Below are 1,153,433 nucleotides of genomic sequence, written 5' to 3'. Positions count from 1 at the left end.
TCCCAAGGAAACTTGGCCCTAACTACTCTCCTTATGTATCTCTCCCTTGGAATCTCACTACTCTTACCCTTGATTGGTATATGGTGGGCTATCCATCCTGCTTCAGAGCAGGGGCACTAGTCCTGAAGATGGGAGGGGGGCAACTAGGGCCTTACTGAAGAAGGGTGAATGGTGTGAATGCACTAAGGCATAGGAGATGGAACCAAATAAGCCACTGTATAAAACCACCTACCAACTATTATCACAATGGAATGACTCCTAAACCCTAGAACTGGGTAGAAACGGAACCCTGAGGTGAGGTGTACGCATGAGTGAACACAACCTGAGGAGAAACTAAAAAGGGGCACACATTTAGAATGCCACGGAATTTCTTGACTCTGTGTTTCCGAAATAACAATGACTAAATGAAAAGGAGAGTTCTTTAACGATTTGCGGATTCAAAGATGTGTCACAGGTCAACAGATATTTCACTAAGAAGACATATCAACTGGGCAACAAAAGCATGAGCCTGCATATCACAATTGACAGACTCCTTTTTGTGTTCTGGTAAGGAATATTCTAATCCCTATGCAAGGTATGCCTAGAATACACATGTAAACTTGCTGTAAGTGTGAGAGTCGCAAAACTCCTCACACGCGTTCGAGTGCCGGAGCTCCGACACACGACACCTGATGGGAAATGTAACAAGTTCAACACGCTACGTGCACAATCCACTACAAATAAACATGCACGAAACAACACTGGCGGAAAGCACGAGCACAGAAAAACGTTGCCGCTAACTTACTTCAATTAGAAGAATTCACCACAAAAGTATAGCGGAATACCGAAGGTGAGTTACAGCAAGGGGCAAGGTTAAGGAAGGCTAAGAATGACGGGAGCACTGGACCAGGAACTAAACCATGAAGCAAAGGGTTCTGAGGTGAATCTTGACAGGAGACTTCGATCCGCAGTAAGCGTCCAAGCAAAGCAAACAGACGCGAAGTGCGGAACTTGCAGGGGGAGGGGCTTAAATACTGCAGGCGTGACAACAACTAGGCAGCACAATCCAATACCAGGAATTTCACTTGGGGCCATGTTTGAAGGATGAGGAAGTGTTAGAACTACATGGACAAGGTCCTACTTTCCCTGAGCCCAGGATCTATATGCAGTTAGCCAAGACACTTTAGAACACCTTGTGAGGGGAAACCCAGTAGTCGTGACACGCTTTGTGTATGTATCCATACCAAATCATGAATCCATTCCATTTCTGCAACTTGTACAACATGCAAACCATGGCAGATAATGTACTAACTGCAATTCAGATAATCGATCCACCTTACTAATACAAACACTTGCAGGCCGATTCATGGAATTAATGTGCGCTGAAAATTTCGGCGCAAGCGTGCGAAAATGTGCGATTCGCAGTGAAAGAGCGAAAATCGCAGTGCAAGTGCGAATATCGCAGGGAAACCATCGCACATCGATTCATGGAAGTCCGTGCGCGAATAAAATCAGGGATGTGCGCTGAAAAAGTGCGCGGCGCATGCCAGCGCACAGGTTATCTAATGGCGTGCGCTAAGGACACAGTGAAAGCCAACATAGCGCGGCACACATAACAAAAGTAGGCGGAACACGGGGCGTGACACGCGGAATGGGCAACAACTCGTGAAAATGTGGATGTCCTGGGGGAAGTACAGGAGGCAAGTGCGCGGAACGCCCGAACGCCCATACACGTCCGCCACATGAAAGCAGTCGGTAGCATCCCTGCACATGAAAAAAATGTGCGCCAAAATGTGCGCCAACAAAAAACACGTATACACAGCTCTGATGAATGTCCCATACTGTGGCCCTCTAGGACAAATGACGTGCAAAGGGGTACGCGACAAACACGGACACCCGCTGTGTGAATAATAGCGCGTATTTCGTGGGTGCGCGGGAAGTTTTACACGCGATCGGGCCTGGTTACGTGTATTTCAGGGGTGCGCGAGAAGTTTCACACGCGATTGGCCTGGGTACGTGTATTTCAGGGGTGCGCAAGAAGTTTCACACGCGATTGGCGTGGGTAGGTGTATTCCTGGGGTTTGCGTGAAGTTACACATGCAATCAGGCCTGGTGGAGCGGGGTACGTGTATTTCAGGTGTGCGCGAGAAGTCTCACATGCGATTGGCCTGGGTATGTGTATTTCAGGGGTGCGCGAGAAGTTTCACATGCGATTGGCCTGGGTACGTGTATTTCAGGGGTGCGTGAGAAGTTTCACATGCGATTGGCCTGGGTACATGTATTTCAGGGGTGCGCAAGAAGTTTTACACGCGATTGGTCTGGGTACGTGTATTCCTGGGGTTCGCGTGAAGTTACACACGTGATCGGCCCTGGGGGAGCGGGATACGTGTATTTCAGGGGTGCGCGAGAAGTTTTACATGCGATTGGCCTGGGTACGTGTATTTCAGGGGTGCGCAAGAAGTCTTACACGCGATTGGCCTGGGGGAGCAGGTACGTGTATTTTAGGGGCTCACGGGTGGTTTTACACGCGATCGGGCCTGGGGGAGCAGGGTACCACTCACCGTCTGCCTTGCGTGTAGAAGAATGCATAGCCAACACCTACCCGCTGTGAAGTAATAGCGTGTGAACCCCAACGCCTGCAAAACACACGCACCGCACCCCACGAAAAGCACGTACATAGCAATGGAAATCCACGTGGGATGTTCAAGCCCTGCCAGGGCAACGCCCGTGCGCAATACGTCACAGATGCTCTTACGCGCTAAGGGCCTTTGGTCCAATGGAATTGCGTATGCGTGGACGCGCTTACGCGCTAAGGGCCGTTCCTCGAATTACACGCTGACGTGCAGAATTTTCACGTGCCAAATCACTCCATATCAAGCTGGCCACGCGTAAGCACACGGAAGACCACGCCCCTGCCCAAAAGGCCGAATAACTGCCCCCCAGAGCCCTGAGCAGCCTGCCACGAGCCATCTGCTGCTGCCTGCCTGCCTGCCTGCTGCCACCGTGCCCTGCCATTTGGTGCCTGCACATCAGCCATCTGCATGGGTCCAGTTGCTGTGTCCACCCCTGCTGGAACAGAAGACTCCCGACTGGGATACCCTCGCTCCACAGCCCAGCCCCAGGACCCAGTTGCCCACCCACGCCTGCCTCGGGGGTCGCCATGTCAGGGCAAACACCATCCGAGACCACTGGCGACCCCCAGCCAGAGGGGCAGAGGGCCACCAGCTTCAGTCAGAAGGAAGTTGGTGTCCTGGTGGAGCTTGTCCTGGGGCATTATGATGCCCTCTTCAGATCATCACGCGCCGACAAGGAAGGACGGGACAGGATCTGGGACGACTTTGTGGTTGTCATCAACATGGAGGGGGTGGCAACCCGCAACATCAAGCAAGTCAAGAAGCGCTGGGAGGACTTGAGGTCCAGGACCCTCATAAAGGCCGGCGCCTCGTGGAGGGGGGCCGGGGCAGCATGAGTACCATCCAGCTGAGGGTCCTGGAACGGGTACGCCCAGCGCTCCATGCCCAGATCCTTGAGAGGCAGACCCGTCTGGAGTCAAGCGGTAAGTGGCCAAGCATTGCTGTGTGATACAGGGCATGTTGCAGTGTGCTGGTTGTCTGATACTTGCCTGTATGTGTGACATAGGCCATGTACGCGCGTGTGTGTGTGCAGGGACATCATGGTCATGCATGTGAGACCAGTAATGTGTGAAGCACATGGTTGGTGTATGTGTTTAAATGCAACATGGGGAGCCCTATGCGGAATGGACACATGAGAGCATGCCAGTCTCTGTTCCTGTACATGGGTGAGGGTGAGGGATGGGTGCTGATGCCATGTACATGTATGGTGTCCATGTCCGTGTGTCTGACCTGCGTGTCTGTGACTTGTGAATGCCATGGATGCATGACACATGTCTGTGACAATGTTCAGAATCACTGATGCAGCCTAGTTATCCTTGCATCCACTGTGTCTGGGGTGTACGAGTCCAGATGGATGAAAGTACAGTGAAGTGTGTGCATGTGATAGGCATGACCCATGATGCATGTGAGTTCAAAAACAACATTGTATGTTTCAAGAGTCCCTTGGACATGTTGGCTAATGTCCATAGCATGCGCCATGCCTGTTACTGCATGTGTTTTGCCTGCACTGACCCATGTGTTGTGGAGGGACATGATGGAAGTGATGTTTGACAGTGCCACTCATCTGCTATTGCTTCCTGTCTAGGGGACCGTTGTACAGTACCCTGATGCTTGTGTATGTCTCCCTCTACACAGCGCAAAGTGAAGAAGAGGGTGGAGACGGCGCTGTGGAGCAAAGCGGCGGAAGACGGGGTGGAGACATCCAGGTTGGTGGTTTCCACAGAAGAGTAGGAGGCTGCTACTGAGCCGCATATGGGGCCTGGTGGGGGCATCCCTGCTGGTGCAAGTGGTGCAGTCCAGGGGCAGGGGCAGGAGGCAGCACAGGTCACCGTGGAGGTGCCTGTGCATGTCACTGTTCCTGACACTGTGACTGCACCACCATGCACCAGCAGGGATGCCCCATCCCAGGCCCGTCCGCAGGTACTGGGGATGTCCAGGTCATCTGACTCCCCTCCACCTGCGGATGAGGGGACCCCTGGCCATATGGAGAAGGTCCTGATTGGTGCCGCGTTGCGCACGGGTGTCATTCGTGATGAGGTGCATGCTTCCCGGGGGGAGCACGTATGTCATCACGAAGAGCACCGTGCCAACGTGGCCCAGTTGGGAGCGGCCGTGGTCGGGGGTTTCGTACATGTGTCGGACACTCTGGCGACCCGCTCCTCCTCTGTGGAGGCTTTGCGCCAGTCGTTCTCCATGCCGTCTTACGGCCCAGATGCCACCAGGGCCCCCTGTGAACCTGCCCCGACCAACGCAGCCAACTCGGTGGGGATCCCATCCCTGCCATAGTCGGGAGTCGGAGGTCCAGCAGGGGTGGACACACCAGCAACTGGACCCCAGCAGATGGAGGATGTGACGGCATCATCGGGCAGGGCACGTGCACGATGGCGTCGGTGGATTCCATCAGCCTGGATGCCGTCGTGCTGGCACAGGCAGTTGCGTCAGAGGCAGCGGCAGGCTCGACGTGTGAGGCATCATGGCTCGGGGCCATCAACATCAGGGGGGCAGGCATCGGCCGGAGGGCAGGAGAACCCTGGAATGGGAGTGTCTTCCGCGTGGGAGCGGTTGGGCCAGCAGATAGGTGCGGAGCGGCAGTGGGCAGAGGAGGAACGGCTCACAATGGTCAGGGCGGAGAACTCCATGCGGAGGGCGCTGAGGCAGGCTGAGTGCCTCAAGGGTATTCACAGGGAGTTGGAGCTGGACACTGCATTATCCCTGCGAGAACTCAGGGCCAGGGAACATGCCCGCCTCCAAGCCATTGAACAGGAGTTCGATGATGCCCTGGCCCATGACAACAACCAGTGAGCCGTCGGACTAGCCCGCTGCCCTTGTAAATAGTTATGTAGTTAGTGTTAGGTTTCCTTTGCTTTTTTATTTATTTTGGACCTTTTTGACAATGGACCACATTTCATTTCTTCAGTTGGGATCATGGACCCTGGATTGTTTATCTGTATATAGTTGACTGTTGGATTTTAGTTTTTTTTTGGATTTACCCATGGAGCAATGGTTTTCGGTTTTGTTTTTCCCTTGGATTTACTTTTTTGAACTGTGACTAAGTTCACCTTTCCTTTGGATTATTATTTGTGGTTTTTCATTATTTTACGGACATGCTGCTTTTGGTTTTTAATTCCCATTGTCGTTTGTTTATTTTTAATTCCATTTATGTTGCTTTTAATACATTTTTTTCATCAAACTTCAATGTGTAGTATCATCTCATTGGTTTCATGCATATCATGATATGGGTTTTGACATTCACTTAGACCCATTGTGTGTATGTGAGGGACATGTGTTCATTTACATAATTGCCATTGGGGTTGTATCATGTAATTGGCATTTCTAAGTGGGTGGATGCAATACTTGGGTGGGTGTTTGGCATGTGGAGGCTGCCCATAAGGGCCATGGATCTAGATTCTGATGACGTGTTGGCTGGGGGACATGTGTCAGGGCCTGCTGGCAGGTGTCCCGCAATGCTGGGGGGTGGGGGTGCAGGGGGACATGAGTGGGACATGAGTGGGGGCCTGCTGGCAGGTGCCCCGCAATGCTGGGGGGTGGGGGTGCAGGGGGACATGAGTGGGTCATGAGTGGGGGCCTGCGGGCAGGTGCCCTGCAATGCTGGGGGGTGCAGGGGGACATGAGTGGGACATGAGTGGGGGCCTGCGGGCAGGTGCCCCGCAATCCTGGGGGGTGGGGGTGCAAGGGGACATGAGTTGGTGATCAGTAGTGCAAGGAGACATGTGCCTTTGCTGGGGGGCATGCCCATGTTGGGTGGGCTGCCTGCGGGACATGACCAGGGATGCAGGGTAGTCCCCTGTGGTGTGGGCTGCCTGCAGGGGCCGTGGAGGGTGTTCAGGGAACACCTGGGAGGACCCACACTGCCAAATCACGTGTAGGACTCCCTGGCACCCCCGAAATACACGTACCCTGCTGAAATTGCGTGTGAAACTTCCCGCGCTCCCCTGAAATACTCGTTCCCAGCCCATTCACGTGTGAGACTTCCCGCGCACCCCTGTAATACACGTACCCAGCCCATTCGCGTGTGAAACTTCCTGTGCACCCCTGAAATACACGTACCCAGCCCATTCGCGTGTGGAACTGCCTGCACACCCCTGGAATACACGTACCCAGCCCATTCGCTTGTGAGACTTCCCGTGCACCCCTGAAATACATTTACCCAGCCCATTCGCGTGTGGAACTTCCCGCGCACCCCTGGAATACACGTACCCAGCCCATTCGCATGTTAAACTTCCCCCGCACCCCTGTAATACACGTACCCAGCCCATTCGCATGTGAAACTTCCCGCGCACCCCTGAAATACACGTACCCAGCCCATTCGCGTGTGAAACTTCCCACGCACCCCTGTAGTACACGTAGCCAGCCCATTTGCGTGTGAAATTTCCCGCGCACCCCTGAAATACACGTACCCAGCCCATTCACGTGTGAACCTTCACGCGAACCCAAGGAATACACGTACACCACTCGCACAGGCCTATCACGTGTGAAACTTCCCGCGACCCCTGAAATACACGTACCTCGCCCATTCGCGTGTGGAACTTCCTGCGCACCCCTGGAATACACGTACCCAGCACATTCGCGTGTGAAACTTCACGCGAACCCCAGGAATACACATACACCACTCGCACAGGGCCTATCGCGTGTGAAACTTCCTGCGCACCCCTGAAATACACGTAATCAGGCCAATCGCATGTGAAACTTCCCGCGCACCCCTGTAATACACGTACCCAGCCCATTCGCGTGTGAGACTTCCCGCGCACCCCTGTAATACACGTACCCAGCCCATTCGCGTGTGAACTTCCCGCGCACCCCTGAAATACACGTAATCAGCCCATTCGCATGTGGAACTTCCCACGCACCCGTGAAATACACGTACCCAGCCCATTCGCGTGTGAAACTTCATGCGAACCCCAGGAATACACATACACCACTCGCACAGGACCTGTCGCGTGTGAAACTTCCCGCGCACCCCTGAAATACACGTACCCAGCCCATTCGCATGTGTAACTTCCCGCGCACCCCTGGAATACACATACCCAGGCCAATCGCGCGTGTGAAACTTCCCGCAAACCCCAGTTATACACGTACCCCGCTCGCACAGGCCCTTTCGCGTGTGGAAGTTACCGCGAAACCCGTAATACACGTTCCCCGCTTGGCGTTTGCTGTTTGGCAGTCTGGTAAACTGGTTTTGGGTTGGTGCAGACCTTTGCGCTGGATTGGGGATTTTGATGCCTTTTCCTTGCGCGAGGGCGTTCTTGGGGGCGTAACTGGTGCTACTGCAGGGTCGCTGCGCCACTCTGCGCCACGGCTGGTTTTGGAGGCTAAAATCCATGAATACGCTCTGCGCTGAAATGGATGTTATCGCACGCGGCTGGCGCAGTCTATCGCACGGGAACACTGTGCGCCAGCCGCCTGCGCCACTTTTGTGCGAATTTCCATGAATTACCCTGATAGTAAATACTTAATACTAATGCTTCTACGTTACAATGCAGATGGTACCAAAAACAACTGCAAGCTGACTGGATTCACACATGGTCAAGTATCACTTGGTAGAAAAACCTTCACAACAATAGGTATAATCTGCCACGCAGGAACCACAACCAATGCAGGTCACTACACTGCATATATAAAAAAGAAATTTGGATGGTTCGAATGTAATGATAATACCATTACTCTAAAGCAGAGCTTATCAGCAAATCTTACAAACGCGTATTTAATCTTTTTAAAGCCAAAATCTAATAACTAATCTGTACTTAAACATTAACAAAACTTCAATTAGAAAACTATAAACTGTAAGAATACGCCAACAGGTATCCTAATATCCCAAGATTCTATAACAACCAAGCAGATAAATGAATACCACTAAATTATAACAAGAAAAAAACCCTTAGAATATGCCAACAGGTATCTAACTGCCCCAAGATTTTGCAACAACCAAACAGATAAATCAATACCATTAAATAAAAAAATAATAATAATTACAGTTAGAATACGCCAACAGGTATCTAACTACTCAACAAAAATGTGGATGGTTTCTCTAAAGCAGAGATTACCAGCTAATCTTACAAACACTTTTTTAATCTTCTTAAAACCAAAATTTAATAACTAATCTGTACTTCAACATTAACAAAAATGTAATGAAAAAACTATAAACTGTTAGAATACGCCAACAGGTATCTAACTAGCCCAATATTGTATAACAACCAAAGAGATAAACGAATACCAATAATTGTAACAAAAAATAGACAGCTACAATACGCCAACAGGTATGTAACTGCTTCAGAAATCTGCAACAATCCAAGAGATAGAACATTAACCAGAAACAAGAAGTAAACACTGAAAGGAAACACACAAATAGACTGTAGCATAACAAAAAAGGGTTTTTTAATCCGACAAGGATTTTTTTTTCCCACAGACCCAAAGATTTCAAAAACAAACAGAAACTTGAAAAAGAATACCTCCTCCAGGTACCAAACTCATGTAAAAAATGTATTGAATGTCAACAAATCATGCAGTAAGTATAATTGAAACCATTTGAAAGATAATCGAATCTATAGGTGGGATCTATGGCTGTGATATGGTGCAGTGGTTGTCGTCAGGACCTAGAGTATTGAGTATACAGCCTACAGCCTTCACCCATGCACCCTGCCACAACCACCACAACATATCACACACATAGTAGTATATGACTTCAGTACTTATAACTTCGGTCTTGGGTACACTCTGGCCACAACTCCAAAGCATATCACACCCATACATCACACCCATGTTTGATTCGACCATGCACCCAAGAAGCTAGGCCCTGGCGGCAACCACTGCAGCATATCACACCCATAGATCACACCCATAGAATCAAACATTTTTAACTATGATAACACCCATAGAATCAAACATTTTTAACTAGGCCTCATGGCATTTTTAATGTGTGTGGACACCTTGGGTGTCCTTAGAACAGTTTCTACTTGCCTGTGAACAATACGGACAGGTATAGTCTCCTCAGGACACCTCCATTTTCATTTATTTGCAGACATCCCGAACACCGCGTGTGTTCTTAGAACAGTTTCAATTTGCCTGCGAACAATACGGACAGGTATACTGTCCTTAGGACATCCCCATTTTCCTTTATTTGCGGACATCCCAGACACGGCGTGTGTTCTTAGAACAGTTTCAACTTGCCTGCGAACAGTACGGACAGGTATAGTGTCCTTAGGACTTTCCAATATGGGACGATTGCGGACATCAAGGACAGCGCTACTGTCCGCGGACACAACGAACACAACAGCGGTGCCTAGCACCTTAATAGATACAATATTCAAACCATCTCTTACCCCCCCACCATCCCCAAACAGTCTTACAGACCAACACACTTGCCAAAATCGTATTTCCCCACCATTTCAAACCGCGTTGTCCGCAGACGTACGAGGATACAAGATGGTGGGCGTTTCCAGAAATCTGATGCACTTCACGCTCCTCACCATCCAATCAGCGGACACGTATGTCTGCGGATATGATGCAAGCCATTTAACCAATCAGGACACTGTCCGCGGAGCGAACAGGGAAAAGTGTCCGCGGACCGAACATAGATATCATTATTTTTTTTACATACTTTTTGGTCATTTTTTTAAAAACTACTGGACGGATTTTCACCATATTTACAAAAGCACGCTTTTGGGACCAAGCCGCTGCCCCTGCTGCAAATTTAGTGAAAATCCATCCAGCGGTTTGGGCTGTAGGTGTGAGCAAAGCTTTTCCCCCATTCAGTCTATGGGAAAAAAAGATGTTTTGGGACCCACCCTATAACTTTGCCCCCCCTGAACCAAACCTCACCAAACTTTGCAAAAAAATTCAAAGTGGCCCATATGCTAGTTTGGTGAGGATTCACCCAGGGGGAGCAGAGCTATAGGCCGCCCAAAAAGTGCTCTTCCTATGGAAACAGCAACTTAACCATAACTACACGGCCACTACCGTGGGCCGTGTAATATATGGAACAGGATTACAGCCCCCAAACAAGCCAGGGGGCATCTACATTAAATTATTTGTGTTGTGTCATGGTGAAGCAACTGATAATAATTTGATAAGCGCAACTGTAGCCTTGAAAAGGACCAGAGGTCGAAACACTTGTCAGCTTAGCAAGCGCATTGAATAAAGACACACCTTATGCACAATCTGCAATATGGCATGTATATCTGTTCATGCATTGATAATTTGACTAGCACCTTAGACCACAGAGCAAATAGTTTACATAGTCACATTGTGTGGACAAGGGGGAGAGCCTCTGCAACCCGACAGTCAGGCAGCTGTCTAATTGTTTCTAAAACATTGAGAATTTAATACGCTTTAGTGCTAAGTATGTCAACAGTCGAGCTAGCCCCTGAATCTTGTATTGTCAGAACGGAGAAGAAGCCTAGGCTTAGGGTTTAGGGCTTAACTGATGAATGATGATAGGCTAATTGACCAAGTGGGTAGTAGTGTGACGTTGTTCCCCGCACCTGGGTTTCATTTTGCTCACATGCTGCTAACGAGCTTTAAGTCCAAGGTTGGGAGAGAATGCCAACCAATCATGAGGGCCTATGTAGCAGTGTAGTATACACTGTTGCAGAACCCAATCTGCTGCTGTTATCCTGCTATTAATCTGTTTATACATATTTAGAGGTAGTTCGAAGCGTGCCTGCCAGATAAGGGGCAGCCGATTATGTTACTAACACCTAAACAATATATAAGTATAAATGTTCCCTAAACCAATCCCTCCACCCATTAGTTTCTACTGTTTTCCAAGTATGATGATATTGTAGCTGATGTACATCGAAGTATAAAGGCTTTGCATAATCGAAATATAGTTGAGAGTTTGTGAGCTGCAATTTGTCTGTTCACCAGATTTCCCTACTGTATTTGAGCTGATAATAAAGTTGGACTTTGCCAAATTCTTTCAGTCTGTCTGGTTATTTGGGTCTAAGATCGTTTATTAGTAATTCCATCTGACGCTTGGAAAGCTCCAGGTGGCACTCCACAATACAGGTGTGATAAGGGAGAGGAAATCCCATGAGTGAATCACATGCAGGAATTGTGTCAAAGTCCATTTTCAGGTGTAGGACATGACATCTGCAGGTCGACTTGAATGCAATTAAAGGGATGGTCTAGTAAAAAAATGTATTTAAAAAATAGATAGGCCACATAAAAAAAAATACTAGCATTCTCTGTTTTAAAACTTCCTATGTAAAATTTTGAGCTATTCAAGCTCAAAATTCGCAAAAGCAAGCACAGGGGCGCAGCCATTTTGTGAAATGGAGGCCCTCCTGTGCTGGCTTTTGCTTTTGCGGCACTAATGAAGGAAAAGCCAGCCAGCTGTAGTAAACAAAGGCTACCTCTGGGTGGCTTTCCCTTCATTAGTGCTGTAGGCGGAAGACGGGGACCGGAGACCAGAGCAGGAAAGCTGCAGCTGAATCTCGGTAAGTGCTATTTATTTTTTTTTAAAAAATAAGCACTAGCTGCGGTTTTTTTCTAAGTTTTCCGGGCTGGAGGAGCCCGGAAAACTTAGAAATAAAACCGCAGCTTTAAAAACGTTGTATTTATGTTTGCAGTCGTTTTTGAAGCGACCGCAAACATAAATACAACGTTATTGTGTTGGAAAACGCTGCGGTTTTTCTTTCCAAGTTTCTCAGGCTCCTCCGGCTCGGAGGAGCCTGAGAAACTTGGAAAGAAAAAATGCAGCGTTTTCCAACACAACCGCGTGTGTTTCTGCCTGCTGTGGTTATCACTTTGGGTCTCCGGTGCTCCCAGGTTTTCAGCAATGCCGCATCGTTTCTGCCTGAATCTGCTTTACCATTTGGGGCTCTCGAGCCCGAGAGCCCCAAATGGTAAAGCAGATTCAGGCAGAAACAACGCGGTTGTGTTGGAAAACGCTGCGGTTTTTCTTTCCAAGTTTCTCAGGCTCCTCCGAGCCGGAGGAGCCTGAGAAACTTGGAAAGAAAAACTGCAGCGTTTTCCAACACAATAACGTTGTATTTATGTTTGCGGTCGCTTCAAAAGCGACCGCAAACATAAATACAACGTTTTTAAAGCTGCGGTTTTATTTCTAAGTTTTCCGGGCTCCTCGGGCCCGGAAAACTTAGAAAAAAAAATGCAGCTAGTGCTTATTTTTTGTAAAAAAAATAAATAGCACTTACCAAAATTCAGCTGCAGCTTTCCTGCTCTGGTCTCCGGTCCCCCTCCTCCACCTACAGCACTAATGAAGGGAAAGCCACCGAGCGGTAGCCTTTGTTTACTACAGCTGGCTGGCTTTTCCTTCATTAGTGCCGCAAAAGCAAAAGCCAGCACAGGAGGGCCTCCATTTCACAAAATGGCTGCGCCCATGTGCTTGCTTTTGCGAATTTTGAGCTTGAATAGCTCAAAATTTTACATAGGAAGTTTTAAAACGGAGAATGCTAGTATTTTTTTTTATGTGGCCTATCTATTTTTTAAATAAACATTTTTACTAGACCATCCCTTTAAGTTGGTGGCGTTTTGGTGTCTCAGGAAAGGGAGGTCCAGTGGATGGTGGCAAGAAACATGAAGGAGCAGAAGAGAGAGGAGAGGGTGTATGGAGGGCAACGAGGGATAGAGACATAGAGACTGAGGAGGGTGCTTTTTGTGGGGATAGGAGGAAATGTAAAGGAAATGAAATTAAAAAACAAACAATCACAAATGGGTTTCTTTAAGGGATTTCACATGGTGTTTTTTTTTTTCTTATATTTCTCTTTTTGGAGTGGAAGAAAAATGAGATGGGAAAGGTTTTTTGAAAAAGAATTCCAGTGAGAGAGTCAGACTTTGAAGAACATCACAGAAAATACTCACCACAAAATACTACGATAAGGGAATTCATTGAGAAAATGACACAGAAGAAATACTCCCAGAGACAACAACCCTCTTTCCTAGTATGTATCACGCCTGTCCATCCCTCTAATAGCCATAAACCATTCAAAGAGAACCAGATAAGTAGCTGGGACTTTTATTTAGGATAACAAATCGTCCCAGAGCATCGGGGTCTGTCATTGGCCTACTAAATATCTCTAGGATATATAGAGGATCTGATTGGCCACCGAATGATATTCCATCCATTGAATCGCTCATGCAAATCTGAACTAGGTTTTATCCTCTGGCCGGTCACGAACATTAAATTTGGCTTGTTCCATGATCGCGACCACTGGTCAGTCACCGAGCCGTCCTGGCTACACTTGCTTACTCCAAAAGTGTTTTTGGTCACCATCCACTATATCCATCGTTATCATGAGGTAGATACAGCGGTCTGTTGCTTGCCGGGTAGTTTTGAGCATTACAAATCAAATGCATACCTAAATCGTAATGTGTTTGTATATTTCCTTGACAGTTTCCTCTTGTGAACACTTTTTGATTTTAAAATATATTATGTGTGAGGGGGTTGAAAGGCTGGCTTGCGGGTTAGAGAGGTGGTCTCGGGGCGGAACCGCCAATTAAAAATATACAGACGAAAAACAAATGTGGAACCATAATGCAACGAACGTAGTGCTAATGTGACTGAAAGATCAGATGATAACCATGCCAACATATTATCATCAGCACTCACTCAAATGACCAACCTCCGTTATCTTCTTACAAGATGAGTGACATTGGCAATATAGATTATCCCTTCTTTTTGATATTTCTTTGAATGATGTCTTATGGGTTATCTATGTGGGTGGTTCTGTGTTTGCCTCCTGCTCTTTCTGGCACATTAGCACTGGACTGGTTGTATTCCAGCTGGATCTGCGAGTTGTGAGTTAACTCCTATTTGCAGGGGGCACTTACGACAGAATGATAGCCCGTCATGCTTGGGCATGATGCCTTGTGGCAGGGTACCCTGGTGCCAGAAGACAAAGGTCAGAAAGGTCCGAAGTGTGTGTGGTCATTACAGGTGGAAGTGCATGTGCGCGTGCTTGGTGAATGTTTATCCTCCTATGACTTAAATAACGGCAGGTGTTTCTTATATGGGCTAGAGGTGTCCATTCATGTTGCCGTTCAAGCACACGTGTAGAAATTGGGAGTAATAGACATCTATATAACCAGTTCACATATGATAGCGTTTGTGATTAAATGCATGTATGGGTGTCAGTCTGTGTGGTCCTTTGTCCATATTTATTATTTTGGATTGTATTGGACATTTGTATGGTGCCCATACACAGGGGTTCCCAGGCTCCACAAGACAAGATGGAGGCGGGGCTTGGGGGCTTAGGGTGGAACATGGAAAGTCATAAGAAAACAACAAGAAAACTGTGCATGTTACCGTCCATATTATCCTCGAAAAATGCCCAGCTGCACAATCAGTGTTGCACATCTTTAAAATAGCATGAATCATTGTTCTTGCCTTGAGTGATCTCTGTGGTGTTGACATTATTACACACAGTGCGAACAAAGGGGAGCATTTGTACTGATTTGCTTTGTGGGGTATTCATTAGAAAGCTGTCTCCATTGTGTGTCTCCTCTGTTTTCTCTCACTGTAAACCCCGGGGCTATGTTTTCTATATAGCCTTTCCTTTTAATTCGAAATTCTTTCCATGGACGGAGATTTTACTGGTGTCTACTGTTCTCTGTTTTATGCCTCAAACGGTCGCTGATCTGTGCGGCTCTCACTGCAGCAGTCATCCGTCTCCGTAATGACCCCGCGCTGATTTACGGTCACAGGTCTTGCAGCCTCAACACTGCTGAAAAGTGACGCATGTCAGCACAGTGAAAGGCACAGATACAAATTGAAAACAGTGTCATAAACACATGCCAAAGGGTATTGTTTTGGATTCCTCCATCGTGTCTACAAACCGAGAGTGAAATGAGACCCCCAGGCCAAATTCCTGCCATCTTGTCATGGAAACAAACAGGCATAGTCTCCATGGTGAAAGTGGGATTTTTGAAGAGTCAAAGCTCTATATATATGGTACGGAACAAGTTGAATGAGAAATAAAGTGTGGTTACAAGGTCTGCTAAATTAATAAACGGTCAAATATAATCCAAAGATGGCATTTGTCTCTTTTGTGCATTCTGTTCTTATTCAGTTTTTTAAAAAAATTTGCAAGAAGGTACCTCGCTAGGAGTGTGTCAGAATTTCGGATCGGAATACTGCCAGTTGTAATTACAGTTCCTGCATATGCTATTCCATCTGGGCCATGACCTTTCTGCTGCTACAGTGCTAAGGTCATGCAAAGCTGATGTATTTCTGAAACACCTCATGTCATGTTTCTGCAAACTTCTAAAAATGCATTCTCATTTCCTATCTAATTGTGGGAAGGGAGTGCATATGGGGCACCCGCTATTACACCCCCACTGTCCGATACAGTAAAGTGTGCAGAAGGGTCAACAGTGACCCTTTTGTGTATTATGCATTCATGGGGATGAGGCGGTGGACATCTGTGGTGCCCAGTTCTCTCTAGCTGTGTGGGTCCCCTGCTCTTTCTTGTCATATAAATTAAAGGAATTAACTGGTTCATCTTTTCACTTAAAGCACAAACGCTATTCGTCGTTCTGCTGGAAAGGAATGTTTTATCCAGACGTTTTGGGTGGAGGTAAACATGTACAGTACTTTGAGGCAGAAGTCAACCTCGTAATCATGAGATAGTTCTCTGTGCATTCAGTGAATACCTAATGCACCACAATCAGGCAGGGAGTAAACGTTTTACCACCAATCTCATGTTCATCCCTTCACCATATTCTGTTGACAAGTTAGGGGGTAATGGGGGCTCGTGCCCTGGATGCATATAGAGGGTATCAGGGGGGTGGATTCTCACCCACCACAGTCAGCCTCCTCTAAGCCTCAGCAAGGGGCCCACAAGGTTAATAATGCAGCAAAGAAAGAGCTGGAGACTAGGGGGATACACAACTGCTCTTTATTAGCTTCCTTCACAGACTCTGACCGCAGCAGTTTCCCTTGCACATAGGCGCGCCAGGATGCCTGTCATTGGTCTAATGTCCTCTGACGAGTCAGGCTTGTCTTCTTCTGTTAAGCGTGTCCTGCCAAGGAAACGACATCTCCCCCCGTCGGGCAAAAGTGCATTGTGCTTACAGTTTACTCTCTTACATCCTTTCAATCACTGTGATGGGCCTTTGATCTATCTCGTTGGTCTTGTCGGAGGTTCACCGTCCATCTCTCTGCTTTCACTCTGCATGATGGGCTCTCCATCTTCATTCTCTTTCTGTTTCTCGTTGTTCTATTCCTCCCTGGTATAGCTTGAAATTGGAAATGTTTTTAGTGATGACTCTTCCAGGAGACCGGGCGGTCACCATTGAGCCATTCACGTGAGAAACAACCATAGGTGTGGGATCAAACTTGCACTCAGATATTAGTTCTTGTCTCCTGGGGACCTTGTCACTTGTTTGCAATGTCCAATTTCTGGTGATCCTTCTTGCATCAGCATAGCTCTTCATGCTTTGCATCTTGTTCTGGAGGACTTACAATGTGATGGAACCTTAATTTCACTTTTCTTTTGAATATCAGCTCAGAAGGACATCATCCAGTCGTGCCTTGCAGCGAGTTTCTGTAGTATCGGAGCATGCTGCACACTGCCTGATTCAAAGATCTAGACTACAATTTATTTTGCTGGAGTACTTTTTTAAACTGCCCAGAAACTTTTCCACTATGCCATTGGCCTGAGGCCATAGTGGAGCGATCTTCCTGTGGGGTATTACCATGTGCTGCAGGAATCTGTCAAACTCCAACCTGGTGTATTTTGGGACATTATCTGACTGTTTAATTCCTTGGGAATACCCCATGACGAGAATAATATATCCAGCTCAAGGATGATGGTGCTGGCTGCAGTTGAAGAGATCAGTTGTACTAGCGGGAATCCCGAATACTCGTCCATGACAACCATCCAGCATTTCCCATTCCTGAAGAGTGCAAAGAAATCAATGACTAAGTGTGACCAGGACAACTCTGGCATCTGAGACATTCAGAGGGGTACTGGGATGTTTACCTTGGATGTGCTCTGGCATAGATGACATGTTCTTATGATGTTCTCCACCATCACATCGATCCCCGGAAGCCACATGGTCTCTCTAATTTGTCTCTTGCTGGCCAACTGTTCTTAATGCCCTTCATGAGCAAAATCCACTACCTGTTGTTGTAGATTAATTGGTATGATGATTCGTCGACCTCTCATAAGAAGGCATCCTGCTGTCACTGAGGGTTCATCTCTCACTTGTCGGAATGTGTGTAGTTCTTGAGTGAGGTCTTCCTCATCTCGAGTTGTCCTGAGGCCAATTTCTCTCTATCTCCTAGACACAATGAGCTCTCACACTTTCCGCAATACCCTGTCTGTTGAACTGCATTCCTTTATTATCGTATTGATAGAGGCTTCGGAGGTCCTTGCTGGGTGAGGACATTAATGTATTATTCTGCCATTTAAATTTCTGTCGAACAGTTAGCGAAGGATGTGGTGACATGAAATCAGCCTGGTTGTATTCTCTTCCGGTTTATATACTATTGTTATGTTAAAGTCTTTTGATCTTAGAACCCATCACTCAATCCTTGGTGGCATCTTGCCCTGAGGGTTTCCATATAAATCAGCAGGGCCTGATGGTCCGTCACTATTGTGAAGGGTTTTCCAATGAGAAACATCTGAAAATGCTTGGATGCCCATCTGACTGCCAGTCCTTGCATCTCAGGTTGGGAATATCTCTTCTCTACTTCCGATAAACTTTGCTGGTGTATGCGATCACCATTCCGGGGGCTTCACGTCCTGGTTGATGTTGCACCAGTATGGTTCTGAGGCCCACTGAACTGGCGTGTACGGTTAGCTGAGTGCATTTCTCGGGGACAAAATACACCATGTTTTCTGCCGATGCAATGCCCTTCTTTATTTGTGTAAAAGCTTTTTCACACTCAAATGACCACCACAGCTGTATGTCTTGTTTGGTGAGTTCTCTGAGTGGGGCACTGTGGGTGGCAATGTCCTGGAGGTAACGGCTGCAATAACTGTCCATCCCTAAGAATGATCTCATTTCAATGACAGCTTGTGGGACTGCTATTTTGTAAATTGAGGCTACCTTCCCTGGATCAGGACTCATCCCTTTATGAGAGAAAACGTGTCCAAAAAAACTTGAGGTGCATTTCATGGAAAGTGCAATTCTCGAAGTTGAGCGTCAGTCCAGCTTGTGTGAGAGCAGCGCACACTTGTTGGAGGGCGTCATCGTGTTGTTCAGTATTGACACCAAATACCAGGATATCATCACTGTAGATAAAACAGTACCTTATGTGACAAATGACTTTCCTGATGCTCTCCTGGAAGATTTTGGCTGCGGAAGAGATTCTGAAAGTCAATTTCTTATATCTGAAAAGACCAATGTGAGTAGCAAAAGTGGTGAAATATTGCAACTTATCGTTAAATTTGATCTGGTGTTGTTTAAATCACGCTATGTAAATATCTTGGCTCCATTTTGGAGGCTTATCATGTCATCCAGGTGCATGCCGAGGTTTCTTTTGCACCCAATTGCTCTTGTCGAATGTCCACAAAGAGGCGTATTTGGTCATATTTTCCTTTCTTGGATACTGCTACAATGGAGGACACCTAGGGTGTTTGACCATTGGCAGGTTCTATTATATCATCTTCTAACAGTCACTTAATCTCCTTTTCCACTTGGGGCTCGATATGGATCAGGGCTTTTCTTGGGTGTTGTGCAAACGGCACCAGGGTCTCATCGATGTGAGAGTGACTGGATTTCCCTTTAAGTATCATAAGCCTTCGAATAACTCTGGATATAAGTGTGTGATGGAGCCTTCATGTGGCATTCTTATTTTGAGGGCTTTGAAGTGACCTAATAAGTTGCTTCACAGGGCTTCCTCTTGTAGCACATGAGGTTCTACAAAGGCTTCTCTTCCTTTGTTTCTGAGGATTGTAGAGATGTTGGCAGGATTGTGCACACACCCCATTGTGGCCCACTGAAAACCTTTCAAGTCTGATGGAGCTAGCAGCGGCCAATGGGCCTCATTATAATTTTGGCGGATACGGTATGAACGGTGCCGGTAAGGCACTGGCACCGTTCATACCATACCGCCAAAATACGTGTTCTGCTCGTGGGTGCCTGAAAGCCCGCCAGGTCTGACCTGGCGGCCTGTGCGGGACCCGCAAGCTTAACTCGTGATTGCACCGGCACCATTATCAACGGTGCCGGTGCAACCATGCGACCCACCCCCTATGGGGCAGAATGTGGATTGGGAACTAAGCAATATGGCCACCCACGAATGGGCAATTACCGGCCCATTCAACTCGTAATGGGCCAGTTATTGCCCAATCACAGTGGCGGTGCCGGTAGTGAGGCCCAATGTGTCATCTTGTGGAACTCGAACATACAAACATTTTTCAGGCCTGCTGTTCCCCTAATTGTATTTAGTCATCACCATGGTATGACACAAACACATCATGTACACTTGGGCCTCTTTCTCTAGATGGAAGAGGTGAGGGAGATTTGTCTTACATGGCTTACAAAATCGCTTCATGCACTTGCTTTCTCTGAGTCAAGCCCTGCATACTGTTTTCTGGTCTTGAGGGAGTGAGATTGGTTCCCACCATTCTGTTGGGTATTAAATTGCACATGGAAGCCATGTGATTTTCCCAGTTACAGTTTGCACATTTGTGTCTGAAGGCAGGACATATCAAACCTTCTTCATGATCAAAAGGTAATCTGCATTGGTAACATCCTCCCGTCAAAGAATACTGCCTTGGGGGAGTGCTGCTGACATATCTTCCTTGGCCTCCTTAGATGAGCTGGTATATTTGATCTTTCACATGCGTTTTGTGGGTCTCTATTTGTGAGGCTTGTGATTCTGCTTTTGCTTCCTTTCTGACCATTTATAGTATTTTGGTCAAAGGGCGCGGTTCACACAGCAGTTTCTTTCGAAAAGCAGATGAAAGACAGCCACCAATGATTCTAAAACCGATTTCTTCTTCATTTGTGAACTCGTGAAAATCAAAATGGGCTACTAATATGTAGAGCTGCAAACATCTCCATCAATTCACCTGTCATCTGGCACGTGGTGTTGAACGTGTGTCGTTCATGATCTGCATTTCGCTATGGGTCAAAATATGCACTGAGCACTTCTTTGAGTCCCGCGTAGGTCTTTATGTCATCAGGTGAGAAAGTTGGTATTAAGTCTTCTACTCCATCCCCAACTAAGTTAATCTGCAGTCTTCTGGCAAATTCTTTAGGCTTGGTTTCTTCATGGGCAGCTAAGTAATTTTCAAACCTGTGGATCCAGCGCTCCCTCCGCAGTGCAAAGGTCTGCTGGTCACTCATATCGAATGGTATGGGTCTGCGGAAGGCCAAGCCCCTCATATCCCTGCTCATTTCTGACATTTCTATCGAGGGAGTGCTCTGCAGGTGTGGAAATCGCTGACAGGTCAATGTTAGGGAGGGCTCTCTCACTCTGGCTAACCTCTAGCTTCAGCAGGGGATCATAGGATTTAGAATCCCACCTTTGTTGCTATTTTCGTGTTCTGAATGCATACAGAGGGTATTCGGAGGGTAGATTCTCACCTCCCACACTCAGCTTCTGCTAGGTCTCATCAAGTGGCTGACTAGGTTAAGACCGGGGGAATACACACTGCTCTTTATTAGCTTCTCTCACGGACTACAGAGCCCAGTGGTTTCCCCTGCGCATGTCACGAGTCGGGCTTGTCTTCTTCTGTTTACCGTGTCCCGCCTGGAACAAGACAGGCGGCGGTGAGAGATATTTTGAAAGACGTGTTGCGTAAAACTAAAGTGGAGATTATTGTTTGCTGCACTCCGTTAAAGCAAGACCAGCCTTCAACACAAAAATAGCAGTTGCTAAATTGTAAGTTATTTTTCACTCAGCATTCACCATGAGAGATCAATAAGATCACCATATCTAAGTAGTTATTTTCAATTTATTGTAGGTATAAACATCAGGGTTGTTGATTCATGCCACTCCTGTGAGGACGATTGAGTACAACACTCCAAGACAGCAAACCAGCCACAGTGAAATCAAGATGGAATCTTAGACACACAAACAGAAGAACGTGCAAATGTAAGTTCCTCTGGCTCATTCAATACATTATGAAAATCTGTACAAATAGAATAGTCATAATTCAGAGTTTCTTATTTAACACAGAAACTTCAGACTAGGGAATTTTCACATTTAGCGATACCCGAAAGTCTGACCATTCTCAATAGTCTAAACCACACAGTATGGGCTAAGTGGGGCTAAGGTGTGTCTAGAATAATATAAACCTAGCCATCGCTCTTTACTCAGTTCAGTTGAGATATACAATCTTTATGTCTTCTTTTTTTTAAAAAATACAAAGTTTTATATTATACTGATATATGCATATTTATGTATTTTTTGTAGATGTGTTTGTGTATTAACGGGGAACAAGATTGATCTACCACAAAGTAATTGCTGTCCTGAAGATGGCCCCACACTCATTTTAGTGACCACCGTTAACAAAAGTGGTATATTATAATGGGCCGAAACATATGTCGACTGTCTAAGGAAAATCTAATGTTTTTTTCCATGTCCAAAATGCATACTCTGATTAAATGTAATGCACAAAGTTTTTTCTTAACTTTAGAACTCCCCTGTTAGATGAGATAATTGATGACTGAATGGTATGATTGATAATCAATTTTGAAATGATTTTTAAGATTTTTATAACCATTAAAGAGATAGATATTTTGTAACAAGTTGCAGTGTTTGACGCAATTTTTCTCAGCAAGGCGACAACCTAAACAATTATGCATATAGGTTGCCCTTAACTCTCACTTGAGATCCATATAAGACTAAAAGAGAGGGGTAGTCTATCTGTCTTTCAACAATTTTTTCTCCATAGATTGTCCCTTCCTTCAGATTAGACCCCCGTTAACAAAAAATAGGGATTACCCATTAATTAAAACCACTGTTGTTGTCTTGTGTCAGTTTTCCTTTTTAACAAAATAATGACTTTTTATCTTGTGCCTTTCCACTTTTGGTGTCCCTTTATATAATATTTACAAAAAAACAAGACCATTTATACTTCTTTCCACAACACTAATATCCAAAACAATAGACATAGTGTTTGTTGTGTACTGTTTAATTCTATTGCGTTGTAGTGCTTGTAGTTGTTAATTGCAGTTCAGTTGCAGATTGTGATTGTCGGTTATTTCTGCAGTATTACTTTTTTGTTTTGCTCTCTTCTTTGTCCACTCTTTTTCACTTGGAGTTATGCTGGCTCTCGTGTTCAAATGTACATCTTAAAACACGCATGTTTCTCGACCTTTGTGGCTGTTTAAGTAGTGTGCTGGCTACCGTGCTGCGGGCGAAGCAGAAGAGAGATGTGCGGGTCTGCATTTCTCCTTACATCAGGATAATGATTCCCTGCTTATAGATGAGGGGGGGGTCAAATGCTCTATGTTAGTGCCGGATTTGTGGACACATGCCACCGAGCACAGCAGGACCTCTGAGTCAGGAGATAAAAAGAGGTATTTTGGAACGCTTCAGGAGTGGTAGAGGAGGGGAGCGGCATCTGCACAGGGTCCAAAAGGAAAACGCACAGAGGCAAAGCTGGAAGTGCTTCATGTGGATGCCTCAACTGAGATAATGGAGGAGCAGGCAGGCATGTCTATCATGAGGCTGGAGGAGGTGGCTGCAGCAAGCACCCTGTAGGAGATGTTTGGTTTGTGACATGACTGCATAATGACATAGAGGAGGAAGATACCTCTATCCAGCAGGGCAAGAATGCAACTGCAGATGAAGGACAGGATTGTCAGGCAGGCACACAGTCGAAGGTGGGCCAAACTGAGAGAAATGAGAAGTAGGGGTAGAAACAGGAAGAGGAAGCAGTGCATGAGCTTCTTCCTGACATGGTGTTGCGGGAAGGTCAGGGTGAAACGAATTCCACAGGGGAAGAGAGAGCAGAAGAGTCTGAGATATTTTACACCATTGAGGGCTGTGCAAAAGGCAAATGGGTATCAGGTATTTAAATCGAGGCAAAAGTGTCGCAGTAAAAAAAGCTGCAGCAAAAATACTGTGGTTTGACCCGGTAAAGGTGTACCCCATTATAACATTTAAGGGGAGCGGGGGATGCGGGGGTGTCTCCGGCTCCCATTAAATGGTATAATGCATCCGGGGGTTGCAGGGGTGTCCCCTGCATCCTTTACATGATTGTGGCACAAAAAAACCACTGCATTTTTGCACAATATTTTGTATTCACAGCCATATTTGCCACGATTTTAAGACATGGACCGGCAAATGGTGAAGGGAGCTGCATCCTGTGAACCAGAGCTATAAGGAATCATGTCCACATCCAGTGATATGGCTGGGCGAAATTGATCCATTTCACCACAATACACCATTCTGCCACCTCTGCATAGATTAATGAAGTTTCTTGTGCTGTCTCACGAACAGAAACGAGTCGCACAATGTTTCTCATGCTGCTGCGCAAACCTAGCACAGATCAAAAAGAGAGGCAGAACGTTTCTTGTGTCACTGTACGAATCTAGCACGAATAGAAAAGAGTGGCACAAGGTTGCTCGTGCCAGTGTGAAAACCAAGCAAAAATCAAACAAAGTGGCCCAAAGTTTCTCATGCTGCTGTGAGAGACTAACACAAATAGAAAATAGCAGGACAAAGCATCTCATGCTGCTGCATGATCATGTCTAAATTGAACAAAAAGCTGCACGAAGTTACTCGTGTCACTGCGCAAAAGTTGCATGGTTAAAAACAACAGTGTGAAATTTCTCATATCGATGCACGAAACGAACACAAATTGAAAAAAAAAGACCCAGGCAAAGTTTTGCATCCCGCTACACGAAACTAACATGCGAACGAAACACCACGCACTGTATAAAACCAGGAGCAATTTCAGTGGTGGCACGACCATAATGCTTATTTGTGGAACGGGCATAAGCAGCGCGGGTACACTTTTCGCTCACCCCTATCCACCAGTGGTATAGGAGGGTGTACCTGGTTCACATGTCTTCAGAGGCTAGCAACTATGCAGTCACAACCCTCTCCCTCGCCATAGTTGGGTCCTAGCATATTCCATGTCGACAGTACAGCACATGCATGATATCAGGACCACCATACACCTGTACATCATGCTCAATCAGCATCAGTGGTAGTAGTAATGATGGGCAGTGGCAAACCTGTTTTGCTGGGACCACTCCCATAAATGGTAAGGGGGTGTGTGCCACCACTGACAGCACACATCTCTGGGCAGGACCACCTCCAGGAGATCATGGGAATGGAGGCACCTACTGCTTTTATTGTGGGCTTTAGGTTAGCACTCGGAAGCAGGATCCCATAGTATTAATGGCGAGCTTGGTGAGGAATTTGGAGGAACACCATCCTTACCAACTGTAGTGGGAAAGAACAAAGCAGTCATATGTGAAAAACTGATTTCACAGGCAGGCCTTTCCCACCAGCAAACGTACAGCAGTCGGTGGAGGAGATGGAGACATGTATGTTGGTGTGCCCTGGAAAACCTGATGACCTTAGTAGGATGCTTTGACCTGTGAAAATTCTCGACAACCTAATGGGTAGCTGCACCATCTAAAAATATTAAAGTAACTTAATTAGCAAATACTTCCTGTGATCATTCCAGAATCTCATAGTGGGCTACTGCAATTTGTCAGAAAATGGCTGACAACCATAGTTGCCATTGCCCTGCAAAAATGACGGATAACCCTAGTGGATGGCTGCGCTCTGTGAAAATAACACAGATCTTTAAGGGGTGTCTACACTTTGTAGCACATGAACAATTTTGAGAAATGTGTGATCAGGATTCTAAAACATTAATTGTAATATAGTCAATGCAATGGAATGTGTGTTGCAACAACTGTTCACTCTATGATTGGTATGACCTCAAAGCGCTTGTTGGTTGAACACCCTTGGGGACTGGAGTCCAGGTCAGTCGAGAGAGTAGAGTAGTATAGGATGGTTGGGTGCACTCAGTATGTGTGCAGCTAGTGTAAATTGTCTGATGGTAACTGCATCCTAGCATTAGGTGCGGTGGTAGTGAGAAATCAGTCGAATGAGTGCAGTCAAGTGGTTGGTTTCCGAGACTGCATTCTGGCAGCATTAGGCCTGTGTAGGATGTATATGTGTGCAGTTAGACTGTTTTTATTCATGGGGTGTAGCTGTGTTTTAGCAGGATGTTGAGGTATTCATGGAGTAATGTTTGTATGTGAGCAACTAGGCCGAAATTGATCGAGGGGTATAGTTGCACCCTATTGTGTGCTGGTGAAAAGTAGAGAGTGAGCATAGTGGTAGGAGAGGTGAGTGTCTGGAGTGGATGGTTTATTCTTACAAGCACACTATTCCAGGATTACACTCTAGATCTGGATAAGTTGGTGGCAGTCGTCCTCGTATTTCATTGTATTGACACTCTGAGGTAGATTTATCGCTAGGTTCAGAGTAAGATATGTTATTATTCACTATGCATTTCTGGGGCCCGGTCCCGGGTCGCTGGTTTATGATGGGTTGCAGCTAGTATTAGGGAGGATATTTGATTATGTGGCAGGAGCAATCTTGCATCAACATAGTCACACCATGCCCATATTCCGGTCTCTGGTAGTGGTTTATGGTGGGTTTCAGGGTGGGTCTAGGCAGGCTAGTTGATTATAGGACAGGGGGTGTCTTGTTATAACGTGGTAACATCGAGGCAGTCATGCTAAAGCATAGGCTGGACAGAGACCATGTAGAGTCTGGGGGTTTTGTACCAAACGGGGTCATTTCTAAGGTATGTAGTTGTTTAAGTGCAGCAAAAGGGGATTATCAGCTTGATGGCGCAAGAGGCTACTAGGCCTGTGTAGTAGACTCGGGAAGTGGAGAGTCAGCAGTTACATATCCTAGAGCATGCAGGACGCTAAGGTTGTCATCTGTGGTATCCATTTCCTAATTCTGTCATGGTGACCTATTGGTCGCTTACAGTGGACTTATTGCTCGGAATTCCCTGAACGTCTGTCCACAGGCAGTAATTACTTTCGCATCTAATGTCACTGAAGTAATGGTTCATGATGACGATGGGCTTTAGCGCCCTAAATTGGTCCTAATCATGTTTACGGAAAGAGACAGCTTTTTAGAGTTTTGCGGACTGCCATGTAGTCGTGGTTGTGTCGAATGTGAGGATGGAGTTGAGTTGAGAAGGTGGACCCTACAATCCTGGCTGGAATCACTAGTAAGAAGGCAGAGCTTGATCTTAGGGTGTCTGATGGGCAGTAGGCTTTTACCTTCTCTTGTAGGTAAGCTGTGCTGGTCTTGTGCACTGCTCAAGTGGGGAGAGTGGGGGAGATGCGAGCCCTGTGTCCCAGAGCAAGAAGGAGTCTGGAGGCAGCGTTTTGTGCTCTCTGGAGTTTGTTAAATTGGTATGCCGGTGCACCCAGGTATAAGGAGTTGGCATAGTCCAGTCTTGACATAACAATGGACATAATAACAGCAACTCGGTTGGGATAGGTGAGGTAATGGATAATGTGTTTTAGGAGTTTCAGCTGATGGTCACAGGATTTTGATACATTATTGATCTGATGGGAGAGGGTTAGGCCATAGTGCATGTTAGGCAGTATCATATGCAGTACCCTTTGGGAACACCCCACACAATTAAGAATACAAGTGCAAGTACAGATTCACCTTTGGTAAAAGCCTGTACTACACAGTAAAGCAGTAACGATGGCTGAGCAGCCAGACTTATCTCAAGAGTAAAGTGAGCAGTATCAATAGTTACACAAAGGACAGTAATTACTATGGTTCAAACAAACACTGACTCAAGGTTTCTGAGTAAAAGAATATACATTTATTTACACATTCATTTGAAAAACAGTTCACTTAATAAAGCAGCAGAAAAATCACACTCTTAATATACTACACAGCACCCAATCAATTCTGGACAAGTTAGGCTCAAAATGAAGTGTGAGCAAAATGGCACTCCAGCAATTTAAAAGGGAGGGAAAGACACGGTTATACAAACTTCAACAGCACCAACTAGTAAGTAGGCAGGGCAATCTAGAAAAAGCTTGCTACAATGATGATTCAAATCAATAGGCCTGGGCCAATGTTAATGGTTCAGAGTCTTTGCAGAGGATCACACAGTTCAGGGTAGTTTGCGGTTAAGTCTTTGCCTAGAGTTTGAAACGAAGTTGGTCGAAGGAAAAGTTATTTAAAAGAGTAGAGAAGGACAAGCCCTCGGATTGGTGAAAGATTTCAAACACTTTCACCCTGGTCGGACAGAAAGAACGACCGGATTTGAACAGTACCTTAAACGAAGAAGAAGGCTGTAGCTGAGGCAGACGTTCCTGGCAGATCCTGCAGGCTCACAGTTCCTGAAGCGACTGTCGGACTGACACGAAGGAGGAAGACTGGAGGGTCCTGCACTGCCCAGGGAAGAAACCAGCAGCAGAGCAAAGCAACGAATAAAAGGTGCGCTCCTTAAAACCAAAACAGCTTCCGGCCCGCCTGGCTATCCGGTTCACTGTAGCTGTGCACAGCAAATTGGACCAGGAGAGGGGGGCCTTGCTTGGTGTTTGGCGTACTGGTTGGTCCGACCAGCTCAAGGGAAGAAGATTCCTAGCAAATCTTCTCTGTAGTCGAAGTTTGGAGATTCGGACCCGCAGCAGGGTTTCACCGGGAGGTTCAGTCGTGGTAGTGGTCCTCTTCTTTCAGCTTCTCTCCGGTACTCTCGATCTAGTGGCAACTGCCTTCCAAGTCCTACAGACTGCTTTTTATGCAGTTTTCCCCCATTCACACAGCCTGGCTGTCAATCACAAAGCAGGGTGGCTGTCCTGGCGGGACAGTCACCACAGCCAAGAGCCTGTGCCGGGAGTCTCAAACCCCTCCCTCACATCCTGTACCCCTCAGACATTCAGGCGCCTGAGGAGGGCTTCTGTGCAGAAGCCCGTCAAAGGATGGCAAACAAAGGAACCAAACCTGGTTTGGCGCGCAGTGTAAAACACGAGAAAGACCTTTACAAAAAGAAATGGCGAATAAACCCAGCCGGAACCAAATAAAAGTAAATGGGGTCCAGCGAATTTAGGTTTGAGGCCACTAACTAACTTAGCCTAAAACAGTACCAAGGTTATTTTCATAGACCGCGGTAAGAGAAATATGGTAGATACCACTGCCATTAGCCAAATCTTAATGAAAGGGGAACGAAATAATGTTCCATGAAACACTTAAAAAAAGGATAATTATTAACCCTTTCCAGTACTCTATGGAAGATAGTTTGTACTGCGTCTGTGAATTTAAAAAGACTAATAAAGTCAATGGCAACTTTACATGTTTCTGGGATACAGTAGTCAGTCCCAGAAAATTGAGTTTAAAGTGGGAAGTCTGAAAAAGACAACCCTATGTCACTGCACTAAAGGTGATGTGTGACACACAGTAAAAAGATGATGCCTATGGAGTAGGTGAGGCTCCACAGTCTATGAACACAAAAATGTAAAACACACAGCAAAACACATGTGAGAGTGGGAAAAAAGGCTCACACTCTTACCAGGTGAAAAAGAAAAATCCTAGAAATCCAGCAAAGCTGCTGAGGGACTCAGTAGGTAAGGGAAATTAGCCATTCTGGAGAATTCTGCCTAACAGTGCAGCCAAGGTTTTTGACTATTTTGGAAGTGTGTGCCAAGGGACAGAGCCATGGCAATGGTTGCTGTATAAGGGCCGTATTGCAGCACACAATCATCTCAGTTTTATCTGGGTTCAGAAGGAGGTGGTTTCTTGTCACCCATCGGTCAATATCTTTGAGGCAAGCTTTAATGTCGGGATGTGGGTTGGAGCTTGTTTTTGGAATTCTTAGAATCATGCGGGTATCGTCAGCATAGTTGTAGCAGGTGAGGTTGTGCACGCAGATGATTCCTGGTAGAGAGGTCAGACAGAGGTTGAAAAGGAGAGCAGAGAGGCATGTACTCCAGTGTTCATGTTACGAGCAGTTTAGACAAAAGGGGAGAGGATAGCGATTTGGGTAACAATCCATCATCATCTTCTGAGCTGCTGTGCTGGCAATTGGTGAATGTCCCATGATCTTCCACAATGAAGTGCTCATTTATTAGTTGTACTACATGCAACAATGTGAGGCGTCTCCTGCAGGGAAATAGCCCTTAGAGCAGTAAAAGCTCCCATGGACTGCTTACATGCGGGAGGGGTAGCTTAGTAATTTGACAGCACCTCACAAAAGTTCTTCTAGACAGATGGGCAGTTAGCTGTCCCAATAACATAATTGGTCATTATTTCTTCCCAAAAGTGAGGATTCCAGTAGATAGGCATGTTGCAATGCAGTCTTCCCTGGGTGGTATTTTCGGTGTTGCCTCTTTTAGAGGAGGTCCTGGAAACACAGTCCAAAAACCTGACACCAGAAAATCTAGCCTTGAGAAGATCCCAGAAGACCTGCATTTTCAAAGGACCTCCTAGAATGACACCCGTAAAGGAAAAATCAAACTTAAGCACCTTGGAACAACATTAACAAACAGGCATCATCCAGATGCAACCTTTTATGCTAATTCTCATCAACGTGCTACATGACCATAAACAAATCCTCAGCCAAAGAATTCAGGAGATAAAGTTCATTTGGGTCCACCTCTTACCATCCACTTAAATTAATCAGATTATCAGTAGAGAACAATTCAAACTACTTACAAGGAGAGGAAACCCGGTATACTACTATTCTAAAGAAAATTGGCAGTGTATACTCTGTCTATGTCCGGGAGGATAATGATAAGAGTATCAGGAGACAGAGTTATCTAGCAGGTACTAGAAATGTATGGTGTAAACATTTTTAGTAAAAACATTAACAAGGACCAACAAATGGTTAAAAACGACAGTATCAAATTTTAATAATAAACATATCATTAAGATTAAAACCTCAATTAAATAAATAGGTAAGTAATACAAGCATAGTCAAATCCCATGTGCAAAGGCAAAAATAGGGAATACATAACAGGCTCAGGGGCCAGTTAAAAAGATGTTGTAACAATCATACGACCACTGAGGATACTTTCCAAAGTAACAAGGTACCCTATCCAGATATGGATAAATGTGTCATCAGTTATACTCTAGAGAGTATAACTGATGACACATTTATCCATATCTGGATAGGGTACCTTGTTACTTTGGAAAGTATCCTCAGTGGTCGTATGATTGTTACAACATCTTTTTAACTGGCCCCTGAGCCTGTTATGTATTCCCTATGGATAAATGTGTCATCAGTTATACTCTCTAGAGTATAACTGATGACACATTTATCCATATCTGGATAGGGTACCTTGTTACTTTGGAAAGTATCCTCAGTGGTCGTATGATTGTTACAACATCTTTTTAACTGGCCCCTGAGCCTGTTATGTATTCCCTATTTTTGCCTTTGCACATGGGATTTGACTATGCTTGTATTACTTACCTATTTATTTAATTGAGGTTTTAATCTTAATGATATGTTTATTATTAAAATTTGATACTGTCGTTTTTAACCATTTGTTGGTCCTTGTTAATGTTTTTACTAAAAATGTTTACACCATACATTTCTAGTACCTGCTAGATAACTCTGTCTCCTGAGAACAATTCAAAACCATGAAAAAAGGTTTCTTTTTGAAAATCCAATCCCCATATCCTTACTCCATTCCCTTAAAGCTCCATCTCTCCCCACATTACACTTCACACACAACCAACACACACCCACACACGCACCTCAGGGAGCTTACAAACCTACCACACTAACATATCATCTCTGCTCCACACTTTTCCTCTATTCCCATTGCAGAGACCCACCCCCATGCGAGTAGCTACTCAGTTTCACAGCACCAGCTTCTAAATTACTGGTTTTGACTCTCCCTTCTGGATGAGACACAGATCTAAGTGTCTCTGCAAATATGCATGTATCTGTATACCGAAGCACATGACAAGATACTTACAAATGAAATGCATCGACACCTCAGGGTTTCAGATTGCCTATTCCCTCTATTCCATAATAGAATGAACACCCCTCTCTCTTTTTGTCAGGACTTGCACAACCAGGCCACCAAAAAGGTAAACAGTTTGCCATACACACCCACTTTGCACTGCATTTCCTTACATTTAGTGCTTTATACTATAGTGCTCCTGCTTGTAAATATTATGGTAATGGATGTTTGGATTATACATCTGAAATGACACTCAGTGTATAAACCCATGTACGATAAAGGGCTGAAGTGATGTGGATGTGATTTAGACTTCTGATTTCAGGTTGCAGCTAGCCATATCTAAGTTGTAGTAGGTAGCCATGTTTTGCAATTGACCAAAGTTGTACTCGGTAGTCACCTCTTGCTTTTGGCCTATGTTGTACTAGGTAGCCATAACTTGTATTTAACCTAAGCTGTACTAGGTAGCCATATCTTGCATTTTGGGGGGGTCAGGAAATGTGTTACAATAGACATTTTGGGAAGATTAGCAATGCGTCTCATTTGGATAGATCTGTGAAGATTGGTCTTGTCTCACATTGACACAAATTTGTGAAGATTAGCTATGAGTCCCATTCAGATAGAATTGTGAAGATTAATCACCGAGAAGAACTTTGAAAGCTCCCAATGTACTAACCACCCTGCTCCTGCTCCCCTCCTACACACATCCCTTCTACTATACATGCCCATGGGCTACCCAAACTACACATAAACAAACACCCAGCATAACTAACACTTGCATACAACAGCAATCCCAGGCACTGGACTTTACCCCTACGGACCCAACAAGCCAGTGCGCACCATAACCTTAAACCTTAAACACCAGCCAATTTACTAATAAAACACACAGACACATATCCAACACAAAAGAAATTAACACACAACAAAAAACCCAGGCACTTGGACTAACCCTTATGGATACACAAGCCAGTGCGCTCAACCACAATCTTAAATACCAACCAATTTACACATAAAACCCACAAACACACACACACACACCATAACAGACATTCACATACAACTAACAACCCAATCACTCGGCCTAACCCTTAAGGATACAACAAGCCAGTGCATGCAATTAACCCATCTGCAACCCAACACACACAGACACCAGTTTCTCCTGGTTCTGGACGTATCTTATCCCTCACTAGCCAACCCTGTCTTTTCTCTGAGCTCCTGGAGTCTGCCCCTGGGTGGTAGACATTTTACATTTCTACCTGGGTTAAGATTTTACTGAAAATGTAGCAGCCTGTTTGAGTCAAATATTGAACTGAGAGGTACACAGTACACAATATGACTGTTGAGTCCTCCCTCATTGAAGTCCACAGTTGCAAAGGTCATTTCATTACTTAAACAGCAATACAGAAAGCTGCATGAGATAACACAATATGCTCCTTTTAATGAAAGAAGTATTCAAATTTAACATTGTTATTTCTGATTCATTGGCCCTCATAACGAGTTTGCCGTTAACCCGCAGGTTATTCTGGTGGGGTACCAGCAAACAGGCCCTACCATCTCGACCGCCCGATATCCCGGTATTACCGGGATATTACAGGGGGCAGAGGCAATGGTAAGTTCCCATTCCATGGAGTCCAGGGATGGTATTGCATGAATCACTGACACCCGTAAAACCGATGCTGGTGATTCAGGCATTTCTTTGGCAGTAGGAACCTGATCTACTAGCAGATCAGACCTGCCGGGAAATCCTTGGCCCCCACCGGCAAGCTTGAGTTTGGCCGGTCTGGAAAAAATGGTGGTGCCAGAACTACCAGCATTTTTTCCAGACCGGCATAGTCATAATGTGGGCATTTTCTGCCTCAGTAACTATTGTCATCATCATCATCATCATTATCATAATGCTTTTATTCGGAATTCTCCATGAAGCACAAACACATTTTACAAATATAAAATCACCACTTGCATGATCGATATACAAAACTGTGCATGTAAAACATTTGATAAAGACATTAGATAAAAGTTCAATCAAACCTGACAATATAACCATAAAAAGTTAACTATTGTATGATCAATGGGTATCAGGCAAAGTCATTCAATGCAGAGACGCTTACAATGTACTTTCTCTCCTGACCATTGCACCAGTGGAATGGTTGTTGGTACTCAGATTTTTTGCCACCCAAAAATCCACCACTTAGAGGTGAAGCCAAGGAACCCCACTCAAAGCTCTGCCCCATGCTGCCTATATGCTGGGAGCCAGAGTGTGCAACACGTGCAGTACCAATGAAAATACCTATACGGCAAAGAATCATGGAAGTAAGGTACCCATTGAGGAAACCATATATGCACTCACGACAATATGATGGACATTTGAATGAAATCCCAGAGGAAGTGTAAAAATGAGCAAGAAAGGAGATTGGTGACATTATGTAAAGCAGAACTGACGCATCCAGAACAGAGACAAGAGGCTGAAGAATGGAAACATTCTATGAGATCTGAAGACGAAGGGATAAAGATGGGCAACATTGTGGGCTTGAGATGAAGATGCTCATGCTACAAAAACGATGAAGAAAATGCAAAGTCATTTCACAATTGTACAGATGCAGTAACGTAAGTAGGGAATTGTATTCTTAAGGCTGGCTACATAGTGAATAGATTGCGGCGATGCAACAATGTTTATGCATAGGAATGTATAGACTATGGATGTTCCACAACGCACTTTAGCAGAGTCTGGACCAGGTGAACAGAAAGGTTGTTTCAGTGTGGTGCAGTTGGAAAATGACTTAATGACGGAGGTGGATTCAAGAAAGGCTTAGCTGGCCCAGCACCAGGAAGTCAAGGCCACCGTGAGCCTGGATGTTCATGCAGTGGCTACAAAATGTGTGAAAAGAACAAACTCCTATCTGAGGTGAGGAGCAAGAACATTGAAGACGTGAGAGGGTCATCATTTTATATTATTTTAAATACAGAAAAGCTCTGAAACATGGGGCCTCATTACGATTGTGCCGGTCCGGTAAAATTGATGCTGGTAAGCCTACTGGCACTGTTGTTACCCGACCGGCACTCTTCGAGTCTGTGGGTGGATGCCGCCCTGCTCGCAATGTCTAACCTGGTGGGTGGGACGTCACCCACCCGCAGACTTTTACGGAAGCACCAGCACCGTTATAAAAGTTGGCGGTGCTTCCCTCATCCCCATTCCCATTTGAGTCCTGTTGGACTCAAATGGCAATGGGGATTAACAATGTTCCCGCGCCTGACTTGCAGGAACACTGGGGTCGTAATACCCTGGTGTTTCCGTGAAGCCAGCCACCAGAAAAATTCATAACTAATGAGTCCATCAGCAGCCTGCCGTTTTTCCCGCACGGCTACCGCCGGACTCGTAATGAGGCCCATGGTCTCCAGTCACATGGTCGGATGAAAATAGATACTGAGTTAAGCTGTATCGAAACCAAAAGACAAAGTATGCCTGTACTCCCTTTTATTCTCAGGCACAGGGAACATTTCCAAGGACATGTTCAAAGGCTAATTGACTGGCAGATGGCAAGAGTGATGATAGACGGCAGGCTAATTAGGTGGGAAGCTATGGTCATGACGAGTCCACCAGCACCTGGGTGCCAGCCTGTGTGCTGCTAGCTTGTGTGGAATATTACGGAGGGGTACAAGGGTGGCAACCAATTATAGAGGGGCACGTAATAGAGAGCCCTATAGTTTATATAACCAATAGTACATCATATATTTGATGACGTTCATAATGACTTGCACTAGAGGAGGGCTTAGTTGCCCCACCCAATGTTAGAGACCCAATCACTTTCCTGGACAAGTATGGAACGTATACCTAGATATTCCCTTGAAGCCTATGACTTTCCCAAGTAGGTTTTTGTAGTTTGCCACGTAGATTGATGTCAATGATGACAAGGTTTTGCTATATAAACTGTATTTTCTATGAAACTCACTGAATGCGAAGATCGAGCAGATGTTCCTTCATGTTCGTTATACTCCCTGTTTTAGATCATTGAAAATAAAACAGACGTACTTTGCCAACTTCCTGAGTCAGTCTGATTATTGATTTTTGAGTATATTCTGCATCCCCATCCATCTCAAAGTATTTCTAACCCGTCTTAAAGGGCCTAGTGTTGGGTACACGGGTTCAACCACATACAATGTTAAGACTTCTCCATGCCACGGCACTCTTCCCCAAAGCCTCTGGGGCCTAAACATCTCAGTTTTGCCAAGTATAAAAGACGTTCTTGTACTTCCTTCCACAGCACTGCTCTTCCTTGTGGTAGATACAGGCTTCAGAACAAGGAAAGGGGAAACAGAGGATTCATTGTCAACAAAAACATATGACTGTTGTCATCAAACAGGCACGTTGATTCATTCTAACACTTGGATTGTTTGTTCACATTTATTTTAAATGTGTTGCAATACAGAGTTTCTACTATTTTCAGTGTAAGCACATTTCGAGAATTAATTAAAAGATACATGTCACTGTGATAGATTCATAGAGATTGATCTGCTCTATGGATCTCGTTTGCTGCCCTTTCAATGTGTTCCCTATTCTAATACCCTCCAGACCGGATGTGAGTTCTGCTCATATTAACATTTCAGCCGGCATATGTGCATTTTTTACCAATGATAGCCACAGTGCCTTTTTCTGCATAGAGATGAACAGTCATCCCTGTGCATGTCAGGTCTTATGCCAGAGCTCAATAGCTCTTCAAAAGTCACTGTTACTGATGAAAATTGTGGCAGCTAGAAGTTTACATGACACATTAGATTTTCATTTTAGGTGTGGGGGAATTGTTTAACTAGCGAAGGGACTCCTCACTGGAATTGGATTCAACTGTAGCTTTAGGAACAACCTTCATTTATTTTGTTAAATTGAGACTTCTTTTAAATACATGAATTGCAGGCCATTGACTCTTTAGTACATCCGAATACCATTCTAGGTAGACTGTTCTAGTTAACCAAGTTGAGTGTGCAGCAGCTCGGAGATCGCAGACATAATTAAGACAAGGAAAGACACTACCCTCAAAAAGATTGACTTCAAATATTTCTCTCTCAGAGCTTGATCCCAAATGCGGTTTATGTTAAAGGTTTCATTGATACAGCATTGATGGGCGTGATAAAGTAGACTAATAACATAGCTCATATATTTAAAAAAAAAAACATGTTTGGGTGGCCCAGAACATGACTTTGATAGTCTGAAATGCTTCACCTTTAGTTCAACCTGCTCTAGTCAGAAAATATTTACGTTTCTACGCAGTGAGAATCAGATTGGGTCATTAAGGGATGGTGCTGACTAAAAAGGGGAGTAGCACTAATTTGGCAGCACATGTTGGCATTGAAAATCTCTTGTTGTGGGCGTTCTTGATTAATAACCAAGTACTTCCTTACAAGAACGAAGCAACACTTCACTGTATTCTACTCCCTCAGCACTGCTTACACAGTATCTTCGTGAAGTTCAAATAAGTAAGAAGCAAATACTGAGTGCAAGAGTCCAGCTCAACAAGAACGCTGAGAGTTAGTGTAGAACACCACAAGGAGCCCAACTTTTGACATGGTCAGTTTATTGATCACGCACCTCAAATTATTCTTAATTTTACTAAAATCACTTCAAAAAATACTTTAACATTTCCCTTTTCAAACTACTGGTGTGCCTTGTGTTTTTGCCCTTGTCCGCTTTATTGATCACCCCTTGACTCTACGATCACTATGAAAACTTCCTTGAAACATAATCTAAAGCTAAAATGGCAGGATATCACTATCAACCATGGGACAAACTGGCATGATCTTGGACAGTGCACCCAGTAGACACTGGTAATATATATATCCTGTGCCAGAGTGTATGCATGCCAGTGAATATTGGGAATGTTCCCCAATTGCAGGTTCTTCTAATGTACTGACAATGAATAAAGGCTGAGTAATTAAACTTTGTATTAGTCAATAACTACTCATCAAATCCCAACCCATGGCCGGAACATCCCATGCCACATATTGTAGCCATCCATTCCTCCTATGGTGTCTCAACAACATGTACAGGCATCTGTTTCTTCCTAGCGAGGTTCACAATGTTTAAAAACCCAAATACAAGGTAGGTGCTGATGCTAAAATGTCCCCCCTACAGTGGGTACGTGCTCATTCAAACACATTGTACTGTATTCATGTGGCAACAGTATTCCACCCATTATGTTTGTTCTGAAATAAGGTTTTATTTCAACAGCATGTTTCTTTAAACAAATATAGTCGTATTTAATTCAAACAAGAGTGCAAATATAAAGCTTATCCTTGCATATGTGTTGCGTGAGCTGAGCCATTGATGGGTTGAACTTGAGTTTATAATGACATTTTAAAGAAAACTTGAGCCTTGCCAGGAGAATGCAAAGCTTGCACTATGGTAGTAATTAGCAGAGACTGCTTGAAACAGGGCAGTCAGAATAGAGGATGGAATTAGAGTAGCCAGGAGAGGTGTAGCAGGCCACAGAAGGGTTCCCCCATGTAATATCCCAAGGACCCCCCTCACATCCTTCAAAGCACTCTGGGCCTGAAAACTGAAAACACCAGAATAGAGACTCCATACACAGAACTAAGTATTTGATCTCTTGTAGAAGGCTAGAAAGATACCAATATGTTATAGCAAACGGCCTATTTAAAGGGGTGAGACCATACATTCTGTTGAATCACCTTTGGATTACAGACAAAAAAGGATTTCACCGAACATGCCCCGCAATAGCTTTCAATAGGGTTGAAGTTAAGAATTGCCAAACGAGGAGCAAGCCCTTCCCCATAGTTTTTTTCTAGAGGAACATTTGGGGTAACCTGCTGTCTTAAGAGCTATCTCAAGAGGACTTGATGAAATCTGTGACCACTGACCTTGGTACCCAGGACACTGCCCACTGGCTGGGAAGTGCACGATAAGGAAAGCCTGAAAAGGGGAACTCCAGCAAATAATGTCAAGAATGAACTCTGAGCACTGACTTTGACACCCACCACTTTCCTATGCATCTTCAATCTGTGTCGACTCTGACACAACACAGTTGAAGCCATTAACTTGGCCTACTAGAATATTGATTTAACAAGCTGGATGTGATTGTCTCAACACGCCTTGACACTAACTCAAAAGGCTGGAAGCAAGTGGCTTGGTCCTTTTTGATGCTATCTGAAACTGTCGAAAAGTGCCTAGAAGCCTGTCTCAATGCTGTTGAGGTCAACAAACAAACCTAAAATCTACTTGGATGTCTCTGTCACCTGCCATAAAGGGCTCTAGTGATATTAATTTGGTTGTTTGTTTTATTTTCTTATACAGCGCGCTGAACCCTGAGGTAGCTAGGCGCTTAACTTGTGGAGTTAGTTACATGCATAGTATAAATACAGGATACATGAGGGAGACAATATAATATTCAGTCATTACAGGAAGATTGCAGTTTGGAAAGTAGAGGGAGTTACAAACAATGCAAACGGGATACAAAACATATGCACAATAATATACAGCTATTTACATGTAGAAAGCAGTCAGAGTCTATGGTGGATAAGTTACAAGGTTGATTAGGTGCCACTCCTTATTTTTTTACAGACACCTTCATGAGCTTAAACATTGGTGCAGAAATATTGCATTGCTGTCTTTAATTAAATTCTCCTAATCTTATAGAAACTTGATTGGACATACCTGTATTGATACCCAAGTTCTACTGTTGTTTGTCCAATTATTTGCTAGCTCACATCCTCCTAAAGTGTATAGCCTGCACCAGGCCCACATTACCACAAAAGACAAAGGATAAATACCTGCCCGGCTGTGCCAATTTCACCTTTGTAATTTCAATCTCTGCTGTTTATTTAATAGTGTGGGGTTTAGAATTAGGTTTATCTACTAGATATCCCTGTACTCATGCTGGGCAGTAGACATTTTGTCACACCCATGTTGGTGAACTCTTTAATTATAAAGCATGGTGCATGTAAAAGGTGTTACGATTTTTTGTTCCGCATCCTTTCCGTTACATCTTTTACGTTTGAGAACATAGACACATGTTTACTGCTACAGCAACATGTCTTCTTAAGCAGTTACACAACTACAAAATACAATCTTTACCTAAAAGGAAGGAGCTTGCTGAATGAAGAACAAAGCTTGAAAAAGCATGAAAAAACGAGGTCTACTTTCTTTTTATTAATGGATGCTATTATTCAACATCAAGTCATACAAGCAACAAAGAAATAATGTAACATATAATTATGGTGTACTACATGAAACACAATCCCTGATAGAGATGCATCGTTTATACCCAATTCAGTTTAGAAGAATAATGCTGACACGATTGTTTAAGATGATCTTGTTTTAGCCACACTTGTTCTGTAACATTTGCTACATTAAAACAAAACCTCATCATAATCTGGACTTTTACATAAAAGGTTATTGTGTGTCAATCAATTGGCCTCATCATAGCTTTGCTGGTCCGGAAACAAGGGTGCCGGTAAGCATTGCCTTAAAACTACGAGTCTGCCTACCGTGGCTGCTGTGCCCGAAAGGTCTGACCCTGCCGGGCGCATCAGCCACGGTAGGCAGATGCCTCACGGAAGCCTGTGCCGGTGCTTCCATGTCCCCACTCCCATAGAGTCCTATTGGACTCTATGGGAATGGGGACTTACATTTTACTGGTGCCTGACTTCCCGGGCCACTGGAGTTGCTTTACGAGTATGGCGGCAACCCACCGGTAGCACCGGCAGGGTTACTGCTGGGCTCAAAATGAGGCCCAAATTCTTCATTCCGAAAGTTCACAAACATGCTTTTTACATTTCTCTTTCTCAGGTCCTTATAAATTAGGAGAATATAAAAAAATACTGGAGTGACTTTGTTTTACCTTCACAAAAAATGCAGGCTGGTTTAACAACGGCATGCCTACTTTTATAATATTAAGACACATCTTGATGTAAATGTTTCTCATTTGCAATGTAATATGGTATCAAGATATACCTGAAATATGATTGCCTTAGTCATTTTGAACCAATTTCCAAATGCGTCTTTTACCATTGCTACTGTGCCCATAGCCATTTCAGATGAATTAGAACACAAAGGAAGTAATCCTATTTTCTCCATTGAAATGATAACACATCATTGAAACTCATTACGACCCAGACGGTAACCATGGCGCTAGTAGCGCCATGGTTGCCGCCGGTATTTTACCAATTCCGCCATGGTGAATGGTGGAATTTCCGCCCCATTACAAGGTTGGTGGGGCGGTAATTCCGCATTCACCATTGGCCCTTCCCCATTCCCATTTTTGCCCCCATAGGGCTCAATGGAAATGGGGAAGGCGGTAGTTACGGTACTGCAAATTGCGGTACCGTAAATACCTCCAAGGTCCCTTTGCAGGTCCAATCCTTAACGGCTGGTAAAAACCAGCCGTTAAGGTAGGGACCCGCAAAGGGACCTCGTAATTAGGCGGTAAGGGGTTAACGGCGCTTCCACCTTTTACGGCGCTGCTAACCCCTTACCGCCTGGGTCTTAATGAAGCACAAAATGTCGATTGGCAAATGGCATTGATGTCCCTGTGATAAATAGCCTTTCTGGCTCGACTTGGGCCCTCACAGCTGAAAGTTTTCCGTAGAGTCCACTATCTATTCAAATGCGACTGAGCCTTTAATCCCGAATGTATACGATGCTGTGTCTCATTGGTGACCTTCTTTCATCTGATTTCCCCGTGCCCAGTATTACAAATGTTTGGAGTTCAAGTTCAAGATGCCTGTCAATCAGGCTGCGCCAACTAGTGCCTAGACTGGACCTGCTGGGTATCTGGGCAAAGAGGACAATTCCTGTTATAAGAGACTCCTTCTAGCAAATGATATGATTTATGATATGATATGGCATTTATAACACGCCAAGTGTTTCATAATAATGCCTTAATTATTGCAAAGCGCAATATTGCCTTGTGCGGGGGCACTCGCGACTCACCAAATTCTCTGGGTGGGAACGTGATATGAAATATTTTATGTTGATGTAATAGCCATATTGCCAAGTATGGTAAAATATGGTAAGATATGGGATAAATGGATGTCTGCTAGTCAGTAACGCTAAGCACTGTGCAATTGACACCTGTTATATACATGTGATGTTCATCAAGGAGGTTGGATTGTTTGATGCCTACTGTACTGATCCTTTTTCTCGTACTATTTGATTTTAAAATAACTGATGCGATTACTGGATGATGGATTTGGTCTTTGTGTTGTGAGAACATTAATAAAGTGAATTGCTAAAAAAAATCAAAACATCATGGAAATCCTCTCTAAAAGGACTTGTCCATAGAAAAATCCAATACAACAAAGGTTTAATCCTTAATTTATCAATAATACTTCTAACATTAAATTCAAAATGGAGTAGTGCATTTGTTTTGCTACAAAGGTGACCTGTAGGGTAACTCCCCAACAACCAAAGATAGAAAAAACAAACTGCTAGGAAAAAGGCTACTGCACCCTTTCTCGAGAAGGACAAGAGTTTTATTTTGTATACAAAAAGGAAAATGGCGACAATGGTATTATAGGTACACTGCCACAGATCTCCCTCTATCTCCTCATGAAGATGGTGGTTACTTTATAAACACAGAAATCGCCATTCATGATGCATTTGCTGTACATAGTTAATCCCCCACCCTCATTTGCTGCCACCAATATACATGCTAATGATTACATTCAACCCCTGTGCCAATTGGTTGTGTCGTCTTCTTCATCATCTTCTCTGCATGTGGGTGACAAGCTCTTCACCTCGGAACACTGCAAGATAATTGGTAAAACTTAAAAGGGCAACATCCTATCTTCACTCCTAACCATGTGATGAGTACCTGGATGTCAACATGAACTGAGCAGATAACTTCAAGCTCAGTCTGGTCCTCACAAACAAGGCAGCTTTATGTTCATCCCAGACACCCCCATCGTGCATCCCCTTCATAATTGTATAACTTGACATCACCCTTTGCTCTGCATGGCACAAATCACAAACCCAGTTGTGCTTAGCTCCCCCCGTGTATCAGCTAACCATCTGGTCGATGGACCTATCCAATTCATGAAGGGTTAAAGAGGACTATTTCTGTGCATTTGGTAGTTTAAATAGAATGACCATTATTCTGGGGGGTGCTAGTGTCCTAAATCTCAGTTCTTGTTTTGGCAGCTCAAGACCCCTGTGCCAGCTCCCATGAGTGTGGCCTGCGTACTGGACTGCAGCCCATCTCCCTTTCAACTTCTGACATTCCTACCTAATTGCTCAAAGGACTAATTTAATACAGTTATATGAGGGTGTACCTGCATGTTTCTTGCTGTGCCTGGGAATTGGAATATGATAATCAAGAAAGAGATGAGGTCTCATTGTTCTGTGTCTCCCACATGCCCTGCAAGGATTCAGGCCTATTCTCAAATGCAGCCCTAGTTCATGTTGTGAATGTCGCACACATGCAATGTATTCTACGTTACACTATCACAAAGCAATGGTTAATATTCCCCCACATAAATGCCTAAAATACTTGTATTCTGCATCGACTACTTCGACCCATACGTTCCCCCCCCCTACACCTGACAGATCCCTATTGGCAGTCTCTGCAGTTTAATATATTTCATGCATTCTAAATCGTTTGGGAGGGGCAGTGATCTGAAGTACATCCCTACAGACCCAATAATTAATTAAAAAAATCTCCTCACATACATCCAACATATTAGCATTCACATATTGCCCTAAATGGCAGAGGACAAATCCTTCTTGCTATAAGAAGCTCCAGTGCTGATCTTTTTAACGGGCCGCATTTCTAACGGGATATGCACAAATGTAATGTTAGAGTACCTAAACGTGGGAAGTCACAACATTTTTTCATTTGAATTTTTCCAAGCCCCTGTAAAGCTAAAGCGATAACCCAGATAATCAAAATATTATACGTCCATTAAGGCCACAGTGCCAATCTGAATAACACATTCCTTTGGCTTCTTGGAGGTTGCCTCCATATCATCAATTGTATTTTACTAATATTCATTTGCAAACCTTCAGGCTGGCAAACAAAATCACAGAATACATTTGACTGTTGTGATAAGCCGACAGGAGTTTTGGACACCAATACTGAATCACCTGCATATATCTTTAGCCTATTGTATTGTGGGGCATCAGCAGTCGAGATGGTATCCGCTATATCATTCACAGACAGAAACAATAACAGGCCTGGTCTTCTTTCTTTTACAATTAGAAATCATGCTTAGTCTCCATCTGTCACCACACCCACTTTACACATAATGTATTATCAGAATATAAATCCATCAATATCACCAATAGTTTACAAGGTATATTAGTACCTGGCAAGAGGGGTGTGGCGGCCTCTCAGCCAAAGGGGAGGCTCAGAACACAGGCTTTACCAGACAGTAATACCACTGCACTGAGCCTCCTCAGGACTGGCGGCCACCATCTCCCCTCGCCGGGGAATGAGGTAAGCCTTGTACACCCCATTCCTGCCCCCTGATCCCTGCTCCACATTTCCCTCCCCCACAACACTTACCTGCTTTTTGGGAGCAAATGCGCTTGAAACACTTCTGTCTCCAGCGCGTCCGCTCCCGATCTGGGGCAGTCCGCCATGGAAATGAAGAAGGGATGACACGTAGTCCCTTCTTCCTTTCCATAGTGGCCATTTTTGTTGTTTATTTTTTGCTTTTATTTGAATGACTGCAATGGAAGGGGAGGAGAGACTACACATAGTATTCTCCCTTTCCATTTCAGCCACTGTGTTTGTTTACTTTTTTATTGTTTTCAATGACCACCAGGGAAAACGGACTTCACTTTCCCTTCCCCGGCCATTTTTTTTATTTTATTTTTTCTGTTCCGAAACACCAGACCATTACAGAAACAGAAAAAAAAATGCCTTCAGTAGATTTATAGATTGATTAAGGCAATCAAGAAACGTGATCTATATTGCAGAGACCGTTTTGAATTCCCAATTGCCATCCATTCAAAATCCTCTTTATAGCTACCCAGGATTCTAACCTGTTCAAGGTGACCTTCCCAAAAACGCTACTTGTACAACCAGCCAATGACATTTGTTAACAGGAGAGGCAACTACTTCAAGTATCATTACTAATCTCCATCAATATTTCTAAAAGCCACCATGTCCTCATTGTGAAATTTGCTTAAAATACAAAACGAGGTCTTGTCGGTTGCACAATAAACAGAGACAGGTTGAAAGCGCCAACACCAGAAACATGTTGCAAAAAGTCTCTTATTTTTAGTATATATGGCCATCTTTCAGGATGTAGGGAAGTCTAATTCATAAGAAAAGATTCAGAGCAATGTGTCATTTTAAAAACAACACATACGTTGTGGCCTGTGCACAGCAGTTGGAAAACACACATTAACTGCCTGATTCATGGAATTATTTGCGCTGAAAACAGGGATTTGTGCGCCATTCTGCCCACAAATCGCTATTTGTCAAACAGAGATTTGTGGGGGAGAACGGTGCACAAATCCCCGTTTTCGGCGCAAATAATTCCATGAATCAGGCTGAAAATGTTTTGCAGTCACTCAAATAAAGCTATTACTGACAACGCCTGAGGTGAACATTTCAAGTACCAGAAAATAACCTGCAAATGGGGCACTGCTTTACCTGAGAAGAAAGAGAACAGCGGTTTCAAGGATAAAGAAAAAAAATCAAATTAGCATTTTATGCTGCTGTGTTTTGGGGGAAAATATAAGACCAAGGGGAAATGGAAATCTACATTTTTATTTTTTTTTTATTTTTTTTATTTTGGATGGCTGATTAAATCAACCTTTCAAAACATAAATCAAATAAAACACAGATATCATAAAAAAACTAATTTTGACAAATAAGGTAAAATTAAGTACATTTGCTTAACTGATGATTAAGAAAAAATAAGTAAAACCTCCTATGAAACCACTTCCAGTTAGCATGTCTAATTCTATGAGTCAGACAATAATAACATATTAAAATTAGATATAAGCACTTCATATTCAAATGGTTATCAATGTATATAGAGAGCCAAGTTCTACCCAATTTCTTCCATTAACCAAACAGCTTACTTACTTGGATATATTGGACACAGTATCTTATTTAGAAATTGGATAGTGGCTATTCTTACTGTTATCTTTGAGGTCGCAAACAGCTCATGCCATAGCTCATCATTAGAGCGACTTGTGTAATGGTACCTTGTTAATTTGTCAAGAATGTCTTTTCTCTGCAATTGGAGTGCAACACATTCTATCAATAAATGTTTCAAGGTTTCTTTAGTTTTCCCATCATTGCAGAATCGACAGAATGAGGAGTCTATCTTAATAATACCCCTCCTTAATAAGATTTGTTTAGTTGGCCATAAATTCAGGCGAAACCTCAATATTTGATTTCTCAATTTGTGTGAGGGACATTTTAATAAATAGTCAGCAGTTTGCCGGAATTTCTTATGCCCAAACAGAGCTCTGTCAAAGTCTTTTAGTTTTACACAGTTCTGTTGAGTTAAGTGCCAATCCAGTTGATACAGTTTTGTTTTGGCTTTGGTGGGATTAGATAGTAAAAGATCTAATGAGATGTTTGCTTCTGTTAGGTCCGATAAAACAGCCGCTCTCCAGTTTGAAGGGAATAAATGTTCCGATCGCAATAGATAATCTGCCAGAATTCTTAATATACTATTGCTAGATAGACCCAACACACATTTCCGAAATAAGCAACATCTCTTCCAGGATGCATGAATATTCACCGAGAGAATTCCCAACTCAAAACGAAGCAATGCCGTTGGGCTTGAGTTTGGGAGATTCAAAACTTTCTTCCAAAACCTTGCCTCAATTTTGTTCCAATAACCGGCCTGCAGGGGTGACCAGGCTTCAGATCCATAGGTAACAATAGGAATTACTTTCTGCTGGTAAAAAATAAGTATGTGCTTGCATGAAAACTTGCCATACTTATATTGTAAAATCCTCGCTTGCGATATTAAAGTGGACAGTTTACCCTTTATACTGTCTCTTTGAGGCATGTTAATAGGAGAATTGCTAAATATGACACCTAAGTATTTATATTCATTAACTACATTCAACTTTTGATTGTTCAAATACCAACAATACTGTTTCTTTAATCTAGATCCATGCCTCCCCAGTTCCATCACTTGTGTTTTCTCCAGGTTTAGGGTCAAATTATTCTTGGCAACATACTGATCCAGTTTATCAAGCATGTTTTGCAGGCCTCTCGGCGTTTGTGAAATGAGAACTAAGTCGTCTGCATACAAAAGCCATGCAATGGTCTGGTTGCCAAGTTTCGGAGCGTCATTCACAACGTTGCTGAATTCATTGCCCAAATCAAGTATAAACAAATTAAACAATGTAGAGGCTAGAATGCAGCCTTGTTTCAGGCCGCGTTTGGCGGGTATTTCTTCCGATAAAAGCCCTTCTAAGTTCAATTTAACTTTCATTGAGGTGTTTGAATGAAGTAAATGTATTAGATACACAAGTGAGGTTGGACAGCCAAATTTTAGCAGTTTTTCGAATAGCAAGCTCCGATCTACCGAGTCAAAAGCTACTCGAAAATCAACATACGCCAACTATATTGGTTGGTTTCTTATGGCATACAGCTCTTTGATTGCATTAAGAGTCGTTATGTTGATACTAGTGCCAAGACCTACCACAAAACCAGTTTGAAATGGGTCTCGCCGATTCTCTTCTGACGGCCAATTGTTGAGATCTCTTAAGACAATTCTACTGAAGATCTTGCCCGGGGCGTCAAGAAGAGAAATCGGGCGATAACTTGCAGGATTCGCTCGATCGCCCTTCTTATAAATTGGCACTGTAATGGCCTTGCACCACGATGGAGGAACTGCCTGTTTTATTTGCAGGGCTTGGAAGACAGCGTAAAGAATAGACGCCCATAGTTCCGGATTCTGTTTTAAGACATAATTTGACAAGCCGTCAGGCCCTGGAGCTCTTGAAGAACTAGCTTTGTTGATGTAAAACAAAACATCTTCGCGATCAAAATTAATCTGAAAAGATGGATTAATTACTTTCCAATCCAGCTTCGAAGTATTATTGGATGGAAGATCATAAATGCTGGAGAAATAAGTGACCCAACTTTTCTCCGACACACCATTAAGTTGAGCTGTTAGTTGGGTAGCACCCACTCCATTATTTATCATTTTCCAGATTTGTGATGTATTTTTAGTTTTAGCCATCTGTAACCACCTTTCTCCATCATGTTGGAACATAACTGCCTTATGACCTCGGATCCAATTTCTATATTTAGTCTTCAATTTGCGTAGGGCCAGTAAAAATGTACCGGTAAATAATAAATCTGCCTTTTCTGTTTTCGATGTTGCCTCTTTCTCTCTCTAATGGCCAGATCAAATACATGGATATGACACTGATTACTCTTCTTAGTATCTGGAGTTGAAACAGGGACAAAAAGATGCATTTTATCGTGATAATCAGTAACGTGCATACCTCTTAACAGTCGCTGGTGGTCATTTGTTACATTGCACACAAATGTTTGCAGTGCATCACTTGACCAATGAAGTCTGTTTCGTTGAGGATTTATAATTAGACCACTTAATTGATTTCGGCTGGAGCGAAGTTCTTCCTTAGTTTGAATTAAAAACTCAGCCCTCAGAATCTAATGATCACTCGCAGTGGTGGGAACTACCCTAAACTCAGAGATTTTCTCGAACAGCCCTCTATCAACATACATGTAGTCAATTATAGCATTTTGAGCACCACAAGACCAAGTATACGATGGAGGATCATCAGTTTCCACTGCTCCATTTAGCATAACTAGATCCCAAGTATTGATAAATGCCCTCCACAGCGAGACCCGATCCATATTTCTTTTCTTAGATGGTGCCAACAGATGTATGTTCAGATCCCCAGCTAATATTGCATGCGCAATATCTGGGATAGTTATAGTGTCTTTCATCAATGCATTCAAATCATTGAGGAAAGTAGAAGTTGCAATTGCAATTGGGTTCCAATATATATTTATAACTAAGAATTTCAGTTTTTGGAACATTATTACTGAGCATTGCAAATAAGAGTTTGGATTGGGCCTCTCAGAGATAATACTTATCGTAGACATATTGGAAATGATTGCCAAACCAGACATGGGTCTACCTTTTTGTCCCTTGATTGCTGGTACTAAATGGACATAATGATTGTCCCATGATAGGGGGACGGTTAGCCAAGTTTCTTGCATAAGAACTAGATCACACTCTTTCACATCACACTTAGCGTCATTTAACAGGTGTTTATGTCCCCTAGTATTCCAGCTCATGACTACCATTTTCTGACCTCGGGCATCGGAATGATCGGTTCCTAGTTACGCTTTCCCACAACTACATCCCCTACCTGAGGTATGCTCACCATCAGTCACCTGACTAGCAGGTTTAAAGGTAGCCTCCACCGGTAGGGAATCTTTTGTGGTTGGAATTAAGTTGAAGCCCAAATCAAACAGTTCAGATCTAGCAGACCAGATGATATTATAAATAATACGAGAGCTTAACCACATGCAGGACACCGTTGGATCATTATCATCAGGGAACTCAACTTGTGCCACATCCCGTGAGGAGATATCCTCCAAATTTGGGATGTCTGAAAATATTTGCATAATACTTCCTCTGTTCATTGTGTATGTTGGAAAGGAACCCCCACAACAGCTAAGAAACAAAGAAAACAACTGGGTGGGCTTTTTACTCTTGGGCGGTGCCTTGACATCAGGGTAACTCTGCTTGCTTGATGTTTCTCTATTCATATAACAATTTGTCTCCTCCAATGGGGATTTAAACGAAACATTTTTAGAGGTACTTCCTTCATGAGATGAATTTACCACATCAGTATGGCCACTCCTCATTGCCTTCAAGGACGATTTAACAATTTTTTGTTCTGAAGTCAGAGCAACTAGACAGTCTTCAATTGTGCATAAGATGTTATTTTGCAAATTGTCTTGAGCATCCGAAGTTGCTTTGGTTATTAGTAAGTCATTCTTAGAGGACTTTGCTTCATGACTAGGGAGGGCCCTCCCAGCATTAGTATTCTCATCGCACTCTAACTCAGGTTTTTCCACTGATGGAATAGAAATCCGAGACAGGGGATGAGTCAAAAGCGGCTTAGGATGGTATTGACTCATATACTCATCCACAGCCTTTCTAAGATCCTCCGTATTAACTATTGCATTAGGCACTGGGTCAACTTTCACTTGATTATTCTTTAATACAGTTGGCACTTGAGTCTGGGCCGATACCTTTCTGGCTCCACCCTCTAGCTCCTGCGCAATATGCACCAACTCGTCTAGGGGAGCATAAGGGGTAGCTACAGGGTGGGGGTCCGTACCCTTATTCATCCTTCTTTGTCTTTCTTGAGATAAGTTCTGATATTTTTTTGTAATCGCATTAGAAGCTAACATTGAGCATCTATCTGGTTTGGATAAAGATTTAAAGAATTGTTTCGCAGTCCCACTCGAAGCCATTATTTTGGACTTTTGATTTTTTGACTTCTTTGCATTTGTCTTCGCTTGATTAGAGCGGCCCTTAGACTTTTTCGCAAAAATCGTATAAGCCCCTTTTGACTGCTGTATTTCTCTTGTTTTTGAATCATCAGCTATTGGAACCCCTGCTTCCTCTTCACTCGACCCAAACTGGTCGGATGAGGGAACCGTTACTGTCATCTTCACAAGATTTCCTCCCCTCACACCGTCAACAGATTTAGCTATTCTTATCCCTGGACCTGACTGTAACACCAGAGATGCATTCATGGTCTCCTCAGCTGTTACTTCTCTTATGATGCCCTCAACAAAAGGCACCGCAGTATTAACACTCTGTGTGTTTTCCCCAACTGTAACTGAGCTCAATTTGCCGTTTAGTTGGTCATCTGTTTTTTTACATGTTAATAACAACATACCCAATTGTTTTGAGAAAAGAGCTGCCTGTTCGGAGTCAGATTCTTGTTTCCGGGCCAAGGACAGACCGAATGCCTTCTGTGATCTTTTGAAATTATTAACATTATCTTGTATCACATTAATTTTTGAATCTAAAGTTTCAAATAATCTGGCCAGGGACATCAATGCCATGTTCATAATTTCCAATGTTACGGGAGCTTCTTTTTTTGTCACAGGGTCCTGACTTTTAACCGAGCTGTTTCTGATTAGTCTCCTAGGGGTCGGCGGAATGAATGAAATCGAACTTTCAGATTCGGAAATATGTCCAGTATTAAATAGCGCTGGAGATTTAGAAAGATCGGATTCGTCTTCCTTGGCCACAAAGCAAGAGTCCGATGACTCTAGCTCTATATTTGCAACATCTTTAACAACATCATCATCCTGGCTTTCTTTAGGGAGGGGAGCTAAACTAGCAACCCCTGATCGAGCATTCTGCAGCAACATCGAGTCAGACAGTGAGATATTACATAACTGTTCCTCCACCTCATTACCACCATTTGTAACCTGTACCAGCTGTGGATTCACGGCAGATTGCTGGGCAGGGCCCACCTCCAATTCAATACAGAGGGGCTGCGCCTCTATATTTGATACACTTAGATTATTAAGTTCAGGCATTCTAGCCACAGGGCGTGGAGTCCGAGAGATGTTAAACCCAAAGTTTCTCAAATCACCCATGACGGAATCAAGTCGTGGTCTTCTCTTCTTTATTCGCTTGTCCCACGGAGCACTTTTAACAGAGGGTCGTACCGTTTTTGAAGAAGACGCTGGACTGTCTCTTGAAGTGGACTCCAGTAGGGCACGCACTCGTTCCGTACATGGCATGCCAGTGCGAAGTGTGTACATGTTTACACAGTAGTGCCTCTATTTCGACACCACAAGGTTTTTATAGCACTTTGTTACAATGCGACTTCTTATTGTCTAGCTGTCTAACCGCAAGACAAAATAACAACTTAAATGACCGGCACTAGCCGCGTTGCCGCGGGGAAGCGGCAAAGCGGGACTTAACGGGGCTTTACACGGGTGCGCGCGCGCGGTGCGCGCGTCCCTGAGCTTATATAGCTCCTCCCAGCCCTTAGTGCAGTGAAGCCTAAATAAAAGAGAAGTGTATTATAGTCTGTTTTGCAGTCTGTTTTGCAGTTAGTATTTCTTCACACAGTTCACTCTTTCACCTGCTGGGTCTTGTAGTAGATGCAGCAGACAAATCCACAATCCTCGGGAAAGCGCTAGAGAGAAGTCCGCGGCAAAGCGGGACTTAACGGGGCTTTACACGGGTGCGCGCGCGTGGTGCGCGCGTCCCTGAGCTTATATAGCTCCTCCCAGCCCTTAGTGCAGTGAAGCCTGCTGGGTCTTGTAGTAGATGCAGCAGACAAATCCACAATCCTCGGGAAAGCGCTGGAGAGAAGTCCGCGGCAAAGCGGGACTTAACGGGGCTTTACACGGGTGCGCGCCACCGTGTAAATCTACATTTTAAAAGCTTAACGTCTGAGTGGGACATCATTAAAGGAAGCCAGAACTGAACTATGACATCTGGGTTCTGCCCATGACACATCCCTCAAAATGAGATGTGAAAACAGATACTATGCTTTCTCACGGAGATGAATTGGTGGAGGGGAGGGCCATAAAGATAACAACTGGACCCGACTGTAAATCCTAAGCCTGCGTTTATGGGTCATCTGTATACAGTGAGCTTCAGATAAGGAAAATTGAATGAGGGTTCAGCATAGCTGTGGTAACTAATCTGATATTCCTTCTCCCTGGCCATCTTGAAGGAATAAAATAAATCTGGAAAAACAAAGGTTCCTCTAACAAATCTACAGACCTGGGAATTGTCCAAAGGGGGCAGTGACAAATCTCATAAAGCTGTAAAGAACCAAATTTAAAAGACCTTGGGCCTCATTACACGGTAGGCGGTAACCATGGCACTATTAGCGCCATGGTTGCCGCCGGTATTTTACCGTGTCCGCCTTGGTGGATGGCAGGATTACCGCCCTACTCCAAGGTGAGCGGGGGCGGCAATTCCTCATTCACCAAGGCCCTTCCCCATTCCCATTTTTGCCCCATAGGGCATAATGGGAATGGGGAAGGTGCTAATTACGGTACCGCAAATTGCGGTACTGTAATTAGCACCAGGGTCCCTTTGCGACACCCTACTTTAACGGCTGGCAAAACCAGCCGTTAAAATCGGGTCCCGCAAAGGGAACTCGTAGTAAGGCAGTAAGGGTTAACTGTCACCGGTAGCATTACCGGTGACCGTTAACCCTTACCGCCTTCCGTGTAATGAGGCCCCTTATCTGCTAGAGCTCTGGCTCATACAGATTAGCCCTGAAATAACAGCTAAAAGACTGAAGACTCCAGATTTTCTCTTGGTGACTGGCCCAACTGCAGATGCTATTTAATATTTTGTATTGGTAAAATGTATTTTATTTTACAGTGGGATTCACTATTTCTCCCATTATTCTTGAACAGGAACTCGTAGAAAGTTAATTTGTCTTTTGAAATGTTCAGTTAGAAAAGCTGTATTATGTGATAGATAAATGTGTGTGAGATCATTTTCAATATTCAAGTTAGGCTGGTTTGCATTTTGGCCCAAATAAATGGTGCACACTAGTGTTTCATATGTCAGAGCTTCTGCAGGGACGAGCCTGTCACTTTGAGATGGAAAAACAATGCACACAGAAAAGTATCAATAAGGTATAAACCAAAATCAGTCAGTAACTAACCATTGGTTCTATCATGATAAAACATGCATCAATTGATGTGTGCCAGATAGCGGAATCTGGTATACAAATTAGTAAAGTGCTCATGCGTGTGGAATTCATTATTTTAGAATGTGGCAATATTTAATGCAAGAAAGCCCTGAAATGACATCACCTTAAATAGGAGGGAAACTGGCCTTAGAAGTTGCTCCCATGAGACGGCCGTCTTCATTAATATGCCCAAAGACTGCAGAGGGGTATGTCTACTAAGATGTCACTTTTGGAAGACTGTCCATTCACATACATTGGTGAACTGGATTGGGGAAAGTATACACAACTCAAAAAGGTTGGGTTATTGTTCTATATATGATTCAAAACACATTCACTGCAACATACACTGCCTAATGAAGAGAAAGAAGAATTGATAACCCCAGGAAGGAGAAGGAATTGATTGCTCTCCTTTTGGACACATTTTGGATTTAATCAGCACCCTGCAAGTGAGGCCTACCAGGCTTTAAAGCCCCACACCTTCTCAGGGGAAGAATTAGCAGACAGGCTGTAGAGGAAAACTGATCCCATCTTGCTGACTGATACTAGAGGGGAGAAATTAAACAGTCCTTAAAGGGGTGCCCATCTGGCTGTGATAAAGCCAAAAGAAATTCATATCTGAACATGATCAAAAGGGGAAATATTTCTCAGAGGAGTGATACCTTAAGTTTTGAGGGGCAGTGGTATAGAAACTGACTGTACATTCTGGGAAATTAGTAAATATTTCATAAGTGTTTGTGCTTCTGGAATTATAGATTGTTTAAATGATACCTATGGTTTGCATATAGTGATCTACCCAGACTCCTTCTCTATGCATTGCACAAGCACAGAAGAGCAAAGGACATCTCAGGGTGTGCTTATCTAGACAATGAAAGTAATAGAAGTCACTTTATGGAAATGCCATTGAGTAGAATACCGTTCAACTTACTGCTCCAGACCAAAGGGAGAGGATGATTTTCACTACCCATGCAAGTAAGAAAGGTAGGCTTTTACAGTATAAATACATAGAAAGATCCTGGAAGGGCATACATGTTAGAAATACATTGTTGTGTTAAGCCATTTGCATACCGGAAGGTCTCGTAATCTGTTGTATTGTAGTATACAATGTTGTTGAAATTCTGACCTGTCTATTGAGTAAGGGGGTTGGCATCGATTTTGAAAAAGTGGAAGTAGTGAGAATTGGATATGCAGGGATATATTAAAGTAAATTCTTGTTTTTAACAAATGAAAGATTTCTTCTGGACTCTCGTGCATTCTTTCTATGGTTCATGCACGCTCAGGGTGAATTAAATGTATGGTTTCTATAATGAAATGTGGGTTACAACATTATCTATTTCCATAATTGTAGCATTGAAAAATTAAGTGACTAGTGTGATGAATATTTCTTATCACTGGCTTTTTATTAAGAAATTATTTGTTTAACTTTAATCTGATTCAATTTGTTCAATTTTGTTAATTCATTGGGGTTGATTCATGGAATTTTCTGCACCGAAGAACGGGGATTTGTGCACCATTCTGCCCGCAAATCCCCATTTGTTAAACAGGGATTTGCAGGCAGAATGGCACACAAATATCAGTTTTCCGGGCCAATAATTCCATGAATCAGCCCCTTTGACTTTCTATGCAACCCTCTGTGTCTCCTGTCTTGAAAGAGGAGGGAAGCTGTTAGGAATCAATGTTATTGGATGGGGGATGCCTGATTCATAAAAAATAACTTGATTAAGTAAAGGAACATTGTGAATGCCTGGTTTGGGGTGGTTGGAAAGCTCCCCTGAATTAAATATTGCCAGATTAAAACATCCTACAAGGAAGACCACTTACATTATTCATAAACTTGTTTCTTATATTTAGTCAGCTTGTTATATTCCATGTGTGCCACAGCAACAGCTTTCTTGTCCTTGAAGGGATTCTCAAATAAAATGCATAAATTACTTTTGGCTATGGCATGCTCCCCATCAAATCAAGTGTTTTCAGTCATATAAGCCTTCAAAGACTTATCAAGTAAAGATTGTAAATTCATAAATGGATCATTTTCACAGCCACCCATAGTTGGTTTCAAAACAGGGAGGGAAGAGCTGTAAAACTAAAGAATAATCTGGATTCTTTATTTTCAAACCACTTCATATGTTTACCCTTTAATGAAGGAACAATTGGGACAAAGGAATCTGTCAAAAATGTTAGAATGTCCATTGATAAGTTTAGGTGGAACGGGTCATGATCGCCATCCAGTCTCTCAACTATCCCAAAATGATCTATTATCCATGATTTATTTACCTCAACAAATATATAATCAATTAATGTTCTTTTATCCCCAGTCTTAAATCTTCCACTTGCTGCTAAATCGCCTTCCACCATTATTTCATGTGCCCAAATCATGTTTAATACAAATATAACCAGTTTGGTAGGCATATTTGTTGAATCTCTCTACTTTAGCTACCAAAGGAGTTGACAATGTTGGAACTCCATCTTCCTCCTGAACAGCATCACTCAGCTCAAGTGGTGGTTCAAGCTGGAGGTTGAAGTCAGCTACGGGTCTAAACATTTCCCTATTCAATTATGATGTAAAAAAATACAAAGTGTCAAAGAATTAAAAAAAAAACATTACTTTCATTCCAGGTTTACCACACAGTTGATGATAAACATTTCCAGTAACATCGTTACAGCTCTTGGAAGGTCTAAATCTACTGTCAACATATCTGTGCCATTGATAAGCATGGTTTTGATAGTTGTATTACGACTGTATTTTACCTTATAAATAGGGCACCACTTGGTCACCCTATTCAACATGTATTAGCCACAGAATAAATGTTAGAACATTCCTCAGCAGTAATTGCCTCTTAAACCTTCCTGTATACACACAATGTCCATATTTTTGATACAGTTTAAACAATCTTTATCTTTATTAAGTATATTTTTTCCCACAAACACAATATTCAATGATGCACATTTTAAGGAGCACGCCCAGACTGTTGATCTTTGATTCTCAAATCATCCTTGGTTGTTCTTGGCTGCGGTCAAACTATATCATCAAGACCAGCTGTGACTATCTTACCAGAACTGATTTTCTTCATGCAGGACAGAGTTTTGTTTTTCTTTACAAGACAACTTCTTTACTAGAGGATATAGTTTCTCACTATTTATTTGTGGTCATTCACTGTTGAACACTCTTGGCTGACTCAATAATAGCCATTCCCTGAATATGGTGAATATGTCCCTATACTGCATTGCCAGGCATGGCTTAATTTGCATAATTGAGCTTTTTACGTGGCAATGCCCTATTCTCTATGTAAGACAATCCTTCTACCAACTGTGGAATGAGCAAAACTAGAGAAATGCAGTCCGGGTTTGATTTTAACCTACAATGCCTATTCAGTATTTTAATCAGCAGAGCATCATTATATGTTCTTGCTCCCTTATGTGACCTTCGTGAGAAAAACAGAACTCCTTATTTTATGGACAGGGATAATAGTTTTTTTTTTTTGTTTTCTTGGGTGCCACTACAACAAAGGGTTCTACATGTTTTAACTATCTCTAGGGTGAATACACCTGGTTTCATTTCTTTCCCTGTCCATGTGCACATCCTACCTCTAGGGACCCACTGTGAAGGATTACAGGAGTCATCATTTCAAATTCTCTGTGTTGTTTTTACAAAAATATTTTTATTGGCATTTATAAAATAAACATTCATGAGTGTTCCACAGCGTATACAATGTAGTATAATTTCTTGCATTTCTATTAAACTAACAACAATTAAACAACAACAAACGTTAACTGTCTTCGTTCATCATGGTAGGCTCTTAGTCAGTCTTATCCGTGCGGGGGGGTGGGCCGAGACCAGCATTATACAACATGCGGATGGTAATTTAAGGAAGTCCTTTCACTATTCGCAAATCTGATATGCTAAACATATAACACATTGTTCTTACAGTTTCAGGGGGAGATATCTTCAGATGAGAGAAATATATCTGTTATAATGCTATCCATGCCTCGAATGCAACACTGACCTCTCCCTCAGTCCCAGTAATTCCTGCGCGTCAAGCCGCAGTCTCTGCTACAGCCCAGCGCTCCATTTCTCTTCTCCAGCTTACATATTGAGGGCCCGCATTAGATTTCCATGCCATTGCAATTGCCCTTTTCTCTAGCATGCACACCATGTCCATGAGCTTCACAATGTGTTTAAGTTTACTCAACCTGGGGTATGTTCCTAAAAGGCACTCCTTTGGGGACCAGTCATACCTGTTCACTCCAGCTCTTTTACAAGCCCGCTCTATTTTGTCGCTAAAGCTCTGCACTTTCCCGCACCCCCCGAACATGTGCATCAAGCCTGCCCCTTCGCCATCACACCAAGGGCATGCTGACCGGGTCTGTTTGTTGAAACCTGCCACCCTGAGCGGGGTCATATATGTTCTATATAGGACATTCATCTGTAGCATCCGGAACCTGGCATTCCTGGACACTTCTTTTGGGTGCATCAATGCCCTCTCCCATTCTTTCTCAGTAATAGTTTCTCCCAGGTCTTTTTCGCATCTAGCCTTTAATGTTGTGTTTCAGGGGTTAGGCCTGTCAGCTAGCTAACCATACAGCTTGGACTTAGGCTTCCATCCATCGCTCAGGCCATATAGTTCTGTCAGCAGGAGGTTTGCCGCTGGCTCCTCTGGCCATTTGTCCCATTTCCCTTTGGCCACATGCTTTATTCTCTGATACCACAAAAATTGCCCTTTTGGCAACCCTTCCATTTCAAGCAGCAACTCCAATTCTCGAAAAAAAAATACCCTCCTCATACATGTCCGTCCAGGTGTATAGACCCAGCCTTTCCCAGTGTCTTACAGTGGGGAATCAGTGCTTACCTTACCTATGTCTGCCATGATCGGGATGTCAGGCGAGTAAGGGTGCCCCAGCTGGAGCACCGACTTGGCTCTATTCCATACCTGCCTGCCCAACACTACAAGCATAGGGGTGCGCCTTAAGCTAGTTAGAGGGATCCACAAGATTTCTTTTAGATGTGTCGTGGTCTCATCCGATAGCCATCGGGCTACATCGCTGAGTTGCGCCGCCAAGTAATACTTTTCCAGGTCAGGGAGTTGTATACCCCCTTCATTGTAGGGTAGAGTCAGTATGGCCAGTGGTAGTTTGTGGTGGGTCGCCCCATATAGGAACTCTCGGATCAGGGTCTCGAGTGTTCGAAAGAAAACTGACTTGATGTAGTAGCAGATGTTCTGAAAATAATATAAGAACTTCGGTAGGATGATCATTTTAGTAATCGATCCCCTGCCCATCATTGACAATGGTAGTTTGGACCAGAACTCCATCGAATTACGAAGGCCCATTATCGCAATGTAGATCCTGGGCTTTAGTGGGCTTTAGTGGGCAACCCTGTCTGGTACCTCTCTTTATATCCCAAGCCCCGACGACACCATTCTACCCGTTTTCACTCTCGCTGTTGGGTCTTTGTACAGTACTTTTATCCATCTCACAAAACCTTCCCGAACCCAAATGCTCAAACTCAATCAACCATTACCAGTATATGGAGTCAAACGCTTTGATGGCGTCAAGTGACAGTATCGCCAAGTGTTCTTTTTCCACCATCCTTTGAGCCATAATATGTTGCAGCCTGCGTAAATTGGCTGTTGTATTGCAGCCTGGGAGGAAGCCATTCTGGTCCTCATGCACAAGGCTCCCTATCACTCTAGACAGCTGTTTGGCCAATATGGTGGTCAATATTTTAATATCATAATTTAACATTGCCAATGGGCAGTATGAGTTGCAGTCATCTGCGGGTTTATTTGGTTTGAGTATTGGGACTATTAGTGTTTCCCTCATGCTTTTTGGCAGGGTCTACACTTCGTATGCTTCCTTGAATACTTCATAGAGTAGTGGGGTCAGGTCAACTCGTAGGATTTATAGAACTCTGAGGGGAGTCCATCGCTTCCCGGGGTTTTGCAAGTGGCCAATGATCTAATGGCCTCAGTCACATCTTCCAGAGTGATTACCTCATCTAATGCCTCCTGCTGCGCTTTGCCCAGTTTAGGGAGTTCTATCTCTTCCAGTGTGTCGTGGATGTCTGCCAGCGGCACTGTGGTGCCATGGGCGTACAGCTTAGAGTAGAAAGCTGCAAAGGTTTTGTTGATCGATAGTTGTGTCCTGTGCATACCCCATCCTTATCTTTGAGCATAGTTGTTAAGTGTCTCGGATGCTCCCTTTTGCACAGCCATGATAAAAGTCTACCCAGTTTATCCCATTCCTTATTCGCCATGGTGGTGCGCGTTATGTTGTCAAACTTAGATAGCCGCCCCCATGCTTCTTGCAGTCTCTGCTAGCCTCAACCAATTTCGCCTCCTCCACCCTGGTCCCAGATTTTTAATTTCCATCCGTTTTATTTCCTCTCCCTGATTCTTGAGCTCCCCTGTCAGCATTTTCCTGATACCCCCAGCCCCTGCTATAATCTTGCCTCGCATTACTACCTTCAAGGTTTCCCATATTGTGCTCCAATGGTCGACACTGCCTCTATTATTTTCTACAAACTCCTCTAACTTATCCCCAAGTTCTTCTCTAAAAATGTGGTCAGTAAGTGCTTCAGTAGGCATTCGCCACATTTGTATGTAGGGTCTGGGACCTATCATTGCCCAGTGCATAAGTAAGAGTGAGTGGTCCGAAATCGACCTGCCCAAGTACTGTATCGATTCCACTTGTGCCCAATGTGCCTTTTCTACAAAGATATAATCCATTCTCGTGTAATGACCATGCAGGGAGGAGAAGTATGAATGAGCTCTGTCTATGGGTACTGCTCCATCCAGACATCCACCAGATCCAGTTGAGCCAGCGTGGCATTTAGCGCTAAGGGGGCCGTCTCCGTCCGATTTTGTGGCGGTTCAGATCTGTCTAGGTCCATAACTTTCATGCAATTAAAATCTCCTCCGCAGATGAAGGAGCCCTCCTGGGTGTGGGTTATTGTGGTACAAAGCACGTTGAGATGTGCCAGTATGCCGTGGCTGGGAAAGTAGGAATTCACTACACAAATCTCAATTTGCTCAATGGCGCCCCACATTATCAGGTACCTGCCCTCTTCAACTGCTTCAGCCCCAGTAGTCGAAAGGGCACCCCTGGGTTTACCCAAGTGAACACTCCCCTTGCGTACTTGGAATAGGCAGCTCCATGCCCCTGTAACCCACAGCATTCCTTTAGTTTGGACGTGTACACTGTTGTGAGATGGGTTTCCTGGAGCAGAGCTATGTCTATCTTTTTCCTATGTAGGTAGGTAGGTAGGAATTAATCCGATTTCTGTGTAAGTAGGTACCCAACCCCCTCACATTTCACGTTAATACTTTAAGTTGTGCTGCCATGGTCTTCTGCAAACGCACCTCTAGTCAGCATCCAATCCCCCTCACTGTACATTGGATGCTCGCAGTCTAGGACCCCCCATTTCGCACACCACCCCTCCCAATTGTGGCCGTTATTTGTGGTTCTCCCCCCTCTGCCCTTTTTCCGCTTGAAGGCATTAGAACAGTAAAAACAATAAACAGAAACCAAACAACTGCGCACAGCAACTTTATTGTTTTTGCAGTGCTCAGACACCCTGCGCTGTCTTGTCCCATCCGTGGTGTTAAGCGCGAGTGTTCTCGTGCTGGCAACAGGCCCGCACTAATCATTTTGTGGGTTAGGACTTAGTGCCCAGGCAAGGAAGCCGAGCGTGTCCCTCAGCCATTCAGTTGTAATGTAGTGCTTCAACGGACGTGGATCAAACTTAAGCTGTTTCGCCAATAGCATCTTGGAATAGACTCACTCCCCCATGGCTATTCACTGTTCTATGTTGTGACTTTTCAAGTGACCGTTTCCTTTCCATCAGCTAGGTTGTTATGTTCCAGCCACATGTTAGCTGCGGCTGGCGTTTCCAGGAATATGGCTCGCCCTTTGTGTGTGGATCACCTTAAATCTGGACGGGTACAGTAGCATGTATTTCAGGTTCAACTGTCTAAGCCTAGCTTTGATCGGGACAAAGGAGTTCCTTGCTCTTTATACAGCTGGTGTGTAGTCGGGGTAAATGGCTATTTTGGAGTTATCCCGCTCTATCACTCTGACCTCTCTTGAATGTTTGTGTATGATCTCTCTGTCTTGAAAGTTAAGGGTCTTTGTGGTCATCGGGTGGGGATGTGAACCTGGTGGCGGTCTTTTTTGGAGGGATCTTTGGGCCCTTTTCACAGCAAAGCCCTGTGAGAGTCTGCTCGCACCAATTTCCTATTATAGCAAGGTCTCCACATACCCGGTTGGGTCTGGCCCCTCCATTCCTCCAGGGATCCCTAGCAGCCGAATATTGCTGCATCTGGCCCACCCCTCCGCTTCTTCAGATCTCGCTTCAAGTGTTGCAACTCTCCTTTCTAGCTCAATAACTCTAGTTTTGCTGGAGCCCTGCTTCAGTGGTGGATACTCTCTCTGCCAAATTCTGTGCATCCTGTCACATTAATTGCATGTCCGACTTGACCTTGTCGATTTTTGTCTCTATGAATGACCTCAGTGCTGCTATGGCCTCAAGTACCTGTCCATCTCTGTTGTCTGTGTCTATTATCTTCTGGGCTTCAGGTGCGGTTGCCCCTTCCTGCGGTGAGGACTGTGTTTTAGTCGCAGCAAAGGAGTCCATTATTGTTGCCTTTGCTTAATCCTTAGTGGAAGGCATTGTTGTTTGGGTATTGCACTGGATGTTGTTCAATTACTTGGAATGGCCCTAAGTTTCCAATCATGATCGCCACTCAGTACAGCAGCCGGCAGGACTATGAATCAGTGATGCGTGTGATTGTGCACCCTCTATTTGTGGTGAGACCAGTTTAGTGCAATCTCACCTTGATCTCTTATCACCGATTGTGGGGCTCTCTTTAGGTCCGCCAAACAGTACGTGCTCCTTAGGGCGCCCCGTAGCACGTTCCGCTTGGGGACACTCGCTATTTCAGCAGGTGCATTTGCACATCCCGACGGCACACAGCTCATTGATATTTCAGGTGTGAATTCCTGCAGTGGCCCTTCACTGTTTGCAGTAGTGTTATGTAGGCCTACATTATTGTTACAGGTTTAGAAGTGTTCATCTCCAGTTTGCCCATTTTCTGCTCCCAGAAGGCTCCTCTGTTATGATTATCCCCCCAGTGGCTGCTCTTCATCCCCTCTCACAGTCACTCGCACAGTGTATTGCACTCTGAGCCCGAGTAATGGCCAAATGTTCCAGACTATCTTACTTGTGGCCAAATATGTGCGGTCCTTGTTGGAATGTATGCAGCCTCTATTGACTCAGGCTCAGGTCCTGTGTTGGCGTCGCTGTCATGTAGCTTTTCTCACATAGTGTTGCTCTGCCGCCACTGCGTTCTGGTAACTCCCTGGATTAGGCGCACGGTTTTGGCCCCTAGCAGGTCCGCCGCTTGCACTAAACAGTCAATGCCACCTCATGAGAATGCTTCCCACCTTGTTCGTGCTGTAAGGTTCTGGTAGAAACACTCCTGTTGTGCTTCAGTTTCTGGGTAACCTGTTGTGATCGCACTCACCGCAGGCTCTCTCGACGTCAGCAGAGGGGCTCTCAAGGATCTTCTGTGGGTGGGTGCCTCCTTAGGCATCCCGGCAATACTCGTTTCTTCTCTCTTTCAATCTCGTCACCGCACGGTCCTCTCTCGGCTCGGGCTTCTCCAGCGTCCGCAGTGAGTCTCTCAGAGGGCTTCCGCGGGTGTCTGCTTTCTCAGTGATTTTGCAGGAGTATTCTGCCCTTCCCCCTCAATGTTGCAGGTTCCTGGTCACATCCGCCATCTTGTGCGACACAGGGGGGGATTCTATCAGGCGGTCCTATTTTCTTTCCTTGACTCTGATTTTTCCCGGACTTGCTGGATATGTGTGGCGAAGCACTTTTCAATAACTGAGAAAGCTTTTTACCGCTGCATGTGTCGTTCATCCTCTGTTGCAGGATCTTTAGCAAGGATCACGGCTGGAGCTCAGCGCTGCAAATTCCTCACTCCATGTACACCAGGGCACGCCCCCTTCAAATTCTCTGTGTTATTGCATGAATAGAGCCCTCTGCATCTGATATTTTTTTTTTATTACTCAGATCCTTCTTAGGTTCTTCACGAAAATGTGTATATTCTACAACTGCCCTACAGAGCTCTTTTTTACTATTAAGGCTTTTCAAACGGAAACATCAATCCATGTTAGGTTGAATCGCACAGGCCTTTTGTCTGAAAGGATTAATACACATAGCGGTTTAAAGCAGGGGTGCCCTTTGGCCCCTGCTTTGTTTAATCTCTTCATTACAAATTTACGGGACGTGATGGATTCAAAGAATAAATCGTAATCTGGTGTGGTGGGTGATGTATGCGGATGATTTGGTCATTCTTGACCAAACGCCCATCAGAATACAGAGGAAACTGAACATTTTGCAGGATTATGTGGGTTGCAATGGGCTCAAGATAAACATGGCTATATCCAAATGCTGGTGCTGCAGCATTTTAAGGGGAGAAAGAAAGACTCTTCAGTGGCGATTAGGAATGGAGATGATATCAGTAGAAACAACAAGGTAAAGAGTTTAGCTGCCCAGGGTGTAGCAATACAAAAATGTGGAAATGTTTCATTAATCCCAATCATAAAATTCTATAAACAGAAAGTGGCTTAAATATTGTCTTATGGTGCACAGACTTCATTGTGTCTCTCATGGGAAATCTGGGCCGTCTTGGAGGGTACATTTTAGAGAAGGATTTTACGTTTACCAAACTCTGTACCAACTACAATCATAAGATATGAACTGGGCCTACTTTCAAATACACATCGGATGTTAAAATGTGAGATATTTAATTATGCACCAATGTCTTACTACACACTTGCAGTGATGAACAGTTTACTTAAGAGGACTAGTGTGCTCGTCCTATTACCTCAATTCATCCACATGTACATCCTTGTCAGGTGGTGTTATGGTATTAAATCCATTTTTGAGGCTCAACACTGATTTTCAGCATAGAAAGGACGTTGAGGTCGTGCTCTGTGCAAAATGCACTCAATAACCAGCTAACTGAACCGAATTAATGGTAGTTCAAGATTGGCAAGATGCCATATAAAATAATTTTTGTGAATGTTTACTCGTTGTTATGTTTTAATTACCATGAGTTTATTCATTATATTAATAGGATATACTGTTTATTTTTCTCTTATTTAAGATATTTTACAAATGAATTGACACAAAGCCGAATGCTGGTGCATGGTTAGTCCAGTTTAATACTAACTAGTTACTACTAACTACGTGGCTAACGCCATCACATTAAGAAAGATAAACATTAGGGAAAACCTGTGACCTAAAAACATGCCGCCTGTGATCTTGACCATGCGGAGCACCGCTGAGTCCATCGGTAAAACGGGGACTCCATATTCCTTAGAACTAAGGCTGAAGGTAATTCGAATATAACAAAACTTGCAGGCACTTGCATATTGGTCGTGCATTGGGAATCTGATTCATAGTGTTTTCATTATCTGATTTATATTACCAATATCAAGAATTCAACATATAGTAGATGAAATGAGAAACATATGGTTATAAGGTAAGGATTCAGGCAGTAAGATAAAGCACAGTACCCATCAGCATGGTGAAGGGCAATTTGATTCCTGGTGGGAACTGCATGCTCAGACACCAATGTTTATATGAGCACAATGGTTACAAAGGGAAATAAGCTATGATTTGCAAACTGAATGGTAAACAATATGGTGACGCTAACCATTGCAGAGGTTAGCAGGTATGCAATCTTTCATCGTTTAGCTGCATGGTGTAATATGCAATTGGGAAATGATAGGGACTCTGCAATGAACACTTATCATGCAATGAGGGAACAAAAGCAGACATTAGTAACACAGTCACAGGAAACATCAATTATTAAAATTCCTGAAGGATAACATTCTGGCCTTAAACATATAACAGAACATGATATTGATATTAATTTAAATTATTTTTTTGGTATTTAAACTTGGCAATTACAGGCATTACACAGCAGTTAAAAGTCCACATGAATCTGAAGCAGCATGTACAGACAGTACAATATGTGAGTGTAGAGGTCATAGTACCATAGGCAGGCATATATCACTAATACAGAGATGCCATCACATTTCCCAGTGACATTATTCATTAAGTACAAAATGAGTTCCTTGAGACTAGTGGAATTGGGCTCAGAACATTCCGTACGAGGTATGGTTGGCCAAATAGGAGCGGAACTCCACCCACGAGTCTTTTGGACTTGATGTGCATGGCAATATCTCAATATAAGTGAGCATCCTCACAGTTCTGAGGTCATGTAAGTTTACCAACCATACCGTAGCCGCCGGTGGGTTTTTGTCTTTCCACTTTTACAATATGTACCTTTTAGCAATCATACATCCCATATTCACAAACGGCCTGAGACGCTTGGTCGGGAATGCACACCATACTCCAAACAGTACGCCCAGGGGAGAGTGTTCTATCGAGAATCCCACTGTCTTCAACAATGTTTTCAGGACAGCATCCCAAAAACCTGTTAGATGGGTGCGGCTCCAAGACATATGCATATGATCACCACTGCGAGGCAACATCTTGGACACAGATACTCCCCCCTACTGTATATGTTCCCCAGTTTGAATTTAGGGATACATTTTTAGTATGTAAGCACATGTTTCTCCACTGGGCGTCTAACAAGTTTATACCCATATTCTCAGCTCATTTGACCGTCGCAGTGGGCGCTGCCATCAACAATTTGTTCAGTATCATTTTCTACAATGTTGAGAAAAGCCCACAACAATCTCTGGAATTCGCTATATACATCAGTTCCACATTTTACGGGGGTTCAGAGGGATATTTGGGTCACCATGTAGCAACTGAAGCACATAGCCTGTAATATTGCATCAGTTCCAAGGCTGAGCCCTTTTGTCCCTGCCGCCATGCTTGCAGAGTAATAAACTTCCCGTTTACAAACAGGTCTGTCAATGCTCTATAGCATTAACCTTCCCACTGTGTGGTTAGCGCCTTGTCCCATGTGGGCCCCAAACCTGGGTATTCCCACAACGTTAGCCACTTGTAATATGGATGTTTTACCCCAGCCTTAGCAAAAATAGAGTGCCAAGCAGACACTGTTGTCATCAACGGCTCATATGGGTAGTCATCATTATGTTTCACATCTAGGATCAGTATCCATGGGTCTGTGCTTCCCGCCGCCAACCCGTCGAGCTTAACATGAGCTGAATGTGGTTACGGAGCATCATGCCTGACCACTTTTTATGGACAGTACCCGCATGCCATAAAAATTGCGCAAATGCCCCATACATCTTAGTGAAGAAGGGTTTACCAGACCAGAGGTGGACATTAACAAATGTTTACAAGAGTTTGGGTAACAGGATCCTCTTTATTAGGGCCAATATGCCCACCAGAGTAATTGGAATCAACTTCCATCTAGTCAATCTATCCTTAACATAGTAATCTATAGCATCATAGTTATCCCGCAGGAGGGTAGCTCTCTCCCTAGAAACATTAATTACATTCTAATAAATGAATGTACTTTATTTAGTTAATGCAATCTGACAGCTGTTACTTGTTTTTGTTTTTCATTATTTTTGATTTCTTTTCTCTATATTTACCCCTCCAAAGTCCATCCCATTGAAACTCTGTATTCCTCTGTCATCCTTGACAATATATTGAAGATTGAGATTTGCATAATTATTTTATTCTCAATGTTGGGTCTGTAAATACATGTAATGTGTGATGTTTTAACACTATAGATGTATTAATGTTGAACTGCAAATTAAGCAGTGACACAATCTGCATTACACTGTATAATACTTAGCGCAGCCTAGAGAAAGACCAAGAAAGGTCAAAACTCGTGTTGGCAAAATGGGCATGTGCAAACCGGCACTTTAATTGAGGATCAAAATTGAATAAACAAATCAATAGATAGTCAACTGAGACTTGCTTTATGAATTACTCAATGGATCTCCGACTGATCTGATTTATCTGGACATGCACCAACCAGAGGTGCCAGCCCAATTTCATTGCTGTATCTGGGGTATGGGAATACCTCAAAAAGGCAATGTCTAAGAGCAGCAGTCCACAGCAAATTTCAAAGACTTGACTAAGCGCAGCCAACGCAAGCTTTCCTCTACATTAGAGTCATACTTTCAATGTACGCAACGGTGGTCTGGCAATCTCTCACCTTGTAGCGTAAACTTATTATGGTGTAGTTTTATGAGAAATGAAGGGAGATGACCATGATTGTGTATTGAAACAGTGGGTTGACCGGTGTACAGAGATATTAGTGGAGCTGGGTGCAACTGAACATGTGTTGAAGACTAACCCAAATACTGATAAAAAAGGCTGTGGAATAGAGACTACAGTAAGTCTGAAATGAGGAAAAAGGAGCATACACTCTTTGTGCACTTAAATAAGGAAATCAAGCCTTTGAATGCTTTACCAAAATATCTGGTTACATTTCTTAGCCTATACCATTGAGACTTATTTATGAAGTTTCGAATTAATGTGTTTCATATGAAGGAAGTTCTGAAATCTTGTAACCAAAGGGGTATCACAAATGAAAAGTATAGATTGTGTAACAGCACAATAGAGACGTTGCAACACTTAACTCTTTCCTGTCCAGCACTAAGAAGCTTGAGAGAAACTTATTTGGGCATTTCCATATCAGAGATGCCATCATTAAATGAAGAAGGGTGGTGGGAACTCGTATGCTGGGGTGAAAAAGTTAAATTAACATTGACCTAACTAAACATTAAGATGACATTTGTAAACATATTTGTAAAGGTACGTCTGGAATGGACTAATTGGGTGATTATGCTATGGGATTTCTTTTTTAAAGATCCTTAATTACATTTCTGGTGTTTTAACTTTGTATGTAATGTATTATGAATTGGTGAATATATTTTTTCTAGGATTTAAGGAAATTGTTGTAGTATTAAACCTGAATGTAATGTATGATGAATTTCTGTGTTTGAAATGTGCTGTTGTTAATGTTGATTGTATCTTTTTCTTTTTCTTTGCAAATTCTTTGAGTCTTGTTTATCTTGTTGATGATGGTAAAGTTGTGTAATAAACTAAATACCAATTAAGGAAAATGTGTATATTCTATAAACCCACTCATCATGGACAAGCCTAGGTCCCTAGGGTACAGGCATTTTTTATCCACAGCACAACCCTTTTCTTTCTTTATTTGTCTTAATTCCCTTCTTAATCATTTGATTTTCATTCTTGAGGCACAGGAACACGTGAAGCAATAGTGGTTTGGGTAGAATCTGCAGCATCAGATGAGGCAATTATAACATATATTATCTAATCCATAACTTGTAAATTAAGCGGAGCACACTCATTTGACAATTCTTTGCTCAAACTTAAGATCCTGCTCACTCCTTTACACATTCTTATTACTGTCATTACTAGTACTATTAGGCGGGAGTGATTCCAAGCTGGGATTTGAAAACATCTCCCACCTACTTAACCTTCGCACTTTCAATTTCAAAAGGAATGAGATCATCTTCAGACTGACTTTTCTTGTGTGCCTACCACCAGCAGATCCTGTATTAAGATGTAATGAGGTACTGAGAGGAAGAATTTCCTTTGAACCAAAATTGATGGTAGTTTGTAATAACCTACTGCCTCCATGCCCTTTTGACTAATCTAAACAACTTTTTGATCCAGGATTAGTACCGTTCTCATGACAGTTGTCTTACCATTTACCTTACCCTTGCCCTCTACTATATATTTTGCCCCCTCTCCATCTGAGATAAGACCAAATCCCGCATTTTCACCCTAGAAGGGGGCGCTGGCCAATCTAGATGCTCAGAACACAGGCTGTATTGTCGGGTACAAGCCTGTGCTCAGAGCACCCTCGGTGCCACTAGCCAGCGCCCCCTTGCCCTCTACGCCTCTTAGCACCCATGTAGTACTGTAAGTTCTGTAGTTCCCTGCACAGGTGCTAATGATGTGTTTTTTTTTTAATTAAACTTACCTTTATAGGGCAGCGCCCGCATGCACAGTGCTTTTCTACAGTCCATTTTCAATGTTGATAACATCACAATCATCAACATTGAAAACAGACTTAGGACTCCTGGTGCGGGAGCGCACAACAAAAGTAATGTTTTTTTTTAAAGACACACCATTAGCTCCATGTAAAAAACTACACAGTTGCTAATGGTGGTATGTCCCTGAGCAGCGGGATGACCCTGTCAGTAAAGGCACCACCACCCTCGTTAAGGGAGCCTTGCTTTGCTGGGACACTAGGACACTAACTAGGGTGGCGGGCTGTTACCGACAGAGCCAGCCCACCACCTTGGAGCATATAACCCGAATAGACCCTCAGTTTCAATAATCAACATCCTCTAAAATTGACAAACGCTGAGCTGACATTTAAGATGCGGGGGCAGCTAGTCATTTGCACAAGACCTTCGGTTTAACCATGACCCTGAAAGTCAACCAGGCAAAACTTGAGATTAAAAGAACAAAATATACTAATAACTTTGTCATGTTAATATACATTTTAAAATATTTGTAATAGTTTCTAGAACCAAAACATCAATCAATCATTCCCAAAATGTAACAACTATTTTACGGATGTATTATGTAATTATGGTATTACTAAAATAGTAATTTAAAAACTGTTGAGAAATCAGTTCAAACAAATATTTACGAACCTAAGCTGTTGCAGGGGAATGACCAAATGACTAAGTGGGCAACCATAGTACAACAATCCGATCCCTCCATGGCAAACCAATTCCTGTGACACACTCCACGGAGCTTAATTAGCCAAATAAATAAAGTCCTCTTTTTACCTTCAAAAAGTCCAACAGCCCAAAAACTTGACAACCTCACCCACCACACCAGCCCTTAACCATACGCCCTCCAGCTGTTACTCCTTAGCTGTTAGTCCTTAGATGTCATTAACTGTCAGATGACAAATCAAGAACAATTCCAAGGGAACTTAAAGTTACTGGGAAATGCCTGATCGCTTGAAAGGCAGCTGAGATTCGACTTCTCAACCCTGACAGCCAGCGAAGGTAGAGCAGACCCTCATACAAACAATTCCCAACAGCACGAAATCCGCAAAGACTATATGGACTATATATCTCAATGCCGCTCTTCTCCATGGGCGAACCAGGCAGAAATAAGAATCAGCTGCACCGGTTTTCTAACGCAGAGGAACTGCCTGCAAGGACTGGCTCTCGCTGATGCTCAGCTATGTGGCTGGCTAGGTTGCCTAGCTTGAAATAAGAATCAGCTTACGTGCTCTTTTACAGAGTCGGCCTGCACTGACTGCTTCTCACTGCCGCTCCGCTAGGTGACCCGGCCATGATGAAATACAAATCAGCGGCATGTACATTCTAACACCCAGGCCTATCGGCATGACTGCCTCTCGATACCACTCTACTGGGTAGGCTGGCAAAGCTGGTGCTCTCTAACAATCAGGCCCAACTTCACGAACTGCCTCTAGGTGACATTCCACTGGGTGGGCTGGCTATTCTGAATATGGATTAGCTGGAGGTGCCCTATGACACGCGTGTGCAACTGAACAGACTACCTCTCAATGCCATTCCTCTACGTAGGCAGCTAGGCTGAAAAAGGATTAACTACGAACTGTCCATCAATGACAGGCCACTCTGTTTACTATTATGTCCATCGTTACCATCTTATAACTATGGAAAATTGACATCTCAATTGATATGAAATTGACACCATCGTTGCCTCCTTACAACAGCACTGTGGTATGTTGCATGCTCTGATGGGTGTGCTGTGAGCTGTCCCTGGAATGTGTGAGGTCATGTGGAATGAGAGGGGTCTGGGAGTTCTCGGGTGGTTGGGGAGAGACTTCAGGATGGAGCTGGGACATGGAAGTATGTCGAAGCCTGCTCTCCTGTTAACTACTACCTGTGACCTGTAACTATTAAAGTACATTTATCTTGTACTTACCTTTTCCCTGCCTGGTTCCGGCGTCATGGTTGTCCTTCCTGTGGTGGTCCCAGTAACTACACGCACCTGTGTTTAGACTAAGCAATGTGGGTTCAATAATTCCATGAGCTTTTCATCTTGTTTTGTTGGTTGTTACACTTTGCCTTACACGTTATGTTGCTCTTATTGGCAATTCTCTAACTTGTGTGTATAGTACGTGGTTTTAAACATAATTGGCGCCCTAGGAGGTTTTAACGCCCAACAAGGGGTCAAGGAATGTGGGTGTTATTTCCTTGTAATGATTGTGTTGGATGAATGACCATCCGTGAGCCTTTCCCCCCTGCCTCCTGCTAGGCATGTCAGTCCCTGCTTGCCCACTTTTTTGCCTTTCCCCATTCCTGCAGTGTAACCTCTCACTTTCCTTTTGTGCCCACTTCCAAATTGATTTTCTTTTTTTTTTTACTTGGCGGCCATTAGTGTTTGGGAACTATTCCTTCTCATGAACTGATGCTCTTGTGTCATTTCGCCCATTTGCCTTCGACGTGCTGCTGCTCAAGGTGAGAACACCGTTTTGATTCCGCAAATCTGCAGAGTAATAACTGGAAATGTATTATTTCTACTCACGTTTCACTTTGTTTTACAGGCTTCCACGCTGTGCCTTTTGGGAAATGTAGTTCACTAGAGTAAATTATGTTAATGCCCCAGTCTGCCCAACCATTGCGGAGGTGCAGTCCTGTAATGCAAAAACATATGTGGGCCCTTAAGTGACACCTTAAATGATAGGTGCAGCGAGCGTGTGAACACATGTCAATGTTACTGGCCTAGATGCACCTCTGGGATGTGGCAATCGCAACCCCGTTAGCGACACCTGCTGCGAATTTACCTTCAAGGAAGGCTATATGAAACCATGCCTGCCCTTTCACAAAGCCTCATGCACCCACTCTCCATTCGCTACAGCCAGCATTATCTAGCGCATGCACTATTGCTTTGATTAACGTGACACCATGAAACCCACAAAACAAAAAAGGAAATATGTTTTGTCAAAATGTGATGCAAGAAAACATGCCTTCTACACCATGCATGACTAGCACTGGCTAGGACTGTGCTGAGGAGCCAAATGGCAGAACAATCCACTGCTGCTATGGTAGTTAGCTCAGTGAGTTCATTCATGTTCATATCCGAGTGGGGTCCACGGAGAGACCCTCCTAAGGTTGATAAATGCAGTACTAATAAATTGAGTGATCACAATAGCTATTATTAAAGCGCTGTGTCCAAGCATGGCACTACACTTTGCACTTTGCCTTCATTTTACATGGCTTTTTGGGTCACTGGGCCATTTGAATAATATTGATTCTTCGATTGCACTCATGCATACAGCACCTTCCAGATTGTGGACCCTGGAGAGTGTATGAAACATGTTTATTATTTTTTTTCTTGTTATTTAGCAGAACAGTTTCCAATTGAAACCTTTTCAGCTCTATTTACAATGAATACAAGTAAAACTAAAAATAAGAAAAAAACCACAAGATACAAAAAAGAGAAAGAGAGAAAAAGAAAGAAAGAGTAAATCAAGATCAAAGTTCACAAATTCAAAGAAAGAGAAAATGCTAAAAACAAGTACAGCACATTCTTTGCACACTTAACTACCGAATTGTGCTTCAATTCCTCCAAAAATAATCCTGACAAGTTCCAACAAGGCAAACATCACAGAAATTGTGGTTCCTTGTATCAACTGGGACCAGAGATCTGACTCTGTTAATGTGCTGTATTCTGAGTAAAATCTCCTCATCCAGTTTGATCTTACTTCCTTGGTTCCAGGGCAATTCATAATAAGGTGATGAAGAGATTCCCCCGAGTGACAACAAAGTCTACAGCGATAATCTCTGCCATTTGCTGGTTTCCTAGATTCAAGCCGCTCCTTAGTCGGGAACAGGTTTAGACGCATTCTCAAGAATTGAGAGCAGCTATGTCTGATGGACATTTTTGGAGGTAAGGTAGAGTTGTTACTCGTCTCTGTTGTCTATGCAATATTTCCCATGCAGCTTCTACTTGATTGCTGCGTCCAGTGTATCAATCCAGTCCTGGTCAAGGAGAGCCTTCTTAACGTTCCCAGGATTTTCTATTAATGACTTCTTGTTTTGCCCGAATCTGGTTAAAGTTTCAATACATTTGGAACACCCGACTCCCAGGAAGCGATCGCTTCCAGCGCAGATGGCTTGATTCAATAATGTGTATCCTCCTATCAGTGGTATCATACATTTTCGATAGAATGAGAGACTCTTCCAGGTTGTTTGTGTGTATAAAGATGTTAAACCAAGCTCTCTTCTAATGATTGCAACTGGCGTAGATTTCGGTAGAGATAGGACGTATCTCCAGAATAAGCCCATATCCTCCCAAAAATCAGAACACTTGACTTCAGTGGATTTATCCTTAGATCATTAATTGACAACAACGTAGCCAATGCATATAACTGATGCTGCAGCCCAATAGAAGATTTGTCCATTATTATTACATTGTCTCCATACAACAATCTGTTGACCTGTGTTCCCGAGATGTTAGGTGGAAAGGATCTGATGTCTATAAATTAATCCTGCATGTCAGTAATGTATAGCGATGTAACGGTATAACGGTATACCGTTAAAGATAGAACAATAATAACCATCACATTGTTTATACCGATATACCATTTCGTTAAGTGTGCTTTTCAATCTGATTTGGAAAGGCTGTAACGTAAAGAGTGTGCGTGTATGTGTGTGCATGCACACAAGCATATACTACAATCAGCCTCCATTGATCTGTGGCATGCAGGCTATCAAGATGGCAACATGTTCATCTTCACCAGTAGCCAGTGGGGGAGCTAAAAGCCTAAATGACCACTTAAGAAAAGCTATTCTACACACGTGTGTTTGTGTTTGGTGGAAGCAAGAAGGGTTGGCATTTCAGTGGAAAGTATGTTGAAAAGCCTAATTCTGGCCCTGGGTGCCTGGTTTTGTGTGTGATGATAAATCTGACAATTTATGACCTTTTTGGAAAATATTTGTTAAGATTAGTTAACTCCACCTTCTATACCGCGATAACCATGATATACCGCCATTTGGCAAGAAGGTTATAGTACTGTCATAAAACTAATACTGTGACACCCCTAGTGATGTATAAGTTAAAGATTGCAGATGCTGAACGGCAGCCTTGTTTTAGGCCATTGGTAGTGGAAACTGTGTCAGTTAGATCACCTGATTTATTCAGTCGTATGCAGACTGTAGTTGTTATGTGAAGACATCTTATGGCTTCCAAAATGTCAGTGGGACATCCCCATGCTTGTAGTTCTTTCCACAGGGTTTATCGGTTTACAGAATCAAAAGGCTGTGATAAGTCGACTGAGGCCAAGTACAGTTTCTTATTGTTCTTCTGTGTAGCCTTAGTTTCAGCAGATTTATAAGAAATACGTTCAGCAATGTTCCAACAACCTTTTCGAAGCCCGACTGCCATGGGTCTCGATGTTTGCTATCTATGAGCCAAGAGGTCCAGTGCGTCAGGACCAAGGTTGCAAATATTTTCCGCATAACATCAAGGAGGGTGATACGTCTATAGTTTCCTGGTAATGACCTATTCCCCCTTCCTGAAGATGGGGACTATGATGGAAGTCCTCCAAGAGGCAGTATTTCCCTCCATATTTTTGTCAATTTCGAACAAATCAAACATGAAGGATGCCCATTCTTCCGGATTTTTCTTCAAGGTCATATTTGTTAGGCCGTCTTGGCCATCCGCTCTAGAAGAAATTGAGGGTTTAATCAAATATCCTCTCTACTTGTTTCGAAAGTCCAGAAGTGGCTTTGCAAGCCACATTTGTTAATACTAGTTGTTATTTTACTCGAAAAAAAGGTAATTGCAATGAATAATCCAGTCTCCCGCTGGAATAGGATTGGCTTGTAGGGATTGTTGAGGTGCTTGCATAGAATTAAGGATCTTCCACATCTCACCCGAATTCTTAGTGGCTAATAAATGGAACATGTATTCAGCGTCCTTCTGAGTTATTATGTACTTGTGTAATTTCAGCCACTTTTTATAGCTTTGTTTAACCTTTTTCGAAATCTTCCAGGGCTTTCTGGGAAGGTATTTTTGTCATGCTCGTCTTAATTTGTTTAGCTCTTTTTTTCTTTCAAAATTCGCAATGTAAAATTTGTGTTGGTGTCGAAAGCCCGTCTTCTTGCCTATGTTTTGTTTTTCAGCATATAGGCACAAGAAGTTTGGATAGTCAAGGTCACCTCAAGGGCCTCCGTCAGAGCATTCTCATTTCTTGTCGTCAGTCTCAATCCATTTCTAAGTACAGTTAGATCATTCGGCTTTACTTGTGTGTTTTAAAAAAAATAAAAATGTATTTATTTTATTGGTTTGTTACAAACCTTTATAAAAAAAAAGAAATGAATCACACCACATGAAAAGAAAACAAACAACGGTCCCAACAGAAGACCAAACTCAAATATGCTATCACTTATAAAAGTCACTATACGGCTTTTTACACCAAACACAGGACATAAGTCTGGATTAAAATAATACATTTGCAATAGAAAATGCAGATAAATTCAGCGTGCAAGCCTTTAAACAGACCCGTAAGCGGGATCACATCAACTTTTTCATCATTTTTTCTAGAAAAAATGTTAATTCAATTGTCAATTTTCAGTTTGAGTCGCTAAATAGTTCACGCCACCATTCCTCCACACCTAGAGTTGGCCTTGCTGCAATGTAGTTTCCCAAGTGTCGCCTTCGATCTTGAGTTAATGCGGGACAAAGTAATGTTAAATGTTTCACGGGGATCTCCGCACAAACAACATGATATATCCACTGACTTGGCCATAGTCCAAAACTTCAGATTTTCTCTCGTCAGTATTTGATTTAACTGAAATTTTAACAATAATAGTCTACACCCTCTTCCAGGAAATTTCTTGAGACCTTTTTTGCTTCTGGCGGTACCTGACCCATGGCTCTATGTTTACAGCGGGTGTCCTTAGTATTAATCCATTCCTGAGTCCACAACATAGTTTTGACTTTATTAGGATTATTGACCAACATCAAGCAATCCGAATTCATGTCATGCAGGATTTTTTCACAAACATTTATCCCATATAATTAAAACGCTCTCACCTTTGCCATTCCTTTGCCATTCCCAGGATCATTCATTATGGCATATTGAGGCGCTACCTGGTTTCCAGACATTTTACGATATTCATTAAGAGTATTCCAAGATATTCTTGCATTAATTGATACCAAACCTAGCTCATATCTTATACAAGCCGTTGGAACACCTTTGGGGAACCACAGTACCTTTGTCCAAAAGGCGTGTTCAAGCGAAGACCAAAAATCCGGGTTACATCCTAGAGCAGCCTCCGCACCATGTATTAAAGCTGGGACAGCCGTTTGCTTATAGAAATTCATCACTGGTGTTAAAGATCATTTTCGAAACATTTTATTGAATATGCAGGCTTGCACAGTCAGTTGCTTACATTTAGATCTAATTCTTTGAACTCATGGTACATTATTAATACTAGTGTTGACACAAGCCTAAATACATGGTTTGTGTTACCAGTTCAATTGGCTCCTTTCCCATTTTCCAGGTTCATTTTCTGGTTAGTTTCGATCGTCCATTATTTTGGAGGTTTTGGAGGATCAGAATTTCAGATTTTTTTGTGTTAACACATAGCCCATTATGAAGTAAGTATTGTTGTAGAATGTTTAGTTTCCGCTGCAGGCCAATCGGTGTTAGCCGATCGTCTGCATATAATATCCAATTGATTTTGTTGCCATTGATTTTAGGTGGGTAGATCTTGGTTCCTACATAGGCCTCACCAATATCAGAAATAAACAAGTTGAATATTATTGATGCCAAGGGGCAACCTTGTTTGATACCTCAATGAGTTTCTATGGGTTCAGATAGTGTACCTGTCTGGTCCAATCATATTGTTACTACAGTATCCGTATGGAGTTCTCTTATTGCCAAAATTAGACTTTAAGAGCAATTCCATGCAATTATTTTAGTCCAGAGCAGTTCTCTATTGATGCTGTCAAATGCCTGCGACAGGTCAATAAAAGCCAGATATATGTTCTTGTTGTTTTTAATGGCTTCAATTTTTAAGAGATTGAGGGTCAGCAGGTTTAAGCCACATCCCACACCCCTCACAAAGCCTGTCTGTCGACTGTCCAAGTGCCCACTTGACGTTACCCAATCCAGTAATTGTTTTTGAAGCTGAGTTGCGTAGATCTTGCCAAAAACATCCAATAGAGCTATGGGTCTGTAGTGGTTAGGGTCTGCTCGATAGCCCTTTTTAAATATTGGGACTACAATCAAACTTTTCCAACTCAGTTGCATTGTTTTTTTATGAGCTATGTTTGTAAATAATGTTAGGCACATTGACGCCCACTCTTTTGGATTCTGTTTTAGTGTATGGTATGTCAATCCATCAGGGCCAGGCGCCTGAGATGAACTACACCACTGAATACTTGGCACAATGTAATTTTCATCGAATTGAAGGTCCAATTTTGCTAGGTCTGGCAACTTTGGTTCTTTCTTTTCATGCACTTTTTCAAAGTGTTGAACCCACTGGGCTTCCAAAATCATGTTTGTTTGTAATGCTTGTTGTTGGCAACTATTATGGTTTATAAGTTTCCAGAAGTCCTGTGATTTTTCTGTTGTCCAGACTAGCTATCATTATTTCTGCATCTCGTTGATGGAGAATAGCTTTGTGAGAAATCAACCAGTTTTTATAGTTTTGCCTGCTTGTTTTTTTTGCTAGCTGTTTTAAGTCACTCGCTAAACTAGCATGTTGTCTTAGTTCTTTACGCAATTGTTGCCTTCTCTTTACAAGTTCTTTATCATACTGGTGTTTTGCTTTGAAGGCACATTTCCTTAGGCCTTTGTCATGACCCGTGACCCAAAACCCCTCTGGCATGGGCACATGCCAGGTAGGGTTAAGACCCAAGGTTCACTTGGGGCCCCAAGGGCCTTGCACTATCCTCATGGACTCTCCTGGAGTCAGTCCTGGTGCCTTTGGCGCCAGGCTCATGTTCAGATTGGAATACAGTCTTGAAGGGACTACTTTTTCATTGGAGGCCTGCAGCCAACATGGAGGCACCCACACAGCCTAGTTCTTAGAACCAAACTTTGCGGTGCAGTGTTTTGAGTGTGGTAGCCCGGACTACGTTACCTGGACTACTTTACTAGAGGGCTATATAAACCACACCCAAGTTACAGAACGTGCTTCGTGTTATTCTGCAGCCAGCAGCCTGACACTCATCGTGTCCAGAGACCAGAATCCGGCGATCCTTGAACAGCGGACCTGCAGAGGAGACAAAAGAACATCATTAGCAGTCTCTGCTTACCTGCAACTTCCATCCGTCGATTATCCGTCTTCCTGCTGCTCGCGGTCTTCCATCCAGTCGGCAGCATCATCTGGACACCACGCACGCACCAGAACGAAGCACCTGGAGGGAGAGAGAAAGAAAGACAATGTTAAAACAGGTTACTCACGGCATTTACGGCAGTAATCATAAGAACCTGACCTGGCTGGGCATTTCTTGGCCGGCTCCGCTCCGGAAATCTTCACACGCCCAGAAAGACCATCGCAACCTGAAAAGGAATAAAGAATACAGGTTAGCAAAAGAAGACATTACTGTGCCGCACTTCGCGCTTAACCTACCATCCATCACATGCTCCTGCGTCCATCATCCTGGTAGGAGCCCAATCCAAGCTGCTCATCCACCGAACCTCTGTGCACCTAAGGGGGAATAAATAAGGAAAAGATATTAATCGCAAAAAAGGAAAGCAAGGACATTTTAAGACTGCTATAGCCAGACTTATCTCCTTAAAGACACTTGAGTGGGTTAGCACCAGTGAAGTTAACTCGGTCGCTCAAACCAGCAGAAAACTATGCGACCCTGCACAGAAGGCAGGACGGACAGCACGCCAGACAACGCAACAAGGTGAGGAGTGGGCCATCAGATCGAATCCAGGGGGCATGAGGGAAGAAACGACATCTGTTCCTAAATCCAGTCCTCCTGTGTTTTCAGGCCCGACCTCCATAGAAGGTACCATCCAGAATCGGGAAGGGTCCAGGGTGAATCCAGCATCCAGGGCATAAGGGCATCCCCGTGGATACCAAGTGAGCGTAACAGAACGCAAAGCCTCCATAACATTATGCACCTGGGCGCCATGAAGACTTCAGAAATGGACCAACTGGCCCAGTTATTAGGACAATTACGTGCCGAAATGCATTCGGCTAGGCAAGAGACTAATACCCTGCAAAGGGATCTTGTCATCACCAAGGATTGCACTGAAGAAATCAGCAGGCAAGCACTGCATTCACACGCCGGGCAAGCTCCATTACCCGGGAATAATCCACCGGCACAGGCACCCACGTCATCCGCTCCAGTACAAATCACCTTACCTGGAGCAATACCGTCAGCACCGCCAGAGCGGTTTTCAGGTGACCCAAGGAAATATGCTGCATTTATGAATCAATGTCGTCTTCACTTCCTCTGCAGACCGGGCGCATTCCCTAACGATCAGGCACGAGTAGCATTTATTTTGTCATATCTGAGCGGTAGTGCAGCAGATAGGTCAGTGCCGCTTGTGAGCTATGATGATCCATTATTTCGTTACTATGTGGGGGTTTCCAAAGGGAAATGGAAAAACTCGTTGCTCGACACACCCATGAACAAGCTGTAGACAACAAACTCTTATCACTCCGGGAAGGGAATCAAGACTTACTAATATATATAGCAACCTTTAATAGGTTAGTGGCTGAAACCAGGTGGCCTGAAGACAAAAGAACCACATTGTTTCACCAAGGCCTTCGAGGGGAATTGAAGGACGTCTTGGCTCAGGTAGTTGATCCACCTAGAGACTGTAGTGAATTTATCAACCTGGTGGTGCAACTAGATCATTGACTACAAGATTGAAAAGCAGATCCGTCCAGATCAGATTCACGGTCCGTGCATCTTCGAACCAAGGATGTAACTCCACGCACGTCAGAGAATAGCACAGAGCCAATGCAAATTGGAGGCATACAACCACTGTTAACAAAAACTTGAAAGAGACAAGAGAAGGCAACAGCAGTTATGTTTGTACTGCAGAAAATCAGGGCACTTCCTAAAAGACTGTCCGATAAAACCCCCCAAGCGAATTGTGGGAGCTACAGAAAAGGATGAGAGTAAGGAGTCGGAAAACTGCCTAACTCGACAAAAGTAGAGGTCAGTTTGTCGAGTGAGAAGAATGATCCACCGACCTCACATTTTGCAATACCAGTGATACTAATCAATCACCAAAAACCATCAAGGATGCATACCATTGAAGCTTACATAGACAGCGGAGCAGTTGGGAATTACATTGATTGAGATCTGGCTGCACAGATGGGGCTTCCCTTATATTTTAAGCCGAACACAGAAAAGGTAACCACAGTGGATGGGACAGAAATTGCTTCCGGACCACTAACCCAATGTACAGCAGGAATAACCCTGCTGTGCCAGGATGGACACCAAAAACAATTTCCTTTGATCTCATCAAGGCAGCTCAGTTTCAGCTTATATTAGGGATGCCATGGTTAGTTGCTCATAACCCTCGGATAGATTGGCATGCAAGAAAATTGACTTTTCCTCGTGATTGCGCTTCCACCTGTTATTTCCAAGAAAACAAATCCAGTTTTAATGTTCCCACCAGTCCTAGAATCATAATATCTACTTTTGGCGCAGTTAGTACTCTCCCTGAAGAATACCAATTTTTCCAGGATGTGTTCCAGAAGGAACAAGCTAATACACTACCGCCGCACACGTCTTATGACTGTCAGATTGACCTTATTCCTGGTGCACAGATCCCTTGTCACAGAATCTATGCGCTCACAGAACCAGAAAACCAGCATCTAAAATCCTACCTGGACCAGTTCTTGGCAAATGGGTTCATTCGCCCATCTAAATCACCGGCAGCCAGTCCCCTATTCTTCGTGCCACAGAAGGAAGGGGACTTGAGAACCTGTATTGACTATTGCACATTGAACCAGATCACCGTGAAGAACCGTTACCCCCTGCCACTTATTCCCGAGATGCTGGATCAAGTCAAAGATGCCCAGATTTATACTAAGTTAGACCACAGAGGAGCGTACCACCTGGTAAGAGTTAAAAAAGGACATGAATGGAAAATGGCCTTCCGTACCAAATATGGGTTGTTTGACTACCAGGTAATGCCTTTCTGACTTTGTAATGGCCAGGCGGCGTTCCAATACTTTATGAACGACGTCCTAAGGGAATTGATTGATGTTTGCGCCCTGGTCACCATAGACAACATCCTAGTATATTCAACCTCGAAACAAGACCATGCCAAGCATGTCCGCGCTGTCCTTGCCAAACTGCGCCAACATCGACTATATGCAAAACTTGAAAAATGCTTTTTCCACATAACCGAAGTAGAATTTCTTGGTTTCATTCTTACTCCGAAAGGCATCCGAATGGATGTACACAAGGTGGATGCCATTCTTAAATGGCCTTCTCCGACCTCGTTAAAAGGGGTCCAGAGCATGCTGGGCTTTGCAAACTTCTACCATCGGTTCATTCCAGACTTCTCTCAGATTGTGCATCCGATCACGTTACTTCTACGAAAAAACAATAAAAAATTCATGTGGACAGAAGACGCTGAAAAGGCCTTCCAAGAACTTAAGGAAAGGTTCACCTCAGCCCCGATTTTACAACATCCTTGTCCGGATCTTCCTTACATCGTGGAAACGGATGCCTCCAGCATGGCTATGGGGGCAGTTCTTTCTCAGAGGGACCCTGAAACTGGCCAATTGCACACTGTGGCCTTCTGGTCGCGAAAATTCACACCCCCTGAACTCAATTATGCCATCACCGATAAGGAACTGCTTGCTATAAAATCCACCTTCAAGGCATGGCGACATTACCTTTGGGGGCCAGGCAAACGGTCACGGTAATCACAGATCATCGGAACCTACAATATTTAAAAACAGCAAAAGCACAATCCTCACGCCAATTACGATGGGCCCTTTTCTTTGCCGAGTATGACTACGTGAACACTTATCGACCAGGCGTAAGAAACGGGAAAGCTGACGCACTATCTTGCATGGGCATCGATGAGGAAGTATATGCAACCCCAGATCCAGTAGTCATTATTCCTGAGGACAAGCTCTTAGGCCTCACCACAGCTTTAACACAAACTGAGCTTAGAAACGTGATCCAACGTGAAATAACCCATAACAAACTACCGGAATGGCATACAAAAGGAAAACAATACACCGTTAAAAATCAACTGCCATATTTTGATGAACGTCTGTATGTGCCTAAAATAGGGCTACAACAACTAATAATTTCGGACTATCACGATTCTCTGATAGAAGGTCATCCCGGAATTGCCAAAACCCTAGCCAAAGTGAAATGCAATTATTGGTGGCCTTCTTGGCATTGAGACGTAATCCAATATGTTCAATCCTGTGGGGTGTGTGCACAAAACAAGTTACTAAAACAAAAACCAGCTGGCCTCTTGCAACCATTAGAAATTCCTTCTGCACCATGGCACACACTTTCTCTCGACTTTATTACCAATTTTCCTCCCAGCCAAGGGTTCAACACCATTTTAGTAGTAGTAGACTGACTTAATATTTTCAAAAATGGCGCACTTTATCCCTTTCAAAGGACTCCCAGATGCATCCCGTCTAGCAAAAGTGCTTGTGGAAAACATTATCAAACTGCATGGATTCCCTTCAGTCCTGGTCGCTGATTGAGGCAGCCAATTTGTATCTAACTTCTGGAAATTGTGCTGCTCTATGGCTCAAATTGACATCCTACAATCCACCAACCATCACCCCCAAATGGATGGTCAAACAGAGAGGACCAACCAGACTCTCGAACAATACCTACGGTGCATGCTGCATCAAGTCGAAGGAACCTGGAGAGATCTATTATGGATAGCCAAATATGCTTAAAACAATTCATTGCATTCCAGTACTGATCAAACACCTTTCTACACCCTCTACAGCAGACATTCACGTACTTCCGAACTAGACAACCCTCCCAGTCTAGAAATGCCGGCAGTAAAGACTCTTCATGCAAACATCACTCAGGCCTTTAAAAAGGCAACAGAACAGTTCATTCAAGCCAAAAGCAAGCAAAAAAGGTTTGCTGACCAACATCGGAAAAAAGCCCCTGACTATCAGGAAGGAGACAGGGTTTGGCTAGCTGCAAAATATATACCTCTAAAAGGAACCCAGACTTTTCATCCTTGCTATTTGGGACCTTATTCTGTTTAAGCCATCATCACCCCAGCAGCTGTTAAACTAGCATTACCAGCCAACATGCAAATTCACCAAGTATTCCACGTCTCACTTCTAAAACCAGTACAAACCGGTACACGAGTTAAGCCACCACCTGAACCCATAATGATTGATGGAGAGCCCGAATTCAAAGTGAAAGAAATCCTGGATTCCAAATATACCAGATCCAAACGATACTATCTAGTCGATTGGAAGGGTTATGGCCCTCAGAATAGATCTTGGGAACCTAGTGAGAAAATTCATGCACTGCGTTTGATTAGACTATTTCATCGAAACTTTCCAGCCAAACCTGGACCAGGCAGGAGAATCACCTTAGGAGGGGCCTTAGGGGGGAGTGCTGTCACGACCCGTGACCCAAAATCCCACTGGCATGGTCACATGCCAGATAGGGTTAAAACTCAAGGTTCACTTGGGGCCGATAGGGCCTGGCACTATCCTCATGGACTCTCCTGGAGTCAGTCCTGGCGCCTTTGGCGCCAGGCTCATGTTCAGATTGGAACACAGTCTTGAAGGGACACCTTTTTCATTGGAGGCCTGCAGCTAACATGGAGGCCCCCACACAGCCTAGTTCTTAGAACCAAACTGTGCGGGGCAGTGTTTTGGGTGTGGTAGCCCGGACTACTTTACCTGGACTACTTTACTAGAGGGCAATATAAACCACACCCAAGTCACAGAACTTCTTACGAGTTATTCTGCAGCCAACAGGGTGACGATCATCGTGTCCAGAGACCAGAATCCGGCGATCCTTGAACGGCGGACCTGCAGAGGAGACAAAAGAACATCATTAGCAGCCTCTGCTTACCTGCAACTTCCATCCATCGATTATCCGTCTTCCTGCTGCTCGCGGTCTTCCCTCCAGTCGGCATCATCATCGGGACACCACGCACGCATCAGAACGAAGCACCTGGAGGGAGAGAGAAAGGACAAAGTTAAAACAGGTTACTCACGGCATTTACGGCAGTAATCACCAGAACCTCACCTGGCTGGGCATTTCTTTGCCGGCGTCGCTCTGGAAATTTTCCCACGCCCAGAAAGACCATTGCGACCTGAAAAGGAATAAAGAATACAGGTTAGGAAAAGAAGACATTACTGCGCCGCACTTCATGCTTAACCTACCATTCATCATACGCTCCTGCGTCCATCATCCTGGTAGGAGCCCGATCCAAGCTGCGCATTCCACCGAACCTCCGGGCACCTAAGAGGGAATAAATAAGGAAAAGACATTAATCGCAAGAAAGGAAAGCAAGGACATTTTAAGACTGCTATAACCAGACTTATCTCCTTAAAGACACTTGAATGGGTTAGCACCAGTGAAGTTAACTCGGTCGCTCAAACCCGCTGAAAACTACGTGCCCCTGCACAGAAGGCAGGACGGGGAGCACGCCAGAACTCACAACAAGGAGTGGGCCATTAGATCGAATCCAGCGGGGAGGGGGGAGGAAACGAAATCTGTTCCTAAGTCCAGTCCTCCTGTGTTTTCAGGCCTGACCTCCATAGAAGGCACCATCCGAAATTGGGAAGAGTCCAGGGTGAATCCGGCAACCAGGGCATAAGGGCGTCCCCGTGGATACCAGGTGAGCGTAACAGCCTTGTTCTTGATACATATTCTGCATCAGAAAATAGGAATACTCCACTTTGTTTTCCGTGGGACCTCTTGAGTGTTTTATGTATGCCTCAACAAATGACTTCACTTCATTTGGATTGATTTTCAGACGTCTTCGATTAGGTTCTACTACAACACTCTGCTCCCATTTTTCCGCCTTACTTCTCTCTGAACACAAGGGTGATAACTTAAGTTGGCTATGGTCGCTCCAAGGTGACATCCATATTTGAAAGGAGACTATTTGACCATTCAAATTTTCAGATACATAAATGTAATGAATAATTGATGACTGTTTCTTATTGCTCCAAGTTATTTGTGCCGGTATATCACCCTTGGTGTTGCCATTTTCCATCATTAGATTTCTTCCATCCATCGCAGCACACCATTTAGCTACTATTCTTTGCCAGATGTTTTTAACCCCCATACTACATTTCACCACTTTTCTACAGTCCAGATTGATGACATTAATAGCACTTATGAAGATTCAAATATTATTCTTTGTGGTGATCTCAATTACTTCACACACCATGCTTATAAAATTGGTTGTACCTGCTAAGACATGGTGACAACAGACATTGATTAGATCAAGGCACTTATTTGTCTTGGTTGTGCTACATTTGGAATGAATCACTGTGTGCTGTATGAAAGCAGAGTGGTTGGTTGATTTCACGATTTTCCACCCTGAATTTTTCCTGATTAATATCAACAAGCCAGCAGACGCGCGTCCCTTCATTCTCACTATAGCGGAATTCATTGCCAGTTTGAAATCCTTCGATATCGAGCAACAAGACATCCACGTTTCTTGTAGACATATAATAGTGGTACCTTCTGACCATTTTATGGAGTCCTTGTATAGATGAATATATCCTCTGGCATTCCAGGGTATGATATTAAGTTTGCGGCCTTCCGACTCCTTCTGGCGTTAACTTTTCTGTCCTCCCAGGACACCAGCTGGCCAGTTCCAGCGAGTTGGTGTTTCAACTGAGCTGACATGTTTTGCTGCCTCCTCTGTTCGTGCCTCAGAGTTAGGTTTGCACATGAAGGTAATTTTGATTGTTTCACTAGGGATAGCTTTGTTTGGATTTTCGTCCATGTTGTCCATAACAATGCTCACAATCCATTTTGTTTGTCATCTCAGTTCCAGCCTTATGGTCTACTATTGGCAATTGCATCACACTTATTTTAACGGTGCTAGCTCTATCAATTTGTGTGATTATCGAATTTGACCCTTCTTGAGTCTTTTTTATGTGATCATTGCCTTCTTAATATGTCAAACCCTAATGATAGAATAAACGGGATCACATTTAGTAGGAGGTCACATATCAACCTTGAATTTATATGCAGACGAGCTCTGTCATTATGAACCTCATCAATGAATTCCACTTTTTGTATATCACTGGATTCAATTGATCTTAGTCCTGGAACATGATGTAACAAACGTAATACATTTTTCCAATTCAAGATCAAATCATCCTTAACTGTCAAAGTTCTTTCAAGTATTAGTCGGTATTTTGTATTATTACAATAATGTTTGCTTGATTTGTTCATCAACGGAGCTTGATTTCCTCTATTTCCTACCACATTTAGGCCTTTGTTGTTAACATTGTTAGGTCTGTCATTCGGTTTTCTGTGATCCTTTTTTTTCAACATGTTGTTTTCACTCATGGCAGGTGAGGAAATGCCCTTATAATCTACAAATGTCACTCTCAAAAGATTATCGCTTTTTGTTGGATCAGTTATCTTATTTGATGTTGTAAGGGTTTTCCTTTTTTCATCCATGGTCAAAAATCTTTCTTCTTGCTCGGGAAGTTTGGTCAATTACAAGCACTCTGGGGGCAATACTAGCAAGCACACTCTACCTGACTCAGAGTTAGCACTCTCCTTAATATCTTTTGGTAGCTCACTTTTGTCAGAAGTTTCAAGTGCTGCCATGCCACTAGAAGAGTCCATCTTCTCTTCTCCCCAATCTTCCTTTTCCACATCTGTAGTTACATCATCCTCGTAAGGGGAGATGTTCATTAAGTCCTTAATGGAAGCGTCTACGCTTGAAGTCGATTTAAGTTGAGACGTAGTAGGGTGTTGTACATTTTGTTTAATAACTTACTCATGCTTTTTTAACTTTGGTTCTTGACTCTCAGATTTGACAGGAGTGGCTTGGGCAGGCTGACATTATTCTTTTGAAATATTGACTAGGTTTTATCATTCTCTTCTGCTATTTGACTTTCATCAGCATCAGGATTACCAATAATGCCTTCTCCATTTGCAGACGTTGACGGTTTCGAGGGACTCAAGGCAGCATTATGAGCTTTATTCCAACTACCCCCACTTGAGCATTGTTCAGCTCCATTTGATACAACTTGAATGACAGGCTGCGCATGAGGTTCATTGCTTTCTTCCAGGTCAATAAATTTGCTCTCTTTTAACTGGACCTCTCGTGTTGCCAATGCTCCATTCTTCTGGTTTATTCCAACACTCATCGCAATCACCATCTCTGGTTTGCATTCATTTTCGTTTGTTGAGGTTTTGCAGTGAGCTTAACATTGGGTTAATTATGCACATTTTGATTATTTTTAAGGAGTCCAATGGCTTCTCTAGCAACTTCAGCCAGAAGTCGCTTGTCTTCACTATTATTCTTTTTTGGTCTGCAAGCTCTTTGTGCAACAGGTCTATTCTTTTTATATTGTCCCAAATCATTGCTTTTGCCGAGGTATTGTCTAAGACACTTGTTACCAGTTTCAAATTCATAAGTGCAGACAATGTTGATAGGTCCTTTAAATTTTCGTTGATTTGTTCATATAGTTTAGTCAAAGACGCAATTGAAATAGCCAGAGCGGACATGATGTATGGTCTGAAGTCATTTAACGATTCTTTAGCCAGATTCTGCATATTTTCCTCTTTGCCAACCTGATTAGCATTAGCTTTGTATTGGAGACGTCTTATTTTTGGATATTGCCGTTCCATGATGGACTATTCCAATGAGGTTTCATCCGATAAAGAAAATGGATTCTGATTTCCTTTGAATTGCTCTTGTAATGAGTCTTCATGATTGGGTTGCTGCTTGTTAATAACTCTGTCAAGCATCTCATCTGTGATGTTTGTTATGTTATTCCGCCACTTGTTTCTATTTTGAGAACAATAGATCGCTGGTAGCGGGATCAAGTCCATCCGGTGATGTTTCCGTGAGCCTGGAGGCCATTTAAAGGCCGGGCCTATCGTGTTTGTACTACTAGAAGTTACCACCGGCAACTCCAGCACTTTCTTGTCTTTATTCTGATTGTCCAAGCCACAGTCACTAGGTATGGAATTATTTGTAGATTTCGCATTTAGATCACCATTCATTTTAGTTAAATCTTGTAGCAGTTTATCTACAACTGCCAATGAGTCACGTCGTTTCATAGGACTAGGACTTGTGTTCATACTTCTGTTAATTCCATTCCTATTTTTAATTTGTATACAGGGATCCGCATTTACATGACAAGGAATAACAATATCAATATCCTCATATGTTTTGTTGTTTGTTGCATTTTGCTCCTTATCTTCTTCACTATTTGTTGTTGATGATTGCGGTAGTTGCGTAACAGCTACTAAGACTGTACTTGATGTGTTTTTACAGTCCAGTTCCCTTCTTTTCCCCATCTCTAGTTCCTGGGGGAGCAATGTTAATGCATTTGTTTTAATTGGAAAGCTTACGGTTTCAAACCAAGCACTAGTGATTTCAGATGTCAGGTGCTGCGTCCGACTACCGCGCCTAGTATCAAGAGCAGCGGTGTCATCGGCTAGAATCGAAGGCATTTTTAGAGTTTGTAATTTAGCCCAAGCTAACCTCTGTAATGAAGAAATGTGATCCGGTTTCAGATTCTTTGGATCGTATATTTCCGCCGAGATAAGACACATCATGTTTTCCAGCATATTTTCATTTGTAATTTTTCAGCGAGGGAATTGCAGCTCGCCTTATGGGCCTGTATCATTATCGCATTCACTGTTTGATGAATTTAACAGATGGGGCACTGCTATATCACCAGCCTCGCGCAATGCAACCATATTGTGTTTATAAACATGCACACCTTCTTGCCCCCTTTGTATCACATGCTCATGGCTCACTGAGTTTACATTGGTATTCATATTGTTCATATCACAGGTCAGTATGCTCAGTGATTGAGTGACAGAATCAGGGGTAAAAACAGGCGTGGAACACTGAGGTCTTACTTAGCGTTTGCTGCATCTGAATTCCAAGCAGCTTGTAGGCAGTGGAATGCTGGCCAAACTCCCCTCTCCACCGCGCCGAAGTTGTAAACATGTGAGAGGCTGCTGATGTTTCCACATCAGTTCTTTATCCTGTTCCATAATAGAAGGACTGCACGCTCGAGCCTCGCAAATGTCCAGGGACTCACAAGACTCTGCACAGACTCTGCGCCGCTCTTCAGAGTACAGGGGCTTTTGTTTGGAACTCCTCCCAGTCAGTAGAAACTAAAAGCAGACTGTGCACACCACAGCCCTCAGACTCACGTGACTCTGCAAAGACTTGTGCTTTGTTGTAATAAGGGCATTCCATTTGCAGCTTCATGAGATTATGATCACTCATGCCGATGGATTCAACTTCCAGGGACTTTATATATGGGTTATAATTGTCAGAGACAAAGAAGTAGTTGAGGATCTGCCTCTCACAACTCCACTTCCACGTCTCCCTCAACCATTCAGGATCGCAATGTTTCTTGTGCCCAATTCCTTTCACCAATTCCAACCACATAGGGCAGCTTTGTCTATGTCTGGCGTAGGATTTACCACCAAAATTAAATCCCTGGTGAAGCAATGAATATTGGGTCTCCACAGATTAATATTTTTAAGTCCGGCCTAGTGATTCTTGCATCATCAATTTCATTCATTACTTGATCTGAGAAGTTCTTGACCATCTTCGATTTGGTGTTCCAATAGAGGTTGCAAATTAACCACCCTTCTAGGCACCTACAATCTGAGATTTATCTGTCAAGCAACACAATTTGGATTAGGGGAGACACGTTCTTTTACCCAGGTTATCTTTAAATGGCACTTATTATTCATTAGGAACAGTAAGCCAGCCATAGGTCGACCATGTTTTCTGCAAACAAACCAGGTTAGCAGACTCAAAAGACATGTATCCTTCTCCTAATAAATGACTGAAGCCCATAGTTTCCCCCCCTTTCTCTGGGCATTAAGATTTTTGTGCTAATGCACCAGCAAGCCAGTTCCATCTGGCTTCATGTTCCTTTGGCTGTTTGCCGTCTTGAGGTTTGCTGGATGACTTTCTATTTGAGTTTTCTACAACGATCTTCAAATTCTTTAACAAGGATGCAGAGTCATTTTGATTTTCCTTAATTGATGTTTTCTTCTGCAAATTTAAACCTTTCAACAGATGTCTTCTTGATTCCTCTGGTTTGTCTACATTTTCCGATGTGTATCTGTCTGTCTCTCTTAAAGAAAATCCCATAAAGGTCAATTGATGATTTTCTCTTATAAGTAGACTTTTTGTTTCTTTAGATTTGAGATGTAGAATCAACTTGTCTTTCTTTTGTTTGTCAGGAAATTCGATCAAATCAATATCCTTAGGACAGATTTGGGTTAGAGCTGGGACACTGGAAAAGCCTCAAGACATTCGCTCTGTTGAGGAAAAGTGTGTCCCTTAGATGCAAGATTCTTTCAAGATTCAATGTTATCCTGCCCTCACTTCTCTTCTTTGATCCTCTCCTCCCATGATCCTCTTGAAATACCAGTAAATCAGTGGGGGGTCTAGGTGTGGGCTCTATTTGTCTCCCCAAAAAGCTTGTCTGTTAGAGTTTCAGCTTTTTTGTTCCAAAGATTTAAAGTCAATATGTAAACTCTTTTTCTAGGAGGCCATCTTGGTTGCCTGGGTGGATTTAGCCAGGTGCACACATGAGTTTACTTTAGGCCTTTGTCTTTCTCCCATCACCTGCCTCTCAGAGACAACCTCAAGCTTGTCACTGGATTCTGTGTCTGGTACCATGATCGGCTGGCGGGGCGCTTGGTGGCTTGTTCTTAAGACAGCCGTGCACTCTACCAACGTGTCTTCCAGCAGGTCGCTCGTTGAAAAGACCTTGTCCAACTCATCTGAATATGTTGAAAGATTAATCAACTCATCAAAGCCAATGGATGTATCCTTGGGTGGTAACTTATCACCTTCTGTCTCTGGCCCCAAGGGTAGATTTTTAATCAATGGACTTAGGAGAGTGCTCTCAAGCAGCATACTTATGTCTGATTCATCCATAGAGTCACAAGAGGAGCTTTCGTTCAGAATTATAACCTTTTTGTTTGTTTTCATAAGACCTGTGTGGTTAAAAAGAACATCAGAGGCCCAAAAGTCCTTCACTATTTCTATTCTCTGTCCCTGTTTGGGGAGTGAAGACTCCACTCTTGCATTAGGCAGTAACTGTGACTCTTTCCTTGAAGTGGGGTTTCTTAGAGGTGTAGGACCGCTTTTTTCACCTATTTTAGCAGGAGGGTCTGTCGTTTTGCCAAGGATTCCATAAGGTCTGGCGGCCGAAGAGTCAGGGATGAGCATTAACGTGGGGGCCCTCTCGGGGTCCAGTGGCAGAGCTGTTAAAGTGATGTCTTTAGACGGGGTAGATATAATTGAACTGTTTTTGGACGGTGTAGGCTTTGTATTGCTATTTTTTTAAACCACATTTGATTTGCGTTGTTTATTGAGAGGTTTGGATCTATTTACCTCTCCGCCCTAAAGTTGACTGAGGGGACTTCTGAACTTTTTAGTTCTTTGTCGGTTGTGCACGAAAAACGGGTTTCATCGTTGGCTGTCATGAGAAAGGGTGTCAACCTCTGTTTTATTGACAAGGAAGCCCTCCTGTTTTCCTTTTCCTTTATAAATGGCTCAAATAATTTCCGTTTGAAGGCTGTAATTCGTTTGAGGCTTTTGTCTTCGTTCTCTTTCAACGCTGAAATAAAGCCTTCAATATAGATTTTTTTAGAATGGAGCATGGCCAAAAGAGTGTTTTGACTTCTGATTTGGTCCGCCTCCCCTTTATACAGCTTCATGAAGGGGGCTATTATGGGAGAAAAGGCTGTAATCATATTTGCATCTATGATAGGAGTATTTGTTGCTTTTTCTTTTATTTGGGCAGCAGCAAGATCTAATAACAGATATTTGTCTGTTAGCTCGTTAATATTAGTGGAGTTTAGGTCTTCTGTGCAAGACGTCAGCTGCCTGAGTAGACCTACCTGTCCCACTCTCTGGTGGGGCAAGTCCGTTTTCATCCTTGCAGTGGTTTTAAGTGTTCCTTTACGGCCAGTTGAGTCACTTGTGTGGATTGCATTGTCCGGTGAGTCATTTAACGAGCCTTCCAATGCTGTTTTTGACACCACCCCCTGAAATAAATCTCAGGGCAGGACTGGGCCCTCTGTCGAAGTTTCACAAGACCTAGGGATCAAGATTGATTTCACTAAGGGTTGATTGCAGTGGTCTTGAATCTCCTGAAGGCCTTTACGCCGGAAGGCAGAGCTTAAATTGGGGGTGTCATTTCCCAAAATTGTGTGTTCAATTGGGCCAGGAGTGCAAGGTTGCATTGAAGAGCCAATTTGACTTGGTGGAAGCACTGCTGACTTAGGCCGTGCATAGAAGAATGATTGTTTAGGATGTGGGAGAACTGGATTAAGGTCTCTGGATTTCCAATGTCCCAAAGGTATATGGTTTCAAGTGAGAGGCCTTTACCCCCCTCGTCTCCTTCTCAGAGTATTCTGGCGCACTCGTCACGGATGAAGAGGTAGAAGCCCCAACTGTAGCCATAGCAGAAATTGTAGCAGAGACTTTCTGAGCCTCGTGTGAGTAAGAGGCCAGGATACTGTTATTGTTAGTAATTGTTTTATTTGTGTTAGGCAGAATCATATGCAGTACCCTTTGGGAACACCACAAACAATTAAGACTACAAGTGACAGTACAAATTCACCTTTGGTACAAGCCCCTATTACACAGTAAAGTTGTAGTGATGGCGGAGCAGCCAGACTTATCTCAAGAGTAAAGTGAGCAGTATCAATAGTTACACAAAGGACAGCAATTACTATGGTTCAAACAAACACTGACTCAAGGAGTTAAAGAATATTCATTTATTTACACATCAGTTATAAAACATTTCACTATTATCAAGCAGTTAGAAAATCAAAATCTTAATAAACCACACCACACCCAGCAGATTCTGGACAAGTTAAGCTCAAAATGAAGTGTGAGCAAAATGGCACTCCTGTAATTTAAAAGGGAGGGAAAGACAAAGTTAGACAAAAGTTGAGCAGCACCAACCAGCAAGTAGGTAAGCAGGGCAATCTAGAAAAAGTAGCTACAGTGAGGAAATCAAAACAAGAGGCATGGGCCAAAGTCAATGGAGCAAAGTCTTTGCAGAGGATCACACAGTTCAGTGTAGTTTGCGGTTAAGTCTTTGCCAAGAGTTCAGAACGAAGTTGGTCGGATGAAAAGTTACTTTTAAGAATAGAGAAGGACAAGCCCTCGGATTGGCAAAAGATTTCAAACACTTTTACAGCGGTCGGACAGAACAAACATCCGGATTTGAACAGTACCTTAAATGGAGGAGGAGACGTTCCTGGCAGGTCCTGCAGGCTCACGGTTCCTGAAGCGACTGTCGGACTGACACCATGTAGGAAGAATGGAGGGAACTGCACTGCCCAGGGGAGAAACCAGCAGCAGAGCAAAGCAACAAATAAAAGGTGCGCTCCTTAAAACCCAAGCAGGGTCCGATCCTCCTGGCTATCCGGCTCACTGTAGCTGTGCACAGCAAATTCAACCAGAGGAGGGAGGACTGGCTTGCAATTTGTCGAACTGGTTGTTCCCACCAGCTCAAGGGGAGAGGATTCCTTGCAGATCTTCCCTGTCGTCGAAGTTTGGAGATTCAGACCCACAGCAGGGCTTCACTGGGAGGTTCAGTCATGGTAGAGGTCCTCTTCTGTCAGCTTCTCTCCGGTCCTCTCGATCCAATGACGACTCGCCTTCTCAGTCCCAGAGACCTGCTTTGTATGCAGTTTTCTCCCATTCACACAGCCTGTCTGTCAATCACAGAGCAGCGTGGCTGTACTGGCGGTACAGTCCCCACAGCCAATCACACAGAGTGTGACATGGGTCTCCAAGGAGACCTTGTGCAGGGAGTCTCAAACCCCTCCCTCACATCCTGTCTCCCTGAGGTATTCAGCGCCTAAGGAGGGCTTCTGTGCTGAAGCCCGCCAAAGGACGGTGAACAAAGTAACCAAACCTGGTTTGGTGCGCAGAGTAAAACACGAGAAAGAGTTTTACAAAAAGAAAAGGCGAATAAACCCAGCTGGAATCCAATAAAAGTAAATATGGTCCGGCGGGTTTAAGTTCGAGGCTACTAAGATAGCCTAAAACAATACCAAGGCTGTTTAAAATAACTGTGGTAGGAAAAATAGGGTAGATACCACTGCTACCAGCCAAATCTGAATGAAAAGGGAACAAAATAATGTTCCATGAGAAACAGACAAAAAGGGATAACTATTAACCCGTTCCTGAACTCTATGTAAGACAGTTTGTACTCGGTCTGTGGATTTAAAAAGACTAATAAAGTCAATGGTAACTTTACATGTTCTGGGAGACAGTAGTCAGTCCCAGAAAAGGGATTTTAAAGTGGGAATTCTGAAAAAGACAACCCTGTGTCACTGCACTGAAGGTGCTGTGTAACACACAGTAAAAAGATGATGCCTATGGAGTCGGTGAGGCTCCACAGTCTATGAACACAAAAATGTTAAACACACACAGCAAAACGCATGTAAAAGTGGGAAAAAGGACTCACACTCTTACCAGGGGGAAAAAAATCCTAGAAATCCAGCAAAGCTGCTGAGGGACTCAGTAGGTAAGGGAAATTAGCCATTTTGGAGAATTCTCCTTAACAATTAGGTTGTTCATTCAATGTGATAGGAAGCACATTCTTCCAGTGGTTTTCAAAGATGTTGCATGGAAGTGGTTTTGGCAGTTATTTCGACCTGCATATTCAGGGGACAAAAGTGTGGTACTTCCAATGAAGATGGAACAGATGGTTCGAGCAAGTTCGCTTGTCCCTGTAACTTTCATTGCTAATCATGTCCTTGTCGCCCACCAAGTTTTTTGCGGGGGTCTCCTTGGGAGGCAAACAAGATGTGGGATTTGATTCTGGTCGCTCCCCATGCCGGTTATGGAAGTCATATGGATCAAAGAGTTCCAAACCCTGCAGTCTCCACGAGGTACGTTTAGAAAGGTGCTGCGCTGGTAAAAGGCGCAGTGGGACCAACTGGAAGAAAGCCGTTGTAGCAAGCTGCAAGCCGTGCTTTGCGTGTTCTTAAATAAACGGCAAGTTTAAAGTTATGAATGAAGTGCAGACCAGGTGATCAAAAAATGCTTTTTGACTAAACTTTTGGTCAGTAAAGCTGTTTTCATATTGCGCATATGAAGCATCGATAACATATATGATGTTAACCTTAAGTCCCTAACTACGTGTGTCTCCACCGGGAGTCTTACCGGCACTGTTGTTATAGACTATGGACAAGGGCACAATCCGAGGGCGTGACTCTGCCTCACTCCGCTTTGCTGCGCTCCCTGGAGGACGTGTTGTGCATGGCGATTATGGTAGTAGAAAGAGGACTTCTCTCAAGCTGCAAAGCGTTTCCAAACACAATATAGAGTAGTAGTAGTAGTAGAACACGGTACACAATTAAGTTAGCGAGCCGCAGCACGTAGAAGCAGAGCAGCCAAGTTCACCAAACACTCTGCCTCAACATGTTGAAATTGATTAGAACGTTTAGAAGTGTTACTTATATGACCTTGAAAAAGCACATTGCAGTGTGAAACGTCTTGTTGAGACCCTTAATAATGAATCTGTGCTTTGAAACATAAACAAGTTTTCAAAGTCTTACTAAACAAGTGCATTTGAAAAACAATGCCACATAATGGTGTGATACACAAAAAGGATTGGTCTTTTCATGCACTAGGTCGGGGTTCCTTCAACCATTGACTCGCCAGATGTTTTGGACTACAACTCCCATCAGCACTGGCCAGGAACGTCAATGGTGAAAGATCATGGGATTGTAGTGCAAAGCATCTGGAGAGTGGCAGGTTGCCTACCACTGCGCTCCAATCATTTTCAAACTCCACTTCCTGAAATGTAAGATGTGTTCATTATATTTTCTCCTATAGAGGGGCCAGTGCAAAACAAAACGATTAGCTTGGCGTTTCACAAAGGTGCCAACACGTTCCTACCCACGCGCGCGTGCAAATGGCTTTGCTCTCTAATTGAGTTCAAGGGTCCAGTCACAACACGCGGTCTCCGATCCGATGCGAAGCTCAAACAATGGCCGCAGAAATAATTCCTGTCAACTGTCTGCTGCCGGTAATCAAGCCTAGGCCACGCGGTGCCCTCGCCCGTATGTCAGAGAGCTGTCGAACCCATTCTGCTCAAGGTAATAATAACCCATTGCTCTGGGGAAAGAGCACGAGTCGGTATTAAAAGACAGCGAACTGTCAAGCAGGTGTGTAAAATACACCAGAGCTGTTCCCGAAATCCTGAGGCTGGTGATAGGCAAGGAATCAAGACAGGCCCCACTGTCATGACCCGCAGCGTGAGAATACGTGGTTAAATTCAAAGAAATTAAAGCATTTGGAGTGAAGCCTAAACAATTGAAGCCAGGGTTATATGTTCCTAATTCAGAGTGTTCTGGCATAAGAACTCGTTTTGGAGTTCAGATTACGATTTTGTGTTACAGGAAAGAACGACGCTGTCCGTGTGCCCCATTCTTTAATGTTCCCTCTTCCGCATGTTCCCAGTGCATGCATGTGAATCCCCTGAGTGCAAAGACGTTTTGTCATGATTACGGACGTATGCTGTAATGCAGACACCCCACCCCCGCAACACATCTTGCTAAGTGCCTTATCACAAGGATTTTAAAATAACACCTAATGATGAGTAATCGAACGGTCGTTACCACATGGAGTGCATAGAGAGGGGCACACATTTATATACTACACACAGTGCTTTCAATGTACCCCGGCCGTGACCGAAAATCCCATGCAATCCCAATTCCTAATGAAGTGGTGTTTTAAACGGAGAACGTATTTAAAATACTGTGTACCTGACCAAGGGCATGCCAACTTAGATGAAACTGCACCCGCACACACGTGAAAATCATGTACGCGAACACTCTAACATCATGAAAACCTCACCCAAACCCATTTAAGGAAAAAAAGACAACAGATGGTAAAATGTAAACATCCTAATATGGGACTCATTACCAAACAAAAGGATGCAATGTCATTGTGACAAGCCTATAAGCAATACATTTTCTGTCAACTCAAGGACTAAAATATGTGGGCAATGACATTCCAACACAATGACTTCTGCCAATTCAAGGACTGCGACATGTAAGAAATGGCATTCCAACACAATGGGCCTCATTCCGAGTATGGCGGTAAGGGATAGCGGCCACCGGCAACGAGACCGGTGGCGGTGATCCCTTATCGCCATACTCCGAGTTCCCTTTGCGCCCTCGCCCTTAACGCCTGCTTTGAGCAGGTGTTAAAGTCGAGGGCGCAAAGGGGCCTCCAAGCCAATAACGGTGACCGTAAACGGTCACCGTTATTTGCATCTTCCCCATTCCCATTGAGCCCTATGGGGGCTCATTTGGGAATGGGGAAGAGCCTTGGTGAATGGGCAATTACCGCCCCGCCAACCTTGGAATGGGGCGATAATTCTGCCATCCACCAAGGCGCTGCCGGTCCGGGTACGGCGTCAACCAAGGCGTTAATAGCGCCATTGGTTAGCGCCGTACTCGGAATGAGGCCCAATGACTTCTTCCAGCCACAAGACAAAGGATGAGAGACAGAGGGATGACAAGGCAAATGATCTTACTGAAATTGAGATCAGGATGAGCAGACAGAAAGCAGGGGAGAGGGAGATAGAAGGAAGAGGAGAAGAGGAAGGTTGTGAGCAGCTTCCGGAACCTCAGTTGATCAGGCTCAAGTCTGAGAAGGGCAGGGAGGCCATTCCAGAGGGAGGCACCTGCAGAGGAGAGAAATCTACCCCCATCTCTCTGTTTGGAGAAGCGTCTGACCCACAGAGAGTTTGATGTAGCTGAGTGGAGGGCTGTATAAGGAATGTATTTATGAAGAGAGGGGTGGATATAGAGGAGACCACAGCCCCAGAAAGCCTTGCGGATGATGTAAAGGGTCTTGAACTTGATCCTCGCTGCCACAGGGAGCCAGTGGAGAGATTTCAGAGCATTAGATATGCAGTCCCTGTGCTTGAGGCCAAGGATAAGTTTTGCAGTCCTGATCTGGATTAGTTGAAGAGTGGAAAGAGTAGAGTTAGGAAGATTGTGAAAGAGGCTGTTTCAGTAGTCCAGCCTGGAGAGATCAGAGCTCTGGAGACAGTGAGCTTCTGGGGGAAGGCGAGAAATGGGAGGATACCTCTGAGGGTGTGCAACTGGAAGTGGGTCTTCTTGTCAAGATCTGTGATGTGTGGAGAGACGGAGAGAGTGGAGTTGAAGACAACGCCAAGGATTTTTGCCTCACTGGAGCGTGAGGGTAGAGGGCCAGGAGAGGTGGGCCAGAAGTCAGGAGTCCAGTAGTTGAGGGGGCTGTTTGCCCCGACCACCAGGACCTCTGTTCTACTGCCATTGAGTTTGAGAGAGTTGGTTTGCATCCAGGTACCCATGTCTTCAAGGCAGTTCCTGAGCCAGTCTGCAGTGTCAAGACAAGTGAGATCCAGACGTACCAGGATCTGTGTGTCATCTGTGTATGAGTAGAACCGAAAACCGTGAGATGGAATGAGAAGAAGAAGAGGACAGATGTAGATATTAAAAAGAATAGGAGACAGGGCAGATCCTTGAAGCACTCCACAAAACAGTATGACAGACTCCGAACAGAAAGGAGGCAGGAAAACAGATTGAGACCGGTCAGTCAAGAAATCTGCGAACCAGCTCAACACCTGGCCCCCCAAGCCAGCGCCCGACAAACGGGACATCAGTGTATAATGATCATCCGTGTCGAACGTGGCTGAGACGCAAGTAAGAGCAAGGCTCCCACACCACCCTGATCGACTAGGCTAGGCATTTGGAAAAAAAATACAACACTGTAGAGTAATGGCTGGTGAGTTCTGAATTAATTAAAACATACTGACAAACCACTGGGCAACCCACAAGGCTATCATTTTCAAGCCATCCGTGCGAGGGCAGAAGGGTAAAGACCATATGCAAATCAGGTTTAGTCCAACCACAAAAGGGACAATCCAGCCTTAACACATCACTACGGCAGGAGACTACAAGTGATCCCAGACATGTTTCAGTCTCAATGGGCTTCATCCCTGAGGTGTAGCTTGTATAAGTAAGCATGGGAAGCTCCAGAACCACTATTAGGTATACCTGTTTTCTCATGGTAATACATGCAGCACAGAAGAGTGATGGCTGGAGGGTTTTAAATTAATCAGAAACCACTGATAACGCTAGATGCAAATCCAAGACCATTTCTTTTCAGCTTGGCATTCTATTACTGTAGGGGAAAGACCATCTAACAATCAGGATTGGTCCCACCCCAAAAGGGGCAGTCCAGCACATACTTCTAGGTCACATTTCTTTTGTACAAGAACACAAGAAACTCCTGCCATGTATCTGCTGCAATGGGACTAGTCAGTGAGGTGTAACTTGGGCCTCAGATGGTAATGCCAGGCATTTAAAAACAAGAGCCCGCTCACACTGCCAGGGTCCTGCACCTAAACTGAAGCTTGCTGGCCCTATAATTCCATGGACCTTGTATGCAAGTCTGGAATCCATTCTGAACACTTTGAATGTCTCCCAGGGAGTCATATGACACTTCGATTCCCTTTTTATTGAATTTCCCCTGGATGTCCAGCCCAGGTATTCGCATCTAAAGGCAAAAGTTGCATCTAAGGAACTGTTAAAGGTGGAAAGTACATAAGGCCGGAGCCATTGCCTGATTCCAGCTTGGACAGATAGGGATTCTTCGACTCAGTGACTTTACTCAATTTGGAACTGATGTGACCTCAAAGAGCCAGTAAAATCATCCCTATGTTGTGCCTGTTAACAGTTTTTTTGTTAAACTATCGCTTCACTCTAACCCAAGTCAGAACATACAACTGCTACTTCTGCGCTAACCATTTCATCTTTCCTTTTCCACTCACCGACCTACCCTTTTCCTAGTTGGGCGGCTCCCTTCCTTCACTATCTTCACTTTTCTTACCCTCCATAATACACCTTGCAATCACTCCCTCCCTCCTTTCACTCAATCTTCTCCATTCTTTCTCTCACAGTCTTCAGTCTCAAATCATTCTATCTTTCATCTCACTCTCCCCCCACCCCTCTCCTATTCCCCTGGACCTTTCAAACCAGACACTGTGATTATTCCAGGATCTTGACTCTCCTCACTTACTGTGCAACACATGCTTCCCTCCCCTACCTCCTAACACTCTCTTGCTTGGCCTCTGGAATTAAAAAGATCGCATCCAGCAATTACTTTTTACAACACTGTCCACTTTGACTCTTACCACCCCCAACTTATACTTCTTGCTATCACAAAATGTTGGATCGCCCTCATGACTCTGGTATGGCAGTGGGTCTCCAATCTGTCTCTGCTTCCTGCTGCCTTTCTCCATGACCAGTTGAGAAGGGTCCTTATCAATAAGGCCTTCACCACTGCCACTGTGCTCCTCTGACATCACATCTTACTCTCTTAAATATGCCACTTTTCAACACCTCCTTCCTACATCTCAATTGTTCTGGCTCTATTAACCCACTGGTATTCTCAATAGCTACCTGCCTGACTGTAACCTTCCTCTTGATGAACTTCCCACCAGAATAACCATTGTCATGCTGGGGAACTTTAAACTTCCCAAATCCTTAGCAGCCACCCACATCCTGCGCCCAGATGCCCACTGGCCCTGTGCGCACTATAAATAAATAAACAATTCTTTTTTTTATTTTTTATTTTTTATTTTAATTGTAACAATTAGTTTACAAATAAACTTCAATTACAATAAAGCAATTAAGCAATCCAACTTTCATGTAGATCTACATAAATATACAGGAAGGCACCCACAGAAGATCTATGTAGACAGCATACACTACTATCCAAATTTTTTGAAATTAATTAAGACTGGTCCTCGCTCAGAATGCTTTCTACAAATTCACAAACTGCACATGTGAGCGACACGTTTGTTCCAGATAGTATCCAATACCACTATTTATCCATGTCCTCATCAACTGGAGCAAAGGAACCAAGATGGCGTGTTCGTTGCTGCGTAATTTTAGGGCACTCAGTGATCAGATGTTTTACCGATTCCACTGAATTTTCGCAGAACCTACAGAGATTGTTCTCAATGTTGATGACTCTTCGTCCCCATTGAATCTCCTTTGTTGTATGTGCGTTCAGGCGCAGTCTCATAAATTGATTACAATGTTTTCTCGAAGGAAATTTTTGGAGATATCTTGGTAGACAATCTAAACAGTTTGTTAAAGGACCTAAGTCGATTGACAAAGATAAAAGATTTCTTTGTTCTAAGTTCTGGATCCAATTCCACTTCCTTAGTTTCTGTTTCGCGATTTGGGGCGTTGCTATAAGTGTTTCCCACTTTATATCTGCCGAATCAAGAATCGTTTTTAGACCGCTGGACCAGTTTAGCATAATTCCGCAATGATTTTGTTGGGCCGTGTTTGAGAAGATTTAATAGGCTGGAGCATGATCCTTTAATGACATCTTCCGTAGCATGGCCAACGATTTCCAGATAACTATGTTGTGCATTGATTCAATTCCAAGTTTGTATCTTATGGCGATCATTGGAACGCCCTTTGGCAGCTTAAGAATACGTCTTCAGAAAATACCTTCGAGGGTTGGCCACAGATGGTAGTCCAGGTTCCAACCGGCCTCTGCTCCAAACGTAATTGAAGGGATCACCTTTTGTATGTAAAAGGTTAGTACTGGTTTTAATGTAAATTTTCCATATTCAGCATGAAGTTTTGCCCCTTGCAACGCGAAGGTCAATATACATTGTTTGAGATCGCAGATCCAGTCATGTTCTCTAATTGAGGTGTTATACACAATGCCTAGATATCGAATGGTTGGTGTATGTTGGATCTGTAATGCATCGAGATTCCATCTGAAGTTCTTGGTTAATCTTTTAGAGGTGTTGCCAATCAACATGATCTTTGTTTTCTCTACATTTATTTGCAGCAATTTGTCGCTCAAGTACTTTTCCAGTGCAGATAAGAGTCTGTGCAGTCCAAATGGTGTTTCGTCTATTAGGACAATATCATCTGCGTATATTGTCCAGCTAATATTATTGCTGTCAATCTTTGGGAGACAACAGCGAGTCTGAGAAAAAGCTTCAGATATGTCAGATATGAATAGTTTGAATAGCATTGCAGCCAAGGGGCAACCCTGCTTTACTCCTTTATTTGTGTATATTTTCTCAGTAAACTCGCCCGCTTCATTGATTCGCACCCTGATTGAAGTGTCTTTGTAGAGAGCCATTATGGGCTGCAGTAGTTCAGGTGGACACGACCAGGTTGTCAATTTGTTCCACAATTTTGCTCTATTTAAGGAATCGAACGCTTGTTTCATATCAATGAAAGCAATGAAAAGATTTTTACCTTGTTGTAAAGCTTTTAGTTTCAGCAGGTTCAGTATCGTCAGGTAGGGTCACTTCTGTCCCTACGCCTTTAGTGAAGCCTGTCTGACGTATATCGAAGTGACCTGAGTTAGTGGCCCACTTGGACAGCTTCTGCTGTAAAAAGGACGCAAATATCTTACCCAAGATGTCCAAAAGGGCATTTGGTCGGTAATTGGACGGATCGTCGCGGCTACCCTTTTTAAAGATAGGCACTATGATGGCCGAATTCCAGGATTTAGGGATCATCTTTGTAGTGGCTATCACTTGGAATAGATGGTATATAAATGCTGTCAAATGCTCGTTGTTTGCCTTTAATGTAACATTTACAATTACATTGAAATTAAATCACTTTTCTCTAACCACTCCTTCAATTCCCTTCATGAAAAGTCTACCCATCTCCCTCTGATAACACAATTGTTATACATCCACCCTCTTTTCCACCTCGCCCCTCTTTAATGACCAAGAGGAAATGCAAGCAGGACTCTGTTGCCCCTTATCATGATGATGTGCGCCCCTCTCCTCTGTCTTTCTCCCATATGTATGCTTCTTCCATTGACTGTGTTTTTCTGACTGTCACTATGCACTTATGTCACCCATTGATCTACACAATTTGCATGTATATACTCAATTTCCTGTAGTTGTCCTCAGTCCTGGATGAGTAATGGGATCAGACCCCTAAAAAAACATGCATTGTGACCGTCAATGCTGGTGCAAATCACAGACGCTCACTCTACTCCTAGCCTAAACAAACTCCCTTGCTGCCCCCAACTCTGCATTGGAATCTGCTAAATCCTCCTACTTGACAAACCTGATCTCTACCCTTCATAATCCCAAAGAAAACTTGAATCTACCCTCAAAGCTTTGATCAAACCCCCAAAACTATGATCTACTAACTCCTAGTGACTTTGCCCACTACTTTTAATCTAAAAGTATTAAGATGCATGGTACTCCCACTGTCCTGCTCGCCCCACAACGTCCTTCAGACCATCAAGGATTTAGTCCCATTCACCTGCCATTATCTCACTGTAATAATACATTTCAAGGTCTCCTGGTAAGGTTCCTATATGTTTTTTATAAGTTTGGACTTTGCTCAGTCCTTTCTATGGGAATATAAGCCACCGAGACTGAACTTTGCGAACTCCAGGTTCAGAGTGATGAACCAGGCCTGAGTGTTCCAAATTTGACTAGATACCATCTGGCATTTATTTTGAGAGATTTGTTTTTCCATTCTTGAAGCAAACCTATGATGAGTGGTTGATTGCAAAGGCAAGGGTTTCAGGTCCTCTCGAGCCCCCAGCTTTGTTGTCCTCTACAAACGAGATGAAAAAGGGATAAGTGCATGCTTAAGGATTTTCTGCACACCTGTTGGGGAGATATAGCGAAGCATCTAAAGGTTGATCCTCTTCTTGCAGGTTCAGCATAGATATGGCTGGATATCTCAATTTGGCTCAATAACAAAGTGTTGAGCTGGCGAAGATGGTACTTGGGAGGGGCTCTGAAAATTGGAGACCTATTTGAAGGCGGTTCATGGCTTTCGTTTCGGGCTTTGAGGTTTAGGCACAAGATCGTAAGCTGCTCATATGGAGAGTATAGGTCACTTAAATCAGCGGCAGACTGAATCATTTGTCTGTTTGGGCGATCAGGAACACATGGTGTCATGATCTCTGCTTCCAAAAGATCAGGACTTGCCCGACTCCCTTGGAAGCAGACCCATAACCCCGGTTCCGAGTGCCAGCCAGTCCCAATTGGGACCTTTTGGACCCTGTCCTGGCGCCAGTGGCAACAGGCTCATAAAGATGCCCAGTCCCAGCGCTGGAAGCGCCGGGCTCATAATGCTTGGGTGGACTTACCTGCAGCAGACCATGCTGCTTACTTACCTGCCAGTTGAGCCCCTGATCCTCTTCTGTTTGGGACTACTTTTCCTGTTGGGTGGGGCAGGAGCCACTCCCTAGGTTCAGAACACTGGAACTCTTCTGGAAAGCAGGAACTCTTTTCTCACCTAGGCGAGGCTGTGGAAGGAGACATCTAAGCACTATGGGAGGCTATTTAAACCACACCCGATGGATGAATCTTGCTTTGCGTTATTCTGCATTCTCTGCAGCAGAACGCTCATCGTGTCTTCTGCTTCTGATCCTGGGCCTAAGGGAACAAAGGCTTACCATCCTGGAATCCAGTCTTCAGCAGCACCTGTAAAGACAAAGAAAGAACAGGTTAGCACTACGGTCTTCAGTGGCAGCGCATCTCTTACCTGGTCCATCGGCTGTCACCAACGCCTCGCGCTGCATTCCGGCATCTGAAAGACAAAGGCTTACCTACTCTTCGCATGCTCCGGAGGTCTTCGCACTGCATTCCGGCATCTGAAAGACAAAAGCTTACCAGCTCTTTGCACGCTCCGGAGGCCTTCGGCGCTGCATCCCGCATCTGAAAGACAAAAGAAGGTGCGTTTAAAGACATTGGGCAACTTTATTACTCACGTGCCATTACTCCTTCCCACGCCGAATCCAGTGGGTATTCCAGCACCCTTCAGCTTCTCTAAAGCTCCGAACTTGTACCTGCAAGATAAAAGGGACAGTTATTGCGCATCGTGAAGCAGGCTACAAGCGCTTACTTACGTGCTTCCAGGCGCTTCTATTCCTCACGCGGGTTCGATCCTCAACTCTCATCAGCCCGCCATCCGCCATCGCCGGAACCCTGCAAAACAAGAGATATCATTACAAAAGACTTTTAAGACATTTGAAGTGCCCAGAACTTACCGTTCATGCAGTTAATGACGGACAGCAGTCCTCTGAGGTCAAGAGGCCTGCACCCTTATCCAGTGAAGAAACTGGTTACGGCACCCTGCCCCGAGGCAGATGGAGAGCTCGGCGTTCACTTACCTAAGGTGAGGGCGTTAACCTTTGGGGTTCTACAGGAGAAGAGAAAGGGAAGAGGAGAGAGGCACCCAATAACCCCAGTTCATTAATCCCATATTTTCTACCTGCAGACATCTTACTCTTCGAGTCAGACATACAGTGCACAGAGGTCCAGCCCAAAGAGCCAACCGTGTGTTACACATCACCTTTGAAGATACGGCATTCACCCAGTCAAGACCGGCGCCTCTGTGGGAATCATGTGAGAGTTACACACGGCCACTCTGGTATATAAACTATTAAGTAGTTAATCGGGTGGGAATGAAAAACTCCTGGAATCTTTGTCGGCCGGTCTCCCGCAGGAGATGTCATTGACAAGATGGGAGGCAGTATGCAGAAACATACTTCTTATGTCGATTAAAATTTGATAGAGAGCTCATCAGTGAAGTTTCTGAACAAGATTATTTTTGACTCCTGAGCAGATGTGCAAGCAAGGCCTGAGCATATCGGATGCCTTTTGGGAATGTGGACGGATAGTAGGCTCATTGAAACATATGTTAAGGGACAGCTATAAAGTTAAGACATTTTGGAGTGACAAAAGTAATTAACATAGTGCTTGATGAGGACAGAGAATATGACTTCATGACATTGATACTAGGAGAGGATTCAAACCCGGAGGGGCAATCATACCAGCAGGTAACCTGGGTTCTTAGGGATTAAATGGTGGCCAAGAGAATAATCTTGCAGAATTGGAAATGTTCAGTATTCCCTAGCAAGGATATGCGGCTCCAGGAGATGTACTCTCTCAGCAACATCGAGTGGGTTGTCCTGCGACAACAGAAGAAAGGCACAATATTTTAAGGCATATTGGGCAGATTCCTTGTTTGGATTCAGAGTGACTTGATTCCTGGTGTGGTTCAAGCTAATCTTGGAAGAGGAGTTTTCTCTCCTCTCAGTCACCCTTTTTTTTCTCCCTCTTTGTCCCCTTTGCCTTAATTTTTTGCATTGTTTATTGATTATGAAGTTGTCAATTTTGTATAAAGACCAAACATTATAAATAAAAAAAACTGTTTTATGTAAGTTCATTTAATTAAAATGAGCTTCCTTTAGTCCAGTACATTTTGCATAATGTACCCTAAATACAACCACTGGCTAACAACCCCCTTCAAACCTCAACATTCCACACCCCGTGACATCACACTCTCACATTCCACAGTTTCCACATTCCATCCAAACAGTGCCAACAATAACTCCTAATACAATTGCATGCCTGTAGATCCCACTAAACAATTTCTGTAGTAGGTTACATCCCAGCAGAGCCCGCCATAACTTCAACTCACAGGTTAATTATTCATAGCCTGCAAGACTACAAACATTCCTATCAGCTGGTGCCACTCCAGCATAGCCCACAAAGCAACTTATACTCACAGGATGATGACCCAAAGCCTTCACAACAACTACTATAGCAGGTCACATCCCATCAGAGCCCAACAACATTGCAACTACTATAGTGGGTTGCATCTCAGCAGAGCCCAACATTTCTCATTCACATGTTGACTTTCCATAGCCTCCAAACCAACAATAACTTATGATAACAGGTTACATTCATGCAGAGTCCGCAAACAACAACAACTTCTAATAGTGGGCTACATCCCAGTAGAGCCCTCCACTTTTCTCATTCGCAGGTTCATTTCCCAGAGCCAGCAAACGACAGCAGCAACAACACTTCTAATAGCGGATTGCATCCCAGCAGAGCCCACAAGATGATTTCCCAGAGCCCGCAAACAACAGCACTGACTTCTATTAATGAGAATACCTTTTCTCTCAGGTTGACTTTCCAGAGCCCATAATATACACGCCATGCATATGAATAAACAGTTGCATCCCCGCAGAGCCTGCATATTCTACTTTATTCATCAATACTCATACTACTAACAGGTAGCCTTACTGCAGAGCCCACCAAGACAGTGATAACTTCTGATGGCAGGTTGCATCCCTCAGAAGCCACAGAACATCTCCACTCCCCCCACACACATTATACCGTACATGTGTACCTTGTCACATATAACCAATTATATAAGCAACTACCCCAACATTTTGAAAATTTCTAAGAGCAGTTTTCACTACCCTGAGCCTGCAGAACAACCATACATTCTGTTAGCATCCTTAGCATTAGTATTGCATCCTTACACATGCTATACCTCCCTTTAGTACAACATCAACATATAATAAATTACTACAAGCAGGTATAATCCACCAAACCTGCCATAATCCTAAACATTGAAGCCAAAAGGGGACTGCACTCACCACAAGACAATAACTTCTACACTATATTTTAAAGTATCATAATTCTCTTCCTCACTTCATGCACATTGCTCCACTACATAAAATATAAAAATATTATAACTTCCTTCCAGCACCCTCATTACCCCACTCTCGCCATCAGCCCCGCCTTGAGTTAGAGCAAGCCTTAAACTAGGCAACAACTAGAGCAAATCATGTGCAAACTCCATCAGTGCCTTGTAAAGCTCAAAACACTGTGGATCAAGTTCAATTCACATGTAGGACAAACCTCAGGTCTATACTGCCCTGTTACAATCTCCTTCCTTGCTCCTTCTCACATGTCTGGGTATGTGTCACCAGTCCCAATGTAATTATCACTAGTCTCAATGTAAACCATGTATGTGCTTTGGCCCTGTTCTCCATTTTCCTTCCACTTCTACTTCCTCTTCATTACTGCTTCCATAACAGTACACAAATTCTCCTCAGTACACACTTTCGTTTCTGCCTTTCATTTCATTACTTGTTTTCTGTTCTTCCCTTTTTTCTCCTGCTCCATCTCAAGTGTTATCAGTCTCAATGTAGACTCTATATCTGCCCAGTACAACATTCTCCAGTATTCTATGGGATATTTGCCACCCAGAAAAATGAACAGAAAGACCAGGTTTGGCCTCTAATACAAAATACATGTTTGTCATGGAAAAAGAGAAACCGATGCGAAATGGCCTTGCATGTGTATTTTCCAGCTGTAAATAAAGACACAGAGATAAATGTTCCCTTGCAAACTTAACATATTATGAGAAGGGCCTTGAATAGTGTTTGCCAGATGCAAGTTTTTAAAATAAATAAAATACATCACTTGAAAAATGCATGCCACTGATTGAAAAAGCAAGTTTTCTTTCAGATGAAACATGTAAAGATGGGCCCAGGAAATGTATGAATGTAAGTTTTGATTCCTGAGAAAGAGTCCATTGCTGGGCAGAACACTCAAGTGACAGTGCTCCCCCCATTACAGATCTGCTTGGCTCTTTATCTGGAAGACATATCTCTTTGAGGCAATAGCAGAAGGATTATATGGGGAGATTGCTAGGTGATTAGATCAACAACAGATCCAGCCCTGGATGGGTGTAACTCCTAAAAACCTTTAGATTCAAAATGTGGTGAGTCAAGATTTCAATGACAAATAACAGTACTGTGTCATGATGTTCAGAGGGTAAATGTGAGCCATGTGGCATGAATGATAAGAATCTCTCCTACAGACAGACCCTGACTGGGAGGATTGGTTAAATACTTTAAGTGCTGGATAAAATCAACATTGGAGCAGCTGACTTGGACAGATGCCTCAGACAAGAAATGAAACTTACCACCACATACATAAGTATGTGGGCATAGGTTTATATGGGGAAATACATTGTGCCCATTAACTTTTGAACCGTGATACCTACAGAATCTGTACATATGTCAGGTTAAAGCTTATTTTCAAGGTGTTTGCCATTACAATCATCCAAATCCAAGTTCCAGAAATTAAGTCATAATTGAAAATGTGTTCCGTTCTTCCCCAAACATGTGATGAAGCTGGAAGTTGAGTAGCTGGTGGCTAATTAAATTAGATGTCTGGGTAGAAATACTTCACATAGCTAACTATTATAATGTTGGTGTAAATGGGGAAAACCACAGTTCGCATTGGCAATATCCTGCGGAATCAGGAATCATTTTCATAGGCCCGCAATAATTAGGGGAACACAAAATATATAAGAATTTATGTTTACTTGTAAAACCCACATTTTTGTCACTTAGGACTTTTTCAGTGCAAACTTACATGTAAAAAAATATACATGTTACTAAGTGTGTACCTCTGTCCCATCAATTCAAATTCAGAACTCCCAGAGCTTATCGGTAGAGAGGGGTTGAACCTTGGAGGAGGAGAGGACTGGAAAGGTCCATTGAAAAACCAGTGCAAATAAGTTAAGACCTCCTGATTTTAATATTCCGGGGGAGGGACTTAAGAGGTTAAAAAGTAGTTGCACAAGCCAGAGAGGTGAGTGGCTGAAAAATCATCAAGGAGACTTTCCTAAGCACCATCTGGGTGACTCCTGAGATAACTGCCTAAATATTATATGGGTGGAAGGCCTAAAATTGCTGCAGGATTAACCTTGCCTAGGAAGACAGCAATTTGAGGAAGACAAAAGAATCAGGTATTTTTGCAAGGAGAGCAGGAACAGAGGGATGCATGCTGGTGGCTATGTCTGAGTGAGGTCTCTGGCCAGATGCCTTTGCTACTAAAAGAGAGGGTCATGAAAAGCTGGTGTCTTTTCCTGGGCGGCAAAAACGGAGAGATCCAATGTAAGAAGCTTAATCCAGATTAAACTGCCCTAATATGTTTGTCTTACTACTGGGTGATGGGCAAACTGAGTAGACCTGTATCATATTTGATTGAATATTAATGTAATTTTCTTCATATAGATTGATGCAGGGGAACTCAGGAGAGTTTGAAACCTCCTCCCTCTTTCCTAGCAGGAAGTTCAGTTATAGTCATTTAAAGTAATTGGGCACATCTATTTTCCTCTCAACCCAAGTCTTCTCTAATGAAAAGTGGTGTTGTTGTCCAAAAATGAAATTCCTAACTGTTAGCACCACCCAGACCTTGCCTTTAAACAGAAGGGTGCTGAATGTAACTGAAGCCTGGGTTTTCGGTGCTGATTAGTGAACTGCTGGGTTAAATGAAAACAAGAGTAATTTCTCATTGGAAAATGCACACTCTCTCCTGAGAGTAAGTGACTCTGATAGAAGACATATTTTTTATTGCTTTGGGGTGAAGTAGAAAGGAGGGTTCCACCAATCAAAAGTATTCTCACAAGTCTGTTTGATTTCAAAACTCCTAGCATTTTTAAATGTGCAGGTCAACTAATAAACAAAGCAATGCATGTGTAATTTGCTTTTGAACACAGAATAAGTGGCAGTTGTTTCAAATCAAAACATTATCAAGAAATGCTAATGCTCAGGATTTAGTAATGTCCCAACGTACCTGAGACAAAAGGCAAAATGTGTGTTTTGTATTCAAGCTTTGTTTTGCCACATATTCATTAAACCTATACTTTAAATACATATATATTCTTCTGTACCCCATCCTGGCTCTTGGCTCATTGCCAGCACAGGGTTGACAGGACTAGCTGAACATAAATAATCAATGTGCTGTGTGCCATCTTAATTGGATGCTGAAGGAACACCCCATTTTAAGTGTGGTCCCCAATATATTGTTACTGTTCCTTCCTTCACATGCCCCCCACATCTAACACACTTTACTCCAGTTTGTGCACCTACATGTCACTCACCACAGTAAACTGGCCATTTGTTATCCTTGTTCCTGGTTGTTTGCTGGTGGAGCACCATGCAGCTACGCTCCATTCTCGTAGCACAAACACACATCTTCCTCCATCTTCCTGACATCACCTTAGAGGAAAGCACCTTCCCCCATCACTCAGCATGCACCCTAGGAACACCAGCCTCCACAAGCCCTACGGCAGGCACTGCTTTCACTGACATCATCACTCAGCTCCCACCACTGGAATCATACAGAGCTCTCATAGCTCCTCTTCCCTGTACAGCTACAGATTCAGTGCTGCATGAAGTCACCACCACCGCTGGGGAATCTGTACAATTGGTCGACACCACAACCAGATCACTACACAATTCACCATTCAGTGACTGTGTTTGTCTCTAGTATCGACATGTGGTCGTCTCCGCCTGATCTCCAATATCTGCCAACCATTTAGCAGCAGTCGCAACAGCTTCTCCAGACGGTATCTCAGTGCACTCTTTTGCTCTTGTATGGCCTCCCTCCCTGCTAATCTTCAGGGCCTCTCCTGCCAATGTCCTCTGCTCCACTGCCCACCAATGTGCACCTCACCCCTGTTCGCCCTGACCTCAGCTTTCCACTCTAAAATCTCGACCAGGCCCCCGTCTGGGCTCACTGCTACAGAACAGATTAGAACAAGCAATGCCCTTGCCAATGCTCCTCGCACAGGTTTGCTGCAAATCCACCTAGCACCTTGGGATGTAGCCACAATCAGAATTTGTTTTACCATTCAAGCCTATCCCAATTCGAAAAATGTTTTGCCCCTCTTGACAAAATCTTTTCAAACTTTATATTAATTCCTAGTGTGACCTATACTTCTTTTGCAAACATTTGTGTGGATTTATCAAACGGCTCCAAAGTTATAAGCCACTCAAAAATGTTGGGACCACCTCCCTAGTTTTGACCCCTCTTGACAGACAGACCAACACCAAACTTTGTAACAACATTGAAAGTCGGGTCTATATTTTTATTTCAAAAATGCAGTTTCGTTGAACAGCGCCAAAGTTATAATCTGTCTAATAACTGCTCTTCACTACCCTGTGATGCACACACATGCATGGATGTCCTGGAACATTTGTCAAGTTCGCGAACATCACAGTTATGTCCCTGGATATTCGAGAAGAAAAAACAGCCAATATTGGGCTTTTTCTGGACATATCGTATCCCATCCCCATCTCCAACCCCATATATTGTTCCATTTGTTTGTTTGTCAAGTGTAATGTTGTGTTTTTGAATATGTTTTGACCATAGTGTTCAGATTGTGATATCACACATTTTGCTCTTCTACATTTTGCCAATTTATTTAACACCAAATTTACAAAAGAATGCTTTTGGGACAAGGCAGTCGCTCCCCAGTGCATGTTTGGTGCAAATCCATCCAGCGGTTTGGGCTATAGCTGCAAGGAATATTATTTTCCAATCATTTCTATGTGGATTTCAAAGGTTTTGGGACCTCTGCTATAACTGCCTTTGCCTTTGACATCCTCATACAAAGGATCCATGATAACCTTGCTATCTCGGAATGGGCACTAGACTTTCTGACATCCTTCCTTACTGATCGCTCTTCCCAAGTCAGCCTGGGCACATTCCCCTCTCCTATTTCCCTCTCCACCTGTGGTGTCCCCAAGGGTTCTATATGCTCCCCTGGCTCTTTAGCATGTACCTTGCTCTGCTTGCTTGCATGCAGATGCTCAATGTGACCCATGCCCTGGTTCTCTCTAGGCTTGATTATTGCAATAGCCTCCTCCTCCTGAATCTACCATCTTCCACTCTGCGACCCCTCCAGCTAATCCAGAATAGGGCAGAAAGACTTATCCTTTGCCTTAAGCCCAGGGAATGTATCTCTCCTGCACTAAAAAGTCTACACTGGCTCCCGGTTGCTCCACAGATTCAATTAAAATCACTCTGCATCATCCATAGGCGGTCTTGACCCGGGGACCACACTGTCTTCAACTTTATCTTACTAAAAACTCCCCCTCTAGACCACTACGCTCCTCTAGCTCTAACTCTCTTTGTGTAAAGTATTTTGCTAAACAGAGGGCAGGTGGTTGTTTGCTTTCCTCAACTGGCTCCCTCTTATGGAACAGCCTCCCCCTGCTCCTTAAGCAGGATCCTCTTAAATTCCAGAAGCTCCTTAAGACTCTTCTCTGTACCTCCTCCTTCCCTTCTTCTCTCCCCTGCTAATCCCACAGTTGCTATGATTTGCGTCCTGGGCCCTTATGCATGCTCGGGACCCTAACCTTCTGCACCCAATCAGCCCAGCTCCTGTCTATCTGCACTTGCTCTTATACCCTTTGCCCCAGTGGCTCGCACTTACACTCCTCCAGGCTCCAAGCTGTGTAGCACTCAACAGTCCTAGCACTTCATCTGCTGCTCACCCATGAGCTCAGATTCCACAGCATTTACCCCATGCCTACTTCCTTGCTGCACTTGCACGTTCTGAACACTCACAAGGCATAGTAGGTTCATCCTGTCTTCCTCTTCCCCCACTGCTCTTATAAATTGTGTTTTAATGTACTTTAATGTATCTCCCACTCCTGCTCTCTCCCTTGCCCTGTGGGCGCTTTGAAACAGTATGTTCTTATTGTATACACACCTAACAAGTAAACAATAAATAAAAAATAATAACTCCCCGCCCTGGATGAAATTGCACAAAACCTTGCAAAATAATTTAGAGTTGGCTGTCTACTTTTTTTGTAAAGTTTGTAAGGATTTCTCAAATGGCATCAAATATATAAGCTTCCGAAAAACTGCTCTTACCATGTGTTGAGCAACATAACCATAACTACAGAGTCACAACTGCAGACCCTATAATATATATATATATATATATATCTTACATTGTTGTATCATGCAATACACACACTGAACATGTTCAAAGAGCAACATATACATAAATTACATTAAAAAATAAATAAGAAGTCTAAACTGCATATTTAAGACACCAACAGTCCAATTACATAGCATATGAAATGTAATGGAACAAAAAAAAATAATAACATATGCCTCCAACATAATTACCCCACTGATGCTTTAAACAGAAACTGCACAACAAATATCAACAGAACACCTACATAACAGTAACAGGAACATTACAAAACAAACAACAAAATACACACCATTAATTCCTATATTTATAAACTTTCTGTAGTAGGATACACTGAAAAATAATTTTCTTTTTTTTTAAACAGAAATGTCTAGTACTTTGGAATGGATAGAAGAAAATTTTCCTCAGGACGAAATGAGTGAGAACAGTGATACTAATGGTAAACACCACACTTTTCTAAATAAGCCAATGAACAAACATTATTTTATGTGTACTTCATACATTTTCTTTTAACTGTACATACAGACAATAAGAATAATACTGAAACAGACACTTTGGAAAATCATCTGCAGCGTTTAGAGCAAAAAATGGATCAATTAATGACCAATTTCATTGTTTTGAAAAACTTTGTAGAGAACCATATCATGGAAAACATTAATTAAATATCACTGTCCCACATCTACCTGTGCCCCTTCTCAATGTCCCAGCCAATCATCCCCAAAAAATCCCCATCACGAAAAACATTATGATGAGACTTCAATCCTCTTCTGCTACTATCCAACATGTAGAAACTTCCCTGTATTTGTATCAATTTCCGCTTCCCCCTCTCTTTCATAATTTTTATATTTTTATACAATAATAAAATATTATATATGCTGTTACTATATTCCTTGGTGTTTTTTTTTTAAAGCCGTTAGGTTGTCCATGGATGGTGCGACTGTCCGAGATGTCTGCAATTAACCAAAATGGAGGTGTCCTAAGGACACCATACCTGTCCGCACTGTTCACAATCAAAATGGAGGTGTCCGCAGGACACAAAATCTATCCGCATGTCTGCTATTATTCAGAATAAAGTGTCCGAAGAACATCCCCCCTGTTCGCCTTGTCCGCAATCAGAATGAATATGTCCATAGAACACATAGGCCGTCCGCCTGTCTGCAAAGATGTGACACACATTTAATTGTACCTGCAAAGACTACAAACCTATACTGCTATACGTGAGTGGTCAAGCTGGTTCAGGCAAAACATTCTTAATCAAAATCATCAGCAAGTTCCTCCAACAAATGACAAACAACAAACTGTCAGCTGTTGTAGCTGCCCCCACAGGTTTAGCTGCCTACAACAAAGGCGGTGTCGACACCAATTACTATTCCTTCCAGTAGAACACCAAAACAAATTAGACTACTACAAACTTTCTCCAGAAGCTGCAATGGAACTACACAGAGTTTTCAAACAAATGCAAATGCTGCTAATAGTTGAGGTAAGCATGGTTTCCAATCTAATGTTAGCCTTCCTTGACCTCAGATTATAAGAGGTCCTGAAAATGGTACACTGTCCTTTCATCGCCTGCCTGTTCATCCCCAGGCTTTTTAACGTGCACATTCCATCGAATGTGCTCATCAAATTTTTTAGGGGGGGTGAGAAAGGGCAGATAAGATTTTGGGCGGGTGGGCAATAGCAAAAAATAAGTGTGGCAGGGGGGCTTGACAAAAAAAAAAACAATGAGCACATTCGATGGAATGTGCACTTTAAAAAGCCTCGGGATGAACAGGCAAGTAATGAAATTACATGGAACCCTGAAAACAGACTATGAAGAACTCTTTGGAGTAAAACACATTATAGTTTTCGGAGATCTTCTTCAATTAACACCAGTTAAAGGTGAACCTATTTTTAAAACCTTAGGCACAAACTATGCCGTAAAACTCTTGGCAGCATAGGAAATGTCAACCTTTTGGCAACATTTCCAATACCAAGAATTAACTGAAAACATGCACCAGTCTGCAGACCTCACATACACCAACATTTTAAAAAGTATTGAAGTTGGTGTACTATCTCAAGAAGCACAATATATATTAAACCAGGCACATCCATGCACTCTATGGCCATAGGTCATGTGCTACTGAGGTCATGGAAAAATTAGCACATGAAAATGTAAACTGTATGACCTTTATGCCAACCTTTGCAAGCTGTTCACAATTCAATTAAACAATGTTGAAAAAAGAAATGCAACCAATAGTTCAAATTTGCTCCACAGACAAACTGGACGTGCATGATATGACATGCCCATGTGTCAACAAGCCGCAACAAGGCTAAATACCTTAGACACACAGCTTGTTTGGAAAAAATATTAACATTATCTTTAAACTGTAGAGTAATGCTTAAATGTAACTTTGACGTAGACCAAGGACTAGTTAATGGATCACTTGGTACAGTTGTTGGCTTTCAAACATACCCATGTGATATTAGCATTCAGTATGTCAATATTCTCTTTGACAAACTATCAGAAGTTAAAAGGATAGGACGCTCAACATCCCGCTTCCTTCTTTTCAAAGACATGTTTGTACGCAGAGAACAATTTTCTATAACTCTAGCATACGCAGTCACCAATCACAAATCACAATGTCTTACCCTAGATAAAGCATTGATAGATATTGGTAGCAGAGTGTTTAAAGAAGACATGAGCGATGTAGCACTATTATGCATACGTACACTTGATGGACTATTTCTAATCAATTTTGATGCAAGTAAAGTAAAAGCTGATATTCCTTGCCTTCTAGAATACAATAGACTGTGTTCACTCTATGCCCCTCATCTAAAAACCTACCCTGTTCCTCAAAAAGCAAAAGTTTGTAAAACACAACTACTTCAGACTCAAATTAAGCAGGATATCATAGCAATTCCTCCAAAGAAATTAAAAGAAGCTAATACTTCATCAAGGACCACAACCAAAGAAGGATCTAGTGCACAAACAAAGTCAACTACCTCTTCAAAGTAACAACAAGCACTCTGAACAAATGACTTGGACACAGAACTGTCAGGTACATTCACATTTTCAAATACAACTGGTTTAAATTTCTATGCAAATGTAGCAATCAATATTCTATTCCAATTGCCACCAATTATTGACAACATTTACTTACACGGGACAGAGCAATCATGTTTGCAAATGTTAGTCCTTCACAGAAATGCAACCAACAATCCTGACAACACTTCGAGTGTTTCTGGAATAAGCCAGGAATTGGACTACTGTGCTAGAATGGTCAAATTCACTATAAACACAAAAGAAGATCCACAAGAATTTCGAATGTACTTACTACAAGTACTGGAAAACAAAACATACCTATACATGAAATCATACAGATTTCAGACATGTGGAAACATACATGTACTCTTTGCAGTCATGTGGCACAAGAACATGTCCCTATCGAACGCTTTGTGTATGTATCCATACCGAACTGTGAATCCATTCCATTTCTGCAACTTGTACAAAATCAAACCATGGCAGATCATGTACTACCTGCAATTCAGATAATCGCTCAACCTTACAAATACAGACACATAGTCAATAAGTAATAGTAATGCTTTTATGTTACAATGCAGATGGTACCAAAAACAACTGCAAGCTGACTGGATTCACACCTGGACAAGTATCACTTGGTAAGTAAACCTTTACAACAATAGGTATAATATACCACGCAGGAGCCACAACCAATGTAGGTCACTACACTGCATATATAAAAAAAATTGTGGATGGTTCAAATGTATTGAAACTACCATTACTGTAAAACAGAGATTACCAGCAAATCTTGTAAACACGTACTTAATATGCTTAAAACCAAAATTGAATAACTAATCTGTGTATGAACATCAACAAAACTTCAACTTCAAAACTATCAACAGTTAGAATACGCCAAGAGTTATCTAACTGCCCCAAGATTCTGCAATGGTAAATAGATAAATGAATACCACTAAAATGAAACAAGAAATAATCAGTTAGAATATGGCAACAGGTATCTAACTGCCCCAAAATTCTGCAACAAGCAAACGCATAAAAGAATACTGCTAAAACGTAACAAAAAAGAAACAGTTTGAATACGCCAACAGGTATATAACTATATAACTACCCCAAAATTCTGCCACATGCAAACAGAACAACAAATAAACAATTAGAATACACCAACCGGTATCTAATTGCAACAAAACTACCACCACTTCCAAATCAAAAACCATACAGCTATTCAATTCCTCCTATTGAAATCAACCAAAGTATTATGTTGTACCATAACGTAGAAAGGGATTTTTAAATCCAGCATGATTTTTTTTCCCCACAGACCCAATGATTTAATGAACAAACACAGGAACTGGGCAAATCGCACAGTACACTGGTTTGAACTATAACTATGAGGGTCGACAAAATACAGAAATGTCTACTATGCAATACAATCACTCATTATAAATTACCTACATTTAATAAACAAACACAGGAACTGGGCAAATCGCACAGTACACTGGTTTGAACTATAACTACGAGGGTCGACAAAATACAGAAATGTCTACTATGCAATACAATAACTCATTATAAACTACCTACACTAACATGTGATCTTTTATTTTATCACAGAGATTGAAAAAGAATGTCTGCTCCAATTACCAATGTCATGAAAAAACAGCATACAACCACAAAAGGTCAAACCGTAAGTATATAATGATCGGACTCACAAACACCACATCATAACACACCCATTGATGCAAACGCCTGACCATAGACCACAATCCAAAATGTTTCGCTCCATGGGTATCTTATTCTGCACTGCTTGTTGCCAAACCCTACAATCTTGACTGCATGGCCTGGCCAATACTCTACATACAACCTAAACAAAAGAAACAGATAGTATATAATGATTAGACTCACAAACACCGCAATATAACACACCCATGCAAATGAACACCTAACCAATAAATACAACCCACAATGCCTTCATTCTGAACACAATCCAACAAACAAACTAACACACATCATCTCACTATCCTATAAACATTATTACACGACTACCAATCAGTACACAAACCTTTGAAAACATAACCCCTAAGCAGCCAACATACCACAGTCAAAATGTTTGCTAGCATGGGTGTGTTTTGCTGCGGGGGTTGTGGCCAGGGCCTAGAGTCTTGGGTGCATGGCCGAAGCAAACACCTGCCAAATGACCACAACCCAAAAAACATAACACAACCACCTCAAAATCTATCCATTTCAATCAACATTCTAAAAAAATAATTACAACCAATACACAAACTCTTCAATACATACCCTCTTCACCCAATGCTCTACTAACGACCTAAAACCAACATCATAGTAATGTAAAATAGCCAGTAGTGCGCCCAGTGTTTCGTATATCCGCGGACAACCGCGGACACCACAAACACATCATGGCCTTCTCCCACCTAAACAAATGCAGCATTTGTTTCTCACTCCCCGAACACTCTCCAACCACTCCTACACACCGACACACTCCCCAAAATTGGATTTATGCTCAGTTCCACGCCGCTCTGTCCGCGGATCCAACTTGGCGGGTACATCGGAAGAATGTGACGCACCTCATGCTTCACCCCAGCCAGTCAGCGAACACGTTGTATGTCTGCGGACATGACGTAAGCCGCTTAACCAATCAGTGTCCTGTCTGTGGAGTGAACAGGGAAGCATGTCCACGGAGCGTACATAGATATCACTAATTGTTTTAGACCTACTTTTTGGTCATTTTAAAAAGAAACTACTGGACGGATTTCCACCAAATTTACAAAGGCACACCTTCGAGACCAAGCCGCCGTTCCTGCCAGAAATTTGGTGAAAATCCATCCAGCGGTTTGGGTTGTAGGTGCGAGCACAGTTTTTCTGCATTCAGTCTATGTGAAAAAAGAAATTGTGGGACGCCCCTATAACTTTGCCTCCCCCCCGGAGATCAAACCTCACCAAACTTTGCAGAAAGAAATCAGAGTAGGCCGTACACTTATTTTGCAAAGTTTGGTAAGGATTCGTCCGGGGGGAGCGAAGTTATAAACTGCCCAAAAAGTGCTCTTCCTATGGGTTTAGCAACTTAACCTTAACTACATGGCTGCTACCTATATATATACATATATATATATTCAATGAAAAAACTTGATTAAAGGGATGTTATGGTTAAGTTGCAAGTAAAATCGAAAACCCCCTGAAATTTGCCAGTAATGGTAAGCTAAGCAACCATAACTCGCGCCACCACCGTGCACTGCTAATACTAACACCCATGACATCAAAGATGACATTTCACAATAAGATCCATCCTCCGCGGACAGTTCGGAACTGCATTTTCTACTGATCTAGGAACTTTCAACTTCAAAATGTCCCTTGCACACCCACTGCACCTTTTCGTACTCATTATCACTTACCAATCTAGTCACAGTGCAGACTTGGAAGAATTTTTATCAAAACTGCTATTTATCTTAAAAATGGCATCAGTTATTGCCATCCCTCCTCCCCAAGAGCCACCACCACCAGCTGGAGGACCTTCACAGCAAAAAAAGCACAGTACTTTCAAAGACAATGATGAGGACCAAGAAGATGAGGTAGAGGAAGTGCCTACTTCTAGCACCAAGATTAAATCATGGGTGTGCCAGTTCTTTGCTACTGTTGGGTACAATAGCTAAAGCTACCAAGTGTACTCAGTCGCAGACTACCTGGACAGTACTCCTACGGGACCACCTCCATGCGCCGCCACACCAAATCCAATGACCGCAATGCTCTCAGAAAGGGTATCCCTTTCTCAGCAAGTAGTAAACTGTCTTCTTCCACCTCATCTTCCTCAACAAATACTGTAACCACACAGCCTGATGTCTGTGGACGTTGTTGCGTTATAAATAAATAAGGAGGGCTACAGATCATTATCGTCCATTGCAGCCCCTGAAATGGGCGATACATGCCATTAGCACCCCTGGTTCCCAAAGCAGGAACCCAGGGTGGTAAAAAATAGATGTTTCTTCCTATAGCAGGACGCCTGTGGTGTCCCGCTGTAGGAAGGAAAATCCTTTTCCAAGACAGCCAACATGGAAAGAGAAGGCAGGGCTCTGTACACAGCCCCTCTTCCCTTGCCAAGGCAGCCTGCAAAACCCTATGAACATATTACCACAAGCACTTTTTTTTTCCCTTTCAAACCTATCCTACCTTTATCACATAGCCGGTCCCAGGTAGACATAGACACTTTAACACCATTTTTCTTCCCTAGCGGTCATGGCCAGTAGCCAGATTGTCCGTGTCATAACCTTATGGCATGACCCAGACAATCTGACTACTGCCCACGGCCACAGGCTATACCTCAGTCACCAAAGGTATATGACTATTTTTTGTACCTACATTATTATTACACTTGTCAAAAAATAAAACACAGAACATTTGCAAACCATGCTTTAATGTCCTTGCCAATGCTCCTCATTAATTTGTTCGAAATCCACCCATGTTTTATTTTTTTAAAAGTGTCAAAATGTATGTACATACAATAGTCATATAACTTAGCCCCCACTTGACAAAATCCATTCAGTCTTTACACAAACATTGAAGGTTGGGTCTATAATCTTTCTGAAAACCTTTGTCCACATTTGTCAAATTGTCAAATAGTAACAAAGTTATAAGCCATCAGAGAATGTTGAGACCCCCCTTTAATTTTGCCCTCTCTTGAGAAAATCCCACCAAACTTTAGAAAACCATTTATATCTAGATCCAAAATCGGTTTGCCAGATTCGTCAAATTACACCACATTTATATGCCTTTACAATATTTTGGGACCCCCCTCTAATTTTCCCCCTCTTGACAGAATCCCAAAAAATTTTGCAAAACAATTCAGGATTTGTTCTAGAATAAAATTGCAAAATTACAAGCATTTTCATTGTGTGTCGCAAAGGTTATAAGCCACCCAAAAACTGCTTTTCCCCAACCCTGTAATGCAGAAATAGGTACAGATGTCCTAGGACATCTGAAGTGTCCGCGAACACCACAGGACTGCCCCAGGACATCTGGAGTGTTCGCAGACTTCCGGGGGGCGTTTTTTGGCTTCTTATGGCCATATCTAATCCAATCCTCACCCACCCATATCCCCAGAGATTGTTTGTTTAGTTTGACAAGTGCAATGCTGCTTTTTTAAAAATGTTTTCACTGTGCTGTCTGCAACTCCAAAAAAGTCAGCGAATCCAAGATGGCGGGCGTTCCAGGAAAACTGATGCATTTCATGTTTTCTCACCATCCAATCAGCGGCTGCGCCCCGATGTCCGCGGGCCACGCAAAAGTCTGTGAATTTTTCCGGCTAATCAGAGGCCAGTCCGCGGACAGTACAGCCAATCAGAGGCCAGTGCGCAGACCGAACAGGAAAGTGAGTCCAGTAGTTTTTTTTTTTAAAACAACCAAAAAGTAGGTCACTAAAAATTAGTGATATCTATGTCCGCTCTGCGGACACAGTTCCCTGTTCGCTCCGCGGACAGGACATCAATTGGTTAATCGGTTTGCATCATGTCCAGCGGACATGCAACGTGTTCACTGATTGGATGGTGAAGAGCGTGAAGTGCGTCAGATTTTTGGCAACGCCCGCCATCTGGGATTCGCTGTCAGCGGCCAGTGTCCATGGACATTGCAGTAAAAACATATTTAAAAACACAACATTGCACTTGTCAAATTTATCAAATAATCTCTGGGGAGGTGAGGGGTGATGAGGATGGGGTGGGATATTATTGCAAGAAGCAAAAGAAACAGGTGTTTTTTGCCGTGAAAGTCCACAAACAGTTCGGATGTTCGCAAATAGTCCTGAAAAGTTTGCGGACACCTCAGCATTACAGGGTTGGTGAAATGCAGTTCTTGGATGGCTTATAACTTTGGCACCACTTAATGTAACTGCATGAAATTTTGCATGCATATTTCTGATCTTGAGTGAGTATGCACAGTTTGGTGGGATTCTGTCATGAGGGGGCAAAATTAGAGGGGGGATCCAAATATAATGTAAAGGCTTATAAATGAGGTGCCATTTGACGAATCTACACTTAATTTGGGAAACCGATAATACATTTAGATATGAATGTTTTTTGCAAGGTTTGGTGGGATTTTGTGAAGAGGAGGCAAAATTAGCTGGGAGATTCCCAAAATAATTTAAAGGTTTATAATTGAGGTGCCATTTGATGAATCTAAACTTCATTTGGCAAACTGATAATAGATCTAGATATACATGTTTTTGAGAAGTTTGGTGGGATTCTGTCAAGAGGTAGCAAGATTAGAGGGTGGGTCCCAACATATTGTAAAGGCTTATACATGTGGTGCCATTTGGCAAATCTACACAAAGGTTTGCAAAAATATTATAGATCTAGATATAGATGTTTTCGTAAAGTCTGAATGGTTTTTGTCAAGTGGGGGCTAGGTTATATGACGATTGTATGTGCAAACATTTGACACTTTTGAAAAAATAAAACATGGGTGGTTTTCCAGCAAACTTGCAAAGGACCTACGAGCATGGTTTTGCAAATGTGCCAGTGTTTTATTATTTGACAAGTGTCATAATGTAGCTAGAAAAAATAGCGGTTTACCTTTAGTGACTGAGAGGTAGCCTGTGGCCATGGGCAGTGGCCAGATTGTCTAGGTCATGGAATAAGGTCATGATCTGGACAATCTGGCTACTGGCCATGACCACAAGGGACAAAACATAGGATTAAAGTGGCCATGTCCACCTGGGACTGGCTTTGTGGTAAAGTTATTCGAAATTAGGATAGATCTGAAAGGGAAGAAAAATATGCTTGTGGTAATATGGTCATAGGGTTCTCTTTTTGCCTTCTGCAGGCTGCCATGGAAAGCGAAGAGGGGCCATGCATGGAACCCTTGCCTTCCCTTTCCATGGTGGCCACCTTGGAAAAGGATTTTCCTTCCTACACCGGGACGCCGTAGGCCGGTATAGGAAGAAAAATCCTATTTTTTAGCACCCTGGGTTCCCACCCTGGGTTCCCACTTTGGGAACCTAGGGTGCTAATGGCCTTGATCCACCATTTCAGGGGCCGGAATGGGGGGGGATAATGGTCCAGAGACCTCGTTATCCACCCTTGCTTCACTTGGGCTGATTACTTGGGCTGCTGGGCCAGTATCCACCATTCCAGTCCCTGGAATGGAGGATGAAAGCCACAATATTCCAATTAGCATAACACAAAATGCAAATGGAAATGTTGGAAAATCTTATTGGGTCTATGTACTTTAATGAGAAATATAAAGTAGATGGAGTCTATACATGTTTTTTTAGTTCTATTTTCTAACTGTGAAAGGTGGTTCCTAAAGGAATATGTCTGTTGTTTTTGGATGTATTTTTTTTTGGCAGGAGAGCTGAGAACAAAAGGTGGGGAGGGAAATGAGGGAAGAGGAACCAAACACTAATATGGAGGGGCAGGTCGACAAGGGAAAATGTTGCATTTGTGTTATTTCTAAGGTAGGGGGCAGTGTTTCTCATGCTCCTTGATGACAGCAGTGGTGGTGGCTCTAGGAGAGGCGGGGTGGCATTAGCTGATGCGATTTTAAGATAAATAGCAGTTTTGCTAAAAGTATTTACTGTGTACTAGATTGTAAATGGATAATGAGTAGGAATAGGTGTTGGAGCTGTGCAAGGGAAATTTTGAAGTTGAAAGTTCCTAGATCAGTAGAAAATGCAGTTCTGAAATGTCCGAGAAGCAGAGATCTTATTGTGAAGTGCGGACGGGTTCTCAGACACGTCATCATGCCGTGCGCCAGCATACGGTCATGTGGCACTGTCTGGAAGGTCCGCTATGAAGTCAGATGTTCTTAGACGTCTACGGATGCAAAACTAGTTGACATAGTTGCAAAATGTGTATGGAAGTGTTAAACATGATTCTAGAAGGTGGGAAATAGCAGAGTTTTAAGGTGACACTTTGTAAATTGGCCACAAACATTGCTATATTGGGTAAGTATGATATTAGTATGTTGTAGGAAAATAGCATGAGCTGGTAAAAACCTATGAAATTCACTGAAAAAACTTTGTTAAAGGGGCGTTATGGTTAAGTTGCACTAATAAAAACCTATGAAATTAAATGAAAAAACCTTGTTAAAGGGACGTTATGGTTAGGTTGCACCAATAAAAACCTATGAAATTCAATGAAAAAACTTTGTTAAGTGGACGTTATGGTTAAGTTGCACTAATAAAAACCTTTGAAATTCACTGAAAAAACTTTGGTAAAGGGACGTTATGGTTATGTTGGACTAATAAAAACCCATGAAATTCAAAGAAAAAACTTTGTTAAAGGGACATTATGGTTTCAAGTAAAATCGAAAAACCGCAGAAATTCACCAGTTATGGTAAGCTAAACAACCATAACCCGCGCCACCACCGTGCACTGCTAAGACTAACACCCAGGACATCAAAGATGACATCACAAATGTCATTGATGACATTACTGTTGACATCACATGTGAAATACATTTGGATGAAAAGTCCCTACAAGGAGATGTGTTTATATTGTTGGTAACAAGATGTCGGGGTGATCGGGAGATCTATCACAAACAACTACTTAATCTAATAAAGAATGTACTCATCTAACATCATTGTATTAGATTAATTCATGAAAACAACTCTAGTGGAAGTGATGTTAAGGTGTTTGTTTAATGCATCAAATCCCCTGAAATTCCCCAGGAGCTGGAAGCTATGTAAAATTATTTCTGATCTTCCCCATTGCACAGTCCATGAGTACAATGATCACATCACTGTAGTGGTAGAATAATCTTTATTTCGGCATCATAGCCATACAAGCAGGGATATCAAAGAATCAGATATAACAACAATGAAAATACTGGATTAAACCGTAAAACAATTGGGGAGTTTAAATGCCATAATATTTACATTTACAGAATACATTTCATTCTCAGGCACCAGACATTTTTCAAAAACGGAAAAAGGGTTTGGAGTTCAAAGTGGTTTTGATTACATAGGAAACATTCCAACAACTCTTTCGTGTCCCTTAATTTATACTTTTTATAAGTTGGGGCAAGCCACTTAGAAAGGAGGCTACTATATAGGGGGACCTAAATAAGAAATGCTCAAGATCTTGGTTCTCGCGCCCGCAAATCTTACACAAGTGTAGGTCGCTTTTGCCCCAGGAGCTTAAAACCGCTGCCAATGGAAGTATCCCCAACTATGCTTTGAAAAACAAGATACGTGCTTCCTTATCATCAGTGCAGGATAAATATTGTTCTCGATCAAACAAGTGTTCCACCTATGCACCTGCCAAGCCCATCTCTGAAAATGTAATCATAGAGTGCCAGTCCCTATATATTTGCTTGATGCAGTCTTTTTCTACCACATGATCCTGGGATTCAAATGTGATCATGGAGGTGAGGCCGAGTTTTCTGGTGAGCTTGGAAACATAACTAACCCATGGGAGAGCTCTAGCGCCTTCTTGCGCAAGTACATCAAAGAGGGCTTCCTTATAGGTTCCAAGGGCGAATGAGGTGCACAATTTGTAACAGTACATCAAGGGTCAAAGCTTAGCGTTGAAAGCAAGGCCATCCACCCCCAGATCTAATCTTAAGGGAAGAGATGGTGCACTCCTTGGGAGGGCAAGGAGTTTTCTCAACATTACCATTTCCCTCTGCTCCATCCTACCAAGATCAGAGTGACCCCAGACGAGTTTGTGCAAGTCCTTAGAACCTCCAAGGCTTTAGACACTGCATTACCCCATAATAATTCATGAAACCTTGCATTTCCCCCCCTTGCCTTGTATAGTTAACTAAGGATTTTTCTATCTGTCTTCCCCAAGATGCTCTTTCATCAAGACAAACTCCCAGATAGTAATAAAATGCGACTCTCTCGATTTCAATCGTCCCCAGGAGAATTGGGGTGAGGAAATTCCCATGTCTTTTAAACCAAAGCATAGCCTTGGATTTGTTCAAATTAATTACAAGGTCCAACCTTGCTGATATTAAAGCAAACAAGTTTAACGCCTTATGAATACCTCCTTTTGTCTTACTAATCAGGACCGTACCCTAGGCATATCATTTCACAATGGGAAATCTCTTCAGCAATTTGGTTTACATATAAACTGAAGAGCGTGTGGGCGATAATGCACCCCTGCTTAATGCCCCTAGAGACCGGGAAGGGTTTGAATAGGCCTTTGCCCGCCGGGATACATACACAAGCATATGTTCCTACATACAGGCTACGTATTGGCTGCCAGCAGATTAACAGGGACCCCCCATTTGAGACAGGTGCAGCCAAAACTTAGTTCTGGGGATTAAGACAAAGGATGCACACAGATCAATAAATACCAGATAGAGATTTTGGTTGCTATGTCTCACATATTTATCCCTAAGTAGATATAGCCTAAATACTTGGTCCACCTGTATGAAACCTGCCTGCAAATATGAGAGAACTTTACTTTCGTAGGCTCAAGCCTCCAGTTTTCTTAATACAATATTCCTGTGTATCTTAGAAGCTAAATCAATTAAATATATAGGTCTATAGTTTTGAGGGTCACTCTTATACCCTTTTTTAAAAACAGGGACTACTATAGTTACAGCTCACCAAGTCTCGGGTACAAGATGGGGACATGTGATATGAATGTTGTAAAACAGGGCCCCATATTCTTACTTCTGTGCTAAAGAGTTTCCCTGGGATTGTGTCTGGTCCGGGCACTTTCCCCCTCCTCTGTGAAACAATTGGTTCCTCAACTTCCTCTAAGGAGATATCCAATACATAATGTGATAGCAGAGCCACCCATCCAATTGGTTTAATATTGGTCAATAATTGTGCCCTGATAAAGTGAATTGAAATGCGAAAAGCAACTTTCCTCAGAGATACCGGGCAAAGCAGAACAGAACGACCGCTTGGTATACGCAGAAGCTATCTTCCAAAAGGTGGATGCGTTTTTCGTCCTAGTCGCTAACTGAAGTTTTTCCAATTTATTCTTACAGAACAACTCCATCCCATTGAGCAAGGTTTTGTATTTTCATCTAATCAATCTTGTTTGGGTGGCATTTCCACTCTCTGTCAGTTTCACAATTGACAGCAACTCAGATTTCTTTTGATGGTACTCCCGGTCAAACCACCATTTGTAATCGAGGTACTTGTCACCCCCGTAGCACCTGGTTTAGTCATGATCAGATTTAACACCCATACCATCTTCTGCCAAAAGACACTAGGGGATGATTCGGTCCCAGCTATCAGAGACTCAAGACAGGGAATTAACAATGTATATACTTTGCTGATGTAATTACTTTCAACCAAAACTTGCCATGGGATCCTCTGCCTGCCTTCACCCTTACAGGTCATGCAGCAGTTTCCCTGGCAGACTGAAATACAAAACACGGGGATCGTGATCACTTTCAATGCGCAGAAAAACTTGAAAGTCAGCTACCAACCCCCAACTTTCAACATGCAACAGAATGTAGTCAATATAAGTGTTGCCGTTCCTTGATGCATACGCCAATTTTGGTGGGGTGTCACAGGGGAACCTACCATTACAGGCTGGATATCCCATTACCATCATCTCCTGAATTAATTTGCAAGCGTAGGCTGTCATGGGCATACAACGTCGACTATACGGCAGAGGTATTCCAAGGAACTCATGATCCGAATACACATATCTATACTCTTTGACTATTTCTAACTGCATACAACCCCAATAACATCACATATGAAAACACTTATCATATATCTTAAGTCATCATCAATGACATTACTTGAAATGTGAGCAAGTGATGACATGAAACACATGTGTATAGGCACGCTATAAATAAAATATATCATATCACATCATTACGTACTGCATCATTGATGACATCACTTATAATATCATTGATTGCATCATTGGTAGCTGAAAATAAAACTTAAAGTGAGAGAGATACAATGTTTAGATATGACATACAAAACAAAAAGGCGATGACTGGAAGTTTTTGAATTAATCGTAACCACAGGCACCACTCTGGGCAACCCCCCAACCATCATTTTTCAGCCTGCCAAGCGATTGCAGAAGGGGAAAGGCCATATAGAAATCAGGCTTGGTCCCACACTAAAAGGGGACAGTCCAGCCCAAACTGCTAGGTCACATCCCTTCTGCACAAGACAACAAGCATCCCCATGCATGTTTCGGCCTCTTTTGGTGTCATCAGTGAGGAGTAGCTTAGGTCTCTAGGTCCATCAGGCTCGAGTCCCATGTCTGGGCATACCTGTCCCACTCAAGGCGACCCAAACAAAACAAAAAGGTGATTTCTGGACGATTTTTGAATGAATCATAACCACAGGCACTGCTCTGGGCAACCCTCCAGACTATTGTTTTTCAGCCTGCCAAGCCGTTACAGAAGGGGAAAGACCATATGTAAATCAGTCTTGGTCCCACCTCAAAAGGGGCAGTCCAGCCTGAACTGCACAAGGCCACAACCATTCCCCAAATATGTTTTGGCCTTGTTGGGCATCAGAAGTGAGGAGTAGCTTCCTGATAATAAAATGTGTTGAAGCTCCACGGACCACCAGATGACATTCTTCACATTTCTTGCTTCTTGCTAATCAATATACAGGAGTGGAGGATCAATAAACACATCAGCCTTAATGCTATGAAGATAGTGAGAAAACACTTCTGGAACACCATCACACCCTTCCATTTGCCTCACCTCCTTCCCTAAGCTCTCCTATGACCCTCATATCCTGATCAAAGAAATGTGGTGTTGTTTTTGACAATCCCATTTTTTGGTACATAATATCCATGACCTCATCAAAAAAGTACATTTCTCGCTCAGTCTTCAAAGGCACATCCTTCCTCTGCTACAAATGTGTCAAGAACCTAAAATGTAATTTGATTTGGTGCTATCACACTTTGACTGTTGTAATAACAATTTATGTGGCCCTCCAAATAGCTGGATCAAGCAGTTGCAGATCATCCCGAATGTAGATGTCAGACTGACTCACGTCCTTATACCACATGGGCTTATTACACAAGTGCTTCTCTCACATCATTGTATGAGGGTTCTCTGCTGCATGCATAGAACCTATTAGAATACACGTATAGTTTATCTCAGACACAAGGTCAAGAGATGCCTACTATCTAGGGACCAGAAATTGGTCTTCGTCTCTGATGACAGAGACTGTTCCATACAGAAGAACGATATTTGGTGGTAGAGCTTTCTGGCTCCTCCCTATAAAATGATCTTTCCGACTTCCATCAAATCTCTAGATAATTATATTTGCTACTTGGAAATTGTCAAAACCTCTATTTTTACGAAAGATTTTCTACTTGCAGTTTTCTCTCCAAATTAGCCTTTGAACTTCCACTAAACTTGTAATATTACCTTTGATAGCTTCTAATGTGTGTACCAATTCAAATGTCTGTTGGTTCTCCTCCACTGTACAAACCTCTGTTTTAAATCATGCTTCTATGTATGTTTTGCCTTAAACCAAATGACTTTTTGCTGTGCTCTTCTTATTTTTGCACATATTGGTTTATGCTCTTCTCCTGTGCATTGTTTGCTCTTCTCCCTTACACTTGACTCATATAAATGTCTCCAAAGTCTCTGAATGAGCAGTCTTTAGCCCTCATTATAAGGTTGCCGGTGCTATCCTCGGCCTACTGGCAACCTTGGCTTACCGGTTCTGCCACCCGATATCTCGGTAATACCAGGATTGTTTGCTTGTAAAATTTAATTTGCATTAGTCCTGTCAGACTTTGACTGTTGTAATAGCATTTTGTGTAGCCCTCCAAATAGCCCCCAAGCAGTTGCAGCTCATGCCAAATATAGCTGTCAAATATAGCTGTCAAACTGACTCACATATTACATTGCCATCTTACACAAGTGCTTCTCTCACATCATTGTCCGAGGGATCTCTGCTGCATGCATAGAGCCTATTTGAATACAGGTTCAGTTTATCGCCGACACAAGGACAAGAGATACCTACTATCTAGGCACCAGAAATGTGTCTTCGTCTCTGATGGCAGACTGTTCCATACAAGAACGATATTTGGTGGTAGAGCTTTCTCGCTCCTCCCTATAGAATGATCTTCCGACTTCCATCAAATCTCTAGAAAATTATCTTTGCTACTTGGAAATAGTCAAAACCTTTATTTTTAGGAAAGTTTTTCTGTTTGCACCTTGATCGAAAAATTAGCCTTTGAACTTCCCCTAAAGATCTAATCTTACTTTTGATAACTTCTAATGTTTGTACCAATTTAAATGTCTGCTGGTTCTCCTCCACTGTACACACTTCAGTTTTTTTTTATTTATTCGTTTTTATTAGGTTTTATAGAAAACAGAAAATTACATGCAGGTATCATTTGGAACATGTCATACCCATCTGCAATATTTCCACCCCTCCCCCTCCAAAAGTACTTCAACATTAAACAGTAAACCAATCTTCTTTTCCCCCTTCCCCTCCCATCATCCCCTGGGACAGTGTTTCTTCTCATTTATTCACATATATTATACAAGTCGTGTAAGATCTTGGGGTGGACGCAGCCATCGTGTTCTCCTGAGGCTGGGGGCACCTCATCAGCGCTGGTTTTATATCTGCGTGATGCAGCATTTTGTTGTTTTCCTTCGGGACATGGAGGTGCTCCCCTCGTGCACCTCTGTCCACTATGTTCCGGCTGTGTACTATAGAGTAGTCTCTGTCGTGCTGGCACCATCAAATTACACAATTTACACTGAGTTATATACATTGGTATCAATTCAGTTATAGTTACAGTGGCAGCCTTGAGCCAGAAGGCTCCAGAATGGTTCCAGCTGAAGCTAGGCCTCCGTGGCTGATGTCCCCGTATTTGGGCCTTCCCGGCTGAACATGGGGCACCTCGTAGTGTCCGTAAGGAGCAGGCTGTTTCAGTCCCTGGACTCATTCCGCAGGTATACGTCCTCGTGGGAGAGCACAATTTGTGCCCCACTTTCATTCAGAAGTTTGAGACTAGGGTACCCACGGATAGGCTGTTAAGGGATCTCTGTTACGGTGTCTATGGCTGTGGGCTTCTTAGGGTCTTATCTCCGCATCACCTCGGCACCTCCCTTAATGCTGCAGTCAGTTGGGGACCGTGGTCTGTGGGGGGCAACCAGCCAGTGATGCGGTGATGGAGACGGGATTGTTAGGCAGGGTAGGTAGACTTCTGTGTGTGAGGAACAGTGTATGTTTTAGATGGGCCCCGGGGTGTGTACTGAGTCACATCATGTCTGCCCGTTTCACCAGGTGGTGGATCTAGCTCTAGAGGACACTATGAGTGGAAATCCGGTAGGGTGGTCTCCGGAGGGTCGAGCGGGCGCAGTAGGCCCCAATCCCAAGGCATGCACCTAGGGTCGAAGAGGGGCCCACGTGCAGCTCCACCTCGTGGATTGTTTGCCACGCTTTGATGCCTGGGGTAGCGTGAGGAAAGGTAACGGGCCATAGCGGTAGTCCACAGGGGTTGGCGGAACTCACTGGCTCAACTTCGATGTCCCTCCGGGGCGTTGTGCTCAGACTGCGCCCGCTCGCCTTTCCTTTCTCCTTTTGTGTTCCCATGGGGGTGCTGGTGCTGTTCCTTGAAGCCGGCACATGTTCTATGACAGTCGTCTCAGCCATCAACCTCCATGGATAATCAAAGTTCTCCCCTGGCCCTCTGTGTTATGGTTCCCCGCGTTGCTCTTGGGCACAAAATCGATTTCAGCATTACATCTCGGGCCAGGCCGCAGTAGGAACGCGTAACGTATAAAACAACATTCTCAGCGAGTCCTTCACCGATTTTCTTCGGGTTTTTGCTTTGAGGGATGGGGTCTGTTCCCACATCAGTCTTGTCCGGTTTTCCCAGAGTGGGGGGTCTGCAATTGGGGGCTCAAGCCACTTATTGGATCACGGGATGCAGAGCTCACACGGAGGTTGGGTTCATCTATGCGCCCACTGGTGACCAATGCCAAACACACTTCTGTTTTAAATTATGCTACTATGCACGTTTCGCCTTACACTACATGGCATCTTGTTGTGCTCTTCTTATTTTTGCCCCTATTGGTGTTTGCTCTTCTCCTGTGCATTGTTTGCTCTTCTCCCTTGCACTTAACTCATATAAATGTCTCCAAAGTCTTTGAAAGAACAGTCTTTAGCCCTCATTATGAGGTTGCCGGTAGGCTGCCGGTTCTACCCTCCGCAGACAACCTTGGCTTACCATTTCCACTGCCAGATATCCTGGTAATACCGGGATATTACGGGCGACAAAGGAACGGTAAGTTCCAATTTCCCGTACACGGGAATGGGATCACCGAAGGAGTGTGATTCAGTGAAAAATCTGCCTGTAGGGGCCTGTCAGTATTTCACAGCCACTAACGGCAGACTCAGGATGACCAGGTCCGGAAAAGTGCTGGTAACCGTTGTTACCAGTGCTTTTTTCTAGATCGGGTCACTAATAATAAAGGCTGCGGAGACCAGTTGGAGCTTTGTAAAACTGAAATAAATACATTAATAAATAATTAACACTCCCACATACAAATCATATGTATTTTCTGCATGACAGATGCTTTATGAGTGTAATTATACGCAGCTCTCTGGCACAGAATGTCCCATCAAAATCTTTGTTTATTATTAAATATGTTAATAGCTCCCCATCCTCCGCCATTAAATCCTGCCTCGTGTTTGGGACTAAATCACTTTAACAAGTGCTTATTAGGCATGTGCAGTAAGTGTTACTGAAGAACAACTAAAGCACAGGAAAATATTAATCTTTTATAGCACACCATCAGGAGCCATAAAACAGCTGCACCCACTCCTTCAATCGCCCCCCATGATTCCCAACGTGAAAGTGGGCCGCAGTTATTGCTTTGACTATTAATATGAAAGGTTTTGTTATGGCACAGTTCTTAATGAACAGGGCCATGTTGGAGTAGTGCACAATGCTCTCTTTCGTTCCCTAACTGGCCCCTGCAGAGCGATTATTTTCTGGCACTCTCTTGTGTTCTGCTTCTTTACTACTTTTCAAATACAAAGTTTTATTTCAGTATATACTGATGAGCCCCAGTGGCTGTAACAACATAAAATGTTGTTTGTGTTCGAGCTGCATCAATATACTGTGGGTCTGAAACATGTGCCTGGGTGTCTAGTGTTCGTCTCTTAAGGATATAATGGACAAACTGTTTTAAAACAACTCCCTTTGCTTCCAGGAGAAACATGTGATATTTTCTACCTAATCCTGTGGGATTGTTTAGTAGCAACACATCTCCTAAAGCAATCCCATTTCCCCCAACCATAGAATTCATTTTTATTGTTTAGTTTGATTAGATTCAACCTTCTAAATTACCTCAACCTTTCGCCCACAACAGGCACAGCGCACCGGGATCAGAATATAGTAAGCTGGACTGGAAAGAGAGAGAAAGGATGAGGGCGATAGAGGGAGACAGACACAGACAGAGAGAGAGAGAGGGGGCAACCATAAGCATGCAATTACATCTAATACAGTACAAGATCCTACATAGAGTATACTACGGTAGGGATTGACTTCATCTGAAGGGCAGGGAGGTGCATACCCTCTGTCTGAAATGTAGGGTGGGAGTGGGCTTGTTCTATGTTGTAGGAGTGTCACATAGTGCAATCCTTTTGGGTTTTGGTAAGAGGCAAACTATCCAGGGTGATTAGTGTACAAATCCCTGGCTTGCTTTCAGGTGATGATATTGCATGTGTGGGAGACATGGGGTTCAACAATAAGGAAAAATACCTCATTAGGACTGTCTTGATGATGGGTAAGAAGATCTTGGCAATGGACTGGGGCAACTCAACGGCATCAAACATACACCGATGGGTGAAGAAGATGGACTATTGTGCAGAACTGGAAACAAGGGTACAAAGTATAGGGTATGTTCCCAAAAATTTGAAGAGATATGGGCCAGATGGATGATATGGGTTGTGCTGCGGCTTGAGAGGAACCATTGGGGACAAGCGGGTGAGTATCGACCCATGGTGAAGTGGCAAAAGAGAGACAAGGGGTAGCGGTTCCTGGGCAAGGGACAGGCGGGGGTTCCATATGGAAGAGGTCTGGGATGGGGAGGAGGGTTTACTGAGGGGGTTCGTACTCAGAGACTTTATGTATATGCTGTTTGTTTTCTGGGTGTAATGCAATTAACAGATAAAAAAATACAAATTGTTTAAAAAAAGAAATACGAATTCAATCCGCTGACTAACAACATCATCCACATTAACATCCGGACCTGGCTCTCAACTATGAAACTTGGATACAAAACCCAGCTAACCAACTGCAACAAATCCCTTGGACTCTACATCAACAGGCAATTCTCCTTCAAGGCACATGTATCAAGGAAGTTACAACTGAATCAGTACCATCTTTCCCTCCTGCTGAACATCAAACCCTTCCTCCCAGCAAACAACTTCAGATCTGTTGTCCAAACATTGTTCTTCCCCTACCTGAATGATGGCAATTCCCTCCTTTAAAGCCTCTGGGGGACCATACTGGCACTCCTGAGATGTGTCCTAAATGATGTCTCATCAAAGAACTTCATGTATTCAACCACATCACCCAAACCTCATTAAAATGCACTGACTCCCGCATTTCCAAAGACCTGCAATGCACCAGACACCAGGACATGTGCCAACTTGAACACCACTGGTGCAGGAGGGATAGACTCATTAAGGAGGACTTCAATGTCTACATTCCCAGACTCTGTAAACTCCTCCCCCTCAACACCACACCCGCCTCTTTGCCTGTAAATTTTAGTAAGCAGCTTCCCTTTGTCTCCTCACGTAACCTAAGATCAGGTTCGACCTCTCCTGTTTCCTCACCTGGTTGCTTGTAGGTCCCTTGCTGCTCCCCACTCCCTCGTATTGATCCCCTGGCAATCTCCTTCCCTTGCCATGTACTTCCCCTTATGAATTGAAAAGTGCTCTGTTGCTTCCCGAAGCCCGGCCTTCACTCAATAAATGTCATACTACTACTACTGCTACTACTACTAATCATAATAATGATGTCATTCTCGTTTGAGTGCTGTTGGCATGATGTCCCAATGAGTCATGTACCCACTGACCTATGCATCACCTGACTCCCTGACTCCCTTCTGCTTTACCCACAAATATCATGTGAGTATGACGCACCCAAAAGCTATACTCAGGATTCACTGCTCCTACTCATTCTACCAGATGTCATCTGATGGCACATGTCTTTTATGCTCACTTCATGAGACAGGCACTCAATGATATAGAACCCGCTCACTAAATGTCAGGTACTTCCTCCCACGGAAATGCCTGCAATGAGTTGGGTTAAGACCCACCCATTTTAGTGAAGGGGGCCTCAAAGTGTCCCCCAAAGTGTGGATAGAAGACGATTCACTGATATGCTCTCTCTCATCTTGAAGATAATGATCCTAAATTGCCCCAGCTCCCATGAACAAACTAAGGTCCTCATTATAAGTCTGGTGGTATCTCAGCAGTAAATCTGCCGAGATACCACCAAACTGTATTACCGTTCCAGCCACTTTGTCTGGCGGTATTACTGCCAGATTACAAATGGTGGTGGGTGGTGTTAGTCCCCATTAATTGGAGTCCATAGAACTCCATGGGGGATTTTGGTGGTTTTATTACCAGTGGTAATTCCACTGTTGGTATACTTCCAAATTGGCTGATATTCAGCTGCAAGGTGGCAGAATTATCACCAGCTTCTTGCTGGAGGTTTTTCCTCCACCTTACCTCCAAATTTGTAGTTAGGCGGTGCGTTGATGTGGCAGTAACATTATTACCGCCACATTTTTACCACATCACCCAACTTATAATGAGGCTGTACGACTGAGAAACTTTATTAAGAACTAGAGTCCACAGGAGACTGTCGGACTACTGCTCTTACAATGCAGAGCGATCCGTGAACAATGCGCAGCCATCAGGTGATATGATCATGCAACAGAGGAGAGAACTCCAGAGAAAGAACTGCTAATTTAACGCATTTTGAGTAGGCAAAGATACATCGCTGAGCCTCTGATGTTTGGACCAAAGTGGAAATCTGAGAAGTAGCGTTTTAGTTATTCCAAGATGGCACCAGCATTGCCAGGTCACAACAAAGGCTTGAATACTCCCAATGGGTTCACAGGAGGATGTAAGGTGCATGATCTTATAACTAACCAATCAAAATCTATCCATACAAATTGTCTTCTAGGTGGAATTGGGGAACCAATCTGACCCTTCCAATCAGGGCACTTGACATAAGTCAATTTAGGAAAAGATAAATCATAAATAACCTTACAACAAACTACAGTGCTTCCTATTCACGGAAGGTGCTGGGAAAAATCAGTTATTGCCAAATATCTGGAGGAAGCAAATGTCCCTTCAAAGTTCTCTGGACAAAGATAAAGACCACTACTGGGGAAGAGTAGTACAGGTAACGAGACCCTACCAAGAGAAGCTGAGGATAGTGGGGAAAGACACGTTGAGCTACTGAGGGTGAGATTTGTTGGCTATAGTTACCTTACTAGACCTCAAACTCCTTCAAGGGGAATTGGTATTAGGAATCGGACTTACCTTGGGTCTTGAGTCAGGTGAGAAATGAAGAGGTAAGGCTGACCTTGTTTAGCAGTCATATTTCCCTCTAGTAAAGTCAACAACTAGAGTACAGGGTGCTCTTTTATGGGATTCATCCTAATTTGAGGGACTGCCCCAATAAGGTGGAAACCCTCCTGAAGGATGACTGATGTTGATAGCTCTATCCAAGTGAGATGACAAGGCAGGCTATCATTCAGTACAGTAACAAATGGAGGATGCAAAGGGACAGGTAGACACAGATTCACTGGAAGGGAAAGGAGGACTGCAGGTGGGGATAAAAGAGGATATTCCCAAAAAGGTAAGAAAATGGCTGAGAGGAGTGGTGAGAAGAGGATTCAGAATCAGGAATGAAAAAGGAACAAAGGTCTGCATAAGAGACACAAGGACTCACAAGAAAAAACACAGCATCAAGGCATTGGGGGATTTATGTTGCAACATGCTCTAGCCAATCAGTATCTGGAAGAAGAAGCTTTGTGCTTCAGGTGAAATGCATCTAGACCGCAGCACTTGCTGAGTCTAGAGTGTAAAATAATGTTGCATATAGAGGCTGCGTTAAAAAACACGGCAGCAACTTGGGATGAAAGGTGCCAGTGATGCCACAGGGACGCATCCCTAACAGTATGCCCCCTCTTCATGTCCCAAGGTTCGGGCTTCCAGTGATGTAAACAACGAGAATGACAAACTAGCTCTGTCGCGTAGATATTGGATGCAGGCTCCCGAGTGCGTCGACTGATGTTGTAACCCTTCCAATTTACAAGGTATTGTAGGGTCCCCCTCTGATTATGGGAATCACATAAATGGTCAGTCTCATACTGGGGTATCCCTCCTTGTATTATGGGTTGAGCTCTCCCGGGGAAGAAAGAGCCAGGAACGTACTTCTTGAACAAGGAAATGTGAAAAACAGGACATACATGGCTCCAGGCGACAGGCAAAAACAGACAGTTAAAAGGCCACAGGATTGATCTAGCGGATGATCTTAAAGGGTCCCAAATAATGTGGACCCAGCTTCGAGGGAACTAAGTGTCTGGGCAGATATTTGACAGACAGCCAAACCCTGACTCCGACATAGTAAGCCTGTGCTTCTTAGCAATGTAAATCAGCGTATTTATTGTTGTTGGCTTGGGCTATGTCAAGGTTCCGAATCGCTTGTTTATGGTCTTGTTGGATGGTAGAAATGTGTTGATACACAGATGGCATAAGAGTTTGAGGAACTATTTCAATAGGACAAGTCTGGGTGTGGAAACCATACAAACAGTGAAATGAACTGGTCTGTTTTGCTTTGTGCAAGGAGTTTTTGTAAGCAAACTATGCAGTTCAGAGGAGATCAGACCAATATTCAGGTGTAGCCAAGGAAAAACAATGCAGTTACTGCTTCATCGTTTGATTTAGGCATTTGGTCTGTCCATTCAATAGGGCTGGTATCTGGAGGACAAGGCATGCTAAATGCCCAAGGACTTACACAGTGAGGCCCAGAATCTCAAAGTATGTTGGGATCCCCTTTCCAAGATTATGTTGATAGGAAGTCCGTGAGGCAGAACTCCTCCTGAAGGCACATTTGTGCCATTTCATTATTGGTAAATGAATCCATCATCACCATTATAGCTGTGTATTCATGTGATGGAGGTAAATCATGACACATTCCATAGAAATGATCTGCCATGGGGCAGTGGGTAGAGGCAGCATCCTTCATAGCTTTTCTCATTGAGGGCCACCAGAGCCTCTGTTGTAGCAACTCATATGTGTTTTTAATTCTCAGATGACCTGCCGGAAGGCTGTCTTGACCAAGGGACATAGGTTGTTGTCAGAGACTGCAGGTTGGTATTACTAAACAGATTTTGAGGAACAAGAGGCCATCACGACGTTCCATGGATTTTATGCGGTCTTGTAGGACATGATCATATTTCTGGTCCACTGAAGCTTGTTGTATTTGGAGTTACTAAAAGTACAAACATCTAATTTGAGAGAAGTCTATCCAGCAAGAGTGGTTCGACAATCAGTCGCTCAGGTTTGCTGGATAGACTGTCCGTGACTAGTATTCTTTGTGCCTAGTATGTATGTAATGTAGAAGGTATAGGCTGCAAAGAAGTAAGCCCATCAAGCTTGTCAGCAGTTTGAAGCTTTGTATGTTTTGTATCTTCCTGTGATCGGTACAAATCTCAACCAGATGGGCGGTTCCTAGGAGCAGGTGGTACCATTCTGTATATTCTTGTTTGATGGAGTTCTTTCTCCAACAGGGAATAGTTCAGTTCAGTATCAGCCATGGTCTTGTAAAGATAGGCCACTGGTTGCTCTTTCCCATTCACAGTTTGTTTAAGAACTGCCCTGATAGCCCAATCTGAGGCATTGTTTTCTATACTGAAGAGTAGAGAGGTATTGGGTTGCATCAATATGGGGGTAGTGTAAAAGGAGCGTTTGAGTGACTGAGAGGTGGTCTCAGCAGATGGCGACCACTATTTTTTCTTTTCTTTTTATAGGAGATGAGTAATCAAAAAGACCTCAATGGAGTAGTGGGGTATATATTTACAGTAAAAATTGGCCAACCTGAGGAATCGCTGAACCTCTTTTATGGATTTGATGATGGTTGGCCATTTGAAAATTGCTTGGACTTTCTATGGATCCATTGCAACACCGTCCAGAGAAAGGATATGGCCTGCTGTGGGCACATTGAATAAAAATTTCTCAGTCTTCATCAACAATTCATTCTGTTGTAGACCTATTTCACATGGTCGATTTGATCATAAACAGGAAGTCATCTACATACACGCCCACGCTATAGTATACGAGATATGAAAAAATGTGGTCCATAAAATCTTTGAATATATTTATCCTTCACTGTTACTTGATTTAAGACACGATAATCCAAACAAGGTGGAAGTTCAGTAGTGCACTGCTTAGGTACAGAAAACAGAGGTGTTCCGCAGGGTGATTTGGACTCTGCAATGAGCCCATATTTTAGATTTTCTTCCAGGTATTTTGGAAGATCTTGCTTTTCAGCAATATGTAACATGTAAATTTTTCCCAAGGGAACTGAAACATCTGGCACTAAATCAATAGTGCAGTAATCGGTCTGGTGTGGTGGTAATGATCTGGGTCCTGCTTCAACAACACTGACGATCATGAATTGGTCTTACCCTGGGTCTTTGAGTCAGGTGAGAAGTGAAGAGGTAAGGCTGATCCTGGTCAGCAGCCACCTTTCACCTATAGTAAAGTCAACGACTATTGTACAGGGTGCCCGCTGTGGTATTTATCCCATTTTGAGGGAAAACCCCATGAAGGGTAAAACACATCTGAAGGATGACTGGTTTTGGTAGTCCTATCCAGGTGAGATGAAAAGGCTGGGTATCCTTCAGTGAGGTAACAAACAGTGAATCCAAAGTTCCAGGTAGACAGAGATTACCTGGCAAGGAAAGGAAAACTGCAGGTGGGAGGGGAGGAGAAGCCTGGAGATGGCAAGAAAATGGCAGAGAAGAGAGGACAAAAGAGGATCCAGGATAGGGAATGAAAAAGGAGCACAGGGCTGTGGAACAGGGACAAAGGCTCATGGAGAATAACATAGTGAAAAATCTGCAGGGAATCCATGTTATGATGCGCTCAAGCTGTTCTGGAGCTGAAAGAAGTATCTCCAAGTATGTTGATTGAAAAACAAGTAGACCGCTGCACCTGCTGCATCTAGAGCATAACAATAATGTTGCCTATGTGGGCCAGGTACAGCAATCGTAGCATCGACCCGCGATGACAGATGCCAGTGGCTCCACAGGGACGTATGAGCTAGAATCATGGTATCTCTGCCAACACCAATGCTGGAGGAGAAAGGAGAGTCATTCAAGTCCCAATGCAGGAGTGACACATTGGCTTCATGACAAGAACATACAGATGAGCAGGGGAAACAGTCACCTATCAGCACAACCTATATTTGGGCACGGTGATAGCCCAATGTTTAATTAACCAAATGGGAAGAGGGGAACATTTTCTGAGTGGAAAGGCATGGAAATCACAGGAATCCTGCCATGCAGAATACCTCGAGTTTTCAAAGACCACAATTTGGATTTGTGTTATAGAATAGAGCTGGACTTCAGATTTTAGGTTTTGAAATGTTCCATTGGCCAAGGATTACATACTTTTTTACTTTGGAAAATGGTCTGTAGGGTTGCCAAGAACAATGACAGGTATTTAAATTTACAAACAATATTCCAGCCATCACTCTTCATTGTTAGAATAGGGATAGCCAAGATGCTAAAAGACAAGCTAAATTCAGGTTGAAATGTTTGGTTGGCCACCTTCTGACTTCAATATTGTATTAGCATACGGCATCCCTATTGAGCTAGAGTCTTTTTAAGAATAGGATGTTGTTTGTGTTAAAGCCTATAGCCTGGTTGTGTCAATATCATCCTTCAAATTCCACTTTTAACATTATCTTAATCCTTGTAGAAGTTATTCCTTATCATTACCTTCTGTGTCCCATAGGTGTTCATCCACCCTGACCCTGTTTGTCTCAACTGATAATAAAAATACCATAATCTGACAAACTATCTCTATTTTATCACTTCTTGGCATAATTCATTAAATGAACTTGACTCTCCTAAAAGCTGTCTGCTAATCTGATTATCAGGTGTCATCTAATTGCATGTGTCACAACCACTCACTTCACAAGATGGGCATTTACTGGTATCACCCACTTGTATACATTGTTTCTAATTCCTCCCACCAAAATCGCTGGGGTATTGCACAAGCTTCCCTCAGGGATCCCCTGCTCATCCTGCCCCACTCCCAGGTGTCTCCAGATATCAGGTGTCTCATTTACTCAGTTCCCGAACTTGACAGTGACTGATGCGTCAGTTACCTCACCAAAACTCAGTTATTTCCTTCCACACAACAAATACGCGTCAGACTCTTGCAAGATTCTCTAAGGGGTCATATTATTTTGCTGCTCTTCCTCCCATTTATCACCTGATGGCATAAGTTTTGTCCACTCCCTTCGGGAAATGGACACTGACTGGAGTACTAACCTTCCTGGAACCCTGTCAACATGTCCCACAGAAATTATATCAGAGTAAGTCTCACAAAAGCTGCCTACATGGATTCCCTTCTCCTCCTCCCAGGTATCACCTTATGACACGTGTCTCGTCCACTCACATGAATAGTCAGCCACTTACTGGTGTATTACATACCTTCCATAATCTCTACTGCTTCCGCCCACCAAAATCATGTGAGCTTGAGTATCACACAAACTGTTCTCAGGGATTCACTGCTCCCCCACCACCTAATTCCATTTTTCTCATCGACTGACTTCACAAGCCAGACACTGACTGGTGGATCACCAATGTCCCTGAATCTGTGGTACTCCAGCTCACAAAAAATCATGCAAGCATGAGACTTGCACAAGCCTCTATGTATTCACTGAGCCTCACTGTCCCACCTTCCAGGAGTCACCCGGTGGCATGTGTCTCTTTCATTAACTTTTAGAGATGCAGTTTTGCACCAGCTACCCTGGTTCATTTACAGCTCTTACCTAGTGGTTCATACTGGTCACAGGTTGTTTTCCTCATGGCATGTATGCCAAATACAGTCACTTAGATAAAAAAAGGCCTGATTTCTCTTCCTGTCCCAAAAACTTCTATTTTCTCCAGAGTCACATGCATCTGTGTCTCACAGTCAGCCAATAAGCCCTCCCTCACAGGAATTCCCTTTCACTAAACTGACATTAAATGTCATTTGGGCTGTCCGCCCACTTCAAATCACTGAAAATCTCATACAGCGCTCCAAAAGCAAAACCTACACTAAATCTCGATCTCTGATACCTCAAGTACTCACTACCTCTCCCTGCCCTTCATCCAACTCATCCACTCTAGTTCTATTCCTCTTTAGTTCCACTTCCCTGTATTTTCCAAAGCCTTCCTCCAGCAACATCCTCCTGTCCTTCTGTCATTAACTGGATTCTTCCTCACAGTAGTACAAAGATAAATAAGGGTAAAATGGCCCAATCAGCCATCAACTTTCTACAAACAAAAGCACAATGCAATCAAAAATGAAAACAGGGAGCCACGAGACGATGCAGACGTGAATCTGCACCGCTCCGCGAGCCGCCACATAATCCTGAAACATCCTGCCTGATTTCGACAAGATGGACCAAGAATAAGCAAACGTACGGAATGCGGAGGATCTGCTCTACATCCTGGTAAATTTTGGGGATAAAACGCATACGTGAGGAGGAGAAACATCGACTCTGGTTTGAGGCCACATTTTGAAATGCTGCTACAATCAAAATGGCCGCCACGTATCTCCTGGGCCCTGGCCGGGCCACACAGTGAGCTGCAACCACCCCTCGCGGGGTACGAGAGGACGGCGCTGAAACCGGTGACTCGCACCTGACTGCAATTTGACTTTCTGCCCCTCCGCACGCATTGTCAAGCGTGGGACGGCGCGTATCGACAGCCAGTGTCCGCCGCCGGGGACCGCGAGCCAGCACAGCCCGCTGCGCGGACGAGGGAGACTCACCACAGCATACCGCTGGAGACGCCACTGGAAGACGAGGAACCTGGGAGAATACAGTACGCACCTGGGGTGGAAGCAGTGTAACAACGGAGCGGACTGCGGCTCTGGCCATAATACGTTCACAGCGGCACTATCTACAGGATCGTGCTTCCCCCGAGCCCAGCGCACGGCGCACCCGTAACGCGGAACGGGTGCCTAATAACTATAAATTACCGTCTCATCCGCCGCTACCTTGTCAGTGCTGCAGGTGGTAGAATCAGTCTCTCAACCAACGAAACTGAGCAGGCGTAGGGACATACCCCAGTCCGAACATTGCTCACACCAACAGCCCGTCAACAGAAGCAAAGAGGGGGAGAAGAGATCAGCATAAAACTGACACCGAGTGACCTTCCTGTGAAGCTGCCAAACCGCCCTTGGATCATCTGTACCCTGGCGCAATTGTGCGACCTAATCAAACGTGTGCGGCCACAACGCACCTCACTAAACTACTGCAGTGGCCTTGGACGCATCGGAGAGAATGGGGAAAGATAAAGCTAAGAAACTCCCGACACAGAGCAGAATGGAGCAATATACAATCCCTTCGACACAGGTCCCCGACTACCATCCGGTCACCCTGGAAGAAGGGCAACCGGACAACGCAATCTCTCTGAGGGACATCATGGCCCCCATTGCGGATTCCCACACGTCAATGGAGCAGAAAATGGATGGGATAAGCCTGGACGTGTCCCTCCTCAGACACGATCTCCAAAAGCTGACGGCGTGTACTGGCAAAGTCGAACAGCGCATCTCGACTACAGAAGATGGAGTACGTGACATGCAACACCAGCTCAGAAGCATCACCTCGAAACTCAAACTGCTGGAAAGCCGAGTTGAATACGGTGAGGGCCGCTCAAGGCGCAATAACGTGCGCATAATTGGCATACCTGAGAAAGCTGAAGGCGCCTGCATGGAGCTCTTCCTTGAACAATGGCTAACAGACCTATATGACCTGAGCTCCTTCTCCAAGTTTCTCTCTATAGAACGAGCACATAGAGTACCCACAGGTAGACCAACACCAGGGGCGCCACCACGCACAGTAATTGCGAGATTCTTAAATTACAGGGACCGAGACGCCCTACTGCAACTGGCACGGACCAAAGGCCCGATCACCTTTAATGGCTCAAGGATCGCCTTCTTTCCGGACTACACGAGAGAGGTGCAGAAAGCGAGGCAGTCTTTCCACCAACTTAAAAAGCACCTGCAAACATTGGGGGTTAAATATGGCCTACTTTTCCCAGCACAGCTTAAGATTTACCACAAAGGTACATCAATCCATTTCAGTGATCCGAAGGAAGCATGGCACTGGGCGGAACAACATATAGAGGGGGACTGGTCAACTCCCCGAGCCAGCAGGAGAAGAAACAGACCGCCCCCGACCAACAACATGTACCCCGACTGCCCCCGGAACAAGACCTACCAGAGGACAGCGATGGATGACCCCTGACACCACTCCTGGCGACGCCCAGCAGTATATCAGTGAGTACACAATGCACTACCCTAACACAATCCACAAACCGTACCTGTTGACACGAATCAATACACTTCCTAAAATTGTGGCCGCGGCGACGACTCGCAGCCACACGTTAGAGGGCCCCCATCCCCCCCAAGAGACACATCAGAGAGTAGTCCCAGCGGTGCTAACCCCTGATCGCACACCGCCAGGGACTAGCATACGTACACAAGTTGAGTTTATTGCATGTAAGGTGGCCAGTTGACACCCGTGGTTTTCTAGGTTCGGGCGACCGATGCTTCTAGTTGGGAGGAGTATGGGGTGGGGGATAACGGGTTTGTTTAGTTTAATTACACACGGGACACGTCAGACACGAAACATATCAGGACCAATCAGTACGATCACAATTTATGGGCACAAGCTCGTGAGACGCGATGCATCGTCATCGGCAGCACACATATCCACTTTCATAAGCAGACATGGCATCACATAACAACACTGCTAATGCCCTCAGAACACTCCGGTTCATGACGTGGAATGTCAACGGCCTCGGCAACGCTATCAAATGGCGCCTGGTCAGGCAATTCCTTAATAGACGGGCACCAGACATAGTGCTTCTGACTGAGACCCATCTTGCGGGCACGGAATGCACCCTGTTCAAACGCACAAACTACAAGCTGAAACTCCACTCAGGCTTTACAATGGGATCAAGGGGAGTCATGGTCCTGATACACAAAAACCTCCCTTTCCAACTTACCACAGTGTGCCTGGACACTGGCGGCAGATACGTATATGTGACGGGCACGCTGTAGGATCAATCCATCGCACTGTTAGCCATCTACGCACCACCAACCCAACTAGACCAACTGCTCACAGCTATTGCCCCGCTGAGATGGGAGGCTATTTGGGTCATAATGGACCGTATGGGTTTCGGCGAGAACTTTATGAGCTGGATACGCCTACTATACAACTGTCCACCCGCCTGAACCAGGATCAATGGATGGCAATCAGATCCCTTTGGGCTGGGGAGAGGAACGAGGCAGGGCTGCCCACTGTCAGCCATGATCTTTGCGATTGCAATAGAACCCCTGGCAATTCTCCTGAGAAACACACCTACCTGGGAAGGCTTCCGCTGGTCTGCAACCTGGGAGGACAGAGTATCACTCTATGCTGATGACCTGCTCATCTACCTGAAGGACCCAGCCAATTCCTGCTCCAGAGTTACGAGCATACTGGAGCAATATGGGGCATTCAGCGGCCTACGAGTGAACTGGGCCAAATCCATCCTATTCTCCATAGGGGGTGTGCCTGCAACCAGTGCAATGAACAGCCCATACCAGATCGAAATGGAGCAGTTCAAATATCTTGGGATACGCATCACGCAGCAACTTGCAGACTATACATCCCTGAACCTTGCCCCACTCGTAACAAGATTCGCAGAAGATACCCGCAACTGGATCTCATTGCCATTGACATTGTTGGGTAGAGCTGCACTATTCAAAATGATGGCCCTCCCCAAATTCTTGTACATCCTGCAAAATGCCCCTCTATATATCCCGCAACAAGAATTCCATAAGCTCGACTGCATCCTCAGAAAGCTGCTATGGGGAGGGGCGCACCCGCGGATCGCTCTCTCCACGCTCCAAAGGTCCGTATGGGAAGGAGGGATTGGACTACCCAGGCTGCAATCATACTACTGGGCCGGCCAGCTGACGGTGGTCAATGACATGTTGCATGGAGATGGGACACTTCTGCACATCAAAGCAATTAACCCCCACAACACAACAGCACCATTAGAACATCTCTACGGAAGCCTGGGTCGCCCACCGAAACCAGATATGGCGACACACATTGTGAGAATATGGAAAGAGGTACACCGACACCTAGGATGGGAGGGGAAACTGACACTGGCCCAACCCCTGTGGAACAATTGCCATCTTCCTGAAATACAAAAGCTACCTAGATGGCCCGAATGGGTCCAACGAGGAATCACCACCGTTGGGGCTGTGCTGCGGGAGGACAAACTTGTACCATTTGAAACATTGCAAGAGGAATTTTCCCTCCCAGCCACAGAAAGATACCACCACACGCAATTGCAACATGCGTGGAGCACCCACCAACAGAATATACGGAACATACCGGAAAGCTCCCCCCTTGAGTGCAATATGGTATCGGACCAGGTGGAACGGAAAGTCACCTCCACCATGTACAATGTGATTACATCCTTTGCGACACCAGAACTGACCAGCCTGAAGACCAAATGGGAATGGGACGTGGGACCGCTCCAGCCGGAAGACTGGGTGGAGGCCCTAATGTACCCGCATGAGGTAACCATTTCTTCAAGACTCAGACTGGTCCAACTAAAGATCATGCACCGCGTCTACTACCCAAGAGTCGCCCTTTTCCGCTGGGGGAAGACGACAGACGCACGCTGCCTGCGCTGCAAGCGTGAGGAGGGCACATTCTTCCATATCCTATGGGAATGTGATAATATTCAACAACTCTGGCAGAAATGCTGTGACAAACTATCCAGCGTTATTGGCAAGACAATAGAAATATGCCCAAAACATCTCCTTCTGGGGATCTCCAATGAAACCGACCTGTCCCGGTATGAAAAGATACTCTGTTCCACTGCAACGGCCGTGCTCAGGCGCAATATAACACAACTGTGGGGCGCAGAACGCACTCCGGACTACGACCAATGGGTCGTGGATGTAGACATCTGCGCTGACATGGAACATCGGGTATATGCTGCAAGGGGCTGCCCGCAAAAAGCGAACAAAATATGGAGCCGCTGGGAAGACGCCAGCTAGAAGGCAGGTGTGACAAGGCAGATGCTAAGAATGGACAGGGTCGCATGACGCCGAATGAAGCGAGCCAGGAACATACTGATCGTGCCACAAGTAACTCCTGTTTTGGCAAAGTCTGATGGACCACTAGATGGCAGTCCCAATTACCAAGGGTTTTTTCTCTTTTCTTTCCTCTCTTTTGTTGGTTTGAGTTTTTTACCTGCTTCTCTCCCCTTTCCTTACCCCCTCCTGAAAATGTTGATTGTATGATTGCTCCCTTGCTCCCAGCCCTGATATACAGAGAGATGCACGTACTGTTAAGTTGTTTTCCTATGTTTCAAATCAATAAAATCTTTGATCAAAAAAAAAAAATGAAAACAGGGGCAATCAAAAAATATACCACCTGTGACCTTTTGTGGTAACGTGGGTTGAGGGAATGCTATACTCCTAAGAAGGGTTTGAAGTTGAACCAGTAGTGACCCAAACAACACAGTATCACAGTCCAAAATAAAAGAAGGTATAATCAAGGTTCTGTAAAAATATAAACACTTTAATAAAAATGTCTGTCAAGCAGAACGAAAAGAGATTTCTGTAAAAAAAAAAAAAACTCACCCCAGAAGAAAGAACAGGAGAAATGTGCCAGATTGGAGAAAGTCGCACTCTGTGCGCAGTTCCAGGGGTAGTAGGTAAGATACTACCATAAAACGGATATTGGGTTGAAAACAGGAGCAATAGTGACTCTAGGGCCCAATTGGACCGTGGGGGAAGTTCAGTGTCACATTGCCTGGATTTATTTCTTGGGAGGCTGACGCATCAGATCCGGGTTTGAACGTTGATGCACGCTGATAAGACTCAGTCGGGCACATAGAATTGTGGAGGCCCTGGTAGCAAGCGGGCATCGAGTACAGTTGAATGCGGGAGCGCTGTGTGGTTCATCATCAGCAATTAAATTATGCAGGTCAAGCCAGTCCCAAGAATGCTTCACATCTGGCCAGGCCAAGTCAGGTTTTGACCACTGGGAGAGGTCAGTGAGTGAAACTCCAGTGGATCGAGTCAGCCAGTGATTTGGTTCGGGTTCCGGCGTTGAGCAGACACTTCGGACCTAGCAGGTAACATGCTTCACTAGGACACAACATAGTGTCGAGCTGGTTTAGATGCAGTGCAATGAATCAGCTGGTTTGAGGAATGCCGACACCAGCATCAGTGCCTTCCCTATTCTTCAGGATGAGGGTTGCATGGAGTGACTGCTTCGGTGTGAGAGAATAGTGAGCTTCGGATGGTCTGGCCCACGGGTTGCAATGAGGCCTTTGTAAAGGACTCAAGGACAGGACACTCCAGTTCAGGGTCTGCTCTTCTGGTACAGTATATCTGTTGCACAATGATTGGTCCTGGTCCACAGCAAAGGTCAGTCTGATGTTCCCAGGGAGTGGCTAGGGGACAGATCTTCCCTCTGTCTTGGACCACTCCTTCACCACAAGCCGAGTGTTTTGGACAGTGCAGCTGTCCAAAATGAAGTCCAGGTGAGAATGTTCAGAACGTCTCTTTGACCTTAATGGTTCCTTGGGGAACTGAGGGAATTCTCCTGAAGAGGTGCAAGAAGCACAGGTCCTGCGGTGATTAGTCTAAAGCTAGCCTGCTTTAGGGGACCAATCTCTGCTACTGACTGGAGTTGACTTTGCCCTGTTGATCTTGCATCCAAAGTGCTTTGCACCAGAGGAAGTGGAGGAGACAGGAAAGGGAAAGAGAGACAGTGAGAAACCAGATGATGGAAGCCTTATTCCAGTGTCCAGAGCACTCCTGTCTATCATACTCCCATCCTCTTCCCTCCTAAAAGCAAAAACTGTTGGATATGCAGCACCCTGGTGTGATGCTGCTCCTCCTGAGTGGGTGCGTTATTTTTATACCCGAGCCCAAGGACAGCTCCTGCTGTTCAGCTGTTTCTGGGGGATGGATTTAGAGGCCATCCCAAAGAGAATCAAAGAGAAGCTGGATCCTCTGCAATCCTACCGTGTATCGGCCCGTCTGACCTGAATAAACATTTACTTCCATAGCAGAGATGATTCACAGGCACTGGCACTTGTGCTATATCAATTGGGATGTGATGGCCATCATCATAAGTTATGCCATGAACTATGCCTAAACTCAGGCATAGCTTATTCTTAGAGATTACCCTTTTCCAGAATGGAGTACACCTAATCATCATAGCACAAGGGGCATATCTTAAATGCTTCCCCTGTGTTGCTGTCGCTTCGGATGTCGAGTTGGTATTTTGTGACCTTTGAACCGTTTCTGTGCCATGAACAGGGCATGTGCAGCAGGGCCGAAGGGCCGAAGTGCACTATGCTTTTGCCATGGAGTTGCAACACAGGGGGATCTGATTGGCGGATTACCCCTTTGGAGAAGGAATCACCAGCATCATATTGTGTAATAAAAATAAAAAACAAAGGCAGTTACTCATAGCCTCTAAAAAGTATCTACGACTGAAAAGGAGCACCAACCCAGTGCCCCCGCTTATAAGCCATATAATCAAACTTTGGGCGCACTTTTTAAAAATACCATTCAAACTGTGACGTGGTTGAATTTCATGACATTGAGGTGAATTGATGTTCTAGCGAATAATTTCGTCCAGGCCTACTTCATTCTTTTTTTACCATGCAAGGATGTTTGGGGATTTTGCATTTTAACTGAGAAGGAGCTAATTCCATTAAATGCCACAGATAAATGATGTGTTGCTGAAATAAATCCCTTTTTAATTAATCCAGTGAGCATGCTTCTCTGCTCTTACACAACACGCTATGTAGGCGGCCATAGATTGTAAATAGGAACAGGGCTAATTTTTTACTAGAAATTATAGTAAGTGAATTGTATCCAATTACATTTCATTACCTCTTGATGTGGAAGCGGCAAATGAAAGGGATATAAATATTGATTAACAAAGCATGCTTTGTTTCAGAAAATAATGAGCATCATAATGATCTCAGCTTTTGTATGGTATATTCCTAAAACCATCAGTCTTTAATACAATTAAAGTCAATCTGGTCTTGTGCGTGCATGTGTGTGTGTGTGTGGCCCATCAAATTAAATTAAAACATAATCACCCCTAAGTATAATGTTAAAAAGAAGAAAAAGAAAACTGCAAGCTGTAATGAATGTTCATTCTCTACAGTACTAGGCAAGGCAACAATAGTAAGAAAATGTAATGTTGAATATACCCTGATATTTAACAGCATACATAGAGAATAAAAAACACAGAGGGCCCCATTACGAGGTTAGAGGTAGCCATGCCCTTAATAAGAGCATGGCTACCCCCAAACTCAGGTCTGGCTCTGGGTCCCGCGAAAGTGGAATTACCGGGCCACTCCAGCCTTGGAGGGCCCGGTAATTTCCCTTTCGCGGGACCCGGGGCCGGTATATCCCCATTACCATTTGAGCCCCCATAGGGCTCAAAGGGAATGGGGAGGATGGTGGATTTGGTACCATTCATAACAGTACCGTTGCTACCATCCCGGCCTGCTCGCGGGTGCCGCTCTGCACGCCTGGTCTGACCAGGGGTCCAGAGCGGCTCCTGCGAGCAAACTCGTAATGTTGCTGCATGGCCTTACCGCAACAGTTGTAATGAGGGCCAGTATGTTAAATTGCAAGCCTGGTGACAGGCTTCACAAGTAAGCCATGGTCTCAGGCCAAGCATAGTCCGTCGAACAGACAGGACAGCCTCTTGATTATTACTAAAGGAACATGAATCATCCCATGAATGACCCAGAGTAGTGCTCTCGTGCTATAGGGTGGAAGGTGGTGGAGGGTTATGAGTGGATCAGGGTTCCATGAGAACAGGAGCAGAAGACCTTCTTAGGTTAGGAGGAGGCTGAAGGAGGTGGAAGAACAGGTATCAGCTCCTGGCTCCAGTCTTGATGGACAAGTGCTAGAGACAGAACGAGGCTAGGCGAACATGATGGGCAAGACACACAGATAAACTAATGCAGCAGGTCTTTTGGTTGTAACCCCTGATAGAGGCTCATCCAAAAGTCTAGCTAGCCCAGAGACCCGACATTCCTGACATTAGCATAGCCCCAGATCTTTTCCAGGCCTAGCAACACCCCGTGCGGCAGGTTGGGGAAATGTGTGTTAATATGTGGTGCCCGATTAAATGGGACTCTCAACAGTAATGCTATCTTGGAACTACATTAAATATTGGCCATGATTTGGCCCACATCAAACAAATATCAAACAAATACGCCCGACCCTGTTTCCATGTGTTGCTTTACATCCCATTACTGAGATGTGGTGGCAGTGCATCTGCTCCCTGTTGGTGTGTTGTGTTTTAGGGGGCTGCAAGCTTTTCATTCACTAAGGGGGGGAGGGTGGCTTCAACTGCCTGTGGACATGGAGGTCGGTGCTCATTGACACCTCTGCCCTTTCACATGGTAAGGCAAACACGGTTTCCCTTTGACGGTTTATGTTTCCCGGTGCAGATGTTCAATGAACCATGCAATGCTTGGGGCGTTCTCCTTCTCCACCCTTGAATCGCCTTTTGGAGAACTGCACTTCACGCTCCACCCTGCACGTACAGAAAAAAAAACAGGTTACTTCCAAAGTGGTGCTCCATGCTCCTTCATGCATGTCATTGATCAAAGAGTACGAAAGGAAGAAGTGGAACTATGTTCCCTTCTGGCCTGCCCCCACTCTCCACGCACCCCATCGCTACGCCCCCTCCCACACACAATCAAAACCCCCAAACAAACACACTTGCTATTTAAGGGAATGTTCAGTGCAGCAAAGTGCAAGCGTCAACTTCTTCCTACAATTTTATTTTAAAACTAAACCATTCCCAAACAGTTTATTTTAAAAATTAAAGTATAGGAACAGTGAAACTTAAAAATAAAAAGTATAGGAGCACTGTTCCCTACCGCTCCCACCCACTTCGACCTCTGATGCATGTGCAGTAACTAGGAAGCACTCTGTGGGCTGGAACTGAAGGTAGGTGTACAATGTTCTGTGTACGTATGGTTTCTATGTTGATTATGTTATGAGTGTATGTATGCATGTGTGAATGAGCAAGTGTTTGATATATGAGTGTTGGGCGTACATGTGTGAATGAGCGAGCGTATGGCTAATGGGGCGCATGTAAATGAGCAATTGAAAGCTGTGTGAATTCTGTGAATGCGTGTTTGAATGAGTGAGTGAGCGTGTGTGTTCTTGTGTTGGGTATTTTCGGCCTGCAGTGCTGATTTGGGTGGGGAGGTTTTGGAATGGCCAATGCAAGCATGACTATGGTTATTACGTGTCTAGACTGCCATTTTGGTTCACCCAGTCAATTTACCCGTTACTGTGGCATGGAATTCTTTACTGTGCCTCTATGATACAGCAAACATGATAGGTGTTAGTACATGTCAGACATGTTTTCTTATTGAGGCATGGCATTTTCATTGGCAAAGACAACATGATTATGTTCTTACGTATGGTACTGGCATAAATTGGGAGAGCTAGCTCGGACATGTTTTCCTATAGTATCACAAGTGGCAATATGCACAAAACAAATATGAGTGTGTTCTCATATGGGAATTCTGCCATATATAAGCGCAGACATCATGTATGGGCACAGTGAGCATGAAAATATTTTTTAGTGTGTGTGCACTTTTGGTGACATGCATCTATTCGATTTACCCTAAAAAAATATTTCCAACTTTCTGGCTCTTTTATGCAATTTTGCACTGAAAGTGTGCTGTATAATCGGCCATTGTAACCCTTTATTCAAAAAATGTTCTCAAGGCGAGAATCCTCCGAAATTCCTTTTATTGGTTTGAGTTCCCTTGCTTTGCTTGGTCTTTCTCTCTTATTTGTGACAAATATGTACACCCTTCCAATTAAAAAATTCACCAGCTGCCTCTGGTAGAGCAAGCTCCTATTTTTCACAGAATTACAATAGGGAATGTTTCCCCTTTTCTGGTGGTAATGTTAATTCCGAAGTAAAGTGAAGGTGTTTTCTATTGGTAATGTATTTTGGCACCAATTCCATGGAGCTGAAATAGCGTTATCACCAAGGCTATTTCCACACATCTGTGGACTCATGATATAGCACTTACTCCATTGAACAGGATGGCGGCAACAGTAATTTTGTTGCATAGAATTAGTACCATGACATTTCCAGGGTGCATACTATGTGAAGCTCAGATTTAGAGCAATTCAGATTCACCAGTTGGAATTCATGTGCTCTTTTATGGTACTTAGAACCGAATTGAGTTTGGCATTTTCGTTTATCTCATTATTGTAAAGTTGAAAATAGAAATGGGTGATATCTACATAGTAATGATACCTATCCTGCCGGATGGCGAGTAAAGTGAGAAAGGATTGGAGATAGAGGTATATAGTAGCAGGGAAAGCATATGTTATCTGTATCTTGTTAGTTTCAATTCCAGCAAAAGAGAAGCAAGTAGTCCAATTTAATACAAACAGGAAGAGACCCATTTTAAGGAAATAGTAGAGGCCCTGGCACATGCAACTAATCTGTCCAGGATTGTCTTGGGTCCAGGGTATCAAAGGCAGCTGGCAAATGTAACATTACTAATAGAGTACTGTGATTGTTTTCCATATGTCACAGGAGGATTTCCCTACATCAAGTGCCTTGGTTACATGACAAAGCCAGAAACCAGATCGTCCAATGTCCTGGTGGCTTTCTTGGAATAATTGAAGTCATAACGTATGTAACAGAATGCTTGCTGTTTATCAGCCATGTGTCTCCATACTGTATTAAATTCATTATCCCAGTGAAGCCACCAGGTAAAAATGTAGTATTTCTTAGTAGCTAATTGGTTATGCAAAACAATGTATCTATAGTACCCAAGATGAAGGGATAAACTCCCAAACTGCATTTGAAGATTCTTGAAAGAAAAACTGTTTGCATTTGTATTCCAAACAAATATTTTACAAATTACTTATTGCAATGTTTGGCTGAATTAGCTCTTTTATATCATTCAGACACACTTGGTGGAATTGAATGTACACATTTCAAATTCACAGTCGATTTGCAGACTCAAGACATGTGAAATTCAACATAATCCAAATTAGGGAAGCCGTAAAGAATCACACAACTTTGTATCAGTGGGTAACACGAGATAGCTAGTTGCTCAGTTATTTAGTATGTAACCGAGGGATAGTATCTATTACCAGGCTAGGAAAATATTATGGTGTTAAATGTAACTTTGCTTATTTAATGCAACAGGTACAACAATAACTTATAATAGATATTATTGTGTCACAAATATTTCAAAAACTTGAAACTGTTAAATAGGGTGTTTATTTTTTACTTTATTTTAGATATAAACATCTGTTTTAATACAATATTAAGGTTATTCAGGAATTCTAACAAAAATTAAAGACTAAAAAGTGTGAGAATAACAATGTGAAGCTCCAAAGTTTAACTGTATATCGCTAGAAATGTAACCATGAACCTGAAGTGGAAAACTCTCACTCCCTACTTCTACAACCCTAACCTTAACCCGCTCTTTAACTATGGTATTTATTTAATCTTCCCAATACCTGGGGTTATATTTGCAATGATTTGGAGGGAGTGTTTACACATTGAGTTTCATGATCACTTTTACAATGGAATACAACATTTACATTCTTATTCCCACTCTTTAAAGACTTTACTTTTTGTTAGATTAACCATAACTCTTTTAAAATCTGTTTGTATACTTAAATTCATTGTTTTTGTGCAGATAATGGTGTAGGAGCGCATGTTGTATAAGTGTATGTAATATGAAAGCATGCTGTATGAGTGTATCAGCGTATGATTTTATGGCATAGAGTTTACATTTTGAACATGTTCGCAATTTGCATCTTGTATATGTCTTATATACATATAACATTGACATGAAAATAATTCCTGACTTCAACGTGAGTTTTTATACATATGGTAGTGTACATGTACATAATGCACATTTCATACAAATACATGTATAGTTTGTGTAGAAGATGCCATTCATTTAGCACATGCATTCTAGCCCTTATATACATAGGCAAATAGCTGGCATACGTGTGTGGCATACATTTGTGTGGCGTAAGTGGGTGTCATCTGTGTTTGGTGCATGAGCAGTGTATAGTCTTTGGAATGAAGTAATATGAAATGCTAATATCTTATATTCCTCCTGCACATATGAAAACTTGCATTAGAGCAAGGGTTGACTTTGATATGAGTTTTAGGGGGTAATTCATAGAAATCAGCCACAAGTAGCGCATGCGGCTGGCGCACAGTGTGCGCGTGTGGCAGTCTGCGCCAGCCGCGTGCGGCAAAACCCATTTCAGCGCACAGCGTATTCATGGGTTTCAACATCCAGAACCAGCCGTGGCACAGTGTGGCGCTGCGACCCTGCAGCAGAGCCAGTTACGCCCCTAACCCCGCACCGTGCATCATGAACAGCGCACAAATTCCGTACATGGCGCACAGGCCAGTGGAGCAGCATACAGCGCCCCAACCGTGAAAACGCGTGTAAAACTCCCCGCGCACCCCTCAGAATACACATACCCCTCTCGTGCTAGCGAATTCGCGTGTAAAACTCCCCACGCATCCCTCCGAATACACGTGCCCCTCCGAATAAACATACACCTCGCGCGCTAGTGAATTCGCGTGTAAAACTCCCTGCGCACCCCAGGAATACAGGTACTCCGCTCGCGCTAGCAAATTCACGTGTAAAACTCCCCGCTCACCCCAGGAATACACGTACCCCACTCGCGCTAGCGAATTCACGGGTAAAACTCCCCGCACACCCCTCCAAATACATGTACCCCTCTCGCGCTAACAAATTAGTGTGTAAAACTCCCCGCGCACCCCAGGAATACTCGTACCCTGCTTGCCCTAGCGAAACCATGTGTATTCTTGGGGTGCACGGGGAGTTTTACACCCGAATTCACTGGTGCAAGAGGGGTATGTGTATTCTGAGGGGTGCTCAGGGAGTACCAAATGCGAATAGGCAATGTGGTTCCTCCCATGTGTGCCCTCTCCCCCCTCCCCAGGCCCTGCAGGCAGCCCACACACCCTGGCCATGCCCCGCATCCAGCACACATGGCACCATGTACTAGTGAGCCCCGACTCATGTCCCCCTGCACCCCCACCCCCCCAGCATTGACGGGCACCTGCCAGCAGGCCCTGACTCATGTCCCCCTGCACCCCCAACCCCAGCATTGACGGGCACCAGCCAGCAGGCCCCAACTCATGTCCCCCTGCACTCCCACCCCCCAGCATTGACAGGCACCTGCCAGAATGCCCCGACTCATGTCCCCCTGCACCCCCACCCCCAGCATTAACAGGCACCAGCCAGCAGGCCCCGACTCATGTCCCAACGCACCCCCACCCCCCCAGCATTGACGGGCACCAGCCAGCAGGCCCCGATTCATGTCCCCCTGCACCCCCAAACCCCCAGCATTGACAGGCACCTGCCAGCAGGCCCTTACTCATGTCCCCCTGCACTCCCACCCCCCAGCATTGACAGGCACCTGCCAGAACGCCCCGACTCATGTCCCCCTGCACCCCCACCCCCAGCATTAACGGGCACCAGCCAGCAGGCCCCGACTCATGTCCCCCTGCACTCCCACCCCCAGCATTGACAGGCACCTGCCAGCAGGCCCCGACTCATGTCCCCCCAACATGTCATCACTATCCACAATCATGGGCCTTATGGCACCAGCCAGCAGGCCCCGACTCATGTCCCAACGCACCCCCACCCCCCCAGCATTGACGGGCACCAGCCAGCAGGCCCCGACTCATGTCCCCCTGCACCCCCATCCCCCAGGATTGACAGGCACCTGCCAGCAGGCCCTGACTCATGTCCCCCTGCACCCCCACCCCCAGCATTGACGGGCACCAGCCAGCAGGCCCCGACTCATGTCCCCCTGCACTCCCACCCCCCAGCATTGACAGGCACCTGCCAGAACGCCCCGACTCATGTCCCCCTGCACCCCCACCCCCAGCATTAACAGGCACCAGCCAGCAGGCCCCGACTCATGTCCCAACGCACCCCCAACCCCCCAGCATTGACGGGCACCAGCCAGCAGGCCCCAACTCATGTCCCCCTGCACCCCCACCCCCCAGCATTGACGGGCACCTGCCAGCAGGCCCCGACTCATGTCCCCCTGCACCCCCTCCCCCCCAGGATTGACAGGCACCTGCCAGCAGGCCCTGACTCATGTCCCCCTGCACCCCCACCCCCAGCATTGACGGGCACCAGCCAGCAGGCCCCGACTCATGTCCCCCTGCACTCCCACCCCCCAGCATTGACAGGCACCTGCCAGAACGCCCCGACTCATGTCCCCCTGCACCCCCACCCCCAGCATTAACAGGCACCAGCCAGCAGGCCCCGACTCATGTCCCAACGCACCCCCAACCCCCCAGCATTGACGGGCACCAGCCAGCAGGCCCCAACTCATGTCCCCCTGCACCCCCACCCCCCAGCATTGACGGGCACCTGCCAGCAGGCCCTGACTTATGTCCCCCTGCTCCCCCACCCCCCAGCATTAACAGGCACCAGCCAGCAGGCCCCGACTCATGTCCCCCCGCACTCCCACCCCCCAGCATTGACAGGCACCTGCCAGCAGGCCCCGACTCATGTCCCCCCAACATGTCATCACTATCCACAATCATGGGCCTTATGGCACCAGCCAGCAGGCCCCGACTCATGTCCCAACGCACCCCCACCCCCCCAGCATTGACGGGCACCAGCCAGCAGGCCCAGACTCATGTCCACCTGCACTCCCATCCCCCAGCATTGACGGGCACCTGCCAGCAGGTCCTGACTCATGTCCCCCTGCACCCCCACCCCCAGCATTGACGGGCACCAGCCATCAGGCCCCGACTCATGTCCCCCTGCACTCCCACCCCCCAGCATTGACAGGCACCTGCCAGAACGCCCCGACTCATGTCCCCCTGCACCCCCACCCCCAGCATTAACAGGCACCAGCCAGCAGTCCCCGACTCATGTCCCAACGCACCCCCAACCCCCCAGCATTGACGGGCACCAGCCAGCAGGCCCCGACTCATGTCTCCCTGCACCCCCACCCCCCAGCATTGACGGGCACCTGCCAGCAGGCCCCGACTCATGTCCCCCTGCACCCCCTCCCCCCCAGCTTTGACGGGCACCTGCCAGCAGGCCCCGACTCATGTCCCCCTGCACCCCCATCCCCCAGCATTGACGGGCACCTGACAGCAGGCCCCGAATCATGTCCCCCTGCACCCCCACACCCCCAGCATTGACAGGCACCTGCCAGCAGGCCCTGACTCATGTCCCCCTGCACCCCCACCCCCCAGCATTGACAGGCACCTGCCACAACGCACCCCCACCCCCCCAGCATTGACGGGCACCAGCCAGCAGGCCCCGACTCATGTCCCCCTGCACCCCCACCCCCCAGCATTGACGGGCACCTGCCAGCAGGCCCCCACTCATGTCCCCCTGCACCCCCACCCCCCCAGCATTGACGGGCACCTGCCAGCAGGCCCTGACTCATGTCCCCCTGCACCCTCACCCCCCAGCATTGACAGGCACCTGCCACAACGCACCCCCACCCCCCCAGCATTGACGGGCACCAGCCAGCAGGCCCCGACTCATGTCCCCCTGCACCCCCATCCCCCAGCATTGACGGGCACCTGACAGCAGGCCCCGAATCATGTCCCCCTGCACCCCCACACCCCCAGCATTGACAGGTACCTGCCAGCAGGCCCTGACTCATGTCCCCCTGCACCCCCACCCCCCAGCATTGACAGGCACCTGCCACAACGCACCCCCACCCCCCAAGCATTGAGGGGCACCAGCCAGCAGGCCCCGACTCATGTCCCCCTGCACCCCCACCCCCCAGCATTGACGGGCACCTGCCAGCAGGCCCCCACTCATGTCCCCCTGCACCCCCACACCCCCAGCATTGACGGGCACCTGCCAGCAGGCCCTGACTCATGTCCCCCTGCCCCCCCACCCCCCAGCATTGACAGGCACCTGCCAGAACGCCCCAACTCATGTCCCCCTGCACCCCCACCCCCAGCATTAACGGGCACCAGCCAGCAGGCCCCGACTCATGTCCCAACGCACCCCCACCCCCCCAGCATTGACGGGCACCAGCCAGCAGGCCCTGACTCATGTCCCCATGCACCCCCATCCCCCAGCATTGACGGGCACCTGCCAGAACGCCCCGACTCATGTTCCCCTGCACCCCCACCCCCAGCATTAACAGGCACCAGCCAGCAGGCCCTGACTCATGTCCCCCTGCCCCCCCACCCCCCAGCATTGGCAGGCACCTGCCAGAACGCCCCGACTCATGTTCCCCTGCACCCCCACCCCCAGCATTAACAGGCACCAGCCAGCAGGCCCCGACTCATGTCCCAACGCACCCCCACCCCCCCAGCATTGACGGGCACCAGCCAGCTGGCCCCGACTCATGTCCCCCTGCACCCCCACCCCCCAGCATTGACGGGCACCTGCCAGCAGGCCCCGACTCATGTCCCCCTGCACCCCCTCCCCCCCAGCATTGACGGGCACCTGCCAGCAGGCCCCGACTCATGTCCCCCTGCACCCCCATCCCCCAGCATTGACGGGCACCTGACAGCAGGCCCGACTCATGTCCCCCTGCACCCCCACCCCCTTCATTAACGGGCACCAGCCAGCAGGCCCCGACTCATGTCCCCCTGCACCCCCTCCCCCCCAGCATTGACGGGCACCTGCCAGCAGGCCCCGACTCATTTCCCCCCAACATGTCATCACTATCCACAATCATGGGCCTTATGGCCACCAAATCACACCCCACGCCGCCCCTGTCCAAACACCCAACCAAGTAGTCCATCCACCCCACATAGAAATGCCAATTACATGATACAACCCAAATAGCAAGTATGCACATCAACACATGTCCGTCACACACACACAATGGGTGCAAGTGAAAGAGAAAACACACATCGTGACATGCATGAAAGCAATGACAGAAAACCACGCATTGAAGTAAGAAAAAAAATATATGTATTGAACACAAAAGCAAGGGGATCAAATGAAATCACACAACAATGGAAATAATAAAGAAAAAGAAGCATGTCCCAAAAAAATAAAAAAATAAAATCATGAAAGCACAATCCAAATAAATCCAAATGAAAATGGGTCCAAAGTGTCTGTCCAGCAAACCAAATCCCACAAAAAATATAAGAATAATCCATTGTTCCATGGTGACCCCAAAAAAGAAATTATGAGAAATGCAGTCTCCAACTATATACAAATATCAAATCCAGGGTCCATAAGCCCAACTATAGAAAGGAAACCTACAAAAAACACTATCTAATAAAGAACTATCTACAAAAAGGTGGGGCATAGTTTAAGCGCCCCAAATGAAAAAAAAACATAAATGAAACCTAACCCTAACTAACTATATACAATGGCGGCGGGCAAGTCCTACGGCTCACTAGTTGATTTCCCGGGCCAGGGCATCATCGAACTCCTGTTCAATGTCCTGGAGGCGGACCTGTTCCCTGGCCCTGAGGTCTCGCAGGGATAACGCCATGTCCACCTCCAACGCCCTGCGAATTCCCTTGAGGCACTCAGCCTGCCTCAGCACCCTGCGCATGCAGTTCTCCGCCCTGACCATTGTGAGCCGTGCCTCCTCCGCCCGCCGCCTCTCCGCATCTATCCGCTGGCCCAACAGCTGCCACATGGAAGACACTCCCATTCCAGGGTCCTCCTGCCCCCTGGCCGATGCCTGCCCATCTGATGTTGATGGCCCCAAGCCATGATGCCTCCCACGTTGAGCCTGCCGCTGCCTCCGACGCAACTGCCTCTGCCAGCACGACAGCATTCAGGCTGATGGAACCCACTGGCGCCGTCGTGCATGTGCCCTGCCCGATGCTGCCGGCACATCCCCCAACTGCTGGGTTCCAGTTGCTGGGGTGTCCACCCTGCTGGACCTCTGACTCCTGACTGTGGCAGGGATGGGATCTCCACCGAGCTGGCTGCGTTTATTCAGGGCAGGTCCACAGGGGGCCCTGGTGGCATCTTGGCCGGAAGACGCCATGGAGAATGACTGGCGCATAGTCTCCACATAGGAGGAGAGGGCTGCCAGAGTGCCTGACACATGTACAAACCCCCCAACCAAGGCCCCTCCCAACTGGGCCACGTTGGCATGCAGCTCTTTGTGATGACGTGCATGCTCCCCCCAGGAAGCACGCACGCCATCACGTATGTCATGCGTGCGCAATGCGACACCAATCAGGACGGTCTCCATACGGTCACGGGTCTCCTCGTCTGCAGGTAAAGGAGTGTCAGACAACGTGGACCTCCCCCCTACCTGCGGAGGGGCCTGGGATGGGGCATCCCTGCTGGTGCATGGTGGTGCAGTCACAGTGTCAGGGACAGTGACATGCACAGGCCCTTCTACGGCGACCTGTGCTGCCTCCTGCCCCTGCCCCTGGACTGCACCACTTGCACCAGTGGTACCACCCCCACCAGGTCCCATGTGCGGCTCAGTAGCGGCCTCCTCCTCCTCTGTGGAACCCACCAACCTGGATGGCTCCACACCGTCTTCTGCCATTGCAAGCCCCTGTGGGGGCTCACCCACCCCTTCCGCTGCAGCCGTAGTGGCAGACGCGGCACCAGTCCCCTCGCTCCTGGATGATGGTAATTCCTGGGAGGGTGACTGGGCCTTGTGTCGCCGGCCGGTGGAGGCATCCCAGCCGCTATGCTCCACAGTGCCGTCTCCGCCCTCTTCTTCACTCGCCGCTGTGTAGAGGGAGACATAGAACACAAGCATCAGGGTACTGTACAATAGTCCCCTACACAGGAAGCAATAGCATATGAGTGTCACTGTCAAACGTCACTTCCATCATGTACCTCCACAACACATGGGTCAGTGCAGGCAACACACATGCAGTAACAGGCATGGTGCATGCAAAGAACATTTGCATTCATGTCCAAAGAACTGTTGAAACATACGATGGTGGTTTGAAACTCATATGCATCATGGCTCATACTGATCACATGCACACACATCACCATAGTTTCATCCATCTGGCCTCGTACACCCCAGACACAGTGGAGACAAGGATGACTAGGCTGCCTCAGTGAATCGCAACATAGGCACAGACATGTGTCATGCATCCATGGCGTTTACAAGTCACACACATGTTACACAGACACATAGACATGTACACCATACATGTCTTTGACAGCAGCACCCATCTCTCACACCCCATCCATGTCCAAAAACAGAGACAGGCATGCATTCATGTGTGCATTCCACATGTTGCCCCGCATGTAGCATTGTAACCCATGCAACATCCATGTGGTTCACGCCTGACTGGTCTCACATGCAGCACCATGATGTCCCTGCACACACACATCCATACATGGCCAATGTCACACATACTGGCAAGTAGCTTACTACACTGCAACATGCCCTGTTTCACACAGCAATGCATTGCCACTTACCGCTCAACACCAGACTGGCCTGCATCCTGAGGATCTGGTGGCGAAGCACTGGGCGAATGCGCTCCAGGACCCTCATCTGCTGCTGGTTGGTAAGCTGGCCCCGGCAACCCACTGCGTCCTCTGCCTTTAAGAGGTGTCGGGCCTTCTTGAGGGTCCTGGACTTGTATTCCTCCCAGCGCTTCTGGACGTGTTTTATGTCGCGGGTGCCACCCCCTCCGCGTTGATGGCACCTACTATGTCCGACCAGATCCTCCTCCGTCCTTCCTTGTCGGCATGCAATGGTGTGAAGAGGGCTTCATACTGCCCCAGGACTCGCTCCACCAGGATGCCACCTTCTTCAGAAGTGAAGCTGGCAGCCCTCTGCCTCTCTGGCTGGGGGTTGCCACTGGTGCCGGAAGGTGTTGTGTCGGACATGGCAACCCCGAGGCAGGTGTCGGTGGGCAACTGGGTCCTGGGACTGGGCTGTGGAGTGATGGAACACCAGTCGGGAGTCTTCTGTTCCAGCAGGGGTGGTCACTGCAACTGGACCCCTGCAGATGGCAGATGTGCAGGCACCAAATGGCAAGGCACGGTGGCAGCAGGCAGGCAGCTTCGAACAGATATTCTCAGATTTCAGTGGATAAGATTTAGGCACAGAGTCTGGGAAGAGATTATTTGTAGACAAATTTGTGCGTGGATTGCTGCCTGACATCCAGTCGCAAATTATGTTCTCTGAGAGCGCTTGGCAAGCGAAGTCTCAATCAGAAGTACTGCATATGGCTCAGTACTCTGAGAACCGTATCAATAATGAAAAAGATAGAGTTGAAAAGAGGAAAGGTGATTTGAAGACAAAAGTATTATTGCAGCAAATTGTTAGAGGCCCTACAGGGGGTAATTCACAATTCAGAGGTCAGTATGTCCCACAAGGTAATGCGCCCATGGGTCCTATAAACGTTGACCAGTGTGCCTATTGTAGGCAGGAGGGTCATTGGTGTGCACAATGTCCGATCCTCCAACAAAAGTCAAATAACACGTTTGGGAATATGGGCATCGATCCAGAGGTCCCCGGGTCTAGGGGGCCCTGGTAGAGGTCAGTTTTCACAAGATTCACAGCAACCTTTTTCACAGGACAATCAGGCATCAGGTGTGGATACTAGAAATATTTTTGACCATCCCTCTGCTGCTTACCTCTCTGAAGAACTTCATTTCAATGACATTCTGTTTTGCTAAGATTGCCCGAAGCAGGGTTTGGAACCAACGCCTATTCCCGTTAATCAGAAAGGTCCCTACGTTGAAATGATAGTGGGAAATAGGAAGCATCTATTCTTGATAGATACAGGGGCACAGAAGTGTTCCATAGATCATTCTCAAGTTCCAAACATTCCACTGTCAGGGCAAACTAACGTTTCTGTAGGGTTTTCTGGCACACCAGTTGTCTGTCCGGTTTCTTCACCGGTACCTATTTCTTTTGGTCCGTTTACAGACCATTGTCCATTTCTTTTGACTTCATATTGTGTGAGAATTTGTTGGGGTTGAATCTGTTGAAGGAATTAAATGCGGTAATTCATTGTTCTCCTGATGGAGTGCGTTTGACGATTTCACCACAGCAACTTTCTGTTTCTCGATTTTAACCTGACCTTTGCCACCGGAATTTAGTGATGTTCCGGAGTGTTTATGGGCAATTGACGACAATGATGTCAGTGTTTTACATATTGAGCCTGTTAAAATTGTCTTGAAACATGGAGTAAAGCTGCCCCGTATTCCACAATATAAGATTTAAGTTGATGGTGAGCAAGCTTTGAAATGCATCGTCTCTCATTTTGTGCAACGAGGGGTGATTGAGGAGATTGCAGGTAGTTTGTGCAATAGTCCGATTTTGCCCGTGTACAAAAAAGGCGATAATGCAATTCCTTTTCGTTTTATTATTGATCTGCGTGCCATCAACAAGATCGTCGCTCCACAATTTCCAATTGTGCCTGATGTGACGATGATATTAACTATGATTCCGGCTTCAGCTACTCACTTTAGTGACGTGGATCTAAAGAACGCTTTCTTTAGTATCCTTATACATGGGGACAGTAGATACTTCTTTGTGTTCACCTTCGGGGGACGCTCGTTTACCTTTACCCATGCACCGCAAGGTTACACGGAAAGTCCAAGCATCTATAGTAGGGCTTTGAAAGAGCAGCTCGATACCCTTGAGTTGGCCTCTACTTGTACACTGCTTCAATATGTTGATGATTTGCTTTTAGCTGCTGACTCAGAGAGCTCTTGTAAGGAGGGCACTGTGTTGTTGCTTATTCACCTAGCAAAACATGGATATAAAGATTTGCTTAAGAATTTTCAATATTGTTGTCAGGAGGTCGCCTTTTTAGGCTATCTCCTGTCAAAGTCAAAGGAGGGAAGACGGTTGACGCCTGAATGGATAAAACTCATTTCTAGCATGTCTGTCACAAATACACAGAAGGAAGTTAGAGCCTTGATAGGAATGGCTTCCTACTGTAGGCAGTGGATCCCCAACTTTTCACTAGTGATTAAGCCGATGTTGTCTCTGACGAAGAAGGGCATTTCTTCACCATTGCCTTGGAACATGGAGCACCAGCGTGCATTTGATTTGCTCAAGACTGCATTGTGCTCGGCACCGGTTTTGGGCACACCAAATTATGAAAAGGCCTTTGTGTTGTTTGTGCATGAATGTGATGGATGTGCTTTGGCTGTATTAACGCAGGAGCATGAAGGGAAAAATAGGCCGTGCAGCTATTTTTCTTCCGCCCTTGATCCTGTGGCATGCGCTTTGCCAAGATGTTTGCGAGCTGTCGCTGCTGCTGCGTCTGTAAAACAGAGTGAGGGAATCGTCCTAGGCCAAGCTTTAACCCTGATGTTACCTCACTCTGTGGATGTTCTACTGAACAGAACTCAAATGCAACACCTCACTTCTGCATGGTTAACAAATTACAAATTAAGAGGTGTTGTGTTCTTAATCCGGCTGAAGTCTTACCTTTCCCGCAAGGTACTGCTTGCCGTGACGAAGAGTTACATGATTGCCTTTACACTACCGAGCAAGAGACAAAAGGTAGAATTGATCTGAAAGATACTCCTTTGAATATTCCACAAGGGGAGTTGTTTGTGATGGCTCCTGTTTCAAACTCCCGGATGGTACATCCACAGCTGCTTATGCAATCATACTTTGAGCACGGTCGTGGAAACCAAGAGAATCACGCATAACTCTGCTCAGTCCGCAGAGATTATAGCATTAACCCGAGCTTGTGAGCTTTCCGAAGGGCTTACCTTGAATATATACAGTGACAGTCAGTATGCCTTTGGGGTGGTTCACAACTTTGGGAGACTTTGATCAGAAAGAGGGTTCTGGACTTCACATGGTACAAAAATCCAGCATGGCTCCTTGATAGTACGGCTACTCTCAGCGCTTGCACTCCCTACTCAGCTAGCTATCGTAAAATGTGCAGCGCATCAGAAAATTGTAGATGATGTAGGGAAAGGGAACGCTTTTGCTGATCAGATAGCTAAACAAACTGCCACTGATCTCTCTTCATACATATATGCTTCAAGGGAAGTCGCAAATGCTCATACTATGGATGAGGGTATTGATTCCGTAAGAGATATCCAAGCCGATGCCACGTTAGAAGAGTCCATGAAATGGGCCGAGGGGTTTAGGAAACTTGATGATGATGGGTGTTGGGTGGACAGAGTTGAAGGGAAATGGCTACTTCCTGACGCGTACATTATGATGATGGTTGTTATGGCTCATGGTCCCACACGTATAAGTGCTCGCAGAATCACAAAAATGTTGGAAAAAATATGGGTAAATGATAAAATCTCTAAAGTAGCTGAACTCTTTGTTCAGGGGTGTATGATTTGTTTACAGCACAATGTGTGAAAGGGCACGTCAACTCCTAGAGGTAGTTTTGGTCCACCTTCTGTCCCCTTCGAGGTTATACGTTTTGATTTTATTGAGATGGAACGCTGTAAGAATCTGAAGTATGTGTTAGTCGTCATCTGTGCTTTTAGCAAATGGGTTGAGGCTTTCCCTGTTAAAGACGCTACAGCCATGACCACTGCAAAGACTATGTTAAAGGAATATTTTCCAAGTTTCGGGCTACCAAGAGTCATCTGGTCGGACAATGGTCCACATTTTATCGCTGCTGAAATTCTGCAGATATGTGCGGGATTGTAACGCTCACCTGATTCCCGCAGAGGCGCCAGTCTTGTCTGGGTGAATGCCGTATCTTCAAAGGTGATGTGTAACACACGGTTGGCTCTTTGGGCTGGACCTCTGTGCACTGTATGTCTGACTCGAAGAGTAAGATGTCTGCAGATAGAAAATATGGGATTAATGAACTGGGGTTATTGGGTGCCTCTCTCCTCTTCCCTTTCTCTTCTCCTGTAGAACCCCAAAGGTTAACACCCTCACCTTAGGTAAGTGAATGCCGAGCTCTCCATCTGCCTCGGGGCAGGGTGCCGTAACCAGTTTCTTCACTGGATAAGGGTGCAGGCCTCTTGACCTCAGAGGACTGCTGTCCGTCGTTAACTGCACGAACGGTAAGTTCTGGGCACTTCAAATGTCTTAAAAGTCTTTTGTAATGATATCTCTTGTTTTGCAGGGTTCCGGCGATGGCGGATGGCGGGCTAATGAGAGTTGAGGATCGAACCCGCGTGAGGAATAGAAGCACCTGGAAGCACGTAAGTAAGCGCTTGTAGCCTGCTTCACGATGCGCACTAACTGTCCCTTTTATCTTGCAGGTACAAGTTCGGAGCTTTAGAGAAGCTGAAGGGTGCTGGAATACCCACTGGATTCGGCGTGGGAAGGAGTAATGGCACGTGAGAAATAAAGTTGCCCAATGTCTTTAAACGCACCTTCTTTTGTCTTTCAGATGCGTGATGCAGCGCCGAAGGCCTCCGGAGCGTGCGAAGAGCTGGTAAGCTTTTGTCTTTCAGATGCCGGAATGCAGTGCGAAGACCTCCGGAGCATGCGAAGAGTAGGTAAGCCTTTGTCTTTCAGATGCCGGAATGCAGCGCGAGGCGTTGGTGACAGCCGATGGACCAGGTAAGAGATGCGCTGCCACTGAAGACCGTAGTGCTAACCTGTTCTTTCTTTGTCTTTACAGGTGCTGCTGAAGACTGGATTCCAGGATGGTAAGGCTTTGTTCCCTTAGGCCCAGGATCAGAAGCAGAAGACACGATGAGCGTTCTGCTGCAGAGAATGCAGAATAACGCAAAGCAAGATTCATCCATCGGGTGTGGTTTAAATAGCCTCCTGTAGTGCTTAGGTGTCTCCTTCCACAGCCACGCCTAGGTAAGAAAAGAGTTCCTGCTTTCCAGAAGAGTTCCAGTGTTCTGAACCTAGGGAGTTGCTCCTGCCCCACCCAACAGGAAAAGTAGTCCCAAACAGAAGAGGATCAGGGGTTCAACTGGCAGGTAAATAAGCAGCATGGTCTGCTGCAGGTAAGTCCACCCAAGCATTATGAGCCCGGCGCTTCCAGCGCTGGGACTGGGCATCTTTATGAGCCTGGTGCCACTGGCGCCAGGACAGGGTCCAAAAGGTCCCAATTGGGACTGGCTGGCACTCGGAACCGGGGTTATGGGTCTGCTTCCAAGGGAGTCGGGCAAGTCCTGATCTTTTGGAAGCAGAGATCATGACAGCACCCCCCCGCAAGGCCCCTCCCAAACCGGGCTTCTCCGGGGGTTTGGGCTTGTTAGGAAATGTTTGATGTAATCTTTTGATTAGACGAGGCGCGTGGACATATTCTGCAGGTTCCCAGGATCTTTCTTGGGGACCGTAGCCTTTCCAGTCAATCAGGTAAAATAGTTTAGATTTGGAGATCTTGGAATCCAGGATGCTTTTGACTTCAAACTCGAGTTCTCCATCAACTTGAATAGGTTTTGGAGATGTAGTTAGTCGGGTTTGAGGTTGCACGGGTTTTAATAGAGAGACGTGGAAGACCGGATGTATCTTCATGTGAGGGGGCAAGTCCAACTTGACCGCTACTGGATTTACTATGGTAGTGATGGAATAGGGACCAAGGTATCTTGGGTTGAATGTGCGTGGTCCTTTTAGAGGTAGATATTTGGTGGATAACCAGACTTGATCTCCTACTTGATATTGGGGGGCTTCCCTCCGATGTTGGTCTGCTCCTTTCTTGTATTGTTCTTTAGCCCTTTGAAGGTGAGAAACGGCTTCCTTAAAGGCTTGGGTGATTGTAGAATGCAGGTGGTCTACTGCTGGTGTTCCAAGATCTTGGAGTGGATCCAACTCCGAGGTTCGAGGGTGACTACCGTATAAAAGAAAAAACGGGGTCTTCCCAGTTCCCGAGTGGACAGAGTTATTGTAGGCATATTTGGCTATCCAAAGGATATCTTTCCAAGTTTTTTCAGTTTGTTGTAGCATGCAGCGCAAATACTGTTCCAGAGTTTGATTGGTCTTCTCGGTTTGTCCGTCCGTTTGAGGGTGGTGGCTGGTCGAAAGTCTCACATCAATTTGAGCCGACCGACAGCAACTTCGCCAAAAATGAGAAATAAATTGACTACCTCGATCCGAAATTAGAACTGAAGGAAAACCGTGCAGTCGGACGATGTTTTCGAGAAATTCTCGGGCCAGAGTTGCTGCTGTTGGTAAGCCTTTGAGTGGAATGAAATGCGCCATCTTGGAGAATAGGTCCACGATTACTAGGATCGTATTGTATCCGGAGCATGGAGGTAGATTAGTGATGAAGTCCACAGAAAGCGTATGCCAAGGGCGAGGCGTGATGTCAATAGGGCGTAAGAGGCTGGCTGGTTTTTCCTTTTGACTCTTGTTTTGGGCGCATACTCCACAGGACATTATAAAGTCTCTGATATCTTTTTTCCAAGACGGCCACCAGAAGTAGCGCTTGATCTTTTCCGAGGTCTTGGTCATACCGGGATGTCCTTCCATTAAAGAATCGTGATAACAAGAGATTACCTTTTTCTGTAAATCTGTGCTGGGCAGGTATAACCGTTCTTGGAAATATAATAGGTTGTCCTTCACCGTAAAGTCCTTTCCCTGCAGATGCCAATTCTGTATGTCTGCTGGAGTTACCAGTAGCCTGGCTTTATCCTTAACTTCCTCTATGGATTGTGTGGTGATTACACCTAGAATTCTTTGTTCGGGAATAATAGGTACAGGTTTAGGATTGATCAAATGTTCTTCCACTCCCATCCGAGAAAGGGCATCAGCTTTACCGTTTTTTGTACCAGGTCTATAGGTAATTATGAAGTCAAACTCGGCAAAGAATAGTGCCCAACGGAGTTGCCTAGAGGATTGAGCTTTTGCGGTTTTCAAATATTGCAGGTTTCGGTGATCTGTAATCACAGTAACGGTGTGTCGGGCCCCCAGAAGATAATGCCGCCAAGCCTTAAAGGCGGACTTGATAGCTAGAAGTTCCTTATCAGTAATAGTGTAATTGATTTCAGGAGGCGCGAATTTGCGGGACCAAAATGCCACGGGATGCAATTGATTGGTTACTGGGTCCTTTTGTGATAGAACTGCCCCCATGGCAAGGCTCGAAGCATCAGTTTCAACAATGTAGGGGAGTTCTGGGCGAGGATGTTTTAAGATCGGTGCAGAGATAAATCTAGTCTTCAAATTCTGGAAAGCTTGTTCCGCCTCGGTAGACCATTCAAAACGTTTGTTTTTCTTTAACAAGGCGGTGATGGGCTGGACTATTCGAGAGAATTCGGGGATAAACCTGCGGTAAAAGTTAGCGAAGCCTAACATGCTTTGAACACCTTTTACGGAGGATGGCGATGGCCATTTGAGAATTGCATCGACCTTCTTTGAATCCATACGCACTCCGCTAGGTGATAATATGAATCCCAAGAATTCAACTTCAGTCACGTTGAAAACACATTTTTCCAACTTAGCGAATAGTTTGTGTTGACGCAATCTCTCGAGGACCATTTTCACGTGTTTCCGATGTTCAGTTTCTGATGAAGAATAAACGAGGATGTCGTCAATGTATACAACAACACACACATCTATGAGCTCTCTGAGGACATCGTTCATAAAATATTGAAAGGCGGCCGGGGCATTGCAAAATCCGAAGGGCATGACCTGATATTCAAATAGCCCATACTTGGTGCGGAAGGCCGTCTTCCATTCATCGCCCTCTTTTACTCGTACCAAGTGGTAGGCTCCTCTAAGATCCAGCTTTGTATATATGCATGCTTTTCTGACTTGGTCCAGGAGTTCAGGGATCAAAGGTAACGGATATCTATTCTTAACGGTGATCTGGTTCAGGGCGCGATAATCTATACAAGTTCTAAGGTCCCCTTCTTTTTTTGGAACGAAGAACAAAGCTGAGGAAGCAGGGGACTTGGAAGGACGAATAAACCCATTTGCTAGGTATTGATCCAGGTATTGTCGGAGGTGAAGATTCTCAGGCTCGGTGAGGGCATAAATTCTACTACAAGGAGGAGTAGATCCAGGTATCAGGTCTATCTGGCAGTCATAAGACCTATGAGGAGGTAGAGAGTTAGCCTGATCCTTCCGGAAAACATCTTGGAATTCTAGGTATTCAGGAGGTAACTGAGGAGCCTCTGAGGAAATTGCTGCCAGTGAAACACCAGGTCGAGGGTGACAAGTAGAGACACATTCTGGAAACTGAACCGTTCTTGCTCGCCAATCGATCTGAGGATTGTGCTTCTCTAACCAAGGAATTCCTAGAATAATCTGGAACTGAGGGGCCTTGATCACATCGAACACGATCTTCTCATGGTGTCCATCTTGACTTACTAGCGTCACTTCTTGGGTGGTATGCGTTACTGGTCTGGAGGCTATCTCCGTACCATCCACCGTAGTAATGACGTCCTTTACAGCCTTTGGACAAAGAGTCAGATTCATCCTCAAAACCATTTCATGATCCACATAATTGCCGATGGCACCGCTGTCGACGTAAGCTTCAATCGCATGTAATCGATCTGGATGTTCATTGCTAATGAAGACCATAGGTATCACGAAATGCAAGGTCACGGAACTGGTTTTAACGCTCGGCAAGAGGACCTCTATTCTTGTCGGGCGAGGTTGTTTCCCTGCTCAGAGTTTGTGACCCTGGTAACTGCAGCTCCTACTGCCTTCTTGGCTGGTTTCACCGGACAGTCTCGAACAAAGTGCCCCGAGTTTCCGCAATAGAGGCATAATTGCAGCTGTTTTCTCATTTCCCGCTCCTTTTGTGTTAGTGGTCCTTTCAGGCCCCCTATTTGCATGGGTTCCCCGGAGTCTACTCCTTTGGTAGGAGTTGGTGCTTTGGAAAATACTCGAGCATCAAACTTGGAACGATCGGCCTTCCTGTTCTGCAGTATGTGGTCAATTTGAACGACTAAGTCAATATAGTCCGAACAATCTTGCGGGGGATTCACTACTTGGGCTAACACATCTTTGAGCTCTCCACGTAGACCTCTATAAAACAGCGTAATCCTTTTGTCCTCAGGCCATCGAGTTTCCACTATCAGTCTGTTGAAAGACGCAATATAAGCCAAAAGGTCTTGATTACCCTGTCGCAATGAAAGGAGCTCATTGTCCAAGGCCTGCCCCTGTGAACCGGATCATCTTGATTAACTAGAGGGATCGACCAATCTGCCGCATTGCCACTAAGGTACGAAAGCACGAAAGCTACCTTAGCTTGATCAGTTGGAAAGGCTGCTGGCCGGCATAAGAAGTGCAACCGGCACTGATTAATAAATACTGCAAACCTCTCTGGGTCACCAGAAAATCGTTCGGGCAGAGCCAGAGGTACATTCCCAGGTAGGTTGATCTGCACTGGGTTCGTAGAGGATGTTGAAGGAAGATTTGCCCCTGAAGCGGGTAACGGAGTTTGTCCGGCTTGTGACTGTAGCAATTGTCTAGCGAGATCGTCTGTTCGCTCCTTGGAAATAATCAGTTCCCTTCTTAGAGCATTTGTTTCCTGACGGGCTGCATGCACTTCTGCTCTTAGTTCCCCAAGTAACTGGGCTAGCTGGTCGGTATCCGAGGTTTCCATAGCGCCTGGGTGGGAGTTTTGCGATAGGCTTTGCGTTCTGTAACGCTCACCTGATTCCCGCAGAGGCGCCGGTCTTGACTGGGTGAATGCCGTATCTTCAAAGGTGATGTGTAACACACGGTTGGCTCTTTGGGCTGGACCTCTGTGCACTGTATGTCTGACTCGAAGAGTAAGATGTCTGCAGATAGAAAATATGGGATTAATGAACTGGGGTTATTGGGTGCCTCTCTCCTCTTCCCTTTCTCTTCTCCTGTAGAACCCAAAAGGTTAACACCCTCACCTTAGTTAAGTGAACGCCGAGCTCTCCATCTGCCTCGGGGCAGGGTGCCGTAACCAGTTTCTTCACTGGATAAGGGTGCAGGCCTCTTGACCTCAGAGGACTGCTGTCCGTCGTTAACTGCACGAACGGTAAGTTCTGGGCACTTCAATAGGGTAATTCATAGAATTCAGCGCACAAGTAGCGCACGCGGCTGGCGCACAGCGTGCGCGTGCGATAGTCTGCGCCAGCCGCGTGCGCCAAAACCGAATCCGGCGCACAGCGTATTCATGGATTTTAGGCTCCCAAACCAGCCGTGGCGCAGAGTATCGCAGCGACCCTGCAGCAGCGCCAGTAACGCCCCCAATGACGCCCTCGCGCAAGGAAAAGCCATCAAAATCGCTAAATCATCGCAAAGGGCTGCGCTAACCATGGACCAGTTTACAGGGCTGCCAAACAAGGAACGCAAAGCGGGTAACGTGCATATCAGGGGTACGCGTGAAGTTATACACGCGATTAGCCAGGGTACGTGTATTACAGGGGTACGCGGGAAGTATAACACGCGATTAGCCAGGGTACGTGTATTACAGGGGTATGCGGTAAGTTTAACATGCGATTAGCCAGGGTACGTGTATTACAGGGGTACGCGGGAAGTTTAACACGCGATTAGCCAGGGTACGTGTATTACAGGGGTATGCGGGAAGTTTAACATGCGATTAGCCAGGGTACGTGTATTACAGGGGTACGCGGGAAGTTTAACACGCGATTAGCCAGGGTACGTGTATTACAGGGGTATGCGGTAAGTTTAACATGCGATTAGCCAGGGTACGTGTATTACAGGGGTACGCGGGAAGTTTAACACGCGATTAGCCAGGGTACGTGTATTACAGGGGTATGCGGGAAGTTTAACATGCGATTAGCCAGGGTACGTGTATTACAGGGGTACGCGGGAAGTTTAACACGCGATTAGCCAGGGTACGTGTATTACAGGGGTACGCGGGAAGTTTAACATGCGATTGGCCAGGGTACGTGTATTACAGGGGTATGCGGGAAGTTCAACACGAGATTAGCCAGGGTACGTGTATTACAGGGGTGCGCAGGAATTATCACACGCGATTTGGCTGGGTACGTGTATTACAGGGGTGCGTGGGAATCATCACACGCGATTTGGCTGGGTACGTGTATTACAGGGGTGCGTGGGAAGTCACACGCGATTAGGCTGGGTGGGTCCTCACAGGTGTTCCCTGTACACCCTCCACGGCCCCTGCAGGCAGCCTACAAAACAGGGGACTACCCTGCACACCTGCTCATGTCCCCCTGCACCCCCACCCCCCAGCAGTGCATGGGCAGCCTCCACCCGGCCCCCACCCATGCCTCCCACCACCCCCAACCCCCAGCAGTGCAGGGGCAGCCTCCACCAGGCCCCCACCCATGCCTCCCACCACCCCCAACCCCCAGCAGTGCAGGGGCAGCCTCCACCAGGCCCCCACCCATGTCTCCCACCACCCCCACCCCCCGCCACCAGGGGCAGCCTCCACCAGGCCCCCACCCATGCCTCCCACCACCCCCAACCCCCAGCAGTGCAGGGGCAGCCTCCACCAGGCCCCCACCCATGCCTCCCACCACCCCCAACCCCCAGCAGTGCAGGGGCAGCCTCCACCAGGCCCCCACCCATTTCTCCCACCACCCCCACCCCCCCGCCACCAGGGGCACCCTCCACCAGGCCCCCACCCATGTCTCCCACCACCCCCAACCCCAGCAGTGCAGGGGCAGCCTCCACCAGGCCCCCACCCATGCCTCCCACCACCCCCAACCCCCAGCAGTGCAGGGGCAGCCTCCACCACGCCCCCACCCATGTCTACAACCACCCCCACCCCCCCGCCACCAGGGGCAGCCTCCACCAGGCCCCCACCCATGTCTCCCACCACCCCCAACCCCCAGCAGTGCAGGGGCAGCCTCCACCAGGCCCCCACCCATGCCTCCCACCACCCCCAACCCCCAGCAGTGCAGGGGCAGCCTCCACCACGCCCCCACCCATGTCTCCCACCACCCCCACCCCCCCGCCACCAGGGGCAGCCTCCACCAGGCCCCCACCCATGCCTCCCACCACCCCCAACCCCCAGCAGTGCAGGGGCAGCCTCCACCAGGCCCCCACCCATGCCTCCCACCACCCCCAACCCCCAGCAGTGCAGGGGCAGCCTCCACCAGGCCCCCACCCATGCCTCCCACCACCCCCAACCCCCAGCAGTGCACGGGCAGCCTCCACCAGGCCCCCACCCATGTCTCCCACCACCCCCACCCCCCCGCCACCAGGGGCAGCCTCCACCAGGCCCCCACCCATGTCTCCCACCACCCCCACCCTCCCGCCACCAGGGGCAGCCTCCACCAGGCCCCCACCCATGCCTCCCACCACCCCCAACCCCCAGCAGTGCAGGGGCAGCCTCCACCAGGCCCCCACCCATGCCTCCCACCACCCCCAACCCCCAGCAGTGCAGGGGCAGCCTCCACCACGCCCCCACCCATGTCTCCCACCACCCCCACCCCCCCGCCACCAGGGGCACCCTCCACCAGGCCCCCACCCATGTCTCCCAACACCCCCACCAGTGCAGGGGCACCCTCCACCAGGCCCCCACCCATGTCTCCCAACACCCCCACCCACCAGCACTGTGGGGCACGTGGCCAGCAGGCAGTCAGGCAGCAGCAGATGGCAGGTGGGAGCGTGCTCAGGGCTCTGGGGGGCAGTAATTTGGCCTCCTGGCCAGGAGCGTGGTCTCTCGTGTGTGAACGCGTGGACAGCCTGATAGGGAGTGAAATCCCACACGTCAGCAAAGGCCCTTAGCGCGTAAACCCGTCAACAGCATATGCGCGCCTATAGTCACCTGCACGTGCAGGAAATTGTTGCGTGACACGTCCCAGTGTCAAAGCGTGTGATTGGTGAAAATGGATCTACACGTAGAAGTGACAAAGCGTGTGATTGGTGAAAATGGATCTACACGCAGAAGTGACAAAGCGTGTGATTGGTGAAAATGGATCTACACGCAGGAGTGACAAAGCGTGTGATTGGTGAACGTACACGCCGCGTAAGTGACGCTGTACGTGTGGGCCTGTATTTAAGGTACATGTAGAACACCATTTCCTTGTACGTGCTTTTCGTGGAGAGCGAGTGGGTGAATTCTGTACTTCTTGTCCTTTCACACGCGATTTACTTCACAGCGTTTCCAGTTCGTATTCCCTGTTACCTCTGACAGCTTTTTCTCTTTTTTCTCTTTTACTGGTTTACCTGGGCCTGTTCCCTCAAACAGTGTCCCCTTCTACTGTTGTCCTGTCTTCTCAGACAGCGTACACATCTTCTTTTGGCGGGGGTTTAGCCAGCCACACGCGCTCATTTTTCACGCTCTTTTACCTGGCAGACAGTGAGTCACGCACGTATCCAACTTCTGTGCTTGCCCCGTGTGTAGCCTACCCCTTCAGAGGTCATTCTAGGCTGCGTGTGACACGCATACGTTCATTCTTGTGTTACTGGGTGCCACAGCGTAGTGCAGGTTTTTCTTTCTGCACACGTGGTCTAGGAGGGGTTGCGTGCACGTCATCTCCCTTTTTTGGGCCTCCTGTGCGTGACCCGTCATCTTTCCCCAGGGGTTACAATCAGCCGTGCTAGAGCACTAGGGTACAATTACCATCTGGTACCCAACCCCTTTGACCCCCAATTGCCCAGGACAATTGTCTACAGCCACTCCCATACGCACATTAATATCAGTGCCATGGCTGGGAGGCGAGGATTCCGTAAGGGTGGCAAAGGTGGAAGAGCCACAAGTGGTGGCCGTGGTGGATCCGGTAGGGGACGTGGTCGTTACTTGCAGGGTGAGCCTGTCCCCCCATGTGTGGAGGACCAGTCAAGGGCACCCATCATCCCCCCCCCTCCCCCCTCCCCCCCTCCCGTTGAGGCTGAAGTGGCTGACACCATCCCTCAGCCCTTGTTGGACCAGCCCATTGTGGCACCAGACCTGGCTGACTCCATGGCTGACTTCCAGGTCAGCAGGGCTACGACACGTGCGCTGGTGCACGTTGATGCCATCATGCCACGTGGATCTGGGGCAGCAAGGTCATCTGCTGCACCAAGGAGGCAGGGCGGAGAGGCTGCAGGGGCAGCTGCGGCTCCATCCACCCCAGCCCTCACACACCCAGCCAGGACAGTGTCGGTCCTAGTCCATGCTGCTGACATTCCCCCTGACACCATCACACTAGAGCCAATGCCTGCACCAACTCCCATGCTGAGTGTGCAATCCCACACTCCTGATACAGAGTCCACCAGGGCCCCTGCCCCTAGTGTCCAGAGCGGCGCAGGACACTCAGGATCACCACCACCTTCCAAGCGGAAGAGGAAGAGTGCTCGTCCCGCACTGGCTGATGCCCCAGACACGGCTACACAGTCCGGCCCGTCCAGGAAGCCCAGCTTCACGGATGACGAACTGAATGCACTTGTCGAGTATGTGTCCGCACATGACAACGAGATGGTCATTGTTGCAGGATCCAAGACCACACCTGCACAACGCCAGGCACACTGGCAGACCGTTGCGGACATCGTAAGTGCCCTTGGAATCGTGAGGCGCACAGCCAATGATTGCTATAAGCGCTGGAATGACCTAAAGCGCAGGGCAAAGAGTAAGCTGGCCTCAAGTCATGCCGCAACTCTAGTGACTGGAGGTGGGTCTCCAGTAGTAGACATGGAACTCACTCCACATGAGTCAGTCGCTGGAACCTACGTCACGGAGGAACAGATCCAAGGCGTGGGAGATCTGGCTGATTACGAGGCATTGTCCGGTGAGTGCACATGCATGTGTGTGTCATCCATGTGCATGGTGTGTGTGTGAGGGCTTCTGTTCGGGTGCCAGGTGAGAGTGTGTGCGCCTGAGTCGTATGGGTCAGCCATGTGCTTCATGCAATCCTTCCTGCGCAGCTGCATTTGGCCATAGCAGTATCCCTTCTGCCAACAGTAGACATCTAGCACAACTGCACGCCAGTTGCCCTTGAAGTGTCACCTTGACACAACATATTTGCTTCTTTTTCACTGTTCATTCAGTCAGTTTGTTTGCATTCCACCACTTTCACTAGGCATGTCGCTGTCCACTAGTCACATGTCTGACATGGGTATGGTAAAGTGGAGTGACTTTGTTACCTGGATATCATTTGTACACACATGTCCCTGTGCAATTTGACCATTTCAGACTGGCAGCTCCAGGTGAAAAATCTGACCTGTTAGAATTAGAAAAGCTATTACATGCGGGAACTGGACTGAATGAATAGGTGCTGCCCTCTTCTCCATCTTCACTCAATAGCAATGGTACATGCCATCTGTGTGATGGCATGTGTGTTTCACCTGCCAATCACAGGCCAATGTGTGATGCCACTGCCAGGCAGCATGCAGAAAATTTGTTCATCTTCCATCTTGGTGTCATCAGTGTGTGCCATTTGCCTGCACTTCATACGCAGTGAGGGTGCATGCATGGGAGGGTTTTAGTCATGTGGGACATGTGTCAATCAAGTACTGGTTCTCTTGCTTCTCAGCCCTCAATGTGTGCCATGGTGCTAATGCCTGTTTCCATTTCTTTGTTTTCATGTCTTTGCAGGGGAAGACGCACCTGATACTGCTGGGGTTGTGGAGATGGTGCAGACCCAGGAGGTGTCCCAGGGCCGACCAACCACCAGTGAGGGACGTGGTGTGGTGGTGGGGGAGAACCCACAAGTGCTGCAGGTCGTGCTCTCAAGGGGTGTCTCTGGCTGCACCTCCCCCGAGCTGTACTCAGGTGTTGATTCGGATGAGACCTACGTGCCGTCGCAGGTGAGTGTTCCAGGGAGGGATTCTGTTCTGTCTCACCCACCTGCACCAGGGTCAGTACCCTCCATGGGGATGTCAGTGTTGGCAGCTACGCCTTCGGTGGTTACGGATGCAGGGTCACACTCCGCGACATCTGATCCTGTTCCTGGGCCAGCAGATCAGAGGGGGAATGCAGTCCTGCAGCCTCAGGCAGTGCCGGCACAGCAAGGCGCAGTTCGCCTTGCCCCAGACAGGTGTGGTGCCCGCCGACGTGGTGGCCGTACGCCACCCGGCAATACCGCATGGGAGCAATCCATTTACGGTATGGCTACCCAACAGGCTGCATCATCCGAGATGATGGCTCAGGCCATGGATAGGGTGGCCACTTCCATTGTCCCCCCAGAAAGGCTGATGGAGCGACTAGAGCAGGCAACCGACTCCATCTGCCAGTCACACAGGGAGGACATGTTGGGGTCCAACAGGGACAGGCGGGCGGCACTGGCGACTCTGCAGGAGGCCATCTCCATTGAGTCCCAGGGCCACAGGGAAGCCCTGAGGCAGGAGCTCCTTCACCTCAGGACGACTCTTGTTGAGCTTGAGGCTTCAACACACCAAAGGACAGAACAGCAGCTGGAGCGTCTCACCCGTACGCTCTCAGCTGAGATGCAGGCAACGAGGGCGGAGGTCCGGGCATCCCGTGAGTTGTTGCATGGGGACCTCCGCACACTCATCCTCCAGAACCAGACCTACCACACCCGCATGCTTGCAGCCATGGAGGAGCAGACTAGGGCCTTGCGTGGGCTGCCTCCCATAGTGCAACCACCTCCGGATGCAGCTGCACAGGGTGATAATAGCGACAGCAGTGATACTCCCACAATAGGGTAGCCGTGTGGGCCATGAGCCCATGGAGGTGTTTTATCTTCCCAGGATCCACGCAGGTGGGTTCTGGTGTGCATCCTGTCCTCGGACCTCCTGGGTGGCCTCCCCAACCCCCCCGGGCCCATCAATGGCCATTTTTGATTGTTTCTTATTTTTATTTTCATTTTGATTTCTTTTATTCCCAATTTTTTTGGGACAATCTGTTGGCTTCGATCTGTTGGCTTCGATATGTTGGCTTCGATCTGTTGGCTTCGATCTGTTGGCTTCCGTGGTTCCTGTGGGCATACGCTGCATTGTGGCTGGGCACATGCAGGCTTGTAATGTATTTGGTTCAGATGCTTGGGTTTGAGTCACACACACCCCTCCTGCTTCCCGTTTCCATGGGCTTGCAAAGGGTGTGCCCAAGTGACAGTGAATTACACAGTGACGTTGGACTCCCATGAGCTGTGTGGCCAGTCTGTAGTCAATACTGTGTATACATTCATAGTGCATATTGCTGTTGTGTTGTACACTGCATGTTGCATTGATGTGTAACTCTTCTTCTGTGTCTACCTCCCAATTTGCAGGTCCCTTCCTCATGTCCACACAAGGACCTCTAGTCTGGAGATGGGGACCATGTTGGCAGCAGTGCACCTACAACTCTACATGGCGACAACACTGCACAGTTGGTAGTGGTGGGAGTGCAGGCATTTCCAGGTGGTGAGACTACTAATATGTAACATTTGTGATGTCATGTTAATGGTACTACGTGCTCAAGTATGTTGTTGGTCCGGCATTGCTGTGAGCATTTCAGGTGTTGCAGGTTTCTAATAGTGCCACTGTACATAGTGAGACTGATGTCATGTTGTGGGGATTACTTTGTTTACCTGCAATTAGCATGACATGGCACGGTGTGTCGTGTGGCGGTGCTGGGGTTGGGTTGGCTGACATGGCACTGTCCTCTTGTTGCATTTTGCAAGTGGGTATTCATTTTAGCTGCTTCAATGTGTAACTTCACAAAACTGCATTGGTGGTGTCTGTGTGGGTAGGGATGCACACATTGTGACACTTCCAGGTGAACAATCTCAGGCTGACATGGTATTCCCGGTTCATTCTCCAGACATTCAGGATCAGTGTCAGGTTGAGTCATCATTGATTGTCAGATGGAATGTGCCAGGGCAGTGTGCACTCCACAGGGGTGTGATTTCTATGTGAAGTAATTAGCCACTAGCTGTGTACGGGCTGCCTCCCCCCGTGCCCTTTCCCCTCCCATGCGCAGCGGCTGTGCATGTGGTTGGGGATGTGGGGCCACCACCATGTCCACGGCCAGGCCCCGGCGTGTTGCAACGTTGTGCAGGACACATGCTGCCACTATGATCCTGCACACTACTGGGGGAGCGTATAACAGCTGCCCGCCAGAACGGTCAAGGGAGCGAAAGCGTGACTTTAGCACTCCGAATGTGCGCTCCACTATGCCCCTGGTTGTAATGTGGGCTGTGTTATATCTTACCTGGGGTGGCGTGGTGGGGTTCCGAATTGGCGTCATCATGTGGGGGCTGAGAGGGTAGGCACTGTCCCCTGTGGAGGTGGTGATTGGTATCATTGGTGGGGTTGTGACCTTGCTCAGTATCCAACATGCATGCATGTGCAGTGGCATACATACTCACCAAGCAGCCATGTATCGCCATGCCGCCCAGCATCTATGTCCCGGCATAGGGTGGACATTCGGTAAATGAAGCTGTCGTGGGTGGACCCGGGATAGTTGGCATATACTGAGGTGATGATTCCCTTGGCATTACATACTACCTGCACGTTGATGGAATGCCAGTGCTTGCGGTTCCTATAGATGTGCTCTGATGCCCTGGGGGGACGTAGAGCCACATGGGTGCAGTCGATGGCACCTAGCACTTTGGGGAATCGTGCCACTCCGTAAAAATCCAGGGCGGCAGCATGCCTTTCTGCAGGTGTTCTGGGCAGGTATATGTGCCTGCGGACTGATGGGCGTGCAGTCATGATGTTCAAGACCTGGTGTAGGCAGCGTGACTGGGTGGCCTGTGACACCCCACCCACTATGGCACTTGTCCGCTGAAATGATCCAGTGGCTAAGAAGTGCAGTACATTGAGGACCTTCTCCAGGGGGCTGAGTGCTTGGGAGCACAGGGTGGGTGATGTGAGGTCATCCTCCCACTCACTCACCAGGTCCAGTATGATGTGTGGTGGAAACCTGTACCTCCCATACACCTGGTCATCAGGCATCCCGAAAAGGCTGGTTCTGGGTGTGAATATTCTGGTCCTGACTATCCTCCTCCTCCTCCTTTGGTAGCCCACTGCCACTGCTGCTAGGAACGGTATGTTCATCCTGGCGTCTGAGCTTGTTATTGTTAAAGTCTGCAATTTTATGCTTTGCGCGTGTTCTAGGCGAGCGTATGACCCGCGCACCCCTGGAAACCAGTTCCCAGTCCAATAGCGTGTGGAAATTCACACGCACCACGGGATACAGCGTGTGACCCGCGCACCCCTGGAATCCAGTTCCCAGTCCAATAGCGTGTGGAAATTCACACGCACCACGGGATACAGCGTGTGACCCGCGCACCCCTGGAATCCAGTTCCCAGTCCAATAGCGTGTGGAAATTCACACGCACCACGGGATACAGGTTCGCTGACGTACTTGCGTGTGTAAGTGGCCGCGCACCCATTAAATACACGTACATAGGCCAATCGTGTGTACGCGCACTTTTGTCCAATTACACGCAATGAAATACACGTACATAGGCCAATCACGCGATGACACTCTGACGTGCAGTATTTCCACGTGTGTTCCGTCATCACGTGCTGAGTGGGGAACGCCCGTGCGGGTCACGTCAGACGCGCTTACGCGCTGAGGGACTCTGGTCCAATAGAATCGCGTATGCGTGCTGACGCGCTTACGCGCTAAGGGCCTTTCCTCGGATTTCACGCTGACGTGCAGGATTTTCACGTGCCAAATCACTCCGTATCAAGCTGGCCACCCGAAAACACACGGAACACCACGCTCCTGCCCAGAAGGCCGAGTTACTGCCCCCCAGTGCCCCGAGCAGCCTCCCACGTGCTATCTGCTGCTGCCTGCCTGCTGCCACCGTGCCCTGCCATTTGGTGCCTGCACATCAGCCATCTGCAGGGGTCCAGTTGCTGTGTCCACCCCTGCTGGAACTGAAGACTCCCAACTGGGATTACATCGCTCCACAGCCCAGCCCCAGGACCCAGTTGCCCACCCACACCTGCCTCTGGGGTTGCCATGTCGGGCACTTCCACATCTGGCACCAGTGGCAACCCCAGGCCAGATGGGCAGAGGGGCACCAGCTTCACTGCCACCGAAATTGGTGTCCTGGTGGAGCATGTCCTGGGGCAGTATGATGCCCTCTTTGGATCGTCCCGCGCCAGCAAGGAAGGACGGGAGAGGATCTGGGCCGACTGTGTGGTTGCCATCAACGCGGAGGGGGTGGCAACCCGCAACGTCCAGAAGATCAAGAAGCGCTGGGAGGACTTGAGGTCCAGGACCCTTGTGAAGGCCCGGCGCCTCGTGGAGGGGGGCCGGGGCCGCATGAGTTCCATCCAGAAGAGGGTCCTGGAACGCGTACGCCCAGCGCTCCACGCCCAGGTCCTTGAGAGGGAGGCCCGTCTGGAGTTGAGCGGTATGTGTCCAAGCATTACTGTGTGAGACAGGGCATGTTGCGGTGTGCTGGTTCTATGATACTTGCCTGTATGTGTGCCATGGGCCATGTATGCATGTATGTGTGCAGGGACATCATGGTAATGCATGTGCGACCAGTGATGTGTGACCCACATGGTTGTTGCATGTGTTGAAATGCGGCATGGGGAGCCCTATGCAGATTTTGGACATGAGAGCATGCCAGTCTCTGTACCTGGACATGGATGGGGGTGAAGGATGGGTGCTGATGCCAGGTACATATATGGTAGCCATGTCTGTGTGCCTGACCTGCGTGTCTGTGACTTGTGCATGCCATGGATGCATGACACATGTGTGTGACAATGCACAGATTCAGTGACGCACCCAACTTACCCTTGTTTCGCCTGTGTTCGGTGTGTTTGGGGCCAGATGGATGTGACTGAGGTGAAGTGTGTGCATGTGATATGCATGAGCCATGATGCATGTGAGTTACATATCATTGAATGTTTCTAGAGTCCATTGGACATGCATGGAAATGTCCATGGCATGCACAATGCCTGTTACTGTGTGTGTTTTGCCTGGACTGACCCATGTGTTGTGGAGGGACATGATGGAAGTGTACTTTGACAGTGGTGCTCATCTGCTATTGCTTCCTGTCTAGGGGACCATTGTACAGTAGCCTGATGCTTGTCTCCTTTGTCTCCCTCTACGCAGCGGCTAGTGAAGAAGAGGGCGGAGACGGCGCTGTGGAGCAAGGCGGCGGGGATGCCCCCACGGCTGCAGCGGAAGGGGTGGGTGAGCCCCCACAGGGGCCTGCTACGGCGGGAGATGGTGAGGAGCCATCCAGGTTGGTGGTTTGCACAGAGGAGGAGGAGGCCGACACTGGTGCACACATGGGGCCTGGTGGGAGCATCCCTGCTGGTGCAAGTGGTGCAGTCCAGGGCCAGGGGCAGGAGGCAGCACAGGTCACCGTGGAGGGGCCTGTGCATGTCACTGTCCCTGACCCTGTGAGTGCACCACCATGCACCAGCAGGGATGCCCCGTCCCAGGCCCGTCCGCAGGTAGAGGGGATGTCCATGTCACCTGACTCCCCTCCACCTGCGGACGTGGTAACCCCTGGCCGCGGGGAGAAGGTCCTGATTGGGGTCGCGATGCGCACGGCTGTGATTCGTGATGACGTGCGTGCTTCCCGGGAGGAGCACGCACGTCATCACGAAGTGCACCGTGCCGACGTGGCCCAATTGGGATCGGCCATGTTCGGGGGTTTCCTGCATGTGTTGGCCAATCTGACGGCCCTCTCCTCCTCTGTGCAGGCTATCCACCGGTCGTTCTCCTTGCCGTCTTCCGGCCCAGATGCCACCAGGGCCCCCTGTGGACCTGCCCCGACCAATGCAGCCAGCTCGGTGGGGATCCCATCCCTGCCACAGTTGGGAGTCGGAGGTCCAGCAGGGGTGGACAACACAGCAAGTGGACCCCAGCAGATGGAAGATGTGACGGCATCATCGGGCAGGGCACGTGCACGACGGCGTCAGTGGTTTCCATCAGCCTGGATGCCGTCGTGCTGGCAGAGGCAGTGGCGTCGGAGGCAGCAGCGGGCTCGACGTGGGAGGCATCATGGCTCGGGCCATCAAGATCCGAGGGGCAGGCATCGGCCGGAGGGTAGGGCAACCCTGGGATGGTGGTGTGTTCCGTGTGGGAGGAGTTTGGCCAGCGGATAGGTGCGGAGCGGCAGCGGGCGGAAGAGGAGCGGCTCACCATGGTCAGGGCGGAGTTCTCCATGCGTCGGGCATTGAGGCGGGCTGAGTGCCTCGAGGAAGCTCGCAGGGAGTTTGAGGTGGACATGGGGTTGTCCCTGCGAGACCTCGGGGCCAGGACAGAGTCCCGCCTCCAGGACATCGACATGGAGTTCGATGATGCCCTGGCCAGCAACATCACCAAGTGAGCCGCAGGACTTGCCCGCTGCCTTTGTATATAGTTATTTAGTTAGTTAGTGCTAGGTTTCCTTTATTTATTTTTATTATTTTGGACCGCTCGGACAATGGCCACTTTTTTGTACATATATTTTTCATTAGTTAGTGGTAGGTTTCATTTTTGGTGTTGGGCTCATGGACCCTGGAACATTCCTGTATATAGTTTGTTTTTTTGGGAGATACATTTTTTTAATTTCTTATTGTTTTCACCATGACGTAATGGTTTTTCATTAATTTCCTATTACATGATATTGCTTTGGACAAATTCATTTTAATTTTTTTTTCCTTTGTTTTTTTGTTTATCACTTTTGTTCTCGGACATGGACCATTTATTTACTTAGCCACATCGTTGTATGTTTGAAAATTTCACTTATTTTTGGTATTTAATACATTTTTTATATTTTCTTACACTTGTGTTATTTTCTCATTGGTTTGTTACATGTCATGATATGGGTTTTGACATTCACTTGCACCCATTGTGTATGTGTGTGTGACGGACATGTGTTCTTTTGCATACTTGGCATTGGGGTTGTGTCATGTGATTGCATTCACTATGTGGGTGGATGCAATCCTTGCCTGGGTGTTTGTGCTGGGTATGCTGGCCATTACTGCCATGATTGTGTATCGTCAGGACCTGGGGCCAGGGGGACATGTGTGGGGGCCTGCTGGCAGGTTCCCCACAGTGCTGGTGGGTGGGGGTGGTGGGAGACATGAGTGGGGGCCTGGTGGAGGGTACCCCTGGTGACTGGGGGGGTGGGGGTGGTGGGAGACATGAGCAGGTGTGCAGGGTAGTCCCCTGTTTTGTGGGCTGCCTGCAGGGGCCGTCGAGGGTGACAGGACCCACCCAGCCTAATCGCGTGTGTGACTTCGCACGCACCCCTGTAATACACGTACCAAGCCAAATCGCGTGTGATAATTCCCGCGCACCCCTGAAATACACGCGCCCAGCCTATTCGCGTGTGGAAATTCCCGCGCACCCCTGAAATACACGCGCCCAGGCTATTCGCGTGTGGAACTTCCCGCGCACCCCTGAAATACACGCGCCCAGGCTATTCGCGTGTGGAAATTCCCGCGCACCCCTGAAATACACGCGCCCAGGCTATTCGCGTGTGGAACTTCCCGCGCACCCCTGAAATACACGCGCCCAGGCTATTCGCGTGTGGAACTTCCCGCGCACCCCTGAAATACACGCGCCCAGCCTATTCGCGTGTGGAAATTCCCGCGCACCCCTGAAATACACGCGCCCAGCCTATTCGCGTGTGGAAATTCCCGCGCACCCCTGAAATACACGCGCCCAGGCTATTCGCGTGTGGAACTTCCCGCGCACCCCTGAAATACACGCGCCCAGGCTATTCGCGTGTGGAACTTCCCGTGCACCCCTGAAATACACGCGCCCAGCCTATTCGCGTGTGGAAATTCCCGCGCACCCCTGAAATACACGCGCCCAGCCTATTCGCGTGTGGAAATTCCCGCGCACCCCTGAAATACACGCGCCCAGGCTATTCGCGTGTGGAACTTCCCGTGCACCCCTGAAATACACGTACCCTGCTGTAATCGCGTGTGGAACTTCCTGCGCACCCCTGAAATACACGTACCCTGCTGTAATCGCGTGTGGGACTTCCCGCGCACCCCTGTAAATGACGTACCCTAGTTTTTCGCGTGTAGGATTTCACGCGCACCCCTGGAATTCCCGTAGCCTAGCTTTTCGCGTGTGAAACTTCCCGCGCACCCCTGTAAATGACGTACCCTAGTTTTTCGCGTGTAGGATTTCACGCGCACCCCTGGAATTCCCGTAGCCTAGCTTTTCGCGTGTGAAACTTCCCGCGCACCCCTGTAAATGACGTACCCTGTCTTTTCGCGTGTGGAACTTCACACGCACCCCTGGTATCGACGTGGCCAGGGCAATCGCGTGTGGGACTTCCCCGCAGCCCGGGATACACGTACCCAGGGCAATCGCGCGAGTGACTTCTCGCGCAACCCGTTGTACACACACGCGCGAATTTTTGAACAGTGGGTGTCCGTGTAAATGGCGTACACCTTTGCACATCATTAGTCCTTTGGGGTCACGGTATGGCCCATTGCTGTATGTGGGTGGTATTTGTTGGCGCAGGTTTTGGCGCACTTTCGTTGAGTGCGTCGGGACGCTACCGCCTGCTTACTTGTGGCGTACGTTTTTGGGCCTGTGCGCTGGTTTGATCGAGCGCTGTTTTGCCCTGTTCGAATTCATGAATACGTGTTGCCGGAGAGCGTGTGGGCGTTCCGCGCACTTGCCTCCTGTACTTCCCCGTGCCGCCCACATTCTTCCCCATTCCGAGTGTTGTGCCCCATTTTATTCCCCATTCCGAGTGTCCCGCCCTGTGTTCCGCCTACTTTAGAGCTGTGCGCTGCGCTCGGAGTGATGGCGCAGTGGCCGTGGCGCACGCCGTTGGTTGACCTGTGCGCCGGCGTGCGCCGCGCACTTTTTCAGCGCACGTCCTATGCTTTTCTTACGCACGGACTTCCATGAATCGACGTGCGCTGGTTTCCCTGCGCTTTTCGCTATTTTTCGGCGCAGCGCACGTATAGGCCCCTCTGCGCCGGAATTTTCGGCGCACATTTATTCCATGAATCAGCCTGCAAATGTCTTAAAAGTCTTTTGTAATGATATCTCTTGTTTTGCAGGGTTCCGGCGATGGCGGATGGCGGGCTGATGAGAGTTGAGGATCGAACCCGCGTGAGGAATAGAAGCGCCTGGAAGCACGTAAGTAAGCGCTTGTAGCCTGCTTCACGATGCGCACTAACTGTCCCTTTTATCTTGCAGGTACAAGTTCGGAGCTTTAGAGAAGCTGAAGGGTGCTGGAATACCCACTGGATTCGGCGTGGGAAGGAGTAATGGCACGTGAGTAATAAAGTTGCCCAATGTCTTTAAACGCACCTTCTTTTGTCTTTCAGATGCGGGATGCAGCGCCGAAGGCCTCCGGAGCGTGCGAAGAGCTGGTAAGCTTTTGTCTTTCAGATGCCGGAATGCAGTGCGAAGACCTCCGGAGCATGCGAAGAGTAGGTAAGCCTTTGTCTTTCAGATGCCGGAATGCAGCGCGAGGCGTTGGTGACAGCCGATGGACCAGGTAAGAGATGCGCTGCCACTGAAGACCGTAGTGCTAACCTGTTCTTTCTTTGTCTTTACAGGTGCTGCTGAAGACTGGATTCCAGGATGGTAAGCCTTTGTTCCCTTAGGCCCAGGATCAGAAGCAGAAGACACGATGAGCGTTCTGCTGCTGAGAATACAGAATAACACAAAGCAAGATTCATCCATCGGGTGTGGTTTAAATAGCCTCCTGTAGTGCTTAGGTGTCTCCTTCCACAGCCACGCCTAGGTAAGAAAAGAGTTCCTGCTTTCCAGAAGAGTTCCAGTGTTCTGAATCTAGGGAGTGGCTCCTGCCCCACCCAACAGGAAAAGTAGTCCCAAACAGAAGAGGATCAGGGGTTCAACTGGCAGGTAAACAAGCAGCATGGTCTGCTGCAGGGAAGTCCACCCAAGCATTATGAGCCCGGCGCGTCCAGCGCTGGGACTGGGCATCTTTATGAGCCTGGTGCCACTGGCGCCAGGACAGGGTCCAAAAGGTCCCAATTGGGACTGGCTGGCACTCAGAACCGGGGTTATGGGTCTGCTTCCAAGGGAGTCAGGCAAGTCCTGATCTTTTGGAAGCAGAGATCATGACAGGGATTGCAGATCGATAAACGGTTCCATTCGGACAGACACGCTCAGAGTGCTGGATTAGTGGAAAGACACAACGGCATCATCAAAAACAAGCTTGCTAAGACGTGTGCTGGAACCAAACTAAAATGGCCGGACGCCTTACCGATCGTGTTGTTGTCAATGCGGACAACCCCTCAAACTAGGACTGGGCTCTCTCCCTTTGAGGTGGTTATGGGGAGGCCTGCTAATATCTGGAACATTCCAAAATGTCGTTCTTTACGAGATGTTAAAAATGTACTCCTTTCAGATTACTGTAGCCAGTTCACTAAAAACCTGTATTTGATTTATCACCAGGTGCGAGAGGCTTAACCTGTACGATACGAGGGCCCCGGTCACAGCATACGACCAGGGGACTGGATCCACGTAAAAGCCTTTGAACGATCTTCTTGCCTTGCACCTCGTTGACGAGGCATCTTCCAAGTCCTGCTGGTCACACAGACTGCGGTGCGGGTGGCAGGCCGGGAAAATTGGATCCATTCAACGCACACCAAGAAGATTCCACACCCAGTGCCACAATCAGAACCCCTCACCAATGCTGCAACCAACAATCCCGAAGCAGTAAACAGCGTTGAAAGTGTGTCGGGGATCCTCTCTGATCCTGCAAGGTCTGAGGAAACAGCCATTTTGTCCCCACACTCTACAGCCATTTTGTTTCCGGAAGCAACCCCTAACTGTGCTTCTGACCCTGCTTCCGCTCATTCACCGCTTCCAGTGGGAAGTAATGACATGTTGTTCACGGATCAATCAGTACCAGGGATCACAAGGTACGATCTGCGTCCACGGAAATAGACTTATGGGACAGTTTGGCTGTGTGCTCAGAGAAAGGAAAAAATCATCAAGGGCTTGCCATTTTGGCCTGATTACTTGTTATAAAGGGATACTGTTGGCTAGGGTTTGTGGAAGGACTAAAGAAGACGCTCGGCCTGGAGGTCACCAGCTAAAAATATTGGTGCGTTCGTCTGAAGACTACAGTGCCTGCAACCTCCCTCGCACGTATGGAAAAGAGAAAAGACTGTGTGACCAGCGATGGAAATGAAAATGTAACTGTTTGGGCCCCAAAAACGTACTGCTGCCTTGTGATAATGTTAATTGGTTTTTATAAAAGTTATTGTTTTAGGCTTATGGTATTTAGAAGAAGTACATCCACTCAAGAATGTGTTGCCCACTGAAAATGTACCTACTGTTTCTACCTCTTTCGTGCATCTACACACTCTCAGCACAGACAGAGATATCATAATAATACGTTATTACTTATCATGAATGCTACACATGCCATCTTTAATAAATCTAATTGTTGGGTCTGTTCCCATCTACCGAAACACGGGGATAAGGGGCTAGGTTGGTATATTCATCCTCTACCTCTGACAACTGCATGCTATGCTTCTCTTAGAGAACTATTCTTTGATAGTTGGAATGACAGCATATCAGGGAACTTCGATGGGACTAATTTGAACCAGTTTGAGAAACGTCTTTTGACTCCCCTGGGATGCTCGCTCTTTGTGAATAGGAGTAAACTTAATGTTGCTTCTATTAGGCCCTCTGATAGACTGTCTCGTCCTTTCCAATCCTTGATTTCTTTAAAAATGGCTCATATAGGCAATAAGGATGCCACACCTCCTTCCTATACTGTCAACCATAGTCCCGATTCAGTTTCTTTCTGCATACAAAGGAATGGTACTCAGTCAATGGGTGATTTCAGAGGTTGCGCCAACGTTGCGAATTTGACTGGCGAGGACAGACCTTTGTATGTAGGCGACCCTGTCTACTTTCTCTGCGGTAAAGTAGCATTTCCATGGTTACCCAGGGATTGGCAGGGAACATGTTATTTAGGAATCCTGTTACCTGGAGTATTCATAGGCAGTACTGTGGAGATTTCAAAGGCTCGTCCAAGGCGGGATGAGAATGGTGACACTTCAGCACAAATTCTGGGTGATGTAGCTAAATCCTTTGTGCCATTTTGGGGACAAATAATGAACTCTGAAGATATCAGGACCTAGTGAGAGTACTGGAGAGAACCATCTACTGGACCACAGACATACTCTATAATATGACTCTAGAACAGAAAGCAATACGTTTAGTAGCACTTCAGAACGGGATGGCATTAGATGTCATCCTGGCTGAACGTGGTGGGGTATGTAAATTAGTACGGGTCTGCTTGCTGTGTTTTCGCGCCAGATTCCTCCCCAACTATCTTTAAGGCAATACAGAATTTGCATGTCCTAAATTCTTAAGTGCATGTTCTCGAGGGAAACTGGGATCTTAGCGCTTGGTTCTGGGACTTTTTACGATCTTGGGGTTGGAAGCTACTTTCGGTCTTGCTGATCATCTCAGGAATTCTGTTGTTCCTTTGTTGTTGTATACAATGTCTCCCTGGTATATGTTCGATGTTAGGAGGATGTTGCGCACAGGCAATGGGTACATTAGGACGCAAGGTATATGCCCCAGACAAGAACTTCAACGAATATGTGCTGAAAGAAATCCTAGTGACCGATTTTATGGCAATTGATATTTCTGATAGTGATTCAGGGTGTATGGACGTTGAGATGTGGAGTAATTAGTAAAGCGACAGGAAGAAGATTAGCACTTGGCCTAGGCCAACAGGAGGGTTTGTCAAACAGGAAATCATATCGTGCCTCCTATATTGTATATATTGGCACAAGCCAAGTCGCTCTGCGAAGAAATCCGCGTTGCAAGGTCCTGACCTTAGATCGATTTAGCCGCCATCTTAGGTTCATCTGTCATTTTGATTCTAACTCCAAAGTCACCCTGTGTTCTAAAATGGTGGACAGTGTTGTTCTGAATGTAACATGGACGTCTCGACCTCTGTGTGTGAGTTAATGCTTAAACTGTCCGCACGCTAAATGTTAGTGTCATGCACTGGGACCTTGTCCTTCGTTGACCTGTGTATAGAGGATTACCTATTCCAACGATACTAATCCATGAACATATATTATACATAATATTGTTCGAGCATCTAATGTGAACACTCGTTTGGCTATATAGTCCAAGATATGTACAACGGCTTGAATTTGAATCCGAAGACACACTGTTGCTATTGTAACCTGTTGGTGAATGTATTAAGGATACGCCCTAGATGTATAGATGCATAAATTAGGAACAAACTCGGCATGAACCTCTAGCCCGGGAAAATAGGTAACTTGTAAAAGGGTTGGACATCATGTTTTGGATTGCAAAAAATGTAAGCATATTCTGATGTACAGCCCCACTCACTGCACACACTGAACAGTGCTGGTATGTGCTGTGTTGTACTGAGGGCCTGATAGCTATCTGTTGCTTTGTCCCTTGAAAACTGTTTAGTTACTTTGAATAAAGATCTGTGTATCTTTATAACCCGTGTTGGTGCATTTCCTTTTGGGGTACTCAGCCTCGATATTTTCTTTTTGCTTTTACATGCAGGCTTTTTCTATGGTTTGTGGGTTTGGCTCCTTGGAGTTCTCTGCGATTTGTTTTTTTTTGCCAGTCAAGGTGGCCTCTGAGGGGGCTGGACCCTATTTACACACAAGGTGGAACATGGAGACCAAGGGGTAGGGTGATTCTGTGGCCAGGTATACTTGAAGAAAGAAGGCTACATACCCCAGACACAGTTGTTCAGTAGGTCATGGTGATGTGTGAAGGAGGCAGGGCCTTTGTTGTTGGACAGTTGTCTTCGGCTACAGTTTTTTGGGCACTCTGACATTGTAATTGTGGGGTACTATGTACATGATGTGTTCTGCTGGTCAATGCCTGTTCCTGTCTTGTCTTTACTTTCAGGTGTGAGGGAGATTGGTGTGGTTTGACATACTGGGATGTACACATGGGCGATGTTCATATGTGATGTGTACAGGACACTGAGGATCACTTGATTTCACATGCATGTATTGAGTGCATGTCCCTACTGACACACACAGTTGCACAATGATCCACCACATGTACAACCACCCTTCCACGGCCACTGGTGCACACAGATTGCCTTCTGGGGCCCGGTGTCCCTGCAGCACATGATCTATGGCCATTTGGGGATCCTGTACATGCGTCGATTGGTTATTTTTTAAATTTTTCCTTTTCATATGATGCTCAAGGTGTATCTCAAACACAATGGCTGCACACTGTGCTGTGTGCTGAGCAGTGTGTTGCAGGAGACACACAGCACACGGGTTCGGGAGTAGGAATTTTGCCTTGCCCAATGTGCATGTGAGCAGGCATTCAGTGTTATGTTCATGCTACGACTGGTGAAATGCATTTGTGTATGATTTGGTATGTGTGGGAGGTTGTTGGTCAGTCATTTCATGTGATTCCATGTCAGGCGTCATTGTCTGGAGCCACTTTCCATTTATCACATGTCACTTCGGATCTTATTGGTCATGTGTTGGCCTTTTGGTATTGCTTGCCATGTCATGGTGTGGAAGACAAGGGTGATGGGGGTTGGGAGGATTTGGGTGACATACAAGGGATTGTCATGGCCTGTTTTACGGGGGGGTGTAATACACACCTTGCATGTGTTCCTTTTGGTCACACAGGATTTGTTAGGTTTAAGTAGTTAGGGATGCACACAATGTAGCACTTCCATGGCAACATTCTCAGGGTGGTAAGGTTATGACAGTTGACTGTCTCTTTGTCATCATCGATTGTCACCTGGTATGTGCCAGGCCTGTGTGCACTCCGCAGCGGTGGGAGTTTAGGTGAAAAATGTGGCCACAAGCTGGGTCCGGGCTGCCTCGCCACGTGCCTTATCGCCTCCCATGGGCAGCGCCTGTGCCTGTGGTTGGGATTGTGGGGGCACCACCATGTCCACTGGTACACCCTGCTGTGTTGAAACATTGTGCAGTACACATGCTGCCACAATGATCCTGCACACTACTGGGGGGGCATATAGTAGCTGCACGCCAGAGCGGTCAAGGGAGCGGAAGCGTGGCTTGAGCACTCCAAATGTGCGCTTCACTATGCCCCTGGTTGCAATATGGGCAGCGTTGTATCTTACCTGGGATGGTGTGGTGGGGTTCCAGATAGGCGTCATCATGTGGTTGCGCAGAGGGTAAGGCACTGTTCCCTGGGGTGGTGATAATGGTTGTGATTATTAGGGTTTGTGTATTTGTCTGTGTGTGACATGCATGCATGTGCATAGGCATTTGTACTAGGAGCCATGTGTCGCCATGCTGCCCAGCTTCCAGTGCCCGGCTCCGGGTGGACATTCTGTATATGAAACTGTCATGGGTGAGGCCAGGGTAGTTTGCATAGACAGAGGTGATGATTCCCTTTGAATTGTATACGATTTGCACATTGATGGAATGCCAGTGCTTGCGGTTTCGATATTCGATAGATGTTCACAGTGGCCCTAGGTGGACGTAGGGCCACATGGGTGCAATCTATGGCACCAAGCACTTTGGGGAAGTGTGCCACCCTGTAAAAGTCCTGGACCACGGCCTGCATTTCTGCGGGTGTTCTGGGCATGTATATGTGCCTGCGGACTGAGGGGTGCGCAGTCATGATTGCCAACACCTGGTGTAGGCAGCGTGACTGCGTGGTCTGTGAGACCCCCCCACTATGGCAGTAGTCCACTGAAATGACCCAGTGGCCAAAGAATGCAGGACATTGAGCACCTTCTCCAAGGGGCACAATGCTTGGGAGCACAGGGTGGGGGATGTAAGGTCAACTTCCTACTCCCTGACCAGGTCTAGGATGATATGAGGTGGAAACCTGTACCTGCTATCGACCTGGTCATCAGGCATCCCAAAAGGGCTGGTCTGGGGGAAAAATGCAGGCCCTGGCTATTCTCCTCCTCGTGCGGTGTCCCACGATCAGTGCTGCGACAAATGGTGCATTCATCGTAGCTGTATATACGTGTTTGTTTTTGGCGCGCACTTTTATACTGTGCGCTGGGAAGCTTACGCCTACCTTCCTGTGGCAGACGTGTTGACGCCTGTGCACGTTTTTAGCGTGCGCGTGTTTCCCGTATTCAATTCCTTGAATACATGTTGTTCGCGTGCGTGTGGGTGTTCCATCTATTTCCCTGCAGTACTTCCCCAGTTACGCCTTCTTTTTCATGCGTTGTTCCCCATTCCGCGTGTTACGACCCCGTGTCCCGCCCCCTTTTTGGTGTGTGCGCCAACGTTGTGCGCTTTCCCTGTACGTGTCGCGCACGGCGTTCAGGATGTTGCAATGACGTGTGCGCCCGTGTGCGCCACGCACAGATTTGGCGCACATCCAGGGGAAAACACGCGCAGGTCCTTCCTTGAATCGCACGCATGCGCATGCGCTTGCTTTTTACGATTGCGCCAGCTTGCGCTGAGATTTTCAGCACACATTTGTTCCATGAATCGGCCCCTTAATATGTTTAGGATGCATATACAAAGTTTATAGTTCATAAATGCATACAGTGTATTTCACCTATACATGTTATATACATATGAAACGTTACTTTTTCCTGACTTGAAAGTTTTCATACATATATGAGTGTACATGTATGACATGAACATCTCCTACATACACAGACACATTCCATATAGAAGATGTACATTGGTTTTGATTGTATGTTGAAATAGCTTGTGTTATAAGAGCATCTGATATGTGCATTGGAGAACATGGCATAAGAATGTCTGTCATAAATGTGTGTGCTGTAAGAGTGGGTGTTGTAAGTGCATGTGTCGTACTGGTGTGTGTTGTAAGATTGTGTCGTAGTGTGCGTCATAAGAATGTTTGTCATACGAGTATGTGTCAAAAGTGTGTGCGTGTTATAAAAGCCTGTGTCATAAGACCTGATGCTGCGTTTGTGTAATACGTGTGTGTGTGTTGTAAGAGCATGTATCTTAAGATTGTGTGTCATAAGTGTGCGTACGAAGTGAGTGTGTTTTAAGTGCATGTGTCATAATAGCATGTGTCATAAAAGGCTGTTAGGGAGAATTCTCAGAAATCTGCTAATTCCCTTCTACCTTAGAGACCCTCAGCTCTTTTGCTGGACTTTAGTATTTTTTATTTCTAACCTGGAGAGAGTGAGCCCTTTTTCTCACCCTTTCATGTATTTTTATTGTGATTTGGACTTTGTGTTTCTTTTGACTTTGGAGTCTGACAAACTCCATAGGCATCATCTTTACATTGTGTCACACAGCACCTTCAGTGCAGTGGCACAGGGAAGTCTTTTAGATTTCCCAAATGTTTAAATACCTTCTCTTGGTGAAACTACTTTTTCCAAGAGCAGTGAAGTGAAATTCACTTTACTTACATTTTGTAACTTTCTAGACCCAGCACACATTATCTTAATATAGGGTGCTGGAGGGGTTACTTAGTATCACCTCTGTCAAGTTCCTCATGTAACATTTTTATGTTACCCTTTCTACAATTAATTTCTGGTGGCAGTGGTTTACCTTTTATTACCATTGTGTGTTTTTACCTCAGACTGCGATTCACAGCTGCACTAAGGCACCCATGGGTGCCCATTTTCGTCAAAATGACCATGATCTTCTTTTTTCACCATTTCCTGTTGGAAAGGTCTTTCTTGCAATTTAATCTGCGTGCCAAACCAAGTTTGGTCCCTTTGTTCATTTTGTGTTTGGGGGGATTCACCAGTGATGCCCTCCTCTGTCTTCAGTATTTCTGCCAGGGGCAGGAAGTGAGGGCGGTGCCTGAAAGTCCCAGTGCTTAATCCCCTTGGTTACAGGAATGCACCCAAAGATGATTGGATGGCTGGCTGTCCGGCAAGGACAGCCACCCTGCTGTGTGTTTGACAGCTAGGCTGGAGTGAATGGGAGAAACCTGCATAAAAGGTGAGTCTTTTTGGCTTGGAAGGCAGAGCCGACCACTGAACGAAGGAATCTGGAGAAGAAATTGGAAGAGACACCTGCTGCAACTCCTGGACCGTTGGTTTGCCCGGTGAAGCCCTACCGCTGTGCAGAACCTCTGAATTTGCCTTGATTAGAGAAGCCCTGCAAGGACAATACTCTCTTTGAGTTGGTGGGACCAATCAACTCCAAGGTAAGCCCATATGGACATCCTCTCAGAGCTGGCTGTATTTCCACTGCTGCTGGAACCAAAGTGGCAGGGAGAGGAACACCAGATTGTGTGTGTTGCTCTTAAGTCAGAAACGAGCGCTAGGAAGATCCTATGGACTTCCCTGATGCAGGACTGACCAAGCCTGAGCCACCTCAACAGCGTGCTGGACCCCAGGTGCGAGGAAAGTCTGAAGTTGTATCCGAGAACAGCTTTGTTGCTATTTGCTGTAAGACTTGAGGAGCTGAAACACCAAAGAATCACTGAATTGAAGTTTGCCCATTGCCGCAGTTGATCATCGCATTGCAGAGCAGGAGTCCCCAGACGACCTCCCTCTTGTCCCCATGACTGAGGCTCAGGAACAACAGGATCTGCATAGCTGTACAGGAACAGAAGCCAGCTGGCAAAATGTCTTCTGACCAGAGGTACTGTAAAGTCTAAGAGGACCTACTTGTGTAAGGCTGTTGTGTAGCCTTACTTGCTCTCAGTTGAGACTTGTCTTGGTTACCTTTCAGAGTTTCTAAAAGCTTTGTCCTCACAAGCCTCCCAGTTTGTGGCCCTTCAAGTGTTCTATTTTCTGCAAACATTTCTAAAAATACTGTGCAAGACTTTTTACCTTCCTGCAAAGAAGATCTTCAGATTCCCTTGAAATTGTGAATTAACATTGGCTGTCCTGGCTCATTGAGTGACTCTTCTTACCTCTCATTGTGTGCTTTATCTTTTCCCCAGAAAAGCCTTCATTTACTGAATAGTGGAAGGTTCCAAAAGTACTTACCAGTTTATGAATGATTTGTTAACCTTTGTTTTATTCCTCTAGTTCTATCTTTTACACTAAACTCAGTATTGCTCTAAATGTACCAGTGATAAATAAATGTCCACAGTGTCCTAGCTATTTAAGTCACCTGAGGGTTTAGGAAGTCTCTGTGTGTCCTCCCCAATGGTTATCGTCTGATTTAGAGAAACTAAGAGTGTGTTTTGAAGTGTATTTTAATTGTTACATATATTGCTCCCTTCTGAAGAAGGCTTATACAACTGACTGTAAAGTAAATTAATAATTGTTTTATCAAGAAATCTTGAGTGTAAGTGTTTATTTAAATAACTGCTACCGTGAAACTCTGTGTCACAACATTACTCCTCACATTGAGATAAGCCTGGCTGCTCAGCCACACTACCAACCTGTGTACTTCAGACTTATACCAAAGGTTGGGTCCCTATTGCCGGGAGGTCAAGGTTCTTGTAGTGCAGCCAAAGGGAACTGCATACAATCTTGCCTAACAGAGGGTGTTTTGTAAGAGTGTGTAATGTAAGATAAGAGCGAGTATCATAAGAGTGTGTGGTTTAAGGTGTATACGTATTTAGTGTTTTAGTGTCTGGCATGTGAGTGTCTGTTGTAAATGAGTGTGAATGAGTGTTGGATACTGCAGACTTGTATAAATTCACATCCTAAGACTCCAATCATTTTGTTTGCCAAATAAAATATAACTGACTAGTACTTCCACCTAGGAGACCGATTGTTCCACAACTTAATAGCATGTGTGAACCCCTATCAGTGATTTTAGATCACTGTTCACAAAAGCAGAGGGAACATTTTACAAATTACACTAATGTTATCCTTTTGGAATTAAGGAAAGTATATTGACCCAATCAGCCAATAATACTGGCAATTTTGGTGTCATATCTTTATAAACAAACATTGCACAGAATGAGAGTGTGCAACGGATATGCTTTGGAAGGTACTGGCCCTCATTCTGAGTTCGGTGGTAAGTCGTAAAAGTCCATTACCCCCACTTTTACCACTCCACCAAATTACAGCTATCATAAAATAAGCACTAATTCTGCCAGCAGAATAACCCCCAATGGAAATACCACCGGCAGAAATTGTGCCATCAAGTTGCAGAATCAGCCCCAACTCAAATGGACAATCCGCCACATTACAAGGGGAAATATCACTGAAATGCCACCAAAACCAGGTGGTAATTTCTCCAAAAATGAAGTGCAGTGACCACCTGCTGAACCTTAAAGGTAAAAGCATTCAGATGATGGGAATCAATGCACAGGTGCCACTAATACCTTCCACAAGTTTATGTAAGGCCAGCACCCTCACCAAACACACTTCCAGCCACCTGGCCTTAACCACACGTAAACTACAGCATCCACAACCTGCTGCTGGTCATTGAGCTCCAGCCCATGCAGAGCTCCTCCACAGAAAGATACAGACATCACAAAGATGGAGAAGACCTGAGTTGCGGAGACCGTTCATACCACATGTCTGTCCGTCCCTCTGGGCACTGACCGATGGACCATTGGTGTTGCTGTATTGCTTGGACCATAACACAATAGCACATCTGCTGACCCCAATAGAAGCAGATATCCAGAGTGCCATACACATCAGAACTGCCATTCCACCCCTGCTGAAGTTGTTGTCAATCCTCGACTTCTTTGCCAGAAGTTCCTTCCAGCAGACTGTTGGGACGCTGCATGGCATGTCCCATCCAACATTCTCAAATGTGTTGGAGCAAATGCTGGATGTGCTCATGAGGCATGCTCATCAACATTTCTCTGTGCTCACCACCCAGGCCCAGGTGCACGAAGCAATGATACGATTCTATGCTATCGGCAGACCAGAATCATAAACAGTCCCATTCCATGAACATCCAAAAGACCTGTGATGTGGTTCTCACCATCAGCCACTCTTGAGCCCGATTCCCAGGTTCCACACATAATGTCATAGTCCTGAAGAACAGCACTCTCTCTGCATATATGGACACACACCGAGAACAGCGTACCTGGCTCATGGCTAAGTGTTAGGGAGAACTCTACTTCTATGGCTAATTTCCCTCACCTAGTGAGTCCCCCAGCAGCTTTGCTGGATTTATGGAGTTTATTTTTCCACTTGGTAAGAGTGTGAGCCTTTTTCCCACTCTTACATGTGTTTTGCCATGTGGATTTCTACTATTTGTGTGATCTTGGGCTCTGGAGCACACTACTCCATGAGCCCCACTTTGTATGTGTGTCACACAGCACCTTCAGTGCAGTGACACAGGGTTGTCTTTGAGACTTCCCTCTGACTCCATTTTTCTGGGGCTGACTACTGTCCCCTAGAAACAGGTAATGTTGCCATTTACTTTAGGCAGTCATTTTAAACTGCAGACCCAGTACACCCCATCTTACATGGAGTACTGGAAAGGGTTAATTCCTATCCCTTTTTGTCTGTGCCTCTCTGAGCTTTGTTTTGCTCTTTTAATATTTAGACTTCGCTGGTGGCAGTGGTATCTACCCTACCTTTTCTACCGCGATTATACTATATAAACGTGGTATTGTTTCAGGCTATTATAGTAGCCTCGAACATAAACCCGCTTGACCAAATACTCTTTCTTTTGTCTCCGGTCGGGTTTATTTGCCATTTCTTTTTGTTAAAGTCCTTCTTGTGTTTTACTTTGCTCGGCAAACCAGGTTTGCCTTCTTTGTTCACCGTCTTTTGGCGGACTTCTGCGAAGAAGCCCTCCACTTGGCACCTGGGTGTCTAGGTGGGCTGAATGTGAGGGAGGGGTGTAGTCACCCCTTGCACAGGGTATCCTAGGAAACCCAAGTCGAACTTTGCCAGGATTGGCTGAGGTGGTTGTCCGGGCCAGACAACCCCCCTGCTGGGTGATTGACAGCCAGGCTGTGTGAATGGGGGATTTACGCATTAAAGGCAGGACTCTTGGGCTGGAAGTGAGAGTCGCCATTGGAACTGTAAGGAGAAGTGGAGAAGAAGATGGCTGCTGCAACTACAGAGTCCCGGTGAAGCCCTGCTGTAGTCCTGAGCTATCTACACTTCAACGACAAGAGAAGTCCGGAGTCTTCTTTCCTTGAGCGTGGTGGGATCAACCAGCTCATCTTCCAAAGGCAGAAGATCCTCTTCTTGGTCAAAATCGCTGCACACCGCTGTAGTGGTCCAGATAGCCATCTGTAGAGCTTCTCCTGTATTAAAGGAGCACACCTTTTATTCACCGTCACTGCTGCTGGCCTCATACCTGGGATGTACAGATCACTCCAGACTTCCTCCTTCTTGTCCCCACGACTGAAGCTCCAGGAACCGTGAGTCTGCAGGAAACTACCAGGAACAACAGGCACCAGCTTCTTCAAAAGAACAAGGTACTGTGTCCAGCTTCGAGGAACTAGGGTGAACCCCTTTTCTCCTCCTCCAAGGCTTGCCCTTGTCTTATTTCCCTCTTATAAGTTTTGCTTCCTCTATTGACAATATCCAAGTACTCCTGGCAACCGTGAATTGTGAACTGTCTGACTGCGTGATCCTCGACAACAGGAACCTGGTTCCACTTGACACTGGCGCAGGCCTATTGATTTTTATCTTTCTGTCAGCAAGTGTTCTCCGATTCTGTCTGCCTCGACAAATGTATTGCCTATGATTTGTGTCCCCAACTCTCTTATGTTAACTCAGGTGCTAAGTGTGTTTTAACTCCGGTAACATTTCTTCCCGAGGGTACGTGTATCTTTAGTAAGACCGAACTGTCATTACTGTCAAAAAGTGATCGCATAAGTATTCCCGGTAATGCCTTTTGTTTCATAACACCGGTCTGTCAAATCCTAAGGTACTTACCTTGAGTTGTTCTGCACAAGGAGAATTGGATGTGTGTAGTGTATTTTATGTGTGGTTTTAATTTAATAGAAGTGAAGTGTTTTCCAAATTTATGGTAAAAAAATAAATGTATTTTTACTTTTTAACCAAAAACCTTGAGTCAGTGTTTGCTTGAGTCACAGTAATTGTAGTCCTTTGTGTAATTTCTACTACTGCTCATTTGCTCTTGAGATAAGTCAGGCTGCTCCGCTACTGCTACCACTTTAACAGTGTAGTACAGGCTTGTACCAAAGGTGAACTTGTAGTGTCACTTGTAGTCTTAATTGTGTGTAGTGGCCCCTAAGAGCAGTGCACAGGATTCTGCCTAACACTAATTATGAAATATGATGATGATGTAGAACAGAACAACACTTGGGGACAGGTATGAGAACATGATTGAGGAAACTACAAGCCCCATAATCCATGTACCATGTAGCACTAAATAGCCCACGGCCCATAATACAAATATCGATGGCCACAGAGACACCTGAGAAAATACTGCATTCTCCTGCCTGTGCCCACTCACAGCCACCTCAACCTCTCCACCCCATGTGCAGTACAGGGTGTCAGCCCTTCACACATATGAGCACACACAGGACACCAGAAAAAGGATGATTGAAAAGAGCATTCAGATGCAAAACAATCATGTTGAACACTCTCCTTCTTACCTGCTGTAGTTGACTCAGGCTACCTGCTGCTACCATGGTTGTTCACACCAGTGATAAACCATGCCACACCCCAGGAGATAGCTTAGACTGAGGTACACAAGAGGAACAGGACATGCATAGAACAGGCATTTGGACTACAAAAGGGAAGGTTGGGTTTCCAACAGCAGACAGGTGAGGCATTAATGTACACCCATGCTAAAGTGGGTATTCTTGTAGTCACTTCTACTATGCTACACAATATCTGCATACAGGGTGCATACATGTGTCTCCAGATGAGGACATGCCATGCCCCCGACTCAGATGGAAGAAGATGCCGTTGATGACAGGTCACGTCACAATAGACATGAGGGACTGAGAGAGGGAAGGTTTGTCTGACAGGACATCATGAACAATTATTTCTAAAAGCTCATATTAGCACGTCATTGTACATTTAACTACCACTGTATTCTAATTGATTTTTTACATGTTTCACTGTAATGCAATGATCAATGATCCACTGGCTGTAGTACAAAGTGATTTATTACACATACGTGCTCCCCATACCCAAAACCAATACTCTCCTACCACCATCAGTACCCTCCCACCACCATTATCCCCAAAGAGAAGGACATGTACAGTGTCATTTGTGCTTGTGCATCAGGAGCGTGAGACAAATCTTCGAGATCTCTGCATCGGAATGCTGGTGATGGAGCTCTTAGTGGGTTTGGCTGTGATAGACCTTCCGTTAACCCCTGATGTGTTGCAGTGTGATATGATATTGTATCTATAGCGCACCTATACACAAGTGTTTCAAGTTGCGATAAGGGATGGGTGGAGAACAAGGGCGGACAAGACAATAATCTTACTAGGCCCTGTGACATTGAGATGGTGCAAGTGCAGGGGAGAGGAATGAGGAGAAGAGCCAGGGTAAAGGGAGGCAGAGCAAGTTCAGGACATAGGATTGAACATAAAAAAAACAAGAAGTGCGGCCAGCAGGTGGCAGTGCAGGGGTTAAGTGCAGACATCAAGTGTTAGATGATGCAGGTAGAGGGACTGAAGGGTTGCAGATACAGCCCAAAGTGCACGGTTGCCAGGTGACAGTGGAGGTGTGCAACTGGAGGGGCAGGAATCTGGGCCAGAGGGTCAGAGGGTAGCCAGGTACCCAGTGCAGTAACAGTCAGGAGATCAGCAGGGGAGAGGAAGAGAGAAGGCAGAAGCAAAGAGGAAAGTCTTGAGCTGCTTCCGGAACCGGAGATGGGTCCGCTCAAGTTTCAGAGAGGCAGGGAGGCTCTTCCAGCTGGAGGCACTAGCCAAAGAGAGAGACATGCCCCAAGCTCGTTGCTTGGAAAAGCGATTGACCCTCAAGGAGTTGGAGGTAGAGAGTCAAAGAGCTCGAGTGGGTAGATAGTTCAAAAGAGAAAGCTGGTGATATTCTGGTCCCTGTCTCCAGAAGGCCTTGTGGACAATGCAAAGGGTCTTGAATTTGATTCTTGTAGCCACTGGGAGCCAATGGAGATGTTTCAGTGCGGAAGAGATATGATCCCTGGGCTTGAGGCCAAGGACACATCTCGCAGTCCTGTTCTGGATGAGTTGCAGAGGGCGGAGTATAAGCAGGCAGATGTAGAAAGAGGCTGTTGCAGTAGTCAAGCCCGGAGAGAACCAGAGCTCTAAAGACAGTGAGCTTCTGGGGGAAGGAGAGGAAAGTAAGAATACCTCTGAGGAGGTGTAGTTGGTAGTTTGACTTCTTAGAGATGTCATAGATGTGAGTAGAGAAGGAGGGTGTGGAGTCAAAGATAACCCTGAGGTTCTTGGCCTCACGGGTGGGATCGGGAGGAAGGCCAAGGGAGGCTGGCTAGAGAGTGCATGGAAAGAGAGGTGCAGGAGTACCACTGAGGAAGGTCTCCGTCTTGCTGACATTCAGGCAGAGATCATTGGCGGCGCACCACTCTTGGATTGCAGACAGACAAACAGGGATGAGAGAACGAGAGGAGGCAGCAGAAGGGAGCCTGAAAGGAAGCTGGGTGTCATCCGCATAGCACCGGAAGTTGGAGCAGAGAGCAGCAACGCGGTGGGCGAGAGGTGCCAGGTATTGGTTGAACAACCAGGGAGAAAGGTTAAACCCCTGGGGAACACCACAGGTGAAGAAAGAGAGATAGAGGAGGGGAAGGAACCAAGTTGAACTTGGGAAGGTTGATCAGAGAGGAAAGAAGTCAGCCAGGAAAGAGCCTGATCATAGGTTGTGAGGGTGATGGCCCTCAGCGCAGTCTCTTTACTCACTGACAGGGCTGAGCCCGCTCATGCAGCCTCCGCCCAACAAAGGTGAGAGCTGCTGTCCCTTCACCAATGTGCTTGCTCTGCCTCTCCAATGCAATTTCAACCCACTACCATGCACCCTTGACAGCATCACTAATGGCCTGTGAATGGCCATGCTGCTCCTTGTCAATGTGCTCCATGCCCTCTTGCTGCTTGCTCAATGGTATTTTAACTCTCCCAAATCAGGGTGATGTGAGGTCCAGAGGAAGATGTGCTGGGTGCTCTGCTTCATCCCTGATGGTCCTGCTACATGCACAGGTGTGCCATTTCCATCAGTACCAATCGCTGACTCCTCCTCAGGATGTCACAGCAGTGCCCAACTACCTGATCTGGGAGAGGGTGTGCTCAGGAACGGAGCCAGGCAGGGAAGGGGAGAGGCTTTCGGATGGTTGAGTCCCCTTTCATTGACACGAGCACCTGAGATGTTGGCCATGCAATGTGCCGTATCCTCCGAGGTGGTGGTTGCAATGGGCGCAGTTGTAATGATGGTAATGGCTACTTTCTAGCTGGTACTGGTTATGGCTGTTACAGTGGTGTCCCCATCTGTGCCACAGTTGTTAAGGGGGGGAGATGTTGGTGGTGGTGATCCACAACAGGCTCAGTGAATGGTACAGTGGTGGTCGACAGCAAGGGAATGGCTGTGTAAGATTTTGACGGTGTCCTCCTAGGAGCAGAGGTGTGGCCTGCAGATGTACTCAGCCCCTCTTCTCATGCTTGGCTGCCTTGAGTGCCTGTTGGATTGGATGTGCGATGCTGTCCATTCACGTTTATTGTACTGACGAATTGCTGATTTGGGACATATGCTATTTGTGAACAGCATGCCAACAATGGATATGGCCATGGAATGTGTCCAGCAGTGATTGCTGGATGCACATGATTCATGGTGCAAATTCTGGATGTGCTACGGTGGATACTGTATGTGTGTTCACATAGTGCCTGGTTTACATTTTGATCAGTAGGTTTAACTTTCAGTCACCATAGTCTTCTGGTGTTCCAGCACTGACCTCAGCTCCTCCCACGTCCTGCAGACCTTATTGAGGAAGATGCTTACTGTCTACTCCAAAGATATGCATAGAAAGGACCGAAAATAAATAACTATGGTATATTTGTTCCAATTTCGGCTGTATGAAAATTGCGTACAGCCGATAATAATGAACAAATACATCACAGAGGCCATCATAGTGAACAAGGGGAGCAAGGTTTGTGGGTTGTCCCTCGCACCCTTGTTTGCTATACTGGCATCAGGGTTTGCAGGGGTATCCCCCGCTTCCATAAAAGGGAAAGTCAAGGACAAAGAAAGTTTGAAAAAGCACCCTGCACCTCTATATGAGGAGGTGAAACTCACGTTGCTGGATGAGCGCTGCAGTGAAGGAGAACAGGCAAGTTTGGACAGCAGAGGTAAGTATTAATGGTAGGGAGGTGGAGGGAAGGGGATCGCAGGTGGGGTGCTGACTTTGAATTTCTCATTTTCCGATTCAACATTTTCAAAATCGAAATAATCATGGACATCCGCCTCCAAAGGGGTGAGATTTGGGGGCTCAACAGTGCCACCACCTGTGGCTGCCTTCTCCCAGTGTTGCAGTGACTGTACTCTGGCTTTCAAGTCATTCCACCTTTTTTTTGATGCCATCATTGTCTCTGGGTACGGTCTCCACTGACAGCACCTTGTCCCACACTGCGCTCCAGATGGAAGCCATATGCTGGTACAGCCAGGGCGCAGCCTTCTTACCCTGGCCACAATCCAGCTCCTCAGATTGAGTCACAACCTTCTCCACCAGTACCGTCATCTCTGTCTTGGTAGACTTGGAGATCCTGAGGTTCATTTCTGGAACTTTGCTCTTTCCCTTTTCAGCAGACATATTGCACAGCGTATAACGCCCGGATGGCTGCTGAAAATGGGTGATTCAAAATTGATTGAGTTTTCAAAGATGGCCACCTGCAGCTTTCTGTGTCAATCATGACTCAGCAATATTTGGTGGAATTACCATTCAGTAATTCTGGGAAACTCTTTGGGCCTCATTACGACCCAGGCGGTAAGTTACCGCCTGGGTCGTACCCTTACCACCATGGTGGATGGCGGATTTACCGCCCCATTCCAAGGTAAGTGGGGCGGTAAATCCCCATTTCCCATTTTACCCTTCCCCATTCCCATTTTTGCCCGATAGGGCATAATGGGAGCGGGGAAGGCGCTAATTACGCCACCGTAAATTACGGTGGCGTACTTAGCACCATGGTCCCTTAGCGCCATGGATTTTAACGCCTGCAAAAAGCAGGCGTTAAACTCACCATGGCGCAAAGGGACCTCGGAATCAGGCGTTAAGGGTCGGCACCGTTTACGGCGCCGTTAACCCCTTAACGCCTGATTCGTAATGAGGCCCTTTGGCTGTAACAGTAATTCTGCCAAATATTGGCAGAATTTGCTCTCAGTAGTGGATTTTGGATTTAATTCCACCAGGTGAAACTACTGTTGCTGCGGATCGCTGTTGCACACACCCGTTCACTTGTTATATGGAGGTAATTCAACCAGGACCATTGGCAGTAGAGGTAATTCTGCCTACCACCATTTTTTCCACCGAACCTGGAATGTGGGCCACTAAAATGATTCACACATTTCTTTTAACAATGTTGGGATCAGTTCCGAAAATACATTTTTCAGACACAATACTTCTTGAAATAACAAGTACATGAGGTCTGAATGTGTGCAATCATTTCCCTTAATCTACCAAACATTTAATTGTGTTTTTTTTTAAAGAGCATAGATGTCAATTTCATGCAGAAATGAATAACAATAACACACTAACAGATGGTGGAGGCAATCCCACTAAGGGGGCCTGCACAATAGCACAAAGATGAGAACAACATGTGAGCCAGTTTATGATGGTGTTAAACGTGGGATATGCACCAGTGACAAAACAAACTGAAAAAAAGTTGTATAAGAAAACAGGTGGATTAGAAAGTAATATTAACCTAAAGGCACACATGCTTCAAACTAAAGTGGAGTACTATTTGAAAATACAAAATTACATTAATAAATGTCACTGGAGGGAGTGGTGGGATTAGGTAGGGAGGTTAGGGGGAGGTCAAGAGGAGCTTCCTGTTCACCGCGTAAGTGAACTTTGAGAGGGGCTTTGAAGAGATCCATGGTTGGGGTGCCTTTAATTTTTATGGGCAAAAGGTTCCAGTGTAGTGGGGAAAATAGAAAGAAAGAGTGAAAAGACGAGGAGGCACAGGGAGGGTATGGGACAGTGAGGCTGTGTGCAGATGAAGATCAGAAGGAATCCGATGCTCAGCAAACAGATATACAATCGGACAGGTATTGAGGAGCAAGACCATCCATAGCTTTGTAGACTAGGAGAAGGAATTTGAAAAGCCAGTGTTTGTGCATGGAGAGCCAGCCAGCATGTGGTTGGTAGGTGGAAGTGGGTGGGGATCTGGGTAGGTTGTACAGAGAGTAACACAATTAGAGGCTTTGTCTAGAGGGAGCAAGGAATAGAGAGGAAGATCAAGGAGTAGGCTTGAGAATTAGTCAAGATTGCTAAACACGGGAATGGATAAAAGAGTTCTTGCAGAGTGTTTAGTATGAAAAGGATACATTTTCCAAATGTTGAGGAGGTTGAAATGCACAGCAGAGTCAGTGGTAGTGAGGAATTGTTGCAGACGTAGTTTGCTATCAAAGAGGCCCCCAAGATTGTGGCTTTGTGTGAGGGTGCAAGAAAGTCAGGCAAGAAGCAGATACAAAGGGGAGGGTAGAGATAGCATTGGAAGGTGGGAGAAAGATGATTCCCCTTTTTGAAGAGGTCAACATGATGCAGCGGAGAGCCATGCAGTGGTAAATTGCAGCAGGAAAGTTTGTAATCAGTTTCAAGGTGGCTGGAAGGAAGGAAGGGAGACAAATGTTTTAGTGCCTTTAGCAAAAAGGTGATAGTGAAAGCCAAATGATTAGATACTGCTTCCTAGGGCAGACATATAGAGGTCCAACGCCAATCCTTGGGAATGCTGACAGCGAGAGGGGTGGGTATAGAGGTTTGCGTGTGCCAAGAGGTTTTAAAAAATAAACCTTCCAGCTAGGAAAAGATCCAGGAAAGAGCAGATTTGTGAAACAAAAGGTCCCAGAAAGTGAGGAGGAGAGCAGAGTGGTTAACAATGGTGAAAGTGGCAGAAAGGTAAAAAAGGATGTGTATACAAGACAGGGGAGCATTAGTTAAAAGTCTGAGACATGAATGAGAGCAGTCTTGGTGGAGTGTTTACCATGAATGCCAGAGTAATGTGGATCTCTGATGAATATTATCCTCAAGGCACTTACGTATCTGTTCACAGACCACATGCTCAAGGACTTTTGAATAAAGTGTATGGAGAGAACGCGTGTGATAGTGCTCTGGGATGCTTGAATCAGCAGAGGGTTTTGTCAATAATGGTAAGACAGTTATAGATGTGAAGGGGGCAGTAAAGAATATCCAGCACAGATAGAGAGGTTAAAGAGCTAGAAGAAATAGGGGCAAGTGATTGAGACTAAGTCTTTGAGCATTTGGGTAGCAACATGATCGATAGGGGCACAAGATGGGTTCACACAGTAAAGGATGGGTGCTAATTTAAGTGGTGAGGTAGGGGAGAAGTTGTCAAGAGTAGAAGAAGTAGTGGTTGAGGCAGCAGACAGAAGGAAGGTTGGGGAGGGAAACAAAGGACGGCTGTGGGTGTAGCACACAATGTAAAGATTTGAGAGGAAAACTAATGAGCAAAGTTATTAGCAGGGAGAGAGAAGGCAATGGATATTGGCTTGGGAGGTGTGAGCAAAGATCGGAGGGTAGATGATTGTGAAGTGAGGAAATTTGGTTTGCTAATTAGGAGGATTTAGCAGAGTCTGTTGCAGAGGCTACGACAACATGAGAAATTTTGTAGGCTAGTTGTAGGGTAGCTGCCTGTTATTAGCACCAGTGTCTGAATTTCAGTGGTGATCCACGGTTGAGGACGGGAATCGGAAGGTGCAAATGTGCGAGCAGTATAGTGATGGCCAAATGGAGTCACAAATGCATCTTGAAATTAAGAAGAGCCACAAATAGGGAAAAGAGCCAGGAGACAGGTACTCACATCATGCCTGAATTTCCTTTTGATCATTGAATATGGGCGATGAGGAGTAGAAGGTTGAGGGACGGTGATGTTAAAATGAGTAATGGGGGGATCAAAGGGAAAAGGCTCAATGGAGATGGGGAGAGTGAATTAGAGAGAAAGAAAACCTTAAGAGAGTTCCTACGAGAGTGGGTTTGTTGGTCATTAAGATGGTAGGGAGAGGGGACAAATAGGAGGGTGTTACGTTAAAGTCGGGTGGCTGCAGAAGTATTGGGGAGGATAAAGTCCCCCAGCATGAAAATGGGGTTGTCGGAGGAAAGTGAATTAAGGAGAAGGGCCGCATCAGGGTAGAAGGAGGTGAGATTGCCAGGGTGTCGATAGAGAGCCAGAACAGTGAGCAATGTAGGATGGAGGAGTTAAATAGTGGCATATTCAAAAGAGGGAGCGTAGATGTCAGATAGGGGTAGAAAGGTAGTGTTGAAGGCCTTCCTGATATGGAAACCCACACTGCAGCAATTCCTAACAGCTCAAGAGAGTGGTAGAAGGTAGCAGAGCCAGTGTGGAGAACTATTAGTGTAGCAGAGTCTTGAAGGGAGATTGATGATTCCATGATAGCAAGAAGTGAACGTTGAGGACGACGAGTCGGAGTGCTCAGTAAAGTAGGAAACAAGATATTGTTGCAGAGGTTTTGTGCATTTCTGAGGCCAAGTGAAAGAGTTATAGGAGGTGGGGAAGGAAGTAGGTGCTGAGCAAAAAGTGAAGGGGGATAGATGAGGTTGCAGATCCTGGGAGCATGGGGGTATCTTACTTGAGGGGTGCAGGTGGGACGGAGAAAGATGGGGACGACAGAGAGTGATGCAGAAGTTACAAGTTGAGGCTCAAGGCTAGGAGCAAAGGGAAGGAGAATACTGAGAAGGAGAAATTAAGTGAAGTCAAGATAAATGATAAAGGGTAGAATGTATAGGCAAGTGAAGATATGGAAAAAGGGTGCAGCCCAAGAAAATTAATGGTCTGAGAGAGAGAGGAAAGATAAGGGGTGGGTGGTTGGCTTATAAGAAGCAGGTGTAAGTTCTGAGTTGGGCGAGAATTGGGCTATATGTAACCAAAACACAGTTAATAGGTACAAAACAGCAATGTTCCATGGTCCATTGTGGAAACAGAAGCTCTGCTGTGAATGAATAGTCAATGGGTGGAAGGATCCCTATCTTTGTATGCTCCCGCTTTCCCACTTTCACTCTGGCCGGCCTCCCTTTGCCCCGCAGCCACATCCAAGGCCAAAAACCTTGAGGTCATCTATGACTCCACACTCTCCTTCTCCTCTTACATTACTGACATCTCAAAAAAGTCTAACTATTAACTTCACCTCCTCAGACGCACTCTACCTTTTCTCACTTTCCCCCAGTGTCTTGCTGTCTCCAGAGCCATGGTTCTCTCTCTAGGCTGGACTACTGCAACAGCCTCTTCCTCAAACTCTCTGCTTCTGCCCAGCGCCCTCTGCAACTCATCCAGAACAGAACCACAAGAGTTATCCTTGGCCTCAAGCCCAAGGACCGTATCTCTCAGGTGCTGAAATCCATTCACAAGCTCCCTATGGCTGAAAGGATCAAATTCAAGACCCTCTGCATTGTTCACAAGGCTTTCTGGGACCTGGGACCTACTTAGCTGCAACGTTGCCTACCTAAATACTGTCCCTCTCAAGCTCTCCAATCTACCTCCAACCTTCTGCAAGTGAGCCGGTTGTCCAAGCAGAGCTTTGAAGGAAGATCCTTATTCTCAGCAGGCCACTCTCTCTGGAATAGCCTCCCTGCCACCCTCTGTCTTGAGCCTGATCGTCTTAAGTTCTGGAAACTCCTAAAGACCTTCCTCTTCTCCTCCTCCTTCTCTCGCCCCCTGCCATGATAAACTAGCTCCCTACTCTTTACATCTCTCCCTCCTCTTCCGTACAGCTTTGCTGACTGGCGTCTGGTGTCCCTCAGAGTCTCACAGGTCCCTGGCAGCCTCGCCAGTCCTCTCGCACTAGCCTCCGGGCCCTGCACCCCATCCCCTTCACTGCACTTCTGAATAAATTCAAGAGAGCTTCTCTCTCAGCACTTATCCCAGTCTCTACTGACTGGGTGCACTTGGACCTCCCCCTTCCCTTGACCGTCTTACACTTGCACAATCTGAATGCATCTGTGTCTGAAGAACGTCTGTCTGTTCTCCCTTGTCTTCACCACTTAATGTGCACTTGAAATAAACTGCATAATCGCCATCAGGCCTATTTGCTGTATCCCAACTGTTAAATATATCATTCTTCATTTACTCTGCATGTGCAGACCATTATCGTGTTAGATTTTCAAGGGCTCTGAGCCCACCCTCATTGAGTGCTTCTATACATGCTAGTTAGTACAAGTAAGGTTTTACGCGCGTTTATATGTACTTTACAATTTATATCGTCTTTACAATTTATATCGTCTTGAATGCATTGTAACGTTAATTTTGTTGTTCACTTTTATGGCTTATTGACGAATAAAGTACAGTAAAGCAAGCAAGATTCACACGTGCAGGCAAATACATACATTTGTACTTTCTTTTTCTTTTGTAATGGAACAGATATATTTATTTCCCGAGTTACAATGAACATTGGCCATTCCTCGATAAAACATACTTTGGAGTAAACAATAATACGAGATTCACGTTTTAGACACTTGGAAATTTACAGGAAAAAATGCTTATGCTGTTCAATGTATCATATTCCTACTGATATTAATAAATAGTGTATGTGTGCTCACTCCATCCTAATGGCTTTTTAAAATCACTATCGTTTGAGGGGGGCGCTGTTGCGCACGGAAAAAATGACCGCCTAGACCCGGTGCTCCTGCATCACCACGAGATCCTGCGCTTAGAGATCCTTTTATAGGCCGTCTCTGGAACTTAAAACCTGCTGGTGTGACTGCCGGGGAACCCGACCACAACCCGTGAAAGTTTGAAGTCGCGGGGGAATCGGACGGCTGAGATCTGGCTTGAGGAAAACTGCCGAGGCGAGCGGCGGTGCGGCGCTGAGGCACAACACCAGGAGAAAACACTCGAGAGCCGCGGCTGCAGTATTCTGCAGGCCACGAGGGGGCAGAGCCTAGGCTGGTGGTGGTTCGCGTCCAGCCCTGATACGCGACCCGCGCCTCTTACGGGACTGGAGATGCCTGGCTTCATCGTTGGTTGACCCGACTCGCCCCGAGCCTTCGGCGCGGACCTGCTGGAGATCCTTTCCCCGATAGCTGAGCTGCGGAGCTTCTGCCTATGTGTGGACCTGCAGACGGCGCGACTAGAGAAGCAATTAAGCAGCCTACTGGAGCGGGGACAGAGGGAGGCGATATACTGATCCTGCCGGCTAGCGGCCATATCTCATTATACAAAACATTCTTTTGCTGAATGCACCCAGCTGACATTTTGCCCTCCCATTTTGTGATATGTGGCCCTGATTACCCGCAAACTTCTGCAGACCCTGGCGCACTTGTAGAATGAGTAGTGCGATCGGGAGGAACGCAGGCAGTACCCCGAGAGAATATACTCCGCAACAGTGTGTGGTTGGTGAGCAGTTTACACACGACTGCTCTTCCCCGTAGAATCGGGCACACCAGGCGCATTGTAGACCAGACTGGGTGCCTGAGGAGCTGTGGGCTTCACTGTGCAAATTTGGGAGACGCCACTGATACGCTACACAATAGAACTCCACCGCCTCCTGGTGTCGTCAAATAGTTCTTCAGCCTGAGCAGGGAGTGCTCGGCTGAGCCCTGCATTGATTGTGCTGGTGCTTCGCCGCCGCTGCACTACAGCCGCGCGGACTTCCGTGTGACGCCTTGTGGGCCCGGATTGCCCTCGCGATGATGTTGTACTAAAGGAGGCGCCTGGGGGTGCTCTGGGACCCACTTGATGCTGTGCATGTGGGAGGACACAGTCCATTCGCGTACTACTACACTACATAGGTGATCCCCGAGTCCTTGCCCGTGTGTTGCGGTTTCGGCCCCCTTAGCCTCCACAATACACCCGCTTTACAATCTTAATTCAGCGTTCAGCAACATCATGGGAGAGTCAAGCAAAACGAACAGGGTATCCAAGACTCCCGGAGGCAAAAAGAGGGGTCTTATGGACACGTTTACCGACGCGGCTAACCATGCTGTGATGGTGAACACACATCCAGATCCGAGTGTGCCGGGGGGAACAGGAGGGGACAGACAGAGAAGATAAACTGGCCACACTTGTCCAAAATGGATTTCTGGCAGTAAACACCAAGCTGGACGAAATAGTTGCCACCATCGGCTCCATGAGAGCCAGAATAGACAAGGAGAGTGCACGTGTCACAGAAACTGAAAACAGGATAAGCGTGAACGAAGATACTATTGCTCATCACAGTCGTGACATCTCCTATATCAAGGATATGATAAGCAAACTACAGAACAAGTGCGAGGACCTCGAATCTAGGTCGAGGAGAAACAATGTTTGCGTGGTCGGAGTGGCGGAGTCCTTTGGCAAGGGCCAAATGGAGAAACATGTGGAGGAACTGTTTAAATCCTTGTTCGGGCCGGAATCGCTCTCGAAACACTTCCTGGTGGAGAGGGCGCACCGCACTCTAGCACCGGTACCCAAACCAGGATCCCCGCCACGTACGATAATTGCTCACCTCCTGAACTATAGAGACAGAGACACAGTCCTTTGTTTGGCAAGGGAAGCTGGCACATTACAATATGAAGGTAACCGGATACACATTTATCCGGACTTCTCCGCCACTGTCCAGGCAAGCAGACGCTCTTATGAACCAGTTAAGAAACTCCTTAGAGCGCGACAGATCACGTACGCACTGATGTTTCCGGCCAAAATGAGGATACAGAATGGAGGGAGGGCACACTTCTTTAAAAATCCGTCTGAAGCCTTATCCTACATTGAGTCCTCCATACCCCTCCCCCCCAGAGGGGACCGGCCGGCAATGAACAACAGACCCCGCCCGGCAGACTAAGACATACGTTCTTTACAAACTTGGGTCTGGCAGCTCTGGGCCTAACCTCAGGGCCCCTGGAAAACGGACACCTTAGACGGCCATTATCTGTAAACTAGTGATGATAAGGAACCAGGGATAGTGGTCATGTGAGGCAACATGGCTACCCTTGGAATGCTCCACAAGTTGAGGGTCATGCATCGTCAAGTTGGGGGAGACAGTGAGGGCGGCGGGTGGGATAGGGGAACTGGAATGGGCTGTTGCCGATATGATATCCCATGGTTTGAAATGGGACAGGGCCCCCACCTCATGGCACTTGGCCCTGAAGATGTTACCGGGGGAATGAGTTGTTTGTTATTGGTTAAAAAAGTGGTCTTTGAGGTGCCGACACGATCTATGCTCTGTGCAAGCTATATACACGAGGTTGGGCATGATATTCGGACATTTCCATGTAAGACTTGAAACACGCATTGAGGGTTAAACTACTATCGTGGAATGTAAGGGGACTGAACAATCGGTTGAAAACTAAGAAGGTGGGAAACTACATTGTAAGGCATGGTGCTCAGATTGTTATGCTGCAGGAGACACATACTGTGGATACTAGTAATGAGTCTATATTGTCTAGTTGGGGCAAATCCAGGTTTTATACAACCTATTCTTCTCAGTCCAGGGGGGTCATTACGCTCATACACCCAAATCTGGGATTCTGGCCTGAAGGCCATAAATCAGATCCCCTTGGTAGGTATGTTCTGGTGTGGGGCTTGATTGAGATGCTACTGGTGAACACATATGAACATCGATGACCCTGCCTTTTCTACGGATGTTTATCAATTAATTTCTACACTGGACGTATCTACTGTGGTGTGGGGTGGAGATTTCAACATTGCTATAGACCCCAGACGGGATAGATCCAGCACTATCGTTAGAACACCGAGTAGAACTGTTCTTACTCTGAAACACATCCTAACCCAGCTCTCCCTCGAAGACGCTTGGCGAGTGCTTCACCCGAATGGGAGGGGTTACACATTCTATTCCTCTGTTCACGATTCTGAGTCCAGAATTGATTATTGGTTCATATCCCCTGATCTGATTGCTGCAATGAAGGCATGTGAGATACTACCCCGTACGTTGTCTGACCATTCCCCGATAACACTAGAGGTTACATTTCATAACTGCCCTAGATCGCCCAGAAGGTGGAGAATGCCCAGGGGGTTGCTAAGCGATGCTGGAGTGGTGGAGGGCTACACATCGAAATCTCGGAGTTCATTGAGAACAACGTGGGCTCCGTGGATAGATGTTCCACGGTGTGGGAATCCTTTAAGGTTTGGGCTAGGGAGACTCTGCTATCCAAATCCGTTGGTCTTCTGAAAGGGGTCAGAACTGAGCTGACGCAAACTGAAAATGAACTTAGGAACCTGGAGGACACCTATACTCGTACACAGGAAATTTAGCAGCCTGGCTGCTAGGGAACTTCAGTATATGGCGGCCCCGGTTCGAGCCCGTAGATATGGCGAGGGAAATAAGGCGGGTAAAACACTGTCCAATTTATTGAAGCAAGACAGACACACTAATCGAATTACTAGCATACAAACAGCGGGTGGGGAGATTTTGTTGAATGAGCAGGAGATTAATGCTGAATTTGCCAAATTTTACCAACGGCTGTATAGCAACAGAGACACTAAAACGGTTACTGAGATCAGGGCATACCTAGATACACTGACGATGCCAAAACTCTCTGAAGAGTCCCGCTTGGCATTGGACCAGCCTCTCACTGCTGAGGAACTTGCTGACACGATCAAGGATTTGGCATCCAACAAAACCCCAGGGACTGATGGCTTGGGCACAGAGTTTTATAAAGAGTTTCGTGAGGAGCTTGCTCCATTGTTGTTACAGGTCTGGGAAGAATATCTTCAGTGTAATATATTGCCTCCGTCCATGAGAGAGGCCTTAATAACTGTTCTCCCTAAACCGCGTCGCCCGCCCCAGGACATGTCGTCCTATAGGCCACTCTCCCTTATCAACACGGATGCCAAGATATTTGCCAAGGTGCTGGCCAATAGGCTTCTGCCTACGGTCGCCACGCTTGTTCACCCTGACCAGAGTGGGTTTATCCCTGCTAGATCCATGGGCCTAAACCTTCGTAGACTCTTTGGTATCATGGCCCAAATAGACCCGGGTAGGAGTGCAGTTGCCATATCGTTGGACGTGGAGAAAGCCTTTGATTCTGTGTCGTGGGCATATTTGCTAGCAGTATTGGAGGCATTTGGTATTGGCCCCAACTTCATTAGATATGTGGAGCTATTGTACACGGAACCCGGGGCTCGGGTATTGACCAATCAGTCGATATCAGAACTGTTCCTACTGGAGTGGGGCACCAAGCAGGGTTGCCCGTTCTCGCCCATACTGTTTGCCCTGACAATAGAACCCATGGCGATAGCAGTCAGGCTTCGACATTCCAACAGGGGTATTAGTCTGAAGGGTGCTACACAGCTAATTTCCCTATATGCTGACGACACTCTATTATATATTCGTGAACCAGAAAACAACTTAGCGCCTATTATGGCAGATCTCCAAGAATTTACTTCATACTTGGGATACTCCATAAATACAAACAAATCGGAAGTTTTCCCTCTCACACCGACAACCAGCCGTCCCGGCTCCCTCTGTGGTCTGAAGTGGTCGGAGGAGTCAATCCGGTATCTGGGGATATTTGTCTCACGAAGTAAACACACACTGTACACAAATAATCACGATAATACACTACAGGCCTTAAATACTAAATTGCTGCTATGGGACCGTCTGCCGATCTCATTACATGGTAGGATAGCGGTCCTAAAAATGGTAGTGCTGCCCAAATTGTTGTACCTATTTGTTAATATCCTGATATGGCCGGGACGACCCTTCTTTAATAAACTTAGGTCAATGGTTACGACCTTTCTCTGGAATGGGAAGATTCCGAGAATAGGATGGGAGAAAATGATTGAACCTTACTCCAGGGGAGGCATAGTAGCACCTGACTTTGAACTATATTATTATACTGCCCAAGCCCAATTCTCGAAATACTGGTATACCAAAATCGAGGGCCCCCCCATGTGGCGATAGAGGAGCTCACTACCTCCCCCACTAACTTACAGTCCGTAGCCTTTGACGTGCACTATAGGGACACATGTGACTTCAACCCGGTGAGCTGCACGGTTGGTGCATGGAGAGCTATATTTAAGAGACTGGGAGTGTTGGCCCCCTATAAACCTGAGGTTTCCCTTTGGAATTACCCTAACATACTGCCGATGCATGACATTGGCTTACGTGAGGCCTGGGATCCCAATGACGAAATGAGACTGGGCGACATGTTTATTGATGGGAAGTTTGCGACCCTTCAGGCGATCACTGGGGCGTTTGGCAGGGGTCCTCTTAGGGTATTACAATACTATCGCATGAGATCTGCCTTCCAGAGGCACTGGGCATCCTTTCCCGATGAACCCCCCTACACACGCTTGTGTGCAGATGATAACCTCTGGAGACCGTTTGGGGATTTCCAGTCTGTATGCAGTAATACAAGAACACTCCCTCACGACTAACCTTGTGAAAGACAAATGGGAAAGCGACCTTCAGACCCCCATAGACGCCAAGACCTGGGAAAGATACTGCTCCCTCACCAAAAGGGTTTCCTTAAATGCTGGATTGCGTCTAATCCAATTTAAAATCATAAACAGATTACACTACACCCCGGCCAAGATAGCCAAGTTTGTACCAGACAATCCCGGTGTATGTCTCAAATGCGGGGCGAGTCAGGCTGGCTCGTTCCATATGTACTGGAGTTGTCCGGTGGTGGTTGGGTTCTGGAAGGAGGTGGCGGATATCCTTGAGCAATTTACACATTAACATTAACAACATTAACCCAACAGAAATAATTGTTTGGGGACATAGGCAAGTGCTCTGAAAAGCGCAGGAGGCTGTTTAATGTCTTGTGCGCGGTAGCCAAAAAATGTATTTTACAACACTGGAAGAATATTGCACCGCCAACTGTGCAACAGTTCCTCCAGGAACTGACATATGTTAACGAGGCGGAAGAGCAGTTTGTCCTCACCCGCCCAACGGCCAGCAGGCCTAAAGATATATGGGGACCCTTCAGAGTGTACTTATGTGACATGCTTTCTGATGATGATGAGATGATATGATTATGCCACCTCGAGAAGATGTATGATATGTGGACCGATTTTCACCCATACTGCCTTTGTTCTTCCCTTTGTATTTTTTTTTGCCCCCTTTTTTTTCCTTTTTATTTTGTTTGTTTCTTTTACTCATTCATGCCTGTACTATGAAGTTGTAGCTGTGTTATGTATCTTTGCGACCACTAATAAAATAAAGTGTAAAAAAAAAATCACTATCGTTTTCTCAGTACATGAAGATAATACATATGTTCCTGTGACGAGCAGTCCATCGAACTGGCCAGCAGATGGCGCTAAGATTTCTAAAACATGATATTCTATCTGCTCTTCAGAGATGGAAAGAAACACTGGGAACAATCACGTTTACGCGCCTTGCAAGAAAGTGACAAAAGGCTTCCGTATATTTTAGGCCAGTAGATTTCAGCAAGTCAAGAATTTGATTTTGTGTAGGGAAAAGCCAATCATCCATATTTCTAATTTGCATATAATCGTACGGAGTACCCATTTAATAAAATCCAGCACATCTGAGAAGTAACTCTTAAATATTTGGTAGACAAACCCTAATGATCCCACTTGGGAGTCACGTGGCACCTATGAACAACAAAGCAGTTCATTGGGTGAGTCACATGGGCCTGCCTTGATAGAATTGCTCCTCCAGCTGGGTTCCCGCGCACTGCATAGCTCTCCCATGCACTGCTTAGCTCAGTCCAGTAGGTTTCCAACCTTACCCTGGCTGCCTCAAGGCAAGGCAAATATCCCAGAGAACAGAGTACACATCTCAGCCATTCTACACCCAGGCACCAATTTGAGCTACAAGCTCTGATGGACGAGAAAGAAGAATAATCTGTGCTATGCCTCCATGGTGTTGTGGGCGAGCCCGTGCCTCGGGCCGCCCCGTGCTAGCACACACGTACTCGTACAAGGAGACACAGGACACGCGTGTGTGTCGCCCGGAGTCCCGGCGGCAACTGCCGCACGGACGTTCTTTATTACGAACGCCCATGCGCGATCCAGAGCGAGGCTCGTGCATGCGTCGTTCGTGGTTGCGACGTCACATCCCTTTTTTTCTTTAATCAAAACAACATAAACATTGCCAATGCAAAACAGTGCAAACTGTGAATACAGAACATGTGACCCAACGTGGGTTGTAGAACGGCTGTAACCTCGGCTCAGTCTCCAGAGTCCAGGATGTAGTCCTTGAGGCGAGCAGGCAGTCTGCGGTCTCGTTGCGTGGGACACCGCAGGGTACTTGATGGAACTACGCTGGGATCCTCTGCTAGCGGAATGGCGTCCCGCACTGCGTCCTCCACTGGATTCTCTTGGACGGTTTCGGAGGAGGTGCATTCGCCGGGATCGCTCGCATCAGTGGAAGTGTCCACCTTCTTAAAGAAGGACCTATTGCGAGTGATAGTCCCTCGTGCACATGCCGCCGTGACCATTGTTCCCTTCACGTGCGTGACTGTCCATGGGGGAGGTTCATAGGGAAGGGACAGTTTGCCTTCCGGCCGGCGGTTCCGTACAAGCACGGAATCGCCTACGACCAATTCCTTTGTCTTGTAGACCCCTTCGTTCGCTCTCCCTCTGGTTGCGTGCTGCTCGCTCTTCCCTTACTTTTTCATTTTCAATGACCCCCGGCCCCCGACCTTCTATTTCAGGTATCATTCCTCAGGGGCAGCACCCGAAGAGCGCTTCCGCGGGGCGACGCCAGTTGACTGATGAGGCGTGGTCCTGTACTCTCTCAGGAACTCCACTAGCTTCTTCTGTAGGTCCTCCCCTCCACTTTCAGATATCCTCAGCACCTTGTTCAAAGTGCGCATGAGCCTCTCGGCTTCCCCATTTGCACGAGGCCACAGAGGCGACACCCTCCTGTGCTGGATGGCCCTCTCTGTTAGGTACTGAGCGAATTGGCTACCCTCAAATGGAGGGCCATTGTCCAAGCACAAAAGTTCGGGAATCCATGTGTTGCGAACATTCTGTCCAGGGCCCTAGTGGTGTACACAGTAGCTGTGCCTTCCACTACCTCCACCTCGGGATATCTTGACCATTGGTCTACCACCACCAAAAAATACATCCCTCGCCCCGTCGATCCAAAATCCACATGGACCGTTCCCCAGGGCTTTTCGCTCCGTTCCATGGAGCTAATAGGCGGGGCTCTCTCCCCCAGACTAGCTGCTTGGCATGGTAGACACCTTCTCACAAAGAGCTCAACCATTCCCTCTAGGCCGGGGAACCAAACTTTGGGTCTGAGTCTCGCCTTGGTCTTGGCGACCCTTTGATGCCCTATGTGGGCTAGTTCCATTACACGACTTCTCAGTACTTGTGGGATCACAATTTGCCTCCCTCTCAGCAGTAGTCCATCGTCTGAAATGGACAGTTCGTCCCTCACCCGCCAAAGTGCCTGAAGATCTCTTTGGGCATCTGCCTGCCGCCTAGAGTTGTTCTGAAGCATCTCTCTCCAATCACCGCTTCTCACCGCCGTTCTGATGATGTGAAACACCTCATCCTTGGACGATTCTGTCGCTATGGTGAGCCTGGACAGTGCCACCGGCAACGCACCCTCCACCATGTGACACAGCAGCCCTTGACAGTCAGATGCCTCCTTGGTCTGTTCCGCCTTCAGATAGTCCGCCGGATTATTGGTCCCCGGTCTGTACACGAGCTTTACCCCATATTCCATGAGAGCCAACATCCATCGTTCTATTCTGGGCGGTGGCTTTGATGACACTCCCGCCAGGATGGGCAGCAGGGGCTTGTGATCAGTCACAACCACAACAGGCTTGCCCAAGATGTATAGAAGAAAATGACGACAGCCCCAAAGAATCGCCAAGGCCTCTCTTTCTATTTGCGAATATCGCCTTTCCGTGTCCGTGAGCGCTTTGCTCGCGTAAGCGATGGGTCGCATATCCCCTCTGTTGTCCGCTTGCATCAGGACTGCCCCTACACCCACCGGGCTGGCGTCAACAACAATCTCGGACTCTGTGGTGGGATCAAAGTATGCCATGGTATCCCCATCCGACAGGGCATTTTTGATGACCTGAAAGGCCTCCTGCTCCTTCCTGTCCCACACCCACACAGAGTCATTCTTGGTTAGCGCCCTGAGGGGTTCCGACAAGGAAGCCAGGCCCCTAATATAACGCCCACAGTAGTTGACCATCCCCAAGAAACTCCTTTCCTCCGTGGGGGACTGGGGTGCTGCGGCCTCACGAATGTCCTTGACCTTTGCAGGATCGGGGGACATGCCGCTGGCATGAACGATGAAACCGAAGAAGCAAATCTTGTCCTTGAAAAACTCACACTTTTCATGGTGCAGGGTAAGACCCAACTCCTCCAGTCTCTTCAGGGTGAGTTCCAATCTTCTCATGTGTTCTGCTTCAGATTCGGCATAGACCAAGATGTCGTCGCTCATATTTAATACACCTTTGAGTCCCGCTAGCGCCCCCCTGATTGTATTTTGGAAAACCTCTGCAGCAGATGAAATGCCGAAGCTCAGGCGCTTAAACTGATAGAGGCCATCATGCGTCGTAAACGTTGTGATATAACGTGAATCTGGGTGGAGCTCAAGCTGGTGATAGCCCGACCTCAGATCCAACTTCGAGAACACTCTCGCCCCTTGCAGCTCTCTTATAATGTCATCAAGAGTGGGTGTTATATGTCTCTCCCTTTTGATAGCCGCATTCGGGAGGCGCATATCGACACAAATGCGCACCGCTCCCGGCTGTTTTGGCTTGGGAGCTACCACTATGGGCGAGACCCAGGGTGTCGGCCCTTCCACCCTTTCAATGATGTCCATTTGGATCAGTGAACGGAGTTCTTCCTCTACCTGATCCCGGAGATGAAACGGGATCCGTCGATGTTTGAGAGATGTAGGCCTCATGGTACCATCAAAGTGCAGACGTACAGGAGGAGCTTTCAACTTTCCCACTCCTTTAAAATTGCCCGAGAATCTGGCCAACAACTGTTCGATATCCACTTGATAGACTTCAAACGCAAAATGTACAAGGTCCAATGCCTCTGATGCCGCACAACTGAGCAGAGAGTGGGGGCTAACGTCGGTGGCGAAAAAGCAGGCTTTTATGGTCCTGTTGCTCTTTGACACAGGCGCCAGGAACACGTCCTGAATGGGGAGTGGTGTATCACTGCCAAAAGTGAAAATCTTCGCCCTAGAAGTGTCCAACGGAGGTGGCCCCGGGGTTGACTGATAGTGATCGGAGGCAAGCACGCACACCGATGCTCCCGTGTCAATCAGCACTTGTGTCGGCACCCCTTGAATGTCCACGACACACTTGGGCTGCCTCTTTTATTTTGCCCCTGTCGCTATGTTCAAAATAAAGAACACCTCATCTTCCTCCTCTTCATCTTCTTCGGCGATGTTTAGGTCTTGCACATCCTGTTCCATTGTCGCAATGCTCCTTTGCCTCCTTGAACCGGTGCCCATCAACCTGGCCGGTCCCCTTTGTATAGCTATTGGTGCTGGAGCACGACACATTCGAGCATAGTGTCCTGGACCGTTGCATCTGCCACAGGATCTCGATTTGGCGGGACAGTCCTCAGAGTGTGGTAAATCATACCCACAGTATTGACATATGGACGCGGCCCCTTGCGTTGGACCCACCTCCTGGCGTTTCTGGCTCCACCTCGCCTTCGACGACGACTGCTTCCCAATTGCAAATGCCTCTTCTGACCTGCCGGGACTCACCGCTGCGTCCATTTTGGCACCCCTTGATTCAGCCAGTTCATATGTTCTCCCACTGTCCAGGATCTGTACAAGAGTCCAGCCCGGCTCCCTCAACACCTGTCTGCGAAGCTTGCCTGAGCTGCAACCCTTGATCACTTGATTTCTGATCATGGCCTCATCGTTGTCCCAACTACAGGTCATGGCCATTTGTCGCAGGCGCGCGCAGAATTGATCAAGTGACTCCTCTTCCTGTTGTTTTTCACCACAGAAAAGGAACCTCTCATAGTCTACATTGGACATTGGAATGAAATGATTCTTTAAGGCAGTTTTGACTGCGTCATAGGTTGCCACTTGCAGGTTGAGAGATTCATAAATGCGCAGGACGTCCATACCAGCAGTGTATAGCAGAGTCGCCCTTTTTGCGTCGTCGTCGGTTTCTCCTGTTGCAGTAAAGTACATGTCCAAATTTTTTTATCCACAACAACCATTTTGGGCCCAACTTCGAGGGGGGGCCTGATGTGTCAAATTCTTGCATGGGTAACAAAGACCCCTGTTGTCTCCGCACCACCACCTGCGCTGCCTCTGCTTCTCCTTCACTTCCCGGCATATTCGCAGGTCGCACAAGCACCTCCTACCGGGGTCAGAGGCCGCAAACATGACTTGGACAGACAAATAGACGTACCTCGACCCACTGCACTGTGAGGAGTAACGTAGCCGTAGGACCTTCCGTTTGTTTGGTGTTCCTCTATGCTTCTGTGTCCATCTTGTCACCAGTCATGCCGTGGTCACTGATTAAAGTGCAGTCTTCTTGCTGAAGACTGCCAGGGTTCCAAAAATTCATGTGGCAGTGTTCCTTTAAAATGTGGGCAGGGCACAAGCACCTTTCCAGGCCGCTACTGCCACACACTTTTCATGGAAACACATCCGTTTTGCTCGCATTGGATTCCGGGAACGCAACGGTATAACGTTGCAAGGGTTGACACATAGCGCTGTGTCAACGAAACGCTCGGTTCGCATCCCATCCTCGTCGCCAGATGTTGTGGGCGAGCCCATGCCTCGGGCCGCCCCGTGCTAGCACAAACGCACACGCACTCGTACAAGGAGACACAGGACACGCGTGTGTGTCGTCCGGAGTCCCGGCGGCAACTGCCGCACGGACGTTCTTTATTACGAACGTGCATGCGCGACCCAGAGCGAGGCTTGCGCATGCGTCGTTCGTGGTTGCAACATCACACATGGGAGGGTGCAGCACTTCCAGTAATAAGAATACTTTGGTATCATTTTATGAACGTGAGCAGCCCAAGAACACTGTTTAACTCTGATTAGACCATTTTAGCTACCCCTCGAGGAAGCTTTTCAGTGAGGTGTACACACCATCAACAACAAACAAAATAAGCTGCAATAGTCGGGTGCTCAGTAAGGCATGCAGTGAATGTGATTGTGGGGTGTTCTGAGCAGAGATGTCCGTATGTTGTCATCAGGAAACGCGGATATTGACCACACCGCTCCAGTAGAATGTTAATGTACTTATTTTTGTATTTATTTATTTATTGGTGTAACTTGTGTTTTGTTAGCAACACAACTTTTGCATGCCAAATTAAAAATCACAAATGCATTCTCATGACAATTCTTTCAAAAGTAAAAATAGTGATAATTCCCGTAACACAATGGCGCTAATTTCCATACGAGTAGTATGTAAGGCTTTTATGCCATTGATGCCACTGATCATTTTTGTCCATTTGTGCGGCAGGAGGAGGGGCAGAACGCAACTTGGGTTTCCGCCGCCTCGCTTCCTTTCCACCATATAGATGCTCCAGCATTTGCACCGGCATGGATTTTCATGATGGCGCAAGTGCTGAGGATGCCTCTGGGCCTCGCCGGCTTTATGCAGGAGCATAAAGCATACAGACTCCCTAGGTATCCATTGAAAACACTGCCTGCCATGAGCACAAGGAAGGCAGCGTCTAAGTCATTTGCACTGTGGAATGCCAAGATGCAGGACAAAAGGGGCCGTACACGCTTCTACGCTGCCTTTTTCCCTGCACATTTGCGCTCTGCCATGCAAATGATCCACTTTTGGCAACATGGAGACATTTACGTTGAAGTGTTCAAGTAACAGCTCCCTACCGCCAAATTACAGGGACTTTCAAAATGAGCCCCAATGCATGCATACTGTTGGCAATATTTGTTTAACAATGTTTATATCATCATATCAATTGATAAATAATGACCCACTCTTTTATTAAGCTACTAAGTACTTTACATCTTAAAATATAAATTTTGTCATGGGCGCCCCTCTGCAAGAACGAACACAGCCCATTGACCTTTTCTTTGGGAAGGTACCCACTCGAGAGTCCGCAACTACACTTTAGCTCACTGTACTTTTCACAGATGGGACATATCTATTTGCATATCAGTCTTTGTTCCACCCACATGGGCAGCCCAGAACTGAAATGCTATGGCAATTCCCTTCTGAACAAGAGTACCAACAGCAACCCCATACACGTGTTTCAGCCTTGTTGGGCATCATCAGTGAGGTGGAGCTGTGCCTCTCTGAGCACAGTGAGCAAGGGGTCCACGTCTGGATGACCCGGGGAAACTTAGGGTGACTAGACCTAAGGCCCTTTAAATAATCAAAATGTAGTCAGAGTTGCCCCTCTGTGAGAACAAACACGGTCCATTGACCTGTTCTTTGGAAAGGTACCCACTTGAGAGTCCGCAGCCATACTTTAGTTCACTGCACCTTTCACAGATGGGAAATACCAATTTGCACATCAGTCTTTGTCCCGCAATTCCCTTCTGAACAAGAGTATCAACAGCAACCCCATACACGTGTTTCAGCCTAGTCTTACTTTACATCTTAAATCACACTTTAGTTTGTTTTATGACTTAGTAGTTTATCCTAAAATTCCAATAATTTCTTTGACTATTACACATTGCACAGACTACTAAAATCAGAGAAATCTGCTGCCCATTCCTAATCAAACCTCCTACCGCTTAAATCCTTATGTGTCTTCCAAACCTATTATACCTATGCTTCTCACAGATCCTCTGCCATGTCACACTCTAATGATCGTTTCTGGTGCAATCTAGAGCAAGCTATTACCCAAATGCAGTTTTCTTTTATATTGAAGCAGACATTTCTTTAGTCTCAGCAAGGTTTCTAAAGAAACAAGACCAAGTAACAAGCATGTAAACTGTACTGTCACATCTTCCTAAAGCCATAGCTGACAGCACTCATCCTACGCTCCCACTTCCACATCAAGACTAATTTCCAGTGCAAAGTTATTATTTGGATTTGCTTCTGAGCAACTCATTTGTTTCATATTCTTCCTGGCTTTTTTTGCAATGTCCCATTTCACTGTATGTTAACCTTTCCTTTTATTAGTTGCACTTGCTTTAATAAACTTCAAAACCTTCAGCATTGATCCCATAATGTCCATGTTTCCCATTGCCAGATAACACTGTCAAGTCATTAGACTGATCCACTAGCATTCTTCAACCTTATCTTTCTTTATTTTTCCATATTCTCCTTTCTTCTTTTCCCTGCATCTCCCTTTTAAGTCAGGTGTTCCATCTTCCTTCTCAATTAAGTCCATCTGAGCCGGCCCATCAATTATTAATTGCCCTCTACTTTCACCTCTGTTTACATGGGCAGAGTGTTTTTTTTACAGATGCCAGATCTTCATATGTTGCCACTCTCCATCCCCTTCTTCGGTGTTTGGGGATTTTTTTTATTTTTTGGCACATTTGCCTTTTGACCTTTCTACCACAGCTTCAATTGTATTGACTACTTTTTCCCTCTTGAAAATGTCTAATGAGGTCTCCGCTCTCTAGTGTTGAGGTATGCACCTCCATTTGTGGGCGGTCTGGGTAATTCATTTCTGTAGGGGTAATCCGTGTTCTACATTATTGAAATTCCTTACATATATATATTTTTTTGCTTTTAACTGCTTTTGAAATTTGATCATACACATTTACCGATGATTAGAGGCCAAAATGCAGAGCCATCAATGAAGACAAGGACTTGCTTGGATTGCTGGCAGGTGGGGCCTTCCTCTCTCCACCCGTTCTCCAAGTTACTAAACAAATAGCTAAGATCCTGCTAATGTTGCAATGTTTCAGGAACTCATCTTTTACTTAAAAAAATGGGCTGGTCTTGTTTTACACAGATTGCAAAGATTGCTTATTTCATCCCTTCTGTTGATATCTGTTTCAGGCTAATTGTCTTCACCCTACTGCTATCCATTTATAATTTCGATTTCCAAGTACAGACTGAGACAGATTCTGTTTAAAGACATATCAGAAAGGGAACATGCCACAAGGTCTGTGCTATTGTGCTTTTCATTTTAAGAGAATGGGGGGCAAGTAAATTCAGGCTGAGATGGCCATTGTAAGGTGGAGCTTTACGACGACTCTTTGTTTTTCACAGAGAAAAAGGCTGGAGATTTTGTGGGATGTTCTGACCCACTAGGCTCTGCTCTGCAACATCACTGTGTGCTGTTTTCATCAGAAACATCAGGATAGCCGCCAAAAAGCTCTATACGCTAAATAATCTCTGAGAAGTGCGACGGGAAACCTGAAAAATAGGCCACCAATCCATTTTGCCTGTGGCAGTGGTTGAACCGGAGACCACACTACCAAAACCTGTCATTGGGCTGCCCACAGAGTGCAAATGGAAACTTCATGAAAGGCAGTGCTTTATTGCAAGGAAACCTAAAGGTGCTCTGTAATTCTTTTTTTATCTTGGCTGCTGAATTTGCAAAATAATGGTTCAAAAACATCAGAAAATGTCCAACATCCTTGCTGGGTGTTACCCATCACTTCATTTAAAGAATTAACACAATGTCAGGAGAAGCAGAATCCATCATAAGAATATCCACATTAAAAAGTGTACTTGTCTGTGAAAATCTGTAAAATATGGGCCCAGTACGGTCGGCCGGAAAGCTGTCAGTTAATTACATTGGAAGCTTAACTTGTGCAGTTAGAATCACATGGTTGAAATTAAGTGACTTGCCATCAAAAGCAATATAAATTGCAACTATTTAATCTCTGTGTTTTAAAAGACTGGAATTAGAGATTTATTTGCCTGTTTTAAAAAATGTAACATCAATTTCAACAAAGAACAATGTAACAATTTACTTTACAATAACCTGATACAGCAAAACTTCAAAGAAGCTTCCCCCACTGGGAAACACACCACCCTTCTGCTTCCCACCAACAGGGCAGGAGCTCACATTCAGGTGTTGATTAAGAGCGGAGGGGCACTGGCTGCTGCTCCTGGGAGTGAGACAAAGGACTTCCTGGGCTGAAAGAGTATGCAGGCTCAAGTGTCAACAGTAGCCCCTGCCAGAGGAAGGAGGCAGGGATTGCTCTCCAGCCAAACCATGGAGGCGGGGCCTTACATATTTTATATCTCAGATTACAAGAAAATATCTTTTTGGAAAAATACTCTCATAGATAACTGTGCAAAACTGGTTAAAATCTGTAATGTATAGGTTGTTAATATGAAAATGCTGCTCACAGTTTGAGACTACTCTGAACTCTGTGCGATGTTCAGAGACAGGACTACCGAAATGTTGATGTTGTAGGAATTGTGATAATGCTAGAAATATGAAACTTCACAGGATTATGCCCAGATGTCATGTGCATGTATGGAGAAAAATGTGGACGGATCAGACACTGGATACCCCACCAAAAGCACAACAAACTGTTAATTTTGAACCGAAGCTTGCACTAAAATGAGACTCAGACGGATATGTGCTCTACGAAATTTGTGATTTGAATATGTATTATTAGCAACTTGGTGATATTGTAAATATGATTTATGTGAAAAATAGATATACTTGTCTGAAACAAAGGGGAGGTACTCTTTGGATGGTAAATTGCAGCATCACTATGAGACTAGATTTCCTTCTCAAATCAGGAGAGGGGAAATACTCTGACCAATCGGATTCCTAGAGGATGGGTCGAGTATAATCAGCCTACCCACCCCTTTGGGAAATACATAAATAGGGACTGTTTAGGACCTAGAGACACGCACAGATTCACCCATAAACTGACTTACTGGCAAAGCACTCTGCAGGAGAACCCAGATCCAAGACTCCAGAACTCTGAAACAGAAGGCCCAATACCAAAGCTGAACCCTTCTCAGTTGGCCTTTAAAATCTTGAAACCTGATTTTAACCCCAGACTTCCATGTGGCACACCAAAAATTGAACAGCCTGGCTGTGCTGTTTCCTGCCAAGAACTCTTGCCAGAACCCAGAGATTCAAAGCAGTAGAGCAGAGCTGTAACCTGATAGCTGTAACCCAGAACCAACCCGTCAGATCCAGTTCAGAGGCCGTGCAGAGACCAAGTGCCATGCTGACTGCAGAACCAAGTGCCTGAATCCTGGCCGGTGGGCTAGCAGAATTCCAGTCCAAAACCCTTGACCAGATCTTTGAAGGGCCTTTTCCAAACTATAGTTGTGAGTATCTAGCATAGAATTGTCCATAGCCAATCTCTTATCGTTAAGTAATCCTATCCAACCCATTGTTTTAGCATATCCAGACTGCATTGTAGAACTTTCTTGTTTTTCTGAATCTTTCCATCATCCATATAGTCCTTTGTTAATTGTAGCGATAATATCATATTTGCGCTAATTTATTTGCTGAAGAAAGAGAAGTGTCTTGGCGGGCAAAAGTCAGAGCAGAGGCGCCGCTGTTCTGGTGGCTGTCCCGTTGGGTATCTTGCATCTTCATAGCCTCCTTAAGTGTAAAGAAAATCTGTTTGTAGATTCAAAAGCGCATCTTTCATTTGAAAATCTTGACTCTTTTTGAAAAACATCAACCTTTACTAAAACCTTCATAACTTCTGAACCGTACATGTCAAATTGAAGCTAACATCCTCAGCTTTCAAACAAATCTAAAACCGCATTCCAACTCCTTGTAGTTTTTCTATAATCACGTTTCTCACTCTGAAAAGTTTGCCGCAAATTCGCGTTTGGCTTAATTTCATCACATGCAAAATAGCTATTCTTTGCATCTGACCTCAGAATTCAGTTTACAATCTGCTAGTTGTTCAATCATCATTGCTAGTGTTTACCTGGAACTATCCAAAGTGGCCCCCAATAGTTTTGAACCAAATTTAGAGAATTAAATCCATTTTTCAGTGATTTTTCCCATTCATTGCAAGCCACATTCAAAAGCAGTTGACCTGTTTAAAATCCTTCCTGTTTCTCCCTATGCTTGCTGGGGGGAATTGGGACTGAAACTGTATTGGTTGAAATTGTATATTCCTGAAACCTGTTTTCTCTCCTTCCATCTCTATATTGCATATAAGGGGGGATTGAGTAGTATCATGGGGAAAGAGTGACATTGCATTTGATTGAACCCATATCAAGTATTATTCCATGCTGCATTGTTTTCCTATCGTTATCAAGTATTATTCCATGCTGCCTTATTTTTCTTATCCATACTCATTCCGATTAAAGAGATTGTTGATGATATCACCCAATGCTGATCATTGTATAAATATTAATAGTGTGGTATCTAGATATTGTTCAAATTCATAAAAGTGTGACATACATCTTGTTCAAATTCATAAAATAAATCTTTTGACTTTGCAAAAAAACCTGCTTCTTGGTTCAGTGAGACCAGGGGGATTCAAAAAGAGGGGCTTGATATAAGGGTACATCATTCAGAAATAAAAGAACTTATAGACAAAAATATATAATTAAGGGTTTCAATTGTGCATCCCACGCTAGGAATTGACTTAGGTGTAGTGCTGGGTTGAAATCACTTACAAGATTGGGGGCTCGTTGCAGGATTTCTGAATTAGACATACCACTTGTGACAGTCTAATACAGTGTGCTAACTGACGGGGTACATAAACCCGGTTGGGCTACCATGCTGTGTTACACTGTGAAAAGCACCCCTCAAAAGGGAACCTCTAAGGATTCGGTCTGTTTTGCAAAAATAAAATAAACTTCTGTAAGTCAGGAAGTTAATTAATATTTCCAGAATGGCGACTTTGGTAGAGATGAATATGGCTAAAGAACACCTTTTGCATACATTATTTGTAAGGGGTGAATGGACAAAGCACGATCAGAATGTGTGGTTGCAGGCAATCACAGAACAGATCACTGCAACAGGGTTAGATACATGGCAAGACCAGGGTCCATTACATATGGCCCTGAGTGAACTATATAAGGCCCCTAAGGCAAAGGAAGAGCAAAACAAGATTGCCAAAATAGCAGCATATGTATACCTATATATTGGAGCCATACAGGATAAAGATGCCGAGGGCCAAGATCTGGTAAACAGGCAACTGCAGGCATTAGAAAAGGCCCAAACTGATCTGGACTCTTCTGAGCAGAGGCCAGGAGTGAGAAAATGAAAGTATACAGTACATAATCAAAATAAAAGAGGACATGGGTATCCTGCAGCAGGAAAAGGCAGAACATGATACCAGAATGCTGGCCCTGCAGAAGGAGTACCAAGAAAGTTTGGACTCCCTCCTGCAGACCCAGAAAAAGCTGGAGCAACAAATACATTTCAACAGGGCATGCACAGAGTAGGTAGTCACCCTGCAAAGCCAACTAGACAGAGAGAAAGAAGAGAGTAATAAATGAATCCTGAAAGACCTGGACACCCAGGCAGAATTTGATGAAGAGAGCCAGAAAGCTGGTGCGCTTCAAAGACAGAGGGACGACCAGGCATACAGAGGCAGGCTCTTGCTCAGGAAAGGGACACCTTAGGCCAGGATGTCTGTCACTTAAAAGAGAAAGTAGAAGAAAATCACCTGGCCCTTCAGGGACTGGGTGACCTCCAAAAGGACTATCAAAAATTGTTAGAGCACACCAACAGGGTGGAAGAGGCTCTAGCAAGGAAGGACCAGGCCAGTATGGGCAGGACTCAGGTGGAAACTCTCCTGCAGCAAAGACTGGCCCAGTACTCAAAAACAACCCAGGAAGCAGAGAGAAAATGAGGCTCTCTCTGAGAACAATGACAGGCTCCACAGACAGGTAGCTATGCAAGAGCGATTGATAGAAACCAGCAAGGCCTTGATAGTGGAACAGAAAGCTCAGGTTCTTGCATGGCAACAGGGAGCAGGGGCCGACAGAGATGAGGTTCGCTGGGAAAGGGAAACACCTGAGCATAACCTCAGGAACCCTAGTACCAGAGGGCTTCACCTCTTCCAATCCCTGGACTCTGCCACCCTCATGTCCACTGGCGCACATGAGCCAAGGGCCACGGGGATGGCAGATTTCACTCCAATCAGAAATATGGGGCTCATAGACCAGCACCTCCCAGGAATGGATGGGCGGGCATCTGGCTATGGGTACTCAAGTACTGTGAAATTTAGTGAGGAACTCAATGAGAGTAGGCCCACTAAGTGCATGCTGAAAACATCTGCCCAGTTAGGACAGTAGGGGGGGTACTCATCAACTCCTGGGAGCAAGGAGGAATCAGAAGACTCCTCTGAGCACCCCAGGACACAGGAGACTAGGTCTGCAACTTCTGCCAGCCATTCCCAGGCTCGCAGAATCCGGGAGAGCCTAGAAGACCAGATGGGTACCACTGGGAGCAGTGCCTCTGAGTCAGAGGAGGAGTGGACCAGGTTTACCTGAACCAAAAAGGCCAATAAGGCAAAAAAGGGCCTTGCTTAAGGACCCCTTAAAACAGATCAAAGCGATATGGAGCGTCATCACGCCCTATCATAATAACGCTAAATATTCTGTTTGGGAGCACTTAGAGCTCTTTGAGCAGATGATGGAAACTTTCCATTTGAAGGACAGCCAGAGCTTCTATTCAATATGTGAAATGGACCTTCTCACCATAATACTTGCGCTTCTTTGTGGGCTGGAGGACCAAAATTATTCTCGATTGTCCACCTATAGGGCGGCCATCTTGAAGCATTTTTCTGTGCACAGAAATCCTCAGGAGGCTCGCAAGGCAGTCTACAACTTGCAATGTGGGGAGGATCAGGCCCCACATGAATTTGTGCAGTTTGCTCCCATTTTGGATTTGGAGATGGGGGAGCCTAAAACCCTGCCTGCACAGCAGAATAATTCCAAGCCCAGAAGGCCCTCGGGCCAGTCACAAAAAGGGAGCCAAGGAGGTAGTCACACAAATGGGATCCCTCACTCCCCTGACCCACATAAGCCCCTGCTAAAAGAGGAACAGACCTATCCTGGGTTATGTGTGGACTCGTCCAGCCCAAGGGGGGGATGATCCAAACAAACAGCGGCTAACCCAGAGAACTTCCCTCCTCTCTTCCCCTAGGAGGGCAGAAATTCCCCAAATCCTGGACAGAACTTCTTCCCCAGGTACGTGCAAAACTTTCAACCCCAAAACAATCCATCCTTCTTTCCCCAATTTTCTGAGCCCAGACAACCTAATCCGGGAGAGGGGAGGCCAAGGGTGGAGGGGTACCCAAATTTTCCAGAGAAGGGATAGCTACCCTTACCGGGATCAGCCCAGGGGAGACAACAGAACCCCGTATCAGCCTGAGCGGGTGTCACAGCTAGAGCGCCAGGTCCAAAACATGGCAAAGGATCTGGGTCGCATGCTGAGGGCTCAACAGAACCCTTAGATAAGCATGCCGGCACAGAATGCCTCAAACTCCGGACCTGGTGCTCCAGAACAATGACAGGGCAGAACCCCGACAACCCACCGGTTCCCAGGGAGGAGGCACAAGGGGAAGGGGGGTATAAAGCCTTGGAGGAAGCTTCCTTCCCCACTTGTAAAAAGCCCCTGGAAACCCAGGAACTGGAACATACTGAAAAGTACAATCAAGTGATGTTTTCACTGTGACATATACACATGCAAAAACATCTCCAATGAAATTCACTACATGTACTTTGTTCACATATATCACATGTTAGTTGCTAGCTTACTGAAAATGGCGTGAATTTGACTATTTGATTGGTTGATGAGCCCCCCACTAATAGCTTGCAACCCCAGACCGTGGCAGGATTGATAATCTCTTTTGCTTCAAAGGGGAGACAAGCTAATGATGAGGTCATCAGATTTGCTTGTTTTTTGGCTCTGTATATAATGATGTTAGTATTGATTCAGGAGTCTCTGGAGGATAGCTCAGGGGCAATGTGCTCACCTTGGAAGCAAAGCAACGCAGAGCAACATAGAAAGACGCATTGGCAAAATCATGAGGCCTGGCTCTATAAGGGTGGAGAGCAAGATGGCAGAGAGTAGGTGCTGAGCGAGCACATGCGTTGAATTGGCCGGCACACCGGCATGTCGGTTTTCAGAGGCACGGCGCATGCAGGGATGTTTGCATCTCCCTTGGCTCACTGTGGCAATAAGACCCGAGGTGGCGGGCCAACACCGCCCCAGGTAATGCCCCCGGGGCCGTAGTTAACGAAGCGCCTGGGGCATTACCGTGGGCGGTATTGCCGCGCCGCAGAGAGTCTTATAGCCATTAGTACCCCGGCTTGTTAGACCGGGGTACTAATGGCATTTTTTTCTGTTTTGAAATGCTGCCGTGTTTTGAAACAGGAAAAAAAAAAAGTTGAAAAAAATGGCCACCGGGAAAGGGAAAACGTAGTCCGTTTTCCCTTTCCAGGGCGGCCAATGGGAGCGGACGCACTGGGAACAGAAGTGTTTCCAGCGTGTTTGCTCCAAGTAAAGAAGAAAAAAGAAGGTAAGTGGGGTTGGGAGAGTAGGGAGGGGATAGTTTGCGGGAGAGCGGGGTGGAGGAAAAAATAAATTTACCTGAGTCCCCGGCAGGGGGCGAAGGCAGCCTGCAGCCATGGGGAGGCTCGGAGCGGGCATTGCCCCGTTTCGAGCCTCCTCATTGGCTAAGGGGCTGCCACGCCCCTCGCCGGAGCAGAGTACCGGGCACACATGGCGTACACGGGAATACCGTGTGGTATGGCTCGGAAAAGAGCCAATCCACACGTTGTATTCCCGGAGCGCAGCACGTGCCGGGTACTAATGTAGATTATTCATCCATCATGGGTGCAGGATTGACTTGGCACTGACATGCTCTCCCAAGCACTTGATATAGCGCACAGAGGACACAGGAAATGCTAATTTGATCATTTCTAGATGTACTCTGCCTGCTGCGGGAATGCATTAGGCTGGAAACGTGTACAAAGGATTGCCGACACCATCAGACTAAAGTTCCATTGGGGCTCAGACACCCAATATAAAATGCGTCTCCTAGAAAGTGGTTGCTTCTGGGTAAGGACACATAATCATAATGAGGCCCAATGTACATGTGGCATAACTTCCAGTTTGGGCCACTTTATTTACACAAAGCACATTTTGGGAGGGTGGGTGCCCAAACTGAGCTTCAGAAAAATAAAATAAACTAAAAAATGGAAACACGACTTGGCGGTTTGTGATTACACGCAGTCTGTGTGGCGAGACTGAGGATTTAATCCAGGTTACACTGTTAAGGCAACACACATGAACATAACCAGATAAATACAGTGTCCAGTCAGTAGGGTAAACCATTGAAAAATCAACAATACTGTGACAGCCATACTCAGTAGCAGCATGCCCGCCTTAACCGATGTGCCTATTGGGAACGCCTAGGGAAATGCCTACCCGTTATGGATGAGGTGTTGTTGAACCTGTGCCATCAGATGGCAAACATGGCAGTGTCTTTTGTAGCTTAACACGTGGCATTTTGCACGCTATAAAGGGAATATTCAAAAAATGCAAATGTATGCCTGAGTAATCAGTACGAAGAGAAAGCATGTGAAGTGGAAAGACAACTAATGGAGGCCACAGCTACTATTTGTTCAAAGCGACAGACATCCATGTTGCTCTTAAGTCAAGGATGGTACATGAAGACAGATACTTGCAGTGCTTTGTCTTAGACTTCTGACCACAACTGTTAATGTGATTGAAACTGAAGTTAAACATGGTCTTATCCATTTAAGACCATTTACAGACATTGATGTGTATTGTAATCTGAAGCAGTCTGGTGGCAGGCCTTTACAAATGAATGCAACCATCTCAAACATGAACTGCTATCCTCCAGAATGTCATCGTCTGCTGCTTCACTAACTGGCAGATATTTCATCTGCACCACTGCCATACACAATATGTGATTATCATGATGCAGGTGTATTTTATTTATTTATTTAGTTTTATATGCATAATGCGCCGATAGCCCGCAAGGATCAGGGTGCAGAAGACAGAAAGGAAGAACAACCACGAAAAAAGAGACGCTAGTCAAAGATTCCATTGTGTTTATTTGACCTCCAAAATACTAATTTTATTCCACCTCTAGGTGGGATGTTATTCAACACAGAATCGGCGCCCTTAAGGGGAGTTCATTCTGACAAAGACTCTCTTCATTCAAGGGAGAGAGGGTGTTCTAATAGAGTCTTCCCCTTTAACGAGTAGCATTTCATCTGATACAGAATCTCTCACTTTGAAGGGTTGTGGGGGGCTAATTTTGATGCAGAATCCCCACCATTGAAGAGAGAGAATCTCATTTTCCCTTGAGCCGTAACGTCAGTAGAAGACGTAAAGGCCATGCATAAGGCTTTTACGCCTTTCATTTACACCTCACCTCATTTTCATTCATTTGTATGGCCGAGAGGAGAGGCGGGCGCAACTTGCGTTTCTCTTGCCTCCCTTTCTCTCCGCCATACAAATGCTCCCGCGTGGGTTTTCATGCCTGCACATATGCTGGACATCCCTAGAGGATCCACCTGTTTTATGCTGGTGCTTGCATTTATTTTTCATTCTGAACACTGCTTACCATGCTTTCATGTTAAGCAGTGTTCACAAATGAAAATTAAATGCTCTCCGAAATGCAAGCATGTCAGAGAGCATTTAATTGTAACTCTGAGCACCGCTTGACATGCAAGCGGCGCTCGCAATCAAAAGTAAACGCTGACTGGGATGCCAGCATGGCAGGCAGTGTTTTAACACTTTGCACTGCGGAGTGCAAATGTGAAGGACCAAGGCGTCTTACGGGTTTGTATGCTGCCTTTTACCATTCATAATTGTACCCACGCAGTTCAACTCACCAAAATATGACAGCGGGGACCTTTCTTACATTACAGTTTAAATGTAACGGGACCCACCTCAAAGGTACGACTTTCAGGAGCAGGAGCTCCAGAGTGTTTTAACAAAGATGAGAGCGGTTTGTGATACAGAGATTCCCCCTAGAAGGGGATTGCTTTATTCTGTTCCAACATTTTGATTCTGATACAGAAGTACTTTCTTAAAGGAGGGATTTTATACCCTGACAGAGTCACCCCTTTATGAAGTAAGAGTTTTTTTCACACACACACAGGGCCGCTTTTAGCAGCCGTTAAAATCCATGGCGCTAAACCGCCTTGGTGCTAATTACGGCACCGTAATTTACGGTGCCGTAATTAGCGCCTTCCCCACTCCCATTATGCCCTATGGGGCAAAAATGGGAATGGGGAAGGGTAAATGGGAAATGGGGATTTACCGCCCCACTCACCTTGGAATGGGGCGGTAAATCCGCCATCCACCATGGTGTAAACATAGTTTACACCATGGTGGTAAAGTTGGTGTACTTACCGCCTGGGTCGTAATGACCCCCACAGTCTCCCCTTCAAAGGATGCAGTTTATTCTGATGCAAAGCCTCCCCGTTCAAGGGGAAAAGACAGACATAGCCTACTTCGAATTTGGGAGCTGACCCTGATAAGTCACCCACTTTAAGGGGGAGAGTTTATTCTTATACAGAGTCTCCCTCTATAAGGGGCCGGTGTTTCATATGATGGAGCATGTCTACCTTCATATCGGAGCTTTAATGACACCCCTCCTTTCACAGGGAGAGGTTATTAGGAAACAGAGCTTCAGCATGTAAGTGTTATTATTCTCAGTCGCACCCCTCAAGAATGATAGTGTAGTCTGATCAAATTTCTCGCCCTTGCAGGCACATGTATGGGCGCTTTGAAACAGAACTTACATGCCGTATACGCGCTTTAAAATGCAAAATAAATAAATAGTCACCCCCTTTTAAGTGGAGTAGTTCATTTTAATGGAGATTCTCCAAACTTTAAAGGAGTGACTTCATTCTGATGCAATCCTATCAAGATGAAAACGAGATCATGAAGACGCTGTTCTGATGGAGGATTTCTGTATTCAAGGAAAAGAGCTGTTCCTGATACAGGGTAGACAAAAATGACCAAATATTCTGTTGCAGGGTTTTCCTCTTCAAATGGGATATTATATTCCAATACAGACACCATACCTTGAAATGGAAATGCGTATTTATTCAGATAGTGCCTCATTACGAGTTTCCTGGTCTGGGAACTACGGTGCCGGTAAGCCTAACGGCACTGTTATTTCTAGACCGGCACACTACGACTCTGCGGGCGGGTGCTGTCCCGCCCACCCGGTTCAGACCTGGTGGGCGGAACAGCGCCCGCCCGCGGAGTTTCACAGAAGCACTGGCACCGTTATTAACGGTGCCGGTGCTTCCCTGTTCCTATGGGACTCAATGGGAATGGGGAAATACAAAATGACCGGCGCCTGTCTTCCCGGCTACTGCCGGACCCGTAATGAGGCCCATTGTTTACCCCTTGAAGGAGGGGAATTATTTTTGATTCAGAGTCCACCCTGTCAAAGGGATGGTTTGTTATTATACATACTCTCTACCTTCAAGGGGTAGAGTTTATTAAGATGCCTACAGAGTCAAGGGGAAGGTGTTAGTCTGCTGCAGAGTATCCCCGATGCAAGCCAGAGTCCTGTTTATAGCACAGAGTCTGCCCTTCCAAGGAGAAAAAAGGTTTTCTGATGCAGAATTTGTACTTTTAATGGGCAGTTATTTTTTCTGGAATAGATCCTCTCCTTTCAAGAAGGGGGCGCGGATGTTAGGTTAGTCCGATAGAGTACCTACTTCAAATGTGAGAGTATATTCTGCTGCAGATTCCCAGCTTCAAAGAGAAGATTTGTTTCTGATACAAAGTTCCCCATTTGAGGGGCACAGATGTTGCTGACACGGAAACTACTCCTTCAATAGGAAACATTTATTTTGCCATAGAATATCCCTCTTCATAGAGAAATGGCTATTTTAGTGCAGAATTCCTACTTACTTTGATGGAGAGTTTCCACCTTCGATAGGTAGGTTTTATTCTGAGGCTGTGTCTACCCCTATAAGGGGATTCATTTCTTTTGCAACAGAAACTCTTCCCCAAGATGCATAATCCCTACCTACAAGAGGGATAGTTTATTTTGATAAGGGCGGGCAGCTTTATTCTGCTGCAGAGTTTCTCACATTAATGGTGAGTGTTTCTTCTGGTACATAATCTCTACCTCAAACGGGGAGGAGGGTTTATTCTGGTGCTTTTACCGAGTCTACCCTTCATGTGGAAAATGTATTCAATGATGAGAGCCTATTTAAAAAATACGGGCATTTAATTTGTATTTAGCACCCAGGGCGGTGGGGAGCAACCATTCAGGTTGTTTGGATCGTGGGCTGTATCCCACGATCCAAACCGGAGTTTCAGGTAACCTGATGTCTGCTTACCCCGTGCCGCACTGCAATTTTTCCCCCATCCTCCCTTCCCATCCATTTTTCTGTCACTCCAAACTCCTGCACAATTACCTGCTTACTGTGTTGGCAGTGCGGTCCGCCTCTGCTCCTCTCGGACTCCCTGCTGTGCCACTATGGAAATGGAAGAGGGGCACCTCTTGGAGCCCATTCTTCCAGCTCTGTGGTGGCCATCTTGTGTAAGTATTTTCTTTCTACGGGGTGGAACGGGTGATAACGGCACCTGTGACCCTCCTTAACTCTGGCCCCTGGCTGTTATCACCCCTTCCAGCCCACGAAACGGGTGATTATTGCATAAACAAAGCCTAATTAAGGTGTAGTGGTAATTCTTACACAGATCCCTACATAGAAAACTCTCCCACCTTCCCCTCATGGGGGGACAATGTGTCCCTACGTTCAAGGGAGAGAGTACATTGGGATACAAGGGGAAGAGTTTTATCAATATTGTGTCTCTCTCCTAAAGGTAGAGATTTTACAATGCGACAGGGTTACTTCCTTCAAGTAAGAGTGTACAAAAGAGTTCCACCTTCACGGGAAAGTGCATTCTTTTAGAGAGTCTCGACGTTCAAGGGAGCAGTCTCCAGCTTCAATGTGGATAACGCTCTCCTACCTTCAGAGGAGAGAGTGCATTCTGACACGGAGACACAGAATCAAGCACGTCGTTTGCTTGAGAAAGAACATATTTGTTCTAACGGTTTTTGTGAATGTGGGACCCATGCTGCTTATTTTATTTGCACTGCTGCGAGTATCTGGAGAACATTAGCAAGATTTGAATTGTACCATGTGGATCTGTTTCTGTTTTACCAGAAGAGAGGATAGAGGATTTCCACGTTTCATTTAGTAAAAAGGTCACATGATAATATGCTTTCTTGCGGTACAGCACGTACAATGAATCATTGAAGAATTTATCTTAAAAAAACAAATGTGTTGTGTCTTTGTACTAAGCAATCCACGATGCGGCCAGTAGGTGGAAGCAGAGACTGCTAAATCAAGAACCCAATATAAAATACATGGATGCAACCTCTTAATGTCTGAGCTACATGTAAGTGGATGCGAATCGGACGAGCACACTCGTCCACGTCACTTATTAATCGATCAGTCTTCAGCCATTAAGGACAAACATGATTGCATTCTGTATTGCGGGATTCAGAATAAAATAACTTTGCATTGAATAGTTCTCTAAATTACACAGAAACAAATGGGCAGGCCTAAATTCCTACTCGGTATTTAAGCCAAGATTGCTGTCAATAGCTTGAAAATACAATCTAGCATAACGATTGGATAGTTTATTTTTAACAGGAAAATTACTAGATAAAGGAGTGCTGGAGCAGAATTCTGCTTAACAGTTCCATCTACAAATCCATAGCAGTCTACAACTGTTGCTCTGGGTCATGTCAGCATAACAGACGCAAGGGAAAGGTAACTGCTATTTTTCAAATGTTGTCTAATCTGTGGTGCTTTCACCTGTGAGTCACAACTAATTGCTTTCACCTGTGAGTCACAACTAATTGCATTAAGGGCATGATAAATTGGATTTTTAGAGTGTTGCAAAGTGACTTTGTACTGTCAACAAACACCCTGATTCTCTGAACGGTGTAAAATGTATTTTAAGTAACTGTTCAACTAACACTGCCTTCCTTCCCCCTCACTTGGCCCTTCCTCTTCCTCCCCATCCTTCCTGTATTCTTCATGTAACTAAGCATGTTGTCTTGTAAGAGCACCACGATCCTGCTTTATAAATGTAAATAAATAAATAAATGCATTTTGGTAGTGCAAAATCAGTACTGCTAACGTACTCTGCACCGTGAATTAGGCCCATTTAGCACAGTGCAGAGTACATTTGCAGTGAAAAGTGACTCTGCGTTGCAAAAAATACACTTTGCACTCCTCTGTAAATCAGAGTGTGACGGCAGTGCAAAGTCACAATGCACCAGTGCAATGTCACTTTGCACCACGCTTAAACGTCCATGAATCAGGCCCTTAGTGCATTGAGAAATTCATGCAGATAATCAATGTCCTCCAGTGCTTTGGCTATGTTCCCGCCCTCTGCGCTTTCAGTCACACAGCACCGATGGCCCACATCACAACTAAAGACAGCAGCTGCCAACTGCCACGTTGGTATCACTAATGCAAACTGTTGTATTGTCTCGCCTACCCTTTTCTGCCACCATTTACTCTACCTAACCCTCTCCCGCCTGGCCCCCATGCCACCACACACTAGCCTTCTCTCATCTCAGAGAGTCACTGCAGAAGCTGGCTATAGGTTTCCAGAATTACCTGCGGCATTTCACCACTCGGGCAACACTCCCCCAGTTTTAGCCTGCTCTGCTAGGATGGAGGGTGCTGCGGTACAGTTTCAATTCAGCAGAGTACACTTGGGTGGTAAACAGTTGCAATCCTGTAGCCTTTGTATAAAGTCACTCCTGCACATACCCTACACGTATCTTCTATATGCTCTTTGGAGGTGCATTGGGACAGGAGCGTGCGCGCAGCCATCCTTGCTCAGACTCCCATCCCCTTGGGTAGAGCGATAGATGCAGACCACTACCCGCCTCCCATGAGTTGAAAATGTCGCCGCCCCCCAACCCCATGCCATAGCTGATTACATTTTCAATTAAAAGCAGTGACTGTAGTTCCTTTCTGTAGAGCCTCACCCTTCCGTCCCCGTGACATCATTCGGGTCCACCCACGGGGCAGGGGAGGTACAGCTCTACAGTTTGAATACCAGTCCAAGGCCAGCTGATCCTTTCACCCCAATCGAGTGACTAATGGTCCATCAGTTCTGTCCTCAGATCTGAATCCCGAGGCTCTCCCAATCAGTTTATTTGGATGAATGTTAAACTCATGTCATTATTAGGGTGAGTGTTGTGATATTGCCTTGTGCCCAGTGTGCATTCTGCACTCAGTGATTCAAACATATTTGTCAAATATACAGATCCGTGGTTATTACTATTTTTACCCAAATGTTCTTTTTATTTTGAGCAAAGAATTCTGAAAACCTCACTAGTATCATTTTTCACCTTCTTGTTTCTCACAGAGTTGTTTCCAGAGAGGGAAATAGGAGTGTTACATACCGTGCATATTGGGATAACCTTCTATCAGAATGTAATTTATATGGGCTTCATAATGTACATTGCTCCTCAGTAAAACAAGTGTAACATTTGTATTATGACTAAATTATATATATATGCATATATATTACATGGCCTGTGGTAGCGGCCATGTAGTTATGGTTAAATTGCTAAATCCATAGGAAGAGCACTTTGTGGGCGGTTTATAACTTCGCTCCCCCTGGACGAAACTTTGCAAAAAGAGTATATGGCCCACTCTGAATCTTTTTACAAAGTTTGGTGAGGTTTGGTCCGGGTGGGGCAAAGTTATAGGGGGGGTCCCAAAATGTCTTTTTTTCCCATTTTGACAAAATGGGAAAAAAAACTTTGCTCACACCTACAGGCCAAACCGCTGGACGGATTTTCACCAAATTTGCGGCAGGAATGGCGGCATGGTCCTGAAAGTGTGCAATTGGTGTAAATACATCCAGTAGTTTCTTTTTAAATTACCAAAACGTAAGGCAAAGAAATTAGTGATATCTATGTCCGCGGACTCACTTCCCTGTTCGGTCTGCGGACTGGCCACTGATTGGCTGCACTGTCTGCGGACTGGCCTCTGATTGGCCAGAAAAATTTGCTGACTTTTGCGTGGTCCGTGGACATCGGATGATTGGGTGGTGAGAAAACGTGAAATGCATTGGTTTCCCTGAAACGCCCGCCATCTTGGATTTGCAGACTTTTTTTTGGGTCCGCAAACAGCGCAGTGAAAACATTAAAAAAAGCAACATTTCAATTGTCACACTCAACCAACAATCTCTGGGAATGTGGGGGGGTGAAGATTGGATTGGATATGGCTATAAGAAGCCAAAAACGGGTTGTTTCACCAGCCGAAAGTCCACAAACACTCCAGATGTCCTGGGGCAGAACTGTGGTGTTCACGGACACTTCAGATGTCGTAGGACATCTGTTAAGACATCTGTACCTATTTCTGTATTACAGGGTTGGGGAAAAGCAGTTTTTGGATGGCTTATAACTTTTGCGCCACTCAATGAAACTGCATGTAATTTTTCAATTTTATTCTAGAACTAATCCTGAATTGTTAAGTTTTGTGGGATTCTGTCAAGAGGAGGCAAAATTAGAGGGGGAGATCCCAAAATATTCTAAGGGAATCTGCACAACATTTGGCAAAACGATTTTGATCTAGATATAAATGGTTTTTTAAAGTTGGTCGGATTTTTTCAAGAGGGAGTGAAATTAGAGGGGGGGTCTCAACATTTTTTAATGGCTTATAACTTTGTTGCTATTTGACAAATGTGGCAAAAGTTTAGAGAAAGATTATAGACCCAGCCTTCAATGTTATGTAAAGACTGAATGGATTTTGTCAAGTCGGGCTAAGTTATATGACTATTGTATGTACATACATTTTTACACTTTTTAAAAAATAAAACATGGGCGGATATCGCGCAAACTCGTGAGGAGCATTGGCAAGTACATTAAAGCATGGTTTTGCAAATGTGCCCGTGTTTTATTTTTTGACAAGTGTAATAATGTAGGTACAAAAAATAGTCATATACCTTTGGTGACTGATGTATAGCCTGTGGCCGTGGCAGTAGCCAGATTGTCTGGGTCATGGCATAAGGTCATGATGCAGACAATCTGGCTACTGACCATTACCACTAGGGACGAAAAATGGTGTTAAAGTGGCTATGTCTACCTGGGACCGGTTATTCTAAGGTAGGATAGGTTTGAAAGGGAAAAAAAGTGCCTGTGGTAATATGTTCATAGGGTTTTGCAGGCTGCCATGGCAAGGGAAGAGGGGCTGTGTACGGAGCCCCGCCTTCTCTTTGGGAAACAGAGGGTGCTAATGGCCTTTATCCTCCATTTCCGGGCTGCAATGGACGATAATGGTCCGTAGACGACCTTATTTATTTATTTATTTATTTATAATGCACCAATGCCTGCAGACATCAGGCTGTGTGGTTACAGTATTTGTTGAGGAAGATGAGGTGGAGGAAGACAGCTTACTACTTTCTGAGAAAGGAATAACCTTTTTGAGGGCATTGCTGTCATTGGATTTGGTGTGGCGGTGCATGGTGGTGGTGCCATAAGAGTTCTGTCCAGGAAGTCTGCGACTGAGTACTCAGTGCATTTCACTTTGGTAGCTTTAGCCTTTGGTACACTCCCAACAGTAGCAAAGAACTGGCACACCCATGATTCGATCTTGGTGCTAGAAGTAGGCACTTCCTCTACCTCATCTTCTTGATCCTCTTCATTGTCTCTGAAAGTACTTTTTTTGTTGTGAAGTCCTCCAGCTGGTGGTGGTGGTGGATCTTGGTTGGAGGGATGGCAATAACTGATGCCATTTTGAAGATAAATTGCAGTTTTGATAAAATTCTACCAAGTATGTACTGTGTACTAGATTGGTAATGGATAATGAGTGCGAAAAGGTGTAGGAGGTGTGCAAGGGAAATTTTGAAGTTCAAAGTTCCTAGATCAGTAGAAAATGCAGTTCTGAACTGTCCGCGAAGGATGGATCTTATCGTGAAATGCCGACGGGTTCTCGGACACGTCATCATGCCGCGCGCCAGCATATGGTCATGTTGCACTGTCCGGGAAGGTCCACAATGAAGTCAGATCTTCATAGATGTCTACGGATGCAAAACTATTTGAAATAATTGCAAAAAGTGTATATAAGTGTTAAAAATTATTCTATAAGGTGGGAAATGGCAGAGTTTTAAGGTGACACTTTGTAAATTGGACAAAATATTGCTATATTTGGTAAGTATGATATTAGTAAGTTGTAGGAAAATAGCATGCACTGGGAAAAAGCCCATGAAATTCACTGAAAAAACATTGTTAAAGGGACTTTATGGTTAAGTTGGTCTAATAAAAACCTATGAAATTCAATGAAAAAAACTTTCTTAAAGGGACGTTATGGTTAAGTTGGACTAATAAAAACCTCTGAAATTCAATGAAAAAAACTTTGTTAAAGGGACGTTATGGTTAAGTTGGACTAATAAAAACCTATGAAATTCAATGAAAAATCTTTGTAAAAGGGACGTTATGGTTAAGTTGCACTAATAAAAACCAATGAAATTCAATGAAAAAACTTTGTTTTAAAGAACGTTATGGTTACAAGTAAAATCGGAAACCCCCTGAAATTCGCCAGTTATGGTAAGCTAAGCAACCATAACTCGCTCCACCACCATGCTGAACAAAAAAACTCAGCTGACATGTGGCAGCTATTAAAGAATCACTCTTGTAATACGCACGCTGATGCCCAGATTAATGGTGTCAAAGTTCAGCATTGGAATAAACACTATTCTGAGCTTCATGCCGATGAGCAATATTCCAACATGCCCACGGTTTTAAAGTCAGTGGGCCCGTGGCATTTAGATTTTTCTCCTGAAATCATCGAAGATTTGATCATGAAGGCCAGCTCCTCCAGGGCGGCTGGGCCTGATGGTCTTAAAAAATGCAATGCTGAAACTGAATCACACTGCGTGGGCCCAGATTCTTGACACAATTTTCAGAGAAGTCCTAAGATCACGAATGGTTCCATTATCATGGAAGACTTCCATAATAATTCCAAACTTCCAGAAGGGTGACCGCAGCCTTCCATCCATTTATTGGCCAATTGCATTGCTAGATGCACCAGGAAAAATCTTCACTTAACTAATCTTGAAAGACCTCAATGCATGGACTTTGAAAAATCATTTACGAGATCCCCAACAAACAGGATGTGATGCCGGCATGGGTTCCTATAATACAACAACAGTGGTACCAGGAGAACAAGAAAAACTGAAGAAGGATGGCAGAAGGATGTAAGGATCAAATCATTATTTTCATTTTATTTAGATTTGTATAAAAAAAACATAAAACCTTTTAATCAATTCTTAAAAAACAAGGCCAAGCATCAGATATCCATGGATGGTGCGACTTCACACTTGAATTTGTCTACTAATCAATCGCCCAACTCCACTGGAAATCCGATGTCCCCACGGCCTAGGTTCTACAGTGCTGTATATACAGCAGCCTTCTTTGGCAATACCAACCACACGGCAGAGGATGCCAGCGATGAGGTATTCATGGCTAAGAATGGCTCAGAGTCAAGTGGGGAAGATGTTGTGTTAATAAAGAGTGTGACACCACCATGGGTGGGAAGGGTGGCTAGCCAAGACCAAAATCAAGAGTCAACTATCCAAGATTGCCCTGCCCCCTTCAATGACCTGAAACCTGGATCGGAAAGAAGGAACTCTTTGGAGGTAGGTAACAAACTTTTAAATGCCCTCACACGCCTTAATGCAGAAAGAGCCTCAAAAAATGTAGCAAATTGTGGAGTGTCCATGTCGGAGTGTGAAAACATTGCTGCGTGTGTTGATGAAGCACCAACGTTACAACAGCCCATAACTCAATCACGAGAGGCAAGCTCCTTATTGAAACGTAGGAGGCTAATTGGGAGCATATCGCCTAGCGTCAGCTGTTCACAGAATAAAAAACTGAAAATGTCAACTATTCCACTAAAACTTTCGTCACTGCTCTTAACAACTAACACAATACGGCTAGAACCCACTAAACCCTTAGCCACTACTGTTTCTTCAACAGATGAAGACTCTACTGCCTCATCGATAATGAAACGCCCATACCCAAAGATTAGAAGACGTGTGAATCGTGATAGGGTACATCCACGAGCTATCAGTAACGTGTTAGAAGAGAGGGATACTGCTTACCATGCAAAAGACGTACAAGCAACTATAATCTCATCCATGACATTATCAATTGCTCCATTCATCAAAATGTATGAAAATCTTAATGAGAATGTAAAAGAGCTTTCATCAGTGGTTGCTACAATAACAATAAGTTGCTTAGCATGGAAAACAAAAACTTCCACTGTAAAGAAGTGCTTCATGAAATCCATCGAAAGACTGATTGGACCATAGAAACCCTTGTTGACCATGCCAAAAATGCAAATTAAGACAAAAGAATGTTGGCTGAAGTTGCAAAAGAGGGACTGGGGATTTTTGAACAGCAGAAAAAGAAGCACAACCAACAAATGGATGTGACCCGTTGTCCAGCAAACGGCCTGTTACCTAAAACAGCTAATCCAACAAATGTGGAACGCTTCACTGAACAAGATTGTGCCAATGTTACACGGAACATTCAAAAGCACCCTAGCGGCCCAGCACAAGATGCTACCTTAAACTCACCGTTACAAATGGAAAACGCACTGAACCGTCAGAGCCCTGTTGGCAATGAGGTATTCTCATTACAAACACTAAAGAATCCTGGCAGTGTATCACTGTCTGTGGTTGCTGCGAATAGCACACTTGCAGTTGACTGCCAACCTGTGAACGTTCCTTTAAAAGAACTAAACAAGCTCAGTAGTGCTTTCGCCAACGTTATTAAGGAGTCCCAAGTGGCCTCGAATTTGGCTCTTTTAAATCCACAAGTGCCATCGACCTCAACACTACCAGCCATTAGGGAAGCAACAAGCACTCAAACGCCAGCTACGCCCCTCAATGGAGTGGCTGTTGCGACGCCCAAACTATATATCATCTTCAAAGGCCCATTGGGCACCCAAAAGACCACTGCAAGTAGTGCACAGCCTAGGAGCGGCTTGATTAAAAAAAATAAAAATCAGCCGCAAAGGAAAGCTAAACGCAATGCCGACTCAAGAAAATTCCTGCGTCATCTTAAAACAGTCAACGTAACGGTTAACTGACCCTTACATGGGGCTGAAAACGCTGGAATAAAGGAAGGAGTACATGTAGTACCAGCTGGCCCAATCGTTTTAGAAGAATCTATAAGTAGCAGCAGCGATGGCACCGAACTTCTAATAAACCTTTCAACATATAATGATGAAGAACTTGTAGAGAAGGAGCCTGCCGTGCTCCACCCCTTGAGTTTGCTTGAAGCACTTATTATGATGCAACCTGTAATTGCTCTAGAAGGACTTATTGTGCCGGCAGTCCAAGACGACATAAAAGTATGTGACACGGTGACACGGGCTGTAATACAGGATCAAATTACAGCGACCTCCTCGACTTTTCCATACAGAAAGTGCCAATTTATCCAACCGTTACCCTCGCTACCAAATGCGAAGGATCGTTTGGAACCTATATTTACGACACTAGAGACCAAACGAAGATTAATTGCTGCCAAGTCGCAAATCGAAGGCCGGTTGTCAAATCCACAAGTTGACCAGGAGGTGTTGCGCGATACTGTTAATGTGCAAGATCAAAACAGAGAGATTCTCTCTGTGAATAATGGTTACCCGATACCACATAGAAATAGACAAACTTCATGCCTTAATACAGGAATTGACCTAAAGACGCAAACAGTGAGGCAGAGTTACAAAAACGTGTATACTCCAAAAGTCAACAACACGGGAAGGAAGTTACAAGCACATTCAACACAAGTGCTACACCGACTCCTCTTGGAACGAATTGAAACATCTGATGATCTAATTCTAAATCAACATAATGTGTTATGGTTGTGCCATTTAATTCCAAATCTAAGAGCAATTGAATCCGTGGATCTAAAAATCGTTGAATTATTCGATGAGAAGAAAAATTATGCTGTGATTTTACATCACCAGTCTAAACTCAAAGTGGAAGCCCTGTTGGATGCCGGCCCCGTATTAATATCGCTGGGGTTTGACATAGCGAAAATCAAAGAAGACAGACAGTTTGGCTCGTCCGAAGAGAAGACAGACCTGCAAACAGTTGCTGCCACAAATTATCCTCTGATTGAAGAAATAGAAACAAACCAGGGTGAAATCAAAACTGGCAAGTCGCTGTTGGGTCTGCATCATGCCTTAATCTCTACCGAGGTATCCCACATAAAGGATCCGATAAGAATAACGATTAATGGAATGACAAGCCCTTTGCGTACAGGGGTTGACACAAAGAATCAAGAATCTTCAGGCAACAGAGATGATGACTGGACGTGGTTGGCTGCAACCATAAATAATCAACCGGAGAAGTAATGCCAGGAACCAGAGGACCCTAAAGGGTGCACCATGGGCTCATGGAATACCCGTGGTTTTTTGCACCTCTTTGAATCACCGTGGGCCTGTGGATTGGACATAATATGCTTACAAGAAACTTGGCTCTCGCAAACTCTGTTGTTGGAAGGCTTTGATGTGGCATTTAATCCAGCCATAAAACAGGCAAAAGACAGACCGATGGCTGGCCTGCTTGTGGCCATAAAAAAAGCGTCCGGCCTTCGGATTTTTAATTCGTTCAATCCATCTTCTTTTATCCAGGTTGTCACCATCACTACCCACCAAAATGGATGTAAGGCACCTTGTCTGTTTATCATTAACGTATATTGGAATAATCTGGCCAAGGATGACTCACTTTTTATTTATCAAATTACAGCATTGATCGATGATCTCTTAACAAAGGAGCTGCCACTGGACCTAATTGTGTGTGGGGGTTTAAACATTGTCTGCGCCCAAAACGGAGATAGAACTGAGCTAAAAGATAAGAAGGCGCATAAAAATGAAGGAATTGCAGCTCAGTGGTGCCTAGAAATGGAGCTTCGTGGTCTATCAATGCTCAACGGCCATACTGTTGGGGACATTCCTGCATGTCCTACATGGAGAAGATTTGATCAGGCCTCAGTACTTGACTATATATTCGTTTCTGAAAACATCCACAAACGGACAAAAAAAATGGAAGTTATCAGAATGAAGCATAGTGACCACGATATGGTTCAATTCATATTTGAACTGTCTATTCCGTGTACTAAGGAAAGTTGGGGCTTTGCGGTGACTGCTGGTTCCAATAGGATTCGTCTAAATTTGTTGGATGCCGAAGTTATTGCCATTACACACAATTTCCAATATGGCTCAAAAGCACTTAAATATCGAGACCTCCTATGCGACTACGAAGAACAGAAACGCAACACATATCACAAGGGGTTTCAAGCAAAACACAAATTTGATATGGCTGTCATGCAACGAAAAAGAGCCATGCGACAAGAACTAAGGGCCATAAAAAATACAAGCAGTTTAACTAGAAAGGAGTGTAAACGAATGATTAAACAAAGATATCGGAACTGGCACAAATCATATGCCGCAATTCTGATGCAAAATGACTCCGAACTTATGTTACAGAAAATGTCTGGTAAAAAATCGGCTGAGTACTGGAGATTGAGAAACAACAGCTTGGCTCCTCAACATGCATTACAAGCAAACGCAGTCTCGGAAGAAAAGTGGGCCGAATTCTACTCGAATCTATACGCTAAAGATCCATCTTCCACAGTTTGGGTATATACGGTGCTAAAAAATGGGATTTGGTGTTTGAGCGTCTTGACATACTTAATGTAATTAAAAACATGCACGACTCTAGAGCACCTGGGCCAGATGGCTTAACCAACTTTACACTCAAGAAAAATCCAGAATTATGGACAGACTTTTGTGTAACGCTGTTTGAAAGGGTTATTAAGAACTGCTCAACCCCAAAGTCATGGAAAAACGCGGTGGTGGTACCTATTTTTAAAAAAGGGGACCAAACTAATCCTCGAAATTACAGACCTATAGCGCTACTTGACGTTTTGGGGAAGGTCTATGCCAGCCTTCTACAACAAAAACTCCTCAAATGGGCCACAGCTTCAAACCACGTAGATCCCAGACAAGCGGGCTTTGTAAAAGGAGTAGGATGTGGGTTGAACTTGCTACTGCTAAATCTGCTAAAAATGGATGAACTGAAGTCAAACACAAAGATATACACGGCACTAATAGACCTGTCACAGGCGTTTGACAGCATAAACAGGGAGCTATTTTGGGAAAAACTCACGAGTTGGAACTGTCCTTCGAGTCTAGTGGATGCAATCCGCGAGTTACACACGGACACTTCTATTAAGATTCGTTTGGATGAGAAAGGCACGTTGTCTGCTGATATTGCTACATATAAGGGTGTGAAGCAAGGCTGCCCATTGGCAGAAATTATCTTCAATCTCTTTATCTCAGATATAAAGCAAGCATTCAATGGTATAGCTACCTTTTCTCCAAAACTTTATGGAACCTCAATAGAATACTTGGTCTATGCTGATGACCTCATCTTGGTGGACTCGACGCCGATTGGGCTCCAGCGAAAACTCAATTGTCTTGAGCATTACACAACAGAAAACGGCCTTAAAATCAACAAAGAAAAAAGTGAAATTTTGATTTTGGAAAAGTTACAGTGAAATAAAGGCAAAAAAGGAAAATTTCGCTGGCGAATTGCAAATGAGGACCTACAAATCGTAAAGAGCGCGACCTATCTGGGCATGAAAATTAGCACCAGTAGAAGAGATGAGCCGTGGTCTATTTTTTCAAAAAGCAAGTGTCGGCAGCTGGTGTGTCAAGCGCAATTAATCAATAAGAAATTTGGCAAATTTTTGTTAAAACCTGTCATTTTATTTTACGAGCAAAAAGCGGTACCTGCACTAATATATGGCGGAGAAAATGCATTTGGTTGTGCAGAGGACTTGTGGAAATCCCTAGAAAACCTTTTTTGGTCCCGTGTCTTGCAGCTTCCAAAGGATACATCAACAACATGTCTACGGTATGAGCTAGGGCTCATATTAATTAAAGCAAGAGTTACATGGAACCTACTAAGTATATATAGAAAAACGATGGTTAAAACTCCGGTACCGCAATTTGAACTAATACACAAGTCTGACAAAGACAGAGTCAATACTACTTTGTTCGACTGGAACGTCCTCTGCCAGGCTCTACTAGAGGAGTATGGCATCAATCTCTCACTGCTAATAGAGAATCCAGACATGGCTAAAACGAAAATTTGGAGAACTAACTGGATATCGACCTGTGACTTAAGAGCAAATTCAATTCTAATGTGCGAGGTACCGGGAGAAGCAAAAGCTTACGGTCAGCAACACACATATCTAACCTGCTTACCAGATCAATACTCAAGAGCTCTGTACATGCGTTTCAGAATGAATTTGTTTTTAACAAAAGAACGTTTGGCTACATGGACAAAGTATGCTAACATTGATCCAGTATGCAGATTTTGTAAAAAGAGCAATGAATCCATCAAACATTTAGTCATGAGTTGTTTTGCTTTTGAACACCAAAGAGAAAGACATTTTGGGAAATTGATCAATGAGCATCAATTCATGAATACAGAGGATTGGTGGAAGGCACTGTTTGCGGGGAACAACAGAGCAGTTCTATTTGCTCTAGTAAATTTTCTTCGATTGCTGAAAAGTAATTTAGACATGGAGAATGAGAAACTGGGTTTACGTAATTAAGAAAACTGTTACGGAGTAGGAACATGGGTTGTATGTGTGAAATTAAAATGTTTCAGATTGATGACGGAAACTAAGACTTGAAAGTAGAGACTGGGAGATTGTATTGTATTGTTATTTTAAAGGTTTGAATAAACCAAATAAAATAAAAAAAAAATAATAATAAAATAAACATTTTACTAATCATGCACTCATACATTCACTCAGTATGGGTACCAACATACATTTTCTATGTTTGCATGCTATTAAATCTCAATGCAAGTCCACAAAACAGGCCCTCTTTATAGCATTTGTAGACCTATATGCAGCGTTTGATTCAGTCTCCCGCTCTATCCTGCTGGCAAAACTGCGCAGAGATCAGTGTCCTTCAACATTGTTTGATGTCATCCAAGCACTGCACTCCAACACCACTGTCTGCATTAGACTGTCCTTAGATGGTTTACTTTCGGATCAGATCCAAACAGCAAGAGGTTTGAAACAAGGGTGCCTTTTGGCCTCAGCAGTCTTTAATTACTTTATTTATGACGCTAAGCATACTTTTGCAAAGCTCATTTCAGACTCGCCAAAACTCAATATTTCACCCAATCAAATCACTAATGTATGCGGACGACTTAGTCCTCACATCAAAAAAAGTTGGTCTACAAAACCTTCTTTCAGCCTTTCAACTGTACATACAGCAGAATGAACTTAGGATAAATACAGGGAAAACCCAGATAGATACTCACCAAAACGATCTGGGGATTCATCATTTCTATGGTCCATTAATAAGATCCCACTGACTGTAGTGCCATCCTATATTTATCTCGGCCTTTCTTTTGAGGGCCGTGGTGATGGGAATAGTCAGATGGAGTGCATTGATTCGAAACTAGCCACAGCAATATCCCAGGCAAAAATTATAATGCATAAATACGGTAAATTTTCCATTAAACCCGTATGGGTATGCAGTGATAAAATCACGGGCAAAATTTCACCTATACAAAAGATCACGGCAAAAATGCTGCGGTTTGACCTGGTAATGGTGAACCCCGTTATACCATTTAAGGGAAGCAGGGGTTGCGGGGGTGTCCCCCACTCCTCTTAAATGGTATAATGGGTTCAGAGGTTGTGGGGGTGACCCCCGCAACCTTTACATGGATTGCGGCGGCAAAACCACAGCATTTTTGCCGCAATATTTTGTAACCACTGCAATTTTTACCACAATTGTAACACATGGAACCCCCATATGGTATTTTTGGACCATGAAAACAGTACCATGTCTCTTGTATGGACTCAAAACTTTAGCCATCAAGACTTGTTTTCAGTTCGATAAATGGGAGTCCAAGTATTGGAAACAAATTTTACAGCTACCGCAATGCCTCCCAATAGCCTGGGTTAGATATGAGCTGGGGCTGGTTTCTCTTCAAGCGCTTTATTATTGGCGGTTATGTGCACTCTTTAGAAAGTGTCTCATATCCACATAGCAAAATGTTATCTTGAAAATCTTATTTAACTATGGATTTTCTGCACAACACTCCTTTGTGACTACAAGGTTGGGCAGCATGAGATGGATTGGATCAACACACAAGAATTATGCTTACAATATCAAGATGGTGATGTTTGCCAATTCCCACCGAAAAAAGTACACAGTATCTGGAGAGAGCACCTTCGGAGATATTTCGTTCGGGTATTTTGCATTTACGTTTCAATTTATGGCCTACAAAGTATGTCCAAGCTAGGCGAAAGTTACTTCTGCCACGCAATAATTTTTACTGCTATTGCTTGAATGAGGACATACGGGAAACTCTGCCACACCTGGTGACAGAATGTGCAATATTGAAAGGTCTTAGACAAACACACTTTTCCTGTTACTGTAAATACCTGGGAGGTGTAGAAGGTGATCAATGTTGGTCCGTGATCCTTTTATTTCTCACACATGCCAATTCAAATTGCTACTGTTAATTTTTTGACAAGTTTAAAATTGGAAGGCACAATGAAGGTCTGAATGGGCCGGTAATTCCCCTTTTAAGGGACCCGGAGCCGGACCCGAGTTTGCGGGTAGCCATGCCCTTATTAATGTGGCCCTTTGTATTGGAGAGTTGTTGTTAATACAGGAACCTAATCATAAATGAACATAGGCAATAGCTGCAACATGCACCATAGAAGTACAATATTTTTAATCTTGTACTAATTTGGATAGTAAAATAATGAATGCTACCTTATGAGAGATTTGAGTAATATTAAACATGTAATAAATAGCTAACAATTGAAGACTCACTACACTCTTGTGCTAGTGCAAACAATACATATGAAGACCCACAATGCATACAAATCAGAAGCACATACAGTGAAACTAAAATAAGGAAGAAAGAAACAGCATCACCCGAAAATGTTAATAACATTACATTTCATCTTCATGTATGTAAATGAATTGTGTGTTTGAGGCTTGCTTATTGCCGCATGTATGCGCAGTATGAGCTGAGACCAAACCCTAAGAAAAGTACTTTAAAAACATACAACAAAGTTAACGTCTATATACATATAGAACCTTTTGAATTATAATATTCTGACTGTCAGTGAACAAAAACAAGTGGCCCAGATATGTAATGTCATCAGTGATGTTATCAATGACATTTGTGATGTCATCTTTGATGGCCTGGGTGTTAGTCCTAGCAGGGCACGGTGGTGGTGCGAGTTATGGTTGCTTAGTTTACCATGATTGGCTAATTTCTGAGTTTTTTCGGTTTTACTTGTAACCATAACGTCCCATGACAAAACATTGTTAAAGGGACATTATGGTTAAGTGCGCTACTAAAAACCTATGAAATTCAGTGAAAAAACTTTGTTAAAGGGACGTTATGGTTACAAGTAAAACCGAAAAACCCCTGAAAATTTTCCTCGGGACGAAATGAGTGAAAATAGTGATACTAATGATAGACACTAAACTTCTCTAAATTAACCAATTAATAACCATTATTTTATGTTTACTTAACATATATATATATTTATTTTAACAGAACATACAGACAATAAGAATAATACAGAAACAGAGACCTTCGAAAATCATGTGCAGCGTTTAGAGCAAAAAATGGATCTATTAATGATAAATTTCATTATTTTGAACAACTTTGTAGAAGAACATATAAAGGAAAAAATTCAATATCACTGTCCCACATGTACCAGTACCCCTTCTCCATGTCCCAGCCAACCATCCCCAAAAAATCCCCAGCACGAGAAACATTATGATGAGACTTCTATCCCTTCCTCCCCTACCATCCAACATATACAAACCCCTAATTTGTATCAATTTATGCTTCCCCCTCTCTTTCATAATTTGTATATTTTTATACAATAATAAAATAGTATGTGTGCTGTTACTATTTTCCTCTGTGTCATGTTTTAAAAAAAAGGCAGTTAGGGTGTCTGCGGACAGCACGGGTGTCCAGAATGTCCGTAATTAACCAAAATGGGGGTGTCCTAAGGACACTATGGGCCTCATTAGGAATTTGGAGGCAGCCATGCCCTTAATAAGCTCCTGCAAAAACAAGAACACCATTAGGAACAGCCTTACCTTGCGGCGCTTCAACGCATCATTAATCGATTCTTCTATTATACGGGCATCTACGGTGCTGTCATTCCCATCCCGGCACGCCGCTTCCTAAGGAAAAGGGAAAAGAACAGAAAAAGGCATTAGTAAGCATTCAGCAAACCTTCGCTTATTTTTAAAGACTGTACGAGCTTCAAACGCTTACCTGAATCCCAGCCGCTCTGAGGGAACTCTGTCTCCGGAACTTCTCATCCATCTGCAAGAGGGAAAAGACACTCCAGGTTAGCGTGGAAACATCTAGAGGCGCCGCATACCACGCTTACTCACCGCATTTCTTCTTCATAACCGGCATCCACGCTGAAAACGTTGCGGCACCTAAAAGACACAGAAAAATATCTCAGTTCAATACAAATACGAAAGGGTCGCATCGCGCATCGCGCTCTCACTCACCTTCAGCGCTACTCATCTCAGCAGCACGTCGCCATCCCCGGACGCCGGACATTATGTAAGGAAGGAAAGGAACGAAGTCAGAGAAATGTTCAAAAGACTCATTATACTTACCTGTCGGACTCTTGCCAGTGAAGTAACTAGGCAGCAATGAGCCCGCATCAATCAACGCGCCCCTGCAGTGAAAGCAGGATGGAGAGCACACTTTCCAAGAAAACAAGGTGAGCTGTGGATCAAAGGGAAGGGTTGGACACCGGGGAAGAAGGGGTTTAAGCACACAGAGACAATAGGGAGTTAAACTCTACCAATCCTGTGTTTCAGGCCCAGTCTCCAGTCGAGTAGACTCCAGGGAAGGGTTCGAGGTCGTAAGAGATCAGAACAGGCTGAGTGACGTCCCCGTGGATACCAGGTGAGCGTTACATGTTAGCTCCCAGGTCCACTCGTGGGACCCGCAAAGGACGTCTGGTCTGATGTCCAGAGCAGGTTCCGCGAGGGAACCTCGTAATAGTGCGGTATGGGTTTAACGGCGCTAGCACCTTTAACGGCGCCGTTAAACCCATACCGCCAGGGTCCTAATGAGTCCCTATGCCTGTTTGCACTGTCTGCAATCAAAATGGAGGGTTCCGCAGGACACTAAATCCGTCCGCATATCCGCAACTATTCAAAATAAGGTGTCCTTAGAACATACCCCCTGTTCGCATTGTTCGAAACCAGAATGAATATGTCCATAGAACACATAGCCCGTCTGCCTGTCTGCAAAGTTGTGACGTACATTTTATTTGTTTGGGGACCTGAACTCTGCCCGTAGAACACCCGCACACATGTGTTTGACACCCTTGGGTCCTATATGCACACAGATAGCCAATATCATTTGAAAGGCTCCAAGCTGAAACAACACCACTGCCTCTACAACGGTTGTTGCAATCTAGACAGCTCTCTCATTCCAGCCAGTTGCCCATTTTGTTCTAGAATTTACAACAGCATTCTACTGTACACAGGTGCAGTCATATCTATCACATCATGTACAACTATGTACACACAGTGTACTAAACCAACACATACAACATCTCCCCCTTCCCTTAAGTCTGCAACACAAGCACTAGACCCTTCATTGCAACCCTTACTTTATTTCAGACTCTCCCATCTCCAAGCACCATAGGCTCACCCAGTAGTTCGCTAATCACCTGCAGTCTGGTAAACTTGCTTTGTTCCTTTGCCACTTTTCCAGGTTTTCTTATTTGAACCTTCATCCCTACAACTATCCTGGAGAGTAATACACTGCTGAACCCATCAAATCCTTCTGCTTTATTTCCCATACCTTCACAAATGCATACATTGCACGCTTTTCTCCACAGTTCCTGCCATTTACCCTGTATAAAAAGCAAGAAAACACAAACGGTTATTTCTCCTATCTCCTAATAGCCAATAACACTGCCTTAAAAAGCCAAGTGTGTTCGGTGTGCTTACTATTGTAATCCTTTCTATGGCACGTTCAACTGACAGATTCTAAGTAAAATATACAGAATGCACATAGACAAAGGAAACTGCATCTACATGCTATGCACAATTATCAGAAAGCACTACTACTGCAAAAACAAACAAATTCATGTCTACATTAACAACAGTGCTATTAACACACATATATACCAACTTCTTTCTTTCACAATTGCAGTGAAGACCACTCTCCTGAAAACCAGCAGCGTCTGAAGTACGAAGCAGAACTGCCATAATGTTCTAACTGTTACTCAAACACTGTAGAATTCTAGTATTGTAGAACAAACAATTGTATTAACCCTGCAGCATTAGATTCAGTGTCACTCCTTGCCCCTCAGCAGCTACATACTTTGTATTGTCATCCGAACACCAGTATAGTAACACACATATACCAGAAAAGCATTCCCAACCTGAAGTAATAGCCCATTGCATAATCACACACCTCTACATACATACTTACCATCATACTCAGACACTCATGCACAAAGCACACATACACTGCACAACATCCCAACCCACACTTGATTTCTTCTCCAACAGACCCCAAAGAATGCCTACCAAAAAGCAACTCCATAGAAAGCAACACAGAAGTAGACAAAATCAAAATAAAAGTGTCCAAAATAAGCATCCACCTCAAGCAGAATGTGTACAAAAAGTTCAAACAAAACAGCTAATACTGTCACTAAGCAAAACAAAACCAGTAAAGAAACTTTGTCTTCTCTTTCAAAATGTAAAACGAAACAGAAAGTGATTAACAAGACTGCAGATACCACTAGTGCTAACACTGCACCTATAAATCTCTATGTAGCCACAAGTAAACATACCAAAAATATTATTTTACAAAAAATATTATGCCACAGAGTCCTTCACAACCTTATAAAAACAGGAGAGAAATCACACACAACCCTTAAGACCTACCGTATAAAATTAATCCTAGAAGCTTTCATAGACAGTGCAATCCTTCTCAAAAGGAAATTATTTATGTAAGTTTTAAACAGAATGAAACTACTAACAAAACTAAGTACTAAAGTACAAAAAAGACTTCTCAATAAACAGAATAGCAACAAAGATAGCTTCGCAAACATCTGTGGAGGTTAATGGACTCACACCACCAGCACAGAAACATATTTCAATGAAGAATCATACAAACAAAAGCAAAGAAACCCAATTGCCATACATTGCAGTGGATGAGGGTATGAAAATACGCTGCCCACAAAAATATCCCCAACTCTCCATTCCTGTAAACTAATGCGTCCAGTCTACAAATGGCCGTGCACATCAATGCGTAACATAGCCAAAAAATCTTTCAGATCTTTATGCCAGTTCCTCAATCAGTATGTGAAAGGCAAAGAATAAAAATAAAACTATTCCAAACTATGGACTCCTGTCAAGTGCGCAAATATACATGACAACAAGGACATTCATTAGACTGCAATTCTGGACCGATTTGCAAAAGCACCTTCCACCATATCAAAATGATATCAACACACCATTCAACTATAAGAAATCTGGTTCACAAACTGTACTATGCCAAAAGTCCTGCTTTAGCACTAGCCAATTTAAATAATCTTCTACGTGCTACAGCCAAAGAACTACTCGAAGAAATAGAGCATATCCAGAGAAAATATTTTGGAAGTGAAAGCCACTTGCAAAATGCAATAGCTTTACAACAGACTAGCAACAACTTTACAGATGGCAACCTTCTACTACAAACATACAAAAAAGAAATACTAAAGTTTAAACGTACATCCGCTGAAGTACCAAACCATGTGTGTGTGTGCTACCGCAGGACTTTTTATAAGAATAGCACAAAAAGTGTAGACATAATGTACACAATAGAAGACAATGAAGATTCCAAGTGGTTCCAATTTGCAGAAAACAAATATGAAATTACTGACCCCTTACTACTTTGCAGTTACTGCACTGCAAAACCTGAAAACAACCAAACACCTTCACGTGTAATCACAAATAACTTAGAATGATTCCCACTACCAATACCCCTGCAACAACTTAACTTATATGAGAACATCATATTTCAAACAGTGCACCCATTTCAAGCAATTATACGCCTTCAACCAAAAACAGCAAAACTATCTCCCTCTGAATTACTGAAAGGCATTTGTGGCAAAGTAGTTTATTTGCCATTAGATCTCAAATAAAAAGTACACACTCTGGGAGTGCAACGTCCAATAGATCAATCTTTAATCATCTTAGTAAATGGCGTACCTACAAAAGACAAACAAATTTGGCAACAACTTCTGGACTTACATAAAGTTAGACAAGCCCTGCAATATCTAAAAGACAACAATGAATACTAAAAAGAAATAAATATTGAAGAAAACCTGAGGAAAAACCACTGAAAATAATTGAAGACTCATCAGAAACTGGTCAATTTCAACTTCTATATCCTGCTACAGAATCCAATATTTTAGACCATTATACAATTCACCCATTACACTCTAAAGACACCATAGATGATGCACTGGAAATATACCAAATGCGACAAGACAAAGGATCTCCAATCACCATATGGGAAAATAGTATTGAAACATGTGCCTTTCCTCTACTCTTTCCTACTAGAAAAGGAGGATGGTACGATGATAACAGCATCAGAATACCGCTCTTTACAAATGTATTCTGAAGACCCCCGATTCAGACAAAATGTGGAATACATATTCCACCTTCTCTTTGAAAGTGAACTAGCAACTCTATGCTACGGAGATGCACACACATTGAAATCAGGAACCAATTTTCAAAATATGTCAGCTATGCAATTACTACAAAAAGTTCAAGAAAAAGATGACGTTTTAGAGTCAAGCATTACAAATCTTTTAGCAAACATGTGTGGAACAAACGAAAAATGGTTCTGACGTCGCAGAGATGTACGCTGTATGATAAGAAACCTTGGCCAACCACTTGGTTTGTGACATAAACAGGCCGATTCATGGAATAAATGTGCGCCGAAAATCCCGGCGCAGAGGGGCCAATACGTGCGCTGCGCCTAAAATTAGCGCAAAGCGCAGGGAAACCAGCGCACGTCGATTCATGGAAGTCCCTGCGCAAGAAAAGCAGAGGACGTGCGCGGAAAAAGCGCGCGGCGCAGGCCGGCGCACAGGTCAACCAACGTCGTGCGCCACGGCCACTGCGCCATCACTCCGAGCGCAGCGCACAGCTCTAAAGTAGGCGGGACACAGGGCGGGACACTCGGAATGGGGAATAAAATGCGGCACAACACTCGGAATGGGGAAGAATGTGGGCGGCACGGGGAAAGTTCAGGAGGCAAGTGCGCGGAACGCCCACACGCTCGCATACAACACGTATTCATGGAATAGAATAGGGCAAAAAAGCGCACGCTCAAAGCAGCGCACAGGCACAAACAGGCACAAACACGACCGCCACAAGAAAGCAGGCGGTAGCGTCTCTGCGCCTGCAAGAAATGTGCGCTAAAAGGTGCGCCAACAAATAGCACCTATATACAGACATGATCAATGTCCAATACTGTGGCCCTCCAGGACAAATGACGTACAAAGGGGTACCCACAAACACAGACACGCGCAGAGAGAAAAAATAAACGTGTGCGTGCATACCGGGGTGCGCGGTAAGTTGCACACGCGATATGGCCGGCTACGTGGATTGCAGGGGTGCGCGGGAAGTTCCACACGCGATATGGCCGGCTACGTGGATTACAGGGGTGCGCGGCAAGTTGCACACGCGAAATGGCCGGCTACGTGGATTCCAGGGGTGCGTGGGAAGTTGCACACGCGATATGGCTGGGTACGTGGATTCCAGGGGTGCGCGGGAAGTTCCACACGCGAAATGGCCGGCTACGTGGATTCCAGGGGTGCGCGGGAAGTTGCACACGCGATATGGCCGGGTACGTGGATTTCAGGGGTGCGCGGGAAGTTCCACACGCGAAATGGCCGGCTACGTGGATTCCAGGGGTGCGCGGGAAGTTCCACACGCGATATGGCCGGGTACGTGGATTTCAGGGGTGCGCGGGAAGTTCCACACGCGATATGGCCGGCTACGTGGATTTCAGGGGTGCACGGGAAGTTCCACACGCGATATGGCAGGGTACGTGGATTGCAGGGGTGCGCGGGAAGTTCCACACGCGAAATGGCCGGCTACGTGGATTTCAGGGGTGCGCGGGAAGTTCCACACGCGATATGGCCGGGTACGTGGATTGCAGGGGTGCGCGGGAAGTTCCACACGCGATATGGCCGGGTACGTGGATTTCAGGGGTGCGCGGGAAGTTCCACACGCGATATGGCAGGGTACGTGGATTGCAGGGGTGCGCGGGAAGTTACACACGCGAAATGGCCGGCTACGTGGATTTCAGGGGTGCGCGGGAAGTTCCACACGCGATATGGCCGGGTACGTGGATTTCAGGGGTGCGCGGGAAGTTGCACACGCGATATGGCAGGGTACGTGGATTGCAGGGGTGCGCGGGAAGTTCCACACGTGAAATGGCCGGCTACGTGGATTTCAGGGGTGCGCGGGAAGTTCCACACGCGATATGGCCGGGTACGTGGATTGCAGGGGTGCGCGGGAAGTTGCACACGCGATATGGCCGGGTACGTGGATTTCAGGAGTGCGCGGGAAGTTCCACACGCGAATTGGCTGTGTGCTCCCAGGCATTACCTGTACACCCTCCACGGCCCCTGCAGGCAGCACACACCACAGGGAACTACCCTGCACACCTGCTCATGTCTCCCACCACCCCCACCCCCCATCCACCAGGGACACCCTCCACCAGGCCCCCACCCATGTCCAACCCATGTCTCCCACCACCCCCACCCCCCATCCACCAGGGGCACCCTCCACCAGGCCCCCACCCATGTCTCCCACCACCCCCACCCCCAGCACTGTGGGGAACCTGCCAGCAGGCCCCCACCCATGTCCAACCCATGTCTCCCACCACCCCCAACCCCCCATCCACCAGGGACACCCTCCACCAGGCCCCCACCCATGTCTCCCACCACCCCCACCCCCAGCACTGTGGGGAACCTGCCAGCAGGCCCCCACCCATGTCCAACCCATGTCTCCCACCACCCCCACCCCCCATCCACCAGGGGCACCCTCCACCAGGCCCCCACCCATGTCTCCCACCACCCCCACCCCTAGCACTGTGGGGAACCTGCCAGCAGGCCCCCACCCATGTCCAACCCATGTCTCCCACCACCCCCACCCCCCATCCACCAGGGGCACCCTCCACCAGGCCCCCACCCATGTCTCCCACCACCCCCACCCCCAGCACTGTGGGGAACCTGCCAGCAGGCCCCCACCCATGTCCAACCCATGTCTCCCACCACCCCCAACCCCCCACCCACCAGGGACACCCTCCACCAGGCCCCCACCCATGTCTCCCACCACCCCCACCCCAGCACTGTGGGGAACCTGCCAGCAGGCCCCCACCCATGTCCAACCCATGTCTCCCACCACCCCCAACCCCCCATCCACCAGGGACACCCTCCACCAGGCCCCCACCCATGTCCAACCCATGTCTCCCACCACCCCCACCCCCCATCCACCAGGGGCACCCTCCACCAGGCCCCCACCCATGTCTCCCACCACCCCCACCCCCAGCACTGTGGGGAACCTGCCAGCAGGCCCCCACCCATGTCCAACCCATGTCTCCCACCACCCCCACCCCCCATCCACCAGGGGCACCCTCCACCAGGCCCCCACCCATGTCTCCCACCACCCCCACCCCCAGCACTGAGGGGAACCTGCCAGCAGGCCCCCACCCATGTCCAACCCATGTCTCCCACCACCCCCACCCCCCATCCACCAGGGGCACCCTCCACCAGGCCCCCACCCATGTCCCCCTGGCCCCAGGTCCTGACGATACACAATAATGGCAGTAATGGCCAGCATACCCAGCACAAACACCCAGGCAAGGATTGCATGCACCCACATAGTGAATGCAATCACATGACACAACCCCAAAGGCAAGTATGCAAAAGAACACATGTCCGTCACACACACATACACAATGGGTGCAAGTGAATGTCAAAACCCATATCATGACATGTAAGAAACCAAAGAAAAAATGACACAAGTGTAAGATAATATAAAAATGTATTAAAAACAAAAAATAAGTAAACTAATACAACTATCTGGCAAAGTAAATAAAAGGTCCATGTCCGAGAACAAAAATGATAAATCAAAAAACAAAGGATAGAAAAATCAATAGATTTTGTCCAAAGCAAACACATGTAGCATGAAATCGAAGAAAAACCATTACGACATGGTGTAAACAATATGAAATTCAAAAAATGTATCTCCCAAAAAATAACAATATATACAGGAATGTTCAAGGGTCCATGAGCCCAACACCACTAATGAAACCTAATACTAACTAATTAAAAAAATATGTACAAAAAAGTGGCCATTGTCCAAGCGGTCCAAATTAATAAAAAGAAATAAAGGAAACCTAGCACTAACTAACTAAAAAACTATATACAAAGGCAGCGGGCTAGTCCTGCGGCTCACTTGGTGATGCTGGCCAGGGCATCCTCGAACTCCATGTCAATGTCCTGGAGGCGGGACTCAGTCCTGGCCCCGAGGTCTCGCAGGGACAACCCCATGTGCTCACCAAATTCCCTGCGAGCCTCCTCGAGGCACTCAGCCCGCCTCAATGCCTGACGCATGGAGATCTCCGCCCTGGCCATGGCGAGCCGCTCCTCTTCCGCCCGCTGCCGCTCCGCACCTATCCGCTGGCCAAACTCCTCCCACACGGAACACACCGCCATGCCAGGGTTGCCCTGCCCTCCGGCCGATGCCTGCCCCTCTGATCTTGATGGCCCTGAGCCATGATGCCTCCCACGTCGAGCCCGCTGCTGCCTCCGACGCCACTGCCTCTGCCAGCACGACGGCATCCAGGCTGATGGTAACCACCGACGCCGTCGTGCACGTGCCCTGCCCGATGATGCCGGCACATCTTCCATCTGCTGGGGTCCACTTGCTGTGTTGTCCACCCCTGCTGGACCTCCGACTCCCAACTGCGGCAGGGATGGGATCCCCACCGAGCTGGCTGCATTGGTCGGGGCAGGTCCACAGGGGGCCATGGTGGCATCTGGGCCGGAAGACGGCAAGGAGAACGACCGGTGGATAGCCTGCACAGAGGAGGAGAGGGCCGTCAGATTGGCCAACACATGCAGGAACCCCCCGAACATGGCCGATCCCAATTGGGCCACGTCGGCACGGTGCACTTCGTGATGACGTGCGAGCTCCTCCCGGGAAGCACGCACGGCATCACGAATCACAGCCGTGCGCATCGCGACCCCAATCAGGACCTGCTCCACGCGGCCAGGGGTTCCCACGGCTGCAGGTGGAGGGGAGTCAGTTGACATGGACATCCCCTCTACCTGCGGACGGGCCTGGGACGGGGCATCCCTGCTGGTGCATGGTGGTGCACTCACAGGGTCAGGGACAGCGACATGCACAGGCACCTCCACGGTGACCTGTGCTGCCTCCTGCCCCTGGCCCTGGACTGCACCACTTGCACCAGCAGGGATGCTCCCACCAGGCCCCATGTGTGCACCAGTGTCGGCCTCCTCCTCCTCTGTGCAAACCACCAACCTGGATGGCTCCTCACCGTCTCCCGCCGTAGCAGGCCCCTGTGGGGGCTCACCCACCCCTTCCGCTGCAGCCGTGGGGGCATCCCCGCCGCCTTGCTCCACAGCGCCGTCTCCGCCCTCTTCTTCACTAGCCGCTGCGTAGAGGGAGACAAAGGACACAAGCATCAGGCTACTGTACAATGGTCCCCTAGACAGGAAGCAATAGCAGATGAGCACCCCTGTCAAAGTACACTTCCATCATGTCCCTCCACAACACATGGGTCAGTCCAGGCAAAACACACACAGTAACAGGCATGGTGCATGCCATGCACATTTCCATGCATGACCAATTGACTCTTGAAACATTCAATGATATGTAACTCACATGCATCATGGCTCATGCATATCACATGCACACACTTCACCTCAGTCACATCCATCTGGCCCCAATCACACCGAACACAGGCGAAACAAGGGTAAGTTGGGTGCGTCACTGAATCTGTGCATTGTCACACACATGTGTCATGCATCCATGGCATGCACAAGTCACAGACATGCAGGTCAGGCACACAGACATGGCTACCATATATGTACCTGGCATCAGCACCCATCCTTCACCCCCATCCATGTCCAGGTACAGAGACTGGCATGCTCTCATGTCCCAAATCTGCATAGTGCTCCCCATGCCGCATTTCAACACATGCAACAACCATGTGGGTCACACATCACTGGTCGCACATGCATTACCATGATGTCCCAGCACACATACATGCATACATGGCCCATGGCACACATACAGGCAAGTATCATAGAACCAGCACACCGCAACATGCCCTGTCTCACACAGTAATGCTTGGACACTTACCGCTCAACTCCAGACAGGTCTCCCTCTCAAGGATCTGGGCGTGGAGCGCTGGGCGTACGCGTTCCAGGACCCTCTTCTGGATGGAACTCATGTGGCCCCGGCCCCCCTCCACGAGGCGCCGGGCCTTCACAAGGGTCCTGGACCTCAAGTCCTCCCAGCGCTTCTTGATCTTCAAGACGTTGCGGGTTGCCACCCCCTCCGTGTTGATGGCAACCACACAGTCGGCCCAGATCCTCTCCCGTCCTTCCTTGCTGGCGCGGGACGATCCAAAGAGGGCATCATACTGCCCCAGGACATGCTCCACCAGGACACCAACTTCGGTGGCAGTGAAGCTGGTGCCCCTCTGCCCCTCTGGCCTGGGGTTGCCACTGGTGCCAGATGTGGAAGTGCCCGACATGGCAACCCCAGAGGCAGGTGTGGGTGGGCAACTGGGTCCTGGGGCTGGGCTGTGGAGCGATGTAATCCCAGTTGGGAGTCTTCAGTTCCAGCAGGGGTGGACACAGCAACTGGACCCCTGCAGATGGCTGATGTGCAGGCACCAAATGGCAGGGCACGGTGGCAGCAGGCAGGCAGGCAGGCAGGCAGCAGCAGATAGCACGTGGGAGGCTGCTCAGGGCACTGGGGGGGCAGTAACTCGGCCTTCGGGGAAGGAGCGTGGTGTTCCGTGTGTTTTCGGGTGGCCAGCTTGATACGGAGTGATTTGGCACGTGAAATTCCTGCACGTCAGCGTGAAATCCGAGGAAAGGCCCTTAGCGCGTAAGTGCGTCAGCACGCATACGCGATTCTATTGGACCAGAGTCCCTCATCGCGTAAGCGCGTCTGACGTGATCCGCACGGGCGTTCCCCACTCAGCACGTGAAGACGGAGCACACGTGGAAATACTGCACGTCAGAGTGTCATCGCGTGTAATTGGCCAAAAGTGCGCGTACACGCCATTGGCCTAAGTACGTGTATTTCAGGGGTGCGCGGCCACTTACACACGCAAGTACGTCAGCGCACCTGTATGCCTGCTGCGTGGGAATTTCCACACGCGATTGGAGTGGGAACTCGATTCCAGGGGTGCGAGGCTCACACGCTCGCCTACAACACGCGCAAGGCATTAATTTGCGCACTTTTCAATAAACAAGCCAGATGCCAGGATGAACATACCGTTCCTAGCAGCAGTGGCAGTGGGCTACCAAAGGAGGAGGAGGAGGAGAGTCAGGGCCAGAATATTCACACCCAGAACCAGCCTATTCGGGATGCCTGATGACCAGGTGTATGGGAGGTACAGGTTTCCAGCACACATCATACTGGACCTGGTCAGTGAGTGGGAGGATGACCTCACATCACCCACCCTGTGCTCCCAAGCACTCAGCCCCCTGCAGAAGGTCCTGAATGTACTGCACTTCTTGGCCACTGGATCCTTTCAGCGGACAAGTGCCATAGTGGGTGGTGTGTCACAGGCCACGCAGTCACGCTGCCTACACCAGGTCTTGAACATCATCACTGCACGGCCATCAGTCCGCAGGCACATATATCTCCCCAGGACTCATGCAGAAAGGCGGACGTGCATCCAGGAATTCTATGGTGTGGCTCAATTCCCCAAAGTGCTTGGTGCAATTGACTGCACACATGTGGCTCTACGTCCACCCAGGGCAACAGAGCACATCTATAGAAACCGCAAGCACTGGCATTCCATCAACGTGCAAGTTGTATGCAATGCCAAGGGAATAATCACATCAGTATATGCCAACTATCCAGGGTCCACCCACGACAGCTTCATCTACAGAATGTCTACCCTATGCCGGGACCTAGAGGCTGGCCAGCATGGAGATACATGGCTGCTTGGTGAGCATGAATGCCACTGCACATGCATGCATGTCAGATACTGGGTCATGACACAACACCACTAATGATACCCATCACCACCTCCGCAGGGGACAGTGCCTACCCTATCAGCCCCCACATGATGACCCCAATCCGGAACCCCACCACGCCACCCCAGGTAAGGTACAACACAGCCCACATTGCAACACGGGGCATGGTGGAGCGCACATTCGGAGTGCTCAAGTCACGCTTTCGCTCCCTTGACCGTTCTGGCGGGCAGCTGTTATATGCTCCCCGAATAGTGTGCAGGATCATAGTGGCAGCATGTGTCCTGCACAACGTTGCAACACGCCGGGGCCTGTCCGTGGACATGGTGGTGCCCCCACATCCACAACCACATGCACGGCCGCTGCGCATGGGAGGGGAAAGGGCACGGGGGGAGGCAGCCCGTACGCAACTGGTGGCCAACTTCTTCACCTAGGAATCACAGTGCTGGCTAGTGCACACTGCTCTGGCACATACCATCTGACAATCAATGATGACACTACCTGACAATGTCTGAAAATTACTTGACAATAAACTGTCAGATACACATCAGCCTGAGATTGTTAACATGGAAGTGTCAATATGTGTGCACCCCTAGCTACACATACACCAGCAATGCATCACAACGCAAAGACACAACTCCATCAATCAAATATGCATTGCCACAAGCAATTCACTACATGACAACATTGCCATGTCACCCATTCCCTTCACAGTCCCGCCACTGAGGACACCATGTCATGGTATGTGACAGCAAACAAACTGGCCATCACAACATGACACCAGTGTCACAAATAGCAGTGCCCCAAATGGAACATAGCCGCACTTGAGCAGCTAACCGCCCTGGAGCCACTACTACACACCTGTGTAAGAGTAATTTCAATCAAATTACACACCAACCCACCCTGAAGCCCACCCAAACAAGACACAATGCATGTAATCAATGGTAGTCTCATTACCTGATTCTACTGGTATGTCCTCACCGTCCAGATGTACAGTGATGGCGCCATGCAAAAGTGTCAGTGCACATCTACCGACATGTAGTCTGACTCCAGAGAGTATGCCCTTGTGAAGATCTGTGTGAAATACCTGCAAAACATGAGCAACATATGTAAGTAGAGGCACATATCAAACCATCATGCATAGTTAGGTGCAACAACAATGAACACTATGAATGTCTACACAGTATTGACTATGGACTGGCCAACAGCTCATGGGAGTCCAATGTCACCGTGTAATTTGCTGTCACTTGGGCACACCCTTTGCAAGCCCATGGAAACGGAAGCAGGAGGGGTGTGGATGTCTGCTACCCAAGCATCGAAACCAAACTCAGGACAAGCCTGCATGTGCCCAGCCACAATACAGTGTATGCCCAGGTACCCACACAAGGCAACACTCTTGCAAAATAAAAATAAAATTGAGAAAAAATGGCCATGAAAGGGCCGGCGGGGGGGGGGGGCACCTATGAGGTCCGAGGACAGGATGCACGCCACAATCCACCTGTGTGGATCATGGGAAACTAAAACACCCCATAGGCTCGTGGCCCACACGGCTACTCTGCTGTGGGAGATGAGTCGCTATGGCTCTGGCCAGACCCTGCAGCTGACTCTGGAGGTGGGGGAGCTGCCTCAGAAGATGGTGTGACAATGGGAGGCAGCCCACGCAAAGCACGAGTTTGCTCCTCCATGGCTGCAAGCAGGCGGGTCTGGTAGTTCTGGTTCTGGGTTATAATCATGCGGAGGTCCCCATGCAGTAACTCCCGGGATGACCTGACCTCCGCACGAGTTGCCTGCATCTCGGCCGAGAGCGTCCGTGTCAGACGCTCCAGCTGCTCCTCTGTCCTTCTATGGGATGAAGCCTCAAGCTCTAACAGGGTCGACCTGAGGTGACGGAGTTCTTCCCTCAGGCCTTCCCTGTGGCGCTGGGACTCCATGGAAAGTGATTCCCTCAGAGTCGCCAGTGCCGCCCGCCTGTCCATGTTGGACGCCAACATATCCTCCCTGTGTGCCTGGCAGATGGACTCTGTAGCCTGCTCCAGTCGCTCCATCAGCCTTTCTGGGGGGACAATGGAAGTGGCCACCCTATCCATGGCCTGTGCAATCATCTCGGATGATGCTGCCTGTTGGGTGGCCATACCGTAGATGGATTGCTCCCAAACGGTATTGCCAGGTGGCATACGGCCACCACGTTGACGGGCACCACACCTGCCTGGGGCAAGGCGGACTGCGCCTTGCTGTGCCGGCAAGGCCTCAGGCTGCAGGACTGCATTCCCTCTCTGATCTGCAGCCCCAGGAACAGGATCAGAGATTGGGTGGTGTGGCCCTGCATCCGTAACCACCGGAGGCTGATCTGCCGACACTGACATCCCCATTGAGGGCAATGGCCCGGCTGCAGGTGGGTCGGACAGAGGAGATTCTCTCCCAAGAACACTCACCTGCGACTGCACATAGGTGTCATCCTCCGAGTCTACACCTGAATACTGCTCGGGGGAGGAACCCCCAGAGACACCCCTCGACAGCACGACCTGCAGCACTTGTGGGTTTTCACCCACAAACACACCACGTCCCTCACTTGTGGTAGGTCGGCCCGGGTTGCCCTCCTGGGACGGCTCAACCACCACATCCCCAGCATCAACAAGTGCTTCGTCCCCTGCAAAGACATGAAAGAGAAAAATGGAAACAGGCATTAGCACCATGGCATGCAACAAGGGCTGATGAACAACAGAGGCAGTAGTTCTACGACACATGTCCCACATGACTGGGAGACCTCCTATGCATTCACCATCACTGGGTCTGTAGGGGAGGCTCAGGGCATACAATGTACAGATTGGAGAGCAACGCCTGCTCACCATGCTGCCTAGCACTGCCATCACACATTGGCCGGTGATTGCCATGTCAAAGGCACATGCCATCACACACATGGCATGTGACATAGCCACCAAGTGAAGAGGGAGAGGAGGGCTACTTTTTTGGATTTCAACCACTCTGGTCCTGACATTGCATCGTCACATCAATAAGTAAACATGTTGTACATGGATCTGCTAGTCCAAATTGGCCACGATGCACAGTGCCTTGTCTACATCAACAAAATGCAGTAAACAATGTGATTCCACCTCCCCATCACCTGTAAAGGATTCATATTGCATTCGTGAAGCACCGGTCCAGAAATGTATGAAGGTACAGCGGAGCACTGAGGGGTGGTGGGGCAGAAGGGGATGCCAGTCAACAATCCTACTGGTGCTGGTCTCATTCATGTCACGCAAGTGCAGGGGTGGGTGGCACAATGAAGTGCAAGGGGAAGTGGCGGCTGGAAGTGCTGTACAAGGTAAGTAGGACTTGACGTCAAGGGCAGATGGTGTTAGGCGCAGACAAGTGCTGGGGGGGTGGCCTATAGGGGTACAGAGACAATCATGCAGTGCTGTGGGCTCGGAGGGGACAGGGGAGGTACACACTGCATCTGGCTCGGCAAGGTCCTTGCAGATTTCTATGTGTCCTGCAGAGTTGTCACATGCCGCAGATATGTGCCCTTGGATTGGGGATCTCATCTTGGTGAAAAGGGTGAGGCGCTATTGCCTTTGGAGCATGTGGCAGGCCAGTTTGCCAGAGGATGGCCATGATGCAGGACATTCCCTCTCTGCCACCCGGCACCTGTGGTTTGGGTTCACAAGATCCGAGTCATGCCAGGACTCTGCATTGGCATGGGGCTTCAGACAGGTGGTCATGACCGTGGCAAAGACATCCAGTGTACCTGACATGGAGTGGAGCATGGAGTGGGCCCTGTCAGGATGGGAGTGAGGATGGGGGGGAGATTTTGGCAGCATGAGCCTCGACTGACACACACTTCATGGGTCGGAATACCAAGAAGGTGTGTGACAGTGGTGAGGGTGGCTTTGCCTGTGGGGTGGTGAGGGTGAGCTGGGAGGATAGGAGAATGTGATCACTCCAGGAGAGAGGAGTGCAGAGATGGACGGAGAGGGGAAAGTCAGATGAGATCAGAGCATCAAGAGTGTGCCCTGCAGAATGAGTAGGGACAGACGGGAGTCTAGAGGGTGAGAGGGAGTTGCTGAGGTCACAGAAAGGTCACGTGGGGGCGTCAACAAGCATGCAGGTGGATGCGTACAGCACCAAGGAAGAGGATTTCTGTGTCTGGGGACATGAGTGAGGAGGAGAGGTGAGGACACTCAGAAAGGAAGTAGTACATTTGACCAGTTTTCCCAGACACAGTACGCACAGTTTGTGAATGTCAAGGTGTGGTGGAGAGAGACGTCACACAAGCCATTCCAGAGTGGAGTAGGTCTAAGTAGGAGTGACAGTGGCAGGAATACCCTCAGGGAAGCCAAGGGCACACCCCCCCTGCACAGTAGTGGCGGGCCAAGGAGAGGGTCTCCTGAACATCAGGTAGGAGTGTGTGAAGGATGCAGACAGAGCTGGCCGTCAGACATGTTTCCATGAGACCAAGGATGTCAAGGTGCATAACCTCATGTAAGTGACAGATATCGGAGGAATGCCTGATGCAGCCGCAGTGAAAGGAGTGTAATTGTGGAGGAGGTTGACAGCCTTGTAGGACTTACGGGGAGTGCTAGAGATCAGAGGTGCAGCATGTGTAGGAGTTGGAGTGGGAGGCGGAGAAGGTTCATGGGAGGGTGCAGGGAGGCAGTGCAGGATTGATGAGGAGAGAGGAGGGGGGACAGCAGGAGAGGTAAGGAAGTTGATGAGATGTGGGTAGCATTTCTCAAGGAGATTGAGGTTGGCCTAAGGGCCTTGGACTGAGACGCTCCCATTACCATGCACATCAATAGTGGCCTCTGAGGATTGGAAGGAGGCCAGGAGTACACCCCAACGGGTCCCACCATTGATGGTGGAAGAGGAGCAAGGAGAGAGGACAGGGACCATGTGAAGGGTCTATGGGACAGGCAAAGGCATGTATGAGCAGATGTCAGTGAGAGTTAGCTTTGAGTAGGCTCAGATGCACTGGTCAGCAATAGGGTGGGTCGCATTGGAGGGCAGGGTGCCGTCATTTGACTTTTGGCAAGCAGGTGTTGTGAGTAGGGCACGATGGTCTGAACTGTAGAAGTCATGGAAGATAGACCATGAAGAGCAGCATGGAGTGTGAGGGAATGGGGCTCGAAACCAGACGGTACCAAAGCCCACAGGTAGGAGGTGGATGTCAAGGCAACATCCACAGTATGACAGCATGTTGGTTGGCATTTATATACAGAGGACGCATTAGCATGTGGTATCATTGCATGTCAGGCATGTGAAGATGAAACTTGAATGGCTGGGGGCAAGTATAGGAATGGTATGTAAGACATCAGATGAATAGACAGGGGAGTATGAGCAACAATGTAGTGACAAAATGACAATTCAAGGGCAACTTCCATGGTGTCGGGCCATATGTGCACTGTTGCCAGTAGGGATAGTGCTGTGGGCAGATGGTGTTGCACTGAACATACTGGATGAGGCACATGGGTGCCACTATCAACTCTGCCACACACCCCCTTGACAGGCACCCAACATGAATGCTTCACACACACACCATGCACATGGATAATACACACATGCATGTGCACTCACCGGATGATGCCTCGTAATCAGGGAGATCTCCCACACCTTGGAGTTGTCCCTCGGTGACGTAGGATCCAGCTACGGACTCGTGTGGTGTGAGTTCTATTTCCTGTGCTGGGGACCCACCTCCAGTCACCAAGGTTGCGGCATGACTTGAGGCCAGCTTATCCTTTGCCCTGCGCTTAAGGTCATTCCAGCGCTTCTGGCAATCACTAGCTGTGCGCCTCACTACTCCAAGGGCACTTATTCTGTCAGCAATGGTCTGCCAGTGTGCCTGGCGTCTGGCATGTGTGGTCTTGGACCCTGCAACGATGACCATTTCCCTATCATGATCTGACACATACTGAACAAGTGCATTCAGTTCGGCGTCTGTGAAGCTTGGCTTCCTTGATGGGCCGGACTGTGCAGCCGTGCCTGGGGCATCAGCCTGTGCCGGACGTGCACTCTTCCTCTTGCGCTTGGAAGGGGGTGGGGATCCAGAGTGTCCTACGCCGCTGTGGACACTAGGGGCAGGAGCCGTGGTGGACTCAGTACTGGGTGTGTGGGATTGCCCACTCAGCATGGGAGTAGGTGCAGGCATTGGGGGTAGTGGGATGGGGTCAGGCCTGATCTGAGGTGCATGAACTAGGACCGACACAGTCTTGGCAGGGTGTATGAGAGGTGGGGTGGATGGAGCCACACCCTGGCTACGGGGGCCAGCAGATGACCTATCTGGCATAGATGCGCGTGCCCTGATGACACCAATGTGCACCGGTGCACGTGCAGTGGACCTGCTGACCTGGATGTCAGCGATTGGATCACCCTCGGACAGGTCTGGTGCCACAATGGCCTGGTCCGACAAGGGCTGATCAGGGTTGGTATCAGCCACATGACTCTCAACTGGGGGGGGGGGGGGATGGGTGTCCCTGACTGGTCCTCCAGACTGGGGGGGACAGGGGCACCCTGCAAGTCACAACCACGTCCCCTAGTGGATCCTCCACGGCCACCACGTGTGGCTCGGCCACCTTTGCCACCCTTACGGCTTGCACGCCTCCCAACCATGGCACGGATGGTATTGTGCGTATGGGAGTCGGTGTGCACAATTGTCCTGGGCAATTGGGTGTCAAAGGGGTTGGGTACCAGATGGTATTCGTACCCTAGTGCAGTGGCAAGGCTATATGACACCCCTGGGGAAAGATGACGGGTCACGCAACGCACAGGCACCCCAAAAAAGTTAAGGAACGTGCACAATACCCCTCCTAGACCACGTGTGCTGATGGAAAACCCTGCACTACGCTGTGGCATCCAGTAACACAATGAACGTATGCGTGTCACACGCAGCCTAGAATGACCTCTGAAGGGGTAGGCTACACACGGGGCAAGCACAGAAGTTAGATACGTGCGTGACTCACCGTCTGCCAGGTAAAAGAGCGTGAAAAATGAGCGCGTTTGGTTGGCAACACCCCCGCCAAAAGAAGATGTGTACGCTGTCTGAGGAGACAGGACAACAGTAGAAGGGGACACTGTTTGAGGGAACAGGCCCAGGTAAACCAGTACAAGAGGAAAAAGAGAAAAAGCTGTCAGAGGTAACAGGGAGTACGAACTGGAAACGCTGTGAAGTAAATCGCGTGTGAAACGACAAGAAGTACAGAATTCACCCACTCGCTCTCCACGAAAAGCACGTACAAGGAAATGGTGTTCAACACTACCTTATATACAGGCCCACACGTACAGCGTCACTTACGGCGTGTACGTGCTTGGCCCATGTTCACCAATCACACGCTTTGTCACTTCTGCGTGTGGATCCTTTTTCACCAATCACACGCTTTGACACTCCTGCGTGTAGCTCACTTTTCACCAATCACACGCTTTGTCACTCCTGCGTGTGGATCCTTTTTCACCAATCACACGCTTTGACACTCCTGCGTGTAGCTCACTTTTCACCAATCACACGCTTTGTCACTCCTGCGTGTAGATCCATTTTCACCAATCACACGCTTTGACACTGCACGTGCAGGTAACTATAGACGCACATATGCTGGTGACGGGTTTTCGCGCGATTCGCTGAGTGTGGGGTTTTCACGTGCAAAATCACTCCCTATCAGGCTGTCCACGCGTTCAAACACGAAAGACCACGCTCCTGGCCAGGAGGCCGAATTAAAGTCCCCCAGAGCCCTGAGCACGCTCCCACCTGCCATTTGCTGCTGCCTGACTGCCTGCTGGCCACGTGCCCCACAGTGCTGGTGGGTGGGGGTGGTGGGAGACATGGGTGGGGGCCTGGTGGAGGGTGCCCCTGGTGGATGGGGGGTGGGGGTGGTGGGAGACATGGGTGGGGGCCTGATGGCAGGTGCCCCTGCACTGCTGGGGGGTGGGGGTGGTGGGAGACATGGGTGGGGGCCTGGTGGAGGGTGCCCCTGGTGGATGGGGGTGCAGGGGGACATGATCAGGTGTGCAGGGTAGTCCACTGTTTTGTGGGCTGCCTGCAGGGGCCGTGGAGGGTGTACAGGGTACACCTGTGAGGGCCCACCCAGCCTATTCGCATGTGATAATTCCCACGCACCCCTGTGATACACGTACCCTGGCCAATCGCGTGTTGAACTTCCCGCTACCCCTGTAATACACGCACCCTGGCTGTTCGCGTGTGATAATTCCCGCGTACCCCTGTGATACACGTTCCCTGGCCTATCGCGTGTTCTACTTCACGCGTACCCCTGTAATACACGTTCCCTGGCCAATCGCGTGTTGAACTTCCCGCTACCCCTGTAATACACGCACCCTGGCTGTTCGCGTGTGATAATTCCCGCGTACCCCTGTAATACACGTTCCCTGGCCTATCGCGTGTTCTACTTCACGCGTACCCCTGTAATACACTCACCCTGGCTGTTCGCGTGTGATGATTCCCGCGTACCCCTGTAATTCACGTTCCCTGCCTAGTCGCGTGTAGTACTTCCTGCGTACTCCTGATTTGAAGATTGCCCGCTTTGCTTTCCTTGTTTGCCTGCCCTGTGAAGTGGTCCAGGGTTAGCGCAGCCCTTAGCGATGATTTAGCGATTTTGATGGCTTTTCCTTGCGCGAGGGCGTTCTTGGGGGCGTTACTGGCGCTGCTGCAGGCTCGCTGCGATTCTCTGCGCCACGGCTGGTTTGGGAGCTTGAAATCCATGAATACGCTGTGCGCGGATATCTGTTTTAGCGCACGTGCCTGGCGCAGACTATCGCAGGCGCACGCTGTGCGCCAGCCGCGTGCGCTACTTGTGCGCTGGATTCTATGAATTACCCTGAAAGTTGTGAAGAATATGCATGGGAATATTTACACGATTTCCTATGCATAGCAAACAAAAACAAAACAAATATAGATATAAAAACACCAGGAGAACTCTGCTCTCTAGATACTATAAATGTATCAGGAGATTTACATCATCGCTTCATTGCTATGCTACACTTCATTTGTAATAAAACTGTTCCTCCCCTCGGAGAATGCAACACTTCTTTTGGAGAAAAGAATAACAAGCCAGAGGAGCACCACACATCCACATACTTTTGTGGATTAAAGATGCTCCTAAATTTGGTCAGGACAGTGATGACGCTGTTTTGCAGTTCATCCAAAAATATGTCACATGTGAAATCCCTTCACAAACGACACATAGTGACCTTCATGCACACATTTTACAATTTCAAAGACACAAATGTGGGAAGTATTGTCGTCACAAATATAAAAACAAAGGGAAATATTACACCAAATGCCGCTTTGGCTTCCCTAGACCAGTTTCAACAACAGGTCAAGTAAACAACATCATGTCTTCAGTTAGACATAGGGCCTCATTACAACTCAGGCGATAAGGGTTAACGCCGTCGTTAACCCTTAACGCCTGATTCTGATTTTAACGGCTGCTTTTAGCAGCCGTTAAAATCCATGGCGCTAAACCGCCTTGGTGCTAATTACGCCACCATAATTTACGGTGGCGTAATTAGCACCTTCCCCACTCCCATTATGCCCTATGAGGCAAAAATGGGAATGGGGAAGGGTAAAATGGGAAATGGGGATTTACCGCCCCACTCACCTTGGAATGGGGCGGTAAATCCGCCATCCACCATGGTGTAAACGTAGTTTACACCATGGTGGTAAAGTTGGCGTACTTACCGCCTGGGTCGTAATGACCCCCATAGTGTCAAAGGTAAATCACCTAAGAACATATATTACATAAAAAGAACAGAAGGGTCAAAATACATCAATGATTACAATGCAATCATTGCCCTCCAATGGAATGCAAATATAGATGTGCAGTACATTGCAGACAATTGCACTGCAGTTGCATGATATGTCACAGGGCCTCATTACGACCCAGGCGGTAAGTTACCGCCTGGGCCGTGACTTTACCACCATGGCGTAAACTACGTTTACGCCATGGTGGTTGGCGGACTTACCGCCCCATTCCGAGGTTGGCGGGGCGGTAAGTCCCCAATCCCCATTTACCCTTCCCCATTCCCATTTTTGCCCCATAGGGCATAATGGGAGTGGGGAAGGCGTTAATTACGCCACTGTAAATTACGGTGGCGTAATTAACATCAAGGTCCCTTAGCGCCATGGATTTTAACACCTGCTAAAAGCAGGTGTTAAAACCTCCATGGCGCTAAGGGACCTCGTAATCAGGCGGTAAGGGTCGGCGCTGTTAACGCTGCCGTAAACCCCTTACCGCCTGGGTCGTAATGAGGCCCACAGTCTACTTAACCAAAGCAGAGAAAACTGAGCTCCAAGACCTTTGAGATGACATATCATCTGACAAAACACTATCACAGAAATTGTACAGTTTAGGCATAAAAATGCTCTCCGATAGAGAATGTGGCTTCTATGAAGCTGCAGACCGTTTAACCGGCACTGGCTTGTTTGGAAAATCTGAAAATATAGTATGGCTAAGCTTTGTCCTGCTAAATCTAGAAAAAGAGTTATCAAATCATATGAAGACATAGAAACAATAGCCAAAAATTATCCCAACAGCCAAGACATTTTGAAAAACAATTTACTGACACATACTACCCAAACAGGAGTACCACTTTGGAAACCATGTGTCTATACCACATAGCCCAAAACGTCACATAGAAACATAAAATTAAAGCAGATGAGAAGAAAGGTAGATACAGAGTTGAAAATTGTCAAGGCAGCTTAGTGAAACTTACCAAATGAAGCTTAATTAATCATATCAAATTGTCATTAAAATCTCCTCAACATAAAGAACTGTATTACATGTCCCTGCTACAACTTTTTAAACCATGGAGAAAAGAACAAGATTTACTAGATACCTATGACTCCTATGAAGACACTTTCAAATCAAATGAAAGCACTATACCAGATGTAAACTTTACACAGTACAAAACAATGTTGCACAATGAACAGCAACAAGAAGATGAACTCCAGGCGCAACTAGATGTGGACACTCCTGACAGTAGTCAACCTACTGTAACAGGAAGCCAAGAACCACTTGGACAGCCACTAATAGCAAATGAGGTAGAATTAGCCATGACAGAAGTAGAAAACACCATGGGGCCAATTCATAGAATTCGGCTCACAAGTGGCGCACGCGGCTGGCGCACAGTGTGCGCGTGCGGTAGTCTGCGCCAGCCGCGTGCGCCGAAAAACATTCAGGCGCACAGCGTATTCATGGATTCCAACATCCACAACCAGCCGTGGCGCAGAGTGGCGCAGCGACCCTGCAGCAGCGTCAGTTACGCCCCCAGAACGCCCCTTGCGCAGGGAAAAGCCATCAAAATCCCCAATCCAGCGCAAAGGGCAGCAGCAAACGCAGAGCGGGGAGCGTGTATTTCAGGGGTGCGCGAGAAATTCTACACGCGATTGGCCTGGGTACGTGGATTTCAGGGGTGCGCGAGAAATTCTACACGCGATTGTGCTGGGTACGTGGATTTCAGGGGTGCGCGAGAAATTCTACACGCGATTGGCCTGGGTACGTGGATTTCAGGGGTGTGCGAGAAAATCTACACGCGATTGGGCTGGGTACGTGGATTTCAGGGGTGCGCGAGAAATTCTACACGCGATTGGCCTGGGTACGTGGATTTCAGGGGTGCGCGAGAAAATCTACACGCGATTGGGCTGGGTACGTGGATTTCAGGGGTGCGCGAGAAATTCTACACGCGATTGGCCTGGGTAAGTGGATTTCAGGGGTGCGTGAGAAATTCTACACGCGATTGGCCTGGGTACGTGGATTTCAGGGGTGCGCGAGAAAATCTACACGCGATTGGGCTGGGTACGTGGATTTCAGGGGTTCGCGAGAAATTCTACACGCGATTGGCCTGGGTACGTGGATTTCAGGGGTGCGTGAGAAATTCTACAGGCGATTGGCCTGGGTACGTGGATTTCAGGGGTGCGCGAGAAATTCTACTCGCGATTGGCCTGGGTACGTGGATTTCAGGGGTGCGCGAGAAAATCTACACGCGATTGGCCTGGGTACGTGGATTTCAGGTGTGCGCGAGAAAATCTACACCCGATTGGGCTGGGTACGTGGATTTCAGGGGTGCGCGAGAAATCCTACACGCGATTGGGCCTGTGCGAGTGGGGCAGTGTATTACGTAGGTGTGCGGGAAGTTGAAGAGGTGAATTGCCAGTGTGGGTCCTCCCAGGTCTCCCCTCTACCCCCTCCACGACCTCTGCAGGCAGCCCACACCACAAGGGACTACCCTGCACCCCTGGTCATGTCCCGCAGGCAGCCCATCCACCATGGGCATGCCCCCCAGCCAAGCCACATGTCCCCTTGCACCCCCACCCCCAGCAGGCCCCCACTCATGTCCCTCTGCACCCCCACCCCCCAGCAGTGCAGGGGCAGCCTCCACCAGGCCCCCACCCATGTCTCCCACCACCCCCACCCCCCAGTCACCAGGGGCAGCCTCCACCAGGCCCCCACCCATGTCTCCCACCACCCCCACCCCCCAGCAGTGCAGGGGCAGCCTCCACCAGGCCCCCACCCATGTCTCCCAGCACCCCCACCCCCCCAGTCACCAGGGGCAGCCTCCACCAGGCCCCCACCCATGTCTCCCAGCACCCCCACCCCCCAGCAGTGCAGGGGCAGCCTCCACCAGGCCCCCACCCATGTCTCCCACCACCCCCACCCCCCAGCACTGTGGGGCACCTGCCAGCAGGCCCCCACCCATGTCCAACCCATGTCTCCCAGCACCCCCACCCCCCAGCAGTGCAGGGGCAGCCTCCACCAGGCCCCCACCCATGTCTCCCACCACCCCCACCCCCCAGCCACCAGGGGCAGCCTCCACCAGGCCCCCACCCATGTCTCCCACCACCCCCACCCCCCAGCAGTGCAGGGGCAGCCTCCACCAGGCCCCCACCCATGTCTCCCACCACCCCCACCCCCCCAGTCACCAGGGGCAGCCTCCACCAGGCCCCCACCCATGTCTCCCAGCACCCCCACCCCCCAGCAGTGCAGGGGCAGCCTCCACCAGGCCCCCACCCATGTCTTCCACCACCCCCACCCCCCAGCACTGTGGGGCACCTGCCAGCAGGCCCCCACCCATGTCCAACCCATGTCTCCCAGCACCCCCACCCCCCAGCAGTGCAGGGGCAGCCTCCACCAGGCCCCCACCCATGTCTCCCACCACCCCCACCCCCCAGCCACCAGGGGCAGCCTCCACCAGGCCCCCACCCATGTCTCCCACCACACCCAGTCACCAGGGGCAGCCTCTACCAGGCCCCCACCCATGTCTCCCACCACCCCCAGTCACCAGGGGCAGCCTCCACAAGGCCCCCACCCATGTCTCCCACCACCCCCACCACCCAGTCACCAGGGGCAGCCTCCACAAGGCCCCCACCCATGTCTCACACCACCCCCACCCCTCCAGTCACCAGGGGCAGCCTCAACCAGGCCCCCACCCATGTCTCCCACCACCCCCACCCCTCCAGTCACCAGGGGCAGCCTCCACCAGGCCCCCACCCATGTCTCCCACCACCCCCACCCCTCCAGTCACCAGGGGCAGCCTCCACCAGGCCCACACCCATGTCTCCCACCACCCCCACCCCTCCAGTCACCAGGGGCAGCCTCCACCAGGCCCCCAACCATGTCTCCCAGCACCCCCACCCCCCAGCAGTGCAGGGGCAGCCTCCACCAGGCCCCCACCCATGTCCAACTCATGTTCCCCACCCAACATGTCATCACAATCCAGAACCCTGGTCTCTATGGTCAGCCCCCAAATGCAAAACACCCACCCGAGTATTGCATCCACCGACTCATAATTTGCAATTACATCACAGAACACCAATTGCAAGTTCCGAAACAAACACATGTCCCTCACATACACCCAATGGGTGTCAGTGAATCTCAAAACACAGAACATGAAATGCATGAAAACAATGAGATACCACACATTGAAGTTCAACAAAAAAATAATGTATTAAAGGAAACATGAATAGAATCAAAAATGAAGAAACAGAAATGTGAATGTAAAAAAATGAAAAGAAGCATGTCCGTTCAAAATTAAAAAAAAAAAAAATATTGAAATCCAAAGTGATGTTGTACAAAGTCAATGTCCACAAAACAAAATCCAATGGGAAATAAAAATAAAAGCCATTGATCCATGGAGAATGTTAAAAAAGAAAGTATGTACAAGTCTACAGCTATATACAATGCAAGAAGCCAGGGTCCATTATCCCAACAAAATAAAGGAAACCTATCTAACTACACTAACTAATAAAAAAAATATATACAAAAATGTGGCCAATGTCCAAAAGGTCCAAATGAAACAAAAACAAAAATGAAACCTAACACTACCTACATAACTATGTACAAGGGCAGCGGGCTAGTTCCACGGCTCACTTCTGGATGTGCCAGGCCAGGGCATCATCGAACTCCTCCTCAATGTCCCGGAGGCGGTCCTCCTCCATGGCCCCGAGGGTCTGCAGGGCCGTCGACGTGTCCACCTCCAAACCCCTGCGGATTGCCTCGAGGCACTCGGCCCGCCTCAGGGCCCTCTGCATGGAGTTCTCCGCCCTGACCATTGAGAGCCGTGCCTCTTCCGCCCGCTGCCGCTCCGCATCTATGGCGTGGCCCAACCGCTGCCACACGGAAGACACTTTTTGTCCTGGGTCCTCCTGCCCTCCGGCCGATGCCTGCCCCTCCGATGTCGAAGGCCCCGAGCCTTCATGGCTCCCACCATGGTGCTGCTGCTGCTGTGCCTCTGCCCCTGCACTGCCTCCTGCTGCCTGCACATCCTCCGCCGGCTGGGGTGCAGTCGTTGACGTGGCCACCCCTGCTGGACGTCCGACTCCCGACTGTGGCAGGGATGCCTCCTCCACCAGCCTGGCCGCACCGTCAGAGGCAGCTCCACAGGGCACCCAGGTGACTGATGGGTGGGAAGATGGCACAGAGTACGACTGGCGCGTAGGGGGTCCAGCTGAGGAGGGGGTTGTGGCAAGCCCCATCAGACGGAGGAATCCGGCCTGGGTGACCTGTCCCAGCAGGCTGACGTGGTCAACGAGCCATTCGAGATGACGTGCAGTCTCTTCATGAAAAGACTGCAGGTCACCTCGCATGGCCCGTTGACGCAACGCCACACCAGCCAGGACAGGCTCAACCCGGGCCTGGATAGCCACGTCCGCAGGCAGAGGAAGGCCAGTTGACGTCAGCTCATCCCCTGCCTGAAAACTGGTCTGGACATAGGCATCCCTGCTGGTGCAAGATGAGGCAGGGACAGGATCAGGGACAGGATTGCACACAGGCACCTCCGCGGCGGCCTGTGCTGCCTCCTGTCCCTGGTCCTGCACTGCACCACTAGCACCAGTGGGATCCCCACCCCCAGACCCCGTCTCTGGTGCTTGCACGGCCTCCTCCTCCACCAAACCCCCCACCAACCTGGATGACTCTGTGCCATCTTCCCCCGTTGGGCCCTGTGGGGTCCGAGCTGCCCCTTCTGCTGCCGAGGAGTCCAACTGCAACCTCTGCCTCTTGGACCTCCCCCCGGCAGCTGCGGCCTGGGACGCGGCACCGGACTCCTCACTCCCCGACGAGATGACAACATGGGAGGGGAGCCGGGCCTTGCGTCTCCGGCTGGCGGTGGGATCCCCGCTGCTGTGCTCCACAGCACCTTCTCCGCCATCTTCATCAGTTGACGCTGCAGACAGGGAGAAACAAAACACACGCATCAGGGCAATGTACAATGGACACATACACACATGACAGTTGTACATGAGTGGCATTGGCAAACCTCAGACATGTCATCACGATCCCCAACACACATGTCATTACAACTCGCACACACGAGCCATACCACAGCCATATCGCAACTGCCAACACCATCCATACACATACAACAGCATGAGCAGCCAAAGGTGAGCCAGACATCACATGCAACACAGGAAGTGCACCACACATGTACACACACCACCACACTTGCATGCATGTGTACACCTCTGGCAAGTGTCGCAGTGTTCAGACGGGCATCCATGTCACATCTGCCCATCAGGCTTCCACATACCGCTGTCACATGCATCCATGTTGCATCACTGTTGCACCCTTGTCAAATACACACACATGCACATGTACACAGCGCTGATACATGCAGCTGAAAACAACATACATGCGTGACATCACGGACATGTCTACTCACATACACATTCATACAAACTTGTGTGCCCACACAACTGCATTTGGCATGCAAGCCCACACACACAGGCACCATCCATGTCTCACACATTACAGCCCTCGCATGTGTCAGCCCCACGGACCTGTACACCCGCACCCATACTCGACCCCATACAAACAGATGTGCAACCTGCACACTACTGAACAATCACCACACGCACTGCTCACAATCAGGATGCATGTACACTCACCGCTCGACTCCAGACGGGTCTGCCTCTCAAGGACCTGGACGTGGAGCACTGGGGATATGTGTTCCAGGACCCTCATCTGTTCCTCCGACAAGTGGCCCCGGCGCCCCTTGGCATCCGCTGCCTTCAAGAGGCGCCGGGCCTTGTTCAGGGTCCTGGACCTGAAGTCCTCCCAGCGCTTCCTGACATGTTGTAAGTCGCGGACTGCCACCCCCTCCGCGTTGATGGCAGTCACGATGTCAGTCCAGATCCGAGTCCGTCCTTCCTTGTCGGCGCGGGAACTTCCGAAGAGGGCATCATACTGCCCCAGGACTTGCTCCACCAGGACACCAACTTCGGTGGCACTGAAGCTGGTGCCCCTCTGCCTCTCTGGCCGGGGGTTGTCAGTGGTCACAGATGGAGTTTGCCCCGACATGACAACCCCAGAGGCAGGAGTGGGTGGGCAACTGGGTCCTGGGGCTGGGCTGTGGAGCGATGGAATCCCAGTCGGGAGTCTTTGGTTCCAGCAGGGGTGGTCACACCAACAGCACCCCTGGCTGATGTGCAGGCAGCAAATGGCAGGGCACGTGGGCAGCAGGCAGTCAGGCAGCAGCAGATGGCAGGTGGGAGCGTGCTCGGGGCTCTGGGGGGCAGTAGTTCGGCCTTCTGGGCAGGAGCGTGGTCTTCCGTGTGCTTACGCGTGGCCAGCTTGATACGGAGTGATTTGGCACGTGAAAATTCTGCACGTCAGCGTGTAATTCGAGGAAAGGCCCTTAGCGCGTAAGCGCGTCTGCACGCATACGCATTTTCATTGGACCAAAGGCCCTCAGCGCGTGAGCGCGTCTGTGACGTGACGTGCGAGGGAGTATCCCTCATTGCACGTGATGACAGAACACACGTGGATTTCAACCAATCGCGTGTGAAAGTTCACGGCACCCCGGAACACACGTACCCAGGCCAATGGCGTCACGTACCCAGGCCAATGGCGTGTGGAACTACCCGCGCACCCCGAAACACACGTACCCAGGCCAATGGCGTGTGGAACTACCCGCGCACCCCGAAACACACGTACCCAGGCCAATGGCGTGTGGAACTACGCGCGCACCCCGAAACACACGTACCCAGGCCAATGGCGTGTGGAACTACCCGCGCACCCCGAAACACACGTACCCAGGCCAATCGCGTGTACGCTCGCTCCCCTCCGATCACACGCGATGACACCCGAATACGGGAAACCAACGAGTCCGCCCACACGGAGGCGTCCCGCGCCCGCGCACAGCATAAAAGTGCGCGCAAACAACAAACGCGTATATACAGCGACGATGAATGCCCCATTTGTTGCTGCACTGATTGTGGGACACCGCAGGAGGAGGAGAATAGCCAGGGCATGCATTTTTGCACCACGGACAAGCCTTTTTGGGATGCCTGACGACCAGGTCTACGGCAGGTATAGGTTTCCACACCATATCATCCTAGAACTGGTCAGGGAGTGGGAAGATGACCTCACATCCCCCACCCTTTGCTCCCAAGCATTGAGCCCCTTGGAGAAGCTGCTCAATGTCTTGCATTTTTTGGCCACTGGGTCGTTTCAGCCGACCACTGCCATAGTGGGGGGGGTCTCACAGGCCACGCAGTCACGCTGCCTACACCAGGTACTGGCAATCATGACAGCGCGCCCCTCAGTCCGCAGGCACATATACATGCCCAGAACACCCGCAGAAAGGCAGGCCGTTGTCCTGGATTTTTTCAGGGTGTCACACTTCCCCAAAGTGCTCGGTGCCATAGATTGCACCCATGTGGCCCTACGTCCACCTAGGGCCACTGAGCACATCTACCGAAACCGCAAGCACTGGCATTCCATCAATGTACAGGTGGTATGCGATGCAAAGGGAATCATCACCTCTGTCTATGCAAACTACCCTGGCTCCACCCATGACAGTTTCATATACAGAATGTCCGCCCTGAGCCGGGCCCTGGAAGCTGGGCAGCATGGCGACACATGGCTCCTAGGTCAGTACAAATGCCCTTGCACATGCATGCAAGTCACACACAGACAAATATCCCAACCCTAATAATCTCAATTATTATCACCTCCCCAGGGGACAGTGCCTACCCTCTGAGCAACCACATGATGACGCCAATCCGGAACCCCACCACACCACCCCAGGTAAGATACAACGCCGCCCATATTGCAACCAGGGGCATAGTGGAGCGCACATTCAGAGTGCTCAAGTCACGTTTCCGCTCCCTTGACCGCTCTGGTGGGCAACTACTCTATGCACCACCAGTAGTGTGCAGGATCATTGTGGCAGCATGTGTCCTGCACAATGTTGCAACACGGCAGGGCGTCCCGGTGGACATGGTGGTGCCCCCACATCCCCAACCACAGGCACAGGCGCTGCCCATGGGAGGGGACAGGGCACGTGGCGAGGAAGCCCGGACCCAGCTTGTGGCCACATTTTTCACCTAAACTCCCACCCCTGCGGAGTGCACACAGGCCTGGCACATACCAGGTGACAATCGATGATGACAAAGTGACAGTCAACTGTCACAACCCTACCACCCTGAGATAGTTGCCATGGAAGTGCCACATCATCTGCATCCCTAGCTACTTAAACACAAGCTATCCTGTGCAACCAAAATGCACACATATGACATGTGACATGACATGGGCCATACACAAGTATTCCAAGGCGCAATGAGGCAGGGGGGGGGAACAAGGGAACACAGAGAACGGTACTACTAGGCCAGGTGTCATTGAGATTGTGCAAGTGCAGGGGTAGGGGGAAGGGAAAAGTGCAAGGGGAAGGGTGGGGGGGAGTCCAGTACAGGGGAAGTAGGCCAAAAGAATAATACATAGGTCGCCTGGTGGCAACTGCAAAGATAAGTGCAGACAAGTGCTGGGAAGGGAGGGCTGTAGGGATAGAGAGACAGTACTGCAGTGCAGGGGTTGCCAGGGTGGCAGTGCAAGTGGACAGTGGCTGGGCCAGGGACCGAGGTTGGTGAGAGTGTCCCAGTAGCAGCTCCTGTGCAGTTCCAGTGAAGAATTCTGCAAGGGAGAGGCAGAGAGTAAGCAGAAGCAAAGAGGAAGGTCTTGAGGTGCTTCCAGAACTGGAGATGGTTCCCCTCAAGTTCAAGTCAGGCAGGAAGTCTGTTCCAAGGGGAGGGCCCTGCTGCGGAGAGAAACCTACCCCCAGCTAGTTGCTCTGAGAAGCGGATGACCTGGACATGCAAGGTGTGCATCACACACACCTGCAAAACAGGCCATGGCCATCACTGTCATGTCACTCAAACCCTCCCAAACATCAACATGACATGGCAAGCAATACCCATACACTGACGCAGTAACAATAAGGTACACATTGCCACCCCATGTCCTAAATGTACAGTGGCATCGGACAATGATGCCTGACCCGGATTCAGATGAAATGACAGACCAACAAAATGTCCCACCCAAAATAAGTCGTTTCCAAATGCATTGCAACAGTCGTAGACGTAACATCACAATGAAAGCCTGTCTATATGCACATTATGCATTGCAAAATCAACACTGCAGCTCATGTGTGCAGTGTCCCACTCCTGCATCACACTGCTCAGCGCACAGCACAGTGAACAGCCATTGCGTGTGATGCACACCCTGAGCATCACATCTAAGTGACAGACTACATCAAACATCAAATTTGGCATGTACTGGAACCATAATCGGTCACAGAACATGTGCTGCCGGGACACAGTGGGCACCAGAAGGCAAACAGTGTACACGTGGATATGCAAGGGTGGGAGTACATGGAGTGCATCCGAGTGCAAGTGTGTGGTTCTGCAGGGACATGCACTCCACATATGCATGTGCACTCAAGTGACCATCAGTGTTCCCTACACATCACATGTGAACATCCACCATGTGTACACCCCAGCATGTCAAACCACAACTATCCCCTCGCACCTGAAAGGAAAACACAACACATGAACAGGCATTGATCAGCAGAACACAACATGTACATAGGACAACAACATTACAATGTCAGAGTTCCCATCACACTGCAGGGCAATGCAACTATCAACAACAACCGTCCCCTCCCGCGCAAATGACCATGACCCGCTGAACAACTGCACCTGGGTCATGGAGCCTCCAACCCTCATTTCCACCTGGCCACAGGATCACCTTTACCCTTCGTGTCCATCTCCCACCTTGTGTGTAAAAAGATGCCTGAACCCTCAGAATCCACACTCATTTCCAAAATCACAAAATCCAAGGCATGAAAACGAACCCAAACACCCTCCAGTAGATGACTTGACGTAGCAGTACCTCACAAACGCCAAGTACTACCACAATGATGCAACAACCAAGGTAGCACAGCAGAACAATGTCACGACAGGATGTGAGACATGTGTGGTACATGACATAGGATGATGCACCATGAATGGATGTGTACTGTCACAGGTCCCCTGTACAGGCGCGGGAGTCTCATGAAACAACCACCCACACCATGTCCCGGGTGCCTGCAAGGTCAAACTCACACAGGCCCCTGAGATCATGGTGGGGAATGAGGTTCAGGGATATGCAGTCGGGACAGGTGTAGACACACTGGATGACTGGAATGAGTGGCAGGTGAGGGGAGGAGGAATGACACATGAAACTAGGGAATGCACAAAAATGTACAACCTGCATGAACACATACACAATCCAAACAAACTTGGACATCATTGTCATGGCCTTCTGTAGTCCAGGCTCAGGAGTGGTACGAACCAACCACCCCCTCTAGGGTTTTGGCGCCTGCAAGTTCGGGGCTTACACAGGCATCCGCAACCCCAGTGGGGAAAGAGGGTCAGGGAACGTTGCTTGGATAGGCACGGGAAGCAGGAACACCGGGTAGAGGGTACAGGTTTCATAATTGCATAGGATCACGGGTGATTAGGGAAAAAAACATACCAAATAGGACCACACATACATCCGTGCATCAGTACACTCCCCAGCAAGCCTATGCAGGGCAGTTTGTAAGGAAAACAACAAGACACTTAGCTCTGGTTTTGAGTGCTGGCCTCCTGCCTGCGCACTCTCAGGGCCGGTTACAGGAGCACTGCAATGCTGCAAAGAGAGACACAGTCAACAACCTGTATGTGCCAATTACACGAAAACACAACACAAAACATGCCCCATAGCAACAAACTACTCTACAAACTGACAATCAGTGCTCAATGCTTCGTACCCATATATAACATCACCCCTGTGACAGGTCATACACAGTCAATGCAGTAAGTCAGGCGCTGGTGGGTGCGTGGCAAATGGAACACCAATGTGTCACAATTCACACAACATGCAATGTTCCCTGGGTAAGCAGACAGACCCATATGGCAAGCCATGACTACAGAGCAAGTTGCGTACCACCATGACCAAAACAAAGTTGGCAGTGCATTTATCATGAAGTACGTGGAATAGACATGCACTGCACCCAAGTATGTCCCTTGCTGTATGTCCCTGTGAGCTGCCCCTTTCCATGTCTCGGAAGGCTACATGGTTGATACAAGTGCCTCAATGAACCTTGGTGTACCGCAGGGTATGTGCCACTGCCCCTGCATGTGTCCCAGACAACCCTACTATCAACAGCCATCAGTCCACAAACACATCTGAGCTGCATTGTGTGCTTCAACACCAATATTCATCTAAGCTCACCCTCAGTGCTGTGACTAAGCCTGCATGTGCAACTCGCCTGGTGCAAGCTTTGCTGTGTCGTGGCCCCCCTGTGATGCTCACCTTGCCTGGAGTTCCTTGGAACATGTCAGCAGTTCTAGGATGTGGGTCTGCAATCACTGTGGCTCTGCTCGTGCACACATGTGCATGTGGGCACCAACAAACGTGTCAGGAATTCCGTCGTCCAATGGGCCATGTCTGCTGGCAAAGGTGCTCTGGTGCCTCATCCCCCTGCAGAAAGTGCATGAAACAAATGATTAATGCATCAAAGTGATCTGTGTGTGTCTCATCAGGCATCTCATTACTTGACCATGTCAGAGAGTCACATCACAAATCACACCATCAGTCCGTCTTTGACTTCCAAAGTGTGGAACACTATCTACAGCATGAATTGCAACAGGCACGTGTACAGGAAAGATATGAGACATAATACACAATGCATAGCAATCAATGTCCACATTAATCATGACACACCCCATCTAGCAAAAGCTGAACAGTGGACAATTACACCTAAATCATCCCCACTAGGGGTGTCAACACAAGTCACAAAGCACCAGACATGCCACAGATATGACAATCCAAAGCCCTTGTGTAAAATTCTGTAACACCGAACCATCCTTGCGAGCCCATGGATAAGGGAGGCAGGAGTGGCATATGTGAGTCAAGGAACCCAAGCAGCAAACACATACACAAGACAACCATGAAGGGCCCAGCTGGAACAGACAGTGGATGCCTTCAAAAACCACAAGGCACCGCACTGTCACATGAAAGCACAATAGACTACAAATTTTAAACTAACTCAACTATTAACTAATTACACTAACTATGGAAAACCTACATTACCTATTTAAACTAACTATCAAACAGAAACTTAACTAACTAAACTAAAAGAAAAATCAAAAACGGCCACATACGACCCGGGGGGGAGGGGAGGCACCCAGGAGGGGGGAGGTACAGGGTGCTGCTCAACATCCACATGCGATGATGCTGAGCCAAAAAAAAATACCTCCATGGGCTCAACGCCTGCACAGCACGACCTATGTGGGAGATAGATGGTCGTCCGAGTCTGGCTCATCCTGGAAAGGAGGACGTGGCACAGTAGCCTGGCCACGCCTAGCCGCAGCTTGCCCCTCGTCGGCAGCAAGTCTGCCGGACAGGTGAGCCTGTTTCTGTGTGGCGATGTTACATAGGTCTGCATGCAGAACCTCACGTGATACACGTGCTTCCTCTTGCAAGGTAGCACGTGTAACACGGAGTTCCTCCTGCAAGGCCTGGCTGGACAACCGCTGCACCTCCCGGCAAGCCTGTAGCTCAGCCGAGATGGTGCGCTCAAGCTGTGCAAACCTCTCCTGTGCCTGCTGCCTCTGGGACATCATAAGGACACCCAGAGTGGATCTGAGGGAGGCATACTCCTCCCTCAGGGCATCCATGTGCGCCTCTGCGTGAGCAGCAATTGCTTGACGCAGAGACGACATTTCAGCCTGGCGTGCCCTGTCTGAGGCCGCCATGCCCAGCCTGAGCGAGCGGGCCGTGGACCGTGCCGCCTGCTGCTGGAGAAGCACCTGCCTAGCAGGGGGGAGCACAGATCGGGCCACACGCTCCATGCTGTCAGCGATGTTCTCCATTGCGGCCCCCTGCCGTTCGGAATTGGCAGTCATGTCTTGCTCCCACTCAGTATACAGCGGTTGCGCGCGGCGACCACGTTGCCGGGCTTGACCCCTGTGGGACCCAAGGACCGGAGGTCCTCGCTGTGTTGGCACCGCCTGCGGCTGCACGACTGCATGCCCCCGTCGACGTGATGTCCCAGGCACATCAGTGACTGGTGTGGAGGGTGACCCTGCGTCCCGATCCACCACGGGCGGAGGAACCAAGACTGTCTGATCCCTCAGTGCAGGTGTCGCAGACAGAGGAGTGTCCACATCAGAATCACTCACCCCTGACACATGGACTTGATGCTCATCCAACTCAACATGGACGTCAGAGTCGTCATCAAGGCTGGACTCATAGGCAGCCAGAGACAGGATGGACTGCAGCACTTGGGGATTTTCGTGGCCTACCACCCCACGATCCACACTAGTGCCGGGTTGATGTGGTCTTACCAACCCTGTGTCTGGCATGACAACACCATCCTCTGCATCCATTGCCTCATCACCTGAAAAATAGAGAGGAAAAGGTCACTACACATGTCAGAAGCACACAACACACACACACACCGACAGCACAGGCATCCGGCAGACATGTGACACACAACATATGACCTGGCATGCATGCTGGGTCTACTTTGAATAGCCACTGTGATCAGACCTGTTGAAAGGTGGCAGTTTGCATGGAAGTGGGTCTATGCAGTGCTGAAAATGTGTACGCCACTCACTACCTACATGTACAAGCACTCCATGGTGTGTGCCAGGAAATGTGAAGGCAGTGCAATGTCAAATTCAGACATCACGTGCATTGTGTATTCAATGTGTACCATGTCTAGCAGCCAAGCACCCCTCCACCCCAGTACCAAAGCAGGGATGCCTTGCATGGTATCAAAAGGCTGCCCATACACCTGTGTATTGACAAGCAGTGTTGACTGGCATCAACAGCTTAATGTGAATCAAATTACAACACTGCTAATGATGCTGGGACAGTGGGCAGGACACATGATGGAAGATCCGGAGGCCAGCCACGTGTGAAGAAGACACGACAAGAGTTGGACAGAGTCATTGGCCATTGAACAGGCTGAGGCCTGTGAGCCACACAGATTGTCATTGCCTAAACATGTGTGCAACGCAGGACTGAGCCACAGTTGACATGGGGAGGCCGATAATATGGCAGGCAATGTATGTAACCAAGGACTCATATTACAGTGATCATCCAGTCAAGGACACATAGGGGCATGCATGCAATGCACATGGAGCATGAATGGGCACTCATGTCCCTGCGGGACATCTGACCCATGCACAGTACAAGTGGGATACCCTGCATCGAGTACTAAGGCTGTACCACACGGCATATGTCTGGCAGTTTCTAAGCTGGAAGTTAGCATCTACACAGGACACATGAACAAGAAACTACACATTGGCAAGAATGTAGCAGACCAGTGCAAAGGTGGAACTGGGGTGCAGAGTGGCGGAGGAGGGGCAAGGGAGCATGCCCACATGGAGTCCCACATGCAGGCAGAGGAGACATGCATGACGGTAGCATTGCATTACTTATACATCAGAACCATGTACACGTCACATGTAGCAGCAATCATGCACAACACATCCCACAAGTGAAACACACGTCCTCAACAACTACGCATCAACACTCACTGGACTGGGCATCAAAGTCCAGCATCTCTCCCACACCTTCGACCAATTCTGGTGGTATGAACTCCGCAACGAGAGCCTCATGCGGAGTGAGTTCTTCCTCCTCTGGTGCAGGCCCACCGCCAGTCACCAGAGTCAAGTTGTAATTTGAGGCACGCTTAGCCTTAGTGCTGCGCTTGATGTCATTCCAGCGCTTTTTGCACTCCTGCGCCGTGCGCACCTCATGGCCGAATGAACTGACATGTTCCGCAACATGCTTCCAGTGGGTGTCACGTTGGGCAGCCGTAGTCTGACTATTGGCACCCACTAGCATGTCACGGCTGTGTCCCCGCACGTAGTCCACGAGGAAGTCCAGTTCCTGCTTACAGAAAGGCTTCTTCCTCGACGTGCAGGAGGTCGTGGCTGTGTGTGGGGTCCCAGCCTGTGCTGCAGGTGCAACCTTCCTCCTCTTGGACTGTGGCGCAGACCCTGGCTGGCTAATGCCGCCCTGACCAGTATGGCCAGTGGGTTCGGTGGATTGAGCCGAGGGAGTGGCAGGTGGAGGGATGACCAAAGGCCTGACTTGTGTCAGTGGCAGCTGGGTGCCCACTAATGGACCCTGCGCAGCAACATCAGCTGTGGCAGGGTCATTGACCGCAACGGTCCTGGTTGGCAGACTCACAACCGGGGTGCTGTTGGGTGCATCTGCCCCTGCACTTGCCAACACCCGGCTGTTTGGGGCAGCAGATGACATGACTGCCCCAGGGACACGTGTCTTGGTCTGAGAAGCCCGGCGTGCCCCTATGGTTTCCCCCCTGGCCTGTTGGAGATCTACCAAGGGCTCTTCAAGTGCCAACGCAGCCTGCGCTGGCAGACCCTGAGCCTGGGTGGCGGTGTCCACAGCTGCACCTGCAGCTACCGCTACCCTTGGGCCCGTGGCAGTCGATGGAACGGACTGCTGGGTCATACGGGTGCCAGTGCCAGATGCAGGAGCTGCATCCCCCGGAACCACAGGGGGTGGTGGCATGGCTGCACCAACACATGGCACAACATTGTGCTCAAGTGGCGCACCCCTGCCTCTTCCCCCTCTGTGGCTGCCCTGGACACCCTGGAGTCCCCCTACTCCCTGGTCACCACGGCCACGTCCCCGACCACGCCCGCCACGAGGAGTACGCCCAGCTGAGGCGCCCCTCACCTTTGGTGGCCTCCCAACCATGGCACAGATGTAATAGTGCTGGCACAGATGGAGTGGTGCCAATGGGAGGTGTACACCACAATTGTCCTGGGCAATTGGGGTGAAGGGGGTGGGAAGCAAGATGTTAACAGCCCCCCTGCACCTGCAAGGCTGTATGTGACCCCGGTGATGTGGTGACGGGTCACGCAACGCTCAGGCACCCCAAAACTGCAGTAAAACCGTGCACGCAACCCTGCAGCCTACGTGCGTGGATTTGACCTCCCGCAGTACGCGGTGGCACCCAGTAACACGAATAACGCGTACGCGTGGGACACGCAGGCTACGATGACATCGAAAATGGGTGCAATACACAGGGGCACCCGCAGTGGGAAAAGGAGCGTTTGCGACTCACCGTCTGACTAGCGCGATGCAGAAAAACACGCGTAGCCAATACCCCCGCCAAAAGAAGAGATACGTCCTTGAGAGCTGTGAAGTAGATGGCGCGCGAAACAACTGGAAGCACCAACACACGTCGGTCTCCACGGAAGGCACGTACAGCGAACTGCTGGGCCCGCTCACCTTTAACCCGTGCTGAGGGAAACGCACGCGCGTGTCACGTCACATGCGGACGTGCAGTTTTTCATGCGCGATTACGCGCATTACACGCGGACGTGCAGTTTTTCACACGCGATTACGCGCATTACACGCGGACGTGTAGTTTTCCACACGCGATTAGCCTGGGTACGTGTTTTTCCGGGTGTGCGGGTAGTTCCACACGCGATTAGCCTGGGTACGTGTGTTCCGGGGTGGCGTGAACTTTCACACGCGATTGGTTGAAATCCACGTGTGTTCTGTCATCACGTGCAATGAGGGATACACCCTCGCACGACACGTCACAGACGCGCTCACGCGCTGAGGGCCTTTGGTCCAATGAAAATGCGTATGCGTGCAGACGCGCTTACGCGCTACGGGCCTTTCCTCGAATTACACGCTGACGTGCAGATTTTTCACGTGCCAAATCACTCCGTATCAAGCTGGCCACGCGAATACACACGGAAGACCACGCTCCTGCCCAGAAGGCCGAATCACTGCCCCCCAGTGCCCCGAGCAGCCTCCCACGTGCCATCTGCTGCTGCCTGCCTGCCTGCCTGCCTGCTGCCACCGTGCCCTGCCATTTGGTGCCTGCACATCAGCCATCTGCAGGGGTCCAGTTGCTGTGTCGACCCCTGCTGGAACAGTAGACTCCCGACTGGGATACCATCGCTCCACAGCCCAGCCCCAGGACCCAGTTGCCCACCCACGCCTGCCTCGGGGGTCGCCATGTCGGGGCAAGCACCATCTGAGACCAGTGGCGACCCCCAGCCAGAGAGGCAGAGGGCCACCAGCTTCAGTGAGAAGGAGGTTGGTGTCCTGGTGGAGCATGTCCTGGGGCATTATGATGCCCTCTTCGGAAGACCACGCGCCAACAAGGAAGGACGGGAGAGGATCTGGGACGATGTAGTGGTTGCCATCAACGCGGAGGGGGTGGAAACCCGCGACATCAAGCACATCAAGAAGCGCTGGGAGGACTTGAGGTCCAGGACCCTCAATAAGGCCCGGCGCCTCGCGGAGGGGGGCCGGGCACGCCTGAGTGACATCCAGATGAGGGTCCTGGAACGCGTAGACCCAGCGCTCCACGCCCAGATCCTTCGGAGGCAGACCCATCTGGAGTTGGCCGGTAAGTGGCCAAGCATTACTGTGTGAGACAGGGCATGTTGCAGTGTGCTGGTTGTCTGATACCTGCCTGTATGTGTGACATAGGCCATGTACGTATGTGTGTGTGCAGGGACATCATGGTCAGGCATGTGAGTACAGTGATGTGTGAACCACATGGTTGGTGCATGTGTTCTATTGCAACATGGGGGGCTCTGTGCGGAATGGACACATGGAAGCATGGCAGTCTCTATTCCTGGACATGGGTGGGGGTGAGGGATGGGTGCTGGTCCCATGTACACGTATGGTGCCCATGTGTGTGTGTCTGAACTGCGTGTCTGTGACTTGTAACTGCCATGGATGCATGACACATGTCTGTGACAATGTTCAGATTCACTGATGCAGCCTAGTCATCCTTGTATCCACTGCGTCTGTGGTGTACGAGGCCAGATGGATGGAACTACGGTGAGGTGTGTGCATGTGATGGCAAGACCCATGATGCATGTGAGTTTAAAACCAACATTGTATGAATCATGAGTCCCTTGGTCATGTATGCCAATGTCCATGGCATGCGCCATGCCTGTTACTGTATGTGTTTTGCCTGCACTGACCCATGTGTTGTGGAGGGATATGATGGAAGTGATGTATGACAGTGCCACTCATCTGCTGTTGCTTCCTGTCTAGGGGACCATTGTACAGTACCCTGATGCTTGTGTTCTATGTCTCCCTCTACACAGTGGCAAGTGAAGAAGAGGGCGGAGGAGGCGCTGTGGAGCAGAGCGGCGGGGATGCCACCACGGCTGCAGCGGAAGGGGTGGGTGAGCCCCCACAGGGGCTTGCACCGGCGAAAGATGGCGTGGAGACATCCAGGTTGGTGGTTTCCACAGAGGGGGAGGAGGCCGCTACTGAGCCACACATTGGGCCTGGTGGGGGCATCCCCGCTGGTGCAAGTGGTGCAGTCCAGGGCCAGGGGCAGGAGGCAGCACAGGTCGCCGTGGAGGTGCCTGTGCATGTCACTGTCCCTGACACTGTGACTGCACCACCATGCACCAGTAGGGATGCCCCATCCCAGGCCCGTCCGCAAGTAGGGGAGATGTCCATGTCATCTGACACTCCTCTACCTGCGGACGAGGGGACCCCTGGCCGTGTGGAGAGGGTCCTGATTGGTGTCACGTTGCGCACGGCTGGCATTCGTGATGAGGTGCATGCTTCCCGGGAGGAGCATGCACATCATCACGAAGAGCACCGTGCGTACGTGAACCATTTGGGAGCCGCCATGGTCGGGGGTTTCCTACATGTGTGTGGCCTTCTGGCGACCCTCTCCTCCTCTGTGGATGCTATGCGCCAGTCGTGCTCCATGCCGTCTTCCGGCCCAGATGCCACCAGGGCCCCCTGTGGACCTGCCCCGACCAACGCAGCCAGCTCGGTGGGGACCCCATCCCTGCCACAGTCGGGAGTCGAAGGTCCAGCAGGGGTGGACACACCAGCAACTGTCCCCCTGCAGATGGAGGATGTGCCGGCATCATCTGGCAGGGCACGTGCACAACGGCATCGGTGGATTCCATCAGCCTGGATGCCGTCGTGCTGGCAGAGGCAGTGGCGTCGGAGGCAGCAGTAGGCTCGACGTGGGAGGCAACATGGCTCGGGGCCATCAAGATCAGAGGGGCAGGCATCGGCCGGAGGGCAGGAGAACCCTGGGATGGCAGTGTCTTCCGTGTGGGAACACTTGGTCCAGCTAATAGGTGCGGAGCGGCAGCGGGCGGAAGAGGAGCGGCTCACCATGGTCAGGGCGGAGTTCTCCATGCGTCGGGCGTTGAGGCGGGCTGAGTGCCTCGAGGAAGCTCGCAGGGAGTTTGAGGTGGACACGGGGTTGTCCCTGCGAGACCTCGGGGCCAGGACAGAGTCCCGCCTCCGGGACATCGACATGGAGTTCGAGGATGCCCTGGCCAGCAACATCACAGAGTGAGCCGCAGAACTTGCCCGCTGCCATTGTATATAGTTCTTTAGTTAGTTAGTGTTAGGTTTCCTTTATTTTTTACGTTTTTTTTGGACCGCTCGGACAATGGCCACTTTTCTGTTTATATTTTTATTATTAGTTAGTAGTAGTAGGTTTAATTTATGGTGTTGGGCTCATGGACCCTGGGATATTCTTGTACATAGTTTGATGTTTGGAAGAAATTTGTTGGATTTATATTTGTGTTCACCATGAGGCAATGGTTTTTCCTTATTTTTCCCCCCATTATTTTGCTTTGGACTACATTAGTTTTTGGATTCCTTTGTTTTTTGATTTTTTCTATTAGTTCTCGGACATGGACCATTTGTTTTGTCATCCCCATTGTTGTGTGTTTTATTTCTTTACTTCATTTTCATCTTTAATACATATATTTATTACTTACATTTGTGGTATTTTCTCATTGGTTTCATGCATGTCATGATATGGGTTTTGACATTCACTTGCACCCATTGTGTATGTGTGTGTGAGGGACATGTGTTCATTTACATACTTGCCATTGGGGTTGTATCATGTAATTGCATCTACTATGTGGGTGGATGCAATCCTTGGCTGGGTGTTTGTGCTGGGTATGCTGCCCATTACTGCCATGATTGCGTTTCGTCAGGACCTGGGGGCAGGGGGACATGAGTGGGGGCCTGCTGGGGGGTGGGGGTGCAAGGGGACATGGTTGGGGTCCTGCTGGCAGGTGCCCCACAGTGCTGGGGGGTGGGGGTGCAAGGGGACATGAGTGGGGGCCTGCTGGGGGGTGGGGGTGCAAGGGGACATGAGTGGGACATGGTTGGGGGCCTGCTGGCAGGTGCCCCACAGTGCTGGGGGGTGGGGGTGCAAGGGGACATGAGTGGGGGCCTGCTGGGGGGTGGGGGTGCAAGGGGACATGAGTGGGACATGGTTGGGGGCCTGCTGGCAGGTGCCCCACAGTGCTGGGGGGTGGGGGTGCAAGGGGACATGAGTGGGGCCTGCAGGGGGGTGGGGGTGCAAGGGGACATGAGTGGGACATGGTTGGGGGCCTGCTGGCAGGTGCCCCACAGTGCTGGGGGGTGGGGGTGCAGGGGGACATGAGTGGGGGCCTGCTGGGGGGTGGGGGTGCAAGGGGACATGGTTGGGGGCCTGCTGGCAGGTGCCCCACAGTGCTGGGGGGTGGGGGTGCAGGGGGACATGAGTGGGGGCCTGCAGGGGGGTGGGGGTGCAAGGGGACATGAGTGGGACATGGTTGGGGGCCTGCTGGCAGGTGCCCCACAGTGCTGGGGGGTGGGGGTGCAGGGGGACATGAGTGGGGGCCTGCAGGGGGGTGGGGGTGCCGGGGGACATGAGTGGGGGCCTGCAGGGGGGTGGGGGTGCAAGTGGACATGAGTGGGACATGGTTGGGGGCCTGCTGGCAGGTGCCCCACAGTGCTGGGGGGTGGGGGTGCAGGGGGACATGAGTGGGGGCCTGCTGGGGGGTGGGGGTGCAAGGGGACATGGTTGGGGGCCTGCTGGCAGGTGCCCCACAGTGCTGGAGGGTGAGGGTGCAAGGGGACATGAGTGGGGGCCTGCTGGGGGTGCAAGGGGACATGAGTGGGACATGGTTGGGGGCCTGCTGGCAGGTGCCCCACAGTGCTGGGGGGTGGGGGTGCAAGGGGGCATGAGTGGGGGCCTGCAGGGGGGTGGGGGTGCAAGGGGACATGGTTGGGGGCCTGCTGGCAGGTGCCCCACAGTGCTGGGGGGTGGGGGTGCAAGGGGACATGAGTGGGGGCCTGCTGGGGGGTGGGGGTGCAAGGGGACATGAGTGGGACATGGTTGGGGGCCTGCTGGCAGGTGCCCCACAGTGCTGGGGGGTGGGGGTGCAGGGGGACATGAGTGGGGGCCTGCAGGGGGTGGGGGTGCAAGTGGACATGAGTGGGACATGGTTGGGGGCCTGCTGGCAGGTGCCCCACAGTGCTGGGGGGTGGGGGTGCAGGGGGACATGAGTGGGGGCCTGCAGGGGGGTGGGGGTGCAGGGGGACATGAGTGGGGGCCTGCAGGGGGGTGGGGGTGCAAGTGGACATGAGTGGGACATGGTTGGGGGCCTGCTGGCAGGTGCCCCACAGTGCTGGGGGGTGGGGGTGCAGGGGGACATGAGTGGGGGCCTGCAGGGGGGTGGGGGTGCAGGGGGACATGAGTGGGGCCTGCAGGGGGGTGGGGGTGCAAGGGGACATGAGTGGGACATGGTTGGGGGCCTGCTGGCAGGTGCCCCACAGTGCTGGGGGGTGGGGGTGCAGGGGGACATGAGTGGGGGCCTGCTGGGGGGTGGGGGTGCAAGGGGACATGGTTGGGGGCCTGCTGGCAGGTTCCCCACAGTGCTGGGGGGTGGGGGTGCAAGGGGACATGAGTGGGGCCTGCAGGGGGGTGGGGGTGCAAGGGGACATGAGTGGGACATGGTTGGGGGCCTGCTGGCAGGTGCCCCACAGTGCTGGGGGGTGGGGGTGCAGGGGGACATGAGTGGGGGCCTGCTGGGGGGTGGGGGTGCAAGGGGACATGGTTGGGGGCCTGCTGGCAGGTGCCCCACAGTGCTGGGGGGTGGGGGTGCAGGGGGACATGAGTGGGGGCCTGCAGGGGGGTGGGGGTGCAAGGGGACATGAGTGGGACATGGTTGGGGGCCTGCTGGCAGGTGCCCCACAGTGCTGGGGGGTGGGGGTGCAGGGGGACATGAGTGGGGGCCTGCAGGGGGGTGGGGGTGCCGGGGGACATGAGTGGGGGCCTGCAGGGGGGTGGGGGTGCAAGTGGACATGAGTGGGACATGGTTGGGGGCCTGCTGGCAGGTGCCCCACAGTGCTGGGGGGTGGGGGTGCAGGGGGACATGAGTGGGGGCCTGCTGGGGGGTGGGGGTGCAAGGGGACATGAGTGGGACATGGTTGGGGGCCTGCTGGCAGGTGCCCCACAGTGCTGGGGGGTGGGGGTGCAGGGGGACATGAGTGGGGGCCTGCTGGGGGGTGGGGGTGCAAGGGGACATGGTTGGGGGCCTGCTGGCAGGTGCCCCACAGTGCTGGAGGGTGGGGGTGCAAGGGGACATGAGTGGGGGCCTGCTGGGGGTGCAAGGGGACATGAGTGGGACATGGTTGGGGGCCTGCTGGCAGGTGCCCCACAGTGCTGGGGGGTGGGGGTGCAAGGGCACATGAGTGGGGGCCTGCAGGGGGGTGGGGGTGCAAGGGGACATGGTTGGGGGCCTGCTGGCAGGTGCCCCACAGTGCTGGGGGGTGGGGGTGCAAGGGGACATGAGTGGGGGCCTGCTGGGGGTTGGGGGTGCAAGGGGACATGAGTGGGACATGGTTGGGGGCCTGCTGGCAGGTGCCCCACAGTGCTGGGGGGTGGGGGTGCAGGGGGACATGAGTGGGGGCCTGCAGGGGGGTGGGGGTGCAAGTGGACATGAGTGGGACATGGTTGGGGGCCTGCTGGCAGGTGCCCCACAGTGCTGGGGGGTAGGGGTGCAGGGGGACATGAGTGGGGGCCTGCAGGGGGGTGGGGGTGCAGGGGGACATGAGTGGGGGCCTGCAGGGGGGTGGGGGTGCAAGTGGACATGAGTGGGACATGGTTGGGGGCCTGCTGGCAGGTGCCCCACAGTGCTGGGGGGTGGGGGTGCAGGGGGACATGAGTGGGGGCCTGCAGGGGGGTGGGTGTGCAAGTGGACATGAGTGGGACATGGTTGGGGGCCTGCTGGCAGGTACCCCACAGTGCTGGGGGGTGGGGGTGCAGGGGGACATGAGTGGGGGCCTGCTGGGGGGTGGGGGTGCAAGGGGACATGAGTGGGACATGGTTGGGGGCCTGCTGGCAGGTGCCCCACAGTGCTGGGGGGTGGGGGTGCAAGGGGACATGAGTGGGGGCCTGCTGGGGGGTGGGGGTGCAAGGGGACATGAGTGGGACATGGTTGGGGGCCTGCTGGCAGGTGCCCCACAGTGCTGGGGGGTGGGGGTGCAAGGGGACATGTGGCTTGGCTGGGGGGCATGCCCATGGTGGATGGGCTGCCTGCGGGACATGACAGGGGTGCAGGGTAGTCCCCTGTGGTGTGGGCTGCCTGCAGAGGTCGTGGAGGGGGTAGAGGGGAGACCTGGGAGGACCCACACTGGCAATTCACCTCTTCAACTTCCCGCACACCCACGTAATACACTGCCCCACTCGCACAGGCCCAATCGCGTGTAGGATTTCTCGCGCAACCCTGTAATACACGTACCCAGGCCAATCGCGAGTAGATTTTCTCGCGCACCCCTGAAATCCACGTACCCAGGCCAATCGCGTGTAGATTTTCTCGCGCACCCCTGTAATACATGTACCCAGGCCAATCGCGTGTAGCATTTCTCGCGCACCCCTGAAATCCACGTACCCAGGCCAATCGCGTGTAGATTTTCTTGCGCACCCCTGAAATCCACGTACCCAGGCCAATCGCGTGTAGATTTTCTCGCGCACCCCTATAATACATGTACCCAGGCCAATCGCGTGTAGCATTTCTCGCGCACCCCTGAAATCCACGTACCCAGGCCAATCGCGTGTAGATTTTCTCGCGCACCCCTGTAATACACGTACCCAGGCCAATCACGTGTAGAATTTCTCGCGCACCCCTGGAATCCACGTAGCCAGGCCAATCGCGTGTAGATTTTCTCGCGCACCCCTGTAATACACGTACCCAGGCCAATCACGTGTAGAATTTCTCGCGCACCCCTGAAATCCACGTACCCCGCTCAATCGCGTATTTAACTTCCCGCACGCCACTTTTTTGATGCGCTGGGACTCTACCGCCTACCTTCGTGTGGCGGCCGTGTTTCAGCTTGTGCGTGTCTTTGGCTGTGCGTGGCTTTGCCCTATTCGATTCCATGAATACGTGTGGTTCGAGTGCGTGTGGGCGTTCCGTCTGCTTCCCTGCAGTACATCCCCAGTTACGCCCTTATTTTCGCGTGTTGTTCCCCATTCCGCGCGTTACGCCCCATGTCCCGCCCACTTTCTGGTGTGTGCGCTGAGGTTGTGCGCTTTCACTGTGCGCGTCGCGCACGCCTTTCGCGATGTTGCAGTGACTTGTGCACCATGCACGGGTTTGGCGCACATCCCGCGGTGAACACGCGCAGGGACTTCCATGAATCGCACGCGTGCGCGTGCGCCTGTTTTTTTCCGCTTGCGCCTGCTTGCGCCTGCTTGCGCGTAGATTTTCGGCGCACGTTTGTTCCATGAATCGGCCCCTAAGTGTCAGAATGAGCAATCTACAGAAAAATAATTTGCTCTACTAAAACCACAACCAAACAATGAGCAGCATAGCATTTTCCTTGAAATAATAAAACAAATTGAACGTGTTGTGCAACATGAAAGTAAAAATTGTTCCTGCCAAGACGATAAACCTATACGGCTATACGTGAGTGGTCAAGCTGTTTCAGACAAAACGTTCTTAATCAAAATCATCAGCAAGTTCCTCCAACAATTGACAAACAACAAACTGTCAGCTGTTCTAACTGCCACCACAGGTCAAGCTGCTTACAACATAGGCGGTGTCGCTTTCCACCGATTACTATTCCTTCCAGTAGAACACCAACACAAATTAGACTATTACAAACTTTCTCCAGAAGTTGCAATGGAACTATGCAGAGTTTTCAAACAAATGAAAATGCTGCTAATAGATGAGTTGAGCATGGTTTCCAATCTAATGTTAGTCTTCATTCACCTCAGATTACAAGAGGCCTGAAAACAGACTAAGAAGAACTCTTTGGAGGAAAACACATTATAGTTTTCAGAGATCTTATTCTTTAAAACACCAGTTAGAGGTGAACCTATTTTTAAAACCTTGGGCACAAACTATGCCGTAAAACTCTTGGCAGCATAGGAAATGTAAACCTTTGGCAACATTTCCAATACAGAGAATTAGCTGAAAACGTGCATCAGTCTGCAGACCTCACATACGCCAACATTTTAAAAAGTATTATAGTTTGTGTACTATCTCAAGAAGCACACTCTGTATTAAAAAACAGGCACATCCATGCACTCTATGGCCATAACTCATGTGCTACTGATGCCATGGAACAATTAGAACACACAAATAGAAACTTTATGTCCTTGATTCTAACTCTTGCAAGCTGTTCAAAATTTAATGAAAAAATGTAAAAAAAAGAAATGCACCAGTACTTCAAATTTGCTCCACAGACAAAATGGACGTACATGATATGACACTACCCATGTGTCAACAAGACACACCAAGGCTAAATACCTTAGAAAACTCTATCTCTAACACAGATGGTTTGGAGAAAATATTTAAATTATCTTTAAACTGTAGAGTAATGCTTAAACATAACCTTGACATGGACCAAGGACTAGTTAATGGAGCACTTGGTACAGTTGTTGGCTTTCAAACATACCCACGTGACAACAACATTCAGTTTGTCAATATTCTCTTTGACAAACTATCAGAAGTTAAAAGGATAGGACGCTCAACAACCCGCTTCCTTCTTTTCAAAGACATGTATGTTTGCAGAGAACAATTTTCTCTAACTCTAGCATACGCAGTCACCGTTCAAAAATCACAAGGTCTTACCCTAGATAAAGCATTGATAAATAAATAAAGGCCATGCACCCAAGACTCTATGCCCTGGCCACAACCACTACAGCATAATACACCCATGCATACAAACACCTACCGAATGACCACAACCCAAAAACATAACACATCCACCTCAAAACCGATCCACTTCAATTAACATTCTAAAATAATAATTACAACCAAAGCACAAACTCTTCAATACATACCCTCTCCACCTAATGCTCTACTAGCGGACATCAGACGCAATCGCTGTTTGGATGGTGAAGAGTGTGAGGTACGTCAGATTTTCCGGAAATGCCTGCCATGTTGGATCCTCAGACAATCGCAGAAGACCGCAGACAGCGCTGTAGGGAAAATGTCTGGAAACATTTTTGGGGTAATTTGGTGGTGGAAAGAGGGGCTGAGAAGGGTGGGGGAGTGAAAAACAAAAGATATTGGTCTGTTTTTATAGGTTTGAAAAAGACCAGTCATTTGGTGTAGTTGTCCGTGGACACTGCAGTAGTTCGCTGGTGGCACGGTGAACGGATAGTTTGGGAAAGACATTTGTGGATGTCTGAGGTTTGGAAAAGGGTGTAGAAATGGTAGGGAAGTGGAATGAAGGCAATGTAGAGCTGTTTTCATAGGTGAAAACGGGTTTGGAAATGCTGCCGGGCCCACAGTCAATTTTGGTGTCCGCGGACATCACTTCAATTGCAGGGGGGTGGCCATGAGTTTTATTGGTTGACCATGTCTGATACATTCTTGTTATAGTTAATTGTGTTGTGGTCAGTGGCCAGATTGTGGGGGGCATGGCCACAGGCCATGACCCCCAGAATATGTGGACTGTGTAAAATCACCACAGTAGTAATATATGTATTGTAATTATAGGTGATGTAATAGGAGTATGGCCAGAATAACCATAGTAGGAATATTTGTACAGTAATTGTACCTAATGCAGTGGGAGTACAAAGTGTTTCTAATATGGAGGAATTATGTAATTACATTTTATACGGTACTTATGATTGTAGTACAATTGAGGATTTTGCTCACAGAATATTCAGTTTATTAAGATTGCTGTGGCTACTAAGTTTTGTAGCGTCTTGCAGCTGCCTTAGGTGGTAAAGCATGATAGTTCAAAAGCTGTAGTGCAATACATTTTTTAATATACATTTTCTTTTTTAGACCATCATAAACAGTACATTTTAAGTATTATGTTTGCTACAACATTAGTGTATGACACCATTGTTGTTTTTACTTTATATAATCATTGAGTCATTGGAAAAAAAAAACATCTGTACTGGATGAAAAAAAAAACGATTAGTTACGTGAGGGTAAGGGTGATAATATGTTTGTTTCAAGTATGTTGTAATGGAGGGAGTGCAATGCTATTGAATGTGGTGTTCTTCCTGCCACAAGATACTGTTTTGGACTTTACAATTTGATCTATGACAGGAAACTTGTTTCTCAAACAAACTCAGCACAGGTGGCGGGCAAGCTTCTACTACCACATTTGTAGCAATGCTTCCTTGCAACAATGCGTATTCCTGCCTGGACATTGATGGATCATAATCTTTATTTTGATCCTGATCAGTGTCATCATCATCATCTTTATTCTCTGGTTTATCAGTAGACTTATGTCCAGGAAATAAAGACTTGGAAATGTAAATCTCCTTCAGATGTTCAGCTACTCTCTGATCTTAAAGGAATGGTTTGGTCAAAATGTTTTATTGCCCCTACGGGTCGGCCATGTGTTTTTAAGCCTAAGTCGCTCGATTTTAGAAAAATTTCCTATGGACCTTAACCAAGTTTTCGTCCATTAAACGCACGTGAAAACAGGCATCAGGGAGCCGCCATTTTGTGATAATCCTATCATTTCCCCCATTGCCCTGGCTGACCTGCTTTTGCGGCACTAAATCATATCCCCCGCCCCTGAGCCTGTCTTCAGCAGACGCGTGCCACCCATTTCACAATGCCAAAGCACGTCTCGTGTCAACATTCGCTGCGCTTCAGCTAATGACGTGTCGCCATGGAAAAGTATAAACAGACGGTTACACAACACACAGCAGCAGATTTTCGATTCCATTCCTCTCTCTGTGTTACTTTGAGTATTCTGTGACTCGTTTCTGTGCTCTGGTCAACTACCTTCATTGCTTGTAGCCCGTGTGAACAGATACCAATACCACCGCTATAAATTATTTTAGTTTGTTTAACACACAATGGATACAATAATGCCCTACATGTACGAGCCCAAGGTTACCGAGGAGGAACTACTGGAAAGGGAAACACGCAAAAACGATGGGTCTTCGGACGGCAGTTGGGAGGACGATTCAACAGCTGAAGAGCCTGGACTTAGTTGCATGGACGGTGTTTCCACCTGGTGCACATGCAATCGGTGCGAGCTAATGCCAACCGAGGACGAGAACTGCTGCTGCTGTGAAAACTCGGGATGCGTGGCCTACATTTCGGAAGGCGAGCCACGACCGCAATGCATCACCGAGCTGCCAGACTTCAGGGCAGCCTGCCTCACACCGTGTTGAGGATAATGATGGTGCTTATGCACGAACTTCACGCAACTGTTTGTCCTTGTAATCCGAGTAATGAGTAAGTATACTCTGCTTGTCATGCCACTCCTATTTCATGGTCTTCTACTATATCCAAAATTACATATACATATCATTGTAACGCATGAAAGTCGTTCAATAGTGTGCAGTGTCTAGATAGCATTTGTCCGAGCAGAATGCCATTAGTTACAAGAATTGTCATTGACAACAAACGTTTATTAAACTTATCTTGGTCATTTAAAAATAGTTTGCTTCATTCCTTTTCACAGGTGGTACAGGCTGGTGGCCTATCGTTCCTTTACATGGTTGCTTCACGGGAGGATTGGACACCGCGTTCGAAGAGTAATACCCGCCTGTGCCGTTCGTGCCATAAGAGAAACGTTCCCGAGTGACAGCGGTTAGTACAGGGGATTTTCTCTCACTGTCCTGCAACCTGACCTGTACAATGTGTAAAGTCTTGTATTTTTGTGTCATCAAAATAAGATACAAAATAAAACACCACATATATTTTAACAACGGTTGTTTCAATTTTTTAAATGAATCAAGTGTCTCTCCATTCAAGGATGGACGTCAGACATCTGTGCTCCGAATGGGTGAAGGTCAGGTTGCTCTGAAGCAGGGTGGTCACTATCTAAGCTAACATAATATATTCTCAATAATGCATGCAGGTATTGAGGACACGTTTGTGGAGATGAACGAGCTATGTGCTTAGTTCAAGCGGTTCACATGCAGGACAGTGATCGAAGAGGAAGAGTGATGTGTTACATTTATTAGCTATTGCAAATACCTCTGAAGTTTTCCAGTCAGAGTGGGAACGAGGGTGGGGGCCATGTGCTGTGCGCAGTGAGGCCTGGTCACCAAGATGGATTGGAAAGGGGGTACAACAATGGATTCCCTGTGTCCTGCTCAGTGGTCCCATCTACGCGAATGTCAACCAAAGTTAACATCACATAAGGGCAAGGGGTGAACCCACTACTGGAAGCACTTGGTCCCAGTTTCTACTGAGAAGTAAAGGATGAGAGGGGCCTGATGGCCGCCTCGCTCCTGCACACTTGCCTGCATGCCCACCGGCCCATCCATCCCACCCCCTCTATCAAAGGCAGTCGGGTCGCACCCGGGGATGAGCGCTGGCATGGGGGGCTGTCAGGGGCGCAAACGGCCAAGGTGCCAAACACCATGTACACTTCAAAAGGTATCCCACGCCCAGGGGCCATCGCTCACATGGCCTCCTCAGACCTCGTGTCTCCAGGCAGGGCTCCCCTTGAAGCAGGCCGCCCCCCTGCAATCCACATAAGTGTGTCTCCATTCAGCAGTCTTCCTGTGCCTTGTCTGCACGCCCACCGGCCCATCCATCCATCCACCCCTCATCAAAGGCAGTTCGCACCGGGGATGAACGCTGCCATTGGGGGCTGTCAGCGGCGCAAATGGCCAAGGTGCCAAACACCATGTACACTTCAAAAGGTATCCCACGCAAAGGGGCCATCGCTCACATGGCCTCCTCAGACTCCGTGTCTCCAGGCAGGGCTCCCCTTGAAGCAGGCCGCCCCCCTGCAATCCACATAAGTGTGTCTCCATTCAGCAGTCTTCCTGTGCCTTGTCTGCACGCCCACCGGCCCATCCATCCATCCACCCCCCATCAAAGGCAGTTCGCACCCAGGGATGAGCGCTGCCATTGGGGGCTGTCAGCGGCGCAAACGGCCAAGGTGCCAAACACCATGTACACTTCAAAAGGTATCCCACGCCCAGGGGCCATCGCTCACATGGCCTCCTCAGACCCCGTGTCTCCAGGCAGGTCCCGCCACCCTCATGCTGGCCGGCCCCCGGCAAACCACATAATACCATGACATACACACGTCATTCATTCACAAACACACCCCTGTTTCTAATACTTTATAAACCACTTGATATGACTCATGAGAACATCTTTGTGCTTTGCAAGTCAACTCCTGAACGTTCTACCTGAGAACCACTAAGATCTATGCTAATCTGCTCATCGTCGTGCTATCCATGAACTTCTGTGACCGCTTCAAGCAAACTCGTCAGTGTGCTACCTGTGGCCATCTACCTGTTCTCCTGCAACATACTGCTCAGCTTGCTGAATCCAACTGTTTGTTGGTCAAGGTAAGGCCATGTATCCTAGTCATATTTCGTTGATTTTTATATTTCTATCTATTTGCAAGTAGAGTACTCACTGTCATTGGTCTCATTGCTATTGACTTGTGTTTCAATTGTTATGCTATCAATAGATCTATTTATTTTCATCTTTGTCAATTGTCATCAAATTGCATCCTTCGGGGGTCAAGTCTATAATGTAAGCATGTTTCCTTCTCGTGCAAGAAAGAACATCCTAAGGGACGAGTCACATGTTCAGAGTTTAGTCACATCATTTATACATTTCTGCAACTTATGCAAATACTAAGCCGCACATGATGAACTGGTATAGTTCCGGCGACCAAAACAAAGCTTGAAATTGAACATTGTATGGTTCATTTACTTTTGTATCACATTTTTATTCATCAAGATTGTATAATAATGTCGATATTTACTTTTCAGAATTTTCACCAATGCCTGCCTGTTCGATTAGCGGTTGCCCTTCGAAGACCTATGCTAAATCTGAAGGCACTACAATGCATGTATTCCTGAAAACTGTTGATCGAATAAGAGAATGGGTCAGACTTTGCGGATATCCACTGGTTGAGCTGGAAAGTAGAGTCCAACAAGTCTTAGAGTACAAGAGGGGTGATCGATACCGCATCTGCAGCCGGCACTTTTCTTCGAACATGTACGCCACATCTTGGGTAACAAAGAAGAATAAACTGTGAACGACACGGAAATTGCTCGCAAATGCTATTCCCACTCTATTCGTCCACATTCCGCCACTGGTGAGTCAAGTGTCCGGATTTAGCTTTAGGCCTTGCGGTAGTGTGTAGGTAGCTGAATGGATTAATTGATATTTTAGGTGTTGTGTCCCTTGTAATACTTTCGACATAGATATGAGTGTATAGCTTTTTGAATAATGACATTTATCAATATATTCTTTTTCGATTTCATAACCCACAAACGAAATCTATATATGGGCACAGGGAACTGTGCTATATTGCACATTTTTAATAGCATTATTCTCAAGTATTCTGTCTCCTTACATGGCAATTTTTAATATTGGAATTTCTTTATCAAACAATAATTTACCTTTACAACTGCTTGACTATCCCTTGAATCTGAAGCAAAAACATTCAACATCCGTGACGTGCTCGCAGTTATGAACCACTTCTAGCACGTATCAGGTAATCTTACTTGGCTATTCCGCTACAGACTTGTTTTATGCAGGTCAAGTAATAGTTTTTATGTATCGTGTGATTATTTTACCAAATGTTTGGTTAGTGCTTTCCAATTGAAATACACCTTAGTTGTCGTCCCCTGGTGTTTGTTTCAGTTATAATTAGTGTTATCCATACTAATGCAAGTACTGTCTTTCAGGGAGATGCTGAAGCTGTGAAAACATAAAAACAATATGAGGCCGTGAAGCCCAGAAAGAAACACACCAACACAGGTTACAAAGAACATACAAGTGCTTTATTTAAAAGCTACAACAGTTACCAAAGTAAATTGACAAACGGATAGCTATTCGGCTCTCAGAGTAACATAACGAACTTCAAAGAAGGTTTGATGCATTAGTGAGAGAGACCGTACATTGGAATACTTGGGTCTTTTATACTTTTTATCCAGCCTTGGCCAACCCTCTCGCGGGTTAACCATTCTAGGAGTCGGGCCTATGGGTTCCTTGCCAGGTCAATCCTATAATATATGCATTTTGATTAGTTTCGCTGATATAGTTGTACATTTACACATAGGTCAACAGTAGGACAAGGTCTCAGTTCGCGACCCCGACAAGTGGCCTGCAGGCATATTAATTATTCGTGTGTACGGAGGTAACAACGGCCAGAATCTTACTCAGAATGTCATTCGGCCTCCATTTTGATGTTCAGGGTGACTTCCATATAACAAGAGAACCTAAAACGGCGGCTTAATCCAAGATGGCGACTTACATTACTTTCTCTAAGGTCAAGACCTTGCCATGGAGTTTGTTTGCATATAATGTTTAGACAACTTGGCATAGGCCAATACACATACAATTGTTGCGATAGGAGGCATAACATTGTTTCAATTCCGACAAACCCTCCTTTTGGCCTATGCCAAGTGCTAATATAATTTCTAATATCTTTGTAAATAACTCCATGCATTGTCATCCATACATCCTGAATCATTATCTGTAATGTCTATAGCAATCAGGTCGTTCAACAGAACTTCTTGTAACACAAACTCTTTTGATGCTGTATCTGGGGCATATATTTTGTGCCCTACCGTGCTCACTGCTTGAGCACAACATCCCCCTAGCATTGCACATACACTAGGCAGACATTGGAAACAGCAACAAAGGAATAGCAGGATTCCCAAAATAACCAGGATAACAGAAAGCACCTTCCAACCCCAGGATCGTAGAGAATCCCAGAACCAGGCGCTAATATTCCAATCTCCCACAGGAACATGCACTTCAGAACTAAGGATGTGCAAGTTCTGTATTGCTTTGAAAATTGACGGTGAGGAATCTGGAACGAAAACACAACAAGCGGACCCCACTAATTTGCATACTCCACCACGTTCTGCCAGAATGACATCTAATGCCATCCGATTTTGGAGTGCTACCAATCTTATTGCTTTTTGTTCTAGTGTCATATTGTAGAGTATATCCGTGGTCCGGTTGATGGTTCTCTCCAGTACCCTTGCTAGTCCCCTAATATTTTCAGAATTTGCTATCTGTCCCCAAAATGGCACAACTGATTTTGCTATATCTCCCAATACTTGCCCAGGGGTATCTCCGTTCTCGTCCCGCCGTGGGCGAGCCTTAGAAACCTCCAAAGTACTAGCTATGAATACCCCAGGTAACAGGATTCCTAAATAACAGGTTCCCTGCCAATCCTTGGGCAACCAGGGAAATGCTGAACTACCACAAACAAAATAGACAGGCCTCCGGTCAAATTTACAATGTTCACACAACCTTCAAAATCTCCCATTGACCGAGTGCCATTTCTTTGTACACAGAAGGGGACTGAATCAGGGCTATGATTAATAGAGTAGGAAGGAGGCACAGCGTCCTTATTGCCTATCGGAGCCATTTTAAAGGAAATTAGAGTTTGAAAAGGAAGAGATAGTTTATCATATGGCCTAATAGAAGCAACTTTAGGTTTACTTCTATTTGCAAAAAGCGAGCATCCCAGGGGAGTCAATTCACGTTTTTCAAAATCATTTAAATTAGTTCCATCAAAGTTCCCTGAGATGCTATCATTCCAACGGCCAAAGAATAGTGCTCTAAGAAAGGCATAGCAAGCAGTCGTTAAAGGTAAAGGGTGAATATACCATCCTAGCCCCTTGTTCCCATGTTGCAGTAAATGGGTACAAATCCAGCAGTTACTCTTATTGAAAATGGCATGCGTCGAATTCATTATTATCATTAAAGTGTTATTATGGTACTTTCGTCTATGCTGGGAGTCTCTAGGTGACAGAGTGTGAAGGTGTACAGAGGGAGTCAAAACAGTAGGTACAATTTCAATTGGCAGTAGAATTTTTAGAGGGTAAGTTTCTTCGAAGTACCAAAGTCCCACAGCAGTAACTATACAAATTACAATTATTATTAACACAACACAGCAATACATTTTTGGGGCCCAGGCACATTGTTCGTTGTCCGAGTTGGTCACCCCCTTATTTACAAGTCCAATGCGAACAGCAGCGGTGGAGGTGGCAGGCATCGTAGTTTCTCAATCGACAACCCCAATGTTCGTTGCTGGCGACACTACGGTTGCACGACTTCTTAGTCCTTCCCCAACCCTAGCCAGCAGAATCCCTTTTTTCAACAAAAACTTCCTTTTGCAAGAGAAAAACTCTCAATGACCTTTTCTTTCCAGATGCACAGGCAAAACCCGTGCCGTAGTTCTATTTTCTTCGTCGAAGGTCGTACCTGGTGGTACCCAATGCTGTTTGATCCGGAAATAAGGTAACGTCACTTCCTGAGGGAAGCAACATATCGGAGGCGACGGAAGTCGTAGAACTTGAAACAGTGTTTTCCGGAAGTGACTTTTTCAAAGAGTGCGGAGATGAAATGGACTGTTCCCCAAGCTCCACGGGCTCAGAGAAATTCTCCGACGCACTCACAGCGCTATTTGCTACTCCAGGATCAGAGATTGTAGCATCATCGAGGGGTTCTGCTTCTTCTGTAACGTGTGGCGTCGGGTGAGGAAGTTTCTTGACATGCGTCGCGTGGATCCAATGCTTCTTTCCAGCCACCCGCACTGCTGTCTGGGTGACCAACAGCACCTGATAGGGTCCCCGCCAGCGAGGCGCGAGACAGGAAGACCTTTCGTAGGCCTTCACTAGGACCCAACTTCCAGGCTGAATATCGTGTCCTGGGCCCGTAAACCGTACAGGTAAAGCTGATTGGACCTGATGATAAATGAGATACAGATTTTTTAGTCAACTGGTTACAGTAGTCTACAAGCAATACATTTTCTACCTCCCTCAATGCTTTAGGCTTCGGAAGACCCCAAATGTTAGCAGGTCTCCCCATCACTACCTCAAATGGAGAAAGCCCAGTCTTAGTTTGAGGTGTGGTACGCATGGCTAACAAAACAATAGGTAAGGCATCTGGCCATTTCAATTTGGTGTCAGCACATGTTTTTGCAAGCTTATTCTTTAAGATACCATTATGTCTCTCTACCAACCCAGCACTTTGAGGGTGTCTAGCCGAGTGAAATCGCTTTTCAATGTGTAACGCTGTGCATATCTGCAAAATTACTGCTGCAACAAAATGGGGACCATTGTCCGACCAAATTACCCTTGGAAGCCCAAATCGTGGAAAGAATTCTTTTACCATAGTCTTTGCAGTGGTCATGGCAGTAGCATCCTTAACGGGGAAAGCCTCGACCCATTTACTAAAAGCACAAATAATCACAAGAACATATTTTAGATTGTTACACCGTTCCATCTCAATAAAATCAAAGTGGATGACCTCGAAGGGAACAGAAGGGGGCCCAAAGCTACCCCTTGGAGTTACTGTCCCCTTCCCCACATTGTGCTGTAAACAAATCATACAATTCTGAACATGTCGCTGTGCGGTCTTCAAAATTTTATCATTCACCCAGACTTGTTCTAGCATTTTCGTGATCTGTTGAGCACACACATGCGTAGGACCGTGTGCCATCGTAACCATTGCCAGCACATATGAATCAGGGAGCAACCATTTTCCTTCAGATGTATCTACCCAACACCCATCGTCATCCAGTTTCCCCATCCCTTCGGCCCACTTTTTAGATTGTTCTATCGTGGCATCAGTTTGGATATCTCGCACAGACCCGATACCCTCATCTATTACAAAGGCATCTTTTGTTTCCCTTAGAGCATACATGTCTGCGCTAAGGTCTGTGGCCGTTTGCCTGGCTATCTGGTCAGCAAAAGCGTTCCCTTTGCCCACATCATCTATGACCTTACGATGTGCTGCACATTTCATGATCGCTAACTGCCTAGGGAGTGAGAGTGCCGAGAGCAATTGCACTATCAGGGGACCTTGCTGAATCTTGGTCCCATGTGAGGTTAGGAACCCTCTTTCCGACTAGAGCCTCCCAAAGTTGTGAGCCACCCCAAAGACGTACTGGCTATCAGTATATATGTTTACTGTATGCCCTTCGGAGAGTTCACAAGCTCGGGTCAACGCTATAACCTCTGCGGCCTGCGCGTAGTTATGCGGAATTCTCTTAGTTTCAACAATCATACTCAATGTAGTAACTGCATAGGCAGCTGTAGATGTACAATCTGGGAGTTTGAAGCAGGAGCCATCACAAAACAGCTCCCCTTCTGCATTGCCCAGAGGAGTATCTATAAGATCTATCCTGCACTTTGTTTCCTGTTCAGTGGTATACAGGCAGTCATGTAATTCTTCGTCACCGCAAACAGTATTTTGCGGGAAAGTTAGGAGTTCAGCCGGATTAAGAACACAACACCTCTTAATTTGAATGTGAGGGGCAAACAGAATTAATTCATACCTTGTCAGCCGTGCAGAGGTGAGGTGTTGCGTTTGAGTTTTATTCAATAGGACATCTACAGAGTGAGGTACCATCAAAATTAAATCATGGCCTAGGACCATTCCCTCACTCTGTTTTACAGACGCGGCAGCAGCAGCGACAGCTCGCAAACATCTTGGCAAAGCGCATGCGACAGGATCAAGGGCGGAGGAGTAGTAGCCGCACGGCCTATTCTTCCCTCTGTGTTCCTGTGTTAATACAGCCAAAGCACATCCATCACATTCATGCACAAACAACACAAAGGCCTTGTCATAATTTGGAGTACCCAGAACCGGTGCAGAGCATAACGCGGTTTTGAGAAGCTCAAATGATCGTTGATGTTCCGATTTCCATGGCAGCGGCAAAGAAATGCCCTTCTTCGTCAAAGCCAACATCGGTTTTATCACTAGTGAAACGTTCGGGATCCACAACCTACAGTAAGAAGCCATACCTATTAAGGCTCTGACTTCCTTCTGTGTATTTGGAACAGACATGCCAGAAATGTGTTTTATTCTTTCAGGTTTCAATCTTCTCCCCTCCTTTGACAGGAGGTAGCCTAAATAGGCGACCTCCTGACAACAATATTGAAATTCTTTGAGCGAAGCTTTATGACCATTTTTAGCTAGAGGAACAAGCAACAGTACAGTGCCTTCTTTACAAGCACTTTCAGAATCTGCGGCCAAAAGCAAGTCATCGACATACTGGAGCAGTGTACAAGTAGGCGGCAATTCAAGGGTATCAAGCTGCTCTTTCAAAGCTCTACTATAAATGCTTGGACTTTCAGTATACCCTTGAGGTGCACGAGTAAATGTGAATGAACGTCCCCCCAAGGTGAACGCGAACAAATATCTACTCTCCTTGTGTATCGGAATACTAAAGAAAGCATTCTTTAGATCCACAACACTAAAGTGCGTAGCTGTAGCAGGGATCATTGTTAGTATCGTTGTTACATCAGGCACAATTGGAAATTGTGGGGTGACAACTTTGTTAATAGCACAAAGATCAATTATGGAATGGTATGGGATTGCATTGTCGCCTTTCTTGTATACAGGCAAAATCGGGCTGTTACATAAACTACCTGCAATCTCTTCAATCACCCCTCGATGCACAAAATCGGAGACAATGCACTTCAAAGCACGCTCGCCCTCAACTGATATTTTATATTGCGGAATGCGTGGTAGTTTAACTCCATGCTTCAAAACTATTTTAACGGGCTCAATCTGTAGCACCCCGACATCATTGTCGTCAACCGCCCATAAACATTCTGAAACAACACTAAAATCAGGAGGCAATGGTCGAATCAAAAACTGAGAATTGGGAAGTTGCTGTGGTGAAACCGTCAGTCGTACTCCATCAGAGGAACAATGAATTACTGCATTTAGTTTCTTCAACAAATTTAACCCCAGCAAATTCTCTCCACAGTTCGAAGTCAGAAGGAAGGGACAATGGTCCATGAAGGGACCCAAAGAAACAGACACCGGCGAAGAAACCGGGCAAGAAACATTTGTTTGCCCTGACAGTGGAATGTTTGGAACCCGGGAAAGATCAATGGAGCACTTCTGTGCTCCAGTGTCTATCAAAAACTGATGTTTCCTATTCCCCACTAACAATTCAACGTAGGGACCTTTCTGATTAACGGGAATAGGTGAAGGTTCCAAACTCTGCTTCGGGCAGTCCTAACAAAATAAAATGTCATCGGAAGGAAGCTCTTCAGAAAGGTAGGCAGCAGAAGGGTGATCAAATATGTTTCTCGTGTCCACACTTGAAGTCTGATTTTCCTGTGTAAAAGGCTGCTGAGGATCTTGCGAGAACTGACCTCTATCAGGGCCCCCTGCTCCAGGGCGACCTCTAGGTCGTCTACCCATACTCCCAAACGCATTGTTTGACCTTTGTCGAAGGACGGGGCACTGTGCTTGCCAATGACCTTCCTGGCGGCAATACGCACATTGATTGAGATTCACAGGACCCAAAGGAGCGTTTCCTTTTGGGATATACTGACCTCTGATCTGTGAAGTACCTCCTCTGGGATTTCTAACAATTTGTTGTAATAATACTTTAGTCTTCAAATCTCCTTTCCTCTTCTCTATTTTCTCTTTTTCATTATTAACACGGTTCTCATAATACTGAGCCATGTGCAAAACTTCAGATTGGGATTTCGCCTGCCAATCGCTCTCAGAGGACATAATCTGTGACTGGATGTCGGGCAACAATCCACGTACAAATTTGTCCACAAACAACCTTTTCCCAGACTCTCTGCCCAAGTCCTGTCCACTGAAGTCAGAGAATACCTGTTCGAATCTATTAAAGAATTCGGTGGCACCTTCAGTTTTTCCTTGAAAACAGGCCGTAAGCTTGTCCCAAATAATTATTTTCTCTGGAATTATAGTTTTCAATTTGGCGACAATTCTATCAGGCAAAGTAAGTATTACCTGAGGTGGTTTCTCACCAGCTGGTCTTTTCCCATCAAACCTAGTCATGTTAGCCCACGTATCTCCCAACCCTGGCACATCGTCTATTGTCCGAACCTGCTTCCATAAATCTACGGGCAGGAGTACAGGGAATAGCAAGTCAATATCACTTAAGGTGAACACAGAGGACTGCAAAACGGACTCTATCTCTTTGTAAAACCCTGTCGGGTTTTTCCTGATATCGGGAATTGATTGTCTAATAGTGTTCACTTCCTGCCGTGAAAACGGGACGTGAACAAATTGCGATACATAATGCACAGGGATATCCACAGCGGGTGCACCAGTCCCAGCGTTAGCGGGAATCTCAACCTTTGGGACAAATGTCGAAGGAACCTCTCTCATAGGCAACTGAGATATAGGTAACTCCGACCGCTCACTAAGCAACAGAGCCAGGTCGAGCGTTAAGGCAGTCGAAGAAGTGTCGGGCGAAAAAGTCCTTTTACAAATTCCCAATAACTCTATAGGACAACTAACCTTTTTCCTTACACATTCTTCCTGCAGGTACTGTACCATTACCTGAATCACCTTCCTTTGCATTTCTACTGTATACTGACTATACGTGTCATATACTTCATCTGGCGGTATCGATGAATCCGAGATCCATCGAATCGCATCTTTGGTACAAATTCGTACTTCCTCAGGTGCCGATCTACGACACGGAAGGAACCGTTTCTGCACATACATACTGTCGTCTTCATCATCCTCATCCCGCAATTTCTCAAAGTCCCTCCTATACTCAAACAATCTCTCAACATGACCATGTACTTTCTCCTCTGTATCCCTCGAAAGTGCTAAAGTATTTAGATCCCTCAACCCTTGTGAGAGATCCGAATTATGTAATCTACCCCACATTACACATAAATGAGTCCCCAAACCTTTGATAAAAACATTTTTCTCGGGAAAATTGTCCATATTTCATAATGTGGAAAAAACGTTGACTTGATCACTTTTCTCCATACAATGCTTAGCCCATGCAAATAATTCCTGTTTCTTGTCTGTAGAAACAGTATTTCGAGTGACAATCTTTGACCCCGCACCCTGATCAACGTTAGTCAATACAGAACCACTCGGTAGTGGAGATATGGGCAAATTCAATGAGGGTGCAACTATCGGCGCAAGAGGAATGGGTGGCGGGATAGGTGGAGGAACAACAACTAGAGGAATAGGAACAATAGGTTGTACAGGGGGAACAGGAATAACAGCAGGAACAACAGCAGGAATGGGCAGAGCACCCGGGAGAGGATCATACGGAGGTGGCGCAGAGGCACCAGGCCTGCGTTCGTTTAACAATTTTTCAATAAATTCTTCAGAAACATGGAAATCTTTAGAGGGATACATTTTCTGGATTCCGAGTGAAAAAGCCCTATCCATATTTTTAACTGACTCTGAATGTTTTTCCTTATCATATAACAATGCCTTTTCGGCATTTGTTTTATGACGGCGTGTATGTTTATCCCTACTTTTAAGCTGCTGCAACGCTTCTTTTTTCGAATTCTGCAAAACATCAAATGCTGCAGGTCTGGCCTTCTTTTTTAGCAAGACCGATTCTAGGTATTCAATACGGGGGATCTCAAAACTACCATTGATTGGCCACTGAAATTCGGAGGCATGTCTGGTTTGTCTGTGCCAAATTTCATTAAATACTATACTTCCAATGCCATACTTACAGTACATAGTACATGCCGGCGACCCCTCCTGTGGTGCCTGGCGGCTAAATTCCAAAGATTGTCGATCGCTGCGGAACAGAGCCCTAAAGCAGCTAGACAATTTCCCAGGCATTTCACAAAAAATTGGTGTTACCTGGTCAGTAATTGTGTCTGCAGATACAATACGCCAAATTCAAATTGTCAGGATTAAATTAAGAGCCGGGTCACAACTGCACCTGACCAAACCTAAGGAGGACCGTACGGTTTACCAAAGAACTTACCTAACGAATTTTACCTTGTGTTTGGTGGTTTTGACAAATCTGCCCGCCTCAAAAATGGACCCTCGTCAAGATGCCGTGTCAGACCACACGACTATCGTCCAAGGATCGGATCGTGCAGCGCTGCCGAGGTATCGCGTCTCGTTCGGTATGGCCCGCATTATCACACCGTCCGATCCCGGTTCGATAGTCTGCGTCAACCTTCAATGATCCGCCATCAATCTTGAGGGTCCCTATTCGGGCACCAACTGTGAAAACATAAAAATAATATGAGGCCGGGAAGCCCAGAAAGAAACACACCAACACAGGTTACAAAGAACATACAAGTGCTTTATTTAAAAGCTACAACAGTTACCAAAGTCAATTGACAAACGGATAGCTATTCGGCTCTCAGAGTAACATAACGAATTTCAACGAAGGTTCGATGCCTTAGTGAGAGAGACCGTACATTGGAATACTTGGGTCTTTTATACTTTTTATCCAGCCCTTGGCCAACCCTCTCGCGGATTAACCATTCTAGGAGTCGGGCCTATGGGTTCCTTGCCAGGTCAATCCTATAATATATGCATTTTGATTAGTTTTGCTGATATAGTTGTACATTTACACATAGGTCAACAGTAGGACAAGGTCTCAGTTCGCGACGCCGACAAGTGGCCTGCAGGCATATTAATTATTCGTGTGTACGGAGGTCACAACGGCCAGAATCTTACTCAGAATGTCATTCGGCCTCCGTTTTGATGTTCAGGGTGACTTCCATATAACAAGAGAACCTAAAATGGCGGCTTAATCTAAGATGGCGACTTACATTACTTTCTCTAAGGTCAAGACCTTGCCATGGAGTTTGTTCGCATATGATGTTTAGACAACTTGGCGTAGGCCAATACACATACAAATGTTGCGATAGGAGGCATAACATTGTTTCAATTCCGACAAAGCGTCCACCACATTGACAACAGCCCTAGATGTTCTTCAGCAGCACGAGTTATGGATACTGATAGCTCGATCGAATTAGATCATCAGAGCTGGAATACTTGTCATTTGATTGTTCTACACCATGTTTCATTCGTGGTTAGCCATTGATATGTACCTGTGCGGTCAACCCCAAGTGTGTGTGTTGTGTTTTCAATATTGTAATCCTTACTAATGCAAATACTATGTTTCAGGCAGTTGTTGAAGCGTCATCCCACGCACTTGATGCAGAGCCTAACATTCAAGTGATTCCAGGGGAAGCGGGACCATGCGGATACGAATCGGCGCAACAGCTTTCGGAAGTGCGCACCACATTTACAACATCCATACATGTTCTTCAGCAGCACGAGTTATGGATACTGACAGCTCTTTCGAACTAGATCATCAGAGCTGGAATACTTGTCATTTGATTGTTCTACACCATGTTTCATTCGTGGTTAGCCATTGATATGTACCTGTGCGGTCAACCCCAAGTGTGTGTGTTGTGTTTTCAATATTGTAATCCTTACTAATGCAAATACTATGTTTCAGGCAGTTGTTGAAGCGTCCACCCACGCACTTGATGCAGAGCCTAACATTCAAGTAATTCCAGGGGAAGCAGGACCATGTGGATACGAATCGGCGCAACAGCTTTCGGAAGTGCGCACCATATTGACAACAGCCCTAGATGTTCTTCAGCAGCACGAGGTATGGATACTGACAGCTCCATCAACCGTGATCATCAGGACTGGAACACTTGTCGTTTGATTGTTCTACACCATGTTTCATTCGTGGTTAGCCATTGATATGTACCTGTGCGGTCAACCCCAAGTGTGTGTTGTGTTTTCGATATTGTAATCCTTACTAATGCAAGTACTATGTTTCAGGCAGTAGATGGAGCGTCAACCCCTGCACTTCATGCGGAGCCGGACATTCAAGGAATTCCAGGGGAAGTGGAAGCGGAACCTTGCGTTTACGAATTGGCGCAACAGCTTTCAGAAGTGCGCACTACATTTATAACATCCCTAGATAATCTTCAGCAGCACAAGGTATGGATACTGACAACTCCATCGAGCGTGATCATATGACGTGATTCCATTTGCTATACTTTCTTCCTTATAAACGCAAGTACTGTGTTTCAGGGAGACGACGGAGCTTCCTCTACAATCACAACATCCCATTTAGATGATGCAGATGTAAATAAATCGGAGAAATAAGTAGATGAAATGTGATCATATTTAGATATTCCTTGATTCTTTTAGACAATGCATCATTTGTGGTTATCTCTATATATGTATCTGTGCCATCGACCCCAAGTGTGTGTTATGTTTACAATATTGACAACCATACTAATGCAAGTACTGTGTTTCAGGGAGACGACGGAGCTTCCTCTACAATGACAACATTCATTGTAGGTGATGCAGATGTAAAGAAATCAGAGAAATAAGTCGATGAAATCTCATCATATTTAGATATTCCTTGATTCTTTTAGACAATGCATCATTTGTGGTTATCTCTTTATATGTAACTGTGTCGTCGACCCCAAGTGTGTGTTATGTTTACAATATTGAAAACCATACTAATGCAAGTACTGTGTTTCAGGGAGTTGCTGATGCCTCCTCTCCAATACAATCATTCATGGAAGTCCATTCGGAGCCACAGGTATGGATACTGACAGTTCCATCAAACTGGATCATCAAAGCTGGAATACTTGTCGTTTGATTGTTCTACACAATGTTTAATTTGCGTTTAGATATTGAGATGTACCTGTGTGTTCGTCCTCACGTGTGTTTTATGTTTTCAATATTGTGATGCATAGTAATGAAAGTACTATGTTTCAGGGAGTCGATGGAGCGTCATTCCGTGCTTTGTATGCGGATCCAGAAAATATAGTCGTTGCAGCGCCCGAGAAAGGGAAGACATGCGGAAACGAATCGGAGCAACAACGTGCAGATTTTGAAGTTCAAGTCAAGAAAGTTGCAAAGAAAAGAAACAAAAATAAGGTTAGTTACAAACAGTTCATAACTTTAGAATTTTTTTTTGTGCTGGGGACTATTTTATGTTTTTTTCCAGTCAATTGTACTATACTTTATCTTGTGTTTAAACTGAACATCCCTTTTCCAATCTGTCCTCTAGTTACCCGTGGGTGTCCGAACTATACTTACACAGACAGTGAAGTGAATGAGAGATGTTGCTTGCCAGACCATTTACACTATGGAGGAACTATTAATTCAGACGCCGCGTGTTGAGACTAGAGATGCTCATGTCCAATGGCCAGAACATGAAATGAATGTGTCCGGAGAATCCAGTAAAGTTGTAAAGGACCATTGCTACAGTGCGACCGCACCACCACAACAACATGATACTGGATGCATTGAAGATAGCTCTGAAGAAGTTGCAGATCAATTCACACAATCTACACCCACCAAAGAATTGCCACCAAAAAGCTGTCGACATTGTTGTGTTCTCCCATCAATGTTGAAGTAGCAGATGTTGAAATGACAGAGAATGAACCAGCAGCAGCATTCACCGACGCATCAGAACTTGATAGCAGCGATATTTCTTTCAAATGTGGTGATATGTCCTCAACGTCACAGGCCGAAACAACTTCGATGCAGGATGACAGTCTAATGAAAAAGGGCAAATACACAGTATTCGACAGTTGTTTGATGGATATTATAAGTATGCTGAAATGTGGGCATTCAGTTAGAGGGAAAGTATGTGGGAAGCCATTGATTCATGTGACTCGTCAAAAACAAGGCAGTAACGTCACAATACAGGCCGCCTGTAGATTACATCATACATTCTCATGGTCTGCACAACCGATGCTGGGGAAACTGCCAGCAGGCAATCTACTGTGTGCAGCTGCATCACTTTTTAGTGGCTCCAGTTATAGAAAGTTAGAGTCTTTCTTTCAGTTTCTGGGACTCCATTTCATTTCAAAAACGCAGTACTACAAATACCAACATGATTATCTATTTCCGGCCATTAGTGATGCTTGGAAAATTGAACAATTTTCTCTAGCAAGTACATTCGAAGGCAGATGGTTCAGGCTAGCCGGCGATGGACAGTGCGACAGTCCTGGATTTTCTGCCAAGTACTGCACCTACCACTTTCAGGACATGGATAGTAAGAAGATTGTGAGTTTGGTGGTCGTGCAGGTAACACAATGTACATCCTCAGTGGCCATGGAGAAACTAGGATTTATAAAATCAGTGGAATATCTACAATCGAGGGGAATGCACATCGACCTCATAGCCACGGACAGACACGTTTCAATTGCCAAGACAATGAGAGAGCAGTTCCCACATATTAAACATCAATTTGACGTATGGCATCTTGCTAAATCAATCAATAAGAAAATCTTGGCTGCAGGGAAAAAAAAGGTTTGGAAAGTATTTCAGAGTGGTCCCAGTCTATCAGCAACCATCTTTGGTGGAGCTCCAAAACTTGTGAAGGGTCAGTGGAAATGACTACTTGAAAAATGGCGGTCACTTATGCACCACTGTACCAACGTGCACCGCTGGTCAGAAAACCTACATTTCCACCAATGTGAACATGGCCCTTTGTCCCCAGTGGAGGCACGGAAGAAGAAGTGGTTGAATCCATCTTCACCGACACACAAAGCTATTGAGAAGATTGTTTTCAATAAAACTCTATCAAGAGATTTGAGGGGACTGACAGAATTCTGTTACACAGGAGGTTTGGAGGTGTTCCACAATATGTGCCTAAAGTACAGGCCAAAGCGCTTGCATTTCAGCATACAGGGCATGAGACATAAGACTCTACTTGCTGTCTTGGCCCATAACGAGAATCTCGGCCGTGAACAATTTATGACTACGGGTAATGTAAGGAAGCCTCGCTACACTAAGGCCTTTTCAAAAAGAAGTAAGCAATGGGTGATCAAACCAGTCTATGAGGAAATGGAGTTCGACTTTGTCAAAAGCCTTATTTTTGCTGTATTAGAGAAGCACAGATATGGAATTTTGAACGTTTTTGTGCAGAGCACTGATCCATTGCCACCCAACATTGCCACTGTGCCATGTCCACCCAAAGGAGAGCTGTTTGTGAAGTACAAATCCCGGCTTAAATATTTGTAATACGATTGTCTTTTTGTAAATAAATGTTATTGTACAGTCTACATACAAAGTAAGCTAACCCTAACCCCTACCTTCACCATCCTGGGTGGTGAACAACCTGGGTGTCATCTTTGAATTCTCTCTCTATTCACCTCGAATTGCTGACCTTTTCTATATGTGTATGTATATATTTTTGTTGATGTAACTCATTTTCGCAATCTCATGTAAATGCTGCGCACTGTTAACCGAGGGGAGGCTTGCGTATTGCAAATAATAAAACAAACAAACAATAAATCTCACTTTCAACTCAACTCCTCTGGTACTTTATACTTTCCCTGAACTTCCCCAAAAAATTAAAAGTCTCAATAGTTATGGTTCTTTGGGGCTTCAAAGCACGCAGACAACGAGGACAAAATTGGGGACCTTATAACACGCCAAGCGAGCCGTTGCAGATGGGAGAGAAGCCTGTTCGCATTTGCACATGGAGGCGCAGTACATAGATGGATTCGAAACTTCAAGTTCTCACAGATGGCTTTACTACGGGATGTTGCAAAGAAAGAATGTATGCTCATTTCTAGTGAAGGTCAGCGGCTTTGATTTTCAGCTCGCGCCCTGAAGAGGCCCACAACTCGCACTGGCAGTATAAGGTTCTATTGTTTTTTGACCTTGAGATACAGGGACCATGCCGAAAGAACTTCATTTGAAGGGGGGGTGCAATAACGTAAGAGACGATAAGGCAGAAAATTCTGAAACTAGACCGAGTTTCATGTTAGTTCAGTATACGAAAATTTGTTGTCAAGAGCACAGTGGGATTTACGGACTGCATTACGCAGAGACACAATGGAAATTGCAAATATAATGTAAGTAACTCTTTAGACGCTTTTATACCGGAATGAAGAATTAATGAATGGATGCATGAATAAATGAATCAATGAAGAGATAGGAAAAAGTTTGTGGGATCGTCCTTGTAGCGGGCACATGGGCATGCAGGTCCACATTCCACACGCATGTAGACAAAAGGTCGTTTCTCATTGTGTACTAACCTCGATTTATTTCGTTACTTTTCACATTGATTTTAGAGCCGAACATACTCCTTTGCACTATCCTTGAAAGCAAATAGGTTCAGCTCGGCCGTAATAAATAAAATGAATAATATAAATAAAGATCGGCTGGCGAGACTAATAATACATTTTATGTTTTCAAAACAGATATATCCTTCCCTACTGCTACTGCCACCAGTTTCAGACACCAGCAGATGGTTTTTTCAACGGCCAGCTGCAGCTTAATGTAAACAACTGCACCATTTTGATGATTTTATGTGACGATCGCCAAGGGCCCATATGCCCTTATGCGGTACTAGCGGCTAGAAGCAACATATCAACCTTTACGCTGGCCTAGTGCCTACTTGATGGAACAGCCTTGCGGTTCAATGTGCGACCAAAGTGCTTCTTTTAACGGAAACCAACACCCTGTGTACCATAAAGGAACAGCGCGTGACTCACAATAAACATTTACGGATTTGCGGATAGAGATAAAAGAAAATAAATGGCATTCGGAGTTCATATGGCAATTGCTGAATATTCTATAAACATTTAATGTCAAATAAATGTACTTTACCAAATGTACCGTGTTGCTGTTTCATTTTAAAGTACAGTTTCATATTCCGAATTGTGGTGCGCTGTGTTGTGAGTTGATCTGTGTTGGTTTCTGGGTTCTGTGTGAAGTCGCGTAGAAGACGACTGGGCGCGTTTGCCTACGCAGCACAGAAACGTCATGGAGAGAGGCGGGGAATATTAATGTTTTGATAATGTCAGGCTCAGGGGCGGGGGATATAATTTAGTGCCGCAAAAGCAGGTCAGCCAGGGCGAAGGGGAAATGATAGGATTATCACAAAATGGCGGCTCCCTGATGCCTGTTTTCACGTGCGTTTAATGGACGAAAACTCGGGTAAGGTCCATAGGAAATTTTTCTAAAATCGAGCGACTTAGGCTTAAAAACACATGTCCGACCCGTAGGGGCAATAATATTTTTTGACCGAACCATTCCTTTAGGTACATGAGATCTGTGCATCTCCCCTTCTAGCCATGAGATAGTGAACAGAACTGAAAGTGCAACCCACTCTGTCAGTCACAGTGGATGTTCTTCTTTGTGGTGTATCAGGTCATCTACTTCTACTCGGGCATGAACACCAAGGAGACTTGTGATGGAGTGTGTGGATTATGAGATTGATGGAAGCTTCATCTGACCTTGTACAATGGCTTCCCCTGTGCAATAGCAATTGCTATTACAGATGTAAAATGACCCCTTACCTTCTGTGTCAATGTGGCATTCACTTACTGAATGATATCTCCCATTTCCCTGAATATTAGCTATTCTCTCCCACAAATATTGCCTAAGCATGTGTCTCGCATATTCGGCACACAGGAATTCTCTGCTCCTTACGTGTCACCTGATGGCCTGTGTGTCATTCACAGTTTTCAGGAGATGGACACTGGTTGGTACCCCCTGCCTCCATGAATCTCATCTATTTTCATTCACACGTGTTACATGAGTGTGGGGCACACAGAAACTGTCCCCGGGGATTGTCTCTGACTGCTTCAACCGAGAAGTGCCCAATGGCCTGTGCGTCATTCATTTTCTTCAATAGATGGACCTGGTCCTGGATAGCATCTCTCACCTGACTGAATCTGAGCTACTTTTTTCACACAAATAAATTGTGTGAGCGTGTCTCTCACACAAGTGTCCTCAATTATTCTCTGGCCCTCCTCCACCCAAAAGTCACCTGATGGCCTCCATGTCATACAATCGATCCAAGAGTTGGACACTGTCAGGTACTCAATCTTGCGCGGAGGTAGCACGTATAACTACCTCCCCGTTGGGTCTTGGTGCCTGGATGATAGAAAAGTCAGGACTCCGTGACCCGCCGGGGAAAGAGGGTTAGGGTCCGTTGGATTGGATGGGTAGGGAGAGTTTAGGGAAACTGGGAAAAAGGGTAAGGTAGAGGTGATGGGTAGGTAAAGAGGATTCAAGGGAAGGATACGCCTTGCTGTCCCCTCCTGGGTTCCTGAGATCGATGGTACTCCGCCCACACACTTTCTTACACACGTGCACACTATGCCCCAATGCCCTGACTAGTTTCAATCTACAACACATTTACCCAGTATAAACATTTGACACTTTATGGGTTACAGATGTGTTCCTGTCACGCTTCAGTTACTGTAACCGAGGTCCTCTATTGCATACGATTACCCCTTTTAACAACAATGTTAATGCAGAGGGATAGTTATTGCTAGACCCAATTGACACAATGGACTTGACTTGAATAACGAAATGGCACTTAGCTTTGTGTCGTGCAGCAGGAACGTGTGACAAGAGCTGTGGTTCCAAGTTATTGCTGTAATGCTATGAAAGAGCGCTGCTAGAAGTTCTTGCCATAGTGCTACGGTGAAGCGCTGCTACAAGAAAGCCAAAAGCAGGTATGAGTTTGTGTTCCAAGTTGTGTTACAACACACGGTACAAATCAGGCAAGTAGGCGCTCTGTTTATCAGCAGTCAACAAGCCGTGTTGCTGCACACGAAACAATCAGGCAATTCGGCAGCTCTGCTTATCAGCAGTCAACAAGCCGTGTTGCTGCACACGGAACAACCAGGCAATTAGGCAGCTCTGCCTATCAATAATCTATATAGAAATGTTATCGTAGTTTTCCCCAAGCTCAGACGCTTCCAGCAATGAGTTGGAAACCACTCTGTAGATTAGTGAACACACTGCCCCAAGCGTGGTTGTTATACTGCAGGCGTTCTCTATCCGAACGCTGCTTGCGTTCGCAAGAATTACAGAAAGGAGCACTTATCTTCTAAGGTGCGCGGGGCCTACAGTATTCACGTTCTGTCTTCCAGCGCAAGCGGGGATCCTTGCGCGCACCGCACTCATGCACAGATGATCGGGCGTTGTCCCATTGTAGTCCGGAGGCTCGCGAGCACGTGAGCCTTCTGGGTATTTAAGTCTTTTGGCAGTTAGCACGCTCCATGATGCTTTCTGCTCACACCAGGCCTTTTTCCTGCAAAGAACACACAATAATGTCCTGAAATATGGGTGTTTGAGCTTCACCAAGCTTTTCCTTGGGTCATGTTGTTGCCCACTTCCAACAATGTCCATTAGATGCCTCTGACCCATACTAGCCATTGATGAAGTCCTGACAGACACTTGGTAGTATCTTGGAGTCCTCACTTCCCCTACACATTTCGCTGTTAAAATACCCTCCAGTTTATAAACCCCTCCATAAAATTCCTAAGCCACTCCGCAGCCAGCAACAACCGACAGCATCGCCCTGTTGCTTCTGAAAGATGTCTAACACACTCAGCCATGTGTTCACCTTTAAAGACCATGAGGTCAGACACGGACGAGCCTCTTAAAAAATGGGCCATAGGTTTGACCTGATAGAAGCCCCTTAAGTTCGGTTGATTCTGGGTTCCTACAGGAACGATTATTCAGGATTACTAGTGAATATATTGCATGTATCGTTGGGACATTTCTAAATCATGATGTGAACAGGGAATGAGAGGGCCGAATGGGATTTCATTTAATGGAATATTATGTTTGGGTTGGAAATGTACATTTTATTTTGTTTTGTAAGCCCCAGATTGTATTCTATTCGTTCTATCTTTGTAATAACAGTGAAAAGATTTCTTGTAAAGTGGAAGCACTGTTTAAAAATAAAAAAATATACAAAATATAAAAAATAATAATCATGTTTAAAGGCAAACATACAGTGAATACAGAATCGAAATGAATTAGTTGATGGAGAAGAATATTACATATCACAAGCGCTTTCGTATGTCATTAGTCCAATGCTACTAATGTCACTTATTTGGTGATTGCCATGTGTCTGAGGAGGGTGTTGTGCTATACGTCCACAGCTTGCACATAGTTTTCTACTGTAAAGCTATTGTTTGCTGAATTTATTTTGCTAGAGGCTGTTCCGTGGAAGCGAAAAGGTACACATTTAGGGCATTGCATAACAACCTGTCAAAGGTATTTTGCTTGAGGCTGTTCGGCGGAAACGAAAGTTAAAAGGCAAAACCATCCAACCACCTGCCAAGATCTGTGGAATATAACAAGCTTTTCTTAGTCAATTTCGGCTTCAAAGTGTTAGAAACTTGTCTGAGGCAGTAGTCGTTCAAAAGCGTTATACTATGTTTGGTCAATCCTGACCATCTGAACGTGGCACGTGAGGGCTAAGTCTCTGATAGCGAAGCGTTAGAAGCAAGTTTGGATCTGTGCAAGTAAACATGTCCTTTAAAATAAGTGAGGACAGAGTTGCTATCTGTAGAAACGTGCTCCTGCTCATTTCGGGGTGCTTGAATGGATGGGGTGGCCTGCACAGAAGATTACGAGGAATCAGCCAAATGAATTAAAGTGAGTTTGTCAGCCTTACAAACAATTGCGTTTGCACTTTTTTGACCCATGCGGGTTGCATCAGGGTACAATTAAGTAGTCATCAACGAGACTATGGGCCTCATTACGACCCTGGCGGAAAGTTACCGCCAGGGCCGTGACTTTACCGCCATGGTGCTAACTACGTTAACGCCATGGCGGTAAGGGGATTTACCGCCCCATTCCGACCTTGGCGGGGCGGTAAATCCCCAATCCCCATTTACCCTTCCCCATTCCCATTTTTGCCCCATAGGGCATAATGGGAGTGGGGAAGGCGTTAATTACGCCACCGTAAATTACGGTGGAGTAATTAACACCAAGTTCCCTTACCGCCATGGTTTTTTACACCCGCTAAAAGCAGGTGTAAAAACCGCCATGGCGGAAAGGGAACTCGTGATTGGCGGTAAGGGGTCGGCGCAGCTAACGATGGCGCTAACCCCTTACCGCCAGGGTCGTAATGAGGCCCTATGAGCCTAAAGACAGTGAAAGGATATATTTTGTATAAGGGGTTAGGAAAGTAGAAAGGAGAGACGCTATGAGTTTGGGTGTATTGTAAGATGGGGCTAACAAACACTTGCGGGAGAAAAGGAGGTGTACATAGGAGAGCTGATTTTATGTAGAGCTATATAGAGATAGAAAAGTAGCAAGGGGATGAAAATACAGCTTCGGTTCTCGGAAGGGCAGCTCAGGGTCGTCGTGCTTGCCTTGGAAACAGCAACACAGGTTCGATACCCAGGTCCGAGCTAAGAAATCTCTAGGTATTAAGCGCGTTATTAATAATATAACTTAGAGGCATCACGCGCAACCTGATTAAGACACAGGAGATGAGGGTGGGAAGGGTAGACCGGCGGGGGGAGATGGATTATGCATTCCGAGGCTTGAAGGGTGTTTGACAGGGCATGTTAGATAGGGCATATTGATAGGGCTGGAACTACAAAAAAGTACAACACATTTGTGTTGGATACACGCATGCACAGATTGTTCCCAAGTTATGTATAAAGGCGCAAAAATACAGAATTCGCAAGCACATGCAGAATACAGCATGGCAACGGGACACAAAGGCTTTTCATTTCTGAAATGATTGAGGGCAGCCTTCAGAAAAGCTATCAAAAGTAGGCTCTTTGTATGATATGTTTTCCCTTGTACAGTCGTAAGCTGCTGTACACACTGTCTGTTTCCTTGTAATTATAACTGTAACTGATCACTATGTAACTGATCACTATGCATTAAGTACCTTTGTGGGCCGCATTCTTGTAACCCTGAATCAAGCCTTCATTCATGTCCTTTCACAGCACCTCAATTCCCGAGGGCTGTAGTGCGCTCTATAAATGTAAATAAATAAATAAAATAAACAAATTGTGCTGTATTGCTTCAGTGACCTCTTGCTCTAGGACATTCCTGCGAGGTGCCCTATGTCCTTTCACCAGCATTCGTTTCCTTCCCATTCTGTGGTAACTTCTGCACCGGGCCATGCACATTTCGTGCTCAAGTACATTTGCATACACCTGTGCTCTGGAGCAGACCCACTGTTTACTCCTTGCAGCATCAACAACACGCTACTGGGGCACTTATTTCAAACAATGTCAGGGTCCCCAAACAGTACTGCAAGTTTAAGGCTGTTTCCAATGCCTGATTCAGTGTCTCACAGTTTGCCACAGTTTGTCACACTGTTTTGGCCCCTGACATTGTCACAGTGAGCATTCATGTTTGCATTGTTGATGCAGAAAATTGAGTGTTCCTGAACGAGTAAGTGATGTCTATTTGTATAAAGTATTACACCACTCTATTGTGTATCAAAGGGTTGGGGTCTAGATGCTGTCCATATTTACATAGCTCACAATCACGGGTGTCATCGAGTTTCTCAGCTTAACCTTCAAGCAATGATGCAAGCCCCATCCATCATGTGTACTACTTTTAAGTTGAAAGAGACAATTCTCAGAGAATGCCCCTCGCAAAAAATATTGACGTCGCAATTGTTTTCAAATGGGTTTTCAAGGAATTGATCAAATATTACGCTCTTGATACCACTGGATCAATTGTTGGGACAGCCACAAATGTAATGTTCTTTTGACCAGGATATCGTTCACTCAGTAAATCCCATCAACCATGAAGATATGTCCCATTTCTCTCAGTATAAGGCCATACCAGACTTCAAAATTAACCACAAAGTCCACTTAAAACACACATTACTCATGCCATTATGAAACAATTAAAACAGTCTCCTTCTGGGTCATCTCAAAAAGCTGATTATCCACCTGCCATTTAGGGCAACACAACCTATTTTAGGGTTAAATAATTTTGTCCATATATCTGGAGCAGTACAATCTTTATTTTGACTTCCAATCCCACGTGGATTGTAAAGCCTTGTGCATCATAAGAAAATCCGTCTGAGATGTGGTCTCTATTTACAAAACTGGGCATGTCACTATATATCATCCAACCATATCGCTATGATCCAGTAGTATATCGAACACGCGGACCCATCCTAAAAACATATTGAAAAGCCTACCAATCACAGGACCACTCTTCATTTCCAGTGGATCTGTGACTAGAACTGAATCACGTGACATTTAGAGAAGGGCTAAAATAGCTGCTTTCAGTAAATCTTTCCGGACGCTGTTTCACGCTAATACTTACAATAGTTGTCAACAAGGAACTTAAATCTTAATTACATCTTTATTTTCTTTCTGAAAATGTTCTGATATGTTTGTTTCAAAAGATTAATTTGTTGTTTCCATTTGTACCCCTTACATTCTTAGTACCCCCACACTCCCCACCGCCCCAGCCCCCTTCTAAACACTCCACCCTTTTATCTTAGTGCTCTGACGTATATCTTGTATAAATGTTGTCTTTTTCATAAATCATCAAAATAAATTGTGAAAAATATATTGAAAGGAACAATTCAGCAAAGTAATGGCTGGTAAACTCTGACAACCAGCTACTGGACATAAAGCAGGAAGATATGAGCTAGAAGGACCCCCCTTGTTAATTTGCATAATTTAAGTAACTTTAGGTCACCCAATGTTTCTAGGGGAATCCAGATGTGGACCCCTTGCTCACTATTCTTAGAAAGGCACAGCTCCACCCTATTGATGAGGTGAAACCAGACCGAAACACGTGTCTGGTTTGCTGTTGGTACTCTTTTTCAGAGGAAAATTGCCTAGCATTTCGGTGCTGGACTGCCACAGGGCAGGACAAAGACTGGTATGTTTTGGATATTTCTCCTCTGTGAAAGCTAGTGAGCTAAATAATCTGGGTAAGGCTCTCGTAACCAGAACTAATGTCTGGCAGAGGGATGCTCAGGACCCCCCTTGTTAATGGGCTAGAGAGTCACTTAAAACGTATTGGTGCTGCTGATTCCTTAAACAGCTCCTTGCAATATTGATAAAATCACTATGTTGTGGTATGCCTCATCATTACTCCCATAATCTGACCACACTTGCTGCACTATGACTCTTTTAACAAACCAAGAATAGTGTCCGCCTGGTGTCCTTAGCCTGTACAAAGTTATTCACAGGTGATTGTGAAGGGAATAAGGCTGCACAGTGGCTTGCATCTTGCATTGTTTGTTGGTTAGGCCATATCTGACGATAGTTAGTCGATTGGAAGGGTTATGGTGCAATAGATAGCTCCCTGTTAAATTGCCAATATATAAACCCTCAGCCCCCTGAAGTAGTTCCACAAAGGGAGCATCAGGAAGAGATGGGTATCTTGAAGTTTGGGGGAATGTACAGGATGACGTCTATCTGTGTTGCATCTGTATGTATTTGTGTGTAGCAGTGGTGTTTGCGTCTTTGGATGGTACATGTGTGGATTTGTGGGTGTCTCTAGTCCAGGCTTGTTGTGCTTTCGAGTTAAACTAGTGGGAGCACCTTCACCTCCAAGGTGGTCCATGCAATGGTGTCAGTTCCTCCTCAAACGGTGCTATCTTTAGCTTCCTGGACCTTTGGGATTTTCTTCCACATGGCATGCATGTAGTAATTCCACTCCTTATGCTGGTCTTCTTTCTCATGTGCTAATAGTGGACGCTGAATGGACAGCCGTTGTCGCCCACATGTCCCGCTTTTTGCTGTCACTCAGTGTGTGCATCCCTGCACTTAGGGGTCTTGCCTCCTCTGTCATCATGTTGTCCACCAATACCTGCAGCTCCGTCCCCATAAAGTATGGGGCCCTCGCACCTGCCATGCCTCTTCACTTGAGGCTGATGCATGGAGTCCTATCTATTTTCTCGCTGCCACTGCCCTCAGGGACGTCATTTCCCCAAAATGCCAGGGGTAGTGGAAGTGACATCACACAACCCTTGACCCCTGGTGACATCACAAAAGTGATGTCTTTTGACCCCATCCCGAAGTGATATCGCGGGAGGCGATGGAACACGACCTTTCACCCATTGACAAAACAGGAAGTGCTATCACATAGCATTGTACACTACAAAAAATATGGTTATGATATCGCTATAATGTGATGTATACATTTCATACAAGAATGGATCGCCATATGTATTGTTAAGATCAGTGTATATAGGCCCATATTAACAAATTACTGTGAATGCAAGCGGACGTCCATGACCTAATGATAATGATGTGTATACTTACGCTTAAGCGCTTTATATAGAAAAAATATACACCCAATATCATCCAACCTGTGTTGGTACTCATGTATCGACCTGAGAAGAATGAAAGGCTGAGTTGAGGCATTTAAGAACAGACTAAATCAGTGACTCACACTCTGAAGTGTGCCTGAAATAAACCTTTAATGAGTCTAGCAATTACTGTATGGAATTCCAGAAAGTAAAAATAAGGGCGCCTGGCGGAGTCCTGATCTACCCAGGAGGGTACGTATATAATAATCAAAAATAATCAGAATGTGAGATCATACAAAAAGCAAGCTACGGTTCTGTCCCAGCATCCATAGCGCCTCTCACTAGTTCCTGTCCGTCACCAAGATTGCCCTCAGTGTTCATCGGCGCCTCCACTAGACCAGGCACTACATGTCCCAGCATCTTTAGCGTTTCAGTCCTCCACGGAGACCGCTGCCAGTTTCCATTCACAAAACGGCTCAGACTACTCCCATTGGTCCAAGCACCTCCCGCACCCGTGCCATTGGCCTAGGCACCACACTGGGACTAGCTTATTAGCCAAGCTGGTTTCACTTGGATGTTACAGCTACCATTACAGCAGCAGATCCCCCGACAATGCACGTTGCTCTCATGGCTCGCGGTAAGTGCACAAATCCAGCTGTCACGCCTCCAGAGGCTTTGCTCTCTGTACTAATCCGTTTACTCACTCACGGGAAGTCTTTGATAGCGGAACCGCCTCCTTCACCATTTGGATCCACATTATCATTTTGTGTATATAATGCATATCAACCACATGTTGCTATTCGGCCCATCCAGCGCTCTGCGATCCATCAGAGGAACACAGACACACCACCAGTTTGGACACACTTTTCCAACAAAGGCACTATTTTTGCGCTATTTTAAAACCAACTTGTCCTCACACAATGGGGCGGGAATACCCCTCATGCCCTAGATCACTTAAGGCAACAGTTGATACCACGTTGCCCACACGCCCTGGAGCGTTTATGCACGTATGGTATTCACCATTGCACAAACATCCAACAGTGTTAACTAGACCAGGGACACCCTCACCCTAGTTCTAGACGTTTGAATCGACGCCTCAAACTTACTTCCATCATTGTTTTTTACAGACGAGGGACCTTTCTAGGCCCTCCTCTAGCCAATAGGATCCTGACCAAATCGATCCCTCAGGAACCCACGGCTCCCCCAAGTGCAGTCTCGCATCAACCATCCAGCATCCAGCACTAATCCTTGGATGGTTCTGTACAGCATCACCACTGCTACCACAGCAGCAGGTAAGCTGTCCTGTGACATGGCAATACTAGGCCTCAATTATGAAACAATAAATAACACAATTAGACCCTGAGATCCTCACAAATTCTTCTCTATTCACAGCCAAAACAGACTACACCACATTTGGTGCTCATCCTGAAGAAGGCCAACACCATCCAGGCAACAATTCTGCCTTCCTGGCCTAAACACACCTGTGTCGATCCCCAGTGACACAACTGCAAATACCATTTTTGGTGTATGTGTTGTAGATTATGTTGTGTACACCCCGTGTTTACGATGCCCTGGACCACCCTATGTCCCGGGTGCACTACTGCATAAATATATGTTCTTCTAACTGTTGTATACTACTGTGCCCTTAGGTGGATCTCTGTACCTCAACACAAAAGAGGTTAATACTCATTCTGTATTTCCACCAAACTCAATCACTCTTGTCTGTTCTTTTTGAGCCTTTCGTGTTTATCGAAAGCTATGTAAACTAATTGAACAATAACACTTGTGGTTTTCTGAAGTAAACTATTTTGTTCAGAACCGTAGCTTGTTTTTTGTAGGATCTCACATCCTGATTATTTTGGATTATTATATGGAATTCCAGAAAGACACATTATTAAAGACACATTATTTGGTATTCCTAATCTTTCTTATTTAGGGTCAGTGCTGAAAGTGTTAGACTTGTGTCACTCCTTTTCTTCTTTTTCTTCTTTTTTTAAGGGGCTTTAACACGAAAGCCAGCCACTCCACAACTAAAGAGCCACATGGTGCTGACCACAGACCATGAGCTTAAATTATTATTATTTTTTAAAAATAAAAAAAAATATTTTTTTCCTTTTTATTCTAGAGGTCGCAAGGGTGACCACAGAGGTCGTAAGGGAGACCTCAGAGGTTGCAGTTGTGACCTCTGGCGACCCCTAAATGACGTCCCTGACTGCCCTTCTCGGAGTTGCTAGAGATGTCTTGTGGCTATTGCGGCAGCGTGACTTCTGCCAGCTGTTTGAAGAATGCCAACAATGATCAACTTCGCTGCCACCGGGGTTCGATTGATGCTGGAATGTATTTGACATTACCTTGGGAGGAAAGCACACGGGAAACGTGCTCGCCTTGGGAGCAAGACGATACGGAGCAACAGAGGTTCGATCCCGGTGTCCGTGCTTAGAAACCTCTGGGTATTAAGCGCGTTACAAATAACCTATCATTTCATATCATACCTCTACTGGTGGTCGGGCTTATTCCAGACAGTATGTCACCTAACCTTTGCCAGGGGTGATGTCAGTATGGCCCCCATTGTGCATGGCTTCACCATCCTTGGTTACAAGGATTTTCCTTTTCCACAGCTGCTGTACAAAGCTCATGATCTGTTCGGTTTTATCATTCCTCCATGGCAGATGGAGAAAGTCCTCATTGGCGGACTTATCGCGGGCTTCACGCCACCCTCTAAAAAAAAGCCCTGAAGAGTATCTAAAAAAATCCCCGAAGAGTTTTTTATAATAGCTTTCAGTAAGGTGTTTTCTCTTTTCTTTTGGGGATAAAAAGGTGAAAGAGTAGGGAAAGGGATTAGAATATCAAACTATTGCAAAGGGATCCTGAAAGAAGGAGTCAATCTCAAAGGAGCTTTACAAAAAACATGATACAAAATAAAATGCCATAAATAGGGAAGGAAATGCGAACAAAGACACAGAAATTGCCCCGAATTGCTAACTCACATGGAAACATATTTACAAACGCGTTTTTCAATGCGAAAGCCACGTTGAAAAACGCTTTGTAAATCAGGCCCTAGAACCCCCGGCTCTCTTCCGGCACAGAGCAGCTCTCCCTCCCCGCGCCCCTACCCTCCCCCCTTTAACAGCAAACAAGCACCCATACAGAGCCAGGAAATGAGGTGGGTATAGTCAAAGGAATTCTAGGCCTCTAATGGGGGTTCTGATCGGCCTGCTGAACTGAAACCAGTTTACAAAACACTGATGCACATTTCAACCCAATTGTTTGAGCACAATTTGCTCTTGCTGGCGAATCCTGTACGATCGTCCAATTACTTTGGGAACAGTGTTCACTTGCAGTGTGTGGGTCACTAGTCAATGTGCAACGGCAGAAAATAACATGTCTTCTAGTTAGTATAATTGCTCACCGGTATGTATTGTCGATGATTTTATGAACTATGCAATACATATGAATTTGATGTTCATTTTACTGAATAACAAACTGAGCAAATGGGTGCGGGGGGAAAAACTACAAATTGACAGGGTAATTCATAGAAATTCGCACAAAAGTGGCGCACGCGGCTGGCGCACAGCGTGCCCGTGCGAATGTCTGCGCCAGCCGCGTGCGCTAAAATCGATTTCCGCGCACAGCGCATTCATGGATTTTCGCATCCAAAACCAGCCGTGGTGCAGCGTGGCGCAGCGACCCTGCAGCAGCGCCAGTTACGCCCCCAAGAACGCCCTCGCGCAAGGAAAAGCCTTCAAAATCCCCAAATAATCGCAAAGGGCTGCGCCAACCCTGGACCAGTTCACAGGGTTGGCAAACAGCAAACGCCAAGCAGGGAACGTGTATTTCAGTGGTTCGCGGGAAGTTCCACACGCGATTGTCCTGTGTACGTGTGCATCAGGGGTGCATGGGAAGTAACACACGCAAAAGCAGCAGGGTACGTGTATTCCAGGGGTGCGTGGGAAGTATCACACGCAAAAGCAGCAGGGTACGTGTATTTCAGGGGTGCGCGGGAAGTATCACACGCAAAAGCAGCAGGGTACGTGTATTTCAGGGGTGCGCGGGAAGTTTCACACGCAAAAGCAGCAGGGTACGTGTATCTCAGGGGTGCGCGGGAAGTATCACACGCGATTCCATCAGGGTACGTGTATTCCAGGGGTGCGCGGGAAGTATCACACGCAAAAACAGCAGGGTACGTGTATTCCAGGGGTGCACGGGAAGTATCACACGCAAAAGCAGCAGGGTACGTGTATCTCAGGGGTACGTGGGAAGTATCACACGCGATTCCATCAGGGTACGTGTATTCCAGGGGTGCGCGGGAAGCATCACACGCAAAAACAGCAGGGTACGTGTATTTCAGGGGTGCGCGGGAACTATCACATGCAAAAACAGCAGGGTACGTGTATTTCAGGGGTGCGCGGGAAGTATCACACACGATCCCATCAGGGTACGTGTATTCCAGGGGTGCGCGGGAAGTATCACATGCAAAAACCGCAGGGTACGTGTATTCCAGGGGTGCACAGGAAGTATCACAGGCGATTCCATCAGGGTACGTGTATTACAGGGGTGCGCGGGGAGCACCACACGTGAATTGCACGTGTGGGTCCTCCCAGGTGTTCCCTCTACATCCTCCACGGCCCCTGCAGGTGGCCCACACCACAGGGGCCTACCCTGCACATGTCCTGCAGGCACCCCATCCACCATGGCCATGCCCCCCAGCCAACCCACATGTCACCTTGCACTACTGCCCACCAACGCATGTCCCCCTGCACCCCCAGCCACCAGGGGCAGCCTCCACCAGGCCCCCACCCATGTCTCCCATCACCCCCACCCCCCAGCAGTGCAGGGGCAGCCTCCACCAGGCCCCCACTCATGTCCAACTCATGTCTCCCTGCACCTCCACCCCCCAGCCACCAGGGGCAGCCTCCACCAGGCCCCCACTCATGTCCCCTATCACCCCCACCCCCCAGCCACCAGGGGCAGCCTCCACCAGGCCCCCACTCAGGTCTCCCATCACCCCCACCCCCCAGCCACCAGGGGCAGCCTCCACCAGGCCCCCACTCATGTCCCCTATCACCCCCACCCCCCAGCCACCAGGGGCAGCCTCCACCAGGCCCCCACTCATGTCTCCCATCACCCCCACCCCCCAGCCACCAGGGGCAGCCTCCACCTGGGCCCCACTCATGTCCCCTATCACCCCCACCCCCTAGCCACCAGGAGCAGCCTCCACCAGGCCCCCACCCATGTCTACCACCACCGCCACCCACCAGCAGTGCAGGGGCAGCCTCCACAAGGCCCCCACTCATGTATCTCATCACCCCCACCCCCCAGCCACCAGGGGGAGGCTCCACCAGGCCCCCACTCATGTCTCCCATCACCCCCACCCCCCAGCCACCAGGGGCAGCCTCCACCAGGCCCCCACTCATGTCCCCTATCACCCCCAGCCCCCAGCCACCAGGGGCAGCCTCCACCAGGCCCCCACTCATGTCTACCACCACCGCCACCCCCCAGCAGTGCAGGGGCAGCCTCCATCAGGCCCCCACCCATGTCTACCACCACTGCCACCTCCCAGTAGTGCAGGGGCAGCCTCCACCAGGCCCCCACCCATGTCTACCACCACCGCCACCCCCCAGCAGTGCAGGGGCAGCCTCCACCAGGCCCCCACTCATGTATCCCATCACCCCCACCCCCCAGCCACCAGGGGGAGGCTCCACCAGGCCCCCACTCATGTCTCCCATCACCCCCACCCCCCAGCCACCAGGGGCAGCCTCCACCAGGCCCCCACTCATGTCCCCTATCACCCCCAGCCCCCAGCCACCAGGGGCAGCCTCCACCAGGCCCCCACTCATGTCTACCACCACCGCCACCCCCCAGCAGTGCAGGGGCAGCCTCCATCAGGCCCCCACCCATGTCTACCACCACTGCCACCCCCCAGCAGTGCAGGGGCAGCCTCCACCAGGCACCCACTCATGTCTCCCATCACCCCCACCCCCAGCAGTGCATGGGCAGCCTCCACCAGGCCCCCACTCATGTCTCCCATCACCCCCGCCCCCCAGCCACCAGGGGCAGCCTCCACCAGGCCCCCACTCATGTCCCCTATTACCCCCACCTCCCAGCAGTGCAGGGGCAGCCTCCACCAGGCCCCCACCCATGTCCCCTATCACCCCCACCCCCCAGCAGTGCAGGGGCAGCCTCCACCAGGCCCCCACTCATGTCTCCCATCACCCCCACCCCCCCAGCCACCATGGGCAGCCTCCACCAGGCCCCCACTCATGTCTCCCATCACACCCACCCCCCAGCAGTGCAGGGGCAGCCTCCACCAGGCCCCCACCCATGTCTACTGTTAGGGAGAATTCTCTGTTTAGGCTGAATTTCCTAACCTAGTGAGTCCCCCAGCAGCTTTGCTGGATTTCTGGAGTTTGTTTTTTCCATCCTGCCAAGAGTGAGACTCTTTTTCTCCCACTCTTGGACATGAATGTGTGTAATTCCTTTGAATGTCAATGTGTTCTATGGGCTATGGGGTCTTTTACTCCATAGGGTCTCATATGTTTTTCTATGTGTGTTACACCGCACCCTACGTGCCGTAACACTGGGGTGTCCTAGCGGACCCCCATCATAGACTCCATACCCGGGGACTGACTACTGTCTCCCCGGGCATGTAAAGTCACCGTTGGCTTTACTAGACCTAAATTTACTAACAGAACTAGTACAAACCATCCTATTGTGGACGTACTAGTAGGGGTAATTTGATTACTCCTGGGTCTGTTATTCGAGGGGGCACTGTCCCGTCCCCCCTCGTCGAGTTTTGGCTGGTGGCAGTGGAAACTACTTGTTATGTTCGACCCCGAATATAACCCTATGGGGGTTTTCTTGTTAGTCTCTAACATACCACCGGTCTACTTATCTTAAATAAGTCTATCGGATGGTATTTTCTGCCAGAACTCGGTTTTTAAAATGGCGTCTGTGTTCGTCTCTGTCACTCCTAAACCAAAGGTTGAGCCCTTTGTCCCACTTTTGGCGGGCTTCTGTACAGAGACCCTCCAAAGTGGTACCATGCTGTCTGGGTTACCACAGGGGTGTGGGAGGGGCTTTAGGCACCCTGGACCGAGTTGCCTTGCCAACTCCGGTCGCACTCTGGAGTGATTGGCCCAAGTGGTGAGCCTCCCCGCTTACCACTTAGCGTGTGTTGATTGACAGCTAGGCTGAATGAATGGGGGGTTTTCTGCATAAAAGCAGGGCTTTTGGGACTGGATCTTCAGAAGTCGCCACAGGACCTAAGAATCCGACGAGGGTAACGCTGAGCCGATCTGCACTACGACACCTCCAGTGGAGCCCTGCGGAACCGACTCACCACTTCCCGACGACAGAGGAGATCTCCCTGCCAGAGAGTCTCTTCCCCTGACTGGTGGGAACAACCAGTCCCCTTTGCTTTTTATTCGCCTCAGGACGCATTGGTCGAATTGCCCGTGCAGAGCATCTCGGCAACCGGATAGCCACTACCCCTGTACCGCGACCAAAAGATGGTGCCTTGTGACGGAGCACTCCACGGCTGGTCTCTTCCCTGGTGGTGCACCGGACTTCACTTTTCTTCGACGACGAGAACATCTCTACTTTTGGCAAAGACCTGACGTGCATCCACCACCAGGAACAACTGCCCCCGCCGGAGCTGCCCTCCACAACAAGGTACCGGGTCCGCCTGGCTTCCCTTTCGATCGGTTCGAGTGAGGTGTCTTAATCCTCTCCTTTCCGTTGGGTCGCCTCCAAGCTTTCTCCCGTATTGTTCTGAACTGGTTCAATCTGCCGATAACAATTTGCCACAAAGACTCGAACGCATTTCCACTAGAGACTTTTGGGACATCTCGCCTTGCCTCTCTCCGAGTGGGCCTGGCCGCTGAACTTTATGATCTATTGTGATTCTTGCCTTCTTGCCTTGCATTTTTTTTCCCGTGAAGTATTGAACTGTGTTGCTTTCATAACCTGCCTATATTTTTCTCTCCCGTCCTAACTAATATTAGAGTGCCATCTAGGTTGAGGCATACACCTCTGTCTGTATATAAGTGGTGCCGGTAAAACCTAGACTTGTCGAAATATTGCTAGGGGGATTGATTGTTTCTTCTTCGTAGAGTAACTGTGTTTGATTTGTTTGCCGTGATAGTGCCATAGTGTTTTTGATAGATGTTTCGTTATAAATAAATACCTTAATATCTTTACACTGAGCCTCGTTGCGTGTTTGCTTGTCTTACTGTGAAGAATTGCCCTATCTTGTATACTCCACATACTGCTTAACTCTTCTTGAGAGAAGTCTGACTGCTCAGCCACAGCTACCAACAGTGAATCTGTGTGGTACAGACTGCTACCAAGTGGGTTTACTGCCAAACACCTGTAGTCCTAAATCTTTTGCAGTGGTCCCAGAGGGAACTACACAGGTTTCCGCCTAACACATTGTTTCATCATAATGTCTTACCTATTGCTGGAGTTTTCCCTCCTGACATGGATGCAGCCTGACACACTTTGTTGCTTTGGCAGCATTCTCATTTCTTGGAATGGGCATTGTTCAGATTGTGTAATGCCCTTTGTTTAACTTTGAGTTCACAGCCGAAGTGTTGGCAAGTCGGGCCAGCAAAAACATGCTGCCGGTGAATGTGAGCAAGAGGCTTGAAACTCTGCCAAAAGGAAAGTACACAGGACATGTCTTAACTCCTGGGCTTTCTCTGGCGTGCGGTGCCTGAGCTCCCTGCTTGGGGATATCACAGAAGCCCAATACGCCAGGCGATACTGAGTGGTGCAATCACATTTCAGGAACTGCCTCTCTGCTGGGAATCTCCGTTGACTACGTGTGCTGAGAAGGGGCGTTCACATTTGCATATTTAATGATGTAATCATGGCCGAGGTGGACTGGGAAGCAAAATGTGCAATGGAAATAATTTTTAAAGTGGCCCTATATTACAGATTTTCAGCTAGCCCAACCCTTTTCCTATGGGAAGATTTGGAAATACCATACTAGAGGCTGGGAGTGGGGAGGCCTACCGGGAAATCTCCAGAGTTCCCTAAAGGCCAGTCCACCCCTCATTCATGGATAGTTCAACCATGGAGCAAACGTTTCCTCTGACCCATGTACCCCTAATTTATTTTATTTATTTTTCAGGTATTTATAATGTGCCTATACACAATGTGTTTCTAGGCGCAACAAGACAAGAGGATGGGGAAACATAGAGGACAAAAAACAAATGATCCTTCTAGGCCTTGTGACATTCAGATCATGCAAGTGCTTTAAAGAAGTGCAGGAGAGGAAGGGGTGCCGGATAGGGCAGAAGGGCCAGTTAAAAAAGCAAGTTCCTAGGGAGGCCGGGTGGACAGAGGCAGGGGAAGCAGAGAGTGCAGGGGAAGGGAGGAAACAACTAAATACAGACCTCTGTCTATGCCCCAAGACTCTGGATCCTCCTACCAACAACACCAGACTTGCCCCCTCACTTCCACAGTTGAGGAACGAGCTTAACATGCTCCTTTTCAAGGAATGGCTCGTCCTGAAACAACTTGGTTCATACACCGTGAGAATGGGTGATCAGCTCACCACTGTTTCCTCTGCAGGTTACTTTTAGTTTAATTGCTGACAATTGCCAACCTTCCCTGTTGTTATATCCCCACTCCCTTGTTTCTCTGCTCCCTAACCTTGTTCTTCCCCCTAGGATTGTAAAGCACTCTGTTGCTTCCTGAACCTAGGTCTTTGCTGAATAAATACCCGAAAAATAACAATCACAGTGCAAGAAAATGCATCATACTGTCAATTATTTGTGGTTGTTGTTTTACACAGCATGGTACTTATTTTACACCCCTCTCTTCTCTTCTTACACCTTGTGTGCATGCCACAAACAATACTCACTGTCAATTACCCACGTACAGCTGTGTCTGTAGGCTATTAATTGTTACCAGTATAAAATACTCTGCTGTCTCTGGAGGATAGCTCAGGGACAACACACTCACCTTGAGACAACACAGCGCAACACAGGTTTGGTCCCTGGGTGCGTGCTTAGGAACCTCTGGGCAGGGGCGTTGTTAGGGGGGGCTAAGGGTGCTATAGCCCCTGATCTTTTGATTGTAGCCCCGGATAGAATCTCAGGAGCTACAACCAAAAGACTAGCTAGCCCCCAGTCCCAACAGTTCCGGCATCAGTTTAGCCCCGGGTCTTTTCCAGACCTAGCAACTCCCCTGCCTCTGGGTATTAATCATGTTATAAATAATCAATTAAAAATAATAATAGCACATTTAAAACACATTTATATATGTGTAATTCTGTTTATTTGTGCTTAAAATATAAAGCAAAAACAAAAAAACAGACAAACAGGAAAAGAGTTTGTAAATTAGTCTCCAAGCACTGGCTGGGAACAACTGATTTTGTAACCTCAACGTACTTGTGCCGCAGGCAGCTGGACACTTCACCTCCCCCAAATACTGACCCTCAGTATCCATATGGTGACTCCCATGCATGGAGCAAGGGATCTGTAAACACTTATTAGCCGAACTGTACATAAACATATGTTTATTTGAGACTTTGGTGTAGAATCAACGTTGAATACAGTCAAGAAAGCCTTTGTATGTTATGTTATGTTATGTTATCTGGTTTTGTACCGCGCACTGCTGCAAATTACATGGCATCTTGGCGCCCTGGTTTGTGTTGTTGGCTTAGTTTATTGTTTGGTGTTGTGCGGTGTGTGTAGTTTGTTATAGTTTGTGATGGTATTATATTTTGTTGCAGTAGCAGTATGTTTTACATTGTTCTGTGTTTTAGAGTGAGTACGCAGAATATTTGGGAGTTGTTAGTAGTTTTGAGGACAGTTGTATTGTGTTCTTCTAAGTACAATACATTGGCTAACTGTAGGCTCATCCAAATCAAATACATTGGCTACCCTCAAGGTATGATATGATATGATAGGTAATTTATAACGTGCTTAATACCCACAGGTTTCTAAGCGCAGACCCGGGGTTCGAACCTATGTTGCTCCGTGTCGTCTTGCTTCCAAGGAAAGCATGTTGTCCCTGAGCTATCCGCCCGAGACAGGTACATATGAATTTAGTACCTTGGCTAACCCTGAATTACATCCATAATCAACACACAGGCCACCTTCAAACACATTCAAATCCAATACACTGGCTACCCTCAAACACACCCAAGTTCAATACATTGCCTACCCAGAAAATGCGTGTGCAGCAAGGCACAGCTCAATGGAAATTTCATTCTCGTGGATTTCTCTTGTTTTGAGGTGGAAGGAATTTTTCCTAGGGTCATCCAGACATGTACCCCTTGCTCACTGTGCTTAGAGAGGCACAGCTCGACCTCACTGAAGATGCCCAAGCAGGCTGAAACATGTGTATGGGGTTGCTGTTGGTACTCTTGTTCAGAAAAGAATTGCCATAGCATTTCGGTGCTGGACTGCCCATGTAGGCGGGACAAAGACTGATATGCAAATGGATATTTCCTACCTGTGAAAGGTACAGTGAGCTAAAGTGTGGCTGTGGACTCTCGAGTGGGTACCTTCCCAAAGAACAGGTCAATGGGCTGTATTCGTTCTCGCAGAGGGGCACCTATCAACTATTTTTTGAGAGTTACCTAACATATTTGCTGTGGAAATCCGCTCAATAACCTGTGCCCCCAAATGTCGACTCACTGTGCCCCCCAGAAGCTTAATCATGCCCTCTATGTAATTAACTAGTTTGAAGTTATCTGTTAATTCATTGATAAACTGGATGTGATTTTAAAGATCCAATTATGCTTCTTTTTTTATTCTTTCTTGTTATTTACTGAGAATTAGAAAAGACGCTCATTGGGGATAAATAACATTAAAATAAAACACTCTGGAAAACAGAAGTGAGTTATTCTGATAAGAACACTGCTTTCTAGATTCCATACTATTTTTACCTGAGATAGTGGGGGATTTAGCTGTAATTCGTGAATATGTTTTAGAGGAGACTCACTTCTTAGAAAATTAAATTGGTCAAAATGAAACAAATGCTAACAAAGTAAACTAATATAGCAAGCAGGCACATTGGGGCTCATTCTGAACATGCCAGTCAAACAGCAGTAATATAGCATATTACTTTTACCGGTGGGGCGATCGTCAGAATTACTGGCGTATCGTCAGTCCGCAGGAACATCCACCCCGCCAAAAATGGTAATACCAGCATTACTAACAACAACAACTATTTGCTGGTATTACTGAAAGATTATTGGCAGTAATATTGATACTGCCAAACTAACTGCTGGTAACGGGAAGGCCACAGGCGGCCATTTTTAAAACACAATCCAAACTGAATCCCACACTTCCTGCTGCATCCAGTCTCAGAAGTGCAGCCAAAACATGCCCCAGCAAGAGAAGTCCCAGGCACTAGATCTCCGGATTCGCAAGCCTACATTTTCTGAGGCAGAGGTGACCACATTGGCAGATGCTGTGTTACAGCTTTCTGAGGCCTGTAAGCACAGGAAGACCAATGTGCAGAGGAAGAGTAAGATATGGGGCGATGTCATGGCAAGGATGACGGCTGTGGGACCTGACCCGCACAGTACCATGGATTGCCAAAAGTGGTGGGATGACCTCAAGGCAAGGGACTGTGGCTTCATTGGCAAGCACAGGAGGGAGAGTGCCAGACCGGAGCAGGCAAGCTCGTCACCCTCTGCCACATTCCCTGAAAGTAGACAGCCAGAAGCAATCTACCCATTAAGGGCATCGAGGGGATAGGGAGAGCAGAGGCTAGAGCAGGGACCCAAGGTAATGGTGGTAAGTACCATGTGCATATATTCCCCAAATGCATGCTACCTTCTCTGCAGTTTATTTTAATCCTAGATCTTTGTGCAAATACAAATGCTTATGCTAACCTGTTACTAGGACGCCGTTAGTCGGTCTGTCCTGTTTCTTTGGCTCTGAGAGGGCGTGACTTCGGCCTCACTCTCATCTCGCTCGTACTTTTTATATGTTTAAGCTCCCACCCGCGCAGTGGATAGGCGCAGCAGGCATTCCGCCAGGGCGCCAAAGGCGTGCTTAAGGCAAGCCCATCTGTGCCCGTCTGTGCCAAATCCGGGCTTGGGCTCATGATCATGTTGATGTGTACTTATGGATTTTGCGTCTGCCAATACAATCTGGCCTGAGGGTTTTCTTTGCTCCTCTAACACCTCTCCCTCCGGTTATGCTCCGCAGAAGTCCAGTGATTCGCCCTCTATGCTTAATGCACTTATGACTAATGCCCGCTCTGTGGGTGCACATCGTGATGACCTTAAATACATTTTAGAAACTCACACTCCTGAGGTGTTTTGTATCACCGAAACTTGGTTCAATGAACATTCTGGCCCTGACATTGTGCAGATAGTACCAATAAACTTTGATATAGTGCAACAAGATCGACCTCCCCCAAGAGGGGCAGTAGTGCGCTTATAGTTGCAAAACTTTACAATTGCCAAGCGGTTCCTTTTGTACACAATCTCCCTTCTGAACTACTCGTTACTAAGTTACAGATATCACCAGAATACATGGTTTACTTCCTTGTGGTGTATTGTCCCCCGGACTATGGGGGTCATTACCTGCATCCAAACTTGTGTCCGGGTCTGGGTTTTTGAATGGGGACTTACCGGGTCATTCCAACCTTGGAGGACCCGGTAAGTCCCCATTCAAAATACCTATCCCCATTCCCATTCGAGCCCCCATACGATCTCCTGTGCCATTATTGATTCTGCCCAACATCATAGAACTAATGGACTGAATGCTTGTAATGCTCTGGTTGCGGCCCTTAAGGATACAGCAGACGCATTAGCCCCTCTTCAGCTCCACCCCACGCGCAGTGCCCATTCTGCTCCTTGGTACTCTTTAGTAGTACGATCAATGACACAGAAATGTCATCTACTACCAGATCATGAAACTAAACTGGCATATGCAAACGCAAGAAACCACTATCAAATGGCAGTTAAAACTGCTAAATCTCAGCAAAACGTTGACCGGATCCTTAACGCCCCTTGTTCCTCCAAAGAGCTCTTTGTAGTTGCCAGGGAGCTCACTACTCCTGCTCAGTCTCCCGCTGGGGCCTCCCACTCTCAAATACAATGCAATCTCATTGCCTCCTTTTTTCTAAATAAGATTTGCACGATTAGAGAAAACATTCTTCCAGAGAGAATTATCACTCCTAAAATCGCTAATCCTTTGAACTGCCTAGCTTTTAAATGCCCTAGCATGTTCAATTTTGCTACCATTTCAGACAACCTGGTCGCAGATGGGCTCCTCAAGCTCAAATCGGCCTCACCCATGGATCATATTCCTTTGCATATCTTGCAGGATCTGGCGCTGAATTTGGTCCCCTTAATTACTCAGGTGCTTCAATACTTGTGTAGTACTGGAATCTGTTGCCCCTTCCCTTAAGCACGCAGTTGTTTCTCTGCTGGATAAGAAGCCCCATTTAGATCCTGAATTGGCGGAAAACTACCGTCCTATATCGCTCCTCAGCTTTCTACCTACTTTGATGCTAATGACATACTTCACCCCTTCCAGGTGGGTTTTCGCCCCGGGTTGGGTACAGAATCAGTGATGGTGGCTCTCCATGATGATATTGCACTAGCATCAGACTGAAGGAAGATGCGTGCTCTCATCTTACTCGATCTTTCCGCGGCCTGACCACTCGAGACTGCTGTAGTGTCTTTTGGATGTTGGTGTTTCAGGGATGCCTCTTTAATGGTTTTCCTCTTTCTCGTCGGGGCGTACCCAGGTGGTGTGCCTTCCTCCGTTTACTTCTCCTCTCATGATGGTTGATTGCAGAGTCCCTCAGGGATCAGCACTTTGCCCTTTGCTTTTCAAATTATATATGGCTGCCTTGGCTCAACTTATTGCCAACTCTAGGGTTCATTACTTTACGTACAAAGACGATACACAAATCTTCTTTCATCTTAATGCCCCGACTGCCATCCCCTTGGCCCTTCTGATAGACTGCTTCTCTGCTGTCTGCCAGTGGATGTCTGAAAACTGGTTAAAACTAAACGGTGATAAGTCATAGATAATTGTTATCGGACAGTCAACCATCAGCTGGACTCCCGATTATTGGCCTACCTGTCTTGGTCTTTGTCCTCAACCTGCTAGCATAGTGAAAAGTCTGGGCGTTAAGATTATGTCATCGGGCTCCAGAGAGGCACAGATCTCTGCGTTTTTACGTAGTGGCTTTGTCAAACTTAGGGTCTTGAAGAAGGTGCTCCCATTTCTTCCCAGCAATGCTAGGAGCAAAATTGTTACTGCCATCATTATGGGTGCCATTGACTATTGCAATGGCATATACCTCGGCCAACTGGCGACTCTACTCCAGTGACTCCAAATCCTCCAGAAAGCGGCAGCTAAATTGGCCCTTTGTGCTCTCAGACTAGCCCACTCTTGGCACCTTCACTGACTCCCGGTGAAGTCTCAGGTGGAGTTTAGTATAGTTCATCGGGAATTCCATGCTACAGGCGCTCTGTTCCTTCTGTCGAAGCTGGCTCTCTATCATCCCAAAAGAGTACTTCGCTCGGCTGGCCAGCTTCTGCTGACTGTTCCCAGTTTTTGCTGCTACCGGATGGGAGGCAGATCTTTTTCGGTGCTGGCACCAACGTTGTGGAATGCGCTCCTACCACACGTTAGGAACATTCAGGCACTATCTGCCTTCCGTAGGCAGTTCAAAACATGTCTGTTCTGATTCTGGTTCTTATTCCTCCCTCTCTGGCGGTTCGCTGCCACCAGTGCCTTGATGCATTTGGGTCTTGTCGCACTTTATAAATCAGTATACATACATACATCCACCAGCATAGATGCACAGAATGGTCACGGGAAGTTGTTGGACACATGGAAGGCACAGAAAATGGCCAGTGAGTGCACTCACACGTGTGCAGGGGTTGTCAGTAAATGTAACAATGGACATAATACATTTAGTTGAAACATGCATGCATGCACATGGACACATGAGAAGCACTCATGTGTGCCAAGATCATCCACGTCAGATGTGATGCCCCACCACACCCATGGCAAAAACTCACCTTGCCAGGCCAACAGGCAATGCGCACATGCATGCACTGTGTACACACTCTGCAGGCACCACCACCACACACATGTAGAAGCAACCATCAGCGCAATAGCACCCAAGCAATCCACATGAAATGTGGAACTCAGGAGGACACACATTGTTACACGAGTGTAATGCAAGCCCTTAGACATGTCAGTCAGATGACTAACAGCATGTAATTGCATTTCCAGCAGGAACCCAGTCCATCGACTGGGAAGAGGCTGTACCCTTGACCTCAGCCACATCAACTGCACCCACCCCTGCACATGCCAAACCACTGTCCAGCAGGAGAAAGTGGCAGGGCCGAACTGCCGGCCCACCAGCACCAACTCCAACTCCACCTCCTCCACCACCACATCCACCTCCACCACCACCTACCACTTCCATGGTGATAACAACAAGCCCTGCGGGGGGCACAATTGCCATGCCACTGGGCAGTGCCCCCCAACAGCCAGGCAAGTGACCCAGCTGTCACTGTAGCTCCCAGTGCCATGCAACAGCCACCACTTGCACTGGGGTTTGTGTACCACTACTGCAAATGTCACAATGCGTCCCATTTGCAGTTGTGGTACACAGACCCCAGGGAACCAGCACACCATTATCCCCAATCGCATGGAGTTCAGCCACTGACACATCGCATAGGTGGCTATTTCACCACCACTGAAGAGGAATAGGAATAGGAAGTGGATGAGGAGTATGAGGGTGATGCTACACCATAAGTCAGCCTGGCTCAACCTCAAAGCCCACACAACCCACCACCACTGACTGACACCAGCATGAGCACAATACATGCGAGACTGGCTGGCAGCAAGAGACAGCAGGCAGACATCAACAAACTTGCGGGTCAGCAGCGGCAAAACCTGCAGGCCATGAGGGACTGCTTGACGGGGTTCACCCACAGGATTGCCTGCTCACTCGGCCATGCCACCGCAGACATGGTGACTCATCTGCATCTACAGAGTCGCTGAATCAGGCCATTCAGCTGACACTACAATACATGCGGGCCCAGGGGTCTGAGCTATCCACATCTGTTATCCCCACAGAGGGTTCACTCCCAAGCATACCCAGCCACTGTTCACTGTGCCACGTCATCTCGGGGGAGCAGGAGCAGGCCCCGAAAGGCAAGAGGCCAGAAAATGACATTTGGACAATGCAGGGGCATTTTTTGAGAGTTGCTGGTTTGGGAATGGTGGGTGTTCTTGAGGGTGGGTGTTTTAGGAAGGGTGTTCTTGGGGGCGGGTGTTTTGGGGAGCGGCAATAGTGTTGTGGGGATGTTAGTTACGCATTGCACGTTGATATATTTTTTTAAAAATCACTTGAAGCATTGACAGGACATTCCATTCTCTTCAAATAAGTGTTTGCTGTAATTTTACATGATATACAGTAAGGTGCAAGAGGAGTGCTTAGTGGAGGAGGAACTCAGAAAAAGTTTGCAATAAGTTGTTGACGGTCATACGTCCATCCCTGGCCTCAATGTGCTGAGGGGCCGGGTGCCTGTGACCAACTGGCACATCATCATCATCCTCTGGGGGGAGGACTGTCCAGATCTGGAGGCAGGGGTATGTTGCACCTGATGCAGATGTTATGCAACATTGCACAGGCCAATCAAATCTGTCCCACCTTATCTGGCCAGTACATGTGCGGACACCCAGACATGTGCAGCCACCTGAATTTGGCCTTCAGGAGGCCAAGAGGCCGATTCATGGAATAATTAGCGCGGCGCAAGTGGCCAAAAACGTGCGAATCGCAGTGGAATAGCGAAAATCGCAGTGCAAGTGCGAAAATCGCACGAAAAGCAGCGCACATCGATTCATGGAAGGCCGTGCGCGAGAAAACCATCGGATGTGCGATAAAAAAGTGCACGGCGCACGTTGGCGCACAGGCCATCTAACAGCGTGCGCCAGGTCACAGCGAAAATCGCACAGGCCACAGCGAAAATCGCACATAGCGCGGCGCACGCAACAAAAGTAGGCGGAACACGGGGCGTAACACTCGGAATGGGGAACAACTTGCCAAAATGTGGGCGTCACGGGGGAAGCACAGGGTACAAGTGCGCGGAACGCCCACACGCTCGCCTACAACACGTATTCATGGAATAGAATAGGGCAAAAAAGCGCACGCTCAAACCAGCGCACAGGCACAAACACAACCGCCACAAGAAAGCAGGCGGTAGCGTCTCTGCGCCTGTAAGAAATGTGCGCCAAAAGGTGCGCCAACAAATAGCACCTATATACAGCCATGATGAATGCCCAATACTGTGGCCCTCCAGGACAAATGACGTGCAAAGGGGTACCCACAAACACAGACACCCGCTGACAGAAAAAAAACGTGTGCGTGTATACCGGGGTGCGCGGGAAGTACCACACGCGATTTGTCAGGGTACGTGGATTTCAGGGGTGCGCGGGAAGTTCCACACGCGATTTGTCAGGGTACATGGATTTCAGGGGTGCGCGGGAAGTTCCACACGCGATTTGGGCGGGTACGTGGATTTCAGGGGTGCGCGGGAAGTTCCACACGCGATTAGTCAGGGTACGTGGATTGCAGGGGTGCGCGGGAAGTTCCACACGCGATTTGGCTGGGTACGTGGATTTCAGGGGTGCGCGGGAAGTTCCACACGCGATTAGTCAGGGTACGTGGATTGCAGGGGTGCGCGGGAAGTTCCACACGCGATTTGGCCGGGTACGTGGATTGCAGGGGTGCGCGGTAAGTTCCACACGCGATTAGTCAGGGTACGTGGATTTCAGGGGTGCGCGGGAAGTTCCACACGCGATTAGTCAGGGTACGTGGATTTCAGGGGTGCGCGGGAAGTTCCACACGTGATTTGGCCGGGTACGTGGATTTCAGGGGTGCGCGGGAAGTTCCACACGCGATTAGTCAGGGTACGTGGATTGCAGGGGTGCGCGGGAAGTTCCACACGCGATTTGGCCGGGTACGTGGATTGCAGGGGTGCGCGGTAAGTTCCACACGCGATTAGTCAGGGTACGTGGATTTCAGGGGTGCGCGGGAAGTTCCACACGCAATTAGTCAGGGTATGTGGATTTCAGGGGTGTGCGGGAAGATCCACACACGATTTGGCTGGGTACGTGGATTTCAGGGGTGCGCGGGAAGTTCCACACACGATTAGTCAGGGTACGTGGATTGCAGGGGTGCGCGGGAAGGTACACACGTGATTTGGCCGGGTACGTGGATTGCAGGGGTGCGCGGTAAGTTCCACACGCGATTAGTCAGGGTACGTGGATTTCAGGGGTGCGCGGGAAGTTCCACACGTGATTTGGCTGGGTACGTGGATTGCAGGGGTGCGCGGTAAGTTCCACACGCGATTAGTCAGGGTACGTGGATTTCAGGGGTGCGCGGGAAGTTCCACACGCGATTAGTCAGGGTACGTGGATTTCAGGGGTGCGTGGGAAGTTCCACACGCGATTTGGCTGGGCACTTGTATGACAGGGGTACGCGGAAAATTCTACACGCGATTTGGCTGTGTGCTCCCAGGTATTACCTGTACACCCTCCACGGCCCCTGCAGGCAGCACACACCACAGGGGACTACCCTGCACACCTGCTCATGTCACCCACCACCCCCACCCCCCAGCCACCAGGGGCAGCCTCCACCAGGCCCCCACTCATGTCTCCCACCACCCCCACCCCCCAGCAGTGCAGGGGCAGCCTCCACCAGGCCCCCACCCATGTCTCCCACCACCCCCACCCCCCAGCACTGTGGGGCACCTGCCAGCAGGCCCCCACCCATGTCCAACCCATGTCTCCCACCACCCCCACCCCCCAGCAGTGCAGGGGCAGCCTCCACCAGGCCCCCACCCATTTCTCCCACCACCCCCACCCCCCAGCCACCAGGGGCAGCCTCCACCAGGCCCCCACCCATGTCTCCCACAACCCCCACCCCCCAGCAGTGCAGGGGCAGCCTCCACCAGGCCCCCACCCATGTCTCCCACCACCCCCACCCCCCAGCAGTGCAGGGGCAGCCTCCACCAGGCCCCCACCCATGTCTCCCACCACCCCCACCCCCCAGCAGTGCAGGGGCACCCTCCACCAGGCCCCCACCCATGTCTCCCACCACCCCCACCCCCCAGCACTGTGGGGCACCTGCCAGCAGGCCCCCACCCATGTCCAACCCATGTCTCCCTCCACCCCCACCCCCCAGCAGTGCAGGAGCAGCCTCCACCAGGCCCCCACCCATGTCTCCCACCACCCCCACCCCCCAGCCACCAGGGGCAGCCTCCACCAGGCCCCCACCCATGTCTCCCACCACCCCCACCCCCCAGCAGTGCAGGGGCAGCCTCCACCAGGCCACCACCCATGTCTCCCACCACCCCCACCCCCCAGCACTGTGGGGCACCTGCCAGCAGGCCCCCACCCATGTCCAACCCATGTCTCCCACCACCCCCACCCCCCAGCAGTGCAGGAGCAGCCTCCACCAGGCCCCCACCCATGTCTCCCACCACCCCCACCCCCCAGCCACCAGGGGCAGCCTCCACCAGGCCCCCACCCATGTCAACCACCACCCCACCCCCCAGCCACCAGGGGCAGCCTCCACCAGGCCCCCACCCATGTCTCCCACCACCCCCACCCCCCAGCAGTGCAGGGGCAGCCTCCACCAGGCCCCCACCCATGTCTCCCACCACCCCCACCCCCCAGCAGTGCAGGGGCAGCCTCCACCAGGCCCCCACCCATGTCTCCCACCACCCCCACCCCCCAGCAGTGCAGGGGCAGCCTCCACCAGGCCCCCACCCATGTCTCCCACCACCCCCACCCCCCAGCCACCAGGGGCACCCTCCACCAGGCCCCCACCCATGTCTCCCATCACCCCCCACCCCCCTGCAGTGCAGGGGCACCCTCCACCAGGCCCCCACCCATGTCTCCCACCACCCCCACCCCCCAGCAGTGCAGGGGCAGCCTCCACCAGGCCCCCACCCATGTCTCCCACCACCCCCACCCCCCAGCACTGTGGGGCACCTGCCAGCAGGCCCCCACCCATGTCCAACCCATGTCTCCCACCACCCCCACCCCCCAGCAGTGCAGGAGCAGCCTCCACCAGGCCCCCACCCATGTCTCCCACCACCCCACCCCCCAGCCACCAGGGGCAGCCTCCACCAGGCCCCCACCCATGTCTCCCACCACCCCCACCCCCCAGCAGTGCAGGGGCAGCCTCCACCAGGCCCCCACCCATGTCTCCCACCACCCCCACCCCCCAGCACTGTGGGGCACCTGCCAGCAGGCCCCCACCCATGTCCAACGCATGTCTCCCACCACCCCCACCCCCCAGCAGTGCAGGAGCAGCCTCCACCAGGCCCCCACCCATGTCTCCCACCACCCCACCCCCCAGCCACCAGGGGCAGCCTCCACCAGGCCCCCACCCATGTCTCCCACCACCCCCACCCCCCAGCAGTGCAGGGGCAGCCTCCACCAGGCCCCCACCCATGTCTCCCACCACCCCCACCCCCCAGCCACCAGGGACAGCCTCCACCAGGCCCCCACCCATGTCTCCCACCACCCCCACCCCCCAGCAGTGCAGGGGCAGCCTCCACCAGGCCCCCACCCATGTCTCCCACCACCCCCACCCCCCAGCAGTGCAGGGGCAGCCTCCACCAGGCCCCCACCCATGTCTCCCACCACCCCCACCCCCCAGCAGTGCAGGGGCACCCTCCACCAGGCCCCCACCCATGTCTCCCACCACCCCCACCCCCCAGCACTGTGGGGCACCTGCGAGCAGGCCCCCACCCATGTCCAACCCATGTCTCCCACCACCCCCACCCCCCAGCAGTGCAGGAGCAGCCTCCACCAGGCCCCCACCCATGTCTCCCACCACCCCCACCCCCCAGCCACCAGGGGCAGCCTCCACCAGGCCCCCACCCATGTCTCCCACCACCCCCATCCCCCAGCAGTGCAGGGGCAGCCTCCACCAGGCCCCCACCCATGTCTCCCACCACCCCCACCCCCCAGCCACCAGGGGCACCCTCCACCCGGCCCCCACCCATGTCTCCCACCACCCCCACCCCCCAGTACTGTGGGGCACCTGCCAGCAGGCCCCCACCCATGTCCAAACCATGTCTCCCACCACCCCCACCCCCCAGCAGTGCAGGGGCAGCCTCCACCAGGCCCCCACACATGTCCCCCAGCCCCCAGGTCCTGACGATACTCAATCATGGCAGTAATGGGCAGCATACCCAGCACAAACACCCAGGCAAGGATTGCATCCACCCACATAGTAAATGCAATTACATGATACAACCCCAATGGCAAGTATGTAAATGAACACATGTCCGTCACACACACATACACAATGGGTGCAAGTGAATGTCAAAACCCATATCATGACATGAATGAAAGCAATGAGAAAATACCACAAGTGAAAGTAAAAAAATACATGTATTCAAAATGAAAAAGAAGTAAACAAATCAAACATACAACAATGGGGATAACAAAATAAATGGTCCATGTCCGAGAACAAATGTAAAAATCAAAAAAACAAAGGAATCCAAAAACCAATGTTGTCCAAAGCAATATCATGTGGAAGGAAAATAATGAAAAACCATTGCCTCATGGTGAACACAAATATTAATCAAAAAAATGTTTCTTCAAAAAGCAAACTATACACAAGAATATTCCAGGGTCCATGAGCCCAACACCATAAATGAAACCTACTACTACCTAATGAAAAAAATATATACAGAAAAGTGGCCATTGTCCGAGCGGTCCAAAAAAATCTCAATAAATAAAGGAAACCTAACACTAACTAACTAAATAACTATATACAATGGCAGCGGGCAAGTCCTGCGGCTCACTCTGTGATGTTGCCGGCCAGGGCATCATCGAACTCCATGTCGATGTCCTGGAGGCGGCCCGAGGTCTCGCAGGGATAACCCCATGTTCACCTCAAACTCCCTGCGAGCTTCCTCGAGGCACTCAGCCCGCCTCAACGCCCGACGCATGGAGAACTCCGCCCTGACCATGGTGAGCCGCTCCTCTTCCGCCCGCTGCCGCTCCGCACCTATCCGCTGGACCAACTGCTCCCACACGGAAGACACTACCGTCCCAGGGTTCCCCTGCCCTCCGGCCGATGCCTGCCCCTCTGATCTTGATGGCCCCGAGCCATGATCCCTCCCACGTCGAACCTGCTGCTGCCTCCGACGCCACTGCCTCTGCCAGCACGACGGCATCCAGGCTGATGGAAACCACCGACGCCGTCGTGCACGTGCCCTGCCCGATGATGCCGTCACATCTTCCATCTGCTGGGGTCCGGTTGGTGTGTTGTCCACCCCTGCTGGACCTCCGACTCCCGACTGTGGCAGGGATGGGATCCCCACCGAGCTGGCTGCATTGGTCAGGGCAGGTCCACAGGGGGCCCTGGTGGCATCTGGGCCGGAAGACGGCAAGGAGAACGACTGGTGTATAGCCTGCACAGAGGAGGAGAGGGCCGCCAGATTGGCCAACACATGCAGGAAACCCCCGAACATGGCCGATCCCAATTGGGCCACGTCGGCACGGTGCACTTCGTGATGACGTGCATGCTCCTCCCGGGAAGCACGCACGGCATCACGAATCACAGCCGTGCGCATCGCGACCGCAATCAGGACTTTCTCCACACGGCCAGGGGTCCCCTCGTCCGCAGGTGGAGGGGAGTCAGGTGACATGGACATCCCCTCTACCTGCGGACGGGCCTGGGACGGGGCATTCCTGCTGGTGCATGGTGGTGCACTCACAGGGTCAGGGACAGCGACATGCACAGGCCCCTCCACGGTGACCTGTGCTGCCTCCTGCCCCTGGCCCTGGACTGCACCACTTGCACCAGCAGGGATGCCCCCACCAGGCCCCATGTGTGCCCCAGTGGCGGCCTCCTCCTCCTCTGTGGAAACCACCAACCTGGATGGCTCCTCACCGTCTCCCACCGTAGCAGGCCCCTGTGGGGGCTCACCCACCCCTTCCTCTGCAGCCGTGGGGGCATCCCCGCCGCCTTGCTCCACAGCGCCGTCTCCGCCCTCTTCTTCACTAGCCGCTGCGTAGAGGGAGACAAAGAACACAAGCATCAGGGTACTGTACAATGGTCCCCTAGACAGGAAGCAATAGCAGATGAGCACCACTGTCAAAGTACACTTCCATCATGTCCCTCCACAACACATGGGTCAGTCCAGGCAAAACACACACAGTAACAGGCATGGTGCATGCCATGGACATTTCCATGCATGTCCAATGGACTCTTGAAACATTCAATGATATGTAACTCACATGCATCATGGGTCATGCCTATCACATGCACACACTTCACCTCAGTCACATCCATCTGGCCCCATACACCCCAAACACAGCGGATACAAGGGTAATTTGGCTGCTTCACTGAATCTGTGCATTGTCACACACATGTGTCATGCATCCATGGCATGCACAAGTCACAGACACGCAGGTCAGGCACACAGACATGGCTACCATATATGTACCTGGCATCAGCACCCATCCCTCACCCCCACCCATGTCCAGGAACAGAGACTGGCATGCTCTCATGTTTAAAATCTGCATAGGGCTCCCCATGTGGCATTTAGACACATGCAACAACCATGTGGTTCACACATCACTGGTCGCACATGCATTACCATGATGTCCCTGCACACATACATGCATACATGGCCTATGGCACACATACAGGCAAGTATCATAGAACCAGCACACTGCAACATGCCCTGTCTCACACAGTAATGCTTGGACACTTACCGCTCAACTCCAGACGGGTCTCCCTCTCAAGGATCTGGGCGTGGAGCACTGGGCGTACGCGTTCCAGGACCCTCATCTGGATGGAACTCATGCGGCCCCGGCCCCCCTCCACGAGGCGCCGGGCCTTCACAAGGGTCCTGGACCTCAAGTCCTCCCAGCGCTTCTTGATCTTCTGGACGTTGCGGGTTGCCACCCCCTCCGCATTGATGGCAACCACACAGGCGGCCCAGATCCTCTCCCGTCCTTCCTTGCTGGCGCGGGACGATCCAAAGAGGGCATCATACTGCCCCAGGACATGCTCCACCAGGACACCAACTTCGGTGGCAGTGAAGCTGGTGCCCCTCTGCCCCTCTGGCCTGGGGTTGCCACTGGTGCCAGATGTGGAAGTGCCCGACATGGCAACCCCAGAGGCAGGTGTGGGTGGGCAACTGGGTCCTGGGGCTGGGCTGTGGAGCGATGGAATCCCAGTCGGGAGTCTTCAGTTCCAGCAGGGGTGGACACAGCAACTGGACCCCTGCAGATGGCTGATGTGCAGGCACCAAATGGCAGGGCACGGTGGCAGCAGGCAGGCAGGCAGGCAGGCAGCAGCAGATGGCATGTGGGAGGCTGCTCGGGGCACTGGGGGGCAGTAACTCGGCCTTCTGGGCAGGAGCGTGGTCTTCTGTGTGTTTTCGCGTGGCCAGCTTGATACGGAGTGATTTGGCACGTGAAAATCCTGCACGTCAGCGTGAAATTCGTGGAAAGGCCCTTAGCGCGTAAGCGCGTCAGCACGCATACGCGATTCTATTGGACCAAAGTCCCTCAGCGCGTAAGCGCGTCTGTGACGTGACCCGCACGGGTGTTCCCCACACAGCACATGATGACGGAGCACACGTGGAAATACTGCACGTCAGAGTGTCATCGCGTGTAATTGGACAAAAGTGCGCGTACACGCGATTGGCCTATGTACATGTATTTCAGGGGTGCGCGGGCACTTACACACGCAAGTACGTCAGCGCACCTGTATCCCGTGGTGCGTGGGAATTTCCACACGCCATTGGACTGGGAACTGGATTCCAGGGGTGCGCGGGTCACACGCTCGCCAACAACACGACACGCGCAAAGCATAAATTAGCGCACTTACAAAATAACAAGCTCAGATGCCAGGATGAACATACCGTTCCTAGCAGCAGTGGCCGTGGCCTACCAAAGGAGGAGGAGGAGGATAGTCAGGGACAGAATATTCACACCCAGAACCAGCCTTTTCGGGATGCCTGACGACCAGGTGTATGGGAGGTACAGGTTTCCACCACACATAATACTGGACCTGGTGAGTGAGTGGGAGGATGACCTCACATCACCCACCCTGTGTTCCCAAGCACTCATCCCCCTGGAGAAGGTCCTCAATGTACTGCACTTCTTAGCCACTGGATCATTTCAGCGGACAAGTGCCATAGTGGGTGGGGTGTCACAGGCCACCCAGTCACGCTGCCTACACCAGGTCTTGAACATCATCACTGCACGCCCATCAGTCCGCAGGCACATATACCTGCCCAGAACACCTGCAGAAAGGCATGCTGCCGCCATGGATTTTTACGGTGTGGCACGATTCCCCAAAGTGCTAGGTGCCATCGACTGCACCCATGTGGCTCTACGTCCCCCCAGGGCATCTGAGCACATCTATAGGAACCGCAAGCACTGGCATTCCATCAACGTGCAGGTAGTATGTAATGCCAAGGGAATCATCACCTCAGTATATGCCAACTATCCCGGGTCCACCCACGACAGCTTCATTTACCGAATGTCCACCCTAAGCCGGGACCTAGAAGCTGGGCGGCATGGCGATACATGGCTGCTTGGTGAGTATGAATGCCACTGCACATGCATGCATGTTGGATACTGAGCAAGGTCACAACCCCACCAATGATACCAATCACCACCTCCACAGGGGACAGTGCCTACCCTCTCAGCCCCCACATGATGACGCCAATTCGGAACCCCACCACGCCATCCGAGGTAAGATATAACACAGCCCACATTACAACCCGGGGCATAGTGGAGCGCACATTCGGAGTGCTAAAGTCACGCTTTCGCTCCCTTGACCGTTCTGGCGGGCAGCTGTTATACGCTCCCCCAGTAGTGTGCAGGATCATAGTGGCAGCATGTGTCCTGCACAAGGTTGCTACACGCCGGGGCCTGGCCGTGGACATGGTGGTGGCCCCACATCCCCAACCACATGCACAGCCGCTGCGCATGGGAGGGGAAAGGGCACGGGGGGAGACAGCCCGTACACAGCTAGTGGCTAATTACTTCACATAGTAATCACACCCCTGTGGAGTGCACACTGGCCTGGCACATTCCATCTGACAATCAATGATGACTCAACCTGACACTGATCCTGAATGTCTGGAGAATCAACCGTGAAAAGATTATCAGCCTGAGATTGTTCACCTGGAAGTGTTACAATGTGTGCATCCCTACCCACACATACACCACCAATGCAGTTTTGTGAAGGAACACATTCAAGCAGCTAAAATGAATACCCACTTGCTAAATGCAACAAGAGGACAGTGCCATGTCACCCAACTCATCCCCAGCACCGCCACACAACACACTGTGCCATGTCATGCTATGTGCAGGTAAACAAAGTAATCCCCACAACATGACAAGTGTCACAATGTACAGTGTCCCCAATTGAAACTTGCTACACCTGAAATGCTCACAGTAATGCAGGACCAACAACAAACTTGAGCAGGTACTACCATTAACATGACTTCACTAATGTAATTAATCAGTAGTCTCACCACCTCGAAATGCCTGCACTCCCACCACTTCCAACTGTACAGTGTTGGCGCCATGTAGAGTTGTAGGTGCACTGCTGCCAACAAGGACCCCATCTCCAGACTAGAGGGCCTTGTGTAGACATGAGGAAGGGACCTGCAAATTGGGAGGCAGACACAGATGATGAGTTACACATCAATGCAACATGCAGTGTACAACACAAGAGCAATATGCACTAGGAATGTATACACAGTATTGACTAGACTACCCACACATGTAGTGGGAGTCCAATGTCACCATGTACGTCAATGTCACTTGGGCACACCCTTTGCAAGCCCATGGAAACGGGAAGCAGGAGGGGTGTGTGTGACTCAAACCCAGGCATCTGGACCAAATACATGACAAGCCTGCATGTGACCAGCCACAATGCAGCGTATGCCCACAGGAACCACGGAAGCCAACAAATTGTCCCAAAAAATTGGGAAAAAATAAGATAAAAATAAAAATAAAAATAAAAAAAAATAAAAAATGGCCATTGATGTGCCCGGGGGGGTTGGGGAGGCCACCCAGGAGGTCCGAGGACAGGGTACACACCAAAACCCACCTGTGTGGATCCTGGGGAAAATAAACACGTCCATGGGCTCATGGCCCACACGGCTATCCTATTGGGGGAGTATCACTGCTGTCGCTATTATCACCCTGTGCAGCTGCATCCGGAGGTGGTTGCACTATGGGAGGCAGCCCACGCAAGGCCCTACTCTGTTCCTCCATGGCTGCAAGCATGTGGGTGTGGTAGGTCTCGTTCTGGAGGATGAGTGTGCAGACGTGCCCATGCAACAACTCACGGGATGCCCGGACCTCCACCCTCGTTGCCTGCATCTCAGCTGAGAGCGTACGGGTGAGACGCTCCAGCTGCTGTTCTGTCCTTTGGTGTGTTGAAGCCTCAAGCTCAACAAGAGTCGTCCTGAGGTGATGGAGCTCCTGCCTCAGGGCTTCCCTGTGGCCCTGGGACTCTATGGAGATGGCCTCCTGCAGAGTCGCCAGTGCCGCCCGCCTGTCCCTGTTGGACGCCAACATGTCCTCCCTGTGTGACTGGCAGATGGAGTCGGTTGCCTGCTCTAGTCGCTCCATCAGCCTTTCAGGGGGGACAATGGAAGTGGCCACCCTATCCATGGCCTGAGCCATCATCTCGGATGATGCTGCCTGTTGGGTAGCCATACAGTAAATGGATTGCTCCCATGCGGTATTGCCAGGTGGCGTACGGCCACCACGTTGGCGGGCACCACACCTGTCTGGGGCAAGGCGGACTGCGCCTTGCTGTGCCGGCACTGCCTGGGGCTGCAGGACTGCATTCCCCCTCTGATCTGCTGGCCCAGGAACAGGATCAGATGTCGCGGAGTGTGACCCTGCATCCGTAACCACCAAAGGCGTAGCTGCCAACACTGACATCCCCATTGAGGGTACTGACCCTGGTGCAGGTGGGTGGGACAGAACAGAATCCCTCCATGGAACACTCACCTGCGACGGCACGTAGGTCTCATCATCCGAATCAACAGCTGAGTACAGCTCGGGGGAGGTGCAGCCAGAGACACCCCTTGAGAGCACGACCTGCAGCACTTGTGGGTTCTCACCCACCAGCACACCACGTCCCTCACTGGTGGTTGGTCGGCCCTCAGACCCCTCCTGGCTCTGCACCATCTCCACAACCCCAGCAGTATCAGGTGCGTCTTCCCCTGCAAAGACATAATAACAAAGAAATGGAAACAGGCATTAGCACCATGGCACACAATGAGGGCTGAGAAGCAAGAGAACCAGTACTTGATTGACACGTCCCACATGACTAAGACCCTCCCATGCATGCACCCTCACTGCGTATGAAGGGCAGGCAAATGGCACACACTGATGACACAAAGATGGAAGATGAACACATTTTCTGCATGCTGCCTGGCAGTGGCATCACACATTGGCCTGTGATTGCCAGGTGACACACACATGCCATCACACAGATGCCATGTACCATTGCTATTGAGGCAAGATGGAGAGGAGGGCAGCACTTATTCATTCAGTCCAGTTCCCGCATGTAATTGCTTTTCTAATTCAAACAGGTCTGATTTTTCACCTGGAGCTGCCAGTCCTAAATGGTCCAATTGCACAGGGACATGTGTGAACATATGATATCCAGGTAACAAAGTCACTCCACTTTACCATAGCCATGCCAGACATGTGACTAGAGGACTGAGAAAGGCCTAGTATAAGTGGTGGAATGCAAACAATCTGTCTGAATGAACAGAGAAAAATAAGCAACAATGTTGTGGCAAGGTGACACTTCAAGGGCAACTGGCGTGCTGTTGGGCTAGATGTCTACTGTTGGCAGAAGGGATACTGCAATGGCCAAATGCAGCTGCGCTGGATGTATTGCATGAAGCACATGGCTGACCCATACGACTCAGGCGCACACACTCTCACCTGGCACACAAACAGAGGCCCTCACACACACACCATGCACATGGATGACACACACATGCATGTGCACTCACCGGGCAATGCCTCGTAATCAGGCAGATCTCCCACGCCTTGGATCTGTTCCTCCGTGACGTAGGTCCCAGCGACTGACTCATGTGGAGTGAGTTCCATGTCTACTACTGGAGACCCACCTCCAGTCACTAGAGTTGCGGCATGACTTGAGGCCAGCTTCTTCTTTGCCCTGCGCTTTAGGTCATTCCAGCGCTTATAGCAATCATTGGCTGTGCGCCTCACGATTCCAAAGGCACTTACGATGTCCGCAACGGTCTGTCAGTGTGCCTGGCGTTGTGCAGATGTGGTCTTGGATCCTGCAACAATGACCATCTCGTTATCATGTCCGGACACATACTCGACAAGTGCATTCAGTTCGTCATCCGTGAAGCTGGGCTTCCTGGATGGGCCGGACTGTGTAGCCGTGTCTGGGGCATCAGCCTGTGCCGGACGAGCACTCTTCCTCTTCCGCTTGGAAGGTGGTGGTGATCCTGAGTGTCCTGCGCCGCTCTGGACACTAGGGGCAGGAGCCCTGGTGGGCTCTGTATCAGGAGTGTGGGATTGCACATTCAGCATGGGAGTTGGTGCAGGCATTGGCTCAAGTGTAATGGTGTCAGGGGGAATGTCAGCAGGATGGACTAGGACCGACACTGTCCTGGCTGGGTGTGTGAGAGCTGGGGTAGATGGAGCCGCAGCTGCCCCTGCAGCCTCTCCGCCCTGCCTACTTGGGGCAGCAGATGACCTTGCTGCCCCAGATCCACGTGGCATGATGACATCAACGTGCACCAGCGCACGTGTCGTAGCCCTGCTGACCTGGAAGTCAGCCATGGAGGCAGCCAGGTCTGGTGCCACAATGGGCTGGTCCAACAAGGGCTGAGCATGGATGGTGTCAGCCACATCAGCCTCAACGGGAGGGGGGGAGGGGGGGATTATGGGTGCCCTTGACTGGTCCTCCACACATGGGGGGACAGGCTCACCCTGCAAGTTACGACCACGTCCCCTACCGGATCCACCACGGCCACCACTTGTGGCTCTTCCACCTTTGCCACCCTTACGGAATCCTCGCCTCCCAGCCATGGCACTGATGTTAATGTGCGTATGGGAGTGGCTGTAAACTATAGTCCTGGGCAATTGGGGGTCAAAGGGGTTGGGTACCAGATGGTAATTGTACCCTAGTGCTCTAGCAAGGCTGAATGTAACCCCTGGGGAAAGATGACGGGTCACGCAACGCACAGGAGGCCCAAAAAAGGGAGATGACGTGCACGCAACCCCTCCTAGACCACGTGTGCAGAAAGAAAAACCTGCACTACGCTGTGGCACCCAGTAACACAAGAATGAACGTATGCGTGTCACACGCAGCCTAGAATGACCTCTGAAGGGGTAGGCTACACACGGGGCTAGCACAGATGTTAGATACGTGCGTGACTCACCGTCTGCCAGGTAAAAGAGCATGAAAAATGAGCGCGTTTGGTTGGCAACACCCCCGCCAAAAGAAGATATGTGCGCTGTCTGAGGAGACAGGACAACAGTAGAAGGGAACACTGTTTGAGGGAACAGGCCCAGGTAAACCAGTACAAGAGAAAAAAGAGAAAAAGCTGTCAGAGGTAACAGGGAGTACGAACTTGAAACGCCGTGAAGTAAATCGCGTGTGAAACGACAAGAAGTACAGAATTCACCCACTCGCTCTCCACGAAAAGCACGTACAAGGAAATGGTGTTCTACACGTACCTTATATGCATGCCCACACGTACAGCGTCACTTACGCGGCGTGTACGTGCTAGGCCCATTCCCACCAATTACACGCTTTGTCACTTCTGCGTGTAGGTCCATTTTCACAACTTACACGCTTTGTCACTTCTGCGTGTAGGTCCATTTTCACCTTTTACATGCTTTGACACTTCTGCGTGTAGGTCCATTATCACCAATTACACGCTTTGTAACTTCTGCGTGTAGGGCTATTTCCACCAATAACACGCTTTGACACTCGGACGTGTCACGCAACATTTTCCTACACGTGCACGTGACTTCATAGACGCGCATACGCTGGTGACGCGTTTACGCGCTAAGGGCCTTTCATCGATTTACACGCAGACGTGTTGGATTTTCACGTGCCAAATCACTCCGTATCAAGCTGCCCACGCGTTCACACACGAAAGACCACGCTCCTGCCCAGGAGGCCAAATTACTGCCCCCCAGAGCCCTGAGCACGCTCCCACCTGCCATCTGCTGCTGCCTGACTGCCTGCTGCCCACGTGCCCTGCCATTTGCTGCCTGCACATCAGCCAGGGGTGCTGTTGCTGTGACCACCCCTGCTGGAACCAAAGGCTCCCGACTGCTTTTCCGTCGCCCCACAGCCCAGCCCCAGGACCCAGTTGCCCACCCACTCCTGCATCTGGGATTGCCATGTCGGGCACTACAACATCTGGCACCAGTTGCAACCCCCGGCCAAGGAGGCAGAGGGGCACCAGCTTCAGTGCCAGGGAAGTTGGTGTCCTGGTGGAGCATGTCCTGGGGCAGTATGATGCCCTCTTCGGAAGGTTGCGCACCGACAAGGAAGGACGGACTCGGATCTGGATGGACATCGTGACTGCCATCAACGCGGAGGAGGTGGCAGTCCGCGACTACGAACGTGTCAGGAAGCGCTGGGAGGACTTCAGGTCCAGGACCCTCAACAAGGCCCGGCGCCTCATGATGGCAGCGGATGCTAAGGGGCGGCGGGGACACTTGTCGGAAGATCAGATGAGGGTCCTGGAACGCATATCCCCAGCGCTCCACATCCAGGTCCTTGAGAAGCAGACCCGTCTGGAGTCGAGCGGTAAGTGTACATGCATACTGATTGTAAGCTGTGCGTGTGGTGGTGTGCCAGGAGTGTGCAGGTTGAACATGTATTTTTATGTGGCCAAGTAGGGGGGGGTGTATAGGGCTGTGAGGGTGACACATGCAAGGGGTCTCATGTGTGACACATGGATGGTGCTTAGGTGTGTGGGCTTGCATGGCACAGGATGTGGAGGAATGATTGTCAGGTGTGACATGGATGTCGATCGAGACACTGCGACAGTTGGCGGAGGTGTACACATGCATGCAGGTTTGGTGTTGTGTGTGCATGTGTAGTGTACTCCCTATGTTGCATGTGATGTGTGGATGACCTTTGGCTGCTCATGCTGTTGTATGTGAATGGATGGTGCTGGCTGTTGCATTATGGCTGTGGTATGGCTCATGTGTGCAAGTTTAAATGACATGTGTGTTGGGGATTGTGATGCCATGTGTGAGGTTTACCAATGCCACTCATGTATAACTGTCATGTGTGTATGAGTCCATTTTACAGTGCCCTGATGCCTGTGTTTTCTTTCTCCCTGTCTGCAGCGTCAACTGATGAAGAGGGCGGAGAAGGTGCTGTGGAGCACAGCGGCAGGGGTCGCACCACCAGCCGGAGATGCAAGGCCCGGATCCTCTCCCAAGTTGTGATCTCGTCGGGGAGTGAGGAGTCTGGTGCCGCGTCCCAGGCCGCAGCTGCCGAGGGGAGGTCCAAGAGGCGGAGGTCGGTGTTGGACTCCTCGGCAGCAGAAGGGGCAGCTGGGACCCCACAGGGCCCAACGGGGGAAGATGGCACGGAGTCATCCAGGTTGGTGGGGGGTTTGGTGGAGGGTGCCCCTGGTGGCTGGGGGGTGGGGGTGGTGGGAGACATGGGTGGGGGCCTTTTGGAGGCTTCCCCTGCACTGCTGGGGGTGGGGGTGGTGGGAGACATGGGTGGGGGCCTGGTGGAGGGTGCCCCTGCACTGCTGGGGGGTGGGGGTGGTGGGAGACATGGGTGGGGGCCTGGTGGAGGCTGCCCCTGGTGGCTGGGGGGTGGGGGTGGTGGGAGACATGGGTGGGGGCCTGGTGGAGGCTGCCCCTGCACTGCTGGGGGGTGGGGGTGGTGGGAGACATGGGTGGGGGCCTGGTGGAGGCTGCCCCTGGTGGCTGGGGGGTGGGGGTGGTGGGAGACATGGGTGGGGGCCTGGTGGAGGGTGCCCCACAGTGCTGGGGGGTGGGGGTGGTGGGAGACATGAGTGGGGGCCTGGTGGAGATTGCCCCTGGTGGCTGGGGGGTGGGGGTGGTGGTAGACATGGGTGGGGGCCTGGTGGAGGCTGCCCCTGGTGGCTGGGGGGTGGGGGTGGTGGGAGACTTGGGTGGGGGCCTGGTGGAGGGTGCCCCTGCACTGCTGGGGGGTGGGGGTGGTGGGAGACATGGGTGGGGGCCTGGTGGAGGCTGCCCCTGGTGGCTGGGGGGTGGGGGTGGTGGTAGACATGTGTGGGGGCCTGGTGGAGGCTGCCCCTGGTGGCTGGGGGGTGGGGGTGGTGGGAGACATGGGTGGGGGCCTGGTGGAGGCTGCCCCTGCACTGCTGGGAGATGGGGGTGGTGGGAGACATGGGTGGGGGCCTGGTGGAGGGTGCCCCACAGTGCTGGGGGGTGGGGGTGGTGGGAGACATGGGTGGGGGCCTGGTGGAGGCTGCTCCTGCACTGCTGGGGGGTGGGGGTGGTGGGAGACATGGGTTGGACATGGGTGGGGGCCTGCTGGCAGGTGCCCCACAGTGCTGGGGGGTGGGGGTGGTGGGAGACATGGGTGGGGGCCTGGTGGAGGCTGCCCCTGGTGGCTGGGGGGTGGGGGTTGTGGGAGACATGGGTGGGGGCCTGGTGGAGGCTGCCCCTGGTGGCTGCGGGGTGGGGGTGGTGGGAGACATGGGTGGGGGCCTGGTGGAGGCTGCCCCTGCACTGCTGGGGGGTGGGGGTTGTGGGAGACATGGGTGGGGGCCTGGTGGAGGGTGCCCCACAGTGCTGGGGGGTGGGGGTGGTGGGAGACATGGGTCGGGGCCTGGTGGAGGCTGCTCCTGCACTGCTGGGGGGTGGGGGTGGTGGGAGACATGGGTTGGGCATGGGTGGGGGCCTGCTGGCAGGTGCCCCACAGTGCTGGGGGGTGGGGGTGGTGGGAGACATGGGTGGGGGCCTGGTGGAGGCTGCCCCTGGTGGCTGGGGGGTGGGGGTGGTGGTAAACATGGGTGGGGGCCTGGTGGAGGCTGCCCCTGGTGGCTGGGGGGTGGGGGTGGTGGGAGACATGGGTGGGGGCCTGGTGGAGGCTGCCCCTGCACTGCTGGGGGGTGGGGGTGGTGGGAGACATGGGTGGGGGCCTGGTGGAGGCTGCCCCTGCACTGCTGGGGGGTGGGGGGAGTGGGAGACATGGGTGGGGGCCTGGTGGAGGCTGCCCCTGCACTGCTGGGGGGGTGGGGGTGGTGGGAGACATGGGTGGGGGCCTGGTGGAGGCTGCCCCTGCACTGCTGGGGGGTGGGGGTGGTGGGAGACATGGGTGGGGGCCTGGTGGAGGCTGCCCCTGGTGGCTGGGGGTGGGGGTGGTGGGAGACATGGGTTGGACATGGGTGGGGGCCTGCTGGCAGGTGCCCCACAGTGCTGGGGGGTGGGGGTGGTGGGAGACATGGGTGGGGGCCTGGTGGAGGCTGCCCCTGGTGGCTGGGGGGTGGGGGTGGTGGGAGACATGGGTTGGACATGGGTGGGGGCCTGCTGGCAGGTGCCCCACAGTGCTGGGGGGTGGGGGTGGTGGGAGACATGGGTGGGGGCCTGGTGGAGGCTGCCCCTGGTGGCTGGGGGGTGGGGATGGTGGTAGACATGGGTGGGGGCCTGGTGGAGGCTGCCCCTGGTGGCTGGGGGTGGGGGTGGTGGGAGACATGGGTTGGGGCCTGGTGGAGGGTGCCCCTGCACTGCTGGGGGGTGGGGGTGGTGGGAGACATGTGTGGGGGCCTGGTGGAGGGTGCCCCACAGTGCTGGGGGGTGGGGGTAGTGGGAGACATGGGTGGGGGCCTGGTGGAGGCTGCCCCTGGTGGCTGGGGGGTGGGGGTGGTGGGAGACATGGGTGGGGGCCTGGTGGAGGCTGCCCCTGGTGGCTGGGGGGTGGGGGTGGTGGGAGACATGGGTGGGGGCCTGGTGGAGGCTGCCCCTGCACTGCTGCGGGGTGGGGGTGGTGGGAGACATGGGTGGGGTCTGGTGGAGGCTGCCCCTGGTGGCTGGGGGGTGGGGGTGTTGGTAGACATGGGTGGGGGCCTGGTGGAGGTTGCCCCTGGTGGCTGGGGGGTGGGGGTGCAGGGGGACATGAGCAGGTGTGCAGGGTAGTCCCCTGGTTTGTGGGCTGCCTGCAGGGGCCGTGGAGGGTGTACAGGGAACACCTGTGAGGACCCACCCAGCCTAATCGCGTGTGATCATTCCCACGCACCCCTGTAATACACGTACCCAGCCAAATCGCGTGTGATGATTCCCACGCACCCCTGTAATACACGTACCCTGCCAAATCGCGTGTGATAATTCCCGCGTACCCCTGTAATACACGTGCCCTGGCTAATCGCATGTAAGACTTCACGCGTACCCCTGTAATACACGTACCCTGGCTAATCGCGTGTGAAACTTCCCGCGTACTCCTGATATGAAGGTTGCCCGCTTTGCGTTCCTTGTTTGGCAGCCCTGTAAACTGGTCCAGGGTTAGCGCAGCCCTTTGCGATGATTTAGCGATTTTGATGGCTTTTCCTTGCGCGAGGGCGTTCTTGGGGGCGTTACTGGCGCTGCTGCAGGCTCGCTGCGATACTCTGCGCCACGGCTGGTTTGGGAGCATGAAATCCATGAATACGCTGTGCGCGGAAATCGGTTTTAGCGCACGTGCCTGGCGCAGGCAATCGCACGCGGACACTCTGCGCCAGCCGCTTGCGACACTTTTCTGCGAAATTCTATGAATTACCCTGCAAATCTCCGTTCAGTCACCACCCTGGTCCTCACATGTATGTATGCCACTTGCTGCACCGTCTGGGCATTTCTCAGAGGGGTCATCAGCGACAGAAGCAGTGGGTATCCAGAGCCACCTAAAATGTGGAAAGACACAGGTGTGAATAATGTAGATTGGTAGCAGCATAGCCCATGATGGCGGCATTGAAATGGTCAGTCTGTACATGCATATCACGTTTCACATTGTGACACACTCTTTGACATTCCATTCTTTGCATGTGTATTGCACTGCTTAGGGTGTTGTCCATAGTGAATGTGCATCTGTGGGCCACCACTCATATTGTTCTAGGTATATGACTGATAGGGTGGAATGCTGGGTTTTGGGGGATGTGGTGTTGCATTCTGGTACCTGTAATGCATTGTGTGTGGATGTACTGTTGGGGTTGCAATGGTCTGCTCAGTCACTGCTAAATCTCAAGTCATGTGCTACCCCTGTTTGTCGTGGTCTGCAATTTCAGGGATGCGCTGTGGGTCCTGCACATGCAGGGCACATTCGGAACATGCATTTGTTACATTGTTACACCCCCCATTGCCTATCAAGCAGGCTGCAAGGTAGATGGTATTGTAGATGTACTCACCCAACATCCAGGTCCTTCGTCCTCTGTGACGTGCCATGTACACTGGCAAGGTGATGTTTCCGCAGGACCATAGCGTCGTAGGTTGATCCTGGGAAATGGGCACATCAGTGTGTGAAGGTCAGGTCAGCGTCACAGGTCATCTGGACATTGAGGGAATGGAACAGCTTCCGCTTCCTGTAGACTTCCTCTGAGGTGTATGGGGTCACCAGATCAACATGTGTGCTATCCAATGTTGCCACCACATTAGGCATGTCTGCAATGGCATAGAACCAGGCCTTAGTGACATTGAGCTCTGCCAGGGTGCTGGGGAGGGCAATGTGTGTCTCACATCGCGCAGGAGGAACTCCAGCACTGCACCAGCACTTTGCAGAATGCAGGCTGTGATATGCCATGCAGCTGGCTCACAAAGTGGTGGAATGTGCCAGTAACCAGGAAGTGCAGGACCAACACCAGCTTTACCAGCGGTGGTATGGCTGTCCTGATGCTGATCATGCTCCCTGTGTCCTCAGTACAGGGAGAGGATTTGTGTGTCTGTGAGTGCCCATGGTGTGGCCCTTGTGCAAGGGATCACTGCACGCTTCCTCCTTGCCACCTGCATCACCATCTGCATCTTCCTCCCCTCCTTCTCCCTCTGGCCTCCTGTTGCCACTGCTGGTATTCCAGCCCCAGCAGCTGTACTTTAGCATGGAGCACATCCAGGTCCATGTTGGAAGCAAGGAGTAACAGCATGGTTGAGATTGGAAGTGTTTTTGGGGACAGTGTGTCCCTTTTGTACTCGTCCTGTTTGCATTGGGTGCACCTGGCTGATTTGGGTACACCTGTGGCCTGTTTACTATCACCTATGTCCATTTACCAGTTGCTCAGAGGTGTTGGTACTTCTGCCTGTGATCTGCCAGCAATACCAGCTAATTATTGCTGGTATTACTGGCAAATCCATACTCATGATTTACCAGCACAGGGTTTTGGACATCCGGTTTTACATTACTGGTATTACCGGAGATGGAAAATTCCACCAGATCCAGTTTCTGATGCCAGCATTACCGATTTGCCAGTATATTTGAAATGCCAGTAAACGGAATTTCAGCACTTTTAACGTTTATCTGCAAATTCATAATGACCCCTAGTGTTAAATGCGGCAATGTGTGTTCAAGATGTACAATTGGTCGAATTCCGGTAGCGCTTGTAAGAGGATTCAATTCAGCACTACAGCCAAGTCAACGCCTAGTCTAGAATACTGAATGAAAACCCTTATTGATATATCTTTATGTCCAGTTCATGCGTTCTGGATGACTACCCCTATATAACACCCCTCCCTTGGAATCCCCCTGACCCCACTGAGCCAAGAAGTAGTTCTGTTTTGCAAGTTAAAAGGTTTATTTGAGAAGTAAAGCAATATATATCTATCACACTTTATAATAAATTAATAATTGAATATCACACTTAATCTGGTATGATAAAGATTAACAACGGAGAATCTGGCACTAGCACACTTCTTGATAATCACTAAGGAGTTGACATGAAATGGATAAGATAGCAACAATACTTTTATGGTTTCAAATGGATGCAATGTGGAATGAAATGCAATACAGAAAATAACTTGATAGGATTTCAGCAAAAGACAATGTAATCACTTTCTTGGACAATTCACCCCCCCCCTTTTATGCCATGCAAGGAAATGGAAGAAAGGCACACGATTCTCAGTAATGCAATTCAAATGTAATTCAGTTCACCCAGCAACTTAGACTACAGAAGTTGAAAACACAGGCCCAAATGCTTTTAAATGTGCTGGAAATGAAGAAAAAAATATGCTAAAATGCTTTTAATTTCAGGGTGAGTGAAATCAAGTTAATATTAGTCCAGGCTCACACTATCAATGATTCAGGGATAATTAGCAGGTTAAACGAATTTCTGGCAAATGGGAGGCAAGCAAACTGCTGTTTTCACACGTGGAGAAATTTGCAAATCGCGGTAAAATGTCAAATCGCGGCTAAATTTGCGAATGCGCCAAGCGCGATTACAGAGGAACTACAAGGACTATCACTATCCTTTTGGGGTCCTAGGAAAGCCTAGGATCTCAGCTTCCAGATGAAAAGTCTCTAGCACAAACGGTCACGGAGATATGAGCGATTAAATAAAGGTCGTTTTTCAGATTTGAAATTTTAAAGTTCAAAAAGACAAGTGCAGCTTGCAACTAGAAAATGACAGGTGACAGCTTTACAATTGACAGGTGACAGTTAGGAGGCAGTTCTACTTAGATTAAAATAGCTTGGATTATATTATGTTAACTAAGAGATTGGTTCTGCACAGTTTTCTAGGTACTCACACTATATTCTTGAGTGAAATGGGCCTCGCCACGGATCTGGTCAGGTTTTAGACTGGACTCTGGTCTCTGCACTTCACAGTGATCTGGGTCAGCTCTCTCTGGTTCTGCTAACAGGTCAGCTCTGCCTCTGGTCTGGTCTGGGTCTCTGAAGGTGGATAGATTGAAGTCTCTAGGTTGGCTCTCTGAAGGTTGATGGAGGTAAAGTATGGATTTTTCCGGCAGAGCTTCCAGCTGCAAATGGATTTGAAGGTCCCTATCTGTCCTGTCTGTCTGCTTTTATGTGTTTTTTTAATGGGTGTGTGTGAGCAGCATCACTAGCCAGCCCCTCTCCACTTATCATTGGCCAAGCTTTCATTTCTCCCCTGATTGGGGGAGCTGACTGTGAGTCAGAGCGATGTCATTTTACAGCCTGCAGAAATTCCACTCCTCCTGTCAACTTGCACACAAATCTAGATTTGAACCAAAAACATATTTGCAGAGGTACATGTTGTTTTAAAATCATATGCACCCATCATGCATTACAGGAGGTATACCCTGTTCAAACTCTGCTCTTCCTGGGAGCTTGCATTCAGAAATGGCAATATTTTGCACTTTTTAACTGGTTTGCAATACCGGACATTACCCCAAATTTACACACATGTGCGCAAGGAGTATGGACATTAGTTGATGAAGTGTCAGATTTTTCACATGCACACATTTTGAGTAATATCCTCTTTTCCGCTAAAACCCCCCGGAACATGCCACCGGTTCTAAAAACCTCTTAAAATGTGGGCAGAAAAATCACAAGAATTATGGTATCATTTATAAAATTTTCACATGTCCGCTCTATGAGTGATCCATCTTTTTAGAGTTAAGTTCTGGCCCCAAAGGGGTGTGGTTTTCCTCCAGCACAAGGTTGAATTTCTGGTTTTTCCAGTTCTGCCAAGCCAGCTTGCTCTCACAGGCAGTGCCCCTCCCCTTTGCTTCAGGAGGAAGCTACTTTTACGACATCTGCAATAAACCATCTGCCTGGGTCAGGAGAGGGCTTTGTTCAGAGCTCCTGTATTCTGTGGGGGCTCCCCTTAATTCAATTATCAGAGAGATGGCATATCCTTAGTGTGGCCAGCAAAAGGCAGATAGGCCTGGGAACACAGCTGTGACTCAAATTCCACTCCTGATGGGGGTAGTTGCCAGGCAGAATTCAGTTCCTTAAGCCAGGTTTCAGATAAAATGTCACTTTTTGTTACCCAGTTTAAGTCAAGACAATGTTTACATATGCAGCTAGAATGCTGATTCTAAGTTTAAACTATGACATTTAAACAATTGCAACCTATGTGACACTCAAAGTAGGTCACTCATTTCTTTTAAACATTTAGATTTTTTATTGTCTTTCAGTCCAAATTTACTTAAACTGCTGAAATCCACAGCTCAGCCAGTCTTGTTGTAAACCTTCAAGTCAATTCAGAATATAACTTTACATTGGATCCACCTCTCAGTAAGTCTTTCTTTGGCATGTTTTGGGTTCATTTATTCAGTTTTCTACAAAAAAGTAAAATCTGGTGATTTTAAAACGCCGGCTTTTGGATAGTGGTGAGTACTGGTACTGCACCCCTTTTTGGGATTTAAGAAAATGAATTCACCACAGTTATGGGTTTGCTTTTGGCAATCAGTATTGCCATTCCCAATGGTTTCAGACTACTGTGTGGGTAGTCCAATGGTGGTTTTAGGCAGTGTCCTTCTGTGCCCATAACATCGGCAAAAATGAGTGGCAGCCTATTCTTCATGCATTTCCCTGTGCATTTTCTGGGAAGCTCTGGCCATCATGATGTTTTCCATGTCAGTACTGCACAGTTTTGAGGTATGGCTTCGATGCGTGGATAAAAACATCCCACAAGCCCCCCTCTTGCGATGACCATTCTATTTCACTAATGGGACTCGCAAGACCTGGGATGTTTCCTCATCTTCTTCCAATAGATGGCACAGTTCAGCATCTTTTCCTCCATCCGGTACTGGTCGATCGGTTCACCTGGCCAGTCCTGATGGGAATATTGGGCGGTACCCCGGGCCCGTTGCATCTCTGCTCCCGGTCTCCGGATCGTCCTCCTTGGCCCGTCTCCAGGTTTTCTTTCTCCTAGGACGACAAAGGAAGAGCGGCAATACCTATTCATGGACATTTCTTCCCCCACTGTTGAGATAGTGGGGCAGCATATGTATTTCATCATAACAAAACATTACATTCTTATTTCGAAAAACAAACAGTATAACTAAGAGACAGTTTCATGCAAATCACAATATTTTAGAGACTAGATGTGGTATGTTTTATGGTTGGAACTGAATTAGTCTGAGACAATACCCGCTAGGATTCCAGAGGATTCCTCCAGTTGTTGCAGAGTGTGCCTGGGATGGCAACATTTCAACTGGTTTATGTGGACCCACTTGTCTTCCCCCTCTGCCGAACCGCCTTTGGGGATGCGGATCTTGTAGGCCACAGGGGAGATCTTGTCTATGATCTCAAAGGGTCCCTTCCATGTAGGCAAGAATTTCCGCAGCTTGGCCTGGTTCCTTTGGAAGTTGTAAAGATAGACCCGATCTCCCACCTGATATTCCTTCCTGGAAGTTTTCAGGTCATAATGGGTCTTCATGCTATCAGCCGATCTTTCTAGATTCCGCTGAGCGTAAGCAAAAGCATGTTAGAGGTGTTTCCTTAAATTCTCCACATACTCATGAGTAGTGGAGGCATTTATCAGTGTCTGCTCTTGGGTCCTGTAGAGCAAATGCTGAGGAAGCACCATCTTGCTCCCAGTCATCAACTCAAATGGTGACATTTTGGTTGCAGATGAAGGGGTAGATCTGATGGCCATTAGGACCAGAGGTAATCGGATATCCCAACTTGGCCCAGAATCTGCCACAAACTTTTTTAAGATGCTCACAATTGTCCGGTTATATCTCTCCACTGCCCCAGAAGAAGCTGGCCTGTAAGCAATGTGTAGCTTTCTCTTGACCCCCAGTATCTCCCACATCTTTGTCATTACTTCAGTGGTGAAGTGGCTACCTCTGTCTGACTCAATCCTTTGAGGTAGACCAAAACGGGAAAAGATGTGGTTAATCATCAAGGCAGCTACAGTTTCTGCCTTGCAATTTGGGGCTGGGAGACATTCCACCCACTTGGTAAACAAGCATGTCACAGTCAACATGTACTTATTCCCCCTAGCAGAGCGAATCACGGGGCCTACAAAGTCGATTTGTAAATCTGACCATGGCAGTGTCATCCCCCGCTTTTGGAGAGGCGCGCGGTGCGTGAGGGATGATGGCTGAAATTGTGCACACACAAGACACCCCTTCAAGTATTGGTCGAGGTCCTGCCCCATGTGTGGCCAGTATGCAACCTCTCTTAGAATTTCCAATATTGTGTGAAACCCCCTATGACCGGCGGTGGCCGCATCATGGGCGTGACTTAACATCAGGCTTCGGAATGAGGTAGGAACCACCCACTGATCGTGGCCAGCTTTGGATTTCCTTACCAGCAAACCGTCTTGGATTCGGAACATTTTTGGACATTTCATCAACACTCTTAGGTCCTCTTTCCCAATATAATCGGTATCCGTCAGGGGAAAGTTCTCAGGGTCCTCAAGGTGCTGATAAAATTTACCAATTATTGGATCCCCCTTCTGAGCTGTAATCAAATCAGCATCAGGGGTCTCCTTACTCCATTGTGCAATTGAAAGGTCGTTGTGAGCATTTGTCTGGGACCTAGTGATAGCAGTGACCTGGATTTCCCCCAACAGGGACTCAATCTCAATTAGATCCCCTTGGATGGCCCCGGTTTTGGCCAGCTGATCAGCTAAGTCATTTCCAGTTTTGTCTGGTCCCTCTACTTTGGGATGACCCTTGATCTTCTTCCAATAGATGGTCATCTCATTCGAGGTGACCAGGTCATCAATGTTTTGAATCAACTCTAAGATACCACAGGAAAGTATCTCGAAATGCCAGACTGCAGCAGGTACAGCTATATGTCACGCACAGAGCGTATATGACCCCACTGCGGATATCCAAATTCCGGAATGCGGGCAGACAGGCGTGCCCTAAATGCGACGAAGAAAATGCGGACATGACGCATATGTTCTGGGCATGCCCAGTGATCGAGGGGTTCTGGAGGGAGGTGGCGCGCAAGCTAGGAGAGAAAGGGGTCACGCTTGCCATAGACACCGCCTGGGCATGCCTGCTGGGTGGGTTTTCCAGACCTAGGAAGCAGAAACATGTGTGTAAACTGAAAGACTTGGCGTATGTGCTGGCCAAACGGAGAATAGCCATGGGCTGGAAAAAATGTAGCAAGCCACGGGTTGAGGTGTGGTGGAATGACCTACAGAAATGGGCGGAGGCCGAGACAGCAGTGTGGCAGGAGGCGAGTTGTATGTCTTGGGAGGAGGAACTGGCCTCTTTGATGGCATGGAGGACTTTGATATCTTGCATATTTGGGACAGGGATGGCTTCGGGAGGGTCGGATGACAACGAGGCCCGCTCATGTGCGGCAGATACGGAATGTGACATGGAAACTGGCTCGCGAGGGGGGAGGGATCAGGGAGGTAGTGCGCACTAATGATTAAATGCTTTATTGTAATATTGTTAATTGCACTACGGTTTGGTTTGTATTGTTGTTTGTGTTGAAAAATCAATAAACTTTTTTAAAAAAAAAAAAAAATGTTTTGAATCAACTTCCCATGTTTCAAGGGTTTGTTGTTAGCACATAACATGCCTCTGGTTTTCCAATTAATCAGGTGCTCCACGAACCCGTTCCGTACATAATCCGAATCTGTGATTATGACCAGTTCGCGGAGTTGATGCTGGGCAGCAGTGAGGATGGCCTGATGCACAGCCATCAATTCTGCCACCTGACTACTACGGGGACCAATTTTGTATCCAGCGGAGGGTTCTGGGGACTCATTCACCCATGCATTCCCTACGCCAGCCACCAGTTCTTTCTCCCCGTCGTTTTCAACATGGTAAGAGCATCCATCCACATACACAGTGGGCATTCCCTCACACTTGTCCTCTTCAAAGACTTTGTGTGGGGAATTAAGGTATGCCTCCGCGTTGTCCTTGATTTTTAGACTTTCGTCCTCGAGACAGTTTTCTCTGGCACAATCATGCAAGTCAGCCAGACCTTGCGCGAGGGGACTCTTCTTGTTTTGGCCATATCTGACCTCCACAGGAAAGCCTTGCATTGATAGAATCCAGGAAGTAATTCGGGAATTACTCACATTTCCGGCCCGGATTCTGTCACTTTGGAGATATTGCAGAGGCTGGTGTGGAGTCTCCACTATTATGTGTTCCCCCTGGATAAACGGGCGGTAATTCTTCAATGCCCACACCGTTGCCAGGAGTGCCTTCTCACAATCGTTGAATTTTTCCTCCATAGAGGATAAAGTTTTGCTCGCATAGGAGATTACTTTATTGACCTTGTCATGCTTTTGGTATAATACTGCCGTCAAGCACGTATTAGAGAACCCCGTCTCCAGGAAGAACTCCTTGTTTCTGACAGGGTAAGCTAGGCAAGGCGCTTGTGAGAGGCTTCTCTTGAGTTGTCTTACTGCCTCGGCTTGTTCTGGACCCCATTCCCACTTGACCCCCCCCTTCAGGAGATGAATCAGGGGTCTGGTGATCTCTGCGTAGCCCTCAATGAACTTTCTGCTGTAATTAGTCAGTCCAAGGAGGCTCCTTAGTTCCCGCAGAGTTGTGGGGTCTTTCAATTTTTGAAGTGCTTCCACTTTCTTTTCCTGGGGACAGAGACCCTGGGGAGTAATCTCATGCCCCAAGAAATTAACACGGGTTCTGCACCACTGTGCTTTTTGAAAGGAAAGTTTTGCTCCGGCAGGCCCTCAACTGTGTCAGAACATAACGGATCTCCGCTATGTGTTCCTCCACAGATGAACTTTTGATGAGGACATCATCTACATAAGCCAGGTTACCCCTCGCACCCAGGTCGGGCATGGCCTTATGTAGGAAAATGTTGAATTCATTACCGGAGTTGAGGTATCCGAAGGGAGTCCGGGTCCATGTATACTGCTGGCCCACAAAGGTAAAAGCCAGCTTGTATTGGTCCTCCCTACTGACCGGCATGGTCCAGTATCCATTGGTCAGGTCTATTGCAGTGAATACCTGTGACCCCTGAATCTGGGCCAGAACTTGGTCAATGTAGGGAAGAGGCCATCGGGAAGTATGGACCCGTTTGTTGAGCTCCCTGAGGTCGGCGCAGAGTCTCCACTGGCCGTTTGGCTTCAATATTCCCAGCACCGGATTATTGAAAGTGCTGTGGACGGGACGGATTATTCCCCTGGACTCAAGGTTCTTAATTATTTCAGTAAGGGACTCCATGGATGCGAGAGGCAAGCGATATTGCTTCACAAACACAGGAGTCATGCCAGGGTCCGTGGGGATTGTTGTTGTGTGGATGTCGGTGCGACCACAGTCATATGAGTCTACCGCAAAGAGATCTTGGAAATCCAAGAAAACTTGTTTCAACTTTTGCTTTTGTTCCAGAGTCACACAGGCATCAGCTAGGTTGACTCTCTCTTCCACCATCTGCCTGAAGCCTGGAAAGACTTCTGGTTTGGCTATCTCCGCGGCCTCCTCCAACTGGGTGGAGAAGTCCCTGGTCAGAGTGCTGATTTGGACTGGAGGCTTCAGGTGGGAAAGGCAGCCCTCATGGACCTGGAAAATCACCTCATCCCTTCTGAAGTCACAAGTCACATCTTCCTTACCATAGGGGCAGGAAGTGTACACCAGGAAGTTCCCCCCATGCCGGGTAAAAATCCTGTCTGGTGTTGTATTGTCATCACTGTCACTGTCAAAGCAGTCCTTGGGGATTGGCCCTAACAGTTCATTTCCAAGATCAATGGAGAAATGTCGGTCATCAACCGCCACTCCAATAATGGTGCCTGCGGCTAGAGTAATACTCTTTAAGTCGCTGTTATCCACCTCTATTGGAATGGTGTCATGTTCTATGTTGACTAATGGTGTTGGGTTTACCCCCAACCCTTGCTGTTGGAGAGAAGCATTTAGATGTATGTAAGCATAAGGGTTTTGCAAATATTGTCCTCTTTTAGCTTTCACTTCCAGGGAGAATTGTCGGGTCCTTTCTGGGATGGTGACTTCCTCTTTGATCTGAATTTCAACTGCATAAGGTAGCAATTGAGCTGACCTAAATGCTTTTTCTGGATCATCAAAGCCCATGGGATTATCCGCTAATCGGGACCAAGCTTTGAAGTTTATTAGGTCCAAACTAATGGCAAAGCGATTGAGAATGTCACTGCCTAAGTAAAAGTCGGCAGGGACGTCTCGCACGACCCAACAATTATGGACTATGCTCTTGTTGCCAATAGAGATTTTGAGCATACACCTGCTTGGCAGGAGATGTTTGGAATTAGGTGCTTCCAGGTCCATTTCCCATTTGTCTATCAGTTTGAATGTGGGAATGGCTGGATCTTTTGGGAGTTGGCAGAACATGGCTTCGCTGATAAAGCTCTTACCATTGTTCACGCACACTCGAGCGAGAACAGAGTCCTTCCCATCATTTAACTGAACAGGGATGAACAACTGCTCTCCAATTTGCTGAATATCAGCCAGGCTCTGAGCTGATTTCACATCTTTTTGGACTATAGGAGTGGGAGTTTCTGTTTGTGAATTGGTAAAGAATTTCAGGGTGTTTCCTTCCAGTGTGGAATACCACCTTAAACTGGAAGGAAGGTTGATTTTCAGAAATAGAGAGGACCCCCCATCACCAGTCTGTTGTCCTACTGCTATTACTGTAACGTCTGGAATTTGGCTATTCTGGAAGTGAAATTCTACTTGGTCAGATTTTTGTTCAACCATGTGGCAGGTGCCGTTTAAACTAACATGGTTGACACTCTGTTTTAATTTTATTGGTCGGCTAGTCTGGGTCCAGAGGACCTTGTTTACGCAATCTATTAAGGGTGACAACCTCCTCAGGAGGTCATTCCCTAGTAAACAAGGGGTGCCCTCTGTGGTCACAACTATGACCGGGTGTTTCAACTTGTGTCGCCCAATTTTAATGTCCAAGTCTGCCGTCCCCTCGACGGGAATTTCCTTCCCGTCAAAGTTCTGGAGTTGTCCAGGAAGAGAGGTGAGAGGAATTTGGTAATTCCCTCCCCTTCCTGCATTCAGTTCATCAAAGGCCCTTCTGGACAGAAGGGTAGCTTGAGATCCCGTGTCCACCAGTGCCAAAATTGTCCCCTGCCCCTGTACTTGTACCGGGGCATAGTATCTTCCCTCCTTCTCCTCAAGGGGGCACAGATAATGCACATTTTTGGACAACTGGTGGGCTAACTTTCTGGTTTTGGACATCGCTAGCGAAGAGATTTGGGCAGAATTCTGTGGAGAGCCTTGGGAATCTGAAAGAAAAAGTTGGCAACTGGAGATCAGAGCCATTGTGGGTTCCCCTGGCTCCGGTTCCGGGCCGCCCCCCCCTTTTTGGAGGCAGTCACCAGGATGGGTTTGAACCAGGGGATTTTCTTGCTGTTGGCTCTGGGATGAGATGGTGGGCGGCGGTAGCTCAGTCTCCACATCTCCCCAGTCTGGATTTGCATCCCTAGGGACCCATTTTTCTTTGGGAGGAGTTCCCCCCTCTCTGAAGGAGAAGATCCTTCTCCCAGGATCCTCTGAGGATCCCTCTCCCTCAAATTGGAAGATCTGTACCTCCTCCTCAAACTGAGTCTGTTAGGGTCTTTTGTTTCTCCTACCCCCCTATTCTCCTAAGGAGGCAGACTTTCAGGGGCAAGAGATTTTGTTTCCGGTTCCTGGGTTTCCAGGGGCTGTTTACAAGTGAGGAAGGAAGCTTCCTCCAAGGCTTTACACCCCCCTTCCGTTTGTGCCTCCTCCCTGGGAACCGGTGAGTTATCGGGGTGCTGCCCCCGTCATTGTTCTGGAGCACCAGGTCCAGAGTTGGTTGCGTTCTGCGCCGGCATGCCGATCTGAGGGTTCTGCTGAGCCCTCAGTATGTGACCCAGATCCCGCGCCATGTTTTGAACCTGGCGCTCTAACTGGGAAACCCGCTCAGGCTGATACGGGGCCCTGTTTTCTCCCCTGGGCTGATCCCGGGAAGGGTAGCTATCCCTTCTCTGGTAGTACCCCGGGTTGGGAAGATTTGGGTACCCCTCCACCCTTGGCCTCCCCTCTCCCGGATTAGGTTGTCTGGGATCAGGGAATTGGGGAAGAAGGATGGATGATTTTGGGGTTGGAAGTTGGGTGGATACCTGGGGAAAAAGTTCTGCCCAGGATTTGGAGAATTTCTGCCCTCCTGTGGGAAGTTAGGAGGGAAGTTCCCTGGGTTAGGTGCTTGGCTGGATCCCCCCCCTTGGGCTGGAGGAGTCCACACATAACCCAGGATGGGTCGATTTCCCTTGTAACGGGGACTTACATAATCAGGAGAGCGAGGGACCCCATTTGTGGGGCTGCCTCCCTGGCTCCCTGTCTGTGACTGGCCCGAGGACCTTCTGGGCCTAGCATTATTAGGTGCAGGTAGGTTTTTAGGCCCCCCCATCTCCAACTCTAAAACGGGGGTGACCTTTACCTCTGCCACCTTGGCAGCAGCAGGGGTGTTGTTGGCTTTGGGGTTTTTGGGCGCATTATTTTTATTTTCTACCGGTTTCTGCACCTCATAGATCCGGGTAGCCTGTTCAATGACCCAATCTAAAGATCTTTTCTCGTGAAAATCCCTCACGAGCTGGGTCATTATGTATTTGGGCAAGGCATGAAAAAATGTATTAATGAATTCTCTACTGTCTGTGCGCACCCTTCTGGTGGTCTGCGCAAAAGCACGCTTTAACTCCTGCACAAATTCTTGTGGGGCCTGATCCTCCCCACATTGCAAATTGTAGGCTGCCTTGCGAGCCTCTTGAGGATTTCTATGAATGGAAAAATGTTTCAAGATGGCCGCCTTATAGGTGGACCATCTTAAATGATTTTGGTCCTCCAGCCCCGCAAAGAAACTGGAGTATTCCGGGGAGAAGGTCCACTTTACATATTGAATACAGCTTTGGCTGTCCTTCAAATGGAAAGTCTCCATCATTTGCTCAAACAACTCTAAGTGCTCCCAAACAGAATACTTAGCGTTCTTATGGTAAGGCGTGATGACGCTCCTGATCGCCTTAATCTGCTTTAAGGGGTCCTTAAGTAAGGCCCTTTTTGCCTTATTGGCCTTTTTGGTTCGGGTAACCCTTGTCCATTCATCCTCTGACTCAGAGGCACTGCTCCCAGAGGTTCCTGTCTGCTCTTCCAGGTTTTCCCGGATTCTGCGAGCCTGGGAATGGCTGGCAGAATATGGGGACATGGTCTCCTGTGTCCTGCGCAGTTCAGAGGAGTTTTCAGATTCCTCCTTGCTGCCAGGATTTGATGGGTACCCCCTCCACTGACCTAACTGGGCAGAGGTTTTCAGGATGCCCTTAATGGGCCTACTCTCCTGGAGTTCCCCACTGAACTGTACTGTACTTGGGTGCCCATACCCGGATGCCCACCCCTCCATTCCTGAGTGGTACTGGCCTATGAGCCCCATACTTTTAGCTGGATAGTAATCTGCCATCCCTGTGGCCCTGTGCTCATGTGCGCCAGGGGACATGGGGGTGGTAGAGTCCAGGGACTGGGAGAGATGAAGGCCCCTGGTGTTAGGGCTCCTGAGGTTCTGGTCAGGAGTCCCTCTTTCCCAGCGGACCTCATCTCTATCCGCCCCTGCTCCCTGTTGCAATGCAAGAGCCTGCATTTGTGCTTTCAGTTCCTCAGTCAAGGCCTTACTAGACTCTATCAGTCTCTCCTGCATCGCTACCTGTTGTTGGAGCCTATCATTGTGTTGACAGAGAGCCTCATTCTCTCTCTGCGTTTCCTGATTGGTCCTGGAGCACTGGGCCAGTCTTTGCTGCAGGGGGGTTACCTCCTGAGCTGTGTCCCTATTGGCCTGCTCCTTTCTTGTTAGAGCATCTTCCACCCTTCTGGTGTGCTCTACCAAGTTCTGGTTTTCTTTTTGGAGGTCACCCAGCCCCTGGAGGGCCAGGTGATTTTCTTCAATTTCCTTTTTTAAGTGGCAGACTTCCTGGCCTAAAGTGTCTCTTTCCTGACTGAGAGCCTGCATCTGTGCTGCCAGGTCGTCCCTCTGTCGTTGAAAGGCACCAGCTTTTTGGCGCTCCTCATCAAACTCTGCCTGGGTATCCAGGTCTTTCAGAATTAGTTTATTGCTCTCCTCTTTCTCTCTATCTAGCTGGCTTTGCAGGGTGACTACCTGCTCCGCGCATGCCCTGTTGAAATTGATCTGTTGCTCCAACTTTTTCTGGTTCTGCAGTAAGGAGTCCAAACTGTCTTGGTGCTCCTTCTGCAGGGCCAGAAATCTGGTATCCTGGTCTGTCTTTTCCTGTTGTAGGATGCCCATATCCTCTTTTATTTTAATGATATATTGCCTACTATCATTTTCTGACTCCTGGCTCCTCTGCAGCCTCTGCTCAGAAGAGGCCAGATCAGATCGGGCCTTCTGTAATGCCAGCAGTTGCCTATTCGCCAGATCTTGGCCTTCAGCACATTTGTCCTGCATGGCTCCCATATGTAAATATAAATATGCGGCTACCCTGGCAATCTTATTGTGTTCATCTTTGGCTTTAGGAGCCATATATAGTTCACTCAGGGCCACATGTAATGGACCCTGATCTCTCCATAGGTCTGACCCTGTTTCAGTGACCTGTCGCGTGATGGCCTGCAACCAGGCATCCTGGCCCTGTTCAGTCCATTCACCTCTCACAAATAGTTTATGTAAGAGGTGCTCTCTGGCTATTTTCATGTCTACTAAGGTCGTCATTCTAGAGATTGGTCTCTGTCCTGACTTACAGAAGTTTGTATTTTATTTTTGCAAAGCAGACCTTTTCCTAAGAGCGTTCCTTTGAGGAGTGCTTTACAGCGTAACACAGCGTGGTGATCCGACCGGATATGTGTATCTGGTCAGCTGGCACGCTGTATTAATCTGCACAAATGGTAGATCTAACCCAAACATCCCGGACGAGCCCCCAATTTGTAAGAGGATTCAATTCAGCACTACAGCCAAGTCAACGCCTAGTCTAGAATACTGAATGAAAACCCTTATTGATATATCTTTATGTCCAGTTCATGCGTTCTGGATGACTACCCCTATATAACACCACTCCCTTGGAATCCCCCTGACCCCACTGAGCCAAGAAGTAGTTCTGTTTTGCAAGTTAAAAGGTTTATTTGAGAAGTAAAGCAATATATATCTATCACACTTTATAATAAATTAATAATTGAATATCACACTTAATCTGGTATGATAAAGATTAACAACGGAGAATCTGGCACTAGCACACTTCTTGATAATCACTAAGGAGTTGACATGAAATGGATAAGATAGCAACAATACTTTTATGGTTTCAAATGGATGCAATGTGGAATGAAATGCAATACAGAAAATAACTTGATAGGATTTCAGCAAAAGACAATGTAATCACTTTCTTCGACAATTCACCCCCCCCCTTTTATGCCATGCAAGGAAATGGAAGAAAGGCACACGATTCTCAGAAATGCAATTCAAATGTAATTCAGTTCACCCAGCAACTTAGACTACAGAAGTTGAAAACACAGGCCCAAATGCTTTTAAATGTGCTGGAAATGAAGAAAAAAATATGCTAAAATGCTTTTAATTCCCTCTAGGAGGGTCAGGGTGAGTGAAATCAAGTTAATATTAGTCCAGGCTCACACTATCAATGATTCAGGGATAATTAGCAGGTTAAACGAATTTCTGGCAAATGGGAGGCAAGCAAACTGCTGTTTTCACACGTGGAGAAATTTGCAAATCGCGGTAAAATGTCAAATCGCGGCTAAATTTGCGAATGCACCGAGCGCGATTACAGAGGAACTACAAGGAATATCACTATCCTTTTGGGGTCCTAGGAAAGCCTAGGATCTCAGCTTCCAGATGAAAGTTACTGCAAGTCTCTAGCACAAACGGTCACGGAGATATGAGCGATTAAATGAAGGTCGTTTTTCAGATTTGAAATTTTAAAGTTCAAAAAGACAAGTGCAGCTTGCAACTAGAAAATGACAGGTGACAGCTTTACAATTGACAGGTGACAGTTAGGAGGCAGTTCTACTTAGATTAAAATAGCTTGGATTATATTATGTTAACTAAGAGATTGGTTCTGCACAGTTTTCTAGGTACTCACACTATATTCTTGAGTGAAATGGGCCTCGCCACGGATCTGGTCAGGTTTCAGACTGGACTCTGGTCTCTGCACTTCACAGTGATCTGGGTCAGCTCTCTCTGGTTCTGCTAACAGGTCAGCTCTGCCTATGGTCTGGTCTGGGTCTCTGAAGGTGGATAGATTGAAGTCTCTAGGTTGGCTCTCTGAAGGTTGATGGAGGTAAAGTATGGATTTTTCCGGCAGAGCTTCCAGCTGCAAATGGATTTGAAGGTCCCTATCTGTCCTGTCTGTCTGCTTTTATGTGTTTTTTTAATGGGTGTGTGTGAGCAGCATCACTAGCCAGCCCCTCTCCACTTATCATTGGCCAAGCTTTCATTTCTCCCCTGATTGGGGGAGCTGACTGTGAGTCAGAGCGATGTCATTTTACAGCCTGCAGAAATTCCACTCCTCCTGTCAACTTGCACACAAATCTAGATTTGAACCAAAAACATATTTGCAGAGGTACATGTTGTTTTAAAATCATATGCACCCATCATGCATTACAGGAGGTATACCCTGTTCAAACTCTGCTCTTCCTGGGAGCTTGCATTCAGAAATGGCAATATTTTGCACTTTTTAACTGGTTTGCAATACCGGACATTACCCCAAATTTACACACATGTGCGCAAGGAGTATGGACATTAGTTGATGAAGTGTCAGATTTTTCACATGCACACATTTTGAGTAATATCCTCTTTTCCGCTAAAACCCCCCGGAACATGCCACCGGTTCTAAAAACCTCTTAAAATGTGGGCAGAAAAATCACAAGAATTATGGTATCATTTATAAAATTTTCACATGTCCGCTCTATGAGTGATCCATCTTTTTAGAGTTAAGTTCTGGCCCCAAAGGGGTGTGGTTTTCCTCCAGCACAAGGTTGAATTTCTGGTTTTTCCAGTTCTGCCAAGCCAGCTTGCTCTCACAGGCAGTGCCCCTCCCCTTTGCTTCAGGAGGAAGCTACTTTTACGACATCTGCAATAAACCATCTGCCTGGGTCAGGAGAGGGCTTTGTTCAGAGCTCCTGTATTCTGTGGGGGCTCCCCTTAATTCAATTATCAGAGAGATGGCATATCCTTAGTGTGGCCAGCAAAAGGCAGATAGGCCTGGGAACACAGCTGTGACTCAAATTCCACTCCTGATGGGGGTAGTTGCCAGGCAGAATTCAGTTCCTTAAGCCAGGTTTCAGATAAAATGTCACTTTTTGTTACCCAGTTTAAGTCAAGACAATGTTTACATATGCAGCTAGAATGCTGATTCTAAGTTTAAACTATGACATTTAAACAATTGCAACCTATGTGACACTCAAAGTAGGTCACTCATTTCTTTTAAACATTTAGATTTTTTAGTGTCTTTCAGTCCAAATTTACTTAAACTGCTGAAATCCACAGCTCAGCCAGTCTTGTTGTAAACCTTCAAGTCACTTCAGAATATAACTTTACATTGGATCCACCTCTCAGTAAGTCTTTCTTTGGCATGTTTTGGGTTCATTTATTCAGTTTTCTACAAAAAAGTAAAATCTGGTGATTTTAAAACGCCGGCTTTTGGATAGTGGTGAGTACTGGTACTGCACCCCTTTTTGGGATTTAAGAAAATGAATTCTCCACAGTTATGGGTTTGCTTTTGGCAATCAGTATTGCCATTCCCAATGGTTTCAGACTACTGTGTGGGTAGTCCAATGGTGGTTTTAGGCAGTGTCCTTCTGTGCCCATAACATCGGCAAAAATGAGTGGCAGCCTATTCTTCATGCATTTCCCTGTGCATTTTCTGGGAAGCTCTGGCCATCATGATGTTTTCCATGTCAGTACTGCACAGTTTTGAGGTATGGCTTCGATGCGTGGATAAAAACATCCCACAAGCCCCCCTCTTGCGATGACCATTCTATTTCACTAATGGGACTCGCAAGACCTGGGATGTTTCCTCATCTTCTTCCAATAGATGGCACAGTTCAGCATCTTTTCCTCCATCCGGTACTGGTCGATCGGTTCACCTGGCCAGTCCTGATGGGAATATTGGGCGGTACCCCGGGCCCGTTGCGTCTCTGCTCCCGGTCTCCGGATCGTCCTCCTTGGCCCGTCTCCAGGTTTTCTTTCTCCTAGGACGACAAAGGAAGAGCGGCAATACCTATTCATGGACATTTCTTCCCCCACTGTTGAGATAGTGGGGCAGCATATGTATTTCATCATAACAAAACATTACATTCTTATTTCGAAAAACAAACAGTATAACTAAGAGACAGTTTCATGCAAATCACAATATTTTAGAGACTAGATGTGGTATGTTTTATGGTTGGAACTGAATTAGTCTGAGACAATACCCGCTAGGATTCCAGAGGATTCCTCCAGTTGTTGCAGAGTGTGCCTGGGATGGCAACATTTCAACTGGTTTATGTGGACCCACTTGTCTTCCCCCTCTGCCGAACCGCCTTTGGGGATGCGGATCTTGTAGGCCACAGGGGAGATCTTGTCTATGATCTCAAAGGGTCCCTTCCATGTAGGCAAGAATTTCCGCTGCTTGGCCTGGTTCCTTTGGAAGTTGTAAAGATAGACCCGATCTCCCACCTGATATTCCTTCCTGGAAGTTTTCAGGTCATAATGGGTCTTCATGCTATCAGCCGATCTTTCTAGATTCCGCTGAGCGTAAGCAAAAGCATGTTAGAGGTGTTTCCTTAAATTCTCCACATACTCATGAGTAGTGGAGGCATTTATCAGTGTCTGCTCTTGGGTCCTGTAGAGCAAATGCTGAGGAAGCACCATCTTGCTCCCAGTCATCAACTCAAATGGTGACATTTTGGTTGCAGATGAAGGGGTAGATCTGATGGCCATTAGGACCAGAGGTAATCGGATATCCCAACTTGGCCCAGAATCTGCCACAAACTTTTTTAAGATGCTCACAATTGTCCGGTTATATCTCTCCACTGCCCCAGAAGAAGCTGGCCTGTAAGCAATGTGTAGCTTTCTCTTGACCCCCAGTATCTCCCACATCTTTGTCATTACTTCAGTGGTGAAGTGGCTACCTCTGTCGACTCAATCCTTTGAGGTAGACCAAAACGGGAAAAGATGTGGTTAATCATCAAGGCAGCTACAGTTTCTGCCTTGCAATTTGGGGCTGGGAGACATTCCACCCACTTGGTAAACAAGCATGTCACAGTCAACATGTACTTATTCCCCCTAGCAGAGCGAATCACGGGGCCTACAAAGTCGATTTGTAAATCTGACCATGGCAGTGTCATCCCCCGCTTTTGGAGAGGCGCGCGGTGCGTGAGGGATGATGGCTGAAATTGTGCACACACAAGACACCCCTTCAAGTATTGGTCGAGGTCCTGCCCCATGTGTGGCCAGTATGCAACCTCTCTTAGAATTTCCAATATTGTGTGAAACCCCCTATGACCGGCGGTGGCCGCATCATGGGCGTGACTTAACATCAGGCTTCGGAATGAGGTAGGAACCACCCACTGATCGTGGCCAGCTTTGGATTTCCTTACCAGCAAACCGTCTTGGATTCGGAACATTTTTGGACATTTCATCAACACTCTTAGGTCCTCTTTCCCAATATAATCGGTATCCGTCAGGGGAAAGTTCTCAGGGTCCTCAAGGTGCTGATAAAATTTACCAATTATTGGATCCCCCTTCTGAGCTGTAATCAAATCAGCATCAGGGGTCTCCTTACTCCATTGTGCAATTGAAAGGTCGTTGTGAGCATTTGTCTGGGACCTAGTGATAGCAGTGACCTGGATTTCCCCCAACAGGGACTCAATCTCAATTAGATCCCCTTGGATGGCCCCGGTTTTGGCCAGCTGATCAGCTAAGTCATTTCCAGTTTTGTCTGGTCCCTCTACTTTGGGATGACCCTTGATCTTCTTCCAATAGATGGTCATCTCATTCGAGGTGACCAGGTCATCAATGTTTTGAATCAACTTCCCATGTTTCAAGGGTTTGTTGTTAGCACATAACATGCCTCTGGTTTTCCAATTAATCAGGTGCTCCACGAACCCGTTCCGTACATAATCCGAATCTGTGATTATGACCAGTTCGCGGAGTTGATGCTGGGCAGCAGTGAGGATGGCCTGATGCACAGCCATCAATTCTGCCACCTGACTGCTACGGGGACCAATTTTGTATCCAGCGGAGGGTTCTGGGGACTCATTCACCCATGCATTCCCTACGCCAGCCACCAGTTCTTTCTCCCCGTCGTTTTCAACATGGTAAGAGCATCCATCCACATACACAGTGGGCATTCCCTCACACTTGTCCTCTTCAAAGACTTTGTGTGGGGAATTAAGGTATGCCTCCGCGTTGTCCTTGATTTTTAGACTTTCGTCCTCGAGACAGTTTTCTCTGGCACAATCATGCAAGTCAGCCAGACCTTGCGCGAGGGGACTCTTCTTGTTTTGGCCATATCTGACCTCCACAGGAAAGCCTTGCATTGATAGAATCCAGGAAGTAATTCGGGAATTACTCACATTTCCGGCCCGGATTCTGTCACTTTGGAGATATTGCAGAGGCTGGTGTGGAGTCTCCACTATTATGTGTTCCCCCTGGATAAACGGGCGGTAATTCTTCAATGCCCACACCGTTGCCAGGAGTGCCTTCTCACAATCGTTGAATTTTTCCTCCATAGAGGATAAAGTTTTGCTCGCATAGGAGATTACTTTATTGACCTTGTCATGCTTTTGGTATAATACTGCCGTCAAGCACGTATTAGAGAACCCCGTCTCCAGGAAGAACTCCTTGTTTCTGACAGGGTAAGCTAGGCAAGGCGCTTGTGAGAGGCTTCTCTTGAGTTGTCTTACTGCCTCGGCTTGTTCTGGACCCCATTCCCACTTGACCCCCCCCTTCAGGAGATGAATCAGGGGTCTGGTGATCTCTGCGTAGCCCTCAATGAACTTTCTGCTGTAATTAGTCAGTCCAAGGAGGCTCCTTAGTTCCCGCAGAGTTGTGGGGTCTTTCAATTTTTGAAGTGCTTCCACTTTCTTTTCCTGGGGACAGAGACCCTGGGGAGTAATCTCATGCCCCAAGAAATTAACACGGGTTCTGCACCACTGTGCTTTTTGAAAGGAAAGTTTTGCTCCGGCAGGCCCTCAACTGTGTCAGAACATAACGGATCTCCGCTATGTGTTCCTCCACAGATGAACTTTTGATGAGGACATCATCTACATAAGCCAGGTTACCCCTCGCACCCAGGTCGGGCATGGCCTTATGTAGGAAAATGTTGAATTCATTACCGGAGTTGAGGTATCCGAAGGGAGTCCGGGTCCATGTATACTGCTGGCCCACAAAGGTAAAAGCCAGCTTGTATTGGTCCTCCCTACTGACCGGCATGGTCCAGTATCCATTGGTCAGGTCTATTGCAGTGAATACCTGTGACCCCTGAATCTGGGCCAGAACTTGGTCAATATAGGGAAGAGGCCATCGGGAAGTATGGACCCGTTTGTTGAGCTCCCTGAGGTCGGCGCAGAGTCTCCACTGGCCGTTTGGCTTCAATATTCCCAGCACCGGATTATTGAAAGTGCTGTGGACGGGACGGATTATTCCCCTGGACTCAAGGTTCTTAATTATTTCAGTAAGGGACTCCATGGATGCGAGAGGCAAGCGATATTGCTTCACAAACACAGGAGTCATGCCAGGGTCCGTGGGGATTGTTGTTGTGTGGATGTCGGTGCGACCACAGTCATATGAGTCTACCGCAAAGAGATCTTGGAAATCCAAGAAAACTTGTTTCAACTTTTGCTTTTGTTCCAGAGTCACACAGGCATCAGCTAGGTTGACTCTCTCTTCCACCATCTGCCTGAAGCCTGGAAAGACTTCTGGTTTGGCTATCTCCGCGGCCTCCTCCAACTGGGTGGAGAAGTCCCTGGTCAGAGTGCTGATTTGGACTGGAGGCTTCAGGTGGGAAAGGCAGCCCTCATGGACCTGGAAAATCACCTCATCCCTCCTGAAGTCACAAGTCACATCTTCCTTACCATAGGGGCAGGAAGTGTACACCAGGAAGTTCCCCCCATGCCGGGTAAAAATCCTGTCTGGTGTTGTATTGTCATCACTGTCACTGTCAAAGCAGTCCTTGGGGATTGGCCCTAACAGTTCATTTCCAAGATCAATGGAGAAATGTCGGTCATCAACCGCCACTCCAATAATGGTGCCTGCGGCTAGAGTAATACTCTTTAAGTCGCTGTTATCCACCTCTATTGGAATGGTGTCATGTTCTATGTTGACTAATGGTGTTGGGTTTACCCCCAACCCTTGCTGTTGGAGAGAAGCATTTAGATGTATGTAAGCATAAGGGTTTTGCAAATATTGTCCTCTTTTAGCTTTCACTTCCAGGGAGAATTGTCGGGTCCTTTCTGGGATGGTGACTTCCTCTTTGATCTGAATTTCAACTGCATAAGGTAGCAATTGAGCTGACCTAAATGCTTTTTCTGGATCATCAAAGCCCATGGGATTATCCGCTAATCGGGACCAAGCTTTGAAGTTTATTAGGTCCAAACTAATGGCAAAGCGATTGAGAATGTCACTGCCTAAGTAAAAGTCGGCAGGGACGTCTCGCACGACCCAACAATTATGGACTATGCTCTTGTTGCCAATAGAGATTTTGAGCATACACCTGCTTGGCAGGAGATGTTTGGAATTAGGTGCTTCCAGGTCCATTTCCCATTTGTCTATCAGTTTGAATGTGGGAATGGCTGGATCTTTTGGGAGTTGGCAGAACATGGCTTCGCTGATAAAGCTCTTACCATTGTTCACGCACACTCGAGCGAGAACAGAGTCCTTCCCATCATTTAACTGAACAGGGATGAACAACTGCTCTCCAATTTGCTGAATATCAGCCAGGCTCTGAGCTGATTTCACATCTTTTTGGACTATAGGAGTGGGAGTTTCTGATTGTGAATTGGTAAAGAATTTCAGGGTGTTTCCTTCCAGTGTGGAATACCACCTTAAACTGGAAGGAAGGTTGATTTTCAGAAATAGAGAGGACCCCCCATCACCAGTCTGTTGTCCTACTGCTATTACTGTAACGTCTGGAATTTGGCTATTCTGGAAGTGAAATTCTACTTGGTCAGATTTTTGTTCAACCATGTGGCAGGTGCCGTTTAAACTAACATGGTTGACACTCTGTTTTAATTTTATTGGTCGGCTAGTCTGGGTCCAGAGGACCTTGTTTACGCAATCTATTAAGGGTGACAACCTCCTCAGGAGGTCATTCCCTAGTAAACAAGGGGTGCCCTCTGGGGTCACAACTATGACCGGGTGTTTCAACTTGTGTCGCCCAATTTTAATGTCCAAGTCTGCCGTCCCCTCGACGGGAATTTCCTTCCCGTCAAAGTTCTGGAGTTGTCCAGGAAGAGAGGTGAGAGGAATTTGGTAATTCCCTCCCCTTCCTGCATTCAGTTCATCAAAGGCCCTTCTGGACAGAAGGGTAGCTTGATATCCCGTGTCCACCAGTGCCAAAATTGTCCCCTGCCCCTGTACTTGTACCGGGGCATAGTATCTTCCCTCCTTCTCCTCAAGGGGGCACAGATAATGCACATTTTTGGACAACTGGTGGGCTAACTTTCTGGTTTTGGACATCGCTAGCGAAGAGATTTGGGCAGAATTCTGTGGAGAGCCTTGGGAATCTGAAAGAAAAAGTTGGCAACTGGAGATCAGAGCCATTGTGGGTTCCCCTGGCTCCGGTTCCGGGCCGCCCCCCCCCTTTTTGGAGGCAGTCACCAGGATGGGTTTGAACCAGGGGATTTTCTTGCTGTTGGCTCTGGGATGAGATGGTGGGCGGCGGTAGCTCAGTCTCCACATCTCCCCAGTCTGGATTTGCATCCCTAGGGACCCATTTTTCTTTGGGAGGAGTTCCCCCCTCTCTGAAGGAGAAGATCCTTCTCCCAGGATCCTCTGAGGATCCCTCTCCCTCAAATTGGAAGATCTGTACCTCCTCCTCAAACTGAGTCTGTTAGGGTCTTTTGTTTCTCCTACCCCCCTATTCTCCTAAGGAGGCAGACTTTCAGGGGCAAGAGATTTTGTTTCCGGTTCCTGGGTTTCCAGGGGCTGTTTACAAGTGAGGAAGGAAGCTTCCTCCAAGGCTTTACACCCCCCTTCCGTTTGTGCCTCCTCCCTGGGAACCGGTGAGTTATCGGGGTGCTGCCCCCGTCATTGTTCTGGAGCACCAGGTCCAGAGTTGGTTGCGTTCTGCGCCGGCATGCCGATCTGAGGGTTCTGCTGAGCCCTCAGTATGTGACCCAGATCCCGCGCCATGTTTTGAACCTGGCGCTCTAACTGGGAAACCCGCTCAGGCTGATACGGGGCCCTGTTTTCTCCCCTGGGCTGATCCCGGGAAGGGTAGCTATCCCTTCTCTGGTAGTACCCCGGGTTGGGAAGATTTGGGTACCCCTCCACCCTTGGCCTCCCCTCTCCCGGATTAGGTTGTCTGGGATCAGGGAATTGGGGAAAGAAGGATGGATGATTTTGGGGTTGGAAGTTGGGTGGATACCTGGGGAAAAAGTTCTGCCCAGGATTTGGAGAATTTCTGCCCTCCTGTGGGAAGTTAGGAGGGAAGTTCCCTGGGTTAGGTGCTTGGCTGGATCCCCCCCCTTGGGCTGGAGGAGTCCACACATAACCCAGGATGGGTCGATTTCCCTTGTAACGGGGACTTACATAATCAGGAGAGCGAGGGACCCCATTTGTGGGGCTGCCTCCCTGGCTCCCTGTCTGTGACTGGCCCGAGGACCTTCTGGGCCTAGCATTATTAGGTGCAGGTAGGTTTTTAGGCCCCCCCATCCCCAACTCTAAAACGGGGGTGACCTTTACCTCTGCCACCTTGGCAGCAGCAGGGGTGTTGTTGGCTTTGGGGTTTTTGGGCGCATTATTTTTATTTTCTACCGGTTTCTGCACCTCATAGATCCGGGTAGCCTGTTCAATGACCCAATCTAAAGATCTTTTCTCGTGAAAATCCCTCACGAGCTGGGTCATTATGTATTTGGGCAAGGCATGAAAAAATGTATTAATGAATTCTCTACTGTCTGTGCGCACCCTTCTGGTGGTCTGCGCAAAAGCATGCTTTAACTCCTGCACAAATTCTTGTGGGGCCTGATCCTCCCCACATTGTAAATTGTAGGCTGCCTTGCGAGCCTCTTGAGGATTTCTATGAATGGAAAAATGTTTCAAGATGGCCGCCTTATAGGTGGACCATCTTAAATGATTTTGGTCCTCCAGCCCCGCAAAGAAACTGGAGTATTCCGGGGAGAAGGTCCACTTTACATATTGAATACAGCTTTGGCTGTCCTTCAAATGGAAAGTCTCCATCATTTGCTCAAACAACTCTAAGTGCTCCCAAACAGAATACTTAGCGTTCTTATGGTAAGGCGTGATGACGCTCCTGATCGCCTTAATCTGCTTTAAGGGGTCCTTAAGTAAGGCCCTTTTTGCCTTATTGGCCTTTTTGGTTCGGGTAACCCTTGTCCATTCATCCTCTGACTCAGAGGCACTGCTCCCAGAGGTTCCTGTCTGCTCTTCCAGGTTTTCCCGGATTCTGCGAGCCTGGGAATGGCTGGCAGAATGTGGGGACATGGTCTCCTGTGTCCTGCGCAGTTCAGAGGAGTTTTCAGATTCCTCCTTGCTGCCAGGATTTGATGGGTACCCCCTCCACTGACCTAACTGGGCAGAGGTTTTCAGGATGCCTTTAATGGGCCTACTCTCCTGGAGTTCCCCACTGAACTGTACTGTACTTGGGTGCCCATACCTGGATGCCCACCCCTCCATTCCTGAGTGGTACTGGCCTATGAGCCCCATACTTTTAGCTGGATAGTAATCTGCCATCACTGTGGCCCTGTGCTCATGTGCGCCAGGGGACATGGGGGTGGTAGAGTCCAGGGACTGGGAGAGATGAAGGCCCCTGGTGTTAGGGCTCCTGAGGTTCTGGTCAGGTGTCCCTCTTTCCCAGCGGACCTCATCTCTATCCGCCCCTGCTCCCTGTTGCAATGCAAGAGCCTGCATTTGTGCTTTCAGTTCCTCAGTCAAGGCCTTACTAGACTCTATCAGTCTCTCCTGCATCGCTACCTGTTGTTGGAGCCTATCATTGTGTTGACAGAGAGCCTCATTCTCTCTCTGCGTTTCCTGATTGTTCCTGGAGCACTGGGCCAGTCTTTGCTGCAGGGGGGTTACCTCCTGAGCTGTGTCCCTATTGGTCTGCTCCTTTCTTGTTAGAGCATCTTCCACCCTTCTGGTGTGCTCTACCAAGTTCTGGTTTTCTTTTTGGAGGTCACCCAGCCCCTGGAGGGCCAGGTGATTTTCTTCAATTTCCTTTTTTAAGTGGCAGACTTCCTGGCCTAAAGTGTCTCTTTCCTGACTGAGAGCCTGCATCTGTGCTGCCAGGTCGTCCCTCTGTCGTTGAAAGGCACCAGCTTTTTGGCGCTCCTCATCAAACTCTGCCTGGGTATCCAGGTCTTTCAGAATTAGTTTATTGCTCTCCTCTTTCTCTCTATCTAGCTGGCTTTGCAGGGTGACTACCTGCTCCGCGCATGCCCTGTTGAAATTGATCTGTTGCTCCAACTTTTTCTGGTTCTGCAGTAAGGAGTCCAAACTGTCTTGGTGCTCCTTCTGCAGGGCCAGAAATCTGGTATCCTGGTCTGTCTTTTCCTGTTGTAGGATGCCATATCCTCTTTTATTTTAATGATATATTGCCTACTATCATTTTCTGACTCCTGGCTCCTCTGCAGCCTCTGCTCAGAAGAGGCCAGATCAGATCGGGCCTTCTGTAATGCCAGCAGTTGCCTATTCGCCAGATCTTGGCCTTCAGCACATTTGTCCTGCATGGCTCCCATATGTAAATATAAATATGCGGCTACCCTGGCAATCTTATTGTGTTCATCTTTGGCTTTAGGAGCCATATATAGTTCACTCAGGGCCACATGTAATGGACCCTGATCTCTCCATAGGTCTGACCCTGTTTCAGTGACCTGTCGCGTGATGGCCTGCAACCAGGCATCCTGGCCCTGTTCAGTCCATTCACCTCTCACAAATAGTTTATGTAAGAGGTGCTCTCTGGCTATTTTCATGTCTACTAAGGTCGTCATTCTAGAGATTGGTCTCTGTCCTGACTTACAGAAGTTTGTATTTTATTTTTGCAAAACAGACCTTTTCCTAAGAGCGTTCCTTTGAGGGGTGCTTTACAGCGTAACACAGCGTGGTGATCCGACCGGATATGTGTATCTGGTCAGCTGGCACGCTGTATTAATCTGCACAAATGGTAGATCTAACCCAAACATCCCGGACGAGCCCCCAATTTGTAAGAGGATTCAATTCAGCACTACAGCCAAGTCAACGCCTAGTCTAGAATACTGAATGAAAACCCTTATTGATATATCTTTATGTCCAGTTCATGCGTTCTGGATGACTACCCCTATATAACACCCCTCCCTTGGAATCCCCCTGACCCCACTGAGCCAAGAAGTAGTTCTGTTTTGCAAGTTAAAAGGTTTATTTGAGAAGTAAAGCAATATATATCTATCACACTTTATAATAAATTAATAATTGAATATCACACTTAATCTGGTATGATAAAGATTAACAACGGAGAATCTGGCACTAGCACACTTCTTGATAATCACTAAGGAGTTGACATGAAATGGATAAGATAGCAACAATACTTTTATGGTTTCAAATGGATGCAATGTGGAATGAAATGCAATACAGAAAATAACTTGATAGGATTTCAGCAAAAGACAATGTAATCACTTTCTTCGACAATTCACCCCCCCCCTTTTATGCCATGCAAGGAAATGGAAGAAAGGCACACGATTCTCAGAAATGCAATTCAAATGTAATTCAGTTCACCCAGCAACTTAGACTACAGAAGTTGAAAACACAGGCCCAAATGCTTTTAAATGTGCTGGAAATGAAGAAAAAAATATGCTAAAATGCTTTTAATTCCCTCTAGGAGGGTCAGGGTGAGTGAAATCAAGTTAATATTAGTCCAGGCTCACACTATCAATGATTCAGGGATAATTAGCAGGTTAAACGAATTTCTGGCAAATGGGAGGCAAGCAAACTGCTGTTTTCACACGTGGAGAAATTTGCAAATCGCGGTAAAATGTCAAATCGCGGCTAAATTTGCGAATGCACCGAGCGCGATTACAGAGGAACTACAAGGAATATCACTATCCTTTTGGGGTCCTAGGAAAGCCTAGGATCTCAGCTTCCAGATGAAAGTTACTGCAAGTCTCTAGCACAAACGGTCACGGAGATATGAGCGATTAAATGAAGGTCGTTTTTCAGATTTGAAATTTTAAAGTTCAAAAAGACAAGTGCAGCTTGCAACTAGAAAATGACAGGTGACAGCTTTACAATTGACAGGTGACAGTTAGGAGGCAGTTCTACTTAGATTAAAATAGCTTGGATTATATTATGTTAACTAAGAGATTGGTTCTGCACAGTTTTCTAGGTACTCACACTATATTCTTGAGTGAAATGGGCCTCGCCACGGATCTGGTCAGGTTTCAGACTGGACTCTGGTCTCTGCACTTCACAGTGATCTGGGTCAGCTCTCTCTGGTTCTGCTAACAGGTCAGCTCTGCCTATGGTCTGGTCTGGGTCTCTGAAGGTGGATAGATTGAAGTCTCTAGGTTGGCTCTCTGAAGGTTGATGGAGGTAAAGTATGGATTTTTCCGGCAGAGCTTCCAGCTGCAAATGGATTTGAAGGTCCCTATCTGTCCTGTCTGTCTGCTTTTATGTGTTTTTTTAATGGGTGTGTGTGAGCAGCATCATTAGCCAGCCCCTCTCCACTTATCATTGGCCAAGCTTTCATTTCTCCCCTGATTGGGGGAGCTGACTGTGAGTCAGAGCGATGTCATTTTACAGCCTGCAGAAATTCCACTCCTCCTGTCAACTTGCACACAAATCTAGATTTGAACCAAATACATATTTGCAGAGGTACATGTTGTTTTAAAATCATATGCACCCATCATGCATTACAGGAGGTATACCCTGTTCAAACTCTGCTCTTCCTGGGAGCTTGCATTCAGAAATGGCAATATTTTGCACTTTTTAACTGGTTTGCAATACCGGACATTACCCCAAATTTACACACATGTCCGCAAGGAGTATGGACATTAGTTGATGAAGTGTCAGATTTTTCACATGCACACATTTTGAGTAATATCCTCTTTTCCGCTAAACCCCCCCGGAACATGCCACCGGTTCTAAAAACCTCTTAAAATGTGGGCAGAAAAATCACAAGAATTATGGTATCATTTATAAAATTTTCACATGTCCGCTCTATGAGTGATCCATCTTTTTAGAGTTAAGTTCTGGCCCCAAAGGGGTGTGGTTTTCCTCCAGCACAAGGTTGAATTTCTGGTTTTTCCAGTTCTGCCAAGCCAGCTTGCTCTCACAGGCAGTGCCCCTCCCCTTTGCTTCAGGAGGAAGCTACTTTTACGACATCTGCAATAAACCATCTGCCTGGGTCAGGAGAGGGCTTTGTTCAGAGCTCCTGTATTCTGTGGGGGCTCCCCTTAATTCAATTATCAGAGAGATGGCATATCCTTAGTGTGGCCAGCAAAAGGCAGATAGGCCTGGGAACACAGCTGTGACTCAAATTTCACTCCTGATGGGGGTAGTTGCCAGGCAGAATTCAGTTCCTTAAGCCAGGTTTCAGATAAAATGTCACTTTTTGTTACCCAGTTTAAGTCAAGACAATGTTTACATATGCAGCTAGAATGCTGATTCTAAGTTTAAACTATGACATTTAAACAATTGCAACCTATGTGACACTAAAAGTAGGTCACTCATTTCTTTTAAACATTTAGATTTTTTAGTGTCTTTCAGTCCAAATTTACTTAAACTGCTGAAATCCACAGCTCAGCCAGTCTTGTTATAAACCTTCAAGTCACTTCGGAATATAACTTTACATTGGATCCACCTCTCAGTAAGTCTTTCTTTGGCATGTTTTGGGTTCATTTATTCAGTTTTCTACAAAAAAGTAAAATCTGGTGGTTTTAAAACGCCGGCTTTTGGATAGTGGTGAGTACTGGTACTGCACCCCTTTTTGGGATTTAAGAAAATGAATTCTCCACAGTTATGGGTTTGCTTTTGGCAATCAGCATTGCCATTCCCAATGGTTTCAGACTACTGTGTGGGTAGTCCAATGGTGGTTTTAGGCAGTGTCCTTCTGTGCCCATAACATCGGCAAAAATGAGTGGCAGCCTATTCTTCATGCATTTCCCTGTGCATTTTCTGGGAAGCTCTGGCCATCATGATGTTTTCCATGTCAGTACTGCACAGTTTTGAGGTAGGGCTTGGATGCGTGGATAAAAACATCCCACAAGCTGACACAGCTTTTCGTGCTCTTGGAGTCAATGCAATGACTTCTCAAAGCTGATCGTTTCAACAACTGTATTTTACATCCCTGTGACCCTGCATGCCTGTTTCAGCAAGTGCTACATTTCAAAACGGTCGGAAGTGGTGTCATCCCCACACTATTTAAAGTTTACTGTCTCATCACTGCAAACTGAGCAACAAATCCTAAAATATTTCTATAATTCTCTTTCTTTCTTTCTTTCTTTCTTTCTTTCTTTCTTTCTTTCTTTCTTTCTTTCTTTCTTTCTTTCTTTCTTTCTTTCTTTCTTTCTTTCTTTCTTTCTTCCTTTCTTCTTCTTTCTTCTTTTTGTCATTTGAGCCAGTTAGCACATACCACAGTGCAGCCTGGTGCCCACGAATCACTTGAAGTTCATCTCCAGTTCAGTATTACATGAGCAAAGTATTACAAGTATCCAAAATACACCAAATGCAATCCTTTAGCTCTAGAATATTGTCTTTGTCATACAATGCTATTTTATACATAGCTTCTACAACCCAAGCAAGACAGTCCTCAAATCTGACAACAGCTGCACATCTGTTACACCCTAGAGATAATCAGTGCAGTGTTGTCTGACAACCTTATGGTTGAAGCATTAGGGCATGTATAGCAAACACCAGCAAAGTTGTGGTGGATTTAAAAGGCTTGAAAAAAACATGCCATCTTGTTTTTGTCTAAACATACCTCACTGCTACAGCCACAACGATGTCGACTATAGTGCACTGATGATGCCTAATTGGAGACTCGGGGGGAAACTGTGCAATTGTCTGCATCCTCTAAAGCTGTCAGGGCTGGGTTGAAAATGGTATGTAAAAAAATAGAATTGCCCTATAACACAATGACAATTTTGTGGAGTGAAAGGCTTGCATTTGTCCTAAACTGCAAGCTAACAATTCATTGTACAGGTGGCTCTCAGCTGGGGGTTCATCTTCCAGCGTTGTTTACTGGGTGGTGCTGTTGCATGTATTACTTAGCTGAAAAACTTACCTGGCTTACTCCACTTTCTTATTTGAGGGGGGAGTTTCTTTTTCGAGCCTTTAAAAACCCACCAAAACTTTGGTTAAGGTGTAAAACCTGCTTTCATAGACTTTTCACAAAATTGTATTGCGTTTTGGCTCACTGGCTGGACTTGGATGACAATAAAAGGAAACATTCAATGAAAGGTGGAACATTTAAAAAAATGTTCTTGCCCTATTTACATTCATTTTCCCATGGAGAAAAAGTGTTTTGATTGAAGACCAGTAGCATGAAAAACACTGGACAGATGAGTGCCAAATAAGGAACAAGTCGGGTACAAAACGCTGCAAATGTGCCTTTTGCCGGTTTGGGGTAAATCCATCCAATATTTTTAAAATGTTAAGCAGAGAAGAGGATGCCCCATACTACCAAAATATATCTCCCATGGTGCTTTGCAGCAAAGAGTCAGCCTCTTTGCTGCAACGCACCATGGGAGATATATTTTGAAGGCTTACAGGAAGAAAAAGCTGCCAAATATGAATAGTTTTTTGCGACCCATTTCATCAGTAATACAGAGGGAAACCGGAAATTAGAAGGGCTCAAAATTATACATGGAGGAGGCAAAAGGAAGTATTAATATCAGGTGGCAGTTGGGGAAGGGGAAGAAGATCAGTTGTGCAGTAGGGGAAATTGAGGTGGGCTGGGTAGCTCATTTAGGGGAGAAACTTTACAGCTTATCCGGGGAATACCGCATGAATCTTGCAAGATTCCCACGGTAACGTTGTGAGGTGTGCTTGAAAAAGAAATGTGTCGTATGAACCGGAGAGTAAAAGGGGGAAATAGCAGAGGGTCAGGGGGAACATACGCATGTATAGGGAGTGGAGAGAACTAGAAAAGAGGAGGGGGCACACAGTGAGTGACAATGGAGCACGGCAGGGAAGACTGGCTTTACTTTTCAATTGTTCACCACTAACACAGTGATCAGCAAGCATTACCACAGGGATTGTATTTTTGCAAGTATGATCACCGGGAATGATTTCCATGGCATGAAAGGATTGTTTATTATTATTATTATTATTATTATTATTATTATTATTATTATTATTATTATTATTATTATTATTATTGTATTTATTGAGCATGGACTTATCTTCGAGAAGCAACTTAGCTCTTTACAGAGGTATAGAACAGTACAGATGCATAACAGTGCATTTCTGAGGTAACAATAGAACAGATGTACTGCGGGGGTGGGATATAGAGGGGCACAGAGGAAGGATACAATTGTACCGGGTTGCGGGGAGAAGAGGGGTGGGCGGCGTCTAGTGAGTCTGGTGGCGCAAGCAATGATGTGATGGCCTAGGTTTTGAGGTGGAGAGATTTCTGCAAAAGGTAGGTCTTGAGTTGTTTTCTGAATTGTAGGAGCGTGGGGTCGAGTCTGATGCTGACGGGGAGGAGCGTCCATAGTCTTGGTGGTCTAGGCAGTAGGCAGAGAAGGCTTGTTTTCTGGTCCTTCCCTTTTTGCAGCAGCGCATTTCAGGTCTGTGTACATTAGTGGTGGCAGGAATGATGGTTGCTTAGCTTACCATAACCTGCAAATAACTGGGGTTTTCCGGTATTACGTGTAACCATAACATCGCTTTAGCAACGTTTTTTCAATGAATATACGCATACCCAGTTAGCAGTTGTCTGCAGCATTGAGAACTGTCTGTGTTGGGTTGAAAAATATATACATAAAATATCACTGAATGATAAGACTAGAGCTCAGGGCTTGTTTGCTGTGCACTTCAGTCCATGCTTACATGCAGAAACATGTTTTTTAAAAGTTGAATATCTATAGTTAACGTGGCGTACCTTCAAACACCTGCTGAATTTCAGGGGATGTGTTGCATTGAATTGGTGCGTTAACGGCACTTCAACTAAAGTTTTTTCACTGAATTTCAAGGGTTTCCTTGAACTGAACGTACTCAACTTAACTGTCACTTATTTTAAGTTGTTTTCTTATTGAATACATACAAATATGACCCATAGGAGAGGCATTGGACAATTATGATTTGCAGATCACTGGCATAATTCATCCGTGTCCCTTACCCACCTGCCACGCATCTTCCCTGTTCAGCAATTTTTTTCTACGTGCCAGCACCCAGTCCTCTTTGCCCCCATACCCCCATGCCCCATCCCCTACCAATGGAGTGCATCCCCTGAATCCCATTCCTGTGAACCCCCAGTTTCAGGTGAGCATAGATTGATGCTTCAAAGCAAGTATATGCTTCAAAGTTGCAAAAATGTTAAAGTTAGCTCAGCAGTAGAGGGAACATTAGTGGATGCAACTCCTACTCAGCCTATCTACTAATACTAACCCAGCAGTAATCACAATCGTAGAGGTGAAACAGGCACACAAAGACTGGTGGTAATGTGGGTAGAGGGCAGGCACAGCTGCTAAAGGTGCCGGTGCTTCAGTGAGAGACATGCCGGTAGAGGCCTGATATCCCGGCAGGTCAGACCTGCCGGGGATCCGTGTACCTAACAGCATTCTCATAGTACGGCGGTCTGGAATGGGTGATGGTACATTCCTACCAGCACCTTTATTTCTGGATTGCCATACTTAGAATGAGGCCCAATATGCTGAAAGAGATAACTCGGGGTATGAATATAGGACCAGATAAGCAACATTCTCTGTAGCAATATTCAGTTCAAAGTGTATGTATTATAAAGGTAAAGAATGGGGTCTTAAAATGTATCTAGATTCCTTAAATAGCTGTATCCTCTTCTTGTGTGGCATGACAATGTCAAATAAGACTTCTGGGCGCTTTCCAATGGGTCAAAACAGTGATGAAATGGTTGAGTCAGTGTTTTCAATGGAATGAGTCTTTGCTGAGGCTGGCAACGTAGTTCAACACTGTCCTGTAATGCAGTGTGGTCTTCTGGTGTTAATTAACTCAAATCAGTTCAGAAAATATGCAGTAAAATGGTCAAGGTGGAGGCTTGAAATGGTTCAGTAGGTCGATGACATCCTGTGAATGCTATGCAGTGCTGCATCAGTGATCAGCCCGAGATGGCTCAAATGTGGGTAGGAAAGGATCTAGTCAGTGCCTCAATGGCTCGAAACTAGTCAAACAAATGATGAGTGTCAAAGGCAGCTCTGGATCTCCTGCGGCAGCTTAAAAACAACTCAAAAACATTCCAGTCTGCTTTCAAAATAGTAATTGGTTGAGGGCAGACCCTGTCTTGGTTCTCCATGAAGAAAGGACATTATGTGTCTGCCCTCCCAAGCCAGGAAGGTAGCTAGAGAGTTCTTCCAGGGTCTGACAACTGTTGGGGTGGGGGTAGCCCTGTCCCACCCCACTAAGCGCTTTAGAGTGAAGTGAGATGCATTCAAATCACTATGATGGGCCCGAGGGGAGGGTGGACGGTGAAAGAACCACCTCCCAATATAAAGGACCACACTTTATTATAATCAACTATAATCAACTCACATAGTGTAGCGCAGGGCACGAGCAACATTGCTATGTTGCGCAGAAGTTAGTAATCATAGTGGAAAGACAAGGCCTGCATGATGAATGTGACATGCATAAATTAGGCCCAAATTGAGAGACAAAGGGAAATTTACAGCCATGCCCGAGCTCCTATGAGGACATCCCACACTTCCAACCGCCACAACACCTATTCCTTGTTTTTACAGTGTTTGCAAGATGTGTTTTTTTACTGAAGAGGAATGTGCCCTACAAGACAGTGATCACAGGCCAGCACCTGGTGTGCATGTTATCTCACACTGGCCAAAGCATGACCTGGCCCATCACCAGGCGACCACGAATTATAGATCATATAACTGACTAAACCTTAAGATCCCTGAATTTGACCAAAAACCCCAAAGTAACAAGACATGAAATGTTGAAAGAGGATGGACAGTGCATGTCGTTCAGCGACAATCGTATGATTTGTATTGTGAGATGCTGGTAGGGATAAATTATAGTTCAAAAAGAGAGTGGAGACCTTGGAGCTGGATGACGTGGAAGGGAGTGAGTGAAATGTGTGTGTGAAGGTTAGAGTGCCCCAGAACCTCCTTTGCGCCCGTCTTGTGGCCTGCCAGGTACACAGTCTAGTGATAAAGTAGGATTGTGTTAGGAGAGTCTTTAATGTGTTCTTTGACCTTCAACGTGAGAAGATGATAACTGTAGCACCCACGTGATAGAAGACGGACAGACTGGGCTGGAACCAATGACCTGGTATCTCTTATGGAGCAGGCAGATCATGTATAGGTGCACACCAACCAGCCATGCAGGTTTCTACTGTATATGTTGTGTCATCAATGACAATGTTTATCTTTATAAGATTCTGCTTGTATTACTTTTCGGCAGAACATTCTTAGCAGCAGAGTTCTTTGCTGTTGCTCTCATCTATGCTTTCATCTGTGTGTGAGATTAAGATAGTGTTAACTTGGGCCTTTCTTCCCTAGTGGGTTGTATTCTTTCTGGTGTGGGTGTTCAGGGACTTGCCATCACAACTTCAGTGAGCAGGATTCCGATTACCAGTATTCAGGAAGCAGCAGGCCTTGTGATACAAGCATGAAAGCCTTTTTTCACAAACATGTTTGGCAAGTAAAAAGGTTGGAGTTCATTTGAATGTTGCCAGAATTGACTTGGATTTCATGCATGGTCCTTTGCGGGTCCCTGAAATAACAGCTGGTTCCAGCTGCAGTTATGGGAATTTTGCGCTAAGGGATTACCGGTACCGGTACACTTACTGGTACTGGTAATCCCTTAGCGCCAGGGTCGTAATGGCCCCCATAGTCTTGTAAAGAATGAGGAGTTTCTGGTGATGTCTCCTGGTTCTCCCGTCGCCGTGATCATGGGTCCCTTGATGGCTGTGATAATCCGGGGCTCTTGGCTGTAGCACATGTCTGTTTTCTTACGCTGAGTTTGTCGTACTAGGACAGCTTGTCCTACTTCTAGTTGGGGTTCTTTCTGTCGGCCCACTCTTTGGCCTTCCTCTTCTTTTCGGCGTCTCGTTCTCTGATGACCATGTCTTCCTCTGGTGTGTAGTCTTCCCACCGGGGAATGCGTGTTCGGGGTTGGTATCTCACCATGAGCTCGGCTGGCGGCTTTCCCGTCGCGTTATGCCGAGTATTCCTGTAGCTTCTGAGCATACTGCAGATAGCTTGCGTGTGGGGGATCTGCTCCACTGCAGCTTTCTGTCTGGTTAATTTGATTGTGGCCATGAACCGCTCCACCATCCCATTGGCTTGGGGCCAGAGCGGTGTGACTTTCTGGTGGTGGAACCATAGGTGGCCTGCAAACCTGGCAAACTCGTGTCCTTGGAACAGAGATCCATTATCTGTTTTGACAATGTTGGGGATGCCCCACTCACTGAATAGTTAATCTACTATGGGTGCTGTTTCGTTGAATGATGTTGATGGTATTTGTTTGACAAATGGGAATCTTGAGTATTCGTCGATGATTACTGACAGGTATCCACCTTCTTCTAGCGGTCCATAGAAGTCCATCGCGACCCTTTTCCAGGGCCTTGCTGGAAGTGTGGTTGGTTGGAGGGGGTTCGGGGTTGACCCCTTTGCTGCTAGTTGGCCTGGTCTGCAGTGTATCAGCATGTCTTCAACCACCGCGTCCATGTATGGAAACCAGACGTGAGACCTGAGGATCTTTTTTGTGTTGTCAATCCCCCTGTGGCCCTCATGGGCTAGTGTTACTAGGGTTTTCCTTAGGTCTCTCGGAGCTACTAGTCTGTTTCCTCTGAGTAGTATGCCTTGGTCTGTGGCTATCAGTTCTCTGTGTATTTTGGCTAGCTGGTCGAGATTTTTCTTGTCTGCCTCCTCCCCTCTGTTTCCACTTTTTTGGCGCTCTCTCCATTTAATGGAGTGGGTGAGGGCAACGGCGGCTGTGATCGTTGGGTCGGCCTTACTTCTCTCCTCAAGTACTGCTGTTGAGATTGTTGGTGGCATGGCATTTGAGGACAGGTAGGAGATGTATTCTTCGACCTCATGGGCCAGGGCGTCGTCTTTGTTCACCATGGGGTGTCTGGACAGGTAGTCCGCTGGATTGGCTTCACCCCTGGGCTTGTGGATGATCACGTAATTATATTCTTGCAATCTTATTCCCCAGCATTCTATTCGTGTGGCATTTTGGTTTTGGGATTACCAAATAATGAGAGGAGTGCCTGGTGGTCCGTCACGAGGGTGAATTTCCAGCCAATGACAAAGTGGTGATACTTTCCGCAGGCCCATACTGCAGCAAGGCTTTCCTTCTCGGCTTGCGAGTAAGCCCTTTCTGTGTGTGATAGTGCACGACTGTCATATGCTACCACCGCATGTCGAGCATTGTCTTCGGAATCAGTCTGGGCAAGGATGGCTCCGAGTCCCACAGGGCTGGCATCTACCGTAATGATGGTGTGCCACTATGGATGAAAGTATGCCAGCTGGCGGTTGTTGGTGAGGCTCTCCTTTATGGCTGTAAACGCAGCTTGGCAGGGTGTGTCCCAGACAAAATGTTGGTCCTTTTTGAGGAGCGTGCAGAGTGGGTCGGTGATCGTGGCATAGTTCGGGAGGTAGCGTGCACAGTATCCTGCCATTCCTAAGAAGGAGCGTAGTTGCGCCATTGTTGTGGGTGCTTGGAGGTCGGTAATGGCCTTTATCTTGTCTGGGTCAGCTGTTATTCCTTTGTTCGAAAATATGTGCCCAAAGAATTTGAGGCTGGTCTTGTTGATGTCACATTTGAGCTTGTTTAGTGTCAGTCCCGCTTCCTGGAGGTTCTTGCAGACAGCTATTAGGGCTTTGTCGTGCTGTTCTTGGTCCTTCCCAAAGATCAGGATATCATCACTGTAGTTTAGGGCATTAGTTTCAGACGATATGAGGTGTCTGATTGTCTCTTGAAAGATCTCTGCAGTGGATGATATACCAAAATGTCTTGTATCTAAACAGCCCATCATGCGTCGCGAAGGTGGTGATGGGTCTTGAGTCTGGGTCCAGGACGAGCTGGTGATAGCCCTGATTGAGGTCTAATTTTGAAAAATGTCTCGCCTGATTCAGTCTGATAAGCATGTCTTCCAGGCTTGGGCCTGGGTGTCTCTCCCTTTGGATGGAAGTGTTTGGGATGCGCATGTCAACGCATATGCGCAGGCGTCCGTTGTCCTTGGGCACTATCACTATAGGGGATAGTGCCCAAGAGGCGTTGGTCCTTCTGCCTTCTATATGATGTCAATGAGGAGGAGGAGCTGGTTCTCCTTTGACACTTGTTCCTGGAGGTGGAAACCCACTTTACAGGGGTGCTGTGGCACTGGTGTGATATCGGGGGTTGATGTGTAGTTTGGTGGCCGAGTTTTTGAGCATTCCTACTCCCTCAAATAGTTTGGGGAACTGGTCTTTGAGGTCTCCTTTCGCCAGGGCTCGGTATGTTATTGCCATGATGGTTTCTCATGTTGAGGGGCGCTTCTTTATTACTTCCGACTGGTCGTATTGGAGGTCAATCAGTGCCAGGCCACTGCTGTTCGGTAGCTGAGGAGGCAGCAATCTGTGGACGGGCTCTTTATGACATGGATCGTGGATGTCACTCTGTGGTTGCGATGTGTCAGGTCGCATTGAAATTGTCCCTTGGAGGACATGGGCAGCGCCGCTCCCCATTGTAAAATGTGTGTTCTGGATTCTTGTAAGGGGTATAGAGGGCCGATGTTGTGGTACAAGTCTTCATTTATGACGTTTACCGTCGCTCCCGTGTCCACAACAAATTTGTTCCTGGTGTTCCCCATTTGTATGTTACTCTGGGGGCTGAGGTGTCTTCAACGTTGATGCTGAAGAGTCGGACGTATTCCCTATCGTATCCGTCTTGCAGTTATTGAGTTTGTTCACTTTCCCCTAGCTGATATCTTGTTGGGGAGTTGGAATATGGATTCATGTCTTGATTTTGAGGTGGCAAGGGTCCCTATGTATATTGCTCCATGTTCCGGTGTTTGCATTGGGTCTCGTTGGCGGATCTCATACAGTTCATGATCTTTCCTGTCCGGTTCAATCTGGAGCCCTTCTAGTGCCCTCACAGTGTTCGGGCATTGGTAGGAGTTCATGGGGTGTGTCGCATTTATCTCGGCGGGTCGTTGTTGTTCCATGTGCATCTCTGTATTGCGGCTGGCGGCTCGTTGGCGAATTGAGTTCCCTTCGGGGAGATGTTCCTTGCACATCTCTTGAAAGTGGTTTTCCATTCTGCATCTTAGGCAGCGCTAGCCGATGGCAGGGCACGGTCCCCTGTGTGGGTACTCAAACCCACAGCGGTAGCATTGACGGTCACTCTCAGTCCGTTGAGCGGGGTATCTGGGAGTCGGTTTGTTTTGCGACGACGGGTATCAGGTGTACGGGCTTATGGCTGCGATGATGTCACCCTTCTTTGGATTTTCGATAGAAGCGGCCTGGACATCAACCATTTCGTATACTCTGGCCAAGTCCAGTACTTCTTTTAGAGAGAGGCTTTCTCAGGAGGTGTTTCCTAAACATTGAAGATATGCACCCTTCTATTATGCGTAGTCTTATCGCTTCGTCGTCGTTAAAGTTAGCGAAGTCGCACTTGATTATCTTCCTTTGAAGGCGGATGACAAACTCTCCTATGGATTCATGAGGGAGTTGACCACATTGATTGAAAGTGTATCGCTCGTAGTCCCTATTGGGTGATATGACAAGTTTCTCGTTGATGGCTTGCAGTAACTTCGAGTAAGTGGTGCGGTCCTGTGGAGGGATTGTGCGTATGATGTTTTTTATTTCTCTCCCAGCGACGTTGGCAAAAATGCTTAGTATGTTGGGGGGTTCTTGTGTGGCAATGGCTCCTCCCATTGTTGACCTTAGTCGTGATGTGGGTCCAGAGCGAATGGTGCGGACCTTCTCATTAGGCTGGCGTGGGAGGAGGGTGTTCCTGGTAGTGGCGGCTGGGCATTCTCGTCTGCTGCGTCCTGATCTGACATGATGGCACCGTCTTCTGTGTCCCGTGTGAACTTGTCTTGGTTTCTCTTCAGTGACAGTGGCCAAATGAGGCGAGTTGGTGGGTTTCGTTGTTTGGGGCCAGGGGTACTGGCTTCTCTCGTGTGCTTGAGGCACCTGTGTATGCCGTGGGTCTGAGCACTGTGGGGGCCACTTCTAGCATGCACTCTGTTCTTGTGTCTCGTGTGGTGTAGTTTCCTTCCTATTGGTTGGTCAGAGTAGGGCCACCCGTATTCTACTGCTAGGCCGTTGTTCCCTTGCCTTTAAATATTTTTTGTTTTGTTTTTTTGAGTGTCACTTGATGGGAGGCGCTGGGTTTAAGTTACTGGGCTCCGAGTTTGTAGGTGCTGTGGGTCTTGGCCTTTATTTTCCTTGCTTCCTATTTTTTTTCTTTAGTGTCACTAAGTGGGAGACGCATGGTTTTATATTGCTGGGCCCCGTGTTTGATGGTGCCACAGGTACGGCGTGAGAAACACGGGTTATTCTTAATCTCCCACTCGTTTCCAGTCCGGCCCCTGTCAGGACTCCTTACTTGGTTGCGGATGCGTCCGCGGCGGTCTGTTCTCTTCTTCTTCCTGCGGGCGGGGGGGCAGGATGTAGCTGTCAGGGCTGCTGCGCAGTCGAAGTGTCGCAGCAGCGGTCCTTCTGCGCACTGATTGGAGTGGCGCTGTAGATGCAGGTCGCTCTCTGTGGGCGGGTGCACAGGCCTCCCAGTCAGTATTGGGCACACGGGCCCTTGAGGTTGGGCGCTCGAGCCCGCACTGCTTCATGGGCACACAGGCCCTCTCCCCTTGCAGGGCACACGGGCCCTCTCCAACTGCAGGGCACATGGGCCCATCTGGACAGTTGTGCACACCGGCCCTCGAGATGTGCTGGGCACGCAGGCCCTCTCCACCTGCAGGGCGCACAGGCACACCTAGTCTGCTGGGCAAACGGGCCCCCGTAACACGCTGGGCACCCGGGCCCTCCCTCCTCACTGGGTCTGCGAGTTCGCTCGCACTGCCGGGCACACAGGCCCTACTGACGTGCTGGGCTCACAGGCCCTTCTCTGCTCCCGTCACACGAGGGTTCGTATCGGCTTCGTCGCCAGTTGTTGGGGTAGTTCAGCACTCACCAGCATCCATGCACACGACAGATACACGGTGCCATGGTTTCTGTCAACCTTCTTTATTCCCTTCTTACAACGTAACTAACTTTCACTCCCTCTGTCCCTCCCCTTCCGCCTTCTTCCCACCTTGGTGCGTGACTCCTCTCTTAAAGGGCCTGTGTCCCTTTTAACCACATACAACACCTCTACCCTAGATTCTGCCTCGTGGCCCTGCCCCCTTATTCCCAGGATCTTATTTCTGCTGGTGTACTCGAGCACCCGCGCAAGTGCACAAGTGAGCTCAAGTGAGCTGTTTGGCTGGAAGCAATGGGACTGGGAACCTTCTTGTGCCTTGTGTCGGCAAGAGGAAGCTGCTCATGTGCTGAAACATGGCAGAGAATCATTATAAGTAATTCAACTGTACTTGTCTTTTTGACTTTTTGACTGTGGACTTGGAACTTTGAACTCTGGACGTGGCGTCTCTACTGAGCGCTGACTGTGTCTTTTTTCAGTTTCCTCTACCCTAGATTCTGCCTCGTGCCCCTGCCCCCTTATTCCCAGGATCCTATTTCTGCTGGGTTTCTCGCGCACTCTGGCTGTTCGGGTGGCAGGAAGGCGAGGCCGAAAAAAGAGAACTGTCAAATAATCTATTTATTTACATATTCTGTTGTTTCCAGTCTTAAGAAACACAGGAATGTAATGCATGGTGGATACGTTGGATAGAAATATTACTGTTAGCGATGTTTCGCTCCTCAAAACCTCTCTTTGTTAGCATTGGTAATCTTGCAGAGTGATGCCCGGAGACTTTGGTTGGTTACTCTGATTGCAGTACAGAGAGTGCAAGCACAAGTTGTCGAATCACCAAGAATACTTTAACCCTAACAGAAACGGTAGACAGAGGGTGCTCTTGGGCTGAGAACTCAAAAAAAAAAAAATCAAACAAAGATGTGGGTGTTGGGCATGTTATATCAGAAATACGTTCTTTAAATGATTTGCTCTAAGGGAAGTGCATTATAATTGTAACAGGAAAATACCGGAAAACAAGCGGTATACCTACCAGGCTATGGAGGCTGTGCATAGCACATGGGAATAGAAAGTACAGGAACAACTTGTCTGTTGCTCGTGTCGAAATTTTATAACGAAATTGCTGATGCATTGCGTTGTACAATCACAGCACTCCTCAGTTAAATACGACTGCCAGAAACACGCTGTTCTGGGGGTTTTACTGCCTCAAACTGCCTCAAACTGAACGTTGTTAGCGCAGCGCCTGCACATAGGTGGTATATGGTCAGGGTTTCCTTTTAAGCGATAGGAAAACTCCGCCAGATCTATTTGTGTAATACGTTAGGTAAGTAGCTGTCCAGAGGCTGCTATGAAGTATACAAAATACACCTACAAAAGGACGGTCCCATTAACCAGATGGGAAACTATGACTGGGGTTTGTGCTTTTGATGCTATTTTGTCCGCTCCTTTAGTGTTTACCCCAGTCAAGGGTACCATGAAAATGGCCATGGAGATGCCTCTCCCTTCTTCGTCACTAAATGAAAGCGGCTTAGAACATCTGAATTTGATTGTAGGTGATACATCCATACTTTTGATAGAATCTGGGCAGAGCAAAGGTGACAAAATAAACAAGGAGAGCATGAGGGAACATCAAGGTCTGAACATAGGAGAGGCCTCTGCTCTCCTATTAGATTCGGCAGAGAGCAAAGGTGATGATAATATTATTTCACCGATAGACAGCTCTCTTTTAGCCCTTTCTCAATACCCATTAAAGGATAGTTCCGGGACTTTTTTTTTATTGTCCCTACGGTTCGGCCATGTTTTTTTAAGCATAAATCGGTAGATCGTAGAAAACTTTCCCATGGACCTTACCCGACTTTTCGTCCATTAACGCTCTCGAAATCAGCCGCCATTTTGTGATAGTCCTATCATTTCCCCCCATCGACCTGGCTCACCTGCGTTTGCGGCACTAAATCATATCCCCCGCCCCTGAAACAGACTTTATCAAAACATTCATATTCCCCGCCTCTATCCGTGACGTGACTGTGCTGCGTAGGCAAACGCGCCCAGGCGTCTTCTACGCGACTCCACACAGAACCCGGAAACCAACACAGATCAGCTCACAACACAGCGCGCCACAATTCGGAATATGAAACTGTACTTTTAAATCAAACCGCAAGATTGTACATATGGCAAAGTACATTTATTGGACATCAAATGTTTAGAGAATATTCAGCGATTTGCATTTTTCTTTGCTCTCGATCCAAAATAGTTCGTCTTGAGGCAAGCGATGTTCGTGTGCAGTACACAGGGCGTTGGTTTACGATAAAATAAGCTCTTCGGTCGCACTGATAATCGCATGGCTGTTCCAACAACGAGGCACTAGGCCACCACAACGGTATGTATGTTGCATCTAGCCATTAGTACCGCGTAAGGGCATACTTGTACTTGGTGATCGTCCCATAAAATGGTCAGGGTGGTAACGTTGTTCACGCGGAGAAGCAACTGGCGGTTGTAAAAGCCATCCGCCGGTGTCTGGTACTCGTGACACAGACAATAATGAAGGATGTACCTGTTTTAAAAACATAAAAAATGAAATTAGTCTCACCATCAGATCTTTATTAAAATTATTCATTTTATATATTAGGTCGGGAAATTATTTCATAGCTAGGACAGTGCAACTGGGTATTATACGTCATTTCCAGTAACCCACCCCCTCTCCTCCGCCTTTTTCAGAGCCGCCTGAGTGCCAGTGGACCACTTCGTCACTGATATGATATAATATGGCATTTGCAACGCGCCTATACACAAGTGTTTCAAGGCGTGGCGAGGCAGGGAGGGGGGGGAACAAGGAGAAGACAGACAACGATCCTACTAGGCCAGGTGTCATTCAGATCACTCAAGTGCAGGGGTAGGGGAAGGTAAAAGTGCAAGGGGAAGGGGAGGGGGGAAGTGGAGTACAAGGTAAGTAGCATAAAATAATAAATACATAGGGCCAGCTGGTGGCGAGTGCAAGGTAAGTGCAGAACAAGTGCTGGGAAGGGGGGGCTGTAGGATACTGAGACAGTCCCCCAGTGCAGGGGTTGACAGGGAGGCAGTACAGGTGGAGAGTGGAAGGGCCCAGGACTGAGGTCGCAGACAGTGGACCAGTTGTAGCAGGGGAGAGGGAGAGAGAAAGCAGAAGCAAAGAGGAAGGTTTTGTGGTGGTTCCGCAAAAGGAGATGGTTCTCCTCAAGATAGTGCGCGGTACAAAACAATATGCCACATAGAACGAACAAGTACAACTTAACCCGTCTTTAAAGCTACTGTATAGTAATTAAATTGCGGGATAAACTCATCTAAAGAGTTACTTACATTATATTTGCATTTTCCATTGTGTCTGTGCGTAGGGCAGCCCCGAAATACCACTCCTTCTATGCCGACGTTATTTCTTCTAATGAATGAACATTAAATGGCTATCGTTTCTGAAATTTTATTCATTATCGTTTCTTACGTTATTGCACCACACCCCCAAAAAGAAGTCTTTCGGGATGGTCCCGGCCTGTCAAGGTCAAATAACAATAGAACCTTATACTGAGTCGTGGGCCATTCCGGCACCCGAGCAAAAAATCAAAGCAGCTGACCTTCACTTTGAACGAGCACACATTCCTAGTTAGCTACATTCAGTGTAAGGCCATCTCACATGACTTGAAATTTACACTCCATCTTTGCATTTTGTCTGCGTGCTTTGCAGCCCCAGCGAACCATAAATACGGAGACATTCTATATTTTTTGAAAAATGATTTATATTACTGTTTGGTTTAATTAAATGCGCAAATGAACACGGTTGGATAGACACATTGCATGTACACTGAGCAATCACTTTTATTTACACATTACATAGATACACATATTCAATGGGCCTGCAACATGAGGAGACTCGAGAGAACAGACAATCAAATTACTCAAATGAGCTCTGCTTTAGGTGGACATGGAACAGAGGCAATGTTGGGTGGCAATGCAGTTGTCCCCTGCACAGGTTCGTTCACAACTCCATGTATGTGCCTATCTAGGACATCAACAATAAGTCTCTCAATAAACTCATATTGCATATCCTCAAACACTGGTTTTATCACCCATTTTTTACTTCTTTTAGTGAAGGCCTTATTGTAGCGAAGCGTCCCTAAAGTTCCGGTCGTCCTACTTCTTTGACGGCCAACATTATGGTTATGTGCCAAGACCGCTAGAAGAGTCCGATTTATCATGCCCTCCATGCCAAAATGCAATCGTTTTGGCCTGTACTTTAGGCACATATTGTGGAACATCTCCAAATCTCCTGTGTGGCAGAATTCCGTGAGTCCCCTCAAATCTCTTGTTATAGTTTTATCAAATACAATCTTTTCAATGGCTTTGTGAGTGGGTGATGAAGGAATCAACCACTTCTTCTTCCGTGCCTCCTCTGTGGACAAATGGCCATGTTCACAATTGTGGAAATGTTGGTTTGTGGTCCAGCGGTGAACGTTGCTACAGTGTAGCATTACTAACCGCCATTTTTCCAGTAGAATTTCCAACAACCCTTCACATGTTTTTGAGCTCCACCAAAGATGGTTGCTGATTGACTTGGACCACTGTGAAATACCTTGCATATCTTTTTTTTTTACCTGCAGCCGACATTTTTTTATTGATTGTTTTTGCAAGATGCCATATGTCAAATTGGTGATTTATATTTTTGTACTCTTCTCTCATTGTCTTGGCAATTGAAACGTGTCTGTCCGTGGCTATCAGGTCGATCACCATTCCCCGCGATTGTAGTTCTTGCAATGATGCTACAAAGCCAACTTTCTCCATGGCCACTGAGGATGTACTTTGTGACACCTGCACGACCACCGAACTCACAATTTTCTTACTTTCCATGTCCTGAAAGTGGTAGGTGCAGTACTTGGCTGAAAATCCTGGGCTGTCGCACTGTCCATCACCGGCTAGCCTGAACCGTTTGCCCACGAATGTACTTTCAATAGACATTTTTTCCATTCTCCAAGCTTCGCTAATGGCTGGAAATAGATAATCGGTTTGGTATTTGTAGAACTGAGTTTTCGCAATGAAATGGATTCCCACAAACTGAAAGAAATACTCTAACTTTTTAAAACTTGAACCACTAAAAAGTGCGGCCTCTGCACAAAGTAGATTGCCTGCTGGCAGTTGCCCCAGCATGGGTTGTGCAGACCATGAGAACGGATGATATTGTGTACAGGTGGCATGTATTTTAAGGTTAGTGCCTCGAATTGCACGAGTCACATTAATCAATGGCTCCCCACATACTTCCCCACCAACCGAATGCCCACATTTAACCATAATAATAATATCAATCAAACAACTATCGAATACAATGAATTTGGCCTCTTTCCTTATACTGTCACTCTGCATCCCAGCTGGTTCGGCCTGTAACATTGAGGACATGTCACTCACATTAAAGGTACAATCTCTGATATTGTCTTCCGCTATGTTCAGTGATATTGATGGTGTTTCATTGTCGTCCATTTCATTCTCTTCCATTGCAACATCTGTTCCTTCTCCGGCGATGGGAGGATAAAACAATTTCTTCAACTTTCTCGCGGTCTTAGTTTTTGCGGGTGTGGATTCTGTGAATTGATCTCCGACTGCATCCGAACTACCAGGAGGACATTCACTATCAATGGCTGGTGGTGGTATAGCTCCGTTGTCAATCACTTCATATTCTTCCCATTGGCACGATACATCTCCAGTCTCAAGTCCCTGCCAAAAGGTTTGACAAGCAACATCTCTCGTTCGCTTCACTGTCTGTGTAGATCTAGTTCGTACACCCACTCGCAACTAGAGGACAGATTGGAAAAGGGATGTTCAGTTTAAACACAACTTACAGTATTGAACTATTAACAGTGAAAAACAACATAATATAGTGACCAGGACACTAACCTTCTTTTGCTTTCTTTTCTTTGAAACTTTTTTGCCTCGAACTTCAACATCTGGACGCTGTTGCTCCGACTCGTGTGTGCATGTCTCCACTTCCTCTTGCGCTGCAACGACTATATTTTCATGATAAGCACATCCATCACGCACTGACGCTCCATTGACTCCCTGAAACATAGAACTTTCATTAATATGTATAATAATATTGAAAACACAAAATGTACTTGGGGACCAATACCCACGTACATCTCAATAGCAAAACACGAATGAACGCATTGTGTAGAACATTCAAACGACAATTATTCACGCATTGTTGATCTAGTTAGATGGAACTGTCAAGATCCATACCTCGGGCTCCGCATAGACTTCCATTGATGATATTATTGAAGAGGACGCTTCAGCAACTCCCTGAAACACAGTAATTGCATTAGTATGGTTTTCTATTTTGTTAAAAAGAACATAAACTTTGTGCAGGCGTCAACGGCTCATCTAAATAGACCTGCACAAATGATCAGTTGTCTAAAATAAATAATGGATATCTAAATATGATTCGATTTGCTCAATCGTTGGAAGTGTCACCACCCAGAGATCTGCATCAACTACTAGGGGTGATGTTCTTGTAGAAGAAGCTCCGTCATCTCCCTGAAACATAGTACTTGCGTTAATAAAGAAGGAAGTATAGCGGATGTAATCACGTCATATGATCTCGCTTGATCGAACTGTCAGTATCCATACCTCGAAATGCATAAGAACATCAAGGGACGCTGTAACTGCGGGGCACACTTCTGCAAGCTGTTGCGCCGACCCGTAACTGCATGCTCCCCCTTCTTCTTGGACTAATGCTCCATTGACTCCCTGAAACATAGGACTTTCATTAGTAATGAACACAATATTGAAAAAAGAAGAGACATAGGAGGGCGACGACAGAAGGACATATCAATGGCTAAAAACGAAAGAAACATTGTGTGTAACAATCACGCTACAAGAATGCAAGATCTGATGATCTTCATCGATGGAACTGTCCGGAAACGTACCTCGAGCATCTGAGTGACATCAACGGTTGTCGTCAATGCGTTGGACTCCTCAGCATCTCTCTGAAAGACAGTACTTGCATTATTTTGGATAACAATAATTATAACTGAAAACAAAGACTAGAGAACGAGTACTAGGGTGTACCATTAGGTAAAATAATTACACGATAAATTAAAACTATTGATTTACATGCCTAAAACAAGTCAGTGGCAGAATAGCTAAGTAAGATTACCCGATAGGCGCTTGAAGTGGCTGATGACTGCAATAACGACACGGATGGAGAATCTTCCGCCTTTATATTGAGTGGATACATAAATGGGGAAATTATTGTTAGCTAATGCTACACACAACCGCAAGGCCGAGAGCTAAATCCGTAAACTTGACTCACCAGTGGAGGGATGTGGACGAATAGAGTGGGAATAGCGGTTGAGAGCAATTTTCGCGTCGCTCGCGGTGTTTTCTTCTTTATTAGCAATGATGTGGAGTACATGTCTGAGCTAAAGTGCCTGCTGCAGATGCGGTATCAATCACCCCTCTTGTCCGCAAAGACTTCTAGGACTCTACTATCAAGCTCAGACGGTGGATATCCGCAATATCGGACCCATTCTCTTATCTGATCTATTGTTTTAGGGAAAACATGCATTATAGTACCTTCAGATTTATTATGGGTCTTCGAAGGGCAACCGCCAATGGAACAGGCAGGCATTGTGGAAAGTTCTGAAAAGTAAAGATCAACAATTCTCAATGAATACCAATGTGTTAAAAAATTAAATGACACATGAAAGGTCCAATGCAAGGTTCGTTTTGGTTCTTGGAACTATACACGTTATTCACATGCGGATAAGTATTTGAATAACTTTAAAAAAATAGAAAAATAATTTGACTAAACTCAGAACATGTGACTAGTTCCTTGCATGTACTGTCTTGAACGAAAAGAAAACATGGATGCAATTTGATGACTACTAGCAAATAGATATAAATTAAGAAATTGGACGCAAAATGATTATGGTACATGGCCTTACCTTGACGAACAAACAGTTAGATGCAGGGATCAGAGTAGTTTCTTGTCGTAGAACAGGGAGCAGTTCACAGGTTGCAAACTGACGAGTTTGCTCGAAGTGGTCACGGAAGTTCACAGAGACGAAGAGCAGATAACCAGCACCTTCACGGGTTGACTAGCAAAGCGCAAAGAAGTTCTCATTAGAAATATGAAGTGGGTTATAAAGAATTCGAAACAGGGATGTGTTTGTGAATGAATGACGTGTATATGTCGTGGCATTATGCGGTTTGCAGGGGGGGCGTCCAGCGTGAGGGGGGATGCTTGGCAGGAGACACGGGGTCTGGAGGTAGACATGGGAACAACAACCCATGCTCTATAGACCACTTTCAAGTGTACATGGTCTTTGGCACCTCTTGGCCTTTATCGCTCCCTGACAGCTCCACTTGCCAGCGCAAGTACCCCGGTGCAAACTGCCTTTGATAGGGCGGGGGGTGGATTGGGGCGGTGGTCGTGCAGACAAGACACAGGAAGACTCGTGAATGGAGACACACTTATGTGGATTGAAGGTGGGCGGCCAGCGTGAGGGAGGATGCTTGGCAGGAGAAACGGGGTCTGGAGGTAGACATGGGAACAACAACCCATGCTCTATAGACCACTTTGAAGTGTACATGGTCTTTGGCACCTCTTGGCCTTTATCGCTCCCTGACAGCTCCACTTGCCAGCGCAAGTACCCCGGTGCGAACTGCCTTTGATAGGGCGGGGGGTGGATTGGGGCGGTGGTCGTGCAGACAAGACACAGGAAGACTTGTGAATGGAGACACACTTATGTGGATTGAAGGTGGGCGGCCAGCGTGAGGGAGGATGCTTGGCAGGAGACACGGGGTCTGGAGGTAGACATGGGAACTACAACCCATGCTCTATAGACCACTTTGAAGTGTACATGGTCTTTGGCACCTCTTGGCCTTTATCGCTCCCTGCCAGCTCCACTTGCCAGCGCAAGTACCCCGGTGCGAACTGCCTTTGATAGGGCGGGGGTGGATTGGGGCGGTGGTCGTGCAGACAAGACACAGGAAGACTTGTGAATGGAGACACACTTATGTGGATTGAAGGTGGGCAGCCAGCGTGAGGGAGGATGCTTGGCAGGAGACACGGGGTCTGGAGGTAGACATGGGAACAACAACCCATGCTCTATAGACCACTTTGAAGTGTACGTGGTCTTTGGCACCTCTTGGCCTTTATCGCTCCCTGACAGCTCAACTTGCCAGCGCAAGTACCCCGGTGCGAACTGCCTTTGATAGGGTGGGGGGTGGATTGGGGCGGTGGTCGTGCAGACAAGACACAGGAAGACTCGTGAATGGAGACACACTTATTTGGATTGAAGGTGGGCGGCCAGCGTGAGGGGTGATGCTTGGCAGGAGACAAGGGGTCTGGAGGTAGACATGGGAACAACAACCCATGCTCTATAGACCACTTTGAAGTGTACATGGTCTTTGGCACCTCTTGACCTTTATCGCTCCCTGACAGCTCCACTTGCCAGCGCAAGTACCCCGGTGCGAACTGCCTTTGATAGGGCGGGGGGTGGATTGGGGCGGTGGTCGTGCAGACAAGACACAGGAAGACTTGTGAATGGAGACACACTTATGTGGATTGAAGGAGGGCGGCCAGCATGAGGGAGGATGCTGGCCGGAGACATGTGGGGTGACAAGACAAGGCACAGGAAGACTATTCAATGGAGACACACTAGATTCATTTAAAAAATCAAAACAACCATTGTTAAAATATATGTTGGGTTTTATTTTAGATCTCAATTTCAATTGAACATAAATAATAAACATTACACATTGTAAAGTTCCGGTTGCAGCACATCCAGGGAAAATCTGCGGTATTGTCCACTGTCGCTGGGGAAATGTTGTCTAATGGCAAGTACCGCACAGGCAGGTATTACTCTCCGAACGCGGTGTCCGAGCCTCCCGTGAAGCCACCAATTGAAGCAACGATAGGCCACCAGCCTGTACCACCTGTGAAAAAGAAAGATGCAAACTGTATTAAAATGACAAAACTTTATTATCAATGTCAATTCAGGTAAAAAATGTCATTCTGCTTTGAAAAAAATTCTATCGTTCGAATGATATGTAGATGTAATTTTATATGTGGGAGACAACCATGAAATAGTAGTGGCATCACTGACATCAAAACCAGAGTATACTTACTCGTTACTCGGATTACGCGGACGGACAGTGCCGCGAAGTTCGTGCATAAGCACCATCATCATCCTCAACATGGTCCGTGAGAGGCAGGCTTCCCTCAACTCTGGCAGCTCGGTGATGCATTGCGGACTTGGCTCGCCTTCCGAAATGTAGGCCAAGCACCCGGAATTTTCACGGCAGCAGCAGTTCTCCTCCTCAGTTGGCATTAGCTCGCACCGATTGCACGTGCACCAGGTGGAGACGCCGTCCATGCGACATGGTCCAGGCTCTTCATCCGTTGACTGGTCCTCCCAACTGCCGTCCGAATCCCCATCGTTTTCGCGTGCTTGCCTTTCCAGTAGTTCCTCCTCGGTGTACTCGGGCTCGTACATATACGGTATTATTGTAGCCATTGTGTGGTAAAGAAAGTAAAATAATTTACAGAGATGGTACAGGTGTTCACAAGGCCTAGAAGTGGCGAAGGTAGCTGACCAGAGCACAGAAACGAGTCACAGAATACTCAAAGTGACACAGAGAGAGGAATGGAATCGAAAGTCTGCTGCTGTGTGTTGTGAAACGGTGTGTTTATACTTATTGAGGAAAGAGGCGTCCTGCCATTTCCATGGCAACACTTCATTAGCTGAGGCGCAGCGATTGTTGACACGAAACGTGCTTTGGCGTTGGGAAATGGGCGGTACGCGTCTGCTGATGTCAGGCTCGGGGACGGGGGATTTGATTTAGTGCCGCAAACGCAGGTGAGCCAGGTCGATGGGGGGAAATGATAGGATTATCACAAAATGGCGGCTGATTTCGAATGCGTTAATGGACGAAAAGTCGGTTAAGGTCCATAGGAAAGTTTTCTACGATCTACCGATTTATGCTTAAAAACACATGGCCGAACCGTAGGGACAATAAAAAAAAAGTCCCGGAACTATCCTTTAAGTCATGAAGCAGAATGGGATGTGGCATTGGCCCAAAGAGAAAATAGACCTCATCAAGATGATTGGGGGAAAAATAATGAGAAACAATATAATCAACATATTCTGATGGAACTGCAGCACCATTCCGTTCTGATAGGTTAATTAAGGACATTGAACTGCAGAAAGGCCCCCACGTGATAGCCAATACTAAAATTGTTGTTACCATGGGAACTAACACAGATTTGACACGTGATAACTGGGTTCCGGAACCAAATGTGAAAAAGGCATTGAGAATAGTCTGTGCAAAACCAACTCAACGGCTTGTCCCTAGAGTTGATGTGGGTAATCTGGAAGGGAGCTTTAACGGGGATGTAAGAGGAGAAAAAGCTAATCCTGCATGAAACAAATCTCCAGAGGCTCAGATAAAAAGACAAAAATATAATAAACCGAAGCCAGGGAGATGTCGGAACAGGGTGTCCAAGAAAAAATGTCGGAACTTGATCAAGAAAGATGTGGTGGCCACGTACTTAGAGGCTAAATAATATTCGTAGGGGATGGAGATATGATGTGCAATAGGGAGGGAGGATCTCTGGTAGCAGATACACTCACAAATACTATGAAAAAGAAAGGTGACAATAAAAAACAAGGTGGGGTGTGTAATTTTCAGGGGGCGCCAAATAAAGATCCTACAAATAAGGCTAGCCTACTAAATGTCTTCCCCCCAAAAAATGTAAAAGGTAATACAGAAAATGGGATGGAGCCTATGGGAAAAAAAGAAGAAATAGTTCTTCTTGACACGCCTAGAAAACACCCAGAAACGTCTATGGCTTTGGTCGCTGAGGATACAAATATGCCTCACTCAGGCAAGCTAGTGGGTGTGGACGCCAGAAGAAAGGTGACTATGCCAATGTTTGTGTCGGCCTGTGAGGATGTTAATATGCCTCACTCTGGTGAGCTTGCAGGTGTAGAAGCCAGAACAATGCAAATGTATATGTCGGCAAATGAGGATATCAATGTGTTTCATCGAGTGGAGCTAGCAGGTACGGAAGCCAGCACAAACGTGACTATGCCTACGTTTAAGACAGTAACGGTGCCTACTGACTACGGTAAATTTTCGCCGCTGTCGTACACCAGGATTTTTGGAGACAAACGGGGTGGTCAATCGAATGGCTCGGGTGAGGTGAAGCACATTGGAAAGTCCCCACAGGTGCCACGAGATTGTCAGGAAATAGAGGTGCTGGGGAGCATCAAGGGAGATACAAATAAGGGGGAGGTCCAGAAGGAAGTAGAGGACAAATGATCTATTACTGAAAGAATAGTGCGGAAAGTTATGATGATAATGATGGAGGATCGCCCTAAGACAAATACAGCTAGTGAGATAGCAGGTTTGGTGCCCTGCAGGAAGGCGGCCCACAGTGCTATTCAGATTAAGAGTACAGAAGAGGGTAAAGTAAAAACCCAAACGGCTAGACGGGACTCTGTAGACAAATATCTACTGAATGGTGATAGAGGGAATAACAGAAGATCTGCATGTGATGATGTGCAGATGAGGCAGCTTCACCATACGGAATATCCGAGTTTGTTACTGTACCATTTGTTTCCACAGTGGGGGCCTCCCTCTCTGAATAAAAGGAGAATTCTGGCACTTTTTTGATGAAAATCCAAATTTGAATCTTATCTCTTCTGGGGACATTAAACTGATGGATTATGTCCATCTGAAAGATATGATTATGTAAGAATTCTATTCACCGGCAATGTATGAAACTGTTCTTCTTGAGTCTGAATTCGTCTGCAAGTACAGTTATGATTTGTGTAGCTATAGTAGAGGACTTCTGAGTGATCAAGAAGGATATGAGCAGCCAGTGCCAAAGTCAAAGGATGTGGAACAGAGCTTGGGAAAGAATAACAAGGCTATTTTAGAGGATGTCGCAAATGATACGAGCCTAAGGTGGTTGGCATTGACACTGCAAGAATCCATAGCGCAGTTACAGGTTCTCAAACCTAATAGTTAATGCTGAATGTGATATTTCTCTGGTATCTTGGAACACCAAGGGCCATTGGCACTTGGACAATTCCCCTGAATGTGCCTCTTACTGCTGTCTAAATGTAGTATTTGTTGCCTGCAGGAGACTTGGTCCACATCTGCTCATGTATTGGATGCTTTTATTGTGTGCAATGAATTGGCCACCAAAGGGAAATTGGGTAGGCCATCGGGTGGACTGATTACTGCCTTCCGTGTTGGTGGGGGTCCTGAGATTATAAAGATGTTTCAAGTGCCTCCATGGTGCTTGGCTGTCTTACTCAAGTTAATATTTTCATCAGGCCACAGGTGTTATTTGGTGGTAAATATTTATTGGAACACCAAATATAACTTGGTGGGCTCACTTGAAACTTTCGGGGAAATCATGGAGGAAGCTTTGGGCGGACACCCGGATCTAATTATTTTTGTGACTGCAGATTTAAACATTGGAATGCCAAGGTTGTCCCTGTTGTGGGAGGGACTCACATGGGTGCGGGATTTACACTGGACAGAGGAAATCATTTCAACAAACTGACACAAGGGCAACTATGGTGTAATTTCTTGGGATCATGGGGCCTCATAGACACAGCGATCTATTGAGTGAAGGGGCAGATACTACCACATGGTTCAATAGACAGACTGCTTCGTAAATTGACTATGTTGTTTTGTCTGCTCCTCTCTTTGCTTTGGCACGTACATTGTGTTTGAGTACTACTATCTGTAGTGATCATAGATTCTAGAGATCGTTTTAGCCGGATGGGAAGGAAAGGGCAACAGCGAGATCTGTAAATCTGCCTATTTAGTAAGCTCTTCTAGGACCCAAATAATTTGGCATGACAGCAAAGTGGTACGCACCAATGTAGATTTGTTTAACACAGATTTTGGGGAAAAACTAACGTTATATACCAGAAATACATTTGATAACTATTTACAAAGTGTTGTTAAGAATACTGTTAATTTCCCTAAGAACAATCAAAGGAAGGTTAAACATCTACATACATATGATAAAGTAGTGAGCGAAATTAAGAACATCAGAAGTAGAGAATTGAGACACATGCATAAACAATCTCTACCCATACCTGAAAAAAAGATCTAGGAAAAAAATAAAAAAAATAAATGGACAAACAAAATCAAGGGATACAGAGCTAAAATGTATCAAGCAGATGAGGAGGAAATGTTAGCTGCCTTAAGGGATCCCTCTGCTCGAACATTCTGGGCCTTAATTAGTGACAGGATGGCGACTCAGGTATCTGTACAAACTTGCGCAGTTTCAGAGGTGCAGTGGAGGGGCCATTTTGGTGGTATATATGCCCCGAATAAAATGTTAACTCTTTACCTGTACTGATCAGAAACCATCTATCGGATTTCTCCTTTACATACGACGATATAAACACTTTAATATGTAAGGCATCCTCCTCTAGGGCTGCAGGGCCTAACGGACTGGAACATTTTGTATTTAAGGGAAATACAAAAATCTGGGCAAAAATACGTTTTATGCTGTTCTCTGATATCATGAGGACATGTGAAATTCCGACTTCCTGGCATGTGTCTTCTATTGTCCCGGTGTATAAAAAGGGAGATAGGCTGTCACCAGCCAACTATAGACCTATAGCACACTCTAAAATATTTTCTGGGTTGATGTTGAAATATATCCAAGAATGGGCTGAAGAAAAGATTCTATCCAGGCAGCAATTTGGGTTTTGCAAAAATGTTGGCACAATTGCAGGTGATGTTTTGCTCAATATCCTACAAACAAAAGCATGGAAGCAAGGAAGCGCCCCAATTTACATAGCGTCAGTTGATCTGACAAATGGCTTTTGACATGGTCGACAGGAACATCCTGTGGGGGAAACTATATAGGATGGAATTGCCTCCTGCTCTTCTATCAATATTATATCATCTTCATGAAGGTTCGAAGCTGCCGGTGCGTTTGAGCAACTCTGGTCTACTTTCCCAAAAAATAAATGCTACGAATGGGTTGCGGAAGGGTTGCGTCTTTGCACCCACAATTTTTTATTTATATGTCTATGACGCAGGGGAAAAACTGCAGGCTTGTGCCTTTGTACCACCGAGAGTTGAGGGACATAAGATCAGCTGTACTGCATAGGCAGATGATTTTATGTTGTTTGACCACACACCCAGATTACTGCAACGACTATTGACTGTTTTCAGGGAATATACACTCGCAAATTCTCTTTTGATTAATACAAAGAAAAGAGTAATATTGTGCCTACACCATAAAGTCAAAAGGGTAAATCTGTCTGGTTCTTGAATCATGAAAAGTTAAATTGAAGTCATACATGTGCTATCTTGGTTAACCTGTCTTTGTAAATAAGAGGAAAATGCACTATACGGGATATATTGAGGGGAAGATAAATTTGCTAACAGTTCAATTTAAAAAAAATGACTACAAGTATGGGAAATTCTCCTTTCAACCAACAATGCACTACTATAAATGTAAATTAGTCCCACAATTATGTTATGGGTTGGACCTCTTCTCTGATTGGCAATCGAGGAAATGAACAAATACGAGGCTAGGTTATTAAGATCTGTTTTCAAATATTTACCCAAGTGTGTGCCAGTAGAGGTGTTTCGTTATGAGTTAGGACTAAGTTCCGTCAATAGTATGGTTAAGTGGAGTAGGCTCAGTCTTTTCAGAACACTGATCACTAGCTCTAAGGTTACTATGTACAATCTGTTGGGTAACAGCATCAGAAGTGGAAAATGCGACTCTGAGTATCTCAGGGATCTCACAATGGAGTGTTTATTATTTCTTCAAGTGTGCAGTGCAACATGTGAGATGCTTATTTTTAGCCCTAATAAGGTAAATACTGGGATCAACTAGATTGGAATAATACATGTGTTAAAGTACTTGAAACAAAACTATATCAACATATGGTATCAGGCTACAAAACAGGAGGTATTATGGAGTCGTATTTGATAAAATTCCCGGATAAAAGGTTCTGTAATGATTTTATGCGTTTTAAATGTAATGTGCTGTTGACTCAGGAAATCATGGATCAGAGGGAGAGGGGAAATGAAGATGCATCCTTATGTTGGTATTGTGAGGTACTAGGGTTGACAGAGGCACTGCAACACCTACTAATTTATTGCATCTCTGTTTACGCTCACTTGGTCTCTGCGGAGGCATTGGGGCAAGGCTGCAGCCCTCCCTGAACTTGAATCACCCCCTTCAAGCCTCTTACTCAGTAGAAAAGCTGTGAGCAGTGGTATGTGGTGATACTGCTCCTATGTGGAGATAAGAGTGTGTGAGTAGGCCAATCTGTAATTGTTGCACATCTTGAACCCTTCACCCCAAAGTATGGTTTCTGTGAGCATACGCCGGCCCATAAACCTCACCTGTGAATTATGGAAGATAAGCTCTCCATCCTGCTACTTCTGGCAGAGACGTGTCAAATGGGATCTAGTTCTTTCACTCATCCCTGATAAGGATTAGTCCAGTCCAGCTGAGACTATGCTTCTCCTTTTCGATTGATAAGTCTTTCTTGAGCTTTTGTGATGCTGTTCATTCTGTTTAATGTCTTCATATGTTGATCCCATTTATGCCCACAATAATGTCTCTCTTCTGTTTTCTTCCCTTAGATGGAAATGTGGCCTCAGTGCAGCTGTGAGACGCGAGACGCGGCCGGATGGAAGATGGATGCTACTGCAATGTTCGTCAGCAGGTAAGTGATGGTTTAAGGAAAAGCGCAAAGTATGGCGAATCGCAACCTTAAACTGACTGTTTTTTTGATGTCTAACCTGGTCTTCTGTTTTTCCTTGCAGGCGCTGCTGTCGACGATAGAGCGTGTCGTGCTGCAGTGCCAAGATGAAGATTACGGCGTTCCGGAAAGTGTAAAGATGAATACTTGATTCGCCAAAGAGATGTACAGGTAAGAACGGCTTCCCCCAATTGGTAAGTATGCTGGCAGGGAGCAGGATGTCCAGGAAGCAGGATCTTCAAAGGTAAGTCTGACCTCAGGCGACAGTGAGCGTTACGCTGCTTGCAAGTGCAGAACACTGGTAAATATTGTTACTACTCACCAGCCTTACTCAGATTTATCCTCAGACTTGGCAGCTGAAAGGAGGAACGCTGAAGGTAGGTGTTTCCACCATTGGATCCAGTAGCAGATTCCCAGGAGCTGCAAGTGCAAGCAAAGTTTTGGTCGGGTTCAGGAGCAGAATGCCACCCTTTCCAGTGGACGAAGGCATCAGGTGCTGATGCAGGATTCTTATGAGCACTCTACTCGATGGGGGATGGTCAGTTCCAGTGACTGTCACTGCGCACAGTGACAACAGGCATCTCAGTAGTCATGGTGAAAGAAAGCCTTCCATTTCCGGATCCCTTTTTGCTGAGACATTGAAACTTTGCAGGAAGTTTACTTATGGGATTAGCTGAAGACCAATGAAGTTCTGGGCAAAATTGCAGAATAGCATCATTTCTGGCATGGTAGACCAAAATGGAGTTGCTCAGCCCACCGGTTGACCAAGGGACACATAGGAATTCTCCAAATGGCAGGGTCATGAGAAGACACCGAAACTGGTTGTTCCAACCAATTCAAAGGGTCGAAGCAAAGGCAAGGGTCTTCTGATATCAGTAGCCAGATAGGGCTCCACTGGGACAGCAGCACATGTTGTTCTCCAGGCCTCTTCAGGACAGGTCCTCAAATCTTCTTTTATCTGCACAGCTACACAGGATACTTGCCTCCTCTACTGGTACATTGAAAGGAATGCAGGATACCTCTTCTTATCATAAATTTAGGTGAGTGCATAACTGCATTCCCTCCAAAAGAAAGATCTGCCCCCAAAACAGACCCTAATAGTGGTCCAATCAAGGACCAGTGTGGGCAAACTCATGCATACACTCTAGACACAAATTAACACAAATTAAATGGCCAAAGAACAAAGAATCTCGTGGTACGGCAATGGTAGCACAAAGTTAGTAGCCAGACACAGTAAACCTGAGAGAGCTAACTAAAATACAGTATAATTTGTAAAAATGTAACCATTACCACCAGCTTGTCTTTAGGCACATATAAAAATAACCAAACATCCTTCGAGTGCAAGTCTAGGGTGATACAAAAGTATCCCCATTGCATTGCATTGGCAGATACATTGTGCAATATGAAAAAGTTACCCTAAACAGATAACATGTAAAAAGAAAAGAGAAACATAGTTTTCCAGTACTGAGAGTCTGAAGGACTAGTCAGTTTACACATAGCAAAGGAGCAAAAGACAAGTGGAGCGAAGCTGCAGACTTTACTTCACTCTGAAAAGTGAGGACATGATGTAAAAACAAAAGCAAAAGGTTGGTGGTCCATATAATATGTATGAAATGTTGCTCAAGAGAAAACTTTCCTACCAATACTACACAAAACTACATGAAACAGGTAAATCCCCCACTTTTCCCCAAACAGTGGAATCACCACAAGTATGGGGACTAGCAACACGTTTACCACCACTTGTAATACAGTGGTAAATCCACATGACCAAGTAGCAGTAAGGGTAATTCCCTTTAGTGGTATTCTTTAGTGGTATTCTGCCTCGATTTACCATCATAATACTGGCAAAATCTTTATGAGCATCTTTAAATGGCATCACCTGTGTGGTATGAGGCCATGAATATCCATAAACCACTAGATTTTACAACACCTCACTTTGCTCATTCCTTTTTGTGCTTGCTGCAACAGACAGGTCTTCCATCACTACTTGATTCTGTCTCGCTCCTTTTCCTGATTCACATGCTTCTGGGTCATATATTGAAGATGCATTCTGGCCAGTAACCTTTAATTCAATTATCCAGTGGCAAGTGGGAGAACTTTTGCATGAATTTGTCAGAGCAAACCAGTGTAGCGAGCCAGCCTGAAGATTCCATTCAGGAGAATTTTCGTTTAAATAATTGATTAAAATGGTGCTTTTTTACGAGATATAAAAGATATACAATTTGCACATGGTTCTGTGCGCTAACATATGAACAAATCCAAGAGTTGTAAGGCCGCTAACAGTCTACAGAATCATTTTACACTCATTCTTAATGATGCCTGTTTCAGAATATATGTCATTGATGCCACTGTGAAGCACCTGTCCATGATTCCTGCCCCCACAATATTTGCAGGCCTTTCCACTGTAAAGTACATATTCATGCTGTTTATGCCCACAACATATGAAAGCATCACAATATAAAGCCCCTTTTCATGATGCCTGTATGCCAGTATTCCAACTGTAAAATATGCCCCCGATTTTGTAAATTAATTTCACTCCAAAATTCCCGTTATTAAAAAAATAATTAAAAAAGTGCTGAACACAAGTGTTTTCACCATCAAGAAATCTAATAAGCATTAAAAAAAAATCCAATTAACCAAGTTTTAGAGGCTGATGCTTTCAAAATATGCCAGCATTGATCTATAAAATAACTTTTTTTTGTTCTATCCTTGACTTTGAAGGTGATAGCTTGGTTCTTGATAGGGACTAAAGCATATGTAGGGCTGGTGGAGGTATTTAATCGTTCTTTCATGTAATATTGATTTGCCTTTGTACTTGACTTTTGAGAGCTTTTCAGCTTTTTTGTTTTGTCCCTGACATGAGGCCGTTTTATCCAACAGCCATTTGGTTGCAAATAATGCTAAGAAGTCGGGTCTTACAGCGTTTATCCGTTTTACGTTGTATAGATGATATTTGTTCTGAATTGACCTTTTAACTTTTTTTTTGGAATGGCTGAATTATATGTGACGGTTAGTGTTTTATTCTGTTTGAGGTATATGGTGGGTTTTACTTGTATTTGTTTATTGTGGTTGTGTAAGGTTTCAGTAATAAAAAACATTCATACGCTAAGAAAAAAAACGTTTGCATGTGCAGTGCCCAATACATGACAGAACTGTCCTGTAAAGGTTTCAGAAAGGGGCACATACAGCATTGGCTTGTCCTGGGCATATGCCGGCACACACATATTGGCATACACAGAAAAGCACATATACATATACACACATGCATGTTCTCTCTCTCTCTCTCTCTCTCTCTCCCTCTCTCTGTCTCCCTCTCTCTCTCTCTCTCTCTCTCTCTCTCTCTCTCTCTCTGTCTCTCTCTCTCTCATTCTCACACACACCACACATAGACGCACACCCACACACTTAGCTTCCTGCAGACTCACTCAAAGCACCCAGACATATAGACACATGCATGTTCTCTCTCTCTCTCTCTCTCTCCCTCTCTCTGTCTCTCTCTCTCTCTCTCTCTCTCTCTCTCTCTCTCTCTCTCTCTGTCTCTCTCTCTCTCATTCTCACACACACCACACATAGACGCACACCCACACACTTAGCTTCCTGCAGAATCACTCAACAAAGTCCCTATGTTGTGCCATACTGATTCTGTGCCAAGAACGAGGAAACACTTGGAGCCTAAAACATACGTGCCAGGAGAATCGAGGTATTGCACACGTTGAGGCCTGTGCAATTGTAAACTCGCCAACGGTGAACTCATCTGCCCTATCAGGACAGGATTCAGACACTCTCTTAGCACAGAGATTCAGCAGCCTTACCAATGTGCCATGCCCAGCTGGGGGAGCTGTATTAACATGCCATGCATGGGTCATTGAGCCTGGGCAGCACATCTGGCTGCCTGCAGTAAAAACATGCAGTAAAAACATGAAGGAATGCCTGCTTTCAATTTGTGGGGTCATCTGCGCTGGCATTAACAAGGGGGGTCCTGGGAGTCCCGCTCTAGTGGCCAATATCCCGGGAGAATCTCAACCAGATTCTTGAGCTTGCTATCCCTTTCACAGAAGAGTTCCATTTCATATCAATCTTTGTCCTGCCCAAGGGCAGTCCAACACTGAAATTCCAGGCAATTCTCTTCTGAACAAGAGTACCAACACCAACCCCAGGCACGTGTTTTGGCCTGGATGGGCATCATCAGTGAGGTGGAGTTGTGCCTCTCTAAGAACTGTAAGCAAGGGGTTCATGTCTGGATTACCCTAGTAATTTAGGGTGAAAACCCAAAGCTAATTAACATGCACACATAATGGGGGTCCTGGGCGTCCCTCTCTACCAGAAATATCCCGGGAGAGTCTCAACCAGATTATTTAGCTCACTATCCCTTTCACAGAAGAGAAATGTCCATTACATATTCGTTTTTGTCCTGTCCATGCCATGAGCAGTCCAGCACCAAAATCCCAGGCAATTATCTTCTGAACAAGAGTACCAACAGCAACCCCAGACACGTGTTTTGGCCTGGTTGGGCCTCGTCAGTGAGCTGCAATGGCTCCATCATAATGGGTGTAATGGATGATAGGCAACCATCCACCTAAATGGGTGAGCCACCATAGCAAATGTACATTCTTCTGAAAATAATGTCTATTCTATTATGTCTGAAAACACATTTTGGATAACCTTCTCTCCTGAAAACATCATCTGTCAAAGGTAAAATATTTCAAACAACACTGGTAAAAAAAATATGATTCCATTTGGAGCACTCCGATGACCCACCATTAATCATCACATGCTTGATTCCAAAACCACATTTCCTTTCTGGCTCACATAGACAAGCTGTGTCCATACTCGTGCATATCTCTACAAGAGCTACAGTTCTTCTTCCAGGAAACAAGTCAACACCCTACAAGTTCATATTCTCCTTCACTCCCCAACATTAAGATCCTGGGTGTCCGCGGGAGCAGAATACACCGCAACAGCCCACTCAGTTATGACAACTGCACAGCACAGCCAAAATGGCCTGTTTATCACCCGAGAGGGGTAGAATGTAACGGTCTAGTTGATTGGAAAGATAGGGGAATAGAGATGAACTTAGTAGAGTAGAAAGGGAGAGGTAAAGGCCCACCCTTGTCACCCTGGAGGACAACACTCAATCAGACCTTGCACAAAAGTCTGCTGTTGCTTCACAATATTAGTCAAATAATGGATACATTGCATACTTTGCATCTGACATAGTTATAAGGTTACTTTACCTTTACATTAGCCAATAAGGCATTGCCACGATGAACGAGAAAGAAGACTTAGCTTATGTTTTGGGTGGTTTTCCTTCCTCTCTTGGGTGATGACTATTGGTTAGGTGGATTCTGTCACTCAGATTTGGGAGCTGTCTCAAACTGCAGCAAGAATAGAAAGTAAAGTGCAAAAATGAGATTTAGCACTTCACATTGCCATCATGTGTGTACACTGGCACAATATCCTTCCAGAAATGTCATTAATTATGTGTAGAGCTAAAATCATCTGTAAGTGTCCCCAAACTATGAAACTCAACTCTTTCCTTTGGCACTGAAAATAATTAAGGACACTTGAGAAATGTCAATACTCATCTCTCCCTGAGGGGTGAACCTTAGACTGCTATCGCTGTAGAACGTCCTGCTTTTCTTTTTCCACCTCAAGGCAGGTTGTGCAATGTACTTCTCTTTTCTGGGCTGCCAGGTGAATGAGGAGTGGGCATGCCCCGTGAAGGCTCAGTGAAGTCTGTGTTCTTTATTGGTGATGTTCATTCCCCTTTGTATCTGCCAAGTGCAAGTGCTGATTCCGTGGCAATGGTCCCACATCAAGCGGTGGTTCTGGGCAATGTGCAGCTTTAATTGTGACCAAGGTGGGCACACACTGGGCTTTTGGGACACAGTCCCAAATTCTTCTATGTTGGTTCAGTGCACCACTGCCCCCCACAAGCAAGGCTACAATGCTTTTCCGTGAACTTCATCAAGACACCACCACCACTTAAAGACCCTTGGGAGAGGTGGGTGTACCCAGGGACCCCAGATGAGGGCCCCAGATTGGTAGGGGAAACAGATGGATGCCCAAGCCAGCGAAGGAGGCTGGAGCTGGTGGCTGTTGTTGGGATAATGGGTCTGAGTTGCGGGACCGGTATGTTGTTGTAGCTCTTGGTGCTGGTTATGAGATCCTGCCCCCCCATATTCTTTTGTTTTCTCATATAACATCTACAATTTGGTCGAGCCTTTCTTCTTCCAAAACCCATTTCTCTTAAGTGACAACACCACAGAGATTAAAATGCAATCTCTTGTTGGACCTTGATATATTGACCATCACATTCTTAAAACGTGTTCAATTTTATGCCAGATACATCGACTCATAAACCATTAATAATATGTCTTATTAAAATTCAATGGATTGTTACTCAATATATCAAACTTGGAATGATGAAGGCCTGAGTCAGTTCTTCCTGGATTTTAACATGTCTGTTGCAGGCTGACCAGATATGTTTTGGACCAGCGTTTAATTTGATGGGCTACCTTTCCTAATTCAATTTTTTCAAACATGGGTTTGACGATTGGAACAGGCAATAAACTGTAGCAATGTCCTTACAGCCACACCTATATTTCAACGATAAGGCTTGTGTGATGTAGTCCTCTGTCTTTCCCTTGAAGTGATGGCTGTGATGGCTAATGGAGCCAGATGCCATCACCCATGTTGTGATGTTGGTCCTGATGGTGGTGTGGGTGGTTTCCCCTCGCCAATGACACCATGTAGGGTTGTGGGGGAAGAGGCTTGTCACATAGGTACTCATATTGGTACTGTCAAACATCAGCTCTCTTTGTCCAGGGAAGCTCAGTGAGAAATGTATATATAGTCTGAATTTGAAATGCACCCACAGACTCCATGTGAATATTTGGCAGAGATGTGCTGCAATCCATGGGTGAAACTGAGCAGACACCACAAACAATTTTTTGTTATTGAGAGCATGACAAAGAGAGATCTGCTCCATGCAAATCTGCTGGCAATATCATAGGACGTAACATCATTGACAACTTTCCTGAGGGGCCATTCCAAAAACACATGAGAAACTTGTAGTTCAGAGTTCAAGCAGTCAGACACAAGCCCAGCTTCAATTCACAGTTGAAAGTTGTTCCAGCTTCAAAGCCGCAATTCCCACTTAGCCTAGGATGTAAGCAGAAGTGTAACCATGCTTTTATTGTGTTTTTTGTAAGTCAAATTCCATCATGGTTGGGAGATAAAGAGACAAAGCAGGAGGCTGGTGGTTGTAGAGAGGGGAGGAGAAAGAAAGAACAGAGGGCTGGAAGCTAGACAGAGAGGAAAGAATTGGTTGTATTTAATATTAAAGATGAGAAAAATCAGTCAAAGGAAAGAGGAAGGTGAAAGCATTATAAAGGAAGAAAGTATGAACAACAATCAGAGGAACAACAAGGGTGAAAGCTCATCAAAGGAGAAATGGAGGAACATCTGTCAAACCGGAACACGTTGCTCAGAGAAGTTGAGCCAGACGAGAAGGAGGTTGCAGACAAGGGCAAACCTGGCTCTAACTAACTTGAGATAACCAAGTGTTGTAGCCAAAGAGAGAGGCAGACCTCTCTCATGTGGCCTGAATGTTTTGTTTCTGTTATGGGTGGCGGAACACAGCTGAATGCCAAGGAGGTGTAAAGACTGTTCAGGAGAAGAAAGAGGAAGTAAGAAAGGTTCTCGTAGGTATGAATGTCAGGAAGGTGCAAGGACTGAACAGAGAAGAAAGAGAGTATAACTTGATCGAAGTTTGGTAGAGCCAGAACTCTAAACTAGTGAGGTGACAGTAGAGTCGAAAGTTGTCAAGCTTGCCTCACTGTAACTATAAAATCATTACTGGTTTTCCTGCGAATCTAGGGCATTTTACCTATTTCCGTTCCAGAGGACAAGAACAAGAGAGCATTCAGAAGCACATGACAGGGACAGAATTCCATCCTCTTGCAGAAATCATGTGCAGTGATGTCAGAAGATCACCAAAGGCATGTGCTGATGCTCCAAACCCATGCATGAGAGTGACTGTTTTGTGCCAGTGGCTTGAAAGGAATGTAAGCCCCAGGCCTCGGCAAGAGACTGGCTGTTTGTAACGAGTCATGATATTATAAACTAAAATATGGAGCTTGTGGACGGGTGGCGTGACTGATCCTTGGCAACTTTGTGGCACACCATCCAGACCTTTCGTCTCACATGTGGCCATGAAATATTTGTAGTATTCTGAACATAGTACCCTTAAACAATTATTTGCATTCCTCAAATGCCCACATAATGCTCTTTCTCTATAACTAAAAGTCATGTGAATGCCTTGTCAGCTTCATAAAGTATAAGTATTGTTCTTCAGCACACTCTAGATTTGAAACAATAATGTTCCCAAGTCAGATCTATTATTGTCATGATACTAATCATACCTAAGGTATTATGATAGATCTGTCTTATTGCCAATGCACCCACATTTTCTTCTTAATGTCAGAAGAATTGTCCCTCTACAAGTCCACATGTACCCCAACCCTCTATGCGCCAAGCTATGCATGCTCCTTCATCAATTTGTAAAGTTTGGAACACACATGGCATTATATTCAATCAGACCTAAAAACTAAGATAACAGTTCCTTATTTATTTTTTCACTGTTCTAAATCCTTTCTAGAACTGACAATATTTTTCTTAGGCCTAATTCCACCCCATGCCAAAACATTAACCAATTACATTATGCTCTGTTTGTGCAATTTACAATGGCTTTTCTTAAAGGATCAAACCCCACTGGAACGACTCTCGAGAACTTAATTTTGACACATGTCTGTTATGTTCAGACAAGATCTTTGTAGAGGGACATGTGGTTTAATCCTCTCACATGTTCTCCATGTGCAATGCACTATTGTTCCAGGTTGAGGGTAAGTTTTTCTTGTCACTGGGCCTCATTACATGGAAGGCGATAAGGGTTAACGGTCACCGGTAATTCTACCGGTGACCGTTAACCCTTACCGCCTTACTACGAGGTCCCTTTGCGGGACCCGACCTTAACGGCTGGTGTAGACCAGACGTTAAAGTAGGGACCCGCAAAGGGACCTTGGTGCTAATTACGGTACCGCAATTTGCGGTATCGTAATTAGCGCCTTCCCCATTCCCATTATGCCCTATGGGGCAAAAATGGGAATGGGGAAGGGCCATGGCGGCATGGGGAATTACCGCCCCGCCAACCTCGGAATGGGGTGGTAATTCCCCATTCCGCCATGGCGGAATCGGTAAATTACCGGCATGAACCATGGTGCTAATATCACCATGGTTTAGCACCTACCATGAAATGAGGCCCTGTCTCTGAAAGTTCAATGATGTTCTACATCTGAAAAACAAACTCCCTGGAACTGGATACATCCTTCAATCACGCCCCACCTTGCCTTGTACATTCATCACACACCTTATCACCTGGAAAATATTGATGCCTTTCGTGTGGCAAAATAATGTTTTGTTGCTGCTAAAATTGAGATTGACCTGAGACTGAGATTACCCCAATTGCCAGTAGAAAAACCTCTATGCCCCACCCTGACTCGCAAGCACTGTAATGTATTTGAAATCTGAGTGCATCTGTACTGGAAAATATTCTGGGTTACAATGGGGAATTTATAAGGTACACTATCACAACACAAAGTGCCTTGGAAGTGGCAGACTGCAAAAGATTCATGCAGGCTGATCACAAGTGCAAGGTAGCTTGCAACATAAGACCAATGGTGATGAAGTCCCAGAGAAGGGAAGGGGTGAATTTCTAAGCAGTTTGATCTGAAGGATGTGGCAGTAATCAACAGGCGAATACATATTCCCTAATGAAGGTGATTCGATCAATAGGGGGTGGGAGGGAAAGATTGGATCAGAGTTTAGCCAGATGAAAATAAAGACCTTTAGTTATTGATTTGTGTTTTGGGCAAAATATTGCTTCACAGTAGATCCCGTCACTTCCACTGCCATGGATTAGAGCTGGTACATTTTTGACAGTCAATCAAGGTTATGTGTATGTGTGTCTCTATTATATTGTTAGAAATGATTTAAACCTGAATTATATGAGTCTGTAACATCATTTACTTCATTTAAATTGATTAAATAAATAAGAAATATACATATAACAACACACAATACTAGCCTTGTTAAAGGAGCTGCAAGAGTATCTTGTCTAAGCAGTGCGTAATCAATCTAATAAAAGTGATTGATGTTCATTAAAACCAAAACTCACGTGGCCACATTCCAAATTATGACAACCGATTGGTCTATTGGCCCCTACCCACAAAAAAGGATTTTTGGTTTAACAGATAGATTATCATTAGAAAATATTAAGTTTGTTAACATTATTCAGAACCAAAATAGTTTTCCGCAATGTGCATATATATTTGACTTCCAAACTTCTCAGTGTTAATTCTCTGTTGCCAACTCTTACAGACTGCTTAGCAGTGTAAATAGCCAAAAAGGAACTGTCTCCCTTATTGTCCAATTGATGCTTTCCAGTGCTGTGAAAGTGTCAGTTTCCACACCTGGCTTGTTCTCTATCATGCTGAGATGTTCATGTGCACTGACACCTAATTCACAAATTGTATTCAATAAGTACATTTTACTGCAAACATATATAATGATGTAGACCACACATTTGACCCAAAAATCCATGAATTGCCTAATATCAATAGTATAGTAAAGTTATTTGTTGTGTGTAAAACTTGTGTATTATCAAGTGTATATTGGGGCAGATTGAAAATGTACACGCTTTAAAATTCCCCTGATTTGTTTTCCATGTTCTAGACAGGTCATTGCATGTTGTGATGCCTTCCTGTAACTTGGATATGATTTATTACGAAGGGTTGGTACCTTGCAGTAAACAATACTTGGCTTCTCCCCAATATACTCATGAAGTTCATCATTCATTGCGAACAAATATCAATGTTTTTTTTAAAGTATTCTGAATTGATTCCACTACTATAACAGGTATACATTGGTCTTTCGCTCAAATCTGGTTTTTTGCACACATTCTCTCCATGTTAGTGAACATTGGGTCTCCCTTTATTTTAGTCATGACTTTCCGACTAGCTTCATAAAATATTTTTTGTGGTATAACCTCTTTTTTATATGTTTTCATCACCAGCTTAATCGATGATTCAGCAATATTTGTTTCCCTATAATTTATTTGGGTTCTAATCATTTCCCAAATTGGAATATTATCAGTATGCCTTTGTGGTGGCAACTGGTAGCAAACAAAGTGGAATCGGCCTACGTGAATTTACAAAAGGTCCTTGTTTGTAGTTTTTTGGTTTTATTTTAAGTTGTAAGATTCATAAATTATATTTCTATTTTGTTGATGTTTCCCAAGAGCTTTAGGCCAAACCTGTTGTCATTACGGTATATTGTGTATTTAATAAAGTCTAATTCTGTACAGGTGGGGGTGCAGAATGTGAGCAAAGTTGAAGACTCTACTTCTTTCTATACCATAGACATCAATATATGCTTCACTTTCCAGTAAAAAAGTTACAGGTCACATTTCCGGTCCGTCAAGTTGCACTACTCACAGCACATCCTGCGGCAAAGTAACTCATGTTTTCATGTAATTATGATCCAGCGCCAGGTGCAAGCTAACACAGAGCATGCAATATGTGCCCAAACAACAAAGTTCATGCAAACAGGAAGTCAGCACGCACTGCAGTGCAATCTACTTTAGTCAGAACACGGGTGTGGTATTGTTTGCACGGAGTGCACATTCGTTTGATTTATTACACATCAATGGTAACCCATGTTTCGAAACGGTGAATGTTTGAATATTTTCTTAATTTTATAACTAGATTTTAGATATTTGAAAAATTATCGTTTGTCATATAGCAGGTTAAATTGTCAGCTAGAACAGCCTCCGCCAGGTCAAAAATAAAGTCGCACTTAGTCTAGCAGTGTGTTAAGCATAAACCTGTGCAGTTCCCTTGGGGAACACTGCAAAAGATTTAAGACTACAGGTATAGCAGTAAACCCACTTGGTAGCAGTCCGCACCACCCAGATTTACCTGGTAGCTGTGGCTGAGCAGTCAGACTCCCCTCAAGAAGAGTTAGGCAGTATGTAAAGTATACACAATATGTACCCAGACACAATAGCACAAGCAAACACTGACCAGAGCTTGGTCTCAAAAGTATATAGTTATTTATTTTTAAGAACACATAAGTTGAAAACACTCTAGCAAAGTATAGTAAAAAAAACACTTCAAACACAGTTATAATGAAAGCAGTTCCGACCCTTACTCCTATCTAGACAACTCTAAGTTAACACCACATAATTAAAACAGAGGTGAGCGCTTAACGTTAGATGACACTCTAGTAGGTTCAAGAAAGGGATAAAAAGAACAGAAATGGGTTAAACACACCACTCTAAGGTCCAGAACACTTGCAATAGGCTCAAAGAAGCACAAAGTCACAAGTGAGCAAGGGTCACTAGGCAGGGCCCACTCTTAGAGTAGCCGGAGCGAAAATGTGCCCAAGATCACACTGTTATTAGGGATTCAAAGTCTTGCAAAGAGTTAGAAAGAGTTTAGAGTGGCTTAGAAAGTTTAGCCAGGGTGTCCCAGGCACTCCCAGGGTCGAAAGCCGGGGGCTAAATCTACCCCGTACAGTCGGTAGCAAGGGAAGCCAGGCGGAACACGGTACCTTAAGCGGAAAGGATCCTCCAGCGGTGGCAGTTGTTCCAGGCAGTGGCAGCAAGGCTCGACGTCGGTCAGGGGAGAAGAAGTTCTCGCTGAAGAGCAGAAGAAGAAGGTCGTTGCACTGCCCGGGAAGAAACCAGCCGCGGAGTCCTCCGGTTAAAGGGTTGTACCGACTTTCGTGGTTGGGGTAAAAGTGGTGGGGTTCCGGTTGCCGGGGTGCTTGGCACTGGCAAGGCGGCCACGAGATACCTCGAGAAGCGAAAAGAAGGCGAAAACTGGTAGTCCCCACCAGTCAAGGGAAGGAGCCACTCCGTTAAGAGTTCTCCTCGGTCGTCGGGAAAAGTGGTGAGACGGTTCAGCAGGGCTCCACCGGGTGGTGTCGTCGAAGCAGGTCGGCTCAGCTCTTCCCTCGTCGGATTCTTGGTCCTGTGGCGACTTCTGCAGTTCCAGTCCCTAAAGCCCTGCTTTTATGCAGCAAACCCCCATTCACCCAGCCTAGCTGTCACTCAAACATGCTAAGTGGTGAGCCGGCCGGCTCACCACTTGGGCCAATCAGGACGGAGTGCGACTTGAGTTACCAAGGTAACTCAGTCCAGGGTGCCTAAATCCCCCTCCACCCCTCCTAAGTACCCCAGACAGAGTGGCACCACTTTGGAGGGCTTCTGTGGAGAAGCCTGCCAAAAGTGGAACAAAGGGCTCCACTTTGGGTCAGAGTTACAGAGGCGAACGCCAACGCCATTTTAGAATCAAGTTTTGGCAAAAAGTCCCAACCGGAGTTATAATAATAAATATATAAACCGGCGGTATGTTTAAGGCTACCGTAAATAAATAATTAAATGTGTTAGCCTAAAACAATGGGAAATCCCATAGGGAAATATTCGCGGTCGAATATAAAAAGTAGTTTCCACTGCCACCAGCCAAAACTCGATCAGGGGGGACGGAGACGTGCCCCCTCGACTAACAGACCCTGGGGCAATCGAATTGCCCCAGCCAGTACGTCCACAATATGATGGTTTGTACTGGTTCTGTTCAGGATCCAAGACTAGCAAAGTCTTTGGTGACTTTACATGCCCTGGGAGACAGTAGTCAGTCCCAGGGTATGGAGTCTATGTTGGGGAGTCCCTAGGACACCCCTGGATCACGGCACAGAGGGTGCTGTGTAACCCACATCACAAAAATACATGAGGCCCTATGGAGTAAAAGACCCCATAGCCCATTCAACACAAGGTTTAACCAAGAAAACACACTTCAACATGTCCAAGAGTGAGGGTAAAAGAGTCTCACTCTTGGCAGGAGAAAAAAAGAAACCCCAGAAATCCAGCAAAGCTGCTGGGGGACTCACTAGGTAGGGAAATTCAGCCTAAACAGAGAATTCTCCCTAACACAGTGTGACCATTATTTAGGATGAGCACTGGAAAGGTGTGAGTTCGTTTGTGTGCCTGCCAACTGAAATTTTAGCATGTCTGTGTGATTTTTCTGGTGCAAGGTTTGAGGCAGGCATCATTAAATGTCTGTAAAAAAGGATTTTCTGGGTATGCATATGTGATTGTTGGAAGGATAAATAGTGCTTTTTTTACTGCTGTGACGCTATGCTGAAAACAACATTCTGATAACTTATTTCACTCAAATCAATGAAGTAATAATGAATAAATATTCCCTCAAACACTATTTGCATAACACCTTTTTTGCAAATCACTTATAGCAAATAAAAAAAGGATGAGATAATGCAGTTTGTCATGCAAACCAGACAGCATGATATACAAATTAAAAGTTCCTCTTCTAACAGCTGTTTTTGTGACTTTTTTACTTTTTTAGGAGGGAAGGAAATATTGCAATGGGGTGCAAATATGTGTACGCGTGTTTTCTTTTACAGTAAATGTACTTTAGCAGTAATATACTTCCTTACAAATACATGCTTCGTTTTTCATTAAGTGTACTTTAGCTAGCAATAACATTCAAACTGGGAGAATGCTACGGATACCCAAGGCTGTCAGGAGAAAAGGGGTGAAAATTGAGCTGTAGAAAGGAATGCAGCGGGGAGCTGCCATTTCAGTTTAAGTACAGAAGGAATACAAAGGTGGATAGATGGACAGGTTAATCTCTGCAGAAAACATCCTTCTCCATTCTGTTTTCTCTCCCACCATGTTTTATGATTGCTGCATTCCTGAGCTCTTAGTTCTCACACCAGCAACAAAAGACAGATGCCTATGCCCTTATCTGATTGCCACCACACCCAAAACCCTCAAACCGATGGCAGGGAACTAATGTACCATTCCACGTGCAGTTTAGATTTTGCCCTTTCATTTCACTGCAGCTAAATACTAAAGAAAGGCATTTTCTGTTAACTGTCCTCCATAATTTATTTTATTTTAATGGGTGTATGCAGTGTGGGAATATATACAGCAGGCTGGACTGTGGAGATGGGCGGAGCCTCTACTTTGGCACGCAGAGAACTTTAGCAGGATAAAGTACACATTCGGCCCTATATTTTTGTTTGTATGTATGAGTTTGGCATTGCACAACTGCTTTTATTATATTACACAGCCACGGTAGTGGCTGTGCAGTTATGGTTAAGGTGCTAATCCCATAGGAAGAGCACTTTTTGGGTGGCGTATAACTTCGCTCTCTCTGGACGAATCCTCACCAAAGAAAGAGTATATGGCCCACTCTGAATTCTTTTGCAAAGTTTGGTGTGGTTTGGTCGAGTGGAGGCAAAGTTATAGGGGGGGGGGGGTCCCAAAATGTCTTTTTTTCCCATAGACTGAATGGGGAAAAAACTTTGCGCACACCTACAGCCCAAACCGCGGGACGGATTTTCACCAAATTTGCGGCAGGAGCAGCGGATTGGTTCCGAAAGCGTGCTTTTGTAAATTTGGTGAAAATCCATCCAGTAGTTTATTTTTAAATGATCAAAAAGTAGGTCTCAAAAAATTAGTGATAGCTATGTCCGCTGCGTGGACACACTTCCTGTTTGCTCCGCGGACAGGACACTGATTGGCTAATCGGCTTGCCTCATGTCCGCAGACATGTTACGCGTTAGCTGAATGGATGCTGAAGAGCGTGAAGTGCGTCAGGTTGTTCCGATGCGCCCGCCATCTTGGATCCGCCGACAGCGCAGCGGCGAACTGAGGTGAAATGAAGTTTTGGGGAGTGTTTTGGTGTGCAAGAGTGCTTGGGGAGGTTTGGGGAGTAAGAGATGGGTCAAATACTGTATTTGTTTAAGTGGCAGGTGCTACTGATGTATTCGCTATGCCCAGGCTGTCCGGGATGTCCGTAATTAGTGAAAATGAGGAGTGTCCTAAGGACAGTATTCCAGTCCGTGCTGTCCGCAGGCAAGTTGAAACTGTTCGCGCGGTGTCCGCGGACATAAAAATTGCCCATATGCCATTGTTAAAATGTTTGATTCTATTGGTGTGATATGCTGCAGTGGTTGTGGCCAGGGCCTAGAGTAGGCTATACACCCAACATTCTAGGCCCTGGCCACAACCACCGCAGCATATCACACCCATAGATCAAACCCATAGAATCCAATATATATATATCAAATATTTGCAAATCTACAGTTTGTGTACTGTTTGATTTGTATAGTTTGTATGTGAAGTTTTGGCTATGTCATGTCATTAAGATTGTAGAGTTTGGTAACAAGCACTGTAGTATAACATATCCATGGAAGTAAACTTTTTGTATTGTGGTGTATGGTTAGATGTTTGCTTCAATGGTTCTGTTATGCAGCAATATTTATGTGTTCTATTAGAATATACTTGTTGTTTGATTTTTTGAGAATGGATATATTTTTTTCATGAGTTGGGTAGCTGGAGCACATATTCTTTTTCAATTTCTGTTATAAAAGAAAAGAGCATGTTAGTGGATGTATTTTATAAAGACTTATTACATTGCATAATAGACATTTCAGCTTTTATTTGACCCTCATCTTTAGTAGTTTACAAACCACTGTACTGTGCAATGTGCTCAGTTTCTGTGTTTGTTTTTCAAATCATTGCGTCTATGGGGAAAAAAAAATCCATGTCGGAAAAAAACCTTTTTTTGTTATGCTACAGTCTGTTTGTTTGTTTGTTTTCAGTGTTCACTTGTTTCTGGCTAATGTTCTATCTGTTGGCTTGTTGCAGATTTTTGGAGCAGTTAGATATTTGTTTGCATATTCTAACTGTCTATTTTTTGTTATAATTTAGTGGTATTGATTTATCTGTTTGGTTTTTGCAAAATCTTGGGGCAGTTAGATACCGGTTAGATTCTAACTGTTTATTTCTTGTTATAATGTAATGGTATTCATTTATCTATTTGGTTGTTATAGAATCTTGGGGCAGTTAGATACCTGTTGGCGTATTCTAACAGTTATAGTTTTTTAATTGAAGTTTTGTTAATGTTTAAGTACAGATTTGTTATTAAATTTTGGTTTTAAGAAGATTAAATAAGCGTTTTTAAGATTTGCTGGTAATCTCTGCTTTAGAGTAATGGTACTATCATTACATTCGAACCATCCACATTTCTTTTTTATATATGCAGTGTAGTGACCTGAATTGGTTGTGGCTCCTGTGTGGTAGATTATACCTATTGCTGTGAAGGTTTTCTTACCAAGTGATACTTGACCATGTGTGAATTCAGTCAGCTTGCAGTTGTTTTTGGTACCATCTGCATTGTAACATAGAAGCATTAGTATTATGTATTTCCTATGTGTTTGTAGCGATTATCTGAATTGCAGGTAGTACATAATCTACCATGGTTTGCATTTTGTACAAGTTGCTAAAATGGAACGGATTCACAATTAGGTATATATACATACACGAAGCGCTCATTAGGGATTTTCTCCTGTGCCACATTGTTGCAGAGGTATCAGGTAATATTTTTGCCAGCAAATATATTGCCGAACAAATGGTTGTTGGGAACAGCTATAGGCGATATTTTTGGTGGCGAAAATGTTAGGTGCGGGGGTTGCCGGGGTGTCCCCCGTACATAAAAAAATGATGCAGGGGTTGCGGGGGTGTCCCCCGCAGGGTCCATGTGTTATTTTTGCCGCAAAAATATGGCGATATTTTTGCATCGTGATATTTTTGCAGGCGAAAATATCACATGGAACCGTTGCAGAGAGTGCATGTATGATATCTGGAAGATTTCATTTATAGGAATGTTTTTGTTTTCCAGTACTTGTACTAAGTACATTAGACATTCTTGTGGATCTTCTTGTGAGTTTATAGTGAATTTCACCTTTCCAGCACAGTAGTCCAATTCTTGTCTTATTCCATTAACACGATACGTGTTGTCAGGATTGTTTGTTGCATTTCTATGATGGACTAACATTTACAAACACAATTGGTCTGTACTGTGTAAGTAAATGTTGTGAACAATTGGTGGTAATTGAAATAGAATATTCATTGCTACATTTGTGTAGCAACTTACACCAGTTATATTTGAAAATTTGAATGGACCAGATAGTTCTGTATCCAAGTCATTTTTCGGAGTGTGTGTTGGTTCTTTGAAGAAGTCCCTGAGTTACTTTGAGTAATAAGTTATTCTTTGGTTGTGGTAATTGATGAAGTATTATCTTCTTTTACTCTCTTTGGAGGATTTGCAGTGAGATCCTGTGGCATTTCTGTTTGAATTAGTTTTCTTTCGCAACGTTTTCCTTTTTATGGAACAGGATATGTTTTTAGACAGGGGTGTATAGTGAACATAGTCTATTGTATTCTAAAATGCAAGGAATATCAGCGTTTAATTTACTTGCATCAAAGTTGATTAGAAATAGACCGTCAAGTGTACGTAAGCGTGATAGTGCTATGTAGCTCATGCCTTCTTTGAAGACTGTGTTCCCAATATCTATAAATGCTTTGTCTAGAGTAAGACATTGTCATCTGTGAATGCTGACTGTGTGTGCTAGAGTTAGAGAAATTTTTCTCTGCGTACATACATGTCTTTGAAGAGAAGGAATCGAGCTGTTGAGCGCCCTATCCTTTTTACTTCTGAAAGTTTGTCAAAGAGAATATTGACAAACTGAATGTTGTTGTCACGTGGGTATGTTTGAAAGCCAACAACTGTACCCAGTGCTCCATTAACTAGTCCTTGCTCCACGTCAAGGTTACGTTTAAGCATTACTCTACAGTTTAAGAATAATTTTTATATTTTCTCCAAACCAGCTGTGTTGGAGATAGAATTTTCTAAGGTATTTAGTCTTGTTGTGGCTTGGTGACACGTGGGAAGTGTCATACCATGTACGTCCAGTTTGTCTGTGGAGCACATTTCAATTATTGGTTGCATTTCTTTTTTCAACATTGTTTCATTGAATTTGGAGCAGCTTGCAAGAGTTGGCATTAAGGACATACAATTGAGATTTTTGTGTGCTAATTGTTCCATAACATCAGTAGCACATGTGTTATGGCCATAAAGTGCATAGATGTGCCGGGTTTTTAATATTGCTTGTGCTTCTTGAGATAGTACACCAACTCTAATACTTTTTAAAATGTTGGCATAAGTGAGGTCTGCAGATTGGCGCATGTTTTCTGTTAATTCTCTGTATTGGAAATGTTGCCAAAGGTTGACATTTCCTATGCTGCCAACAGTTTTACGGCAGAGTTTGTGTCCCAAGGTTTTAAAAATAGGTTCACCTTTCACTGGTGTCAATTGAAGAAGATCTCCAAAAACAATAATGTGTTTTCCTCCAAAGAGCTCTTCGTATTTTGTTTTAAGTACTTCTTGCAATCTGAGATGAATCAAGGCCAACATTAGGTTGGAAACCATGCTCACTTCATCGATTAGTAGCATTTTCATTTGTTTTAACACTCTGCGTAGTTCCATTGCAACTTCTGTAGAAAGTTTGTAATTTTCTAATTTGTTTTGGTGTTCTACTGGAAGGAGTAGTAATTGGTGTAAAGTGACACTGCCTATGTTGTAGGCAGCTAAACCTGTTAAAACAGTTAAACAGGTAGTTAAAACAGCTGACAGTTTGTTGTTTGTCAATTGTTGAAGGAACTTACTGATGATTTTGATTAAGAATGTTTTGCCTAAACCAGATTCACCACTGACGTATAATAGTATAGGTTTGTAATTTTGGCAGGTACATTCTTTATTTTCATGTTGTACACCATGTGCAATTGCTTTTGTTACTTCTTGAAAAATGGTACGCTGCTCTCTGTTCAGTTTTGATTGTAGTACAGTTAAGTCTTCTGTATCTTCTTCACAGTGACACATGGTGTTCTCTACTTCTGTCATAGCTAATTCTGCTTCATTTGCTATTAGTGGCTCTTGACTTCCTGTTACAGAAGGTTGACTACTGTTGGGAGTGTCCTTATCTAGTTGGGCCTGGAGTTCTTCTTCATGTTGCTGTTCATTGTGCAACATTGTTTTGTACTGCGTAAAGTTTATATCAGTGATAGTGCTTTCATTTGTTTTGAAAGCATCTTCATAGGAGTCATAGTTTTCTAGTATCTCTTCTTCTTTTCTCCATGGTTTAAGAAGTTGTAGTAGGGACATGTAATATAGTTCTTTATGTTGAGGAGTTTCTAATGACAATTTGATATGATTAATTAAGCTTTGTTTTGTAAGTCTCACTAAGCTGCCTTCACAATCTGTCACTCTATATGTACCTTTTTTTTCTTCGGTTTTTATATTATTTTTGTATGTGAAGTTTTGGGCTATTTTGTATAGACACATGGTTTCCAAAGTGGTACTCCTGTTCGGGTAGTATGTGTCTAGTAAATTGTTTTTCAAAATGTCTTGGCCGTTGGGATCATTTTTGGCTATTGTTTCTATGTCGTCGTATGATTTGAGAACTCTTTTTCTAGATTTAGCAGGACCAAGACTTAGCCATACTATATTTTCAGATTTTCCATACAAAGCATTACCGGTGAAACAATCTGCAGCTTCATAGGATCCACATTCTCTATGAAAGAGCATTTTTATGCCTAAGCTGTACAATTTCTGAGATAGTGTTTTGTCCGATGATAGGTCATTTCAGAGGTCTTGAAGCTCTGTTTTTTCTGCTTTTGTTAAGTAGGCTGTAACATATCGTGCAACTGCAGTGGAATAGCCTGCAATGTACTGCACATCTATGTTTGCATTCCATAAGAAGGCAATGATTGCATTGTAATGATTGATATATTTTGATTCTTCTGTTCTTTTTATGTAATACGTGTTCTTAGGTGATTTACCGTTAACACTATGTCTAACTGAAGACATGAAGTTGTTTACTTCACCTGTCTCTGTAACTGGTCTAGGGAAACCAAAGCAGCATTTGGTGTAGTATTTCCCTTTGTTTTTGTATTTGCAACGACAATATTTGCCACATTTGTGTCTTTGAAATTGTACAATTTGTGCTGGAAGATCACTATTTGTTGCTTCTGATGGAATTTCACAAGTGACATATTTTTCAATAAACTGTAAAACAGTGGCATCACTGTCTTGACCAAATTTAGGAGCATCTTCAATCCATAAAAACATGTGGATATGTGGTGCTCCGCTGGCTTGGTATTTTTTTCTCCAAAAGAAGCGTTGCACTTCTCAGAGGGGAGGAACAGTTTTATTACAAATAAAGTGTAGCATAGCAATGAAACGATGATGGAAATATCTTGAAACATTAACAGTATCTAGAGAGCAAAGTTCTACAGGTGTTAGCATATCTATGTTTGTTTTGTTTTTGTTTGATATGCGTAGGAAATCATGTAAATCTTCCCATGCATATTCTGCACAGCTTAATGTAACAAACCAAGTGGGTGGGCCAAGGTTTCTTATCATAGAACGTACATCTGCGTGACGTTGGAACCAGTACTCTTTCGTACCACGCATGTTTGCTAACAGATTTGTAATGCTTGATTGTAAAACCTCATCTTTTCTTGTACTTTTTGTATTAATTGCGTAGCTGACATATTTTGAAATTGGGTTCCTGATTTCAATATGTGTGCAACTCTGTAACATAGAGTTGCTAGTTCACTTTCAAGGAGTAGGTGGTATATCTATTCCACCTTTTGTCTAAATCTGGGATCTTCTGAATACATTCGTAACAAGCGGTATTCTGATGCTGTTATCTGAGTGGGTCTATCATCGTACCTTCCTCCTTTGCCAGTAGGCAAGAGTAGAGGAAAATCAGGTGCTTCTATACTTTTTTCCCATATGCTGATTGGTGATCCTTTGGTTTGTTGCATTTGGTACGTTTCTTGTGCATCATCTATGGTGTCATTAGAATATAATGGATGAATTGTATAACATTCTAAAATATTGGATACTGTAGCAGGATCTAGAAGTTCAAATTGACCAGTTTCTGGTGACTCTTGAATTATTTCAGTTGTTTCGCTTAAGTTTTCTTCAATATCTATTTCTTTGTAGTATTCATTATTATCTTTTAGATATTACAAGGCTTGTCTCACTTTATGTAAGTCTACAAGTTGTTGCCATTTTCTTTTGTCTTTTGTTGATACACCATTTACTAAGACAATTAAAGATTGCTCTATTGGACGTTGCACTCCCAGAGTGTGCACATTTTCTTTCAGATCTAATGGTAAATAAACTACTTTGCCACAAATGCCTTTTACCAATTCAGAGGGAGGTAATTTTGCTGTTTTTGGTTGAAGGCGTATTATTGCTTGAAATGGGTGCACTGTTTGAATAATGATGCTCTCATATAAATTGAGTTGTTGCCGGGGTTTTGGTAGTGGGAATCATTCCAAGTTATTTGTGATAGCACGTGAAGGAGTTTGGTTGTTGTCAAGTTTTGTAGTCCAGTAACTGCAAAGTATTAAGGGGTCAGTTATTTCGTATTTGTTTTCTGCTATAAGGTAGAGAGCTATTCAAACCATTTAGAATCTTCATTGTCTTCAATATTGTATGTTACATCTACAGTTTTTGTGTTACTTTTATAAAAAGTTCTGCAGCAACACACACACACACATGGTTTGGTACTTCAGCGGATGTACTTAAATTTTAGTATTTCTTTTTTGTATGTGTGTAGTAGAAGGTTGCCATGTGCAGAATTGTTGCTAGTCTGTTGTAAAGCTATCGCATTTTGTAAGCGGCTTTCACTTCCAAAATATTTTCTCTGGATATGGTTCATTTCTTCGAGTAGGTCTTTGGGTGTACCATGTAGAAGGGTGTTATTTAAATTGGCTAGTGCTAAAGCTGGACTTTTAGCATAGTATAGTTTATAGACTAGATTTCTTATAGTTGAATGATGTGTTGATATCATTTTGATATGATGGAAGGTGCTTTTACAAATAGGTCCTGCAATGCAGGCTAATGAATGTCCTTGTAGTCCTGTGTATTTGCGCACTGGACAGGTATCCATATTTTGCAGCACTTTCATTTTGATTTTGTCTTTGCCTTTCACAAACTTATTGAGGAACTGGCATAAAGATTTGAAATATTTTTTGGGAATGTTACAGATTGATGTGCATGGCCATTTGTATACTGGACGTTCTGGTTCAGTCGAATGGAGAGGTAATTCTGGGGATATTTTTGTAAGCAGTATTTCTTGTTATATTATGGTATTATTAATTTTTTCATAACCTCGTCCACTGCTATGTATGACAATTGTGGTTGTTTGGTTTTGTTTGTATGCTTCTTCGATAAAATATGGTTCTGTGCTCATGGTGTGACTCCATTCACCTCCACAGATATTTAAGAAGTTATTTTTGTTGACAATCCGTTTATTAAGACATTTTTTTTGTAATTTAGTAGTTAGTTTTGTTAGTGCTTTCATTCTGTTTAACACTAAAATGAATAACTTTCTTTTGATAAGGATTGTACTGTCTATCAAAGCTTCAAAGATCAATTTTCTATGGTAGGTTTGAAGGGTTGTGGATGATTTTTCTACTGTTTTTATACGATTCTGAAGGACTCTGTGGCGGAACATTTTTGCTCAAATACTTTTTTTGGTATGGTTACTTGTTAGTATATCAAGATTTATAGGAGCAGTTTTAGAAGTAGTTGTTGTGTGTTGGTCTAGTGTCTTGCTCTGACGTGAGCGTCATGACTTTGTCATGACGCTCGCTTAATAAAAGGGGCTCTGCTGGCACTGCGAGGGCAGTGCAGCAGAGTCCCAGGAAGTGGTAACTTGTGTCTGCATCCAGTGACTGGGGAGGGCCTTGCCACGTGTTCGTGGCCTAGGCCGCCGTTGGGCCTGGGTGCTCCCACGCCATGGCAATCCTGAGCTGGGTGTCCCCCGGCTAGGGTACTGGAGCCAGTGATCCGGCTCGGTCAGGGTGACCTCTGCCCATTCCACGCTGTGTGATCGCAGCCATCTGGTCCGGTGTTGGTGGACCCAGCTCCATCCGTGGCGCGCCCCGGTGACCCGAGGCAGGCCCACAACATTGGCGATGAGGCTGTCTGGGCCCTACACACCGCGGCGGTCTGTGGGTTTGCCAGGGGCCCATAGGATTGCATTGGGATTAGCATTAATTTAGGTGGGAGACAGTAAATAGTAAATAATAGTGTGGTTTTTTTATGAAAAATCAGGAGTCTCCTGCTTAAATCGGGAGGGTTGGCATGTATGTATAGGTTATGCAGGTTTAGTAGCATTGCTCTGTTTATATGGATTCATAAGAGTTGTAGATGTACTGTGAATAAAATATGCATACCTGTAGTTTGTATTCATGCATGTGGATATGAGTGCAGCTGTAAGTAGACATCTTGGAGACTTGTAGAGTAGTTGTTGTGGTAGGTGCTTTCCAATGATATGAGACTTGTACTCAGAGTGATTAACAGTACATTTGAAGTGCGGAACTCTGAAGATGGAGTTAGATGTAGAGGTCTTGGATGTGATTGGTGGATGGTTGTGTGACTGCTTAGCTGTATCCAATGAGGGAATGGCACTGAGAGTGATGTAGAAAGGGAAGAAGGGCTGGCTAAGAGTTAAGCACCGCTTGGACCCCGCGGCTGTCCATTGATAGGGCGTGCCACATCTGGGGTTTTCCAGCAAATCCAGTATGGAAAGGGGACTGTAGGGATCAGCCAATCAGATGTTGACGTTGTGGATTTGTGTAGAAAGAGACTGTGTGTAATGATGATGGCAGAGGTGGAGAAACCCAGGGTGTTGGTGCTCGGAGATATGTTTGTGCATGCTTTACAGCAGTATGCTCAATGCAGGCATGTGGCAAACTATTTCAATGTTAAAGGACTGGATGTGGTGTGGAGCCCTGTACCTGATTGCAATGTAGAGCGAATTCTACAGGTTTGTGAAGATATGGGCAGGATGAACAGTCCCCATCTGGTAGTTTTGCACTATGATGCTTTCCATTTGGGCTACAACAGTGCCCCTACTTGTTGGCAGATTTGGAACAATTGGTTCAAGCAGTAATGAACATCTTTCCAAATGTGAAAGTATTTTTTTCTGGATTACTACCTAGGGCAGTATGGGACAATAGTTCTGTTTTTTGTCCACAGAAAAACATTGCTAGGTGTGTAATCAACCGAGGCATGTCTGCTTTCATGCTTAGAGCTGCTATGTGATAATGAGAATATTGATTCGAGTAATGCTGTTTATTTTTTAAGAAGATGGCATTTCCTTATCTTTTTTGGGAAATGCCATGCTGTTTTGGAATGTAAGAGTTGCTATGGAGAAGGTTATGTGAAGATTTTAGTAGTAAAGTAAGAAGAAAAAATAACAGGTGTCTGTCAGGCATCTGCAAAAAAAACAAAATAAAAACATCTTTTTTCAGAGTCAACCTCAAAGGGGAAATGGGGCACACTATTTAAATGTACATTCACCACGCTCAGACATGGCGGTAGTCCACGGACAACATGTATTACATACAGGGATTCTGGGGTAAAGATAGGCATGCAAATGAGAATGAGCGGAGCTAGGGATGGGTCAGTAAAGTTTACTGGGTGTGTTGCATAAGGACACATTTTGTCAGAACGTCTTTTTCATGAGAGAAGAACAAATAGCTATAGCTGTGTGTTTCCAAAAACAAATTATCTGGAATTTGGGAGACTCATGGATACATTGGTTGGAGGTGCATGCAGAACGTGATTGAGTAGCTGCAGATCTTGGATTCTCTCATGTGGAAGTGCACTGGCATGGAGTGCGTGGAATGAAGTGGCTGGACTTGGTACCTCTCTGTCCTACTTTAGAGACAGAGAATCATCCAGACATAATTATAATTCATTGTGGAGGGAACAGTTTAGGACATGTGTCTTGGAATTTCTTTGCAATTTGCAATGAAAGAAGGACCTGGGAAGGTTATGGACATGTTTCCAAATTCCCATGTCATTTTCTGTCGTATTGTGCAAAGACAAATGTGGCTGCGTTCTTCTTCATTTGGTCCACAAATGGAGAAAGCGAGGCACAATGTCAATAAGGCTGTTTGTGCCTTTCTAAGAGATGTTGGCATGTGCTCTTTTCACAATGAAAATATTATGTTTCGTAGCACATACATTTTTCGCAGAGATGGAGTCCATCTTACTTATGCTGGCAGATTTGTCTGAGAAATGTACAAAATGCATTGCAACCTTTTTTGGAATTACAGTCATCTATTTTGCAGTAGATGTTGACAGTTTAAAGTTTTTCAAACACAAAAAAACACCATCAAAAGGTTCTTTTCAGAGCCACCACTTACTCCCAGCGAAAAGTGCATTGGTTTTGCTAGGGCAGCACCCTAAAACTTTATATGTCCTAGGACTGTCCGCGGACTTCCAAAAATGCACAGGGCACTGCACTGTTTATTTGTCACTTCTATTTTTAAACTGTGAAAGACGGCTCTGAAAAGAGCCTTTTTTTTGGATTTTTGTTGTTTTATATTTTTTTGGGTTCTTTACACACGACACACTAGGAGAGGAGGGGAAAGGAGGGTAAGGAAGGGACACCAACCACGGGTATAAGAAAGGGCAGGTGCAGAGAGGAAGATGTTGGGTGGGCCTTACTTCGCTAGGTGGCAGGTCTTCTAGTGCTCTGTGACCGTAGTCTCAAAAGCACTTCAAAGACTCTCCCCCCTGCAGAGTTCTGCATCGCAGTACATACACAAATTGTGACCCTCGAAAGGTAAGGGTTAACAGCATCGTGAATGGCCTGTGAAGCAGCTGGAGGGTGGCGCTCTCCCACAGGAGTGTCTCTTGTGGTGAGAGGAATGGAAATGACGGATGCTGTAGAGCAACTCAACCTACTACGTTAATCACAAGGTACAACCTGGCAAATGTCCCCACTGTGGAACGATGTTAGGTGTCACTTCATGGATTTCGTACGACCCACGACTCAGCACCATTTTTCACTGTTTGCATGTGACCTTGTTTGCGCATGCTTTTGGTACGTTACCATGAATGGTAAACAACCGTCACACCCAAGACTCCCGGCGAGTGCTGGTAGTGGGGAGTTCCTCGACCTCATTCTCTTCATCCTCTTCATCCTCGTTCTCTACATCCTCACGTCTGTTCCCCTCTGCAGGCCCTTGGGGAGGTGGTGGTGGTGGAGAGGTTTGGTGGTGGTGCTGAGGCAGATGTAGCAACAGCAGCCATGGGTGCCATCAGGGTTGATGAGATAATCTCAGCAAGAGCAGCAAAGGCAGCAAATGTCAATCTGCAATAGCCAGAAGCACTATGAAGATCCGCTCTGGGGTGTGCTTATAGGGTGGTGGGGTGCGCTTCGCGAACAGATCGAACACCAAAAAAGGTTAAAAAAAGTTCAAAAAAGTATGTAGAAAGCCAGGGTCATTGTCTGGGACATGTGCAATGGTGAATTTTTACTGTAAAATAGTTATTTTAAAATGTTGGGGAACCGGACAGTGTCCGCAAATTAGGACACAGGCTCAATGTGGGGGCGGTCACATGATGATGTCGGGAACACGTCCGTGAAGGGAACGGGTGTCCGCAAGACATCAAGTGCATGGGAACGGTTGTGCGCAAGCGCGCGGGTGTTCTATGGATAGTGTTTGCATCCTCAAACAAATTAATGTGACATTTGTGATGTCATCTTTGATGTCCTGGGTGTTAGTCTTAGCAGTGCACGGTGGTGGGGCGAGTTATGGTTGCTTAGCATACCATAACTTGCGAATTTCAGGGGTTTTTCGGTTTTACTTGGAACCATAACGTCCCTTTAACAAAGTTGTTTTTTACTGAATTTCAGAGGTATTTAGTAGCGCAACTTAACCATAACGTCCCTTTAACAACGTTTTTTTACTTAATATATATATATATATATTACATGGCCACAGTAGTGGCCATGTAGTTATGGTTAAGTTGCTGTTTCCATAGGAAGAGCACTTTTTGGGCGGCTTATAACTTCGCTCTCCCTGGACGGATCCTCACCAAACTTTGCAAAAGAAGTATATGGGTCACTCTGAATTTGTTTGCAAAGTTTGGTGAGGATTCGTTCAGGGGGGACAAAGTTATAGGGGGGTCCCAAAACTTTTTTTTCCCCATAGACTCAATGGGAAAAAACATTGCGCACGGCCACAGGCCAAACCGCTGGACGGATTTACACCAAATTTGCGGCAGGAGTGGGGGCTTGGTCCCGAAAGCGTGCTTTTGCAAATTTGGTGTAAATCCGTCCAGTAGTTTTTTATAAAGTGACCAAAACGTAAGGCAAAAAAATTAGTGATATCTGTGTTCGCTTCGCGGACGGACTTCCCTGTTCGCTCCCCGGACAGCACCACGATTGGCCCATGGCCTTGCGTCATGTCCGCGGACATGCGACGTGTTCGTTGATTGGACGGCGAGGGGCGTGGAGCGCGTCAGATTTTCTGTGGCGCCCGCCATCTTGCATTCGCCGTCGACCGCGTACAGCACGGTGAAACGTGGATACAAAATTGTATTTAGTGCCGTGTGTTGGTGTGTAAGAGTGTTTGGGGAGGGTGGGGGAGCATGAGATAGGTTCAATGTTTAGTTTTTTATGTGCTAGACGTTTTTGTTGCGTTCGATTTGTCCGCGGAGAACACAGCTGTTCTGACATTTTGTAAATAAACTAAATGGTGGGGTGTTTAGAGGACGGAGAATGTGTCATTTTTGTTCGCAAGGAAGGTAAAAATGAGCTATGAACACTCGCGGTGTACTTAATTGTTCGTAAATACACAAACTGGGGGTGTCCTCAGGACGCTGTCCGTATTGTAATCTGTCTAGTTGAATGTGTTCTAAGTACACTTGCGGTGTCCCAAAATGGTTGCAATTACACAAAATGGGGGTGTTCTGAGAACGTTGTTTGTATTGTTCGTTGTCAGGGTGAAAGTGTTTTAAGACCACTCCTTTTGTCCGCTAATAGTACAATTTCCTATGGGCGTAAACCGACTTTTTGTCCACCAAAGAAGCGATAAATCCGGCTGCTGTGCACCGACATTATGTGATAATCCTATGACTGGCGCTATTGACCTGGCTGACTTGCTTTTGCGACACTAAATGATATCTCCCGCCCCTAAGCCTGATATTATCAAAGCATTCATATTCCCCGCCTCTCTCCATGACGTTACAGGGTGCGTCATCAAACGCGCCAGGTTCTCTGCAGTCCTAAGTGACTTTACACAGAACCCGGAAGACAACACATATTATGTCACAACACAGCGCGCCACAATTCGCAATACGATTTGTCCGCGGAGAACACGGCTGATCTGACATTTTGTAAATAAACTAAATGGTGGGGTGTTTAGAGGACGGAGTATGTGTCATTTTTGTTCGCAAGGAAGTTAAAAATGAGCTATGAACACTTGCGGTGTACTTAATTGTTCGTAAATACACACACTGGGGGTGTCCTCAGGACGCTGTCCGTATTGTAATCTGTCTAGTTGAATGTGTTCTAAGTACACTCGCGGTGTCCCGAAATGGTTGCAATTACACAAAATGGGGTTGTTCTGAGAACGTTGTTTGTTCATAAGAGTTGTAGATGTACTGTGAATAAAATATGCATACCTGTAGTTTGTATTCATGCATGTGGATATGAGTGCAGCTGTAAGTAGACATCTTGGAGACTTGTAGAGTAGTTGTTGTGGTAGGTGCTTTCCAATGATATGAGACTTGTACTCAGAGTGATTAACAGTACATTTGAAGTGCGGAACTCTGAAGATGGAGTTAGATGTAGAGGTCTTGGATGTGATTGGTGGATGGTTGTGTGACTGCTTAGCTGTATCCAATGAGGGAATGGCACTGAGAGTGATGTAGAAAGGGAAGAAGGGCTGGCTAAGAGTTAAGCACCGCTTGGACCCCGCGGCTGTCCATTGATAGGGCGTGCCACATCTGGGGTTTTCCAGCAAATCCAGTATGGAAAGGGGACTGTAGGGATCAGCCAATCAGATGTTGACGTTGTGGATTTGTGTAGAAAGAGACTGTGTGTTGAAGTGGGAGAATGGAAAACCAGACTCCCGTCCTTCACCTCTCGCGCTTGGCCTAGAGGGTCGCGGCCCAGACACCCGCCACGAGAAGAGTTTGCCCATTTACCAGATGACCAAATACCCTGGTACAGAAACATACGGATGTGTCCATCTGCCTGCCCAACAGCCCGCACTGGCCATGCCGACACCTGCGGCACGGACCAACTAGACTGAAATCTACACATCGTTAGAGATGCCATGACGACCTAGATAACGGGAAGCACCGCTGAACTATTATACACGCTGAACATTTCCACACCAATCTACACGAAGAACATACTCAGTGCTCTGACGTAGGCGACAGGCTTATTCACGGACGTGCATCTTTATTATTTTTACATAGGCTTTCAGAATGCAGAAACGCAAGACGCACCATGAGCTCATTTATAACGCTTGCTCACGCTTCTCTTGAAACCCGTTACCATCATGAGAGATATAATGGAAACACGATACTGGCCATGAAACTGTATGCCACTATAACCTAAAGCATCCATGCACTAAATGGATTACTCGTGCACCAGGCCCAAGTAGGCCTCAAGCAAGAGTTCCCGTGGACATTAACAAAGCAAAAGTCAGGTTGCTGAGCCTGCAGAAAGAACCCAGTGGAGCAACCAGCCAAGGTCGTAATGTTGCAAACCCACAGTCAAGAAAAAAATCTTTAAAGGCACGATGTTGCAACCTCGCACTCCACGTACCAATGTTAAAATCATATCTGCAAATTAAACCAGACATACAGTGGAAAAACAATATTAATTGTGCAGAATTATGCCTCAAACACGGTCCCTCCCCACGTGACCAAGCCGAACCTGACGAGATGCCAAAACCCAGGAGAGAAAAGGCGTCTGGGTACCTCGCTACGAGACGCAGGCCGACACACTTGAAAGGCTCAATGGACACCTGCTACAGTGGGAACGGTCAGTCTCCCACCTATGAATAAATCCTCACATTGCCTGCACGTACCCATATTGAAACACTGTTGCAACCACAGGTGCACCGTGTGCTGGGAACAACGGTGGTCCCAGGCTGGGGAGCTCACGGATGCACCAATCAGAACATGAGGTTCTTATCTCAGACGTCAGTAACGTTAGCCAATCCTCAGGGGTCTTCATGTAACAATTCTTATGTATCTAATTGTAGGGACAACCCAGATATACCACCTGACTACATCTTAACCACTAATATCATTCTCTATATGCGTACTATACTAACCCCACCACTCGAGCAACCAATCAAGAGTGGCGATAGGTTCTTTTGGTAACTTTTTGGAATGACGCAAGTAGCGCGTCATAATGTAGTAAAAAGGGCCTGCGAGCCCCACTATTGTGTGTGTGTCAGGACGAACGCGTACGCTCCTTGACCCATCCCTGCCGTTTGCATAATAAACGACAGAAGTTGCCTTGCTCCTTGTGTGTGCCTCATACTCTGTCTCGATCCGAGATATACACGGGAGGAGTTGGGGCCTCCCTGCCCGGAGGTCTGCGGACGGCACGGCCGACCGCGGCAGAATCCCCCCCGACAAGTTGGAGGCACTGCTGAGATCTGTTTAAGATCGACTTTTATTTTTTATTTTTCCAGGCACTCCCGTTGCGGGGAGGCCCGGCGGCGCGGCCCCCTCTGCCGTTGCCCCCTTCTGAGGACTACAGGACCATCGCGGAGCTGCGAGAGGACCGGACAGCGCAATCCGGATATTGGCCCTCGGGAGCCGGTTGAGAAGTATCCCGCCCGCGGTCGGCGAGTGTCCAGACGTGGTCCAGACGAGGGGAGGTGGCGAGCCGCTTGGAGGGGTGCACGCAGTCGAGCGGCCCTGCATCGAGGGAACTTGGTGAGCATGACACGCACAACAAGCAATGCGAAATTGTGAGGGAGGGGGCGGAAGTAAATAAGGGAGGAGGGAGGTATTGTAAAAAGGTGGGGTGAAGGTTTAATTGAGTGATGATAATGGAATGAATGGTAGTGAATTGAGTGCGAGAGAAGGCGGCTAACGTTACGCGAAAGAGGGGGGCAGGGCACGAGAACAACACGTGCAGACGCTCGCAACAAAAAGCTAACGTTACGCGAAAGAGGGGGGCGGGGCACGAAAACATCACGTGCAGCCGCTCGAAAGACACTGATTGGCCTAAATCGCGACTACGTGTGAGGGTGGGTGTGTGTGGTTTCCTACGATTTGACATTTATCATTCAATGAGTAGATGAGGTTCCCTATTGTTCGAGCAAGAAACTCGATAGGTAGATGAGGTTCCCTATTGTTCGAGCAAGAAACTCGATAGGTAGATGACGTTTCCCTGTGGGCGGTGGCTAGTTACGTAGTTGCCCAAAACGGAAGATAATTGGCTGGTTAAGCCCTCCTGTTGAGGGGCGTATCACACGCGAGGCGACGCAGCGTGCGCAGTCCGGTTATAGTATTGATGAGATTACCTTGTTCCAGGAGAGACAGGAAGACAGCTGTAGGGTTAGCGGGGTAGATTGCAAGTGTATTTTGAATTTAAAGAACATAACACGAATATACCAGTAGTTCGAAGAAATAGGTGACGTCACCAGTAGGGATTTAGTAAGATATCGTGAACACAAGAAGCTTTGGGTTTGACATTGGTGGGGAAGAGAAACATGATAAAGGAGCGGACACGGAGATAAACGATAAACGAGTGGATCAAAGAGGAGAAGGGGAAGGGGGCGTGGCTGCGCACGGAGAACGCCGGCCACGGCAAGTGTAAAGGTGGGAGGAGAACGGGGAAAAAGGACGACTGTGTAAGATCGTCGTAAGGGGTACGCAGCTGCAGGGGGCTGCGTGCGCTTCGGCCGCAGGGGGCCGTAGGGGAAGGAATATAATATAACATCATAAATATATTTGTTTTATAATTTTTTTTTTTTTTGTGATTATTATCATTGCATAATTTGTCAAAGGATTGTCGTAAGTCCCCACACTTGCGGGGCAAGGTAAGCAATAAAAGGTTGTATGTTGCAAACTGGTAGCAAGGGGAAGGGTAAGAAAGGGTGCGCTAGTATGTCATACGGGAGAGGGTTGGGAGGGTGGGGGAATACCCTCACTACCCCACTACAACATATATGCACCACACTGCCACCACATAGGGAGAAGTTAATTAAGTACAGCATAGAGTGGACCCAGGGGACGGACAACAAAATGTTGACACCATGGCCGCCTAATGGTAGCTTTGACCCATATGCCCAACATTCACTATTAAACCATCTGCACAATACATACAAGGGGAAGAAGTTGGCAAACCATGTGGAGGTGTTTAACTTATGGAGGATGTTCCAGGGGTCTAGACCAGGACCAAATGGAATGTTCACTATGGGGGAAACACCGGAAGAAAAGGAGATTAAGAAAGAAGGAACGGATGGGGAAAAGGAGAGTGAAGGAACAAAGAATATGGGGAATGAAAAACTGGGTGGAGGAAAGGTTGATAAATTAGCTGACATAAAACAGGAACCGAGCAATGAGATACCCTTAACACCGGGAGTGAAAACAGAGGGAGGAGGGTTGTACCCTTTAAGAGAATTAGGAGAAATAAAAGGACAGTTAAGGGCGGCTGAAGGATACTCAAACCCGGCATACAGCCCTCCACCATATGTGGCTCATGGAAAGATACCAATGGGGGACGGGAGGAGAGAAGAGCAGACTGTAGAGATAGGAAACGATGAGTGGGTAGCTGCACAGATATTGTTGAAATTACGAGGATCACTAACTGGAGAGGAAAGGGAGGCGGTAAAGAGAACAAACGAGGATAGTGAAAGAGAGAGTGAAATGAGGGGAGAGGAGCTGCTACGGCAGAAGGAAGAGATTTTGGAGGAAAGATTAGCTAAACTAAGGGATGAGCAGAATGAACTGATAAAACAACTTGAGGGGGAGGAAAGAGAGAGAGTGAGGAAAAGGAAAGAAGGTAAGGACGAATTGGAAAAATTAAGGGAGCAAAGTGAGGAGAGAAAGAGGGAAGCTGTAAGGGTAAAAGCAGCAGCAGAAAGGGTATCAAGAGTAGTGATGAGGGAGAAGAAGAAGGAAGAAGAAGAAAATGAAAAAGAAATGGAAATATGGAGGAGGAGGATAATATCAGAGACAGCTAAAAAATATGAAGAGGGGAAGGTAATAGAGAGTATAGTAGAAAGAGAAAGGGTGAAATGGGAAAGGAGGAGAGAGGATGAAAGGATATTGGAACAGATGAGCAACGAAGTAATGGAGGAATTAAAAAGGAAAAGAGAGGAAAATAGTAGGGAGATGGAGGAGAGGAGTGAAGGGGAGAGAGAAGAGAGTAAGAGGGAGAGTGAAAGATGGGGAGAAGTATATAAAAATAGAGAGGTAGCAACAACGTCAGCACTAAGGGGAACAGGTGGTAACAACGGAAAGGAAGAGGGAGACCTAATAGACTTAAAAACTGTAACAATAAAAGGAAAAAAGGCAGAGTGGGGGGCGCAATTTATGAATGATTTTTGTAGTGAGGATGGAAGGAAGAGTGAAAGGGAAAGCTTAGATAAGCTATACCTCACTAGAACAAACATAGATTCGCCATGGGTGAGTAGAAGATGGGAGGAGCTGGAGAGAAGTAAGGAGGAAGTGAAAAGAATGGGAGAAACACAAACTAACGAACACACGCCACCGACGCTCACCAACCAACACACGCCACCCACATCACCATCACGCTCTCTAACGCCACACCCCACATGTTCAACAACTGCACGCTCTCTGCACAGAATAAAGCTCGCACCCTTCATGGACGAAGTTACACCTTATGCATGTCGGCTTAGGGACCTCCCTAGTCGCAGGCAAGACAGGCAAACAGACGTGCCAATATTGAACACAGGAAAGGATGAAAAAAGGGGAAAGGAAGAAGAGGGAGGTAGGAGAAGAGGTAGTAAGGAAGGATTTGAAGTAGTAAAAGGAATGGGGGAAGAGGAGGGGTGTGAAGAGTTAACATCATGGAGCATAAAGGATGACACAAGACAGAATGTAATGCCACTGCTGGAGAGAGGAGGGGTTAGACCACAATATGTACCTTGGAAACATACGGATAAGGAAAACATAAAATGTAGGCTCCCATCATTAAGTGGAGGTGCGGGTAAATGGATATATGAAATGGAAAAACACACCGCAGGACAGAAACTAGCAGTGGGAGATGTTAAGGGCCTGTTAATATCAATATTAGGGGATAGAGCGGATGACATTTGGAAAAGAGCGGGATTCCATGGGGTAACAATAACAAACACATCGCATGATGGGGCACCATTTGCAAACTGCAGACATGCGCTATGGCAGGCACTAAGAGTGCAGTACCCAGACACATCAGACATAGGAGCCATTACTTCCCGTAAGATGGGTGAGAACGAGGATCCTGTTGATTATATCCAGGATATTCAAGAGAAGTGGCGCATGGAAACTAGAGAACAATGGGACAAAACACCAGCCATATTTTATCATATACTAGTACAAGGGCTCCCAGAAGGAGTTCAGAGACAATTAAAGAAAGTAGTGGGGATGGAAGCAAAACCATGGCCGGAAATACAACTGACTATAGTACATCACTGTAGAACATGGCAAGGAAAAATGAAACAAAAGGAAGAGGACAGGAAAACAGAAGAGGCCAAATTAGTACAGAAAAAACTTACTAAATATACCATGGAAGGGGCACTAATAACTGCGCCAACACCAATGGCCCAAAGCCCAACGCAAGTAGTGGCTGCACAAAATCCAGCTCAAATAGCGCCCCCACAAGAGGTAATAGAGCAAGTGCTGCCTCTGCAATCACACGCACAGAACGTGGGAGGAGGGTACCCAATGCAAGGAGCTGGGTATTATAATTATAATAGAGGGAGAGGAGGGTTTATGAGGGGAAGAGGATACGGATATAATACCCAACAACAGGCTGGGGGACTCAGAAATAACTACCAGACAGGGCAACCAGTATACCAGGACAACACAGGGAACTTCCCATGGCAAAACAGGGAACCACCCGTGTGTTGGAGCTGCGGACTATTAGGACACATGTCACGTACATGCAGGGTCAGGCCAGGAACACCAGCATGGAACGAACAAGCACAACATAGGACATCACAAGAACAGCAGGGCATACAACCACAGCAGATGTCACCACAAGGGAGTGACCAACACTATTCCCTACCACAACAACAAATAAAACAATACCTGCCACAAGTAACTGGTGCAGCGTTAATACAACCACCACCACAACCTGAACGAACGCAATTGGGTGGGGTGACGGTGTTGGGGCACAACCCTTACACAGGGAATGGCCAGTCATTGTACCCCCAATAGGACAGCCCACAGACGGCCTTGGTGTGTCCCATCCTGTCAGTAACACCTAATAGTGCGGAGGAGCCACGCATAGAGGTAACGATAGGTGACAAAAAATTATCATTCCTTGTTGACACCGGGGCAACCCGGTCTTGCATAAGGGAAGGTAAGTTTAAGATGTCAGGCGAAGCCATGAACACACAAGGGTTTTCTGGGGCTAAAGGGTTGGTTCCATTTACTGATAACGTTCCGCTATCTATTGGAGATTACGATCTGTCAGTACCACTTTTGTATTATAGTGCCTCACCAGTAAACATACTGGGGAGGGACATAATGAACAGATTAAATATGACGATCTCCTTTACAGAGGATGGCATAATTTGCTCTACTCCAGGGATTAACATGCTTGCAGCACGACAGATTTTGCAAGCATACTGTGGACAGATAGCGATCAGGGCGGAGCCGGTAGACGGCGAGCTATTCCAGTACGGAACAGACATGGCATTTGCATGGATGCCAGGGATAGGAGGGAAAATATGGAGGAGACCAGCAGCCTATCTATTCCGACCAGAAACACCAGCTAATGAACTGGAAGGGAAGGTCCTTGCAGTGGACATTGAGAGCATTATTGCAACAGCTGATTATGTTGCTGTGCACGCCCAAGATAAAGAAGGGAGAGCATGGAGGGCGGTGATAGCACTAGCAGAAGGATGTAGGCTGACCCAGGTGTCAGATGAAGAGTTGTTTTCAGAAGAAAAGGAGGAAAATGAAATGGTGTTCATGATGAGTGTAGAAATGTGGCTAACAGTGGCTCACAAACAAGTGGCACAGAAAATTGCAATGGCACTTGAGGCACCCGCTGGCACACCAGTCCCATTTTTTAAAGAAGATATGTCAAAGGTGCCAAAATCATTATGGACTATTAGCCCTTATGATGTAAGATGCATTAAAAGCATAGGGGGTGTAAGGATAAAATTAAAAAAGGGTGCCATACTACCAAGAGTGAAACAATACCCATTGTCAAGAGAGGCAGATGAGGGCATATACGAAACCATAACAGCCCTTATAAACAATGGCATATTGGTCCCCTCAGAATCCCCATGCAACACAGCTGTGTACCCGGTGCGCAAGGCTAAAGGAGGGTCTTGGCGGTTCATACAGGACCTCAGACCGTTGAACAACATAGTAAAAGCAGAGTATCCAGTAACAGCAAACCCGGCCACAATTTTGTGTGGCATTCCAGCAGAAGCATCACGGTTTACAGTGATTGACCTTAAAAATGCTTTTTTCTCAATACCATTACACCCAGACTCACAAGACTTGACAAGCTTCACTTACCGAAATAGGAAGTGGAAACATACCAGATTACCACAGGGATATTGTGAATCACCTTCAATTTTCAATAGGGTAATACAGATGGATTTGGGTAACGTTGAGTTGGAAAGCACAGTGTTACAGTATGTGGATGACATAATAATTTGCAGTACAAATGAAGATAAATGTAGAGAGGACTCATTAAAAATGTTGACGATATTGGCTGAAAAGGGGTACAAGGTAGACATGGAAAAGATACAATACTGTCAGGAACAGGTACTTTACATTGGCCAACTGATATCACAATATGGAAGAAGGATTGCACCACAAAGAGCACAGGCAATATCAGGCACTCCCGTGCCACAGACTGTAAGAGAACTGCAGCAATTTCTGGGACTGTGCAACTACTGTAGAGCATGGGTATTTGATTACAGCTCTTACATAGGACCCCTGCTTGAGGGTTTGAAGGAAGCAAATAAAGGGGAGAAAAAGTTGGGATGGACTATGGAAATGAAGGAGGCATTTGATGAATTAAAAGAAGCAATATCAACTGCTCCAGTACTAGCATCCCCAGACTATGAGCGACGATTTTTTATATTTTCACATTGCGACTCAGCAGTAATGAAAGCAGTATTGGCCCAAAAGACTAGCATGGGCTATAAACCAGTAGCATTTTACAGCGGTCACTTAGATCCAATAATGTTAGGACAATTCTCTTGCGAACAAGGTCTTGCTGCAGCTGCATTTGCAGTAGAAAAAGCATCATCAATAACTATGGGGTGTCCAACTACACTATTTGTAGAACATGCACTATTTGCGATATTGAATAAACCTAAGTCCACACTGACGACACAGAGGGCAACAGGTTATGAGATTATTTTGTCCAAAGCTGAACTGGCAATTGTTAGATGTAGCACGGTTAACCCTGCAAGGTTCCTAGCAGAAGTAATTGAAGAGGGAGATTACGCCCACGACTGCACCCAAGTAACTGAGATGTACTCATGTACTAGGAAAGTTGAAGAAAACGCACTAGAGGGAGGTGAGCTTTTGTTTATTGATGGGTCATCAACTATTGATCAAGGAGACGGGATAAGGAGGACTGGGGCAGCAGTAGTACAAATGATGGAAGCGCCAGTGTGTGTGGCTATTAAGTGTGTACAATTACCACAGCATTACTCTGCTCAAGCGGCGGAACTGGTTGCACTCATATTGGCACTAAAGGAAAGTTTTGATAAAAAAGTTACTATATATTCCGACAGTGCATATGTTACATCCACTGTCCACTCAGGGCTATCAAAGTGGAGAAGAAGAGGGTTTAGGAGAGCTGACGGCACTCCAGTACAACATGCCCTCTTGTTGGCTGAACTAATTGAAGTAATAAACGATCCCCAAGAACTAGCCCTAGTAAAATGCACAGCACACACCAATGGAGAAGACTATATATCAAAAGGAAATGCAGCAGCAGACGCACATGCAAAATATGCTGCATATTTTGGTGAGATATGGAACCCCACAGACTCACAGAGAGGGAGAGGGAGGGGAATAGCGAGGGAGATGTTAATAAAAGAAGGGTACACCCATCTCCCAGCCACCCAGATTATGGAGTTACAAGCGGCTGCACCAATGGCCGAAAAAGAAGTATGGGTGAAAAGAGGATGCACAATGTCACCAACCGACGCACTATGGCGCCAGGGTGGCACTGGGAAAGTTGTAATACCATTGGCATTGTTAAATACCGCCTTGAACCAATTACATCACCCTGCCCATACAGGCAAAGAAATAATAGCAGCACGAATTAGAGAAGATTGGTTCTGTCCCGAGCTAACATCCCATGTGTCAAATTTTATCAGCAATTGCCTTACGTGTCAACAGTTCACGGCCGGTCATACTTTAAAGGTGATAAGAGGTACCATACCCCGACCAGAAGGACCTTTTCGGCACCTCCACATTGACTATGTTGATATGATCAACATTTGTCAAGGCAATAGATACATGATAGTAGTAGTATGCCCATTTTCTAGGTGGATCGAAGCAGGGCCCTGTTCACACCCTGATGCGTTTAGAGCAGCCAAATTTATAGTAAGGGAGGTATTCCCCAGGTGGGGAGTGTGCGAGGTGTTAAGATCAGACAACGGACCCCATTTCGCAAATGAAATGTTCCAGCATATCACATCCCTACTGAACATTAAACACAAATTTGCATGTGCGTACCACCCACAGGCCAATGGTGTATGTGAACGCCTGAATGGCCTATTGAAGGAGGCAATTGCTAAAATACAGCAAACAACAAAGAAAAGTTGGTTGTATTGCCTTCCGTTAGCACTGTTCGAACTTAGAAACAGGCCAGGGTCCGACCACCACCTCACCCCACACGAGGTGGTTACTGGACGCCAAATGCGCCTTCCCCTAACACCAACGTCAAGGGCATTCACCGACCAAGAAAGTTCTGCGAATGTGTTAGGTGATGAAATGTATCAATATGTGTCTTCTTTGATTACTAGCGTTGTGTTTGTGTCTCAACAGCTCGAGCGCACACGGGGCGGGTCCACCAGCAACCAAGAAATAGACGAAAATACAGAATTGGGAAAGGAGAACTTGTGCCAACTTGCCAAAGGTGACCACGTACTACTTCGAAATTTTAATAGAAAGTGGAACCAGCAGAGGTTCACTGGCCCCCATTTAGTAGAGGACGTATCAACAAGAGCAGTAAAACTAAAGGATAAGCGTGCGTGGAACCACCTGCATGATGTAAAAATCTACAAACTGCAGACCCGCCCCAGCGCCAACGACAGGTCCATTGGAAAAACGCCAACAACATCCCCGGCAGCGGAAGAAAACACAACCACAGACAACGACCCAATTGTTCCCTCGGAGAGAATAACGGACGAAGAAGGGGGTGATCCCCACACTGCCCACCCCATGGTCACACGTTCAAAGAGTAAAACTGCTCCCGCCATCTGAGCAAACCCCCCCCCCATTGACTACTAAATACAATTGTAATAAAAACTAAGGACTTCGCTTGCACCAATACACATGTAAACACGTGAATGTTCTCTTTTTCTCTCGCACATACAGGAGCTGCGTAATATTGTATTGTTAAGAAAAGTTATCTAACAAATTCAGTGTGCAGGCGTAGATGGTGCTGCCAGACGATAGTTACCCAGAAGAATTGTCACACCAATTTGTATACGAAATAAAAAGGCCAACATACTTAAAAAAGAAAAGGGTACGTGTATACTACACGGCCTTCCTCCTGGCCATAGAAAATTACATGCCCCACCTCCGCCCATACTTGCCGGTCTTGAGAGACCGATCACTTAGAGTAGCGTGGGAGCAACTCTTCACCTGGGCACTGAATGACTATTTGATAGGGAGAGCTTAATGAAACAAAACTAACATTTAATAACAAGCACTTTTTGAGAATTTTTAGGCGGGCAACTTTAACGTCGCAAGAATACGCTGCCAGGACTGCAGCAAGGTAAGAGCAAAAATGTCGGTGAGGTTAGCATATGTAATAAAAATAATAGGGATTTTTATGATCACCGGAGTTTTGGCTGCCTCTGTATGGCAGTACAGCTATGCTATGAGTTTTTTTGCTGCACCCAAACCTAATGTACCCCACCTCCCTGCTGCAACAGGTGTTACGTCAGGTGGTAACAGTAACAATGAACAAAAGCGAAATAAAGTTAAACGCAGCACATACTCAGACAATAAAGGTATTGATAATTATGTACAAGATTCAGCACACGTCACAAACAACATATGGTACCAGCACATGACCCGCATTGGTAAGCAGACAACTGAGGATAGCTGTTACGTTTGCTCATTAATACCATACGCCATGAGCGCTTCACGAACATTTGTTGCCACAGAAATAGATGAAAAAACAGCACAGTGCATAATATATTTGGCCCTGTTCCAAACGAAAGGAAGATTCCAAGGAACAGTAGTGCACATGACATGGAAAACACGAGACTCATACCCATATGAAAACAACTTCCTCAAGACCTATCTGAGTTATCACAAGACCAGTTTACATGCTGAAGCATTCAGATACATAACAAGTGGCCCTGAAAAAGGAGAAACAAAGAAGGTAACACTGCAGTATCTACCATGTGATTGGTACGCCACGGAAGTTCCGGGTAAACAAGGATGCTGGGAGAGGCCATTACTGACGATAACAGGAAAGGTGTTCCTGGGTACCAGCTGGGAGATAGGAGTGGTTGGCAGCAACATGGTAACAAAAGAAACTATCTCAACCATCGAGACACACAATCATCGATGTTGGACGACATGGATCAAGTATGTACCAATGCTCACGTGGGTAGAAGAAGATGAAGACCCGATAACTATATTACCATTGACTGCGCCCAAAGTATGTTACCAGCATAAAGGAGAGGTGGACGTGGGATATAACACCAATTGTGCAAGTGTGATGGAGTTACCTGAGGGGGGAGCGGGAACAGCAGTAATAATGGACCATTATTGGGCCTGCGGAGAAAAGGCATATCATACACTGCCTCCCCTGTGGAGTGGTGTGTGCACAATGGTACACGTCAATGTACCATCACTAGTGGTACCTAAGAAGCATGTCGATGTGGCGAAATTTCCGAAAATGGATGAAGGAGACAGGAGAAGAAAGAGATCTGCACCACTCCAGAAGGAGCAAGAAAACAGGACAAACAGCAATGATACTGTCCTAAACAGGAGAAAAAGACAAGGAGAGCCATTAACAGGAAATTATCTGTGGGGAAGGTCGGAAACGGAACTAACATCAATACCGCCAGAACACAGACTATTCAGCAGAGCAGCAATGTTCTTCTCCTCAATAATACATCCGGGACTGCAGGCATACGCAAACGCAAAATGGCTGCAAATAACCAGATGGGAACTAATGATGACCATAAATTCGACAGTAAATGGGTTTAACGCAATTAAAGAGGAGCTGCGAGCTGTAAGGATGGTAGCACTACAGAACAGATATGTATTGGACCTTCTCACAGCAATGGAAGGAGGAGTTTGTGCAAAGATAGGACAATCATGCTGCACGTTCATACCTGCCAACGATGCCGACAATGGTACACTAACAGAAGCAGTTTCACAATTGGCCCAGATGCACTCCAAAATGATGGACGAAAGTAACGGCGTAAACAAGGATAAAAGCTGGTTTTCACTATTATGGTCATGGATGCCATCTTGGCTGTCAGATGGACTGAAAATAATAGTGGGATGTGCTATTTTGGCTGGAGCTGCACTGATAATAATTAGATTTTGGAAAGCCCGGAAGGCGCGCTCAACTGATGAGTTGCTGGAAATGGTGGGAATGCACCCCTTGATGCCAGCGGATGACGGCCAGCACACAGGTGTGATAATACACGAAAGGGAGAAGTTGCGCACCCAAATCATCGCCAATCATCTAGACCCACCATCAGTGAAGATCGAGAACCCAAGGAACCCTAGGAGCTACATAGGAAGATGGGTGTACTGTACTCCTGGAGGAACATGCGAATACATGTATTGGTCATTTGAAGATCACGTAAACCATTATGGACATCTCGGAGGGATAACCAAGATATGGAGAGTAAGAGGAGATAACGAGAAGGATATGTTTGTGGTCGACAAGTCGACCAGAGGGGGGACTGAAGTGGGAGAATGGAAAACCAGACTCCCGTCCTTCACCTCTCGCGCTTGGCCTAGAGGGTCGCGGCCCAGACACCCGCCACGAGAAGAGTTTGCCCATTTACCAGATGACCAAATACCCTGGTACAGAAACATACGGATGTGTCCATCTGCCTGCCCAACAGCCCGCACTGGCCATGCCGACACCTGCGGCACGGACCAACTAGACTGAAATCTACACATCGTTAGAGATGCCATGACGACCTAGATAACGGGAAGCACCGCTGAACTATTATACACGCTGAACATTTCCACACCAATCTACACGAAGAACATACTCAGTGCTCTGACGTAGGCGACAGGCTTATTCACGGACGTGCATCTTTATTATTTTTACATAGGCTTTCAGAATGCAGAAACGCAAGACGCACCATGAGCTCATTTATAACGCTTGCTCACGCTTCTCTTGAAACCCGTTACCATCATGAGAGATATAATGGAAACACGATACTGGCCATGAAACTGTATGCCACTATAACCTAAAGCATCCATGCACTAAATGGATTACTCGTGCACCAGGCCCAAGTAGGCCTCAAGCAAGAGTTCCCGTGGACATTAACAAAGCAAAAGTCAGGTTGCTGAGCCTGCAGAAAGAACCCAGTGGAGCAACCAGCCAAGGTCGTAATGTTGCAAACCCACAGTCAAGAAAAAAATCTTTAAAGGCACGATGTTGCAACCTCGCACTCCACGTACCAATGTTAAAATCATATCTGCAAATTAAACCAGACATACAGTGGAAAAACAATATTAATTGTGCAGAATTATGCCTCAAACACGGTCCCTCCCCACGTGACCAAGCCGAACCTGACGAGATGCCAAAACCCAGGAGAGAAAAGGCGTCTGGGTACCTCGCTACGAGACGCAGGCCGACACACTTGAAAGGCTCAATGGACACCTGCTACAGTGGGAACGGTCAGTCTCCCACCTATGAATAAATCCTCACATTGCCTGCACGTACCCATATTGAAACACTGTTGCAACCACAGGTGCACCGTGTGCTGGGAACAACGGTGGTCCCAGGCTGGGGAGCTCACGGATGCACCAATCAGAACATGAGGTTCTTATCTCAGACGTCAGTAACGTTAGCCAATCCTCAGGGGTCTTCATGTAACAATTCTTATGTATCTAATTGTAGGGACAACCCAGATATACCACCTGACTACATCTTAACCACTAATATCATTCTCTATATGCGTACTATACTAACCCCACCACTCGAGCAACCAATCAAGAGTGGCGATAGGTTCTTTTGGTAACTTTTTGGAATGACGCAAGTAGCGCGTCATAATGTAGTAAAAAGGGCCTGCGAGCCCCACTATTGTGTGTGTGTCAGGACGAACGCGTACGCTCCTTGACCCATCCCTGCCGTTTGCATAATAAACGACAGAAGTTGCCTTGCTCCTTGTGTGTGCCTCATACTCTGTCTCGATCCGAGATATACACGGGAGGAGTTGGGGCCTCCCTGCCCGGAGGTCTGCGGACGGCACGGCCGACCGCGGCAGAATCCCCCCCGACAGTGTAATGATGATGGCAGAGGTGGAGAAACCCAGGGTGTTGGTGCTCGGAGATATGTTTGTGCATGCTTTACATCAGTATGCTCAATGCAGGCATGTGGCAAACTATTTCAATGTTAAAGGACTGGATGTGGTGTGGAGCCCTGTACCTGATTGCAATGTAGAGCGAATTCTACAGGTTTGTGAAGATATCGGCAGGATGAACAGTCCCCATCTGGTAGTTTTGCACTATGGTGCTTTCCATTTGGGCTACAACAGTGCCCCTACTTGTTGGCAGATTTGGAACAATTGGTTCAAGCAGTAATGAACATCTTTCCAAATGTGAAAGTATTTTTTTCTGGATTACTACCTAGGGCAGTATGGGACAATAGTTCTGTTTTTTGTCCACAGAAAAACATTGCTAGGTGTGTAATCAACCGAGGCATGTCTGCTTTCATGCTTAGAGCTGCTATGTGATAATGAGAATATTGATTCGAGTAATGCTGTTTATTTTTTAAGAAGATGGCATTTCCTTATCTTTTTTGGGAAATGCCATGCTGTTTTGGAATGTAAGAGTTGCTATGGAGAAGGTTATGTGAAGATTTTAGTAGTAAAGTAAGAAGAAAAAATAACAGGTGTCTGTCAGGCATCTGCAAAAAAAACAAAATAAAAACATCTTTTTTCAGAGTCAACCTCAAAGGGGAAATGGGGCACACTATTTAAATGTACATTCACCACGCTCAGACATGGCGGTAGTCCACGGACAACATGTATTACATACAGGGATTCTGGGGTAAAGATAGGCATGCAAATGAGAATGAGCGGAGCTAGGGATGGGTCAGTAAAGTTTACTGGGTGTGTTGCATAAGGACACATTTTGTCAGAACGTCTTTTTCATGAGAGAAGAACAAATAGCTATAGCTGTGTGTTTCCAAAAACAAATTATCTGGAATTTGGGAGACTCATGGATACATTGGTTGGAGGTGCATGCAGAACGTGATTGAGTAGCTGCAGATCTTGGATTCTCTCATGTGGAAGTGCACTGGCATGGAGTGCGTGGAATGAAGTGGCTGGACTTGGTACCTCTCTGTCCTACTTTAGAGACAGAGAATCATCCAGACATAATTATAATTCATTGTGGAGGGAACAGTTTAGGACATGTGTCTTGGAATTTCTTTGCAATTTGCAATGAAAGAAGGACCTGGGAAGGTTATGGACATGTTTCCAAATTCCCATGTCATTTTCTGTCGTATTGTGCAAAGACAAATGTGGCTGCGTTCTTCTTCATTTGGTCCACAAATGGAGAAAGCGAGGCACAATGTCAATAAGGCTGTTTGTGCCTTTCTAAGAGATGTTGGCATGTGCTCTTTTCACAATGAAAATATTATGTTTCGTAGCACATACATTTTTCGCAGAGATGGAGTCCATCTTACTTATGCTGGCAGATTTGTCTGAGAAATGTACAAAATGCATTGCAACCTTTTTTGGAATTACAGTCATCTATTTTGCAGTAGATGTTGACAGTTTAAAGTTTTTCAAACACAAAAAAACACCATCAAAAGGTTCTTTTCAGAGCCACCACTTACTCCCAGCGAAAAGTGCATTGGTTTTGCTAGGGCAGCACCCTAAAACTTTATATGTCCTAGGACTGTCCGCGGACTTCCAAAAATGCACAGGGCACTGCACTGTTTATTTGTCACTTCTATTTTTAAACTGTGAAAGACGGCTCTGAAAAGAGCCTTTTTTTTGGATTTTTGTTGTTTTATATTTTTTTGGGTTCTTTACACACGACACACTAGGAGAGGAGGGGAAAGGAGGGTAAGGAAGGGACACCAACCACGGGTATAAGAAAGGGCAGGTGCAGAGAGGAAGATGTTGGGTGGGCCTTACTTCGCTAGGTGGCAGGTCTTCTAGTGCTCTGTGACCGTAGTCTCAAAAGCACTTCAAAGACTCTCCCCCCTGCAGAGTTCTGCATCGCAGTACATGCACAAATTGTGACCCTCGAAAGGTAAGGGTTAACAGCATCGTGAATGGCCTGTGAAGCAGCTGGAGGGTGGCGCTCTCCCACAGGAGTGTCTCTTGTGGTGAGAGGAATGGAAATGACGGATGCTGTAGAGCAACTCAACCTACTACGTTAATCACAAGGTACAACCTGGCAAATGTCCCCACTGTGGAACGATGTTAGGTGTCACTTCATGGATTTCGTACGACCCACGACTCAGCACCATTTTTCACTGTTTGCATGTGACCTTGTTTGCGCATGCTTTTGGTACGTTACCATGAATGGTAAACAACCGTCACACCCAAGACTCCCGGCGAGTGCTGGTAGTGGGGAGTTCCTCGACCTCATTCTCTTCATCCTCTTCATCCTCGTTCTCTACATCCTCACGTCTGTTCCCCTCTGCAGGCCCTTGGGGAGGTGGTGGTGGTGGAGAGGTTTGGTGGTGGTGCTGAGGCAGATGTAGCAACAGCAGCCATGGGTGCCATCAGGGTTGATGAGATAATCTCAGCAAGAGCAGCAAAGGCAGCAAGTGTCAATCTGCAATAGCCAGAAGCACTATGAAGATCCGCTCTGGGGTGTGCTTATAGGGTGGTGGGGTGCGCTTCGCGAACAGATCGAACACCAAAAAAGGTTAAAAAAAGTTCAAAAAAGTATGTAGAAAGCCAGGGTCATTGTCTGGGACATGTGCAATGGTGAATTTTTACTGTAAAATAGTTATTTTAAAATGTTGGGGAACCGGACAGTGTCCGCAAATTAGGACACAGGCTCAATGTGGGGGCGGTCACATGATGATGTCGGGAACACGTCCGTGAAGGGAACGGGTGTCCGCAAGACATCAAGTGCATGGGAACGGTTGTGCGCAAGCGCGCGGGTGTTCTATGGATAGTGTTTGCATCCTCAAACAAATTAATGTGACATTTGTGATGTCATCTTTGATGTCCTGGGTGTTAGTCTTAGCAGTGCACGGTGGTGGGGCGAGTTATGGTTGCTTAGCATACCATAACTTGCGAATTTCAGGGGTTTTTCGGTTTTACTTGGAACCATAACGTCCCTTTAACAAAGTTGTTTTTTACTGAATTTCAGAGGTATTTAGTAGCGCAACTTAACCATAACGTCCCTTTAACAACGTTTTTTTACTTAATATATATATATATATTACATGGCCACAGTAGTGGCCATGTAGTTATGGTTAAGTTGCTGTTTCCATAGGAAGAGCACTTTTTGGGCGGCTTATAACTTCGCTCTCCCTGGACGGATCCTCACCAAACTTTGCAAAAGAAGTATATGGGTCACTCTGAATTTGTTTGCAAAGTTTGGTGAGGATTCGTTCAGGGGGGACAAAGTTATAGGGGGGTCCCAAAACTTTTTTTTCCCCATAGACTCAATGGGAAAAAACATTGCGCACGGCCACAGGCCAAACCGCTGGACGGATTTACACCAAATTTGCGGCAGGAGTGGGGGCTTGGTCCCGAAAGCGTGCTTTTGCAAATTTGGTGTAAATCCGTCCAGTAGTTTTTTATAAAGTGACCAAAACGTAAGGCAAAAAAATTAGTGATATCTGTGTTCGCTTCGCGGACGGACTTCCCTGTTCGCTCCGCGGACAGCACCCCGATTGGCCCATGGCCTTGCGTCATGTCCGCGGACATGCGACGTGTTCGTTGATTGGACGGCGAGGGGCGTGGAGCGCGTCAGATTTTCTGTGGCGTCCGCCATCTTGCATTCGCCGTCGACCGCGTACAGCACGGTGAAACGTGGATACAAAATTGTATTTAGTGCCGTGTGTTGGTGTGTAAGAGTGTTTGGGGAGGGTGGGGGAGCATGAGATAGGTTCAATGTTTAGTTTTTTATGTGCTAGACGTTTTTGTTGCGTTCGATTTGTCCGCGGAGAACACAGCTGTTCTGACATTTTGTAAATAAACTAAATGGTGGGGTGTTTAGAGGACGGAGAATGTGTCATTTTTGTTCGCAAGGAAGGTAAAAATGAGCTATGAACACTCGCGGTGTACTTAATTGTTCGTAAATACACAAACTGGGGGTGTCCTCAGGACGCTGTCCATATTGTAATTTGTCTAGTTGAATGTGTTCTAAGTACACTTGCGGTGTCCCAAAATGGTTGCAATTACACAAAATGGGGGTGTTCTGAGAACGTTGTTTGTATTGTTCGTTGTCAGGGTGAAAGTGTTTTAAGACCACTCCTTTTGTCCGCTAATAGTACAATTTCCTATGGGCGTAAACCGACTTTTTGTCCACCAAAGAAGCGATAAATCCGGCTGCTGTGCACCGACATTATGTGATAATCCTATGACTGGCGCTATTGACCTGGCTGACTTGCTTTTGCGACACTAAATGATATCTCCCGCCCCTAAGCCTGATATTATCAAAGCATTCATATTCCCCGCCTCTCTCCATGACGTTACAGGGTGCGTCATCAAACGCGCCAGGTTCTCTGCAGTCCTAAGTGACTTTACACAGAACCCGGAAGACAACACATATTATGTCACAACACAGCGCACCACAATTCGCAATACGATTTGTCCGCGGAGAACACGGCTGATCTGACATTTTGTAAATAAACTAAATGGTGGGGTGTTTAGAGGACAGAGTATGTGTCATTTTTGTTCGCAAGGAAGTTAAAAATGAGCTATGAACACTTGCGGTGTACTTAATTGTTCGTAAATACACACACTGGGGGTGTCCTCAGGACGCTGTCCGTATTGTAATCTGTCTAGTTGAATGTGTTCTAAGTACACTCGCGGTGTCCCGAAATGGTTGCAATTACACAAAATGGGGTTGTTCTGAGAACGTTGTTTGTATTGTTCGTTGTCAGGGTGAAAGTGTTTTAAGACCACTCCTTTTGTCCGCTAATAGTACAATTTCCTATGGGCGTAAACCGACTTTTGTCCACTAAAGAAGCGATAAATCCGGCTGGTGTGCGCCGACATTATGTGATAATCCTATGACTGGCGCTATTGACCTGGCTGACTTGCTTTTGCGACACTAAATGATATCTCCCGCCCCTAAGCCTGATATTATCAAAGCATTCATATTCCCCGCCTCTCTCCGTGACGTTACAGGGTGCGTCATCAATTGCGCCCAGTTCTCTGCAGTCCTAAGTGACTTTACACAGAACCCGGAAGACAACACATATTATGTCACAACACAGCGCGCCACAATTCGGAATATGAAACAGTGATTTAAAAGCAAACAGCAAGATTGTAAATATTGTAAAGTACATTGATTTGACATCAAATGTTTAGAGAATATTCAGCAATTTGCATTTGTCTTTGTTGTCGATCTGCAAAAGTTCATGTTGAGGCACGCGATGTTCCTTTGCGGTACAGAGGGTGTTAGATCAGCTTACAACTCAGTGCGCCACAATTCGGAATATGAAACTGTGGTTTAAAATTAAACAGCAGGATTGTACATTTGGTAAAGTACATTTATTTCACATGAAATGTTTAGTGAATATTCAGCGATTTGCTATTGTCTCTGCTGTCGATCAGCAAAAGTTTATTTTCAGCCACGCGTTGTTCCTTTGCGGTAAATAGGCTGTTGGTTTATGATAAAAGCAGTAAATGGTCGCTCTGATAATCGGAAGGTTGCTCCAACAACGAGCCATTAGACCACCCTATTGGTTGGTATGTTGTTTGTAGCCGCTAGTACTGCGTAAGGGCATATTGGTCCTTGGCGATTGTCCCATAAAATGGTGAGGGTCATGAAGTTGCATATTTGGACCTGCACCTGGCAGTTGAAGACCCCATCCGCTGGAGTCTGTAAATCGTGACATAGGCAAAATGGGGCCACATACCTTTTTTAAAAAACATAAATTAGTCTCACCAGCCGATCTTCATTAAAAATCATCATTTTATTTATTAGGGCATGAAACTATTTGCTATCGAAGATAGTGCAACGGAGTATGTTAATAATAAAATAATAATATTTTCCCATTCATATAGCGCTAAGAACCGTGAGGTATCTAAGCGGTGCTTATTATTAACCACGGTGTGTGGTGCTCATTTATCGACCACGGAAGGATGAAAGGCTGAGTTTGGCCTTGCCGGGATTCGAACTTGCGTTAGCAAGGTGTGCACGGATCTCAAAGAGAGCGTTGTACTCGCTGTGCCACTTGACAGGCTACAGTGAAGTGGCACAGCGAGTAGAGCGCTTGACCGCCTATAGACCGGTTAAATTATTTCTATTAACCCACCCTGTGTCATCTGCCTTTTTCAGAGCCCTCTAAACGACATGGGATCAATTCGGCAGTGATAGTGTGTGGTAGAAAACATTATGACACTTTCAACGAACAAGTCCAACTTGAGCGGTCTTTAATGCTACGCTATTGTAATTATATTTGGTATAAAATAATCTAAAGGGTTACTTACAGTACAATTGCAATTTCCATGGTCTACGAGTAGTACAGTCCCAAAATACGACTCCGTGTGTGCGAACGATCTTTTGCATAGTGATATAATATGTAAAAGTGGTTTTGTTTCAGAAATGTCATCCTTATCTTCTCTTACGTTTTAGCAACACTCCTTCAAGAGAAGTCTTTCATCACAATCTCTGTCTGTCAAGGTCAAAACACAATACAACCTTATAGACCGCTTCGTGAGCCTCTCCGGGGCCCGAGAAAAAAATGGAAGCAGCTGAACTTCACTGTGAATGAGCATAAATTCTTACTTTGCAACATTCTGTGTAAAGCCATCTGTGAGAAGTTGGTTTTTGCGTGCCATATTTGTATATTGTTTGCGTGATATTAAAAAAAGTTTTTTAAGGGACGTTATGGTACAGCCGAAAGACCCCTGAAAATCGCAAGATATGGTGAGCTATGAAAAATAACTCGCGCCACCACTGTGCACTGCTAAGACTAACACCCAGGACATCAAAGATGACATCGCAAATGTCATTGATGAAATCACTGATGACATCACATGTGTATGTACTTTTCATGGAATTTGTGTACTAGGGATTTTTATTATAATGTTGCGAAAAAAGTGCCAAGGATATTGCAATAAATATCATACCGTTATTAGTGCTTTGAACGATGCATTGATATAAATAGCATTGTATTATGGGATTCTATCTAGTATACTGAGCTACTAATGGTGTGTGCAGAGTACAAGATGAAAGTATAATATTTCTAATATTAATATGTTGAATAATGAAATGATAATTGTCCTGAAATGTTCGAAAATTCACAAAATGGGGGTGTTCTGAGGACGTTATTCGTATTGTGTGATTGCTTAGCTGTATGCAATGACGGAATGGCACAGAGAGTAAAGTGGACGCCGTCCGTGGACACCGCGGCTGTTCGTGGACAGGGCGTGCTACATCCGGGTTTTTCCAGGAAATCCAACATGGAAAAAAGACTGTACGGATCAGCCAATCAGATGTCGAGGTTGTGGATTTGTGTTGAAAGAGTCTGTGTGTAGTGAAGATGGCAGAAGTGGAGAAAGTCAGGGTGTTGGTGCTTGGATACATGTTTGTGCATGGTTTACAGCAGTACGCTGAATGCAGGCATGTTGCAAAGAACTTTGATGTGAAAGGAGTGGAGGTGGTGTGGAGCACTGTGCCTGATTGCAATGTACAGGGAATTGTACGAGTTTGTGAGGATATGGCCACGATGAACAGTCCGCATGTGGTAGTTTTGCACTATGGTGCTTTCCATTTGGGCAACGTCAGTGCCCCTACTTTGTTGGCTGATTTGGAACGCTTGGTTCAAGCCGTAATGAAGATCCTTCCAAATGCAAAAGTAATTTTTTCTGGATTACTACCTAGGGCAATATGGGACAATAGTTCAGTTTTTTGTCCTCAGCAAAACATTGCTAGGTGTGTCATGTGTGCCTTCATGCTTAGAGCTGGTATGTTCTTCTGTAATAATGAGAATATTGATGCCAGTAATGCTGTTAATTTTAAAGAAGATGGCATTTCTTTATCTTTTACGGGAAATGCCTTTCTATTTTGGAATGTAAGGGTTGCTTTGGAGAAGGTAATGTGAAGATTTTAGGAGTAAAGTAAGAAAAAAAAAAAGAAAAAAAATACAAAATAACAGGTGTCTGTCAAGCATCTGTAAAAAAACAAAAAAAAACAGCTCTTTTCAGAGCCAACTTCAAAGGGGAAATGGGGCACACTATTTAAATTTACATTCACCACGCTCAGATTTTCGATATGTCCGCGGACATGGCGGTAGTCCGTGGACATGGCGGTAGTCCGCGGACATGAAATTCACTACGAGGGGGTTAGTATGTTCTATGTTACATGTATATGAAGTCAGGGATATTATGGTTAAATTGTGCTACTAAAAACCTTTGAAATTCAGTGAAAAAAGTTTGTTAAAGGGACGTTATGGTTAAGTTGCGCTACTAAAAACCTATGAAATTCAGTAAAAAAACGTTGTTAAAGGGACGTTATGGTTAAGTTGCGCTACTAAAAACCTATGAAATTCAGTGAAAAAACTTTGTTAAAGGGACATTATGGTTCAAAGTAAAACCGAAAAACCCCTGAAATTCGGCAGTTATGGTAACATAAGCAACCATAACTCGCGCCACCATGCACTGCTAACACTAACACCCAGGACATCAAAGATGACATCACAAATGTCATTGATGACATCACTGATGACATCACATGGCTGGATCTCCCTTTTTATCCTTTACTGACATATCAAAGCCACATAGTTTTCTTCAGTAACAGTCAGGAAGTAAAAATTGAAAAGGTACTATATTTGTAGACTTAGGGTCAAGTCACATCATATGAAACATATACATAGCGGAAGACACAGGCTTGAAAGAGAGCAATCCTTTCTGTGCATGAAGATAATCATTAGGGTTATCAGCACTTTCTCATAGTTTTAATTTTATTACTCTACCTTCCTGTATATGCTCATATTTGTATACATTATATTCACTCTCCTTTCTTTTGGGTGCAGTCACATCATGTGATAAACATACATATGGTAAATAGCAGCTTTGAAACAGAGCAATAGTTTCTCTGCATAAAGACAATCAGTTAGGTTATGAACTCTTTCTGCTACTATTTCTGCTTTTTTGTTTACTTCACTGTCCCTGTATATACTCATATTTGTATGTGTTGTTGTCTCTTTGTGTTTTGTCTGTAATAATTATGTATTAAGTGGGTTTTATTATCTACTTATTACATGTTTCACAGTACGCAAAACTCTAATAAGAAAGCAGTTATCATTTCAGTATTCAACATTGCAAGATTATGAATATGGCACCTTCATGTATGCAGCACACACTGCCTATGTTTCTGCATGAGTAGCTTAGTATACTGGATAGAACTTCATAATAGAATGGTATTTATATCAATGCATTGCTTAATGCACTAATTAGCTCATGATATTTATCCCAATGATCCTTGAGATTTTTGGTCAACATTATAAGAATCCCTCCTACAGAGTTTTCATGAAAAGTAAATGCACATGTGATGTCATCAGTGATGTCATCAATGCCATTTGTGATGTAATCTTTGATGTCCTGGGTGTTAGGGTTAGCATTGCATGGTGGTGCGAGTTATGGTTGCTTATGTTACCATAACTGCTGAATTTCAGGGGTTTTTCGGTTTTACTTTGAAGTTTTTTCACTGAATTTCATAGGTTTTTAGTAGCGCAACTTAACCATAACATCCACATCCCTTTAACAAAGTTTTTTTACTGAATATATATATATATATATATATATATATATATATATATATATATATATATTACACAGCCTTATTACACGGCCCTGCAGTGTTGTGGTGTATGTGCGAAGCCCCTAAGGCATTGTGTGCATGGCTTGTAGATAACAGTGTGGCTACTAAAATAACTCATATCTGGCTCCGCTCCGATGTCCCATTTACATGTTCGCTGTGCTGACAAAAATTTGATTGCACTGCAGTGTGTGGTGCCGTGATGTGCATCATGATGTTGGGCTCGAGAGAATAGCTCAGGGCTCACTTGCGCACCTTGGAAGCAAGACGACACGGAGCACCACATGTTCGATCCCCGGGTCCGCGCTTAGAAACCTCTGGGTAATAAGCACGTTATAAATAACCAATCATATCTTATCATATCATAAGATTTTCATAACGTCGGCATGTTGTATCTGAGCACAATGCGGCAGGGAAGGGGCCTGGAAAACATACTTTACGGCATCTGGTGTTGGGAAGAAGGGATGGAAAGGGTGGGGGTGTGAGAAGTGCTTCATCTGATATATCTCATTAGAAGAAGACAGTGGTGTGCCAGCGGTATCCATGCATACAACAGCAAATTCTCTGTTACCTCAACAGGCAAAAAACTTTTGTGGTAATTGGAGGCAGCCTTCGGTATGGCATGACAGTTTTAGCGGCCATCTCTTTCTGTGATGAGTGGTAGCAGGCAGAATTGCAGAAGGGGAGTGCATTGTACATGAAATGAACATTTAAACATAGCGTGTATTGTGTTGTGTGTTGTAAAACTGTAGCCCCTTCGATGCATGGCTGAAGCCCTTGCATGGAAAAATATGTTCAATGATTCAAAAGGTATGTCCACTGGTTGCAAGTAGGTTTGACATTGTTGCTCTGTGTATGTGGTTTGGCTGCATTGCATACATTGTTGGTTCCATGGGTGTGGTGATTGTTAGAACATCTTACAGTTGTCAGTGCATGGCTGGAGATCCTGCAGTGAGTGGTGCTGCAGCATGTCCAGTGGTTGCAGTGTTGGAATACTGTCCATATAGAAGAGGGTACAGTTGAAGTGGATGCTATATGTGCTTGAATAGTCTGGATTGAGCACATTACTAACTGTTGTACTGCACTCTGCAGTATTGCTTGTGTGCAGTAACTTCTTAGAGTTCTTGCTGCATGGGTGGATATGCTGCAGTGAGCAGTGCTGCAGCGTGTCCACTGGGTGCAGTGTTGGAATAGTGTACATATAGTAGAGGGTACTGTTGAACTGGTTCTTATATGTGATTGGGCAGTCTGCATTGCGCAGATTAGTAAGTGTTGTTGTGCACTATGCAGTATTGGTTCTATGCACTTAGTAGAGTGTTGGGAGCAGGACCAATGTTGTCAAGATTGTGATGTTTGGTTGGTAGTAATAGAAAGCTTTTTGAATGGAAGTGGGTAGGAGTGCTAAACAATATGGCATGTTTGTGCATTATGGCAACTGGAACATGTTTGCATGCATGACAGTATTATGGGGGGGGGGGTTGGATAGAAGTGGCGGTGCCTATGTTGGCTTTGTGAATTCTGGAACCTGGCTACATGTTCGCCTGCATGGCTCTGTTATATTGTGTTGGGTGTGGGCAAGGCCTAGACTGTTGCGTGCATGGCCAAAGGGCGTAGGACGTAGGCAGCCATGCATGCAAATATGTTGCCAGTGAGACAGCTGGCAGGCTAATTTGCAGATGGGGAGTGTGTTGCACATGACATGAGCATTTAACCATAGGGTGTACTACCGTGTGTTCTCTATGGTGAGGGCCTAGCGCCTTGGATGCATGGGTGGAGTGGAAAGGGAAGTAGAACTGTCACTGCTTTACTGCGGTGTGCACCTCACTGTAGCTGGGTAAGCGCACGTGTAACATCTTGCCCTTTTCAGCATGGTGGGTATGGAAATGGAACTGTGGGTATTAGCCAATCAGGTGTCGAGGGTGTGCCTCACCGGACAGGCGGAACTATCTTTCCCATTGAGTCTGTGTAGAGAGCGTGCCAGGCAGAGATGTAGAGATGCAAATCCTATTAGTGGGTGATAGCTTTGGAAGGAGTGGAGGCTTTTTGGGGCACTGTCTATGAGGGCAGTTTCGGCGGTATGGTTGACCTTTTTAGATGTGTGGCCTTTGTCGGTACTGTTGATGTTGTCGTACTGCATTATACAGCTTTACATTTGGGATAGATGTCATGAGGACGTTTGCTCCGTTGCCTAAAGAAGTTGATGGACGAAGTGATGCAGATATTTCCCACTGCCAAGGTGGTTTTCTCCAACATTACACCAAGAGGAGCATGGGACCATGGTGGTGTAATTTATCACCAGCCAGAGGTCGGAAGGTGTTTCATTATCAGAAGCATGTGCCAATTTATGTCCACTGCTGGGATGTACTCCACCGACTATGACATCATTAATGAGCGAAATATGCACTGGTTCCATGCAAATGGCATTTTTTTACCAACATTGGCAATGCTGTTTCGTTTTACACTGTGCAAAAAGTTTTCAAGACAATTCTGTAACAATGTAAGGAGACAAACAAAAGAGAAACTCACATAAAGAGCAAAAACAAAAAAGGTTCTTTGTAAGCACGTAAAAAATAAATAAAATAAAAAACGCAAAACAAAACATCTTTTCCGAGGGAACAATAAAGACCCAAACCCCTAACCTGTTTCACACTTCTCACCCACCCCTCCACCCTCCCTTCCTAGCACGATAACTCTGTGGAATCTGTGGTAGTTTCAGGTTTACACGTGCCACATCCAGCCCTTTTCATATGGTAGCCATGGAAATGGGAATGTGGAGGCAAAGGGATTGCTCAAGAAAGTTTCTGGTTGTGGTGTGTACGGAAAAACGGTGACAGAAGGTCTCTTTGTATAGAGAAATGCAGAAGACTATGGTGGAAGTGTGCAAGGTAAGGGGCAGGCATCCTGTTTGTATGCATGCACTGTATGTACTGCTATGAAGTTCCTAACATATACTTAGGGCCTCATTACACGGATGGCGGTAAGGGTTTACCGGTACCGGTATTTTACCGGTACCAGTAAAACTTTACCGCCTTACTACGAGGTCCCTTTGCGGGTTGGGGAATTTAATGCCTGCTTTTTGCAGGCGTTAAAAACCAACCCGCAAAGGGACCAGGGAGCTAATTACGGTACCGGAATTTGCGGTGCCGTAATGAACACCTTCCCCATTCCCATTATGCCCTATGGGGCAAAAATGGAAATGGGGAAGCGCAATGGGGGAAGGGGGAATTACTGCCCCACCAACCTTGGAATAGGGCGGTAATTCCCCTATCCACCAAGGCGGTGCCAGTATTTTACCTGCATGGACCAAGGTGCTAATAGCACCTTGGTCCACCGCCATCCGTGTAATGAGGCCCCAAGTGTTGCTTTTCAGCAATAATTTTTCATAAATTTGCAGTAAGTAGATTGCTGCAGAAAATAATTTTGTAAAGTGTACAAGGTAAGTGGCAGGTATCCTGTTTTATGAATGCAATGTGTGTATAATAGCATGTGATTTGATATTGTATGATATGCCATTTATAGTGCACATATACACACGTTTTTGAAGGGGCACCGAGGAAAGGAAGGGGGAACAGAGGGGAGATAGAGACAACAAACCAACAAGGTCAGGTGTCATTCAGATCGCCCAAGTGTATAGGGAGGGGGAGGAGAAAGTGCAGTACATGGGAAGAAGAAACAATGACAATAAGTAAAAATATGGCCCAATGGTGGCAAATTCAAGGATAAGTGCAGACATCAGGTGGTGTGGTAACTGTTAGCAATACAGAAAACAGTCCCCAAGTGCAGGATTTGCCAGAAAGCCAGTGCAGGGGTGGCACTGGTGGGGGACGTGGCCTGGGCCCTAGATTAGAGGGTGGCCAGGTAACCAGTGCAGATTCACTTTCAGCCAGGAAGTCAGCAGGGGAGAGGAGCAGAAAAAGCAGAGGCAAAGAGAAAGGTTTTGATGTGCTTCCGGAACCGGCGATGGTTCTCCTCAAGTTTCACGTAGGGAAGGAGGCTGCTGCAGAAGGAGGCCCCAGCGGAAGAAAGAGATCTACCATGAACTGGTTGCTTGCAGAAGCAAGTGACCCTGAGGGAGTTGGAGGCGGATGAGGGAAGAGCTGAGCACAGAGATATTTAGGAAGTGAGAGTTGCAGATATTGAGGCCCCACGGCCCAGAAGGCCTTGTGCATAATGCAGTGGGTTTTCACCTTATTCCTCGCAGCTAATGGGAGCCAATGCATACATTTCCGTCCCAGAGACATATGATCCCTGGACTTGATGACAAGCACAAGGTGCACAGTCTTCTTCTGGATGAGTTACAGAGGGCTGATTTAGAACAAGCCTGTTGCAATAGTTGAGCCTAGAGAGATCCACAGCTGTGGAGACAGTGACCTTTTGGGAACTGGCTTTAGGTTGGTAAGATACATCAAGTGCTGGTTTAGGTGCCATGTTTTTATGATTTATGTAGGAGATGGGTTAGTGGCCAAAACAATTTGTAGCATTGTCAGAAGAAAAGAAGAGAATTCCTGTTTCGATATTACAATGTATGATATCGGTGAATGAAAATGTTGCAAGCACATACCATTGAAGTGCCACTTCATGCTTGGGGATTGGAGAAAAAAACAGTATGGTTTTTAAGAACGTAATGGGCGCTCAGTAGCAGATACCGTGTGCAGAGGCACTTATAACAGAGTTGTAAACATACTGCAGAAAAATTATTCATACCTCCGTTTTGTGGTGATGAGTGCTCATGTGGATGAATGTGGATGCACACATTTTGCAATCTTTTACTGCACTTTCTACTGCATATGCCTTCCAATGGCAGGACACTTGCAGGCTGAATTTGTAGCGGTACATATGAAGTGTCGTGCAAAACTGACAGTGTTAGATGGCAATGTGCTGGATGGCTCTGGTGAATGTGTGTGTGACTCGTACCCAATGAGGTAGTGGTGGACAAAAAATAGTGCAACAGGGAAAAGGACTGTTCCTGCTTTAGTGGGGAGCAGTCCTCGCTGTACTGTGGGAAGCGCAACTTCTCACCACGCTGCCCAATGGAAATGGGACTGTGGGGATTATCCAATCAGGTACTGAGGGTGTGGTTCACATGAAGGGGCTGTCATCATGTTTTACATTACTCTGTATAGTGAGAGTGGCTGACATGGAGAAACGCATTGTGTTCACTTTGGGCGATGCCTTTGTGATAGATCTGCACAAGTATGCACTGGAAAGACATTATGATGGCAATTTCGGTTTGGAAGGAGTGGATGCATTGTGGAACGCTGTCTATGACTGCAGCTTCGCCGATATTCATTCACTTTGCAGAGTCCTTGCCAGTTTTGCTACTGTTAATATTGTCGTTGTCCACTATGGGGGAATGCATTTGGGTTACGAGGCTTGTTTACGTGTGTTTCGTCGATTGTAGAGGTTGCTGAATCTAGTGAAGAGGCTCTTTCCCACTACCAACGTGCTTTTCTCATCCATAAAACCAAGAAGAGTATGGGACAATGCTAACGTATGTTGTGCTGAGCCGGAGGTTGGAAGGTGTCTCATCAACAGAAGCATGTCTAATTTGTTGTCCGCTGGTGGGATGTTCTTCTGCAACAATGACCTCATTAGTTGTGGAAATGTTGAGTTTTTCCAAGCAAATGGCATTTCGTTGTTGCCCATTGATAATGCTGTTTTGTTTGCCCATCTACAGCATGTGGTAAAGAGTTTACTGTAACAATGTGAGCACAAGAAAACACAAAATCAAATAAAAACTGAAAAAAGGTGTTTCTCAAGAAGCACTTAAAAAAAGGCTCTTCTCAGAGCCACCTGTCAAAATCTTAAAGGGATGAAAGGGTATCGTCCTCCTCTCCCGAACCACAGAAACCGAATAGATCGACCCTCCCAGGTAATAATAACACAGGTAACCATGTGGCAGCCAATGGTGGGAAGACAGAGTTAGGGAGAGGGTGTGGACAGATAAAGGAAAGGAGGGGAAGAAAAAACATACATATCTAGACATATAGCACATTCAATTCCTACGGAAAGTCCTATACTCCTAATCCTGACCTCCACACTTGATACTTGCTAATCATTCATAACTCCTGCCTAACTACACAACCTAGGCATAATATTGCCTACATACTCCACATGCACACACGTAGGAACATTGGTTGCACTTAACATAAAATGTTACTTAGCAGAATACAAACATAAAGCATATATGGACCCAAATGCAAGACATGAGGTTAGCAGCAAGCTGTGTGGCACAAACAAGGGAATTTCCCTGAAATGAAGAAACAAGACACATGGCCTGATGGGCTAGCAAAAGAAACAAAAGCAACACACCACAGTTACATTGAGTAACCTATTAATTGCTATTAACCGCAAAAAGTTAATTGCAAAAAGTCACTTCTATCTGACATGTAAATCTTCTGGGGTACTTGTCCTTAATGTCTCTATTCAAAACAACTAATAGCATGCACCCATTCTCAGGATACCACTATTTCCAACAGTTATTAGTATCATACTCCATGTTCATAATGTTGTTCCTTAAAGTAGGACACGCAGAAATCCTAAATGCACTCAACACGTGTCTCTGTAATAATTGCACAGTGCATAAATCACAGGATTAGAGATTTGCCATACTCATAAATAAATGAACATAGCTCCATGGACACTGCCCCGACACCGTAAGAAATATTAGGCACTTATCTGCATGTCCGGGAGACTCGTAAAATCACTCGGACTCTGTGGGATGATGCAGTGTCATATGCGAAACGACGCATTACCGCCTGGACCTATGCTGCTCACTGCCATGGCCCGGGCCTTTCCATCAGCATACCAGCATTCTATTATTGTTCTTCATCCGCTATCACACACAACCGTGTGTTAAATAAACTCATAATTCCCTTCAGCTGACTCGAGGCGGGAATTCCATAGAACTACACGCTGGCCCACATACTGCTGGGAAATGTAGTTCCAATCTAATTTTCTAGTTTCTTGCCCCAAACCCAATTCCTGACACCGCCCCTACCAATGAACTGCCCCACCCTGGTTGCAATGTATTCCCTCACGCCCGCATGCAGCACGAAAGGAACATCCAGGGATTTGGCGGATGGCAGCCATGGAAATGGTGCCGAAGGCTGAGTGATTGTGCAATAACATTTTTGGGTGTGGTGTGTACGCAGAGAACTGTTGCACAGAACTGATACTGTTACATGGAGAGCTCTTCAATGTGATTGGTGGATGTGTCTGGAACATTTTAACAGTATCCAATGACAGTGTTTGTTTGTTTGTTTTATTATTTGTAATGCGCGCCAAACCCGAGGGTATCAGGGTGCAATAAGCATCAAGAGGGTTGCTCAGCTTTGTTTACATTGATCTGCAAGAACATACATTTATACAATTAAATTGTAGAAAGGCAATATGGGCAATATGTACAGAATACAGGCATAATATCAGCAGGATATGCACAGCGGCAAAAGACACATTGGCAGTATATACAGAGGGTGCAAATGGTAAAATCTCTCTATATATATATACATTCTATATGGAGTGAGGGTCAGATGTAATTTTCCTTGATCCACTGGATGAGGTTGTACCTGAAGTGTAGGTAGGGTAGGTCTTCCCTCAAGGACGTAGTGAGGGAGTTCCAGTATTGGGCAGTTTTGACTGGGAAGCTGCTTCCACCAGTCCCAGTACGTTTAAATCTAGGTAACGTTAAGAGGTTGGCATTTGTAGATCTGATGGGGCGGTTAGAGGGTTGCCTCGTAGATCTGGCTATGAGGTATTATGTGGCATCAAATTGGAGACATTTGTGTGTCAGGGAGGCTGTTTTGAGGAGGATTTTGTCTTTCGTTGAAAGCCAGTTGTTGGATCTTCTGAGGTCGGAGATGTGAGCTTTCTTTACTTTCTGTAAATGCCACATTTTGTATAGACGATACCATACGAACAAAGTCACCCCTCTTTCTTATCTTGAAGAAGGCCACCACAACAGCTAGCTCCAATCAACCACTACAGCTGGCCGAAACACTACAGTGTTGATCTGTGACACAACTCCTTGTCCCATTTTTTCTGCTTGTACATATTATTGTGTGTTATGTTTCCCAATACCCATGGACTACTAGGAGTTCTGGGTAGCACTTACTCGTTTGTCTATTGCGATGTTTTATTATTTAGAGAATGTGCACTGATACAAGGATAATTACCTCTACAGTATAGAGGTTGGCACCCAGAAGTGCCCCCCATTGTGAAAAGTGCAAAATGTGTCTGTGTATTGTTGTTTTTAAAAAAAGTAAATATTGAGCACTATGCTATCATTTTTTAGATGAAATAAATTAATCCTTAATCTCGCTGTTTGGATCTCCCACCCTGATTTTTTCATTATTATTATTTACACTCCTGGGCATATCAGGAACCCGCCAGGTGCCTTTTATTATATATTTTTCCCCAATGCCTACTAAAGGGAAACTCAATAGATAAAAAAGAAGAAACAGAGCAGATACAAATAAATGCAAGCCATATACTCATCCACCTCTAAAACAATGTATAGAAAACATTAAAACAAAAGAGCTAGTAACCTCACTCAAGAAAACGAAACTAGCCACGACTAAAAAGGTGAAGCCCCCTTGCAAAAAATAAAAATAAAAAAAGATATACAAAGAAAAGCAGATCTACTAATGAACCTAACACTATATGTACCTGTGGTAATATAACCACTATAAAGCAATCCAAAAAATGAATTTTACAAAACATATTCCACCATAGAATTCTTCACAATCTTATAACAATAGCTGAAAAGTCACAATCTACCCTTAAAAACTACAACAGAAGTGCATCTCCAATAAAGAGAAAATTGTTTATATTGATTTTAATTCCGAATGAACCACTAACTAAATTAAGTTACTAAATTACAAAAAGTACTTCTATACATGCGCAATGTCAATATAGATACCTTTTCCTACTTCTGTCACAGTGAATGGGTTCACATGAGCAGCACAGAACCATATTTCAATGAAGAGGCTTATAAACTAGAACAAAAATAAACAATTGCCGTAGACATTGATGGCCAAGGGTATGAAATGGTAGTAGACACTATTTTGGCAAAAGAAACCCTTATAGAAAATCCTTCCTCAACAAACGTTCAACCAAATGTTACTTTCACCCAAACAAACAGTCCAGTGTACAAATGGACATGCAGCTCAATGTTTAATGTTTGCCAACCATCCTTCAAATGTTTACGACAATTCCTCAATCACTATGTAAAGCTAAAAGACAAAAGTAAAATGACTATTACGGGAACTGTTTGCAAAAATGTTAGCAACATACCATTCGCCTATTCCGGAATCTTGTGCATAGGCTATACTACGCAAAATGTCCTACATGGAACAGCAAAATGTGTTTTAGACAATTCAGTGACTTCATAAAACATTACCGAAAGCCTCACACACACCAGCCTCCTAACAAACACATACAACAAATAAATAGCTAAGATCCAAAACACATCTGCTGAAATGCCAGACCAAGTATGTTGGAGAACATTTTAATAAAAGAGCAGAAAAACAGTAGATATGGCCTACACAATAGAGGTCAATGAAGAATCTCAATGTTTCCAATTAGCTTTACATCTGCCAGAAAATAAATAAAAAATAACTGAACCCTCAATATTTGCATGTACTGCAACACAAAGTTTGACATCACGTGCTATCAATAATAACTTACAAATATACCATCTTCCAAAGGCTCTCCAACAACTTAACTTGTATGAGAGCATAATAATCCAAACATTACACCCATTTCAACCTATAATATGGCTTCAGCCGAAAACAGCCAAATTACCTCCATCTGAGTTACTGAAGGGCATCCGTGGCAAAGTAGTATATTTGCCATTAAAACTTAAAGGAAATGTAGAAACTCTAGGAGTACAACGAGCAGTAGATCAATCTTGATTGTACGAGTTAATGCTGTACCAACAAAAAACAACACAACAACTAGTTGACCTGAACAAAGTTAGACAAGCCCTACAATATCTAAAACTAATACAATGAATACTACAAAGATATAAACATGAAGGAAAATGTAAAAGGAACCACACATATAATTCAAGATTCACCAGCAACTGGCCGATTTGAACATGTAGATCCTGTTACTGCAGCCAGCATTTTAGACCAATATACAATTCACCCACTACACTCCAAAGAAACATATCAAATGCATCAAGCCAAAGGATCCCCAATGAGCATATTGGAAAAAAGTGTAGAAGCAAATTCTATTTCTCCACTCTTTCCTACAGGAAATGGAAGAAGATAGGATGCAAGATCCACATAAGTTACTGCATCAGAATGTTGCTCTTTACGAATGTATTCTGAAGACTCCAGATTCAGACAAAATGTAGAATACATTTTCCACCTCCTGTTCGAAAGTGAACTAGCAAGACTATGTTATGGAGTTGCACACAGATTAAAAACAGGCTCTAACTTTCCAGTCCCTCTTTTGACCACCAAAGAACCCCAAACGTGTTTTCCAGATTTTTTCGCCACCATGCTATCCGCAGACAGCAGCGGCTGTCAGCGAATCCAACATGGCTACTGTTATAAAAATAGTGAGTCTGCAGACCGAACCCAGATTTCACTAATTTGTTTTTACCTACTTTGTGGCTGCCGGTCCTGTTACACATTATGTGAAAATCCACCCAGAGGTTATGGCCAAAAAGTAGGTACAAACATTTGTGATATCTGGTTTCGGTCCCAGAATCACTTCCCTGTTTTCTCCACAGACGGGCATCCGATTGATCTAGAGGATGAAGTGATGTCTGTGGACATCGGACACGCCTGCTAATTGGATGGTGAAAAGCGTGAGGTGCGTTAGATTTTTGTAAACGCCTGCCATGTTGAATTCGCGGACAGCCACCGTTGTCTGCGAACATCACAGTGAAACATGTTAAAAAGCACAACATGTCACTTGTCAAACTAATGGAATAATGTCTGGGGACGTGAGGGGTGATGAGAATGGTCTGGGATGGCATATGGCCTTGAAATGGCCTAAAAATGGGTAGCTTTTCAACTACGGTGTCTGCAAACAGTCCAGATGTTTAGGGCAGTCCTGTGATGTTCGTGAACATTTGAGATGTTCAGAGACATATATGCCTATTTCTGCATTAAAGGGTTGGTGAAAAGTAGTTTTTGGATGGCTTTTAACTTTGGCGCCACTCAATGAAACTGCATGTAATATGGGAATGTTATTCTAAACTTGACACTGAATGTTTCTGCAAAGCGTGGTGCTGTTTTGTCAAAAGGGGACAAAATAAGAGAAGGGGTCCCAAAATATTTTAAAGGCTTATAAATATGGTGTGATGGATTTGCACAAAAGTTTGCAAAACAATTTTAGACCTAGATATGAGTCTTCGGCAAAATTTGATGGGATTTTGACAAGAATGGGCAACATAAGAGGGGGTTTGTTGCCTTTTGTGCAAAGTCTGAATGGATTTTGACAAGTGGGGACTAACTTATATGACTATTTTATGTACATGCATTTTGACACTTTGAAAAAAAATAATAATACATATGCAGATTTGCAGCAAACTCATGTAAGGAGCATTGGCAAGGACCTGAAAGCATGGTTTTGCAAATGTGTCCTTGTTTTATTTTTTGAAAGGTGTCATAATGTAGAAACAAAGGATAGTGATATACCTTTGGGGTTAAGGTGGGCATGGCCACCAGCGAACTGCTATGTGGTAAAGTTTTTCGAAATTGGGATAAGTTTAAATGGGAAAACAAAACCTGCGTGTGGGTACAGGTTGAAGTACTGGATGGGATTGCGGCAAATAGGCAGAGGAGGGACAGCAAGAATTTCGAAGCACGGTTTTGCAAATATGCACTGTGTTTTATTTTTTTGAGAACACAGTGCTATAAAATTGGTGTCTGGGCAATGGGCCTGGCCGTCAGCAAGGAGAAATATGTATTGTAATTAGCTCATTGAGGCATGCAGCATGGTTGAAGTGGTAAGGTTTGAATGGAAAAAATATTGTGCTTGTATTGTGTCTAGTGGTGGACTAGATTACAACAAACTTGCATGACAAGCATTAGCAAGGACTTGAAAGCATGTTTTTGGAATCTGTCTTGTGTTTTATGTTTTCCAAAGTGTAAACATTTAAGTAGCAAAACTAGTGATATACATTGGGTGTCTGGGTAGTGGGCCTGGCCCTCGGCAATGCAAATGTGTACTCTGATTTGCTTATTGGGGAATGTTGCAAGGCCGAATCCCATGCCCCATGGATTTGAGACTGGCCATGGCTGCACCATGTGCATGGCCATTGGTTACATTATTAGGGTATAGTGGACACTGAGCTAGGATGCAGGGTAGGTAAATTTAATAATAGGGGTGGTTTGGTTGTGCTGGTGTCATGGTGGAGCCTTATGAACAATGATTTACATCCCCAGCATGCACTGCTGATAATGACCGACCTAAGTATGTGTGGCAGAAAATATGTTGCTTAAAGGAGGTTTATAGTTCGTTCATATATATTAAAAGAGGAATTAGTAATAACTTATATACAGTGATGTAACACCATGAAAGCTTTTCTCTTATAAAAACTATGAAATTAACAGAAACAACTTTGTTAAAGGGATGTTAAGGTTAAGATGCATTCCATCCTTGGCACTCCTCTCTCTGCTCCAGTAGTTATCCAGTGGCGTCCCACCTTGGAATCCCTTGGCACTTTACTCATGGGTTCGCATGAGCACTTGCCCAACCATACTGCCCCTTCTATTTATGCACTTATTTCACTGCACACTGCATATGTGCATTTATAGGAACACTGTGTATACTTATTTTGTATAAGTAAGGGAAATGTAGAATATTGTTAAGTCGCAGTTGGTGTATGGAAGCTTAATGGAAGCTTAATATGTTCATAGGATTCTATGTACAGTAGTTGGAAGTTATTGGTGGATGGAAGTGGGACTGTTTGTAAGCAGGCATTGATGGAGTTTTACGAATATAAAATTAAAAAGGGCAGAAGGGCTGCCCTGTGTGATGGTGTGCATGTGCCATCCGGCTCTTTTTTTGATCCATGTCCTGGAAAAGAGGCCGTGGAGACCGCAGATAGTTATAAAGGTCCATCAATTATGGTCCTTATTGTATGCTAGAGAAAGTATTTGGGACAGGAAATTGTTTCTGTCCTTCTATATTTTTCTCTAGTATACAATTGTCCATTATTCCCATTAGCAAAACACAAAATACTAATGGAAATGTTGGAGAATCTTATCGAGTCTATCTGAGAAATGTAAAGTAGATTACATAACATTATTTTTTGTTAGTTCTATTTTGTAACTGTGAAAGTTGGTTTCTAAAGGAAGCTTTCTTTGGTTTTTTTTTTTTTTTTTTTGCAGTTGAGGTCAGAAAGTAAGATGGGTAGGGAAATGAGGGAAGAGGCACCAACCACAAATATGGAGGGGCAGGTGGACAGCGGAACATGCCGCTGTTGCATTCGCTAATTCTCTTCACCTCCTGCCGGCCGCCATGGAAAGGGAAGAGGAGCTCCGTACAAAAGCCCCGCCTTCCCTTTCCATGGTGGCCATCTTGGAAATGATTTACCTTCCTATAGTGGGACGCCATGCACTTCCTGCTGTAGGAAAGGAAATCCTTTTTTTTTTGCACCCCGGGATACCATTTTGGCAATCTGGGGTGCTAATGGCCTTCATCCCCCGTTGCATGGCTGGAACGGTTTGGGTCTATTTGACCTAAAACATTTAACCTAATCACATTTGATTGAATTTATGAGAACTTTTTTTTGGTCTAAAATGTAGGGGGGAGACCCCCACAAGCCCCCCCACTTCCCCTCAACATAATCTATACCCTTACCCACCATATATATATATTGAATTCAATTTCATTAAATAAAAGGTCAAAAAAAGAGATCAAATGTTTTAGGTCAAATGTTTTTAGGTTAATTATGCTAAAAGCAGTGGAATGGGAGATAATGACCAAGAACACTTGTTATTCATCCTCGCTTCACTTTGCCCGATAACTTGGGCTGCCGGGTTGCTATCCCCCCTTCCAGCCCTTGGGGTCATTTGTTCTTAAAGTACTTTCCTTAGGTTTTGGTCTCAGCTCATGGTGCACATACAAGGGGCAATAAGCAGGCCTCAAACACACAATTAATTTGTATGGTGATGTTGTTTCTTTCTTCCTTACTTTAGTTTTCCTGTATGTGCCTCTGATTTGTATGCATTGTGGGTCATCATACGTATTGTTTGTACTAAAACAAGTGTGTAGTAAGTCCTGAATTGTATTCCATGTTTAACATTACTCAAAACTCTGATAAAGTAGCATTCATTATTTTACTATCCAAAATTCTCAGAATTAAAATATTGTACTTTGTTGTAATGTAACCCTGGGGTATTTATTCCTGCCCAGGGTTCCGCATTGCTAACGGTTGTGGGCTTGGTGGTTGGGTGGCCGCAGGGTCAGTTTTGAGTGAACACATTCATGTTGTTCTCAACTCTTGGTGCATTAATCTTCCTTATTTCACTGGTGATGAGGAGTGAAGAGAGCAAGATGGACCGCAAAACCACTGGTGTAAATTTCTCCAGTGTCTGCTGCCATCATTGTCTGCACCACCCAGCCAAGACTAGAGGAGCGTGCAGAAGGCAACCCTGCCAGCCCCTGCAATGCTTCCATTGAGTACAGGCACTAGTGCTGTTCGTTTTGTCCTGATTCTGCCCCCACCATTGACTTAAGGTGTGGGGGGGCAGGACTGTGGCGCAAGCATCAGTTTCCATACTGGAGCGTGCCAGAGAGAAGTCTGAGGAAAGGACCCTATGATGTCATGGTGCATGACTGCCATTTTGTTGGCATGGCAACCAGCTAAATGCTGCAATGCAGAGAGCCCATTTTCTGTTACAAAAAGGGCTGAAACATCAACTAATAAAGTCACCACCTGTTAGAAAGTCGTCCCAGCCACAACCAATTCTAGGAAGCTGGTACTGCACAACCGGGGTGGATTACCTAAAGATCCACATAATATAGCAGCAGTGTGAAACAGCTGATGCATCATACAGCAGAGCAATGCCAGACCTCCTCCTGCATTCCTATCATCTCCAGGTGAGCCTCATGTACTATGGTATCTCTGGGTGGATGCATTTAAGGTGTACCTTAGAGCAGCGGGCAGAGCTAAGTATACTGATGATGAGAGAGAAGCAGCACTTTTTAATTTTTTGGTCACAGATGGGCTCAGATTGTTCGGACACTTACCTGGTGAGGAAGTATGTGTCCCAGGCAGCGGAGAAGGAGAACAAGTAGTGAGCCAATACGAGACAGATTTAAAATAAATTGGAGGGGCATTTTGTGAAAAGATCCAATGTACTGTTGGCACGATACCACTTCTTTTCCAGAGCGCAAGGATGAAGCAAACCGATTGATTCTTACATTACTGCTTTGCTTACACTTAAATTGACTTGCAAATTCACTGGCATACTGGACGAATATATAAGGGATCACATTATGATGAAAACAAGAAATGCCAATGTAAGAGAGAGACTATAGTTAGAAAGAGACCCACCTTTGGATAAAGTGGTTGAGATTGCAACAGCCATCGAGGATTCCTGTTCCAGTGCGCAGGTGGTGATGGTGAAAGGGGCAAGGTGACTAAAGGAAAGACAGTTCAGGCCATGCTAGCTCTCAAGAAGGGTGGTGGTGAGAAGAAGAGTAGAATGGAAAAAACAGATTACCACACCAAAAACAGCTGCAGAGTGCCATTCAGTACCGGAGGAAGACAACTGTGTAGAAAGTGTGGGTGGACTAGCCACTCCACTGTGGCCAGGGAGTGTCGGGCCTTAAATATGGAGTGCAGGAGATGCAATACAAAGGGACATTATGCCAGAATGTGCAAGATGAATAGTGAGAGTGGCGGACGGCAAGGCAGACAAGTGGTCAGAATGGTAGAGGCGGAAGAGGGTCATGATGGAATGGTGGGGGTGTGTGAGTAATGTGACGCGTGAAGGTGTGCTGTTACATGTGGAAAAGACAGTCAAAAAAGGAATGTGAGACAGTGTGTATGGGTAAGTGCCTATCAAGGTTTTGGGATATGAATGGGCACGAATAGAGTTCAAGGGACACAAGACTGAAGGGAAGTTGTATGTAGCGCAGAAAGGAGAGAGTGTTTTGGGATTGGATGAGCAAGCCGCATTGGAAATAGAAATATGCCCTGGAAAAGTTATTCCGATGTGTTGAGTGTGGATGAGCGAAGCCTAGCAGAGAGCAGGGTATCTGCCGATTACTTGAATAGTACATTTCCCACTGTGTTTTCAGACAAACTATGGCTATTTCGTGGGTTTCCACACAAGATTGTACTTAATAGAGGGGCAGTGCCCTGGGCCCATAAAGTGAGAAGGGTACTGGTATTGGCTAGGGAAGGTCTGAAGGTTGAACTTTCTAAGCTGATGGAGGCAGGGATAATAGAGGAGATTGAGTACTCAGAGTGGTTGTCACCCATGGATTTAGAGCGTAAACAGGATGGAGATCTTAGAATGTGCTTTGACCTCAGGAAATTTAACATGAGCATCTGGGTGGATTGACATCCCTTCCTAATATAAGTGAGCTTTTGGCAACCATAGGGCAAGCTACATGGTTTTCCATGTTTGACTTGTCCTCGACGTACCATCAAATAAACTTGCACAAAGAGTCTCACCCCCTCATATCGCTTGTCACAACATTTGTGGTATATACATTTTGTCGGATTTAGTTTGGTTTGGCGTCCCCATCAGCCGCTTTCCAGCAGTTGATGCAAGCATTGTTTGGGAATGTCCACGGTGTAAGTGACTTCCACAACAATATACTTGTGTGGGGTAAGGACCGAAGAGAACATGATTAGAGAGTTTTGAAATTGATGTAAATCTTGCGGGAAAGAGGTTTAACTGTGAAATTGGCAAAGTGTCACCTGGGTTTTCCCAATGTTACATATTTAGGACACACAATGGATGCGGATGGCATGCAGTCTAGGGAAGAATTGGTGAAGGTGATGAGGGAGGCGCCGTAGTCTGTGAACAAGGAGCAGCAAAGGTCGTTCCTGGGAATGACTGAGTACTATGTTAAATTAATTCCTTTGCATGCAGAGAAAACGTGTCTATGCATGCATTGTTGAAGAAAAAAGTCAAATTTGAGTGGTCAGAACATTGTCAGAATGAGTTTCAGCAACTGAAGAAGGATGTAGAATTGGCCCCATTGTTAAGCTCATTTGATCTGAAAAGTAGAACAGTGCTTACCTGTTATGCTCAACTGGTCTCTGCGGGGACGTTGAGGCACGGTTGCAGCCCTCCCAGGATGTAGGACCCCATGATCTGCTTCCTCCCGCTGCAAATAGTCTGTGGGCTGCTGCAAAGAATTGGAACCCTGTTCCTGCATAATGAGAGGACGTAAGTCTACTGGCCTGTGAGCGAATTCCCTCTCAACACCTTCCTCCCATAGTGTGGGGAGCATGCATCGTCCCATTAAGGCTCACCTTAGGGTGAACTCTCCATCCTGCTACTTCTGGCAGGGGTGCATGTAGAATGTGGACCGAGTTCCTTCACTGGTCCTTTATACATGGTGTCCAGTCCATCTGCGACAATTCCACACCTTTCTGGTAAGTGTCTTTCTGTTATCTGTTTGTTGCGAGGTATTGATATTATCTTGTTGTCAGCCTGTTGTCAGCTCTGTAACAATGTCTATCTTTCTCCCCACGTATGTGTGATTGCGGTCCAGCAGAGCAACAGAGCACGAAATGGCTCCAGATGGAGCACGGACGATTCTGCGACGGTCCGGCAGTAGTTAAGTGTGCATTTTAGAGCAAGCACAAAGTATTTTGCAAGCACAGACTTAAGACTTCAGGTTTTTATGTCTAACCTTGTCTTTTGTCCTTTTACAGGGTCCACCTTCGTGAAAGAAGAAGATGTCATGCTGCGGAGTCCAGCGTTGGAGTACTGCGTGCCGAAGATGAAGAAGATGTCATGCTGCGGTGCCAGGAGCTGGTGCTCTGCATGCCGGAGATGGAAAAGATGTTGTGCCCAGAGCTGAAGTCCTGTGATCCGGAAGATGGGGAAAGGATGCGAGGCTCAGCCGAGACGGATGCAGGTGTAAGCTGACTCTAGGAGGTAAGCGTAGGAACAGGAGACTGGATTCCCAAGGTAAGTGCTAGTTAACCCAGGCGGCGGTGTGAGTCTCGCTGCATGCGAATGCAGAGTAACTCAACGCATGTGCCTTGGGGTTGGGCTGGCTTTTATAGCTAAGCTATTAAGGCCACGCCCACTAGCTCAGTCCTGCTTGCCACACCCTGCCACTCCATGAAGTTGCACGTGCAGCTGCAGATAGAAGGCCACACCCGGACTGGTTACACACAAGTGAAAAGTTCATGAAAGTACTCCTGCCCATAATAAAAGAGTCCTACTGTTTCAAACACTCCTGCCCATAATAAAAGTGTCTTGTTTATATTCTTCCATGAGCCTGGCGCCAAAGGCGCCAGGACTGAGTCCAACCGGACCCCCCACGTATAAACGTCCCAAAGGGATGTGCGTGAACCATGGTTCCCTTGCTCCGTCCACTTGATGGTGCCACTCCTGTGATCCTGGGAAAGTGGCCATGACATTACCGTGGATGTGAGCAATGTGGTCTAGGAGTGGGATTGGAACAGTGGCAGGGTGGAAAGTTCAGGCCAATTGCATTTGAATCTAGAGTTCTGAGGGACACGGAGAGGCGTTATGCAGTGATTGAGAGGGGAGCTTTAGCAGCTTCTCGGGCATCTAAACACTTCAGGACATTTTTGTGAGGGATCCTGTACGTGATCTGGATGGATCACAAACCCCTCACATATGTGTTGACCACTAAGGGCATGGGGTCTGTATCCCCCAGGATCGCCAAGTGGATGGTTGATTTGCAAGAGTTTAACTTCAGGGTGGAGTATATTGTTGGTTCAAGGAATTTAGTGGCGGACTGTTTGTCCCAGTTGCCCGTGGCTGGCTTAGAGGTGGAGCTGGAGTGCAAAGTGAATGCCCAGGTTGCCTGTGTGCTTCCTGCAGTTGAAAAAAGTGAATCGGAGAGAGAGTGTGCAGATGAAGTAAAGTTGGCTTGGATCAGGGAAGGTTTGTGTGTCAGGTGGTAGAGTCTGAATGTCAAAAACCAACAGAAGGCATACATGCTTGTTTTAAGTGTTTTGAGTGAGTTGGCAGAGGGTCCGTGAAGGCAATTTGGGCAGGTCCTTAATGAAAATGAGATTGCGTGAATCATATTGGTGGCCTGGTATGAATGAGGATGTGGAGGAGGTTTTGAAGGAGTGTGTAGCATGTTCTGTGAGTGATAAAAGTAAAGCATTGCAGCCCCAGCCTATTTATCCTGTTGACATTTTGTGTGAGGCGTGGTAAAAATTGGCGTTGGATATTATGGGTCCCATGGAAGGATTGGAGGAGGACTGACATTTGTGGTGGTGTTGCTGGATTACACCTTGCTGTGGGTGGAGGCTGTTGCTTTGGAAACTGTGACAACAGAGAACATTATTGAATTTTTTAACAAGGTATTTGACAGGGAAGGCGCACCAGCTGGCGTAATCACTGACAGTGGACCCCAGTTTGTTTCTCTCTGCAGGCAGGAGTTTTTGAAAAACATGGGCAGCAGGCTTCACAGGATGGCTTTGTACAATTCATCGGCTTAAGGTTTGGTGGAGAGGATGAATAGGTTTGTGAAGGGGACTATTCAGTTGGCTTTTGCAAATGGTTTGGAGTGGAGTGTGGCGGTGTCTGAGGCATTGATAGTTTATAGGTGTACACTGTCATATTTTACGAGTCGCTCAACGTTTGAACTCATGAAGGGCAGGAGAACGGTTGCACTCGGGGGAGGAGTCCCCACCGAGGTAAATATGTTGGATGTGTTGGAGAGGGTGCCTACCTGGCAAGAGAGGGTGAGGTCACAGAAAGTGGGGAAGCAACCTGTGGGTGTAAAGGTGGATGATTGTGTGCCAGTGAGGAATCCCAGGTTTGTAGCAAAAGGTGAAAGTGTCTACATGTATCTGCATTTGGTGGAAAGGGTTGGTACTGGACACGTAGTTTTGGATGATGACTCGTGGTGGAGCAAGAGGGTTATAGTGGTAGAAAGTGGTGCAAGAGGTGCACCCACAAGCCGTGCATCAAGTGACTCAAGTGTTTTCGCTTGGGTGTCTAGTTGAAGGTCCTGTTCGTGAGGTGGTGACGACGCACATGCAAGTGAAGGAACATGCGAGGAGGGAGGTATGGATGGTGTGGTTGGGGAAGTGTGTGAGAGTGGAGGGAACAGTGAAGGGGAGCCTGTTATAGGTTCAGTTCTTGTTGAGGGCAAGGTTTCGCGGATGCAATTGCCTCCGGTCAAGTTGAGGGAAACTTTCTGGTGGAGATTGGGAAAGTGAGGTGTTTTGTGTTGTCATTGTATTTCAAGTGCAATGCATTCCATTGTTGTTGTTCAGTGACATTGCCTTTGCAAGTGCGTTTCATTTCAATTCCATGTCATGTTGTGCCATTTATTGCATTATTCTTTTGCCATTGTTTTATGGTGCACCCATTTCGCTGCCACCCCTTTGGCTCATTGTCATTTTCATTGTTACATGCTGGATGGCATTGTTTACATCCGGTCATATTTTGCCTGTTTGTATTTCCTTCCTTCTTCCTTTGTTGTGCATTATTAAGGGGGGAGAAGGGTTGTAATGGAACCCTTGGGTGTTTATTCCTGCTCAGGGATGCACATTCTTAACGATTATGGACATGGTGGCTGGGCGACCACAGGGTCCATTTCGAGTGAATAAACTCATGTTGTCCTCAGCTCTTGGTGCATTAAGCTTCCTGATTTCATACTTCTATGGTGCATGCTGCAGCCATTGCCTATGTGCATGTATGATAAATTTCCTGTATTGACAACAACCCTCCTATATAATGTTTTGTTTAGATGAGTACATTCCTTTATACATTAGGTAGCTGATGATAAATCTCCCGATTACCCCTGACATCTTGTTACCAACATTATAAACACAACTCTTTGTAGGGACTTTTCATCAAAATGAAATTCATACGTGATGTCATCAGTGATGTCATCAATGACATGTGTGATGTCATATGTGATGCCCTGGGTGTTAGTTTTAGCAGCGCACAAAGGTGTTGTGAGTTATGGTTGCTTAGCGTACCATAACTGCTGAATTTCAAGGGTTTTTGGTTTTACATGTAACATTAACGTCCCTCTAACAAAGTGTTTTCATTGAATTTCATAGGTTTTTGTTAGTGCAACTTAACAATAACATCCCTTTAACCAAGTGTTTTGAGTGGATTTCATAGGTTTTTATTAGTGCAACTTAACCATAACATCCCTTGAACAAAGATGTTTCAGTGAATTTCATAGGCTTTTACTACTGCATCCTTAGTCTGCTGCAAGTTACTTATATTATGCTCACCTCAAATGCGGCAGATATTGAGTCTGAGGACAGTGCATTAGTCTGCCGACATTGGACGGCATTCACAAATCCCAGAATCATAGGGGAGACCCAAAAAAGATACCCATCAACCAACAAACACATGTACATACAATCATTTGACAACATGTGCCAAGAAGTTTTTTTTTAACTGGCACATATATTGATGTGCTTTCCTTTCGAGTTATAGAGGAGGTCTTTATGTGATGGATAGACTCTGAGATTAAGTGCCAAGTACTTAACTTCCTTAATGACAGGAATGGGTTGTTGTGCCAAATGCCATTGGGATTTCTAAGACTTAATACTGGGCTTCCTGAAAATAATAGTACGTGATTTTGTTGGATTTATTTTTAAATCATTGTCCAGCGCATATGCTTCTAAAGCTGATAGGAGATGTTTTAATCCCAAAAGGGTGTTGTCTATCAAAGCTATATCGTCGGCATAGGCAAGTGGAAGGATTTTGCACTTTCCAATAGATGGTGAAGCAAAGGTGTAATTTTGCAAATAAGGGACTAAATCTGCAAGTTATAAATTAAATAATAATGATGCAAGGAGGCACCCTTGTTTCACTCCATTGTCGATCTAGATGTTTGAAGATAATTTGCCTTGTAAATTTAGTCTAACTCTGTAGGTGGTCTGATTATGCAAAGCAATAATTATTTGCAATAGCCACTCATGTATATGCCACACCATTAGCTTCTGTCAGAGTTTTGACCTGTTTACCATGCCAAAAGCTTTTGAAAAGTCTATAAAGGCTATGTTAATTGGAGGTGATTGTGCTTTCCGACTTTGCGCATGTAAGGTGTTTAGAGAAAGGCCATTCAGAATAGTTGAGAGCCCTATTTTAAATCCTGTTTGACATTTTGAAAGAATATGATGACTGTTTGTCCATTTGTGCAACTCTAGGAGAAGAATGCGAGAAAAGATTTTGCTGTCGCAATCCATGAGCGCGATCGGTCTATAGTTTGATGGATCTTGTATATCGCCCTTTTCATGGATTGGAATTATTATGGCCATTTTCTAAGAGTTGGCAATTACTTTAGATGTTACAATTTTCTTGAGGTCTGATTTCAGTATTTGATTAGTTCGTCCATTAGGTCCAGCTGCATGTGATTTTGAAATATTCAAGATGAGGTTTGTGATTTCATCTTTGTTAATCTGTAGGGACCATTCTGTGCAGTTTTCAATGTAAGATCGTTTGGGAAGACTCATCATTATCTGTTTTTTAAAATAAGACTCCCAATCCATGGCAGAGAGTGTGTTGGTTTGTTGTATAGTTTGAGTTTTATTTTGATCATTTATCAACGCCCAGAAAAGTTTTGCTTCTGCTGGCAAAAGTGTTTTAGCATATTTTGCCAATCGTTGATCCTCCAGTGCAAGCGGTGACCACAAGACCAATATTTGTTGTTGTTTTTTCAGTTTAGTCAATTCAAATACCAGGGATATTGAATCAAAATTCTTTTTTTAGGACTTTCTAGTCCCTATTCAATTGTTTTTTTATTTTTTTTTATTCTGAGTTAATTGATCAAAGGTGTAAGTATTTGTTTGTTTTTTAGACAATCTTTTTGGTTTGCAGCGGGTTAAGCTATGACATGATATGATATGATATGGCATTTGTAACCCTCCTATCTCAAGAATTCGACATAAGATCCCGGGGAACTCAATATTTCAAGCTCTTCTGGTGAGCCATACAAAAGCATTTTTTCTAACTTCTTGTTGAGATTCTTGTCCTTATTTACAAACCTAATAATGCGATTTGCCTTAAAATTTAGTTGGAGATTGAAACCATAAATCTCGTTAGTTACATGATTTCCCAGATAAAAGGCTTTTTGTAAGGTGTTGTGGTCGCTTTGTCTCCAGGGGACAATCTTAAACCTTTTGCACTGAAGGAATAACTCATGACAAACAACAAAATAATCTATTGTGGAAAAACTCTTGTCATTGGACCAGGTTGCAGCTGGGGGATTGTCAGAGCTAAAATTCCCATTTACTATATGCGAATTCCATTGTGAGAACATCTATTCCCATGATTCACCATTTTTATTACTTGTCGTAGAATTTGATGATAGTCAAGCAATCGGTCAACAACATGCATTCAAATCTTCTCCTTTGGCTATTAGGTCATCAGGACATCTTATTTTCAGCACAGTGAGAATGTTGGAGAGGTATTCCAAGAAAGTATCAATTGGCATAAAGATGGGTTCCAGTAAACATTGAACATTAGGAGACCTCTTACTGAATTACCCCAGTTAATGATACACCTAGATACTAATATGCCTTGTATGGTATTAGCAATACATTCTACATTATGGCTGAATGTATATTTTACTGCTGTTAGGAGACCACCTAATGGATGCCCACGAATGGAACTAGTTGCTAGTTGGGAAACAATGGTGTAGCCATCTAGAGATAAATTAGATGTGAGCCATGTTTCTTGGAATAGTACAATCTCATATTCCTTGAAAATAATTGCAGCGATTTCTTTATGTTGAAATGACAAAGGTCCACGTGTATTCCAAATCAAGTTGGTAGTCTAAAGGTGTGTATCAGACATGTTCAAACGTTGAATCACTTGAGCAAATATGACCGGTAAAAGAGACAATATTTTGTCATAGTTTCTCACAAATTTATTCCATCTCTGTAATTTCTTGACTAGATCCAAATGTTTGTTTAAGGTCTGAAGCAATGGCTAGTGGAACAAGACAGGTTTTTACAGGTTCCAGTGTGATTCTGGTAGTAAGAACTTCAACTCCAAGATATTTGAGTTCAAGTAAACAAGACTGAAGAGCTTGGACTCCCTCTGCAGTTTTCAAAATTAGTTACACAGTGTGTGTTGAATTGTCAAAAAGAAAGGACAACCTCTCTATGTCATTTGAAGAAACAATATATGAATCTGGTATTCTTTTTGTCAGAGCCAAGATGTTACTTCTGTTTAAAGCTTGGTGACTTTTTTTCTGATTTGTCTGCTGTAACCACACTTTGGGGGCAGCAAACGGTTTGTATGCCTGAGGTGACACACTAGAAGATACTGCTTGAGTAATGTTCACAGTTTTCGGGGCACAGAGAGGGACAACGGAAACTGTATCTTGCAGTAACGACACATTTACTTGCATGTTAGATACAAAATCTGTATGTTGAGTTTACAGAGCAGCAACACAAGAAGTTTGTTTAGGATTTTCATTGTTCTTTTTGTTAACTTTTTTTGCAAAATATGGTGTTTGTTTCAATACTTTCATGGGGTAATTTTTACTTTTTGAATAATCTTCAGTCTTAGACCAAGTAGTTGTTTTTTTTCTTCTCTCTGTGGGTATTTTTGGAAGAATTATTACATCATCCGCGATGGAGGGTAGAGCTTCTTCACTAGATGTGGACTTGTCATCTGTGGTCTCTGTTCTTTTCTCTTTTGATTGTAGTCCATTATTCTTGCTTGCATGGTCTAGTGTTTGAAAAAATGTTTTTCCCTTTATTTTTTTGTTTTTTATTTGGCTGCTTTTTTGATGGTTCTGATGATACAGTTGCTTCATTACATCCACCATTAGATTTTTTTTCCTTTTTTTTTGATTATTGGAATTAATTGGAGAAGACCTTTGTGACGACTGAGCATCTATACTGTCCTCACAAGGAATGGGAACAGGTAGAATATCTGCTTGGTCATTCAATGAATTTTCATGAATTGGAGTAGGTTTTTCACCTAGATATGGTGTCTCTCTTCTACCAGAAGTTTGAGGCAGTGCTTTGTTGTCTCCAATTTGTGCCAATCTCAAGTTTTCTTCAAGAGTTGAAGCAGAAAGCAAAGTATCGTCTCCACTGCATGGGTAATGATTTAAAGGTAATGGAGGTTCTGTAGCTGGTGTTTGTGTTAAGTCACAGGCGAGAAGAAGTGTTTTAAGTTCTAGCCATGATGGCTTATTGCTGTTTTTGAGCAGAAGACGTTCACACAACAGCGATTTAAAATAGCTTTTATGTGATATTTCATTTTGTGTCATAAGAGCAGTATGGTCTTTGGATTGCATGTTTAGGGCTGAGTTAAGGCCAACCAAATTTGAATCACAACAGCTGACTTCTTTTGTTATTTACATCAAGATTCCAGAATAAGTATTGACTTCTTCTTTTTAATATTTCGAAGACATTTAACAATGATTTGAACATGAACCTCAGTGCAGATAATGTCGGATCTTGCGGTCTTGATATATGAATATGCTAGTTTTTGTCAGCTTAAAGTTCCTCTGCGGCCGGATTACATGGTATGATGTTCACTTCTATATTGGGTTCTTCATTAGAATTGATCGTCGGAGGTGCCATTTGTGAGGAAGGAGGAGTTGAACTGACATCCCAAGTGTTAGTACCACATCATGTGTGAGATCTAGAGAGGGAATCAAGTTTTCTTTATACAGGTTCTCTTGGTCATGAGAATCGTCAGATTCCTGAGTTTACTTATATTTTGATTGTATTGGACTCGTAATCCAAGAACGATTTTTAAACTGTGTGATCTTGTGTGTCTTCTATTTGCTATGGTATTTATGTGATGTTTCATTGTGGAAGTCTACATTTCGGCTCAGAGTATTTGTTACAAAATTACTTCGCAGAGTAGGTATTTTTGTTTGTATTTCATTGTACAGCCATGAAGAGCATGAAGGGTGATATGTATTCTGAACCTTGTCAATGTTTTTTGTGAATTCTTGTTCTTCGCTGTGAGTGTGTAGTAATTCACATTCCTTAGCAGATAACATCAACAGACTTTGCGCCAGTAAAGTTTGAAAGTCTGCTTCAGGTGCTCTTAAGTCATCTTTAAATGTGGCACTTCCTAAATTGTAAATTTCTATTGAAATGAAGCCAAATACCCTGTGCTTTTGAACTATGGATTTGTAACTAGTCTGAATGCACACAAAGAAGAGTTTCAATGAGGGGCTCAGAGGCAGAATATACCGACATTCACCCCATTTGGATTTGAGCATAGCTGTGTTTATTCACAGATCTGAGTAAGGGGCTCAAAGGCAGTTTAAGCCGGCAGTCACCCCAACTGAGTACCTTTCACAGCTATATTTGTTGAAGGTCATGCAATGGAAATGACGAACAAAGTAAACACAGCGTTCACTATTAGTAAAGGGCTCAAAGGCAGCTAGTGCCAACAGTCACCCTGACTGAGTACACTCACAGACGTGTTGGCGCATTAGTGTCAATGATTAGTGCTTTATAGAGCTAATTTACAAGCACTATTATTTTCACCAAACAAATGAAGGGCTTCAGTTGCTAAATTCACCAGCGCCAGCGTTCGATTGCAGGCGATCTAAGCAGCTGCAAGATGAATGAGCGGTGAACAGAGTGAGCGTTTGCTTATTTGAATTCTGTGGTTCAAGAAGTATTGGTAGAATTCAGCTTGGGACTCAAAGGCTGAAAGACCCACAGTCATCCCTCAGAATGCAGAATGTTTTGCTTTACAAAGCAAGGACAAGTCACGTTAATGTGTTTCTTCGTTGAATTTCAGGAAGACAACAAAGAATGTAATTTAAGGTTGCATAGACAGTTGTCTCATTCATTGTTCCATGAAACAATAAATCAGTTGAAATGCACAGCAAGTTTAGTCACAGCAAGTTTAGTCACTGAACAAACGTACTTTCTGATAAGGTTTTCACGCATTAGTGTCTACTGTTGAAATATAGAGAATAACGTCTCTTATAATAGAGACTGCAGACAGCTAGATTCTCCTTATCGTCTTTCATGGCGATTCCACAACGCCAGACTCCTGGACCCCCTGCACCACGCAAAGTAAGCCCTCGATTAAGCCCCAAGCTTTTGCAGTCGTGTTTTTTCAGCCTTGCTCTGCTCCGCAATCCACACTCTACGCTCAGCTCACTTCTGATGAGGCACAAAAGGCACTAGAGGAAAGGCACTAGCACTCAGTTTGGCAAACCGCGTTACCCTGCCACAGTTCCCAGACCCATTCTTGGTTGATCTGGCAACTTAACTTTTCAAGGCCTTTTTGCGACTCGGTTGTCCGCAGACGGTTCCTCAGAAGGGACCCACCCATTGCTTTTCCTCATTCTCAATCAGGCTATCCAGAGGAGAGCATCTTGCAGCACCTCCTTTGCTGAACTTTGCAGAACTTTCTTTGTGGACAGCATCATGGAATCTGCTATGGCTACTACTGCTCCCCAACCACCCCCACCACCACCACCATCACCATCACCATCTGGAGGGCATGGACAGGGGAACAGGCGCAATGATGTAGAGGAGGGTCAAGTTCAAGATGAAGATGAGGTAGTGGAATTTTCTACCTCCAGCACCCAGAGTGAGTCCTAGGCGAAGGCTGCCAGTGTTGAAGGCATTGAATGTGGGGTGAAACTGAGTCACAGACAGCAGGGTTACTACTCCTTAAGGACCACATTAATGCAACACCACATCTGTTCTACCCACCTGTTTGCACTGAGAAAGGCTGTTTCTTTCTTAGGGAGGAGCAGGCTATTTTCCACTGCGCCCTCTTCCTCAACCGCGCATACCACCACACAGGGTACTCCTTTTCAGTACAGGATCCCACTGGCCGCCTCGAAGGCCTTACGGGAAGCTGTAGATCCTTACCTTTCGAGGATCAGAGGGTTCTGCATGTACTGCGACACATCGCTCTGTTGGAGGAAGCAGTTTCAAAGTGCTTTTGAGGCAGTTGTTATGGAGCATGAGAAATGGTGTCCTCTACTTTAAGTTTAAGGCACGCCCAATAACTTCCCCTGTCCACCTCCCCTGCATCTCTCTGTGGTTGGTGCCCCTTCCCTCACTTTCCTCCCCTACCTTGCCTCTCCTGCAAAAACAAAAAGCCAAATAAATTACAAAAACAAAAAAACAATCCACAAACACAATACTCTGGTCCATTTAAATTCAGCAACACAATTGGAGTACATTTTTATGCTAATGTAACAATCAATCTTCTTTTTCAATTGCAACCAATTGTTCGCAACATTTACTTAAACGGCTCAGATCAGTTGTGTTTGAAAATTCTCATCCTTCAAAGAAATGCCACAAATAATCTGTTTCAAAAGACCACATCCCTAATGAACAATTTGTATATGTATCCATGCCAAATTCTGAATCCATTGCATTTCACCAACTTCTTCAGAATGCAAAGCAAGGCATATTATGCCCTTTTTACAATTCAGACAATCGTTCCACCAAATAAATGAACTCTCATAGCCAATATGTCATATGAATGCTTTTAAGGTACAATGCAGATGGTACCAAAAACACTGTAAACAAGTATCTCTCGGAAAGAAAACCTTCACAACATAGGGTTTAATATACCACACTGGTGCCACAACCACTTCAGGACACTATACTGCATATGTCAAAAAAAGTATGTTTTTATTTTATTTTGTAATTTTTTTTGGTTTGAATGTAACGACACCTCTGCTACACTAAAACATAGGTTACCAGCACATCTAACAAATGCCTTCTTAATAGACCTTCAACCCACATTTAGTCACTAAACTTTACCACTTTTAACAGTTAGAATATGCCAAAAGGCATCTAACTATGTTTATAATACTACAATAGTACTTTTAAAAGTCAATATAGTTAGAATATGCCAACGGGTGTCTGACTACTTAAAAAATACTCTACATTCATTACAAAACACTTCAAATACGCCATCACAAGTCTTATACGACAGAACATCTAGTTAGAATACACCAGCAGGTATCTAATTATTTTAAGCATTCCCTTAATCACAAGATAATTCAAACAAACATGCTATCACACTTACAGTCACATAATTGTAATTTTTTTTTTTTAAATGTTTTAATCCAGTATGGAATTGTTTTCCCAATGACCCAATGATTATTTAATATCAATACAACAGCAGTGTGTCATACACTAATGTTGTACCAAACATGGTACTTAGAATGTACTGTTTATGAGGGTCTAAAAAAGTCAAAGTATATGTAAAAATTGTATACAATGAAAGATTTTAATCCATCCTGCTTAACAAATTATACTGTTTTTTTCCACAGAAAATGAACCACAGATTGCAGCTTTTTTAGCGCTATAGAACTAAGTAACCATACCAAGTATAATCAGATACACATTCTATAAGCACTATCCTCAATCGTACAACAATCATAAGCACCATATACAGTTCGATTATATAATTCCACCATATTATAAACACTTAATACTCCCACTACTATACCTATAATTACTATACACATATTATTACTGTGGTGATTCTGGCCATACTCCTACTATATTACCTATAATTACTAAACACATACTAATACTGTGGTGGCCATGGCCAGTGGCCAGATTCTGGGGGGCATTCCCCCCAGAATCTAGCCACAAGCCACAACCACCACAATACAATTAATTATATAACAAGTACATACCAGACACCGTCAACTAATAAAGCTCACCCGGACCACCTGCAATCGAAATGATGTCCGTGGACACCGAAACTGACCCCGGACTCAGCAGCATCTGCAACCCCTTATTTACACCTATAGAAACAGCTCCATATCACCTTTATTCCACTGCCCTACGCTTTCCAAACCCTCTTTCACCCACCAAATAACTCTAAATGTTCTTCCTAAGGTGTCCATTCAGGGCACTATCTGCGAACTACTGCGCTGTCCGAGGACTGCTACGACACCTGCTCAACCTTTCTCCACCTACAAAATAGCCCCATATCATTTGTTTTCACTCCCCCACCCTTCCGAGACCCTCATTCCACCACCAAATAATCCAAAATGTGTTTTCCAGACTTTTTCTGCACTGCAATCTCTGCGGTCAGCCGCGACTCTCTGCGGACAAAACATGGCGGGCGCTTCTGAAAATATGACACACCTCATGTTTTCTATTGACCAATCAGGGGGCACATCCACGGACCGAACAGGGAATTGAGACAAAACCCAGATATCGCTATTTTCTTTTACCTACTTTTTGCCCATTTTAGAACAAACTGCTGGACGCATTTACACCAAATTGATAAAAGCACGCTTTCGGGGCCAAACCACTGCTCCTGCCTCAAATTTGGTGAAAATCTGTCCAGTGGTTTGGGCTGTAAGCATGAGCAATTTTTTTTTCCATCGTGTCTATGGGAAAACTCACACATTTTGGGACCCCTTATCACTTTGCCCCCCCTGGAAGAAATCTCACCAATCTTCGCACAATCAATCTGACAGGGCCATAAACTTTTTTTTCAAAGTTTCATGAGGTTTCATCCGGGGAGTCAAAGTTGTAAGCCACCCAAAATGTGCTCTTCCAATGGGTTAACCACTGGGCACCCCTAGGAATACGCGTACCCTGCTCACGCCAGCCAAATCACATTTCAAACTCCTTAACCACCCCTCGGAATATGTGTAACCCGCTCGAGCCAGCCAAATCCCGTGTTAAACACCATGCACACCCCTTGAATATGCGTACTCTGCTCGCGCCAGCCAAATTATGTGTAAAACACCTCACGCATCCCTCGGAATACGCGTACCCCACTCGTGCCAGCCAAATGGCGAGTAAAACACCTTGCGCACCCCTCGGAATACACGTACCCTGCTCGCGCCAGACAAATCTTGTGTAAAACACCTCACGCATCCCTCGGAATACGCGTACGCCACTCGCGCCAGCCAAATCGCATGTAAAACACCTTGCACACCCCTCAGAATACGCGTACCCCGCTTGCGCCAGCCAAATCGTGTGTAAAACACCTTGCGAACCCCTCAGAATATGCGTTCCCCACTTGCGCCATCCAAATCCCCTGAAAAAGGCCACTCATGCTCAGATCACCTACAAACCCATCCTGCAAGCAGCCCACTCCACAACCCAACCACCCGTGCACATGCCTGCAGGCTGCCCACACCACAACACACCCCCCAACCACCTGTGCACATGCCAGCAGTCAGTCAGCCCACACCACAACAGACCCCCCAACACCTGTGCAAATGCCAGCAGGCAGCCCACACCACAACGGACATCCCCAACACCCGTGACCATGGCAGCAGGCAGCCCACACCACAGTGGACCCCCCCAACCACCCGTGCACATGCCAGCAGGCAGACCACACCACAACGGACACCCCCAACACCCGTGACCATGGCAGCAGACAGCCCACACCACAACGGACCCCCCACCACCCATGCACATTCCAGCAGGCAGCCCACACCACAACGGACCCCCCAACCACCCCTGCACATGCCAGCAGGCAGCCCACACCACAACAGACCCCCCAACCACCTGTGCACATGCCAGCAGTCAGTCATCCCACACCACAACAGACCCCCCAACACCTGTGCACATGCCAGCAGGCAGCCCACACCACAACGGACATCCCCAACACCCGTGACCATGACAGCAGGCAGCCCACACCACAGTGGACGCCCCCCAACCACCCGTGCAAATGCCAGCAGGCAGACCACACCACAACGGACACCCCCAACACCCGTGACCATGGCAGCAGGCAGCCCACACCACAACGGAATCCATCCAGCACCCCTGAACATGCCAGCAGGTAGCCCACACCACAGCGGACCCCCCAACCACCCATGCACTTTCCAGCAGGCAGCCCACACCACAACAGACCCCCCAACCACCCCTGCACATGCCAGCAGGCAGCGCACACCACAACAGACCCCCCAACCACCTGTGCACATGCCAGCAGTCAGTCAGCCCACACCACAACAGACCCCCCAACACCTGTGCACATGCCAGCAGGCAGCCCACACCACAACGGACATCCCCAACACCCGTGTCCATGGCAGCAGGCAGCCCACACCACAGCGGACCCCCCCCAACCACCCGTGCACATGCCAGCAGGCAGCCCACACCACAACGGACACCCCAACCACCCGTGCACATGCCAGCAGGCAGACCACACCACAACGGACACCCCTAACACCCGTGACCATGGCAGCAGGCAGCCCACACCACAATGGACCCCCCCAGCACCCCTGAACATGCCAGCAGGCAGCCCACACCACAACGGACACCCCCAACCACCCATGTACATGCCAGCAGGCAGACCACACCACAACGGACACCCCCAACACCCGTAACCATGGTAGCAGTGCCCACACCACAACGGACACCCCCAACAACTGTGACCATGGCAGAAGGCAGCCCACAACAGACCCCCCAACCACCTGTGACCATGGCAGCAGGCATTCCTCGAATCATGCTCCCCCCAGCGACAGCAACCTGCCAGCAGGCCCCGACTAATATGGCTCCCACCCCCAGTGACGGCAACCTGCCAGAAAGCCCCGACTCATGTTGCCCCCACCCCCAGTGATAGCAACCTGCCAGCAGGCCCAGACTCATGTGGCCCCCACCCCACCCCCAGTGACGGCAACCTGCCAGCACGCCCCAACTCATGTGGCCCACACCCCACCCCCAGTGACGGCAACCTGCCAGCAGGCCCCAACTCATGTGGCCCACACCCCACCCCCAACTCATGTGGCCCACACCCCACCCCCCTGCCAGCAGGCCCCGACTCATGTGGCCCCCAACCCCAGTGACGGCAACCTGCCAGCAGGCCCTGACTCATGTCTCCCACCAAACCCATAGGCATTACATAAAACCATGTATCAAATATCCCCCAAAATGGCTCCACCCGCTGCCCCCCATGCTTCTCCATACCCATCCATTGCCCCCACCAGTTCTGGCCCCATGGCATGCCATACCCAGAAGCACACATGCATGCATGCATATAAATGCACAACATAGCCACACAGCACTGACACATGCCTGAGCCAGTGGCGAATGACACATGCAACAAACAAATGTGAGCACACAACACTGTGATTGGACCAAATGAAAATGTATTGTGAAATCAGAAACTACACCTTACAAAAATCAAAAATGCAAATAAAGATGCAATGAACTGAAACAAAACGAAATGGCAAATCCATACGAAGTTGAAAATCAAAAATATCGAAGTAAATGATGAAAATGCACTTCCACAAAATAAAAGCAATCAGTTCCAAATAGTAATAAAAAAAGGGAACCCATTACCTCATGGGAAAGAACAAATAAAACAAAAACAATCCACACAAGTCCAACTATGTAGAATAAATGTCAAAGGGTCCTTGATCCCAAACTGCAGACCTGTCCATAAAACTACCTACAAAAAAAAACTATATACAAAAGAGTTGAGCAATGTCCATGTCCTCAAAAAAAAAATAGAAAGGAAACTTAACACTAAGGAACAATTTACAGTGGTGGCGGGCTAGTCCTACGGCTCACTTCTTGATGTTAATATCTTTGGCCAAGGCATCATCGAAATTCATGTTGATGTCCCAGAGGCGGGCTTGGGATTTGTCCTCGAGGGCTTGCAGGGACGGCGCCATGGTCTCCACCAACTCCCTGCGAGTCTCATCAAGGAACGCTGCCCGTCGCAATGCCCGGTGCATTGGGTTCTCCACGCTGACCATCGTGAGCCATGCCCTCTCTGCATGCTGCCGCTCTGCATCTATCTGCTGGCCCAACCGCTGCCACACAGAAGACACACGTAGTCCAGGGTCCTCCTGCCCATCGACCAATGCCTGCCCCCGTTATGTAGATGGCCTGACGCCTCCCACCTCGACCCTGCCACCGCCTTAATGCCAACTGCCTCTGCAACCATGACGCCCTCTGGGACGATGGAATCCCTGGTGCCGCCATGCTCATGCCCTGCCCGGAGGTGCCTGCACATTGTCCATTGGCAGGGGTCTAGCTGTTGGGGTGACCACCTCTACTGGTCCTCCGACTCCCGACTGTGGCAGGGATGTGTTCTCCACCAGTCTGGCTGCGGTGGATGGGGCAGGTCCACACGGTGCCCAGGTGAGACATGGGCGGGAAGACGGCACGCAGGATGACTGGCGCATAGGGTGTGCAGATGAGGAGTGGGTCGCAAGAACATCCAGCATACAGAGGAACCCTGTGCCAATGACCTGTTCTAGCAAGTCGACGTGGCCACACAGGTGTCCGAAATGATGTGCGTTGTCCTGCCTGGAACCACGCACATCATCCCAAATCCCCAGTGTGCTCAACGCGACACCGACTAGAACAGGCTCAACCCTGACACTGATTGCCTCATCCGCAGGTAGAGGAAGGTCAGTTGACGTAGACACATACCCTACCTGCGAACAGGCCTGGACAGAGGCATCCCTGCTGGTGCAGGATGATGCAGTCACAGGATCAGGGACATGATTACACACAGGCACCTCCAGGTGCGACCTGTGCTTCCTCCTGGACTGCACCACTTGCACCAGTGGAACCACCCCCTTCAGGCCCCATGCATGGGTTTGATACAGCCTCCTCCTCAACCACACCCCCCACCAAACTGGATGACTCTTTGCTGTCTTCCATAGTATGCCCCTATGGGGGCTCACCTGCCCCTTCATCTGCAGAGAAGTCCACATCCAATATTGGCCTCTTGGACCTCCCCTCGGCAGCTCTAGCCATGGATGCGGCACCAGTCCCCTTACTCCCAGGAGATATTATTACCTGGGAGGGGGGCAGGGCCTTGCGTCTCCGGCTGGTGGTGGCATCCCTGCTGCTGGGCTCCACAGCGCAATCCCTGCCCTCTTCATCAGTCGACGATGCAGACAGGGAGAGACAGAACACAGGCATATGAACACCATACAATGGTCTGCTAGACATATGACTATAGCACATGAGTGGCAGTGTCAAACATCGCAGATGGCATCCCACTCCCCATAACTCAGGTCAATTGAACCCACACACATGCACAAACAAGCAGGGAAAGTGCAACAGGCATCTGCATCCACTCACATGGAACTGCATGAACATCCTAAAGGTGGCATGAGGTCACAAGCATCAGGGAGCATGCCATTCACATGCAAACACACCAACAGACAGACATGCATCTGGACATCTATACCTCCTGTCACAGTGCAATCATCGTCCACTATGTCACATCTGTCAATCGAGTACCTACATATCCGTGTCACATGCATCCATGGTGTCTCATAGTCACACACACACACACACCAAACAGACACACGCACATGTGCACCATGCACGTACACGAAGGTGGGACGAGCATCCATGTGTCACACCCCAAACATGGCTGCGTCCACACACAGGCATTCAAACATGTGTGCATCTTACCTACCGGGGGTTGCATGCAAGTTTAACATCATTTTTTGGGGTGCCTGAGCATTGCGTGATCTGTCTTTTATCACCAGGGGTCACAAACAGCCTTGCAGGAGCAGAGGGGTATGTCTAACATCATGTACCCTGCCCCCTTCACCCCAATTGCCCAGGACAATTGTTGTGTGCACCTCCCATTGGCTACATACCATCTTTGCCATGGTTGGGAGAACACCAAAAGGGAAGGGTGGCAAAGCTGGGTGACCTCCCAAGGCTGGGCAGGGTGGGGCATGTGGCCGGGGTGGCAAGGGAGTCCAGGGAGTCCAGAGAGGCCAAGGTGGACATGGAGGGGGGACTTGGCCAGGGTGTACCACCGGGCCAGGATGTCCAGCAACTTGCTGGGACAGCCATGCCACCACCACAAGCGCCTCAGGGAGGTGCTGCAGTAATCCCCAGTGGACAACTGACCCCACAGGCAATGTCATCTGCTGGCAGAGGCAACCAGGTGGTGGAAGCTGCAGGTGCATCTGTGGCAACCACCACTCAAGCTCGGGGTCAGCTAGCACAGGCTGTCTTGCCACAGGACTTGCAGGCTGATTTTCAGGGCAGGAAGGCCAAGCCAGATGTGTCCAAGGTAACTGTGACCAAGGCACATGTTCCTGGGGCAGTTTTGACATCTGCTGTCCCAAGCAGCCAGGTGGTGGGAGCTGCATGGGCAGATGCAGCCAACACCACCCCGGCAATGAGTCTGCCAGCCAGGACTGTGTCGGTCACAGCCATTGGCACTGAGGCAGTTGGGCTGCTGGGTCCTGGCAACAGCACCCAGCAGCCAATCACATTATCCAGGCCTTCCGTCCACATGCCAATTCCTACTCTCATTCGCCACTCCACCATCGCCCCTGCCCCAACTGACCAGAGCGGCATTTGCCCATCAGTGTCTGCACAACCGGCCAAGAAGGAGGATGAACTCAATCCACACGATGAAATCGCTGCAGAGTTCATCGATCAGGGACTTATCCAGGGAGTGGGAGAGATGCAGGATTATGATGCAATGTCCGGTGAGTCTTGATGCATGTGTGTCAAGCCCATGTGTGTTTTGGTTGTGTGATGTGTTGTGATTGAGTGCCGGTTCAGGCTATGTATTAATGAGTGTCATGTGTGACACATGCAATGCTTTACTAATGTGTGCTTGTCATCATGGAGTCTGCATGCAGGATATGTGCTGCACACAGGGGCAGTCCGAATCACCAAACATGCACCCTACTTACATGCAAGTCACTTGGCAGCCTCTCCTGTCTATGTACAGGCAAACTGACAAGTTTGCATGTAGCCAGTGGTGTAAATCCAGCCAACACTCAGCCTATTTCATCACATGACTGACGGTTATGTGAGGTCACCCTGCAAGCTGCTCCTCCTCACGGGCATGCATCCTTGCCTCTCCACCACCCTTTACTTCACTGTCACCATGGTACTGGCGATTTCCATGTTGGACTACTGCTATGGGCTGTTCCCCTTTCCTGTGTACAGGCACACTTCCCTGTGCAACCCTGCCATACCTGTGCTGTGGTGTACACCCTTTGACCTTGATGCAGGGTGTCTCACTTGGACCATGCAGATGGCACAGGCTCGGAGTGCACATGAGTGATCATTCATGGACCATTGCATTCCTGCAAGCCTCTATGGGTCCGTGGCAGGCTACTCATTGTACAACATCTCCAGTATTTGATCAGTCTCATGGTATTTGCTCATCCATGTCATGCTCACTCCAGGTCACTTCATCATCATGCACATGTTTATGGTGCCTTGTCTGCGTCGGGCACAGGCCTCCCTCTATTACAGCCACCCTGCTTCCAGGTGACTGGTGTTGTGTCTTCTGCCTGCATAGATGTACTTGTGATGGTTCCTCATGTGTCCTGCTTTCTGTCCCCCTCTCATCTGCTGTAGTCTCAGTTGTCTCAGTTGATGCAATTGACACCGGCATACACTGTCTGCTACTTCACAGTACTGTGGTCAGCCATTCAGAGCCATGCACTGACTCTGTGTCATTCCCCAGGAGGGGGACCCAGGGGTGCAGTACATCACTACAACCCAGTGCAAACACTTTGCACATGATGACTGAACTTGCCCTTGCAGTGCCGTCAAGTCACAAGATTGACATCACTACATTTCGGGTTCTATTGATGGTAGATGACTTACAAATGTGCTGCATTGCAACCACACACCTCTGAGCCATGTTTCACCCTTCAACATGCCTATTCACTGGTGTGTTGTCAAAGTGACCTGCCATGTATGTATCCATTTGTCTCCCTTCACTGTATTTGAAGGCACTTGCATTGTTGCATCCTGTGACATGTGTGCTTTTATTGATATTAATGTTCTTGTAGTGCATGTTGACATGCATTTAGCATGTGTAATGGACAGTTGGTTTGACATACTGCTGTGGCTATTTGGAAATTGTGCCATGGCTATGCTACCTGCCATCTCTTAGTTCACATCTGTAAATTTTGCCACAGATTCATGCCTGCCAGAAGGTTGTGTGTGATGCAGTTGATATGCAACATGCAGTACATGTGTGGGCTTTGCTTTTGACACACATCCATGTCTGCTTTCAGGGTCCCCTTCCATTTCATTGCCACTGCATGCATGCCAGAGTTTGTGTCGTGTGTGACATGGCTGCCTCATGTGTTGGCCCTCAATATTGTGTTGTGTATGCGCTGCTGACATATGTACTTTAACACTTTGTGTTTATTTAAATTTCTTACAGGTGATGATGCACCAGAAGCAGTGGAGGAGTTGATTGCAGATATGATGGAGGGTTCTGGTCACCATCCCAGCACCAGTGGTGGTCGTGGGGTGGTAGCCCATGAACATCTCTCAGTGCTCCAGGCCATCCTGTCCAGGCCTGCCTCTGTGTATGGCTCTGAGGATCTCTCTGACTCTGATGTTGAGTAGGATGCTCATGAATCTATGCCGTCGATGGTGGGTGATTCTGCTATGGATTCTGTTCTGTCCACCACACCTGCAGTGGGGGTGGACCCCTCAAGGGGCCAGTCAGTGTTGGTATGTTGGCCTGCGGTGGTTACGGGTGCAGAGTCACTCTCCACACCTGTTGCTCCTGTTCATGGGGCATCAGATCGACGGAGGAATGCTGTCCTGCAGCCGCAGGCTCTGCCACCACAGCAAGGTCCACGTCTCCTTGGGACCTGCAGGTGTGATGCCCAGCAAGGCGGTGGCCATGAGCCACCGGGGAACACTCGGTGGGAGCAATCCAGTTATGCCATTGCACAGCAACAAGGGGGAGCAATTGAGGTGTTGGCTCAAGGCATGGAACGTGTTGCTGATTCCATCCTCCCCCCTGATAGGCAGGTGGAGCTCTAATAGCAGGCAACGCAGTCCACATGCCACCTCTCAGCCCGGGCATGGCGGCGTCCAACAGGGCCTGCCGGGATAAACTGGTGGCTCTGCGCTCTGTAAGCGATATTCAATCAACACTACAGCTAAGTCAATGCCTAGTCTGGGATGCTGAGGAAAACCCTTATTGATGTATTTTTATGTCCAGTTCAGTACCCTGGATGACAACCCTTGTATAACACTCCCCTCTTAGAATCCCCCTGACGCCACTGAGCCAAGAAGTAGGTTTGTTTTGCAAATTAAAAGGTTTATTTGAAAATGTAAACAATATATATATATATCACACTTCTATAAATAAATTGATAATGGATATTACACTTGTGAATATGAGCAGTAATCAGCAAGAGATACCTTATGAATAGGAACAGAAGAATAAGGTGGGAAAGAATGCTTTATATGGTTCAAGGAAACGCAATCATGAATGAAATGCAGTACAGAAGATAACTTGATATGGCTTCAACAAAAGACAATGTAATCACTTTTCCTTGACAATTCACTCCCCCCCTATGCAATGTAAGAAATGGAAGGAGAGCACACAGTCTTCAAGAATCCCAAAAAAATGCAATACGAAATGCAGTTCCCCCCAGCAAGCTTAGAGGAAAACAGCTAGAGGTTTGAAAAACAGGCCCAAAATGCTTTAAAATGTGATGGCAATGGATGGGGAAATGTGCTAACTGATTTTAATTCCCTCTAGAGATTCAGGGTGAGGGAGAGACACTTTATATTAGTTCAGGCTCACTTTACCAATGCTCTATGCGTAACTACCAGGTTGCAAACGGATTTAAAAAAAGGAAAGAATGGAGCTGCTATTTTGACAAGTGGAGAAATTGAGCCAAATTGTGGTAAATTTTGCGAGTGCGTGAATCACGATTGCGGAAAAAGTATAAGGAGTAGGAAGTCGGTTCTAGGTTTGTTGGAAAGCCTAGAATCACAGCTTTAAAATGAAAGTTAAATTCGTTCCTAGCCCAAACGGTTCAAGAGATATGGACGATTTAATAAAGGTAGATTTTCGGATTTAAAGTAAAACTCAAAATGACAGGTGACAGTTGGCAGCGTTACGATGACAGATGACAGCTCACAGCTTTAGAATGACAGATGACAGGATTACTAGGAGGCAGTTCTACTTAGGTTAAAATAGTTTGGATTAGACTATTTTAACTAAGAGATTGGGTTCTGCACAGTTCTGCTGGATACTCACTCCTAATTTTGAAATGAATGGGCCTCGTCACGGATCTGGTCAACTGGACTGGACTTCGGTTCTCTCTGCTCGGCGGGTCAATCAGGCACCGGTTCTGCTCACAGCGATCCGGATCTCTGGTTATGCTCACAGCGGTCTGGGTCAGCTCTCTGGATACAGCGGCCTGTGGTTCTCTGGATCTCTGGCAATTGTTCTTGGCAAAGAATTCAAAGCCCTTGCTTTAAGTTCTGAAGTAAAGTTCTGGTCTTTGGAGATTGATGGATGTGAAGTGTGGAGTCTCCTGGCAGAGCGTCCCGCAGAAAATGGAATTGAATCTCTACCTGTCCCAGCAGTCTCTTTTTATGTGTTTTAAAAAGTGGGTGGAGAGGCTAGCATCCCTAAGCCTGCCCCTCTCTTGATTTGATAGGTCAATAGATTCTTTGGTCCCTGATTTGGGAAGGGATAGTGTGTCAGAGTGATGTCATTTTTATGACCTGCAGAAATGACACTCCCCTGGTCAATGTGCACACAAATCTATTCCTGATCCAAATAAATATTTCCCAGGTACACAGTTGTTTGACATCACATACACACATCATATATTACTAAAGATAGTCCCTGTCCCGACTCTGGCATTTCTAGGAGCCTGCATTCAAAAATGGCAACTTATTTTCGATTTTAGTGGGTTTTGCAACATTGGTTTTTCATCAAGAATTATACAAAGGTACATTTCCCTTCCACATATATCCCAGTAACTTTCCATGTCTCTAGCTTAAACACATTGTCTACAATAATCATAATTAGCAGGGTTTTGTCCCAGAACATGGTACAAGTGGAGTTTGGACTCAAATCGTGAGGGCATTTTTCAAATTAAGACTCTCAAAGTTGTACATTCCTGTCATTTGGTTACAATAAGTTATCATTATTTTTATAAAATATATATTTGTTGCAATTCAACTCCCCAAAGTGTTTGGGTCCGTCTCCAGAAGTCTGGGTGGGTCAGTGATCACATGTCTCTCCTTGCTGGCAGAGGGCTGTTGACAGGAAACACTCAAAATTAACATACCCCATTCAACAGAAAGAGCCTTTTGTGTGGGCTCCAGCAGGCTGCCTGGAAGTCTCTCCTCAATCAATCAACAGGTTCATGTGATATCCTGCCTCCTGGTGTGGGAATCTCTGAGGTGTTAAGGTTTCCCAGCCTCTTGGCCTCTGGGAACAGCAGGTGGCTAAGATTTTCAATTAACCAACAAGCTTTGAAGTCCCTGCCCCTCTTGCAACTCCTAAATACAGTTTCCCTGTCAGAGTTTAGACCGCTAGCACCACCTTGGGGAATTTGTCGGTACTGCATCCATTTTTGAGTTGTCTTGAATTACAGCATTTCAATAGAGTTGTCTTTTGCTTGATAGTATAGGACCCTTGCTTAACATTGTTTTGATGGCATTCTTACAGTAGAGTGGTGATGTGGAATCCCCCACAAGAAGGTTGTATCTTTGGAGTGGTCTCGTGTCAACTGCGCAGTTCTCCTATTCTGGTGTGAATGTGGGTGGCGATAGCTCATCCCCACATCTACCCAGTCTATTGATTTAGTTTGTTCTGGGATAGAATAATGGGCGGCGACAGCTAATCCCCACATCTACCCGGTCTATTGATTCAACATGGGTCAAAACCCTTGACAAATCCCCCCCGCCCGACTGCACTTTGATTCAAGTCGAGGGGAAGTCGGGTGCAAAGGAGGTTTTGAGCCCTTGCACTGGTATGTCCGCCTTATCTTCTTCCAATTCTGTAGATGGCACAGTTCAGCATCTTTTCCTCCACCCAGTTGGATCGATAGGTTCTCCTCGCCGGTCCTGATGGGAATATTGGGCGGTACCCCGAGCCCCTCGGGTCTCTGCTCCCGGTCCCCGGATCGTCCTCCTTGGCCAGTATCCAGGTTTTCTTTCTCCTAGGACGACCAAGGAAAGCGGCAATACCTATTCGTAGACATTTCTTCCCCACCATTGATATAGTGGGGTGGCATATTCATTTTATAGTCAAAACATTTGCGTTCTTATTTTAACAAAAAACAAGATACAATTTTAAGACATTTTTTTTTCCAAATCATAATATTTTAGAGACTATATGTGGGATATTTTAGGGTTGGAATTGAATTACTCTGGAGCGGTCCCCTCTGGTATTGCAGAGGACTCCTCCAGTTGTTGCAGAGTGTGCCTGGGATGGCAACACTTTAGCTGATTTATATGGACCCAATTATCTTCCCCCTCTGCCAAACTGCCTTTGGGGATGCAGATCTTATAGGCAACAGGGGAGATCTTGTCTATAATTTCAAACGGTCCCTTCCATGTAGGCAAGAAATTTCGCTGTTTGGCCTGGTTCCTTTGGAAATTGTATAGATAGACCCGGTCTCCCACATCATATTCCTTCCCGGTGGTTTTCAAATCATAGTGCATTTTCATACTCTCAGCTAATCTTTCTAGATTCCGCTGAGCATAGGCAAAAGCATGTTGGATGTGTTTCCTTAAATTCTCCACATACTCGTGAGTTGTGGAGGCATTTATCAGTGTCTGCTCTTGGGTCCTGTAGAGCAAATGCTGAGGAAGCACCATCTTGCGTCCGGTCATCAATTTAAATGGTGACATTTTAGTTGCAGATGAAGGGGTAAATCTGATGGCCATTAGGACCAGAGGTAATCGGATATCCCAACTTGGCCCAGAATCTGCCACAAACTTTTTAAGATGCTCACAATGGTTCGGTTATATCTCTCCACTGCTCCAGAAGAAGCTGGCCTGTAAGCAATGTGTAGCTTCCTTTTAACCCCCAGTATCTCCCACATCTTTGTCATTACTTCACTGGTGAAGTGGCTACCTCTGTCTGACTCAATCCTTTGAGGTAGACCAAAACGGGAAAAGATGTGGTTAATCATCAGGGCAGCTGCTGTTTCTGCCTTGCAGTTTGGGGCTGGGAGACATTCCACCCACTTGGAAAACAAGCATGTAACGGTCAGCATGTACGTGTTTCCTCTAGACGAGCGAATTTCAGGGCCTACAAAGTCGATTTGCAAATCTGACCATGGCAGTGTCATCCCCCTCTTTTGGAGAGGCGCACGGTGTGTGAGGGATGATGGCTGAAATTGTGCACACACAAGACACCCCTTCAAGTATTGGACGATGTCCTGCCCCATGTGTGGCCAGTATGCAACCTCTCTTAAGATTTCCAGTGTTGTGTGAAACCCCCTATGACCGGCGGTGGCTGCGTCATGGGCGTGACTTAACATCAGGCTTCGGAATGAGGTAGGGAGCACCCACTGATCATGGCCAGCTTGGGATTTCCTTACCAACAAACCGTCTTGGATTGGGAACCTTTTTGGACATTTCATCAACACTCTTAGGTCCTCTTTCCCAATGTAATCGGTATCCGTCAGGGGAAAGTTCTCAGGGTCCTCAATGTGTTGGTAAAACTTACCAATTATTGGATCCCCCTTCTGAGCTGTAATCAAATCAGCATCAGGGGTCTCCTTACTCCATTGTGCAGTTGAAAGATCATTGTGAGCATTTGTCTGGGACCTAGAGATGGCAGTGACCTGGATTTCCCCCAACAGGGACTCTATTTCTATTAGATCCCCTTGGATGGCCCCGGTTTTGGCCAGCTGATCAGCTAAGTCATTTCCAGTTTTATCTGGTCCCTCTACTTTGGAATGACCCTTGATCTTTTTCCAGTAGATGGTCATCCCATTAGATGTGACCAGATCATCTATGTTTTGGATTAACTTCACTTGTTTCAGGGGTTTGTTATTAGCACATAACATGCCTCTGGTTTTCCAATTAACCAGGAGCTCCACGAACCCGTTCCGTACATAATCCAAATCTATGATTATGACCAGTTCATGGAGTTGATGTTGGACAGCAGTGAGGATGGCCTGATGCACAGCCATCAATTCTGCCACCTGACTACTTCGCGGACCAATTTTGTATCCAGCGGAGGGTTCTGGAAACTCCTTCACCCATGCATTCCCTACGCCGGCCACCAGTTCTTTCTCCCCGTTGTTGTCAACATGGTAAGAGCATCCATCCACATAGACAGTGGGCATTCCCTCACACTTGTCTTCTTCAAAGACTTTGTGTGGGGAATTGAGGTATGCCTCCATGTTGTCCTTGATTTTTAGACTTTCGTCCTCGAGACAGTTTTCTCTGGCACAATCATGCAAGTCAGCCAGACCTTGCATGAGGGGACTCTTCTTGTTTTGGCCATATCTGACCTCTACAGGAAAGCCTTGCATTGACAGAATCCAGGAAGTAATTCGGGAATTACTCACATTTCCGGCCCGGATACTGTCACTTTGGAGATATTGCAGAGGCTGGTGTGGAGTCTCCACTATGATGTGTTCCCCCTGGATAAACGGGCGGTAATTCTTCATTGCCCACACCGTTGCCAGGAGTGCCTTCTCACAATCGTTGAATTTTTCCTCCACAGAGGATAAAGTTTTGCTCGCATAGGAGATTACTTTATTGACCTTGTCATGCTTTTGCTATAATACTGCCATCAAGCACGTATTAGAGAACCCTGACTCCAGGAAGAACTCCTTGTTTCTGACAGGGTAAGCTAGGCAAGGCGCTTGTGAGAGGCTTCTTTTGAGTTGTCTTACTGCCTCGGATTGTTCTGGACCCCGTTCCCACTTGAACCCCCCTTCAAGAGATGAATCAGGGGTCTAGTGATCTCTGCGTAGCCTTCAATGAACTTTCTGATGTAATTAGTCAGTCCAAGGTGGCTCCTTAGTTCCCGCAGAGTTGTGGGGTCTTTCAGCTTCTGAAGTGCTTCCACTTTCTTTTCTTGGGGACAGAGACCCTGAGAAGTAACCTCATGCACCAAGAAATTAACACGGGTTCTACATTACTGTGCTTTCTGAAAGGAAAGTTTTGCTCCGGCGGCCCTCAACTGCGTCAGAACGTAACCGGACTCCGCTATGTGTTCTTCCACAGATGAACTTTTGATGAGGACATCATCTACATAAGCCAGGTTACCTCTCGCACCCAGGTCGGGCATGGCCTTATCTAAGAAAATGTTGAATTCATTGCCGGAGTTGAGGTATCCGAAGGGAGTCCGGGTCCATGTGTACTGCTGGCCTCCAAAGGTAAAAGCCAGTTTGTATTGGTCCTCCCTACTGACAGGCACGGTCCAGTACCCATTGTTCAGGTCTATTGCAGTGAATACCTGTGACCCCTGGATCTGGACCAGTCCTTGGTCAATGTAGGGAAGAGGCCATCGGGAAGTATGGACCCGTTTGTTGAGCTCCCTAAGGTCGGCGCAGACTCTCCACTGGCCGTTTGACTTCAATATTCCCAGCACCGGATTATTGAAGGTGCTGTGTACTGGACGGATTATTCCCCGGGACTCAAGGTTTTTAATTATTTCAGTAAGGGACTCCATGGATGCGAGAGGCAAACGATATTGCTTCACAAACACTGGAGTCATTCCAGGGTCCGTGGGAATTGTTGTGGTGTGGATGTCGGTGCGACCACAGTCATATGAGTCTACCGCAAAGAGATCTTGGAAATCCAAGAAAACTTGTTTCAACTTTTGCTTCTGTTCCAGAGTCACGCAGGCATCAGCTAGGTTGACTCTCTCTTCCACCATCTGCCTGAAGCCTGGAAAGACTTCTGGTTTGGCTATCTCAGCGGCCTCCTCCAGCTGGGTGGAGAAGTCCCTGGTCAGAGTGCTGATTTGGACTGGAGGCTTCAGGTGGGAAAGGCAGCCCTCATGGACCTGGAAAATCACCTCATCCCTCCTGAAGTCACAAGTCACATCTTCCTTACCATAAGGGCAAGAAGTGTACACCAGGAAGATCCCCCCATGCTGGGTGAAAATCATGTCTGGTGTTGTGTTGTCATCACTGTCACTGTCAAAACAGTCCTTGGGGATTGGTCCTAACAGTTAATTTCCTAGATCAATGGAAAAATGTCGGTCATCAACCGCCATTCCAATAATGGTGCCTGTGGCTAGAGTAATACTCTTTAAGTAGCTGTTATCCACCTCTATTGGAATGGTGTCATGTTCTATGTTGACTAATGGTGTTGGGTTTACCCCCAACCCTTGCTGTTGGAGAGAAGCATTTAGATGTATATTAGCATCAGGGTTTTTCAATTTTTGTCCTCTTTTAACTTTCACTTCCAGGGAGAATTGTCGGGTCCTTTCTGGGATGGTGACTTCCTCTTTGATCTGAATTTCAACTGCAAGGTAGCAATTGCGCTGACCTAAATGCTTTTTCTGCATCATCAAAGCCCATGGGATTATCCGCTAATCGGGACCAAGCTTTGAAGTTTATTAGGTCCAAACTAATGGCAAAGCGATTGAGAATGTCACTGCCTAAGTAAAAGGTGCCAGTGACGTCTCGCACGACCCAACAATTATGGACTATGCTCTTGTTGCCAATGGAGATTTTGAGCATACACCTGCTTGGCAGGAGATGTTTAGAATTAGGTGCTTCCATGTCCATTTCCCATTTGTCTATCAGTTTGAATGTGGGAATGGCTGGATCTTTTGGGAGTTGGCGGAACATTGCTTCGCTGATGAAGCTCTTACCGTTGTTCACACACACTCGGGCAAGAACAGAGTCCTTCCCATCATTTAACTGAACAGGGATGAACAACTGCTCTCCAATTTGCTGAATATCAGCCAGGCTCTGAGCTGATTTCACCTCTTTCTGGACTATAGGAGTGGGAGTGTCTGATTGTGGATTGGTAAAGAATTTCAGGGTGTTTCCTTCCAGTGTGGAATACCACCTTAAACTGGAAGGAAGGTTGATTTTCAGAAATAGAGAGGACCCCCCCTCACCAGTCTGTTGTCCTACTGATATTACTGTCACGTCTGGAATTTGGTTGTTCTGGAAGTGAAATTCTACTTGGTCAGATTTTGTTCAACCATGTGGCAGGTGCCGTTTAAACTAACATGGTTGACACTCTGTTTTCATTTTATTCGTCGGCTAGTCTGGGTCCAGAGGACCTTGTTTACGCAATCTATTAGGGGTGACAACCTTCTCAGGAGGTCATTCCCTATTAAACAAGGGGTGCCCCAGAGTCACTACTATGACCGGGTGTTTCACCTTGTGTCGCCCAATTTTGATGTCCAAATCTGCAGTCCCCTCGACAGGAATTTCCCTCCCATCAAAGTTCTGCAGTTGTCCAGGAAGAGAGGTGAGAGGAATACAGTAATTCTCCCCCCTTCCTGCATTTAGTTCCTCAAAGGCCCTTTTGGACAGAAGGGTAGCTTGGGATCCATTGTCCACCAGTGCCAAAATTGTACCCTGCCCCTGTACTTGTACCGGGGCATAGTATCTTCCCTCCTTCTCCTCAAGGGGGCACAGATAATGCACATTTTTGGACAACTGGTGGGCTAACTTTCTGGTTTTGGACATTGCTAGCGAAGAGATTTGGGCAGAATTCTGTGGAGAGCCTTGGGAATCTGAAAGAAAAAGTTGGCAACTGGAGATCAGAGCCATTGTGGGTTCCCCTGGTTCCGGCTCTGGGCCGCCCCCCCCCTTTTTGGAGGCATTCACCAGGATGGGTTTGAACCAGGGGATTTTGGTATTGTCGGTTCTGGGATGAGATGATGGAGCGGCGGTAGCTCAGTCTCCACATCTCCCCAGTCTGAATTGACATCCCTTGGGACCCATTTTTCCTTGGGAGGAGTTCCCCCATCTCTGAAGGAGAAGATCCTTTTCCCAGGATCTTTTGAGGATCCCTCTCCCTCAAATTGGAAGACCTGTACCTCCTCCACAAAGTGGGTCTGTTTGGGTCCTTTGTTTCTCCTACCCCCCCTCTGCTCCTTGGGAGGCAGGCTTTCAGGGGCAGGAGATTTTGTTTCCGGTTCCTGGTTTTCCAGGGGGCTGTTTACAAGTTTGGAAGGAAGCTTCCTCCAAGGCTTTACACCCCCCTTCCCCTTGTGCCTCCTCCCTGGGAACCGTTGGGTTATCGGGGTGCTGCCCCGTCATTGTTCTGGAGCACCAGGTCCAGAGTTTGGGGCATTCTGCGGTGGCATTCTCATCTGCGGGTTCTGTTGAGTCCTCAGTATGTGACCCAGATCTTGTGCCATATTTTGGACCTGGTGCTCAAGTTCTGAAACCCGCTCAGGCTGATACGGGGCTCTATTTTCTCCCCTGGGCTGATCCTGGGAAGGGTAGCTATCCCTTCTCTGGTAATACCCCAGATTGGGAAGATTTGGGTACCCCTCCACCCTTGGCCTCCCCTCTCCCGGATTAGGTTGTCTGGGCTCAGGGAATTGGGGAAAGAAGGATGGATGATTTTGGGGCTGGAAATTGGGCGGATACCTTGGGAAAAAGTTCTGCCCAGGATTTGGAGAATTTCTTCCCTCCTGTGGGAAGTTGGGAGGGAAGTTCCCTGGGTTAGGTGCTTGGCTGGATCACCCCCCTTGGGCTGGAGGAGTCCACATATAACCCAGGATGGGTCGGTTTCCCTAGTAGCAGGGACTTACATAATCAGGGGAGCGAGGGACCCCATTTGTGGGACTACCTCCTCGACTCCCTGTCTGTGACTGGCCCGAGGGCCTTCTGGGCTGTGAATTATTTGGTGCAGGCAGGTTTTTAGGCCCCCCCATCTCCAAATCTAAAACGGGGTGACCTTTACCTCTGCCACCTTGGCAGCAGCAGGGGTGCTGTTGGTTTTGGGGTTTTTCAGCGCATTATTTTTATTTTCGATGGGCTTCTGCACCTCATAGATCCGGGTAGCCTATTCAATGACCCAGTCTGAAGATCTTTTCTCATGAAAATCTCTCACGAGCTGGGTCATTATGTATTTGGGTAAGGCATGGAAAAACGTATTGATAAATTCTCTGCTATCCGTGCGCATCCTTCTGGTGGTCTGCGCAAAAGCACGCTTTAATTCTTGCACAAACTCTTCTGGGGCCTGATCCTCCCCACATTGCAAATTGTAGGCTGCCTTGCGAGCCTCTTGAGGATTTCTGTGCACTGAAAAATGTTTCAAGATGGCCGCCCTGTATGTGGACCACCTTGAATGGTTTTGATCCTCCAGCCCCGCAAAGAAACTGGAGTTTTCTGGTGAGAAGGTCCACTTTACATATTGAATACAGCTTTGGCTGTCCTTCAAATGGAAAGTCTCCATCATTTGCTCATAGAGCTCCAAGTGTTCCCAAACAGAATACTTGGCGTTCTTATGATAAGGAGTGATGACACTCCTTATTGCCTTTATTTGTTTCAATGGGTCCTTAAGCAAGGCCCTTTTTGCCTTATTGACCTTTTTGGTTCGGGTAACCCTGGTCCATTCATCCTCCGACTCAGAAGCGCTGCTCCCAGAGGTGCCCGTCTGATCTTCCAGGTTTTCCCGGATTCTGCGAGCCTGGGAATGGCTGGCAGAATGTGGGGACCTGGTCTCCTGTGTCCTGTAATGCTCAGTGGAGTCTTCAGATCCCTTCTTGCTGCCATGATTTGATGGGTACCCCCCCCCACTGACCTAACTGGGCAGAGGTTTTCAGGATGCCCTTAATGGGCCTACTCTCCTGGGGTTCCCTACTAAATTGCACTATGCTTGGGTGCCCATACCCGGATGCCCGCCCATACATTCCTGGGTGTTACTGGCCTATGAGCCCCATACTTCTAGCTGGATAGTAATCTGCCATCCCCGTGGCCCTGGGCTCATGTGCGCGATGGGACATGGGGTGGCAGAGTCCAGGGACTGGGAGAGATGAAGGCCTCTGGTACTAGGGCTCCTGAGGTTATGCTCAGGAGTTTCTCTTTCCCAGAGAACCTCATCTCTATCCGCCCCTGCTTCCTGCTGCAAAGCAAGAGCCTGCGCTTTCAGTTCCTCAGTTAAGGCCTTACTAGACTCTATCAGTCTCTCCTGCATCGCTACCTGTTGCTGGAGCCTATCATTGCGCTGGCAGAGAGCGTCATTCTTTCTCTGTGCCTCCTGATTGGTCCTGGAGTACTGGGCCAGTCTCTGCTGCAGGAGGGTTACCTCCTCAGTCCCATCCCTACTGGCCTGCTCCTTTCTTGCCAGAGCCTCCTCCACCCTCCTGGTGTGATCCAGCAAGCCCTGATGCTCTTTTTGGAGGTCACCCAGCCCCTGGAGGGCCAAGTGATTTTCTTCAATTTTACTTTTTAAATGGCAGACTTCCTGGCCTAAGGTTTCCCTTTCCTGACCAAGAGCCTGCATTTGTAACACCAGGTCGTCCCTCTGCCTTTGAAAGGCACCAGCTTTCTGGCGTTCTTCATCAAACTCTGCCTGGGTATCCAGGTCTTTCAAAATCAATTTATTGCTTTCCTCTTTCTCTCTGTCTAGTTGGATTTGCAGGGTGGCTACCTGCTCTGTGCATGCCCTGTTGAAATTGATCTGTTGCTCCAGCTTTTTCTGGCTCTGCAATAAGGAGTCCAAACTGTCTTGGTGCTCCTTCTGCAAAGCCAGAATTCTGGTATCCTGGTCTGTCTTTTCCTGTTGCAGTATATCCATGTCCTCTTTTATTTAATGATATACTGCCTACTATCATTTTCTGACTCCTGGCTCCTCTGCAGCCTCTGCTCAGAAGAGACCAGGTCAGATTGGGCCTTTTCTAACGCCATCTGTTGCCTACTTACCAGATCTTGGCCTTCAGCACATTTGTCCTGCATGGCTCCCATATATAGATACAAATATGCCGCTATCCTAACCATCTTGTCGTGTTCATCTTTAGCTTTAGGAGTCATATATAATTCACTCAGGGCCACATGTAATGGACCCTGATGTCTCCATGTATCTGACCCTGTTTCAGTGACCTGTTGCACGATTGCCTGCAACCAGACCGTTTGGTCCTGATGAGTCCACTCACCTCTCACAAATAGCTTATGTAAGAAGTGCTCTCTGGCTATTTTCATATCTACCAAGGTTGTCATTCTGGAATTTGAGTTCCTTCCTGATTCACAGAAGTTTGTATTTTATTTTGCAAAACAGACCGTTTCCTTAGAGCGTTCCTTTGAGGGGTGCGTTCACAGTGTTAAACAGCGTGGTCATCTAACCGGATATGTGTATCTGGTCAGTTGGCACACTGTATTAATCTGCACAAGTGGTAAATCTAACCCAGAATATCCCGGATGAGCCCCCACTTCTGTAAGCGATATTCAATCAACACTACAGCTAAGTCAATGCCTAGTCTGGGATGCTGAGGAAAACCCTTATTGATGTATTTTTATGTCCAGTTCAGTACCCTGGATGACAACCCTTGTATAACACCCCCCTCTTAGAATCCCCCTGACCCCACTGAGCCAAAAAGTAGGTTTGTTTTGCAAATTAAAAGGTTTATTTGAAAATGTAAACAATATATATATATATATCACACTTCTATAAATAAATTGATAATGGATATTAGACTTGTGAATATGAGCAGTAATCAGCAAGAGGTAACTTATGAATAGGAATAGAAGAATAAGGTGGGAAAGAATGCTTTATATGGTTCAAGGAAACGCAATGATGAATGAAATGCAGTACAGAAGATAACTTTATATGGCTTCAACAAAAGACAATGTAATCACTTTTCCTTGACAATTCACTCCCCCCCATGCAATGTAAGAAATGGAAGGAGAGCACACAGTCTTCAAGAATCCCAACAAAATGCAATACGAAATGCAGTTCCCCCCCAGCAAGCTTAGAGGAAAACAGGTAGAGGTTTGAAACACGGGCCCAAAATGCTTTTAAATGTGATGGCAATGGATGGGAAAATGTGCTAACTGATTTTAATTCCCTCTAGAGATTCAGGGTGAGGGAGAGATACTTTATATTAGTTCAGGCTCACTTTAGCAATGTTCTATGCGTAACTACCAGGTTGCAAACGGATTTTAACAAAGGAAAGAACGGAGCTGCTATTTTGACAAGTGGAGAAATTGAGCCAAATTGCGGTAAATGTTGCGAGTGCGTGAATCACGATTGCGGAAAAAGTATAAGGAGTAGGAAGTCGGTTCTAGGTTTGTTGGAAAGCCTAGAATCACAGCATTAAAATGAAAGTTAAATTTGTTCCTAGCCCAAACGGTTCAAGAGATACGGACGATTTAATAAAGGTAGATTTTCGGATTTAATGTAAAACTCAAAATGACAGGTGACAGTTGGCAGTGCTAGGATGACAGATGACAGCTCGCAGCTTTAGAATGACAGATGACAGGATTACTAGGAGGCAGTTCTACTTAGGTTAAAATAGTTTGGATTAGATTATTTTAACTAAGAGATTGGGTTCTGCACAGTTCTGGCGGATAATCACTCCTAATTTTGAAATGAATGGGCCTCGTCACGGATCTGGTCAACTGGACTGGACTTCGGTTCTCTCTGCTCGGCGGGTCAATCAGGCACCGGTTCTGCTCACAGCGATCCGGATCTCTTGTTCTGCTCACAGCGGTCTGGGTCAGCTCTCTGGATACAGCGGCCTGTGGTTCTCTGGATCTCTGGTCTGGTCTCTGGCAATTGTTCTAGCAAAGAATTCAAACAGCTCGCCCGGCTGTGGAATAGTTTGCAAATGATTTTAAGGATGCTGAGGCCTGCTGAGAAGAGTTCTCAGTTTGTGGGTTTAGGCCCTTGCTTTAAGTTCTGAAGTAAAGTTCTGGTCTTTGGAGATTGATGGATGTGAAATCTGGAGTCTCCCGGCAGAGCGTCCCGCAGAAAATGGAATTGAATCTCTACCTGTCCCAGCAGTCTCTTTTTATGTGTTTTAAAAAGTGGGTGGAGAGGCTAGCATCCCTAAGCCTGCCCCTCTCTTGATTTGATAGGTCAATAGATTCTTTGGTCCCTGATTTGGGAAGGGATAGTGTGTCAGAGTGATGTCATTTTTATGACCTGCAGAAATGACACTCCCCTGGTCAATGTGCACACAAATCTATTCCTGATCCAAATACATATTTCCCAGGTACACAGTTGTTTGACATCACATACACACATCATATATTACTAAAGATAGTCCCTGTCCCGACTCCGGCGTTTCTGGCAACTTATTTTCGATTTTAGTGGGTTTTGCAACATTGGCTTTTCATCAAAAATTATACAAAGGTACATTTCCCTTCCACATATATCCCAGTAACTTTCCATGTCTCTAGCTTAAACACATTGTCTACAATAATGATAATTAGCGGGGTTTTGCCCCAGAACATGGTACAAATTGGAGTTTGGACTCAAATCGTGAGGGCATTTTTCAAACTAAGACTCCCAAAGTTGTACATTCCTGTCATTTGGTTACAATAAGTTATCACTATTTCTATAAAAAATATATTTGTTGCAATTCAACTCCCCAAAGTGTTTGGGTCCGCCTCCAGAAGTCTGGGTGGGTCAGTGATCACATGTCTCTCCTTGCTGGCAGAGGGCTGTTGACAGGAAACACTCAAAATTAACATACCCCATTCAACAGAAAGAGCCTTTTGTGTGGGCTCCAGCAGGCTGCCTGGAAGTCTCTCCTCAATCAATCAACAGGGTCATGTGATATCCTGCCTCCTGGTGTGGGAATCTCTGAGGTGTTAAGGTTTCCCAGCCTCTTGGCCTCTGGGAACAGCAGGTGGCTAAGATTTTCAATTAACCAACAAGCTTTGAAGTCCCTGCCCTTCTTTCAACTCCTAAATACAGTTTCCCTGTCAGAGTTTAGACCGCTAGCGCCACCTTGGGGATTTTGTTGGTACTGCATCCATTTTTGAGTTGTCTTGAATTACTGCATTTCAATAGACTGGTCTTTTGCTTGATAGTATAGGACCCTTGCTTAACATTGTTTTGATGGCATCCTTACAGTAGAGTGGTGATTTGGAACCCCCCACAAGAAGGTTGTATCTTTGGTGTGGTCTTGTGCCAACTGCACAGTTCTCATATTCTGGCATGAATGTGGGCGGCGATAGCTCATCCCCACATCCACCCAGTCTATTGATTTAGTTTGTTCTGGGATAGAATAATGGGCGGCGACAGCTCATCCCCACATCTACCCAGTCTATTGATTCAACATGGGTCAAAACCCTTGACAGCTCAGCTATTGCGGCTGAGGGACAGGCCAACAGGGAAGCCCTGAAGAAAGATTACTACTCCCTCAGAAGTACTCTGGGTGCTCTCATCATTGCCCAGGATCAACGGGCAGAGCAGAGGATGGTGCAGCTTGAACACACACTCTCGGCTGAGCTCTGTGCAAGCCAGGAGGAGGTCCATATGGCATGTGAGGCCTCCCTGGCAGAACTCTGTATTACACTTTTGGTGGTGCATGGGGACCTCCGTGCCATATTCATTCAGAACCAGGCTCACCAGGCCCACATGCTTGCTGCCGTGTAGGGGCTTGCTGGGGCTATGTCTGGTCAAGCACCTGTGCCACGCGCACCTCCTGATGTACAACCAGGGGGTAACAAGGGCGATGACCTATCTCTCACTCAGGTCATGCCGTGAAGACCATGAGCCCATGGAGGATTCTTTTTTTAGTCTCAACATTGACACATGTGGGTGTTGAGGTGCAGCCTGCACCTCCCCTGTCCTGGGTGGATGTCCACCACCCCCCATCCTGGGTCCACTATGGCCATTTTTATTTTTTGTCTATTGTGCATTTATGTTGCAGTGTGGTGCTATGTGGCATCCAATGGCATCCACTGTGTTTTCCGGCTGAACCCATATAGGCTTGTCTTGTGTTTGTGGCTTGGGGTCCGGACACATATGCCACTCCTGCTTCCCCTTCCCATGGGCTCACAAGGATGGCACTGTGTGACAGTAACTTACACAGAGGCATTGGACTTACGTCATATCTGTGGCCAGTCTGCAGTCCAACCTGTGTATACACCCCTAGTGGGGATTCATGATGGTTTCTCCAGTGCATGGTTGGACTGCATTTGGGTGAGTATTTTGTTGACTGTGCATGATTTCATTCTGCTAATTCATGTATTGCCTTGTCTGTATACATTGTTGATGCACTTCATGCTGTATGTGGTCCCATACCCACTTTAGCTGTCGAGGCTACTCTCATAATGGTAGGGGGAAGTGTGGTGGCAATGTCACATTGAGGGACGTGTGCTATGGTGTTTACTCACTGTCTGACATTGTGACTGCTGCGTCCTGTGTTCATGATGTGTTATGCTGATAAATTGATTGTCCTGTGTTGCCTTTGCTTATAATGTGTCACAGGATCAGCAATATGTTTCTGTGGTAGATGTGTCCGCAACAGAGTGGTTAACATGCAAAATGTATGCAACACTGTGTGTTCATGCATTTCCCATTCTAACGTGCATTCAGTCGCCCTGCAAACACCCCCCACAACACACACTACACACCTCCAAGCCCACCCCCACCCCAACTTCAACATCCACCCACCCAATCACTACTTGCCTTCTGAGACATGCTGTGTCAATGCTGCACATGTCCACATTGACTTCATGAGTGTGGACTGGCGCCGCTGGCTAATTTTATTCCTTTTTTTATACAGCTGCAGGGGTTTCCAAGCCACTGACATCACTCACTGTACTGTGTGGTGTAGTGAGCGGGGTGTTGTGGGGGACAACCCTGCAGCACCCACATTTTCTTTTATTTTTTGGGATTCCCTGTAATGCATGCCACCAAAGGTCCAGGGTTTTGGTGTTCAGGCCTTTTGTGGCATGCATTTACGTGCTTTTAGTTTACGTTGGATGTTTTTGCTCACTCTTTTCTTCAGAGTGCGTGTCTAAAGGGATTGTCTGTTGCCTGTTTCCATTTGTAACAGTGCGCTTTGTGACAGCTGTGTCATGTGTGTTGATATTTTTATTGAGGTTTTCACATTGCATGGCATGGTGTGTGGGTTGGGTTGGGTGACCTGGGGTTGGGAGAGGTTTAGGTGACATATCAGCATTTGAATGTGCTATTTTGCATGGGGGGTTTGCAATCTGTGCCTTACATGTGTGCCTTTTGGTCACACGGGATTGTGTTTGTGGCTAGGCGTGCACAAAATGCTGCAATTCCAAAGACACATTCTCAGGGTGTTTAGGTTGTGACAGTTCACTGTCCCTTTGTCATCATCGATTGTCACCTGGAATGTGCCAGGCCTGTGTGCACTCCACAGGAGGGGAGTTCAGGTGAAAAATGTAGCATCAAGCTGGGTACGGGCTGCCTCGCCATGTGCCCTTTCCCCTCACATGCGAAGCGGCTGTGTGTGTGGTTTGGGATGTGGCGGCACCACCATGTCGACCGGTATGCCCCGCCAGGTTGCAATGTTGTACAGGACACATGCTGCCACAATGATCCCGCACACTACTGGGGGCGCATATAGTAGCTGCCCACAAAAGCGATCAAGGGAGTGGAAACGTGACTTGAGCACTCCGAATGTGCGCTCCACTATGCCCCGGGTTGCAATATGGGCTGCAGTGTTGTGGTGAGATTCCGTATTGGCGTCATCATGTCGGTGCTCAGAGGGTAGGCACTGTCCACTGGGGAGGTGATAATGGTTGTCATTAGTTGGGTTTGTTTATTTGTCTGTGTGTGACATGCATGCATGTGCACAGGCATTTGTACTCACCAATAAACCATGTGTTGCCATGCCTCCCAGCTTCCAGGTCCCAGTGTAGGGCTGACATTCTGTGTATGAAACTGTCATGGGTGGACCCAGGATAGTTTGCATAGACAGAGGTGATGATTCCCTTGGCATTGCATACAACCTGCACGTTAATGGAATGCCAGTGTTTGCGGTTGCAATAGATGTGCTCAGTGGCCCTAGGTGGACGTAGGGCCACATGGGTGCAATCAATGGCACCGAGCACTCTGGGGAAGTGTGCCACCCCGTAAAAGTCCTGGACCACGGCCTGACTTTCTACGGGTGTTCTGGGCATGTAAATGTGCCTGCGGACTGAGGGGTGTGTAGTCATGATTGCCAACACCTGGTCTAGGCAGCGTGACTGTGTGGGCTGTGAGACACTCCTGACTATGGCAGTTGTCTGCTGAAATGACCCAGTGGCCAAAAAATGCAGGACATTGAGCACCTTTTCCAAGGGGCTCAGTGCTTGGGAACACAAGGTGGGTGATGTGAGGTCATCCTCCCACTCAGTGACCAGGTCTAGGATGATATGAGGTGGAAACCTATACCTGCCATAGACCGGCATCCCAAAAGGCTTATCCTTGGCAAAAAAAATACGGGGCCTGGCTATTCTCCTCCTGCGGTGTCCCACGATCACTGCTGCGAGAAATGGGACATTCATCGTAGCTGTATATGCTTGTTTGTTGTTTGCGTGCACTTTTATATTGTATGGGGGCATTTCCGCCTGCTTTCGTGTGGCGGACATATTTACGTGTGTGCATGGTTTTTGGTGTGCGCAGGTTTTCCCTATTTGATTCCATGAATATGTGTTGTTCGCGAGCATGTCGGCGTTGCATGTATTTCCCAGTGGTACTTCTCCCACTATGCCCACATTTTCACAAGTTGTTCCCCATTCTGCGTGTTCCGCCCCCTTTTTATGTGTGTTCGCTAGAAGTTATGCGCTTTCGCTGTGCGTGTCGTGCACAGCATTTGGAAAGTCGCAGTGACGTGTAAGGTAAGCACAGATTTGGCAGAGCTCCCGGGAAAGCCATACGCAGGGTCTTTCATTAATCGTTTGCGCCACACATTTTGGCGCACATTCATTCCATGAATTGCCCTCTTTATGTTACTCACACGTCACGACAAAGAGCTGCCGAATAGCATACCTCCACAGAACGCTTATGGATAATGACTCAGATGCCATTAAAAGCGCGATAAGAACCATTTCCAGTGTGTCTTGTTTCTCTGCTCTGCTCAAAATACATAGTGCGGCTAAGACGTGAAAAATAATATGTCATGGCATTCCTGAGCTAGCCCTAGGCCCTGCTAACATCGAGTATAAAAGCCTCGCCCACACACCCACAGTGCATGCGAACAGGGCCCACCACAAACTACAGTGCAAGATTCCACTTGTGTAATCCCGATACGGTGCGTCATTATTTTCACTGCCTACACGTTTTTTTATGTATTGCAATTCAAACTTGAATCGCGTTTTGCAACCTTGAAAGTCTACTTTTCTCCTGATTTTCTTTGTTAGGTTATTAGGACCTACATCACAGAGCAGGTTGAAATGTCAGCTACGTCAGCCCTCCCCAGGCGGCCAGTAATAGTTGTGCTTAGTCTAGTCACGTGACCTTACTTTAGGCTGGTGCTGTGTATAAATGACTAAAGGTTGCCTTCAGTTGAACCAAAGGGAACGTGATTCTGGTGATTGAAGCGAGAGCTGACAAGGTATGTGTTCATGCGTTTGCCTGGGGAACAATAATGCTCGTATTTCTGTGGGGACATTCTGTGTGGTTTTGTGGACATTCGAACACACCCTTTCACAGTAAAACCGATTGCTCCGTTGCCCTGTTTATCCTTGATAAAAGAAGTGTGCGTTTAGCATTGGCGGCGGAGTGAAACTCTGAGCCGGGTGTTATCAATGTAGGCATTTTACAAATTGTTTAATCTAGAATAACAAGTTCAAGAGAAAGAAAGCGAGAACGAAAATACCCAAGGAAGGCATGTCATAAAAAGGAGTGTGTGCGCGCGATGCAATGCATGTGTATACGTGACTTCTGACAGAAACATGAACCCCGATAATACATATCAGGGGTGGCAGCATGGTATGCTTTGCGTCCAGGAGACTGCAACGAAAGCGCTCGCTCTTTCGTCCTGGTGGCTGTGTATAACGTAGTGTTAGCACAATGATTAGCGGTCGGCAGTGGCCGAAGTGAGCGGGAGCGGTCGGGAGCGGTGCTCCACTACTTTTTTAAATTTAGTTTAACAGCTCATATACTTTTATTTTAAAAAGAAACCGTTCCAGAACGATTTCGTTTTAAAATAACAGTGTAGGAAGTAGTTGAAGCTTGCATTTTCAGTGCACTGCACTCAACATTCCCTTAAACAGCAGGCAAATGCGTTTGGGGGTTTGTATTGTGTGTGGGAGGGGGCAGGGCAATGGGGTTTGTGAGGAGCGGGACAGGCTAGCAGGGAACATTGTTCCACTACTTCTTTTCTTACACTTCGACCACTGGCGGTCGGTGAAGGGACATGCTACACACGGACAGGTTGAACAAAGATGTGCACGAGCAACAGCTCACACATGCACAGAACTTTCTGGAACCTAGTTACCTATCATTTACTTACAGAGACTTGCAGTAAAAACACATGCATTTGGCCAGTGGATCGTGGCAGCACGTGCTCTCTTCGGTTGCACCTGCCACAGGATGTGATGTTGTTATTTTATGTTATGTTGACTTATACCGCGCAACGCAACCATCCAGGGGCAGTCTCCAGGTGCTCTGCTCTAATGCAGCCCCTCGTTCTTTCCTCCACGCAATGCAACAACGCAGGGGCAATCTCCAGGCGCTCTGCTCTAATGCAGCACCTCGTTCTTTCCTCCATGCAATGCAACCATGCAGGGGCAGTCTCCAGGCGCTCTGCTCTAATACAGCACCTCGTTCTTTCCTTCATTTTGATGTCAGCAAACCATTATGCACTAGGAATGAATACATGCATTTGGATTTTGAATGCAATTCACTTGAATTGGCATTGATCAGTTAAGCAGTTAATCAGGGGAGTTGTTAGGTCTGGAAAAGACCCGGGGCTAAGCTGATGTCGGAACTGTTGGGACTGTGGGCTAGCTAGTCTTTTGGCTGTAGCACCTGAGATTCTATCCGGGTCTACAACCAAAAGATCAGGGCCTATAGCCCTCTTAACCCCCCCCCTAGCAACGCCCCTGCAGTTAATGTTATTTTGTATGGTATCATCTGCGATTTGACGGTTGCTGTGTGGCCCCCAAATATGTTGGAATATAATGGCCATTTTGGTGGAAACCGTCGTCATGGTGATGAGCAAAAATATGATAGCGTTCACTCGTGATGACATATGCCAAGTATTGCAGACATGAGGTGTGGATTGTTGTTTGGATGTCAATTTATTCTCTAGAGTATACTGATAATTTAACGATGTGGTGATGTATAATTGTCGAGTATCGCTTTCTGCTACTGATAGACGATTACCAATAAAGAACTGTACCCTGATTACACCAAATGTATGACTGTTTATGAAGTTTTGGGAATTTCATAAAAGTAACTCACTGAGTGTACCCTCCCTCTGCTTAATTACAAGGCTACAAATGAATGTATTGGATTTAAATATCAAAGTTGTTTCTAAATGTATTAAAACAGTCAGGGAGCAGCCGCATGAACACCTTCTTGCCTACACAATCCGACATTACCCTAGAAATGTAAAGAACAAACCGCTTCTTGAACTTTTAGGTGCAGGGAAAGACTGCTCTTTAGAGATGGACTATCAGATTAGAGGCAAATGCATCCGCAGATGTTTTAAAGCGAGAGGATGTTGAAAGACCTTTTAAATATTAGTTGTTGATTGAATCGTTCTGTAAAATATCCGCTTTGGTGAAGCAAGTGCAAAAGAATCAATATGTCTCTCTCGTTGGAATGAAATTAAGAAATAGGTGTCCTGTAAGGATTCACCTCATATTTCCAACGAGAGAGAAGGCTCGATTTACCTGCATTTACAACATTGGAGTTATTCCTTTAAAGAACGAATCAACTTAAGACTCTGATGATCCGAAAAGAATCTCATGGCCTTGAGAAAGACACTTCGTCGTAACATGTATTGGCTGTTTTTCACATAACCGATTACCAGGAAATAAACTGGATTGGCAATAACCCAAGACTCTGGGACATCAATTTCATGGACAATCTTTCTAAAGACATTGTATAACAATTTTGGCAAAGTGCGAAGTGCGAGTGGTGCTTTCACTTTACTTAAAGCAGATATCAGGTTAGTTGAAACACCAAAAACCTCACAGGTTGACTAAATATGCGGGTAATGACAACGTATAGAAAATGATGTGGTTAAGTACCGGGTATTCAGATACACCCTGGCCACATTCTCAGACGGGATCCCGTTTTTAGAGGTAAGATTGAAGAAGTGTTTAACAGAGAACAGGTCAGAAACACTGAAAACTGATTTTAAAAAAAGTTTGCTGCAAGAAACATAGAGCAGTAAGATGCTTGGTTAACAAAGCCTTGCTGCGGATTTGGTTACAGACCATGTCGTTTTTGTAGTCTCTGCTCGAGTAATGCAAATGTTTACACAGTAGTGTGAAATCAATCTAGCCCATATATACAAGAAAACTGTAATATAGTGTGTATGGTTTTTCAATAACTGGCCCACGCTGTTTAATATACATCGGAAGTATGCTCAGAAAGCTGGAACTTTGAATTGGGGAAAATCTTAGGGACATCCAAAAAAAAGACAAACATTATCTAGACTGTACATTTTACCGAGAAATACAACTTCAACCTCAACCTGCTAAGGAGGCAGTCTTATGACAGCCAAACCCATGGTAGGGAATGCAATAGAGAACAGATGTTGCATGTGTTAGCTTCTCACCTCACGTCATCTCTTACTATGACAATTTGAAATCTGAGCGGTCTATTGAATAATAGCTGCACTTAAATGTTGATTCATGAAGCACAGTTTGATTCATTTGAAGAAAAAAGCCAGCACAACGTATTACATTTTATTTTTTACTGCAGGAATGAATGCACTAGGTAGACATTAGTCTTCATGATAATGAGTAATACTTATGATGTGGTTGATGTGTGATATATAGGTCGAATATAGCAGATATTACGTGAGAACGTTTGTTTAAAGACCATTTTCATGAAAGGAATGCACTGGACATGTAAATCATTAACTGGAGTTATGTATATTGTGTGTCAATATCTGGTATTGATAGATGGTTAGCAATAACTAACTGTATCCTGATTACAGCACATAAACAATCACAGAATAGTATGGCAATGCAGCATGGCCCATTGTAGCAGTGTACTTAAACTGTTCTTAAAGTACGAACATTTTTAGCTGCAGCATTGAATTTGTGAAAATATGGAAATCGGATGAATGAAATTGAAAGACTAAGAAAACATGTGGGAATTGCAGTCTGTTTTTTTGTGTTGGAAGAGTGGAAGTCAAATCCCCACACTAGCATACAGTCTGTTAATCGCATGTTTAAACCACAGCTGTGCAAAACGTTTTACCTGCACTCAATGAAGGTTCATGTTTAACTTAAATGAATATGGTGCAAATAGGCAGCAATGAGACCCAAGAAAAAAGAAATAGCATTAACCCCTTATGCCTGTGCCCATTCCCAGATGTGCTACGTGGTTTTCTATGTGTTGGTACATATTGATGCAATATATGCCAACACTTCCCCCACCATTGACACACAACAGCACATCTGAAGGAATATCTTTGATATTATTTTCTTTTAGACAGAATATGTTCACACAGCATTTGAGAACAACATTAGCACTGTTAAATCGTCCCTGAATCCCTTTTACTTTGACATGACAACTATCAATGGGATAGTGGGGGAAATTGCAATGAACAGTCCCTACTCAGGATTTTTGACAAATATAGCCTTTAGCATTGCTTTAAAGAAACCATTGTTGTTAGAATGACAATTGTAGGAAACAGGGCTATCATTTCTGCAAGTGGACGGTTGCAGTGACAGTCACCTTCACTGATTATGTGTGCATATTCCCTGCACTTAGACAGGTCATGTGTGTTCATGTGACTGGGACGTCACTACTCCAGTTGATTTTATTTATCAAACTAGTGCATTCTGGGAGCTGCAGTCATGGTTAACTTCCAATTTGAAACAATGGACTCACGCATCTGTAAAATGATCCAGGAAACGGATTGCAGGTAAACGTTTCTTTATGAAGGATCTCAAATACGCCCACCGGCTCTTCAGCACAGTTACTTCCAAATGACCCAACAGCCTTCCGTAGTGCATCTTTCTTCGAGCATTCCATACTCTACACTCCACACTCCATGCCTCCCTCAGCAATCTGGCATATGGAAGTCCTACGATTGCCACTGATTTATCTGGTCACGAGAATACATTGACATTTGGAAAACTGTCGGCTGTCACCTCTGCATATCAACTTTGCAGCAAATGCACATATTTGGGAAAGTTTAGATTCAAGGTGAGCTTGATAAATGTAGAGACGGAAGGACATGCTTGTGTGCCTCTTCAGTTGCTTGGTAATGTCAGGGCCAAATGAAAGGAGCACAATGTTCAAAATACACGAATTAGGACAGGAGAAATGTCTGCTTATCAGTTTTCTTAGATTTTGGGATTTCAAGGATAATTGTCTCTGAATCTGAACTGTGAGATGCTACCCCCCCCCCCAAAAGTGTGATTTGCATTCCATGTGTGAGATCTGTTGGAGGCAAGCTAACCTACGTCTCTCAGTTTTTGTGGATTTTTACTCACAGAAGGAAATCAATGCCTTTCTTCTCTTTACTTCTTTGTAAAATCCATAAAAACAGAAACACGCTTTCCCTAGCTGGCAGTGTTGACTTGATGTGCAGCACGCTGGCAGTCGTGAGATTGTAAAAGGAGGTGTTTCTCCTTTGCTGCCAGAGCCTCTCATTGGCCTGGCAAATATAATGTTTAACACGTCTCTGTCTGATGAACGGAGCTTGCTATGTGCAGCTCTTTTATCAATGAATGGCTGAAGAAGACGACCTGAGTTAGCCAGGATTGTACCCCGGGAGTGACCATTGTGCATGTTTAGTCGTCCTAATATGTGATAATTGCTACATCTGCATCTCACAGCTTCCACACACATGTCCTTGCTTTTTTCCAAGAAACTGAACACAGCAAATCACCAAGTTAAGCCCTCATCACTTCAAACTCCTTTTAAAAGGCTGAACAACAAGCTGCTCTATGCACGGCTAATGTTGTTGTCTGTGCTTAAATCATTCTGAAGCTGTGCTTGGGACGGTGGACAGCATGCTTCCTCTCAGTGTGCTTTTGTTTTCTATTAAAAAAAAGTCATTTGTGTTCCTTTAGAAATACCAATGGTGTAGGTCTTTGTGCCCTATGTTTTGTTTTCACAATAATTAGCTTTATCTCTGTGTGTTTAACTGGGAATCATCAGAGATTGCTACGCACCTCGTATAGCATTGCTGAGATGCAGGCAGCACCTAGCATGGCACGCTTTGTAAAATGGCGGTTCATTATCCAAGTAAATGCTGTGATGTGTTTGCAATTTCACAGTACGTTAAAATGAAGCATAACTTCCAAGTGATTGTGTAGATAATTAATTTGAATAAATATGGAACAATACTTGTTACAACTTCGTTTTTTTATTACCAGAAATGTATAAAGCTGGATACATACAGATGTAATGACCAGAAAATAATATATGGCTGCCTTCAGATGGAAATGTTAAAAAAAATTGCAATAAAAGCAGGAGTGTTATTTGTAAGCCAGGCCCAGCATAAACGGAAGTTGTGCCTCAGGGGAGTGCCATAGAACAGGTTATATATACGTGGTCGTATTTATCCACACCTGGTATTGGCTGGACTGCACCAGGAGCAACCAACATCAAAGGCCCAAGAGAAGTTTATAAGACTCCGGCTAATAAATCATTGTCCTGCTACACCTAAGACAATACAATCGAATGGACTTTAGATCTTAACATGCTAACCCTGAGAACAGTCCTTATGAGGCCATCTAAGAAAGATTGTAATGTACGAGCAGGCCACGTAAACAATTGAACTTTTTTCTTTTTTCTTATTTCAACAATATTTTTAGTACACAAAGATTTTTTACATTATGGGTCAACGTAATCAATTATCCAACAACATAGAAATAAAAATTAGATTAAAAGGAGGTAAATTGTAATACAGAATACATAACTCTGAACAATCTGACCTTAAATTGATACAGAGTTTAATGTTCGAAGCTCCATCTTACTCTTAAGGTCGCAAGGAAAAAGAAAAAGAAAACATGACAGAGGAGGCATACAGATACTAGGCTGTTCTTTTGTACATGTATCAGGTAAGGACCAAATTATGACTGCATTAGTAACGAATAGCGAAAAATTAATAAGTACATTCTTCCACCTTAACTCGTTATTGATCGTTACCTTACACACTCTTGCCTATAAGAGCAGTGACCTATAGTATATTGCCCTTTTTAAGTTCCATCTGGGCTTCCGTCATCACATCCTCGAGGACGTCAAAAATATTTGCAACGCATTTTAGAAGTGCTAGTGTCAATGACAATTGGGCAGTCGTCATAAGGCGATGCAAACAATCAACAGAGATGATGCCACTCAGGGAATTGATAAAAGGTTCGAAGGAAGCAATCCTACTGTCAATCCACCTGGGGCAGAAGATCACCAGATGCCTCAACGTCTCTGTTTCTACTCCACAGAATCTGCAGGGACGCAGTTCCGCTGAATTCCCAAATTTAGGCATGATGACTTCTAAAGTTGGCAAGCAGTTGAGTCTAAACCTGAGATATAAATCTCTCAGTTTAGCAGATGAGAATTTTTTAATATACAATCTGGTTTTCTTCATAGGAAGATACAGTAGTTCTTGTCTGCTATATCTTTTTAGTCGCCCTAGATCCTGCAGGTTTTCTGAGTTATCCCAACTTTTTACCTTGGTTTTTAAAATTGCATCTGATACGGGCTCCTGCAGGCCCAATTGTTCCGTAAAGGACTCACACCTTTTTTTAAACTTGGTCAAGAAAGGATCAACAACTTTTCCCTTAATGGTATAAATATAGTAGTTGATATGGGGCTTCTCTGCTTTTGTCATCTTGAAGAATAGTTTAAGGCTCCGCTACATCAACTGCGCCCACCAGGATACAGGTCCCAACTCCAGCCTAATCAGTCTAATAGATACAGAAATGGGGAGACCCAATACTCTCTTCACAATCCTCCGTTCCAGATTATCATAAAACTTCCTATGCCTGTTATGCACTGGGACGAGGAAGAGGGATGTGGCGTTAATGGTATAGATTACAGTTGGGATACTGGTAAGAGGGATGTGGGGGCAATAACATACATAACCTTTGGGGTACTGGGACTGGGAAGAGAATGTGGGGGTAATGACATGGATTACTATTGGTGTACTGAGAGGATATTTAGATCTATAATTCTCTTATGATAGCTCTACATTGGTAACTTTCATTGCTCAGCCATCCTTACCGGGAGACCCAGCTAAAACTGTGCATGCAGGGAAAGCAAACATCGCCAGAAAACCCTTTTATACACCACGGATGAATAAAACAGGGTTTTTTGCATGATGTGAGTTGTCGAGTGCAGATGGGAGCATGCAACCAGCACATCCAACAAGCATGTCCTCTAAAATAGTATGGCAATATGCGTACACTGTGGGAGTAGGCTGCAATGTCTATCAAGTCATGGACTGGCCCAAACTGCATGTCTGTGTACTGGGGCTGACACTGATGCTTAAAAAGGAATTGCCTGTCAGTTGCCACATGTGTCGATGTCTGGAGCGTGATGTTGTCAGCTGGATTTCAATCATGCACCATGTGGCTTTGGAGAACGCATCCTGCTACACAACAAGGTGTCCAGCCTGTGGAATGCATGATTCATTAGTGAGTGCTTGTAAAACTATACTGCAACCTGTGCATACTTGCACTTGGACCAGCAAGTCAGGCAGAGAAAATTACACCTGCTGTCCTTCTCCTGGTCAGGTGAAGCAGAGGGCAAATCAAAGAGACAACCCAACTTTCTGAGCGTATCACCATGCGAATTAGGAATATTGTCAGAGAGGTGCTGGCAACTCCTTGTTACCTTTCCCTGTGGCAGTGGCAGGTATCGTTGCTAGAGAGGTTGAAGGGTCCCTCATGGAAGCATTGTCACTACTTTACAGGCCATGGTTGAGGCTGTATACGAATTGTTCGTTTTACAACTGTTTGAATTACAATTGACCTTTTCACAATTGACCGAATTGTGAAGGTCAATTGTAACATATATGTGGGGGGAAAAGGTCAATTGTGACCCTTTAAATTCGGTCAATTGTTCATTCGAACAATTGTAAACGAACAATTTGGGTAATACCGGTAGAGGCACATAGTGTTCCGAAGGACGTCTGGCGGTGGCATCCCTGCTCAGCTCCTCCCTTAATTCTGCTACACTAATTGCACAGAGTGAACATTCTGCAGACGAAAACACCCAGTGCAACTTGGTAAATTCTTTTTTTTTTTTTGCCTTTTAATCTTTGCAGTTCTGGCTGACATTCCTCCAAGAGGACAATTTGCAAATTCATGCTACTTCTTAGTTTGAAAAAAAAGGGTATTCTGGTAATAGGTGTTGTTTGTTTTAAACAGAACAATGCAGGTTTCATGCATCTAAGAATCTGTTTGAATTAGCAGCATGCATTTCTCATTTTATAAATATTCTGTGATTTTTTAAAGGTCAGTGCTTAAAACGGAATCCTTTTTTACTGTGGGATCCAATCAGTGATGGGGGAAGGATTGCTCTATCCTCTGACAATTTTCTCATGATTTTGAAAAAGCCTTGCCCCAGGATTTGGCCCCATCTCAGCCTGCTACCCTTCTGCCAATGCATCGCCACATTAGCATGCACATGCATGCACACCATGCACACATGCATTTACACATGCAGATTTCGGCAGCTTTCATTGTCAGGCACTTACACACACACACACACACACCGACATTCACAGACACCTGCCCCTCTTACCCTTACACATGCTTGCAGACACCTACATCTCTCAACTTTACACGTGCTCTCAGACACTTCCAACACTCACTCTTATACATACAGGCACTCGAACCTCTCACCTGTAGGCTCACACACAGATTCTGAACTTCTCCATCTTTTGGCAATATCTCTTTTCTTCTCCACCCAGATTTAGGGGTCCCTGTGTGACATATTGCTATTTGGCAAAGGAGTAGGAGCGCTAGCTTTTTTTTAGGATTTGTATTAAATTAATCAAATGAAAAAGTACAACTTTTGAGGTGTTTACACATTAGTCCTTAGACTTTTGGTGTGGATGGACTGCAGGTAACACACTTGTCACAACTCAGTGCGTATCCAATTTGGATGCATGTGAGAATATCCTTAAAATGTGTGATATGGAGTTACACCAGTGTTTAGGGGACAGGAGTGACACCTAGCCGGTTGAGCCTAAGAAGGTACATGAACACTCAAGTCCACAAAAAGGCTAAGGCACATGCGCCCACATCGATGGCAACTGATCATGGTAAATGCAGTAAGGGAAAGGACAAAAGTTCTGACCCATCTTCCAAGAAAGGTCCCCAAAAAGGCAAAGGCAAATCCCAGACCCATGCCAGGTCAACTCCCACCTAAATCAGAGTGTGCGCATCCGTAGCATTGAGGCACCCACACACCCATGATCCAGGGGTAATTTTCAGTTTGGAGATTTGACACACAGGAAGGAAAATATGCCTGCAAGTGGAAACCCAAGCAGGCCATTTTGACTGATGATCCCTTCGATGAGGTGGCCACAGTCAGCCTGGGCATTTTCGCAGATGAAGCCCTATTTGGCCAGGAACTGGCCGTAAGATTCCCTCACTATGAGTGGGAATGGTACTGGGTCATTTGAGGGGGAATCAGTTCACGCCAATACTCAGATCTTTCTGGACTGTGTCGCTAGAAGCAGTTTTGTGTGGCACTGCTGCTAGTGTCACAGATGTCCAACTCAAGAAGATACTGAAATATACCAGCAGACCAAACTTGCAGGTAAGAGGATTTCAAAATCGGAATAACTGTCCTGTGGAAATGGTAGAGCTTAGTCGGAGGGGCGTCCCTTCCCTGTACCTTATTGCAGTCATGGTCTCCATTCCAGTAGGGTGTCTGTTGGGTAATGCCCTCCCTGACTCAGATGTAGTCATGGAAATAACTGGAGCAGAACCTCTGGGAGCAGCAGTGCTTAAGGGAGGGCAGCCCTGAGGCTTCCTCAACCAGAGATCACAAGGGACTGGTGTCCCCGACAGCACCCTAACGAAGTTGGAAGTCCCCTGAGGGGCCTACTCCTGCAAGGGAAGGCCCAGTTACCACTGAGGTGACTCTTGTGTTGGTGCCATGTTCAGTGATCTCAGGGTTGCCTACCGGCATAGAATAGGTTTCTGAGATGGTGCACAGGGTAGGTTCTAGCTTGAAGGGTACCCCAGGACTGGGAGAGTTGTCATCTGATGGAGTCCCAAATAACCTTCCAGCACAGGAAGGCTGCTTTTCACAGGACATCAGTTCTAGGACTCCCAGACTATGGGCTAAGGGAAATAACCATCAGACAGGATGGAATGTAAGCATACTCACTGCAGCTGAGCTCAGAAGCTGCTTATCAACCCATTTCCTCACTTCACTGGTGGCCAATGGGATCAGGAAACCCTGGTCCATGGTTGAGAAGATTTCAGCACTTGGGCATTGGACCATCTCTCTATAGAGAGTTAAAATGGGCATGCTGCCTCAGTCTCAACCTGCTAGCGCAAATGGCATGCAGTAATTTTCTCACCTTAAGGATGACACTTAGAAGGGTGGGTCTCATCTTTATAGACTGGGGGATGTGACAGATTGCCATTTGGCAAGGGTGTAGTATCCCTGGCTTTTTGATCTTCATTAAATTAATAACATGATATGGGTAATTCCATATTGGAAATGGAAATCTGCTGATCAGATTCCCCTTTTTATAAACTCCATGCCAAAAGCATAGTGCACACCTGTGTCCTGCTGCATCAGTATCCTGATTTGCAGTGCCTGCCCTACCAGTGACACAGAGCAGGTTCAGAGGTCACAGGTGACCATTTGGCAGCTCCAGTGACAGCTAAGTATCTGCAGCACAGAGGCTGCATTTAATATATTCACCCTGTTCCAAAAACCCTATCATTATGGGACTACCTTCTGGTGTCAGAGTAATCTTTAAATATAAGCCATACCTGAAATGGGTGTAGTGTATAGTATTCTCATTATTATTGCAGCCACATCCAATTTGATATCACAAATGTGTTAGCTCCTGTGAGCCAAGCTCAGCTGTGGAAGGTGATGTGTATTCGGGCCAGACAGGCTGAGCCTGAGAGAACAGGAACCTGAAAGGTCATGCCAATTCTTTGATCTATTTATGAGGGCAGGCAACCCCTTCTGCCAGGGACAGCTCCAAAGCAGACAGCTGACCTGGGCCCAGGGATCAAAGGAGCACACCCATTCATAGGGGGTGCCTCACACCAGGGTGTTGCATTTCTAAGGGCCTTTGATCCTATTGAGAATGAAAGTGGGCAGGGTTACAGTAGTCAGTAGTGATCTGTTTAGTGGCAGGAGACCTCCACCATTTTGTTTCCCTATGCCTTTCTCTCTCTCCTTCCTGTCCCCTCCATTTCCTCTAGAGCAAAGCACATTGGGTGTGATGTCAGAGGGCAAAGTCCACTTCTTTCATGAACAGTTATTGGACCACTAAGGTAGGCTTGTGTTATGGTATGTTATTGGGACTTGTACTGTGCACCGCTGCCTTTTATCATGGTCTCCAGGTTCTCAGATGGATCTGCAAAGGAAGGGGGTTGGAATGTTTAGTGGGGTTAAGAGGGAACAGCACACAGGAGGTTTGATGTGCTTTTGGTAGCTTCAGTTCGGAAAAAACTGTCACTGTGTGCTGGTATGATTTGGTAGATTGTCAATTTTGTGTTGTATGCAAATGTATTTGTGTGTGTTGGGTATTATCAAAAGATGAAAGAATATTTGTAGTGTTTTTTGTCTGAGGTTTGTGTTAAGTCTGTTATGCAGTGTGGTGGATATGCAAGTGTTAGACGGTTAGAGAGTTATGAGTAGGGTTGGTTCGGTTGCTTCGGTTTGTTGCAATGGGTGGGCCCTTTCACTTAGTCTTGTTCCTGGAGTATTCGTGATTGACATTTGAGTGGTCCAGTTTCCTGGATTTCTTTTGAATTGTGGTGGCTGAATTTTTTGTCGCTCCAAGGTTTTCTTCAGCTCGGAGTGTTAGAGAGCCATGTTTTTAATAATTTCCTGAACTTGAGGTGATCCTCCGTTGTTCACATTTCCTGTGGGAGCGAGTTCCAGAGTTTCAGTGCTGTGCTGCCAAAATGTTGAACCCGCACATTTTTGTTTTAAGCATTGTTTGTGTTCGAGGCGGTTGTCATTGGTGGATCTTAGTGTGCACGCTGATTTGTAGATGGTGATTTTTTACTGTATGCATTCCGCTCTTTGGCCTTGGATTGCTCTGTGTGTCTGTGTGTCTGTGTGTTGTACAGAGCGTTTTGAAGAAGATTTGCTTTTTGTCTGGAAGCCAATGCAACGTTCTCAGTACTTGTGTGATGTGTTCTCTTCTTGTGAGTATAAGGAGTATTCTTGCGGTTGCGTTCTGTATTCGTTGTTGCTTCTTTAACAGGAATTCTGGCATTCCAATGTAGATGCTGTTGGTGTAGTATATTCCTGACATGACAAGGGAGATGATGGCGTGTGTTCTGTGTGTGAATGAAAAGAAGGGAAGTATTTTATTTATCGTGTTTAGGTGGAAGAATCATTCCGTAACTACTGGGTTTACATGTGGTTCTAGTGTTAGCTCGTTGTCCATTAGGATTCCACGATTTTTTACCACCTTTGACAGTTTAGGTGAGTTGACTAATTTGGCAGGCCATGGAATGTGCTTATTGTTTGCCAGGTTATTTGGTGAAATCATGAGTTCGGTTTTGTCCTGGTTGAGTTTGAGGCATTGGTTTAGTTCAATGAGGCAGTTGGTTAGAGTTGCTCTTCATTGGCGTTGATTTGGGTGTTGTCTGTGTAGTTGTAGCACGTGAGGCCATGTTTTTTGATGAGGTTGATCAGTGCAGTCATGTATATGTCAATGAGTAACAGTGAAAAGTGGTGAGCTCTGTGGGACTCCACATGTTATTTTCTGAGGTGCTGATTTGAATGGCTCTAGCCAGATTGTTTCTGTTCTTTCTGTCAGAAAGGATTTTAGCCAGAGGAGAGCAGTGTTGCTGATCCCAATATTTTCTAGTCTTTTAATGAGAGTATGGTGGTTGACTGTGTCGAAGGCTGCTGAGAGATCAAGTAGTATTAATGCAGAGTTAGTGTTGGGGACTGCATTGGTCTTTATGTAATCGCAGATAGATAGTAGCATAGTTTCCATTCCTCTCATGGGTCTGAAGCCTACTTGTGCCTTATCCAGCAACTGGTTGTTTTCCACGTATCCCAGATTTGTTAATAGATGTTGCTTTCTACTACCTTTGCATGGTATGGTATATTTGAGATTGGTTGGTAGGTGGTAAGGTCTTCACTTTTCCTGAGGTATGGTAAGGTGTGGTTTAATGTAGGCCAATTTGAAGGCTTATGGCACTGGTCCTGTTACTAGTGAGAGGTTGAATAGGCTGAGGTAGTTTTCTGCCAGTGTTCATTGGGCGAGGATATCTTTGTAGACATCTGGTGGAAAGGGCTCTGCTGGGGATCCCTCTCTGTTACTTTTGCTCACCAGGTTGCTGAATGTATCTGTTAAGATTGGCGTGAAGAGGTTTAGACTGGTTGTTGGCTCTGGTATTGACTGGTTGAGGTGGTCTGTGGGGCTTTTTGGCTTGCTTTATATGATTAGCTGAGTGTTAGTGATTTTGTTCTAAAAGCGGTCGGGGAGGTCTTTGCATTGTTCTGTGAATGGATCAATGTGTTGCTGTATTTAGATGGGTTTTTCATCTCCTTTATGATTTTGAACATTTCCTTCTGGGTGTTGCCTGCTTTTTATAATCCGTTCGTTGTAGTATCTTTTGTTGGCTTTGAGTATTTCAACTTTGTATAGTCTAATCTGTCTTTGGTATGCAGTTTTTTGTATTCGTCATAGTTCTTTCTCCATTCTTTTTCTAGTTTCCTGTTTGTTTTTTCAGTGCTTGGAGATGGGGCATGAACCATGTTGCCACTTTCTTTTTTAATCCAATCATATGCAGGCTTTTGCCTTTAAAAGAAGGGGTCACCCAACCCTTCTTAAATTCACTCTGGAACTACACCTGAGAAGAATTCACTGAACTTCTCTTGGGAAAGTTGAACTTTCCAAATCCCTCAGCCTGAGATGAAGAAGGAGCTGTCCAAGGCAGAAGAAATATCCGCTCCCTTTCTGCTAGGGCACATACGTGGTGAATCTTTGCTGTGCACCAGGACCTGTCACTCTGCACTGGAATCTCCTAAATCTGGCAGAGCAGACGCATCATGGAACCATTCAGTCCTCGAGTCCCTCGGAGTGGGCCTTGCAGCAGCTGGAGGATGAGACCCGCTGAAGCTCACTGTTTTGCTGCACTGAACTGGTTCTACTGTGATCACTGCACCTTGGACAACAGGGAAGACACCAGTGCTGGTTTTTGTGCTCCTCCACCAACCTGATCTATTGCTTAAATTTCAGCCAGCTCGATGCTGATTCGTGCTCTAGCGGTGCCCATCACTTGCTAGAGCTGAAGCTAGTGCTTAACGCTGCACCCGACTCGAACCACTGGTGACTCACATGCCAACTCTAACCAGAGGTTACAACCATGGCTTGATCCAGCTATCCCCTGAACAGCCACCTCACCTACCTGCATATCAACACACCAGAGATCCCTACCATTGACGACTGTCGCCCTCTGACTCAAACTGCCTGAGCATCGTTGTCATGACCCTTCCCCCTGGCCATCACTGGCAAGTCAGCCTTCCAGTTAGGGCCAGGTCAAAGGCCTTAAAACCTCATCCAAGACTCTCTTGGAGTCAGTCCTGGACTACTTCTGGTGTGGCAGGCCTGGGACTATTTTACCTGGACTACTTTACCTGAGACTATTTAAACCACACCCAAACAGCCGAACATGCTTTGCGTTAGTCTGCTGTGGGCAGCGTAATGCTCACCGTGTCCAGTTCTTTGATGCCAGCTTACCTGAAACCAGGGACCTGCAGAGAGAGAAAGAACAGTATGAAACTTACCTGGAACAGTATCCTGTCTTCAATCCATTGCTGACTTCAGTTCCACTCACCTGAAGGTACGAACTCCAACATCCGGCACCGCATGCATCCTGGAATACCATAACCTGGAAAGAGGAGAAAGAAAGACAGCATTAGTAAGCGTTTACTCACGTTTCCTCCCGAATGAAGAAAGCCACACAATTCTTACCTGGGTAGTCATCTCCTGGTCAGTATCATTGCTGGAACATTACGGCGCTCAGCGAGGAACATCGCAGACCTGCAAGGAGAGAAAAGACACAGGTTAGCAATATAAAAGGCGAAACAGCGCTGTGCATTGCGCCTTACTCACCGGACAGCATAGCGCACACCACGCTTTCGCTTTCCATTTTTTGTGGTTGGTAATATACCTATCACCCCTGTATTGACTCTCAGAGTGCTATTTTGTACAGTCTGTTAAATTTTCTCTGTGTTTTCACAGTTGGATTTGTACAATGTTCTATATTTAGTTATCTTGCAGATGTTGTGTTTTATTAAAGTATATCTATTTTTATACAACCTTGATTGGACATTCCCTTTATCCTGGACTGTTGTGCTTTGCTGTTCGGGCTGCTACTGAATCACATTCACACCCCTCTTAAGAGTATAGCCTTCCCTCAGGCCATGTTACCACAAAAGGTGAAGGAGGTACATCTCTTAACTGTGCATGTTTTACCTTTATGATTGCATTGGCTCTTGATTTTTACAAGTGTGGGGGCTGAGTGGGCATTTGTATCCCTTATCTTCATTGTGCTTCTGCATAGCGAATTCAATTAATCAGACCATGCACAGGAACATTGTGCTGCTCAAATGAGGAAATCATGTTTAAAAGCCTTGAGCATGCAGATAGCTCACATGCCAGGGCTCTGAAATGTGGTGCTCCGGTGCTTCGTTTCACTGCAGGTGCAGTGTTCACTGACAGCTGGGAGAAGGGCTTTTAGATTATTCCAGATCAGGCATCCAGGGAGACATGTTTACCAGATCTCAGATCCCGGAAAATCCAGACCTCTGGCACTCTGATTAAGCCCGGCATCTCAAACTTGTACACACAGATCAATAACAAGGTAAAACCTGCTTTTCACTTTCGCAAATTACTGAACTGCTTGCTTAAAACAGGAATTAGACCAAAGGTTTTCAAGACTGCCTGCATGATACCACTTCTAAAGAAAACTCTGGAGACTGTGATGAATCCCAGGGTATTGGCACTTTTTCCATGGGGGAAGCAACTTCGCATGAGGCCATAGAGGTGAGGCCCCTACCTGATAGTCCCCCTGGGTGTGGTACTCAGCAGTGGATCTTAATGGGAGAGAATCCCTCCATGGGACCAGTGATGATCACATTTGAGAAAACACGGTATTCCCCTCCTTCATGCCTGTCCCCCCCTTCAACACCAGTCCATACCCTGTAGTTCCCCACACCTCTATCCATCTGTCTAGAGTTGAGAAAATGAAGTCCCAAAAAAATACTGGGACGAAGAAGTGTGCTAGTGAACTCCATGGTGATCAGAAGTTCTGTACTGTGACAAGGAGGGAGGGCAGAGCAATGATCAACATCAAAGGGAACCAGAATGCACTGTCTAGGTGTTGGAGACTGCCTATTGGTTATACACAGTACCAATCAGAAGACAAACTAAGTCATTCATCAAGCCAGCCCCGAAGGAACTGAGAGAAGAGTTTGAATACTGCTTTTAGGGTGAATTTTCCCTTCTGTGGCAATTCCCTTTAACCTTAGAGGCCCCCAGCTCTTTTGCTGGACTCATGGCCTTTTAATTTGTACTCCTGAGTGAGCGGGGCTTTTCCCCCCACTCCCTCATGTGTTTTTCTGACCAGGATTTTTGGTGTCTTACTGTTTAATGGAGTTTGGTAAACTCCATAGGCATCTGATTTTTGCATGGTGACACACATCACCTTTTCTGCAGTGCCACTGAGAAGTCCCATTGAGTTCTTTTAATAATTAAATACATTATCTTGGGTGTACTTCTGTTCCCAAGAATAGTAAAATGACTTTTATCTTACTTACCTTTTCTTTTGTGGGTCCAGCACACACCACCCTATGTGGAGTACTGGGGGGTTTACATGGTAACTCCTTATCCCACTTCTCATTTAACGTTTTGTTACACTAACTAACTTGAATGGCTGGTGGAAGTGGCTCCTTTTTTACTACCTTTGTGCCCTGTATCTGCAGGCTGATTCCTCAGCTGCAGTACAGCACCCAAGGGTGACCATTATCCCAAAATGGCCCCTGTCTTCTTTTTTCACAATTTCTTGTCAGTTATTTCGTTCTGGGCTTTTACTCGGTTGTTTAAATCAGGTTTGAGTTCTTTGTGCGTTTTGCCTTTGGCAGGCTTCAACCTTGAAGCCCATCCAGGCTCTAGTGTGTCTGGAAAGGCAGGAAGTGAAGGAGGTTCCCTAAAACGTCCATGTCCTTTGTCTCTAGGTGTGCCTGAGTGAAACCATTTCTGATTTGCCAGCTGGCTGTCCATGAGGACAGCCACCCTACTGGGTCATTAACATGTCTAGGGCTGTGAATGAATGGGAACTTGCTTAAAAGGCAAGGATTTTGGGACGACAACTGGAGGGCAACATCCGATGAAGAAGTTTGGAAGTGAGTAGAGGAAGCAACAGTGTCAAGAAATCCACGGGGATCCTAAAGCCAATATACTCCTTAATTACAGGCAGCCATTACTGCCGCACAATGGTACAGAGCAAGCATATTTTTCAGCTCTGCTCTCCATAATATCCAGCATTCCACCCCTGGATCCATCAACAAGCAGTGCTCACAACACTGTGTGAACTGCCCATTTTCTTCATGGGACATAAATCCTCCTTGCACTGGGCCAAGGATTTCTTGACACTCTGTGCCCCTAATGATTCTCTCACTGCAGGGTCTTCCTTCAATCATTTGTCTGCTTCAACCCATTTGAGCGCCTTCACTCCTTCCGCTTCCTCTACTCGCTTCCAAACTGGCGATGTATGCAGGATACACTTAAGCACCCCAAGTAATTCCTTCACTATGCCCGAGATAGGGCATTTTCTTATCTCACTAGGAGAAAAAGCGTTTTTACATACAGGTTGACTTATAACCTGACATTACCCTTTCTTCCAATTTGTTTCTCCTCAGGGGTCACCATACAAGTTCAGCCCTTTGGTCCTGAGGAAGGCTGACACATCCATTTAACCCCCCTAAACGTAAAGCCCTTGCACCCTGATTGATTCATGCACTTGGGCCACGCATTTAAACTCACATCGGCGCACTACATAGACCCCTGAACTATTGAGATATTGATACTTAATTTGTCTAATGTTCTACCTGGCACATGCATTTAGCATAACTTCATGTGTATTATAAATTGTGAATGTTTTCATTGCCAGGTTGATTTAATTATACCAAATAAATGTTAATTTGACACACTCTGAAGACACAGCACAGAATGCTCTGTTCTGATAGATACAGAACTATAAGGACCCTCAATGCTACTAAGGATCTAGACGTGTAAAATATGAGTACTAAATGTTTACACCCATTTGCACATACAGTGAACTAGTTCGCTGGAACCAATCTGTTGTTTTTCCTGTCGGGACATTCTTGTTGTATTTAACTCAGTCTGCCTACAGCAGAGTACCTTTCTCTTTAGAACAGTGTCAGATCAGAGTTAAAACCAAATAAACAGAGGATAGATAGCATAGGAACAACGCGCTGGTCTGGGAAGCAAGACTATGCAGAGCAACAGAGGTTCATAGCCCGGATCTGCACTTAAAAAACGAACTCAGGTACAGTGTTAGATGTGTAAAAAAATAAAATAAAATAATGAACAGTCGAAAAATAGAGAATGGAAACCAGAGAGGTATACCATCACCTTCCTTGGCCATCTTATCACAGAATCGGTCAGCAGCTAGATCAGGGCAGTATTTTAAACAGGGTCATATTTACTATGGGTGGCTAGTGAAGGAACCTTGCAGTTCCATTTGAACAAGAAAGTAGCCGGAAAATGTTTTCAGCCGGTGAATGTGATCCACAAAGGAAATTCCACAGAGGCTATCACCGAGGAACTATGCTTAGACCAGTAGTTGCCGACATAAACATCTCCCAGTAGTTAAGACTACAACTTCACTCAGCCCTACAGTAACAATGAGAGATCATGAGAGTCCCAAACAACTCCTGAGCTTCACGTTGCACGCCACTGGCTTGCAGCAATGGAAACATGTGTTATAGGGTGTTGTAATGTTACTTTAGATACATCTGTAGAGTATGCATATGCCACCAAGGCTTCATGCACTGGATGCAGCTGATCAAACATATCAGTTCAGGATAAAGAGTTCTTCTCGCAATGCAGGATCGTTGGGTCAAAGAATAATGCCTTTAGTCATCCACAGAAGAAAAGGTAGCACTGGATGGGTTGCAGCCCAAGGACAACAATTCTCTTTCATTTATTTCCGGTTTGGGACACAATCTGGGAAGGCTTTGGAGAGTGAAGAAGCGTACAGTGTAGGACATGCTGGCTGGTGAGCACTGAGCTATGTTCATAGAACGCACAATGAAAACTGGCTCCCGATTTAAATGCAATTCACTTTCGCACAAGTAGTCAGTGAAAGCACCGCAAGGTGGGCCTGATGTGGTCTCTGTACATCGCCTGCATCAGGAGCTGTGCTGCGGCATTGGGAAACTGCTGTCGTAATCAGAGGGAAAAGACTGGTAGCTCATGGTAACTACATTTTGCATGCCATGGCAGGAGATACGCCAGACGACTAGCAACAAGGTTGTCTGAACATGCTGACAAAAGACAAAGCGGAAGGATTATTTCCAGGAACCATTGGAAGAAAGCCAGATTATGCAACCTGGGTAAAAGGTGCAGTCAGGAAGAGAGAGCCATCAGGTAAAACGCCCCATAACTTTCATATTCAGTGCAAGAGAGGGACAAGCGCCCTAGGCTGAAGATCAGTTTTCTTAAAGTAGTGTCTAGAGTGCCAGTCGATACCTAGACACCAATGGTCCAGTCCATATTTTGTGGTCATTGCAAAACAGTGCTAAATCCGTAGCAGCCTGACATGACAAATGTGAAGTCACATTATAGTTGCTAAAAGGCACCTCTCTCTGTTTTATGGGTATGATCACATTCGGATGGGATAGGCAAGGGGTGTCAGAGGGGAGAATAAATCCAATGAAAAGGTGAACGTGGTGGGAGGATCGGAGGATGTGGAAGCCCTCTCAGTGGTAGGGAGCACAAGGAAGCTGCAGGCAAGGACAAACTTAAAAGAATGAAATGATCACACTGCAATGAGGCAGCACCATCATTTAGAGAGCACCTGCTCTGTGTGATAAGGTACACCAAGGTTATTTATTTATTTATTTTATTTTTTACATTTGTAAAGCGCACTGCAGCCCGCAGGCATTGAGGCTCTGTAAACCGTGCGTAGGTAGGCTTGATTAAGTGTTACACAAAAGACGCCCCAGAAGTGTTCTTAGACATAAATGCAGTGTTACATATACAGAGGTGCTAGGTTGCGGACAAGAAACAGGCACATTTATTTGAAGAGGCTAGTCTTGATGGCCTTGCGAAAGGCAGTGTGAGAGTCAATTTGTCTGATATGCGGTGGAAGGGAATTCCAGAGGGTGGCTGCCATAGTGAGGAAGCTGGTGCCACCAGCACGCAATCTGCAGGTTTTTGGCACAGTGATCAAGTTGGAGTAGGCCACTCTGGATGGCCTGGATGCACAGGGTTTAGAGAATCTCTGGACAAGATACTGGGGGGCCTGATTGTGGAGACATTTGTGCGTGGGGGCAAGAGTTTTGAAGATGATTCTTTCCTTAAACGGTAGCCAGTGGACCTGACGCCTAAGGTCAGAGATGTGGTCCCTACGTGATAGTCCAGTGGCGGCCCTGAGGGCATTGTTTTGGACTAGTTGAAGTTAAGCAAGGTTTTTACCTGACGTCCCTATTAGAAGGGCATTGCAATAGTCCAATCTTGAGCCAATGAGTTATGATATGATATGATATGGCATTTATAACGCGCCTACACACAAGTGTTTCAAGGTTTGTGTGAGTCCTGCTCAAAGGTTTGCGAGAGCTCCTCAACGAGCGTCAAGCTCCAAGGTTTGCGAAAGTCCTGCTCATAGGTTTGCGAGAGTCCTGCTCAAATATTTGCGAAAGTCTGGCTAAAGGGTGTGTAAGAGTTCTGCTCAAATTTTGGTGAGAATCCTGCTCATCTCTCCTATGGAATGATGATAAACACCCTATGGAAAACCAGGCGCTGTATTGTCAGACAGCAAAAGGGCCCCTGTTCTTATGAGACCCTCAGTGATTGCAATTCTTTCTTTCCCAGTCATCCCAGGGAGGATATTTAGTCCCCTAGGGTACAGGTGCTGTGAATGTAATCAAAAGTGCTCCGAATGTTAAAGGAAAGTGTGTTGATGATGAAAAGCAAGGATGATGTGCGCAATAGTTCACATTCTCAATAAAACATGCAATCTTTAACCCCATATGTGCTTCTGCAGACCTGCTACACATTTACAGAATGCAAAGATAGTTGTGATATACTGCGCTCATCTTTCTCTTCAAAAAGGACAGACCAGAGGAACTTTTTTTTCTTAATACAATTCCGTCAATTAGAATATGTGCTCCACTGATTGGGCAATCACTATGGTACAGATGAAGACCATCTGTCCTCAACTCTGAGTTAAGGCATGAAATATTCCTTTACCAGCTATTAGTCCTGCTTTAGGGATGCATAGCCAAACAGGCTTCTTGCATCGCAGACATTACCTATAAATACACATGTACAGTCTCAATAGCACACTGACTACTCTAGCTCGTGTTCTATCCCCCTGCATCCAGACCTTACTCCCTGAAAAAGCAATGGCTTACTTGACAGCACACCACTGTGATGGTGGAGATAAAGGCAGTGACGTGCAAGGGCCTCCCCCTGCCTGTCTCCAAACAGGAGTGAATATATAGAATAAGGAAATTGGAATAATTTGACAGTTTGTGTTTGCTACAGCCAAGTAGAATGTAACAAAAGTAGGAGTGTTAGTTTGCCACACTGTAGGGAACTAGCCTGCCACATTTAAGCAATGGTTAGATTGCTCAATACACAGAGAGGGAATGCGGCAAATGGTGTCATGCACAGTTAGGTTGGCCACACATGTATGACATCATTATAAATTAACAAGATACACACCATTTTCCCCTTTGCAAGGCCCTGCACAGCACAAGGTTACGAAAGCACAGCATGTGGTTTAAATAGCATAGTAGGGATTTCTGTTTGTCCACAAGTGGTGTCCAGACAATTCAAAGCATCAAGGCTTAGAATAAAAGGGAGACTATCTGAAACTGCACAGACAGACCTTTCTCATGTTTCCAGTTTAGTAAGCAACAATGACGTTATTATTGTTGTTAGCAGAGAGAAACACACATAGGTGTAATTGCCAGGCATGCAATAACGTTGCCAAGGACACATTAGCAAGATGTATTTGTAGCACCCCAATGGTGAAAGCTGTTCAACGCACGCATGAAGAACACACAAATAGGTTGCATGAATTGAAGGCAAAAGGTCTCAAAACACTGGCTTCACACTATAATGAATAGGCTATGCACATCATTACGCAATTAGATTGGGAGGCAGTAGGATGTAACAAAAGGGACTACGGGACAAGTTGTCCAAGGTTAAGCACATTTTCTTGGAAGTTCGGGTCCGATGTGAAAATATGAGATGGGAGTTCATAATTTTTGGCCAAGGCAACGTTTCAATACCTTCTTTCCCACGAGGAGTTAATTGGGCCATTGTGGATAAGAGCAACAACGAAGGCCACAGCAGTAACAAGCACCAGTTTTGTAGTGGTGTCAGCAGGATGTGGTGCCAACCAATCAGAATGCAGTCCGATGATGCCAGGTATATGACATCTTGCATAATGGGATGGACCATGACCATTGTTAAAGATAAAGACCGTCTATTCAATGTGTAGGGTAATATATGCAATTTATTGTAGCAGCCAATGGTAGCTTGTGAATTTTGTTTTTTATGATTATGACGATGTGATTTGTTTTAGTTTATAACCCCTTAGCTGACAAGAAATTAATTGTGGACCTTCTTCTGGACGACTGTATCAATGAAGCTGGTTTCTTCATTTATCAGGCTTTGCACCCATATTTGGTTGGTGTGGATTACTGGGAGCGAGTTTACACCACCCTCTCACAATTGCTTTGGCAGACATCTTTATGTGTCTCTTTTTAAAAAGAAAGCAAGGTAGAATTCTCCCTTCTGCCACCTCTTCTATCCATGGCTACATGGATCCTTGTTATGAGTTTGGAATGTTTGTCATTAAAGTGACTCCAGCAATCCAGTCAGTTTGCTGTTGGAGCTGGAGGTACAGGGAGCCGGGGGTCATTGTGACGGATCTTGATGTAAATAAAAAAAGAAAAATGCCTACCTGCTGTCTGGAGTAGTTCTTTTCACCGGTGACGAGCAATGGATCCCTGTGGCCCCATCCTTAGAGTGTTGTTTCCCCGCTGTGCTGGAATGTGCTTTTTTTGTGTGAGCGTGTGTCCGGCAGGCAACAGCGCTGTGCCGGGGCACCTGTCTAAGTCTGCCTGCTGCTGTTCGCTGTGTAGCTGCAATGGTGTTTTGCTGTAATTGTTTGAGCAATGCTGGGCAGCATCTGGCTTTGGCTCCAAGGTGCTGGTGCACGGAGCAGCTGCTCTTTTCTGGGTGCACAAAGCCGCTGCTCTTTTCGTTGTGCCCCGGGCCCTGGCTACAGCTGTGGCAGACATCCTGATCGGAGCGCAGGAGCTCCCCAGGCATCCTTGATGTCTTTTTGCCACGTGGACACCTTAACGTCACTGCAACTAAAGTGTGTTCCTTGAATTGCAAGCTTTTTCTATTCCATAGATTTTGAGCATGCTTCCAGACCACTAGCATGGTCGTCGGCCATGGTTCCCTGGGCACAGCCTTTGGCCGTGTACACTGTCCATTTTAAAACACTACCAGGCCACTAGCCATGGCCTTCGGATTGCAGGCTTTGTGAACTCACAATGTTTTTAGACAATGCGCAGTGAGATTACATTATTTGACGTGGACCACGCACTTTGGTTAAGCAGCATGCTCCAAGCCCCTTGTTTTATGGCCGGTCTCTTGGTGACTGTTGTGATACATTGCACAACCCCAACTAACCACATTTGCCCAAGTACTTTCTTCACCCATTGGAAAATCAAAATCTGGCACGCATGAATATACACACAATACTGCTTAGTTTCAAAGTGAGGAATGGTTTGGCCCACTCAGGTCATGTTGCTCTAACTGGTCTTGTAAGTTTGCTTCACTTATTAGGCACCATGGCCTGAGGGATCTGCCCCTTTTCTCACTTTGAAGCTAAGCCGGGTCAGCACTGGTTACTGGATGGAAGGGAGACCCAGGTAACCAGTGATTTTTCACCCCCCGATGTCAATTTAGCTGTAAAAATATCTATTTTTTTATTATGCATAAAATATTGCAGGCTTTGAGAACTCCCAAAGTTTTTAGTTAATGCCCTGTGCGATAACATTATTTGCAGAGGATCACACACTTTGGTTATGCAGCATGCTACAAGCCCCTTGTTTTATGGCCATTCTCTTGGTGACTGTTGTTATACATCGCACAACCCCAACTAACGGCATTTAAGCAACACGTAAAAGGGAACAAAATTGGCAGCTGCAAAAATAACATATGACCAGGTCCTTTTGCCCCCATAGCAAAAATCAAATGCTGGCACCCATGAATATATGCACAGTAAGTCTACATATATCTTAAAGTGAAATATACAAATGTAGTTCTCTATTGCTTAGATGAAAGTACGCAAGACAAAATAACATTAGACTTTTATAAAAAGTAATGAACAACAGAAAAATAACATGAGATAGGAAATGTTCCAATAAATATGCTGGCAAAGTATAAAAGGTGCTCACCATTTAAAGCCAGCAATCTGTCTTGAAATATGTTTTATTTTTTATTTTATTGATATGGTTGATTAATAACATCAATCTTCCAATCAACATCTTAAAGACTAGAGTATCACAATTATTACAAAATTAGGCAACATTCTGTAACCACCTGACTTGGAAATTGAGGAGAGAATTCATACAGAAAACCACAATTATCTACAAGATACAGCTTTCAACAATCAGCTTCACTTAAATTCAATGATAATAAACATTTTACAATTGCCATTCTGACAGTAGTTCTTCGAGTAGAGAATAACTCATTCCAAAACACTTCCGAGGTTAAGATTTTAAAATCCCTAAAATATGGTTTCAAGTGAAGATCACCTACATTAGCCAGCTTCGAACAAGGTGTAAGTAGGGCCTCACTACGACCCGGGTGGTAACCATGGCGCTATTTGCGGCATGGTTTCTGCCGGTAAACTATCGATTCCGCCAGGGTAAATGGCTGAATTATCGCCCCATTCCAAGGTTTGCGAGGGCGGTAATTCCCCATTCACCATGTCCCTTTCCCATTCCCATTTTTTCCCCCATAGGGATCAATAGGAATTGGGAAGGCGGTAATTACCTCCAAAGTCCCTTTGCAGGTCCCGTCCTTAACGGCTGGTAAAACCAGCCGTTAAGGGAGGACCCGCAAAGGGACCTCGGAAATGGGCAGTAAGCGATTACCGGCACCAGTGCCCTTACCGCTACCGATAATCCCTTATCCCCTGGGTCGTAACGAGGCCCAATGTCTTAAGGTTTCAGACCGAGTTGGGTGCTGGCAAAATCTGCAAATATTGTCTGACTTGTCAATGATCTTCTATTCTTGTCAAACTTCCTTTGTACACCAAATGTTGAGTCTAAATCTCAAAAATGCTTGTTTTAAGCTTGGACATGGACAATTTACTAGATAAACTTCTGGCGTGCAATACTTCTTCAAAATAAAAGGATTATTCTTAAAATCTTTATAATGGAAGCACATTTCTCTGGTGTTAATCCAATCTTTGCTCTAAAGGTTGGATTATTCAATAGAAGCTCCGTTATGATGTCTGATTCATTCATAATGTCTTTTGTTTTTGACTTCCATGTTAGTATAAACTAAGGACTTGAAGACTTAACATAGGCAGAAAGTATAGATAGTAGAGATCCAGACTTTGCTGACAACAAACATTTCCTGTATAGGGTGCACAGTTTCCATGTATATGCACTATACAAGGATAAAAGACCCAGTTTGTGTCTAATTACTGGCATGGTTTGGCTCGCAGGAAGTAACATTACTTTTTTCCAAAAGGTTCCCTCGACTTGAGCCAAAATAATTTAGATCTCCAAATTTTGGTTTTCCTCACCATAAAAAATAGTTGGAATGACTTTCTGACTATAAAAAGTTTGTACCGGAATGCAGGAACATTTGCCATATGTGTCTTGTATTATTCAGGCTTGAGAAACTTCTATATTCATTTTAGAGTTAAGTTCTGTAAATGGTAGATCAGAAATATGATCATTCGTATTGATATCAAGACAACAATACTAGTGCACAGCTTTCAATTTTATTTTGTGAAGAAACCATTTATAGGAGAGCTTATCGTTATGTCTCTTCCCTCAGTGGATAACCTGAGTTTCAATTAAATGTATTGATAACTTGTTTTCTTGTGCAAATCCTCCTAGCACAGTGAGAAGCATCTGTAGGCCTTTGGGGGGTCTTTGATAGCAACACTATCCACATAAAGCCGCCACAAGATCGAGTGCATTCCCAGCTTAGGTGAAACAAATTAAAGAGGGACGACGCAAGGATACATCCCTGCTACAACCCTTGATAAGTCGGGATTGGAACAGATAGCTTGCCGTCTAGCGTTACTATTGACTAGGGGACTACACAAACCAGAATGCAATTCATTAATAGGCAAAATTTGGTTTCTGAGTGCAAAACTTTCAAGGACTGACAGTATCACTGGTTTGCCCATCCATGCAGTAACCGGGACTGACCGTGCTTAACTTGGAAGCAGGACTGACCCTGCTTAGCATAAAAGCAAGGAAAGGGCTGGCCCGTTTCTCTAAGTGGTTTTGTAACATTAGCTCATTTATTGTGCAACATGGCCTGAGGAGGCTGGCACCTTCCTTACTTTGAAGGTAAGCAGTGTCTGTCTTGGTTACTGCATGGATGGGAAACGTGAATGGCAGTCCTGTCATTGGCCATATTTTACACCCCTGTCGTCACTATATCTGTAAATATATCTTAAATAAAACTGTAGCCACGGTTACTGAACTACATATACCCTCTGCTATCCATAGTCCTTTATAGCCTCGAATAAAGCAGCGAATATTGGAAAAACGGCTGATAAAATACTCTCCTGCCCGCTCAACCCCCACCAAGTACACCCTCAGCTGTGCCAGCTCCCTCCACTCACCAGATATGAAATGATATGATATGATATGATATTTTATGCATAGCGTGCCCATACACAAGTGTTTTTCATAGCATGACACAGCAAGGGAGGGGAACGGGGAACAAGGGGCTATAGAAACAACAATCTCACTAGACCTAGTGACATTGAGATCATGAAAGTGTGGGGAGAGAAAAGGGAGAAAGTGCAGAGGGAAAGGTGGGGGAGCAAGTGCAGGACATAGGATCTAAACATCAAGAACAAGAAGTGCGGGCAGCAGGTGGCAGTGCAAGGTTAAGTGCAGAACAGCAAGTGATAGATAGTGCAGGTAGGGGGACTGTAGGGTTACAGATACAATCCCAAATGCAGGGTTGCCAGGAGGCAGTGCTGGTGTGCAACTGGGAGGGCAGGGTCCTGAGCCCATGTTCAGAGGGTAACCAGTGCAATAACAGACAGGCGATCAGCAGGGAAGATGAGGAGAGACAGCAGAAGGAAAGAGGAAAGTCTTGAGCTGCTTCCGGAACCGGAGATGGTTCTGCTCAAGTTTCAGAGTGGCAGTGAGGCTGTTCCAGAGGGACACGCCCACTGAATAGAGAGATCTGTCCTCAGCTCGTTGCTTGGAAAAGCATCTGACCCTCAAGGTGTTGGAGGTAGAGGAGCGAAGGACTCGAGTAGGAAATACTTCAGAAGAGAAAGCTGGAGACATATTGGCCCCAAGCCCCAGAAGGCCATGTGGACAATGCAAAGGGTCTTGGATTTGATCCTTGCAGCCACCGAGAGCCAATGAAGGCATTTCACTGCTGGAGAGATATGAGTCCTGGGCTTGAGGCCATTGACAAATCTCACAGTCCTGTTCTGGCGGAGTTGTAGAGGATGGAGAGCAGAGGCAGGCATATTTAAAAAGAGGTTGTTACAATAAAGCCTAGAGAGAACCAGTGCTCTAGCAACAGTAGGCTTCTGGGGAAGGAGAGAAAAGGGAGAATACCTCTGAGGAGGTGCAGTTTGTAGTTTGACTTCTTAGAGACGTCAGAAATGTGAGGAGAGAAGGCGAGTGTGGAGTTGAATATAACCCTGAGGTTCTTTGCCTCGCAGTTGGGAGCAGGAGGAAGGCCAAAGGAGGCTGGCCAGAGAGTGAGGGGAAAGAGGGCTACAGGCGTGCCAATGATGAGGATCTCCGTCTTTCTGGCATTCAAGCAGAGATCATTGGCGGCACCCCACTCTTGAATTGCAGTGAGACAATCAGGGATGAGAGAAGGAGACGAGGTGGCAGTGAGTAGCCTGAAAGCTAGCTGGGTGTCAATCACATAGCACAGAAAGTTGGAGCAGAAAGCAGCAATGTGGTGGGCTAGAGGTGCCAGGTATTGGTTGAACAACCAGGTAGAGAGGTTAGACCCCTGGGGAACACCGCAAGTGGAGAGGGAGATAGAAGAGAGGAAGGATCCAAGTTGGACATGGGAGGGTCAGTCAGAGAGTAAAGAAGTTAACCAGGCCAAAGTCTGATCAGTGATACCCAGATTATCATGGAGCAGGGTTGAGCAAGATGATGTGGTTAACCGTTTCAAAGGTAGAGGAGAGATCAAGTAGGATGAGGACAGAGGGGAGATTAGAATCAAGGTTAGAGAGCAGGTCTTCATGTATGTTCAAGAGAGCAGTTTCTATGCTTCTGGATGCTCTGAAACCAGACTGATGGTCATGGAGACAGCCAACAGATTCACTGTGAAGATTAAGCGGGGAGATGGCCAGCTTTTCCAGGAGTTTGCCCAGGAAAGGAGTGATAGAGATCGGGTGATAATTAGCTGGAAGGGAGGGGTCGGCTGAGGGCTTCTTGAGAAGGGGGTGCACAAGAGAGTGCCTAAGGGGGGACAGGAAGGTACTGAAGGTGAAGGAGTGGTTGCAGAAGTCAGTCAAGGCTTTGGCGATGGTGTCAATGTGGACATTGACGGTTTTGGAAGAACAGGGAATAACTTGTTTAGATGAGGTTTTCATAGATCAGACTTGTCTAGAAACCTCATCGGCGTAGAAGAGAGGAAAGGCAGAGATGGGAGGGGGGTTGGCCGCAGGAGGGTCAGATCAAGATGAGAGTGTGTGGAGTGAAGCAGGAGATGCCGAGAGGGTGGACAGGATGAAGTGAGAAACCAGGGCCGTACAGAGGGACAGGGGAGGTAGAGACTGTGGCAGGATTGGCCAGCTCCTTGCAGACTTTAAAGAGTTCGGCTAAGCTGTTAGATACCACAGAAACATGGGCTTGGATGTGAGCTGAGGGCTGGAAGTCAGCATTGCCTTTGGAGCAGGCATCAGGCCAGTTAGTCAGAGGTTGTACAAGAGGCCAACCATTTCCTCTCAGCCAACCTACACTTGTATTTAAGGGTGACGAGGTCTGAGTCGTACCCGTAGTTGCACTTAATTTTAGGCTTCATGTGGGTCCTCATAACAAGGGCAAGTACATCGAGAGTATCAGAGATAGAAGCATGGACAGGGCTGTGTCAGGGTCAGAGTCAGCCAGAGGTGCAGGAGGGGGAGAGAAAGATGTGGTGAAAGCCTCAACTGACACACACTTCCTGGGTTGGATGACTGAGAAGGTGGGTCGCAGTGTGAGGGTAGACTTGGCCTGAGGAGTAGAGAGAGATGAGAGGAGAGGAGAAAGTGGTCACTCAAGGAGAGAGGAGTGGTGAGAGAGTTAGAGAGGGGGAGGATATGAGGAGATCAGAACATCAAGAGTGTGCCCTGCAAAATGAGTCGGGCCAGAGGTAAGAATAGAGAGAGAGAGAGAGAGAGAGAGAGAGTTGCAAAGGTCACAGAAGAGTCCCGTGGTGGGACAGGAAGTATCGAGGTGGATGTTGAAGTCTCCAAGGAGGAGGGGTTGAGTGGTTGAGGCAAGGAGGGAGGAAGAGAGGTCCGCCCACTCGGAGAAGAAGGAGGTAATCGGACCAGGTGGCCACTAGATGGTAGCCACTGTGAGAGAGTGGCCAGGAGGGAGAGGGAGCCTACAGACCAGGCATTCAAAGGAGGAGTAGGCCCCCATAGGAAAAATAGAGGCAGGGATCCACTCAGGGAAGAACAAGGCTACACCCCCACCGGATCCTTTGGATCTGGGTACAGAGAGGACCTTGTAGCCATCAGAAAGGAGAGTGTCAAAGCTTGTGACAGAGCTGGCCGTGAACCAAGTCTCGGTGAGACCAAGGACATCAAGGTCGAGTTTTTCAAGGAGACAGCAGAAGTCAGAGGAGTGTTTCACAGCTGAGCAAGAGTTAAGAGTGGCGAGGTGGAGATGGTTGCCATCCTTGAAAGACTTCTGGGGAGAGGTACAAATCAGAGGTACTCCCTGCAGAGGTCTAGAAGGAGCCTGAAGGAGGGCAGAGGAGGTAGGAGAAGAGGGCAAGCTAGCCGAGGTGGATGAAGAAGGCACCAGAGAAGTGGCAGAAGATGGAGGCAAGGAAGCCGAAGCAGGTGGAGAAGGGACAGTGGGAGTGGAAAGGAAATTGATAAGGTGAGGGAAGCGTCTATCAAGGAGGAGGAGGTTGGCCTGAGGGCCTTCGACCAAGACAAACATTAATGATGACCTTGGAGGAGTGGAAGGAAGACAGGAGGGCCTCCTTCCGGGTGCCACCATTAATGGGAGAGGAAGAGTAAGTAGAGAGCACAGAGACCATATGAGGAGTCCATAGTTCTGAAGAAGGAACGACAAAGAGGATGTTTGTGAAGGTCTGTCTGGAGGAAGCGCATCATCTATAAGGGGGCCTGGGTTGGAGAGCAGGATATCCTTTTTGAACTTCTTCCTACCAGATTTAGTAAGCAGAGTAGGTTAGTCGATAGAGAAACAGATGAAGAAGATAGGAGAAATTGAGAGCACCATAGGAGATGTGGCAGAGGGGGAATAGGAGAGAGGGAGGGTGGGGAATGAAGGAAGAATGGGAGGGGAGGGGACACTAGGGGAGAGAACACAAAGCGTTGTAAGTGGAAGAGACGGAACAAAAAGGGAACAGCAGGACATATGAAACACAGTACAGCCACTGGGCACAGCTAAGTTCAGAATAAGCTGGGTAAATGAAACACAGTACAGCCACTGGGCACAGCTAAATTCAGAATAAGCAGTGTAGAGGAAACACAGTACAGCCACTGGGTGTTAGGCAGAATCATGTGCAGTTCCCTTGGGGAACACTGCAAGAAGATTAAGATTACAGGAGTAAGCAGTAAACCCAATTGGTAGCAGTCTGCACCACCCAGATTTACCTGGTAGCTGTGGCTGAGCAGTCAGACCTCTATCAAGATGAGTAGGGCAGTATACAGAGGATACACAATAGGGCTAAAAACACAGTAGAGCATGCAAAAACTGACCAGAGCTTGGTATCAAAAGTATATAATTATTTATTTACAACACACTTTAGGAAATAAACTAAGCACTCTAAATCAAAGCAAGTTCAAACACAGTCAGATAAAGTATACACACCTCCCTTAATAATTATTAGACAAGTCTAGGTCAAAACACCACTATTTGTAAAAACAGATGTGAGCGCGTAACTAAGATGGCACTCCAATAATTAAGTTCAAGGGAGAGAAAAAGGCAGGTCATGAAAATAAAACAGTTCCCAAAACTGTTCTAAGACCACAGGAAGTTAGTGAAGGCAGAGTCCACTGTAGAGCCAAAGTTCATAGGCCAGGCCCACTTTAAATGGAGCAAGGCGAAATGTGCCCAAGATCACACAGTTTAAAAAGCACTCAAGTCTTTGCAGAAATGATCAAAGGAGGTTGGTTTGATGCGAAAGTTAAAGTTAGAAGGTCTGGGGCCAAACCAGTTGGAAAGCAAAGGATTTAAGGGTCACCTTTAGCAATCCGCAGAAAGGGAGGCCAGGCGGAACACAGTACCTTAAAGAGTGAGGAAGCTCCAGCGGAGGCAGTTGTTCCTGGCAGCGGATGCAGTTCATGGTTTCGACCAGGGGGAGAGAAGATCTCGTCGAGGAGGAAACTTGGAGTTGTTGCACTGCCCAGGGAAGAGACCAGCCACGGAGTTCGTTCGGTAAAAAGGTGTGTTCCTTTTATTCGCGGTCACAGTGGTGAAGCTTGGCTATCCGGCCGCCGGGGTGTTTGGCACTGGCGATTCGACCAAGGGACGTCCTGGAAGGCGAATGGCGAACTGGTTGTCCCCACCAGCTCAAAGGGAGAAGACTCTTACAGCAGAAGATCTTCTCTTGTCGTCGGGAAAGTGGTGAGGTCGTGGCTCAGGGCTCCACCTGTGGTGTCATCGTTGCAGATGGCTCAGCTTCTCCCCTCTTCGGATTTCTTAGGTCCTGTGGTGACTTCTGAAGTTCCAGTCCCAAAAGCCCTGCTTATATGCAGAAAAACCCCCATTCAACAACTTAGCTGTCACTCATACATGCTAAGTGGTGAGCCGGGCGGCTCACCACTGGGCCAATCAGAACAGAGTGTGACTTGAGTTGCTAAGGCAACGCAGTCCAGAGTGCCAATTCCCCCACCCACACATCCTGTGGAACCCAGACAGAGTGGCACCAGTTGGAGGGCTTCTGTGGAGAAGCCCGCCAAAAAGTGGAACAAAAGGGCCCGACCTTGGTTGAAGTTACAGAGACGGACACAAATGCCATTTTGGAAAAGAGTTCTGGCGAAAAGACCCAACCGTTGATTTTATATTAAATAAATAAACCAGCGGTATCTTTAATATTGCACCAAAAAGTGGTGCTTTTAAAATCAATGGGAAAATCCCATATGAAATATTCCGGTGGAATATTTCACGTGGTAACCACTGCCACCAGCCAGAAACCCGACAAGGGGGGACTGGACATTGCCCCCTTGGAAACAGACCCAGGGGCAATCTAATTTACCCCTTCCAGTACTTCCACAATATGATGGTTTGTACTGCTTCTGTTCACAATTTTGGACTAGTAAAGTCAATGGTGACTTTACATGCCCTCGGAGACAGTAGTCAGTCCCAGGGTGTGGAATCTATGTTTGGGGGTCACTATGACACCCCTGTGTTACTGCACTGAGGGTGCTGTGTAACATACACTAAAACAGATGATACCCTATGGAGTAAAAAACCCCATATCCCATAAACACACAATAAGTCAAAGACATACCTCAAATCATGGCTAAGAGTGGGAGTCAAAGAGTCTCACTCTTAGCAGGAGAAAAAAAACAAACCCCAAAAATCCAGCAATGCTGCTGGGGGACTCACTAGGTTTGGGAAATTAGCCTTATAAGAGAATTCTCCCTAACACTGAGCACAGCTAAATTCAGAATTAACAGGGTCAATGATACAGTACAGCCACTTGGCAAAGGTGGAGGTAATGAGAGTGGAAGGTTAGGTGAGAACAGAGTGAGGGAAGGAATAGTCAGAGATGTTCGAAGTACTGTTCAGTATGGTGACTAACCCACAAGGAGAGAAAGTGACACACTCTTGACGGTGTGCTCTGAGAAAGCAGGGTCACATAGGCCACAATTCAAAAGTGTGGGGTGTAGCAGCAGACCCCCAGGCATGACCAGGCCGCTGACAGGGAGCAGACAGGGCCTTAGATGCAGGCCTTTGATTTGCTGGGCCGGCTCCTGCCTCCCGGTCCAAATTATTGGCAGATGACTGTTCCGGCAGCCAATCCAGGTGCAGAAAGGCTGAAGCCACGAGGGTACGGCCATCTTGGAAGGCCAAAAAAGGAAATGTGTATTCCTAAATCCAAACTGAATTTAAATCACATCAGATCTTATTCATCACAAGGGGGACATATCGAATAACCCCAAATCATGGAAATAGAAAAGCACAACCTTTTATGGTACTCGGAATGCCTCTGCAATTTCTTTAGACAAAGACACTTTTTCTTCTTTCTTTTTAAAAAAGACAGCCTCCTCGCCTCTCCTGCTCTCTCCCTTTCCCCCCACAACACACATTCTTTCTGTGACGCAGTTTCCTTTGAGATTTTGGCTATTCAAGGCTATAGCCTAGGGTACAGAGAGCTTGGTGTTGCAAACTCATTCACTAGACCCCCGCCAACTCCAAGATTTCAGTTAGTGCCCTCCAGCCCCCCCACCCCCACCTCTAGACTAATAGCATTTTCATGTTTTTTTTACCTGCAAATAGCTTTTTTTCCTGCATTTCGTTTTCCCCGGTCATTTCATTTCTAAAAACCCCCGGTTTCGAGTAAATCGCTGAGATATAGCTATCAATTAATATTTAAATAACTACTGCACAGAAAAACCCCAAACCACGCATGGATTTCAAGTCAATGCTTCATGCCCAAGTTGTTTTGGACCATGTCCAACTTGTTGCTTGATCACATACACAGACAAACAATGTAGAAAATGTCTTTATGCATACAAATATTCTCTATGGTCACACTGGATAGAACAACATGTGTCTTTCTCTACGTTAGTTACCAGTAGGACAACCTCTCAAGGCATAAAAAAAACTGTCGGCCATATTAATGTTCCCAAAGTGATGTTATGGTTGAATTGGCCATTGCAAAAAGCCAGGCTTATGTCCGTCTAGTGCATTGCCATTAAAACATGCAGACAGCCATAAAGTGCTTAGTGCTTTACACTGGTAAAAATGGTAAATAACAATTAATTTTATTATTAGGTAAAAATTGCACAGACATATGAAAATCCATAAGTAAAAAACTCTTGAACCCATTACAATTCATCATAAAAAGGCAAATCTGTACTCCGCTGATTCACATTGAACAGTAATCCTCATATACGGGAATTAACAAAGTCACATTGTTCCATATACATTTCTGACACCATTTGTTATCAAGATCTGTCCATTCATGGAATTTTAAAGTGCATAGTACTTTCCTCCACGTCGCTACCCAATGTAAAGTGCAAAGTGCAGGGGGCTCTATAAAGAATGCCGCATAAAGTGCAATAGGTATTCCCTGGGCCAGATCTGGAAGTGCATGGTGCATTAAAGTGACATGCACAGCCAGGAGGCCAGATACTACAAGGTGCAAATATGCTAAATAAAATGGGTACTGGTTAATTGCTAATCATTCATGGTTATAAAATCCCTGAGTTTTTACCTGGTCCAGAAACTGCGAAATGTGAACGATAGAAGTTCATAGTCAGAACCACATCTAATTCTTAAAAGAGTGGTAACATATAATTAAGACTATTAAGTCTCTCAGACCAGCCTCAAAAAGTGCAACAAGTATTCCCTGAGTCAGTTCTGAAAGTGCATGGTTCATTAAAGTGACACGTGCCTCAGAATATACCCAAGTAAAAGTACACAAAATCAAATAAGCAATGGTACATTGGTGATCATTTATGGTTAAAAAGTTTTCTGAATTATTACCTGGTCCGAAAACTGCAAAATGTGAAGCGAGGAAGTTCATGGTCAGAGCTCCATCCAATTCTTTCAAGAACAGGCACATATAATTGAGACCGTTAAGTCTCTAGGACCAGCGTGAGAGAATACAATGTTAGTGCATTAAGCAGATGTAATGCTTTCCCAAACAACCTGAAACTCTCACCAATTACTGTTGGTGAGTCCACATTCAACAAATAACAAAGAACAGAAAACAAAACCATTTTGATGACCCAAACCCATGTAAACTCTCATAACAGTGAACTAAAATAATAATGACTGAAGCTAGGAGTCAAGTAATAAGAGTATCAAAAGAATGTACACTCATACCCACACTATGACAGAATGGTAATACAAATTGATATGCGAGTAAATGCATGAAAAAGAACAGCGCCAGCAAAAGACTTTAGAGAAAGAGCTCCAGAAGAAGCCCTTAAACTAATCAACACTGATAGATGTCCATGTTACCGGAAAGTGTACAACTCCTCATCTATATTATGACTAGATGAGAATTGTGTTTCAAAGTCCAATATAGTGTTTGACTCTAGTTGGCGCAATGCCAATTCTCGATTCCCCCTCTCGGAGGTACCTGTATTGTTGCAATGCCGAAAAATCTTGAAACCCGTCAATTCACTCTAATGTATATCTTTAAAATGTTTCACCATAGGGTAAGATGGATCATTATTTTTTATGGCTTATATATGCTGTCATATGCATAGTTTCAAGTTGCAGACCGTGCTCCCTACATACCACTTATCGCATGGGCACATTAGTACATAGACAACAAAATCAGTCCTGCAAGAAATGTTGTCCTTAATTGTAACAGAATGCTTTAGCATCGGATGCTCAAAAGAAGTGCAATTATGTGCAAACCTGCATACCTTGCAATTAGTGCATTTATGCCACAGAGCCATAGCCCCTTGTGTTCTTTGGGCTCATTTTTCATAAAGCTTGCACTAAAAGCTCTTTGACTGAGGTGGAGCGTCTAAAGGTGGTGCTAGGCTTATTGTCCAAAACTGGGCCCAAATTCTTATCAAGCCTACGCACATCTCAATGCTGATTAATGAAGGTCCTGATGTTCCTGTATGCTCTATCATACGTGATTATCAATCTAGAATCAGCCAGATATTTTTATTTCCTAGCTGGCGATTCAATATTGGTCAATACGTTCTTTCTAGGCATGTCACAGACTTTGTCAAATGCACGTTCAATTACCCGTTTGGGTTACCCTTGATTTTTAAAGCCCTCTGCAGTTACTTTACTTTGCTGGTCAAAGTATTCCAATGGTTTGCTGGTGGCATGTAAGTGAGTGTTAGAGCCAATGGGTTTCCTGTACAACTTGGTTTCAATTTGACCCATTTTCTGTTCCACAAGCCCATCCAAGAATATTACTTTGTGACGACTGTGGGATTCTGTAAATCTCAAATTAAACGTATTTTGATTCATAACCTTCACAAAGCCCAAGCCTTCTTTTTCTGTACCATTCCAGATAATGAAGAAATCGTCTATGGACCTCAGCCATAAAACTATCTTGTCAGTAAATTGCACATTTCCTTCAGACCAAACAATTAACTTCTCAAACCATCCCATTGTAAGATTAGCATAAATGGGGTGAATGTTATACCCATGGCGGATCCCTGTACTTGCCGATAAAACTGACCGTTAAATAAAAAAGCATTTTTATTGAGGCATATGTCAATCATTCCTAAAATCATCTATGTATGCTTGAGACAATTAAGAGACCTTGTATTCAAAAATACTGACAGGCTTTGAGGCCTATACCATGCTGTAACGAGGTGTAAAGTGAAACAACATCCATGGTGGCAAACAAATATTCATTCTCCCACAGACTCTCATTAATCCTTCCCCAAAAATCTTTGGTATCTTTCAAAAATGAGGGAATGGTGGGGAAAAAATGTGACCAGCACCTCATCGATCAATTTGGACATGTTTTCATACAAAGAACCACTAAGCTGACAATCGGTCTCCCCAGTTGTTTTGTAGCATTCTTAATGAATTTTCGGTATGACCAAATGTTTGGTGAATAAAAACGTGCATATATCTTCATCTAGGAGTCCTGCTGTCTTCCATTGATTCAGAAATGTCTCTAAATGTGTCTCCATTGCCTCCTTTGGATTACCCCTCATAGCACAGTTTAGCTTGCAGTTGTCTTTTTGCTTCTTTTAAGTAATCAGTAGTGTCCATTATGACATGTCTGCTCTTGTCAGATGCTTTTATGATGCATGTGGGGAGATCTTGTAATTCCTTGAGGGCTTTCTTAGATTTCAGGCTTACATTGTCAGTCTTCTTACAGTTGGACTTCCGCATCCTCTTAACTTCCTTGAACACTATGCTCTGAAAAGCTTCAATATACCCACCTGAAGGAGCCGGGGAGTTGAATTTAGTCTTCCATTTCAATTTGGAAAGTTTCCACCAGTCAGTGCTGATGCCCATTCCGACCCAATCTAAAAGGGCCTGTGTATCTTCGGGATTGTGTTGATTTCCCAAGCTGATCAGATCAGAGAGAGTGTCCAAATCTTCAATGGGAATATTAGTCTGACCCATTTATTTTGGTGTTTTCTTTTTTGGGTGAGGGTTAGTGAGGAAATAACTTCTGAGTCGGATCTTGCGAATATATTTTAAAAAGTCAATCCGTTCCTGGACATAATCAAATGTTGCCGTGGGACAAAAATTCAGACCCAGACCTAACACCTTCTCTTGTTCAGGTGTAAGAATATGGTCTGATAAATCAATTACTTTGATGGAATCACGTTGTGTTATTGTTTGTTGTTCCACTTGCCAGAGCGTGTTGACCGATGTAGACTGCCATTTGTTGTCTTGTTGCCCATGCCGGCCTCTCCTTGTTTTTTTATTGCCATCCCTCCTGTCTTTCTTCTTTCACTTGAGGTATTGTTGGTTCTGCTGTCCTTGCACAAATGGCGCATTTCATCTAAAAATGTTAATTTTTCTGCTGACTCATCACTGTTGCTGGTAGAAATGTCAGATTCTGAAGTGTTGGGCAGCTCACTTGTGGAGGCACTCCCTGAGGGCCCTATAACTGGACTCCTCTTAGTCTGAGTTCTGAAGATATCAACTCTGTGGGAAAATATGTTTCCTACCTGTTTCATAGTCTTCCTTATCGCGTAGAAACCTGCGCAATTTTCTTTGTTTTATTTCTTCTTCATGGGTTTTCCAATGTGCTTCCATTACTTTATGCAAGTTGTTGCCTTCTTCAATTTGGGGAAATATGTTTAACTTCACCCCAATCTCTTCAATTTTAGCCAATCATTTCTACTGTTCTCGTTATAGAACTGAAATTGGTGGCATTCCCCATTTCTTCCAACATCTAGGTGTCCTTTTCATCGAATGACGGGGACACCATAATTCTTAGCCCAAACTGGATGCGCCCTACATCAATGTAATTTTATAGGGAGTGTTCCTCCCACCATTTGCTGACTTCTTTTTTTTTACATCTTTCCAGCTCTCTTAACAATTCAATCTCATTTGTTGCCTTTCCTGTGACATTAGCTTCTGTCAATTTATATTTCTTGGTATAGGTTTGGGTTTCACTAAAAAGCATAGAAGCCTATTCTTTTCTTATAGCTTCAATATCTACCTGCGATGACATTAGGAATGAATGGGTCCACGATTCTGTAGACAGCCGCACAGAGGTAACATACATTGGGTGGATGTAACTGCAAGGTAATGTTGCAAGGGACTTTTCATCAAAATAAATGACATTTGTGATATTATATTTGATGTCCTGGGTGTTAGTCTTTGCAGGGCATGGTTGTGGTGTGAGTTATGGTTGCTTAGCTTACCATAACTGGCACATTTCTGGGGGGGGTTTGCCTTTACTTGTAACCTTAACGTCCCTTTAACAACGTTTTTTTCATTGAATTTCATAGGTTTTTTTTTTTAGTGCAACTTAACCATAACGTCACTTTTAAAAAACTTTGTTCAGTGAATTCCATGGGTTTTTACCAGTGCATGATAATTTCCTACAACTTACTAATATCATACTTACCCCAATGTAGCAAAATCTTTGTCCAATTTACAAAATGTAATCTTAAAACTCTGCCATTCCCCACTTTCTAGAATAATTTCAAACACTTCTACACAATTTTTGCAACTTTTTCCACAGTTTTTGTTTTCGTCGATGTTCACAAACTTCTGACATCATCACAGACTTTCTGGACAGTGTCACGTGACCACGCAATCACGCGCGGCCTGATAACGTGTTTGTTAAGGTGTCCACACTTCACGATCGGTCCCCGCTTCACAAACAGTTCCGAACTGCATTTTCTACTGATCTAGGAACTTTCAAGCTAAAATGTGTCCCCTTGCATCGCTCCTAAACCTATTCTTACTCATTATCCATGAACAATCTAGTACAGAGCACATACTTGGTAAAATATTATCAAAACTGCTATTTATCTTACAAATGGCATCAGATATTGCCATCCCTCCTCCTAAAGAGCCACCACCACCACCACCACCAGCTGGATGACCTACAGAACAAATACACCACAGTACATCCTTATACAATGAAGAGGACCACAAAGATGAGGTAGAGAAAGTGTCTACCTCTAGCACCAAGACAGAATCATGGGTGTGGCAGTCCTTTACCACTGTTGGGTATGTACCAAAGGCTAAAGCTACCAAAGTGAAATGCACTGAGTGCAACGTTGTACTCAGTCACGGATTACCTGGACAGTACTCCTATGGGACCACCTCCATGCATCGTCACACCCAATCCAACCACTGAAATGCTCTCAGAATGGCTGTTCCATTCTTATCAAGTAGTAGGCTGTCTTCCTCAACCAGTACTGTACCCACACAGCCTACTTCTGTGGGATGCAAAATCCCACATCTACCATGCGAGCAATAAAAGAGGCAGCAATAAAAGAGGCAGTTGATCCATATCTTTTGAAGACAACAGTCCTCTGTATATCCTGCAACACACCACTCTGCAGAGGGAAGCAGTTTTGTAGTGCTTTTGAAGCTGTAATCAAGGAGCATGAGAAACACTGCCCTCTCCTTTAATGTAACACACGCGCAACATCTTCCCCTGTCCACCTGCCCCTCCATATTAGTGCCTGGTGCCTCTTACCTCATTTCCCTCCCCCTGTTATGTTCTAACGTCCTGCAAAGAATAAAATAGAAAAACAAAAAACAACAAAAAAGGTTCAATTAGGAACCACCTTAATGGAACTAAAAAAAATCTTATAGACTCCATCTACTTTACATTTCTCAGTAAAGTACATAGACTGAATAAGATTTTCCAACATTTCCATTAGCATTTTGCATTATGCTAATGGTAAAATTGGCATTCATCCCCCTCTCCAGGCACTGGAATGGGGGATAACAGCCCGCTAGCCCCAAGTTATCAGCCCAAGCAAAGCAAGGGCGGATAACGAGGTCTCCGGACCATTATCCCCCATTCCAGCCCCTGCAATGGGGGATGAATGACATTAACACCACGGTTAGACAAAGCGGTAACCCGGGGTGCTAAAAAAAGGATTTTTATCCTTCACTGGTACACGCACAGCATCCCTCTGTAGGAAGGAAGATCCTTTTCCAAGATGGCCACCATGGAAAGGAAACGTGGGGCTCCGTACAGAGCCCCTCTTCCCTTTCCATGGTGGCCTGCAGAAGGCAAAGAGAGAACCCTATGACTATATTGCCACAAGCACATTTATTCCCCTTTCAAACCTATCCCAATTTCGAAAAACTTTACCACATAGCTGGTCATTGGTGGACATGGCCACTTTATCCCCATTGTATGTCCCTCGTGGTCATGGCCAGTAGCCAGATTATCCGGGTCATGACCTTATGTCATGGCCCGGAAAATCTGGCCACTGCCCATGGCCACAGGCTATCTCCCAGTCACCAAAGGTATATCACTGTTTTTTGTACCTATATTATAACACTTGTCAAAAAATAAAAGACATACACATTTACAAAACCATGATTTCAGGTCTTTGCAATGCTCCTTACACAGGTTTGCTGGAAATCCACCCATGTTTCATTTTTTCAAATGTCTCCAAATGTACGTACATACCATAGTCATATAACTTAGCCCCCACTTAACAAAATACATTCAGACTTTGCACAAACATTCAAAGTTGGGTCTCTAATCATTCTAAAAACCTTTGTCCACATTCGTCAAATGGTAACAAAGTTATAAGCCATCTACAAATGTTGATACCTCCCCTCTAATTTAGCCCCTTCTTGACAAAATCCCACAAGACTTTGATAACACATTAATATCTTGATCTAAAATATTTCTGCAAACTTTTGTGCATAGTTGTCAAATGGCACCACATTTATAAGCCTTTACTATATGTTGGGACCTCGTCTAATTTTGTTCCCTCTTGATAAAACAGCGCCACACTTTCCAAAACTATTCGGAATCAGGTCTAGAATTAAATTCCCAAATTTCATGTAGTTTAATTGTGTGGCGCCAAAGTTATAAGTCATTAAAAAATGCTTTTCACCAACCCTGAAATCCACAAATAATCATAGATGCCACCAAACATATTAGTTGTTCGCGAACATTGCTATACTGTTCGCGGACATCGGAGAAGAACAACGCCCCTTTTTTTTGCTCTTTAAGGCCATATCCCATCCACATCACCCCTTACCTCTCCAGAGACTGTTTCATGTTGTGTTATTTAATATGTTTTTACCGCGATGTTCGCAGACAACGTCGGCTGTCCGCAAATCCAAAATGGTGGGTGTTTCTAAAAAATATGACGCACCTCATGTTTTTTACCATCCAACCAACGGATGCATCCGATGTTGGCCTCAGGGCCAATCGGAGCCCCATCTGTGGACTGAACGGGGAAGTGAGGCCATGGACCGAACCCAGATATCAATAATTTTTTGGACCTACTTTTTGGTAGTTTAAAAAAAAACTAGTGGACGGATTTATACCAAATTTACAAAAGCACGCTTTCGGGACGCAGATGCCACTCCTGTCACAGATTTGGTGAAAATTAGTCCAGTGGTTTGGGCAGTAGGCGCGAGCACATTCTTTTTTTCAATTGCATCTATACCAAGTTTCTTATGGATTCGTCCAGGAGGTGCAAAGTTATAAGCCGCCCAAAAAGAGCTCTTCCTATGGGTTGAACAACTTAACCATAACTACAGGGCCGGTACCGCAGGCACTTTAATATATAATTATGCACACACACAAACACGCACACCCTCCCACCCACACCCACACGCACCTTAAAAAAAATACATGTGCTTACCTTTTCCCCCGTGTAACTCCTCATCAGGCAAGGATCTGACTCCCATATTCAAAGCAGGTATGCGTAGATCTGCAGAGTCAAATGCCTCCATGTCCTAGGGTGGAGGGGGGCTCTCATTTCAAAAATAAATATTTTCTTTTTGAAGTCACTCTGACCCTTTATGGTTTTCCATAACAGGAATAATTCCTTTTTGAAGTATGTCAAATTGACTTAAAAAATAATGTATTTCTTTTTAAATGTAAGCTCCCCTCTGCCCTCCCAAGGACATGAGCCTGCGGGTGCATCTGAACGTAAAGAGGGTTCTCGTCTGATGCCCTTTACTTTTGTTGTCTCTGCCTCAGCAACCCCCAACCATGGGTCACAGATGCAGTGCGAGGGGTCGCACAGGAATTGAAAGGGGTCACAATTGCAACCCCCAATATCCCCCAAATGGCGTCCCTGCTCAATAGAAATAACACAGAAGGATGATGGGCTTTGTCAGAGAGGCAATCATTTTACATGTGTCCAGCAGGCTTGCAATACATGTCTGCAATCAGTGCTTACTTCAACTAGAAATCTCATAAGTATTGCTGGCAAATTAGAAATAGAAAGAAAGTTAACCTCCATTTTAAAAAGATGTTTTATCAGTAATAAGCATGTGAAGGGAAGAAAGACAGAAGGATTAGAAAGGTTTAGCATAATAAAGGATTCATTTATATGTTAATGTGACAATTACTAATCTCTTGTATGTCACTATATATTGCCAGAAACAGTCATGGAATTAGTCTATTTGAAGTAGTGTATATAATCACAATTATTATGAATATTATTACTATATGTTTTAACAGCGCAAAACTAGCTTGCGAGCAACGCAGCGCTGTATAGGTCATAGAAAAAAACACAATATAGCTTTCACGCCCTGGAGGAGGTGTACACGGGCTTTAATGGCCCTCCAGCCTGCGCTTAGGAAGCCTCGGGCTGCGGGCTGTTAAAGCTCATATACGCCCCAACCGTGGTGTGAAAGCTATTCGCACCCCTGGATTTACTGGGGTGCAGATTTCTTTTTTTTTTCTCTGACAGGAGATCATTTAGGCGTGAGCGGATCCCCAGTCATAGAAAAAAACAATGTAAAAAACATGGCTTCCGCCATTGAAATGGAAAAGGGACTTTGTGCCTTTTCAGATGACGGTGGCCATTGTAAACATGTTAAAATATGGCTACCGTTATCCGAAACGGGACCCAGTATCTTTTGCACTTTGATGGCGGTCAGATGGGAGGAGATCAGGGACTGGTGCACAAGGCTTCGGTTCCATCGGTAAGTGGGGGGTGGGAAGGGGAATTTCAGATTTCAGTTTTCTAACATGGGGAGGCAAAAGGGAGATCCTCCCTGTTGCCTCCTCACTTTAGAAAAAAAAAAGAAAGAAAAAACACACTGGAAAGGGCCTTGGGTGGCTGTGGAAGCGGGGATTGTGTATTGTCGCCTGCTGTTCCAGCCACCTGATTGGCTCAGCGCCTTTCCCCGGGTGTAAATAGTTTATAGGGTCCAGAGTTTAAGGAGTTAATTTACATTATACTAGAAATTAATATGGAAAATAATTTTGAATGCAATGACTGCATTTAGCAGATGTTTTAAATGAAGGACATATCTATGCATCATAGCGTCATTCAGTAAAGTTGTTTCAAGGTAATCACGTCACATTTGAGACATATGTTTTCTTTTACAGCAAGATGCAGGACCCTGGAATAAATTCGAAACCAGTTGACTACAGATGTGGGAGTCTGGCAAATCCTAAAAGATTCAACAATCAAGACTTTGATTCTTTGCGAAACTACCTTTTGAGTACGGGGCAGATGTTTCATGATGATACCTTTCCAGCTAACAACAACATCATCGGCCCGAAACTGGTTGATGATCTTCACATCCAAAATTTAGAATGGAAGAGGCCAGTTGTAAGTTGCAGAATTTTACAGCCTATTTGTCTTTCAAACAATCTTTTTTTGTTTTTAAATGTAATCTTTAATAATATTTTCAGAGAATGATCCAACGACTTTTCAAGACAATATAAATATGATCCAAAGGAAACTCACATGATACATATTCAAAGGAACCGTGTAACACAACTATTGCTTGAAACCTCTAAATAAAGCATCAAGATAAAACAGTTCCCTTGTACCGCCACAACTTCCCCTCACTCCCCACCCATTTCCCACCCAGCACTCCTGTGAGAAAACAGTGTTTCTGGGGACTCGGCAATGGGCAATGGGAAGATAGTGCACGTGTCAATAGCCAGTGTGCTCAATTTAGGGATCACGCAGAGCATGTGTCGTTTTCATGAGTAAGCTAGATTGTACTGCCCCGTCCTGGCCAACTTTCACTTCCCTACCATAGCTACTTAACACTGATCCTGTTGCAAACTTTAACAAGTCAAGAAGGGCAGCCATTCCATGTCACGGTCCTTATTTTCCAAGGACCGTGACAGAGCTGAGGATGAAGGTTACCATTGGGCCTACTAGACGTCACTTGCACGGATCAGAGAGGGGTCATCCCTAACGAAGGAACAGAAGTTCGAGGTTCGAGTAAACCACTCGGACTGCCATGTATCTACCTTGTTTTTGACCTGAATAAAGGACTTTTTTCTTTACAGCAAGCGAGAGTCCGGCTCGGCTTCTTTACAAGGTAAAATCAGCCATTTTTCAAGCTTGTGAAAAAATGGCGTGCAAAGAAAAGGTTGATTCCTGTTAGTGCCTTTTAGGGTATAGAAAGGGCCAGAACTCTGTTCCATGCATCCCAGGTATTCCATGAGCTTGTGAGCTCACTACACCTACCTTCTCTCTGCCATCCACTGTTCACTACACCCTCATCAGGCTTCAGTCAAGGGACAACAGCGGCATATGCCAACCAAACCTCAACCCAGACATGTGGTGAGAGTAGGTCATGTGACCTCTCTCTCTTCCTGCCTACTGTCTCCCCTGCACTGCTGATCATGGCCACCTCAGGCGTCACTTATTGAATACCAGTGCCATTAGCTGGTCCAGTCTTCAGCACTTCACTCTCCCCTCATTCTGCCTGCCTTCAGTGCTCAGCACCCCCACCTAAGGATCCACTTAAGTGACCCCAGTGGCATAAACCAATCCAATCTGCAACATCAGATGCTGTGAGAGGAGGCGACTTGACGTCACGCTCCACCTTCTTACACCTTCCACTACAACTACACCAACCATGGCCTTCATTTTAGCATTCTCCCATTGGCATCCTCATCGCCCAGTATCCACAGCAAAAGAGGTATGAAGGACAGGATGCCACAAGTTAGTGCCTGCCCGGGCCTGGCAAGGCCAAAGCATAGTCCTTTATGCATCTCGCTGGTTGTTAGAAATAACCACTTGTCTCTCACAAACCAAAATCATGACCACACTTTCCAGGGACTGCCAAGGCAATCTAACTTGTCTACACTGCACATCTATCTGGTCAACCTTCAAGAAATGTCCCTTGTCACTGCTCACACTTCCCCCTCAGACTGTGCATGTTCTTGAATGTTCTTGAATGCCCCCTCAGCCACTATTCATACTTGATGATAGTCATTAAACTCAACGATATCTTCATTACCAAAGACAGTCTCACCTTAACCTCCTCCCACATCATGAATGCTGTCTCACCCAGATACACCAGACAGAGAAGTGGCAGTCATCCAAAAAATAGACTGGCGTTGTAGAGTACACAATCAGTCACCATTACAGCCCACAGGCACTCTTACTTGCCAATTCCCTCTATCACATAAAGACTCATCCACTTTGGATCTCAACTGGAGACTACCCACACATATGATACTTTCCTAGATGAGATTACTAACATGCGTTCTATAGCTTCAGTCTTTCACATCACCAACATCATATTCAGAGACTTCAACCTACCCAGGCCAAAGCAACTGAAAACACCAGGATGCATTCCTGTGTCTGGCAGAATATCTGAGTGTAACCTAATGTATACTAACCTACACACACATTACGGGCCATTCTCTAGACTTAACTGTATCCAATTCCCCCTTTCTAAGCTGCCTGGACCCCATTGTGCCCAACTAGACAGACTATACAAACAGTCCCCTTCTCCTTATCACACTCACTGACAGCCCATAGGGATCAGTGTAAATGCCTCATGGTGGCAAGTTACTCCTTTAAAGAAAATGATTCAAAAGAGGTGGTGCTGTATAACAGTTTCTTCAACTGCCCCACCTTTGCAAACCTCACTTTGCAGTAAGAAATGTTTAGTCAATCCTCAAAGGAAATGGCAAATATTTTTGTTCCAGGTAAATTGGGCATGCCAGAACTAAACTGTCTGCCCCTGGAATACTCAAGAGTTCTCTATCAGTAAACAGTCCATTAGAGCACTTTTGGCACAAGGCCCACAAACCAGGGGACCTTCTATCACTGAATGCCTTACATTCAAAATGGTGGACTCTGATATCCCAAGCCATGATTACTTATTTCAGCACCACCATTACAGCAGCCTCTAACAAGAGCAATGCCATTTTCCTAGCAGTGAAACACTTAAATCCCACACCAGATCCACGGGTATCAAAGGCTAGGGGGGAGTGTGAGGCAATCATTAGGTTCTAACATCATGCTCCATATCAGGGTCTCCAAATCCCTGGGCCTATACCCTGTATCCCTCCACAGGTTGTTCTAACTTGAACCGACTTCTCTCCCCTCACAATTAAGGATCGGCTCACACCCTTAAAACCAACCTCTCACACCAACAACATAGTCCTTGCCACCATCTTAAAACGAAAATACCAGTCTGCCCTTAATGCTCTTCTTAGTATAGTCAATATCACCCTCAGCAAGGGTACATTAGCAGACATCCTAAAAACAGAGTTTATATCCCCAGTCCTGAAAGAAAAAAAAATCACCCTCATCCCAGCGTATTTACCAAACTCCATATCAAGCACAAGCCTCTCATTTATTGGCCAAGACATTGGGAAGGTAGTTGCTAACCAACCACTTAAAACATCAAATAACTGTCTGCTCCATGATTACCTATGTGGGTATTCCCCCAAATGCGGCACAGGAAACAGTCAACATCCAGTCAGCGACACTCTTCAGATTATTGATGAATAGGATTCCAGCCTGCTAGTTTTCCTGGACCCCTCTGCTGCATTCAACACAGTCAACATGCACACACCACTCACTCTCATTGCACACAGGATTTATTTCTCTGGCACCATCCTGAAATGGTTCACCCTACCTATCTGGCAGATACCAAGCTGTCCAGATAGGCCCCTTTAGGTGCAAATGTTTCCCCACCACTCTGGAGTCCCTCAGGTTTCCATGTTCTCCCTGGTCATTTTTTTTAACTCCTGGCTGCCCATATTGTCCTCCCCAAAGCCCCCCACCATGCCTAAGCTTGCCACATCACCGGCTCTAGGAAAGGTGATCACGTGACCCCCACTTTGCGCAAATTACAGTAGCTCACCACCATGGCTAAGATCTGGTTCAAAACTGCATGCCTCACCTACAAGTGAACCAATGCTAGAACGCCAGCCTTCTGACAGCCAAACTAAAACTAATGGGCAGCACTCACAGTGAGAACACTAGGAAACAGTCTTACTTATGCTGTGCTCCAATCCGCTGGGGCGCCATGCAGCAATCTGGAATCAGCTGCTCTGAGTCTCCTTCAGGAAACAACTGAAGACTTGGCTCGTCCAAGAACATCTTGGTGCAACATAGATCCCGGCTATCTTGTTCACACCCCATATGTTTATTGTACTGCGATAATTGCTACTAAAGTTTACTTAATGACTTTTCAAATTCTCAACAGCAATGTTTTGCTTTATATGCTGAACAGCACATTGTTGCTCCCAAGTTAGTTTTGCACTGTACACATGTATAATAATAAAACAAATCATAAAGAAATGAAATCATTGAGACAACAATTCTTCATAAGAGCGCAGCGAGTTCAATTTTAGAAATCGGCTACTGATGTGAAATGCAACGTTGATGCTATTAATTGTTTAGAGCAGACTGAGTAACATTGATATGCACTGGAGTATTATTAAGATCTGGCACAAAGCTCTATGGCAAGGCGCCCCTCTGACGACATTAAGGTTACTCTCTACATTACTTGGCAAGGGTCCACACATGATGGCAACGGACATTGATTCCCTAGTGAACAGCAACCATATGATTGGCGTGCTATGTAGCACACACCACTATCCCTTAGATAGCAATAGAAATGCACATTTCCTGTTACTGCATGTTACCATATAGGGGACTTTCTCTGTGTGCCTAGGGAAAGATGCTCTCAAAGAACCAGAGTTCTTTCCGGCAGACCATGAAGAGGTTAATGTCAGTGCCCATGCATTTGAGGACTGCAACAAGGGGACAGATTATCAAACATTTGCACCAGTGCAAAAAGTGAACAAATAGTTTGATGATACAAAATGGAGCAAACCGGTTTTATCACAATCCATATTATCTAACAAACGTTTGCATGGGGTGAAACATGAATCAGACTTTTTTTTTGTACAGGGTGCGTTGCATAACAAAAAAAAGGTATTTACTGGGTTTCTCTTCAAGTCATGCAGCAAACATAGTTGATAAAACAACCTGCTTCAATTTTGCCCTGGTGAAAACTTTTTGGGATAATACCGATTGGAGCTAAACCTGTTTGCTCCATTCAATATGATCTAAGCAGCGAAATTGGTGCCAAATACGTTTGGGCCACTTTTTTGCACAGGTGCAAAGCTGTGAAAATCTAGACCCTGGGTGGCATTTGTGTTAGCGCACATCAACAGAAAAAATCATAGGTCTTATTTGTGAATCTATTGAACTTTGCACTTCTCAGGAATCCAAAATCTGCATTGGCTGTACTTTTCTTTTTTTTTTTTAAATGCCCCGTGCTCTGTGAATCTGCTCTGTGATCAATTTAGAATACTATAAAGTGGAGACAAATCATGTTGGTGGAAATGGCCATGTATTGTCCCAAATCTTTCTGAAGATGTGTATTATCATTGTTTTTACTGATGTCTTTTTTTTTTTTTTTATAACAGGACATCTGCAAACATCCCCATATATTTGTGGATGGAGCTAGCTTATTTGATATGCAACAAAGGGGCATAGGTAAGGCCAACACTATGTGATGCATTGTGTTTGGGTTATTATTTATGCAATGATGTAATTCCCTCAATTTTGCTAGGTATCTTTCTCCCTCGCTCTCAGTCTCTCACTGTCTCACTAATTCACGTCCATCTCCATTTTCTGTTTATCTCCTTTCTAGATCATCCTTGTTGATTACGATTGGTTAGTCGGTGGCCTAAATTTGTAAAATCAATTATTTCTTATATAATTAACATCCAAAAAGTGCAAAATATTTAGAGTTATTCATGTTGCTCTGTGAAAAGATGTTTTACATTTTTATTTCTGTTTTCCAGTATATTCACTCTTCTTCTCTTCAGATCCCCCTCTTCAGATCCCCCATTAGGGAAACATTTATGGCTATTAAGTTAAAGTAAATCAAAGGGGTCAGTAACAGAAGACCCAAAGCTCCTGCCGGGATTTAAATAGATATTATTTGGCAACATTTGTGGGCCAATATTTATTTTATTTGCTCGGAACCCAAATTAACAGATCAGAGCAAGAAACCACTATGGTGAATTGCATGCAGTAATTCTGCCAGGAAACATACAGATCTGGCTATAATTTCTGCCAACATTTGCCAGTGCTGAGCCTGGGACATAATTTTCAGCATGATGACTTATTATTTCACAGAATCTGTATTGTGGATTTTCATGTCAACTTCATGCAACTTTTTACTGTCATTGTGACTCACTGTGCACTCATTCACTGTTACTGCCCAACAGAGCGCAAAGCCAATTAACCAGGCTCTGAAAATCATGGTGCAAATCATAGTGAAAAATCAGTGCTTAACCTGTGACAAGGTTACTACTTTGAAATCAGGGCTTAATTAAAAGAAGAGAGGAAACTGGTTCCATCCTGGCACTTGTCTAGAAGAAAAAGCCTATCGTTATGGACTTTCTGCCTGGGCATAGCGATAGACACCCCACATTAACTTCTGTCAAGCAAATACACCCCCTTTCTTTATTTGCTTCTTACATAATCATACAGATAAAATAATGTGGGTGGAGTTTGTACGAGGGCCAATCGAAAACATTGTGTCCCTTTTTTTAAAACAAATTAAGCAATGCAGGTAATGAGTTTCTACAAGGAATGCAAAATTCTGACATTGTATTCACTGCACATCGCAATTGGAAATGAGACATACTCTGCAGGGAAATGCCAACTTGGCCACAGAATGTGCAATGACAAAATAAAGTACTGTTAACCGTCCAAATTCTCTTCAGTACATTAATATGTTTGAGACAAGGGAATCGGGGAAGAAGGACACGCAACACAGTGAAGCAGCACCTCATGAGGCAGCAAACATGGACATGGAATAAGTGAACCTAGGACGAGTGTTTGGAGATGGTGGTTGCACAGTTGTGAAAAGTGAGAGACAGTGACATCGGAGGTATTAGCAACTGACATATCTACCCAGCTCTGGCTGACAGGTATTCGGCAAATGCTGTTAAACATTTTCAAATTTGCACATCATTTCACTTACGTATTACTCTGCTAATTTTCACATCTTGGTGGTAACATACATTCACATACTTCACTGAGGGAGAAGAGATACAAGTTGTAGGTTACGCTTGATTTGATTGCCTTAATACTTCCACAATCGCCACACCTCACCTGGCCCCAGAATTTGAACAAAGAGGAAAGGAAGGCACGTGGCACAGACACATATTGTGACCCTAAGAAAAATAAAAACATGAACTGTTAAAATGTGCCGATGGATGTGAAACCACACCCCAGATGAAGTCTTAATCCTGGGGGAGGTTCTGGGAAATACAAGAAACAAAACAGTCACAAATAAATGTGCCACTGTGGTGTAAGAAGGTGATTTTACTCTAAAGAACACCAAGAACACTGTTATAATATGAACATGTGTGAATAAAACAGCAATGCTAAACAAAGCTTCAATTATAACACATAAGACATGACTCCTTAACAATTTAACAACATCTCCCAAACAGGTATGCTGCATGAAGAAAATGTGGTACGACAAATTGGGTTCAAGGTGGATTTGTGGCCTGCCACACTAAGGGGCAAATGTATAATCCCTGATATTCCAGCAACGAGAACAAGGCTGTGGCCAATTGTGCCTGATTTACAAAAGCATTTTTGAATGGGAAAACCCATTGAAAAAGGATATGGAAATCAGGTCCTTTGTGTCTCAAGAGTGCACAATTATGGTAATAAACTACGAAGTCCATGACAGTTTATTAGGAAATACTATCAAAAAAGCAAACGCCATCTTGATGGGAAGAACCCCTTTACAAAAGATGCCAGTCTGAGGATCCCCAGCCTAGATTTCACACAGACAGAATACACTTGAGGTGGAAGTGTGGAGTTCAAATGCAGCCCCAAGACAAAAGTGAACTGCCCTGGCCACATTGGGCCTCCAAGTGCAGAGCATTGAACACATTATGAACTGGCAAAGAGAGGCCAGCAATTCATTTTCAAACTGAAAAACAGGAAAATATTGTTCCTTTGATAAAACAGAGAGGTCATAGAAATGAGGGTCTTCTGCAGATTGAAAACCAGGGCATGCAATATGAAACTACACTGCCGGAGGAAATTCAACAGCAGACTTTCATTCTCAACTACCATATAAAAATGTGGTGTCCAGAGAAATAAAATTAAATGGTCCCTGCATATCAGTGACCATGCCAACGTCCTGTGACTGATATCTAAAGTGCAACTTTGCTGACACAGAGAGAAAAAATAATGACAGTAACCATGGAAATGTGTTCAATGGCAGCTTCGAACAATACGAACTGGGGAACATGAATCTCCAAGGGTTTTTAGGTTGTTAGGATGTAAAGATGAACCTTGAATGCATGATGTGAGATATTCAAAGGCCTCATTTGTAACCTAAATTGTAATCTGTATAATCACCCGTTTCTGTGCAGAAGAATCGACTTCAATTTCTGTTCAGAACACTCAGACAGCGACCTTCCCCCTATCGTCTGTCTATCTCAAACATGTTTCTGAAGCCATAGCAGTGACCAGAAAGGAATTTATGGTGGGTTTACCATGCAACTGGGTAAATAAAGGCAGCCATTACATTGGTTGAACTCTTAAAAATACATGGATTTAAATGTAAATGTGTTTCATGGTATAGCTCAGAACCTAACTGACAAGTGACGGGTTACAGAAAGTGATCACTGTGCATGGAGGAGGGGCTTGTCTCTCTGCTCTCCAAGATAAGCAGCAGATGATCTAATAGCTCTGGGAGAAATAATGTAAATTACTTTATGCAAGGCTTGAGTCAACAAAGGCCAGGCCTAGACACACATCTTGGGAAGGCAAAAAGCTGCCAATTAATTGAAGGGAAAATGTGCATGTCAATATTTGTTTTGTAGAAATGTATGCAGGATCATATTTTATTCACTTTTTCAGGAACCATAAGTCATACAATGACAGGACACATGTCACTGTGATTCTTTTTTATTTTTTTTATTTAAATATTTACAAATTTATACAGCAATACACAACGTATCAAACATACAATAATTCCTTCAATGGAAAGTCAACAACAACGAAGCATTTGTGAAAAGAAAAAAAAAAAAACAGTATTCAGAAGAGGTCATTGAACCTACCCCAAATTCGTTCATAGAGAGACAATTTCTGTTTCATTTTGAAGATCTGTTTCTCAACTCTCGAGAGTTTATGCATTTCATCCATCCAGTTCTCCAACAATGGAGAAACCCTGCTCTTCCAACCCCTCAGAACCAGACGTTTCGCAACAATCGCACCTCTAAAAATAAATGTTTTATGGGGTGAACAAAGATCATCAAGTGAGGAGTCATCCCCCAATATCATAGTTCAAAAATCCAAGCTTGGATCCCCACCAGAAACTTGAATACAGGCAGTACATACCTCAGACCAGAAGCCAGCAACTCTTACACATTCCCACATCATGTGTTCCATGGATCCAATTGCGTTCATACATCCCCAACACTCATTATCACCGTGATTCTTAGCAGCAGCTCTATCTGTTGATTTAACTTTCATATATATTGGACCATTTGCAACACAAGTTGCAACCTAAAATGTATTTTGAGTGCCCAGAAAATGTCATGTAGCAGAGATTCAGGGAGTTGATAACTGATTAAATCAAGTATATGTATAGAACATTGTGGGTTAATAACTGTTATAATATTTTAGTTATTCTCAAACAATTGCCGTTTGAGCCTGCAACATCATGCAGAGATGTGACATGTTTCATTAAATGTGGCATGGTACAAATATTCCTCACATTGGAGTTTTATAGGTGCAAAAATGAAATGTGTGGAAAGGGAAATTCAAGGGGTTGGAATGACCCCTCCCCGAATGTGGACTTGTTAAATGAAGGGAACATTAAAAAGAATAGGTGCTGGGCCTGGGTTAAGGGGATTGAGAATTGTGGTCTAATCCCAATTAAGAGCAAATAAGCTGGCACATTGTATTTTAATAGTTGGGAGGAGGGGGTGATTACGGGTTTATAACGTGTCATACAATAGGAAAAAAGAGAACTGCTTGACATCATCTGAGTGGGACTACTGTTGATTAAATTGTTGGTGGCCTGGACAGGACTAAAATCTCTCTGGGATCTACATAAGGAGAATCAAAAAGGGATTAATGCTGGAGGCCAATCTTGACTAAACCTGGAGAAGCCTCTAACTCAGCCCTGATGTTTGTTCCTTGTGAAATATCCAGGATCCCTGAGTTTGTTTCCTTTTCCTGAGCACGAAAACCCAGAGATTCTATCTATGTCAGTAACTTGTCCTACCAAAGAAAGTCATGCGGGGATCTGTTTGATTGAATAGTTTTCCCATTATTGATTGGCAGGGTAGACACAGTAGATCCTTGGTATTTTTACAAAAGAATAAATGATTAACTCCCCTGTAGCAAACAAACACATAGTGATGTTGTTGAGATTCAAACTCAACAACAGCACTTCCAGTGTGAATATAGTCTGTAAAGTTATTGGGTGCTCCTATTTATGATTGCCAACGTCAAAATTCCTTAATGGAAGGGGGGCATAGAAAATGAAATTCCCAACTACTGAATGCAAACTGAATATCAGGGATTTTATGCTGGGGCAGAAAAGTGTCTCGCAAAATTAAATAAAGTGAAGTCCCTGATTTGAAAAACACACTCTCTACCGACAGTGAGAAAGTGACTCATGATAGAAGAGTGATTCTCCATTGAATTCTGGTGAAGGGAGAAGGGTTCTATATGCATAAAAAGTGTTTTGATTTAAATGTCTGAGCTCCAACACTGCTAACCTTGTCTAGTGCACAGGGACATTAAAAATACAAAGCGCTGCATGTGTGAAATTGTTTTTGCAAATAGAAAATTGTTGCACATTATTTAAATTATACTTCACATTAAGAAGAGCACCAGGCGTATAATCTTGTCATGTTTCAAGCCGCCACGTGATATTAAAAGTGAACCCCATGCAAAGTGTTTTGACTGTACATGTTACGTGGTTAAAGAGTGTGGGAGCTGTGTTATCCTGAACCAACTAGTGTTTTCAATTGGTGAAAAAAAGAAAAAGAATTGTTAGGAAAGAAAAGCAGTTGTGTCACTGAGTGAGGTGGCGTGATTTGTGATTTTGTACAAATGTTATTTTTCCTATTCATTAATGCATATGTATCCTTTCTATACCTCAGCCTGGTTCTTGGCTTACCTTATGTTAAGGGGAGAGGGATCGACATGGCACTATACAAGTCACAGACTGGGTTAGATTGAACTTAAAAAGGAATATCAGGGTGACGTTGTTGATTAGGGATGGAAGGAATGCCACATGAATATCTCCTAACAAAACGTAATAAGGCTGGTGACCAAATGGAGAATATGCTTACGAACAATTGCCTACCAGAGAACCTGGGTCACTCCAGGCTGAGCCAGATGCTTCCTCCAGGCCCATAATCTGGAACTCACTATTGCTGCACCACCCTTTTTAGTCCCATGGAAGAGGTCCAAAATTCACAAAGCTCGATATGTTCAATTCCTTCTTTCATTCAGACCAGCTATGATATCCTAAAATGATGCTATAAACACAGGATACTTGCACTGGTCAGCTTATTCATACTTGCCAATGGGTTATACCTTACTTGTACCCAATACGTAAAGGGTCTTAGTTATCGGGCTAACTCCTATGTCACATCTCATGGCATGAAAATGGGCCCTTCAGGGAGCCTGATGGGTTGCTAATAAGAGTATAGTATGAGCTTAGAGATTACGACTTTCACACACCCCCAATTCTGCTCCATAAGCACCTATTGAGCATGGCTTTGGATGATAAATCCAAATTGAATGTGATATTACAGACAGCTGACACCTCTTATTAAAAGAAAACATCCTTCTGCTAACTGAGCCAAGCTGACTGCTGATTTCATCAATCACGGGTACTCACATAAGTTTATGGATGAACACAAGGCCCAGGTTATCGAAGGAACAAGTCATTTCCAGTGGGTAAACCTTAATCGTGCCCATCTTCCTTAACTGCCAACATTTTTCCTAGTAGCATAATTGTAGTCTTGGGGGTTTTAATGATAATGTAATTTGCTTATAGTTTATCCTTACAGACCAAGGGCGGGAAAGGGAGAGGTCATTATTGGGATAATAACACGCTCCAAAGTTCTTTCTTGAGGCGAAGCTGTGGGCCATAAGCCAGGAAGAGCCATTATCCTCAGTGGTTATGGCCCCTCCCGAGGGCTTTAAGAGTACTGGCACATAGTGATAGCAGCAATACAGGTTTTGGAGTTGTGCTGGTGTAGTAAAACACGCCAGCACATAGAATGTGGTTTCATTTTATGATATTTAAATAACTAGATTGTCTTTATAAGGTAAACATGTTATCTGTCAACTTGTCTGAACTGGAACAAAATTAAGCAAGCTTAAGGTACAATGTTAAAGTGAACAAAAGTGAACGAATTGTGCTATGTTTTAACTTTCTGTTTGTTCTGTTAAATTAGGCTGGGGTTTTCCTGTTCAAATATATCATGCTGGGAAATTGATTTGCTGTTTTATGACTACATAGAAGTACTTTATGATGTTTACTTGGCTGCTCCTAATGTTAGAATGTCTGGAATGCAGTCAATACTTAAGCATTAAGCACCCATTGGAAGGGTGGGAAAGGGTGTTAATGGCCCAGGGCCCGTGTTAAAGGCCCAAACAAAGCCCTTGGAATAGGTGCATAACACTATTAGCAACCCAGGTTTCGAATCCGGAAACCTGGAGTGCTAAGAAAATTGTATTTTCATTCAATGTAGGGGACGCTGCATGCGGCCCGCTCATTGAATGAAAATACTGTCTCAGGATGGCCACCATGGATATGGAAGGCGGTGCTCCATAGGGACCACCTCTTCCATTTCCATTTCAGCCACGGAGCGGCAGCAGCAGCACGGCAGTGACAGAGTAGATTTCCGCCAAAGAAAAGAGTTAAGCGGGGCAGGGTTTTTGGGGGGATGGGAAATATAAAAAAATAAGGGAGGGTGGAAGATGCGAGGGCAGGGTGGGCACACTTCTGGTTCCATGGAACGCGGGCTGGGATTACCAGTTTCAGTGATACAAGGAACCTGATTGCCTGCTCTCCCTGCCCTGGTAGTTATTGACTGCATTACGAACATTCTGAGTGGTTAAGAGGTGGTCAAAAGTGACTTTCATTAACTATTTGGAACTTAATTTCTTCAGAAGATAATAGAGGGCCTCGTCATCAGCAAAACAAAGTGGTGCTGGTGCCTCTGAATCATAGGTGCATCCAAATTTATCCTTTTAAGATAAATATCAAAATGTATTAAAATATAGTATGACGAATTAGAGCCAGAACACACCTCTGGTGAACCTGTGCTTGGCCGGAAAAGCAAAGTGTAGATTTCCGAGAAGGAAAACATCAAACCCAGCCTCAATTCTTAGAATGCACATTTCTCAAACTAGTTAATGATGTATTTCCTATTCCAATATTCCATAGTCCTACACATGAATACAATCTTGTGAACCGAATTGAAAAACTTTCAAAGCCAATTATAGAGGTGAATTTTCCATTCAGTCGTCCTTACCTGCAGTCAAAGAAAGCCTAAAGAATTGCTTAATAGGACCTAAGCTGGATCTTAAGCCAGACTGAACTTGAGCAATGGCACAGTGTACTCTTTCCTAGGCCAACAACGAGCTAGAAAAATGTTCCCAAATGTTTTTTACAGTACAATTAAAAAGAGGAATGACAATTCCCATGTGAAAGGCCACTGTCTGGACCAATTAATGTATCGGGTTCTCTAAGTGGTTTTTGTAGTCAACATGTCTGGCTGCTATGTAAGACTGTTTACACTGGAATACCTCTGCGGTAGTCTGCATTGCACAAGGATGGGTACGTAAAAGACATAATGTAATGTCCATTGAGATGCACCCTGTACTTAAAGCTTTAGATATCTGCTCAGAGCTTTCTTGTCAAACCTATACAAATGAACTGCTGGACTACTTTAGCACAATTCGGAATTCAGTGGTGCCAAATAACTTATTAAGAGAAATTAGAAGCGATCTGTCCCTGGATTTGCTCTCAAAATCAGGAACCTCGTATCCACACTATATAATAAAAAAAACTGATAGTGGAAAAAGCAGAACTTTGAAGCAGTGGTCGAAGTGAGCGGGAACGGTCAGGAGCAGTCTTCCACTACTTTTATGTTTTACTGTTAAATGCTCCACTACTTTTTCCAGCTATCTTCAGCATCCCTCAACTATTCTTTCTGAAGTTAAAGCACACTTCGCCATTTTACCACCGGATATCATTTACAGCTAAACTGAAATCTCTTTCAACTCAATTGGCTGTCAAGCAGCCTAACTGCAAACCTTGAAAAATGGGTTGCACGTTTCTCCCTTCCTTCCTACTCTGTCCCCCCTCTGGAGTCCAGATAATAATCCAAATAATCACATTTTCCGACCTGTCCTTAACATTGACAATACACTGTTCTGAAAAGGACCTTAGAAATGGTCAGAGTCTGTGAGAAATGTTCTTAGTGCATGCACGTTCTCCTACACCTTGCAATATTTTAGGGGCTTGCTTTCTATCGTGGCAGTGAGCAAGGTGCACAATCCAATAGGAAGCATGCTTTTGCGGACATCATCTCTCTAGCTCTTTCAGAAAGGCTTGTCTCGGTTCGCTCTGTTTGATGCCATTATCTGAGCTGCATTTTCTGCCACTGCTCCAGTGTTCCCTTCAAGGTGCATATTTTCTTGAAGCACCCCATCCATTTGTGATAGCAGCAAAACCCCCAAATAATAACAGATATCTGAAAGAGGGGGTGCTATTTTTGTTCAATAGAAGCTATTAAAAAATGAAAATATTTTATACTACTAAATGATAAATAATAATAATAATATAGCATTTATATAGTGCTACAAACCCTCAGGCATCTGAGCGCAGCTTATTATTACCCATGGTGTGTGGTGCTCATTTATTGACTTTGGAAGAATGAAAGGCTGAGTTTGGCCCTGCCGGGTGTTAGGGAGAATTCTCCAGAATGGCTAATTTTCCTTCCCTACTGATTCCCTCAGCAGCTTTGCTGTATTTCTAAGATTCCTTTTTTTTCACCTGGTAGAGGGTGAGCCTTTTTTCCCACTCTTACATATGTTTTGCTGTAGGTGTTTTACATTTGTGTGTGTTCATAGACTGTGGAGCCCTATCTACTCCATAGGCATCCTATTTTTACTGTGTGTCACACAGCACCTTTAGTGCAGTGATACAGGGTTGTCTTTTTCAGACTTCCCACTTTAAACTCCATTTTCTGGGACTGACTACTGTCTCCCAGAACGTGTACAGTTGCCATTGACTTTATTAGTCTTTTTAAATTAACAGACCCAGTACAAACTAACTTCCATAGAGTATTGTAAAGGGTTAATAGTTATCCCTTTCTCATGGAACATTATTTAATTCCCCTTACTTTAAGATTTGGCTGGTGGCAGTGGTATCTACCATTTTCTTCCCTACCGCGGACTATGAAAATAGCCTTGGTACTGTTTTAGGCTAAATTAGTAGCCTCAAACTTTAATCCGCTGGACCCCTTTTAATTTTATTTGGCTCTGGCTGGGTTTATTTGCCATTTCTTTTTGTAAAGGTCTTTCTCGTGTTTTACTCTACTCGCCAAACCAGGTTTGGCTCCTTTGTTCGCCGTCCTTTGGCAGGCTTCTGCACAGAAGCCCTCCTTAGGCGCCTGAGAGTCTAAATAGACAGGATGTGAGGCAGGGGTTTGAGGCCCCCTGCACAGGGTCTTCTTGGAGACCCAAGTCGCACTCTTGTTTAATTGGCTACATGACTGTCCTGCCAGGTCAGCCACCCTGCTGTGTGATTGACAGCCAGGCTGTGTGAATGGGGGAAAACTGCATAAAAAGCAGGTCTCTGGGACTTGGTATGCAGAGTCGCCACTGGATTGAGAGAACCGAAGAGAACCTGAATGAAAAGGACTACTGCAACTACTGAACCTCCCGGTGAAGCGCTGCTGCGGGTCCGAATCTCCTACACTTTGACGACAGAGAAGATCTGCAAGGAATCTTCTTCCCCTGAGCTGGAGGGACCAACCAGTTCAGCAAACACCAAGCAAGGTATCCCTCCCCTGGTTGAATTTGCTGTGCATCGCTGCAGTGAACCGGATAGCCAGGAGGACCGGACTGTTTGGGTTTTAAGGAGCACACATTTTATTCGTCGCTTTGCTCTGCTGCTGGTTTCTTCCCTGGGCAGTGCAGGACCCTCCAGTCTTCCTCCTTCGTGTCAGTCTGACAGTCGCTTCAGGAACCGGGAGAATGCAGGATCTGCCAGGAACTTCTTCTCAGCTACAGCATTCTTCTTCTACTAAGGTACTGTTCAAATCCTGTCGTTAGTTCCGTCCGACCGCGGTGAAAGTGTTTGAAATCTTTTGCTAATCCGAGGGCTTGTCCTTCTCTGCTCTTTTAAATAACTTTTCTTCTGACCAACTTCATTTCGAACTCTTAGCAAAGACTTAACCGCAAACTACTCTGAACTGTGTGATCCTCTGCAAAGACTCTGAACCATTAACACTGTCCCAGGCCTATTGATTTGAATCCTAGTTTTAGTAAGCCTTTTCTAGTTGACCTACCTACTTACTTGTTGGTGCTGCTTGATTTTGAATAACCTTGTCTTTCCCTCCCTGTTTAAATTGCTGGAGTGCCATTTTGCTCACACTTCATTTTGAGCTTAACTTGTCCAGAATTTATTGGGTGGTGTTCAGTGTATTAAGATTTTTATTTTCTGCTGCTTTACATTAGTGAACTGTTTTACAAATGATTGTGTAAATAAATGTGTACACTTTTACTCAGAAACCTTGAGTCAGTGTTTGTTTGAACCATAGCAATTGCTGTCCTTTGTGTAACTTCTGATACTGCTCACTTTACTCTTGAGATAAGTCTGGCTGCTCAGCCATCGCTACCACTTTACTGTGTAGTACAGGCTTGTAGTAAAGGTGAATTTGTACTGTCACTTGTAGTCTTAATTGTGTGTGGTGTTCCCAAAGGGTACTGCATATGATTCTGCCTAACACCGGGATACAAACCTGCATCAGACGGATCTGTACAGATGTCACAGATGACCGGCTAATGCCATTGCAATGAGTCTCTTTTGAAAATTGTAGAATGCTAATTCTAATGAACACTTCCAGTACATATTGTACTTATAACAAGTGTGTTATATTTGTCTTACTGAGCTAACAATGCACATGAAAACACGGAACAACCATATACATTATTTGCTAATTGAATTATATCTTTCCAAGCTCCACAGTATGATGTGCTGCCATTGTACTCTTTTGAAATACCCGTATGTGACAAGGGAAGAGGACAAATAAGGCTAATGATGGTTCCTAGCTGCCATGTTTAAAACCAAAGAGCATTCTGGATCATTAGATTGACCATAGACATTTATATATGCCGCCTTTGCCTGCAATAAATGGGTTGTATGCTTGCACTAACTACACACTCCATGTTGAGCTTTGTGCTAATTCTTTTCACAGCACTCGTCATAACATTAAAATGTTTGTACCCATGAACCAAATATATATTTATGTGAATAAAATGACTCTGACATCTCTGTCTCCCCATTGGGGTTCTAGGTCTTCCTTGTTTCTGGAGAATTTTAGAGGTGGTGGATTCTCAGTGTGAGCACACCCAGAGCAAAGTTGCCATTGGAGAATTTTATATAGGATTTTATATAGTATGTATGTAGGGCACACCCCACAGCCCAACTCAATAATACTCAAAAGTTCAACATTAGATAAATGAAAAAATGAGTCAACCACACTTGCACTCAAACATGAACCTGCAGATTTCATACAAATCTGTGCATCGGGTACCTAAATCACTGATTTTTTATACATTTATTTTAATGTTCAAGTGTCTAACTATCAATCTTAGTTGTTTTCTGTGCATTCTTTTTTCTCACTTCAACCTTTAGTGGCATTTAGCTGTATAATTTGGAATATTTTGTTATCACCTTTTATCTTGTCCCGAAGACGCTTTAACATCTGTCCTTTCTTGCATTATGTATGATGATTCTTACATAGCCCGGAAATTCTGCTTTCAGTTTGACCAGAAACGCCAAAGTAAATAATTGATCTCTTTCATCTTCTGCACTACCTCATCCCTGAACCTTTTCTAAGATGCCACTTATAATGATCCTGGAAAACCTGATGTGTATCAATTTTGAAATATTATTTTTTCAGTGCTTGTTCATTCTGTTCTGCATCTCACACACCCTTGAGGGTCTCATGTTGGTTTCAGGTTGGATACAATCAGTGATGGCCAAAGTGTCAGCATCATTAGTGAGATAGGGCTGAGATAGGGCTGATAGCCTGTCTGCCTCTTGATGCTAACTATGGCTCGTATCCCTGCTATGTCTAAGAGAGGTCTCCTGAGTGGGTTGCAGCCCATATAACAAGCTATTTGCCTTTGTTTGCTAGTGTACATGTTTGCAATGCAGAGAAGTTTCATTTCAAAGCCTTTTATGGATTGCATGGGTACAATGGTGAGCGAGGGCACCATTGACACCAATATTTCTCTCATTAAAACTGCCTTACGTAAAAAAATAAATGCTTGCCTATGCTGAAGGGAACTGCCTGTGTTTCCCATCTATGCAGAGACAAAAGTGTAATATGCTTTTTAGCAAAATGTGAAATGTTTTCCTGCTCCTGCTGGTCTAGTAAAAACATTGGCATTTGCAAATGCCAAAATATTTGTTGTTTTCACCCATTTCTAAATGGCCTCCTTAGGCTTTGCAATCAATCAAAATCATTTTGATTGAGGGTTATTCAGATAATTCATGTCTACCGTGGAATGAGGAAATGTAGGTCTCAGAACATAAAGAGAACAAACTAAATTGTAAAGGTGGGCTTTTAACTGTCTTCTGAGACTCCCTGATAATGTTGTAAATATGGATTTTAGGATGTGGTTTTGTAGAAACTCTATGTATGGACATACATTGTTTTTATTGTTTTGTCTTATTAGTATTGTAATGTTGTTTTTAATAGTAATGTGATGTATGTGTTAAAAACCTTTTACTGAGGCACACTAAATAAAATATAAAATAGTTGCAGTAGAAATAATAATAATGATAATAGTAATAATAATAATAATCATAATAATAATAATAATAATAATAATAATAATAATGTCAGCACATTTTGGAGGTACTATAGTTTTACAATGAATGGCTTGATGCTGAAAATTAACACTATTACATGGCCCATAAAATGAGAAGTTGGTTACTTAATAATTATCAAAACAACAATCTGCATTAGAACCGTGAGCTGTGAGTAATACCATTGTATGCCGTACCATAAAAGTTAATGTAACATGTTGATCTTTTGATTTGGAAATGGGCTTTGGTAACTTACGGGCAGTCAACGTTAGTGCTGACTCAGTAGCACAGCAGTTGGATTTTATATATCGGAACTCAACTTAGATACCACTCGGGCGGGTGGAGGTAAAACTGCTTTATGGATTTCCAAGGAATCTGGTTTATCAAGCACCAGATGAAACCCTATGTTGCTTCATAGGATCCATAATTCTTAGGTGGTCAGCTTCATGTTGGGTTAGAACTTCCTCAGTCTAAGGACATGTATAGGCAAAACGTGTCAAGAAAAGCACAAACTTCTCAGTCTGCATTTGGACTCTACCTTTTGGAGGGCTCCCAGCCAATTCAATATTGGTAAATGTGCTACCATTGTGGTTGTGCCTCAAATGAACGTTCTGTGGGATGGCTCACGTAAACATTGTCTTAGAATCCCCTATGGGAATGCAGGTCTTTGCTGCATTGTGATTGTTAGCTTGGAACAACAGGTCACTACTCCTATCCAGGATACATTAGTCATTCAAATGTTGGTCATCATAAGCACCACTGTATTAATGTATAATATTTTTGTTTTCTGTGAAGGTGACTGCTGGGTCCTGTCAACAATGGGTGCCTTGGCTTTGCAACAGAAATTTCTGTGGAACATAGTACCATTAAATCAAGGATATTCAACCCACTATGCTGGGATATTTCATTTTAGGGTAGGTATTTTTGTCCACTTGATTCACATGTTACATCAAAGAGAATGATATCCAGCTGGAGATGTTTTATGTTATGTTAAACAGGTTTTGTTAAGCTCTCCTACATGGTAACCAGTGATTATGTTGCAGCAAAAAATAAAGAGAGAATAATAGCAGGGGTAAAAATAACAAATTAAAAAGAATAAAGAGGGTAACAAACAAGGGCAGGATGAAACATTAACGAAATCCAGGCAATAATGCAGTGTTGCAACTTTGAGATATATGTGAAAAAAAGAAAAAAAGGTTACATTTATAAAAATAAATAAATCGAAGGGATAAAGGGAGGCTTCATGGGAAGTTGAGTGAAGGTGGTTGTGGGTATTGCCCTTCCCCATTAAAAGGTACTTTTTTGGTCAGGTGTAGGTGGAATGTATGTTAGGTTAGGTACATTTAAAAAAAATGGCTTTTGGAGAAATGGAAAAATATTAATGTAAAATCCACTCGATGGCACTTTGAGCCCATAGATACTAAATGTATGTAGATAGGAGGCATGGTGAAAGGGTCTAGTGATATTATTTCCACCTTCATTTGGAGCTCATTAAAAGGGCATCTCAGGGTTTTCTCAGTGAGAAAATCAAATATAACCTCCTACATAGCCTGCTCAGATTCTTGGCACTGTCCAGCGTCTGATCATATCTGAGAAATAGGAAAGATTTTAAGATTTATTTTTAAAAGCCATTAATGGTTTACTCTTCAGAACTTCTTTAGAAGTACATTTCACAGTGACTGCACAAGGTTGGAGAAAGAACAACCTCCACATTGCTGTTTTAAGATTTGGTTTACAGTCAAAACTTTTGACTGTAAACTCAAAGCTTTGTTATGGCAAGTTAAGATAGAAGGGAGATATGATGTGAGAAGGGATACAAAGCCTCTGAGTGTTGTTTGGGTATTTACCCACCCAGTGACTACCCATGCCATTGTCAGTACATAAGAACAATTCCACACAACCTAAATATATCCCATGGATCTGTTTGGCTCTAACACTAGGATTTTAAGACAGCCTTCTGAAAGGTAATGGCTCAGTTGCATGTTCAAATCAGTTAAACCAGCTCCTTATGTAATTACACTATTATAACAATTGTACGTTCTGCCTCTTGATTCATGTGTGTCCTTATATCTGATCCTTTAATTGATTTCATGTTAAAAATAAGCACTGTTAAAAGCAACAATTGTGGCTCTTGTATAAGCATTTGGTTGGCATTTGCCTGGTGCTGACCAGGTGCTAGAGCCAATTGCCACATGTGACATCTTAGGACCAGGTAGTAATAGTATGCCAGAGTCTGGAAAATGTGGATACATTGCCTACCCAAAAGATAAACCCATTTGCTCTGCCAGTGCATCTTTTAATTGCCTAACTTGTGCCAGCATAGCATTTGACAAGTGTAGGTTACGAACAGACTCAGTGGACTTTGTTTTATCTTACATGAACTCAGGACATATCATACTAAACGCTTGGTAATTGTGACAGAGAGGTTTAACTGATACTGGTAACCAATGAAGTAATCTAAAGGCTTTCTTTGGATTTCCGATCTGCAGTGATCTTCATTTTGCAGCTGCTGAGGTTTATGAATTGGGAATTTTGGCCGAGCCAGCAATGTTTTGTTGGCATAGTCCTTATGGGATATACAGAGTACAAATGATATGATAGCCTGACTGGTATGTGCAAATGATAGCAGAAAGACCTGTTTTAGAATTTTGAGATGCAACATTTCTCAAGAGTCTGTCAGAGCTGAAAGGTTGTTCACTACCTCTTCTAGGGATGACATGAACCCCAGATTGTTGGACAGTGCGATCAAGGCATCCTACATACCAAGATCTTGGCGTTGCCATGGTTAAGCTTAAGGCCATTGCACACATCCACTGGTGAATAATTTGCCTGCATTACATTAACAGATGGATTGAGGAGCTGCTTTGAGATTGATAGAGAAAATAAGATGTGTGTCATCTCCCTAGTGGGGTCCCCTGACACCTAGACCTTACAAGATCAGAATTGAAGGCCTGAGATAATTGTTAAATAAAAGTGTAGAAATAGGGGAGAGGGGTTCATTTTTACTGGTTAAGATGCAAAAGTATGCATGAAGACAATTTGGAATCTGACAGTTCAAAAGGAGAAAATCTAGCCAAATGCTGAACCTACTATTCTGTTCTCCTGGAGTTGTGAGTCCAGAGTCAAGTGGTTAACCATGTTCAATGCTACTTAGAGACCTAATAGCACCAGTGTGCTGGTTTTGTATTCTTATCAACACGAAGTCTGACACTAACTAGGTTACTGCTGATTACTCAATCATTGTCCTACCTGCTCTTTTTTTCCCCATTTGTTTGGACAGGCTAAGGTAGATTTGGGTGGTCATTAGGGAAGGATCCTCCTATGGCTTCTTGAGCAAGCAGATTACATAGGGCAATTCCAAGTCACTAGGCATTAACACTGGTGGTAGTATACTGTTCATAATTTAAACTATATATTGTTTCCCTTTAGGGACATGTACATATAGTTGAACAAGGTTTACATTACCGATATCACCCAGGGAGACAGCTTGAATTGAGGAAAGCCTCACAATTCTATAAACTGATTTCAGCAAAGTGCGTTGGTATGGAAGGGATCATTTCTTTAATATTAGGATTTGAGGACTTGGCAGAAATGGCTAACACCGAGTGAATGTGTCAATCAGAGAGCTTTTTAAAATGTTTAAGTACATTTTATCAATTGTATACCTCAAATAGCTTGCAATATCTCATAAATGATATTGGTGATGTACCTAGAGACCCCAGCTACACCTCACTGATGTCGCACAACCAGGCGAAACATGCATGTACACATCTAAGCAGTTGCTTGTGTTCTCGTGCAGAAGGGATGCAATGCCTCATTTGCAGTGGGAGCAAAGAGTGATTTACCTATGCTCTTATTTGTTCCATAATGGCAAGGCAGGCTGAAAAGAAATGGTCTGGAGGGTTGCCAAGAACAATGCCAGATGTTATAATCCAAAACCTTTCAGCCATCAACCTTAGTTTGTGTCAAATAGCTAGCAATATGGACACACAATGATTAGATAAGGGTCCAATGTAAGATTTAATTTCTGGCTTTCTAAGTTCCTTCAATATTTTGAAGAACTCCCTACATGGTTGTTTGGCTTTCCCTATTTTCTATCTTACTTCAACTACAAAAATGTAAAGTCTTCAATATATATACATCATTAAACATTCACCCAGGGAGACAGCAATACAGACAAGTTGCGTCTGCTACATTTGCTGCACCTACAAACTATTTATTTGGCCTTGAGGTGGAAGATTTAAATCCAGCATGGTGCTGTAGGTAAATCCTCTATTTTATGCCAAAAATTAGCAGATTTACTGTGGCAGAATTACTGCTTGTAGTAAATCGTCCAGAATCCCTGTGGAGTCCTGCGGACTCCAGGAATGGGGAGCAACAATGCCGTTACCACCACTGAGAATCTTGTGGTAAATCCACAGGGCCGAGTGGTGGTAACAACAACTGATTATTAACTCTTTTGGGAATACCGCACAAATCGTGTGAGGACCTTGGACTTTTACATTAGATAATAACATATATTTCCCATATATAGATGATTTGTGTATAAAGACAATTAAATCTATTCTTTAAGCCCTGTGGTGCACATTCATTTCCATTCCCCCAACCCCTCTCTCCAGCACTATCTGAAATGTTGTCAGGCCTAGTACGATAGTCGCTTGTTTTGTTCTTCCCCTCTCTTTCTGCACCCCTCTCCCTCACCTTTTATTTTTCTTCGGCTCTACCAGAAATATTGTCAGGCCTAGTACGGTAGTCGCCTGTCTGTTTCTGTTTACTTCCCACTCTCCCCTTCCTTCCCTTATCTATGTCTTAGCTCTTGCACTATATGAAATGTCATCAGGCCGAGTACGATAGTTAATTTCACATCCTTACTCTTCATGGCCTGTAAGAATGTAATTGTATTTTCCCCTTTTCCCTCCCTTGCCTTGAAGCGCTTTGAAACACATTGTGTATAGGCGCTATATAAATAAACTATCATATCATTCAGTGCCTTGTGGCCAAATATAAGAGGTTTTAAAGAATATTATTTGAAAGAATATCCCAATTAATTGAACATTGCATTTGGGATACAAATACTTTGACTATGGCTTCGTACTATTATGCTGAGCTTTTTTAGTGCCCTTTCATCTTTGGAGTTGCTTCCTGTGTAGCAGTAATACGTAATGTGCCTACAGCCAATGACTGCTCTGGAAGTCAGAACAAGATGTACATCAGAAACAGTGTGACTTATCCTACACGATCAGTTGAGATACAACTATGATGTTCTTGTTATGTGATGAATATATGCCATCATAGAGAAAGATGAATTGAGGACAGTAACGAGGGTCTTACCTTTAGCAATCAACGCTACCAATAAGGACCCTGGGAAAATAACCTCAAGGAAGCCGGTCTTAGGTTTTTTTCGTTTGGTTTAGAAAATAAAATAAACACAATTCACAGATTATATGTCATCTAATACATAGTTCAATGGTGCTTTAACACATCATGCCTTCTGTCATAAATTTCAGTTTTGGCATTTCGGCGATTGGGTGGATGTGGTTATCGACGACCAGTTGCCTTTCCTGAATAAAAAGTACCTGTCTGTTCAGCCATCCAGTCATAACGAATTCTGGCCTTGTCTACTTGAAAAGGCATATGCCAAGTAAGTTTCTTGTATTCTTTTTCTTGATGAATGGAGAGTGCATTGCTAATGTATTTCTATAGACTTTAAGAATTGTCACGCCTGAATATCTCATAGTATGGAACAATTTGCTGCGGAATGTATCCAGAAGCAATCAAAGCAAAGCCACAAAAACACATAATATATATATCAATTAGACTAATCGTTACACATGAGCCATAAAAATACATTTTCCCGTGTAAGCATATTGATGAAACCACTTTTTTTATCAGTGATAATTTTTCACAAAAAATGGAATACGAGGGGTCACAAAAGAACATGTTTTCAAAGTTATAGATGTTCAAGTGTGATATTCACTACATAGATAACATCTGAGTAGAATTATGCAAACATCTATGACAAAAATACTGCATTCCCTATGGAAAGCATCTAATCGCAACTTCATACTTATGTTGAAAAAATTAAGGTATACAACAAAAGATTATCTGTATCGACACACTGTGGTTTGGCCTGTATGACAGGTACAGAAGTTTGATCTCTGCCCCCTTTCCTATGCTTGATCCCTAAAGGACAAGCACCCCAATTAAATAAGCATTGGCAACGCTGACTGTTTTGGCTTTTGTGTGGGCATGAGAAAGGCACTTGCCAGGTACAGCCGTATTGATATTAACTGGTCATTGATGGTAGCAGATGCAAAATGGTGGGTATACCTGGGCGTTGTCTAGCAGTGTCTGGCAAATACCTAATACTTATACACAAGCCAAAACTGTTGGCTTTGCCAATTCTTGTTTTAAACAGGACTTCGGTGAGGACCTGCATAGTGCTTATAAATGAAGTGGCTGAATGCAGACCTGGTAAGACATGTTTACACCAGTAGCGAGTTTACAACTCCAATTAAATCATCAACTCTCAGAAGACTGCTTTGAAAAAATACTAGCAGGCAGTTTGCGTACAAAGTTTGATTGTAATGCTAGATTAAAGCTCAAAGAGTTCCCATGAAGAGGAGTTTTGGTTGGAGAGGGGCATGAACTGGGTGGGATTGACAATCGGGGTTAACATGGCCATGGGCAGTCAATGGGTGGGCCATCATCACCAAACAACGCATACAGGCTATGTGCCCCTCCTCATATGCCATTACTCCTTATCTGTACTCTAATGCAATAGTTTAGCCTTATAGGTTAAAATGAGCAATCCCTCCTGACTTTCAAAAATCATTGAAAACGTAGCTGTTCAACAAATATGTATAACTACTTTGACTCCCTGTATTACTGTTTTCATCTTGCAACAACCATGTACAAACGCCATGATACCTCTGGGTCTGGGCGCTATACAAATACATAAATAAATAAATAGGTGTCACAAGCAACACCTAATAGCCCACACTAAAAAGGGTCAATGGTCAGTGACCGACGTTAGATGCTGTTAAAACATGGAATATGTTTAATGACAAAAAGGAAAAAAGGAATCCATATTTATAAGTCTAATGTTCTTTATAATTGAAGAGTGTTATCACTAAAAATCTATATTTTATAGAAGCTTTGTTATCTGCAAAATGATCACTACTACATTGCTGCATTCTGTAATCAGTCAATTGATGAATAATATAACTTTAACAGCCGACTAATTAATCAAGCCTTTTATCATGAAGGTACATCACTTCGGTGATTCTCAGGGGAACAATACAACTTGACGGTAATCAGTTGCACTCAAATTGATCCTTGACGCTAGGCAAAGTGTTAGGGAGAATTATCTTCTAAGGCTAATTTCCCTTACCTATAGAGTCCCCCATCAGCTTTGCTGGATTTGAAGGGTTTATTTTTTTCTCCTGCTAAGAGTGAGACCCCTTTTTTTCCCACTCTTAGACAGATTGCTAGTGTACGTTTTAGGCTTTCTTGTGTGCTTATGGTCTATGGGGGTTTGTCTCACCCTTATAGGAATCATCTTTTTAACATGTGTGTTACACAGCAGCCTTAGTGCAGTAACACAGGGATGTCATAGTGACCCCCAAACATAGACTCGATAGCCTGGGACTGACTACTGTCTTCCAGGGCATGTAAAGTTACCATTGACTTTACTAGTCAATATATATGAACAGAATCAGTACAACCAACCTTACTATGGAAGTACTGGGAAGGGTTAATCGTTTTTCCCTGGTGTTTATTTTCAAGGGTGTACCGTGTAGACCCTCTCACCAAAGTTTCTGGCTGGTGGCAGCCGTTATTACCATAAATATTTGACCGCAAATATTTCCCTATGGGATTTTACCATTGTTCGAGGCTACCACTTTTACTGACAGCCTCTAACATAGCAGCGGTTTATTTTAATATTAACTTTACTCCGGTAGATTTTTATTGCCAGAACTTTAATAATATTTCTTTCTTGTGTCTTTCTCTGAAATCCTAACCCAGGTCGGGGATCCTTTGTTTGTCCTTTTGGCGGGCTTCTGCACAGAAGCCGTCCTTTCGGTGCCACTGAGTCTGGTGTAGACAGGATGTGTGAGAGGGGGAATAGGCACCCTGGACAGGGTTACCGAGGCAACCCAAATCACACTCTGCCCTGATAGGCTGGGGGGTTATCCCGCCAGGATAGCCACCCCACTGTGTGAGTGACAGCTAGGCTGTATGAATGGGGGTCTTGCTACATAAAAGCAGGGTCCTGAGGACAGGAGGACAAAACGTTGCCACTGGAACTAAGAAGCCGAAGAGGAGAGAAGCCAAGGACATCTGCAATGACTGAATCACCAGTGAAGCCCTGTTGCAGATCCTCACCACTTTTCTCCAACGACTCTAGAAGATCTTCACCTGCAAGAGTCTTCTTCCCTTAAGCTGGTGGGGTCAACCAGTTCGCCAATCGCTTTCACGGACCTGCCTTGGTCGAATCGCCAGTGCCAAGCACTCAGAGACCGGATAGCCAGGCACCCGTCCACCACAAACGTGATTAAAAGGAGCGTACCTTTTATTCCATTTGGCAGCACAGTGGCTGGTTTCATCCCTGGGCAATTCAGTAACTCAAACCTTCCTCCGCGACGAGAGCCTCTCTTCCTCTGCTGGATCTTCTGAACTGCAAGAATTGCCAGGAACTAGGAGCTTCTTCCACTTTCAAGGTACATTGTTCCGCCAGGCCTCCTGTTTCGTTGGGTATTGCTAAAGGTGCTTTAAATCATTTACTTACCTTCTGAGCTGCCCGCCTTTTCGTCTAACATTATCTTTCTATGTCCCGCAACCACCTTTTCAATCATTAACAAAGACTTGACTGCAGTTACTAGAACATTTTGATCCTAGGCACTTTGCCTTGTAACAATGACTCTGGCACAGGCCTCTTGACTCTGGCTAAATCTGTTCAACTGCCTTCGCTAGATTGTTTTTCATCAAGAAATGTGTTGGTGCACCTAAAACTCTTATAACCATCGTTCCATCCCCTTTATATATTGCTGAAGTGCCATTTTGCTCGGTTTTCACTAAAGTACCGTTGATGCTAAAGTGCTGCCTCGCTTAACTTGTTCACAATCTAATTGGGAAGTGTTGCTGGTGTGTTTAGGAGTCTAAACCTGTATAACTTGTTCTTTCCCTCCCTCTGAAGAAATTGTTAGAGTGCCATTTCTGCTTAGTTTACATTGTGCCGTTTTCCTCAGTTTTCACTCTTGCTCAAACTTGTCTACAATTTAAATAGGGATTTGTGTATACTTTTCCTGGCTGTTTTAACTTACTTTACTAATAGTGATTTGTTAGTGAACATCAGAGTGTGTAAAACAAATATATATATTATTTTTGATACAAAGCTTTGGTCAGTGTTTCCTTCTTCCAAAGTATTGTAGTCCTATTGTCCTATTGTGTAAAACCTGAATACTGCTCATCTCCCTCTTGAGACAAGTCTGACTGCTTAGCCATAGCTACCAACTAAATCTTTGTGGTACAGACTGATAACAAAGAGGATTTATTGCATATACCTGTAGTCTTAATCTTCTGTAGTGCCCCCTAAGGGAACTGCACATGATTCTGCCTAACACAAAGGAAATTCCAAATCAATACTGATACTCAATGATCGTGTAGAGCATCTTTCTATACCATGAGGACTCACTCCCATCTCAGGTTCGAGAGGTTGCTCAATATCTTGTTTACTGGATAAGGAGCTCTAACCATCCCAGCAATATTGCCGGACTGCACAGTAAACAAGAAATAATAATCATTCATGCCTGTATTTATTTATGGAGCATCCACACCTATTTAAATGCATTGACTGCTTCATCCAGTTTCACCATCTCAACAAGGAAAGTAAACAAAGAGAGCCATAATACGTGAAGAAAAAGGCACTTCTTTGCACAACCATATGTTTGAGTAAGGACACAAAATAATACAAACTGAATTACAACACTTTAAGCAGCTCATTTAAATGTTTGTCAAAATAATACAGCTATTAGCCCTCTGAACAATTATTCACTCACCCTTTGGTGATTGAAGAATAACAATCAGATATTGAATTACAAAACACAAAATATATCTGTATGTTGCTTTTGTTCACCATGGTAAAAAACATGTGTCAATCAGGCCCGATGTGTTCAGTGCCAGCATCAGTTATTCTAATTGCAGTCGATTCAAAACAAAATGTTTTACATTTGAAACATTTTCAGTACAGAAATCGAACATTTTATTGAACTAAACACTGTTCTAAAGGTCATAAGTGTTCAGTCCAATATTATTTCCTGTAAAACAGTAACAGTTAATTAAGGGTGGACCCCTTAATTCACTGGGAAGCAGAGTTTCTTCCAAGTGAACCCCTATACCTTTCAGTGAACTCTGAGCGAGGGTTCAATCATCTCCACCCAGTGTATGTGTATGAGTAAATAGTACATACTACTAATAATGTTTGCTTTCATTCATGCCATCTTGTATCAGGTCAACATATTACTAAACTTATGATATCACAGAAATATATAAAGACTGCAGAAAACAATAATTTGTCATCAGTTAAGTCTATTCATTGCATATATTCAAGCCATTCTCCACTGAGTTCAAGAAATGTATCCAAGTGTGTTCTGTTTGAATAAGCACTTTATTTACATTACCTCCATTTGGATTTGATGTCATTTGTTGAAAAACCATCAAAAATAATTCCTAGTCTAGTTTTCAAACATGATCATCAAGTATGTGAAATTATTTATAATCAGAAGCTGCCTATACCAAATTGCTAAACAGCACGTTTGTATCACCCTCTTTTCTTTTGCCTTTTCTCCTTTAAAGACACAGATAGGGCATCATTAAAACACAATGTACTATCTCTCTGATAAGTGCTATCTGGAGTTACTGTACATGAAAGTAACTTGAGTACATATTTTGCATTGCCAGGAATAGTCATCTCACCAACACTTCTCACCACTATTTTAGCTCCAGTTAATCTCAGATACATGGTCCATACATCTTTGTGAGATGCTGTTTATCAGTTTGCCACAAGAACTGTCCTTGTCACTCAGCAATCTGCAACTGCATGCCCCCTCCACAAGCCACATGGTCACACTGTTCTAAGGGTCATACATGTTCAGTCCTGTAGTATTTACTCTAGCACTTCAACAGTTCATTAACTGGGAACCAGGGTTAAATCCTAGTGAATGTGCCCACCTTTCAATTAACTCTGAACCATGGTTCAATCCTCTCGACCCATGTTATTTTTTTGAGTAGATGATACATGCTACTGGCCATGTCTGTTTTGATTTATGCCGTCTTTTGTCATATCTACTTTCTAGTTCTGCTCACATAAAATCAGGTAACTCAATGTTTCACTGTACTGTGATAAAATATATATGTTTTAATCCAAAATATTACACAGCCCTATATCGTGGTCTGCTAAATTCCTGCAACTATGCAAGGTACATTATTAACTACAAGGCTCCATTCCAGTGAGTCCTAATACACTATCTAAACAAAAACCTGAACTGCGAGTCATCAGACTTTTCATATGTACAACGCTTTTCATCAGCTAATGCATATTCATCTCACCAGCACAAGTCAACATTAATCTCTGTTGCTAAGTAATCTCCAATATGTGCTGTTTACAGCCTTCCAATCCATTGTGGATCAGTTCACCACTAGGTCATTAAATGGGGGTCACAGCACTGGGACCTGCATGAGTTGGACCTTTCCATGAACACACAGCGAAGAGGAGTGGAGTGTGATATAAACATCATTTCACGTGCATAGTGATACAGGCCCCATTATTCCCTGTAACATTGGTGGACTTGAGCTTCACCACCTGCCTGCTCTACCCGTAATAATTTTGGAAACATGGTTTGATCCAAGTGATCCCACATCTGCTGGAGGAACCCCTCAAGTAACTGGTCACCAGGTTTTGATTGACGTCATTATTATGATTATTATTATGATGATTATTATTATGATTATTATTGTTATTTATTATTATTATTATTTGTATATTTTAATGTGTTTCCTTTTTTAGGGGGATAGCTTAATCTAATATTTTCATGGTGTGCCTACTCCTATACTACTTAACTAGAAATAAGAATGGATAGCTTGTGAATTTTTAATTGTGTATTTTTTTTATTTATTCCTTGCTTTTTTGGGGGGTCAATGTACTGTTCCTACCGGTATGCAGTCATCTCAAACGGTATTGCACTTTGTGTGTTTTTTTCAAAACCTATTGTTTTTTTGGTGCACTCAGATCCTGAAACCTAATAGGCTTTATGCATACACGTATTCAGTAAAGGTACAGTACATATAACAGCCGAGCCATTGAATTGTGTGATCTAGAAACGCTTTTAGATGCATAGGGACATAAGGACATGATTGTTCATGTCATACTTGTAGGCTTGTGGATAGGAAACATGTCTAGAAACATCCAATCAATGCAGTTTGCATGGCACACTTGTTGTTTCTTTGCACCTTAACAAGGGATGATTAAACTTCCCATGATCACCTCCTTCAAGAATAGATACCAGGCCTTGGCTGCTTCAGCATTGACACCAGGCCAGGCAGCCCTTCCAGGCTCTTCCACAATCTCAACTTATTCGTGCTGTGACGCAATTCTTGGATGTTCCTCTCCATGGGTCCTGGCTTACTAAATTAATGACACATATGTCCAGTTTCTATACAATGGCGGCTTTGCCTGTAGTGTATTCACTACATATAGCCAACTTCTAAGATTACTTAATCTGCTTGCATTACAGCATCTGTACAGTTATTGAATGGTTTGTATTTGCTGCAGTGCTTTGCACATGTGTAATCTTCTTTTTGCATATGTACGTTTTCTTGATTCTTAACTTCATCAGTTTCTGTATGGACCAGGCATTCTCGTCAGCAAATATTCTCAGGGCATCATGCTCGTCTTTTGTGGCATCACCAGCTCCTCTTTTTTCTCCTTTTTCATATTCCTTCGGGGTGTTCCTCCCTCAGATTATCATTTCTTTGGGGTTACATTTGATAGGGTTTTCTAAGTGGGTACCTTCTTTCAAACACTTGCTGCAAAATTGGCACAACCGCTGGTGTTAAGGCTGGCACAATCTCAGGCTTCCAACATATAGGAGGTGGGGGGCGGGATTTCCTGCAGAGGCATTTAACTGCTCCTCTACATTCCCCCTCTGGTCGAGTCATCATCCACCTCTCCACCAGTTTCCAGACCTTCAAAGTCCAGATCTTCACCACCTCCTTCAGGGTACCGGCTGATTTAACATGTTCATCCACACTCCAGGTCATGTAGTTGCACTGTCCATTTGGATTACAATAGACCCATTTGCCCTTGTACTTCTTACGATTTTTTGGATGCAGGAACTGGATGTTGGCCTCTATGTATTTTCTGACATCTTCATCAGTCAATTCCTTGGGTTCAAACCCTGATTCCACATTGACCATGATCTTCATTCCTATCGCTTGCTTTGCCATCTTCTTGCATTGTGTAATTATTATTATGATTGCACAGAATCAAAACATCACCATAACCAATATTGCTCCAATAAACTTGAAGATGTTTGCCATGCACTGCAGAATCCATGAGAATATGGAACTAATCCAACTGTCATCTATATTGTCGGCTGTCTCGTCTTCCATCTTGTTATGCAGGTTCGTCAGTAATATTATGACCTGTGTCAAGGTTCCATTCTCGTCATTGTGAAAAGGTATGAATGGGCAATATGATGGCCTGATTTGGCGTAAACTCCTCCTTCCATCGCTGTGATCATGTCAAGGACATATCTGTTCTACAGGGTCATTAGTCATATGTCACTCAGCTCTTCTTTGATAGCATTGAATCCCTTATGGTGGTTTTGATTGTCTGCAGAAGCGCCCATCTTGTGATCTGCAACCACTTGGCATTGACCATCGTTTGGATCCCAGGCATGAATATAGTTGAAAATATTGAAGCAGTCTTGCTGAACAATCTGTGTTCATAAGGAATGGAGTTATATGCTTCTATTGATTTGGCTAAGAAGTAATTCCCTCTTCTGGTTCGATTGAGTCATTCAAGTGATCTACTTTTTCTCAAATGAGCATCTTCTTTTGGAAATTCTCCAATGTTCAGGTCACACTGAGGAATCGCTAATGCTGGAACATGGATAAGCACCAAGGAACACATTTGTCCCCAATCCTTGTGCAGCTTCATGTAGGCCCTAGGCCCACAAGACCAATATCGATCCATCAGGACGGTTGTCCCTGCTCCTGGAAATGTCAACTGTGGTTTTGCAGTCTGTGTTAGTTCCTGCATGAATCTTTCTGTGTCTTCGGAAGCACAATGTCACATTCACCAATGGGATCACAACAATTGGACCTGATTCATCTTCTACCCATGTCAGTAGTTTGGCATGTTAAGTCAATGCTTCAAACACCCATCAGTTACCTATCATACTCTGGCTTCAGTAGATGAGCAGCACAGGGCATCGGTCCTCCTTCCCATCCCTTCTTGGACTTCACTTGTCCATAGACTAAGAGTTGAGTTTGTTCCCAACATACAGGCAATCCAGCTATTTCTGTTATATCAGGGCAATCCATTATCTTCATGTCTCTCAATGACTACCTCGTCTTGTCCTGCTGCAGGATCCACAAGCATCTTGCTCTCCCTTTCAGGTTCCTTTTCCATCTGTGTAGTCTTGATATAATCATCATAGAATAGAAACAACCATTTCGATCTCCTTCGCAAAGTGGCCCAACTTCCCTGAAATTGTCCTCTGGTCATAGATTCTGCAAGGTGAGTGAGGCATCTAGCATCATGTTCTGGGACTTCTCTGGAAATAAAACTTTGTACTGTACTCATGGCATAGGGAATGAGAGCACAGACCTAGCAGCTCTCCTTAGATGTTTTCTCCCCTACTTCCCTCATGTGCTGATAGTACATGTTATTTCCCAAGTGTCCTGCTTCGTCTATATCAGTATTTATCCCATCATTATCTTCCTCTGCATCTCACCTGTGTCTTTTAGAAGCCTTGTACCATTCATGAATTATATCAAAGAAAGTTCCCATAGTAGGAAGAATCTTAGGGGAATGTGCCTCATTGGAAGTACTATCATGATAGAGACTGTGAAAGATGAGGAATAGAAAGACAAAGAGAGTAATCGTACAGGTAATCCTACAGGCATATACTTTGCACAAAAACATAGGCATGCCACCCTGGTATTGTTGCACTTGTTCATTCCCTAGAACCATGCCAGCTTCTATATTTCTCATCTTTAATACAATCATCACATTTCTTTAAATGTGCTCAAATATTGCAATGAGAAGCCTTCTTATCACTGGGCCAATTTTAGGATCCTGTATAAAAGTATGAATATCAATGCCATTTCTGACAAGAGCAGGATAAGCTTGAAGTATAAACACAAAAATATCAAGCACAAGCTGATGAACATCACTGTCAGTAAGCACCATATGTGTAACTGCTTAGAACAGGTATGCACCACGAAATTAATTTGGATAGTGATCTTGTTTCCAATTTCTGATCAACAACTGATATTTAGCCATCATTTTGATACATCAATATGTATCTAAAAGTTCATTTTTAAAATGTCTAAAATTCTCGGTAAGTCTTTGCTAGCTGCTACAATATCTATAAGAAGTGTCCACTGAATTTTAGTTCGAATGCAAAATCTGCATTATCCACAGATAGTTGCTTTATCGTCCTTCTTCGTCATCAATCGAGTCTGGACACGCTGAAATTCTTCTTCTTGTCTTGCTTCTGGATCATCAATGATGGGAGAGCACAACTCACCTTTTTAGGCTTTTACATCCCCCAGGTGAAGCCAAGCTCGTCGTTCTTCAACCTTTACAGCTGAAGAGGTTATATTCTCAATGCAAGAGCGGCCATTGAATCGTGTCTCATGCCACTTTCTAGTAATTTTTTGATGAGGACTAGATCTCCAACATATAACTTGCCGAAAGTAGTTGAATTGGGTTGGTTGTTGAATTGTCTTCTTCTTTGTTCTGAGATCAACCCCCCTTGAGCTGGACTCGATCTGCTATGAGAGAGATGCTGGAGGTCACACATGAGAAATAATCATGCAATTCATCACCTAAGGTTTTAGCTATACTCAGTGCATCACTTTTACTCTTACATGCAGTGAGGGACATTCTCATTCGCCGCCCTGTCACGAGTTCATGAGGGGTGAAGAGGTGCTCTAATCCTGGCTGATTCCGAAGGGCATATAAAGCCAAGGGTAAGCAATATAGCCATCCCCTTTTTAAAGTAAATTTGATCTTGGCAATCCTTTTTAAGCAGGCTGTTGAGTCTCTCATATGTATTCTGTTTGTTTGTGGGTGATAAGCAGACAAAAACGTGTGCTTAACATTCAATAGAAGCCCTATTTGCTCAAAGAGTTCATTAACAAAATGTGGCCCAATGTTGGATCTCAGCACTTCACATACACCCCATCTTGGCAATACTTCACACACTAAATACTTTGCTGCATAAGTGGCATCAGTGTGTGTACATGGACTTTCCTCAAGCCATCTAAATAAGGGACACAGCACCACTACTAGATACCTATATCCATGACATACTTGCAGCATATCGACATAGTTGATATTTAAATGCTGAAACAGACCATTTGGTCGAGGTATTACCCATCTAATTGTTCTCAGTGTATGCCCAGCAGTAAACTTTTGACACACAATGTAGTTTACCATAAATAGTGCAATGTGTTCCAACAAATTCAGAAGGAACCAGTGTTCTGCAATTGTAACAACAAGACTCTCCCTAGTTACATGCACAGGATAATGCAACTGTTCACACGTGACCTTTAATAATGCTACAGGCATCACCAGCTTTTCAGAGCTGTCTTGTTGCCATAATGCTTCTGTGGTGGATAAAGAATACTCCCTTCTCTTCCATAAGGCCAGCTCTTTCTGCGGTGCACTTCCTTGAATCTCCATTAGTTGGGTCTTGCATTAACATGTTTGTAACTACTTTCTCTTTAATACTCTCAAAATCAAAACTCAAAATATCTGGGGAATATGCAACACTTTTGGCTTCTTCATCTGCGGCTTTGTTCCTGCAAGAGATCAAATCTGTTTGCTTAGTGTGCGCTGCACATTTAACAACTGCAAAGGCTACTGGGAGTTGTTGTGCCTTAATAAGCCTGTCCAATAAGGAATTGTACTGCACTGGATTGCCGTGCGCACAGAGGTAGCCCCCCCTTTTCCAACGTGCTAACCCTGCATGTACAGTTGACATCACGTAGGCAGAGTCACTGTACACTGTCACTTCCTGTCCTTTGTGTTTCTCAAGCACAACAATAAGAACCACTAATTCTGCTGCTTGCGCTGAAAAGTGAGATGGTAGCCTTGCGCTTGCTACAACTTCAAATTCTCCATTTAATCTGTGTCTCACTACCGCTGCACCTGAATGCCTTTCCCCACTAGTCTGATACATTTTTGAAGAACCATCAATAAAGAGAATTTCCCCTTCCGCCAAAGCATCCTCTTTGACTCAGGGTATATCATCATAAAATTCAACATAATTAGCTCAAACTGGCCAATTGCAGGTATTTTTCGAGCAAGAATCATTGTTGGATAGCTTCCAGTCTGTTTTTAGACCAAGATTTGGAACAGAAACTGCCCTCCTATCTGTACAGAATGATTTACTGGTGGCCGCGGTAAAGGCGAGCTATCCCTTTTGGTGATGCTGGAACTGGCCGCGGCCTTCGATATAGTGAATCATTATATTCTTCTAGATGGACTGCAAGTAGTGTGAAGGGTTTCTAAGCATGCCATTGGCTGGTTTAAATCATTTTTTACAGATCGTCACCAGCAGGTGAGATTGGGCAAATTTTAGCAGATTCTATTAAGTTGAACTTTGGAGTACTGCAGGGATCGTCAATCTCACCTTTATTGTTTAACTTGTACATGTACCCTTTGCTAGAGATTCTGAGACGACATGGAATGATTTCCACTCCTATGCAGACGGCACTCAAATCCTCTTCAGAATTGTTAATTTTGATGAGGCATTTATTAAGTTAGGGCAGTTCTTGTAGGAAGTTGGTAATTGGACGTCCAATAATCAGCTGCAACTAAATGCAGCTAAAACCAAATTGATTCTGTTCAGTCCAAAACATCTTCTTACCACTGCCAAGAAGCTGCCGGTCCTGACCCTTTTGGGAACACATTTTAAATGAGTTTCTAAGGTTAAGAACTTGGGCTGTACCTGACAGGATGATTTGGGTAGTGAATGCCAGGTCAGAGCAAAGGTCCAGGCAGTGCATTATGTTCTGAGACTCCCTATATTCCGAAACGGATCAGGCTTCTGTGGTGGGTGCCCTGACTAATGCACATCTGGACAATTGCAACAGTCAGTTGACTGGTATTCCATCTAAACACGTCCAGAGACTTCAAAAAGCCCAAAATGTGGTAACTAGGATGATTTTTATGTTGGGCAAAAATGCCCATGTTTCTCCATCTCACCGTGCTTTTGCAGTGGCTAGCGGTAGAAGACTGTATCAGATTTAAGATAGCTTGTGTAAATGTATGAATGGGCTTGCACCTGCATATTTGAATGCACTGATTCCGCCTTATCAACCCACAAGATGTCTGTGATCTAGAGATTGTCATCTCCTGTCAATTCCCGAATCAGTGTACACAACAAGAGGAGACAGAAGATTTGCTGTCTTTGGTCCAAAACTTTGGAACTCACTCCCAATCGAAATCATCTTATCACTATATCAGTTTCGTAGGGCCCTGAAGACATTTTTGTTCAGGTAGCTTCACAGCTTATATCGCTCTTTAATAATTTTACTCAACAAACAACATACAGACTAGTCGACATAACACTTAATAAACACTTTGATCACCTTTTTCTCTCTTAAATGTACTATTACCCTACACAGGGTTTGAGACGTCACCTAACGTTAACCAGTTTATATGTTACATATTTCACTCTACTCCCATCAGAGTTTGAAACGTCTCCTTCTGAACTCCCTTGAGACTGGACGCTAGGTGCTATCTCCTCTTCACTCAATATATCCAGTTACTTAAAAGTATCACAATTCCATCCCCTTCATTTGCCATTCCCCTTAGTCTACACACCATGTGTTTGTTAATCGACTCAAGGCCTTCGGTATTGACTCCTCCTTCAATCCAACCACTTTGCCTTCCATCCGCAGGGCGCCCGTGGAAACTGGGCAAGGATTTCATCAGAGGGGGACCTGCCCACCATCCCAGTTGTTCTTGCTAGTTTTTTTCTATTGGCCACTCTCCACAGGAAACACCATGGTCTTCTGGCTAATGGTGGTGGATATCCCATAGTCTGAAGCTCTGGAGACAAACTTAGTTTGGATCTTTAAACCATCCGTAGTGCTACCACGTGAGTGTATGGCCCTTTTGGTATCGTGCATGCAATGGATGGGGATGCAGAATAACTGCGACACCAAATAATCGAACCAACTCAGGAAGATGGTGAAGGTGCTGTTTTATTAACGGAAGTTGCAAGGGATGTTCACTTCAGCTCTCAATGCATTTCTCATAAACACATACTTATATTCAGAAAATATATCAGATATAAGATCATACTACGTGGAAAATAAGAAAATCCTATGAGGGGTTATGATAGGTTCAAGGGAAGAATCTAAGTATACTTTCTTTAAGGCGCTGGGATTGTGATAGGCTGTCTACTGTCAGTTGGACAATTTATGCCCACCTCTAAAACCTCTAAAACATGTAATCTTCAACACTATTAAGTACACTGTATATCATTGGCTCTCAATCTTTAAGGCACTTCATTATACAGCCTTCTATAATTGGTTGGCACGCTCTCGCCAGTCTGGAACATTCGGTTCACTTAGCAGCACGTAAGCTCAGACCCAGGTGACAGGAGGTGGACTTGACTCTACCTACCCACCCAATTAGCCAAACATCTTTCATCACCCATGCCTTCTGCCATGACGATTGTCTTTGAACTTGGCCTTGCAAAGTATCCTTGTCTCTGGGAATATATAGGAGTACAGGCTTTCATTATCGCTGTTCTAGAACTCCACGCTCAACTCTATTTCCATCCTCAGCTCACATGACACGAGACCACAATTTGGTCATTTTGCAGCATTTAAATGTCATAAATGAATAAAACTTGGCAGACTTGGTGTTGTTTCTATACACCTTAACAAGGGATGATTCAGATTTGTATGATAACCACCTTCATGAATAGATAACTGGACTTGGCTGCTTCATCATTGACACCAGGCCAGACAGCCCTTCCAGGCTCTTCCACGATCTCAGCGTATTCGTGCTGCGACCAAATTCTCGTCTTTTCCTCTTCATGGGTCCTGGCTTACTAAATCCATGACACTGATGTCCAGTTTATATGCAATGGTGGCTTTGCCTGCAGTCTATTCACTACATAAAGCAAGTTTCTAAGATTACTTAATCTAATTGCGTTACAACATCTGTACAGTTATTGAACAGCTTGCATTTGCTGCAGTGCTTCGCACATGTGCAATCTTCTTTTCGCATATGAAAGATTACTCGATACTTAACTTTATCATCAGTTCCGGTAAGGTACATGCATTCTCTTCAGCCAGGATTCTCAAGGTGTCACGCTCGTGACATCACCAGCTCCTCTTTTTTCTCCTTTTCCATATTCCTTCAGGGAGTTACTCCCTCAAATTGTCATCTCTTCGGGGATGCATTGCCTCACTTGCTGTGGAACTGGCACAACTGCTGGTGTTAAGCAAGGAACAATCTCAGGCTTCCAACGTATGGGGGTTAGTGGGGAGGGATTTCTTGCAGAGGCATGTAACTGCTCCTCTGCAGGATCACCATAGAAAGCTTTACTTTGTGGATTGAAATTGAAAAGAAAGTGCACCACAGATGTGTGAGTAGTGTCAATGCATGTTTTCATTATCCTTTGTTTTTATTGCACAAACGTTTGTGCAATAAAAACAAAGGATAATGAAAACATGCATTGACACTACTCACACATCTGTGGTGCACTTTCTTTTATTGCACAAACGTTTCATGTGATTTAACAATGATAATCTTGTTTTTTTTCAAGGAACCTCATTCTTAATGAGGGGCATGTGAGCAGTCATACATGACCCATGTATGCCAATCTTTATATATAAAGCTGAATGTATGTATGTATGTATGTGTGTATGTTTCTCCGGCTATACAAATCCACACTGTTGAACCCACTGCTACCACATTTAGCATGGATTCCACATTTGTCTGGGGCAAGATTGTATTCTATGTTTGGATGCAAAAAATTCACTCCGTAGACACCATAATTTACTGATGCTCAGCCCGATTCACTACAGTAGGTAGTATAAAGAGGCAACATTTAGAAATGTGTCTGAAGCTAAGGGGCCGATTCATGGAACAAACGTGCGCCGAAAATCAATGCGCAAGCAGGCGCAAGCGCAAAGAAACAGGCGCACGTGCACGCGTGCGATTCATGGAAGTCCATGCGCGTGTTCACCTCGGGATGTGCGCCAAACCCGTGCATGGCGCACAAGTCACTGTAACATCCCGAAAGGCGTGTGCAACGCACACAGTGAAAGCGCACAACCTCGGCGCATACACCAGAAAGTGGGCGGGACACGGGGCGTAACGCGCGGAATGGGGAACAACGCGTGAAAAAAGGGCGTAACTGGGGAGGTACTGCAGGGAAGCAGATGGAACGCCCACACATACTCGAACCACACGTATTCATGGAATCGAATAGGGCAAAGCCACGCACAGCCAAAGACACGCACAAGCTGAAACACGTCCGCCACACGAAGGCAGGCGGTAGAGTCCCAGCGCATCACAAAAGTGGCAACATACAGCAATTGGGCCTGTGCGAGCGGGGCACGTGTATTGCGGGGGGTGCGCGGGAAGCAACACACGCGATCGAGCGGGGTACGTGTATTCCGGGGGTGCGCGGGATGTGACACAAGCGATTGAGCGGGGTACGTGTATTTCGGGGGTGCGCGGGAAGTTAAATACGCGATTGAGCGGGGTACGTGTATTTCGGAGGTGCGCGGGAAGTTACGCACGCGATTGAGCGAGGTACGTGTATTTCGGGGGTGCGCGGGAAGTTACACACATGATTGAGCGGGGTATGTGTATTTCGGGGGTGCGCGGGAAGTAACACACGCGATTGAGCGAGGTACGTGTATTTCGGGGGTGCGCGGGAAGTAACACACGCGATTGAGCGAGGTACGTGTATTTCGGGGGTGCGCGGGAAGTTACACACGCGATTGAGCGGGGTACGTGTATTTCGGGGGTGCGCGGGAAGTAACACACGCGATTGAGCAGGGTACATGTATTTCGGGGGTGCGCGGGTAGTTACACACGCGATTGAGCGGGGTACGTGTATTTCGGGGGTGCGCGGGAAGTTACACACGCGATTGAGCGGGGTACGTGTATTTCTGGGGTGCGCGGGAAGTCACACACGCGATCTCATCAGGGTACGTGTATTTCGGGGTGCGGGGGAAGTATCCCACGCAACATCAGCAGGGTACGTACATTCCAGGGGTGCGTGGGAAGTTCCACACGCGATATCATCAGGGTACGTGTATTACAGGGGTGCGCGGGGAGCAGCACACGTGAATTGCACGTGTGGGTCCTCCCAGGTGTTCCCTCTACACCCTCCACGGCCCCTGCAGGTGGCTCACACCACAGGGGCCTACCCAGCACATGTCATGCAGGCACCCCATCCACCATGGCCATGCCCACCAGCCAACCCACATGTCAACTTGCACTACTGCCCACCAACGCATGTCCCCCTGCACCCCCAGCCACCAGGGGCACCCTCCAGCAGGCCCCCACCCATGTCTCCCACCACCCCCACCCCCCCAGTCACCAGGGGCAGCCTCCACCAGGCCCCCACCCATGTCTCCCACCACCCCCACCCCCCAGCAGTGCAGGGGCAGCCTCCACCAGGCCCCCACCCATGTCTCCCACCACCCACACCCCCCAGCAGTGCAGGGGCACCCACCACCAGGCCCCCACCCATGTCTCACACCACCCCATTCCCCAGCCACCAGGGGCAGCCTCCACCAGGCCCCCACCCATGTCTCACACCACCCCCACCCCCCAGCAACCAGGGGCAGCCTCCACCAGGCCCCCACCCATGTCTACCACCACCCCCACCCCCCAGCAGTGCAGGGGCACCCACCACCAGGCCCCCACCCATGTCTCCCACCACCCCCACCCCCCCAGTTACCAGGGGCAGCCTCCACCAGGCCCCCACCCATGTCTCCCACCACCCCCACCCCCCAGCAGTGCAGGGGCACCCACCACCAGGCCCCCACCCATGTCTCCCACCACCCCCACCCCCCCAGTCACCAGGGGCAGCCTCCACCAGGCCCCCACCCATGTCTCCCACCACCCCCACCCCCCAGCAGTGCAGGGGCACCCACCACCAGGCCCCCACCCATGTCTCCCACCACCCCCACCCCCCAGCAGTGCAGGGGCACCCACCACCAGGCCCCCACCCATGTCTCCCACCACCCCCCACCCCCCAGCCACCAGGGGCAGCCTCCACCAGGCCCCCACCCATGTCTCCCACCACCCCCACCCCCCAGCAGTGCAGGGGCACCCACCACCAGGCCCCCACCCATGTCTCACACCACCCCCATCCCCCAGCCACCAGGGGCAGCCTCCACCAGGCCCCCACCCATGTCTCACACCACCCCCACCCCCAGCCACCAGGGGCAGCCTCCACCAGGCCCCCACCCATGTCTACCACCACCCCCACCCCCCAGCAGTGCATGGGCACCCACCACCAGGCCCCCACCAATGTCTCCCACCACCCCCACCCCCCAGCACTGTGGGGAACCTGCCAGCAGGCCCCCACCCATGTCCAACTCATGTTCCCCACCACCCCCACCCCCCAGCACTGTGGAGCACCTGCCAGCAGGCCCCCACTCATGTCCAACTCATGTACCCCTGCACCCCCACCCCCCAGCACTGTGGGGCACCTGCAAGCAGGCCCCCACTCATGTCCAACTCATGTTCCCCACCCCCCCACCACTGTGGGGAACCTGCCAGCAGGCCCCCACTCATGTCCAACTCATGTTCCCCACCACCCCACCCCCCAGCACTGTGGGGCACCTGCCAGCAGGCCCCCACCCATGTCCAACTCATGTTCCCCACCCCCCCCACCCCCCAGCAATGTGGGGCACCTGCCAGCAGGCCCCCACTCATGTCCAACTCATGTTCCCCACCAACCCCACCCCCAGCACTGTGGGGCACCTGCCAGCAGGCCCCCACTCATGTCCAACTCATGTTCCCCACCACCCCCACCCCCCAGCACTGTTGGGCACCTGCCAGCAGGCCCCCACCCATGTCCAACTCATGTCCCCCCCCCCACCCCCCAGCACTGTGGGGCACCTGCCAGCAGGCCCCCACCCATGTCTCCCACCCCCCACCCCCCAGCAGTGCAGGGGCACCCACCACCAGGCCCCCACCCATGTCTCACACCACCCCCACCCCGCAGCCACCAGGGGCAGCCTCCACCAGGCCCCCACCCATGTCTACCACCACCCCCACCCCCCAACAGTGCAGGGGCACCCACCACCAGGCCCCCACCCATGTCTCCCACCACCCCCACCCCCCAGCAGTGCAGGGGCACCCACCACCAGGCCCCCACCCATGTCTCCCACCACCCCCACCCCCCAGCAGTGCAGGGGCACCCACCACCAGGCCCCCACCCATGTCTCCCACCACCCCCACCCCCCAGCCACCAGGGGCAGCCTCCACCAGGCCCCCACCCATGTCTCCCACCACCCCCACCCCCCCGCAGTGCAGGGGCACCCACCACCAGGCCCCCACCCATGTCTCACACCACCCCCATCCCCCAGCCACCAGGGGCAGCCTCCACCAGGCCCCCACCCATGTCTCACACCACCCCCACCCCCCAGCCACCAGGGGCAGCCTCCACCAGGCCCCCACCCATGTCTACCACCACCCCCACCCCCCAGCAGTGCAGGGGCACCCACCACCAGGCCCCCACCCATGTCTCCCACCACCCCCACCCCTCCAGTCACCAGGGGCAGCCTCCACCAGGCCCCCACCCATGTCTCCCACCACTCCCACCCCCCAGCAGTGCAGGGGCACCCACCACCAGGCCCCCACCCATGTCTCCCACCACCCCACCCCCCAGCAGTGCAGGGGCACCCACCACCAGGCCCCCACCCATGTCTCCCACCACCCCCACCCCCAGCCACCAGGGGCAGCCTCCACCAGGCCCCCACCCATGTCTCCCACCACCCCCACCCCCCAGCAGTGCAGGGGCACCCACCACCAGGCCCCCACCCATGTCTCACACCACCCCCATCCCCCAGCCACCAGGGGCAGCCTCCACCAGGCCCCCACCCATGTCTCACACCACCCCCACCCCCCAGCCACCAGGGGAAGCCTCCACCAGGCCCCCACCCATGTCTACCACCACCCCCACCCCCCAGCAGTGCAGGGGCACCCACCACCAGGCCCCCGCCAATGTCTCCCACCACCCCCACCCCCCAGCACTGTGGGGCACCTGCCAGCAGGCCCCCACCCATGTCCAACTCATGTTCCCCACCACCCCCACCCCCCAGCACTGTGGGGCACCTGCCAGCAGGCCCCCATTCATGTCCAACTCATGTACCCCTGCACCCCCACCCCCCAGCACTGTGGGGCACCTGCCAGCAGGCCCCCACTCATGTCCAACTCATGTTCCCCACCACCCCCACCCCCCAGCACTGTGGGGCACCTGCCAGCAGGCCCCCACCCATGTCCAACTCATGTTCCCCACCCCCCCACCCCCCAGCACTGTGGGGCACCTGCCAGCAGGCCCCCACTCATGTCCAACTCATGTTCCCCACCACCCCCACCCCCCAGCACTGTGGGGCACCTGCCACCAGGCCCCCACTCATGTCCAACTCATGTTCCCCACCACCCCCACCCCCCAGCACTGTGGGGCACCTGCCAGCAGGCCCCCACCCATGTCCAACTCATGTTCCCCACCCCCCCACCCCCCAGCACTGTGGGGCACCTGCCAGCAGGCCTCCACCCATGTCTCCCACCCCCCCACCCCCCAGCAGTGCAGGGGCACCCACCACCAGGCCCCCACCCATGTCTCACAATACCCCCACCCCCCAGCCACCAGGGGCAGCCTCCACCAGGCCCCCACCCATGTCTACCACCACCCCCACCCCCCAGCAGTGCAGGGGCACCCACCACCAGGCCCCCACCCATGTCTCCCACCACCCCCACCCCACCCAGTCACCAGGGGCACCCACCACCAGGCCCCCACCCATGTCTCACACCACCCCCACCCCCCAGCCACCAGGGGCAGCCTCCACTAGGCCCCCACCCATGTCTACCACCACCCCCACCCCCCAGCAGTGCAGGGGCACCCACCACCAGGCCCCCACCCATGTCTCCCACCACCCTCACCCCCCAGTCACCAGGGGCAGCCTCCACCAGGCCCCCACCCATGTCTCCCACCACCCCCACCTCCCAGCAGTGTAGGGGCACCCACCACCAGGCCCCCACCCATGTCTCACACCACCCCCATCCCCCAGCCACCAGGGGCAGCCTCCACCAGGCCCCCACCCATGTCTCCCACCACCCCCACCCCCCAGCAGTGCAGGGGCACCCACCACCAGGCCCCCACCCATGTCTTCCACCCCCCACCCCCCAGCAGTGCAGGGGCACCCACCACCAGGCCCCCACCCATGTCTCACACCACCCCCACCCCCCAGCCACCAGGGGCAGCCTCCACCAGGCCCCCACCCATGTCTCCCACCACCCCCACCTCCCAGCAGTGCATGGGCACCCACCACCAGGCCCCCACCCATGTCTCACACCACCCCCATCCCCCAGCCACCAGGGGCAGCCTCCACCAGGCCCCCACCCATGTCTCCCACCACCCTTACCCCCCAGCAGTGCAGGGGCAGCCTCCACCAGGCCCCCACCCATGTCTCACACCACCCCCATCCCCCAGCCACCAGGGGCAGCCTCCACCAGGCCCCCACTCATGTCTCCCACCACCCCCACCCCCAGTCACCAGGGGCACCTGCCAGCAGGCCCCCACCCATGTCCAACTCATGTTCCCCACCACCCCCACCCCCCAGCACTGTGGGGCACCTGCCAGCAGGCCCCCACCCATGTGCAACTCATGTTCCCCAGCCAACATGTCATCACAATATAGATCCCTGGTCCCTATGGTCATCCTCCAAATGCAAAACACCCACCCGAGTATTGCATCCACCCACTCATAATTTGCAATTACATCACAGAACACCAATTGCAAGTTCCGAAACAAACACATTTCCCTCACATACACCCAATGGGAAAACTATCTAACTACACTAACTAATAAAATAAACTATATACAAAAATGTGGCCAATGTCCGAAAGGTCCAAATAAAATAAAAACAAAAATGAAACCTAACACTACCTAGAAACTATGTACAAGGGCAGCGGGCTAGTTTCACGGCTCACTTGTGGATGTTCCGGGCCAGGGCATCATCGAACTCCTCCTCAATGTCCCGGAGGCGGTCCTCCTCCATGGCCCCGAGGGTCCGCAGGGACGTCGACGTCTCCACCTCCAAACCCCTGCGGATTGCCTCGAGGCACTCGGCCTGCCTCAGGGCCCTCCGCATGGAGTTCTCCACCCTGACCATTGTGAGCCGTGCATCTTCTGCCCGCTGCCGCTCCGCATCTATGGGGTGGCCCAACCGCTGCCACACGGAAGACACTCTCTGTCCTGGGTCCTCCTGCCCTCCGGCCGATGCCTGCCCCTCCGATGTCGAAGGCCCCGAGACTTCATGGCTCCCACCACGTTGCTGCTGCTGTGCCTCTGCCCGTGCACTGCCTCCTGCTGCCTGCACATCCTCCGCCGGCTGGGGTGCAGTCGTAGATGTGGTCACCCCTGCTGGACGTCCGACTCCCGACTGTGGCAGGGATGCCTCCTCCACCAGCCTGGCCGCACCGTCAGAGGCAGCTCCACAGGGCACCCAGGTCACTGATGGGTGGGAAGATGGCACAGAGGACGACTGGCGCGTAGGGGGTCCAGTTGAGGAGGGGGTCGGAGCAAGCCCCATCAGACGGAGGAATCCGGCCTGGGTGACCTGTCCCAGCAGGCTGACGTGGTCAACGAGCCATTCGAGATGACGTGCAGTCTCTCCATGAAAAGACTGCAGGTCACCTCGCATTGCCCGTTGACGCAACGCCACACCAGCCAGGACAGGCTCAACCCGGACCTGGATAGCCACGTCCGCAGGCAGAGGAAGGCCAGTTGACGTGAGCTCATCCCCTGCCTGAAAACGGGTCTGGACGTGGGCATCCCTGCTGGTGCAAGATGATGCAGGGACAGGATCGGGGACAGGATTGCACACAGGCACCTCCGCGGCAGCCTGTGCTGCCTCCTGTCCCTGGTCCTGCACTGCACCACTAGCACCAGTGGGATCCCCACCTCCAGACCCCGTCTCTGGTGCTTGCACGGCCTCCTCCTCCACCAAACCCCCCACCAACCTGGATGACTCCGTGCCATCTTCCCCTGTTGGGTCCCAGCTGCCCCTTCTGCTGCCGAGGAGTCCAACTCCAACCTCCGCCTCTTGGACCTCCCCCCGGCAGCTGCGGCCTGGGACGCGGCACCGGACTCCTCACTCCCCGACGAGATCACAACACAGGAGGGGAGCCGGGACTTGCGTCTCCGGCTGGCGGTCGGATCCCCGCCGCTGTGCTCCACAGCACCTTCTCCGACCTCTTCATCAGTTGATGCTGCAGACAGGGAGAAATAAAACACAGGCATCAGGGTACTGTACAATGGACTCATACACACATGAAAGTTGCACATGAGTGGCATTGGCAAACCTCAGACATGTCATCACAATCCCCAACACACATGTCATTACAACTCGCACACATGAGCCATACCACAGCCATATCACAACTGCCACCACCATCCATACACATACAACAGCATGAGCAGCCAAAGGTGAGCCAGACATCACATGCAACACAGGAAGTGCACCACACATGTACACACACCACCACACTTGCATGCATGTGTACACCTCTGCCAAGTGTCGCACTGTTCAGACGGGCATCCATGTCACATCTGCCAATCAGGCTTCCACATACCGCTGTCACATGCATCCATGTTGCATCACTGTTGCACCCTTGTCAAATACACACACATGCACATGTACACAGTGCTGATACATGCAGCCAAAAACAACATACATGCGTGACATCACGGACATGTCTACTTACATACACATTCATCCAAACATGTGTGCCCACACAACTGCATTTGGCATGCAAGCCTACACACACAAGCACCATCCATGTCTCACACATTACAGCCCTCGCATGTGTCAGCCCCACGGCCCTGTACACCCCCACCCATACTCGACCCCATACAAACAGATGTGCAACCTGCACACTACTGAATAATCACCACACGCACTGCTCACAATCAGGATGCATGTACACTCACCGCTCGACTCCAGACGAGTCTGCTTCTCAAGGACCTGGGCGTGGAGCGCTGGGGATATGCGTTCCAAGACCCTCATCTGTTCTTCCGACAAATGACCCCGGCGCCCCTTGGCATCCGCTGCCTTCAAGAGGCGCCGGGCCTTGTTCAGGGTCCTGGACCTGAAGTCCTCCCAGCGCCTCCTGACATGTTGTAAGTCGCAGACTGCCATCCCCTCCGCGTTGATGGCAGTCATGATGTCAGTCCAGATCCGAGTCCGTCCTTCCTTGTCGGCGCGGGAACTTCCGAAGAGGGCATCATACTGCCCCAGGACTTGCTCCACCAGGACACCAACTTCGGTGGCACTGAAGCTGGTGCCCCTCTGCCTCTCTGGCCGGGGGTTGTCAGTGGTCACAGATGGTGTTTGTCCCGACATGACAACCTCAGAGGCAGGAGTGGGTGGGCAACTGGGTCCTGGGGCTGGGCTGTGGAGCGATGGAATCCCAGTCGGGAGTCTTCGGTTCCAGCAGGGGTGGTCACAGCAACAGCACCCCTGCTGATGTGCAGGCAGCAAATGGCAGTGCACGTGGGCAGCAGGCAGTCAGGCAGCAGCAGATGGCAGGTGGGAGCGTGCTTGGGGCTCTGGGGGGCAGTAGTTCAGCCTTCTGGGCAGGAGCGTGGTCTTCCGTGTGCTTACGCATGGCTAGCTTGATACGGAGTGATTTGGCACGTGAAAAATCTGCACGTCAGCGTGTAATTCGAGGAAAGGCCCTTAGCGCGTAAGCGCGTCTGCACGCATATGCATTTTCATTGGACAGAAGGCCCCTCAAGCGCAAGCGCCCCTGTGACATGACGCGTACAGACGTGCATGGGCATTTCAGCGTGCGTGAAAAACTGCAGGTCCGCGTGTATTACGAGGAAAGGGCCCATGCGCGTAAGCGCGCGTGGAAAACTGCACGTCCGCGTGTAATACGAGGAAAGGCCCTTAGCGCGTATGCACGGCAGCATGCATATGTGATTTCATTGGACCAAAGGCCCCTAGCGCGTGAGCGCGTCTGTGACGTGACGCGCGCACGTGTTTCCCTCATTGCACGTGATGACAGAACACACGTGCATTTCCACCAATCACGTGTGAAAGTTCCTGGCACCCCGGAACACACGTACCCAGGCTAATCGCGTGTGGAACTTCCCGCGCACCCCGAAACACACGTACCCAGGCCAGTTGCGTGTACGCTCACTCCCCTCCGATCACACGCGATGACACTCGGACCGTATCCGAATACGGGAAACCCGCGCACGGCAAAAGACGTGCACAGGCGTCAACGCGTCTGCCACACGAAGGCAGGCGGAAGCGTCCCCGCGCACAGCATAAAAGTGCGCGCAAACAACAAACGCGTATATACAGCTACGATGAATGCCCCATTTGTCGCTGCACTGATCGTGGGACACCGCAGGAGGAGGAGAATAGCCAGGGCACGCATTTTCGCACCACGGACAAGCCTTTTTGGGATGCCTGACGACCAGGTCTATGGCAGGTATAGGTTTCCACCCCATATCATCCTAGACCTGGTCAGGGAGTGGGAAGATGACCTCACATCCCCCACCCTTTGCTCCCAAGCATTGAGCCCTTTGGAGAAGCTGCTCAATGTCCTGCATTTTTTGGCCACTGGGTCATTTCAGCGGACCACTGCCATAGTGGGGGGGTCTCACAGGCCACACAGTCACACTGCCTACACCAGGTACTGGCAATCATGACAGCGCGCCCCTCAGTCCGCAGGCACATATACATGCCCAGAACACCCGCAGAAAGGCAGGCCGTTGTCCTGGATTTTTTCAGGGTGGCACACTTCCCCAAAGTGCTTGGTGCCATAGATTGCACCCATGTGGCCCTACGTCCACCTAGGGCCATTGAGCACGTCTACTGAAACCGCAAGCACTGGCATTCCATCAATGTACAGGTGGTATGTGATGCAAAGGGAATCATCACCTCTGTCTATGCAAACTACCCTGGCTCCACCATGACAGTTTCATATACAGAATGTCCGCCCTGAGCCGGGCCCTGGAAGCTGGGCAGCATGGCGACACATGGCTCCTAGGTCAGTACAAATGCCCTTGCACATGCATGCAAGTCACACACAGACAAATATCCAAACCCTAATAATCTCAACTATTATCACCTCCCCAGGGGACAGTGCCTACCCTCTGAGCAACCACATGATGACGCCAATCCGGAACCCCACCACACCACCCCAGGTAAGATACAACGCCGCCCATATTGCAACCAGGAGCATAGTGGAGCGCACATTCGGAGTGCTCAAGTCACGTTTCCGCTCCCTTGACCGCTCTGGTGGGCAACTACTCTATGCACCACCAGTAGTGTGCAGGATCATTGTGGCAGCATGTGTCCTGCACAATGTTGCAACACGGCAGGGCGTCCCGGTGGACATGGTGGTGCCCCCACATCCCCAACCACAGGCACAGGCGCTGCCCATGGGAGGGGACAGGGCACGTGGCGAGGAAGCCCGGACCCAGCTTGTGGCCACATTTTTCACCTAAACTCCCACCCCTGCGGAGTACACACAGGCCTGGCACATACCAGGTGACAATCGATGATGACAAAGAGACAGTTAACTGTCACAACCCTACCACCCTGAGAAAGTTGCCATGGAAGTGCCACCTCGTCTGCATCCCTAGCTACTTAAACACAAGCTATTCTGTGTGACCAAAAGGCACACATATGACATATGACATGATATGGCCCATACACAAGTATTCCAAGGCGCAATGAGGAAGGGAGGGGGGAACAAGGGAACACAGAGAACGGTACTACTAGGCCAGGTGTCATTGGGATCGTGCAAGTGCAGGGGTAGGGGGAATGGGAAAAGTGCAAGGGGAAGGGTGGGGGGGAGTCCAGTACAGGGGAAGTAGCCCAAAAAAATAATACATAGGTCGCCTGGTGGCAACTACAAAGGTAAGTGCAGACAAGTGCTGGGAAGGGAGGGCTGTAGGGATAGAGAGACAGTACTGCAGTGCAGGGGTTGCCAGGGAGGCAGTGCAAGTGGTGAGTGGCTGGGCCAGGGACCGAGGTCGGTGAGAGTGGCCCAGTTGCAGCTCCTGTGCAGTTCCAGTGGAGAATTCTGCAAGGGAGAGGCAGACAGTAATCAGAAGCAAAGAGGAAGGTCTTGAGGTGCTTCCAGAACTGGAGATGATTCCCCTCAAGTTCAAGTCAGGCCGGAAGTCTGTTCCAGGGGGAGGGCCCTGCTGCGGAGAGAAATCTACCCCCAGCTAGTTGCTCTGAGAAGCGGATGACACGGACATGCAAGGTGTGCATCACACACACCTGCAAACCAGGCCATGGCCATCACTGTCATGTCACTCAAACCCTCCCAAACATCAACATGACATGGCACGCAATACCCATACACCAATGCAGTAACGATAAGGTACACATTGCCATGTCCTAAATGTACAGTGGCATCGGACACTGCTGCCTGACCCGGAATCAGATGAAATGACAGACCAACAACCTCCCACCCAAAATAAGTCATTTTCAAATGCATTACAACAGTCGTAGACGTAACATCACAATGAATGCCTGTCTACATGCACATTATGCATTGCAAAATCAACACTGCAGCTCATGTGTGCAGTGTCCTACTCCTGCATCACACTGCTCAGCGCACAGCACAGTGAACAGCCATTGTGTGTGATGCACACCCTGAGCATCACATCTAAGTGACAGACCACGTCAAACATCAAATTAGGCATGTACTGGATCCATGATCGGTCACAGAACATGTGCTGCCGGGACACAGTGGGCACCAGAAGGCAAACAGTGTACACGTGGATATGCAAGGGTGGGAGTACATGTAGTGCATCAGAGTGCAAGTGTGTGGTTCTGCAAGGACATGCACTCCACATATGCATGTGCACTCAAGTGACCATCAGTGTTCCCTACACATCACATGTGAACATCCACCATGTGTACACCCCAGCATGTCAAACCACAACTATCCCCTCGCACCTGAAAGGAAAACACAACACATGAACAGGCATTGATCAGCAGAACACAACATGTACATAGGATACCACCATTACTATGTCAGAGTTCCCATCACACTGCAGGGCAAGGCAACTATCAACAAACCCCCCCCTCCCTCACAAATGACCATGACCCACTGAACAACTGCACCTGGGTCATGGAGCCTCCAGACCTCAATTCCACCTGGCCACAGGATCACCTTTACCCTTCGTCCCCATCTCCCACCTTGTGTGTAAAAAGATGCCTGAACCCTCAGAATCCACACTCATTTCCAAAATCACAAAATCAAAGGCATAAAAACGAACCCGAACACCCTCCAGTAGATGACTTGACGTAGCAGTACCTCACAAAGGCCAAGTACTACCACAATGATGCAACAACCAAGGTAGCACAGCAAAACAATGTCACGACAGGATGTGAGACATGTGTGGTACATGACATAGGATGATGCACCATGAATGGATGTGTACTGTCACAGGTCCCCAGTACAGTCGCAGGAGTGTCACGAAACAACCACCCCCACCATGTCCCGGGTGCCTGCAAGGTCAAACTCACACAGGCCCCTGAGACCCTGGTGGGGAATGAGGTTCAGGGATATGCAGTCGGGACAGGTGTTGACACACTGGATGACTGGAATGAGCGGCATGAGAGGGGAGGAGGAATGACACATGAAAGTAGGGAATGCACGAAAATGTACTACCTGCATGAACACATACACAATCCAAACAAACTTGGACATCATTGTCATGGCCTTCTGTAGTCCAGGCTCAGGAGTGGTACGAACCAACCACCCCCTCTAGGGTTTTGGAACCTGCAAGTTCGGGGCTTACACAGGCATCCGCAACCCCGGTGGGGAAAGAGGGTCAGGGAACGTTGCTTGGATAGGCACGGGAAGCAGGAACACCGGGTAGAGGGTACAGGTTTCAAAATTGCATAGGATCACGGGTAATTAGGGAGAAAAAAACATACCAAATTGAACCACACATACATCCATGCATCAGTACACTCCCCAGCAAGCCCATGCAGAGCAGTTCGTAAGAAAAACAACAAGACACTTAGCTCTGGTTTTGAGTGCTGGCCTCCTGCCTGCGCACTCTCAGGTCCGGTTACAGGAGCACTGCAATGCTGCAAAGAGAGACACAGTCAACAACCTGTACGTGCCATTTGCACAAAAACACAACACCAAACATGCCCCATAGCAACAGACTACTCAACAAACAGACAATCTGTGGTTGATGCTTCGTACCCATATATAACATCACCCCTGTGACGGGTCATACACAGTCAATGCAGTAAGGCAGCCGCTGCTGTGTGCGTGCCAAATGGAACACCAATGTGTCACAATTCACACAACATGCAATGTTCCCTGGGTAAGCAGACAGACCCATATAGCAAGCCATGACTACAGAGCAAGTTGCATACCACCATGACCGAAACAAAGTTGGCAGTGCATTTATCATGAAGTACGTGGAAAAGACATGCACTGCACCTGAGTATGTCCCTTGCTGTATGTCCCTGTGAGCTGCCCCTTTCCATGTCTCGGAAGGCTACATGGTTGATACAAGTGCCTCAATGGACCTTGGTGTACAGGAGGGTATGTGCCACTGCCCCTGCATGTGTCCCAGACAACCCTACTATCAGCAGCCATCAGTCCACAAACACATCTGAGCTGCATTGTGTGCTTCAACACCAATATTCGTCTAAGCTCACCCTCAGTGCTGTGACTAAGCCTGCATGTGCAACTCGCCTGGTGCAAGCTTTGCTGTGTCGTGGCCCCCCCGTGATGCTCACCTTGCCTGGAGTTCCTTGGAACATGTCAGCAGTTCTAGGATGTGGGTCTGCAATCACTGTGCCTCTGCTTCTGCACACATGTGCATGTGGGCACCAACAAACGGGTCCAGAATTCCGTCATCCAATGGGCCATGTCTGCTGGCAAAGGTGCTCTGGAGGCTCATCCCCCTGCAGAAAGGGCATGAAACACATGATTAATGCTTCAAAGTCATCTGTGTGTGTCTCATCAGGCATCTCATTACTTGACCATGTCAGAGAGTCACATCACAAATCACACCATCAGTCCGTCTTTCACCTCCAAAGTGTGGAACACTACCTACAGCATGAATTGCAACAAGCACATGTACAGGAAAGATATGAAACATACTACACAATGCATAGCAATCAATGTCCACATTAATCATGACACACCCCATCTAGCAAAAGCTGAACAGTGGACAATGACACCTAAATCATCCCCACTAGGGGTGTCAACACAAGTCACACAGCACCAGACATGCCACAGATATGACAGTCCAAAGCCCTTGTGTAAAATGCTGTAACACCGAACCATCCTTGCGAGCCCATGGATAAGGGAGGCAGGAGTGGCATATGTGAGTCAAGGAACCCAAGCAGCAAACACATACACAAGACAACCATGAAGGACCCAGCTGGAACAGACAGTGGATGCCTTCAAAAGCCACAACGCACCGCACCGTCACATGAAAGCACAATAGACTAGCAATTTTAAACTAAATCAACTATTAACTAATTACACTAACTATGGAAAACCTACATTACCTATTTAAACTAACTATCAAACAGAAACTTAACTAACTAAACTAAATGAAAAATCAAAAATGGCCACATACGACCCGGGGGGAGGGGAGGCACCCAGGAGGGGGGAGTTACAGGGTGCTGCTCAACATCCACATGCGATGATGCTGAGCCAAAAAAAAAATCCTCCATGGGCTCAACGCCTGCACAGCACGACCTATGTGGGAGATAGATGGTCGTCCGAGTCTGGCTCATCCTGGAAAGGAGGACGTGGCACAGTAGCCTGGCCATGCCTAGCCACAGCTTGCCCCTCGTCGGCAGCAAGTCTGCCGGACGGGTGAGCCTGGTTCTGTGTGGCGATGTGACGTAGGTCTGCATGCAGAACCTCCCGTGATACACATGCTTCCTCTTGCAAGGTAGCACGTGTAACACGGAGTTCCTCCTGCAAGGCCTGGCTGGACAACCGCTGCACCTCCCGGCAAGCCTGTAGCTCAGCCGAGATGGTACGCTCAAGCTGTCCAAACCTCTCCTCTGCCCGCTGCCTCTGGGACATCATAAGGACACCCAGAGTGGATCTGAGGGAAGCATACTCCTCCCTCAGGGCATCCATGTGCGCCTCTGCGTGAGCAGCAATTGCTTGACGCAGAGACGACATTTCAGCCTGGCGTGCCCTGTCTGAGGCCGCCATGCCCAGCCTGAGCGAGCGAGCCGTGGACCGTGCCGCCTGCTGCTGGAGAAGCACCTGCCTAGCAGTGGGGAGCACAGATCGGGCCACACGCTCCATGCTCTCAGCGATGTTCTCCATTGCTGCCCCCTGCCGTTCGGAATTGGCAGTCATGTCTTGCTCCCACTCAGTATACAGCGGTTGCGCACGGCGACCGCGTTGCCGGGCTTGACCCCTGCGGGACCCAAGGACCGAGGGTCCTCGCTGTGTTGGCACCGCCTGCGGCTGCACGACTACATGCCCCCGTCGACGTGATGTCCCAGGCACATCAGTGACTGGTGTGGAGGGTGACCCTGCGTCCCGATCCACCACGGGCGGAGGAACCAAGACTGTCTGATCCCTCAGTGCAGGTGTCGCAGACAGAGGAGTGTCCACATCAGAATCACTCACCCCTGACACATGGACTTGATGGTCATCCAACTCAACATGGACGTCAGAGTAGTCATCAAGGCTGGACTCATAGGCAGCCAGAGACAAGATGGACTGCAGCACTTGGGGGTTTTCGTGGCCTACCACCCCACGACCCCCACTAGTGCCAGGTTGATGTGGTGTAACCAACCCTGTGTCTGGCATGACAACACCATCCTCTGCCTCCATTGCGTCATCACCTGAAAAATAGAGAGAAAAAGGTCAATACACATGTCAGAAGCACACGACACACACACACACCGACAGCAAAGGCATCCGGCAGACATGTGACACACAACATATGACCTGGCATGCATGCTGGGTCTACTTTGAATAGCTTCTGAGATCAGACCTGTTGAAAGGTGGCAGTTTCCATGGAAGTGGGTCTATGCAGTGCAGAAAATGTGTACGCCACTCACTGCCTACATGTACAAGCACTACATGGTGTGTGCCAGGAAATGTGAAGGCAGTGCAATGTCAAATTCAGACATCACGTGCATTGTGCATTCAATGTGTACCATGTCTAGAAGCCAATCACCCCTCCACCCCAGTACCAAAGCAAGGATGCCTAGCATGGTATCAAAAGGCTGACCATACACCTGTGTATTGACAGTTAGTGTTGACTGGCATCAACAGCTTAATGTGATTCAAATTACAACACTGCAAATGGTGCTGGGACAGTGGGCAGGACACATGATGGAAACTCCGGAGGCCGCCCACGTGTGAAGAAGACACAACAAGAGTTGGACAGAGTCATTGGCCATTGAACAGGCTGAGGCCTGTGAGCCACACAGATTGTCAGAGCCTAAACATGTGTGCAACGCAGGACTGAGCCACAGTTGACATGGGAAGGCTGATGAGATGGCAGGCAATGTATGTAACCAAGGACTTATATTACAGTGATCATCCAGTAAAGGACACATAGGGGCATGCGTGCAATGCACATGGAGCATGAATGGGCACTCATGTCCCTGCGGGACATATGACCCATGCACAGTACAAGTGAGATACCCTGCATCGAGTACTAAGGCTGTACCACACGGCATATGTCTGGCAGATTCTACGCTGGAAGTTAGCATCTACACAGGACACATGAACAAGAAAGTACACATTGGCAAGATTGAAGCCGACCAGTGCAAAGGTGGAACTGGGGTGCAGAGTGGAGGAGGAGGGGCAAGGGAGCATGCCTACATGGAGTCCCGCATGCAGGCAGAGGAGACATGCATGATGGTAGCATTGCATTACTTACACATCAGAACCATGTACACGTCACATGTAGCAGCAATCATGCACAACACATCCCACAAGTGAAACACACACGTCCTCAACAAACACGCACCAACACTCACTGGACTGGGCATCAAAGTCCAGCTTCGCTCCCACTCCTTTGACCAATTCAGGTGGTATGAACTCCGCAACGAGAGCCTCATGCGGAGTGAGTTGTTCCTCCTCTGGTGCAGGCCCACCGCCAGTCACCAGAGTCAAGTTGTAATTTGAGGCACGCTTGGCCTTAGTGCTGCGCTTGATGTCATTCCAACACTTTTTGCACTCCTGCGCCGTGCGCACCTCATGGCCGAATGAACTGACATGTTCCGCAACATGCTTCCAGTGGGTGTCACGTTGGGCAGCCGTGGTCTGACTTTTGGCACTCACTAGCATGTCACGGCTGTGGCCCCACATGTAGTCCACGAGGAAGTCCAGTTCCTGCTTACAGAAAGGCTTCTTCCTCGACGTGCAGGAGGTCGTGGCTGTGTGTGGGGTCCCAGCCTGTGCTGCAGGTGCAACCTTCTTCCTCTTGGACTGTGACGCAGACCCTGGCGGCTAATGCCGCCCTGACCAGTATGGCCAGTGGGTTCGGTGGATTGAGCCAAGGGAGTGGCAGGTGGAGGGATGACCAAAGGCCTGACTTGTGTCAGTGGCAGCTGGGTGCCCACTAATGGACCCTGCGCAGCAACATCAGCTGTTGCAGGGTCGTTGGCCGCAACGGTCCTGGTTGGCAGACTCACAACCGGGGTGCTGTTGGGTGCATCTGCCCCTGCACTTGCCAACACCCGGCTGTTCGGGGCAGCAGATGACATGACTGCCCCAGGGACACGTGTCTTGGTCTGAGCAGCCCGGCCTGCCCCTATGGTTTCCCCCCTGGCCTGTTGGAGATCTACCAAGGGCTCTTCAAGTGTCAACGCAGCCTGCGCTGGCAGACCCTGAGCCTGGGTGGCGGTGTCCACAGCTGCACCTGCAGCTACCACTACCCTTGGGCCCGTGGCAGTCGATGGAACGGACTGCCGGGTCATATGGGTGCCAGTGCCAGATGCAGGAGCTGCATCCCCCGGAACCACAGGGGGTGGTGGCATGGCTGCACCGACACATGGCACAACATTGTGCTCAAGTGGCGCACCCCTGCCTCTTCCCCCTCTGTGGCTGCCCTGGACACTCTGGAGTCCTCCTACTCCCTGGTCACCACGGCCACGTCCCCGACCACGCCCGCCACGAGGAGTACGCCCAGCTGAGGCGCCCCTCACCTTTGGTGGCCTCCCAACCATGGCACAGATGTAGTAGTGCTGGCACAGATGGAGTGGTGCCAATGGGAGGTGTACACCACAATTGACCTGGGCAATTGGGGTGAAAGGGGTGGGAAGCAAGATGTTAACAGCCCCCCTGCACCTGCAAGGCTGTATGTGACCCCGGTGATGTGGTGACGGGTCACGCAACGCTCAGGCACCCCAAAACTGCAGTAAAAGCGTGCACGCAACCCTGCAGCCTACGTGCGTGGATTTAACCTCCCGCAGTACGCGGTGGCACCCAGTAACACGAATAACGCATACGCGTGGGACACGCAGGCTACTATGACATCGAAAATGGGTGCGATACACAGGGGCACCCGCAGTGAGAAAAAGAGCGTGTGCGACTCACCGTCTGACTAGCGCGATGCAGAAAAACACGCGTAGCCAATACCCCCGCCAAAAGAAGAGATACGTCCTTGATAGCTGTGAAGTTGTGATGGCGCGCGAAACAACAGGAAGCAGCAACACACGTCGGTCTCCACGAAAGGCACGTACAGCGAACTGCTGGGCCCGCTCACCTTTAACCCGTGCTGAGGGAAACGCACGCGCGCGTCACGTCACTTACGCGCATGGGCCCTTTCCTCGTATTACACGCGGACGTGCAGTTTTTCACGCGCGCTTACGCGCATGGGCCCTTTCCTCGTATTACACGCGGACGTGCAGTTTTCCATGCACGCTTACGCGCATGGTCCCTTTCCTCGTATTACACGCGGACGTGCAGTTTTTAACGTGCGCTGAAATGCCCATGCACGTCTGTACGCGTCACGTCACAGGGGCGCTTGCGCTTGAGGGGCCTTCTGTCCAATGAAAATGCGTATGCGTGCAGACGCGCTTACGCGCTAAGGGCCTTTCCTAGAATTACACGCTGACGTGCAGATTGTTCACGTGCCAAATCACTCCGTATCAAGCTGGCCACGCGTAAGCACACGGAAGACCACGCTCCTGCCCAGAAGGCCGAACTACTGCCCCCCAGAGCCCCGAGCACGCTCCCACCTGCCATCTGCTGCTGCCTGACTGCCTGCTGCCCACGTGCACTGCCATTTGCTGCCTGCACATCAGCCAGGGGTGCTGTTGCTGTGACCACCCCTGCTGGAACCGAAGACTCCCGACTGGAATTCCATCGCTCCACAGCCCAGCCCCAGGACCCAGTTGCCCACCCACTCCTGCCTCTGGGGTTGTCATGTCGGGGCAAACACCATCTGTGACCACTGACAACCCCCGGCCAGAGAGGCAGAGGGGCACCAGCTTCAGTGCCACCGAAGTTGGTGTCCTGGTGGAGCAAGTCCTGGGGCAGTATGATGCCCTCTTCGGAAGTTCCCGCGCCACCAAGGAAGGACGGACTCGGATCTGGATTGACATCGTGACTGCCATCAACGCGGAGGGGGTGGCAGTCCGCGACTTACAACATGTCACGAAGCGCTGGGAGGACTTCAGGTCCAGGACCCTGAACAAGGCCCGGCGCCTCTTGAAGGCAGCGGATGCCAAGGGGCGCCGGGGCCACTTGTCGGAAGAACAGATGAGGGTCTTGGAACGCATATCCCCAGCGCTCAACGTCCAGGTCCTTGAGAAGCAGACCCGTCTGGAGTCGAGCGGTGAGTGTACATGCATCTTGATTGTGAGCAGTGCGTGTGGTGATTATTCAGTAGTGTGCAGGTTGCACATCTGTTTGTATGGGGTCGAGTATGGGTGGGGGTGTACAGGGCCGTGGGGCTGACACATGCGAGGGCTGTAATGTGTGAGACATGGATGGTGCTTGTGTGTGTAGGCTTGCATGCCAAATGCAGTTGTGTGGGCACACATGTTTTGATGAATGTGTATGTAAGTAGACATGTCCGTGATGTCACGCATGTATGTTGTTTTCGGCTGCATGTATCAGCACTGTGTACATGTGCATGTGTGTGTATTTGACAAGGGTGCAACAGTGATGCAACATGGATGCATGTGACAGCCGTATGTGGAAGCCTGATTGGCAGATGTGACATGGATGCCCGTCTGAACAGTGCGACACTTGGCAGAGGTGTACACATGCATGCAAGTGTGGTGGTGTGTGTACATGTGTGGTGCACTTCCTGTGTTGCATGTGATGTCTGGCTCACCTTTGGCTGCTCATGCTGTTGTATGTGTATGGATGGTGGTGGCAGTTGCGATATGGCTGTGGTATGGCTCATGTGTGCGAGTTGTAATGACATGTGTGTTGGGGATAGTGATGACATGTCTGAGGTTTGCCAATGCCACTCATGTACAACTGTCATGTGCGTATGTGTCCATTGTACAGTGCCCTGATGCCTGTGTTTTGTTTCTCCCTGTCTGCAGCGTCAACTGATGAAGGGGGCGGAGAAGGTGCTGTGGAGCACAGCGGCGGGGATCCCACCGCCAGCCGGAGACGCAAGGCCCGGCTCCCCTCCCAGGTTGTGATCTCGTCGGGGAGTGAGGAGTCCGGTGCCGCGTCCCAGGCCGCAGCTGCCGGGGGGAGGTCCAAGAGGCTGAGGTTGGAGTTGGACTCCTCGGCAGCAGAAGGGGCAGCTGGGACCCCACAGGGCCCAACAGGGGAAGATGGCACGGAGTCATCCAGGTTGGTGGGGGTTTGGTGGAGGAGGAGGCCGTGCAAGCACCAGAGACGGGATCTGGAGGTGGGGATCCCACTGGTGCTAGTGGTGCAGTGCAGGACCAGGGACAGGAGGCAGCACAGGCAGCCGCGGAGGTGCCTGTGTGCAATCCTGTCCCCGATCCTGTCCCTGCATCATCTTGCACCAGCAGGGATGCCGACGTCCAGACCCGTTTTCAGGCAGGGGATGAGCTCACGTCAACTGGCCTTCCTCTGCCTGCGGACGTGGCTATCCAGGTCCGGGTTGAGCCTGTCCTGGCTGGTGTGGCGTTGCGTCAACGGGCCATGCGAGGTGACCTGCAGTCTTTTCATGAAGAGACTGCACGTCATCTCGAATGGCTCGTTGACACGTCAGCCTGCTGGGACAGGTCACCCAGGCCGGATTCCTCCGTCTGATGGGGCTTGCTCCGACCCCCTCCTCAACTGGACCCCCTACGCGCCAGTCGTCCTCTGTGCCATCTTCCCACCCATCAGTCACCTGGGTGCCCTGTGGAGCTGCCTCTGACGGTGCGGCCAGGCTGGTGGAGGAGGCATCCCTGCCACAGTCGGGAGTCGGATGTCCAGCGGAGTGGCCACATCAACAACTGCACCCCAGCCGGCGGAGGATGTGCAGGCAGCAGGAGGCAGTGCACGGGCAGAGGCACAGCAGCAGCACCAACGTGGTGGGAGCCATGAAGGCTCGGGGCCTTCAACATCGGAGGGGCAGGCATTGGCCGGAGGGCAGGTGGACCCAGGACGGGGTGTGTCTTCTGTGTGGCAGCGGTTGGGCCAGCAGATAGGTGCGGAGCGGCGGTGGGCGGAAGAGGCGCGGCTCACAATGGTCAGGGCGGAGAACTCCATGCGGAGGGCCCTGAGGCGGGCCGAGTGCCTCGAGGTAATCCGCAGGGGGTTGGAAGAGGTGACGGCGTCGTCCCTGCGGACCCTCGGGGCCATGGAACAGGACCGCCTCCGGGACATCGAACAGGAGTTCGATGATGCCCTGGCCTAGAACACCACGGAGTGAGCCGCTGGACTTGCCTGCCGCCTTTATATATAGTTATATAGTTAGTGTTAGGTTTCCTTTATTTTTTTTTTTATTTGGTTGCGATTGGACAATGCGCCACGTTTTTGTATGTAGTTCAGTTTTTAGTTAGTAGTCATTTGGTTGGGCTCATGGACCCGGGATTATCTTGTAAATAGTTCTTCAATGGATTTTTCTTTTTTATGGAGTTTTTTCATCGCCATGGAGCAATGGTTTTTGTTTATCATTTACCCTTGGATTTCTTTTCTGACTGTGACTTTGGACACCATTTATTTTGATTGTGCTGTGTGTTTTTGATTTTTTTCATGGACATTCATATTCTTTTGGTTGTTTTGCTTTGTGGTTTTTCTCATTTCATTTCCATTCAAGTTTATTTTAAATACATTTATATTTTCATCCTTCAATGTGTCGTATCATCTCATTGCTTTCATGCATGTCATGTTGGGTGTTTTCACATTCACTTGCAACCATTGTGTGTGACAGACATGTGTTCATTTGCTTTATTTACATTGGGTGTGTAACATGTAATTGCCTTTGATATGTGGGTGGATGTGATAGTTGGTTGGGCCTTTTGGCAGGGGAGGATGGCCATTACGGACATGATTGGGGATTGGTGGGACCCAGGTGTAGGGGGGCATGGATGGGACATGGGCGAGGGCCTGGTGGAGGGTGCCCCTGGTGGCTGGGGGTTGGGGGTGGTGGGAGACATGGGTGGGTGCCTGGTGGTGGGTGCCCCTGCACTGCTGGGGGGTGGGGGTGGTGGGGAACATGAGTTGGACATGGGTGGGGGCCTGCTGGCAGGTGCCGCTGGTGACTGGGGGGTGAAGGTGGTGGGAGACATGAGTTGGACATGGGTGGGGGCCTGCTGGCAGGTGCCCCTGGTGACTGGGGGTGGGGGTGGTGGGAGACATGGGTGGGGGCCTGGTGGAGGCTGCCCCTGGTGGCTGGGGGGTGGGGGTGGTGGGGAACATGAGTTGGACATGGGTGGGGGCCTGCTGGCAGGTGCCCCACAGTGCTGGGGGGTGGGGTGGTGGGGAACATGAGTTGGACATGGGTGGAGGCCTGCTGGCAGGTGCCCCACAGTGCTGGGGGGTGGGGGTGCAGGGGTACATGAGCTGCACATGGGTGGGGGCCTGCTGGCAGGTGGCCCACAGTGCTGGGGGGTGGGGGTGCTGGGAGACATGGGTGGGGGCCTGGTGGAGGCTGCCCCTGGTGGCTGGGGGGTGGGGGTGGTGGGAGACATGGGTGGGGGCCTGGTGGTGGGTGCCCCTGCACTGCTGGGGGGTGGGGGTGGTGGTAGACATGGGTGGGGGCCTGGTGGAGGCTGCCCCTGGTGGCTGGGGGGTGGGGGTCATGTGAGACATGGGTGGGGGCCTTGTGGAGGCTGCCCCTGGTGGCTGGGGGATGGGGGTGGTGGGGAACATGAGTTGGACATGGGTGGGGGCCTGCTGGCAGGTGCCCCACAGTGCTGGGGGGTGGTGGTGCAGGGGTACATGAGTTGGACATGAGTGGGGGCCTGCTGGCAGGTGCCCCACAGTGCTGGGGGGTGGGGATGGGGATGGTGGGGAACATGAGTTGGACATGGGTGGGGGCCTGCTGGCAGGTGCCCCACAGTGCTGGGGTGTGGGGGTGCAGGGGTACATGAGTTGCACATGGGTGAGGCCCTGCTGGCAGGTGCCCCACAGTGCTGGGGGGTGGGGGTGGTGGGAGACATGGGTGGGGGCCTGGTGGAGGCTGCCCCTGGTGGCTGGGGGGTGGGGGTGGTGTGAGACATGGGTGGGGGCCTGGTGGAGGGTGCCCCTGCACTGCTGGGGGGTGGTGGGAGACATGGGTGTGGGCCTGTGGAGGGTGCTCCTGGTGGCTGGGGGTGCAGGGGGACATACGTTGGTGGGCAGTAGTGCAAGTTGACATGTGGGTTGGCTGGGGGCATGGCCATGGTGGATGGGGTGCCTGCAGGACATGTGCAGGGTAGGCCCCTGTGGTGTGAGCCACCTGCAGGGGCCGTGGAGGGTGTAGAGGGAACACCTGGGAGGGCCCACACATGCAATTCATGTGTGGTGCTCCCCGCGCACCCCTGTAATACACGTACCCTGATGGAATCACGTGTGGAACTTCCCGCGCACCCCTGAGATACGCGTACCCTGTTTGCACATGCGATATCGCGTGTGGAAATTCCCGTGCATCCCTGAAATACACGTACCCTGCTGAATTCGCGTGTGTAACTCCACCTGCACCCTGAAATACACGTACCCTGATGGAATCGCGTTTCGAACTTCCCGCGCACCCCTGGAATACACGTACCCTGCTGATTTCGCGTGTGTAACTTCCCCTGCACCCTGAAATACACGTACCCTGCTGATATCGCGTGTGGAACTTCACGCGCACCCCTGAAAAACACGTACCCTGCGGAAGTCACGTGTGTAACTTCCCCTGCACCCTGAAATACACGTACCCTGCTGATATCGCGTGTGGAACTTCACGCGCACACCGAAATACACTTACCCTGATGGAATCGCGTGTGGAACTTCCCACGCACCCCTGAGATACGCGTACCCTGCTCGCACGGGCCAAATCGCGTGTGGAAATTCCCGCGCACCCCTGAAATACACGTACCCTGCTGAAATCGCGTGTGGAATTTCCCGCGCACCCCTCGAATACACGTACCCTGCTGATTTCGTGTGTGAAACTTCCCCCGCACCCCGAAATACACGTACCCTGATGGAATCGCGTGTGGAACTTCCCGCGCACCCCTGAGATACGCGTACCCTGCTCGCACGGGCCCAATCGCGTGTGGATATTCCCGCGCACCCCTGAAATACACGTACCCTGCTGGAATCGCGTGTGTAACTTCCCCTGCACCCTGAAATACACGTACCCTGCTGATATTGCGTGTGGAACTTCACGCGCACCCCTGAAATACACATACCCTGCGGAAATCGCGTGTGTAACTTCCCCTGCACCCTGAAATACACGTACCCTGATGGAATCGCGTGTGGAATTTCCCGCGCACCCCTCGAATACACGTACCCTGCTGATTTCGTGTGTGAAACTTCCCCCGCACCCCGAAATACACGTACCCTGATGGAATCGCGTGTGGAACTTCCCGCGCACCCCTGAGATACGCGTACCCTGCTCGCACGGGCCCAATCGCGTGTGGATATTCCCGCGCACCCCTGAAATACACGTACCCTGCTGGAATCGCGTGTGTAACTTCCCCTGCACCCTGAAATACACGTACCCTGCTGATATTGCGTGTGGAACTTCACGCGCACCCCTGAAATACACATACCCTGCGGAAATCGCGTGTGTAACTTCCCCTGCACCCTGAAATACACGTACCCTGCTGATATCGCGTGTGGAACTTCACGCGCACCCCGAAATACATGTACCCTGATGGAATCGCGTGTGAAACTTCCCGCGCACCCCTGAGATACGCGTACCCTGCTCGCACGGGCCCAACCGCATGTGGAAATTCCCGAGCACCCCTGAAATACACGTACCATGATGAAATCGCGCTTGGAACTTCCCGCGCACCCCTGAAATACGCGTACCCTGTTCGCACGGGGCCAATCGCATGTGGAAATTCCTGCGCACCCCTGAAATACACGTACCATGATGAAATCGCGTGTGGAACTTCCCGCGCACCCCTGAAATACGCATACCCTGCTCGCACGGGGCCAATCGCGTGAGGTACTTCCCGCGCACCCCAGTGATACACGTAGCCCGCTTGCTGTGCTGGTACAGGGTTAGCGCAGCCCTTTGCGCTGGATTGGGTATATTGATGTCTTTTCCCTGCGCGAGAGGCGTTCTTGGGGGCGTAACTGGCGCTGCTGCAGGGTCGCTGCGCCACTGTGCGCCACGGCTGGTTTTGGTGGCTGGAATCCATGAATACGCTGTGCGCAGAAATGGATTTTAGCGCACGCGGCTGGCGCAGGGATTCGCACGCGCACACTGTGCGCCAGCTGCGTGTGCCACTTGTGCGCTGAATTCTATGAATTACCCCCTAAATGTTCAATGTGTTGGTTATTCCTTTGAAATGCATTACTTCTGTATTCAGTTTAAAAGTATGTATTAAAGCATTTTTAAAAGAAAAAAAAAGATATTTTTTTTTTTTATCATGGCACTCCAAATATGGGAAATGCGAATGTTACAGTTTACTTAAGTTAATTCATAAGAAGAGCACGCCATCAATCAAAATTTCTTGGAAATGTTCTCAAATGTGTTGAAGCCATTGAGTGACTGAAACATGCCACACAAAAAACGAACATCACTTGGAAAAGATCCATCTGATGCAAAGCGAAATTCAATATCAAGAGCTTCTGAAACACAACAACAAACAGCAGCACGACTTGGCGACCAGGGGAGAAGAGAAACAATTTCCTGGGCAAATGAGATGCCAGAGCAAACTAAAGCAAGACTTGCCGACAAGAGGACAAGAGCAACATCCTCCAGGGCATATGAGACACCATTCGATCAGGACATGGGCAACGCTGGGTACCCCATCTATTACATATATAAACAAAATAAATGTGCAATTTTATGGATCAATGGTACATGTAAGGAACATTAAAGAGGGATAGGATTCGGGTTACTTTGTAAATTGATACAGTGAGGAGGGAGAACATTCTGCACTATTTTTGAAAGCTCTCAATTCTCCTTGTGAGCTAAGATTTTGATGTTTACCATGCAGCAAAAGAAAAGGGTCAAAACATCACAAAGGGGGTATAGAAGTTTTTTAGGTTAATTTGAATAACCAATGAAGATCTTGATATTTTTATGCAGTCAGCACAGAGAAACTCAATTCCTATCGAGATGACAAAGAAAAGATGACTACTTAATAAACTCCAAGTCTTGTAGCTAGAAAACACACATAACAAAGGATATCACATCAGTAATGTTATCAGAATGAAAAGAAGGTAGAATTACATGTGATGGACATTTAGTTAAAACACAGTTAAAATGATGTCATATGTTACGTCATGTAGGATGTCAGGAGTGATGTCATTTATGAAGTCAGCATTGTGCTTCGGGCTGCACACATGGGGTCATGGGGAACTCATAGGTGTCATAGCTCTCAGCATCTGCTGAATTTCAGTGATTTTGTTGCATTAAATCGGCACCTTAAAGTTTTTTCAATAAATTTTAAGGGTTTTGGCGCACTGAACATATTAGCCTTAGCTATGTTTTAGATATTTTTTTCACTGAATATATATAAATAAATATTAGCAATAGCCGCCCTATAGTTAAGGTGAGTAGGACTCCCTCAGGAACCTTTTAAAATTCTATTTTTAATAACTTTTGATTCGAGCAACCGTTTTGAACTAAATTTCAGAAGTAATTAGGGACTTGAGCCTCCCTACACCCCAGACTGCAAAGTTTCATAAAGATTGGTTATAAAATAAAAAAAAGTTAGTAAGAAGAGAAAAAAAACAAATTCTAAAGTTACGGCCTACTTCCCATCCATGTTCCCATAGACAAACAAAGTAAATTTTTGCCAAAGCGCTCAGCCCCAACCGCTGGATGGATTTCTATCAGGTATGTAAAAACTTGGGCATGAATCGTTCAAAAGAGTGTTTTTCGTGGTTTGGGGTTAGTCCATGCAGTATTTTTGAAAATATTTGACGGTGAAAGGGTTATCCCCTTCTCCAAAAGAGATAGCTATTTCTCTGGTAAATTGTCAAAATTGGTTGTTTTTAGAAATGAAACAGCCGCCATCTTGTGTTTCTCTTAATGCGAGAGATAGCTGTGGCTATAGCCAAAGATATTGGAAAATGAAACATAGGAAAAAAGCCATTTGCAGGTCAAAAACATGCATAGGGGGTGGTAGTAGCTAGAAGGTACCAAGTGAAATTTGGGAGTTGGAGGCGGTCTCGGGACTGAATTTGCAACACAAAGCTTTCTGTAGCCTTGGCTATGACTGCCATCTCAAAGCAAACTACATCAGAGAAACAGAGTGTGTTCTGTAGGGAAAGGGAGAGGGCAGGGGAGGTGAGGCTATCTTGGGAGTCGGGGGAGCTGGCACAGATGGGGGGCACTTGGTGAGTTCAGGACAGCATTTTCTTTTTCAGCCATTTTCCCCGATAACCGTGGCTATGAAGGACTACAGATAGCCGAGGGTATGTGTAGTTCTGAACCTGCGGTATAGTTTTTTCTTCTTTTTTTAAAATATATTTTTACAGCTATAAAAATCACAAAAGGCATCCATGTCTCCCATCCATGCAAAATCCAGGGGAGACCCTGTTTAGTTTCAATGTAAGAAAGGGGCCCACCTCCTCAGGTCATGTTCCCTAATGAATGAACTGATATTACAAGACAACATGGCTTGAGAAGGCTGCCCCTTCGCTAGCTTTAAAGTTAAGCAGGGTCAGTCCCGATTTTAAGCTAAGCAGGGACAGTCCCGGTTACTACATGGATGGGCATTCGTATTCTTTTTTTTTAAACCGTGCTTCTGTCAGTCATTGAAAGTTTTGCACTCAGAGAATTTATTTTTGTCTTTTGCTGAATTGCATTGTGGTAATTGTAGTCTTCCAGTTAAGATGGGGGGGGGGGGTAATGGCACAATTGTACACTTTTTGCTGAACAATGTTCTACATGAATGTATATATTTGAGTGACACTTAGGTATTTGTACTTTTCAAGTTATCTTTATAAAGCAGAGTATTGTTGAAAACCAGACATGGGTGTGAGGCAGGGAAATAATAATACCGCCACCGTTATTTCTGGACCGCCAGGGTCGTAATGAGGCCCAAGGTCACTTACTGTGCATATATTCCATGGTACAAGCTTTTGATTTTCGCTATAGGGGCAACGGTACCTGGGAATATGGTATTTTTGCAGCTGATAATTTATTACCCTTTTCCGTGCTGATTAAATGCAGTTAGTTGGGGTTGTGCAATCTCAACAGTCACCAAGAGACTGGCCATAAAATGGGCTGTAGCACGCTGCTTAACCAAAGGTTGTGATCCATCGCAAATAATGGGCCTCATTCCGAGTACGGCGCTAACCAATGGCGCTATTAACGCCTTGGTTGACGCCGTACCCGGACCGGCATCGCCTTGGTGGATGGCGGAATTACCGCCCCATTCCAAGGTTGGCGGGGCAGTAATTCCCCATTCACCAAGGCTCTTCCCCATTCCCAAATGAGCCCCTATAGGGCTCAATGGGAATGGGGAAGATGCAAATAACGGTGACCGTTCATTACGGTCACCGTTATTGGCTTGGGGGCCCCTTTGCGCCCTCGACTTTAACACCTGCTCAAAGCAGGCGTTAAGGGCGAGGGCGCAAAGGGAACTTGGAGTATGGCGGTAAGGGATCACCGCCACCGGTCTCGTTACCGGTGGCCGCTATCCCTTACCGCCATACTCGGAATGAGGCCCCATGTATTGACACAGGCATATTAACTAAAAAAATTGGAAGTTCTCAATACCTGCAACCTTTTATACAAAATAAAATAATAGATATTGTTACAGCTACTGTTACATTGAGGGTGAATAATTACTGGTGACCCAGGTCTCCCATCCTTGCTGTAACAAGGGCCGATCCTGCTCGGACTCAAAGTGAGGAAAAGGCCAGTCCCCTAATGCCATGGTGCCTAACAAGTGAGGCAAAGTTAAAAGACCACTTAGAGCAACATGACCTGAGGGGCCTGGCCAATTACTAACTTTGAAGCTAAGCAGTACTGTGTGCATATTCATGGGTGCCAGCTTTTGATTTTCACTATGAGTGTAGAAAGTACCTGGGCATATATTATTTTTGGAGGCAGTCATTTTCTCCTCTTTTCTGTGCTGCTTAAATGTGGTTATTTGGGGTTGTGCGATGTATCACAACTGTCACCAAGAGACTGGCCATAAAACAAGGGGCTTGGCAGATACTTGGAGCCCTGGGGTCTTGTGGTTCTGGGCACCCAGCCACCCCGAAGACCCAAAGACTCTATGTAGACTCTGCGTCTGCTCCACGGAGATTGGATGAATTGGATGAGACTGTCGTTCTCACACCGCACCAGCAGTACAGTGAGTCAAGCCCAAAGACTCTACATAGACTCCTGGTTACTGCATGCATGGATGTGAGACCTGGATGGCAATCTTGGCATGGCCAGTGAATTTTCACCCCTGATGTCACTATAGCTGTAACAATATCTTCCAAAAAAACAAAAAATTTTACTGCGATACTGAACTACACATACCCTCGGCTATCCATAGTCCTTCATAGTCTCAAGTATCAGAAAAGCAAGCACAAAAAGAAATTATTTCCTGCCCCCCAGGACCTCACCAAGTGGCCCCCTCATCTGTGCAAGCTCCTCCCACTCCCCAGATTGCCTCCTGCTCTCTCCCTTTCCTCCACAAGACACGCTGTTTCTGTGATGCAGTTTGCTTTGAGATGTCAGTTACTCAAGGCTATAGCTGAGGCTACAGAAAGCTTTGTGTTGCAAACTCAGTCTCTATACTCCCTCAAACGCCCAAATTTCACTTGGTGCCCTCTAGCCACCCCCACATCTAGCCTGATAGCATGTGCATGTTTTTTGACCTGCAATTAGCTTTTTTCCTGTGTTCATTTTCACATATCCTCGGCTATAGCCGTGGTTATCTCTCTCAACGAGAGTAAAACAAGATGGCTGTCATTTTATTTGTGAAAATCCTCAGTTTCAGGTAAATCCCAGATATATTGCAATCTATTTTTGAGCAGGGGCACCCCCTTCTCTGTTACATATTTAAAAAACTACTGCACAGAATAACCCCAAACCATGCATGGATAGTGAGTCAATGCTTCGTACCAAAGTTGTTACAGACTTGGTCCAAATCCGTCCAGCGGTTTGGGCTGTGCACTTTGCAAACATTGACCTTGTTTGTTTATGGGATAATGAATGGGAAGTAAGCTGCACTTTTGGCGTAAACAATGTTTTGTCTTCTTAATAACTTTTTTTTTTTCACATTTTTACAAAACCTTGCAGTCTGGTGGGGCTCACAATTGTTTTCTTACATGTTTTTTTTCTCAGAGAAGAGCATGTCTGCCAATTGAGCCTGTTAGTAGTTGTTTACGTGAGGTTACCATTTGCTTTTATCCCTCGCTGTTACCCCATTCTTGCACTCCCCGCACTCCTCTCCTCTCATGTTATAGCACTTGCATGTTCCGAATGTTTCAAGACCTTTTAAAACGTTCTTGTTTTTGTTTTATCCCTTGGTCATCTTCCCTTTGCCCCCGCCCCTTTGTCTTGATGCGCTTTGGAACAATTCTTGCTGTATAGTGCGCATTACAAAAGACCAATAAATAAATAAATAAAATACCATAATAAACCCTCATCCTAAAAATATCACTAGCAACATGCTAGACAATTGTGGCAAGTGAATCGTGACTATGAATGATGTAAGGTGGAGAACGTGTTGGAATGGATTAAACCAGTTTATCCTGCTCTGCCGAAACCACTAGACGGCTCAAAAGAACTCAGCATTTTGATAATTGTTCCCTGGAGGAATTTTAAAATGTAACAAGGGGCATGAGTTAAGAAATCCTTTCCTCTGTGTGAATATGTGAGTTTAAGGTTTAACAAAGTATCCCTCTTCCCCTTTTCCTCTTCTTGTCTACCATGTAACCAACCACATAACTCTTGTCTTGTTTTATCATTTGCCAGTTAAATAACACCACTTCATATCCCTTCTGCAGGCTGCAGGGCTCCTATCAGAATCTTCACTGGGGTGACCCTTCTGAAGCATTCGTGAATTTTTCAGGAGGAGTGGCTGTGGAATTTAACTTAAGGGACCATCAAGCAAAAATCTGTGACATTTGGAGGATAGCCAGATTGGGATGTCGAAATGCACTGATGGGTGCTACTACGGGAAAACAGGTGATGAAACAAGAGACTCTTGTTTTTTATTTCAATTTTTTTTTTCACAATTGCATCTTCTATAGTTTGAGATATCGTTTGTTTGTCATACAACCACAAATACTATTGAGCATTAGATTATATGGCAACCCAAATCCCTTTGATTGATGTGTAGGGGGTTATGCTGATACTATTGAAATCTACCAGAAAAAAACAAATATACACCCCATTTTATTAGCGTACTCAAAGATGTCATGATATAGCAGTCACTGACAGATGGCACATGAGAACAACATGTCATCATCTCCAAATGAGCCAGAGACATGGGAAGCAATGATGCTTGTGTTCTTTTCTTAACTGCAATGGAACTTGCTGTGTGCACTGGAGAAACAGGCCAACAGAAAAGATTTCACTTTCAGTTAATTCCCCTATCTCAGAGACAGAAGGAGAAGGGATGCAGAACGTATCTAGCAAAGTTCTGGGAGGAACAGCACATGCGTTGATGGACAGCAAAAGGATAAATAACAAATCTGATCTCTATCTCCTCCCAAAAAATCCCCTGATTAATCCATCGACTGATCAATCAGATCTAGGTCTCTATCTAATTCTATGGCATCCAGACCAACTCAACTGACTTCACCATCACACCTGGAATAGCAGCCTGTGGGCCTCATTACAAGGTACCGGTAAACTTGCTGGTACCGTAGTTGCCGGACCGGCAAACTACGAGTTGTGCTTGCGGGTGCTTTTCTGCCCCCCTGGCAGGCAGAGCGTCACCCGCGAGCACAGCATGTCGGATGCACCGGCGCCATTCTGAATGACGCCGGTGCATCGGACCTCCCCATTCCCATTGAGCCCTATGGAGTTCAAATGGGAATGGGGAGCATTATTTTCCAGCACCCGTGAATGGCCAAATACTGGGTCCGTTGGGGCCAGAATTCCCCAGTAATTGCCCATTTGCGGACACCGGAAATGTTCAGAAGTTTGCCAGCAGCCTTCCAGTGTTACCGGCAAAGCTACCGCCAACCTTATAATGAGGCCCTGTGTGTTGTTAGCACAGAATGAAAGTCTAAGTTGTGGCAGTACTTTGCAAAGAATAATCAGCAAACAAATCTGGCCACTAGTGCACTCTGATGAAGTGTACCAAGGAAAAACAGGGACCATCTTTGGTATCACAACCATGTGGTCCGTTTTGCAACAGGTCCATGCACAGACATGGGAAGAATTCAAAAGACAGCAGTGTAATGATGAAAGGCAGGGACCAGCTTGGGTATCACATCCATATGTTCCATTTTGTAGCAGATCTATGCATTGACATGGGCAGATGTCAATGGGCCTGAAGTGCATCCCTACCCATGCCTTCAGGTAAGCAGCATAACAACACTGGTCTGAACAAATTACCCTGAAAGTACTGCTGATGGGCTTGGGAGTGGGACACCGAGCTCTACACTGCGTACTCCATTGATACATGGCAGAAGTAATTCCATTGCAGTTTTTCAGAAGTATTGCCATGGCCAAGAATATCACAAGCCATATTACAGCCAGTGCCTGATCCATGTTAACCTGGCTATAATGTTGGCAATATACAACTTACCCTACTCTTTTTTGGGAAGTTCTTGGGTGATGTTTTTCTCTCAAAATGGAGTACCAAAATTGTTCAATGAGGTTATGAATACAGTGGGGTGGGTATGCTAGCATTCAGTGGGGCATAAATTCCACTTCACTATGGACATGTAGACCACTGATTACATAGCTGTTACAGAAAAATGGGTGGCCTTTAATTCCTCCATCAGCCAAGAGGGGTCCATGAGTGATCCAAGGGTGCAGGTGATGTGTGCCATTTGGCACCAAGCAACCCTTACCCTCATCGACCTGCACTGGCTCCTGCTGAAAGCCTGTATCATCTTCAAATCCTGCTGCATCATCTACAAGGCCGTCACCCTAAAGTCCCCAAACTACCTCAATGAAAAACCCAGCATCTCTGAAGGACTGTGATCCACCACAAGTAAGGACATGTGCAGACTTGAACTCTGCTAGTGCAGGAAAGAAAAATCGAGAACGCAGTCCTTTTCTCTCTATGCCCCAAGACTCTGGAACCTCCTCCCCACCAACATCTGACATCTCCTCCCTCACTTCTACAGTTCAGGAAGGAGCTCACAGTCCTCATCTTCAAGGAACGACTCCTCTTAAGACCTAGATCCATACACCGTCCATAGTCTCTTCGCCCTTTCTATGGTGGTCATTTTTTTTGTTTAACTTTTTTTCGCATAGATTTTGATTCCTGCCTCAGAAAGGGAGAAGGGACTACATGTAGTCCCTTCTGCCAGATCCCTGGTGGCCAGTTGTTTTGCTTTTTTTTCTCGAGTCAAGAAACTGTCACAATGCCATTTTTCAACTCGAGGAAAATTGCAATTAATACCTTGGTACGATGTGCCATGGTACTAATGGCAATATGACCCTCGCTCGTGCTTCTACCTATGGCCTCAGGGGAATTACCCAACCGGTAATGGCCCACAACATGGGTCATATTGCCTTATTAATGGGAGTCAGTGAAATAATTGTTTATTGTGGCCAATAATATGAGGTCACTCACCAAGCTAAAGATGCTCTGCGCAAGCTGCAAGTGTGTCACAAGTTGCCACTGCCCAAACTGAAGACCTCAGGGGCTTTCCTTGGAATTCTACTGTTGTCATGCTTTATAGATTATGAAGCTGTGCAATGCAATCACAGAGCCTGAAACACTACAGCAGAGCCCTAGATGGGGCATTTCTGACACTGTGTCTTTAGTTTGATGTACATGTTTGAGTTACACTTGACCGCCAAGGCCAGGGGGCCGTACCTCTACAGGTGTTGTCAGTCGGGAGCTGCAGGTGAAGGACCTACCTGCAAACTTGGAGGTAGGTCTGGATTGAAAGTTAGCATTGAGTATCTGCTGTATGGACACATGTTTCATGAACACATTTCATCTGCGTTTCTCGGGATAGTAGGCCAGCAGGTGACACTTTGCAAATGCAAATGGATGCGTTGCTGCATAATTTGCAGCATCAATTGTAGAAATTGAAGGAAGAAGCAGAAATGGCATCGATGAGGCAAAATTTCCCAACTAGCCTGGCAATTTCATGATTAAGATTGTCAGCATCTATTGTCAGTAAACCACTGACATCTGTTGAGAGCATTCTGAGCAGCGGCGCCATATACTACTGGGAGGAAATCTTTTGGGACATCCTCCTTAGTGACTCAAGTATCTTGAAAAAAGACAGGTCATCTAGTGAACACACATTGAACCACTAGCCACCCAGATGTTTGATTCCTGTCTACTGGACTCGTTACCCATGGGAAGGGATTGGAACAGCAAGTGGCCCATCTGACCAGCAACACTTTTGTGAGTTTCTGTTGAATCCCGTATCTTCTCCAGACAAGTGTGTATTCTGAGAAAGATCTTAGTACTGCAGTGCAACAGGTTAAACAATTGCTATTTATAAAAATGAATAGTCATTTCATTTCAGGAGACAATAGAATGATGTCTACCCATAGCCAACAAACCAGCTTGAATGATGATGATGACTAGTTACCCGGTTTATGATATCCAATAAATAGAGCAGGGTTGCTTTGTGTGTGTGTTACTAGGGGAAGCAAAATGTAAAACGTTACAAAGAAGAAAGGTCACATTTTTATTTCTATTTTTTTTTATTTGAAAGACATTAACATCACACTGACATCAAACGGAACAAACAATAAAACAGAGGGATACAAACATGTGTAGCAAAAACTCCCTAGAAACCAACAAACTAAAAAAAAACAATACCAAACAGCTAGAATGTTTCAAAAACCTATCATAATGATCAGAAAAATACAAAAAACCTCCAGATGTAATTTTTCACTGTTTACCCATTCCCTCATATTCTAGCAAAACCCATAAGGGGATGGTAAGTGAGTTGTGCTGTTATGGAGGAACAACATTTCTTTACGAGATTGTAGGACTCTGGGCAGCTGAACAAACTTACAAACTGCCCAAGAGGCCACTGCTTAGCTGGATGAACCTGACAAATAAACCTCTGATTAGACTGAAGAGGGAAGGCTCCTGATTGGACAACAAATTATCATGTGACACAGAAAGTCTGCTGACATTTTGACCCAAGATTCCTCCACACCAAAACCCATCAGATACAAATGGTAAAGGACAAATCTTGCATTAATGATTTGAAGGCCCGATTGGTCAGGTTTGTATAAATTAGTCAATGCTTACTTTGGAGTAGGGCAAGATGTGGATACTATGGTCCCCAGGATCCTTCTTCATGAACAATGCTGGAAAGGATAGTAAAAAATATCTGAAGGGTTGTATACGAATTGTTCGAAATACAATTGACCTTTGCACAATTGACCGAATTGTGAAGGTCATTTGTTACATATATGCCCCCCCGCAACCCCTATTTTATATATATATATATATATATATATATATATATATATATATATATATATATATATATATATATATATAAAGAGCCAATGGTTGAAGGTCCTGGTGTAGAGGGTGAATAGGTAAGCTGAACAAGCCATAGATTATTTGTACCCAACATTTTCCATCAGTGGCAAATGATAAACAGGCTTGCGAATAATGTGTGGAGCCATTGTAGTTTTCAAGCCCTGTAATTTAGGTAATGTGTCTCTGGATTTGTTCGCTGTAATTAACTACGTAGCAAAAATAAATAACTCCATAACATAATAGATTGGTAGCCATAATGCTCTATGATGTACACTTTCTAGGGTGCCAAGCTCTACAGAGCAATAAGCTGTATCCTTAATTTATGACAGCTACTCAGGGCCTTTATCGTTTCGAAGTGGACACCTTGATGCTCCGGAATTGCATACTGTGCTCTGGTGCTGAAAGATAAACATGTGCAGACTCCTAATGTTTCTAATGGTCCTAATGGTTTATGGCTGGCCAATGTATGTGAAAAGAGAGAAGAAACTACCCAGTGTCTACAATTTGATCCTGTTGAGTGTGCCAGTACTTCGCTGTGCCTGAGTGTGATCCAACAAGAGTGTGTGGTGTGGAAAGAATAATGAGTAACTTCAATGCCTACCCATATTTGATGCTGGCATGGTGTGACATTTCAGACCCACATTGCCTTGTCGTCCTAACTGCAATAGTTCCCTCTTGTGATGCCAGTACGTCAATAATTGCCAATCACTTTGTAAATATTGAGTGGGAAGTCATAAAGGCAGCCTAAACCACAGCATGAAGTTAGCCGGTCTGTTTTGGCTCCTGCCATCTATGTGTTGGGAAGGATGGATTTGCCTCCACATGGAGCAATGAGCACCATTACCGGTTCACCCAAGATGCTGTAGAGGCTCGTGTTCCTCATGCAGTTGGAAGACCAAGAGAAATTGGTTTGGAGGCAGCAATTTCTCAGCAGAGAGACGCATATAAAAGTATTGTCTGTATGTCTTTCGTGTAGCAGAGAACCTGATAGGTTCTAATGATGTTGGCTCTTGTGTCACAGTAAGGACATCATCAAATATCTTGTTAGTTTCTCTCATGCCGCAGGAAACGGCTTTAAAGTGTTCTTGTTTGGGGCTCTTGTGCATCAGGCAGTAACTGAAAATTCACAATGGCGATATACTCTGCCCAGTTAGAACTTTGTTTCCTCTACATCACTGTAGTTCCAAGATAGCAGGACTTGGGAACAGAACACTAAAACCACAACACCTAAAACATCTAATAACATTGCAGTCTTCAGCAGTGAGTCGCCAGAGATATTCATTTTTGCAACCAATTCTCTGTCTGCAACTTGAATCAGACAGCATATATCCAATCTCAGAGCTGATGTGTTTGAGGCACTCGGGCACCTTGAGTAGTCTTCTTCAATGTAGGGCATGTTTGTCTTAATGAATTCCAACTGTTTAACACTGGACAATACAATCTGCAAACCCTGACTCCCTCCAGTGTAACACTCTCTAAGCCTAGTAAGTCTGAGTCTATTCTAGCACATGCTGCTGGCATGATAGACAGCCAACTAAACCACTATTGTAGTGGACCGAAGCAGATCACCATTCCTACACCTCTGGGGTTCATAGGTAGCTAAGCATTCATGATTGTGACGCTGCACATCCATTGCACCTTCTTGTAGACCCAGCCACATTGAGAATCCTCATCTCAGAGAGAGGTGTGCTGTGCCCCATCATCTCTACATGTCATCAATAGAGTACACATCGCATGGCTCAGCTGCTTTAAGTAGCAGGAGAAATCTCCTTCCTGATGATGAAAAAGAGAATTTTCTTGACATCTCATCTGGTATAGCCAGCACAGGGGTTGTATACTATCCACCAGTGGGAAATTAGGATGGCCCAGAGCTTGACATATGATGACACGGCCACAATTGTCTCCTGAGTAACATAGGCTATAGGTGATTTGAGGATTGACTGCTGACTGGCGGGCCTCAGTCCTGAATTCATTCCAGCCCTGTTCATGTTGCCACATAATATTACAGCCATATATATAGAAAAATGCCACTGAAAACAGCTACCCGCCTACACACGTACTAGGTGTGTCTAGTTGCAACAAGTGCTATCAATCATGTCAGTCAATAGATCAGGACAGGAAAAATAGAGATGAACATATTTTAATTTGAAAATATAAAAACACTCAAAATATTTCTATAAAACAAATAACAATGCATTTTGTTTACACAAAACATCACATAAAAAGCATTTTGTGAAAGTCGATATTTTCAAAAAAACAAAAACAAACACAGTCGCCATGTTTGGACAATGTTGTGAGGTTAGTAAAGGTGTGAGGTAAACATATTGTTATTTCGTAAATCCTCAATTTGTCATTGACTTGTCCTTGACTTGTCCTTGACTCACATAATATTACAATGCAGAGAAGCTGTATGCAAGTGGTGGCAGCTTTCCTATAGCACACAGTGTTCATGCACAGATTGTAGGAGGTATGAGGCTGTAAATATGTGTCCTGTATTTATTAATGCTCCACTCTGTATTTTTGTCAATATACTACTACACTCGCCTGGCCACAGAGGTGATGGCTTTGAAGATGTGACTGCCACAAAAGGTATTTTGCAGTTGTAGATCTTCCAGGCTGTGTTCGAAAGACAGTGAACCTTGTGGAGGAGTAGCTTTGTCTACCCCTCCCATTTCTGTGGCATTGTCCTCCTCCTCCTTTGTGATTTTTTAGAATCATGTATTGCAGCCGGATTTGCCTTGGTCACAGTATTTATCTTGCTCACCATCATCACCATCACCATCATCATCATCATCATCATCATCATCATCATCATCATCATCATCATCATTTGTTTCAGACTTACAAGTGGATTTGGGTGGCGGTGGAGACCTGGTACCTCCAATATCCTACTCTACGCTGTGTGTTATTCATCTAAGCTCACCAGTAGATACAATCTGCACCTCCCCCTTCTGCCCCAATGTCACTGGACTGAACCTCTCCTAGCTGCTGTCCTTAATCATGTATTATCTTGCAAGTCCGAGTGTTGCGGGACAGAGGTGCTGTGGAACACAAAATCAACACATACAATTAGTTTTCACACAGCAGTGGGCATAAACATATGATCATGAAGCTACATGTGTTAGGGAGAATTCTCTTCTAAGGCTAAATTCCCTTAACTATAGAGTCCCTCAGCAGCTTTGCTGGATTTGAAGGGTTTGTTTTTTTACTCCTGCTAAGAGTGAGACTCTTTTTCCCACTCTTAGACAGATTGCTGATGTGTGTTTTAGGCTATTTTTGTGCTTATGGTCTATGGGGTTTTCTCACCCTCATTGGAATCATCTTTGTTACATGTGTGTTACACAGCACCCTCAGTGCAGTAACACAGGGGTGTCACAGTGACCCCCGAACATAGACTCAATACCCTGGGAATGACTACTGTCTCCCAGGGCATGTAAAGTCCCAATTGGCTTTACTAGCCATAGTTATGAACAAAACCAGTACAACCCATCGTACTATGGAAGTACTGGCAAGGGTTAATAGTTTTTTCCTGGTGTTAATTTTCGAAAGGTACCGTACATTCCCTCTCTCCAACGTTTCTGGCTGGTGGCAGTGGTAACTACCGTAAATATTCGACCGCAAATATTTCCCTATGGGATTTTCCCATTGTTCGAGGCTACCACTTTTACTGACAGCCTCTAACATACTGCTGGTTTATTTTAATATTAACTTTACTCTGGTAGGTTTTTATTGCCAGATCTTTGATAGTATTTCTTTCTTGTGTCTTTCTCTGAAATCCTAACCCAGGTCGTGGATCCTTTGTTCGTCCTTTTGGTGGGCTTCTGCAAAGAAACCCTCTTCTCAGCACCACTGAGTCTGGGGTAGACAGGATGTGTGGGAGGGGGAATAGGCACCCTGGACAGGGTTAGCTAGGCAACCCAAGTCGCACTGTGCCCTGAAAGGCTGGGGGGTTATCCCGCCAGGATAGCCACCCCACTGTGTGAGTGACAGCTAGGCTGTATGAATGGGGGGTTTTCTGCATAAAACGCAGGGCTTTGAGGACTGAAGGACAAGACGTCGCCACTGGAACTAAGCAACCCAAAGAGTAGAGAAGCTGAAGACATCTGTAATGAATGAACCACAAGTGAGGCCCTGTTGCAGATCCTCACCACTTTTCTCCAATGATTCGAGAAGATCTTCAACTGCAAGAGTCTTCTTCCCTTGAGCTGGTGGGGCCAACCAGTTCGCCAATCACCTTCCAGGACCTGCCTTGGTCGAATCACCAGTGCCAAACACTCGGAGACCGGATAGCCAGACACCCGTCCACCACGACCGCGATTTAAAGGAGCGTAACTTGTATTCCATTTTGGCAGCGCCGTGGCTGGTTTCATCCCTGGGCAGTGCAGTAACTCGAACCTTCCTCCACGACGAGAGCCTCTCTTCCTCTGCTGGATCTCGCAAACTGCAGGAACTGCCAGGAACTACCACCACTGCAGCAGCCTCTTCCACTTTTAAGGTACATTGTTCCTCCAGGCCTCCAATTTCGCTGGGTACTGCTAGAGGTGTTTTAAATCCTTTACTTACCTCCTGGGTTGGCCGCCCCTATCATCTAACATTATCTTTTTACCTTCTGCACCTGCCTTTTTAATCGTTAAACAAAGACTTGACTGCAACTACTAGAACCGTTTGATCCTGGGCACTTGCCCTCTACCATTGACTCTGGCACAGGCCTATTGACTGTGGCTAAATCTGTTACAACTCCCTTCTCTAGATTGCTTTTCCTCAAGAAAGGTTTTGGTGCACCTAAACACTTATAACCACCCTTCCTTCCCTTTTTACATATTGCTGAAGTGACATTTTGCTCAGTTTTCACCTAAGTATTGCTTATGCTAAAGTACTGCCTTGCCTAACTTGTTCACAATCCAGTTGGGAAGTGTTGCTGGTGTGTTTAGGAGTATAACCCTGTATGACTTGTCCTTTCCCTCCTTCTGAAGAAATTATTAGAGTGCCATTTCTGCATGGTTTTACACTGTGCCATTTTGCTCAGTTTTCACTCTTGCTCAAACTTGTCTACAATTTAAATAGGGAGTTGTGTATACTTTTCTTGACTGTTTTAACTTGCTTTGGTGATAGTGATTTGTGTGCTGATTTAAGAGTGTGTAAAATAAATATATATATTCTTTTTGATACAAAGCTTTGGTCCGTGTTTCCTTGGTTCATAGTATTGTAGTCCTATTGTGTAAACCCTGAATACTGCTCATCTCCCTCTAGAGATAAGTCTGACTGCTCAGGCACAACTACCAACTAAATCTTTGTGGTACAGACTGATACCAAAGGGGATTTATTGTATATACCTGTAGTCCTAATCTTCTGTAGTGCTCCCTGAGGGAACTGCATAGGATTCTGCCTAACAACATGCCCTCATTCCCCAGTGCATGTTTAGATGCACTGTACATGTTGGCACTCAAGAGAATTACTTATCTTCCCTAGCTGGCCACAAAATGATAGCACCTGTGGCCAGCAAATGTGATCAACTAATGTGTGGATCTGTTTTTCTCCTTCTCTCCTAAATTGTCACAAAGAGATGGCACAATCTGTTGCAGCTGATGAAGTGTATCCTTTGGCATGGTATGCGTCCTAGCCACTGACTCACTAGTGAGAAATGTCACATGTGCAAATGTCCCACAAGATGGTCACTTGGATGATCTCCTCCTCAGAAGCAGTTATAAAATATTGCAAACTCTGCTATAGTCATAGAATGGTAACCTCCTTCCTACCTCCAGCAAAGTCTTGTTTTTTCAGAAGAATAACCCAAAAACTGCAATTTATAACCCTAACTCAACATAACCCAATTTCAGTTTTGTACTTCTACACAAATTAAATGGTATTTGCATTACATCTCTCTCCTCCAACTAAATCCTATGTCAGTCATGTTCATGTTCAACCTCCTGGCTCTGACCCTGTCTACAAGACTATCCTTCAATGTCAAATGTGTGTGCCTTATGTATCCTTAAGGCAGAACTCGTCCAAGATAAGTATGAGAAATGTCAGTTTATTAGAATCAACAAACATTAAGGTAGTTTGGTGTTTACCCAAATAGTGTTGCCTGGGCTCGAAGACCTCAACAAGGCATCTTACTCCGACTTGTGATTTTAGAACCTTCTAAATTAAGCCAACATGATGTGGGCCTCATTGCTCAGCCGCATCCTCTGGCAGCCTCTCTGATTCTCTTGTCTATCATCCTGAACTGTCTGGACCCTCTTGTACTAGTAGTGGCAGGCTTGCTCAAGCCAAGGATGTCTCCTTCTGAGCTGACTGCTGGTAATCACTTGTACTCATTTCAAAGAATGACTCCCACTGAATTAAGTTAAGTTACATTTCCCATCAGAAAATCACAATGAGTAAACTGAATTGAACTAGGTGCAATATACATATTCTTAGAGATGTTTCATTACACGATTCCAAAGACAATAATTTTCATCTATAGGGAGAAGCTCTGTCACATTGCTAATAATCCACTACACGCTTTAATGGATAGCCCAACACAGTGCCACGGGTGTATTCCCCTTAGTTTTATTGAAGAACTTTAACTGTGTTTCACAATGCTGGATTTGTTCACTAATAATTGAACGTGAGTATTACAAAGACTCAGTAAAGAATTTAGACAATTCATCACCACTTACCTGCATTTGAGTCCATTCAGGCACAATAGTTTGTGATTACCTGACCTTAATGTACTTCACAATGCAATTTTGGATATGTGATGGGGGTGGGGAGGTGTAACACATCACTTGAAACATAGCCTTTAACTATCAAGGTATGCAAATGGGGCAGGGTGACCATCAGTCTCTTATTGAAGAGCATCTCATACACACATTTTTTGATCGATTGGAGATTTTAAGTTGCTTACAATGAGCTGGATGACCCCAAGCTAAAGCATGTTTTTGATGTGAACGTATGTCTCCCGGAAGATGCCTGATGGTCCAAATGCAAATTAAATATATAATCTTCGCTTAATAGCCGTGAGGCTATGATCACCCTGGTTAAGAGATAGCTGTATTTCAACGTGCACTTTAGGTCCCTAAACTGCTACCAAATGAGCAGAATAGAAATCAATGACTGTGTTCCCCGTGTTTCTTAGTGCACCTCTTTCAAGTACCTCCACCCTAGCCAAGACCAATGATAAACGACGGGTCAATGGTGCATCTCTTGTATGAGTGGTTCTCCTCCCACTGGAGTGGTCATGTTCAGCCTTACTATTAGTACATAAAGTTGACTTGAGCTACCCTAGTGGGTTTCCTCTGCAGTAGTTTCAGAGAAACTGGAGTATCATAAGATTGGGAAATTATGAAAATATCTCATGAAAACAAATGGTGAATCATTTACCAGCAACATGGGAGAACAGATAGTCCCCAAAATGCATCATAATACCATGTGTGTAGAGAAGTATGCCCACGGAGTGATTTGTGGCTGGAATTGGAATGCCCAGCAGGTGCATCCATTTCATTATTTGTACCAAACTGCACCATTTCGAAAAGAGAAACAACAATATGTAAATCTGTATTAGTCCTGCCCCCAATGGGATATATCCAGTCATAGACCACATCGCCCTGCACAGAAAGAAAAACAAATTAGATAAAGTGATGATCATTGATTTCTATTAATTCAAAGATTCCCATACATTAGTTTTTGTTTTTTTCACATTTTGGTGACTCTTTCGCCACCTATGTGTCAGAACAATCACTACAGGAAACAGAGACGAAAGAACGATGGCTCAGAAGCAGAATATGTTAGTTGTCTTGGCAATGGCTAGCACTTGGAGCATGGATTAGCCAAACAACGATTTACTAATTTCAGTTCAGCTCCGCCACATAGGTCAATCAGGGTTTGTTTGACAACATTAAAGTAAATCGTGATTCCTGATGTATGTGTTTGGCCTTTCACGAATGGGTGGCACGTCATTTGTTTTCTCTGCTCTCAGGCAGAGAACCTGCCTGACTGTGCAGGTTTTGCAGTAGCACTTTGCCTTGATATGATCGCGTTGTTCTGTGGCTCGGGTGTGATCAGAACCCTATTTTCAGGCTTGCTCCACCTTGTCTTTGCCTTGCTTGTTCTTTGTCCTCCTCCAGCAATTTCATCATCGTTTTGTGTGAAACAGGACATCGATGCTGAAGGTGGCTTCTCGCCACCTGCCCTATACCCATCACTCATGGTGGGTTTATGTCGCATTGTCTTCACATCCCTTTGTGGTTTTGATGTTGTGGCAGGCCCTCCTGGCAAAACAGCTTGATAGGTCTTGTCGGGGCAGGATGGTGGCTCTCGGCCATTCGGAGAACTAGAAGGGGTTGACTGTGTTCACAGGCGTTTAAGCTCAGCAGTTCATTCTATTTTGTGAGACCCTGCCAAAATAGCTCAGATGCGCTGTTGCAGCCGGGTCACTGAAGGTAAGGGGGTGTTGGGCTTTTTAGCTTTGAAGGGAAACATGTGCTTTTACAACGCTCACATTTGTTACTGTCGGATTAATGATTTCTGTATAGGGAAGACTGGCCGAAGATGTGTGGGGGCACCTTCCAACATGATGGTTGAGAGCCCCTCTTGCTTATAGCGAAAACAGTCTGAGGCACCAGCGGGGTGCATACATTATAATGGAGACACAGATAAGGTTAATAGCCGCCAATTATAACAAGACACCTGGCAACAGAGAACAGCGACACTAAATGCTCACTGAAAAGCTATACATCCTTATTTGTCAGCAAGGGGCTGATGTAGAAGAACCAGTGTTAAATGACAATGAGGTGATAACACTTCTGTATACACCAAGAGAAGTGATGGCTGGCAGGGCTCCAGCAAACACGCTTTAACCTGAAAAGAGCTGGCAGCTCCAGCTTCCCTGTTCAAGTGGCCCAAGCCTGGAATGCTCTCCCACTCAATCTACGCACTGACCAAACTTTCCACAGTTTTAGGTCTTAGGTCTAACACCCAAAACCCAAAAATGGCTCCTCACGATTGACAACACCTTCTCGACTGCTCAGAGTACCTAAACACTGCAATTCTTCACTCTACTAATCTGCACTTACTACTTCTCACCTGCTAATTCTGAACTTGTTGTAAACTATCATGTGTTTGTGTATGCCTGCTGTCTGTATATACTGTATTCACCATTTGCCTTTGGAACCTTTCACCCTGTTGTAAACTATCATGTGTCTGTGTATGCCTGCTGTCTGTATATACTGTATTCACCATTTGCCTTTGGAACCTTTCACCCTGTTGTAAACTATCATGTGTCTGTGTATGCCTGCTGTCTGTATATACTGTATTCACCATTTGCCTTTGGAACCTTTCACCCTCTTGTAAACTATCATGGGTCTGTGTATGCCTGCTGTCTGTATATACTGTATTCACCATTTGCCTTTGGAACCTTTCACCCTGTTTTAAACTATCATGGGTCTGTGTATGCCTGCTGTCTGTATATACTGTATTCACCATTTGCCTTTGGAACCTTTCACCCTGTTGTAAACTATCATGGGTCTGTGTATGCCTGCAGTCTGTATATATACTGTATTCATCACTTGCTTTTTGAACATGATGTATGTATGTATCCACGTGCTGAATGCAGGAACTATGATTTATTCATGTATCTATCATGTTATCAAGCTGTCTTGTAAATGCGGCCAGATTTCTGAGGGTGTGGTGAGCTTTATAAATAATAAACAAACAGACAAACAAACAAAGTCCACACTTAAAGCTCCAGCACAAAATATAGAAAGGACTATATTGCTGTGTTATGAGACTGCTGACTGGAAGCATGGGGGGAGTTCCACAGGTCCTCCCTGAGGCTTGAGGTGCCTTTCAATTGAAAACTGTGAAAGACCCTGACTCTGTCCCTGTATAGGAACTACCTTGGATTGTACTGTCGGGATAAAGGTTTTGGTGCACTAATACAAGTTGTGCCATAGCTATTTGGGGTCAGTGGTAGGTGGTATCTGGTGCTTGGTCAAGTTGTGCCAGTTAGTGCTCTTCTAATTCAGCTTTTCTGGGTTAATTTTACCAGCGATCCATTGGTGATTAATAAAGCGATCACCGTGCTCTTATGTGGGCTTGTGTCTGTTTATGTGAGACCAACTGATGTAGTCATGGACTATTAAGCCCAGTACCAAAAGAAAAGTGCCTGTTTAGACGTTTCTTCCAAGAGCAACTGCCATGAATTATGATAGTAACACCAGAGTTTCATTCGAGGCTATTGCGGTATTGGGTTTTGTACAAACTAAGGAGAACATGATGTGCAATTTACAGCGATTGTCGATCTGACCTTATGATATTTGCAGACAGGACCAAATTAATTGTGTCATCTACCAATGGGTCACATTGGGAAAAGAATGGCAATATAATGCATTACTTTCTTTACATGATTAATTTAGCTGATAGGTCTTATTATTCCCATGCTTTCAGTTAGGTATTTCTGCTGTGCCGGGAGAGACTGGATGAACAACTTTACTTCATTGCCTGTCGATCAGTGCGTGGGCAAAATAATTTGGGGCATGAGCCTTATTGGTTCATGTTGGGCCCTTGCTGTGCATCAGAGGATGCTGTAACTTGATTGTTGATATGCCTGGAAAGGGAGAGGGTGGATTTCAGGCAAAGTGCATTATTCTATCTTGCACTGGCTTGGTCTAATTGTGAAATAGTTGGGCTGAAATTCATTGCCTTGTTTCAATAGAATTGCAGGAGAAGGCGGAAAAAAAATGATTCACTTTGTCCAATTGGGCACCGTTAGCGGGTAAATGAAATGACTTTGTTTTAATGGGTCACAAGTTGATGATTGTATTGTGTGATCTTCCATGCACTATGTAAGTTATCCAACTAGATGTGTTAGTGTTGCCTTTGTCCTAATTCTGGAACAGGACGAGATTGATTTGTGTGATAAGCAGTTCGGCTTCAGGTATCTTGGTGGAAGAAAATTCAGAAATGTATTAATTTTAGGTACGTTCGCAGGCGCTATTTTGTGAGAGCTGGTGAAAACACCTTTGTAGCATCTTATATACAAGCATTGCAGAGGGTGAGGTATGGAATACAGAATGTGTAGGGAGAATGTGGAATCTGGAAAGTTGAGGTTGAGAGTTATGTTATGAGCATTTGGAAGGTGGAAGTGTAGCAGGCCCGTGGGGCATGAATAGATCTGGAGATATATGTAATAAAATATATTACATCTAAAATCAATGTATCGGAGAATCTTTCAACCTTAACTCAGTAATAAGAGGTCATTTCATAGTTTTGTTGTCAAGTTTTAGTGCCTAAGTGAACGGTTGGGATTGAGATAACATCTGCATTGTCTTTGACATGAAAGAAAAAGTTGCAGACATTTCCAAAGCCAATATCAATAGACATAGTAAAAAGACTTCATACACAGCCATCAACTGATTTTCTTTTTCTGTTTCTTACTATTTGTATGTATCTTCAAACACTAACTTCCATACATCTCTGAAACATGTTGTAATGACTGAGTTTCCACGTATTTACTGCAATCATGCCTATGAAGCTGCAATAGGCAACTGCAAACACCAAAACTATTAGCTTTGGCAAGGCTTGTTTTTTTGTTTGTTTCTGTATCAAGTCTAGCAAAGATAGAGATGGTATCTCCGGACATGAGTTACTTGCTCACTGTGTCTAACAAATAAAGCTACTTCTTCTGCTCCCAACAAGGCCCAGTATGTGTGGGTTTTCAAGTGCTGCAGGGGGGTTAGAGAGGTGAACTGCCAGCTCGGGCTGGACTGCTCCTATGGTAGTAGCCTTAAGAAGGACTTTCATCTGGATGATTAACATCTGTACTGACACATAGATTCTAAAATCATGGTATGGAAAATGTTCAGTAGCATTCCCAGGAAATTCCATTAATTCAAAGATTTCCATCCATCATCTTTCACTTTGTGAATAGTTTCTTACTTAATCAATAATGTGAATTTTTACCTAAAACCTGTCACATTCATGTTGCTTCTATAAGGAACTTCAATGCAAGTTACTCCATATCAGATGTCCAGTTTTGGGTGTATGTCATCCTGTTTTGTGATTCAAATTTAACTTTCTCTAATGTTTCCCCATGTGTATGTTGTATTTGTCATCTTGTGAATACTGTTTTCAAGTGTAAGTTAAGCCAAGACGCCTGAGTACTTACACTAAGAACAGCCCAGTCTTTCTGGATCTGCACCTTTGTCATCACTGCTATCGGTGTATACTTCAAGTAGACATAGGAGAAACTCCTCCCCCCTTCTCCCACTCTGCTAGCATTGAACCTGATTCTCATACCCTTAACCCTCCTCCTCCTCCGCTCTCCCTCCTCCTCCCCTTCCCTTGAGTAAATTCTTCCATATACTGTACTTCTGTTTTGTTTCACGTTTGTAAATAAGCTTCTTTAAATTTTGTATCTTGTTGTTACTCTGTAAAGCGCTTTGGCGTAAAGCACTATATAAATTCAATAAACATAAACATAAACATAAACATAGGAGTATCATACACCTCATATAACATTAGCCAAAAACACGATTCTTGGTGAAACAGCTGAAACTAATGGGAGGCAAATGGTAGAATTGAACCTAATATAGATAGTTCCACAGAGAGGCAGTCAATTGATAGACCAAGATTCAAGCAATGTTATTGAGATATATAGAAAAGCTTTTTATTCTTATTCCTTCTCATAGGTATACTATCATTAACCTCTCACCCTATGCTTTCAGTCAACCTCCTCCTCTATAGACTATTTCTTCATTATAGGCCAAGGGGCCCTCAGAGTGAGGCTCATGAGAGCTCATTCAATAAGTGTTTGATATTTCAAACAAAAATAGGTCTTTGCCCTGACAAGCTGGGCATTATTGCAAGACAGTTTTTCCAGATGCACAGAATAATTAACACAACTGCCCTTTTTTTCAATCATTATAAATGAATATATTAAAATACAAATGACTGTCACTCTTTTGCAGGCATCGCCCATTGACAATCGAAGAATGAGTGTACCTCATCTGGTAAGAGTTTCAGCCATACCTCACATTTTTCAGCTTTTCTATATGCTATGCTATTTGTTGCATTGCTGAATGCCTTGGTGGATTTGCGTAGCACACCTCTGACTTTCACATGGCTTTCTGGTGCTGACAATATCCTTGTGTGATCTTGATCTCCTTAATTGTAGTGGCTAGGCATGATGTCAGAATGAGGATGGGGAGGGGGCGGTCCTTGCAGGCAGTCTGAAACATTGCTGTCCCTTATTTTCTTCCAGTATGCCTTGTGAGAGGGTGGAGACCTACTGCCCCCCCCATTATCTTGTAGTCCAGATGTGACGAGGTGAAATATGGGGGGTGTGTGTGTGTGTGTGTGTGTGTGTGTGTGTGTGTGTGTGTGTGTGTTAAAGCCTGGTTGTCTCAGACATGTTATCATAGGTGTGGAAGCAAGACATAGAATGTTGTAGCAAGACAACCCTCAACATAGGAGTTGCATCCCCCCAATTAAGGTGCTGCACACCACATCTGTTATTTTGATTTTGTTCAAGTTAGCCCTGTCTATGACTCATATAGAGACACATATATCCCTCCCCCTGTGCCACGAATAAGCCAACAACTAGGCCGGGGTACAAAAAGAATATTTATATATTAAATAAGAGGTTCCTTAAATATTTGCACTTAATGATTACGCATGCTTCCTTCTCTGGAGCACAAAGCAAAGCTTCAATACAAACTAATTTTTTTCTGATTTTACTTTTGTCTCATTTACATGGAACACAGGCAAAATAAACAGTTCAAACCTCTTGTCCCACAACCCCCTATATGTCAAAATTAACAAATACCTTAGAACATTACTGGATCATGAGCAGTAGCATTCCTTAATGAAGCTTAGATTGAAAACAACTGCACATTTATTTTCTGTGTTCAAAAGCAGATTTGCAGATGCAGTGCTTTGTATATTTAGTTTCCCTACACTTGAAATGCTAGTAGTTTTGAACTCACAACAGACTTTTGACACTATTTTGGATTGATAGAACCTTTCTTCCTTCTTCATCCCAAAGCATTACACAATCTCTATTGAATCAGGGTCGTGTACTCACTCTCAGGAGAGAGAGTGCATTTTTCAATTGGAAATTAAAATTGGTTTCCCTTACCCAGCACCAAAAACCCCAACTTCAGTTACATTCAGCACCCCTCTGCTTAAAGGCCAGATCTAAAGAATGGTGGCATTTAGAAATTGTGTTTTTGGGCAAGGACACCCCTTTCCTTTTGGGAGTTCTGTGGTTGACAAGACAAATATGTGTACCCAGAAGTTTCTAAGTGCGGACCCGGGGACTGAATCTGTGTTGCATCGTATCATCTTGCTTCCAAGGTGAGCATGTTGCTGCTGAGCTATCCTCCCAGGACATGTACCCACTTACATTAAAGACTATAGTTTTTAAAGTACACTAGGAGTTAATTTTGCATGTCACAAAATCATCCTGTGGTATTTGCCTATAGGGGAATTAATTGAATTATTAGTTATCAAATATACTAAGGAACTACTTTCATACCCATTTATATAGGAGACAGTATTCAATTAAACAAATCCACACACACTTGGTTCAGTAGATCAATCTACTTACATTGGATTTCTCTGGGTATGACGCGCAGGAATGTCAGCAGCATTTCAAGACCCTCTCTTGTGGAAGCACAGAAATCTGGTCAGGTACTTCAGTCAGAGGATAGCCACCAGTATTCATTCTTCTATTTGGCTCTCCTTAGTCATAATGCTTCGCTTCGTCAGCTTTTAGGCTTTCCCAATGTATGTCTCCCAGATCAAAATAATCCTGCAGCAATCTTCAATAATTCCAACCCAAGTAGTATCAGGCAGACTTCTGAGGATTCACCGAGATGGTTTTTAGGCAAGTCTGTCCTTCCCAATAGTGTGAGGGCTTATTATTATTAAAATCAGAAGGTGTATTGGTTCTGTCTTTTCATTGGAGATGTATGCCCTTCTCCACCCATAAGGCCCAACCCCTCTCCAAGCATAGGCCCTTCAGAGTCATGAAGTTGAATTGATGGGAAGGATGCACCCACCCACCAGAGTCTTCATTTGACATTTTGTTTACACATGCCGTTTTGTACTGAAAAAGTCCTACATGAGAAAACATGTGTTTTAGAAATAAGTATAGCAACATATATAGTTTTGTGTTCCTCTACTCATGCCAGAATTTTCAAGATTGTTCCTGTTACAGAAGTAGGTTGCAGGTGCAAATGGCAATTTTCCACACTTTACAAAAATATTATAAAAGATACCAACCTGTCATTTCCGATGCTGATATCTAATTTAATAAACCACCAGCTAACCAGAGTTCTACTAAATAACATTTTCTGAGTAGCTAGAAATGCATTTTAGGATGTAACAGGGTTTCCCAAAAGTTTTTTTTGATACAATTGTAATCATCATCACAGCCTCACAGTTCAAAGGTTAATAGGGAAAACATAATTCCTAACATAAACTTATGGCCACATATTTACAGGCATTGAATTTTGAGTTTCATGTCACAATGTAGGTTTCTGTTCTTGTTCGAGCATCTGTTTCAGGGTCTGTGGCCTCATTATTGACTTAAGCCTGGACTAAATCTATTAGCCCTTCTTCTCCCAAGGCTATTGGTCATTTCTGAGAGAACAGGTCCTCATAAAATCCCTTGCTGGTCACCAGAGTGTCCTGACTAGAACTGACTCCTTCTCAGGAAATAGAAACTTTACAGTCATGCCTCTAGCAACAAACACATATTGGTGAAGGTTACATTTCCTTGGGCACATGAGGCCTTTTTAATGTTGCATCCAAAATTAAAATACTGCCTTTTTAATCTGCTGCATTTACTTTTCACGTGAAGCCTTTTTATTATCTCTCCTCGTGACATCAATGTGCACTTCACTTTATGATCTTTATTTGAAGGGTTTAGGCCTGGGAGTTTCACTGTAAAACAATTGCTTTCCGTCCAATCTGTAAAATGCCACATTTCAAAGGTATCTTTCTTTTGTCAGCAAGGTTGCTGGTGTTGAAAAATATGCCTCACGAGTTCTGACACTGGCAAGCAAAGCCCTTGGGAATAAGTGTACTTCTCTTGATTTGCACACAACATTTTTAATGTGGCAGCTGAAAATGAAAGGCTGCCTTTTTTAATGTCAACTCACAATGGGCCTTTCCAGTTCCTTTCTGTAGTATGGTTTTATTTTTCATGTATTCCTTGTTTCAACTGCAGAAATACACACAGTTTTCATTCACTAGGCACCTTGGCCATGTTGAAGTTTGAAAGCTGTTTTTTCATTCTGTCATTGTGCCTTTCCTAAAATGGCCTTTCTATTCATTTGATCCAGGGCTGCCATCAAACCCCACAATGTTAGATATTTGATGTCTACATATTATTCACAAGTGGGCTTTAACATTCACACATCATACGACAATCGCAGAATGGAATTGGCTGTCCCTCATCTGTATCTGCCAGCATAGTGATGGTGCCTTAATGTATTTCCTTTCATTTATTTGTGCTTATATAGTGCGTATTGCCAAACCACTAAACAAATAAATAAAAAATCAATTTTCAACATGACGCGGGACGCACCAGCACAAATCTTTGCAGGTGACGAGTAGGTGCAGTCCTGCAGTCTACTCTGGAGCGGTCTTTCTACAGTCTCTTCAGTGGGTGGAGCAAAGTGGTGCAAAGTGAACAATCAAAACCCCACTTCCCAGCGGAGCGGAGCGGAGCGGAGTAGGTGACGAGTAGGTGCAGTCCTGCAGTCTACTCTGGAGCAGTCTTTCTACAGTCTCTTCAGTGGGTGGAGCAAAGTGGTGCAAAGTGAACAATCAAAACCCCACTTCCCAGCGGAGCGGAGTAGGTGACGAGTAGGTGCAGTCCTGCAGTCATGGCTGCCAGGGCGGCCAGGCTCGCCAGGAGCGAAACATTGTCGCCACCACGCCACAGCCAGGAAGAAGAAGGTGAGGACTGCGGAGGCCGGCTGAAAAGTCTGAAATCACGAGCGGGCACAGAGAGTGCCACAACTGGACAGCCGTTCGCCCTCAAAGCTGCTACAGCAAAAAAAGGTGAGCGTAAAGGGTTCCCCTACATAGACAGCAAAGTTACTCCTAGCCCCTTAGTTATACATGGAGGGGCCGAGGAGCGTGGCGTAGGGCCACCGAGTGGGGAGGAAATCACTCCGTGTCCCAAACCAAAAACTCCCAAAACTGCCCCAGCCGCCAGTACCAGCCATGAGCCAGTTTGGGGTGTAGCAGTTAACATTCCACTAAGCAGCCTGAACTCGCAGCCACCAACCCGCCTTACGACCACCTGCCCGCATATCACCGCTCGGGGTCCTAAGTCGCCGACCCGGGTCCTCGTGGAGGCCGTGGCGGCGCGGAGGTCGCCCGGGGAGGAGCTAGCGGGGAGTGGGGAAGCAGACGCCTGGCCATCAGAGAGACCCGAGCACGGAAGAAGAAACCGTCGGTAGCCCAGCAGAGGGCCGGGATCGTGAGGAAGATCTGCCAGGAGGGCCGAGCACGCCAGCCGAGGACGGCGTCGGGCCTGGGCTTGAAGTTCGAACAAGGGTGAGGGTGGGAGAGGGAGAAGGAGAGGGGAGAGACTTCAAAGCGGTCGGCTTGCCGGCAGCTGAGGAGCGCCCGAGCGACACGCAGGGAGCGCCAGCGGCAGGCAGCGAAGAGAGCAGGCGGCCAGCACTGTCGGTGCTGGCGATTGTGCACACCCCTGCCCAATGGACTAACAGTGACTTTCTGCCTGGCTCCCAGGAAGGAGGAGAGGGGACAGCTGATTCCACAGAACTGAGATTGGGCCCATCTAATCCATCCAGAGTCAAAGCCAAGAGAAAAAGAAATGAGAATGCACGCTCTTGGGCCTCCAAAATAAGGACGAAGGAAGGCACGGGTTACCGCAGACGGCCTCGAGCGAAGCCATACAAAAATCAAGAGGCAGCGGAGGGGGATCAATCTCCACAAATGACATCAGAGATTAAAACTCCATGAAAACCACCAGTAACTCATAGTCTAAAATACTACTTTAAGCCATCTTCAGCACATAGAAGTAGAAACACTGTGGAACTGTCAGACACGGAAATCCTCCAAGCATTGCAGGATTGCTGGCCGCAGGCGAAATGCCGGAGAATAGAGGATACATCAAGATTGCCCACCAAGGCGCAGCCTGTCGCATAAATGAGCCCTCCCTCAGAAGGGACTGCAGGAAGGACAGGGCATCCCGGCGGCCCCGAGACAACGCAGGAAGACAACCATAGAAAAGAAAGGGCCTGGGCGACACAAGCTAACGAAGAGGAAGGCCTAGGAAAGGTCTCCTCTCTAGAGGCGATCGTATTAGACCCTGAAGAGACTTCCGAAGAGACACGAAATGGAGAGTACCCGAGCCCAGTGGTGGAAGACACACATAAAGATGGGGAAGCGGTGGAACCCACACCTAACATCTACGGGTCACACGTATTCGATCCTGCATCAGAGTCAACAGATGTGAGCACGGATGCAGAACGAGAGAAAGGTGAACCCACACTCCAACAAGCAGAACTTAGACGGACAGCCACAGTATCCATTGGTGAAAAAAGCCCTTATAAGGGGGAGGGTCTCTTAACCCCGAGGAGCCCGTGGCCGTCTGCCCCTCCATCTGAGGGGGCCCAATTGCACCCGGGCGGCGACACAACTGATCAGGGGAGCAGGGAAACATGGAATAGTCCAATAACAGGACCCTCAACTAGCGACATCCCAAGGTATACGGGATCGGCAAGAGCCTCTGCAGTGAACGAAAATCAAAGAAGGCCAACGGACTCTTCTTGCTCAGAGTCCGGGCCAGGGTACAAAAAGCAGCACAAAGTGCTAAAGACCCCTGCAAAAACAAGAACATCGACTTTGTCAAATCATACAGGCGCTCAAACCCCTTCGAAAAAAGCAGACATTCTGGCAATTATGTCATCAACAACAATTGCTTTGGCGCCCTTTATGAAGCTTTACGAGGCCATGAGTGACAACTTAAAAGATCTCAGCACAACACAAGCCATGATGTATAGCAAACTGATATTTCTAGAGGCTTTTACCATGGCCAGAGATAAAGGCTCTCCCAATCCACCTACCGAGACAAGTATACCAATCCTGACAACGGAGCAGAACATAACTACAACAGTCTCAAAGAGGCACGCAGTATCCACCGCGACGCAAACAGACATAACTATAGATCTAACCAGTGACATCGGTCAGGACCAAGAGAAAGAATCGCACTTAAAGAGACCTCAGACAGGCCTCGACAAGCAGGTGCAGGGGCTGGGTGGTGAAACCTCCAAAGAGAATAGTCAAGCCCAAGAAGCCCCAAGCAAACCCCATAAGAAGCAAACTCAATTTTTTAAACAGTCAACCGGAAAAGCAAAAGGCTCAACTGTGCTCAGTTACCTGATCGAGAAAGAACCCCCCTCATCAACAACAGCGATGAAAGCCAGGCCTCCCACTAAGCAAAATAAAAAACAGCAGGGGGCCGAAACGAGACAGAAGACCCCAGCCCAACAACCGTCCATCAAAAGTGGGAGCCCCAAACCCGGAACAGCGGTGAGCTCGCCCAAATCTGCTGAAGACTTCCTTGAAGATGACTCAATGATGAACATGAGCCAACACCTGGACGAAGAGCCAACCCAAGTACAAAACGAGTGTGCTCCGCTCATGGCAACAAGAGACGTCCATAGGGAGACACACACGGGCACGGGGTCCAACTTTGAGGACGAACCATTTAGCTCAGAATTCTTAACACTCGAGGATCGCTGTAAGAAATTGAATAAAAAGGTGCAGCGGAAAGCAAAGAGCCCGAGGGGATCAGCGAGCAAGGGCAACCAGGAGTCTACAAACCCTCCACACGAGAAAGAAAACCAACACGCGTCCAAGCCCCAAAGTCATACTTCTGCCTATGCAGAGCCGCACTACACAAGCAAAACAAGCCTCCGACCTAGCACAGATTCTTGGAAACAGAAAGCGCCGCACTTCACCTCCAAGACGGAAAAATGGATGAAAAAAACACAGAAAGGAAGAAATGGATACTGAAGCTGGAGCAGATCCCTGGAAACGATGACGAGGTAGTACTAAACAGAGGCGCGGTGCTAGAACTACTGAGCTTCGTGCCTAATCTCAGATCTATAAACACGAAAGACCTGCTGATAGTAGACCCCAGCCAGAGCAGCACAAATCCATCTCACATCTCTACGTGGCTTCCAAATCTGTGTTTCGTCTCCTGATAGCCGAAACGAAAGCTTTGCTGAAACTTGGATACGACATCATAGAATCAACTAGATCAACACGGTTCAACCGACCAAGCCCAAAATGCGATCATTCAGCTGCTCTGGAAACGAGAAGCCCCTCATCAAAACATTGTCAGTACACAAAAAACCATCGGCACGAGACAAGAGGGGAAAAATCAAATCATAGATACGAGTCACAAACTACTACTAAGGAGAAGGTCTACAAGGACCAGGGAGGCGAGAAAGCGCCGGCAAGAATAAGCCAAGAACAAAATAACAGAAAAATGGACCTCACGATTACAAAAACGATCTTGGCAGACCAAATACAACCTTCGCTGAGGCACAACTCGAGACTCAACCTAGTCCTGGGTCCAGAGTCGTGGTTATCCAAAGCACCGACTGGTGCACCAAGGAAATAGCAATCCAAGTACCATGAGTCCGGTTCAGCCTTCACGACCGTCAAGAAAGCTGAGAGATCCTGCATCCGACTAGGCTCATGGAACACCAGGGGACACTCGCATCTAACGCGACCAGGAGTCATTGAACTACGAGATTATGACTTTCTATGTCTACAGGAAACCTGGCTCACAGAGGTCCCGACACTTGAGGGATACGAAATCATCCTCTCACCGGCCACAAAAGGACAAACAGGACGTCCATCCTCTGGAATATTGACAGCATGTCGTCAAGGCTGTGGCTTTTCACTCGACGCCACACTATTTAGCAGTCCTTCCATCCTGATGACCAAAGCAGTTCAGACTGATCGCGAAGAACACCCAGCCAACCAGCTACGGGAGCCACTGATCATCATAAATACGTATTGGAATCCAGCTGGAATCAGTGACACATCCTTTCTGGAACAAATGGAAAGAGCGATCGATGATGCACTGTCGGCCCAGTTAACCCCTAACCTCGTGATCTGTGGAGACATCAATGCCACATGCCAGTCCTCAGACAAATTCACTTCCCGTTTGGACAAGAACAGCCCGGGTGCGAAGAGAGGAGTCCAGTGGACGAATTTGATGAACTCTTATGAACTCCATAACCTGGACGCAGCCTTTCCAGACCCAAAACGGCTGCCGACTTGGGCAAGGCGAGAAGCGAATGCCACAATAGAGCACATATTTGTGTCCACGCCGTTGTTGGCAGTGATAAGTTCTTTTGACGTGATCAATGCGCCGGCTAGTGACCACAACTTGCTGGTGACAGTTTGGTCAACAACAAAGGTGGAAAGAGACTACGCGTTGCCACAGCTCTCCACGAATAACCAGCGAACAAGAGTGAAAATATCGGCTAAAGCAATAAAAGAACTAAGACACAAATACCAGGCACAGGCAGAACGGGGGACAAGCGAGCTGATCGACTACTTACCTTTATTGGTCACATACAAAGTCAAGGCCACCAACAGAGCCAATCACAACTGCTCGCACCACAGATTCGACAACATCGTGGTGCTAAAACGCAAGGAGATGAGAAGGCTAAAACGACAAGGTAAAGTGAGAGGAACTGCGGCAGCAATAACCGAGGCAGCAGAGGGGTGCCGACAGTACAAAAACTGGCTCAAAAACTATCGCCTGACCCTATATCAACAGGACTCAGAAGCTATTCTGAAAACAATAGTATCCAACAACAGCAGAGAGTTCTGGAGCCTCCTGAATTCAACACACTCCGACGGAAAAACTGCTTTTATTTCAAACATCGGCGAAGCTACCTGGGTCGAATTCTTCAGCGCATTGTTTAGGAAGTCCGAAGAAGAGCAAACAGAGAAGCTGGCAAAGACACCATTACCATGGATCAGAGTGGATGACATCGAGGACATCACAACACAAATTAAGAGACTCAAAAACTCCCGAGCCCCAGGCCCGGACGGCATCTCGAACGTTGACCTGAAGTCCTTCGAGGAAGATTGGGCCCCTCTTCTCAGTAAAATCTTTCAAAGATGTGCCCAACTACAATCTATTCCTCCATCATGGAAAACGGCCACAGTCGTTCCAATTTACAAGAAGGGAGATAAAGAAGATCCAAAAAACTACAGGCCGATCGCCCTTCTCGACTGTATTGGTAAAGTGTTTGGTTCTCTCGTTCTGAGAGAATTCAACAACTGGGCCAAAACGGCGGGTTGCCATGACTACCTACAAACAGGTTTTAAAAAAGGACTGGGCACAGCAGCCAACATACTGATGCTCAGCGTGTTCAAAGGGAAAGTGTTGGAGGGTGGACCGCGACTTTACCTAATCTTCATCGACCTCACCCAGGCGTTTGACAAGGTGGAGCGCCCGTGGCTCTGGCAGAAACTCGAAACCTGGGGCTGCCCTACCCTGATCCTGGAGCCGATCAAAGCACTGTACACCGGCACCACCATGCGAGTAAGATTAAACCAACACGGCCTCCTGTCCCCAGTGATTCCAACCGCCAGAGGGGTGAAACAGGGGTGCCCTTTGGCCCCGGCCCTATTTATCTCCTTCCTGGGGGACCTGCAAACAACGTTCGAAGAAGTCCACTGCTTCCCACCAAAGTTGGGCGATACACACGTGAATAGAATCCTATACGCAGACGACCTGGTCCTCCTAGACCACACTGTCGTGGGCCTACAGCGGCAACTAAAGAAACTCTCGGAATACATGGCTGACAACAAATTGGAGATAAACGAAAAAAAGACAACATTTATGATCCTGTCTACAAAACCAAAGAAGGTGGAAAAAAACGCTCTGTTCTTGGGAAAGCAGCGGGTCGAAAAAGTCGCCGAATTTAGATACCTTGGAGTGACACTCGACGGCTCAAGTAATGAATTGGCAATGCAAGCCCACCTCAAAAGAACAACGAAAAAGCTGATTGCACAAGCCAAAGCAATTAACAGAAAATTCGGTCGCTTCTCCCTAATTCCTGTTGTAGACTTCTACAAGAAAAAGGTTATTCCCACCTTGACCTACGGCGTCAACGCCCTTCCGAATTTACCCACTGTTGTGTGGCCGAGACTGGAAGCGATGTTTTGGAGAGGGACACTGGGTCTCCCTAATTCCACCTCGGTGACCGTCATAAGGAAGGAACTCAGCCTACTATCACTCGAGGGAACAGTGAAATCCAGCATGCTCATGCTTTATCGCAAAACCAGAATTTCGCCTGACCCATCAATTTACAATCTAATCAAGAAAGAATGTGAAAACGGCCAAAGTAAATTGCTAAACCGTTGGACAAAAATAAACCAGGCTCTGCTGGCTACTACAGAGTGTGACGAAGAGACACTTGTCAGAAACCCTACAAAAATTCATAACAAGCTGAAAGAAATCGACTGGATCCAAACCAACGAGGCAGCTCTAAAGAACAAACTGACACAGCACCTCCCGCCAAACATCAGAAGATTCAACGATTTACAACCGTACATCAAAAAGTTCCCTTCAAGACACGCTCGCGATTTAATAATGAGAGCGCGGCTAAACCTCCTGTTAACTAACAAAATTTTAGCAATCAGAGGGCTTTCCCTATCGAACGAGTGCCGATTCTGCAAAACGCCGGGAACAATAGAATCGATTAGGCATTTGCTCTTAGCATGTCCTCGCACAGCCAGGATCCGAACAGTCTACCTGTCGAAGATCTTTTCGGAGCACACTTTAAGCGACCAGGACGTTTGTTGGTCCAGACTGATGGCCGGAGATAGACCTTCGTGGCGGCTGGCCACCTACAAAATGTTGGTCTATATAAACACTGAACTTCTCAGCCGACCGCCCTCAGGTTGAGCGGTCCGTCCAACGACCTTCGATGAGTTCCGGCCTCAACACAATTCAACATAATACAATACAATACTTCCCCCGTTTTAATCATCACCGATGATACCACAGCTTCGCACTGAAAATGAAAAGTCTTCTATTGTAAAAATCTTATTGATTAAAAGCAATAAAAAAAAACAAAAAAAAAAAAATCAATGGTACATATAATGAATGAAAAATAATATGTCATTAGGAAGATAGAAAGTGAGTTTTTTACTGAGCACAAAATGAAAAGTATGACATAAAAGAGTGAATAGGTAGAGGAAGAGAAGTCCCTAGTTTAGGAGCTAAAAGCAAAGGAGAGCAGAAATGGGATTGGCACAAGGAGGATGGGGATCAGAGAGGAGAAAAAGGGGTTGAGAATGGAGGTGGTGTGCTGTTGGTACCAGCATGCCAGAGAACTAAGATAGGGAGGTGCTATATCATAGAAACATTTTAAAAAAAAATAGAAAGAACATGATATTAAAGACGGTTTTCAAAAAAGAGCCACTGAAGTGAGTTAAGAGCCTCAGAAATGAAGCTACGAGAGGCATTGAGATGTGGAGTATGTTGTCTGTTTCAGTTGCTCATGCAAACCGCATGTCAGTCCAAACCTTACAATTACACTGAGTACATCTGAGTCACACTGTGACAGAAGCTTATCTGTAAAGCTGGACTATTCTTTAGTTATGCAAAGTGAAGATGGATTATTACAGGAAAGTGTGAACTGCAAAACAGATACACTCTGCACATATGTTTTAATGCTACAGTGTATATCCCCAGGCTGAGATCAGGCCCTATGAGAACATAAAATAACCACTGCTATCTATGTATTATAGGAGAAAAGACTGAATGTTATTTTTCCAAAAAATAACCTACAGTCTTTTCTCACCTGAACATTTCTGACTTGGCCCCTGCGCCCACCCACACCCACACCCCCCTACTTACCTTGTGGCGGCACACTTGGCTGTGTGCTGCTGACTCACTGAGTCCCTGCAACACCTGTTCCCTTTCACTCCGTGATCGGGAAACAGCGCCACAGGATCCTTTCCTTTTTCTTTAGCTTTTTTTTTTACTTTTTGGGATCAGCTGCAGGGGACACCCCTGCAACCCCTGCAACTCCTGCTCACAATATAGTGAACAAGAGTACGGGGGACACCCCCTCAGCCCCTGCAGCCCTTACCACAGAAAGGGGGATTTGGTTGGACTTTTCGGCCATTCTCAATTTTCGAATGGCCAAAATTCGACCAAATCTCCCATTTAGGCTTTTTTTGATGTTTCCGTATCATATGTATACTTCTGATGTGTACCATCTTAACGAGTCATCAGCATCTGAAAGATGAATTGTCCACTTTTCAGGCAAAGAAAAGTACATGAAAATCTCAAATGAAAAGCTTTTAAGATAATGTTCATGAGGAATCAATTTAACAGCCCATAGAAACTAGAGAAAAAGGCTAATATCATACATTTATTTATAGGATCCCCTAACAATAGCATTCATTCAATATAGCTTTGTGGATAAATTTGACATTATTTAATATAGACTGTTATGTCCTGCATTTGCCTCACCACCACAAGGCTCTGTTTAAATGAATACAGCCTCAGGTGAACTTTCATTGGCTTTTCCAATGTCCCTTCACATCTGATGGCTGAGTATTAACATCCAACATATTGGAAGCTGGACTAAAGTAAAGAAAAAACAATATTTTGCAAAATATTGTGCCGTTTACTCTAATTAAGGTTGTAGCCATTTACGATGTTTCTGCTTTGCCTATCAGCCAAGGGCTGAACAGGTGTAAGAGGCTTCTGCTTGAATACATTCCACTCCTCCCAGACTGTTAGCCTATTGCTGGATCCTCCCCAGGAAAAGCTTTTGATAGCCATGTTTAACTCTAACACCTCACTCGTGAAAGGTGTGAGTTTTAAACAGTGAAGAGCCGTAAACATTTTAATTGCAGGCTGCTAGCAGTGGTGAACATTGAAGGGTAAGGTAGTTACAGAGTACTGGAGCCTGCTGTACTTGGGTGTGACCCATAAGGAAAGGTACCTAATAGCAGATTCCCCCTGTTCTTCGGAATACAAGACAACAGTGGTGCTTCGAGGTATGACCAAGGAAGAATCCTTTCTGCCATCTTTGGATAAGATCCGGCATCATTTTCTCTTCCTCTGGTGGCTTCCTGGGGCCTATTGGCTGTTGGCCATGCACTAGAAGTGGGCAAGGATATCCTAAGAAATGTTCCCGATTTGGTCCTAGCAGAGGGCTTGGAAATACACCTATCTGCTGTTGGGATTCCACTATAAATTCCACTATAAATGGAGTAGTAACCCAGCACTCTGGGAGTCTCATTGAAGATGTGGGAAGTTCAACCCCCCCTCTGTAGGGGCTGAGGACATGTATGGACATGTATAAAAACGAGAGAGAGAGAGACCTAGAGGTCTGTGAGGAATTCGACCATCCGCACAGAGGGAGTGGGCTCACCTGGGCTTTTTTTATTTTTTAATAATGAAAATGAATGATGGGAGTTCAGCCTCTGAGAAATGTGTACAGCCATGCTGCACCCATTTCATCTGCTCACCACACAAAACCCATAGTCACGTGTACCCCTGCCATATTCAGCTGGAATGTGAGAGCCACCGGTACATTAAAGCATCTCAAGAAGGGGGAAGGCACACCTTCCTCCAGCCATGGGCAGCCTAATTTAAATATCAAAGGCTCTATGGACCTGCTTTCCCTTTGTCTAATCCAGCTGGTGGCAGTGCATACTAATGAGAGAATTGAGGCAAGCCTGAAGGGACTTGATTGCCAGACAACAGGAAAGGCGGGGCTAACACCCCTTTATTATTCAATGTGTCAACTTGAAGCTAGCTGCCACCTCTCTGTATGAAAGGCAGTGAATGGTCTGTCTGGGTCAGCATTTACCGCTGGTGTCCCTAGAGAGCTTACCCTTTTCATAGGGATGAGGGATCTGATTTGGGAGAGACAGGTAGTCTGCTCCCATCACAAACTTCAAGGGAGACCTGTGCTTTAATCAAGAGTCACAGAGGGCTCAGTTAACCAGAGAGACACTTTGATCTACAACAGACAGGAAGATGGGTGGGATTTATATATGTGTTGTCACCCTTGTCTGTCCTGTTGCAGAACACGCTGGTCCTGACATCATGCTTAACAGTAGATTGTGGGTGGGGACCCTGGATTGGTTCATTAAGGTAGGCTTAGCCTGCACCAATCACTGGGGCCCATTTGGCTTTTACAGAGAGCTGAACCCCACAGCTAGCAGATCATCTGACGACTTTGAAAGGAATAAGAAGAAGGACTCATTTGGACCTGGGCTGAAGGTACAGTCTACCTTACATCTTCCGCCAGGGAATGAAGGCCAGGTATTCCAAGGGGGAAGCAAGATCCCTCCCCTAAACATCTCCCAGGGAACAGAGTAAGATACCGGACTCAGAGGACCCATCCAGTAGCTCCAGAAGTGGTACCCAGCCAGCACACAGCGTGCCCTGCTAGGTTCTTCCAGCAAGCTTCTTAGGTGGGAAGTTCTGGAGAGTCTCTGGACTAAGGACAAGGCTGTTGCCTGCAATCACTCTCCTGATCTTTGGGCCGTCTGCCTTGAAAGAACGATATAAGCCTTGTGAAGAAGCTAGTACGATTGCCACACAAGCATCATCCAGTGTCCATCTTTTAAGGACATTTTCAAGACAGTCGAGTCCTCGAATCGCATCTAGCTGTACCGCTGACTGTTGTCACTCTGCAGTCACCAGAGCAGTCCAAGCTGCCTCGACCAGCATTCCAGATCCACCAAACAGCACATAGACGATTCTTGACCCTAAGCCACCATGCCGGACAGCCTGCAGACATCCGTACAGCCTCGCTTGTTGAACTGCCTGCCGCTTGTTACCCACAGCTGTCTCCCGCCACTAACTCTCTCTCAAGGGCTGTGAATCACCTTGGAACCACCTCGACGCTGTTGAGCACTAAGAACTTCTTCAGCACCAGGTACATTGTGGTTCTGTCCCCCTAGTGCTTCTCCAAAGGTCCCTAGAGACAGTTACAACCCTTTGCCCCTCTGGTGCTCGAACCGAATAACCTTGAACGGTAAGACTGATTACTTTACCAACTACTCTCCTGTCAGTATCCAGAGTGCATCCCGTTCCTTCGTGAAAGTGTCTGTCCTATGTGTTCCTTTGCAGGGTGGGTCATATTTGTAGTGTGCTGAACTGTCTGTTGCAGTAATGATAAAGTAGATATTTTTTACAACATTGACAGTCCCTGTTATCATTAGGTGATAATTGTAGTTTTGCTGTGTTGCAACTAATCAATGATCCACAACCATGTGGAGATAAGCATGTCGTTCCGTTCACGTTACCAAAATTAGACAAGGGGCCTCATTACGACCTTGGCGGAGGACCATGGCGCTATTAGCACCATGGTCCATGCCGCTAAGTTCCCAACTCCGCCATGGTGGATGGCGGACTTACCGCCCCATTCCGACCTTGGCGGGGCGGTAAGTCCCCAATCCCCATTTACCCTTCCCCATTCCCATTTTTGCCCCATAGGGCATAATGGGAGTGGGGAAGGCGTTAATTACGCCACCGTAAATTACGGTGGCGTAATTAACTCCATGGTCCCTTAGCGCCATGGATTTTAACACCTGCTAAAAGCAGGTGTTAAATCCGCCATGGCGCTAAGGGACCTCGTACTCAGGCGGTAAGGGTCGGCGCTGTTTACGCTGCCGTAAACCCCTTACCGCCTGGGTCGTAATGAGGCCCAAGGAGATCCAATCTGTTCCGATCCCTTCTTGTGTACTACAGGTGTGGGGTTAATTGATGATTTAGAAACCGGTATTCATCCCTAGACCACTGGTGCCCCAGAAGTTGATTAATCACAAGGGTTCCAGTTCTTGTGCCACTCCCCTGCGCCCCTCAATTTCACGGGCATTACTCTTACCACTCCTGTTGCTTAGAATGTTATGAATACGAATTTCAGATTGTTTTATAAGAAAAAGGCATTTTAAAATGTATAAAGGTGCCCAATGCATCATGCACCTCATTGCCTTATCCACTGTAAGTTTGTTCTGATAGCCCGTGGAAGAGTCCTATTCAGAGTGACCCCTCCCAATCAAGACTTTCCAAGCTGCTCGCCATATCAAGATGCTTGATCCTAATCTTCCTCCCCTTCTGCCAAGATAACAAGATGACACGATTATTCTATTGTTCTGTACTCCGCTTTGGTCTTCCCGTCTCTCATCTAGCTCCTCTCAAATCTATCTTCAATTGCTCTATCCATCTTCTGTATTCCTTACTTATTCACAACTCTATCTCTCCCTATTATTTATTACATTGTTTTTATTGTATTCACTTGGTAATTTCTATTGTACTGTAAAGTGTCTGTGTACAGTGCCTTGACGTAACGGGTTATACAAATAAATACCAAATACAAAATACACTGTTAAGGATTCTAAGAGACTAAGGTAGGTATCATGCAAATTGGGTGCCCTTTGCAAGGCGTTCCTAGGTTTTCTGTCCCCTTCGGCTGTCCCATCTGTCCTAGAGACTAGTTAGGACCAAATCTCTTACCTTATTAATTACATTTTAAAAGTCACAATGTATGTGTTGCTTTTATTTTAACTTTCACCTACATATACCCCTCCTACAGTATACCTCTCAGAATGTACAGATTAAAAATATGTACTCTGCATTATCAAAATTCCTTACATGGTTTGCATTTAGTGTGTTTGGTATCTGTGACTGAGTAAAGTAAACAATTGTATATATCTTTGCCTAGACTTTCTTTTTAGTTTTGGAATCACTGCAATTGTTTTTGGGAAGGCTTCTGCTGCTGACCAACATCATGCGAAAAATGTAGAGGCAAAGGAAGTCTGCAATACTCATGATATATTTTGCTTTAATCAGTCATAAACTACTGAAGGTCATTGCGATACAATGTGGGCATAGAACACACACGTCTTTGCTCTGCCAGCATCAATGGCAGCAGAGCTGCATGATGGAGGAGGAATTGATTTATGCATGGGTAACCTTCTCCTTTTGACTCTGCATTTTAATGAAACAGGCACAACACAGACATATATTGTGATTCAGACCGATGCTATGATATGGGTGGGAGTGAATACTCCTTGGGCCGCATCACGAGTTGGGCTGTATTCTCAGCTGTAATACCGCCGACTGTAATAGCCCTAGCACCAACCGGTCCAGTGGTATTACCACCGGATCACGGGTTGGGCCTTAACGGTAAATCCCCATTCCTGATTAGGTCCATTGGATCCAATGGGGAATTTGCAGTTCTAATACTGTGGGCTAATACAGCCAGCTGTAATGCCGCCGAAAACAGGGATTTTCACCTCCAGAAAAAAGCTGGAGGTAAAACAGCCGATTTAGCGCTGGACTCGTGATAGGGCCAGCCCTTAAATGTGGCGCTAATACCGTTACCACCACATTTAAGGGCTACAGCCCAACTCGTGATGAGGCCCATTGTTTGTAAATGATGAATGCGATACACCTCTTTGCATTTTGGCCAATGGGGTTCATTTGAATTTCTGTTTCTTTTTGATATGTGTAGAGAGAATTGTTAAACCCCATCACACAATGGGGCACATTTTAAACATGTAGTGCAAATGATAGCAGCACAGCAGCACAGAGAATGCACTTGTTTTATTTGCGCTATTTTGCAAACATGTGCAGGTCACCTAAGGTGGCAGGTGCCTTTCAGGAGGCACAGGACAGAAGGGCAAAGATGTGCTGTTCAGTCACCTTTCAAACAATAGCATCAGGAGCACGTACCTGACATTCATGTATGACAGGACCTCAGCAACTACCTGGTTGCTGGGAGTGCATTTCACAGGATTGGCACTTCAATGGCTGGTCTCTTTCAAATGCTTGAAAACAAAGAATGTCAATCCCTGTTTGGTGGACAGAAATGCACGTGTGACAGACACAGTTTAAACGGGGGCTGTCATACTTACATAAAAAATCATGCACATGCCCATTCAGATGCTCTCTGTGGATTGGGCTGCTCCTTTGGTTTGGGAAAGTTATGAGATGCACTTGCACATTGCATCACTTGCACCAACAAAGGTCTGAGAATCTGACCCTGTATATCTGGCACTGCCATGTTTGGGAAGGAGTTAGAGAGAGCGTAAAGAAACGTCTTTGGTTTCTTTTGTCACGAGATGAATTGAGAGAATAATCCGCTTCTGACTTCCCAAATTTGACCACAGTGCATATAAGAATTGTATTGATAAATAATGCTAGAAATGGAGGGAGGAACTGTACCATGCACTGACCTGTGGATTATCCAGAGGACCAAGATGATTCTTTTTGAACACAATTGAGACAGTACAATGTTTTCATGAAGCATAATGTGGCAGATTGAGAAGATAGGTAGATAGAATAATAGATAAATCGATAGAAGGTAATGTATTCATTACATGCTCAAATTAGATAGCAAGAAATGCATTGAGTACATTCTCAAATTGCACGAAACAGTATCATCGCAGGCCGCTCAACACCCCACATTAAGATCAGCAATATCAATAAAATTACCAATTAATAGAAAGGTGGCGAAGCAAAAAACAATCCGGGTTAAATCTTTGCTTTGAAGATCCAACCCAACTTTGATCTGTGATTAGAGATGTGATAAAGGCTTCTCAAACCAAAGAGAATCCTGACAGCACAATTTTGGACGATCTGGGCTTTCTTCACGATTTTATGGGGGCAAGCTCATATAGACACTGTTGCAATCAAAAAGGGTTGGACATGGCAGGATACGGGATCATTGTAGTCGGATGGTCTGGGCTGAGTAGAGAGAATGTCTGAGTGATGAGGTTAAGCTAGTCCACAGCACTGACTTTTTCTTTGTAATAACAGAGTGGTGTCTGAAAGGACATCAAGCGTGTAGACAACCCACACTAGCGATGGGGATGGCTGAAGAACCTCAGTGTTACATCCGCCCTGCGCCCTGCAACGCGGTGGCGCAGGGCGTCTCAATAAAAGCCCCGCCCCCGTGCAAGGGAGGCAGTTCCGGGCACAGACTCTAACAACGTGTGGCGTGTTTCATTTCGCTCTGGCTGGAACTGCGCCACTGCGGCCTACTTCAGAGGCCCTCAACGTTCTGCCTCCACGCGGAGCCAGAACGTAACACTGGTGACGAGGGAAACGGGACCCAGCGACATGCACAATTTTTGGACACCCGGTGGGAGGGGGCACACAAAACCCCTCTGCCCAAAAAAAAATAATTTTTTTTTGCTCCATCCCTTCGGCTGCATCGTCGTATTTGTTTTCCACAGCGGTTCTGAGGGCGCTGCGACACACGACCAACTGGCATCCAGGGGCCATAGGCACCGCAACATGACGCGGGAAGCCACCGCACAAGCAGTGCGCACGTGCGATCAAGGCAGCAGGCACCTGGAGCGAGGCAGCGGTCCCATCGGCGAAGGTCGGCCTTGAAAGGGACCACTGACACCTGAAACCACGCACCAAGGTGAGGACGATAGACACCATCAAGTGACGGCAACACCCCACTATGGCGACCGGCAGGTCCACCCCTAGGCCCGGCATGCCCTCTAGACTTACGACGAAACTGTCGATGCCGTCACCGCCAGCTCGCCCACAAGGAAGCTCCTCCACAATGATTCAGCCATTTGACCCATTCACGGATCCATCATCAGTTGGCCCTCGGTGGCAGCTATGGATCCAAAAATTTGAAATGGCAATGGAGTGCAAGGACATAACCTCAGCCAGAAAAATTAGATCGCACCTATTGTTAAATGTGGGGGACGAGGTGCTCCGAATCTTCAACTCGCTAACCATTGCTGACGGCCAGAACATTTACCAACAATCGAAAGACGCCTTGACGGCCCATTTTCTCCCACAACTCAACCCGGATTATGAAACCTTCATGTTCTGCACCACATTTCAGGCAGAAGAGGAGACCTTTGATGCCTACCACACCCGACTCAGGAAGATGGCGATTTCGTGTGAGTTCACGGATGTCGAGAAAGAAATCCAGAGATAACTCATTAATGGCATCCAATCGGAGAAACTAAAAAGGATGGTGCTGAGTGAGAGGGGCATCTCTCTAACACGCATTCTGGAGTTGGGTCATCAAAGGGAGCTGGCACATGCCAGGGCCGCCAACATGGGAATGACTCTGCAAAAACTACAGCCTGCCCTCGCATCATCCATGGTGGCCCATGTCACCAATAGACAGTCCACAAGAGATGAATCTGGCGGCAACTACGCACCAGCCAGATGGCACTCACGGATCCCGGGACCTACGGAGTCTGGATGGTGTGGTGGATCGCGTCATGGATGGCGAAACTGCCCGGCGCAAGTGACAACATGTGGTGCATGTGGCAGAAAGGACAACTATGCCAAGGTGTGCCGATCATCGGGCGCTCCACTACCGCCTCCACAGAATCCCCAGGAAGAAGAAGAAAAAGAATCAAGCGAGCGCAAGGCGAGTCGAAACGACCAACTCTTCAACCTAGGAAGAAGGGGATGACGTTACAGGGACTCAACAAGACTCTGGTAGAGAGCAGCGTACAAAAGGGAGAAAAGTATACCTGGTGTCAGCTCTGGATCGTGGACATGCTACGCAGAAGAAAGGGCTCAGGAGGTGCAAATGCCAGGTCACCCACCAAAACTAGCAGTTATGGATGACCATAGACACGGGAGCCTCTGTAAATGTCATGCCCACAAGCACATTTCGAACACTGCAACCACGACCAGCCCTCAAGAACACGGACACCCTTCTGTTTGCATATGGCTGTAGGAAACCATTACCGGTGGTTGGCAGATTCCGCACCACCCTCAGCCATGGTGAAAACAGGCTACCGTCCAAGATCTACGTAGGAAATGCGGGGATTGAATGCCTTCTGAGTGGCGATGCGGCTGAGGACCTAGGGCTAGTACAGTTCGTCAGTGAAGTCAAGGAAGCCCAAGAGGTCAAAAACATCCTTGCACAGTATCCCAACCTGCAAAACGGGATTGGGTGTTTGAAAGGAAAGACGATCAAGCTCCTTATTGATAAGTCGGTCCAGCCAAAGGCCGTCAGACACCGGAGGACCCCATTCCACATGCGTGAACAGGTGGAGATAGAACTTAAAGCGTTGGAAGAAGCGGGCATTATAGAAGAAGTAACAGGGCCGACACCATGGGTGTCCCCGATGGTGGTCACAAAGAAACCCAAACAGCCGGGAAAGGTCCGAATCTGTATAGACATGCGCCTCCCGAACACTGCCATCAAGCGGGAGCGCCACATCACACCGACCCTTGACAAAATCGTGGCTGACCTTACAGGATCTAGAGTCTTCTCTAAGGTTGATTTGAAAGCAGGGTACCATCAGCTGAAGCTGCATAAGGACTCTCGGTACATAACCACTTTTTCAACACACTTGGGTTTGCGAAGATACAAGCAGCTAAGCTTTGGGATCTCTTCGGCGGCCAAAGTCTTCCAACAGACAATTCAAGAAGTCATCCGGGGCATACCAGGTGTCCTAAATGTGAGTGACGACATCCTGATCCATGCTCAGGACAAAGGAGAACACTCGAGAAGATTACGGATGCTTTTGGGCCGACTAGAAGATGCTGGCCTAACCATCCATAAGGAAAAATGTGAGTTTTTCAAGACAGAAATATCGTTTTTTGGCTACAAGTTCAACAGCACTGGCATTTCACCAGACCCTCAGAGGGTTGCTGACATATAGGCTGCGAGTCAGCCCATGACACCCACTGACGTGCGCAGTTTCCTGGGGATGGCCACGTACTGTGGGAGATTCATCCAGAAGCCGGCCACTCATTCGGAACCCCTTCGAAACCTGCCAAGCTCAACGCAAAGTGGGAATGGTGGAAAGCGTGCCAGGAAACATTTGAAAGCATCAAAGAGTCACTATCCGTGGACACGAAAATGGCGTACTACGACACCGCGCTTCCGACTGAACTCTTTGTGGATGCCAGCCCTGTCGGCCTGGGGGCCATCCTCATGCAGGTCACCAAGGAGGGTGAGAAGAGACCCATCGCCTATGCGTCACAAGCTCTCACAATGACAGAGCAGCGATACTCTCACATTGAGAAAGAGGCAATTGCCGTACTGTGGGAGTGTCGCCATTTACACCTCTATCTGTATGGCGGAAGGTTCACGGCGATCACGGATCACAAACCCCTCCTGCCAATCTTCATGGGCACCTCCTTGCACCCACCGGCTAGAATAGCCAAATGGCTGCTCCATCTCCAGCAGTACAATTTTGAGTTGGCATATCAGCCGGGAAGCGGCAGCCCGGCAGACTTCCTCTCAAGACACCCTCGAGCAGCGACGCCACAGGAGGTTCAGGTGGCCGAAGAGACTGAGGAACATATCTGCCAGGTGGTGCGGGCCATGAGGCCAAAGGCTGTCAGCATCGATGACATTGCAGAGGAAACACGCAAGGACCCATGTTGCGACTTTGTAAAAGATGCCATCATCTCAGGTGACTGGAGGTCCTTCATGAAGAACACCCACAACAGGACTGAGGAAGCAAAGGTGTTCCTCACAGGGATGTTCACCGTCCGCCAGGATCTGTCGATAACAGAGCAAGGATTGCTGCTCCGCGGAAATCACATCATCATCCCACCGGGCCTGCCAGACCAAATAGTGGCCCTTGCCCATGAGGGCCACCAAGGGATGGCTCGAACGAAGGCTCAAATTCGACACAGAGTGTGGTTTCCACAGATAGATGTAAAGGTGGAAAGGCTAGTCAACACCTGTCTACCATGCCTGAACACCGGAGCCCCACCTGATCCAGAACCAATCCAGTCGGCAGAACGAGGCTCTGGCAGGTGGTACGCAATAAGCATCGACTTCTGCAAACTACAAGAAGGCCTGTACCTCCTGGTAGCCATCGATGATCACTCCCGATATCCCGAAGTTGAAGTGGTTGAATCCACAGCGGCGGAAGTGGTCATCCTGGCCATCGAGAAGATGTTTGCAACACATGGCCTACCCCCTACGATCAAGAGTGACGACGGCGCACCCTTCCAAAGGGAGGAGTTTAAAGACTACCTGCAAGAACTGAACATCCGGTATCACCACATCATGCCAAGGTGGCCCCAGGCGAATGGGGATGTGGAACGGTTCATGAGAACAATCAACAAAGTGCTGAGGTTAACAAAAGCCAATTCCAGTCCGTGGAAAGTCGACCTCTATCGTTTCCTGCGAAACTACAGGGTCACCCCGCACAGCACGACTGGTGTCCCGCCAGCTGACCTCATGTTCGGCACCGTCATAAAGTCTTCCATTCCCCATCACCCCAGCAGAAGACGGGACGAGTTCGACAATGGGCGCACCGAAAGAAGGAAAACAAATGCCAATGCCCACATGAGTGCCAAGAAGAGGTCGAAACCATCCAACCACCAGGTGGGCGACCAGGTGGTCATGTTGCGGAACCCGACAAAGTCCAAGCTGGACTCCCGCTATGACACTCTCCCATGGACCGTCAGCGAGACACAAGGGACCATGATAACCGTGCAAAGAGGGCACCGTCATGGTTCAATGGACTGATGGGGACTGTCTCCAAGAAGATGAAGACTCCCAGCTGATCGAAGACGAACCCACCAACTTTCAGGGTGAAGAAGATGCAGGTGACAAAACGTGGGAGCAGTGGAGTGAACCGGACATGGGTGAGCCGGAGGTGGAAGGTGAGAGACCAGATGAGACTGTGGAGCCCAGCTCCCGGGGTGGGAGTTATGGACTAAGAACCACCACCAAGCCGCCAGCTCGGCTCAAGGACTATGTGTGGTAGTTTGCATCACAAGAACTGTTAAAGCGGAAAGCACCTGTGTTGTTGTGTTTTCAAGCATTGGAATATCTGCTGTGTGCGTGTGTTTAATTGTTAAGTTAATTTATAATAAAGGAGGAATGTTACATCCGCCCTGCGCCCTGCAACGCGGTGACGCAGGGCATCTCAATAAAAGCCCTGCCCCTGCGCAAGGGAGGCAGTTCCGGGCACAGACTCTAACAACGTGTGGCGTGTTTCATTTCGCTCCGGCCAGAGCTGCGCCACTGCGGCCTACTTCAGAGGCCCTCAACGTTCTGCCTCCGCGCGGAGCCAGAACATAACACTCAGGCTAATTGAACAGGCAATCACTCAGCCCAGTCCATAGTATAGACAGGAGAATCTCCAACTTACTAACATTGTGAAATGCCATTTACCTCCCATCCATTCCGGGATCGTTAGCAGGCAATCCTCTGCCAACAATGTATCAATGTCTCTCGGATCAAGGTTGACGAACACATGGGTTTCATTGGCATAATCTGAAACTACACAGCAAACCCCTCAATCTTCCACACCAGGGAGCATAGATCAAGGAAGAAAAGATGTAAGAGAGAGCAGAGTCTTGAGGGACCCCACAGCTGACATCAAGTCCCTCGAGAAATTCTCTCGAAGTCTCAACTACTTTGACCTCCCAGTCCAGTTCAGACCCAGCTTAAATCTGTACATGTTAACCCAAACATGACAGAAACTGTTGGGGAGAATCCCATGTTATATGGTATCACATGTAACTGATGGGTCTCACAGGAACAACACTGTGGAGTGGAGCTTGCCTCACCGCTGCAATAAAACTTCTCTAACATCCAAAATGGCAGTATATGTCCTGCTACTTGGTTACAATCCTGTAAACCAGTCAACAGACAAGATTGTACAGATGGTCATGCAGTTGAATGGTGACACTTTTCTATAATATCCATGTTACAAATGGAAGTTTTTGGTATGGTTCTAAAATGTCCCCTCAACCTTGCATCTGTCAAGCATTTTTTTAATGGGGTGTAATCACACACCTTTATTAACAACACTTTGGCATATTCCTACATGTATGCAATAAAGTTTCTTAAATAGTGGGATGAGGTTTATACATTTTTCTTATCGAGCATGGGTCCAAGTGCCGTGATGAACTACCCAGATTATTCACTAACCTGCATGACTATATGGACTCAAGATGCGTGAAATGACAAAGTATTTGAAGCACTGTCCCAGGTGCTCCCTTTTCATGACTCAGTTGCTTTTCACCTAACAGGTTCACTGATGATGGTCTAATTTGCATATCCTATCTAGGATTGCCTTGATTTTCAAATAAAAATAAATAAATAATCAAGGTCCCCACAAAACAACTGCAGGGTCTTCAGCCTGAAAAGTTAGAATAGGTGAAGATGTGAATGGGTTGCAAAGATTAAAAAGCTGATGTGTGGAGCTGTGCCCTTCACTGAGGACATCTGTAGCACACGCCTCTATAGGCTTGCAATTGCCATGTTCATAATGTTTTTTATGTGCATTGCCGGATGCCTTATGCACTGGATCTACATGTCATTTTGCTTCTAGCCCATGTCCTTTTGATGTTTATATGTTTGGAGGTGATTTAAACCATGTATTAGTAAGAGTGTGTTTTTTAGGCTCGTCTGTGGTCCTGGGTGATAGAATTAATCAGGGAATATTGATCTTACTGCCCAGATAACAATGCACAATATGATTACCAAAGCATAAGTTGAAAGGTTCAGGCACAAATATACAATAGCACCTGGTCAAAGAATCTTAATTGCAGTTGATTTGTCTCTGCGTTCCTAAGATTTGCCATATTTTTGGATAGCAAAGTAGATTCCAATGCACAATTTACAATTCGGAGATTAATGCGGCCAGTAACACACTTTTCTGCTGCTATCATTGGTGCCTAAGTATCGTGAATTTGAACGGCAACATCAAACAACTAAAATTGTGTGGTACTCAAAACAGAGTTTACTATCTAAATTGACACCAAGGTTCTGAAATGTTTCCCCTAGACAAGAAGGGAAATCTTAGGTGAGTTGGCCAAAACTAACCTCCATCATATTTGGTTCGAGTTATAGATGATTCCCAGTCATCTGATAATCAATATGGAGAAAGCAGCTTTTAAATATATTTGCACAGTCCTGCTTGACCCTCATTCATAAACAGTCTGTGTGATCAGTAGAGTTTTTAAAACGTTTGGCCTTATTCATCGAATTTATTGCGTGCTGATAAGTTACTTTGCACAATTTTCAGTGCACAAAATTCCTTTCGCTGATTCATGGAATCTACTTTGCGTGCATTTCCAGAACATTGCGGGTACTTTGCATAGGTCCATCACTTCTTCACGTGCAGTCAAGCGCTGAGCGCAACACTCCACACCAAGGGCCTCATTACAACCCCGGCGCTAAACCATGGCGCTATTAGCACCATGGTTGGTGCCGGTGTTGTTACGAGTCCGCCATGGTGGAATGGGGAAATACCGCCCCATTCCAAGGTTGGCGGGACGGTATTTCTCCATTTCACCATGGCCCTTCCCCATTCCCATTTTCGCCCCATAGGGCTCAATGGGACTGGGGAAGGTGCTAAGTACGGTACCGCAAATTGGTAAAACCAGCCGTTAAGGTCGGGTGCCGCAAAGGGACCTCGTAATCAGGTGTTAATGGTTTAACAGCACCGACACCTTTTACGGCGCCATTAAACCCTTAACGCCAGGGTCGTAATGACCCCCAAAGTGTGGGAAGGGCCTGCACAAGGAAATAAATAGGGTGCGGAATATGCATATTCCCCATTCTCCAAGCAGAATGAGGAAGAACAAGGAATAACGTGAGCGTGTCGAGGGATGGGCAATGCACAAAAATCACACACCCAGCACAACGCAAAACCAAGCGTATTTCTGGATCTGACTGCACAACGTCACTTTGGGGAAAGAAGCATGCAAAGCTTGCGATCACACCGCCACGCAATAGGAGGCGCAAAGTATCAATTGCATAGTAACTAACGCGCAAATGTAAGGTGCAGGGAAGTAGGGGTGCAGGCCCCCAGTTGGGGTGCCGATTACAGTTAGCGGTGATCGTATGCAGATTAGCGGGGTGGAGCCATGAGGTACAGGGGTTTGCATGCAGATTTACCGATGCTGACTTCAGTTATGAAAAATGGTATGCATATTGTCAGGGTTCAGTTATGAGTTACGGGGGACCATGTACAGTGTCGCTGTGGTACTGCCTTGGTTGTGGGGCTACAGCCCACAATATTTCCGGGACGCATGATGTGGATGAGGAGGGCGCAAACATTGATAAATGTGGCTGGTTTTGCTTTGCGTGGGGTTTTGTTGTGGGTGTTTCAGGGGCAACTCGATTTACTTTGCACATTGGGTTAGTTTGCACTTCGAATTCCATAAATACATGGAGCGCGCAAAGAAACCTTTGCAGGCTAGTACGCGTAAAGTCGTTTTCGGCGCAAGCAGCATTGCAGGATTTTTTAGCATATTCTATGAATCAGACCTTTAGTCTATAGTTGCATATACTATAGAGTAGGAAAATAAATAAATATTAAAAAGAATAGGGACAAAGCAGATCCTTGAAGTGGCCACCACAGGTTAGAAGCTGTGATAAAGATGAATATGAGAGAATGGCATTTGATTAAGAGCATTGTGTTAGGAGCACTGATGTCAAGCTAGAATAGGCCATATAATCCCTATTGTCCATCCTGGACAAAAGAGTGGCATGACTCACAGTATCAAATGCCACAGAAATATCTAGCAGCATCTGTCCGGTTATCCGGTTTGTGTCCAGCCCTAGCATGAAGTCATCCAATTCTGTTAAAAAATACCATTGCTATTCCCCTGCCTGTGCACAATCCTGCTTAAAGGGGACAACATATTATTCCTGATGACTTTTTATATTGTATTTGAAACGGCATCGTTTTTCAAAAGGTTTCGGTCAAAATAGTGACAATTGTATATATTTCCAAGGTGCATGTTGGGATTTGTAGGCAGAGAAGTGGTTGAATTTAAGAGGAAGTGTGCTCTCTTGTAAAGATGAATGAATTAATAGCTTGAACACAGACAAGAGGCAGGCATTTAAAAAAACAAAACATTGTGTGGAACATACTCTGCTAGATTATCACAGTATGCTTGACATTACATTATTAGTGATGTGAAGGCTGCCGGGATTCCCATCTCATTAACAGATTTAAATACTTGTTTTTGTAGATTAAAGACATTAACATTGCATCTGGAATGGAGGCATTGTTTCGTTTTGTGAATAATTGTTTGAGGTTTTTTGAGTATTCTGTATAGCCAGACAGAAGGCCTCATGATAGGTTTGAGAGTAGAGGTACAGCATGGTGGTATTTGTTTTACCAGACGTCCTTACCGGGTCCTGCAAGGGGACCAGGGAGCTAACAGTTGGCCGTTCATAACCGGCCTGTTGCTGGCTCCCTGCACCCATTCCCAATGAGCCCTATGGGGGCTCAAATATGAATGGGGAAGGTCCGGGCCTGGGTTCCCTGTAGGGGGAAATACCGGGCCCTCGAAACTCGGAATGGCCCCGTAATTCCCCATTCAGGGAACCCGGACACTGACCCAGTTTTGGTGGCAGCCATGCCCTTATTAAGGTCATGGCTACCGCCAAAGCCGTAATGAGGCTCAATATCTCCAAATGGATAATGACTCCATGCTGACCTTCAATATCGCATCAGTGCAAATCCATTTCCAGCCATCCCAGCTTAGATGTACACTGTCTGACCAGGCTGTGAACCATTTTACCCTAGTCCCTTCTTGTACGTTTTCTAATGCAGGATATGTTGATGTGCGAAATGAGACAGCAGTATTTTGTTAAGACACTACAAAAAATCATATTATGTAGGACGTTAAAGGAAGGGGAACGGGAACAGGTCATCCATTAATGGGGCAAACAGCAGGTTGTACGATGGAGGAAGGGACAAAAGGTCAGGACTGATCACTCTCTGAGGATTGAAGTTATGGCTCATATGGAGCAAGCTCACCAAACTTAAGGGTGGGGGCGGTAGTAGTAAGGGTTTGCTGAGCGATAATAAATGTTTCTCGACATAAAAAAGGTGGCCTAATAACTTAGATGACTAGTTGTTTTTCCAGTTTGGGTTCTTCGATTTCCAGTCTGTTACGCCTGGTCGAGGAGTTCTGATTTACTGCTACAGAGGAAATTCTCTGTGACTCACATTTCTGATGAAACTGTAAGTCATTGGCACACCTCATGTTGCTAGTTCCAGGAACCACATAAATCCATAACTTTGCACGGATGCTGTGTTGGTCAATGTGGGCTGCTTCATTCATTGGATTTTCCTCCTGACTTCTCATGTTTGTATTTCATGTTGTCGTTTCATTTGTTACTTTTATTATTGTCACAATCTCAATTCCGCTTGTGATATAAATCGATTTCTTCCCAGGCATCACTTTCATTTGATCACGTGTTTTTTCACTTTTGGGCACTCATTATGAGCATTGCCCATTTCTGAATGGAAATTTTGGAGACGTGCATTATTGCTACTGGATGTGATGTTTTCTCAGCGTCTACCTCACTCTGCTCGATTTGTGGTAATATATTTTGATTTCCACAATTATCACATGTAGTATTTTTGGAAATGGCCATGCGTTCTATTTTTTTTCAACCACTGGCACCCTCATTTTGAGGATGGAAATGAATTGTACACATTAGCAGTCGACAGTGCTACTATATATTTGTTTAATGCACAAACGGATACATTCTCACCCATTAGTGCATTACATGGCAAAGGTGGTAAAAAGATGGGCATTAGAGATAGCAGTTGTTCACGCCCTTTGATTGCCTCTATACAAAAACAATGTCTGCTGATTTGAAGGGAAATGCTTTCGTTTCTCTTTAGGACAGGAAAACATTTCAAAAACTTCTGCAGAATTTTGGTCTACTCGGTGCTAAAATATGAGGGTTTTTTTTTTTACCTCAGAAAATCGTGGACAACAAAAGCATTTGGTATTTCAATAGAATGTACCATGTTGGTAATTCCACTAGCCCCATAACAAGGCAGGTTTGAAATGCAGGTGTTATTTCCAAATACTGCTTATTTTTACCATTAAAGCCAAACTCACGAATAAGGGTGAGTGAAATGTCTGCTTGCATTGCAAAAAGTGCAGAATTCTCACTGTAATCTGCTTCTGCCCGTTTCGTGAAATCAGCATTACGGTTCTGCTGCCACTGAAATGTTGTGTTGCCAGTTATTTTTTGTGGTTTCACGCAGAGCATGGTCATTTGTCACCCATGTTAGTTTTGTATATCTGATAATTTTGTGCAGCAACACAAGAAACTATTACGAGTCAGACGGCAACCAGCACGTTTTTCCGGCTCGGTTACCGCCGGACTCGTATTACCGTTCCGCCTCCGTGACTCCCGGAATTACCAGGGCATTACGACCCTGGTGTCCCGGGAATTCGGTAAATCCCCATTCCCATTGAGTCCCATAGGACTCAAAGGGAATGGGGAAGTGGAAACACCGGCACCATCTCGTGATGGTGCTCGTGTTTCCACGTCCGTCTGCAGGCGGACGGCGCTAAACCCGCCAGGTCAGACCTGGTGGGAACGTCACCTCCCGCCTGCAGGACTCGAGATCGGGCAGTCAGGAATTAACAGTGGCGGCGGGTTTACTGCTACTGTTATTTCTGGACCGCCCTGTTAGGCAGAAACCTGTGCAGTTCCCTTAGGGACCACTGCAAAAGATTTAAGACTACAGGTGTTGGCAGTAAACCCACTTGGTAGCAGTCTGTACCAGCCAGATTTACCTGGTAGCTGTGGCTGAGCAGTCAGACTTCCCTCAAGAAGATTTAGGCAGTATGCAAAGTATATACAATATGCACTCAGATACAATACTATAAGCAAACACTGACCAGAGCTTTGGTATCAAAGTATATAATTATTTATTTAAAAACACACAGTTTGAAACACTCCAGCACTCTTATTGTAAAATATTCTAAACACAGTTACTATTGTAATATATACACCCCGTTTTCCTTATCAGATAAATCACAGTAAAACACCACTTATTTTCATACAGAGGTGAGCGCTTAACTAGATTGCACTCCAATAAGTTTGTGAGAAAGGGAGGGAAAAAGACAGAATATGGAAAGGTACACCACTCTAAGATTCAGGAACACTATAAGCAAGGCAGAAGAGCAAAAGTCACTGGTGAGCCAAAGTCCAAAGGCTGGGCCCACTCTTAGAGAGAGCAGAGCACAAATGTGTCCAAGATCACACAGTTACACTAGGCTTAGAAAGTCTTGCAGAGGGTTCAAAAAGAGTTTAGAGAGGCTTAGGAAAGTTTAGCCAGGGTGTCCCAGGCTAACCCAGGTTCGAAAGCCGGGGGCTAAATCTACCCCGTACAGTCGGTAGCAAGGGAAGCCAGGCGGGACACGGTACCTTAAGTGGGAAGGATCCTCCAGCGGTGGCAGTTGTTCCTGGTAGTGGGTGCAAGTTGTGTCTTCTTCCAGGGGAAGAGAAGATCTCGACTTGGAGGAAAGATGAAGGTCGTTGCACTACCAGGGAAGAAACCAGCCGAGGAGTTTTCTGGTTAAAGGTGGTACCTTTGTTTCGCGGTCATGGTAAAACGTGGTATCCCGGTTGCCGGGGTGCTTGGCACAGGCAAGGCGGCCACGAGGTACGTCGGGAAGGCGAAAAGATGGTGAAATTGGTTATCCCCACCAGTCAAAGGAAGAAGACTCTCCGGCGGGAGATCTTCTCTGTCGTTGGGAAAAGTGGTGAGGCAGTCCAGCAGGGATCCACCGGTGGTGGTGTCGTGGCAGGTCGGCTCAGCTTCTCCCTCATCGGATTCTTAGGTCCTGTGGCGACTTCTAAAGTTCCAGTCCCCAAAGCCCTGCTTTTATGCAGCAAACCCCCATTCACTCAGCCTAGCTTTCACTCAAACATGCTAAGTGGTGAGCCGTCCCGCTCACCACTTGGGCCAATCAGGATGGAGTGCGACTTGAGTTGCCTAGGCAACTCAGTCCAGGGTGCCTAAATTCCCCTCCACCCGTCCTAAGTACCCCAGACAGAGTGGCACCACTTTGGAGGGCTTCTGTGGAGAAGCCCGCCAAAAAGTGGAACAAAGGGCTCGACTTGGGTTGAAGTCACAGAAGAGAACACAAACGCCATTTTAGAATCAAGTTTTGGCAAAAAATACCAACCGGAGAATGAATATTAATAAATAAACCGGCGGTATGTTCGATGCTACCGTAAATAATTAAATAGAGGTAGCAGCCTAAAACAATGGGAAATCCCTTAGGAAAATATTCGCGGTTGAATATAAAAAGTAGTATCCACTGCCACCAGCCAAAACTCGATCAGGGGGGACGAAGACGTGCCCCCTTGACTAACAGATACTGGGGAAATCGAATTGCCCCAGCCAGTACGTCCACAATATGATGGTTTGTACTGGTTCTGTTCAGAATTTAAGACTAGTAAAGTCAATGGTGACTTTACATGCCCTGGGAGACAGTAGTCAGTCCCAGGGTATGGAGTCTATACTGGGGGGTCACTATGACACCCCAGTGTCACTGCACTGAGGGTGCTGTGTAACACACATCACAAAAACACATGAAGCCCTATGGGGTAAAAGACCCCATAGCCCATTAAACAGATCTAGATCCAAAGAAACACACTCAAATCATGTCCAAGAGTGAGGGTAAAAGAGTCTCACTCTTGGCAGGAGAAAAAAAATAAACCCCAAAAATCCAGCAAAGCTGCTGGGGGACTCACTAGGTTAGGAAATTCAGCCTAAAAAGAGCATTCTCCCTAACACGCCCGACCCGTAATGAGGCCCTACATGTGTTTTTTTTTCGAACGGTGCTGGTTTCGTATAGTGACACGAGAAACTTTGTGCGGGTCTTTCTTCGATTGGTGCTAGTTTCCCATGTCTGTGGCTCAGTGGACTAATGCATCCACTACAGGGGACTGTGTTTGTCCTCATGGTCACAGGTTAGAACCCTGGCAGGTCCACTCAGCTCTTCATCCTTCTGAGGTCGATAAAATGAGTACCATTAAGTTGGGTAACAATAAACATCTGCTATTGGCGCCAAGATGCCCCTTCAGGGGTGAACATGTGCTTTACACCTGTTATGTTATGAGAAACTTAGTGCAGTTTTAAGATTCATTATAGGTTCGTGCAGCAACACGAGAACCTTTGCATGTGCTCCTTTTTGATGCGTACTAGTTTTGTTTTTGTTTTAGTTTTTTCGAGCCATGCTAGGTTTGCGGAGTGGTACAAGAAAGCTCACACAGTTTTAATTTGATTCGTACTAGGTTTGTGCAGCGGCAGGAGAAACTTTGTGACACTCTTTTCGAGCCCTGCTAGGTTCGTGCAGCAGCATGAGAAACTTTGTGCATCCCTTTTTGATTTACGCTGGGTACGCACAATGGAATGAGAAACTTTGTGCCACTCTTTTCGACAGGATGGCTGAAGGGCAGATTTTGGCAAAATGGATAGAAATCAGACATATTTCACATTGCGGCTGGCAGAACAGAATTTCACAATTTTGCCCATTTTTACATTAAGGCTAAACATTGAACAATGAACTGTAGAAATATACATACTAATATGTATGCTTCAACTTCATGTCCAAATTGAGCAGGGTGATTTTATTTTCCAAGTATCCCTAAATCATTTGGCAAAAACAGTTGAAGGGATTTTGTTACCAAGTATAGCTTGATATCCTTATAATCGTTCAGCTGTGATGTCACATCTTTTCAAATAATTCTCTACTTGCGATGTGAGCGATCTCATCACAAACGGGTAACAGATCTGATTGGGAGACACGTGTAGATTCTGGTGTTTCCGTTTCTGCTCCTCAACACTGCAATACTTTCCTAATTTCTGGGCAGATATATGTTTCGTCACAGGAGAATCCCCACCATTCTTTCGGTATTGTACACACTAATGCAACCCTATCAAGATCACTTTAAGGACATTATAAGCCACTTTGTTTTTCGTTACTATGAAGCTCTGTGGTCTTGTGTTTCATATGACACAGTTATCTTCAGAGATGTACAACGAGGCAACCCCTGTGTGAGAAACTTATACACAGCTATTTAAAAAAAGCGGGAGCAATGCCTGAGCTCCACCAAACTTCATTTCGGCGGCCTAGTTGGCCAACAGCAAGCGCATTGGTGTGTCAAGAAACCAGCTCCCCGTACCACCAAAGATTATTCTAAACATGCAAGTTCCGAATCCCCGAGATCTTTGAAGCCGAAGCGTTTCTCCTTACGTTTCCAAACCCTTCGACAATGCTGGGGGTTGCCTTGGAAATGCTGGTTGCCTGAGCACGTACGTGCACGTCTACGGCGTGTGCAACGTTCCCCTCACGGTCACGTGACTCTATAAAGCTCCGCCTTGACCATAGAACGCTGCTTCTGAATTTTGACTTTTTGGAGCTCATCTTGTTGTTACCTCTTGCCTTGAACTACGACCCTGTTTTGTCTTACGGATTGATTTGGACACCCTTGGCCTTGTCCTTTGATGCCTGGTTATCCTTGACCTCGGAACGAACGACCATTCCTCTTGTCTTACGCTAGTTTGCCTTGTCGCCTCGGAACTCCCTTTTGCACGTCCTGATACACTCGACCATTCCTCTGTTCTGTCCACGGTCCTTTTGCAAGCACGATCTCTCTTCTTCATCTACAAAGGAACTCTTCCACTTTCGGGAACTCATCTCACGTAACTTGTTACATGGAACACTCACTTTGGGAACTTGTCACAAGGAACCCATTTACTTTGGAACCTTATCACAGACTTCCATTTCTCTACAGGCGTCCGCGTGCCGGGGGGTACAGGTGTAGGTTGGATTGTCCTTATTTTTGGAACCACGCTCCTCGGATGGACTTCCTATCTCTTCTGGTTTTCCCACTTCCACTGCTGGAACACTTCACGGACAAGCACCAAGACTGGTTTCCTGGATATCTCTGGCCCTCAGTTGACTTCAGAAGTATCCTTTTACGTGAGTACTTTGGTTTGCTCAATTATTGTTTTTCTCTTGTTTGTGTCGTGAACAAGACTCCTGACACTGTGTTCTCTGTCTAGGCAGCTGTGTTCCGACTCACCATAATCTTCTGGGCAATTCCCCTTCCAAAACAGTTCTTTGGTACTATTGGGAGTTGCATTGTCAGGAAGATTTCTACGGCTACACTACGCGCTCAACTGAATCCCGGTCTCACCACCAGGTCCACGTGGGTGATTCCTCACATGGTGCCACCAGTTTTCCCAGTGGCTGTAGGATGACGTTTCTCCTACCAGTTCAATTCGGGGAGGGGGGAAGGGCAGGGGAGAGGAAAGGGGTTTTGAAAGGTCAAATCCAAAGTCTGGAACTCCAATTATCTCAAGTTTCGTCCTATCGATCAGCATTACAACATACAACAACAACAAGATATATATCATACCGACACAGCTACACAGCCTGTTTAACAATCTCACAGCTCCAGGTGGGGGACGAAATACGATGCATACTCAACACAAAAGTATTAGGTTATGGCTGACGCAAGAGAGATACGAATCCTCTCATGGAATTTTCATGGCATGAACTCACCAAGAAAGCGCAGATCAGTGGAACACAGGCTAGGTGAATTGTCCGGAGACATTGTACTACTCCAAGAAACCCACCTGCTACAAGAAGATGAACACCGCATAAGATTCAATAGATATAAAAAAGCCTATTTTGCCACAGCTAGCCATATTATTAAGCGACAGAGTCCCACTATCAAAGATCGCAATAAGAAGAGATCCAGAGGGCCGCTCTCTCTTACTTAAAGGCCTTTTTGAAGAACTTCCCATCACAATCGTTACAGGTTATAGCCCCAACACAACCCAAACCAGCTTCATCACTGACCTAATTTCGATTATCCTGGCTTTTCATGAAGGACACTTGATCATCGGTGGGGATTTTAACTCCATGCCAGACCCACAAATGGAGAAGACTCTTCCCCCCACAAATGCAGACTTTGCACAAGCTTTAATCCTAGCTAAACTGTTCAGAGACGCCTGGAGGCTATTCAATGACAACTCACAAGACTACGCTCACTATTCCAATGTTCATAAAGGATTCTCAAGAATAGACTTCATCCTAATATCCAGAGTGCTGTTCCCATGCCCAAACACTGCAGAAATTCATACCTACATGATTTCTGATTACGCTCCAGTTTCCGCACATTTAGCCATATCAGGCCATAAAAAACCTGTGCAGAGGTATTGGAAATTGAATGACTTCCTACTACTAGACAAAAGTATCAGAACAGAAGTGGAGATCACAATGACCAACTATTTTAACGAAAATACCACGGAACACTCTCCTATCAAAATCATCTGGGACGCAATGAAAACTGTAGTCAGAGGTTCCCTGATTGGTGCAGGGGCCGAGCAGAGAACAATATCAAACATTGCAGCAGCTAAACTGGAAAAAGAAGTGAACCAACTAGAAACTGAACTGAAAGGGCGCCACACCAGAAAAACAGAGATATCTCTGAGAAAGGCTAAAACAGCGTTAGAAATGCACTGCGCCGACCAAACAGCCAAATCATTAGCATACACAAAACAGTTCTATTACAGTAAAGGGAACAAAGCAAATAAAGTACTAGCGCAGAAGCTGAAAAAGATCCGCTGCCGAAACAACATTCTCAAACTACGGGGAGAAGACGGGAAATTACATTACTCCGAGATAGATACAATTAATGAACTGGTGAGGCACCATAAATCTGTAATGTCCGGAGATCCTACGGTTCTAGACAATCTGTCAGAATACCTGAGGGCTATGCCCCCCAAAGCTCAACCCAGCTGGAATCCCTGGAAGCCCCCATCAATATTGAAGAAATTAATGAAGCCATCAAATCTCTTAAATCTACCGCTCCTGGGCCAGATGGACTCTCCGCAATCTTTTACAAAAAATATGCCAGAATTTTAGCACCCTAGATGGCCGCCTTACTCAATTCCTTCCTATCCGCAAGATCGGTCACCAAATCAGTGGCTGAGTCACTCACAGTCCTGCTAGATAATCCCGGGAAGGATCCCGAATTACCTGACTCTTACCGCCCGATATCACCCCTGAACAACGACGGCAAGATATTTTCCAAAGTACTAGCCAGGAGACTGGGGGCAGTTCTCCCATTGTTAATCGACCAAGATCAAACAGGATTTATACCGGGAAGAGGAACTCATGACCATATCAGGCAGACAATAAACATAATTGAAAGCACCCACAAAATGAAGGTAGGGATGGCCGTTATTTCATTAGATGCCAACAAAGCCTTTGACCGGGTGGACCGGGGGTACATTTGAGCGGTTCTTGAGCATTTTGGCTTTGGCCCTAATTTCACCACATGGGTAATGGCTAATTATCAAGTTCCCACAACACAACTGCAGGTCAATGGCATTAGGTCAGGAAATATACACATATCCAGGGGCACTAGGCAGGGATGCCCACTCTCACCCCTTGTTTTTGCCTTGTCTATTGAGCCTTTTCCTGCTAAAATTAGGCAGAACAGGAGTATAAACGGGCTAACTGTGGGAGACAAAGAATACAAAATTATACGCAGATGACATGTTAATTACAGCATCAAATTTGACAAAGTCCCTGGAGGCACTATGGGTAGAAATCAAAGAATTCGGGGCCCTATCAGGGTTTGGGGTGAACCTGGCCAAGTCCTCAGCCTTAGCCATCAACCTCTCTATGCAAGAAAGAGATTCTCTAGCCCCCCTAACACCAATCCCATGGGCGAAAGGAGAAATTGAATATCTCAGGGTCCAGATTACAAAAGACCCACTGCGCTTGTACTCAAACAACATCCCGCAACTGATCAGTGACCTGCAAAATGATCTTAAAAGGTGGAAACAGCAGGAAATCTTGTGGTTCGGGTGAATTACCGCCATTAAAATGAATCTAATTGCCAGATGGCTGTACCACTGCACAGCATTACCAATCCATATCCCAGGCCCGGCCCTAAAGGCTCTACAAACGAAAATACAAGAATTTGTTTGGGCGGAAAAAACCCTGAATTGGCAAGCGAATTATGCTGAGGGGGAAAACACAGGGAGGGCTGGGAGTACCCGATTTGGCCAGATACACCCTAGCCGCTCAACTATGACATGCATTCTCCTGGGTACAAGAAACAGATCCCCCAAAATGGACACAAATCAAAGAAGCCTGGTGTCTGGTCACACTATCTAATCTCCCACACCTACCAAACATAAAGCCACAAGCAAATAGCGGTCCCCTCTTAACTACGATTGCAACGGTCCAGTGCTGGAAAACTGCAGTTCGGAAATGGGGCGTACGGGGATCTTTGGGTCATCTGACCCCCCTCTGGAATAATCCCGACTTTTCACCAGGAATGTCCCCACTTGACTTTCAATCCTTGATAGAGGGTGGGCTGGGTAAAACTAGCGACTTTTTAGAAGAAGGATCCCCCATCTCATTTGAGAGATGCAAAACAAAATTCGGGGTTGGGGAACGGGAGAGATTCCGCTATTCCCAAATCAGGCACTGGCTCTCCCTTAGGATAACCCGAGAAAAATACTCCAGAGAGATAACAGTGCTGGAGCTTTCTTTGACAACACCAACCAGAAGAGGTAGGACCTCAATCATCTATCGCCTCCTAGAGAGGGTAGACCCAGCAAAAAAAGAAAGATATATGCTAGAGTGGGAAAAGGACCTGGGGCGATAAATAGAGGTGGAAGATTGGGGGAAAATATGGGCTAGATTGCACAAAAGCTCTCAATGCATCACGAATAAGGAAAGGGGATATAAACTCTGTTATAGATATTAAGTCACCCCGGCTCAAATCCATAAGGCCAACCCGAATATCCCTGGAACCTGCTGGCGTGGTTGCCCAGCTACTGGCTCATTATTCCACATGGTATGGACCTGCCCGAAGGCGGAGGCATACTGGAGAGAAATATTAAAACACATCAACGAAATCTCTGGTTTCTCCATACCTTGGGCCCGGGAATCATTTTACTGGGCAAAACAGGAGATGGCGAATTTCCAATCTCAGGTCAAATACCCCGTCTATGCACGCACCTACTTCTGGCAGCAAAAATCGCAATGGCCCGATTGTGGAAAAACGAAAATGGTCCTTCAATAGTTTTATGGTGGTCCAAATGTTGGGACATTGCAGTGGCCGAAAAAATCACGGCAATATGAGCAGGCTCCCTGAAAAGAAACATGAACATATGGGACCCATTCATGGACTACGCGGCTAAATTCACAGCCCTCACCAAGAGACCTCCACTCACCAGATGGCCCCAATGTAGCCCGCTTTATTGAACATCAGACCTCACTAAAAACACCTCAGAAGCAGAATTCATATCTGTTGATGAACAGAATGGATCATGGACAATGGCGACAAGGCCATCAACAGTCCCCTCACCCATCAAACACCTTGAGAGACAGTTGACTGTGATGCAACTAATAATTAATGCATTGTTGTGAATGTTGTATTGATTTGTAAAACCCAATAAAATGTAGTTATGAAAAAATAAAGAAATGTACCAATGTGTTTGCTGGCTTAAAAGAGTCATATTAAGTCAAGGAGCAACAGTGAGATTGCCAAGATCCTTTTTTATGTACAGTTGGTAGTTCTGCATTCCTCATAATACATGATTATCAACCCAAACCCGCACATCTCTGATATAATTTTGCTTTCCGCATCTTGTTCATTTTCTGCGCATTTCTCTCTCTTTTTAGAAAGTTTTCTCGCCTTTTCTACCCACTCCTTTTGTAGGATGGTGCCCAATATGTCAATGCACCTTTCCTATGTTTGTTATCCATTACTTTTTCTTGACCCCTCTTTTTCAATCCCTTGTTTCTTTCCACCATTTGACATTTCTCCTTTTCCAGCAATATGTGTATCTCTTTTTTCACTAGATCCTGTATTCTTTTTTGCTGTTGTGTCTGCCTTTGTCTGCTTTCCTATTTTCACCACTAACTCTGCCTTCAAGAGAACAGAATCCTGTACAAGCATTGCTGTGCCGGAGCACCATCATCCATGTTATGTTATGTTATGTTATCCATTTTGTACCACGCTAAAATACCAAGGTACAGCGCAATTGACACCAAAAGGCAACCTGGCGCTAAAGACTGAGACAAACCATCATAATCAGTCCATAAAACATGACAGGTCCAAGTCTGTGCTCAGGTCGTAGTTTTTTGGGTGGGGGGGCAGGTTGCAAACATTTATTTGCTGTCTTATTTTTTGTTTACAAGTAGGATGTGACATCGCAACTCACTTGTAATAAGAAAATAAGCTATGAACACTAATCCACCAACAGTGCAAGCCAAAAACAGCCAACGCAAATTTTACAAACTAGTAGTGGAATAGTCGATAGCACCATAAACGTGAAAACAGGTGTTGCCATTCCAGACGTTATTATATTATCTCACTGCCCCTTCAACGGAAAAATATTCTGGTCCTTCATCACGACTATTAACTTATACAAGGTGCCAACATGATAACCTTAAACTTCAAGCTATACTTGCTCCAACTTCTACTGCATAGGTCTCACTATGATTAATGCAGGTCCTAGACAAATAAAAGTCTTTCACAGTTCTTTCCCAACCCTTAAACTCCCTGCCAATCACCATCCAACCAGTATATGAATCAACCAAAATAACCTGCACCCACCATGTCCAAAGACAATACACCTTGCCGATGCACACCAAATAAAAGCCACACTGTTGACAACAAGTGCCACCTATCCAAAACTCTGACCCTCAGGACTTCACCACACCTCTGCTTTCACATTTATATAATGAAGAACAAAAGTCTCAGAAGCACAGGAGAGAAATGTAACCGCAAACACAGGTGAACTAACAAGGATCAGATTACCTGGCGAACCCAAGTATCCCCCTTAAGGGCCTTTCCAGATCACATATCACATTTTGTCAGAGATTCCAACCGACAATGATTTGTTCAATCTTGACCAACACTCACTGTATAAACTGAAAATGATTCCAATAAATCCCAGTCCCTGCTAAAAATAGGAACTATAAAGACTTGGCCAGTGAAAAAAAATGCCTACAAGCCCTTTAAAGCACTGCGAGAAGACTGTTTTTGGAACCAAAACCTTTGTTTGCATAATCATTGTCTGCCACACACTAGGAAATAGTAGTGAATACATAGAGTTATGGTTGTAGCTTCTGTCCAATTTACAAAACTTTTTCAACAAAATCCTCATCATAAGAGACTTTACCACTAGAAATCAGTTGAAAGTATGCCACACTTCAAACTAGTCAGTAACTTTTCTACCATAGACTTCAAGTACCATGGTACGGGCCCACTGTCTGCAGTGGCCCTAGTTTGGATGGTATCTTGTTATGGAAGCTCATCCTTGAACAGCGATCCCTCATCTTTCAATTTTAGATTGATCACTCCCGGGGCTTTAGTGAATTGGAAAACCTATCCAAGTTCTCAATCCTTTTTCTCTCCACTTAGCATCAGAGGCTCTACCCTTTCCAAACAACACGTCACAACCAATCTAATAGGGACACAGAATAAAATAAAACATTTTTTTTTTAAATACCAGGGAATTAATCAATCCTGAATTTGGTGAAGATCCAACCCAGCAAGCACAGCAAAGTATGGCTTCAATTGTGACTTTCTTTAGGGAGAACATTGTCAACACCTGAACCAAATTCTCATCCCAATCTTCCTCTACCAATTCAGCTAGTATCCCACATACAGATAATAGCAACTAGGATACTTACTTTCTTCCACGGAAAAAATCAATTGATTTCAACCTGGTCCGGAAACATAAACCACCAACCTCTTTGATTGACTTGTGCTCTGTATTCATTATTCAAAACTAAAGTTCAGACATAACCGCCTGGAATTACTGAACATTACGATGCCTCATTGACTCACATGTCTCCTACATATTGAAACATGTGATGGTCTTTCCTTTGTTAAACAAAAAGGCAAAAGCAGACCTATATGTCTTGACTAACCTCTGATCTACTCTATGCCCAATCTACTTACAAAATATCTTATATAGAATGGTTACTTCTCAAATACAGAATTAAAGCAAACAAAGCAATTGTTCTATGATAAGCAATCTGGTTTCACACGGAACCAAAGTACACCAAGAACCTTAAAAGACATCACGGAAATGACTCTGTGCCTACTTGATGAGAATTAGAATGAAGACTTCATCAAACAATATGAATTTTAGATGCATACTTTAGGTGGATTCAATCAGATCTTACATGTCGTTGTCCCACTCATCATTCATAGTGTGGCGTTCCACACAGTTCCAAGCCAGATCTGCATAGGGTCTTTCCTCTGCTGGTGTAGCATGGTAGGCTGGACAATGATGGTTTAGAGGTTTGCCTAGAGCTATGAGAGAGTTGTTTTCAAAACCGTGCAGCCATCACACTTTTGTGTTGCATTAGCCACCCATGATGTGACTGGTATTTCTGGACTTGGGCCCTAACCTTGCCATGCATAGACAAATAAGCTATATTTCGTTTGTACGGTCTAATGAGTCAAAACATGAGTATGGTTTTTGAGGACCCATAGAGACAGGATGTGAAGGATCAGTTTGGGCTTCACTGACTCTTTTTTCCTGGCTGTACTAAGCCTGAGTTGCATATGGTCTTGCCCCTTCTGTCCTAACATGGCAGGCTAGAAAACAATATTTTGGAGGGTTGCTCATATCTTTGCCAGTGGATTTTAAATCATTCATAATTTTCGACCTTCACTATTTATAGTTGCAGATGTTCCACAAGGCTCACCATCATTAACGTGATTATTCAGTGCTTACATTATTCCACTGGCAAATGCATTGGAACACCATTCTTTCTAACTGAACTCCGATGTCACATATTTGCTGGTTACCGTTCATAGTAATGACAAAAATAAAACATATATCGAAGAATGCTTCACCAACATTCACAAATCAGTCCATTGGCCCAAAATGCCCATGTGCAGCTTTATCTTCTGCAAAAATAATGTTGGTATATGCCCCTACACTCCTGAACAAGCTTCCTGTAAACATTGGGTGGGCTCCAAGTCTAGAACCTCATTACGAGCGTGTGGGTTCGGTAATAACATGCCGGTATTATCATACCAGAATGTTACCACACTGCCACACTCCAAGTTTGCCAGTAGGATGATGGATTTACCTCCAACCTTGAGCTGGCGGTATATCTGCAACCCTACTAGCAAAGAACAGCTGGTATTACTGCCCCGGTAATACCAGTGCTGGTTATATTGGCAAATACCCCCAAGGACTTCTATGGCACTCCCTGGAGTAGGGATTTCCCAGCATATCAACCACTTGAAATCTGCCGGTAGACCAAGTGGCAGAAAGGCTAGTCCAGTTTGTCAGTATCCAGCCAGTAATACTGGTGGAATACCGGCACCTTTGTAATGAGGCCATACGTGTTGTCCCTGTTCCCTTTCCATCATCGTACAATGGGGGATCCCGCCTCCCTAGGCCATTTGTCATACTACAAAAGGTCTTTTTGCAGAACAGATTCACTAGAGCTGGGCAATCCCTTAGTAACTATACAAACCCTACTATTGGGAGGACTAAAGGTCATATCCTTCTCTATCTAACTCCCACATGTACTTTCTAAGTGATCTAGTTGGGTAGTCTAATTGAATGACGTCCTCCCTCTGGATGATCATTTCTCAAACGTTTCTTCATTTTAGTATCTTTCATCTCTCTAGAAACACTCCATATGCAGGTCTCTCTCTCTCTCTCTCTCACTCTCTCTCTCTCTCCTCTTCTCCTCTCTACCCGTGCCTCTACTCTCCTGCACCCTACCGCCTCTCGCTCCCTCCTGATTTCTCTCCCCTCATTCTCACCCTCTCTGTAGCTCTTTCTGTCTAATTCTCACTCCTATGCTCAAGTCGCTCCTTCTCACCCTTCAAACATTAACTTCAATCAATCACCCTCTCACTCAGACACAAACATTTTGCTACCACCCGCTCAAACTCAACACCTTACCTTCACTCTCTCCAAACACACCAGACCCTCCTCCAAGTCCCCCTTCTCCTGATGAGTATGCATCTCTATTCTCATTTCCTCCTTCCAAACTCACCCAACTACCTCTCAATGCAGGCTGATTCTGCTGGATTCTCATAGCCCTCCGCTTCCTGCCTACTAGATCCTCTTTGCTCCCACTGGCTGCCTGGGCCAGCTTGTTCCCTGGGCCATTCACCATCAAAACATTTATACTCTGCTCATCTCCTCGCCATGGCAGCTGGGATCTCCCCAGCAAATCTTCATAAATGCCCTTCCGGCCCCCCTTATAAGTCTACATTTCCATCCACACAGCCATGCGATCATGTTGGTCATTTGCTCTCTCCTGTTTCAAGTAAGAACATGTCCACAAAGTCTTTGGGGAGGTTTCCCTGGTCTCATGTAAGGCTCTGCCACTGTTTCTCCCTTGCCCCCCTGTATCATGACTGGACAGTCTGTAATGGTTAATTGGTCTCCCGTTGAACTAAAGAATGGAGAAGCCTATTCCATTTGTACTTGTGTAACCAACTGTTTCCTCCTTTTCCAGACCTGTTCTTATACTTTAGGGCCAGGTGCATTGTGGTACTTGTAGTTGTCTTTGATGGTGCCACACCCTGGGAACCATTATCTATCTAAGGTATCTGAGGAGTCTGGTACCTGTTGGTAATTGAAGTTGTTCAGCATCCACCTGACAAATAAGAGAAAGAGAACTGGGCTGGACAGAGACTGATACGCATGGGTCAAGGAACGAGGTACTAATATACATGCACAACTCCATGCAGACCAGGAATAAAGGGTAGGGGTCACCTACAGCTCTCCCACATCAACTCTGGAGTCCTTGGACAACCCTTAACATGGTCAGCCCCCTGACCAATCACAAAACATACATACATACCAACATGCAAGGGTTAATTCAAGAAATAATCCTGAGCAAAGTAGACTACTACAACAGCCTCTGCCTTGGCCTACCGAAACACCAGATGAAACTGATTGAGTTGGTACATAAAAGATCAGCCAGACAACAATGTGCAGAAATTGCTCTCTATAAACAACAGAGTCCAGATGAAAACTAAATGAATGACCCACAAAATCAATTGTGAAAAAGTCCAAAATACACTGGAAATATTATCCCGCTCTACCAACCTACCTTAGCCTACCAAAGCAGCACAGCTAGGAGAGTCCAACAGGGACTAGCAAGAAAAATGAAACTGAGTCCCATCATATACTTTGGATTAACCTCCCTGTGATGCTGAAAGACATTCAACCACCCAAAAGTTCCATAGACAACAAAAAAAGAACCATCATGATTAATGGCCACCCTAACATCAGCTCCACTCCACCTCTTGGCTGAGTTGTGAGTCGAGAACCATAGGACTTACTTTAACTGAGGACTTTTTGGCATTAAAACGTCTATTGCCACTGCAATTGATGAATTATATGCCAATGTTTGTGCACTTTGTTATTGCTCTGTCTTTGCCTATAACTATTGTTATATATATTTTCTGAAGGAGTTACACCTAATTATGTGGTAGCTTATTATGGTGGTAAATAGTGACATTTATTGTAGCATAGCACCTCTTGTGATAATCCCCTTTTATAATGTTGGCACTCTCCTCAAATGTGAAATGTACCCCCCAGTCTATTTCATTACCACATACTGGATTTATTACACTTAGTTTGGGCAGTAAATTTACTGTTCAGCAACTTATCTACGATGCAGAAAAAAGCTCATATGGCAGCTGTAAACATGCAAAATGAAAAACCACACACTCGCACACTTTCTTACTATAGAGTTCACATCACATAATTCCCATGAAAGTCACACTTCAGATTAAATAGAATGACCAAAGTCCCCAAACTGCATCAGAACATGAAGTAATTTTTATACGGCGTATTCATCATGACCGATAAACTTACCAATTACACATGGTAATAGCTATGGATGGAATACTTTTGCTAGTACGAACGTGGAAGAAAACCATTACAGAAGGCACATTTAAAAAAAAAAAACAGAATGAACTTTAATCAGTCCTGGCAAGCCCACCTTGAAGTAAAGGACTTGGCAGGGGTTACGCTTTATGAATATGCAACTATAAAAAAAAAAAAAAACTTCTCAGCTCAGAACTACATGCACTTTTAACATTGAAATATTACACATGAAATGACCCACTCGTAACTGACTATCGACAGGCAAAATCTAGCACACCCTCACTTTGAACCATAATTACCTAGAACCTGATGAGATTCCTTGCACTGCTGACTGTGGAAAACCCCTCTCTCTTGGCTAGCCACTGATAAGGAAGGTCACTAGCCCAGCAACTGCCAGCGCTGTCTCAGCTCAGCTCTCGGACACATCCTGGATGTCTTTCTCCCAAGTGTCTCCTGCACGTCTGAACTCACACCCTCACTCAGCTTATTTTTAAAACTGCCTGCTGTCACTCAAAAAGAACCCTTGTCCTTGCTTAGCACATGTCACCTCATGCATTCAGCCCAGTATTTTCCCACTTTGTAAACAACAGTTTTGCTTACTACAAATGTAACGCTTCCTGCACACACAATGGTGTTTTTCAAAATGGCATATTCCATCGTTGCAGCTCATGCCATGCTGCACGTTTAAGGATGAAACCACACAGCTGATAACTGCTTGCACATTTAAAACTCCATTGCAGAAGAGCATTTTCCCAAAATCAATTTCAGGTTATTTCATCTGGAGCCATTTGCTCTAATTAGTTAATTACATGGTATAGGTCACTGGGAATGGGGTTGTTAGTTCATATTAGTATTTAGATATAGTGCAGCCAGATGAATGAAATGTTACCCCCAAATATAACATTTTTAAAACATGTACTCACTGTTGTAAGAATATGTGCATTTTCATTTATGATGATCGCTGGCCATTTATGATGTTTGCATTTCTACATAAACCCCCTACCACTACACATGCATGAACCCCTGTCCCTCACAGCCCCGAGTTATCCCTACATACTTATCCCTACACTATGTCTACCTTTCCTTTCTCTACTGGCACCCAGAAGTAATCTCTAGGTTATGTGGTGCATGCACAAATCAAATAAATAAAAGGTGACATTACTGTTCAAAGTGATCAATCCCCCAAAATACATAACAACCATAACAAACTCCCAATGATAGTCAGTAACGGACACACCCCAGTAGGGAATGAGACCAAGACCAAGTGCGGGTGTGTTTAAAATGTAAAGTTTATCTAGATAAGATAGGGCATGCAGAGAACTCTGCCTACTCCAAGAGCGCTCTGCCAAACAATACACTGTCATTGCATTAAAAAGGGTTACAGCGTCATCAGTGACAAAATCAAATATAGTACAATGCTTACAATTCAATTGGTGAAGCCGCAGATCCTGTATATCTTCATAGGGGCCGCTCCCATGCGATTGGAGGGCTGCTTGGCGGGAAGGCGGACATCACGTGTATCATCTGGGCTGGTCAGTGCGAGATGAAGATCATGTGGTTCTGGATGAGGTGACTGATACTAACTCTCTAATCTAAACACTACTTCAAAGTGTGCAATAAAAAAGACAATCATTTGCATTCTGACAGGAGGGGAGAAAACCATATATTTCACATGTTGCTTTTATATACATTTGTCCTGAATCACTGCGCAGGTGAAAGGTAGAGCAGGGCATCTCTGTCATGGGCATGGTGGTGAACGCTCCGTGCGGGCCCAGTGGAAGGATGAGAGCATACATGTGTTGCACTGAGACATTTGTGAGAAATGGGCCTCTAACAGCATAGTCATAAGGACAGAGAGAAAAGGTGGCGGCCTTGAGCGCGCTGTGTGTGGCGCTGCAACGGAGGGAGAGAAGGCCCTGGAGCTGGTAGAGTGTGGCCCAGTTCAAATAATGAAATTAGAAATATACAATAAAATGGAGTTTGAGCAAGTTTCTCATGGCCTCTTCTACAATGGGTAGGGGAGGGCTTTTGGTTATGACCCGGACCATATCTTCATATATGTAAGGTACATGGGTATAATAATCGCCGCTCTGCTACAGGATTGCTCTATTTACGTCGGATTTATGAGCCACACATTTTACACCATGACACATGATTTTTTAAATCTACCATCTTCACATGTGCATACATTACATAAAGACAATTGACCTACATCATAAAACAAAAATACGTGGGCCCAAATATCTTATCTACTATAATCAATTAGCTAACATGTTCATCAAACATTCTTTTAGATCTCATAAAAACAGCTTTATCACACGTGAGTACAAAAGGAAAATATATGGTCACAGGCGGGATTAGTATCAGGGGTGAATCTCAGTGGCACGCAGTTGTGGGGCAGGCATCTGTTACATCAAAAAAGAGGTGAGGGTAGAGGTTATGCAAGTAGTATATCCTTTGAGTAGGATCTGTGGGTACGGAGCAGGTTTGTGGAGATGGATGTTTTTTTTCCAAGACCAGGCCAATTGGCCCGGTCATTTGCAGGGCAGTGATGTTGGCAGGAAGGCACGAGATACAATGTTTTGTTTGTAACCTTTTGCGCCCAGCTTTTCGTGGGAACAGGACAGTTACAGAGACACCAAAGGGGGGAGTAACAGGCTGACTGTGCGTGGCCCAGGGGAGAGGTGCAAGCATGCAAGCTGGTGTTTTTGTGAGGCATGCTGAAGAATTAACGAAATGGAGCCTATGCTCATACAATATGGAGTCGGTAATCAGGCTTCTTACAGATGTTTCACCTGTATGTGTCGTCCCGAGGCTGCCCGGCACATGTGGCCAGAGGTGCATGGCAAGCCGGGGGACGAGCATAGTGTGTGTGTGGGGACGGGAATGGAGGGGAAGGGGCCCAAACAACCTTTCCTCCCACACATTCCCCCCTTTCATTATTTAAGCAACAAATATTCTAGTTCTCCTAACCTTTTGGTGCTCTTTTTCTTCCGATATTGCTTCATCCCATCCAGATGTTCCTTTTCGTGGCTTCCAGGCCCTGCATACTGCCCTCAGGCTTCCCCCAGCCGTGCCATATTCATCAGGCATGCAGGTCATGTAGATGCAACCCCCATCTCCCTCCAGATCCACCCAAACATTGTTGTACCATTCTAATTCACGGGGATCCTTGATTGTTGTGTGATACAATCTGTCTACAATATACCCTGTGTTGTATATCGCTGTCATTCTGTACTTTGGCTCTGAGTCATTCCCTGTTCATACTTGTGCCTTGTGTGTTATCTGTACCACTCATTTTGCACGGCCCATTGTCACCATCATCATTGCACTGTTAGGTACCACATTTGTGCAGCACCCAAGGCCTAATTGGCACACACAAAAAATGAAAAGGAGAAAAACGATGGTGGGTATCAATAGCTTGACAGTCATTCCGAGCCAGGACGGAACCCATGAAAACATGTTGTAGAACCATGTGCTAGGCTGCAGCCCTCCTTCGTCTTTCATTCACTCACCAGGGTTATGCTCGGCTGATATAACGTGACATAATGTTCCATTGTCCGCATCTGCATAAGGTACGAACGCGCAACATGCGCTCCTGATTTTTCAGCAAAGACCTCCATCCATTGCTGTCAACAGGTCTAGAACATACCTGTTCTTCATTGTCATTAGCCGCAGGGCTATTAGCTCCACTATTATCACACTGAACCTCTCTTCTGTGTCGTTGGCCAGTTGGATCAACTCCCAGTGAGTGATCAGGAGCCATTTTGCGCTGGCCTGTGCCTGGATGCTTGGTATGAGGGACGCGAAGAACGTCTCTCCGGATGTGAACAGCCTAAATCGACCAGGAATCTGTGCCAAAAGGTCAGAGGAGGACGTTTTCTTGACACTGTGCTTTGCAGCTTTTCATCGTAGAGAGCATATATGGGCGGTTCTTAAGTTGTTGGCAGGGGCTCAGGATGCTTGGTTGTCGACAAACCCTGCCCCCTGGATGTGGCTTTTAGGAATCACCATCAGGGTGGAATGCAGCATTGCCAGAGCGCACGTACCCCTCCATGACTGTGGAAGGTGCAAGTACGCCTGTTTGCCACAAACCCAGTAACTGTCCATTAATGAGGCTGTTCCTTTTTTCATATCAGGGATGATGAGAGTTTTACTACAGTTCTTAAATGTGCCCAGATGGGTTCTCCCTTCTCCATGGAAACATAACTCATACGGGATTTCTTTCTGTAGCTTGAATGGTTTTTCAAGGGCTGTTACCCACGTGAGTTTTGCAATATCTTGTGTCCATATCGGGGTACATGTTCTTTTAATCCACTGCAATTTTTCTTCTGACAGACCCCCGCAGTGCTTCTGCTTTGCATGTTATTTGCTCTTCTTGCCATTTATTGTCCAAAAATAATGTTCCTTTAATTACCAGGAAAAGCTCTTTCAGGCAGATCACCCCTTGCAGTTTGTGGTAGCACGTTTTCTCGTTCTGCAGCATTTCAAATGAAACAGTGTGCTCGAAAAGTGTTTTTTATTCTACACAATGTGAGATGAAGGAGACATTGGGCCTCGGAAATAGGTGACTCTTGTGGTAACAGCACTTTAGGAGTACTCAAGGCATGGGGTATTAAGGACCATACGTAACAGCTCTCATTGGTGGTTTGCTTTGCCATTGTGCTCATGTCTGCATACCATTTGTTAGACTGGTGTGTGTGCTGTGGATCTTCTATAATGTACAACCCTAGCCCATGATATTCATCATATCTTGCCTGTTCCGCTCCCCTTTTCCTTCTTCTTTTCCCCCCTAGGTTGTGTGATGTTGTTCTTTTAGCCCCATGTCCTATTGGGAACATTTCACCTCCCCCCTCCCTTTCCCACTCATTATACATTACAACATATTTCTCTATATTTTCGGCATTTACATCTTTTATACGTTTGGCAACTGAGGTAGCTTGGGTAGTTGTATGGAGTTCATTGTTCCACCATAATATTTTTGGGGGCATCTATGTCATCCTTCTCACAGTTGTTAAACACAGAATCATTACAATGGGTCATGGGGTCAATTGATCCAGGAGTGCTAATTGTGTTATTTTCACTGTGTGTGTCATTTTTATGGGCCCTGTGTGCCCAAATCAATTTAAATCTGTCCCATATGAGATGGGTGCCCTATTTTAATAATTTCAACCCTCCTCCCACCTCCTTTATATCGACAGCTATAAAGGCTATTGCTCAATACAGTACAAGGCCAAACATCATGGAAAAGAAAATTACCACACAACAAAACAAGCTAACACACATAGGAATATTTTCTTAAATTATAATCTCTATTTATATCATTAATGTTGACATTGGAGCCCCCCCATCATTGCCATGGATGATCCTACAGAGTGAAGTATACAAAGGGGTTAAGTACATATTATTTCAACATTTCAATGTTATTTATAACTTGTCAATTTCCATTATAATGTTTACTCATCTAACTTGCATTATAGCATGTCAATTGCACATAACTATACAGCTCTATTTTCCATTTTCCAAATGTACATGGTGACAGAGAGAGAGAGAGAGAGAGAGACAGACAGAGAGAGAGAGATTTACCTAAAAGAAGAAACATTTTAACTTCTTAACTTTTGCATTTTCTATTTCCTTACTCATTGTTTGCATTATCTTATCTACATTGTTGCATCTTTTACTTGTATATACATATTGTCTCTTAATGTATTTATTAGTCTTTCTTTTAGTACTCCAGTTTGCCTTTCTTCCTTTATGTTTGTGTTGTTGTTTCTGTGTTGTTGTGTTCCTCTTCTTGTGTTACACTATCACTGGCTTTGCGCACATCGGACAAATGTATCCAATACCTAAAGCCTTTCACCTTCACCGCGGTGGGGGTGCAATATGCCACTTCATAAGGGTCATGGAACCTGGGTGCATTCCAATGACACACAAAGCTAAGTAAATATGTCATCTCCCCTGGCATCAACTGGCAGTTTGGGCTGTCTGTGGCCAGTGTCATTGTGTCACTCTCGTTCTCTTGTGTGAAGGGGGCTGCTAACTGTTTTGCTATCATTCTCGCTGCATTTGTCAGTTTTTTCAAATAGACCAGGAATTCCGCCCCAGTGCACTGGCGCTTCTATGTGCATCCGACTGCCATCTAACTGGAGATACTGCTGTGTGCATACGCTTCCCTGTCACTATCTCAGGCAGGGACAAGTGGTGGTCCTTATTTGGCTGGTTCCTTAAACCGAAAAGTGCTAACGGCAAGCAGTACACCCAGTTTTTGTTTAGTGTGTGGCATAATTTAGACAGTCTACTTCTCAACAGGCTGTTGATTTTTTCTACAACTCCATTGGTCTGTGGTATATAAATCAAGCATAATTTGTGCGTAATGCCCAGAATTGTTTTTACTGCTTTGAAAAGATCGTTGACGAAATGCGTCCCATTCAAGGAGCGTATGACGTCACATATACTCCACCCGGTGAGCACCTCTCTCACTTGAAATTTTGCCTCGCATATTGCATCTGGATGTGCGCAGGGACCTGCTTCCACCCAGAGTGAAAACGAGCAGACCACCACTATCAAGTATCGTGCTCCATTGCACCTTTGTCCCATGTCTGCATAGTCAATGTGCAGTTCACGGAATGGCTCAATGGGATGGGGCAGTGTTCCTCTCAGTGTCCTTAACGTCATCCCTGAATTGTACGTTTGACATGTTGTACACTCTATCACCATTTTGAACACATGCTTGTGTAATCCTGGCACAAACCAATTTTCTTGTATCTCTGCAGCTATGTGCTGTTTTGGATTGTGGGCTGGGAAGTGGAGCTGCTGGAAAGCTATCTCTAACAATTTTAATGGCATTACAATTTGCCCATTTTATTTTGTCTCCATAGGAGGTCCGTGGATGACTTTTTCCCCTCAACTCCTTTTCTTCGGGCAGTGCTTCTTGCTGTAGTTCAATTATTTGAGAGACTGGCATTGAGTTATATCCTTCACCTTGCCCTTCCTCCACATGTTTTTGTAAAAAAAATTCCCCTAACATCTCTTTTTTGAGATAGGCCGCATCTTTTGCAGCAGCATCTGCAGCTGCGTTTCCTAGTGAGATGACGTCACTGTTGTTCTTGTGGGCTTGGCACTTAACTAGCGCTACCACTGTTTGTTCCTTCAGTGCCTCAATCAATTCCATCAACAAGTCAGAATGCTGTTCAGTGGACGCATCTGCCCTCCTAAATCCTCTTATCCCCCATCGCGCTAGTCCCCCATGTACTGTGGTTGCCATGTAGGCAGAGTCTGTATATATGGTTACTGCAGACCTCTGGGCTGTATGTAATGCTTCAATCAGGGCAACCAATTCTGCTGCTTGTGCTGAAAAATGTACGGGCAGTCTTTTTTGAACAATCACCTCATATTCCCCTTCCTCTAGTCTCACGGCTGCTGCCTCTCTCGCCTGTCTCCCAATTTATCGATACTGACCATCTATAAAATATGCTTTGCCTGCCGAGAGTGCATTTTCACATGCTGTGGGTGTGTCCTCATCCTCTCCCCTGTATGTTGCGCCTTCATGATTTTGTATGTCTTCCACTGTACATGCTTCTGTGATGAACGTGGCTGGATTTACTGTCTTGCAACATACTATATGTATGTTTGTGCTGGACAACATTTTTCATATGCAGTAGCTCTCTGAGTTGTTAGTGTACTTTTTGATCTCTCAAGTATTGCAAACAATGAGTGTTCCATGAAGAGGGTCACTGAGCATCCCATCACAATCATGTCTGCGACTGCGAGAACTTTTTCATAGGCAAAGTGTTCTTGCATAACTGCATCGAGGATGCCACTGTGGTATGCCAGAGGCTTATGGCCTAGTGATGTTTTTTTGTGTTAGTACTGCAGTCATTAACGTGCCATTACAGTGTGAGAACAAATAGAATTTGCAATCATAATCTGTGTCGCTAGGATGGGTGCTGTGGAAATCAATTCTTTTAGCATTTCAAAAGCAGTACGCATTTCTTGTGTCCATACTAAAACAGTATTTTCTCTCTGTGCCTCTTTGAGTGCATGGAGTAAGGGTTTTGTGTAAGAGCATAGTCTAATATCCAGGCAAGGCAGTAATTGCACATGCCGAGGAACTTGTGCATCTCTTTTACTGTTTTGGGTTCATTCACCACCCGTACGGCTGCTGCCCTGTTGGGTATTATACGTTTGCCATCTTTCGATATCAGTTGTGCCAGATATAGCACTTCTGTTAGTCAATATTGCAATTTCTGTTTGCCCACCTTATATCACTTATGTGCTAACAAAGTGAGTAGTGCTATTGAGTCCTTTCTGCATTTGTCCTCATTCACACCACAAACCAACAAATCATCCACATACTGAATAATGATGCTCTCAGTATCAACATTCCCAAGATCTTCATGTAATATCCTGTTAAAAATGCTTGGGCTTTCACAATATCCCTGGGAAAGCCTGCAATGTTCATACCTTTTCCTGTCCAGTGTAAAAGCTGTCAAATATTGTGATTCAGGGTCCAGTGGTACTGAGAAAAAAGCATTTTTCAAATCCACTACTGTGAAGTGCGTTGCTGTTTTTGGAATGCTGCATAAAAATTACACAGGATTTGGGACAAGTGGGAATTCCTTCTGTATGACGTCATTCAAGGGGTGTAGGTCCTGTATCATCCTCCATGCCCCTTGCTTTGCATTTTTAATGGGGTATATACAAGTATTTCAAGGGGAATTTGATGGTACAATGATCCCCTAATGTAACAGTGCATATATTGTTTCTTATATCCCCTCCTCTGCTTCCCGTGACATGGGATATTGTTTTACCCGGGGTAGTAATGCTCCGGGTTTGAGTTTTATTTTTACAGGTGTCACTTCTCGCAACTGCCCTACATCATGGGGGCCTGTAGTCCAAAATATTAGTGGTACTTGGTGCTTGTCTTTGTTGTAATACTCTGGTGGCGCACTGATTATAGCCATAAGGGGGATAGGTACCTGCCTGTGTTGGATCATTATCTCACAGGGGATTGCTATTTCCATAATTATTTCCCCGTCAGAGTCTACATCTGTAAACAGCTCTTCATCAGAAAAATATCGTAATGCTATATTGGCAATGATACATAACACTGTGCGACACTCACATACATGCTCATTCATGAAATCACTGCAATTCTTCTGTTTGACACCTGCACTCCATGTAAGTCTATAGACATTACCAATCCCGCTACTATCTCTGGAGGTGCCACTGGATGGAACACAAATTCTGATGGTACTCGCCACTCGTTCAGGCACAACACGCACCAGCACTTTTAGTCCCTGTATGAACATATCTGGATCAAATGGTACCCCACGCACTTGTTTTGCCGTGGCCTGGGTATGTATTGTTAACATGGGACGCATAGCACATATTTCTGGTGTGGAGCAAACTATCCCTCTCTCTGTGAATGATATTGTCATGTTCAACTTACTAAGGAGGTCCTTCCCTAATAAGTTTATGGGCAAATCTTCATAGTACAATGGGGGTGCTAGCACTGTTTTCCCTCCTACTGTCACATCCAATTCTTCTGTGTATGGAACCTCGACCACCGCCCCAGAAAACCCATGTGTCTCCATTTTATGATTTAACAACAGAAATCGGCCTTCTCTTAGGCATGATTTTTCTGCTCCCGAATCCACCATGAAAATGAACTGTTTATTTCCTATCTCCGCCCCCACCAGTGGTTTCTCGGCTGCATTGAGGGTCGTTGATAGTACTGGACACGCAATTGCTCTCTGTGGGCTGTCCTATGCGGAGTATCTAGTGTTTTCACTATTGTCAAAAACATTACCTCCTACCACTGCAGCTCCTCTGAAAGGTGCAGGTGCACCATTTGCTGTAGTAATAAAAGGATTTCCGCGATGTGTTCCCTTGATATTGCGTGTTTTTGTGCATTTTGTGCGTGTGCCCTGTGTTTGTCTGTGTACCGTTGATCGGGTTTCTCATCTCTTCTGGAACCACCCGTAGGTAATTAATTTAGTCTCATCTTCCAGTCTCCTTTGGGCTATCTCCTTTTCACTTTGATCCTTTTACAATGGTGCACTATAATGCTCTGTATGGCTGGCCAGCCCATGGCTTCTATCCCCACTATTTTATCAAGAGCCTTCTGCACCTCCTGCGGGCACCCTCTTTTAATTATAAAATAAAACACGGAGGTGGATTGATCCCAAGCCATGCCTGTCTCCGCTCCCCACATCTCCTGCACCCAGAGAATGTAAGCCATTGCATCTTCATCCTCCCCCATTGTGCATTTCATCACTGACTTTAAATCCGCTGTATCCGGAAAAGTCTTTTTCAGGACATCCCATACTCTTGCTCTTACTGTGTTAAATGATTCCCCATCATGACGGTCACAATCTAGTGTTATTCTGGGAAATCCTGCCTTTACCAACACCCTGTTAGCTTGGTCACCTACCGCAGATACCAACACACTTTTGACATCACCGATTGCTAGGGGAACCCCTGCAGTGTTTTTCTCAAATGCATATATCCAATTACTTGCTCCTCCCAAGAGCGGGGGCAACGTTTTACCAGATTTGTTTTGTCCATTTGGGCCCAAGGGATGTAGTTTGGCCTTCCTGCCCCTCTGTGTATCAGGGCTGTTGTATTTTGCTCCTTATCCTCCCTGTATTTACCTTTGCTCCCTTCTTCCCTAACACTGCCCTTCTTCCTGTTCTATTCCTTAACATTCCATGCCACTCATCTTCCATCACTCCCCAAGGGGGACTATTCTATTCCTGCTGGTCTTCCACCCATTGCACTCCCCAGTCTCCTTTCCTCTTCTTCTTGCTCTTCTATGTCGCGCCAGTATTCTTCCTCCCTGTCTGATGCTGTGTCCCCACCTTCTGCACCCATCTCACTGGCCATTTGGTCTATTTCTATTATTCTTGTGGGGGTGTCATTAATTCGGAACAGTATTTCTCCCCTTTTACAACCCTCCTCCGTTGACCTATCAGGTGTTTGGGGCATTTGCGTCTGTTCTGCTCCGGGTGTGGGCGAACAACTTTGTTCGCATATTCCTCTTGATCGTGACAATTCTGTTTGGGCCATTGTTAATTTTGAGTCTAGGTCTTGAGTGAACTGCTCTATGTCTATAGCTGGGGTAATCACCTGCGCACCTGCTCCTCGGAGATCATATGGGGGTGGTGTTCGGACTGTTGGTAAAGGTGCAGGGGTTGATGTGGGCTTTGACACATACACTGGGTCACTATATTCCTCAGATGGTGCTGGCTTGGGCAGGAGTGGGTACAGCCGTGCTACCTCCACCCCTCTCTCCTTATTTGCCCCTTCCCCCTCACTGCTACTTGCTTCCAGGGAAGATGTACGCTGCCCTTTCATTTTCTTTGGAGATACTTCTTCAAACAGCCTCCACAAATCCAATATTTCTCTCCTGTTTTGGAGCTGTTTTCCCTTATATTTTACAAAGAAACATGTTGCTACCATATCTAGAACACTTTTATTAAACAACCCCCCTTGGGGCCATACCTGGGAATTCTGTGATCCACTGGTCATGGTACTTGTTAATTCTGTCTGCGTAACCTGGCAAACTTTGACAGATGTGTGAGAGTGGTGTGTCTGCAACCATTTTTATTCTATTGATACCTTTCTCTTCTTCGTGTTTCAGATCTAGACAATCAATCAATAGGATACACTACTTCACCACCTCTTATGTCAACCTCTATGACAATACCTTTGATTAAACGCTAACTGCCACACTATCTCTAAAAAGTATGTTTCAAATCACCTTTGTAATTGCACTTTACTTTTTCAATACGTAGTCATAAAACATAGTGTGCAGCAAACATACTCAAGATATATTATACAGCACAGGACTTAGACATACCACATTTAACATTTAAACACAAATCCTCCCTACTTGTCCCCCCCATTATAATATTTTCCCCTGGTGCCCCAGCTCGTCCCCCTTTCCTAGTCCCTTATGGACCTCCCCTCCTGTCTATGAGTGTCCCCTAACAAAAGAAAGAAGAACAAGAGGAAGCTGTTCTAAATACTATTCCGAGTCTTCTCCTTACATAAGACTCTTACTGTTTTCACTTATTTTCCTTGTTGTATCCTGTACTAGTTGAGATAGTACTACGCGGCACTGCCTTCCACCCCCTCGCGGCACACCCCCACACTTCCACCCCTACACTGTTTACCATGAATTATATCCTTATATTTTACAAGTCAGTCTATATGATTCTGTCCATTATCTTCCCACATGCACTAAATATGAAATTCACATAAACATAGCCTGTCCATTTCAAGCAATAACAAAGGGGAACACAGAAGGCTACTTCAAAACCACTGTGAAATAGGAGCAAACTTCTAAATGTGAAAGACTTCACTTGCTAAAAATTCAGTTATCACCTTGGGGGTGGGCCCTACCAGCAGGTAGACTCCTGACATCCCGAGAAAATGGGCGAATTGAAGTGAGGGCCTTTTCTAAGGGTTGCAGTGCATTTAGAAGCTAATACAATTAGTGGTGATGTACTGTAATTATTGCCAAAAAAGCACCTTAGATACAATGAAATTCTTCTACAGGGCACACAATCGCTTTTTATTTCCAAAAATCCTTCACAACAATGATAGCCTAGAAAATGGATGAAGAAAGCCTGTCTGGTATCAAAAGTCTGATGATGAGAGGCTGCAAGGCGCTTTATTTCATATACACCTGTGGTGGAAAGGAGCAGTGTTGAATGTAGGGAACCCGAAGAGCCAGAGAGTGCCACAGCAGTGAGCTCAGAATACAGGCTTAAAGAAAGGAAGCCATTTGAGAATAACAAGTAACATTGGAAGGTAGTGCGTGTTTTTTCCAGAATCAACAAGATGTCACATACTGCCAACATGTACAGAAATGTGACGTATTGGGTCTAGTTCTAAAAGTGGGTTCACACCTCACCCAGGCAGGGAACCCATCCTAGGCTGATTCCATTCAGTGGCTCATTAACTGACTTGTGAAGCTGAAATGCAAACCTAGTGAGAGCAGACTTCAGTCTCTGTCTCCTTCAGTATTGCTTCAAGGGGGGCTTGCACTTCACATCAAAGGTTCTAAAACACCACTAGGCGCATGACGTTCTCATGCAAACATAGTCTTGCCTATGTTTCTTCCGCAGACCATGGTGCAATAATTGTGGAGTTGTGCATTGAATGTATCGGGATAGAGGCTGTCTCAATGTTCAAGGTTTGCAGCAGCACATGGCCAGCTATGCACATATTTAAACAAATATAAAGGTATTTTGATAATGTCCAATTTTGCGTAGTTGGCAGACTACATAAAAGTTGCTTGCAAGTTTGTTGCGCAGTGTGAGTTCGTAGAGAGTATGGGTAGCAAAGTTCAATACCTTTCTGGGAGGAGACACAGAGTCGTGTAGGAGTCCTGCAAGGACAATAGAGCATTGATACTGCTGTGTATGGTGATGAGTGCCAGTGTGGTGATGAGTGTGCTTTGATGGAGTAAAATTTGAGATGGGTACAGATTTTCAGGATTTGATGTTTAGATTCGGTCCTGCAGCCTTACGAGTTGCCTTACGAGTGGAGGTGATGAGCTGCTGAAATGTCAGTTCCCAACCAAAAAATATACCATGATTGTACACTTTGAGGGATGGGTTAAGAAGGAGAGTGCAAAAGGGTGCAGCAAAATAAAACAGGAGATGGCTCTAAGGTTTAGAATTAATCTTAACCTCTGGTATTGCTCTGGGCAACCCTCTGGTTCTTTGCCTGCCAAGCCATTCGAAAAGGGGAAAGACCATATGCAAAAGGGGAAGTCCAGCCAGAAAGGTGTATCATTGGAGACTGGTGCATGATCACAGTGAATGAGCACTGTTCAGTGAGGGAGATCAGAGAGACCGTCAGTGATGAAAAAGGGCATATTTGGCATAAGGAGAAAAAGGGGAAGAGGATGAAAGTGTCATTGTCAGGTTGATGATATAACTATTCAAAGGAGGTGATGAGTCTGCAGAGAGAGAAGGGGTAGAATGCAAAGCTGGGGTTACCAAGGGCAGGCGCTGTGCGATGCCCATTGCCAAGAAGCTGGCAGAGGAGATCCCAGTGTTCCAGGAGACAGAAACGTGATAATCTAAGAAGGATGACACCAGTTCAATGGCAGTAATCTGAAACTCACAAGGGAGGTAGGGAGGTATGATCAACTGTGCCAAACACAGCAGAGAGACAAGAGGAATGAGGGTATATTGCAGACGGAGGCGGTGAGCCATAGTGCGGATGTTAGATATATTGTGGGTACTGTCTTTGTGGAATGTTGCATCTGACCCCAGATTGGAGGGGTTGACCCTGGCTCCATTCCTGCCATACAGCACGCACCTCTAAGCAACTTAACACACCATCAACTGAAAGGGTGTAGGGACGGCCCATGTGGCAGTGAAGATCGACGGGGTCCAGGAGCTAGTGAGAGTTGGTAGTGCTGGTTTCTTTGTTTGAGGGTTCTTCCACAGAGCCCTCTCATTGGTCCATGGCAGCTTGTGCCGCTGGTTCTGATTTTTGCCATTTTTGCCATATGCAAGCTAATTTCTCACCAAGACCCAAGCAATCCTTTGTGAACTCCTGCCACATTCAGGCAACATTTGGATTCTCTACCCTTCAGAAAACTCACCAGTTCCCAACAATGGACCTAGCAGAGGTCAGGCACACATGGGTCAGTTTCCAGATACCCTAAAATGAAGCCCTTTTCTTTTTCTTTCTTTTTCGTAGCAAAGCTCTCTATAAGCATGGGCATGTTTATGTGATGCTAGGCAAGTGACTAATCCTTATTTTTGGAATAAAGGGCCTTGTGGTAGATTCCCTCAATGATTTTAAACATTTCCTGTGCAGCTGTTTCAAACATTCAGCAGGCCTGGGCTTCAGACCACAATGAGCAGCTTACCTTAATTTGAGAGGAAAAAATGTAAGGAACAACTTGTAAAATGATAGGCACCACAATGCCCTAGATAACCTATTGAATGCCTCTCCCAATGCTCAAAAAGTGATTTTACTTGACACGCTCATACAGTTTAATGGACACCATCATTGTGGTGTGACTTACCTTCTATTTTCAGAGTCACTCTTCAAATACCTCTGAAAAGAGAAAAAAACAGAAGTGCAGCCTGAAATTCTGCTGCTGAATGAATGAACATACTAGCCTAATAGAGCACATTTGTCATAAACTAACAACACATTGTATGCTTTCAGCATTCACCCATCTTACACAATCTCCATGTAGTCTATCTTTCTTCTTTGCCGTCGCGTGGATGATTTCTACCACGACTGACTCCACACTCTACAGTGACAGGGAAAGAGAGAGCAAGCGATACATAGAGCGAAGATAGAATAGGATGGGGAATTTGAAGAGGAAGGTGGACTACTACGGAGAATCTGTATTATTTATATCTTGCTTAATCTTTATAATGTAGAATCACCACCCAATGGGCATCAGAGCACAGGACAACAACGAAATCAACAGAATAAAAGAGAGTCCAGTTATGTTATGTTATGTTATGTTATGTTATTATGATTTGTAGCATACATAGCTGACATTTGCATGGTCTCTAGTTTCTCTGGAAGGGAGCAGTAGAGGCACTGTGTAGATTGCAGTGCTTTGTGTTGAAGTTGCAGATCGGAAGTGCCCTGAGCTCTGCATGCTTGAAAGCGTACTATATATAAAGTGTAGGAGGCGTTAAAGGCTTTGTGTCCAGAGGGGTGGCCTTGTCCTTATAGTGTGGGTGTGTATTGGCTAGGGGCTGAGTATGTCAGTTGCAGATAGAGGTGGCAGTGTGTGATGTTCAAAGTCTGGGGAGAGGGTCTTCCTTAAAAGACGTGCATGAGAGGCTGATTTGAGTTTGTGTGCGGTGAGTAAGGTGGAGAGAACCTAAGAGCTAGTCAAAAGGTGGGGGTGTTCTTGGGGTATTCGGAGTGCTTCCAAATGATAGTTCTTGCTATCAGTTGCATTGTGGTGAGAGGAGTTTGGCTTTAGTGGTTGATGTGTGATGATGTCCTCTGTTGAAATTATTCCAGGAGGCAAGGACATTGTTTTATTAGGGGATTTGCAGTGCTTTGATATGGTGTAATCAAGTCAGGAAGGAAAGCTCAGGGACCATTGGTTTGTCTTGGAAGCAAGACAATGCAGCGCATCACAGGTTCAAATCCCGATCCTGTGCTTATAAACCATTGGCTGGTATTAAGCGCGTTATGAAAGAACAACTGTAATTATAGTTTCCTGCGTGACATGGAATGCTTCCTAGGTGAAAGTTCAGGAGCTGGTATGCCATTCCCTTATGTTGGGTCTGCATATGAAAGTCGAACTATTGTGATGGTCTGTTTCTGCTGTTTGATGGGTTTAAGTTAAACCTCCTGCCTATTAAGCTTTGAAGAGGCAGGTTTTTAAACTTTTACTGAATTTCAGGTGATGCTTGGGAATGCATCATAGTGTCTGACTACCATTGTGAAAAAGGTGGAGCCTCTGTGTCTTTCTCTGCAAAATCTCCTAGTTTCTAAGAGAATCTCATTTCTCAATCTTCGATCTCTGGTTGGTTGGCAGAGTAAGATAAATCTGCACTTTGACCTTAAAGTGGTCTGTGGGTTATGCAGATGGCCTTGAACTGGATCCTTTATGTGATTGGTTGCCAGTAGAGAGCTCACAGAACTAGTGTTATACACACTCATGTTGCCTCATGTTGAATCTAGTAGCTGTGTTGTGTATTCTTTAATTTTTTTGTGAGGCTGCCTGGCATACCTAGTAAAATGTCATCTGCGTAGCGAATTCTTGAAAGAATTACTGGAGATGATCACCAGCACTCTGTGTTTGAAGGAGCGGCAGGGCATAAACTGATGAAGAGAGCATAGATATAAGAAGACATTTTTGACTACTGCATTGACTTCGGGTTCCAGCGTCAGTCTGTTGCCCATTAATATGGCTAGGTTCTTGGTCACTTTAGATGGTTTAGGGTAGTTACCCATTTCCAAATGCCATGGTAGAGGTATGTTCACGTGCGGCGTGAAGTGAGACCAGGGCTTTAAGTGGGGTAAGAAATCGAGAGGGGGCCCTCATTTGGGGGCGTGGCTTCTGGGAGTGTCGTGGCCTAAAACGCACGCAAATCGTAAGGTCTGCACACAAATATATATACATGTTATATATCTGTGTGCGTACCTTACTATGGTTTGTGTACTTTGCAGGCCATCTTTTCTAAACATAGAAATATGTTACATATTTCTGTTTAGAAAAGATGGCCTGCAAAGTACACAAACCATAGCAAGGTACCCACACAGATATATAAAATGTATATATATTTGTGTGCGTACCTTACGGTTTGCCTAGTTTTCAGGCCATGTTTTCTGGTTTATAAAAGATGGCTTTGAAAGTATACAATTCAAGCCATCTTTTATAAAGCTTTGACTACGGACAAAATTGTCCATCGGCAAAGTTTTATAAAAGATGGCTTGAATTGTGTACTTTTCAAGCCATCTTTTATAAACTTCGAGGAATCCCCAGGTTCGCCGGCGGTTAAAGACGCCTCGGCGACCTGGGGAAACAAAGGGACAGTAACTGCCTCTGGTGACCCTTCTCGTGAGGAGGGGTCACCAAAGGCAGTTACTATGGCTGACGGAAGTGGCAGCCAGACACAGCATCGCTGCAGTTGGCTGCCACTTCAGTCAGCTAGCCTGACTTCATGGCAGGCACATCTCCCTGCCGCAACGGGATAATGCATCCCGCCAATGTTGTGTGCGGTGGGACTGGGGGCACCGGCAGGGCCCCGGCTCAGCCCCACTTTTTGGAGACTGCCGGGGCCCGGCCCCGGCAGGCCCCGGCCTACTTAAAGCACTGAGTGAGACTATAATTCATTCTGGTTTGAGTTTGGCCGTCACCCGTTCATGTATTTGCGGGAGGCCGCTGCTGAGTGTGGCACTAGAGTTTCCATCATTGTAATGTACAATGACAAAAACAGAGTCTAAGGGAATGAAACAGTTTTCATTATATAAAGTAAAATCGGGGCAAATCAAATGTCTAAAGCTAAGACATTTAAAAAGAGAGCAACAGCAGCAGAAAAAAAACTTGCTTTGGAGTTTTAACTTTAGACACTTTAAGAATTTCCAGGCAGAGCTCAGATGTACTTCTCACATAACACATTGCACCTTTATCATCAATTGTTTCGGCTAAATATGGAAGTGTGTGTAAAATGACAGCTTTATAAGCAATACAGCCAATATTGAAGCATATCCTTTCCTCCTATTGGAGCAAGCGACGATCAGACAGGACAGTAGAAATGTGATTGAATTTGTTTTCTTAGTGACAAAACGTGCCACACTGTGAAGAGAAGATTTTAAAGGTAGAAGATCACATTTGGCGGCACTGGTCAAAATAGCATTACCGCCATCAATGTCTGAGTAGAGTTTTATTACCTGGAGTAAGCAAAGTGAATTAATTTTTCAATTTATATAATTTAAGACTGACCAAAGAATCCAATTAGTAGTGTCTTCAAGACATAATCAGCTGAGGAGATTTTAAGTTACAGCCAACTATCATCAGCATACTGATGGATGATTTGAATGAATCAGTGACACCCAATCTATATATATTTTCAATGAAAAAACTTTGTTAAAAGGGACGTTATGGGTAAGTTGCGCTACTAAAAACCTATCAAATTCAGTAAAAAAATGTGTTAAAGGGACGTTATGGTTCAAAGTAAAACCGAAAAACCCCTGAAATTCTGCAGTTATGGTAAGATAAACAACCATAACTCGCGCCACCGTCCACTGCTAACACTAACACCCAGGACATCAAAGATGACATCACAAATGTCATTGATGACATCACTGATGACATCACATGTGCATTTACTTTTCATGAAAACTCTGTAGGAGGGATTCTTATAATGTTGACCAAAAAGTGTCAAGGATCATTTGAACAAATATCATGAGCTAATTAGTGCATTAAGCAATGCATTGATATAAATAGCATTATATTATGAAGTTCTATCCAGTATATTAAGCAACTCATGCAGAAACTTAGGCAGTGTTTGCAGTATACATGATGAAGGTGCAATATTCATAATCTTGCCATGTAGAATAATGAAATGATAACTGCTTTCTTATTAGAGTTTTGCGTACTGTGAAACATGTAATAAGTAGCTAATAAAACCCACTTAATACATAATTACATTATTACATACAAAACAAAAAGAGACAACAACACATACAAATATGCGTATATACAGGGACAGAGAAGTAAGCAAAAAAGCAGAAGTAGTAGCAGAAAGAGTTCATAACTTAACTGATTATCTTTATGCAGAGAAATGATTGCTCTGTTTCAAAGCTGCTACTTACTGTATGTATGTGTATCAAATGATGTCAGTGAACCCTAAGGAAAGGAGTGTGAGTACAATGTATACAAATATGAGCATATACAGGGAAGGTATAGTAATAAAAATAAAACTATGAGAAAGTGCTGATAACTCTAATGATTATCTTCATGCACAGAAAGGATTGCTCTCTTTCAAGCCTGTGTCTTCCGCTATATATATATGTTTCATATGATATGACTTGACCCTAAGTCTACAAATATAGTACCTTTTCAATTTTTACTTCCTGACTGTTACTGAAGAAAACTATGTGGCCTAGATATGTCAGTAAATGAAAAAAAGGGAGAGCCAGCCATGTGATGTCATCAGTTATGTCATCAATGACATTTGTGATGTCATCTTTGATGTCCTGGGTGTTAGTGTTAGCAGTGCACGGTGGCGTGAGTTATGGTTGCTTATCTTACCATAACTGCCGAATATCAGGGGTTTTTCGGTTTTACTTTGAACCATAACGTCCCTTTAACAAAGTTTTTTTACTGAATTTGATAGGTTTTCAGCAGCGCAACTTAACCATAACGTCCCTTTTAACAAAGTTTTTTCATTGAATTTCATAGGTTTTTATTAGCGCAACTTAACTATAACGTCCCTTTAACAAAGTTTTTTTACTGAATTTCATATGTTTTTAGTAGCACAACTTAACCATAATTTCCCTGACTTTATATACATGTAACATAGAACATACTGAACCCCTAGCTAGTGATTTCGATGTCAGCGGACTACTGCCATGTCCGCGGACATATCGAAAATCTGAGCGTGGTAAATGTACATTTAAATAGTGTGTCCTATTTCCCCTTTGAGGTTGGCTCTGAAAAGAGACGTTTTTTGGGGGGGTTTTTGCAGATGCTTGACAGACACCTGTTATTTTGTATTTTTTGTTTTTATTTTTCTTACTTTACTCCTAAAATCTTCACATAACCTTCTCCAAAGCAACCCTTACATTCCAAAACAGAATGGCATTTCCCATAAAAGATAAGGAAATGCCATCTTCTTTGAAATAAACAGCATTACTGGAATCAATATTCTCATTATTACAGAAGAACATACCAGCTCTAAGCATAAAGGCAAACATGCCTCGGTTGATTACACACCTAGCATTGTTTTGCTGAGGACAAAAAACTGAACTATTGTCCCATATTGCCCTAGGTACTAATCCAGAAAAAATTACTTTGGCATTTGGAAGGATGTTCATTACTGCTTGAACCAAGTGTTCCAAATCTGCCAACAAAGTAAGGGCACTGACATAGCCCAAATGGAAAGCACCATAGTGCACAACTACCACATGGGGACTGTTCATCCTGCCCATATCTTCACACACTTGTACAATTCCCAGTACATTGCAATCAGGCACACTGCTCCACACCACCTCCACTCCTTTAACAACACAATTCTTTGCAACATGCCTGCATTGAGCATACTGTTGTAAACCATGAACAAACATATCTCCAAACACCAACACCATGGCTTTCTCAACTTCTGCCATCTTCACTAAACACAGTCTCTTTGAAGACAAATCCACAACCTCAACATCTGATTGGCTGATCCCTACAGTCTTCTTTCCATGCTGGATTTGCTGGAAAACCCCGGATGTAGCACGCCCTGTCCGCAGACCGTGTAATTCTTAGACAGCCCTTCTACCATTTCCACTTCACTCTCTGTGCCATTCCCTCATTGGATACAGCTTAGCAGGCACACAATACGGAGAACGTCCTCAGAACACCCCCATTTTGTTTATTTTTGAACATTTCAGGACACCGCGAGTGTTCTTAGAACACATTCAACTTGCCAGCGAACAATACGGACAACGTCCTCAGAACACCCCCATTTTCTTTATGTATGAACATTTCAGGACACCGCAAGTGTTCTTAGAACACTTTCAGCTTGACAACGAACAATACAGGCAACGTCTTCAGGACACCCCCTGCGAACATTCAAGGACCCCAGGAGTCTTCTTAGAACACTTTCAACTTGACACCGAATCCATTCTGTTTATTTACGAACATTTCAGAAGAGCTGTGGTGTCCGCAGAAAAATCTAACACAACAAAAGCATCTAGCACATAAAAAAACAGAACATTGAACCAATCTCATACTCCCCCACTCTCCCCAAACACTCTTACACACCAACACACTCCACTAAATACAATTTTTAATCCAAGTTTCACCGCGGTCGTCGGCGAATGCAAGATGGCGGGCGGCACAAAAAATCTGATGCGCTCCACGCCCCATGCCGTCCAATCAGCGAACACGTCGCATGCCCGCGGACATCAAGCAATCCGCCCAGCCAATCAGGGCACTGTCCACGGAGCGAACCGGGAAGTCCGTCTGCGAAGCGAACAGAGATATCACTAATTTTTTGCCTTACATTTTGGTCATTTAAAAAAAAAATACTAGACGTATTTACACCAAATTTGCAAAAGCACGCTTTCAGGAGCAAGCCCCCGCTCCTGCCGCAAATTTGGTGTAAATCCGTCCAGCGGTTTGGGCTGTAGGCGTGCGCAAAGTTTTTTCCCATTATGTCTATGGGAAAAAACAAAAGTTTTGGGACCCCCCCATAACTTTGCCCCCCCTGGACCAAACCTCTCCAAACCTCTTCGCAAAAAAAATTCAGAGTGGGCCATATACTCTTTTTGCAAAGTTTGGTGAGGAATTGTCCAGAGGGAGCGAAGTTATAAGCCACCCAAAAAATGCTCTTCCTATGGAAACGCCAACTTAACCATAACTACATGGACGCTTTCGCGTCCATGTAATATATATATAAGTGTGTGTGTATGTTATGGGTTGGCTCCAGCCTCCTAACCGTTGGTGGGCTGAGATGTTTGCCCAAGGTCGCACACCAGTCTGTAATGTATGACGATAGTGACATTTGACCAACCTCACCCATTCGCTCTGCACAGGGTGGCGTCCTCCCCTGTGCTATCAGTATAGGCTATTTCAGGATATTGGTGATTTTGCGATTGTTGGCTCCAGACCAACAACAGTTTGTGGGCTGAAATGTTGGCCTGAGGTTTGCAGACCAGTCTTGGGTGTACTGGCGATGGTGAAATCTGACCAACCTCATCCATCCCCAGGCGACCACGAGATATGGCCCATATAACTGACTGAGCCCAGAGACCCGAGAATTCCATGGCACCAGGTGCCCTCTGACCAACAACCCTAAAAGTAACAAGTTCTGGATGTTCAAAGAGTACGGACATTGTATGTCTTTGAAATAATCATGTGATTTGTATTGCGAGGTGCTGGGACAGATACATTATAGTTCAAAACAGGGGTGGAGACCTTGGAGCCGTATGGCGCAGAAGGGAGTGAGTAAGATGTGTGTCTGGAGGTCAGAGTGCCCCAGAACCTTCTTTGAGCCAGCCCTAAAATCTGTCAGGTGCACATATAATGACAAAGTAGCATTGTGATAGGAGTGCAGTTAATTTATTCAATGACCTTCTACGTGAGAAGAAGAGTATCACTGCAGCACCCACGTGATGGAAGACGAACGGACCGAGCTGCAACCAATGACCTGGCATCTCTTATAGATCTTATAGAGTAGGCAGATCATGCATAGGTGCACACCAACCAGCCGCGCAGGTTTCTACTGCATATGTTGCATCATAAGTGATTGTTTTTCTTTATAAGATTCTGCTTGTACTACTTTTCGACAGAACGTTCTTAGCAGCAGAGTTCTTTGCTGTTGCTCTCATCTTCGTGTGAGATTAAAGTTATCCTTACAAGATCGACTTGGGCCTTTCTTCCCTAGCGGGTTGTATTCTCTCTCGTGTGAGCGTTCAGAGACTTGCCTTCAGTCATTATTTTCTGGTTTTTGGCGTGCGTGAAAACATTGTGTGTGTTTTAAAAAACATAGCAAACAAACTATGTTACTTGTGAATATTCACCAACAACTAACTGGTGGTAATGTTCCAAATCCACGGATCGCAAAAGGTAGTGTAAAAACCTGGCATAAAATGTATATGGCATGTTTTGCACCTATTGTTTTGCATTGCTGGGTTTTAAAGGTTTTTTAGGCGAGGGGGCACAAAATTGACTAACGATGTTAGCTTGCCTTTTACAATCTGCCTGCAAAAAAGAACATGGCTTTACACATCCGTGCCATTTTCATGCTGCATGAAACCAATGGATTCCTATGTAATATGCCTGTTTTTAGCCCCAGAAGATTCCTTGTAAATGCGGTCTTCCGTGCATAAATGTCATGCAGCATTTACACTTTTTTTTAAAAATCAAAATCAAGTGCACAAAATTATTTTAAGTACATTTTATATGTGTTAACAGAAAAACTGTTGAATGCTAATATATGCATACAGCAATCTAGGGTACGATTGGTACTTTATCTGCATTTCTATGTGGACAAAAATAGAGGTTCTGACCACTTCCACAGGTGTATTATATGTTCATATGTTTTAACCCACATATTGGGAATTGCCTGGGGGCAAGGGCATGAAAGTGCAATGTTTGATTGTCCCTTCCATGACATTACCACTTTTAACATGAACATGATATGGTGGCATGTCGGTTAAGATGACCCCCTCTCACTAACCCAAGTCATTTTTCAATTTGTAATGCATGTCTGCCCTCTAGTGGTTATCATGCAGATACAAACCCCTGAGTTGCTCTTTTCATAGCAAAACACATTTCCCCATATTTATTTTTCTTTACAGAATGTACCAAATGAAACACGTCGCAGGATGAGTGCCGCTGTGGTGGTAAGCATATTCTTAATGGCCCTAGCCTGGGTGTGACAAATAATGTTAGTTACTTCACTCAGCATCAAACCTCTTTGAACAAAGTTATCAAATGTGTAAGTGTCTTTTTCGAACTAAGAGTTATCGATGATAATGTTATGAAAATGTCAAAAGGCCTACAAGGACCTATTTTTGTATAACACAAATATTCTCTTTTCACAACTCACCATTGATGTGCTTACTTTTTAGATTGGGAATGTGATGCCATCAACATGATATTATGGATTGTAGTATTTTAACATTCACTGCCATTTTCAAATGGCAGGGAATGTAATATTTATTAAATGTTATTTTCTTTTCTTTTACAAATGGATGTATAATCAGACATTTTATGCCTGGATACATCAATGCATTCTAATGTGGCAGAACATTATTGCTGTTTGTTTTAAGTTTTAGATATATGACATGTAATGTAAAGATACATTATAATGAGTAGATCTCTGCATTAAATAGGTGAACCTGTTCACTTACAGAAGGATGTGCAAGTTAGTGTATTCTGTTCTGCAGGTCAGATGCAGCCCGTCACAGCATGCTTTATTGCCCTCTAACTTTCTGGATTTTTCTAATGTACTGCTTCCTGCTTTTAGGTATGTGATGGCTAATCTTTAGAGAGCAAACACAGAACGACAGTAAATAAAAGAGGTTGGCCGATCTTTATTCGCTCAATCTTTATTTAGATACATGAAATAGCAACAACATCTCCGAACAAAACCATACAATATTGTCCTTTCATACTAGGCATTCATTTATATTGTACTAGTTTTTGCAACACAACGTGAAGGTGTTTTTTTTTTGCAACAACATTATTCTATGCTGATCACACACCCATTACACGTGTTCTTTGGTTAAACGTGGCATGATCAATGATTATTTTATCATTATTATTATTCTTGGTCTTATTATTAGGCTATTTATTGAGTGAGGACCTAGCTTTTGGGAAGCAATGGAGCACTTTACAATCAAGGGGAGGGGGGGAGAACATAGTGAGGGGAGCAGAGAAACAAGGGAGCAGGAGCTAACAACAGGTGAGAAGGAATGTGGGACATGTGTCAGCAAGGGATCTAAAAGCAACGAGTGGAGGAAAGAATGGGGATCAAATCACCCAGTCTCCAGCAGGGTGGGCAGTGAAGGGTGTGTGGACCTCGGTGTGAGGGAGGAGACATTCCTTGAAGGGGAGGGTCTTGAGCTCATTCCTGGACTGTAAAAGCGAGGGGAGAGTCTGATGTTGACAGGAAGGAGGTTCCAGAGTCTAGGGCCGTAGACAGAGACAGCCTTTCTTCTGGTTCTTCTTGTTCTTTCCGTTCTGCATCAAAGTTCAAGTCGGCACATGTCCTAGCGTTAGGTAGATCATAGGCCTCTAGCGATGCTGAGTTTCTCAGTGAGAGAGCTTGGGGACGTCAGAGTGACAACCTTGTAGATGATGCAACAGGAGTTGAGGATGATACGGGATTGCAGCTCGAGCCAGGGCAGTTTGATGATAGCCTTATAACTGAAACATGTATACTACTGCTGTGCACAGTCCGGTAGCACCATCTCATCTTATCCCTTTTAAGGGCCTATTTGCCACTTGGGAGATGGAGTAATAGCATACAAATGTCTATTGGCACCTTTGATCCTATTACTACAAAAGGATTAGTGCAATATTAATAAGCGGTAACCTAATTCTTAATTTTGTCTTGACAGCAATGTGCTTATCTATTATTTCTTAAGGCTCATTTTGTATATCCTAGAAGCATCTGCAGTGTTCTCACATACTTGGTTGCAAAGTACAAGCAGCCTATACATAGGATTTTAGGTACAAATAAATATGAAACAATATAAAGCCAAATAAAATGACTAGAATTAGAGTTAGGAAACAATTCAATTGTCACTGAATAAAACATGTATACATTTCCCCTGCATTTATTGGTTCGCTAAATCAAAGCAGCACATGCTGGGGAAGTGTGCCCTCTACAGAGAACACAGCACATGGTTTCCGCTCCCCAAGGAAGCCCTGTGTTGTCCCCAAGTGAAGCATTCACACCCCTTCTATGTGGGAAGGAAGGCTCATGGAGGTTGGTGCACGCCTATAAAAACCCATCTATCCGGCATAGCAGGGGATGACCAGTGCAAGGGAAAGGTAGTGCCTGGAAGAGGCCTTTTTCTCTCAGAGTAGAAGTAGCTAAGGCAGCAAGGGAGTTTCTGCCCAGGAAAGATATTCTCAATACAAGCTTAATGACTGCACTGTTACCTGGACACTGGGAATGGTTGCAAAAGTGTATTTACACTTCTCTAGGAAGCATTATCATTGGATTAAAGCAGGAGGCTTGGAAGCCACCAATCGCCTGTTAGTGTGTATGTTTCAAAAGAGTGGGAGCCCTGGTCTGTTGATTACCTTTTGGAACCTTTATCAGTGCAGAGTGCCCTTCGTTAGGGGGTGAAGAATGCAGATCTAAGAATGGAGAGAACACCTTCTCTTAAAACTTGAGGAGCACCATCTCCGGTTCCGGAAGCACCTCAAGACCTTCCTCTTTTCTTCTGCCTTCGCTCCCCCTCTCCCCTGCTGATCTGTTCTCTCTTGGCACCGTGTACCTGGCCACCCTCTGTCCTTCGGGCCCAGGTACCTGATCACCCTGCCACCCTGCCACCCTCCCGTACTGCCTCCGGGCCACCCCTTGCACTGGGGTCTGTATTTGTACCTATACAGACCCCCCTTTTTCTTCCTGCACTTATCAGATCTACCCTGTCTGCTGCCTTAAACCTAGCACTTGCAAATTGATAGCTGCATTACCACTGTTTGTTGCCTTTATTATTTATTTATTGTTATTTATCTGTTTCTCCTCTGCTTCGCGATTTCCACTTCTCCCTCCCTCCATGCACTTTTCCCCTCCCCCCTCTCCCATGCACTTGCGCGTTCTCAATGTCACTGGGCCTAGTAAGATCGCTGTTTTGTTCTCCCCTGTTCCCCTCCCTTGCCTTGTCGCGCTCTGAAACACTCGTGTACGAGCGCAATAGAAATAAAATATCAATCAATCAATCAATCAATGTAGGTAGGGGAATATTTATAAAGTGTACAATATCGCCTGAGAAGAGGCATAATGGCACCTAGACCTTAAAACCTTATGGAACCCAGATAAAGCTACAATCACAGATAACTAGGGAACTAGGGAACACATATGTTTTCAGATTGCATCTGATTTCAAGATGGTCGTCAAGAAAACATAGATGTGATTGGAGCGATTTCCACAATGTTGATGCCTGAACAACAACGGAAGAACCACTCCATCTTTTCTGTTTAAATCTGGGAATAGCCAATAGGGCAGATGATGCGGAGCTAAGATGCCTGAAAGGAGTATAACAAGAAAAACAGCTGCTAATAAAATATGGTATTTTGATATTGAAGGCTTTCAGTGCCAACCATAACGCTTTGAATTCAACCGTCACGGCAACCGGCAGCCAATGCAATTCTTGAAAGGCTGATGAAATATGGTCTTGGTAGCTCAGATGGAACAACAGCCTTACGGCAGCATTTTGGATATTCCTGGAGGAGCAAAAGGGACACCAACAGAAATAGCATTGTAGCTTGACTGCAATGAGCACCAGAGAACATGACACCCTCTTACCCAGAGGGGAGACGGTGCTTGAAATACCATAGCCTCAGATCAATGTAGATCTCTTCAGTGGGCACCATATACTCTTTAGACCATGACCCCATGACCTGTGGCCTTGCTGTTGTTCTCAGGGTTTCTTCCTAGATTTCGGTACTTTCACAAGTCATAACCTATAAAGGTGGAGTTCTGGTACATGGGCCACGATGTTGCGGGATTGGTCTGATAAAGAAGGCATGTGGCACTGTAGATTGACTTGCAAGACTTGCCTAAAGATTACTCATGAATCTACACTATTGATCATTGGGTTAGTCTGCAATCTGCCTCTGACGTTGTCCTCCCCCTTCTTTTCATGCATACTGTAAGATAATCGCCATGGAATTCCAAATGTATGACATTTATGCTCAGCAGGCGTTATGCTCAGGAAACATTTTTAAAGAATTGGGGTCAAACAAACTTTCAAAAGCCAGAAAGTCATATTTATTGAGTAATGATGAAATAATCATCCCCTCTATATCCCATTCCATTTGCACGAATCCTCAAAATACACACTATGCTTCTTTCTTTCCTGACTTTGCTTATTAACTCTTCTCACTTCACTGCTACCGTTCGACATCTTTTAAGAAGGCAATTATTATTCCTATTCTAAAAAACCTTTGCTTGATGCTTCTTCTCTTATGAACTATCATCCTATTTCTCCTCTTCCCTACTTATATACAATACTTGAATGGGTAGTGAATACTCAACTCTTCTTATCTTGACTCCAACTCTTAACCTTCCCTTCCCGATTGGGCTTCCACCCTCTACATTCTATGAAAACGGCTTTGCTCGGTGTTTCCAATTCTCTTCTTTCCGCACATCATGTGGAGCTTTCCTCACTTCTCAATCTCCTTGTTCTATCATCTGCCTCTGACACTGTGGATCACCCTACTCCTCTTTCCACACTTTGTTCTTTTGGTCTCTTTAGTTCTGTTTTACACTGGTTCTCCTCCTATCTTGGCGGCCACTCTTTCTCAGTGTCATTATCTGGTAAATCCTCTGTCGCCTGTTCTCTTCTCTATGGAGTCCCTCAAGGATCAGTCCATGGCACTGTTCTGTTTTTTCTCTATACTGCTCCTCTATTTTCTCTGATCTCATCATTTGGGCTGTTGTCCTACTTCTTTGCTGTTGACACCCACATTTGTGTTTCTTTTTCCTTGTTTTCTGACTCTTTACACTCAATTATTTCATCCTGTCTCTTAGCGGTCTGGTCTTGGATGAACAATCATCTTTCCCTCCTCCTCTGTCACGGCCCCTCTACCCACTACTCATATCTATTTCCCCCCTCCTCTCTCTCTCTCTTTGAACCCTTCTGAATGTAACTTAGGTGTCATTTGTGACACTACTCTTTCTTTCACTCCTCATGTCTCCTCCAAAGATAAGACTTGCAGATTCCAGATTTACAATATTTGCAATGATCATCCTTAAACCACTTTTCATGCAACTAAATTACTCTCTACTGCTCCTCCCTTCTTATCAGCATTCCTTCCTACTGTCTTGCCCCTCTATGTTCTATTTGCAACTGGGCTATCCGTACTCTGTCTGAGTCTTCCTCGTACCTCTGTCTCTCCTTCTCTTTCCTCCCGTTCCTGGCTTACTTTTGACAATTGAATACTCTTGCACGTTCTTACTATTGTTTACATAAGCACTCATGGTCTCGCCCCTCTCTATCTTTCTTCTCTACTATCGTTTCATAAACCCACCTGGACCCTTCATTTTGCAAACTAGTTCCTACTGTCTGTCGCAAAGGCTACCTGTTCCCAGTCCTGCTGAGGGGCCAGATTACAGAAGCTTTGCACCGGTGCAATTGCGAAGTTTGTACGGTATTAGCACAAGAGCAAAGTTTGCCCTATTTCTAAAAACACTGGGACATATTAGAAAAATATTGCACCATGGCAAGTGCAGTTTGGCATGATAAAAGCACCAGGGGAAAATTGGCAGAGTGCAAAGAAGATACATTTTCATTTTTGTTTTTGTTTTTTGTACCAGGACAAAGTTTGCCCTAGTGATAATACCATTCCTTATTAGCACTAGGGCAAACTTGGCCCTGTTGTAATAATGCTGTGAAAATATATCTTTTTTGGCTGAGGGCAATTTTTGGTCTGGTGCTTATACCATGACAAACTGCATTTGTCATGGTGCAATAGTTTTCTTAAGTGTTGCATTGTTTTAAAAAATAGGGCAAGCTTTGCCCTAGTGCTAATACTGTGCAAACTTTGCACTTGCACCGGTGCAAAATGTCTGTAATCTGGCCCCTAGTCTTCCTCCCTGGTGGCGCCTAAGCTTTGGAATGTTTTTCCTCTTGATGTTAGGTCTTCCCCATCATTACATCTCTTCCATTTCCCACCTCAAACTCTTTCTATTTTAGCTCTCTACCATGTATCGATGAATTCTAATGTTTGTATCTCTTCAATCTGTACCGCTTGTATTGTTTGGCCAGCGATTTAGCGTGAGCGCTTTAAACATTTAATAAAATAGGCATTCAAAAGTGGTCTTTCGCTAATCCCACAAATACCCCAAAGTGGTAAAACATGTGTTAAAATCATATGTTAAAGATGTATTTATGTTTTACACATTCTTTATGGCTCTGGATGCCTTTTGGTATGTGAGTTTGCGGTATGGAATAAAAGATACATTTCCACCTGACTCACCCAACTCGCTGTCAATAAAAATGACATTTACATCAGTATCTGATTTTGCTTTTTGAAGCTGTTTAGGAATCCGCTGCTAAGGCAGATAACACCTGAATTATTTTCAAATACCTCCAACTGTGCGTACATGGCAGGAGGCATTTACACTTGTTTGCACTACAACATTAATGTTTACCTGGATTTTCATGCATTTTGTACACCTCGCAATTGGAACAACAATTGCATGGGACAGACTGCAGTGGACATAAGTGCACACGTTGATATAGCACTGAGACGCCACAGTGTGTATTATGTCCAATAGACACAAAGAGGGTCTCTTTTGTGACATCATGGTGAAGTGATTCATAGTTTTCTTGTTGTTTTCCTTTTGATTTTTAGCAAGAACGAACCAACACAGAGCTGCAAAACGGCTTGATACTGTCCCATGCCTACACTGTCACAGGTACTGCAGAGGTAAGCGGAATGGTGTTAACTATATGTCAGTAGGTACAGCGGCTTCCGGCATAGTGATGCAAGCTCTGTTTATTCACAACAAATTGCCCTCTAGGCTCATGTATGAAGATCAACGACTCCTAACTTCTAGTAATTATTTTGCAACATGTTGAATAATCTCAAAAATGTATCACTGTTTAATTTTGTTTGGGACAGATTTGTTTTAATGTCCCTTTATGTTTTGTAGTTTTCGTGGTCATAAATGATACTCAAAAATGCTGAAACATGTTTTAATGTTATGTGTTCTTAGGGATGTACTACTGTTCATATGTTTGTATTGTAGAAATTGTACATGTGTTTCTATATTAGGGCTATTTTTTAAGATTGCTGTAGGTTATTCGTTAACCAAATAGCAGATATTAAATTTTAAAAAAGAAAGAAATTGAATATAGATATATATTTTTCTTTTCAAGGAAAAAACTTTTGTTGCAGGAGGTATGTTAAGGTGAGAGCTTACAACAATACCCCTGAACACTAATTACATTGAATATAACTGATTACATCAAAAATGGAATTAGACATAACATCATTTATAAGTTAGCTCATGAAAGGTTGATTACCTTAATAACAATTTAGGCCGTGGACTTGGTCATGACAAAGGCTGGGGTCACTGGCCAGTACCAAAGGCCATTGCTAGTGGTGGTTACTGTTCAAAAATACTAAAGTGCATGGTTAAAAGCCATGCCTAGTAGCCCATCACTGTTTTCAAATATACAGTGGGCAACATTGAAAGCTGTAGTCAGTGGGCATGGCTAAAGGCCATAGCTAATGCACATTAATATGTCAGAATATACCTTTCCACAAAGCTCAGAACCATAGCCACCGGCTAGTATTGTTTTGAAGACCCTGGCTAGTGTCTGGTTAGTGTATGTAATATACAGTGGACATGGCTGAAGGCCATATCTAGTGGCTAGTTACTGTTGTATAATACACAGTGGGCACGGCAGAAGGCCAATGCTTATTACATTTTACTATTGTAAAATATACAGCGGACATGGCCAAAAGATGTACAAACTGCTAGAGGTCAAAGGCCATGGATAGTGTCCCATTTATATGTTAGAATATATACTGGGCACAACCAAAGATAGTGGCTACTGGCCTGTATTGTGTTAATGCCCATGGCTAATTCCTGACCGGTGAATATAATATACACTGGACACGGTTGAAAGCTGTATCCACTGGTAAATGGCAACATCTATGGTTGGTAGACTGTTAGTGTTTTAAAATATTCAGTGCACATGGGGGAAGGTTGTCACCACTGTCCATAACTGAAGATCATGACTAGTACCCATTCATGTGTTAAAATATATTTGTCATGCACACTGACCATGAATGAAGTCCATGCTTAAGGCCAGTTACTAATGTAACTACTGTTGTCACCAGTGATGGCATCAGTGATGTGATGTGTAATGTCATCATTGTGGCCATAGGCTGTACAACAGTGGGCGCAAAGTTAAGCTGGCTGTGGCTGAATTTCAGGGATTTTGCTGCATTAAGTTCTCACCTTAACATCCCTGCAACTAAAGTTTGTTTTCCTTGACTTTCAAGGCTTTTGTTATTGCATACATAATTCACATTAATAATACAGACAATCCAGCTAATGAAAACAAACACTGTATTATGTCTAGAAAGTAAAATAAAAAGCAACTGGACAACCACACCCCCCCAAATAAACCTGTTGTTACAAACAATGAGATTGTATATGTACTTAACGTCTTAAAGTATTTACATGTATATGTACTGTTCATGAATAGTTATTAAAATCTTACAGTAACTGGCAATATATTTTAAAATAAATATTTACAAGACTACTGTCCATATATATGTAGATATATTTATATATTTAAACAAATGTTTATAGCCGCGTCTACTAAGTATACATGCGCAGCTATGCACAGCAATGACTGGGGGCGGTGTTAACCCACGTGTGCCAAATGAGCCATAGAACGTCCACATCCTTCAACAGTGCAACCATGTCTAAATGCACTCATGCTAAATAAGATCACAGGACTGCATTGCAACAAACCTCACCATCTCCCACTTGCCTTGCTTTTCTTATAATACAATTAAATTAGTTAAATTAAAAAAAAAAAACATACAGCCTTGAAACCTGGTCTGCCAGAGGTCAAGGCGCAGCATTTAACCACGAGGCTGCAATGGCTTGGTGCGTCCTATGGCATACATTTCATACTTAGCCTATAATTTAAATGTTCAATGATAAAAGGCTAGGTAGGAAACTTGTGAAAATCCAACCAATAACATCAATGTAGCATAATGGTTAAGTGCTGCCTCTCAAACTCCTTAAGGCCGCGGTTGTCTGATGGCAGTGTTCAGCATAATGTGTTTCATTTTTTCTGTTTTATAAAAATGCAGATGTCCTGTGTTAGGAGATATTTAAAACAAAGAAAACACATGGTTTCATGACCGTCAACGTTCTGCCATCCGTGCAATAACCGGGAACAACCCTGCTTAGTTTCAAAGCGAGGAAGGAGACAGCCCCCTTAGGTCATGTTTCTCTAAGTGTTCTTCTAAGGGGGGCACCATATATTAGGAAACATGGCCTTAGTTAGACTGACTCCTTCCTCACTTTGAAGCTGAGCAATTACTGCAGGGATGGGAAACCCACTCTTGCTGTAAAAATACTTATTTTTTTATTTTTTATTATTGACTGGGAGACTACAAATACTAGAATGCAATTCAGCACATGGGAGAAAAAAATGTCTCTGAGTACAAAACCTTCGAGGACTGACAGTAGCATGGTTTAAAAAAAGAAAATAATTCAGAGGCACTTTTGGTCACCCATCCATGCAGTAACCGAGACTGACCCTGCTTAGCTTCATAGCAAGAAAAGGCCCAGCCAATTCCTCTAAGTGGTCTTGTATAATTGGCATGTTTATCAGGCAACAGGAAGCTAAGCAGATTCTGTCTTGATTAGTGCATGAATGGGAGACCTGAATGGCAATTGAGTCCCTGGCCATGGCCTGTGACCATGGGCAGTTATTTTTCACCCCCAACTTTAGTTATAAAAATATTGTTCCCCCCCAAAAAAATGTTTACGTATTTAACCATGGGTACCAAACTCCACATACCCGCAGTTATCTGTAGTCCATCAAAACAGCAGAAAAAAATGCTTCCCTTCCCCCCCAGGCCATCACCAAGTGCCCCCTCATCTCTGTCAGCTCTCCCCACTCCCCAGATGGGGTCCTCACCTCCGCTGCCCTCTCCCTTTCACCCCCAGAACACACGCTGCTTCTATGATGCAGTTTGGCAGTTTGCTTTGAGATTTCGGCTTTTCGTGGCTTTAGCCGGGACTACAGAAAGCATTGCGCTGCAAACTCGGTCCCTGGACCACCTCCAACTCCCAAATTTCACTCATTGCTTTCTAGCCATCCTACTACCTCTACACTTATAGAATTTGTATGTTTTTGACCTGCAAATAGCTTTTTGTGTTTCATTTTCCCCATTACCTCGCCTATAGCCTCAAATATCACTCGCATCGAGAGACAAATAAGATAGCAGTAATTTTGTTTCTGAAAAACATGATCATGCAATGCAACATGGGATATATAACTATACTTTTTGGGGAAAGGGGCACCCCCTTCTCTGTGAAATTTTTAAATAACCACAGCACGGCTATAGCCCCCCCCCGCCCCAAACCAGGCATGGCGTGTGAGCCAACGCCTTGTGGCCAAGTAGTTTTGGACCTGGTCCAAATCCGTCCAGCGGTTTGGTCTGTTCACTTTGGCAAAAATGTTCCTTTTTTCTATGGGAAAATGAATGGGAAGTATGCCACACTTTTGGAAAAAAGATGTTTTTTGATGCTTAATAACTTTTTGTAATGAGTAGTTATGTAACTTTGTAGTTGGGGGTTTGGGCACAGACTTTTAATCACTTTCGCAATTTCGGCCAAATCCATTACTCGAATCAAAGTTATTAACAATAGAATTTTGTGTCTCCGACTCACCTTAACTATAGGGTGGCCATCATAATAATCGTAACATGTTGTTATAGTACATTTATTATATTAAATTCAAAAATTAAAAAAAACAGTAACAAAAACTAAATGTGGTCTAATGATGAATTTATGCAAAATGTTAATTCTACAATGATAAAACATATTCTATCTTTATTAGTTTTCCATAAAGTAATTATAACATTTTCAATATCATTAAATAATACCCACTAAAATATGTTATTGGCCAGTAGGTTCAAATCCTGAGATTTCAAATTTCTTAAAATAAAATACTTGAATGTTTACAATTTTAAACAAAAAGTTTTTTTATTTGAAGTGCTCTGTTTACACACTTGTACTATTTCAGCATCCAGCCTCAATGCATTTGGCCCTGCAATAAAAGATGGGTGTGTTGACTGGTTGTTAGTGCGAGTGCAAGGCAGGTGTGAATCCTGAAATGTTGATTCATGTAGGTTGAATATACCTCAGTCCTGAGTGTCAGTATGAGGCTATGTGGTTATTGGCAAGGACACTTGCATGTGTTTTTCCTTTAACCTTCTCATAGGTCTAGGGTCATCTCCGCTCTCAATCACCCTGTTACACTTTTAGCCACTTACTCTAGATTGACAGTGCCAGGTGCCAGATGCATCTCCGGCCACTCACTTAACAATTTCTAAGATGAAAACCTTGGGCCATTTATTTTCAGTTCCATATAGCCATTCACATGTGGTTTCAGCTGTCTCTCTACACATATTCTCCATGGCCAGCAGGTTTTCCCAAACAAGTATATGTGCATATTTATTTTTATGTACATGGGTCAAAGCTACTGCATCTCCTCAAAATAAATGTTTCATTCAAGAGCCTTTTCCTACTTTATATGAAGCTTCTGTACTCTTAAATCTCATTGTGCTACGTTGCAGAATGTGCTCCCATATTCTATTTACACAATTTATGTTGCTACTTGTGTGCAAATCTAAAATGTATCTCATTAGACAAAAAATAACACTAATATTAATCTTAAATAACCCCAATTAACTTATCCTAAATATGTACAAAACTGCAATATTGTAACAATAGCACATTCATGTTTAACATTAATATTGTGCACAAAACATGAATTTCTCTTTTCTATTTGAATAAAACCGATCTACAGCAACATTCCCCCATTTAGTTAATTCATTAACGTATACAGTTTCTAGACCCAAACCTTAACTCCGAATAAATTCCGATTTTCAGTTTGACTACCCATATGGCATGAAATGCCAGTGGCCCTAGCCATGGACGATTTGGCAGACATTATTCGAGCAGTTCTTGGCATGTTAAAGGAACAGCATTTAAAAAGAAAAGTTGCCAAAGACAAAAATACACAATACAAGAACAAGGATTGACATCAGAATCGTCATTGCGAGGCTCATACATGAAGGAATCCACGTGAACCAAGAGAAAATCAATGAATCTGATTTAATGACAGCCTCACTTTCCATGGTCTGTTTCAATTTATGCAATGTGCTCTGTACTACTCAGGAATCCTGTTAAATGCTTCTGACGATGCCACTGAAACATAATTTGAGCATTTGTCCCTACTAGGAAGTTCTATCTTTATAGGTTTAGAAAGGTTTAAGGCACTGTCCTCATCTGTAAACTGAAAGGATGCAAGGGGCACAGGGGGCAAGGATGGCATAGATAACATTTTGTATACCGTTCTTCAAATGTCACATGTTTAGCTGTAACCACATAAATGGGCACATGCAGTGTAGTCAAACTACACACACCCCACCAGGCTGGAGGCAATTGTCAATTGGGGTTTGTTACACAAGTCTACCCCGCGTTTAATGTAGATGTTCCCCCAATCGAGGTCAGCAAGGCGTATTATGCTACTGCTGTTTCTATTAGTGCTCACAGGCACTGTGCTATTGCCCTTTAATCTCAGAGAAAAATGTATAAGTAGCGATTCTAAAAAGGCTTCTCTCGTCCTTGAGCCATGTCAGACATCTTAAATGAAGGTTCCAGATATTTCCACAATCTTCATTCATTTGTGCTACCATTTCATCGGGATAGGCCCTCATTCCACAGGCTTTACCACTCTTCACCCATTGTTCCCATCGGTTACCTATGAGAATAGAGCCTTTGAGATTCAGTTGTACTTTTTTGGTACAATGTGCATTATTTTTCTGTTCCTTAATATCTTTTTTGATAGATTGTTCTTCATCAGTAGGAATTACTGAAGCTGTAACAGACTGCCCTTGAAACTAACCTCTAAACCGACACAAGGCTACTTGCACCAAATACAGTGCAACTCTGGATAACCTTTTATCTGGAATAAATAACCTAGGTATGCCAGGAGTGTGGGGAATGAGTGAGCAGATATACAATGATCCTGCCGATTTCTCTCTACCCATCTCCTTCATATGTACATACCAAACGTCAAAACCATGCATGTTTATAATATCAAAATTTGGTTCATCATTCCAGGTCTCTTGGCGACCGTAACAATACTTGATTAAACTATATACCCCTAGACAACTCAATATTTACATTTGTTCTTCCTGATCCATTAGAACAGAAAACTAAAGGAAAAAGAAAACCTACAAAACAAAACATTCTAGTATTTATTTTTCTTCACATTTTTCTCTAATATCCTTGACATTTTCATCCATCTTGTACTGGTCGACGGGAGTTAAAGGAAACCTCCTAGGCCATACTTACATTTTTATCCTCCTCCTGTGTTGGTGGAGGGATTCCTATACCTTGCCCCTTGAAATCTCCTCTCACTCCACGGTTGCATAAAAAGTTAAAATTAATATACGTTCCACGGGGAAGCAACGGCTGATGTTTCAACTCTTCAAATCTGTTGGCGCTATCTTCCGTTGCAGTCAACTGTTGATGTACAAACTCAACCTGTGAAGATATAATTCTAATAGGTTTGGTTAAGGCCCTAAGGTACTCCCTAAACTCATTGCCTACAATATCTGCAGATTTCTGGGCATCTGCTCCAGTACATAATGGGATAACGGTTGTACTCATCCTATGCCCTGTGACTATCAATGCACAGAACTGTGCACCATTTTTCACCTTCGTCACCGAAGCCTGGGAGAACTACCCTGACTTTTTGTTATATATAATGACTGCTTCTAAAATTATAGTAACAATGATACCATGTGATACCTCTTATGAATTTGGAGGCTGAAACAAACCACAGCACCAACCACATCACAGTTATGTTTGTATGCAACATATACAGATGAAAACCGTTCAAACCAAAGGAAGAATTGCAAAAACCCAGAGAGGCCCTGCAACATGGGAACAGAACCCCTAGATCAAGGCAGGCCATAACAGCATTGGCAAAAGTCACTTAGTCTCAGTATATTTTAATTAAGCAAACTTAGCAGAAAACAGTGAAATTCCAGGCTTTGTTACTTGTTATAGACAGGGCTCACACCAACATGAGAACACATCCTTAGGATCAGAACAAGCTCCAACACATCAGCACCAGACCCAGGGATTGCCACAGAGAAAAGTCCCAGACACAGAAGCAGTAAAAAGCCTTGTCACCTACTAAAGGTACCCATCTTAACAGCCAAATATCCCCCAAGGGTCTCTCAGATCTCTGCCTGTCAGGAAGGTCTGATCTCTCGGCACTAACAGAGCTTCAGCAATGGCCACAGAGAGAATGTTTTTTGATGTTATGTTATTGTGTTTCATATAGCACACTGCTCTCATGGTGAACGTGCTTTATATAGCACGTTCATGGTCTCTTGCGCCCTTTGGGACCAGCAACAAAAAATAAAGCTATGACCGATTAGTAGGAGCAGAGAAGAAGTGCAGGATTGCGTTGCTGGGATGTAGATGTGTGCACCATGCTTTTTGTGCTGGTAGAACACTTGGTGTATGTGTATCCAGAAGGGAGCCTCAGGAATAGGTGTACTTCTTTAATTGCCAATAACACAGTCTGCCCAGCAAGCAAGGGTGTGTTGAGGAATGAGGGAGGGATGCGTGTGACAACCTCGTGGGAGATGTGTAGATTTCAGATTGGTGCGCTGGTGTTTGGGAGAGGGGTATACTAGTTGGTTACACTGCAGTGTATGAGAACTCTGTTTTTCAGGTATGTGCCAGGTGATCCGGGCTGGGGCCTAGTGTCTGCCTGTTATGCCTCAGACCTTCACTAGTGATTCTCTCAAACTGTAAGCTTCTGGGTCGCTCAGATAATAGTCCCTGAGTTCATGAGATTGTAGGCCGACATGTGATAAAAATATTTTTGAGATTTGGGGCTGCAATATTGAATTATGAAAGGTATGAGATATTAGCTTAACATACATATAATATGCTCTATACCCAACATAGGTTGCTCTGTGACAAAACATAAACATCTGTTAACAAAGTACCTGCAGCCAGAGGCCAAAGACCCCTCTTTCCTTTGCATGGTTCCCCAACTCACATGGTGATGAACTATCTCCCTGATAGTCCAACTGCACCTATTGGTGTAGGGGAAGGCCCAAGCACTGAGAAGACATGCATTTTGTAGGCGGATGAGAAAGACAAATCACTGAGAACCCCATCTGCATTTCCTAGTGACGGGATAAGCACTTTGCACCTGCACATAGTATATATTATTATTTTTTTTATTTTTTTTCATTTGTATTAGTTGAATTGAATCAACCTTTCAAATATAAACAAAACAACAATATATACATTACAATACAAACGATTATACATATTATTTACATTTACATAAAATAATATTTCATTCCATGAAAGCACAAAAGAATTTTACAATAAACTTGGTATGTTCTCATTTGATCAATGTATGATAGAATCAACATGAAATGTATGTACATCTTCATTAATGAGGAATTTTGTTTTGCTAAAACGTCATTTATGTCTTTTGAAAGAAAATTGATCACACCTATTTGGCTAACATCGATGAGTTCCGCTCTCAGTAGTCTCCTGTTCCAACGATATTAAAAAAATAACAGTTGCAATTTGTAAAGGTAAGTAACAGGCACCCAAAATTAAAGACCAACATAAACTCTGATTAGTTAGGCATAGGTATTTGCAATGCCTTGTATAATGTATTTCACACAATGGCCGTAAAGCACAGCATTCTGTGATAATATGTGCCAGTGTCTCACGAGTGGCCTTCAACAAACAAAAACGGCAGAAATTGTCATTTATAGCTATTTGTTTCCGCTTGGCTTGCAAATCCCTGGTGTTCCACAAATTAAAGCGTAGTCTTAGTATGCCATTACGCAGTTTAAGTGAGGGGCATCGGACCAAATAAGGGGGTAAGGTTTGCAGTTTTTTATGTGGAAACCGGGCCTCTTCCATATTGTGTTACGAAAGACAAAGGGTTCTGGTTGTTATCCAGTCAAGCTCAAACAGTTTTAATTTTGCTTTGTCAGGGTTCTGTATCAATAGATCTAAAGACAACATCTGCCGAATTTAGTATGAGATAGACCTTTGTGAGCCATTGTCTAATGAATGCATAATTAGTGGCAAATATATAGTTTGTCAAGGTTTTCAACAAGACATTTAAGGGAGTCGAAATTAAGCATTTCCTAAAAAGCGCACGCACACAAACGCCACTGGTATATGGCTTGTATTGAAACCAAACCCAATTCATACCTTATCCAGGCGGCAGGTATACAATTCGGAAGATGTAAGATACGCCGCCAATATTTTGCTTCCCATTTGGCGAACAGAAAAGGTGAATTAGTGTTTAGTGTTTCCAGGCCATGTAAAAGTGCTGGGATCGTTTTCATGTTCCAAAAGAATAGCGCAGGCTTGATGGAAAATGTCCCATATTTGAACATTATTATTCTGGCTTGTGAGATAGATGTTTTAAGTTTTGCCTCTAATTGTGCTATATGGCCTTTTGTGTGATACTGGCCCTCAAACCATATACCAAGATAGGTACACTGCGGAACCATTTGTATGGTTGATTGATCAAAGGTCCAGACAAATGATAAAGGGCCTTGGCGCTTGGGCGAGTAAGCAACAATTTGTGTTTTACTTACATTTATTTTCAACTCGTTTCTTTGAGTATAGATATAGAACGCATTAAGCAAGCGCTGCAGACCTAGCTGTGTTTTTGAAATAAGAACTATATCATCTGCATACATGAGGGTTTGGATAGGTTGATCATTACATTTTGGAGAGTCCGATATTATATCTGTCATAGCCAATCTAACATCATGAATGAAATAGTTAAAAATTGATGAGGCTAAGAGACAACCTTGCTTAAAACCCCGGAATGTATTAATCTGGCCGGATAATAATCTGTCTAAGGTTAGCCTAACTCTGATAGAAGTTTGAGAATGCAGTGAATGAATAACATCATACAGTGTGGCCGGGCAGTTATCTTTGCGGAGTTTGGAAAGCAGAAGTACTCGACTCACCGAATCAAAAGCAGCATTAAGGTCAACAAAGGCAAAAAAAAACCTGTTGTTTGGACATGTGACATTTTAGTTTGACTGCATTTAGTGCAAATAGATTAATATTGGTGCCCATACCAGCTACGAATCCTGTTTGATTAGGATCACAGAGCTGGGCTTGTAGGGTCCAAGTATTAAATTTGCAGAGGATTAATCTGGCAAAAACATTTCCTGGCGCATCCAGTAAAGCGATAGGGCTATAATTGGCTGGCACACTACGATCCCCTTCTTGAAAACGGGGACGATTGTATAGGTTTTCAAGGATAGGGGGATGGTGGGGAGGTTAATATTGCCTTAAAGATGGAATTGAAGATGCCAGCCCATTCATCTGGGTGGGTTTTGAACATAAAGTTCGAAAGTCCATCTGGACCCATCGCCCTAGAGGAGCTAGCCTGCATGATGATAGTGCAAATGCTCTCTATCGAGAATTGTAATTGCCACAAGAAGACATATGTAGGTGTCCATGTCATTTTTGAAAAAACTGGGTCAGCATATAAGGAAAAGTGGGAAGTCCAGGTGGATTCTTGGATGCCATTGATTTGTGCGTCTTACTGGAGTTGACCTCTACAATCATTCAGTAACAGCCACATAGTGGCAGAGTTTTTGTTGACCATGGCATGTTGCATTGGTTCACTATCCCATTGGAATTGAGCCACCTTAATACTCTTTAGCCAATATTTATATCGACATTTGGCTGTTTTTAGATGTTTCCAACGAGTTGGATCTTCCGAAGCTCCTAATTTTTTCCTTAAGATTGTATATTCTGCTTTGATACGGGAATTTCCGCATTAAAAATGTGTGGATGTCTTATTTGATTATGTCGTAAAACAGTAATCGTCTTCCTGAATGGTTGTAAAAGATCCAAGTATTGTCTAGTGTGCTGTTGCATTATATTATAATCCACACTATTTTGCAAATTAATTAACCACCAGAGACAATTTATGAGGAATTGACTATCGCCTTTGTATGAAAATTTTGTTTGGTTTTCGTTGTCGCAAAATTCCAAGGGGATTGTACAAGTAACAATCTATGATCACTATGAGATTGATCAATAATGTGCAATTTATTTACACTTTTAAACAATCCAGCACTCATATAGATGTAATCAATTATACTAGAGCTAGACCCACGCTGCCAAGTGTGTTGGGGAGGTATATCTCCTTCGATGGAACCATTGAGCATATAGATATTGCGGTCCTGCATAAGGTTGTCCCATCTCCAAGTGTCCTGCGTGCAGCCAGAGGGCCTCCAACAATCCATGTTGAGATCTTCCGCAATGATAGTACCTGAGATTGTGTTGTTCATCTGAATCATATCTAAGATCTCAATTAGACCATCATAAAATATGTCATCCGACATGACTGCAGTATTCCTATAGATATTGATTAATGCCTGTGTGTGACTAACCACCTGGACTAGTTGAATCTGAGCCCCCACGGAGGACCTAGGCTTGAGACGCAGACCGCAAGAGTTTTGGACTGCCACCAGGAGCCCTGAAGATGGTCTGCTTCCACTAGGAAGCACAGGAAGCAAAGTGATCTCATAGCCATCCCATAGTGGGCAGGAAGTCAGCCAGGTTTCCTGCAATGCTATGACTTGGCAAAAGTTAGACAATTTGGCAATGGAGGATTATAAATGAGAATTTCCCCTCGTCTTCCAACTTGCTATTTCAAAAGTGGCCGAGGTAAGGCAAGTTGGTGGTTAATATTGTTGAGTGGAAACACTTTGAGCACCAACATTGTCCCGTTTCACTCCTTGATAGATATTTGGTCTTACCTGAGTGTTTTGATTTTTAGGATGGACACCTGCTGAGTCCTATGCTAAAAGGAATCCCATATCAAACAATTGCATCCTACATCTCCAAATGGAATCCCGCACTAATCCCGATGGGTGCCATATTCTCACAATTGTGCATGTTAGGTCCGAGATGAATTCTACTTGGTCAATGTCCCGTGTTGATACATTGCATAGCTCAGGCACATCTCCAAATATATTCAGAACACTCTGGCGATTCAAATCGTAGGATGGAAAATTTCCATCTCGACATTTTAAAATGAAGGTATAAAACTGAGCTCTGTATGGATGCAAATGACGTGAAACTGAGTGTAAATTAGGTTTCTGTGGCATCCATTTTAATTTTGAAATGTCGGTGCTTTTGTTACAATGAACATCACCTGCTTCTTCCTGTGAATGCTGTTCTTCATATAAGGAGTTTTGCGGTTTTTGGCCACTCTTAGAGGCTACCCCTGGTGGCACTACATTTTGCATCTTAGCCATATTGGTGGCCAAATATTCGTCTACTTTCTGTTTGAAATTCTCAAACACATGTTGTGTCAGTAAAGCATCTAGTATAGATACAGACACTTTTGGCACAGAGACACCAAGATGTGTTATATTAGGCATTGCAGTAAATGCGGAGGGAACTGATAGCACTTTGTTAGGTTTGACATGAACTGAACCAAACAAAACAGCATTTTGTTGCTTTAACGCTGAGAGTTTGTTGTCAGCCTCTGTATTTCGCGCAAATACTAACTGTGAAAGAGGAGACAAAGAACCACCCGAGCAATCTTTATTGCTTAGTCCGCTACTGAGTGGAAGCGCCAAGGGCGGAATTGCCGGTGCTATTAAAACTGGTGTTGGAATGGGTGCTGTTCCAGCTGTTCCAGGCACATTATTTTGAGAAGTGGTTGTTTTACTCAAGGCTTTGAAAAAATAATTAAGTGTTTTTTTAGTGTGTTTAATGTTTATCATATATATATATATATATATATATATATATATATATATATATATATATATATATATATATATATATATTTTTTTTTTTTTTATTTTTTTTTTTTTAACAGAGCAAGAGGTTTCTTTTGAGCCATTTTAGGATTCCTGACTTTAAGGGCCTCTAGATGGCTTAGACCTTGGCCTACTGGCGTTCAGGTACCAGCCCCACATTCACCTGTTTTACTCCAGACACGCTTTCGTGAGAGAGATGTGCCATAGAGGCACTCTGTACCTCATTATTCAGGGTAGCGCACTGACTTGTTATGGCAGAGGTGGTTGGATCATTGTTGAGTGCTGCAGAAAAACATCAGCAGGAAATGATTTAATTGCTCTAGGCGTGGTTAGAGCAAAGGACTGAAAGAGGGAGTTACGAAAGTCTGCTCGAGTGTGTTTGAATTGAGTCCTCCTCCCCAACATGGAAATCGGCACAGGACAGTTAATATCTCTCCATAATATTGGTGATTTACATTGGCTTGCATGGATAGACAAGCACGTTTGATCAATACACAAAGGAGGAGACTTTATGGGTGAGGTAACAATACGGGAGGACGAAAGCTTTGGAATGTGTTTGGTCGAGGCTAACATCGTATAATCAGATAAGGGTTGTGGATTAGCTGTGATACCAGGAGTATTCGCAGATAATGGCAAACTATTCACATGTGCCCCACCAGATTTGTTATGATCAACCAGGTGGGATGTGGACATAGATGAAATAGACACAATGGAGTCATTCGTGTGGTTATCAAAAGTGAATGTTGGTTTCAGAGAGGACCCTCTCATTGGTGTAATTGAAGTAGCAGAATAGAATTTTGGCTGAAGAGGTTCTGGGTCACCGTGAGGAGAGGATTTCCTTACTGATGCTAAGGAGGAATATACGGCGGCATACAAGTTGTTCATGTATATGCCATTATGAATTCCTTGACTGATGCAAGATTGGTACAAGCTCCAAAACCAACCCACAAATACCCTGTGGACCTTATGCACCTTCAATAGACTTCTACAAAACCTACTCCTAGGAGCAAACAATAAGGAGCAGGCGGCCGAAGGACAGACGCCAACTCCTATAACATCTCGTGTCTAGGCGGAAATTTTTCCGTGGATCTTACCAATGCATCAATTAAATTGCTATAATACGTGGGTAGACTCGACTGCTCAAATGGTCTATCCCCACAGTCACAGTCAAGCAAAATAGTTTAAACATAAATCACCAGTTAGTCTCTCTTGTATGCATTCAATGATGTTTAGGCAATGCGTGGATGAGAAGCTGAGCTGGACTGTTCAAATGGACTAGCCACGCAGTCACAGTCAAGCAAAATAGGTTAAGCAGAAATCAACAGTTAGCCACTCTTGCGTGTGTTCAATGGAGGCAATGCGTAAATAAGAAGCTGCGCTTGACTGTTCAAAGGGACTAGCCCCGCAGTCACAGTCAAGCAAAATAGGTTAAGCAGAAGTCAACAGTTAGCCACTCTTGCGTGTGTTCAATGGAGGCAATGCGTGAATAAGAAGCTGCGCTTGACTGTTCAAAGGGACTAACCCAGCAGTCACAGTCAAGCAAAATAGGTTAAGCAGAAATCGACAGTCTCTCTTGTGTGTGTTCAATGGCGTTTAGGCAATGCGTGGATAGGAAACTGAGCTTGCCTGCTCAGAAGGCCATGCCTCACAGATGCCAGCACAGAATCCACTAGCTATTTGAATTGGTAAACCATCGATGGTGCGCCACAGTAATTCGTATGATGTTGATTAGGTGGTGCACTGTCAGTAGTATGTGAGCATCAAAGATTTTGCATGTGGAACTCGCTCACCTTTTCTCTTAATGCGGTTGATAACAAGCTCGCGTGCACTGTCCTCAGAACACGCGGGTAGAGTCACTGAAAGAGAACTTCTACGGCTTTGCACATCACATTAAATAACGGGGAGGCTGATACAACCTTCTAGGACACCCGAGGAGCACGCCACACAGTCCACACTAGTATCGCATCCTGCACCTCCAGAGCCAAACAGCAGCTTAACAGCTTCACCTCACAAAAAAATGCCGCCCTTGACAGCACAGCCGCGAGTGCTGGATGTAATGAATTTAACTTCCTGGTTGCTCCCAGGGGCGTGGCTTCGCTCTCGAAGGATGCTTTAGAGGTGTAGGCAACTCCAAAAAACTGCTATTATGTTCGTAAAAGGCAAAGGAGAATTCCAGGCAATACACTGCAATACACTGCCTTCAATAAGTGCACAGAAGCACAATCCACACAGCGCACAGTGAAAGTAAGGCTCAAACAGCAGAGCGACAGCAGCTTAACAGCTTCACCTCACACAAAAAACGCCGCCCTTGACACCACAGCCGGGCTTCACCTGAACTTCTGCATGTCTGCATGCTTCTAGTGTCTCAGCTCTCTCCAAAACATCCGGAAAATGGCATGTTGCACTTTACGGGTCAGCTTTTGTTGCCTGTGCTGTTACGTTTTGCAGAGTACAATGACACAATAGTGTATTTATATCTACAGCAATAACGGCTCAAATATTCCTACAAAGTTTGTGCTGTATTTCACATTTCAAAACGCAGCATTTGAGATTCCAGAGAGACAGCAAGCAACTCCTCCGCCGTTCAGAAGCATATATTATAATAATCAATGAGTTAAGAAAAAACACTCAAACCCTGTTGTACATTACTAGGACAGGGCAAAAGCATTGAAAACCCCAGATGCACTCAAGAATTCTGCTATCAATGAGAGGAAGCTGCATTTCTAGTGGTGCCCTGTCTAGTCCATGTTGTCATTGGATCAGGCTGTGTTGGGCCAGACATGAGGCTGAGACAGATAGGATAGCCCAGAATTAGGCCATGGAGGTGTGATTGCTAGAGAGTATGGAGTGTAATATGACCTTTTTGTGCCACAGCCTAAAGTGCTTGGTATTTGAGGAGGTAACACAAGCACTCTTAATTGGGCTACCCTCATGAACTATTTTCTGGTAGAGGCTACATATTAAACTGCCTACACTCCCTCTGACAATCAAAGCCTGTGGCAAGCTGAAGTGGTCCCAAACCCATGTCCAGATGGACAGTGATGTCAATTATGCCAATGTCATCTGTCTTGACCTTATTGCTGAGATCGCCTTCACCCCACCATGCATGGAAAGGCCATGGTGCAGTGGCTGCAGTCTCCGACTGAGCTATCTGTTGGTGGAGCATTATTTGCTCCTCCGTTGGTAGTCATTGGGCCTCATTACACGGGTGGCGGTAAGGATTTACCGGTACCGGTAAAATACCGGTACCGGTAAATCCTTACCGCCTTACTACGAGGTCCCTTTGCGGGTTGGGGGATTTAACGCCTGCTTTTTACAGGCGTTAAAAACCAAACCGCAAAGGGACCCAGGGAGCTAACTACGGTACCGCAATCTGCGGTACCGTAATTAGCGCCTTCCCCATTCCCATTGAGCCCTATGGGCCAAAATGGGAATGGGGAAGGGCAATGGTGGAAGGGGGAATTACCGCCTCGCCAACCTTGGAATGGGGTGGTAATTCCCCTTTCCGCCAAGGCGGTGCCGGTATTTTACCGGCATGAACCATGGCGCTAATAGCGCCATGGTTCTCCACCATCCGTGTAATGAGGCCCATTGTTTTTTGTTCTTATTTATTTATTTATTCATTTATTTATTTATTTATTTATAAGGCGCTGAAAGCCCACAGGCATTGGAGCGCCATGACAAAATAGACATACAACATCAATACAAAAAAGGACAATACAACTTCATCACAGTAATGGACCATGACAAAATTCATAATGTGCAACTTTCTCTGTAGAGTACACACTAATCCATGATCAGATTCAGATTTGATGATCCTCGTGGCAAATAGTTACAGAGGCTAAGATAACTAGGTAAATTACTGGATTCACATCGAACTAGGACACAATGCTTATTTTTCCGGTTACACCATTCGTTAATTTCCAATCTATTAATTGTTTTCAGGTCTAATTGTCTGACCACCCCCGGCCCGGTTTGTTGGTGAAGCCATGCCTGGACCTTGTTCCTTAAGGCATCTCTGGGTTCTTTCCCTGATGGATTTTCAATATTAGTGACAGGATTTTAGCAAGGACGTCCAATAGGGGAGGGTGTATAAGGTGCTCCTTCTCCTCTTCCCCAGGGGGGAAAACAGTAAGACCTATTGAAAGGTAAATGCCAGTACTGTAAACTGAGACATAAGATGACGGCAATATGGAGGCACGATCACCTTCCCTCAAAAATGGAACAGGCCAAGCGGGTATTTCCAAAATGGCCACATTCTGTTGCTTCGAGTTGGGGGATCTGTTTGGCAGGACCTATCCACTTTCATGATATGAAAGTTCCCCACACAGTTATCAAGGGAATCCATCCACTTATTAAAGTCATAAAAATGTTGGCAAAGATTTCATAGATTGATGATATTGGTCTTTAGCACAATCGACTCAGTGATCTGATCCTGAAGATGTGCCACCAAGGTAGCCGTAGCTATAGGTATGGAATTAACATGAGATCGTAAATCAATTACAGGCCCCTCTACATCTGAAGTGGCAATTGTAGACTGTAGGGAAATCCCATGTCTCCCAGGGTTGGATAGGCCATTTGCAGTGCGCTTGGCCTCCTTAATAATCGGATTCACAAAGATACAGGATAGGTCACAGATATCCTGATCGCTGGCATTGGTAGGGCTAATAGCCGGTGGCGGAGCAGTCCTGTGAAAGTCGAGCCTTTGTCTTCTGCGTAGGCTCAGAGCCAGAACCTCGGACCGGCGGTGCCTCTTCAATGGTATAGGGGAGGCCTTGGGGGTAACAGCAATGGTCTCCTTAGTCACTGTGTAAGAGCTCACTGCACAAAGCTTTGGCCCATGAGCCCCTCTCAGAAAGATAGGGGTGTCCTTAGAGGTAATAACTCTGGTCTCCACAGACTCCAATCCTCCACCCATAGTTGCAACTGGGGGGCTAACCAGGGTAACATGGGTGGATGTGGGAGAGGTGAAAAATGGGGCTTTATTTAAAAACTGCATAGAAGGGGACATGATGGCTGAGTCAACAATCAAGGGACAGGGGAGCCACAATCACATTCCCCATGCTGTTAGCGGCACCTCTTTTTCTCTTTTTCCTCCTCATATCCATAATATCAATAAGAGGCAAGTTAGTAAAAACACTGAACAGGGAGAAAAAAGACCTGCTTGCTTTTATATGCTTTACGTTTTTAAGCTTTATCCAGGAGTGGCAATAGAAGAGGCAGGGCATCGACCCACTGAAGTGAGACAGAATCCCCACATGAGCTCCATGTGAGCCCTCATCCAGCCCTGTCCTGCGTACTCAGGGAAATACAAGCAGCGCTGCCTCCACATGCCATCACAGCCTCAGTACAACACCTTCCATCCCTCCTCTCTGCCGAGCGACACTACAAGCAGCCGAAGGTAGAACACACAGTCCCGGAGCAACGCTGTGGCGTGTTCACTCAGGAGAAATAAGAGGAATGGCCCTAACATGGGGCGGAGAAAGGACACAAGCACCATGCCACGCTACACCTACAGTGTCAGCACCCTCCGATGCAGTCTCTTGCTGATGGTTCTTCTCCATCAGCACACCACCTCTTCCCTCTGCACTTTGTCCCCCTGCACCTCTCTGGCTACCTGTCACTGCTTCTGCTGAAGTAACTCACCAACTCCAAGGACAAGCTACTCGCCCACCTTATGCAGCTATTCCTAAAGTGACTGTGCTTCCATCAGAACCTCTTCCGGGTTGGTATCCAACAGTCTTCATAATGCTCCGTCTCCTCCTCCTCAAACTCTGACTACCCCTCTAAATCACCATCTCTTCCACCTAAACCACTGTCTCCCCTTACAGAACCAGAGGCTACGCCTCCTCAACCACTATATTCTCTTTCCACTATTGTCTCCCCACCTCACTCTTTGCCTCAACATCCATCACCCCCTCCTCTTTGGGCTCTTTCTCCCCTTTCCTTTGATGGCAGACTCCCTCAATCGCTGACACAGAGGATGATGAGTAGTCCAGCTCCTCATCTTCTCCTCTTACCATCCGCTCACATTAAAAGGACATGTTCACTAGGGTTCCAATGGGCAAAACATACATGTGCTAAAGGTGCCTAATGGCCTCAGGTGTTGATGTGTAAAAAAAAAATTAAGTGACAAAGACAACAAAGGGATTTGTGTAAAACCAGCACACAGTTCTTGGTTACCACAAATGCTTCCTCAACAAACACTGTAAAAGAAAAGTGTTAGGAAACGTTGATCTATCCTTTTTTTTAAAGGGCAAAAAGGGAAGAAAACTGGGAGAGCCTAAAGAACACACAAAGAGATAAAGGAACATTACAAATAACTGCTGACATTGCCTACACATCTGCAACGCCACCACTCCGAACGCACACATCACCACCTTCCTATTATCGCCATACAAATCACCACCATCCCCACTAGCGCTGTCCATAGCGCCATAACCACCTGCATTACCAACACTCTACCCACTCACAACACCATCACCATCCACAGCACCTGCAAGATATTCACACTTCACCCATCGAGGCCAATATTCCCTGGCTCACCTTACTCATAACTATTTATAGACGTGGAGCAATCCTCCTTACGCCCCATCCCTCACTAACTTTAACATTCACTATCCTATGTCACATTTCCATGTCACAACCACAGCCTGATGCACAACTTACCACCACTGTCTATTACTGACATTAATGGGCCTCATTACTAGTACGTCAGTGCTTATTAAAACAGAGGCAATGAGAGAGTAATTCAGGAACTGCTGCATTACCGCCACATTACCACACTGCCATACTATGAGTTTGGTGGGAGGGAGGAAGATTTACCACCAGCAAAAAGGTAAATCTTCCACCTTACTACCAAAAATGAGCATACATTGGCAGAATTACCACAGCAAATATACCACCAGCAGCATCTCTGCCGAAATCCCAATGGAGTCCTATAGATTCAAAAACTGGGGATTTACACCGCCGTACAGCCACTTGTAATCACGTGGTAAATCCGTGGCTCCCAACTTGTGGTAATAACCGTTTAAACTCATAATGAGGCTTGTCTACTCATTACAACTTCTGATTTTGTCTCCACGCGCAGCTCCACCATCTTACCTCCATCCAGTGAAACATTACATACCACCACTATCCCCCAAAAGTCTACATGCAGCCAGATAGCAGGGACATTCTTAGCTATCCACTTTCACATATACACTTAGCCCACAACCCACCCTCTAGGCATCATTACAGAATAGTGTTGTTACGGCCAGAAGAGCAAACAATACTGTCAACTACAGAAAGAGAAAACCAATTACAGCTTGTAATAAATTAATGCTTGTACAGAAGAAAATAATGCCCAAAAATGGTTACCAACATACATAGGATCAGGTATAAGCTGATCTTAAACAGCGTTAAAAAGAATTACCTGCCACTACCTACAATGCATGTGAGGTGTGACCGCTAAACCTGTGTTTATTTGTTTGTATGTTTGTTTTATTGATTTATAGAGCACGCCACACCCTGCGGTATCTGGGCGCATTGCAGGACAGCTTAGTTACAGATATTGTACATATTGTGTACATTGTTAACAGAATTAGTGCATGCATAACAGTCATAATACAGGACAGAAGTACAGTGATACATGTAGTGGCAGAGTGTAGGCATACGATTTATACAAAATGAATTACAAATGTGACATGTAGGGAGGACTGGAGCAGATGCGAGTATGAGGTTCTCTAGGCACCTTAGAGTGACCTGTCGTACATAGCTATTAGCTAGCCATTTTTTGGTATTGGGTCTGAAGCATTGGAATGTCTGATCAGTACGCAAGTGAAGAGGGAGAGTTGAGCCGCCTGGTCCGGGAAGCTGTTACTGCCAGCTCTTTTCAGGTTGAACCGAGGAACTGTAATGCAGTAGGAATTGATGGACTTCGTTGGTCGGGAGGAGGTTTTCTTGGTGATTTCTTGGTGATTTTTTCTGAGGTACTGTGGAGCAGTGTTGTTCAGGCATTTGTGCGTAATGGACACTAATTGGAAGTGAATCATATCCCCAATAGAACGCCAGTTATGATTTTTTCTAATTTCTGAAATATGATCTTTCCTCGGGATGCTCAAGGCTATTCTAAGAGTATTATTGTTACGCAGTTGTTGGCCGTGCAGAGTATGGGCTATCCCTCTGTTCCCAAGTATCAGACTGACAATCACGGTAATACCGCCAGAGTGATGTTTAGGGCCAAAGGTGGTAGTCCGTAGAGTCAGGACTCGGGAACAACCGGAAAAACCCCTGGAGCGCTGCAAAGGAAGGTATAAGGTTATGTAATAGTACAGAGTGTAGTAATCTTAGTGAAAACATCCAGGGCACTAAATACCTGTGAGTACTGGAGCGTTGTCTCAGGGAGTCGGACGTAGGCGTTAGCCAGGGGTTAGAAAATGGCAGCGGGTCCGGGCAGATGTGGCAGCAGGTCCGGGCAGGTGACCACCTAAGACAGGACCGGAGTCCTGATGTAACACATGATCCGAAGAGTGTACCAAAAGCAGTCTGAGGGGCTAAACAAAAGGCAGTCCGTAGGGCAGAGCGTAGGTCGGCATCAGTGGATCCAAATTCCAAGGTAAGTAAAGGGCCAAGACACAAGCAGTCTGTTGGGCAAAGTAGTTTGTCAACAAATAATCCAAGATTCCAAAGCAGACAAGGGTTAGGTACTGAGCGGTCCGTTGAACAAAAGCCGTGGTCAGATGAAGTAAGGAGTCCTGAAACGAAGCGCAAGCGACACGTGATCCAGAGAGAACAGCTGTGAAGCAACGCTTTCCGTAACCGGACTCCTTTTATCCATGGAAAGGAAACACGTGACCACTGTCACGTGACACATGTACCCAAGCGTTGCAGTATTGCTAGGCAACGAGTCACGTGCTCCGAGCCGCGCTGGGTCGCGCAGTCCTCCATGCGTTTCTGTGATGAAGAAGCCTCCAGTTCGCTTGCCACAAACATGAAGGGCGATAAACTCCAGCCCTGCCGAGCATGCCACGCCGTGCCCCATAGCGTGACACCTGATAAGGCAATAAGGTACCCCTGTCGGGACGTGTGTGTTTGGGTGCTGGTTGGGAAGAGGCTGTGGACGTGGAGGGACGTGTCTTCGTAGGAAGAGTAGTAGCTTGTGCGGGGAGCGGTGTGACAGAATCCCCCCGCAAGGGCCCACGACCCCGATGGCTAGCCGGGTTGTCCCTATGAAACTGCGACACCAGAAGAGGGGCGTGGACGTCATGGGAGGGAACCCAGGAACGGTCCTCGGGACCATAACCCAGCCAGTCCACCAGGTACTGGAGGCGGCCCCTATGGAAGCGTGACCCGAGGATGGCACTGACCTCAAAAATGTCTTGGGAAGACACAGAGACGGGGGCGGGAGGAACAAGGACGCGAGTGGAAGCAAGGTAAGGCTTAAGGAGGGAGACATGGAAAACCGGGTGGATCCGCCAAGCACGCGGAACAGACAGCCGCAGGGCCACGGGATTTAGGATTCTGATGATCCGATAGGGGCCCACAAAGCAGGGCAACAGCTTGCGACAACCAGGGATTCGCAAGAGTCTGGTCAACAACCACACCCGATCGCCCACATGATACACCGGCGCCTCGGCCCGCTTACGGTCTGCCTTAGCCTTCATCACCGACTGAGCCTCGCGGAGGTGGACCAAAGTTTGTGCATGAACACCGGCTAGATCACGTACGCAGGCGTTAGCAGCAGGAGTGACAGAGGAGAAATCAGGGAGCGGTAGGGCGCGAGGATGTTGTCCATACAGAGAATAGAAGGGAGAGAACCCAGTGGCCGAATGACGGGAATTATTGTATGCGAACTCAGCAAGGTAGAGCAGCTTGAACCAGGAGTCCTGGTACTGGAGGGAGAGACAGCGCAGGTACTGTTCTAGGGCTTGGTTAACCCTCTCCGTCTGCCCATCGCTTTCAGGGTGGTATGCCAAAGAGAAGCGAGCATCGATCCCCAGGAGTCCGGTAAGAGCACGCCAGAAGCAGGACGTGAACTGGGATCCCCGGTCCGATATAATGACATGGGGTAGACCGAAAAGACAGAAAACCGTCTTGAAGAACAGGCGAGCCAGTGTTGGGGCCGATGGTATGCCTGTGCAGGGAATGAAACGGGCCATTTTGGTGTATGAGTCGACGATAACCCATATGGTATCGTAACCCTGTCTGCGAGGTAGATCAGTGATGAGGTCCATAGAGATGGTGTGCCAAGGCCTGGGAGGTATGGGTAATGGCAGGAGCAACCCCAATGGCCGACCTCTGAGTGTTTTGCATTGTGCACATATAGAACATGTGTTAACATAGTTTTCTATGTCCTTTCTCATGGATGGCCACCAGCACCAGCGTTGTAACAATTCAAGGGTGCGTTGTTGCCCGGGATGGCCATTTATGGCCGCATCATGTGACCATGCAAGCGCCTGGTTGCGTGCATCGCATGTAGGAAGGAATAGTTTGCCCTGAATGAAAGGTAGCCCGTCCTGGAGTGTAATGTCCCATTCCGTGAGTGTATGAAGATGTTGAGAAACCCATTGTCTGATGGCAGTGAGCATGGGTGGCGAGGGCGTACACATGCAAACAACATGGCTTTTCCCTAATAGTGTGTCTGGAAATGAAACCAAGGATTCACCACCGGGAGATCGGGACAAAGCGTCAGCCTTGCCATGGATGAGGCCTGGTCTGTGTTTTACAACAAAATCGAAGGCAGCAAAAAACAAGTGCCAGCGTACCTGCCGGCTGTTTACACACTTCAGGGAGGCCAGGACTTGCAGGTTTTTGTGGTCTGTATAAACCACCGTTTGGTGCTTTGCCCCCATGAGATGATGTCGCCATGTCTGAAGGGCATCCTTGATGGCCAGCAGCTCTTTCTCGGTTACAGTGTAGCGAGTTTCGGCTGCCGAGAACTTCCGAGAATGATAGGCCACCGGATGTAACCGACCCGTGGCTGGACAAGGCTGGGACAACACCGCACCTAGTGCAAACGAAGAGGCGTCTGCTTCCAGGACGTAGGGGAGGTCGGGATCGGGGTGTTGTGGGACCGGGGCAGAAGTAAACCTGGACTTGAGTACCTCGAATGCCCTTTGCTGCCTAGGGGTCCAAGTGTACGGGACAAGAGGACTGGTCAAAGCGGTCAGGGGAGAAACGATTGAAGAGAAGCCGGCGATGAACCGTCGGTAGAAATTAGCGAAACCAAGAAAGGACTGAAGTTGTTTAATGTTAGTCGGAGTCGGCCATTCCATGACAGCACGAACCTTGGACTGGTTCATGGACAAGCCTCCGGGGGAGATGTGGAAACCTAGGAACTCCACTTCCTTTGAATGGAAAGTACATTTCTCCGGCTTGGCGAACAAGGCGTTCGCCTTAAGGCGAGAGAGGACCTCTCTGACATGACAAATGTGTTCCTCCAACGAGGACGAGAAAACCAATATATCGTCCAGGTATACCACCACGTACGTATCCAAGATGTCAGAGAATACGTCATTGATAAACCGCTGGAAAGTTGCAGGAGCATTACAAAGCCCAAAGGGCATTACGGTGTACTCAAATAACCCCTGCCGGGAGCAGAAGGCCGTCTTCCACTCATCCCCAAGTCGCATACGGATCAGGTTGTATGCCCCTCTTAGGTCCAACTTGGTAAAAACAGTAGCCCTTGTTAATCTGTCCAGCAGTGTGGAGATGAGTGGTAGAGGGTACCTGTTTTTTATGGTAACGGCGTTTAATCTCCTGTAGTCCACACATGGACGCAAATCGCCTTCCTTTTTTGGCACGAAAAATATCGGGCTGGCAGCAGGGGAACACGATGGACGGATGTGACCCAATTGCAACGCCTGATGGATGTATTCTTGGAGGGCCCGCTCCTCTGATTGGGACAATGAGTAGATCCTCCCCCTGGGTATAGGTGCATCCGGAACCAGATCAATCGGACAGTCGTATGGTCTATGTGGGGGTAGACCCTCCGCCGTGGCTTTATCAAACACCATGTGGAATTCATGATACTCGATGGGGATATTAGCCAGGATGGCCCCCACGGTATGCGAAGGCCCTGTCTCTGAGGTTACATGATTAATGCGAGTAGAGGCCATGGCGCCCAGGATCGTGGCAGGGGAGGAGAGTGATTCGCCATCCACAAGACAAAACTGCTGACACACCTCTGACTCGAATGTGACTTGTCCTGTCCCCCCAATTAATCAACGGGTTGTGTTGCCGTAACCAGGGTATTCCCATGATAACACCAAATTGTGGTGTAGTGATAAGGTCGAATGACATGATTTCCCTGTGGGTGCTCTGAATCAATACTTCCAAGGGCGCAGTCTGAAACTGAATGGGGCCGGAAGACAAGGACTTGCCGTCAACAGCATGTACGGGTTCCGGGTGCTCTTTTCTGACCAGGGGTAGGTTGAGACGATGGGCCAAAGCTATATCGATAAAACAACCTGTGGCCCCAGAGTCAATTACAATATGAACCACATGTGCGACCTCCCTAGTGGGTTTCATAAGGGCCTGGACTACCACTGGTCTGACAGGGCCGAAGGCGGGTTCAGAGGGGTTTGAAGACAGGCTCGCCGGTGCCCCCTGTATCATGGGCGAGCCCTCTGAAAACCCGGGGTTTTGTTCTTAGGGCGTCGGGGGCATTCCCTTACATAGTGCCCGTTTAACCCGCAATAAAAGCAGGCGTTATCCGCCCTCCGGCGTGCACGCTCGGGCGGTGTTATCGGGCTTCGGATACCACCTATTTGCATGGGTTCGGAAGGGGTGGTAGAAGAGGCCTGGCCGGACTGGCTAGTGAACATTGTTTCTGTCCTTCTCTCGGATCTCCTTGCATCTATCTGTAAAGCGAGATCCACCAGATCCGAAAACACCGAGGGAAGGGCAGGAACCACAGAAAGCGCATCCTTCATGGTGTTACATAAGCCACGGTAGAACACAATCGCCTTTTTCTCCTCCGGCCAGGAAGTCTCGGCGGCGAGTTGGTTATACCGAGCGATGTATTCTATCAATGATAGTTTACCCTGTGTTAGGTCCAGGAGTTCCAGATCCCTTGATTGAGTCTTATGGCGTGTATCAAAGACTTTGGCCATTTCCGTTATGAGAAGGTCAAAATCATACAAAGCGGGATGATCGTTTTCCAACATTGGATTTGCCCAGGTGGCCGCCACCCCAGATAAATGTGACAGAAGAAATGCGGCCTTTGTGACTGAATCGGGGAAAGCCAAGGGTCTGCACAAGAAGTGGAGTTTACATTGATTAATGAAGGTACGGTATTTCCGAGGGTCCCCCTGGTAGCGTTCTGGGGCAGCAAGAGGAACGGTTGTCGGAAGCAACACAGGAGTGGGTGCAGAGGCCGGAACATGTGCTGGCTGATCCGGGGGGCCGGAGTCCCCGAATTCGGTGTCTGGGGGTAATGGGTAACGTGTGCTCTGTAAGGCGTCAAGACGGTCATGTATGGCGGATGTGGCGGCGGCCATGTCGGTCCTGAGGGCCGCTACTGCTTGCATCAAAGCGGTCACTGGGTCCCCGGTGGAGGGATTCATACTCTGGATGACCAAAAGGCTTCACAGTCTGTTACGCAGTTGTTGGTCGTGCAGAGTATGGGCTATCCCTCTGTTCCCAAGTATCAGACTGACAATCACGGTAATACCGCCAGAGTGATGTTTAGGGCCAAAGGTGGTAGTCCGTAGAGTCAGGACTCAGGAACATCCGGAAAAACCCCTGGAGCGCTGCAAAGGAAGGTATAAGGTTATGTAATAGTATAGAGTGTAGTAATCTTAGTGAAAACATCCAGGGCACTAAATACCTGTGAGTACTGGAGCGTTGTCTCAGGGAGTCGGACGTAGGCGTTAGCCAGGGGTTAGAAAGAGGCAGCGGGTCCGGGCAGATGTGGCAGCAGGTCCGGGCAGGTGACCACCTAAGACAGGACCGGAGTCCTGATGTAACACATGATCCGTAGAGTGTACCAGAGCAGTCTGAGGGGCTAAACAAAAGGCAGTCCGTAGGGCAGAGCGTAGGTCGGCATCAGTGGATCCAAATTCCAAGGTAAGTAAAGGGCCAAGACACAAGCAGTCCGTTGGGCAAAGTAGTTCGTCAACAAATAATCCAAGATTCCAAAGCAGACAAGGGTTAGGTACTGAGCGATCCGTTGAACAAAAGCCGTGGTCAGATGAAGTAAGGAGTCCTGAAACGAAGCGCAAGCGACACGTGATCCAGAGAGAACATCTGTGAAGCAACGCTTTCCGTAATCGGACTCCTTTTATCCATGGAAAGGAAACACGTGACCACTGTCACGTGACACATGTACCCAAGCGTTGCAGTATTGCTAGGCAACGAGTCACGTGCTCCGTGCCGTGCTGGGTCGCGCAGTCCTCCGTGCGTTTCTGTGATGAAGAAGCCTCCAGTTCGCTTGCCACAAACATGAAGGGCGATAAACTCCAGCCCTGCCGAGCATGCCACGCCGTGCCCCATAGCGTGACACCTGATGAGGCAATAAGGTACCCCTGTCGGGACGTGTGTGTTTGGGTGCTGGTTGGGAAGAGGCTGTGGACGTGGAGGGGCGTGTCTTCGTAGGAAGAGTAGTAGCTTGTGCGGGGAGCGGTTGTGATATATTTGTTTGCTCCTGCATACACTGCATTACAGTAATCACGTTTTGATAAGATTAGAGCTCTTGCCAGTATAATGTAGCTATTTGTCGAGAGGTACGGAAGCAGTCGCGTTCACTTGTCTTTGTAAGTTCAGGGTGGAATCAAGGTGGAAGCCAAGAGTTTTAGTCTCCTTAGCAACTTTGATGATATTGCCATCTATATTGAATGAGGAATATTGGGTATCTAGCTTATTCAGTTTAGTAGAGGCATTTAGGATTAGTAACTCAGTCTTCTCGTCATTTAAGTAGAGGCTGTGGACTGCCATCCATGCCTGGATGATCAGATAGACTTTGTTTAGAAAGGCAATGTCTGTGTCGTAATTGCCAGAGAGGGGGGTGAGTATCTGGGTGTCACCTGCATAATTTGTGTAGATGACACCTATGTGGTCAAGTTTGTCAAAGAGAGGCTTCGTAAATACATTGTACATGGTTGGAGAGACACACAAGCCTTGTGGCACTCCACATGTGATAGGGGCAGGGTCCACCGCGACGGATGGGGCAAAGACTCTTGTCGATCTGTTGCTTAGAAAGGCTTTTATCCAGTCTGCTGCCTCTTACGAGAAGTTGGCCGCTAAGGAGAGGTGTTCGCAAAGGATATTGTGGTCCACCAAGTCAAAAGCAGCTGAGAGGTCTAGTAGAAGTAAAGCACATTGTCTATTGTTCTTCAGTTGGTCAATGTGCATCTTCAGATCGATCAGAGCAGTTTCTGTTCTGTGGAGTGGTCTAAAGCCTGATTGTCTAAGACCTAAGAGAATATTGGTCACTAGGTATTGCTGGATACGGAGGTAGGCAGCTTTATCAATTATTTTAAGTAGAAAGTGGACCGTGGTTATGGGCCTGTAGTTAGTGGGTATGGTTGGGTCTAATGTGGCTTTCTTGAGTAGAGGCAGAACCCAAGCATCCTTGGGGTTAGCAGGGACTTGACAAGTCCTGAATGAAGCATTTATGAGTTTGGTGACGAACGGGGTGAGGTCTCTAGCAGCTTCTTTAATTATTTGGGCAGACATGGGTCACCTTGACAGTTTGATGGTTTAAGGGATGCTGTGATTCTTTCAACTTCTACCGTGGTGACATGGGCAAATTTGAATTATTGGAGTGAATTGAAGACTGTTTTTTTTTAAGTCTCTGAGGTGTCTCTGAGTTAGAGAGATTAAGCCTTTTTGCTGTAATTTTGTTTTGGAGAGTGACAATTTTATTAGAGAGAGCATTTTGGATTTTAGCCATCATTTCTATTTTTTATTCTGCTTTGGTTTAAATAGAATAAAACCTTTCACAATTCAATGTTATGAACATTCAAACAAGATTGAATATACATAAAGCATATGTACCACAATGTCAGAGATGAGAAGACAACAATACTACCAAAATGTTCAAATTTATAAACACTATTAAACGACTCAGACCCCTAAACAGGCAAATCATCAATGGGAATGTTTAATTGCAATTCCTCTGACGGAAATGCCCAGCAGAATGCTAATGTCAGTGGAGCAGTCATTTTCCGCCAGCTCAATATGTTATGTTATATAGCCCTCTTTGTCCAGACCACTACCTATTCCGCTCAGTAACACTGGTACACACTTTGTCGTTATTTGTTCATTACATCCTCTCCAAATTCACATTACACATCCCAAACCTATACAACCCCAACATTCAACAATGTAAACTCCCACAACCCTTCTCTCACATCCTCACATCCAGTCCCCTTACATAAATAGTGCCACCAATAATAAAAAATCTTGCCCTACCGCCACACGTATCCCCAACATCACACTCTCCGCCATAACCCAGTACCTCACTCACATCACTGTCTCCTACCTCACTCAGTCACCCATACAGACTCACCTCAGCAACACAGAAGTCTATAAACCAATTTCACCTCCAGTCCCCCTACCCCTCTTTTGTCCACAGAGGACATTTGGCCTCATTACGAGTGACCCGGTACAGAAATAAAGGTGCCAGTAACAATATTACAAGCACCTTTTCTGGACCGGGTCACTCTGAGTCTGCCAGTAGGAGCACTGAACATCCGGCAGCCCTACCTGCCGTTAGGAAAATCACTGAAATAATAGCACCATTAACAACAGTGCTGGCGCTGCAGTGTTTCCATTCCACTCCAGGGGAATACTGCCGCTGCTTGTGATATCCTGGTAACACCGAGATGTCAGGTGGTGGTAATGGTAAGATGAGGGTGCCGGTAACCCACCGGTACCACCGGCGGCTTACCTGCGACCTCAAAATGAGGTCCATTGTCTCTTTCCATACAACCCTAAACTCCTGCACACCACACTTGACCCATACTTAACGCTCATTCCTATCTCGATTACTCACCTTCTTGCCTAACCTCCACACACATGACCACATACGAGAGCAAGCACAATACATACACACACACACTCACATGTATCCTGTTTTTTTTATTTTTTTTATTTGGATATATTGATTTTGAAAACAAAAAGAAAAAGAAAAACAAAAAAAAAAACAAAAGATTTGAGTGTTTCACTTGTTACAACTCTGTTAGCATGTGGTTACATCAAAAGAACAAAACTAGAGTCTCATTATACAGTTGATCGTCCTTGTGTTTGTTTCGGATCTCTAGTAGTAACAATCAGAATAACATTTTCCATACCCACCCCCCTCCCTCCCCATGGTTGGGCAGACATCATTGCGGCATCTTTTCTCTGTTGACATGTTCATAGCGGGTAATTTTCGGTTCACTATTATGAGGTTTCCTTGATTCTTGGGTCTTAGCTGGCTTGTATTGAATGTTTTGGGATTCTTGGTTCATTTAAGATCCTGTAGTGTCTTCGGGTTGGGAGTCCGTTGTCTCAGAGAGGTGTGTGCTTTGAAACTCTGACCATAAGGTCTCGCATTGTGGTGCCTTGTTATGCAGGGAAGCCGTGATCAATTCCATTGTATAAATGTTGGTTGATAAATTGATCCATTCCTTTTTACTTGGAACCTTTTTGGATTTCCATTTTGTTACTAGCAGCGCACAGGCTGCTAATAATATAGGTGTGGGGCAAGACCCCTAAGTTTAGTCCATTCGTCCCCGGCCAACATTTCGGGCTCAGAGTCTGAAACATCTTGGACAATTTGAGTGGGTCGTATTGCCATCTATGTAGGAGTTTGATGGCGTGTGATTTATATTGGCTGGATAAGGACGTCTTGGATGCGTTTTTGCATATCATTTCCCATTGTTCTGGGTCTATCTCCTCTCCTAAGTCTCTCCCCCATCTGCTTCTAAGATGTTCCGTGGACCCGGTGCCTGCTTCGATGAGTTCCTTGTACATAGCCAATATCAAACCCTTCATTTCAGACTTAGAATCCAAGAGTTCTTCGAATGGCGTGAGTTCTCTCTGCAGTTTTTCTTTCCATGTGGATTTTGTGAGGACTCCTTTTATCTGGATGTATTGGAAGGTGGACAATGGGCCTATCCCTAGGGCATCAGTTAGGTCTGGGAGAGTAATGAATTTGTCCTTCTGCTGGAGTTGCCCTACCCTTTCGAGTCCCGCCTCGTACCAGGATTGGAATCTCCCTACCTCGGGTATGTGATCGTTTACACCATGGGACCATAAGTGGCTAAGTGGGAACGGCCAGGTGATGATCTTGTTCATTGCTTTGCTTGGTTTCCAGATGTTCCAGATGGTACTCAGTATCGGGTGGCCCTTTATTTTCCGTTGTATCCTTTTGTGAGGGGTCCATAGCCATTCTGACACAGTGGCCGGCGAGAAGTAATGGCTGTCCATGTGGACCCATTGTAGATGGTTGTGTTCACGTAAGTGTCGGATAAGGATGCATAGTTGTGAGGCTTTGTAGTATGATCGCAGGTCGAGGAGACCTACCCCTCCTTTGTCTTTGGAAAGCGTCAGAGTGTTGAATGCAATCCTCGCCTTTTTCCCTGCCAGAGGAATCTAAGCATAAGTTGTTTAGCTTCGTCAAAAAACGCATTTGGTATCTCGATAGGTAGCATCTGGAAAGGGTACAGGAATCGGGGGAGGCATACCATTTTAATGGCGTTAATCCGCCCTAACCACGAAATTGTGAGTTTGTCCCACCTGTTCAGATAGGCTGAGAAGCTCTGGAGGAGGAGAGGGAAGTTGGCTTCGTATAGGTCCTTTATGTTTTTGGTGATCTGGATGCCTAAGTATTTAAAGGCAGAGTGTTCGAGTTTGAGGCCTAAGGGCAAGAACTTGGTTTCGTTTTCCTCCTTTGTTCCTTGCAAAGGGAACAATATTGATTTAGTCTTGTTCACCTTAAACCCGGAGAGTTTACCATATTCTTCTAATAGTTGGAGAGCATGAGGGACAGATACACAGGGGTTGGTAATGTCTAGAAGTATATCATCAGCATAAAGTGCTATCTTATATTCTTTTGTTTCCAATCGCATGCCTTCTATTCTGGAGTCGGATCGTATCTTTTGGGCCAGGGGTTCTAGGGAGAGGTCAAAAAGTATAGCTGAGAGGGGGCACCCCTGTCTAGTACCACGTCCCATGGTGACCATCTGGAGTATTCCCCATTAACAGAGATAGATGCCGTTGGGGATGTGTATACTGCTTGCATCCCTTTCCTAAATCTTGGCCCTATCCCCACCTTGCGAAGGATTGCCCTCAAGAATTCCCACTCCACTCTATCAAACGCCTTTTCTGCATCTATTGACAGTAGGGCAGGGTCACTTGGTAGTTCTTCTGATGAGTGGATGAGATGAAGAGTTTTACGCATGGTGTCAGCCCCTTGCCTACCCAGTATAAATCCGACTTGGTCATTGTGTATGAGGTGAGGGATCAGTACTTCTAATCGAGCGGCTAGTACGCTGGTGTACATTTTTGCATGCAAGTTGAGCAGTGAAATTGGGGGTATGAAGAACAAAGTTTGGGGTTCCTTCCCTCCTTTGGGATCACTGTTATTAGCGCCTTTGTAAAGGAGTCGGGCCGTCCCTGTTTCTCGTTATCTCGTTAATAATAATAATAATAATAATAATAATTCTTTAATGTGATATAGTATGAAAATAAATTCAAACTTTACACATATATCAAAAATCAAAAAGTTATACATATAAAATCATACATAAAAATAAAAACTCATAAGATCATCAAGCATTAGTCACTAAAATAGCATCTAATACAAAATACACAATCTAAGTTCGAAGAAACTAACTTCCTTCTTTACTGATATTTACAACTGCTTTCACAAGTTAGCAAATGAACCTACGCCACTTTATGCTAATTAATAATGGGGTGAGCTAAAATTCCCAATCCAAGTTCTATCTGTTGCCAGACGTTATAGAGGGCTATGAATAGGTGCATATTGGATGTATTAGTACAATACAGCCAAAATGAAAATTTAGATATAGTACAAGGATCATGCACGAATTCAGCCAAAAACTTAACAATAATCTTCTTAAGTGCAGTGCATTGAGTTAGAACGTGTCTGGCTGTTTCAGGGTACAAGGGAGATTTACACATGCGGCAGGTTCGCTCTGCAGTAGGAATGTTTTCCCTAGCTCCTGTGATCGACAAGGTAGGTAGTTGACCTAGTCGGAACAGAATAATGAATCGGCGGAGTCTTCTGGTGGGACAGAGAAAAAGGTAGTCCTGCGGTTTCATGAACTTGAATATTCTATAGTTCACAAAACGATAAAATTTAAGAGTATCCAGATGGGCGAAGTTCTCCAGCCAATCCCATAGGTCCACCTTTTTCCCTAGGGCATTTAACATTTCCTTGGTCACCGTAGACCCTTTGTGCATCCAACCAATTTCGTTGAGGAATTTTCCCATGTCTTTATACAGAGATGAGTAAGTAAGTTTTTTACTAAATTCCTGATGTAAGACTGCTAAGAGGGGATTGGCCGATCCACTTGTCATTTTCAGATAGAGCCCAGTTCTTCTTTTCAATACCATGGCCTTCAATGATGGCAGGCCTAATTCTAATCTTATCAGGGCCATCGGCACCCCCGGGGGAAGCCCCAAAATGCGTCGCCAGAACTTTCCCTCTAGCACTTGGAGCCAAGCCAGGTTCACCGTCAGCAGAGATTCTAGTCCATAGATGACCATTGGTGCAAAGACTTGCATGTAGAGGTGACGTGTTCCCCACAGAGTGAAACCCCCTTGTTTGCTAGTGAAAGATGCAATAAGTGAGATCACTTGGAGGGCCCTGGTGGTACGGCCCTGTTTACATAGTGCATAATCACCTAGGGGCTCTATTTCCACTCCTAGGTAGCGATGGGACGGAACATACATAATTATGTGTTTGAGTACTGTTAGATTCACACGGGTCACCCTTTTCCTGGTGAATCGCAGGACATTAGTTTTCTCTAGGTTAATGGTCAGGCCATTGGTCTTTGCATATTCCCAGAGGGCATGGGCAGAACGCCTGAGGCCACCGATGGTGTTATCGAGGACTACTAGGTCGTCTGCATACGCCAGGACCGCACATAACATATCCCCTATTTTTGGTGGACAGTTGTTAACCTCCGCTAGAGTCGCCGGGATGTCGTGTACATACAGGTTATAGATGAGAGGCGCTGTAACGCAGCCCTGCTTTACCCCTCTATTTTGTAGTACATTTTGAGTCGATTGGCCCTCCTGATTAAGACGAAGGCGCACTGAGGTATCACAGTGCAAAAGTCTGAGGTAATGCAGCAAACCAGGGGGGCACCCCAATGCTTCAAGCTTGTTCCAAAGCCTTGCTCTTGGGATCGAGTCAAATGCGGCCTTAAAGTCAATAAATAGTGCATATAGAGGGGGCTGATCCCTACTAAGTGCCCTCGTACGCAGTACGTCCATTACAAGGAGATTATGCGTTGTTGAGAAATCCCGCCTAAAACCGCACTGGAATGTACTGAGTATTTGCTTATCATTCACCCATTTTTGCATTTCACTTAGCAGAAGTGAGGCAAAGAGTTTCCCAGTGACATCCAACATGGATAGGAGTCTGTAATTATTTGGATCTATGCGATTGCCTTTTTTAAACACCGGGATCAAAATAGCAGTTTGCCAAGTTCGAGGAATTTCCCCCGATGCAAATACCTTATTGAACAGTATGGAAAGTAACTCTGCCCAAAAGGGCGGGTTGCTTTTTATCACCACATTAGCTAGCCAATTGGGGCCTGGGGCTCTCGACGACTTAAGGATAACAATTTTATTGAGAATAGCCCCCGGGGAAACATCAAAAGGTTGTAAAATAGGGGGCTTCCCCATGGGACAGCTTGTAGATCCATCCTCTTCCATATTGCGATTTAGGAGGAATAGTTCCCAGATTTCCTCATTGATAGGATTGACAATAGTGCCTTTGCCCTTGGTTCTATTCTCATTTAAGAGTACCCAAATGCTACGCAAGTTTTTAGAGCAGATAGTTTTGACAAGTCGCTGGTAACAATTGTTCTTCTCAGTTCTCCTGATACTCTTCACCTCTGCTCTATAACGACTTTTAATCGTTCTTAATTTCTCAAGATATAAAGCTCCTGTGAAATTCTGGCATTTTAGGCTGCGTATCCCTTTTCTAAGTCCTCTCTTGGCATCCCGGATTTGCCCGTTATATCGAGGAGGGGCGGTTCCTTCTTTTATGAGATATCCCTTTTTGATAGCTGCATGGTGACCTGAGAATCCCAGTATCCACTCTTCTATTTCATTAGCAGTCATAGCCGGAAAATCATTCCCGCCCGCTTCTGTGTCCAGTTTAAGAGCTTCTGCGGCAGCTCTAACATTCTTCTCCGACCAAACTATTCTAGTTCCTGGGCAATTAGTTGAAATATTTCCAATATTCAACTTCGGAATGTCAGGAATTAAGGTCAGGAGTGAGCATATTACTGCCGCATGGTCACTCCAACTGTTAGGCTTAACCCACAGGTCCTCCACTCTAGTTCGCATCAAGGGGCACATGAATATATAGTCCAATGTGCTCCGAGACGATCCGTTGGACCAGGTATGCTTCCCCGGCCTATCACCCAGGGTGCGGCCGTTGATCATTGCCAAGTCCCAAGATTCAAACAGTTGCAGCCACCCCAGCCCTTCCTTCTCTCTCTTTTTATGTGTCATCGTACAACTGGTACTGAGGCCCGGATTGGAGGAAATAGAAGTTTCGTCGGTCATGTGACAGTTAAAATCTCCAACAACCACAGCTGCAGTATTACTAGATCCCAATGACCAGGAAGACAATAAATTCTGTAAAGCCTCTTGGAGAGAGTCTCTTGCAATTGCTCCGGGGGGGTTATATAGGTTAATAAGAAGAAACTTAGTACTTCCCTGATCTTGGGGGTAAGCAACTTCTACTGCCAGTAGTAGGTCCTCAGCTCCACATTGAATTTTTACGCGACATCAAGGAATTGACGATCCCCGTAAGAAGGCCGCCAACTGGGCGTCCTTTGGGTCCACGTCGTGCCGGAGACTGGTGTACAACATAGCCATCCATAAAAAGAGGGTCCAATGCCCAAGTCTCTTGTAGACAGATACAGTTCTGCTGAAATAAAAGATCAGCCGAGCCCTCCTCTCTCAAAAGATGGGAGAAGCCTCTGCAATTCCAGGATAATAATGATAAGCTTCAATGCTTCTGTATCAACTGGGGAAGGGACTCCAGTAGGGATTTGATTGCCTGTTGCACTTCACACAGTAGGGGATTCTCCCCTAAAACTGACTTGTTTTCAATTTCCAAGTTCGGTGTAATCTCTGGGGCCTCGGGGATTGTTGAGAGGTCAATTTCTTGCAAATCCACATCAATGGCGATATCCACTGCTCTCAGCTCTTCTTTATGGCCTCTTAGTAATTGTGCTGTGTTCAAAAACACACAGTGTAACGCAGATACATTCGGGTTAGGCCCCGATAGTGGCTCAAGAAACAGAAAGTCATCTGATTTTAGCACTCGGAGTTGCGGGATATGATAGAGCCTGGTCAATAGCTCTGAGCGTACCAGCCAGGAATGGTTATCCCTAGTATATAGGTTCTTTATGAAGCAGATGCGGTTAGTATGATTTTCCTGTGCATCCATCGTTTTCTCTGGTAATAGCGGCTCCGAAAGTTCACTCAATGAGTGTCCCTCATATACAGGTTCTGCCGGGATAAGCAGGCTTAATTCACCCTCTGATTCCGAAACCTCCCCCTTAATGGAGTCCAGGTCCACCTCGCTTTCCTTTTCTTTGGGCATCAGCCATCCTGTAAGAGGGCCTTTTTTTCCTGCCGCCCGGGCTGCTGCTCTCATCATCCTTTTCCGGGCTTTTTTTGAACGGGTTTCAATAGCGGGGCCACTTCCTATAGAGGACGGTAGGGGGCCCGTTTTTGGAGGCATATTTTTAAGAGCCTTTTTCGCCCGTCTCCTCTGCTTCCGTGTGCAGGGGCTCCGAGGGCTGAGATTCAACTCAAGGCCTACTTCCTCGATGGGAGCCTCTAGAATCGAGATGTTAGTCTCCCATGCCTCTAGGGCCCCGCTCTCCTCCCTCTCGGCTGCCTTATCTTCCATCTCTTTGGCAATTAGGAGGGCATCTGATAAGTTTTCTTCCGTCTCCTCTTGCAGTGTGTTCTTCATATCCAGTGCTAGTGCAATGGCATTGGAATTTGCCAGAATACGCCCTGTCATCTGTAGCAATATTTTTAAAGCAAATTGTAGAGCTCCGACAGATGTTTGTAACTCTGCCAATTGAGTGGAGCTAGCTACTGATCCCGTGCCCCCGTTTATCTCATGTTCCGGCTCGTCCTCCATCGAAACCATTACCAGATTTGGAGATGCAGAGAGACGATCGCGGTATCCTGCCGCAATGTGCTCCTCCACTACATCATTCCGGTTGTTGTCTTTCTGGATCGGTAGGCCACTTACAGTGGGCTGTAAGGTATACGGCTGCATTCCTCTCTTTATTGACAGACACAGGTCCAGAAGGGAGTTGTTATCGATGTCCTCATAGTTGGAAGAAATGATGGATTGACAATCCCTGGGCACTTGTACTGAACCTTCTGACCCTTCATCGATTATGGTGGAGTTAATCTCGGGAGGAGGGTTCACCGGAAAAAACTTAGTAATGGCACCCTGTACTACGGGAAGATCGTGTTTGGCGTTTTTCCTACGTTTAATCCCCTTTCTGTTGGACTCCTTTTGCTCTTTCGAAGCTTGCGGCTTGTTGTTCCTCAGGTTGTATATAGAGTGCGGGGCTCTCTTCCCCCGCTGCATCTCTACACTGCTGCCGCCTTACTAAGCTAGGTAGGGTTTAAGGGCTCCTTCAAATCACTTAACCTACTCCGTTGAGCCCACAGTCTGTGAGCAGACAAGGTACCCCGGGCCACACAGACACAGAAAGTCAACAGGCACCCTGGGCAAGTCAGACACTGGAATTAATCCCAGGCCCACCTTGGCGAGACCCTAGGGCACAGCCAGAACCCGTGGCCCCCTTGGCCCCTCCACTTACTTGTCCACAGTCGAGGAGCCGCCTTGGAGCCGCCGTCCTAGCCCCTCCGGCTTCTCTGGTGCACACGGAGGCGGTCGCAGCACAGACATGCACGCCACAGATGTAATAAATAATGGGGGGAAGCACAGCTTTCCGTGCACTGCTGTCTCGCCTTCCCAGAGCACCTCTGTGTCACACCAGGGGGGGATCCGGTATCCGGTTAACACCGGACAGCACCTCGCACTCGCGGGCCCTGCTGCCGCTAGCTCGGCTCACCTCTAGCTCTTTCGGGTCCCGTGCTAGAGGAAAGGACCTGCCGGCGCTTACTGATCACGCACTGTCGGCTCGTACCGTGTCAAGCCGCACCTCAAACTCGTCTCGTCACGTCTCTCCTGAGGCCGCTTCCGACACACTCGTTAAAGAGCTCTGTCAGGAATGGTGTCAGTTGGTTGCTGATGGTTTTATAAAACCCAGCGGTATAACTGTCCTCTCTGGGGGATTTAATTGCCTCTTGGACCTCAGGTTCGGATATCGGGGATTCTAAGAGCTCAGTTTCGGGGTACGAGATTTTGGGCATATCTATCTGTGAGAGATAGTGTTCTGTACCTGATTACCCTGGAGTCACTTCGGAGGTGTACAACGCCTCGTAAAAGTTGGCAAAACTCTCTGGGATAGTGTGGGGGATTGGGGGTTCGTAGGGTTATCTTCAATTATCTCTTTGACTTTCCATTCTGCCCTTTGTTCTCTGAGTCTGGCTGCCAATAGTGCGTCGGCCTTGTCCCCCTTCTCATAGAATTTCTGTTTGAGGAATCGGAGTTTGCGTGCTATTTGTTCGTGCTCCAATAGTTTTAGTTCTTCCCTTTTACTATGTGCCGTGTTGATGTTGTCACAGTCCGTGCCCAGGTGTTCTCTGTTCTCGCTCTCCAGTTGGCATATTTCGGACCTAAGTCTGTGCTCAATGATCTTTCTCTCTCTTTTTTTGGTAGATCCTTCTCGTATCAGGATGCCTCTCCAGGTGGCTTTAGCCACCTCCCATATTATCTGCTTGGAGACTTCTCCATTGTTATTTAGTTTGAAGTATTCCTCGATTTCAGTTGTCATTTCAACTTTAAATACTGCACTTTCAGCAGGCTTTCATTGCAGCGCCACTTCCCTCCTGAAACAGGTAAGTCTGCCCATCTTATATCTGACAGGACCATGTCATGGTCCGACCTTGTTATCGGAATTATTTCTGATAGCGTTGTGGTTTCAAGGAGGTCCTTGGTGAGGTACAGGTAATCAATCCTGGTGTGTGTTTTGCGCGGATTGGAGTAAAATGTGTAACCCCTTTCATCAGGATGTTTAATTCTCCACGCATCTTGTAGATCATATATCTCCATTATTACTGAAAGTCCAGTGCGTTCACTTCTCATTTGGCTTCTTATCTCGGGGTTGCCCGGTTCCTAGTCTTTGGTCGGGTCTGCCCACTGGTTAAAGTCTCCTCCAAGAACAACCTGGCCGGATGCTTCCAACATTATTTTGGGTATTGTCTTTTCTAGGAACTTGGCTTGTCCTGCATTGGGAGAGTATATTACTGCGACTGTTACTTTGACCTTTGCGATTGTCCCAGATATCAAGAGAGCCTGCCCCCTTACATCAGACCAGGTCTTATCCACTTTGAAGTTAATTCCTTTCTTGATCAGGATTCCAACTCCGCCTTTCCTGAGTGGGCCCGAGCCCCAGAATTCCATTTCCCCCTCTTTTTCCAAGTATTCCTCTCTCCTCCCCCTTGGCAAACTTTGTCTCTTGTAGAAGGAGAATGTTTATTTGAGATCTACGGAAATCCCTTGCCACTAGTGATCTCTTGGTCGGCGAGTTGAGGCCTTTCACGTTAAGTGTTCCTATCCTTAGGGACTCCCTACCCTTCTGCTCTTCAATTGGTGCCATTATCACAGTATTTCGGTTGTGGATCCGAGACCTGTGTCAAGTAAGTATATTGGTCATAGGGACTCACGTCGTCTTGAGTGATCCTTTGTGTTGCCGGTAAATCTTCATCCTCTGTACATTTCCCATCTGACCAGCCCCCCCACCCTTCCCACATTGATGGCGTCCGTGCGGACCCAGGTTAAAACGCTGGTCCTGCATCGAACCACCTTTAGGGACCGTCGCCTCGGATCCCCAAGACTATTATAACATCATAATCTTGATTGAGCCCCTATTCACCCCCCATCTTTGTGTACATGGTCTGGATCTTTTTTGACCCTAGATATCCTTACACAGTTCAGGCCATGGACATATGTATTAAAGTATATGTCGTCTTACCAGTGTTGTAGTTCATCAGTTCTCCCCCCCTGGGGGGGTGTTACCTCTCCGAAATGTCCTTGATCCCTTGACACGTTTCCTTCTGGGGCCCTGTATACGCCATCCTCTTTCTTCGCGGCGTGGGTCTCCCCGAACATGTTCCACTGCGCTTGATCCAAGGAGTTCAGAGATGTACGCCTTGATCTCCCCTTCTGAGCTCAGCTTGATTTTGTTTCCGTTATATTCAAAGGACAGAGAGAAGGGGTACCCCCACTTGTATCTTATGTTCTTTTCTTTCAGATGTTTGGTGATAGGCCCGCAAGTGCGTCGGAGTGCCAGGGTCATGGATGATAGGTCCTGGTATATCGAGATTTGGGATCCTTAGAGGGTAATTGAGTCGCTGCCTCTTGCTTTCTCGAGGATCCGTGTTTTGTCCTGAAAGCGGTGAAATCGAGCGAGGACAGATCTTGGTCCGCCTGGGGGCCTTCTGGCTCTGTGTATCCTCTCTGTCTTAGGTTCATCAACTGCATCGTCGGCAACTAAGAGTTTGATGATGTCATGCAGGGTATTCTTCAGATTGCTCTCCATTTCCCCTTCTCGTTCCGGGATTCCGAAAATCCTCAGATTATTCCGCCTCTCCCGGTTTTCCAAGTCATCAAGCTTGAGTTTGAAGCTCTCCTCTTGTTACTCCAGTTCGGTCATCTGTTGGTCGAGTTGCGCTTCAAGAGTGTCTATGGACGCTTGATTGTTCTCGACCCCTTCAAGCCTCTCCTTCATGGTATCTAGACGTTGGGTAATCTTGTCAATTTTGGAGCCAATGCTGGCACCCATATTCTTTATTTCACCCAGCAAGGCGGCAATGTCCCCTTTGGTAGCTGCTGATTCACTCTCCGAGGGATTTGGGTTCGCCATGGTATGGCACAGTTTTCGACAGAAGTCGAGATGTAGGAGATTGTGGCTAGTTTCTCCCTAATGTCCATTGGTTCTCCCAAAGTTCCTTAGTATCACCAATGCTGTTCGATGGGGAGACGGAGTCGGGGTTAGAGGAGGCACACGCCCCTGGATCGGGGGCCTTACCCTCTGCACTTCGACGTCGGTTTTCTCCGTAAATTAGGCATTGGAAGGGGTGTCCGTTGTGCGTTTGCTGATATACCCGGGGTGCGGGTTCAGTAATGCGGAGTGCGCATTGGGGGTGTTTTCTTCTTGTGCAAGGCGAAACAGTTAGGGCGCGAGGGGTCCGAACCGCCGCTGCGTGGTGATGCCGCCGTTGTTCACGGGGGAGATGGGATGGGCGGGCCTACTGTCTCCCCACTCAGTGCTGTTCCAGGGCCTAGCCTAGCCCGGTCCCGCTCTTCGGAAGCTCCGCCGACTCGACCGAGGCTGTCCTGCTCCTTTTGCGGCTCGGGACGTCGTCGGGAGTGCGAATTCCGTGGTCAGGGTTCTAGGTCTTTCAGGCTTCCTTCGTTCGGCAGGCCTAGGGTCCGCTTCCGACCGTTGCACAGTTCCTTGCGAGCGGGCCGTGGAGCCGTTATGTGTGACATCTTTTTGAGGGACGTATATCTCCGGTTTGCAGGGGTCGTTTTCGATCGGGTTTTCGACCAAATGGACGGGGGGGCTCTCAGCTGGCAGCACACCAATGTAGAATCTTGGGGGGGTCGTCAAAGTGGGGGCTCAATCCTTCTTAGGGACCCAAAGTAGCGGAGCTCACGCGAAGTCCGACCACATCCGCGCGCCCCCTGGTGGCCAGTGCTGTATACTGTTTTTTAACATAACCTCATAAGAGCAACCACAATGAATATATATTTCGACTGACACCAACATGCAGGTAGTACATTAATTAAAGTAAATACTCATTGCCCTGGGCTCAAGCCACCCTCACCAACCACACTATGGGCAAGCAGTCTAAGAAGTGATTACTATGCTTTAAAAAGTGGGAAATATTTTACTTCACAATTTCCGATCTTCAAAAAGACTTCAGTCCTTCATGTAGTCATGCCACTTCACACCACATGCAGATCAATAAATGTTCACAAACCGGGACATTAAATACGGCTCTGTACAAAGACTCTGCCTATTTATAACAAAATGGCACACTTCAAACAAAGTCTAATACTTAAGCATTCATACGCTATCCGGCGGGCGGGGTCGGGTGCTATCAGCCCGGTGCCCGAGAACACCCAATCAGCATGCCAGAGAGGGTATGAATGCTATTACCACCCAGCATTGCCAAACCAGTAAACCGGGGTACTGATAACATTGTATTTTGTTTGAATGAATGAACGGGAACGCCTTGTGGAATCCTGCTTATTCAAACAAAATACTTTAGCAAGATGGCTGGCAGGGAGCTGGAAGACGGGGCTCCTTATGGAGCCCCTCTTCCATTTCCATGGCAGCCAATGCAAACAATGGGAGTAGGCAGCAACAGGTGCTGCCTCCGCAGATATCAGGTAAGTGGCGTTAATTAAAATAAGAAGGGAAGGAAGGGCGGATACAAGATGGAGGGGCAGGGGAAGCAGCCATCAGGATACTCGGAAAACGGGCTTAGATCAGATGTTTTAGCAGGCATTTCAAGCAACCTGATTGGTTGCTGGGTGCTAATAATATATATTTAGCCGAAAGTATGAATATCACAATTGCCACTGCATATTAATCCTTCAGTACAAAGAATATTTAATTGGTTTAAGCATCTTCGTTTTGTTCACAATTCATTTAGTGAGTGAGACTTAGTGACTGTGTTAAAAATGTTATATCTATTTACAGGTACACCATGAAAAGAAGGGACTGGTACATCTCATCCGTATGTGGAACCCTTGGGGTCAGCATGAGTGGAATGGACCCTGGAGTGATAAGTACGAACATCAAATTCAATGTTAATGAGCATACTGAACTGGAATATTCTTTAATACGTATTAGCACTGCAGGCAGGGGCAGCAACCAATCACGTATTAACACTGCAGGCAGGGGCAGCAACCAATCAGGTTTCTCAGAACACAGGCTGAAACTACCGATCTAAGCCTGCGTTCTGAGCAACCTGATGGCTGCTTCACTGTCCTGCTATCTTCCCTCCACCCTCCTTTCCCTTCTTCTTTTAACTCTCCCCATTCATTGCCTGATTTCAAAGATGGCGGCACCCCCTGCCACTGCTGCTGCCTCCTCCCATTGTCCACGCTGGCCGCCGTTGAAATGGAAGTGGGGCTCTATATGGAGCCCCATCTGCCAGATCTGTGGTATTCATCTTGCTAAAGTATTTTTTTTTAATGAACCGGACGCCGCGTCCTTTTCATTCAAACAAAATACAATGCTCGCAGCACCCTGGGTTACTGGATTAACAACCATGGGTGCTAATAACATTCATAACCTCTCCGGCCCACCTGATCGGGCATGAATGCTTAAGTAAATGCACAACATGTTATCCTGCAATGCAGACCGCAATCCATTGTGCATCAGTGCCACATTCCACACTGGTCTGTCTGGAAGTCAACATACTGTTCTGACAAAGATCCCTCAAATCTGATAGAAAATACACTACATAGATCAATAAAATTTGATGGATTCAATGAAAAAATGTTGTTTTACCATACATTTAGAGTGTTTGAATGGGAAGAAAGAGAGTGGGTTTGTGAACGAGATATTCAAATTAGTAGCGTTCTTAAAATTCAGAAATCAGGAATGTGGCTAACCTAGGAGCCTGGTGGCTGTGAAACAGCATGCTCTGTGGTGGTTCTCACAATATCGCAGTGGGAGTTATTTTTTGGCATGCCAGGCGGGGAAACCCAAGTAAGCCTACTAGGTAAGGTGAAGTACAGAAGCTCTGAAACAAGAAAGAATGGTGACCAGAGGAAGTAGAACAAGGTGAGCAGGAAAGATAATTATGCTGTCTGGAGTGTAGAGGTTGTGTGGAGGATACAGTGTGGGCATGGCCACATCCTCTCTGTTGCAGGAAGCATCCTCCCTGCTGCCGAAGTGCTGGAGGGGATATGCCGCTTGCTTTCCAGCCATTTTGAGCTAGAAACCAGACCTGTGAGGAACCTGCATGCAGAGACGTGAAATCTCTGTACATTGTTTTGTGTGTGGCTCCTCCAAGATTCATGTACCACCACCCTACCACCTCCCTTTTGGATCAGTATAGCCCCAACATTGGCAGGCGAGTTTGTCCAGTGTAGGAGCTGGGAAATGGTATCTACAAAGAGCAGGTGCATTCATGTACAGACCTCAAACCAACACCATGTGTGGACATTCAGTGCAATATTTAAGAGAGTTTCACTTATTTTAAGAAACAACATGAGGGTACTATGAATAGCTAGTGCCAGGGACAATGTAGTGGTACACCCAAGCCTCCAGTCCCATCATTGATGGAGACACTAGGAAATCTATACTGTATGTCTCCATCATTGGCTTAGAAGTCATAATATGACATTCAACAATGTGTTCAATTGCTATGTCTTCAGTTGATGCAGAAGTAACTCTCGTAGACATGGACTGGGATTCTTTATTTATTTATGGCCCATCGGGTTAAGGATATTTGACATTCTAGCAAACCCTAGTGACAGCCCTCAGCTCAGACTGTGTTTTGCGAAACTGAGGAATACAAAAATGCATTTATTTTCCATATGATTGTTTTCATACATCTTGGATCGCGACGCTCAGACTTCAACTACAACAACATGTTTACCCTGATAATAGCCAACAATGACTGCTCACAAATCAAAGGTATAGATGGACACGAAAAGCCAGGATACTTCATCGGGATATCACAATAACTCCAGTACCATCAGAGACCATAGACAGGCTTGTTCTATATTTAGATGCCAAGCAGTCTGTCCTGGACCAAGTTACCTTTCTAATGTGAATGCAAACCAGGGGAACGTGTGTCAGTGATGAACACAGGCCATAGATACTGAGAATATCATGTGTAGTTAATAATGATAACATGTTGTCTCACCGGGTCCAACAATTTGAGAAACATGTTCATGCCCTGGTGGAGGAAAGGGAGGGTGGGGCCACCTACAGGAGCAACAACATAATTTCACAAGTTGTGACAAATTACCCAAGAAGGATATTCAAGTGTATGCTTCTTATTTATGGGATCAGGATGGTTGCTGTTTTTAGTGTTTCACAACACTGCACAAGTACTCTATAGGTTACTCTTTCCTGGATTAGTTCACAATGGACCTTTTCCTTTTATTCAACTCCTCCTTGTCATTGCTTTCTCAGTCTTGTTCTCATGGATATGGTGCCCTGATCATCACCCTTACATTCCCAGGAATATAGTCACTGATCGCACCTGTGGATATAGTGCCCCGCTCACGTGCCTGCACTTAGGGATATAGTGCTCTGCTCACTCTTCAGGAGCTCTGCCCCTTCTTTCTCTTTCTCTTGAAATATAGATGATAGAGAATAATTAGAACCCCTCGCGGTGGACAAGGTGTGAGCCTTGATGGGTTGTTGACACACTTTTTCAAAAAAGTTCCAACAGATATAAATTCTTTCAAATGGGCCACTTTTAATGTTTTCACATGAAGGACTCTGCTTTCCCCCTTTAGGTTGTCCCTGAGCTATAGTTCCAAACTCCCAACCTAAGAAATGCTATTTTCTCTGTGAGCATGAATCCAAGCAATTGAAACTAAAGCTCAGCTGTGCAACGTGTTTGTCTTTTTTTTGTGTCATTAGTTCCGTGAAAGGGGGCGCTAGCCAATTAGGATGCTCAAAATGAGGGCTGTATTCTCTGGTATAGGCCTGCATTAGGACCAGCCTAAGTGATGCCGGCCAGCACCCCTTGCCCTGCACATCTTTCCCTTTCCTTTAAATCTTGTGAAGCTGGCACTAAATTGCAGAATACTTTGTATGCAAACAAAGGCTGAGTATCTCTCACTGTACGCGAGAGAGCTTTTACAATGGGGAAAGTGGAGAATTGAGTACTTCCATTCTAAAACATCTCTTGTGTAGCATTTTCTGACTGTGTTCCACCTTTGCTAATGTGAAGGAGCACAAACAGAATATGAGTGGTCCTCTAACATTACCAAAGTGCTGGTTGCCATGATGGTTTCCAGGCAATATCAGAAACTGTCCCATTGAAGGCGAATTTGGCATGTCACCTACACCATCTCTTAATAACGACTTCAAGAGAATAGGTGATATTCACCAAATATGTCAGAATTACATTAACCAACATTTATTGTCAATAACCCATACCTGAGAATTGGGCCTATAGTATGTGCATTTAAACATATTCAGCCACCAGAACCTATACCTCTGCAGTTTATAATTTCGAACACATTAGGACATATAGTTACAGTATGCATGAGGCACAGACTAAACCAATTATTCAGTTGCACAGCTGTCTGTGGAGCAAGCAAACTTTGACTTGACTAGAGGAGTCAATTCAGCTTGATATGTATTCAAACAAATCAGAAGATGAACCATTCACTGGAGGGAGACCTTCATTTGCATTGGGGCCAGTCAAATACGCATGCTATTTAACTAACAATGACAGGCATAGATAGGGTACCCTGGCACAGATACTGGAAATAGTGTCAAGGCTGAGCTGTGCACATCTGTGTGCATATGGTGTTTGGTGGACAGAGGGCACCCTCAATGTTATGTTGCGTTTTGTAGTGATATTATGTCGTGTTATGTTCGAAAGATCATGGGAAATTCTGGAAACTTCTTAAGACCTCTCTTTTCCCTAATTAAATAGGCTCTCATTACGGCCCCAGCGATAGCCGTGCTGGTAAAAATGGCACGGCTGCCGCCGGAGTCTTGTTTTTTACTGGTGCCTGGCTTTGGGAATAACTGGGGCACTACAGCCCCGGCAGCCCCAGTAATTCCCCAAAGCCAGGCACCGGTAAAAATTACTCCACATTCCCATTCCAGTCCCATAGGACTCAATGGGAATGGGGAGGACGGAAGCACCGGCACCATTGATAATGGTACCGGTGCTTCCGTCATAGTCTACGAGCGGGTGCTGTTCCGCCTGCCAGGTCAGACCTGGTGGGAGGGATGGCACCCGCCGCAGAACTGCTGGCCGCTAAGAGTAATTTTCATAACTCACATATTGCGAATGCCACTTTGGATGCCAGGGACATTTTTAAAATCATGACAGAACAGGAAGCAACCCCTGCGCCAGAAGACCAAATAGAGATCGGAGACTCTGCATGGTACCAGCACATACAAAATGGTATGCAAGATAAACTACTAAGAATTAGAACATGGATGTTAGAAAGAAAGAAACTGACAGCTGCTAAGGTACCTTCCTCACAGTAAATATCCATGAACACTGAAATCACAGTAGCTGAATTTAATTTTTGCCCAATTACAGAGGAAACACTCCAGGATATAATAGAAAAACTAAAACCTTCTACCTGCAAGGGGGACCGCTGCTTATTAAATCCATATGTATATTTATAAATACATTTCTCAGAGAAGGCAAGTTACCAGAAGACCTGAAGCACTCAATGTTCCTAACCTTGTTCCAGAAACCTATCCTTAAAAAAGCAGACCTGGATAAGGAAAATCCTTTGAATTACCGTCCAATTTTTAACGCACCTTTCTTACTAAAGATTCTGGATAAGGTGGCGTATAGTCAGATCTCAGAACATATTAATAAATGCCTTATTCTGAATGCACACCAATCCGGCTTTAGGAGGAGTTTTGGAATAGAGACCTCACTTCTTGATCTTAAGTCCAAACTCCTAGATCGTATGGATAAAAGCTCTCTTTCCCTCTTAGTATCTCTTGATCAGTCTGTGTCTTTCGACTTAATTGACCATCATATGCTGAAATCCAGACTATCGGAGATAGCTAACTTTTCACCCCTGGTCGTCTCATGGACAATATCGTTCCTGGAGAACAGACATAGCAGAGTCTCTTCAGAGACTGCAGAAACTACCCCAATTCTGGTTCTCTTTGGGCTTCCACAGGGTGCCTTCACTTTCCCTAGTATATGCAATCTGTTTATGGTACCATTCTTTGCCCAATTGAAGCAGAGGGGATCATACTTTCTAACTATGCAGATGACACGTAATGTGTCGTCCCGCTCTCCGGCAGCCATTCGCGAGTTAAGGCAGAGTTAAATAGAGTGTTCAACTTAATTGAAAGTTGGATGCTCAATAACAACCTAGCATTAAAAAAACAAAACGGAACTGATGATCATAGGAAGTTCTGGCGCCATCAGCAAGCTGGATAGCAAATTTCAATCCTTTAGGCTGAGTTCAGATCATATCAAATCGGATCAAAACTTAAAATTCTAGGAGTAACATTAGATCAAATGTTGTCCATGACAAATCACGTCACTAGTGTAATCTCGGCATCAGCATACACAATCAAACTGCTCCACCACCTCAGGCCACTCATCTCACAGGCAAATTCAGAAACAATAGCAAGAGTCAGAATTGGGGCAAAAATAGACTACTGTGGTATTTTATTAGTAGGTCTAAAAAAAGGAGATGTCCAAAGATTACAGATAATGCAGAATAGGGCGGTCAGAGTAGTCTTAGTTCTGACCAAAAGAGACAATGTAACAGAAGCTAGGCGCTCCTTACACTGGCTTCTGGTGGAAGCATGCATTTAGTACAGGATCCTGACAATTACCTTTAAATGCAGACAAGGCAGCATGCCAAACTACAGAACGTCATTACCGAAAAAGCATGTGGTCGAGAATTAAGATCTTCCGGTCAGAATCTACTCACAATTCCTAAAAGTAGATCCTGAAAAGCCGAGCAAGGAGCCTCCCAATTCGCTGCCACAAATCTGTGGAATCAACTTCCTCGATCATTGAGGTTCCAAAGCTCTCTGGAGAGTTTCAAGAAAGATCTGAAAACATGTCTATTGGCATACATTTCACAGACTGCTTTGCCAGAAACCATGATGGAGAGATTACCCTGTACATGTGATGTCATGTTTTATATTCCGTTTGTCTTATGGTTAATGCCTTAATGCCCAAGGGTCTACAGTGCGCTATATAAATGATGTAAAGTAAAGAACTCAGAGTATGCCGGTCCCTTAACAACTGTGCCTGTATCTTACCGGCACCATTGGTACTGGACTGGCATGCTCATACTGAGGCCCAGGCTCTCTTTCTTTTCTTTTCTTGTATTTCTTGTAGTTCTTCTGGATTTCTTTCTGGGAACACCAGCATACCCCCAGGTGGAAGAGCACCTTACAAGCAAGCATTAACATAACATGAACAAAATATATGTTACTCAGCTTTTGGACTGTGCCACTCACCGCCATAGTGGTCTTACAGTAGCAAAGCTTATCCGAACCTGGAGTGCATTGTGCCTCGTGTCCCTGTCAGGGGTCTCCAGGCCATCTTTTTTCCGAGGCGTGGAGGGATTTAGGTGGAGCGTATTTCTGACAAGCAAGGGAGAAGTATAACATTCTGAATTGGGATGAACGGTGAACATTGAGTTTGTGAATGTGTGTGGCATCAGTGCAGAAAGATCATTGCATACAGATGATTAGCATAAGTGCTCACTTCATTTGTAGTACTTTTCAAATGTAATGAAATTACTCCGTGAATGGTTGGATGAGCGATTGGGTTGTGCTCCCGCATACCCGTGAAATATGGAGGCTTGATTATCTGTAGGTATTACCGTAACCTGCCAGAGAGAAAAGTTTAGAATTGCCCATTTAGCTGTCCCAGAGTGTACTGTGCATAAGGGGAATGTGGTAGACAAAAAGGTGGAGCAGAACAGGGAACACAGGCTATGGCCCAGAGTGCCATACCTGGATGGCCAGGTTATGGGCTCCGAGTGCAATAGGGTTAAATGGTGGGCTTTACAATTTCGCTATTTCTCTTTGACCGTATAGATCTATCAAGGGACATGTTCACTTAAGGGCAACCCTCTAGAGTGGCAACTGTTCATAATAAGGCATGAATGTGCTAACAGTCTGCCACACTTTTGCGTGACGGTTTGTAGTGATCCAAGTAAAACCTTTGGCCCAGGGGGCATCAGGCTTTCAGATGTTCATGAACCAACTGGGTGTGTGAAACCAAAACACAATGCTCAAATAGAACTCACTCTTCTACTTACCCCCATGCGACAAACAGCCAGGTTCAATAGACACACAAGGTGGGAGAAACTAAAGGCAATCTTAAATGAGGGCATATTTTAAGCTGTGCCTCCTTATGGAGCAATGTCTTTGGCTACCTCCAAGTTCTTGAGCCCTGGCAAGAGTTATATGGTGATGCTAATAATTGTGTAGGGGGTTGGATTTCTCTTAAGATAAGCAGGGGATCATCTGGTAGTTTATCTGCATTATTCAGCTTTATCTGCGTTTCTCAACCTGGGCTGCAGGTACGTTGTGCAAAATATAGCGTGCAGAAAGAGAGCAGATTTTTCTACCAAATTTGATTTGCAGGTTTTCTTTTATTATTGTGGCCCTTTTCATGAACAGAGTACCACTGATGTATTGTTCATTTATTTGGGTGTTTGTGGAGGATTGCATGCCACTTTCCAAATGCTTCAAAGCACTTGATGGCTTTGTACAAAGTGGTATTTATTTATTTATTTACTTATGTGTTTATTTATTTATTTGATATATAAAGCACACAAACAACCCGAGGGAATTGAGGCGCTCTTACAGATACAAGTTTTTGACATTCAAGTTAATATATTAAACATTAGTAGATATTCGTAATGGTGTAGGGCGAGAGCTGGAGAAATGAAAAGCATAAGCCAGTTTAGTCAAACAACTGTGTTTTTAGTGCTGAAACTGTGGTATGGTTTGAAGCTGTTGCCAGGGGAGGAGAGGAGGAAGTAGGCCCCCTGATAGCCTGGAGGCAACTGGTGACCTCAATGGCGAACCCTCACCAGGACAATCACGAAACAGAAGACTCGGATGAGTCGATGAGCACTGAGATTCCCGTAGACACTCATGTAGATGGCACAGATGTGACGGCTCGAGTTTAGGGGGAGTGAGGTGTAGGACAGTAAATACCTCTGTGAAATATGATATGTGATACGGACTATGAATGTCCTGAAAGGTTGTAATGTTGTTTGTTTTTTGAAATAATGCAAATTGTCTTAAAAAATAAACTGTGTTTTTAGTATTTTTCGGAATACCCAGTATGATTTTGCCGCTCTCAACATAGGGAGGAGGGAGTTCCACTGTTTGATTGAGATGTTGGGGAATCTGGAACCTCTGGCATGGTGTTAATTTGAAACAAAATAACAAAACATGACATATCAAATGAAATAACTCAATTTATGAAAACAAGCTAGTATAACAAAGTCAGAATGTCGCGAAACATGGGGGGTAAATACATTTACAGAAAAAATGGGAAAAATTCAATTTGGTAAAAAAATATTTGGTAGGTAGAATTCAATAATATAAACACAATGAGTGAAAGGAAGAGTGTTGGGTACATGTGCAGTGGGGTAGTAAGTGAAAGTCCAACAAAAGTCTGCAGTGGGAGGGATGTAAAAACCAAAGAACAGTGAACATTAAAAAGTGCAATTTTATGTTTGCATTTTCATTAAAAAAGCATTTGACACTCACGCAAACAAACACACTCTCTCTCCTCTCCCTTCCTGTCTGTGTAAAGGTGGATGTGGATTCTTTAGTTGGCAAGAAACTCTTGGAGAGGTCCAGGTATACATTGTAATAATTGGGGAAAGGATGAAATCTTCATGTAGGTGCATGTAACTGGTTTGGTTGTGGTTCTGGAAGGACCCGTTTGAAAAAGCTCATGTTGAGATTCCAGGAATGAGGGGAATATTGTGTGACCTTGCATGTGGTGAGGATGTTATTGACTGCTAAATTGCAGACTGTGTCAAAGGCCACTTAAAGACCTAGAATCACTTGATGGCACTGTTTACCATAAGTGTGAATTTTGTTAGTCCATATGCATCATTATAGCATAAAGTCCCAGTGATAAGACTGCAGGAGATTGTGACTCTCAATGTGTTTGCTTTGTAGCTAATGCCTACTTAAGAACCTTCTCAGAATAGGGGAGGTATGTATAGTGTGCCAATTGCTGGGGTCCATGCGATCAAGGTTCAGTATCTTCAGGAGGAGGAACAATTTTGACCCTTGGTCAGCCTCAATGGGAAGACTCCTTGGGTCTTGGAGACTCTGGTTTTTGCTAGAAGTCGTCTTATCAGTACATTTGTGAGCATCTTCAGGTTCTCCATGCGTCGATGATGCTGGGAAAGTCTATAATTGCAAGTGACCGGAGCAGCGGTCACTGGTCAATGTCTTTTTGAGGAATAGTAGGTGCATCTGTGGTGTTGTTGCTGTCTTGAGTGTACTTTCAAACATTTGTTGTTTTTTTTTCAAAGAAGAATTCATTGATTGGTCTAGACATTTTTTGAAGGGTGTTAGTTTGGAGTTGAGCAGTGGGTTAAAACATTGTTTTACTGGCTTGAAGCAGAATCTAACTGAATGATTTGCCATGAATTTGGCTTAACTTCAACTAAAATAATTAATTAATGAAAATTCCGGGCAGGATTTTGTATTTTGTCTGTTTTCGCTCTGCTCAAAACAATGCTAGTCCAGTCTCTAAGTTGATTTGATCAATAACGTTTTATTCAGCCATAAATCCATCAAAGTACAACATCACAATAACAATAAAAAAAGAGAATATATATATATCAAACCTCCTGTCTCCCCACAATAATCGGTGGAACAAGCACTAGCGCCCTTCTGGGTAGCTTTTGTCGCTTGGGCTCGCAACCCATTTTAAGTCTCTTACAATACAAATAAATGACTATGCGTTGACTGCCACAGTGTTATCAGTTCGATAGTTGGCTATTGAGGTGCTTCCATCATACATCCTCAGGTCCATAATCTAATGGGACATCCTGCAGAATCTTGGGTAGGAATCATGCCCTGGGGCCAAACTCACCCATGGCCCCATTCCTCATGCAGGGGTCTCCTCCATGATGTCCTGGACCAAATCATCTTGCCCACTGTCCTTTTTCCCAAGGGAAGTGCATTTGGGCCAGAGAGTATAGTGCCAGATTGGTTAATTCTCAGGGGCCTATCTACATGGTTTGGCAAATGTGCCTTTATTTCAATCGATCTGTTTTGTACTTTTTTTTACTCTTATCTCCCTAAGTACAATTTCTACTAAATCAGTGTCAATTCATCCCTGATGATTTACTTTAATTTACTTCACTTTATTGAATTTGTATTGTGCACCAAGGAACCCAGAGGTGTGAGGGCGCAGACAAGACAAACAACATAAATACATTTAAGAGTCTATAACAAGATAAGCGGCAAAATGGGCAAGGCATAACAATCACCATCCACTTAGTAACTGCAGTTCAGATATTGAATGATCAGAGTAAGCATGTTCACAATAATCAGAAAGAGAAAAGAACCATAAGAATAACTCTATGAAGATCTAGAATCAAATCTTTTTTACGGTTCGAGGTCCCTTTAGGTAGATATTTGCATCGTCTGAGAAAAGCAGGTAAGGAGCTGGCCCCACAGGTCACTAAAATACAGTCACAATTGGGTAACAGACACCAGTCACTCAGATCTATCCTCCAAATGATCATTAAGTCCCGGAGTCTGACTACTCCAGGGCCAGTTCTCTGGCGCAACCAATCAAGAACCTAATTCCGTAGGGCTTCTTTGGGCTCTTTTTCTTTGGTTTTCTGAATGTTAGTTATAATGAAATTTCTTTGGTCCATTCCATTTTTATTTTCTTTACCGTAAGAGGCGCTAATATCTCAATGTCCATATTAGTGCTACTCTGAAACCTATCCACCAGGGTTGCGGTTTCAGAGGAAGGTAATAAGTTAAGAAGAGATGGAAGAACTAGTTTAGCAAATGCCTCCAAAGAGACCTTACATAGATTCCTAACTTGTGTTTCAGGTCTAGGACCGGAATTAATCTTCTTGCACTTCTCAGGCAGAAGCAGATTGAAGGAAATCAGAAAATGGTCTGTCCATGCGCAAGGGAGGACAGACAAACTATCGATAAATAAGTTATAAGGCAATACCCATTTCAATATATGTTCATCTCTTTGCGTGGGCTGTTTTATCTGTTGACGTAGTCGCAACGCCTACAAGGCCCACAGAATAGAGATAGCTTCCTGGTCTTTTTTTATAAAATGCCCATAAATTAAAATCTCCAAGCACAAGAACGTAACTTGATTCCTTGACTAGATTGCCTAATAGTGTTAGGAGTTTTTCCTCAAATAATGGAGTGTCTTGCGGGGGACGATAAATGTTTAGAAAGGACACAGTTGCATTAAAATCTAGTGATAGTTTAATTAATGTCTATTCACAGCTGTCAATGGCCATTTGGTGAGGCACATGCACATTCAAAGTGTCTTTATAGATAAACGCTGTGTCTCCACCTCTGCTTTTCTTTCTATCAGTTCTGGCTATACTGTAACCTGCAGCAGTAGCTAATGAGGCTGCATGGTTTCTACTATCATTAAGCCATGTTTCAGTCACACATACAATATCTAGATCTGCTGTTACAATAAGGTCAGCGACTTCAATAGAATGGGCCTCATTACAAGTTTGCCGGTCCGGAAACAAGGGTGCTGGTAAGCTCACCGGCACCCTTGATTCTGGACCGGCAAACCACAAGTTTGCCTGCTGTGGCCGCTGTGCCTGACAGGTCTGACCTGCTGGGTGCACCAGCCATGGTAGGCAGACTCTTCATGGTAGCGCCAGCACTGTTAGCAACGGTGCCGGCACTTCCAAGTCCCCACTCCCGAGTCCCCACTCCCATAGAGTCATATGGGTCTCTATGGGAATGGGGACTCACATTTTACCGGCGCCTGACTTTCTGGTCTGCCATACTTGTAATGGCCAGGTAGCACCGAGAAGTCAGGGGCCGGTAAAATATTACAAGTCCGGCAGCAACACGCCGGTAGCACCAGCAGTGTTATCCCTGGACTCGTAATGAGGCCAACTATTTCACTAATGATCTGGTATTCAGTACTACTATCTTAAGCTTATTCTGCCGCCCCTCCCCCTCCCCCTCAGTGGTAATAGATAATGAGGAGTTCTCCTTAATGTGTATTGGTTTAAGTTCTAAAAAAAACCATATGATGTAATATCTGAAAGAAATGGAATAGCTGCATAATGAGTTGAGGATAAAATAGGTATTTATTTCTCATGCTCCTCTGAGTCTTATCCACAACAGATCTTACACCGGAGCAAACCTCGAAAGTATTAGTGGTAGTAGGCTGGGGATTTCCAGTACCTATACCTAAAATGGGTGCAACATTTTCATATACGTGCTGAGGGGTCTTCCCAAAATGTTCTCTAGCTATTTGGGTGACATGTAAGCGATTCTTGCAGAAAAAGTATGATAGCACAGTACTTACCCGTACAGTCAATGCCTATACCTTAATATGGTGACGAGCTATGTAATGCTCTGCTCCACAGACGACACGGACTGGCACAGACCGGCGCGCTGCTGCTCACATGCCTGGCCTGCAAATATGAGGAAACTATAGAATTACAATATGGATGGGAATTGTATTTCTAAGAAACTGGCATTATAGCGATCACAGTTACGACGAGAATATACATTAGGAACGCTAGCTTCAAAGAGTTCCAACAGGAACATAGAGTTTAAGATAACCAAGAAGCTAACAAATATTTAAAAGCTAGTACATGTAAACACGGGCAGTAGGTTAAGAGTCAATTCTAGCAGCAGGTTCAAATCATTATAAAAGCACACAAATCAATCAGGTTGTAAAAAAGACAAAAGTGAAGTGAAGAGGTAGGACTTCCTTTTGTAGACCCGCAGAGACCGGCTACTTTCTCAAGCACAGTGAGTAACTGTAATTGGTTATTTATAGGGCTCCTCATACCCAGAGGTTTCAAAGTGCGGACTCGGGGATCAAACCATGGGCAAGATGGTCATCATAATGTCTGTGGCATCATCTGTCTTCTTCTGTGAGTGAATTTGAGGCGCAGTGCACACATAATCGGAAGCAGCCACTATGCCATTCCAAAAGTACGTGCCCTGGCATCTGGGGAAATATGGGTGCCTGTGCCCTTATTCACGGTGCCTGAAACACTTATATGCTCCTTGTTCCCAATCGGTGAACCATTTTCAGGCGCCTTAGCCTCAATAACCTTAGCTGTTTCGTTCAGTGGTTCCCTAGCAGTAAAAGAATGTATTGTATCATTGATCGGATGGATCTCATTTATCAAGATATTAGTCTCCCCCGTAGCTTTACAAGGGTTTTCCAAGCGCTTTTTAGTTATGCAGGGTGGCTGGGTTTCCTTTTGAATTTTCCTTTTAACTAATAAGATGTTCCTTTTTGGAGGTGCACTCGGCATAGTGACTGGTGGCTCGCTGTGGTGATGCTAAAACAGGACGAGATAGCCTGGCGGGTGGTTGGTTAACAGCAGTGATCGATAGTCTGTAACCAGTGAATGGTGCACGCTATCACTCTGTCATTAAGTCATTAGGTATAGGGCTCTCTGCTCTCGGCACAGCTGCTTTCATCTGCATAGCGGAGAAAAAGAAGATGAACTATCAGTCTTTTAACCAATGTGTTGCTATCCAAAGTTGCAAATGTATCCACTTTTTGTCCCGCTCACACTCCCTAATTGGCCGTAGCCCTGGGTCTCTCACCTGTAACGGCAGTCAGCAATCCACAATCCAAAGGCCAGGAGAAACCAAAGGAGGTCACCACAGAGTCCCACTTGACCTGATTTTACTGCTGCTGGAATATCGCTCTTCTCTTCCCATGATGCTGCAGAGCAACCTCACCATCCTGGCGCAGAACACCCTGCAGGCGCTCAACACCGGTGCCCTTACTGCATGCTTCACCCTGTGGGCTGAGTGTGGGCCGTATGTTCTCTAGGGGGCATGGCCAGGCAAGTCCACGATGCAGAAAATCCCAGGAGATCAAAGCCCCTTCCTGCAACACCCACACCCTTGCCATAGATTTCAATCACCATGCCTGTAAGACGGAGATTCTCCTCATTGGCACACCTGTACCCTCCTTTCCTGTCACTGTCTGGCTAGCTTCCCTTGGACCTCTTCCTGCTCCCACCTGTGAGACTAAGAACCTCTGGGTCATCTTCGACTCCACACTCTCCTTTTCTCCTCACATCTCTGACATCTCTAAGAAGACAAAATACCAACTGCACCTCTTCAGAGGTATCCTTCCTTCCTCTCCTTCCCCCAGAAGCTCACTGTCTCTAGAGCTCTGGTTCTCTCTAGGATTGACTACTGCAACAGTCTCGTTCTACATCTGCCTGCTTATACTCTCCACCCTCTGCAACTCATCCAGAACAGGACTGCAAGATGTGTCCTTGGCCTCAAGCTCAGGGATGGTATCTCTCCAGCACTGAAATCTCTGCATTGGCCCCCAGTGGCTGCAATGATTAAGTTCAAGACCCTCTACATTGTCCAGAAGGCATTCTGGGGCCTGGGTCCTCAATACCTCCACTCTCTCTTTGTAAATACCTTCCTACTCGAGCTCTTTGCTCCTCCACCTCCAACTCCCTCGGGGTCAGTCGCTTCTCCAACCAATGAGTTGTTGGTAGATCTCTTTCTTCAGCTGGGGCCTCCCTCTGGAACAGCCTCTCTGAAACTTGAGGAGAGCCATCTCCGTTTCTGGAAGCACCTTAAGACCTTCCTCTTTGCTTCTGCCTTCTCTCTTCCCTGCTGATTTCCTGTCTGATACTGCACTGGTCACCTGGCTACCCTCTGATTTCGGGCCCAGGTCCCTTCCCGCCCAGTTGCACACCTGCACTGCCTCCTGGCAACCTTTGCACTTGGGTCTGTATCTGTAACCCTACAGCCCCCCTACCTGCACTTTTGGACATCTGCTGTCTACACTTACCCTTGCACCTGCCGGCCACACTTCTTGTTATTGTTTTGATCCCATGTACAGCACTGCCCCCTCCCCTTTCCCTTTGCACTTTCCCCTCCCCTCCCATGCACTTGCATGATCTCAGTGTCACTTGGCCTAGTAAGATTGTTGTCTCTGTCCTCCCTCTGTTCCCCCTTCCTTACCTTGTTGCGCCTTGAAATACTTGTGTATAGGCGCTTTACAAATGCCATATCATATCACCAATTCATTCAGGTCTGATACAATATGCCAAGCAAGCATTGCAAATGGAATGTTGTATGTTGCACAGACATCCGTAATACCATTCCTTCAGTGGTCTGTATACATGTCAGTGTGTACAACGCACACACCCAATCCATGAACCGAATTATCAATAACAATGGAATGAAGCATGAATGAAGCATCCATTTGAATGCCAAAGCTGGTCATGGCTCATACTTCATTATTTCACTCTCTTTCAGTGTCTGATGTTTGACGGTGTGACATATCCAGTTAGTCATATTCTTTTTCACGTTTCATATGTTACAGTTCTCGAGAATGGGACAAAGTCAAGCTAGATGAACAGAAGCAACTACACCAGAACAAAGACAATGGCGAATTTTGGTACTTTTATTAAATGTCTAACTGCTTTTGTGATAATATATATTTTATGAAAATGTCACAAACAAGTCAAAGCTTCTGAGATGATATGCATAAAGTCCTGCATATAATTGTAAGTAGGTTGAGAGAGATTTAAAATGCTCCTGTATATAAATGTCAGCAGGGTTTCTATGTCATATTTCCACATTTTGAATGCCAAACACCAAAAAGACCAATATATTTTGGTTGTTTTGGTGAAGCCTCTAAAATCCTGAAATATGACCTAATAGGCCCCGACCCTCACCCGCTCCTGTCCTGGTGTTTTTCTTGTGTAAAACCGGGGAGTTCACCCTCCAAACCCCCCTGTCATTCCCCTTTACCCCTCCCCTGCCCCACACCACAAGTTCCCCTCATTCTCAAAAACCAACATAAATATGTTTACCTGCACACCGACCCGCTCCCTTTCCCACCACAAACATTCACCCACCTCTCCCTCACATACATGTACACACACCACACACACGCAAACGCCAAAACAAACACTTTCCTTATTCCCAAGACGTTCCTCACCAGACCGCGCCTATCAGCCCCTGCGTGCACTCAGGTGCGTCACAGGGAACAGCTGTCATCCCAGCAGGGGATGGCCGCGCACCGAGAGGGAGGCAGCATCGGAAGGAAGTGAGGGGAGGAGTGCATAGGGGGTTTGTTTATAGGCTAGGGGTGTGGGTGAATGGCCTTTAAACAACTGATTTTTAATAAAACTGAATTATCGATTTTAATCAGTCTTTTTAAATAAATCTTTTTTTTGTATCGAATAAAATAAAACTATATTTTGACTTAGTACCATCAGCAGGTTGAGAGATTCCACATTTGCCTGCATATAGATTTCAGTAGGTTGAGTGAGATTTCACATTTTCCTGCATATACATTTCAGTAGGTTGAGAGAGATTTCACATTTTCCTGCATATACATTTCAGTAGGTTGAGTGAGATTTCACATTTTCCTGCATATACATTTCAGTAGGTTGAGAGAGATTTCACATTTTCCTGCATATACATTTCAGTAGGTTGAGTGAGATTTCACATTTTCCTGCATATCCATGTCAGTAGGTTGAGAGAGATTTCACATTTTCCTGCATATACATTTCAGTAGGTTGAGAGAGATTTCACATTTTCCTGCATATACATTTCAGTAGGTTGAGTGAGATTTCACATTTTCCTGCATATACATGTCAGTAGGTTGAGAGAGATTTCACATTTTCCTGCATATACATTTCAGTAGGTTGAGAGATATTTCACATTTTCCTGCATATACATTTCAGTAGGTTGAGTGAGATTTCACATTTTCCTGCATATACATGTCAGTAGGTTGAGAGAGATTTCACATTTTCCTGCATATACATTTCAGTAGGTTGAGTGAGATTTCACATTTTCCTGCATATACATGTCAGTAGGTTGAGAGAGATTTCACATTTTTCTGCATATGCATTTCAGTAGGTTGAGTGAGATTTCACATTTTCCTGCATATACATTTCAGTAGGTTGAGAGAGATTTCACATTTTCCTGCATATACATGTCAGTAGGTTGAGAGAGATTTCACATTTTCCTGCATATACATTTCAGTAGGTTGAGTGAGATTTCACATCCGACTGTATATGTGTCACGTCCCCCAGTGTGCCCATTACTAGGCAACCCACTAGGCAACCCACGATCAGCCCACATTTACCTGGCACATTTCTCACTGCACATCGGGGCACAAGAAAACGACCTTCTGCTCAACACTGGAGAAGGATGACTGGTTTTCCAGGTGTTTTCCAACCTTCATTGTCCTGGCAACTCCCGTGGAAACTCTTGTATGCCTTACAGCACCGCCGAGGAACACGGCGATTCACGCGTCAAGTGAGGTGAACTGCTGTCAATCACGTTCATCCTCTGCCATCACGTGATTTTCCACGCTGCCGCGTTTTTGCATCATTTGACTACAACTAACAGTCAAAAGCACCGGAAACCAAGGTGGCAGCGCTTCTCAGCTGCTTCTCGTAAGGACTGTTTGGCGTTATTGTTTTCATCAAGGATTCATTGGCTCTACGACCACGGACTGTTTTTTGGATACTCTACTTCTTCCTGGCTTCATCTGTTACCTTTGCCCTGGAACTTTTCTTGCTTGCTTCTAAAGATATTCGACCCTGCACCTTCTTCACGGATTGCTCAAACGAACTATCCCTTGCTTGGACCTTGTGCTTTGAACTGGTTTCGACCCCATTACGTGTTTTTGGACTCCTCTTTTGGACTCTTGTTGTCAACCTGCCCAGGTGTGGAATTACCAGCTTAGCCTCACTGAAACCCGACCCGCTGTCTCTGCTGGTTGCCCCTATTGCATTACAACCTGGCCCACAGTTCATCTAGGTAAGCCTTGCTTCAATCAATTCCTTATTGCTGTGTCCATATTGCATTAGTTTGATAACCGTCTATTGCCTTACAGCGGTCAAAGGGGTTCTTCCGGCGTTTCCTGGTTCCAGTTGACGGCTCACTACACCTGTGGCCTCAAAGATTGCACATACAGTATTTGGTCATTCTGTCTGTGTGGTACTTGGGGACGGAGGTATTCAATAATCGGCACGACCATCAAGATCAGAACAATATGGATGTTTTCTATCCAACAACAATTTGGTTATATCATCAAAACTGTACAACGAATATACTCAAATACTTTGGTTTTCATAATGAGGATGGCGGTAATGATAAAAAACATATACGGCCTCATCACGAGTTGGGCGGTAGTGCTTAAATGCAGCGGTAATGCTATTACCGCTGCATTTGAGGGTCTTCCCAATCATGAGTTGGCAGAATTTACATCCAGCTCTAAACTGGAGGTAAATGTGAGGGGAAAATTCCCATTTTGCTCCCAAAATCTCCCATTGGGTTCAATGGACCCAATGGGGTATGGGGAATTACCGTTAACGGCCAACCCGTGATCCGGCAGTATTACCGCCGGAGAGGGTGACCAGATTTTCAAAACAAAAAACCAGGACGGCCAACAACATAAAAGAGGGACTACACCATTGCAGCCCACCAATTACCGCCCCTCCCCAACACGCCCCCACAACCACCCCCCAACCATATTTCCAGCACTTCTCCTTTCTATAAACTGTTTATAATCTCATTTGTGCAGTTCTGTCTGTGAATCGTGGCATGTTAATTCAAGACGAGCGTTAGCTCTAATTGATATTACATCGCCTGCTGGACAACCATTTGCAAGCCAGTCTCCGCGGCACAGTCAGTAAGTGTTCTGACTTGTACCTCAGAGGTTGGGGGTTTGAGCCAAACCCCCAACTTCAAAATGCTGAAAGTGTTGTGAACAATAATTACGGTTTTTATTACCGGAGCCCCCCAAACATGCAAACCCCGGACAGGGTTTCAAAAATGAAAAAACTCCTGGGACCCCGGGACCCCGGGACGGAGGGTGATTTCCCCGGACTGTCCCGGGAAAACCCGGACGTCTGGTCACCCTACCGCCAGATCACAGATTGGGCAGTAACGCTTATACTGTCAGGATTCTGCCCAACTCGTGATGAGGCCCAAGTACCTTCTATTTTTTAAATACCACCAAATTATAAGCCAGGTCCCATGAAATATTTATGGCACAGGCTATAGAAAGTACTGCATAGGGTTAATAATGCATATTAGCCACGTGACGTCTTTTCCATATCCCACCCCACAAATATCACATTAGATCCCGAACCTATTTTTTAAATAGGAGGCATTTCAAATCCCACATGTTTATACCATTATCCATCACCATACAGAGTTCGCTTTAAAGTAAAATGAGACAGGAAAAAAGAAATATATAAACAATATATTGAGTGTTATGCCATGTTATAGTTCTCTGGTTAATATTTTTTAAATAACTTATCTCTTTCTGATCGGCTGTCCTTCAAAAAAGCACATGGTAGGCTGAGATGATCTAGGAAATTCAGTAACGGAAAATGCTAATGCTGATAGTCACAATGCATGCAGTGCGTATCAATTTGGCATTCATTTTGCATCTTGCTCTGTTAATTAAACTTAACTGCAGATATCCAGAATTAGTGATCTTATCTTATGATCAAATTTATTCTGAATTACATTATTTTCAAAGTACTTGCTTTTAAATGGGCCTTTCAAACCTATGTATTCCATTTAACTGCAGCCACATTGGCACAACGTTTTCCCCTCTAAACCTCAGGAGCGGGTCCTCCATCTTAAAGAGGGCTAATCTTCCCATAACACTTGCATATTCTCCAGAAGAGATTTCTCTGTCACCCACTTGCATACAGGCCCCACTTGTCAGTTATCACAGCACTACACTTGATCTCAACCATGTTTTTTTTTAGGTGTCATCTGTGTTTTTAAATCTGTTAACAACCAATCTAGTGTTCAGACAAGTTGTGTCCAATGTTTTTGGCAACCTCTTGAACAGAAGTCTACGATTACATTGCAACATGTATATATATTTTTTACAAGCATTGCTTCCCTGAGACTTGGAAATGCACACACATTTCTAATTCTACTACATTGTCCACTGCCGGTGAACTCTTTCACTCAATCTTTCAAACATTGAAATATACATTTTCATCAAATTGGCTATTAACTTTTTCTTGGACCGGTCGCTGTTGAAGCTCTATCGATGGGCTCAAAGGTTTTAGCGACAAGCATTTTTGGACGTCCTATATAGTCGCAACTATAGAGCTATGACGGCGCTTTTTCCAGTGAAAGATACTTAATTAAAGTGATGCCATGTAGTGTTTTTGAATACAAGGTATTTTATTAGACATAACAGAGCATGTTTCTTCCCATTAGACTGTCAGAACACAGGCTTTGATCCCCAATTGAAGCATGAATCCCATGATTCTCATTTGATCATTTTACTGTATTCAGCTATCTAGCCAATCTGCAAGCTTGGCCTTCAGGCTCTTTATCCTACAAAGCATGCATTGAAGCCTTCACTTTCTGATGGGTGGAAACTGGACACTAGGCAAGGAGACATGAACAAGCTCCTTAAGTAAAATTCCAAGTGAAGCCTTCCGTTATCCACCGTCACAAGCTGTAACAGCATTGAAGTCCTTAACATTGGGCTATATCGTGTGCTCTTTGACCTTTGATCCCATTAGAGGCTGTGGGTTTTGTCTAGAGACCATTAAAATGGCTGGTCATTGCCCTACTACACAATAGAGCCCTCTAGTGTGTGCTCCAACTCTTCACTAAAACTCAGGTAAATAATGACCTTTGTGTAGGTGGCATATTTTCGGCATCCTGGAGAGGGCTCCAGTCATGGGGGTTTTCATGGGGGTTACAGTCATATACTGATGTGTGTGTCCAGCTCATCAGATTCTACATGTATTCAGCAAATAAACAGCTGGAATATTTCTTGCATCAGACTGGTCAAGAGACCAAGCATTAAAGGAGGTGATGGTGTAACCATAAAATAATAAGGATTAGCTCAATGAGGGTACGACGTAGGGGTGTGACGGCTTCCCAGCCAATCAGAATGATTGGCCTCATAATATAGCCAGCTGCTCCAAGCCTCCTTGGAAGTGGGATGTCATTGTCTTCCCCACTGGGAATAAAGGCAAGTCAGCTCCCGGCCCCACGCTTGTAATAAACTGCGACACTAGTAGAGGTAAGAAGGAGCTTTATTTTACAGCCCCCCGAGTTTGGAGCAGTCAGGGAGGGAATCACCAAAACGTTCCGTGGTGGAACGAGGGGGAATGAGCATTCTCCGTTCTGGTAGGAACGGGAAGGGAAACCTCGTCGCCAATTGTAATAAACTGCGACACTAGTAGAGGTAAGAAGGAGCTTTATTTTACAGCCCTCGGAGGTTGGAGCAGTCAGGGAGGGAATCACCAAAACGTTCCGTGGTGGAATGAGGGGGAATGAGCATTCTCCGTTCTGGTAGGAACGGAATGCAAGGGAGAATCAACATATATGCATATAACAATGCTCCACTCCCCCTCCTTTCCACCAACCCCAGTTTCCACATCCATCACCCATCCCAACCCACTTTGTTGTGCTCTCTTGTCCCTCTTCCATTTTGATGGTGACCAGGGTGGGTAGAAATATGTAGCATGGTGCAGTTGCATTGCAACATTTAACGGAACTGATAGGCGTGTAGGGTGTTAGGCAGAATTATATGCAGTGCCCTTTGGGAACACAACACACAATAAAGACTACAAGTGTAAGTACAAATTTACCCTTGGTACAAGCCTGTACTATACAGTAAAGCAGTAGTGATGGCTGAGCAGCCAAACTAATCTCAAGAGTAAAGTGAGCAGTATCAGAAGTTACACAAAGGACAGCAATTACTATGGTTCAAACAAACACTGACTCAAGGTTTCTGAGTAAATGAATATATTTATTTACACCATCATTTGTAAAACAGTTCACTAAGTAAAGCAGGCAAAACATCAAAATCTTAATATACTACACAACACCCAATCAATTCTGGACAAGTTAAGCTCAAAATGAAGTGTGAGCAAAATGGCACCCCAGCAATTAAAAAAGGGAGGGAAAGACAATGTTATACAAAATTAAGCAGCACCAACAAGTAAGTAGGCAGGGCAATCTATGAAAGACTTGTTACAATGAGGATCCAAATCAATGGGCCTAGGCGAATGTTAATGGCTCAGAGTCTTTGCAGAGGATCACACAGATCAGAGTAGTTCGCGGTTAAGTCTTTGCCAAGAGTTTGAATCAAAGTTGGTCGGAAGAAATGTTACTTAAAAGAGTAGAGAAGGACAAACCCTCGGGATGATGAAAGATTTAAAACACTTTCACTGCGGTCGGACGGAACAAACAACCGTGTTTGAACAGTACCGTAGAAGAAGAAGAATCCTGTAGCTGAGGCAGAAGTTCCTGGCAGATCTATAGGCTCACGGTTCCTGAAGCAACTGTTGGACTGACACGAGGAAGACTGGAGGGTCCTGCACTCCCCAGGGAAGAAACCAGCAGCATGGCAAAGCAACAAATAAAAGGTGCGCTCCTTAAAACCCAAACAGGGTCCGGTCCTCCTGGCTATCTGGTTCACTGCAGCAGTGCACAGCAAATTCGACCAGGGGAGGGAGTCCTTGCTTGGTGTTTGGTGAACTGGTTGGTCCCACCAGCTCAAAGGAAGAAGATTCCTTGCAGATCTTATCTGTCATCGAAGTTTGGAGATTCGGACCTGCGCAGGGCTTCACCGGGAGGCTCAGTCGTGGTAGTGGTCCTCTTCCTTCTTTTCGGTTCTCTCGATCTAGTGGCGACTCGGCCTTTCAAGTCCCATAGACCTGCTTTTTATGCAGTTTTCCCGCTTTCACACAGCCAGGCTGTCAATCACACAGCAGGGTGACTGTCCTGGCAGGACAGTCACCTAGCCAATCAAACAAGACTGTGACTTGGGTCTCCAAGGAGACCCTGTGGAGGGGACCTAAAACCCCTCCCTTACATCCTGACTACCTAGAGTCTCAGGCCCCTAAGGAGGGTTTCTGTGCACAAGCCCGCCAAAGGACGGCAAACAAAGGAACCAAACCAGGTTTGGCGCGCAGAGTAAAACACGAGAAAGACCTTTACAAAAATAAATGGTGAATAAACACAGCCGGAACCAAATAAAAGTAAATGGGGTCCAGCGGATTAAAGTTCAAGGCTACTAACATAGCCAAAAACAGTACCAAGGCTATTTTCATAGACCGCGGTAGGAAAAATATGGTAGATACCACTGCCACCAGCCAAATCTTAAAGTAAGGGGAATGAAATAATGTTCCATGAGAGACAGACAAAAAGGGATAACTATTAACCCTTTCCAGTACTCTATGTAAGATAGTTTGTACTGGGTCTGTGAATTTAAAAAGACTAATAATGTCAATGGCAACTTTACATGTTTTGGGAGACAGAAGTCAGTCCCAAAAAATTGAGTTTAAAATGCGAAGTATGAAAAAACCAACCCTGGGTCACTGCACTAAAGGTGCTGTGTGACACACAGTAAAACGATGATGCCTATGGAATAGGTGAGGCTCCACAGTCTATGAACACAAACATGGTATAGACACAGAAAAACACATGTAAGAATGGGGGAAAAAGGCTCATACTCTTACGATGTGAAAAAAAAAAATCCTAGAAATCCAGCAAAGCTGCTTAGGGACTCAGTAGGTGAGGGAAATTAGCCATTCTGGTGAATTCTCCCTAACATAGGGTGAGGGTGGGAGAATGAGAAAACAGGAAGTGGCAGGAGAGGGAAAATGGCAGGCACATGAGAGAAGCATTGAGGATGCTCAGAACACAAGCTTTAATCTTGGGAATCAGCCCATGTTTTTTTCAACAACCTGGCTGGCTGGCTGGCTGCTGCAACCACCCAGGTTGCCAATCGTTGTTCCAGTAGCAGTTGGAATTCTGCAATGAGCTTCCTTGGGCAGCACCCATTGTGATGTCACAACATAAGTGTAATATGAGTATTGATGTCACTCGTATTTCAGTGCTAGATCTGCAATAAGAATGCCGTTTTCATTAGCCCAGCAGGGGGCGGACATGACGTTTAATGGCCCGCCAGCCCCAGCTTTGGGAGTGCATGAAATATATTCGCACCCTGGGATTTCATGGGGTGTGCGTAGTTTTCTGATTTTTTTTTGTCTGACGGGAGATGAGCTCAGCGCGAGCCCATCTCTCATCGGAGAAATAAAATGACAAAAAATGTACCGCCACCATTAAAATAGGAAAGGGACTAGGTCCCTTTTTGGATGACGGCAGCCATGGAAAACATGTTCCAAAATGGCTGGCGTCATTCAAAATGGGACCTAGTCCATTTTCTATTTCGATGGTTGTGGCCAGATGGGAGATCAGGGACCAGAGTGCAATGTTCCGGTCCTGCAAGAGGTTTGGGGTTGGGGGAATGGGAAATTGAATTTTCTAACATGGGGAGGCAACAGGGAGAGGCTCCCTGATGCCTCTCCACATTAGGAAAAAGAAAAAAAAGGAAAAGGAGTGACACCCGGTGAAGGGCCCGGGGTGGCTGGGACAGCAGGCAGGATTATGTATTATCACCCGCTGTTCCAGTCACCTAATTGGCTGAGCGCCCTTCAACAGGTGTGAATATTACATACAGGCTTTTATTCAGTCATTGCAGGCTTCAATGCATTATAAGCAGATTTTATGAAAAATAACTTGATTTGAGGAATAGTTGCACTTTTGCACATTCCTCTACTTTTAGAATAATATTCTACAGTAATTTGTTTGGATTTATGTCTGATTAAAGCACATGAATACATTAAATTGAACCTTGAATGCCGCTTAAGAGAGAGTGCCAGGAATGGCCCTTATGAACCCTTTGTGACTGTCAAACTGCAGAATAAATAATGAAAGGTGTAACTCGCTGTTCAGCTAGTCACCAATTGCACCAATGTATCACAGATATGAGAAGAGAAATTATTTCAGCCAGCCATTTAAACTGTATCCAGTTGATGGTTTCGAGGAGACAGAGGTCTCATGAATGGACCAGGTCGACTGACAATAAAGCCAGGCATGAATGACGTCATTAGGGACTTCACGATATAGCTGCGTTAGCCAGGAAGCAAATATTCATCCTTTCATGAAGATACAAAATGCACTAGATTATTGCTTGTAGATGAAAAATATGCTTATAACTCCTGTACGTAGAGGACCGAGAGATTTACATAATGCTAAGAACCTTTCCTTTCCTTCACCAAAGCGAAGCTGCAAGATGCAGAATATATGTGGACAAAACTTGTGTATGCTTTATTGCAACTAACCATAAGAAGCCATGAAGAAACATTGGGAACCTATAGGGTGACCGAAGTGAATCAGGTTGGAAAGACAGGTCTCAGATACAAGGAAGCAGAGACATGCTCCCTGCAGCACGATGCACAGAGCTGGTGTTCACAGCCAAGGACAGGGGTCAGTGGAAAATTCCTGGTTCCTGAGGCAGCAAGCCACTTGCAAGAATTCAGAATAAAATCCTCATAATTGCAGATAGAAGAGCTTTGTTTTGCTGTCCTCTCACATGTGACCCAGCAGAAAAGGACAATGCTCATTTGTGGTGGGAAGAGAAGATTTTCCCAACGAAACAGAGTGGAATGATACAAGTGTGGCCGACCAAAACTGCAACCTGCAGGCACTTTCTCAGGCTTAGGTGAACAGACAGTGGTAACAATATGGACCACACAGCCCTCCATGTTCTTTCCCATTAACTTGAAAAGGTTTACTCAGCTCTGTGAACAGACAGGGTCCCAGGCCTGGGTGGATCCACTTTAGCCAATCCACAAGCTCCATTTGTGAGATGGTACAAAATGTTGCATGAGCCAATGGTCTTCCTGCGACCCTGCAACAATGTAGTTGGTAACATTAGGGGTAGTCTCAGGCAGAGCCACCTCATATGGAGAACCAATATATATACTAATATATCGTTTTTGTATACATAGTTAGCCCAATCTGACGAATGGGGATGCCCCATAGGTTTTTGGGATGCAACTGATATGGTGACATCATACTTGTACAACACTGTGTGACACAGGCTCAGAAGATGAGAATGCTGGAGAATTATTTGTCCTGTGCGATCCCTGACTGTTTTGGATAATAAAGACAGTATACTTTGCCCCATGGCTGAGTCTTCCATTCTTGAGGTGGGGAGTCTTGATGGGCCCACATTTCTCTGCTAGGTATCTGGACAAATGCTGTGAGGTCCCATATGCAAGTCCTTAACACCACATTGCAGACTATGGCACTGTTTATAATATGAACCAATCAAGTTCTAGAATGTTTATAAATGCATTAAATGCATACATATTTTGTGACACCAAAAATGAAGATGTTAAGCCCCACTTGCCTTCCTGTAAGAGAGGTGGGCAATTTGTATGTACATCATGTTTTGTTTGTGTACTAAAAAAGAAAAGTTTTAAATAACATCATATACAACTCAAGAGTATTCACAAGGGATTGCATATGTTTGATCCACTGTCAAGGAATTACTGTATTTCAAAATAAAGTTACTTCAGTTTGAAGAAATGCTCAATAAATTGGGGATAGTGAGGACCACAAGGGCCAGTTCCACAGTCACAGTGACTGGATGTACAGTTCAAATCAGACAGTTGGATGCAGTTTTCGTAAGGTCACGGTTGGATGGATCCCCTAGGGTGTGATCCAGTGTCGATGAAGATCAGGAAGAAAGATGCTGGCAGTTTGAAAAGTCGTTCAACTGCTGTGGGTGCAGAGATGGCTTCTTGTTCAAACCAAGGTAATAACACACTCAGCTAGCTCGGTGTGGAGGTCAATTGGTTCAAAAGATGCAACACTCCAGTTCGTATATAAGGTGACTGCCAAAGTCAGCACCGGAGGGTCCTGTTGATTCCACTGGGTCAAGTGCGCTGAATCACGGTTCAAAGTGGTTTTATTATGCATACACAGGGATCCTGGTTTTCCTGGCTCTCAGGTGCTGTGAGTCCAACACCACAGTCTCAAGACCAGGATAGGCCCTTGTTCTCGGGCTTCAAAACACTGCAGAGGCTGGCACAAAACTGTAGGCCTCCTTCAACACGGTGAGGTCCTGGGTACCAATGTGGCTGGTAGAGTGATAGGTCTTGTTCCAGCAGCAGGTTAACCCCAATGTGCCCTGAGATGGTTAGAGGGCAGAGCTTGCCTCTATCCAGGACACTCAGTCTCCACCTCCGGTGGAGGGCTGTGGATAGGACGCCTTCTCCAACAGAGGCACCATTAATTCTTCCTCAGGTTATTGCTCAAGAGTGAATCAAAGAGCAGTGGGAGACCCCCTCTTCTAAAGACAACAATATACAGGTGATCAGACAAAAGCAAGTCTGCTTTACTGGGTCCAACCATTGTCCTTGTTGAAATAGGTGGACTTTGCCTCCTGACATCATACCCGAAGTGTCTTGTGCTACAGGAAGTGGATGGGACAGAAAGAAAAGATAGAGGCAGAGATAAACAATATGGTCGAACCTACTATCCTACTATATCCTTTTATAAATGGTTGTGACCTATGATTCCTGTTCCCAGGACAGCTTCCCGTGCAGTGGGTGTCTCTTTGTGGTGGGTGTTACCTGCCCTCACAAAGGAACAAAGATAGGTAACCCCCACTGCTACAATCTTGCTGGTAGCAGATTGGACAGCCTGGCTGGGGGGATAATCATAATCCTACCACAGCTGAGCTAGGCTCACAGTGCTGACACAAATAATATCAAATTGAGATGGCTTGGATAATTATGTGAGATATTAGCTACCATATCTTAAACTCAGGAATGACTTATATTTACAGTTTAACATGCTACCAGGATAACAACTATCATAGTTCTGTAGAGTTTGTCTTAAATGCAGCCCCTGAACGGCAGTGTCTTAACAGTCACAGCAGCTGTCAAATTGACACCTGTGCCCCATGAACCTCCTTGGAGCATAGAGCTTTTGAAAGGGAGATCTGATTAGCAGATTTTGCTTCCTGAGATGGAATTACCTCTATCATTTTATTAATTTGAATAAAAATCAAAGAAGACAGGGCGTCTATACCATGGTAAGATGGCAATCCATCACAGCAAGTTAGTGGTCCCAAGCTAACGAGAGCAAAGTTCAGGATGCATACGAGAGAGCCAAATGGTAAGGTCACTAGAGATGTTCGACCTTATGCAATGGGACAAAGGAAGCCTGACATTGTGTTTCCTGTGACAGAGCTAGTCAATGTCTCCTTGTCCAGTGAGTACACATCTGAAAGAGAAGCTTCAAAAGCATCCACATCAAGTGTATTGATTGATTGGATAGAGATCTGGGAATAGTGTGAAGAACACAGGAGCAGTATAGAATGCACACGTTTACTGATGGTAAGAGACTGAATTCCCCACTTTATGAGTGGATAAAGAGAAGGGGAAATAAAACGATGACTACCATATTAGATGTTTGTTTATGTCATTACTTATGCAATAACTATTGATGTGGGAGTGACTTACCACATTGTAATAGTGCAGATACCACATTACAGACCCAAGCAAAATGAGGGCCTTAAGGAGGCCGCTGGCACCATTACCAGGTGGTAATGCCACCCACCAAGGGCATTATACCATGTATCATGCTGGTACACTGTCTTGGATGCAAATAGAATTGTTTTGGCACTGCGCCTGGTTCACAAATTTAAATGTTTTGGTTTGAAGAATAGATCGTCCGTATTTTATGCACAGGCTATTTTAATATGTGTCGGGTTTCCTTTAATAGAATCAGACTCAATGTTATCATAACACAATTCAGCTCACCTTTCTTGGGAGCCCCCAGCCCCCCACCCCCGGTTGAGGGGCACCAGTGTGCACCTTGGTGAACCTAAAACATCAAATAATGCTTCATTGTAAAGCAGCAGCTACAAAATGGGAGGGTTAAAATTCTTGTACTGCCTCTGAATTAAATGCCCTCATGTGCTGAAAACAGAATCAAGTGCTCGACGTCATTCTCCGTACAGCTTGCATGTCCATCTAGTATGGGCTTTCACCTAACTCTTTTTTATTTTTTTATTTTTTCTCTTTAGGATGCCTTGGGGTTATTTCACAGAACAGTTCTCTAATTTCTACATTTGCAATCACGTACCTGACTTCCTGGACTTTGAAAAGAAGCAGACCCCTTGGTACAAGAGCATGTTCTTCGGTCACTGGAGTAAACAGAGCACAGAGACAACCAGAGGTAAGGAGTTCATTCTTAAACTAATCACATAATCCTTCGCCCTACATGGATGCATGCCTGATGTAGCACGAATTGATGTGGCACCCTTGCAAAATGGAAAGGAGGGCAACTAAAAATACTGCCACAAAGAGAGGCGTACACGGGCCGTAGTGCCGCCTCGGGGCTCCTCAATAGTGAAAGGCCTGCTGCGTCACAGGCATCTACAGTGCTGCTGTTACGCCTGTTGGAATGGTGGGGGCTGGCCTGGGCCCCCACCTGCATTCACACGCAGCCACCCATACACGACAGAGGAAAGACACCGGAGACGTGTAGTCTGCTCGGGTCCCCGGCGCAAACTGCCGGAGGACCGTCTTTATTCAAACCACGCATGCGCGAGCCTCGTCTCCGCTCTTGCATGTGTATTAATGGCGTAGTCACTACGCAACATCCCTCCTTTTTCCCAAACAAGAAACCATAACAACTAATACAATCAACATTGGCAATTCAAACGTTAACTAACAGTCTTTCACCGGTTACAAGGCAGAGTCCATAATAAAGTCTTGGAACCTCTGCGGCGGCTTGCGCCCCGCCCGGCTCGGGTACCTGCGTGCCTCAGCTGTGGGCATCTCTGGTGTCCCTGGAGTCTCTGGCGGTCCATCGTCTCTCGGTGACGATACGGCGTCATGCGCCGGCCCCTGCATGATGCTCTCTTCCGGGTTTGGCACCGCCTCGATGCGCTTGAAAAACGACGCGTTCCTGGTGACAGTTCCCTGGACATTGGCTGCAGTGATCATGGATCCTTTGACATGGGTGACCCCCAGCGGCTGTGCCTCGTAGGGAAATTACAATTTTCCTTCCGCCCTCCTATTTTGCACCAGCACGGTGTCCCCCACTGCAATCGCCTGCTCCGGTAATCTTCGCTGGGCAGTCTCTCTCTCGTTCTGGGCAGCCCTTTCTGCTCGCACCCGGTTGTTGTCAATCTCTCCCGGACAACGACCTTCCACTTCGGGCAACAGTCCTCGGGGTGCCCGTTTGAAGAGAGCTTCCACCGGCGCGACCCCATTAGATTGATGCAGGGTTGTGCGATACTTGCGTAAAAACTCAAACAGGTTGCGCTGGAGGTCTTACCCTCCATTCATCGATATGCAGAAAATTTTGTTAAGCGTCCGCATGAAGTGTTCCACCTCCCCATTGGCTCTGGGCCAGAGTGGGGTGACTTTCCAATGCTGTATCCCCCTTTCCTCACAGTAACGAGCAAACTGCTGCCCTTGGTGCAGCGACCCATTGATCGAGCAGATCTCCAGTGGGAATCCGTGGGTGGCGAACATTTTCTCCAGGGCCAGGTTGGTGTGGTCACTGGCCGTGGACTCAACCAGCTCCACCTCAGGGTAGCGGGACCATTGGTCCGTCACCGCCAAAAAGTACATTCCCTGGCCAGTGGACCCGAAGTATGCATGCACAGTCCCCCACAGGCGCTCACTCCTCTCCATGGCTTGAATGGGTGGCCCTCTTTCCACTGGACTCGCCGCTTGGCATGGAATGCAAGCCCTCCCAAATTCATCCACTCTGCTCTGCAAGTCCAGGAACCACACTTTCAAACGGAGGCGTGCCTTCGTCTTTGCCGTCCCCTGGTGACCCTTGTGGGCCAGCTGCAGCACTTTGCCCACCCGAGCGCGTGGGATGACTATCTGGTGCCCCTCAGCAGTAGACCGTCCTCGGCCACCGACAGCTCGTGGCGTGCCTTCCAGAGCACCCTCAAGTCCTTTTGTACTTCATCGCCCCTTCTGGCATTGTTCATCAGCACTTTGCGCCATTCGCCACTTGATAAGGTCTCCTTGATCCTCAGGAACACATTGTCTGTGTTCGATTCATCGGCAATCTCCTGGCGCGCTAGGGCGATGGGAAGTGCTGATTCCACCACCAGGCGCACAGCTTCCACACAGTCTGCCACCTCCGCCGAGTCCCTGGGCCACCCAGCGCCCGGGTGTCGGGACAAATAATCTGCTGGATTGTTTGTGCCAGGACGATATACAGCAATTTGACCCCATACTCCATCAGCGAGAGCATCCATCTCTCGATGCGTGGTGGTGGTTTGGATGATGCCCCAGACATGATTGGAATCAGGGGCTTATGATCCGTCACGACAACAACAGGTTTCTCCCGAATGTAAAGCCGGAAATGCTTGCAGCCCCACAGGATAGCTAAAGTTTAGCGCTCGATTTGTGAATAGCGCCTCTTGCTGGCATATGCAATGGGCCGCACGGTCTCTTGAGGATCCGTCTGGATGAGGACCGACCCCAGTCCTACCGGGCTGGCATCCACTACGATCTCCGACTCCCGGTCTGAATTGAAGTAGGCTATCGTCTCCTGCCCCGTCTCCTGCCCCGACAGGGCGTTCTTGATGGCAGTGAATGCCCTCTGTTCCTTCCCAGTCCAGTTCCAGACCACATAATTTCTGGTCAGTGCCCACAAGGGTTCTGATAGGGAGGCCAAGTCAAGAATGAATCATCCACAGTAATTGACCATCCCCAGGAAGCTCCTGACCTCCGCGGGTGACCCCGGCGGGGCAGCCTGCTGGATGTCCTTCACCTTCTCCGGATCCGGGGATATGCCCCTGGCGTGGAACACAAAGACGAAGAATTCTAGCTGGTCTTTCAAAAATTCACATTTTCGTTTGTGGAGGGTCAGCCCAAGGCTGCGGAGCCTTTCCAGGGTGTTTTCCAGGCGCTTCAGGTGTTCCGCATCCGACCTCGCGAACACCAGGATGTCGTCCGACATGTTGATCACTCCCTTGAGTCCCGATAGGGCCCATCTGATGGCATTCTGGAAGACTTCTGCTGCTGACGAGACCCCGAAGCTGAGTCTCTTAAACTGATACAGCCTCTCGTGAGTCGTAAAGGTGGTAATGTATCTTGACTCGGGATGGAGCTCCAGCTGGTGGTAGCCAGATCTCAAGTCCAGTTTAGAGAACACCCTCGCCCCCTGCAACTCACCAACAATATCATCCAGGGTAGGCGTAAGGTGGCGTTCCCTTTTGATCGCCAGGTTGGGCAGCCTCATGTCCATGCAGATGCGGACTGCTCCAGGCTGTTTTGGCTTTGGGGCCTCCACAATCGGAGAGACCCAAGGGGTAGGTCCTTCCACTCTCTCAATGATGTCTAGGTCGTCCATCCTCTGCAGCTCCTTCTCCAAGTGGAACGGTATGCAGCGATGCTTGAGCGCTGTTGGGCTCACCGACCCGTCGATGTGAAGCCGAATGGGGTCGGCCTTTAGCTTCCCTATGCCTTGGAAGATCATGTCAAAGCGCTGTAGCAGGCGTCCCAGGTCAGTATGATCCACAGCAAACGTGAAGTGCACCAGGTTCAGCGCTTCAGAGGCGGCACAACTTAAGAGGGAGTGCGGGGTCACACTTGTGACAAAGAACCTAGCTTTTATCTTGCTCTGTCCGTGGGACACCGGTGCCACAAACACCCCTTGGATGGGGAGTGGCGAGTATTCCCCAAATGCGTATATCCGCACCGTGGATTCTGCCAATTCGGGCGGCCAGGGAGTGCCTCGTAATGGTCAGTTGCTAGCACATAGACGGACGCCCCTGTATCTATGAGGACTGGGGTGGGAACTTCTCCAATGTTTACCGTGCATGTCGGTTGTCGGCTTCCTCCGGGGCCCTTGGCAATGCTCGAAATAAAGAAGATTTCTTCCTCCTCCTCTTCCTCCTCAGCAATGTTCAGTTACTGCATGCCTTGCTCGACAGCCGCCACATTCCTCACCCTCCGAGTGTTGCTCCTGCTTCCTCTCGCCACTCCTCTCAATGCTGCTACCAGCGCGGTTGCTCTGCACACCCTAGCATAATGTCCTGGTGTGCCACACCGGCCACAGACCCTTGATTCAGATGGGCACTACCCTACGTGCGGCAGGTCATACCCGCAGTAGGGACATGACTGAGCACCACCAGGTGCTGGAGGGTCATCCCCTCTCCTTGGTGTCCGTCTTGCCCTCCCTGGAGCAGAGCGTCCAATAGAAAATGCCTCTTCGCCCTTGCCAGAGTGCGTGGCTGCATCCATCTTCGCCCCCCCTTGCCTCCGCCAATTTGTAAGCTCTCCCAGTGTCCAAAATTTGCTGCAGGGTCAAACCCAGCTCTCTCAAAACCTGCCTCCTCAGCTTCCCCGAACTGCACCCTTGCAGCAGTTGCTTCCGAGCCATCTCCTCTTCGTTCACCCACCTGCAGGAGCTTGCCAGGTGCCTCAGCCGCGCACAGAACTGGTACAGTGATTCGTCTTCCAGCTGCTTCTCGGCACACATGACAACTCTGTCAAAGTCCACGTTCGCCATGGGAAGAAAATGGTCTCGAAGAGCCTGTTTCACGGTGTCGTATGTGACCACTGGGATGTTGAGAGAGTTATATATTCTGTGGACCTCCGTCCCTGCAGAGTACACCATGATGGCAATCTTCCCCTCGTCATCTGTTTCTCCCAAGGCCCTGAAAAACATTTCCAGTTTTTTAACCCACAGAAGCCATTTCAACCCCAATTTGGATGGCGGGCCCGAGGTGTCAAATTCGGGCTTGGGGGCCAAAGTGCTGTGCATCCTGCGTGGGACTGGGGCACCCTTCTCTGCTTCTTCCTCACCCATGGCAACAGCAGAGTCACATACTCACAGGATGTTGTTATCCTCTGCAGGTGAAACGAGGATTTGGTACCCAGATGAAAGATTGTGGAACACAGCCCAATGGGTCCACGTGTGAAGAAGTGTCCAGCACCCTCACCAGGGCTCTCTCCCTGCGCCTTTCCTTCTTTTTTTTTGTGTACCACAGCCCTGCAGCAGGCTAGGGCTGTGGAAGGTCCCAAAAATTAGCCACAAGGCTCAGGGGATTGCAGACGGCACACGAGCACCCACCAGGGCCACAACCGCTGCAATCCACGTGTGAATAAAGATGGCCGTGGCCGTGCATGTAGGTCCGTGCCGACACAGAGCAACGTTCTCTGCTTCCAATACCGTTGGAGCAGAGAAGAACTGCACCGGAGTCATCCTCGTCGCCAATGTTGGAATGGTGGGGGCTGGCCTGGGCCCCCACCTGCATTCACACAGAGCCACACATACACGCCAGAGGAACCACACGGGAGACGTGTAATCTGCTCGGGTCCCCGGCGCCAACTGCCGGAGGACCGTCTTTATTCAAACCACGCATGCGCGAACCTCGTCCCTGCTCGCGCATGCGTATTAACGGCGTGGTCACTACGCAACAACGCACTTCCATGCGGCATTCAGACCCCATTGACATTTCTTTTATCGAGTTAAATGCAAGCATTGGTCGTTTACCACGAAGATCAAATGCGAAACCACAAAGAAAAGGTAGGGTCTATGTCAACAAAAAACAGCAGTTGGGGGAGGCATTGTTAAATTGTGAGCTGAAGGGTTTCCCACAGCCTACAGACTTTGAAAACTGGGTCTATGAATGATGCCTAATCCAGGACAGTGTACCACAAGACAAACAATGAGACTCTCAAGTTTTCCCAAGTGGAAACTGCACGGGGGAGAATTACTTTGTTTTCACTTTTGTTCTAAAAGGTCCCATCTGTTCAACTGTAATCTTTTACACCCTGCAGGGGGAAAAGTGAAACGTTAAACACAAGCAGAATTCTCTTAAATTTTCACTTTTCCACTACTACATTTGGTAAGTGTAAATGCCTCTAACAATTAACGTTTCTGGGAGGGATTTACAATGCACTCTGCTTTTAGATTCAATTTGGAATCCATCGGTTTAAGACCAAAATCTCATGCTGGTAGTAAATCAGCAGAATTTGTCATGTGGAGCACAGGGTCGGACTGAGACAAGAAATAGCCCCGGTCACCCAAAAAAAAAGTGGGCCACCCCTGGCCTCACGACCCTTGACCTCTGATGACATCGCCGGAAGTGATGTCCCGGGAAACGATGAAACACAACCTTTCACCCCTTAACAAAACAGGAAGTGGCATCAAATAGCATTGTTCCTAAGTACACTAAATTACTGTGAATCCAAGCAGACGTCCAAGGCCAAATGATAATATGTTATTGTATAGCACTTACGCTTAAGCTCTTTTTTATAGAACAAATATGCATGCAATATCACCCAACCTGTGTTGGTACTCATGTATCGACCCAAGAAGGATGAAAGGCTTTTTGAGAAAAAAATAAAAATTGTAAAAAAATAGAAAATTTCAATTTCTTTGTTTCCAAACCGGCCCAGGCATGGCCAGAAACTGGCCCCCACTTCCTGGGCCAAAAGGCCGGGGGCCAATCCAACCCTGGTGGATCAGGAAAGGCTGCAGATGTGGAAAGTCTGCGGTGCTCCCTGACAAATCCTACAAAATCCCTGTGATTGGTAAAAGTGGCGGTAATCATTACCAAGCCTTTTTACTGATCCATTGGTTTGAGAAATGACCCACTCCTTGTTTTCCTTGGAACTGAGACAATAAATTTGGCAGTGCAGGAAAAATTCTGGTGAAAGTGCCGTTAATCCCATGACTGGCACTTTTCCCGCCCCGCCAAACTACGAAAAAGCAGTTGGTATTTCCGGCACCAGTGTTATTGATCAATGTCAAGAGAGCAGGGAGGGGGAAGAAAGGATAGTCTTGTACAAGTTCTATGGCTTTAACAAATATTCATGACTTTAAAAGTTTCCTGTAGTGTTACCGGTGCCGGCAGTCCCCTCCATGGAGTCATATTGGACTATATGGAATAGGTATTTGCCGCCCTTTCTGCAGCCTGTTACCGGGATATCGGGTGGCGGAAACAGTCGGTCAGTTTGCTGATATCCTGCCAGAACTGGGATAACGGCAAACTTATAATGAGGGTCTAAGATTTTCTTTACGGCTTTGGCAGTAACAGTAGAAATAGGCGGTGTTGCAAATGTTGCAAATGTTTTAATTTTTCTTTTCTTGTGTTGTTCGACTACGCATAGTTTTAAACCAAAACAGACTTTTAATCTGAAACCTTAAATATTTTGCTATCAAAATTCTGAAAGCTGAACAATAATGTTTTTATGAACGGGAATTTCTTGTGAGGGTGTGTTTATGCCTGTCATGTCAGAGGGAACACAAGATCTTCAGTGGCAGCCCCCATTCTGTGTAACACTCTACCTACCTACTGTCTGCTAAACAACATCCCTTTTTAGACTACAGAAAACTCTTAAAGTCATGGATATGTGTTAAAGACATATACCTTGTACTAAACTATCCTGTCTTTCCCACGCCCTGCTCTCTTGACATTGATCAATCTTCTTCATGTCAATGTCGCCCAATTATTTCTTTTCGACGGGCATTTAATAGGCTCTTGAATTAATAAATACATTAATTAATCAACTGAATAAATAAATGATAGTGATTACCAATGTCAATAAGATGAGAATGTTTGGGTTGTCCCATCTCTTCATCTACGATGCAGTGTTGATTTGAGGGTGGATAATGAACTCATGGCTGCATGGCTGCTTTTTATTCTTGTAATGAACTTCAGTAAAAATAAAGTCCTGAAAATCCCTGATATGCAAATTGTTTACTAAAGAGAAAGCCCTACCATCGGCTCCAATTTACACCAACCCAGAGTTCTATTCTATTGCACAGGCCCAATTAAGTGGTAAAAGGTTCTACTCTTTTGAAGCAACAACAAAAAGGCAGCATCCAAAGATTGCAGACCTGCTCTCAAATCTTCTTGACCTCTCCTCTGCTTTCGATATGGTGAACCACAACATACCGATCTCCCATCTGCGTGATAACCTGGGCATCACTGATCAGGCCTTGATGTGGCTAGCGTCCTTTCTCTCTGACCCTCCTTCCCAGGTGGAACTTTGGTCATTTCTCTCCGATATCACTCTCTCTACATGTGGTGTCACCCAGGGATCTAATCTATACCCCTGGATTTTCAATGTTATGTTATGTTATGGTAATTTATATATGGCGTGTTCACCCCAAGGTATCTTGGTGCTGAGAGAGAAGACCACAGCAAACAGGAAGCAGTACAGGATGAAAGACAATAGTTCGGAAAAGACGAGTCTGCAGGGCCTTCGACAAGCCAGATGATTAGGCAAAAGTTTAATGGTGGAAGGAAGGCTGTTCCACAGCAATGCCGCTGACACAGAGAAAGCGCCGCCAAACATTTGAGACTGGCGATAGAGGGGTACGCTGAGCATACCAGCAGAGGCTGATTGTAAAGGGCGATTGGGGACATATCACTCAAATTTGGTGGATAGGTACTCAGCACCTATACCATGCACAGCCAGAGGACCTTAAACTGAATATGTTGTGCCACGGGCAGCCAATGAATAGAGCGTAACACAGGGGTTATATGGGATCCATAGGTGGTACTGGTTGCTATCCTCCTCGCCAAATTCTGAAGATGTTGTAGCCTGCCTATCAGCCCCTTGGGTTGCGCCAAGTACAGGGAATTGTAGTAATCCAGCCTGCTAAGAATCATGGCTGCCACTACAGGAGGACGAAGTGATGCTGGAATCAAATGGAGCACTTTCCTCAATATTTTAAGATGAAAGTGACCCTGCTGACATACCAAGGCTACTTGGGCCATCAGGGAGAGATCATCTGACATGATCAGCCCAAAAACTTTTACCTTGGGTGAAGGCACGGGGAGAAGGCCAGAAAGAAGCAATCCACAGTGAAGGATCAGGAGGGGAAACCCACCACCAGCACCTCAGTCTTGTCCCGATTCAGCGAGTTATGGCTCATCCAGGTGGCATGTTACCAATGGCAAAAACAAAAGAAAGTAGAACTACTACCATCAAGGCTGCTACCCAATTCTTGTCAGTGAGTGAAACAAAAATGGAAATCGGGGAGCCTGATTGGATTTTGCTAAGGGAATGAATCCCTAGGTTCGTAACCCAAGAGTATGTCCAGAAAGAAGAAAGATCGAATAAGGAGACTCACACGTGTCAAAAGTTGTGAATGTAAAAAGTTTGTATTGAAATCAAACTCAAAGGAACACATTTGGAAACAATATATATGAGACAAATTTGTAAGGGTTGTAAACATAGAAGGTTTAAGTCAAAGAAAAAAACAACATCAAGGAAATACATTTAAAGAAACAATGTGTCAGAGACAAATTTCAGTAATCTAGACAATGAATAACTAAGTATACATTTAAAGAAACAATGTGTCAGAGACAAATTTCAGTAATCTAGACAATGAATAACTAACTAGAATATTTGAGAATATCAGAATAACATCTGAAGACAATATGCGAAAATAAATTTCGATGATCTAGACAGCTAATGGTTCTAGATTTAGGTCATGCTCCATGTGTGGTGCATGTATGAGTCAAAAAAGTTTGTGGGACCTGTAAGTATCTAGGTCCTGGAGTTGCTTCTATTCATGGAAGCATCTCATCTTGCAGGTGCCAACGTGACAGGGGGAACTCGGTCAGCTTATAAAGTCCAATTGCTGGCCTGTGAATGTCTGTTCAATAGATATTGGTCTAACATGTAAATCAATACAGCCCCCTTGCACATGGTACACGTTTCGGCGGGAGAGTTGTCCCATTAGCAAAAACTTCTGAGGGACACATTCTGTTCTACATGAACCGCCTTCATCAGGGCAAATAGAAGGCCCCTGTAGCAAGAGAATAAAGATAAAAAAACAAAGGAAGAAAAGAAAAAATCAATATAAATATCCTTGTGTGTCAAGATCCTAATTCTTTCTGGACATAACTGGGTCATAATCGTAGCAAACAATGTTAATTATGTACTGAATCGAGTGTTCGATTTCGTGAAGAGCCTAAATTTAGTAGGTGGGCAGGTCTGGAAGTAAATTTCGTAAATGCAAGAAAATGCAACTGTAAAAAACGTGTCTGGAGTGGTTGGAAGACATGCCTAACTCACCACAGACAACCTTGAAGAAAATCTCGCTGTAGGGCGGGCACTCCTTGTAGGTCGGGCCGGACAGGTCGCACTGGGGGTAGCCTGGTACGGTGGAAGAGTGGCTGGATTCAGTTCACAATATTGAATCCTGCCAGAAACATCATTCTGTGCTGGAAGGGCAAGGAAAAAGAAGGTATCATAGTGTTATCACATGTGTGTGTCGAGAAAAACTGCAACGGGTTCTGTGTGGTGTGCTAGGTTATGAGAAGTCGCCAAAAATGCAATCTGAAAGGAATGTCGTTTGTGACAGCATGAAGTCTGGTGCAGACTGTATACACTGCAGATAGAATATGGGTGGCTCCTATGGATGTGAGCTGAACGATTCTTAGGCGCCCGATATGAATATAGTGGGCGTGTAGTGAATTAATAATTAGAGCCAAAAATACCGGTTGAGTAGTGCCGGAGGCGCTTCCAATTCGGTGCTATTTAGTCGGAAATCTTCAGATTTCAAGCGTGCGATGCTTGTGGTCTGGCGGGCTGCTGCAGACTGAAAGCGTTCGTCTCGTAGGTGTGTTAAATACCCTGGAGGTGTGTTGGAGCTGACCAGTCGGCTCGCTGTACGTGTCGTGTCTTGATTGGTGAGTATCGCCGGGAATGCGGAACCGAGTGTAGAAGGTCCGCTGTGTGACCGGGCGGAATTCCCTGGATGAGTCGGAGCCAGGAGCACGAGAAAGAGAGGGCAGAAACCGGCGTGGAGCTCAAGATAAAACCCGATGGTAATGATCGGAGCGGCCACCGGACTGCGCAGAGTGGGGTCTTGAGATAGGGGGGCGCGCTCCGGCGTCCTCCACCGAAGAAATGTGCTCGGGTGAGTCAGGGTGAGCCGGTCGTCCGAATGAGGAAGAGTGCGAAGTAGACCATTACTTCTTTTTAATACGGAAAGATTTGTTGTTCATTAAGCCCCTGTTGTACCGAATCCAATCGATGGATCCACCTACTTTCAAGGTCTAGAAGTCTGCCTTGGATGTTGGGGCCGTTGCGCACTCTTTCGAGAACCCACCATTTGATGTCTTGGGTGGTGTGTTTTTTGTCCATATAATGTTGTACCAAAGGTGATGTTAGATTTTTACACCTGATCCGTGACCGGTGTTCAGAAATCCGTGTGCCGACGCTACGCGTGGTTTGCCCGACGTAGCGTAACTTGCAAGGGCATTCTATACAATAGACCACTTGGGTGGTTTTGCAATTCGAAATGTCTTTGAGCGTCCAAGTTTTGTATCCCACTTGGAAATGTTGAATTTTGGACGTGAATTGGCAAACCGAGCAAGACCCACATGGGTGGTGTCCTTTTAGTGGCCTTAGGTTCCACAGATTGCTTTGAGGTGGTCTCTTAGTGTACAAAGAGTGTACTAAATGCTCTCTAATGTTCCGTGCTCTCTTAAATGCAAATCGGGGTGATTGTTGGTCGGGAAGACATAGTCTGGCAATAGGCCAGTACTTGTGAATGATCTGTTTAACCTGAAAAGCATGCTGACCGTGTGTTATCACGCATGTGATTTGGTCTTGCGATTCCACTCTGGTTTTGGGGGTGAGGAGTGAGTCCCGACAGGTGAAGCGTGCCCTCTTCAAAGATCTGGATACTAACTTCCTGGGATACCCCCTTTCAATTAATCTATTGCTCAGTAACTCGGCATCATGGTAGAAGTCATGTAGGTCTGTGCAATTCCTGCGCAGACGAAGAAATTGTCCGTATGGTAAGTTTTCTTTAATGTGTTTGGGATGGTCACTCTGGAAGTGGAGGAGGGTGTTGCGATCAGTTGGTTTGCGAAAAGTGTTGCAAGTTAATCTGCCCTGATTGTGTCCAATCGTGAGGTCTAAAAAATTAATCCTGGTGTGGCTGCATTCCATTGTGAATTGTATGTCTATGCTGCAAGTATTCAGCCAGACAAAAAAGTTTTGTAATGTGTCCTCTGTTCCTTCCCATAGGCAAATGACGTCATCAATATATCGACGCCATTGTTTGATATTGTCTTTCCAGGGGTTGATCGTGTTGTAAATGAAATTCTTTTCAAATTTGGCCATAAATAAAATAGCTAGGCTTGGGGCGAATGCCGCCCCCATGGCTGTTCCCTTAATTTGCAAATAAAACTGTTTGTCAAATTCAAAGAAATTCTTACAGAGGGCAAGTGTCATTAGTTCAATGATAAATTCCGGTGGAGCCTTGGTCTCTCTATTAGTTTCGACAAGATATTCATATACGCAGTCAATCGCAGCTTGTTGCGGAATACTAGTGTATAACGACTTAATGTCAAAAGTCACCAACACATTTTTTTGAGGATCAAATGCTAAATTTTCGAACATCTGGATTGTATGCATCGTATCTCTAATGTAAGATTCTGTGGTGATGCTAATAGGTTTGAGGAAATGGTCCACAAACTTACATAGTGGCTCTAGAATGGATCCGCATCCTGACACAATGGGTCTGCCAGGAGGGTTGGTGGAATTTTTATGGATCTTGGGTAATGCGTATAGGCAGGGAGTTCTGCCTCCTGTAGTGTTCAGAAAGTCAGATTCCTTCTCCGTAATCCAATCTCTTTCGAGAGCAAAGGAGACCATCTCAGAAATTTCGACCTTCAGGTCCTTCGTGGGATCTTTTTTTAAAAGTTTGTAACTTTGTGTATCTTTGAGAAGGTCCATGACCATCTGGAAATATTGTTCAGATTTCATGATAACAATCCCGCCCCCTTTGTCTGCGGGTTTGATAACTAGCTCAGATTTTCTAGCTAGTTCGTATAGGGCTTCTCTTTCTGCTCGTGTAATATTTTGTTGTCTGTGGTTATGTTTTCTTTTACTCAGGCTTCTGAGGTCACGCAATACGCATCTCTCAAAAGTGAGAAGATCCGAGGGGACTTGATTCTCAGAGGGTGAGAAAGAAGACTTGGGATGTAACCCTGTGTCATTGGGATCTTCATTCGTTACATGTTCTTTGAAAAAAGTTCATAATCTGACGGTCCGTAAGAACCGACGTATCTCCATCTCAGTGTTGTACCAATCTGTGTTATCAGATGGTACAAAGGATAGGCCCTTCGTGAGGACTGAGATTTGTGTGGCAGTTAGTTGAGCATTGGCTAAATTGAAAATGGGTAGGACCTGATCGGCCATGTGGTTTATCTCCTCCGCCGTCTCGGACGTCTGTGTTGGCCTTGGAAACCTTGGTTCCAAGGTGGAGGGCCCCACCCCCCCCCCTCCTCCCCGTCCTAAAAAAGGGGGTTGGAAGGGTGGTGGTGGATAGTTATGTGGTTGGGCTTGGCCAAATGGGTTAAATGGATATGGATTATAATTAGAGTTGGAGTTACCGCTGGATGAGCTGTTACTTGATCCAGAGAAGGATACGCCCCTTCCCTTAGCTTTCTGGTTGCTTGACTGTGTTCCTCCTGATTGGTTCGATTTTTTGCAATATCCTTCTGTGGTATAGGGGTAAACTAATTCTGTTTTAAATTCTTGAATGTCTTTGTGTAGTTTATTAGTTTTTTTGTTTACCGTGTTTGTTTTGAAAATGGCAAATTGTTTGTTGATTGCTTCTATTTGATTTTTGGCGTCTGTTATAAGCGCGCTATTTGTGATTGTACAACAGCACAGAGAGTCAGCCAGGAACTCCAAAAGACATTAGATGACGAAGAGAGAAAATTCGCAAATAGCGCGCTTATAACAGACGCCAAAAATCAAATAGAAGCAATCAACAAACAATTTGCCATTTTCAAAACAAACACGGTAAACAAAAAAACTAATAAACTACACAAAGACATTCAAGAATTTAAAACAGAATTAGTTTACCCCTATACCACAGAAGGATATTGCAAAAAATCGAACCAATCAGGAGGAACACAGTCAAGCAACCAGAAAGCTAAGGGAAGGGGCGTATCCTTCTCTGGATCAAGTAACAGCTCATCCAGCGGTAACTCCAACTCTAATTATGATCCATATCCATTTAACCCATTTGGCCAAGCCCAACCACATAACTATCCACCACCACCCTTCCAACCCCCTTTTTTAGGACGGGGAGGAGGGGGGGGATGGGGCCCTCCACCTTGGAACCAAGGTTTCCAAGGCCAACACAGACGTCCGAGACGGCGGAGGAGATAAACCACATGGCCGATCAGGTCCTACCCATTTTCAATTTAGCCAATGCTCAACTAACTGCCACACAAATCTCAGTCCTCACGAAGGGCCTATCCTTTGTACCATCTGATAACACAGATTGGTACAACACTGAGATGGAGATACGTCGGTTCTTACGGACCGTCAGATTACGAACTTTTTTCAAAGAACATGTAACGAATGAAGATCCCAATGACACAGGGTTACATCCCAAGTCTTCTTTCTCACCCTCTGAGAATCAAGTCCCCTCGGATCTTCTCACTTTTGAGAGATGCGTATTGAGTGACCTCAGAAGCCTGAGTAAAAGAAAACATAACCGCAGACAACAAAATATTACACGAGCAGAAAGAGAAGCCCTATACGAACTAGCTAAAAAATCTGAGCTAGTTATCAAACCCGCAGACAAAGGGGGCGGGATTGTTATCATGAAATCTGAACAATATTTCCAGATGGTCATGGACCTTCTCAAAGATACACAAAGTTATAAACTTTTAAAAAAAGATCCCACGAAGGACCTGAAGGTCGAAATTTCTGAGATGGTCTCCTTTGCTCTCGAAAGAGATTGGATTACGGAGAAGGAATCTGACTTTCTGAACACTACAGGAGGCAGAACTCCCTGCCTATACGCATTACCCAAGATCCATAAAAATTCCACCAACCCTCCTGGCAGACCCATTGTGTCAGGATGCGGATCCATTCTAGAGCCACTATGTAAGTTTGTGGACCATTTCCTCAAACCTATTAGCATCACCACAGAATCTTACATTAGAGATACGATGCATACAATCCAGATGTTCGAAAATTTAGCATTTGATCCTCAAAAAAATGTGTTGGTGACTTTTGACATTAAGTCGTTATACACTAGTATTCCGCAACAAGCTGCGATTGACTGCGTATATGAATATCTTGTCGAAACTAATAGAGAGACCAAGGCTCCACCGGAATTTATCATTGAACTAATGACACTTGCCCTCTGTAAGAATTTCTTTGAATTTGACAAACAGTTTTATTTGCAAATTAAGGGAACAGCCATGGGGGCGGCATTCGCCCCAAGCCTAGCTATTTTATTTATGGCCAAATTTGAAAAGAATTTCATTTACAACACGATCAACCCCTGGAAAGACAATATCAAACAATGGCGTCGATATATTGATGACGTCATTTGCCTATGGGAAGGAACAGAGGACACATTACAAAACTTTTTTGTCTGGCTGAATACTTGCAGCATAGACATACAATTCACAATGGAATGCAGCCACACCAGGATTAATTTTTTAGACCTCACGATTGGACACAATCAGGGCAGATTAACTTGCAACACTTTTCGCAAACCAACTGATCGCAACACCCTCCTCCACTTCCAGAGTGACCATCCCAAACACATTAAAGAAAACTTACCATACGGACAATTTCTTCGTCTGCGCAGGAATTGCACAGACCTACATGACTTCTACCATGATGCCGAGTTACTGAGCAATAGATTAATTGAAAGGGGGTATCCCAGGAAGTTAGTATCCAGATCTTTGAAGAGGGCACGCTTCACCTGTCGGGACTCACTCCTCACCCCCAAAACCAGAGTGGAATCGCAAGACCAAATCACATGCGTGATAACACACGGTCAGCATGCTTTTCAGGTTAAACAGATCATTCACAAGTACTGGCCTATTGCCAGACTATGTCTTCCCGACCAACAATCACCCCGATTTGCATTTAAGAGAGCACGGAACATTAGAGAGCATTTAGTACACTCTTTGTACACTAAGAGACCACCTCAAAGCAATCTGTGGAACCTAAGGCCACTAAAAGGACACCACCCATGTGGGTCTTGCTCGGTTTGCCAATTCACGTCCAAAATTCAACATTTCCAAGTGGGATACAAAACTTGGACGCTCAAAGACATTTCGAATTGCAAAACCACCCAAGTGGTCTATTGTATAGAATGCCCTTGCAAGTTACGCTACGTCGGGCAAACCACGCGTAGCGTCGGCAGACGGATTTCTGAACACCGGTCACGGATCAGGGGTAAAAATCTAACATCACCTTTGGTACAACATTATATGGACAAAAAACACACCACCCAAGACATCAAATGGTGGGTTCTCGAAAGAGTGCGCAACGGCCCCAACATCCAAGGCAGACTTCTAGACCTTGAAAGTAGGTGGATCCATCGATTGGATTCGGTACAACAGGGGCTTAATGAACAACAAATCTTTCCGTATTAAAAAGAAGTAATGGTCTACTTCGCACTCTTCCTCATTCGGACGACCGGCTCACCCTGACTCACCCGAGCACATTTCTTCGGTGGAGGACGCCGGAGCGCGCCCCCCTATCTCGGGACCCCACTCTGCGCAGTCCGGTGGCCGCTCCGATCATTACCATCGGGTTTTATCTTGAGCTCCACGCCGGTTTCTGCCCTCTCTTTCTCGTGCTCCTGGCGCCGACTCATCCAGGGAATTCCGCCCGGTCACACAGCGGACCTTCTACACTCGGTTCCGCATTCCCGGCGATACTCACCAATCAAGACAAGACACGTACAGCGAGCCGACTGGTCAGCTCCAACACACCTCCAGGGTATTTAACACACCTACGAGACGAACGCTTTCAGTCTGCAGCAGCCCGCCAGACCACAAGCATCGCACGCTTGAAATCTGAAGATTTCCGACTAAATAGCACCGAATTGGAAGCGCCTCCGGCACTACTCAACCGGTATTTTTGGCTCTAATTATTAATTCACTACACGCCCACTATATTCATATCGGGCGCCTAAGAATCGTTCAGCTCACATCCATAGGAGCCACCCATATTCTATCTGCAGTGTATACAGTCTGCACCAGACTTCATGCTGTCACAAACGACATTCCTTTCAGATTGCATTTTTGGCGACTTCTCATAACCTAGCACACCACACAGAACCCGTTGCAGTTTTTCTCGACACACACATGTGATAACACTATGATACCTTCTTTTTCCTTGCCCTTCCAGCACAGAATGATGTTTCTGGCAGGATTCAATATTGTGAACTGAATCCAGCCACTCTTCCACCGTACCAGGCTACCCCCAGTGCGACCTGTCCGGCCCGACCTACAAGGAGTGCCCGCCCTACAGCGAGATTTTCTTCAAGGTTGTCTGTGGTGAGTTAGGCATGTCTTCCAACCACTCCAGACACGTTTTTTACAGTTGCATTTTCTTGCATTTACGAAATTTACTTCCAGACCTGCCCACCTACTAAATTTAGGCTCTTCACGAAATCGAACACTCGATTCAGTACATAATTAACATTTTTTGCTACGATTATGACCCAGTTATGTCCAGAAAGAATTAGGATCTTGACACACAAGGATATTTATATTGATTTTTTCTTTTCTTCCCTTGTTTTTTTATCTTTATTCTCTTGCTACAGGGGCCTTCTATTTGCCCTGATGAAGGCGGTTCATGTAGAACAGAATGTGTCCCTCAGAAGTTTTTGCTAATGGGACAACTCTCCCGCCGAAACGTGTACCATGTGCAAGGGGGCTGTATTGATTTACATGTTAGACCAATATCTATTGAACAGACATTCACAGGCCAGCAATTGGACTTTATAAGCTGACCGAGTTCCCCCTGTCACGTTGGCACCTGCAAGATGAGATGCTTCCATGAATAGAAGCAACTCCAGGACCTAGATACTTACAGGTCCCACAAACTTTTTTGACTCATACATGCACCACACATGGAGCATGACCTAAATCTAGAACCATTAGCTGTCTAGATCATCGAAATTTATTTTCGCATATTGTCTTCAGATGTTATTCTGATATTCTCAAATATTCTAGTTAGTTATTCATTGTCTAGATTACTGAAATTTGTCTCTGACACATTGTTTCTTTAAATGTATACTTAGTTATTCATTGTCTAGATTACTGAAATTTGTCTCTGACACATTGTTTCTTTAAATGTATTTCCTTGATGTTGTTTTTTTCTTTGACTTAAACCTTCTATGTTTACAACCCTTTCAAATTTGTCTCATATATATTGTTTCCAAATGTGTTCCTTTGAGTTTGATTTCAATACAAACTTTTTACATTCACAACTTTTGACACGTGTGAGTCTCCTTATTCGATCTTTCTTCTTTCTGGACATACTCTTGGGTTACGAACCTAGGGATTCATTCCCTTAGCAAAATCCAATCAGGCTCCCCGATTTCCATTTTTGTTTCACTCACTGACAAGAATTGGGTAGCAGCCTTGATGGTAGTAGTTCTACTTTCTTTTGTTTTTGTATTTTCTGTGCCTGAGTCTGCTACCTGTCACCCTGGGCACACCGAAATCCTTAGAATATATATTTCCACTTTGACAACCTTAGGTTGGTCTTTCGGTTTGGTGACCCTGGGTACACAACCTTGAAGACCGAATAAACAAATTTGGCCACAGTGCTACCCTTCACAACACTGTCCAAGAAATAACCCTTGTTCAGTGCACACAATCTGGGCAACCTTTAACCTTGACTTATATGTAGACAGAATCTCACTCTGAGAGGGTGGGCACTCCCCAATAGTCCACCACACAATAAATCAGGTGCATATAAAGGCAGAAAGTGCCACTCTAAGTTAAACAGAGGAACAGACATCAGATCTGTTATCAGGACCATCCTTCTTTGATCCCACTGGGCCCAATATATCTGGGCCCCCTACAAGCACAGGAGACGACCTCCTGAAACTCAAAAAAAAGGTATTCAGGACTGAACTACATGGTCATTTCTTGAAGGAGTATTTACGGGCTAGTATTATCCCGACGGGATTAGTTGTTAGGAACGAACCTTGTTTGTTCCTTGAGGACAAAGAATATACTACAAACTTCAGCTACATTGCAACCAAATGTAGCAGGGACCTAATGGTCCTTACAATCACAACAGCACAGAGAGTCAGCCAGGAACTCCAAAAGACATTAGATGACGAAGAGAGAAAATTCGCAAATAGCGCGCTTATAACAGACGCCAAAAATCAAATAGAAGCAATCAACAAACAATTTGCCATTTTCAAAACAAACACGGTAAACAAAAAAACTAATAAACTACACAAAGACATTCAAGAATTTAAAACAGAATTAGTTTACCCCTATACCACAGAAGGATATTGCAAAAAATCGAACCAATCAGGAGGAACACAGTCAAGCAACCAGAAAGCTAAGGGAAGGGGCGTATCCTTCTCTGGATCAAGTAACAGCTCATCCAGCGGTAACTCCAACTCTAATTATAATCCATATCCATTTAACCCATTTGGCCAAGCCCAACCACATAACTATCCACCACCACCCTTCCAACCCCCTTTTTTAGGACGGGGAGGAGGGGGGGATGGGGCCCTCCACCTTGGAACCAAGGTTTCCAAGGCCAACACAGACGTCCGAGACGGCGGAGGAGATAAACCACATGGCCGATCAGGTCCTACCCATTTTCAATTTAGCCAATGCTCAACTAACTGCCACACAAATCTCAGTCCTCACGAAGGGCCTATCCTTTGTACCATCTGATAACACAGATTGGTACAACACTGAGATGGAGATACGTCGGTTCTTACGGACCGTCAGATTACGAACTTTTTTCAAAGAACATGTAACGAATGAAGATCCCAATGACACAGGGTTACATCCCAAGTCTTCTTTCTCACCCTCTGAGAATCAAGTCCCCTCGGATCTTCTCACTTTTGAGAGATGCGTATTGCGTGACCTCAGAAGCCTGAGTAAAAGAAAACATAACCACAGACAACAAAATATTACACGAGCAGAAAGAGAAGGCCTATACGAACTAGCTAAAAAATCTGAGCTAGTTATCAAACCCGCAGACAAAGGGGGCGGGATTGTTATCATGAAATCTGAACAATATTTCCAGATGGTCATGGACCTTCTCAAAGATACACAAAGTTACAAACTTTTAAAAAAAGATCCCACGAAGGACCTGAAGGTCGAAATTTCTGAGATGGTCTCCTTTGCTCTCGAAAGAGATTGGATTACGGAGAAGGAATCTGACTTTCTGAACACTACAGGAGGCAGAACTCCCTGCCTATACGCATTACCCAAGATCCATAAAAATTCCAACAACCCTCCTGGCAGACCCATTGTGTCAGGATGCGGATCCATTCTAGAGCCACTATGTAAGTTTGTGGACCATTTCCTCAAACCTATTAGCATCACCACAGAATCTTACATTAGAGATACGATGCATACAATCCAGATGTTCGAAAATTTAGCATTTGATCCTCAAAAAAATGTGTTGGTGACTTTTGACATTAAGTCGTTATACACTAGTATTCCGCAACAAGCTGCGATTGACTGCGTATATGAATATCTTGTCGAAACTAATAGAGAGACCAAGGCTCCACCGGAATTTATCATTGAACTAATGACACTTGCCCTCTGTAAGAATTTCTTTGAATTTGACAAACAGTTTTATTTGCAAATTAAGGGAACAGCCATGGGGGCGGCATTCGCCCCAAGCCTAGCTATTTTATTTATGGCCAAATTTGAAAAGAACTTCATTTACAACACGATCAACCCCTGGAAAGACAATATCAAACAATGGCGTCGATATATTGATGACGTTATTTGCCTATGGGAAGGAACAGAGCACACATTACAAAACTTTTTTGTCTGGCTGAATACTTGCAGCATAGACATACAATTCACAATGGAATGCAGCCACACCAGGATTAATTTTTTAGACCTCACGATTGGACACAATCAGGGCAGATTAACTTGCAACACTTTTCGCAAACCAACTGATCACAACACCCTCCTCCACTTCCAGAGTGACCATCCCAAACACATTAAAGAAAACTTACCATACGGACAATTTCTTCGTCTGCGCAGGAATTGCACAGACCTACATGACTTCTACCATGATGCCGAGTTACTGAGCAATAGATTAATTGAAAGGGGGTATCCCAGGAAGTTAGTATCCAGATCTTTGAAGAGGGCACGCTTCACCTGTCGGGACTCACTCCTCACCCCCAAAACCAGAGTGGAATCGCAAGACCAAATCACATGCGTGATAACACACGGTCAGCATGCTTTTCAGGTTAAACAGATCATTCACAAGTACTGGCCTATTGCCAGACTATGTCTTCCCGACCAACAATCACCCCGATTTGCATTTAAGAGAGCACGGAACATTAGAGAGCATTTAGTACACTCTTTGTACACTAAGAGACCACCTCAAAGCAATCTGTGGAACCTAAGGCCACTAAAAGGACACCACCCATGTGGGTCTTGCTCGGTTTGCCAATTCACGTCCAAAATTCAACATTTCCAAGTGGGATACAAAACTTGGACGCTCAAAGACATTTCGAATTGCAAAACCACCCAAGTGGTCTATTGTATAGAATGCCCTTGCAAGTTACGCTACGTCGGGCAAACCACGCGTAGCGTCGGCACACGGATTTCTGAACACCGGTCACGGATCAGGTGTAAAAATCTAACATCACCTTTGGTACAACATTATATGGACAAAAAACACACCACCCAAGACATCAAATGGTGGGTTCTCGAAAGAGTGCGCAACGGCCCCAACATCCAAGGCAGACTTCTAGACCTTGAAAGTAGGTGGATCCATCGATTGGATTCGGTACAACAGGGGCTTAATGAACAACAAATCTTTCCGTATTAAAAAGAAGTAATGGTCTACTTCGCACTCTTCCTCATTCGGACGACCGGCTCACCCTGACTCACCCGAGCACATTTCTTCGGTGGAGGACGCCGGAGCGCGCCCCCCTATCTCGGGACCCCACTCTGCGCAGTCCGGTGGCCGCTCCGATCATTACCATCGGGTTTTATCTTGAGCTCCACGCCGGTTTCTGCCCTCTCTTTCTCGTGCTCCTGGCTCCGACTCATCCAGGGAATTCCGCCCGGTCACACAGCGGACCTTCTACACTCGGTTCCGCATTCCCGGCGATACTCACCAATCAAGACACGACACGTACAGCGAGCCGACTGGTCAGCTCCAACACACCTCCAGGGTATTTAACACACCTACGAGACGAACGCTTTCAGTCTGCAGCAGCCCGCCAGACCACAAGCATCGCACGCTTGAAATCTGAAGATTTCCGACTAAATAGCACCGAATTGGAAGCGCCTCCGGCACTACTCAACCGGTATTTTTGGCTCTAATTATTAATTCACTACACGCCCACTATATTCATATCGGGCGCCTAAGAATCGTTCAGCTCACATCCATAGGAGCCACCCATATTCTATCTGCAGTGTATACAGTCTGCACCAGACTTCATGCTGTCACAAACGACATTCCTTTCAGATTGCATTTTTGGCGACTTCTCATAACCTAGCACACCACACAGAACCCGTTGCAGTTTTTCTCGACACACACATGTGATAACACTATGATACCTTCTTTTTCCTTGCCCTTCCAGCACAGAATGATGTTTCTGGCAGGATTCAATATTGTGAACTGAATCCAGCCACTCTTCCACCGTACCAGGCTACCCCCAGTGCGACCTGTCCGGCCCGACCTACAAGGAGTGCCCGCCCTACAGCGAGATTTTCTTCAAGGTTGTCTGTGGTGAGTTAGGCATGTCTTCCAACCACTCCAGACACGTTTTTTACAGTTGCATTTTCTTGCATTTACGAAATTTACTTCCAGACCTGCCCACCTACTAAATTTAGGCTCTTCACGAAATCGAACACTCGATTCAGTACATAATTAACATTGTTTGCTACGATTATGACCCAGTTATGTCCAGAAAGAATTAGGATCTTGACACACAAGGATATTTATATTGATTTTTTCTTTTCTTCCTTTGTTTTTTTATCTTTATTCTCTTGCTACAGGGGCCTTCTATTTGCCCTGATGAAGGCGGTTCATGTAGAACAGAATGTGTCCCTCAGAAGTTTTTGCTAATGGGACAACTCTCCCGCCGAAACGTGTACCATGTGCAAGGGGGCTGTATTGATTTACATGTTAGACCAATATCTATTGAACAGACATTCACAGGCCAGCAATTGGACTTTATAAGCTGACCGAGTTCCCCCTGTCACGTTGGCACCTGCAAGATGAGATGCTTCCATGAATAGAAGCAACTCCAGGACCTAGATACTTACAGGTCCCACAAACTTTTTTGACTCATACATGCACCACACATGGAGCATGACCTAAATCTAGAACCATTAGCTGTCTAGATCATCGAAATTTATTTTCGCATATTGTCTTCAGATGTTATTCTGATATTCTCAAATATTCTAGTTAGTTATTCATTGTCTAGATTACTGAAATTTGTCTCTGACACATTGTTTCTTTAAATGTATACTTAGTTATTCATTGTCTAGATTACTGAAATTTGTCTCTGACACATTGTTTCTTTAAATGTATTTCCTTGATGTTGTTTTTTTCTTTGACTTAAACCTTCTATGTTTACAACCCTTACAAATTTGTCTCATATATATTGTTTCCAAATGTGTTCCTTTGAGTTTGATTTCAATACAAACTTTTTACATTCACAACTTTTGACACGTGTGAGTCTCCTTATTCGATCTTTCTTCTTTCTGGACATACTCTTGGGTTACGAACCTAGGGATTCATTCCCTTAGCAAAATCCAATCAGGCTCCCCGATTTCCATTTTTGTTTCACTCACTGACAAGAATTGGGTAGCAGCCTTGATGGTAGTAGTTCTACTTTCTTTTGTTTTTGTATTTTCTGTGCCTGAGTCTGCTACCTGTCACCCTGGGCACACCGAAATCCTTAGAATATATGTTACCAATGGCAGTCAGGCATTTATAAAGGCCTGCGGACACCCCAGCCGGATCCAGATCTAAATGGATCAGCAGCTGGGTATCGTCCGCGTATGAATAGCACCTGATGCCGAGGGAGCGAATGGGGTGAACCAGCAGAAAGATGTAGATATTAAAAAGAATAGGGAACAAGGCAGAGCCCTGGGGGACACCACAACTGAGATGTGAGGGTTTAGAAAAGAAAGGTGGCAAGGAAAGAATTTGAGATTTGTCAGCCAAGAAGGAGCCAAAGCAGGTCAGAACCTGGTCTGAAACACCAATCTGGGCCAGGCGCATGAGCAGGATGGCATGATCGACGGTGTCAAATGCTGCTGAAAGGTCTAAACGAATCAGGGCTCTGACACTGCACTGATCAACTAGCCTGGTCATATCGTCCTGCACAGAGACAATAACACTTTCTGTTCCCCTGCCAGAGCAAAAACAAGACTGGGTCGGGTCAAGCATCCTGGATGACTCCAAAAAGGAAGACAGTAGCGGAGAAACCAGTGACTCAAGAAGTTTCATGAGACAAGAGAAGAGAGAATGGGACGGAAATTAGAAGGAAGAGATGGTCCAAGGACGGTTTCTTAAGAAGAGGGATAAAAAGAGCGGGCTTAAGTTCAGCCGGGACAATACCCGACTGACAGGAGAGATTGATGCAATTTTAATATCCCCTAAAAGGTCGGCAGATAATTGTGTCATCACTCTGAGTGGGAGTGGATCTGCAGGGGAGCAGGACTCAGTCTTAAGCAGAGCTTTAGAGAGCATATCTTCAGAGAAAGGAGGGAAAAGTGACCAAGACAAATCAGAGGGAGCAGTATCTTCAAAACTAAGCTGATTATCAAGATGGGAGGTGAGGGTCGGAGAGGCAAGACTGTCTACATGGCTCCTCTGGCCCACATGATCTTTGCCTTCACCTCCAACTTTCAATGTTATGTGGATGACAAACAGCTCTTGTTGAGGCTACCCATTGCCTCTTCTTCCTCCTCGCTCATTCCTGACTGTCCACAATTCAGTCCTGGTGTGCTGCTAATGATTTGTGCCTTAATGTCAGTAAGATCATCCTCATTGGGACCCCTGCCCCCACTTTCCCACTATCCGTCTGGCCGGCCTCCCTTGGTCCTGCATCCTCACCCACCAGAGAAGCAAGAAATCTGGGTGTCATCTTCGACTCTACTCTCTCCTTCGCTTCTCACATCTCTGACAGCTCCAAAAAGTACCACTGTCAACTGCACCTCAGAGGTATTCTACCTTTTCTCACCTTCCCCCAGAGGCCCACTGTCTCCAGAGCCCGGGTTCTCTCCACGTTGGACTACTGCAACAGTCTCTTTCTCAATCGTCCTACTCTCTGCCCGCTTCAACTTATCCAGAACAGAACCGCAAGACTTATCCTTGGCCTCATGCCCAGGGAGCTTATCTCCAGCTCTGAAATCCCACAACAGGCTCTCCATGCCTGCAAGGATAAAGCTCAAGTCCCTCTGCATAGTCCACAAGGCCTTCTGGGGCCGAACTATCTCTAGCATTCTCTTCCTAAATATTCAACATCTAGAGCCCTCTGCTCAGCCTCCTCCAACTCTCTGCGGGTGAGCTGCTTATCCAAACAGAGATTTGGTGGTAGATCCTTATCCTCTGCAGGTACCTCCCTCTGGAACAGCCTCCCTGCCTCTCTCTGTCTTGAGCCGGACCTCCTTAAATTCCGGAAACTCCTCAAGGCCTTCTTGTTTCTTCCTCTTTCTCTCTCCCTATCCACTGCTAACCTCCCTTCTCTCCTGCTTCCCTCCTTCTTTCTCTTCCCCAACCTGCTCAGTTTGCTCACTGGTCTCCTGGTGCACCTCCAGAGCCTCACAGGTCCCAAGCTCCCCCTCCAGTCCTGCACTTGCCTCCGTCCTCTGCACTCTGCTTAGCACTAATGCACTCGGAATACGTTCCAGGAGAGGGCAACCTTCTGCAATTACCCAGGCCCCTACTAGACTGGGCACCCTTTTCCACATCCGACCCCCTCGCACTTCCTTTCTGTGCACTTGCACGACCTTCACTGTACTAAGCCTAACAATATTGTCTGTCCAGTCCTCCTCTGTCTCCCTTCCCCATCTTAGTTGTGCCTTATATACTCAAGCATAGATGCATTAGTGATCCCTACCACTAATCAATCTGTAATGTCGCCAGGCCTAGTATGGCAGCTTATTGTTCTGTGTTTCCTTTCCCCTCGCCCCTTCTCTCCCTACTGTTTGTCATGCACTGACTAGTCGTTAGGCATAGTAGTATAGTTTATTGATTGTATGTTCCTATCCTTCTCTCCCCCGCCCACTCTCTCTGTCCTTCCTGTCATGCACTTGCACTAGTAGAAATGCCTCCTGCCTAGTATGCTTGTCATTTTGATGAGATCATTCGGAAACTTCAAGGCCTAAGAATGACGACTGTATTCCCTTGTTCCTTTCCCACCTTGAAGCCCTTTGAAGCCCTTCACTTGTGTATAAGCGCTCTACAAATAAACAAATACAATTACAATTGCACTAGAAATGTGGAATTAGAGCAGTATCTTTCCTCTTCTGGTTTACTTCGCCATTACAGCCAACTTTACAGAAGTGAAATTGGCGGGGAACCACCTGAGCCACATTAATATGTTCAAAAACAGCTCCCTGAAATCTCTTCTTGCACACTTTAAAGGATCCCAAGTACATCACTCAAGGAATAATTGGAGATCTGGTACATTCAAAACAAGTATTGCTAATGGCAAAGTTACTATGTTGGTAGATGTGAGCCTGGCTGGGACCAACAGTATTTAAATCAAACTGTTGTTGGTTTAGGGGTTGCATGTGGGTGAAATGATTCCATGATTGACCCATATAAAGTAGTGCAAGGCAAGTTTGAGCTGTCCGACCCATGGGAGTTTCCAGAGAGGAAAACTAAGAGGTTCAGAGAGGATTACTGTACATGTGCAAGCTAGGAAAAGTTGGAAGACAACGCCATCAAACCATTGGTGGAATCCCAAATGTATTCCCTACTTCTGTTATTATTTATTTATTTTACAATGTTTATAATTTGTGCATCAGATCCAGAGGTATCGAAGCGCAGAACATAACTTCAAAATAGTATAGAGTAGTTCAATAGAGCAACATTTAGGAAAATAAATAGGTTTTCAACTTTTTTCTAAATATCAACCAGGATGGAGCTAGCCTTAGATCAGTGGGAAGATTGTTCCAGAAGCATGGAATATGAAATGAGCATGCTTGTTAGCAAGTTATAGCCAGATTGAATTGAATTGTTTCAGAGTGCGAAAAGGCAAGGGAGTGGAACAAGGGAGAACAAAACCACGATCTTAATAGGCCCAGTGAAATTGAGAAAGCACAAGTGCACGGGAGAGGAAACGAGAAACGTGCATGGGATGGGGGAGAGGTGGAATAGTGCTGAGTAAAGGAATGAGAAATACAGAGGGTGTGTCAGATATGTGCAGAAAAACAGGGGGGGATATGTAGGGTTGCAGATGCAGACCCCAGTGCAAGAGTTTGCCAGGAAGCAGTGCAGGTGGGTGGCAGGATGAGGAGGTCTCTGGGCCCGAAAGTCAGAGGGTGACCAGGTGCACAGTGCTGAGACAGAACAGATCAGCAGGGGAGAGGAGGAGAGAAGACAGAAGCAAAGAGGAAGGTCTTGAGGTGCTTCCAGAACCAGAGATGATTCTCCTCAAGTTTCAGAGTGACAGGGAGGCTGTTCCAGAGGGAGGTCCCTGCCAAAGACAGATATATACTCCCAGTTAGTTTCTTTGAAAAATACCTGACCCTGAGGGAGTTAGAGGTAGAGGAGTGAAGAGCTCTGGAGAGACGGTATTTACAGAGGGAGAGCTGAAGGTATTTTGGGCCCAGGCCCCAGAAAGCCTTGAGGCTAATGACAAGTCACGCCTTCCTGTTCTGGATAAGTTGCAAAGGGCGGAGAGTAGAGGCAGATAGATTTAGAAAGAGGCTTTTGCAATAGTCCAACCAATAGAGAAGCAGAGCTCGAGCGACAGTGAGCTTCTGGGGGAAAGAGAGAAAAGGCAGAATACCTCTGAGGAGGTGCAGTAGGAAGTTTGACTTGTTAGAGACATCTGAAATGTGGGCAGAGAAGGAAAAGCGTGGAATCAAAGATGACCCAGAGGTTCTTAGCCTTGCAGGTGGGGGTAGGAGGAGGGCCAATGGAGGCTACCCAGAGAGTGACGAGAAAGGAGGGTGAAGGTGTGCCAATGAGGAGGATCCCCATCTTTCTGGCATTCAGGCAGAGATCATTGGTGGCACACCAATCCTGAATGGCAGATAAGCAGTCAGAGATGAGAGAAGGAGACGAGGTGGCCAGGGGAAGCCTGAAAATGAGTTGAGTGTCATTCGCATAGCACTGGAAATTAGAGCAGAAAATGGCAATGCAGTGGGCGAGAGTTGCCAAGTATTGGTTGAACAGCAAGTGTGAGAGGTTAGACCCCTGGGGAACACCACGGGTAGAAAGGGAGATAGAAGAAAGGAAGGTCCAAGTTGTACCTGGGAGAGTCAATCAGAGAGGAAAGAGGTCAGCAAGGCCAGAGCCTGATCGGTGATAACAAGGTTGCCATGGAAATAGTTGAGCAGGATGGTATAGTTAACCGTGTCGAAGGCAGAGGAGAGATTGAGTACGATGAGGACAGAGGGGGTATTAGAGTCAAGGTTGTAGAGCAGATCTTCACAGATGTTCAGAAGAGAGGTTTCTGTGCTTCTGACCACTCTAAGGCCAGACTGATGGTCATGGAGACAAGCAACAGAATCAGAGTGAAGGCTGAGCAGTGAGATGAAAAGCTTTTCCAGAAGTTTGTCCAGAAAAGGAGTGATGGAGATCGGGCGATAGTTAGCTGGGCAAGAAAGGTCATATGTGGGTTTTTCGACAAGAGGGTGCACAAGAGAGTGCTTCAGAGGGGAGGGGAAGGCCCCTGAGGCAAAGGAGTGGTTGCAGAAATCAGCCAGGGCAGGAGCAAGGCTGTCAATGTGGTCCTTGATGGTTTTGGAAGAACAGGGGAGAAACCTGTATTGATGAGACTCCCATAGATCACACTTGTCTAGAGACCTTGTCAGGGGGAAAAAGAGGAAAGGACGAGAAAGTGGGAGCGGGGTGGCTGTCGGAGGGCCAGAGTTAACAGAGGGAGAGGTGAGGAGAGGGGGAGGGGAGGAGAGAGTGGTCAGATGTCCAAGGGCCATGCAATGGGCCTGGGAGGTGACAAGAGAGGTAGAGACTGCAGCAGGGTTGGCCAGATCTTTGCAGATTTGAAAGAGTTCGGCCAAGTTATTAAATGCCAAGAGACACAGGCTTGGATGTGGGCACTCTTTTTAGTGTGGAAGTGTCTGTCTTGCCTTTGGAGCAGGTGACAGGCCAGTTTGTCAGAGGATGAACAAGAAGCCCTCTATTTCCTCTCATCCACCCTACACTTACGTTTAAGTGTAGCTAGGACAGAGTCATACCAAGAATTACAGGTTCTCAACTGATGCTGCCATTGCAAAAGGCCTTGTTAGCGACCCTAGTCCACATCCTTTTCCTACACCCTTTGATTTATTAAATAAGGTAAAACTGTCCAAAATGCTTGATCTGATATGAAGGGCTACTTGGCCAAGCAGTTAACAACATTTCAGATTGTGTTCAGTGTTGTCAAAATCATTTGCTCTTTGTCAGCCAGCTCAGCTCAGAATGTCCCCTATTCCAACTTGGTGGGAGATGTATTAGACTAGGGAAAGCCCTGGACTGTTTAACTTATTTGCACTGGATATGTGCTGGATATGCACTGGATATGTGCTGGATATGCACTGGATGTAAACTGGATATGTCAGTAGTATAACCTGTTTGTGCTCCATCCAGGAGGTCTACATGATCTGGGAATGCCAGTCTTAAACCAGATGTGGTAAATCCACACCCTCAATTTGATTTAAGTTTGCTATATGAAACGCCCACTCAATGTATTCACTTAATCAGTCTTTCCACTAAAAGTCACAAACAGTTCATTGGAAGTACAGAATGTATCTAGACATCTAAAATAAATCCAGTCCTGCAGACATTGACGGTATGAATGGTTACCATCTGAAGAGGATGGAAAGCAAAATTCGGCATGAAAAACAAAATATTGATTTACATGGCCAGATGATGGAATTTTAAGGCAAACTTCAAAGCCAGGGAATGCCCTTATCTGCAAGAAACCTTCAGGAAGGCCTCTGATTCACAAAACTCCACACCTCACAGAGCCTTGATCCTATGGCAATGCTTAGCAAAAAACTCACTTTTGCCAAAAGTATTTACTAAGGGAATATTTTCCAGAAGTACTCAATGTTCAGACTGCCACATGGCAAGCACAACAGGTAACTACCAGGGAGGAATTGGAGAATGAGATGCAGGTCTCTGATTCCCAAATCTATGGAGAGGTCAACTAACCAAAGATGATACCTGAGAACCATCCCCCATTACTCTCTAAATACATGAATTGAAGCTCACTAATCTAATAGAGTGGGATCAATCAACATGTCAGGCACTGTGCAGACAAGCAGCAGAAACTATTCTGGTTACTATTGCCCCTGCTTCAGCCATTCTCTTTCCCCACTGCAATTCAGATACTAACCGCCTGCAAAATGTGCCCCCGTAGTTCAAACGGCAGCATTTAAAAGGGAAACAGCAAACGCGAAATAAAAAGGTATGAGTATAGCCCGTGTTCTTTGCTCATACCTTTTTCATTCGCGTTTGCTGTTTACCTTTTAAATGCTGACTTTTTCTGTGAATTACATTTTTCATCCGTCAGTTATGTGTCAACAATCACGGTGCTGCCGGCCTTGCAGACTCTACCGGCCGGAATTACAGGTGCTGCGGTGGAGGGGTGCGGGGCTGCTCGGAGACAGGGCCGTACATTTTGATTGGCACGGAGCATTTACTTTCTAGCATGGGCGCGCATCTGCTCTCACACTGCTAGCTTGAGAAAAAACAGACTAATCGATTCCCGAAGGTTAGGATCGTATGTTGGGATTAGATAGCGTGTGCGTAAAGAACCTTGCGGCTACTCAGCTTCAAATAGTTTTATTAGAATGGCAGTTGGGTGAGGGATTCTGGTGCAGCAGGAGCACCAGAATTGCACGACCTAACGATTTTGCACTCGTTCCGCCGGTTGTCCATACATTGCTTGTTTGAGCTTGCCTGCCCTCATGTTTACCCGTCTCCCAATTGAAATACTTGTGAGCATGTGGGGCATGCCGGAGTGAGTTCACTGCCTATTCTGTGGCTGTTCTTTGCTCATGTACCGAAAGTCCAAATCTGCGTGTCACGGTTTGCTGCAGGAAAATGCAGATTTCCAACGAGCACAGCCTTACCAGATCCCCTACAGATTTAAGAAATCTGCATATTTTGAAATGTTTGCACGGTTTCACCGGACTTCCACTCTTTAATTAGGGAATTATTGACTCGGCAGAAGTATGAACAATATTTATAAACGTTTTATGTACAGTTGGACTGCCTTTACGTTGATTGTGTATAGCCTGGGAACTTATGTCAACACACTGTGTATGCAGCTGTATACCTGTGCTCTTCCTTCCCAGGACACCCTGCAGTACAACCATGTGTGTGTGTGTGATAAATGTGTTGTATTCTGGTGGGAGTGCGAATGGTAAATAAAATACATTGGGGAAGATCATTAAACAAAATGAGACTTGGTAAAGAAACCGCATACATCTGTAAAATTCCTTAAGACTAATGACAGTGAAAAGTGACAGACTAAAAACAACAAATACACATTTCAAAATATAATTCATGTGCTAGTTACCTTTCTGGGAAACTGCTCACTGAATACTACACATGGTCTCAGAATTAGCAGGTGTGCCTGGGGCTGCAATTGCCTTTCAGTTATAAAGTCGTGTAGCAAACCACCCACCAGAGCACCCGAGGAAGGGGCCGCCAAGTTCTCACACTTATGTGAAATCTGAATCCTGGCAATGGTTGTAGCCTTGCCTAGAAATACTCGGTATCTGGGAAGGTTTACTTTTTTGTTGCTGTTTTGTAGAAATCCTCATTAAGTGCAACAACCGCTCCATCCCAATTATCGCTGTCATTTAACTGGGACTTCGGACCAAAAATGGTCTGTAATATAACTGCATTTACCTTATGGCACTGCTAACAACAAGGGTAGCAAGTATTCATTTGGGAAGGTATGCAATAGCGCAGGTAATTTATGTTTAGATGTGTGCATCTTTGGTAAGCCGCCAAATGAATGCAGTATGATTTGCAAAAACCTTCATGGACATGCTCTTAGTACACAGTTCGCCAGAACAAGGAATGTCCCTTTTCACTAGTTGGTTCCTTGTTACTGGCTTTTTGTTTTGTAGATTATTGTGATCTATGGATGCCTTATTTTCCATCCAGTTCTCTGCACCTAAAGGTTCACCTCGCACTCCTCTGCTTTCACTAACTTGGCTAAAACTATCCTGGTGTAATAGATTGTTAAGATTAAAGTGCATTTTAGGCGGAAGTAACATGTTAGGGGAAAAAAATCAATATTTAGGCTGAAAAAATGCAGAGCATTCCTCCAAAAAGGGACTGTTGGTTGGCATAGTGCCAGGCTCGTGTGAGGCGGTGGTGAGCCCCCTCCATAGAGGGAGAGTCCCTGGGCACACCTTTGGGAGGCCTTGGGTGGGGCATGTACCCACGGCCCCCCCATTGGAGCCAGATAATTGCTATGTGCTTTGTGGGCCTGTCTGTGACACCAAACTTCTCATTTGTGGGGACCTGCTGTCACTGTGGCGAGTTCCTCCCGCTTTAATTACCCACTCAATGAATGCCACTCTGCTCCCCCCACCCCCCTCTCAGCCCCTCTTTCAGGCCTGGATGGTTTCTGCTGCAGCCAATGTTACTAGATTGGCCTACATTGGCCAAGCAGCGGGCAGGCCATGTCAGGCTAGTTTTGGCGTTGTTTCAGCTTGGAGGATATGTGCATCTTAAAAAGACCCTGCACTGGTATTTTCTGAAAGCAGGTTGCTGGTGTTCCTTTGTTGGTGTGAGGCGGCGCAGGAGTATTGTGGTGGGGGGAGTTAAGTACAGGGGGAGGAGGGAGTTGACTGAGGTGGAGGAGGGGCAGGTAAGGCCCCAGTGGGCTTGGAGACAGGCTTGTGTCCGGGCAGGCCACCGTCTTTCCTAAAGCGAGGGAGCGGGGAAAGTGCATTCATTGGAAGTGCACTGACTAGTCGTTAGGCATAGTAGTATAGTTTATTGATTGTATGTTCCTATCCTTCTCTCCCCCGCCCACTCTCTCTGTCCTTCCTGTCATGCACTTGCACTAGTAGAAATGCCTCCTGCCTAGTATGCTTGTCATTTTGATGAGATCATTCGGAAACTTCAAGGCCTAAGAATGACGACTGTATTCCCTTGTTCCTTTCCCACCTTGAAGCCCTTTGAAGCCCTTCACTTGTGTATAAGCGCTCTACAAATAAACAAATACAATTACAATTGCACTAGAAATGTGGAATTAGAGCAGTATCTTTCCTCTTCTGGTTTACTTCGCCATTACAGCCAACTTTACAGAAGTGAAATTGGCGGGGAACCACCTGAGCCACATTAATATGTTCAAAAACAGCTCCCTGAAATCTCTTCTTGCACACTTTAAAGGATCCCAAGTACATCACTCAAGGAATAATTGGAGATCTGGTACATTCAAAACAAGTATTGCTAATGGCAAAGTTACTATGTTGGTAGATGTGAGCCTGGCTGGGACCAACAGTATTTAAATCAAACTGTTGTTGGTTTAGGGGTTGCATGTGGGTGAAATGATTCCATGATTGACCCATATAAAGTAGTGCAAGGCAAGTTTGAGCTGTCCGACCCATGGGAGTTTCCAGAGAGGAAAACTAAGAGGTTCAGAGAGGATTACTGTACATGTGCAAGCTAGGAAAAGTTGGAAGACAACGCCATCAAACCATTGGTGGAATCCCAAATGTATTCCCTACTTCTGTTATTATTTATTTATTTTACAATGTTTATAATTTGTGCATCAGATCCAGAGGTATCGAAGCGCAGAACATAACTTCAAAATAGTATAGAGTAGTTCAATAGAGCAACATTTAGGAAAATAAATAGGTTTTCAACTTTTTTCTAAATATCAACCAGGATGGAGCTAGCCTTAGATCAGTGGGAAGATTGTTCCAGAAGCATGGAATATGAAATGAGCATGCTTGTTAGCAAGTTATAGCCAGATTGAATTGAATTGTTTCAGAGTGCGAAAAGGCAAGGGAGTGGAACAAGGGAGAACAAAACCACGATCTTAATAGGCCCAGTGAAATTGAGAAAGCACAAGTGCACGGGAGAGGAAACGAGAAACGTGCATGGGATGGGGGAGAGGTGGAATAGTGCTGAGTAAAGGAATGAGAAATACAGAGGGTGTGTCAGATATGTGCAGAAAAACAGGGGGGGATATGTAGGGTTGCAGATGCAGACCCCAGTGCAAGAGTTTGCCAGGAAGCAGTGCAGGTGGGTGGCAGGATGAGGAGGTCTCTGGGCCCGAAAGTCAGAGGGTGACCAGGTGCACAGTGCTGAGACAGAACAGATCAGCAGGGGAGAGGAGGAGAGAAGACAGAAGCAAAGAGGAAGGTCTTGAGGTGCTTCCAGAACCAGAGATGATTCTCCTCAAGTTTCAGAGTGACAGGGAGGCTGTTCCAGAGGGAGGTCCCTGCCAAAGACAGATATATACTCCCAGTTAGTTTCTTTGAAAAATACCTGACCCTGAGGGAGTTAGAGGTAGAGGAGTGAAGAGCTCTGGAGAGACGGTATTTACAGAGGGAGAGCTGAAGGTATTTTGGGCCCAGGCCCCAGAAAGCCTTGAGGCTAATGACAAGTCACGCCTTCCTGTTCTGGATAAGTTGCAAAGGGCGGAGAGTAGAGGCAGATAGATTTAGAAAGAGGCTTTTGCAATAGTCCAACCAATAGAGAAGCAGAGCTCGAGCGACAGTGAGCTTCTGGGGGAAAGAGAGAAAAGGCAGAATACCTCTGAGGAGGTGCAGTAGGAAGTTTGACTTGTTAGAGACATCTGAAATGTGGGCAGAGAAGGAAAAGCGTGGAATCAAAGATGACCCAGAGGTTCTTAGCCTTGCAGGTGGGGGTAGGAGGAGGGCCAATGGAGGCTACCCAGAGAGTGACGAGAAAGGAGGGTGAAGGTGTGCCAATGAGGAGGATCCCCATCTTTCTGGCATTCAGGCAGAGATCATTGGTGGCACACCAATCCTGAATGGCAGATAAGCAGTCAGAGATGAGAGAAGGAGACGAGGTGGCCAGGGGAAGCCTGAAAATGAGTTGAGTGTCATTCGCATAGCACTGGAAATTAGAGCAGAAAATGGCAATGCAGTGGGCGAGAGTTGCCAAGTATTGGTTGAACAGCAAGTGTGAGAGGTTAGACCCCTGGGGAACACCACGGGTAGAAAGGGAGATAGAAGAAAGGAAGGTCCAAGTTGTACCTGGGAGAGTCAATCAGAGAGGAAAGAGGTCAGCAAGGCCAGAGCCTGATCGGTGATAACAAGGTTGCCATGGAAATAGTTGAGCAGGATGGTATAGTTAACCGTGTCGAAGGCAGAGGAGAGATTGAGTACGATGAGGACAGAGGGGGTATTAGAGTCAAGGTTGTAGAGCAGATCTTCACAGATGTTCAGAAGAGAGGTTTCTGTGCTTCTGACCACTCTAAGGCCAGACTGATGGTCATGGAGACAAGCAACAGAATCAGAGTGAAGGCTGAGCAGTGAGATGAAAAGCTTTTCCAGAAGTTTGTCCAGAAAAGGAGTGATGGAGATCGGGCGATAGTTAGCTGGGCAAGAAAGGTCATATGTGGGTTTTTCGACAAGAGGGTGCACAAGAGAGTGCTTCAGAGGGGAGGGGAAGGCCCCTGAGGCAAAGGAGTGGTTGCAGAAATCAGCCAGGGCAGGAGCAAGGCTGTCAATGTGGTCCTTGATGGTTTTGGAAGAACAGGGGAGAAACCTGTATTGATGAGACTCCCATAGATCACACTTGTCTAGAGACCTTGTCAGGGGGAAAAAGAGGAAAGGACGAGAAAGTGGGAGCGGGGTGGCTGTCGGAGGGCCAGAGTTAACAGAGGGAGAGGTGAGGAGAGGGGGAGGGGAGGAGAGAGTGGTCAGATGTCCAAGGGCCATGCAATGGGCCTGGGAGGTGACAAGAGAGGTAGAGACTGCAGCAGGGTTGGCCAGATCTTTGCAGATTTGAAAGAGTTCGGCCAAGTTATTAAATGCCAAGAGACACAGGCTTGGATGTGGGCACTCTTTTTAGTGTGGAAGTGTCTGTCTTGCCTTTGGAGCAGGTGACAGGCCAGTTTGTCAGAGGATGAACAAGAAGCCCTCTATTTCCTCTCATCCACCCTACACTTACGTTTAAGTGTAGCTAGGACAGAGTCATACCAAGAATTACAGGTTCTCAACTGATGCTGCCATTGCAAAAGGCCTTGTTAGCGACCCTAGTCCACATCCTTTTCCTACACCCTTTGATTTATTAAATAAGGTAAAACTGTCCAAAATGCTTGATCTGATATGAAGGGCTACTTGGCCAAGCAGTTAACAACATTTCAGATTGTGTTCAGTGTTGTCAAAATCATTTGCTCTTTGTCAGCCAGCTCAGCTCAGAATGTCCCCTATTCCAACTTGGTGGGAGATGTATTAGACTAGGGAAAGCCCTGGATTGTTTAACTTATTTGCACTGGATATGTGCTGGATATGCACTGGATATGTGCTGGATATGCACTGGATGTAAACTGGATATGTCAGTAGTATAACCTGTTTGTGCTCCATCCAGGAGGTCTACATGATCTGGGAATGCCAGTCTTAAACCAGATGTGGTAAATCCACACCCTCAATTTGATTTAAGTTTGCTATATGAAACGCCCACTCAATGTATTCACTTAATCAGTCTTTCCACTAAAAGTCACAAACAGTTCATTGGAAGTACAGAATGTATCTAGACATCTAAAATAAATCCAGTCCTGCAGACATTGACGGTATGAATGGTTACCATCTGAAGAGGATGGAAAGCAAAATTCGGCATGAAAAACAAAATATTGATTTACATGGCCAGATGATGGAATTTTAAGGCAAACTTCAAAGCCAGGGAATGCCCTTATCTGCAAGAAACCTTCAGGAAGGCCTCTGATTCACAAAACTCCACACCTCACAGAGCCTTGATCCTATGGCAATGCTTAGCAAAAAACTCACTTTTGCCAAAAGTATTTACTAAGGGAATATTTTCCAGAAGTACTCAATGTTCAGACTGCCACATGGCAAGCACAACAGGTAACTACCAGGGAGGAATTGGAGAATGAGATGCAGGTCTCTGATTCCCAAATCTATGGAGAGGTCAACTAACCAAAGATGATACCTGAGAACCATCCCCCATTACTCTCTAAATACATGAATTGAAGCTCACTAATCTAATAGAGTGGGATCAATCAACATGTCAGGCACTGTGCAGACAAGCAGCAGAAACTATTCTGGTTACTATTGCCCCTGCTTCAGCCATTCTCTTTCCCCACTGCAATTCAGATACTAACCGCCTGCAAAATGTGCCCCCGTAGTTCAAACGGCAGCATTTAAAAGGGAAACAGCAAACGCGAAATAAAAAGGTATGAGTATAGCCCGTGTTCTTTGCTCATACCTTTTTCATTCGCGTTTGCTGTTTACCTTTTAAATGCTGACTTTTTCTGTGAATTACATTTTTCATCCGTCAGTTATGTGTCAACAATCACGGTGCTGCCGGCCTTGCAGACTCTACCGGCCGGAATTACAGGTGCTGCGGTGGAGGGGTGCGGGGCTGCTCGGAGACAGGGCCGTACATTTTGATTGGCACGGAGCATTTACTTTCTAGCATGGGCGCGCATCTGCTCTCACACTGCTAGCTTGAGAAAAAACAGACTAATCGATTCCCGAAGGTTAGGATCGTATGTTGGGATTAGATAGCGTGTGCGTAAAGAACCTTGCGGCTACTCAGCTTCAAATAGTTTTATTAGAATGGCAGTTGGGTGAGGGATTCTGGTGCAGCAGGAGCACCAGAATTGCACGACCTAACGATTTTGCACTCGTTCCGCCGGTTGTCCATACATTGCTTGTTTGAGCTTGCCTGCCCTCATGTTTACCCGTCTCCCAATTGAAATACTTGTGAGCATGTGGGGCATGCCGGAGTGAGTTCACTGCCTATTCTGTGGCTGTTCTTTGCTCATGTACCGAAAGTCCAAATCTGCGTGTCACGGTTTGCTGCAGGAAAATGCAGATTTCCAACGAGCACAGCCTTACCAGATCCCCTACAGATTTAAGAAATCTGCATATTTTGAAATGTTTGCACGGTTTCACCGGACTTCCACTCTTTAATTAGGGAATTATTGACTCGGCAGAAGTATGAACAATATTTATAAACGTTTTATGTACAGTTGGACTGCCTTTACGTTGATTGTGTATAGCCTGGGAACTTATGTCAACACACTGTGTATGCAGCTGTATACCTGTGCTCTTCCTTCCCAGGACACCCTGCAGTACAACCATGTGTGTGTGTGTGATAAATGTGTTGTATTCTGGTGGGAGTGCGAATGGTAAATAAAATACATTGGGGAAGATCATTAAACAAAATGAGACTTGGTAAAGAAACCGCATACATCTGTAAAATTCCTTAAGACTAATGACAGTGAAAAGTGACAGACTAAAAACAACAAATACACATTTCAAAATATAATTCATGTGCTAGTTACCTTTCTGGGAAACTGCTCACTGAATACTACACATGGTCTCAGAATTAGCAGGTGTGCCTGGGGCTGCAATTGCCTTTCAGTTATAAAGTCGTGTAGCAAACCACCCACCAGAGCACCCGAGGAAGGGGTCGCCAAGTTCTCACACTTATGTGAAATCTGAATCCTGGCAATGGTTGTAGCCTTGCCTAGAAATACTCGGTATCTGGGAAGGTTTACTTTTTTGTTGCTGTTTTGTAGAAATCCTCATTAAGTGCAACAACCGCTCCATCCCAATTATCGCTGTCATTTAACTGGGACTTCGGACCAAAAATGGTCTGTAATATAACTGCATTTACCTTATGGCACTGCTAACAACAAGGGTAGCAAGTATTCATTTGGGAAGGTATGCAATAGCGCAGGTAATTTATGTTTAGATGTGTGCATCTTTGGTAAGCCGCCAAATGAATGCAGTATGATTTGCAAAAACCTTCATGGACATGCTCTTAGTACACAGTTCGCCAGAACAAGGAATGTCCCTTTTCACTAGTTGGTTCCTTGTTACTGGCTTTTTGTTTTGTAGATTATTGTGATCTATGGATGCCTTATTTTCCATCCAGTTCTCTGCACCTAAAGGTTCACCTCGCACTCCTCTGCTTTCACTAACTTGGCTAAAACTATCCTGGTGTAATAGATTGTTAAGATTAAAGTGCATTTTAGGCGGAAGTAACATGTTAGGGGAAAAAAATCAATATTTAGGCTGAAAAAATGCAGAGCATTCCTCCAAAAAGGGACTGTTGGTTGGCATAGTGCCAGGCTCGTGTGAGGCGGTGGTGAGCCCCCTCCATAGAGGGAGAGTCCCTGGGCACACCTTTGGGAGGCCTTGGGTGGGGCATGTACCCACGGCCCCCCCATTGGAGCCAGATAATTGCTATGTGCTTTGTGGGCCTGTCTGTGACACCAAACTTCTCATTTGTGGGGACCTGCTGTCACTGTGGCGAGTTCCTCCCGCTTTAATTACCCACTCAATGAATGCCACTCTGCTCCCCCCACCCCCCTCTCAGCCCCTCTTTCAGGCCTGGATGGTTTCTGCTGCAGCCAATGTTACTAGATTGGCCTACATTGGCCAAGCAGCGGGCAGGCCATGTCAGGCTAGTTTTGGCGTTGTTTCAGCTTGGAGGATATGTGCATCTTAAAAAGACCCTGCACTGGTATTTTCTGAAAGCAGGTTGCTGGTGTTCCTTTGTTGGTGTGAGGCGGCGCAGGAGTATTGTGGTGGGGGGAGTTAAGTACAGGGGGAGGAGGGAGTTGACTGAGGTGGAGGAGGGGCAGGTAAGGCCCCAGTGGGCTTGGAGACAGGCTTGTGTCCGGGCAGGCCACCGTCTTTCCTAAAGCGAGGGAGCGGGGAAAGTGCATTCATTGGAAGTGGTTGGGTCTCTAAAGTGCCATGAAAGGGCGTAGACTGAGGGGCCCGGCCTAATCATTATTGCTTAGTGTATTTGTGGGCCCCTGTATATCGGAGGCACCAAGCTGTAGCCTGTTCAGAGTGTGGAACCTCTGTCTAGTGCACATTCACTGACCCCCAGTGTTATGATAACTTTGCGCCTCAGGCTGTCCTGCTGAATGTCTGCCCACCTCCTGTTCGAGGCAGAAGCATGGACTTCATTTAACGGGAAGGTGAAGGGTGTTTACATTGTGCATTACTGTTTGTAGTGGCTTTAGGATGTTAACTAGTCGTGCTTTTTTGTCCTACTCCCTATTGTATGCCATCACACTTGCACACGTAATAGTGTACCACCATTAATATGTAAAACCAAATGCTTTTTTCATATTTCAGTGGGTTTTTTGGACAGTAAATTGCACATTTTGTAGGCCATTTTTCCAAAAATGTCCCGGGGGGAGAACCCCCCCGCACTCCCCTTGGGGGAGGGGCTCGCGCGCTGCGCGCGCTCGCTACTAAATTCGCCCTGGGAAAATTACGCCCCACCAGCTTTCAAACTCACCAGCCGCCACTGTTCAGATCTGTTACCATTGCGTCCAAATCCTCCTTCAGTACTCACCAGACCCTCAAGGATGCTTACAAGACTCTTGAGTTGGTTGGATAAAATGGTAACGTCTACATGGATTTGGTATCAAGAGGCTGGCGTGGCACATCTATGGAGTTGCAGGAGCACTCATGCATATTCTTGGAGCCAAGCAGTTACAAAAAGAGATGTGGATATTGTTTCACAAAGCGCTACAACTTTTACCTTCTGTCTCGCTGCATGGTGATTTACAGGACGATTGCACTTAGAGGGAGTCAGAGATCCTCCCCACACACAGAGTTAAAGACTGCCCCATTGCTCAAGAGCAAGTAGTAGTGCTATTTCACTGGCAAACATGCCCCTTACTGGGAAAGTTTGGGAGACCTTGGATTAAATTATTACCATATACATTTTATGGAAGGATCAGGTGACACCAATTCCCCAGCAGAGTGTCCTCTGCTTTTCTTGGACAGAGATGATTAGTTCCAACCATGTGTGCACTATCTAGTTCGGAATCCAAAGGTCATGCCTACATAATAGTCAATACCTAGAAAATTGGGACACAAATATTCTCCACACTTGTCTGATGAGGGATCTGCAATCTTGAACTGTGCAAGACAGGGACATGAATGGAAGACTGACTTTGAGAACTACAAGTGACATTTCTAATACCTGTTGATGCCCTTTGGATTGTATAATGCCCTCAACAATGAGGAGCTAATGCTATGGCGAGGCAGAGACACTGGTGATAGCCTCATGGAACACTAGAGGATTTTCACATCTCCTAGGATCTCCTCCTGAAATGATACAAAAGGCCGACTTGATATGCTTGCAAGAGACATGGGTCACTAACCTTCCTTGTGTGGACGGTTTCGAAGTAGCGATAAACCCAGCTATAAAACAAAAAAAAGGGCGGCCTATGTCAGGACAGCTGACTCTAATTAAAAGAACATGTGGACTAAGAATAAAATGGGCCCGTAACTTGTCATCTTTCCTTCAGGAGGTTTGCTTAGAACAAATAGAGCCCACAGAGAAGCTGACTATATATATTAAATATATATTGGAACACGACTCCAAAGCTCAACCAGAAGCTTGAAGATGACATTATTGAAGCCATAGACACAATTAAAATAGAAGATTCAAAGGCATCAATTATCCTATGTGGAGACTTCAATAGGAAACTCATTGAACTAGACCAACGAAAAACAACGAAGACCAGCAGTGAGATACTCAAAAATGAATGCTGGCTAGAAGAAATGGCAACTAGAAATCTTTCAATGCTTAATGGAGCAATCAGAGGGGACATTCCGGCAAAACCGACCTGGGAAAGAGGAAGACAGCAATCCATTATAGACTATATCTTTGTCTCGCAGAATATATTACAAGAAACAGTCTCTTTCATAGTCACTAAAGACATCCAAAGTGATCACAATATCATATCAATGGAATGGAAATGGAGAAAAGTAGAGAAAAGGGAGCAATGGAGATGTGACATCTCAGTGGAACCTGGACGTAACAGACTAAGGATAAAGAAACCAGATATCAAGGTGGTATCCGAACAGTTGCAACGATCCCAGGAGCAAGGCCAGATTGAGGCAATCGAATACCAGCATTTACTTGAAATCTATAAATCTAAAAAAACGATTGCTCTAAGGAACCAAAACCTCTCAAAACATAAGTACGACCCGGTGGTGGTGAAAAAAAAGAGGGAATTGAGAAAAACATTGAGAGCGATTATTGCTACTAAAGGAGTAACAAACCAAAGCCAGTCCAAAAAAAGCGAGAAACCAACATAACAACTGGTGCAAGTTACACAGAGCTAAGATGGAGAAAAACGACGCCGAGATAATTTTGAAGGCGCTGAATCAAAGGAATTCTAGGGGATTCTGGGCCTTAATAAATGAATTTAAGAAAAAGCAATTATAACAAACATGGTAACAGAAAGGAATTGGGAGTGCTATTATAAAAATCTATTTAAAAGAAGGAAAGTTACAAGTACAGTTGAGATCCATACAAAAGTACCATGGGACTTACAAATAGACAGAGTGGACATTCAAACTTCAATTTCAAACAGCAGTACATCTAGAGCCGCGGGACCTGACGGCCTCTCGAATGCTGACTTAAAAGAAAACATCGAAGAATGGTCGGAATTTTGTGATATCCTGTTCCAGACGATAATAAAAGAAGGAAGGATCCCTGTAACCTGGAAATCAGGAATCATCGTTCCGATAGTCAAGAAAGGCATACGGTCTGAGCCAGCAAACTATCGGCCCATCGCCCTCCTTGACATTATAGGTAAAGTGTTTGCAACTCAGCTCCTTAAACAACTCACACTATGGATTAATCACGAAAAGATCTATGATGAGCACCAGTCTGGGTTTTTTTAAGGGAGTGGGTTGCAGCACAAACCTCCTAATATTAAATCTATTAAAAATAGATGCCATTCGAACGGGCCAGAAAATCTACTTGGAATTTATTGATATGGCAAACGCATTTGATGGAGTAAACAGGGAAATCCTGTGGTGTAAACTAAAGAAGAGAGGCTGTCATGAGAGTCTAATTTCAGCCAAGAACTTTACTCCGACACCTACATTCAAGTAAGGCTAGACAACGAAGGAAATCTGTCAAATCCAATTCCCACAGAAAGGGGAGTAAAACAGGGCTGCCCATTAGGGGCGACTCTGTTTAACTTTTACATCTCAGAAGTGGGAAAAGCCCTGGCAAACGTGATTTCATTTCCGCCAACCATCAATGGATTCCAACTGCATAACATCTTATATGCCGATGATATGGTGATCTTAGACCGTACACCAATCGGCTTACAGAGGAAATTGTCTGCATTGGAGACCTACTCAGAAGAACTCGGGCTAGAGATAAATGCAGCCAAATCAGAAATCCTAGTCCTGGAGAACAAAAGAGGAAGGAAGTCTTGCAAGTATAGAGCAAGTTGGTTCGTGGGATCAAAGAAGCTGGAAAAAGTGCAATACACAAAATATCTGGGCGCAATAATTAACTCCAGCATAAACGACGAACCAATGGTAAAAAAAATCCTAAATAGTTGCAGACAACTAACCTCACAAGGTATCATAATGCAGAAGAAATTCGGGAAATTCACGTGTGAGCCAGTGAGAAAATTCTATCAAAATAAAATGACACCGATTTTGATTTATGGGGCAGAGAACATGTTTGGCTGTGACCACAAGATATGGTCTAGGTGCGAAGATTTTTTTTGGACGAAAGTCCTCCAAATACCCCAAAGTACACCGACTGCTTGTGTTCTATGTGAAGTAGGAATTTCCACCCTGAACGTAAGGATTACATGGAACAAGCTATTGCTCTTTAGGAAGATGCACAATGAAGCAAACTTACCACCGTTCAAAATCCTGTTGGGAAACGAAACAGGTGAAAAAACGTCGGCCCTAAGAGACGGGAAACATCAATGTCGTGATATCCTCAAACAGCTAGGGACGGATGAGTTAACACTATGGAATAATCCAGATTTTGTAAAAAGAAAATTGCTGGATCTCGACTGGATCGAAATTGGGGATAGAAGAGCCTGTCAAAAATCCATGATAAATCAACCAAAAGAAGCAAAAAAACAGAATACACTTCAGAAATATCTGGCTCTGTCTCCGTGCAAGCACCTCAGAAGATACTATTTGATGTTCCGTTTAAATATTCTAGAAACAAAAGAAATTCTGAGGAACAGGCGTGCGATTCCAAGGGGAAATGCTCTATGCCGATTCTGTGGGAGATGCTGGCTGTTTTTTCTTTTTTACCTTTATTTATTGATGGTCATGTCATCTACGTACAGCACAATTAAATGGAAACAAAGTAAAAGAGGCATTACTTTTCCAATGGCACAGTATATTCAGGTTACATATAATCATAGTGCTGGCCTAGGAGGGGCTTCATCGCCCGATATCATGTCAGAGAGGTACATTCTAAATGGGGTCCAAATATCCTTAGGACGACTTGTACTGGGCAATGTCATCACATATTGTTCTTCACATTTATTAATAAACGTCAATTCCTTGAGAACATGTTCAGGGCGTGGCGCATGCGGACTCTTCCAACTTTGCAATATCCATTCTTTTTTCCTATCACACAGGAAACATTAGTCTTCTTGTGTTTTCCACCGCTTTCCCAATATCCCCAAACAGGTATTTCTGGGGTGTGAGAGAAAGCCGGTATTTGCATTAGCTCCTCAATGGTCTTGGCAACCTCTCCCCAGAACCCAGCAATCAATGGGCCGGCCCAGTACATAGGAAACAAGTCTTCCCGTGGGTCGCCACATTTCCAACAGCTCCCCGTGCAGTTCTCAGAGAACTTGGCCATCTTGGCCGATGTATAATGTAACTTATTCAGGATCTTAAATTGAATCAAGCGGAGGCCTGCGTTTAATGAGACAGACTTGGATAGTTGGCAGTACTTAAGCCATTTTTCCTCTGTGATCTCCGCCCCCTTATTTGCCTCCCAAGTAGCTTTAACTGTGTTTAAGGATGGGGAGTGTTTTTGTATCATGGCGTATAATTTGGATATACCAGGTCTGGTCCCAGGGGTCATGGCCCACACACATTCATGAGAGGTTGGTTCGTCCGGGAATGACGGCCATCTGGCAATGAACGCTGCTTTCATGCTGTGATACTGGAGTATTCTAAGCTGTCCCCCGCACTGTCATAACAAAGTCCTCCAGGGTCACATATTTCTCATTTGGAAACATATCCCGTAGTTTTATCTCACCATTGGGGTCCCAGGGTGAGATCCCGGGCAAATTCCATTGTGGGGCCTCTGTGTCATAGGGTACCTCTATTTGCAATCTTGTGTAGATCACCGACCAGGCATGGACAGTGGTACTGTTCATCTCAGAAAGTGGGGTTTCCTGTGCCTTTCAGATACACATGGACAGTGGTCAAATTTACATGGGTCCATGGGCCTCATTACGACCCAGGCGGTAAGGGGTTTACGGCAGCGTAAACAGTGCCGACCCTTACCGCCTGATTCCGAGGTCCCTTAGCGCCATGGCGGATTTAACACCTGCTTTTAGCAGGTGTTAAAATCCATGGCGCTAAGGGACCATGGTGTTAATTACGCCACCGTAATTTACGGTGGCGTAATTAACGCCTTCCCCACTCCCATTATGCCCTATGGGGCAAAAATGGGAATGGGGAAGGGTAAATGGGGATTGGGGACTTACCGCCCCGCCGACCTCGGAATGGGGCGGTAAGTCCGCCAACCACCATGGCGTAAATGTAGTTTACGCCATGGTGGTAAAGGTACGACCCAGGCGGTAACTTACCGCCTGGGTCGTAATGAGGCCCCATATGTCGTGTACTGAACAAGATAGAGCGGAGTTCCACCGGCAATGCAGAATATCGATCCATCGGGATATGCAGTGCAGCGTCCAATGGATCATACCAATGCTTCGCGAATTGGGCTTGCACCACCAAGTAATACAGCTCAAAGTCAGGTGCTGCAACATCCCAACACCCCCCTTGTTCTATGGTTCCACTAACTTTTCCCACTTCTTCCTGGCTGCTCCCCTGCTCCATGTGAATGAGGTGGCCATAGACTGGAGTCTAGTAAAAAAACACCCTGCCCGGCCAAATCTGGATGTTTCCGAATAGGTATAGGAGTTTGGGGAGGACCACCATCTTTAGGATTGCAAGTAGAGAGATGGAGAGTTTAGCCCATACTTGTAGTTTAATAGCAAGTGTTTACAAGAGTTGGTCATGATTGTCAGTATATAGTGTCAGTTTTTCCTTGGAAACAATTACGCTCAGATATCAGACTTGTGTAGGTGGCCATTTTATCCCATGAATGTTGGTTGGACACATGGTGGCAGGTGTAAGTGGGAATATTTTCGGACTTAGAATTGTTGATTCTATAGCCCGAGTGTTCAGCAGATCTGTGCACATTAGTCATAATAGGGCCCAGGTTTGTTTCAGGGTTTCGAATGTACGGAAGCGTGTCGTCTGCATATAATGATATAGTCTGGTTTGGGCCCGTCATTCTAATGCCCCTATGTCCGTGGTTCTGCCGTATAAATGCTGCAATGGGTTCTATTGTTAGGGCAAAAAGTATGGGGGAGAACGGGCAACCCTGTCTGGTACCCCTACCTATTAGGAAGAGTTTGGAAAGGGTGCGGTTAGTAAGGACGTTTGCTCCTGGTTCGGTATATAGTAGCCGGGTGCATTTAAGAAAGTAGGGACCTATCCCAAAATGTTCAAGCACTGCAAACGGATTTTCCAAGGATACGGAATCAAAAGCCTTTTCAGCATCTAAGGAAATCACAGCTGCATGCGCCCCAGGGTCGACCTGTGCCATCACCCCAAATAGTATGCGAAGATTCAGAGCAGTGGACCTGGACAGAATAAAGCCACATTGGTCCGGGTAGACCAGACTGGGCATGCTAGGCAGGAGCCTAGTGGCAAGGACCTTAGCGAATATTTTCACGTCACAAATGATTAATGAGAGGGGTCTATATGAGGACATGTCATGGGGTGGACGCCGGGGCTTTAGTAGCACTGTTATTATGGCTTCCTTCATAGATTCTGGTAGGATACCCCTGTCCATCACTTCCTCCCATACCTTTAACAGAACAGGGACAAGTTCGAGATGGTATTCCTTATATAATTCCACGCTTAAACCGTCCAACCCCGGTGCTTTCCCCAATGATAGAGATTTTATTACCTCTATTATTTCGTCACAGGTGATTGGGTTCTCCAGAGCTAGCTTGTCTTCAAGTGGTAGTTTAGGAAGTTCTAATGTGTTCAGGTAGTAATTCATCTCCACAGCAGATCTCATATCATCATTAGCATAAGGTACTGTATAGAAACGCGTGAATTCCTGATTAATACCTTCCTCTTCTGTAATTACCCTGCCATTTGTTGCGTGTATACTCGTAATGGGAGTGTGATGTCGTTCAGCCTTTAACAGGTTGGCTAGGGAGCGTCCTGCTTTGTTACCTTCCCTGTATCTGTGTGCTCTTATGGGGGCTATCATATATTGTATTTCCCTTGCTGCCAGTTTGTGAAAATCCTGTAAGGCCTTATTAATATCAGCTAGTATTGTTCTTTCATGGGTATCATCGTATTCATGTTCCATTTCCCGAAGTCGTCCCTCTATGTCTGCCAGTTCCGATCTCACAGATTTCAATAGCCCAGTGGTTTTAGACATAAGGATCCCCCTCACTCAGACCTTGAAAGTCTCCCATAGTGTTGCATGCTGGTCCACAGACCTCTCATTTATAGTGAAAAATTCCCCAATCTCCATGTGAAGAGATTCAACTACGTTGGGGTCTTTCCGGATGTCGGAGGGCATCCTCCAGCGCATGGTCGGTGGGCAAATCTCATATAATACTATTTCTAGATATATCGGGGAGAGGTCCGCTAATGTGCGCAGGAGTTTATAACACCTTATCAACGTGTTTGAGAGAGATGAGGAGAGGAGCCAGTAATCAATTAGGGATTCAGACTCATGTACTGAGGAATAATATGAGTACTGCCTGATGAATGGGTGAAATGTCCTCCATGTATCAATCAAGGGCACTTGCAGTAATATCTGGTGCAAAGTGGTGGCGGCCTTGATGGGTACTCGGTGAGAATCAGAAGACCGGTCAAGGGAGATATCCAGGATCATATTGAAGTCGCCCCCCCACAGTATGTATGCGTCATCAGATGAGGTAAGCATATCCAAAATATGTATATAGAAATCAGGGTCGTCTATATTTGGTCCATAAGTGTTAACTAGAACAACCGACTTTCCAGCTACATTGCCCCAGACCAAAACGTATCGTCCTTGGGGGTCAATTTTACTGTCTGTGTATTGGAACCCCATCGATGGGTGCACTAATGTGAGTACTCTCCTGGCCTGGGTAGAGTATTCCGTGCAATACCTCTGTGGGCTCCAATGTGTTAGGAGATCGGTGCTCACCTTTTTAAGACCATGAGTTTCCTGCAATATCAATGTGTGAGTATGGTGTCTAGCAATGTATGCTCCACCTTTTCTGGATTGTATTGGGTTATTGAGCCCACGAACATTCCAGGGCAGCAGTTTAAGTTTCATCCCTTTGCCCACACAGTTTTTGTGTGCCATTTATGTTTATCATGGTTATCCTTAAGCTTGTGTGTCGTTTCTAGAAGAGTGCCGCCTGTAGCAGCATGGCCAGTAATTTGATTACATTTAACTCCCACAACAGGTCTCGGCTCTCACACCTCCATTAACTCCCAGGTAGGTGCCTTGGAAAAATACCTGCTCCCTTCATTCCCCCACCCCCTTCCAGCATCATCACCCCCAACTCTATGATATGAACCTACAAACTTGTGGAACTTTCCTGAGGCAAGCATGTTTCAGCTACATGGGCTCTGCCACTGAGTGCCCCCGATTTGGTTTCAACAAATATTAACCAGAGCCACACCTTATCGTAACTATTCAATCAATGTAAAGGATATCAACACATCATCATTCAGTCTGTGGGGTCTCGCCTCTTCTCGTTTGGTCCGGGTTTCAAGTTCTGATCAGCCCCACGTTCTCTGGGGGTAAAGGGATGGAGGCCTCAACATACACCATAGCTGCAGAGGGAGTTTCAAAGAAGTGTGCCCTTACCCCATACTGGATCCTCATTTTGGCTGGGACTATGAAAAGGATTTGGCCTTCGTTAATAAAGTGTTTCTCATCATCCATGCATGGGTGGCCTCACACGGACTATGCTTGAATGATGACAAGACGGAACTTCTCATTCTAGGCTCCACACACTATCTCAACAAACTGGGCCACAAATACTCCTCATTCATAATTGACGACAACAAAATCATGGTAGCTAAGGAGGTTAAAACCCTCAGATTCTATCTAGATTCCACCCTTACCTTCAACAAACAAGTGAACGCAATGGCCTCCGCCAACTCTTACACTTGTAAACTTATCAGGGCAGCCAAACCCTTTCTCTCCCCCACCAACTGCACCACCTTGGCCAGGGCGCTGATCCTGTCCAAGTTGGACTATTGCAATGCCTTATATGTAGGCTGCAACAAATATATCTCTAACAAAATCCAAATCCTCCAGAACAATGCCCTCAGAGCGGCCCTTAGTATCCCGAAGAAAGCCCATATTTCAGATTCCAGAAGATCTGCTAATTGGCTTTCCACCAAGGACAAGATATTTCTTAAATCGGTGTCTTTGATTCATAAATGCCTCCACCAAGCAGCCCCCCAATACCTCACCGCCAGATTTACTAGACCTACCCTCTCCCGCCCCACGAGAACGGCCAACTCCAACCTTCTTCTGGTGCCCAGGTTTAAACGTACTACATCTGGAGGAAACAGCTTTCCAGTAAAAGCAGCACAATTCTGGAACTCCATCCCTCCGTCGTGCAGGGAGGAGCTACCCTACCACCAGTTCAGAGCTAGGACCGTCCACTGGCTCAAATCTCTCGACTCATAACGACTCTTAGAGACCCAGATTCGCCACTACCATGCAGCGCCTCATTGAATGTAAATATGTTTATAGTATTGCCCTAATGTACATGTTATGTTCAACCCCATCTAATTGAATGTAAATATGTTTATAGTACTGCCTTTAATGTACATGTTCTACCCTCCTATTTGCCGTGATACATCCAGCAATGTAACCCTAGCTGGACCTCACCACACGTATTTAACGAAGCTTTGCAACCCTCTTGCTGCCCCTGCACCTGGCTACCCTCGGGTTAGGTGCGCATTACATATAAATAAAATACAAATAAAAAATACAAAACCAGGGCATAAGGGACGTGTCGTTTTACTGCCTCATATGATCTTCTCTGTGCTTGTACACTTCAGGATAAATGTGTATATTTTCTTCATGGTGTAACGTTCCCCTTTCTCTTGCAAGTCTGAGGATAGCATCTCTGTCCATGTAATTTAGGAGACAGGTGATCATTGTGCGGGCTGTGCTCCAGGCTTGGGCACCGGGGCTAGGGTGTGGTGGGCCCTGTGGTGGGCCCTCTCAACCAGAAAGTGCTCTGAAAAAGGACTCCACTCCAAATAAAGTTTTCAGAAGGGCCTCCACTTGTCTCTCCATTGGTCCTTTGCAGAAGGATTCCAAAATTCCAACAATCCGGATGTTGTTTCTCCTAGATCTGGATTCTAGAGCTTCACACTTGCCCTGGACTTTGGAAAAGTCATCTTTAAGTTGTTCTATGTCGCGGTTGTGCTGGGCGATCGCATCTTCAGTCGTACTGATCCTGTTCTCCGTTTCAGTGATACAGACACTTTCCTTTTCTACCCTAGCCTTTAATGAGCTGATGGTTGCCACTATCTCATCTAATTTGACGTTCACTGCCAGGAATCCACTCTGCACTGTGGCCATCACCTGGACTTCTCTTGCGTCATCAAGCATTCCAGTCCAGGTGTCGACAGCAGTCGATGTCGTCGCTGTGCCCCCTGAGGACTGGGAATTTGTAAAGGAGTACATCGGCCATGTCTTTTTGGCACCTGAGCCTTTCTTCTCGTGCCGGCCCATGTGCTGTGATCTGTATTAGGGAATGGACTGTGTTCTCCCACGTCTTCGAACAAGGAGTCTATTGTTCCCTTAATACACCACAGGTCCTTAGAGCTCAATTAGGATGATATTCCAGCCACTTGTTCTTTGCGCTTATAGGGGATGTGCTGCTACCCCTGCACAGTGGTATGGCGCTCAATGCAAGTGACCCAGTTATAAATGTGCATTGGTAGTGTTGGTGCCTTGTGCTATAGAGCTTTGTGAGTATGCCAGCCCCTCAGTGGAGTCTCCTACAGGGCTGCACCACCTCAGTTTGTGGGGGTTATACCAAAGATCAGGACGTGTATTGATTCTTGTCCCCCGTATTACCTTCTCACCTTAGTATCCAAATTGCTGATCGTGTCGGCGTTCTCACAGTAGGATTACACCGAGAGTGGTTAGTTCTCCTAACAGTTATGCACCGTGTTCATTGTGAGTCATCTCTCCAGCCTGCAGGTCTTTTTGGCCCCGGTATGACGAGCCAGATTCAAGTTGTGTTGGTTCTCGGGTACCTTCGTTGTGATTCGGCAACAGGGATGGATTATGGTCTCCCTCGCTGTTAAGGATCAGGCGGCCACACTATGTCGTGTATGTGGTTTGGAGGTTGTAATACTGAATTGCCATCTGTGCTGCCGTTGCGCGACCAGCTTCATCTCTCTGCTGGCTTCACACTTCTGCTGTGTGAAACTGTGTCCAATTTGTGCTGCAGGATGTAGTCAGCACCAAAGGTACATGCAGTGATGGCGGGATGTGCCTGCCTGGGCTTCCTCTCACCTATAAGTCTCAGTAGTTGCCTCCCGTTGCCCGGCTCAGCTGTGTGCCAGGCCAGTGCTCGGTCGCATATGTATACCTGGAGCGGTGCTGGAGGGCGTTCCAGGGCAGTATCACAGCACGGAATTATCGGGGCCACAGGGCACCGTTCGACACCAGGCAGTGCCGCCCAACAGTACCGTTAAGTAAATGCTCTGCAGGCGCTCCGGACCGACGGGTGTTAGATTCCGCTGTTTACTGCTGGTAGGATGTCTTGTATTCCCTTAGGTTTTTGTCTCAGCTGCCGTTAGATCAAAGAGTGTTAAGGTGTAGTGTGGTTGGGCTTGGGCGCTCTGCGGCCTCCACAAGTGTATTATGAGGTCTGAAGTTGGCAGCAGGGTCTTCTGTGTCACAGCTCTCAGTGTGACCTGGGATAGAGTGAGGCGACGGCACCAGCCTCAGCTCAGCAGGATGATAGCCGGTATCTTCTTTCCCCAGGACTTCTGAAGTCTTGCTGGGCTGTCGGTCCAACTGTGTCACGGTCCGCCCCGCAAGACAAGCTGCGGGCAGACCATACCCTTTCTGACGCCGGGTCTCGTGTCCTGGGGTATGCAGAGATGTTCACTGTCCCTGGGTTTCCCTTGTCTCTAATTCACAAAATGCTGCCATGCTCCAACATACGTCGTGGACCGGGTTGCGTGTGCCGGATGGCAGGGTGAGTATCGTGTTTGAGGTCCGTCGAACGGGACACCAGGGATATGCTGCTTGCAGTTAGTTGAGGCTGTTACCTTCCACACTCCACGGTGTATTTTATTAGTATCCTCACTGGGATCTTTCTGGCATGCAAGCCCGGGGGGTGCTATGTCGCAGCTGTGTCTAGTACAACCTACCTCCCTTGCTCACACGACTGGTGTATGGACACAGCGTCATTCACCCCTGGCTCCCCCTCCAGTGGCCTGCAGCTGCTCTCCTCCCACGGCCTCGAGTAGAATTCAATTGGATCCCGCGGGCGGTCCGCGCCAAACAGTGTTTCCACTGAAAACCGTAATGGGGATATCTTGTTTAAGACAGAACGGTTTCCCATTGGATTTTAGAATGTCGTGCCCCCATTATTCATGGAGCCACAGCGCTATAAATCTCAATTTAGGGTGGCCTCCGGAAGGTTTAATTTCAAAAAGTATTTTCCACGAACCGGAGCTCCTCAGATCAGGCGGCCATTGTGCAACAGCGCCCCCAGATGCTGGCTGTTTGATACGTAGCACATTACTCTACGTCCATGCATCTGATCCTTTAAGAACCAAGGACCAGACCCTCTACTGCAAAGCCAGCATAGGGCAAGGGTGCAGTGTTGTGCTACCCAGGACTGCAGAAGCCGCTGGCTGTTTGATGCCTAGCAGGTTGTGCTATATCCACCCATCCGATCCTTTAAAAACCAAGGACCAGACCCTCTGCAGCAAAGTAAGTATACTCCAAAGGCGTGGTGTTGTGTGATGTAGGACCACAGGAGACGCTGGCCATTTGATACATAGCACGTTGCAATAGATCCACACATCCAATCGTTTAAGAGCCGAGGACTGGACCCTCTGCAGCAAAGCTGGCATAGGGCAGGGGCACGTTGTTGTGCGACACAGTACTGCAGGAGATGCTGGCCAATTGATATGTAGCATGTTGTGCTACATCCATGCATCCGATTATTTAAGAACCGAGGACGGGACCCTCGGTCGCAAAGCCCACCTAGGCCAAGGGCGCAGTGTTGTGCAATGCAGGTGTTTTCGATGAAGAGGTAGCAGTGCAAAGAGTGAGCATGCTGCACAGCCATCAACCTGCAGCGACCACAAGATAATAAAGTTGCGAGCGGGTGGAACAGCCAGTACTGCTCTTACTAAACTGCCTTGCCTTGCGCGTACTTCTACATAAACTGTCTGGCCTAACGTACTCTGTCTCCGTGCCAACTTAGGCTTCCCCCTCTGCCGTTAGCCATACTCTGTGTTTTGTATGACTCTGCTAGGTCCTAAGGGTGCTGGGCCCCATTGTGTTCTCCTGCTGTGATTTCTAGGTATGTATCCCCTCCTCTAGGTTCCTACTCTTCTGCTGCTTACTGTTGCTCACTGTGTTTCTGTTGTTCCACTAGGCTCTCTCCCACTACTAGGTCCCCACTTCTACTGCTGTTTCTGTTGCTTACTGTGTTTCTGTTGTTCCACTAGGATCTCTCCGACTTCTAGGTTTCCACTACTGCTGGTTACTGTTGCTTACTGTGTTTCTGCAGTTCCACTAAGCTCTCTTCCACTTCTAGGTCCCCACTGCTACTGCTGGTTTGTTTGCTTACTGTGTTTCTGTTGTTCTACTAGGTTCTCTCCCACTTCTTGGTTCCCAATACTGCTGGTTACTGTTTGTTTTCTGTTGTGTTCAGTTGGTTCCCTACCTGTTGTGTTTCCTACTGTGTGAATTCCGTGCCCCCTCTTCGGTGCATCCAATGTTGCACGGTGCTGGGCTGTGCCACTCTCCTTCTCTCTTCTCACTCTTACTTCCTCCAACTTTCTTCCTCGCACCCTCTATGGTGCTCTCAATTTCTCCCATCTACTCCAATTTCTACTCTATCTCCTATCCTATCCCACTCACTAAGTCTGGAAGGGCAAAGTTCAAGAGGAATATCCTGGTCTCCCTCATGCCTTTCTTCCTATCACTGATACCTACACCAGCGCTTCCTCCAGCCAGACTCTCACCAACATCCTCTTTGTCATGACCTCTACAGACCTATGGACCCCTCATTTGGTCTCTGTTCTCTCTCCTTTCTCCTCCTCTCCCATCAATGCCGGCACTCCGTGGGGGGGGTCCTCCTGGCCTCATTTCTTGGCCTCACAGCCATCGTCAATGTCTATCTAAATGGTACGTCATTGGTACAGGGCTCTCAGCAAAATAGCCTCCTTTTCGATAGTCGTCTCCTGCGTCTTATAAACGTCCTGCCTTCTCCTTCTAACCCTTCTACCACCTCTTTGGCTCCTCTGCCACCTCCATCCTTCTCCTCCTCCTCTTGTTCTCTGGCTCCTCTGCCATCTCACTCTACTGCCTCTGTCCACTCTCGTGCCCCTCTGCCACTACCGCTGGGTGTACCTAACTCCTGTACCCCACCCCGAAAGTCTTTCAAATGTGGCAACCTGATCCATGTCGCTTCTCTCAACTCTTGCTCTGCTGTCAAACACTCCTTGGACATCTGCCACCACCTCGATGACCTTGACCTCAGTGTCTGCACTCTCACCAAGACATTGTTCACGGCCAGCTCTGTCACAAGTTTGGACACTCTCCTCCCTGAGGGCTACAAAATCTTCTCCGAGCCAGAACCAACCGGCCTGGAGGTGGAGTGGCCCTGATCTTTCCTGGATGGGTCCCTTTGCTGTCACTCCTATGCAGACCTACTCCTCATTCATATGCCTGGTCTGCAGGCTCTATCTCTCTATCTCTCCTGGCCTCGCTCTGACTGTGGCCACCAGCGACAGGCCACCAACCTAGGTCACCCTCTTCTTCTATGAATGGGCTGACCTCTCCTCTTCTCTCCTTGCCTCTACCTTTCAACTTCTCCTACTTGGAGACCTCAACATCCACCTGGGTGCTTCTAATCCTTCCTCTGGGCTCTTCCAACCTTTGCAACTCTCTCTCACTTTCCATTCTACCCTCTGGTCTGACACACTCTGCGGGACAAAACTCGGATGTTCTCATCTCCTCAGACATCCCCCTCGCTAACCCTCCCACCACTCTCCCTCTGTCCTCATCCTCCTTGACTTTTCCTCTGCTTTTGATACAGTCGATTAGGCCACCCTGTTCCATCAACTCTGTAAGAACCTTGGCATCACAGATCAGACGCTGGCCTGGCTGACCTCCTTCCTCCTGGACCGACCATCCCAAGTCACTTGGGTCCATTCTCTTCACCACCTCTCTCTCAACATATGGTGTCCCCCAGGCTCTATCCTATCATGCTGTCTCTTCAATATCTATCTGCTCCCTTTGGCCCACCTGATCTCCAACTTCTCTTCTAACTTTCAGTGTTATGCAGATGACACTCAGCTCTCTCCCAGGCTTCCCTTAGCCTCCTCTCCTTCCTTACTCATTCCTGCCTGTCTATCCACGATTCAGGAGTGGTGCGCCTCCAATGATCTCTGCTTTAATACCAGTAAGACTGAAATCATTCTCATTGTGACCCCTGCTCCCGCTTTCCCTCTTTCACTCTGGCCACCCTCATTGGGCCCTCTACCCTCACCTTCCTGTGAAACAAAAAACCTTGATATCATCTTCGACTCCACTCTCTCCTTCTTTCCTCACATCATGAATCCTGCCAAGAAGGCCCCTTCCAGCTGCACCTCCTCAGACGTATTCTACATTTTCTCACTTTCTCCCAGAAGCTCACTGTCTCCAGAGCCCTAGTTCTCTAAAGGTTGGACTACTGCAACAGCCTCTTTCTGAAACTACCTATCTCTACTCTTTGCCCCATGCAACTAATCCATAACAGTACTGCAAGACGTATCCTGGCCTCAAGTAAAGGGACCACATCTCTCCAGCCCTGAAATCCATCCAGTGGCTCTTGGTGGCTTCAAGGATCAAGTTCAAGACCCTATGCATTGTCCACAAGGCCTTCTGGGGCCTGGAGCCTTAACTATATCCAACTCTCTCTGCCTAAATACCTTCCCTCTAGAGCCCTTTGCTCACCTACCTCTAACACTCTGAGGGTCAGATGCTTCTCCAAGCAGCGAGTTGGGGGGGAGATCTCTCTCCTCTGCAGGTGTCTGCCTCTGGAATGGCCTCCCTTCCCCTCTTAGACTTGAGCCGGATCACCTGAAGTTCCGGAAGAGGCTCAAGACTTTCATTTTCCCCTCTGCCTTCTCTCTCTTGCTCCTTGCTAACTTACCTGCCTGACAACTGGTTGCTTGGTATGCTAGGAGTCTTACCAGGTAACCGGCTCTTCCATGACCAGTCTTCCTTGCACTGCCTCCGGGGCATTGTGCACTTAGTGGTTGTAACTGTAACCCAACAGAACCCCTTCCTCCTTGCACTTACCCAGAGCCACGCTGCCCTGGCGGCACTTTCTCAGAGCCATGCTGCCCTGATCGCACTTCTCCCTAGCATCTCTCCCCTGCACTTCTCCCCTCTGCCTTCCCCTTGCAATTCTTGCTGTCGCACTTGCATGATCCGAATGTCAAAAGACCTTGGAGGATCATTTGTCTTGTCTTCCCTCTGTCGCCTCTCCCTTGTCTTGTGGTGCCTACAAACACTTGTGTACAGGTCCATTATAAATACCAAATCATAATATAATTCATAACAGAGTGGCCATCACCCCAAAATATCAAAATCATCCAATGGTTCATAGGTCTTGCATCGTTCTGCAGAAGTTTCATCAAGATTTTCCTGAATTTCGAAAAACACAATCAAATGGGCCCAGAAATCAGAAGAAATATTCTGGCAGGTAATGCTTGCCTTTAACAAAGCTTCTATTTCATGACCCAGTCCAGCAAAAGAATATGCTTCAAGTTGACACTTACATTTTGTTTCTAGCATGTACGGTTCAGAAGTTATGAACATTTTAGTAGTGGTTGATTTTTCTCAAAAAGAGTCAAGATTTTCAAATAAAAGATGCACTTTTGAATTACAAACAAGGATTTTCGTTACACTAAGGGAGGCTATGAAGATGCAAGATACCCAACGGGACAGCCACCAGAACAGCGGCGGCTCTGCTTTGACTTTTGCCCGCCAAGACACTTGTCTTTCTTCAGCAAATATATCAGCACAAAGATGAATTTATCACTCCAATAAACAAAGGACTATATGGATGAGGGAAAGATTCAGAAAAACAGAAGGTTTCACAATGCAGTTCTGGATATTCTAAGAAAATGGGTTGGATATGATTACTTAAGGATAAGAGAATGGCTATGGACAATTTTATGCTAGATACTCACAACTATGATCTGGAATAGGCCTGTCAAAGGTTTTGGACTGGAATTCTGCTAGCCCACCAGACAGGATTCAGGCACTCAGCACAGCACGCTGGTCCCTGCATGGCCTCTGAACTGGATCTGACGGGTTGGTTCTGGGTTACAGCTATCTGGTTACAGCTCTGCTCTACTGGTTTGGATCTCTGGGTTCTGGCAAGAGTTGTTGGCAAGAAGCAGAATCAGCACAGCCAGGCTGTTAAATTTTTCGTGTGCCGCTTGGAAGTCTGGGGTTAAAATCAGGTTTCAAGATTTTAAAGGCCAGCTGAGAAGGGTTCAGGTTTGGAATTGGGCCTTCTCTGCTTTCAAAGTTCTGGAGCCTTGGATCTGGATTCTCCTGCAGAATGCTCACCAGTAAATCAGTTGATGGGTGAATCTGTGTCTGTGTCTAGGTCCTAAACTGTCCCTATTTATGTATTTCCCAAAGGGGTGGGTAGGCTGATTAAACTAAGCCCACCATCTAGGAATCTGCTTGGTCAGAGTATTTCCCCTCTCCTGATTTGAGAAGGAAATCTAGTGTCATAGTGATGCTGCAATTTACAATCCAGGGAAGTACCTCCCCTTAGTTTCTACACAGAAAATCTATTTTTCATATAAAGCATATTTACAATATCACCAACTTGCTGACAATACATATTCACATCATAGATTTAATAGAACACATATCTGTGCGTGTCCCATCTTCTTGAGAGTTTCGGTTAAAAATGGACAGTTTTTCGTGCTTTTGGTTGGTTACCCAGTGTCAGATCTGTACACATTTTTCCACATAATCCTGTGAAATAAAGGCATAATCCTGTGAAATTTCATATTCCTAGCATTATCACAATTGCTACAACATCAATATTTTGGTAGTCCGGTCTCTGAATATCGCACAGGCTTCAGAGTAGTTTCAAACTGTGAGCAGCATTTTCATATTAACAACCTATAAAATCCAGATTTCTCCAAGTTTTACACAGTTTTCTATGAGTCTTTTTCCAAAAAGATATTTCCTTGGAGTTTAAGATACACATCTCTGTCTAGTCCCGCCTCCAAGGTTGGGCTGGGCCAAGAACAACCTGGGCCTCTCTTCCTTTGGCAGTTGGTTTCTGTTGACACCCAAATTTGCATTTCCTTTCAGTCAAGGGAGTCTTTTGTCTCCACTCAGAGCAACAGGGCAAAATCTCCTCCCACCTCCATTAACAACTCAATGCCAGTTCCTGAGCAGAGAGCAGGAGGAAGATTCCTTTGTTTGGGAGAAGCTGTGGAATGTCTTTGAAGTCCAGTGTGTCTGACATTAGTTCACTTTTAAAACACTGTTTAAAATGGTCTTTTCTAAAATACAATTTACAATTTCAACAAATATACAAACAGATCTCGTCATTCTAGTCTTTTTAAAACATAGAAATTGAATTGTAGCAACCCATATTGCTTTTGATGGCAATTCTCTTCGTTTCCACCATTTGATTTTAAGACACAAGTTTTAAACTGACAGTATAAGTAAATGACAGCTTGGACACAGGCGAGCGGCGGTACTCTGCCCATATCTGACATATTTTTCCCAGGCAAGCACCTTTTGAATGTGGATTTTTTATGATGAAAGGTGCTTCTACTGACCTTGTGCTTATGGGGATTTCTTAAATAAGGTGATGGTGAACACCCCACAAGGACATTGGATCTTCTCTGCTGTTTGGGAACTGTGATTTTGCACTTTCAACAGCCAGGGAAAAACTGATTTTAAAGCACTTCTGGGTTTTCCTGGCAAGCAACCCTGCCTTTTAAGGTAATTCTATTTCACTCTGTGGGCAGCCCAATGACATGTTTTGGTAGTGTGGTCTCCAGTTCTACCACTGACACAGGCAAAATGGATTGGCGGCCTATTTTTCAGGTTTCCCCGCACACTTCCCAGAGATTTTTTAGCGCATAGAGATTTTTGGCAGCCATTCTGTTGTTTCTGATGATAGCAGCACACAGTGATGTCGCAGGGCAGAGCCTAGTGGGTCAGAACATCCTACACACTCTGAATGTGAACTTGGGAGACAGACAGAGAATTGAAGGGCCATGACATCAAGAATGGTTATGGCTCAAGTACTCTCAGTTGCACTCTCTCCATAGTATCATAAGACAGTGTTAAGAGTAATACCCAGAAATTGTCTTCGAAAGGCACTTCATCAGACAATACTGAAAATGTGCTCAAATGAAGGCTGATCATGGGAATAATAAGGGTTTTCTGCAGGCTCTAGCTATACTTATCATACCCATGCAGCTCGTGTAAAACACTGAATTGTTCGCTCAGAAGAAATAACCTGTATCATTATGGTAGCTGATTATATAATCAGGTTCACCTATTTCATGCTATGTCCAAGAGGCCAAAGCACCCGAGTTAAAGCTTTATTCAACCTGATGGGCTTGGATATTGGAACCCAGTTCGGAGCCATGTTTTGGAGCGCAATGTGTCAGGTGCTTCAGTTCAAGAAAGCCTACTCCTCTAGTGATCGAAAAACCATAACAAGCGGACAGACATAGAGAAGTAAACACACTCTTAAACAGGAAACTTTGTTGTTATATATACGAACAACAGAATATGTGGGTAGCATTGTTAAGTACTGCAGAATGGGGCTACCATTCGACTTTAGATGTATTCTACCTTTTAAAGTCTTACTCAATGCTTGTCCGCCTCCCATTCATGTTGCAGCTCTCATGAACAATATCCCTATTGTGTTTCTTTTTCCTATATTTAGTTGCCATAAGATAGGTATCAAAGGAAGAATTGATTGTGAGACCATTGTGGAAACATGTAAGTGCAGACTAACGCAAGCAATGGCGAAAGTGGCATATTGTGTTGGTTTGTGGATACTGCCTGACTTAGTGAATTGACATTATTAAATGTTATAATATTGCATTTGCATTCTCTTATAAAAATGTTTGTGTTTTCTTTGGTGTCTCAGTAAATGGTGATACATCATTTAAATAAGATGAATAAGAGAACAAAAGACTGTAACGCATGCTAGGCTTGGAGGCCTTTAATATAGACTTTGGTTTTCCTAACTGTGGCAACTACCCCATATATCAGGGTACTGCATCCTATGGCTCTCCAGATATTTTCCACTACTACACACGTGATACCCCAGCATTAACATTGCTGGATAAGGCAGATGGAAGTTGTAGTTTAAAACATCTGAAGAGACAAAGTTTAAAGACGCCTGCCATACAGAATCAGTATTTGCTGTGGAGTGTGTTAAATACATGTTTATGTCTCACATATGTTTTCATTTCCATGATGTTCATTTTATCGTTTGAATTAACTATCATTTTTGCCTTTCCAAGTGAGTATGGCAATGCTTTGAATGCAAAATGTAAAAAAGGTAGCCCAGGGAATATATATATCTGTTTATATTTATATCTGCAAACTTAAAAATGCTGTTTTTTATTGATTCCAACTATAGACACACTTTGGATGAACCCTCAGTATATAATCAGAGTGACAGAAAAAGATGAAGTGAAAACTGGTCAAAATGTTGTTGTGTGTCTTATGCAAAACCCTGAAGATAGACCAAAGTTCATCAGTACCTGGCGACCCATTGGATTCAAGATCTTAAGGGTAAGTAAAAAGAAAACATGGACATGGTTAAAGCTTCTGAATCCTTACATAACAATGTACTGTGCTGGCTGTACAGATACAGACGTGGCTCAACTATTGGATGATGGAAGGTTGGGAATCACAGTGTTTAAAAAGTAGGGCCTTATTATGAGATTGATGGCAAATCGTTAGCATGTCTGCCAATTTACCACCAATATTGATTATCATTACCACCACGAGATCCTGTGGATTAACCATGGGATTGTTAGAGTGGCAAATTGGTCCTAGTCTCAATTTTTGGAGGTGTAATATTCTGAGCTGTTCTGGGCAGAAGAGATGAACATGATCTTTGTTCAAACAAGAATCAAGTTTGCCCCAACATGCTAAAAACTCAATTTGTGTTCATATTAAAAGGAAAGTGATTAGTTTTAAGGCCATCATTCTTTTGTAACCACACCAGAATAGAGGGAGGTTCAGGTATGCTTCAACAGCTTGTCACACAATGATGTGCTGACAAAGCAAGGATTACAACAAGGATTACAATTATTCTCCAATCCTTTGTTGGCTTGTCCCATAATGCAGCCACTCTTAGTCTCAAAACCATCCCTATAGGTTTGGGGTGAATAGTTATCCCAAGATGTTTTTGATGGTGACCATCTCCTCATTCCAGTAACCAATATGTTTTGGACAAGACCAACATATATGTAGTAGATCACTTCTTTGGCACCATTCCCGACAACATTCGCCAGAGGTCTGAGGAAATATTATATGGGGCCTACTATGAGTTATACGCCATCGGTACACTGTCTTATACATTGCTTCTTTCTCCAAGACCAATCAACAAAAGGAGTTCATGCCTCACCATTGTCGAGGCCACAGTCAATGGAGATACCAATATCTGTTGACCATCTGTCCTTGAAGGGCCAGGATATATTTTCCTATGTATTCATTAGGACGGCATATATAGAAGAAACCAAGTGTGCTGTTCCTGAATTCTGGTAAATTAGTTTTTCAAACTGTGTGGGAGTTCTAGTTGCGAAGGGTTTAATTGCAAGTTGGGTAATCCAATAGTTAATACAATAGGACCATTAGGCTTTCCGGTTGTCAGTTGGATCCGATACACCCTTGAAAATCAACACCAGGTGAAAAAGTGCCTCCTTCGTTTACACCGAAAAACACTGACCCCCCCTCCTATTGGTGCCTTAGTGTGAGCAAGGATGGGGGGAGGTTTTGAGGGAGTGAAGTGGAGGCTTGGCATACAATAGGAGAAAGTCACTAATACCCCTAATATACTTTTTCCCATTGCTTCCAATTCTGTCAACTGACCTTATTCAAAAACACTTCACATTCAATGTTAGATCATTTTTGTTTGCAAAATTGACCAAAATTCCTCAAAATAGCCCTTGACCACTGACAAATCTTTGTATTTACAAATAATCATTTAACATGGATTTTTCAGTGTCTCTATTTGTGCCACAGATCCTCCTTGCCCCCCCACAACCTCGAATGTAGGGTTTGAATAAGACATGCACAGAGATGAAAAGATATATGTTACATTGATTATTTGTAAAATAAAGTATTTGTCATTGGACAGGTGCTACTTTGCACAACTGTAGCCAATTTGGAGCCTTTTTATGTGACCATGAATTTACCCCCTACAAAATAAACATATCTCAAAATGTGCCACAATTCCTCAAAATATCCTCCGACTAGTGAAATAATTTATTTTACAACTAAACAAGAATGTAACATCCATGTTATGCCCCAGGCTCTGTTTATGGCTACTCCAATATATGTAGTAGAATATTACACACACAGGCATTGTAAAATCTGTAAATCCTGTTTTTATTAAATATTTAACAGCATGCAGGCGCTGTTTTGAGAAATTGTAAACAACTTTTATAAATGTTTGCAAGGACACATTCATTTGGCTAAAAAAAAAATTGCCCTGAAAATTGCCACACTTCCTCTTAACAGCGCCTTGCACTTACACATACTTTTTTTTTCTTTTACAAATAAAAACAATGTAGCATCATATTTGCAGTATCTTCAGTCATGATCTCAGGCTCTTTGCTTCTGTTACTGCCACATGTTGAGATAAGCAAAGCAATAGGTGAGAGGGAGGTGGGTGTCTAAGGAGTCAGCGACATAGTACATTGTTGCACAGTATTCTTACATTGAGGTCCTGGCAACCCTCCCTCAGCTTCACTTGAATGCCTGTGTAAAACTATGACTAGAGCAGGGGACCTCATCAACATATTTTGTTTGCAATTAAGTCTTAAAATGTACATTTACAAAACTCAAAAACCCTTGTTTAGTCTTGCACTGCTTTGCATTCTGATACATTATTTAGTGTCTTACTACTTTGCATTCTGATACAATCAGGCTTCTGTTCAAGATGGTGCAAACAAAGCTATAATTATCCTCTTTTGGTTTAACATATTTCTACCACAATGTGTGTGTTTGTCAGAGTGATTTCTTATGATTTGTGTATAGGCTATTAACATATTTCTACAAGGATGTGTGTGTTTGTCAGAGTGGTTAATTATGATGTGTTGATAGGATATTCTTGAAAGACAAAACACATCTTTCTACCACCTAGAACCAGGAACACAAGTGGTCAAAATTCTAGTTTTCAGACTTGGCTCAAATCCTTGCAACACCACTTCACTGAAGTCTGTGATCATAGGCAACACATGTTCTGTCACTTCTTTGTTTTCATGGATAATTCCTTAGAACTGATTCTGTCCACATTGTACTCTAGCAACATACTGTGACCATTCATAGAGCACCTGAGGAGCATATAAATGGCAGCAGTGTGTGGCATAAATCAGCATAAAATAATATATATTGCAGAACACATTTGTTTTTTGCTTTTTGGTTTACTCATGACAATTTCTTGTAATGTTGCTTTCCATGATACCATCAATTACCAAATCCTCATACCACTTCCTATGTAATAAATGTCTGTGATCTTGCCCTGGTGACAATGCATGTGCATATTAGACCCCCTACACGCCCTTTGTGACACAGGCTCTGCCACATCCTTGAGCCTGCCCTGGATAATGATAAAATACTTCATTATGTACATTATGTATTTATGTACACAAAACTGCCTACTAGCTTTTCGTAGGCAGTGACTCACTGATATATGTTGCCGGCTTTCTCAGCAGCAGCATGTTGGCTATCCCTTTTGAGAGACTGTTCCCTCAGTAGCAGTAGAACATTGTATATCCTTTGATATGCCTACGCATGTGTTTCATATACATTGGAAAAACACTGTTGCACCCCATTATTGTCCTCAGAAAATGTATAAACACTGATATACACAGATTCTAAATTGCATGAACACAATGGAAAACACCACTAAAATTGACAAAACAAACATTGAAAACAGAAAACCTAAAACCTAATGATAATATTCCAGTTGATAATTTTCATTTATACCAACGTCGTCCTTACATGTTCAAAATGACTATCTGGCACTAGAGATGTCATAGTGAGCAGTTTTAACATTCTGAAATGCATAGAGTGTACAATAGAAGTGAAAAGGATCCATATAAAACAATGTGTTCGATCCATGTTAATTTCTCATTTCTCATTTTTAATGGTAGTGGCCCATTTCCAGTCATAGATGCATTCCTGTAGCTATGAACGTTCACTAAAATATTTGGTTTTGTGTGAAATTTCAGATTTTTGAAGGCCACACATAAAAAAGACCGATTTATTTAAAGCCGAAATAGCAAATACATGGTTGGGTTTCTTTTAATACAAGCGCCCCCCCCCATCTCCCCTTTCATCACCCACCACATACACACACAAAAACGCAATTCCCACACACACACACACACTAACTGACTCACCTGAAACTCCTGCGACTCCTCCTCTGGGTGCCTCCGTGCCTGTCAGCCCCTGTGCGCACCCGTGTGTGTTGCAGGGGCTGACAGTCTGATCTAGAAAGACCGCTCAGAGCGGTGTCCGAGCGGTCTTTCTAAATCGTTCATTTTCTAAATCGATTATATGCAATCGATTTGTTTCCCTTAATACCCAATATTCTTTTAACTGTAGATGTTGATATCATGTATTGCTCCAAAAATGCCGAAAGTGTGTTGTAGATTATTTATCGATTGGTTGTTCAAGATTATGTACAGAACACAATTTCTTTTTCTTTTAGTAGGTCAAATAAACACATTTCTGGGTGTTTATGTTCGGGGAGCTCATTGCTCCTCAATCTGCGTCCCATCTGCTGGTCTAAGGCTCGAATCCCAGCAGATCAATTTTCTCTTTTTATCTTTCAGGGGTGAATTTCGAGGATCACAATGCTGGGCAAATAGTAAACCTTATTTGCAGCATTTAGGGAGAGCAGACCCTGTTGTAGGAAATGCTATCTAAAAACAAGACAGAGTTACTGAGGCATTTTTAAGGGTAAGCTTAAAGTCTCTCTCAGTGAGAGTTGGTGGTATGCATAAGAACTAAAAACCGAGATTTATAGATAACAGGCTTAAAGTCCAGGCAAGTGTATAAAAAGTACATTCAAGTGAACACAGTTTCATGCCCATGATATGGATGACAAGCAGGTTCTTGATGTTCTTAAACCTACTGTGCATTCCTGGGCATATTTGTTTACAGTCTGAATGCATGGCCCATTCTTTTGACTCGGTGAGAAGAGCACCGACACACCAAAAATAACATTAAAACAACACAACAACAACAAGTTGCCTTCATTTGTAGCCAATTTAACTCACCGGCTCTACCTGCTTTAGGTGTTTGCATCTTACAACTGATTACAGAAAGGGATGGTCTGTTAAATATGTCAATATTTGATAAAGATTTTGTGAGATGTGTGAAACATATATGAATTTTACGCCAAGTGATTTATGGCTATTTTGTTTGATACATTGGGAAACATGTGATTTGTAAGCTCTATTTAAGGCGAGATTTCTAAGTATCAGAATGCTAAAGGGGCAGAAAGTGGTGCAGTGACAGCAGTAGTAATCAAATCAAGGGTTGTCTGATTCTGTCATTTAAGTGTCAAAGCAAACAGTTAATTGTATGAATGTTCTACAGGAAGGAAATAGCAACTGCATTACAGCTGTATCCTTGCACGAATACAAAAGCCCATAATACTCAGGATTTTATATAATTGGCTGTTCCATCTGTAAGGCAATTGAACAGATTACAAGTGGCCCCCGAGTGCCTCTTACCCAAATCATCAGTGGGCTTTGAAAGTTATCTTGACCAGATCAGTGCACCATCTGGAAGGGCACTGTGTTTACGGCTTAGGTTGGGGATACTGTCTCTGGCACCCTTTACCAAACTTTGGAGCCTAAGTAACAGTGAAGAATGCCCGCTCTCTGTGGTCACAAATGAGTCAGTTACTTATTTATTTTTCTATGTCCTGAGTACCTCAGGTTTTGACGACTATATCTATGCCCAATTTTCACAGCAGAGGGCCTTTGCCAGACCAGCATGGCATTAAATCTCTGCAAACAGTCAATTCCCCCACCCCCACGTGGTATTTGCCATCTGTCGTTATATTTCTAGCAGTTGGAAACATGCCCAGGAGACAGAAGCACATTAATGACAGTCCATAAGAAGTTTAATTGCCACTCTCTGCACGTAAATTTTTTTATTATGGTCATTAACCTTCAGAATGCATGAATGTTCAGTACGATGACGATTAAGGTATTTTAAGTATCTGTACTGAAAATGATTGTATTGCTTTAATCTCTCCATGTTTATACCCCCCTGTTAATTGGTGCATTTCTTAAAATGAAAGTAGATGAAATTATACATTCTTTTTAAAAAAAAATTATATAATTCTGCAAACAAGATTTTAAACTGTCTTATGAAACTGTCTTATGAATATGTACGCTTTCATGGCTCTGTACCTGAAATAAAGCTTGATTGATTGATTGATATGAATTTGCCAGAGTGGCATATAGTCAGGAGGGAGTAACGCGTTAATTTATTTATTAAAGATATACAGCACTTCCACTAAATGAAGGATTAAAACAGGACATTTATCAGGAAAGCTCAGAGGAAGAATCTTTGATGAAAAGGAAAATAAGAAAGAATAAAGTAGAAGAATGCACAAGCAGAGCAAGACCGGTCCAAAGCTTGGGGGCATTAAGTTAGGGAGAGTAAAACCGACAAACATATACAAGCTTGAGAAACATAATGAAACTAAAGGTAATAACAGAATGAATGGTTTGGGAGATTCAAGCTTCCACACCCCAGCAAATTGCATAAGCAGGGCTGAAAGGATTAGAAAACCTTTTTAGTACTACCTCAAATACTCAATATTAGAGAGTTTCATAAGATATATGAGTTGATCAACAATACCAAAACCCATGGAAAGGATAAATGAAATAAAAGTTGAATATAAACCAACACTTTTCCCAATTTGAAATTAAATTAAGACGAATAGTCTGGAGGAGCTTGACTACTTTTCCAAACAATGTTTAGCCTGTTGCCCCACAGCATATCCAGATTCTGGTCTTTTGACCCACAGCATGTAGCCTACAATTAAAATCCCCTTGAATTAAGAATTAAGAAAAGGCCTCTGTTGTACGAGGTGGTGTAGGGGATCTGTTGGGTATTTTGTGGATATTTGGGGCTTTGCAGTATTTTCTTACCGCCAAAATACCTTTAGCAGTAATCACTCTCTGTATTCATATTGGATCACACATAACAATAATACATTGCATTATTTCAGAATTCAGACCTATTTAGATAATGTGCGCGATAATTTGCGTGGTTGGTTTATTTGTGGCCCCAATATCCAACATCCCTTGTTTTTTTATCTAGATTGTTCTTGATCACTAGAGAGACCTCAGGCCTACATTTTAGGGATACCACATTTTCAGTGTTAGTGTTGTGTGCCACCATGGGCTATTGTGGTATTTTTGTGGTAATTTCCACTACCTTATATACGGTATGGAACTATGTCCAGAGAGTTTCTCTTCCCGTTGGCTCATGTACCTCCAACAAGCTATGCTACAAACAGTCACTCACAACTGTCCATACTGAATATAATCATGCACACATCTGTTTTAAAATGACAATTGCACTGTTTAAAAATCTACCCACGTTTAAACCTTTTCCCACGCAAAATGAAAGAGAGAAATAATACACACTAGCTATCTGTTTTCAGATATTTTTGTATTATAGAAATTTACTTTAAACACAGTTTAACCCTTTTTTACAGAAATAAATGAAATGGTACAATTATTTGTTATAAAATGAACAGAGAACTGCGAGAATATATTCAATTGGTAACATTACATATGCTGATAAGGGACTGGGACTCCCTCGAATACACTGACCGAACAGTTTCGCACACTTTCGCAAAGCTCCCACACTTCTGTAATTACCTTATCTGTTCAGCATGAGTTTTCTCCGGTTATTCTCTTTCTGAATTTGGCTCACTTGAAGGTTAACCCCAGTGAAAACAAGCGTCTGTCGTTCTCAAACCGGGGTTATTGCCTGGAATTCTCAGCTTTTGCAGCAGGAATGCTTCAGCCAGGAAACAGGTCCTTCTCCCAGCTCTGCAAGATCTCGATTGTCCTCCCCCTCTCCTCAAGCTTCCCCAGCAAAACTCTAATCACAGCCTCTAGCATGATATTTGCTATGACGCTGCTCCAATCAGAATCAATCATGTCATCTCCTCCCTCACTACACAAGGGCTCATTTCTACAGTAAAAATTTGTAACCAACTGATTTCCTGTTCCTTCGAGTTCTTTGTGCGTTTAAAAGTTCACTTTCAGAGTAGGCCTAATTCTGCAGTGGAGACACATTTTTATTAGTGGATTATGTTAAATGCAGTTTTATTAGTCAGGTTAGTTATTAATAAGGTTAGTTATTAATTTTCAAATGTGTCTCTTGCACCATAGGCATTTCAGGTGAAAAATAGTGTGCATTTTTGAATATGCACATGTGTGCTTTTAACTGTAAAAATAGATTTGCATCTTATATGTAAAAATCGTTTTTGACTGAATAGCCTGTCTTTACTTATATGTCCATGTTACTCTGGCAACACATATAGCAATGCACCACACCCATGTGGTGGTGCTGCATCAAAAAAAATTGCTACCTGTGCAGTAGTGCTGTACTCTGTGCTGTAACACGCCAAATATCCTTACATACCCTCCTTTTGTTTTTAGAACTTGGCTACGATCCAAGCCAATTCCTAAAAACAACTTGTTCTTTTTTTTCTTTTAAAATGCATGTGTGTTGGGATATCTTTCTCTTCCTGACGTAGCTACTAAAATCAGTAACATTTTCATTTTTACTGATAGCACAATCAACCATCCACCCATGATTAGCACCAGGACAGCCAAACCCACTATTGAGCGTTCCCCCCAGGTTCCCCAATTAAATCTTTCCACTTCTATTATCCCCAGATTACTAATTGTAATATTGTTTTTTCTCAAATTCATTTTTATAATATGTCTTTCTTTGTGATTCAATAAATATTCCACATCCGGATCTATTGGAAAAGTATCCCTTTGAAAAAAATCGATATTTTCCACTTGGCTTTCCCAAACATCATTTGTTACATGAAACAATGTTAACCCCCCAATTGACACAATTGTATCCTTTGGAACCTGTAAATAAAAAACATTATATTTCACCGGTTTAACCACGTATGTTCCATGGTTTAAATGTACTACCGTCATGTTCTTTAAACAGGCGCTGACCAACCATTTACCTCTGACCATCTTAGCCTGTGCCATTTCTTCACTCCCCATATTGCTAATAATCACTTCACATCCTTCTGATATACTTGGGTCAGATTTCAAACCTCAAATAGCATCTGTGGCATCAGGAACAAACGGTTTACCTGGACACATATAATTTTGTTCTTTAAATTTGACACATGTTTCCAGGTTTGGTATTAAATAAACTTCAGGTTCCCATGACTGAAATGCCACCACTTCTGGAGTCCTAATCTTAATAAATTTGTCCTCTTGCCAAAATCCCACGTTGTGTACCCACTTCGTTTGATAAATAAGTTCAGGGGCTACATATGGGATGCATAGCAAAAATCCGATCTCTAGTCTTTCCAAGTCCACATATAACGGCATTGCATTACCCATTTCGAATGCAATTTTTACCTGTATTATATCAATTTCCCTCCTGGTCAATCTTTCTATCATTTGACGAATAATAACCTGCGAAACAAAATACAAGTGGATATGTCCTTGAATCAATTGTGAAACTGCAGTTTGAACTTCTCTCATATAATTCGTTGTCTATCAACAGGACTCATTATGTTCAATATTTCATTTAAAGTTCTTTCATGCTTAAGTATTATTTTAGTCGCCCGTTGCATTACATCCGCTTGTTCATTTAGAATGATTGCAGTTTCATTTATGAATCTTACTTGTTCATCCAGTCCCCCTCTAATTCCATCTAATGTTTTTTGTATTATTTCTAGGTCAATACTCAGTTGTTGCGCTTTAGTACTCAGTGTTCCTACCGAAATAGAATTGGCTGTTGATATTGTGGTACCTATTATGGCTCCAACTATAGACATTACCAATGATATCACGAGCATCACTGCACCTCTCTTTCCTCTCCTCTTCTTAATGTCTGCTGAATTCACGAATGTTTTTTCCAATTGCATTAATATATCTCTTATTGACTGCTTAGTGTCCTCTTTTCTTATTTCCAGCCACTCTTTAGTCTGTTCAATCTTAATTCCGGTATTGTTCAAATGTTTTTCAATCAAAATCTCAGGATTCAATGGTATGTATATATTTTGGAAAATCATCCTTCTATCACTCATGATGAATCCTGGTGCCTCTTCCACTGCGAAACCAGATGCTGGTCCAGGTTCAATGACAACCTGTGCTTCTGAATTCTTGAAGATCCCTCCAAAAATCATCATCATTAACCATATCATCGGTATCATCTTCAATGCTGACCGCTTTGCATCCTTGATCTGCACCCCTCCTTGGGGCTTTCCCGGAATCCGTCCACGTGGGCTCCAGGACTCCATCGTCTCCCGTGGGCTCTGATCCCGGAACCTCCGACCAAATAATGTTAATTTTCTAAATCAAATAGAAAATAAACAAATTAAGTACATAGCACAATACTAACTTCACCCTTTTTCCAAAAATAAAACATGCTTGGTAAAAATATTTCGGTTTTTTTTTTTTTTTCTGAAATTAAACACAAGTTAAAAAGAAAACAAGCACATATAAAACAGCATTCAATATTTAATACATTTTCTCTCTGCACACCAACCATGAGCTTCCATTATATATATTTATTTATTTATTTATTTTATATTATATATTTTTACATATATTACAGTGTTTATGTGCCATTATAACAATCAACTTTTTAACTTCTTTGTCACTGCCTCCTGATTGTACCCATTTATTTTCTCTTTTTGTGTTCAAGGGACTTTATATGTTTCTACATGCTCAAGCTGCCTGATCTCATGTCTGGGATGGCATGGTTTGATTTGATTTACATGGACGAACTGCTCTATTGCCGTTTCACCTTCATTTTTCAAAATTTTATAAACTACAGGAGAGACCTTATCTATAATTCGAAATGGCCCCTGCCAGGCTGCTAGAAATTTAGAATTTTTCTGTTTACTTTTTCCAAAATGAAACTTGTACACCTGATCCCCTACACTGTATTCCTTTACTGATGTCTTTTTGTCATAATAAGACTTTGCACTGTCAACAGCTCTTTCCAGATTTCTCTGCACAAAAGCAAATGCATGTTGCAAATGCCTCCTCAGTTCATCAATATATTCATGAACTGTGGATGCACTCACAAGTGTCTACTCATGTGTTCTGTATAGTAGGTGTTGTGGTAACACCATTTTCCTACCTGTCAAGACCTCATGGGGGCTAACACCTGTTGCTTTGGCAGGAGTTGATCTGATTGCCATCATAACCAACGGTAAACGTAAATCCCAGCTGGAACCTGCTTCTGCCACAAATTTCTTTAAAATATCCACAACAGACCTATTGCTTCTTTCAACTGTACCTGAAGACGCTGCCCGATATGTAGTTTCCTTTTCACACCTAGTATTTGCCATACCTTACTCATTAGAATACTTGTGAAATGACTTCCTCTGTCTGACTCAATTCTTTGTGGCAACCCAAACCTTGAGAACACATGGTTCACCAGCAATGTGGCTGCTGTTTGCGCACTACAATCTGGTGCAGGAATGCATTCAATCCACTTCGACATCAAACATACGACACTTAAAATATAACGGTTTCCCCTGCTCGACCTTTTTAAAGGAACTACATAGTCTATTTGCAAATCTGACCATGGGAGAGTTAGGCCTCTTTTCATCAATGGTGCTCTATGCATTGGTGAAGCAGGTTTAAATTGGGTGCATACTAGACATCCTCTAGTATATAATTCCACATCTTGGGACATATGTGGCCAGTAAGCATAATCTTTTAGTATTTCTAATGTTTTTTGTGAACCTCTATGGCCTGCAGTTATGGCATCATGTGCATGGTGTAGCATTAGCCCTCTGAATGAAAGGGGTACTACCCACTGTATTTGTCCTGTTATGGACTCTCTAATCATGAGTCCATCCTGTAATCTAATTTGTGTTTTGTTCTTTAATAGCACCCTCAACTCTTCTTTTCCCATACAATCATTTTCTGTTAAAGAATTTTGTTCAGGATCTATCAAATGATTATAATAGATTCCCAAAATTCAATCATTCTTTTGTGCCTCAATCAAATCTTGGTCTGGCGTGTCATGACTCCACTGCACCACCGGTTGATCTACCTCCTTTGGTGCTTTAGAACGTGTCACTGCATCAATTTGTATTTCACCCATTAAATAATCAATAGGTAGCAATTCTCCCATCACAGTCCCAATCTTAGCCAGGTGGTCTGCCTTATCATTTCCCTCCTTATCCTCTCCTGGTGTTTTTAAATGCCCACAAATTTTTCTCCAGTATATTGTTAAATTATTCTCTGACACCAATTTGTCTATGGCTTGTATCATTTTTCCATGTTTAAGTGGTTTTTTGTTGTATGTAACCATGCCTCTTGCTATCCAACCAGGCAAATACTCCACAAAGCTATTCCGTGCATAGTCAGAATCAGTCACCAGGACAATTTTACTGAACTTTTTATCAACTGCAGTAGCAATTGCTTTATAAATGGCTGCCAATTCCGCCACCTGACTGCTCCTATCTCCAATCCTCCTCCCTATACTGGGGACGCCTTCACATTTCAACCAGACATTTCCTATTCCTGCCACTAATTGTTTATTACTGTCATTTTCAATGTGAAAAGCACAACCATCCACATATACAGTTGGCAAATCCTTGCATGTTTTTTCATCAAAAGCTTTGCGTGGTGATTGTTCAAATTCCTGCAAACTAGTTTCCACTTCCATTTCATTTGGTATTTGTTCAGCTGCGCAGTCATGTAAGTCAGCTAACCCTTGAGCAATTGGGTTCTTTTTATTTTGTCCATATCTCACTTCTACGGGAAAACCTTGCAATGCCAGCGTCCATGAAGTGATTCTGGACTGCGCTAGATTACCTGATCTAATTCTTTTACTCTCTAAAAATTGCAAAGGTTGATGATTTGTTTTAATAATCACCTTTTCTCCCTGAACAATGGGGCAGAAATGTTGTAGCGCCCACACAGTGGTTAATAGGGCCTTTTCACATTCATTAAATTTCATTTCAACTTGGGAAAATGCCTTACTTGCATAGGCAATGGTTTTGTGATTCAAATCGTGTTTTTGTGATAACACTGCTGACATACAATGTTCAGAAAAACCTATTTCTATAAAGAAATCCCTGTCCTTTATGGGGTATGCTAAACATGGTGCCTTTACAAGACATTCCTTTAATTTAGCCACTGCATCAGACTGCTCTTTTTCCCATTTCCAGGGAGTATTCAGTTTAAGCAGTTTAGTCAATGGTTGAGTGATTTCTGCATAATTTTCAATGAACTTTCTGTTATAGCCTGTCATCCCTAATAAACCTTTTACTCCTTTCACATTTTTAGGATCTTTTAACCTTTGTATGGCCTCTATTTTCTTCTTTTGTGGATTTAGCCCATGTTCAGTCACTTCATGCCCTAGAAAGTTCACTTTTTTCTTGCACCATTGTGCTTTTTGCAAAGATACTTTGGCGCCTGCTTTCTGCAATTGGCCAAGTACATGTCTTATTTCATCAAAATGGCTTTTCAGGCTTTCATTTTTTATCAGGACATCATCCACATAAACTATTGTTCCTCTTTCCGCTGCATCCGGCATGGCCTTTCTCAAAAATACGCCAAATTCACTCCCACTATTGATGTACCCGAACGGAGCTCTAAGCCAGGCATATTGAGTCCTGTCAAATGTAAAGGAAAATAAATGTTGTATCTCCTCTGCCAATGGCACGCACCAATATCCAGAGGTGAGATCTAATTTGGTAAATACATTTGAGCCATGTACCTGAGCTAGGCCCTGATCAATGAATGGCAGTGGCCATCTAGATACTGGTACTCTTTTATTTAACTCTCTCAAGTCTGCACATAGCCGCCATTGACCATTTGGCTTTAACACACCTAAAATAGGTGTATTGGATGTGCTATGAATGGGCCTGATGATTCCCTGCGATTCCAAATTTTTAATAATCTCTGCCAATGATTCTAAACATGCCAGCGGTAGTCTATACTGGCATACAAACACTGGATTTCTGCTACACCCTTCTGGTAGTGTGGCCACATGTAAATCAATTAAACCACAATCATAAGCATCTTTTGCAAATACATCCTTAAACTCCATAAATATCTCCCTCAGATTGTCCCTATCCTCATTGCTTTCACACGCATCCGCTAAGGAGATCTGCTCTTCTACCATTTTGGAAAATTCTGGAAAATCTTCTGGTAAGGGAATCTCGGCGCTTTCCTCTAACTGTGTGGCTGTGTCTTTTTGTAAAGCTGCCACTTTTAAATATTTTGGCATATCAGCTTCCACTTCAATGGGCTGATTTTCTGTTTCATTTTCATTTAAATTAAATATTATGCAATCTTCTTGATGGCAGCACACTGTCTCATTTGAATCATAAGGATTCACAGAATGAATTTTAAATATTCCTTTGGGCTGAGAGTCCAGGTGCTCTGGCAACTCACCCTTGGCATCTACATACTTTTCAGGGATATTTCCAATCACCATGTTATTTAAATCTGCCGTATAATGTGATTTTTGTATGGCCATTCCTAATGGGGAGTTTTCCTCTAAATGAATATCCTGACAACCTTTATTATTTACCATAATTTTTACAGATCCTTCACCAATGTCTACCAATGGAATGTATTCATAATACAGGCCTTGCTGTTTTATGGATTCATTCAGGCATACAAATGCATCAGAGCCTTTCATCCGCTGTCCATTTTTGCATTTCCGTGTTATTGCAAACTGTTTTGTAAATGCAGGAATAATAGTATCTTTCCTCATTTGTAATTCGATTGCATAAGGAACCAGTTGTGCACAATGATAAGCCCTTCTTTTGTCTTCAAATTCAGGTGCCGGACCACCTAGGCGTGACCATATTTTTTGATTAAGGAAATCTAACACCATACACATTCTGTGCATGATGTCATTGCCCATGTAAAATTCATTTTGTGCTCCACTCACTATCCATACATTATGGTAAATTGTTTTCTGCCCAATGCTAATTTTAAGCATGCATCTGCCTGCAATTCGGTTTTCAAAGTCTAGTCTGTCCAACCCAGAAACATATTGGTTTTTAATCCTAAATTTCGGGATTTCTTCCCTCTCCATTATTTTTTGCAACAATTTCTCATTAATGAAACTCCTTTCATGTCCAAGCGCTAAAGTGGCTTTTATTGTTTTAAAATAGTCATTTATACAAACATGAACCCACGGTTGCTCATCTTCCATGTGTATTTCTGCCAGAGTGGTAATGTGTTTTTCTGAATCTGTTTTAGGAGCAATATTCTGTTTGCATGTTTTCTCTTTTAAATAAAAACATAATGTGTGCTCATCTATGGCAGTCTGACAATTTTTCCTTGGGTCCAAGTATATTTGTACAGGTAGTTTTTCATTGTCGCTCTGCATTTTGTCTTGACACATTAATATAACAGTGACACTAGGTATGCAGCTATTCTGGAGATATACCTCCACAGCATCATTTGTTTTGGCAACGGTGTGACATTCATTTATATTGCTGTTTTGTGATTTTAGTTTCTTAGGCCTCAATGGTTTTTTGGTTAAGGACCACAGCACTCCATTCACCCCATCTATGAGAGGAGACAATCTTTTCAGTCAATCTTTCCCCATCAGAAATGGAATTTCACAAATAGATGTGATCAATACCTCTTGTTTCATTCTGTGCTTTCCTATTTTTATGTCAACCTCAGTTACACCTATGATGGGCACCTCCTCCCCATTAAAGTTATCCACTGGGCCTTGATTTTCCTTCATTGTGATCTGACTCTGTGGGGGTCTCCCTTCATTGATACTCTTTACCAGCTCCTTGGACATAATTGTGGCCTGTGCGCCAGTGTCAATCATAGCAAAGGTGTGGCATTTTTCTTCTACAGTGATGGGTGCATAATATCTGGCCTCAACTTCCTCTAATACACATAAGAAGGTGTGAATTCTTACTGATTTCAGGGCTCACCTTTCTCAGGTCTTTTTCACTTTTGGCTAAACACATTGGTAAATGGAAAGACATTTTTCCCTCCTTTTTACCCATTTCTGCGTGAGAGACTTTATTCATTTCTCCATGATCAGAGGTTTTTTGGAGTGTGGCCACTGTTCGCCCACCCATCTGGGTAACATCAGAGACCACATTACAACCTTCCAACTGAACATGTGTAACAACATCATTCAGCAATTTGTCATTTTTTAATTCTGTGCATTTGTGATCATTTAGTGTGATACCAGCCCTTTCAGCCTCTTCAAAAATATGTGGCTCAAAGAATTCTTCAGGTGATTGACTTGTACCCTCCTTTTGAGTATTTCCTTTTTCTGTCTGTGTTTGGTCATTGTTTTGCTTGCCCAGGGAAGGAGCTATAGCATCCCCACTTACTCCCTGTTCACTGGTATTCCCCATGCATGAGTCATTTTTCTTAAATCTGTCCCTTTGTTCTTTTGGAATTTCTAATGTTTCTTTTTCATTTGTACAAATCTTTACTGTTTTATTTAGCTCTAGGTTAAACCGTACCTCTTTTTTAGAAGTATTTGCACTTTCTGTCACAAGTTCATTTACTGGCACTTTCACTTTTAATCCATTAGGCATCTCAGAGTCGTTATGCAAAATTAATCTGTCATTTTGGCACTGCAGTTATCATGAGTACTTTTCGGAAGCCCCCGGTCATTGCTATGGCCATCAGCCCCCTCTTTGGAAGGTTGTTTTTGCGCTGTATAGAGCTTTCCTATTTGCTCAGCTAACATTTTCACTTGGGCCTCAAGGCACTGGAACCTTTCCATCTCTCTAGGATCCTCTTTCTGTGGCCTAGGTCGATATTGGTTGTTTTCCCCCTGATTGGATCTATTCTGATACCTCTCAGGTGATTGATGTCGGTTGGGATGGTTTCTGAACTCTTGATTCATTCGTGGAGGGGAGCGGGTTGCACCCATCCTTTGATTATAGTCCCCTGATGGGGAATCATTGTACTGACGTGGATTGTAGTTCACGTTTTGCCTCATGTCCTGTCTCTCAGATTGTGGGTACTGGCCCCTATGTTGATTTCCATTATCAGTAAATCGATCCACATATCGGGGTCTATCCTGATTACCATATATCATGGTGTTGGGATCAAATCTGCTCTGTGTCCCCAATGACTGGTAGGGACCATCATTTCTTTGATCTTGATTTTGTCTCTGGTTATTGTTCATACCTGCCATATCAGGCCGATATCCTACCCGGGGTCTGTCCCCTAAATAACTAGGGCTGATGTAGCTCTCTCTATTACTAGGATCATGTGATTGGAACATTGGTACAGGAAATGGCGATCTTTGTTGATTACCCCTTTGTTCAGGTGTCACATTATTTTTACCTTGGCTCTGAGCAGACTCAAGGGACATTTTGGCTGACCTGATTTCCATTACTGTGGCTGAGGGTTCTTTAGATTTAGGTCTAGTTCTTTCATTTTATCACTTTCTCTACCCTGACAATGGAGTACCTCATATAGTTTTGTGCTTTGATGTACAATCCATTCAAGGGACTTGTCACGGTCAAATTCACGGACCAATTGAGATATGATGTCTTTCTGTAGCCCATAGAAGTATGCAGTTTTAAACTCATTGGAATTTGAGTCAAAAGATACATCAAAGCGAGAAAATGCTCTTTTTAAGTCTTGTAAAAATTGGCGAGGGGATGTATTAGGTCCAGCAGTAATTGTGTAAGCGACTTTCTTTGCCTCTTGCAATGACTGAAAAGGAGAAAAATGACGCCTAATTTCTTTTTCAAACTCCAACCAGGTCATATTCTGCTTTTCATTTAATCCCCTTATGATGCTGGCCGTCGGGGCATCTAAAGTTAAATGAAAATATTGTCTGTACTGTTCCTTAGGTATCTGGAGTGCTTTAAAAATGTCATGCACCGCTTCTAAGTGATCCTCAATGCAGCATTCACCTCCCTTTTTAAATGGTTTGATCAGGGCTTTAATGGATTTCATTATTTTTATGGGGCTACTTGTTGCAATGCATGGAATTGCACTATTTTGTGATTCAATCCTGTTTTCAGGTGTATGAGATTGGTGGCTGCCCCCAATGGGAGTACCAAATCCCCCAAGGGCGCTGCAACCAAGTTCAGTCACCGGCCCAGTCACTGGAGCACTAGCTCTTTGGGCAGAGCTAGAATTCACCTCCACTCCATTGAATGTGGTACCCTGCCGCCTCTCCTGGTACCTGGGAATGCACATTTGCTGTTCTAAGTCCTTACACTTTTTAAGGAGTCTGTTTGCTTCATTTTGCAAATAGTTGTTTTCATCACTCATCTTATTAATCACCTCCTGCATGTCGCACATTTGCATTTGGCATTCATTGAACTCTTTATTTCTCTTGTCTCTTTCTTGAATCATTTTAATCATTTCTTGTTCTGCACTCTGGAGATCACATTCTTTTTCACAATGTTCTTTTTGTAAAATCTGCATTTCTGAAACAACCTCATCTTTATCCTGTCTAATGTGGTCCACTAAGGCTTTTAAGTGTACCAATTCTTGCTCACTATCCTCAAATTGTTTCTTGCTTTTGGATAACTGAGCATCAAAGTCTCTGCATTTTAATTGCATGTCTTTTTGGCATACATCCAATTCTGCTCTTAACATTTCCTGATTTTTACTTGCCCCATCTAATTCAGTCTTTAACCTGTTAATTAGCTGGGTATCATTCTCCTGCATTCGCAGGGACTTATTAAAAATAAACCATACTTTGCCGTATAGCCGTATTAAACAGTCTTTCTCTGCACTTTTAGCGGCTGCATTCAATAATCTTGTAAGGCAGACCTGAATTATGCTGCCTTCTGCAAAAATATTGTCTAGTTTTTCTTTCTGCACCTCACCCTGAATGCGGTCACGCCATTCTAAGGTGCTGTTCGACGACCACGTCCCATGTGCAAACAACTTTGCCTCTAAATATTGCACTAGGTCTGAAAATGTGGTTTCCCTTTGTGACATTCTGAAATTCGTTTTTAGTGGCACACTGCTATTATAAAATGGGTTTCCTTTAATGTGCAAATGGCAGTGTGAGACACGCTTGCCACGCCCAGTAGGTACTCTATGATCACTTTCCCGGCCTGCAACGCACCATAAATATGTTGAGTATTTTGTGGATATTTGGGGCTTTGCAGTATTTTCTTACCACCAAAATACCTTTAGCAATAATCACTCTCTGTATTCATATTGGATCACACATAACAATAATACATTGCATTATTTCAGAATTCAGACCTATTTAGATAATGTGCGTGATAATTTGCGTGGTTGGTTTATTTGTGGCCCCAATATCCAACATCCATTGTTTTTTATCTAGATTGTTCTTGATCACTAGAGAGACCTCAGGCCTACATTTTAGGGATACCACATTTTCAGTGTTAGTGTTGTGTGCCACCATGGGCTATTGTGGTATTTTTGTGGTAATTTCCACTACCTTATATACGGTATGGAACTATGTCCAGAGAGTCTCTCTTCCCGTTAGCTCATGTACCTCCAACAAGCTATGCTACAAACAGTCACTCACAACTGTCCATACTGAATATAATCATGCACACATCTGTTTTAAAATGACAATTGCACTGTTTAAAAATCTACCCACGTTTAAACCTTTTCCCATACAAAATGAAAGAGAGAAATAACACACACTAGCTATATGTTTTCAGATATTTTTGTATTATAGAAATTTCCTTTAAACACAGTTTAACCCTTTTTTACAGAAATAAATGAAATGGTACAACATTATTTGTGATAAAATGAACAGAGAACTGCGAGAATATATTCAATTGGTAACATTACATATGCTGATAAGGGACTGGGACTCCCTCGAATACACTGACTGAACAGTTTCGCACACTTTCGCACAGCTCCCACACTTCTGTAATTACCTTATCTGTTCAGCATGAGTTTTCTCAGGCAATTCTCTTTCTGAATTTGGCTCCCTTGAAGGTTAACCCCAGTGAAAACAAGCGTCTGTCGTTCTCAAACCGGGGTTATTGCCTGGAATTCTCAGCTTTTGCAGCAGGAATGCTTCAGCCAGGAAACAGGTCCTTCTCCCAGCTCTGCAAGATCTCGATTGTCCTCCCCCTCTCCTCAAGCTTCCCCAGCAAAACTCTAATCACAGCCTCTAGCATGATACTTGCTATGACGCTGCTCCAATCAGAATCAATCATGTCATCTCCTCCCTCACTACACAATGGCTCATTTCTACAGTAAAAATGTGTAACCAACTGATTTCCTGTTCCTTCGAGTTCTTTGCTTCCTGTAGTTATGTGGACAGAGCAGCACAGAAAAAAAAATGAATGTGCGTTTAAAAGTTCACTTTCAGAGTAGGCCTAATTCTGCAGTGGAGACACATTTTTATTAGTGGGTTATGTTAAATGCAGTTTTATTAGTCAGGTTAGTTATTAATAAGGTTAGTTATTAATTTTCAAATGTGTCTCTTGCACCATAGGCATTTCAGGTGAAATATAGTGTGCATTTTTGAATATGCACATGTGTGCTTTTAACTGTAAAAATAGATTTGCATCTTATATGTAAAAATCGTTTTTGACTGAATAGCCTGTCTTTACTTATATGTCCATGTTACTCTGGCAACACATATAGCAATGCACCACACCCATGTGGTGGTGCTGCATCAAAAAAAATTGCTACCTGTGCAGTAGTGCTGTACTCTGTGCTGTAACACGCCAAATATCCTTACAGGTCTGAAGGTGCTGTTAAGCGGTGATTATGCAGGATGTCTTTCCAGGGTGTGCATGCTATGGTGAGAGTTATGTTGCAGTCATATATTAACACCTTCCAAGGCCTTAGGGAGCAAGTGCAGTGGTTAAAGGCAGAAATCAAATCAGGTTATGTGGAGAATTACTATAGTAAATACAGTAAAATTGCGTTTATCCTGGTAAATGCCTGAATTGTATTATGGTTTTCTTGCAATTTATGTATGCAATTTCTCTTGTTTTTTGAGGTGGCGATATATTATTTTAGTATTGTTTTGGGTTGAGTTAAACTCATCATAAGAGCTTTGCTGGGGCCGAAATATCTAAAACTACCAGCCCCCTGGCATCTGGTGGAGAAGTGAAACAACAGACTTCTGTAATACTTGTGGGGAGATTAGCAGTAGATAGCCACATTAAAAAAAAAACTGAAACATAGGTGTGCCTATGAACTCAACTGCCCATTGCAACATAGGTGTGCCTATGAACTCAACTGCCCATTGTGAAATCCTGTTTACGGCTATTCACTTCCACAAACAATACTGGGTAAAAGACCATTAGGTAACTAAAGGGAGGTAAACTGCAGAAATGTAAACACATTTCAGCTAATGCTACTGCACTTCAACAGTTCTAGTCCCATAGCAGCATTGGTCATGTAGGTGGGATAAAACCGTCGACATCTTTGAAATGTTAGAATGTTGACCAATAATGACAGTTTTGGGACTTAGCCACTTACAATAGGCCAACCACGCCCTACTCAAATATTGGTGATGGGCTTTAAGCACCTATTGTCTAGTGTGTGCTTATTGATGATGTCATGGCTTAATGCTGGGTGTCCCAGTTAATTTACCATACTAAATGAATCATATTAAGATTTTCTGTTAATAATGAGCTTGACATTTTGTTGTCACTCTGCCTGCTGATTATTAATAATAATCCTTAATGTGGTGGTATTAGAAATGTTATCTCACAGGATCAAGCTCTACACCAAAGATGTGTCTTTGTTTTGGTCTGGTCAATTACCCCTGTCTGATAAATTCATATTTGGATTTATAAGAATGGGTTAACAAGAGGAGCCAAGACTGGCAATACACAATTTTATACACACAAGCAATGGCATACACCTATGATGAACATATAGTACAGGAAACACTAGGCATTGTATGCAATGGTGTCATCCTCTGTCGACTTAAGCCTTTGTGAAATGGCTGTTTTGCAAACATATAAAGAAAACCTCAGGGATGAGGTCTGGACACAGCACTCTTGGCTGCCTTCGCCCACTGAGCGAGTGTGTTACCCTTTAGTCCAACAATGCTCTTCTGGGATGAAAGGCAGCATGCTAATTTACCTTAGAACACTGCACCTGTGTGCGTTTCAGACCGGCGTGCACTTTCTGGAGAAACAATAGAAAGCGGATCACATGACTGTATCAAGGGTATTTTAGGCCCAAATTAGTGGTGAGATGTGTTTTTGAAATAAGTGGTAAAAAGAGCAATATGTCCAAATGTCGCTTTCAAGTACACTAATTGGGGCTTTGTGCGTAGTGCACCTTTAATGAGGTAGTGCAGATATCGGGATACTGCGTGAATGTGTTTCAATACAATGCTCAACTCAACTGAATCCAATGTTGGGGCTCCAAGACATGTGGAGTATATGCATCTTTAAGCCCAAACAGATGTTGCACGACTGCATTTTGATTGACGGGACTTGGAACCTAGGTAGTTTTTTATTGGTAAAATAGCTCAGTGAGATAAGTGCTCCTCTCAGACATAAAGCCAATATGGTGTTCAGAATATTTAAAGGCAGCAAGAGGGAAACAGCCCTGCTTCCATTTCAGGATGATAAATTGAGTGCCATTATATTGAATCATAAATAGCATCTAATATTACTTAGAAGCAGGTGAAATGCGGAATGAAGCACTATGTTAAAATATGATACCCTCAGTTTACAGTTAACTGATTGCATCAATGGGAGCACACTCATGATCATGTTCAATTGGAACCAGACCTTAACATTAGTGCTTACCTCAGGATAAAAGGGACCATTTCTACGGTCCTTGCTTCAATAAATGGAGTTGGTGGATCCCCTCGTTTCAGAGCAGGAAAAGTAGGAACTGCTTCTGGTCTATTGATGCCCATGTGACTTTCATTTAATGCAAAATGAGAAATGCTCTTTGTAATATGTTTTGTTGGTTAGACCTCATGAGCTCCAGGTTCACCCACTTGCCAGGTGAAGATTAATTTATTTTATTTTATTTGAATATTTGTCTAGTGCTGGACCTACACTTAGTTTCAATGGTTCAGCAGGTCGGAGATGAAACTGAAATGATAGCATTTTTAAAGACAAGATAGGAAAAATGGATAGCAAGGCGATGACAGTGGGGGCTGTTCTGGCTGGATTAGATGTGGGGAAAGATTTATTTAGGCTTTTTTTGAAAGTGGTCTTGGAGACTGTGGATTTGGAGTTGTAGGGCGATCCAAGCCTTGGTGCCCGCTGAGTGATGGTTTGTTCTTGTGCGCATGTTAGTTTACAGAGAGGAATGCACAGGAGATGTTGGCTATCTGGTCTGGAGGTTGTGTGGGTGTTGGGTATCAGTTTGTTTTTGAGCCCTGTATATTAGGATTCAATGATGTTAGTTGTCAACTACCAGCTCATGGGGTAAATAATAATAATGAATGCTGATAAAAGTGATCCTTGGGGCATTCAGCAGGGTACATTTCTAGTGGAGGTGTGATGAATTTGACCATCCACATGGTGGGTGTGCGCTTGCCTGGGCTTTTTGAAATGTTTTAATTAAATGAAATGATGGTAGACCAACCCCAGGAAAATGTGTGGGTCTAATCCACAAACATTTTCCTATGCTCACACCATGAAAAACATATAGACTTGTGTACTCTGGGTGGACACAGCCTACGGGCACAGTCCACCCTGTCATATTTAGTTGGAATTTGACAGCCAGGAGTACACTATGTCATCTCCAGGAAAGGGGAAGGCCAAGCTTCCCCCTTCCATTGCCAGCCTGATTAAATAACAAATGCTTCATGGATTCGCCCTGCTCTTTTGTTAGACCCTGCAGCTGGTGGCAGTGATTAAAATACCAATAAAGGGTACTTCAAACAGGCCCACATGGGACCTGGCTGCAGAGGTAACAAAGGAGACAGGAAACCCAACAACCTTTCATATGTAACTGTCAACCTGAAGCCAGCTCCTGCCCTCACAATCAATGGCAGTGAGCTGTCATGTCTGGGACTGCTGTTTACAATAAGGCACCCTGAAAGGGGGACCCCACTCTTAAGGTACTGTTTGCAGGAGCCTGAGAGTCTGCTCTTGCTGCGGCTTCAAAGGAGACCTGCTGGTTTAACAGGGACCACTTAGAGAGGACCATTATCCAGAGAGACATTTTGATCAACAGACAGGACGATGGGTGGGACTTAGTATAACAACTGAGTGTCTCCAGAGATCCTTCTGCTGAGACAAGGTTTCTGCATTTTAGTTCTGGGACACCCTTGTCCCTCTTTTCACCCCTGTACCTTTCCTGTTACAAAGCACTCTGGTTATAACCTCACACATACAGGAGATTGGTGATAGAGACCCAAGGATTGGTTCATTAAGGTAGACTTAGCCTGCACCAATCACTGTGGCCCACTTGGCTTTAAATGAGGGCTTGAGCCCCTCTTTAGACATATCATCTGAAGACTTCACTTGAAGTAACAAAGAATTACTCAACCTTGGATCCTGGCTGAAGGTACAGTCTGTTTTACATCTTGCGCCGGTGAAGTAAGGCCAGAATTTCCAAAGAGGGAAGCAAGCTACCTCCCCTAAACATCTCCAGGGAACAGGGGGAGATACAGAACTCAGAGGACCCTCCGGATTCTCCAGAACTGGTACCCAGCCTGAACACATCATGCCCTGCTAGGCTCTGCAGCAAGCTTCCTGTATAGGAAGCATCAGAAGTTCTCGGAACCTACAACGAAGGACAAGGCAGCTGCCTGTAACACACTCCTCCACTTTGGGACATCCACCTTAAAGGACGCCATGAGCACATTGAAGAAGCTGGGATATGTGCCTTGATGGGTAGAAACAATGGGTGGATTCCTAGGTTAAATCTTCATAATTTCTTTATAAGTTCCTTGATGATAATCTACCAACGTCCACCCTAAAGGACATTTTTGAGCAAGTTGAGTTCCTTGAGCTGCAACACACTGCAATGTATCCTGTTGTCAACCCGCAGTTGCTTACAGACATCTAATACATCGACCAGTGCTTCAGCACCACCGATCACCACTGAGGCAATGATTCCTGACCCTGAGTCGCTGTGTAACCCAGCCTTCAGCCGTTTGTCCACCTTCGTCAACCGTCCCTTGCCGGACCGTTGTTCCACCTGATACCCACAGATCACTCCCATCTAGAACTCTGTCACAGAAGCCTGCAAAGTGCCCTGAAGCCAACTCAACCCTGTCGAGCACCAAACACACCTACAGCACAAGGTACATTGTTGTTCTGCCCCCCTGATCTTTCCTGGGAAGGACTCTAGAGACATACTAAGACCCATTGCTCCCTTTGTGCCGAAGCAATGTAAACTTAAACTGTTGTGGTTATTAACCTACCGACTACCCTCCTGTCAGTATCCAGGTGTACCCCTTTTCCTTCTTTGAAACTGTCTGTCCTCTGCATTCCCTTATAGGGTGGGTTGTATTTAGTAGTGTTAGTCTGTTGTGTATGAATACAGTAGATATTTTTTGATACAACCTTGACTGGACAGTCCCTTTTAACATTGGGTAATAATTGTATTTTCACTGTGTTGCAAGTATCCAATGATCCACCACCTTTCGGAGATTAGCCTGCTGTTCTGTCCACGTTACCAAAATTGGACAAGGAGGATTATAATTTGCTTGTTATTGCAATCTGTTTAGATCCCTTCTGGTGTACCAAAGGTGGGGGGCTCATTGATGGTTTAGAAACCGATATTCACCCCTGGACCACTGGTGCCCCATAAATTGATGCGTCACAGGAGGTGGATGGAAAGGTGTAGATCCATTTTAAGTACATGTCTCACACTGGCTGAGTTATGCAGGAAGTTCAACAGGATGTAATGATGACCTATGTCCAATGTAGCTGAACACTGCATAAGGATCATGTCTGCTGATGCCTCTACTTCAAGTGCCGAGAGAAGGCTCTCAACGATATTGGCAAAGCTGTCTCTTGGTGTCTCACCCATATGAATCTGTCTGCTGGTCAGGGTCTAGGGTCTGTAACTCCAAATGCTTTGGGAACTGTGTTTGCCTTCAAATTGTGTAATGGAGATGATAACCTTTTCCTATAAACAGTTCATAAAATGTTAAAGGGACGTTATGGTTAAGTTGCACCAATAAAAAAGCTATGAAATCCAATGAAAACACATTGTAAAAGGGAAGTTAAGGTTACAGGTAAAACGAAAAAAAAACCAGAAATATCCCAGTTATGGTAAGCTAAGCAACCACTACTTGACCTACCACCTTGGACTGCTAAGACAAACACCCAGTACAGGAAAGATAAAAACACAAATGTCATTGATGACATCACATATCTGGGACGCTTTTTTTTGTTCACTGACATGTCGAGGCTAGTTTTTATTTTTCCTAACAATGAGAATTTTGAAAATGTAAAAGGCACTATATATATATGTTAACCTTCTTATATCTTCTTAAAGTAATTTCCATAGAATTGTATGTCACCTTATAAGGACAGTTCATTAACATTATTTTAATCTGTGATGTTATCAGTGATGTCAACAATAACATTGCTGATGTCATCTTTGAAGGGGTAGTGTTTATAATGTTGGTAACACGATGTATTAAAGAATGTTCTCATCTTAAGATAACATGATATTGAAGTGTTGTTTTTAATACAGGAACCTAATCATAGATACACATAGGCAATGGCTGCAGCATGTACCAAAAAAGTACAATATTTTGAATCAAAGTCAGAGATGGCTTCGGCGTGTCAGAGGTCTATGCAAAACCTCCAGGAATGATCAGGTGCTGTGACCAATACTATAAGCGAGAACCATGGGCTTCAAGAAGATTTGATAATATTTACATTTAGCATTTTGTTCACTTCCTCAAACACTATCTGTCTCCTGGCTACCGCGAGTCAATACGGTCTCAAATGGACCACTTTTCCCTTTGGAGTACTGATATAATGATAAGTACCTTGCACTCTCCCTGGTTTCTCAAGGAGTACATCAGGGAATATCGTGACTAAATTATCTATTTCCTCTGGTATCAAACAAGACACTATCGTGTCAGAGGCTGCAAAATGATTTTCTTTCCTTCCTTTTAAGAGATTTACATGGTAGAGGTGGGTTAATTGTTTCCTGTCAGGTTGGGCAGTTGTATAGGTCCAGGTCCCTGTTTGCTCTAATATTTCATATGGCCCATGCCACTTTGAGAAAAGTTTATTTTCAGAGGTAGGTAAGAGGACTAATACCTTTTGTCCTATTGAAAAAAGATCTTAAGTTTACCTTTTTGTCATAGGTAGACTTTTGTTGTGCTTGAGCTTTTTCCATGTGGGTATAGACTAGATTTCAAACAAGTTTCATATGCTCTATCAATCTGGTAGCTGTTTGTGAGAAGGGAATAGGTGCCTCTTCTTGTTCTTCCCAGGTCCCCTGGAGCATGTTTAGGACATCTCTTGGTTCTCTGCCATAAAGCAGTTCGAAAGGAGATAATCTAGTGGACACCTGAGGGGTCTTTCTTACTGCAAATAGGACCCAGGGAATCATGCAGTCCCAATCCTTCCCGTCCTTGCCTAGCAACCTTCGTAGGATCATCTTAAGTGTTTTGTTAAATCTTTCTACCAATCCGTCCATTTGGGGGTGGCAACATGTTGTTTTAAAGCTGGCAATATGGAGCAATTCTTTGACTTCACACATGAGTTTGCTCATAAAATTGAATACCTGATCTGTTAGAGTCTCCTTGGGAAAACCATCCCTGGAAAAGTATGGCAATAAATGTTTTAAAATCTGTTGGGTTGAGTTGTTCCGCATGGGGAATGCCTCTGAGTATCGGGTGGCATAATCAATGTTTAAGAGGACATACTTGTTACCAAGTCTAGAGGTTTCGAACGAATGGTCCAATGATATTCATCCCAATCCTGGAGAAAGGGATTTCTATTATTGATAAGGTGTTCAGAGGGGCAGGTAAGGGAATATGCATACTGTTTTTCTGACTTATTTCATATTTCTGAAGTAACATGGCCAGTAAATCGTCCACTAATGTGCGACTGGGTCTTAGATTGACCTAAGTGTCCCCCTGTCAAATGAGAATGTGCAATTTCTAGCATGATCTTCCGATGATTTTTAGGGATTACTAACTGAGTTTTATTTTGGCCTTCTTTGGAGGTTTCCTTTCTGTACAGTAATCCTTGTTTTATGAATAAAAACAGGACTTCCCATCTCTAATCCTTCCCCTTCAGTAATCAACTGTAAGAAAGCCTCTGCAAATGCTGGATCATTTTGCTGGTCGATGGCTAGGTCAGGAAGGATGGTAGGTTCTTCTTCCCTTTTTGCCTCTGTGATCGATGGTTCATCAACTTCCCTAAAGCCTAAGGTACCTTTTTCAGTTTCTTCTGGTTCACTCTCTATAAAAAAGGGAATTAGATCCCTTTCAAGAATTCCCTTTGCAATTTTTGTCCCCACAATGTACTTCAAATGGAATTTCACCATGGTTCTGTAGGAGAACCTTTATGTCTACCCAGAAGTGCAATCTATGATGCCCACTAGGACATCCAGACCAAATTTCCATGTTAGGCCAGATTTTGGAGTGAATCTTATATAACACCCAGCAGGTATCAAGACTGAGTCTGTGGGAATCTTTCCTCTTTTCCATGGAGGGATAGTAGCTTCGCTGCTGCTACAGATAGTAAAGCCTATGGATTCTTTTGTGGTGATAAAGGGATCTCAGACTCTATGACTAAGCTTCTTGAATGTTAGGGTTCCCCAATTTGTCTCAATTGAGTCGCAACTCACTCCTAACACCATATGTAAGGAAGGCATGGTTTCAAACAGTAAGACTGGCATGCAAAAGTGATCACAGCTCAAGGATGTTTATTGTACTTCAACTTGGTTTGAAAAATGCCTATCTATACCTAAATCTAAAGATGGGAGCAAGCTACGACCATCAAATAATAATAATAACAGAGTCCTAGTGGTGTCTTCTCAAAATAAAAGGGCCTATACTAATAAACGTATTGCCAATCCTTAATTCTAAGTGCAAATAGTGGGGGAAACAATGTTATGCAAAAGAAATGTGTTCAAGAAATGATATGTCAGGATATTCAAGCTATTGGCTTCCCTTCCCGTGTTTTCAGTACAGGACAAGGCAGTACAATTGAGCTTAGAACACTCTCTGGCTTCTTTACCATGAGGATGCAGTTCAAGGATTCAACATCAGGGCCTTCTGTGCCAAAGTCTCGTTGTCATTCAAACTCTCTTATGTCAGACGGTCTAATGCAACATGAAAAAACATCAAATTTCCTTTCTTCTCAGGATTTTCACTTATCCCACTTCTAGTTGGATTTACTGTTCACCCCGGGTCCCCTTCCGCTGGGCTCAGACGCACTTTAACACAAAATCTTCATTTGATCTCCCTCTGCCAGGCTTGATCCAGATCCATGCATGACTTTCGGCTGTGCGTGGGATTTTGCTTGACCCTTCGCAGGACCACTTCAATTCACATTTATATGTTAAATTTCAACTGATATCCATCCGCCATGCTCGGATCAAATGTATCAACTTTCATAACTTCTCAGCTGGATACCTTACAGAGACCTTCAATTGAGCATCCACCTGGTGCCGAACCACTCCGTCAACAGTATTGTAGTTTGTTTTAAAATTCGATCACTCATCAGCAGTTTAACTTCACTTGCGTCTCTTATCACACGCGTTTTAACATGGTTCGCTCCAGGTCTCGCATACAAATTTTCTGCTTGCAACCTTGGCTTCATCGGTCTTGTATAGGTCTCCCCAACTCATCGGCTTTGTTGCTTTTACTGAAGCGGCTTTGTTCTTGGAGCCAAGGACGGTACCACAGTGGCTCATGATTCTCCCCACCTTGATTATTGACGTGTGAGGGCCATGGTATCTCTGACACACAATGCAGGATTCTTCAGTCCGGTTTCCTGGTCTTATGCTTTTTCTCGAAGTTTCTGGAAAGTCACGGTATGTTGTTGAAAAGGTCAAGTGCATTTCCCTCCCTGCGGTTACCTTCGGTTTTGCCGCCTTTCCTATCTTGCTCAGCTGTCGTCTAGAAACTGCTGTTTACTCTAGTGCTTTTCTTCGCTCATTGTGTGCTCTCGTGCTCCACCTTTTATCCATGTGGGGAAGTGTAATGGAAGTCAGGTGTGAGTGATTGCCGATAATTGCCTGACCTAGCCTGACCATAGTATGGTCACGGCACGGGTGTAAGTCTATTTACCCTTAGAGCGGGCTGTCAGTAAGAAAGTGTTTGTGTTGTTAAAGCGGCGGCGGTTACAGTGTCTAAATATCCTATCGGGTAGGTGGGTTAGAATTGGATAAAGGAGGTACATGGAAGGGGATACCATGTCTCATCACCCGGTGTCCCACTCCCGCTCCCCGAAGACCCCTCACCCAGGTGATCCTCCCGCACTGGTCCACCCCCAGGAACTGCATCCAAAAGCGAAGGCCGTGTCCTGGCCACCTGGATGACAGATCCCCAGGGACTAGTGGGTGAGACACCTTCTGGTTTCTCACTGCGCCCCTTACATGCTCACTGCCCCTTACACCAAACGTTATCTTTGGGACTGAATGGCACATCAATGCCTGTTATACTATTGTGTCAAAGGTCACACAATATCACTTTCTATTGTGGTACAGCTTTCGGGGAGGTCATTGTAATTTGGCTTGGTGGCCCACTGGGTGACAAGAAGTTAATGATTCGGCCCCACATCAAGCCTGCTCTAGAGTCTTAAGGCATATGGATTGTGGGCCAGTCATTGCTGCAAGGTTGTGCAAATGGGTCCACCATCCAGTCCCATTATATTGTCCCACTATGGTCGCAAATAAGGGTGGGCAATGATTTCAAGGGTTGGTCACGTGGGCACCTGGTTCAGCGTGCTTGGTAATTATCTGTCTCTGCAGCGATGTGCAGAATTTATTTTCCCATTCAAACCTATCCTTATTGTCAAAAACTACACCACATAGCCAGTCCCTGGTGGACATGCCACCTTTAACCACGTTGCCAGTTTCTCGTGGGCATGGCCAGTAGCCATATTATCTGAGTCAGAGAATCTCGCCACTGCCCATGGCCACAGGCCATGACTCGGACAATTTGGCCACTGCCCATAGCCACCGGCTATACCTCAGTCAACAATGGTATGTCACTACACTATTTTATGTATATACATTATGACACTTTTCAAAAATTAAGACAGAGACACATTTGCCAAACCATGCAAACTTTGCTCACTCCTTGTCACATCAGTGGGTGTGTCCAAACGTTGGGGCAGTCCTCATACTAGGTGTCCAGAATGGCATACTTCCTTCACAAAGCCTGGAGTTTTCAAAATGGTCCTTGGTTTTCCTGTATGCAAACTTACCTGGCCATGACATTCCAAAGTGTAGTCGCCATAGCAACAATTGTGGCCACGCCTTGCAGTTTGCTCTTGTAGCGTAGGATTGCCATTAAGTTTGCCTCACTAGATTGTAGCATCTCACCTGGGATTAACCGATGAATTTCTTCAGGGATACTTATGTACCCCTGCTGTGGATGACCCAGTGGCCAATACTGGTTTTTATTTAATTGGACCTTTGAGAGCCTACATTTGAGAGGAATCCGGTGTAGGGTCTGGAGTGTTGGAGTGATGTGCCATCTTTTCAGACTCAAATAGGCTCAAGCTGTGGCATTTGTACTCTCCACAGGCTCTTGTTGGAGGTCTAGGATGAAGAGCGTGGCTCAGACATGACTCTCTCAGTGGCTGCAGTATGCATTAATATGTGTTTGTGGTGTGTGCAGGCAGCTCTGGGTTTATGTGTTGCCTTTAGGTCGTTGAATATTTTGCATTTTGCTAGGGTAAAAATGGGCTCTAATAGCTTAATTTATATTTCACAATTGTATACGCTGTTCTTAATTTTCTAAAATAACTTAGTTGGTTATGTGCAAATAAATCATGTTTCTACACTGATGTACAGAGGTCTGGCTGTATGATGTGAAATGTTAAGATGTCATTATTATGTTCAGAAATTAATGTGTCCCTTTCTCATTTATTTCAGATTGATCCGAAGGTAAGCCACTTATTTGTATTCTTAATCTGCAATCGCCAATACAGATGTAATGATACCGTGCCTGCTCTGTTATGCTCAGAACAAATAATACATTGATAGATTTCATGGCAATAACGTTCATGTGGTGAGCGTAACTAGCAATGACGAAGCCCTATAAAAGGTTGCAAGCCTGCTTGATGGTCAAACAAATGTGTTTTGAAAAATCTTCTTTTAGATCTGCACCCCCATTATAATTGATTAATCTTTTAAAATGTGCCTAAAACCAAGACCAGTTTCTAAGTACAGGTCCAGGATTTGAAACTCTGTTGCTCTGCTTTGTCTTGCTTCCAAGACACGTGCTTTGCCTCTGAGCAATCCTCCCAGCCCATTAGAGGATGATATTAAGAAATTGCTCCTTGTGAACATGATGACTGTACTTGATAGGTGCAAAGCTGATACTGCAAAATGGGAAAAAATTTTCTCAGACAATATATGGAAGTGGTTTTAGCTGTTTTGTGGTGATGTTGCACGCTATACATAGTAGAAAGTAATGTACACAAATGAGGAAAAGTAACACTATTAATATGTGTCTTCTCAATGACCTATGTGTTTTGCATACTTTTCAATTGTCATCAAACAAAAAGACAAAGCCAGGTTTGAATGATTGTTTTGAGGGTTTGTATAGGGCAAAGGTAAGCGCTGAAGATTTCGTGGCAGGATCCTCCGTAAGAAAGTTTTGAGGGGGAAATTAGATTCCCCTCAATCTTCTGCCCTGAATGACTCCAGTGACATGTGTTTTGCATACTTTTAAATTGTCATCAAACAACAAGACAAAGACAGGTTTGAATGATTGTTTAGAGGGCTTTTATAGGGCAAAGGTAAGCACTGCAGATTTCCTGGCAGGTTCCTCTGTAAGAAGGTTTTGAGGGGGAAATTAGATTCCCCTCAGTCTTCTGCCCTGAGTGACTCCAGTCACTGGCTTGTAGACCTTGATAGTTTGACCTAATGGCCATTAGGACCAAAGGGAGTCACAGATCCCAGCCTGACCCTGATTCAGACGCAAACTTCTTCAGAATGTCAATTATTGATCTATTGCAAAGTTCCATACCATCGAAGAAAATGGCCAGTAGGAAATATGTAGCTTCCTTTTCACTCCAGAATCTGCCACATCTTGGTCATCACTACACTATTAAAATGACTTCCACAGTCTGTTTCTATTCTCTGAGGCAAACCAAACCTAGAGAATTTGTGATTCACTATCAAGTTAGCTGCTGTTTGTGCACTGCAGTCAGGTGCTGGTATGCACCCCAGCCATTTAAACATCAAACAGATAACCATTAACAAGAACCTGTTTCAACGTGCTGATATTTGGACTGGGCCAAAGAAATCTATCTGCAAATCTGACCAGGGTAGTGTTAGTCCTCTTTTCATCAATGGTGCTCTATGTGTTTGTCATGGCCATGAGTGAAGGGGCCAGTCCTTCCTCATCCCCAGGGTCCCATTGGACCCATTCCTGGCGCCTTTGGCACCAGGCTCATTTTAAAGTGAGCTCTGCCCACTCTAGGCCTAGGGCGTGTGCAGCTGGGCCGGGCGTGGCCATGGAAAAGAACTGGAAGGCACGTGCCACATGCCACTAGTCGAGCGGAGTCAAGAGAGTTGTAACAACCTCACACCTGGTCATTCCAGTATTCACAGCCCATCCCCAACAACCATTGAAAGTGAATGCTCTAGAAGGCTACATCGATAGTGGTGCAGTGGGTAATTATATCAATCAGGGGTTGGCTGCACGGATAGGCCTTCCGCTTCAGCAAAAACCACACTCGGAAAATGTCACAGCCGTGGATGCCTCTCAGCTGTCTTCGGGCCTGTGACTCAACATACCGACGAAGGCTGATCTTTCCTCGAAAATGCATCAAGAGTTGCTATTTTAAGGATTTGAGGAGATTACAACACCAGGGGAAACCCATCTTGGGAATCTTGGGTTCATTGCCTTCGCAATATCAAGACTTTGAGGATGTGTTCCAAAAGGAACAAGCCAATACCCTACCACCACACATAACATATGATTGCCAAATCGTTCTGGTCCTGGGAGCACAAGTCCCCTGCAGCAGAATCTACGCTCTGACGGAGCAGGAAAATCAGAACCTACGGACATATCTTGATCAGTATCTAGCTAATGGATTCATTCGCCCATCCAAGTCTCCGGCCTCCTCAGCTCTCTTCTTCGTACCGAAGAAAGAAGGGGACTTCAGGACCTGCATAGATTATAGGGTGTTAAACTAGATTACCATAAAAAAATAGGTATCCTCTGCCACTCATTCCTGAACTACTCGACCAGGTGGGAGAATGCTCAAATCTATACGAAGCTGGATCTGCGGGTGGCTTACCACCTGGTCAGAGTGAAAAAAGGCGACGAATGGAAGACAGCATTCCGAACCACATATGGGCTCTTCGAATATCAGGTTATGCCCTTCGGGCTATGCAATGCCCCAGTCGCATTCCAGTTCTTTATGAATGACGTACTCCACGAAATGCTAGACGTCTGTGTCCTTGTTTATATCGACAATATCCTTATTTATTCCGCATCCAAGGAAGAGCATGTGGGCCATGTAAGAGCCGTATTGGAAAAGTAAGAACCAATTATTCACCAAATTGAAAGAAAAAAAAATTCCAGGTTGCAGAAGTCGAGTTCTTGGGCTTTATGCTTACTCCTCGAGGTGTACACATGGATACTCGTAAGGTGGAAGCAATTCTTCAATGGCCATATCTGACATCAATCAAAGGAGTGCAGAGTGTACTCGGGTTTGCCAATTTCTATCGGCGGTTTATTCCAGGATTCTCGCAAATCGTCCATCCTATCACCTCTTTGCTAAAAAAGAATAAAACATTTTCTTGGACCTCAATGGTGAAAAAGCATTTCAAGAATTGAAATCGGCCTTCACTTCAGCCCCTATCCTCCGGCACCCTCGACCGATCTACCTTATGTGGTTGAGACCGACGCCTCCAATGTGGCTATGGGGGCGGTGTTATCACAGAGAGACCCTGACACCGGACAGTTACATCCTATAGCATGCTGTCCCGCAAGTTTAAAGCACCTGAGAAGAATTATGCTATAACCGACAAAGAACTATTGGCAATCAAAGGAGCCTTTAAAAACTGGAAGCATTACCTCCTGTGGGCTAGGCATACTGTCACTGTTATCACGGACCATCGCAACCTGCAGTATTTAAAAACAGCCAAGCCCAATCATCTCGTCAGTTTCGTTGGGCTCTCTTCTTTGCGGAGTACGATTTCATAATCACGTACCGGCCTGGAGTACGGAACTGAAAAGCTGATGCTCTGTCGCGAATGGGCGATAACCAGGACACATTTATACCATCAGAACCAGTACCAATTATTCCGGCAGAACGAATTCAGAACCAGATTGCAGTAACCACCTGTTGGGAAGAATTAAAGACCGAAATCAATCGCATATGGATCAGACCGCCCAACAAGAATGATTGAGTAAGGGAGATCAGTATTCTGTCATGAACAATTTACCCTATTTTCAGGGAAAACTATACATTAAGGACAAAGAGACCCAGAACAAGATCATCACCAACTACCATGAGTCACTAGTGGAAGGACATCCCGGGATTACTAAGACACGGGCCACGATCAGGAAGAACTATTGGTGGCCCTCCTGGAGAAAGGATGTGGCCCAATTCATTGCAACTTGAGGAGTGTGCGCACAACAAAAATCTCAAAAGACCAATCCTGCAGGATTATTATGTCCCCTAAGCATACCACCGGTTCCTTGGCATACTTTGTCCATGGACTTCATTACAGACTTATCTCCTTGTGATGGCTTCAACACCATTTTAGTAGTGGTGGACTTATTCTCTAAAATGGCACACTTTATTCTGCTAAAAGGACTCCCTATGGCTGGAATCCTGGCCACCGTGTTCCTGGAGCAAATCGTAAAATTGCATGGCTTCCCCTCTGTACTGAACTCTGATCGCGGGACACAATTTGTCTCAGCCTTCTGGAGGAGTTGCTGCTAATTAGCGCAGATTGATCTCCACCTTTCTACCAGTCACCATCCCTAGACCGATTCTCAGACCAAAAGGACTAACCAGACACTGGAGCAGTACCTGAGGTGCATGCTGCAACAGACCGAGGAATCCTGGAAAGATGTTTTGTGGCTAATGGAATTTGCGTACAATAACTCTGTCTACACTAGCATGGGACAAACCCCATTCTTCATCATGAACGGTCGGCACCCCCTGACATCTTCCTTTGACCTACTTGACGAGCTGGAAATGCTGGCAATTACCTCTCTACATAAAACTATTACTCAAACCCTCAAGGAAGCAACAAAGAGCTTAACTAAAGCCAAAGAACAACAAAAGAAGTTTGCTGACCGGCATAGAAGGGAAGCTCCACGCTTCCAAATCGGAGATAAAGTATGGTTAGTGGCCAGAATCATCCCACTAAAAGGACCTCGGGTCTTCCGCCCCAGGTATCTTGGGCCATATCCCATCAAAGCCATCATCAACCCTGCTGCGGTAAAGCTAGAGCTAACAGACAACTTGCAAATCCATCCTGTATTTCACGTTTCTCTTTTAAAACCTCTGAAGCCCGAGACAAGGATTACACAACCACCGTAACCCGAAATTATCAATGGAGAACTTGAATATGAGGTTAAGGACATTTTGGACTCTAAAGTTGTGCGATGAAAACTGTATTACTTGATCGACTGGAAGGGTTATGGGCCCCAAGATCGCACTTGATACCCTGTGGAGTTTATCCATCCAAGAGAGGCGACAAGACCACTTTCTAAATTTCAAGTGTGTATAAGGGGAATGGTCTCGTCCTCTGTTCCAAAAAATACCCCAGTCCTAATATAGTTTGTGAGTTTATCCATGCGCCTCGACTAATCAGGCAGTTTCATCGCAATAACCCCACCAAGCCTGGGCCAGGAGGAGATCGCCCATGAGAGGGGCCTTGAGGGGGAGTGCCATCATGGCCATGAGTCAAGGGGCAGTCCTTCCTCATTCCCAGGGTCCCATTGGACCCAGTCCTGGCGCCTCTGGCACTAGGCTCATTTTAAAGTGTGCTCTGCACACTCTAGGCTTAGTGCGTGTGTAGCTGGGCCGGGCGTGGCCATGGAACAGAACTGGAAGGCACGTGCCACAGGCTCAAAGAAGGGCAAGGTGGAGTTTGTAAGCGGAGCTAATGGGAGGGGCCAGAACCAGCCTATATAAGGCCAGCACATCCACGTGCCCTCGCTTCGCGTTATTCTGCATCCAAGCAGCGTAACGCTCTCCGCTGTACTTACCTGTACCTCTCTGATTTCACAGCCTCATCTTGGAGATATTCCTGAGAACGCTTCTTGCCTGCAGTCTTCCGCCCCATCAACGCAAGCATCTTCAGCTACTCCATCACAGCGGACGCATCTTACCTGCTGTCAGCCACTCCATCTCTGTACGCGCATCCTACCTGCTACCAGCCTCTTCATCGCTGAGCGCGCACCCTACCTGCTACCAGCCTCTACATCGCTGAGTGCGCACCCTACCTGCTACCAGCATCTACATCGCTGAGCATGCATCTTACCTTTTGCCAGCCGCTACATCACTGAGCGCGCATCTTACCTGTTGCCAGCTGCTACATCGCTGAGCGCTCCAGCCGCTACATCGCTGAGTGCGCCTCTTACCTGCAACTCGTTGCAGCCTGTGCCAGACTCTCCTTCTTACCTCCATTCCATTACGGTTGGTGCCGAGTCTTCTTTCTAACCGGCATTCCATCACGGTCAGAGACGCCCTCCTGCAACCGTGAATCTTCATTGAGGACCCAGACACCATTCTTCATCGTTGACCTGCACCTACGAGGAAATAAGAACAAACAGGTTAGAACTCATATGCATTCACACAGCTGCATTATACAAGAGACTAATGTTCCCTTATGAAGACCATCCTACCTGTCACTGTTGAGACTCCATCAGCCTCTAAGGTCTTCCGGACTCTCTTCGATCCAGATTCGCTTCCGTACCTATGGAAATGGAATGAGACATTGCAAGAATTGCTATTAGATGGAATACAGACATTCTGATCGAACTATAATCATATCAAAGACTTACCTTACCACGGGCCAGTGAAGTAACTTGGTCTGTTCTACGCCCCCTTGCTAGGAAAAGCAGGACGGATACCTCAACATCACAAAATTACAGGTGAGCGTCTGTGGGAAAGTGCTTGCCCACCGTATTCTGGCATGAAAGGGCCGGGGGAAGTCACAATATCCCCACTCCATTCTCATTACCTCTCCTCTTCACACAAGGGCAACACCCATCTCCTGAGCCGCAGGTCCAACCACTCTCTGAAGGGGAAGGTGATTTCGAGGAGCCAGGTCAAGGGAGGGCTCCAACTGTGCCCCAACGCCCCCACAGAGACCAGGTGAGCGTAACAGTGTTAGGGAAGCAGGCTGAAACTGAGCACACACCAAACATCTCTGGATTTACAACTCTACATCTTGGGACATATGTGGCCAATAAGCATACTCTTTCAATCTCTAATGTTTTCTGTGAACCTCTGTTTCCCCGCTGTTATTACAACATGGGCATGATGTAGCATCAACCCCAGAAATGACAAGGGGACCACCCATTGGATTTGGCCTGACACAGATTCTCGAACTCATAGTCCATCTTGCAGTTGAAATGTCTTTTTATTATTTAACAGCCCTCTCAATTCTTCTTTCTCTTTGCAGTCCTCATCTGTTAAAGGATTTTGATTTGCATCTGAAAAATGATTGTAGAACAGACCTAAGATGGGGTTCTTCTTTTGTGCCTTGATCAAGTCCTGGTCTCAAAGCTCCATTGTACCACAGGCTGATCAACTGTTCCCTGAGTTTTGGAACGTGTCACCACATCCACTTGGATCTCACTGAGCACGTGCTCAATGGGGAAAAAACTCCCCCTTCTCAGCCCCAATTTTGGCCAACTGATCTGCTTTGTCATTCCCCTCTTGGTGTTCCTTTAGTATTTTCAAATGGCTTTATATCTTTCTCCAGTGAGTGACCAGGTCATGTCATGTCAATCTCTGTACCTAGATTATTGATGGCCTGAATCCGTTTTCAATGTTTGAGTGGCTTTTTGTTACATGGGACCATTCCTCTAAATTTTCATCCCGGTACGTATTCTACAAAACTGTTTCGGGCATAATCATAATCGTTAACTAAAACTATTTCCCTCAATGTGTTCTCCACAGCCCTGGATATTTCTTTGTAAATCACTGCCAATTCTGCAATTTGACCACTTTTGGAATCTAACTTCATGCTTAGTGTTGGGATGCCATTACATTTGACCCACACATTCCCTATTCCTGCCACCAATTCTTTTTCAGAATCTTCCTCTACATGGTATGCACATCCAGCACATACACAGTTGGGACACTACTGCATGCTTGTTCATTGAAGGCTTTGTTTTTGTGACTGTTCAAATTCAGCCAAATTTGTTTTTAACTATGTATAATCTGTGGTGCCCATATCTGCACAGTCAAGTAACTCTGCCAGCCCTTGAGCAACTGGACTCTTTTTATTCAGCCCATATCTAACCCCCACTGGGAATTCCTGCAATGCTAATGTCCATAATGTGATTCTTGACTGAGCTAAGTGCCCTGACCTGATCCATTTACTCTGCTAGAATTGCAGGGGTTGATGATTAGTCTCAACAATTACCCATTATCCTTCAATAATGGGGTGGAAATGCTGTACAGCCCACATAGTGATCAACAGTGCCTTCTCACATTCACTACATTTTGTTTCTACGTGTGACAATGCTTTGCTGGCGTATGCAATGGTTTTGTTATTTAAATAATGTTTCTGATACAAGACTGCTGACATACATTGATCTGTGAACCCTATCTCTATAAATAAATCTTGTTTTTTCTTTGGAAAAACTAAACATGGGGCTTTTATCACACACTTTTTGTTTAATTCGGCTACTGCCTCACATTGTTCCTTTCCCCATTTCCAGGGCACTCCCTGCCTCAGTAGATTAGTCAATGGATGTGTGATCTCTGCATATTCTTCAATGAACGTCCTGTTGTAACCTGTCATTGCTAACAAACTCTTCAAGCCCTTCAGATTTGTTTTTTAAAACCTTTATTTTTGTATTTTTTGTAAACAAAGCAAATAACAGGCCATGAACCGGCCGCAACTACATTCCTGTTTATCCCCACTCTCCCCAACCCTCCTCCCAGTTTAACTAAATCAGAGTTAAGCGTGCATCAGGCAGATTTACGTGGTGCCGTTGTCATCCATTTGGTCAGGAGGTGTTTGTCGCATTGCTGCTGAGGACGAGTTCTGTGAAGAGACTGTGTTTGCAGTGGTGATCAGGTATGCGATATAGGGTCCCCAGATGTCGGGGGGTCGAGCATGCAATGGGAGAGTCTTTATAAAACTTGTCTCTACATCCTGGAAGTAGGTCACCTCATTTCGCCAACTTTGGAGACTCGGATGAGGCCCTCGTCCTCAGTTAATTGCGATCCTTCTTCGTGCCAGAACAAGCAGTAGGCTTGCCAGTTTGCGTCCAGAGGCTGGTAAATGCCTAGTTAGGCCAAGGACTGCCAATGTAGGTTTGGGGTCCAACTGTGTCTCTATAATTGCTGAGGTTTTCTCAAGTACCAGGTTCCAGAATGAGGAGATGCGTGGACAGTACCACGCTAAGTGCATGAAGTCTGCACCAGAGGCGCCCCAGCGGTTGCATTCTGCCAATAATGTTGGACGTTGTGCATGAAGCTTCGCTGGTGTGTGATACACTTGGTGTAGGTAATTGAAGTATATTTGTTTATATCGTGTATTTAGTGAGACCTTCTGAGTCTGCTGTAGTATATAGGGCCAGTCTTCGTCTGCTATTGAATTGCCAAGTGCTTTTTCCCATCTTCTTCTGGGGCCTGTAAGTAGGCGGGTTGTGTCGACTAGGAGCAACTTGTAAATCCTCGAGACAAGTCGGCCCTGACCCTGAGATTGTATCACCCCGTGCAGGAGTTCCCACATAGGTGGTTGATGTGGAAAGGTGGCAAGGGTGGTTAGAAGGGCGTGGCGTAGCCGGAAATAGATGAACATGTCTAGGGTGTTATTGCATCCCATGTCTCGGGCCTGTGTTGGCGCTTTGAATATGCCATCTGGGAAGAGGTCACTTAGTCATTTTATATGCAGTTTGTTGGCCCATTATAGGTAGATACTCTCTGTGGTTATGGGCAATCCTGGTATGAACCTTGCGGGGATGAGAGAGGAGAACCTGGACTGCATGTCACTCTTTTGCGCCATTTTTTTCCAGATGGTGTAGGTGGTGAAGACTATATACATTGTCGTGTGAGGCACTTGCTGCTGTCCAAAGATGACGGCTCTGAGGAGATACGAGGACGCCAGGGCTCTTTCTAGCTGGACGTGGGGCCTGATAAAGCGTGTAGCGTACCAATGGCCGAGAAATTGGGCCTGTGCGGCCCAGTAGTAGCGTTTCATGTCCGGAAGAGCGAGACCTCCCTTCATCATGGGTTGGATCAGCGTGGTGAAGGCTACTCTCGCTACCTTGCTAGCCCACAGTAGGTCGGGAATCATGCTTCTGATGCGACGAAGAAAGCTTTGTGATAGCAGCAGAGGAATGTTAGAGAACAGGAATAGAAATGTAGGTAGGATAACCATTTTAACCAGGGAGACTCTCCCCCACAACGTAAGCGGGAGAGGTTTCCACCTGTTCACTTTGCTTTGAATTGTTTCTATTGTATTTTCGTAGTTGTCGTGCATGATATCACGGCTGGAGCTGGACAGCAGAATTACTAGGTAACTGACTTTCGATTGTTGCCACCGGAATCCAAAGTCGTCTGCGAAATATTTAGTGTTGGTGGTCAGGGGGAAGACTACGGATTTCGAGTGGTTAATTTTCAGCCCTGAATCAGGTGTGCGATGTTGAGTCTTGAGGAGTGGGTCAGGCCCGGAAGCGGTGTAAGATCATGTTGGGTTCCTCCTAGCACAATCTCTCATTGGTGGCTGTGGATCATTTTCTGCTGGTCTGCATCCCATTCCTATCCAAGAAGGCGTTTGCGTTTTCTGGTGAGTTAAAGAACTGTGCCTTTCCATCGTGCTGAATGCATAATTTGGCCAGAAACAGCATGGAGTAGAGTAGGTGGTTGTCTTGCAATCTGTGCTTTACTCCTGCAAACAACCTCCTCTGTGCTTGCACCACAGGAGAGAAGTCCAGAAACAGCTGAATATTGTTGCTGTCGAATTGTAGTACGCCTTTCTCTCTGGCCAGGCATAGTATGGTGTTGCGGTCTTTGTAATTGAATAGCCTAGCTATGATCAGTCTCGGAGCTGCTCCGGGGATGGGGCAGGTAGCAGGGACCCCGGTGGGCTCTTTCAACCACGAATTGCTGGGACAAAGCAGAAGCTCTGAATAGTTCTTTGCAAATGTTCTCAACTAGGTCTTCCATCTTTTTCGGGTTTTGTTGTTTGTGCACCCCAACCATCCTGATGTTGTTGTGCCGAGAGCGACCCTCTAAATCTTCATTTCTGGTCGTGGCGGCATTCATCTGTCCTTCTAGGGTGGAGAATTTCGCTGCAAGTGAGGCTGAGCTGTCATCAAGGGATGAAACACGTTTGACCGAGTCCAGCCTGTCTCCGTGCTTGTCTAATCTATGGTGTAGCCGATCAACCTTGGAGGACAGGGTGCCCAGCTTGTTATCAAGACTGCCGATGCCTGCCTTCAGTTCCAACAGGATTTCTTTTATGTCGTTGTTCAAGGGTGGTGCTTCGTCATCTTCTGCCATACTGGCAGGGGACTCCGGACGGTCGCTGTGCTTGGATAACTTGACCACGAAACCTGCCTCAAAGTTAAAGTTTTCATTGGGATTTGTCAGTTTTCCCCATCTTGCGGGGTCTGTGTTTGCTGTTAGAGAATTTGCCGTGCTGAGTGGGTCTCCTTGGCTATTAGTGTGGGGAGCAAGTGTTCGCTGGAAGTCGCTGCTTGGAGTGAGTGTGGTGATATGGACCTCACCGGCATGTGTGAGTCACAGGATGCGCCGCTATGGGGTTGTGCCACCTTGCCAGTGCAAGGAGATTGGGTCAGGTCTACCTGGCTGGCGACAGGGTCGCCTGGAGGTGAGCTGATGTTGACGGCGCAGTGCGATCTTTCTGATGCAGTTGAGTGACCTGAACCTTGCTGTGTGCGGCTGGAGGGGGACAAGGTTTCCTCGCTTGTGTGGAGGTGTTGCTGGAAGGGAGGAAATCAGGTCTGAGGTGAGGAGGCCACCAGTGGTTGTCTGGTATCTTGAAGTGAAGTCAGGATCTCCCCTCCTCTTGTGATGTACCACTGGGAGAAATTGGGGGCATCAGGAAGTCGCGCTCTCTCTGTGTGCGCCGAGCGCAGTTCAAATATGGTGCATGGGTTTGTTAACCACTGTTGGACTCCCCCGGGGTGTTGCCGTGTGGTACACTTCTGTTGTGCTGCATCGTGCTCCCGGGGACCCGCCGCAGCCCCGGGGAGCAGGGTCCGGCGTTGTGGGGCTGTTGTTCTCCTTCACGGAGCTGGGAGTTTGAAGGTGATTTCCTCCCTTTCTGCTGTTAAGTCGACCTTCTTGCTATGCAGGCGGGTGCTGTGTGCCGGGTGTCGCCTGTCCCACAGAGGCCCAGTCCTGAAGTTGTGCTGCAACGTTGTGCCCCGTGAATTGCCCCGTGAATTGCCAGGCCGGGTTGGGTTGGTGAGGTGCAGGGGCTGCTGGGTTTTGGTTTCCTCGTAGCAGGGGTCTATGGCCCAGTCTTATCCCCTGGTGCCCTGCCAGGTCTGGAGGGAGATGGGCGGGTAGTATGGAGGGGGCTGCTTATGCCTCACCTTGATCGGAGCTATGTCTTGTTCGTTGGGGAGTCACTTTCCCTCTGCCAGATGATGGAGCCGCTCTGGCGAACTCGGCGCGGTGTCCCATCCAGTGCCTCTCTGACCACGGTGCACCACCAGAGGCCCGACCTCAGCGTCTCCACTCGGGCAGCGCTGCAATACCCCGACAGGCGGCCTCCGCTGTTCTACGTTTGGCATCCCGGACGTGGATGGCCTCTGATGCTGTTCTGGTCATCATCAAGGATAGCTGTCCGGCAAGCCATGTCTGCCTGTTGATCCCCTCGTCTCCCTCTCAGGATCCTGCAGTTCTGCAGCTCTGACGCTGGCTGGGGCTGGATCTCTTGGTTCTCAGCTTAGAGCCACAGGGTGACATGCTCCGCTCGCCGCGTGTTAATACGAATCGGGCTCTTGAGGTGTTTTTTCCCTCCTCTCGACCTCACTGCTTGTTCCTTCAATGTTCAGAAACAGTTATGCATCGACACCAGCCTATGGACGTACTGGACCGCTTGATTATCAGGGTTAATTCGGGAGCTGCGATGGAGATCACAGAGGAGCCGCCATCTTGGTTGGGCCTCTAGCGCCCTCTTTAAGCCCTTCAGATTTGTGGGATCTTAGCTTCGACCTTTTTTCTTTTGTGGGTTTAACTATTGCTCTGTCACTTCATGTCCCAAGAAATGTACCCTTTTCCCCACCACTGCACTTTCTGCAATTACACTTTTGCCACAGCCTTTTGAAGCTGGCTGAGCACATGTCTTACTTCATCGAAGTTGCTTTGTATGTCTTCATTCTGATTCAGGACATCATCCATATAGACAACAGTTCCTCTCTTGACTGCATCTGGGAGTGTTTTGTACAGGAATATCCCAAACTCACTTCCACTATTGATATACCCAAAAGTAGTACAACGCCACGCATACTCTAGTCAATTAAACGAAAATGCCAATAGATGTTGTATACCTTCAGCTAGGGGCACACACCAACACCCTGCTGTAAGATCCAAAGTGGTAAATTTTTTTGACACTTGAATCCATGCAAGGCCTTGGTCAATAAATGGAAGCGGCCACCTTGACACAGGTACCCTCTTATTTAATTCTCTAAAGTCTGCACATAAGCGCCATTGGGCTTCAGCACACCTAATATGGGTGTGTTTGAAGTACTGTGAATTGGTCTAACAAAATATACATATTTTAATATTTCTGCCAATGATTCTAAACAGGCCAACGGTACCTCATATTGTTGTACAAATACAGGTTCCCTACCTACACTTTTGGCAGTGTAGCATCAAGTAGATCAGTGTGCCCACAATCATAGGTGTCTTTGGCAAATACCTCTTTGAATTCCATGAATATTTTCCTCAACTGGTCTTTCTTTTCTTTATTGGTGCAAGCATCCGTGGCTTGAATTTTCTCCTCAACCATCTTAGAGAATTCTGGGAAATCCTCTCAAGGAGGAATTTCTGTACATTCTTCTGGGTGGCAGCATCCCTTTGGAGAGACGCCACCCTCAAGTATCGTGGCATTCAGCCTCTACTTCAATTTGCTGTTTTTCCTCATGTTCATTCACCTGAAATAGGATGTAATCGTTCTCATGATATCAGATCACATAAATCGGTTCATAAGGGTATGCTGACTGAATGTTAAAAATCCCCTTTGGTATAGAATCTAAAGATTTAGGCAGTTAACCCTTTGAGGTGACATAACTTTTAGCAATATCCCCAATGACTGGCTTGTTAAAATCTGCAGTGTAGTATCATTCTTGCATTGCCATCCTGAGTGGTGTCCCTTCTTCCAAGTGAACATCCTGACATCCTTTGTTATTCACCAGAATTCGAATGGTACCATCCCCAGCTTCCACCAAAGTTGTATAGTCACATTCTATACCCTGCTGTCTCATGGATTCATTGAGGCACACAATTGCATCTGGCCCCTTCATTTGTTGCCCCTTTCTATACTTTAATGCCATTGCGAACTGCCTTCTGAATACAGGAATGGTAACATCCTTCTTTACTTGTAGCTCAATTGCATATGGCATTATTTATGCACAATGGTAGGCTTGCCTTCTGTCCTCAAATTCAGGTGCTGGCTGCTCCACGCAGTCTAGACCAAATCTTTTGATTCAAGAAATCTAAAACCATACACATTCTGTGCATGATGTCATTTCCCAAATAGAAATTGTCTTTGGTTCCACTTACAATCCATAAATTGTGATTAATATTTGTGGACCCTATTGTGATTTTCAATATGCATCTTCCAACAATTCTTTGTCCCAAATCAGGGCCATCTAAACCAAATATTTGCTGATGTTTTATTTATAAAGTCTGCATTCCTTCACTGTCAAGCATTTTCTGGCCAACCCCTTTCTTTCCTCTAGCTTTTAAGCTCTACTTACTCCCCTTTCCATACATTTTCATAATGTACCCATTTTCATACATCCTGTCTTGAGGTCATCAGTCAATCATCTCCCCCCCCTTTAGCCAACACCCCAGTAATATTTCAAACCATTCCTGTTTCTCCGTAGTGACCATTATACAGCACTCTACTGCAGCCGGATTGAATGTGCTACATAGCATCATGACATTGTCTCTGCTTTCCAGTTTAAACAAATGAGCTGTTTTCACAAAGCACATCCTGCTGCCTCACTGTGCTCTGAACCTCACGTCCATAAAGCACAGTGAAATTCAGCTTTCAATACTCTTATTTATTTTCTAGGACAACATTGGGGTGTGTCTTCATGCACCCTCTTCCTGCAGTATATCTGTGCCCTAAGTAAACCCACTCTCATCTCAATAATTACTAATATTAGTCTTGTTATGTCTTGTTAAGATCAGTTAAGATTAGTGATTAGTAGTATTAGTAATTAGTCGTGTTAAGATTGTTAGCACCCTACACTACATTGTGCTATGCCAAATCCCAAATCAGCCCCTCTTTGCATTACCCCAATGTCTCACATCATTGCTAAGTCACATAGCTAACATGTGTTACAACACTATCGTCATTTCTAAAATGGTATACACAACCTCCTACAGAAGTCTATGGTGCCACTAATATTAGTGCACGTTTCAAATGTGTGTACTAATTATCCCTACAGGTCACAGCTTCATGAAAGGGGTTTACACTGTGCTGACACACACTGTGGCATTTTGTAAAGCTGAAGGTTGATGGCTGGAGGGTGTCAAATCAATCATAACCACAGGTATTGCCATGGGCAACCCACCAAATAATCATGTTTTCAGTTTCCCTTGCCAATACGGAAGGGTATTAACCAAATGGAATTCAGGCTTGTTCCCTCTCCAAGAGGGGCAGTACATCACCAACTGCTAGATCACCTATCCCCTGCACATATATTGTTGCAACTGCATGTTAGGGGAGTTTTCCTAAAGTCCACCTGTGGTAAGACTTTAACAAACTGCTAGCATAAGTCTGTACTACTCAAAGGTTTAGTAGAATGGCAGAGCAGCCAGGCTAATACTAGGAGGAGGATTTGAGCTGCAGATAAGTACACCAAACTCAATAATACATTGGCCCAAAGAAACACTTACACACTTGTAGTTATAGTAAAATAGTTATTTATTTTATATACACATGGATAAAGTAAGTACTATTTCAAATAAACACAAGAGGAAAACAATGCAGTTTCTAATGTGAGTAAACCAATAGTTAGGATTTATGCAGGTTATGAACAAAGTTCAAGGTAAGCACGATCAGTTTCTTTTAGCCACTCAGACAATGTTCTGTTGTTGGAATAAAAAGGTTTGTTCAACACGAATAATAGCAGGTCAGTGCTTTAAGAAGCTTGCAATACTTTTCAGAGTCCTTAAGGCTTTAGCAATCCATTCCTATCTACGTATGAGTTCTTCAAAGTCAGATTGGAGGGAAAGCAGATTAGGCACAGCAGCAGAAAATGACAAAGTTCCAAAAGATTTTTCTGTTACAAGTAGGTAGACTGCATTAGAGGGTCAAAAAGCTTTCAAGGACCTTGGGAAATAATATGTATGGGTGGACAAGCGTGAGGCCTATGTGAACGGTATGGGTGAACACCCTAACACCGGAATCATTATTTCAGCAGCACAGGAGCCACAGAATGACTTGCGAAATGTACTACCACGAATCCCACAGTACCTTAGGATTTGTGAAGACAATGAAGCTGGATTCCTGCACGGTGCAGCAGCTGTGGACCCAGTCTCCTGTTCCTTGTTCGTGGTGATGAAACGAGGAACTCTGGAAGGGATGTTGCTGCAGCAGTTTAGAGAAAGGGCTTCCAGCAATGGATTCTTCTTGCACCAACATCAGTCTGCAGTTTGCCTCCTTTTCACAGGCTCCATGGGGGAACGGTTCTCGGCTGAATGATTCACCTCGCTGACTCTGTCGTTGGCTCTGGTGAGGAGACTTTGAGGAGGGGATTCTTGCTTCTGGAGGTCCTGAAGGAGTCCACTGAAGTTTAGCGAAAGTTTGTTCACGGGAGGATGATACACCACAAAGTGGTCACAGGTCCCAGGGTATAGGCGGTTTGCAGCACAGGAAGATCACAGCATATTGTGGATTGGCTCAATCTGCAGGTTGTTTTAGGACTGATTATTCCCACCAGTCCAAGGGAAGGAGTGATCCTCTTTGGAGCTCCTCTGTTGATTAGAAAATGGGGTCTGGACAGCAGTTGTCTCTTTGTGGTTGCTGGTAGGGGCTGCAAGTGTCTCTGGTCACCTTCTTCTTCGGTTCTTCTGTACCAGTGTTCGACTTGGCTTTTGCCTCAGGATCCTCGCCTTTTATCAGAAATTCATACTCATGCTCTGAAAACTCTCCCTGTAGTTCACAGAAAAGGTGGTTGGCTGTACAATCAGGAAAGCCAGCCCCCAGTGGGAACTGGATTCTCTCAGGCACACCAGAAGACAAAGGATAGCAGAGATTTGGGATGCTCCCCCATTTCCTGTCCTGGAAAATCTGCCTGCCTCTACTCTCCGCCCTCTGCAACTCATCCAAAACAGGACTGCAAGACTTGTCCTTGGCCTCAAGCCCAGGGATTGTATCTCTCCAGGACTAAAATCTCTGCACTGGCTCACAATGGTGGTGAGGATTAAGTTCAAAACCCTCTGCATTGTCCACAAGGCCTTCTGGGGCTTGGGACCTCAATACCTCCAACTCTCTCTTCCTAAATATCTTCACTCATCTACCTCCAACTCCCTCCTGGTCAGTCGCTTCTCCAACAACGAGTTGGTGGTAGATCTTTTTCTTCTGCCGGGGCCTCCCTCTGGAACAGCATCCCTGCCCGCCTGAAACTTGAAGAGAACCATCTCCGGTTCCAGAAGCACCTCAAGACCTTCCTCTTTGCTTCTGCTGTCTCTCCTCCTCTGCCCTTCTGATCTCCTGGCTGGATCTGAAACTGCACTGGTTACCTGGCCACCCTTTGATCTCGGGCCCAGGCCCCATCCCCACCAGTTGCACACCTGCACTGTCCCCCTGGCAACTCTTGCACTCAGGGACTGTTCTGAATCCCCACAGCCTCTACTAACACTTGACACCGGATATCTGCACTTACCCTTGCACTTGCCACCAGCTGTCCACACTTTTATTTATAGTCCTTATTAATCTTACTGTTATCATATGTACTGCACTGCTCCCTCCCTTTTCCCCCTGCACTTTCCCCTTCTGCCTCCTGCACTTGCGTGATCTCAATGTCACCTGGCCTAGAAGGATCGCTGTCTCCTTCCTCCATTGCCTCGTTGCGCCTTGAAACACTTGTGTATAGGTGTGTTATAAATGCCTTATCATATCATATCATACACATGGGAGCCTCAGCAGGCTACACAAAGGGTTCCCGCAAAAGGCTAAACTCAAACCAGAACCTCACCCACCCATAATGGGAGAAAAACGATGAAGAAAGGACAACCACATGAAAAATTGTGATACAAGAAAGAAGCGACCCTTTGGGTCAATGGTGACACTTCTGTGTGTTACTACATCTGTGGAAACAGCCTACGGTCAAAAATAAAAACAAAGGTCAGCAGAAGACGTCCACTACCACCATTCATAATTGTATGCTTGTCACTGTAACATAAATGCTACAGGGGCAGTGAGAAAGGGGATATTAGGTAACCCATCTGCACTCCACATAAGGTAGTGTGTGCTGATCTCACAAAGGGAAACGCTAAGAAGGATAAAAGGTACTGTTCTAACTTTGAGATCAGTAGAATAGTAAGGAATATACAAGAATCTAAAATTGAAAGGTCAAAGGGCTCCCTACAACACTGCACAGAGGATGTTGTGTGCTGCGAAAGTAAATTACAGATGCCTTTAAAAAGTAGGAAAGCAAGACTCTATAAAATAAAGTAAAGCAGAATGAATAATGGTTCCCAGAGTCAGAGCAAAAAAAATAGATGAGGGGAATGTGGCTCCCCTCACTCAGCAGAATAGGAAAAAGGTCCAAGAGTTCAGCAAGAAGTGCTGGGGGTCTCACAGATAGAAGGGATCTGGCATAAAAATAAGAAATCTCCCTAACGCTGCAAACCTGAAGTTTGTGGGTGGACGGTTTGAAATTTACCATAACAACTGGTGATCCCCCACAGCATTGTTTTTCTTCCTCGCATGCTGCTTCAGAAGGGAAACGACCATATGGAAATCATTTATTTGTTTATTTTGCGTCGGAGCCCGCAGGCATCAGGGTGCATCATATATAAAGCACACAGGTACAACAGGCTTACAATTAAACAAACAGTAACGCTTGGTGCAGTAATGCTTGGCGCCATCCCAAATGTGCCAGTACAGCCCAAACCTCTAGGTCAAATGTGCCAGTACAGCCCAAACCTCTAGGTCACCTCTGCTCTGCATGAGACCACAAGCAATCCTAGACATGTTTCAGCCTCCTTGGACATTGCCTGGGAAGTGTAGCCTCACATCTGAGTATACCCATCAAATTCTGGATGACATTTGCAAAACTAATAGTTGGAGGGTTTTGCAATAACCTTACCCACTGGAATTGCTCGAGAAAGACATTCAGACCATCATTTTTAAACCTGTGGCTGACACCAAATTGATCGGATTGCTGCCATATATTGTGGCATGCTGCATTCGTATATCCTGGGTGCCGCAGGAAAGTGTTTTACAGTGGCGATGCTGGAATAGTTTGTGAGCAAACACATAATGCACATGTTGTAAAAGGCTCCTGTGTACTGTTGGTGGTCTGGCATGTTTTTTTTACATGTGTTACTCTACAGAACCTATTGCAAATTGTATGCCATTTCCTCAAATTGTTCTAAAAGATTATACTCTGAAATGCAACATATGAACCCATTATTGTAAACACTTTCTTGGGGGATGGGCCTCCTTGAACCATCATAGATTCCTCGGAGCACCATTACTACTCTCAGTCACTCACAGTAATTCAGGGGACATATGTACCTTCCTCTACTAAAAGTATTCACCAGCTGACACTGACCTTGTATCATTTAAAATGCCAGTGCCTTCTTAGGAGCTGCTTGCCCCCTGCCCAAGCACCAAACGGTGCCCCCGACTGATGGCGACCATAAGGAGGAGACAAGCTCTGTCCTATTGAATAAGCACAGATGTTGAGTGTGTGTTGGCACTTGAAGAAATTATAATGTAGGTGATTTTAGAAATTGAGAACTTATTGAAGCACTGCTATAGATGGAAAGACATATGATTATGCAAACATGTATTTATTTTTATTTTTCTACAACAATTTTTTATGACAATTTGGGTTGAAATACATGTAATCTGAAATGTGCTCATGAGGAAATGTGCTCATGAGGAAATGTGCTCATGATAACTCTTTTTTATTTGGGTATAGGGTAAAATAGTTGATTAAAACTATTCACATTGTACATAAATACAATTCGTATAGTCCAAAGTACAAATACAAATAAAACAATGCTACAAACCATACATTATTACACTACATAAGATCAAATCATCTCACATATCTCATTTAGTATCCAATTAGTGATAGGGTAGGGTGAATCTGGGTCTAATAGCAGAAAGATGCCGGTCAAGTGGCACAGTGAGTAGAGCTGCTTTGACATCCGTGCATTGCCCGGCAGGGCCAAACTCAGCCTTTCATCCTTCCGAGATCGATAAATGAGCACCACACACCATGGGTAATAATAAGCAGCGCTCAGATACCTGAGGGTTCGTAGTGCTAATTAAATGCGAAATTTGTGTTTGTATTTAATATTTTACCCATCCATCCCTGACCGTCTTCTCGCCAAAAAATACTAGCCATCAAAAGCAATATATTATTCAGAATACGGCTCAACCCAAAAATATGCTTGGAATAAACGAAGATGCAACCTCTTGTTGCAAACCAACTTTCAGACATCGAACCTCTGCTCGGACCTGAGAAAACAACAAAAGTACTAGCTCAAAGCTGTAGAACCATCAAAGACTAAGGCATATTAACTAGTTAGCTGGGTGGTAGTCCCAGCAACACTAAGCACCCTGTTAACCAGATATTAACTTAGGAGCTGAAGACTCGGCCCTAGAGACTAGTTAAGTCCCTTGCAATTACCTAAAAGCAATATTTGTGCTTTTCTCTTTTCTAATGAATAGCCTATTTTTGACACCCCTCTGCCATCCACTTGCAAATGTAGGTTGTTAGTGTCTTTAGTAAATACCGTGTAGTGATCTTGTTTCACAGCTGGCACGTTATGAATCGACTTCAATCAATACAAATAAATACTGTGTTTTGTTAAAGGGTGTAGTTCTTGACAACCTTACTTGAAGATTCCATTCTGTGTACACTGAACCAGGAATACTTGGACACCTTCGCTGCTAACTTCCCCATCTGGGGAAAACAACCTAGCCCCAATCAATCCTACCTAAGTCTAAGGAGCTATACTATATACTTTTGCCAAATTAACCTTTACGAGCGAAACACCTCTGAACCAAGATGAGCTGTTGGCATAGCCTTTACCTGCCTTTCTACTTCTTCCGGTCAGAAAAGGATCTCATCACATTTGGCGACAGATGCTGGTACGGGCAAATACCTCACACAGGTTGATTTGGTTTTAAGCTTCTCACAAAGTAGCTTGATCTTATGAACAACCTGAATATTGGATCTGGGGAACATGCGTGAGGTCTAGCAGCTATTGGACTCACACAGAAGCCATCTTTCCTGCAATGGCTACCTATAGAGCCATTTACAAAAAATGGCTCTACATTCGTAAGCTCCTTGTAGGTTCATCACATAGTATCCTGTATACTATATACTCAACAAGACAAGTAGTAAACACGATAACGTATAGAATGTAAGGACAGTTAGAACAGTATGCATTTTAAGAACAGGTGCTAAAACTTCCCCAAGGCGAGGGTCAAATTACAGGCCCCAAGGCAGTGGGGTCTTTAGCTTGGTCTTTAGTGCTGATATCAGGCATTAAAGCCCTTTGCCTAGGGGTTAACAGAGATTATTACCCCGGGACTGGTTGCGTCGGGTGCTGTAGTTCCACGGTACTAATAGGGAGAGTTGGGGGGAAGATTAATGGAGTCAGGGCACTGGCAGGAGAGAGTCAAGCAAGGCAAGGGACAGTGAAGAAGGGTCAGCCATTGCAATACGTACAAGGAGGACAGAATTCTGGGAGGGCATACATTGATGCAGGGAAGTCGCAGAGTGTTTATGGCATCATGGATTGCAAATACCCTAGCATGCCTCTGCAATGTTGTTGTGAGCAGTGTGTGTGTGGGTTTGAGAGTGTGCAGTTGTGCTCTTTTTTTATAATGTATGGAAATGTCTTATGATTGCACATCGGCACTTATTGTTGACTACCTAAGACATTATACACTGCATCTGTATATATACGTATTAAGTGACTTCTTGTGAATCGTGGTGATAACACATATCTTTGCTGGTCATTTCCAGAGTTCATCTGATAAAATGCCAAGGGAATTCTTTTCTCAGAAAGTATCCACAGATTTAAAATATTATGTAAAGCGTGATCTCACCACCTTCTACCGGCTGAAGGCAGGGACATACCTCCTAGTTCCTTTCACCACAGCGAGGGAGAAGGACTTGGTCTTCGTGCTGCGGACCTACCTGAAGAGCAGAGACTGTGCCGAGTAAGATCATTATTCATTCATTGTGCACTCAGTGACGACTTCTGCTGATCGTGCTTTGCCAGTCTGATGGTACCTTATGCACAGACCCTGTAAAAGTGACTTCTTCAGGAACTTGTTGCTTAGCTATACATCTCAATTAAATGAAAGGAAAGAATGTGAAGCTTTATGTTTGAACGCGTCATCTTATTGGCCATTCCATACTTCTAACCTGATATTACTGCAACCTCCTATCACTGCGGGCTTTCATGAGAGTGCTGTACTGCGCATGTCCGGGATGGCATTATAGAACATCAGAGCATGTGCAAAATCCGCTTGTGAAAGTGCAAACAGTGTTTGTGCATGAGCAATCCCAATAGCGCTACTGCAAATGCACTTCCACTGGCACTAATGCAAGGGCAAACAGACATAGTGCGAACCCCTAATTACTGAAGAGGCCAGGAACAGTTAAGTGGCCATGCAATGCGACAATATGGCCTATAAGCATGACGTGAACAATACACACTTCCTTTTGCTGCTGTAAGACTATGCACTATGACGTACATCAAATACTGATCGTTTACTTTTTGTTTAACTTTCCAGAGAACTTGGGGACACGCAAAGCAAGGCGCTAATTATGGTAGGTATGGTTTGATCTGAACACTATTTTACTGTCAGATAGATAGAGCTTGGGCTGCCAATATAGAGATACTGTCATCAACCGGATGCCAGGCTACTGATCTAACTTCACCAAGTTGTCCTGGTGGCATGAAGTGCAGTGTGTAGTGTCTCATTTATACAGCTTCAATATGAGTGCAGACCAGTGTGGGATGATCCGGTTCTAATGTGTATCTGGTGCAATGGCTCTGCTGTCAATATGCCACACAGGCATGCCATAGTCACCACTTAAACCACACTTGGGTTATTGTTATGTATTTGGCTGCATGAAGAATAATGGTGTTGCTACTGATGGGGTAGTGGCATTTCTGTTTAGGTTTCCTGTTAATGAATGAGGTCCGCATGAAAAATGTAGGATGCATGTTTAAGCACTTGCAAATTTTGGGCGCTAACCTTGATGCACTTTGAATCACTGCTGGGAGATGTGTTCCACATCCTGTTTCTCTCCATAATATCTGTGTTTTTAGAATTGTGAAAAATGTTTTGTCAAATTGTGATTCTTTATATTGTTCCTGTGAATGAATACATTAATGTTGTATTTTTCTAATTTGCAAGTTGTACGGTTTAAGCTTTTGTGACTTGATTTAATTCAGTAGAAAAGAAATTAGGGGCCATGATGTTCATATGTTTGAGAGGCCAGAGTGGCCTACTCATTTTCCTGTGAGTTTAATTGCATATTCCCCTGGTTCAGAGTAGGTCGACATTATGTTTAGGAACAAAACCTGTGGTGACCCATTATGTGAGTTGTTGTCGGTTTCAAATACATAATTGTCTTTAGCCAGCTGCTTAAAGCAGGACATAGTGCAAATTACATGAGAGATAAGTTAAAATTAGGTTTTAAGCAACAATTTGTGAAATGAAGTCGATGGGACTAGCGTGGTTATGGGCTTGACAATATGTCAGGCATACATGGCTTTTAAGCTTATATTGTTTGGTCAATTGTAGACTAATATTAACAATGAAGTAACCAATTAGATACATTAGCATATTACAACAGGAGAATGATTGAATCCAAACTTCGAGTTGAAAAACTGCTACTTTGTGATTCCTAGAGTTGAAATACTGCTACTTTGTGATTCCTAGAGTTGAAATACTGCTACTTTGTGATTCCTAAAATGAATGTTGAATTTAGTGAGATTTCGTGAAGGGTTACTATAAAAGACACTGATGAATGATTTAATGCAATAGAGTTGGCAGAGTGCACACACACGTAGATGCTTAGATAAATAGAAATATATGTGTTAATACATATGTTTAAAATAACCAAGCAATGTTTGTGATAGTCAATGTTAGGAGTGATTTCTTTCTCATAATGTTGTGTGTTTTGGGCATTTTTCAAAAATAGACACACATTGCCTACATAGGGTTATGTGAGTAAAAAACATGATGTAAGTAAATGCATGCCTTTGAGTTGTGTTTGGACGAACGGTCATATTTGACTTTGCCATAAAAAAGTCACAATTTCAATCCAGATGTTCAAAAAGTCACACAATTTAAATGCCAAAGATGCTCTTAATCGACACGAATGCCTCTGAGAGTAAGACTGTAGTGGAAGTGACCAGGGTAAAATATGCGTTACCTGAGAGCCGTCATCAACAATGGGCATCAACCATGGGTATGGTCATTTTAACCCTTTGAATGGTGAGATAGCATGTATATTGTGGGTCATAAGAACCAGTGTAGACTTGTTTCAAGGCTTCAAAAAGAGCAGGGAGTAGCCACAGCCAGTTTCCTGTGACCAACCAGGCATATTTGTCTACTGACAACTTCCAAATGCTTGTTTATACACAATATATTTTGAAGAGCCCAGCTTTATAAACCTCTTCATCGGGCCGTACCAGGTGTTAAGTGTCTGTCAACCTTATACAATCCATTTTCTGTGTTCTGGCCGTTCATTTGTACGTCAAGGCCCATAACTCTCTGTACGACCCTCTGGCTAAATCTATAAAGCAAAATTGCAACCCTTAGAATGTGGAATGAGAGTTTGCATTGTACAATCGACCTTGGATTTCTTCCATTTTGATTAATTCTGAGTCATGCTTTTACCTTTGACCTTGGCACAATGGTACATATTGAAAATGTGCAAATGCCCTGAGCAGAATATCCTAATTTAATCATTGCCATTGTTCAAAATGGGGAGGAGCCATGATCCAGAAAATCTCAAGCAAGCTCCAGTACAGCACCACTCAAATCATTTTCAATTGCTACTTGGTGAATATGCACATATGGTGCAGGCAAAACTTTTCAGGCATATAATCTAGAAACCTAGCTACCTGAATAAATTCCCAAATCCTACTAGCTGCAAGGATAGCACAGGAAGTCATGTGCTTGCCCCGGAGATCTATGACGAGCCTCCAGGGCACAGGTTCACATCTCAGTGTAGCCAACTCACCCTTTGCCTGCTATGATATTCACACATGTAATACCAATTGAATGGCTAATTTATACACCCATCTTTACCACACTTATAAGCAGAAGGTATGATCAATGTAGTATTATTATGATGTGAACAATTAATGTTTACTAATAAGTATATTAGCTTCACTTATATACCATTAGCAAATGACAATTATTGCAATGTCCTGACTTACCAACATTGGACATATTTTGTCTGCACCTTCAATTTAGCAATACTACAGCAAACCATTTTGCAAATGCAAATGCCCAAAATGGTGTCAAAAACTCACAGAACTCACTTGCAGATATCTCAAATCGGAATTCTGAATCAACTCCCCCCATTCTCAATCTTCTAGTACTTACCTGCCCTCCTTCAAACTCTTTGCCTCTCTTGCTTCAAATAAACTGTTCTCGACTGGATGTTCTCCTCTCTCTCTCTCTCTCTCTCTCTCTCTCTCTCTCTCTAGCCCCTCCTTCCTCGTTTCATAAGACTCCGACACCTTCTCCACAACACAACTCCCAATGTATGGACATCAGTCATATGTCCACTTCCCTTCACAATATACATTTCCTCACTCAACACTAAGCCCCTAGATACCTCTGGGTTTTGTGCACATGTATAAATAAATAAATAAATAAATAAATGCATAAATAAATAAACACACTCATTTTCTCATTTGGCTTTAACTATGACCTCTTTACTAATGGTCCTCGGATCATCTTCTCATTCCCACCAGTCACCCCTACAGTCTCTAAATGTATAGCCAATTGCATAACTGTCTTTCACCACTTGATAGATGTATACTGCATCTACTCAAAGATGGAAGTCATTTTGCTTCATACCTCCAATGACAAACCTCCTCTACGCTCTCCCATCTCTTTCTCCCCAGACTTTCTCACTTCCTTACACATGATTTACAGCATTTAGGTTCTAGTTAACATTGACCTGACCTCCACCAGGCCATCACAGTCACTGCCACTCTACCTCCTAAATTATAATTAAATCTGCCTGCACATCACACCCCACTCAACTAAAGCACTTATCTCTACTCATGTGTGCAGCAAACAGTTATGTTATGTTAAACTCATTTATAAAGCACAGCATCCACACAAAGGCATCTTGGTGCTCGCTCTTGCAGGAAGACGGTTAAGTCGAAGTAGTTAACTAATATCTAGGTTTGTTTAAAAAGAAAACTCTTCAAAGATCTCCGAATGGAAAAGTGATCGGTAGAAGGACAAAGAAATAAAGGAAGCGAGTTCCCCAACTTAGCTGCTGTAACAGAAAAAGCACAACCTCTGACATGTGTCAATCTCACACGAATAACCTGGATGGTATTGGATTCCTGAGAGCGGAGAGGATGATTTGGCATGTAGGGGTGGAATTTAAGCTAAAGAGATTCAGCTCTGTGCTGTAGAAGGCATGGTGCACTATACACAAGGACTTGAGCTGAACCCTACGATTAATAGAAGACAGTATAACTGGCATAGGACAGGAGAAATATGCATGGGAAGATGACTCTGGGTCACAGTTCTGGCCACTACGAAATTTGCAGACGGCTTATCAGAAACAGAGGCTGAGCAATGATGAATGAAATGCAATAATCCGCAACACTCAAGAGTTAAGTGGCAACAACATGGGCATGGAACCGTGGCAGTACATAAAACAACAGCACCCTGTTTGTAATACCCAGATTGGCATACAGGGGCAACATGGGCTTCCAGTGACATAGAGTATGTCAACTTACCTCCTAAATCCTTCACCACTGAAACCATTGTGGGAAAAGAACCAAGAGAGGAGGGCCAAAAAGGAGTCCATAAAGAAGTAGCAGAAGAGGGGCCAACCAACATAGTTTCAGTCTTGTCCCCATTCAATTTCAGGCAGTTGTCTTTCATCCAACAACCCACTACCTCCAAACAACTCCATAGCTGTGTGTCACAATCCGACCCACCTGCCACGCAACACCGCTACATATGTGCATTCAGATACTCTGTTTATGGCATAATTGTGCAGTTAAAACCTCCAAACTGCCTCTGCATTCATTTACTTGTTTTACTGCTGCAGTTTTGGACCAATCTAATTTCATGTTCCAATCCGTGTTTTGACTTAAACCAGCAGATGCATTCTGGTACATGTATGCTGTTCAAAAGGCAGAGGGCTGAAGGAGGCATACTGAGTACATTTGTTTGCAGCAAGCTATTAAGAGCTGGAGAGGCCCTAATTGCATTCACCTGTTCCAAGATACTGCCAACTAGGCTGCTAATTACAATCCATTTCTGCATGCTACTGAAGCTGGGGCTTGTCTTAATTGAACACAGCCGCCTGAGACTGCAATCAGCTCCACCCTGTTGGGCTGATGGCTCGGAGAGCCTTTATAAGCTCACTTTGAACAGAAGCAGTTGTTCAGTCAACTGCTTCTGCTGGGAGTTCATTCTGTGCTTCTGTGACCAGTTATTGAACCTTTCCTGAATACCCTGATTTTGGCTTTTGAATCCTGGTCATTGTTGCTGCCTTGCAGCACCCTTTTCAGTCTGCCTTTCCTTGATTTTCCTCCTTTTGCCTTCTGAAACCCTGCCTGCCTTTGCTGCTGTGTTACAGCACCTGTCATATTTTGCTATTAAGGCTATCCCGTTCTGTTCTGATATCTCTGCAGCCTTTCTAACTTTCTGCAAAAACTGTGTTTTCTATAAGAATGTCTGTTTCACAGACTTGTCCTATTTCTGCTTAGCTTTTCTCTTTCTCTCTGCAATCCCAGTCTTTTGAAGTGTTCCTGTTTGTTCCTTGCCTGCGATATTACCAGACTTCAGTCCGTAGTTCTAGTGCCTGTTCTTCAGTACTCTGAGTTTCCTGAACTCCTCGTATTCTCTGTATTGGCAGCACCCTACCTTTTCAGAGTCCCTTGCCTTGTGTGTCCTGATATTCCAGTCTCTGCTTTCTACCTGTATTACATCCTGGTCCATTGCTGTGCCTCCGCTCTGCATCCCTTAACAGTGTGACCCCTGGGTTGGTCTCCATTCAGATCAGATGAGGGAAAGTCTTCTGTTGCCTTTGCCTGGTTTGTTTGAGTCTTACCTGGCTCAGTACAAGGTCTCCAGTTTTACCCTTGCACTGAGTACAACAGTCTCTTCGGCACGCCTAATTCATGACGCTGCTGTATGACCGTTGTTAAGAGTAATCTGCTGGTAGCGATCTCAAGGGCTTTCCCTAATCCCTATATGTGCTTGCCTTTGCTTTCTCTCGGTCCCTTTAGTTACAGCCAGCTCCTGCCCCTGTAGTTCCTGTGAATACCTGTTACAATTCAGATCAGCTTGGTATGTACCCTGTTTATGTTATATGCTATCATTACCTAGTGCATCTCTCCTAATCTATAGTAAATACTCTGAGGTATAGCCTTTGCCCTGTGCCCATCACCCAGACTCCTGAAACTGTGATGCAGGATTAGGCTGCGAAAGATCAAGCCACATGATGATCTGAGTGAAATCAGCATATGAGTAGCAACGGAGGCAGTGAGAGTGGATGAGCTCCACCAGAGGCTAGATATAAAAAGTGAATAGAGTAGGGTACAAGGCAGTGCTCTGAGGGACCCCCAACAAAAGGGCACAGATTCAGAGAAAAAAGAGGAGAGTGAAAGAGATTGAGCTCAGTAAGACAGAAATTATTTAAACCAAAGTAACATCTGACCGGCTAGGCCCACCCTAGCTAAACGGTCAAGCAGGATCGATGGTGTCAAAGGCAGCTGACAGATCTAACAATATCAGTGCCCTCACTCAACCCTGATCTGAGAGCTGAGTTAAGTCATCAACTACAGAGACAAACAGGCTCTTGGTGCTGTGCCCCAAAGTTGCGACAGGAGCGGGGGCTTGGTCCCAAAAGCATGCTTTTGCAAATTTGGTGTAAATCCGTCCAGTAGTTTTTTTTTAAATGATCAAAATGTAAGGCAAAAAAATTAGTGATATCTCTGTTCGCTTCGCGGACGGACTTCCCGGTTCGCTCCGCGGACAGTGCCCTGATTGGCCGAGCAGCTTGCGCGATGTCCGCGGACATCCGACGTGTTTGCTGATTGGACGGCGTGGGGCGTGGAGCGCGTCAGATTTTTGGTGGCGCCCGACATCTTGCATTCGCAGACAACCACGGACAGCGAGGTGAAACTTGGTTTAAAAATTGTATTTAGTGGAGTGTGTTGGTGTGTAAGAGTGTTTGGGGAGGGTGGGGGAGTATGAGATAGGTGCAATGTTTTATTTTTTTATGTGCTAGACGCTTTTGTTGTATTCGATTTGTCTGCGGACAACACGGCTCTTCTGAAATGTCGGTAAATAAGCAGAATGGATTCGGTGTCAACTTGAAAGTGTTCTAAGACGACTCGTGGGGTCCTGGAATGTTCGCAGGGGGTGTCCTGAAGACGTTGTCTGTATTGTTTGTTGTCAAGCTGAAAGTGTTCTAAGAACACTCGCGGTGTCCTGAAATGTTCGTACATAAAGAAAATGGGGGTGTCCTGAGGACGCTGTCCGTATCGTCCTCTGGCAAGTTGAATGTGTTCTAGGAACTTCCTTGTGTCTGTGGACATTAAAATGGTTGCAATGCTTGAATCTATGGGTGTGATATGCTGCAGTGGTTGTGGCCAGGGTATAGAATGTTGGGTGCATGGCCATTTGGCCTTGCACCCAAGACTCAATGCCCTGGCCACAACCACTGCAGCATATCACACTCATATGCCATGCACCCAAGAGTCTATGCTCTGGCCACAAGCACCACAGCATATCACACTCATAGTGGCTTATAACGTTGGGTCAAAAACAAATTTATAAGGAACATTGTTATAAGCCAGTATGGGTGTGATATGCTGCGATGGTTGTATTTGTCATTTTATACTTACTATTTGGTTTAGTAACGGGAGTCCATGTTTTTCTTGTTCATTTCTGTGATAAAAGAAAATAGCATGTTAGTATTAGTATTTTATAAAGACTTATTACATTGTACAATCAACATTTTCTTCTTTTTTTGACCCTCATATTTAGTAGATGATAAAACAGAGTACTGTGCAATTTGCTCAGTTTCTGTGTTTGTTGCTAAAATCATTGGGTCTGTGGGAGAAAAAAAATCCATGTTGATTAAAAAAAAACTTTTTGAGTTATGCTACAGTTTATTTGTTTGTTTGTTTACAGTGTTTACTTGTTGTTTCTGCCTAATGCTTTATGCATTGGATTGTTCCAGTTTTTGGGAGCAGTAAGATATTAGGTATTTGTTTGGATATTGTAAAATTTTGGAGCAGTTAGATACCAGTAGGCGTATTCTAACTCATTATTTTTTTATATAATTTCGTGGGATTGATTTATCTATTTGGATATTTCTAAATTTTAGGACAGTTAGATACCAATTGGTGTATTCTAACTGTCTGTTTTTTCTCTATTTGAGTAGTATTAATTTATCTGATTAGTTGTTGTATCATCTTTGGGCAGTTAGATAGCTTTTGGAATATTGTGACAGTTTATATTTTTTTACTACAAGTCTACTTAAGGTTTAAGTACAGTTTAGTTATCAAATTTTGGTGTTAAGAACATTAAATAAGCGTTTGTAAGATTTGCTGGTAATCTCTGCTTTAGAGTAATGGTACTATCATTACATTCAAACCATCCACATTTCTTTTTTATATATGCAGTGTAGTGCCCTGAATTGGTTGTGGCTCCTGCGTGGTAGATTATACCTATTGTTGTGAAGGTTTTCCTACCAAATGATATTTGACCATGTGTGAATCCAGTCAGCTTGCAGTTGTTTTTGGTACCATCTGCATTGTAACATAGAAGCATTAGTATTGCGTATTCACTATGTGTTTGTATTACTAACGTGGAACGATTATCTGAATTGCAGGTCGAACATAATCTACCATGGTTTGCATTTTGTACAAGTTGCTGAAATGGAACAGATTCACAATTAGGTATTGATATATACACAAAGCGTTCATTGGGGATTTGTTCTTGTGTCACATTGTTGCAGAGAGTGCATGTATGTTTCCACATATATGAAATCTGGAAGATTTCATTTATAGGTATGTTTTTGTTTTCCAGTACTAATAGTAAGTACATTAGAAATTCTTGTGGATCTTCCTGTGAGTTTATAGTGAATTTCACCATTCCAGCACAGTAGTCCAATTGTTGTCTTATTCCATAAACACTATACGTGTTGTCAGGATTGTTTGCTGCATTTCTGTGAAGTACTAACATTTGCAAACACATTGGGTCTGTACTGTGTAAGTAAATGTTCTCAACAATTGGTGGCAATTGAAATAGAATATTCATTGCTACATTTGCGTAGCAACTTACACCAACTATATTTGAGAGTTTAAATGGACCAGGTAGTTCTGTATCTGACTGCTTTTTTTGAAGTTTGTCTTCCTTCTTTGAAGAAGTACCTGGTTTACTTTCCCTAATTGATTCTTTTTTGCTTGTGGCACTTGATGAAGTATTACTTTCTTTTACTCTCTTTGGAGGATTGCAGTGACATCCTGTTGCTTTTCTGTTTGATTTATTTTTCTTTTATAATGTTTTACTTTTTGTGGAACAGAATATGTGTTTAGATGGCGAGTGTATAGTGAACAAAGTCTATTGTATTCTAAAATGCCAGGAATATCAGCGTTTATTTTACTTGCATCAAAGTTGATTAGAAATAGACCGTCAAGTGTATGTAAGCATGATAGTGCTACGTATCTCATTCCTTCTTTAAAGACTGTGTTACCAATGTCTATCATTGCTTTGTCTAGGGTAAGACCTTGTGATTTATGAATGGTGACTGCGTATGCAAGAGTTAGAGAAAATTGTTCTCTGCTTACATACATGTCTTTGAAGAGAAGGAATCGAGCTGTTGAGCGTCCTATTATTTTTACGTCTGAAAGTTTGTCAAAGAGAATATTGACAAACTGAATTGTGTTGTCACGTGGGCATGTTTGAAAGCCAACAACTGTACCCAGTGCTCCATTAACTAGTCAAGGTTACGTTTCAGCATTACTCTGCAATTTAAGGATAATTTTAATAACTTTTCCAAGCCTGCTGTGTTTGAGATTGATTTTTCTAAACTATTTAGTCTTGTTGTGGCTTGGTCACACATGGGTAGTGTCATTCCATGTACATCTAGTTTGTCTGTGGCGCTAATTTCCATTATTGGTTGCATTTCTTTACTTAACATTATTTCATTGAATTTGAAACAGCTTGCAAGTGTTAGCATTAAGGCCATACAATTGGCATTTTTGTGGGCTAATTGTTCCATAACATCTGTAGCACATGCATTATCACCATAAAGTGCATGAATGTGCCGGGTTTTCAATATTGCTTCTGCTTCTTTAAAAAGTATACCAACTCTGATACTTTTTAAGATGTTGGCATAATTGAGATCTGCAGATTGGCGCGTGTTTTCTGTTAATTCTCTGTATTGGAACTGTTGCCAAAGGTTGACATTTCCTATGCTGCCAACAGTTTTACGGCAGAGTTTGTGTCCTAATGTTTTAAAAATAGGCTCACCTTTTAGTGGTGTCAATTGAAGAAGATCTCCGAAAACAATAATGTGTTTTCCTGCAAAGAGCTCTTCATAGTTTGTTTTGAGTACTTCTTGTAATTCGAGGTGATTCAAAGCCAACATTAGGTTGGACACCATGCTCACTTCATCTATTAGTAGCATTTTCATTTGTTTCAATGCTCTGCGTAGTTCCATTGCAGCTTCTGCAGAAAGTTTATAGTAATCTAATTTGTTTTGGTGTTCTACTGGCAGGAGTAGTAATCGGTGTAAAGTGACACCACCTATGTTGTAGACAGCTAAACCTGTGGGGGCAGTGACAACAGCTGACAGTTTGTTGTTTGTCAATTGTTGAAGGAACTTACTGATGATTTTGATTAGGAATGCTTTGCAGAACCAGCTTCACCACTGACATACAATAGTATAGTAAGGAAAACAAACCAGACTGACTACCCCTCTCTCATAGGCCTGTCAAAGACACAGGTGCAGATGTTAAGAAACTGTTTAATAAGTCAACAGTAACATATATCTTGCGGGAGCCAATTATTCAGCTAAGACCGGTAGTTGCAAATGTATAAATCACTTTAATAATTGCTTAAAAAACCACATCTTAAAAAAAAAACACGGCTACTGAGCGACCGGCGAACAGCACGCCATCTCTTCACGGTTCCGTGTATTGAGATTCTACAACAGGCGCTACACCAGATGAGTCTGATGAAAGCAGCTTTTTTTGATGACAGCTGACTACGCGGTAGTTAAAAAACAGATTCTGAAGATTCACCTACACTGAGGTGCCCTCTGGTTCCAGATACTGTGAAATACAGAAGATATCCAGTATTTATAGCTCCTTGGTCTACAATAATATACGTTGACCATAGATGTGGCTTTTCGTATGAGAAAAGGGTGATGAAACTAAGCTTCAATATAATAACTACTGTCCTGAAGATGGCCCAATAACTACTGGTTTGACCACCGTAGACAACAATGGTACTTTCAAGAAGGGCCGAAACATTTGTCGACCTATAGGAAAATCTAATGTCATTTTCTGATGTCATGCATACTGTAAATATCAAATATGCTGTAAGAAAATGTAAACTGTTGAACCCTTAGTTCACAAAACGTATGAATTGGAATGAAAGGTATGAGTGGTGTATGAAAAAGTCTATTAATGTTTTTTTTAAGATGTGGTTTTTTAAGCAATTATTAAAGTGATTTATACATTTGCAACTACCGGTCTTAGCTGAATAATTGGCTACCGCAAGATATATGTTACTGTTGACTTATTAAACAGTTTCTTAACATCTGCACCTGTGTCTTTGACAGGCCTATAAGAGAGGGGTAGTCAGTCTGGTTTGTTTTCCTTACTGTTTATAACTCCCTGTTTTACAGATCTGACCCCCCGAGAACAAAAAAATTAGGAGAACCCACTTATATAAATACAATAGTATAGGTTTGTAATTTTGACAGGTGCATTCTTTGTTTTCATGTTGTACACCATGTGCAATTGTGCAATTTCGTTTGTTACCTCTTGAAAAATGCTATGTTGCTCATTGTTTTAGCTTTGATTGAAGTATAGTTAAGTCTTCTTTATCTTCATACTGACACATGGTGTTTTCTACTTCTACCATAGCTAATTCTGCCTCATTTGTTATTAGTGGGTCTCCCAGTGGTTCTTGGCTTCCTGTGACAGAAGGTTGACTGCTGTCAGGAGTGTCCTTATCTAGTTGGGCCTGGAGTTCTTCTTCGTGTTGCTGTTCATTGTGCAACATTGTTTTGTACTGTGCAAAGTTTACATCAGTTATACTGCTTTCATTTGCTTTGAAAGCGTCTTCATTTGAGTCATAGTTATCTAGTATTTCTTCTTCTTTTCTCCATGGTTTAAAGAGTTGTAGCAGGGACATGTAATATACTTCTTTATGTTGAGGAGTCTTTAATGATAATTTGATATGATTAATTAAATTTGGTTTGGTGAGTTTTACTAAGCTGCCTTCACAGTTTGTCACTTTGTATTTACGGTTTTGTTCATCAGGTTTTATATTATTTTTGTATGTGTAGTTTTGGGCTATGTGGTATAGACACATGGTTTCCAAAGTGGTACTCCTGGTTGGGTAGTATGTGTCCAATAAATTATTTTTTAAAATGTCTTGGCTGTTGGGATCATGTTTGGCTATTGTTTCTATATCTTCGTATGATTTTAGAACTCTTTTTCTAGATTTAGCTGGACCAAGACTTAGCCATACTATATTTGCAGATTTACCATGCAATGCAGTACCAGTTAATCGATCAGCTGCTTCATAGGATCCACATTCTCTATGGGACAGCATTTTTATGCCCAAGCTGTATAATTTCTGAGACACTGTGTTATCTGTTGACAGGCCATTCCAGAATTCTCGGAGCTCTGTCTTTTCTGATTTGGTTAAGTATGCTGTGACATATCGTGCAACTGCAGTAGAATTATCTGCAATGTACTGCACATCTATGTTTGCATTCCATAGGTGGGCAATGATTGCATTGTAATCATTGATATATTTTTCTTCTTCTTTTCTTTTTATGCAATATGTATTTTTAGGTGACTTACCTTTAACACTATGTCTAACTGAAGACATGAGGTTGTTCACTTGACCTGTATTTGTAACTGGTTTAGCGAAACCAAATCGGCATTTGGTGTAGTATTTCCCTTTGTTTTTGTATTTGCGACGACAATATTTGCCTCATTTGTGTCTTTGGAATTGTAAAATTTTTGCATGAAGATCACTATTTGTGGATTCTGATGGAATTTCACAAGTGACATATTTTTCAGTAAACTGTAAAACAGTGGCATCACTGTCTTGACCAAATTTAGGAGCATCTTTCATCCATAAAAGCATGTGGACATGCGGTGCTCCTCTGGCTTGGTATTCTTTTCTCCAAAAGAAGTGTTGCACTTCTCCAAGGGGAGGAACAGTTTCATTACAAATAAAATGTAGCATAGCAATGAAGCGATGGTGAAAATATCTTGAAACATTAACAGGATCCTAAGAACAAAGTTCTCCAGGTGGTAGTATATCTATGTTTGCTTTGTTTTCATTTGATATGCGTAGGAAAGCATGTAAATCTTCCCATGCATATTCTGCACAACTTAATGTAACAAACCAAGTGGGTGGGCCAAGGTTTCTGATCATACAACCTACATCTCCATGACGTCGAAACCAGTACTCTTTAGTACCATGCATAATTTCTAATAGATTTGTAAGATTTGCTTGTAAAACCTCATCTTTTTGTTGAACTTTTTGGAATAATTGTGTAGCTGTCATATTTTGAAAGTGTGATCCTGATTTTAATATGTGTGCAACTCCGTAACATAAAGTTGCTAGTTCACTTTCAAAGAGTAGGTGGAATATGTATTCCACATTTTGTCAAAATCTGGGATCTTCAGAATACATTCGTAATGAGCGATATTCTGATGCTGATATTTGAATAGGTATATCATCGTATCTTCCTCCTTTGACAGTCGGAAAGAGTAGAGGAAAAGCATGTGCTTCTATACTTTTTCCCCATATGCTAATTGGTGATCCTTTTGCTTGACTCATTTGGTACGTTTCCAGTGCATTTCTATGGTGTCATTAGAGTGCAATGGATGAATTGTATAATGGTCTAAAGTGCTTGATATTGTAGCAGGATCTAGGAGCTGAAATTGACCAGCTTCTTGTGTCTCTTGAATTATTTCAGTTGTATCTTTCAAGTTTTCTTCAATATTAATTTCTTTGTAATATTCATTATTCTCTTTAAGATATTGCAGGGCTTCTCTAACTTTATGTAAATCTACCAGTTGTTGCCAAATGTTTTTGTCTTTTGTAGGTACTCCATTTACCAAGATAATTAAAGATTGTTGCATTGGACGTTGCACTCTAGAGTGTGCACATTTTCTTTTAGATCTAATGGTAAATACACTACTTTTCCACGAATACCTTTCACTAATTCAGAGGAAGGTAATTTTGCAGTTTTTGATTGAAGGTGTATTATTGCTTGAAATGGGTGCACTGTTTGAATTATGATGCTCTGATATAAATTAAGTTGTTGAAGGGATTTTGGTAGTGGATATAATTCCAAGTTATTTGTGATAGCATGTGAAGGAGTTTGGTTGCTGTCAAGTTTTGTAGTGCAGTAACTGCAAAGTATTATGGGGTCAGTTATTTCGTATTTGTTTTCTGCTATAAAGTAGAGAGCTAATTCAAACCATTTAGATTCTTCATTGTCTTCTATTTTGTATGATAGGTCTACAGTTTTTGTGTTACTTTTAAAAAAAGTTCTGCGACAACGTACACACACATGGTTTGGTACTTCAGCTGAAGTACTTTCAAATTATAGTATTTCTTTTTTGTATGTGTGTAGTGAAAGGTTGCCATGTGCAGAATTGTTATGAAGTTGGTTTACAGCTAATTCATCTTGTAAGTGGATTTCACTTCCAAAATATTTTGTCTGGATATAGTTGATTTCTTTTAGTAGGTCTTTTGCTGTACCATGTAGAAGAATGTTATTTAAATTGGCTAGTGCTAAAGCAGGACTCTTAGCATAGTACAGTTTATAAACTAGATTTCTTATACTTGCATGATGTGTTGATATCCTTTTGATATCATGGAAGGTTGTTTTGCAAGTAGGTCCTGTAATGCAGGCCAATGAATGTCCTTGTAGTCCTGTGTACTTGCGTACTGGACAAGCATCCATATTTTGCAGTAGTTTCATTTTGATTTTGTCTTTGCTTTTCACATATTGATTGAGGAATTGGCGTAAAGACTTGAACAATTTTTTGGGAATGTTACACATTGACGTGCATGACCATTTGTACACTAGATGTTCTGATTCAGTTCTGATTCAGTTGAATGGAGGGGTAAATCTACGTTTTCAGGGCATATTTTTGTAAGGAGTACTTCTTGTCCATTATGGTATTATTAACTTTTTCATAACCTCGACCACTGCTATGTATGGCAATTGTATTTGTTTGCTTTTGTTTGTACGCTTATTCATTAAAGTATGGTTCTGTGCCTGTAGTGTGACTCCATTCACCTCGACAGATATTGAAGAAGTTATTTCTGTTGACATTTCGTTTATTGAGAAGTCTTTTTTGTAATTTAGTTATTAGTTTTGTTAGTTGTTTTATTCTATTTAACACTAAAATAAATAACTCTCTTTTGAGAAGAATTGCACTGTCTATCAACGCTTCTAAGATTACTTTTCTACGATAGGTTTGAAGTGTTGAACCTTGTTTCGCTCCTGTTTTCATACGTTTTTGAAGGACTTAGTGACGGAATAGTTTGGCTAAAATACTTTTCTTGGTATGCTTACTTTGTACAGATTTATAGAAGAAGTTTTATTTGTAGTGATAGTTGATTTTCTGTTAATTGTTTTTGATTTGTTTTACTTTTTGATAGAGGAGGCAACGTTTTTGTACTAGAAACTTCTTCTGTTTCACTACATGACTGTATTAGCTATTGTGTTTCAACTTTTTTTTACAAATTCTGCTATAGATGGATGTTTATGTTGGAGAGTTTTCTTTTCATTTGCTCTACTTCTGCGTTCCTTTCTATGGAGTTGCTTTTTGGTAGGCATTCTTTAGGGTCTGTTGAAAACAATATAGAAGGTATGGGTTGGGGTGTTCTGGAATGCATGTGTGTTGTGTGCATGAGTGTTTGAGTAAGATGATAAAGATGTATGTAATGGTGTGTGATTGTACTTTGGGAAGTACAACTACTAGGGATGGGTATTCTTGAATTAATGTGTTACTAAACTGGGGGTCGGATGCCAGAAAAAAGAAAGCCAGTGGTTTGGAGAAGTATAAATAGTATATCTAAAGCTATACAATTAAAACAGTTGTTTGTTCTACAACATCTAAATTCAAGCGGCTGAGTTGGGTAATTTGTGTGTCGATAAATAGGAAGTTGTGGGCCATTCTGCCAGTAAATCACTCTTTAAGACGGGGGGTTTTTTGGTCAGAATGGTGCAGAATCTCTATTTTTAGGCACAGAAATAGTAATAAATTAACCTTACAGTGTGTTTGAGTAATGATTCAAATATTATTGTAACATTTTACTTACTTTTTTTCTAAAATGAGGAGTTTGCTTCTTAGTTGTTCTTTGTACTTCAAATTTGGCTGCTTCTTTTCTGGGGAATGGTCTTCACTGCAATTGTAAAAGAAAGAAATTAGTAATTTGGTTTGTATATAGCACTGTTTTTAATTTATACATAGATTCTTTAAATTGAAATGCTCAGCGCCTTCCTCAAAACCATTAAAACTATCTTATGACTAACTGTAGGAAAGAAAATATCTTTACTATGGCTTGTGAAATTCATAATGTACCACTGTATACCACTATTCCTGTAACTAAGCTTTTCCACGTAATAGTGAGTCAATATCATAGCCTGCTTTTCCACGTAATAGTGAGTTAATGTCATAGCCTGCTTGTCCTATATAAATGTAAGTAATTATATAAATTGAAAAAATTAAAACCAATTATGTGTTTGTTCAAATATTATTGTTTGAGATTTGATCATGTGTGCATGTAATTTTGTTTGATTATATGTAGTCTATACATTTTATTTAAAAAATGATGGTTAAACATTATTTGCGCGTGTGTGTGTGTGTATGAAGAAATTAAACGGTATAAAGGTTTGTAAATCACAGTTCATTTTAGGACAATGAAAAAATGATTGATTTCATTTTACAGATTATACAAGGTAAAAGTCGGTTAGGAAATGTGTTCATGTACTGTATAGAAAATATGCATACCTGTAGTTTGTGTTCATGCATATGGATATGGACGAAGCTGCAAGTAGAAATCTTGGAGACTTGTATAGTATTTCTCGTAGATTGTGCTTGCCAATGGTATGAGACATGTACTCCGAGAGATTCACCGTACATTGGCAGTGCTGAACTATGATGATGCAGTTACATGTAGAGGTCTTGGATTTGATTGGTGGATGGTCATGTGATTTCTTAACTACATCCAATGAGGGAATGGTACAGAGAGTGAAGTGAAAATGGTAGAAGGGCTGTCCATGTTACGATATGTTCGCGGACATGGCGGTAGTTCTAGGACACTGTGTATTACATCCGTGGAATTTGGGGTGGGGAGACATGCAAATGAGATTGAATGTAGCAAGGGATTGGTCAGTAAAGTTTAGTGAGTGTGTTGTGCTAGGAGAAGTTTTCTCAGATATTCTTTTGCTGAGAGAAGAACAGATAGCTATGGCTGAGTGTTTCAAAAAACAGATTGTGTGGATTTTGGGAGACTCGTGGATACATTGGTTGAAGGTGCATGCAGAAAGCTGTGGAGTATCTATAGATTTTGGATTCCCACATGTGGAAGTGCACTGGCATGGAGTGCGTGGAATGAAGTGGTTGGACTTGCTACCTCTCTGTGCAACTTTGAAGATAGAGCAACATCCAGACATGTGTCTGGAATTTCTTTGCAATTTGCAATGAAAGAAGGACTTCAGAAGATAATGGACATGTTTCCAAACTCCAAAGTAATTTTTTCACGGATTGCGCAGAGACAAATGTGCCTTCGTTCTTTCTCATGTGGTCCACAAATGGAGAAAGCAAGGCATAATGTCAATAAGGCTGTTTGTGCCTTTCTAAGAGATTTTGGCATGTCCTCTTTTCACAATGAAAATATTATGTTTCGTAGTACATACATTTTTCGCAGAGATGGAGTCCATCTTACTTATACTGGCAATCAGATTTCTCTGAGAAATGTACAAAATGCATTGCGACCTTTTTTAGAAATACAGCATCCATTTTGATGTAGGTGTTAAGTATTTATAATTTTTGACATACAAACACCTCCCAAAGGCTCTTTTCAGAGCCACCACTTGCTCCCAGAGAAAAATGCAATGGCTACAATAGGGTAGCACCCCAATTTTTTTTATGTTCGCGAACTGTCCGCGGACTTTTAAGATATGCAAAGGGCCCTGCTTTATTTATCTTCACTTCTATTTTTTAACTGTGAAAGGCGGCTCTGAAAAGAGCCTTATTTTTTTTGATTTTTGTTATTTTGTATTTTTTTTGGTTTTTTATACACAACACACTAGGAGAGGAGGGGACAAGAGGGTAAAGGGGGGGACACCAACCACATGGATAAGAAAGGGCGAGCTGAGAGAGGAAGATGTGGAATGGGTTTTATTTGGGTAGTGAGCAGGTCTTCTCGTGCTCTGAGACGATAGTCTCAAAAGCACTCCGAAGTCGCTCCCCCCTGCAAAGTACTGTGTCACAGTACATACATACAACTGTGACCCTCGAAATGTAAGGGTCATCAGAATTCTGTATGGCCTGTGAGGCAGCTTGAGGAAGACGCTGTCCCACAGAGGTGTTCCTTGTGGTGACAAGATCAGACACGGAGAATGAAGTAGCGGCAATCAACCTACTATGCTCTTCGCAAGGTACAACCTGGCGAATGGCCCCAGTGTGGAATGAGTTCAGATGTTGCTTCATGGTCGTTGTCCCAAAGCTGTACGCACCATGCCTCCCGCGACTGAGTACCATTTTACACTCATTGCAGGTGACACGGTTCGCACGAGCCTTAGGAACATTACCATGAACGGTAAACAACCGCCACACCCAAGAATCATGCCGAGGGCGGGTAGTAGTGATTTCCTCTTCCTCATTCTCGTCATCCTCTTCCTCCTCCTCTGTATCCTCACTCCTGTTCCCCTCTTCAGGCCCTTGGGGAGATGGTGGTGGTGGAGGGGGTGGGGGTGGTGCTGAGGCAGATGTAGCACCAGGTGGCAATAGTGGAGCCATGGATGTCATCGTCTTGGAGATGGAAATCTCAAAATCTGCAAAGTATGCAGCAAAATGCAGTGTGCTCTGTGGAATAGCCAGAAACACAATAAGAATGAGCTCTAGGGCGTGGTCTTTTATAGGGGTGCTTGTACGCGGTTCGCAGACATGCACGCGCCGTCCGCAAGACAGATCGAACACCAAAAAAGGTTCAAAAAGTCCCAAAAACTATGTGGAAACTTAGGATTAGTATGTGGGATTTGTGGTATGGTGAGTTTTTAATGAGAAATATTGTGGATTACTTGGAAATGTACTTTTAAACTGTTCGGGGATACGAACAGTGTCCGCATTCAGAACACGCGATCAGCGTGGGCACGGTCACATGATTGCTTCGTGAGCATGTTCGCTAAGGAAGCGGCCGTCCGCAGGACACCCAATGTACGGACATTGTTTTGCGCATGCGTGTTGATGATCTACGGACAGTGTTCGGGTCCTGAACTAATTTATTTACGAACAATTCAGGACACCAGGAGTGTTCTTAGAACAGTTTCAACTTGCTAGCGAACACTACGAACAGGCACTGTGTTCTTAAGGACACCTCGATTTTCGTTTATTTACAAACATTTCAGGACAGTACGAGTGTTCTTAGAACAGTTTCAACTTGCATGAGAACATTACGGATAGATATAGGATAGATATAGTGTCCTCAGGACACTTACATTTTCGTTTACTTACAAACATTTCTGAACAACCGCGCTGTCCGTGGACACCTAAATTGGTTTTAACACAAAGAACTGAAAGTAATTACAACACAATATAAAAAAGTTACTTTATTTGACATATGTAAATAATTTATGACTGAGAAGGTGGGGCAGAAACGGAAACAAAAACAGGAGAATTAGGGATTTCAACATAATTGAGATCAGGTGAAGAAGGGATGGAAATGTCATCAAAACGTTTTGGTCCATGGAGAGGGTTTGGGGTTAAATGAGTGGGATATGGTGAGGGGGGACAAGTACCGGTGGGACAATGGTATGTTGTTGGTAGTTTTAGGTGATCTTCCACAAAGTTCTTTAAATCATTAAAATTTGCCATAAGTTGGTCCATTTTTTGGTTAATGTGTTCCAGAGTGTTATCCACCGCTTCTTTTTCTGTGTAAGTGGCAATTTTTGTATGGTCTGTAAAAAAAACAAATGTATATGTTAAACGTATACAAAATAATATTTATTAATTGGTTTATATAGTAAAGTGTGTACCATTAGGTGCACTATCTTCTGACATTTTGTCTTGTGGGAAATGCTCCTCTAGCCACTCCAGAGTACTACACATTTCTGTGAGAAAACAAAAAAGTAATATATTTTTTTTATCTAATACAGAAAGTTTATAAATATATTAGTAAAATGACGTGCACTTACTATTTCAGGAAAGTATGTGTTGAGTAGTCTGTACGTCTGGTCTTGCTCTTAGTTGTGGAGTGTCTGTGAGGTATTTATGTTGGAAGCCACTTTATCCTCTTTTGGTATATTCCATTTTAGAACATATTGTATTTAAATGAATGGTTAGTGTGTTACATATATGGGTTACATTTCTTAAGTATTACTACATATACTTTGTATGTGTGCTGCTTTGTGAATTTGTTAAATGTTCCTATGTTATGATATAACAATTACACATACCCCTCCAGAGTTTTTAGGTGGTGGTACTGTTGTTCGAACATGTCCGCGGACAGTCAAATTCAGTAGAAAGGGTTCAGTATGTTCCATATTACATGTACATAAAGGTAAAGTTATTATCGTTACGTTGTGCTACTAAAAAACTATGAAATTCAGTAAAAAACTTTGTTAAAGGGACGTTATGGTTCAGTTGCGCTACAAAAAACCTATTAAATTCAGTAAAAAAACTTTGTTAAAGGGACGTTATGGTTAAGTTGCGCTACTAAAAACCTATCAGATTCAGTAAAAAAACGTTGTTAAAGGGACGTTATGGTTCAAAATAAAAACGAAAAACCCCTGAAATTCGGCAGTTATGGTAAGATAAGCATCCATAACTCGCGCCACCGTGCACTGCTAACACTAACACCCAGGACATCAAAGATGACATCACAAATGAATTTCATAGGTTTTAGAAGCGCAATTTAACCATAACGCACCTTTAACAAATTTTTTTACTGAATATATATATATATATATATATATATATATATATATATATATATATATATATATATATATATATATATATATATATATATATATATATATATATATATATATATAGAATCTGGATGTTCCACAATGCATTTTAGCAAACTTGGACCCTGTGAGTGAAAGGGCTGAAAGTGTGGCGCAGCAGAATAGAACAGCTGACGGTCAAGGAAGATTCGAGAAGGCTTGCCTGGCCCAGTGTCAAGAGTCAGGGCTGCCAAGAGCCTGGTTATCTACTCGAGAAGATACAATGAATGTGAGAAGCGAGCTGTGCTCCTGTTTGAGGTGTAATGGAAAAAAAAATAGAAGTGCCATGTTTTCTTCATTTAATAGTATTAAATACAACAAATGTGGTCTCCAGTCACATGGTCAGAAGAAAATAGACTTTGGGGCGGGCTACACCGGGACCAGAAGATAAGGGCATGACTTCACTCCCTTTTATTCTCAGGCATAGTGAGCCATTGCAAGGCCAGGTTCAAAGCATAATTGACTGGCTGACAGCAGGAGTGATGATGGATGTTGGGCTAATTGGGTGTGGAGGCATGAACAGGCTAACCCCCTAGCACCTGGGTTACCAGCTTGACAAGCAAACTAGTGGACGGAGCACTGACCGCTGTGAGGGGTCAGAAATAAGAGTCAGACACAAGGTATTCATATTCTCAAGTAAAGACATTTATGGAAACATAAACCGGTTGGGAAACTGCCTAACTGGCCATATTCCAAGAGGGGTTTATTTACCTAAAAATCTAAAATTAAGCATCAGTCTATGTCAAGAAGTCAGTAACTGAAAAGCCGGCCTTGTGTCCAAATCATCCAATACTGTCCCTCACACTAAAACAAAACAACAAAGGGTGCAAGGAAAATGTCTTTATCTTGGTGTTAGCAAAACGTTTTCAAAACCAAAATGTAATATTGACTAAAACAAAAATGTTCTATGATGTAAAAATTCTTAGATCTAGAGGGTGGAACCCTTCCCCTGGTTTCTTAATTAGGATGGCAAAAATTCCACTTTAATTAACAGTTCCTTTGTTCTTTCACTGGACTCCCAAAGTTCTTGTTTCAATCATAAGTCTTGCAGCAGTCTTTTTGTAAGGTTTCCTTTAACTATGCAGATTGCCTGGTGTACTTTTCTGCCCAGAATCTTCATTCAATCTCATCCACCTTGTATTCTCGCCTGCAATTATTTCTTTATAATTCCTTCAATTAATCTCAACCACCTGGTATACTCGCCTGCCAGGATTTCTTTACATAACTTTAACTGCCTGGTGTACTTGCCTGCCAGGACGTTTCTTAATTTATACACAGTTCCTTGGTTATTCAAAAATGGCCTATACCTTGAGATACTTGAAATGTTTGTCTATTTTAGCACATGCTGAAACATCTCCTCCACACTGGTATCGCATGCACTTTTACTGAATTGGGGTTTGTCTTTGTACTGTGTCTTGTCTGCATACAACTATTCTTCCTATCGGGTGTTGCATTAATACTTTGTCTTGACTGCCTTCAAATATTCTTCTTATGATCTTGTCATCGTTAACAATCTCATATTTATCAAATGCAGGCTGGCACACTTGTTAGAATACCCCTGGGTTCTCTAGCTGTTTTGGGCATACTCACTGGTCTCTTCCAGCATCTCTGACTCTGCCTGTGCCTTTGTAGAAGAGCTGCTTCATTTGCTTTCCACTCTGGAATCAGTGGAGGCCTCTCTAGTGTTATATGTGGCTCCGCGGTCACATGCTGGCTTCCTCTCTGAGTCTGGATTGACAATCGCTGCTACCCCAAGTGCTTTGACACCCAGGAGCCGCTGTGCATCTCCTCATGTTTCCATGTATCTCCTTGTGTTTCTGCAACATTTCCTGCTCATCTGCTGCGTCCCTCCTTCTGTCCCGGTAACCTTCTTTGAGTTTCTCGCGTTTGTGAGCCTCCGCCTGAAGTGTACAGTCCTTTCCTGCACTGCTCAACTTCATAGTGCAGTCACCTTTTAATATGTTTAAATGTCACATGCACCGTAGGCTTTGAAAAAATATAGCCTGCAAGTTGTATTTCGGGTACCTGTCATTTCGTGCAAACTCTCTCATCCTCCTTGTCTCCGTACATGAGTGATTATGGGAGTTGGAGTCCATGTATGTCGTTGGTTTTGCACTTCACACATGGCTTTTCTCAGAAGATTTACAAAAAGGCATATTAGAAACAGAATGTGGAATGTGTGAGTTGTGAGTGTTTGGGTAAAGGCATGACTAAAATGACAATAGGCCATTAGGAATGGAGGTATCAGCGGGTTTCCTTCATGAGAAGGGGGGAATACTGTCTCAACCAATTGAGCCAAAACATCTCCTCAGTAGTTGCCTCCTCCCATGTCATCCTCCCTCATAAATCCACTCCCAGGATCAGGTAGCAGCTGCTGTCTCCTCACCACATGGGAGGAGTGCTTACTAAAACCAGGTAAAGTTCCTAACTTTTCTTCTCCCGGGGGATTAGAACTCAAAGGGAACTACGTCAAAACGGATAAACATAAAGTGAGTTTAATTACCCCTCTTTACTTTACTCCAATGTTTCAAAGTGACGAACAATTACTAGTTAGACAGATCTCATATTGATGTTAATGTTGTTTACACACCATGAACCCGACACATACAAATCATTACAAAAAAATATCAATTTAATCATCAAATATTGCATATAGGTAAAAAGGCACACATTGCCACATATATAATATTGCACATTTCAACAATTCGGCATTTCACCATTGATTAAAACAGTTTTTGATAGAAAAAAGAACACATAGTGAAGAACAAACACAGGGGGGTGTACGCAACACAAAATGTTGATGTTATTTGAAAACACTTTGTTTGCAAGCGAAATGCCCTAGTCAATATAAATGAGTATTTCAGATGACTGTCGACATGTTTCGGCCGTTTATTGTTTCAGACACTATCTCTAGTATCTTAACTTCTTTTCTTTGAAAAGGCCATCTTCAGGACAATATTTCTTTTTGAAAAGTCAACAAAGACTTAATACACCAAGGGTTGATCACCAGGACCAATCCTACAACAAAATACACAAAAACATACTATAAGAGACCACATTTAAAACATTTCATGGGTTCATGGTTATTCTCAGACAAATATGGATATTGGTATTCTACAACAAACGCAACCAAACTGTTACAAATCTAAATAAATTATCAAACCATACACAAGTACAGAATTCACTTTGAAAAATAATTTTTAGACATCAGAATAAAGTAAGCACACTGTTCATAACTCCAGTTGATACAATTTTGTTAAAACTACAGAGTAGTCCTAACTCAAGACAAATGATTATTTTTTTCCCTGTCATGCGCATGAACTTGCTATGCGGAGGCATCAATGTACACTCCTTATACAGACTGAGCCACTTTTACCATCCAGGTTTTGCAGCCCTGTGTGTTTCGTGACTACATCTTTTTAAATTTTGGTAGCGGCCAGATCCGGTAAGTTATGCACCTTTCGGTGTTAATACATTTATAGCTTCGGTCCCACATTTAATGTATGTTTTCAGAATCAATTTCCCTCGGTAAACTTTGGGGCCTTTTGTGCCATCTTCAAGTGAAGTGTGGTATCCCCCACAAACGATCTCAGAGCCCGCAACATTTGGCTTTGATGTGTATCTAATTAGAAGTAGCCATTAAGTGACTGAAACATGCTGCACAAAAAACGTGGAAAAGCTCCATCTGATGCAAAGCGAAAATCAACAACAAACAGCAGTATGACTTGCCAATTAAGCATATCATATAAGCATATCATTATTGATTTATTTTATTTTACTTATTTATTGAGCATTTGTTAGGCGCCTAAACAACAACATGGTGTTTCCAGGCACCACAATGCAAAGTGGGGAGAGAACAAGGGGAGTAAATAATAATGGCAGAAAACAAAACAGTAAACATACAATTGTATTATGCAAAACAAAGTTCAAAATATGTCCAGCATAAAAATAAGGCATCAAACAAATGCATAACGGATATTATAAAGGTTTTCTTAAAAGCAAAGCATACAATTAAAACACAAAGTACACTCTCTAATCTTGTTGCAATATGCTGTGCCCCAAACGGTTTGCTAATTTAAAAAAAGGTTTCCCTAAAGGAAAGTAACTAACTAAAACTGTAGTTTGATGCAGAACTTAATCTTTAATTCCAAAGCAATCATAGGCGCGACAGAAGTAATGGAAGGCATTGGTATGGGAAAATACATGTTTTACTGGCTTTTTTGAATGCTAGATATTCTTTCATGGACACTATTCTGCGTGGTATTGTATTCCAATAGTGTGGAGCTAGGGTGGAAAAGGAGAATTCCCAAGACATTCGAGGGCTATTTGCGATGAGAATCTTAGGTTTCTGCTGGTAGAACATCCTTTTTTTCATAATAACTGGAGGAATGATGGTCCTGCCCCCCGAGATTACACTGAAGGTAAATCATTGGTGTTTTATAGCTATTCTAAAAGGTACTGGAAGCAAATATAGTGAGGCTAATGCTTACGACAATGTTAATGCGTGTGTGTCTCAGGAACAGACAGGCTGCTGCATGTTTCACTCTTTGCAATCTTGCAAATAGGTATGCTGGTGTGCCCAGGTAGAGGCTATTCAGATAGTTTAGCCTCACCACAATGATGGCTCTGACACCGGTGTATTCAATGGAGGAGGACCAGGACAGAGATTTTTCTTCTCACAGTTTTAAGATGTCAAATTGTTTTCTGGCAAATGGTCCTTCAGTATTCACAGATTTTTGAAATTGGAGGAAAGCACAGGTCTAAGAGATGCATTTCGGCAGTCTGTTAGAAAAATAGGATGCAACAAATGGTTGCCTGTAAGCATGATTTCTCTAAATATCTTAAAACATGATCCAATTGAGAATAGATCCAAGATCCCAACGTCAACTAAGTGGTTTCAAAGGATAGTATGAGCCAATGCATCAATAGCGCGCATCAGTAGCACCTGACAGGTGCAGTTTACTGGTGTTGTTCCTGCAAGTGCTTAATCTGAGGTTGTCCACAATTGAAGTTAACATGGGTTTCCAACACTGATTGAGGATGGATGAATATCTGTAATTGAGAAATTACATTCAGCTCTATAAATTCAGAGGTAAAGACATATTTGATATGAATGATAAACTATGATTGGGCCTGATAAATTCAGAGGTAAAAGGCATATTTGATATGGATGCTAAATTATGATTAGGCCTAATGAACAACAAACATATCAGTAAAATGACTTTCATGACCACTGCAATAATAAGTTAGCAATTTAATTGAAATTGAACAATACAAAAAGAATAGTCATTCCCTAACATAAGACTTAAGTTGAATCTTTAAAACCCAATTCTTTACAGTTCAAATCCTTTATTATCGACTGGAGTGATGATGTCCTGTGACTAAAACCTTTAACACTTATTTTGATGCAAATGTTTTTCAGAAGCCTGAAGAAAATGTTGAAGAACAATTATTCTACCAATATGCTAATGAGGTATGTACTAATAACTAAGACCTAATTCATGCACATACCACATCTAGAGCAATAGTAAATATTATAAGTAGATTACAGATTAATTCCACAAAGGGCTGGTTGAAAAGAGTTTTCAATGGTTGGCTCATCTGGGAGGTGCAAAGAACAATTGCATGCCCCAGTTGCATACAGGCATGTCCAACTCCATCAGAACTATATCCCATATGGGAAATGAAGTGCCAATTGAGCAGGAGCAAGCATTACCCAGAATAACTATGCAATAAAAAATGGACTGGTTTCTCCACTGCGCATAGTCAAAAAGATTCTTGATACATCTTGTGTGCAATAACCTGGAAAGATTTTGAACGTTGAATATTAGCTCCTGAAGTTCAATTGTTGGACTACACGCAGTGGATAAACCAATACGTTGTTTATTGCATACTCTTTGGTTTAGACTCACATGGGGGCCTGAAGTCTGGATTGGTAGTTCTTGCAGCTAGGACATTTAATTGTGTGTATACATAAACTAACTAATCTGGAATGTATGTCGAGTGGTTTGCACATTTATGATATGATAGGTTATTTATAACGCACTTAATACCCAGAGGTTTCTAAGCGCAGACCCAGGGATCGAACTTGTGGTGCTCTGTGTTGTCTTGCTTCCAAGGTGAGCAAGTTGCCCCTGAGCTATCCTCCCAAGAATAGCATCAGAGTACAAGTCCCCCTCCCTCATTCATTTGAGGGTGTACTTGTTTGATTACCAAGTATAAGGTAAGAGTTGTTGAGTTAAAATCGGACTCACTGACACATAGCAAGCTATGATGGTTCCTGGCTGTCATTGCCCACCATAAGCTGGAGCTCCCTAGATGGAAAGAGGGATACATGGCCCCTGCTCACCCGCAGTATAACATGAGTCCTGAGCAGAAATTAAGCTGATCAGTGGCCCATTTGTTCACTCTGGTGCGTTTGCTGCCGGGGAGGGAAAAGAGCAGTTCACAAAGGCACATGGCTTCACTTAACTGTGTTATTTGATATACCTATGTAAATTCAAAGGTAGCTGTTTGCTTGATATACTTTTAAATAGTGATGCATTTACTAAAACTCACCCATAAGCCCAAGCACTTGAACCCCTTCTCCCAATTCACAACATCCATATGCATCAAAAGCCAGATGATTCACAACTACTGCTAAAAGTGTCATCCATTCAAGACATCAACCAACTCTAGACCTGCCTCTCGCTGATTCTGAAATGTGCTACCAGTGCCTGCCTCAATCTGAACCCCTCCAAGATTGGATTCCTCACCAACAACACTGTATATGTCCACAGCCAGCTCTACTAGGTCTCTGGGATCCAATATAGAGGGCCACCCTTCTTTAAAACACACATAGCGAAGAAAACTCAGTCATAATACTACCAAAAATCAAGTCCTTTTTTATTAGACCTCAGCTTACGATCCAGTGTTCAGGTATGTACCCTAGGTCCAAAGTAAGTTGGAAATGCAATGCCCACTAGCCTACTAACCAAGACCCTAGAATCCTTGAGAAGCATCTTCCACACCATCAGCTGTCTCATCCAAGGTCTACCTCCAACTCCCTCAGGGTCAGTCGCTTCTCCAAGAACCAAGTTGGTGGTAGATCTCTTTCTTCGGTTGGGGCCTCCCTCTGGAACAGCCTCTCTGCCTCTCTGAAACTTGAGGAGACCAATCTTTGGTTCCAGAAGCACCTCAAGACCTTCCTCTTTGCTTCTACCTTCTCTCTTCCTCTCCTCTGCTGATCTCTTTTCTGTTTCTGCTCTGGGCGCCCGGCTACCCTCTGATTTCAGGCCCAGATCCCTGCCCACCCAGCTGCATACCCGCTCTGCCTCCTGGCAACCTTTGCAATTGGGTGTATACCTGCAACAATACAGTCCCCTACATGCACATATTAGGCACCTGTTGTCTGTGCTTTATTCTTTCACTTGCCACCTGCTTGCCGCACTTCCTGTTGTTATTTTAATCACGTGTTCAGCACTTTCCAATACTCGCCTGCCCCTTGCACTTTCCCCCTTCCCTCCTCCCTGCACTTGTGCATTCTCATTGTGACTGGGCCTAGTAAGATCGTTGTGTTTGTCCTCTCTTGTACCCCTCCCTTGCCTCGTCGCAACTTGAAACACTTGTGTATGGACGCGATATAAATAAAATATCTTATAATATCATATCATGTGTAAATATGACCAGAAAACACCCTCAAATACTGAACTTCTGTGATTATCCCTGCATACGTGCATCACCTTCTAAAACATCTGCTTCATAGTCAATGCTGTAATTCTGAACAGTCTGTGCTACCTAGCAGATAAAGGTGCCACCTGTAGTAGTGAGCACATCAACAAAGACTCCTGAAACTCTAGAGGCACACATTCAAAAAGAAAAGACCAAAAAAACAAGCCTTCTCTATTTACGGCCCCCGGCGTTCAAGCCTATACACAGTTGGCTTGCCATGGATGGGTGGTTTTATATTAAGCCAGAATCACCCACCTTTGGCCCTCAAACCCGAATGCTGTCCTTCTTGTTTGCTCATCCTTTGAGTCTCTTTCAGAGACATTCTCTCCCAAGCTATCACCAAAAGTCGTGTCATTCCAAACAAGTAGGGAAAGCCCTTTAAATGTAGCATGCAGACATGGCACCCACCAGGCCAAATTGCTGTATTCCAGGAATGCATTTCCTGTGGTCTAACTAGGATGCATTTGAGCCTTCGTTCACACCTACACAATACATTTTACAGTACATGTTAATAAGTGAAAGAAAGCTGAACGACCTTTACTACATTAAAAAGAGGATTTGTCTTTCTGTTGACACAAGAACCACAAATCATTGATGGCATTCTAACATCCAGAAATACATTTTCCAAAGGGCTGGTAAAGCCAGTGCCAATCCCCCAGCAACGTCAGTGTGGGTCATTTGTCAATCAATGAAGCAGACCACTGCATTTGGAGAAAGGACCCTGCCATGTCCAATTTAGCCGGGTTGGCCAGGGAGCCTCACACACCCATCACCTCCACAAGATGAGGAAGTGATTGTACTGCAGCCAATCATTATTTGCACCCTGCAGAATCCATCCTACAAATTACCATTAAATAATCTACGAGTCAGTCTACCCGCCACTTGCCACTTAAGATATGACTGCACCCATCAGCGTGTGAGAGGGTATGTCAGTGCCTTAGTCTGAAAAGTGTACTACATGAGGTCAAATTAGTCAGTGAGTCACTTTTACAAAGCAGTTTGTTTGATTCCATTCAGTAAACATTAAGCTCTTCTGCCAATAGGAAATTGTCCAAACCATTGTGAGACCATCTGTGGGGTCATAACAATCCCTGATAATAACAGTAAACTGGTAAGAAGTTATTCATTGATACATAGGAATGCACAATGCACCATTCTCCAAACCATTACCTGAACTGACAATTATTGAATCCAAAACCTGACCTGTGCATTCTCCAAACTAAAATTTAATCGGACCATTCTCGAATCCAAAATCTGACCTGACCATTCTCCAATCTAAAACCAAAAACAGCCTTGAAGAGTAAGCTCACCAATAATGACCTGCATTCACGGCTCCCTGAGGTCCATAGCCCGCAGACAAAGATATGGCTTAAATTAGATGACAAGAAAACATTGTATAAGCACATCTCACTATTGTTTATATGTTTTCCTTGTTCAAAGTTCAACCTGAAGGGTGATAATAGCTTTTATTTTCCACCAGGATCTGAAAATAAACGCAAGCCATCTTCAAAGATTTCTTAATGACGTGATGCTCAAGGGTAAGGCTGGTGTTAATAAATTACTGTGTATAAGTGTTGATTTGGGAACATAATGTTATGATTTCCGTGGAGCAAGATCTTTGGCTGTTCCTAGAGCAGGGGACGTTGGTCAGAGAATGTTGCAATGCTGATGTAACTACTTAAACTTGGTGGACATGCATGTCCATGCCCTTAAAGCATCTGCTAATTGAATGAACCTGCAAAGTGAACCTGTTAGAACTGTATGTTCACTCCTTCATGTATTTACATCTTGGTAGATTCTGTCCTATTAGAAAATTAAAGGCACATATTTCGTGTTTGCACATTTTCGTACCTCATATGTGGTTCTTTAGAGTGGAAAGCGTTCTTTCCACTGCATTACTGCGAATTATGACTGACTTTTCAAAATAGTTTCCCTTATATGAATTGATCATATTTGTCAAACCAGCAATCCTTCAACCATTATTTAAGATATTTCATTTGGAGCAGCGAGAGATTTCTATGGTAAATAATGACAGGTTTTTGAAATATAGCGCACCTTCAATCAAAAACAGAATAAAGCTAGATGGTTTGAAGAAAGGAAAACAATGCTGTTTTCAGCCTACTCCCATTCATTTCCCCATAGATAAAAAGTCAAAATGTTGTCAAGACGAAGAGTAAGAACTGCTCAACAGAATTTTACCGAATGAGAAAGAACTTGGGCACGAAGATTGACTTGATTTCCGGGACAGGTTTACGGTAAATCTGTCCAGGAGTTTTAAAAACATGAAATGGGGACAGTGGGTGCACCCCACTACCAAAAATATTGCTATATCTCCCATGGTGCTTTGCAGCAGAGAGGCGGAGAGACTTTTCAGAAATGAAAAGCAGCCATTTTTTTCCCCAAAGTTGTATTGTTAATAACTTTTGACCTGCTGGATGGATTTGGATGAAATGTTCAAATCGAAACGTTTGTCACGAGACCCCCAAACTGCAAACATTGGAAACAAGTTCTTAAAACATGGAAAAGTTATAAAGACAGCCGAACACCATAGTTTTTCGGGTCATTTATTTTCCCACAGAGAAAAAGTGTAGTATTTGAGCAGCCGTAGTGCCATAAACCGCTGGGTAGATTTGGACCAAATAAAAAACAACATGGGCACAAAGCGTTGATGTAATTTCCTTGACTGGTTTGGGGTATATCCATACAGTAGTTTTAAAAACATTCAACATAGTAGGGGTGCTGCATAATCCTTAAAGCCTTTATATCTGCCTGGGTGCTATGTAGCAGAGAGGCTGCGTGAGGATAATAACATTTGACTTGTTGCATGTATTTGGATGACATTCATGGATTATTTCACAAATGCTCCTAAGTGAGGTGCACACAGGCTCAGACTGGCTTATAGCTCAATAGCCCAATGCCCGGGAGAAAAATGTAAAATTTTAGTGTGTGCCAGTTTTTCTTGGTCACAGTGGAGCACTTTTTTGGCCAATATGTCCCACTTAGATGAGTTACTTGAAGATGTGGCTCGAAGGTTTGACCATTGTTACTCAATATATATTCATTACAATTTGCAAATGTGGACCACTTTTAATTATACCCGACACGATTTAAAGTGCCAGTTCGACCCTGGTGCACAACACGTACACCACACATTGCTGTTTCATAGTGTTCAATGAGGGGCAGGGTTGCTGGCGAAATAAGGGAATGCTGACGCACACTGGCATTATTGCACTTTTCCACTAGTGTGCCGCAACCCTCACTAGCAGCAGGGAGCCCTTTCATTCAACACGCTGCGTAATTAAATACTCTTTGAATGGAAGGGATGCCTGCTGCCTCATGACTCTGTCCTCAAAACAGAAGGAGTTGCTGGAGAGCCCAGTCTCTTCTTTTGTTTCAGAGTAACGATTCATCAAGCATCATGAAGCCTCATTTAAAAAGCTTCATGCAGCATAATGACTCTACTCGGAAACATCATGAAGCTTTTTAAGCAAGGCTTCATGATGTGTGATGACTCCTTACTCAGAAACAAAAGGAGATACTGGGCCCTCCTTGACCAATATCTCATTATTGGGGCAAGCAGCATGGCTGTAGCTCTAGGTGTGAATGGGAAAAGATATTTTGCTTGCGTCTACAGCCATAAGTGCTGTACTGAATTACAACAAACCAGCGCAAGCAGCATCCGTAAGAACCTGTGAGCATGTTTTTGCAAATCTGTTTTGTGTTTTATTTTTCCAAGTGTCCAAATGTAGGCATAGAAAATAGTGATATACGTTTGGTGCATGAAGAATGGGCCTAGCCCTCGGCAAGGAAGAATGCCTACTGTGATTTACCTATTGAGGCACGCAGCATTTTCAGACAATCTAGGGTGTTTCAAGCCTTCCACCTTGGCATCCCTTGGCACTTCCCTCCTGGGCTCCCATGAGCACTTGTCCATCTGTACTGCCCCTTTTATTTATGGAGTTTTCTCAAAGCACAATGCATATGTGCATTTATAGGAGCACTAGGTATAATTTTGTGGTATAAGTATGGAAAATGCTGATGCAAAAGATTTGTTAAGTGGCAGTTGGTGGGTGGACGTTTAATATGTTGACAGGCTATATGTAGAGTTGTTTTGAGTGATTGGTGGATATATGTGTGAATTGTTTAAAGCAGGCAATGAGGGAGTGTTGCAAACATAAAAGTAAAACGAGTAGAAAGGCTGTTTTGTGTGATGGTGTGCATTTGAAATCTGGGTTTTCTAATAAGGCATGGTCTAGACAGATGAATTCTGAGACTCTGGATAGTCATAAAGGCAAATGTATTATGGTGTTTATTGTATAATATGGATAAGTGTTTTTTTCTCTTTCTCTAGTATACAATTGTCCATTATTCTCATTAGCATAGTAGAAAATACTGATGGGAATGTTGGAGAATCTAATTGAATCTAAATAAGTCTATAAGCTTATTTTTTTTGTTCTATTTTCTAACTGTGAAAGGTGGTTCCTAGAAGAACATGCAGGGAAGATGTTGCGCATGTGTTACATCTAAGGTAGGGGGCAGTGTTTCACATGCTCCTTGATTACAGCTTCAAAAGCACTTTGAAATTACTCCCCCCTGCAGAGTGGTGTCTTGCACTATATAGAGAGTACTGTTGTCTTCGAATGATATGGATCAACAGCCTCCTATATTGCTTGCAAGGTAGCTGGTGGTATTTTGTGTCTCACAGAAGTAGGTTGCGTGGTTACAGTATTGGTTGAGGTAGATGAGATAGAGGAAGAGTGCCTACTACTTCCTTAGAAAGGAACAACCTTTATGAGAGCACTGCGGTGGTTGGATTTGGTCTGGCGGTGCATGAAGGTGGTCTCGTAGGAGTACTGCCCAGGTAGTTCCCGACTGAGTACAACGTTGCACTCAGTGCATTTCACGTTGTTACCTTTAGCCTTTGGTACATTCCCAACAATGGTAAATAACTGCCACACCCATGATTCTATCTGGGTGCTAGAGGTAAGCACACCCTCTACCTCGTCTTCCTGGTCCTCTTCATTGTCTTTTAAAGTATTGCACTTCTTTCATTGTGTAGGTCCTCCAGCTGGTGGTGGTGGTGGGGGCTCTTGGGGAGGAGGGATGGCAATAGTCGATGCCATTTTTTTTAAGATAAATAGTAGTTTTGGTGTAGTAGATGTGCAAGAGTAAATCTTGAGCTTCAACGTTCCTAGATGAGGCATTTCCAAACTGTTTGCGATGCAAAGACCCGTTTGCGAAGTGCGGACGCATTTGCGAACATGTCATCATGCCACACGCAAGTGACACTGTCAGGAAAGTCTGCGATGAAAATGTTGCAAAAAGTGTATAGAAGTGGTAAACATGATACTAGAAGGTGGGGAATGAAGAGTTTTATGGTGACACTTTCTAAATTGAACAGAAATGTTGCTATATTGGGGTATGATATTAGTAAGTTGGAGGAAATTAGGGTGCACTGGTAAAAACCGATGAAATTCACTGACAAAACTTTGTTAAAGGGACTTTATGGTTAAGTTGCACTGGTAACCGCCTAGGAAATTCAATGAAAAACCTTTGTTAAAGGGAAGTTATGCTTACAAGTAAAACCGAAAAAACCCCATAAATTCACCAGTTATGGTAAGCTAAGCAACCATAACTCATGCCACCACCATGGACTGCTAAGACTAAGACCCAGGACATGAAAGATGACATCACAAATGTCATTGATGACATCACTGATGACATCACATATGAAATTAATTTTGATGAAAAGTCCCTACAAGGGGTTGTGTTTATAATGTTGGTAACAAGATGTTAGAGGTGATTGGGAGACTACTTGCTACTATTAAAGAATGTACTCATGTAAACAAAACATTATATTAGACTGTTGTTGTTAGCGTGCACCATAGAAGTACAATATTTTTAATCTGGTAATTTCCGATAGTAAAATAATAAATGCTGCCTTATGAGAGTTTTGAGTAATGTTAAACATGGAATAAATAGGTAACAATTGAAAACGTACGACACACTTGTGTTAGTAGAAAATATACATATAAAAGCCCACAATGCATACAAATTATAGGCACATACAGGGAAACAAAAGTAAGGAAGAATGAAGCAACAGCACCCAAAATGACAATAACATTAGTTAATCATCATGTACACAAATTAATTGTGCGTTTGAGGCCTGTTTATTGCCCCATGTATGTGCAGTATGCGCCCAGATTAAATTCTAAGGAAAGTACTTTAAGATCTTATAACAAAGGTTAATGTGTGTATATATATTTTTTATTGAATTTCATAGACTTTTATTACTACAACTTAACCATAATGTCCCTTTAACAAAGTGTTTTCACTGATATATATATAGTCAATGAACTAACTTTAGTTACAGTGACATTAAGGTGAGAACCTAACGGAAACAAAACCCCTTAAATTCAGCTAAAGCCACCTTCACTTTGCACCCTTTGTTGCGCAGCAAATGACCACAATGATGACATCCCAGATGACATCCCAGATGACATCACTGATGACATCACTGGTTATATCAGCTCTCCACTCACCAGTGGCCGGATTAGAACTCCTGCACACAGACATAGTTTTCTACCGGTTTATGAATGTTCCTCAACCGCAGACCCTGTTCGTGACCAACCAGTGATGTCTCTATGCTGGACTCTATACTTCTCGCCATGACGCTGCTGCGCCCTGCTTCTGCTCCTGCTGTGGGACTCAGTTTGTCCTATATTGCCATTTAACTCTGCTACTCCCTTTAATATTGCCCTGTGTGTTGGGATATAACTCCTGGGGAACTGGGTTTCCTCTATCCCTCACTCCTTCCTACTTATAATTCAGATATCATCTTTGACCAAACTACTACAAATGAAAGTTTCACAAGTAGTGATATGATGTACGTGTAGTTGTGGACTATTTTAAACAATGTACTCATTGTTATGAACTATTCTAAAATGCTAAAATCACATATGTAGAAATGTAACAGTTGTCTTAATATGTGCAAGTACCCAGAGTGATCTTATGTCTGATGCCATTAGTTCAATATTCATTGTTGTCATATATGATGTTTTTAGTGATGGCACCAGTGGTGTCATTAGTGATTCCATCAGTGATGTCATAGTGAAGTAATACATGATGGTATGAGTGATGTAACCACAATATGACCAAACAATGACATAGAAATATATTTAGCATCAATAGACTTATCCACGGAGTTTGACCATGTGATTTGAGGACATCTTTGTGCTATTCTAAATGGGTTATGCCAGGTGGCCTGCTGAATCTGATCAAGGCTCCTATGAAAATGCAGGAATCTGTGTCCAGCTTAATCTTGAGGGCAATTTATCCAGGCGGATCAGGACATATGTAGGTTTAAGACAGGGTTGCTCCTTAGGCCCCTGTCTTTTTAACTTATATGTTTCGTATATTGGGGAGTTTCTACAGGAGGTAGACCTGGTGATGCCAAAATTGGGGAATCTACGTATTCCATGGCTGGCCTATACTGACGATTTGCTGCTATTAGATCGCACCAGGATAGGTCTACAGAGACTGATTAATACATTTGTGGAGTATGCATTTAAGAACGGACTAACCGTAAACCCTAGGAAGACTCGTATGATGTTATCCTCAAGAGGTAGGAAAAAGAAAAAAACTGAGATGGAGTATGGGTGGAGTTCCCATAGAAATTTCTCGAAAGGTACTATACTTGGGTTTCCCACTAATGGTGCAACCATCGAATTGTGGGCCGTGGGCCTTTCTTAAACAGGAAGCACCTCCATTAGCTAATCAGTTGATGAAACTTGACCATCAATTTGGTCGCTTTTCCATTAAATCTGTAATTGCCTTCGATGAGGGTAAAATAGTACCCAAAATAATATATGGAATGGAGCTTCTTTATAAGGAATTGCTAGATTTCTGGGAGACCCTGGAGGGTAGGCTCTGGAGGAAGACCTTAAGGGCCCCTTACAACATCCCTATGGTTGCAATTATGTTCAAACTTGGTTAGCCGCGCTGAAGGTCCGGGTTAAATGGCGAATGATGGCACTGTTTACAAGCATGATTGCGTCTCTAAATAACACACTTTATGTAATGGGAGGTTCCATTAGAGATCAACAGGGAAATCGATTTGCTATACATCAAGATTGGTATTAATGTGGAGGCTACTGTTAACATCATTCTCCTATATCGCCCCTCATCGTTGAAGGATAGTTGGATAGAGGTCCTTACCAACCAGATGCTTCCCAGGCTCAAACTATCAACGTAATTCATATTAATGGGCAATTTCAACCACTGGCTAGGTGATCCTGAAGACCCAAACGCTTCTCAGGTTCATTAGACCCTTTTAGAATTGGGTTTAGAGCAACAAGTGACAAACCCACCCATATTCTTGGACACACACTTGATTGGATCGCGACCACTAATGTCTTGTGTTACGATTTAAATATCTCTACTTGTCCCTGGTCGGACCATGCATTTATTCACTTCTCCATTACAGTGCCATACCCTACGAAACTTAAAAATCTTTCTAATGGTTACGTGTTGTCACGTAATCGTAAACATCTCACAGCATACAACATTGCACCACTATTAGATCTTGAGTCAATCTATTCGCCGCATTCTACACCACTGTCCATGTCACTAACCCTTCCTTCAAACATTGCTGGCTAATATATCCGATGTTCTTGCACCTCTAAAATGTAAGAAACAGAAGTGCTTAAATCAAAAAAGCCAACCTTGGTTCTCAACTGAACTCAGGAAACTTAAAGCCACAGCGCTTAAGACATATTACGTATGGAAATCCGCACCGTCATCGAATTTGTTATCATGTTACAAGAACCTAGTAAAAGCATATAAATCAGAAATCCTACAGGCAAAACAAAACTAGCATAATCAAAGAATAGACAAAGCAGCCTCAAATACAAAGGACATTTTTAAAATACTAAAAGAACAAGAATCAGGTCCGTTACCGGAAAACCAACTAGAAATCTGAGATGCAGCCTGGTGTCAGCAAATTTAGGATGGTATGCATAACAAACTCATAGGTATTATGGCCGGTATGCAGGAAAGAAAGAAGATCCTCACAACAACTCCTCTTATGGAAGCACAGAACCCTTATAAATGTCAACCAACGATCCCCCAATTTAACTTCCACCCTATAACAGAGGAGGCGCTGCAAGTAGTCATTGAGAAAATGAAACCATCTCATTGCAAAGGAGATGCCTGTGCCTCTGTGATAATAACAACTTGTCGCCCTTTGCTTACTAAAGCAATCTGTAAATGTGTTCATGAATCTCTTTGCAAAGGGCAAGTACCTGGTAATGTGAAACAAACCATGGTCACACCCATTATGAAGAAACCCGAACTAGACAGTAACAATCCCTTGAACTATCGCCCAATTTTGAACACACCTTTTTCTTTTAAAGATCTTCGATAGAGTGGCCCACGTACAAATTTCAGAACACTTGAAGCTATATCCCATTCTGAATGAACACCAATCAGGCTTTAGAAGCATCTTCGAACTGAAACCTCACTTCTTGAACTCAATTCTAACGTACTTAAGAAACTGGACAAAGGTTCACTATCCCTGCTAGTCTCGCTGGATCAATCATCTGCGTTTGATTTAGTCGATCATTCAATATTTAAACACAGACTCGCAGATGTTGCAAACTCCTCTCCCTTGGCGGTCTCCGGGATCGTCTCCTTCCTGGAAAACAGAATCAGCAGAGTTTGCTCGGACATAGCAGAAGCCTCACCAATACCAGTACTCTTTGGAGTACCACAGGGTGCCAGCACGTCTCCTTGCATCTATATCTTGTTTATGACACCGTTCTTTTCGGAACTGGAAGAGGAGGGCATAATGTTCTGACACAATGTGTCATTCCTTTATCTGGCTTCCACATGCAGGATGAACAGGAACTAAACAGAATATTTTCCACCATAGAGAAAAGGATGCTTAATAATAACTTGGCCCTTAACAAAAGTAAAACTGTACTTATGATTGGGGGAGCGATGTAGCTATAAAAAAATTAGATAGCAATTTCCCTGCAATTAATGGGCTGTGAAGCAACCTGTTGTTGCAACATGTACAGTGTACATGGCCGAAAGCCATGGCAAGTGGGCCCCAACATGTAAACCTATTGGTGCAACATGACCAGGGCCCACAGCTGAAGGCAATGGCTAGTAGGCCCGAAGAAACCTATTGGTGCAACATATACAGTAGCCACGGCTGAAGGCAATGGTGAGTGTGCCCCAACAAAACCTATTGGTGCAACATGTACAGTAGCCACATCCGAAGGCCATGGCTAGTGGGTCCGAAAAGACCTGTTGGTGCAACATGTACAGTGCCCACTCCCGAAGGCCGTGGACAATGGCTGTATCTGAAGGCCATGGCTAGTGGGCCCCAGAAAAAACTAGAAAAGCAATGCACCGTTACATTCCGCCGACTCTTCCAGTTAGGAAATCACACATTTTTCATAATGTTTCACAAAACAAGCAATACCACAAGCCAAAATCTGAGCGATGGTACGCAAGATTGTAATGCTTATGGGCTAAACAGATGTACTTAACATGTGTAAGTAAGGAAAACAAATGTGGTGAGGAAGGGCATGCATACATTTTTTGAAAGAGCACAGGCAGACCGTTTGAACGGTAGCTGACTTGTGCAGGTAACAAAAATGTATAGTGCCTAAATTAAAGGGTTGTGTGACAAAGAGCAGCAGCAAATGTTTGAAAACATTATGAAAACCATGCAAACACACAAAATGTCCTACCTTCCCACATTCCCACAGGTGCCACGACGAAAACGGTACCTCACATGAGTGGGTGCACCTTCCTGGGCGCAAAGGGAAAAGGCTAAACCACTGCTAACCCCAAGTGTTTTGGCAGAGCAGATTTTGTGGGAATTTGCTCTTGTGGACAACCTACAGATTTGGGCATGGGTTGTCACAACCACCAAGGGTAACCGGGAACACCATGCATTTACAAAAAGAAGACACCCGTAGGAATCCACAGAGGTGTGACTTGCACGAATTCGCCCCAGAATTTATTACCCACAATCCCCAGCAAAATCCGAAATTTGGTGAAAAAATATAAATTTTCAGACATTTGCCTCTGCCAACGCACCGAAACCCGCTGCCAAGAACACATCCTACCTTCCTGCATTCCCAAAGGTGTACCGATGAAACCGGTACCTCACATGTGTGGGTGCACCTACCTGGGCGCAAAGGCAAAAGGCTAGACCACTGGTCACCCCACATCTTTCGCAGAGCAGATTTTGCAGGATTTCGCTGTTGTGGACAACCTACAGATTTGGGCCGAGGGTGTCGAAGCCACCAAGGAAAACAGGGAACCCCATGCATTTCTGAAAAGAAGATACCCATGGGAATCCATAGAGGTCTGACTTGCATGAATCACACCAGAATGTATTACCGACAATCCCTGACAAGTCCGAAATTTGGCAAAGAAAACACATTTTCAGACATTTCTCTCTGCCAACCGACCGAAACACGACACCAACAACACATGTCCTACCTTCCCGCATTCCCACAGGTCTCCCGACAAAAACAGTACATCACATGGGTGGGTGCACCTACCTCGGCGCAAAGTGAAAAGGCTACACCACTGGTAACCCCATGTATTTCAGCAGAGCAGATTTTGAGGGATTTTGCACTTGTGGACAACCTACAGTTTTGAGCCTAGGGTGTGGAAGCCACCAAGGAAAACAGGTAACCCCATTCATTTCCGAAAAGAAGACACCCGTGGAAATCTACAGATGTCTGACTTGTGTGAATCGCCCCAGAATCTATTACCCACAATCCCTGACAAAGTCTGAAATGTGGCAAAAACCCCACAATTTTCAGACATTTCCTTCTGCCCACCCACGAAAGCACGCCACCAACAACACATGTCCTACCTTCCCACGTTCCCACAGGTGTCCCGACGAAAACAGTACCTCAAATATGTGGGTGCACCAACCTGGACGCAAAGGGAAAATGCTAAACCACTGGTAACCCCAAGTCTTTCGGCAGAGCAGATTTTGTGGGATTTTGCTCTTGAGGACAACCTACAGATTTGGCCCTATTGGTGTCGCAGCCACCATGGAAAACAGGGATCCCCATGCATTTCCAGAAAAAGGACACCCGTGGGAATCCACAGAGGTCTGACTTGCGCAAATCGCCCCAGAATGTATTACCCACAATCCCCAAATATGTCTGGAATTTGGCGGAAAAAACACAATTTTCAAATATTTCCCTCTACCCACCCACCGAAAACACACCACCAGCAACACAGGTCCTACCCTCCCATGTTCCCGCAGGTGTCCCGAGGAAAACAGTACCTCACACGTGTGGGTGCACCTAACTGGGTGCAAAGTGAAACAACTAAACCACTGGTTCCCCCAAGTCTTTTCGGCAGAGCAGATTTTGTGGGATTTTGCTCTTGAGGACAACTTACAGATTTGGCCCTATGGTGTCCCAGCCACCAAGGAAAACAGGGATCCCCATGCATTTCTAGAAAGAGGACACCCGTGGGAATCCATATAGGTCTGACTTGCGTGAATCTCCCCAGAATTTATTGCCCACAATCCCCGGCAAAGTCAGAAATTTAGCCAAAAAAACACAATGGGCCTCATTACGACCCAGGCGGATTTCGCGGTGCTAAATGCACCGCGAAGCATGGCGGAAAGCCGCCGATAGCGCCATGGGGGTTGGCGGATTTACCGCCCCATTCCGACCTCGGCGGAGCGGTAAATCCCCAATCCCCATTCTGCCCTTCCCCATTCCCATTCTTGCCCCATAGGGTATAATGGGAGTGGGGAAGGAGTTAATTACGCCACCGTAAAATACGGTGGCGTAATTAACAACGAGGTCCCGTAGCGCCATGGTTTTCTCCGGCTGGTAAAACCAGGCGGAGAAAACCTCCATGGCGCTACGGGAACTCGTAGTATGGCGGAGAGGTACGCCATGCACTACGCTGGCGTAATACCCTCTCCGCCAGGGTCCTAATGAGGCCCAATGTTCAGACATTTCCGTCTACCCACCCACCGAAAACACACCACCAGCAACACATGTCCTACCTTCCCACGTTCCCACAGGTGTCCTGAGGAAAACAGTACCTCATATGTGTGAGTACACCTACCTGGAAGCCAAGGGAAAAGGCTACACCACTGGTAACCCCAAGTATTTCAGCAAAGCAGATTTTGATGGATTTTGCTCTTGTGGACAATTTACAGATTTGGGCCTAGGGTGTTAAAGCCACCTAGGAAAACAGGGAACCCCATGCATTTCCCAAAAGAAGACACCTGTGGGAATCCACAGAGGTATGAACTGCGCAAAACATCCCAGAATGTTGTACCCACAATCCCCCAATTTTCAGAAATTTCCCTATGCCCACCCACCGAAACACGCTGCCAACCTCACATGTCCTACCTTCCCGCCTTCCCACAGTTGTTCCAATGAGAATGGTACTTCAAATGTGTGGTTAAACCTACCTGGGCGCAAAGGGAAAAGGCTAAACCAATGGTAACTGTTAGGCAGAATTATATGCAGTACCCTCTGGGAACACCACACACAATTATGACTACAAGTGACAGTACAAATTCACCTTTCGTACAAGCCTGTACTACACAGTAAAGTGGTAGCGATGGCTGAGCAGCCAGACTTATCTCAAGAGCAAGTGAGCAGTATCAATAGTTACAGAAAGGACAGCAATTACTATGATTAAAACAAACACTGACTCAAGGTTTCTGAGTAAAAGAATATGCATTTATTTACACATCAGTTGTATCACATCTCACTAAAGTAAAGCAGTTGAAAAATCATACTCTTAATACACCACACCAATCCCAATAGATTCTGGACAAGTTAAGCTAAAAAATGAAGTGTGAGCAAAATGGCGCTCCAACAATTTAAAAGGGAGGGAAAGATAAAGTTAGATACAAATTGAGCAGCACCAACAGGTAAGTAAGCAGGGCACTCTAGAAAGAGGAACTACAGTGATGGAATCAAATCAAAAAGGCGTAGGGCCAAAGTCAATAGGACAAAAGTATTTTGCTCAAGATTACACAGTAAGGGTAGTTTGCGGTTAAGTCTTTCAAGAGAGTCCTGGACGAAGTTGGTCAGCAGAAAAGTTAGTGTAAAGAGTAGAGAAGGACAAGCCCTCAGATTGGCGAAAGGTTTAACACACCTTCACCGCGGCTTGAGGGAACAAGGATTTGCACAGTACCTTTAAATGGAGAAGAAGCTGTAGCTGAGGCGGATGTTCCTGACAGGTCCTGCAGGCTCACGGTTCCTGAAGCGACTGTCGGACTGACACGAAGTAGGAAGACTGGAGGGTCCTGCACTGTCCAGGGAAGAAATCAGCAGCAGAGCAAAGCAACAAATAAAAGGTGCGCTCCTTAAAACCCAAGCAGGGTCCGGCCTTACTGGCTATCCGGTTAACTGTATCTCTGTATAGCAAATTCGACCAGAGGAGGGAGTCCTGGCTTGCAGTTTGGGTGAACTGTTTGGTCCCACCAGCTCAGGCGAAGAAGATTCCTGGTAGATCTTCTCTGTCGTTGGAGTCTGAAGATTTGGACCTGCAGCAGGGCTTCACTGGGCGGTTCAGTCGTTGTAGGGGTCCACTTTGGTCAGCTCCTTGTCGGTTCTTTCGTTCCAGTGGCAACTCCGCATTTGCAGATCCAGAGACCTGCTTTTTAAGCAGTTTTCCCCCATTCACACAGCCTGGCTGTCAATCACACAGCAGGGTGGCTGTCCTGGCGGGACAGTCACCTAGTCAATCAAACAGGAGTGTGACTTGGGTTACCAAGAGAACCCATGGCAGGGGTCCTAAAACCCCTCCCTCACATCCTACCTACCCAGATTTTCAGGCGCCTAAGGAGGGCTTCTGTGGATAAACCCGAGAAAAGACGGTGAACAAAGGAACCAAACCTGGTTTGGCGCACAGAGTAAAACACGAGAACAACATTTTCAACAAGAAATGGTGAATAAACCCAGCCGGAACCGTATAAAAACGTATATGGTCCAGCGTGTTTAAGTTTGAGGCTACCAAGATAGCCTAAAACAATACCAAGGTTATCTAAGATAACCGCGGTAGGAAGAATAGGGTAGTTACCACTGCCACCAGCCAAGTCTTGATGAAAAGGGAGCGAAACAATGCACCAAGGGAAACAGGCAAAAAAGGATAAGTATTAACCCTTTCCAGATAGTTTGTACTGGGTCTGTGGATTTTTAAAGAGACTAATAAAGTCAATGGCAACTTTACATGTTCTGGGAGACAGTAGTCAGTCCCAGAATATGGAGTCTGAGTTGGAAAGTCTAAAAGACAACCTTGTGTCACTGCACTGAAGGTGCTGTGTAACAAACAGTAAAAAGATGATGCCTATGGAGTAGGTGAGGCTCCACAGTCTATGAACACAAGAATGCTAAACACACACAGCAAAATGCATGTAAGAGTGGTAAAAAAGGCTCACACTCTTACCAGGTCAAAAAAATAAATCCTAGAAATCCAGCAAAGCTGCTGAGGGACTCAGTAGGTAAGGGAAATTAGCCATTCTGGAGAATTCACCCTAACAGTAACCCCAAGTCTTTCGGCAGAGCAGATTTTGCAGCATTCTGCTCTTGTGGACAACCTACGGATTTGGGCCTATGGTGTCGAATACGCCAAGGAAAACAGGGAACCCCATGCATTTAAAAAAAAAAAAAAAAAAGACACCCTCAATATACAGACATTTCGCTCTGCCAACGCACCGAAACATGGTGTCAACAACACATGTACTTCCACAGGTGTCCCGATGAAAACGGTATCTCACATGTGTGGGTGCACCTACCTGGGTGGAAAAGAAAAAGTGTTGACAGTCCAGAAGTCCAACTGCAGTCCCGGTGAGCCCCGGGAGAGTCCCCGTACGTTCCCCTAGGGAAATTCTGTAATGCTGCCTAGACAGAACTCCAGCATGGTCAGAGGTGATGTCCCTGGCCTTGGATGGTTGTCCCTCATATGGGTTGACCATCCACAGGTCCAGCGACATCAACCCTGACCATCCTGGAGGTCTGGCTGGGATACGTTACAGAATTTACCTCCGGGAAGGGAGGGGGACCATGCCAGCACTCCCTGGGACTGCCGCTGCACTTGGGGATTGTCAACCCACATAGAAGAAAAGCTGCCCAAAGCCAAGGAAATTACGCCCAACTTTCCTGGAGCTCTGGCTGGCCTCCACTACAGCTTCTCCCTCTGGGAAAGGACAGGGAATGTCCTGGGCCTCCCTGGAACCAATGCTGGGCTTGGGGAAGTTCATTCCGCATGGGAGTCAGCCGCCCAAGGCCAGGGATATGATCCCCTATCACCCTGGAGCTCTGGCTGGGTTGCGTTGCAGCTTCTCCCTCTTGGAAAGGTCGGGGACCCTGCCAGGGCTCCCTGGACATGCTTCTGGGCTTGGGACGGTAAAACCACATGGGAGACAGCCGCTCAAGGCCAGGGACATCACCCTGACTATCCCAGAGCTCTGGCTGGCCTGCGTTACAGCTTCTCCCTCCAGGAAAGATTTGGAACCCAGCCGGGCCTCCCTGCACCCGCTGCTGGGCTTGTGGGTGGCCAAACCACATGGGAGACAGCCGCCCAAGGACAGGCACATTACCTCCAACTTTCCAGGAACTCTGGCTGGCTTGCTTTACTGCTTCTCCCTCTGTGAATGTTTGGATACCCTGCCAGGGCTCCCTGGACCCGCTGCTGGTCTTGGGGATGGTCAAACTACATGGGAGACAGCCACCCAAGGCCAGGGACATCACCCCCAAGCATCCTGCAATGCTGGTTGGGCTGCATTACAGAATTTCCCTCAGGGTATGGAAGGGGGCCCTGCCTGGGCTCCATGAAAGCTGAAGCTCTGCTTGGGAATGTTACACCCACATGGTAAACAGATGTCCAAGTCCAAGAGACATCACCTCCAACCGTCCTGGAGTTCTGTATGGCCTGTGTTACAGCTTTTCCCCACCAGGGAGCCCTGGCAGTGTGCCAATACCTCCCTGAAGACAAAAGCTCTAACGCAGCCCAGCCAGCACTCCAGGATGGTTGGAAGTGATCTCCCTGGCCATGGGCATCCGTGGGTGTACCTTCCACAAGCACAGTACCAGCTTGAGGGAGCCCCGGCAGGGTCCCCTTCCGTCCACCGAGGGAAATTCTGTAATGTAGGCCAGCCAGAGCTCTAGGCAATTCAGGGGTAATGTCCCTGGCCTTGGGCAGCTGTCTCTCATGTGGTTTGATCATCCCCAAGCCCAGCAGGGGATGCAGGGAGGTCCGGCAGGGCTCCTGACCTTTCCCGGAGGGAGAAGCTGTAACGCAGGCCAACCAGAGCTCCAAGAAAGTCAGGGGTAATGTCCCTGGTCATGGGCGGCTGTATCCCATGTGGTTTGACCATCTGCAAGCCCAGCAGAGGGGGCAGGGAGGCCCGGCAGGGTCCCCGACCATTCCCAGAGGGAGAAGCAGTAATGCAGGCCAGCCAGAGCTCCAGAAAAGACCGGTGTAAGGTCCCTGGTCTTGGGTGTCTGTCTACCATATGGGACGACCATACCCAAGTGCAGCGGCTGTTCCAAGGAGCCTCGGCAGGGTCTCCATCCCTTCTGTGAGTGAAATTCTGTAACGCAGCCGATTTGTCAGGGGTGATGTCCCTGGCCTTGGGTGGCTTTCTCCCATGTGGGTCGACGGTCCCCAAGTCCAGTGGCAGTTCTGGCAGGGTCCCCATTCTTCCCCAGAGGGAAAGGCTGTAATGCAGCCCAGCCAGAGCTCTAGGCTGGGCCTGGGGATGGTCGACCCACATAGCAGAAGGGTGCCCAATGCCAGGGACATCACCCCTGACCATCCTGGATGTCTGGCTGGGATGCATTACTGAATGGACCTTCGGGAAGGGAGAGGGACACTGCTGGGGCTCCCTGAGACTGCTGCTGCACTTGGGGATGGTCAACCCACATGGGATATGGGTGCCCAAGGCCAGGTACATGAACCCCAACCTTCCTGGCATTCTGGCTGGCCTGCGTTACAGCTTCTCCCACAGGGAAAGGATGGGGAATGTCCCCGGCCTCCCTGGAACTACCGCTGGGCTTGGAGATGCTCAACCCACATGGGAGTAAGCCACCCAAGCCAGGGATATGACCCTCTGACACTCTGGAGCTCTGGCTGGGTTGCGTTACAGCTTCTCCCCTCTGGGAAAGGACGGGGACCCTGCCAAGGCTCCCTGGGACTGCTACTGCACTTGGGGAAGGTCAACCCACATGAGAGACAGCCGCCCAAGGCCAGGGACATTACCCTTGACCAATCCTGGAGCTCTGGCTCAGCTGTGTTACAGAATTTCACTCTGGGAAGGTATGGGGACCCTGCCAGGGCTCCCTGGGACAGCAGCTGCACTTGGGGATGGTCGTCCCATATGGTAGACAGCCGCCCAAGGTGAGGGACATCACCCCACCACTCCTGGAGCGCTGGCTGGGCTGCATTACAGAATTTCCCCCTGGGGAGGGAAGGGGAACCTGCCCAGGGAATCACTGGTGCTGCCGCTGTGTTTGGGGACGGTACACCTACATGGGAAATGGATGCCCATGGCCGGGGACATCACCTCCAACTGGAGTTCTAGTTCTTGCTGGCCTCTGTTACAGCTTTTCCCCACCAGGGAGTCCTGGCAGTGTGCCAATACCTCCCTGTAGGAAAAAGCTATAACACAGCCCAGCCAGAACTCTAGGACGGTTGGAGGTGATGTCCCTGGCCTTGGACATCAGTTTACCATGTGGGTGTACCATCCCCAAGCACAGCAGCAGCTCCAGGGAACCCTGGCAGGGTCCCCCCAAAGTGAAATTATGTAACGCAGCCCAGCCAGCGTTCCAGAATGGTCGGGGGTGAAGTCCCTGGCTTTGGGCGGCTGTCTCCCACGAAGTTTGACCGTCCCAAGGCCCAGCAGCGGTTCCAGGGAACCCTGGCAGGGTCCCTGACCTTTCCTAGAGGGAGAAGCTGTAACGCAGGCCAGCCAGAGCTCCAGGATAGTCGGTGGTAATGTCCCTGGCCTTGGTGGGCTGTCTCCCATATGGGGCGACCATACCCAAGTGCAGCGACTGTCCCTGGGAGCCCCGGCAGGGACCCCATCCCTTCCCCGAGGGAAATTCTGTAACGCGGCCAAGCTAGAGCTCCCGGATTTGTCGGGGTGATGTCCCTGGCCTTGAGTGACTTTTTCCCATGTGGGTTGACCGTCCCCATGTCCTGTGGCAGTTCCGGTAGGGCCCCGATTCTTCCCCAGAGGGAAAGGCTGTAACGCAGCCCAGTCAGGGCTCCAGGCTGGGCTTGGGGGTGGTCGACCCATATGGGAAACAGGTGCCCAAGCCAGGAACATCACCCCTGACCATCCTGGAAGTCTGGCTGGGATGAGTTACAGAATTTACCTCCGAGTAGAAGGGGGATCCTGCCGGGCTCTATGGGACTGCCGTCGAACTTGGGGATGGTCATCCCACATTGGAGATCGGTGCCCAAGGCCAGGTACCATCCTCAACAATCCTGGTATTCTGGCTGGCCTGCGTTACAGATTATCCCTCCAGGAAAGGACAGGGAATGTCCCGGGCCTCCCAGGAATCACCGCTGGGCTTGGGGACATTCAACACACATGGGAGACAGCTGCCCAAGGCCAGGGATCTGGCCCCCTACCACCCTGGAACTCTCACATTAGCCCCCAGGCTGTGGAAAATGTGCTGCCCCAGGCTTTTTGGGGGGGGGGCCTGTGGCAAGAACTCTGGTGCCGCCCCCACCCCAAAAAGATGAGGGGCATCTCATGTACACCTTCCTAGGAGCAGTAATCTGCCCCCAGGAAGGGCTACACGAGGTTCCCCCCATCCACTTGGGGTGGGGGAGAGGGCCACCCCCCTTTTCATTCTCGTAATCTCAGGTGGTGTAGTGGGCCACCCCACCAAACAAACTTTTTTTTTTGTTTTCGTTTTGCCCCTTCCTTAGTGGCAGATGGGCACATGACTGTGCCCCTCCGCCCCCAGGGTGGGCAAAATGTGATTCCCCATGCTTTGTGGGCCAGGGGGAGGGGGCCACTTGCATAGTAAGCAGCAACTTCTTCCCCCCACTTCAGAAAAAAATCTCTGGTTGTCTAGTGGCATTGCTGGGTGCGTATCGAGCGATCTGCAACAGAACCGCGCCCAGCAATTCTTCAAAAAAGGTGTTGTTGGAAAGGGGAGAGTCTATCCTTTCCAACAACACCCCCTCAATCTGAACAGCACAATAATGCCTCAGATCGAGGGAGAAAACAAAGGAAACTCACCTTCTGTTTTCACTACGGCTGCCACAGTGAAATTTACTTTCAGTTTCACGTCAGCACGTATTATGCGTGCTGACATGAAACTGAAGTAAATTCAACAACCCAGGCCGTGATGAGGAACCTCCTCCTCACATGGCCCGGGGTTGGATTTCCATTTTGTGCCAAAAAGTAATGTAACGGAAGGAATGTAATGCCAAGGACGAGACAGCTTGTCCTTTGCTCTTAAGGGGTTAACTATCACAGATGGCATCAATGATGACATCACTGGTGACATCACTAATTACATCATACCTGACACCACTGATGGCATGACTAATTACATCATGCATTACATCACTAATGTCACTGGTTTCATTAATTACATTTTGAAATATGACAACTCTATTTAGTAACATAACATATATATACATATTTCATACTTGCACAGTACAATGTTTTCTGCCCTTGTTTCTTTTAATGTCACCTGTGATATACAATTATGTAGCAGAAGTAACTGATCTTTGTTGCATATGAACCAAACTTTGATTTCTCAGATTATATATTATCACAATGCACACGGCCACATACTTTCTTTTGTATGTGATTATTATTTTATAAAACTTGTCATTTAGAAAATAATGTGTTCAGGTAATATTAATACAGTACGGAGAATTGCAAATTTAAATGTAAATATTGACTATTTTTATAACACTTACTATTAAACATATTTCTACTTCTATATATTCTCATTTTATTTTTACTACAACATATTCTTATTGTATTATGTTTGAAATGCCTGAAATAGATTTACCTGAAACAGGTACTTCCCTGCAATAAAGTCTTGTAATTGTTTAATAATACATGAAATTCAAACCATTTGTATAATGTTACATATTTTTATTTTAAAGTGTAGGAAGTTGATAAGTACTACAAATGAATGCTCCACACATAATCATATCATACGTCTGTATCAGTATATTGTTCCATGCCATGCTGTTATTATTGTTAAGTGTCATAAAATAAACTATGTATCTAAAGAGGTCAACAGAAATATTCTAACCTATTTAATCAGTAATGTCACATTTGATATAATTATTGATCTCATTAGTGATGTCATGTAGGATATAATTACTGATGTCACCATTGATGTCACCATTGATGTCATCAGTGATTTCATTGGTGATGTCATCGCCGTGCTTTTACATTGCTCAACAGGGGGCGTATAGTTAAGGTATACTTGCTTGAAATGCAATTGCTGAATTTTAGGGGTTTTGTTGCGATAAATCTGATCACATTAACTCGATCTTAACCAAGTATTGGTCACTGAATATAAATATATTTAAACATTAAAAACCAGATGGACTACTAGATGCATGAAACATGCCACAATGGACAAGATAAACTCCCTTAGAATTGTTTGAAATGTGTATTTATACTCAAGATGTTCTACTTTTCAGCCTATCAGTGATATCATTATTGTGTTTAATGTTAGTCAAAATAGTTCAATGTGAATGTATGTGCATGATTGTGGAGTGGGTGTGTAAATTAATATGAATAGGTTGCCTCTATACAAATAGTAGAAAACAATGTTAATGTTGGGCAAGCAAATATTGGAACCTTTTTTATTAAACTGGTACATGTATATCTTGTTTTCACTATTTGTCTTGTGTAGTTCCCTGTAGTAAAGTATATTATTCATCTATATCAAAGATTTAAGTTATTTTGCTAGAAGATTGACGCAGCTATGGTGCTGTCCACCCAGAGAAGATCGGGTGAGTTAATAACACTAGCAAAAGGGAAATCCTAAGGGCCCCAGCCCTAAAAGTAAAGTTTAGCAAAGGTGACAGTTGTCACTAACAGACACAAGTTAGAAATAGAAGTGAGTCTAACTGGCAGTGGTGGAGGCATCAGACACCTACTTTCGTCCTGCCTCATCCCCTCACAAATTACCAAGGCCTCATCCTATCCGACCTCTTTTAAAGTCACCATCTCTACTATCGCTCCACCACACTCGCTTCAAATAATTTCCATCTATTGCTCTGCTGTTCCCACTGGAGCATTCTATGATGAACTTTGGCAACTCATTGATTCTCTTTCCACTAAACATCACTTCATTCTCTTAGGTGTCTGTAACCTTCCCTTTCCAGCCACTGCTCAGATCTCTTATTCATCTCCTCCTCTCTTTCTGTGACTAATAGTACTGTCACACCATCTCTATCTGATCACTCCATTGTTTCCACCAAAATCTCGTTTCTCCCTCTGACATCTCCTCACCACTTGCCTCACCTATTACTAAACAGAAATATAAACCTTCTGCCATTCCTCCGTTTCTCTCTCACCTAGAGTTCTCATTCTCCGCCTTCACACCTGATGCCTCTTCCACTATCACTGCCTTCTCCAGCTTACAATCCCTACTAAACGACTCATTCCCCTGTCACTTCCCAATGTTAACTTCCACCCTTAAGTCTCAACGTCCTCATCCATCGTTCACCTCATTCATGCTGGCTTTGCACAGACATGCATTGGCTGCTCCACAAATGGAGGCCTACACACTTGCATGAGGACCTGCAACTCTACCTCTCCGCCCTTAACTCTCTCAAGTTCTCTCTTTATAGAGCGAAAAGGGAATTCTACCTTATCTTCATCAACGCTAACTCCAACCATGCTCGCCCGAAGCAGGGCACTTTAACTCACCTAAACCTATGACTATCAACTCCACTTTCACAGCTAATGACCTAGCTGAATACTTTGCTGCAAAAATGTCCAACATTAGAGACTCTCTCCTGACCTTCCTCCGGCTCGCTCCAACTAAATTCTACACTCTGCCAACTCTACACTATTCTACACTCTGACAGATTAATGAATTCCAAATACTACGTGAAAAAGCAAACACTTGCAAACAAATGAAAGTTTTAAAAAAAGTGTCTTTCAGTGTTTGCTTTTGCACAGATTTATTTGTGCTACCAGCAAAACGGTTTAGGTAAGCCTTGCAGGACAACACATGTGCAAATGCATAGCTATTGATGCCTGGTTTTCATGAGTTAAATGTGGAATGTAATCAGTGCGAATGTTGGTGTTTTGTTCCCCACTCTTAAGCAGAGAGGATCTTGGATAAAGGAAGGCACATAGACCAATATGTATATAGTGGTAATAAAAAGTGGGTACAGAAAAGAAAAGATTTGGGGATCAGCCAAATACAGATGTGCACCTTACAGCTGCACAAACAGCCTGACCCCTAGATATTCATTGAACCCTCTTCCATTCCTTCTAGGGCTATTTCATTTCCAGGACCTTGTTGTTTTTGTTTTTCTTGAGACTGGTACGACAGGAAGCAATCTGGGTGTGCACTATACACATTAATAGGCAAAAAGATAACACAACAAAAGCATTGCCGCCCATCCCTGGGTCTACCATCTGATGAAGAGTGCACTGTACCAACTCAGTACATAGTTTTCAGTGAGTCTGATAAAAGCTATCAATGATGGATTGTACACCTTTCTCTGACCCTTATTGAACTTTTGTAAAAGTTCTAAACACAATCATGAATGGGTTTTAGGTGTGAATACTGCACAACTGGCTGAACCAGAGCAATGTGTCATGATAGCTAATGTTGTTTTATTGAAACAAAGAAAGCAAATGCATGGATGCCACTCATGCTTTCCGTGTCATAAAAACATACCACTCACTGTTAAAAGTCACCTAAATGGTGAAAGCCAGATATGTCTGCATGACCAGCTTGCAGACATCCTTTTATGAAAGCCACCTGACTACCATTGCACATCATTGACTCTACATTATGTTAATATACACGCATATACAGATCCCATCAATATACAGATCCCATTGATGAGCTAGAACAGAATGGATTGACGCCATTTCTGATCATGCTCAATAATACAAAACCCCTGATAACAAATGAAAGGGATATAACCGACCTTGACCACACAGGCAAATGACTGTCTTCTTAAAGTTTGTGTTTTCACATCATTACAAAAAATACCATATTACCAGTATATATGCACATAAATGTGTACTTAATGAACATAAAACAGTACATATGGTGCTTGATTTGCAAAGTGTTTTTAAATGGGGTTTTCCCATAGGAAACTATTTTTGTAAATAAGGCCCATACAGTGTTGTACAGAATGCCGTGCACATGTCAATCCCCTATGATAGTATGTGATCTCCCTCATGTGCGAGCTATGTTTCGGTGGTGATCAAAAGAACCTACGTGATGAGGATTCTTGAAATAATCAAATTGAAATCATATCTCTCAAAGGTTTCAAAAGTGTAAACCCAGACCAAGCTATATTCTTTAGCGAAATCACGAATATCCTGGATGAAACCTCATGAGAGTAAACCAAATTGGTCAATGTGTGATCATGGCAGTTCCAAAGGAGTAATTGCCAAGTTCATGGGGCTTGTTATGAAGACATCTCCCAAAATACCTTGCTAAGTACTGTCGGGGTGATTCTCCCGGGGGCCGGCAGAGCCGTCCGTGGACCTCCGGGGCTGAGGAGGCCCCAACTCCTCCCACGTCCCAAAAGAAGTACGAGACACACACAAGGAGCAAAGTAATTACTGCTGTTTATTATAGTAACGGCAGGGATAGGTCTCAGCTCATATGCATCCAGTGAGACTCTTGTCGTTAGTGGGACTTGCAGGCCCTTTTTTACAGCAGTATGATGTGCTAATTGCGTCACCTGGGAAAATCATCATAAAACCTATCGCCACTTTGGGTTGGTTCCCCGAGTGGTAGGGTTAGTATAGTTATCCTATGGGAAGAAATGTTAGTGGATAAGGATGGGTCAGGTGGTGCACTTGGGCTGTCCCTAATAGTTGCTGTATTGGAATTGTTACAAGGGGACCCTTGGTGATTGGCTAAGAGTAATGGCGTCAGTGATGAGCCCCCCTGTATACCGATTGGTTCTCCCGCGAGCCCCCAAGCCTGGGACCATCGCCGTTACCAGCTCGCGGTGTACCTGACATTAGCAACAATGTCCAAATATGTGTTTGTGGCGGACAATGGACAGGTCTGCTTATGGGCTGGTGAGAAGGTCTTTCCCATCGCTGTAGGTGTCCAACTTGCCGCTTCGTTGTTGCAACCTGTGTCACAGACGTGGGACCCTGGCGACTTTCTGTCTCGTGAGCTTAGCATCTTGTCAGTTCGGCTTGGTCACGTGTCGGGAGACCGTAGCTGGAGCAGAATTATGAGCATTAGATTTGTATTTCACCTCTGATGGCTTGGCATCGCAGGTGTAACCTTGCCGCTGGGAGCGCGGGATGTGGGTTGCAACATCGCGGCCTTGGCTGTGGGCCCTTGTTGGGGGCCCGCTCTGCATGGTCATCACTTGAATTTTCGTTCAGGGAGGATTTTCTTTTGCGAGGCTCCTGCCTGGGGAATCTTGCTTGTGGCCTACTTGGGCCTAGTTCGTGGGTGGCGTTACATAATCCATACTATAGAGGCTGCGGGGCGACAGAGTGTCATAAGCAGCATTAGGTATACATGGTGGCGTCTTCATAGTGATAGGTAGCGAGAAAGCATCAGCAAGCATATACACGAGCTCTTCAGGCGTCTTGCGTTTCTGCAGTGCTGTAGAAGGCCTATGTGAGAAAATAACAACAATGCATGTCCGTGGGTATGTCAGTCCACTATGGCATAGCACCGAGTATATTCTTCGTGTGGGCTGGTGTGTGAGCGACCAGTGTGCATGGTGGCACGTGTGTTCTTGTCTGTTGGCTATGTCGTCATGGCATATCTAACGATGATGATTTTCGTGGTTAGTGTCTAATCGAGCTAGTCCAAGGTGCAGACGTCAGCCTGGCCAGGGTGTGCTAGTGGGCATGCTCCTCGTATGTGTATGCTGTTGAAGCAGGACATTTTGTCATCTGGTAAGGAAGGGATTGTACGTACTCCTCTCGTGGGGGGTTCTTGGGCCGTGGTCCCCTAGGCCAGGGTCTGGATGAGACTGGGGGAGGGTGTTTTCCCATTCTCCCACTTCAGTCCTCCCTCTGGTCGACTTGTGGACCACAAAATTATCCTTTTCCTTATCTCCTTTTACTCTCCATACTTGCGTTATTCCAGCCAGGTGTCCATAGTGGTTGACATGATCTTCAAACAACCAATACATATATACGCAGCCCCCACTTCCCAACATAGCTCTTCGGGTTCCTTGGGTTCTTCACCTTCACAGATGGTGGGTCCAAGTGATTTTCAAGTATTTGCTTGCGCAACCTTTCTCGTTCTTGTATAATAATGTCCGTGTGCTTGTCGTCTTCGGCTGGTAGTAGGGAGTGCATACCGACCATTTCCATCATTTCATCCGTTGTACGTGCTTTTCTTGCTTTCCAAAACCTCATTCCTATTAATACAGCCATTCCTACTATTATACAGCCAATTATTAATTTTAGTCCATCTGACAGCCATGATGGCATCCATGACCATAAAAATATAAAACCAGCTGCCATCTTTCTGCACTCCCTTCCCTTCTTCTGTCATCTTTGAGTGCATCGTGGCAAGTTGCGATACTGCCTCAGTAAGTGTTCCATTGTCTGCGTCATTAGCTGGGATGAATGGGCAACATGATTTTCCAATGTTTGCACAAACTCCTGTTCCATTGCCGTAAGGAGGTCCAATACATATCTATTTTGCAGTGCTACCATTCGTACAGCCCTCAATTCTTCTTTTATTGCATTAAATCCATTAACAGTGGAATTTATTGTCATCATTAGCTCCCATCTGGTTATTTGGAGCCATTTTGCATTTGCATATGCCTGCAGTCCTGGATGTATTATTGATGAGAATAACATTGCTGCTCTGCTGAACAGTCTGTGTCCTGCAGGAATGTCGCTGAGAGCTGTTTACGATTTTCCCCACAGGTAGTTTCCTGTTAGTGGTTCTCCTTGTCTTTTCACTCTTGACAAGATGCCGTTTCTTTCTGTACCTTCTTCAGTCATCACATATCTTTTCCTTCTTTTGTTCCCTTCATCCATCTTAGGGATGTTGCCCAAGTTGACATGTTTTTGAGGCACAACCAGAGATGGTACGTTGACGTGTACCATAGTGCATATTCCCTTCCAAGATGGTAGTAAGCTGTGGTATGCCTTCTCTCCGCAGGCCCAATAGTGGTCCATTAGTACTGCTGTGCCGGCACCCCCCTCAGGTATCAGTACTGTACTTTTACAGTTGTTCTTACTTCCAACATCTACATCGCCGTTGTGTTGGTAGCACAGTGTTGGTGCAGTCAGCGGTAGTATAGTTATTGGGTCTTCATCTTTCTCCAGCCATGTTAACAGTGGTATGCTCTTTATCCATTCCGTCCAACATTTGTGGTTTGTTTCGTTTATTGAGTTCACGTTTTCATTTGCAGATGTTACCATATTACTCCCCACAACTCCCTCTGTCCATCCTTAATTGGCGTATATCTTCCCATATATTACTATCAGTGGTCTTTCCCAGCAACCTAGTTCACCAGCATTTGCTCTTGCATACCAATCACACGGCAGGTAGTGCAATGTCACCTTCTTTGTATCTCCTTTTTCAGGACCATCTGTCACGTATCTGAACCCTTGAGTATGCTGGCGGTAGCTATTGTACATCGTAAGCGTTTTGATGAAGTTATTTTCATATGGGTATGAGTCCCTCGTCTTCCAATGCAGTGATACTACTGTCCCTTGAAATCATCCTTTTGTTTGGAGCATCGCCAGATATATCAGGCATTCTGTCGTCTTCGCTGGCACTTCAGTAGCTACAAATGTCCTTGATGCACTCATGGCATATGGGATCAACGAGCACACATAGCAGTTATCCTTTGTTGTCTGCTTACCAATTTTGGACATGTGCTGATACCACATGTTGTTTGAGACGTGTGCGTGCTGAATCTGTAAGATATGTGTCAATCCCATTATTATCTGCAGATGTGCTGTGTTTAACTCTTTCCCTGTTCATTTTCGTTCTGCTTGTACCACCTGACACCGTACCTGTTGCAGCTGTGGGGTGGGGTAAATTAGTTTTAGGTGCAGCCATAACATTGTAAGCATAGTGTGTCTGCCAGACAGAGGCAGCCAATAGACCAGTCATAACCAACACACCTATTAATTTTATTACAATAGCTAACCTCACTGGCATTTTCCTCTTACCTTTGCTGCAGTCCTGCAGCTTATTGTCTTTGATGTTATAGTTGCCCGCCTGAAAATTTCTAAAAATATGCGATAATTTGTTTGTTTTTCTTTAATCAAGCTCTCCCTATCAGGTAGTCGTTTAATGCGCAGGCGAAAAGCTGTTCCCACGCTAATCTCAGTGACCTATCTCTCAGAGCTGGTAAGTGCTCGTGGAGATGTGGGAATTATTGTTGGGCAAAATGAACGTGTTATAATACACACGTACCCTTCTCCTTTTTATATATTTTGGTCTCTTTATACGGTATACAAATTGGTGTGCCAGAGCCTCAGGGGTGTTGTCATCTGTGGGTAGCATTTACCCCTGGGCAAAAACGCAATGTTATTCTCTTCACTTTTCCTTATACAGAAACAGTTGTGCTCCGTACCTGCATGTGCGAGACAAAAAGAGAAAGAGAGCATGCACGTGTCTGCAAGTGTGGTGCAACATTAAAATATGTTAGGCAATGTCCTTTATTTGGGTAGTGGCAGAGGTGGGCTGGCCGGGGGAGTTTTTTTTTTGATCTGGGATCTCATGACCATGCGGTGGGCTGTGGGTGAATGTCCAAAGTTTTTACAGTCTGTGGTTGGGGAGGGGTCAGGGGCAGTGTCGCAATTGTCTTTTGTTGCAGATGCTGCTGTGTTGTCCTTCGTTATTGTTGTTGCTGCGTTGGCCCTGCCATGAACGCAAGGGCGGGTCTGATCTTTGTAGGGCTTGATGCCGTGTAAGTGGTTCCACACTCTCTTATCACGCAATTTGATTGCTTTAGGAGCTACTGCTTCTACCTGGTGGGGCACAGTGAAGCGGGGGCTGTTCCACCGGCAGTTGAAGTTGTGGAGGAGAACGTGGTCCCCTTCTGCAACAGTCCAGTTTGTTTGTTGTCCCAGTTCCTCATTTGTTTCTTCTTGTTGAGTGTTTTTCGACCCGCCCCGCGTGCGCTCAAGCTGTTGAGAGATAAAGGCGACACTAGTAATCAAGGAAGCCACATATTCGAACATTTCATCACCAAAACATTTGCAGAGCTGTCATAATCGGTCAAGGCCCTTGATGGTGGCATTAGTGGAAGGTGCATCTGACGTCAAGTCACCACCTCATGGGGTGTGAGGTGGTGATCTGACCCTGGCCTATTCCTAAACTCAAACAGGGCCAAGGGGAGGCAGTACAACCAGCTTTTCTTAGTTGTCTGCTGAATCTTAGCAATTTCTTCTTTCAGGAGGCCATTCAGGGGTTCACAAATACCGTTAGCCTGTGGGTGATATGTGCATGCAAACTTGTGTTTGATGCCAAGTAGTGCAGTTATGTGTTCAAACATTTCATTTGCACAATGCGGGCCATTGTCTGACCGCAGCACTTCGCAAACTCCCCACCTCGGGAAGACCTCCCTCACCAGGAATCTTGCTTCTCTGAAGGCGTCTGCATGAGAGCAGGGCCCAGCCTCTATCCACCTTGAAAATGGGCATACCACTACAATCATGTATCTGTGTCCTTGACATACACTAATCATGTCAACGTAGTCAATGTGCAGGTGTAGGAAGGGTCCTTCTGGCCGGGGTATAGCACCTTTTATCACTTGCAGCGTGTGACCGGCTGTGAACTGTTGACAGGTTAGGCATTTGCGGATGAAGTTTGCAACATGTGAATTTAACTCGGGACACAACCAGGCCTCCTTTATTCGTGCTGCAATCACTTCCTTTCCTGTGTGTGTTGTGTGGTGTAGCTGGGCCAGGGCTGTTTTCAATAGGGCTAGGGGCATCACTACTTTGCCTGTATTATTCTGACACCACAATGCATCTGTGGTGACATTGTGCATCCTCTTTTGACCCATAGCTCCTTTTCCGCCATGGGTGCTGCTGCCTGTAACTCCATAATTTGATTTTCAGGGATGTGTGTGTACCCTTCCTTCATCAACATCTGTCTTTCTCCTGCCCTCCCCTTATCTTTTTGTTTTCCTGGGAGGGTCCACATCTCACCAAAGTATGCAGCATGTTTGGCATGTGTGTCTGCTGTTTCATTACCTTTTGAGATAGGGTCATCCCCGTTATTGTGTGCCTGACACTTCACCAGGACTATTTCTCTAGGGTTGTTAATTACTTCAATCAGTTCATCATGTAGGAGGGCATGGTGTACTGGGGTACCATCTGCTCTTCTGAACCCCCTTTGTTGCCATTTTATTAGCCCGTTGATGTGATGTATGCACTGTCTGAATATATTGTTACCCTCTTGTCATTACCCTCTTTTAGTGCCAAAATTAGGGCCACAAGTTCTGCTGCTTGGGCCAAGTAATGTTGTGGTAGCTGGACACATTTCACTGGTAAATACATCCAATCCTCTCTCATCCGAACCACTGCTGCTCCTGTCCTTCTTACCCCATCACTCTGGTCAATCGTTGAGGAGCCATCAATGTACATTATCTCTCCCCCCTCTAGGGCATTTTCCGCAACCTTTCTTGCGCTGGAGTAAATTTCAATGACCTGTGTGCATCATCTTCAACTACCTTTACTATAAATCTTGCTGGGTTTACATTACTGCACCTAACAATCGTTAATTCTGGTCTTGACAAAATAATTTCATATCCTGATGCCCTCTGTGTAGTCAATGTCGATTTGGGCTTGTTCAGAATGGCAAAGAGGGCGTGTTCCACAAATAGTGTGGTAAGGCACCCCATTGTTATTGATGAGGATTTTTCCACTGCCAGGCTCTGTTCGCAAGGGAAGTGACCTAACATTACAGGGTCCAAGTGTCTGCTGTAAAATGCTACATGCTTGTGTCCCATGCTTGTTTTTTGTGTCAGTACTGCCTTCATTACTGCTGAGTTGCAATGTGAGAAGATGAAGAATTGGTGTTCATAGTTTGGAGTGGCCAGCACAGGTGCTGTTAAGATGGCGTGTTTTAATTAGTCAAATGCCTCTTTCATTTCTCTTGTCCACCCCAACCTTTTGTGCCCCTTCTGTGCTTCTCTGAGGGCCTCAAGCAGGGGTCCTATGTATGAGCTGTAGTCAAAAACCCACACCTGCAGTAGTTGCATAGTCCCAGAAACTCACTGTCTGTGGTTGTGATGTGTTTGTTATCACTTGTGCCCTTTGTGGCGCAATATTCCTTCCATTCTGTGAGAAGAGCTGACCAATGTAGAGCACCTGTTCTTGGCAGTACTGTAGCTTTTCCTTGTCTACCTTGTACCCCTTCTCAGCTAACACTGTGAGCATCTTTACTGAGTCCTTCCTATACCTTTCTTCTGTGGTGCTGCAAATGATGATGTCATCTACGTATTGCAGAACCGTGCTCTCCAACTCAATGTTTCCCAAATCCATTTGTATCACTCTGTTGAAGATGGATGGTGACTCACAGTACCCTTGGGGCAACCTTGTTTGTTTCCATTTTGTGTTGCGGGATGTGAAACTCGTCAGGTCCTGTGAGTCTGGGTGCAGAGGTATCGAGAAAAAAGCATTTTTTAGGTCAATCACGGTAAACCGTGATGCCTCTGCTGGTATTCCACATAGTATGGTGGCTGGGTTAGCTGCTATAAGGTACTCTGCTTCTACAATGTAGTTCAAGGGTGTTAGGTCCTGGATAAAATGCCAAGACCCTCCTTTTGCTTTGCGTACAGGGCACACAGCAGTGTTGCAAGGTGATTCTGATGGTACTAGTATACCATTCTTTATTAGGGCTGTTATTGTTTGATATATGCCCTCATCCGCCTCTTTTGATAGTGGGTATTGCTTCACTCTTGGTAGCATTTCTCCTTTTTTCAGTTTTATTTTTACTCCACCAATGATTTTGATGCAGCCAACGTCGTATGGACTGGTGGTCCACAGTGATGTTGGTACAGTTGCCATGTCTTTCTCGTAAAATGGCACTGGTGTAGGGGCAGGTGCCTCTAGTGCCATGGGCATTTTTTGTTCCACTTGCTTGTATGTTACTTTCAACCAGATGTTAATGCTCATCCCAAACACCATTTCTCCCTCTCCATTGGAAGGCCTATGTGAAAAAATAACAACGATGCATGTCCGTCGGTATGTCAGTCCGCTACGTCATAGCACTGCGTATATTCTTCGTGTGGGCTGGTGTGTGAGTGACCAGTGTGCATGGTGGCAAGTGTGTTCTTGTCTGTTGGCTATGTCGTCATGGCATCTCTAACGATGATGATTTTCGTGCATGGTGTCTAATCGAGCTAGTCCAAGGCGCAGACGTCGGCCTGACCAGGGCGTGCTAGTGGGCATGCTCCTCGTATGTGTATGCTGTTGAAGCAGGACATTTTGTCATCTGGTAAGGAAGGGAATTGTTCAAACTCCTCTCGTGGGGGGTGCTTGGTCCGTGGTGCCCTAGGCCATGGTCTGGATGAGACTGGGGGGAGGGTGTTTTCCCATTATCCCACTTCACTACAAAACCAACAAAACAAAGCACAGTGAATATCAGTATAGGCGTGGTCCCAACCCACCCCATGTCCATTTTTCAAGAGGTTTCCTTAACTCCTGATCACTGCCCCAAACACAGATAACTGTTGCACGGCATGACATTTACCCGCCTTACCAAGAAGGAGAATAATTAATCAACCTTACCAAAAATGCTGCACAACGGAAGTGACATTGACAATTCCCAGAGTGCAAGATTCTACCCCGGGTGGCAGGTATAAACATGTTATTGAAATGAATCATACAGTTGCCTCCTTTCCCCTGTTTGTGAGGGGCAACATTAATCTTTCCATCTTTAGGAATCGAATTAAACTCCTTTTGTATGATTTTTCATTACCTCAATCTTTAACAACCCCATGATTTATGACAGGTTATTTATCATTTCTAAATGACAGCAGGTGGTGCATCTTGGGTAACTCTGGTTTGCAGTCCTCTAAAGGAAACCTGACAGTAAAATCATGCCTTTAAAAAAGAAGTCTACAAATAATTGTACTCTTTTGCTTTCCAGACAATCCAGCTTGTCTCGGAGGAGGAGGATTCAGCCTGGATGCAAGTCGAGCAATTCTAGCAGCGATGGATGTATCCTTTATCACAAGAGAATATGCAGTATCTTTTTCTCATATTAGATTTTCAATTGTTTACTTTGAGGACCCAGGTAAGTTACTTACATTTTCAGTGCAATAAAAAGGCACTGGTCATGTCCTGGCTTTCCTTACTCTCAGGTTGAAAACAGAAACTTGCTAGTCTACGCAAATGTACTAAACACCCTAACTACACATCTGGAAAGATTTATGATTTTTTTTTTTTAAATGCCACTTTGCCCTTCATGGCAATGTTGAAAACCTTGGGTTAAAAATAACATTACACCCTTCACAAAGTGTAACTGCTTAAGTAACCCCTCAACTGACAAACAGCCCCAAGCCTTGCAGCCTTTGTGTCCTGTCCCTTGTATCAGTCGTCTGAGGCTCAAATTGTGCACCCATTGGTCTGTGAACTACATGGTGTCTGGGCTCAGAGGATTATATTCTCTGATATTTCAGTGAACACCGCACTCACTCTAACCCTCAGCATCCAACAAGAGGAACTGCAGAGGAAACCACTGCACTGACAAGCAGTGCCAGGCCATTTAACGTGCCTTTCCTGTCTGTCATAACGACCATTTGAGGCCCAAGTTATGTCCACATAAGTATTGTATTGTATTGTATTTGGTATTTATATAGCACTCTTTCCCCATTTGTATGGCCTCAATGCTTAGCACCATGTGACTTTGGTGCTTGGAGGATAGGATTCCCTAGTCTTTTTTACCAACGCTCTCGCACACTCTAACCCTCCTGCATGCACCAAGAAGAACTGCAAATGTGACCACTATGCCAACAATGAGCGCTGTAATCCTGTAACCTGCCTGGTTTGTTCCATGCAACCGCCATTTTAGACATGTCATCTGATTTTCAGTGGTTTTATCTCGATCTCACGTGACACATCCTGGGTGGTCTTTCCATCACAGATCGAGTTCAAAGAGCATCATGCTCTGCTAAGCAAGTTTTAACTTGTACTTCAGTTTAGGTGAGTGTTGTTCTTCATGAACCTATGCTCCCATTATGGGCATTAATTGCCTTATAATCGAATTCCTGATAACTGAAAGAGTGGTTTTGGAAATTAAATGCATATGTAAAGCAGAAAGATAAAGGGCGTTGATAGCCACACAACAACCACCTCTGTGTAAAAAACATAACCCACACAACATTTTTCTTTTCCTTTATGCAATCCATTTATTGATCCTACTAAAAGAGTATGTAGAAATAGTTTTTAAAATCACACTAGTATGTTCATGCAGTTCACTGTTTATTGACACTTTCAGCATTATATCTCGCATTTCAACTATAATTTAACATGAAAAGGAATTACATAGGAACTTTTAAATGACTGCTATTCCAAGCACCTCTTGTGTGACCATTGCAGGGGAACATGTAATGAATGCTGGTGAGCTTGCACTGTGAGGTTATTGACAAATTAGCATAATTTAAGATCAGACATTTGTGAAACACTCCCTCGAAATAGCTGCCCATATTATCCCATATTTGCTCACTTAGAATCAACCTTTTGCTGATTAAATCAATTTGTATCTTTCCACCTCTGTTTTAACAGAATTATCCCTACCTTAGCTCCATGGTCTGATGTATCTGTAGGAGATGAACAAAGGTTGTCTTGAAGTCAGAGCTTCTTCTTTAAAAGACATCTACAAACATATGGTTGACTGAGCTTGTCCTCACCTGAGTATGTGTATAGGTATACCTCTAATCTCTAATGGATTCTAGTTTAGATTTGAGAAGCTGCACCTTGTCACAACCTACTTGGTGACCAAAGAAGAACATTGAACTCTACACTAACAGTTTCAGTAGCAGTTCATAACATCACTGAAATATGGGACACCCGGTCCACACATCTATCCCTCCCATCCTTCCCTCATTATCATCTCCTCCAATCTTCTGAATACGCTACTCTCTATTTAATACTGAACCCTCTCACGGAACTTCCAAACATTCTTCGTTCTGCCAATCCATCCTACTAGATTATGTGCTTCAACATTGAACAGTGAAATAAATTACTATATTTTATCTACAGAGATTAATAACCTCAGTAATATATTTCCAGTTTGGTTGGGGTGTAGCTTGTAAATTTTGCTTAAGGACATTAGTTCACTCACATACAAATTGATACCGTCAATTGGACACAGGACCACAAGCTCAGCTCAATTTGTTAGTCAGTGAGATTCCCTCAGATAAAATCTATCCTCAGTCCGGAACCTGCAGTGAAATCCGCTGTAAATGAAATACCACGTCAGTTCCCTCAATGTGGTTCTCAGGCATTGTATCCTCTATATTCTTATTTTGTGTACATTCAAATATGTCATCTCTTGACCTTCTAAAACCTTTCTCCCTTTTCTCTTTTCCATTGGTATATATCTGTTTTTCTGATATACTTACTATTTCCCTTACATGGTTGATTTAAATAACCTCTAATGACTCAATTTAGTATTGCTAAAATGCAGGGTGGTTCTTATTGGTCAGATATTATGATTTTGTCCTGTTGCTCTGTGGAAAATAGGATGAATCTATGTCATGACCACTGTTAGAGGCCACAAGCATACCCCCACCAGAATCCTAAGGGCCTTCAAACTTCTCCAAAAAGGCTCCTGGAGCCAGTCCTAGCGCCTTTGGCACCAGGCTTATATGCGGTAAGGAGAGACTTATAAGGCATGCTTTCATTCAGGTACATGGGTCTTTAAATCCAACATGGAAGCAACCGCATAGCTCAGTTCTTATGAACCAAGCCATGCGGTCTAGTGTTTCGGGTGTGGCTGGGCCGGGAACTACTTTACCTGGTACTACTTTGCAGGAGCTATATAAACCACACCGAGACTACAGAACACGCTTTGCGTTATTCTGCAACTTGCAGCGTGATGCTCACTGTGTCCAGCTCCTGGTCTTCAGTATCTCCAGAATCCTGCAAGAACAAGAACAAGATTACTTGTCTTACCTGAGAAAACACCATCCTACGCTCAGCATCTCGACCGGACCGCAACCAGTGGAAACCGAGAGAAGAAGAAACATCACCTGTGAGTACCAGCTTGAAGAATTCCAGCATCCGCGGCCAAAGCTCCCGTTCTAACATCGCGAGCTGCAAAAACAAGAAAGGGAAAAGCATTATTAGACATGCACGCTTCCAAAACATCGAATATCATCATTCTTACCTGAATACCATCGCGCTACGCAGCGCTCCCATACAGAACTCCAGGGCAACACCCTGCAAGAGAAAAGGAGAAATATTCAGGTGCGCTTTCAACATTTAATGCCTGCATAGCGCTTAACTTACCTTGACGGATTCCGAGGTCAGTTTTCATCGTGCTCTCATCCACTCGTAGCCCCGCAGCAGCCTATGAGGAGAAGAAGGAGAGAACACAGGTTAGCTTCAAAAAGACATTAAAGAACCCCATGCTTCGCGCTAAGCCTTACCCTAAGAACGTGCCTCCGCATCCAGCACAGCTGCATCAAACCTCTGTTCCTGAAAAGAAGACGATAAAGACATTAAGGGGATTTCCACCTTAAAACAGAACTAAGACTTACAATTAACAAATCTACCTGCCAACCAGCATAGTCTGGGTCGCAGCAGGCCTGGACCCGGAGAAAGGCGCACTGCACCAGTGAAGCAACTCGAGCAGATCGCCGACAAACGCCAAGCACCCCTACCAGACGCAGGATGGATAGCTCACCCTACAAACAATTAAGGTGAGAAAGACTCTGAGGGAGAGGGATCGGTCAGAGAGAGGTGGGAGATTAACCCATTAGAGACAGTTATCACAAATCCACCCTTCTGTGATTGCAGATTTGTAAATTCCACGCTGGCCAACTACGCATTCAGGGTTCCAGATCTCAGAGACTTCCAGACGCCCCTGGGGATATCAGGTGAGCATTACAATCTACCCCTAAAACCTGATTTGCTGATGGATGGATTCTTTGCACAAGGTGAGATTCTCTCAGATTGCAAGCTGCATGCAGGAATGGTAATTTAGCTTACCTCTCCACTTGTTTAGTGGCATCATAAAAGTATAGGTTAGCTAAAACAACTATAATGCTAAATAACAATATATTGTAAATAGTTTGCATTTCTGAAAGTAGTATCAATCCTTTTGTACAGATAAGCAGTTCTGTATAAGACACGTTCATGTTTTCTGGGAGGCAGAGAAGCAGAAATGTGAAGGTATTTCTAGTATATTTAAGTCTGTTCAATTCTATATAAAAATAATATACTCTGAAAGTCCAAATTTGCTCCTTTGCAAATATGTTTCTTTAAACATAGTAACAATTATTCCTCAAATGTTATATGCATTTCTAAATGGAAATCATAACTGGTTACTATCTTTAAATATGTTATTCAACGTATTTATCACACAACAATGTTTTCTCTTAGTTGGAATGCATTGAAAGTGGACAGAAGCTGATGGAGTGCTCCTTTGATTATAAGAAATCAGTTATTCATTTGATTAACCCATCTATTTAAATATGGTATTTTGTGACAGATATGATTGTTCCCATCCCTTAAGGACATAGGTACAAATCCATCAGGCTCAGGGGTGATCCTTATTGTACAGAGCCTTCATGTGACATATGAAGAAAATAAATTCAATGGGTAACTTATCTTTGTTGATAAAGAATAGTACAACACCACTACAAATTCTATTGTTAGCTTTGGAAATTGTAATTCTGATAGGTGTGAGTGATCATTCACTGGAGATGACCAAAGAGAGATTTTTAATCAGTTTGGACAACAAAAGAATTTCATATTTTCTGGTATTTAAATATCTTATTTTTCGCCGGATGTTTGAGAAAGGGAACATTTTATTTAAGTCCTGTTTGCAAAATCTAGGAAGATATATTTATGGTACCTTCATAACATAATAAAATCAGGCATCGTGTGCTTCGCGGATGCACATAGCATCATTTGGTATTAGCTTCACTGAAATCTGACTATTTTCAAAGCAATTGAGAAGGTATTTCAAGTTAAGCATGAACCCAAAGAGTCCACACTGTTCTACGCTATGGACAAGCAGATGAATCAGGGTTAATTTGCACAAAAAAACAAAGGTTTGAAAAAAGGTTCTCTTATGTAAAAATATGAGATTTTAAGCAGGATGACTGAGTTGTAGATGAGGCTTACATAATTATGTTTCTGGTCCAAACCTTTCACTTGGTTACAGTCCTGGTGTGCAATATAGTTCTGATATCCTGCTATGCTAGGCATAGACTTTCAGAATGTTATTTAAATAAAGCCCAAAAGAAGACTCCTCTGTTTTTGATCATTTCCATGGTGCTAACAGCCACACAGGTAACTATGTGATGGCAAAGAAACGGAGTATTAGTATAACAAAATGTTCATCCAGCACGTACATGTCATAAACTATGAAATGAGGTGTGAATCTTATTCAAGGAGTTTCAGAGTTTGCCAAGACTTCTAAGGAGGCCCACAACACTACGATGCACAGAAGCGTGTAATGAGGACAAGGTGTGTATTACGAGATCAGAAGCATTATCCTAGCCCTTACCCTGCAGATACAAACGAGTGGCCATACAAGGCTTTGTAAATCCAATCCAGCCTTCTCTTCTCATCTGGAGATGTTAGTTAAAATTCCTGCATATTTATTTATTTATTTATTTATTTATTTATTTATTTATTTAGCGCAGCCAGGCCCAGGGGCATACGGCGCATAAGTTAGATCTGGTTACAGTTGCAATTGAAAGCAGTCAATAAGGGTTACGTTACATTGCAGTTACAGGTGGGTACAAACTCAGTCATGCAAATGCATATATACATAGTCTAGTATAAGTACATTAATTACAAAAGTGTGCCAGTGACAGTCGATCATGCTGGGATCAGGCGGTTAGGCTGTCATAGAGTCCATGTTGTGAAGCCAACACTTCGTGTTATGTTTAAATAGGTTAAATGAAGGTTCTGCTCGCAAAAGCGCAGGTATTGTGTTCCATAATTTAGAGGCTTCTACAGGGAAGCTAGCACCACCCGAGTTATGAAGTTTACATCTCGGTATGGACATAGTGTTAGCTTGTGCTGCTCTAAGTGGTCTTGAAGAAGTGTGAGGTGTAAGTTGATTGGTGAGGTAGGCTGGTGCAAGGTTGGCCCTGGCTTTATGTGTAAGGGACAGAGTTTTAAGGGATATTCTGTGCTTGACTGGAAGCCAACGTAGTTTGCGTCTGGCCTCCGAGATGTGCTACTTTTTGGGGATGTTGAGGGCAGCTCTGATGGCATTATTTTGAATTACTTGCAGTTTGTTGATATTTTTGTAGCTAGTGCCTAAGTAAAGGGCATTACAATAGTCTATCTTGGATAGGACTAATGCTCTAGCAAGAGTAATGCAATTGGGTGAGGAGATGAACGGCCTACATGCAGTGATCAGCTTGGAGGTGTAAGCGGCTGATGATGCTACTGCATTAGTTTGTTTGGAGAAGGATAAGGTGGCATTGATGTAAACCCCAAGGGTTTTGGTGTTATTTGACACGGGGATGAGATTGCCATCTATGGTGAAGGATTTAAATGCGGGATTGAGATTTTTGAGTTTGGCGTGAGTGCCAAGGATGATCAACTCGGTTTTTTCGTCATTGAGACAGAGTCCATGATGTGCCATCCATGCTTGAATTACTGAGTAGATTTCATTAAGGGTTTTGCTGTCTGTTTCATAGTTCCCCGAGATAGGAATGAGTATCTGGGTGTCGTCCGCATAATTGGTATACGTGACACCCAGATAGTCAAGGATATCAAAGAGGGGCTATGTGAATATATTATAGAGTGTCGGGGACACGCAAGAGCCTTGCGGGACTCCACAGGGTACTGGTGAAGGTTCAGCAGAATCAGTGGGAGAGAAGACCCTCATGGTTCTGTTCACCAAGAAGGAACTGATCCAGGCTGTGGCTGCGTCTGAGAAGTGTGCTGCAGTTGTCAAGTGGTGACAGAGTGTTTGATGGTTGACCAGGTCAAAAGCTGCTGACAGATCAAGCAGTAAGAGGAGTGCAAGTTTACCATTGTCTTTCAGGATTTGGATCTGGGTAGTGAGATCTATTAATGCAGTTTCCGTACCGTGTCTCGGTCGGAAACCTGACTGCCTAAGTCCTAGGAGATTGTTTGATTCTAAGTAGGCCTGTATTTGTAAATAGGCTGCTCTAGTTGTTATCAGTCTATAGTATATAACTTACAGACAGCAAAGTATTGTTGTGAGGTACTCAGAAGGAGCAGATTATAATAGTGAAGCTTAGAACCAATAATATCCTATGCTATGGTTGTGCAGCTGATGCCTAATGTAAAGGGTCCGATTGGGGCAACAACAGGTAATAGGTGCTAGAGCTAAATCAGTCCAGACGTCAGCAACAGCAGCCCTAATGTGCGTGATCACTGAAAGCTTTGAATCACAAATCATGCTTACTCGAAGAGAGGCTTTTTCTTCAACCTACATATTTTTTGTAAGAAGTTGGTTCCACATTTCTGCTTCCAGGTAGATCATTTTCATAACTACATCTGATGTACCTGTGGAATAATGAGCTGGAGTTGGTTTTACATGCCAGTGCATTGGTGGGGAACAATACTTGTTTGATTCAAATGGCCCACCTTGCTAAACTTAGCATAGCATAGTTAAATTAGCCTTACTTTTAGTTATGATCAATTTCATCATGTCAGCGTTTCATTCTTTCAAGAAACTCAAGATACAGAAGTGGATGAAGAATTCCACGACTGTCAAACACACCCTTATCTCTGTGTCCCCCCCAAACCTTTGGACAATCCCTACGCAGCCACCCCCCCTTAATCATAAAAATTCCACGCACAAATGATGCTCAGATGGGAGAACACGGTTCCCTGCCCTTAGAAGAGTAATCTGTACATCATGATGGAAGTGTGGTCACAATACAACATGTATTCCTTTCACAGACTATTCTAGATGGCCGCCCCGATTCCTAGTTGACATCCTAACAATGTATCTACCTTTCTTCCTTTTGATTAAAGTTGCAAACAATTACCACAAGTGATGTTTATATAATTGTAAAAATCAGATGTATTCTTCTTCCGTGTTAAGGCAATCATTTTATGTGCATTAAACATGCCTAAGGACCTGTGGCCTAATAAATGCAAATTACGTGCAAGACATTTTTTAAGGAAAGATAATTTTGCAGAATGAAGTTGCAAGTGGCCATTTTTTTTCTACGGAAATAAAGTGTTAGGACAAAATGTTCAAGTAATTCGTGTTCCTGGAAAATAAATTGTCCGGTATTTACCATTCAAAGACAGGTTGAATGTTTCTAATGTTATCCCCTTTAACAATGACGGATATTACTTAACTATTAAATGCACAGAGTGACGTATCTGGAATGATTGAATGGAAGGAGTTTCGACGTTTATGGGGCAATCTGCGGCTCTTTAAGGTACAGTGGACACAGCTTGTAAATACGTGGAAGGAGTGTGCTTGTTTGGGTTGGCTTTTTATTATACAATCTGCACTAGATGGTAAAAGGTATGGTACATTACATAGGACACAACTGCACACAGAGTTGGTAGATAGCACAGGGGGGCATGCTTCTTTCTACTCTCTTTTGTAAAGTGTAGTTTAAGTGCACTCTTGTAGACTGCTTGTAGACTGCTGGTTTAAAAAGCAAAAGCACAAACATGGGAAAAAAAACAAAATGACCATGAAACCGGGTGCATAAAAACCCCACCAAAGTCCATAGTGACCTGTGCAAGAAAACACCACTGGGCAAAATACCATAGAAGTAAAATAGTGCATCACTGTATAAACGATACAACGAAATGTAAGAGCACTGTTAAATTTCACTAAGCAGTAGAGCGAGTGAGAAGCTGTCGAGCTCACTCCCACTCAGAAAAAAAAACAAGATTTGGGGGGCCTCAAGCACAGCCAGAAGAAGTAAAGTCTTGATGCATCGTGTAATTGCATATATCCCGCTGCATGCTACATGTCCCCTTTAATATCGGCAGAAGAACACTGTCTTCCTGATAAGTAGCTTGGAAGAAGAAATCTGGCAGATTGCTCAACTGTGGAGAAAGCAGCACCTTCACAAGAATTACCACATACTACTTGTTAAGGGAAACTACAATTATGTAAAATGGTGACTGACATAAGGACAGTATTAAATGGCATGAACAGACTACAGCGAGACACCAAAGTGACATTGACTATTGTAATTAATTCCCCAGTCATTACTAATTAAAGTTAACTTTGGAGAATGGTCAAGTTAAGGGGAAAAGTTGTGTTCATAGCTCTAAAATTCAAAATCAGGACACCTGAACCTTATAGCACTATATTACAAAACAAAATACAATTTGCACTTCTTACATGTCTATGCATTTAAATCAACACATCATTACAATTTACAAATACAAATTCAATATTACAAAGCCTAAAAGCCTAAATTTAAAATGACATAACCATTTAATATCTGTAATATCATGAGATTAAAACTATTAAAATTGAAATGTCATCATACCTTTTCCAAGCATTTCTTTTATAACACACCTGTACACAAGTGTTTCTAGATGCCGCAAGGGAGGGGAGACCGAGGGAAGACGAGACAATGGGCCTCATTACGACTTTGGAGGCAGCCATGGCGCTATTGGCGCCATGGCTGCCTCCAAAACTGTGTCTGGGTCCGGGTTCCCTGAATGGGGAAATACCGGGCCATTCCGAGTATGGGGGGCCTGGTATTTCCCCATTCAGGGAACCCGGACCCAGACCTTCCCCATTCCCATTGGATCCCCCATAGGGCTCAATGGGAATGGGGGGGGGCTAACAACGGGCCCATTACAAAAGGGCCCGTTGTTAGCTTCCTGGTTCCCTCGCGGGACCTGCTATGGACGTCTGGATAAACCAGACATCCACATCGGGTCCCACGAGGGAACCTCGTAATAGTGCGGAATGCGTTTAACGGCACCGGCACCATTACCGGTGCCGTTAAACGCATTCGGCACGACTTGTAATGCGGCCCAATGATCCTACTAGGCCTTGTGACATTCAGATCATGCAAGTGCAACAACGGGAAGTGCAGGGGGAAGGGAGAGGGGGAAGTGCAGGGGAAAGCTTGGGGGAAGTGTGGTCAGGGCAGCGTGGCTCTGAGTAAGTGCAGTCAGGGCAGTGCGGCTCTGGTTAAGTGCAAGGAGGCAGAGGGCTGTAGGGGTTACAGTAACAGTACCTAAGTGCGCGGTAGGCCAGGGGGCAGTGCAAGGAAGACTGGTTATGGAGTAAGCTGATACCCAGTGAGACTCTGAGGGTACCAAGCAACCGGTCGGTGCTGCAAACCGGTAAGTTAGCAAGGAAGCAAGAGAGAGAAAGCAGAGGAGAAAAGGAAGGTCTTGAGCTGTTTCCGTATCTTTCACGCCTAGAAACACTTGAGTTCAGGCCCGTTATAAAAGCCATATCATATCATATCATAACTTAAAGTTTGAGAGGGGCAGGGAGGCCATTCCAGAGGGTGGCACCGACAGAGGAGAGTGATCTACCCCCACTCTCTACCTGGAGAAGCGTCTGACCCTCAGAGAGTTAGAGGTAGCTGGACAAAGAACTCTAGAAGGAAGGTATTTTGGTAGATAGAGTTGGATAAAGTGAGGTCCCTGACCCCATATAGTCTTGTGGACGATGCAGAGGGTCTTGAACTTGATCAATGCCACCACCACCGGGAGTCAGAGGAGAGATTTCATGGCAGGAGAGGTGCAGTCCCTGGGCTTGAGACAAAGGATAAGTCTTGCAGTCCTGTTCTTGATTAGTTACAGGGGGCGAAGAGTAGAGTTAGGAAGATTGAGAAAGAGGCTGTTACAGTTGTTCTGCCTGGAGAGAACCTGGGCTCTGGAGACAGTGAGTTTCTGGGTAAGGTGAGAAAATGTAAAATACTTCTGAGGAGGTGCAGCTGGAATGGGGCCTTCTTGGCAAGGTCCATGATGTGAGGAGAGAAGGAGAAAGTGGAGTCAAAGATGACACCAGGGTTCTTTGCCTCATAGTAAGGCAAGGGGAGAATGCCAAAGGAGGGTGCCAGAGTGAGAGAGGGAAAGCGGGAGCAGGGGCCCCAACGAGAAGGATCTCTGTCTTGCTGGCATTAAGGCAGAGATCATTGGAGGCACACCAATCCTGAATCACGGATAGACAATCAGGAAGGAGCGAGGTAGGAGTGGAGGCTGAGGGAAGCCTGAAAGAGTGTTGAGTGTCATCCGACATAACACTGAAAAAGTAGAAGAGAAGGAGGAGATCAGGTGGGCCAAAGTGGCCAGATAGACATTCAAGAGACAGGGTGAGGGGATAGAGCCCTGGGAACACCATATGTGGTGAGAGAGGTAATGAGGAAAAAGGGCCCAAGTGTGACCTGTGAGGGTCGGTCCAGGAGGAAGGAGGTTAGCCTCCCCAGGACCTGATCCTTGATTAGCCAGGTTGAGAAGTTAGAGCCCTTGGTAAAATTGCCAAGTAAACTTTTAAATCGTACTGTTTCCAGAATACAAATGACTCCAGGTTTGATCTGAGTGATAATTTTTCTTATTTCTACCGTAAGTTATGATAATCTTTGAAATATAGTTCATTTACTTTGCAACAAACAGTTAATAAATGTATAGGAGTTTCTACTTTTTTTATTGCAGATATGACATAAGCGTTCCTTATATGGGATATTCTTACATGCACCTATCTTTAACATCGTATTGAGAAGTTCTAACCTTATCTGCATTATTAATCTTCTCACCTTACCAATATAAATATTGTTAAGATAGGTGCATGGTGTTTCTACCGGAAAGCTTTGCTTTGCATGAAGTTCAAAATCTCTCTGTTTGCTTAATGATGACATATTGTTGTTTCTAGCCCATATTTTCACCAAATGTTTGATCTTTTTTCCACCAACAATATATTCATATCCCTTTCCAATACAGAACTAATTTCTTCAAAGAATGAATGAATATCTTTTTTCCATTCTCAGCACATTTGAAGGGGAATGATATCTGAGTTAATCAGCAAAATTAGCAAATATGGATTCCGTATTTTTCTCCTGAGCCAACATTTTGGCATAACACATTGTGGTCAATATCATTTTTAAAGTGCTTATAGAAGATAGTCGCAGTTTGTAATTTATTGCTTTTATCTGTGTTAATAAAGCTAATTTTAGGGCCCTTCGCCAAAGTCTTCCTTTCAGTTTTTTAACCCATTTGGTTTCTTCATTCATGTAGATCTCCAAACCACATAGTAAGCTTTATATTAGGCTTCTTTTGTATAATTTTGTCATGCCCTTGACTGAGAGGCCACCTTTATACCTCACAAAGCTATGAATGCCATTACATTTTTTTCTATCTTGATACTTAGATTTTTTTCTAAGCCTGATGTTCTCATAGTATCTAAGATAGTCATGCCCAAATAAACATAGAAACGGACGACATCTATCTTGTTGTCTACAATTTTCCATACACATTTAATTCTCTTTTTCTTTTTTGACCCAATTAACCTAATTTTTGTTTTATGATGGTTAATGACCAGGCAATTTTCCATTGAATATTTAAATAGGGCATCAATGCTTCTTTGTAATCAAATATGGGTTTTCTCCAATAAAAGTGCATCGTAGTATGGGCATGCCACGATATACATTGGCTACCTTTCCAAAGAAGGGAAATAGTGACACTCATTCAATGTTTTTCCCACATCAGCGACATAGAGGTTGTACAAGATTGGGGCTAATGGGCAAACTTGATTTAGGATTTGGTTCGTTTTTATTTTTCCACTCTTTTTGCTTAAATCTAAGTTGTACTCTGTGTCTGAGTATAGTTCTTTTAATAAAATGTAGTACCATTTTATTACATTTCCAGTTATTCAATTTAGCCCACAGAATGCTGCGATCAACTGTGTCGAAGGCTGCTTTATAATCTATCAAACTGATATAGAGCGAGCCTTCTTTACTTTTCCGATTGACACAAATTAAATACAGTAATGACCACAGATTTGATAATGTCCCCATGCCCTTTCGGAACCCAGATTGTTGATTAGCCAGAAGTTAAATGTTTCTAATCCAATCATTTACATCTTGTAATAATAATTGTGAGAACAATTTAGAACATGTATCTGTCATTGCGAGTAACCGATAGTTCCATGGGTTGTCTCTTAATCCCTTTAAAAAAAAATAGGGATACAAAAATAAGCTCTCCAGTATACGGGAATAATTCCTGTCATTGTTATGTTTGAAATAATGTATCTTATAAAATAGGCTGTTTTTTCATATTTATTTAGTAGAATATTCTGTATTCCATCTGGGCCAGGAGCTACAGATGGTTTAGTTTTTTTCAATCATCAGCATCAGCCTTTCACTGGTACCTCCTCATCTCATATATAGGGAATTTTGTGCTTAACCTTTTGCAGATTATGGTCTCTATAATATAGATTACCAATATGTGTGTTCTATGTAGTCTCAGATATACAGTTAATATTTTCTTTAATTTGATGCATAATTCTATCACTAACAGAGTATATAATACCAAACAGTACTTTGAAGTGTGAATTGTTTTACCACATGATCGCTTATAGATGTATGAATTATCTGAGGTTTTCCAATTAGCTCAATTGCAGTGTCTGGAAATAGAATATAAACTATCCATGTAAAAGCTAAACCATTGGACCAAGTAAATGGAATGGAACAGGAGGCATGATCACACAAATTCAACTACTGGCAAACATTGGGCATTAATAACACATGTTCAAGCATTCGTTTGATCACCATACTGATTTGTCACTTTTGGGAGTTCATAGAGCTGTTCTTTTGTCATAGAAACAAATCTTTGATAATTTAAATTGACTAATATTATGAACAAGGCCTTAAAGTACCTCTTTGTCCATTTGTTTAATATATATTCTCTGCCTCCACGAGATGTTCTTGTCTGAGTCTGTTGCCTGTGGCATTGTATATGTTTAGAACAAGTACCTGCTGCTCCACTCCACTCACTATCAATTCTATTGTGGTAGCTAAAACATATGCACTTATGTTTGATATTATATACTCTGTTAGTGATAGACCATTTCTTGCTCCCAACATTAAGCCTCCACAGGGTCTTCCTCTTGAGTTACAATTGGCACTTGCATGTACTATTTGATAACCATCAAATATAAAGTCATAGAGTAACCAAGTTTTTGGAGAGCAAATACATCTGCCTCCAATAGAAAAGATAGGCCCACAGGATTGATAGTGAAGGATTGAAAGCCTCTAGTGTTCCATTGTATGGTCACCATCTGAAAACCCAATGATTTCTTTGGTCAACAACATTCTTCAAGGGTCATTTGAGGACCTAGGCACTACTACTATAAGCAGCCACATGAATGATGGTTGATTTTAAGGTAGTAATCATCTGTCTCACTAGATTATCAATTTCAACACTTGTACGTTTAAGTTCATTGACCTTGGGGATAATTCCCCAAGGTCAATGAATTTAAACTTATTATCTATTGTCCCCACTTTTTTAAACTCATAACCCATATCCAGAAATCTTCTTGTGCCTGATAGTATGAGTTCAGTGACAATAGGGGGGACTAGGTGAATCACTGCCCAATTAGATTCTTCCACTGCTGGAGGGATTTCCAGTAATGTTATATCACTTGTCGAGATCATTTTCAATTAGGGGGCTTGATGAATCAGTTCCAACACATTTGCCCTATTTAAAAAAGGGCTATTTGTTGTTGCCTGATGGTCAATTATTTTTAGCTTCCGCGTATTTTGCGCTGTGTTTTTGAATATGTCTCTTATGTCTTCCCCCTTAGGTGTCAAATCTTTTGACTTCAACGGCCATGGCTCCATATCTATATATTCCTTGTAAATATGATTTTCAGCTTGTGCCTGTTCCAATAAATTGTCTTGTCTAGTTGTGTCTTTATTGTATAGTTGTCTTTATTGATACGGGTCGATGGTCCTGGTTTAGAAGTTAGCCAGGCTTTCACGGGGTTCTGTTTGTCTTAATTTTTCACTCTTGTATTTCTTTGTTTCTTCTTCTGTTCATTCTTTTGAGTCAGGTTAAATCTCTTTAGGGTCTCTTGGCAGCTAACATTCTTTGATTTTTCTGCCAGTGATTGTGCAAGTTTTGGGCTCTCATGACATGGAGCCTGTGCATCAGCCCCTCGTCCCCATTTCAGGGGTAGAAAAAAGTCAACAGATACAAACTAAATCATAAACGAAGTGATACCCCAATTTCAACTGGTGCATGTGATGGGACAGGTTATTCCATAATTATGCATGTTTGTTTTATTCCAACTCATTACAACATGTGCTGGTGGCCTCCAGCAGGTATTATCCATTTCCTTCCCTTGTAAGTGCCCTTAATTTCACTTTGGGGCCTTAACTTGGGAGTAGACAGATAACAGTGTTCACTGTCCACTGGCGTGGGCTGCAGTGCCTCATTATAACAGTTCATAGGTATTAACAGAGCAGGAGACTCCATGGCCATTCAGTTCTTGTCATCTCCACACAGACTTCTTCCACTTGCCCGTATCCTCTATACACACACTCTGACAAAACAATACACACAGCACACCCTCATACTCACAGACTACATAAAAAGAGCTGTGCCTAAGGGATTTGACAATGATTGTTCTGAAATTGCTGCAGGCACCCCGGATTCAGTTTATCAGGATTCCAGAGGTTATAGAACTTCCAGTGTGGGGTTGTGCCCAAGTCCTGAATGCGGGTTTAAATAGAGGGGTGAGTTACTGTTTCCATTTCCTCTACTTGACAACAGATGCTGAAAGAGGAAGTCATTCAGGGTTGGGTGGGGGAAGGTAGTGGCATTTCAACCATGTGACAAAGAGAACTAGAGGCACTAGAAATCGTGCGGATGAAAAGGTGGAGAGTTTGCACAACACAGAGAGGAGATGAATGGAAATCCGCCATGCTGGAGGGAAGCATGATATGCCACTGTACTCAAGCCATTTCTATCCTAAAGTGTAGAACTACAAGTGCAGAAATGCTGCATGTCCCCTAGCAAGGACATCTCATAATTATACCGACAACGTACGATTTCCAAAAGGGGTAAAAAAATAATTCCAATACATGGAGATCTGGACTGAAAATCTACCAAACATACGAGGGATTGTGCCATTGCCATTCTTATTTGGTTACCGATTAAAGAGCATTTACATTTTAGGGTACTTGCAATCACCCATAAATGCCTACATGGAAACAGCCCGGCATATCTCAAACGAAGGCTGTATATGAAAAAATACACGCCTTTGTTAGATCCTACCGGAGTAACTTGCTTGCTGTCCCCCACATACAGTTAGAGAGGGCGGGTACATGCTCCTTTAAATGTATTGCCCCCTCCTTTTGGAATGAATTGCCAACTTCTTCAAGATTGGACACCTCTTTTATTTTCATTAAAAAAATCTCTCAAGACCTTTTATTTCACTTGAATGGATCCTTAATGTGTTTGATCTTTTCTGCAGCCAGCTGGTTTTATTTCTTAATTTTTATGTGGATTTATCCTTTTTAGCTTTTTATCTCTTGTTGTTTTTAAACTTACTTTTACTTTTGATTGTACTTTGTTTTTCTTATCTGTTTTTAGTCAGTTTGTTATGCTGTAGCATTGACTTTTGCCTTGTCATTTTTGTCACAACTATTGTTTTTGGTGTATGTTTGCTTTTTGTTATGTGTGTGCCCATTTGCTCATGTGCCTAAGGCGCAATAAAAATACCCATGAACATATATCACTTTTCTGTTTGAAAAGCCAATCAAATCAATAAGCAAAACTGGTGTTACTAATTTTTCAGAAAAGCTAATGTCACTGGAGTACATTGTAACCACTGAACCTATAAAGTGTTTGAAATGAGACCAACATGTTTTACTATTCATTTTTTCAGGACATTTTCAGGAAGAATGACATAACGGATTCGGGGTTCCTTGATAAGTCTGCATTCCTATGTGCAGTTCAAACAACAGGTACATTGTGGCACTCTATGCATCACTGGCATGTTCCTCTTGGCTTTTGAGAAAATTAATATTAATTGTCATTTTTTTGTAAACCAGCTGTGGACAGGTTGTTTGCTTAACAGTCAATGGGCCTCATTACGGGTCCGGCGGCAACCCTGCCGGTGTTACCGGTGGGTTGCCGGTAACACTGTCACCGGCAACCGGTGACGATGTTACCGTTAACACTGTCACCGGTAACACCGTACTGTTCGAGGTCGGGTTGCCTTGAACAGTGGGAAGATCATTTTAGGTTCAGAATACACAATATGGAACTGCCCTCCTTTGTTCATCAAGAACAGCAACAAACATAATATTTAGAAAAAGTGGACACAAATCTGTACCTCCTTCGGGCACAGATCACTTTCTCTTTCATCAATGTTGCTCACCAACCGTGTTCTGGCTTGTCAATGCCGACCATGTTCAGGGTCTTCAACCTTATGCTCTCCAGATGGGTTCGACTACAACTTCCAGCAGCCCCATCCAGCGCAGTCAATAGTCAAGCATCATGGGATCAATGCTGTCCAAAGCATCTAGTGCAGCGCACGGTACAGACCCATCCAACATAAAATAATGAACATTACAGAACCAAAAAAAAGCATAGTACCCATCCAAAACACTCCTTAATGCATCCTTGTGTTAAGGCTATTCAAGCAGAAAGTGTTGGTGTGCACATGTAATTTAAGAAGTACAAATTGTACAGATTAATTTAGGCAAATGAAGAGCTCAGAATAATCTAATAACATGAATATATTAACAGGTTAAAGTAGCCTTGGCAGCAAATGACAGGTATCTCTAAACTTATTCTTACAATAACAGACATGGCAGCACTAGGTTTTTGGCTCCTATCTGTTTGATGAAAGTTACCTGCTTTGTAGATGCGGTTGTTACATGGCCCTTCAATATTTTGCAGAACACAAAACATCTCAAGACAACCTACTACACTCTGACATAGAAAACACTGATTGCTGAAATGTGATTGGTCAGGTTTTCCGGTGTATCCCTCAATAATATTCATGAGAAAGCAATCTGCATACATTTAGAATCATTGCATGCATATTTATCTCATGAATATTAATGAGGGTTAGTCTGAAAATCGGACATGTTTCCAGCCCTCGAGACCTGGAGTCGGGCAACCCTGAACTAGGCCTATTACAAACATTTCTATTTAGTCGTGCGGAAGGAGGATCCCTATCTAAGATCTTGGACTCTGTTGATCATACGTCAAGGAGTTGTCCCATTGGGCCTCCCTATAAGATGGCACCAGTAAAGTTGATAATTGATAGAAAATAGGTTTAAATGAATATACATACCTGGCCATTGACAGAGCATAAAAACAATTGAAGGCTAATTTTTTAGTCTTCCTTATATTGCACAGTGGGGACCTCACGTGCATGCCCTTAAGTGCGTGCTGTCCCCTCTGTGCAATTTGAATCCATTTTGTTAGAGAACCTAAATATTGCCAGGAAATCCGAGCAGACCCGGATCTCCATGTTTCATTAACTCCAATTCGAAAATACACCACAAATGCTTCACGCCATATGTGCATGGCAGCATTTACATGGATTCCTATGGGATCCTCCATGTTTCAGCCAGTGGCAGGACCAGCCAATTGAATAGGAATCCAATTCGTTTCTGTCGGCATTAAAATCAGATGCTGTCAGAATTCTGTATTGAGAGTTCTCTGGTGGCCAGATGTGATTGGCAGAGTCGAAACATGCCATCCATTCTCATGCTCCAAGATAAGAAATCATTGAAAAGCTGCTGGTTCTTAAAATGAATGCATAATAGTTGTATGCTTGCTCCTTAAACATGCCTTTTACAAACTGGCAGATGTGTTTTCGTTGCATTGGTTTGAAGACAGCATACAAGGGAATTTTAAGGAAAATATACATTGGATCCTGGGGATAACCAACGTTAGCACTTAGATGCCATTGGGTCCCCTGCACATGGCTGAGGGAGGAGTGAGTGCCATCTGAAAATATGGTTTGCAGGTGCAATTTACTAATGGATCCCTATGGAATCTGCCTGCTTTTTAACCATTGCAAAACCAAGATGGATTCCACAAAATCCATTTCTTTCACACCTACATACAAATGTTTTGCAGGCATGAAACTCAACACACTGAGAAGAAGATGAAGGCACAACAGACAGCGGAAATCCTATTGCTGCTCTGTGCCCGCCCTCCGTCTTGTCACTGCATCAGAATGGGGCAGAAAGTTATATCAAGGCATACAAGCATTACACCTTGCTTATACACAAGGATTTACCACTTCGCCCCATTTAAAATGAGGCTGGCAGATGTAAAGTGTGTGTCACCAAACGCAGTGACTGTGAGGAAACACAATAATGTAGTTACTGAGTAGAATCTGTTACCATGAGCTGAAAAAGGCAACCAGGAGTTCATCAAGCAGGCCCCTAACCAGCTGGTTAGCAGCCTACGGCTATTCCCGCCCACCTGCCTATGATTAGGGCACAGCCTTGTCTCCTGCTCTAAATGGCTGATGCATTCTGTCCCATTCATTACAATAAGAGCTCAGTGATTATACCACAACACTCTCTTTAAATGAATAGTTTTATATTATTAAACTCTGCTCTTCTCAGAAGAACTGCTATCCTCTGCATATATTCTTTACTCTTTACTTTGGTGCTTAGAAGTGTTAGACTTGCAGCATATAGTGCCTTAAACTCTTAAGTAAACAAATAAAACACTTTGATTACATAATCGGCAAAGAAGCTTAATTTGTGCATTGACTTTGTGGACGATCGATGGTAGCAATATAGTTATGATATGATATGATAGGTCATTTATAACGCGCCTGTACAAAAGTGTTTCTAGGCGCAACACATGTTCCATCTTTGGGCATGAATGGCTCAGGCTGGGATAGCTCTGCGGGATGACGCTCATTACAGGTATAGTGGTGTGGGAAAAAAGTGGTGGTAAGGGAATTAGTGCCACTTTTCCCTCTCCACCATACTATGAACATACATACCACCACGTTTTTCTCCGGCTATACCAGAAATGTCTTCAGGCCTAGTACGGTAGTCGCCTGTCTGTTTCCATTTCCTTCCCACTCTCCCCCTCCCTTCCTTATCTATGTCTTAGCTCTTGCACTATCTGAAATGTTGTCAGGCCGAGTACGACAGTTAATTTCACATCCTTACTGTTCATGGCCCGTAAGAATGTCGTTGTATTTTCCCTTGTTCCCTCCCTTGCCTTGAAGCGCTTTGAAACACATTGTGTATTGGCGCTATACAAATAAACTATCATATCATATCATATCATATGTGTTTGGCCCTAGAGTGGGGGATTTACCTCCAGCATCATTCTGGAGGTAAATCCTATCACTTTCTGCTGAAAATGTTGCAGAATTGTCAGAATTACTGTGGCGGTAATTCTGCTGAAATCCCCAGTGGAGTCCTATAGACTGCAAATACATGGAGACTAACACCGCTACCATCACTTGTAATCTGGCAGTAAATCCGCCGAACGAAGTGGCAGTAATGGTAAATCTGTTGGGCGGTATTCGGTCAGATTTAACGCCAGAATACCACCCAACTCGTAATGAGGCCCTAGTCTGAGTGATAGTGTTCCTGCTACTAGCTACATTGCAAGGAATGTAACCTCCATTCCTTTGTATTATTACTTAACCAGCACCACCGCCCAGCAGGGCAGAGTTGCACAGCTTGCCTTCCCCTACAGAGTTCTCAAGGGGAAACGTTTCAAGCATCACGACCGAAAACATAAGCAGTGGTCAAAGTGAGCAGGAGCAGTGGGGAGCAGAATTCCACTACTTTTATTTTTTTTTATTTTTTATTGTTAACTGTTCCATTACTTTTTGCAACCATTTTCACCATTCCAGAACTGTTCTATGTGAAGTTAAAGCACTCTTCTTCCCTTTACCACCCAATAGCAGTTACAGCTATACTGACATCTGTTTCAACTCAATTTTCTGTCAACCAGCATGGCTGCCACCCTTGAAAAATGTGTTGCACCGTACTCCCCTCCTGCCTATCCTGTCCCCACTGGGGTCACAGTAAGTGATTTAGTGAGACTTTTACCGTCGTAAATGCAGGTGATTTGGGATTGTGCCAAATAAATTTGCGCAGGACTGCCCAGTGAATGCCACCAATGCTGTTGCCCCCTGCTCCCACACGGGCACTCCTGATATCATTACCATCACGTTCTCCTGCATCCTCACCCTCGGGTGGACACGGCCACAGTGCATTAGTTCTATGCCATTGTATATGCTGTCTGTACCACTGAATTCAATGTATCTTCCTACATAATACAATAATGGTATATACTCTCTTAATGCTTATATACAAATTGCATACTCCCCTTTCGCTCCCAGGATGATCCTAATCATCAGTCTGTTCCTCATTTTCCTATGGTTCCTCTCTCTTAGCTGCCAAAAAATGCAATCTTTCCTCTGTTACTGTTTCCCTCTCCCACCACCCGTCGCCTCTACTTTCTCCACCCTCTCCTGATCTCTCATTCTCTTCTAAACTTTCAGCCTCGAACTACGGAAACTACTTTATAATTAACATGTCTACCATTCTTCTTTTCCTCAGGCCTCTCCCTCTTCATCTCCCACCTTTGACCCTGTCCAACCTCCACAATCACTTCATCTGTTTCTTCATTTTCTTTGTTCACTCATGCCGACACTTCAGTCTTCCTTTCCCCTGCTCATCCTATCGCAACCCTTCTTGATCCTATCTCACCGCTACCAACACTACTTCTTTCAAGTTCTCTATTTTCCCCTCTCCATTTAAACATGCCAATGTTATCCGAAGACTTTAAAAAAAAGCCTTCCTTGGATCATTCTACTCCTTCTTACTTGTGTTCTTTCCCCCTTCTTCCCTTCCTTTCTACACTTCTGGAAAGGGTGGCCTACTCTCAAATGGCCTCCTACCTGGCCCGACATCTGGCTCTTCTGCCTTCTCCACACTCTACCCAAACTGCCCTTCTTCGTGTATCCAACTCTATTATCTCTGCGCATCACCTTATGCTCGCCTCTATCCTAACTCTCCTGGATCTTTCTGCTGTCTTTGAAATGGTCAATCACAATAACCTCCGCTCTGCACTCTCTTCTCTTTGATTCTTGGGTTTGGTTCTTCAGTGTCTTATCTCCTATCTATCTGATTGTTGCTTTTCTGTTTCTTCTCTCTTCTTTACTGTGTTCCCAAGGTTATGTTCTGGGTCCCCTCCTTTTCTCCACGTTTATGCTTCCCTTTGCATCTCTCATTGAATCCTTTAATCTTTCCTGTCGCTCCTATGCAGACGATACACAGATCCTCTTTTTCTTTCCATCATTCTCTGACACTCTGCATTCTGTTCTTTCTTCTTGCCTTCAAGCTATCCAATCCTGGATGCCCTCTCGCTATCTTTCTCTCAAACCTGCAAAAACAGATATCCTCTATTCACCCCACTATCTCCTAGTCTCTTAAGCTCTCTGCCCCCATCCTCTCATTCACCACACCCCGCAATGTAGGTGTTATTTTTGATTCTGTGCCCTCCTTCTCTCAACATATCTCTTCTACTGTACGCATCTGTCGTTTTCATCTCTTTAACCTGTGCAAACTCCACCCCTTCCTCTCCTTCCATGCCAGCAAGCTTATAATTGTTTCCTCAATGTTTTCCTCCATTTTGTCTAGAGCTGACTATTGCTCAGCACTGCTTATGGCCCTTCCATCCTCCCATCTCATCCCTCTTCGATCTATTTTCAATTCTGCTGTCTATGTTCTTTTTCAATTGCCTACTCACTCGTCTCTCAGGCACTCCCTCCTCTCATTCTCCCTTCTTCCTTTGGACTCTTGACGTCGTTCTGATTTTCTATGCATAGTATCCAATGCTATCATGATCTTGCTCCCTCATATCTCTCTAGCCTTATCTCCCCCTGTATTCCTGCACACTCTCTCCGTTCCCAACATCTTCACCTTCTTCCCTCTCCTAAGCCCCTGTGTGCTCCGTTGTGGTTCTGTTCATTCCACCTTCTTGCTCCCAAGTTATGGAATGATCTGCTGCCTGGCATCCGTGCCATATCTTTCCATCCTGCCTAAAAGACAGTCTCTTACTGTCTTTCCTTTTTGACTAGTCTGTCTCTTTTTCAAATGAGCATTATTGTGATACGCCGTTTTTGTTCTAAGTAATTGTAAAGTGCTATGGCAAAAGCACTAAAAAAAAAATGCAAATAAATACAAATGCATACATGGCCTTCTCTGGGGATATCTCACACACCAATGTTGATGGCTGTTCTGTTTTCTTGTTTTTCAGGACATGTTATGAGCAAGGAGATGGTCAAGCTGATATTTCAAAGATATTGCGACTCTTTGATGAGGATGCCTTTGATAGATTTTTTGTGCTGTATGATTCGATTTAAAGCTACCTCTAGTAAGTTTTCTACTCATACTTTTGTTATTCTAGTTTTAGAAGGATGACTGACTCAAGCTATCCAGTCTCCAGTGTCCCTCTGGAAGTTAAAAGTAATGAAAGGTAGTGTCCGTTGACTATTATCAAATATTAGCCCCTAACCAATATCTAGGTTATTAACAGGTCCAAATGTGTCATGAAATGTATGTGGGACGTTGAAAGGTCGGCAGGTCCAAACGTTGAGCGCATTTATCTGAAAGTTGACATTTCCCCAAGAAATTCACACATTCGCCACTAGATGGTAGTTTAGATGAAGAAATAGATTGCAGCACGGTTCAATGTAGAAATTATTCTAATAAAAAGTACTTACTAAATAATACTTAGTAAGCCCGATGATAATAATGGAATTCTTTAAATAATTACAAAAAATGTACCGATATTACTTTTCAGGCAATAATATAATAATAATACAATATATTAGACAATGCACATACATTTGAATAACAGTAATACGTCTACTACTAATAATAATAATTATATAATACTATGCATAGTGTTGTAATTAGGAGCGGAACTAATTACCATCAAATAACATGTAATGTATAGAGGATGTAGGGGGGTATGTATGATAGTAAACGGTGTATGGGGAGCACTGCATTAAAAGAAACATCGAAGATGTTCTTGTGGGTAGATTCGAATGGACCCCACACATCAAAATGTGGTAAGGTCAAATTACAAGAGGCAACATTAAGGTCAGTTCAATACCATAGACAGAAGGTCAACACATAGGGAAGTTACTAATGGAATGTTCACTTTGTGTGCCAATTTAGTATTTTAATTGTGGAGATGCATCTGCTAGGTTCAATCAAGAGCATTAGTGATCTGCAGGACACATATGGAGATAAAGTTACGTGCAATGTATTTATTTGTATTTAATAGTTTTTTTGATAACACACCTAATACCATACCGGAGTTAAGTTTCTAAGCGTGGTTCCGGGATTCTTACCTCTGTTGCGCTGCGTGGTCTTGCTTCCAAGACCAGCGCATTGCCCCTGTGCTATCCTCTGTTCACATTGTGAACAACTAACTTGAATCTTCCTGGTCGGAGGACTTATCCTTATGGCCCTTCCTCACCCCAGGAGCCATGCATCCCATAATTTATCTACTTTACCCTCCACCCTCTGGGAGACATAACACTGCCCTTTGTCATAATCTTTCAGCTTATTGTCAGGCCGGAACATGGGACCCTTCCGATTACCAGGGAGAGTTAGGAGATACGTCTGTACTCTGCCGAGGAAGAGTAGCACTTGGGGTAGTGAGGAGTACTGCTAATTAATCCAACCATTGTCTCTATTTCTCTCTTCTTCGTCCCAGTACTTACCTGTGAGACATAAGCAAAGCAATCCAAATGGGAAGGAGTCTGTGACAAACCACACAGACTTAGTCTGCTTGCAACCCCCCACGTCACCAAAGTTATCTTATGTGCATCTTGATTCTTCTACCCTGCCCCCCAGCCTACTTCTGCAGTAGTCTGTCCTGATACATTCTGGATTCACCACCACTGTCTTGTGGCCAATGCTGGATTTGACTTTTATGGACCTCATTCATTCACGGTGTGTCACCCTTTCTCAACTCTCATGCTGGACTTCCTTTGCATCTTGTACTCATTGTGGCCTTGAATCATGCTGTTCCCATCTTCATCTTGTATCCAGGCTTGCAAGATTATGTGTCACTACTGACTTATGCAATTGTATTTGTTCTCCCCTCTTGCTTCTCCACTCTTTTTGACTGCTTACTCTCTGTTCTCTCCTCCTCCCCCTTTTCCTATCTCCCCCTCCTCCCCTTACTTTCTTCTATGCACTTACTCTATCAAAATTGTCCCTCTACCTAGTATGATAGCAACCTTGACTGAGGGAGCGGATGAAGGGACGTGAATGGCAGGGAATGAAACGTGCCCGAAGTCACGTGACGAAGAGTAGGCAAGAACGTTGCTGGATCCATTTCGTCGGAGCGTCGTGTGCGAGCCCCTCCCTCGGTGGGGCTGGCTCTATTGCAGGGGAGAGGAGACTATCAGAGAAGGCGGACCCAGGCAGGGCGGAGCAGTGACTGGGTGGAGCGTGCTGGGTTCGAGGAGGAGGAGCGGTCTCTGGAGTCGGATGCAAGGAGTGAGAGTGCTCAGAGGAGGCGGTAAGAATGGGTAAGGGGAAAGGAAAGGTTGGAAAGAAAGGGGGGGTGGAGGAGGAGGAGGCAAAGAGGGGGAAGGCATCTTCTGTGAAATGTACACCTGTGGAGGGGGGCAAGGGGGGAAATGAGAGGCGGCATCGCAGCAGATCCCCTTAGAGGGATGATGAAGGGGGGCTGGTCCGGGACATCCCAGGGTCGAGGGCTCCAGAAAAATGCGTTTTGGAGGGGCTGGAAGCCTCAGTGAGCAGTATGTCTGAAGAGAAGATGCAGTCTGATAGTGTGTGGAAGGTAGTGTTGAAACCCGAAAATCGTGACAAGACGTTTCTGGGGGTGAATCCGACGGAGATTGCTAGATGGTTGAAGGCAGCAGTGGGAGATGTTTCCCGGGTACAAGTGGTGGCTGGGGGTCGGTTGTTGGTGGAGGGGACGGATGCTGATAGCAAAGCAAAGATTCTGGAGGTGCATTGTCTGGGTAGACATGCGGTAAGAGTGTTTGATCAAAGTGGAGTGTTTTGTAAGGGGGTGCTGTATGGAGTGCCAGTGGTTATGAGTATGTCTGAGGTGGAGGAGCAACTAGCGGGAGTGGGAGTGGTGGAGGCCTGGAGGTTGGGGAGGAGGGATGCACATGGGGATGTGGTGTCTACAACTGTGGCAGTGAGATTTGAGAGAACAGAGTGTCCGGAGGTGGTGGAGATGGCTTATCAGAGATATCGTGTGAAAGCATATGTGGCAATGCCATTAAGGTGTTATAAATGTCAACAATTTGGACATATGGCGAGAGCATGCAGGAATGAGAGACATTGCGGGAGGTGTGGTGGAGAGCATGATATAAAGGAATGTAAGGTGGGGACTCCGGAGAAATGTGTGAATTGTGGGGGGGGAGCATTCTTCCGCGTTTAGGGGATGTGAGAGTTACAGGGTAGCGAGAGAAGTGGTACAGGTGAGGGCGGCGGAAGGTCTGTCTTATGCGCAGGCTGTTGCGAAGGTGAAACCAGTACGGGTAGTGAATGAGGGGAGTGAGAAAAAGTTGGTGGTGGATGAGGTTGTGGGAAGAAAGAAAGTGCTGGGCGAAGTGAAAGGTGTGGAAATGGTGGGTGTTCCGAAAACTGAATTTTTGTGTTTTATAGTGAATGTGCTGGATCTGGTTCAGAGGAATACGTCTATCAGTTCATCATATCTTACAAAAGGAGTAGTGGAAGCTGGGAGGAGGTTTTTGAATGTTGTAGATGTATCAGAAGAAGATGTGTTTAAGAAGGTTGCTAAAGTGCGGAAGCTGAGTGGGGTGCCGGCATGAGGATTTTGCCGTGGAATGCGAGGAGTTTGTTGAGGAATGGACAGGAGTTAAAAGCCGTGTTGTGTGAGGAGTTAAATGTTGACGTGGTTTGTATTCAGGAGACGTGGTTGAGGGGTGATTTGAGATTTGTGATACCAGGTTTTGAGTTGTTTCGTAAGGATAGGTTGGAGGGGAGTGGGGGGGTGTGGCTTTAGCAGTTCGAAAGGGGTTCATTGTAAGGGAGATTGTGGTGGATGGAGAAGTAGAGGCGATTGGGGCAGGGATTCGGGTAGGAGGATCGGAAGTATTGGTGCTGAATTATTATAATCCGTGTGAGGTGGTGGAAGTGGGTGTGTTGACTGGAGTGATAAGAGGACATGTGGGACCGTGTGTTTTGTGTGGTGATTTTAACAGTGCCAACACGTTGTGGGGTAATGATAGGACAGACATGAATGGAGAATTATTGGAAGACATGGCGGATGAATTGAGTCTGGTATTGCTGAATGATGGGACGGGTACGAGGTTGGATGTGAGGACTGGGAAGCTGTCGTGCTTGGATTTGACCTGGGTGACTGCTGCAATTGCAGGTGAATGTGATTGGAAGGTGCGTGAGGATGGAGACATGGGGAGTGATCATTCTGCTATTTTGGTAACTGTGAGGGGTGAGGTAGAGTTCAGGTCACGTATGACAGGGAGTCGGTTGAATTTTAGGAAGGCTGATTGGGAGGTGTACAAAGGAGTGTGTCGGGATTTGATTGTTCCAAGGGGAAGAGAGGGGGGGTTGGATGAATGGAATGAGCATTTGGTGCAGGGAATGAAAGCGGCGTCTGTGGCAGCAATTCCGGAGGTTGAGAAGGGGAAGGGTGGGAAGATCGAGGTTCCTTGGTGGTCGGTGGAATGTTCAAGAGCAGTGGCGGCACGAAAGAAGGCTAGAGCAAGAGTGGTGAGAACGAGAATGTTGGTGGATTTGGTGGCGTATAAGAAGGCTAAGGCGGTGGTGCAGAGGGTGATTAGGGAAAGAAAGAGAGGATATTGGAGGGGCTATTGTGGGTCCCTGGGGTGTGATTCTGGTGTGAGTGAGGTTTGGAAACAGTTCAAGCGGATGTCCGGATTAATGAGGTCGCAGGGTGGTATGTCTGTGTTGTTGAAAGGAGAAGAGGTGATTAGTGAGGATGGGGATAAGGCGAATTTATTGGGGAAATATTTTGCGGGGGTTCACAGTTCAAGGAATTTCCCAGAAGAGGTGAGGACACGAATGGGTGTGGTAGAGGAGGAAATGCGAGAGGTGGTGGCGAATGTTGGGCCTTGGGAGGAGCAATATGAGGTTTCATTTTCGATGGTAGAGTTGAATGGAGCGATTCGGAAGGGGAAGTGGTCTAGCCCTGGGGTGGATGGAATTATGTATGTATTTTTGGAGAAGTTGCCTGAGGAATGTAAGTTGGAGGTATTAGCGTTGTTCAATGAGATCTGGGAGAATGGAGTTTTGCCGAAGATGTGGAAAAGAGCGATTGTAGTGGCGATTTTGAAGGGTGGCAAGGTTCCTACAGAGTGTAAGTCATATAGACCGATTGCGTTGACTGTTGTGTTGTGTAAGGTTATGGAACGGATGGTGGTTGAGCGATTGGGGTTTTATTTGGAGTCGAATGGATGTTTGAGTGACTTTTAGAGTGGGTTCAGGAGGAAACGGTCGGTGGCTGATCCATTAGTGCGATTAGTGACTGGGGTGGAGGAGGCATTATGTGATGGAGAGTTGGTGGGAGCATTCTTTTTGGATTTAGAGAAGGCGTATGATATGGTGTGGAAGGGAGGGTTGTTAGTGAGACTGTTGGAGATGGGTGTGAAGGGAAGAATGTTTCGGTGGATCAAGGCATTCTTGGCAGATAGGACATTTCAGGTGAGAGTGAGGGGGGTACTGTCTGAAGTTTGGAAGATGGAGAATGGGACACCGCAGGGGAGTGTGATTAGTGCAATGCTGTTTAATGTGATGGTGGATGGATTGATTCGAGCTTTGGCGGGAATTGGGTGTCAGGTGGATTTCTTCGCGGATGATGGTGTGGTCTGGGTAAGAGGGCGGTGTTTGTTGATGGTACAGAGACGGTTGCAAGCTGCGATTGTACGCATGGAGGAGTGGTGTGGGAAATGGGGTTTCTCGGTGTCTGTGGATAAGAGTGTGAGTATGGTGTTCTCAAGGTAAAGAGTGCAGCAGGAGTTGAATTTGGTTTTGAAAGGTGTGAGGGTGAAGAGCGTGGAAAAGTTTCGGTACTTAGGGGTGATTCTGGATAGAAAGTTGAATTGGAATATGCAAGTGGATGGTGTGGTGGATAAGTGTAAACGTAGGATGAATTTGTTGAGGGCGGTGACTGGGAAAGAATGGGGTGCGCAACAGAAGTGTTTACGAATGTTGTACAAGGGGTTGATTTTGAGTGTGATGGATTTTGGGTGTCAGGTGTCAGTGGGTTATACGTCGAGTCAGAAGTTGCGGTTAGATAGAGTACAGGTGAGGGCATTGAGAGTGTGTTCGGGTGTGATGAGGTCCTCCCCAGTGAATGCGGTTCAGGTGCTTGTGGGAGAGATGCCATTGGGGTTGAGGAGGGATGCGTTAAATATGAGATGGTGGGTGAAGTGTAGTGCGAAGAGTGTGGCTCATCCGGTGCGTGAATGTTTGAAGTATAATTGGAGGTTTGACTATTACAGGGATCGGTGGAGGAGGAAGGGGGGCACTTTTGGGTTTCACATGTGGGAGAAGGGAGTGCAGTGGGGTGTGGGTGATTTGATGATTGTGGTAGATACGGATTTGGAGAGAAGGCCGAGGTGGATGATGAGATCTCCAAAGGTGTGTTTGGAGTTGGCGAATGTGGTATCAAAGAAGAGAGGTATGCGGGGTGAGATCAAAGCTTTGGGTCAGGAGTATGTGGCAGGAAAGAAAGGATACACAGTGTTTACGGATGGTTCAAAGGATCCTATATCTGGGAGAGTGGGAATGGCGTATTATCTAGAAAGCATTGGGGAGTATAAAATAGGACGACTGACGAATGATGTGTCTATTTGTACGGCTGAGTTGGTGGCGATTGCTATGGTGATTGACAGGGTGTGTGAGTTGGGGTATGAGAAAGTGGTGGTGTTCTCAGATTCATTGAGTGGGTTACAGGCGATTGTGGCAGGGGATGGTGATAGGAAGGATGGGATTTTGGACATTAGGATGAAGATTGATCGGTGTGTGCGCGAGGGTATGGATCTGGAGTTGGCGTGGGTTCCCAGTCACAGTGGCATTTTGGGAAATGAGTTGGTGGATCTGGCGGCGGGTGAGGGTATGACTAGGGGAGCGATTGATGTGAGGTTGCCTTTGAGTGTGGATGAGGTGAAGGCTGTGATGGTGAGACGGGTCCTGGATGAGTGGCAGGAGAGGTGGGTGAATGGGGTGAAGGGCAGGTGGATGTTCGGTGTTCGTGGGAAAGTGTCGGTGAAGGTGGATGCAGGGAGTTCAGAATGGAGGAGGGGGGAGGAGGTGATGCTGAATCGGTTGAGGATAGGTCATGTGGGGCTGAATGACTGTCTATTTCGAATAGGGAAGCGTGAATCAAGGGACTGTGTGGTGTGTGGGGTGCCTGAAACAGTGGGACATTTTTTGATTAGGTGTGAAAGACATGTAACGGGGAGAGAATTGATGAGGGTTCGGTTGACTGCGTTGGGTGTGGCTGAGCTGAATGAGAGGATTATACTGGGAGGTGATGGGGAGGGAGGCAGGAGAAGGAATAGTGTGATGTTGGATTTTGTGAGGCAGACGGGGAGGTGGGAGGAGTTGTGAGCTTAAATGGAGCCAAATAATAATTAGTGGGTACGGTGCACATCATCCTATAGGATGGGGAAGCGCCTGCGTGGGTCCGCCCACGCTTTCGATAATTAAGAAGAAGAAGAATAAGCAACCTTGACTGTGTCCTCCCCCTCCTCTTAGATGTCCCCCCCCCTCCAGCACTATCTGAAATGACGTCAGGCCTAGTACGATAGTCGCTTGTTTTGTTCCTCTCCTCCCTTTCTGCACCCCTCTCAATCTCGTTTTGTTTTTCTCCAGCTCTACCAGAAATGTCGTCAGGCCTAGTACGGTAGTCGCCTGTCTGTTTCCATTTCCTTCCCACTCTCCCCCTCCCTTCCTTATCTAGGTCTTAGCTCTTGCACTATCTGAAATGTCATCAGACCGAGTATGATAGTTAATTTCACATCCTTACTGTTCATGGCCTGTAAGAATGTCATTGTATTTTCCCTTGTTCCCTACCTTGCCTTGAAGCGATTTGAAAAACAGTGTGTATAGGCGCTATAAAAATAAACTATCATAGCATATCATATCATCCACTTTACGAAAATGCTAGAATGCAGCAAATATGCAGCACCCAATCCCAAAAGAGATGCACTGCTAGGGTCTTCCACACTCAACTTGTAGGGTCTCATAACATTATCCAAACTTGGGTGCCATACCTATTTTTTCTAGGGACGCACCTTGTGCACTGGCAAAAGATTCAACCATATCCTTTGTGGATCTACCCTGAATGGGCCTGAGTGGTTGATGATCTGCCCGTTCATGCCGTGAGTGTGATTAAGCAGATACATCTGCTGATGGTCACTATGGAGGCTTACCTTCCTGCATCCCTGGTTCAATAATTCGTTTATCTTTCTAAAGAGTTTGGTCCTCTGCAAGTATTGATATGATATGATATGATATGATATGGCATTTATAACACGCCTATAGACAAGTGTTTCAAGGCATGACGAGGCAAGGGAGGGGGAACAGAGGGAGGACAGACAACGATCCTACTAGGTCAGGTGTCATTCAGATCTCGCAAGTGCATAGAAAGGGGAAGGAGGAGAAGTGTGAGGAAGAAAGGGGAGAGGACAGTGCAGGACATGGGGTAAGAAAAAATAAATAAATTAAACAGTAAGTAAAAGTACGGCCAGCTGGTGGCAAGTGCAAGGATAAGTGCCGACACCAGATGTCCAAGTTCTGGTAGTGGGACTGTAGGGATACAGAAACAGTCCCCAAATGCGGGGGTTGCCAGGAGGGCAGAGATGGAGTGCAACTGGCAGGGGAAGGGACCTGGGCCCGAGATCAGAAGGTGCCCAGGTAACCAGTGCAAATTCAGTGTCTGCCAGGAAGTCAGCAAGGGAGAGGGGGAGAAAAAGCAGAAGCAAAGAGAATGGTTTTGAGGTGCTTCGGGAACTGAAGATGATTCTCCTCAAGTTTCAGGGAGGCAGGGATGCTGTTCCTGAGGGAGGCCCCAGCGGAACAAAGAGATCTACCACCAACTTGTTGCTTGGAGAAGTGACTCACACTGAGGGGGTTTGAGGTGTATGAGCGAAGCGCTCAAGAAGGAAAGTATACGGAGGTGTCGTCATGCAGGTCGGCTCAGCGTTACCCTCGTCGGATTCTTAGGTCCTGTGGCGACTTCTGAAGATCCAGTCCCAAAAGCCCTGCTTTTATGCAGAAAACCCCCATTCATTCAGCCTAGCTGTCAATCAACACATGCGGGGAGGCTCACCACTTGGGCCAATCACACCAGAGTGCGACCGGAGTTGGCAAGGCAACTCGGTCCAGGGTGCCTAAACCCCCTCCCACACCCCTGTGGTAACCCAGACAGAATGGCACCACTTTGGAGGGTCTCTGTACAGAGGCCCGCCAAAAGTGGAACAAAGGGCTCGACCCTTGGTTTAGGAGTCACAGAGACGAACACAGACGCCATTTTAAAAACCGAGTTCTGGCAGAAAATACCATCCGATAGACTTATTTAAGATAAGTAGACCGGTGGTACGTTAGAGATTAACGAGAAACAGTATCAATCTCTAACAATGGGAAGAATCCCATAGGGTTATATTCAGGGTCGAATATAACAAGTAGTTTCCACTGCCACCAGCCAAAACTCGACGAGGGGGGACGGGACAGTGCCCCCTCGAATAACAGATCCAGGAGTAATCGAATTACCCCTACTAGTACGTCCACAATAATATGGTTTGTACTCGTTCTGTTAGTAAATTTAGGTCTAGTAAAGCCAATGGTGACTTTACATGCCCGGGGAGACAGTAGTCAGTCCCCGGGTATGGAGTCTATGACGGAGGTCCGCTAGGACGCCCCAGTGTTCCGGCACGTAGGGTGCGGTGTAACACACATAGAAAAACATATGAGACCCTATGGAGTAAAAGACCCCATAGCCCTTAGAACACTTTGACATTCAAAGGAATTACACACATTCATGTCCAAGAGTGGGAGAAAAAGAGTCTCACTCTTGGCAGGATGGAAAAAACAAACTCCAGAAATCCAGAAAAGCTGCTGGGGGACTCACTAGGTTAGGAAATTCAGCCTAAACAGAGAATTCTCCCTAATACCGATGAGGAGAATCACAGTCTTACTCGCATTAAGGCAGAGGTCATTGGCGGCACACCACTCCTGGACAGACAGTCAGAGATGAGTGAAGTGGAGGAGGAGGCCGAGGGTAGCATGAAGATGAGCTGGATGTCATCCACATAGCACTGAAAGTAATATTCTAATAGTGCCCTCTTGACATCTACACAGTGCCAGACCCATTCCTTAGGGGACTCCGGCTCTAGGAAAAAGCCTGGAGCACTATCTCCTGTGGTCTTTGGACATTTGACACCACCTTTGGGATAATTGTCAGATCACACTTCGGAATGAGGGCATCTCACATGCTTTCACGTATGGACATCTACACAATAGGGTGCCAATGTTGGCTAGCTTCCAATCTAAAGTAATTGCAATCAGGAAAGCAGACTTCAATGTGAGCAGCCTAATGTCAATCAAGTCTAAGAGCTCAAATGGAGCCGTATTTAACATGTCCAGATATGACATGATATGGCATTTGTAACGCCCCTATACACAAGTGTTGCAAGGCGCGACGAGTCAAGGAAGGAGGAACAGAGGGAGGACAGAGACTACGATCTTACTAGACCAAGTGACATTGAGATCGCGCAAGTGCAGGGGAGAGTGAGGGGAAAAGTGTCAGGGGAAAGGGAAGGGTGCAGTGCTGTACATGGGATAAAAACAATAACAAGACGTTTGGCCAGCAGCTAGCAGGTGCAAGGGTACGTGCAGACAACAGGTGTCCAAAAGTGCAGGTAGGGGGACTGTAGGGTTACAGCATCAGGGAATGTTCACAGAGTGATCCACTGACAACAAAGAGGCTTTTAAGTCTTTAGGTTCCACATTTTTAGCCATTCTTGCCACCAACTTGTCCCCTTCCACAGCAGATTTCCAAGGTTTTCTGAATGTCTTTATTTCTGCCCATGGCCCCCCTATAAACAACACTGTTAAACCTTTCAGACTCCCTCGTGGAGAAATGTAAGACTATCCAGAACCCACACTATACAGCCAAGTTCTTTTCTTAGACACCATGCCACAAAAGGGACCCAGTGACGGTTGTAAGACTTCAACGTTGAGAACCTTCTGGCTCATAGGACCATCTCTGCTAGTTGGACAGATGGACCCAATCTCTATAGTCCTCTCTGCTCAACTTCCACACTGACCACTGGGTCATTTGTGTTGAACCTTGGTCCTGTGGCCCCTTCCTAATAGACAGCCATTTGTGAATCAGCCACTTTGGTTCCAACTGTAGTTTCAGGAGTGTCAGAACTATGCCTTTTTGGCCAAGGAAATACAATTATTTCTTTGGCCAGATTCTCCCTGACCTTCCTTATAACTCTTGGAATTAGTGACAAGGGGGAAAATGCATAAACCAATGCCTGGGGCCAGTCGGACAGCACTGTGCCCACCCCCCAACCCTGTGGGGTCTGAAACTTTGAGTACAATCGCCAGACCTGCGCATTATGAGGTGTAGCCAATACATCTATCTGGGGTATCCCAGATTTGTGGCATAATTCAGGAAACAATTTGAGAATGCTGTGTCATCTCCCCTGTAATGGGGATCTCCGGCTGTCTTTCTCATTGAAGTGGATGGCTTCTAGTGAGGCTTGTTGCTTTTCAAGCCGATGACCACATTTCATTGCTAGGGACCACAAAGATCACACTCTCGTGGCATCTTGCTGATTTACATCAGACAGGGCTGTTGAATTGTCTGTCTTCACCACTACTGACATATTCTTCACTGACACTCAGAGCTCTGCTGATTGCTTAAAGTTGTTACTTATTGCAAGACTGTTCACGCTCTCCCTAAGATCACTTTTCCAGCTGACACAGAATCTTCCCATAGCTCCCAAAGCAGTGCCGCTGGCATCAGTAGTTAAACAGATTTTCTTGGATGATACCAAACTCACACCTTTCCTGAGATCTGGGAGAAGCCTCGCCACCTGACGCTCCTGCCCAGGGCTCTGTCTATGATATGATAGGTTATTTATAACGCACTTTATACCCAGAGGTTTCTAAGCGCAGACTCTGAGATCGAACCTGTGTTGCTCCGTGTCGTCTTGCTTCCAAGGGGAGCACATTGCCCCTGAGCTATCCTCCTGAGAAAGGGACTCTTGCAAGTCTATTTGAATCTTGCAATATATCTACTGGGATGATGGATCTTAGAAGATGAGCCAGTGACTCTTTAAGAATTTCAGATGGAGCTTTGCCCATGACATGGAATAACAAACACAAATTAAGCCATGGGCCTTAAACTGTCAGCATATCTTTGGTAATTTCTGCTTCTCTCTTGAGCATTCTGTCTAGCAGACTATGTAACTGGATTGCTCGGCCCATAGGAAGATGGACCATCCCCTCCGTCATGCAACATTGTGCCCCTATGTATTGCAGCTACTGCGATGGCACCAACTGAGACTTGGCTAGGTTCACCACAAATACCTGGTATAACCTGTGCAGAGGTCTGAGAGTAGTGGTCCAGTTGCTTAGGTAGCGAGTAACCAGTACCACTTCATACACAGAAATCTACTTCAGAATTAGGTCTGAAACTAGGGGAGCCAGACGTTTGGTGAATAACTTTGAGGCTGTCAGGCCAAATTGTCGACTCTGACCTGGAAATGCTCCTCCTCTATCATAAATGCCAGGAATTGGTGGTGCCTCCTGTAGATGTGTACATGGCAATATGCTTCCTGATGATCCACTGAATCCAACCAGTCCTCTCTCTGTATCTCTGGCATGATCTTCCTGCAGGGTCTCCATCTTGAACCAACCTTCTAACACACATGGGTTCAGAGCTTTCAATCAAAGACCAGCCTGAATTTGTTGCTGGGTTTTGGAAACAGAAATATTATGAAATAACGTCACTGGCCTCTCTAAGCTTTTGGTGCTCTACGTATTGCTCTTTTTAGCAATAGTTCCTTCACAGTGTTCATCGTGGTCTCTCTCTTCATACTGTTCATTGGCATCCAGGACGTGACTAGACCCGAATCCAGGGGCAGAGTTGGGAACTCTATCTGATCTCTTCGGAGTATTGTGCTCCGGGACCGTGCACCTGAGGATGTGCAAGAGGCTGCCACCTGCAGGCGATCTGAGATTGCCAGGATGTCTCACTCCTTGGTGGAGATTTGGGCTTAATCACATCCTGCTGAAACATCTTTTTCTGATCTGGCTCCACTATATTTTTCAGAGTATTTAAAATTCCTCTGGGTCCCGCCCACTGATGATTTATCTGAATGTGGGTAGCTTTAGTTTCTTAACTTGTCCGGATGTTAGTTTGCATAAAACGTTCTCTAGCCCTCCAGGGTATCTCAAAACAACTTACATTCTTTAAAGGGGAGTTTCAAATCTATGCCCCTCTGAGAGCCTTCAATACTCAAATGGGAACATGCCGGGTCAATCCCATAGCCATGGCTGTTCCTCTGATCCCATCATGAAAGAAGTCCAAAATGAACTCCACTTGTTTTTCCATATCTGATGGTGTCTGTGCACAGTAAGGCCTTGCGTCCATGGGTTCTTTAACTTCTTAAATCCTGTGCCAGGACTGGAAACACCGCTGAACTCACAGGGTGCATATACTGGCCTTACCAGACGGTCATTTGTAAGAGGAAACGATACAAACTGGTTAGAATAGGCTTTGGACACCCATGTACATATATGTTGCAGCCAAGGTGCCCTAAAGGGGTCTCCAAGTTTGCCACTCCCACCAATTCCACCATTCATTGTGGCAAAACAGCAAATCAGAATGACCTGGAACCAAAACACTACGCTTCCCATGATTCTTTGTTGTTTACAGCACAGCAGAACGACCTGGAACAAAAAAAGAAAAATACCTCCCATGATTCACTGTGGTTTCCTGGTCATTTCCCGCAAGTTTAACCAAATAACGGGGGCTATCATAAAGAAAGCATATAAAAGGCTACATCCCACTATTACATGTGATTGGCCTTGCCGGGGACAGAAGACACGCACTTTGCTTTCAGCTTCCTCCACATGGTTGGACCACTGCCACAAGTGGTATTCCCCAACTACTCCAGGGGGATCCTGGTTTCGCTCCATACAATTCAAACTTCCTCCATTGACAGTACCTGAAGGAAAAAGGGAAAAAGAGGAAAAGAGAAGGGTTAGTGTAGTGTGATTTTGGTGTGCAACCAGCGATCCCTTGTACGCTGACCTGCTTAGCTGCTACTGACCTATTAAAACTCTGACATAGGCCATGCACGATGTGGATAGGATTTTTCAACTGGAGGAATTTGATTTTTTTTCTTTTGGTCCCCTGTCCATGGTTCACGGTCTGGATTTGATATCACCTTTTAAAATAAATCCCTTATTAAGGCTGCTTGTAATTGCTAAAATAGGACACAAATGTTTTCTGACCATGCCCTGGTTTGACTTTTCCATGATTGACATGAGATCAATCTGAGACCTGATTGATGGGAGACTCAAGTCCCATCTTCTGAAACGCGACAAACTTCAAAGTCGGTTGTTGAGTTCACCTTGAGCTTTCTCTAGCATCGATGCATCTGGCTGCCTGACCTTATTTACTTATTTTATTGATGCCGTACGCAAAACAAAGCCTGGAGGCATAGGGGCGCCAACAAATACAATACAACAAAAAACATAAATTAGCAAAGAATCATGGAAGAGAGATCAAGCTCGAGCAGTCCAGTGGTTTACTCAAATAAAAAGGTTTCTGCTTACAAGATCTCTTTCCATAAACATGCTATAGATGTGTTGCTAATACAAATGAAACTCAGGAGAGTATTTTCCGTCAAGCTCTTGAGGACATTAGGTAACTTGAGAGAATGTATTTTGCTAAGCCTACCAAGAATAATTTCAACACATTTCATACACCACGATTACTTACGATAATAAATAGACGTACAGAGCGAGTGGTACTCTTCTCAAAATACATGCAATTATTTATTGTGGTAAGAATTGGTACTTACCCTTTGGACGAGCTATCTAAAGTATTAAAAAAGTGAAAGAAGACGTCTTCCTCGAGGAGTAATAATTCGTCCTTATCAAAAGATAAATATATTTTGGATATTTTTGATAAAGGGGGACATTTTAAAAATTCTTTGAGCATATGAAACAACCTGTGTTATAATGTCGTAAGTAAGTCTTGTACAACACACCGATGCAGTTGTTGACACACGAAATAATGTATTGCAGTATAAATGGTTCTATCTGAAAATGTCACCAGGAAAAGGTCGCCAGTGAGGAATTTTTTTTTCTCCTTATTCCTAAAACGCAACATATTCTAGGACTGGTGTTATTTACAATTTTAAACTTCAGTTCAAGAATATTTGGAGAAAGTGCTTGATTTCCAGCAGGGTGCAAATATGGTTAAATGTCGCCCCCTGGCGACAACCTTCTCCTTGGCGACAATATCACTGGATACTGTCAAAATATAAATTTTCAAAATCACCATCCTGCTTTAACACTATAACCATTTTCACCCTGATAGGCACCCGTAGCCCGGGAAAATGCTCGGAACGTTAGCTGTATTCACAAAGGAAAGTCCACATTCTCAGCACTTTCATTAGTGTCGGGCGCATCCCTTCCTGGCTCCCTCTTCCCCCTTCCATTTAGCACCCGTGTAGATCCTGTGTAGATCTCTTCACAGGTGCTAATGGTTTGTTTTTTTGATTTTGTAAAATTAAAGTAAAATGTACCTTTATCTCAAAGCCTGTCTCCGCACATTGCCTACAGCCAGGCCCTCTTCAATGTTTATGACATCAGTCATCAACATTGAAAATGGACTTCCTGGCTGAAGTCACTGTGCAGCATCGGGCGGCGAGATAAAGATATGTTTTACTTTCTTTTTACAAAATAAAAAAAAAAACATTATCACCGTGTAGCGATCTACACAGGTGCTAATGGCGATATGCCCCTCGGTGGCTGGGCCCCTCCTGTAGGTAATGCCCCGCTACCCTCGTCAAGGGACCCTCGCCCCCTTAACTTGGGTGGCGGACCGTTACCTACAGGCTGGACCCGCCACCGAGGGGCATATCGCCTCATTATGTACCATTGTTTTCAGAAAAACTAGCCTTCTGTTTGATTTGATAATTTATTTGATTTCTTCATTCGGATTACATTAGCCAACAGCCACTAATTCTGACCTCTGAATTACAACTCAGGCTTCTCAATAGATATGGCATATCCGCAACTTGGTCAGTGCCGATGGTGATTATACTACTCCAGGGTGCTTTACTTTTGACAGTCAGATTTCTTTCAAGGTACTTTTTTAAGCATTGTATATAGCGCAGATATAGTGCAGATATATCTCTAAAGGGCTGTTGGTCACTTTACATGCAGCATGTGTTGTGCAGAAACATTGTCTGCATAAGGTGCTGTCTTTAGAAGAGTTTCTGGGGACTGGGACCAGTTGAGAATGGACCAATGAAACCAGGATGTGATGGGAAGGTGTGGTGGGAATAGGTATTTGGGACACTACTGGTTGCCACACTTCACATATTATAGGTTTGCATTATCTCATACCCATTTACCAGAATCGATCCATTATTTAGAGAAATATAAGCGTCAGCCTCACACACTGCTTCTTCCGGTTCTAAGGCCCTATTGCGGGATTCCTATATCTCAGTGACACAAATCAATCCCTGTTCAATCGAAACAATGACAATGTTTCAGCTCTGATCTTTTTGCATTGATGGAAAGTAAAACCTGCCTACTAAAATGGCCTTTTATTATGTGATTTCAGAATTATTGCGGTTGCTGCCCCGTGAGGAAAATGGAATTTACCTCACTTCAGAACAGGTGAGACATCTTTGAATCTATCAAAGGGCACTTGTTGCCTACCTGTGAACTTCAGCCCTAGTTCGCACTCCAGCTACTCAAAACCTGCTGGACTGCAGTTTAAAAAATGGCTTGTAAGAAACAGTTCCAACCCTCGTTACTCCTACTTCCATGCCAAACCATCACAGCACATTCCAGAATGTCCAATTATGCTGGTTTTGTCCTATGACGTCTCTCCTTACATAGGAAATGTGAACTTATGTATTCTTTCATCTTTATAAAATTACTGAAGCCTGAGCCTTACTGAACGAAAAGCTTTTCCTGTGCCAAGTGGGTTTCAAATCAGAGACCCTACAATAAAAAGTCAAGTAGGAGGTTCATTCGGGTGGGACTATTGCTAGTCAAGTGTTGTCTAGCACTGCCATGAATACTAACACACGTTACAAAGATCTGTAATTTCGCTGCAAGCCGCATAACTCTCTTTAAAGAGTTAATTTTGATATCCCGAAAAATGAAATTTCTAAGCTAAGCCTATTCACCTCTGCCTTTTGCAGCAACTGCATCAAGACACATGTTTTGGTCCTACCAGGAAGGTTTACACTTTTGGAAAAATGTGATAGACTACAACTAGTACTAGAGAGTCAATGACAAATGATAGATTACTTAAGCCAGGCTCTACATTACATAGGTATTCTAAATGTTTAGGGTGACGAATGCAATGATACTGGTAACCGACAGAAACATGTGTAGGGGTGCTTGTGGTCTCGTGCAGAAGGGATGTGACCGAGCGGTTCGGGCTGGAGTGCTCCTTTTGGGATGGGACCTTAGCCTGATATGCATATGGTCTTTCCCTTTTTGTAATGGCTTGGCAGGCACAAATACAGTGGTCTGGAGGGTTGGTTGCCCAGAGCAATGCCAGAGGTTAAGATTAATTTGAAACCTTCCAGCCATCACCTCTTTTGTTTTGCTATTGTCACCCCCGAGTGGGACGCATATACCCAGATGTGTGCTTCCTGTACCTGTACATGCTGGCCTAGGGACCCAAGCTACTCCTCACTGAGGATGCCCAACAAGGCCGAAACATATCTTGTGTTCTCGTGCAGAAAGGATGTGACCAAGCAGTTTGGGCTGGACTGCTCCTTGGGGGAGGGGGGGGTGGCACCAAGCCAGATTTGCATATGGTCTTTCCCCTTTTGCAATGGCTCGCCAGGAGAAAACCGATGGTCCGGAGGATTGCCCAGAGCAATGCCAGAGGTTAACATGTATTTTAAACCTTACAGCCATCACCTCTTTTGTGTTGCTTTTGTCATCCCAATTGGGACAGATATGCCCACACTTGGGTCCCTTGCCTGCTGGGCCTGGGATTGCTTGTGGTTTCATGCAGAAGGGATGTGACCTTGTAGTTTGGGCTGGACTGCTCCTTTGGGGGTGGGAACAAGCAGAGTCATTGATTGTGTTCCTCGGCCTTACAACGGGAAACATTATATATATATATATATATATATATATATATATATATATATATATATATATATATATATACTCTTGTTAACCATGTAAGTGCCAAGGATGAGTATGCTCGTCCATCTTGCACAGACTTGATAAACTGCTATCTGTGGCTTAGCCACTGTGCCAACACACCCTCAGCTTTCTCTTAAAGGCTAGCTCCCCTTTTGTTCTCAACTGCCAAATCTAAGAATCCTGCATGCACAAAAGCACTTGTTGGTAGGTGGATTGTGATGTTGCTGAATCTCGTAGACACTAGAGTGGAAGATGACCCAATGCACCTTTTTTGGTAATTAGTGCCAATTGGAAACCCAAATTGTGGCAGTTGTGCTACAAAATACACAATGACACGTTACATGTGGCATGTGCTTAGACCACCATTCTAAGTGTTGAAGATGTCGATGCAGTTTTTGCACTCCAACCTCTGCAGTGTATTTCCCACCGCAAAAAGAACTTGATTGGAGAACCCTCTGAACAAGGCTGCATGCAAGTAAGGCCTTTGAAACATGTGCCAATGTAGATTAGCACCCTCAATCTATGTGTTCCTGCAAACGATCATACCCAAAGGTTCATCATGCCTCCTGTGATGTTTCTGACACCTCTCAAAAGACCCTCTGAGCTGAACAGGGGCATCACTGGTACCTGATGAGTGTCTGGATGCTGGTAACACTGAGAGGCCTTGATGTGTCATGTCAACATGACTATATGAGGAGGCTTGCATGCCCGCTGCTCTGCCACCGAGGGGAAGGCAAATGCACACGTTCAGCCTGTTAATGTGGATGATGCCTCTTTTCCCATTGGGACAGCAGAGATGAGCTATCAGCTTTGCCCCCGGGTCTTCAGTGGGCCACAGTTCTGAGATGCAGAATCGTGCTGGCTTTGCATTATCCACCAGCAGAGGCATTCTAGCAGGGTGGCGAGGGGGCTGTAGCCCCTGGTCTTTTGGTTGCAGCCCCAGATAGAATCTCAGGAGCTACAGCCAAAAGGCTAGATAGCCCCCAATCCCGACAGTTCCGACATCAGCTTAGCCCCAGATCATTTCCAGACCTAGCAACACCCCTGTCCACCAGGATGTCCACATGGAGGAAATGCACTGTGTAAGCGGGTGTGCCATTGGCTGCAAGACAGATATGCAGCAAACATAATTGCAATCAGTGAGACACACTGGTGGAACCTGCCTACATGACAACGGCTGATGAGGGTGTTGCCACTGTTCAGTTTGTTTGCTGGCAGCTTTCAATTATCGAGGGATCCCAGGGTGTGACTCAATTGATACTCCAATAACTGAATTCATGTGTTCGATCCATGTCAGAATACCAATCGGTCTATGCCTCAAGAAGTTGGGAAACTTCTACCTTTTACATTGCTCTGTTTCTATCCAAGTTTGATGCACGGTGTATGATTGCTGCAAGCAACAGTGTGTTACACTCAATCTGTAGATCCCTATCACATACCGTGGCTGGCATTTCTCCTGGAAACCCATCAGTCCCACTGTTTGCCTGAAACCGAGCGAAAATTCCCTTTATTCCTCGCCCACCGTATGCGGTTCCATGCAGCGCTTGGCTGTTTTGACAAAAGGAGGCCACTATTATGAAGCTTCTTCCCTTAGACTCTCAAACCAGATGAATTGCTTCAGAAAATAACCCAGGTCTGTGCCATCCCCACATACCTAATAGTCTGGCACCAAGACAAGATTTATTTTCAGTGTCTTGGTTTGGTGAATTTATTGTATTTATTTGTTTGCAATGCCCCAAAGCCCGCAGGCATCAGGACGAATAACCCTCGTTCATGAGAAGGTACAATTATGTACGCAATAATTGTGTTTTTAGTGACACAGCCACCAACTAATGTGTTGCAGCCCTCATTTACTCCAGTCCTGTCCCTAACCATCCTTCCAAATAAGTCACTACTTTCACAATACATTGTGTTAAGGTGTGGTACACGCCTCTCACTTTTGTAGCATTCAAGTTGTACAACTCAAATGCCAGGGGTTAGTGACAGTGCCCTCTGGCCCCTACGTTCCATCACACAACAAATACCCCCATGAAATGTTCAATTTACAGAAAGCTATTTCACAAGAAAAACAAAACAAAGGTCTGACAGTGAATTTAAATAGTTAAAATCATGATTTATTGCCAACATCACACTTTTTTATTTACATATAAAATAAGTACGTAAAAAGCAATCAATGGGTCAAGAAGTTGAAATTTAAGTCAAGATAACATATAGTCTTACCATGTTCTGTTCTGTTATGTTACTTGGCATTTATATAGCGCCTTATGTATCATTGGTATGATCTCAAAGCTTTGGTAGGTTGAACGCCCTCGGGAACCACAGTTCAAGTCAGTGGAGAGAAGAAGTGTCTTATGGTGCGTGGGTGCACCGGATATGTGTGCAGCTGGTGTGGTTGGTGCATGATAGCTGCTTCTTAGCGGTAGGTGTGATGCTGCGGAAATCAGTTGAATGTGTTCAGTCTGGAGGGTGGACACCCAGACTGAGTTCTGGCTGCGTTGGGCCTGAGTAGGCGCGTAAATGTCCCTACTTATCCCACAGGAACCCAGAATGTTCCAGGTAGACACCCCACACACATGAGATTGAACTATAATGAATGATATTACCTAGACCGGCGGGTCGACCCTGTTGGTAACGCTCATCACCCAAGTTAAGTACCCATGCTAAGCCATACAATACAGATTGTGTTCCTGATTGGCCAGCGCCCCATTCCAGGGTGCTAATGATTCTCTTCCTTGTTCCATCGTCTCAGGTTGGCTTTTCTGTGCCATTGTCTTTCCTTGCGTCCACAAGGAGTGCTCTAGAACACACTGCTTGACCCCGACCTCCCTCCATTGAATGAATGAATGAATTAATTAATTAATTAATTAATTAATGCACTTTATTTACTTACGTTGTTATTGTGTTTTGTGTTTAATATAATACACATTTAAAGGTTGAAACATGTAACAAAGAGCAATAAAAACATAATAAAAAAGAAATATCAACTTGACAAACTAGACTTTATTTCGACCTATGAAAAACATGCTATATTATAAAAGTCGCAAGCAGAATGAAAGTCAGCAGATGGCGATAAAAACATGCATCAACAATTTAGCACATAAAAGACAATTACACGTCATAAATACAATAAAATCATTGCACTAACAAAAGATAAAATGACCCTCTCAAATCTACTTTTATTTTGATTCTACTTCTAATTGCGTTCCTTGAAAAATATTGCCAGCCCCATGCACCATACCACTGCCCTACCTGGCATCATCATGGGGAGCACGGCAAACCTGCATAGAATTATATGATATTAATAATGGGTCCAATGTAATTTCTCTTAATCATATTTATTTTCTACAAAATAATATAAAGGGTAGCCCAGTCTCTTGCTTGCCTGTGCAAAAGGGGCACATATTGGTTTCCTCGCTGCTCAGTTTTTACCAAACAAGCAAATCAGAAAGTGGCAGACTTTTAGACATCCTTGCAGTGTTAACGGTGCAGATGCTAGTCAAACCACAATACACATGAGCACCTTTTGCTGCTGGAAAGTATGACACCCGCCCTCCAATCCTTCCACCCAGCTCATATTAGAGGTGCTGGAAACTGGAGTTGAGAATGTTGACTTTCTAGGTTTATAGTGACATTTTCGAATGTCACAATTTCGAATGCCTTTTTCGCGAATGAAAAATGCCGGAAAAAAATGTTGAATTTTATTTTTTGATTTTGATTTTTTTAATCGGGGGATCCCCTCAACCCCCTGTTTTTTTGTATTGACCCTTTTCTTTACTAACTAAACCCAAAACAACATATAAAATAAACAAATATATATTCAACATTTGCTTTTTCGACTTTTTTTTTACAAAAAGGCATTCGAAATTGTTCATTCGTAATTTTAACTGGATACCGACTTTCTACACTACTTTTCTCACGAGAACAGAATTGGACCTTGTCGGAGCTCGATGTAAGATAAGAAACGTGCCATTCCATAATGGAATGCCAATTGGCAATTTTATGTGCTCCATATTGGGCTCGATTTTGAGTTTTCAAAAAAACGGGAGTGGAAAGACAATATTCTTGCCTACAATTTCCAGCACCACCATTCTGAGGCGAGTGGATGGATTGGAGGAGACATGTCATGCTTTCCGGCTGCAAAAAACTCATAACATCTTTCGGTGTAGGAGCAACGTGGGGCCCAACCGACACATTTTTAGTTTAACAGAATATGGTGCTTTTAAGAAAAGTGCTGCTCCTCCATGGAACACCACTTGTCTATTGTTGCATGCACCTCAGAATTGGGTATGTGTCTATATGTGTATGTAGATACAGAATATGGAGTAAATAAGAAAAGTGTTGTTTTTTCACAGAATGACACTTCTTATTTTACAAGGAGTTCAGTGCTGAATAAGTTGATAATTAATTGATCAGAATTCTGCTTTTTGCACAATTTCATTATGTTCCTTAATTTCAAGAAACTTGTCTCCAATCAATAATCATATTTTGTGTTGGTCAGCTTCCACTATTGTAGTCAGTGACTTAAAGAACTCCCCACATACATGCCAACATTCTGTGACCAAAAATCTGTAGGAATCTTAAAGTTTCAAAAATAGTCAGGCGAGTAGGTAATGATAGGAATAGGGCGTGTCAGCAGCCCATTGTCTTTGAATGATCCTGCCACCGAGGGTGCATTCAATGACAATGACAATGAGGCGCCTGCCACGCCTTCTGCCACCACGCCAGCTCGCGGGAGCCCTTGAAAGACTCCCCCGAGCTGGCGTGGTGGGGGCTAATGGCGCCTTTTGTCAAAGGCACCCACGGCATAGGGGTGCATTTATCACGCTGCCGTGGGTGACTTTTACACCAAAAGCCTGCATGCCACGCCTTCTCCCGCTACGCCAGCTCGGGGGAGCCCTTGAAAGACTCCCCCGAGCTGGCGTGGTGCGGCTAATGGCACCCTGGGGGGCATGGCGCCCCGAGTGGTTGTCCGGGTCTTGTGCCCCGTAAGGCTGACTCTGCACCAGAGGAGGCTGATCATGTTGTGCCGCAGACAGCCAGGTCAAAAAAAGAAACATTATTTTTTTTTAAATCAGTATTTGTTGCCTCTAAGGGCCTCATTACGACTCAGGCGGTTAGGTGTTAACGGCAGCGTTAACAGCGCCGCCCCTTACCGCCTGATTTCGAGGTCCCCTTTTAGCAGGTGTTAAAATCCATGGCGCTAAGGGACCATGGAGTTAATTACGCCACCGTAATTTACGGTGGCGTAATTAACGCCTTCCCCACTCCCATTATGCCCTATGGGGCAAAAATGGGAATGGGGAAGGGTAAATGGGGATTGGGGACTTACCGCCCCGCCTAGGTCGGAATGGGGCGGTAAGTCCGCCAACCACCATGGCGTAAACGTAGTTTACGCCATGGTGGTAAAGTCACGGCCCAGGCGGTAACTTACCGCCTGGGTCGTAATGAGGCCCAAAATCAGTAAAAAGCGGTATCCTACTGCCTAAATTGCGGTAGGGTTGGCAAGTAAGTTCCCCAGTACTTCAGCTCTGTGGAAACATAACTAAGTTATGGGAGTGGACCTTTACTACACAGTTATGTGCAAGTACGTCACTAAGGCAGAAGCATTGCACTTTATTGATGGCTCTAACACTACAGGCTTCATTTTAATGTCTGATGTTGCATCCATAAGGGAGAAAGGGCGGTAGGACTTGGGCAGAGTCCTTTCACCCTTGTTGAGCAAAGGCATTACAAGGGTAACTCAGAGGGACCAGACCTGAAACCCGCATAGGATTCAAGGTCAGAATTATGAGTCCAGAATGAATGGTTGCACTTAAATAGATTGTACAAGACTGGATTTATTTATTTATTGTTATTGTTTGTATAGCGCACCTAACCGGTGGCATATGGGCCCTGCACTTTTATGTTACGCCGTTTGGCAGCCCCAGTCTATCACTATGATGGATTCATTGGGCCTCATTGTAAGTTGGGGGGGCGCAGTAAAAATGCAGCGGTAATACTGTTACTGCTGCATTACTGTATCACGCATAATTTGTGCTCTGAAACACTTGTGTATGAGCGGAATATAAATAAAATATCATTTCATTTCACCCAACTACTAGTTGGGCGTAGAGGTGGGTGATTCACCTCCAGTTAAAAGCTGGAGGTAAATCTGCCACGTATCAGGCAAAACATTGCAATTTCAGTGGAATTACTGCAGGGGGTAATACAACCAAAATCCCAATGAAGTCCTTTGGACTCCAATGAATGGGGACTAACATAGCCTCCCACCACTTGTAATCCAGCAGTAACACTGCTAGAACAAGTGGCGGCAACAGTAATTCCGTTTGTTTGTATCTCGGCTGATTTAACGCTAAGATCCCGCCAAACATGTAATGTGGCACATCCTCAAAGGGTACATTGACAAATGCCACACTGCCTCCTGAAGGGTTAGGATTACTGAAACTAGAAAAGAAGTCTATCTGTGCTGATGTGACAATGTGGCTCACGTTGGGCTTTGTCCTGTCGCTAGAGTGCCATGAGCAGTTAAACACCAGCGCTCCCTGTGATCCTGCTGGACAGCCACATTGTCTAACTCATTTCAGTTTTTTTTTTCATCATACATTGCTTTTCTACTATCACAAATATCTGAGTAGTTTACACACCCATCCTTTATCAGGATATTCTTGGGGTGCGTTATTGGTTCAGTCAAAAGCCGCTTCTTCACAGGGCGGAACACTAGCTTTACCCACACAGCAAAGAGGGGTGACATGTCTATCTTCTAAACACTGTTGAATAAATCAGTATTTGATTTTCTAAAATAAGTTAGTGATTGATGGCAAAAGGTTTCATCCTCTACCACATCAGTTAAGGAAGTTGAAAATTCCATTGTAGGTAATCATTAACAATGTCTGAGATATTTACTTAGAAGCTACTGCAGCCCACTTTATGGTCCTTCCATTAATATGAATGGCAGTGTCTCTCGGAATGTGTTATAAGGTGCTCTGTTGGAACCAATGGTGTTTACACTAACAAATAAGTGATTACTTTCAGCATGTTCCTCCACTTGAAAGTTATCAATGCTAGCCCAATCAAAGCTTAATAATACCACTGATGACTAACTGTTGTACTTTAAGGACAGACAAGAAGGGTAAATCATTAAAGGGAACATACACAAATTAAGCTCTACCCTCCTCTTCATCAATACACCCATTTTCCATCTTCCAGAAATCAATCTGGCAATCAATCGCTCCATTGAAATGCATGCAACCGTAGAAACATTTCAATTGTGTTTGACCTCTGAATTGTTCTGAAGCTTAGTCCTTTTCCACAGCTTGGCTCAGACCTATGTTTGGAAATATATCCCACTTAAAGAGACCACTCAATAAATCAAAACGTGATGGATGGGAAGCCTTGAGCCAGCTCTTCTAAACCACAATATATTCATTTGGAGGAGAATGTCATCACAGTTTTATACCGACATTGAAATTACAGAATTAGCACCCATTATAGAAAGGGAAGACCAACCGCTGCAAGCCTTGTGGGTGTTCCATATATGGCTCTTATGGGCCTCCCCTAGGAAAGGAAGTTATATTATTGGTCTCTAGCTTGGAAAGTAGGTTCCATTAAGCACGTGGCTTTTTAATTGGGATAGAAATTGCAGAAGGTTTAGTGCATCAAAAAAACGTTCCTTGGGCAAAAGGTGTTGGCACACGATTGTGTGACACTTAACTCCTTGTTTAAAAAAGACACGTCAAATACATAAACAATGACTTCAATAAATAAAGCAGATTATGCTATAGTTGTTAACATTTGAGTGGTTTTTATCATAGAATCCTTCGTGCTTTTCACTTTTGTAATACAATTATAGTTTTTGAAGCAAAACAAATACATGTACTTGGGCAAAGGAGGCCAGGGGCGGATCCTAAACGGGTGTTACATTAACTATGTGGGTCTTGTTTCATTTGCATTTAGGAAATGTCCAGAATGAGAGGTACATTGATGTTATCTAGTTTGAGACAGATGTTTCGGCTCTGGTGCGAACATGCCTCGGTTTATTGGTGAATACTTTAAATCCATTAAATAAAATCCATGCTTTCTCTTTGCAGTTCCTGCACGTGGTGATGTACAGTTAGTTGGCAATGAGTTTCTTCAAGGAAGGTAAACAGCAACTAAGTATCATGCAAAGTGTGCCTTTCACATGTTCTGGGGTTACTTTAATTGTGTGATGAGTCTACGAAAAAGCGTCAGCCTCCCTTTCCTTACTCCCATATCCAAACTTCCTTGAATTAAAGTTTTACACTATATTGTGTATTTTCCGAACAAACTTGGTCACCATTCTGTACTTATTAAAACATATCTAATGTGTACTTAAATACCATTCAGGAACTTTGCATGCTATCCCAGGGGTAAGCCAGTAGCATCTTAACACTTTTGCCTTTAGAGGTCTACGGTTCATAAACTGAGGAGTGTGGAGTGGGCTAATCAGAGCTTTGGGTCTGTGTGTATCGCACAGGTGGATAGTTCATAGCGGAAATGCTCAATTCTGACATGTGACCAACCATCACTTTCATATAGCATGGCACCCTCAGCTCTTCATCCTTCTGAGTTTGATGCATTAAGCAAACTTAAATCGGAGAGTCAACATATCTGACTTGGACACCTGATTGTATTATTCTCTTATTTACTGTGTTTCGAAGTGGTAAAAATCCATCAGAAGCTGCATCAGGAAGTATCAGAGACCACATTTACGTATGTGGAATGCGCAAATTGTGTATCTGTTCAATGTGTACAGGGTCCACCCAATATTGAGACATTCATCGAACAGACTCACGACAAAATATGAGTTTAAAGCCATCGCACGTGTTTTTATAATTGCACATTGTTTCGCTTTAAATCTATACATTTGCTGTATTCAAGAAAGCATCTCACAGTGGTATTCCTTGTCAGAGCTATTACCCAATAGTAATAGAAAATACAAGAGTAGTAATAATAATTCAGACATGGACCAATTATTCTAATTGCCTAAAGGTCAATTGCACCTCGGCTGCATTGCACTGATCCTGCCCAAGAATGCAGTATCACAATTTTGAGGTTGCTGTTGGTACTGTTGCTCAGACAAGATTGGGTTGGCATTTTGTACTGGACTGTCCTTCTTGTAGGACCAGAATGATATTTGGAGGCCTACTCTCCTCTGGTATAGTTCTTAGTGCTTTAAGTGGGGTAAGAAATTGAGGGGGGGCCCTCGTTTGGGGGCGTGGCTTCCATTGCGGGCGTGGCCTAAAACGTGCACAAATCATTGTAAGGTGCGCAAACAAATATATAAATGTATGTGAGCATTTATATATTTGTATGCGCACTACTATGGTTTGTGTACCTTTCAAGCCTTATAAACATATCAATGTTACGTATTTCTAGGTTTATAAAAAGGTGTCTTGAAAAGTGCACAAACCATAGTAATTTACGCACACTTGTGTGCTTACCTTACTATGGTTTGTGCACTTTTCAAGCCATCTTTTATAAGCATAGACATTTATAACATATTTCTATGTTTATAAAAGACGGCTTGAAACGTAAACAATTCAAGGCATCTTTTATAAAGCGTTGAGGACGGACAAAACCCGAGGTGGCTTTGTCCATCGACAAAGCTTTATAAAAGATGCCTTGAATTGTGCACGTTTCAAGCAGTCTTTTATAAACATAGAAATATTTCTACGTTTATAAAAGATGGCTTGAAACGTATACAATTCAAGGCATCTTTTATAAAGATTTGCCGATGGAGAAAGGCGCCTCGGGCTCTGTGATCTCTGCTCAGAGCAGTTGGATCACTGAGCCCAGGCTCTGTGATCTCTGCTCAGAGCAGTTGGATCACTGAGCCCGGGCTCTGTGATCTCTGCTCAGAGCAGATAGATCACTGAGCCCGAGGCGCCTTCACCCTCTGCGAACCCGTGGGCTCCGTGATCTAATCTGCATATTAGATCATGGGGCCCGCAGGTTCGCTGAGGGTCAGTGACAGGCGAGGTCAAACAAAGGAACTGTAACTTCCCTGATGACCCCTCAGATGAGGGGTCATCAGGGAAGTTACAGTGACTGACAGAAGTGCCAGCCAGCCTCACCGACGCTGTGCCTGGCGGGCACTTCTGTCAGCTCGCCTGCAATTAAACTGGCGGGCGCATCTCCCGTCGCGGCTGCGGCCGTGGCGGGATAATGCATCCCGCCAATGTTGTGTGGGATGGGGGGCCCCGGCAGGGCCCCGGCTCAGTCCCACTTTTTGGAGACTGCCGGGGCCGGGCCGGCAGGCCCCGGCCCACTTTAAGCACTGTTCTTAGTGATACAGTGTGATTCACATCCTTCGGAGTGGGCCACAGACAAAAGAGAAAGCTGTTTGGTCCTTTTTGGCACTCAGTAGAGGACGTATCACATTATGGACCATGTCATGAATGCAATTAGCACCTGGGAGGGTGCGGCAGCGCATCAGGTCGTTCAGACCGTGGACTAAATCTCATTGTATAATCTGTCATTCAGAGTAAGCTCCCAGCTGCTCACACTGCCTGTCATCTTCCAGTTACCTTCCCTCCCACTCCACAGCAAGCCCCTGCCACTGCCAACCTCCCTCTTCTTTCCCAATAACCTCTTAAACTGGCCATGCCACAGACCACTACTCTCCCATTCCCGAGCCAGCATGGAAATGGAAGAGAGACTCTGCTCATAGTCTGGCTTCCATTCCCATGGTTACCATTATGTTTGTTTGTCTCAAAGAATGGGTCTCGTGCCCAATGCGACCCGTTGTTTGAAACAAATACATGTCTATAAGCACTCTGGGATGTTAACATTGGGTGCTAATATAAAGTATAACCAGCACCCCCAGTGTCTGTAATGGGTATAAATGGCTGGTGATGCTCAATATAGGACCGGCTTGGGCCTATTAACTCAGGTCCCATTCCATTACCATCCAGAGCAACCCGGAGAACCAGTTATTAGTAATACACAGGTATAGACCTGTAGAGTCGTATTGCATTGACAACCAGTTACAATAATCAGGCTACATATTTCACATATCAATCATTAAAAAAGAATTGTTTAAAATATACTGCGACTACATAGTGTCCTGCATTCTGAACTATGATAGAATAGTAGGACCCATTACATAAACGCACATTTCCTTTTTAGTGGTCAGAGGAGGTTTAGTGGTCAAAGGAGTGTGGGATGTTTTTACCCATGCATCCGAGCCCTACCACAAAAACTGTGCAGTACTGGCATTGAAAACATCATGATGGCCAGAGCTTCCCAGAAAATGCCCAGGGAAATGCATGAAGAATAGGCTGCCACCCATTTTTGCCGATGTTATGGGCACAGAAGGGCATTGCCTAAAACCACCATTGGACTACCCACCAGTACTCACCACTATCAGAAAGCCAGCGTTTTAAAACAACACCAGACATTTGTGTAAAACTGAATAAATGAACCCAAAGCAGGCCAAAGAAAGACTTACTGAGAGGTGGATACAATGTAAAGTTATATTCTGAAGTGACTTGAAGGTTTATAACAAGACTGGCTGAGCTGTGGATTTCAGCAGTTTAAGTAAATTTGGACTGAAAGACACTAAAAATCTAAATGTTTAAAAGAAAGGAGTGACCTACTTTTGAGTGTCACATAGGTTGCAATTGTTTAAATGTCATAGTTTTAAACTTAGAATCAGCATTCTAGCTGCATATGTAAAAATTGTTAGTTTTATTTGAATGCAGAAAACTGGCTAACTAAAAGTGACATTAGCTGGGGCCTGGCTTAAGGAACTGAATTCTGCCTGACATCTACCACCACAGGAGTTAAAACCTGCTCAGCCACTCTTCCCCTGGCCAAAAGGAGTTGTCACCTCTCTGATTAGATTAGGGGTGGAGCAGCTACAGGGAGTTGAACAAAGGCCTGTCCTGGGCCCAGGCAGAGGGTTTATTGGAGGGAGGCCATAAATGGCTTCCTCTTGAACAATGGGCCTTCCAGGGCCCAGGCAGATGGTTTATTGGGGGACCGTAAAACAGCTTCCTCTTGGCAGAAGCTGGGAGGGGCAGGGCCTCTGAGCCTGGCAGAAACTGGACAAACTGGTTTCTACACCATGTGACCTGGGAAACCACACCCCTTTGGGGCCAGAACATAAATCTAAAAAAATGGATCATTCATAGAGCGGACTTTTGAACATTTTATAAGTGATATCATTATTCTTGTGATTTTTCTGTGCACATTTGAAGACGTGTTAGGACCCGGTGGTATGTTCAGGGGGGTTTTTAGTGGAAAAGAGGATATTACTCTAAATGTATGTATGTTAAAAATCTGACACTCCACCACCTAATGCCCACATCATTTGCGAACATTTGTGTAAATTCGGGGACAAATCCAATATTGGTAACCCGACCAAAAAGTGAAATATGTTGCCATTTTTGAACCCAAGCTCCCAGGAAGAGCAGAGTTTGAATATGTGATGGGCGCATGTAATTTTAAACAACTGTGTACCTGTGCAAATATGTCTTTAGGTCAAATACAGATTGTGTGTAAAGTTGACAGGGGTGGGTTCTCTGTATCATAAACAGACCTCATCATGATGACACTTCCTCCTCTTCCCCTTGATTGGGGGAATGAAATAAAGTGGCCAATGACAAGTGGAGAGGGGTAGGGCCTAGAAAGCTAGTCTCTCCACCCACTTTCAAAACACATAAAAGCAGACAGTCAGGACAGATAGGGACCTTCAATTCCATTTGCTGCGGAGCATGCTGCCGGACCATACCACATCCAGAGATCCAGACTTCAAATCCATCAATCTCCAGAACCTGTAGCAGTACCTATAAAGCAGAGCAGTATCCAGAATCCAGAGAGGCTAGACCAGCAGAGCAGAGCTGACCCAGACCGCTGTTAGCAGAACCAGAGAGCTGACCCAGACCACTGTGAAGTGCCGAGACCAAAACCGGAGTCCAGTCCAAAACCTGACCAGATCCGTGGCGAGGCTTATTTCAAAAATATATTGTGAGTACCTAGTAGAACTGTGCAGAACCAATCTCTTAGTTAAAATAATCTAATGCAAGCTATTTTAACTTGAGTAGAACTGTCTCCTAGAGATCCTGTCACCTGTCATTTGCAAAGCTGTCACCTGTCATTTTCTAGCTGCAAGCTGTAACCTGTCGCTTTGAACTTTTAAAATTTCAAATCCAAAAAACAACCTTCACAAAATCGTTCATAACTCCCTAACCGTTTGGGCTAGGAACTTGGTTTAACTTTCCTCTGAAAGCTTAGAATCTTACCTTTCCAACAAGCCTAGAACCGACTTATACTTTCTCCGTAATCACGATTCTCGCACCCGCGAATTTTGCCGCGATTTGCGATTTGGCCCGATTTCTTTACTTGTAAAAAGATAGCTGTTTTGCCTGAACTGCTAAATTTCGTTTGCCTCTTAAGAACCATCCCTGAATCATTGCTAGAGTGAGCCTGGACTAATATGAACTAGATACCACTCACCCTGAACCTCTAGAGGGAATTAAAAGCATTTTAGCATATTTTTCACTTCATTGCCAGCACATATAAAAGCATTTTGGGCCTGTGTTTCAAACTTCTGTAGTCTAAGCTTGCTGGGGTGAACTGAATTACATTTGATTGCATTACTGAGAACTGTGTGCTTTCCTTCCATTTCCTTGCATTGCATAAAGGGGGGGAGTGGATTGCCAGAGAAAAGTGATTACATTGTTTTGTTGAAATCATATTGAGTATTTTCTGTATTGCATTTTCATTCAACATTGCATCCATCTGAATTTATATAAAGCATTCTCTACCACCTTAGTCTTCTGTTCCTATTCACAAGTGTGCTAGGGCCAGACTATCCATTATTGATTACTGCTCAGATTAAGTGTGATATTCAATTATTAATTATTATAAAGTGTGATATATATATCTATTGTTTAAATTATCAAATAAACCTTTTAAACTTGCAAAACAGAACTACTTCTTGGCTCAGTGGGGTCAGGGGGATTCCAAGAGAGGGGTGTTATATAGGGGTAGTCATCCAGAACGCATAAACTGGACATAAAGATATATCAATAAGGGTTTTCATTCAGTATTCTAGACTAGGCGTTGACTTAGCTGTAGTGTTGAATTGAATCCTCTTACAAATTGGGGGCTCGAGCCGGGATATTCTGGGTTAGATTTACCATTTGTGCAGATTAATACAGCGTGCCAGCTGACCAGATACACATATCCGGTCGGATCACCACGCTGTGTTACGCTGTAAAGCACTCCTCAAAGGAACGCTCTAAGGAAAAGTTCTGTTTTGCAAAAATAAAATACAAACTTCGGTAAGTCAGGAAGGAACTCAAATTCCAGAATGACGACCTTGGTAGATATGAAAATAGCCAGAGAGCACTTCTTACATAAGCTATTTGTGAGAGGTGAGTGGACTCATCAGGACCAGACGGTCTGGTTGCAGGCAATCGCACCCCAGATCACTGAAACAGGGTCAGATATATGGAGAGATCAGGGTCCCTTACATGTGGCCCTGAGTGAACTATACATGGCTCCTAAAGCTAAGGATGAACAAGACAAGATGGTTAGGATAGCGGCATACCTGTACCTATATATGGGAGACATGCAGGATAAATGTACTGAAAGCCAAGATCTGGCGAATAAGCGACAGATGGCGTTAGAGAAGGTCCAATCTGACCTGGTCTCTTCTGAGCAGAGGCTGCAGGGGAGCCAGGAGTCAGAAAATGAGAGTAGACAGCACATCATTAAAATAAAGAAGGATATGGACATCCTGCAACAGGAAAAGGCTGACCAGGATACCAGATTTCTGGCCTTGCAGAAGGAGTACCAAGAAGGTTTGGTCTCCCTAGTGCAGAGCCAGAAAAAGCTGGAGCAACAGTTAGACTTCAATAGGGCATGTGCTGAGCAGGTAGTCACCCTGCAAAGCCACCTAGATAGGGAGAAGGCAGAGAGCAATAAACTGATTTTGAAAGACCTGGATACCCAGGCAGAGTTTGACCAGGAGCGCCAGAAAGCTGGTGCCTTCCAAAGGCAAAGGGACGACCTGGCGGCACAGATGCAGGCTCTTAGTCAGGAAAGGGATACCTTAGGCCAGGAAGTCTGCCACTTAAAAAGGAAAATGGAAGAAAATCACCTGGCCCTCCAGGGACTGGGTGACCACCAAAAAGAACACCATAACTTGTTAGAGCACACCAGGAGGGTGGAGTATGCGCTAGCAAGAAAGGAGCAGGCCAATAGGGACACAGCTCAGGAAGTAACCCTCCTGCAGCAGAGACTGGCCCAGTACTCCAGGACCAATCAGGAGGCACAGAGAGAAAACGAGGCTCTCTGTCAACACAATGATAGGCTCCAACAACAGGTAGCGATGCAGGAGAGACTGATAGATTCTAGTAAGGCCTTAACTGAGGAACTGAAGGCGCAGGCTCTTGCATTGCAACAGGGAGCAGGGCGGATAGAGACCAGGTTCGCTGGGAAAGGGAAACTCCTGAGCATAACCTCAGGACCCCTAGTACCAGAGGCCTTTATCTCTCTCAGTCCCTGGACTCTGCCACCCCCATGTCCCCTGGCGCACATGAGCACCGGGCCACAGGGATGGCAGATTACTATCCAGCCAGAAGCATGGGGCTCATAGGCCAGTACCTCCCAGGAATGGATGGGCGGGCATCCGGGTATGGGCACCCAAGCACAGTGCAATTTAGTGGGGAATCCCAGGAGAGTAGGCCCATTAAGGGCATCCTGAAAACATCTGCCCAGTTAGGTCAGTGGGGGGGTACCCATCAAATCCTGGCAGCAAGGAGGAATCTGAAGACTCCTCTGAACGGCGCAGGACACAGGAGACCAGGTCCCCACATTCTGCCAGCCATTCCCAGGCTCGCAGAATCCGGGAAAACCTGGAAGATCAGACAGGAACCTCTGGGAGTCAGAGGATGAATGGACCAGGGTTACCCGAACCAAAAAGGCCAATAAGGCAAAAAAGGGCCTTGCTTAAGGACCCATTGAAACAGATTAAGGCAATAAGGAGTGTCATCACGCCTTATCACAAGAACGCCAAGTATTCTGTTTGTGGAACACTTGGAGCTCTATGAGCAAATGATGGAGACTTTTCATTTGAAGGACAGCCAAAGCTGTATCCAATATGTAAAGTGGACATTCTCCCCAGAGTACTCCAGTTTCTTTGCGGGGCTGGAGGACCAAAATCATTCAAGGTGGTCCACCTATAGGGCGGCCATATTAAAACATTTTTCTGTTCACATAAATCCTCAAGAGGCTCGCAAGGCAGCCTACAATTTGCAATGTGGGGAGGATCAGGCCCCACAAGAATTTGTGCAAGAACTGAAACGTGCCTTTGCGCAGACCACCAGAAGGGTGCGCACAGACAGCAGAGAATTTGTCAATACATTTTTCCATGCCTTGCCCAAATATATAATGACCCAGCTCGTGAGAGATTTTCATGAGAAAAGATCTTTAGACTGGGTCATTGAACAGGCTACCCGGATCTATGAGGTGCAGAAGCCCATAGAAATTAAAAGCAATACCCAGAAAAATCCCAAAACCAACAGCACCCCTGCTGCTGCCAAGGTGGCAGAGGTAAAGGTCACCCCCGTTTTGGATTTGGAGATGGGGGGGCCTAAAAACCTACCTGCACCTAATAATTCACAGCCCAGAAGGCCCTCGGGCCAGTCACAGACAGGGAGTCGAGGAGGTAGTACCACAAATGGGGTCCCCCGCTCCCCTGACTATGTAAGTCCCCGCTATAAGGGAAACCGACCAATCCTGGGTTATGTGTGGACTCCTCCAGCCCAAGGGGGGGGATTCAGCCAAGCACCTGACCCGGGGAACTTCCCTCCTAACTTCCCCCAGGAGGGCAGAAATTCTCCAAATCCTGGGCAGAACTTTTTCCCCAGGTATCCACCCAACTTCCAACCCCAAAATCATCCATCCTTCTTTCCCCAATTCCCTGAGCCCTTACAACCTAATCCGGGAGTGGGGAGGCCAAGGGTGGAGGGGTACCCAAATCTTCCCAATCCGGGGTATTACCAGAGAAGGGATAGCTACCCTTCCCGGGATCAGCCCAGGGGAGAAAACAGGGCCCCGTATCAGCCTGAGCGGGTTTCCCAGTTAGAGCACCAGGTCCAGAACATGGCACAGGAGCTGGGTCGCGTGCTAAGGACTCAGCAGAACCCTCAGATGGGCATGCCGGCACAGAATGCCCCAAACTCTGGACCTGTTGCTCCACAACAATGACGGGGGCAGCACCCCGATAACACACCAGTTCCCAGGGAGGAAGCTTCCTTCCCAACTTGTAAACAGCCCCTGGAAAACCGGGAACCGGAAACAAAATCTCCTGCCCCTGAAAGTCTGCCTCCCAAGGAGCAGAGGGGGGGTAGGAGAAACAAAGGACCCAAACAGACCCGTTTTGTGGAAGAAATACAGATCTTCCAAATTGAAGGAGAGGGATCCCCAGAGGATCCTGGGGAAAGGATCTTCTCCTTCAGAGATGGGGGAACTCCTCCCAAGGAAAAATGGGTCCCAAAAGATTCCAATATAGACTGGGGAGATGTGGAGACTGAGCTACCGCCGCCCACTATCTTATCCCAGAACCAACAATGCCGAAATCCCCTGGTTCAAACCCATCCTGGTGACTGCCTCCAAAAAGGGGGGTGGCCCAGAACCGGAACCAGGGGAACCCACAATGGCTCTGATCTCCAGTTGCCAAATTTTTCTTTCAGATTCCCAAGGCTCTCCACAGAATTCTGCCCAAATTTCTTCTCTTGCAATGTCCAAAACCAGAAAGTTAGCCCACCAGTTGTCCAGAAATGTGCATTATCTGTGCCCCCTTGAGGAGAAGGAGGGAAGATATTATGCCCCGGTACAAGTACAGGGGCAGGGTACGATTTCAGCGCTGGTGGACACAGGATCTCAAGCTACCCTTCTGTCCAGAAGTGCCTTTGATGAACTGAATGCAGGAAGGGGAGGGAATTACCAAATTCCTCTCATCTCACTTCCTGGACAACTCCAGAACTTTGACGGGAAGGAAATTCCCGTCGAGGGGACGGCAGATTTGGACATTAAAATTGGGCGACACAAGGTGAAACACCCGGTCATAGTAGTGACTCCAGAGGGCACCCCTTGTTTACTAGGGAATGACCTCCTGAGAAGGTTGTCACCCCTAATAGATTGTGTAAACAAGGTCCTCTGGACCCAGACTAGCCGACCCATAAAATTAAAACAGAGTGTCAACCATGTTAGTTTAAACGGCACATGCCACATGGTTGAACAAAAATCTGACCAAGTAGAATTTCACTTCCAGAATAACCAAATTCCAGACGTGACAGTAATAGCAGTAGGACAACAGACTGGTGATGGGGGGTCCTCTCTATTTCTGAAAATCAACCTTCCTTCCAGTCTAAAGTGGTAGAAACTCCCACTCCTATAGTCCAGAAAGATGTGAAATCAGCTCAGAGCCTGGCTGATATTCAGCAAATTGGAGAGCAGTTGTTCATCCCTGTCCAGTTAAATGATGGGAAGGACTCGGTTCTCGCTCGAGTGTGTGTGAACAACAGTAAGAGCTTCATCAGCGAAGCCATGTTCCGCCAACTCCCAAAAGATCCAGCCATTCCCACATTCAAACTGATAGACAAATGGGAAATGGACCTGGAAGCACCCAATTCCAAACATCTCCTGCCAAGCAGGTGTATGCTCAAAATCTCCATTGGCAACAAGAGCATAGTCCACAACTGTTGGGTCGTGCGAGACGTCACTGCCGTTTTTTTCTTAGGCAGTGACATTCTCAATCGCTTTGCCATTAGTTTGGACATAATAAACTTCAAAGCTTGGTCCCGATTAGCGGATAATCCCATGGGCTTTGATGATCCAGAAAAAGCATTTAGGTCAGCTCAATTGCTACCTTATGCAGTTGAAATTCAGATTAAAGAGGAAGTCACCATCCCAGAAAGGACCCGACAATTCTCCCTGGAAGTGAAAGTTAAAAGAGGACAATATTTGCAAAACCCTGATGCTTATATACATCTAAATGCTTCTCTCCAACAGCAAGGGTTGGGGGTAAACCCAACTCCATTAGTCAACATAGAACATGACACCATTCCAATAGAGGTGGATAACAGCGACTTAAAGAGTACTACTCTAGCCGCAGGCACCATTATTGGAATGGCGGTTGATGAATGACATTTCTCCATTGATCTAGGAAATGAACTGTTAGGACCGATCCCCAAGGACTGTTTTGACAGTGACAATGATGACAATACAACACCAGACAGGATTTTTACCCGGCATGGGGGGAACTTCCTGGTGTACACTTCTTGCCCTTATGGTAAGGAAGATGTGACTTGTGACTTCAGGAGGGATGAGGTGATTTTCCAGGTCCATGAGGGCTGCCTTTCCCACCTGAGGCCTCCCGTCCAAATCAGTACTCTGACCAGGGACTTCTCCACCCAGCTGGAGGAGACCGCTGAAATAGCCAAACCAGAAGTCTTTCCAGGCTTCAGGCAGATGGTGGAAGAGAGAGTCAACCTAGCTGATGCCTGTGTGACTCTGGAACAAAAGCAAAAGTTGAAACAAGTTTTCTTGGATTTCCAAGATCTCTTTGCGGTAGACTCATATGACTGTGGTCACACCGACATCCACACAACAACAATCCCCACGGACCCTGGCATGACTCCAGTGTTTGTGAAGCAATATCGTTTGCCTCTCGCATCCATGGAGTACCTTACTGAAATAATTAAGAACCTTGAGTCCCGGGGAATAATCAGTCCAGTTCACAGCACCTTCAATAACCCGGTGCTGGGAATATTGAAGCCAAACGGCCAGTGGAGACTCTGCGCCGACCTCAGGGAGCTCAACAAACGGGTCCATACTTCCCGATGGCCTCTTCCCTACATTGACCAAGGGCTGGCCCAGATTCAGGAATCACAGGTATTCACTGCAATAGACCTGACCAATGGATACTGGACCGTGCCTGTCAGTAGGGAGGACCAATACAAACTGGCTTTTACCTTTGGGGGCCAGCAGTACACATGGACCCGGACTCCCTTCGGATACCTCAACTCCGGAAATGAGTTCAATATTTTCCTACATAAGGCCATGCCCAACCTGGGTGGAACACATAGCGGAGATCCGTTATGTTCTGACACAGTTGAGGGCCGCCGGAGCAAAACTTTCCTTTCAGAAAGCACAGTGGTGTAGAACCCGTGTTAATTTCTTGGGGCATGAGATTACTCCTCAGGGTCTCTGTCCCCAGGAAAAGAAAGTGGAAGCACTTCAGAAACTGAAAAACCCCACAACTCTGCAGGAACTAAGGAGCCTCCTTAGACTGACTAATTACAGCAGAAAGTTCATTGAGGGGTACGCAGAGATCACCAGACCCCCGATTCATCTCCTGAAGGGGGGGGTCAAGTGGGAATGGGGTCCAGAACAAGCCGAGGCAGTAAGACAACTCAAAAGAAGCCTCTCACAAGCGCCCTGCCTGTCAGAAACAAGGAGTTCTTCCTGGAGACGGGGTTCTCTAATACGTGCTTGACGGCAGTATTATACCAAAAGCATGACAAGGTCAATAAAGTAATCTCCTATGCGAGCAAAACTTTATCCTCTGTGGAGGAAAAATTCAACGATTGTGAGAAGGCACTCCTGGCAACGGTGTGGGCATTGAAGAATTACCGCCCGTTTATCCAAGGGGAACACATCATAGTGGGGACTCCACACCAGCCTCTGCAATATCTCCAAAGTGACAGAATCCGGGCCGGGAATGTGAGTAATTCCAGAATTACTTCCTGGATTCTGTCAATGCAAGGCTTTCCTGTGGAGGTCAGATATGGCCAAAACAAGAAGAGTCCCCTCGCGCAAGGTCTGGCTGACTTGCATGATTGTGCCAGAGAAAACTGTCTCGAGGACAAAAGTCTAAAAATCAAGGACAACACAGAGGCATACCTTAATTCCCCACAAAAAGTCTTTGAAGAAGACAAGTGTGAGGGAATGCCCACTGTCTATGTGGATGGATGCTCTTACCATGTTGACAACAACGGGGAGAAAGAACTGGTGGCCGGCTTAGGGAATGCATGGGTGAATGAGTCCCCAGAACCCTCCGCTGGATACAAAATTGGTCCCCGAAGTAGTCAGGTGGTAGAATTGATGGCTGTGCATCAGGCCATCCTCACTGCTGTCCAGCATCAACTCCACGAACTAGTCATAATCACAGATTCGGATTATGTACGGAACGGGTTCGTGGAGCACCTGGTTAATTGGAAAACCAGAGGCATGTTATGTGCTAACAACAAACCCTTGAAACATGGGAAGTTGATCCAAAACATTGATGATCTGGTCACCTCGAAGGGAATGACCATCTATTGGAAGAAGATCAAGGGTCATTCCAAAGTAGAGGGACCAGACAAAACTGGAAATGATTTAGCTGATCAGCTGGCCAAAACCGGGGCCATCCAAGGGGATCTAATTGAGATTGAGTCCCTGTTGGGGGAAATCCAGGTCACTGCTATCACTAGGTCCCAGACAAATGCTCACAACGACCTTTCAAATGCACAATGGAGTAAGGAGACCCCTGATGCTGATTTGATTACCGCTCAGAAGGGGGATACAATAATTGGTAAATTTTACCAACACCTTGAGGACCCTGAGAACTTTCCCCTGACGGATACCGATTACATTGGGAAAGAGGACCTAAGAGTGTTGATGAAATGTCCAAAAATTTACGAATCCAAGACGGTTTGCTGGTAAGGAAATCCAAAGCTGGCCACGATCAGTGGGTGGTTCCTACCTCATTCCGAAGCCTGATGTTAAGTCACGCCCATGATGCGGCCACCGCCGGTCATAGGGGGTTTCACACAACACTGGAAATCTTAAGAGAGGTTGCATACTGGCCACACATGGGGCAGGACGATGACCAATACTTGAAGGGGTGTCTCGTGTGTGCACAATTTCAGCCATCATCCCTCACACACCGTGCGCCTCTCCAAAAGACGGGGATGACACTGCCATGGTCAGATTTACAAATCGACTTTGTAGGCCCTGTGATTCGCTCGTCTAGAGGAAACAAGTACATGTTGACCGTTACATGCTTGTTTACCAAGTGGGTGGAATGTCTCCCAGCCCCAAATTGCAAGGCAGAAACAGCAGCTGCCCTGATGATTAACCACATCTTTTCACGTTTTGGTCTACCTCAAAGGATTGAGTCAGACAGAGGTAGCCACTTCACCAGTGAAGTGATGTCAAAGATGTGGGAGATACTGGGCGGTCAAAAGGAAGTTGCATATTGCTTACCGGCCAGCTTCTTCTGGGGCAGTAGAGAGATATAACCGAACCATTGTGAGCATATTAAAGAAGTTTGTGGCAGATTCTGGGCCAAGTTGGGATATCCGATTACCTCTGGTCCTAATGGCCATCAGATCTACCCCTTCATCTGCAACCAAAATGTCACCATTCGAGTTGATGACTGGGCGCAAGATGGGGCTTCCTCAGCATTTGCTCTACAGGACCCAAGAGCAGACACTGATAAATGCCTCCACAACTCATGAGTATGTGGAGAATTTAAGGAAACACCTCCAACATGCTTTTGTTTATGCTCAGCGGAATCTAGAAGGATCAGCTGATAGCATGAAGACCCACTATGACCTGAAAACTTCCAGGAAGGAATATCAGGTGGGGGACCGGGTCTATTTATACAACTTCCAAAGAAACCAGGCAAAACAGCGAAAATTCTTGCCTACATGGAAGGGACCCTTTGAGATTATAGACAAAATCTCCCCTGTGGCCTACAAGATCCGCATCCCCAAAGGCAGTTTGGCAGAGGGGGAAGACAAGTGGGTCCACATTAACCAGTTGAAGTGTTGCCATCCCAGGCACACTCTGCAACAAGCGGAGGAATCCTCTGGAATACTAGAGGGTACTGTCACAGATTAATTCAGTTCTAACTTAAAATATCCTACATATCGCCTATCAAATTCTGAGTTTCTCAATGTGGGTGTTTTCGTTTTTGAATGCAAAAAGAAATGTGCATGTTCATAATTGTTGAGTTCTAAAATATATATGCCACCCCACAATATCAATGGTGGGGGAAAAATGTCTATGAATAGGTATTGCCGCTCTTCCTTTGTCGTCCTAGGAGAAAGAAAACCTTGAGACTGGCCAGGGAGGATGATCCGGAGACCGGGAGCAGACGCAAGGGGCCCAGGGTACCGCCCAATATTCCCATCCATCAGGACCGGCGAGGAGAACCGATCGATCAGTACCGGATGGAGGAAAAGATGCTGAACTGTGCCATCTATTGGAAGAAGATGAGGAAACATCCCAGGTCTTGCGAGTTCCATCAGTGAAACAGAATGCAGAATGGCCATCGCAAGAGGGAGGCTTGTGGGATGTTTTTACCCATGCATCCGAGCCCTACCACAAAAACTGTGCAGTACTGGCATTGAAAACATCATGATGGCCAGAGCTTCCCAGAAAATGCCCAGGGAAATGCATGAAGAATAGGCTGCCACCCATTTTTGCCGATGTTATGGGCACAGAAGGGCACTGCCTAAAACCACCATTGGACTACCCACACAGTAGCCTGAAACCATTGGGAATGGCAATGCTGATTGCCAAAAGCAACCTAGAATTGTGGGGAATTCATTTTCTTAAATCCCAAAAATCGGTGCATTACCAGTACTCACCACTATCAGAAAGCCGGCGTTTTAAAACAACACCAGACATTTGTGTAAAACTGAATAAATGAAACCAAAGCAGGCCAAAGAAAGACTTACTGAGAGGTGGATACAATGTAAAGTTATATTCTGAAGTGACTTGAAGGTTTATAACAAGACTGGCTGAGCTGTGGATTTCAGCAGTTTAAGTAAATTTGGACTGAAAGACACTAAAAATCTAAATGTTTAAAAGAAATGAGTGACCTACTTTTGAGTGTCACATGGGTTGCAATTGTTTAAATGTCATAGTTTTAAACTTAGAATCAGCATTCTAGCTGCATATGTAAACATTGTTAGTTTTATTTGAATGCAGAAAACTGGCTAACTAAAAGTGACATTAGCTGGGGCCTGGCTTAAGGAACTGAATTCTGCCTGACATCTACCCCCACAGGAGTTAAAACCTGCTCAGCCACTCTTCCCCTGGCCAAAAGGAGTTGTCACCTCTCTGATTATATTAGGGGTGGAGCAGCTACAGGGAGTTGAACAAAGGCCTGTCCTGGGCCCAGGCAGAGGGTTTATTGGGGGGAGGCCATAAATGGCTTCCTCTTGAACAATGGGCCTTCCAGGGCCCAGGCAGATGGTTTATTGGGGGACCGTAAAACAGCTTCCTCTTGGCAGAAGTTGGGAGGGGCAGGGCCTCTGAGCCTGGCAGAAACTGGACAAACTGGCTTCTACACCATGTGACCTGGGAAACCACACCCCTTTGGGGCCAGAACATAAATCTAAAAAAATGGATCATTCATAGAGCGGACTTGTGAAAATTTTATAAGTGATATCATTATTCTTGTGGTTTTTCTGTGCACATTTGAAGACGTGTTAGGACCCGGTGGTATGTTCAGGGGGGTTTTTAGCGGAAAAGAGGATATTACTCTAAATGTATGTATGTTAAAAATCTGACACTCCACCACCTAATGCCCACATCATTTGCGAACATTTGTGTAAATTCGGGGACAAATCCAATATTGGTAACCCGACCAAAAAGTGAAATATGTTGCCATTTTTGAACCCAAGCTCCCAGGAAGAGCAGAGTTTGAACAGGGGATACCTCATGTGATATGTGATGGGTGCATGTAATTTAAACAACTGTGTACCTGTGCAAATATGTCTTTAGATCAAATACAGATTGTGTGTAAAGTTGACAGGGGTGTGTTCTCTGTATCATAAACAGACCTCATCATGATGACACTTCATTTCATTCCCCCAATCAAGGGGAAGAGGAGGAAGTGGCCAATGACAAGTGGAGAGGGGTAGGGCCTAGAAAGCTAGCCTCTCCACCCACTTTCAAAACACATAAAAGCAGACAGTCAGGACAGATAGGGACCTTCAATTCCATTTGCTGCGGAGCATGCTGCCGGACCATACCACATCCAGAGATCCAGACTTCAAATCCATCAATCTCCAGAATCTGTAGCAGTACCTAGAAAGCAGAGCAGTATCCAGAATCCAGAGAGGCTAGACCAGCAGAGCAGAGCTGACCCAGACCGCTGTTAGCAGAACCAGAGAGCTGACCCAGATCACTGTGAAGTGCCGAGACCAAAACCGGAGTCCAGTCCAAAACCTGACCAGATCCGTGGCGAGGCTTATTTCAAAAATATATTGTGAGTACCTAGTAGAACTGTGCAGAACCAATCTCTTAGTTAAAATAATCTAATGCAAGCTATTTTAACTTGAGTAGAACTGTCTCCTAGAGATCCTGTCACCTGTCATTTGCAAAGCTGTCACCTGTCATTTTCTAGCTGCAAGCTGTAACCTGTCGCTTTGAACTTTTAAAATTTCAAATCCAAAAAACAACCTTCACAAAATCGTTCATAACTCCGTAACCGTTTGGGCTAGGAACTTGGTTTAACTTTCCTCTGAAAGCTTAGAATCTTACTTTTCCAACAAGCCTAGAACCGACTTATACTTTCTCCGTAATCACGATTCTCGCACCCGCGAATTTTGCCGCGATTTGCGATTTGGCCCGATTTCTTTACTTGTAAAAAGATAGCTGTTTTGCCTGAACTGCTAAATTTCGTTTGCCTCTTAAGAACCATCCCTGAATCATTGCTAGAGTGAGCCTGGACTAATATTAACTAGCTACCACTCACCCTGAACCTCTAGAGGGAATTAAAAGCATTTTAGCATATTTTTCACTTCATTGCCAGCACATATAAAAGCATTTTGGGCCTGTGTTTCAAACTTCTGTAGTCTAAGCTTGCTGGGGTGAACTGAATTACATTTGATTGCATTTCTGAGAACTGTGTGCTTTCCTTCCATTTCCTTGCATTGCATAAAGGGGGGGAGTGGATTGCCAGAGAAAAGTGATTACATTGTTTTGTTGAAATCATATTGAGTATTTTCTGTATTGCATTTTCATTCAACATTGCATCCATCTGAATTTATATAAAGCATTCTCTACCACCTATTCTTCTATTCCTATTCACAAGTGTGCTAGGGCCAGACTATCCATTATTGATTACTGCTCAGATTAAGTGTGATATTCAATTATTAATTATTATAAAGTGTGATATATATATCTATTGTTTAAATTATCAAATAAACCTTTTAAACTTGCAAAACAGAACTACTTCTTGGCTCAGTGGGGTCAGGGGGATTCCAAGAGAGGGGTGTTATATAGGGGTAGTCATCCAGAACGCATGAACTGGACATAAAGATATATCAATAAGGGTTTTCATTCAGTATTCTAGACTAGGCGTTGACTTAGCTGTAGTGTTGAATTGAATCCTCTTACAGGAGGTTTATTAGTTGCTTTTAAAGGGATGGTTTTAATGGCAACCTCTCCTTTCACCTATAATTCACAGAACTTTTATCATGATCTGTTACATATGCATATCTGGTGGTGCTCCCTTGACGACCACACTATTTGTCTATGCAGCCCTCTTGTCAATCTTTGCCTATTCCTTTACCTCTGTGTGTGTTCTTCATCAATGTGTTCATGGTTTGGCTATGGTGCCTCTCTATTTCGCTATATATCTGTCTATCTTCTTTTTTATACTGTTAGCTTGCATTGAGTTCCTTTTTGTCTTAATTCCTCTCATTCTGATCTCATTCTTAACTCTCATTTTTTATTTATGTTTTTATTGTTTATTTTTTTCATTCTTTCTTCATAGTGTTCATATTTGTTTAATTAGTTTACTTATTTCTGTTTTTCCCACTGTATTCTTATATCTTATTTATTTCCAGTATTTATCACTATTCATCCTCTGGGGGTTGTACATTTGCCCCTTTTTCGTGCAGGATTTACATCTTTTTTCTAATGGCGTGTTACGTAACCATGCAACATTTATACTGCTGGTCTTTTCGATTTTCACTTGCAGTCTTTCTTCATTTGATTGGTTGTTTCAGTTTTTGACTGACATTTATATAATCCAAGCTGTTTTGCTCATTCCTCAGGAAGCAACACATATATGACATTACCACGCAGCACATGATGATGTCATTTTATGAAGTCATCACGTCACCACCATTCGTTTGAATGGTGGTAATGTTTTACTTTATATACAGCTAGATTACAGGAAGAATGACTCTACTCCGCTGCACAAGACATTCTTCCTTGTGTGCTCCAATTCCTATGTTCTGGTAAGCATTGTTCTAGGGTACTGTTACTATTTTTATTTTTTTTATTTTTTTATATGGTTTATTACAAACCTTAAAAAAAACAGATCATCCATGCAAAATTATGTCAACATTAATTCAAAAGCTCGTTAGATCTACACACTCTTCTAAGAAGACCGAGCCGGCAACCTATAAATGAGGAAAAAATACAACCAAAGAAAACTAAGCATAACCACTAACAATAATACACGGACATGTCCTGGTCCATCTTTAAACAACTCACAACATTTTGCAATATGTGAGTTAAAAAACCAGAAGGAAAAAACAACCTTTTACAATTCGTCATTTACAGAATGAAATCGTAGCACTATTTCTTCAAGATAAAAACTTAATGTAATCGTCAATGCTCTGTCGGTCTTGTCGAACATTAATTGCCACCTGTCTAGTGCAATTAATGTTGAACGTTTTTCAAATAATCTTCCCAAATGTTTGTTCTTCTTGCCTGAGTAAAGGGCAGAACAACGTTAAATGTTTTAAGGTTTCCTCCGTGGCTTTGCAAAGTCTGCATTGGTCACTCACATTGTTTAGTCCAGCCCATATATTTGTTTTTTCTCTTGTTTTAAACAGATTTAAACAAAATTGCATATACAATTTTCTTTGATGTGGGTCCGGAAATAGTTTCCAGAAATTATGAATTTTATTAAATGCTCTTTTCTCATGTGGAACATGTTTCATTATTCAATGTTTTCTTTTTTGATCACAAGTTGAGCACCAATCACGTCTCCATAGCATTTATTTTGCGTGTTCTGGATTTGTTTGTAAGATCTCCAGCTTGATGTCGAGATCTAGCATTATATCACTGCATCGTTTCATACATAAAGACTGAATTATCATTACAATGAGTAGTTGCTTGCAAAATCTTAAACTGTATTGGTGAATCTGACAACGTGATTTTCCAATATAGGGAGAGCATGTTCCAACACGCTCTAGCTTTTATAGATATTAGGCTGAGTTTGTGTCGGATACAAGCAGTAGGAGTTCCCTTGGGCAGGCTCAAAAGTCTGGACCAAACGATGTTCTCAAGAGTGCTCCATAGCTCTTATGGGCAGACAAATACACATTCTGCTCCAAAAATGAGTCCAGGAACCACTTTTTGTTTATAGAAGGCCAATGCTGGTAGCAGAGAATATTTCCCATATTTTCGATTTAGGACAGTAGCTTGAACTGGTAGAATGTGGCATTTTCTTTTCATTGTTTCGACCCACGGGGAGTCATTGATGTTTGAATTCATTTGCATACCCAAATATTGCGCGTTCATTGTAATATTCAACACGGTATTATCTATATGCCAGCAAAAATTTGGGTGAAGTTTTTTTTTTGGCCACTTTGGTTTTCAAGAACAAGTATCTCCGATCTTTTGACGCATTGAGAGTCAACCCATTGTTTCTGACATATTGGCTCAGTGCGTTCAATTTTCTTTGTATGCCAATAGGTGTTAAATCTAGTAATATCAAGTCATCTGCATAGAGGAGATGACTTATATGCACTCCATTTATTTTTGGTGAGAACGATCTAGGACTTTCAATGGCTTGATCAATGTCCGAGATAAATAAAGTGAAAATGATTGCAGCCAAATGACATTCTTGTTTGACCCCACATAGGGTTTGGATGCGCGCAGAAACTCTTATCACTGTGTTCGTGTGTAAGTCCTTTATTGCCAACAATAAACTTGGAGGGCAATTCCAATTAGACATTTTTTACCATAATTTCTCACAATCTATGCTGTCGAATGTGTGAGATAGATCAACTATGGCTAGGTAGATCTTAGTGCTAGTTCTTATTGCATCCATCGTCAGTATGTTGACAATTAGGAGATTTAAGGTACAGCCCACTCCTGTTTGCCTCTGGTCAATATGCTTGCCAGCAATAGACCAGGCTAGAAGCTTGCGTTGTATGAGCGTAGCGTAAATCTTGCTTAGGACATCTAATAGTGCAATGGGGCGATAGTCTGTTGGGTTTGCTCAGTTGCCATTCTTAAACACAGGCATAATTACAGCACTTTTCCAGGATGTTGGTGTTGCACACACACGTGTGATATCTTCAAATAAGGTACAACTAACATCGGCCCAGGCTTCCGGATTTTCTTTCAATAAGAAGTTGGTTAACCCATCTGGGACTGGAGCACGCAATGTACTTATTCTGTTGATGGTTTCGAGAATATTAGAAAGTTCCAATTGCAAATCCCACATAGCCAAGTCTGGCAGTTCCGGGTCAAGAGTGAACATTTCCGGGGGGGCGTGGCCAGCAGTGAGATGAGATAGACGTGTGTCTGCTCGGCTCCCGCGGCCGCACTGAACATCCTAGGAAAAAAAGCCTGATTTTCTAAAGTTTTGGGAGCTGAAACTCCTCCGTGTGCAGGCAAACATCCTTGGGCACACTTGATCCGAAGATCGGGAAAAACTGCGGCCGGAGCCGCTGGAGGCGTCCGAGCGAAGTTTGCTGACGAGCGGAGCCCGGCCTGCCTTCAAGATGGCTGTGGGCGGGCTTGATCAGATGCTCTGAGCCAGTGCACCGCTGTTGTGCTGGGAGAGTGGGCGCGGACCCGGCTGGGTCCTGGCGGAGTCCCGATCGGCAGGAGCACATCTCACCTGCTGACACGAGCGGGAGAACGGAGGGGGTGTCCACCGGGAGGCGGAGACTGGGTCCCCCAGCACCTGCACCTACCTCTTGAAGCCCGGAGGGAGCAGCGGTCCCAGAACGCCGCCAGACGGGAGGCCTGCTGGGTCGGCGGGGGCGAGGAAAGCTGCGCTCCACTTACGGGCCCTGCCCCCGGATTTCGGTGACAGGTGAAGTGACCCGGAGAGGAGCTGGGGCCGTGGAGGAGCCGCAGCAACATCACGGCTCACTGCCTGCAGACGAGCTGAGTAGACACCCTGACCCAGAGACAAACTGTGGCCCTGCAGCGAGCGGCTGCAGGGTGCGATAGAGGGCCTCCTGAAATTGTGGAGTGCTGAAACGTGAACGTGAGGTGAGATCTTGTCACGAAGCCTTAGAACAGAAGACCACAAAGGGCCTGCCACGTCGGAGAGGTACGGGGGACAGGAAACACACGGGGAGACATCACGCCACGGCAAATATGCCGGCCCACACTGCGCAAGTGGCATCTGGGGCGGGGCAACATGCAACAGCCTTGGTCAGCTAGCTGTCCCGAAGCGGAGCGGTGTTAGGGGCGGCATCAGCGAGACTGGACACTTGGCGCACCAGGGCCCTCCCCCCTGACAGCGGGATACCCCGGCCTGCCTTTGGTGGGTGGACTGGACCCGGTGAGCACTATGTCGTGGTCCCCGCCGCAAATCCCCCACGTGGAAAGCACATAGTGAGACATCTATTACAGAGGAGCCAACGCAACTGAACACTAAGCGCCCAACGTGGCATCATGGGGAAGGATAAACCGAGGAGGTTTCCCACACAGAGCAGAATGGACCAGTATACTACTCCCCCACCCCAGCCCACTGACCACCACCCGCTACCCGAGGAGGAGATGGGATCAGACCAGGGTGTCTCGTTGAAGGATATCATGGCTGCCATAGCGGACTCTTGCACGTCCATGGAGCAAAAAATGGATGGCATAAGTATGGATGTTTCCCTCCTTCGGCATGACCTCCAAAAACTAACGGCAAGCACTGGAGAAGCTGAACAGCGCATATCCACCACGGAGGACAGGATGAACAATATGCAACAGCAACTCCACAACGCAACATCTAAACTGAAGGTATTGGAGGACAGAATGGAGGAGGGAGAGGGTAGGTCCAGACGCAATAATGTGCGCATCCTTGGCATACCCGAAAAGGCGGAGGGTGCCTGCATGGAACTTTTCTTAGAGCAGTGGCTTTCTGATCTATACGAGCCCGACGCCTTCTCTAAGTTCTTCTCCATAGAGAGGGTGCACAGAGTACCCGCGACCAGACCACCACCTGGAGCCCCCCCACGAACTGTAATTGCGAGATTCCTAAATTACAGGGATCGCGATGCCCTACTGCAACATGCGCGTGCCAAAGGAACTGTCACATTCAATGGCTCCAAAATCGCCTTTTCCCAGACTACACACGTGAAGTGCAAAGGACAAGGCAGCTCTTCGACCCTCTGAAAAGGCAATTGCACACGATGGGAGTCAAATATGGGCTGCTCTTCCCTGCACAGCTCAAGATTTACCACAAAGGTACAACAGTCCATTTTAATGACCCCAGGGAGGCTTGGCGCTGGGCGGAGCAAAACATAGAAGGAGACTGGTCGGCACCTCGCGAAAATAGGGGGCGAAACCGAAGACCCCCACCAGAACAACCGCGAGAACCCCGACGACCACCAGCACAGAACCCGCCGGAAGATGTGGTGGGTTGAGCCACCTTCCGATCGACCCACCCCCCCCACCCTCCGCAAAGTGTCTAGCAACACCCTATGGCCACGTTGGGACAATCAAGCAAGCAATAGACCCCCCCTTTTTATTACAGTTCTACAGCACACACACATATGCAACGACAGGCAACATATACCCACCTGTAGCGGTCACGGTAGGCACCGAGCCCTACACTAAAAGGAGAAAAATCCCCCCCCCTCCCCTCGGGGAGCAAGTCAATCCCACGTGTAGCGCACAGGTATTTTCCCACGGGGATCAGCCCTAGGGGAATAGCACCCGCCCCCCTTGGGCTTAATCCAGGGGGGAGTCATTCCCACCTGAAATCAAGTTTAGTGCATGTTAAGTGTCCAGTTGACACCATAGAGTTGTTGTTCGGGCGACCTATGCTTCTAGTTGGGAGGAGTATGGGGTGGGGGGTTAGGGGTTTGTTAAGGACAGCTTCAGTAGAGACCAATCGAACTCAAAACGGTATGTGACTAAAATGGATGTCAGGTCCCCACGAGCAGGGCTCCAAGGGGCGTATACCGCCGCCGGAGACAATGTGGGTCAATAACAATAAATTCTCACATGGCAGAGGCTAACAGTAAGACGGACGCCCTCAGAACACTAATGCTCATGTCTTGGAACATAAATGGCCTTGGCAATACCATCAAGCGTCGCTTGGTGCGTCAATTCCTGAATAGACGAGGGGCAGACATAGTGTTTCTATCCGAGACACATCTCGCAGGCACTGAATGTACCCTATTCAGACGAACTAACTATAAGTTAACATTCCACTCTGGCTTCACGATGGGCGCAAGAGGCGTCATGATTCTGATACAAAAAAGTCTCCCCTTCCATCTCCACTCGGTGACCCATGATACAAGCGGTCGATACATGTATGTGACGGGCGAGTTGTGGGGACAATCCGTGGCACTAATAGCAATCTACGCACCGCCAACCCTTCTACAGCCACTACTCACCGACATCACCCCACTAGTCGCCAACGACACCTCCAACTACATGATATTAGGTGGTGACTTTAATGAAGTTATGAATGTAACTCTGGACAGATCACATATACGCAACAGAAACCCTAACGTCCCCACCAGGCTGGCCACATTCACCAATGCACTCGGCCTTTGCGATGTATGGAGAGAACTCCACCCAGACACTAGAGCGTACTCCTTTCACTCGGGAGCACATGCCTCGCTCTCCAGGTTGGACTATTTTTTCACTCCCGCAACCGACCTATAGAGGGCGCAAGAAATAAATATATTGCCTAGAGGCATCTCTGACCACTCCCCGAATGAAATGCTACTTACAACATCGTGGAAAATCCCACCGCCGTGCTGGTGTCTGAACACCTATCACCTGGGAGACCCTGAGCTGGTTGACAGACTTCAGGAAACTACTAATACCTACTTCGAGCTAAACACACAAGCGGGAACGAACCCTGAAACGCTCTGGGAAGCCTACAAAACGGTCCTAAGAGGCGAGATAATATCGTGGATGACGGCCAAGAAGAGGCAGCACGCAAGCAAGATCCTGGAAGCAGAGACACAGGTCAAACAGGCAGAGGAGGAGCACATAAACGACAGTACGCCAGCCTCTAATCGGGCGTTGATGCTAGCCCAAAAAAGACTGCAAAGCATTGCAATGGATAGCGCTAGGCAGGCACACACTGCGGTGAGAGCAAGGATCTACGAAACAGGCGATAAGGCGGGCAAGATGCAGGCATGGCTGGAAAGAAAGGAGCAGGGACGCAGCCAAGTCCAAAGACTCGAAGCAAGACGAGCAAATTCAGGAGTAACAGACCAGGAAATAACACAAATCTTCACGGAATACTATGCTGAGTTGTACGGTGAACCCACAGCTCCGATGGACGCTACGATCATGGACCACATTGAGATTCCTGTCTTAAACGAGGCGCAGTGGCAGCAATTGGAGCAGGAAATAACGGAGGATGAGATCTTAAGTGCCATCTCTGGTCTCCAGTCGGGTAAGACTCCTGGCCCAAATGGCTTCCCGGTGGAGATATGGCGCAGGGTAGGCACCAACGTGGTAGCCCCCCAGTTGCTGAAAATGTACCTCTATGCACGAGAAAAGGGCACACTCCCTCCAGATTTATGAGAAGCAACGATAGTAGTGATACCCAAGCCAGACAAGCCCCCAGAAAGATGCAGCTCATACATGCCCATCTCACTCATTAACTCTGAGACTAAAATACTTGCCAAGCTGCTGGCAGACCGGCTACAGAGGTAATTCCCGCCCTGATACACCCGGACCAATGCGGCTTTATGTCACAGAGATCAACATGCATGAACCTCCACAGGCTGTTTTCAGCACTGGAAAAGGCCGACAGCATACAGGGACCACTAGCCCTGTTGGCAATCGACTTCGAAAAGGCCTTCGATTCAGTGAGATGGGAAGCTATCTGGACCATAATGCGCTGCATGGGCTTTGGTGATGCCTTCATGAGCTGGGTGCGCCTGCTGTACGAATCCCCGGTTGCTAGGACCAGGGTCAATGGCTGGAGATCTGAGCTGTTCAAGCTGGGAAGAGGTACGAGGCAGGGCTGCCCACTATCAGCCATGATCTTCGCCATTGCCATCGAGCCCCTGGCGATCCTGCTGCGAAACACCCAAACCTGGTCTGAGACCTGGGAAGACAGAATATCTCTGTACGTGGATGATTTACTCATCTTCCTAAAGGACCCAAATGCTTGTGGCCCAAAGGTTGTGCAACTACTGAGGCAATATGAGGTATTCTGCGGGCTACGTGTGAACTGGCCCAAATCTATCCTTTTCCCTATAGGAGGCACCTCGGTGGCGGACCTAGCACCGGGCCCCTACCAGATCGAGAAGGAGCGGTTTAAATATCTGGGAATACATGTCACAGCGCAACTTATGGAAAACACGACACTGAACTTCTCCCCCCTGATCACAAGATTTGCAGAAGACAGCCGACACTGGATCGCCTTGCCACTGACGCTGCTGGGCAGGGCAGCTCTGTTCAAAATGATCGCCCTTCCTAAATTTCTATACGTTCTACAAAACGCGCCTTTGTACCTCCACCAGCAGGTCTTCCACAAAATTGAATGCATGCTTCGGAAATTGCTTTGGAAAGGGGGACACCCAAGAATTGCGCTTGCCACTCTTCAGAGGTCCATCTGGGAGGGCGGGATCAGGTTGCCCAGACTGCAATCATACTCTTGGGCTGCTCAGATGGAAGTGGTGAACGATATGCTGCACGGTGACAGGAGCCTGCCACACATCAAGGGTCTCCACTGTAACGCCACGGCGAAACCAGTCGAGCTTCTCTACAGTGACCTGAGCCGACCCCCGTGACCAGACATGGCATCTCACATAATAAGAATTTGGAAGGAAGCACTACAATACTTAGGCTGGGGAGCGAAAACAACTTTGGCCCAGACGCTATGGAACAACTGCAACCTGCCCGAAATACGAAAGCTGCCAAGATGGCCCGAGTGGACCCAACGCGGAATCTCCAGTGTCGGAGACGTTGTACACTAAGATAATCTGGCGACATTCGAGATGCTGCAGGAGAAATTCTCCCTGCCAGTCACAGAAAGATTCCACCATATGCAACTGGTGCATGCTTGGACAGCCCATCGACAGCCCATGCAGGAATTACTAGAAAACTCCCTACTGGAGGAGCGTAATATAGTCCAAGACCGGGTGGAGCGGAAGGTTACCTCCACAATGTACAACGTAATAACCTCATTTGCGACACCGGAGCTATCCAGTCTTAAGGCAAAATGGGAACGTGACGTAGGCCAGCTTCTGCCAGAGGACTGGGTGGAAGCCCTGATGTACCCGTGAGAAACAACTATCTCCTCATGGCTCCGACTGGTCCAACTGAAGATACTACATCGCACCTACTACCCGAGAGTGGCCCTCTTTCGCTGGGGTAGAGCCTCGGATGCAAGATGTCTGCGATGGAAGCGTGAGGAAGGTTCCTTTTTTCATATACTGTGGGATTGTGGTAATATCCAGCAGCTATCACAGAAATGCTGCGATAAGCTGTCCAGAGTGCTGGGTAAACCGATACAGAGGTGCCAGAAACAACTGCTTTTGGGGATATTTGGGGAATCTGACCTCTCCCGCTACGAGAAACTACTATGGTCCACTGCGATGGCGGTTCTCAGGCGGAACATTGCTCAGTTGTGGGGATCGGAACGCACACCCAGTTACAACCAATGGGTCACGGATGTGGACATATGTGCAATAATGGAGCACCGTGTGTACAAAGCAAGGGGCTGCCCGCAAAAGCCGAGAAAATATGGAAAAGGTGGAAGGAGGCTAACTGAGGACTATGGGCAAGTACTGTAACCACTGAGAACGTGGAGACCTACCGAAGGGGGAAATATCGACTGTTAAGCACACCCTGGGTCACGAGGACACCCGATGCTGATACCGATGAACTGTCGTACCATGGTCCCTGAAGCTGAGTTGTTAATGTTATTGTTTTTCTTTTTCTGGTCTACCTCGCTCCCCCCCTACTATCCCTTCTCCCTCTCCCCCTCCTCCCCCCCTTTAATTCCCCCCCCACGTCCCCTACCTGGAGCGTCGAGAGATGAATGTAATGTTGTTGTAAGCTGAAAATCAATAAAATCTTTGATAAAAAAAAAAAGAGTGAACATTTCCAGTATTCGGTTCTTAGTGGGATGACAAAGTCAAACCAGAGGTTTAATGTTGATGAGAGCTGATCAGACTCAGTTCGGGCATGCAGGATTGGGGAGTCCCCGGCAGCAAGCAGGCATTGAGTAGGGGTGAATGTGGGTGAGTTGTGCTGTAGAACTGCAGCTCTTCAAAGGTCGGGACGGTCCCAGGAAGACTTCACAGTTGACCAGGCCGAGTCAGGTTTAGCTACTGGGATGTGTCAATGAGTGACGTTCTAGTGGTTCGATTCAGTGGTCGGCAGTCATCGAAGTGGGGATCTTGGGTTCATTGATTTGCGATCAATGAGGCAGCAATTCACGGAAAGGAATTTGATCATGACACTTGCAGAGCCTTGAACCACCAATAAGTTACTGTTTTAATGTTGCATTTTAGGAACTATTCCAGTGTCTTCCCAGGCTAGGATGTGCTAAGGGGCCATTTTAGACCGTTTTGGCATTTTAAAACAGCCAGTACACCAGCTTCAAAAACGAATATGCCAAATTATAAAATTATTGTGCATTCACTATTTTTTGACAGGACCCATAAGCTCTGGTTCCTGACCTTGAAATTGTTCGCTTCCTGCCGTGCGATCCTGGGAACGTGTTATTTGCAATGTGCTGCCAGCCTCTGCAGCTACTAAGCAAGTTAATGAAATAACTTGTTTCTAAAAAAGTATTCTTTGAGGCCTGTTCACAGCCCCTTTTTTAACATTAAACCTTGTATATAACCTGTGACTTAACTTTATTGTCTATATGTTGTTAGCTTAAAACACAATTATTAAGGGCAGTATCCAGCCTAGTGCATATAAAAGTGTGACTATCAATGAAGCCCTTCTCTTTTTAGTGGGCTAATCCTGCAGCTGGTAAGTTCACACCTCTTTGCTGTGCTGAACTTGTCTTTTTACCAAATTATTACCCCCTTTTATTGATCCATCAATAACTAACTTGTGTTCCTATAGTGCCCACTCTGCTGCTCTCCTTTTAGTTATCCACACTTTTTTTTAGTCTACTCATGCCCCCTCCATCTTCTTCCCAATTTTCCAGCGGTCCAGTTATCAACATACACCCTGGCCCATCCTTATCACAGGAAATCCAATAGGCTTGATCATTTTCTATGTCTTCAGGTTGTACTGTGACCAAGTCAACTTTATCATTTTTATCACCCTTTGTTAGTTTGTTAAGGGGCCTGTTTTGTCATTTTCCCTGCCAACATTCAGGGGCAACATTTGTTGGTATAGAGTCTTAAAATAGGTTTGCCAATGCAGAAGGTGACGAGCCTGAGGACCAACGCGGGGGCAGTAACTTGAAATACAAGGAACACCATGCGAAAATTATGTCCAACCAGATGTTTGACTGCACTCCACTAACTTCACTTGTCATCCTTTCGTGGAGAATTGTTATTTCACTGATAGATGCTTTCAATGTCCCATTCAAAGCTTCTCCATCAGGAACCACTGTGCAGCAGCTACTCCCAAATATTGTGCACACTCCTCCTTCTATAGCTGTCAAAAGGTCTAGAACATATCCATTTTGGAGAACAACCTAACGTAGGGCTCTCAACTCTTCCTTTACGGCATTTAGGCCTTTTGCTGTTGAATTGGGCAGCTGCTGCAGCTCATATCTTGTAAACTGGTGCCGTTTTTCATTAGCTGAAGCCTACACACCTGGAAGCAGCAAAGATGTAAAAAAAGTGGCAGCCTTGGAAAACAGGCAAAACTCATCAGGGATAGCGGCCACATATTCAGCACTCTTTTTCGACAAGTTGTTGTTTCTTCTCCTCTTCCTGCTTAGTAAAGCTTGCTTCTTACCCTGCTCCACCATTTTCTCCTTTAGTTCAAATCCCATGGCACTGCTGTTTGGAGGCACCACCAGGGCAGGGCTGTGCAGTGTAATGATTGCATAAACCCCACTCCAATCAGGCAGAAGCTGGGCAGAGACTTTCGATGCACAAGCCTGCCACACATCCATTATGACAGCTGTCCCCCACATCAGCACTGCACTCCTCATCACCTTGGTGCAGCCATTGTTAGTCCCCAAATTGAGGGACCCACTGGACCTGAAACACAGAGGGAATCGTGTAAAGCTCTTTATGTCAATTGGTTGAGTTTTTTTCATCTATCCAAGTCAATGCATGTACATATTTTCCCCAAACTGCCTTACAGCTGATATTCACTTTTGCTACCACATTTTAGTCAAGCCCCACCAAACCTTCAGCATGAACTTACATTATTCCTCCCTCCCATTCGCCACCATACCACACTTCTCCTTTTATCCTCATTATCGGTCTTGTATGTTTCCATAGAATGCTATGCCCCTCCTTATGTATGCACTGTATTTGTTTGTGTTCACTAATCTTTAGCTTCCCCCTTTTAGAGCCATCTGTTATGTATTCAACTAACATGTGTTGTGTTTCTTTATTTTTTCAGCCATTCTGTTTAGTTGCAAATAATTATTTGTGTAGACATTTTCCCCTTCATCTACCCATTGAACTGTAACATTTGCTCCTTGATATGATATGATATGATATGATATATCATATGATAAGTAATTTATAACACTCCTGTACAAGGGAGGGTAGACAGAGGGAGGACAAGACAAATGATCGTACTAGGCCTTCTATCATTCAGAATGTGAACATGCGAGAATAAGAAGCACAAGAGGAAAGGGAGGGGGAGTGCAAGAAGAACAAGGGACTGTAGGCTTACAGTTATGGCCCCTAAGTGCATTGTAGGCCACGAGGCAGTGCAAGGGTGACTGATCAAGAAATAGCCTGGTACCCAGTGAGACTCTCTGGGTAGCCAGGTAGCCAGTCGATACAGCAGACAGGTAGGTCAGCAGGGAAGGGAGAGAGAGAAAGCAGTGGAGCAGTAGCAATCAGTGAGCTGCTTCCTGAACTGCAGGTGGTCCAGCTCAAGTTTACGAGGGGCAGGGAGGCCATTCCAGAGGGAGGCACCTGCAGAGGAAAGGTATCTACCACCCCCCCCCCCACTCCCGGCCTGGAGAAGCTTGTAACCCTTAGAGAGTTGGAGGTAGATGAGCGAAGGGCTCAAGAAAAAAAAGTATTTTGGAAGAGAGCGTTGGATGTTGTGTGGACCCCAGCCCCGGAAAGCCTTGTGGACATTGCAAAGGGTCTTGAACTTGATCCCTGCAGCCTCGGGGAGCCAGTTGAGAGATTTAAGGGCTGGAGAGATACAATCCCTGGGCCTGATCCCATGGATAAGTCTCCCAGTTCTGGAATAGTTGCAGAGAGTTTAGGAAGGCAAATTGAGAACGAGTCTGTTGCAGAAGTCCAGACTAGAGATAACCAGGGCTCTCTGAGCTTCTGGGGAAGAGTGAAAAAAGGAAAATACCCTTTGGGGAGGTGCAGCGCGTAATGGGACTTCTTGGCGATGTCTGAGATGTGCGAAGAGAAAGGGAGAGTGGAGTTGAAGATGACAGCAATTTTTTTTTGCTTTGCAGGAAAGCAAAGGAAGAGGGCCCAGTGTGGGTGGCCAGAATGTGAGAGGGAACGCAGGGGTAGGGGTCCCAAGGAGAAGGAACTCCTTCATACTAGCAAAAAAGCAGAGATTATTGGAAGCACACCAATCCTGAATCCTGGATAGACAGTTAGGAATGAGCGAGAGAGGAGTGGAGGCTGAGGGAAGACGGAAAGAAAGCGCAGTGTCATCCGCATAACACTAAAAGTTAGAGAAGGTAGAGATCAGGTGGGCCAATGAGGCCAAGTAGAGGGTGAAAAACCAGGGTGAGAGGATAAAGCCCAGGGGAACGTTACGGATAGATAGAGAAGTGACAGAGAGAATGGGACCAAGTTGGACCTAGGAGTGGTGGACCAAGTTGAAGGAAGTCAGCCACTCAAGGGCCTGATCCCTGATGTACAGGTTCTCACAGAGTCGATTGATCAGGATGGTGTGATTCACTGTGTCGAAAGCAGAGGAAAGATTAAGGAAGATTAGGACAGACGGAATGCTGGAACCAAGGTTAAAATTCTAGGGTGTTCATAAGAGCAGTTTCTGTGCCTCTGGCAGCTCTGAAGCCAGACCGATGGTCATGGAGACAACCAACAGATTCAGTGTGGAGAGTATGCTGGGAGATGGCCAGCTTTTCCAGGAAAGGGGAAAAGGAGATGGGCGATACTTTGCCAGGCAGAAAGGATCGGCAGATGGCTTCTTGATTGAGGAAGGGGTGCACAAGGGAGTGCTTAAGAGGAGAGGGGAAAGTTCCTGTGTCGAAAGAATGATTACAGAAATCTGCCAAGGCTGTAGCAAGGGTGTCAATATGGTCCTTGATGGTTCTGGAGGAGCAGTGTAGCACCTGTTTCAATGACACTTTCATAGATCGGACTTGTCTGGAATGCTCATTAGGTGTTGTCAGAGAGAAAGAGGAGAAAGAAGGAGGAGAGGGAGAGATGACCAAATGGGGGCTGAGAGAGGAAGAGGGAGAGGAAGAGGAGATAGAGGACAGGATGTCCTGAGTTTTAGAGAGAAGTGAGAGGCCAGAGCCATACAGATGGCCTGGGAGGAAACATGGGGAGGTAGAGACTGCAACAGTATTAGCCAATTGGTTCCAGCATTTAAAGAGTTTGGCTGTGTTTTTAGAGGCCGCCGAGTCACGGTCTTGAATGTGTGCTCTCTTTTTGGACAGGACTGAGAGTCTGTATTGCCATTGGAGCAGGCTGCAGGCCAGTTGGTGGAGGATGTGCAGAATGAGAAGAGAGAGAGTATCACAGAGGTTATGGAAAAGCCTAGAGAAGGGATTACAAGCATCCAGCTGGATGTTGAGATTTCTGATGAGGAGAAGTTGAGAGGTAGAGGCAAAGAGAGAAGAGGAGAGGTCGGCCCATTCAGAGAGGAACAGGGCGACCTGGCCATGTGGCCTGTAGATTGTGGCCCCAGTTAGAGAGAGGCCAGGAGAGATAGAGAGCATGCAGGCCAGGCATTCAAAGAAGAAGTAGGCCTGCATGGGGATGACATAGGCCAGGACCCACTCTGGAAAGATCCTCAAACTCCAGGACATTTGTTCCTATTTTTGGAGAGGATCTTTTAGCCCACAGGGAGAAGAGTGTCAAAACTCATAACAGAACTGGCCGTAAACCATGTGTTGGTGAGAGCAAGGACATCTAGGTTGAGTTATTTGAGGAGGTGACAGATTCAGAGGAGTGTTTGACAGCAGAACAAGAAGTTATTACCCAATTTGATCGAATCAAATCGATTGAATGGTACATTTGACCGAATTCGGCCAGCACCATTCCATCGATTTGATTCAATCAAGTTGGGTAAAAAATATTGAACATTGAGAGCGGGAGTTCTGGGGGTGTCGCCGCTCCCCATGTTTGGTATTTTTAGCCTTAGGGGATTTTGGGGTGTCCCCCGCTTCCTTAAGATTGGAGGCAGGGGACAAAAAAAGAAAGAATAGGGCACCCTGTGGCTTTGGCTCTGAGGAAGCGGATGAGAAATGGTAAGTGGGGGCTGGGGATGTATTGTGGGGCAGTGGACATAGATGTGGTTACTTTGGCTGTGGTAAAATTGCATTTGTGATGAAATTGACTAGCATCAATTCCACTGCTAACTATTCTGCCACGGTCAAACAACCCAGATCCAATGTGGAGCAGGTTGCCACATTTGAGAGAATTCATTTGAGGGGTAGAGGCTTGAGGTACTCCATGCAGAGGTGGTAGAGGGGTCTGAGGGTGAGCAGAGGAGGAAGATGAGGGTGCCAGAGACGTGGTGGAAGGAGTAGTAGGTGAAGGGGAGAAGTTGATAAGACACAGGAAATGCCTATTAAAAATGAGGGGATTGGGCTGAGGACCCTAAACTAAGATGGCGCCATTCAGATAGACATTATAATGATGGTCTTGGAGGAGTCGAAGGGATCCAAGATGACCTCCAACACAGTGCCACTGTTAATGGGAGAGGAGGAGAAAGGAGAGAGAACAGAGAGCATATTAAGGTTTCATAGGTCTGGAGAATGGACAACAAATAGGATGTCAGTGAGAGTGTGTCTGGAGGAAGTACTGGTGTAGGTGTAAGCGATAGGGAGGCCTGGGTTGGAGACCAGGATGTCCCTCCTGAACTTCCTCCTTACAGACTTAGTAAGAGGGATACGATAAGAGAGAGAGTAGCAGTTAGAGATGTTGGGAGAGACAGAGAGCACCATACTAAGTGTGAAGGTGGTAGGCAGAGGAGAAGGGGGTGAGAGAAGAGAGAGAGACACACAGCCCTATGGCACACAATATGCAGACAAAGGATGAGGTGGGGGGCCGGGGTCACAACAAAGGAAGACACAGCAAGGGAACTAGTAACTCATAACAATGAACGGTACACCTTCCGGGTATGTGGAATCTATCTAGGTGGGAGCCTACAGAGTACCAGCAACAATGCCACAGTTTGCGAAAACACGCAGCTTTGACTTTCCCAGAAGGGGGAAAAAGGCAATGTTTTTGAGCACAACACATTACAACACACCAGATTTGACTTACCTGATCAGTTGCAGCAGGTCGATGGCTGCAGGCTACGTGCTACCACGGCACACACCGGCACACACCACTGGATCTATCCTTAGCATCTGGCCATTTGCCAAGGGGGCTTTCACGGCAGGGAGTGCCTTTGTGTGGCTGATTTTAGGGCCCGCCAACCAATCAGAGCAGGTGGGAGGGAGCGAGGGAGGGCACACCCACTCTTTGACGCAAGAATAAAACATTTACAAATGCACAACTTACTGTGCCATGGAGAACCTGTCCTCACCCCAGCACCGGAGAAGTTGACATTGGCATTCTCTGATGATGGTGGGGATAGCCTGTGGGAACAGAGGAAGAAAACAAATGTCAGTGCATATTTACCTGCTGTCTGCGTAGGGGTCCTCCTGGTCCAAACATGCCCAAACAGGAATTACCCTTTTCTTCGACTGCCCTTTGCTTGGGAGGCCTGGGTATGAGACACCCTTGATCAAAGAGTTAAGAAAAGAAAAGAAGAGGCAGGGCTCAGACCAGGTGACCTAGATCCACTTGCACTTGCTCAACGACTGCAAAAAAAGAGGCTGAAGGGCTGCTTAAGAAGGGAAAAAGAGGGGCAAACCAGGAAGGCATTAACAGGTTAAAATGATTGACAGGTGGGCAGGGTTTAGGCCAGGAGACCTAGATCCACTTGCACTGGCTAACCAACTGCAAAGTAAAAGAGGCTGGAAGGCTGCTTAAGTAGGGAAAAAGAGCGGCACATCAGGAAGGCACCAACAGTTTAAAGTGATTGACGGGTGGGCCTTAGGCCAGGTGACCTAGATCCACTTGCACCTGCTCACCAACTGACAAGGAAAAGAGGCTGGAGGGCTGCTTAAGTAGGGAAAAAGAGCGGCACATCAGGAAGGCACCAACAGTTTAAAGTGATTGACGGGTGGGCCTTAGGCCAGGTGACCTAGATCCACTTGCACCTGCTCACCAACTGACAAGGAAAAGAGGCTGTAGGGCTGCTTAAGTAGGCAAAAAGAGCAGCAAACTAGGAAGGCACCAACAGTTTAAAGTGATTGACATGTGGGTGGGGCTTGGGCCAGGTGACCTAAATCCAATTGCACCTGCTCACCAACTGACAAGGAAAAGAGGCTGTAGAGCTGCTTAAGTAGGCAAAAAGAGCAGCAAACCAGGAAGGCACCAGCAGTTTAAAGTGATTGGCAAGTGGGTGGGGCTTAGGCCTGGTGACCTAGATCCACTTGCACCTGCTCACCAACGGCCTTGAAATAAACCCCAGTTTAACATAGGCGTAGGTGTATTAGGCATCCTGCTTCATCATAGGATACACCCTGAGGCAGGAAGAGCTTGGGTGCTCCTATTACATGTGGGATTAGTGAGCAAACATAGCATGTGCCACTCGCCCTCTCCTTTCCCACATCATCATACCAGATGGTTCTATATGATATAATTTTCCCTTTATCAGTGTCATGATATAACCCCTCTTTATCAAATAAATCTCTTTTGCCTCTATTCACAAGCATTTAATTGTGTAAGACGATTCCCTTTAAAAAACAAGAAAACCAAAAATATGAATCCAATACTAATGAATGTTAACATCATTATACTCCAAAAAATAGAAAACTTTTTCTGTATATTTATAAAGACATTGTCCTGAAAAACACTCTCTCCTTCCTCCTTTGTTCATCTTTTATAAAGTCGTATAGCTGAAAAATAGTTAATGAAAGTTCAATGATACTTCGCATCATGTTGCCCTCTGCTCAGTATCTCAGTGGGAGGTGGTGGTCTTGTCTTTGCGCACATCAGCTATGTGGACCCATCAACGCCAACCTTCTATTTTAACTACGCTATACAAATAAACAAAATACATTGTCTGCTAAGATGTATATTTAAGTGATTTTGTAAGTTCAGTGAGATACATATGGAATTCTCCTCCCAGAATGTTAGAAGAAGCGTTAGCGTCAGAGATTGTATGTGGTGTAGGTATTGCTGCATGCATTCTCTGGCCTGTAACAATCTCAGGTGGAGTGAGATGATGATCTCCTCCAGGAGAATTCTGCAAAGCAAAGAGTACAAGAGGCAAACTTACCAAGAATTGTGTTAGTTTTGCTAAGTGCTGTTTTAGTAAACCATTCATCTTCACAACCAAACCGGTTGCTTGTGGGTGATAAACTGTGCACAGTTTGTGCCTGATCCTGAGTAGTGTAGTGACTTCTGTAAACACATTGCATCGGGGATCGCCCACCTCGGGAATACCTCCCTCACCAAGACCTTCACCACTGAGCATGCATCATTATGGGCACAGGAACTAGCCTCAAGCCAATGCATAAATGGCCACACTACGGTAAGCATGTATCTGTAAGAGGTACATCTTTTTTGCATTTCGACATAGTCCATAAGCAAGTGCCGGAAGGGCCCCTCTGGATGCAGTAATGTTCCCTGTACTACTCTCAAAGTATGACTTGGTAGGAACTTTTTTCAAATCATGCAATTATTCACAAATTCAGAAACAAACCAGTCCTCGCTTATCCCTGCAGCCATATGCTCTTTTGAAATGTGGGTGGCGTAGTGAAGCTGCTTCAGTGCTACATTCAACAATTCTTTAGGCATTACCACCTTGCATGTCCTATCATGCTGCCAAATTCAATCTGTCAGTGACAAAGACCACCCTATTTGCATACACAGCTCTTTTTCATCATTTGGTGCATCTCCCTGCAATTCTATTATTTGTACTATAACGGTTGCATTAAAGCTCTCTGGCAACTTATCTTTTTCCTGGCAACTTATCTTTTTCCTTGCTAGTTTTTATCAATACTATAAGAGGTACCATTTCTTATTTGCCAGGGAACAGCACATGTGTCCCTTCTGGCAGATATTCTGCTTCTTTCGCTGCGTTGTATGCTTTTTTGTAATCCAATTAAATGAAATGTTGCCCTTCTGCATGGGACTTGCACTTTATTAGTGCCCATTCTACAGGGAGTGGCAGATCATCTAATAATTAACTCAAAAGTGTTGCATGTTGCAGTGGATTGGCATCACTTTTGTTGTATCCTCTCCTCTCTCCTCTCTCACCTTGCTAGTTCTGAATGTACAGTAGATGTTACGTATGCAAAGTCTGAACAAATTTGAACTGCTTGCCCTTCTGATATTTTTAGTGCCTCAATCAATGCCACACATTCTGCTGCTTGTGTGGAGTTGTGCGTTGGCAATTGGGGCTGTAGATAGACTATCAATTTCCTTTCTTCGTGTATTCCATGTTTGTGTCCCACTACTGCTGAACCAGAATGCCCCTCTCCTGAATTGGGTTGATACATCAGCTTCCATCAATACAAATCATGCCTCCCCCCTCAAATATTTCTTTTACTAGGGGGTTCACTTCATTCCTGTCCATACACGCCACACAGGCAACCCAGCATAATTTTTGATGCTTTCTCAATTTGCCAATTCAGCTGCAGCACATGCCTGCTCACAAGGAAAGTGTCCTTGCATCACTGAATCAAGTCCCTTCTTTTGTGTCAATACTGCTGTCATAATCCTGCTATCTGAATGGTAAAATAAGTGAAACTTATCTTTATAATTGGGTGTAGCCAGCACTGGTGCGTTTACTAATTCATGTTTTAGTTCATCAACATTTTCACCCATTTTAGCTGTCCAATTTATGCTGCTTCTGTTGTCTGAGCTTCCTTAAGTGCTTGGAGATCTGGCCTGATGTAAGTAGAGAAATTGAAAACCCATGCTCTGCTATAATTACATAATCCTAGGAACTGTTGCATTTCTTTCACTGTCTTTGGTCTGAGTATTTTATATATTGCCTCAACTCGCTCAGGTGTTATTTTTCTCCCATCTGCTGACATGATCTGTCCCAAGTAACCTACTTCTTGTTGACAATACTTTAATTTTTCTTTGCCCACTTTGTACCCTTTGTCAGCTAGTATTGCCAGTAGTGTCGCCAAGTCCTTTCTGCACTCATCTTCTGTTGTGCTACACTCCAAAAGGTCATCCACGTATTGTATCACTATACTTGCAACCTGTAGATTGCTCAAATCCATTTATATTACCATGTTTAATATGATGGGTCCCTCACAGTACCCTTGGGGCATTCTTGTGTGTTCAAATCTGGCCCTACGATACGTAAATGCAGTGAGATACCTAGAGTCAGGATGCAGGGCAATAGAGAAGAATTAATTTGTCAGTTCTGCTTCTGCGAAGTAGCGTGCCTCTGCTGGGATGCTGCACAAATTATTGCAGGGTTTGGAACTAGTGGGTACTTGGTTTCAATAATGTTATTAAGATGGTGTGAATCCTGTATGAAACACTGCATTGCTCCCTTTGATGTTAAACTCAGCTAGATTGCTGTATGTCTCGTATTTGCCCTTGTCTGCTTTTCCCAAAGGGGGTATTGCTTTACTCATGGTAGCAGTGCTCCTTCTTTTATTTTAATGTACAATGCCCCAGCCCCATTCAGTATGCCCACATCATGGGGTCCTTTGTTCCATGTTGTGACCTTTTGGAACATTTTCTAAATCCTAAAGCATGTATTGTGTTTCTTTTTTCTCCAATTGTGTCATTTGTGGCACTGCTCTTTCTTTTAGCTGTACCGGACATGGTATGCTCAATTCAAACACTACCTCTCCCTCCACTTCTTCTTTTGTAGTGAACAACTCTGTGTATGTTACTCCTGTCAGTGTGGGATCAATGCACAATATTGATCGACAAACCATGTTCTTGTCATCTGTCGCAACTAGTATAATCATGTCTTTTCTCACTACTACTTGCTGTAGGTATAGCAGTGTGTGTGCCTGGAGTGATGGTAGGGGGCACTGTGGTCTGAACAGGAATTCATTGGACAGTTGATACATGTTCCCCTCTATTCCAGGGACCCATCCAAGCAGCACCTGCACCCCGTACAAAAACATCTGTGTGTGTGGGTATCCCTCTCAATGTGCTGCCGATGTAGAATGCCTGTATATATATATATATATATATAAATATACATATATATATGTTTAAAAATTGGTGACAAGGCAGACGCTCTGTTGCCAGTCAAGTTTTCCTGCATTAGCTTCTCCTCCAAACGCACGTTTTCATGACTCCATCAATCTTCAGGGCGGCTGTGTTTCTTTGCTTTTTCAGGCGAGTCTTCATTTCCTTTTCAGGTGTGGCAAGTTAATTGACTCTGAGGATTCTGGTACTTGTATTTTTCGCAATTAATTTTTCTTGCAAGTGGCTAGAAACAACTCCCTCCATAGCACAAATCTTCCCCTTGATGGGGGGAGGGAGAAAGTCATGGTTGTGGCTCTCCATTGTAAGGCATGATGGCCCTGCTGCTGCTGCCTTTTGTGCCCTGGACTCATGGAACAATGTTTAAAAATTGGTAAACAAGGCAGGCGCTCTGTTGCCAGTCAAGTTTCCTGCATTAGCTTCTCCTCCAAACGCACGTTTTCATGACTCCATCAATCTTCCGGGAGGCTGTGTTTCTTTGCTTTTTCAGCGTGTCATCATTTCCTTTTCAGGTGTGGCAAGTTAATTGACTCTAAGGATTCTGGTACTTGTATTTTTCGCAATTAATTTTTCTTGCAGGTGGCTGGAAACAACTCACTCCATAGCACAAATCTTCCCCTTGATGGGGGGAGGGGGAAAGCCATGGTTGTTGCTCTCCATTGTAAGGCATGACGGCCCTGCTGCTGCTGCCTTTTGAGCCCGGGACTCCTGGAACAATGTTTAAAAATTGGTGACAAGGCAGACGCTCTGTTGCCAGTCAAGTTTTCCTGCATTAGCTTCTCCTCCAAACGCATGTTTTCATGACTCCATCAATCTTCAGGGAGGCTGTGTTTCTTTGCTTTTTCAGGCGTGTCTTCATTTCCTTTTCAGGTGTGGCAAGTTAATTGACTCTAAGGATTCTGGTACTTGTATTTTTCGCAATAAATTTTTCTTGAAGGTGGCTGGAAACAACTCCCTCCATAGCACAAATCTTCCCCCTGATGGGTGAGGGGGGAAAGCCATGGTTGTGGCTTTCCATTGTAAGGCATGATGGCCCTGGTGCCGCTGCCTTTTGAGCCCGGGACTCCTGGAACAATGTTTAAAAATTGGTGACAAGGCAGGTGCTCTGTTGCCAGTCAAGTTTTCCTGCATTAGCTTCTCCTTCAAACGCACGTTTTCATGACTCCATCAATCTTCAGGGAGGCTGTGTTTCTTTGCTTTTTCAGGCGTGTCTTCATTTCCTTTTCAGGTGTGGCAAGTTAATTGACTCTAAGGATTCTGGTACTTATATTTTTCACAATTAATTTTTCTTCCAGGTGGCTGGAAACAACTCCCTCCATAGCACAAATCTTCCCCTTGATGGGGGAGGCAATTCTGTGCCTTCTCCACAGGCCTGCACCATTAGTTTCAGTTGATACAGAAATGACCCTCTCCACAGGCCGACCACCTTAGCAATTATGCCCTATGTTAATGTGCTTAGAGTTCAGTTGCTCCTCACTCCATTCAACAACGCCCTTTGCACGTGCTAGACAGCTCCTCCAATATTTACATGTTATTTCGACTCTGGTGCTTCCGTGACATCCACAGCCACAATAAATGGACACACACACACCACTTGCACCTAATCACATTAAATCTACTGCTCCTCCAACACAACATCAATGCCTATTCCTTTCCTTTTCTACTTCACACCCTTTAATAATCTTTAACCCATGAAATAAAAATGATACCAATTGCCTGCACTATGCACAACTCCATCTAATGAGGTCCACCACTTACTACGCAACCCTCTGCTCTAACGAAGATGTGACACTGCCCACTCACTCCCTATCAGGTGAGCGGACCTAAAATCTAAGAATGCTAAGCCAACTGCCTTCCACCTCTTGAGGGTGCATCCTATGCACCATAAAAATAATCTCTCCCTCTACCTGCACGTTCGTGCACCAGTACACACACGTATCCTTTTTTGGAGATTCTCCACTTCTCTTGACCTCAGAGTCTCCATTTAAATACCCGTACCCCTTCTGAGCAAAGGCAGCACTTTAACCAGGCAGAACTTTTGGATCTCATCATCTGCGGGCCTCCTCAATGTTTGAGCTCTTTGGATTGGTCAGCAGACGCTGCCCTGCACTCGTCCGGGATCCCCCCACATCTGGTCAGGAAAACTGATCAATCCCTGTAAGGGCCACCAATTTTGCTCACTCGGTTGCCTTAGAACTCACTAGTAAAAATTAGTCTAAAAAGGAGTGTACACCTGGCAAGAAGTAACACAATTTATTCTGGGCAGAGTCACAGCTGGGAAAGCGAAATTCAACAGAACGGGGAACAGAACTGCATGAAAAGTGCTGTCAAAGATATGCCTGAAAAACAAAAGCGTTTATGATCTCCTAAACTAGCATCAAAACACATTGCAACATTAGGACATTTCTACATGAAAGATTGATTGGCGCGATTGTGCCATTCACCTATAGACGGACATACATTATCTCAACATGATTGGGTCCCGCAAACCTTACCCCACCACCCTTGTCTGCCCTTGTGACATCACAATCAAACCCCCAATTCCCACATTAGCAGTGCCAATTTATTGAAATATTTGGGTTGACCAGCAGATCTTTAGTCAACTATTGCTGATCATCCACATCCGTCTTCTCACAGAAAGGCATTTGATCATGAAACTGCCAGAGCCTTGAACCACCAACAAGTTACTATTTTAATCTTGCATCTTAGGAACTCTTTGAACTTCTTCCAAGGCTAGGATGAGCCAAGGGGCAATTTGAGATGGCCATGCCGTGCAATCCTGAGAATGTGTAATTTGCAATCTGCTGCCAGCCTCTGATGCTGCTAAGCAAGTTAATAAAATGTGAACTAGTTTCTAAAAAATCATGCTTTGAGGCCTGTTCATGGTGCCTCGTTCTAACATCAAACCTTGTATACTACCTGTGACTTAACATTATTGCCTATATGTTGTTAGTTTAAAAAACAATTATTAAGGACAGTCTCCAGCCTTTCATCATAATGGCTCTACTCTCCTAGCTTAGGAGATCCGTTGCAGAGTGGTAGGTCCCGATCTGCAGCACTGGTCATTCCTGATGTGCTCTGCCAGTGGTTAGGTGACAGATCATCTTTATGTCTTGGATGGCTCCTTCTTCACCACAGGCTGAGGGCTTTGGACAGTACAAATGTCCCAAAGGAAATCAAATCTGCGGCCTTAAAGGATCCAAGAGGATCTGTGAGGAATCTGCTGAAGGGGTGAGAACCCTCTTTTTTAAAGGCACAGGTCTCCAGGTGATTCATATAGAGCTAGCCTACTTACGCATACCAATCCCTACTCCTGGACAGAGTGGACTTTGCCCTGTTGATGTCACACCCAAAGTGCTTTGTTGCAGAGAAAGTGGAGGTGACAGGAAAGGGAAAGATATACAGTGAGAAACAAGATGGTGGAGGGCTTCTTCCAGTGACCAGAACGCTCCTGACTAGCCTACTCTCTCCCCTGCCCCTCCTTACTGACAACAAAGGCCTTTAGACATCCAGCACCTTGTGTGAGGCTGCCTGTGAATGGGTGGGCTTGTTTGATATCTTGGCCCAGGACAGCTGCCTGCTGTGTGACTGTGTAATGCTCACCTGTTATCCACGGGGACGTCACTCAGCCTGTTTTGACCTCTTACGACAGGGGCGCGTTGATTGATGTGGGCTCTTTGCTGCCTAGTTACTTCACTGGCAAGAGTCTGACAGGTAAGTATATTGAGTCTATTGAACAGTTCACTAACTTTGTTCCTTTCCTTCCTTAGATGATGGCCGGTGTCCGGGGATGGCGGCGTGCTGCTGAGATGAGTAGCGCTGAAGGTGAGTGAGAGCGCGATGCGCGATGCACCCCTTTCGTATTTGCATTGAACTGAGTTCTTTTTCTGTGTCTTTTAGGTGCCACAGCGTTTTCAGCGTGGATGCCGGTTATGAAGAACACATGTGGTGGGTAAGCGCGGTATGGGGCGCCTCTAGAGGTTTCCACGCTAACATGCAGATGGATGAGAAGTTCCGGAGACAGAGTTCCCCCAGAGCGGCTGGGATTCAGGTAAGCGTTTGAAGCTCGTACAGTATTTAAAAATGAGCGAAGATTTGCAGAATGCTTACTAATGCCTTTTTTCTGTTCTTTTCCCTTTTCCTTAGGAAGCGGCGTGCCTGGATGGGAATGACACCGCCAAAGATTCCCGCAGAACAGAAGGAGCGATGAATGATGGGCAGAAGCGCCGCAAGGTAAGGCTGTTCCTAACGGTGTTCTTGTTCTTGCAGGAGCTGAGCGCAGAAGAAAGATGCAGGCCTAGTGGAGACCGATCCGAACACAGTGAGTGTCACGCTGCAGGTGCAGAAAATGCAAAGCAAGCAGGGTGTGGCTTAAATAGTATCTGGATATCCCAGGTGTCTCTGGGCTGAACCACAACCAAAAGACTAGACCGCACATGCAGTTCTGGGAACCGAAATATGTGGGGGCATCCATCTTGTCCCCATCAATGCAGTACAAGTCAAATCCCCAATGTTATCCTATGGAAGTGAGTGAGTCTGGTGCCACAAGTGCCAAGTCTGACTCCAAGTGGGTCTTTGGAGGGATGGAAAGGTCCTTGAGGGCCATGTAGGTGATCGTGGCCTGGCTCCAGCCTGACATCTTGGAGGGCTAGGGACATGAGGGGCAGGAATCATGACAGTAGCCCCCCACAAGGCCCCTCTCAAGGTGGCTCTTCTGTCTGGTCCTGGTTTGGTTGGATGGTTTTGATGAAATCATCTAAGCAAGCGAGGTGCATGGATGTACTCACAAGGCTCCCTTGTCCTGTCTTGTGGACCATAGCCCTTCCAGTCTACTAAGTAGTATAATTTGGATCTGACGTACTTTGAATCTAGGATGCCCTTGACTCCCCGGAGACTACTACTGGCTGCGGTGGCGTTGATACCCGGGTCCCAGGTTGAACAGGTTTAAGGAGAGACACGTGGAACACAGGATGAATCTGCATGTTTGACGGCAAAGCTAGCCTGACCGCCACAGGATTTATCACGGAGGTGATGGTGAATGGACCAATGTGTCTTGGACGGAAAGTTCGGGCTCCTTTAATGTACACGTGTTTAGACTTCAGCCAGACTTTGTCTCCCACTTGGTAGTTGGGGGCCTTTGCTCGGTGTTGATCAGCAAACTTCTTTTGGCGATAGTTAGCTTGAAGTAGGTGTTCAACTACCCTTTTAAAGGTTTGAGAAATGGTTGTGTGCAATGTTTTGACTGCTGGCATTTCCAGGGTTGTGAGAACGTCCAACTCTGAAGTACGTGGGTGCCTGCCATACATGGTATAAAAGGGTGTCTGCCCAGTGCTGGTGTGTAGGGAATTATTATAAGCATATTCAGCTATCCATAATAGGTCGAACCAGCTTCCTTCAGCTTGGTGTAACATGCAAGGCAGATACTGCTCGAGCGTCTGATTTGTCGTCTCAGTTTGACCATCCGTTTGGGGATGGTGACTGGTGGATAGCCGGATGTCGATCTGGGCCATAGAGCAGCATTTTCTCCAGAAGTTAGATACGAATTGAGTACCTCGGTCTGAGACCAAAACTGAAGGAAACCCCTGAAGCCATACGATGCCTTCAAGAAATACCTTTGCCAGAGTGGAAGCATTTGGGAGCCCCTTAAGAGGAATGAAATGTGCCATTTTTGAAAATAGATCCACGACCACAAGAATAGTGTTAAACCCTTGACTGGGTGGTAAGTCAGTAATAAAATCGAGGGACAACGTGTGCCAGGGTGCTGGTGGGATTTCCAATGGTTGTAATAGTCCAGCCGGTTTCTGCTTGGATGACTTGTTTTGAGCACACACTCCACAAGATAGGATGAATTGGATAATGTATTTACGCCACGTGGGCCATCTATAATTTCGTTTTACCTTGGCTAGGGTTTTAGCGATTCCGGGGTGGCCCTCGATCAAGGAATCATGATAACCGGACATGACTTGTTCTCGTAGTTCTTGGTTTGGTAAGAATAAACGATTCTTGAAGTAGGGCAACTGATCTTTTATCATGTAATGTTCTCCTTGTGCACTCCACGCTTGTAATTGCTCCGGACTCATCAGGTTTTGGATTTCTTCATGTAATCCTTTCTGAGTTATGGTTGCTGTGATTCCTAGGAGCTTGTCACTCGGGATGATTGCTATTGGGTCAGGGGTCTGATACCCTTGCTTTTCCACCCCCATACGGGAAAGGGCTTCGGCCTTCCCGTTTTTCACCCCTGGTCGAAATGTAATCACGTAGTGATATTCAGCAAAAAAAAGAGCCCAATGTAGTTGTCGTGAGGATTGGGCCTTTGCCGTTTTTAAGTACTGGAGGTTCCGGTGGTCAGTTGTTACGGTGATTGTGTGTCTGGCGCCCTAGAGGTAGTGCCGCCATGCCTTAAAGGCTGACTTAATGGCCACGAGTTCTTTGTCTGTGATAGCATAATTGAGTTCAGGGGGTGTGAATTTACATGACCAGAAGGCAACAGGGTGTAACTGGTCCTTTTTGGGGTTCTTTTGTGAGAGGAAGGCTCCCATAGCCATGCTTGAGGTGTCCGTTTCCACCAGGTATGGGATGGGAGATCAGGGCGAGGGTGGCATAAGATTGGGGCAGATGTGAATCTTGCTTTGAGTTCCTGGAAAGCCTCCTCGGCTTCTGTTGTCCACTGGAATATTTTGTTGCTTTTCCTTAGTAATGGCATGATGGGATGCACGATTTGCGAAAATCCTGGATGAACTGGCGGTAGAAGTTTGTAAAACCCAGCATACTTTGAACCCCCTTGAATGAATTTGGGGATGGCCAGTTCAGGATAGCATGTACATCCATTCGGATTCCATCCGGGCTGAGAATAAAGCCCAGGAATTCCACCTCGGAGATGTGGAATGAGCACTTTTCGAGCTTGGCGTAGAGCTGGTGTTGACAGAGTTTCTCCAATACAGATCGGACGTGTTTAACGTGGTCCTGCTTTGATGCGGAATATACTAGGATATCGCCGATGTACACTAGAGCACAGACATCAATCAATTCCCGTAGGACATCGTTCCTGAAGTATTGAAATGCAGCAGGCACGTTGCAAAGGCCAAAGGGCATTACTTGATATTCGTACAAGCCATATTTGGTGCAAAAAGCGGTTTTCCATTCGTCCCCCTGTTTTACGCGAACATTGTGATATGCCCCCCTCAGGTCTAGTTTTGTGTAGATTTGGGCATCTTTGACTTGATAAAGCAATTCAGGGATCAGTGGCAGGGGGTAGCGGTTTTTTACGGTAATCTGGTTCAGTGCGTGATAGTCGATGCAAGTTCTCAAGTCCCCCTCCTTTTTTGGTACGAAGAATAGAGGACTGGCTTCTGGAGACTTCGAGGGATGGATGAACCCGTTGGCCAGGTATTGGTCAAGATGGGCCTTCAGGTGCTGGTTTCAGGTCGATTTGGCAATCGTATGGTTTATGCGGTGGCAGGGTATTAGCGTGTTCTTTCTGAAAGACATCTTGAAAGTCCTGGTATTCACTTGGTAGGGTGCCGATTGCCACAGTCGCACACGTGGGGGTTCTGGTGTCTATTGGTTGTTTCTCTTGGCAATAACATGTGTGGGCGCAAGTCTCGGGAAAGGCCAATTCTTTTGCTCGCCAATCGATTCGAGGATCGTGAGCTACCAACCATGGCATTCCCAAAATCTATCGGAACTGTGGTGCCTTAATGAGGTCGAAAACGATAGATTCTTGGTGTCCATCCTAGCACAGAAGGGTTAAAGCTGCAGTGCATTGGGATACTGGACCAGAAGCTATTTCCATGCCGTCGACAGTGGTAACAGTGTCGGTGGTTGATTTAGGGCATAACGGAAGCCCCATCTTTGCTGCAAGAGCCTGGTCGATGTAATTCCCAACGGCTCCACTGTCTATGTACGCTCTTACTGTGTGCATCCGAGATGGTTGTTGGTGATTGATCAAGACCACAGAAATGGGAGGTCTATAGTTCACTTTCTTCACTCGACAAGTGGACCCCTACACTTGCCGGGCTGGGGAGTTTTCCGATTCCTTGATGGTATCTTCCTTGTCCGTGGCCCCTACCATCATCCTCGGTGGCTTCACAGGGCACTCTTTAAGGAAATGACCTGACCTTCCACAGTACAGACATAACTGCTGGTGTCTCCTTTTATCCCTTTCCACTTTAGTCAAAGGGGATCTGACCCCCCGATTTGCATTGGTTCTCCTGAAACTTCCGTTGTTCAGGCAGTATTGTCCTTTGAACGCACAAACATAGTGCGAGGGTCCGGTCTGGTTCGATCTGCTCTTCGGTCCTGCAACCTATGATCCAGTTGAACAACAGGGTCAATGAATTCTGAGCAGTCTTTCAGGGGGTTCACTACTTGTGCGAGAACATCCTTGAGTTCCCCCAGCAACCCCTGATGAAATAACGTGGTTCTCTTCTCCACTGGCCATTCTGCTTCAACTACGAGTCTATTGAACGTGGCTATGTATGTTAATAGGTCTTGACTACCTTGGCGTAGGGACAGAAGTTCGTTGTCTAATGCCTGCCCATGAGTACGACGGGCAAACAGCTTTTCCATCTCATACTGAAAGCCCCTGAAGTTATGCAGCAAAGGATAGTCTTGGGCCACAAAGGGTACAGACCAGTCCGCGGCGCTACCACTCAGGTAGGATAGCACAAAAGCGACCCGTGATTGGTCATTCGGAAAGGCCCCTGGCCCATAAAGGAAGTGCAGGCGGCACTGGTTCATGAACGTTGCAAACCTCTTGGGATCCCCCGTAAATCGTTCGGGCGGGGCCAAGGGAACTGCCCCAGGAAGGGTTATCTGAACGCGATTGGCTGATGGCGCTGGCATCGAGGGCACGCTTCCCGGCAATGGTGCATGCCCTGCTTGTGACTGGAGAAGTTGCCGGCTTAAATCATCAGTGCGTTCTTTGGCTACTAGCAGCTCTCTCCTCAGGGCGTTGGTCTCCTGCCTGGCTGCATGTACTTCGGAACGTAGCTGCCCCAACATGTGGGCTAACTAGTCGGTTTCTGACGTTTCAATGACGCCCAGGTGGATTTTGATGTGAGGCTTTGCGTTCTGTAACGCTCACCTGGTATCCACGGGAACGTCACTCAGTCTGTTCTGACCTCTTACAACCTCAAACCCTTCCCTGGAGGCTATTCGACTGGAGACTGGGCCTGAAACACAGGATTGGTAGAGTTTAACTCCCTATTGTCTCTGTGTGCTTGAACCCCTTATTCCAGCCACTTGATACACACAGGCAGCTAGGTGTTGGGAACATGTTATATATGAAAACGATACATTTTCCTGGCCAATATTGATACAATGGACATGTGCAATTTTCATATCACACAGATCAGGTTTAGTGATCAAGCTATGCTAGTAATGAAACTTCATTGTTCCTGCACAAAACCTATTAAAGTAAAATCTGTTTGCATTAACTTAGTTACACACAGTGCAGGGAATATGTTAGTTCAGATTAGTAAAAATTGTGCCAAAGTGAACAGTGAAGTGGTTAGGTGCTGGATGAACCTAACACCGGAGGGAAAACAATGCCACTGGTCATCCTTGGAGGTCACTAGTACCATTAACGTATTCAAAGACATGGTAAAAGCAGAGCCCAAATGGAAGCAAAACATGTTTATGGAGGAAAAAGGGAAACCATTTGACAAAAGGATACATTTCCGGAAACAGAAAATGAGAGGGGACATTAGGAACATAAATAAAGACATTACTGTTGCACTGAATCAAAAGAAGGAAAACATATGCATGTTAAGGCAGCAATACAATGCAGGAATACATCAAAGGGAATCAGCACTTTTTAGTACAAATAATAAGTAAAGATGCCAGAAGGATCTGGTGTAAATTAAATAATAAGGACCAGATACAATGCACAGTTTAGTCTTCTTCTGTCTCAGAAAGTGACTGGGTCGCACATTTCTCAAAAGGCTTTGACATCAGTGTGGCCAATTCCAGACCAGAGAAATTGTGTGGCCAGGTTGAACAGTGGACATTTCAGTTTGATAGAGAAGATATAAAAAGGATTATTGACAAATCAAAGAACTCTTGCTCGTGTGGTCCTGATGCTATGTACATGTGCCTCCTTAAAAACAACATTGATCTATGGGCTGATATACTGTTCAATCTCCTACTCACTGTTCAACCTCACTTTCTACCTGCAGCTTTCCTCAGGGCTCTATCCTGTCGCAGTGGCTCTTCAACATCTATCTCGCCCATCTTGCCCACTTGATCTCTTCCTTCTCTCCTCATTTCCAGTGTTATGCTGATGACACACAGCTCTACTTCAAGCTTCCCTCCACTTCCTAGGCCTCTCCCTCTCTTATAACTCTCTGCCTCCCTGCTATTCAGGCATGGTGGATTGCCAATGATCTGCCAGTAAGACTGAGATCCTTCCCATTAGGACTCCTGCACCCTGCTACCCCCCTACTCTGTGGCTGCCCCGCTGGGGCCTCTCCCCTCACCATCCTATGGGGGCAAAAACCTTGTTGTCATCTTCCACTCCTCTCTCTCCTTCTCCTCTCACATCTTAGACCTTGCCAAGAAGGGCCGCTTTCAGCTTCTCCCCTTCCTCTGCTTCCCCCAGAAACCCAATGTCTCAAGAGCTCTGTTCCTCTCTAGGCTGGACTATTGTAACAGTCTCTTCCTCAACCTGCCTCTTCCTCAACCTGCTTCTTTCCTCCCTTCGCCCCCTCCAAACTTTTTCAGAATAGGACTGCAAGGCTTATCCTTGGCCTCAAGCCCAGGGGCTGTATCTTTCCAGCCCTAAAATCTCTCCACTGGCTCCCGGTTGCTGCGAGGCTCACATTCAAGACCCTCTGCATCATCCACAAGGCTTTCTGGAATGTGGGACCCCGCTATAGCGAACTCTCTCTCCTTAAATATCTCTACAGCTCTACTTCAAGCTTCCCCTCACTTCCTAGCACTATCCCTCTCTTATAACTCTCTGCCTCACTGCTATTCTGGCATGGTGCATTGCCAACGATCTGCCAGTAAGAATGATATCCTTCCCATTAGCACTCCTGCTCCCTGCTACCCCCCTACTCTGTGACTGCCCTGCTTTGGACCTCTCTCCTCACCATCCTATGTGGGCAAACACCTTGTTGTCATCTTCCACTCCTCTCTCTCCTTCTTCCCTCACATCTTGGACCTTGCCAAGAAGGCCCGCTTTCAGCTTCTCCCCTTCCTCTGCTTCCCCCAGAAACTCAATGGGCCTCATTACGAGGTAGGAGGTACCCATGGTGCTATTAGCACCATGGCTACCCCCTTACTGCATACCGGGGCCGGGTTCTCGGAATGGGTACTTACCGGGTCATTCCAACCTTGGAGGACCCGGTAAATCCCCATTCTGAGAACCATTCCCCATTCCCATTCGAGCCCCCATAGGGCTCAATGGGAATGGGGAAGGAGCTAAGCCCAGCTGATGCAAGGCTTATCCTTGGCCTCAAGCCCAGCGGATGCATCTCTCCAGCCTTAAAATCTCTCCACTGGCTCCCGGTTGCTGCGAGGCTCACATTCAAGACCCTCTGCATCATCCACAAGGCTTTCTGGGATGTGGGACCCCGCTATAGCAAACTCTCTCTCCCTAAATATCTACTTGCTAGAACCCTTCGGTTCTCTAGCTCCAACTCTCTGCTGGTCAGATACTTTTCCAAGCAGAGAGTGGGGGGGGGTAGATCTCCCTCTTTGGCAGGTGCCTCCTTCTGGAACAGCCTATCTGCCCCTCTCAGACTGTAGCCAGACCTCTTTCAGTTCTGGAAACTTCTCAAGTCCTTGCTTTTCTCTACCTCTTTCCCCCTCTCCCTCCCTTGCTAATTCCACTCCTGTTGCTGTGACTGGCTGCCTGGTCCCTATGTGTCTTACAGGCTACCAGGCCCTCCTTATCAGTCTTACCAGCACTCCCCCTTAACAGCACTGCCCTCCTGGGCCCCCCACTCCGTGACCAGCATCCCTCCTGAACCTGGTCCTCCCCCTTCATAGCACTTTGTCAGTGTTCCCCACTGGTGGCACCTCCTGGCACTTACCCCTGGCCCTGCCCCCCCTTCAGCACTTGCCTATCCCTGGTGCCCCGCCCCACCCCCGCCTGTGCACAGTATGCAGTTCCACCACTCTTCCCTCCTACTCGTTCACACTTCTCTTTACTGCACTTGCACGATACGAATGTCACAAGGCCTAGTAGGACCGTCATTGTAGTATTATTTCTCCTGTTCCCTTCCCCTTTATTTGCCTAGTCGTACCTCGAAACACCATTTAATGTACTGGCACCTTATAAATACTCAAAAAAGGAAAATAAAATAAATACATCTGTATTCAGAGATAGTTATAAGTGGATCTATTCCTGTAACGTGAAAGGAAGCAATTGTTGTTCTCATATACAAAAAAGGGGGGAGGAGCTACAGACTAGTTACCAACCTATTAGACTTATTGATACATTCTCAAAGATATTGGTCAACTTGGTGTTGAAAGAACTGATGAACTGGTCAAATGCCATACAAAGTTTCAGCCCCCTGCAGACAGGGTAATGGAAGTGGATTCGGACAGTGCTGCGTGGGTTAGCACTTGCTTCCTGCTTTGCTCAGGCTGGAGGGGCTACTGGGAGGACATTATATACAGCAAGCCTGGATCTCTTCTCAGCTTTTGACTCAGTGGATACATTGTGACTTTGGGGAAAACGTAGTAGCTGGGGGATTGATCCAGTATTTCTACCTGTGCTCCAGCAGCTATTCTCTGACACCAAAGTTAGAATAAGATTGAACATTGATGGTGATCTCACATGTAGTGTCAAAGAAAACAGCTGGGTCCTTCAGGGCTGTGTCATCACACCCCCACTCTATTTAATCTGTACATCGATGACCTATGGGAGAACAGTCTTGGCTGGGGTGGTTATTTACCTAGATTAGAAGGCCTGAGAGTTAACGCATAGCTTATGCCGATGATCTCACCTTACTCAACTTCACTAATGCCGGTCTTCAACGGTCCCTTGGGGGCATTTCCTCTTATTTAAATCACAATAGCCAGGTGAACAGCCCCTCTAAATCCCTGACTATGATCTGAACTAATAAATGCAAATAAACACTATTTCTCGACAATTACCAATGAGAAAATCAAAGGGGTTGACTCCTTGTGTTACCTGGGATTGATCCTTTCAGAAAAAATGCCTTGGTGAAACCGAAGTGTAAAATGAGGGATAAAGCAAGAACATGTGTGTCACTGATGAAACTGATTACGTACAAGTTGTGTGACTTCTCTTTACTCCTTTTGTTTGAATTTTATGGAGAGATGGTGTCAATGATGGTCTTCTATGGAACAGAGTTAGTACCGTTTGGTGGGAGATTGCATTTGGACATCATTGAAGGCCCTATATGGAGAGAGGTCTTGTGTTTACCCAAATCAGTACCAATTGCACCATAAGGTTAGAGCTTGGGCTTCTATTGTGGTGGTTGCAACATATGAAAAAATGCATTATTCTTCATAGGAAGGTGATGACCATGGAAAGCCCTTTTTTAGATTTGGTGAAACACTGAAACATTAAGAAAAGGCAGCAACCGGTATCTCAAGGTTTACATCAAATGCTGCAAAAGGTTTATGGAAACCCTAGGGATCAATAATGATGCCTTGCACTGGGTAGTGAAAAAAAAGATTGCTAGGTGGGATAAAATCACAGACAGCGAAGATTTACTAAGATTGAAATTGTACTGTAGTAGATTTCTGTGGATAAATACCAAGCCTGACACTAAACTCTATGTAATAAAATGTCCTTCTCAGGTTTACAGAGCATGGTTCATGACATTTTGTTCAAACTGGTTGCCTACATCAGAGGTTATGGGTCCTCACTGGAATGTTACCCGCAAATTAAGAACTTGTAAACTGTGCTCTTTAGGTTGTCTGGAAACTCTGTTCCATGCTGTAATGAAATCTGAGGCAGTAGGCAACAACATAATAAAGCACCTAGTTCCTTTTGTTAATCGTATTTTCAGAGTTGCAACAACTAATCTCTGGAACAGATTAATGAATGGGACACAGTTATCTTTAGTAATTGCATTGGTGAGATTTATAATGGTCATTTTTAACAAATTAAAATCAGTGTTGAGCGAAGGGGAGGAATGATTACAACTACTATGTGGAAATGTCTAGTGAATGAAGTAGAACTATTTGGCGTTTTCCTACAATAGAATACCACTTGGTTTGATTATGTAATGTGCATTCTCTTATGCATGGTTTTATAATGAACTCTGTTATTTTATTTTATTGTTTTATTTTTATTTTGCTGTAATAAATGCATGTTTCCTTGTTTTGTATTTATTCTTGTAATATTCACGTTATTACATTGTGTGTGTAAAGTATCATTTTATTATAACAAACAAAGCTGTTTACGATATCTGACCTACCAGGGGTCAAATTGTAGTATTTATTAAAAAAATATGTTTTAAAAGCAATTACAAAAATTACTAAAATTACAATACAACTAAGCATTCAAACCAAAATGCACGAACTTGACAAAACATACATTTGATGACCAGAAGAAGTATCCAAAAAGACCAATAGTAAATGTAAAACATGTATGATAGAGCATAGGAGCTGTTTACGCAACCAGATTTAAACAGCCCCTATGGTGAGACATTTATGGCCAAAGGACATTCCCACACACAACTGAAATGGGTCATATTAATGAAGATCTGTGGCCCTTGCCAAACTTCCAGCAAACAAAAACGACTACAAATGGAACAAAAATACATTTTTCTGACACAGAGTCCTATCAGGGGACTGGATGATTACATTTATTGAAATGCTGCACAGTAAACATGTTTATCTTGTGATTCGTATCCATTATGTTCTGATTTCATCCTTTGTGATTCTTGGTTTTCTGGGATGTTGTGTGCCAGTATTATGAACTACACCTTGTTGTGAGGCATCAGCATTTTTTGAAGGCCTACATTGTGTGTTTTTACATCTTTTCACATCTTGGTCAGTTATCATGCATGTTCCACATAGGGTTTTACAATTTGTTGTGCTCATTTCGCATACTCCAACAACTTTCATTATGCACACATCCCGATGTACTGAATCAACCCATTTTAACATGGCAGGCTTTTTTGAGTTTAGGATTGAGTTTGGGTTTTTCAGTGGTCCATACATCTGTTTCCATCACAGACTCGCACATAGGTTTTCACGCGGGGTCACATGACTGTTCCTTTCGAATTTAAGTATTCACTTGTTGGGTTCCGAATATTTTCTCTGATCGGCTTTGGATTATCACTTTGAGCTCTTAGACACAGGTGAGTTGCGTATCCTTTGGCGGTTTGTTTATTTCACTAACGGCGCTGCTGCGTGGAATCTTCTAAAGTTTGTATTTTTGACCTCATGCTTGCAAAAAATCTTTTAGGTAATACAATCACCACTGGAGGCTTGGACGTATTTTGCTATACTCAGCCAATCCGCCTTTGATTATGGTATGCTTTTAGAGCTTTGCGAACATTGGGTGATAGAAGTACAGAGTCACTGGTGTCCCGAAGCTTACACAAATTTGTGCATGCATTTAGGGAAATAATTGTGGTGAATGGATGCCACCGGTGAAAACACAGCGTTAAGGCTTGCGCTGTTGATAGTGATCACTCACATATGTAGGTGGTGCATAGTAGTTTCTGTAAGCTGCAATACGTTAAGAGTATTGCTGTGTACTATTAATGAGTTCTAGGAGAGTAGTCCTGATAAGAAGGACTGGTTGTTCTTGATGTTTTGCAGATATTGATTGTGCAAACTGTGAGACGTCTGGGATCAGTTTGAAAAAATACACATTCATGGTGTTATTCATGATTTATAGTGATTCGTGTGCTTCCTGATGGACAATTGCTACAGGTAAGCACTTTGTTAAAGAAGGGCTATTTTGACATTTAGAGTGGTTTGTGAATGTTGACATACTTTCCAGGGTTCACACCGTAGTGATTTGGTCTTTTCTGGTTTTTTTTGTAGTCGGGTGAACGGAGAAAATTGTTTGGGTGTCCACACACTAGATGAAGACGATTGCGTCTATTTGGTGAGGATTCACAGTGGATTGTTTCCATCTCATGGGTATGAATTGGCATTCATTTACCCCTGAAGAATGTCGAGCAAATTTCAATGTCGACAGAAACATGCTTGGTCGATATGTATACATTCTGTATACATTAGCATTAGGGTTGAGCTAACAACTTTGCATATTGTCTCGTGTGGTTTGTGCGAATTATCCTTTTGGACACTTCTTCTGGTCATCAAATGTATGTGTTGATAAGTTCATTTATTTTGGTTTGAATACTTATTTGTACTGCAATTTCTGTAATTGCTTTAAAAACATTTTTTTACGTAAATACTATAATTTGACCCCTGGTAGGTTAGATATCGTAAATAGCCTTTGTTATAATACTATTATGGAGCCATCCAGTAAGCTGTTTTAACCCATACTGAGTTGGCACTGTGTCCCGTTCGTTATTCTAAGTTTAATTTGTACCATAAACACAATTTAAAAAAAGAAAATGACTGCATGCGTGATTGCTGATTGTTGTATTTTACAAATCAAACTAAAAAAAAACTATTAGATTGAGAAATGCTGCACCACAATGTGAAACATTGTGCTTATCGTTGCATTACTGTCTTGTAAGAAGTGTGTAATGGGATGTGTTGGGGAAATCTCTCCTGTGGTATAAGAGAGGTCTGGGGGTCTGACTGACTCTCAAGGGCCCCACTGCCCTCCCCCAAAATAGACAGAAGACTCAGTCAACGGCAAGTTAGATCTGTGGTCTATTACAAATAAAACCAACAGGGATCAATACAAGACAGTGAAAAATTTCCAGTACTTCTAAGCTCTCCATGGCGTGTGGTACTGTTTTGTACAAGTATGTCATCATCACCTGGGCCCTTCCCCAAAATCCTATCATCCCAGAGGATCGGGTATCGAGAGTAATAACTCCTATATCCGTCCCCATAGAGGCTTTCTACTGGTCCTTTCATGTCAGATGGCTGGCCTGTCCCGTTCCCAAGAGACTATATATTACATTGTTACAGAGTAGTGGGCTTACCATTGGTTCATGCCCTTTGTCATCGACCCATGGCTTTTTAAGCTGTGATTGCTTAGAGCTTATCTCCCCAGGTCTGGGCCTCGATTCAGTTCTCAGCCCTCTGTGCACCTCTTCAAGATGATGTGAACCATTATATGTCTGCATTGTAACTAGTGTGTACCACCTTTGCCTGTGAGAATGCACTCTTTATGTTACAATTACACTTGTTGACGTCTGCATCTGTCTTGCTGGGATGGGCTCTGCTTTCCCACCACGGATGACTGTCCATTGTCTCATTGGGTTGTAGCACATGCTTATGGACCAAAATATTGAGCTCTCCAGCTTGCATATATGAGGATTTATTCAGTTTCTCTGCAGCTGGTCTCCTTGTCGTCTGGAGATTAGAATGTGTCCGCGTATCTCTGGCCTTGGTTGTGAGCCTCCTTCGTGCTCTGTGCTGCTTGAATCACCTTTCCTCTTCTCAGGCTTTGTGGCTGTTGGGCCTTCTGTAATATTCCTTAGACATATAATATAAATATCTACATGTTCATGTTATCCTAAGTACTCTACACGTTAGTCACACATGGTCCTATCAGGTTACATATACATCCCTGTAGTCCCCTAGGGTTGTTTGCGTTAAGCATCTACAAGCTTGGTCAGGATCTCTTGTGCCTTGCGGTTATGAGTTACTGCATTTGGCTAACGCAAAAATAATAAAAGCATTGACAGTAAGTATATGTATCTGTCCTATAGCTATAGAACTGTGTGAGCATGTTCTTCATGTATGCAAATGTGTGTTTGTGTAATGCAGTGCAGGACTGTGTGCTTCATGTCTAACGCTGCTATGTTGTTGTGTCACTAATGATGTCAGCATTGTGGCTTCTTGGTGATTAGTCAAGACTGTCCATAAGGATATTTTTGTCCATTATCTCTGTTTATTGTCCTATACCTGTGAAGATGTGCACAGGATTCGGTTTGTATGGCTGGCTGAGAGAATACATTTCTGTGTACTTGTCAATCATTGGTGCACTCAGTATTCATCTGAAATAAGATGGGTGGCTGCGGGAGTTTCTGGCTCGTTGTCTTGAAATGAATCTGGGGTGAGGAGGGGCATTCTCGGGACCCTCTCTCCGGATGTTTACGTTCATTGAGGCTATGTTTAATTCATATAGCCCCCTGTCAGCCTTTTCCACAGTGAAAATGTCCATCACACGTGTCAAAAGAGTGTTGTACTTTATGAGGAAAAATAAAAGATAGTAATAGTCTTCAGTTTAGCAGGGCATCCTGGGGCTCAAGTCAAAATGAAGTGCAAAGTAAAACTCTCTGTGGTTAACCGGATAGCCAAGTAATTCCGCTATTAAGATCCAACTGTAATCCCTGGCTACTGGTGCGAGAGTGGTGACCCAAGACCTGCAGAGGTTTATTGGCAAATTGTTACTGAGTCAATGGTGAACATGTCGCAAATAAGTCACCTCAAGCTTAACAGTCCACCTTTGTTTTAGTGCTGGCCTGCTTGTGTCGGTTAATGTGTTGTATGAAATTTGTCAAAACTGCATTGTAACCTACAAGGTTGAAGGTATGCTGCACGTTTCTGCACAGCCATGTGCAATCAGCAACACGTAGCAAACCGACACGCTGATGACATCAGAACGCAGACAAAAACTGAAGAACACGCCCTGATGCACTTTTTCAATATGTCCTTATGGTCTAATGCATGCAGGCGTGCTAAATATTATTTGCAGTATTTCACCTGAGAAATGCCGAAGTTAATCCTTTCATAAAGTACGTTTTTCAGCTCTTCTTCTGGCAGATGAAAGAGCATTTAACTTCAAATGTTGACTGGTTAGCAAACATTTATCACGTAAGGGGTGCTGTGGTTCAAGTGACGCGGCAGAAGGTTCCCCTTGCCCTGACTTACTTCTGGACAAAGGTCTAAGCATCTGTCTGATGTCTGAACAGGTGTGAACGTAAACCTGTTTAAACTGGTCTCAGTGGCACATACAGCGCATAGGCAGGGACATGAACATCACCCTTAGCAGGAACTACTTAAGAGCGTAGGAGCTTCCTTTATATCCAACACACTAAATATAAGGCAGGGCGCTTTACAGGACGGCTACATGACAGACTGGAGATTTTGAAACGCACTGGTGTCAGCTAGTGGCGTCTAGCCACTTACTCGCTGCTTCAACGTTGCAGCTTTGCAACCACTGTGATCTAACCAGTATGACGTGTTTCCTGTTAGCAATTATGCAGCATTGGCTTTTGCTAGTTTTAATAGCTGGTTGTTTGCTTCTGCTATCAAATAATTTTTATGACAGCCTTAAGTTTTTAATAAAGAACATTATAAAAAATATAACTGAAACACAGTGAGGTCATATAAAATACAATGAAATGTCCCTTGATGTAATTGAGAGGGTGATGGCACTATGGCTTCAATGAACTGACATCACACCTCTTTGGGAACCCACCTTTCACATACTTATATCTGAAACCAGTCACTGTGGAAACAGTTTGGAAAATGATCCTACCGTACATTACAAGGGTACGTGCATTCCTTTGTCAATGTTCCAGAAATTGTTATTCAAATCATTTGGAGGAATCAGTAGTTTTGAACTTCCTTAAGTAAGACCTTTAAACTTCCCTTCTTTTAAATCACACCCTGGATCCTCCAAGCTGGCCATTTTCCGTGTAATTTCAAATATGTCTGTCATGCTGAGAAATGGACAAGCTTGGGCACAACTAACAATCTTCCTGGAAACCACACCTCCCTTGTTCCTCTACAATTAGTTGACGACAAAGGACATGCCAAAATGGGGTCGCATGTAGTGTAGTGCCATCATTTAGAAGTTTCATTGGGTGGATTCAATTTTTCAGGCTGTGGCAGCCACTCTGAACCAGTTTGCAAGTTTTCTTACCGTTAGAAAACAAAACATTCTTGCTTCTGTCTGCTGCCATTGCTTTAGCCCAACTCGATCAGTGGTGTCACGGATCAAACACCTTCCCTATTACTGCCATGATTGCATGACAACTCCCTATTTCAGTAATTGGCCCCGTGTTTTGGACTGCGACTGCCTTAATTCTTCACCATTCAGTATACTGGCTATTGGCTGATGGGAGATGTAATCCTAACCAACTGGAAAGCCAACGGTTGAGGAACCCTGTTTATACACCAAAATGTCCACCTGTTTATAGATCACCTTAGTGTTTGGCTCATTTGACCTACTGGCCAGTGCAACCACTGGCATCTTGGACAGGATGAAAATAAGTATCTCCAACTCAATTTGGAGATGACCTTCTTTAACACATAGGATTAATGATAAACAAATGATAAATGAACATTAACTCAACAATCCCAACCCCTTTCTTTTGGTAATATTCCAATATCCTCCGAATCAATGTCCCTTCAACACTAGGCTACACTCCTAATATTTCTCTTCTCAAAGGATGGAGCTTCACAAGTTGAGGCATGTGTTCTGGGCCATTTTAATTAGTGCAACACCCTCCTGCCAAATGGACTGGATGTTTTTAAATATATCAGAACACAGCTGTAAAATTGTGCTGGGTTTGAACTGTCTTTATGTGGTGTGAGGTCCTTCGTTTATTATTATTTTCTACTCGAATAGATGTCTGTCCCTACGGATTCTTCTGCCCCTCCACAAAATCTGTCCATACAAACGATCAAACTGGAATCAAATGGGGATGGCAGATTGTCGAAACGAGCATCATATGCAAACCTCTTACTGTGGCAACCTGGTTCATGTGAAAATCGATTGGCCCTGACACCATAACAGATGTAAAATACCCATCTTATGATATACACAAAAACTTGTATGACATCACTTCGAAACAGGATACATTTGTCATGAGGTGGTATGTAAAACCTTTTTATTGTATTATATTGTATTTATTATTTATATAGCGCTTTCATCCAAAGCACTTTACATTATAACAACAGAATACATAGAACATTATAACCAAGAAGCAATGTACAATGAATCAAACCAATAAAAACAGTAATCAGAGCAATTCATCAGTGAGGAGGGAGGGGAGAGGAGGGGGGGAGGAAGGGATATGAGGGTGAAGTGAGGGAGGATAGGGGGAAGGGGGGAGGAGAGGATCATAGGGAGGAGTCGAGGGAAGGGGAGAGGATGAGAGGAGGGGGAGGTTTCAAGGTGGGGAATGGAGAAGAAGAGATTTCAGGGAAGTGCGAAAGGAGGAAAAGGTAGGTGTGGAGCAGATCGAGAGAGGTAAGGAGTTCCAGAAGAGGGGTGTTAGGAGTTGAAAGTAGCGGAAACGTAGTCGGCTGAACGGAGGGGGCAGGAGGGACATTTATGGCCTTTATGGCCTTAATGTTCTATCTTATCAACCCCAATATTGCCCTTGTCGTTGTATCTTTTGCAAGAATGTCCATATGTGGTAATTACTGCATGTTGATCTTTCAAGGACTTTGTAGTTCTATGTCAGGGGTGTGCAACCTTTGGATATCTTAATGCTTTGGACTGCAACTCCCATCACCACTAGCTAGGATCATGGGAGTCATAGTCCAAAACATCTAGGTAGTCAAAGATTGCAAATTCCTGTTCCAGGTCATTACCACCTTATTGGTGGCAAAGCATGCAGAGCGTCAGAAATACTGCATGTTCATTTACAGCTCCCCAAGTCTCTCCCTCTTTGATGTTTGGAAATGCATTAGGTATAGTAGCATAACATTGAGCTACTGAGCAATATACTATGACATTTTATGACTCTGCTGTGAGGAACTATATGTATAAAGACACTTTTAAATATTGTGCAAAAGATAAGATAATTCTTTACATCACACATGAAAGGTGTGAAATGGAAGCCTAAACACAAAAGACTGAAATACCTTATCTATTATATAAACAATTAGAAACGTACAGGATTCACTGTTTGTAGAGTGAAGACGGCAACATAGAACATAGTGGCATAGCTTCCCAACCAAACCTTTGGGACCGAGGTTGTGGAAGGTTCTGTGAGACATACAGAGATCCTTGGATATGAATCGTTTTTCTTCTGGCAGTCAGTGTAAGGCAGCCAACCAGCAATGTGTGGGAGCTTCCAAAGGTTTTCAGAAGAACTCTGGCTGCAATATTTTGAATGATTTGCTGTTTTTTGTTCCCTATTTTGGCAGGCCTTAGTAGATGCAGTATTGCAAACTAGATGAGATGAAGGCATTCATGGCGGTTACTTTGTGATTCCATGAGAAAAAGGGAATTAGATTATTTAGTAGGCACAGATGAGAAATGAAGGATTTTGACACTATTTGTATTTGAGTTGAAACAGCAATTTCTGATGCAGACAAGTTGGTTGTCTTTGAGAAACCCAGGGTTTCTTACTAATGACACTTTGTAGGGAGAATGGCCCAGGCCCTGAGGCAAGTATGTGTCATTACAACATCCATTGGTTGACAAGAGATCAACACTTCAATACTTGATGCAGCCATTTATTGTATCAGTCATACATGCCGAACGGTTGTGGGAGCTGGCAGTGGTGTCATTGTAATATAGATAACAAATAATTGGGGACACAGCAGAGACTTTTGGCACCACAAAAAATATGCTGGAGCATTTAGCTTTGGAAGGCCCCCGAGCTACTGCTTGGGTGCTTTCTTTCAGAAATTGTTGTATACATTGTAGGGCCATCTTAGTAATTCTGAATCTTTGCAGATAACTCAGAAGAATGTCATGTTCGACGGTGACAAATGCTGTCCTGCATCACCAGCACAGTGCCAGCACTTTCATCCATACTTCTCCTGATTTCATCTAGCATAGATGGAACAATCAATATCCTTAGAAACTATTGTACAGAAATGTGCTGCCTGGACGGGATCCCACTTGACAATGCAGTTGTCGGGTACCTTCTTTTCCATTAGTGCAGTCAGAAATGGGAGTTGTGAGATTGCCAAATAGCTGGCTGGATCTATGTGCCCAAGAGAAAGCTTCTTCAAAAAGGGTAAAACTACATCATGTTTAAAATGTGTGGATACACGCCCAGAGGCTGCCATCCATTTCAGTTCTCATGCAGAAATCTGTTCCCATTGGTAATCGGTCGAATAATTAGTTCATGCCAATTGATATTCACATAAATGTGTTAATTGTGCTAATCAATGATGTTGTAATCATCTTCTACTGATAATAAATATCAAATACCTTTCACTGATAATTGATATCAGGCCCCTGATTCATGGATTATTTGCGCCCATAAAAACGGGATTTTTGCGCAATTCTGCCCGCAAATCCCTGTTTAACTAATGGGGATTTGCAGGCAGAATGGCGCCCAAATCCTGTTTTTTTTGGCGCAAATAATCCATGAATCAGGCCCTAAGTGTTTAATTCAAAGTGCAAGCATACTTGTTTTTACTCGTGTTACAATATTATATTTGAAAATCCATACAGACACAGAATCACTTAGAAATTAAACAGTGGCAATGGTCATACAAGTGCATCTACATAACATACTGAATACATAAAAGAAAAGATAGCAGTGTCATCATGAATCTCCAAGAAAGTGTAATCATCTGTAGTGTAAGAGGATTCAATTCAACACTACAGCTAAGTCAATGCCTGAATGGAAACCCTTATTGATATATCTTTAGGTCCAGTTCATGCGTTCTGGATGACTACCCCTATATAACACCCCTCCCTTGGAATCCCCCTGACCCCACTGAGCCAAGAAGTAGTTCTGTTTTGCAAGTTAAAAAGGTTGATTTGATAATTTAAACAATATATATATATATATATCACACTTTATAATAAATTAATAATTGGATATCACACTTAATCTGAGTCGTAATCAATAATGGATAGTCTGGCACTAGCACACTTGTGAATAGGAACGGAAGAATAAGGTGGTAGAGAATACTTTATATAAGTTCAGATGGATGTAATGTTGAATGAAAAATGTAATACAGAAAATACTCAATATGATTTCAACAAAACAATGTAATCACTTTTCTCTGGCAATCCCCCCCCCTTTATGCAATGCAAGGAAATGGAAGGAAAGCACACAGTTCTCAGAAATGCAATCAAATGTAATTCAGTTCACCCCAGCAAGCTTAGATTACAGATCGGAGTTTTAAACACAGGCCCAAAATGCTTTTACATGTGCTGGCAATGAAGTGAAAAATATGCTACAATGCTTTTATATGTGCTGGCAATGAAGTGAAAAATATGCGAAAAATGGTTTTAATTCCCTTTAGGAGGTTCAGGGTGAGTGAAATATACTTGGGATGAGTTCAGGCTCGCTTTAGCAAGGATCTAGGAGTAACTAGCAGGTTAAACGAATTTTTGGCAAATGAAAGCAAGAAGCTTCTGTTTTCACACGTGGAGAAATTTGCAAATCGCGGCAAATTCGCGAGTGCGTTTTTCGCGATTGCGGCAAAACTATAGGGACTAGCACTATCGTTTTGGGGTCCTAGGACAGCCTAGGATCTCAGCTTCCAGATGAAAGTTACTGCAAGTCTCTAGGACAAACGGTCACGGAGATATGAGCGATTAAATAAAGGTCGTTTTTCAGATTTGAAATTTTAAAGTTCAAAAAGACAAGTGACAGCTAGCAACTAGAAAATGACAGGTGACAGTTAGGAGGCAGTTCTACTTAGATTAAAATAGATTGAATTATATTATTTTAACTAAGAGATTGGTTCTGCACAGTCTTGCTAGGTACTCACACTATATTCTTGAATTAGATGGGCCTCGCCACAAATCTGGTCAGGTTTTAGACTGGACTCTGGTCTGGTCTCTGCACTTCACAGTGATCTGGGTCAGCTCTCTCTGGTTCTGCTAACAGCGGTCTGGTCTGGGTCTGCTCTCTCTCTGGATTCTGGAGATTGATGGATTTAAAGTCTGGATCTTTGGATGTGGATAGATTGAAGTCTCTATGTTGGCTCTCTGAAGGTTGATGGAGGTAAAGTATGGATTTTCCGGCAGAGCGTCCCGCAGCAGATGGAAATGAATGTCCCTATCTGTCCTGTCTGTCTGCTTTTATCTGTTTTTAAAATGGGTGTGTGTGCAGCATCACTAGACCCTACCCCTCTACACTTGCCATTGGCCCAATTCTCCCCTCTCCCATGATTGGGGAAGGAACTGTGAGTCAGAGTGATGCTGTAGGTTTTATGTGTCAGAGGATCCTCCCCTGTCAAATTGCACACAATCTATATTTGATTAAAAAAAACATATTTGCACAGGTACACATTCGTTTAAAATTACACGCACCCATCACATATCACAGGAGGTATACCCTGTCCAAATCTGCTCTTCCTGGGGGCTTGCATTCAGAAATGGCAACATTTGCACTTTTTAACTGATTTTGCAATTTCGGACATTAACCCAAATTTACACACATGTGCGCAAGGAGTATGGACATTAGTTGATGAAGTGTCCGATTTTTCTCATGCACACATTTTGAGTAATATCCTCTTTTCCGCTAAAACCCCCCTGAACATACCACCGGGTCCTAACACGTCTTAAAATGTGTGCAGAAAAATCACAAGAATTATGGTATCATTTAAATAATTTTCACAAGTCCGCTCTATGAATGATCCATCTTTTTCTAAAACCATATTCTGGCTATAGGGGTGTGTCTTTTCAGGTCACATGGTACAGAAACCAGTCTTTCCAGTTTCTGCCAAGCTCAGAGACCCTGCCCCTCCCAGCTTCTGCCAAGAGGAAGCTGTTTTACGACATCTGCAATAAACCATCTGCCTGGGTGAAGGGGGTTGCATTGTTCAGAGCTTCTGTATTCAGTGGGGGCTCCCCTTAATTCAATTATCAGAGAGATGGCATATCCTTAGTGTGGCCAGCAGGAAACAGCCAGGCCTGGGAAGTTACTTGTGAATCAAGTTTCACTCCTGTTGGGGGTAGTTGCCAGGCAAAATTGGAATCTCTTTAAGCCAGTTTTTAGCCACATGTCATTTCTGTTCCCCAGTTTTCTGCATTCAAATAACTAACAATTTTTTACATATGCAGCTAGGATGCTTATTCTAAGTTTAAAACTATGACATTTAAACAATTGCAGCCTATGTGACACTCAAAAGTAGGTCACTCATTTCTTTTAAACATTTAGATGTTTAGTGTCTTTCAGTCCAAATTTACTTAAACTGCTGAAATCCACAGCTCAGCCAGTCTTGTGATGAACATTGTTTTAGGCTCATCCTCTTTCCAGATTTTGTATGCCCACAAGACTTTATTCTGCCAGATGTCCGCTGGTGTTCAGTGAGATTTTTGGATGTGTTGCAAATAGGCATTTTGAGCTGGCATTCAGAGAAACAAAAGGTGATTTTAAAGTGCGGTTTTTCCTTTGGCACACATTTCACTCATGGCACCCCGGCCCATCCTGCTTGCATTGGTGGGTGGCAAGTTAGGCAACCATTTTAGTGTGCACAACTGCGCGGTTTTCATAGATTCTGGCGCACATGTGGGCTTTTTCGGCCATCTTGGATTTCCTAAGCCCACAGCACCAAATGTTGTAGCCTAATAGTCCAAACGTGGGTCAGAACACCCAACAAACCCCCCTGCCCGACGGCACTTGGATTGAGTCGAGGGGATGTCGGGTGCACAAGGGTTTTGACCCACGCACTGGTATGTCCGCATAATCTTCTTCCAATTCTGCAAATGGCACAGTTCAGCATCTTTTCCTCCATCCGGTCGGATCGATCGGTTCTCCTCGCCGGTCCTGATGGGAATATTGGGCGGTACACCGGGCCCCTTGCGTCTCTGCTCCCGGTCTCCGGATCGTCCTCCTTGTCCCGTCTCCAGGTTTTCTTTCTCCTAGGACGACAAAGGAAGAGTGGCAATACCTATTCATAGACATTTTTCCACCACTGTTGAGATAGTGGGGCAGCATATGCATTTCATCATAAAGAAACATTACATTCTTATTTTGAAAAAAAAAACAGTATAACTAATTGACAGTTTCATGCAAATCACAATATTTTAGAGACTAGATGTGGTATGTTTTATGGTTGGAACTGAATTAGTCTGAGACAGTACCCGCTAGGATTCCAGAGGATTCCTCCAGTTGTTGCAGAGTGTGCCTGGGATGGCAACATTTCAACTGGTTTATGTGGACCCACTTGTCTTCCCCCGCTGCCAAAGGACCTTTGGGGATGTGGATTTTGTAGGCCACAGGGGAGATTTTGTCTATAATCTCAAAGGGTCCCTTCCATGTAGGCAAAAATTTGCGCTGCTTGGCCTGGTTCCTTTGGAAGTTGTATAGATAGACCCGGTCTCCCACCTGATATTCCTTCCTGGAAGTTTTCAGGTCATAATGGGTCTTCATGCTATCAGCCGATCTTTCTAGATTCCGCTGAGCGTAAGAAAAAGCATGTTGGAGGTGTTTCCTTAAATTCTCCACATACTCATGAGTAGTGGAGGCATTTATCAGTGTCTGCTCTTGGGTCCTATAGAGCAAATGCTGCGGAAACACCATCTTGCGCCCAGTCATCAACTCAAATGGAGACATTTTGGTTGCAGATGAAGGGGTAGATCTGATGGCCATTAGGACCAGAGGTAATCGGATATCCCAACTTGGCCCAGAATCTGCCACAAACTTCTTTAATATGCTCACAATGGTTCGGTTTTATCTCTCTACTGCCCCAGAAGAAGCTGGCCTGTAAGCAATATGTAACTTCCTTTTGACCCCCAGTACCTCCCACATCTTTGTCATTACTTCACTGGTGAAGTGGCTACCCCTGTCTGACTCAATCCTTTGAGGTAGACCAAAACGGGAAAAGATGTGGTTAATCATCAAGGCAGCTGCGGTTTCTGCCTTGCAATTTGGGGCTGGGAGACATTCCACCCACCTGGTAAACAAGCATGTCACAGTCAACATGTACTTATTCTCCCTAGCAGAGCGAATCACGGGGCCTACAAAGTCGATTTGTAAATCTGACCATGGCAGTGTCATCCCCCTCTTTTGGAGTGGCGCACGGTGTGTGAGGGACGATTGCTGAAATTGTGCACACACAAGACACCCCTTCAAGTATTGGTCGAGGTCCTGCCCCATGTGTGGCCAGTATGCAACCTCTCTTAAGATTTCCAATGTTGTGTGAAACCCCCTGTGACCGGCAGTGGCCGCATCATGGGCGTGACTTAACATCAGGCTTCGGAATGAGGTAGGAACCACCCACTGATCGTGGCCAGCTTTGGATTTCCTTACCAACAAACCGTCTTGGATTCGGAACATTTTTGGACATTTCATCAACACTCTTAGGTCCTCTTTAGGTCCTCTTTCCCAGTGTTCTCAGGGTCCTCAAGGTGCTGGTAAAATTTACCAATTATTGGATCCCCCTTCTGAGCGGTAATCAAATCAGCATCAGGGGTCTCCTTACTCCATTGTGCGATTGAAAGGTCATTGTGAGCATTTGTCTGGGACCTAGTGATAGCAGTGACCTGGATTTCCCCCAACAGGGACTCAATCTCAATTAGATCCCCTTGGATGGCCCCGGTTTTGGCCAGCTGATCAGCTAAGTCATTTCCAGTTTTGTCTGGTCCCTCTATTTTGGAATGACCCTTCATCTTTTTCCAATAAATGGTCATCTCATTCGAGGTGACCAGATCATCAATGTTTTGGATCAACTTCCCATGTTTCAAGGGTTTGTTGTTAGCACATAACATGCCTCTAGTTTTCCAATTAACCAGGTGCTCCACGAACCCGTTCCGTACATAATCCGAATCTGTGATTATGACCAGTTCGTGGAGTTGATGCTGGACAGCAGTGAGGATGGCCTGATGCACAGCCATCAATTCTGCCACCTGACTACTTCAGGGACCAATTTTGTATCCAGCGGAGGGTTCTGGGGACTCATTCACCCATGCATTCCCTACGCCGGCCACCAGTTCTTTCTCCCCGTTGTTGTCAACATGGTAAGAGCATCCATCCACATAGACAGTGGGCATTCCCTCACACTTGTCCTCTTCAAAGACTTTGTGTGGGGAATTAAGGTATGCCTCCGTGTTGTCCTTTATTTTTAGACTTTCGTCCTCGAGACAGTTTTCTCTGGCACAATCATGCAAGTCAGCCAGACCTTGCGCGAGGGGACTCTTCTTGTTTTGGCCATATCTGACCTCCACCGGAAAGCCTTGCATTGACAGAATCCAGGAAGTAATTCGGAATTACTCACATTTCCGGCCCGGATTCTGTCACTTTGGAGATATTGCAGAGGCTGGTGTGGAGTCTCCACTATGATGTGTTCCCCCTGGATAAACGGGCGGTAATTCTTCAATGCCCACACCATTGCCAGGAGTGCCTTCTCACAATCGTTGAATTTTTCCTCCACAGAGGATAAAGTTTTGCTCGCATAGGAGATTACTTTATTGACCTTGTCATGCTTTTGGTATAATACTGCCGTCAAGCACGTATTAGAGAACCCCGTCTCCAGGAAGAACTCCTTGTTTCTGACAGGGTAAGCTAGGCAAGGCGCTTGTGAGAGGCTTCTTTTGAGTTGTTTTACCGCCTCGGCTTGTTCTGGACCCCATTCCCACTTGACCCCCCCCTTCAGTAGATGAATCAGGGGTCTGGTGATCTCTGCGTAGCCCTCAATGAACTTTCTGCTGTAATTAGTCAGTCCAAGGAGGCTCCTTAGTTCCCGCAGAGTTGTGGGGTCTTTCAGTTTCTGAAGTGCTTCCACTTTCTTTTCCTGGGGACAGAGACCCTGAGGAGTAATCTCATGCCCCAAGTAATTAACACGGGTTCTACACCACTGTGCTTTCTGAAAGGAAAGTTTTGCTCTGGCGGCCCTCAACTGCGTCAGAACATAACGGATCTCCGCTATGTGTTCCTCCACAGATGAACTTTTGATGAGGACATCATCTACATAAGCCAGGTTACCCCTCGCACCCAGGTCGGGCATGGCCTTATGTAGGAAAATATTGAACTCATTACCGGAGTTAAGGTATCCGAAGGGAGTCCGGGTCCATGTGTAATGCTGGCCCCCAAAGGTAAAAGCCAGTTTGTATTGGTCCTCCCTGCTGACAGGCACGGTCCAGTATCCATTGGTCAGGTCTATTGCAGTGACTACCTGTGACCCCTGAATCTGGGCCAGCCCTTGGTCAATGTAGGGAAGAGGCCATCGGGAAGTATGGACCCGTTTGTTGAGCTCCCTGAGATCCGCGCAGAGTCTCCACTGGCCGTTTGGCTTCAATATTCCCAGCACCGGATTATTGAAGGTGCTGTGGACTGGACGGATTATTCCCCGGGACTCAAGGTTCTTAATTATTTCAGTAAGGGACTCCATTGATGCGAGAGGCAAGCGATATTGCTTCACAAACACAGGAGTCATGCCAGGGTCTGTGGGGATTGTTGTTGTGTGGATGTCAGTGCGACCACAGTCATATGAGTCTACCGCAAAGAGATCTTGGAAATCCAAGAAAACTTGTTTCAACTTTTGCTTTTGTTCCAGAGTCACACAGGCATCAGCTAGGTTGACTCTCTCTTCCACCATCTGCCTGAAGCCTGGAAAGACTTCTGGTTTGGCTGTCTCAGCGGCCTCCTCCAGCTGGGTGGAGAAGTCCCTGGTCAGAGTGCTGATTTGGACTGGAGGCTTCAGGTGGGAAAGGCAGCCCTCATGGACTTGGAAAATCACCTCATCCCTCCTGAAGTCCCAAGTCACATCTTCCTTACCATAAGGGCAAGAAGCGTACACCAGGAAGTTCCCCCCATGCCGGGTAAAAATCCTGTCTGGTGTTGTATTGTCGTCACTGTCAAAGCAGTCCTTGGGGATTGGCCCTAACAGTTCATTACCTAAATCTATGGAAAAATGTCGGTCATCAACCGCCATTCCAATAATGGTGCCTGCGGCTAGAGTAATACTCTTTAAGTCGCTGTTATCCACCTCTATTGGAATGGTGTCATGTTCTATGTTGACTAATGGAGTTGGGTTTACCCCTAACCCTTGCAGTTGGAGAGAAGCATTTAGATGTATGTAAGCATCAGGGTTTTTGCAGATATTGTCCTCTTTTAACTTTCACTTCCAGGGAGAATTGTCGGGTCCTTTCTGGGATGGTGACTTCCTCTTTGATCTGAATTTCAACTGCATAAGGTAGCAATTGAGCTGACCTAAATGCTTTTTCTGGATCATCAAAGCCCATGGGATTATCCGCTAATCGGGACCAAGCTTTGAAGTTTATTAGGTCCAAACTAATGGCAAAGCGATTGAGAATGTCACTGCCTAAGTAAAAGGCGGCAGTAATGTCTCGCACGACCCAACAATTATGGACTATGCTCTTGTTGCCAATGGAGATTTTGAGCATACACCTGCTTGGCAGGAGATGTTTGGAATTAGGCGCTTCCAGGTCCATTTCCCATTTGTCTATCAGTTTGAATGTGGGAATGGCTGGATCTTTTGGGAGTTGGCGGAACATGGCTTCGCTGATGAAGCTCTTACCGTTGTTCACACACACTCGAGCGAGAACACAGTCCTTCCCATCATTTCACTGAACAGGGATGAACAACTGCTCTCCAATTTGCTGAATATCAGCCAGGCTCTGAGCTGATTTCACATCTTTCTGGACTATAGGAGTGGGAGTTTCTGATTGTGGATTAGTATAGAATCTCAGAGTGTTTCCTCCCAGCGTGGAGTACCACTTTAGACTGGAAGGAAGGTTGATTTTCAGAAATAGAGAGGACCCCCCATCACCAGTCTGTTGTCCTACTGCTATTACTGTCACGTCTGGAATTTGGCTATTCTGGAAGTGAAATTCTACTTGGTCAGGTTTTTGTTCAACCATGTGGCAGGTGCCGTTTAAACTAACATGGTTGACACTCTGTTTTAATTTTATTGGTCGGCTAGTCTGGGTCCAGAGGACCTTGTTTACACAATCTATTAGGGGTGACAACCTTCTCAGGAGGTCATTCCCCAGTAAACAAGGGGTGCCCTCTGGAGTCACTACTATGACCGCGTGTTTCACCTTGTGTCGCCCGATCTTAATGTCCAAGTCTGCAGTCCCCTCAACGGGAATTTCCTTCCCGTCAAAGTTCTGCAGTTGTCCAGGAATAGAGGTGAGAGGAATTTGGTAATTCTCTCCCCTTCCTGCATTCAGTTCATCAAAGGCCCTTCTGGACAAAAGGGTAGCTTGAGATCCAGTGTCCACCAGTGCCAAAATTGTACCCTGCCCCTGTACTTGTACCAGGGCATAATATCTTCCCTCCTTCTCCTCAAGGGGGCACAGATAATGCACATTTTTGGACAACTGGTGGGCTAACTTTCTGGTTTTGGATATCGCTAGCGAAGAGATTCGGGCAGAATTCTGTGGAGAGCCTTGGGAATCTGAAAGAAAAAGTTGGCAACTGGAGATCAGAGCCATTGTGGGTTTCCCTGGCTCTGGTTCCGGTTCCGGGCCGCCCCCCCCTTTTTGGAGGCAGTCACCAGGATGGGTTTGAACCAGGGGATTTTCTTGCTGTTGGTTCGGGGATGAGATGGTGGGCGGCGGTAGCTCAGTCTCCACATCTCCCCAGTCTGGATTTGCATCCCTAGGGACCCATTTTTCTTTGGGAGGAGTTCCCCCCTCTTTGAAGGAGAAGATCCTTTTCCCAGGATCCTCTGAGGATCCCTCTCCCTCAAATTGGAAGATCTGTACCTCCTCCTCAAACTGAGTCTGTTTGGGTCTATTGTTTCTCCTACCCCCCCTCTGCTCCTTAGGAGACAGACTTTCAGGGGCAAGAGATTTTGTTTCCGGTTCCTGGGTTTCCAGGGGCTGTTTACAAGTGAGGAAGGAAGCTTCCTCCAAGGCTTTACACCCCCCTTCGCCTTGTGCCTCCTCCCTGGGAACCGGTGAGTTATCGGGGTGCTGCCCCTGTCATTGTTCTGGAGCACCAGGTCCAGAGTTGGGTGCGTTCTGCGCCGGCATGCCGATCTGAGGGTTCTGCTGAGCCCTCAGTATGTGACCCAGATCCCGTGCCATGTTTTGAACCTGGCGCTCTAACTGGGAAACCCGCTCAGGCTGATACGGGGCCCTGTTTTCTCCCCTGGGCTGATCCCGGGAAGGGTAGCTATCCCTTCTTTGGTAGTACCCCTGGTTGGGAAGATTTGGATACCCCTCCACCCTTGGCCTCCCCTCTCCCGGATTCGGTTGTCTGGGCTCAGGGAATTGGGGAAAGAAGGGTGGAGGATTTTGGGGTTGGAAGTTGGGTGGATACCTGGGGAAAAAGTTCTGCCCAGGATTTGGAGAATTTCTGCCCTCCGGTGGGAAGTTAGGAGGGAAGTTCCCTGGGTTAGGTGCTTGGCTGGATCCCCCCCCTTGGGCTGGAGGAGTCCACACATAACCCAGGATGGGTCGATTTCCCTTGTTACGGGGACTTACATAATCAGGAGAGTGAGGGACCCCATTTGTGGGGCTGCCTCCCTGGCCCCCTGTCTGTGACTGGCCCGAGGACCTTCTGGGCTTAGCATTATTAGGTGCAGGTAGGTTTTTAGGCCCCCCCATCTCCAACTCTAAAACGGGGGTGACCTTTACCTCTGCCACCTTGGCAGCAGCAGGGGTGTTGTTGGCTTTGGGGTTTTTGGGCGCATTATTTTTATTTTCTATTGGCTTCTGCACCTCATAGATCCGGGTCGCCTGTTCAATGACCCAGTCTAAAGATCTTTTCTCGTGAAAATCCCTCACGAGCTGGGTCATTATGTATTTGGGCAAGGCATGGAAAAACGTATTAATAAATTCTCTGCTATCCGTGCGCACCCTTCTTGTGGTCTGTGCAAAAGCACGCTTTAACTCCTGCACAAATTCTTGTGGGGCCTGATCCTCCCCACATTGTAAATTGTAGGCTGCCTTGCGAGCCTCTTGAGGATTTCTATGAGTAGAAAAATGTTTCAAGATGGCCGCCTTATAGGTGGACCATCTTAAATGATTTTGTTCCTCCAGCCCTGCAAAGAAACTGGAGTACTCTGGGGAGAATGTCCACTTTATATATTGAATACAGCTTTGGCTGTCCTTCAAATGGAAAGTCTCCATCATTTGCTCAAACAACTCTAAGTGCTCCCAAACAGAATACTTGGCGTTCTTATGATAAGGCGTGATGACGCTCCTGATAGCCTTAATCTGCTTTAAGGGGTCCTTAAGCAAGGCCCTTTTTGTCTTATTGGCCCTTTTGGTCCGGGTAACCCTGGTCCATTCATCTTCTGACTCAGAGGCACTGCTCCCAGAGGTTCCCGTCTGTTCTTCCAGGTTTTCCCGGATTCTGCGAGCCTGGGAATGGCTGGCAGAATGTGGGGACCTGGTCTCCTGTGTCCTGTACCGATCAGAGGAGTCTTCAGATCCCTCCTTGCTGTCAGGATTTGATGGGTACCCCCCCACTGACCTAACTGGGCAGAGGTTTTCAGGATGCCCTTAATGGGCCTACTCTCCTGGGGTTCCCCATCAAATTGCACTGTGCTTGGGTGCCCATACCCGGATGCCCGCCCCTCCATTCCTGGGTGGTGCTGGCCTATGAGCCCCGTGCTTCTGGCTGGATAGTAATCCGCCATCCCTGTGGCCCTGTGCTCATGTGCGCCAGGGGACATGGGGGTGGCAGAGTCCAGGGACTGAGAGAAATAAAGGCCTCTGGTACTAGGGCTCCTGAGGTTATGCTCAGGAGTTTTCCTTTCCCAGCGAACCTCATCTCTATCCGCCCCTGCTCCCTGTTGCAATGCAAGAGCCTGCGCCTTCAGTTCCTCAGTTAAGGCCTTACTAGCCTCTATCAGTCTCTCCTGCATCGCTACCTGTTGTTGGAGTCTTTCATTGTGCTGGCAGAGAGCCTCATTCTCTCTCTGTGCCTCCTGATTGGTCCTGGAGCACTGGGCCAGTCTTTGCTGCAGGAGGGTTACCTCCTGAGCTGTGTCCCTATTGGCCTGCTCCTTTCTTGCCAGAGCATCCTCCACCTTCCTGGTGTGCTCTAACAAGTTATGGTGTTCTTTTTGGAGGTCACCCAGTCCCTGGAGGGCCAGGTGATTTTCTTCCATTTTCCTTTTTAAGTGGCAGACTTCCTGGCCTAAGGTATCCCTTTCCTGACTAAGAGCCTGCATCTGTGCCGCCAGGTCGTCCCTTTGCCTTTGGAAGGCACCAGCTTTCTGGTGCTCCTGGTCAAATTCTGAGTGAGTATCCAGGTCTTTCAAAATCAGTTTATTGCTCTCTGCCTTCTCCCTATCTAGGTGGCTTTGCAGGGTGACTACCTGCTCAGCACATGCCCTATTGAAGTCTAACTGTTGCTCCAGCTTTTTCTGGCTCTGCAGTAGGGAGTCCAAACCTTCTTGGTACTCCTTCTGCAAGGCCAGAAATCTGGTATCCTGGTCAGCCTTTTCCTGTTGCGGGATGTCCATGTCCCTCTTTATTTTAATGATGTGCTGTCTACTCTCATTTTCTGACTCCTGGCTCCCCTGCAGCCTCTGCTCAGAAGAGACCAGGTCAGATTGGACCTTCTCTAACGCCATCTGTCGCTTATTCGCCAGATCTTGGCTTTCAGTACATTTATGCTGCATGTCTCCCATATATAGGTACAAGTATGCCGCTATCCTAACCATCTTGTCTTGTTCATCCTTAGCTTTAGGAGCCATGTATAGTTCACTCAGGGCCACATGTAAGGGACCCTGATCTCTCCAGATATCTGACCCTGTTTCCGTGACCTGTTGCGTGATGGCCTGTAACCAGACCATGCGGTCCTGGTGAGTCCACTCACCTCTCACAAATAACTTGTGTAAGAAGTGCTCTCTGGCTATTTTCATATCTACCAAGGTCGTCATTCTAGAGATTGGTCTCTGTCCTGACTTACAGAAATTAGTATTTTATTTTTGTAAAACAGACCTTTTTCTTAGAGCGTTCCTTTGAGGAGTGCTTTACAGCGTAACACAGCGTGTGATCCGACCGGATATGTGTATCTGGTCAGTTGGCACGCTGTATTAATCTGCACAAGTGATAGATCTAATCCAAACGTCCGGCACGAGCCCCCAATTTGTAAGAGGATTCAATTCAACACTACAGCTAAGTCAATGCCTAGTCTGGGATACTGAATGGAAACCCTTATTGATATATCTTTATGTCCAGTTCATGCGTTCTGGATGACTACCCCTATATAACACCCCTCCATTGGAATCCCCCTGACCCCACTGAGCCAAGAAGTAGTTCTGTTTTGCAAGTTAAAAGGTTTATTTGATAATTTAAACAATATATATATATATATATATCACACTTTATAATAAATTAATAATTGGATATCACACTTAATCTGATCAGTAATCAATAATGGATAGTCTGGCACTAGCACACTTGTGAATAGGAACGGAAGAATAAGGTGGTAGAGAATACTTTATATAAGTTCAGATGGATGTAATGTTGAATGAAAAATGCAATACAGAAAATACTCAATATGATTTCAACAAAACAATGTAATCACTTTTCTCTGGCAATCCCCCCCCTTTATGCAATTCAAGGAAATGGAAGGAAAGCACACAGTTCTCAGAAATGCAATCAAATGTAATTCAGTTCACCCCAGCAAGCTTAGATTACAGATCGGAGTTTTAAACACAGGCCCAAAATGCTTTTACATGTGCTGGCAATGAAGTGAAAAATATGCTACAATGCTTTTATATGTGCTGGCAATGAAGTGAAAAATATGCTAAAAATGGTTTTAATTCCCTTTAGGAGGTTCAGGGTGAGTGAAATATACTTGGGATGAGTTCAGGCTCACTTTAGCAAGGATCTAGGAGTAACGAGCAGGTTAAACGAATTTTTGGCAAATGAAAGCAAGAAGCTTCAGTTTTCACACGTGGAGAAATTTGCAAATCGCGGCAAGTTCGCGAGAGCGTTTTTCGCGATTGCGGCAAAACGATAGGGACTAGCACTATCGTTTTGGGGTCCTAGGACAGCCTAGGATCTCAGCTTCCAGATGAAAGTTACTGCAAGTCTCTAGGACAAACGGTCACGGAGATATGAGCGATTAAATAAAGGTCGTTTTTCAGATTTGAAATTTTAAAGTTCAAAAAGACAAGTGACAGCTAGCAACTAGAAAATGACAGGTGACAGTTAGGAGGCAGTTCTACTTAGATTAAAATAGATTGAATTATATTATTTTAACTAAGAGATTGGTTCTGCACAGTCTTGCTAGGTACTCACACTATATTCTTGAATTAGATGGGCCTCGCCACAAATCTGGTCAGGTTTTAGACTGGACTCTGGTCTGGTCTCTGCACTTCACAGTGATCTGGGTCAGCTCTCTCTGGTTCTGCTAACAGCGGTCTGGTCTGGGTCTGCTCTCTCTCTGGATTCTGGAGATTGATGGATTTAAAGTCTGGATCTTTGGATGTGGATAGATTGAAGTCTCTATGTTGGCTCTCTGAAGGTTGATGGAGGTAAAGTATGGATTTTCCGGCAGAGCGTCCCGCAGCAGATGGAAATGAATGTCCCTATCTGTCCTGTCTGTCTGCTTTTATCTGTTTTTAAAATGGGTGTGTGTGCAGCATCACTAGACCCTACCCCTCTACACTTGCCATTGGCCCAATTCTCCCCTCTCCCATGATTGGGGAAGGAACTGTGAGTCAGAGTGATGCTGTAGGTTTTATGGGTCAGAGGATCCTCCCCTGTCAAATTGCACACAATCTATATTTGATAAAAAAAAAACATATTTGCACAGGTACACATTCGTTTAAAATTACACGCACCCATCACATATCACAGGACGTATACCCTGTCCAAATCTGCTCTTCCTGGGGGCTTGCATTCAGAAATGGCAACATTTGCACTTTTTAACTGATTTTGCAATTTCGGACATTAACCCAAATGTACACACATGTGCGCAAGGAGTATGGACATTAGTTGATGAAGTGTCCGATTTTTCACATGCACACATTTTGAGTAATATCCTCTTTTCCGCTAAAACCCCCCTGAACATACCACCGGGTCCTAACACGTCTTAAAATGTGTGCAGAAAAATCACAAGAATTATGGTATCATTTAAATAATTTTCACAAGTCCGCTCTATGAATGATCCATCTTTTTCTAAAACCATATTCTGGCTATAGGGGTGTGTCTTTTCAGGTCACATGGTACAGAAACCAGTCTTTCCAGTTTCTGCCAAGCTCAGAGACCCTGCCCCTCCCAGCTTCTGCCAAGAGGAAGCTGTTTTACGACATCTGCAATAAACCATCTGCCTGGGTGAAGGGGGTTGCATTGTTCAGAGCTTCTGTATTCAGTGGGGGCTCCCCTTAATTCAATTATCAGAGAGATGGCATATCCTTAGTGTGGCCAGCAGGAAACAGCCAGGCCTGGGAAGTTACTTGTGAATCAAGTTTCACTCCTGTTGGGGGTAGTTGCCAGGCAAAATTGGAATCTCTTTAAGCCAGTTTTTAGCCACATGTCATTTCTGTTCCCCAGTTTTCTGCATTCAAATAACTAACAATTTTTTACATATGCAGCTAGAATGCTGATTCTAAGTTTAAAACTATGACATTTAAACAATTGCAGCCTATGTGACACTCAAAAGTAGGTCACTCATTTCTTTTAAACATTTAGATTTTTAGTGTCTTTCAGTCCAAATTTACTTAAACTGCTGAAATCCACAGCTCAGCCAGTCTTGTGATGAACATTGTTTTAGGCTCATCCTCTTTCCAGATTTTGTATGCCCACAAGACTTTATTCTGCCAGATGTCCGCTGGTGTTCAGTGAGATTTTTGGATGTGTTGCAAATAGGCATTTTGAGCTGGCATTCAGAGAAACAAAAGGTGATTTTAAAGTGCGGTTTTTCCTTTGGCACACATTTCACTCATGGCACCCCGGCCCATCCTGCTTGCATTGGTGGGTGGCAAGTTAGGCAACCATTTTAGTGTGCACAACTGCGCGGTTTTCATAGATTCTGGCGCACATGTGGGCTTTTTCGGCCATCTTGGATTTCCTAAACCCACAGCACCAAATGTTGTAGCCTAATAGTCCAATCGTGTAACGCTCATCTGATTCTCGCAGAGGCGCCGGTCTTGACTGGGCGACTACCGTATCTTCAAAGGTGATGTGTAGCACCCGGTTGGCTCTTTGGGCTGGACCTCTGTGCACTGTATGCCTGACGTGTAGAGTAAGATGTCTGCAGATAGAAAATATGGGGTTAATGAACTGGGGTTATTGGGGTGTCCCTATCTCTTTCGTCTTCTCCTCTCCTGTAGACCCCAAAGGTTAACGCTCTCACCTTAGGTAAGTGAATGCCGAGCTCTCCATCTGCCTCGGGGCAGGGTGCTGTAGCCAGTTTCTTCACTGGATAGGTAGCGCAGGCCTCTTGACTTCAGAGGACTGCTGTCCTTTGTTTACTGCACGAACGGTAAGTTTCGAGTCATTCAAATGTCTTTTTAAAGTCTTTAGTAATGATGTTTCTTGTTTTGCAGGGTTCCGGCGATGGCGGATGACGGGCTGAAGTGAGTTGAAGATGGAGCCCGTGTGATGAATAGAAGCGCCTGGAAGCACGTGAGTAAGCGCTTGTTGCCTGCTTCACGATGCGCTCTAACTGTCTTTTTATTTTGCAGGTACGAGTTCGGAGCGGCTGCAGGGTGCCGGAATACCCACTGGATTAGATGTGGAAAGGAGTAATGGCACGTGAGTATTAAAGTTCCCCAATGTCTTTAAACGCACCTTGTTTTGTCTTTCAGATGCGGATGCAGCGCCGAAGGCCTCCGGAGCGTGCGAAGAGTTGGTAAGCTTTTGTCTTTCAGATGCCGGAATGCAGTATGAAGACCTCCGGAGCGCACGAAGAGTAGGTAAGCCTTTGCCTTTCCGATGCCGGAATGCTAACCTGTTCTTTCTTGTCTTTATAGGTGTTGCTGAAGACTGGATTCAGGATGGTAAGCCTTTGCCTTTCAGATGCCGGAATGCTAACCTGTTCTTTCTTGTCTTTATAGGTGTTGCTGAAGACTGGATTCAGGATGGTAAGCCTTTTTCCTTAGGCCCAGGACTGGATGCAGAAGACACGATGAGCGTCCTGCTGCAGAGGGTGCAGAATAACGCAAAGCAAGATTCATCCACCGGGTGTGGTTTAAATAGCCTCCTGTAGTGCTTAGGTGTCTCCTTCCACAGCCACGCCTAAGTAAGAAAAGAGTTCCTGGTAAGAAAAGAGTTCCTGCCTTCCAGAAGAGTTCCAGTGTTCTAAATCTAGGGAGTGGCTCCAGCCCCACCCAACAGGAAAAGTAGTTCCAAACAGAAGAGGATCAGAGGCTCAACTGGCAGGCAAGTAAGCAGCATGGTCTGCTGCAGGTAAGTCCACCCAAGCATTATGAGCCCGGCGCTTCCAGCGCTGGGACTGGGCATATTTATGAGCCTGGTGCCACTGGCGCCAGGACTGGGTCCAAAAGGTCCCAATTGGGACTGGTTGGCACTCAGAACCTGGGTTATGGATCTGCTTCCAAGGGAGTTGGGAAAACCCTGACCTTTTGGAAGCAGAGATCATGATAGTACCCCCCCTCAAGGCCCCTCCCAAACCGGGCTTCTCCGGGGGTTTTGGCTTGTCAGGAAATGTTCGGTGAAATCTTTTGATTAGGCGAGGAGCGTGGACATATTCAGCAGGTTCCCAGGATCTCTCTTGGGGGCCGTAGCCTTTCCAGTCAATTAGGTAGAATAGTTTAGATTTGGAGATCTTGGAGTCCAGAATGCTTTTGACTTCAAACTCGAGTTCTCCATCTACTAGGATAGGTTTTGGAGATTTGGTTAGTCGGGTTTGAGGTTGCACGGGTTTTAATAGAGAGACGTGGAAGACCGGATGTATCTTCATGTGCGGGGGCAAGTCCAACTTGACCGCTACTGGGTTTACTATGGTAGTGATGGAATAGGGACCAAGGTATCTTGGGTTGAATGTGCGTGGCCCTTTTAGAGATAGATATTTGGTGGATAACCAGACTTGATCCCCTACTTGATAGTGAGGGGCTTCCTTCCGATGTTGATCTGCTCCTTTCCTGTATTGTTCTATAGCCCTTTGAAGGTGAGAAACAGCTTCCTTAAAGGCTTGGGTGATTGTAGAATGCAGATAGTCTACTGCTGGTGTTTCAAGATCTTGGAGGGGATCCAACTCCGAGGTTCGAGGGTGACTGCCGTACAAAAGAAAAAACAGGGTTTTCCCAGTTCCCGAGTGGACAGAGTTATTGTAGGCATACTCGGCTATCCAAAGGATATCTTTCCAAGTTTTTTCAGTTTGTTGCAGCATGCAGCGTAAATACTGTTCCAGAGTTTGATTGGTCCTCTCGGTTTGTCCGTCGGTCTGAGGGTGGTGACTGGTCGATAGTCTCACATCAATTTGAGCCGACCGACAGCAACTTCGCCAAAAATGAGAAATAAATTGACTACCTCGATCCGAAATTAAGACCGAAGGAAAACCGTGCAGTCGGACGATGTTTTCGAGAAATTCTCGGGCCAGAGTTGCTGCTGTTGGCAAGCCTTTGAGCGGAATGAAATGCGCCATCTTGGAGAATAAGTCCACGATTACTAGAATCGTATTGTATCCGGAGCATGGAGGTAGATCGGTGATGAAGTCCATAGAAAGCGTATGCCAAGGGCGAGGTGGGATGTCAATAGGGCGTAATAGGCCTGCTGGTCTTTCCTTTTGACTCTTGTTTTGGGCGCATACTCCACAGGACATTATAAAGTCTCTGATATCTTTTTTCCAAGACGGCCACCAGAAGTAGCGCTTGATCTTTTCTGAGGTCTTGGCTATACCGGGATGACCTTCCATTAAAGAGTCGTGATAACAAGAGATTACTTTTTTCTGTAAATCTGTGCTGGGTAGGTATAATCGTTCTTGGAAATACAATAAGTTGTCCTTTACTGCAAAGTCCTTTCCCTGCAGATGCCAATTCTGTATATCTGCTGGAGTTACAAGTTGCCTGGCTTTATCCTTAACTTCCTCTATGGATTCTGTGGCGATTACACCCAGAATTCTTTGTTCGGGAATGATTGGTACAGGTTTAGGGTTGATCAAGTGTTCTTCCACTCCCATCCGAGAAAGGGCATCGGCTTTACCGTTCTTTGTACCTGGTCGATAGGTAATTATGAAGTCAAACTCGGCAAAGGATAATGCCCAACGGAGTTGTCTAGAGGATTGGGCTTTTGCGGTTTTCAAATATTGCAGGTTTCGGTGATCCGTAATCACAGTAACAGTGTGTCGGGCCCCCAGCAGATAATGCCGCCAAGCCTTAAAGGCAGACTTGATAGCCAGAAGTTCCTTGTCAGTAATCGTGTAATTGACTTCAGGAGGCGAGAATTTGCGGGACCAAAATGCCACGGGATGCAACTGATTGGTTACCGGGTCCTTTTGTGATAGAACTGCCCCCATGGCAAGGCTTGAAGCATCAGTTTCCACGATGTAGGGGAGTTCGGGGCGAGGGTGTTTTAAGATTGGTGCAGAGATAAATTTAGTCTTCAAATCCTGGAAAGCTTGTTCTGCCTCGGTAGACCATTCAAAACGTTTGTTTTTCTTTAACAAGGCAGTGATGGGCTGGACTATTCGAGAGAACTCGGGGATAAACCTGCGGTAAAAGTTAGCGAAGCCTAACATGCTTTGCACACCTTTTACGGAGGATGGTGATGGCCATTTGAGAACTGCATCGACCTTCTTTGAATCCATACGCACCCCGCCAGGTGATAATATGAATCCCAAGAATTCAACTTCAGTCACGTTGAAAACACATTTTTCCAACTTAGCGAAAAGTTTGTGTTGACGCAATCTTTCGAGGACCATTTTCACGTGTTTCCGATGTTCAGATTCCGATGAAGAATAAACGAGGATGTCGTCAATGTAAACAACAACACATACATCTATGAGCTCTCTGAGGACATCGTTCATAAAATATTGAAAGGCGGCCGGGGCATTGCAAAGTCCGAAGGGCATGACCTGATATTTAAATAGCCCATACTTGGTGCGGAAGGTCGTCTTCCATTCATCGCCCTCTTTTACTCGTACCAAGTGGTAAGCTCCTCTAAGATCCAGCTTTGTATATATGCATGCTTTTCTGACTTGGTCCAGGAGTTCAGGGATCAAAGGTAACGGATATCTATTCTTAACGGTGATCTGGTTCAGGGAGCGATAATCGATACAAGTTCTAAGGTCTCCTTCCTTTTTTGGAACGAAGAACAAAGCTGAAGAAGCAGGGGACTTGGAAGGACGAATAAACCCATTTGCCAGGTATTGATCCAGGTATTGTCGAAGGTGAAGGTTCTCAGGCTCGGTGAGGGCATAAATTCTACTACAAGGAGGAGTAGATCCAGGTATCAGGTCTATCTGGCAGTCATAAAATCTATGAGGAGGTAGAGAGTTAGCCTGATCCTTCCGGAAAACATCTTGGTATTCTAGGTATTCGGGAGGTAACTGGGGAGTCTCTGAAGAAATTGCGGCCAGTGCAACACCAGGTGGAGGGTGACAAGTAGAGACACATTCTGGAAACTGGACCGTTCTTGCTCGCCAATCGATCAGAGGATTGTGTTTCTCTAACCAAGGTATTCCTAGAATAATCTGAAACTGAGGGGCCTTGATCACATCGAACACGATCTTCTCATGGTGTCCATCTTGACTTACTAGCATCACTTCTTGAGTGGTATGCGTTACTGGCCCGGAGGCTATCTCCGTACCATCCACCGTAGTAATGACGTCCTTTACAGCCTTGGGACACAGAGTTAGATTCATCCTCAAAACTATTTCATGATCCACATAATTGCCAATGGCACCGCTGTCGACGTAAGCTTCAATTGCATGTAATCGATCCGGATTATCAGGGCTAATGAGGACCATAGGTTTCACGAAATGTGAGGTCACGGAACTGGTTTTTACGCTCGGCAAGAGGACCTCTATTCTTGTCGGGCGAGGTCGTTTCCCTGCTCAGAGTTTGTAACTTTGGTAACTGCAGCTCCTACTGCCTTCTTGGCAGGTTTCACCGGACAGTCTCGAAGAAAGTGCCCTGAGTTTCCGCAATATAGGCATAATTGCAACTGTTTCCTCCTTTCCCGCTCCCGTTGTGTTAGAGGACCTTTCAGACCCCCTATTTGCATGGATTCCCCGGAGTCTACTCCTTTGGAAGGAGTTGGCGGTTTGGAAAATACTCGAGCATCAAACTTGGAACGATCGGCCTTCCTGTTCTGCAGCCTGTGATCTATTTGAACGACCAAGTCTATGTAATCCGAACAGTCTTGTGGGGGATTCACTACTTGGGCTAAAACGTCTTTGAGCTCTCCACGTAGACCTCTATAAAACAGCGTAATCCTTTTGTCCTCAGGCCATTGAGTTTCCACTATTAGTCTATTGAAAGATGCAATATAAGCCAAAAGGTCTTCATTACCCTGTCGCAACGAAAGAAGCTCATTGTCCAAGGCCTGTCCCTGTGAATGTCTTGCGAACAGTTTTTCCATACTAAGCTGAAAGGCTTGAAAATCATGGAGAACCGGATCATCTTGATGAACTAGAGGGATCGACCAGTCTGCCGCATTGCCACTAAGGTACGAAAGTACAAAAGCTACTTTAGCTTGATCAGTTGGAAAGGCTGCTAGCCGGCATAAGAAGTGCAACCAGCACTGATTGATAAATACTGCAAACCTCTTTGGGTCACCAGAAAATCGCTCGGGCGGAGCCAGAGGTACATTCCCAGGTAGGTTGATCTGCACTGGATTCATAGAGGATGTTGAAGGAAGATTTGCCCCTGATGCGGGTAATGGGGTCTGTCCGGCTTGTGACTGTAGCACTTGTCTAGCAAGATTGTCTGTTCTCTCCTTGGAAATAATTAGTTCCCTTCTTAGAGCATTCGTTTCCTGACGAGTTGCATGCACTTCTGCCCTTAGTTCCCCAAGTAACCGGGCTAGGGGGTCAGTATCCGAGGTTTCCATAGCGCCTGGGCGAGAGTTTTGCGGTAGTCTTTGCGTTCTGTAACGCTCACCTGATTCTCGCATAGGCGCCGGTCTTGACTGGGCGACTACCGTATCTTCAAAGGTGATGTGTAGCACCCGGTTGGCTCTTTGGGCTGGACCTCTGTGCACTGTATGCCTGACGTGTAGAGTAAGATGTCTGCAGATAGAAAATATGGGGTTAATGAACTGGGGTTATTGGGGTGTCCCTATCTCTTTCCTCTTCTCCTCTCCTGTAGACCCCAAAGGTTAACGCTCTCACCTTAGGTAAGTGAATGCCGAGCTCTCCATCTGCCTCGGGGCAGGGTGCTGTAGCCAGTTTCTTCACTGGATAGGTAGCGCAGGCCTCTTGACTTCAGAGGACTGCTGTCCGTCGTTTACTGCACGAACGGTAAGTTTCGAGTCATTCAGATGTCTTTTTAAAGTCTTTAGTAATGATGTTTCTTGTTTTGCAGGGTTCCGGTGATGGCGGATGACGGGCTGAAGTGAGTTGAAGATGGAGCCCGTGTGATGAATAGAAGCGCCTGGAAGCACGTGAGTAAGCGCTTGTTGCCTGCTTCACGATGCGCTCTAACTGTCTTTTTATTTTGCAGGTACGAGTTCGGAGCGGCTGCAGGGTGCCGGAATACCCACTGGATTAGATGTGGAAAGGAGTAATGGCACGTGAGTATTAAAGTTCCCCAATGTCTTTAAACGCACCTTGTTTTGTCTTTCAGATGCGGATGCAGCGCCGAAGGCCTCCGGAGCGTGCGAAGAGTTGGTAAGCTTTTGTCTTTCAGATGCCGGAATGCAGTATGAAGACCTCCGGAGCGCACGAAGAGTAGGTAAGCCTTTGCCTTTCCGATGCCGGAATGCTAACCTGTTCTTTCTTGTCTTTATAGGTGTTGCTGAAGACTGGATTCAGGATGGTAAGCCTTTGCCTTTCAGATGCCGGAATGCTAACCTGTTCTTTCTTGTCTTTATAGGTGTTGCTGAAGACTGGATTCAGGATGGTAAGCCTTTTTCCTTAGGCCCAGGACTGGATGCAGAAGACACGATGAGCGTCCTGCTGCAGAGGGTGCAGAATAACGCAAAGCAAGATTCATCCACCGGGTGTGGTTTAAATAGCCTCCTGTAGTGCTTAGGTGTCTCCTTCCACAGCCACGCCTAAGTAAGAAAAGAGTTCCTGGTAAGAAAAGAGTTCCTGCCTTCCAGAAGAGTTCCAGTGTTCTAAATCTAGGGAGTGGCTCCAGCCCCACCCAACAGGAAAAGTAGTTCCAAACAGAAGAGGATCAGAGGCTCAACTGGCAGGCAAGTAAGCAGCATGGTCTGCTGCAGGTAAGTCCACCCAAGCATTATGAGCCCTGCGCTTCCAGCGCTGGGACTGGGCATATTTATGAGCCTGGTGCCACTGGCGCCAGGACTGGGTCCAAAAGGTCCCAATTGGGACTGGTTGGCACTCGGAACCTGGGTTATGGATCTGCTTCCAAGGAAGTTGGGAAAACCCTGACCTTTTGGAAGCAGAGATCATGACAAAACGTGGGTCAGAACACTCAACAGTAGTTAGAAAGAACATAGTAAATAGATATGTCTTGTTGGAAGGGGAGTTGAAGGATTCATCTTAAGGCCATGCACTGTAGGAACATTTTTATCCCCAGGGTTGATCACTTTGATTACTTGGGCGTGTCGTTCTCAGCAAACATGAGTGTGATGGCCCATGTAAATAAACAGGCAATGCGGTCCAAGCAGGCTCTGGGTGCGGTCTCTAGGGACATGTACATGTTTAAAGAAAAGCCAACAGCCCCCTTGCTTGGGTTGTACAAGGGAAAAGCAGCTTTGGTTGCTAAATGTGGGATGGAGCTGTGGGGTTATTCCAATGCTAACACGGTCCACATCTTGGGGAACCAATTCCTGAAAAACCTGTTGGGCCTCCCAACTTCTGCTCCTAATTTCAGAGTGTTGATGGAATTGGGTTGCACTCCATTTAGTGATACGAGCTCCATGCAGCCAGTACTACACTGGCTCATACTATGAGGCAATAGTAGGACACGGGAGATAAGATCCCGTGGTTGGCCAATATCAGGAAGCAGCTGAAGGGGATGAACTGTATACATCTGTATCCACCCAGTAGTGTACTCTCCACGGGAAAAATCAATCAATGGACTGCTTGTTTCTATGAGGCAGTGCACATGGATAGAGAACGCAGGGACATTATGAAACCAAAGAAATCGAGGATTAATGACCGTCATGTCTCTGGGAGTTCAGTATAACTTACTATGGGCAGAATACCCTAAGGATCGTGTACTTGTATCTAGGGCAATCTTTAACTGCATCCCACTGAAGGCTGTGGTGGCAGCATGGGCCGGGGTGGGTGCAGATAGATCTTGCACCATATGATGACTTGGAACATCCGATTCTCTTTTGCCCTGCAAACGTGCAGGCGAGAAAACGGATCATACATCCACTACTATGGGAAATGGGTGATGTGCAATATTGGCCAGCCCTAAGTTACTTGTTATGGGTAAATTCACCACAAGTTGGCTGGTCGTTACTTTCGTTCTTAAAAATAGCTCTCTGTCAAAGGAAAAGACTGCTTAATACACCACCCTCATAATGTGTTTCTATATATTGATCAATTTACTGAACTTTTTTTCTTCTCTGTCTCCTCTGTGGTCCTGACATGGCATGTTTTTATTATGATCTAATTGTATGTATTTTGCAAAGGTTTTATGGATTGTTTTTATAAGCAAATCCGAATAAACTTGATGATGATATATTTGCAATTAATCTAGTTGTTTTGAAACAACAGTAAGCCATTGCCATATTGTCTTAGATGTGGTGTCACTTATTTGCCATTAGTTCCGATTTTTGGAGAGACAATTAAGACATTGACGTCTTATTCAGGACGATGTAAATGTGCATGTCTGTGTAAACTTTATTGACCGCCTTCATCAGGACCATTAATTCTCAATAAAACATAAATGTTGATGGGGCTAACCCTTGAAATGTTGGGAGAGGCAATAACTTCAAGGGTGAAGGGGGAGGGGTAAACATATTTGTGTGGGGGCAACTAACTTCTTTACGCATTCTAATGAGACTATTCTAGTGCAGCTTCAATGTTACAAGCAGTTAACTCTTCATTTAAGTCTGAAAGCACCCACTTATGGACTGCGTGTGAGAAATAACAGTCTCCAGTCTCCTCTCACTACCCTTCCAATCACTCCACTGGCATGCAAGTACTAAACCCACATCACAATTTCAACTGCCTAATAACCAACATTGAAATGCTTTACGTTATCGTAATGATAATCCATCTCCGGGCTAAGCAGATATGATATGTTGTACTAGTGACTAGAGAAGCATGTTGGTGCAGCCAGTCTAGTCATTTCTTAGTTTGGCCTAAACTCTTTTCAACTGGGCATCTCTGATAAAGCAGTATTGCTAAGTGTAATTACCTGGCTAGACTGGCATATGGGTGTTGCCAGTCTAGCCATTTCGTACTGTGGCATTGTATATTTTTTTGGGCATCTGTGATAAGACAACCATGATAAGTGTTATTGCTTCGACTGGCATTTTGGTGCAACCAGTCTAGCTATGTCGAAATGTGGCCTGGGATTCTTTACTGTAATATATTATTACATGTCTATACTGGTCTATAATGTGAAGACAGTTGGACATGTTTTCATTGTGGCATGACATTTCTAATAGCAAAGCATTACATTAATTAAAGCATTATTGTTCCTGTGCACTGTTGGTGACTTCATGTATTGGATTATTGGATTGGTGTTACCCTACAAAACGATTCCAAATGATCTGGCTTTTTAGCTAATTGTTCTCAGAAAGTGTGCTGTTTAATGCATTAAACACATATATATATGAAAGGGGATGCATGTGTGCATGTGTGTAAGGCCCTGGGAGACTGTGGATCACTGGAGAATTGGTGCCACATCCTTTATTGACTTTGCATGTTTAACTGGTATTTACGGGCAGAGCCAAATTCATGTGTGTCATTTAGATTGGCATTTTGGTGCAGTCAGTCTAGCTGCTTACTCTGGTATGACATTTATTACTCGCCATCTTTTAAAAAGCAAGCATGATTAGTATTGTTACCTTGCTAGACTGATGTTTAGGTGTAGCGTCCTGTATAATTATGACTGTAGCATGACTTTGTATTAACTGAGCATCTATGATGAAACAAGCATGACTGGCTTACATTGGAACCAGTATGGACAGGTTTTCATATTGTGACATGCCATTTTTCTTGGCGAAAACAACAGGAGTATGTTCTTACATAGGAGTACTGGCATCTAATGGAGACAACTGGAGAATAGGTGTACACTGTGCCAGGGAGTATGTCAGGAATTTGCTGTGTCAGCACCTTACAAATGCCCAATAAATAAATAAAAATAAATGGTGAGCCTGAGCATGGTGAAGTCATGCCCAAGAAAAAATAAACAGATGGAAAGCCCTTTCTACTTACGTTCCTAGGACCCTAACAACATTTGGGAGTGGTTGTCTGTCAGAAATCCGAATTTGCCAAGTTTGAAAAAGCTCCCTGAAAAGTGAGCAAACTCACATTTTGGGGATTCCTTCTTTATGTAATGGTTACCAAACCCTAGGCTTGTGCTTGTATGCAACATTCTTAAGGCCTGTGACTTAGCCATGGTCAGACTTGTAAGCCTTTCACAGTGCCATGGTGAGCTAATGCATGTAGAATCCATGCCCAAGAAAACACAGCAAAGCCCCTCTACTTACTCCCCTATGCCTCTACTTACTCCTCATAGCCCTGAACAGACAGGTTCTATAGATTGGAAATGTGGATAGTAAGATCTTGAACCTATGTTCCCAGATGCTCAAAATCCACAATCTATTCTGTAAGTTTACAATCATTCGACTAATAAAATATTATGTAGGAAAAGTGGTACCTTCCTTGCTTTTTGGCGTGGAATGTAATCCCCAAAGTTTTGGAATTGAGTGTCACAAATTAGAATCAAAACTGTGGAAAAGAACGTTGAATCTCCCTAATTCGGTTCCTATAGTCTCCATTTGTTACGAATTCGGATTGACATAGCTCCTGGCATGGATGGAATGGAGATGGGTGCCTGCATATAGACTGGCACTTGAGCCCCCTCCATGTTCTATCTATGTAGATGTGGTGGTACAACTTCGGAAGGGGGATAATAGTTTTCTAAATACTTTGAGGGACAGATCAAATTAGATGTTATCCTCAGCAGACTCTGATGTTGATCAGAACGATAAAGAGGTTGAAGGTACTAAAATGAGCATCCTCCCTCTCAGTGTTCGACAAACCTCTAGCTTTTTTGCCCTCCTATCTGAGGAAGTCGCCGGATCCAAGTATGAGGGCTGACTTCCTCAGATTTAGATTGAACATCCTGCCAACTTTAGAAATCCTCAATTCAGAGATAGGGAAGCATTTCCTAAGGACATCTGTCAGCAATGAGATCTGGAGCTAAAGCAGACAACCCAGCAATTGCTGATTAGCTGTCCAGCGACCTGGGCCCTAAGGGTGCTTAGATTGGGGAGATTTGGCAACAGTACCGATTCCTTGGAATCTCCCATGTTCTGGGAAAGATTATCATTGGGTAATGAACTGTTCCTTACAACTCAAGTGGAGAACATTTTGAGGCTTCTAAAACTTACTAATATGAGTGATTCCTATTAGAGGAGGGGAAGTGAGAGGAGGAAGAGGTAAGGGGACTGGAGAGGTCGGACGACTCATTTAGGTAGAACTATCAAGTGTTCGCAGGCAGTTATCAGTAGTAAGCATGGGTTCATTCTTTTTTTTGTTTTATGAGTCTTAATGATTATTAGAGAATGTAATGTGGGATATTGGACATTTTTCTTCTTTGCTGTTCTTCCTGCCCACTGAACATAAGGGTTGTATGCTGGTTATTAGTGAATTGAATTGTTGTTTTTGGTTTTCCCTTTTCTTTCTTTTTCTATCGTTGGTCTTCTCCTCTTTTCATTCTTTTCCGTTTTACTTGTTTAATCCTTCTCATCTCTTGCATTTTTCTTTTCTTTTCGTTCTTCTTTTCACTATCTCCTTTATGTTTTCTTCTCCTGTACTCATTGTAATTGGAAAATAGTTTTTTTATGAATGTATTTATTTTTCATACTTGTGTAAAAAGTCATTACCTATCTTGGCTAAATCACAATAAATAAAAACAAAAATAAAAAAAATAGATGGAAAGCTGGAAGGAAATATGGGCATATTTAGCTAAGGATCGGATTTTGACCAGGGCTTCCTTGGGGGCAGAGGCCCCACTGCCTCCTTCCAAGAGGGTCCTGAGCCCTGCTAGGGCCTTTAAGTTAATGGTTATATTGGTGTGTGAGGCAGGAATTCTCCTAGGCTGAGGCTGTGTGCTTATGGGAGTGTATTTACATAATACAGCTTTGACTAGCATTCCCAACCTGGGCTGCAGTTACTGTGGCCTGTTAATGGAGGGCATCATGTGAGTGCTATGACAAAACAGTGCTCTAGTTAACAGATTAGATTTATATGCCCACATCCAAGCCTGTGTCTCTGCAGCATCGAGCGACTCAGCCAAACTATGTACAATCTGCAAGGAGCTGGCCAATCCTGCTGCAGTCTCAACCTCTCCAGTACCCTCCCAGGTCCTCTGCATGGCCTTGGCTTTCATTTCATCTCTAAAACTCAGGACATCCTGTCCTCTCTCTCTTCCTCTCCCCCTATTCCCTGCTCTTCCTCTGGCCCTTCTATGGCCACCCCTCGTCCCCCGTCTCTGCCTTTCACCTGTTCTCCCCTGACAAGGTTTCTAGACAAGTCCAATCTATGAAAGTCTCGTCAAAACAGGTTCTCTCCTGTTCCTCTAAAATCATCAAGGATCACATTGACACCCTGGCTCCTGCTTTGGCCGACTTCTGCGATCACTCCTTTGCCACTGGAGATTTCCCTTTACCCCTGAAGCACTCCCTTGGACACCCTCTTCTTAAGAAACCCTCTGCTGACCTGTCCTGCCCAGCTATCGGCCAATCTCAATCACTCCTTTCCTGGGCAAACTCCTTGATAATCTGGCCATCTCCCAGCTTAATATCCACACTGAATCTGTTGGTTGTCTCCATGATCATCAGTCTGGCTTCAGAGCTGCCAGAAGAACGGAAACTGCTCTCCTGAACATCTGTGAAGACCTGCTTTCCAACTTCTATTCTAACAGCCCCTGTGTTCTCATCTTGCTTGATCTCTCTTCTGCCTTTGACACAGTGAACCATGTCATCTTGCTCAACCGTCTCCTTGATAACCTGGGTATCACCGATCAGGCACTGGCTCCCAGTGGCTGCGAGGATTAAGTTCAAAACCCTCTGCATTGTCCACAAGGCCTTCCGGAGCCTGGGGCCAAAATACCTTCAACTCTCTCTTCCTAAATATATTCCTTCTCAAGCCCTTCTCTCATCCACCTCCAACTCCCTCAGGGTCAGTCGCTTTTCCAAGCAACAAGTTGGAGGTAGATCTCTTTCCTCGGCTGGGGCCTCCCTCTGGAACAGCCTCCCTGCCTCCCTAAAACTTGAGGAGAACCATGTCCAGTTCTGGAAGCGCCTCAAGACCTTCCTCTTTGCTTCTGCTTTCTCTCCTCCTCTCCCCTGCTGAAGTCCTAGCTGAAACTGAAATTGCACTGGTCACCTGGCTAACCTCTGTTCTCGGGCCCAGGTCCCTCCCCGCCAGTTGCACACCTGCACTGCCCCCCTGGTAATCCCCTGCACCCGGGGGCTGTTCTCTGTATCCCTACAGCCCCCTACCAGCACCTGACATTTGATGTCTGGACCTACCCCGGCACTTGCCACCACTTGGCTGCACTTCTTATTTATTGTATTTATTGTTTTTTATTTATTTTTCTGTTATCCTATGTACCGCACTGCCCCCTCCCTATTCCCCTCACACTTTTCCCTTCCCCCTCCCCTTGCACTTGCGCGATCTCTATGTCAACTGTCCTAGTAGGATCATTGTCTCTGTCCTCCCTTTGTTCCCCCTCCGTTGCCTCGTTGCACCTTGAAACGCTTGTTTATAGGCGCGGTATAAATGCCATATCATATGTCTATCCTTCTAGTTTTACTTGTTTTTTTGCATGCTTCAAAGGAGCTTGGAAATTTGTCATTTAAAGCAATACATTAATGAAACCTCAACAAAATTATAAAATGACATAACCAGCTAGTACCAAAGGAAACCAGCATCATATGATGTCCTCTCTGCCCCCCATAAGGAGTGAATGAGTACATGAAATAGCACTCAGGTAGATGCTAGTGAACGTGCATTTATATTTGGGACAAGAACAGACTGATTGCAGCGGAACAATACACGCAACATGTTTCTAAAGCTTAAAACATGACATGGCGTAGCATAGCATAACAAAGCCTGAGTGTAGCACTTCAAAACAGGGCAGGGCAAAGATACCATAGCTCAGTGCAGGCACATAGCAAAACATGCCCTTGCTAATCATGCCACACAAATAATGATACAATTTGGCAAACATGGCATCGCAAATGTAGCCTGTCGGGCACACAGAAATGCACACACACAGTGAAGTGCAATTCCTGTAGTAATTGGAGGATCCTCTTTAAAAACACGCTTGAAGTGGTAGCCTAAAATGCCTTTTAGGGTGAATCCAGATTGCATAAGACTAAAGCAGGACACAGTATCTACGAGCACTTTGAGTTAAGGATGCTTATTGTTTGCCATGCGCCTCAAGTCAGTATAAACTGCCTACATGCTGGATTATAGCCACCTATGTTATTTCAATGTAATAATGTTAATTAATTACATTTCTCATCAAGCAATGGAAGGAGCTTTGACATGTTTATATCTTGGTATAAAGCAACCATTTTCTTCTAAAAATTGTGAAGGAACAAGCATTTTTAGAATGTAAAAGATGCTAAATGACAGATACATCTGCAAATTGCAGATATTCATCAAACTGATAACTTTCATTTGAGACACCATATTGAATGTTCACTAAGGGCCTATGCAAACGACACTTAGCTTATAAGAAATGTTTTAGAAATACTGAGCTGGGTTTACGGCAAGCAACTCGCAAAGGTTCACTTATATTAAAACATTCCTTTCCAGCTACACATCGCTTTATCTTAGGTGTGTCCCCCATAATTCTTTTGTATGCCTCAGAGATTAGCATATTTACAACAGGGGTAATCATATGTTAGAATTCTTTATATCCAATGACGCCTCTATATTTACATATATGCATTCAGCAATCATCTGACAAACCTTTGAGCTTGCTGGGGACATTTTAATTGCAAAATCAATATTGGGGCCTTGTACTATGTGTGTCTTTCAAATGTATACAACTGTTGAGTAAGCTCTGCACACATGTTGAGGCAATTGCAGATTAGCATATGTTTTGTGAAGCTGTCATCCAATATCGAAAAATAAACCCCAATTTCTTTTATCTTTGCAGGTGGCATGTCGATGAAGCTGTGACAAATTATTGGCTCAAATAGTTCTGCCTGGATGTATATTTATTCCTAAAAGGAGATCAAGGAAGCCTACATGAAACATGTTCTAAAAATAAATTAGTTGAATGGTCAATATGTAGGTCTAGATGCAGATTGAGGAAGAACTAATGTTCCCTATGGGACTGGATCATTGTCAAATGTGATTGTGATCAAAATCTAGTTGAGCATTTATTTATCTGACATAAATGAGGAGCCAGCCAACACCTTATACGTAGAGTGTATCCTGGGCGTGTTAATAACTCAAGGCATGTCAAGGCAGGCAAATTAATATTAAACAGAAAATACAATGTATAATAAAGCAGATTTGTGTAGACTGTTCCCTATTTCTATAAGTAAATGAGTCTGACCATCATGATGGACATTCCACTAGATCATTTTGGAACCTAAGAGGTACTGGACGTTGCTGTACATCCACCCAGCAAACATCAGAAAACTAACAAAAATAATTTAAAAAATACACATCAATACCCAGCCCCAAAATGCAATTGGAGGCACCTAGAATGATCTCCAAAACCGATCAAAGAATGTCCAAACCGATATGCCACGAATGAATGCAGAAGACAACATGTGTATTGATGAAACGGAAATTCCGAAAGGGTGAATATATGTGATGATTGCACAAGTTGTGTTAATGAGGAGACACCTTATCTCTTTTAGCCACTGGATGTTGACATCACTGTCTCCAAGAATGCTAACCAGTAGCTAATATAAGCTAATATAAGGAAAGTGAAATGTAAAAGTATAGACCAGGAACAATACTGAAATAGAAGTGCTATATTGAAAACCCTTACCTAAAATATAAGAACTCAAAGGCTTTGGGATTCAGTGCTACCTGTATACAGTCATGTCACCAAAATAAGCAGGAAGCATTATTGAATGTTTTCATTCTTTTATTTTTAATTCACCTTTACAAGAACACAAGAAACATTTGCAATGATTTTAGCTGTATATGAAAATGATAAAATAATTAAAAAACATGAAAAATACTGTGAAGATGGTCTGCAAATCCACCAGGTGTCTGTAGATGTTAGAGTGTTTACATTGATTGTCTTTAATCATGTTTGTTTGTAGCCTCACATTTTAATATGTGTGTATATGATGATGTTTCTTTTACACCTCCTTTGCAAAGTTATTATATTTGTACTGCAACTTTTCACTTCACATCTGTATCATTCTTTTTTGTATAATTAATATTTTTTCCAATAAAGAAATAAATACAAAAACACAGAAAGCATGGAAGCTGAGTGACATGGTTAATAGACGTATCTATACCATACTTCTGGAATTTAAGTCAATGTGAATTCTCATTTCCTTTTCAACTCTGTTAATAATCTCTTAATATATTCTATTAAATGTAGTTGGTTGTATTCATCAAATATTTTTAATAATATTACTTGTAGTTTTGAAACGTCATGACATAATGAAAGTCATGTGTGTGAGAATTTAATATGCGGTTCTGATGCATTTTACCTTGACCATGTGCAAAGGTGAAACATATAAAACACATTTCCATAACTAATTGTCGGGGTGATTTTCCTGGGGGCCGGCAGAGCCGTCCGCCGACCTCCGGGGCTGGGGAGGCCCCAACTCCTCCCGCGTCCCAAAAGGAGTATGAGACACACCCAAGATAATAACTGCTGTTTATTAGAGTAACGGCAGGGATACGCTCAGACCGTATGCATCCGGAGAGGCTCTCGTCATTAGTGGGGCTGGCAGGCCCTTTTTACAGCAGTATGACGCGCTACTTGCGTCACCTGGGAAGAATCGTCACAAAACCTAACGCCACTTCGGGTTGGTCCCCCCAGTGGTAGGGTTATTTTAGGTGCCTATGGAAGGAAATATTAGTGGATAGGGACGGGTCAGGTGGTACACTTGGGCTGTCCCTAACAGTTGCTACACCTAAATTGTTACAAGGGGACACTTGGTGATTGGCTAAGGGTAATGGCGTCAGTGATGAGCCCCTTGGATTCTGATTGGTTCTCCCGCGAGCCCCCAAGCCTGGAACCATCGCCGTTCCCAGCTCGTGGTGTACCTGGCGGTGGCAACAATGTGCAACTATATGTTTGTGGTGGACAATGGACAGGTCTGCTTAAGGTCTGGTGCTCATGTCTTTCCCAGCGCTGTAGATGTCCAACTTGCTGCTTCGTTGTTGCAGATTGTGTCCCAGACGTGGGACCCTGGCGACTTTCCTGTCTGGCGAGCTTGGCATCTTGTCAATTCGGCTTGGTCACGTGTGGGGAGATCGTAGCTGGAGCAGAATTATTAGCATTAGATTTGTGTTTTTCGGCTCTGAGGACTTGGCACCGGCAGGTGTAACCTTGGAGCTGGGAGCGCGGCATGTGGGTTGCAACATCGCGGCCTTGGCTGTGAGCTCTCGTTGGGGGCTCGTTCTGTATGGTCAGCACTTGCATTTCGTCTTGGGATGATTTTCATCTGCGAGGCTCCTGCCTGGGGACTCTTGCTTGAGGCCTCCTTGGGCCTAGTTTCTGAGTGGCGGTACATAACCCATAATATGGGGGTCGCGGGGCGACAGAGTGTCACAAGCAGTATTAGGTATACATGGTGTCATCTTCATAGGGATAGGTAGCAGGAAAGCATCAGCAAGCATATACACGAGCTCTTCAGGTGTCTTGCGTTTCTGCGGTGCTGTAGAAGGCCTATGTGATAAATAACAACGATGCATGTCCGTGGGTATGTGAGTCCGCTATGTCATAGCACTAAGTATGTTCTTCGTGTGGGTTGGTGTGTGAGTGACCAGGGTGCATGGTGGCACAAGTGTTCTTGTCTGTTGGCTATGTCGTCATGGCATCTCTAACGATAACGATTTTCGTAGTTGGTGTCTAATCGAGCTGGTCCATGGCGCAGGCGTCGGCTTGACCAGGTGTACTAGTGGGCATGCTCCTTATACGTGTATGCCTTTGAAACAGGATACTTTGTCATCTGGTAAGGAAGAGGTTTGGTCGAACTCCTCTCGCGGAGGGTGCTTAGGCCGTGATCCCCTAGGCCATGGTCTGGATGAGACTGGGGGGAGGGTATTTTCCCATTCTCCCATTTCAGTCCCCCCTCTGGTTGACTTTTCGGCCACAAAATTATCCTTTTTCTTATCTCCACGTACTCTCCATATTTTTGTTATTCCAGCCAGGTGTCCATAGTGGTTGACATGATTTTCAAATGACCAATACATATAAACACAGCCACCACCGGGTTTGCAATAGACCCACTTTCCAACATAGCTCTTTGGGTTCCTTAGGTTCTCTACCTTCACAGATGGCGTGTTCAAGGATGTTTCTAGTATTTGCTTGCGCAACCTTTCTCGTTCCTCTATAATTATGTCTGTGTTCTTGTCGGTGGTCAGTCAAAAGGCCGAAAACATAATACTGAATGACAAAAATCTCGAAAAAAAAAATATCGAATTATTTATTTATTTATTTATATGTGTTTTTGGGGTCATGTAAGTAAAAAAAAAGGGTTAAAATAAAAAAGAAATAGAAAAAAGGGGGGTTGGGGAGGGAATGGAGGGAACCCCCCGGGAACCCCCCCATTTCGAGAAAAAAACGTCATAAAAAAAAATTCGATATTTTTTTTTCGGCCTTTTGTTTTCGAGATTTTTTTTTTGCGATTTTTTTATTCGGTATTATCACTATAAACCGTTCTTGTCATCTTCGGCTGGTAGTAAGGCATGCATGCTGACCATTTCCATCATTTCATCTGTTGTACGTGCTGTCCATAACCTCATTCCCATCAACACAGCCATTCCCAGTATTATGCACCCAGCTATTATTTTTAGTCCATCTGACA

The 1,153,433-nt window shown here is 45.5% G+C and overlaps 2 protein-coding genes and 1 long non-coding RNA gene across 4 annotated transcripts; 2 read left to right on the top strand and 1 right to left on the bottom strand.

Moving 5' to 3' along the window:
• The first annotated feature begins 544,230 nt into the window (after window positions 1–544,230).
• On the top strand, window positions 544,231–1,150,866 carry LOC138468205 (calpain-13-like). 2 transcript variants are annotated; one of them, XM_069608666.1, is made up of 25 exons: window positions 544,231–544,276; window positions 589,739–589,964; window positions 595,058–595,127; window positions 609,553–609,671; window positions 614,265–614,398; window positions 661,805–661,985; window positions 679,401–679,442; window positions 749,209–749,253; window positions 755,948–756,022; window positions 799,288–799,376; window positions 814,847–814,921; window positions 828,431–828,582; window positions 889,711–889,865; window positions 921,512–921,523; window positions 943,230–943,426; window positions 944,006–944,042; window positions 970,384–970,434; window positions 974,152–974,209; window positions 1,005,998–1,006,068; window positions 1,014,399–1,014,467; window positions 1,022,909–1,022,987; window positions 1,029,292–1,029,408; window positions 1,045,924–1,045,979; window positions 1,055,567–1,055,618; window positions 1,149,578–1,150,866. In XM_069608666.1, the coding sequence occupies exons 2-24, from the start codon at window positions 589,743–589,745 to the stop codon at window positions 1,055,591–1,055,593; spliced, it is 2,133 nt and encodes a 710-aa protein (XP_069464767.1). In that variant the 5' UTR covers window positions 544,231–544,276; window positions 589,739–589,742; the 3' UTR covers window positions 1,055,594–1,055,618; window positions 1,149,578–1,150,866. The 2 variants fall into 2 exon arrangements, with proteins under 2 accessions (XP_069464767.1, XP_069464766.1); XM_069608665.1 differs by lacking the exon at window positions 544,231–544,276 and adding an exon at window positions 544,439–544,579.
• LOC138468207 (uncharacterized) lies at window positions 837,487–839,188 on the bottom strand. Its single transcript, XR_011268223.1, has 2 exons — window positions 838,425–839,188; window positions 837,487–838,155 (listed from the first exon to the last, which is right to left on the bottom strand). It is a non-coding gene; the product is annotated as an uncharacterized lncRNA (long non-coding RNA).
• On the top strand, window positions 846,818–852,043 carry LOC138468204 (uncharacterized). The gene is made up of 2 exons (XM_069608664.1): window positions 846,818–851,105; window positions 851,375–852,043. The coding sequence occupies exon 1, from the start codon at window positions 847,890–847,892 to the stop codon at window positions 850,194–850,196; it is 2,307 nt and encodes a 768-aa protein (XP_069464765.1). The 5' UTR covers window positions 846,818–847,889; the 3' UTR covers window positions 850,197–851,105; window positions 851,375–852,043.
• Window positions 1,150,867–1,153,433: the final 2,567 nt, after the last annotated feature.

This window comes from Ambystoma mexicanum, chromosome 4q (genome assembly GCF_040938575.1).
Source record: "Ambystoma mexicanum isolate Mex_15411 chromosome 4q, UKY_AmexF1_1, whole genome shotgun sequence".
NCBI classification, from domain to species: Eukaryota; Metazoa; Chordata; class Amphibia; order Caudata; family Ambystomatidae; genus Ambystoma; species Ambystoma mexicanum.
The sequence above is the reverse complement of the archived record's forward strand: the minus strand, read 5'-3'. Positions and strand labels throughout refer to the sequence as shown.

Excerpts from the sequence above, each read along its gene's own strand:
- LOC138468205 (XM_069608666.1), top strand. The coding sequence starts at position 589,743 with ATGCAGGACCCTGGAATAAATTCGAAACCAGTTGACTACAGATGTGGG. Across the intron at positions 679,443-749,208 it reads GAATGAGTGTACCTCATCTG|AATGTACCAAATGAAACACG; the intron begins GTAAGAGTTTCA and ends TTTTCTTTACAG. Across the intron at positions 814,922-828,430 it reads AAAGACAATGGCGAATTTTG|GATGCCTTGGGGTTATTTCA; the intron begins GTACTTTTATTA and ends TTTTCTCTTTAG.
- LOC138468204 (XM_069608664.1), top strand. The coding sequence starts at position 847,890 with ATGGGGCCCTCCACCTTGGAACCAAGGTTTCCAAGGCCAACACAGACG.